The sequence below is a fragment of the Scyliorhinus canicula genome, chromosome 12 (assembly GCF_902713615.1).
Source record: "Scyliorhinus canicula chromosome 12, sScyCan1.1, whole genome shotgun sequence".
NCBI classification, from domain to species: Eukaryota; Metazoa; Chordata; class Chondrichthyes; order Carcharhiniformes; family Scyliorhinidae; genus Scyliorhinus; species Scyliorhinus canicula.
In genome coordinates, this window is record NC_052157.1 from 40,627,334 (window position 1) to 41,604,235 (window position 976,902).

The 976,902-nt window shown below is 47.6% G+C and overlaps 2 protein-coding genes across 17 annotated transcripts; both read right to left on the reverse strand.

Annotated features, from left to right (window-relative positions):
• Nucleotides 1-21,355: 21,355 nt before the first annotated feature.
• Nucleotides 21,356-137,357, reverse strand: zgc:162879 (ras and EF-hand domain-containing protein). 2 transcript variants are annotated; one of them, XM_038813825.1, is made up of 17 exons: nucleotides 136,740-137,357; nucleotides 75,406-75,555; nucleotides 69,093-69,183; nucleotides 63,056-63,151; nucleotides 58,988-59,065; nucleotides 55,121-55,236; nucleotides 53,856-53,924; nucleotides 48,757-48,838; nucleotides 46,974-47,047; nucleotides 45,100-45,268; nucleotides 40,064-40,183; nucleotides 34,449-34,593; nucleotides 32,520-32,601; nucleotides 28,823-28,937; nucleotides 24,477-24,596; nucleotides 23,594-23,670; nucleotides 21,356-21,770 (listed from the first exon to the last, which is right to left on the reverse strand). In XM_038813825.1, exons 1-17 carry the CDS (start codon nucleotides 137,063-137,065, stop codon nucleotides 21,668-21,670), a joined length of 2,013 nt encoding a protein of 670 aa, XP_038669753.1. In that variant the 5' UTR covers nucleotides 137,066-137,357; the 3' UTR covers nucleotides 21,356-21,667. The 2 variants fall into 2 exon arrangements, with proteins under 2 accessions (XP_038669753.1, XP_038669754.1); XM_038813826.1 differs by lacking the exon at nucleotides 136,740-137,357 and adding an exon at nucleotides 109,603-109,621.
• Nucleotides 137,358-316,505: 179,148 nt separating this feature from the next.
• Nucleotides 316,506-953,128, reverse strand: sema4ba (sema domain, immunoglobulin domain (Ig), transmembrane domain (TM) and short cytoplasmic domain, (semaphorin) 4Ba). 15 transcript variants are annotated; one of them, XM_038813271.1, is made up of 19 exons: nucleotides 952,906-953,128; nucleotides 834,984-835,090; nucleotides 691,173-691,284; nucleotides 563,203-563,309; nucleotides 528,815-528,937; nucleotides 456,013-456,371; nucleotides 387,722-387,882; nucleotides 385,088-385,150; nucleotides 384,900-384,998; nucleotides 384,697-384,808; nucleotides 382,522-382,638; nucleotides 379,567-379,724; nucleotides 359,242-359,423; nucleotides 351,136-351,286; nucleotides 340,249-340,459; nucleotides 337,867-337,982; nucleotides 336,143-336,300; nucleotides 332,996-333,090; nucleotides 316,506-317,361 (listed from the first exon to the last, which is right to left on the reverse strand). In XM_038813271.1, the coding sequence occupies exons 6-19, from the start codon at nucleotides 456,128-456,130 to the stop codon at nucleotides 316,574-316,576; spliced, it is 2,529 nt and encodes an 842-aa protein (XP_038669199.1). In that variant the 5' UTR covers nucleotides 456,131-456,371; nucleotides 528,815-528,937; nucleotides 563,203-563,309; nucleotides 691,173-691,284; nucleotides 834,984-835,090; nucleotides 952,906-953,128; the 3' UTR covers nucleotides 316,506-316,573. The 15 variants fall into 15 exon arrangements, with proteins under 15 accessions (XP_038669199.1, XP_038669192.1, XP_038669193.1 ...); XM_038813264.1 differs by lacking the exon at nucleotides 528,815-528,937; XM_038813265.1 differs by lacking the exons at nucleotides 528,815-528,937; nucleotides 952,906-953,128 and adding an exon at nucleotides 952,566-952,583.
• Nucleotides 953,129-976,902: the final 23,774 nt, after the last annotated feature.

The following is a 976,902-nucleotide window of genomic DNA, read 5'->3' on the forward strand; positions in this document are numbered from 1 at the left end:
ACCGCTGCAGTCCCTGGGGTGTAGGTACAGCTTCTGTGCTGTTAGGGAGGGAGTTCCAGAATTTTGCCCCAGCAACAGTGACTATTTCCAAGTCAGGGTGGTGAGTGACCTTGGAGGGGAACCTCCAGGTGGTGGGGTTCCTAGGTATCTGCTGCCCCTGTCTTTATTTAGAAGGTGCTGTCTAAGGAACCATGGTGTGTTACTGCAGTGCATCTTGTTGATGGTGCACACAGCTTCCACTGTTCTTCAGTGGTGGAGCGTTTGAATGTTTGTGGAAGGGGGGAGGGCTGTTAGAGCAAAGAAGGGAAATATGTGCAGAAGCCTTGTTAATAAAATGAGATTTGTAGATCCCCTTGCGTAAGGGATGAAGATACTTGGTGGAAGCTACCACTTTATGGCTCAGACTTCTACCAGTTGTGCTATAAAAATCAGGGAAGATAACTAGGTAGTTGGATTGATATGACTGACTTGTTGCCTGGGGTGAGGTGTGGGCTTGGCACACTGTAGGCTTGATGTAATTATACTTTTAAAGACTAGAGAAATGTCAGTTGGTCAAACTGGATGAGACAACAGAGAACGTTAAATTGAGTGAGACGGGGTGTCACAGATCCAAACTAATGGGACAGTTATTGGGGAATTGTTCACAAATGATTAATCCATGGACAACACATAATAATAGACCGTAATGAAGGGGAAAATGATAGCATTTAAAACAATTGAATAATGCAAGGTTGAAGAAGATGGGCGTTTTGCTGGCTGGGTGAACTTTAAGGGCACCTTTTCTTAATAGACGAATTGGAGATGAATAACCAAATATCTTTATTGCATCAATTTTCTTTTCTGCTTTAAATCACATGATTAAAATTTCATACATAGTTAAAAGAATTTTGTGGGCTGATTTTGTTTTTTAAATGGCCATATGTAGAATTAGAAAGTTCAAATATAAATTTGACTGACTTTGTCATTGTAAACTCAAACACATAACTCTCGTTATGCCTATAAGCATCATTTCTAAAAATGAATTTGATGCAGTATCTTTTGAATGACCTAATTCAGTTTTGCATTTTTCTTGTAGAAACCTTTTTGCTGAATTTAGGCCTGTTGTACCATCATCAAAAATGGCATGAGCCAGATGGTATTTCCTTCAACCTGGGCTAATTATTCCATAGTCCTGAAAATGTTTTAAGCTCCTACATAGACCCCAAATTTCTGAGATGCTAATGCATTGCTTGCTTAAGTGCAAAATGAATACTGTAAATGGAATTGGATGAATTCCTGAAGCATGTCATAAGCCACAGCCAAAATGTATGCATTGTAATCTGCATCAAGCCTTTTGCCAGGCTGGTTGAAGATACTGAAGAATGCACGTGGTCAACGGTGACTGAAGCCATGAATTTTGAGGGGTGATCGGGTGTTGGTGATGGAGGCGAATCTGCTTTAAAAATTGCTTTGGCCCAAGAATTGAATTTGGTATTCTCTTCCTCCTTGCTGTTCTGGTACTGACCTAATTTCCAAGGCTACATTTAAAAACTCTTATCTGCTTTTATTTTAAACTTTTTTAATTATGTTCCCTTGCCTACTTCCACTTTGCCCGTGGTCTTTACATGGATGGCTTCCATGTCAACCGAAGAGGTGAGACCCTCATTAAATGATGCAAATTGGTGACCTAGGTTCATATGCAGGACCAAAGCACAAATTTCAGAAATATTTCGTCCATTTATCATAGGCATTGATCCTCAAAGGGAGAGCTGGATGTTACTCAAAATAACCCAGAAAATGATTTTGTGCCAACAGAAGTGGAATTAGCAAGCTGCTGCAGGGAGCCTGTAACTGCTTGGTGATGAGGAATTGTGGCCCAGGTTTCTGCAAAACCAAGTAACCACACTCAGCCCGCCTGTTCTCTGCGGGTTACATGGATCATGTAATTTCAGTCGCACTCTGGAACAGGCTAAAATTTATTTTGACAGTGAAGTTGTTGCACGTTTGGGTGGGCTGTCGTTCAGCAATTTGTTACAGTGATTGATCGTTGTTTTAAAAGAGCAGAATATAATGTTCAACGATGTTGCCTCAAAAGAATGCTTCTGTAGTTTATCAGGACTGAGTCACTGCTCCTGTTGAAAGCTATTGATTCTTGCAGACTTAATTTTTTTGGGGGGGGGGGGTGGATTACGGCTGGTCACAGGAAAATTACCTGTGGAGTTTGAAATTTGAGCCAAAATAATCCTTTGGGCTGCAAACAACCCAGTTCCCCGCCATTTGTTGCCACCTTCAATCATCTACATCCTGGAATCTGACATTTCCTCCCTAACTTTCTTTGTCTCACCATCTCTCTTTGCCACGGTTTTACTTGTCTGCTCAAGCTGGATGTAATCATTTGCTTTTACACTTTGGAAGCACATTGGGCTGTCTCACTATTTGACAATATGCATCGTACATGCAGGTTGTTTCTAATAAGCCTTTTCTATATCCAAATATCACCCTCTGAATTGCTGAAAATTTGCCCACACTAACACAACGCTACCATTGGCTTAAGTAGTTTTTTTTAAATTCCAGAATTTGTATGGTCACATCAAAAAATTGATTGTATTTTCCAAACCAATTGATGGCCATTGTACATGGAGCAGAGCATCAGTGCACACAGTGATTTCAATTTAGCTGAATTATTTTGCATTTAAAACAAAATCCAAACATATCTTTTCATGAGTGCTAAATCAAATACTCATCTAAAAATGTAATTTTCAATCAGAGGTTTAGCTGTTTACTAAGCACTTCATTCATTTTATCATTATACAATATAGCTTTCAATTAAACTATGATCGACTAGCTTTGTCACTCGTAATGATTACTTGTCTACATAATGAGTTGTGGTTCTTTAGAAATTCATTCATGGGATTTGAGCATCACTGGCAGGGTGGTACATCCACAGTGCTGTTTAAAAAGTATTTCAGGATTTTGGCCAATGATATTGAAGGAACATTGATATATTTCCAAAACAGGATAACTTGAATTGGTGGTGAACTTTGTAGATTGTGGCATTCACGTGTGTCCGCTGCCCTTTTTTTATTAGGTGGTAGAAATGGGTTTCAAAGGCACTATCGAAGGAGTGTTGCTGAGCGGCTGCACTGCATCTTGCAGTAGGTACACATTGCAGTTACTGCTCATGGTGGATGTGGTCCCAGTCAAGCAAGTCACTGTGCCTTGGATGGTGTTGAGCATCTTGAGTATTATTGCACCTGCACTCCTTCAGAGTGGAGAGTATTCTATCGCATTCCTGACTTGCCCCTTGTGGATGGTGGACAGAATTTAAGGAGTCAGGGGGTGAGTCACAGCAGAATTCCCCGTCTCGCTGTCCTACTTTTGTAGTCACAGTATTTATAAGGCTGGTCCAGTTAAGTCCTCTCAAAAGTAATTCCCAGTGTGTTGATGGTGGGGGCCTCTTGAGTTCGCAATGTAATTGAACGTAAAGGGGAGATTACTTGTCATCCTTTGTTTAAAACTGAGGATATAATGCATTGATTCTGACCCTAAGTCAAGACCACAATCTTTGTGCTGGAATTTAGTCCAACTGATTATGTGGACTTCAATGTCCGAGTGTTAAACCGGGCTTGACCTGTATCTGCATTTGTGGACAAATAAAGCTTTGCTTCTTGGATCTTACCGAGACAGTAGCTCCCTAATCTAAGATACTGCTAAGTCAAAACCAATGTTGAAGATATGTTCACTTTAGTACTTGTTGATGCTGTGCAAGCCCACCCATCCTGTAGTCCATTTTGGAGTAAAGTGACCAAAAGAATTTCTGATTATGCAAAGGCTTCTCGTGCAGTTCCATATCCCTGCCCAAATTGCATTCCTTGTCAATACATATATAAAGGCTGTGTTTGATAAACTTCTGGTGCTCGTACCTTGATTTTTGTAATATTGAATGCCAGTGGTAGGAGACTTTACTAGAATTGTGGCCACTGGCTGTGTTCATTCCTAAGTGATCCATTTTAAAAAAAAAAGTTAATTGATTCTCTCCAACTCCATTTTTCAATGCAAGGATTGTCTGTCCAGTCATTTAAGTTCACATTTTTACACAGTCACCATCTTGTTTTTATTCAAAAGACCGACCTGTCATAAAATCACCCAATTTGATTACTGCTCTATTTGTCACTCATAATGATTACTTGTCCTTCTAAGTTATTATGAATATTGTACCAGTCAGTGGTCTTGGATGCAAGACCACTGATACTTGTGAATTGATTTCATGCAATCTTTCATTCATTGTATGGCTTTTTAATACAAGAAACATTTAGTTATTGAAGTAAAGGAGTTTTCTGAAGTCTTTCAGTGAGGAATTCAACATGTTCCTGAGAGAGAACATCAGTTACAGCAGGTCATTTTGGGACAGCCAGGATTACTAATGCAGATGAATTACTTTGGTCACTGGGAACATACGTCTTCAGAGGTCAGAGAAATATTCAAATTGGCGTCCTTGTATCACCTTTTAGGACTGCGAGCTGGCTAGATATCTTATTTGATAAAGCTTTTCATTTGTTTCCACTGGAAGAACTACCGCGATGACTTGTAGCAAAGAGGATTTGAGCAAATCCATTAAGTCAATGCCAAGCTTCACACAGGTGCACATACCCTAATGTTTTTGGTACTTTGATTTGGAAGGAAGGAACCCATATAATAGACTTTTTATCCATACACTTATTCTTTACTTATTTTAACCGTGTTGCTGTCTTGATTTGTGTGTTTATTTGTATAAAATAGTGGTGTCCATTTTGAATAAAATAACTTTAAAAATCTCTTTGGAATAACTAGTCATTTTGTGCTAGCTTTTCTGATCTGCAAACAACCTGAGACCGAGTGGAAGCTAACCTATCTTTCAACAGTAGGAGGCGATTAGTTTTGGATTGGCCTCGAGATGACCTATTTGTACACGTCAGAGTTTTTCTATCCTTGCAGGATACTGCAAGTTAGCAAGTGGAGCATAGCAGGGCTCCAAATCTCTAAATGGCTGGCCACAGGGAGTGTCGGTGTAATTTACAAACAGATGCGAGAAACAATTTTAAAAACAAAAGGCTGATGTGATATGAATTAAGCAATTGTTTTGAGTTGTGGATTAGACTATTTTTAATTGTGACTTGAGGCAATAATCTGGCGGTTACATTTGGAATGCAGACCGTGCATTCGCCATAATTTAATTTCGCTGGACTGCTTTGTGCAGTGACAGCTGACGCATTTGTCGTATAATAATTCAATTCGGTTAAAATGTGAGACAATGAATGCAGCAAGCCTAGACCATAATCTTCTGGGTTTTCCCGGAAGCTGAGATTTTGTTTACCATTCTATTTTCTGAGTTTGTTTCCACAAGAGAGGAATTTGTACGTGTTCAGCCTGGAGGCTGTTGATTCTGTTCATAATGGTAAAATATGCGGAAGATTGGAATTCTGTAAGCAACTGCTCAAGTATCGGTGAAGATTGCATCTGCTAGGAGAGGCTGAACAAACTGATCACCATTGTACGGAATGTGTTATTGTATTTGCCTATTCCTGCTGCAAATGGTTTCTTAAATCATAGAATTGTTATAGCACAGAAAGCTGCCATTTAGCCTGTCAAGTCCACGGCAGATGTTGTCAAGAACTTAGTGAGAGCTGTAGGCCTGCCCTTTCCGTGTATTCCTGGAATTTATTTTTATCTTCAGATACTTATTCAATTGCCTTTTGAAAGTCACAGTTGAATTTGCCGCCACCGCCCCCTCGGACAACCCATTCTTGGTCTTAACTGACTTTGTAGACAAAAGAATTTCATCACTTTGGCAAAAGAACCAAATTGGTCTTCAATCTGAGTGTGCGCTGCCACCTGCGTTCGCTGTGGTGAACAATATAATTTTCCCTGCATCCCTGGCTAATTCTGTCACTTGCTCTCTATCTCAGTTGGCTGAAGACCAGACAATATGTGATGGTCACGGATTTATAGAGAAGCCAGTACCTGATCAGCAAATGCCTCTGCCACATTCTCCAGATTTAATGGGAAGACCATCAGACAAACACTAGTATCCTTGAAGCTTAAGCTCTGCAAACAGTCAGGCAAAACACCTGTAAAATCAACTTTGATGAGACTGGTTGAAGTATTTTCCTCCAGCAGATCCTGTTTTCTCAACTCACAAATGGCCAGTTTTCCAGGAAGAATAAAGAAAACGTTGTGAAGACAATCCTTGAAGCGTGGCATCATTGACAATCAATGGGCTCCTTGAAGCGTGGCATCATTGACGATCAATGGGAAGAGCTTGTTACCAATTGTTAAAAATGGCGGCAATTTGTCCATAAAGCAGCATCACCCTTTTGAGTTGCAATGCCATAAAGGTGAAGCTGAGATGCAGCAGAGAAGGAAAGAAAAAGAAACAAATCCTGCATTCTGGATCCCACTATCTCATGGGACAGGGGGACATCCTGCCCCATGCGCCCAAAGATTTGTGGGCTATGCGTTGTCCTGGCCAATCACCTGACACCCATGGCAGAAACGTACAACCCTGAGTAGACACCCTTGGATCGAGAGACGACTAATTTATTATTTTATATGCCTTTGGAAGACTTTTGAATATCCTTTGCCAGTCATTTCTCACTCTCTTTGTCTCACTCGTTTCTATTTTCACTTTCAGTAACTGGTTCTCACTTGTATTATCAACTTGACGTCTGTAATAGGCCCCCCTTTTTAAGCTTTATCTTACCCTGTATCCTGTCTTCCAGGGAGTTACCCTATCTTTCTACTTTGTGAGAATACCTTGATTATACCTGAACGACTTGCAGCCCATCGTTCTGTTAGGCTTTCCTCTAATTCTTTCAGTCTAATTTACCAAAATGGGTCTTCTCAATCCACCGAAATTGGCCCGCCTGCAATTAAGTATTTTTATTCTAGATCTCTCCTTGTCTATTTCCATTTGGTCAGGTTTCTCATCCATTGTCCTTTTTCTTCTTTTTTGGCTGGGCCACTACTCGTCAATTCATGTACAGGTCTTGTCGGGGTACACTTAAGTCCCTGGAGCAGAGTGTAGACATCAGTTTTGTACGGGACAAGTGTGTGGTGACTGTGACCTAGCTATATGTCGAAGAAAAAGATGAGGGGTGGAAGAGAAGGGTTTAGGAAGCTGGAACTAAAAGTAATTAAGCAGTGAGAATGATTTAATTGGTCCTGTGATTCCTGGCATTGGATTTGCCAGGTGATTTAATGGGGTGGAACAAGATGCCTCATCCTTGCGCAATACTTTTCACACCTAAGGCTAAAGAAAATCTAGCATGCTTCAATTTGTTAAAGGAATATTATCTGAATTAAACCTGACATGGTTTACCCAGTTTGACAATTTTTATAGTGCTGTGATTTGTCATTGTATTTGCTCGATTACTTCAAAACTCTCTGCATGACAATCACAACAATTTTGCATTTTAACTGACTGGATTTACGTTGTCAGCCAGCCTGAAGTTTCTCAAATAGAACTTTCAAAGCAACGTGATGTAAACTGTGACAAGAGGAATGATGTCAAGCCATGAGTCCCAGAAGGTGTGGTGAATGCTGATTGAGACAGTAAACATTTGGTGTTGCCTGGGGATGATTAAGCGGCAGTGTAGGAAGAGCAGAGATGTGTGAATCTACTGTCAAAATGAGGTGGAATCGACCATCTAATTGTACGGATAACTACATTGGCAAACAATGTATAGAAAGCTACGTGAGCTCCCTCTTCCAAAGTACTGTAACATTCACAGGGGCATGGTTTTCTTCATAACTTAGTGCAAGAGACCAAGGTCTTTTTGAAAGAGCTATCCAGTTACTCTAATTGTTCTGATCTTTTCCTATACCACTACAAGTATATATTCAATTTCTGCTTTGAAAGCTACCATTGAACCAGCTTCCTGTCATCTTTAGGCCAGTAAATTTTGGATCATAACCACTCCTCCACATTTAAAAAAAGAGTTACTCTCCCCTAAATTTGTCCCTTGGTTACTAACCCTCCAGCCACTTCATTTTGACTTGGTTCTTTGAGTCAAAATCCAGTGCACCAGACAAAATAACGGCCACACCTTCAAAATATAATGGGAACTATGAAAGTGAAAATGTAGCAAGCATTTAAGCTGAAAGGATGCAGAAGATATTCAAGGATTGTCTGAGATGCTTGTCTCAAGCCAATTGGAAATGAGTAATTTTAGTCTCTCGATTTGACTACAATTAATTTCCTGAGGTGTAAAAGTAAACAAAGGGAGGGGTATGACATTTATTGGTAAATACAAAAATGGTATTAATGATGAGTACAAAAGGTATACAGCACTGTTGTACTCATATCTTGTACTCAAGATAGTCTTCCATTATACATGTGCTTTCCCATGTGTCTCAATCTGGTGAATGCTCAACACGACCTGTTTTGCCCTCCACTAATTGTCTTTGCTTGTAAATTTGCACAATTTTACACCAGTGCAAAACTTGCCAATGCCAAGTGTTACCAGTTTTGCTGCTAAGTCTTCAGTTTTTCTTCTGCAGCTGTTTTCTACATATTGAATTTTTTTTTAAAACTCCCTTCTGTATTTCATTGTAAATAAAACTTGTCATATTTAAAACAGATCTCATGTGTCTTTGAATTTCTCTACTTTGAACAATGCCTCCTTATTAGGGACACAAACCCTACCATTCAAAATCTTCATTGCCCACCAACTGAACTGTTTCTATTTGAAAGAATATATAAAGTATTTTTATTGAAGTTTTTCATTTGAACAAATAACACAACAAACCCACAGGAATGGTAGAGCTCAGCAAAAATGTCTGCACATCCATGGATACACGGGCACAGAACAGCAGCATGGCTGACTCAGTACAATCAGACTCACCTTGGTGCCTCTACCACCAGAGAACAAGGGAGAAAGGGGATAAAGCCATGAAAACATATAGCAAAAAGGTGCACACCTGCCCATGTGACAATTACTCATAACGACCGCGGGAATTCAGGGTCAGTTCTTCGCGTCATGTTTGGACGCACACCGGTACATATCTCCTTCAGCTCCAGCAACACCAGAGGGGCAATGACACACTGTAACCCCCTTCCCTCAGATACAAGAGCTGCCTGTGCCCCTGCAGGAGCCAATCAAGGATTCTTTAATCCCACCATAATGAAATGACCCCAGTTCTAAAGGATATTTTATGTATACCACAAGACACAATATAACCCCCACCTCCGGCATAGAACAGAATGATCATCATTCCACATATGATGTGCAGATGTCGGCGTTGGACTGGGGTGAGCACAGTAAGAAGTCTTACAACACCAGGTTAAAGTCCAACAGGTTTGTTTCAAACACTAGCTTTCAGAGCACTGCTCCTTCCTCAGGTGAATGAAGAGGTATGTTCCAGTAACATATATACAGACAAATTCTAAGATACCAGACAATGCTTTGAATGCGAGCATTAGCAGGTAATTGAATCTTTACAGATCCAGAGATAGAGGTAACCCCAGGTTAAAGAGGTGTGAATTGTCTCAAGCCAGGACAGTTGGTTGGATTTTGCAAGCCCAGGCCAGATGGTGGGGGATGAATGTAATGCAACATGAATCCCAGGTCCCGGTTGAGGCCGTACTCATGTGTGCGGAACGTGGCTATAAATTTCTGCTCAGCGATTCTGCGTTGTCAGGCGTCCTGAAGGCCGACTTGGAGAACGCTTACCCGGAGATCAGAGGCTGAATGCCCTTGACTGCTGAAGTGTTCTCCAACTGGAAGGGAACATTCCTGCCTGGTGATTGTCGTGTGATGTCCGTTCATTCGTTGTCGCAGCGTCTGCATGGTCTCGCCAATGTACCACAGGACAGGATGTCCAACCAACTGTCCTGGTTTGAGACAATTCACACCTCTTTAACCTGGGGTTACCCTATCTCTGGATCTGTAAAGATTCAATTACCTGCTAATGCTCGCATTCTAAGCATTGTCTGGCATCTTCGAATTTGTCTATATATACGTTCTGGAACATACCTCTTCATTCACCTGAGGAAGGAGCAGTGCTCCAAAAGCTAGTGTTTTAAACAAACATGTTGGACTTTAACCTGGTGTTGTAAGACTTCTTACTGTCTACATACTTAGAGAGAAGACCAGCAGCTATAGATTCAGATTATAGTCAGTACAGGCAGTGCCTCCCAACAACCTCATCAAGACGGGATGGAAAAGGAAGAATACGTTTTGGTAGTCTAACTCAACCTGCTTGCAGGGTTCAAATACCCTGTTGTGCATAGGAACCCAATGAACAAACTCCTGGCTGTTTCAGCAGCGTTGTGATCTGAAGAATAAGGGGGACAGAAATGCTCTTGGTGGGCAGGCAAATGGAAGACAAAACCCAATCATGAGTAAAGATTCCATAGTCCCAGAAGACCATAGGCTGTTTTCCCCTTTGAGAGGGAGAACTGACTGGTAGTGATTTAATCTGAGGATCACTACACCCAAGGCGAGGACATGAAGGTGGAGCCTTCATGAATAACCTCAGCCAGTACGGGAATTGAACCCGTGCTGTTGGCCTTACTCTGCATCACGAACCAACTGTACAACCAACTGAGCTAAACTGGCCAGTGAAGGATGTGACTAGGAGTTTGATAAATGCATGTTATTTATTTGTCCGTACCAACAATGGGTGGATTGGTTGTTTGGGAGCTTTATCAATCCATATCGTGAAACAATTCATCATTTGACTCAGGAATTCCACCAGTTGTGAAAGGAATAAGGTGGTGAACTAACAGTTCCCAATGGGATATGTCAGTGACAAACCTGGAAGCCATAGCAGGAGGCCTGCTGTATAAAGAACCTGAGGGAATGACAGCATAGCATCTCTACAGTGCAGAAGGAGGCCATTCGGCCCATCGGGTCTGCACCAACCCTCCAGAAGAGCACCCTACCAGGCCCAACCCATCCCTGTAACTCCACCTAAACTTTTGGCTACTAAGAGGCAATTTATTATGGCCAATCCACCTAACCTGCACATCTTTGAATAGTGGGAGGAAACCGAAGCACCAAGAGGAAACCCACGCAGACGTGGGGGAATGTGCAAACTCCACACTGAGAATCGCCAAAGGCCGGAATTGAACTTGAGTCCCTAGCTCTGTGAGGCAGCAGTGTTAACCACCATGCCACAGTTCAGATACTGGAGTGTGGCACTAGCGACACTGGACTCTGCCAGGTTTTAGACTCACATTGGCAATACATTCAGCCTTTTAAAACATCACAACACTGTATATCATAGGCTCATTGTCTGCCAGTGTGGGAAAATGATCCTCTTCACCTAACCCTATATGATATAGGAGCAGAATTAGGTCATTCAGCCCATTGTGTCTGCTCTGCAATTCCATCATGGCTGATACCATGGAATCATAGAATTTACAGCGCAAGAGGCCATTCGGCCCATCGAGTCTGCACGGCCCTTAGAAAGAGCACCCCACTTAAGCCCACACCTCCACCCTATGCTCGAAACCCAATAACCCCATCTAATACTTTTTGAACACTAAGGACAATTTAGCATGGCCAGTCCACCTAATCTGCACATCTTTGGACTATGGGAGGAAACCGGAGCGCCTGGAGGAAACCCACGCAGACACGGGGAGAACGTGCAGACTCCACACAGACAATGACCTAATCAAGAATCGAACCCGGGACCCTGGAGCTGTGAAGCAACAGTGCTAACCACTGTGCTACCATGGCACCATTCTCCTGCCTTCTTCCCATAATTCCTGCTCCCTTATTAATCAAAAACATTAAATGTAGCCTTCTATTTCTTTCTCCCTCGTGTGTTTATCTATTTTCTCTTAAAGGTATCTATTCTATTTGCCTCAAGTAATAGTGCATTTCACATTCTCATCACTCTCAGACAGTGGCGTGCAGAGGTCTGGTGATGCCCGGGGCAAATCTTGATTGTATGCCCCAAAGACTCAAGTATAAGGTCTACTATACTGAGAAATATTATGAGAAAGGAAAACATTTTGAATATATAAACACAGATGAAACATGAAATAAACGCTTTATTCGATTTTAATATAAATCAATCAAATTTATTAAGTTCTTTTCCCCAAATGATACCTCCTGTCACAAAACACCTGAACTACTTCACTTTTTACATCAGCTGTGAGAAATTCTTTTTCAATGCTTATTAAAGCCAGGTTGGTCAGTCGCTCCTGTGACATAGAAGACCTCAGATATGTTTTTATTAATTTCAGTTTTGAAAATGACCTTTCACAGCTTGCGACTGAAAATGCGATTGTAAGCAGTAATCTGTATGAAACACACGGCGTCGGAAAGACATCCCTCCCATACTGCAGTAAAGACTCCAGAGCATCTTTAGGATCAGGGGGAACTCTATTCCCTCCAGCTCGAAGGAGCATCACAAAATCAATAATTTTGTCATATAACTGAATTGCAACCACATCATTGTCATAATAATTTGCAAAGTCTGAACATTCCTTTTTTAATTTCTCTCTTTCTTGTTCATCTTCAATCACTCCTGAATTCAAGTTCAGAAAAAAGAAAATCGGTCACTGAGTCTTTGAAGACGGACACTGCGGTCTTCAATTTCAGTTTTTAATCTGTTCACAATCTCTACCATTACTCTATTAATTTCTTCTTGTGCCGTCAGTCCACTATCTCTTGCTGACTCTCCAGGCATTATTCTTCTTCTCCTTGTTCGTGCAATTGGTATTCCCCAATTTTGACAATATTCATTGGCTAAATCTATTGCATTGTGGATAATTTCGTCATTCTTCAAATTCAAGATATGAATAAGTCCTCTCAGATCACAAGAAGCTTCATGGAACCCCATTTTCGGATCCTGCAAACATTTTGAGACTTTATCCACTGATGATAAAACTGAGTACCAAAAATTTAATAAAGCTATAAACGGGAACTGTTGAATAGAGTTCAGTAGCGATCCTGCATCAGATTTAGTTTCCCTTGAAAATTCTCCTTCCAGCAGGTGTTGAAGGCTTGCAATAACGTTGTCACACTCTTCGTGGATTACTTGCACAGCATCATGGCTGGAACTCCATCTTGTGTCACACTGTCTTTTCACAGTCCGAGTGACAAATGATTTTAACACTTCCCAACGAGAAGTAGATGAAGAAAAAAAAGTAGAGTTTTTCTAGAATGCCAAAAAATGTAACAACAACAGGTTGCACCTCACTTGCATGGACACAGGACAAATTGAGGCTGTGGTTCTCGCAGTTCTCAAACACAGCTTTTGGGTTAACTTCAAGAATTTTTTGTTGAACACCTTCTCTCACTCCAGCCATAACTGCTGCGTTATCATATGCTTGACCACGACAGTCATTCATGGAAATTTTGTCTTCTTCCAATTTTTCCTGAATTTTATTTACCAGGCTGACTGCATCTTTCTTGTTGACTTGAAAAAATCCCAGAAATGTCTCCTTTATTTCTACTTTTCTGTTTTCATCAATATGAACGTAACGCAGAATTTCAGAAACCTGATCTTCATGGGCAATATCTGGAGTTGAATCCAGCATTATGCTAAAATATTTTGCGTCCTTAATTTCGGAAATTATATTTTTCTTGACAGTTTCACCAAGAAGATTGATTATTTCGTTTTGAATTCTGTTGGACAAGTAGGTGACACTTTTTGGTTTCTCTTTCCCTCTCTGCAAGTGTTTTGCTAAGATGTCATCATATTTGGCCAAAAGTCTGATTGTTGCTTGAAAGTTTCCTGTATTTTCACTGACTGTCTCCCCTGGCTCTGATAACCCAGATATTCCTTCTCCTCGATGTCCACGGTAGGCCAGATTCTGTTTTGCCAGAAAGGATATAACCTCGACAATCCGTTCAGTTATAGCTTTCCATCTTTTCTTTTCAGCAGACATTTGCTGTTGAAGTTCAGCATCTATCGTAGTTGAATGATGGAGTCGAACTACAAGGTTCAGGTATTCTCTCATGTGAGCTCTATGAGAAGGGCTTTTCTCATGGTCAGGTATTGTTGGATTTAATTTTCTCCAAGTGGAGAAACCGTCTTCCTTTCCAAAGTTTGACACAGACAACAAATGCTCCTTTGAAAACAAAAAGCAAACAAAACAGTAGCATGCTTTCCGATATGGAGAGTATAACAACCATTTTCTCTCCACAATTTCTCCGTTTGTGGAAACTTTATCAAACCACTGTTTGGAAAATGATCTCCCATCCTTCTCAGCAAATGGACCACTTTTATTCTGATATCTTTCAGGGCCATGTTGTAATATTGTCATCTTCAAATGATCTGGAATTGGTTTCTTCAAACAGCAAAAATCGCTTCTTTACAAAAATATGCAAATATCTTCTTTATTTTCTTCACATGGATCATCATCCTGACAACGAGACTGAGGAGAGAGAGTATTATGTTCTGACCGAGCTGAATCCGTATCAGAAAAATCCTTCTCTGCACGCACATCATCTTTTACTTCTCCAGGTTCTCCTACTTCTTCTTTACTTCTTTTTATCCATGCATCTAATGCCCCTCTTTGATGGGACTCTTCTTCGACTCTGGCCCTCTTTTTTTTCCTGTTCTGTGCTCCACTCGGTTGTACACGAAATACTCGTAACATTTCATTTTCTATCTCAAAAACCGTAAGACGCATGAGAAAATGGGAAGAAAATGGTAAACAATCGGTCAGTTGCAGACGGATAAACCATATTTCATTTCTTTGTTCCTTCGTATCAAATTATTTCACACTGATTCTCCACTGATAATTTTGTGCAATTTATATCATAGACTTGCAAATTAGTGGTATCTGTATTCGAATATTAGCATGTTAAGGAATAAATGTCTCCTATTCCGAGATTAAATGCCATAGCAGTCCTCTGATCATCCAGGCTTCACTCTTACTACATCCCACGTAAATATTTCATTAAATATCGCCAAAAAACCTATAAAAACCGTAGTTGCACCTGTTCTAGAGCTATTCACTGACCTAAGTAGGTAAAAGAACTAATCTAGATGCACAAAAAGCTGAAGAAAAGACGAGTTATGACTCGGGGAAACTCAGGAACGAACAGCCACGTCTGCTTGTTGCTTTTGATGGTTGCACCACGTACATCATGCGCATGCGTGTGGGGGGGATGGGGGGAAGGACCATTTTCTCTAGACAGAAAGGGTACACCATGTTAAAGGAATAAAGGGCTAACAACTGCCTCTGCAGTATGGTGAGCCTCCAAAAATTGATTTATCACCGCTGAAATTTTAAAATTACTATCTTATTTCCTTCTCTGGGGCAGCACGGTGGCCTAGTGGTTAGCACAACCGCCTCACGGAACTGAGGTCCCTCCCAGGTTCGATCCCGGCTCTGGGTCAATGTCCGTGTGGAGTTTGCACATTCTCCCCGTGTCTGCGTTGGTTTCGCCCCCACAACCCAAAAAATGTGCAGAGTAGGTGGATTGGCCACGCTAAATTGCCCCTTAATTGAAAAAAATAATTGGGTAATCTAAATTTAAAAAAAAAAAATTTTTTTTAAAAAAAGAAAAAAAAAAATTTTTTTTTTTACCTTCTCTGATTGGATGCCCCCATCCAATGGATGCCCGGGGCCAATGCACCGTCGCCCCCCCCCCCCCCCCCCCTGCACGCCACTGCTCTCAGAGTAAAGAACATTCCCAACTGGATTGGCTCGTTAATGGTCTTCTGACTGCTGTCGTGTGCCAGGGTGAGATAGATCATCTGTTGCAGCAGATGGACCCGATCAGCAAGTTTGCAAATGGGTAGAATCAAAACAGGAATCTGAACAGAACTCCAACATAACAAAGTGAATCCTGCCTACGGAAAACACTTTGTTCAAGATTTGCTACTCACAAGGAGAATGGGAGAATGCACGCCACTCCTTTCAAATTCCTAGGAATGAAATAATTTCTCATCAGATATGAGATTTTTACGACTTCTGATGGCTGCGGGTAGGTGGCTGCGAGTAGGTGGAAGCCACACATTGGAGGGCTCCCGCCCGAGAATTGATATTTTTGGAGCATTGCTGCCCCGTCCCAGGCGCAACTTTTGATGAAACAAGGGTAGGAAGGCACAGAGAAGAGAGATTTTCAAAGCTCAAAGAAAAACGGCAAGGAAAAAAGGGGGCTAATGAAGGTCCGCCAGTGGGTGGAAAGGTCGGTTCAGGAACTGGAAGGAAGGGGGAGGCAGGGGCGCCGGGTGAGACCGTACTGCTCACGGCAGAAAGAATGACCGAGGCGATGGCCGTGAAACTTGAAAAACAGTTCTCAAAACACATGGAGGTGATGAGGAAGGAGTATTGAAAGCGCTGGTGGAGGAGGCGATTGCCCCAGTGAGGGCGGCGGCATAGAGTGCAGCAACTGAGGTGCGGGAGCAGAGTGAGACACTGAAAGAAGTGGAAGAGGCACTAGCGCAACACAGTGATCAACTCACCTCGATGGGGAAGAAGCTGCCGATGGTGATAGAGACCAACAAGGTTCTGCGAGCCAAAATCGAAGACCTTGGAAACAGATCCAGGTGGCAGAATCTGAGGATCGTGGGCCTGCCCGAAGTTTTGGAAGGCCCGAGGCCGACGGAGTATTTTGCCACGATGTTGGCGGAGCTATTGGGGGAGGGGGAAGATCCTTCTCGATACAAACTGGATCGGGCTCATAGGTCATGGAGGCGTATACCAAAAGCGAGTGAGCCGCCAAGAGTGGTGACTGTTGTTTCCGTAGGTACCGCGTGAAGGAGAAGGTCCTGTGCTGGGCAAAGCAGAAGCAGGAGGTGCAGTGGGCTGAAGTTGGTATAGGCATATACCAGGACTTTACGGTGGAGTTGGCGAGGAGGCAGGCAGCCTTCGGCCGATGATGCACGATCAATTGCACAAAGACTCAGATTGGGTACAATAGTGGCTTTATTTCAGTCAGACGCGTGGCTTCCTGCTGCAGCTGGCAAAATGGCAGATCAATGGAGGACACGCATATTTATACAGCTCCTAGTGGGCGGAGCCAGCCGGCAGGGGCTACCGGCGAACCTGTAGTACAGGTCCTACCTTACATCCCCTAATACAGGTGTACACAGTGGTTCACCACAACCAAGTGAAGACGGCACTGTATAACAGCAAGGTGTGGTGCGGCATAGTGTATCCAGCTAAGTTAAGGGTGACCTACAAATCCAAAGACTTTTATTTTGAGACGATAGAAGCAGCGGAGGCATTTGCAAAGGCAGAACAGCTGTGGCAGAATTGAGAAATGGGACTGAGGACTGGTCTTGTACTAAGGGTAGGGGATTGGTAGGAGAGTATGTAGCTTTATCTTTTCACTGCAGGTTATTGTATGTACTAAATGAGTCGACGCTGTCTATTGGGACAAGTTAAGAGTTGGGACTTTCCTTTGCAATGATGGTTCTTTGGGGCTTGTGTGTTTATGCTGGGGTTGTGTGTTACAGGGGATTTCTTTGTTTTCCTGACACCGGGCCGGGGGGGGGGGGGGGGGAGAAGAGAGGAAGGGGACTCAGGTGGGGCTAGTTTAAGCCGGCCAGTGAATGGGTCTGAGGTGGGGGGAGGGGCTGCAGCCATCAGACCCTGGTCGAACAGGTTTTGATGAGCCTAGCCAGGGTGAAAGGTTGGGGGAAGGGGCCAATACGGGGTGATGTGTTTTCGACAGGAAGTGAAGGGGAGAACTCTGGGAGGGGGGTGGGGAGGGGTTTACAAGTCATGGGTGGCATTCATTGTACACTATTAATGGGGGGGGGGGGGGGCATGAATTATATATATTAATGGTGACCATGGGCAATTCCGGATTCCTTTTCTGGGTTTTCGTTATTTGATGCTTATATTGTCATGCGGGCTGTTGTGTGGGGGTTGGTGGGAGGATGGGATCGTTGTTGTTAATAAGGGATTTGACATTGTATCCGTTACTGTTTATTGGTGGGGGTAAATGTTGAAGATAATGTGAGAAAGGAGAATAAAACCATTAAAAAAAAGATATGAGCTTTTTACAACTGAAGCAGAAAGATGCATATGATCACAAAATGTTTTTTTCCCACATTGCTTTAAACTGAGATGATCCATAAAAGATGTTGCAGCCTGCAAATAAATATTTAATATGCCTATCCCATTTCTCAGCACAACATTTTGTTCCAACTCCATCTACAAGTTTGCTGACGATACGACCATAGTGGGCCGGACCTCGAATAACGAGTCAGAATGCAGGAAGGAGATAGAGAACTTAGTGGAGTGGTGCAGCGACAACAATCTATCCCTCAAAGCCAGCAAAACTAAAGAGCTGGGCCGGGATTCTTCCCTACCCGGCAGGGCGGGGGGGTCCCAGCATGATGGAGTGGCGTGAACCACTCCGGCGTCGGGCCGTCTCCGCACCTTTAGGAGCCAAGCCCTCACATTGAGGGGCCAGGCCCGCACCGGAGTGGTTGGCATGGAGGGCCTTTGGCGCCACGCCAGCCGGTGCCAAAAGGACTTCGCCGGCCGGCGTAAGCCCGCGCATGCGCCGGAGCGTCAGCGGCTGCTGACGTCATCCCCATGCATGCGCTGGGGAGGGGGTCACTTCCGCCTCCGCCATGGTGAAGACCATGGTGAAGGCGGAAGGAAAAGAGTGCCCCCAAGGCACAGGCCCGCCCGCAGATCGGTGGGCCCCGATCGCGGGCCAGGCCACCATGGGGGCCAGATCGCCTCGCACCCCCCACAGGACCCCGGAGACCGCCCGCGCCACCAGTCCCGCCGGTCAGGTAGGTGTTTTGATTCCCACCGGCGGGAGAGACTTGACAGCGGCGGGACTTCGGCCTATTACGGGCCGGAGAATCGCTGGGGGGGGGGGGCCTTCCGACCGGCGCGGCACGATTCCCACCCCCGCTGAATCTCTGGTGGCAGAGAATTCGGGACACGGCGGGTCGGGATTGATGCCGGCCCCCGGCTATTCTCTGACCCGGCGGGGGGTTAGAGAATCCCGCCCCTGGTCATTGACTTCAGGAAGCAAAGTACTGTACACAGCCCTGTCAGCATCAACGGAGCCGAGGTGGAGATGGTTAGCAGTTTCAAATTCCTAGGGGTTCACATCACCAAAAATCTGTCCTGGTCCACTCACGTCGAAGCTACCACCAAGAAAGCACAACAGCGCCTATACTTCCTCAGGAAACTAAGGAAATTCGGCATGTCCACATTAACACTTACCAACTTTTATAGATGCACCATAGATAGCATCCTATCTGGCTGCATCACAGCCTGGTATGGCAACTGCCCGGCCCAAGACCGTAATAAACTTCAGAGAGTCGTGAACACAGCCCAGTCCATCACACAAACCTGCCTCCCATCCATTGATTCCATCTACACCTCCCGCTGCCTGGGGAAAGCGGGCAGCATAATCAAAGACCTCTCACACCCGGCTTACTCACTCTTCCAACTTCTTCCATCGGGCAGGAGATACAAAAGTCTGAGAACACGCACAAACAGACTCAAAAACAGCTTCTTCCTCGCTGTTATCAGACTCCTAAACGACCCTCCTGTGGACTGACCTCATTAACACTGCACTCCTGCATGCTTCACCCGATGCCGGTGTTTATGTAGTTACAGTGTGCACCTTATGTTGCCCTACTTTGTATTTTCTTTTCTTTTTTTCTTTTATTCACATGTATTTAATGATCTGTTGCGCTGCTCGCAGAAAAAAATACTTTTCACTGTACCTCGGTACACGTGACAATAAACAAATTCCAATCCAATCCAAACCCTTGATGAATTCCCGGCCTGCAGCTATTACCTATCGGAGAATATATTACTGCTGGGTAAGAGTCATGAGAGGCTTTGGGCAGATCACCATCGTGATTGTATGAGCAAGATCTCTCAGTTAACTTTAATGAGGACACTTCCAAGTAGCTAAATTCAAGAATGCCAAGTTCTACCATAAATGAATAGATGTCCGCCATGAATTGTATAAATGTATAAAAATAATGCATAATGGATCTGTTGTACAAATGTTTATGGTTGTTGTTGCACTAATGAAGTAAAGAACATAAGAATATAAGAACAAGGAGCAGGAGTAGGCCATCTGGCTCCTCGAGCCTGCTCCACCATTTAACGAGATCATGGTTGATCTTTTGTGGAGGGAGGGGTGTTATGTGTCATTGAATACATTCCTGCTGGTTCTGTGTCCCGTGATGTGTAGTTGTGTCAGCAGAGTGCGCGGGTTTGGAGCAGATCACCATAGACTGTATGAACAACATCTCTTACTAAACCTCTCATCAAGTTTTACAAGGAAGTGCGGGCATCTCCATACCTTTTCTATTTGCGGCAACAAAGAAATATAACAGCAGCAATGTACAATAGCTAGGTGGTTGGTGATCACAGAATGTATATATTCTGGATCTATCTGAAAGGATAGCTACTTGGGCTACAGCGACAGAAGACAGGTACCTGGGATGAAGCCAAACCATAATCCAGTGGAAACTGTAATCCAGTGGAGAGAGATGGACTGAAATTTGAAAATCAGCATCCACACTGAACTCAGACTTCCCCGAGGATTTAAAAGATTCTTAGTTTCAGGTAAACTGGACCCCAACAAATGGTGCAATGAGCTACAAGCCGATAACCAGCTCATGCCCTTCTCAAGGGCAATTAGGGATGGGTAATAAATGCCAGTCTTGCCAGCATTGCCCGCAACTCATGAACGAATAAGTAAAATGAATTGCAAACTCAACCCAAGACGTGGGATTTAACTGCTTCATAGAGAGTGCTGCAGTGCAAAGCTAGCGGCCATAAATAGAAGATTAATAATATACCCCAAATTGGGATGAGAATGTGGAACCCGCTACCGTGGGGAGTAGTTGAGGCGAAAAGCATAGATGCACTGAAGGAAAGTTTTTAAAAATACGTAAAAGAATAGCAGGTTGAGCAGATTGGGTTTTTTTAAGTGTGGTTGGGGGAGGCGGGGTGGAGCTCATGCCAACTTAGAATTACTTGGCTATTTTGCCCAATTGTTCTACGTGGTGAATACATAAAACATAAATTTTAGGGAGACAGTAATTTTAGAGTTGGCAAATTCAAGTGATGTGAGCAAATTTGTATGAAAGCTCAATAGGCAATGTGTAGGAAACAATTGAAGGGGATAAATTGTAGAGCTGATGTGGGGGTACTGTAACATGTCATGACCAGTCTGTATGTTTGACAGCAAAAAACAGCATTGGCCATTCATAACGATTAAAGATCCCCTCCCACAATCACCCCCACTGGGTCTGAGAAAATAAAAGTACAGCGTAGATAGATTTTGGCCATCAGTAGAGCTGGGGAAGGAACGGCTTTAAATGCTTTCAAAGCGAAATTCAGATTTATTGTAATCCGTTTCATCTCCATTTCTAACTCGGTAGCTTTTAATGAACGGCGGCGGCATTTCAAAAAGCAAATTCCTTCACTTTACAAAAACTAAAGTTTATTTTACTTTTTACATTCTTTTTTTAAAGTGCCAGTAGATAGAATAGGCAACACGTGTTCCTCTGCTCCAATATATGTACATTTAAACCTATAAACCCTCATATAAAAATATACACAGTATCTGCCAAACATATTGGCCATTAAATAGAGATGCTCTCAAATGAGAGTAGTTTGCAAAAAAACAAAAAAGTCTGTGATAGCATATTGTGAGAAAACATCACAAATCCCATGAATAATCTATGGCTTAATAGAGGTCAGTGAAAAACATCAATCTGTGAAATACTCGTTCTATGCTTTGCAGCAGTTGCTAAGTGCCTTTTTCCCATCTGCTGCTATTAGCTTAGTCACTGGTTCAACACGATCCCGGATCTTTGCATTCTTCTTAGCTTCTCTGTATAAAAAGAGAGAAATGAACACAAATTATGTCATGGTGTACACTGTGGCAGATATATCCAGTCGGCCACATGGAGTGCATTACATTTCAATTATGAAGATTAATTGGTGCTACAGAACAGCGCTTTACATGTAACAGGGTACTGTCTTACTGTTCTGATGCGTACAGGGGATCTGCTGTGGCCTTGTTTCTGCTGGCTTGAGTTTTACACTTCAATTTGGCAATGAGGCCCGGATTCAAATTTCAGATGTTGCATTCTGGAACAGTGTGCTGTTGGCAGCAGTCTGTGCCGTCTTTTTTCTGGCGATTTATGTCCTCCCCCCTTCCCCAGGGGCAGCATGCAACCTCACAATGTAATAGAAGTCATCTGCATCTCATGAAGAAGCCCCATTAGAAACAAACAAGGCTCAGCTGTGAGTATTACTGATCACCATGGCTCGCTTGAACAGTGGCAGCATGAACAAGGTACCAGGAGACCAAAAATATTAGTGTCAGTGAATCTGAAACCCAGAGATACCCCACTCAACACATACTTCCATTATGTAAGCATCGCCAGGCTGCAATTTGACAATTCCATTTTCTATGGCACATTCTTCCAGGAAAAATGATTGCGAATACACATCTCAAAAACAGGAAGACCTTCCCAACGCATGGAGATCAATATAATACCAAAGCACTATTCAAAGGAGCACTGAATGCTCCCAATATTCAGACCAACATTCCTTCCTCAACCAATACCTGATTAACTGTTCATTCATTCTATTGCCTTTTCCTGTCTTGTGTAATGTCGGATAGCAATCAGGAATGAGAATCCTGGCTTTCACTCGCCTGATCAGAAGGATTGAGATGTGAAAGGATTTTCTAGACTGTGTGTGGTACTTGACGTATTACTTGATGGGACCCAAATTCTATGCCTGACAGTGCATATACCACCAAAGTTACATAGCTGGGTTTTAAAGTACTTTGAGTCAAGGGACAGTGATAATATAATAATAATCTTTATTGTTTTTTTAAAATAATCTTTATTGTCACAAGTAGGCTACATTAACACTGCAATGAAGTTACCATGAAAAGCCACCAGGCACCACATTCCGGCACCTGTTCGGGTACACTTGGGAGAATTCAGAATGTCCAAATTACCTAACAGCACGTCTTTCGGGATTTGTGGGAGGAAACTGGAGCGCCTGGAGGAAACCCACGCAGACATGGGAGAACACGCAGACTCCACACAGACAGTTACCCAAGCCGGGAATCAAACCTGGGACCCTGCCAATATGAAGCAAAGGTGCTTACCACTGTGCTACCATGCAGCCCAGTTACACCTTTGTGTGTCTCGATCAACACTTGCAGTAAATCATGCTTTTCAGAGCTTTGCAGACATAATAATAATCTTTATTGTTACAAATAAGCTTACAGTGACACTGCATGAAGTTACTATGAAAAGCCCCTAGTCGCCACATTCAGGCACATGTTCGGGTACACAGAGGGAGAATTCAGAATGTCCAAATTACCTAACAGCATGTCTTTCGGGACTTGTGGGAGGAAACCGGAGCACCCTGAGGAAACCCATGCAGACAGGGGGAAAAACGTGCAGACTCCACACGGACAGTGACCCAAGTCGGGAATTGAACCTAGGACCCTGTTGCTGTGAAGCATTAGTGCGTGCCACTGTTACCGTGCTGATAAGAGACTATCTAAAAATGCAAGCTCTTTCTTTTTCTTTAAGCTGCATGCATTCTACCATCCACATAATTATAGTAGTAATAGATCATTTCTGCTTCCTTTAACACCTCAGACCTTTATAATTAGCATTAACCTACCTGGCCAAATGTAGAACTGCTTCCACCACATTGGTCCCATCTTTTGCACTTGTTTCACAAAATAACGCATTGTAAGTCTAGAAAAAGATGAATTACAGGAGGGTCACAGTACAGGAGGAAGCCGATACCAGTTCACCACGCCGGGTCTCTACAAAAACAATTTAGTTAGTCCCTCTCGGCCCTTCCCCCATAACCCTACAAAATCTCTTTTTAGGCTCTATCCAATTCTCTGTTGAAAGTCACAATTGAATCTACCTCCCCTCACCCTCTCAAGAAGTGCATTCCAGATCCTAACCACATGCTGCAAGAAAAAGAAAGGCTTTCTGGTGTCATCGTTAGTTCTTTCGCCAATCACCTTGAATCGGTAATCTGTGGTTCTCCGCCCATCTGCCGACAAACATTTTCTCTCTAAGCAGTCTAGATCCCTCGTGATTTTTGAATACCTCAATACTCTCGAAGCAGAACAGAGCCCCAGATTCTCCAAACTATCCTTCTAACAGATGTCTCTCATCCCTGGAACCATTCTCGGACATCTCCCTCACCCCCGCCAACTAATGTCTTTGCAGCCTTCCCAAAGTTTGGACTCCGAATCGAACATGATGGTACAGGTTTACTCTGTACTGACCTACACACAGCTTAGTCTACAATTTACATCATGATAACCACAGTGGTGGATTAATTCAAATGTTGTCCCATCTGCTGGGTTAACATTTAATAAACCAGCCACAAGGTCGGTTGATATGATGTGAACTGCATAGAGAAAAAGTCTTTTAAATGAAAACAGCTCTACATTAATGACACCATTCTTACGTTTATAGGGTTTACAAGAAGTTTGTTTCTAACTTGTATTAATGACAGCATACACAACATGATAAAATCTTACCATAGCGAGTTTCTCTCCGTGGGCAGTCAGCACGGTGCCATACTGTGTATAAGGCATTTCATTTCTTAAATCTATTTTATTCCCAATTAACATAATCGGTGTCGGGATATCAGTAGAGTTCTGAAAAATATATTGTTCATGGTTACTGATTTACTGAACAGAAGGGGTTACCTTGATTTTTTAAAGAACCGTACATAATGAAACCCTGCATACCATGGATATTTTGGGGACAGGCATTAGGCTGTCTTTTTGTATTGTTGTCCTGTTAGAATTTTATGTGATCCCCCTCATTCTTCTGAACTCCAGTGAGAACAATTCCAACCTAGTCAATCTTTCCCCATAGTCCTGCACATTTTTGTTGCCTTTGAGTGTTTATTCAATTCCCTTTGAAGGACAAAATTGAACCTGCTTCCACCACACTGGTCGGTCAGACAGAACACTCCAAATGCCAACCAGTTGCCGTGTAAAAATATTTTTCCTCGTGTTGACTTTGGTTCTTTCAATCTAGGTCCTCTGGTTCTTGCCATTTCTACCAATGGGAAGTCTTCCTATCTACTCAGTCTGAACCCCTCATGATTTTGAATACATCTGTAAAATTTCTTCACAACCTTCTTGGAGAATAACCTTAGCTTCTCAAATATACCATTTAACTCAATTTGCCATAACTGTAAATATTTACCAAACCCTCTATAAAGCCTTCACATCCTTCCTTAAGATTTGTATCCAATTCTGCACTCCAGTTGTAACATCTTTGCTTTTGTACTTTATGCCTCTGTTTCCCAGGATTACATATGCCTTTCAAAACCACTTTTACTCAACTTTTCACAGGCTAGGCCAGCATTTACATAGAACATAGACCAGTACAGCACAGAACAGGCCCTTCGGCCCTCGATGTTGTGCCGAGCAATGATCACCCTACTCAAGTCAACGTATCCACCCTATACCAGTAACCCAACAACCCCCCCATTAACCTTATTTTTTAGGACACTAAGGGCAATTTAGCATAGCCAATCCACCTAACCCGCACATCTTTGGACTGTGGGAGGAAACCGGAGCACCCGGAGGAAACCCACGCACACACGGGGAGGACGTGCAGACTCCACACAGACAGTGACCCAGCCGGGAATCGAACCTGGGACCCTGGAGCTGTGAAGCATTTATGCTAACCACCATGCTACCGTGCTGCCATGAATTTACTGCCCATCCCTTCAGAGGATGGTGGCGAGCTGCCTTCTTGAACCGCTGCAGTCCATGTGGTGTAGGTACACCAACAGTGCTGTTAGGGAGGGTGTTCCATGATTTTGACTCAGCGACTGTGAAGAAACGGCAATATGTTTCCAAGTCAGGATGGTGTGCAGTTTGGAGGAGAACTTGCAAGAGACGTTCCCATGCATTGGCTGCCCTGGTCCTTCTGGGTTGTAGAGTTCATGGGTTTGGAAATTACAGTTGAAGGAACCTTGCTGAGTTCCTGCAATGCACTTTGTCGGTGATACACACTGCTGCTACTGTGCATCAGTGGTGGAGGGAGTGGATGTTGAAGGCGGTGGATTGGATGCTAATCTAGGATGATCTGGATGGCATTGAGCTTCTTGAGTGTTGTTGGAGCTATACTCATCCAGGCAAGTGGAGAGTATTCCATCATACTCCTGACTGCCATGTTGATGGTGAACAAGCTTTGGAGAGCCAGGTGGGGAGTTGTTGCCATATTTTCCCTAGCCTCTGACCTGCTCATGTAGCCACAGTATTTATATAGTTAGTCCAGTTAAGTTTCTAGTCAATGGTAACCCCCAGGATGTTGATAATTAGGAATTCAGCGATGGTAGTGCCATTGAATGTCTTGGGGAGATGGTTGGATTCTCTTTTGCTGGAGATGGTCATTGCCGGGCACTTGTATGGAGTGAATGTAACTTGCCACTTATCAGCCCAAGCCTGAATGTTATCCATGTCTTACTGCATATGGGCATGGATTACCTCAATATCGGAGTTGCAAATGGTGCTGGATATTTTGCAACCATCAGTGAACAACCCCATTTCTGACCTTATGTCACAAGGTCATTGATAAAGCAGCTGAAGATGGTTGGACCCAGGACATTACTCTGTGGAATTCCTGAAGTGAGATCTTGGGACTGAGTTGATTAACCTCTTAACGACCACAACCACCTTCCTTTGTGCTAGGTATTACTCAAACATTGTGGATTGTGGGTGTTATTGTCATGTGTACCGAGGTACAGTGGAAAGTATTGTTCTCCGTACAGTACATGCCCTGCTACTTTCAACACCTTGTGCACACTAATTCCCTCTTTATTTTCTATTGACTTTATTCTTCCCACAAAAATCCATCATTTTACATTTTGCTGCACTAAACTTTATCTGCCAAATGTCTGTCGATTCCACCTGAAATCTATTAATATCCTTCTCTCAGTTCACTATGCCTACAAATGTTATGTAATAGAACCATAGAACTCCTACAGTGCAAAACGAGGCCATTCAGCCCATCAAGTCTGCACCAACCCTCTAAAAGAGCACCCCAACTAGACACACTCCCCTGCCCTATCTCCATAACCCCACCAAACGTGCACATTTTTGGACCCTAATGGGGCAATTTAACATGGTCAATCTACCCAACCAGCATATATTTGGACCGTGGGAGAAAACCGGAGGACCCAGAGGAAACCTACACATACACAGGGAGAACATGAAAGCTCCGCACACACACAGACAGCCTTCCTCAGCTGGAATTGAACCTGGGTCCCTGGTTGTGTGGCAGCAGTGCTAACCACTGCACCGTCATTTGCAAATTTTGAAATTATTCCCGGTACACTCAAGTCTAAGTAATTATCATATCAAGAAAAGCAGTGGTCGTAGTGCTGCTCCCTCCACAATTCTTTACCACTGCTCTCCCTTTTCAACCCTTTAGCCACTTTCATAACCGTGCAGCCCCTTCTTGAACCCTATGGGGTTCAAATTTGCTGGAAAGCCAATATTTATCAAATACCTTTGGAAGTCCTTATATACCACATCAACTGCAATACCTCATCAAGACACTCAAGCCGGTTAGTTATTCACAATATACTTTTAACAAGTCCATGCTGGTTTTCTTTCATTAATTCTCCCTTGTCCAAGTGATGGTTAATTGTGTCGAGATCATCATTTCTAAAAGCGTTCCCATCACCACCAAGGTTAAACTGACTGGCTTGTAGTTGCTGGGTTTATCCTCACACCATCTTTTTGAACAAAGGTGTAACATCTGCAATTCTCCAATCCTCTGACACCACCTGGTATCACCACCTGGTATCTAATGCTGATTTGAAGATTATGGCCAGGGCCTCTGAAATTTTCATCCTTACTTCCTTCAATTCCCTCAATGCTTCCCATCTGGACTTGGCAGCTTATTGACTTTTAAGTACTTTCAGCCTTTCTAATAGCCTGCACGTTTAACAATGTCTTGTCCATCCAGTATCTCAGCTATCTCCCCTTTCAATATCACTTTGCCAGCATCTTCCTTTTGATAAAGACAGATCCAAACTACTCATTTAGTGTCTCAGCCACACTCTCTGCTTCCACTGAATTTATTCAAAGTTAAGTTAAACCAGTCAAGGGTTATGGGGTAGGGAGGGAGCGGGGTGCAAACAGCCAAAGTAGAGTTGAAGAGAGAATCATATCAGCCATGATCTTGTTGAATAGCTGACAAGGCTCAAAGGACTGAATGGCCCATCCCATAGACTCCCTACAGTGCAGAGAAAGAGGCTATCCAGCCTTTGTCATATACATTACCCCCATGCTGGAATCCAGCAAGATAAGTTTGGAGGAAACAACATATTTAGCGCAATATTAGGCACCCCATGCATGTTGTCTCCTGGTCCCCCAAACGACGAGAGACAAAGCGATATTAATGTTTTTGTTTGTTAGTCTTCCACAAAGTTACCTTAGAAAATGCAGGTTGAGCATTTTAGAAAAGGTCAAGTTTGTATTGTCTTGAGCAGCAAGGACAGTAAGGCTTCATGCAGTAGAAGGCATATTACCGGAGGGAAACGGAGAAACATGCAGCAGGAATAAGATAATTGAAAAGGAGAAGAAAGAGAGAGAGAAAGGAGAGAAAGAGAGAAACAAAGAAAGAATGTCCACATACTCTTGAATACCTCTGAAATAATGGAGACACTGTCCGAGGTTGAGCCAACTACACACCGGTAAAGCTATCCAAGAAGAAGTGAGATTACCGCCAACACGGTTCAAGTGAAGGACCATATGAACTTGAAAGTGCACAATGTCAGAGTAACCCAATGAGAAGCACATTAAACTATTGGCAAGTTGGAGCAATTTGACTAAGCCAACAAAATGATTTGTACCTTAATTTCGTCAATCCACTCTCGCACGTTCAGAAAACTATTTTCTGAAGTCACATCATACAGTAATAACACACCATGAGCTTTTCGGAAATAGGACTTGGCAATACTGCGGAACCTTTAATAAAAGAAAATGCAGTTGTCATTAATGAGCATTTAAACTGAAAAGGTCTATATGGAAATGGATTCATATTGCACAGACTATGAATACAAACACCAAACTGATAAACCTATATTATCCATGAACAGTAAGAGGCGTGGTTGCAAATGTGAAGCTTTTAAGATTGCTAAGTTTTGGGACTGTCTTTAATTCAAAGGTAAAATGGTGGAATAAAATGGTGAAATGTGACTTGCTCAGGATTCTGCCTGTCAACAAGATTGAGTGGCTTGGCTGTTAAAGGCGAAAAGGGAGCTCCGCTCATTTAGTGGGAAGATGCAGCAGATATCTCCCAAAAACACAGCTTTTGAACAGAAAGAAAATTCCTTTACGAACGCAGATAAAAAGAGGATTTTAGTGAAACATGCTGGGGGACGGGGGTCATTTTCACCTTCGCCACCTGGGCACCCAACCATTGGTGAACTGAACTAATTAGTTATTCCATTGGAATCAAACAATCAGGTTCTGTAATTCAGAATGGTAACTTGGTGCAGTTTTTAAACCCCGTTTATTGCCTCTCACAGAAGATCACATGGTTCTGAGTTGTCTGAAAGGTGGAAGTACTGTGAATCATAATTGTTTGGGACAAGCTGGAACCAGTATTTTTCTGTCTGTCATTTTCATACCCGAAATAAAAAAGTACGTGCACCTCAAAGAAAGTATTTCATTGCATCAACCCTTTGACAGATCACATAAATACTCTGCTTTCATGTAGCTATGTCAGGTATTTAGCACCTATTGCAATAAAACACAACATTAAGTAAAATTCTGTGCAGGAATGCATGTTTCAAATTCTGACCTATTCAAAACTTGAGCAGAGAAATCAGCAGCTAGTCATATAAATACTGTTGCTATCAGAGCAGGTCAAAGGCTAGGAATCATGCGGCGACTAACTCTCCTCCTGGCCTCCCCAAAGCCTGTCCACCATCTACAAGGATAAGTCAGGAGTGTAATAGAATCTCTCCACTTGCCTGGATGAATGCAGCTCCAACAACACACAAGAAACTCGACACCATCCAGGACAAAGCAGCCCGCCTGATTGCTCCCCCTTCCACAAACATTCACTCTTTCCACCACCAACAAACAGTGGCAGCCGTTGTGTTCCATCTACAAGGTGCACTGCAGGAACTCACCAAGGTTACTTAGGCAGCGCCTTCCAAACCCATGACTGCTACCATTTAGAAAGTAAGAAGTCTTACAACACCAGGTTAAAGTCCAACAGGTTTGTTTCAAACACGAGCTTTCGGAGCACGGCTCCTTCTTCAGGTGAATGGAAAGGCTTGTTCCAGAAATGTTTATATAGACACAGTCAGAGATGCCCCGGAATGCGAGCACCTGCAGGCAATCAAATCATCAAAGATGCAGAGAGAGAGGTAACTCCAGGTTAAAGAGGTGTGAATTGTCCCAAGCCAGTTCAGTCGGTAGGCCTCTGCAAGTCCAGGCTTGTTGGTGGGGGCCGAATGTAATGCGACATGAATCCCAGATCCCGGTTGAGTCCGCATTCATGCGTGCGGAACTTAGCTATAAGTTTTTGCTCAGCAATTTTGCGTTGTCGCGTCTCCTGAAGGCCTCCTTGTAGAATGCTGACCCGGAGATCAGAGGCTGAATGTCCTTGACTGCTGAAGTGTTCCCCAACTGGAAGGGAACAGTCCTGCCTGTTGATAGTCGCACGATGCCCGTTTATTCGTTGTCGCAGTGTCTGCATGGTCTCGCCAATGTACCACGCTTCGGGACATCCTTTCCTGCAGCGTATGAGGTAGACTACATTGGTCGAGTCGCACGAGTATGCGCCGCGTACCTGGTGGGTGGTGTTACCACGTGTAATGGTGGTGTCCATGTCGATGATCTGGCATGTCTTGCAGAGATTACCCTGGCATCACTGAAACGACTACACGATGACATCAATAAGTTCCATCCCACCATCAAACTCACCATGGACTATTCTCCAAATTCAGTTCCATTCTTGGACACACTCGTCTCCATCAAGGACGGTCACCTCAGCACCTCGCTTTACCGCAAGCCCACAGATAATCTCACGATGCTCCACTTCTCCAGCTTTCACCCGAAACACATTAAAGAAGCCATCCCCTATGGACAAGCCCTCCGTATACACAGGATCTGCTCAGACAAGGAGGAGCGCAACAGACACCTACAGATGCTGAAAGATGCCCTCGTACGAACGGGATATGGCGCTCGACTCATTGATCGACAGTTCCACCGCGCCACAGCAAAAAACCGCACCGACCTCCTCAGAAGACAAACACGGGACACCACTGACAGAGTACCCTTCGTCGTCCAGTACTTTCCTGGGGCGGAGAAACTACGACATCTTCTTCGCAGCCTCCAACACATCATCAGCGAGGATGGACATCTTGCCAAGGTCATCCCCACACCCCCACTACTGGCCTTCAAACAACCGCGCAACCTCAAACAAACCATTGTTTGCAGCAAATTACCCAGCCTTCAGAACAGCAACCACAACACCACAAAACCCTGCCAGGGTAATCTCTGCAAGACATGCCAGATCATCGACATGGACACCACCATTACACGTGGTAACACCACCCACCAGGTACGCGGCGCATACTCGTGCGACTCGACCAATGTAGTCTACCTCATACGCTGCAGGAAAGGATGTCCCGAAGCGTGGTACATTGGCGAGACCATGCAGACACTGCGACAACGAATAAACGGGCATCGTGCGACTATCAACAGGCAGGACTGTTCCCTTCCAGTTGGGGAACACTTCAGCAGTCAAGGACATTCAGCCTCTGATCTCCGGGTCAGCATTCTACAAGGAGGCCTTCAGGAGACGCGACAACGCAAAATTGCTGAGCAAAAACTTATAGCTAAGTTCCGCACGCATGAATGCGGACTCAACCGGGATCTGGGATTCATGTCGCATTACATTCGGCCCCCACCAACAAGCCTGGACTTGCAGAGGCCTACCGACTGAACTGGCTTGGGACAATTCACACCTCTTTAACCTGGAGTTACCTCTCTCTCTGCATCTTTGATGATTTGATTGCCTGCAGGTGCTCGCATTCCGGGGCATCTCTGACTGTGTCTATATAAACATTTCTGGAACAAGCCTTTCCATTCACCTGAAGAAGGAGCCGTGCTCCGAAAGCTCGTGTTTGAAACAAACCTGTTGGACTTTAACCTGGTGTTGTAAGACTTCTTACTGTGCTCACCCCAGTCCAACGCCAGCATCTCCACATCATGGCTACCATTTAGAAAGACAAGAGCAGCAGATACCTGGGAACACCACCACCTGGGGGTTCCCCTCCAAGTCACTCACCACCCTGACTTGGAAATATATTGCCGTTCCTTTACTGTCGCTGGGTCAAAATCTTGGATCTCCCTCCCTAACAGCACTGCAGATGTACATACATCGTGGGGACTGCAGCGGTCAAGAAGGGAGCTCACCACCATCTTCTGAAGGGTAACTAGGGATGGCCAATAAATACTGACCTAGCCAGCAGTGCCCACATTCTGCAAATGAATAAAAAGAGATCTCTCATTTTAAACAGTCACCTTTACCTCTCTTGCCCAGCAGTGTCCCAAATCTGCAATGTGGCACTTTCACCATCGACTAATAGTTTCTTCATTTGAAAATCAACTCCTAGAAACAAACAGGTTTTTTTTTTAAACACTGGGGTTTCACTAGGATTAGCACATTTAAAAAACACAGAAAACTAAAGTTAGTTAAAGAAAGATGTAATCATTGACATGCTCCATTATAATTGGGTAAATGTTATTTTTGTATTTTGAGGCAGTGGCATAGTGGTATTGTCACTAGACTAGTAATCCAGAGACCTAGGGTAATTCTTTGGGCACCCGGGTTTAAATCTGGAATTAAAAGTGTAACGATGACCATGAAACCATTAAGAGTGTCATAAAAACCCGTCTGGCTCACGAATGTCCTTTATTGAAGGAAATCTGCTGCCTTCTACCATGTCTGCCATACATGTGTCTCCAGACCCATAACAATGTGGCTGACTCTTAAATGCCCTCTGACGTAACCTGGAGAAGTAGCCTGGCAGCCACTCAGTTCAAGGGAAGGGCAAAAATGCTGGCCCAGCCAGCGACACCCACATCCAATCAACGAATAAAAAAACCCAAAAGTGTATTGATTCTCAGGAACTGGACATTATCACCATTTATTGCCCATTCCAGGTTACCCTGTGAAGGTGGTGAACCTACTTTTAGAGTCACTTGTAATGGTTTTGATATATCCGAGTGGCTTTGCTAAGAGTAAGAGTTGGTGTGGAACTGGAGTCACATATGGGCCAGGCACAGATGGAAGCTTTCCTCTCGTAAAGCAGTTGAGATTTTCATGACGATAATGATAAATTAATGGTTAATTTTACTGATGGCAGCTTTTTCTCCATGTAAAAAACAAACTTTAGCTTCTCAAAGTTTCAATATTTCCAAATCTCAATTCATTCTGGAGCAGTCAAAGTCGGGTCAACCAAATTTGTTTGTTATCGGCAACTCATCCCCATTATCACTCACCCCATCTTCCCCCACAATGAACAAAATGATCACGAGGGTTCAAACCTTTTGAACAAAAACTCGAAAAGCTGCTGGCCATTCAGCTTTTCAAAAGCAAAGTAGGACCATCATAAGGGCCTGTACCACAAATAGCATTTGACATAAAACACTTCCATATTAGCAAAGCATTTAGAAAGTAGCAGAGTAAAACACATTAGATTACAGGAAGGAGAAATATCTCAATTTCTAGCCTCCAGTTCACGACTGCCAGGAATGGAATGTGAATCAGTAAAGGTGGACACCATTGAGATATGGAAGAGTCTGGGGTGATATTTTCTGCTTTGTGCCTGGGATATGCTTATTCCCCAGTAGAGGGCAACAAGCCCTTTTTTGTTCATTTGCATTTCGGAGGATCTTGTCATTGGGTGGAGGTCAGGCATTTTCTTCTGGAACAGCTGGTGGCACGTTCATGCAATAATAAGCAGCAGGGTGGCACAAACTACCCGCCTCCATTTTCCCACTCTTCACTCGGTGCAGGCCCATCACACAAAATGGGCCTCATGCTTGCACCTAGCTTGCCTAAGCAGAGAATTGGAAAATAAGCTGGCAGCAATCTTGGGAGATTTGAGAAAGATAGGTGACTGACCTCCCATCACCACCAGGACAATCACCAGGGCCCTCTTGCTTCAAAAATCAGGGAAAAGGTTCCAAAATAGGCAGCAATTTAACTTTTGGAAGAGCAAAGTAGGGCCATTACAAGGGCCCAAACCTGAAATTATTAATTGGTTCAGGTACCTTTCGGCAGAATGGGCTTGGATGTGCTCTACCAGCCATGTCCACTGGCTGAGGAAGTTATTCAAGGAAAATTGCCCCAATATTTTTTGTGATCAGATCAATATGCTGAAGGTAACCCCATTTCTGAACACACGTCACCCTTTAAAGATACAAGCAGATAGCAAGGGATACTTAACTTACCCAATGTAGTAGGAATGTGTCCTTTGAATTCGTTCATACACAGGCGCAGTAGAAAACTGGATTTCCCTGAGCCAGCATCTCCTGCAAGAACAAGTCTATAGAGTGGTCCATCTTCCGAGGATTTGTTCTCTACAGCGCTCGTGTTCTGAAAGTAAAAATAATTGATAAGTGCACAAATCTATTAACATAGACTAAGTAAGAACAGAACTCAAAAACTCCAATCACCGTTGAATTGCTATTTTAAAAAAAAAATTTAGAGTACCCAATTCATTTTTTCCAATTAAGGGGCAATTTAGCATGGCCAATCCACCTAGCCTGCACATCTTTGGGTTGTGGGGGCAAAAGCCACGCAAGCACGGGGAGAAAGTGCAAACTCCAAATGGACAGTGACCCACAGCCGGGATCCAACCTGGGACCTCGACGCCGTGAGGCATCAGGGCTAACTTTGCCACCGTCCTGCCCCCAATTGCTATTTTTTTTTTAAAAAGCTAAAATTGTAATGAGGTTAAAAGGTTAAAGATTAGGTCAGGCATCCAGCAGGGCGACCTACTGGGCCGTCAAAGCTACTTTCTCCAATTCATCTGGGTGCCCTAAAGCAAATCAGCGAAGATATGGATGTGCCACAGATTGCGTGTTATGTGTGTTGGGATACAGGTTCATAGTGGCTGAAGATATGTTCAGAGCATTTTACCGCAAACCTATATGGTATCATACATCAGGGGCGGAATTCTCCGCTGGGTCCAAAAATCGCGGAGGCCGTCGTGAACTCGCCGAGGTTCACGACGGCCTCAGGGCCCGCTCCCCGCACCTAATTCATCCCCACCCGGGGGGCTAGGAGCGGGCCCCCGTCGTTCCCGGCCGCGACTATGTCGCGCCGGAAATTACGCCCGAACGGCGCATCTCTGATTTCATCCGCGCGTGCGCGGGTTGCCAGTTCCAACCCACGCATGCGCAGATGAGATCAGCGCGCAGACGGCACGAACCCACACATGCGCGGAGCCGTCTTTCTCCACCGTCGCCCGGCAAGACGTGGCGGCTTGATCCTGCCGGGCGGCGGAGGGGAACGAGTGCGTCCGTTTTGGACGCAGGCCTGATGATCGGTGGGCACCGATCGCGGGCCTGTCCCCTCCGGAGCACAGTCGCGGTGCTCCCGTCCAAATCGGGCCCCTGGATGCCCAAAATTAGCATCTGCCGCCCGTTTCACAAATGCAGCGACCAGGTGTGGTTGCTGCCGTGGTGAAACAGGCGTGAAGGGCCGGCCGCTCGGCCCATCGGGCTCAGAGAATCGCCGTTCGCCGTGAAAAACGGCGAGCGGCGATTTCTCCGAGCGGGGGGGAAGAGAATCGCTGGGGGCGCCAGGGGGGCGTAAAAAGTGTCAGGAGGCCCTCCCACAATTCTCCCACGCCATGTGGGGAGCGGAGAATTCCACCCCATGTGTGTGCATCAACTCCATTTTGTACAATGCTTTTAACATCATAAGCGTGTTCCAAGGATTCAGACTGAATTTAAACACAGTTGTATGAAGAGATTAAGAGATGTGACCAAAAGCTTAAACAAAGAATTACTTTTTGGAGTGGCCGTTTTGATGTGTGAACAATAATGTTCCCTTTAAACTATGTGGATGCGAGGCAAGCCAAATGTTATTGCACGGACTGCACACAAGCCACAGACATTAAAGTACTTGTGGAGTAGAAGGGGAGACACAAAGGGGAGGGGCACAATCTTAGGGAAGTGCCCCGATGCACACAAGGCAGCCCCCTCAGAGGCAATCCCTTTCCTGCTCTTTCACCAACTTCCACCTGCCCACCACAGCAGTGTAGGGGGATTGAAGTCCTCCAATTTCCGCTTATTTGGCAGATAAGGGCCTCAATAGGCCCAAGGGTGGGCAGCAAACCACTGTATTGCAGGGACCAGATCAGGGGTCTGACCATCTGACCAATTTTACCTCACACCCCCATCTAAAACATACCGCTTGGCAGGGGTGGGGGTGTAAAACTCCCAAGGTAACATTCCCCATTTCTGTGCTACCTTGCCCCCGATACATAGTGGATATGAATTCTATGGACATTAATAAGCATAACATTGCAAGATAGTCGCGAGATTGATGTTACCAGCAGATGGTTTTAATCTACTCACCATTTAAGGTCAAAAACCTTGGGGGTCTAATGTTACAGTCCTCTGGCAAGAGTTTACAGGAACTACAGAATTTTGCAAGTAAAACAGGGGTCTGTTGGAAGGTGAGGTGGAAGCAATTCAACCCTTTGAACCTCTTCTACCATTCAGTCAGATTGGGGTAGATCTGCACCTCAGCTCCACAACCCTCTATACCCTTTTCTATCAAAAGTGTAGATCACAGGCTTAGATCTCAATTAACCCAGCATCAACAGCCTTTTGGGGAAGTCTGTAATATAGCCCATCCTGATAATGCTGACTCTTGAAAAGAACTATCCAATTAGTCCCATTTCCCCTGCTTTAAAGTGTCTATATCTAACTCTGGAGGCGATCTAACGAACCATACTAAAGCAGAGTGCCGTTCTAGGTGGGATTAGCAGGGTCTTAAGCACCGGGAATGACCCTGTGACCCTGCTATCTAACGGCACCCTGTCTTGTTTTCATGCCCCAGCGGGGACCGCCCCGCGCCTTCGCCTTCTTTCCCCCCCCCCCCCCCCCCACCGGCCACCGGCCAGGCTGCACTTAGCCATATTTCCTGTACTCAGGAGCTCCAACGAGTGGAGCTCCTCAAGAGCAGGAAGGGATTGGAAAGCCATTTTTAAATGGCACCCCAATTTTACGACCACCCAATGCAACCCCTGGACCCTCTCAATGCCCAACCCACCTGTTGGGTGTGTGCTCAGACCCCCTGCACCCCACCACATACGGACAGTACAACCCCGGACCCAATCCCACGGCACGGGTACAATGCCAGCATGCACTACCAGTCTGACAGTATCCCTGCCAATCTGGCATGAGTGGCACTGCAAGGGTGCCAGGCGCCTAGGTGGCACCAGCAGTTCCAGATAGCCAACCTGGCCAGAAGCCAACCACCCGGGGACCTCTGATCACCTGGGTGACCCCCCCCCCCCCCCCCAAGAGTATGAGTGCAACAGTGAAAAGTTTACAAAGAGCCTTAAATGTGGCAGAACAGAAACACTACACCTAAATGCGCTCTTATGTGTTACGAGTAGGACAGCTGACTGGAAAGGAGATGAATACGTTGTACATTCAATTCTGGAGATGGGATACTGGAAACCAAAACGAAATACAAAAGGGAAACTCTGTATACCTAATTTCAATCCAAGACACTACAGGCTAGATTTCACAATTTAGCATTCCTTGTGTAAAGCTTCACACAAAGACTATGGGGGTGATTCTCCCAAATGGAGCCCAAGTGTTCGCGCTGTCGTGAACGCTGTCGCATTTCACGACAGCGTGAAACTGGCACGGGGACGACCGATTCTGGCCCCCACAGAGGGCCAGCATGGCGCTGGAGCGGTTCACGCCGCTCCAGCCTCTCTTCCTGGCGCCAAATGGGCGACACACCAACCCGCGAAAGTGCAGTTGGGCTGCGCCAACCTGCGCATGCGTGGGGATTTTTCAGCGCGCCGGCCCCGACTCAACATGGCGTCAGTATTCAGGGGCCGGCCACGCAGGAAAGTTGGCCCGGGGGGAGGGACGAGACTGGCCCGCCGATTGGTGGGCCCCGATCATGGGCCAGACCCCATTGGAGGCCCCCCCCACCCTGGGGACGGAGCCCCCATCCCCCCAGCAGGCCACCCCCCCCCTCCTCCCGACCGTTCGCGCAGAGTTCCCGCCGGCAGCGACCAGGTGTGAACGACACCGGCGGGACTCGGTCGTACCGCTCGGCCACTCGGCCCATCCAAGCCGGAGAATCAGCGGCCCCGCCAATTCCAGCGGCCCGCAGCCGAAACCGCGCCAACTGGGCCGGCGCAAATGGTGCCGATTCTCCGCACCTCAGAGAATCGCGAGCCGGCGTCAGGGCGACGTGGCGCGGTTGCGGCGATTCTCCAGCCCGGTGCAGGGCTCGGAGAATCGCCCCCTATATTACCTTCACTGCTCCACCATGCTGCAAGACTGCAATGAAGCCACTGTGAAAATCCCCTCATCACCACACTCTGGCACCTGCTCAGGTACACTGAGGGAGAATTCAGAATGTCCAATTCACCTATCAAGCACGCCTTTCAGGACTAGTGGGAGGAAACCGGAGCAAACCCACAAAGACACAGGGAGAACATGCAGACTCCGTGCAGACTCCACACAGACAGTGATCCAAGCCAGGAATCGAACCAGAGATCCTGGCGCTGTGAAGCAACAGTGCTAAAATGCTAAATTGCCCCTTAATTCGAAAAAATGAATTGGGTACTCTAAAAAACGTTTTAAATAAATAAATAAATTAAAAAATAAAAATAAAAAGAGAAACACTTTTCTCTCACGGAATTGGCATTTAAGGTGGATAACTGGCACCACAATCGGTGAAATGGGCTGAGGCTTCTTACAGACAGTTTATCACCATCGAGCACAAAATGCAACCCACCGCCCTTTCCCCCAACAAATCCATTCACTGGTAGTAATGCTTTCAATTATATGCCATTTTTCATTGTGAAGTTTTATTCCCGCTTTTTGACAATTCACAATTTTCCTGATTAAAGAAATCTCAAGTCACACAGTGACAGCCATTTCTAGTGTTCTACACAGGATGTCACCCAGGAACGATTCTTGGACAAAGTAAGAAATCGTCCACATTCAACACAGCAGGACCAAAAGAAACAGCTTGCACTACGGCACCTGTTTTTTGCTAAATAAATAAATACTCAGTGGTTTGGATCTCCTTACGGGAGTTGGAGTGAAATTTCCCCAGATTTCGTTTGCCACCCGACTGCCTTGAAATTTAAAATAAAAAAATCAAGTGTTCCTGCCTGTGTTTGGGAAGGTATACAAACTAGGAGCAGGAGTAGGCCATCCAGCCCTTCGAGCCTGCTCTGCCATTCAATATAATCATGGCTGATCCTCCCTCTCAATGCCATAAAAATCTTTTAAATGATCCATCTCTTTCTTGAATACATTCAGTGACTTGGCCTCTGCAGTCTTCTGTGGTAGAAAATTCCATAGGTTCACTATCCAAGAAACGTTTCTTCATTTCAGTCCTAAATGGTCTACCCCGTATCCTGAGACTGGACGGGATTCTCCGTTGTGAGTCCACTTCGCTACCGCTGCCAGCAAGGGCTGAAAATTTGGCACTCAGCCCAATCTCCCATTCACTGCAATGGGAACGAAGAATCCCGCCGACATGAAGGAACGGAGAATCAAAGTCACCAGGGAAAACCATCCTCCCTGCATCAGTCTGTCCAGCCCTGTTAGAATTTTATATGTTTCAATCAGGCCTCGTCACATCCTTTACAGGCCCAGTCGAACCACTTTCTCCTCCGCGGTCAGTCCCACCAGCCCCAGTATCAGCCTAGTGAAGCTCCACTACACTCATCTTATGGCAAGTATATCCTTTCTTAAGTAGGGAAACAAAAACTGCACGAGGTATCGGAATTCTGTAGAATGGGTTGGATGGAAGATCATTTCCTGTTGGGCCATTATTTGGATATTACCTTTGTCGAGAATGCTGGCAGACGTCTCCTGGAAGATGCTGTGGAACTGCAGCGGCTGACAGGCCGTGATGGCCTCCAGCTCCCGTACACTCCTTCCGTTTCGGATCTCAGCTCTGGCATCTAATAGAAACACAGGCCAATAAATTCCCTGCTGTTCTCAAATTCAATGCCATACCAAGTGGACAGTTATTATTATACACATGGAAAGGTTTCTCACATATCATATTTTTTCCCCCCCCGACAGGTATAACATTAATCGAACTGTTTTCCATGACAGTTCTTTGTCCCCTTCAACAAAGAACTCCTCATTGCTGTTCTGAATTACACGTTCAGTAAAAATCTACATTTACAATATCATCTTTAAGGTTACAAAAATCGCAAGCTACTCAAAAGAGATATCAAACAAACTTTGACACCAACAAGATATGACACTAACAAGATACTAAGCTTGGTGACCAAAATGGGAATCTTAAATGGGGGCGGAAAAGAGAGAGAGAGAGAGAGAGAGAGAGAAAGAGAGAGAGAGAGAAGACTTCTGAGGGTTGTGGAGCTGGAAGAGGTTAAAGAGAGAGGGAGGGAGGGTTGAAGCCATGTTGTTCACCTGCTGAGCAGGTATCCGGTAAAGACAGAATCTGAAGCCAGTCTGTCTTCAACATTGGTTTGAAACCACAGAATATTTTGCCCTTCTCCCCGCATGGTTGGAACCGTTTCTTTTTTAAATCTATCAATTACTGGTATGTTTGTACTATTCAATTGCAAACAAAGCATTAAATTAGATGGTGTTTATCTCAAGAACAAACCAGATCATGGATTGTTAAATTGGATGGCAATGAAAGCGCTCAGAAGAATAGATTGTCCCAGAAAACAAACTTTGAATAACAAGTTCAACTCGTTACTCTTGGTGGGTGATTGACAGGTGACACGACCACTCCGAGCACGCAGGCAGGCTCCGAGCAACCAATCAGAACTGGATATTCACCTTGGGGGTGGGATGCTGCCCGTCAGGCGTAGCTGTTTTCTATGTGTCCTAATCTTTCCCCAAATTAGTATCAACTGCTTTTAATCATTCACGGGAGCATGCACTCATTGTCACAGTATTTGCAAAGTTAACAATGAAGGATTTGAACTCAAGTGGCGGGATTCTCCGTTTCTGAGACTAAGTGTTGATGCCAATGCAGAATTTGTGGACTTTCACGACAGAAAAACTGCTGCCGATCCTGAATCGATTCAACGACTGTGGAGGGGCTAGCACCGACGCCACGTGGAATACAATCATCAATAGATTCTGCACGATGACCCAAGCCAGGAATCGAACCCGGGTCCCTGCCGCTGTGAGGCAACAGTGCTCACTGTGCCGGCCCTAATGCATGGGTAAGGGTTTCAGCAGCAGGAGGCAGATGGAGGACAATGCTGAAATGAAAGTTGGCCGATTGATGATCGAGGGGGCAGTGATGCTCAGTTCGGATCAAATAGAAGACCCAGGTTGTTAAAACTTTGGTTTAGTCTTAGCCAGTGGCAAGGCAGAACGAAAAGGAACGGCATTAGAGGCAGGGATCGAAAACTATAATAGTTTTGATCTTCCCAATATTTCATACCTAAATGTATAATTACATTCAAAGTAAAACGCCAAACAATACACCTTTGTTTAAAATTGCAGGTTTTGGTTACCTAAAATTCTGCTTCACCCTATGTTCGGTTTACCTGGAAACTGAACAATAAAAGAGCAATTGCTCATTATACGAGATCCCAAAAATGCAAATTGATCACAAACCTGAACTATAGTTGGTAGAACACCTTACGTGGCAACCAAGAGCAAGTCTACATGGTTGCTATTCTATTATTGATTTTAATATTTGTGGTTGCTAGGTCTTGATCTCAGTCGTGTGTTACATAGTTTTACAGAAAGGGGAATGTGGAATAACAAGTTTAATTGCAAAGCAGTTAGTGAGGAGAAAAATGTAGAAGCAGGCAACTGATGATATAAAGGCATAGATTGATATTTAATTCAAGTCAAGGTCACCCAGTCTGGTTGGTTCGGAGAGATTTGATAAGAAAGTGTTAGTATTTTTTGACAGAATCACAATTCTAAAAATAAAATAACAGATCTAGATCCCAAAAAATGAGATTAACCGACACCTAGCAACAATCTCCTCCTCATACTTAAAATGTGCCAAGATGTTGGGGCATCAGATCGGTGCAGCTTGTTGAAACTCTGATTTTGTTTTTCATTGATTCATGGGATCTGGGCTTCGCTGGCTGGGCCAGCATTTATTTATTGCCCATCCCGGAGGGCATTTGAGAATCAGCCACATGACAGAAACATTTGAACAGATTTTATATAAAGCCTTTGGGTGCATGTTGGAGTGTTCTTTACTGGGGTATGGCATCTTAAGACATATCCAGTTTGCTAGACTTTTTCCTGCTTCCTCCCGCTGATTTTACTTTTGAAATTGCTTAGTTGCTGTAAGCGAAAGCTAAAAATAAAAACAACACATCAAGAGACCTTGCTGGACAGAGTGTTATCTCCTTAAAGAGATTTACAGATTGAAAAATAAACAGACTGAGGAGGATAATAAATTAAAGGGAACTAATTCAATGTCGAACCAGATGCAGAGAAATAAGGAGAAAAAGAAAGATTGGATTAAGAAATAGAAAAGAAGAGGCAATAATGAAAGTAGGAAAAATCCCCATCGACAATTCACTATAAGAAGGAATGACTCCACGCTTTTAATTGCTCACTTTCTGGGCCAGAGAGGTTGGCTGGGAGTTACTAACCAACATTGTGAACAAGGGGCTTCTGCTGTCAACTAACTATCTGTGATGATTACATTGGACAATTAATGTGGAAATCCAACAAACCCATGAAACTCACAGGGAGGTGAAGTGTGAGATTACACTTTCGTGAAGGTAATGATGGGAATGACAAAAAGTCTCCAGCAACTCTGGCTGACTCTAACGTTAATAACAATGTGTACAATGTGCACGTGACTATTTGTTCAACAAATTCAGGCATAATGGACGGGATTCTCTCAGCCTGGGGCCGGGCCGGAGAATAGCCGCGACGGCACGAATCACGCCACGGCGCCCCGACGCAGAGCGGAGAATCAGTGCCATTGGCACCAGCGTGGTCAGCGTGGTGCCGGTCGGGGGCCACTCTACACAGCCCCTCCCACCGATTCTCGGCCAGGTATGGGCTGAGCTGCCGTAGCAAAAAGCCCAAGTGCCGCCGGCACCATTCTAACCTACTCTCAGCCGGTTGGACTTCCGCGTGGAAGGGTCTGGGGGCAGCCTGTGGGGTGTGGGGAGGGTTCGACCCTGAGGGGGGGGGGCCTCCGTTGTGGCCTAGCCCGTGGTCGGAGCTCACTGATCGGTGGGCCGGCCTCTCAGGCTGGGGGCCTCCTTTCTTCTGCGCTGACCCCTTTAGCCCTACGCCATTTGGCATCGGGGCCGGCGCGGAAAAGGGAGCCACTGCGCGTTGGCGCCGGTGCCACTGCGCATGCGCGGACCCCACGGCGCCCAGTTGACGCAGGATCAGCAGCGGGAGCGGCGTGGGCCACTCCAGTGCCGTGTTGGCCCCCTGTAGGGGCCAGAATTTCTGATCCTGAGGCAATGTTCCGACGGCGTCAACACTTAGCGTCAGGATCACAGAATTCCGCCCAATATTTCTCTTGACGACAAGTCAGTTTATTCTTCAATTATTTATTTGTTTGGAAATAAAGCAGAAATCTGGCAGCTTTGTTTTAATTATGAGGCCCAGTTCTACCAAATGTAGCTGGGACCAATTTGTAAACCCAATATTTACAGCAACACATGTAATAGATGCCCTGGGAAATGTTCTGGTCTCCATAGTATTATAAAGAAACAGAAGTACTGAAAATCATTCAAAAGGTTGATTCCAGAACCGAGAGGTTAGGTCCATTAGGAAAGAACGTTGAGGCTGGGAACCCATTCTTTAGAAAGTAAAAGGCTGAATGATGACCTGTTAGAGGTCTTTACTTGATTTGTTTTGATAAGTAAATATGAAGATGTTCCCACTTGTGCGGGGACCAGAACTAGGGGCATAAACATACGCTAGGGAATTCAGAACGAGCTTCTTTACGCAAAAGAGAGTGGTTAGAAGATGTAACTCACTACCACATGTGGTGAATAGCACAGATGCATTCAAGTGGGAAGCTGGACACACAAAGGAGAGAGGAATAGAAGGATATTCTGATGGGATGAGATGATGTGTGGAGCATGAACAGGGGCACAGACCATTTAGGCGAAAGAGCTCGTTCCTGTTCTGTATATTTTCTGTAACTTAAAGTTGTACTACATTAAAGACACAATATAGCTCCAAATCGTTCTGGTTTGAACCGCTTATTTCGGAACTCGTATGAAATGAAATGCCCTCCCCTTGGAAAATCAGGATTAATTGGTATCAATTATTTTGTAGCAGTTGGTTAACATTTTATGGGAGGTATTGGAAGTGACAGACCGTGAAAGCTATGTGGAATTTGCGAGAATGCTAGATGTAACAACACAGGAAAAGAAGAAAATTGCTGCACTCAAAACATCTCCAAGTTGGTCACCCATAACCAAAAGTATAATAATCCAATAGCTAGCTCCCTTAACTGATCCCTGTTAGAAGGCCATTGCCACTTATACTAAATTTCCTTCCTCCATAACATATTATTCAATTATGAAGACCCCATTAGCTGAGTGAATTGAAAACTCATCACAAGTCTTTGGGCAGGTCATCATGACACAGCGATGACATGTAGCATGCTTACAGTGATTCAAGAGCAAGTGATCGAAACAGAAACTAAAATTATTTTTTTTTAATCCCCCATGGAATTTATGTGTGAAAATGAAAGGCAAAGATTCAATTGGAGAATGTCCAAGGCTCACAATCTGGGCTCAAGTGATAATTGTAAATTAAACATTCACTCTCACAACAGTTATCATTTGGAAACAACCAGGTTATAAAGCCCCGTCATAGTCACTCCAGAGTGCCCATTACACTCCTGAAATCATTTCTAAACAGGTCAGCTCACCTCAGCATCTGATGCCACATTCGAATAACTGTAGTGCATCGTTTCATGGGAAACGTCGCTTCCTTCACTGTCGTAATCATCCGAGGAATAATCCACCATGTCTTGAGATGTGGACACCCCGCTGTCCAGGTATCGGTCCGCCCAGTTTGCCACTTCAGAGATTCTCTGCCTGGATTTATTATTTAAAGATTATAGGCTCTTTGTTACCATTTGAGAAATTCAAACAATATACAGCACAGACGACAGGCCTTTTGGTTCAATTAACCTTTTTAATACTCAATCCAAATCTCCTCCCATTTAATCTACCTCAACCTTTCAGCACATCTTGTTGACCCTTTTTCTCTCACTTACTCATCTAGTTTCCATTAAAAAGGCATCCAGTTGTCTCAACCACTCCCTGTGTTACTGAGTTCCACAGTCAAATCACACCGAGTAAACAAATTTCTCCCTCCCTCAACCGTTGCCTTTATTGGATCTCTTCGCATCGGTCCTGTCCAACTAATCCATTAATTTGTAGACCTTAATCATGTCACCTCCCAAGTCTTCTCATTTTTCTCAAGACAAAAGCTTTATTGAATCTTTTCCTCGAGCTGTAATTTCTCAGTTTTAGTGCCATCATTGTAAATCTTTTTCTCCAATGTTTCCTATAATTGAGACCATAACTTTGCACAATACTGTAATAGTTTGATATACGTCATTATTTTAGATTTTTACATGCCTAGAAATAAAGCCGGTGCTTTGCAAGCATTTTTAATTGTATCTGAAGAATGACTATGCATACAGATTGCATTGGTTACAGCAATTCCAGTATCACAGGCAACAGGCTAGAAAGGTCAGTTCTCTGAACAAGATAATAAATCAGAAAATGGTCCTTTTGTTCATAGGGCCAGTTCAGAGTCCAGCAGAGTCCAAACAGAGGGACTGAAGCCTCGCCGGTGGTTGGAAGCAAATGAGCTTGTATGCTTTCAAACTAGTTTCTATTATATGCAAGAGTACAGGAATGCAACAATTTATAGTCCTGCAACCTCATTCCTGGTCCAATGGTTTACAGTTGTCCAACTAGGCCCCCTGAGACTACACCACCCCTCTTCCTCTACCCACTGAACTCACTCGCGCCCTCAATATTTTGTTAATGCCCACCCATTACCTCCACATACAAAAAGGTATTACTTTTGAGAATTTGCAGCAATCTTTTGTTAATGTATGGTACTCACTTGGCCTCGGAGGAGAGGTGAACAGTGGGTTTGCCAGCTGATTCTGCACCCATGGATCTGCCCCATTTTCAGGGCTGGCCAACCTACAATGCCTGTCCAGCATTCCTTTATTACCATTCCCAGAGTGACCCGAACGTCTACTGCTTTCCACCTTCTTAACTATTTGCAAATAGGTTGGGTTTTTTTTTTGCAATTTCCTTTCGTTGACTTTCTGGTATAACATGTAACAGAAGCCAGCATCTATATTAAGGAGTTCACTGTTCTTTCAACCTGCCTTTCAGGTGACTGAGATACTTCTCAAAACTATATTCTGTCACGCACTTTTCAAAGAGGCTTGCTTATGTTTCAGTTTGGAAGGATAAGCCCCAGGTCATTAACCCAGCTCTTTCTAATGAAAATGAAAAATGAAAATCGCTTATTGTCACGAGTAGGCTTCAATTAAGTTACTGTGAGAAGCCCCTAGTCACCATATTCCGGCGCCTGTCCGGGGAGGCTGGTACAGGAATCGAACCGTGCTGCTGGCCTGCTTGGTCTGCTTGAAAAGCCAGCAATTTAGCCCAGTGAGCTAAACCAGCCCCTAATGAAGTTGACAGTGCTACTGTGGATGGTGCAATAATTCCAATGCTCTTATTTAAATAATGCTGACGTCTGTTGCCATACCTGTTGTAGCCAGATATTCCATTTTGTACTTCTGATTTCACTCCTCTCTCTGGAACCAATCCATTTAAGGTAGACTGTAATCATAAGATATGCTTCAGAAAATATTCCTTCCTGAAATGTCAGTCATCCAGCACTACAGTTTCCAAAATTTGGACAATAATGCAATAGTTATTCTTTACGCCCAGCACTTTAGATGGGTTGCACCAACTATTAGGCCAGAGTTTTATGCTCCCCTCCCCCCACTGGCAGGTTTTGGAGAGAGGGAGGTTTTGGGGGGTGGGAAACAAAAGAGCGTGAAATTGCATGGACTTATGGACTGGATTTCCTCTGGTTCCTGTCTGCCCCAACTTGGCAGTCATTTTATGCTGGGGCAGGTAGGGCCTCCAGTTCTCATGACTTGGGCTCCGGCAGCTCCATGCAGTGCCTCATCTGGCCACTGTAGCACTGTTGCTGGAGGGACAGGAGAGCTGCTGGCCAAAATGGCAGCAGGACTGTCAAGAGTCTACTTGGATAGCACAGAGTTCCTACCGTCCTAAAAATTTGGGCCCTAGTTTAGAGAGGTGATATAAACATCCTTGTTAATCAAGAATCTCTCTGCCTTAAAGTTTTCCAAGACTGCTTCTACTCCTTTTGAGGAAGAGTGTTTCAAAGACTCACGACCCTCAGAATGTTTTTTTCTCATCTGTCTTAAATGGACGATCCCTTATTTTTAAGCAATGACCGCTAATTATAGATCTTCACAAGAGGAAACATCCTCTCCACAACCATCCTGTCAAGGCTCTAGAGGCCAAGTCACTGAGTGTCTTTAAGACAGATATAGACAGGTTCTTGATTAATAAGGGGATTAATAGGGAGGACATTTTGCCCATCAAATTAAAAAAAAAAATCTTTATTAGTGTCACAAGTAGGCTTACATTAACACTGCAATGAAGTCACTGTGAAAATCCCCTAGTCGCCACACTCCAGCACCTGGGTACACAGAGGGATAATTCAGAATGCCCAATTCACCTAACAAGCATGTCTTTCGGGACTTGTGGAAGAAACCGGAGGAAACCCTCACAGACACGGAGGAGAGCGTGCAGACTTCACACAGACAGTGGCCCAAGCGGGAATAGAACCGGGGACCCTGGCGCTGTGAAGTAACAGTGCTAACCACTTGACATTCCGAAAGAGCACTCTACCTAGGACCACTTCCCCCGCCCAATCCCTGTAATCCCATAACCCCCCTAACCTGCACACCTTTACACCACAAGAGCACCCGAAGGAAATCCAAGCAGACATGGGGAGAATATGCAAACTCCACACAGACAGTTACCCAAGGCTAGAACAAAACCCTGTTCCCTGGCACTGTGAGGCAACAGTGCTAACAACTATGCCACATCAATGATCTCTCTGGCCACTTTATTAAAGACCCTAGGATGAAGTCCATCGGATTCCAACAATATTCTAAGCACCACTTCCCCAGTGACTGTAATTTTCTCGAGTTCCTCCCCACTCTGCATTTCCTGATTTACAGCTATATCCAGGATGTGGGGGCGGCACGGTGTTTAGCACTGCTGTATCATGGCACGGAGGACCACATATATATTATTCCCACCCATTAAGTCCAATCAAAATCAGGTTTTACTTTGTATTTATGTTATTAACTGTATTCCTGATTAATTATTCTAACTCGGTTGAACATAATTCCGATTTATCGGTGATTTAAATCATCAGGGCTGGGCATTGCTATCAAGAAACAGAGCCATTTGTCTGTCACCAATTTATTTCTTCAAAAACTTACCTTGTTTTTATTTGAGTTCTGGTTTCTTTCCAAAGCAGTTCTTAATCCATTATTGCTATCGTAAAGTGCTTTATTGGCTTCTCTAAAAATGCAAAAAAGGGAAGGAAGATTGACAATGGACCATTCAAAATAATATGTTAACCTATTCCAAAAAAAATTACTTCAGAGCAGGGGCAACATGCAGTTACAAATGAAGGGCATTGACCTGAAAGGTTACCTGCGTTTCTCTATCCATAGAAGTTAGCGGATCCTGCTGAGGGTTTTCAGCATTGTCTATTTGTATTATGTATTTATATAGCACATAGGAAATAGGAGGAGAGTAGGCCATTTGCGCCCTGAGCCTGCACTATCATTCAACTAGATCATGGCATTTTCCCAACACTATCCCCATATTCCCTGATATCTTTAATATCTAAAAATCTATCAATTTCTGTCTGGACATACTCAAATCAACGACTGATCCTCAGAATTCCAAAGATTGACGTCCGGTGGCGACCATGGTGTGAGTGGTTACACATTTAGAAGCTCCCACTCATGGTGGACCTTTTCCTCCGATTTATAGTGGATTTGATTGACAAAACAAGGCCCTGGTGAAGTAGAAGAGGAGGATTCCCCACCAGTGTATGGATTTGTGGACCAGAAGTGGTCTGTAAAGCCGAAGGTGGGAGTGGAGCCTGCGACTCAGGGGAATATGGCGGAAGGTCAGGGAGCGATGCTGCCGTCCCAGTGGTCGACAGAGGAACTTGTGACCTTTCTCCATGAGAAGTTTGCTCAGCAGAGAAAAGAATATCTGGATCCGATAAAGGCTGTAGTTGATTGTGTGGAGCAGAGACCGGAAACCCAGGGCCAGGCGATTCAGAAGGTGGAAAAGGTGGTGGCTGAGCACGATGATCAGCTAGCCGCGATGGCAGTGGAGATGGGGCTGATGAAGGACAAGAGTTGGTCTGCCGGAGGGCAGTGAGGGATTGGACGCAGGTGCATATGTGGCGCGTATGTTTGAGAAACTGCTGGGGGAAGGTGCATTTACTCGGTCCTTGGAGGTGGACAGGGCGCATAGGAGGAAGCCGCTGAGGAACGAGCCGCCAAGGGCGATGGTGCTACGAATGCACCGGTTCCTAGACAAGGAACAGATCTTGAGGTGGACCAGGCAGACGAGGAGCTGTTTATGGGAAGGCAACGAGCTGCATGTCTATCAGGACCTGGGTGCAGAACTGGCCAAAAGAAGAGAGAGTTTTAATAAAGTGAAATCGGCCCTCTTTAAGAAGGGGGTGAAGTTTGGCATGTTGTACCCAGCGCGTTTATGGGTCATTTATGAGGGCCAGAAACTTTATTTCAGAATGCCAGAAGAGTCAATGAACTTTGTCAGGGACAGGGGACTGGCAGGTGATGGAGGACATTGAACTTGGGGGTGAGTAGTTGTGTGCTGAATCTGCTGTTAAACTTCGTTTTTTCCCCTTCCGGTTCTGTATGTATTGTTTTGTACTACGTTTGAGGCCGTTACTCAGTTTTATTTGCGGGTTAACTTTGTTCTTAATGGCAGATGGTGAGTGGAACTTTCTTCTTTGTGTTTGTTGGGGATTGTAAAGTTTGCATATGTATGTAAGTTGGTCGAGCGGGGGAGGGAGGGGAAAGCAGGTGATGTTGCTGAAGGGGGTTGGGATTGTTATTTTATTAGGGAGAGGGAGGGGGTATTGATCTGTTGACAGGGGTGGGACTGGTGTTTGGAGACAGACTGGGGGTCAATGACAGTGGGCACCTGTGGGCAGGCCTGAAGAGGCGCGGGACTGGAGGCTGGCCTAAGAGGGGTTATGGTTGATCGGCAGGGGAGGGGGATGGGGTGCCCCTGACCAGGCTGATCACATGGATCGTGAGAGGGCTGAATTGGCCGGTCAAAAGGGTTTGCGTGCTCGCACACCTGAAGAGTTTAAAGGCGGACGTGGCAATGCTACAGGAGACACACCTGAGGATGGTGGATCAGACTAGGATGAGGAAGGGATGGGTGGGGCAAGTATTTTACTCGGGTCTAGACTAGGGGATAGCGATTTTGATCACTAAGTGAGTATTATTTGATGTGGGGAGCATAGTGACAGATTCGGGGTTAGGTACGTTATGGTGAGTGGGAAGCTGGAGGGAATGCCGGTGGTATTAGTGAACATCTATGCACCAAACTGGGACAACACGGAGATGGACAGACCCATTAGGGAGATTCTAGGTTAGGGACAGGAGGTACTCGGTGGCCCCGGAGGTAGGGCTGTTGAAGGAACGACAGAAGTTGCAGATGGAGTTTGGCCTGCTATCCACAGGGAAGGCGGTGGAGCAATTGAGGAGGGCGGGAGGGACGGTGCAGGAGTACGGGGAGAAGGCCAGCAGGATGTTAGCACACCACCTCAGGAAACGGGAGGCCGCTATGGAGATAGGAAGAGTGAAGAATATAGGGGGGAAACATGATCTTGGACCCAGCGGGGATGAATGGGATATTCAAGGAATTCGATAGTCGGCTGTATGAGTCAGAGCCCCAAGCTGGGGTGGAGGGAATGTGGCAATTTTTGGAGGGTTTAGAGTTTCCGAAAGTGGAGGAAGGGTTGGTGGAGGGGCTGGGAGACCCGATTGGGCTCGTTGAAGTAGCGGAGGGATTGGAGGCCATGCAGTCGGGCAAGGCCCGGGGCCAGACGGATACCCAGTGGAATTTTACAACAGGTTTTCTGGGGTACTGGGGCCACTGCTGGTGAGGGAATTTAATGAGGCTAGGGGGCGAGGTGTTATTCCCCCAGAAATGTCACAGGCTTCGATCTCATTGATTCTGAAGCAGGAGAAGGACCCAGAACAATGCGGATCATACAGGCCAATCTCCTTCTGAATGTAGATGCCAAATTGCTTGCCAAGGTTTTGGCCTTGAGAACAGAGGATTGTGTTCCAGGGGCAATAGGGGAGGACCCAACGGGATTTGTCAGAAGACAGTTAACGGCCAATGTTAGAAGGCTACTGAATGTTATCATAATGCCCTCCGAGGGTAGGGAGGTGGAGGTAGTGGTCGCTCTGTACGTGGAAAAGGCTTTTGTCCGGATGGAGTGGAAGTATTTGTGGGAGGTCCTGGGGCTGTTTGGGTTTGGGCAGGGCTTTGTAGACTGGGTCCAGTTGCTGTACCAGGCACCGGTGGCAAGTGTGCGGACGATCCGAGTGAGCTCGGAGTATTTTAGACTGTACCAGGGGACAAGGCAGAGATGTCCACTGTCCCCACTGTTGTTTGCCTTGGCTATAGAGCCATTGGCGATGGCACTGAGAGCGTCAAAGGACTGGAAGGGGTTAGTCTGGGAGGGGGTGGAGCACAGGGTCGTTATATTTGGAGGACCTACTCCCGTGTATTTCTGGCCTGTTAGGGGTGATGGGAGAGATGTGGGAGATTATGCAGATCCTAGGGGACTTTGGCCAGTTCTCGAGGTATAAATTGAATGAGAAAATAAAAATCGATTATTGTCACAAGTAGGCTTCAAATAAAGTTACTGTGAAAAGCCCCTAGTCGCCACATTCCAGCGCCTATTCGAGTAAACAAATATGGGTAAAAGTGAGGTCTTTATGATGCAGGCGAGGGGACAGGACAGGGAATTGGGGAGATGCCGTTTAAAGTGGTGGGAGAGAGTTTTCGATACTTGGGAATTCAGATGGCACGAGGATAGGATCTGTTACATAACTGAAATCTGACCCGGTTAGTTGAGCAAACGAAGGAGGACTTTTGGAGGTGGGACATGCTCCCGTTATCACTGGGGGGGGGGGGGGGGGGGGGGGGGGGGTACAGACCGTAAAGATGACGGTTCTCCCGCAATTTTTGTTTGGATTCCAGTGTCTCCCTATTTGTATCTCAAAAGTTTCTTTTAAACGAGTCAATGCAGTGATCTCTGGGCTTGTTTCGATGGCCAATACTGCTGTTGGAGCGGAGCTGGGGGGGGGGGGGGGGGTGCTGCTGGCTGAATGTTAGGAATTATTACTGGGCGGCAAATATTGCCATGATCAGGAAGTGGGGGGTGGTCAATGTGGGAGCGGGTGGAGGCAGCGCCATGTAGGGGCACATGCGTAGGGAAACTGGTAACTGGTAAAATTGGGATTGTGTAATGTTCTGTTGGGAGATTCAACTAACCCGTGATCATATTTAGCCTGTCTCATATTGAATCAGATTTTACTTTCAGTAGCAAAACAGTGATACATTTCTAGGAAATGTTCTAAAAATGAAGTAAATTGTAAAGCATGATTGACTTCTACACAGGGTCAAGCAGGCACCTCCATGCCATGAAACTGTACTGATGCAATATCTATTGTGCCAATATTCCAGATTGGCCCACTGTAATTGCCATAAATTAGCGGGAATAGCACAGATTAAAAGAGAGAAATAACTTTCATGTTTAATGAAAAAGAACAATTTAGATACACATTGTCACCTTAGGTCATTCCCAGTACACAGGAACTGACCAAAATTCCTTAAACAGCATCTTCTAAACTCACGACCACTACCATCTAGAAGGACAAGCTCAGCAAATAGCTGGAAAGACCAACATCTGAAAGTTCCCCTCCAAGTCACTCACCATCCTGGATTCAAATCGCCATTCTGTCACTGCGTGTGTACATACACCATATGTGGACTACAGTGGTATACTACTGGGTGGCATGGTAGCACAGTGGTTAGCACTGTTGATTCACAGCACCGCGGCCCCGTGTTCGATTTCCGCTTGGGTCACTGTGCGGAGTCTGCACGTTCTCCTCGTGTCTGCATGGGTTTTCTCTGGGCGCTCCGGTTTCCTCCCACAAGTCCCGAAAGGTGAATTGGACATTCTGAATTCCCCCCGTGTACCCAAACAGACGCCAGAGTGTGGCGACTAGGGTATTTTCACAGTAACGTCATTGCAGTGTTGATGCAAGCCTACTTGTGACAATGCTAAAGATTATTATTATTAAAATGAAAGCTCACCAACACCTTCTCCCGGGGTCTTCAGGATGGGCAATAAATACTGACCTAGCCAGCAATGCCCACATATCATGATTGCATTTTTAAAAAATTATTTTTAGACTGAAAAGTTTTATATCACTAAATATAAATAAAGATAACCTACTGAAGCATCTGGACCTGATTGGTGGAAACTTCATTCTCTTCAGTGAGTTTCTTTATGGCTTCCTTTGCCCTATTTTGAGGAAATTGAATTATTAAAGCAAGAATTCTGTAATATGCACCTTGTCCTGCAAAACAAACTTGCACAACCCACAAACACACACACAATCCAGCTGAAAATTGCAAGAGCCAGCAGACCCTCGGCCTGGTGATTTCTGCTCTCATCTCGTCACTACAAAGTAACTGGCCAAATTTTCATCCTGGTATGGAGGCAGTTTAGCCTGTCAAACTGCGGGAGAAGCAGTTTTCCATGCATTTTAACAACATGACTTCTGCTTCTTTAATACAATTGGCTATGTTTTAGCAATCGGACTCTCAAGTGATCCATACCAACATGCCTTTTCAAAAATCACACTCAACTTAATTTATACAAAACAAGACTTTTCTAAGGATTTTACTAGCAGGTTGAAAAAAGATCTGTGGAGCCATTTTGTGCATTTTATAATACCATGATTTTGACACAACAGAAAGATACTCTCTATGAGAAGGCAAATACAAGGTAAAACAATGTTCAACAACATGCAGTTATAAAGAATATTTAATGCAGTAAAATTTCCCCAAGGGCATATTCAGTCAAGAAGAAAAATCAAACCAAAGGAGGCTGCATCAGAACAGGTAACCAATAATTTGATCAAAGAGATAGGTCACAAAGGAGGAGAGAGACAATGGTGACATGGATGTTTTGGAAGGGAAATCTATAGCAGGACAGAGGTCACTGAAGGCATGCCTGTCAATGGTGGAGCAGTGAGTGTGTACCATTTTGTTAGGAGACTCAGTAGTTTTGGTCGCCACTGCTGGAGTGAAGGAAGTCAGGAACAAAAAACCGGAATTGGAGATGCAGATTCTTTTTAGCAGATTAAAGGGATTACAGAGAAAGGGTGAGGTTAAGTCATGGAGGCCTTTGAACATCTTTTGAATTGGTAATTTCAGGTATTGCTAAACTAGGGACCCCAGCATCCACAAGACGATGGATAAAATGGGGAGAATTCAAGTCAGGATACAGGCAGCAGCATTTTGGAGAAGCTTGTGTTTGTGTAGGGTGATAAACTGCTAAAATAAAAGGAGGCGCCGAAAGTATTATAATCAGAGCAGATACGTTCAACAGCAGTTTGGAATGCCAACTCGCCAAGTCAAACACTAAAATTGGACAGAAAAAGATATTGCATTCGGATGTAAAAATATTTGTTTGGTATAACGTTGCTTATTTACCGTTCCTGATCAAGTTGATGATCGGCGAGCTGATTTTTGTGCTGGTCTATTCTGGCTTCAAGAATGGAAATCGCTGTCTGGCTCTTAAGCTGTGAACTTCTCAAATGCTCATTCTCCTGCAATAAGCAAACATAACACACATTTAAATTGAAAATACCGAACAGCACAGTTGCCCATCAGAAGGTTGCAGGTTCAAGTCTCACTCCAACCACTTGAGTACATGGGCTGATATTTCAATGCAGTACAGAGGGAGTGCTGCTTTGTAGGAGGAACCGTCTTTCAAATGAGGGGCTGGATTCTCCGTCAGCGGGATCGTCCATCTTGCCCGCAACGCACTTATGCCCGTGCATTTCCCGACAGCGTGGGGGTGCCCACAATGGGAAACCCCATTGGCCGGCTGCCAGGACGGAGAATCCCACTACCGGTGGGGGCATGCCGCACCAGTAAGTGGATGCGGAGGAACGAAGACTCTCGCCCGAGATATTTAATGACAGCCTCATTTGCCTTCTCAGGTAGACACACAAAGTCATGTTTCACAATTTGAAGAAGGGAAGGCGAATGTTCCAGACAATACATATCCCTTAATATACGTAACAAACACAAGATTATCTAATCAGTATCACAGTGTTACATATGGGTGCATGGTGTACACAATTTTGGCTGCAATAAATAAATTAAATAAATAATGGCCGCACTTATTTCATTGGTTGTAATGCTATTTGGGACATTTGGAGGTGATGAAACGTTGATGGGCGGGATTTACCGACCAACCCACTGCATGTTTTTCGGCCACAGAGGCAGCCCACCAGTGGGATTTTCTGGTTCCCTCTGTTGTCAACGGGATTTCCCATTGACCGCACAACTCGTCACCGAGAAGACCATACACCATCAGTGGGACTGGAATATCCCGCCAGCGTGAACGGATGGTAAATTCCGCCAGATATGTGTCAGTCTTCCTTTCCCTGTTTACTTGGGGAAAAATTTCAAATGAGGCATTTACGAGTGCAGGAATGATGTTTAGCACACTGATACATACATTTAGGTTGCAATTTAGTGGCCCTGTTGATCACGAGCACAAAACCCATAATGGCCACTAAATCTCACGAGCAGCCAAAAATGGGATTTGTGCTGTCGAGATCTCTTTTGAACATAGAACATACAGTGCAGAAGGGGGCCCATCGAGTCTGCACCGACCCACTTAAGCCCTCAATTCCACCCTATCCCCGTAATGCAATAACCCCATCTAACCTTTTTGCTCACGAAGGGCAATTTATCATGGCCAATCCACCTAACCTACACGTCTTTTGACTGTGGGAGGAAACCGGAGCACCCGGAGGAAACCCATGCAGATACGGGGAGAACGTGCAGACTCCGCACAGTGACCCAGCGGGGAATCAAACCTGGGACCCTGGCGCTGTGAAGCCACAGTGCTCTCCACTTGTGCTTCCCTAAAGAGGTCCCCGGTAACATAAGTTCAGAACCTGATTTCCATACATTTCAATTTATTAACATCTACTTTCCTAGCTTGATGCCATAAAACATCTGCCCACACGTAGCTTCCCACCCAGATGGTGTGACGCCATGAATCAATGCAGGCTTACAAAACCCAAAACCATTCGTAATGACCATATCGGGGGTTCAATGCAAGTATAGCCCCAGACGATTGAGGGACATGGCTGGGAAGCGCCCCTGGCACTGCTGTGCAGTCCAAGAGATATACACCGGGTTTCTCAACCCAGCCAACACACGCCATTTTGAGGAAGATCATTAAAGCTGTGCCACTGTTATTTTAACAAAATCACAATGTTTGATCATCCACAGGTCTTTGCGTATCCAGCTTTAGGATTTATTCACCCATTGGGATTATAGCCATTGCTTAAAAATACTCAAAATTTCAAACAGGCCAATAGGTGCCAATCAGATCCAGTTACCAGGCTGAATTACTAGAGTTCACAGAATCATTGAATCATATGGCACAAAAGGCCATTTTGCCTATCAATACTGTTCTTGGTTTTAACAAAAAAATCCCACTTTCCAGCTCTTGGTCTGTAGCCATGAAGTACTTAACATGCACATCACAGTATGGGTCCAGTAAACTGAAACTGGTAGCTTCTCTGTTCTGAAGGGTTAATCAAATTCTACACATGTACTCATGTCATGAAGATTTTTCCTCACTAGTTGAAAGAACTGGAAGTCAGAATCAACACACAGAATTTGTGATCATGGAGGTGATGGGGTTTGTATGACATGAAATAAGTTTCAAATGGACGTTTTCTCACAGATACTAATCAAATCACACCAAGCACCCTGGGATTTATGGGCAGTTTGGGAGATGGTGATGTTGTGGTAATGTCACTGGTCCAGTAATCCAGGCTAATGTCCTTGGAACATAGGTTCAAATCCCACGATGGCAGCTGGTGAAATTTAAATTCAATTAGTAAATTTGGAATTGAAAGGCTAGTCTCAGTGCCGGTGATAGTGGCCAGAATTCTCTGGCTGCTGGGATTCTCAGATCACATTGAAAGCGGACCCCCACCCGCAGGATTCCCGGCGGCGTGCGGTGCCTTCAATGGGAGATCCTATTGACTGCGGCGGGAATAGAGAATCCTGCCGCCAGCGAACGGTGAGCCGCTGAGGAACTCAGCCCCACAAAACCATCATTGATTGTTGTTAAAATCCATATGGTTCATTAAGATCCCTTCGGGAATGAAATCCGCCGTCTTCACCCGGTCTGGCCTACATGTGACCCCAGGCCCTATGGTTGATTCTTAAATACCCTTCAAAATGGCCTAATGAGCCATTCAGTTTGAGGGCAATTAGGGATGGGGAAGCAACACTCACCCCATTAAAAAAAGTGATGTCTTTATCTAATAGGTTGGTTATGATCTAATGAGATTGGCCAACATTCTATAACATTACATGGTCTGGGCCACTTGGCTAGCACACATTTGGCATAACAAGTATCACCAGATTGCAATTTAGCACACACCTCTCGGTCTGTCCAAATCAGCTGGGCAGCAGAGCTAGCATACCTACGCTTTGATTAACCTCACTCAGCCTTTGAATCTGGTCAGCTCAGGGGTCAGTTGTTTTGAAGTCTGGAAAGGTAGCACTTAAAAATTATTTATTATGTGTTTTTTTTAAAATCGGGGGAAAAAAACAACATTAAATCAGGAGCAGATTCATTTTACAACACACACAGGCCAGCTATTAGGAAGAGCTATCCAATTAGTTCAATCGGATTCTTTCCCCACAACCCTGACAATATTTCCAAGTATAAATCCTTTTGCAAATTACTAATGAACCTGCCTGCCTCAACCTTGAAAATAATACATTCCAGGTCATAACAACTTGTTGTTTAAAACCAATTCTCACCACATCCCCTCTGATAACATCACCAAAGGCAATAACGAGATTCGAGAAGTTATTCGAGATTCAGAAGCCTCACTGCTGATGTGAAGCTGGGTAAACCAGGTTTATTTTGGTTCCTGGCCAATGACCAGCTCTGTGCATTGTGTTAATCAGATATTGGTTTTGTTCTTCAATGCTGTGAAATAGCTCCTTCAGGGACTGCAACAATAGATTCACCTCAAAACATGCTTACGCATTCTTCCCCTGTTCATCATTCAAGATCCCTCAGATGCAAGGAATTTTAGAAATCCAAAGAGGTTGCCAAGACAACAGAATATCAATGCATCCACAGCAGGGTGTGGACAGTGTCTAATTTCCACCTGCTCAGGAGAGGAATGAAAACTCCAGAAATGCAACGGATTAATTGTTTGGATTATGGATCATTGTTTGGATTATATTCACTTATAAAAAAAAGAATAATGTTTGCAACATAGACAAAAAAACACCCACACATACCAGAGTCAATTCATCCAGCTGTTCCTTCAGTGCTGAGATGTCCCCTTTGGAATTTGAATTCCACAGCTCTTCATTAAGCTAGAGAAACACAGCAGTGATATGCTTTAGTGCATAATCGATACCATCAACTGTAAGGTTCCACGGTGTTTACACAGCTAGTTACAAAATATTACAACTTAAACATCACAGGCGATTTTAAAAATATCATTTATGGGATGTGGGCTTCACTGGCTAGGAAAGCATTAATTGCCCATTGAGAAGATGGCTAACCAATGCAGTGTAGGTACATCCACAGTGCTGTTAGGGAAGGAGTGAGTTCCAGGTTTTTGACCCAGTGGCAAGTGAAGGAACGGCCGATACATTTCCAAGTCAGGATGGTGAGGGTCTTGGAGGGCAACTTCCAGGTGGTGGTGCTCCATGTATTATGGGCCAGGGTTTAGAAAATTCCAAAGTATATCATGGAGTTCACCTGACTTACAACTGTTCATCGACTTTGGTTACAATGAGCACAAGGGCCTGTCTTTCAGGTGTTATTCAGCAGAGGCTTAAGCACTTTAAAATTTTAATCAATTCTATGAAGTTAGTTAACATTTTTCTAAACACACATAGTAAGAATTTTTATCAATTACAAACATTAATACCCCACACAGCTACAGTAATCTATGTATCACCCTTAATAACTTCCCCCCTTTAACTGTTCCAATTTAATAACAAGATGTCATAAACCAGAAACCCCTTTTCAAAGATGTGGCTCAACATACAGCACTCTTTCTATCTTTAAGACTTGGTATGGATATACCTATTTCCTTTCCAAAACAGGTTTGAATTCCTTCCGGAAAACAGTTATCACTTTAAAGTTATCTAGTAATCTGGAAACAGCTTTTAAACTGAAGATACAGAGACAGGCCAAGATTTCTCTTTCTGAGCACAGCAACCAAATGTGAAAACTCAGGAGCCACAAACAAGCCCCAAACCAAAGCGAAAGTAAAACCAACCCCCAGAGCCGCAGCCCAGCTCCACCCACAAAATGACATCACTGAAGGCATGTGATAAGACAAAAACATTTCTTAAAGGGACACTCACATGACACATGCATCGGTTGCCTTTGTCGTTCTAGATGGTGGTGACCGTGGGGTTGGAGGTGCTGCCTAAGGAGCCTTGGGGACTTCCTTGGGCTTTTAAGAATTTCCACAGAAGTGGGTTAGCCCTGCAGCCTCACAGCGCCGAGGTCCCAGGTTCGATCCCGGCTCTGGGTCACTGTCCATGTGGAGTTTGCACATTCTCCCCCTGTTTGCGTGGGTTTCGGCCCCACAACCCAAAAGGTTAGATGGATTGGCCACGCTAAATGGCCCTTAATTGGAAAAAATGAATTGGGTACTCTAAATTTAAAAAAAGAATCTCCACAAAAAATGTGTACTTTTCCTTTTGGGCGTGCCAGAGGTCATGGAAAGGTTAGAATCATCCAACCTGAGGCCTTTCAGCACCACATTCCTGTTGTGGCTATTGGGAAAAGTGAACCAAAATAGTCTCACTCCCCTGGCCTTTCCTCCCCCATTATCCTGCAATTTCTCTCCCTTCCAGTATATATCCAGTTCCCTTTTGAAAGCTACTAGCTTCTCTATTTCTACCACCTTTTCAAGCATAGATTGTCATAACACAGTAAAATAATTAATCCTCATCTCCACTCTGGCTTTTCAGCAAATCATTTTAATCCCGTGTTCTCCGTGATACAGACCTTCCCATCAGTCGAACAGGTTCTCATTATTTACATATCAAATGCTCCGGAAAACAACTATCAAATTCACTTTTACTGCACTAATGGAAAACAATCCCCGCTTCTCGAGTCTCTTCACATAACTGAAGTCCACATCCCTGGTACTATTCCAGTAGGTGTCCTGAAGGTCCAGAGTTGACCCAATACTGCAGCTTGGACCCATCAGTAGTTGAAAGAGGTTCTTTTCAGGTAGGGAAATAATATCTACGAAATGTAACTGGTCAGAGTTGAGTAATGACTTGAAAATCATTCATTCATAGAATTTACAGTGCAGAAGGAGGCCATTCAGCCCATCGAGTCTGCACCAGCCCTTGGAAAGAGCACCCTACTGAAGCCCAAGCTTCCACCCTATCCCCGTAACTCCACCTAACCTTTTGGACACTAAGGGCAATTTCCCATGGCCAATCCACGTAACCTGCACAACTTTGGACTGTGGGAGGAAACCGGAGCATTTGAGGAAACCCACGCAGACATGGGGAGAAAGTGCAAACTCCATGCAGACAGTCATCCAAGGCCATAATTGAACCTGGGACTCTGGAGCTGTGAGGCAGCAGTGCTAACCACTGTGCCACCGTGCTGCCCATAATGTTAGATTGCCATTGTGGGTTTTGGGGAGCAGGAGAGAAGCAAGCAAAAAAACTGCTGTTTGAAAGTCTAAACTACATCCTCCCTACTTGTCCCTCCCCCTCCTACAGGTACCATGCCCTAAGAGGCTGTTGGTAACCATGAGCTTCCACTGGATTGGTCCATTATTATTTTTGGCAAAGTACTGACCATACGAGGTCAGGGCAGAAGTCGGCCACTCGGCTCATCGAGTCTGCTCTGCCGTTCGATGAGATCATGGCTGATCTGATCATCTTCAACTCCAATTTCTCACCTTATCCCCATTACCTTGGTTCCCTTACTGATTAAAAATCTGTCTATCTCCGCCTTGAACATACTTAATGACCCAGCCTCTACATCTTTCTGCGGTAAATAATTCCACAGATTCACTACCTTCGGAGAATAAATTGCTCCTCCTCCATGTCTTAAATGGATGATCCCTTACTTGGAGGTTATTCCCTCTGATCCTAGACTCTCCCATAAGAGGAAACACGTCTCAGAATCAATCCTGTCAAGCCTCCCCCCCCCCCCACTCGAGAATCCTATATGTCTCAATAAAGCCACCTCTCATTCTTCTAAACTCTTAGTGAGCACAGGCCCAATCTATTCGACCTCTCCTCAGAAGAAAATCCCTCCATATGCAGGATCAGCCTAGTGAACCTTCTCCACTTGTCCCAACTTGGACATGTTCTGCAAACAAAGAGTCAACAAGCCAAGCAGTTTTATCTTGCTTACAAATCAGCAGAGCATCGGAGACAGAATGGAGAAAGATCTTTGTGTGGTAGTGTAAGCGACTGATTCAAGACCTATCCAAATGGTTATGGAAGATACCGATATAATTCTGAATTAATTTTCCTGCATACTTTATAGACATAGAATATTGAGCTGCAAAGTTATAAATCTACAAAAGTTGCATGAAAGCAGCTGCAGGATCTCATAACAGAACTTAGGCTAGCTGTTGATGGGGCGAGATGAATTAAAGTAGGAGGAAGCTTCTGTGCAGCAGAAACGCTAGTGCAGACCTGTTGGGCCGAGTGGCCTGATTCTATGCAGCAACCTCATCATTTTATCAGCTTTGGAGCTGTAAAGCCTGGAAGGTGAAGACTCTCATAGTTGAGATTTTCAAAATCCATGCATTGTCAGCAGTTATGAAAAAAATAAAATTCTGGACTAAACTGTTAGGAAAACTGAGACAGGCCAAACATTTTAATTAGAGTGAAGTATGTGCACATTGTCTTTTTAGATGTTCCTTCTGGAGGTTATAACAAAGAACAAATAAAAGTACAGCACAGGAACAGGCCCTTCGGCCCTCCAAGCCAGTGCCGACCATGCTGCCCACCTAAACTAAAATCTTCTACACTTCTGGGGTCCATACATTATTGTGTTGGCAAAATAAAGATAGTGCGAAAGCAGCCTGATGTTATTGTTGTTTTTTTAAACAGAGAAATAAATGGGGTATTTTATCACAGGTTAATTTAGTAATTTTGTTATGGATCAGCTCAGGTAGTGAAAGATCATTTCCTCCCTTATGTTCTTGCTGCTTTCTTCCAAGATCACAAATGGCAAGTTAAAAGACGGAAAAAAAGTTTTAAAAAAAACTTTTTAGGTTGTTACAACATAATGACAAATCCCTTAAACCAGACTAACTGATAACGCAAATATGTTCTTTGGAACTTGATGGGTTTCAGTACCTTTTTCATTCGGTCAATGACTGCCTGTAGATCCGTTACCTCGGTTTCATGCCGTTTCTGCATTTCTGCCACTTTTGCCTCAAGTTTCAACTGTTCCTGGAATGGACGAAACGCGAACAGTGAACTTTTGTTCATCAGAGTGAATAAGCAACCTTTGTTGTCAAGAGACCTGGTTTCAGCACACTACGCTAGTCAATGACAATAAAAAGAACAACCTATTGAGCCACTGAAGAAATGTAACACTGTCTTCAAACTGGAGCAATTCAAAGCTCAATTTCTTTGGACGGACAATTAATTGTTTTTTAAATTTGGAGTACGTAATTCATTTTTGTTTCCAATTAAGGGGCCATTTAGCGTTGCCAATCCACCAACCCTGCACATCTTTGGGTTGAGTTGCAGAAATCAACTCCACACTTCAAATAAAGATAAAAGAAAATTACAACGGATGTTGGAATCTGAAAACTAAACAAAAAAAAAAACAGAAAACACTGGACAATTTCAGCAGGTCCGACTGCATCTGTGAGAGAGAACGGAGCTAATGTTTCAAGGCTCAATGACTCTTGTGAAGGCCAAAGTCACACTTAATTTAGGTTTGCAGCAACAGTTGAAACAAAAGACAGTTTTGTCTGAACTCAAGTTCTCCCTCCACAGCTGCCGAGGCTTTCCAGCACTTTTTGTTCAAATTTCAGATTTCCAGCATCCGGTGCATTTTGCCCAATTGAGGACATTTTTAAAAAAAGATTGACTGGAATCTTGCAGTTTCTCAGGAGCTTCTTTCAAATGGCAGGAATGATTTTAGGTACAAGATGCACAAATGGGTACAAGGGCAGCCAGAGGCCGCCTTGTAGAGAGGGTCTAGGCCGCCTTGTAGAGGGGGTCTTGTCCACCTTCCCCATTCTGCCAGATGCAGGTGGATTGGCCATTCGGGTAGCACAGTGGTTAGCATTGCTGCCTCACAGCGTCAGGGATCCGGGTTCAATTCCGGCCTCGGGTGACTGCTGTGTGGAGTTTGCACGTTCTCCCAGTGTCTGCGATGGTTTCCTCCAGATGCTCCGGTTTCCTCCCACAGTCCAAAGATGTGCTGGTTAGGTGATGACAAATTGTCTCTTAGTGTCCAGGGATGTGCAGGTTAGGTTACAGGGGTTGAATGGGATGGTGGTAGGCCTAGGTACGGTGTTATTTTTGAGGGTTGGTGCAGACCCAATGGGCTGTATGGTCTCCTTGTGCAGCTTTTCTATGATTTACAGCAAGTCCTCACTTAAAGTTGTGATTGTATTCCTGAAAAATCAGAACTTACTGAAACATTGGTTCCTGAACCAAAATTAAAACTGGAATAAAAACAGAAAATGCTGGGTAAACTCAGGTGGTCAAGCAGCATCTGTGGTGAGGAACAGAGTTAACGTTTCAGATCTAAATGATCCTTCTATAGGTTCAGTTGGGGTGTCCTTTTCAAAAAAACAAGCAAACATTATGAAGCTCTCGCTAAATTCCAAACGATAAGAGGGAGCAGTTAAAAGGAAATGTACAGTAGCAGCCCCAGCTCGGCAGTCCTGCATTGGTACACCCACGTCCACAACATTGAAACTCTGACTTTGGATTGCATCTGCACCTTCAAAGGGAAGCAGCAAGAGGGTGTCTCAGAGAGTATGAATTTCAGCGGGAGGATGTGGAGAGATGGCAAGTCAGAAAGAAGATCAGCGGCAGGGAGAGTCCATTCCAAAATGGCACCAATTGGGTCACCTGGAACACCATGTTAAAATTAATCTTGCACCGCTCAATGAGATTACAGGCCACATTAATTTACAAATGTTAAAGTGAAGCAACATTGAACAGGGCAATATTAAACAAGGAATGACTGGGCAGGATTCTCCATTCTAGAGTCTAGGTGCTGCCGCCAGCGGAGAATGGGGACTGGTCCCCATTGGTGCGAGGAGGGCTGTGCAGGTCACAGTCCATTCCGAATGGATGCCCCAATTCCAAATTCCAGCAGCAGGCCCCCTCCCTTTCACAGTGCCAATCCCACTGACAAGGGGAGCACCTCCAACCCCTTATCAAGGAGGGGCATCAGGGGAATAATGGGCAGCACCCCAGCCCACACCACGCATGCACAAGGGCGATCTAACCCCTCCTCTGCCCAACCCTTTCAGCCCTTCCTCATTCAGCCACCACCCCCCCTGCCATTGCCAACAGTGCACTGCCCCCTGACACAATAGCACTGATCTTGGCAGTGACACCTTAGCCTGGTATGATGGATCTCAAGGTGGCGGGCGGGGGGGGGGGGGGGGGGGGGGGGGGGAAGAGAAATCAAGGGGTCATCCCATTGCTAATCTTCCCCCTTGCCACTGTCAGGCTGCAGAGAGGGATTCCCCAAGTGTCCAAGGGGTTGAATAGGCGTAGGATGTGGGCGAGGGCTTGACCCCTGGGATGGGGGTTCCTGGTCTGGACTACCCCTTCCAGCCCTTCCCAACCTGAAGATCATCCTTGGCATGGCGATATTAATATGGCACGGTAATATTAAGCTCCTCCAAATAATAATAATCTTTATTATTATCACAAGTAGGCTTATATTTACACTGCAATGAAGTTACTGTGAAAAGCCCCTAGTCGCCATATTCCAGCACCTGTTTGAATACACAGAGGAGAATTCAGAATGCCCAAATTACCTAACAGCACGTCTTTCGGGACTTGTGGGAGGAAACTGGAGCACCCAGAGGAAACCTCCACAGACTCAGGGAGAATGTGCAGACTCCGCACAGACAGTGACCCAAGACAAACCCGGGCCCCTGGCGCTGTGAAGCAGCAATGTGAACCACTGTGCTACCGTGCCACCCGTATAAAGGTGGGCTAGATATGAAGATTTTTTTTTGAGCTCAACTCCAAACAACCTCAAACCCTCCCACCTCCTTTTAACGAGGAGGTGTGTGGCGGTGTTGCAGGAGCCTCTTAGGTGACAAGTCAGTTAGCAAAGTTCTTAAGCAGGTTGTGTGCCTCCATTTCAACAACCATTTAATTTTTAAACTCAGGTTGACTATGTTTCCTAGGCTTCAGGCAGGTAAATGGAGGGGAGATGGCTGGATCCATGAGCCGACTGCCTTATAGCACTGCTTGTGGGCCTAGAGGACCAGGGCTATTTTCTCCTGCTCCAATGTGTAACCCAGTGACATCCTCCACTCAAACCTGCACCATGATTTCCGAAAACTCATCTCTCCGCCCCTTCACCTGAAGCACTAGGATTTCTTCTACCTACTCCGCTCCCCCATCCATTAGAAAGCTGCGACATAAATCTCTCCACCGGCTCCTCAGATGCGTGTGTTTCCTGCCTGACAGGCTGCCAGCCCATCAAGCAGGCATCAGATAAAAATGTTCTGGAAATTCAATCTTCCAGCGGTTTTCCATTCCAAACTCCACCCTCTCAACTCCCACCCAAATGTGCAGCCCTGCAAATATCAGGGTCCTTGATTCCATTTTAATAATGTTTTAAATGTAGGAAAGCATTGGAAATAATGCGCGCCGGGGGGGGGTGGGAAAAATGAGGTGGGCCCCGATCGTGGGCCAGACCCCATTGGAGGCCCCCCCCCCCCCCCCGCCGGGACACAGACACCCCCCCCCCCAACCACCACAGACCACCCCCAACCCTTCATGCAGAGTTCCCGCCGGCAGCGACCAGGGGTGAACGGTGCCGGCGGGAACTCTGCTTTTTCTGCACGGCCGCTTGGCCCAGAGAATCGGCGGACTGCAGCCAGCATCGCGGCAAACGCGCCGGCGCAAATGGTGCGATTCTCCGCACCTCGGAGAATCGTGCACCGGCCTCAGGGTGGCGTGGCGCGGTTGCGGTGATGCTCCAGCCCGGTGGGAGGTTCGGAGAATCACGCCCCTGATGTCTGGTAGTGTAAATTGACCACTTTCTTTCAAAAAACGAAAGTTCCTGTATGGATTGCACTGCACACCTGCCCTTGTATGGGTGTCAGTGTCTACTTTCAAAATAGACTTTTGAAAGGAATGCATTAAAGATCCAAAAGTTCTGGGGCGGTACTCTCCACTCCCGATAAAAATCAGGATGGCCGTCGTGAAATCGGCCGAGGTTCACAACGGCCTCAGGGCCGCTCCCCGCACCTAATTCACCCCCACCCGGAGGGCTAGGAGCAGGCCTCCGTCTTTCCCGGCCGCGACCTCGTCACGCCAGAAATGACGCGCAAAACGTCCCATCTGTGAGGTCATCCGCGCATGCGCGGTGGCCATCTTTCTCTTCAGCCGCCCGGCAAGACGTGGCGGCTTGATCTTGCCGGGCGGCGGAGGGGAAAGAGTGCGTCCGTTTTGGATGCTGGCCCGATGATCGGTGGGCACCGATCGCGGGCCTCTCCCCTCCTGAGCACAGTCGTGGTGCTCCCGTGCCAATCGGGCCCCTAGATGCCCCAAACGGGCATCTGGCGCCCATTTCACAAATGCAGCAACCAGGTGTGGTTGCTGCCGTGGTGAAACGGGCGCGAAGGGCCGGCCGCTCGGCCCATCGGGCTCAGAGAATCGCCATTCGCCGTGAAAAATGGCGAGCGGCGATTTTTCCGAGCCGGGGGGGGGGGGGGGGGGGGGGGGGGGGGAAATCGCTGGGGGTGCAAAAAATGTCGGGAGGCCATCCCACGATTCTCCCACGCTGCGTGGGGAGCGGAGAATTCTGCCCCTGGACCTTAATCAGCGGTAATTCTGTCAAGACAATGGTAACTGCTAACCAGTCAGATATCTAACGGACTTTCAAAATCCCTTGTGGAGCAGGAAATAAAGCCATCGCCTGCTGGTTCCTACGATCTTGGAGAAATGTGTCACAAGTTTGGGATAAAAGATCAAAAAAGTGATTATTTATTCTACAACAATGACTGCAAGATATGTTCATTAAATATTCCTTCTTGGAATATACAGAGAGGAAACCACTTGTTTTGCCAAGACAGACAGGAGTTGCTTCTTTTTTCTCACTGAAGCTTCTTTTTTCTCTCTGAAGTAAAGATTGGCTCCAAAGATCACATTTCAACTCCAGTATTTTAAGGAAACCAACAAACTTCAAACGACTGCAATGATCAACAATGTCTCAAGAACAAGCAAAGGACTTAATTGTATATTCTTTAAACTTTCATTTGGACTCAACTTTCCATTGTTGTGATCAACTGAGAGGGTCGAAAAAGGGGAGCCAGCTTACTCTCCTGACCAGATTGTAACATGGTGCTGCACTATTTTCTTGGGAGTAATTCCCCTACCATTCCAAGGGTTAAAAAGGGACACTGTTTTAATTGCAGTCCTGGGAAAGTTATGCAATTACATTCCTGCACATGCAGAATCTGAAGAATGCAAAGCGGCAAGTAATTAATAATTACCCAACAATTTGTCATGTGAGAGTACCTTTAAGAAGTGGGTGTTTATAAATGGGTGTGTATATAAGTATCTGTAATGAGAGTACCTTTAAGAAATGTGTTTATTACTGCAGTGATGTCAGAGAGTGGGTGGAGGTGGGCTGTCAGCTTTTTACTTTCGTTTTAGGCCGTTTGCTGCAGGATGCGTTTCAGTTTCATTTTCAGAGCTGGATATCTGCAGTCACAGCCAGAAGGTGTATTAGAGTCTCTCTCTGTAATATAAAGACTGTAAATCAATCCTGGTGATTTAAAACTAATAATAGGAGTGACTTTAACCTGATGTGCTTTTGGTAAAATGTGTTTTACGTCTTATGGATGTTAAAAGGCAAGCTTAACGGATAACTTAGTGTTGCATTCGTTGGGGGTTGTCTTTGAATTAATGGTTGCTAAGATGTTCGCTGTACATTTTAAAAAGGCTAACTTGAGTTCATAGAATAAACATTGTTTTGCTTTAAAAAATACTCTTCCATTTCTGCTGTACCACACCTGTAGAGTGGGCTGTGTGCTCCTCATTCCACAATCTAATAGAAGTTGTGGGTCAGCTGAACTCCATGATACACTTTGGGGTTCTCTAAACCCTGGCCCATAACAAATTGCACAAAGGCACAGAATTCATATCAGCTCCTACACTTGGATCTCACCTCGGCTCGGAGTTTCTGCTCAAGTTTTGTTGCCTGCTGTTCCATGTCTTCTTCCATTTCAGCCAGCCGCACATCAGCCAATTCCTCCGTCCTACAACAAGACAATCAAGTAGCTAGTACGGTGTTTTTAACTGCAGGTTAAAATTAACTATTCCCTTGTAGGCAAGTAGCATTTCATCACAACTTTGGGACATTAGATTTGGGTGAAAGAGCTGGTTTGGCCATGCGTATGAAAGGTTAACTCAGCAAAATATTACTGAGTGCATTCCCACAAAGAAAGCATTTCATCCTTTCATTGTCGCCTTGCAAACATATGGAGCACTAATGTAACTTGATGTTCATAGAATCATAGAATTCCTACAGTGCAGAAGGAGGCCATTCATCCTATCGAGTCCTCACCGACCTTCAGAGCACCCCTACCTCGGCTCACTCCTCCACCCTATCCCCATAACCCCACCTAACCTGTACATTTTTGGACCGTGGGAGAAAACCAGAGCACGGAGAGGAAACCCACGCAGACACAGGGAGAACATGTAAATTCCACACAGTCACCGAAGGCCAGAATTGAACCGGTGTCCCTGGTGCTGTGAGGCAGCAGTGCTAACCACTATACCACCATGCTGTCCAATAACATCAATGCAAGGCTTGGGCATAAATGCATTCATTAAGTTATCAGAACGCCTGAACATCTCGCTGCTCCAGGAACACATCATCATATTGGTGACAGGAACGTAGACATTGGTGTTATTTGAGATAACACCAATTACTACAAATCCCAGCTCAGCTCTGGACATTCTCTTGGTTTGGACATCATAGGGTTCTCTTGTAAATAGATCTCATGTACGCTCCAAACCAGGAGCTAACCTTTATGTCCTGATATACAGTCATATGATAGCATGGCGCAGGAGATCACAACAATGAAGCTCCCTAATCACACAAACCTGATACCATTAATTCAACACGTGCCTTCACATTCACTTTCCCAATCTATCAAAAATCCAGCAGATTAAGACTGTACCGAGACGGTGCCAAATCCAAACCATCTAGCTGTATTATTTTTGTTAACAGTGAACACAAGTATTAGTTACTGCAGACATCATCTTTTTTCAATTCAATTTATTTCCTTCTCTTAATAATAGAAAAGAAAATTATAAACTGCGCCATACTATCCCTCGTTAGCAACTAACTAAATCTGTCCAGCTCTCTCAAACATAGTGGGGGATCTGTTGCCTCACCTGCCTTCAAAACTGACTGATCCAACCATATGTTGTTATGCTCCGTTATGCCCGACACACCTTCCGCTATTCCCAGAGAATCGTGGGAGAGCCCCTAAACAGGGTTCGCACTGGACGATGCACAGAGCCTGATGCTCCTGGATTCTCACCAATTTTCCTGCCCGAAATGGCACATTTTTTGGAGAAATGCACCCAAAGTCAACAATCCAGCTGTTCTCCTCATTCACCAGCAGAGCTCCCAATTAAACTGACGTTAGTCAGTTGGAGAACCTAGAACCTACATCCTGCTGTTTTCATTATCATTTGTCCTACCCGAGCACAATGGAATCCATTTTGTTTTTAGAATGGGTGAGAAGCGACACAGTAACCAAGCGTGTGAATCTCTTGGCAGCTTCACCCAAGTTACCTTTATGGGTTCCAGAGGTTCTCACCTACTCCTGTAAGGATATGAAAAATAATTCACGACTTAACCTCTGCTGAACCTCGGATGGGCCTTTTGCTGCCCATGGGCCTGGGTGAAGCCTGCACTTCGACTGGTTAAAGTGGGATAGTAGGAATTAGATGATAGTTAACAAGTTGTATTTACTGCATATTTCAATATAGTTCTTGTTATTGTTAAATTTACAAACCTAGTGACTGTAATTATTGGGCCGCCAGAGACCAAAGACTTTGGGTATTTTTCAAAGAATTATTTGTTAATTAAATGGTGTTGTGACTCCGAGTCAAGGGAGGTTGGAATTGACCACGCCCTAGCCCAATGTGTGGTAACACAAAATTCTGAGAAAGCTTGACGAGGTATATCTTCCCCTAGCTCGAAAGTCCCAGTCTCAAGGGAAGGGGTTGGCCACTTTGGACCAGGTTGAAAAAAAATTCTTCCCTCAGAAGGTTATGAACCCTTGGAAATTTCTACTCCCAGGGAGTTGTAGATACTACTGAGTTTATTTAAAATTGAAATTGATAGATTTTTGGGAAATAAGAGTATTGTGGGATATGGGGAGTGCACAGCCACTGGAGTTGATGTACAAGTTCAGACAGTAAGCTCCAGGGTTTGAATGGACTATTCCTGCTACATTTTTGTAAAATTCCATTGAATTCAACATGAAATTACATAATGGAATTGTGAAGAGGTGACTCATAGTGTCAGAAGAATAATTATCCTAAAATTTGGCCACTTGAACTGACACATCACAGACGCTCATTCATCCACAAGCTCTAATTTCATTTGTGTGCTATTCAAAGCATGTTGTTTAACATCTTTCCTTCAAATTACCATTTGCTTAATTTTGATGTACTTTTCAATTTCACATAAAACGGCATTAAAATATTACAAGCAGACGCTTGAAGGTTACACAATAAACAGTACCAGAAAGTTGAATCCTCTGTGAATCAAGTTTCAAAAGACAAATCACCACAAATCTAGAATCTGTCTCATACTGGGGTGAACAAATCACATATCATTTTGGCATTAAGCAGCCTGCTAATATTTTACACAATATGTTTTGCATTTCAACAAATTTACACCTGTACATTTGGTTATTAGTAATCTAACAGGGCACAGTAAAGGTCAGCAGTACAGCTTTGATCATTTTACATTTTCTGGTCAATTGGATGGTTTCGGTTCGATTTTTTGTGTGTCTCCATTTGTGTATTCTAAATTATATAGTGTCCAGCTCTTCTGTCAGCTTCGAAGCCTTTATTATAAAGGAGCCCTATGGATGATATTTACATGGCCATTTGTAGCATTCGTAATTTTCTCAAGATTTAAAGTTACTTTGCTTGTGACGAAACAGGTGGATAACTAAAAAGGTAACATTTCCAAAATCCACCCATATGTTTCTGTTTCACTCCAAATGTAATTGTGATTTTAAGATTAACAAAATAAATAAATCTTTATTATTGTCACAAGTAGGCTTACATTAACACTGCAATGAAGTTACTGTGAAAATCCCCTAGTCGCCACATTCTGGCGCCTGTTCTGGTACAGAGAGGGAGAATTCAGAATGTCCAATTCACCAAGCAAGCACGTCTTTCGGGACTTGTGGGAGGAAACCGGAGCATCCAGAGGAAACTCACGCAAACACGGCAGGGGAACGTTCAGACTCCGCACTGACAGTGACCCAAGTGGGAATCGAACCTGGGATCCTGGCGCTGTGAAGCAACAGTGCTAACCACTGTGCTGCCCTGCATGGTATGTGCACGGCAAGGGCCTGGATATCAATATAAACATCAGGGGTCAAACTGATCTCGAGGTCAATGCCACCTCATAAAGCCCAGGCAACTTCATCCAAATTGCACTTCCTTTTTCTCTTATTTGACTTAGTTGAATTTTGTAGGTCTAAACATTCCGAAAGGGCCATTCTGGACTCACCACCACCTTGAAAGGCAATTGGAGGGATAGGGGGTAAGGAACAAATGCTGGCTTTACCGGTGTCGCTCACATCTCATCAAACCACATTTCAAAACATTCTTGATCCTTGCTGCTCTTTGGTGAATAAATCCAAAAGCGCTACCTTGAGATCTATTAGTATCAACTACTGCAGACGTGCACTTATTAATGGATTAATTCATTTGAATTTTATGTGCCAGGAGGTGTGTAAATCACTGTCACATTACTGGTACATACATTTTCAATTCAAAACACCAAGAAGATTAGTTACACCAATATCTGAAAATAAATGCTAATTAACAAGAGTATATAAATGACATTTTGCACCTAGCACAAAGCCCCTTAATAAATGCAAATGGCCCATAAGCACAATAATCGGAATATGCCAGATCTCCACCTTGTGGAGTCAATTTCTACAGATTATATTCCTTTGGTTTTAACAGAATGAAAAACATAGCATTTCAAAGGAATAGTTTTAGCATTTATAGATATCATTACAACATTTAGTCGAATTCCAAACTATATTTCCATTGAGTTATTTTAAGTGCCTATTGCATCAAAGAAATATTCTCTCACCCACACATGGTAATTTAGCCTCCAATAGCACTGTTAATTTGACTCATGAAGGGTTACATTATGGTTTGACTGAAATTAAATCAAATCAAGCCCTGATGTTCATTTACTCCCTCACATCTCTGGAAATATGGAAGGTACAATCTCATACAGAAATAATAAACCATGTTTCAATTTAATACCGGATCGGTATAAATCCTATTTTTGTAAAGTAAAGGAGGTGTTAAAGGAATGTTGTTTGAAGTCTGGGAGTTTGTTTTGATTATGGCAGGCAAAGTGAAAACGATGCTTCAATAAGCAGTCAGATGCCACGCACAAAATTAATCAATTAACAGCCTCTTTCTGTGCTGTGAATTTTCCGGCTGCTGGTCAGAACGTGGTTGTAGAAGAAGCAATGTTGGGTCACGGCAAAGCCAGAGGCAACGCGCCAGCTCTAAGACCTGCTGCTCCAGGGCCGGCCTCCAATTCTACATCAGCTGCATCACCAGCTGCTGTGCAAGGGTCACTGGTTTAGCACACTGGGCTACAGCAGACCAAGGCAGGCCAGCAGCATGAGTTCAATTCCCGTACCAGCCTCCCCGAACAGGCACCAGAATGTGGCGATTAGGGGCTTTTCACAGTAACTTCATTGAAGCCTACTCGTGACAATAAGCTATTTTCATTTTTCATTTCACTGTGCCGAGCAGGTGGGCCATGGGAGTACCTGAACGCCGGGATCCTCAAGCTGGCCGGCAATGTGGCCCAGATCAACAAGACATCTCCATGACTCCAGAAGCTATGTTATTTCCAAACCAGTAAATACTAATGGTTACAGTCGATACAGTAGATGACGGTCCTTTGCCATCAAACTACACTGACACCAGTGTGACAGGCTCGAGGCATTCTGTGTTCCTCTGCTAGTTCTGCTCTATTTCAGGCCTACTGGAGACTGGTTCAGAAAGTGAATTCCCATCATCACTTTCCAAATCCACCAGTCACTTTCCCCAATCACTCTCCAATTTTCTCCTCAGACTGGAATCAGTTTGGACCAGTGATGGGTAACAAGTGGACAGGTGCCACATGCAGCTCATCTGGGTTCGGAGTGCGGCCCAATAGACATTTTGTTGATCGTTGTTCACATGCAGGGTTGCCACATTCCGTTGATTTCAGTCTGTGCAGTTTTTTGACTGAAGTAATACGCACATAACGCAAGGACAAGTGAAGTGCGTGCTGATTGCTCACAACATTGACAGCGAGAGTCGTGCACTCTCTCTGCATCCAAAGTGTAAATATTTCTTTTGTTTTTACCATTTCAAGTTGATGACAGTTCTGTTAATATATAAATGAATTTGCATTTTCTATGATATAAAGACAAAAGCAAATTTCTGCGGATGCTGGGATCTGAAACAAAAACGAAAAATGCTGGACAATCTCAACAGCTTCTGTGGAGAGAGAACAGAGCTAACGTTTCGAGTCTGAATGATTCTCTGTCAAAGCTGTATTTTCTATAACTCGGGATGAAATATTTGCCCCATATGAAATTAATTCCATCTTATTCATGGGTATGTCAGTGAACAAGCCTGCTAAAGGTGAAGGAGGGCCCCTCGTGTGGGCACTCACTAGCCTAGGTTGCCCATCATTGATTTAGGCACCTTCCTCCAGTGATTCTCCTGTGAACTGCCTTGCAAACAGCATGTGGTGTGTTATTTTACAAAAGTTGCTATATAAATGCAAGCTTCTGTTTTGGAGATTGATTAATCAATCCTCATAAATGCACTGCAATGTAACGTGCCAAAATTGGCAGCCTACAACCCAGAGGGAGTTTGGATTTGGATAGAGAACAGCAACAGGGCTGTTCAGGAAGAAGTCTACTTTTATCATTACTTTTCAACGAATGTACAATAAAGGTAAAACAATTGTTTTGGAAGGAGGAATAATGTTAGTAAAACAAAAATGTACACAAGTGAGGTGGGGGAAGATAGATGGCTTTATGCCAAATGAAACCAAACGCTCGCTTGCACACTTCAAACTTCAATATTCCCAAACTGTAGATTACATTCCAGGGACGGTACAATATGTGAAAGTTTCATACAAAGTTCCAGGAATTTTCCTGGCGGAACACTGAATTGACCTTCCTTACCTTTTAAGTGCCTGTTCCAGTTTCCCTGTCTCCATGCTCTGAACCTTGCTGTCTTTGATCAGTCCCCGAATCAGTTTCTCATATTGATGGCTCAGATCTTCGTCTGAAATTGCGCGGATGTGCTGATAAAAGTCGAATAACTTCTCCCGGCTGTCGGGGGGGAGAAAAGAGCGTTAAATCCGAATGAAGTCTCGAGTCACTTTAACTCGTATTCCCTTCCTGGTCGCTGACAGGATTCCGATTGGGGAAATCCCCACCAACATTAACCAATAGAGACCCAGGCGACCACCGGACCCCGCTCGGTTTTAAGCACGTCGCTATCCAGGGAGCTCAGTTGCCGTGCCTGGTTCCCCGCCTATAAGACATGGTGCAATCAGGAGGGGAGAGGCACAGGGTGAAACCAGCCCAGCCATCCTCCGCTCAGTCATGTGTAACCAGCGACTGAAGTATGTGCGGCTGGTTCCACGCCCTGACTGAGGAGCCAGAGGGAAGGCTGCAGCTGGATGCAGCCTGCTGGGTTTGTCAGTGTGGGCTGTGGCACACACTGTGAGAAATGAATGGGTTAAACATTTCTCATTGCCACGATGTGCCCAGTTGATTTTGAACAGTGGTCAGTAAGAGGACACAGCCATTTGTGCCTCCCAGAAAAGGTTTGCATCTGGGTTAATAAAGGATGCCATGTTTAAAATATTTTTTTGCAACCCCTATAACCGTAAAGGAAGTTAGCTCGGCCTCAATCATGGGGCGATTATAACTGGGGATAACAGTGGTACCTTCCCACTGCCCCCCGCCCCCAACCCAACCCGGATCGGTGCCACTAATAAATGTTCTTTTTTATACAACCCCTCCAGTGGAGAAGGAGGCCATTCGCCCCATTAAGTCAGCATTGACCCCTCCGATCACCCCACCTCGGCCCACTCCCCTGCTCTATTCCAGTAACCCCATCTAACCTGCACATTCTTGGACACAAAAGAGCAATTTACGATGGCCAATCCACCTCGCCTGCAGATGTTTTGGACTGTGAGAGGAAACCGGAGCCCCCGGAGGAAACCCACCCAGACACGGGGAGAACGTGCAAACTCCACACAGTCAACTAAGGTTGTAATTGAAACTGGGCCCCTGGTGCCGTGAGGCAGCAGTGCTAACCACTGTGCCACCGTGCTGCCCGTTCAATTAAGCTTCAATAATCGTAAAACCACACAGTCCTATCCAAATAAAAACGAACAGTAATGATTAAACTTTAATCATATTGTGTGAGAATCTTAGTAATCAGTTTATTGGGAACAGGAAAAGACCATTCAACCCTATGAGCCGATTCTATTGTTCAATTATCTGTATCTCTAATCTGTATCTTAACTCCAATTACTTGCCCTAACTCCATATTCATTTAGTATCTTGATTGGCTGTAGAACAAAAGTCTATCCATCTCAGCTTTAAGATAGTTATTAAGCCGGGCATCACATGCAAGATCGGAAGCCAGGACAATGTTCCTTGTAGTCCATCCTGGACCTGCCAATCATCATCTTGACTAGGTCCAGGAGTTGACCCACATGGAAGGTCCTCTGATTTACTCATCACCTAGCAGGTGGCCAAAGATTAGATGCACCAGGCTAAAGTGTGAGGAGAAGATTCCACAACAGCAAAATAGGTGTAACCTACTGCACTCAATTCAAATGTTTCTTCCCTTATCCACACTAATAAGCAGCCCTAAACTGACTGGAATCATAGAATGTTAAACCACAGAAGAAGGCTATTCAGCTCATCATCCTCATACTGGCTCTTTGGCAGATTTAATCCCCACTTCTCTGTTCTTTCCCCATAGCCCTGTAAATGTTTTCCCTTCAAGTATTAGCTGCTCCGGCTGTTGGGATCCTCTTTTCTCACTGGCAGTGCACCACCGCCTGCAGGTTTCCCTGTCAACGTGACGTGGCTTCAATGGGAAATCCCATTGGCAAGCAGCGGGAGTAGAGAATCCCGCCGAAAGTGACTGGTGTGTCACCGAGAAACTCGCGGCTGGGGGATTAGAGAATCCTGCCCTTGCTTTGTCTGCTTTGCTACATCTCCACACGTCCATTGTAGCACATCTGCCACCACGTTGTGGAGACCATCATCTGACTACACCGATGTCGACCCTTTCTGCTACCCTCCACTTTGCCCTCGAGAGGAGATCACTGTAGCTTCAAATATCGATCCATTTTTGTTTTGATGGTTACTACTGAATCAGCTTTCCCCGCTCTTCAGCCGGTGCACCACAGACCACAAGAACTCGCCCCAACCTGCAGGAGGTATATACGATTGATTTTTGTTTAGACACTCTTGAACCATTAATGTCTCCTTGTAACGTACAATGGGTGAGGAAGAGGCGGAGGAGGAGATGAGGGGGAGGAGGAAGGATGGAGGGGAGAGGATGGGCACATTTGCATGGACGCATCTGTCAATGACTCCATATTTGGCTGGAGCTCCTGGTTATGGGCTCTACAACTCATTAATTTATGCACTCCAGTCTACATTGTTGTCTGGTGTTCTATCTTGTCTTTTGCGAAGCTTTGATAGGCTGAACACATCACAGGTGTTGACATTTCAATTGTTTTCTCCCTAACATGTCCAGAACTATTTTCATCATATTTAATGCCACTTTTAATGTCTGATTTAGCAGGCTGTCTTACATATTATATTTCTAAGATAGATTTGCCCTGTTGATCTATATAATTGTTTTTCTCCTCCACTATCTGTTCAAACGAGTACAGACAAGAACTTATCTTAGTCATTATTGCTTAGGTTAGGTGGGGCACACAGACTCCTCATCACAAAACCTTGTGTTAATTGCAAACACTCCCAGGCTATTTTCTTAGACAATAAAAGAAAATAGACAAGTGAGAGAATTATTGAGGATACTCCCCAGCTGTGTGAGTTTAGAATGTCAGGTGCTGGCAAAGAGAAACAATCTGTTACAATTAAAAGATGCAGCAAGTGTTGCACAAGCTATCTTCCATAATAACTATTCAGTTACAGGTTGCAAAGGGGGTATATTTGGTTCCTTTTTTTTCTCGTGAGTTAATCAAAAGATTTGACCTTTTTAAAAAAAAATTTAGAGTACCCAATTCATTTTTTCCAATGAAGGGACAATTTAGCCTGGCCAATCCACCTATCCTGCACATCGTTGGGTTGTGGGGGTGAAACCCACAAACATGGGGAGAATGTGCAAACTCCACACGGACGGTGATCCAGAGCCGTGATCGAACCTGGAATCTCAGCGCCATGAGGCAGCTGTGCTAACCACTGCGGCACCCTGCTGCCCCGAAAGATTTGAAAAATAAAACTGATGCACTGTTCAGGCTTTTAAAGAATTTGGAGTGCACTATTACAGGCTTTGGGTAGCATCCAATGTGTCATAGCGTTTTATAGCACAGAAAGAGGCTCTGCGGCCCATCGTGTCTGCACCGGCCATCAAGCACCTATCTATTCTAATCCCATTTTACAGCACTTAGTCCGGAGCCTTGTATGTTATGGTGTTTCAATTACTCATCTAAATGCTCTTAAAGATTCTTAAACTTTCTGTGAGAGTTCCCGCCTCTATCACCTTTTCAGGCAATGAGTTCTAGATGTCCACCACACTAATTTTTCCTCAAATCCCCTCTAACTCTCCTGCCCTTTACATTAGATCTATGTCCCCTGATATTGGATTGGATTTGTTTGTCACGTGTCCAGAGTGAAAAGCATTTTTCTGAGCGCAGCTCAAACAGATCATTTAGTACATGAAAAGAAAATATGTAATAGGGCGACACAAGGTACACAAAACATAGACACAGGCATCGGGTGAAGCATACAGGAGTGTAGTATTAATCAGATCAGTCCATAGGGTCATTTAGGAGTCTGGTAACAGCGAGGAAATAGCTGTTTTTTAATCTGTTCATGTGTGTTCTCAGACTTTTGTATCTCCTGCCCAATGGAAGAAGTTGGAAGAGTGAGTAAGCCGGGTGGGAGGGATCTTTGATTATGCTGCCACTTTCCCAAGGCAGCGGGAGGTGTAAATGTGGTCCATAGATGGGAGACGAGTTTGTGTGGGTGGTGTTCACGACTCTCTGAAGTTTCTTGCAGTCTTGGGCCGAGCAGTTGCCATACCAGGCTGAGATGCAGCCAGATAGCATCCTTTCTATGGTGCTCCTGTACATGTCGAATTTCCTTAGTTTCCTGAGGAAATATAGGCGCTGTCGTGCTTTCTTGGTCGTAGCATTGGCGTGGGTGGACCAGGACAGATTTCTGGTGATGTGCACACCTAGAAACTTGAAGCTGTCAACCATCTCCACCTCGGCCCCATTGATACTGACAGGGGTGTGTACAATACTGACCACTCCGGTCAGGGGAAAAGTTCCTCCTACCTACCTTATCTATGACCTTCATAATTTTGTACACCTCAATAAGGTCCCCCCTCGGCCTTCTGTGCTCTAAAGCAGGGTTTTTCAAACCCAGGGTCACTGGCGAGTGTCGGGAGGGTGGCGGAGCGATCGGTCGTGGCACTCCCGATCGTGGGAGAAGCGTTCAACAGCCACGACCGGCATTTAGGTTTAAAATGCCGGCCGCCTCTGCCAGCAACCGTGGCATTTTGCCTTGCTCCATCCGATTGGCACTCAGATGATTCAACGGGTGATTAGCTTTCCTAAAGTCACATTCGACATCTGCTTGTTCCACTGACCAATAGGAGAAGGCGGGGGCGGTACCTCCGGTGGCGGGACTGTTGGAAACCGGGGCCTGTAAAGGACACAGAGAGCGGTGGAGTGAAGTTTGTGTCAGGAGTGAGAATAGCGAGCAGTCAGCACTGGCAGTCAACACCGTTCACTGACTTCCACAAGAACCTCAATGCCTACACCATCACAGGAAGGAGGAATTATGTGATAACTTCATATACAGGGATTGCAGCAATTTGTTTGAGCTTCAAACTGAGATCCAAGAGAAGGTACCAGCAGCAATCACAGAAAATAAATGATGTGTGTGGTTCTCCTCTGGGGCAGGGCAAGTGGAATTTAAGCACCAGCATGTGAAACCTGTGTGAATATTTTAAACTTCTGCAATCGTGCCATTATAATGGTGTATTATGAGTTATCACTCTTCACAAATAAAACTCATGGGACACCATGTGCTGTTTAAAAAAAAAGACTGCCATCCATATGCATGCCCCCTCAGGCAGATCCGGCAGTGCACAGGCCTGGTGCCCAGCAGGGCAGAATGCCACCTCCCGACGTCAGCGGGCTAGCCCAGTATCATCTCATCCCAACATCAGCACGCTGTCCCAGTACCACCTCCTCCTGATGCCAGCGCACTATCCCAGTACCGTCTCATCCTAAAGTCAGCACGCTGTCCCAGCACCATCTCCTCCTGATGTCAGCGTGCTGGCCCAGGACCAAATTTCTTGTTAAATGCCAAAGTCTTTGCACTAGAAGTGGTGAAATAGAGCAAGTTACGTGCCTGGCATGTACACTGATGACACATGATCCATGCTTTGACCGCAACATCCTGAAGAAGAGATTCCTCCATTTTGTAGCTGCCAGCAAGCAAGCAGCACGAGTGTGAAAAGAACTAAAGACGGATCAGTTTGTAATAAGGAAGAGAGAGGGCCAAAGGCACAACAGGTCAGGAAGTCACAACTGAATCTGCTGGAGAGAGCTACACAGGAGAGGCCACGGCAGGACAAAACACTGCTGGTGTGAGCTCCAGGACCTCTAATCAGCAACCCATTGAGAAGGAACTGAAATTGGAAACAAAGAAATATAAAGATGATTTCTTGAGGTATGGCTCTATTAATTGCGCCAGTGCAAATCAGGTTGCAATGTCCATGTGCATTATGTGCAGGGAAGTACTGGCAAATGAAAGATTAAACCCTCCAAAATATCAAAAGCATTTCAAGATTGGCGAGTTCAAAAGACAAACCTCTTGATTTTTTTCAAAGGATGCAGCGAAAACCTAAATCATCAGCTGAAGCCCATAGCAGAAATGTAACTTTGAATGACAAAGAAAATGTGGTCGTGAGGATCAAGCAGGCTCACCTGTCACATTAAAGGTAAGCCAAAAAGCCAGTCGCGAAGTTCGGGTAGCGTGGGTTGCAAAGATCGGCCGGAGTGGGTCCCAAAGGATAGCCGGTTGGTAAAAATGGGTCCCAGACAAAACAGATTGAAAAACACTGCTCGAAGGAAAACCAACCTCTCATAGCTGAAACCCTCAGGCCAAGGAAACATCCTGGTGAATCTCCTCTGCATTTTCTCTAGTGCAATCACATCATTCCTACAGTGAGATTCCTCTCCAATTTACCCAGTACAACATGAATGATAAAATTATTCCACTATTTTCACTTTTGTCCCTTAAAAGATATGTGCAACTCACACTTACTTCCTGAACAGTGCAAGTTTGTTGCATGTGAATTCCTGGTACCGTATCTGACATCCAGATAAACTCCTGCAATTTCTTTGAAATCGAAAGGCTGGCAGCCTGCAGATTTTGATTCCTGCTATTAAGTTAACATGGTAACTGCCTTAAATTAGATATGAGGTTAGCACTTTAACAATTTAAATCAAAAGTGAAGAAATAACAAAAAAGCTCCACCTATTAAGGCTTTTAAAAGCAAAATTTGATGGGAAGGGAGAATAGTTCATTATTAGAAGTTAAATGGAACAAATCTCTGCTTAATACATTAAGGAAGCTACCCCACTCATCTCAGCTAATCTATCCTGAATTTTAAAAATGCTTCCCTGAATGCATTATCTGCGTCCGACTGATTCTAACACTTTTACCTCCATTAACCCACTGAGAAGATTGTACAAAGTGTCAATTATTGTTTGCAACAAAACTCGTAACCTCTTCCCTAAATTGTTCCATCTCTAGTTTTAACCTCTGCTCCATGTTGCAGTATCTTGGCCAACTTGGCAGTCATTCTCCAGATCAACCCTGTGCATCTTTTTAAAATATCTTCCACAAGCTCTCCTCCCAGTCACCTATTCCTCCAATCTTTCCTCATCATTCCATCGTTTAATGCGAGCACAAATATTTTCTGCTTCTACTCTCACCAACATGAAATGTCAGGCCCACTCAGTTAATGGAAGGTGTTGGCATAAGGATTGGCCTCCTCCCTCTTCTAAGCATATTTTCCAATGATAGGAATGGTTTACTAATAGCCTGTTGGAATGGTTTACTAATGGCCTGTTGACCAAAACTGAAGGTATTACTGTACCACTTTTAGCATGGCATCTTCTGGAATCTACTTAGTTAATCCAGCAGTGTAATTCTGCTTATTGCCTCAATGTATTTATTTGGCAAGTTAAATGTTGAAAATAATAATAATCTTCATTAACGTCACATGTGGGCATACATTGACACTGCAATGAAGTTACTGTGGAAAGCCCCTCCTTAGTCGACACACTCCGGCGCCTGTTCAGGTACACGGAGGGAGAATTCAGAATGTCCAATTCAGCTAACAAGCACGTCTTTTCGGGACTTGTGGGAGGAAACCGGAGCACCCAGAAGAATCAACTCAACTCAAAAGCTCAAAATGTCTGAATACCTTAGCTCCACCCAGCATTGACATATCCTCCCTGACAATGACATCATCTTCCCCATCTGAAAACAAATGAACTCTCCAGGGTCTCCGTCTCATCAAATGACAGTACATTAGCCCAGGCTTTTTGCTCTGTTCAATTTCACCTGTGGCTCCTAAAAGCTTTCTTGTCTTGCAAAACGGGATTCATTTTAACAACATGACTACTGCACTCAAACACACTCCTACTCAGGATTTTAAGCTTTAATTTGTCAAATGTTTCTAATCCAATATATCTACAATCCTGCATTCAGCACACCGAGTTGTGAAAATGGAGCTGAACATTGTAAGGCATCAACAAAAAACCCGCTCCTGATGATTGAACAGAGGAAAGGTCATTAATGAAGTAGCTGAAGATAATCACTTGTGTAATTCAAATCTAATTCATTAACATTGTACAGAGTCTTCTGTAAGCAAGCTTAAATCTGCAAATGGAAAACAAGAAACCCTTTATCTACTATGGAACATTGATTACAATCTGATATGTGATTGGTTAATTTAGTAAAATGGAACAGAATGGAACCAACCTGAATCTCTCTACCATGCATTCTTTGAAGATGCTCCGTAAAACCTAACTGTCTTTATATCTCCTTACAAAGCTCGGTGTCAAAGTTTGTTTCACAACACTCTTGTGAAGCACCTTTGGATGTTTTATTATATTAGAAGTGTTATGAAAATGCATATGGTTGTTCAGAAAGAATAAGACTTTGGCACAGATGGACACTGATCAACATGGAAAGAGGGAGGAGCATGGATTTTATAATCTATCTTAAAGAAATATGAGAAGTAATGACTTTTTCACTACATTATTTTTCACAAGACAGAATTTTAAATTTGAGGCAGTGGGGTCAGTGATCTATTGTAGATCCCTCGAGAGTCAAGGTGATGGGCAGGATTCAGTGCAAATGCAGCAACGTTCTAAGCAAGCTTTCAGACCTGAAATGTATCCAGTTTAATAATATAATAATATGTCAACGGTGCGTAAATGGGTGATGGAGGGGGGAGGGGCGGCGTGGAAAAGAATGGAGATGGCGTCATGTAGAGGTACGAGCCTGGGTGCCATGGTAACGGCACTGTTGCCGCTCTCCCCTAAGAGGTTTACCACGAGCCCGGTGGTGGCGGCGACCCTAAGAATCTGGGGACAGTGGAGACTGCATAGGGAGGAAACAGGGGGCTCAATGGAGGCTCCATTGGGTGGCAATCATCGGTTCATCCCGTGGAACAAGGATGGGGGATTTAGGGGGTGGCAAAGGGTGGGCATCAGTAAATTGAGGGACCTATTTATTGGCGGGAGGTTTGCGGGCCTGGGGGAACTAGAAGATAAATTTGGGCTTCCCCAAGGGAACATGTTCAGATACTTGCAGGTAAAGGCGTTTGCCAGGCGACAGGTAGAGGGATTCCCTCTGCTGCCCTCACGGGGGGCGATGGAGAGTGCTTTCGGGGGTGTGGGTCGGAGAGGGGAAGGTGTCTGACATCTATAAGGTAATGCAGGAGGTGGAGGAGTCGTCAGTGGAGGAGCTGAAGGCTAAATGGGAGGAGAAACTCGGGGAGCAGATAGAGGACGGGACTTGGGCGGATGCCCTGGAGAGAGTCAACTCTTCCTCCTCATGTGCGAGGCTTAGTCTCATCCAATTTAAGGTGCTGCACCGGGCCCACATGTCCGGGACTAGGATGAGTAGGTTCTTTGGGGGTGAGGACAGGTGCACCAGATGTTCGGGGAGTCCAGCGAACCACGCCCATATGTTCTGGGCATGCCCAGCACTGGAAGAATTCTGGAAGGGGGTGGCGGGGACGGTGTCGAGGGTGGTTGGATCCAGGGTCAAACCAGGGTGGGGACTCGCGATATTTGGAGTTGCGGTAGAGCCGGGAGTGCAGGAGGCGAAAGAGGCCGGTGTCCTGGCCTTTGCGTCCCTAATAGCCCGACGAAGGATCCTGCTACAGTGGAAGGATGCGAGGCCCCCAAGTGTGGAGACCTGGATCAATGACATGGCGGGATTTATAAAATTGGAAAGGGTTAAATTTGTCCTGAGAGGATCAATACAAGGGTTCTATAAACGATGGCAGCCTTTTCTGGACTTCCTGGCTTAAAGATAGGTATCTTGGTCCAAATTACTGAACAGCATGTCTTTCGGGACTTGTGGGAGGAAATCGGAGCACCCAGAGGAAACCCACGCAGACACAGGAAGAACCTGCACGGGGAGAATGTGCAGACTCGCAAATTGTGCGAGACAGTGACAGTGGCCCAAGCTAGGAATTGAACTTGGGACCCTGGCGTTGTGAAGCAATAGTGCTAACCACTGTGCTAATTATCCCAGAAAGGCAAACTATCTCAAATTTGAACAACAGGTCAAGCAGGCAATTTCACACTTCTAATATGCAGTGACTAAGTGGGCGGCAATTCCCACTAACAAAATGCTGCTGTCATTCCAAAAAGACATTCTGCCTACCAGACAAATGAGTAATATAGTGTATGGACTTCAGTGCTGATGCAATGCCAAACACGCAAGCCAGATGTCCCAATGTCTGGTTGATCAAATCAAACAGCACAACACTTCAGTTGTTGATAGGCAGAGCACATACTGTAATCAACCAACCCACGCTGGCAAGCAAAAACATTTATTGTCTGATACGATTCCCTGATTGGACAGCCCAGACAGCACTTACTGAAGAATTCCACTACACTAACAATTTAAGATGGTCAGTTGGATTCATCGCGGCTCATTTACACTTGGTAGAAATTACATATATTCATTACCGAGACCCATTCTGTGCAAACAAAAGGAACATGTTCAAGCCCTGCACCTTTTGAATAACCAGGAGATTAGGCAGCCCACAGTTCCCTGTTGCTTTCTCCATGTTAATATCTCGGCCAATCAGCCATTTCTTCTCCTGGAGTATAAATTTCTGTGGCTGTTTCAAATTTGGCATTCTTGCATTTGTCCCGATAAGTACAAGCTGAAAAGCTTCAGCAACATGTCTCTCCTTTCGGCAATATTCACATTCTGTTTAACAAAGCAACTGTCAGTTTTAAACAAGTTGGAGTTCATAGAGAGTGCAGCAGGCCAGCAAGGAAGACAGTGGAGCAGTAAAGACTAGATGGGCAGTCGTATATATAACTGGCATTCTGAAAACAGGCCATTTGTATCTGGCTTGATAATAGTCACCAAACCTTTGCAAACAATTGCCACAATCAAAGGACACTTCCAACCAAATACAAGTGACCGTGATCACAAGTAGCATTGTCACAGTGAGAGTAGTTGAAATATTCAGTTCAATAACTCTTTATATTCTAAAAATATGCACAAAAGTACCAAAACCCATCCTGGCATTATAATCTGAAAAATGTAACCCCTCAAGTTTTGCATCAATGTTTTATTAAAATGGAAGGGGATTGTACAGAAAAAACGATGCAAAGGTGTAAATAAAGGGCTGATAGATTGGGAAGTGGGGGAGGGATGTTGGTTTAATGGCTACATCCATAAGCAATCAGGCAGCTAGGTAGTAAACATTCATCCACCGTCAGAGCCATGTCTGTTCTGAGCTATGGGTGGGTCTGGTAGTGCACGTTGTTCCGACCCAACACTCTTGGAGCAGGTTACATTGGTAGATTGTGATTCAGACTTCCCAGGCTCAAGCGTTCCCTATTACCTGGAGACCAATAGAGATAATCAGGATGGAGAGATGGCCCTTAGCATTCACACACACACACCAGGCGAAATGAAAGTTCCAAGAAGAAACGCATTTGGCTCGTCTCAGTTCATCCATCCGGAAAGGCCCCTCCAATGACTTGTTCCATAATTCCAGAGCTTTCAAAAGAATAAGAACCATAGAAAAGATACAGCACAGGAGGGAACCATTCAGCCCATCTAGTCGATGCAGGCCCATAGACACCCAGGTGCCCTTTCTAATCCCATCTTCCTGCTTACGGCCCATAGCTCTACAGGAAGGACCATTCCGTTCTGTGTGAAGCAACTTATCCAGATCTCAACGTTCCTTTCACTAATTTGAACCCGTATCCCCGAATCCTACTCTCACATTTTAGTTTGAAGTCATTTTCTTTTTTCCCTTTTCCGTGCCATTTAATATCTTGCACGCCTTTTATGAAATCCCCTCAATCACTTCCTTTCAAAACTGCAAAACCGGGGTTTATCCTCATATCTGTGACACCACAGATCAGAGGGGTGTGTTTTTATTTTCCGAACTGTTCTATGCATCCTTTCTGTCCTTAAAACTGTAAATGATTCAACAGAAGCAGAAAATAATTTGACCATGCTGTCCTCGGACCTCGACCCGACTCTTTTATCTGTACAGTTGAATATTTAGTGTATTTTACCAATTGTCTTCTGCAGTGTTTAGCCAACAGTGAGAATCAAGTCTATGATCTCCAAATCTCTTCGAATTCCATGCTGAGCTATTTCAGCAGCATTCATGGATTCGCCTGTTGTCCAGAACAGGACACAACCATAAGAACTAGGAGCAGGAATAGGCAACTCTACCCTCAGGCCTGCTCCGCCATTCAGTACAATCATGGTTGATCTAATCTCGGCCTCAACTCCACTTTGCTGCCCGCTCTCCAGAACCCTTATCAATAGCAAACTTCAGCTTCCATTGTTCTGCCCCACTCCCTATATTGGCTATCCCACATTATATTTTCCGAACACCAGGAGCTGCCAAAGTAATTTAGTCAGGCAGCATCTTCAACAACAACTTTCATTATTTTCCCATTTGTCGACCACTGTTTATTAGAACCATGGAATCCCGACAGTGCAAAGGAGGCCATTCGGCCCATCGAGTCTGCACTGACCCTCTATAAGAGCACCCTACCTAGGCCCACTCCCCCACCTGATCACCGTCACCCCACCTAACCTGCACATCAACAGGCAAATTAGCATGGCCAAACCACCGAACCGGCACATCTTTGAACTGAGGGAGGAAACCCACACAGACACGGGGAGAACATGTAAACTCCACAGACAGTCACCCAAGCTGGAATTGAACCTGGGTCCCTGGGGCTGTGATGCAGCACTGTGCCACCTTTGGATCCTGATTGTCAAATCCATCTTTTGTTTACAAATGCTTTTTACATTATGCATAGGATGTGGGTGGTGCTGACACGGTTGCATTTACTGCCCATCCCTGGTTGTCCTGAGAAAGCTAGGAGTAGGTTTTGCTTGATGGTGTCTTCCATCATGACTGGGAGGAGGCCAACATGTAAGTAATTAGGCAGAGTAGATTTATCCTGTTTCTTGGGCATGTCTGGACAACATTCTACATTGTTGGGCAAATGTCAGTGTCACACCTACATTGAAACAGCATGGCTAGGGTGACGGTTTGCTCAGATGCACAGATCTTCAGCTTTACCTTAAGATGAATGGGTAGAGAGTTGCATGTGTCTGCTTCGTTGCTCTTTTCAAAAATAGGCACCAACATACCATGTCTCCCCAGTGCTCATTGGTTCCCTCATAATGACTATTATTGCCTCACAAATCTTCTCCCGTCTCTCCTCATGCTCAGTTGGCGGAATTTTCTGACAAATTGGCAATCTCATTTTCGGCGAGAAAATCGGCGTGATTCCTGCCGGCCGCGATGGCGTGATCGAGACCGCAATTTTCAGACACTTTGTAAAATGTTTTCCCTCATGTGAAAAAACGGTAAGACGCCAAGCATCTGATTCGCCCACCCCAGGGGTCATCGGAGTACTGCAATGAAGGGGGCGTTGCATTTAAACAACTCCACAGCACTTGGTCTCATTCAAGCCAGGGGGAAACCAGCTCCTAGATTTACAGAAGGGTGTCTCTGCCATATATGGATGCAATGGAGAAGAGGCGGGTTATAATATCCCCTCGTTCTGGCAGGAGGTCCTCCAGTAAGGTGACCAGTCCCAATTGGGAGACGGTGGCAACACTGGTCAGTGACAGCAGCCTGACCAAGGGGACGGGTGTTTAATGCAGAGAAAAGGTAAATGACCTACTCCGATCAGCCAGGGTGAGTGCTCCCTGGCTTCTCTCTGCACCCGCCCCTCTGTCACAAAATGTTATCTCGATCCCACATGCGGCCACCTCACAAGGCCCCGGTATCCAATCTCCCACCAGCTCAAACACTCCCAGGCACTCATCATAACCCCTCCCTGCTTTGGTGCAGTGCCCACACATGCCAGGTATCATTGACCTCTGTCCTGCCAGGTGTTCATTTACATTATTCCCATTTGTGTTCCCACAGGAGAAGCTCACCCACAACTGCCATGAGCGAAAGACGATGGGCAGTGGGATGACCAAACTGATGATCCTGACTCTGTACGAGGAGAGAGCCCTGGAGCTCACAGCACAATTGGTTTGTTAATGAAGAGTGAAATTGCATATCAAGCTAATGAATGCCTCTTGTGACAGATGAAGCACAACTGATTAGAGTGAAGCCTGCAATTACACTGACAAGCACACATCTAAAAGGATACCCTCATTCTCCCATGTCACATCCCTACACACTTATTTCTGAGACACAAACTTCCTCGACAACTGGAATTGATATTCAATAGAGCATAACCTCTTGGTCATCAGAGTTCTACCTGGGTGTGGGGTTCTACTTACAGTTTAGTTGTGCTTTCCCAAGTGAGAGAGTCTTCATTCCTCACAAGGCAGAGATTAAACTCATTCCTGAGAACCCCTCCCCTTGAAATCTGGCCTCTTGTAGGATCCCCACTCAGGAACCTCACAGTTGCTGGGTTCCTGCTGTGCAATTTGCACTATTCCACCGTGGGAGAGGAGGGTGAAAATTCCAAAACCCAATCACAGAGGAGAGAATCGCATTTTTCAATTCTCTCCGGATTTTGAGCCCATTGAAGTCTCAAAATCACTCCCAATGCCTTCTTCACAGAATAACACAATATTCCCCAAAAATAATTTTAAAAGGTAACATCCATTCTCACAACACTTGGAATACTTGTATTTACTTGTAGCCCTACAAGCTGCAACAAGATGCAATTCCTAGAACAGGTTGGGAGACATTACACTTTGCATCGTAGCAGTGTAAGTATTTAATATTTAATTGATTTTGTCGCACTTCCTCACTTGGTTTATTCTGTTGCAGGTTAAACTCTCTTCTTAGGTTTTAAGAGCTTATCACAGTGAGTTCCTACATTAATATCAACATCCTGGGGGTTACCATTGATCAGAAACTGAACTGGACTAGCCATATTAATACTGTGGCTACCAGAGGAGGTCAAAGGCTAGGAATCCTACGGTGAGTAACTCACCTCCTGACCCCCAAAAGCCTGTCCACCATCTACAAGGCACAAGTTAGGAGTGTGATGGAATACTCTCCACTTGCCTGGATGAGTGCAGCTCCAATAATATTCAAGAAGCTCGACAGTGACAATAAGCGATTTTCATTTCATTTCACCATCCAGGACAAAGCAGCCCACTTGATTACTCCTCCTTCCACAAGCATTCTAACCCTCCACCACCGACGAACAGTAGCAGCTGTGTGCACCATCTACAAGATGCACTGCAGCAACTCGCCAAGGTTCCTTAGGCAGCACCTACGACCACTACCATCTAGAAGAACAAGAGCAGCAGATACCTGGGAACACTACCACCTGGAGGTTCCCCTCCAAGTCTCACTGTTCCTTCACTGTTGTAGCCACCTGGGTTGGCCACTTCCCAACTTAAAATGGAGATTCGCAAAGAGCGCAGGGAAAAATGGACAGCATTCGAAAACAAGCAGTTTTGCAGAGTTCCTTTGTGGATTCAGTCTGCAGAAAGCAGACAGCACTGAAACCAGCAGTAATCTGCATATTGATGAGCGATCCCAGGGAACAATTAGCTACATTTGAGATACTCAATAACAAGTCAGACTCCTCGGCACCAGGAGTCCAAGACAAAAGAGGCTAACGAGCACCCAAGGAACGCCCAGCGATCAGGGAACAGCCCCAGTATTGGGGGAATTCAAACCAATCGATTGGTACGTGATCCAATCGATTGGAGGCAGGAACGGGTTCCGCCCAAAGGGGCGCGAAGCCCCTGGGGCCTATAAAAGACAGGTCCCAAGTTCAATTCAGTCTCTTAGCCGGCCCTCCCAGCAGAACATCTTAGCAGCTTGGAAGAACTCTTGACCGTGAGAAGGAGAGGCCTAGCTAACAGCTACACCGACAAGTGTCCAGTCAACGCACGCTACGAGATAGGCGCTCCTGACCCTTAGTCCGTACCAGTTGGAAGGCCGCAGCCCCAGGATTGAACAAGAGGCCATTGTTCCCTGACTCAGTGGGTTCTTTTCCAAAGATACGTATTGGCCTGTAGTGGTAGAGATAGTCTAGTTTTGTAGTGTTTATGCATGAGTAGCGATTACCTGTGTATATAATAAACGTGTTTTAATTTGAACCTTACTAATTGGTGTACCGGGTTATTGATCAGCACTTGAACTTGAACCTCGTAGTGGTATCATAAAGATACCTGGCGACTCTAGAGCAATGTAATAAAACAGAGCCAATTGAGTGTAAAGCACACTCACCAGAACAAGCAACACTGTCACTGCGGCAAAATCCTGGAACCCCCTCCCTAACAGCACAGTGGGTGTACCTACACCTCAAGGACTGCAACGGTCCAGAAGGCAACTCACCACCACCTTGTGAAGGGCATCTAGGGACGAGCAATAAATGCTGGCCTAACCAGCGATGCCCACATCCTGTAAATGTATTTGAAAAAAATCATCATTCACATGAGAATATCACATTTACTGTGCTATCTAACTGGGCCCAACATCCTGGAAGATACTTGCTTTAGACAAGGGGTTTTCTTGTCAATTCTATCAGTCCCATTGAAGATGAATTAGGTAAAGACTAATCACTAATTAAAACTGGGAATTAAGTCATGGGAACAGGATGTATTAAGGAGCTAAAATTCGAAATGGAACCACATTAGTTGTTAAATGCAGAAAGAAAATAATTTGGTCAAACCTCCATGTCTGACAGCTAAGTAAACAATGGACAAACTAAATTGTTTTCCTAGATACACTTATCATAATTCCATCAAACCACAATCACCTGGATCATGAGGTGTGGAGTGAGCTCTACGTCTTAATGTGTGTGGCTTGGCCTAATCTAGTGAAAGGTAGTCCATAGGGCTCACGTTACCAAGGCTAAGATGAGCGGCTTCTTTCCGGGGGTAGGGGACAGGTGCGAGCAGTGCGCAAGCGGACCGGCCAACCACACACACACGCACCACACACATGTTCTGGTCGTGTCCCAAACTTGTCAGCTTTTGGGTCCCCTTCTTTAGCGCCATGTTAGCGATTCTGAATATTGATCTGGAACCTTGGGCGGATTCTCCGACCCCCCGCCGGGCCGGAGAATCGCTGGGGGGCGGCGTGAATCCCGCCCCGACACTGGCTGCCGGATTCTGGAGTGCCGGCTTTTCGGTGGGGACGGGAATCGCGCCGTGCCGGTCGGGGGCCGTTGGCAGCGGCCCCCCCCGGCAATTCTCCACCCCGCGATGGGCCAAGTGGCCGTCTGTTTTCGGTGACTCCCGCCGGCATAAATGAGACCAGGTCCTTACCGGCAGGACCTGGCTCTGCGGGCGGCCTGCGGAGTCCTCAGGTGGCACAGGGGGATCTGGCCCTGGTGGGGGATGGGGCCACAGTCGCCTGGCCCGCGATCAGGGCCCACCAATCCGTGGGCGGACCTGTGCCGTGGGGGCACTCTTTCCCTCTGCGCCGGCCGGTGTAACTGTCCGCCATGGCCGGCGCGGGGAAGAACCCCCCTGCGCATGCGCTGGGATGATGCCAGTACACGCTGGCGCTCCCGCGCATTCGCCAACTCGCCACCGTCACGGGGCCGATTGTGGGGCTCTACCCGAGATGCCAGCCATTCATCACCTACATTAAGGAATTAGTCACAGTCAGTTGCTATGGGGGTGGGAGGGTCGGTTTGGGTTTTATTTATCCTCTCTTATGTGGGTGAGGTGCATATGGTTGATTGTGTTTTGTTACATTGGTCTGCATTGCACAGGTTGTTTCTGATGTTGGCTTTGTTGTAAAATTTATTGTAAATTGAAAATCTTCAATAAAATATATATATTTGAAAACCAGAATCACCTGTTTGCTTTGGATTATCCATAAATTAGAAAATAAATAATTTAAATAAAACAATAGAGGAAAGAATATAGAACATACAGTGCAGAAAGGATGTGCATTTATATAGCGCTCTTCTCAGGATGTCCCAAAGCATTTTACAGCCAATAAAGTACTCTTAAAAAGTAATGTAGAGAAACATGCAACCAATTTGCGCACAGCAAGCTGCCAAAACCAGCAGTGGGATAAATAGCCAGAAAATGTGTTTCAGTGACCATGCCTGAAGGATAAATATTAACCAGGATACCAGGCATAACTCCCCAGATCAGCGATAGGCTACTGAGACCAGTGAGTGGGTCGCCTGAGTGACCTTCCTTCATCTGAGTGGGACGCAAGATTGAAATGGGACTTGTTCATGAACCATGACCCCATGAAAAAGATTAAATGCATTTAATACTCTCCGAATATTTCATAACAAGTTGTAGAAAATGTTTAATCATTCATATATTTTTTTTAAAGTATTTTAATTCCAAATTTTCAACTTTTTACATTTTATTAGAACAATAAACCCAGTCAACACGTTAACCCCCCCCACCCAACCAACCCTTCCCTCAATCCCTCCCCCCACCCCACCCGCAAACAGTCGACGGTAACCTACTCTCCAAAATGCAGAATGAAAAATCCCCAGCTTTTGTGCAACCCATCCCTCGCCCCATTTAGAGCAAATTTCACCTTTTCCAGCAGGTCCATCTGCCACGCCAAGGCACCTGGTGGAGAAGCTGACATTTTCCCCAACAAGACCCGTCTGCGAGCAATCAGAGAGACGAAGGCTAAGACATCTGCCCCTGCACCCAACCACCAACTGCGGCCGGTCCGACACCCTAATTATGGCTTCCAGGGGGTACCTTATCCTCCTCCAAAATTCTCCCATAAATCATCGAGGTGACCCCCTTCTCCAACGCCCTCCCCGCCTCAGCAACCCCGCCCTCAGCCACCCTCCTCCCCCACCATCCTGCTGACAGCACTCTCTTCAACAACAAAGAGGCGAGTATTATTAGGAAGGTCGGGAAGACCTTCCTCGCAAAGTCCCGCACCTGCATGTGCCAGAAAGTCTCTCCCCGCGCCAACGCAAACTTCTCATTCAGCTCCTCCAGCTCGGAAACATCGCTTCCAGAAACAAATCCTTCATCTCCCTAATCACCCTCACCTTCCAGAACCTCGTATCCATACTCTCTGGCTCGAATCCATGATTTACGCTGATCGGCATCCCCCCTCCCCGACCCCACTCCCAACCTAAAGTGTAGCCAAAACTGCCTCCAAATGTGCAGCGTGGCCACCACCAGCAGATTCACTGAATACTTCCCTGGCGCTAATGGGAGTGGCGCCATTGCCAGCGCCTGCAACCCCGACCCCCTACATATGCATGCTTTCTCTTTACTCACAAAGCCCCGCCTTCCTCTTCCATCCCTGAACCTTCTCTGCATTCACTGTCCAATAACAGTATATCAGATTTCCCCCCCCCCCCCCCCCCCCCCCCCGACTGCCGCCTCTTTGCAGCACCTTCCTTAACCTGGCCACCTTCCTCGCCCACACAAATAAAGAGATCAGCCTGTCCACACCCTTGAAAAATGCCTTGGGGGAAAAAGACCGGCATGCATTGAAACAAAAACAAAAATTGCAGTAGAATGTTCATTTTCACCCCTTTACCCGGCCCTCCAACGAAAGAGGAAAATTATCCCACCTTGACATATCAGCCTTCATCCTCCCCACCAAGTTAGTCCCGGGTCACCTGCACCCCCAGAAACCTGAAGTGGGATAATAATAATCGCTTATTGTTGCAAGTAGGCTTCAATTAAGTTACCGTGAAAAGCCCCTAGTCACCACATTCCGGTGCCTGTTCGGGGAGGCTGGTACGGGAATTGGACCCATGCTGCTGCCTTGTTCTGCATTACAGGCCAGGTATTTAGCCCAGTGTGCTAAACCAGGATGCCACCACTCGGAATGGCAACTCCCCCCACCCCAGCCCTCACCCCTGGAGAGGAAACCACAAAATACTCACTTTTCCCCAAATTCAGCTTATAACCCTGAAAATGTCCCAAATCTTTGAAGCAAACCCCACCGAGATTCCCGGCTCCGAAATACATTACAAATCATCCGCGTCCAAGGGCACCCCATGTTCCACTGCCACCCCTCACTATCCCATTCCACAACTCCGAGCCCTTCAGCCAATGGCAAAGGGCTTTATCGCCAACGTAAATAGAAGGGAGGGTGTGGGGGGACATGGGGCATCCCTGCCTTATCCCCCAGTGCAATGAAAAATATCCTGAATTCATATCATTTGTGTGCACGCTTGCCATCGGCTCCTTATACAGAAACTGCACCCATGCCACAAACTTTGGCCCAATCCCAAACTTGCCCAACACCGCAATCAGATAACTCCACTCCACTCGAACAAATGCTTTGTCCGCATCTAATGCACCACCACCTCCAACTCCCTTCCCTCTACCGGAGAAAGCACATTCAGAAGCCACCTCACATTCAATGATAAATGTCTGCCCTTAATGAATCCCGTCTGATCTTCTCCAATCACCCTCGGAAGGCACACCTCAACATCAGAACCTTTGCCAATATTTTGGCATCCACATTCATCAGAGAAATTGTCCTATATGACCCACACTCCACCGGGTCCTTATCCTTCTTTAGCAGAAATGAGATGGAGGCGTGTCCCATTGTTTTCGGCAAGACCCCCCCGACCATCCTTGAACATTTCCATGAGCAACGGCCCCAGTATGTACTTACATTTCTTGTACAATGCCACCGGGAACCCATCTGGCCCTGCCACCTCCCGCCTGCATCTTCCCGATTGCCGCCTTCACTTCCTCTACCCACACTGGCTCCTCGAATCCCATGTTCTTCCTTTCACCCAACCTCAGGCACTGTAACCCCCAAAAAACTCCTTAATTTCCTGCTCATCCTCTGGTGGCTCCAACTGATGGGGTTTCCCAGTCTGAGCCACTCTACGCCATCGGGAAATGCGTGGGCATGGGTGCTCTGCTGGCGGGGCGGAGAATCCGGCAGCTTGGTAATCCACTCCAGGGCCACCAACTCACCTGTCCTATCCTGAACCCAAACTATGTGCATCGTCGCAGCTTTCATAGGGAGCTGGCCCGCCATCATATGATGCACTTTCTCCCTGCACTCATACACAGCCCTCCTCAGCTGGTGCTCCGCTTTCCCTATGGACAGTAGGTTGAACCTCGCCTGCAGCTCCTTCCTCTTTGCTAGGAACCCCAGATCTGAGACCCCCCGTGTATGACCTATCCACATCCAAAATCTCTTCTATTGACTGTTGGCACTCCTCCCTATCCACCTTACCCTTAAACAAGATTGCCTCCCCCCTCACCACTGCCTTCAGGGCCTCCCAAACCACCAATAGTGAGACCTCCTTCTGTACACTGAATCACTCCTACTCTCAATGACCTTCCCAACCTTATCACGGAAACTCCGGCCCGCCATAACCCCATATCCATCCTGCACCCCCGCCTCTGCGCCAACCCCTAGTCAAGTACGACGTTCATCCAATGTGGAGTGTGATCCGAGATCACAATTGCTGAATACTCTGCCCTCTTAACAGCTGACAGTACCGTCCCCACCACAAAAATGTCGATCCTTGAAAACACCTTGTGCACCGGGGGAAAAAAATGAATACTCCCGATCCCTTGGGTGGAAAAATCTCCACAGGTGCACCCTCGCCATCTCCATCACAAGCCCAGCCAACGCCTTCACCCCCCACTCCCCTAATGGGATCTGCGAGCGGGGCTGGGACCTGTCCCCCCCCCAACACGGCTCCAGCACTGTGTTCCAATCCCCCCAAAATCAACTCATGGGTATCCAAATCCAGGATTGCTGCCAGCGTTTTCTTCTCAGATTATTAATGTATTAATCAGACCGTCATCAACTTCAAATGGTAAAAACAAAATATTTACACTTCGGGCACAGAAGGAGTAGACGGCTCTCACAGCCAATGATGTGAGCAATCAGCAAGCACCTCACTTCATTTGCCCTGGCTTTACATGCATATCACTCCAGTCATACTGGTAAGAAAAAAACTATGTGGATGGGAATCAGAGGAACATGGCAACTCTGCACATGGGAATGGTCAACAAGGTGTCTCCTGGGTTGCACTCAGAACCCAGATGGGCCACATGAGGCCACCAGGCCTCAGGTTGCTCACCGCTGCCCGAGATCTTCAAAAGGTGCCATGGAAACTTTTATGTTCACCCGAGATGACAAATGACGCTTTGGTTGAAAATCATCAGAAAGATAGCCTCCCCCACAACAATGCTGTGCTCAGGTGTTAGCCTAGATATTATATTTGTGTTCATGCAATAGGGTTTGAACTCATAACCTTCCAGCTCTGAGGCAGGATTGCTGACGTTGAACCAACACTGACACCTACACAATTTCAATCTCGGTTAACAGTAGACTCTGGTGCAATCCAACAGTTTTGATTCCGTTCAATTACTTGCATAATCTGATGTTGAATGTCTCAAGCTTCTGCAACGAAGTATGTGACTGCATTTTTACAGGTGGTAACCACAGAGGAAGGTGCTGGATTTACAGTTACACCCATCACCACAGCAAACCACCCAAGTTATCAAAGACCTACGGGACTTAAGTAATTCAATGTACCCAAAACCTCCCAAGGTTAGTCATAGTTTCTGGGTTTTTTTTAAATGCTCCTTTAAATCACAAAGAGAACATTGTTATGTCAGAGAGCTGAAAATTCCTGACAAGCTTACTCAGCGAGAGAATGCAAAGGTAATGATTTGGCAGCTGTGTTGTCAAGAGGACCCAACAGGAGGTATTTAGAGTGATTCTTAAATCTACAAAATTGGCAACAGCTATATGGAACTATGCTGCCCTCTACCATTCACACACCAATGGCATGATGCCCCAAACCACCTGGCCCAGATTTGCGAAAGGACTTTTCTTTACATGAAATCGATACTGTACAGTTTGAGATGTGATGCTAGTTCAAAAAGTTTAACAAGCAACAGGTCATGACTGAGTGTAAATTCAAACAGGAGTGGAATTTCGGTGAGCTGAGGGGGTTCAGTGAGGGAGGAGGTACTCTTGCTTTTTCTAACTTTTTCACCCTGTAGGAATTGGTATCTGCTCCACTACAGGGGGGAAAGTGAGCCGTTGGTGTGTTATTCTGGTGAGCATCCAATAAGTGGTCAAGGCCTATTTTCCAATAGTTTAAATTAATACTGGAACATGTGATTTAATAAAGATCTAAAAGAAAATAAATAATTGAATACTTGATTAAAGCCAGTAAGTATGGCAGGATAGGTGGGGTCATGGCTGAACCATGTGGTATTTCACGGATATCAGTGTTATCCAGGCCAAACACATCCGCAGTAAGTGCCTGCAGCTTCACACACTTCAGCTTAGAGTCAATGAGCTGAAGGCTGAGCTGCGGACACTGCAATACATCAGGGTTGCTTGGAAAAATGGGATCTTTACCATTGGGACGGTGTACACCTTGAACCATGGTGGGGCTGGTGTTCTCGTGAGCTGCATAATGAGGGAAGTAGCAAAAGTTTAAAATTAAATAAATAGTGGGGGAAAGGGATCAAATTTGGAAAAATGTCATATAGCAAAGAATAGGGACAAGGCAAGAAAGGTACTAATATGGAAAATGATAAACAGACCATGACAGGAAGGGACAGAGAGTACAAATCTTAAGTAGGTCAGGCTACAAAAATAATAAAATGACAAAATTAAAGGCTCTGTATCTAAACACATGTGGCGTTCAAAACAAAACATGATTTGATAGCGCAAATAAAGATTAATAAGGACTGCTTAATAACCAGACAGCTATTACAGAGACAGGACTACAAAGGTGACATAGATTGGGACCAGAATATTGAAGATTATGTGACATTTAGGAAGGACAAGAAGTTAAGAAAAGATACAGGAGTGGCTCTGTTAATTAATTATGGTTTTAGCACGTCAGAGAGGGATGACCTAAGTTCAGGAAACCAGGGTGCAGAAGCGGTTTGGGTTGAGAAACAAAATGATAAAGGTAAAAAGTCACTTGTGGGAGTGGTGTACAGGCCCCCTAATTGTAACTACATGGCAGGTCAGAGCTTACATATAAAGTGGAAAAATCAAATGTGAAAAGTAATGTAGATGAGGAGTTAATAGAATGTCTCAGATAATTTCGGAGAACAGCACGTTTTGGAGCCAACCAGAGAGCAGGCTAACTAGTATTGTGCAATGAGAAACACTTCAGAGTCATGGCTACATTGATTGGGACCTGAATATTGAAGAGTATGTGACATTTAAGAAGGACAGGAAGTTCAGAAAAAGAATCGAGTACCGTGGCATGGCATGGCCGTACAGTGGTTAGCACTGCTGCCTCACAGGGCCTGGGACCCAGGTTCAATTAAAGCCTTGGGTCACTGTGTGTGGAGTTTACACGTTCTCCCAGTGTCTGCATGAGTTTCCTCGGGTGCTCCAGTTTCCTCTTACAGTCCAAAGATGTACAGGTTAGGTGGATCGGCCATGCTAAATTGTCCCTTAGTGTCCAAAAGGTTAGGTGGAGTTATTGGGATGGGGTGGGGGTGTGGACCAAGATAGGTTGCTCTTTCGGAGGTTCGGTGCAGACTCGATGGACCAAATGGCCTCCTTCTGCACTGTAGTGATTCTATTAATAACCTCATAGTGAAGGCACCCCTAGGTAGCAGAGATCATAATGTGATTGAATTTTGAAATTCAGTTTGAGGAAGAGAAGAGTGGATCCAAAACTAGTATTTTAAACTTAAATATGGGCAACTTCGAGGGCACAAAGGCGGGTGTAGCTAAAGTGAACTACCATAGATGATTAAAAGATAGATCAATAGACGTTAAGTGGCAGACAGTTAAAGGGATATTTCAAAATATACAGAACAAACACATTGCAATGAGAAAGAAAAATTCCAAGGAGATAATTCGTGGTTAACTAAAAAAGTTAAAGACAGTATTAAACTTAAAGAAAAAGCATATATTCGCGCAAAGGTAAGTGGCAGGTCAGAAGATTGGAAATAATATAAAGAACATCAAAGTATGACAAGAGGATTAATAAGGAGGGAACAATGAGAGTACGAGAGAAAGTTAGCAAAGTAATAAAAAGGCTGACAGTAAGAGTTTCTAATTTTGAGTACCCAATAGTTTTTTCCAATTAAGGGGAAATTCAGTGTGGCCAATTTACCTATCCTGCACATCTTTTTGGGTTGTGGGGGTGAGACCAATGCAAACATGGGGAGAATGTGTAAACTCCACATGGACAGTGACCCGGGCCAGGATCGAACCCGGGTCCTCAGCGCTGTGAGGCAAGAGTGCTAACCGAATTGATTTCACCCTAAAGTCTTGAAAAAGTGGCTAATCATAGAATTCCTACAGTGCAGAAGAAGGCCATATGACCCACTGAGTCTGCATTGGCCCTCCAAAGGTGCACTGTACATCGGCCAGATTCCCATCACCCTGTAGTCTAACCTACACATCGTTGGACACTAAGGGGCAATTTGGCATGACCAATCCACCTAACCTGCACAGATTTGGACTGTGGGAGGAAACCAGAGCACCCGAAGGAAACCCACGCAGAAACAGGAAGAACTGCAAAATCATCCACGTTCGGAATCAAACCCATGTCCCTGGTGCTGCGAGATTGCAGTGCTAATCACTGTGTTACTGAGATAGTTGATGCATTGGTTTTCATTTTCCAAAATTCTCTAGATTTGGCCAATGTTCCATTAGATTAGAAGATAGCAAACGTGATTCCTTTACTCAAAAAGGGAGGCAGATAGAAAACAAGAAACTACGGGCGAGATTCTCCCATCGGGAGACTAAATGCCGACGCCGGAGTGAAAACCGGAGTGTTTCACTCCGGCATCGGAGGCCGCTCCTCGACCCCTATTCTCCCACCCTCGGGGGGCTAGGAGCGGTCCCGCGTCATTTACGCGCGCCGGGCCTTGGCGCCGCGTAAAAGTGGCGCCGCATAAATTACCTGGCCGGCGCTGCATAAATGACGTCAACTCACGCATGCGCAGATTGGCCGGTGCCAACCCGCGCATGCGTGGTTGCCGTCCTCCCCGCAAGAAATGTCGGAGTGATCCTCCATTTTTGTTCAGCAGCAAACAAGGTAAGAGAAAATGGTGGGTCGCGCAGGGTGGCCGGCATTGGTTGCGAAGGTCGGCCGGGTCGGGAAAATGGGTCCCTGGAAAATTTTGAAGAACACTGGTGTAGGGGGTTTGCTGCTGGTCTGTTAACATGAAACAGAGAGATCCATAAATGGGTCGTTGTCTGGTTGGCAGGATGTAATGAGTGGTGTGCCACAGGGATCAGTGCTGGGGCCGCAAAGTCTTACCATTTTTTGAAATTGCTTGGAAGAAGGAACTGAAAGTATGGTTGTTAAGGGGCGGACAGCATAAAGATAGGTAAGGAAGTCAATTGTGAAGGTGACTTTAGTGGTCAGAAAGGAGTCCAGTAAGAGAGTTCAATGAAAAGTTTGTCAAAGTTAATTATGTACAAGCAAAATTCAAGACCTAGCCGGGACTGCGCACAATGCCTGGGCTGGCTTTTACGTCCCAAGTCCAATGTTCCACTGATGGGTTTCTGTCCCTCAGCGGGGAGCACATACACCATGAGGTGCACAGGGAGATTAATCGGTTCTTCCCCATAGGTCTCATGGGGGGATTCTTTCATCCCTCTCCCCCCCCCCCCCCCCCCCACAAAGTCCATAGGCACTTCTGTGGAAGGTGGAGTACCTGCTCCCCTTTGCCCATGGCTGCGCTTCCAGCAGCTGTGGAGCAGGATCGGGGGTGTGTATCGTATCGGGGAAACACTGTTTTCTGGACGACTGCCTCGGGGTGGGGGGGGGGGGGGGTAAACTATCATTGGTGGCTGATCCTCAACCACATTGCTATTGGAAGTCTGATGCCCGGGTCTCAAAGTCAAAGTCAATGATCTCCAGCATCTCGGTATCGGGACCCTTGAAGGTTGACGCCCCAGAGCTCCCATGGGTTAGTGACACAACAGGAAGCTGGTTCTTCCAGAGGGGCACAGTGCAATGCTGGTCCCCTGCCTTGGAAGTGGTCCAGGTGCTTCCACATTGTATGCTCTTGCGTCCTACAAGACTGGTCCCATGTACTACACCACCATTCCAAGAACCCATTTGGCGCCTCCCCAGAAGTTCTGAACGTGAACCGTATCTCTTGGTTGGACCTGCCTCACCTCTGCTGTTCCTGGCTCCGTCGACTCTCCTACCAATAATCGGGGAACATGAGACTGAGGCATGTCCTGAGTTGTCAGCCCATTAACAGTTCCGCCGATGCGACACCAGTCGCGGTGTGATGCGATAACAAAATAAAAACCGAGCCAGTGGTGTTTCCATGGATCCTGTGGTCTGCTTCATCAGACTCCTTTTCAAGGTTTGCACCACTTGCTCAGCCAGCCCATTCGAGGAAGGGTGAGACGGGTTGTGCGGAAATGTTGCACTCTTCGCTGGTGAAGCGGTGCCATTATCTGTGAACAGCACCTCCGAATACCATGAGTACTAAAGGAAAGCCAGAGCTTCTCAATCATCGCCCTCGATGTGGTGGATGACATTCGGTGGACTTCCAGCTACTTGGAATGGGTGTCCACTATGAGCAGAAACATAGACCCCTGGAAAGCACCGGCTAAATCAACGTGTAAACGCACCCATGGCCGGCCTGGCCACTCCCGCGGATATAACGGCGCTGAAGGTTGGAGTTCTTGCTGCTCTTGGCAGGTGGCACACTGTGAGCCTGTCTTTCTATTTTGCCATTCAAGCCTGGCCACCACACATGGCTACAGGCTGGCATCCTCATATTTGATACTGCCAGGTGACCATTGTGGAGGTCCTGTAGTGTGGGACCACAACATGACCCCCCCCCCCCCCCACAAAAGAATGCCTTCCGCTACGCTAGGCTCCAACAGTTTGGTCGCAAAGGCCCGCAGCTCTTCAGACAGCTTCCTGAGCTGGCCATCGTACAAGGCAATGTGGTGGACTTTCACCAGTGTGAGGTTTTTTTGCATCCAATCACGTTTCTGTGCAGCTGTGATCGGCGAGGTGTCCATAAAGTTCAGTATGGAGACGACTTTTCAGCTCTAGGCGGAGATGGAGGCTACGTTGGCAGCGGGAGCCTGTTCAACGCATCTGCATTTGCAATTTGCTTGCCTTGACGATGCTCAAAGGCATATTCGTATGCTGCTAGCAACAGGACCCATCTCTGTTTCCTGGCAGACACTATCGGAGGGATTGCCTTCGGACCCATTTCTGAATTCTGACAGATGCCATCGGTGGATTTGCCTATAAAAAGCCTCAGCAATAGCTTGTGGTCTGTCACCATGATTAACCGACGCCCGTATGCGTACTGATGAAACTTCCTGGGCGAGATTCTCCCATATGGGGAGAAATCATAAGGCTGGCGTCAAACCCGGGCGGGTTTGACGCCAGCCCCCCCCTTCCCGACCGGGAACCGATTCTGGTCCCCGGTCGGGGCTAGCAGCCCGACGCCGTAAGCTCCGGCATCACGGGCTTAACGAATTTCGTTAAGCCCACTTGCCGGAGTTAGCGCCGGCTGACGCGTCATATGACGTCAGCCGCGCATGCGCGGATTGGAAGACTCCAACCCGCACATGCGCGGATGACGTCATCGCGCATTTGTGCGAAACCCGCGCATGCGCGGGCCGGGTTGCCCCTCAGCCGCCCCGCGAATGGATACTGCGGGGCGGCGGAAGGAGAAATAGTGCGCGGGCATCGGGCCCGCTGCCCGCGATCGGTGCACACCGATCGCGGGCCCATGGCACCCTTGGCACGGCCGTGGTACTGCCGTGCCAATCGGTGCCATGGTTATAAAATGCGAGTGTTTACGGCCGTTTTTACGAACGGCCAGACCAGGTGTGTTTGCCGTTCGTAAAAACAGCCGTAAAGGGCTGGGAACTCGGCCCATCTATCAGCTGTGAATCGCTGCCCGCCGTAAAAAAACGGCGGCAGCGATTCGTGTCGGGAGTTGGGCGTGGGGGGGGGGGGGGGGGAGAGAATAGCGGGAGGGCGTCGGAACAGCGTGGCCGTAAAAAGTTACGAGCCACGCTATTCTCCGCACCGTCGGGAGTGCGGAGAATCTCGCCCCCTCTTTCTCGATGTGAGCGTAGTTCCGCTCCACAGCGGGCGATGTCCTGGGTGCGAATGCAAGTGGTCACTCTCTTCCAACAGCCCTGCGCTGGGACAACACCACTCCGATGACATATAGTGAGTCATTGCATGTTGCCAAAAGAGGCTTGAAGGGGTCATAATGCATCAGCAAACCGGACAACGCTAGCTGTTCTTTTACTTGGGTAAAAGCTTCCTCCTGAGGCGCCGTTCACGTCAATTCTTGGTGCTTCTTCGGCAAGGTGTGTAGAAGGGTGAGTATGAGCCAGAAATACATTTTCCATAATAGTTTAGGAGACCGAGAAATTACCGCAACTCCCCATCGCGTTTTCCAGAGTGTGTGTTTGTTGAATAGCTCGCACCTTCTCCTCCGCCGGGTGCAATCCATTCTGGTCCACGTAAACCCAAGTAGGTGACTTCCTTGGCATGGAACACACACTTCCCCCTCGTGGCAGCTGCGTCACTCAGAAAACCAGCAGAGGATTTCTTCAGGTTCCGCAGATGCTCTCTTTCTGTGGCTCCAGTGTTATCGTCCAAGTCCACATGCGGGAGTCTTCTCAGAATATTCTCCTTCGTGCGGTGGAAAATTGTGCAGGTCGACGACACTCCAAATGACAAATCTACTAGAATTCTTTGAAGATGTACGAATAGAGTTGACCAGGGAGACCCGGTAAACATGGCTCATTTAGACTTTCGGAAGGTTTTTGACAAGGGCTCACGCCGCAGATTACGATGTAAAGTTCAAGCGCATGGGATTGCGGGTAGTGACTTGAGATGGATAGAAAGCTGATTAGCAGACAGGAAGCAAAAAAGTTGGAATGAATTAGTCTTTTTCCGATTGGCAGGCAGTGACTAACTGAGTACCGCAGGGATCTGTGCTAGGACCCCAACTGTTCACATTATATATGAATTATTTGGATGAGGAAACTAAATGTAGTATTTCCAAATTTGCGGATGATACAAAGTTGGGTGGGAGGGTGAACTGTGAGGAGGATGCAGAGTGGGATTTGGACAGGCTGAGTGAGTGGGCAGATGGATGGCAGATGCAGTATAATGTGAATAAATGTGAGATTATCCATTTTGGTAACAAAATTTGAATGGGTGTAAATTAAGACAGGTGGATACTCAGCGAGACCTTGGTGTCCTCGTGCATCAGTCGCTGAAAGTAAGCATGCAGATACAGCAGGCAGTAAAGAAGGCAAATGGTGTGTTGGCCTTCATAGCGAGAGAATTTGAGTATAGGAATAGGGATGTTTTGCTACAATTGTTTGGGCATTGGTGAGGCCACAGGTGGAATATCGTGTGGAGTTTTGGTGTTCTTAGCTGAGGAAGAATGTCCTTGCTATGGAGGGAGGGAGTGCAGTGAATGTTTACCAGGCTGATTCCTGGGGTGGTGGGACTGTCATATGAGGAGAGACTAAATCGATTAGGATTCTATTCATTGGAGTTTAGAAGAGTAAGCATGGATCTCATAGAAACTTATAAAATTAAGTCGGCTTCACGACGGCGCCGTGGTTAGCACTGCTGCCTTATGGTGCAGTGGTTAGCACTGCTGTCTCACGACGCCGAAGCCCCAGGTTCAATCCTGGCTCTGGGCCACTGTCTATGTGGAGTTTGCACATTCTCCCCGTGTTTGCATGGGTTTCGCCCCCACAACCCAAAGATGTGCAGAGTAGGTGGATTGGCCACGCTAAATTGCCCCTTAATTGGAAAAAATGAACTGGGTACAAAATAAACGTATAAAATTATAACGGTAAATTCAGAAAGAATATTCCCAATGGTGGGGGTGTCCAGAAACTAGGGGTCATAGTTTAAGGATAAGGGGTAAACATTTTAGGACTGAGGTGAGGAGAAATTTCTTCACCCAGAAAGTAGCGGATCTGTGGAATTCACGACCATAGAAGTAGCTGAGACCAAACCATTGTGTAATTTCAAGAAGGAATTAGATATAGTTCTTGGGAATAAAGGGATCACGGGATATGGGGAGAAGGCGGGATCAGGGTATTGACGTCGATGATCAGCCATGACCATAGTCGTGGCCTAGTAAGCTCGAAGGGCCGTGTTGCCTGCTCCTGCTTCTATTTTCTATATATGTTTTCTATGTACCCGAGGCCTTGCAGATAGCTGTGTTCTGCTTCAATCTTTGCCTGCAATGCATATGGGACCAGGCTGACCAGGAAATACTTAGGTTGGGGGTTGGGCCTCAGTGTGTACATGTATTTTGGCCATGGCTCCCTTGATCCTACCAGGCCTTCTTGAAAAGTCTCAGGGTGTTTTCTCAATACCTCATAAAGGCCTCTGGTGCCCATCTGTTGCCGATCCAGGCAGAGACGTTGTAGCCAGTCACGGCCCAATAGATTCAGTCCTGGGCCCTTCACTATTGTCAATGGCAGTCTGATGAACTGCTGTCGTACATCACTGGGTTACTGCTGTACCTGCTATGGCAAGCGGTTCGATTCTATAGGTAGCAAGTCTTGCTTCATAGAATCCCTGCAATACAGAAGAAGGCCATTCATCCCGGAGTAACCCCCTGCACCTCTTTGAAATAGTACACTGGGATCTTTTGCATCCACTTGAGAGGACAGATGGTGTCCTGGTATAACACCTCATCTGACAGCGCAGGACTTCCAGAGTGCTGCGTTGGAGTGTCAGCCTAGATTTTGTGCACACGTCTCTGGAGTAGGACATGAACCAACAGCCTTCAGACCTATGAGGCAAGATAGTAACCCACTGACCAATGGCTGAGACTAAAATCAAAAAAGGACTTGTGTGAAGACATTCCCAAGTAATTTGAACTACATTTTCAGTATGGTGACTGCACTAGTGATGGAAATAATAAAAAGGAAGGGAGAGATTGAGTGTCCGGACCAATGCAAAACAGAACACAACCTATTACAACCCACAATCATCTCACTGATGCCTGGGACGGGTCAACCTTTGAACCCTGGAGTACAGGGTTCAATTCCATGATGGTAGCATGTTTGTTTTATGAGCGCAGGTGAGGGTGGATCTGGTGGAAAGCACTCCTGCCCCGCAAAGAATTCTCCCTCAGGCTGTTCTTGTCTTGCTTTGCCTTTCAGGCTTCCTTGAAGCCCTCAAAACCTGCACAGCAGGTTAAGTGCAAAGCTCACACCATCACCATCATCATATTTAAAAATGCCAACACGCCTAACTGAGAGAGGCTTCCATGCTCGCCCCCTTGTGCCCCCCCTCCAACCCCCCACAGTAAAACCTGGACGTTGGTGGGTTAGAGCCAACTTGGTATTTTTGTCTGTTTAACACCCTCACCATCTACATCCATTCATCAAAACTAAAATTCCCACAGTTACGATGGCATCTTTTTTTTACAGTGAATACAATCTAAACAAAAACAGAGTATCCGACACACTGCTTGTGTAACAGGAGAGAGAGAGAAAAAAAAGTGTTGAAGAAAAGCTTGCACACACATTGTTGGGGGGGGGGGGGGGGGGCACAGAAAGGAAGTTAAAACCTATACGATCAACACACAAGAGAGAGAGGATAAAAACTGGAAGGGACACATCTGTGGAGAGGGAAAAATATTTTGGAGACAAACCGCAACAATTTGTATTGCACCTTTAATGTACGGAAATGTCCTATGAAGCTTCATAGCAATGGTTGACACCGAGCTAGAAGGAGATATTGGCCAGGGTTTTCCAGTCCTGTCATGGTGGGACCAACTACAGGAGGTTCAGCATCTCAGCCAAAAGTCCACTTACTTTTGACGGGACTGGGAAACCCTGCCCATTTAGTTAGATGACCAAACACTTGGTCAAAGAGGTAGTCTCGAAGGAAGAAAGCGAGGTGGACAGACACAGGAAGGGAATTTCCGAGCTTCGGGCCTTGGCGACTGAAAGCACGGCCACCAATATTGGAACAGATTGAAATGGGGGGTGACCATGAGACCAGAGTTAGCGGACTAGTTTTTAAATGCTATTTTGGTGCCTACCTAATGGCTGGCTGCTGCAGCATCTCATTGTCAAGGCAACACGTGGTCAACTCACCAGCCTGTTTCATGATTGGAGTTTGCATTAAATTACCAGGGTGTTACCAACTGTAGGAATGGCTGATTCAGCAAAAAAAACTATTTCATTCTTTGCCAGTTTGAAAGGCATTATTGATTTAAGTGAATGGTATTATTATTTATAAACAAATTATGGATAGGATTCATTATTTATGCTGCTATTTTCCCCTCCACAATGGTAGCTACAGAACCATTTGTAGATGTAGACCTGTGTGCTAGATCCCTGCTTTGTGCTACCAGAGTCCTCAATAAGAAATTCATCACCGAGTGACTATTCTCACTCTGTACCTCAACATTGACTCTACACTTTCAAACTTTAAATTCTGGACAGTTTACACGTTTTACAGACATACAAACAAAAAGCAGGAGGGGGCCTCTCAGACCTCGAGCCTGCTCTGCCATTCAATAAGATCATGGCTGATTTGATTGTAACTTCAACCCCACATTGATACCTAACCACGTGACTCCCGGCCTCTCTGTTAATCAAGAATCTCTCTACCTCTGCCTTAAAAATATTCAAAGGCTCTACTTCCACTGCCTTTGAAGAAGAGCGTTCCAAAGACTCACAAGCCTTTTTTCTCATCTGTCTTAAATGGGCGACCCCTTATTTTTAAGCAGTGACCACTAGTTCGAGATTCTCCCGCAAGAGGAAACAGTCTCTTCACATCCACCCTGTCAAGACCGGTCAGGATTTTATGTTTCAATTGGGTCGCCTCTTAACTTTTCTAAACTCCAGCAGATAAAAGCCTAGTCTGTCCAGCCTTTTCCTCATAAGACAACCTGCCCATTGCTGGCATTAGTCAAGTAAACCTTCTCTAAACTGCTTCCAATACATTTACACCTTTCCATAAATAAGAGATCAATACTATACACAATACTCCAGTTGTGGACACACCAGTGCTCTGGGAGCATAACCTCCCTACTTTTGTGATCAATTCTCCTCACAATAAACAATAACATTCTATTCACTTTCCTAATTACTTGCTGTACCTGCATACTAGCCTTTTATGATTTGTGCACTGGACACCCATATCCCTCTACGCTATTTAGGTAATTTGCTTTTTTATTCTTTTTGCCAAAATGCAATTTTACATTTGCAAACATACTCCATTTGCCAGACTTTCTCCCCACTTACTTAACCTATTATGATGGTGCCAAGGGTTGGGCATTGCAATAGACGGGGTGGAGATCTCTCAGTTCAATAACTCACAATTGTCCAGATACAATATAAAAGTGAGTGTTTATTTACAAGTCCTTAGACACTCACCAAGACAGGAAAAAGGAAATACATACTTAACTCTTCCTGGAACTGAGCTTTACACACAGTTCTGCACACAAGTCCTCCACTCATTCATCAATTGGTTTCTCCCAAGCAGATCAGTGATTTGCTTATCTAGTCTGATCAGGCTGTATAGCAGATCGTCATCACATGGATTCCTCATCAGTCTGCCATGTGACTTCCTGCGGCCATCTTGAGCGGGGAAACTCGAAATGAAATGAAAATCGCTTATTGTCACAAGTAGGCTTCAAATGAAGTTACTGTGACAAGCCCCTAGTCGGCACATTCCGGCACCTGTTCAGGGAGGCTGGTATGGGAATTGAACCCGCGTTGCTGGCCTGCCTTGGTCTGCTTTAAAAGCCAGCTATTTAGCCCACTGTGCTAAAACAGCCCTCTGTCCTCAGAGGATAGTATGAAGGAAATACCGCCCTTCCAGTACACAGCCCCTGGTGGCATCACATATCTCCTCCCTGGGTTTAAGTGTCTCACGGGAAGGAGCCTCAGCTTGCCGACTGACCAAATGGGGCAGGATATCTGCATTACCTTGTCTGGAACCAGCCTGGTGTGCCATGTTGAAACTAAATAGCTGCAGAGTCACACACTTGTGAAGTGGCCATTGCTGTCTTTGTCCCGAAATATCATCCTCACCTCTTTCCTGATAGCTTCCCGCCATGTCTCAGGGATCATGTAGGGTCAGCATCACACTTTCTGTCCTGGTTTGGCAACCACTTTGTTTTTTAGGATGTGAGTTTTTCCTGGAAGTCATTCTCTTGGAGCACAAACTCATGTATCTCCTGCCTTCGGGCAGGCATGAGATTCCCCATATGCATTTCCTTTGCCCTGTCCTCATTGACAGGCCCTGTGTTTAGTGAGGCCACTAATATCTCCCAGTCATGCCATATCTTGAAAAGAAAGGCATGGTAAATTTGCTCTTTCTCCGGCCTGCTTGAGCTACTGTATCGGTGATTCAACTCACCTTCCCCATGATTTTGTAGGATCCCTTCCAGGTTGCCAGAACCTCTCATTCAGTGGTTGGTATCAATATCAGGACATGTTCTCCTGGTCGGAACTCTGATGGTGGTGCTCTTATTGTACCCCCTTGCTTGGTTATCTTGAGCCCTTCCCATCACCTCAAATCCAGGCAGTTCCACTGTTGAGAGGCCATCTGCACGTTCACCTTCAGGGAAGGTCCCTATACGCTACCCCCCAGACAGGCCACAGCGTCTGATGCTGTACTCTCAGGCGGCTCCCACAGTGTATGGAACAAAGGGCAATCTCGGCCAATCAATACTTAATGTGGCAAGTGCTTCACAATGCCATTCTTGGTCTGGTAATCCCCTTGGGGTGTATGAAAATAGAGTTGCACTGTGGGGCATGTTCAGGTAACCCATGTACTTAAGCGATTGCCGGTGTATCTTCTCCCTCCTTCAAAGGCCTGTCTTTGGGCACCACGCTTGGGTACACCAGAATTACCATGCTCCCGGAGTCCAAGATGGCTTTTATGACTCTCTCTTCCACACGCAGTTGATGGGTCCTTGGGGATACAGGGTTCATGGTGCTATAAGCTGCAATGAGTCCATTTCCTTGGGATTTTCCTCTGTCATTGGTTCCCTCTGCTAAGGACATTAGCCAACCAGGTGTCTCACTTCTCTACAGTGTAGCATCGTCTCCTCTGTCATTGGGGAATGGTGCACTTTGGCTCGGATCCTCCTGCCCACAGTAGGTTTCTTCATTGATCCTGCCTTCATTAGTAACCTGGTGTTGTTCAATGAGTTCCACTGCCTGAACCACTGACTGGAGATTCCCTTCTCTCACCCATGTCCTTATGTCCAATGATAAAATCCTGAGGAAGTGATCCAGGACGATTCTTTCCACTAACACAGAGAAAGAAAATAAATACCTTGCTCTTCCTTGAGCTGAGCTTTACACACACTTCTGCACCCAGCAAGTCCTCCACTCTGCAAAGCAGCCTCCGCATTCTCGAAGCCTTCCGTGCCCGCTGGGTTGGATTGCTTTATCAACACCTCTTTTCACATTATGATTAGATGTTGATAAGTTTCCATTGTCCATTTTGTGCAGTGCCCCGACCAGGACCAGCCCCTTTTAATTTGTCCCTCAGTTAATTTCCTTTAGTATATTGTTTTGATTGGCCCCCAAAATAAATCAAAGCAACCTTGTCTCATTCTCCAAGTACTTTGCTTATCTAGTCTTATCAGGCTGCACAGCTGATCCTCGGTGCACTGATTCCTCATCAGTTTGTCATGTGACTTCCTGTGGCCATCTTGGGAGTGGAAGTTCTGTCCAGAAACTGGATGGCAATGTGAGGAAAATACCGCTCTTCCAGCACGCAGCCTCTAGCGGCACCACGCCATCTATGTCCTTTTGTAGCCTCTTTTTGTTCTTGTTGTAAGCCCCACGAGACCCACAGGGAAGAAGACTAATCTCCCCATGAGCCTCGTGGAGTACGAGTGCCCCCACTGAGGGGCAAAGACACATCAGCACAATATTGGACTTGAGACTTAAAAGCCGGCCCAGGTAGGAGGGTAAACCTTTTCATTGAACTCTCTTACCGGACTCCTCTGTGACCACCAAATTGGCGACAAGGGTAAAGTGGAACTACTGCCGGTGCTGCTTGACGTTTGGAGCATGGACACCCAATCCCCTTGTACAGGAATCGGGTTTGTACCATCTCAAAAGAAATGCCGCTCTTTAGTAGACTCAATATTTTTGACCCGAGTGTGGGGGACTGGACACAGTACGTGGAACGGATACATTATTTCTTTCAGCTAAATGTTATCATTGGGCATGAGCAACAGACAATGATTCTACTGACCGTTTATGGCCCCCCCCTTTCAGCATAATTAAGAGCCTAATATACCCCATGGCTCCGGACTCCAAATCGTTCGAAGAGTTAGTAACACTGATAGCAAACCACTGCGACTCCAAACCATTGGTCATTGTACAGAGGTACCGATTTTACACGGCTGAGAGGACCCTAGGAGAGTCCATTACAGAGTTTGACACGTTTTCTAAAATTGGCAGAGTTTTGTGACTGTGGCTCACCCCTAACCGAGATGCTCCGGGTCTGCCTTGAATGCGGGGTGAAAAATATGAAAAATTCCAGGGAATGGAGGTGAATAGTGTGGGACACCCATCATTGGTATTCAGGACTGGGGTCTCCGGTGCCCCACCCTGGTCTGAGCATTGCTGTGACCAGGCCCGTTGGTAGAGGGCCGCGTTGGCCAGGCGGGACACCTCCCCAAAGTCAGTTGAGGATGAACCGAGACAGTGTGGGGCTTGTGGCCGGAGCAACCGCAGGAGGACCCATAGGTCTTCCAGCAGTGTCGCCGCCCAACCCAAGGGAGATACCAACCCAGAGCCTGGAGCCGCCACCTAGACCAGCCCGATGACGAAGAGTGCAGTTGAACTGCAACAAGTCGACATGAGTTATCCCCATCCACATTACTGTCCAGGTTCACTAATGTCCTTTGGGAAAGGAAATCTACCATCATACTTGGTCTGGTCTATATGTGACTCCAAACCCACTGCAATGAGGCTGACCTTTAACTGCCCTCTGAATTGCTCCAGCAAACTACTCAGTTCAAGGACAATTAGGGATGGGCAACAAATGCTGGCTTTGCCAGCAATGCCCACATCCCATGAAATACATATATTTTTAAGTGACATATAAGTTCCCATCGCATTGGCTTGGCCAACATTTGTTTCTTAACCTACATCTAAAACAGATTATCTGGTCATGTATCATGTTGTCTGTGGCATCTTGCTGTGTGCAAATTGGCTGCCATGTTTTTTACTTTACAACACACCTCAAAAAGTTTTTTTTTTAAAAAAACGTTTTGATTGAAGTTTTTACATTTTATACAAAATTATAAAATATTACAAACAACAACCCTTAAATCAAATGAAAACCCCAAAACCGACACTTTAGTCCAAGAAACAAGAAGCCCCCCCTTACTCACCCACCCGCTGTTTTACACTTTCTCCTCTGCCCTACTCTAACAGCTAACAGTAACCAATTCTCTGAAGTACAATATAAAGGGCCGCCATCTCCAGTAGAACCCTTCAATTGGCCCCTCACGGCGTATTTGACCATCTCGCAGTGCAGAAACTCCATTAAATCACCTAGTCATGCTAAACCTCTTGGCGAGCTGCTGGCCTCCAGCCCAACAGGATTCCCTTTCATGCCAGCAATGAGGCGAAGGCAAGGACATCTGACCCGCACCTGTCTGCAGCTCTGGCACATCCAAAACACCAAAGGTAGCTGCCAAAGGACAAGGCTCCAGCTCAATATTTAGGATCGCTGACATGATGCTAAAATTGGATCTCCAAAGACCCTCCAGCTTGGAACAGGACCAGAACCAATGTGTGGTGTGTGGGCCTTCTCGAACAGCACTCACATCTATCCTCCACCCCCTCCAAAATCTGACTCATCCTAGTCTTAGTGAGGTGGTTCTAATTACCACCTTTAGCTGGATCAGGCTCAGTCTTGCACATGACAACGTGGCGTTCACCCTCCGCAGTGTCTCATTCCACACCACCTCCTCCAGTACTGGCCATAATTCCTCCACCCATTTAGCCATTACCCTTTTCACCGAACTCAACTCTTTCCCCCACGATCCGTTCATACAAGCCGGACGTACTGCCCTCCTCCGACCTTAAACAGGAGAGAATCCTCTCCAATAAGGATGATGGCAGCACGCACAAAATCCAAGGTCAACAGTTTTACAATTAGCTCCATGTCCCCCTGCCCACCCCCTGGTTTTCCTGCAGGTGGCAGTCAGCCAGTAGGAGGCAGTGGTCAAAGAAGAACACCAGCTTGACGTTGGTGGGCCTGACCGTGAAAGCACGGGACACAAAAAAGAAATCTATTCTGGAACTGACGGACCCATCTGGCCGTGACCATGTGTATCTACGCTGCGCTCCGTCTGCAGGGTTGCTGAAGACGTCGAGCAGCTTTGCGTCTTTTACCGTTTCCATCAGGAGTCTGGACGTAGCGTCAAGTTTGCTGTCGGCTCTGCCGGATCGTCCAGCCGCATCGATGATGCAGTTGAAGTCACCGCCCAGGATGACCGGCTTGGAGGTGGCCAACAGCAGTGGTAGTTGCTGAAGGACAGCCAGCCGCTCAGTTTTTACGGCTGGGGCATACACGTTAATAAGTCTGATAGGGGTGTTTTTGTATTTGACGTCTGCTACGAGGAGGCGTCCACCCACCACCTCCTTAACGTCGGAGATGGTGAAATTGCCTCCCCGTAGCAGGATACCCAGTCCGGAGGAACGACAGTCGTTTCCTCCTGACCAGATGGATGGCCTGTGGGACCACCAGCTCGACCATCGCCTGTAATTGCTGAGGTGTGGAATTCCATGCTCCGGCAGGAACAGTAGGTCCACCATTCTCGTCTCGTGGTAATTGACGGTACATCAAGCGGTAAAGGTGATAGATGTGAATCAGTGCTTCTACAGCAGTAAGGGTGACAGAGGGTTGGATGTTTCCGTGTATGGATTTGGTTAATAAGAGGCTCATTAAAATAACATTGAGTCGTGCCCAAATATGCAAATCTGAAACAAGTTACACAAATTCCTTGAAGAATCCTCTGCTTTCACTTTTTAATTTCATTGGGAACTCTATTTACGTACACAAACAGAATTTTCAGCATAACCATGAAGTTATGTGGACAAAACTGGTGCAGCTCCAAGGACGTTCATGGCTAATTATTCGTTGATTTCAAAAGATAACTAGAGGAGAGGTATTCACTTCCTTGGTCACTAAGGGCAATTTATCATGGCCAATCCACCTAACTTGCACATCTTTGGACTGTGGGAGGAAACCGGAGCACCCGGAGGAAACCCATGCACACACGGGGAGGATGTGCAGACTCCGCACAGACAGTGACTAAAGCCGGAATCGAACCTGGAGCTGTGAAGCAATTGTACTATCCACAATGCTACCGTGCTGTCCCATACTCCGTACCACCTACGGACAATGTCATCCCACACACCCCCCCTCCCAAGTGAGGACACCCTGCTATGGGGTCGTTGAAGACGCCCCTCTTTTTAGGCCTTCCCACCCCCCTCCTTTTCCAGGACCCCCACCAGTCACCTCCCTCAAGCTTCCGGAGGCCCCTTCACACTCGTCCTTCACACCCCCCTCATCCCTCCTTTCATGGGAATGGCCCCTCACAGGCCCAACCCTTCGCAGCGCCAACCTGGCACCTGGGCACCCTAACACTGCCACCCTGGTAACTTGACTGTGCCACACAGGCATTGTGGCGGTGCCAAGGAGAGCTGGCAACCACCAGAGGCCACTCTGCCCTGTTCCTGACTACCCAGGGGCTTCCATAGGCCTGGGAGACGCTCCTCCCCAGGTGCCGTTCTGCCTGGTCCACGTTTGCGTGGACCAGTACTAATCGGTGCCTGGCTGGGATCTCCTTGGGGAGACCGGTGAATGCCAGGAGCCGGTTGGATTCGGCGTCAGCATGATTAAGTGGGTTCTTAAACCCATTTAGCCATGCAAGACAGGGTCCCACCCACAATTGTGATATCTAGTTAGATCTCACGTGGTGCAATGGCCGTCAGGAAGGCTGTTCCCTGCATCTACTGGTCACGTTGTGCCTTCGTTCAGGTGCCACGGCTGGTAGATCTTGTCCGAAATGTAAGTTCCACAACTACTGTGGTGGGATTTGAACCCTCATCCCCACAGCTTTAACATGGGATTACTGGCTTACAAGCCAAGTGACATTCCCACCATGCTACCATCTCCCCCAACAGGTATAAAGATTTGGTATGATACTAGACTAGTAATCAAGAGTTTGAAACCATAGCAGTTTGAGTTTAGTTTTGGAAATTCTAGAAATGGAGTGAGTTGTTTGAGGTTTGGTGTTGCAGATTATGTTGAAAATTAATTTGCCATTAAGAATCATTAAAGAGACTGACTACACCAACACCAGAAAAGAAAAGTTAGAAGACTAATTACCACTTTGAGCACATTGTTCAGGAGCCAATTTTTGCTGAGACGTTGATGGCAATCCCTCAATAATACAGTTGAGCAAGAGCAGGTTGTGGTGATCACAAGTTAACTAGATGCAATACAACTGAGCAAACACTAGAGGGAGCACGGGAGAGCCATATAAATAGACCGGGACAGGAAGTGAGGACACACTTCACAGAGGGCAGAACTTGGAGCAGGACACAGACACGTCAGCTGGTAGCACTTGAGGTAGCCGTAGGTAACTCTCTGAAGAGAGAACAAATTCACAATAAAGCATCTTCTCCACATTTGAGACTACGAGCTTTATTAAGTCACAAGACACAACACATGGTACCCAGGAGTGGCTTCAGACGCTTACTACAGGGCAACTCAGCTGCAGACACAGAAAGCTCAAAATGGCATGGAAATCTCCTACTGGACATTTGACTTGGGAAGACATCGCTAATTCAAGGATGTGGTTTAAATACCCATATCAGCTGGACCTGACTGGCAATGTAAGAAATGTCTGGAAAAGGTTTAAACAAATGTTCGATATTTATCTCATAGCTAATGATGTAGCAGCAGCCTCAGACAACATTAAAATAGCAATTCTCACCGCAGGGCATGTAAATAGGAAAGTGTATAATGGATTTAAATACTCAAAAGATGAAGACAGAAACAGCTTACAAACGATACTAAACAAATTCGAAGAGTACTGTAAGGAATTTGAACAGCAAGGCATGCTCAGAGGCCAAACTGCAGAGAGGCTGAGTGATGCAAAACTTAAAAAATCACGAAAAGAACAAGAAATCGCGAATGAAAAGTACAGATCAAAAAGAAGAAATAACATGAATTTTTCACAAAGCTAAAACGCAGAAATCCAGTCCAGATTGGAAAGAAAAGGTAACTCACAACTTTTAGAAAGAAAAATCACTGAAATCCGCGTTAAAATGGCGTCGGAGCACATTTTGCAGTCTCGGGCAAGCAAAAAACTACAAATTGCATCTGCGCATGCGCTGGAACCGGAAGCCGCGCATGCGCAGTTAAAAAAAGGTCGCGTTGCCGATCGTAATGCGCATGCGCACATCGCGCATGCGCAGTCTAAAAAAGTTTTGGTCGCAGATCGTAATGCGCATGCGCAAGCCGCGCATGCGCAATGGACACAAAACCGCACAGTGAAGGAGGAAGGCCGATTTGCGCATGCGCAATGCATTCCTGCGCGTGACGTCATGACGTCTGAGCATCCCGACCACGCCTACTTAAAAGGGAAATGCCCGAAAATTGAAAACAAGACATTTAAAGTGGTAAAAGCAAATTTTCTTGCCTCAGAACACAGAAAAACGCCTGAACTTAAACCAGCAGTTAAAAATAACTCGCACAACACCCTGGAAAAAGCAGTCTGCACCACCCAAAGTGAAGAGAACAAAAAGAATTCCGAAACAACAAAAGATGATTTGTTTTTCGAAGATTACCTCTCAGACATGGCTGAGTCAGTCGGATATGCTTATCACAGCATCAGCGACACGGTCGCAAAGTACAACACGAACCAACTCGTGGTAGATGAATCCAACCAAGATGATTTGGTTTTCAAAGAATACTACTCAGACATGGCTGAGTCAGTCGGATATGCTTATCACAGCATCAGCGACACGGTCGCAAAGTTCAACACGAATCAACTCGTGGTAGAAGAAGCCAACCAAGATGATTTGGGTTTCAAAGAATACTACTCAGAGATGGCTGAGTTATTTGGATATGCTGATCACAGCATCAGCGACACCGTTGCAAAGCTCAACACGAATCTACTCGTGGTAGATGAATCCAACACCATGATGCCATGGCAGCTCGTCGATACATTGGATGACAGCAATACCCAAGATGAAGACGACGCCACACAGAGAGCACAGAAAGACTCCACAGAGCGAGCGATGACAGGCTCCACAGTGCGAGTGATGAAAGACTCCAACAGGGATGCAAGCAAACACTCCCTGGCGAACACCATGCATGAACAAGACCATGAAGGTAAACCCGCTGTATCTGAGCAACCGCAAGCAGACTATGAAAGTCTACCAAGCTCACATGAACAAGAAGAAGACAACGTACATCTAACCACTGACACCATGCATGAACAAGACCATGAAGGTCAACCCGCTGTATCTGAGCAACCACAAGCAGACTATGAAAGTCTAACAAGCTCACATGAACAAGAAGAAGACGATGTACCTCTACCTACTGCATGCGAAAACAGTGACAAGGTGATCACACTCGACGTACAGGATCACAGCGAGACTGACAGTTCTCAGCTTGTCTGTACAGAAGCAGAGTCGGGCCACCCAACAGTCCAGAGAGACAACGCCGAAAGAAAACATGCAGATTTTGACTCCAGAAGAGGAGCACCTGGAGTCCAGAGAGACCACGCCAACAGAAGCCATGCAGATTTTGACTCCAGAAGAGGAGCACCAAGAGTCCAGAGACACCAAGTCAACTGAAATCATGCAGATTTTAACTCCAGAAGAGGAGCACCAAGAATCCAGAGACACCGCGTCAAAATGAAATCGAGAAGAAGTTGACTCCAGAAGAGGAGCACCAAGAAAGCAAAGATGAGGAATCAAATCCTCCACACATGATTGATGTCACCAGCACCGATGCAACATCAGATCATTCGCACCACTCTCGAGAGGAAATGCTCAATGACTCAAATTATCCACACGGGACACTCATAGAGTATAACAAGGAAAACAAAAGTCAAAAGAAGCACAGCAGAAACGAGAACAACAACAGCAAGAACAAAAGCAACATGAAGCGCGACAAGACAAACAACAAAGTCAGGCACAAAGACAGCGACAACGACAGAGACAGCAACAACAAGAACGGCAACAAAAACAACAAAGTCAGGAACAACGACGGCGACAACACCAAAGACAGAAACGACAAAAACAGCAACAAGTACGGCAACGAAAACAACAAAGACAGGAATGACAGAAACAACAGCAATGAAACAACGACTTGTACACAATGGTACTACTCGGCACATGAAGGACAATGCCACAGCGCATTGCAAAAGGATGACAAGACTACAAACATGTCATGGGATGACAACGAATCGCACAAACTCACATCTGCTCCAGAACAAGCAAGCACACCAGCATCCAAGGCGGATGAGATAATAAATCAATACCACAAGCACAGGAAAAAGTCCATGCCAGTCAACGTCAGTGATGTGACCATGCAAACCCCTCGGGATGACGCATTGGGTACTTAAAATAACAAGGAACACCATCAACATTCACAACGGAGTTGCAATATCAATCTCACCACGTCATAAACAACAAAAAAAAACTGAACAAATTCATCAAGTTTGGACTCATAAATGTTTTATTAAGATTGGACTCATAAATACATTGGCTTTGTAAAAAAATATGCAATAGCACCATCACTTGTATAGATACGCATATCATAAGTAACTGTTTTGTATAATTTTCTTTAACGATGTACAGACAATATGTAAAGAGAAAAAGGGGGATGTGGTGATCGTAGATTGACTAGATACAATACAATTGAGCAAACACTAGAGGGAGAGCTGTAAATACACCGGGACAGGATGCACAATTTTCTTTAACGATGTACAGAAAATATGTAAAGAGAAAAAGGGGGATGTGGTGATCACAAGTTAACTAGATGCAATACAACTGAGCAAACACTAGAGGGAGCACGGGAGAGCCATATAAATAGACCGGGACAGGAAGTGAGGACACACTTCACAGAGGGCAGAACTTGGAGCAGGACACAGACACGTCAGCTGGTAGCACTTGAGGTAGCCGTAGGTAACGCTCTGAAGAGAGAACGAATTCACAATAAAGCATCTTCTCCACATTTGAGACTACGAGATTTATTAAGTCACAAGACACAACACACAGGTGTAACACTCATGACACAGTCATGAGTTGACACAGTCCATATGTGCATTCTTGGAAGAATGATTAGTAACTCCAGCACAGATTGAGAGAGCTTAGGAGCTGAATCGCGGCAGTCGAGGGTAATACAGTAATGACCACGTTAACTAAATTCTCAAAAGACGGCAGTCTCAAACCTGCATTTGCCTTTTTCCAAAATTAATTCTCAAGACGTGGCCATCACTGGAGAGGCTGGCATGTGTTGCTCATCCCAAATTGCCCTGTATTGGGCCCTCTTTTAACCAGAGCAGCAGGTTTCTGTTTCACCAAGTGGCTTACAGGCCACTTCAGAGGGTGTTAAAGCATCAATCGGCCACATTGGTGTGAAGCTGAAGTATATATAGGCCACCCCCAGGTTAAGAACAGCAGACCCTGCTTCCTTCCCTGAAGTCCATTTGTGAATCAGTTGTGTTTTTCTGCCAATCTGACCGTTTTATGGTCATATTGATGCCAGCTTTTTAATTCCAATTGTTTTTTATTGACTAACTGAGCGGGAGCAATTGGTGTGTTTTTTCCTGAAGCGCGTCTCTTTTTAAAGGCCTTTGATTCAACAGTCGTGGCTCACTTCTTCTAGAAAGCTATCTGTTGAATTACTATACAGAATTTGTTTCTGTACTTCCAACATTAGAACATAGAACCCACAGTGCAGAAGGAGGCCATTCGGCCCATCAAGTCTGCACCGACCCACTTAAGCCCTCACTTCCACCCCATCCCCGCAACCCAATAACCCCATCTAACCATTTTGGTCACTTAGGGCAATTTATCATGGCCAATCCACCTAACCTGCATGTCTTTGGACTGTGGGAAGAAACCGGAGCACCTGGAGGAAACCCACGTAGACACGGGGAGAACGTGCAGACACTGCACAGTGACCCAGCAGGGAATCGAACCTGGGGCCCTGGCGCTGTGAAGCCACAGTGCTATCCACTTGTGCTACCGTGCTGCCCAAATTTTTTGTGAATGTCTCAATGTGCACAAAAACAGTTAGATCAGTCTTTTCGAAACTAATCCAAATGCACCCTCAGAATCACAGACTGCACTCATGACAGTACAGGTGTACGGATAGGAATATTATTGCAAATGCTACTTCCAATGCCAAAATGCTACAGTTGTAAATCCACTCTCTCGCGCACAGGTCAGAGAATCAGGAATTGAGCTGAGTGTACCTGAACCAGGGCAGGGTAAGTTCTCATGGTTGCCGGGGTATTGGAAAGTTGGCAGTGATGGATCATCTGTCAATTGTGCACTCATCCCGAGGACTGTATTCGATAGAAAGCAAATCCCGGACAGAGTGTATAATAACTGGCTGATCCACAAATGCCCATTCTCCGCACAGCCCAAAGTAACAATCTGTCGCAGTATTTCCCATACTGCGGCAACTAAAAGGTGCGATGTCTGTACCCAGTTCACCAACCTTTGCTTCCATCCCACACTGGGATATAATCGTGCAATTTTGGGTTGAAGCTGAAGGACATAAACAGAAGCAGCAGTAGTCCATTCGCCATTTTGTGCATACTCCACAATGGAACATGATCAAGTCTGATCTTCTGCCTCAATTGCACTTTCTCACCCACTTTCTCCATATCCTTCGATTCCCTGAGAGATCAGAATATATTCAGTAGTGGAGCATCTACAACCTTCTGCAGCACAGAATTCCAAAGGTTTACATCCCTTTGCGCGAAGAGATTTCTTCTCATCTGTCTTAGGGGCTGGTTTAGCTCACTTGGCTAAATCGCTGGCATTTAAAGCAGACCAAGGCAGGCCAGCAGCACGGTTCAATTCCCATACCAGCCTCCCTGGACAGGCGCCGGAATGTGGCGACTAGGGACTTTTCACAGTAACTCCATTGAAGCCTACTTGTGACAATAAGCGATTTACATTAAATGATCAATGCCTTACTCTGAGAATGTGGCTCCATGTTCTAGATTCCCAAGATTCCCGACAAACCCTTTCAGAATCTTAATGGTCACACCAATCCAGGTTCCAGGTAACATCTTAACCAGGAAAAGAATACTAGAGGTCACTCACGATTGTTCACGAAGACTGAACTCTACTTGAGAGGAAATTTTCTAACATTGTGACACAATTTCCGTTTAATACTATACAAAATACTGCGGACGAGCGGTGGCGGTGATGTTCTGAACAGACACACATTAGGTGGCTCTCCTGCCAACCAGAATGGAATAGGCACTTTTAGGCAAATTGGGCCCGAAAAATCAAAAGCAAAGTAACCTTTATGGAGGAAAGAAATGCCAGCAAACGGGAGCTCGAGGGGTCGAAGGGACGGCAGAAGTGGCGGAAAGGGCCACGAACAGCAAGCGGACAAACCAGCAGACCCATGAGGCGAGGGGGCCCGGCCACCCAAGAGAGAGGTAAACTATCGACCCGAGCATCAGCCTCCCCCTCGCCACCTGGAGACCTTCCTCAAGAAGGAGCTGGCTGCCATGAAAGAAGCGATCAGAATTGAAATCCAGGTGGCGGTCAAGGTGGTAGTGACAGAGGCGGTGATACAAAAAACAATCGACGGGATGGGGAAGATAGTGGTGGCACAGGAGAGGTTGATGCACAACCTGGAGAAAGCCTCGACAGACCAGAGCAACAGGATTGTCACTATGGAAGCACAAGTCAAAAGAACAACGAACAAAAGAGAACAAAGAAAAGTACAACACGCGAACAGGCCCTTCAGCCCTCCACGCCTGCGCCGACCATGCTGCCAGTCTAAACTAAAACCTTCTACACTTCCGGGGTCCGTATCCCTCTATTCCCATCCCTTTCATGTATCAAGACGCCCCTCAAACGCCACTATCATCCCTGCTTCCACCACCTCCTCCGGCAACGAGTTCCAAGCACCTGTGTAAAAAAACTTGCCTCGTACATCTCCTCTATACCTTGTCCCTCGCACCTTAAACCTAGTAATTGACCTCTTTACCTGGAAAAAGCCTCTGACTATCCACTCTGCCTATGCCCCTCATAATTTTGTCGACCTCTATCAGGTTGCCCCTCAACCTCTGTCGTTTCAGTGAGAACAAACCAAATTTATTCAACCTCTCCTCGTAGCTAATGCCCTCCATACCAGGCAACATCCTGGTAAATCTTTTCTGCACCCTCTCTGGTGGCAGCCCAACGGAGCTTAAAGAGGAAGGTCGAAGACCATGAGAACAGTCCCCACGACAGAATATTCAGATTGTGGGCCTGCCAGAAGGCATTGAGGGTCGAGACCCGACAGGCTATATCACCCAAATGCTGGGCAACCTAGTCGGGAGAGACAGCTCCCCAACCCCCCAGAACTCGACAGGGCACATGGGTCACTCAGACCAAAGCCCAAGGCGTGGGAGCAGCCGAGAGCGATTATCGCGAAGCTGCACCGATATCTGGACCAGGAGAGGATCCTGCGGTGGGCAAGACAGACTTGAGCAAGCACATGGGAAGGAGACAGAATCCGTATTCACCAAGACATTGGAGCAGATCTGGTGAGTTCAACCAGGCAAAGTTAGCGTTATACAAAAATGGGGAGTGATTTGGTATGCTATTCCCAGCCAGGCTCTGGGTCACATACCAGAAGAAAGGGTACTACTTCTTTTTTAAAATAAATTTAGAGTACCCAATTCATTTTTTTCCAATTTATGGGCAATTTATTGTGGCCAATCCACCTACCCTGCACATCTTTGGGTTGTGGGGGCGCAACCCACGCAAACACGGGGACAATGTGCAAATTCCACATGGACAGTGACCCAGAGCTGGGATTGAACCTGGGACCTTGACACCGTGAGACAGCAGTGCTAACCACTGCGCCACTGTGCTGCCCCAAAGGGCACTATTTCAATACCTCGGCGGAGGCAAACGATTTTGCTCAGGCCAATGGCCTAGATAAGAGGGAGGCGAGGCAGCGATGAAGGCGGATCGGAGGAAGATTGCGAAGGAAACAGCGACTTAATGAACAGTTACAATGTTTGCACGTGGGAAACAGGACGGGAAAAAAGAGTTTGTTCTCGGATTGGCTTCGGCAGAGAGGGAGCAGGCCGAGGAAACAAGATAGCGCCGCAAGCAGCCACTTTGTTGGAAGGTTCCTAAACAAAGGGAAACCCCGGAGTGCAGGGGCACACCCACGTGGCGTACACACAGTTGGCGGCCATGTTGGGTGCCCCCTAGACAACGGGAAACCCCAGAGCGCAGGCACGCGACTTCAACTGCGTGCTGGACCCTCTGACGGACCGATCAAACCCCAGAATGGGGAAAAATCAGGCATGGCTCGGGAACTGGGCGCATTCATGGAGCAGATGGGGGTGGTGGACCCATGGTGGTTTTTACACCCCAGTGAGAATGAATTCTGGTTCTTTTCGCCGGTGCTCAATATATACACCCGGATCGACTTTTTTGCAGTGGGGAAATTGGTGCTTCCAGGAATAACAAGGGAGGAATATACAGTGATAGTCATCTCTGACCATGCTCCACATTACATGGAGATGGGTCGTGCCCAGCGCCCCACTTGAAGTCTGGACACGGACCTCTTGGCCGACAAGGCCTTCTGCCAAAAACATGACAGGCCATAGGTGAGTACATTACTAATAACCAGAACGGAGAAGTCTCACCTTCCACATTCTGGGAGGCACTGAAGGCTGTGATTAGGGAGAGATTGTAGCCTATAAGGCACGTAGAGACAGGGAAGAGAGGACGGTCAGGCAACAAACTGTTCGACTCCATCCTGGAGGTCGACAGAAAGTACTCCGAGGCCCCGACGGTAGAGCTTCTGACGGAGCGGAAAAAGCTGCAAATGGACTTGAAACTGCTATCCACCAGGAAAGCAGTGCATCAACTCCACCAGACACGGGGACCTTCTAAGAGCACGGAGAAAATGGTGGCCGCCTACTGGCTCACCAGCTGAGAAAGCAGGCAGCCACGAGGGAGATAGCCCAGGTAAAGAATAGCAGAGGAAGACTGATAACTAGCCAAAAGAGGTCAATCGGGGTATGAGAGCTTCTCCCGAGGAACGTACACCTCCGAGCCCCCCGACGGGGGCATGGGGATGAAATGGTTCCACGATGGACTGGGCGTGCCAGTCGTGAGGGACGATAGGTGGGGGAACTGGAAGCACCAATAGGTCTGTAAGAGATCATGGACATCATCAGCTCCATGCAGGCGGGGAAGGCGACTGGACCCAATGGATTCCCGGCGGACTCCTATAAACAATTTGCGCCAGCCCTGGCTCCACACCTAAGGGATATGTCCGCAGATGCACTAGCAAGGGGCGCTCTGCCTCCTACGCTAACACAGGCCGCATTATTGTTGATACCCAAAAAAACCTGACGGAATGCAGATCATACAGACCCATTTTGCTGCTCAACATTGATGTAAAGATACTCGCAAAGGTCCTGGCCAAGCAACTGGAGAACTGCATACCAAAGGTAGTCGCTGAGGACCAGATGTGCTTTGTCAAGGGTAGACAACTAATTGTGAACATCAGGCAGCTGCTAAATGTAATAATTATGCCCTCTGCCCCCCCCGCCACCCCGGGGAGAGAACACCAGAACTGATCATCTCCTTGGATGCAGACAGAGTTGAGTGGAAATACTGGAGCGCTTTGGGCTAGGAGCAGGGTTCACCACCTGGGTGAAGTTACTGTACAACGCTCCCATGGCTAACGTTCGGACCAACACCATCAGCTCTGAATACCTCCAGCTACACAGAAGTACACGACAGGGATGCCCACTGCCCCGCTCCTGTTCGGCCGAGCAATTGAACACCTGGCGATCGCTCTGCGAGACGCGAAAAGCTGGAATGGCATCCAAAGAGGAGGAAGAGAGCACAGAGTTTCACTCTATGCTGATGACCTGTTCCTGTACGTCGTGGACCCACAGAATGGCCTGAAATATGGGCGTCACGGTAGCATATTGGTTAGCACAGTTGCTTCACAGCGTCAGGGTCCCAGGTTTGATTCACGCCAAGGATTCCTAAATTGACACTGCAAAGGAGAAAAAATATGGGCGATCTGGCCCTGCCTACTGGTTCACCAGCTGAGAAAGCAGGCAGCCACGAGGGAATCTACAACACTACCACTGGGCAGCTATGGCAGAGAGGGTGAGGGGATGGACACGTGAACCCAATATGGAGTAGGTGAGGAGGCTTCCTGCAAGGGAACGACCCTCCAGGCCAATGCCATGGAAGCGCTCCCATCCGCCCCCAGCGGAATACACATCCTGCCCAGTGGTGGTAGCCACACTAAAGACATGGAACCAGATGACACAGCATTTAGGTCCAACTGAGATGCCCCTCATGACCCCCATCTGCGGAAACCACAAATTCCCACCAGCCATGTTCGATACTAACTTTAAAAGATGGAGACAGGATGGGGGGGGGGACACTAACAGTCCTGAGACTTCTACATAGGGGACAGACTAGCGACCTTGGACAAATTGACGGAAGACCTGAAACGACCGACAGGACAGGAACTCAGACGCCTCCACTTTCTCCACTTTCTCCACTTCTCCACTTTCTCCACTTTCTCCACAAAGAGCTGGCAAGATATCCCAGGGCCCCGAGAGACACACCATTAGAGGAACTGATAAACACGGAGAGCAAGGAGGTGGGGAACTGTGGGAACATCTACGGATGGTTACTGGATAGGGCAAGACTACCGCTGGACAAAGCCAAAGAAAAATGGGAGGACGAACTGAGGACAGAAGTGGGTTGGGGGCTCTGAAGCAAGGCACTGGGCAGGGCCAACTCCACCTCCTCCTGCGCAAGGCTCATGCAGATTAAAGTGGTGCACGCCCGCAACTAACCTAACCTACAAAGATGATTGATGCAGGTAGGGGAGTGGATGTTGTCCATATGGACTTCAGTAAGGCCTTTGACAAGGTTCCTCATGGCAGACTGGTACAAAAGGTGAAGTCACACGTGATCAGGGGTGAGCTGGCTAGATGGATACAGAACTGGCTAGGTCATAGAAGGCAGAGAGTAGTAATGGAAGGGTGCTTTTCTCATCGGAGGGCTGTGACTAGTGGTGTTCTGCAGGGATCAGTGTTGGGACCTTTGCTGTTCGTAGTATATATAAATGATTTGGAGGAAAATGTACCTGGTCTGATTAGTAAGTTTGCAGGCGACACAAAGGTTGGTGGAATTGCGGATAGTGATGACGACTGTCAGAGGCTGCAGCAGGATTTAGATCGTTTGGATACTTGGGCGGAGAGATGGCAGATGGAGTTTAATCCGGACAAATGTGAGGTAATGCATTTTGGAAGATCTATTGCAGCTAGGGAATATACAGTGAATGGTAGAACCCTCAAGAGTATTGACAGTCATTGAGATCTAGGTTTACAGGTCCACAGGTCACTGAAAGGCGCAACACAGGTGGAGAAGCTAGTCAAGGAGGCATATGGCATGCTTGCCTTCATTGGCCGGGGCATTGAGTATAAAAATTGGCAAGTTATGTTGCAGCTGTATAGAAACTTAGTTAGGCCACACTTGGGAGTATAGTGTTCAATTCTGGTCACCACACTACCAGAAGGGTGTGGAGGATTTAGAGAGGGTGCAGAAGAGATTTACCAGGATGTTGCCTGGTATGGAGGGCATTAGCTATGAGGAGAGGTTGAATAAACTTGGTTTGTTCTCACTGGAACTATGGAGATTGAGGGGCAACCTGATAGAGGTCTACAAAATTATGAGGGGCATAGACAGGGTGGATAGTCAGAGGCTTTTTCCCAGGGTAGAGGGGTCAATTACTACGGGGAATAGGTTTAAGGTGCGAGGGGCAAGGTTTAGAGGAGATGTACGAGGCAAGTTTTTTCCAGAGGGTAGTGGGTGCCTGAAACTCGCTGCCGGAGGAGGTGGTGGAAGCAGGGACGATAGTGACGTTTGAGGAGCATCTTGATAAATAGGATGGGAATAGAGGCATATGGACCCCAGAAGTGCAGAAGATTTTAGTTTAGACGGGAAGCATGGTCAGCACAGGCTTGGAGGGCCGAAGGGCCTGTTCCTGTGCTGTACTTTTCTCTGTTCTTTGGTTCTAACCAGATCCCGAATGAGCTGGTTCTTCCCGGAGGTGGAGGATAAATGTGAAAGGTGCCAGGGTGGCCCGGCCAATCACACCAACATATTCTGGACCTGCCCCAGACCTGCAGGGTCTGGACAGCCTTCTTCGAGGCAATGTCCAAGGTTGTGGAGGGTGGAGCCTTGCCTGAAAGTGACAAGCTTCAGGGTATCAGAACAGCCAGAGCTATATATCAGGAAGAGGTCCAATGCCCTGGCTTTTGCTTCCTTAATCGCACGCTCGAGAATCCTGCTCGGTTGGCGATCAGCAGCACCACCCACAGTTGCAGATTGGCTGGCAGACCTGTTGGAATTTCTCCATCTGGAGAAGATCAAGTACACCATCCGAGGGTTGGACAAGGGCCTGCCACAAAGTGTGGAAGGCATTCATCGGCCTGTTCCAAGACCTGTTCAAGGCCAACAGCGACTAGGGAAAGAGGGGGAGACAGGGCAGAGCAGACAATAATGTATGCAACGAGGAGAAGCAAAGGGGAAAGGGGAAAGGAGATAAGGGAACCCAAGGGAGCCACAGAAAGAAATGGGGAGGGGGGAGGGGGGGGAAAGGAGGCAGGAAGCAACCACCCCCCCCCCCTTCCCCTCCTGAACCCAAGAGGTCAACAACAGATACTGTAGAAAAGAGGAGTGGAGCTCAGCAGTAGAACACTCAGAGGGCGCAACCAATGAGGGGACGGGGAGGGGGGCAGGGAGGAAGTATGGCGGGGGACGGGGAGAAAGTAAAGAAATATGTATGTAAATAAGGAACTATACAACATATAAATACCAGGTACACCATTTGTTAAAAGTATTGTTCTGTCAAACTGAAAAACACTGATAAAACATTTTTTTAGAAATACTATACAAAATACCGATCACACAATCTCACAGCCAACAAAGCAGTCATTCAGCTCATTGCCCTGTGCCAGTTCCCTGAAAGAGCTGCATGATTATTCCCACTCAGATTTCTCCCTCAGTGTGTGAGTGCAGACCACGCAACAATCCGCCACGTACCGTGCAGTGCAATAAGCAGGTCGCACACAATTAAATAAAACTTAAAGGGAACAAGGATCTCGCAATTTCCTCAGAGGCCTGCAAGTGTTACACTTAGGATTTGGAAAATCAAAGTATCAACCGTTTAGTCAATTAAGACCAAATTCTGTGCATTTCTTCTTATATCAGAGCAACATATTCTGGTGGCACGAGGGGCTGTGTACTGGAAGGATGGTACTTTTTTCATAAGATTCTCCATTTTCTTGACAGAGTTCCCCCCAACCAAGATGGCCACAGGAAGTCAACCTGGATGTCACATGGCAGACTAATGGAAAACCCATATCAGGAGCCTAGTGCAACAAGGATCAGTTGTCGAGCCTAGCTAGACTATATAAGCAGAGCACTGAGCCCTGGTGGGGGAGGAAGCTAGCTTGGAGAATGCAAGGAAGGTGCCTTGGAGAATGAAGCTGTGTGCTTGCTGCTGACCTTGGACTCTATGATTTGGATTGCACTCTGGCCTGTATAAGAACCCGTACTTGTATTCTGACTGTTGCTGCCATGTACTGTGTTGAGTTTTCCCTGGGAAACGGATTAGCCGTCCAGGTTTCAATAGGAATATATTGGCTGGAATTCTCGAGTTGCGATTCACATTTCCCGCCAGGAGGGTAATCCTGCCCATGGGTTTCCCGGCGGTGTGGACTGATTCCAAAGGGCAATCCCATTAACCAGCGGCGGGAAGAGAGAATCCCGCTGCCCGTGAATAGTGCACGGCTGAGAAATAGACGGCTAGGGGACTAGAGAATCCCGCCCACTGTGTGCAAAGTTAGGCTAAAAAAAAGCGAGGTGATTATTTCCTTTATTTTCTGAGTATCTGTAGACCTTTAAATAAACATGTTTTGGTATTTGGACAACTGTGTGAGCTTTTAAACTGAATAAACTCCACCCCACCTATTCCCATCCCCACTCCCTTGTGACATCATATTGATTATGTTATCAGCTGATGAACAGCCTTCAGATATATATAATGACTTTTCAAGTGTGAGGGTGATTGTATAAATTGCCAAAGGCAACATAACTGAAGTGAGGACTCCCACATTCTTGTTTCAATTTTCGTGATTGCAGGGACTGAAAGATTTGAGAACATGATACTGTTATGTCAGTGGTAAATCACAGATCTCCTAATTGTATTGCTCCACCAATCCTGGTCCATATCAGAGAGTTGAGTCTGAATTTAATGTTCCCTACAGTCTGGAGGTTGATATCCAGTTAATGATGTTTGGCTGTGACACTACCTGTCAAGACAATGCAGAGGTTTTACTGCTGGCATGCTGGGCAAGTTATTTACAATGATACCAAATGGTGAAGTGTAGCCATAGTTGCCCCTGTGTTCCTTGCATAATCGCGAGATTCTGGTTTACAGACACTGGGTGTGATTTAACGGAAATAAAACAGAGTGCCATGTCAGACACATTTAGCCGGGTGTTTCCCAGCAGTGGCAGCGCCGAGAATGACCCCACTATAAAATGGATTTCTACTTTATTTCTGGGCCTTGGCAAGGGTTCCCTCCGCCGAGGCCACGCTTGGTCCCAGGATGGCACTGCCAGGGTGCCCAGAGCCTGATCACCCACGGGCCTTTGATCGACTGGGAGACACCCCCCCCCCCCATTTCAGAGGCCTGTTAAGACTCAACCACTTTGCTGTTGATCTGGGGTTGCATGTAGGACAGACCAGTTAAGGAGGGTTGATTTCCCTCCCTCCTGAGGATGGGCAGTATTGAACCAAATTGACTTTTACAATAATTGACAATACGGAGACCAACATTTAGTTCCAGATTTTATTAATTTAATTTAAATTCCACCAGCTGTTATGGGATTTGAACCCATGTTCCCAGAGCATTAGCCTGGGTCTCTAGATTACTAGCCTCGCGACATTACTATTAGGTCACCATCCCACCCACCCAACTTGGGATACTGAATGTAGCTAATATTGGAGAAAACAATGGAGCAGCTCGTCATGCATGGTTGCAAAGGAACCCACTTAATTATCTGATATTTGCTACACCCTGGTCCTGACCCTGAAAAATGTATCCAGGACTGATATAAGTTTTGTGGACCAATGAATGTGGCAGAAAGTAATGTTTGTTTTCCCAGCTGTATTTATTGTTTGATTGTCACAGCATGGGTAGGATGATGTTATCGGGCACACTTTTTTTTCATAGAATTTACAGTGCAGAAGGAGGCCATTCGGCCCATCGAGTCTGCACTGGCTCTAGGAAAGAGCACCCGACCCAAGCCCATACCTCCACTCTATCCCCATAACCCAGAAACCCCACCTAACACTAAGGGGCAATTTGGACCCTGAGGGCAATTTATCATGGCCAATCCACCTAACCTGCACATCTTTGGACTGTGGGAGGAAACCGGAGCACCCGGAGGAAACGCACGCACACACAGGGAGAACGTGCAGACTCCACACAGACAGTGACCCAAGCCAGGAATCGAACCTGGGACCCTGGCGCTGTGAAGCATTTGTGCTATCCACAATGCTACCGTGCTGCCCTATGTATCTTGTATGCTCTTGTTGCCCTTTTGTATCTATGTTAAATGTAAATGTCACCACAATTGGCTTTCCCCTTTTGGGAGAGAGCTGACTGGTGGTGATTTAACCTGAGGAGACTGAGCCAACTGAGCTAAACTGACCTCCACATCTATGTACACCAAAATGTAAAGAGATTTAAAAGGCAGCAGGGTAGCATGGTGGTTAGCATAAATGCTTCACAGCTCCAGGGTCCCAGGTTCGATTCCCGGCTGGGTCACTGTCTGTGTGGAGTCTGCACGTCCTCCCCCTGTGTGCGTGGGTTTCCTCCGGGTGCTCCGGTTTCCTCCCACAGTCCAAAGATGTGCGGGTTAGGTGGATTGGCCATGATAAATTGCCCGTAGTGTCCTAATAAAAGTAAGGTTAAGGGGGGGTTGTTGGGTTACGGGTATAGGGTGGATACGTGGGTTTGAGTAGGGTAATCATGGCTCGGCACAACATTGAGGGCCGAAGGGCCTGTTCTGTGCTGTACTGTTCTTTGTTCTATATAGAGCCGTGATGAGACACAGTGCAATCAGTATTCCTAGACAGAATTTTTGATGGTGTTCTAAGCATTAAAGATGGGCATTTATCCATCCATTGTGAAAACTGATAACATATTTGATGCGGTATACTTTAGTTACTGCTGCCTCATTTGAGCACACTTTTCTTTATACCACAATTTATTAACCAGCAAAAATAACTGAAGGACCAACCTCAATATTTTCTCCATTAGATTAAAAGGCGAAAAAGTTGTTCAGATTAAATTCTGTATACCATCTATTTTCACTTATGTTTGAGCCCAAATGGCTGTATTGTAAACCCCTCCTGGAGATATTCCCCCTTGTTGCCCAGTTCATAAGTATCTAGTTCATAAGTTCATAAGATATAGGAGGAGAATCACCACAGCGGTTAGCACTGTTGCTTCACAGCTCCAAGTTCCCAGGTTCGATTCCCGGCTTGGGTCACTGTCTGTGTGGAGTCTGCACATTCTCCCCATGTATTGCGTGGGTTTCCTCCGGGTGCTCCGGTTTCCTCCCACAGTCTGCTGTTAGGTGAATTGGAAATTCTGAATTCTCCTTTAGTGTACCTGAACAGGTGCTGGAGTGTGGCGATGAGGGGCATTTCGCAGTAACTTCATTGCAGTGTTAATGTAAACCTACTTATGACACTAGTAAAGATTATTATTATTAATCAGGCCATTTGGCCCATTGGGTCTGCTCCGCAATTCGATCATGGCTTCTCATCCTGGACTTAACTCCCGTCCTGCTCATTCTCCATAACCCTTCAACCCATTACCAAATAACAATGTGTGACTCCTCCTTAAATTTACTCACTGTCCCAGCATCCGACGCACTCTGGGGTAGCGAGTTCCACAGATTCACAACCCTTTGGGAATTGCTCCTCAACTCTGTTTTAAATTTGCTACCTCTTATCCTAAGACCTCTTGTGGTAGAATGCTCCACGTCTACTTCATCCATACATTTTATCATCTTGTAGACATCAATTTGATCTATCTTCATTCTTCTGAACGCGAGAGAGTATAGGCCTAAACTGTTCAATTTCTTTTCATACGACAAACCCTTCATCTCTGGAATCAACCTAGTGAACCTCCTCTGAACTACCTCCAATGCCGCTACATTTTTCCTCAAATAAGGGGACCAAAACTGTGCACAATACTCCAGGTGTGGTCTCACCAGTGCCTTGTATAGTTGCAACAACACATCCTTATCTTTATGCTCTATTTCTTTAGCTATGAATGTCTAGACCTGTAGCTGCAGGTAGCATGTGTGGGGAAAGCTTGTTTGACTTTTCCTGCCCATATGTTTTGCATACTCTGGGAGTTGTCAGTATTTCATAGAATCCCTACAGTCGAGAAGGATGTTCTTAAATTGTAACTGAAAAAGTTGGGAGAGAGTTTTAACTGCCATCCTTAATCCCACTCTTACAAATCAAAGAGCAAACTACGATAATTTGATTTTGTGGCCATACTGGCAATTCATCCATTTTTGCTAGTTTGAACTCCAGACATAATCCCACAGAGTTATAAAAGGAGTACATCGTTACATAAATCCTGGATTAATTTCTCAAAATGAACTGGTATGAGCACAGTGGGCCGAATGGCCTCCCTCTGTGCTGAGGGTTCTTATTATTTTTGCTCCATCTTATGCTGCTGGGTAAAAACCCCAGTGGCCTCAATGCTCTCAAATATCAAAAGGTAAAATGCAAGAAAACTCCGACTTTTGTTCAGTATCTAGCTGCATGGCGCCTACAATGGGCAGACAATGTTCTCACTCGTCTACCAGAGGATCAGTGCAGCAGGAGCACGGTGACCATAAAACTCTCCAAGTTCCAGCACTTTCATCCTGTGTTAAATATTCACTGACTAGAATTGACTGTGGGTGATGCAACCTGCATCATCACTGAGCATTCAAATAGATGGAGATGGCCATAAAAATAAAATAGTAAAAAAATAGTGAGTGTAGGAAGGAGAAGGAGGTTGTGGGACATGGGACAGCTGGGCATGAGGGGCATGAAAGGGAGGGTCCAATGGGTACAAGAATGATGAAGGCAAGAGCAAAGGAGGGAGGGCAGGGGGATGGGAGAGAAGGTGATGAGTGCCACAGAAGAGGGAGTGTCAGCGGAGAGGGCATGGAAGGAATTTGGGCAAGGGGAATGAGAGAGAGGGGTGAGACATGGGAGAGAAGGCACAAGGGACATGGAAAAGATGGGGGGAGAAGCGCACCGATTGGGTTTGAGGAGTCTGGGGGAACGAGAGAGAGAGAGAGAGAGTGGATGGCACAGAAGGACAAGACACAACATAGGAGGGACAGGATGTGAGGGGAATGGAAGAAGGGCTGAGGGGACAATGGGTAGGTACCAAGAGGAGGAGGGGCGGGGCATGGGAGAGACAGGCAATTGGCACTGAGGGAAGGGGAGAGGAGGGTAAGGCGTTTGAGACGCAGGACCATGAGAGATGGGGAGAGGGATTAGTGAGGTAAGAGCGACAGGGGGAAGAGGGGATGAGAGTGGCGGGGAGAGGAAGAGGGGATGAGAGTGGCAGGGAGAGGAAGAGGGGATGAGAGTGGTGGGGAGAGGAAGAGTGGATGAGAGTAGGGGGAGCGGGAGAGGAAGAGGGGATGAGAGTGGGGAGTGGGAGAGGAAGAGGGGATGAGAGTGGGGAGTGGGAGAGGAAGAGGGGATGAGAGTGGGGAGTGGGAGAGGAAGAGGGGATGAGAGTAGGGAGGAGGGGAAGAGGTGATGAGAGTGGGAGAGGGCAGAGGGGATGAAAGTGGGGAAGGGAGAGGATGAGAGTGGGGAAGAGGAAGAGGGGATGAGTGGGGGCAGGGAAGAGGAGATGCGAGTGGGGGAGGGCGAGAGGAAGAGGGGATGAGATGGGGTGGGAGAGAGGAAGAGGGGATGAGAGTGGTTGGAGAGGAAGAGGGGATGAGAGTGGGGGGAGGGAGAGAGGAAGAGGGGATGAGAGTGAGGGGAGGGAGAGAGGAAGAGGGGATGAGAGTGGGGGGAGGGTGAGAGGAAGAGTGGATGAGAGTGCGGAGAGGAAGAGGGATGAGAGTGGGGGGGAGCGAGAGAGGAAGAGGGGATGAGAGTGGGGGGAGGGAGTGGAAGAGGGGATGAGAGTGGAGAGGGAGGGAGAGAGGAATAGGGGATGAGAGTGGGGGGAGAGGGAGAGAGGAAGAGGGGATGAGAGTGGGTGGAGGGTGAGAGGAAGAGTGGATGAGAGTGGGGAGAGGGAGGGAGAGGAAGAGGAATGAGAGTGGGGGGAGGGAGAGAGGAAGAGGTGATGAGAGTGGGGGGAGGGAGAGAGGATGAGAGTGGGGGGGAGAGAGGAAGAGGGGATGAGAGTGGGGGGAGAGGGAGAGAGGAAGAGGGGATGAGAGTGGGGGGAGGGAGAGAGGAAGAGGGGATAAGAGTGGGGGGAGGGAGAGAGGAAGAGGGGATGAGAGTGGGAGGAGGGAGAGAGTATTAGAATTAGAACAGTACAGCACAGAACAGGCCCTTCGGCCCTCAATGTTGTGCCGAGCAATGATCACCCTACTCAAGCCCACGTATCCACCCTATACCAGTAACCCAACAACCCCCATTAACATTATTTTTTTAGGACACTAAGGGCAATTTAGCCTGGCCAATCCACCTAACCCGCACATCTTTGGACTGTGGGAGGAAACCAGAGCACCCGGAGGAAACCCACGCACACACGGGGAGGACGTGCAGACTCCGCACAGACAGTGACCCAGCCGGGAATCGAACCTGGGACCCTGGAGCTGTGAAGCATTGATGCTAACCACCATGCTACCTTGCTGCCCTAAAGCGAGGGGATGAGTGGGGGGGAGAGAGAAAGAGGGGATGAGAGTGGGGGGGAGAGAGGAAGAGGGGATGAGAGTGGGGGGAGAGGGAGAGAGGAAGAGGGGATGAGAGTGGGAGGAGGGAGAGAGGAAGAGGGGATGAGTGGGGGGGGGGGAGGAAGAGGGGATGAGTGGGGGGGGGGAGAGGAAGAGGGGGTGAGAGGAAGAGGGGATGAGAGTGGGGTGAGAGGAAGAGGGGAATGTGAGGAAGAGGGGATGTGAGTGGGAGGGGGCGGGGTGGAGCAGTAAACAAGTTTCCCAACCTGCGAAGGTCCTGCACCCCATTCCCAAATCGGTCCTCAAACTCCTCCCAGGCCACTTTCTGGCTCTGGACTCCATCCGAGCCGAAAGAGGACAGATCCAGGATCGCGGACACCTCCTCGAAGCCGGAGGTGAAGTCGTTGAAGTTGATGGAGCCGTCATTGTCCACGTCCAGCTTGTGGAAGAGCGGACCGATCTGCGAGCGAGCGACACTGAGCTCTCGGCAAACACTCGAGAAATCCTCGAACTCGATCAGCCCCGAGCGGTTCAGGTCACAAGCCGAGAAAAGTCTCCTCAAATCCGGCCGGGTCATTGCAGCAGTTTCCATCCGGCAGCAGCTGGCTCTCTGATCGCTTGCAGGGGACCAGGCTCTGGTCAATATCCCTTGTTAATATCCCCGCTGGCTCTTGTTAATATCCCTGGGACTCAAGTTTCTTTGCACCGGGCTAAAAGGGGGGGGTGGGGACCGCTTCTTGACGTCAGGTTACATTGCCCAGTAATCCTGGTTACACAGGACGAGCTGCAAATCAGTTCCACACCAGGCACTGCAGGAGGATCATTCTGTGACTGTCAAGGTTGAAGCTGCAAAACCGCCCACCACACCAGGTTGGAGGAAACACAGATTCGACGTGTTAATCAAAGCCCTGAATTACAGCAGACACTTCCTGGAAGGTGCTATTTCTTGCCACAATTAATTGTTCCAGGTCAAATTCCACCCTCCTCTCTGAATCACCTGGAACAATGCCACCGGACGGGAGGTTTGACACTTTTTAAAACAAAATCGAAGCAAACTTTAGCATTGCTCTCTGATTGCACTCTGTGCATGATGTGTTTCGAGAGTGGGAAGGTGGAGATATATGGCAAACTTGGCTGATGTTCACAGTTTTCTTTGGAAATTTTCACAGTAACTTCAATGCAGTGTTAATGTAAGCCTACTTGTGACAATAATAAATATTAAAAAAATTAGATCACTCGCTGATTGTCCACCCAAGGTACTCCGTGTTACTGGTCATAGATTCTATCGGTTTTGTATTGCTGTTGAGCCCGATCCTAGAGCCACATCTTCAACCGCACACTTGGCAGGAGTTTCCGGGAGGTGGGATTGGTCCAGGGACTCAACAGTGGATGCTCCACAGTGCAGTACTGCTGGAGGGGGCCGGTGGGTTTAGCTAAGTTGGCTAGACAGCTGGTTCATGATGCTGAGCAAGGCCAGCAGCGCGGGTTCAATTCCCGTACCGGCTGAGGTTATTTGTGAAGGCCCCGGCTTCTCAACCTTTCCCCTCACCTGAGGTGTGATGATCCTCAGGTTAAACAACCACCAGTCAGCTCTCCCCCTTCAAATGGGAAAGCAGCATCTGGTCACCTGGGACTATGGCAATTTTACCTTACTGCTGTCTCTTTAATGTCGGGTTGCCAATTGTGAGTTCTCACGTGACTGAAGAGTCCACTGTGCGACCCACAATCTCGGTACAAGTTCTCTCCCCGAAGACAGCTCCTTGGCTCATTCTCTGCTCATGTTTCATCCTGAACTGTTTTTTCTGACAGTTTTGCTCGGTAGGGCGAGTGGGTGGGGTGGGATGGAGTGGGGGGGGGGGGGAGTGGGATGGAGTGGGGGGGGGGGGAGTGGGATGGAGTGGGGGGGCGGGGCTGAGTGGGTGGTGTGGGGGGCGGGCAAGGAGATGGGGGGGATAGGGTGAGGAGACCAGCCTAAATCTACCTCAGCCAGAACTGGAATTGAATCCCCATGGACGGATGTTTTAATTACACACAAACTGTTATATTCCTTTTCCCTCTCTCAATTCTGTGGGAAAATGGATGAAAACAAACACTTTTGTTGGAAATTGGGGAAACACAGAGTTTTACAAAACAGAAAGAGGCCCTTCGGCCCACCATGTTTGTGCCGGTAATCTATTCTAACCCCCATTTTCCAGCACTTGGTCAGTAGCCATGTATGTTATGATGTTTCAAGTGCTCATCTAAATACTTTTTTAAATGTTGAGGGTTACTGCCTCTACCACCCGTTCAGGCAGTGAGTTCCAGATTCCCACCACCTTCTGGGGATGAAAAAAGTTTTCCTTAAATCCCCTCTAATTCTCCTGTTCCTGACCTTAAATTTACGCCTCCTGGTTATTGACTACTCTACGATGGAGGAAAGTTTCTTCCTATCTATCTCCCTCATTATTTTGTACACTACAATGAGGTCCCACTGAGCCTTCGCTGCTCAAAGGAAAACAGCCCCACTCCATCCGGCTCTATTCATAGCTGAAGCACTCCAGTCCAGGCAACAACCTGGTTAATTTCCTCTGCACCCTTTCGAGTAAAATCACATAATTCTTATGGTTTGGCAACCAGAACTGCACACAACACTCAAGCTATGGCCTAACAAGGATTTTATACAGCTCCATCATAACCTCTCTGCTCTTATATTCTATGCCTCAGATAATAAAGGCAAGCACCCCAAATACCTTCTTAACCAATGCCTTCAGGGACCTTTGGAAATGCACCCCGAGGTCCCTCTGGTCCTCTGTACTTCCTAGCGCCTTACCGTTCATTGACATGGCCATTATAAAGACACGGGTGGAATTTCATGCCCTCCCCTATGGTGAGTTTGGTAGTGGGGCGCTTCATATTATTATGTGGGAGGGTGGAAGGTGGAGAATCTCAATTAAGACCTGTGGACAACCTTCCCATTCCACTGCCAATTGAAGCCCTTCAGTGGCCAATTAAATCCATTGAAGGGATTCATCCCACCACTTCTGGCATTGACACAGTGGCAGGCAGGGATCTCAACAAATGGGAAGCCAGAAAAGCAAACCCTGTCGGGATTGTTTCCAGGCTCCTGGGGGCCATGGGGTGGGGTGTTTGTCGTTCGTTCAAAGGCGCTCAGTGCTTGATCGAGGGGGCCGACATCAGGGCGTGGGTGGCCAAAAGAATTATCCCACTGCCCTTGCTACCATGGGGTCCAATGGACCTGTACCTGGGTCCATTGGGGTTCCTTGGCATCAAATAGGTGTTGTACCAACAGCAGCCATTCCATTCCTGGTGGCATTGCCAAGGATGAAGAGCTAGCAGATTTTGATTGGCCGGCAGCTCTCGGCAGGCAGGACTTGATCAGGAAGGCCCACTGCTGCCATGTTAGGTGCCTGAGTGGCAATTAATTTGATGGGTCTTCCCAAAAAGAGATGATGCAGGATTCTCGTCAGCTCTATTTGTCGGTGAGATCCCTGTTGCCCTCATTAAGTACCACCCATAGGTCTTAATGGCATAAAAGGCTGCACAGCCCATCAAACACCATCCCTGTAATCCTGAAAGAATATTCAATTTCTCCCTTCTACCATCGTCATGGGCAGTGAGTTGCAGCTTGTTAGCACTTGTGCATATTTTAAAAAAAAAGTTATTTTCACCTCTTCCCTGCTCCTGTTGCCCAAAACCATAAATCTAGTCTTTGTACCATCAGATGGGAAGAATCTTTCTTTGTCTACTTTGTTTAAACCTTTCACCTCTATCAGATCTTCCCTCAACATTCAAAGAGAACAACCCAAATTGCCCAACCTACCCTTTGTAGATAAAATCCGGGGCGGAATTCTCCACAGGGGGCCGAATTCGTGAAGGCCGTCGTGAACTCGGCCGAGGTTCACGACGGCCTTGGAGGCCGCTCCCCGCACCTAATTCACCCCCACTCAGGGGGCTAGGAGCAGACCTCCGTCTTTCTCGGCAGCGACCTCATCACGCCGAGAATGTGAAGGTTGCCGGTTCCAACCCGCGCATGCGCGGATGACATCAGCGCGCAGACGACACAAACCCGCGCATGCGTGGTGCCGTCTTTCTCCACCGCCATCTGGCAAGACGTGGCGGCTTGATCTTGCCGGGCGGCGGAGGGGAAAGAGTGCGTCTGTCTTGGACGCTGGCCTGACTATCGGTGGGCACCGATCGCGGGCCTGTCCCCTCCCGTGCTCCCATCCAAATCGGGCCCCTAGATGCCCCAAACTGGCATCTGGCGCCCGTTTCACGAATGCAGCAACCAGGTGTGGTTGCTGCCGTGGTGAAACGGGCGTGAAGGGCCGGCCGCTCGGCCCATCGGGCTTGGAGAATCGCCGTTCGCCGTGAAAAGCGGTGATCTTTCCGAAGGGGGGGGGTGCCAGGGGGCGTAAAAAATGTCAGGAGGCCCTCCCACGATTCTCCCGTGCCACGTGGGGAGCGGAGAATTCCGCCCCCATTCCTGAAGCCATTCTGGTAAATGTCCTCTGCAGCCTCTCACGGACCATCAGACCCTTCCTCATGTGTGATGACCAAAACTGGATTTAATACTCAATACTCTCTGTGGTCACAGATATGTACGAACGGTGGATAAGATTTTGAACAGGTTGACTAAAACCGGTCATTAACAGCCTCAGAATGGAATGAGGCAACTTGTCATCCCATTAACAATTGCAATACCTCCATTTTGTAATCATCAGCTGCCCAAATCTTCTGCCTATTTCAGAGGATAAGCCCCTTCATAATATGGAAATCAGGGTCCCCGATTTAGATGGATCGCTGCTGCCACTCCAGGTAGGAACTGTTTGGATTCTGAATTGTGCACACGCCAACCAGTTACATGACCAATGGAAGTGATGATTCCCTCCATAGTTAAATGTTGAAGTATTCTCTTGGGATCCAGAAAACCACGAAGGTAACCCGAGCAGCTTCTGCCCGGGATCCGCGATTGGGCACTTCCTCTCCCAATCACAAGGCTCAAGGTCAAAAGCAAGCCCATTCACTGCAACAGGAATTAAGCAAATGAGAGTCATTGGAAATGGAGCTGTTTCTAAGGAGAATTGACATTGGATAAACCTAAGGCACTTTGACATTACAAGAATGTCCTTTCCAAATGAACTGGTTTGTAATAGTTTCAGGGCTGGGCAATCTTATTGAAACTCTTCAAACCCTGGAAGCTATTTGAGGAACATTGAAAAAAAATGTTTTTGTTTAAAAATGCTGTCAAATCTTTGTCAATCATCATTACCTTAGATAAAATGATAAATAGTTTTAACATTAAAAGGAATCGGTATTTTTATGGCAATGTATTGCTTCTTCAGGATATCCTGAACTGTTTGACAGCCAATTAACTATTTTTAAAAATACAATCATTGTTGTCACGTAGGCAAGTACACCAGCTGATTTTTACACACAGCAAAGTGCCATCGGGCGCAATTAAATGGAAATGAAACAGAGTCCTGTTTTGGACGAGTTTAGCCGGATGCTTCCTGGTGCTAGCAGCGCCGAGAATGACCCTGCTATTAAACGGGACTCTGCTTCATTTTTTGGGCCTCGCCGAGGCCACACTTTATGCTCGTTTCCTGCACTAATGAGCTCAGTGCAGGAAGAGATGAACCCCCCACCATGGCCTTCAGATTCCCCAATGCCCCAACGTATCAATTGGGAGGTTCTCAAGCCCCCCGCACCCCACTTAATAAGGGAACGGCACCCCGGGCCCGATCCCCAGCATGGTCAAGATGCACCTTGGTACTTCCAGCCTGGCACAGTGACGGTGCTCCTGTTAGCATGGCAGTGCCACCTGGGCACTGCCAGGGTGCCTAGGTGGCACTGCCAAGGTACCCAGATGGCATCAGGAGTGTCAAGATTCAACCCTGCCCAGGGCCTGATCACCTGGCAGCCCCGCTAAGTATGCCGAGATGCCTAGTTCACATTTGTGGAAACCAGTGCTAAATGACACCCGCTCAGGATTGGAGGTGTGGCCATCAGGACCCTCGCCTTGAGTAACTCCGGCACTGACATATTCAAGTGAGATTAACTACTCACTTGAGTATGCAAATCTGGATCACGCCTATTGAGATATCGGGAGGTGTAAAGAGAATGATAAATCTCACGAGAGGCATCCCGTGAGAGTTACCAGCCATGTGATGTCCCAAGTCGGGCGCGACAAGGCCATTAGTTCGCGCCCATAAAGAGCAAGTGAGCCAAATGAGGCTGGATTCTCCGATTTTGGGGTTATGTCCCCAGGCCGGCGTGGGAATGGTGGGGTTTTACGCCAGAAAAAATGGTGTAAAATGGCCACCGATTGCCCCTTTTTCTGGCGGCTAGCAGGATACGCCCTGGAGAATTGGCGGGTCCATGGCTGCGCATGTGCATGGCGGCGGCCTGCAGCGGCTGTGCCGTGTGATATGGCAGACGCGGTCTGCGGACCCTGGCCGCGCAAAATAGCCCGCCCCTTCGACCGGCTCGCGCACCCCGGACTACCCCCCACAGTGCCCCCAGCCCCGAATAATGTCCCCCCCCCCCACCTGTGGATCGACCCTCCCCCAACTGTGGTGGCGCTGGACTGAGTCCGTAGGTGCCATGCCGAGTTCCCGACGGATGAAACCACACGCGATCGATGCTGTCGGGAACTCGGCTAGTTGGGGGCGGAGCATTGGTGGGCGGGTCTCGGCAATGTCCTGAAGCCGCCGATATGTGGCGTGGGCGTACTCCTAGAGTACGCCACTTTGGAGGGTCGTAAACTTGGATTGTCCGATCATTTGTCAAACGCGATTTCAGTGTCAGCGACCGGGGAATCCAGCCCATGGACTGTGTTAATTGAGAGGCAAATCTTTGAGCGGAATACAAGGTAAAATCTAATTGAATGAGTATATATACACACTAATTGTGTCAATGGCAATCTAGTATCTAAATAGATAAGTGTGTTTATGTTTTCACTCGTATACACATTGGCTCCAGGTCAAGAAAAGTCTTGATTTAAAAATTTTCACTATGACTGAATAGTCTTATCCTGTTCCCTAACTTTTCTATGGTTTTGTTTTCAGTTTTCTTCATGGCCTCATCTCCTCCAACCCCACGACCCTCCGAGGTGGGCCGGCAGATGGTGAGGATCACAGGGCGAGATTCTCCGCACTCCTGACGGTGCGGAGAATAGCGTGGCTCGTAAAATTTTACGGCCACGCTGTTCCGACGCCCTCCCGCTATTCTCCCCCCCCCCCCCCCCACGCCCGACTCCCGATACGAATCGCTGCCGCCGTTTTTTTACGGCCGGCAGCGATTCTCAGCTGATCGATGGCCGAGTTCCCAGCCCTTTACGGCTGTTTTTACGAACGGCAAACACACCTGGTCTGGCGTTCGTAAAAACGGCCGTAAACTCTCGATTTTTTAAAACCATGGCACCGATTGGCACGGCAGTACCACGGCCGTGCCAAGGGTGCCATGGGCCCGCTATCGGTGGGCACCGATCACGGGCAGCGGGCCCGATGCCCGCGCACTCTTTGTCCCTCCACCGCCCCGCTGTATCACTTCGCCGGGCGGCTGAGGGGCATCCCGGCCCGCGCATGCGCAGGTTTCGCGCAAATGCGCGATGACGTCATCCGCGTATGCGCGGGTTGGAGTCTTCCAATCCGCGCATGCGCGGCTGACGTCATATGACGCGTCAGCCGGCGCTAACTCTGGCAAGCGGGCTTAACAAAATTCGTTAAGCCCGCGATGCCGGAGTTTACGGCGTCGGCATGCTAGCCCCGACCGGGGACCAGAATCGGTTCCCGGTCGGGAAGGGGGGGGCTGGCGTCAAACCCGCCCGGATTTGACGCCAGCCTTACGATTTCTCCCCATATGGGAGAATCGCGCCCACAGAGTCTATCGAAGAATATAGGTTGAGTGATTGGTGAAATATACTGTTGGAAAGGGGCCTCACGGTAGCATGGTGGTTAGCATCAATGCTTCACAGCTCCAGGGTCCCAGGTTCGATTCCCGGCTGGGTCACTGTCTGTGTGGAGTCTGCACATCCTTCCCGTGTGTGCGTGGGTTTCCTCCGGGTGCTCCGGTTTCCTCCCACAGTCCAAAGATGTGTGGGTTAGGTGGATTGGCCATGATAAATTGCCCATAGTGTAAGGTTAATGGGGGGATTGTTGGGTTATGGGTATACAGGTTACGTGGGTTTAAGTAGGGTGATCATTGTTCGGCACAACATCGAGGGCCGAAGGGCCTGTTCTGTGCTGTACTGTTCTATGTTCTATGTTCTAAAGTGTGAAATTTTGCACTTTGCGAGGAAGAATAAATTAGCTGAGTATTATTTAAATGGAGAAGGACTGCAGATAGCTTCAGCACAGAGGGATTTGGGGGTCCTTGTGCATAAATCGCATGGAGGTTCCGCAGGTAATTGCTAAGGCAAATGGACTGTTAATGAAAGCAAATTATTAGGGATGCTGGAATCTGAAACAAAAACAGACAATACTGGACAATCTCAGCAGATGTGACAGCATCTGTGGAGAGAGAAGGGAGCTGACATTTCAAGTCTGTGACTATTTGTCAACAGACTGTTGGTCTTTATTTCAAAGGGAATGGAATCTAAAAATAGGGAAGTCCTGCTAAAGCTAGTTGGGCCACACCTGGAATATTGTGAACTCTCTGGTCCCCTTATATAAGGGGAGTCCAGAACAGGTTCACTAGGCTGATCCCTGATTTGGGGGGACATTCGGTGGCATTGGGCATCACGGTGGCACAGTAGTTAGCACTGCTGCTTCACAGCGTCAGGGACCCGGGTTTGATGGCAACCTTGGGCGACTGTCTGCATGAAGTTTGGACATTCTTCTCGTGTCTGCATGGGTTTCTTCTGGGTGCTTTGGTTTCCTCCCACAGTCCAAAGATGTGCAGGTGAGGCAGATTAGGCATGTCCAAAAAACGTTAGGTGGGATAGGGTGGGGGAGTAGGCTTAGGTAGGATGCTCTTTCGGAGGGTCGATGCGGAATCGATGGGCTGAATGATCTCCTTCTGCTCTGTAGGGATTCTATGATTGATATTCCTATGAGGAGAGGTTGAGTAGGTTGGGCCTGTACTCATTGGAGTTTTGGAGCATGAGAGGCTACCTTATTAAGACATATAGGATTCTCAGAGGGCTTGACAGCGTAGATGTTGAGAGGTTGTTTTCCCCTTGTGGGAGAGTTGAAGACCAGAGAACATAATCAAAGAGTAAGGAGTCACCCATTTAAGACAGAGGTTGGGAGGATTTGTTTCTCGACGGGTGAGGGGAGAGCAGTGAATCTGTAAATTATTTACCGCAGAGGGCTGTAGAGGCTGGATGGTTAATGTTCAACCGCTGAAATAAACAGGTTTATTGAAACCAAGGGTTATTGGAATAAGGTGGGAAAGTGGAGTTGAGGATTATCATATCGGATCAATCATGATCTCATTGAATGACGGAGCAGACTTGATGGACCAAATGGCCTATTTCTGCTCCTATGTCTTATGGTCTTATATCTGTACTTCTCCAATTTTGGCATCTTCTGCATTCTGGCCTCTTCTGGTATTTCCAATTTGAATTGCTCCACCATTGGTGGCTGTGCTTCCATTTAACAGGGCCCCAAGGTCTGGGATACCCTCCCCACACCTCTCCACCTCACTTTTTTTCTTTAAGCCACTTCACAAAATATTTGACCAAGGTTTGGTCTTAACCATAGAACCATAGAATTCCTACAGTGCAGAAGGAGGCCATTTGGCCCATCACGTCTGCACCGACCCTCTGAAAGAGAACCCTTCCCAGGCCCACTGCCCCACCCTATCCCCGTAACCCCACCTAACCTGCACACCTTTGGACATGAAGGGGCACTTCAGCATGGTCAATCCACCGAATTCGCACGTCTTTAGACTGTGGGAGGAAACTGGAGCACCCGGAAGAAACCCACGCAGACACGGGGAGAATGTATAAACTCCACGTGGACTGTCACCCAAAGCCGGAATTGAACCCAGGTCTCTAGTGCTATGAGACAGCAGTGCTAACCACTGTGCCACCGTGCCACCCAGGTCTTCTGACCTAACATCCTCTTGTGTGGCTTGGTCGTACTTTATTCTATAATGCTTCTGTGAATCACCTTGGACTTACATTTCATTAAAAGTACTATATAAAAATATGTTGTTGTTCATTCATAATATGCCAATCGCTCTCCACAAAGCAAGGAAAACCTGATAAACCACGAGCCACAAACCCACACCACTATACATCTTTGCAGCCCTTGTTGCAGCTCACTGACTAAGCAGACATCAATACAGTAACATATATTGTGGTAAGTATTGACACTGATGAAGGTTAGGGTGAGTATTCACTGAGGCAGTGACTTGGTAAGAAAGGTGATCAATGATAAACTAGCTAGATGTCACAGGTCAGCAGCCAAAACGGTGCAATTGGTTTTTAATGAGCTTTTTAGTTGTTCAGAGGGTGTGGGCAATACAATATTAATTAGTCATTTGTTACTCTCCTGAGGGTAATAAGAGTCAACCACATAGTTCCCTAAAGACTATGAGTCAATCAGATAGTCTTTTACCACAACCTGGCAGCTTTTCTTATCGTTTTCTGATGCTAGCTACACGAGAAGAGGTATTTCAGTACGCCCACTTTCAAATGGAGTCTGTTCTAGCAGCAGAACATAATCCCTAATATCACTTTCTTTGGTTCAGCACCCAATGTTGCGTTTTTGTGAAGTACCTTTGGATGGTTTTCATACACAAATGAAAGCTGTTGGTTGTGGTTTTATGCCTGACATGAGGATGTTATCTGGGTAGCATGAAGGTCAGTGTCGACTACGACAATGAACATGGATATTTCGAAGCTAGCATCGCTGTGTGTCATGTATCATTTCATTTGTATTCCAGACTTCAGTATGGTATAAATTCTCACATCGCTGCTATGGAGTTTTTAGTGTTGAAATTCCAAATAATCATGGTCAGAATCCATTCTCTTGGAGAATAGATTGACAAAGGGATTTCAAAGCCTTATTAATGACCCCTGTTCAACGGTCACTGATCCACGCCTTCCATGGCAGGAGTTTGATGCCATTAATCCCCCCCACCCCACCCCCAGTGGAAGTAGTGCCACTTCAGCGACAAATGAGCCTACAGCAACCACATTACACAGGGGACATGAACAAAAACCAAACAAAATTGAATCATTGTCATTATATTTTATTTCGATTCACTAGCTTTCGGAGCGCAGTTCCTTAATCAGGTGAGTCTCACCTGAGGAAGGAGCAGTGCTCCGAAAGCTAGTGATTTGAAACAAACCTGTTGGACTTTAACCTGGTGTTGTAAGACTTCTTACTGTGCTCACCCCAGTCCAACACCGGCATCTCCACATCATTATATTTTATAAAATAGAACTCTTTTGTGGAGCAAAAGATGGAACTCAGTTGCCCAAAAGCTGAATATAATGGGCGATGACCCTGAATTGTCTATACAATGAGGTCTATTTCAGATAGATGTGGCAGGCTTCCTGTATCCCCTTGCAACATATATTCAACTGTCCACTGGCATTACCCTTCAACTGGGAGAACACACAATGGAAGGAGAAGGGTGGCATGGTGGCGCAGTGGTTAGCACTGCTTCCTCACGGTCCTGAGGTCGCAGGTTCGATCCCAACGCCAGGTCACTGTCCGTGTGGAGTTTGCATATCTCCCCATGTTTGTGTGAGTCTCACCCCACAACCCAAAGATGTGCAGGGTATGGTGTACTGGCCACACTAAATTGACCCTTAATTGGAAAGAAAAGAATTGGGCACACAAATATTTTTTTAAAAACAATGGCAGGAGAACATAACGTCTAACACAACAACCCTCCTCACACGAAAGAGAAAAGGTGTGATAAAAATATGGAAGGCATGAACAAAACAAATGACAAAAATTGTATCATTGTCACATTTTTGAACCTAGAATTCTTTTATGCAGCACAAGATTAATTTAGTTGCCCACAAGCCAAACATTATATGCAACGGACCACAATAAAAATAGAGTTGGCAAACCCCCAGTAGTCTGATTGTACTTGTGTCCCGGAATAAATTATTGGGCCAGATTCTCCGGTGTTCCAGCCGCCTGTTTCTCTGTGGCGGGAGGGGGTGCACAGTTCGCTGGTGACAGGATTCTCTATTCCTGCCGCTGTCAGTGGGAATTCCCATTGAAGTCATCATCCCATGTTGCCAGGAAACCCACGGGCGGGCTGAGCTGCCGGTGGGACCAGAGAATCCACCAGCTGCAAAAGGCTGGAGAATTCCAACCGCAGCGTCAGTGTCCAATTGCAAAGCTTGTTGGAGTAACTGGAGATCCAGTCTTCCTGGCTCTAATTGCTGATATGCTGTTGGTTCTTGCTGAGAGCTTTACGATATTACATGGTCCACTATTGAAAAAGGGAGGTAAAGAGAAATCAGGGAATTGTGGACCGGTCAGCCTGACCGGTCATATGATTAGCCTTGAGGAAAATTCTAGAGTCCATTATCAAAGATTTAATAGCAGAGCACTTGGAAAACAGTGGCAGAACCAGACAGAGTCAGCATAGGTTTATAAAAGGGAAATCATGCTTGAAAAACTACTGGAATTCTTCAAGGGTTGATGAGGGGGAGCCACTGGATGTGGTTTATTTGGGCATTCAGAAGGTTCCCAACAAAGTTCCACATAAGAATTAGTGTGTAAAATGAAAGCATATGGGATTGGGGTCAGTGTATTGAGGTGAATAGAAAATTGGTTGATGGACAGGAAACAATGAGTAGGAATAAATGGGTCTTTTTTCGAATGGCAGCCAGTGACTAATGGGTTCCCCGCAGTGATTGGTGCTAGGACCACAGCTATTCACAATATATATTAATGATTTAGATGGGGAGACTACATGTTACATCTCCAAATTTGCAGGTGTCAGAAGGCTGGGTGGCAGGATGGATGCAGAGATGCTTCAGTGTGATTTGGACAAGCTGATTGAGTGGGAAAATGCATGGCAGATGCAGTGTAATGTAGATAAATGTGAGGTTATCCACTATTGCAGCAAAAACAGGAAGGCAGGTTATTATCTGAGTGGCTATAAATTAAGAGAGAAGAATGGGCAAAGACACCAGTCGCTGAAGGTAAGCATGCAGGTGCAGTAGGCGGGAAAGAAGGCAAGTCATATGTTGGCCTTCATAGCGAGAGGATTAGAGTTCAGGAGCAGGGGTGTCTTGTTGCAATTATACAGGGCTTTGGTGAGGCCACACCTGGAATATTATAGGCAGCTTTGGTCTCCTTATCTGAGGAAGGATGTATTTGCTGTAGAAGGTGTGCACAAGAGGTTTATCAGATTGATTCCTGGGATGGCAGGACTGACCTAAGAGGAGAGATTGAGTTAGTTAGCATTGTATTCACTGGGGTTCAGTAGAATGAGAAGGGATTTCTTAGAAGCCTATAAATCTCTAACAGGACTAGACAGGGTAGATGTAGGAAGGATTTTCCCATGGATGTGTTCAGAACCAGGGACCATATGATGGAAGGATATTGTTAAACTAGAAAGAGTGCAGAACTGATTTATAAGGATGCTGCCAGGACTTAATGGTCTGAGCTATAAGGAGAGGCTGGATAGGCTGGGACTTTTTTCCCTGGAGCGTAAGAGGCTTAGGGCTGATCTCATAGAGGTTTATAAAATAATGAGGGGCATAGATAAGGTAGATGGTGAACATATTTTCCCAAAGGTAGAGAAGTCTAGAACTAGAGGGCATAGGTTTAAGGTGAGAGGGGAGAGATACAAAAGAGACCAGAGGGGAAATTTCTTCACACAGAGGGCGGTGAGCATCTGGGATGAGCTGCCAGAGGCAGTGGTCAAGGCAGGTACAATTTTTTCCTTTAAAAAACAGTTAGACAGTTACATGGATAAGGTGGGTATAGAGGGATATGGGCCAAATACGGGCAAGTGGGATTAGTTTAGTGATAGAAACTGTGCGGCATGGACAAGCTGGGCTGAAGGGCCTGTTTTCATGTTGTAGACATCTATGACTCTATTACTAAGGATGCCAGGTAAACCTTTTAGGAATGAGATGATGAGAAATTTCTTCACCCAGAGAGTGGTGAGCCTGTGAAATATGCTAGCACAGGAACAGTTGAGGCCAAAACATTTTATGTTTTCGAGGAGGAGTTAGATATAGCTCTTAGGGCTAAAGGGATCAAAGGATTTGGGGGGGAAAGTGGGAGCAGGTTACTGAGTTGGATAATCAGCCATGATTATATATGGAGTGGCAGAGCAGAAGTGAAGGGCCAAATGGCCTACACCTGCTCTTATTTTCTCTGTAGATGTGCCCTGCGTGGAAAACTAAGGGTTCCATATGTGTCCCTTTTGGTTCCTGGAATGTATTTATGGTAGTACGTTTGAAGGAAATTATGTCCTTCACTAGCATTCTATATTGTAATGATTGCCTGTCTCTTCAACCTTACTATTGTCTCCCTGAGGAACCTGTGTCTACTCAGGCATTCCTCTGCCACTGTGGCCAGATATCTTCCTATCGTAGTGGACCTATTGTTTGGCTGCATACTTGCTCTGACTTGTGAGCTTCCCATTGTCTTTGTACTCTCCAGTATTTTTACACCCTCCTAAACCTCATTCTGCCTATCAATGGATGTTATGCCAACAGTCAAGGTCAGAAAATTCCATGTATTAATCACAGCTCTCTTCCAACTAATAATTGTCATATTACTGATTCTCATTATCCTGGGTCTGAGCTTCAATACAGTTCACACCTCTCGATATGTTTCCATCGACCGTTGTGCTGGTTGTTCATTCAGCTTCATAACCGGTACCACATGTGTAGCCCACTCCACAGACTGTACTGGGTGTATGATTCCCAGATCCTTTAGGCACTGCAGTTCTGTATTGACTTTGGCAAGCAAGGCATAGGGAACAGGTCTTGCCCTAAATTATCTGGGTTGAGCCCCTGGGTCCACGTAAATACGAGCCTTGGCCTACTTTATCCTGCCCTGACCCTCCTCAAATACTTCAGGGTATTTGCCAAGGATGTCATATGTGTTTCTTCTGCCCATCTGGAAAATTTGTTGCCAGTCAAAACAGAGGACTCACAGCCTCCCTTCAGCCCTGGGAGTGGCCAGAATGTCCCTGGGTAAGACTGCATGCCAGTTTCTCAGGGTATTTCATGTGGTCCGTGTTTCTCATAATCATGGATCCCACTTGAAATGACTTGACATTTATAAGATGATCTCGATGGCGTCAAGGGACACCGTTGAGAAGGTGAGGTGCTCATTCAGCACCCACGAAATCCCTGAAATCCTGGTGATGGATGATGGAACGCCATTCATGAGCAATAGTTTGCCACATCTAAAGGCCAGGCAGAAAGGACGGTTCAGACATTCAAAAGAGGCATAAAGAAGCAGCCCACAGGCTCCATAGACACGCGACTGGCACAGTTCCTTTTTAATTACCAAACGATGCCGCACATGACAACAGGGGTAGCACCGGAAGAACTGCTGATGGACTGCAGGGTCAGGACCTGGTTAAGTCTGACTTTCCTGAATCTGGGTAGGAAAATGGAACTGCAGTAGGAAGCACAAACGGCACCACGACTGTTGGACACCAAGGCGGATGTTTCAATCAGAGGTCACAGTCTACACCCACAACTTTGGAGATGGGGCATTCTGGCACCCTGGAGTCATAATCGAGAGAACGTGGTCAGTCTCCTATAAAGTCATGATCCAAGGCAAAATCCAACAAAAACGTGGATCACATCATGAAGCGGGAGCTCGTGCTACATGCCGCCCAACGATGACATTGGTCCCTCCACCGTGCCAAGAACCATCTTTCAGCTAGGAAACCCAACTGGCCATGACAATCGACCAAGCCAGCAGGAGGTAGATGACTCCAGCTTGGATATGGACACTGAAGCATCCGCTCAGACAGACAATGTTGTGTTCGGGTTCAAATTTCCGGTGATAGCCCTCCGGTGTCTGGCCATAAAAAGGCAGTCAACCAACCGGTATACACCACCTGACGCAGACCCACTGCAGGCAGAAGCTCAGCCGTGGGCAAAGCTGCGCAGAAGGCCCCCACTGATGATCTTCAGACATTTGGGGGGAGGGGATGTCATAACCCCCAGGAGGCCCAGGTCCTGAGCCTGCAGTCCATCAGCAGTTCTTCCGGTGCTATCCCTGTTGTCATGTGCGGCATCGTTTGGTAATTAAAAAGGAACCGTGCCAGTCGCGTGTCTATCGATCTCCCCGTGGGGCACGTGGAGTACGAGCTGCCCAGGTAGGTGGCAGAACCCTCCCAGCTGGGGCTTGTTAGAACCAAGCATAAAAGCCGGCCCGAGCAGGGACCAGCATGTCGGTTGTCCCGACGGGGACCCTGATTTTAGATAGTTACTGCTATGGGCAGATTATTGTTAAAAGTAAAATAAGTCTTTTCCTTCCTAGAGTTGGCTTTCATGGTCATTAAACTATATAATATCACATTATTTATTGCCTAGCTTAATTTATGAATTCACAAGACATGGGCATTTCTGGCAAGATCTACATTTATTGCCCATCCCTCAGCAAGCTGTCTTGTTGAAATGCAATCCATGTACTTTTTGTAGAAATTTGATACAAGTGATGGCCATTTCAGAGTCAACCACCTTGCTGGTTCCACGTTAGTCCCAGATAGTAGCACCCAGGCATCTACATTGTGTCAGTACAGTTAAATAAAAAGCTAAACCTGCATCCTACTTAACCTTTTAATTGGTGCAACCGTCTGGTCTCTGGCAAGAGGAGCGATTGTTTATTACAATTCAGACAAAATATAGGGCACATTGCTACCGAGTAAAGAAAGATTGTGTACCTTGGAAGCCAAGTCCCAGAGGCTTATACACTCTGTGGATGATCAGAATATAGAAAAATTCGGGCAGCAAGATGGCGCAGTGAGTAGCACTGGGTCCCAGATACGATCACGGCTCTGGGTCACTGTCCATGTGGAGTTTGCACATTCTCCCCGTATTTGTGTGGGTTTTGCCCCCACAACCCAAAGATGTGTAGGCTAGGTGGATTGATCACGCTAAATTGACCCTTAATTGGAAAAAATGAATAGGGCACTCTAAATTTATTTAAAAAAAGAATAGAGACAAATTCTTTGAAGGTACCCCCATTCTTAAGCCAAATATTGCATGACAAGCATCTTGAGTGCAATCCACTCCACTGAACAGAATAACCATCAAAGTCCCGGTGCATAACCAAAATGCAAAAGGCGCCGGCACTCTGGATCAGCCCCCATGCCAGTACCATAACCTAAAAGCACTGAACCACATGCCAGTACCATAACCAGAAAGCACTGAACCACATGCCAGTACCATAACTTGAAAGCACTGAACCACATGCCAGTACCATAACCTGAAAGGACTGTGCCCCGTGCCAGTACCATAACCAGAAAGGACTGTGCCCCGTGCCGGTGCCATAACCTGAAAGGACTCAGCCCCATGACAGTACCATAACCTGAAAGCACTGAACCACATGCCAGTACCATAACCAGAAAGCACTGAACCACATGCCAGTACCATAACCAGAAAGCACTGAACCACATGCCAGTACCATAACCTGAAAGGACTGTGCCCCGTGCCAGTACCATAACCAGAAAGCACTGAACCACATGCCAGTACCATAACCAGAAAGGACTGTGCCCCGTGCCGGTGCCATAACCTGAAAGGACTGTGCCCCATGCCAGTGCCATAACCAGAAAGGACTGTGCCCCATGCCGGTGCCATAACCAGAAAGCACTGAACCACATGCCAGTACCATAACCAGAAAGCACTGAACCACATGCCAGTACCATAACCAGAAAGCACTGAACCACATGCCAGTACCATAACCAGAAAGCACTGAACCACATGCCAGTGCCATAACCAGAAAGCACTGAACCACATGCCAGTACCATAACCAGAAAGGACTGTGCCCCATGCCAGTGCCATAACCAGAAAGGACTGAGCTCTGTGCCAGTGACAGAACCTGAAAGGACTGTGCCCCATGCCAGTGCCATAACCAGAAAGGACTCAGCTCTGTGCCAGTGCCATAACCAGAAGGGACTGTGCCCCGTGCCAGTGCCATAACCTGAAAGGACTGTGCCCCGTGCCAGTGCCATAACCAGAAAGGACTGAGCTCTGTGCCGGTGCCATAACCTGAAAGGACTCAGCCCCGTGCCAGTGCCATAACTAGAAAGGACTCAGCCCTGTGCCAGTGCCATAACCAGAAAGGACTGTGCCCCGTGCCGGTGCCATAACCTGAAAGGATTGTGCCCCGTGCCGGTGCCATAACCTGAAAGGACTGAGCTCTGTGCCAGTGCCATAACCAGAAAGGACTGTGCCCCATGCCAGTGCCATAACCAGAAAGGACTGTGCCCCATGCCAGTGCCATAACCAGAAAGGACTGTGCCCCATGCCAGTGCCATAACCTGAAAGGACTGAGCTCTGTGCCAGTGCCATAACCAGAAAGGACTGAGCTCTGTGCCAGTGCCATAACCAGAAAGGACTGTGCCCCGTGCCAGTGCCATAACCTGAAGGGACTGTGCCCCGTGCCAGTGCCATAACCTGAAGGGACTGTGCCCCGTGCCAGTGCCATAACTAGAAAGGACTGAGCCCCGTGACAGTACCATAACCAGAAGGGACTGTGCCCCATGCCAGTGCCATAACCAGAAAGGACTGTGCCCCATGCCAGTACCATAACCTGAAAGGACTGTGCCCCGTGACAGTACCATAACCTGAAAGGACTGAGCTCTGTGCCAGTGCCATAACCAGAAGGGACTGCGCCCCATGCCAGTGCCATAACTAGAAAGGACTGAGCTCTGTGCCAGTGCCATAACCTGAAGGACAAGTATTGATTGGGATGTATGAGGTAGCAGTGCAACATCACAATGAGCTGTAAGAACTTTGACATAACAGCTCCCTACAGACAGAAACATTGATATTTAATATAAAGTGTCCTAAGTACTAGGAATACTTATAGCTCATTCATATTACTTAAAAAAAAAAAAATCTCCAATTAAGGGATAATTTAGCCCACCTACTCTGCACATCTTTTGGGTTGTGGGGGTGAGACTCATGCAGATACGTGGAGAATGTGCAAATTCCACCCGGGGCCAGTATCAAACCCGTGTCCTCGGCGCCATGAGGCAGCAGTGCCACCATGCCGCCCCTGCTTAGTCATATTACTAAAATGTTTACAGCCATTGTGAACTCATTCAGCTCTTGTAAACCTAGTTACCCACATTCTAAAATCAACATTTTGCTGACTCACTGACTTTTAGTCATTCTGACCTTTTGCTGGTTGAAGATTAGGTTGTCACTGAAACCAAACATGAACTGATGTGCTGTAATCCACCTTAATTACAGGAGCCGTGGTAATGCCAGTGCCAACCAAATTCCTGTCAGTAGTTGGCCCTGTGTGTGTCTGATCTGTGGATGTGCCTCTACATCAGCTCATGGGCTGATACACTCGCAGAATTTCATGGCCCACCTCCACCCTTGTTCATCTAATGTCTTTGAGTAACATAGAGATTATTCAACAAAAAAAAAATCATGATGAATCCTGATTTGTAATAAGATATTGCTCGTTCAAAATTTGAATTCTGCATGCTATTTGAGAAAATGTTTGTGGCTGTCACTTGTCTGAATTTTGTAACTATTTCTTCCACATTGTGGATTTGGGGGGAGGGAAAAATGATTACATTTCATATTCATGGCTTCAAAAGAAATATCTAGCTTTATGATTTCTTTTTTATACAAAAAGGGTTAATACTGTATGCTAATTTACACTGGCTATAATTTGCCAGTTTTTCACTGGCTGCATAATATCCAGAAAGAAAGATCTTGCATTTATATAGTGTCTTATATAACCTCTGGACGTCCCAATGTGTTTCACAGGCAATTAAGTGCTTTAAATTGTAATTGCTGTGGTAATGTCGGAAACCTAACGGCCAATTTTGGAGCTGCCAGCTCCCTTGAAAAGCAAAGATAATGTTCAGAGAGTTTATTTCTGGGATGAATGCTTGAGGAATAAATGTTGGGTAGGACAGCGAGAAAACTGCCAGAACCTTCTTCATATAGTGCCATTTGAATCTTTTCCACCCATTCACGAGGACAGACAGGGCCTCACATTAAGGCCTCATCGTAAAGTCCCGCAGTACAGCATTGCCTCAGTACACAGTCCTGAAAACAATGGTGGTGGATTGGGAAGTCTTGTTGACACATCCTCAAAAATACTGACCTCCCCCCTACCTTCACCACCGTCCCCATCCTTGCCCTGATGGTGCAGATGATTCTTGCCTTTTAATTTGGGCTTGGCTGGTGACATAAGAGAAAGCCACTTCCGTCACTCTTTCCAAGTGGAATCAACTCGTAGAATATTCAGACCCATCATGCCTGGCTGTAAATGTCAATTTCCAAATGTCTCGCAGATCCATGGTGCTCAAAATTCAATGATAACTGAGCGACAACAAACACCGCTTGCTTTATCTGGCGCCTTGAGCATAGTAAAACATCCCAAAGCTTTATCAAACAGAATTTTAAATGAGCTCCATAGATATTGGAACAGATAACCTGAAGCAAAGTAGTCACCAGATATTGAGATATTGGAATAGATAACCTAAGTCACCATTGTCCCAGATGACCATAGGCTGCGGCGGGGGAGAGCCGACTGGTGGTGATTTAAGGTAGAGAAGGTGGGGCCTTCATGAATAACCTGTGGTACGGGAATTGAACTCATGCTGTTGGCCTCGCTCTGCATCAAAAAGCAGCCGTCCAGCCAGCGAAACTAAACCGGGGCTGGTTTAGCTCAGTTGGCTGCGCGGCTGGTTTGTGATGCAGATGGCAAGAGCCTCTGATGGTGCAGCACTTGCTCAGCACTGCACATGGTGTGTCTGCCTTAATTTTGGTGCTCAGGTCCTGGAGTGGGATTTGAACTTGGAACCTTCTGGCGCAGAGGTGAGATGGCTACCAACTGAACCACAAGACCATGAGGGAAAGAATAAAATGAAAGCAAGGAAGCAAAAATCTGAATTAAACATTTCATAACAGATGGAAGCTGGGCTGAAAATGTTGAGCTCCCTGGAACAAGGTAATTACAGGAATATTTCAACAGAAATCTGTGACTTTCCAATGTTTTCAGTGACAGTTATTCATGGAATTCTAGGACCGTTTTAAAGTTTTTGTATTTGCAAAAAATATAAACTTGGAATGGTTGAGGATCCTGGGGCTGTATTAGTTGGAGTTTAGAAGGATGAGGGGGGATCTTATTTAAACTTACAGGATACTGAGAGGCTGGATATAGTGGGCGTGGAGAGGATGTTTCCATTTGTAGGAAAAACTAGAACCAGAGGACAGTATCTCAGACTAAAGGGACAATTCTTTGAAACGGAGATGAGGCGGAATTTTTTCAGCTAGAGGGTGGTGAATCTGTGGAACTCTTTGCTGCAAAAGGCTGTGGAGGCCAAATCACTGAGTGTCTTTAAGACAGAGAGAGATAGATTCTTGATTAATAAGGGGATCAGGGGTTATGGGGAGAAGGCAGGAGAATGGGGATGGGAAAAATATCAGCCATGGTGGAGCAGACTCGATGGGCCAAGTGGCCTAATTCTGCTCCTATGTCTTATGTTTTTGTGGAAAGGAATGTAGATATGAAACAATGTTAAGTTTCCAGCTAGAATTCGAAAATCCAAAATCTTCACCTGTGCTTATTAAAATTTGATATATTTCATATTTTCAGAATAGCAATATTAATTTAATGTCAGAAAACAGTACCTTTCGAGCACAGTTCTCCATGGCCAGTTCCACAACTCTGTAGCGAGGCCTTCATTCTCACTCGCTCACTGTTAGGTAAATGCCGAATGGGCCAAAATGAGATGAGAGAGAGAGAGGACCTTTTGCTCCTGCACTGGAAACCAGCACAGGCTGATTGGGGATGTGTTGGTCCAGTTCTTATTGGGTACAGGACAATGCAGAAGCTACTCCTAATTACGCATCAGCTGGGGCAGTGTCCTTACTGCGACAAGAAGGGTACAGAGTGGGAAACAGAAACATCAGAGCAATGCAACAAGAGTTGTTACCCTGAGATATATTGTCGGGCAGATTAAAGGGAGCTTCTCTCTGTATTTCGTCTGTGATTGTTTGGATGCTGGTGGTTGGTTGCAAACGTGGAAAGCCTATTTTTTTAAATGGGGGAAACAGAGTGCTCAGCGGTGTCCTGCACAGGGACAGAGTCAAAAGAAAATCAAAGGAAACATCAATCTGAGTGATATGGGCAGAAACCTGGAGACCCAGATAGTTGTGCTCTTACCTCCAGTTACTGCATGGAACAAGGAGGGATGATACAGGAAGAAAGTAACTTTGGAAGAACCAATATTTCAATTGGAGAGAAAAAATCAAGATTAGAATTAATCATTTTACTAGGTTCCTTTTCCCTAATTTCCTCTCCTTGGATCTGTCTCTCTGAATAAGTTGTTCCAACAATCTTCAGAATTAGTTATAGCGTATTCTCAAATTGGTCGCTATCACTACAGTGGTCAGAATAAAGCTGTAACATCTGAAACCCAGTTAAGATGTTGTTATTTCTCTTCCCGCACCTAATGGTGCACAAAGCAGACTTTCATCCATTCCCATAGCAACGTTTTTCCTGGACCAGGTCACTAATCTGTCACCAGAGGCTGACAGCTTGAGGAGTGCCACTCAGCATCAATCATGGCTGACTAGGAGTCTCCCCCCTCTCTTACCACTTGCCATTGGAATGATTTTGCAGGTTGATGTTCAACCTGTTTGCCTGCATTATGAACAAACCTTCCTTGGCCATTGACTCCTGGGACGGGACTCATACCCAGAGCGTCTGGCTCAGAGACAAATCTACCCCCTGCACCACAAGACCCCTCTAAGATGTGTAAGAGGTGCATGCTCTTATTTGTCCTTACTGTTAGTTCTTGACTTTAGGATTTTACAAAGGTCAAACTTGGATGAACACAGGGCTTTGGCTCAACCACAAATATATTAATAATTATAGCTTATTGTCGCAAGTCGGCTTCAAATGAAGTTACTGTGAAAAGCCCCAAGTCGCCATATTCCGGCGCATGTTCGGGGACACTGGTACGGGAATTGAACCCGTGCTGCTGGCCTTGTTCTGTATTACAAGCCAGCCATTTAGCCCACTGTGCTAAACCAGCCCCATGTATTAGTGTAAACACCCCTAATGCTCCAATACATGAGCTTTAAACTAGTGTACATTACACCGCACAACACTTGACTGGTTAGCGTGATTTAAATCCCTCCAGGATTCAACTTCAGCTCCCTGTGAACACATTAAAAAAGCATGCCCTACGTGGCATGGTGGCGCAGTGGTTAGCACTGCAACCTCACGGCACCGAGGATCCGGGTTCAATCCCGACCCCGGGTCCCTGTCCATGTGGAGTTTGCACATTGTCTGTGTGGGTCTCACCCCTACAACCCAAAGATGTGCAGGGTAGGTGGATTGACCATGCTAAATTGCCCCTCAATTGGAAACCTCTTTGAAAACACGACCTGATCGGAAAAACTATAAGCAAAGCCCCATATTTCTACCCACAATCTTGCTCAATTCAACCCAAACCTTCGTCAGGATTTTGTTGTCTCCCTTAAATTATCCTTAAACCTCAGCCCCAAGAACCCTGGGATTTGCCTGATAACTTACAAATCCTCACATGGTTGGTCCTTTTGGTGAAAGTTGCAGAAGCACATTGACGGTTCCTGACTCTCCTTTGTGACAGCAGTCCCAAATCTTCAAGCCAATATCACCATGATATGCCTGAAAACACTAGTGATCCTCAACATGGCTGGTCTCATCCATTGTGGATAGTGTAGATCCTGTAGATGTAGTATATCTGGACATCCAGATGGCGTTTGATAAGGTGCACAAAGGTTAATTCACAAGATTAGATCACATGGGATTAGGCGTAATTTATTAGCTTGGATAGAAGACTGGCTGATAGATAGAAGACAGAGTCGGGATAAATGTTTCTTTTTCTGGTTGGCAAGATGTAACTAAGAGGTAGCAAATTTTAAACAGAGTTGAGGAGAAGCTACTTCTCCAAAGGGTTGAGAATCTGTGTAATTCACTACCCAGAGTCCGGGGGAGGCTGGGACAGTGAGTAAATTTAAGGAGGAGTTGGATAGATTTTTAATTGTTAATGGGTTGAAGGATTATGAAGAATGGGCAGGACGGTGGAATTAAGGCCAGGATGAGATCAGCCATGATCGAATGGCGGAACAGACACGTTGGGCCAAATGGCCTAACTCTGCTCTGAAATCTTATGAATGTTGTTGAAAGTAAGCCTGAAAAACAGGGCCAGCCCTGACTCTCCTCTGGGCTGCAGTGCCTACGATCTTGGCCTTGTTATTACAAACCTTATGAAAATATTAAAACACATTTCCTGAAGATATTCAGCTGAATGGTGGACATATTTCCTGAGGTCTTCTGCAGAATGGTCAGTCTTAGAACCTTTTTAATCTCATTAGTCTGTTCCATGCCTTGGTCTAAACAAACCCATTCATGTTTTTTACGCAACCACAGCACTGGACCCCATTCACGTGAGATGCCTTTGGCTCACAGATTTATTTATTTATTTATTTATTTTAATACATTTAGAGTACCCAATTATTTTTTTCCCAATTAAGGGGCAATTTAGCGTGGCCAATCCACCTAACCTGCACATCTTTGGTTGTGGGGGTGAAACCCACGCAGACATGGGGATAATGTGCAAACTACACATGGAGAGTGACCCAGGGCTGGGATTGGCTCACAGATTTATGAGAAGTAACAAGTTCCTTTCTCTTTAGCCATTGTTAATGTTGTTTACATGTTACTTGTTGTCTGGGGCCATCTGTTCTGCTGGCTTCAGTACTTTTTTGATTGAATTGTATATTGGCAACTATCTTATGCCTTTGCGATGATAATATCCCAAGGTTGTTACATAGTATTGGTTTGGTTTCGACATTGGCATGGTTTGAACATTAACCCCTGAATGTATAGCCTGTCTCTGTGTGTTGAGATTTGGCCTGTTTATCTGTAGTATTTGTGTCCATTTATTTTTACATTTAATAAAAGTCCGATTGGAAGAGATTCTGATCCTGCAAATGTGTGAGGTCCATAACTATTTTTGGGCCCCACTTAAATAAAAAGTATGGACATTGAGCTAAGGAACTTGTCTTTGGAGAAATGTGCTTGGATGAGTTTGTCTTCTGTACATGTTGCAAAAATGGAAGCTTAAATTGAAGCACTGGAGAAGGTGTATAAAAGATTTGCAAGGATGGTACAAGAACTTATTGCTATCTGGAAAGATTAATAAGCTGGGACTTTTTTCTCTGGAAGTCTTACAGCTGAGATTGTTCAAAATTAGTGATAGCATAGCTGTAGTGATGGTTCCACCGTAGAAACCACAAATGTAAGAATTCAGAAGAAGCGCCTTTACCCAGAGAATGGTGAGAATGTGGAGCATGCTACAGCATTGAGTGGTTGAGGCAAATAGCATAGATAGGAACATAAACACAGAAGTTGACCAATTATTTCTTCAAATCTGTTCTGCCTTTAAATTTGATCATGTCTGCCCTATGATCTAAATCTTTGCCTCATATCCCTTAACTTCTGTTCATAATTTTAATACTGATATTAATATATTTTATCAATATGAAGAGAAGCTAAATAAACAGATGACGGAAAAAAGAAATGAGAGGTTATGCTGATAGGGTTGATAATGAGTGCTGGGAGGAGGTACCTGTCATCTATAAATATTGGTATGGACCAATTGGGCTGATTGGCCTGTTTCTGTAGTGTAAATATCTATGCAATTCAATAAGTAATTGTCTAAAGTTAGATACTGAATCATAAATGATTAAGAAACTTGCTTTTATGGGAATTTAGAACAGTTTAGTTGAAATATCAATATAGCAGGTCAGAGATGAAGAATACAAATAGTCATTGATGCAAGTTTCCTCCCTTGGGTAACCTAGTATTGAACTGGTGACGTCAAAAGGGTGTTGTGCAGAAAGCCTGTTAAGTAACCACTCCCAAGTTGTGTAGCCATGGTTAAATGGATAAATACTGAAATATATTGAGGTGTGTCACTGCCAAGTATCCAGTGAAACTGGTTAGTGCTGTCAGACCAAAGAAAAACAGACACCATGAAGCCCAGATATATCACATAAGAAATTAAGTAGTGAAGATTTACCTTTAAACGAATGGCACATTGACTTTTATTGATCTGATCACAAGTATTTAATGCATGCAGACATGATGTACGATCCCAGCCATCTTATCATCATTAGTATGCAAATATATAGGCCACTGCATAGTTTATTTAGTGACTTTGATGCCACAATGTGAGACATTGTTTATTTTGGTCCACAAGGACATTTGTCACGAAGGCCACATACGTGATGACTGGAGCTGGCTGTGCCTGACCAGTTTGAAAGGGTTGAGAAGCGCCCAAGCACAAGGTGGTCAGATGAATCCTGGCTGGAAATGTCATGGTGATTTACAGAAATGACATCTGCCATCTACTCTTCGTTCCAGTGAGTTAGTCAGAAAAAGTCACATAAAGTTGGGAGAAGGTGCCGTAGTGGTAAAGTCATTGGACTAATAATCCAGGGGCCCAGGCTTAATGCTCTGGGTACACAGGTTCAAATCCCACCATGGCAGTGGATAGAATTTCAATTAATTTAACGTTTTATGGGATCAGTTGGCTTAGTTGGCAAGCTGGCTGGTATGTAGTGCAGATAATGTAGTGCAGGTGCTGGTTCAATACCTGCATGGGTGCGGTTTGTGATATCAGCTGAAATAGCTCGGTTGGGAGAGCGTTAGACTGAAGATCTAAAGGTAGCTGGTTCATCCTGAGTTTTGGCACACAGCCACATGCTGGCTTCATTTGCTATCCGCTAATTTGCACTGCTTTTGGGTTCCTCTTATGACCTAGTGGTATAGGTCACTGAACTGTGTAGCTTGGAGGTTAACAGCTAAACATCCACAAAGTATGATGGGAAAAGTAGCCAATTTTTGCTCAGGCACTTAGATCATAGGTCAGCCATGATCACGTTGAATGGATCACGTAGAAAGGCAGAACAGGTTTGAGGCACAGCTGCGGGTGCAGTTTAACAAGCTAGCCTGCTGAATAAGCAGTGTGCATTAAATTGTACTCGACTGCTATGTGAAGACAGATAAGAAGACAGACAACAAGGATAGCGAATGTATCCGGTTTTAACTAGTGATGGGCAAAACTGATGACCTCCGGTCATGGGCATACGTGGATAAGAACTTTCACGATACTGTAAAATAAACTAGATAAAAAGTGACGGAGACCCGGAGGAACAACCATCATGCAAGGAAACCCTGAGTCTGGGACCACGAGAAGTACAAGACCCATCAAAGGGTTGAATAGTATTTAAGTCCAAGCCATGAGACTTATGGTTCATTGTAACAAGTAATGAATACTTTAATGGGGCAGCACGGTGGCACAGTGGGTTAGCCCTGCAGCCTCAAGGCGCCGAGGTCCCAGGTTCAATCCCAGCTCTGGGTCACTGTCCGTGTGGAGTTTGCACATTTTCCCCGTGTTTGCGTGGGTTTCTCCCCCACAACCCAAAGATGTGCAGGCAAGGTTGATTGGCCACGCTAAATTGCCCCTTAATTGGAAAAATGAATTGGGTACACTAAATTTTTTTTAAAAATGAATACTTTAACAAGTAGAAAAAAGAGCAGTTCAATGTTTATCTTGTGTTTTAAACATCTAAAATGATTCAGTTGCACAAAATATCTTGTGTAAGTGTTTCTTTGACCATCACGTCAGATGCTATTTCAGTCTGAGGGCAACAACTGGTAAACCACAAACCAAAAAGAAAATGCTGGAAAATCTCAGCAGGTCTGGCAGTATCTGTAGGGAGAGAAAAGAGCTAACGTTTCGAGTCTAGATGACTCTGAGACTTTCCAGCATTTTCTTTTTGGTTTCAGATTCCAGCATCTGCAGTAATTTGCTTTTAACTGGTAAACCACAGATCTTAGAACAATGGTTTCAATTAAAAAAAAATAGAATTGGGGGTCACATGATGTGAGTACGAGAGCGGTTGCGTTTTTGCAACCTCTGGCTCTGCTCATTCTTCAAACCATTATTTCATCCTAGTGCACATTTGATACTTGCTTTTTCTTAGACTACGTGGCTTGCCCCTGGAGTTCCTGATTGGTCTTTTTGTGAGAAAGAGCTGAGAGAAAAAGCTAAAATCCTCATTTGTTTCTGGCGATGGGAGTGGGCTGGGGCTCAGCTTGTAATGGCGCAGTTGCTGTTGAGTGGGCTTTCGCCTTGGCGGTGGTGAGTGCATCTGATCATGGCCGCCATTGAAGTTGTTGCTTAGACTGAGAATTTTAGCTCTGTGGTGCAGCTTGTTCGAGTTCATTTCACTTTAGAAGAGCAGTGGAGGCACACAAGAGGGTTCTTGCACTCAAAAGAGCACCGTCCCTGCTTAGGGCCGCCTTCATGTCGTTGAAATCCTGCTGCATGATGTGTCATTTATCCTCACTGGTACGGAAGATGGGAGCTGGGTGGGATGTCCCCTGAGCCTGGTCCCTGGTGAGAGATGGAGATGAATTCCAGATTGAGTTTGAGAATTGGCTGCCATGCTTTGGTAATCTTAATTTGGAGAGTTGGTGCATCAGATTCGATGGAATACAATATATCCTGTCTTCGAGACCAGGGGTCGGTTGAGCCCACCGATCACTGATCCTATTTTGACTATATTACAATGCTCGTTGTGAGGGGTTGGTGATGACCAAGCCGATCAAGTACTTTCCCCCTGGCCGGGGCCTAGACTGTGGACCGCCTGGGCGTCAGAGAGGCAGCATGATGGAAATGTAGATGTCTCATAGTTCGATCGATGGAATCCTTTTCAGACCCTGAAAAGTTCTCGTTGATCCTGCATAATTCTTTGCCTTCTCGTGCGACACGGAAGATGTCTTTATCCTACAATTTACCTTGTGGTTCTTTGGTAACCTTGAAGGTTACTCTCTTTTGACCATGTTGTTGGCTTTTTACGTTCTTTGAATTAGGGTTACATATCTTCATTCTTCTTTGGTCTGGGTAGGGCTTGTATCCTCGGGAGGATTGGGTTCCTCCTGTCTCCATCTTGAGGTTGAATTTTTCCTTTCCTCTGTTTCTCTTCGTGTTCCTCTCCTGGGCTATTGTAGTGTTTGGACTGTTGAGGAGGAAGGTTTCTCTGGATATCCTTTCTGCGATGGTCGTTGCTTTGAGCTAGGTAGGGTGTGCCCCCCTCTGCAGACCCTCTTCTTTTCTCCTGTTCATCCGGGTGTGAATTGTGTTGGTTCTTGTCCTGATCTGGCCAGTGGTTTGGTGAGGGTTTCTACGTTTGAGGCGGGAAGGACGGAATTGACTCTTCCTCCCAAGCTGCCTAATTGTTGGGACTTTGGTGTTGTTTCTTCTTCTCGTGCTGGAGCCCTCCCCTTTGCCGGGGAAGGAATAATCATCACCTTGGAATGCATTACACCACATGGAGTTGGAAAGGTACTGGCTCAACGGGGGTGCAGGCTTTTTGGGTATGCTGAACACACTGGGGTTTTTTGTGTCGGTTGGTGCTGGGCTAGGCCAGGATCGGTGTTGTGGCTTTTATCCTGTTACCCCTCGGGGCTTGGGATGTCCCTCTCTGTGGTGTTGGGAGGAGCTTCCTGGTAGGCTGGGTTTTGTTTCCTTGTCTCTTGGGTACACGGGCCTGGGGATGGGTCAAGTTCCGTACCTTAGTGGATATCCTGCTATTCTCCCTGGAGGGTGGGGTGCCCTCTTGCTGATTGAGTGCTGTGTTCTCCTCTTCAATGGTGAATGTTGTCATCTGGTAGGTCTTTTTTAAACTCTTCTTTACCTTATTTTCTACCTTGAGAGTTCCTGAGGGCTTGACCACAGTGTGAATATATTGTTATTCATAATTGTAGTTCTGTCCTGGGCCTGTTTTTTGAGGTTTAGCTGGGTTATATAATACGTATGTAGCTCTCTGTAGATCTGAGGTTTGTGTGTATTCTTTTGTTTTTGCAAGGGTGGGTATGATGCATCAGCTCCTGGCTCCTACATTGGTGCAGATGGTCTGGAATTCAGCAAGAAAAGGCTGTGCTGGGTATTTGGAGCCGTTGGTACTGCTGGAGTTGAAGGAGATGTACATTGGTACACACCCGATCATGGTGTAGGATGTTATCCTGATTTTCCGTGATGATTACAGGGTTGTGTGGTGTAGGGGGGTTGTTAAGCTCTGATAGTAACTATAAAGTAAGAACTAGGAAGCAAGTCTTGACTTTTTCAACTCCAAGTTTATTGTTTTCAGTCATCACTTCTTCAACAACAAAACAGTACCACCTGTATCCACTTTATATATTGGTGCAGTCTATTAAACAATAAGAGCAATCCATTAAACATTTAAAATCCCAGTTCTAATTTAAGTACAAGGGAACATTAACTCTTTCCGAACCAGGGTGTGCGCTATTTTGCCATGTCAAGTTTTCAATGATTCTATCCTGTTTCTCCCTTGGTCTCTGGTGGAGCGAAATGAGTATCTAGTTCTGTCTAATCATAGAATTTACAGTGCAGAAAGAGGCCATTTGGCCCATCAAGTCTGACCGGCCCTTGGAAAGGGCACCCTATGCCTCCACCCTATCCCCGTAACCAGTAAACCCACCTAACATGCACATCTTTGGACTGTGGGAGGAAACCAGCGCATCCAGAGGATACCCATGCAGACACAGGGAGAAAGTACAAACTCCACACAGACAGTGACCAAAGCTGGGTGTTGAACCCGGGACCCTGGAGTTGTGAGGCAGCAGTGCTAACCACTGTGCCACCGTGTGGTTAAGCCAGTGTGTTAAGCCATTGTGTTGAGCCAGCTGTGATGTTGTTCTCCAGTTCCATGCTGTGCTCATGTAGGTTTCTGTCAAGCAAAGATATTAAGGGATATGGGCCAGAAGCAGGGATATGAAGTTAGGCCACAGATCAGCCATGATCTCATTAAATGGTGGGGCTTGAGGGGCTGAATGGCCTACTCCTGTTTCTATGTAGGTTAGGCCATTTTTGTTTGTTTCCCCTTCCTTGCTTATTTTGTAACTTTGGTGTTTATTTTATAAAATGTAAAATTTCAGTAAACATTCTTTAAAAAAAAATTAGGAAAGGTTGATCACATTGGGTATCTCAAAGAGAAAACCAGAGGAAATCATACAGCACAGAAGGAGTCCACCCAATCTATGGTGCTCAAAACACTTTATTGATGGTGTATTACAGATCACTCCGAGTTCGAGCACTTTCTAACATGTATAGTGTAGCCTGGAGCGCTGTGGATGGTAGAAGAAAGGCTACAATGTTCTTTCCATCACATGACTGACCAGAATTCTGTCCCACTCTTTCCTAACTGCCATTAGTGTGTATTAGTCTGGGAGGATGTATAGATTGATGCTCAACTTGCTTGGCCACATTACAAAACAACCTTTCCTTGGCATCAAGTCCCAGAGTGGGATTTTGGAGCAAGCAATGAGATGAAGTAAGGTTTGCCCTGTCCACCCTGCGCTTTGGCATTGTAACTAAGGATGGGATGAAATCTATATTTTTTACAGTTCTGCTGAATCTGCGCGCCTTCAGGCTGAGCCTCTCGGATTATAACAACATGTGCTTCGAAAAAGTTCTCATCTGTACTGATTCCATTGTCAATTGCCAGGTTAGCGTCACCAGACTTTCAAAAGTCGAAATCAGGACACCGTGAAAGGTTTTGAGAAGGCGGGGCTGTGATGATTGACGTACTGGGTGACCAATGGCAGGAATCTGGGGGTAGGGCAGTTGAAGGCATAAGGGCATGTGGTGACATCTCATTTGGTAAAAATTGTGATGTAATCATGAAAATAATTAAAAGCTTGCAACCAATCTGGCATAATTATTTCTGCTTACATTGCTTTTGACTGATGTCAGGTATTATAATTTTAGGATGCAGTTAATCATGTGATTAATATTAATGTCATTGCATTTATAGTGAGGGGATTGGGGGCTTTCAATGGCAGTGAAGGGGTATTAGTGAAGGGCGGTTGAGTGCAATGGTTAGCACTGGTGCCTCAGAGCTGAGGTCCCTTGTTCGATCCTTGCCCCGGGTCACCGTCCGTGTGGAGTTTGCACATTCTCCCCAAGTTTGAATGGGTCTCACCTCCACAACCCAAAAGATGTGCTGGCTAGGTCGATTGGCCACACTAAATTGTCCCTTAATTGGAAAAAAAATAATTGGGTACATTTTTAGACATTAAGGGACAATTTAGCATAGCCTATTCACCTACCTGTATATCTTTGGACTGTGGGAGGAAAGCGGAGCACCCTGAGGAAGCGAGTCACCCGAGGCTGGAATTGAACGAGTCCTGGCGCTGTGCAGCAGCAGTGCTAACCACTGTGCCGCCGTGGAAGGGGCCGGTTAAAGGGCACGGCACTCAGCGGAGCTGGAGACACAGACATTTGAGCAATCTGGAGAAAACTGTGGAGACCCCGGGATGTTCAGGAAAAACCCAGACTGTCTCAACAACGCTAGTCACCCTACTGAAATCTGGTCTTCCTGGATAGAGATCCCACCAAGGAACAAGCTAAATTCACTCACATCACACTCACAACAACAGGCTCAACTCACACACATCACCCTCACAACAACAGGCCAAACTCGCAAACATCACCCTCACAACAACAGGCTCAACTCACACACATCACCTTCACAACAACAGGCCAAACTCACACACATCACCCTCGCAACAACAGGCCAAACTCACACACATCACCCTCACAACAACAGGCTCAACTCACACACATCACCCTCACAACAACAGGCCAAACTCACACATATCACCCTCACAACAACAGGCTCGACTCACACACATCACCCTCACAACAACAGGCCAAACTCACACATATCACCCTCACAACAACAGGCCAAACTCACACACATCACCCTCACAACAACAGGCCAAACTCTCACACATCACCCTCACAACAACAGGCTCGACTCACACACATCACCCTCACAACAACAGGCCAAACTCACACACATCACCCTCACAACAACAGGCCAAACTCACACATATCACCCTCACAACAACAGGCTAAACTCACACATATCACCCTCGCAACAACAGGCTAAACTCGCACACATCACCCTCACAACAACAGGCAAAACTCACATCACCCTCACAACAACAGACTAAACTCACACACATCACCCTCGCAACAACAGGCCAAACTCACACACATTACCCTCGCAACAACAGGCCAAACTCACACACATCACCCTCGCAACAACAGGCCAAACTCACACACATCACCCTCGCAACAACAGGCCAAACTCACACACATTACCCTCACAACTGTTTAAGTAACTATTGCAAATTGCTGATTCAAAGGACCTCTGCACAGCATTTTGACTTGAGGATGTTTTCTGTTGCAATGTGACAGGGTCATGAGATTATGCTTAACTATCTTCCTTCTAGCATGGCTAACTTCCTGTATAACTGATTAGTTTTCAATTGGAATAAAAATTGGTGATACCCAACACAAAATTCAAATTAGTTTCTGATTCCAGGGCAAGCAAAGTGCTGAGCAATTATTGGCTGTATTTAGCTAAATGATAAATGGACCCATTTTGTTTGATTCTGGATAAAATCTTTAAAAGGTGTTTGAACTTCAGTTAATAGTGAATGCTTTCTACAGATTTTAACTTTTTAGTTTAACAATAGAAAGCAGGACTTGCCCCTGTCCCGATCGCAGGTCCTTTCGAAGTGCTTTGTAGACAACAAAGTATTGTTGGAAGTGTTGTAAAGCACAGATGCCAATTTGCGCACAGCATATTCTCCCAAGCAGAAATGAGGTAAATGACCAGATAATCTATTTTAGTGGTTTTGGCTGAAGGAAGGATGTTAGTCCAGGATCCCAGGGTGAATGCCGCTACTATGTTTTGAATAGTGCCACCTGAGACTGCAGATGATGCTTTTGTTTAATGTTGATGGATTAGACTTACTCTCCCTCCCAGCAGGAAGAGATAAAGCTGCAGCATTGAACACAGCGAAAAGCGAGAGGGATGTTTTTCTTTTCTTTCCTCATCGCGTTGATGTTGGGGATAACACGGTGGCACAATGGTTAGCGCTGCTGCCTCACAGCGCCAGGGGCCCAGGTTCAATTCCAGCCTTGGGTGGCACAGTAGCACAGTGGATAGCACAGTTGCTTTACAGCTCCAGGGTCCTAGGTTTGATTCCCGGCTTGGGTCACTGTCTTTGCGGAGTCTGCACGTTCTTCTCGTGTCTGCATGGGTTTCCTCCAGGTGTGCAGGTTAGGTGGATTGACCGTGCTAAAATGCCTTAAGTGTCCAAAAAGGTTAGATGGGGTTACTGGGTTTGGGGGATAGGGTGGAGGTGTGGGCCAAGGTAGGGTGACCTTTCCATGGGCCGGTGCAGACTCAATGGGCTGATTGACCTCTTTCTGCATCGTAAATTCTATGTCTACAACTGTCTGTGTGGAGCTTGCATGTCCACCCCTTGTGTGTATGGGTTTACTCCAGGTACTCCGGTTTCCTCCCAGGGTCCAAAGATGTGCAGGTTAGGTTGGCCATGATCAGTGCACAGGGTTATGGGGATAGAGCGGGTTGGGAATGGGCCTAGATGGGGTGCTGTTTCAGAGGGTCGAGCAGACTCATAGAGCTGAATGGCCTCCTTCTGCACAGCAGGGATTCTATTAACATGGGAATGCAGTCTCCAGTTGCAGTAAAACTTTGGATTAGTGGCCCTTGCAGTATCAGATAATATGGTGAATGTTTCAAAGTATCTAGTATGACACATCAAATTCTACCTTTCAGTATTTGGCCCATGTTGGCGATGTGATAAGCCTGATGGAATGTTCCTCCTGTAAAGTGAGAAACATGCTTCCTGACCTATATAAGCTTTATCAATGATGTGCCTATTGTATTCCTCTGGCTCATTACGGCTGCTCAGTCGGATGATCTTTCAGTGGAAAGTTGTTCACCCATATTTGATTCAAAACCTGCCTCATAATAAAAGAAGTTAAATGAGAAATTCTCCAGAACCTCCTCCAAGCTACACCGACTCCATCTCTGGAAGCGAAGCAGAAAATCAACTGTTTCCAGCGAACGTCATGGCTCTGAGGAACTACCAGGCCCATTCATTCCATGATCAATAAATGGGATGATAATATGCTGAGAAATCAGTTGAAACAGTTCTCGAGGTAAGGGGAGACGTGTATTATTGTGGGAGTTAGGTGTTGGATTTAGCTAAAAGAATGTTAATTTGTAACCTGCCTATTGTGTCTTTAAAACGTCTTTGCAACTAATGATTTTCTATTTGATAGGTAATCGCTATGGGTAATGATGACTGAGACATGAATGTTAGCCAGGATATTTAAGAACTCCCTGCTCTTTCTTCAAATAATGCCATGGGGCGTGGGTCTGGATAAGATGCTCTTTCGGATGATCAGTGCAGACTCAATGGGCTGAATGGCCTCTTTCTGCACCATTTCGATTGTATGATTCTACGATACTGTACTGAACTGTCAACCTTGATTACATGCTCGTGACATAGGTTGCAGTTTGAACCCTTCAGAGCTCTGACAGACAGTTGTGAACATTACCATCTGAGTCATGCTGACCAAAGTCAGAGGGCTGAATTTTTTGGCCCTTCCTGCCAGTGGGATCTTCCAGTCCCGTTGATGACGGCGTCCCTGTGGCGGTGCAAAACGCTATTAACATCGCGGGAGCAGACGTTCCCACCGACCGCCAATGGCGAGCTACCTACGCCACTAGAAAGCACGCCACGTGGGGGGGGGGGGGGGGGGGGGGGGGGTGCGGAGGATGGAAAATCTCACCCAGTGTTATTTTTGTAAAGGTATGTTTTGGATCCATTTGATGATCGCCATAAATATACAAGCATACGAACAAGGAGTAGGAGTTTACAGGCCATTCAATCTATCAAATCTACAGTCAATTAATAAGATCATGGCAGATCTGATAGTAACCGCAAATCTACATCCCACCTACACCCCATAATCTACTTCCCACCTACACCCCATAATCTACATCCCACCTACACCCCATAATCTACATCCCACCTACACCCCATAATCTACTTCCCACCTACACCCCATAATCTACATCCCAACTACACCCCATAATCTACATCCCACCTACACCCCATAATCTACATCCCACCTACACCCTGGGGGGGGGGGGGGGGGGCGCCGACAGGCGCGGCGCGATTCCCGCCCCCGCCGAATTTCTGGTGCCGGAGACTTCGAGAGACGGCGGGGGCGGGATTCACACCATCCCCCAGCGATTCTCCGTCCCGGCAGGGGGTCGGAGAATCCACCCCCTGAATTGTCAGCTAATGCACACAGCCGAGATGTCACAGTGATATTCCGATTAAGTCAGGTCTTTGTATGCAGTTCTACACATGAAAGATCTCCATATATTGTCAATGATATCGTTTGTGGAATTGCATTTTGCGGAAAATATAACACGAGAAATGGAACATGGGAGCACCTCGACTGAATTTTCCTTTTAGAAAAGATAATTAGTGAAATTTACAGTTGTAGTGTTGTTGATTAAACACCAGTGCCATAGGCGTAAGACTGGCAAGGACTCTGTTCTGGTAATAGTCTAATGCTGTTTTCCTCTATCTCACTGCCATTCTGGCTTTGTTAACTGAGCTGCTCGCCTGTCGCTGTCCTTGTTTCGGAAAGCCATTCCCTGCATGCTCCTGTCCTACAGTTTTAAGCTGCTATACCGGGTCGAGCCAGTTGCTTATTAGCAGGAAAAATGAACGTTGAGGCTGGAACACCTGCACTGGGTGAAAGCAGATCCCCAATGCCACACTCATTTACATTGCAGCCGCTTAAACTAAGGCAGATTGACATCTCTCTGCTCCCTTATCACTTCCTGCACTCCCTAAAGCACGACAAATTTAAATTTGTTCACAATTACATTGCCCAAAATTCACAGTTAAACCAGAGGTGGATGCACATGTCTATGGAGTCAGAATCCTACCCATGTGGCCCGACTAAAAAAGGACAACTTGGTCACTCCTGCCAATAATAAATAAAGTAGGGCAGCCAACAACAGACACATACAATGGTCAGGAAGATTGCAGCAGTCACAGGGGACACCAGGCAGGAATTTAGCAGCTCCTCTTCTGTGGGATTTGGACTGGCAAAGTGAGGACAAGCACACCAGCCTCCGGAACAGACGATTGGATGCACATGTTACAATCCGCACTCCTGGATTGACCGCTCCCTCTTGCTCTTGGCAAAATTTGCTATTCAGGAACTGCGGTTCAGGGGCTTCACTAGCAAAGAGAACGATATGTGTATATTTTGAAAGAGCACACAACTACACATGGCAAATTTGAATAACCAGCAAATGGGCAAGGCTGTACAGACTCTATGCAAGCTGATAACTGATGCACAAGAATGTGCATGCGCCCTGATGTGACACAAAGGACTGTGATGTGTTCTTAACTCTGGGATAACACAGGCTGTAACTGGATGCAGCTTTAACCAAAAGATACTCCAGATCTTGTAGTTAGTTCAATCTGATTTATTGAACCAGTAGCACTGTTTGCACAATTCTCTATGAGTTCGACTCTCTGCTAACCTCAGTGTGGTTACTCTGTCTGACTGAACCAGACTAGCTCTTAGCCACGTGCTGAAGGTGTGATACTGTACATGCACCCTGGCTCACTCTGTAGATGTTCATCAGTGGAAAGAGGCGGAGTGTGAGTGCCTCGTGCCTTTTATAGTGAGATACCACCCCTGAGTGGCCTGCCTGCTCATTGGTCATGTCCCGTTCTCTGTGTTCATTAGCTGCCTGTCTGTGCCTGTCTGTATATCATTATCTGTATGTCTGCATATCATGACAGACTGGGGGTGAAGTGACACACACAAATTAAGCAGCAGGCGTCAAACAGTCTGTTCCCAGTTCACAAGTTACCAATAAATTACACCAGCCACAGCCAAAAGTAGGCTGACAAAATAGGATGCCAAATGATTTCTGGTTAGATTTTCCAATTGTTCAGCTTGCTCCTGGGACTCACCGTTTATTGGAATTAGAAACTGCTAGGATTCCAGGCCCTGATCTAGGCCCAGATTCCCAACAATTCTTCCCTGAGAATTTAACAGTGAGCTCTTGACGTTTAAAGTGAACTACACTCCCTCAATGCAGTCCAATTTCTGGGCCATGAATATTCTTATTTAAATATCCTGATACTTGAAAATTTAAATACCCTTGGAATCCCTACAGCACAGAAGGAGGTCATTAGGCCCACTGAGTCGACACTGATTCTCCGAAATAGCACTCTTCCTAGGCCCACTCCCCCGCCCTATCCCTGTAACCCCGCACATCGATCATGGTCAATCCACCTGACCTGCACAACGTTGGACTGCGGGTGGAAACTGGAGCACCCGAAGGAAACCCACGCAGACACGGGGAGAATGAGTAAAGTCCACAAAGTCACCCAAGGCTAGAATTGAACCCAGGTCCCTGACAGTGTGAGACAGCAGTGCCAATCACTGTGCCACTGTGCAAACTGAACAGTAATATTCAAACAGACAAAAGGGCATTTGCGCAGTGTGCTATAAAGCAGTCTTTTCAAGGAAAAGAGGATTTGAAAGAGGCAAATGTGCTTTGTTTAAGAAAGGGTGGAAGGACATTCCTAGTGATACAGGCCAGTCAGTTTAACATCAATGGTGATTAAGGTTTGGAAACAAAAATCAGGGAGTTGTTGAGTTAATTGAAGCGAGCCAGCATGAATATGTAAATGACAGATTGTGTTTGGTTAATCCAACTTCATTCTTTGCTAAAGTAACAGGGACATTTGATAAAGGCAATGCAGTGGAAGTTGTCCATATGGATTTTCAGAAATGGTAAGGTAACTACATAAAAGACTGGTTAATAAAATTGGGGCTTATGGTAGGAGGGTGAGTGTCAACTCGAATTTGAAAAATTATTTGAATGACAGAAAACAGTGAGTGGTGGTAAGTTGTTGCTTCTGACTGGAGGATGGTAGACACTGCTGTTCCCCAAGGGTCAGTGCTAGGATATTGTAATACAGAGTAACATTTCAAAATTTGCTGACGATACCAAACTTGAAAGTGTAACAATTATTGAAGATGATACTAATCGGCCGCAACAGGATAGAGATAGGCAGCAGAATGGGCAGCCAAGTGTGTTGGATACAAATTATGACAAGGAAGTGTGAGGTGATGTAATTAGGCCAGTAGTGGGCAACCTGTATCTCAGGGCCACAGGTGGCCCATAGGCATCTGAGTGCAGCCCACAAGACATTTTGTTGACTGCTGCCCACACGCAGAGGTGCCACATTCCGCTGATTTACATCCACATAGTCTTTTTCCTACTAGTATGGCATAAAGCAAGGGTAGGTGAAGTGAAGCACTCCTTCTGTGTCCAATCAAGAATAAACATTTATCTTGTTTTCACCACTTGAAGTTGGTGGCAGTTCTATTAATATATGAATGATTAAGCATTTCCAATAACTTATGAAATATTCAGCGTATGTTAAATGTATTCAATCTTATTCAAGGGTCATAGTTGATACACCCAATTTCAATCATGCAGCCCACTGAGGTGAAGGAAGGCCACTCATGCAGCCCACTCAATAGCCTGGGTTGCCCATCACTGATTTAGGCAGAAGATATCGGGAGGGACAATATAGTTTTAATGACAGAGTTCTAAAGGATGTGCAGAGACAGAGGGAACTGGGGGGGGGGGGGGGGGGGGGGGTGGCTGTGCATAGTTCTTTGAAGGCAGGCCATATTGAGAGAGTAACAAAGCTTATGCAATCTTGTTATTTATAATAGTGGTATTGGGTTCGAAAGCAGGGAAGTTGTACGTAAACTTTATAAAACTCTGTTTAGCCCTCAACTGTTCCAGTTCTGGTCACCACACTTCAGGCAGAATGTGAAGGCCTTGTGAGGAGATTTACCAGAATGGTTCCAGGGTTAGGGTTGGAGAAGCTGGGGTTTTTATCCTTGGAGCGAAGAAGATTGCCGGGAGATTTGGTCCAGGTGCATGATGGTTCTAGATAAGGTAGACAAAGACATTGGCTAATGGCACAAGGGATTTAAGATTTTGGACAAGAGATGTGAAGGGAATGTGAGGATAAACATTTTCAACACAGGGAGTGGTAATGACCTGGAAGTCGCTGCCTTATGAGGTTGATGAAAGTGGAGATGATCAATGATTTCAAAAGGAAATTAGATGAGTGTTTGAGAAAACTAAACTTACAGGTGATAGAGCAAGGAAATGGGACTGACTGAATTGTTCTACAGAGAGCCAGAATGGGCTCAATGGGCCAAGTGGCTTCCTTCTGTGCCACAATGACTCAATTACAAATAAAAATAGCATTAAATCTCCCAACAGGTCAATCTTAGTATATAATGTTGAATTACTAAATTATGTCATACACAATTTTGTATTTAAAATCAAAGCAATTATTTCTACTGAAGTTCCTCCTGTGGCCGTCAATTGAACACCATGAACATTTATTTCCTACGTAACTTTCCACACCCTACCTCTTTATTTACATACATTACATCGAAATACCTCCGAACAAAACTTTAGAAAGGCTTTTGTTCCTCATTCCTCATTAATTCCAAAGGTACTCAAACCAGAGGTTTGGACAGTGTTCAATCTTTAGAGCAGAGGAATGTGCCTAGGTTAGTTTTATCAGAAAGCAATCATTCAACTATGCAAATACCTGCTAATATACTGCTAGAGCTAATTTTCAGCATAACTCCAGCACAATGCTGAATCACGTAATTTTTTTTACTTCATGAACCTTCATGAACTGAAGTTCTTCTGTTTCCAGTTATATTATCATCCGACTGGTCACCATTGACCAGAAACTGACTGGACCATGTCATAATATACACCAGTATATCATGGTGCAGACACACACTGATGGACACACACAGGGACCAATCAACATGTACAAACACCGCAGCCAATCATAAGTTAGAATACACACACTATAAAGGCAGAGGGTACCACGGTTCCCGCTCATTCTGGGTGCTTCCTCTGAATGTAACAGGAACTTATTCAGCCCAGCACAGACTCACACCATGTGCTGAGAGAATCAACTGGTTCGGACAAGGCTTAGGTCTCTAGTTTAAATTAGCATCATTTAGACCCACAGTCATCGTGTGTTAGTTAGTTCGGAGTTAGTTAATAAAATTGAGTTGAACCTTCATCAGTGTTGGAAGTGTCTGTTCATCTCTCAAGTCTACTCTAGCCAACACTTCATGGTACCAGAAGTTGAGGGATGCTAGCACTTCTGAGACCTACCTTTCAGTGGTCTGCCTTCCACCAGTCTCGCGCCATCCTACAGAATGGACTCCGTCCCCCCCGCCGCCGCCTCTCCGCATTGCCGGGAATCTGGGCTCGAACTGGGAACTTTTCAAACAGCGCTTCCAGCTGTACGTCAAGGCCAGGCACCTGGAAGCTGCCTCAGATGCACGGAAGATTGCTCTCTTCCTGTCCACAGCCGGGGACCACGCTCTGCACATTTTCAACTCGCTCACCTTCGCCGAGGGGGGGGACAAATTGAAGTTCAAGACCGTCATTCTAAAGTTCGACAGCCACTGCGAGGTTGAGGTCAACGAGAGCTTCGAGAGATGCATGTTTCAGCAGCGCATTCAGGGTAAGAACGAGCCCTTCCAGTCCTTTATTACCCACCTCCGTGTCCTTGCGCAGTCCTGCAACTACGGGTCCACCTCTGACTCCATGCTCCGTGACCAGATTGTTTTGGTGTTCAATCTGAGCCCCTGTGCCAGCAGCTACTAAAAGTAAAGCAGCTCACCTTCTCTACCGCCATTGAGACCTGTGTACTTCATGAACATGCCTCCACACGCTACTCCTGCATCCAGGCCACTGAAACGGTGCGGCAAGCCCCTTACGAGGCAGAACGGGTCCAAATGATTAAATCTTTTCAGGCTCTGGATCTGAACGATGGTGGCCATTTCGCGCAGTCCTGCGCCTACACGCAGCGAACGTGCTGACGTCACAGACCGCTTTGCGCAGGTATGTGCCTCGCTGGATCACCCCGCGCATGCGCAGTGGCGCGACGAACGTCCCGACGCTCCGGCGTGGGCAACTGCGACTCCGCCCACTTAAAGCGGCAATGTCCCGCGAAGTCCCGACGCTGCCCGCAGTGTGGCAAACGAGGCTACTACGCTACAATGTGCAGATCTTCCCTGCCTGCTGTTTTTGGGAGGTCCACCCAGCCCCACAGAGACGTCAGGGCTATCCAGTCTGCCATCAATGAACCTACTCCAGACCTTGCGTCTGACTGTGCCTGCGATGACCCACAGCTCCCATTCGTGTGTTAGTTAGTTAGAAGTTAGTTAATAAAATTGAGTTGAACCTTCATCAGTGTTGGGAAGTGTCTGTTCATCTCTCAAGTCCACACTAGCCAACACTTCAGACCAGTCATATAAATACTACTGCTACAAGAACAGGTCATAAGCTGGCAATTTTATATCACCTTCTGACTCCCAAAGCACAAGGTACAGGTCAGGAATGTGATGAAATACTCACCACTTGCCTGGATGAGTGCAGCTCCGACACTCAAGAAGCTTGACACTATCCGGGACAAAGGAGCCCTGTTAATTAGCAACCCACCCACCATCTTAAACATGCATTCACTTCACCTCCAGCACACAGTGGCAGCAATGTGTACCATCCAAAGGTGCTCTGCAGCAACTCACCAAGGCTCTTTTAACAGTATCTCCCAAACCGTAACCTCTACTGCCTGGAAGGACAAGGGCAGCAGATACATGAGAATGCTACCACCCAGCAAGTTTCCCTCCAAGCCAGATACCATCATGTCTTGGAACTACTGTGACTGGATTAAGATCCTGGAACTCCCTTCCTAACAGTACTGTGGGCGCACCTACACATCATGGACTATAATGGTTCAAGAAGACGGCTACCCACAACCTTCTCAAGAGCAATTGTTGGTCTTACCAGTAATGTGCACATCCTAAGAATGAATTAAGAACACATCATGTTGCACAATTCATTTCTGGATGCTATACCATCCTCTTCCAACATCACTCCTCTCTGGTGAAACTCAGAGGGAACTGAGTTGGTTCCACTCTTACTGATTGATCACAGCCAGAGCATCTCCAGAAATAATTTCTCCTTCTGTCCCCACACTGTTACTCCTTGAGACCTCCAAGGATCTATCTTCAGGTCCTCCTCTTCCTCACCTGCGGGTTGTCCCTTGGCAACGTTTTCATGAACACAAGGCTAAAGACAACTAGGACACGTATTGGGTAGATTTTTATGGGACCGTTGGAAGCCAGTTTGGGATGAGTGGGGTGGGACAAATCCATATGTTGGCACTGGATCAGAATCCTGTTAAGCAGCTAATTATTAGATGTTTTAATATTTAATCCTGTATTGACCAGCCATATAGCCTGTTTCCTGGCCTGTCAGGATCACCAAAGTTACTGCGCAGTGGGAAGAGCTCCATCAGTGAAACTGGCTGGCTGGGAAGGCTTTGACCAGTTATACTGAAGAGCTCCAGTCATGGCCAAGTGAGAGACTGCTGTTTAAAGCACTTCTTCGCAGAGAGTGCTAAAACTGCTTGTCAGACACTTGCCAACTTCTTGGAAGGTCCTTCACCTGTCTTCCACTTCACTTACCTTCAGCTGTACCCCCTTGCTGCCAACCTTCACCGTTACAAGGGAGCAGTTTATGCAGCTCCATCTTCTACCTCTTCATCAAGAGCAGAGGCCACACATCACCAACTGTTTCTGCAGGAGGAGGAGAAACACCAGCAGCAGCACCAGCTGCTTTCTCCTCAGTTGCATGTCCACAGGCCAATACTGAGCCAGTCAAAGCTGGCACCTGGGGGTGTCACTGCGCTCCCCTGTCATGCCCTCCTGAGACCCTGGATCCTCTCGGTTCACTGTCTCTAGGTGGGCAGGTCCACACTGCTGCTCCTCAGCCACTTCCATGCATACCTACTTCATTGGGAAGGTTATCCTTTTCCTTCATCTTTAATAGGTGTCACCACACTGCAGGCCTTCCACACGTTTAGCGGGACCTGCAGATAAGACTGAGAGGCCAGGTGGTGGGGATGAGGGGGTTTTGGGCGGGGGGGGGTTTGCAGCATCGAGCATTCCTGTGGCTACTGCAGCCCGTGAATTCTGAATGCTGTGAGCTTTTCTGAAATAGGCCATGATCCCATTCCTTTGACAGAATGGAGGAGTCAGCCTGCCCTCTGGCACCAATTGGGCAGGGAGCTGGAGGTAGGTGAAGGATCAGGTGTCTGAGATCCTGACTTGAAAATTGTCCCACCATTCTGGCAGGGATGAAGGGGATAAAATCCTGGTCCATTGTTGCCTGTTCAACCAGAATGCTACAGCCCTGAGATGACCTTGTAACCCCAGAGTCTCACCATCACAAACACTGCCTATTTCTACCTCTCTTACATCATCCACTTCCCTTCCAGAGTCAGATGATCTCTTCCTGAAACCTCAGCCATGTCTTTCTCATCTCCAGTCTCAAGTATTTCAATGTTTTTCTGGCTACCATCCCAATCCCTACCCTCTGTGAATTTCCTCTTGTTCAAAACTCCCATGTTTTCTATTCCACACCAAGCTCAACCCACTCATTACTGTTGTCCTATTTAAAGCAGTTCATTGCCTCAATCTTCATTATGCCTGTAACCTCCACCAGTCCTACAACCTGCCCATCTCTTTCTGAACTCTCTATTGCTTTGACTCTGGACTCTATATTCACCCTTCCCTCTGCCCCACCATTGACAGCTCTGCTACCTGAATCCCACTCCTTGATTGTCTTTCATATGTCCCTCTCCTCAGTTAATGTACTCAAACTCACCTCAAAATCCTCTTAAGGATTTATCCAAATGTCTTTGTTTGGTTTCCATTTTTAAAACCTTTGCCCCAGTGAAGTGCCTTCATCTTTTTCTACATTAATGGTTCGATATAAATTGGGATTGCTGTCATTGGGATTGCTGTAGATGGAACAGAAAAATAACAGGAGTGTCTGAGACCATGGAATGTATGCAACGCCAAAGAGAATACACCTCAAGTAATTCCCACAAGCGCATTGATTGGGTTCCTTACCTCTCTGTAAATATGTTCCCAATCTTGAGGCCTTTCATTATTTTTATCTAAACAGTGGAAGTCCCAGTCGTTGTGGACACCTCCTTTTCTATTTATACAATGAGTCATGAAGATACTACCTACTTGTTGCAAACACTTAAAAAGGGGCTTTCATTCCAGACATGTTTGTTTTGAAATATGGCATGAGGTTTAAACCAATTCAATAAAATAGCAGAGCAAACGACATTCTGTGCAAGCAAAATTATTTTTGACCCAATGATATCATGTGACTGGATGATATTCAAGGAAGTAATTCATTCAATGCTATTTATATATTATACATAACAGCCTTGCACGCCAAATCTCATTCATAGCTTTGCATCTCCGACCCCACTCCATGGTGACCTGGGGCTATACCACATCATGGTTCCTGACCAGAAAGTTACAGGAGAAAGCTGCTCATGATGAACTCTGACTAAAAGATTTGAATGTTCATTGAAGTGGAGTTCAGGGCAATGTTAATAGCCTGGGGGAAAGAAATTCAGACCTACTTGGGCCTGAACGGGTCTGGCACACTTCTGGGTTACTGCTCCTGTCCAGCACTGGAGGGGTGGGGAAGGGAGTTGGGGGGGATGGGATGGGAGTGGCTGAAACAGGCCTACAAAATCAACCCCACATATGAGCATTCATAAATGTTCCTATGCTACAGTGTCAATATTTCATGACTATTTTGATCTGTCATTTCGAAACATTCCCTTAGCAATCAGTCTCTTATCAACCAGTACTGGTTAATCAGTAATCTGATAGTCTTTCAGTTTATTGGCTGATTTGATGTAGATTGTGTAAGTCAGTGTAGTAAATGTACATTTTTAGAATGTAAGATGTTGTTAACTCTTGTACTTGATGTTGTTTTAATGGTGTTCACCATTTTCATTATCCTTGGATTACAAAGAAACAGGTTCCGAACTAGAAAATGATCACTACCTCCAACATTTTCCCCTCCTCAGCTGTAGCTGTCTTTTGCTCTGAACTGCTCAAATGGCAATTATTTATGTTTAAACTTTAATGAGCAAAATTAATCTCATCTCTCACTCTCTACGAACTCAAGTGGACTTCCACTCATGAAGTAAACAGCAGACTGGGGGTGAAGCCCAAAATCCTCCTGGTGTGCAAAGCTTAGTGGCTCACTGTGGGATCTTAGCTGATACTAGGCAGGGTAGCCTGGCATTACTTATTTAATGGGGAACAATCTTGTGATTGATTCAGTTGTAGTAGGGTAGGGGGTTACACAGTTAGACTTCTATCCATCTTCATAGCACAAGTCTTCTACCCATCTTCACAGCACAGGTAAGACTTCTACCCATCTCCATAGCACAGGTAAGACTTCTACCCATCTCCATAGAACAGGTAAGACTTCTACCCATCTCCATGGAACAGGTAAGACTTCTACCCGCCTCCATAGCACAGGTAAGTGTTCTACCCACCTCCATAGCACAATACTTCTACCCATCTCCATAGCACAGGTAAGTGTTCTACCCATCGCCATAGCACAGGTAAGACTTCTACCCATCTCCATAGAACAGGTAAGACTTCTACCCATCTCCATGGAACAGGTAAGTGTTCTACCCACCTCCATAGCACAATACTTCTACCCATCTCCATAGCACAGGTAAGTGTTCTACCCATCTCCATAGCACAGGTAAGACTTCTACCCATCTCCATAGCGCAATACTTCTACCCATCTCCATAACACAGGTAAGACTTCTACCCATCTCCATAGCACAATACTTCTACCCATCTCCATAACACAAGTAAGACTTCTACCCATCTCCATAGCACAATACTTCTACCCATCTCCATAACACAGGTAAGTGTTCTACCCATCTTCATAGCACAGGTAAAACTTCTACCCATCTCTATAGTACTGGTAAGACCTTTAACAATCGCCATAGCATACGCAAGATCTCTACCCATCTCCACAGCACAGGTAAGACTTCTACCCATCTCCATAGCACAGTTACAGCAGTACATTCAGCAGCCAATTTCTTGCTGAAAGGAATTGATTAAGGATCTTAAAGAAGGAGACACAGAGAGGTTTCAGTAAGGAATTCCTTACTGTCGGCAATGGTGAGGGAGACAGACGTACAATTCCATTCTATTTGTGTTGTTTGTTTGTGTTCCTTTGTGCTTGACACACGACTATCCTATTCACTCTGACCTTTTGTTGATTAATTGAATGGATTCAGGTGTCACTCGCTGGGCCAACATTTAGTGCCCATCCTTAATTGCCCTTGAACTGAGTGGCTTGCTGGGCCATTTCAGGGAGTGGGTAAGAGTCAAGCACATTACTGTGGATCTAGAATCACATATAGGTGAGACCTGGTAAGGCAGAGTTATTATGGCAATCAACAATGGTTTTATAGATTTTTAAATTAAATTCCAAATTCACCACCTCCTGTGATAGGATTCAAAGCATTACACTGAGTCTCTGGATTACCAGTCCAATGATACCACTATTCCACCACCTCCCCCATTTCTATTTAATATTTACGAGGAGTCGATGCCAATTTTAATACTGCCATTCTTTTCAAAACTGCCCACCTGTCATTGGAAAAGAAGGCTTGTCATTATCAAAGTGAACTTTCCTGCATTTAATCATTTTAATCTGTGTCACTGAAGCATCCAGAAGAATTTGTTTAATTTGCTTCTTTTGAGTCGAGGATTTCCTTGGGGATCATTTGAGATCCGCCAAGCGGGCAATGCCACTTTGGGAGAAAAATATTTTCTTCACTTCAGCAGGTAAGCACAAAAATTTAAGCTGACATTCCGTTGTAGTACAGAGGGAGTGCTGCACTGCCAGAGGTGCCATCTTTCAGATGTGAAGTTAAGTTTATGATGAGGCTCTGTCTTTCCGTCTCAGATGGTAAAAGATCATATGGCACTATTTTGATGATAAGAAGGGATGCTCGAAGTTCTGAATGATCTACTCCTGCTTCTATGTTCTATGTTTCTATGATAACAGTGTTTACGTTTCATAGCTACCTCATTGGCTGTAAAACACTTTGAGAAACCCAGTGAAAGATGAAATGAAATGAAAAATGAAATGAAAATCGCTTATTGTCACGAGTAGGCTTCAAATGAAGTTACTGTGAAAAGCCCCTAGTCGCCACATTCCGGCGCCTATTCGAGGAGGCTGTTACGGGAATCGATCCGTGCTGCTGGCCTGCTTGGTCTGCTTTCAAAGCCAGCGATTTAGCCCTGTGCTAAACAGCCCCTGTTTCGATGTTTCGAGGTTATGCGTTTTGAAGATGCAATTTCAATTTTTTCTTTCTCCAGCTGGATTTAATAAAGCTGGGACCCTATACAGACACTAGGAAAATTGCCCAGACTGCTGCCATGCAGAGAGTTTTGCATTCCGCCAAGTGGGATGAAGACAGGCACTCAACCCCTGGTGGAGCGTGAAAAATCCCATCCTCTTTTGGTTCACATCACCCTGAGACTTTTCAAATGTTTTTGAGATGGGACATCAAAACGCACTTACCTGATCTGAAACAGTAGCTGCAGCAGTCACGGAAGATAGAATTTCTTTGGAATATACAACCAGGAGGATACTTAAAGAGCTCTTAACAAGCAGGAGAGAAGAGAAAAAACAACAAAGTTGTTCTGAACACAGGCTGACTGAAGGTGTGTGCTCTCTCTCTCTCTCTCTTGGAAGTGCTGTGCATGGTAACCATCCTGTAAACCGAGACATTTCTAAAAAAAACATGGCAATCTGCTCCATGCAACTACACCTCAATGTAAAAAAAACCCTATAAGCCTATCCTCTTACTTGGCTACCTCTACTTGCGCATATGCATGCGCATGTGTGTATATTGGGGAATGTTTTCAATAAACCTATTGAGTTACATAGAACATAGAACAGTACAGCACAGAACAGGCCCTTCGGCCCTCGATGTTGTGCCGAGCAATGATCACCCCACTCAAACCCATGTATCCACCCTATACCCGTAACCCAACAACTCCCCCCTTAACCTTACTTTTTAGGACACTACGGGCAATTTAGCATGGCCAATCCACCTAACCCGCACATCTTTGGACTGTGGGAGGAAACCGGAGCACCCGGAGGAAACCCACGCACACACGGGGAGGACGTGCAGACTCCGCACAGACAGTGACCCAGCCGGGAATCGAACCTGGGACCCTGGAGCTGTGAAGCATTTATGCTAACCACCATGCTACCGTGAGGCCCCTTTGTTCTTTGTTGTTTGTTCTTTGTTGAACCAACAAAAATCTGTCTGAATAATTCTTCGCAACCTCAAATGGTAAAAAGCAGGACTCTTACAGAATTAGCGAAGCACCTGTTCCCTAATTTCTTAAAAAGATCTGTTATGGTCAAACCTGGAGTGGAAGGATAGCTGAGTCATTGGCCCTAAGTTCATAATGGGCTGTTAGCGGTGTGTGCAGCTGCATGGCTGCCTTGCCGGCTATGGCAATGGCGTTCCATGCCCGTCCACCCTGACCTCACAACCCACTGCCTGGCCAGTCCTTGCTATCCCCCCACCCCCTCCCTCCCGGGGCTTGGCAGAAGCTCCCAGGCCAGCGGCACAAGTCAGCAAACTATGGTGATGTTGGACACCTTCTGTACCCCCTCTCTCTCCCTCAGCAGCCACAACGGCGGTTTCAGGATTTTTGAAAGCATAAGTAAACTGCGCTGTCAGGAACTCGGCCCATCGGGGGCGGAGAATCGCAGAGGCCCCAGAGAATACCAGGTTGGGCCCGCTAATTCCATGCAAATGGTGTCACAACGGCGGCTGCGATTTTGGCATCAGAACCTATTCTTCGCCTAATCGCGTTTCGAACAGTGGTTAGCACTACCGCCTACAGTGCTGAGGACCCAGTTTCGATCCCGGCCCAAGGGTCACTGTCTGTGTGGAGTTTGCACATGCTCCCTGTGTCTGCATGGGTTTCACCCCCACAACCCAAAGATAGTTAGTCACAGATGTTGTTTACAGCATGGAAACAGGCCCTTCGGCCCAACTTGAACATGCCGCCCAGTTTCTATCACTAAGCTAGTCCCACTTGTTGGCATTTGGCCCAAATCCCTCTATACCCACCCTGCCCATGTAACTGTCTAACTGCTTTTCAAAGGAAAAAATTGTACCCGCCTCTATCACTGCCTCCATCAGCCTGTTCCAGATGCTCACCACCCTCTGTGTGAAAACATTTCCCCTCTGGTCTCTTTTGTATCTCTCCCCTCTCACATTAAACCTATGCCCTCTAGTTCTAGAATCTCTACCTTTGGGAAAGCATGTCGACTATCTACCTTATCTATGCTCCTCATCATTTTATAGACCTCTATAAGATCACCCCAAGCCTCCTGCATTCCAGGGAAACAGTCATGCCCCACCAGCAGTGAGATTCTCTGTTCCCACAGCCGGCCAATGGGATTTCCCATTGTGGCAACCCCTATGCCACGAGGAAACCCACTACCTCAACTTTTCCAAGTTTCTTGCAATAAGAATATTTTTTTACTTGAACACAATAATCAATAAAATATATATTTTATTTTAACACAACGGTTCTTTGTCTTTTTGTAAATAGGGCAGAAAGAGGGTAGGAGAGGAGGGAAGGTATGAAGGGATGGTTCACTATCCAGAAGCAGCAGCTTCCAGGTGATCTCGAACTGCCCTTGTGTCACCGCAACCTGGGCTTCCTCACCAGCATAAGGAGGTATGTTTGCATCAGGCTCCATATTGCCCTCCTCCAACTCCTCAATCTCTGATGGTAATTTATCTTCCAGGTGAATGCTCACTCCATACTGCAGGGCAATGTTGCGCAATTCACAAAACACTTCAACTGTTGTGAGTTTCATATTCACTATTCAGGCAATGCGGCAGTTAGAGTTCGACTTCATCTTTTTCTTCATTATTTCACAAAGACGTCCAATTACTTCCTCGTTGATGCCCAGTTTCCTGCCACACATTTCCTCCAGCATAATTTCATATGATGTCCTTTGCCTGTACATTCTCAGTGGTGGTGTAGCCACCTGGGTTGGCTACATCCCGATTCCAAAATGGAGACCCGCAACGAACACAGGGAAAAATGGTCAGGCACAGGGAAACAAGCAGGTGCAAGGTTTCCTGTGTATTAAGACTTGCAAAAACCCAGACAGAACTGAAACCAGCAACCATCTGCATATTAATGAGCAATCCCCAGGAACAATTAGAACATAGAACATAGAACAGTACAGCACAGAACAGGCCCTTCAGCCCTCGATGTTGTGCAGAGCAATGATCACCCTACTTAAACCCACGTAACCCGTATACCCGTAACCCAACAATCCCCCCATTAACCTTACACTACGGGCAATTTAGCATGGCCAATCCACCTAACCCGCACATCTTTGGACTGTGGGAGGAAACCGGAGCACCCGGAGGAAACCCACGCACACACGGGGAGGACGTGCAGACTCCACACAGACAGTGACCCAGCCGGGAATCGAACCTGGGACCACTGGAGCTGTGAAGCATTGATGCTAACCACCATGCTACCGTGAGGCCCCACGGTATTGGAAACATTTTAATCGTTTTAATTGGAAACATTAAAACGATCGGGACCAAACCAGACTCCCCAGCGCCAGTGGGAGCCAGGACAAAGGAAGGCCAACGGACACATAGGAACCACCCAGCGATCAGGGAACAACTCCAGTATTGGAGAAATCGATTCAAACGATTGGGACATGGTCCAATTAATTGGGACCAGGTCCGGGGACCGCCCAAAAGGGCGCAAAACCCCTGGGGACTATAAAACAGAGTCCCCAAGTTCAATTCGTCCTCTTGACAGGCTCTCTTGGTAGCTCTCAAAGAACTCTTGACCGTGACTCTCAACAAGGAGAGACCTGCCTAGCAGCTGCACCAACCAAGTAAGTCTCCAGTCAACGCACGCTATGAGATAGGCGCTCCTAGCTACTATTCCATACCAGCTTGAAACCTGCAGACTCAGAACCGGACAAAGGCCATTGTTCCTCTGACCTGGTGGGCCATTCGAAAGCTAAGTATAGGCCTTTAGTTGTAGTAATAGTCTAGTAAGTAGAGTTTTATGCATGAGTAGTGATTGACTGTGTGTATAATAAATGTGTTTTGATTTGAAACTTACTAACTGGTGTATTAAGTTATTGATCAGCACTTGGCTTTGAACCTTGTGGTGGTATCAGAAAGATACCTGGCGACTCTAGATCAAAGGTTATTAAAACAGAGCAATTAAGTAAAAGCACACTGATGATCAATGGGTAATTGATTTGCTTCCTCACTAGGTGGACATGTAGCCGGACTCCAGATTTTGAATCTGCACTGGATTCTGCAATAACTGTCAGAGAGATAGTTCATATTAGATTGCAGAGGGCTCATGTACGTCAACAAAGGCCTTAAACTTTCCTAAAGCATTTGAAATAATCACTGAGGCTTGTAAGGATCAACATTACATCAGGAAAACTCTGAAGCAATACAGCTTAAAATGCATTGCAAAATCCAAATATACTTTAGTTCCGCATCAACTGGGAGGACAGGTATACTAACATCAACATCCTTGAAAGAGCCAAGAACGCCAGCATCCAGGCCTTGTTCATTGTAACCAACAATGCTGGGCCAACAATGTGTTTAGGATGTCCCGAATGCCTAAATAAATCTTCTTCGCCCATCTCAAGGAAGGCTACAGAACAAAAGGAGGACAAAGGAGATGCTTCAAAGACACGCTGAAGGCTTACCTTTAGAAATGCAACACAGTCATCAATGCCTAGAAGATCCTTGTTCAGATGAGACCTACTTGGAGGAACCTCCTGATTGAAGGAATACAATTCTTCGATGACATCTGACAGCAAGAAGGGGCCCGGAAAAGGAGCCTGAAAATGGAATAAAAACGATCGAGAGTCCAGGGACCGATCCCACCTCCCAGAAACATCTGCCTAGTGTGCAATCAAAGATGTGGCTCTGGGATCGGGCTCATCGACCATGCAAGGACCCACAGAACCCATGACATGATACACGGAATTTCTTAGGTAGACAATCATACTTGTTAGCAAGTGATTGCTGAAGATTACATACACTCCAAACTCTCTCCATTCGTTATAGTTCTTTTACTAGAATTAACATCCTCATGACAAACCAAAGTTTTGAAAAATCTTTCTTTCACATCCTGTCACTTCAAACTCACTTTATACGTTAAAGACCTTTTTAAAAAATAAATTTAGATGACCTAATTCATTTTTTCCAATTAAGGAGCAATTTAGCGTTGCCAATCTGCCTAACCTGCACATCTTTGGGTCGTGGGGACGAAACTCACGCAAACACGGGGAGAATGTGCAAACTCCATACGGACAGTGACCCAGAGCCGGGATCGAACCTGGGACCTCAGCACCATGAGGCAGCAGTGCTATCCACTGCGCCACTGTGCTGCCCTGTTAAAGACCTTTTTAATGGAATTAGCGGCCTCATGACAAACCAAAGTTAAAAAAATATATATCTTTCTTTCATTTTAAGTGCTTTTATGCATATTTCTAAACACTATTATAAAAAATTAGACCACCAAAAAAGTCCTCTCCAATGTCTCCTGCGTCTGCTCGATGATTCTGGACGGGGAAAATAAAGTGCAAATAAAGAAGCTTAAAAACTGACCTAACATCAGGGCAAACAGACCAAGTTAGCGCTGCCCCGAGATTTCACATTCAGCTGTTTCAACACAGCACTTGCAGCAAAGGACTTCAAACAGAACAGAAGTTTGAACTTGGCGTGCTTTCAGCACCCATGTCCGTGCAACAGAACTTCGGCAAAGTTCCGGCGCGCATGTGTGGTGTATGATCTCCGTACTCCAGAAGATTCAACGGAAGTTACAGGTCGTATCTCATATATCCAAATTCAAGGACACTAAATACTGAAAGATTAACAGGCTGTCCAGATAGGAATTCGGTCTCATCTGGTGTGAAGTTTAGTGTCATAAAGTTTATGATGTGTAGCAAATTGTTGATCCCAGATCAAGTGACATATTTGGAACATTCAGTAACGAAGTTAGTAGTAACAGGGAAGAATGATGCAGAGGTACCAGTAGATGACTCCAGTTCCCACCATCATGTTCCAGATAATCTCCAGGGATGCTTTTGAGCCTTGCTGGGTTCAGATACGTGATGGTGTTTTTTGAGCACATGATTCTCCAGAGCTGCTTTCATTAGCCTGTAGAAAGCAAAAATCGACCCTGTGATCTAGCTTTAACATCAAATTCATTACAACAGAAAATGGACGCGATTAAACCGTAAAAACCCTATGTCCGGTTTGGGACACGGAAATATCTCTCTATTTAATGGCACTTTGTCGTTTTTCTTTTGGTCTCAGGGAGTTTCTCTCCACCAAGGCCGAACTTAGAGATTTCCTGCTGGCGAGTGAAAAGCTCCTTGGACACCAGGGCACCATTTTGTCTGACCACCCCAAAATCCCCCCCCCCCCCCCCCCCCATTTCCGACCCCACTACCTTCAGGGAGGCCCCTGGGAACATCCCCCCCCCCCCCCCAACCTGGTAAGCTCTCACCGGCCCGATTCCTGACAATGCCAACCTGGAACCTTGGCACTGCCACCCTCACACCCTGACACTTCCAGGGTGTCTGGGTCACACTGCTAGGGTGCCATTCTGGTAGTGCCAAGGTGCCAGAGAGAGTGCCAGGATGCCACCCTGCCAAGATCCCTACCATCCGGGGTCTCTAATGCCCTGGGAGACCCCCCAGTTGCCATTATGACTGGTCGACGTTTGTAGAAACCAGTACTTAACGAGGCCCTGGTGAGTTCTCCCAGGTGCAGCCGTTAGGTCCTGGGGGGCTGGGAGAACCAGCGAACACATATTTAAATAGGCCTAACGGATCATTTAAATATGCTTATCTGGATCACACCAGTGAGAACATAGAACATAGAACAGTACAGCACAGAACAGGCCCTGCGGCCCTCGATGTTGTGCCGAGCAATGATCACCCTACTAAAACCCACGTATCCACCCTATACCCGTAACCCAACAACCCCCCCCTTTAACCTTACTTTTTAGGACACTACGGGCAATTTAGCATGGCCAATCCACCTAACCCGCACATCTTTGGACTGTGGGAGGAAACCAGAACACCCGGAGGAAACCCACGCACACACGGGGAGGACGTGCAGACTCCGCACAGACAGTGACCCAGCCGGGAATTGAACCTGGGACCCTGGAGCTGTGAAGCATTTATGCTAACCACCATGCTACCGTGCTGCCCCTGTTAAATCTGGCGATGTGTTTTGAGCATCACAAATCTCACCCGTAAGATTCAGTGGCCTTATCGCACTAACAACTCGGGTGCCACGAGCCAATTAAATTGTGCCCAATGTTGGTTATGTAAAAGGAAAAAATGGTCTGCAAAATATGAGTTTGGATTGGGGGAAGACAGATTTTATTAAAATAAGTCAGGATCTGGTCAAAGTAGACTGGGAACAGCTTCTTGTGGGAAAATCTACAGAGGAGCTGTGGGGAGCAGGGGGATGTGTGTATTTAGAAAGGCAATGGGGAGAGTACAGGCCCAACATGTTCCCTTTAGGGTCAAATGTTGGAGCAACAAGCCCAGAGGACCCTGGCTCTCTCGGAATATTCAGGACTGGATAAGAAAAAAAGGAGAGCCTTTCAGCAAAGAGGAAATCAGTGGAGGCCTTAGTGGAGTAAAGAAAGTGTCGGGGTGTGATGAATGATAACTGTATAACTGTACCTTTAATGCAATGGCCCCTTTAAGACCGAGTTTGGAATCCTGGGAGACTCCGCCTCCAGCTCTGCCCCCAGGGAACTGTATATAAGGTTACATTCAGTGGGCAGCGTGCTGTGAGCACACTTCTCGGCAGCTGTCTGGTTCTCTGGTAATTAAAGTCTTTGAATTACCAATCTTCTCTCCTGAGTCGTAATTGAGGGTATCTCACGGGGGGAGCTTTAGAAATATTAGGATACCGGCCCAGACGCCAACACTTATTAAGATACCAAACAAGAACCCAAACAGTTTTTCTATTTGTAAAACTGTGAGGAAAGGATACTTCACCCCTGGAGTCATGACTCTGACCACTATAGAACATAGAACATACAGTGCAAAAGGAGGCCATTCGGCCCATCAAGTCTGCACCGACCCACTTAAGCCCTCACTTCCACCCTATCACCGTAACCCAATAACCACTCCTAACCTTTTTGGTCACTAAGGGGCAATTTATCATGGCCAATCCACCTAACCTGCATATCTTTGGATTGTGGGAGGAAACTGGAGCACCCGGAGGAAACCCACCCAGACACGGGGAGAACGTGCAGACTCCGCACAGGCAGTGACCCAGTAGGGAATCAAACCTGGGTCCCTGGCGCTGTGAAGCTACAGTGCTATCCACTTGTGCTACCATGCTGCCCAAACTATGTTAAAACAAACTTTAATTTAAACACATAATTAACTACATTAAGATCAAAGAAATAGCTTTACAATTACCAGTTAAACAGTTCTTAAATAAAAGGAAAAATCTGAACTTACTATCTACACCTGCTGCTAACTCCAATTAAGCAACCCAATACAATTCAAATTCCACTGATGAATAAAGTTTTTTTTAAATATTTTTATTTGTGTATTTGCAAGTTTTTATAATAATAACAATAACAGCGACATAATCATGGTACAATAAATATTTCCACCCCCATCACAATCTTCACACACCCCAACCAGAAAACAACAGTCCAGCCCTCAAACCCCATCCCCCTACCCCCCTTTGGAATTCTGCTTCTGCTGACATTTTAATTTTCCCCGAGAAAGTCGATGAACAGCTGCCACCTCCGGGTGAACTAACCATTGACCCTCTTAAGGCGAACTTTATTTTCTCGAAACTGAGAAACCCAGCCATGTCACTAACCTAGGTCTCTACACTCGGGGGCTTCGAGTCCCTCCACAGTAATAAGATCCGTCTCCGGGCTACCAGGGAGGCAAAGGACAATACGTCGGCCTCTTTCGCCCCCTGAACTCCCGGCTCTTCCGACATTCCAAAGATCGCCACCTCCGGACTTGGCACCACCCGTGTTTTGAGTACCGTGGACATTTGCCTGAGCGAAATCCTGCCAAAACCCTCTAAGCTTCAGGCATGCCCAAAACATGTGGACATGATTTGCTGGGCTTCCCGCGCACCCCAAAAAACTTGCTCATTCGGGCCACCGTCATGTGTGCCCGGTGGACTACCTTGAATTGCATCAGGCTAAGCCTGGCACATGATGAGGATGCATTAACCCTGCTTAGGGCATCTGCCCACAAACCTGCCTCTATCTCTCCTCCTAGCTCGTCTTCCCACTTGCCCTTAAGCTCCTCCACTGGAGTTTCCTCTGCATCCAAAAGTTCTTGGTAAATATCTGATACCTTCCCCTCTCCCACCCAGGTACTGGAGACTACTCTATCCTGTATCCCCTGTGGCGACAGCAGCGGAAAGGCCAGAACCAGCCTTCTCATGAAGTCTCGCACCTGCAAATACCTAAACCCATTCCCTGCTGGGAATTGAATTTATCCTCCAAGGCTTTCAAGCTGGGGAAGCTCCCGTCTATAAATAGATCCCCCATCCACCTAATTCCTGCCCTTTGCCACCGCCAGAACCCACCATCCAGCCTACTCGGTACAAACCGATGGTTATTATAAATCAGGGTCCAAACCGATGCTCCCTCCACTCTCTTATATCTCCTCCACTGCCCGCAGATTCTCAGAGCCGCCACCACCACCGGACTTGTGGAATATCGGGCCGTTGAGAACAGAAGAGGTGCCGTTATCAGTGCTCACAAACTTGTGTCTTTACATGACGCCGCCTCCATCCGCTCCCACAACGACCCCTCCCCCACTACCCACTTCCTAATCATGGCTATATTAGCTGCCCAGTAGTAATTGCAAAAGTTCGGCAGCGCCAAACAACCCTCCCCCCGACTACGCTCCAGCAACACTTTCATCACTCGCGGGGTTTTACCCGTCCACACAAAGCCTGAAATAACCTTATTCGCCCGCTTGAAAAAGGCCGTAGGGATGAAGATGGGGAGGCACTGAAAGACAAACAGAAATCTGGGGAGGACCGTCATTTTCACAGTCTGTACCCTCCCCGCCAGTGATAGCGGGAGCATGTCCCATCTCTTAAAGTCCTCTTTCATTTGTTCTACGAGCCGGGATAGGTTTAACTTGTGCAGTGCCTCCCATTCCCGGGCCACCTGGATTCCCAGATATCGAAAGCTCCTTCCTACCGTTCATCACGGCAGCTCTCCCAGTCTCTTCTCCTGCCTGGATCGCGAACATTGCGTTTTTCCCCATGTTCAATTTATACCCCGAAAAATTACCAAATTCCCCGAGGATCCGCATAACTTCCCCCATCCCCTCCAACGGGTCTGAAATATACAAGAGCAGGTCATCTGTGTAGAGTGAGACCCGGTGCTCCACCCCTCCCCGAACCAGCCCTTTCCAGTTCCTAGAGGCTCTTAACGCCATGGCCAATGGCTCTATGGCCAGAGCAAATAGTAGCAGGGAGAGGAGGCACCCTTGTCTTGTCCCTCGGAGTAGTTTAAAATACCTCAACCTCAGCCGGTTTGTATGCACTCTCGCTACTGGTGCCTGATAGAGCAACTGCACCCAGTAAATGAAGCCCTCACCAAACTCAAACCTTCCCATGGCCTCCCACAGCTAATCCCACTCCACCCAATCAAAAGCCTTCTCCGCATCCATCGCTACCACTACCTCCATCTCCCGTCCTTCTGAGGGCATCATTATAACATTTAAAAGCGTTTGAACATTGGCCTTGAGTAGCCTGCTCTTTACAAATCCCATCTGGTCTTCCCCTATCACCCCCGGGACACAATCCTCTATCCTTGTGGCCAATATCTTAGCCAGCAGTTTGGCGTCCACATTCAGTAGAGACATTGGGCTGTATGACCCGCATTGCTCCGGATCCTTCTCCCGTTTCAGGATAATGAAATCGAGGCCTGTGACATTGTTGGGGGGAGGACTCCCTTCTCTCTTGCTTCATTAAATGTCCTCACCAGCAGTGGGCTCAATATCTCTGAAAACGTCTTATAGAATTCCACCGAGTAGTCATCTGGCCCCGGGGCCTTGCCCGACTGTTTTATTTCCTCAATTTCAATTGGGGCTCCCAGCCCTTCCACAAGATTCCCATCCACCCTCAGGAACCTCAACTGACCCAAAAACTGCCTCAACCCCTCCACCCCAGCCGGGGGTTCCGACTCATATAATTTGCTGTTAAAGTCCTTAAACACCTCATTCACCCCCACTGAGTCCAGGACCGTATTCCCACCTCTACTCTTTACTCTCCCTATCTCCCTGGCCTCCGCCCTTTTTCTGAGTTGGTGCGCTAACATTCTGCTTGCCTTTTCCCCATACTCATAAATCACCCCCCTTCCGTTCCTCAGCTGTTCCACCGCTTTCCATTTAGTCAACAGCCCAAACTCCACCTGTAACCTCCGCCGCACTCTCAGTAGCCCCGCGTCCGGAGCCTCTGAGTATCTCCTGAACACCTGCAGTATCTCCTCAACTAACCTATCCCTCTCAGCCCGTTCCGCCTTTTCTCTGTGGGCCCCTATTGACATTAATTCCCCTCTGACCACTGCCTTCCAAGCTTCCCAAACCGTCGCTGCAGAGACCTCCCCCGTATCATTTGTTTGCAGGTCGTTTTGGATGGACTTGTTCACCCGCCCACAGATCGCTTTGTCCGCTGACAACCCCACATCCAGCCTCCATCGCGTGCATTGTCTTCTCTTCAAACTAACCAGTAGCTCCACTGCGATTGCCGAGTACTCAGTATCCACCATCCCCGGTATTAGAGCCTTGCTCAGAACAAAAACGTCGATGCGAGAGTATACCTTGTGGACATGGAGAAAAAGGGAAACTCCTTCGCCCTTGGCCGTGCAAACTTCCATGGGTCTACTCCCCCATCTGTTCCACTAACCCCTTCTATTCCTTTGCCGCGGCTGGCACCCTCCCTGCCCTGGATTTTGACCGGTCCAATTCCGGATCAATGACTGTATTAAAATCTCCCCCCATGATCAAGTTGTGTGACTCTAAGTCTGGGACAAATGAGAGGTCGGGGATGGCGAATGCCCAAGGGGGGCTCGAGGAGGCCGAGGACGCGAGCTGGTGGCTGGCCTAAAAAGGGTGATGGCTAACACCCACCTCATAAATTCCACATCGTCCCAATTTGGAGCATATACATTCACAAGTACTACCCGCACTCCCTCCAGCTTCCCACTCACCATTATGTACCTACCCCCCATGTCTGACACGATTCTCCTTGCCTCGTCTTTGAGTCCAGCCCTGAGTGGAATACTTGGCCAACCCACCCCTATCTCATTCCAGTCTAGTCCATAGCCTTTAGGTGTATCTCTTATAGCTTTGCCACGTCCGCCTTCAGCCCCCTCAAATGCGTAAACACGCGAGCCCTCTTGACCGGCCCATTCAACCCTCTAACATTCTATGTAATCAGCCTGCTCGGGGGGCTTCTCTCCTCCCCCCCCCCCCACTGACTAGCCATCACCCTTTTTAGGCCAGCCTCCAGCCCACCTCGAGCCCCTCCTCGGGCGTTCGCCGTCCCCAACCTCCCATTTGTCCCCGAGTCACAGTTTCTCCCCTCCTGTCAGCAAAGCAGCACCCCCGCCCCCACCCCCGCTCCCTCCCCCCCCGGCAACAGCACTAGAAACCCACCCCCCCAGATCAAGCTCCAGCTAACACCTGCTCGTCCCCCCACTGTGCTTCTGTGATTCAGCTGACCCAAGCTGACTTGATTGCTCCCACCCATGACACCAAACAGTCTGTCTCCCCATTGTTCTCCCCCCTCTCCCCCCACTTGGACAAACATATGCAAAGCATCACATTCCCCAGTAAACAAACATCAGAAAAAACAGTGAAAAAATAGCCACAGAAAAAAACAACCACAGAAACCACCCCCCTCCAACCAACTCCCAGTAAGACAAAGTTAACTTTAGCCATCGCAACAGCCCTTTATTACACATAACACTACTTATTCAAAACAGCACCAAAGTGATTTTCACCAAATCGCCACTACAATACTCTCCAAGGATCCAGTGTCTTTTAGTTCACCTTCAGTCTTTTTTCCTTGATGAAAGTCCATACATCGTCTGGTGTTTCGAAATAAAAATCCTGTTCCTCATATGTGACCCACAGACGGGCTGGGTACAGCAGCCCAAACTTCACCCCCTTCTTAGAGAGGGCCGTTTCTGCCCGATTAAACCCAGCTCGCCTCTTGGCCAAATCCACGCCCAGGTCCTGATAAATGCGCAGCTCACAATTTTCCCACTTGCTGCTCCGTTCTTTCTCGGCCCACCGCAGAATGTGTTCCTTGTCCAGGAATCGGTGCAAACATACCACCATCGCCCTCGGCGGCCAGTTCGCTCGGGGCTTCTTCGCGAGGGCTCTGTGCGCTCTATCCACTTCCAGGGGCCGAGGGAACACCTCAGCCCCCATCAACTTCTCCAGCATGTTCATCACATCGGCCCTCACTGCCTTCAGGGAGGCCGACGATTCTCAGATTCTGCATCCTGGACCTGTTCTCAGGCCCTCCAGCTTCTCCTGCATTCGTTTGTCGGTCATTCATCTTCTAAACCTTGGTCTTCAGCATGGTTATGTACTCGGACAGTTTTTTCTCCACCTCCTGGGTTGCACGTCCGTGGATTTCTTGATTCTGCGCCCAGCGTGTCCTTCTTACGCTTGGCGAAGTAATCTTCTAAAACCTTCACCAGCTGCTTATCTGTAACCAAGTAAGTGGTTAGAATGAATAATTACCTGCCCTTTTATGACTTCTTAAATACAGCTTTAGTAGACACATTGCCTATATGTATTGTCTGGGGTGGCACAGTGGTACAGTGGTTAACTGTTTTACAGCACCAGGGACCAAGGTTCAATTCTGACCTCGGGTGACTGTCTGTGTCGGCTCTCCGCTGCCCCGCAAGACATGGCGGCTTGATCTTGTGGGGCGGCGGAGAGAAAAGAGTGTGTCATTTACAGACGTCGGCCCGATGATCGGTGGGCACCGATCGCGGGCCAGACATCTGATGAGCTCATGGTGCTCAGACATCATGGTGCTCGATCCTCCCTCCGCCCCCCCCCCCCCCCCCCCCCCCCCCCCCCTCCAGGACCCACACTTACCGGTCGCGCGATGTTCACGCCGGCAGCGACCAGGTGTGGTCAGTGGCAGACTGGGTCTAAAAATATTGGTTGCCAGGAGACAAAGGGGGCCCACCCACTACAATGCTATCATTTAATTTTCATAACAAATAAATAAAATTTTCAAAAAATACATATGGAAAAAAGGGTGCAACTAAAATTTTTGTGGAAAAAATGTGTATTTCTTAGTAATTACAGTGTACATGTACTGTACATATTACTAGCAGTAGATATCAAATGTAAATACAGAATGTTATGATTGAATTTTTAAAAAATTTTTAAGTAATTGGTTGATATTTTTTAATAGTTTACTGCACAATTTACACATTAACAGATAGTTAAAAAGCACAATAGAGCATTGCATGCAGTCCACTATATTAAGAGCAATCGTTTGTGTTCGCTAGATGATTGTGCGAATCTGCCAATAATTGCTTCTGCATCCAATTCATCTAACAATTCCTTTTCAATGGATAGCAACATGTATTATTCCAAATTCTCCTCAGACAGCAAATTTCTTAACCTTGTCTTTATGATCTTTAGCTTTGAAAATGTCCTCTCACATTGGACTTGAGTAACTGATAATGTGCAGATGACTTTATAACGTTCATAAAGGTTATCATATGCCTTGTCATGAAGTCTGTTGGATGCCAGAATTTTTAGTACACACGATGGGCAAGTGCGCAAATTTTCCAATTGTTGCAACTGGAATCCATATTCTCACCATCATTAAGCAATAGCTTTAATACATCAAAGTTTGAAGCAAAAGAAAACAATTCCAATATTACTTGATCTTTGCTGATTTGTGGAAACAGCTTAATAATACCTTCCAATGCTTCATCTTCAAGGCCCTTCTCTGCAATAGTTTTAAACTTTGCTGGGTCCAAGCAGGACAAATCTTTATACAACTGTTTGTGTTGTACAAAGTGACTGGACAATGCGATCAATTATTGATCGATTAACTGATTAATGGATGAATTATCTTGTGTTGAATCAACCTGAATAGAATAATATTTTGCTTGAGAAACGTCATGACTAATTCTTTCTTGTATCATATTAAACATAGAACATAGAACATTACAGCGCAGTACGGGCCCTTCGGCCCTCGATGTTGCACCGACCCGTGAAACCATCTGAAGCCTATCTGACCTATACTATTCCATTTTCATCCATATGTCTATCCAGTGACCACTTAAATGCCCTTAAAGTTGGTGAGTCTACTACTGTTGCAGGCAGGGCGTTCCACACCCCTACTACTCTCTGAGTAAAGAAACTGCCTCTGACATCTGTCCTATATCTACCACCCCTCAATTTAAAGATATGTCCCTTCGTGTTGGTCATCACCATCCGAGGAAAAAGACTCCCACTGTCCACCCTATCTAACCCTCTGACTATCTTATATGTCTCTATTAAGTCACCTCTCAGCCTTCTCCTCTCTAACGAAAACAACCTCAAGTCCCTGAGCCTTTCCTCGTAAGACCTTCCCTCCATACCAGGCAACATCCTAGTAAATCTCCTCTGAAACCTTTCCAAAGCTTCCACATCCTTCCTATAATGTGGTGACCAGAACTGCACGCAGTACTCCAGGAGCGGCCGCACCAGAGTTATGTACAGCTGCAGCATGACCTTGTTCTTCATAATTTTGATTAACATGTTTATAGTTGTTTTACTCAGGTATGTAACAAGTCCACCACGGCTTTTACTTTGAGCCTTTCCTTGTTGCTCTAATCGTTTGATTCTTTGTTTAGACTTGTTTTGCACTGCAGAAACGTGAGATGCCATAATGGGGTCATAGTTTGCCATCAACTGCACTGCAGCTAAAAAATTGCCATGATTCAGAACCTCGTTATCTAGAGTGTAGGCCGATTCATTTCTGTGACCTCGAAAAGGAAGTGCTTGCTTGCCTAACATCTTTATGATGTCTATAATCCTCATGACAATACTTCTCTGCTTCAATACTTCTTCTTTCCTTTTAATTAGTGATGCTGCAAAAAATTTATCTAAGGTACCATCATTAACCACACTGATATATTGCTGAGCATTTCTGACATGTGTTGTTGTCGATTCATGTAAAGTCAAGCTCTGGCTAATACGCCTGTAGTCACTAAAGCCACGTAGAAAGGGTGATGGATTACAAGTGTTGGGAAACTCAAAGGCTAAGCAGTATGAACAATATAAGCATCTATTTTCTTTGTTATATGTTAGCCATTTTCTTGGGACTGAGTCATTCATAATTTTCCTCTCATACAAACGAGCATCAAATGGCAGATCATCAAGTGGCTGAAGTGGATGTTCAGCAAAAAACTGTTTTAGCTTTGCTTGTGATGGATATTGGAAGATTCCAGTAATTGATCTTTCATTTCCTTGCGTAGGTTCATTTACAGGATGTGCTTCAGAAACCAAGTCATTTATGCTTGAAGGAATATCTGTTTCCCTGTCACGGGTTGAAGCTATGTGTTCAGATGTTGCAACTACAGGCAGTACAGATACCGGAACAAGGAAGCCAGAAGAAATATTGGGCCTGGGTTGATTACTAATGGATGCACTTGTATTTGTCTCTACATTCAAAGTAGCTCTTCTCTGTTCTTGTAACTCGCATGTCATTGCATCATCACGATGAGCATTGTTTCTTGCTTCTTGATTATTTGTTGCAGAACTGAATATTGATGTGGATTGTGCTTGTGGTATTATAAACTCTGTAATAGGCCTGCATCGTTTGGCTGATTCCTTCCTTTCTGCTTCTTTTTGTTCTTTGCGTTTTAGTGACCCAGATTTATGCTTTTTCTTTTCCATGCTGGTAGGGGTAATATTCCTGAAATAAAAACTTAATTAAAAATAGCCCACATTGGGAAAAATGAATATTGATGATTGCAAGAATAACTTGAAGGAACGCCAGATAAACCCCCATTTTTTAATTCCACTCTGGCCACAAAGACTGTATCAAAAGATTGGAAGGCAGCTAATGTGGTTCCACTTTTAAAGAAGGGTGTCAGAGATAAACCAAGGAATTCCAAACCAGTGAGTCTGGGAAACCACTGGAGAAAACTCTGAAGGAGAAAATGAATCTCTAAGTGTATGGTTTGATCAGAGACAGTCAGCATGGCTTTGCCAGTGGGAGGTTATGCCTAACAAATCTGGGGCGAATTCTCCGCTCCCGGGAAAAATCGGCCGAGTTTCACGACGGCCTCGGAGGCTGCTCCTCGCTCCCTATTCTCCCCTCCCGGCAGGGTTAGGAGCGGCGCTCCATAACTCTCGGCCGCCGGGCGGTGCGCTGAGAGTGACGCGACGGCGGTGCCTATGTGACGTCAGCCAAGCATGCGCAGGTTGGCCGGCTCCAACCCGCGCAAGTGCGACTGACGTCACTACGGCTGACAGCTCGAACCCGCGCATGCGCGGTGGCCGTCTTTCCCCACAGCCGCCCTGCAAGACGTGGCGGCTTGATCTTGCAGGGCGGCGGAGGGGAAATAGTGCATCTGATTGAGACGCCGGCCCGACGATTGGTGGGCACCGATCGCGGGCCTGTCCCCTCCCGAGCACAGTCGTGGTGCTCATTCCCCACCAGGCCCCCTCCAAGCCCCAAAACGGGCATTTCACGGCGATTTCATGATGGCAGCGACCAGGTGTGGTTGCCGACGTCGTGAAATGGTCGCGAACGGCAGGACGCTCGGCCCATCCAGGTCGGAGAATCGCCGGTCGCCGTGAAAAACGGCGAACGGCGATTCTTCTGAGCGGGGGTTGGGAGATCGCGGGGGGCACCAGGGGGTCGTGAAATTATTCGGGGGGCCCTCCCACCCAGTGTGGGGGAGCGGAGAAACACACCCCTGATTTTGAAGAGGTAAATGGGTGTGGAGATGAGGGTAGTGTAGTTGATGTAGTTTATATGGAATTCAGCAAACCTTTAGACAAGATCCCACATGGAAGACTGCTAAAGATGGTAAACGCACATGGGATCCAGAGTGACTTGACAAGTTGGATCCAATTTTGGCTTAATTGTAGGAGGCAGAGTTTTGGTAGAAGGTTGTTTGTGTGACTAGAGTCCGACATCCAGTGGTGTAGCAAAGGGGTCAGTGTGAGGTCCCTTACTGTTCACGATATATATAAATTATATAGATGAGAACGTGGGGGGGAATGACAAGTATGTTAGCAGATGACACAAAGATTGGCAATGTGGTTAATAGTGAGGAAGAATGTTTTAGGTTGCAAGGAGATATAGGTGGGTTGGTCAGAAGGGCAGATCAGTGGCAGATGGAATTTAACTCTGGAAAGTGTAAGGCAATGCACTTTGGAAAGAGTAACAAGACAAGGGAGTACTCCATAAGACCATAAGACATTGGAAAAGAATTAGGCCACTCGGCCCATCGAGTCTGCTCCGCCATTCAATCATGGCTGATATTTTTCTCATCCCCATTCTCCAGCCTTCTCCCCATAACCCCTGATCCTCTTATTAATCAAGAACCTAACTATCTCTGTCTTAAAGACACTCAGTGATTTGGCCTCCACAGCCTTCTGCGGCAAAAAGTTCCACAGATTCACCACCATCTGGCTGAAGAAATTCCTCCTCATCTCTGTTTTGAAGGATTGTCCCTTTAGTCTGAGATTGTGTCCTCTGGTTCTAGTTTTTCCTACAAGTGGAAACATCCTCTCTACGTCCACTCTATCCAAGCCTCACAGTATCCTGTAAGGTTCAATAAGATCACCCCTCATCCTTCTAAACTCCAATGAGTACAGACCCAGAGTCCTCAACCGTTCCTCACACAACAAGCTCTTCATTTCAAGGTTCATTCTTGTGAATCTCCTCTCGACCCTTTCCAAGGCCAGCACATCCAAATGGGGTATGAACAGAGCCTTATACAGCCTCAGAAGTATATCCCTGGTCTTGTGTTCTAGCCCTCTTGACATGAATGCTAACATTGCATTTGCCTTCCTAACTGCCGACTGAACCTGCACGTAACCTTAAGAGAATCGTGAACAAGGACTCCCAAGTCCCTTTGTGCTTCTGATTTCCTAAGAATTTCCCCATTTAGAAAATAGTCTCTGCCTCCATTCCTCCTTCCAAAGTGCATACCCTCACACTTTTCCACATTGTATTCTATCTTATTTATTTTCCCACTCTCCGAGCCTATCCAAGTCCTTCTGCAGCCTGCCAGCTTCCTCAATACTACCTGTCCCTCTACAGACTGTTGTATTTTCTGCAAACTTAACAACAGTGCCTTCAGTTCCTTCTTCCAGATCATTAATGTATATTCTGAAAAGGTGTAATCCCAGCACAGACCCATGTGGCACACGACTAGTCACCGGCTGCCATCCTGAAAAAGACCCCTTTTGCCATTCAATGAATGGCGAGACACTTGGAAGCTCAGAGGAACAGAGGAATCTTGGGGTGCTGGTCCACAGATCTCTGAAGGTGGCAGGACAGGTTAATAGGATAATTAAGAATGCATACGAGACACATGTCAGTCGTGGCATAGATTATAAAGCCAGCAAGATTAAGTTGGAGCTGCACAAAACTTTTGTTCGGCCACTGCTGGGGTACTGTGTTCAGTTCTGGTTGCCTCACTATAGGAAGGATGTGATTGCACTGGAGAGGATGCAGGGCAGATTCACCAGAATCCTGCCTGGGTTGATACACTAAAGCTACGAAGAGAGACTGGTTGGGCTCAGGTTGTTTTCTATAGAGCAGAGAAGGCTGAGGGGGACCTGATTGAAGTGCATAAGATAATGAGAGGTATGGATGGGATGGATAGAAAGTAGCTGTCCCCGTTAGTTGAAGGGTCAATAATGAGGGGCATCATTTTAAGGTGAGCGGCAGGAGGTTTAGAGGGGATTTGAGGAAAAGTCTTTTCACCCAGAGGGTGGTGAGAATCCGGAATACACTGCCTGGGAGTGTAGTAGAGGCGGGGAACCTCACAACCTTTAAAATGTACGTGGATGAGCACTTAAAATGTCATAACATTCAAGGTTATGGGCCAAGTGCTGGAAAATGGGATTAGTATAGATTTAGTGTAGTTTTGTCAGTGCAGGCTGTAGCGCTAACAATTATACTCAAAGCCGAGAGACTAGTACAATAGAGGCTTTATTGTTGTGCGATGCTGTCCCTCCATCTGCAACTGTAGACTAAAGGTCTGAGTGACTCACACGCATATTTATACACAAGCTCCCTGTGGGCGGAGCTAGCCGGCAGGGGCTTACCGGAGGAACCTGTATTACAGGTATAGGCATACATCCCCCTACTGCAAGTACGCATAACTACAGTGGTTATATCACCACACAGGCCCTATGAGCTAAAGGGCCTCTTCTGTACTATATGACCCAATGACTCTATAATGTCAGTTTATCAGTCTTAGTAAGCAGAGAACAAACAACTGGCAGGAATTCCGGGCATGTACTGGGATTAAGACAGAAAACTGTGGGTGGGAAAGTGAAGTTGAGGCAGATGATCAGTCCTGATTGTATTGAAAGCGGAGTAGGTTTGAAGGGGTCGAATGGCCGACTCCTACTCCTATTTTTCATGTTATGTTACATCTTCTCACAAGAAAAAAATGACCACAGAATTCATATAAAATTTAATAGATCTCCTCTGATGACGCACAAGGTGAATCTGTGGGTAGCTTGAAATGGCAGATCAAATGTGAAAGGAAGAAAGTGTATAACTTCGTGGAGGTGTATGCTGCATGCAAGATCTTTAATAAAACCTTTAAAACCTATGCAAGAACATTTTGGCGTACTTACGCCACGTGTACAGCAGTGGCTCAAAAACTCAGCCCATTGCCACCTTCTCAAGGATTCAGGATGGGGAATAATTGCTGGCCCTGACGGAGATTCCCAGATCACATGAATGACAAAAAAATACATAATATTGGCATTTCCACAGGTGCCTTGCACCATGTTCTGGCTTTCTCATTGGTCCTGGCTGTGTTTGCCTAGGATATGCTCTATTGTACTCAGCTTTAGAGCTTGTGCTCCTGGCACAGCTGTTGTTTGACGGAACTTCTCTTGATGTTAATGAATGGAAAACCAGGAAGTGTGCAAATGAGGCGCATTGATTTTCAAACAAATTCCTGCTGAAAGGAAATGTTAGCTGAGAGGGCAGAATTCAGGGCTAACATTGCGATTGGAACCCACTGAAGTGGTCTTTCAATTTTCCTCCCGGCCTCATGAAGTACCTTTTTAGAATGTGTGTTAGCTTCAATTGTATGTAATGTGTTTGGAGCAAGGAGTATTGTTATGGTTGTTGGTTAATTTCAGAGCCACAGTTACAGGTCTGATTGCTGTAGCAACATCGAACAGCTAATAATTTAAGACATTCTTTTAATGTCAGTGATTTACTGGGAGCTTTGGTATTAATAAGAACATAACAAGGCCTGAGAGTGCACAAGGTGTACTTCCCGATTAAGAGAATGATCTGGTTTTTCCACATATCAGGCTGTCCATGCTATGTTGTTTCTGTTTGTTCGTGGAATGTGGCCAGCATTTTTTGCTCATCCCTAATTGCCCTTGAGAAAGCAGTGGTGAGCAGCCTTCTTGAACCATGGCCGCCCATTTGATGTAGGTACACCCAGCGCCGGCCCTAGGGTTGCTGGCGCCCCGGGCAAGCTGAACTTCGGCGCCCTTGGGGGGGGGGGGGGGGGGGGGGAGTGGAGGGGGCGGGGCCGTGGGGGGCAGGGCCGGGGGGTGCGGGCCCAAGGGGGGGGCGTGGGGGTCGGACCCGCGGGGGGGGGCGGACCCGCGGGGGGGGGGGCGGACCCGCGGGGGGGGCGTGGGGGTCGGACCCGCGGGGGGGGGCGGACCCGCGGGGGGGGGGCGGACCTGATGGGGGGGGCGGGGGGCGGACCGAGGGGGGAGCGGACCGAGCGGGGGGGCGGACCGGGCGGGGGGGCGGACCGGGCGGGGGGGCGGACTGAGCGGGGGGGCGGGGGGGCGGACCGAGGGGGAGAGCGGCCACCGCGCATGCGCTGGTTGGCACCGGCCCAACTGCGCACGCGCGGGACCCGAGTCTCTGGCGCCCCCTAGCACATGGCGCCCCGGGCGACTGCCCGAGTTGCCGGTGCCTTGAGCCGGCCCTGGGTACACCCACAGTAGTGTTGGGTGGGTGGGGGGGGGGGGGGGGCAGAGTTCCAAGACTTGGCCCTGAGACAGTGGAGGAATGGCAATATAGTTCCAAGCCAGGATGTGGTGTCTTGTAGGGGAACCTGCCAGTGGTGGTGTTCCCATGCATCTGATGCCTTTGTCCTTTTAGGTGGTAGAGTTTGTGAGTTTGGAAGATGCTGCTGCAAGAGCCTTGACAAGTTGCTGCAGTGCATCGTATAGGTGGTACACACTGCTGCCGCTGTACATCTGTGGTGGAGAGAGTTTAAGGTGATGGATTGAGTTCTGATCAAGCGGGCTGCTTTGTCTAGAGTGGTGTCGAGCGTCTTGAGTGTTGTTGGAGCTGCACTCATCCAGGTCAGTGGAGTGTATGCTGTCACATAGATGGTGTCCAGGCTTTGGGGAGTCAGGAGTTATTTACCACAGAATTCCTAGCCTTGGACATGTTCTTGTAAAATGTTTATTCAGTTACGTTTCTGATCAATGGTAACCTCCCGCTAGGATATTAAAATTGGGGATCCAATAATGGTGATGGCTTGTAACTTCCTTTCAGACCAGTGACTTAAGTCGTGACGACCTGGAAGTGCCGATGTATGGGCATGCATGCTGGAAGCGCGCGCCATTTAAACTCCCAGCTTTTTTTTCCCTCCTTGAAACCAAACATTGCACTGGAGCTGGATCTGCTGAATGGAAACTCCAGGGACAGCGCTAACTTGGACTACTTGCCCTGATGTTAGATGAGCTTTTACACCTTTTTCTTTGCACTTTCTTATCGCGATCTAGGATCATCGAGCAGAGGCAGGCGACATCGGGAGATTTTTTTTTATCGGTTAATGTTTTATCTTATTAGTGTTTAACATTTATACATAGTTTTTAAATGCAAATAAAGTGAAAGGAAGATATATTTTTATTATTTTTAAACTTTGCTTTGTCACGAGTATGTTAACTTCAATAAAGGAACGATAATGGATCGAATGCAGCGATCACTCACCAACGAGTATGGTTGCCCTCCTAAGATACTCTGTGTTACTGGTCACAGGTTCTGTGAGTCCTTGGGTGGCTGATGAGCCCGGTCCGAGAGCTGCATCTGCAATCGCTCACTTGCCTGGAGTTACCAAAAGGTGGGATCGGTCCTTGGATTCTAGGTCGCAGGTATTCCTTTCTCAGGCTCCTTTTCTGGGCCTCCTCTTGCCGTCGGGTGTTGTCAAAGAATTGTGATCCTTCAACCAGGAGGTTCATCCAAGTAGGTTTCTTCAGACCAAAGGTGCCCCAGGCATTGACATCTATGTTCCATTTCTTGAGTTAAGCCTTCAAGGGGTCTTTGGAGAGCTTCCTTTGCCCTCCTCTTGTTCGGGATCTTTCCTTGAGCTGGCTGAAGAAGATTTGCTTTGGCAGTCGGGACTCTGACATCCTAAGCACATGGGAGACCCATCGGAGTTGGTTCCATGGCCTCTATACTGATGAGGGGCAGCAGGGTAGCATGGTGGTTAGCATAAATGCTTCACAGCTCCAGGGTCCCAGGTTCGATTCACGGCTGGGTCACTGTCTGTGTGGAGTCTGCACGTCCTCCCCCTGTGTGCGTGGGTTTCCTCCGGGTGCTCCGGTTTCCTCCCACAGTCCAAAGATGTGCGGGTTAGGTGGATTGGCCATGCTAAATTGCCCGTAGTGTCCTAATAAAAGTAAGGTTAAGGGGGGGGGGGTTGTTGGGTTACGGGTATAGGGTGGATACGTGGGTTTGAGTAGGGTGATCATGGCTCGGCACAACATTGAGGGCCGAAGGGCCTGTTCTGTGCTGTACTGTTCTATGTTCTATGCTATTGACTCCTTCAAGGAGACTAATGTTTGCACGACTGTCCTCTCAGCTGATTCAGTTTTAAGCTGTGTTGTTAAGGGTGTCCCTGATGTAATGTTCACCCTTACAAGCCTCAGTGATTATTTCAAGTGCTTTAACTATGTTTGATGCCTGAGTAGACATATGCAAGCCTGTTGTAAGCTAATGTGATCTCTCTGACAGGTATTGTAGAAAATCTATTACCCACCCCTAAGAGTGTTCTGCCAAAGGACATCATGAAATGATGTCAGAGGAGGTGTGTGCCAGGACACTGCACTTCAGCAGCTGCTGCTTTCAGACTTTGAGCTGGTAACATTAAAAATTGATATGTCAAAACCCTCCCCTCTCCCCTCTTCTCTCCCTTTTCTCTCTTCACTCCCTCCCCTTCCCGCCTCTTCCCTCCCGCCTCTTTACAAATAGACAGAACCATTGTGTTTATCTGGAAAAATATATTTTATTGACTGTTGTGTTCAAATGAGAAAATATATTTTATTGCAAGAAATTTGAATAAGTTGAGGTAGTTTAATCGTTGTTCAGCTGATAAAGTTACACGTTAAGCTAAATGTTAACTTGTTTCAAAGTTTCGGGTTCAGAAAATTATTTTTGTTAGTAAATGTTTTACGTTAAACTTTACAGGCTTCGACATGTCTCACTGAAACATCAACACACAACATTTACTTTTGAGATAAATGAAGAAAGCAAGGCAGAAACTAAGCAATGTGGGTAACACAGTGGCACACTGGTTAGCTCCGCTGCCTCACGTGTTGTCCATTCGGGCCTTGGGTGACTGTGTGGTGTTTGCACATTCTCCCCATGTCTGCGTAGGTTTGCTGGAATCATGGAATAGAACCATCGAATTCCTACACTGCAGACGGAGGCCATTCAGCACATTGAGTCTGCACCGACCATCTGAATGAGCACCCCCCACCCCCCGCCCTATCCTCGGAATCTAACTTGTACATCCCTTTAATCATAAATTACTTTAAAAGAACTAATAACAGCAATGCCTGTATAAAAGAGCAAAAACAATCTGTTAACAAAAATAAATTTGACATACCTTTAAAACACTTGCTCAACATGTTGTCTGTTGTGTTCAATGTAAATCTGCTCTTTAAATGCCTGCCCTCAATGGCCGTTAGCGCAGCTGCTGTGTCACAAGGGGGCTGGGTTGCATTGAAACTGCATTCTGCTGGAGCCTGCACAGACAGTCCCGCTGGAGGCCCCAGACTTCTGCACTGAGAGAAAGGTTCATCGCATTATCTGAGCGCAGGCAAGTGCGCATTTTTCCCTTTTAGACTCGGCCGCACGTGGCTTCCCACTGCTAGCTGGAGGTTGCAGGCCAATGTCATTGCACATCAGCGGGAAATTTCTATCTATTTCAGAACTGCCAACAGCTGGCCACACCTGTCCCGTTCTCCCTGCGTATTTGATGCTTGTCGCAGCACAAATTTCCCAGGGTCGCAAAGTTTCTGCTGTTCATCATATCCTCGGTCGTAATTCTCTGGCATTGGGATTCCCTTTCCCCATCGGCAGTGCAACCCTGCCCGGGGGATTTCCTGGTGGCTTGGGGTGGCTTCAATGGGAAATCCCATTGTCAAGAGGCGGGAATAGAGAATCCCTCCATCACAGAGAAACACGAGGCAGGGGAACCAGAGAATCCGGCCCCGGGGTGCAGGGGGGGGGGGGGGGGGGGGGGGGATGCGGTGGATATGTGATTCCTGCCTGACAAATTAAATGGCTTCTAGTTCTTTCAACACACTTCTAAATCTTGGGTTGCACTCAATTCAAACTGAGTTTATATTATGTGCCTGCAGTGAAATTTATCGCTGAAAATCATGCATGAAGATTTTGCCCACGTTTTCCTTCTAACCGCCGTGAGATTTATTTGCTTCTAATCTCTGAAAGTTCACTAACTGGAAGATCTACCCCAGAGGAGTTTTTTTTAACACAGCCGGTAGTTATGACCCAGAATGCGCTGCCTGAAAGGATGCTGGAAGCAGGTACAATGTTAACTTTCCAAAGAGGCTTGGATAAGTGCTCATGGTGGAAAGACGTGCAGGGCTATTTGGGAAATAGTTAGGGGAGAGAGCCTAATTAGATAGCTTATATAAAGAGCTGGTACAGGCTCGATGGGCTGAATGGCTTCCTCCTGTGCTGTATGATTGATTCTATGATGCTATAATAGGACATCTGTTCACCTCTCCAGAATCGTCGGCTCTGGCTTGCCTCGGTAAATGCAATCGTCATTCTGACGGTGCAGTGCACTGCCAATCTGAGATTTGTCACGTTCAACTTGCAGACTCACTGCCAAAGTGGCTTGCAGTCTGCACAGCTGTCACGGAAGAGAAGGGAGTGGGGGGACGTTCATTAACTTTTGGTTTCACAATTTGTGGTGAATGTAATTCACACTGTATTGTATTGTATAGTATTATGTCCTTGTGAGCTCTGTCTGTGAGCCATTGCGCGGCTCTGCCCATAGGGGGAGATGAGGAGCTTGTACAGGGCTCCACCCTTGGCTCCGCCCATGGCCCCTCCCACTACCGGAAGTATAAAGTGCTGCTGCTGTGTGAGCCTGCCCTCAGTTCTTCTGGTCGCAGGCAGGCTCAGTTGTAAGATTATTAAAACCACAGTTTATTTCCAATCGTGTTCCGAGTGAATTGATGGTCACATCACAATTCTACATATGTCTGCTCAGCGCTGTGCCGCAGGGCACATTTGGTCATCACATGGAGCCTGCAGGCTGCTGCCAGTGACCGACATGGGCAGGAAACAGACAAGGCAGATCTTTCTGACAGGGAGGGTCAGTGTCCATTCACACTGGATGCATGCGTGGTGATGGAGACAATGAAATGCGGCTGGTGAGGGAAAGCCTTGCTTTAAAGTCAATATAGATGCAGCAATAATGCCGAAGGAAGCAACATTAAACTGCCGTTAACACAAGCTTGCAGGTGAGGAAGAAAATTGGAGAGAATTTGGGCTGGATTCTCCAGTACCCCAGCCGTGTGTTTCACAGCGGCGCGCCGTTCACTGGCGGCGGGATTCTCTCTTCCCGCTGCCTGTCAATGGGATTTCCCATTGAAGCCTCCTCACACCGCCGGGGAACCCACAGGCGGAGATGCTCTGTCAACGGGAACAGAGAATCGCAACATCCTGAGAATTCCGCCTTTGTATCAATACTGTGTGATCTCACATTGTGTTTACAACGTGCCTTAGTGTTGCTCACTCAATGCTTCAGGCAGTTTAGTGCTTAAATCTGCAATACTGAGCCAAGAAAAACAATCAGGAGGAGTCACATACTGGGACCAAACATCCATGATGAGAGTGACCTCTTGTGGTAACAATAAAAATAGTATTATTTAATTATTTAAAGCCTTGGAATTTATCCAATGGACACCAATATATAAGTGGCTAAAGAAAAGATTATTTCATTTGGGTAGTGCCCATAACAGTCTCAAATGTCCCAAAAAAACAAATTAGTACTTTTATAGTCACCGTTGTAATGTAGGAAATGCAGCAACCAATTTGCGCGCAGCCAGCTCCAAGGTCAACAGTGAAATAAATGACCGGGTTATCTGCTTTAGGTTTTGCTTGTCGCTGTTTCTCTTCCCACACCTAGTGGTGCACAGGGCAGACTGTTTCAATAGTGAGGTATTTCCCCGGAACTGGTCGCTACAGCCTGCCACCAGAGACTTGTAGCTTGAAGAGCGTCACTCCACATTAAACATGTCTGACCAAGAGTCTCCTCTGTTCTTACCACCTGCCATTGGCGTTATGCTGGAAGGATTTTTCAGGTTGGTGCTCTACCTGTTTGGCCACATTATGAACGCACCTTCCTTGACCATCAGGTCTGGGCTGGAACTTGAACCTAGAGTTTCTAGCTCAAAGGAAGGGACACTACTCAAGGCCTCCCTTAGCTTTTGATTGGGGGGTAAATATGATCCCGGTCACCAGAGGGGGATTCCCCTGCACTTCTTTAAATAATACCATGGGAACTGAGATGGTTTAACATCGTCTGCCCCTCTAACAGAACCATTTTAGTGTGAGTATAGGCAATGAATGTATTAATGTACTTGTTTGAATGAATGGATTAATGCCTTTATTAAAATAGTGGAGTTGAGAAAGTTTTAGACAAATGTGTTAACTGTTTGTACATTGGTGAACTTCAGGACCTTGTGGATCTTGTCTCCACATCTAGAATGTCCGCCATGCATCTCAGTGGCCAGGACTACATACAATAATAATAATAATTGCTTACTGTCACAAGTAGACATCAATGAAGTTACTGTGAAAAGCCCCCGAGATACCCAAGGTGTGGTCTGATCAGGCCGTTGTACAGATCAAAAGAACTTCCTTGCATATAAAATAAAAACAGAAAATGCCGGGAGGTTCCAGCAGGACCAGCAGCGTGTGCGGAGGGAGAAACTGAGGTCAGGATCTTCCTGTCCCGCAAATCACAGAAATCGTCATGGGCGGGACGGTAAATGTGACAGACCAGCAAAAGGCCCATTGACTTTGGGCGGGAATTTCGGTTCTGGGGCCAGGAAATTCCACCCAGAGATAACGTTTTGAGTCCTTATGACTCTACTTCAGAACTGTGAAAAATACTCATACGGACTCGGAACACTAACTCTGTTTCTCTCTCCACAGATGCTGCCAGGCCTGCTGAGTTTATCCAGCACTTTCTGTTTTTATTTCAGATTTCCAGCGTGTGGTGAATGTGATTCACACCGGATTATAATCTGTATATACATGTGCCTATATTGTAAGTGCAGTTGCACTACCTGACCACCAGGGGGAGTAGCTCTGGGAATGCTCGAGAATTGTACTGGGCTTCTCCCTTGGTTCCTCCCAGGACTCCTCCCCCTGGAGCTGCTGTATAAAGATCAGTGCCACATGGTCAGCCGGCCAGTTCACCGAAAGTTCAATGGCTAATAGGCTGGCTCTGTTGTGAGTATATTAAAACCGCTATTCTAATCCTACAAGCACGTGTCCGTAGAATTGTTGGTTCCAACACAGCGTCCGCAGTATTTTGCAATTATTTTACTCTCTCTAACTTGTGTTCTATGGATTGGGCTAAATAATTCAATATTCTACTGTTTTTTTCACAGTAACTTAATTGCAGTGTTAATGTAAGCCTACTTGTGACACTAATAAAGATTATTATTCTAATTATTTGTTGTTCTGTAGTGTTTCGACCTGCTGAGTGTTCAGTTGATAGAGATTCCTGGATCTTTTTTTAACTTCAGTCCCAGCAGTTTCAGTACCATTCAAGGAGGTTGGCCGGAATTCTCTGGATGTTGGGATTCTCTATCCCGCTGGCAGCACACCCCACGCCTGCAGGTTTCCCAGTGGGGCGGGGTAGTTTCAATGGGAAATCCCATTGACAAGCAGCAGGAAGATAGAATCCCGCAGCCAGCGAACAGCGCACTGCCGAAAAACTAACGTCTGGGGGACCGGAGAGTCCCACCCATTATTACGTTCTCCCAATTTTTACTTGATGGCCATTAACAACGTTTCTTCTGTTGTCACAAAATGCTTTCTTAATTATCAACCTGTGTTTTCATCATTTGCCGCTATTTCCCTTGCCCTGTGTTCTACCTGCTTCTATTCCCTCATCGTTTTTCAATACCATATTCATTCTTTTTTTTTTTAAATTTAGTGTACCCAATTCATTTTTCCAATTATGGGGCAATTTAGCGTGGCCAATCCACCTACCCTGCATATCTTTGGGTTGTGGGGGTGAAACCCACGCAAACAAGGGGAGAATGTGCAAACTTCACACGGACAGTGACCCAGAGCCGGGAGCGAACCTGGGACCTCGGCGCTGTGAAGCAGCAATGCTAACCACTGCGCCACCATGTTGCCCCCACCATATTCATTCTTTATCATGTAGTCTCTTTCCAAACTTCTGATTATTCCTTTTAAACATTTTGTGCGGGATTCTCCGTCCCGCCGCACCCGTTTTCTGATGCAACATGCCTTAGCGGCAGCGGGAACCTCTGTCCCAGCAGCCGGCCAATGGGGTTTCTTATTGTGACCACCCCTGCGGGCGTGAGTGCGATGCCAGCGAAACGGAGGATGCCGCCGATGAGGAATCCAGCCCGTAGGTTTTTACTTGTCTCACTGGGCTGTGTTTCTATATTATTTGAATGGTTTTGTCTCCATTGCCTCTGACGTTCTATCTCTTTTGCCCCTTTTACCACCAAGTTGATTAGTTTAAGAAAAAATATTTCTTTTTAGGCTTATAGGTTTAATCAATACCTATGAGTGCAGACTGCCCCTAGAAATGTGAGGTGATTTTTTAGGAACATGGAGAGACAATGTCAAATAAAGGGCACCATTCTTAAGGGGGTGCAGGAGCAGAGGGACCTGGGTGTATATGTGCATAGGTCAGTGAAGGTGGCAGGAAAAGTGAAGAGAGCATTTAATAAAGCAAACAGTAACCTGTGATTTATTAATAGTTAAGAACAAGGAGATTATGTTGAACTTAACAAGACACTAGATCTCAGTTGGAATATTGTGTACAGTTCAGGGTGCCACACTGTAGGAAAGATGTGAATGCATTCGAGAGAGTGCAGAAGAGGCTTACAAGAATGGTATCAGGGTTGAGAAACTTCAGTATGAGGATAGATTGGAGGAGTTGGGATAGTTCTCCTTAGAGGGAAGAAGTCGAAGAGGAGATTTGATAGTGATCAAAACCATGAGGGTCTAGATAGAGTAGATAGGGGCAGCAGGGTAGCATGGTGGTTAGCATAAATGCTTCACAGCTCCAGGGTCCCAGGTTCGATTCCCGGCTGGGTCACTGTCTGTGTGGAGTCTGCACGTCCTCCCCCTGTGTGCGTGGGTTTCCTCCGGGTGCTCCGGTTTCCTCCCACAGTCCAAAGATGTGCGGGTTAGGTGGATTGGCCATGCTAAATTGCCCGTAGTGTCCTAATAAAAGTAAGGTTAAGGGGGGGGTTGTTGGGTTACGGGTATGGGGTGGATACGTGGGGTGATCATGGCTCGGCACAACATTGAGGGCCGAAGGGCATGTTCTGTGCTGTACTGTTCTATGTATCTATGTATAGGGGGAAACTGTTCCGGCTCGTAAAAGGATAAAGAAGAAGAGGACACAGATTGAAAGTGATTTGCAAAAGAGGCAAACATGATGTGAGAAAAAACATTTTAACACAGCGAATGGCTCAGGTCTGGAATGCGCTGCCTGGAGGTGTGATAAAGGCAGGTTCAATCGAGGCATTTGAGAGGGCGTTAGATGATTACTTGAATAGAAACACTGTGCAGGGGACAAGTGGCCTCTGGTTGGTCAGCCTGGATTATGAACTGCAGATGGCTTTTGTATAGTTCTCTTTGAATTTGGTCTCAGTAGCCCACAGGGAGTCATGAGTATCGGTACCAAGGAGCAAATTTCTTCTATACTGTCATGGTAGCTCCATTTTCTCAAGGGTCAAGGTCAACATAAAGTCAGCCAATTTAAAACGTCATTGTCCAGCTTTTAAAATTTTAGAAATAACCACAAGGGTATCTATATCTTTTTTACAAAGAATACACAGGGTGAGGTCTTAGCCCCTTCACAGCAATATAATTAGGTATTTGCCTAGACCTTACTGAGATTTCCAAGGGATTGTGGGGAGTTCTAGTCAGGATGGAGCCCGGGTTTCCCTGAAGGTGGAGATTTACCCACAGTGTGGCTGTTTTTTTTCCCCCCAAAAGAATCACCACTCAGAAGCCCCCATCAAACCCTCTCCCCCTTTAAAATACAGGGTAGTTTCCCATTCAGAGGTGGAGGGCACTGAATCAGCCTATGGGTATAGATTTTTGGAGAGAGGCAGATGGTGGGTACACGGAGGTTTTGAGAGTTGGGGGTGGCTCGTTGGGAGTCAGGGTGAGATCATCGCAACCTTGGGAGGAGGTCATGATCATGAAGTCAGTGGTCAGCATGGGGTAATTAATGATGAATCGGAGGTGGAAGGGTGTGTGTTCTCGGGAACTCAGTGATTGTGGTGGATTGCCTGGTCCTGTTGGGAATGGTGGTTGCAGGGGTGTCGGTGATTGTTGACGGTCTGGTGGGGTGGGGGGGAAGGCAGAGGTTAGTTTGGGAGGGAACTGGAGGGAACTCACTCTTGCTCTTCTTGGCCCACAAGTCGTGCTGAAAGGGGACTTCACCCTTCCAAGCAGCACTTCCCTTTGACTGCTAGGTTTCTGCAGGTCCTCGAAACCCTGCCGGCCAGGGTTAAACCTGCAAGAGAGATAACACATGATGAAGGCAGTATCATTAAAATATTTAAAAGAGCTGTCCATCTCTTGGGAGCAGGTGGGTTGCTCATACCCCATTCCCCAACATCTTGCCCCCTTCCCAATTCTGCCTCCTTTAAAATCTGAAGTAGTCAGGATTGAGGGAGGCTGGGCTTTGGTGTTAAAATTCCTTTCAATATGACAAGTGACCAAAAGCTTAGAACTTGAAGCCATATGAAATAGGAACAGGAGTCAGCTTTTCAGCCCTTTCATCCTGCTCCACCATTTAATAAGATCATGGCTGATCTCACTGAGTTCACTTTGCTGCCATCTCTTTGTAATCCTTAATTCCCCTCCCGATTAAGATCCTATCGATCTCAACCTTGAAAATGTTCAAGGACTCGGTCTTCACAGCTTCCTGGGGTGAAAAATTCCAAAGATTCAGCAGTCTTTGGGAGAAGGAATTCTTCCTCAAATCCATCTTAATTGAGTACCCCTTTATTCTGCGACCAAGTCCCCTGGTCCCATGAGTGGAAACATCCTCCCAACATTTACCCAGCCTAACCCCCTAAGAATCTTATATATTTGAACCTTTACCCAGGGTTTTAAAGAGTGTTTTAATGGAGAAGAGAGAAGCAGAGGGATTTAGAGAAGAAATTGCAGAGGATAGCGCCTAGACATTTAAACATGTGGTCACCAACTAAAATGAAATTTGCTTATTGTCACAAGTAGGCTTCAAATGAAGTTACTGTCAAAATCCCCAGTCGCCACATTCCCTGTTTGGGAAGGCTGGTACGGGAATTGAACCGTGCTGCTGGCCTGCCTTGGTCTGCTTTCAAAGCCAGTGATTTAGCCCCTAACTGTGGGACAATGGAAATTAGGGGTGGATAAAAAGCCACCAATGGAGGGGACAGGCACTAAAATAAATATTTATGTTATTTATCCCCATTCTTCATATAGTTTTGAGCTAATGCTGGAAGAATAAGAAGGTGACTTTTTCCTAATTCTTTCTGTGTTGTGCTGTAACAAGTCATAACAAGGCTCACACCATTCCCTGTCCCGACATGTTCCTAAAATCAGTGCTTCGCAGCAAACTTAACGGGATCTTGCTGAACAGGATTTTCCTTTGCAGCGTGATTCTTCACTACCGAACCATTCACACAGAAGTAAATATGCTAAAATATCACTTACAGATTGAGCCAGAAGTTAAAATCACTAACTTCGAGAACATCAAAAGTAGTTTGTGCCTTAAAAGTTCGAGTTGTGTTTTCAATCTCAGCGGAAGTGATATTATGGTTCTGTAAAAGTGTAAAAACAATTTCAGACTGCACCCCAAGAGAAGCACATGACCATGACTGTGGTTGGAATATTTTTAAATGTGTGTCATTGCCAACTCCAATGCACTCATCATATTGCACAACCTTCAGTAAATAATGGTTTCACCAGCCAGTCAGACTTGCAATTCATTGCACATCTTCAAGCACAGTGGGTCAAACAGCTGGCTTGTAATGCAGGACAAGACCAGCAGCGCGGGTTCAATTCCCATTCCAGCCTCCCTGAACAGGCGCCAGAATGTGGCGACCAGGGGCTTTTCACAGTAACTTCATTGAAGCCTACTTGTGACAATAAGCGATTATTTATATTATTAGTTCTCTTCAAACACTCTTAAGAGAGCCCTTTAAAGGTGACAGAGAGCAGAATCAAAAAGCTTTAGATGATACTAACTCTAACTCTTAGAAAACGACAACAATAATCACCTCGTTATCAATACAGTCCAGCCTTCCCGCCATCAAAATGAATATGGAATTATTGTTTAGTGTAATCCGTCCCTCAGTAGGTGGCGCTCTCACCTCTGAGCCAGAGGATTGTGCGTTCAACAGTCCCACTCCAGGACATTTGGCATTCAAAACCAATTTTTAAGTTATCATTTGGTATTTGAAAGTAAATCAAGTGACGGAATTGATCTGAAACAACATCAATTGCGAACATTTATATTGTACATATGGGTATTACGGTAAGGCCCCTGTACTACAGGTACGGGGATAGATCCCTGCCTGCTGGCTCCGCCCAGTAGGCGGAGTATAAATGTGTGTGCTCTCCGAACTGCAGCCATTTTGTCAGCTGCTGTCAGAGGCCACACATCTCTGTGTAATAAAGCCTCGATTACATTCTACTCTCGTCTCGTCGTAATTGATAGGGCATCAATTTATTACACAGAGATTTTCAGAGATGGACCTCCGCATCAAGCCGGATCACCTGCAGCAGCATCCTCAAGCAGACAACGGCAAAAAGGACTTCGCACATTGGCTAGCTTGCTTTGAAGCGTACATCGGGTCTGCGCTAGACCCAATCTCAGAAGCACAGAAGCCCCAGATTCTGTACAAGCGGCTGAACTCCAACGTTTTTCCCCACATCCAGGACGCGCGGACCTACGCAGACACCATGGCGCTACTGAAGGAGAATTATTCTCAGCAGACCAACAGGATCTACGCCAGGCACATCCTGTCCACGCGGCACCAGCTTCCCGGTGAGTCTGTGGAAGATTTCTGGTGTGCCCTGCTCACCCTGGTGAGAGACTGTGACTGCCAGGCCGTTTCGGCCACTGAACATTTGAACCTGCTAATGAGAGACGCATGTGTTACGGGCATGGGGTCTGACTACATTCGGCAACGCCTTAGAAGTGGCCACGCTTGACCTCGCGGCGACCAAGAAACTAGCGCTCTCGCTCACAGTCGCCTCACGCATCATACAGGCTTATGCACCCAACCGCACGGTCCACCCCCCCTGTGCATCATGGACCCCGCCCGCAGCCACCCCATCGTGGACCCAATCTAGCGACCGCCCTCAGCCTGCGCCGCACAGCAGCCAACCAACCCCAGGGGACCCAAATGCTACTTCTGTGGACAGTCAAAACACCCCCGGCAGCGCTGCCCGGCACGGAGCGCGCTCTGCAAGGCCTGTGGCAAGAAGGGACATTTCGCTGCAGTGTGCCAGGCCTGCTCAATCGGTGCTATTGTCCCAGCACCCCCCACGTGCGGCCCGTGGGCGCCGTAATCTTGCTTGCCTCAGAACGAATGGGTGCCGCCATCTTACCTGCCCCAGGACACGGGTGGCCCGTGGGCGCTGCCATCTTACCCGCCCCAGGACCCCTGCCTGTCGGGTACCTCATCGGGCTGCCCATCACCTGCAACCGCCGACGACCAGCCGCGTCTCGCCTCGGTCACGATCGACCAATCTCGAACGCACAACCTCGCAATGGCTTCAACAAAGGCGAAGGTCGACGGGCACGAGATATCCTGCCTTCTGGACTCCGGGAGCACTGAGAGTTTCATCCACCCCGATACTGTCAGGTGCTGCTCCCTCGTGGCACACCCCGCTAACCAAAGAATCTCCCTGGCCTCCTGACCCCACTCCGTGGCGATCCGGGCGTACTGCATCGCCACCCTCACCGTCCAGGGCATAGAGTTCAGCGGCTTCCGGCTCTACGCCCTCCCCAACCTCTGCGCTGCCTTGCTTCTCGGCCTGGACTTCCAGTGCAACCTCCAAAGCCTAACCCTGAAATTTGGCAGGACCCTACCACCCCTTACTGTTTGCGGCCTCGCGACCCTTAAGGTCGACCCGCCTTCCCTTTTTGCAAACCTCACCCCCGATTGCAAACCCATCGCCACCAGGAGCAGGTGGTACAGCGCCCAGGACAGGACCTTCATCAGGTCTGAGGTCCAGCGGCTGCTGCAGGAAGGTATCATTGAGGTCAGCAGCAGCCCCTGGGGAGCCGAAGTGGTAGTGGTGAAAACCGGGGAGAAAACCAGTACACGCAGCTCGACGCGTACCCCCTCCCATGCATATCTGAGCTGGTCAGTCAGATTGCACAGTACCGGGTCCTCTCGACAGTGGACCTGAAACCTGCCTACCACCAGCTCACCATCCGTAAGGCGGACCACCCATACACTGCGTTTGAAGCAGACGGCCGCCTTTACAATTTCATCAGGGTTCCCTTCGGGGTCTCGGCCTTCCAACGGGACCTAATGGTTGACCGGTACGGACTGCGGGTCACTTTCCCATACCTGGACAACGGTACCATCTGCGGCCATGACCAGCAGGACCACGAAGCTAACCTTTTCAAATTTCTCCACACCACCACTCTCCTCAACCTAACTTACAACGAGGAGAAGTGTGTGTTCAGCACGAACCGATTAACCATCCTCGGCTATGTGGTTCAGAACTGAGTTCTAGGGCCCGACCCCGACTGCATGTGCCCCCTCATGGAACTCCCCCTTCCCCACTACCCCAAGGCCCTCGAACGATGCCCTGGGGTTCTTTTCGTATTACGCCTAGTGGGTCCCAAACTATGCGGACAAGGCCCGCCCACTCATTCAATCCACCGCTTTCCCACTGACGGCCGAGGCTCACCAGGCCTTCAACCGTATCAAGGCCGACATCGCCAAGGCCGCGATGCACGCGGTCAACGAGGCGCTCCCTTTCCAAGTCAAGAGCGATGCATCAGACGTCGCTCTGGCCGCCACCCTCAACCAGACAGGCAGGCCCGTGGTAATCTTTTCCCGCACCCTCCATGCCTCCGAAATTCGGCACTCCTCCATCGAGAAGGAGGCCCAAGCCATCATTAAAGCTGTGCGACATTGGAGGCATTACCTGGCCGGCAGGAGATTCACTCTCCTCACTGACCAATGGTCGGATGCCTTCATATTTAACACACAGCGGGGTAAGATCAAAAATGATCAAATCTTGAGGTGGAGGATTGAGCTCGTCACCTACAACTATGAGATTTTGTATCGCCCCGGTAAACTCAACGAGCCCCCCAATGCCCTATCCCGAGGTACATGTGCCAGCGCACAAGCGGATCGACTCCGGACCCTGCACGACAACCTCTGTCACCCAGGAGTCACCCGCTTTTACCACTTCATTAAGGCCCGCAATCTGCCCTACTCCATCGAGGAAGTCAGGGCTCTCACCAGAGACTGCCAGGTCTGCGCGGAGTGTAAACCGCACTTCTACCGGCCAGACCGTGTGCGCCTGGTGAAGGCCTCCCGCCCCTTTGAACGCCTCAACATGGACTTCAAAGGGCCTTCGCCGTCCCATGCCCCAATGTGAAGTCTGCCACCATCATCAAAGCCCTCAACACCATCTTCGCTCTGTTCGGTTTCCCTGCTTACATCCACAGTGACCGGGGATCCTCCATTATGAGCGATGAGCTGCGTCAGTACCTGCTCAACAGGGACATTGCCTCGAGCAGGACAACCAGCTACAACCCCAGGGGAAACGGGCAGGTGAAGCGGGAGAATTGGACGGTCTGGAGGGCCGTCCAGCTGGCCCTACGGTCCAGAAATCTCCCGCCTCCCGCTGGCAGGGGGTCCTCCCCGACACACTTCACTCCACTCGGTCGCACCTGTGCACCACGACACATGAAACCCCTCATGAACGCCTCTGTGCCTTTACCAGGAAGTCCACCTCCGGGATTTCGCTCCCAACATGGCCGGCAGCTCCAGGACCCGTTCTCCTCCATAAACTCCACAAGGCGGACCCATTGGTTGAGAGGGTACAGCTACTCCACGCAAACCCGCAGTACTCCTATGTAGCTGACCCCGACGGCCGCCAAGGCACAGTCTCCCTCAGGGACCTGGCACCAGCTGGTTCCCCACACACACCCCCCCCTCTGCCCCGGCGCCACCCTCCCTTCCCCCGGTGCATCCCACCACAGCCCCCGCTCCAGCACAATCCGTCCTCCCCTTGCTCCCACCCGGGGATGAAGAGGATTTCGACACGCTCCAGGAGTCACCAAAGACCAAGCCGACGCCTGAGTCGCCACCAGCACTGCGGCGCTCTCAACGACAGATCAAGGCACCTGCTTGTCTAAATTTGTAACCTTCTCTGTAATTTTAAAACCAATCTGTATGTATATAGTTTTCCACCACCCCCGCTGGACTCATTTTTAACAGGGGGTGAATGTGGTCGTCACCACTGTTGTATTATATTGTATATATGGGCATTAAGGTAAGGCTCGGGGGTAGATCCCTGCCCCGATCGCGGGCCAGACCCCATCGGAGGCTCCTCCCGGGGACGGAGCCCCCCTCCACCCCCCACAGGCCGCTCCCTCCCCCGACCCTTCACGCAGAGTTCCCTTTGCAGCGACCAGCTGTGGATGGCAGCTGTGGGACTCTGCTTTTTCTGCGAGGCCGCTCGGCCCATCCGAGCCGGAGAATCGGCGGCCCGGCCTCGTACAGCGGCCCGCGACTGGCACCGTGCCAAATGTGCCGCCGCAAATGGCGCAAATTCTCCACACCTCAGAGATTCGTACGCCGACGTCGGTGGCGGCGTGGCGTGGTTGCGGCGATTCTCCGGCTCGGTGCGGGGCTGGGAGAATCCCGCCCCCTGTCCCCCAAGGAGTTTAGAGGGTCATCAATGTCGCCTGGGAGGCAGTGGCAGCGGCTGTCATTGTGGCAGCATGACCAGGAGGACCAGTGTCCAATGTCAGAAGAAGAAATGTCCTCCACCAACTGCAAGGGTAAGTTACTACCTCTCTTCTGGCATCCATCACCTGCCATCCCTCAAATTCCCAACCGCAACTCCCCCCCACTCACACATCACTGGCTAACACCTTGCCCCCTCTTCTTCATACTTGTTCCTCAGCACCCTGGCACCCTTCACCCAAGTGAATTCTTCATGTAAGACAAAATGATCCTTCCCTCTCACTGACCAGATATCCATCCTCTCGCAGGATCTCCACCTGCTTGGGCTAGGCTATCCGGAGTCAACCCACCCCTGCTACCCTGGGGCTGTTTAGCACAGGGCTAAATCGCTGGCTTTGAAAGCAGACCAAGCAGGCAGCAGCACGGTTCGATTCCCGTAACAGCCTCCCCGAATAGGCGCCGGAATGTGGCGACTAGGAGCTTTTCACAGTAACTTCATTGAAGCCTACTCGTGACAATAAGCGATTTTCATTTCATTTCATTTCAAGAGACCACCTCAGAGGAGAGCTCTGAGGAGACCACCATTGATGCATCACAGCTATAACCCCCACCTTCCACCAGCACAGATACACACACCTCGGTGGACAACATTAATGGACAGGCTTCTGAGGCACAATCTGCTGAGCATCAAACAGTTGATGGTGCACATCAGGAAGAGGCAGGAATATCCAGAGGAGTCAGCAGTCGGATCCCAGGACTCAGCTGAGTCGCAGTCAGATGCCGAGCCTTTGCACAAGTTTATCCCAGAGCTGATTCAGATACTAGGATAGGGCTGTGAGAGTCAGGAGGAGATGTCAGTGACATTCCAGTGGCTGCAAGGCCTATTGAAGGAGTCCCAAAGCCTACGTGCACAGGAGATGATGCTGGCAATGCGTGGCACCGAGGCCAACATTGCAAGGGTGGCGACCGCAGTGGAAAGCCTGGAGCACAACGTCAACATCTTGACTGGTAGTGTCCAAGGCATGGCTCAGTCTGTGATGACAATGGCTGAAGGCCTCAGCATCATGTCCCAGTCACTGAGGGAAATGCCGCATATGCAGGTGGACATTGCCGAGGCCTTCCATAGCGTGTCCAAGTCGCACAGGAACGTGTCCCAGATGCAGGTGAACATTGCCGGGGCACTTCAGAGCATGACACAGTCACTTAGGACCATCGCTGAGGGCAACATGGTGCAGACAAAGGGGAGGCACCAGGGCTGGCACAGCCAGATGATGCAGTTGCCTCCGGAGCTCACTCCAGCTGCCCTTCTTCCAATGGAGACCCTCAGGGCCCTGTGGTACCATTAGGGAGGTGAAAGCGCTGGAGACCAACCAGGGGCCTGCCACCAAGGGGACAATGGCAGTCTCCAGTTGTTACGAACCACACCCCTCCTCCACCGACACTGGCACAGGTCAAGGGCAGTGGGCAGAACATGGTAGCATGGAGAAGCAGTGACCGGTAAGTTGGCCCTCCAACTCCATGCCCTCCCGATTACGTCTACCAAGGACATCAAATGCCACAGGGTGCAAAAAGCAGCAGGCTGCTTCCAACTCGGATGTGCATCCTGGGGAGTGATCTAGATGTAGCACTACGTAAGATCAAGAAGAGAGAGGATCACTAAGGCAGGGAGGAGGGGGTGGGGGGAACACACAATCTGCAACTGGGGGAATAGAAACGTCAAATGCTCACAATTTAAAAATGTTACATCTGATGGATGTGAAACCACTGTCACGTTAATCTTCACACCTGGCCTGCCTGTAACCCAACCTCCTGTTGACCTCCGCTCTTCCTCCATCCCCAACACCCCCTCCCCATCCAGGCACAGTGGTCCAAGACAAAGCGATCTCGATGCAGACCCAGTCCGGGGGATGGGAATGTGTGCGCTGTCAGCAGAAAGACAAGAGTCAGGATTGACCACAAACTGAGGAGCACCAGAGCTAACCTCACAGCGACCTATCATCACTCTCCTGCCTTGTACATTGACCTGCTCGCTGACAGTGCCAACACAAGCCCGTTACCCTGGTTTGATGTTACACAGACCCTGGGAGAGTGGAACAGGGTAGTCGGAGTGGGGAAGGGAGGTGGGGTGGGGAGGAAAGAAGGGTATGGGGCGGGAATGGGGGGGAGGAAGGAAGGGAATGGAGCAGAAAGGAAGAGGAAGGGGGAGGAAGGAGGGGAATAGGGGAGGAAGGAGGGGAAGGGGGGAGGAAGGTGGGGAATGGGAGGAAGGAGAAGATTAGGGGGGCCAGGGGGAACCAGCTAGACAAAACCTAACCTTATGAGATTCAGGTGAGGATGAGGGCCTCCCTGGTCATCCGGGTATACCAGACCCTTACCACTGCATGTCCTGCATCCTTCGACTCCTCCTTGAGGTCCTCCCCGGGCTCATCCTCCATCCCCTGCTGGTCCACCTCCTCTTCCTCAGATGGGTGGTCACTCGCCTGCTGACAATTAGACAGCTCATTGAGAACATTAAAGCTGTATTTGTCCAGAATATTATGTTGCCTGGTCCTTTTTTTTGTTTTCTCGCCCAAGGGTGGGATAAAGGGAGCAAAAGGAAGGCTGAGCTGGTTGGAGCTTTTGGGTGTTTGGTAAGGGTTTGGTTTGCAATAATGTGAGTGTTTTCACTGCTTTATTTAGAGGTTTGAGCATGTAGTCTGGGGCTTTCGGAACATTGCAGTCTTCTGAGATTTGTGCGCCTCTGGCATCCTCCATGCACTGGTCAGCCCCATTTGCATGTCGGCAGATGGGTATCATCTACTCGGGAAGTCGGATAGCTCAATTGACTGCATAGCTGGTTCATATAGCTGAACAGTGCCAACGCCGTGGGTTCAATTCCCGTACCAGCTGAGATTACCATGATGGTTGTCCTTGTCCCTCCCATGAGGTTTGGTGTCGCTCAGGATGAATCATCACCATTCAGCTCTTCCTCTTAAAGGGAAGAGCAGCTTATGGCCCTGGGGGGCTTTGGCAACTTTCATTCTGGGGGCTGGTTAGCTCAGGTGGCTGGACAACTTGTTTGTGATGCAGAGTTACGCCTCCAACAGCAGGGGTTCAATTCCTATACTGCCCCTCGCCTAAGGACTGGTGACCCTCGGGTTACATCACCACCAGTCAGCTCTCTCTCGAAAAGAGGGAGAGCAGCCTATGATCCTCTAAAACATCGGCGACTTTTCATAGCCTACTCAGCATGGTGAACCTTCTCCTCTGAGGACAGGGGACAAAAAGAGACAAGGCCTGGTGGATGGAGGCATCACCTCAGAGCAGATGCACAGTCAGAGGGTGCTCAGGGCCAGAAGGGAAGGCAAGGAGGACAACCCCAGTAGAAGACGTCACTATCCAGCTGCCAAACTATACAGGCAGCGATCCATCTACCTCAATATGACCGAGGTCCAGTGCCACAAGAGGCTCTGGCTTTCAAGGGAAGCTGTCACAACCATCTATCAGATGATTGGGCCAGATATAGCCTCCAATTATGTGGGTAGACACCCAATGTTCATGGCTCTCAAGGTCACTGTTGTACTTAACATTTATTCCTCTGGATCCTTCCAGGGCTCAGTGGATGATCTTTGCCGAGTCTCCCAGTCAGGTACACACAGCTGTGTCAAGCTGGTGACTGACGCTCTGTTCAGGCGGGTGAGAACATTCATTCATTTCAGGATGGATCAAGCCAGCCAGGCTAAGTGGGGCAGAGGCTTTACTGAAATTGCAGGGTTTCTCTGCATTCATGGTGCCATCGATGGCACCCATGTGCCCATCGAGGTGCCAGCCAACCGGGTGCTTTTGTCATTAGCAAGGGGTTTCACCCATGAATGTTCAAATCATTTGTGACCACAGGACCCAGGTTCGAGAGATACCCTGGCAGCTTCCATGATGCCAACACATTGCGCCACTCACAAGAGCCAAGGCTGTTCATGGCTTCAGCTCTCCCCGAGCAATGGCTATTTGGTGCTAAGGGTTATTGTTATGTATCAGAGAATACGTCCCTGCATCACATGATCTGTAGTGACACCAGCAGAGCGTTTTCTCAAGCTTCAGTTCTCCATCTTAGATTCTATGAGCAACCCCCTAATAATGGGGATTTGGAAGTCTTCCGACTGCACTCGGAAAAGGCAAACCAGTCAGGCAAAAAGAAAAAATTCTAATTCCCATTGTGGATAAGGGGATTGTTTGTTCCATACATTCAAAAGAATTGGAAGGGAGGAAATTGTTTGAAGGATAGATCCCAGAAGTTGGTATCTGGAATGGTGGGGAAAAACCAGCGCCATGGATGCATTTGATGAAGACTGTGAGACGTGGAACTCATATGAGGAGAGATTCCAATTGTATCTCATAGTGAATCAAACACCAAAGGATCTAAAGGTTGCAACAGTTCTCAGGTTGGTAGGGCGCAAAACTTTTATGCTGCCACAAAACATAGTTTGTCCAGTAAAACCAGGAGATAAGCCCCATAGTGAACTAATTAAGATTTTAGAAAGGTATTTCTCACCTAGCCCGTTGTTAATTGCAGAAAGGTTTTGGTTCCATTGCTGTAGTCAGGAGGGACATGAAAGTATTTTACAATTTGTCGTGAAGGTTAGCAAACTACTGTTTGTTTGGTACAACACTGGGTGACACCCTTTGTGATAGGATGGTATGTGGAATCTGCAGGGAAGCTATTCAGAGGAAGATGCTTATTGGAAGTGAATTAACTCTCAAAGCTGCTGTAGAAGTTCCCATGTTAATGGAGCCAGCAACAAAAGAGGCTTCACAGATAAGGGCTGAAGTGAAGATCTACAAGATGGAGACCGTCCGAAACAAGGCTGCAAGGGTATCATGTCACTGATGTACACAGGTTGGACACTCAGTGGGGGAACGCTGATGTAGAGAAAATGAGTGCAATAACTGTTACAAAAGGGCCATATTGACAAAGCATGTTGGGCTCAGGAAACTTCACCAACACCAAAGATGTGCAAGAAAACAAAACACTTCTAAGTAGACTAGTTGTGTCGAGAAGTTAGGAGACGAAGTTCCAGCCGATGTACCTGAGCAACATCTGGAGCTGAAACTAGGCATCTTGTTGGTGTGGGACGATCAACAATGTTTCTGAGCATTTCCAAAACTTGTTAGTAACTACATCAAAATGGAAGTGGATACACGTGAAGCTGTATCATTGATACCTGAGATCATTTCCAATCAGAAGTTGAAGCATCTGCCTTTGAAACCATCAAATGTTACGCTAAGAATGTACACACAAGGAGTTGTACCCCATCTGGACGTTTAAGTGGCCAGCCAGCGTAATATCGTGTTCCTCAATTTATTTTAGGCGAGAACGGACAATGTGGCCACAAACATGTTTAGAATCAACCAGAATTTTAGAACAACTTTTTCAAATGCAAATACCAGATACGGACTAGATGCAAAGCTAGTGGGTCTCTCACCGTCACCACTGCTCTCCCCCTCCCCCCAGCCCTACTGAGCCCTTCCCAACCTCTTACATTCCTGTCCTAGTTCCCACCCCTCATACCTAACATCGCCCCCACCCCCACTGCCTCCCACCCACCCAGCCCCCACCCATGAATCCCCAACCCTTCTACCCGCAATCCCATACTCCCACACCCTTTACCATCTACCCCTGTAATCCCCAAACTTGTAACTTCCACCCCCTGACCACAATTTCTGCCACCCCCTACCCATTCTCACTCCAATCCCCCCAGCCCCTTTGCCCTGGCCTCACCCCCACTAACCCTCACCTCATCCACTCAATCCCACACCCCTTCTACCTGCAAGTCCTCTAACCCCTCTAACTCCAGCCCTTCTATCCAGAGCCCACCTTCTATCGCTCCCTACCTCCCAAACCCCCTGCCCTACGCCCTATTAAAACAATTTTATCGAATATTGAATAACAATTATAATATTAATGATATGACAATCAGAATTGATGGTATAAAAAATTAAAATAATTAAAAAGAAAGATGTCTGAAAGGAGAAATCAGTTTCTATTATATCAGAAGAAAAGAGGAAAGACAGATTGTTCGAAACAGTAATCCCAGATTTGGGGTTACTGTTTAGAACAATCTGTCTTTCCCCAGCAGCTCCCTGAATTGGTACAAACGTTACCAGCCCCTCGGTGCAGACAATACCGAGTCACTGAGTAACCTTACGGGTGGGCACTACAGTCAGTCACTCCGGATAGAGGAAGAGCTGGGGAGGGGGGGGGGGGGGGGGGGAGGGGAGGAGGAGGAAGGGGGTGGTGAGGGTGAGGAGGGATGGGGAGTTAGAGGAGGAGGAGGAGTAGGAAGGGAGATGGTGGAGGAAGAGTGGAAGGGATGGGGAGGACGCGTGAGGAGGACGGGAGGAGGAGAAAGTTGGAGGGAGAGTAGGATAAGAACAAAGAACAAAGAAAATTACAGCAGGCCCTTCGGCCCTCCCAGCCTGCGCTGATCCAGATCCTTTATCTAAATCTGTCTCCTATTTTCCAAGGTCTACTTCCCTCTGTTCCCGCCCGTTCATATACCTGTCCGGATGCATCTTAAATGATGCTATCGTGCCCGCCTCTACCACCTCCGCTGGTAAAGCATTCCAGGCACCCACCACCCTCTGCGTACAAAACATTCCACGCATTTGTCCCTTAAACTTTCCCCCTCTAACGAAATCGTGACCCCTTGTAACTGACACCCCCACTCTTGGGAAAAGCTTCTTGCTATCCATCCTGTCCATACCTTTCATAATTTTGTAGACCTCAATCAGGTCCCCCCTCAACCTCCGTCTTTCCAATGAAAACAATCCTAATCTACTCAACCTTTCTTCATAGCTAGCACCCTCCATACCAGGCAACATCCTGGTGAACCTCCTCTGCACCCTCTCCAAAGCATCCACATCCTTCTGGTAATGTGGCAACCTAAACTGCATGCAGTATTCCAAATGTGGCCGAACCAAAGTCCTATACAACTGTAACATGACCTGCCAACTCTTGTACTCAATACCCCTTCCGATGAAGACAACCATGCTGTATGCCTTCTTGACCACTCCATCCACCTGCGTTGCCACCTTCAGGGCACAATGGACCTGAACTCCCAGATCTCTCTGTACATCAATTTTCCCCAAGACCCTTCCATTGACCATATAGTCCGCTCTTGAATTTGATCTTCCAAAATGCATCACCTCGCATTTGCCTGGATTGAACTCCATCTGCCATTTCTCTGCCCAACTCTCCAATCTGTCTATATTTTAGAATATAGTCCACCTAAATGTCTTTTAGAATACCCAAAACTTCCCCCTTCCGTATGACAACTTGACCTAGAGTATTTAAACATCCATCCCTAGCCTCAACATCCGTCTTGTCCCTCTCCTTTGTGAATACCGATGCAAAGTACTCATTAAGAATCTCACCCATTTCCTCTGAGTCCACGCATAAATTCCCTCGTTTGTCTTTGAGTGGGCCAATCCTTTCTCTAGTTACCCTATTGCTCCTTACGTACAAATAAAAGGCTTTGGGATTTTCCTTAACCCTGTTAGCCAAAGATATTTCATGACCCCTTTTAGCCCTCTTTATTGCGCGTTTGAGATTCGTCCTACTTTCCCGATATTCCTCCAAAGCTTCATCAGTTTTGAGATGCCTCGACCCTATGTATGCTTCCTTTTTCATCTTAGCTAGTCTCCCAATTTCACCCGTCATCCATGGTTCCCTAATCTTGCCATTTCTATCTTTCATTTTCACAGGAACATGTCTGTCCTGCACTCTAATCAACCTTTCCTTAAAAGACTCCCACATGTCAAATGTGGATTTACCCTTAAACAGCTGCTCCCAATCCACATTCCCTAGCTCCTGCCGAATTTTGTTATACTCTGCCTTTCCCCAATTTAGTACTCTTCCTTTCAGACCACTCTTGTCCTTGTCCATGAGTATTCTAAAACTTAGGAAATTGTGATCGCTAGTCCCAAAGTAATCACCGACTGAAACATCAACCACCTGGCTGGGATCATTCCCCAATACCAGGTCCAGTATGGCCCCTTCCCGAGTTGGACTATTTACATACTGCTCTAAAAAACTCTTCTGAATGCTCCTTACAAACCCTGCTCCATCTACGCCTCCAACACTACACGAATCCCATTCAGTGTTGGGGAAGTAAAAATCTCCCATCACAACCACCCTATTGCTCCTACATTTTTCTATAATCTGTCTGCATATTTGTACCTCTACTTCATGCTCACTTTTGGGAGGCCTGTAGTAAAGTCCCAAAAATGTTACTGCACCCTTCCTATTTCTCAGCTCCACCCATATTGCCTCAGTGCTTGAATCCTCCATCATGCCGTCCTTAATCACAGCTGTGATATCATCTCTGACGAGTAATGCAACTCCTCCACCCCTGCTACCTCCGTCTCTATCCCTCCTGAAGCATCTATACCCTGGGATATTCAGTTGCCAGTCCTGCCCTTCCCTCAACCAAGTCTCAGTAATACCAATAACATCATATTCCCAGGTACTGATCTAAGTTCATCTGCCTTACCTGCTACACTTCTCACATTAAAACAAATGCACCTCAGACCACCTGTCCCTTTGCGTTCATCATCTCTTCCCTGTCTACTCTTCCCCTTAGTCACATTGAGTTTATTGTCTCGCACCTTACTGGCTTTAGTTGCTGCTTCTTTACTGACCTCTAACTTCCTAATCTGGTTCCCATCCCCCTGCCACATTAGTTTAAAACCTCCCCAACCATGTTAGCAAAAGCACCCCCTAGGACATTGGTTCCAGTCCTGCCCAGGTGTAGACCATCCGATTTGTAATGGTCCCACCGCCCCCAGAACCGGTTCCAATGTCCCACAAATCTGAACCCTTCCCTCCTGCACCATCTCTCAAGCCACGTATTCATTCTGACTATTCTTGAATTTCTACTCTGACTGTCCCGTGGCACTGGTAGCAATCCTGAGATTACTACCTTTGAGGTCCTACTTTTTAACTTATCTCCTAACTCCCTAAATTCTGATTGTAGGACCTCATTTCTTTTTTTACCTACATTTTTGGTGCCTATAAGCACCACGACAAATGGCTGTTCACCCTCCCCCTTCAGTATGTCCTGCAGCCGATCGGAGACATCCCTGACCCGAGCACCCGGGAGGCAACATACCATTCGGGAGTCTCGTTTTCGACCACAGAAACGCCTGTCTACTCCCCTTACAATTGAATCCCCTATGACTATAGCCCTGCCAGTCTTTTTCCCGCCCTTCTGTGCAGCAGAGCCAGCCACGGTGCCATGAGCCTGGCTACTACTGCCTTCCCCTGGTGAGTCATCTCCCCCAACAGTATCCAAAACGGTATACCTGTTTTGGAGGGAGATGACCGCAGGGGACACCTGCACTACCTTCCTGCTCTTTCTCTGCTTTTTGGTCACCATTCTCTGTCTCAGTCACCAATTCTAACCTGCGGTGTGACCAACTCACTAAACGTGCTATCCACGACCTCCTCAGCATCGCGGATGCTCCAAAGTGAGTCCATCCGCAGCTCCAGAGCCGTCATGCGGTCTAACAGGAGCTGCAGCTGGACACACTTCCCGCACATGAAGGAGTCAGGGGCATCGGCCGCGTCCTTGAACTCCCACATTGCGCACGAGGAGCATAACACGGGTCTGGGATCTCCTGCCATTTTTACCCTTTACCTTAACTGATTACAAATAATTAATAAGTGAAAGGAATAGAGATTTCACTTACCAATCACAATACTCACCAACACGCGAAGAGTTAAATTTCTCCCACCAACTGCTAATTGGAGCACTTTCCTTGCCAGCCAATCAGGTCACTGCTTTGCTGTGATGTCACCCTTCAAGGTAAGTTTTTAAAGAGATAAACTTACCATCCTGACAACCACGGTTGGTTTATTTTGGTCAGAGGAGGGGGTAGGGAGGGAAACACTGAGGAAGGTGAGGAGGAGGAAAAGGAGGAGAAGGGGAAGTGGGTGGAGGGGAGGAGGAGGGTGTAGAGGGGCCAGGAGTAAAGACAAGGTGAGGAAGAGAAGAGAATAGCAGGGGTGGATGAGGACGGAGAAGGTAAAGGGAGTAGCAGTATGAGATGGGAAAGGAAGAGGAGAGCAGTGCATGGAGGGGAAGAGGGGAGGAGGAGGACGTGGAGATGGAGGAGATGAGGGGGATTGAGAGGGAGTAGTAGGAGAGACAGCAGGAGGAGGAGTGGAAGAAGCAGAAGGGGTAATGGAACGTGGAGGAGGGCGAGGAGGGGAAGGTGGAGGAGGAGACAGTAGCTGGAGGTGTGATGGCGAGGGGGGGGAGACAGGGAATACTGGAAGAGGAGGAGGAGGAGCAATGGGAGGGGAGGAGCAGGTGGGGGAATAAGGAGGAGGTAAGGAGCAGGATAAGGGGGAGTCAGGGGGGAGGAGAGGGAAGAGAGGTGAGGAAGTGGTGTGGGGAAGAGGAGGAAGGAGGAGGAGGGACAACTGAGTGGAGGTGGTGAGAGAGGGAGGACTAATTGAGAGAGGAAGGACAAGGTAGAGGATGAGGAGGAGGAAGAGGGCTGAGGGAGAGGAGGGGGATAAGGAAGTGTGAGGGGAGGAGGAGTTGGGGAGGGGCAGTAGGAGGGGGAGGGGAGGGAAAGGAGCGTTTGAGGGGGAGGGACTGGGAGGATGTGGGTGCAGAAGAGGTCATAAAATTTGTCAAGATAATTTGCAGAGAAATATTTGGGCTTGGCTTTACACTATAATAATTGAATCCCTTGATCAAAGAGTGTAAAGACTGGGATTTATTTAATGCTCTCTTTCCCCGAGTTATTATGTGGCCAGTACTAAATGCTCGCTGTCCAGAGATAAAACAAAAGCGACAGTAATAAAACAGCTTTAGTGAGAATTCTTATAGCTTCCCAGAGATGGCAAGGATATTATCAAAATTGCTATCGATTGATGAATATGAGACCCATATCCATTTAATTGTCTGTTTCTTTTACTTACACTCACCTTCAAGATTATCTGCTGATTCTTCAGAGGCCACAGCCTCCTTGCATTTCAAATCTTTTACTTAATGTAGTTTTATTCACTATGTCCCTCTTGATATTTCAAAATGGTTTCTTTGTCCTTGTGCCAGGACCACATTGATCTACAGCTGATGATTGGTCGCATATCACTCAATTTTGATTTTCTGCCAGAAAGAAAGAAGTTGCCTTTATATAGCATCTTTCATCACCTCTTCACATCTCAAGACATTTCGCAGCCAGTGGAGTAATTTTCCGGGTAGCCACTCTCGAAAGGCAGGGAAAATGTGGCAGCCATTTCGCACACAGAAAACCCCGAAAAACAGCAACTGACCGTGGTAATCTGTTTTCACTTTTTGATCGAGGAACAAATATTCTTCATTTTTATAAATTTAGGAGTACAGTACCCAATTCATTTTTTCCAATGAAGGGGCAATTTAGCGTGGCCAATCCACCTAGCCTGCACATCTTTGGGTTGTGGGGGCGAAACCCACGCAAACACGGGGAGAATGTGCAAACTCCACACGGACAGTGACCCAGAGCCGGGATTGAACCTGGGACCTCGGTGCCAGGGCTAACCCACTGCGCCACCGTGCTGCCTGGAACAAATATTGTTGAGGATACCATGAAGAACTCACCCATCCTTCTTCAAAAGCTGCCATGGGGTCATCTATGGCCACCCAAGAAGACAGGCGTGATTTAACATCTCACCCATAGGCCTTCTAACAAGTACAGCACTCCTTCAATACTACACTGGAGTGTCGCCCTCGAGATTGTGCTCAGGTCACTGGAATGGACTCAAACCCACAACATTGTGACTCAGGGGGATTTTCGGCACCCGTGAGGCACAGAGCCAACACAGAGCTCACACTGGATAGTATTTTCCCTCTTCTTTCTGGAATATTCTCTATTCGCCACAATTTTGGGATTCCCTCATAAATGTTCTTCTCTCTCTGCTTCTGGTGGCATTGACTCGTCCCTAGAGGATTCCCAAAGCACGAGTCGTCGACAGGCCATTGGGCATGCATGATCCATGGTATTTCATGCTAAAGCTTACAAAGAGGATTTGGCTTTCTTTTAGCAATAAATAAAAATACGGAGTCAGCGGAACTGCTCAATGTAGCCCAAAGCACCCTCAGTACATTGAGCCTTTCTCAGTGTGCTTTTGCACTGATCTCGCATTAGCTCACACTTTAAAATACCAGAGCAGGAGTTTTATAAAGAAAATGAAGGCCACAGTGAAACAAAGCCACTGTGGGTGTACCTACACCACATGGACTGCAAGCGGGTCCAGAAGGCAGCTCACCACCACCTTCTCAAGGGTAAATAAGGATGGGCAATGAATGCTAGTCCGTAATTCTCCGACCCCCACGCCAGGTGGGAGAAACGCGGGAGTGTCGGGCAAATCACGCCACGCCGCCCTGGCACCCCCACGTGATTCTCCCACCGCCCCCCCCCCCCCCCCCCAAACGGCGTGTCGCGTTTTGCAACAGGCCGCTCAGAGAATCGCCGCTCCGGATCAGACCAGTTCACGCCGGCGCCAACCACACCTGGTCGCTGCCGGCGTGAACATTGCACGACCGCTGCGTGTGGGGCCTGTGGGGGGGTGGAGGGAGGATTGAGCATCAGGGGCGTGCTCAGGAGGGGTCTGGCCCGCGATCGGTGCCCACCGATCGTCGGGCCGGCGTCTCTGAAAGACGCACTCTTTTCCCTCCGCCGCCCCGTAAGATCAATCCGCCATGTCTTGCGGGGCAGCGGAGGGGAAGATGGCAACCGTGCATGCACTGGTGACGTCATTTAGGCGCCGCTGGCCGTGTCATTCAGGCCGCACCGCTTTGACGCAAGCGTCAAGGCCCGGTGCGCGAGATTGAGGCGCCGCCGTTCCTAGCTCCCCCGGGGGGGAAGAATAGGGGGTGAGGAGCGGCCTCCGACGCCGGAGTGAAACACTCTGGGTTTCACTCCGCCGTCGGCACTTTGTCTCCCTTTGGGAGAATTTCACCCCACTGATCTATCTAGATATACACATAATCTGTGGATGAATTAAAAACAACAGAGGGATATTAGTGCAGGTGATATAAAACCTTTATTACAGTAGAAGTTCTAAGAGGCTTCTTAAATGTGGAGGAATAACTGGAGAAAGGGGTGAAGAGCTTTAGGGCAGGCATTCTGGAGCTTAAGGCCTGGGCAGCAAAGATAAGATCACCAACGATGGGGTGAAGGAAATGGGAGGCATACCAGATGCCAGAATTGGAAGAGGTTAGCGAGATGGTGTGGGGTGAGGCACCGGAGAGCTTTAATATAAATGTACAGTTTCTATTTGTCCTGGGTTTTGGGATATTCTCAATCCAGGCCTTGGTAAAAGTAACAAAAGTAACCAATTTCCCATCAATATGCTCTCAGATTGGACCCAGAGGACAGCTGGTGGCAGAAATGAAAAAGAAATTAATTCCATTCTGGTACAGTGTAGGGAGCTTTTCTGAGATTGAAGCACAATGTCAGGCCAGGAAAGACTTTATTCTGTGCCTGGTTGGAATAGAAAGTGTTTCAATGACACCATTCACTTTGCATTTTCCATTTGATGAAACAGATGCTTCCAGCTTGAAACTTGACTCAAAGGGTTGGTGCCAATTTAAATTATGAGCTAATTGATAAGATCGGTCTTTGCATATATTTAGCTAACCACTAGATGGCTCCTTCATGGGAGTTAGTACACTGGAGCGCAATTGCACTCAAATCTCATATTTTGCGTGTCTTAACTTTTTTTTCTTGACAGATTAATCACAAGGGTCTGAAAACTAAAGCAGCTTGTTGTTACCACCCCAATTTAAGTGCTTATTTGGATATCAACAATCTCCATGGAAACTGATTGCATTAGCCAATCAAACTAGTCATAAACTTCACTGAAGTTATTTTGCAGCTGTAACAGATTTGACCAGTTTAGATAACCAGCTGGAAGAAACTCCATGTGCAGATTTCACTCAGCCGAAGGTCACTCCATAGTACCATTGGGGGGGGGGGGGGGGGCTGCGGGGCTGCCAATCGCACTGATCGGACCTCCAGCACTTTATCCCACTGTGCCACCCACACAAAATAACTCCTCCTGGAAGCTGTCTGTCATCAGTAAGAGCTCTGCGAGTTTACAAAAGGAAATAATTAAACCGAGTGCTTCACACAAACATAACACCCACGACACACAGGAGGCAACCACCTTGTGAACCGTGTGAAAACAAAACAGTACTTACTGTAAAATTGGTCCTGTCTTGTTCTGACATGGTGATCTTTCTTCCTGTGCATTACTCATTATAGCCAAGGATTTTCATCATTGAACTTGTCGCGCAATATGAAATTAATTTTAAGAAAAAGAGTAAGGAAGTCGCCTGAAGGACACAGCTGGTGATGAGAGAACCCACTTGAGAAAGTAACCACTCTTTTGCCAATTTTGGATTCCTTGGATGTCGTTGTGAAGACATAGAGGGGGCCTGCAGTCTTGGAAGGACAGCAGCCCCATTGGCAGATGTAGGCACTGCCAGTGGCAGAGGTGGGCACTGTCATTGCCAAAGGTGAACGCAAGGACTCCTCCATCTTGAGGCATCCTCTGAAGAACTAAAATAAATGGTTGCCATAGTTTTGAGGCCGTTGGAAGTTTTGTTGAGGGGGTTAGATTATGAGGCCTCATGGGCCACCCAGGTCAGCTTCTGGCACACCATCCCCCCGGCACCCTATGGGCATTGAAGTGTTGGCTAGTGTAGACTTGAGAGATGAACAGACACTTCCAAGACTGATGAAGGTTCAATTCAATTTTATTAACTACTTCTAACTAAATAACACACGATGTCTGTGGGTTTAAATGATGCAAACTTAAACTAGAGACCTAAGCCTTGTCAGAACCAGTTGATTCTCTCAGCACGTGTTGTAAGTCTGTGCTGGGCTGGATGAGTTCTTGTTACACTCAGAGGCAGCACCCAGAATGAGTGGGAACCGTGGTGCACTCTGCCTTTATAGTGTGTGTATTCTAACTGGTGATTGGCTGCGGTGTTTGTACATGTTGATTGGTCCCTGTGTGTGTCCATCAGTGTGTGTCTGCACCATGATATACTGCTGTATATTATGACAGGCATGGTGCTGAGTTGGGGCCTCTCGACCACTGAAGGATAGAGTTGGTGATGAGATAGCCTCTGGTAGTGCTCACATGCCATTGGGGAGTTCACTCAGAGATGGGGAACCCGTTAAGCTGCTGAACTCATTAATTTTCCTCTAAAATTCCTTCTGGTCTCACATTGAAGCCTACCTCTACGGAGCTATGAAAATTCTGCTCAAGGTGAACTTTAGAGTTTTCAGAAATGTGAAGGGTTTCAAAGAAGCATTTTTCCAGAAATGAAATGAGGTAAGGTTGGACAATGATTGTTTCATGTACCAGGACAACAGTCTTCATTAGTATCTATTTCTGTGAGTGGCCTTTATGGAACTGACCTAAGATGTCTGCCTCCAGAGACAGCCTCCTGGCATCGCCATATGACTACGGAAAGCCAGAAGTGTCAATCAGACTAGTTACATTTCAAAACCATTTGAGATGTTTCTCACATCAAAATTGTGCACGTAAATGTGTCTTTTGTTCACTGGGGAAAGGGGGGTGTTTCTATCTTTGGTTTGTGATAAAAAAAAGGGGATGTTTGAGTTTTGAAACATGGGTTTTCCTCCTGATCAACTGGAAGGAAATTAAAGCTGATTCATAATTAATTCCACCACCCAGCTGCTTGTTGAAGGAGCTAAAGCATATCAGAAAATTACACACTGCCTATTCATATACTAAAATGGATTTGGGCGCTGATGGAGCTGAAAAAAGACTTATAAAACCTGGGAAATTATAATTATAAAACTTGGGAAATTATAATTGTCAGGCAAGATTGATCAGGTAAACTTATCTCCAGAAAATAACTTTCTTCTCTCTCTCTCTCTCTTACCTATATGGCAATCTGCTGCTTTTTCAGTGGTGAGGGTCTCTTATGGGTTCCTCGAAGCCTTCCCACCATTTTTAATTCTACGGCAAGTGCAACTTCTGGCCACTAATTGGCTGCTTCAGGGCTTAATGGGTGACTGCTTCCTACACACTGTCGCATTCTGGCCCAAAGGTCAAAATCCTGTCCCTTGTGGGGAAACCAAGTCGAGATGCCATAAATGTAAGGCAGTCACGAATAAATTCAATAATGAATTTAGGATGACCTTCCTTACCTAAAGAGAGGCTAGTGCTTGGAACTCTCAATGGTTGAGGTGAATGGTGTAGATGCACTTAAGGCAATGTTAAATAAACATGAGGGAGAATGACATAGAAGAGTATGTTAAAAGATGAAAAAGGGATGGAAGGAGGATGGTATGGACCAGTTGAGCCAAATTACCTGGGGGTGATTCTCCAAGCCCCGCGCCGGGCCAGAGAATCACCGCAACCGCGCCACGACGCCGGCGCGCGATTCTCCCATGACTGGAGAATCTGCGCCATTTGCACCGGTGCGTTTGGCACGCCGCCGGCCGCGGGCCACTGGAATCGGCGGGGCCGCCGATTCTCCGGCCCCATGGGCCAATACGACTGAGTCCCGCCGGCGCCGTTCACCCCTGGTTGCTGCCTGCAGGAACTCTGCGAGAGCGGTCAGGGGGCAGTCTGTGGGGGGGGGGGGGGGGGAGGGGGGGGGGCTCCTTCACCTGGGGAGAGCCTTCAATGGGGTCTGGCCCGCGATCGTGGCCCACCAATCGGCGGGCCGGCCTCTCCCCCCCCCTCCGGGCCTACTTTCTGGCGCGGCCGGCCCCTGAACACCGACGCCATGTTGGTTGGGGCCGGCGTGCTAAAGAAGTCCGCCGCGCATGCGCAGGTTGGCACGGCCCAACTGCACATGCACGGGTTGGTGCAGCGCCCATTTGGCTCCGCGAAAGGAGGCTGGAGCGACGTGAACCGCTCCAGCGCCATGCTGGCCCCCCGTGAATCGGTCCTACCCGGGCCCGGTTCGCGCCGGTGTGAAACACGACGGCGTTCATGATGGGGCGAACACCTGGACTCCATATTGAAGAATCCCGCCCCCCCTCCCCCTATATCTGTCCTGTAGAATATATGTGATTCTGTGTAATTCCCTGACTTTCCGTTCAAACAATGGATGGATAATCATGGCCTAGAATGTGCAAATTTGCAATATTTACAACCCAAATCAATGCAGAGGCATGCTGCACAGAAGGAGTCATTCGATTCATTGTGTATCTGCCAGCTATTTGAAGGAACACATTGTCCCTTTTCAAGTATGTATCCAATATCCTTTCAAAAATTACGACTGAATTTGCTTCCATCACCCTTGCTGGCAGTTCATTCTAGAAACATAGAATCACTATAGTGCAGAAGGAGGCCATTCGGCCCATTGAATATACACTGACCCTCAGAAAGAGCACCCTACCTACGCCCACTCCCCCACCCTATCCCCATAACCCAACCTAAGCTGAACATCCCTGGACACTAAGGGGCAATTTAGCATTGCCAATCCACCTCACCTGCACGTCTTTGGACTGTGGGAGAAAACTAGAGCATCCGAAGGCCAAGGCCGGAATTGAACCGGGTCCTTGGCGCTGTGAGGTAGCAGTGCCAACCACTGTGCCATCGTACCACAATTCACAGCAGAAGTCAACAATGGCTGATCTGTATAATCTTCAATTCCACTTTTTAAATTAGTGTTTAGAAAGTGTATTCATAGCACATTTAGAATGGTTAATTCAGCAACAAAACATATTAGAATATTGTTTTCCCTTTGGGAAGGGTTATAACACCTGTCCATTGAGATGAACATGTGTGGAATGAATTGATCTGTAACAGCAGGGCAACTTAGAATTCACAAGCTAGAAAAACTGCTGGATGTTCTTGTGACACCAACGCTTTGTAAACACTTCACCTTGAAATGGTTATAGTTTCAAACTGAGAAGCCAAAATTAATACAGGCTAATTAGATAGATAAGTGATTTCTGATGGATATCAAGTTAGGGATACTTTCTTCCTCAGTTCTTCTGTGTGAAGACAAGTCTGATCTGTAGCACCATAGTCTCCAACGCAGATCGAACATGGAGCGAGGTCCCAAATCCACTCAAGCCGGAAAGTTGAATGACCCCCATGCTGTTGGCACTCCAATCAGCTATCCAACCCATAAGGAAAGCAGGTTACCATGCCAAAGTGTATCTTTACATGTCTATCATTGAAGTGAGTTATGATTAGTGATGGCAGAATTACATTCCACCACATGGCTGACCAGGAATTTCTCCCATTCCTAATTGTTGCTGACGTGTGTTGGCGGGATTTTTGCAGGTTGATACCCTTTGGCGGGATTCGCCGTTGCCCAACGCCAATACCGTAATCGGCAATCGGGCGGAGAATCCCTGTTTACAACCGAATCAGGGCAGCGGTTGTTTTTGGATGCTCCTCAAAACTGCGTCACCGAGGAGTACGCCGCACGCTGTTGGGCCGGCCTCAGAACATACCTGAAGGCCCGTCTCTGATGCTCTGCCCCCGATGGGCCGAGTTCCCGAAGGCGCAGGCGATGTGTGCTCTCAGTTTCTTTCAGGTCGTCGCCGTGCGCATGGGTGCCATAGACCCGGCAATTCTCCAGGTGCTTATGGAAAGCAGTGCGTGTTACGTGGCACGGCTACTCGTCCCTCACAGGTTGGAGCATCGGTACGGGGTCGGCACCAACCTTTTCATGGTAAAACCAGAAACCTCCTCCGGACATAGCCTTAAAATCGGAGAATCCAGCCCATTGTGTTTGGCTGCATTATGGGCCCACCTTCCTTGGCCATCAAGTTCTGTAGCAGACTTTGAACATGGACTTTCTGGCTCAGGGGCAGGGGGCCACTGCACCACAAGAGATGTATATTATGCACTTGGAATTATCTGCTTGCAATATTACATTCAGTCACTTGATGGCATGTTAGTGCCACACAATGACTGCAATAACTTGCCAAACCATGCGAGAATTTTCAGACTGTTGGACATTAAAACACTTTTCAGCAGTTATTTTAGACACAGCCATCTGTAAGGCAGTAGTGCTTAAAGTGCATGGAGATGAACATCTGGAGATTGTATAATGGACAGTTGAATTAATATTCCTCATTTTACAGTGACAAAGTCAAAGTTACCAATCCCCACACATTGCCAGGCACAAGAAGGACTCACATGCCCTATGCGGACATCCTTCGCTGAAGCATAGATGATAAAGATGCGCATTGTATAATGCACATAAATAATCGCAACTTCAGGATTTAACGCAAATCCAGATTAGCTTCTCAAATTTGTTTTTAAATATTTTTATTAAGTTATTTATAGAAAAAGCAAACACACAAATAAGAGCAAGAGCAAGCTGGAACAACACAATAAATAGTTAGTCAACACCCAAACCCCCCTGTCCTTCCCTCTTCCCATCCTACCTTCCCCATTTTAACCCCCTTATTCACCGTCCGCGCCCCCCTGCTGACACCTCAATCCTCCTTAAATAAGCCGATGAATGGCTTCCACCTTCAGGCAAACCCATCAACCGACCCTCTCAAGACAGATTTAATTTTTTTCCAACCTTCGGAATTCCGCGTGGTCGCTCACCCACACCCCCGAAATTGGCAGCTCCGAGTTGCTCCACCCAAGCAAAATCCGTCTCCAGGTTACCAGAGAGGCAAAGGCCAAGACATCGGCCTCTCTTGCCCCCTGGACTCCCGGCTCTATCGACACACCAAATATTGCTACCTCTGGGCTCAGGACCACCTTCACCCTCAGCACCTCGGACATTACTTCTGCAAACACCTGCCAGAACCCTTTCAGTTTTGGACATGCCCAGAACATGTGGACATGGTTTAATATAATATATAATGTATAATATAATAGCTTTTTGTCACAAGTAGGCTTCAATGAAGTTACTGTGAAAAGCCCCTAGTCGCCACATTCCGGTGACTGTTCGGGGAGGCCGGTACAGGAATCGAACCAGCACTGCTGGCCTTGTTCTGCATTACAAGCCAGCTGTTTAGCCCACTGTGCTAAACCAGCCCCTATTGGAGGCCTCCCCGCGCATCGCACACATCTATCATCTACCCCCTCAAAAAACCTACTCATTCTAGCCACTGTCATATGCGATCTTTGAACTGGATAAGACCTTGCACAGGACGAGGATGCATTGATCCTCCTCAGGGCCTGATCCCACATCCCGGCCTGCAGCTCCCACACCTCCTGTTCCTCCTCCCATTTCCATTTGACTTCTCTCGGGACTCCTTCCCAGTTCATTATGAATCTCAGACCCCTTACCCTTACCCACACCCTGGACAGCACCTTTTTGTGCAACCCAGAGAGCGGCAACCAAGGAAAGGACGACACTAGCTTCCTCACAAAGTCCCGAGCCTGTAAGTATCTAAACCCATTCCCGCTGGGCAACTCATATTCCTCCTCCTGGCCCTCTAAACTCACAAAGCTGCCTCCTACAAGCAGCTCCCACAACCGCTCAATCCCTGCCTGACGCCACCCTTGAAACCTTGTGTCCAGCAGCCCCCGGTGCAAACCTGTGGTTATCACAAATCGGTGCCCACAAGGAGGCACCTTCCAGCCTCAGATGCTGCCCCCACTGCCCCCATACCCTCAAGGCCACTACCACCACAAACTTATGGTGTACCTGGCCAGCGGGAACAGCAGAGGCACCATCAACAATGCCCCTAAACCCGTTCCCCTACAAGAGGCCGCCTCTATCCACCCCCACGCAGACTCCTCCCCACTACCCATTTCTTCATCATAACGATGTTAGCTGGCCATTACATTTGGCAATGCCAGACCCCCCTCACCCCTGCTCCAACAGCACCTTCTTGACCTGCAGGGACTTTCCCACCAAAATCAACACTTTGATCTTCTTTAAAAATAACTTTGAAACGAAGATGGGGAGGTTATGAAACACAAATAGGAGCCTTGACAGCACCGTCATTTTCACTGTCTGCACCCGCCCTGACAGCAATATTGGCAACGCATTCCAGCTCTTAAAATCCCCCTTCATCTACTCCACCAACCGAGCCAGATTCAGCTTATGCAGCTGCGCCCGTCCCCGCGTCATCTGGATGCCCAAGTACCTGAAACCCGCCCCCACCACCTTGAATGGCAGCTCTCCAAACCTCCTCTCCTGCCCCCTGGCCTCGATGGGAAAACCTCACTCTTCCCCTTGTTCAGCTTGTATCTGGAAAACCGGCCAAAATCCTCCAAGATACTTATGATTCCACCAATGCCCCCCAGTGGGTCAGAGATGTACAGCAACAGATCGTTTGCATACAACAAAATCCTGTGCTCAACAACGCCCCCCCTCCCCTCCCCCCCGGCCCCCCACCACCACCACTGCACAATCCCTCTCCAACCACTCGATGCTCTAACTGCCTCCCCTTCACAAACTCCATCTGATCTTCACCTATCACCCCCGGCACGCAACCCTCGATACGCGAGGTCAGAACCTTCACCAGCAACTTGGTGTCCACATTTAATAACGATATCGGACGGTAGGATCCAAACTGTTCCGAATCTTTATCTTTTTTTTGTATCAGGGAAATGGATGCCTCCGATAGCATGGAAGGAAGCTCCCCCGTTTCCCGAGCCTCATTATACACCTTCACCAGCAGAGGCCCCAGGCCCCCACCAAACCTTTTATAAAACTCCATCGGGAACCCAGCCAGGCCCGGGGCCTCACCTCTCCTCTCCCCTCCCCTCTCCCATGCTCCCATACTCTCCATCGCCTTCATCAACCCAATGGGGGGACCCAGGTTTTGGAAATTTTAACAATGAGGTTTGTTATTCGCTGTTTTGCTACAGGATAGGCTGTGGGCCCACATTGCCAACAAACAACTCACAATCGGAAAAATGAATTGATAGGTTGAGAATGTTTCCTTTTCCAGACTTACATCACTGTTAGGAACCCCAGAAAATGGAAGCCTGATACAATGAAGTTGAGCTGAGTTTTGAACAGAATAATAATAACTACCACTGAACAAGTTATGGGCCTTGAAAATATATATACTTCTGTGGGATGTTGTTACATGCCTCCGTTATGATTAATTATTAGATTTTTAAACTAATTATTTGTTTTTTTTTTTAAATTTAGAGCACCCAATTAATTTTTTCCAATTAAGGGGCAATTTAGCGTGTTCAATCCACCTACCTTGCACATCTTTGGGTTGTGGGGGCGAAACCCACGCAAACACGGGGAGAATGTGCAAACTCCACACGGACAGTGACCCAGAGCCGGGATCGAACCTGGGACCTCAGCGCCGTGAGACTGCAGTGCTAACCCACTGAGCCACCATGCTGCCCCTCTAATTATTTGTTTTAATGTCCATTCATAAGACCATAGGACCATAAGATATAAGAGCGGAATTTTTAAATATAAAAATTCTTTTTTTTAGAGTATCCAATTATATTTTTTCCAATTAAGGGGCAATTTAGCGTGGCCAATCCACCTAACCTGCACATCTTTGGGTTGTGGGGGTGAAACCCACGCAGACACGAGGAGAATGTGCAAACTCCACACGGACAGTGACCCAGAGCCGGGATTCGAACCCTGGTCCTCAGCGCCATAGGCAGCAGTGCTAAGAGCATAATTAGGCCATCGTGTCTGCTCCGCCATTCAATCATGGCTGATATGTTTCTCGTCTCCATTCTCCTGTCTTCTCCCCATAACCCCTGATCGTCTTATTAATTAAGAACCTATCTATCTCTGTTCCGGTGGCGCCCTCGAGGAGACAGGTCGCAGGTCGGATCGCTCCCGCCCGAGATGGGCAAACGGACCTTTGTCAACGGACTTTTTCGGGACCTGGCAGCCTGAATCGGTGGAGGAGACGATAGGGAAGAGGCTTCCTTTCCGGGGTATGGGCAGCTGGACCAGAAGTGGTCGAGTGGAGCGGCAAGGATCGAAGCGGGAGCAGCAGGGACCCCAGGCCGGGCGGCCAAGCATGGCGGACGGCGGGGACCGGGGAGCGGAGGCTCACTGGCCAAGGGAGGAGCAGATGGAGTTCTTCAAGAACTGCTTCGCCGAGCTGAGGAGGGACACGCTGGACCCGATGAGAGCGGTGATGGACCGAATGGTCGAGACACAGGCGGCCCAAGGGAAGGCGCTCAGGGAGGTTGAGGCGAAGCTCTCCAGTCAGGCGGGCACGGTAACGGAGCTGGAGCACGAGGTGGAGGAGCTGAACGCCCGTCAGAGGAGGATGCAGGAGCAGCTTGAAGAGCTGGGGAACAGAGCCAGGAGGCAGAATTTACGAATCGTTGGCCTCCCCGAGGGCTGCGAGGGGTCAGATGTGGGTGCATACGTGACGGGTATGCTTGAGGCGCTGATGGGACCGGAGGCCTTCCCTCAACCCCTGGAGTTGGATGGGGCACATAGAGCCCCCGCAAGGAAGCCGAGGACAGGCGACCGACCGAGGGCCTTGGTGGTCCGCTTTCACCGGCTTGCTGACAGGGAACGTGTACTGCGATGGGCCAAGGCGGAGAGGAGCAGCAGATGGGAGAACTGCGAGGTGCGCATTTACCAGGACTTGGGAACGGAGCTGGCCAAGAGGCGTGCAGGATTCATCAAGGTAAAGGCAGCCCTCTACAAAAAGGAGGTGAGGTTTGGAATGCTATATCCTGCAAAGCTTTGGGTTACGTTTGAGGAACTCCACTACTATTTTGAGACACCAGAACAGGTTTGGACTTTTATTAAAGACAAGAAGCTGGACGTGAACTAATGAGCACGTAGTTCTTTCAGTGCTGTACAGTGGCGGCGGCCTGTTAACTCAAAACTGCTCTGATTAGGACTTGTACTAAAAGAAGAAGCTGGACTGGAACTAAAGGACTTGGGGCTCTCAGACCTTTTGTGTGGCGGCGGTTTGTTAAACTATCCTGTACTGTAATGTTTTATCCAAGATTGTTTTCAGCCTGGACAGAGAGTGGGGGCTGGAGGGCGCACTGTTTAGGGTCCTTTGGGGGGGATTGCAATGGGGGGGGGGGGGGCCTGTGTTTGGTACTTTTTGGCACGAGATCGGGGCCTCTGATAGGGGGATGGGCTAGGGGCTAGTCACGGGACTTGAAAGGGCACGGTGGGATACAATTAGGTTAATGGGTCCCTGGCGTGTGGGGGGAGGGCCTGAGCGCTAGGACGGGAGACAGGTAGGCGCCAAGGGCAGGGGTCAGTGTGGCTAGCGTAGGTCAGGGGGCACCAGGGAGATCGGAGGGGGGGCGGGGCGGGCTAGGGCCAGGCGCAGGGCTGACCTGGCAGGTCAGGCCTTGGGGAGCAGGGGAGACCAGGCGGAGGGGGGCGGGGAGAGGGAAGAGGGTTAGGGCCACGTTAGTTTAGTTTAGTTGAACACGTGTGGCATGGGCAAACAGAGCTGGCAGGGAAAGTGCCTTATGGAAGGATCTTTGGCTTCAACACTTATTAACATGTTTATTCTTTCCCACTGTTCGTTTTCAATATGTTAAGGCTCTTTGCACAGGGCCATTTTTCTCTCTGTAACTGTTACAAATTTGTGTTAAATAAAAAACTTTAAAAAAAAAAAAAAAAAAAAGAACCTATCTATCTCTGTCTTCAAACCACTTAGTGGCTTGGCTCCACAGCCTTCTGGGGCAATGAGTTTCACAGATTTGCCACCCTTTGGCTGAAGAAATTCCTCCTCATCTCAGTTTTAAAGGATCGTCCCTTCAGTCTGATGCTGTGACTTCGGGTTCTAGTTTCTCCTACTAGTGGAAACATCTTCTCCATGTCCACTCTATCTAGGCCTCCATCCACTCTGTCTAGGCCTCTCAGGATTCTGTAAGTTTCAATAAGATATCCCGTCATCCTTCTAAACTCCATCGACTACACACCCAGAATCCTCAAGTGCTCCTCATATGACAAGCCCTTCATTCCAGGGATCAATTTTGAGAACCTCCTCTGGATCCTTTCCAAGACCAACACAGCCTTCCTTAGATATGGGCCCAAAACTGCTCACAATATTCCAAATGGGATCTGACCAGAGCCTTATGCAGTCTCAGTAGTACATCCCTGCTCTTATATTCTAGCCCTCTCAACACGAATGCTAACATTGCATTTGCCTTCCTAACTGCAGACTGAACCTGCATGCTAACCTTTAAAGATTCTTGAACTAGCTAAGTCCCTTTGTGTTTCAGATTTCTGAAGCTTTTCCCCATTTAGAAAATAGTCTATATCTCTATTCCTCTTTCCAAAGTGCCTAACTTCACACTTTTCCACATTGTATTCCATTTGCCACTTCATTGCCCACTCTCCTAGCCTGTCCAAATCCTTCTGCAACCTCTCTGCTTCCTCAACAGTACCTGTCCCTCTACAGATCTTTGTATCATCTGCAAACTTAGCAACAATGCCCTCAGTTCCTTCTTCCAGGTCATTGATGTATATCATGAATAGCTGTGGTTCCAACACGGAGCCCTGCGGAACATCACTCGTCACTGGCTGGCATCCTAAAAAACACCCCTTCATCCCCACTCTCTGCCTTCTGCCAGTCAGCCAATCCTCTATCAGTGCCAGTACCTTGCCCCTAACCCCATGGGGTCTTTTCTTATTTAGCAGTCTCTTGTCAAAGGCCTTTCGGAAATGCAAATAGATCACGTCCACTGGCTCTCCTTTGTGTAATTTCCTCCTTACCTCCTCAAAGACATTTTGGCTTCTATCTTAATCCTTTGTCAAGTGGGTTAATGATTGTTTGTCTAACATCCAGAAATTTCATCTAATTTTTTGCAATTATTGCCCATCCCTAATTGCCCTTGAGAAGGTGGTGGGGAGCTGCCTTCCTGAACCATCGCAATTCATGTGGTGTAGGTATAGCCACAGTGCTGTTAGGGAGGGAGTTCCAGAAGTTTGAACGAGTGCCAGTGAAGGCACGGTGATATAGTCAGGATGGTATGTAACTTGGAGGGGAACTCCCAGGCGGTGGTGTTCACATGTGTCTGAAGCCCTTGTTCGTCGAGATGATTGAAGTCACAAGTTTGGAATTTGGTGTCAAAGGAACCTTGGTGAGTTGCTGAAGCGAATCTTGCAGGTGGTACACACTGCTGCCACTGTGCATTGGTGGTAGAAGGAATGGATGGGGTACCAATCAAGCGAGCTGCTTTGTCCTGGATGGTGTTGAGCTTCTTGAGTGTTGTTGGTACCTGACCTATCCAGGCAAGCAGAGAGATTATTCCATCAGACTCCTGACAAGTGCCTTAAACATGGTGGACAGGATTTGGGTGTTAGAATAAGTTACTCTCTGCAGAATTGCCAATTTCTGGCTTGCTCTTGTAGCCGCAGTATTTGTATAGCTGGTCTAGTTCAGCTTCTGGTCAATGGTAACCCACAGAATGTTGATAATAAGGATTTAGCAATGGTCACACCGTTTAATATCAAGGGGAGATGGTTACATTTTCTCTTGTTGGAGATGGTTGTTAGCTGGCATTTATCAAGCCTAAATATTGTCCAGACCCTGCTAAATGTGGACACGGTGCTGAACATTGTGTAAATATCAGCGTACATCCCAACATTATGGAGGGAAGGTCACTGATGAAGCAGCTGAAGATATTTGGGCCTACACAGTATCCTGAGGAACTGCTGCAGCGATGTCCCAGGATAGTGAACATTGGAAAGACTATCTTTGGTCCCTGCTCTAAGCTCTGTCCCTCGCTATCAATTCAATCACTCTCCCTCGCAACTGTTTGAGGCAAAGCCAGAAACTTCAAAAATTGGTGGCAGTTTTGACTCTCTGATGAGCTTCTCACAACCTCTCACCAAAACTGCCTCAGCTCATCAGCTACTGGAGCCCTCATCTTTCCCTTTTGAACCTCTAGTGTTTGACCCATAAGAAAGCCTCAACAACATTGGTCTAAATCCATGCTGTCACACATATATAGGTGTCTCAATGTATGGCATCACCCGTGGCAACAAACCAAACTGTTTGCACCTGAAGAAATATAAAGCAAACACTTATTCAACTTCCCTAAAAGCATATTTTGAAAAATCATTCCAAATAAAATCCCAAGTGCTCAGGAACTTAAGTTTTAACAAACCCTACAGTGAATTGGCCAGCAACCAATTGAAAGGCCAGGTGTTTGCCTCGAGTGTTGCTACAGAACATTTGATGTCATTTGGTAATGGATTTATTGTTAGAGTGGGACTCAGGGTGGGAGGTAATCCCTTTAGATCAAAACATTGGGAAGGTTTCTTGGGGAGGAAAATCAATATTTAGGAGTTGTTGCAACAATCTTCCAAGTAATCTTCTGTGGAGCCCACAGGAGAGGAGGATTAACGCCTATGGACGGAGCTGGTGGATTCACTTCAGTGCCCACATTTGCAACAGTTGTACAACAGAACTACCTGCCTGCAGCTCCCTCCAGTGAACATTTATTTTGTAAGAAATTTGAATGAAGCCAATGGAAAACCTTAGGTGCATTTGATAATTAGCCAAACCAAAATTGTGTCTGTTAGGAACTATAAATCTAAGCAATGTCTCAAGCCTGAAATAGCTGCAAGATTAATCGTGTTTGTTGCACGTTTTTAAAAATCCTTCTGATTGAGTTTATTCTTTGAAGAATAGGTTTTTAAAATGAAGAACTTTGAAAATCATCTGATGCACTCTATTGGTATTAGAAACAAGTTTTATCAGTTGCATTCTACCAAAGCTTGTGACGAGTAGAAAATTAAATATTTCTTTGGCTGCCTGTTCATCTTTTTTTCTGTCTACATATCATGAAAGGTATTGTTCCTTTTGAGAAAAAATTAGGCCTATACTTCAGGGTGACTATCAGCAAGAAGGTTGATATTAATACATTCCAGAACAGGGGGTGTGGAGGGACTGGGGCACAGCCTCAGGATCAGGGATCAATCATTTCGGACTGAGAGGATGATAAATTACTTCACTCAAAGGATTGCAAATCTTTGGAATTCTCAACCTCAAAGTGTTTTGGATGCTCCTTCTTTGAATACTTTTTAAGCTTGGGATAGACAGATTTTTGTCTCAAGGAGGCCATTCAGCCCATCGAATCTGCACCAACCCTCCCAAAAGAGCACCTGACCTAGGCCCAATCCCCCACCCATCCACAAAACCCCACCTAAACTTTTGGACACTGCAGGCCAATTTTAGCACAGCCAATCCACCTAACCTGCGCATCTATGGACGGTAGGAGGAAACCGGAGCACCCGTAGGAAACCCGTGCAGACAGTCACCTCAGGCCCGAATTTAACCCAGGTCCCCGGTGTGGTGAGCCACCGAGTCGTCTGGATATGGGGAGTGGGCAGGGAATTAGAGTTGAACCGTTAATTGTATTGAATGGCGGAGCAGGTTCATCAGGCCGTAGGGTCTACTCCTGCTGCTATTTATTGTGCTCTATTGGTTTTATAAAGAGGAGAGGAGTCAGGAAGGAAATAAAACCTTGGGCGAAATTCTCCAACCCCACGCAGGGTCAGAGAATTGGCCGGCGGCGGTGTTATTCGCGCTCCCGCCATGTTAAGAATTATCCCACCCGCCATAAAACGGCGTTGTTCAAATCCCGCCGCCCGCCTCGGAGAACAGCTGGCGCCGGCGGGATGTCATTGTATTTTTAGGGTGAATTATTCTCCGGCCCGGATGGGCCGAAGTCCCGCCGACGTGGCCACGGGTCACGTCAGTGAAAATCAAAGTAGGTTTATAACGGCGTCAACCATTGATGATGGTTGACGCCGTTCAGTTACCTACATCGAGTGTGCCGGGGGGGGGGGGGGGGGGTAGCGGCGTTGGAGAGGGGTGGAGAGGGGTGGGGGGGTAGCGGCGTTGGAGAGGGGTGGGGAGAGGGGTGGGGAGGGGGTAGCGGCGTTGGAGAGGGGTGGGGAGGGGGGGTAGCGGCGTTGGAGAGGGGTGGGGGGGGGGGGTAGCAGCGTTGGAGAGGGGTGGGGGGGGTAGCGGCGTTGGAGAGGGGTGGGGGGTAGCGGCGTTGGAGGGGGGTAGGGGTGGGGAAGGGGGTAGCGGCGTTGGAGGGGGGAAGGGGTGGGGAGGGGGGTAGCGGCGTTGGAGGGGGGTAGGGGTGGGGAGGGGGTGGGGGGGGTAGGGGTGGGGGGGTAGGGGTAGGGGTGGGGGTTAGGGGTACGGGTAGAGGTAGGGGGGTAGGGGTAGGGGGGGCAGCGGCGTGCAGAGGCGGGGGGGGGCTACGGTGCGTTGGCCCCGGGCATCCATTGATGGGGGCATCAGCAGATCTTCCTCAAGGCTCCCCTTCCTCCCAGCTGCCTTGTCTTTGTTTGAGAGAGAGAGAGAGAGAGAGAGGGAGATTGTGGGGACAGACAGAGAGAGAGAGACAGAGAGAGGGAGTCCCGTCCGTCCTCTGGCTGAGAGCAGGGCTTTGGTCAGCATATTGCAATCTGCCTAAACCCAGGAATATTGCCTGGTTAGAATGCAGAGGGAAAGGCTGGGATCCCGGGGTGGGAGATGTGTCTGGATTTGTCTATTTCAGCTTCAGCCTCTGCAATTTCAGGTCAGTTTCACAACAACAGGAAAAACGCGCGGAGAGAGAGGGAAAAACTTTTGGCAAAGTTTCTGGGTTCTGCCTTTATAATTCACAGCACAGAAAGGGTTCTGCGCTGTGAATTATAAAGGCACCTTTTCTAATCCGGGGAGAAACAACTTTTTGAAGAGTCTGAGGAAATAAGCAGGAATTTGGATTAATTCTGCCTCCCCACCCCCTGGGCCTCTTTCTCCTCCCTCCCCCTTTCCCTCCCTCCCCCTTTCTCCTCCCTCCCTCTTTCTCCTCCCTCCCCCTTTCTCCTCTCTCTCTCTCACATTCTCTTCATCCTGCCCTTTGTTCCAGAGCTATTTGATCCCCCTGTGCACTGGCACAGATTTAAAGTGCGGTTTATGTTCTGTGTTTACCCCAGGTGTGGGGGCGGGGAAAAGAGGGATGGATGAGGTTAGATGGAGGATGATTTGGGAGGGGGGTGGGGGTGGTTCAATGCAGTGCCCCTGAGGAATGCCGAACCCTCCCTCCCGGGCGGCGTTGATGATGTCGCCCGACATCAACCGACGCGCCACTTCCGCAGCGGGTGAAACTGACGCGTACAGCGTCACTCCGCTGCTGGCTCTTTCGGGACGGGAGACTTAGGGTTTATAAGCAGGCCCCGACGCCGGAGTCACCAGCGCCGCTTTTGCCCGCCGGTAATGGGCGTCACGTTGGTCTTCGGTGAATTACGCCCCTGATTGCTGGACTAGACTATGGCAGAGATATGAGCATCATCAACAGGCTTCTTAGAGAAGTAAAAAATTTTGATTGCAGTCACAGAAGATATGATTAATAATATATGAATATGTAATTATTATTAATACCCATATATTTTATGGCCTTGTCTCAGAGGTGGAGGGGGGATATCTCACTGCTGTGGGCAGCACAGAAACTGAACTGAATGGAGCTACATGGGAATTGCTGGAAAATGCAATTGGAAGCAAGGGGAGGTGGTAGCATAATGGTATGGTGGCTGGATTAGTAATCCAGAGACCCAGGATAATGCTCTGGGGATCCCGGTTCGAATCCCACCGTGGCAGATAGCGAAATTTACATTCAATAAAACTCTGGAATTAGAAGTCTAGTGATGATCATGAGACCATTATCCTTCAGGGAAGGAAATCTGTTGTCCTTACCAGGTCTGGCCGACATGTGACTCTAGACCCACAGTGATGTAGTTAACTCTCAAATTCCCTCAGGGATGAGCAACCAATGCCAGCCCAGCCAGTGACATCCATAGTCTATGGACGAATAAAGAAATGTTAAAAAGTCCTGGACAAGAAGGGAAGCTTAGGAGATAATTGGCGATGTCAATGGAAACAGAGCCAAATGTAAACTTTTTCAGGAAGAGGGTAATGATAGTTTTAAAACAGAGAGGAACAGCGATATGAACAGGGGAAGCACGGTATCATAGTGGTTAGCACAAATGCTTCACAGCTCCAGGGTCCCAGGTTCGATTCCCGGCTTGGGTCACTGTCTGTGTGGAGTCTGCACGTTCTCCCCGTGTGTGCGTGGGTTTCCTCCGGGTGCTCCGGTTTCCTCCCACAGTCCAAAGATGTGCAGGTTAGTTGGATTGGCCATGCTAAATTGCCCTTAGTGTCCAAATTGCCCTTAGTGTTCAAATTGCCCTTAGTGTTAGGTGGGGTTACTGGGTTATGGGGATAGAGTGGAGGTATGGGCTTGGGTAGGGTGCTCTTTCCAAGAGCCGGTGCAGACTCGATGGGCTGAATGGCCTCCTTCTGCACTGTAAATTCTATGAAATAATGCCACTAAGCCAGGAAAGGTAGTTGGTATGTATTGGTTATTTTACTGTATTTCTTATATACCTGATTTATCTCAAAGTAATTCAGAAATTATACTAGCTCTAAGCTCGCAATAGTTTATTGACATAGCTTACAAATATCTCAGCAATTACATTTCTACACACACAGTCACAGCCAGATTCCAGCTCTCTCCTGAACATTCGGCCAGGAGTCAGTTACTTAAGCTCTCAAGTTCCACCACACAGGCTTAAGAAATTAAGTACATAAATACATAGGTCAGTGAACAGACTAACATAATCAAACACAGATCAATCAAATCTTTGAAAACTGAAGCATTGTTTATGTGGCAAGGATTTAAGTGGGCAAAGGGAATCAAGGTCACTGTTACTGTGTGGGTGAAGGGGAGGAACTGTTCAGTGATAGAGAATTGGGATTAGAATGAGTAATTGGGTGAGACGTTTTTGGCAAGAATAGGGGAAGAGGGCTAGTAACACATGAGGGTGGTGTGAATGATTATTTGACTATAGACAGAAAAGTCTGGAAATGCTTGGCATGGATTCACCAAATTTGGCAGTGAACAAGTTGTACTGTGGTAGTCAGCACTGTTATATATATATATTGCATATGAGGTGTATTATGGTAAGGTTCCTGTACTACAGGTACGGGGGTAGATCCTGCCTGCTGGCTCCGCCCAGTAGGCGGAGTATAAATGTGTGGGCTCTCCGAGCTGCAGCCATTTCGGCAGCAGCTGTGGGAGGCTACACATCTCTGTGTTACATTACACTTTACTCTCGTCTCATCGTAATTGATAGTGCATCAATTTATTACGCAGAGATTTTACAACGATGGATCTCCGTATCAAACCTGATCGCCTGCAGCTGCACCCTCAAGCAGACAGCGCCAAGTCGGCCTTCACACATTGGCTAGCTTGCTTTGAAGCCTACATCGGATCTGCGGCAGAACTACCCTCAGAGGCACAGAAGCTCCAGATCCTGTATACGCGGCTGAGCTCCGATATCTTTCCCCTCATCCGGGACGTGCCTACCTACGCTGAGGCCATGGCGCTACTGAAGGAGAACTACACTCAGCAGACCAACAAAATCTACGCCAGGCACCTCCTGTCCACGCGGCATCAACTCCTCGGTGAGTCTGTGGAAGATTTCTGGCGTGCCCTGCACGCCCTGGCAAGGGAATGTGATTGCCAGGCCGTTTCGGCCGTTGAACATTCTGAACTCCTATTTAGGGACACTTTAGTTACAGGCATAGGGTTGGCGTACATCCACCAGCGCCTCTTAGAAGGGACTATCCTCGACCTCGCGGCAACCACGAAACTCGCGATCTCACTCACAGTCGCCTCCCGCAATGTACAGGGTACGCCCCCGGCCGCACGGCGCCCCCCTCCTGGACATCATGGACTCCACCAGCGAACACACCATCGTGGACCCCACCAGCGACCGCCCCCAGCCAACCCCGAGCCTGCGCCATGCGGCAGCCAACCAACCTCGGGGGACCCAAGTGCTACTTCTGCGGACAGGCAAAGCACCCCCAGCAGCGTTGCCCGGCGCAGAGCGCGCTCTGAAAGGCCTGTGGGAAGAAAGGCCATTTTGTTGCTGTGTGCCATGCCCGCTCGATCGCCACTGTAACCAGACCCATTGCCCCTGCACCCCCCACGTGCGACCCGTGGGCGCCGCCATCTTCCTCGCCTCAGACCTCGTTCGGCCCATGGGCGCCGCCATGTTCCTCGCCTCAGAACGCGTGCGGCCTGTGGGCACCGCCACCTTGCTCGCCTCAGAACACGTTCGGCCCGTGGGCACCGCCATCTTGCTTGCCTCAGGACACGTGCACACCGTGGGCGCCGCCATCTTCAACGCCGCCTGCCATGTGCGCCCCATGGGCGCCGCCATCTTCCCGTCTCAGGAACCCTGCTCATCAGACACCTCATCGGGCCGCTCATCGCCTGCAACCGCCGTCGACCAGCCTTGGGCCTTCCAACACCAGTTGCGTCTCGCATCACAATCGACCAGTCCCGACTGCACAACCTCGTGACCACGTCAATGACAGTGAAGGTCGACAGCCACAAGACATCATGATTTCTGGACTCCGGGAGCACTGAGAGCTTCATCCACCCCAATACGGTAAGGCATTGCTCCCTCGCGGTACACCCCATTAACCAGAAAATCTCCCTGGCCTCTGGATCCCACTCCGTGGCAATCCGGGGTTACTGCATCGCCACCCTCACCATCCAGGGCGTAGAGTTCAGCGGCTTCCGGCTCTACGTCCTCCTCATTCTCTGCGCTGCCTTGCTACTCGGCCTGGACTTCCTGTGCAACCTCCAGAGTCTCACCCTGAAATTTGGCAGGCCCCTACTACCCCTTACTGTCTGCGGTCTCACGACCCTTAAGGTCGACTTGCCTTCTCTGGATTGCAAACCTCACCCCGGATTGAAAACCCGCCGCCACCAGGAGCAGACGGTACAGTGCCCAGGGCAGGACCTTCATCAGGTCTGAGGTCCAGCGGCTGCTGCAGGAAGGTATTATCGAGGCCAGCAACAGCCCCTGGAGAGCCCAAGTGGTAGTTGTGAAAACTAGGGAGAAAAACAGGATGGTCGTTGACTCCAGTCAAACCATCAATCGGTACACGCAGCTCGACGCGTACCCTCTCCCACGCATATCTGATATGGTCAATCAGATTGCACAGTACCGGGTCTTCTCGACAGTGGACCTGAAATCTGCCTACCACTAGCTTCCCAATCGTAAGGCGGACCGCCTGTACACCGCGTTTGAAGCGGGCCGCCTTTACCACTTCCTTAGGGTTCCCTTCAGCATCATTAACGGGGTCTCAGTCTTCCAACGGGAGATGGACCGAATGGTTGACCGGTACGGACTGCGGGCCACCTTCCCGTACCTGGATAACGTCACCGTCTGTGGCCATGACCAGCAGGACCTCGAAGCTAACCTTTCCAAATTCCTCCTTACCGCCAAACTCCTCAACCTAACGTACAACAAGGAGAAGTGCGTGTTCAGCACTAACCTATTAGCCACCCTCGGCTATGTGGTTCAAAATAGAGTTCTAGGGCCCGACCCCGATCGCATGCGCCCCCTCATGGAACTCCCCCTTCCCCACTGCCCCAAGGCCTTCAAACGATGCCTGGGGTTCTTCTCGTACTACGCCCAATGGGTCCCTAACTATGCGGACAAGGCCCGCCCACTTATTCACTCCACCATTTTCCCCCTGACGGCCGAGACTCACCAGGCCTTCAGCCGTATCAAGGCCGACATCGCCAAGGTCGCGATGCACGCGGTCGACGAGACGCTCCCCTTCCAAGTCGAGAGCGATGCATCAGACGTCGCCCTGGCCGCCACCCTCAACTAGGCAGGCAGGCCCGTGGCATTCTTTTCACGCACCTTCCATGCCTCCGAAATCCAGCACTCCTCCATTGAGAAGGAGGCCCAAGCAATAGTAGAAGCTGTGCAACATTGTAGGCATTCCCCGGCCGGCAGGAGATTCACTCTCCTCACTGACCAACGGTCGGTTGCCTTCATGTTCAACAACACACAGTGGGGCAAGATCAAAAATGATAAGATCTTGAGATGGAGGATCGAGCTCTCCACTTACAGTTACGAGATTTTGTATCGCCCCGGTAAGCTCAACGAGCCCCAGATGCCCTATCCCGAGGTACATGTGCCAGTGCACAAGTGGACCGACTCCGGACCCTGCACGATGATCTCTGTCTCCCAGGGGTCCCCCCTTTTTTTTAAACTTCATAAAGGCCCGCAATCTGCCCTACTCCATCGAGGAGGTCAGGGCTAACACCAGAGACTGCCATATCTGCGCGGAGTGTAAACCGCATTGCTACCGGCCAGACCGAGCGCACCTAGTGAAGGCCTCCCGCCCCTTTGAACGCCTCAGCATGGACCTAAAGGGCCCCTCCCCTCCACCGACCGCAACATGTACTTCCTGAACGTGGAAGATGAATATTCCAGATTTCCCTTCGCCGTCCCATGCCCCGATATGACGTCTGCCACCATCATCAAAGCCCTCAACACCATCTTCACTCTGTTCGGTTTCCCCGCCTATGTCCACAGTGACCGGGGTTCCTCATTTATGAGCGATGAGCTGCGTCAGTACCTGCTGAGCAAGGGCATCGCCTTGAGCAGGACGACCAGCTACAACCCCCAAGGAAACGGGCAGGTGGAGCGGGAGAATGGGACGGTCTTGCAGGCCGTCCAGCTGGCCCTACGGTCCAGGAATCTCCCGGCCTCCCGCTGGCAAGAGGGACCTCCCCGATGCCCTTCACTCCATTCGGTCGCTCCTTTGCACTACGACTAATGAAACCCCCCATGAACGTCTCTTTGCCTTCCCCAGGAAGTCTACCTCCGGGGTTCCGCTCCCAATGTGGCTGGCAGCTCCAGGACCCGTTCTCCTCCGCAAGCACATGCGGCTCCACAAGGCTGACCCGTTGGTTGAGAGGGTACAGCTACTCCATGCAAACCCGTAGTACACCTACATGGTGTACCCCGACAGCCGCCAAGACACCAGTCTCCCACAGGGACCTGGCGCCAGCTGGGTCCCCACACCCCCCCCCCCTGCCCCGGATCCTCCCTTCCTCCCCCCAGCGCACCTCACAACAGCCCCCGCTCCAGGACGATCCATTTCCCCTTGGTCCCACCCGGGACTGCGGCGCTCGCAATGGAGGATCAAGGCGCCCGATCGTCTGAATTTGTAAACTTTTCCTAAAATGTTAACATATGCATGTAAATAGTCTTCCACCACCCCTGCTGGACACTTTTTTAACTGGGGGTGAATGTGGTAGTCACCACTGTTGTATATATATCGCATATGATGTTTATTACGGTAAAGCTCCTGTACTATTGTACTACTGAATATCGAGTACTCCTGTACTCGGTATTCACCAAGGAGAGGGACACGACGGATGTTGAGGCTAGGGATGGATGTTTAAATACTCTAGGTCATGTCGGCATAAGGAAGGGGAGGTTTTGGGTATTCTAAAAGGCATTAAGGTGGACAAGTCCCCAGGACCGGATGGGATCTATCCCAGGTTACTGAGGGAAACGAGGGACGAAATAGCTGGGGCCTTAACAGATATCTTTGCAGCATCCTTGAGCACAGGTGAGGTCCCGGAGGACTGGAGAATTGCTAATGTTGTCCCTTTGTTTAAGAAGGGTAGCAGGGATAATCTAGGGAATTATAGACCTGTGAGCTTGACGTCAGTGGTAGGCAAACTGTTGGAGAAGATGCTGAGGGATAGGATCTATTCACATTTGGAAGAAAATAGACTTATCAGTGATAGGCAGCATGGTTTTGTGCAGGGAAGGTCATGTCTTACAAACCTAAGAGAATTCTTTGAGGAAGTGACAAAGTTAACTAATGAGGGAAGGGCTGTAGATGTCATATACATGGACTTCAGTAAGGCGTTTGATAAAGTTTCCCCTGGCAGGTTGATTGAAAAAGTGAAGTCGTATGGGGTTCAGGGCGTAATAGCTAGATGGATAAAGAACTGGCTGGGCAACAGGAGACAGAGAGTAGTCGTGGAAGGGAGTGTCTCAAAATGGAGAAAGGTGACTGGTGGTGTTCCACAGGGATCCGTGCTCGGACCACTGTTGTTTGTGATATACATAAATGATCTGGAGAGGGTGCAGAGGAGGTTCACCAGGATGTTGCCTGGTATGGAGGGTGCTAGCTATGAAGAAAGGTTGAGTAGATTAGGATTGTTTTCGTTGGAAAGACTGAGGTTGAGGGGGGACCTGATTGAGGTCTACAAAACTATGAGAGGTATGGACAGGGTGGATAGCAACAAGCTTTTTCCAAGAGTGGGGGTGTCAATTACAAGGGGTCATGATTTCAAGGTGAGAGGGGGGAAGTTTAAGGGAGATGTGCCTGGCAAGTTTTTTACGCAGAGGGTGGTGGGTGCCTGGAACGCTTTGCCAGCGGAGGTGGTAGAGGCGGGCACGATAGCATCATTTAAGATGCATCTGGACAGATATATGAACGGGCGGGGAACAGAGGGAGGTAGATCCTTGGAAAATAGACAACAGGTTTAGATAAAGGATCTGGATCGACACAGGCTGGGAGGGCCGAAGGGCCTGTTCCTGTGCTGTAATTTTCTTTGTTCTTTGTTCTACAGGTACAGGGGTAGATCCCTGCCTGCTGGCTCTGCCCAGTAGGCGGAGTATAAATGTGTTGGCTCATCGAGCTGCAGCCATTTTGGCAGCAGCTGCGGGAGGCTATACATTTCTGTGTAATAAAGCCTCCATTACACTCTACTCTCGTCTCGTCGTAATTGATAGTGCATCAGTACTAAATGCAGAAAGCCATACACAGGAGAACAAAGGATGGGTTGGGCACGTTGGTGCCAACAAATGCATTAAAGGCATAAGTGAGGGAGCTAATTGGTGCATTAACAACAGTAATGGAAGGTAGAGGACTGGAGGTCAGAGACTGAATTAGAGCTGAAGGTCAGAATCAGAATTTCCTGGGATGGAGGATAATGCATTTTCAGATAGCTGGGGGGGCTGCGGGCGATAAGAAAAGATGAGGAAATATTCACTGACGGCTAGGTTTGTACTCGAGACTTCATAGGTAGTAAGGTCAAGGAGAAGATCAATCTTCCGTAGAAAGGATACCTATATTTGATTAGGGAGAGGATTTTCTGACGTAAAATTGTGAAGCCTCATCAGTTTGTACCATTGTTTTTGCTGCTGTAGACGACTTTGTGAAGAAGATAGTGCTCACAGAAGGAGCGACTGAAGCAGTCAGATTGAGAAACATGAACAGAATGGAGTATAGCCTTGGGGCAATCAAAGTTGGCAATGGCAGAACAACCAAGGCAGCAGATGGTGATATTTAAAATCAGTACAGGTTCCTCATCGGGCAATGTGGTAAGAGATTGCCATCTTATACTTGGACAATCTTGTTCACAAAAGGAGGGATGCTAGTGATATCATAAACCCAAGGGCTGAATCCTCCGCTGAGCGATGCTGGCAACGAGAATTGTGATCAGGCGGAGAACAGCAATGGAAAAATTGCAATTTTCACCGGGTGCCAATTCTGTCACCAAGCTCCAAGGCCTCTCTGGCAGCATTATCAAAGCTTACACCCCGCACCGGTGGGTCCTTGCAAAACTGTCATTTGCATGGATTTAAATATTATTAACGGGTTTGGCACTTCATGCTCCACCACTTCGTGATGCTCTGCCGTCTTAGACAGAAATTCCCGCGGGCACGAATTGGTGCAAGTTTTTACAAGCGGGGCCTGGGAACCATGGCTGCTGAGGGGGAGCAAGAAGCTAAGAAAACTCTCAAATATTGTTGGGCTTGCTTGGGGGTGGTACACACACACACACTCCTGCAGTGTCATCAACAGGATGGGCGTGGTCCAGCTCAGTCAGCGGTATACCAGGTGCTGGGACTCCTCAGTGCATTCATCAGAAGTGCAGCTCCACTGCAAGTGAAGCAGGGGAATAGCAGAGCTCACCCCCAAACCCCCAAACAAAGGACACATGCACTGTGGCCTTCGGCATCCACCCTGGCCAGTCACACTCTCAGCTAGCCCACCCCTTAGAGCCATGAACTGTCTTCAAGCACTGCCTGTGCACTGCGCCCCTACTCCCATCCATCCTGTACCAGCCAGGATGCATGACTAGCTCTCTGCCACAACCTGCGTGTTACACGAAGGCCCCACATCGCATTACAGCTGAATTCTCAGCAAATGCACATTTCCCTTGCTCACCCTCACCTGTAGGACCTGCCATCTCCCCGCACTGCTACCACCCCGCAGATAATGACTTTCGGTGTAAAGCCGGAAGTACTTGATATCTACCTGGCCACAGCCGCCATTGCAGGTGTATGAAGGCTGGAGGAGCAGGGCTAGCTCATGGAAGACTCTGCACAACAGGAGCCTGCTCTAGAAGATCAGGGCCAGCTGGTGAGGCTTAACTGACGGCAGTCCAACAGGTCCAGGAGGAGATGCGAAGGACACATGTGTAGCTGCAGGATTCACTGCCATTGTTGGCATGCCCCAGGTCTGGGGATGATCGATGGATTGAATATCCCCTCCGAGTACAGGTTGGTTAGGGCGTGCTCTTCATCAATAGGAAAGAGCTCCATTCCCTGAATGTGCATTTGGTGTATGACCACATCATGGACACCTTGCACATCTGCGCCCGATACTCAGGCAGCGTGACGATGCTTACACCCTGGCGCACTATGAGGTTCCCCACACCTTTGAGGCACTCCTCAGTTGAAGGTTGACTCTTGGGCAACAAGGGTTACCCGCAAAGGTCATGGCTGATGACACTTGTGCGGAGGTCGCAAACCAACGTGGAGACCCATTAAAACGACACCCATGCAGCAACCTGGATTGTCAGTGAGCGGTGCATCAGCACAATGTGCTTCCAGTGCCTGGACTGCTCTGGTGGGGTTCTCCAATATAGCCCCATGAGGGTCTCGAGCATTGTGGTGGCCTGCTGTGTCCTGCAAAACATCGTGCAGCACAGGGGGCAACAGTCCAGAAGACAAGGAAGAATGCCAGGCTTCATCTGATGAGGAGGGTATCTAGGATGGCTGGCAGGGCAGGCCATTCAACGTATCAACCAGGGCCACTGCACACAACTTCATCACCATCTGATTTTCCAACTAAGAGGCCAGGCCACTGGCAGCTCCTATGCCACCTCTCCATGCCCACCCCCACTCCTGCACTTTGAAATCAAATCCTCTTCCCCATAACTACTCATGTCTTCCCTGTCCCTCAGCCCTTCACTCCACCTTTTCCACAGCCTTCTATTCCTTCCCACTATCAAAGCTCTCCCTCTTACCTCCGAGGGTCCCACCAGTATCAGCACAGGGTGTTGGCCCTGAGTTGGCAGTATCAGCGGGCCTTGTCCACAGGACAGAGGAAGATGATGACTCGCTCTGAGATGAGCTCTCGTGCTCCTTATCGTTTGACGAAGTTTGATTCCTGCCTTTAGGAATACATGCCACTATCCACCCGGGTGACCTCGCCAGGCCATTCCATCTCTCAGGCCCACCGGGAGGAGGGGGTTGGCGGGAAATGGTGAATGGTTTGGGGCTCAGGTAATCTGCCATACAACGCGGGCTGACACTTCTGGCCACCTGCTCTGCCATCTCTCTCTGAGGGTGAAACCAGGTGGAACATTCATGTGTCATGGGAACCGTGCTCCACCCCATCCTCCAGGCCCCACCTCCCCCCCTCACCCTGCACATCACCTACATCAGGCTCAGCCCATCTCTAACACCCATTATGACAGAGGTTAGAGGCAGGTCGGACTATTGGTGCAAACATGGGGCGTGGTTTAACTGGCAAAAAAAATCTATGTCCGGTTTTGGGTGCGTTTAGCAGAGTGCAGTGGGGTGCTGCAGCATCGTGAAATACCCCACTATTCAATGGCACTTTGCTGTTTTTTTTATCCTCGAGTGTTTCTCTCCGTCGAGGCCGGCGCGCCTAGCAGCAAAGGCTCCTCACAGATCGGAGCAACATTTTGGCTGGCTGCTCCCATCTTTCAGCACCCGCTCCTGTTTTCGATTCCCTCTCCCCCCCCCCAACTTCGGGGAGGCCCCCGGGAACACCCCTTCAGCCCCCGCCACCTGATAAGGCCCCTGCTGGTCCCAATCCCTGGCAGTGCCAATCTATCAACCAGACATCTTGGCACTGTCACCCTGGCAGTGCCCTTCCAGTCTGGCAGTATAACCCGGGCACCTTGGTGGTGCCAGTGTGCGAGACTGGTAGTGCCCAGCCGCCCGGCTGTCAGAGGGAGTTCCAGAGTGCCAGCCTGTATTGTCTCTGACCACCCATTGGTGTCTAATGGCCTGGGAGACCCCCCATCTCTCAAGTATCATTACCGCTGATCCAGGTTTGTGGAAACCGGTACTAAACGGCAACCTGGCGAGCTCTCCCAGGCACAGCCGTTAGTTCCCAGGCACTGGGAGAATCCCTCAAATGCATATTTAAATGAGCCGAAGATTCCATTATCCCGGCACCAAGTTAGACCTGATGAGGCCGTTAAAGCGCATCCGTATTTAATGGGGAGTATTTACATTGTTGTGTCCTAACCCTAACTGATGCCTATATGCTACTCCCATGCCAACGCAAGTGTCCTCTAACTTTCTTATCTTAGGTGGAATACTGATCCTTCTCGGTGTAACCCCAGACAGCACATCAGAAGTGGAGCCACTCTACTGCGTGTCTCACCCTCTGACCTGTGATGCTCTTGCCGGTCGTCCTCTGGTGGGCCTGTGCCTGGATGGGCCCAGCTGACCTTCAGGTGTCACAGGTGATGACGTGTCACCGTTCTGCCTGCTGTCAATCAGGTTCGCCAGCGTCAGGTGGGCGGTATACGGAAGGGCCGAGGTGTCCCGGAACCTCCCCTGTGGGGCACAGGCCAAATCCCTTCCTTCTCCCCCAGGTTGTTCGATGGACCCCAGGCTACTCCATGGGTTGGAGGTGAGGCCATGTCCCTCACTGCTTCTCTAATATCCCTCACTGCTTCAGTCATGTCCCTCTGACACTGTGCCATGTCCCTCTGTGCCTGTGACATTTCCCTCTGTGACTGGTTGAGGTCAATCAGCGCCCGGCCAATGCTCTTGATGCTTCCACCTTGAGGCTTTGTGAATGGGCTAAGCTCTGGAGCACTGCAGCAATGTTCATGTGGGCCTGGGACATGTTTGCATGTGACTGGGCTCCCCTGTCCTGATCCTCAGCCTTGGGAGTCCCTGCCTCCACCTGATGTGCTGCAGTACATGTGAAGTGTGCACCAGAAGGTGACCCGGGAGCCTCTTCACTAAAATACCCCACTGAGGTGATAATCTCTGTAATGGTGCAGGATGCAGGTAAGAGCAGTGATGAGAGGTCGGTGTGTTCCCCAGTGTAATCTAATGGTGATCCTACAAGACACAAGACATGGTGAGGTCCTGGGAAGGAGTGGTCTGTGGGAGAGGGGCAACTCCATTGCTATAGAGACATCGGGAAGGGGTTCTGTGTCTGGACTGCCCCTCCCAGCCCTGGGCAACCTGAAGATTACTCTTGGCATGGTGATCTCTGGCAGCCCTCTGTTCAAAATTACCATCCTTGTCTAACCTGTTTAAACCCTGAATGGCCTTCTCACTCTGAACTGCTGTGCCTGACAACTGATGAGCAAATCTGACAGTCCATTGAAGATTCAAACCAGGAACATTTTCCCTTTCCTCACATCTGCTCCCTCAGCCCTATGCATTTAAAGCTGCTGTTATTTGAAGTGTCAGAGCCTTCCTAGAAAGTTCACAATTCTTGAAAAGCCTACAAATCCTTTGAGATGGTTTGAAATGCGTAACATTCATTCAATTTCACAGTACAGTACCTTTGATTGACTTAATGACTTAAACACAGCAGCATCGAGATTTGTTTATTTATCTTTCCCTTCATGCTTGAATGCATCTGAAGTACCCTCCATTGATCCTAAAAACATTTTACAAACAACCTTGTTCTGATTGGCAGCTGCTGGCCATTTCATAAAATGTGAAGTGCTTTCAATTCCTCTTTTCTAATCACAGAAAGCATTTAGCATTTTTGAAGTGGCCAGCAGCTGTCAATCAGAACAAGGTTGCTCTCAACATTGCGGGTCACCCTCATGCATGTGTGGTGTGGGGGGCGGTAAACATTAGTCCCAAGATGGGGGGAGGATATTCCTCCTTGATGAGGGGTTCAGGCTGCTCTCCTTGTCAGTGGGAGGGTCATCATTTGCATTGTGGGGGGTAGAGACAGGCCGCTCAGATCGGGGCGCTCGTTCGAAATGGTGGCGTGAGATCAGTAAGTGCAGGGAAACATGAATGTTTGCTCTGTGCATAATTTTACATAGTACAGATATGAGAATACTACCTTGGCGACACTCCGAGTGCCAGCGGGACCTATTCTCCACTTAGTTTCTGAAACGGAGAATCCCATCCAGCTTCTTCAAATACCAGTATGAAAGCACTGGGGACGGCCTCAATCCTAACCCTTGCCTGTCTTCTCCCATATATGAGAACCAGCTGAGCACAATGGGCAGAATGGCCTCCTCTTGTGCTGTAAGCATTTTAATTCTTAGAGTGTTGCTAGGCAGAGCATGAGGTTTCCTTTTCCATTATTGGCTATGGGAAAAATGCACAAGTGGTTTATAGGTTCATCGGAATCTGGTGTATGGTGCTTTTGTAATATTGGTCTGTACATGATTTGCATATACATTATATCAGTGTCATTCCTTGTTAGTTGCTGTTTTAGGACTGGGAGTGGGAGTTTTCCTCTGGCAGTCACTTCAAGTGGCAGTGAGCATTGTGCAAACATAATGAAAGCAATATACTCTTTACTAATCAGGACCTGTGAAGCAAGAAGCAATTTCATTGTGCAATAATAAATTGCAGGCTCTGAAGATTTTCCATATGAAAAGAGATTTCCTGTTATATGTACCAATAAAAAATGTAAATTAGAATTGCTGCTCAAAACACAGTATTCAGTGATTTTTGCCTTTGCAATAACCTAATTAAATAGCATCCTGCTAAAACTGAAAAGGCAGAATTACTTCTATCGAGAAAAAATTGGACATGTTAAATGAAAATTAAAATTGCTTACTGAAAAATGAAAAATGAAAATCGCTTATTGTCACGAGTAGGCTTCAATGAAGTTACTGTGAAAAGCCCCTAGTCGCCACATTCCGGCGCCTGTTCGGGGAGGCTGGTACGGGAATTGAACCATGCTGCTGGCCTGCCTTGGTCTGCTTTAAAAGCCAGCGATTTAGCCCAGTGTGCTAAACCAGCCCCTTGATTTTGATGAAATTGATGGATTCAGAGAGGTTTTGATCAAGTATTCGAGAAAGTATTTTCACTTGAAGAGTGTCAGTAACCAGTGAACTGATTAAAGATCATTTAAGAGCTCAAGTAAAAGTGAAAATGCCTGGGTCACCGCAGGGGTAGGGGTGGGAACTCCAATGGGTGATATTGGATTGGATTGGATTTGTCTATTGTCACATGTACTGAGGTACAGTGAAAAGTATTGTTCGGCGTACAGTTCTGACAGATCATTCCATACATGAAAAGAAAATACATATGGCAAATATAAAAAACACAATGTAAATACATAGACACAGGCATCGGGTGAAGCATACAGGAGCGTAGTACTACTCAGTAGAGAAGATATGTGAAAAGATCAGATCAGTCCATAAGAGGGTCGTTTAGGAGTCTGGTAACAGCGGGGAAGAAGCTGTTTTTAAATCTGTTAGTGAGTATTCTCAGACTTATGTGTCTCCTACCCGACGGAATAAGTTGGAAGAGTGAATAAGCCGGGTGGGAGGGGTCTTTGATTATGCTGCCCACTTTCCCGATGCAGCGGGAGGTGTAGACAGAGTCAATGGATGGGAGGCGGGTTTGTATGATGGAATGGGGGTGTTCATGACTGTAGTTTCTTGCGGTCTTGGGCAAGCAGATGCTTTCGATGGTGCATCTGTAAAAGTTGGTGAGATTCAATGTGGACATGCCAAATTTCCTTCACCTCCTGAGAAAGTATTGGCACTGTTGTGCTTTCCTGGTCGTAGCGTCGACGTGGATGGACCAGGACAGATTGTTGGTGATGTGCACACCTAGGAATTTGAAGCTGTCAACCATCTCCACCTCGGTCCCGTTGATGCTGTCAGGGGTGTATACAGTACTTCCTGGCGTCAATGACCATCTCTTTAGTTTTGCTGACATTGAGGGAGAGATTGTTGTCATTACACCACTCCACTAGGTTCTCTATCTCCCTCTTGTATTTTGACTCACCGTTGTTCGAGATCTGACCCACTACAGTCATGTCTGCAGCAAAATTGTAGATGGAGTTGGAGCCAAATTTCGCCATGCAGTTGTGTGTGTAAAGGGAGTACAGTAGGGGACTAAGTACGCTGCCTTGTGGGGCCCCGGATTGAGGATTATCGTGGCGGAGGTATTGTTGTTTATCCTTACTGATTGTGGTCTATGGGTCAGAAAACAAGGACCCAGTTGCAGAGTGAGGAGCCAAATTCAAGGTTTTGGAGTTTTGATATGAGCTTGTCTGGGATGTTGGCCGGAATTCTCTGGTCATCTGGATTCACTTTTCCCACTGGCAGCGCACTTCGCGGTGGCATGGAGTGGTTTCAATGGGAATCCCATTGACAATAGAATCCCGCCACCAACAAATGACGCGAGGCAGAGAAACACGTGACTGGGGGGCCGGAGAATCAAGCCCATTATTCCATTGCCACGTTACAGCAGGCTTTCAATAGGGTGAAAACATGTATGGTCTCCAGCAAGGCCTTCTGGCAATTCATCTTCAGGGCAGTCTCAGTGTGAACTGGGATGGTCCCAGTTCCAACCCTTTGCCTGGACAGCTTCTCCCACTCATCTCATGCCGATCTCCACCGTAGGATCCAAGGAAATTTGGAGACGAGGCCTTAAATCTGTTGAACTCTCTGTTGGTTTGGTTACTTGGAAATAAATGGCTGGAACAGGAAATAGGTTCCTTGGCATAAGGCAAAGCTTTAATTTCTGGAAAAAGCTCCTCAACTCCATGAGTGAGCTGGGCTTTGTGTCACCCACAAACAACTTCTCATCTTGAAGATCAATTAAGGTAATTTTTCAGGCAAAAGCCCTGTTGCATATTGGACTTAAATGAAGCTGTTTCGAAGGAACATAAATAGGAACCTTTGTGGATTGATTCTAAACAGGTAAAAACTAGGTTTGACAATGGACCATTAATGGATTCAACAGCATTTGGTCATTTTAAAATCATACTGCAATCAAACCTCAGGAAGTCTGTTATTCATAGCCCAGATCGAGCCAGACTTTGCGTCAACGAGAATATCTACTGTTACCTTTATAAGGGAACAGATCATGTGCAGCCAACACCACCAGAGATGGGACACCTGGGGCAGGCTCAGGTGGCCTGTCAGTCATCAACCAGACCATTGACTGCTGGGAACCCCCCCCTCCCGAGACCTCATTGCCCGGAAGCCAGAGAGGTTTCTGGAAAAGTGAGTGGAGGGGGGGGGGGATAAAAGTAGGCATCTCAGAGACACCAAAGACAGAAGGAGCAGAGCAAGCATTATATCCGTATCCATACTTTGTTTTACTCATAATTAGACATCTGGGTAAACTTTAATTAAGGAGCTGGTTGAAGTATCTGAATTGGACAGATACAACAGCATAAATGTCATGAACACTGCACTCCCAGAATCCAAATTGAAAGAATGATGTTAGAGGTAACAAAACAGCTGTTTAAACACAGTTGACAACTTTCTTATTCCCATTCTTCTTTCCTGGCTCCCCCCACCTCCCGATCAATGAGACTCTTGTTTTAATTAATTCTTGCATACATCTTTGAGAAGAGTTACAGGGATGTAGCCACACACAAGGTACAGGACAAGGGTAGCTGGGTTACAGTCAGGGGAAGGAAAATGAACGGGCAGACATAGAGAGATAGAGGAACAGATTGGGTGGCAGATCTTGGGAAAGTGCAGAAGTAACAGAGCTTCTGTTGTTATGGGTGACTTCAACTTCCCTAATATTAGGGCAGCACGGTGGCCTAGTGGTTAGCATAGCAGCCTCACGGCGCTGAGGTCCCAGGTTCGATCCCGGCTCTGGGTCACTGTCCGTGTGGAGTTTGCACATTCTCCCCGTGTCTGCGTGGGTTTCGCCCCCACAACCCAAAAATGTGCAGAGTAGGTGGATTGGCCACACTAAATTGCCCCTTAATTGGAAAAAAATAATTGGGTAATCTAAATTTAAAAAAAAAAACTTCCCTAATATTGACTGGAACCTCCTTAGTGTAATTGGTTTGGATGGAGCAGATTTTGTCAGGTGTGTACAGGAAGGATTCCTGACTCAATATGTAGATAGGCCGACTAGGGGGGACGCCATATTGGACTTGGTGCTCAGCAACGAACCAGGCCAGGTGTCAGATGTCTCGGTGGGTGAGCATTTCGGTGACAGTGACCACAACTCCTTGACCTTTACCATAGTCATGGAGAGGGATAGGATCAGACAGTATGGGAAGGTATTTAATTGGGGGAGGGGAAATTATACTGCTATTAGACAGGAGCTGAGGAGCATAAAGTGGGAACAATTGTTCTTGGGGAAATGCACAACAGCAATGGGGGGGGGGGGATTGTTTAAGGAGCACTTGCTGCGAGTGCTGGATAGTTTTGTCCCACTGAGACGAGGAAGGAATGGTAAGGTGAAGGAGCTTTGGATGACAAGAGAACTGGAGCTTCTAGCCAAGAGGAAGCAGGAAGCTTACGTAAGGTTGAGGAAGCAAGGATCTGACTCAGCTCTAGGGGGTTACAAGGTAGCTAGGAAGGAAATCAAAAATGGACTGAAGAGAGTTCGAAGGGGGCATGAAAAAGCCCTGGCGGGAAGGATTAGGGAAAACCCCAAGGCGTTCTACACCTATGTGAGAAATAAGAGGATGATCAGAGCGAGAGTAGGGCCTATCAGGGATAGTGGAGGGAACTTGTGCCTCGAGTCTGAGGAGATGGGGGAGGACCTAAATGAATATTTTGCTTCAGTATTCACTAGAGAGAGGGACCTTGTTGCTCATAAGAACAGTGTGAACCAGGTTAATAGACTCAAACAGGTGGTTATTAAGGAGGAGGATGTGCTGGAAATTTTGAAAAGCATCAGGATAGATAAGTCCCCTGGGCCTGACGGGATATACCCCAGGTTACTACGGGAAACGAGGGAGAAGATTGCCGCGCCGTTAGCGATGATCTTTGCATCCTCACTCCCCACTGGAGTAATACCAAATGATTGGAGGGAGGCGAATGTTGTTCTCCTGTTCAAGAAAGGGAATAGGGAAATCCCTGGGAATTACAGACCCATCAGTCTTACGTTTGCGGTGAGCAAAATATTGGAAAGGATTCTGAGAGATAAAATTTATGATTATTTAGAAAAAACATAGTTTGATTAGAGATAGTCGGCATGGCTTTGTGAGGGGCAGGTCATGCCTCACAAGCCTCATTGAATTCTTTGAGGATGTGACGAGACACATTGATGAAGTTCGGGCAGTGGATGTGGTGTGTATGGATTTCAGTAAGGCATTTGATAAGGTTCCCCATGGTAGGCTCATTCAGAAAGTTAGGGAGCATGGGATACAGGGAAATCTGACTGTCAGGATACAGAATTGGCTGGCCGAAAGAAGACAGTGAGTGGTGGTGGATGGAAAGTATTCCGCCTGGAGGTCAGTGACCAGTGGTGTCCCGCAAGGATCTGTTCTAGGATCTCTGCTCTTTGTGGTTTTTATAAATGACTTGGATAAGGAAGTGAAAGGGTGGGTTAGTAAGTTTGCTGATGACACAAAGGTTGGGGGAGTTGTAGATAGAGTTGAGGGTTGTTGCAGGTTACAATAGGACATTGACAGGATGCAGAGCTGGGCTGAGAAGAGACACATGGAGTTCAACATTGATAAATGTGACATGATTAATTTTGGAAGGTTGAATATGAATGGTGAATACAGGGTTAAAGGTAGGATTCTTAGAATTGTGGAGGAACAGAGGGATCTTGGGGTCCACGTACATAGATCCCTCAAAGTTGCCACCAGGTTGATAGGTTTGTTAAGAAGGCATATGGTTGCCTCACGGTGCCGAGGTCCCAGGTTCGATCCCAGCTCTGGGTCACTGTTCGTGTGGAGTTTGCACATTCTCCCCATTTTTGGGTTTCGCTCCCACAACCCAAAGATGTGCAGGATAGGTGGATTGAACATGCTAAATTGCCCCTTAATTGGAAAAAAATGAATTGGGTACACTAAATTTATAAAAAAATAAAAATAAAAAGAAGGCTTATGGTGTGTTGGCTTTTATTACCGGGGGATTGAGTTTAAGAGCCACGAGGTTTTGCTGCAACTTTATAAAACCCTAGTTAAACCACACTAATATTGTGTTCAGTTCTGGTCGCCTCATAAAAGGAAGGATGTGGATGCTTTGGAGAGGGTACAGAGGAGATTTACCAGGATGCTGCCTGGACTGGAGGGCATGTCTTATGAAGAAAGGTTGAGGGAGCAAGGGCTTTTCTCACTGGAGCGAAGAAGGAAGAGAGGTGACTTGATAGAGGTGTACAAGGTGATGAGAGGCATGGATAGAGTGGATAGCCAGAGACTTTTCCCCAGGGTGGAAATGGCTGTCACGAAGGGACATAATTTCAAAATGACTGGAGGAAGGTATAGGGGAGATGTCAGAGGTTGGTTCTTTACACAGAGAGTGGTGGGTGCGTGGAATGCACTGCCAGCAGAGGTGGTGGAGTCAGAGTCATTAGGGATATTTAAGCGACTCTTAGACAGGTACATGGACAGCAGTAAATTGAAGGGGTGTAGGTTAGGTTGATCTTAGATTAGGATAAATGGTCGGCACAACATTGTGGGCTGAAGGGCCTGCACTGTGCAGTACTGTTCTATGTTCTATCTTTCTGTGCCACCGGGACGGCAAAATAGGCCAACATTTTCGGCTTCGGCATCCGTCGGGCTCTCGTCATTCATTTGGAAAGTTACAGATGGCGAAGCACAAAACTCCAGCCATCTCCCACGAGCAGTCATTTCAGTATTATGCCTTTTCTGCCAAAGTCCAGTTTTACAGATCTGGCAAGTCGCATTTGTCCAAAGAATTCAAGACTAACAGAACAGACGTCTTATTTTTTTATCACAGCATTGTTCAGAAACATGCGCTGAGTGTCCTAAGTAGTATAATTTCCTGTCTCTGTATCGGGTAACATTCTGTAACCTTTGATCGGAAAATCACATTCAATGGTGGTCAGGCCTGGTTGAGCCAGTGCTTATTTTGTGCTTTTAAACAAAAGTGCTTTTAAATAAAAGGCATGTTGCCATTGTTCTTTACTCCATGCCTATAAATCACCAGTGATTCCACACTATTCATCGGTTGGCTTGCCGCTGAAAGTATTTCACAGCACTTTCCTTAGTTCAAGGAAAATGTCCACCGCCACATTCTTAGGATAATTTAGGACAATGAGCACCAGCTAGCCAGCACTGTCCACATCCCGTGAACAAGTTAAAGAATACTATCACGTTAAATCCCAATACATGAAATACAACCACGACTCACCAAACTAATACAGGCGCCATACATTTGCAACACAATGAGAAAAACAAGAGATTTGCATTTAAATAGCTTCATCTGTAACCTCAGTATGTCCCAAATTGCATTACTGACAAGTTTTCAAATATCGTCACCATTGTATTGTTGGAAACAGGGCAACCAGTTTGCACACTGCAAACTTCCACAACCAATATGATAATTATCCGATACTCTGGGTTCTTTTTAGGGGTTACTTGAGGGGGTACTCCGTCGTTCTTCTTCAAAATAGTACCGTGAGATCTTATACATCAAAATGATAATATCTCTGACAGTGCTGCATTCCCTCACTGCTGAACACGAGTGTTAGCCTGGACTTGGCAATATTTATGGAACAAATCTAGAATCAATTTGAGATCTAATCTTAACAACTATATGCTTTAATCAAGAAGTATAAGTCTTCCAAAACAATGCTGAACTCATGACTGACAATAATGAGCTCCAGTGCTATCAAAGTCATTTATTTAATGCAGGCCACATTGTTCCCCTTTTGTTGAAGGAGGAATTAATCCAGAATGCATGAAAATGATTACAATAATTGAAAACTGAAATGTTAAAGATGACCCAATAATAAGCTTATTGAAATTGTAGCTTCAAATGGACGTATGTTTGTAATGCAATATGAGTGTTATATTGGTAGGAACATTAACCGACACAGAGAAAACAAATCTGGGTAATATGATAAAAATTGTTTTTAATAGTTTGCAGTACCAGAGGCAAGTGTAGGTAAGTGCTGTAACTTTAGACTAACGGGACAAAAGAAATAGGATTGCAGAAGCACATGGGTTTTATGCAAGATTAACAAAGGTTTATTGAACAAGTCTTCTCTGTACAATGTTTGGCGCCAGACTTCCTAAAAGTTCACAAAGTAGCCGATGATGTCACGTGACTCAGATCTTAAAGAGACATTTCACGCAAGTACAATAATCCACATATATAACAATAAGTTCCATCCTATTGGTTCAGATTTAGCAGCCAGTGCCCAATGCCAACACTGGCCCATGATTGCGACTCTTGTTCCTCACAAAGTTTATATGAGCTTTTGCACAGCAACTTACAGTAATTAGAGTGTCATTTCAGCACACCACACTCTACAGAGCAGCTGAGATTGTTGTTAAATAGGGTAAACAGGGTGTCTCTTCAACAAATCAGATTGAAGAAAACTTATAATAATAATCTTTATTGCCACAAGTAGGCTTATATTAACACTGCAATAAAGTTACTGTGAAAAGCCCCTAGTGGCCACATTCCGGCGCCTGTTCGGGTACACAGGGAGAATGTCCACCTTATCTACACATCCCTGGACACTGGGGGGGCAATTCAGCATGGACAATCCACCTAACCATCTTTGGACTGTGGGAGGAAACCAGAGCACCCGGAGGAAACCCACGCAGACATGGGGAGAACGTGCAGACTCCACACAGTCACCCAAGAACAGAATTAAAACCGGGTCCCTGGTGCTGAGAGGCAACAGTGCTAAGCACTGTGCCACCCGGGTCTAGATGACCCTTCCACAGGACTGACCAATAAAAAGAGCTGGAATAAAAATACAACTGATTTGAACCAGAGAGTGATCAAAAAACAATTAAATTAAAAGACCATTCCGAGATATCGTGAGACCTAGCATCTGTATTATACTTACAAATCTATCAGAAGCACTCGATTAAGTGAAACACAAAATGGTTTATAAAGCATCAGCACATATGCTGCTCTGTAATTCTCTTTTTTTTAAGGCCAGCATTTATTCGCACTAACTGCCTGCTTCTCTCCATTCACCTTTTTATTCTACCACTCATCTAGATGGCCTCAGCTATTTATATGAGCATAATATGCAATGATAAAATGGATAATTGCTTCAAGTGCTTGGATTTGATGATGCGTTATTCACCACTTAGTCAAACTGAGGTGCAACTCTACGTTTCCCATGTAAGGTATTGGGGAAACAGGCTTAGAGTTGACCAGGTAGACATGTTTGTGTGACAACGTAAAGCTGGTGAAATCTCATCAGCCGCCTGTTTCTAGCCCCTGCCCAATATCGATTTCCATTGACTTCTAAAGTAAAAATAAGAGGCCGGATTCTCCGATTCTGGGACTATGTCCTGACGTCGGACTGGAAACGGTAGCGTTTTACGCCAGAAAAACAGGTGCAAAACGGCCACCGATTCCCCGTTTTGCTGGCGGCGAGCAGGACGTCAGGGTAGAGCACCTGGCACTAGCTGCCGATACGCCCCGGAGAATTGCCGGGTCCGTGGGCGCGCATAGTGGTGGACTGCAGCGACCACGCCGTGCTACATGGCGGACGCAATCCTCACCCCGGTCCACAAAATGGTGCCCCCCCTGTTACCTCCTCAAAATCAGCTTAGCTTCTCCTTTAAGTCACCCAGATTCCAAAAGAATCCTAGCTGATGTCCGGGGGAGCAGACATGTCTTACGAGACCCTGTGCTACTACTCACTTATGGAAATTGATGAAGTGGAAGCTCTGTCAATTGTGGAGTCCAGGGGATTTTGTGGAGTGGCCAAAATGGATGCATGCTTCCCATTAAACAGCCTGATCTTCAGGCATTTCTAAGGCAGAATGAATGTGGGATCCTCCCATTCTGCAACAGTTTATAATGAGTAAAGTTATAATATGAGTTGTTAAGGTGAATTGTTTCATTGCAGATTGACTAATGATGATGTCCCATGAGCAACTTGATTGATTGATATTTATTGTCACATGTACCGAAAAGTTTTTTTCTGCGGCCAAGGAAACGTACACAGTACGTACATACTAGACAAAGAGAATAATCGACAGAGTACATTGACAAATGGCCATCAACAAATAGTGACTGGTTGGTTGTTGGGGTGGGGGTTGGGGGTGGGGGGGGGGGGGGGGGAGGGGGTTGGACTGTGTATGTTGTTGGTGACTATGTGTGGGTGGATCGTGGATTCCTGAATCCTTTTCTTTGATGTTTGTATTTAAAATGTTGAGGGTTGTTTGAGGGTTAGTGGGAGGGAGGAATTGTTGGCCAGGGGATTAACATTGTATTTGTTACTGTTGATTGTTTGTTGGTGGGTGTAAATTTGGATGAAAATGTGAAAAAGGAGGAGAATAAAACTATTTATTAAAAAAATTGTGACTGGTTACAGTGCAGAACAAGGGGCAAACAAGCAATACACGAGCAAGAGCAGCATAGGGCTTCGTGAATAGTGTTCCTACCGGGAACAGATCAGTCTGAGGTGGAGTTCATACTCCACAGTATGAATATTTCCCACTCTGTCTGTTAGCTTTGACAAAGAGTCATTGGACGCAAAACGTTAGCTCTTTTCTCTCCCTACAGATGCTGCCAGACCTACTGAGATTTTCCAGTATTTTCTCTTTCGTTCGAGATCAGTCCGAGGAACTTGGCTGCTGTTCCTGCGTTGTGGCTGGCTCCAGATCAGATTTGATTACATTGAAGTAAGATTGCAAAACTATAAGATACACTTTTGCCTACCTAATGAAGCCTGTTCTAATAATAATCGCTTATTGTCACAAGTAGGCTTCAATGAAGTTACTGTGAAAAGCCCCAAGTCGCCACATTCCGGCGCCTGTTCTTCCAGTTGTCATTCGACATTTTGAAGTAAGCATGCCTGGGAGTGAAGGTATAGGAGAGGGTTGATGTAGGGGGTCTCTAGTCTGGCAATCTATGGCTCTGGTGGGGAGAGGGGGTCATCTATAGTGTGGCTATCCATCTCTAGTCTGGGAAACCTATCTCTGGTGCAGGCAGTCCGCATCTTGTGTGAGGAATCTATTTCTAGTGGAAGTTTTCAACATCATAAAACTCAAATAAGGATATTTTATAACTCCAACTTTCACCGAACATATCCTACTTGTTCATGTCAATATAGGCAGCTTCCACTAACAAGCCTACAACATCAGTGAGAGGAAATACAGAGTTACACATGCAATATGAATAAGGCTAACAATCTACCTTTTTCCACTTAAGTTGTGATTTCCACCACACTTTGCTGATCTCTCTAACCCATAACTGTAGGAACTTAGCTCCCGAACAGCCCAAAACATAAGGGGTGGGATTCTCCATATCTGAGACGCAGGATTCGTGGACTTTCACAACAGCAAAACTGGCACGAGCCTGGGCCAATTCAGCCACTGTGGAGGGGCTAGCACTGGAGCCATGTGGAACACAATCAATTCCAATGAAAAACAATATGGGATTCACCGGGTCGTGATTGACACTTGGGAGGCTAACATACTGCAGCCACACATACACATTACAATCCCCACACATATCCATACTCAAGATGGCACTGGTTGTGCTGGAGTGCCCCCATAGAGCTGATGGGTCGACTGGGGCCAGAGGGCACTTAGGGGGGTGGCCTGGGGGGACACCTATACGACCCATGTTCACAATAGGCTGTTAGCGGCATTTGCAACTGCATGGTTGCCTTGCCAGCTGCGGCAATGGTGTTCAGTACACATCCACCCCGACTCCAAAGTCCATCTCCTGGCCACCCTCGCAACTCCCCTCGGCCCTGACAGAAGCCCCCCTGGCCAGAGGCACAACTGTCAAGCAAACTATGGCGATGTTGGACACTTTCCGTACTCCCTCTCTCTCCCTGGGCAGCCAGGACGTCAGTTTCACGATTTTTAAAAGCACATGTGAACCACGTTGTCGGAACTCTGCCCATCGAAAGCGGAGCATCACGGAGACCCCGGAGAATATCGGGCCGCGCCCGCTAATGACATGAAAACGGTGTTCCCAGGGCAGCACGGTGGCACAGTGATTAGCACTGTTGCCTCATGGCACCAAGGACCCAGGTTCAATCCCGGCTCTGGGTCACTGTCCATGTGGACTTTGCACATTCTCCCTGTGTTTGTTTGGTTTTTGCCCCCACAACCCAAAGATGTGCAGGGTAGGTGTATTGGCCACGCTAAATTGCCCCTTGATTGGAAAAAATGTATTAAAAAATTGAAAACGGAGTTCCAGACTGCATTGATGCCTCTGGCAAAGTGACGTAGAAAAGCAACTCTTTGTCAAATCGGCGCCTGCCGCGATTTTAGCGTTGGAACCTATTCTCCGCCCAATCACGTTCCGCGATTTCAGCGTCAGCCAACAGACAATCCCACACGAGAGGTAGGAGCATGAGTAGAACTATATGAGACCGTGAGTCTTTCTTTCATTGTTCCTTTAATATGGGGATAACAATGTCTACAGGTATTCCCCACAACATTGGAATGTTATTAAGTCTTCCTTCAGTTTAATGGCTGGTATATAGTGAAGGAGGAGGTCTTGTGACGCAGAGGGTAGCGTGCCTGCCTCTGAGTCAGAAGCTCAGGGTTCAGGTTCCTTTCCAGGATGGCCGAGGAAGGTGCGTCCACAACACGGCCAACAGGTTGGGTATTCCTGCAAAATCCTACAAACGCAGCAATGGCAGGTGATAAGAGTGAGAGGGAGATTCCTGGTCAGATATGCTTGGTGTGGTGTGGAGTTCCTTAAGCTATGAGCCTCTGGCTAATGACCTGTTCCAGGAAACACCTCGCTATGGGAACAAAGGAAAGCCTGCCTTGAGCACCACTAGGTACGGAAAGAGAAACAACAACAAACAATATAGCGGACGAATAAGAATTGAGAGAGCTGTATGTTCATAGAATCAAAGCAGCTTCCAATGCAGCAAGAAACCATCCCAACAGTCTTGCCCTTGCTCGGTCTCTGTAGGAGAAATTTAGTTAGTCCCACTTATCCACTATTTGTCCTGCAAATCTTTTCACTTTGTGTGTTTAGCCAATATCCCTTTTGAAAGTGTGGCATGGGTGGCACAATGGTCAGCACTGCTGTGTCACAGCACCAGGACCTGGGTTCAATTCTGGCCTTGGGTCACTGTTTGTGTGGAGTTTGCACGCTCTTCCCGTGCAGTGCACGTGTTTCCTCCGGGTGCTCCGGTTTCCTTCAAAGGTGGGTAGGTTAGGTGGATTGGCCATGCTAAATTGTCGCTTGGTGTCCAAAGATGTCTGAATTAGGTAGAGTCACGGGGATAGAGCGGGGGAGTGGGCCTAGATAAAGTACTCTTTCAGAGGGTCGAAGCAGACTCAATGGACTGAATGGCCTCTTACTACACTGTAGGGATTCTATGGATAAAACAAGTTGTGTCTGTCATGATATGCAGACACACACACACATAATGATATACAGACAGCAGCTTATGGACACAGCGAACAGGATATGACCAATAAGCAGGCAGGACATTCAGGGGTGAGATCTGACTATAAAAGACACAAGGCACTCACTATGGAAATGAAAATCTCGACAGATGCGAGCCAGGATGGCATCGGTGAGGTTCAGCTGCAACGCGATAACACCTCATCCTGGGCACCGGTTGCCTATGCATCAAGGGCAATGATGCCCACCGAACAAAGGAATGCACAAATCGAGAAGGAATGCCTGGGCCTTCTAACTGGCATTCTCAAGTTGGTTGTTTATGTCTACGGCCTGCCGACATTCACAGTCGAGCCGGATTACAAGCCCCTGGTCTACATTATCCACAGGGACCTTAATGACATGACATCTCGGTTGTAGCGCATCCTCCTCAAAATCAGAAGGTACGACTTTAACCTGGTCTACACACCTGGCAGGGAGCTCATCGTTGCCGATACACTATCCCACTCCATCACCGTGCCTAGTGAACTACCGAACGTCTGCGGCAAATTGAGTCACAGGTTGAGTCACAGGTGCAGCTGTGTGCTAGCACCCTCCCGGCATTTGATGAGAAGGTGATTCATATCTGTGAGGAGACAGCCAAAGACCACCTTGAAGGGGGGGGCTCAGCAATGATATCTCTTAAAACTGAATCGTTAGCATGAGCAGTTTAACATAAGTTGTTTTATTAAGGATTGAGATGAATTATAGGACTAAGTAATCATTATTAACCATTAAACATGTATTTTTAGGACATAGCAGTAATAAGTACTCAAATGGGATTTAGGATAGCTCACTTGACCAAAAGGACATTACTTCTGACATCTTGTCTTTGTGAAACAATTCAGGGTGCTGGTTCTGTCAGGATGATGATCAATCATGCGCTGCTTGCGACTCTATTGGGTGAAGTTTAAACACTGCTTGCAATTCTATTGGATATGTTTAAAAGAAACAGCTTCAGGGATTGGATCGCGTCCAACTGGGGTGGCCTATTGATTTTTGAACGTTGTATAATTAATGTGCTTGGCTCTTTGTTTGATAGAACAGGTCTTGGCTGGTATCCAGTCTGTTCTCCATGTACACGTAACAAGCTTGATTGAATAGCCATCTTGTCCAGGTTGTGGTGTTTTTGTTTCTCTCTGTACTGAGCTGAGCCACAGGGAATCACTCCACGTGGAAGCTGACTCAGTACACAGGTCTTGAAACCGCTCCTACACCCCTCTTGCAGCATGTTATGCAACACCTAGCCAATGGCTGGCAAAAAGGGCAGTTCCCTCAATTTTTCAATGTAAAGGACAACCTTTATGGTTGATGGTACCCTCCTCAAACTGGACCGGATTGTAATTCCACACAGTCTCCAGACTTTGGTGCTCCATCAAATCCATGAGGACCACCTGGGTGTGGAAAAGTGCAGACGCAGAGCCAGGCACGCTGTCTACTGGCCCAGGATAAACCAGGAAATCGCGAACATGGTCCTTAACTGTGCGACCTGTCAACGCTTCCAGCCAGCGCAGTGTAAGGAGACACTTCAGCAGCGTGAAATCGAAACCTCTCCTTGGTCTAAGGTTGGCATCAACCTCATTCATGCAAATTCTCATGATTATGTGTTAATCATTGATTACTTTTCCAATTACCCTAAAGTCGTGAAGCTCTCAGACCTCACATCTCGAACCGTCATCAAGGCCTGTAAGGAGACGTTCTCCAGGCATGATATCCCACTCAATGTCAAGAGTAACAATGGCCTGTGCTTCAGCAGCCATGAATGGTCTCTGTTTGCCCAGTTGTAGCAGTTCAAACACATCTCTTCCAGCCCAAACTATCCGCAGTCAAAAGGAAAAGTTGAGAAAGGAGAAAGACACTTCCAGCCATACGCGTGCCCGACCTGGATCACCTCCCGGTGCTGCAGAAGGTGCAGCAACTCTGAGACCGGAAAAAACAGGGCTATGATGCTCATGCCACCGATTTGCCCATGTTATCCCCGTCAGACACAGTTTGGGTCAAGATCACTGATGGAGGCTGGTCAGCTCCAGCTGTCGTTGTTCGACAGGCTGTCTCCAGCTTGTATGTTGTGCTTCTGGCTGATGGTTCATTGTGCGATGAAACAGACGGGCACTGCGCAAAGTTGCCTGCCCGCAACTGCTTTCTTCTCTGTTTCCTTCTGTTGTTTTGCCACCTCCTGATACCTTGACTCACGAGGCCACCAGTCAGGCTTCAATCCCGCCCAACAAGGTGCTGTCGTCCCCACCACCACCGCTCCAGCGGTCGACCAGGATCAGACGCAAGCCACAGAGACTGGATTTATGAACATTTGTTCTGTTTGCTATGTTCTGTGTTCTCGCATTAGACAGCTGTTTTCACGTACATATGTTCACATCCACTGCATGTATATATGTTAATATTGGCCTATTCTTGTAAATACGGTCACATATGTCATCCAAACATTAAAAAAGCGGAGATGTCATGATATACAGGCACACACACACACATAATGATATACAGACAAGCAGCTAATGGACACAGAGATCAATAATAAGCAGGCAGGCCATCTCTGGTGGAGTGTGAGTGCCTCGTGTCTTTTATAGTCAGATCCCACCCCCGATCAATGGTCTCTGTTTGCAGTTGTAGCAGTTCAAACACATCTCTTCCAGCCCAAACTATCCGCAGTCAAAAGGAAAAGTTGAGAAAGGAGAAAGACACTTCCAGCCATACGCGTTCCCGACCTGGATCACCTCCCGGTGCTGCAGAAGGTGTAGCACTCTGAGACCGGAAAAAACAGGGCTATGATGCTCATGCCACCGATTTGCCCATGTTATCCCCGTCAGACACACTCCGCCTCTTTCCACAGATGAACATCCAGAGAGTCAGTCAAGGGTGTTGTTACAATCTCACACCTCCACCACATGGTTAAGAGCTAGTCTGGATCAGTCAGACAGAGTAACCACACTTAAGTTAGCAGAGAGTCGAACTCACAGAGAACTGTGCTAACTGTGCTATTAGGTCAATAAACCTGATTGAACTAACTTCAAAGTCTAGAATATCTTTCTGATCTAAACTGCATCCAGTTGCAGCCAGTATCAGACCAGTGTACCGAACACAACAGTCTCCACTGCAGGCAATGTATTCCAGATCCGAACCACTTGCTGTGTAAAAAGACGTTCCCCATGTCACATATGGGTCTTTCACTAGTCATCTTTAAGTTGATGTTGGCTGATTTTCAGCCTTTTCGTCAACGGGAACATTTCCTAACTACACACCTCTGTCTAGACCCCTCGTGATTTTGAACACCACAAAGTGGGAGAAGGGTTCAAATTAGTGAAAGATAAGTTTGGTCTGATGTCAGGAATTTTGTCAATTAGAAAGTGGATAATTATGATATTGTGCGCCAGTGTGAAGCCCATTTAAATTTCTCCCAATTATTATTTTCATTGGGGCAATAATGTAAAATGGATTGCCAACTTGCTGCCACCTGCTTGAGACTGTCAAGGACAATATATTGCCAGTCACAATAATGGAGGCAAGAACTCTGGAACCATTCAAGGAACAATCGGATATGGCAATGAGGGACTGGGAGATCTTCCAAGGTGAATTATCTAACCTACGACTTCCCCAGCTAATATTTCCGTGTCATTTTATGACAATGAAGGTGTTAGGAGATGAATTAAAATGCTAAACATGTTCACTTATGATGCTACACACAAGGGTTACACTGTTGTGTCTCTTTTAAAACCATGAGAAATGAAAGCATTTCAAAACTACTTTCCCCTAATGAAAAACACATTTCCTATGTTCCTTCTATAAATTGCTGAATTGACTTTCTCTGCTGGTAAGCCATCTGAATGTTTTGTACCCCCTTCCCGTTTCAGTATTGAACAACTGCCACTCATACATTGCTGCTCATTCAGATTGATGGAAAGAAGCCAATTTAGATGTGATTATTGACCTTCACCGAATGTACCCAGTCAACGTTATTGCTGTGATCAAAACGCTTAACCAAATTCTGAGCTGCAGTTTAAAGGCATTTGATTTTAAATTGATAACAGCTATTTTAACCTCTATGATTCTTTGGAATTTTGCACAAGCTAACAAGCACTAATATGGAAAGAATTGATTCTGGGACTCAGACCGCTAGAATATGAGAAGGGGCTGGCAGAGTATTATTAATTGTCTGGGAAATGGTTAACACTTGGGAAAATGTGGGTGCAAGATTAGTGGTGGCGGGGGTCACCGGGACCTGATAAGCGGGGCCGGGGGTGGGAGCATGGTGAATGAGGGCAGAGGGGAGTTGCCACTGGGACAGATGTTATCACTGGGAAGCCACTCCCCGCAATGCCTGGTAAGTATGGACGACCATCGTGACCCCCACATTGCCCCTGCCATTACCCCCTCCGCCCCAAGGCAACAAGGAGGCCATCAGCGTTCACCATGCACCATTATCTCCCAAAGCCGCAGTCTGTCCTCCATCCTCCGGCTCCTCATTGTCTCATCCTCCAGCCCTTCCTGATCCGCCTCCTCCTCTTCATACGAGGCTGCATGTCCCTCCACCTCCTCACAGCGAAGGCAGCCTCCACAGGATCCACACCAGCAAACATTTTATTGGCTGGAAAGAACTGGAGGAGAGAGACTGACAATCAGTTAGGGCTTCCTTCTTGGGACCCTCAAATCCCACAAGCCTCCCCAACCTTACCATGACTGCCCCTCCTTCTCTCAGAGTGCCGTCCAGTGAATCAGTTGTGCTGACAAACCTTGCTCAGCACATTCACTCCCAGCCACATCAGGAGCCACTAGACCCCAGACCTGTATCAGCACCATTAGGGAGGCAGTGATCAGCTGTCCTCTGCTCATCTACATACTTACCTTTTGGCTGCGAGAGGATCATCAGTGATGAAGCCCTGCTCTTTAGCGATTGACTGTTAGAAGCTGCCTCTCTGGTGCTGACGCTCCGAGAGATCAGGCACACTGTTGAGGCAGCAAAGGTTTCTGGACATGCAGTGCACTAATCATCCTCTGAGACATGACACCTGTACCTTTGAGGAGGCACTTGAGAATTCAGGAATGCAAATTGCTATCACAACTAATGAGGCTAATTCCTCATTTGAAATAACCTTCAGCTGTGAAGTTAGAGGCTGCTCACAGTCAAAGGGAGTGAAATTGAATTTCAGGAGAAAAGCCGCAGCAAGGCTCTGTTCTGGAAGTGTTTGGGAGGACAGACAGGCTGAAGCTGTGGTTGCCCCTGTCATGGGTCTCCACAATATTTAAAGATGGCTTGAAGGCCTCACAGTCGCAAAGACCCTCACCCCCACCAGCCCATAGGCAAACCCCGATCTGGAATGCTTCAGGCCCCCCCCTCCGACCAAACCCAACCACCCTAAGGGGTCAACCCCACCCCCACACCCCTGAGCACTGGGGCAGCAGCTCCAGTGCCCTTGAGCTGAATGCCAGTAAATGGAAACGGCTACGCAACTCCTCACTTCCCCTCAGTAGCCACTGCGCCAACTTCACATTTTCAAAAGGAGTACTAAACGACACCCACATGACTTCCCACTGGGGAGTCGGGTAACCCCTGGGAGGCTGCTGCATTTAACTTCAATCTCTTTAATGATATTCTCGCAATTGTTGGGTGAGACCTGGAACTCGCCATCGGGAGCAGGCCGGGTTAATCGCAAAATGGTTTGCACCTAGCGCGAATCTCGATTTTGCCCTCTCCCACTGATCGCCCTGCGCGCCCAGATCCAAGCCTGGTACAATACAGTCGCTGAATCATGCCCATAGTCTCACTAATGCCCTGTATTGCTGAAACACAACATCTGTACTTCAATGTTCAATTCTTCTCTTCATAAAGACTTTAGCCTTCTTCATTACTTGCTGTACCTGCAGACTAACTTTTTGTGACTCATGTACTAGCACACCTAGATCCCTCTGCACTTTGGCATTCTGCAGCCGTTCTCCGTTTAAGTAATACTTTGCCTTTTTATAGTGAATGCTCGTTCCCTGACGAGAGCCTCTGACTCATCCCTCAAAGACAGGGATGCACACTGTAGTCAATCTCTATTGTAGGCCATTTAAGATAGATAAACAATCATTATGAAGGAAGAAGCTGCTAAAACAGGTTGAGCTGGTGGGAGGTCGATTTTTGTGGGAAGAGCTCACTTTGGGATTGGAGGAGTCCTATATGTGGCCATGGAAGGGTCATGTACTCCCATCAGCCAGCTTCATTTGCTCTCGGTGAAAACCATGTACAAAGAGGTGCTCAAAGAGTCATAGAGTTTTAAAGCACACAAGGAGGCTCTTTCGTCCAACTTGGCTGCGCTGTCAGTCAAGCACCTATGTATTCTAACCTCATTTTCCAGCACCTGATCCATTATCTTGTAAACTGCAATGTTTCAAGTGCTCATCTAACTGCTTCTTAAATGTTGTGAGGGTCCCTGCCTCTAGCACCCTTTCAGCCAGTGAGTTCCAGATTCTCATCTCGCTTTGGGTGAAAAAGGTTTTTCTCAAATTCCCTCTAAATCTCCAGCCCCTGACCACAAGTCTGTGCCTCCCTAGGTTATTGACCCCTCTTCTAAGGGGAAAGGTTTCTCCTGACTAGCCTATCTATGTCATTCACAATTGTGTACGCCTCGATCATGTCAACTTCCTCAACCTTCTCTACTCTAAGCAGAACAGTCCCAGCCTAACCAGCCTCTGTTCATAGCTGAAACGCTCCAGCCCAGTCAACATCCTGGTGAATCTCCTCCGCACTCTTTCTAGTGCAATCATATCCTTCCTATGGTGTGACGACCAGAACAGCATACATACCTTTGCCTCCCTTCTTCACACAGTTCACTTTGCAAATTCTGGAATAATAAAAATCATTTTGAGCAAGAAACACCATAAAGCTCTTCTTTAAAAGAATCAATAAAATTATCCTGGGATTTGTTTGGACGGGGAAGTCCCCGTGGGTAAAGAGGGGGATGCTGGAATGGAACCGTAGCGAGGGGGGACCGGCGTTGCCGAACCTCAGCAACTACTACTGGGCGGCTAACATAGCCATGATAAGGAAATGGATGGTGGGTACGGGGTTGGTTTGGGAGCGGGTGGAGGCTGCTTTGTGCAGGGGCACCAGCTTGGCAGCCCTGGTCACGGCTCCTCTGCTGCTCCCAGCGGCCAGGTACTCCACCAGCCCTATAGTCGGCTCTGCGGATTTGGGGCCAATGGAGGAAGCATGTGGGGGAAGTGGGAGCGTCGGTCTGGTCCCCAATATGTGACAACCACCGATTTTGTCCCGGGGAAGATGGACGGCGGGTTTCGAGCGTGGCGGAGGGCGGGGGTGGGAAGGATGGGCGACTTGTTCGGAGCGTGGGGGTGGGAAGGATGGGCGACTTGTTCCTGGAAGGGAGCTTCGCGAACATGAGGGCGCTGGAGGAGAAGTTCGGGCTGGCGAGGGGCAATGACTTTCGGTACTTGCAGGTGCGGGATTTCAGGCGTAGAAAGGTCCCGTCCTTTCCACGCCTTCCACCAAGGGGGATCCAGGACAGGGTAGTTTCCAGGGGGGAGGTAGAAGAGGGGAGAGTTCCGGATATTTATAAGGAGCTTATGGGAGCGGAGGACACAGGGACCGAGGAACTGAAACTCAAGTGGGAGGAGGAGCTTGGTGGGGAGTTGGAGGGAGGAGTATGGCAGACGCTCTGAGGAGGGTAAATGCAACCGCAACATGTGCCAGGCTCGGTCTAATTCAGTTCAAGGTAGTTCACCGGGCCCGCATGACGGTGGCCCGGATGAGCAAATTCTTTGGGCTGGAGGACAAGTGTGCTAGATGTGGAGGAGGACCAGCGAACCATGTCCACATGTTCTGGGCGTGTCCAAAACTCAGGGGATACTGGCAGGGATTTGCGGACATCATATCCCGGGTACTGAAAACAAGGGTGGCGATGAGTCCAGAGGTGGCGATTTTTGGGGTGTCGGAAGACCCGGGGGTCCAGGAGGGGATAGAGGCCGATGTTGTGGCCTTTGCTTCTGTGATAGCCTGGCGACGAATACTGTTGGCCTGGAGGGACTCAAAGCCCCCAAGGACCAAAGTATGGCTGTCGGACATGGCAAGCTTTCTTAGCTTGGAAAAAAATCAAGTTCGCCTTATGAGGATCACTATCGGGGTTCGCCTGGAGGTGGCAACCATTCATCGACTTCTGCGGGGGGGAGTAGAATAGGGTAGAGTAGGGAAGAAGAAGGTCTATTTGCGAGAGAGGAACTGTTATTTGTATTTTTTTTTTTGTAATTGGTATCTGCACACTAATGTATACTGTTACTGTTTACAATGCCAAAAAATACCTCAATAAAATTGTCTGTTAAAAAAAAGAAACACCATGAAGCTGTCATTTGTCACTGGTGTTCATTGATGCCCTTAAGAAAAAGAAACTTGCTGTCATTACCCAGTCTGGCCTATATTGGATTGGATTTGTTTACTGTCATGTGTACTCAGGTACAGTGAAAAGTATTCTTCTGCATACAGTTCAGACAGATCATTCTGTACATGAAAAGAAAATACATCGGGCAATGATAAAATACACAATGTAAATTCATAGACACAGGCATGGGGGGGGTTAGTACTACTCAGTCGTATGACTCAGTAGAGAAGATGTGCGAAGAGATCAGGTCAGTGCCTAAGAGGGCCGTTTAGGTGTCTGGTAACAGTGGGGAAGAAGCTGTTTTTGAATCTGTTTGTGTGTGTTCTCAGTTTTGTATCTCCTGCCCGATGGAAGAAGTTGGAAAAATGAATGAGCCGGATGGCAGGGGTCTTTGATTATGCTGCCTGCTTTTCCAAGGCGGCGGGAGGTGTAGACAGAGTCAATGGATGGGAGGCGGGTTTGTGTGATGGACGAGGGGGTGTTCACGACTCTCTGTAGTTTCTTATGGTCTTGGGCCGAGCAGTTGCCAAGCTGTGATGCAGCAGGATAGGATGGTGCATCCAGGGGCGGACTGGGTCTAAAAATATTGGTTGTCAGGAGACAAAGCCCCCCCCCCCCTCCCCACCCACAACTACAATGCTATCATTTAATTTTCATAATGAATAAATAAAACTTTCAAAAACTACATATGGAAAAATGGGTACAATTAAAATTTTTGTGGAAACAAATGTGTATTTCTTAGTAATTACAGTGTACATGTACTGTACATATTACTGGCAGTAGATACCAAATGTAAATACAGAATGTTATAATTTAATTTTTTATTTATTTTTTTAATTTTAAGTAATTGGTTGATATTTTTAAATAGTTTACTGCACAATTTACACATTAAAAGATAGTTCAAAAGCACAATAGAGCATTGCATGCAGTCCACTATATTAAGAGCAATCATTTGTGTTCGCTAGATGATTGTGCGAATCTGCCAAAAATTGCTTCTGCATCCAATTCATCTAACAATTCCTTTCCAATGGATAGCAACATGTATGATTCCAAATTCTCCTCAGACAGCGAATTTCTTAACCTTGTCTTTATGATCTTTAGCTTTGAAAATGTCCTCTCACATTGGACTTGAGTATGCAGATGCATTTATAAAGTTCATAAAGGTTATCATATGCCTTGTCATGAAGTCTGTTGGATGCCAGAATTTTTAGTACACACGGTGGACAAGTGTTGCAAATTTTACAATTGTTGCAACTGGAATCCATATTCTCACCATCATTAAGCAATAGCTTTAATACATCAAAGTTTGAAGCAAAAGAAAACAATTCCAATATTACTTGATCTTTGCTGATTTGTGGAAACAGCTTAATAATACCTTCCAATGCTTCATCTTCAAGGCCCTTCTCTGCAATAGTTTTAAACTTTGCTGGGTCCAAGCAGGAAAAATCTTTATCCAACTGTTTGTGTTGTACAAAGCGTGATTCTAGTGACTGGACAATGTGATCCATTATTAGGTTAAACACATTTACTCGAAAATCAGCTAGAGAATCTGAGGAATTTCTTTAATCATCAATAAGCTCATCTGCCATTCTTTTCTTCTTCCTCTGCCTCTTAACTGGCAATGCTGTTTCCAACGCATCAATTTCCAATGTTTGATTTTAATCCATATTCATCTGTGAAATCCTGTCATTACATTTATTTACAAATTCCAAAGCCTTGCTGTGAACGTTATCAAATGTTCTTGTCTGTTCGTTCAACTTTGTTGTAGCTGAATCTACCAAACTCCATGCAGTAAACATATCTAAACCACTTGTCTGTAGATAACTTGATAACGGGGTTGTAGTTTCAAATATATACAAGTAAGTAAATGCTGTCAATATGGTTTCAAACTTTAGAAGACTTTGAAGTAAAACATTTGCTTCATGTTTTGTTTTTGCATCAAACCTTTCTGAATCTTGTATCATTGATAAGCATGTCAATAGATTTACGAAAGTACTGGCAGCGGCATCGTCAAAACGTCCAAATATAGTTGTTGCTGCATTGGATTTTCCTGACCATCTGGTCTCACCAATTAGCTTTAATCGTTTCAGTTTTTCTTGTCCTAGATGTTTTCCAACAACTTCTATCCATACAGCCATTCTCTTGTATGATGCTTTCACAAAAGTTGCTATATTCTGGAGCAAATTGAAAAAAGAAACTGCAGGCACACAACATTTTGTTGTTTCAGTTATCACCAAATTCAAGACATGGGCATAGCACCATATATGAACATGTTAATCAGCCACATCAGCAATTTTACTTTGTAAACCATTATACTGGCCATGGTAGCTTGCAGCGCCATCTGTGCTATCAGATAAACATTTTTGGGGGTCAGTTTTAAGATGCTGTAATGTTTCAATCAATAGATCAAAAAGTCCCTGTCCTGTACCATCATTACATGGCACAACAAAGTAGTCGCTCACAGATAATACCTTTAAGCACATACCGAATAATAAGGGGCAGCACGGTAGCATTGTGGATAGCACAATGGCTTCACAGCTCCAGGGTCCCAGGTTCGATTCCGGCTTGGGTCACTGTCTGTGCGGAGTCTGCACATCCTCCCCGTGTGTGCGTGGGTTTCCTCCGGGTGCTCCGGTTTCCTCCCACAGTCCAAAGATGTGCAGGTTAGGTGGATTGGCCATGATAAATTGCCCTGAGTGTCCAAAATTGCCCTTAGTGTTGGGTGGGGTTACTGGGTTATGGGGATAGGGTGGAGGTGTTAACCTTGGGTAGGGTGCTCTTGCCAGGAGCCGGTGCAGACTCGATGGACCGAATGGCCTCCTTCTGCACTGTAAATTCTATGTAAATTCTATGTAAATAATGCTAAACTGATCGATGGATGAATTATCATGTGTTGAATCAACCTGAATAGAATAGTATTTCGCTTAAGAAACTTCATGACTAATTTTTTCTTGTATCGTATTCTTCATAATCTTGATTAACATGTTTATAGTTGTTTTACTCAGGCATGTAACAAGTCCACCACGGCCTTTACTTTGAGCCTTTCCTTGTTGCTCTAATCGTTTGATTCTTTGTTTAGACTTGTTTTGCACTGCAGAGACGTGAGCTGCCATAATGGGGTCATATTTTGTCATCAACTGCACTGTAGCTAAAAAATTGCCATGATTCAGAACCTCATTATCTAGAGTGTAGGCCGATTCATTTCCGTGACCTCGAAAAGGAAGTGCTTGCTTGCCTAACATCTTTATGATGTCTATAATCCTCATGACAATACTTCTCTGCTTCAATACTTCTTCTTTCCTTTTAATTAGTGATGCTTCCAAATATTTATCTAAGGTGCCATCATTAACCGCACTGATATATTGCTGAGCATTTCTGACATCTGTTGTTGTCGATTCATGTAAAGTCAAGCTCTGGCTAATATGCCTGTAGTCACTAAAGCCACGTACAAAGGGTGATGGATTACAAGTGTTGGGAAACTCAAAGGCATTATGAACAATATAAGCATCTATTTTCTTTGTTATATGTTAGCCATTTTCTTGGGACTGAGCCATTCATAATTCTCCTCTCATACAAACGAGCATCAAATGGCAGATCATCAATTGGCTGAAGTAGATGTTCAGCAAAAAACTGTTTTAGCTTTGCTCGTGATGAATATTGGAAGATTCCAGTAATTGATCTTTCATTTTCTTGCGTAGGTTCATTTACAGGATGTGCTTCAGAAACCAAGTCATTTATGCTTGAAGGAATATCTGATTCCCTGTCACTAGTTGAAGCTATGTGTTCAGATGTTGCAACTACAGGCAGTACAGATACCGGAACAAGGAAGCCAGAAGAAATATTGGGCCTGGGTTGATTAGTAATGGATGCACTTGTATTTGTCTCTACATTCAAAGTAGCTCTTCTCTGTTCTTGTAACTCGCATGTCATTGCATCATCACGATGAGCATTGTTTCTTGCTTCTTGATTATTTGTTGCAGAACTGGATATTGATGTGGATTGTGCTTCTTTTTGTTCTTTGCGTTTTAGTGACCCAGATTTATGCTTTTTATTTTCCATGCTGGTAGGTGTAATATTTCTGAAATAAAAACTTAATTAAAAATAGCCCACATTGGGAAAAATGAATATTGATGATTGCAAGAATAACTTGAAGGAACGCCAGATAAACTCCTACTTGATAAAAAATATAAAATAACTTACTTACACTTCAATAGGCTATGTTCATTAGTCAATACTACTATGGCTTATGCAGCTTCAGAAGAGGAGACAATCCACTGTCCAGTGTTCACACCAGCAAGCAACTGAGACAACTGTTGAAACTTAGAAGTTTGGTCCGACTACAGGAAGACATTAAGAATGGTCCCACGACCAAAGTTAACATGTCCAGTTTGATACCAGTGTAGTGTTGCAAGTCGCAACCCTTTGAGTTTACCGATCATGGCTTATCACTTCAATATCTTTGACCTCATGATTCACGGTCAAAGGTACCGCTTCTCCTTTTCGGTGACCTCACGACCCTATGTACTGCTTGATATCCTTTCAAGCTGCCGACCATCTCAAATCACAAACTGTAACTTTATCTATAAATTCACACACTCTTGCTGGAAACGTGGATTTCCAACTATGTCCGACCCGGGTGAACCAGCCCCCCCCCCCCCTCCACTCCTTTTCACATCCGTTTAACACTGCTTCGTTCCTTCATACACTGAGTGATTATTTGTTTGTTTCTTTATTGCATTTTTATTTGGTATTGCTCTTTTAAAAACAATTATATTTTATTAAGTTAGAATACAAATCTCAGGAAAGAAGTTGGAGATTTATTTACCTAATTAATTATAATTTTTAAGGGCCCTTCAGAGATTCACGGGCCCCTTCTTGGCTCTCCAGGCCCCGGACCGATGTACCGGCTGAACCAAGACTACTGCTTGATATCCTTTGAAGTTGCCGACCATCTCAAATCACGAATTGTAACTTTATCTTTAAATTCACACACTCTTGCTGAAAACATGGAATTTCCTTAATTATGCCCGAATCAGCGCCCTGCTCATCACGAAAAAGTCAATCTGGGTGTAGGCTCTATGGACGTGGGAAAAGAATGAGAATTCCCTGGCCCCCGGCCTAACAAACCTCCATGGGTCCACTCCTCCCATCTGGTCCATAAACCCCCTCAGCACATTGGCCTCCACCGGCCTCCTACCCGTCCAGGACCTAGAGCAATCCAATGCTGGATCCAATACCGTATTGAAGACCCCCCCATTATCAAGCTCCCTGTCTCCAGGTCCGGGATCCGGCCCAACATGCGCTGCATAAATCCGGCATCGCCCAGTTCGGGGCATACACATTCACCAAGACCACCCGCACCCCCTGCAGCTTACCACTCACCATCACGTACCTACCTCCATTGTCTGCCACAATGCTCAACGCCTCAAACAACACCCGCTTCCTCACCACCAAAATCGCATCCCCTCGATTCTTTACGTCCAACCCCGAATGGAAGACCTGCCCTACCCACCCCTTTCTCAGCCTAACCTGGTCTGCCACCCTCAGGTGCGTCTCCTGGAGCATGACCACATCAGCCTCGAGTCCCTTCAGGTGCGCGAACGCACAGGCCCTTTTGACCAGCCCGTTCAGGCCTCTCACATTCCAAGTTATCAGCCGGATTAGGGGGCTACCTGCCCCTCCCACCCCGCCGATTAGCCATCACACTTTCTAGGCCAGCCACGTGCCCAATCCTCCCGCATTCTCCGTTCCCCCCAGCGACAGACCCCCGCTCCGACCCTCTCTACAGACTCCAGCTCCCCCTTGGCTATTGCAGCAGCAACCCAGTTTCCCCGTCCCCCGCTCCCCCCCCCCCAGCTAGGTCCCCCCCTAGCGGCGTTGCTCCCCCCCCATAGCACTCCCGTAAGTCAGCTACCTCCTGCTGACCCCGGCCGCTCCCGCCATTCCATCGACCCCCCCAGTGTGAGAATCTCCCCTCCCCCCTCCTGTCCATCAGTAGGCGCTCTTCTCCAGCACCACCTTTCCCCCCCCGACCCCGCCCCCTTCCTCCCCTAGCACGAGAGAAAGCCCGCGCTTTCCACCAAGCCGGCCCCGCCCCCTCTGGCGCAGCTCCCTTTCACGGCCTAATCCCAGCTCCCCCACCTCGGGCCTCCTCTCTCCCTTCCCCCCAACGGGGCCTTCTCTTCCAACCACCGACGCCCACACTCTCACCAAACACCCACTACAAACCAGAAAAAAAGAGAAAAAGCAGTACTAAACAGAACAGAACATCCTCCCAAAACACAACAATCACATCAATCCGCTCTCGACATCCCCTCACCACCGACCCTCAATCCGAGTCCAACTTTTCGGCCTGTATAAAGGTCCACGCCTCCTCCGGCGTCTTGAAGTAGTGGTGGCGGTCGTTGAAGGTGACACACAGTCGCGCTGGCTGCAACGTTCCAAATTTCACCCCCTTCCGATGCAGCGCTGCCTTAGCCCGATTGTACCCGGCCCTCTTCTTGGTCACCGCCGCACTCCAGTCCTGGTATATCCGGACCTCTGCATTCTCCCACCTGCTGCTCCGCTCTTTCTTTGCCCACCTTAGGACACACTCTCTGTCCATGAAGCGGTGGAACCGCACCAGCACCGCCCGCGGCGGCTCGTTGGGCTTGGGCCTCCTCGCCAGGACTCGATGGGCACCCTCCAGCTCCAGGGGCCCTGCGCCCACCAGCATTTTCAGCATCGTGACCACGTATGCTCCGACATCCGACCCCTCCACCCCCTCCGGGAGACCCAGGATCCGCAAGTTCTTCCTCCTCGACCGATTCTCCATGTCCTCGAACTGCACCTGCCATTTCTTATGCAGCACCTCGTGCGCCTCTACCTTCACCGCCAGGCCCAAGATCTCGTCCTCGTTCTCCGAGGCCTTTTGCCGCACCTCCCGGTTCGCCGCCCCTTGGGCCTTCTGGGTATCGAGCAGCTCGTCAATCGAAGCCTTCATCGGCTCCAACAGCTCTGCCTTCAGCTCCGTGAAGCAACGCTGGAGAAACTCCTGCTGCTCCTGTGACCACTGCGCCCACGCTGCCTGGTCTCCACCCGCCGTCATCGTTGTTTTCCTCCCTCGCACTTTTCGCTGCTCCAAATCTAATTTCTTCATCGCTCCACTCCTGGTCCAATCCATACAGTGTCGGGGAAATATTACTGTCACCTTCCCACTCTGGCAATTGTCGAACAAATGCTGTTGGGGGCCCTAAAAAGAGCTCAAAAGTCAGTTTCTGGCGGAAGCTGCCGAACGTGCGACTTAGCTCCGCATAGCCGCAACCGGAAGTCCCCCTGACTGTATCACTAATTGACTGTAGTTCTCACCCACTGTAAGTAATTCAAATTGCTCTTACACAATGGGTTTCAGCTATATGGGGTAGTGTAAGTTGCCAAATAATCTGTATCTCTCAGAATAGTCAAAACTTAGTTTTACTGGACAATGGGTTCATGTTTCGCATCATCCACATCACCTAAAGGTTGGGGGATGGTACATCTTCTGCATCGAATCCAGCACTGAGGTACCTCGCCAGGAAACACACCCATGTCATTTTCTTATACAGTTCAATCTATTAGGTCCCCTTTGTTTTTGAAAATGTTGAGTAAAAGACAAGAATAGAGAGGCAGCATAGTCAGTCTTACAGACAACAGTTTAAATTGGGTTCACAAAATGGTGTGAAGTAAATTGAAGGTCATTGCTGCAACATTCCATCCATCCATAATTAGCCGTAGTCCAGGAGGGTCCACAGCCTGGCATCGCCCACTGTTCACTGCAATTTTCCGTGCCACTGTCATCCCTCTCTCCATCCAGTTTCTGATGTTGTCCACCCATTCAGTCCGTACCCGACCTGGCCTGTTCTTTTCTGATATTTCACCTTCAATTGTCACCAGCATTAGACTGCCACCCTTACTTCCTCCAGTGATCGTATTTTCCAAATTGTTGCTTATGCACATCAGCAAAATGTCCATGCAATGCTGGGCCTCCCATTTTAATTGATTCTTCACTCTGTCCAGCTGGCCAGAGCCACATTTCAAAAGCTGTAACCATCTTCCCATCAGCCTTACACATTGTCAGTTGTGTAAAAAGCCATCTGGTTCACGACTGACTTTACCTGGTCTGATCTATATAAGGCTTCAGATCCACAGCAATGTGGTTGACTCTTAAATGGCCTTGGATGACACTCAGTCCAACAGCAATTAGGGATATTCTGTAAATGCTGGCCTATCCAGAAATCCCCACATCAAAGAAAATTCAAATAATGAGTCTGACTGGCTGCACTTAGGGTGTAAGGAAAATAATTAAGGTAAATATATTGTCACTGAAAATAGCAGCATTTGTAGGGAGAGGAACAGATCCAAGCAGTTTTTAAGTACAGAGGCAGGGGGGCAAAGGGAAGGTGTGTGATAGGATGGAAGGCAGGAGTGATTAAATTACAAAGAGGCTGATGATTCAAAACAAAGGAGAATAGTAATGGGGCAAGTGAAAAAAATAAGACACAGAGGAAGACACTAGAGGAAGTGTGAATAGTAACAGCAGAACCAATATCTGAATTTCCTCTCCGAAGCAATGGAAACAGCGGTTATGATTGGAAACTGTAGAACTCAGCGTTGAGCTTGGAAGGGTGTACAGCGCTTTAGCCATAAGAAAAGATGCTTTTCCCCGAGCCTTCATTGAGCTTGATTGGAATAGTATAGGAGGCAGGGACAGAGCGATCGGGGTGGGGGTGGGGGTGGTGGGGGGTAGTGGGGCAGAAAATTAAACTGGCAAATAACTGAAAACTCAGCATCACATTTGCAGACTGAATGGAGGTGCTCGGCAAAGCAGTCACCTAATCTGTGTTGGTCTCCCCAATGCAGAGGAGACCATGAAGTGAGCAACTAATATTGTATACTCAATTGACAGCACAAGTGAATTGTTGTTTCACCTGGAACGGGTGTTTGGGGCCTAGCTAGATTGTGGGAGAGAGCAGCTGAAAGGGGAGGTGGAGCACTTGCACGGGAAGATGCTCTGGAAATGGGAATGGGTGTTATGAGTGATGGAACAGTGGACCAGGATATCATAGAGTCCCTACAGTGCAGAAGGATGCTGTTCGGCCCATCAAGTCTGCATCAACCCTCTGAATAAGCAGCCTACCTAGGCCCACTCCCCGCCCTGACCCTGTAACCCCACCTAACCTTTGGATACTAAGGGGAAATTTAGCGTGGTCAGTCCACCTAATAATATCTCCTTCTGAATTCTGAAAGCGTTGTGGGTAGATGAGTTTCATGTGGCATTACGCTGGAGGTGGTGGAAATAGTGGAGGATGATCTGTTGAATGCGCCGGCTGGTGAGGTGGAGGTTGGGGACAAGGGAAACCCTTACATGGTCTTGGGAGGTACAGAGTAAGGGAAAAGGTGCATGAAATGGGACAGGCAACAGTCAAGAGTCTGGCCCACAATGGTGGAAGGGAAACGTTCGTTCAAGGAAGACTTGTATTGAAGGTGGCATTATGGCAGAGATGGAGAAACTGGGAGAATAGAGTCCTTTCAGGGATCAGGAAGTGCAATCAAAATTGGTAGAGTCAAGTTTAAGAGTATCGTGGGAAGCACGGTGTCAGTGGTTCACACTGCTGCCTCACGGCGCCGAGGTCTCAGTTTTGATCCTGGCTCTGGGTCACTGTTTGTGTGGAGTTTGCACATTCTCCCCATTTATGCGTGCGTTTCGCCCCACACCCAAAACGATGTGAAGGGTAGGTGGATTGGCCATGCTAAATTACCCCTTAATTGGAAAAAATGAATGAGGTCCTCTAAATTTATTTTTTTAAAGTTTAGGAGTATCAGGAGATCCAGGCAGTGCCTCTATGAGCATTAGATAGAATACCTGCATTCAGCCCAAGCAAGGGTTCACAGGAATAATGCTGGGAGTCATTCTGTTTTTGGGTGATATTATAAAATGTCGTCTGTTGTACATCAATCATGATTTTCATGTCCACTGACTTCAATCAGTGAAGGTATATAACAGGCAGCTGAATCAATATCACACGTGTCACACTGTGAGCCAACGGCAAAATAGTGCAATCGAAACTATCATGATTCTGTTTCACTAACAATGCAGTGAAAGTATGATCGAATAAATTCAAACTTAGAAACATCGAAAAATAGGAGGTGGAGGCCATTCGAGCCTGCTCCGCCATTCATAATGATCATGGCTGCTCATCTAACTCAACAGCCTTATCCTGCATCCCCCTCCTTCTCCCATATCCTTTGATCACTTTCGCCCCAAGTGCTATATCTGACCCCTTCTTGAAAACATATAGGGCGCAATCCAATGGCCAGGCTGCGCCTGAAAAGCAGCGTGGGCGATAAAATCCGGGAGACATCCACTAGGAAAGCAGTATACCAACTCCGCCAGACATGGGGGACTTTCTACGAGCACGGAGACAAGGATGGCCGCCTATTGGCTCACCAGCTGAGAAAGCAGGCAGCCACGAGGGAAATAGCATGATTAAAGATTGCAGAGGCAGACTGGTAACAGAACCAAAGGAGGTCAATCGGGCATTCGAGACCTTCTACCGGGGATTGTACACCTCTGAGCCCCTCGACAGGGATGCGGGAATGAAACAGTTCCTGGACAGACTGGAACTACCAGTGGTGGGGGAAGACAGATGGGGGAGCTGGAAGCACCAATAGACCTGGAAGCACCAATAGACCTGGGAGAAATAATGGAGAGCATTAGCTCCATGCAGGGGGCAAGGCACCAGGACTCGACGGGTTCCCGGTAGACTTCTACAAATATTTTGCACCAGTCCTGGCCCCACACCTAAGGGACATGTTCGCGGACTCACTGGAAGGGGGCATCTAGGCCACAATCTCACTGATACCCAAAAAAAATAAAGACCTGATGGAATGTGGATCATACAGACCCATTTCACTGCTGAAAGTGGATGTGAAAATACTCGCAAAGGTCCTGGCCAAAAGGCTGGAGGGATGCGTACCAGATGAAGTCGCAGAGGACAAAACGGGCTTTGTAAAGGGTAGGCAGCTCACAGCGAACATCAAGCGGCTGCTGAATGTAATAATGACCCCCCCGGGGAGAGAACACTAGAGGCGATTGTCTCCCTGGACGCAGAAAAGGCCTTTGACAGAGTCGAATGGAGCTGCCTCCTCGAGGTACTGGAAGGGTTAGGGCTAGGAGCGGATGAAGCTCCTGTACAACGCACCCAAAGTGAGAGTCCGAACGAACACCACCAGCTCTGAATATGTCCAGCTACAGAGAGGAACAAGACAGGGCTGCCGCCTGTCCCCACTCATGTTCGCGCTTGCGATCGAACCCCTGGCGATAGCCCTGCGGGACACAAAACGCTGGAAGGGAATCTGGAGAGGAGACAGAGAGCACAGAGTCTCACTCTATGCAGATGACCTGCTCCTCTGTGTCTCGAAGCCACAGGAGGGACTGAAGGCAATACTGCAAATACTGAAAGAGTTTGGAACCTTCTTGGGCTACAAACTTAACCTGGGTAAAAGCGAGACATTCCCAGTGAACTCAGAAGGGGAGGGACAGAGCTGAAGGGGCTCCCGTTCAAAATGGTCCAGAACAGATTCCGTTACCTGGGGATCCAGATTGCCAGAGACTGGACACAGATCCACAAGTGGAACCTGACCAGCCTGGTGGAGGAAGTAAGAAGAGACCTTTAAAGGTGGGGCTCACTCCCACTCTGCCTGGCGGGAAGAGTGCAGACAATCAAGATGAACATACCGCCAAGGTTCCTCTTCTTGTTTAGCTCCACCCCGATCTTCATCCCAATGCCTTTTTCCAAAATGTAGACAGTCTAATCATGGCGATTGTGTGTGTGTGTGTGTGTGTGTGTGTGTGTGGGGGGGGGGGGGGGGGGGGGGGGGGGGGGGGGGAGAGAACCCGAGAATTCCCAACGGCAGAAAAAGTGAGGGGATGGATACAAGACCCCGACACAGATTGGGTACAAATCGAGGAGGCATTCTGTATAGGAACAACCCCGCGGGCCTTGGCCACAGCAGCACTCCCATCCTCCTCAACAAGGTACACAACGAGCCCAGTGGTAGTGGCCACGCTGAGAACGTGGACCCAGTTGAGACAGCACTTCGGAATAACCAAAATGTCCCCTATGGCCCCCATCTGCGGCAAACACAGATTCCCCTCAGCCATGCTAGATACCACCTTCAAAAGATGGAAGCGGGATGGGGGCACACTGACGGTGGGGACTTCTATGTAGGGCACTGACTGGCGACACTGGCGGAACTGACGAGGAAGTGGAAACTGAAAGGACAGGAATTGAGACACCTCCAAATAAAACACTTCCTCCGCAAAGAGACAGTAGGACTCTGGGGCCCCCAGAAAGCACACTACTAGAGGACCTGATAGGCACAAGCAGCAAGAAGCGGGAGGGGGGGGGGGGGGGGGGGCGATGCACTGAGCAGGGTGAGCGCCATCTCCTCCTGTGCAAGGCTAAGCCTAATGCAGCTCAAAGTGGTGCGCGCCTGCACCTGCCCAGAACCCGAATGAGCAGGTTCTTCCTGGATGTGGAGGAGAAATGTGAACGGTGCCAGAGGGGCCCAGCCAACCTCACCCACATGTTTTGGGCTTGCCCCAAGCTTGCTGTGTTCTGGACAGCCTTCTCCAAGGCAATGTCCAAGGTTGTGGGGGTCAAGATGAAGCCATGCCCATTAGTGGCAATCTTCGGGGTATCGGAACAGCCAGAGCTATACATGGGGAAGGGTGCCAACGCCCTTGCTTTCGCTTCCCTAATCGCACGCCGGAGAATCCTGCTCGGCTGGTGATCGGCAGCACCACCCACAGCTGCAGACTGGCTCACTGACCTTTCGGAATTTCCCCACTTGGAGAAGAAGATTAAGTACGCCATCCGCGGGTCAGAGGAAGGCTTCCTGGATACTTGGGGGCAGTTCGTCGGCCTGTTCCAAAACCTGTTCAAGGTCAGCAACGAGGTGTAAAATGAAGAACCAAGGACTGCCAACCTTGAGGGGGTGGGGAAATCACAAGAGAAGAGGCAGGGTGCTGAAACCAATGGGAGGTGTGGGGGGGGGGGGGGGGGGAGGGGGATATCTTAGATCAATCCAGAGGGCAGCAAAATGCACATACTTAGTCAAATGAAGGACAAAACAAACCTCTCTGTAAAATAAAGCAAATTAGCGCAGGCAAGAAAATGTAATGTATATAAGAACAACTGTTTATAAATATGAGAAAAGCCAATAAAAAGATTTTTTTAAAAAAACATCCGGGAGACCCTGCTCCCGGGAACTACCCGGTTCGCAAAGCCTCGCGAGATCTAACGCAATCTCGTAAGATTTTGCGATGTAAATCCCGCCCATTGTTGGCGGGATCACTTTTTGGCAAATCTGCATTTTAGAACGAGACAGCTCGTCTCACTCTAAGCTGTGGCTTTCCATCCCCTTTGCCTTGGCGGCCTTGGGCATGCGCCGCTCAGCACTGGTCTCCACAAACTGGAACCAGATGGAACGGCGCTTGTGGGGGTCTCCCAGGGGATCAGAAGCACCTGGCTGCATGACCTTTGGACAGGGTGGCGCCTGGCACTCCTGGTACCACTTGGGCACCCTGGCAGAGTTAGCCTGGCATTTTGGCAGAGCCAGCCTGCACACTGGCAATGCTACCTGGATGCCAGCCTGGCACTGCCAGCTGGCATGGGCACTTCCAGGATGCCAGGTTGGCACTGCCAAGGTACCAAGCTGGCATTTTATGCATGTGCGTGATCGGGCCAGTGGTGTCCTGTGTTAGTGTTTGGGGGCCAGGGACTTTGGGACCCACCTATAGTGCGTTTGGGCTGGTGGGGTTGGGGGTCGCTTCGGGGCCTCGGACATCTTTTGCTACAAAACGGGGCTATGTGGGGACTTGGCCGCGAGTTCCCCCCTGGGGCCCCTCATACTACTTGGGTCGCGTTGTGTAGCCATGTGTTTCTCAGCTCTGCTTGTGTCAGGAAACATACGGCGAAATGCGCTCGCTTTGGGATTTTGTACCCAATTAGTTGAATCGAGCCCACAATGGTTTGGCCTCAACTGCCTTCTGTGGTAGTGAATTCCAGTCTCACTACTCTCTCAGTGAAGAAATAGCCATTTATATTGTGGCATAGTGGTATTGTCACTGGGCTAGTAATCCAGAGACCCAAGGTAATGCTCTGGGGACCCAGGTTCAAATCCCAGCATGACAGATGGTGAAATGTGAATTTAATAAAACTCTGGAATTAAAAGTCTAATGATGACCATGAAACCATTGTCGATTGTAATAAAACCCATTAATGTCGTTTTGGGGACTAAATTTGTCATCCTCCCCCGTTCTGGCCTACTTTTGACTCCAGATCCACAGCAATGTGGTTGACTCTTAAATACCCTCAGGGTGGGCAATAAATGCTGCTCCAACTAGCGACATCCACATCCCATGGACGATCAAAAAAAAATTACAGAAAAATATAAATGAGAACGAAGAACAAAGAAAGGTACAGCACAGGAACAGGCCCTTCGGGCCTCCAAGCCTGCGCAGACCATGCTGTCGTTCTAAACTAAAACCTTCTACACTTCCTGGGTCCGTATCCCTCTATTCCCATCCTATTCATGTATTTGTCAAGATGCCCCTTAAATGTCACTATCGTCCCTGCTTCCACCACCTCCTCCGGCAGTGAGTTCCAGGCACCCACTACCCTCTGTGTAAAAAACTTACCTCGTACATCTCCTCTAAACCTTGCCCCTCGCACCTTAAACCTATTCCCCTAGTAATTGACCCCTCTACCCTGGGAAAAAGTCTCTGACTATCCACCCTGTCTATGCCCCTGATAATTTTGTAGACCTCTATCAGGTCGCCCTCAACCTCCTTTGTTCCAGTGAGAACAAACCAAGTTTATTCAACCTCTCCTCATAGCTAATGCCCTCCATACCAGGCAACATCCTGGTAAATCTCTTTTGCACCCTCTCTAAAGCTTCCACATCTTTCTGGTAGTGTGGCGACCAGAATTGAACACTATACTCCAAATGTGGCCTAACTAAGGTTCTGTACAGCTGCAACATGACTTGCCAATTTTTATACTCAATGCCGCGGCATGCTGCATGCCTTCTTGACTACCTTCTCTACCTGTGTTGCCCCTTTCTGTGACCTATGGACCTGTACACCAAGATCTCTCTGTCAATACTCTTGAGGGTTCTGCCATTCACTGTATATTCCCTACCTGTATTAGACCTTCCAAAATGCATTACCTCACATTTGTCCGGATTAAACTTCATCTGCCATCTCGCCGCCCAAGTCTCCAAACGACCTAAATCCTGCTGTATCCTCTGACAGTCCTCATCGCTATCCGGAATTCCACCAACCTTTGTGTCATCGGCAAACTTATTAATCATGCCAGTTATTTTCGTCCAAATCATTTATATATACTACGAACAGCAAAGGTCCCATCACTGATCCCTGCGGAACACCACTAGTCACAGCCCTCCAATCAAAAAGCACCCTTCCATTGCTACTCTCTGCCTTCTATGACCTGGCCAGTTCTGAATCCACCTTGCCAGCTCACCCCTGATCCCGTGTGACTTCACCTTTTGTACCAGTCTGCGATGAGGGACTTTGTTAAAGGCCTTATTGAAGTCCATATAGACAACATCCACTGCCCTACCTGCATCAATCATCTTTGTGACCTCTTCGAAAAACTCTATCAAAGTTAGTGATACAGAATAAAAATAGAACTGTCCTCAGATATTGCTCTTTCCTTATTTAGCAAAATAGCATGAGAAAACTTGGGAAAATACATCGAAAAGGAACGCATTATTGGATACAAAGTTTTGACACAAAAGCAAGGCAGACAAGATCGATCTATGGACTTACATTCAGAATTTTACATTCAGAATGTGGCCATTTGGCTCATCATGTCTTGCTCATTCTCTGAAACGCAGTCCCATTCCCCTGCCTTGTGGTCTTCTATGTGTCTACAATTCTGCATATGGTGCAGAGCTGGTCAGATTGGAGTGTGAATGATTTTGGATTTTTGACCTGGATGACTAATCTTACTAATCTGCTTCTGACTAAGCCACTGCAAGAGGAAAAGCTATCTTCCTCGACAGAACAGAGAACAGCTCTCACTAGGGAGAGATTACTCTTCAAGCTCGAAAATAGTTAAACTGCTCTCAGTTACATTCTGATAGGGATTTTTCAGGTAATACACTCATACTAAACCATTATTTTTTCAGCTTGGATTCTTGTCTCTTAGGACTTTTCCCAGTGAGCTTCGAGGAACTTAACCTTACTCCATGTAACACATACACAGTTATATTTGAGTGGGGTTTTATTATAAACATATTAAAGTACAAAACAGATTTAGAGTCTACAGGTGGAAAGTCTATTCGCAGATTGTCAATTTTAAAAGAGAAATATACTTGAACACGGATATCCAGAAGTTATTTTGACTTCAAAACTTTTAACAAAGTATGAAAATCATACTTACAAAGTCCAGAATGACTTGTTTGATGAAACAGGCAGGAACCTTGACTTCACTCTCTTGCAAGAAAAGAGTGAGTGTTGTTAAGTTCGAATCTGTGTCCTTTTTTTCATTTCCTTCCCTTTTCCAAGGAGCCTGAGAACCTGTATTATGTAATTATCATTCAGAATCCCTAATACCCCATTGGGATAGAAACGTAACAAATAGATAATTACATAATACAGGTTCCATTTGTAACATTTTGACTTCATCTGGTTCTGTGGTCAGTGTGATATTCATCACAGGAGGAGAAAGAAATAAGAAGTCATCGTCAAGGAAGTATTAATGAGTTTTTTTAACATTTCAGGCTCGGAATTCCAGTGAGGACAGCCAATTACCACCCCATCAGGCTACACCCAATCATCAACTAAGTGATGGAAGGTGCCATTCACAATGCTTTCAGGAGGCACTTTCTCAGCAAACCTGCTCACTAACACTCCGTTTGGGTTCCACCAGGGCCACTCAACTCCTAACCTCACTACAGCCTTGGTCGAAACATAGACAAAAGAGCTGAACCTAAGAGGTGAGGTGCAAGTGTCTGTATTTGACATCAAGGCAGCATTTGACTGAGTATGGCACCAAGGAACCCCAGCAAAACTGGAGTAAATGGGAATAAGGGGGAAAACGCTCCACTGAAGATAGGTGTGGTTGAATGAATTCAATCATCTCAGTCTTTGGACATTGCTGCAGGAGTTCCTCAGGATAATGTCATAGGCCCAACCATCTTCAGCTGCTTCATCAATGGCCTTCCCTCCAATGTAAGGTCAGAAGTGGGGATGTTGCTGATGATTGCATAACATTCAGCACCATTCCCCACAAAGCTTCAGATACTGAAGATGTTCAGGTCAAAATGCAGCAAGATCTGGATAACATTCAGGTTTGAGATGACAGGTGGCAAGTAACATTTGTGCCAGGCAATGATCATCTCAAACAATGGAAAATCTAACCATCTCCCTTTGACGGTCAGTTGCATTACCATCATTGGATACTCCTTCCCCCCCCCCCCCCCCCCCCGACCCTGAACTATCAGTGGCAGATTTAATTATTACGACCCTGTACTCAGCTTCACTTTAGCTCTCCCAACCACCTTGCCCCTGCCATGTGCCGCTGTGACCCCCAGAGGGACAGTCCGATTCATCCATACTTCACACAAATTGAGATTCCCAGGAATTAAGCAATGCTGTGGAATATCCCGAACACAAACTATGGACAAATGGCCAAAATTATTGCGAAAGGCACAAGGCTCAAAACTCCGGTACAGCAAGTGTAGGCGGCACCGGTTGGATGTGATAATGAATCTTTTGGAGACATTTACCGACTCAGATTCTTTCGATATGTCTGAAGTAGAACAGGGACCATGTTTGGGTTGTTGGGAGTACAGTAAGGATCAGTTCATCCCAACATTGTCACCGAGGTAAGCAGAGGAATGAATACAGTGATTATACTCAATAGTGAATCTGAGAATAGTTTACGTAGGTGACTAATATATTTAGATATCAATTAAAAAAAGGCAAATGCATTTGAACCTAAACATGACCTGCAATTCTTTTATCTTGCATGGTTGGAATTTTAACTCTAAAGCTCAACCTGACTCCCTCTCCAGGCTTAAAAAGATTTGTCTAATTTAACTCAATGAATGTTCTCCTTTCCTAATCTCAACTGGTTAGCGCGGTCATAGATTCTAATATAACCTCAAATTTGCTTTGAATTAACAAAGTTTGAAAGGGCAGTTTCGATTTTGTTACCTGGTGTGAAGAGTGGTGGATGTGTGGGGATGAGCTGTCATTCGGGTTCGCTGTACCTGCAAGGTTCGGTGAAAGTTTTACCTGGACTAAAATTTGGTAAAGGGACATATGAGAAGAGTCGCTGGAACCAAACAGGCTGCAATGTATTTTACAGTTCCGAACCCTCTTTTATTCCAGAAAGATCAGAACCTTTTGGTGAATTTTCCTGTATCCCTGCCTGAGTTTTGTCAGCAACAATATGTAATAGAACATAGAACATAGAACGATACAGCGCAGTACAGGCCCTTCGGCCCACGATGTTGCACCGACATGGGAAGTCAAAAACTAAAGGCCATCTAACCTACACTATGCCATTATCATCCATATGCTTATCCAATAAACTTTTAAATGCCCTCAATGTTGGCGAGTTCACTACTGTTGCAGGTAGGGCATTCCACGGCCTCACCACTCTTTGCGTAAAAAACCTACCTCTGACGTCTGTCCTATATCTATTACCCGTCAATTTAAGGCTATGTCCCCTCGTGCTAGCCACCTCCATCCGCGGGAGAAGGCTCTCACTGTCCACCCTACCTAACCCTCTGATCATTTTGTATGCCTCTATTAAGTCACCTCTTAACCTTCTTCTCTCTAACGAAAACAACCTAAAGTCCATCAGCCTTTCCTCATAAGATTTTCCTTCCATACCAGGCAACATCCTGGTAAATCTCCTCTGCACCTGTTCCAAAGCTTCCACGTCCTTCCTATAATGAGGCGACCAGAACTGTATGCAATACTCCAAATGCGGCCGTACCAGAGTTTTGTACAGCTGCAACATGACCTCATGGCTCCGGAACTCAATCCCTCTACCAATAAAGGCCAACACACCATAGGCCTTCTTCACAACCCTATCAACCTGGGTGGCAACTTTCAGGGATCTATGTACATGGACACCGAGATCCCTCTGCTCATCCACACTGCTAAGAATTTTACCATTAGCCAAATATTCCGCATTCCTGTTATTCTTTCCAAAGTGAATCACCTCACACTTGTCTACCTTAAACTCCATTTGCCACCTCTCAGCCCAGCTCTGCAGCTTATCTATGTCCCTCTGTAACCTGCATCATCCTTCCACACTGTCTACAACTCCACCGACTTTAGTGTCGTCTGCAAACTTACTCACCCAACCTTCTGTGCCCTCCTCTAGGTCATTTATAAAAATGACAAACAGCAACGACCCCAGAACAGATCCTTGTGGTACGCCACTCGTAACTGAACTCCATTCTGAACATTTGCCATCAACCACCACTCTCTGTCTTCTTTCAACTAGCCAATTTCTGATCCACATCTCTAAATCACCCTCAATCCCCAGCCTCCGTATTTTCTGCAATAGACGACCGTGGGGAACCTTATCAAACGCTTTACTGAAATCCATATACACCACATCAACTGCTCTACCCTCGTCTACCTGTTCAGTCACCTTCTCAAAGAACTCGATAAGGTTTGTGAGGCATGACCTACCCTTCACAAAACCATGCTGACTATCCCTAATCATATTATTCCTATCTAGATGATTATAAATCGTATCTCTTATAATCCTCTCCAAGACTTTACCCACAGCAGACGTGAGTCTCACCGGCCTATAGTTACCGGGGTTATCTCTACTCCCCTTCTTGAACAAAGGGACCACATTTGCTATCTCCAGTCCTCTGGCACTATTCCTGTAGCCAATGATGACATAAAAGTCAAAGCCAAAGGCTCAGCAATCTCTTCCCTGGCTTCCCAGAGAATCCTAGGATAAATCCCATCAGGCCCCGGGGACTTATCTATTTTCACCTTGTCCAGAATTGCCAACACTTCTTCCCTACGCACCTCAATGCCATCTATTCTAATAGCCTGGGTCTCCGCATTCTCCTCCACAACATTATCTTTTTCCTGAGTGAATACTGACGAAAAGTATTCATTTAGTATCTCGCTTATCTCCTCAGCCTCCACACACAACTTCCCACCACTGTCCTTGACTGGCCCTACTCTTACCCTCGTCATTCTTTTATTCTTGACATACCTATAGAAAGCTTTTGGGTTTTCCTTGATCCTACCTGCCAAAGACTTCTCATGTCCCCTCCTTCCTCGTCTTAGCTCTCTCTTTAGATCCTTCCTCGCTTCCTTGTAACTATCAAGCGCCCCAACTGAAACTTCACGCCTCATCTTCACATAGGCCTCCTTCTTCCTCTTAACAAGAGATTCCACTTCTTTGGTAAACCACGGTTCCCTCGCTCGACCCCTTCCTCCCTGCCTGACTGGTACGTACTTATCAAGAACATGCAATAGCTGTTCCTTGAACAAGCTCCACATATCCAGTGTGCCCAAACCTTGCAGCCTACTTCTCCAACCTACACATCCTAAGTCATGTCTAATGGCATCATAATTACCCTTCCCTCAGCTATAACTCTTGCACTGCGGGGTATACTTATCCCTTTCCATCACTAACATAAATGTCACCGAATTGTGGTCACTGTTTCCAAAGTGCTCACCTACCTCCAGATCTAACACCTGGCCTGGTTCATTACCCAAAACCAAATCCAATGTGGCCTCGCCTCTTGTTGGCCTGTCAGCATATTGTGTCAGGAAACCCTCCTGCACACATTGTACAAAGAACGACCCATCTAATGTACTCGAACTATATCTTTTCCAGTCAATATTTGGAAAGTTAAAGTCTCCCATAACAACTACCCTGTTACTTTCGCTCTTTTCCAGAATCATCTTCGCCATCCTTTCCTCTACATCCCTAGAACTATTAGGTGGCCTATAGAAAACTCCCAACAGGGTGACCTCTCCTTTCCTGTTTCTAACCTCAGCCCATACTACCTCGGAAGAAGAGTCCCCATCTAGCATCCTTTCCGCCACCGTAATACTGTCCTTGACTAGCAGCGCCACACCTCCCCCTCTTTTGCCCCCTTCTCTGAGCTTACTAAAACACCTAAACCCCGGAACCTGCAACAACCATTCCTGTCCCTGCTCTGTCCATGTCTCTGAAATGGCCACAACATCGAAGTCCCAGGTACCAACCCATGCTGCCAGTTCCCCTACCTTATTTCGTATACTCCTGGCATTGAAGTAGACACACTTCAAACCACCTACCTGAACACTGGCACCCTCCTGCGAAGTCAAATCTGTGCTCCTGACCTCTATACTCTCAATCTCCCGTACCCCAAAACTACAATCCAGGTTCCCATGCCCCTGCTGAATTAGTTTAAACCCCCCCAAAGAGCACTAACAAATCTCCCCCCCCAGGATATTGGTGCCCCTCAGGTTCAGATGTAGACCATCCTGTCTATAGAGGTCCCACCTTCCCCAGAAAGAGCCCCAGTTAACCAGAAATCTGAATCCCTCCCGCCTGCACCATCCCTGTAGCCACATGTTTAATTGCTCTCTCTCCCTATTCCTCATCTCACTATCACGTGGCATGGGCAACAACCCAGAGATAACAACTGTTTGTTCTCGCTCTGAGCTTCCATCCTAGCTCCCTAAAGGCCTGCCTGACATCCTTGTCCCCTTTCCTACCTATGTCGTTAGTGCCAATGTGGACTACGACTTGGGGCTGCTCCCCCTCCCCCTTAAGGACCCAGAAAACACGATCCAAGACATCACATACCCTTGCACCTGGGAGGCAACATACCAAACGTGAGTCTCTCTCGCTCCCACAAAATCTCCTATCTGTGCCCGACTATTGAGTCCCCAATTACTAATGTTCTACTCCTTTCCCCACTTCCCTTCTGAGCAACAGGGACAGACTCCGTGCCAGAGGCCTGTACCCCATGGCTTACCCCTGGTAAGTCCCCCCCCCACCACAAGTATCCAAAACGTTATACTTGTTACTCAGGGGAACGACCGCAGGGGGTCCCTGCACTGACTGCCTCTTCCCAGTCCCCCTTACAGTTACCCATCTATCTCCAGTCTTTGGTGTAACTACTTCCCTGAAGCTCCTATCTATGACCCCCTCTGCCTCCCGAATGATCCGAAGTTCATCCAGCTCAAGCTCCAGGTCCCTAACACGGTTTTTGAGGAGCTGGAGTTGGGCGCACTTCCCACAGATGAAATCAGCAGGGACACTGACGGTGACCCTCACCTCAAACATTCTGCAGGAGGAGCATTGTACTGCCTTCCCTGACATCACCTCTAGATTAAAAAAAAACAAGAAAAATAAAAATAAAGGAAGAGCTTACCTGATATTCCCTCAAACCCTGCTCCCGCTGAAAGGTAAGCAAATTTAAAGGCACTCACTCACCTTCACGACATTCCCCATAACACCGAGGAATGCCACAAAGTACATTGCAGATGTGTAATTGGACAGAAAGGAAATTGTCCTGGGAGGTAGCAATGATGTTGAAACTGCCAACGTTCAGCGTCATTTCTCTTCTGAGACAGACAAGGCAGCTTCCTTCAATGTCAACCAAGAAGATACACATCTGTTAGGCTCCATTCCCTCCAGGAAAAGCATTGATTTCATTGTAATCTCACATGTTGGTGACAGCGGGGGGGACTGGCAGTGATTTTTTTTTCATTGAATTGCAGCAACCTGAGTAATTGGAGAGCAGAGTGGAACTGCAGTCTTGAGTAATTTCAAGCTCTCTTTAAATCTCACTCATTTCCACCGATAAGTACTAATCCAATCTTCATCCGGTCAATTGAAACTCATTCATTTTGTGTGGCCCCATGCCACGGTGCGGTGTGTTTTATTGTAAATCCACCCCTTCCCACCATCAGCATCCTTGGGGTTTACCATAGACCAGAAACTGAACTGGACTAGCCACATAAATACTGCGGCTACAAGAGCGGATCAGAGGCTGAGAATTCTGCAACATGTAACTCACCTCCAGACTTGCCAAAACCTGTCCACCATCTACAAGACACAAGAGAGGGGAAACAGGCAATAAGGGATTGACCACCCAATAGCGTAACCTGTCCAAAGGTCCCATCCGCTGCCTTAATTGCTGTACAACTGGCACCCATTCACCACTGCTTGAAATGTACGTCAGCCAAAGCCAAATTCTTCCCTCAATGCTTACACTCACCCCTCCCCCAGTCAATTCAAAGCACATGGGACCATTATTGGGGGCTATTGATGTGGTCTTTAAAGCCAAGATTACAAGATTAAATTCGCAAAACTCATTCACAAATCTCAGTACCAAAATACAACATTTTTTATTGTGTTTTATTACAAAAAAAAGAAGTAAAGTGCCTTTTTAATAACACCATACAGTTACAAGATTAACGTACAAAACACTAAACAGGCACATTTGTTACTTTGTGTTATCTATAAGACTTGGCAGTCTCTGGCACCAGTTTTTAATGAATTTATTTAATTGCAGACTACAAAAGTGTAGCCTATCATTTGTATCATATATTTTTCAAAGACATTTATCCCCTTCCTTATTTATTCATATTCCCATTGAGTGTACAAGTGGATTCATTCAGATAGATCCAGGCATTCACACACTGTGTGCTTAAGTACTGACCTAAGTCTCACTGTTCTCACCCTCAAGTGCTGGTTGAATGCTTTTTAATAAAAAAAAATACAGGTCAGTGATAATGTTTTTTTCTCATTTAGTAACTAGATTGTAACCAGTATAAACCATCTGCTTCCACGATTCTGAACCCGTACAAATCAGTCACATCATTATTATTGTTGTTAATAATAAATAACTTTGACGTACTATAAAACATGTCTGTGTTAAATTCTTACGCTGTTGCATTTATCTGGCGATTTACTATCTCCTCAGGACATCTCAAAACACTCTACAATGAAACAATTACTTATGAAGTGTCCTTATGTATATTTACATCGAAACTGTGGTTAAGTGTTGACATTTCCATGGTTGGAATGTCTTGGAGCATCTCTGAGTGTTCAGCCAGACCTCAGTGTTCCAAACTAAACTGATCTTCGTCAGACTTCATAGAACATAGACTCAACAATTCCAGTTCCCTATTTCCCATCTTAAATCATAACTAACACTTACCATTATTACAGCCACACTGAAACGCACAATATTAAAAACATTATTTGTTTCAAAACATGCTATTACAGACTCCACAAGTATAAAGCACAATCTTGTTCCTGAACCAACATTAAAAACATTTTAAAATACATTTTGTGTTTGGTTGCTGTTTTCTGCTATCATTAGATTGCAAAAACATACACATAAAAGGAGAAACTTCTCCCACGGAGCTCAATTGATTACTCCCACCTCCCCTCACAAATAGTTAAGACTGCCAAGCCTACATCGAATTTAAGACTGCCAAGCCTACGTCTAACTTAAGACTGCCAAGCCTACATCTAACTTAAGACTGCCAAGCATACATCTAACTTAAGACTGCCTAGCCTACATCTAACTTAAGACTGCCAAGCCTACGCCTAACTTAAGACTGCCCAGCCTACGTCTAACTTAAGACTGCCAAGCTTACGTTTAACACAGTGAGAATCGATGAAGTTAAGACCACTTTCTCCTGAAATTATTACATTTCTAGAGAAATTTGGTTCACAAAAGGCAAATAAACATTAGCAATGAAACACTTAACAGCATAAGAATTCCACCTGTGGAGGGGAAACATCACAATGTACAGAAAATACACAAAATACAATCAGTACAATATTTATAAGACATGTGCAAAAAGCCCAAGAATGTGGATGGCAATGTGCAGTCACTAGTACCCAACAGAAAGATTTTATACATAGTGCATAGGAATTCAGGTAACAACTATTACCACTGGAGATTTGTGGTTTGTGTGTAACTGCTTAATGTTGTACTATAAGAGTGTCGTACCGTAGAGAATTATTACAAGTATTTCTTAGTAAAATTGTTTTTAAATGTACTTACATAAAATCTCATTTTAATCTGTGGCAGGTAACATGTGTTTTTTTTTAAAAAAGGACGTCCTCAAATATTTACTATAAAAAAGCTGATAACATAGAACATTGCATGCACGCTGATTAAAACGATCCTCTCGGGCAAATAAAGAACAGATTCAACTCCCAGTGGAGCTTGTTGCCATGGTGATAATATAATCTGTCATTTAAAACTCCTGTCACATTTGTCAAGTTGCTCTTGCCGAGGAAATGTCGCTGTCATTAAACTAGCAGCTCTTCCTACAGCCTGGTCGTCCACAGCAACAGAGTTCAATCACACAGGCCTAATTAGCAGGATGTGCTGGAATCGGGGGTGGTGGGGGTCAGGCTATTTGTGGTGCGCTAAAGCTTGCAAGTAAAACAGGGTAAGCTACCTGGGTGCATATGGGGGAATGGAATGGAAGAATATATTAATGGACTTGTGTGGAGCACCAACAACTGGCATGGACAAGTTGACTGGGTGCATAAGTGGAGTTGCAATCCAGATTATAACTGAACGATGGAACAGGCTCGATGCACTGAATGGGCCCCTCCTGATCCTATATTTCCGTGCTCCAAATTTTGTCTTACCAAGCCTTTCATATCATTGTTCGAACTATCAATGTACACATAATAGGCTGTAAACCATAATTTGAATGTTGTGTTTCAAGAAAAACATTTCCTTTACCAGGCTGGATTACCATTAAGAAAGCTGCTACTACATCTCAGTTTCACTGAAGAGATTTTTCGCTCCTAAAAGGAATCAGCATAATTCCCATTAATGTTAACAACTTGGTAAAAACCTATTTTCCCTATACTTGGGTTGTATTTCCACACCATCTTTTAGCACAGCTGGCAACGCTAATTCTGTTGTTACCAACACCTCCACAACTTCCCTTTAATATGAGAACTGTGAAAAATGTTTTCCTTAAAGATCAGTCTTATTAGTAAGAAAACAGGAACAAAATTATGAATCAAAGTGTAACGTCTGAAAAAAAATGCCAGCTGGAGATTCACATTTACAAATATACCTCAGTGATTCTATATGTGTCCTCTTCAAAAAAAACAAACTCATAGAATCCCTCCAAATGTTTGCACAAATTTCTCTTCCACAATGCAAGCTGGATTGTAAAAACTGCTACAGTAATGATGTCAATGCTTTTGAGTTTATGCTGCACAGGGTGCGTGTATGTCAGAAGTAATACTAACATTTGATAGGCATTAATATGACTATGTTCAGAGTGAAGTGCTGCTGTCGTTTGCCAAATTAATTGTGCACATTTACAGCATGTGACTTATCCAGAGTTACTTGTACTTCTCTTTCAAACAATACTGCTGAGTAACAGAGACATGAAGCCCTTGTTATGTGAGTTCATCCTGTTAAGGAGATATAAGGAAATTGGGCTGTTCATCCAAAGACACGGTCATAGCCAGTGAAAACTAGGACCCTGACAAAGTGTTTAAAGATCTGGTCAACATTTGTACTTCACCAGAGCTTTGTACTCAACTGGTGTCACCGAAAATACGTCTACTCTCCTTAGTTCTGCTCTTGAGTGCCTTAACTTGAAATTCTTGCCTTCTGTAGATTCTATTCCTCTCTTATGTTTAGCTACCAGCACTATCTTTTTTCACCATTAAGATGACAAATACATTGAACTTTAGGCTGACTGTTAACACAAGGGGAAACAGTCTCGTGCTCGCTCTGCACTTTGTCTAATCACAAACTCAATAACTCGTCTGTCTATTTTAACCAGGTCTCTGACCGTCTCTTTTCCTACATTGTTCCTCTGTGAAATGCTTTGGGACGTTTTGCAATTGCAAAAACGTAAACTGTTGGTTGTAACGGGAGCCTTCCCAACACATCCTTAGTATCAATTTACAACATTACCCTCATCTTTCCTCCAAGTTGGACCAGATTAAACCAACTGGTTTCTCCCAATTCGGGTAATATTCCAGTTTGACTGGCTCAACTGAGATGCTGCATTTTTGCCAGCTGTGTCAGTTATTCATCCATTCAGTTCTAAGAACATCATGGACGAACATAAGTGTATTATCCAAACACAGGAGCTAATTCATCCAAATATATGTGGGCAAACCAACTTGTTGTTATTGCCCACATTTGCAGCACCGTACTAAACTACAACACAATTCCATTATGTTGAGTCACTTTATCAATTAGACATTTAAAAAATCATTTTGACAGTTTATATAAAAACCATCCTGCCAAATTTTCAAATGTTTGTTTTTAAACCACAGGAACATTTTTGTCCCCCCTTCCGAAAGATTTATTACAATTGTTACTTAAATGGAGAAATGCTTTTCACTTCTGTACATCACTCACAACCTACGTTGTGATATCTCTCTGCAGAAAATCATTAATTCTGTACATTTCACATTGAAGGAAAGGATTTTGAACAGGTTTCCTGTACTCACAGGGTCACGATAGGGCACGGTAGAAAGCAGTCACTGTAATTAGTGACTGCTGCAAATTGACCATGCTTTATACGATGCTTGCCACATATTATATAGTTAGTAGGGCCACTTATCAGCAACCTCTATATTTCCCACAGAATGTATGTTCCAACACATTTGGCGCAGGGCCTTACTGTATTTCCAACCACTGAAGACTTGTGATTATCCCCCCCCCCCCCCCCCCCCCCCATTCATCACTTCCACCCCTCTCCACCCCCGATCCCCGAAAAAAATAATGGAAAGCCAAAGTCATGTACCACGAGACCAAAATTGCAAATAGATTGGGGTAAGTTGTCAGTCAACAAATCATGCGCTGTTCCATGCTGTTTTGGCCGATGGTCACAGACACACAGGTTTACTAGAAGCTCAACTGCCACACCAATAACCATCCATGCATGTGGTTTACATACTGAAGAGATTGTCTAAATGGCACAGTACAACAGTCTTTTAAGCTGCCAAGCTTTCGCTTCTCAATTTCATGTGGTTGGTCCCTTTTTGGAAGGCTACAGTTGGTGCCGTGGTTGACCTCACTCTGTCATTTCACATTTCACACTACGGAGTCTTTGATTTCGGCACCAATCCTCACCCTCGGTTGGGGGCAATGAGCAGAAATCTCCACGTACAAGTTTTTTTGATTCATTTGGTTGTTTGGTGACTCGGGGTACCCAGAGTCCTTGTCATTGAGAGTGTTCTCCAGTACGGGTGTACTGCAGATATGGTTGTCATTCAGACTCTGGTAGCCTCTGTGATGCTCGGAGGCTGCTACTTGCACAGGGGTTCCATTTAGAGGCAGGCTTTCGTGCGTGATCTCAATCTTCCTTTGTTTCTTTTGTTGCATGCTCGAGCACTCGCCGTCTTTAATCAGCGACTTCATTTTGTCTCTGTTCCGGTACAAAATGACCAGGGAGGTGGCTGCAAGTGTTAATCCAAAGACCACGCTCACTGCCACAAATTCAGTCCAGTAGCTCTTGCCATCGGTGTGCTGAGGAAAGCGACTCTCACTGCTCAGTGGATTGATAATGATCCCACTCCTTTCATTCATTACCGAGTTGGACTTTCTCAATATGTGCAAGGTTGTGGCCTCTGGAGAAAGATCCAGTCTCAGACAGTAGTTTGCAACCAGCAGCCGAAAGTCTTCCTCTATGGCCCAGCACTCATAGACGCCCAGAAGCTTTGCAGCCGCAATAATTCCACCATCGGGAAGCACCATGAAACTGGCATCGACTGCGGCCCCGTTGTACGTCCACACCCTGGTGGCAAAGTTTGACTGCACTTTGCATGGCAACACCTTGAAACTGTTGGGTGACACAGTGGCGGTCTCACAGGAGATCGTACCTGTTTAGCAGAGAGACAAGAAATAATGAATACTTCATATTAAAATGCACACTTCAAAGGTATGGATTTTGAAGAAATTTCTTCAGAGATCTGCTGTATTCATGAGAGTGTAGACCCCACATTTCACTGCTATATATTGGACAAACAAGTAAAACAAGATAGCTGAAGACAATGCTGCATTGTATTGGAACTTTATGAGTCAAAGTCCTTCTGCTGAAGAAAAGGAACAATTTTAAAAAAAAAATAGTATACATTTGCATCACAGAATCAGATTCACAGAATTGTCACAATGCAGATGGAGGCCCTTCGGCCTATCCTGGCTGCACCGGCTCTCCAAATATGCAATTCACTTAGTCCCATTCCATTCCATTGCTCCACTCCCTTTAACCCTGCATATTCTTACTTTTCAGATCACAATCTAATTTGCTTTTGAAATGATAGAAGTGCTCTTTCTGGGGGTCGGTACAGATTCGATGGGATGAATGGCCTCCTTCTGCTCTGTAGGGACTCTAGATTCTATGAACCTGCCTCCACCACACACTCAGTCAGCGGGTTCTAGACCTTAACCACTCGCTGCATGAGAAAATTTCTCCTCATCTCGCATCTGCTACTTTTACCAATTAATATCAATCAGTGCGCTCCCATTCTCGATCCTTTTATGAGTGGGAACAGTTTCTCACCAACTACTATGCCCAGACCCCTCATGATTTTGAACATCTCTATTAAGTCTCTACTCAATCTTCTATACTCCAAGGAGAACAGTCCCAACTGGAGGAGGTGGGGGAAGGGGGAGGGGGTAGGGGGACGTTGAGGGGGAGAGTGGGGTGAGGGGAGGATAAGGGGAGGGGGGGGAAGATACTGTCATCTGGCAATGCTTTTACCTGAATTGGCCAATGAGAGGTCACAGGACGTGCTCTCTAAATAAGGACTCTCTAAATAAGGACTAATATGGGCTATCGAAGCTTCCAGGCCAATAGTGGGCCCCTCCAGTGTGGAAAGAGCTGTGACATTATGTGAAATATTCAGAAAACAAAGGGTTAATGCCAAATAATAACTAACCACTCGATGGAGCTAGATGCAGAACTATATAAAGCACTGTCTCACAGGCTTCTGGGAGAAGGCTGGAGAGAGTGCAGAGGAGAGGTCTAGAGAGTGTAGAGTACAGTTATAGATAGAGTGTAGAGACTAGTGTTAGTAGAGTGTAGATTGTAGATTACTAGATTAATGTTTACTATCGGAGTGAGTGGTCCAGCTTTAATAAGTAGTGTAAATAAAAGTTAGCTTTGTTAATGAACTTGGCTTCTGTAGTTTTTGTGAACACTACAACGTCCATCCTGATAAAAGAATCACAAAGAACACCACATGTTACCTGGAGTATGTTCCTAAAAGTAAGAAGTGAGTATAGGAAGTAAGTTTAGCTTCGAAGATGAAAAGAAGAACAAACACGCCGCTACACAGATCTCGGAGACAGCACCAAGCTACTGACCATAAGATGGAATGTCTGAAAAAGCCAGAACACTTCAGGACGACTGGTAAACTAAGTATAAACTGGGAACATTTCAAACAGCAATTTGAATTTTTTTTATCTGCCTCCGTATTAGAATCAGCTCCTGATCATTGAAAAATCGCACTCCACCTCAATTTGGCTGGACCGCAATCATTTCAATTATTTAATTCCTTTGAATTCGCAGACAGTGAGGATAAGAAAAGATTTGAATGGGTCATGGACAAATTGCAAAACGCAAGTGAATGAGACGTACGAGCGTTCTTGTTTAGAAAAAGGCTGCAGCTAGAAGGAAAATCGACAGATTTGTTCATAACTTTTTTTTTTTATAAATGTTTTTATTCAGTTTTCATATTTTATATTGAACAAATTACAAATTGTTAGGAGAGAAAAAAAAAACAAACACGCAAAAATTAACATACATATTTACAGGTAAGCATCTTCGTAGTAGTAACTGCGCCCCCCCCCCCCCCCTCAACATGTTTATTTAGTTTGGTTTTGGGCCTTAGCTAGCCATCGAACCCCCGTAACGAACCTGTAGCCCTCCCCCCTCCCGCTACCTTCCCCCGACTATTCTTCCTCTTGTACATTGGCCACAAATAGGTCCCGGAACAGTTGCATGAATGGCTCCCACGTTCTGTGGAAGCCGTCGTCCGACCCTCGGATGGCAAATTTGATTTTCTCCATTTGGAGAGATTCCGAGAGGTCGGACAGCCAGTCCGCAGCTCTGGGCGGTGCTGCTGACCGCCAGCCAAACAGGATTCTACGGCGGGCGATCAGGGAGGCAAAGGCAAGGGCGTCCGCCCTCCTCCCCAGGAATAGATCTGGCTGTTCTGAAACCCCGAAGACCGCCACTATTGGGCATGGCTCCACCCTCACTCCCACCACTTTGGACATAACCTCGAAGAAGGCTGTCCAGTACTCCACGAGTCTGGGGCTAGACCAGAACATGTGGGCGTGGTTGGCCGGGCCTCTTTGGCACCGTTCACATCTGTCTTCCACCTCCGGGAAGAACCTACTCATACGGGTTCTTGTTAAGTGGGCTCTATGTACCACTTTTAGTTGCGTCAGGCTGAGCCTTGCGCACGTGGAGGTGGAGTTGACCCTATGCAGTGCTTCGCTCCAGAGTCCCCACCCTATCTCCATCCCCAGGTCGTCCTCCCATTTCCTCCTTGTTGCGTCCAGTACGGTGTCGTCCCTATCTACCAGTCGGTCATACATGTCACTACAGTTCCCTTTCTCTAGGATACTTGCGTCCAGTAGGTCTTCCAGTAGTGTCTGTCGTGGCGGTTGTGGGTACGTCCTTGTCTCCTTTCGTAGGAAGTTTTTGAGCTGCAGGTACCGTAGCTCGTTCCCCCCAGCTAGCTGAAATTTCTCTGTCAGTTCGTCCAGTGTTGCGATCCTGTCGTCCGTGTATAGGTCCCTGACTGTCAGTGTCCCCCCGTCCTGCCTCCACCTTTTGAAGGTGGCGTCAGTCAGTGCTGGTGTGAACCTATGGTTGTTGCAGATGGGAGCCCTGTTCGACATTTTGGTCAGGCCAAGTTGCTGCCGCAGTTGGTTCCAGGATTGGAGGGTGGCTGTCACCACTGGGCTGCTGGAGTGTTTTTTGGGTGGGGATGGGAGTGCTGCCGTGGCGAGGGCCCGGAGGGAGGTTCCCATGCAGGAGGCCTCCTCCGCACGCACCCACTCAGCTTCTGGCTCCTGGATCCATCCCCTTACTCGCTCGGCTGTTGCTGCCCAGTGGTAGAATTGTAGATTCGGGAGGGCTAACCCTCCCCTGGTTTTTGTTTTTTGTAAGACCTTCTTTGGGATCCTAGCATTTTTACCCCCCCATACGAACGCCATGATGAGTTTGTCCAGCGCTTTGAAAAAGGCCTTGGGGATGTAGATCGGAATGGATCTAAACAGGAAGAGGAACCTGGGCAGTACGTTCATTTTGATCGTCTGAACTCTCCCCGCGAGGGAGAGCGGGAGTGTGTTCCATCTTTGCAGGTTCTTTTTAACTTCCTCCGTCAGGCTGGTGAGGTTCCATTTGTGGATCCCTTTCCAGTCATGGGCTATTTGGATCCCCAGGTAGCGGAATTTATGTCGGGCTTGTTTGAACGGCAGCCCATTTAGTGCTGCCCCCCCCCCCTTGCGGGTGTACTGGGAAGATCTCACTTTTGCTCATGTTGAGTTTGTAGCCCGAGAAGGCTCCAAACTCTTTCAGGAGCGCGATGATTCCGTCCATGCTGCTTTGTGGGTACGAGATATAGAGGAGCAGATCATCCGCATAGAGTGAGACTCTGTGCTCTCTATCTCCCCTTCGGATCCCCCTCCAATTTTTTGCTGCCCTGAGCGCGATTGCTAGCGGTTCAATTGCTAGTGCGAACAGCAGCGGGGACAGTGGGCATCCTTGTCTGGTGCCCCTGTGCAGCTGGAAGTATTGGGAGTTGGTATTGTTGGTCTGTACACTCGCCATGGGAGCGTTGTACAGGAGCTTTACCCAAGCGGTGAACCCTGTTCCAAGCCCGAACCGCTCCAGTACCTCTATGAGGTATTTCCACTCGACTCTGTCGAAGGCCTTTTCTGCGTCCAGGGAGACGATCACCTCTTGTGTTCTCTCCCCGGAGGGGGTCATTATCACGTTCAGCAGGCGCCTGATGTTCACGGTAAGCTGTCTACCTTTGACAAAGCCCGTCTGGTCCTCTGTGACCACCTCAGGTACACAGTCTTCTAGCCTTTTGGCTAGGATTTTGGCCAATATTTTGGCGTCTGCATTCAGCAGAGATATGGGTCTGTATGACCCACATTCCGTTGGGTCTTTGTCTTTCTTAGGTATCAGCGAGATTGAGGCCTGTGCTAACGTGGGTGGCAACGTGCCCCTAGCTAGCGAGTCTGTGAACATCTCCCGCAGGTGCGGGGCCAGCGCTGTCGCAAATTTTTTGTAGAAGTCCGCCGGGAATCCGTCCGGTCCCGGCGCCTTCCCCGCCTGCATGGAGCTAATGCTCTCCATGATCTCTCCCAGTGCTAGTGGTGCTTCCAGATCCCGTTTTCTGCCCTCTCCCACAACTGGTATGTCCAGTCCGTCAAGAAACCGGTTCATCCCAGCCTTCCCCGTTGGGGGCTCTGAGGTGTACAGCTCTTGGTAGAAGGCCTTGAAGGTTTTGTTAATCCTCTCTGGTTCTGTTTCCAACGTGCCTCTGGTATCTCTGATTTGCGCAATTTCTCTGCTGGCTGCCTGCTTTCTCAGCTGGTGGGCCAACAGGCGGCTGGCTTTGTCTCCGTGTTCGTATAGGGCCCCGTGTGCCTGGCGGAGTTGGTGTACTGCTTTCCTGGTGGAGAGCAGGTCAAAGTTCCTTTGTAATTCTTTTCTCTCCGCCAGGAGTTCTACAGTCGGGGCCTCGGAGTATTTATGGTCTACCTCCAGTATGGAGTCGACCAGCTTCTGCCTAGCCACCCTTTCCTCCCTATCTCTTTGCGCTTTGTAGGCTATGATTTCCCCTCTTAGTACGGCCTTAAGCGCTTCCCAGAACGTGGAGGGTGAGACCTCCCCGTTTTGGTTGATCTCCGTGTACTCCGCTATGGCCTGCGCTATCCTTTCGCTGAAGGCCTTGTCAGCTAGTAAGGCACCGTCCAACCTCCATTTGGGGCGCTGGGCCCTTCCCGTCTCTAGCCGCACATCCATGTAGTGTGGAGCGTGGTCTGATATCACAATTGCGGAGTATTCCACCTTGTCTATCTCTGGAAGCACCGTTTTCCCCACCACAAAGAAGTCAATTCTGGTGTACACGTTGTGTACTGGGGAGAAGAAAGAGAATTCTTTCTCCCCCGGGTGGGCGAATCTCCAGGGGTCTACTGCTCCCATCTGCTCCATATAGTGACTGAGTTCCCTTGCCATGTTTGAGGTTTTCCCCGTTCTGGGGTTTGATCTGTCCGTCGTTGGGTCCTGTACACAGTTGAATTCCCCCCCCATGATTAGTCGGTGCGTCGCTATGTCCGGGATTTCTGCCATGGTCTTTTGGATGAAGCTCGTGTCGTCCCAGTTGGGCGCGTACACGTTAACTAGAACTACCGGCGCCACATCCAGGGCCCCGCTGACCATGACATACCGTCCCCCTGGGTCCGTAACCGTCTTTGTCGCCCTAAACATTGTCCTCTTGCCAATCAGGATCGCCACCCCCCTGGCCCTTGCCCCATAACAGGAATGATAGGTTTGTCCCACCCAGCCCTTTCTTACCCGCAGTTGGTCCTGCTCCCTCAAGTGCGTCTCTTGGAGGAAGACTATGTCGGCCCTCATGTTTCTAAGGTGGGTGAGGACTCTAGATCTCTTCACTGGGCCGTTAAGTCCCCTTACGTTCCAGGTGACTATTCTGGTGGGGGGCTTCTGCCCCCTTGCTCCTGTGGGGTTAACCATATTTGTCCGGTGGACGCGCCCCTGCCCTCTGGGGTTTCCCTTTGTTAGGGGGCCGTCCAGGATGTCCACTATCACTGCTTTCCCCATGCGGTCGGGTCCCTGCGCTCCGGGGTTCCCCCTTGTCCCGGGGACACCCGCCATGGCCGTCCACTGTGTGTCCGCCACGCGGGTAGTCCCCTGCACTCCGGGGGGCCCCTTCACCCACAGACCGTACTGGGTGGGTGCTTGCAGCAGTTCCCTGTTTCGAGCCCTTGTCTGTGGCACTTTGTGGCCCTATTCCCTTTCTGGCCTCTTTTGTCCCTTCGTCCCTGCATTTCCCCTCCCTGGTCTCTCGCCCCCCGAGTGCCCCCCCCCCCCCCCCCCCCCCCGCTCTATCCCTTTCGGGGATACCCCTGTATACCCCTCCATTGCCCCTCTCTCCCCCATTCCTGTCCCCATTTGCTCTCCCACCGTTGATGGGTGATCCCCCCCCTCCCCTGCCTGGCGCCTTCCCCCCTGTTGGGGGTGCGCTGCGGCCCTGCTCTGTTGCGCGCCCCCTTCGCTAGCTTTCCTGCTAGCACGGTGGCTCCCCTCTCGGAGGTTGCTGTCCCGCTTCCCCTCTCCCCTCTCCAGTACTCCCGTTCCCTCGTGCCGGGGCCTGGCCTCCCACCTGGAGCGGGCCCTTGGGCATTGGGTTGTTTTTCGTTCTGGGTGTTCCTGCCAGGGGGGAGGGGGCTGGCTTTGCCTCGCCCCTCCCCACCCCCCCGTCGGCATGACGTATCTCCTTGCCATGGGCCCCTCGTCCCTACTTCCCATGGCGTTTTTCCAGCCCGTGCTCCTCGACGAATCTATTCGCCTCGGCAGGGGCTGTAAAGAAATATTCCTTGTGTTGGTATGTGACCCAGAGTTTTGCTGGGTACAGCATACCAAAACGTACTTTGTTCTTATAGAGAGCTGCTTTCGCTCTGTTGAACTCCGCCCGTCTCTTAGCTATGTCCGCTCCAAAATCCTCGTAGATTCGGATGGCGTGCCCGTCCCAATTGCAGGCTCTATTCTCCTTGGCCCAGTGCAGGATTGTCTCCCTATCCCGGTACCGGTGCAGTTTGGCTATAACTGCTCTCGGTTTTTCCCCTTCCTTGGGCTTCGGGCGCAGTGACCGATGAGCTCTGTCCATTTCCGGTGGGGTGGGAAAAGTTTCCCGCCCCACTAAGGAGCCCAGCATCGCAGCCACGAATGTTGTGGGATTTCTACCCTCTATCCCCTCTGGCAGGCCCACTATCTTAATATTTTGCCTTCTCGAGCTGATCTCCTGGTCGTCTACCCTGCCCTTCAGGCTCCCCTGTGTTGCACTCAGTTTCACCATTCCCCTCTCCAGGGATATGACCCGGTCGCTCGCGTCAGTCGCTGCCTTCTCCAGCTCTTTAATGGTTGCCCCCTGGGCTTCCAGTATCTTCCCTTGGGCATCCACTTTCTTCTCCAATCTGGTCAGAACCTGCTGCACCCCTGACATGGCCCTGGTCACTGCTGCCTGTGCTGCGGCCTCTGCGTCTGCTTTTAACTCTGCCTTGATTGCCTGCAGCTGCTCCCTCACCACCTCGGCAAAGGCTTCCTTCCAATTCACGCCCCCCTCTAACCCCAGGGGAGAGGTTTGCCCGCCCGTCCAGCTCTTCTGGATGCGGCGAAACATCCTTCCCGCCGCTTCGCGTGTTGACTCGTTCGCCCGAGCTGGCTTGCCCTTTGCCCCGTCTACTTCCGGTGCCCCCTTTCTCTTGGCTCCCTTCTGGCATTTTTTTCTCCCCCTTCCCCTTCATCTTTTCTTCTCTCCTTGTTCTTCTTTTCCCCCTTTTCCGCACCCTATTTTTATTTTATTTATTATTATATATCTATATATATATATATATATATATATATATATATTTTTTTTTTTTTAAATTTATTTCCCCCCTTCTTTCCTTTACCCCTTTTCTCTTTACCAGTTTTCTTTTGGGTTTTTTTTTAAAAAAAGAACAGAAATACAAGTCTCTTTTTTCTTTTGTCTTCTCTCCCCACTCAACCAGGAGAGAGAGAGAGAGAGTCCCTTTGTCTCTTTGTCCTTGCCACGTGGTGGTCACTGCAGTTGGGGGGGGGGGGGGGGGGAGGGGCGAGTGGGCTGGTGGTCGCTGCCGGTTTGGGGGGGGGGAGGTGTCCCCGCTGCTGGTTGGGGGGGGGGGGGGTGTCCCCGCTGCTGGTTGGGAGGGGGGGGGGGGGGTCCCGTTGCTGGTTGGGAGGGGGAGGGGGGGGGGTCCCGCTGCTGGTTGGGAGGGGGAGGGGGGGGGGTCCCGCTGCTGGTTGGGAGGGTGGGGGGGGGGGGTCCCGCTGCTGGTTGGGAAGGGGGGGGGGGGTCCCGCTGCTGGTTGGGGGGGGGGGGGAGAGAGAAGAGGGGCCGCCGCCGCCGCACCGCTCCTGGCCCGCGTGGGGGGGGGGGGGGGGGGGGGGGAGAGAAGAGGGGCCGCCGCACCGCCCCTGGCCCGCGTGGGGGGGGGGGGGGGGGGGGGGGAGAGAAGAGGGGCCGCCGCCGCCGCACCGCTCCTGGCCCGCGTGGGGGGGGGGGGGGGGGGAAAGAGAAGAGGGGCCGCCGCCGCCGCACCGCTCCTGGCCCGCGTGGGGGGGGGGGAAGAGAAGAGGGGCCGCCGCCGCCGCACCGCTCCTGGCCCGCGTTGGGGGGGGGGGGGAGGGAGAGGGGTTGGACCTGCTGCTGCTGGGCCCCCCTGTCGCTGCCTCTCCTCTGCCGCCGCCGTCACCGCTCCTCTGCCGTCGCTGTTGCTCCTCCGCTGCCGCTCCGCTGCCGCTCCTCTGCCGTCGCTGTCGCTCCTCTGCCGTCGCTGTCGCTCCTCCGCTGCCGCTCCGCTGCCGCTCCGCTCCTCTGCCGCTCCTCTGCCGGCGCTCCTCCTCCGCCGTCCGGCCTGTCCGGGGGGGGGGTTGTTCTTGTCTGGCGCTTGCGGGAGCCCCTCTCCCTGCGACCTCCTCGCTCGCCGCCCGGAAGTCGAATCCGATTTGTTCATAACTGATTTAAGACTGAGAGCGCAGTCCTGTAATTTTCCTCCGTTGCAGATTCAATGTTGCGGGATCAAATAGTGTTTGGAAGATATGATGAACAGTTGCGAGAAAGATTACGAAGAAGACCAGTTTTGCCATTAAACTTTTCAAGGCCAGTGAGCAAGCCACAAACGAATATGCAGAGTCCAGGGCTGAAGAAAAAGACGCGAACCCGGGAATCATAGCCAATGCCATTAACTCTGTGGCGCAGTTCAGAAAACAGCGCGCCACTGATGGTGGCCTTTTTGAAAGTGACGTCACCAGCGTGATGACATGCACACACTGTGGCCACGCCCACTATAGAAAAAATTGTCTTGCGAAAGGAAAAATTGCTCGCAATGCAACAAGTTCAATCATTTTGCCTCACAATGCCGTTTTACTTCAGCGATACCGGCAAACAACTCTAAAAAATCGTTCCATGGATACAAAAAGGTACAGAGAATACAAAATAAAGGACATGAAGAAAAAATGTTCACTTCAAATAATGATTCCTCTAAGTTTACTCTGCAGGATAACTTCATGGTAGAAGTGATAACCAGACTTAATGCACTGGACACCAATGACAACAATATTTCAACTCTCCGATTTAATTAAAGATTGGACTGTAACACTAATATTAATGAGTCTGATGTTCCATTCAAGCTGGATACATATGCACATGCAAATTTAATCACAGAGGCAGATCTAAAACAAGTGAACAAGATTCCAAGAATTAAAAAATCTAACTGTAGGTTGACAGACTTCAACGGGAACACAATAGTGACGAAAAGTTCCTGCTGCCTCACGGTACAGCACTTTGACATCTGCATGCCATTGGACTTTGAAATTGTGGATGATATGAAATCATCACTAATTGGGGTAGATGCATTAAATTAAATATGGTGCTAAGAAATTAGCCTGCCAACACATTTCAGCATGAAGCTGAGGGCAAAGAACTAGTTGCAGCAGATGCATCACCAAGAGCTACGAGTTACAATGATGAGAAAGCATTGGAAGTAGTACATGCCATATTTGATGCATACATGTTACCAGTGTCTTATGCAAAGCTAAGTTTAACATGGGATGAAACTGAAAAAGACACAATACTTCAACGGGTGATCAAAAACCTAAGAGAAGGATGGCCAAATGGCAATTGCAACAGTTTTCAAAGCATCAAGGATGACCAGACTGTTATAAATGGATTCCTGTTGAAAGGATACAGAATTGTAATACCGTCCTGCCTCGGAAGAAGTATTCTGGAAAAGATACATGAAGAGCATCAATGGATAGAGAAGTGTCGAAGACTGCCAGGCAGTCAGTATATTGGATCAACAGAGATGCTGATAACTTCGTGCAAGAGTGTCTGTCAAACACATCAACCATCCCAATGTAAAGAAACCTTTGTAGCAAGTGAGATAGTCACAAACCCAAGGTCAAAGGTTGGGATGGACCTGTTCTATTTCAGAGGGAATGATTATTTAATCATCATTGATTACTATTCCAAATATCCTGAAGTAATAAAGCTGTCAGATTTGACTGCTCACTCAGTGATAAGAGCGGCGAAGTCTGTGTTTGCTCGACATGGAATTCCAATAAAAGTCGTAACGGATAATGGACCCTGTTTCAGTAGTTGGGAATGGTTGTCATTTGCAGAAGGGTACAACTTCCAACACGTTATCTCTAGTCCATTATATCCCCAATCCAATGGGAAAGCCGAGAAAGGAGTGGGAATAGTGAAACAACAGTTCAAAAAGGATTTGATGATAAAAAGGATTTTTCGCTAGCGCTGTAAACTACAGAGCTCCTCCTTTGTCGTCAGGATTGTCACCTGCCAGTCAGCCTCGGATGATTAGCGACCCAGCTTGTTGGGGCGAGGTGGGGGGGGGGATAGTTATTCTGCTTCCAAACCTGCCTTGAGCAAAATAGCCCGTAGGCAGAATTATGCAAGTATTCTCGATGACATCACAAACTTGCGTATACCCATCAACTCCATTCTTGCCCGCATATCAGGGTGAGAATGAGTTCAAACTTTGCCATTGTCCTTTAAAAAGCTGAATTCAATAAATTTGGTCAATGAACTAGAAAATGAATATGAACTATGCTGGCTGTTTGGGAAAAATGGACTAGGTTCATATATATCCTTCAGGGAAGATAACTTGCTATTCCTGCCTGGTCTGATTTGGGCTCCATAGCACCACTGACTCTTAATGCTGTCAGTGCAACCAATGGATAGACAATACATACTGACTTGCTAGTGTAGCTTGTATCTCAAAAAGTAAATAAACATTGAGTTCCGAAAGGACATGCAGGGAAAAAAGAGACAGGTGGAGAAAGTGAAGGGCATTGGAATTAGTTGCTCTAGCAAAGTGCTAGCACAGACACGATGGGCCGAATGCCTCCTCTATGCCATCAACACCCTGTGACTCTATTTTCCGTCAGCCTATAATTTTCTACTTGTCACCATTTTCAACAATCAGCAGCTCAAGTTTAGGAAATCAATGCAGCAATATTATTCATTCCTCTCTGAGTTTTAACAACCTAATGTTTGCCTTCTGTCAGCCAATGTTCCTTGTCAAATTCTATTGTTGTGCATGACCAGTTCCGACAATGCGTGGCGTGGTCTGCGCGGTACCTTCCAGGCTGCTGTGTGGACACACACACTTGCAGCTCAGCATGAACAGTGCTGTCAACCTGCAGTCTCCAAAGAAAATTAGTCCTTTGAATCCAAGGGAAACTAATTCCTGGTACTACTGGAAATCTGATATGAAAACTGTTACCTATCAATGAAACACCATTGGCTGGTGTAATGTCATGTGTTACTCAATGACATCATCGGGCTTTTGTGGAGTTCACCACTGTACCCTGTTTGAACAGCATCTTGTAAATAAGCCCCTTGCACTATGTTATACCAACTCGACGTGTGTCACCTCAGATCCTATCTCTTTGTGGCTGCAACAAAGAACATAACAAAAAGGGAAACTGGTGACAACATCTGGGCTGTAAACAAAAATCGGGAGAAAAATAACTTTCTACGCTGATTCTGTGAGCCGGAAGAAGGAATTGTCGCTGGAGATCCAGGCCAATTGATCATCGGGAGAGAGGTCAGGACAAACATCATCGACGTCCGAGGCAAAATCACCATTCTGGACAGTAAAAACAACTCTAAGTTAATATTTGGACACCATACAGTTTGTAGCGGGGCATCAGCGAAGAATCCAGATGATCGCGACAGCCACTAGTACAAGTAAAATGTTTTTTAAAAAAAGCTATTGGGTAACTGCGAGCTACTGGGGGATTACTCCAGCCGGAGGATTGAAGTTTTCATTATACTTACTGTTGTAGTGGATAGAGCTGTGGAGATCGCACACGAGGCACTGAAATAGGTTGTGGGAATGCGAACCTACAGGGCAGCCGGCCCTGCAACCTACTGCCCAGGAGTCGACAGCGGGGCACAACATAGCTAGTCTGCTTGCGCGTTGCAAGACTGTCTGCTTTAAACAGAGAGAAAATAAACGGCATAGAAGGCAGGCTGAATGCTGAGTAGCAACAGATTAGGGAGCTGCAATCCAAAAATTGCGGAAAAAAGGCACCATGGACATGTTTGATGAGGAAGAGGAGACGTGGAACTCTTATGAGGAAAGGTTTGAGTTGGTCCTTCAGCCAATCTGACAGCCTCAGACCTGCACACTGCCACCTTTCCCAGCTCAGTTGGGAGGAAAACATTCATGTTACTACAGAATTTAGTACACCCAGCTAAACCTGGAGACAAGACACATGATGAGTTAAGGACTGTCTTGTAAGAACATTAATAGCTGAAAGATTTCACTTTCACCGTCGTGCACAGGAGGAAGGGGAAATCATTTCACAATTTGTTGCATCACTGTGAAAGCTAGCAAAGCACTGCGAATTTGACCAGACTTTGGATGATAAACTTCGCGACCTATTAGTTTGTGGCTTCAGGAATGAAGCCATCCGGAGGAAATTGTTGACTGAAGGTGCATTAACCCTAAAATCTGCTATAGCAATCGCAGCGTTTATGGAACTTGCTGCAAGAGAAGCTTCACTGATTGGAATTTGAGCTAAAGTTCGTAAGATGGAGTCTGTGAAAATGAATGAATGAAATGAAAATCGCTTATTGTCACGAGTAGGCTTCAATTAAGTCACTGTGAAAAGCCCCTAGTCGTCACATTCCGGCGCCTGTCCGGGGAGGCTGGTACGGGAATCGAACCGTGCTGCTGGCCTGCTTGGTCTGCTTTAAAAGCCAGCGATTTAGCTCAGTGAGCTAAACCAGAGAAGCAGGAAACGTTCAAGGAAACGTTCCAGCATTGTTTGGGGGATCTTGGTTAAGGAAGTTTCAGCTAAACCGGGCCGCTGTGAACCAACTTGTTGATTCTACAAACAGTCTTCAACCACTTCTGAGAAAGTATGCAAAAATATTTGAGGAGTTACTTGGATCCATGAATGGGGTTCACGTGAAATTCAAGATAAAGGCAGATAGCGTGCCTAAGTGTTTGAAAGCGCATAGCGTGCCATATACTATTCGACCTAAAGTGGAAGATGAACTCGAGAGGTTACTGAAGACAGGAATCATTGCGCCTGTTACCTCCAGCAATTGGGCAACTCCAATCGTCCCAGTCTTAAAGGAGGTTCAGTGTGAATATGTGGGGATTTCAAAATGGCTATCAGCCCGATATTATGTGCTGATCAGTCCCCTCTACCACTTATTGGAGGTCTTTTTGCAGGCCACTCAGATGGCGAAAAAGTTAGCACAATTGATCTCTCCCAACCCTATTGCAAATGGACCAAGCTATTGAGACTCAACTGTTACTGACCATAGTAACCACAAGGGTCTGTTTTGGTATTGTAGGCTTCTGTTCGGGATAACGTCAGCACCGACTCTCTATCAATGATCTATGGATCAGATCTTGAGAGAGCTATCGTGTACGCAATGCTACTTGGACGATATTTTTATTCTAGGATCGAATGATGTAGAGCACATAAAGAACCTAGAAGCTACTCTTGCAAGGCTCAAATACATAATCTCAGGGTCAAGAAAGAGAAGCGCAAAGTTTTTAAATCTTCTATTCACTATTCATCACCCAAGAAAGTCTGCACAAAGAATCAAAGAAGATGTCGGAGATCCTGGATACTTCACTACCACAGAACTTGACTCAACTAGGGTAATTTCTAGGATTTTAAAATTACTTATGGAAAGTTCGTACTGCACGTAGCAACAAGGCTTCACATGCTTTGCTTTGTACCAAACAAGCTTGACTTTGGAAGAAAGGTGGTTACGATGCTTATAAAAATGTCAAGAATCAGAGTTATAGAACATAGAACAGTACAGCACAGAACAGGCCCTTCGGCCCTCGATGTTGTGCCGAGCAATGATCACCCTACTCAAGCCCACGTATCCACCCTATACCCGTAACCCAAGAACCTCCCCTTAACCTTACTTTTTTAGGACACTACGGGCAATTTAGCATGGCCAATCCACCTAACCCGCACATCTTTGGACTGTGGGAGGAAACCGGAGCACCCGGAGGAAACCCACGCACGCACGGTGAGGACGTGCAGACTCCGCACAGACAGTGACCCAGCCGGGAATCGAACCTGGGACCTGGGACTCTGGAGCTGTGAAGCATTTATGCTAACCACCATGCTACCTTGCTGCCCCGAATGAATCCAAATAGACCTGGTGATGGGGAAGGTACATAGAACATAGAACAGTACAGCACAGAACAGGCCCTTCGGCCCTCGATGTTGTGCCGAGCAATGATCACCCTACTCAAACCCACGTATCCACCCTATACCCGTAACCCTTAAAAAAACCAAAAGTCGCTTTACCAGTTTGTAACTCTAGCCCCTTCTCCAGAGTCATATCTGAATGTGCAATAGTGCTCCACATTAACCCACGTCTATTTCACATCGGGCCTTGGGATACATTAGTGCGGTTCTCTCTCTCCGTCACTTCTTTTCAAAGCTGAAGAGTCCCGGCATTTTCTAACCTATTGGTTCCATAGTAACTGGGAGGATCGCTAGGTCCTTTCAGAGGTCAGTTAAGAGTCAATCACAAATGAAAGTCATGAAGAGGCTAGACCAGGGAACAATGACAAGTTTACTTCCCTAGTGACCCTTGTGACGGAAGATCAATTGGCTTCTTGAACAAATGCAGTCCATGTGGTGTAACTCGCTGATCAAAACCAAGAACACGAATCTGCATTTAACATTATAAAACATTCCAAAGGCCTTCATAGCGTAATCAGATAAAATGTGACACTGATCCATATGAGAAGTTAACAGGAACAAAAGCTTGGTCAGAGAGCTAGGTTACGAGAAGCATCTTATTGGAGGACAGAGAGCGATCGTGAAGTTTAGGGAGTGAATTCTAGAGCTTAGGGTCCTGGCATCTGAAGGCGCGGGTGCCAATGATACATAAGTACTGAATGTTGTATCTACAATCTAGCCTGTTGCTGTGTGAGGCCTGCGTTGAGAGGGTGTGGAGTTCCCAAAACCTCAGCAATATTTCAAGAAGTATCTTATGTTACAAGTAATTGTTTCTCGCGAATGTGCTAACCAAACCATCCCCCATACTGAGTATAAAATAAATGGCAGAACTTAAAACATTTTTTATAGTACTTAATTCAAATGATAAATATCTTCCAGCACACGTTTCATCTGGAAGTATAGAAATTACTTACGAAGTGGTCGTAAGGCCCTGGGACCGAACAACGATCCATCAGGCTGTTGACAGTGCTGTTCTGGCCTGCCTCTCTCAATGTCTTGCTTCCAATGGCTGTAAATAAAATATTCTGCATTATGGGTCTATGTCAGATTGGTCTGGTGTAAGTGGTCACTGTCTCAATCACACTTGGGCTGCTGCTTCAAATCTTAATTTTCCCCATAATGCTTGGGTACCCATTTTAACTACTACAAATGTAAGCGTATAAGGCGGAAGATTCCTTCAAAAGCGTGCCGAGTACAAATGTGAACGTCATCGTGGGTGAGATTGGTCACCATTTTGAAATGCCAGAGGCATCCGATGCAAAGAGTGGGTGTGTCTTAAATTCCGACGCATCCTCCCAACACAGCCCATTGCCTGTTTGATGCCTTGTGCCCAGCTATAAGGTACCGGTGAGTAGAACTTGCATCTGTGAGGTGAAATGTTGATCACCATTGTGGGGTACAGTATGTTGTGATAATGGGGGGGGGGGTTCAATTTATAAGTCAGGCATATGCAAAGACATGTGGCGGGATTCTCTGATCCTGATGCTATGTGTTGATGCCGTCGTAAACGCCATCGCGTTTTATGATGGCGTCAACAGGCCCCTGGGAGCAGCGATCCTGCGCTGCACATGGAGCCAGCATGGCACAGGAGTGACTCACACATCTCCAGCTGCTGATACTGGCGTCAGAAACGGCGATGCAGGTCTGCACATGCGTGCTACGGACAGCGCGAGTTCGCGCATACGTGCTACGGCTGGTGCAAATTTGCGTATGTGCATGGGTTTCCTTCTCTACACCGGCCCCAACGCAACATGGCGGAGAGCTACAGGGGCCTGGAGGAACATAGGCCACCACCAGGACAAGCCGGCCCGCTGATCGGTAAGCCCTGATTGCGGGCCAGGCCACCGTGGAGCCCCCATTTGGGGTCGGATCCCCCCCCCACCAGGTTGACCCCACCCCTACATGATGAATGCCGAGGCCCTGCCGGGTAGGAATACACGTGAATGGCACTGGCGGGACTTGGCCTATCTCGGTGGCAACTCGGCCCATCGCGCACGGAGAATCGCCGGGGGCACTGTGTCCAATGGCCGGAGAATCGGCGGACCAGCGTCGGAGCGTCATCGCGTGAATCTGCCCCCCCCCCCCCCCCCCCCCCCCCGCCCATTCTCCGACCCGGGCCGGGGGTCGGAGAATCCAGCCCACGATCTTTGGGGCTGGAAAAATGGGGTAGTCTTATATGATGGGTCAACTTGTACGTCAGAATTTACGATAAGACTTATGGCAGGTAGTTGACAGAATCATTGTAATACTGAGTACAGAGGATAGCCCGGTCTGTCCAATTACCATCCCATTTAAATGAGTGTACATATAATCAGGCGGGAAGTTTTATGGTTACACTATCCCACGTGCAATATTTCTGTACTGCTACCGTGCGTACTGCTTTGCATGAGAGTTTTAGTAGGTAACAGCTATGCTCTAATTCCTTCCTTTCCACAAAAAGGCAAATTTCAATGTGGGCAAGTTATTTTTTGCATTTGTTAAAAAGATTGGACACATGACACATAGTCTCCAGCTGTGCTTCAGCTGGCAATGCACTTGCCTCTAAGTTAGAAGGTTACGGGTTCAAGTCCCACTCCCAGAGACCTGAGCACAGGAATCTAGGCTGGTGCTCCAGTGCAGTGCTGCACTTTGAGAGGTGCTATCTTTCAGATGTGATGTTTAACTGAGGTGCTATCTGCTCCGTCTCAATTGAATGTAACAAAAATCCCTTGGGACTACTTTGAGAAAGATGAGGGAGTAATACTTGGGGTCCTGGCCAACACCTATCCCTTGAGCATTATGACTAAAGTGGATTATCTGGTCATAATTAGATTGCTTTTGTGAGAGCTTGCTGGGTGAAAATTCGTCACATCCTATGTGACTACAGTTCATGAGTACTTCACTGGCTATACGTTTTGAATTGTCATGAAAGGTGCTTTTTAATGCATGTTGTTTTTTTCTATACAGTTCATTGACGTGCTGTTTTATAAAAAGAGGAGTCCTTACATGATAGAATGTGCATTGTCCTGCTGCCAAGGTGCAGCAGTGCCCTTTAAAGGATACAATATCTAATTGCTGTTTAAATAAACACAGGCTGAGGTCAGCCAGAGAGTAATTGCTCTCTAGTGCTGCATGTTGACAGATGGGAAAGTTATTGCAGATTTCAGACCTGTAGGTCAGCGAGTGTAATTGCTATGGGCAATCAGTGATTAGTAACCCTGACTTGTACGTCAATAGGATATTTTCTGTTGCCACGGAAACATCTTTGAATATTGCAAACGTATATTTTTTTCTTTCACTCAACAGTTTTTGAATGTGTGACATTAAAGTTTGCAGGCGGATTTTCGATGGTAAAAAGTTAAGTGCGCCAGTTTTAAAATATAGGCAATGCCTGTATCTATCTTTGTGTATATATTTTTGGACAATTTTGATATAGAAGGAAATCAGCAACTGTTCCACTGAACTATAAATGTCAAAACGCATTCCAATGAAAAGCAAAATACTCAGGATGCTGAAAATCTGAAATGAAAATGTAAAATGTTGGGAATACTCAGCAAGTGCGGTGGCATCTGTGGTGAAAGGAATAGAGTTAACTGGAGGAATTTTAATCTTCGTTGCCCTCCACAAAACCGCCAGCCAAAACAGTTGGGGTTGGGTCAGGTGGGAGCTTATGAAACCAACCTGCCTCGACCCCACCCGCTTGTTATGGTCGCTGAAACCTTTCAGAAGGCCTGTGTGCCTCCATTTTAACAAGGTTTCTACTTTTAACATACCAGTCAGGTTTTCCCATCCTCGGGAAACCCGTCAGGTAAAGGGGTGAGAAGGGCTGAACCCACAAGGTGGGGGGAGGGGGGGGGGGGGGGGGGGGGGGGGTTTAGCCTTTCCAGCACTGCTTGTGGGCCAGAGGAGGCAGAAGTGTTTCCTTTAGAGCTAACAAGCGAACCTGGAACACCCTCCCCATGACCTCTACAGTCTTCCCCTGATCCAGTAAATAATGGTGGCCACCATTTTTGGCGGACGGCTCTTAATTGGAGATTTAAATTTTGTGAATGGTCAAGTGCTTTTATTTTTAAATTACTTACTGAGCTGAATGCGACCCTCGTATGTCTCTGCAGATGTTCCTGTCCCAGGCACAATAAGGGTCTCTGGCAAGGACACACTCGCCACAGCTCAGGTAAATGTTGCAGTTTGAGACGGGCAGCTGAACCACTCCAGAGAATGAAGACGCATATAACAGGCCCTGTGAATTGAGGACAAATGCTTCACTTGAATCTATGTCGACAGATTGACTGACACAGCTCATGAATATAAGGTTAATAATATTGCAGAATGATTGACAATTCAGTACAACAGAAATGTAATTGGCACTCATTCTTGTTGAGTGTTGTTGTACGAGCATAGGCTCGAAAAAGATTTTCCAGAAACACAAAACTTAAGACTCATGGGGCAGGATTGTCCGCCGGCGTGATTCTCTGTTTTGCCGGCACCCAGGGGTTTTCTGACGGCATGGGGCTGGCCCACAATGGGAAACCCCATTGGCCGGCCGGCGTAACAGAGAATCCCGCCGGCGGGTCTGGGCAGAAATGTGGCGGAGTGGGGTGTAGAATCCAGCCCATGATTAAAAAGTTGGCCGTGGGAAGATTTCAAATCGATTGACCCAAATCTTCCTCTCACTGCCCGAATCCCTGTGTCCATCGCTGATCAGACAGAAGACGACCCACTGAGCTGTAAACGGTTTTTCTACCCAAATTTCCGACAGAGGATCCTGCAGAACTCTCGCAGCGTGGAAATCCAGGGAGCTGGGAGCGACGAGGACCTCTGTAGAAGGCACGAGCTGGCATATTCTGGTATTTATTTAAAGGTCCTCGGGCTTCTCAGTATGTTAGGCCAGACAGGATAAGGATGGCAGATTTCCTTCCCTAAAGGACATTAGTGAGCCAGATGGGGATTTTACGACAATCAGCAATGATTTCAAGGATTTTAATAACATATTTTTATTGAATTCAGCTTTCACCATCTGCAGGGGTGGGATTCGAACCCTGGTCCCCACAGCATTACCTGGGTTTCTGGTTTACTCGTCCAGTGACAATACCACTATGCCACCACTTCCCCGTTTCCAACGATCCCGAGAGCAGTATGATCTGGACTGTTATTTCCTATGAGTCATGTGCGCTTTTTGGAAAGTGGCAAAATTCCCAACTCCGAGCCAAAAAGGGTGTAGAGCTCAAACCCCGTTCCGGAAAGTTCTGATCAGAAGAGACGTGCTCTGAGTTCCAGGCTGATGGCCAAGTTGTTATCTGGGTGCCTCCCAACATCTCCACCCCCCCCCCCCCCCCCCCCCCGATATGGACAACGTGAGCCTAGAAAGCCATTTCGGACTAACCTAGAGTCCATTTCATACATAAAAGACCAACTACCTCATCAACTGCAATAATGATAATTAAGCTGATGGGAGGAATGTTCACATTTCTGACTGTTAATCAGCCTGCAAGTTCTTCCACTCTCAAAGAAAGAATAGGAAGAAACAAAAACTTATATGTTTTCCGTTTCCCTGCTATTAATGTATTTCCCTCTTCAGTCGCTGCATATGACCCCCTTTCGTCATGAAACCCAGTTTCAACAAAAAGAAAAGACACAAATTCTGGGCGGAAGACCTTCATTGATCTTGCCATGATTGATTGCTGGCAAGAGAAAAAATGAAAGCAAATAGTTTTCAGTAAATGAGCCGTGTGTTGGAGAAGGTGCGAACTCTTTATTTTGCCTTCTTCAGATAAAAAAAACAAATTATTCTTAATGAAATTTGTACCTGTTTTGAATCCAATATCAGATTCTGCACTGGCTGTGGTTCTGCGAAGAGACTAATTTCCTCAATAATATGAACCGTATGGTTCACATTTATAGCTTTGTGCAGTATTCCATTTTCTGTGAAAAACAGCAAATAATAATAATGTGTAATTTGTTTTTTTAAGTGCAAGGTAATAAAATGTGACAGCAACATTACCACTTAATGTAAATATATTTCACCTCAGTGCATGTAAAAGATCTTCTTGTTAAGAAATCTTATTCCTTATCGATCTGACAGCGTCTAAGGGCCTCTCCCCACAGGTTATTAAGACCACTGCTCGGTGGTTTAAAATCACGTGACACGTTATCTAATTACCAGCCTCCAAAAGAGAGCTTTCTTTAAAAAAAGATTTTCTGCAGACAATGATTTAACTGAGACAGCTACAGTTACACAGATAGGGAGAAAGGCCTCACTTTCTTCATTTACTGGTGTTTCATTCTGGATTAGTGAGAGTGGGGTTAATCCTTTTGTCCTGAATTTCAGAAGCGTATATATCTGAGAAGAATGGGGACAATATCTATCATCTCTTGGGCGTTAAAATGGGGTGACTGATCTGCCCATTCCTCCCTCCCCATTCCAGGGCCCTTCTGAACTTCATTTCCAAGCAGCAACCATAGGTGCGGCCCCCCGATACTTCGGAATTTATCTCGAAGGTTCTTTCCTTCTGGTTGGACACCGTCGCAGAGAGCGAGAACACTTCAGGTAGCTGCAAACTGGTGGAACTGTATGCAGGTTCAGTCCACACACCTTAGCGCCACCTCTGGAGGCAGGCTCATCCCCCAGTGCAGCCTCTGGGCTGGACGGTAAATCCAGGACTGCACACAGCTGGGTAGGCTTTGTGGCTGGGAGCAAGGAAAAAGTCCTTGGTCATGAACGCGGATGTATAACTTTCGCTGAGGGATTGGCAAGATTCTGGGTATGTCTCATTGCGTTTTGCCTTTATTTTCCTGATTGGTTTTCCCCCTGGGCGAGGTCTCCACTTCGAATGCAGCATTTGGCCAGTAACACGATTCTTGCTTTAAACAGATATCAAATATAAATGTTAAATGAGGCAACACAGTTAATGGAAGCAAAGCACAGCCCAAGCAATCCAAAATGCCTTTGTGTTTTTTCTGCTAAATCTCATATCTACAAAAAACATCTGTGGGCCTATCTCAGGTTGATGGTAAAATACAGCTCTGTGCATCTCCCTCTGCAATCAGCAAGACAATATTCCGATGTTCCCTTTTTCTTTTCACCTTAACTATGCAATTGATGAGACATTAACATACGGGATCCTGCATGGGGCTTGATCAATCGAGATATAGAATGGAAAGCAAGGAAGTTATGGTGAACTTTGATAAAACAGCTCTGACAGAGTCATCCAAACTTGAAACGTTAACTCCATTCTCTCTCCACAGGTGCTGTCAGGCCTGTTGAGATTGTCCAGCATTTTCTCTTTTTGTTTCATGAAACAATGGTTTGGTCTCAACTGGAGTATTGTGCCCAGTTCTAGATGTGACAGTATTTGAACGGGTGCAGAAACAAATTATGAGAATGGTCCCAGGAATGAGGGACCACATGGTGGCTACATTGGAGAAACTGCGGCTGCTCTCCTTAGGGAAAAGGTGGAGAGGAGTTTTGATGGAAATTAAATGAGAATTTTCAAATGATATTTTCCAAAATCATGAGGGGTCTGGGCAAAGTATCAGAAGGGTTGAGGACCAAAGGGTATCGATTTAAGATGATCGGCAAATGAATCAAAAGGCAAAATGAGGAAAATGCTCCTTTTTTAAGCAGCAAATGATGAGAATTTGGTATGTGGTTGAGATAGATTCAATTGTGGCCAGTGCAGGCACAGCAGGCCGAACAGACTCATTCTGAGCTGTAACCATCTATGATTCTTTATGGTGGCAAATTCTATATTCCAACCACTTTCTGGGGTACGAAAGTTCTTAATTCTGACGAAGGACCTCCTGAATTATTTACCGGATTAATTCGCTTTGGACTGGTTCGTAAGTAGAAACATCTTCTCAAACCCCTTCAAAATTAAAAAAAAAACTTTTGTTCTGTCACCTCTCAAGTCTGCTCTTTTCAAGAGGAAACAGACACAACCTCTTCAGTCTTTCCCAATGGTTTATCCCTCCGATTAAAACCAAGGGCACTTACTGTTAGTGATATTTATCTCATCCCAATACAGGATGGAATGGGAAGGGTTAACACAGTGAGGTACCACCATGTAGCAGATTTGACCTCAGACAAGGACTTTCTTTGTTGCAGAAGTTCTCACAAAGCACTTAATTTCCAGATATTCCCCGTGAAGTTGCTGATGTGCAGAGAAGTGGTTGGGTTAATTCATCGTACCTGTGCCCACAAACAGCACGTCATAGTAGCCCTGGTTAGTCTGGACTCTGTCCACAGCGAGCTGGGTGTACTTGACATGTTTCTTCATCAGCAGAGGCTGGCTCTTGATATTCTCCTCCATCAGAAAGTGATCCTTGGCAAAATTCAACACCTTGTCTGGCATTTGGAACGAAGAATTTATGTTCATGGTTCTTGCTGCACTTGTGATGCACTGTGGGGGATAATGAAGAAAGGTACATTTGTTAATTAACAGTAAACATGCATAAGGGGTAACAATAACACCTGGTTATGGAGCCGTGGAAACAGTTTCTCCCTATGTAATCCACTCAACCTTGTCATGATCCCTGTAGCATCTGATAACTTTTAAAAAGTTTGAATTTCTAGTTGCCAATTTAACAACGATTTGAACAGCGAGATTTCAAGTTTTAAAACTTTTATTGTAACACAAACAAAAGCGACATTGAGTAAACATCATCCCAGCAGGCAACTTACACTCTAAACTAAGATCCCTCAATTAACATTCAAAAACAATCAAAAATCTTCATTCACTGTATCTATCCCTTTGGGAACCAATCCAAATTGATTCTTAGCAAACAAGGCTTTGCTTTCCGTTCTTTTCCTTTTCCAGTGATAACTTGTAATTCCGAAACATGGCTTTTATGGTGAGGGTGACCCTGGAGATTTTTTTCTCTTGGCTAAAGCTGGGTAATCTTCCAGATTCGTTTAAATCTTCACAAACTTGATCTCCTCAATCTAAGCGCGAGCTCCAACCTGCATTCTTGTAAGGTGAACCATAGACACTTATTGGCTCTATCTCTTGGTTCTCTCTCTCTCTCAGATCCTTGAACCTATCTGTGAAGGTCAATGCTACTTTCGGGAAAACCTGTAACCTGATTCTACAGTAGTTTCTTATGGACGATCCCCTTCTCAAAGCTCATTGCCATGGCAATGTGAATCACAAGGGTCTTGTATCCATCTAGAAACTCTAATTAGCTATCCTTTAGATTCTCAATTTCAATCTATCTTGTAACTAAACATAGTTTAAAGTATAACCAAAGGGGGGAGGCTGCAGCATTGTCTTTCGGAAGATACATTAAACTCAGGCTCTGAATGCAGTGTTTGGTAGGTGCAAAGAATGCCAAGGCACCATCTAGGATTCTCCCCGGGGCACCAGCCAATATTTATCCTTCAAACAATGTCATTTTTAAAAAAAGATCCTTTTTTTAGTTTCACATCACTGTCCGTGGGACATTTAGTTGCCGTGCCTCCTATGCTACTTCCATCAATCCAGCACTCCCTCAATGGGCGTGTGGAGTGCCCATCTTGATTAAGACGTTCATAGCCCCAGGACATGCCAAGTGCCAATGAAGCATTTCTTGTAGAGTACAGACTGACTGGTCATTTATCCTATTGCTGGTTTTGAGACCTTGCCATGTGCAATTTAGCAGGCACTTTCGTCGACAGAGCAGCAACCCTTTCACTCAGAAAATAATTAATTGATTGGCTGTGACAGGGCTCCCGGACATTCTGAAGATGAGGACGATATCAGATAAATGTGGTGCACTCCATATCCCAGAAATATTTTGAATTAAGCTGCTCCAGGCAGTCCAATGCAGTGCTATATCCAAGATATTTTGCTGAAAATTTTATTTGTGTACTGTATTAACAACCAGTCTGGCATCAGGGATTGGGCATACTGAAACAGCACTGTTTAAGTTTGTCATTGCTGCAAGAGGTGGACAAAAAGTACAATTCAAACGATTATTACTCGAACGAAACACGGTTTTAAAATGTGAATCTACTGCTGTAAAAATAATTATTGTATTTAATGGCTCTCATTTGGATCACTTGGTGTTGATAGACCCCCCGCCTCTTTCTCCTGGTGCTGGACACGAACGCAAAAAGGGCACACGGTAGCACAATCCAGGGGAGTGGGCCTGGGTAGGTGCTCTTTTGGAGGGCCAGAGCGGATTCAGTGGGCCTCCTTCTTCACTGTAGGGATTCTGTGGGCGCGATCCAAAGGCCACGCTGCACCCGAAAAGCAACTTGCTGCAGCGTAGCACAGCCAATAATGCGATCTCGCAAGACGTTGCAATGTGAATCCAGCCCATTGTGGGCGGGGTCCCTTTTTGACAAATCTGCATATGAGAGCAGGATAGCTTGTCTCACTCTAATGTGCAGATTCCCAAGGCTTTCAGATTTATCCCCTTTGCCTTGGAGACCTTGGGTAAGTGCTGGTCAGTTCTGGCCTCCACAAATGGGGACCTGACAGAACGGGGATTGGAGGCCCCCAGCTGCATGCTCTCTGGGCAGGATGGTACCCTGATACTGCTGGTGCCACCTGGGAACCCTGGTAGTGTCACCTGGGGGCTAGCCTGGCACTGCCAGCAGGCACGGGTGGTGCCAGCTTGGCACTGCCAAGGTGACATGCTGGCATTTTTTGTGCATGTGCAAATGAACTGGAAAGCGCTGTGTGGGTGCTGGGGATGTAGCGGAGGGGGGGGGTTCCCATAGTGTATTCGGCTGGGGGGGGGGGGGGGGCTTCCCATAGTGCATTCGGCTGGGGGGGGGGATGGTTGGGAGTTACTTCAGGAGCCTCACAGATTGGGATGCCATTTTTAAATGGCATTCCGATCTATTGCTAGACAGTGTAGAATACAGGGCAATGTGCGGCCTCAGTCGTGCGTTCTATGCTGAGGCCCCTTATACAATGCCAGTCGCATTGTATAGCCATGTGTTTCTCTGTGCTGCTGATTACAAAATAAGTCCAACTCTCTTGGTAATTGGAGTTCAGATACAGATCAATCATGATCTAATTGCATGGCAGAACAGTCTTGAGGGACTGAGTGGCCTCCTATGTTTCTGAACAATAACACATTCATTTTACTTGGAAAACTACTGCTGCCCTGGGACCAATAATTTTTGCTACTTTAACGATCGTGGCTTTGGATGCACAAGTGAAGTTACAAGGTCATAGGTTAGAACTAATCTTATTTTTTGGCCCACTTTCACCAGCATAAACAGAGAGCAAGAAGAGATCTTTGCCACAGGTGATTTCATGCACTGTGAATTTGTTTATGAGAGGTGACAGGAATTGGACCTATAATGACACATGGAGAATGATACTTGCTTCACACCTTTCAAGCAACTAATGAGCTCTTTAAATGAAGGACAGCTCATTCAAGCAGCTGCAGATCAGTCAAAAACGTCCTTGCGATGGCTCAGTATCAAATTCCAAAAGCTTGTTAATATTGACCTCCCACTTGGGAGGTGCATGTGATTGGTACGAGGGGGGAAATGGAGGAATCCTTTTCATCAGGCAAGCCCTCAAAGAACTGCCCATCAGAGAGTGTGGAGACGGACGTGAATGCAAAAAGAAACAAGAGCAGAGCTATAATGGAGCAGCAAAGGAAATACGGAAAGAAAGACTTGTATTTATGTGGCAAACACCTGAGGCGGGATTCTCCCGAATCGGTGCGATGGCCCGACGCTGGCATAAAAAACGGTACGAACCATCCCGGCGTCGGGCCGACCGGAAGTTGTGAATTCTCTACACTTCTGGGGCTAGGGTGGCGCCGCGCCAGCTGGTGCCGACGGAACTGCGCGAGTTAGCACATGCGCAGAACCGCCGGCGTGGTTCAGCGCATGCGTAGATTGACCGGCGTATTCTGGCGCATGCGCAGGGGGGTGTTTTCTCCGCTCCAGCCATGGCGGGGGCCAGCGCGGAAGGAAGAAGTGCCCCCACAGCACAGGCCCGCCCACAGATCGGTGGGCCCCGATCACGGGCCAGGCCACCATGGGACCCCCCCTGGGGTCGGATCATCCTGCAACCCCCCCCCCCCCCCCCCCCCCCCCCCCCCCCGAGGACCGCACCAGCCAACTTACGTGGTGGGACCATGTCCAATCCACACCGGTGGGACTCGCCAGAAACCGACGGCCGCTCGGTCCATCGGGGCCCGGAGAATTGCCGGGGGGGCCGCTGCCAACGGCCCCCAACTGCCGCAGCGTGATCCCCGCCCGAAAACCGGCGCCAGAGATTCCGGCAGCCGGCGTCGGAGCGGGATTCACGCTGCCCCCCCCCCCCCCCCGGGGATTCTCCGACCGAGCGGGGGGTCGGAGAATCCCGCCCCTGGTGTCTTAAACACATTTTACATCCAACCAAACACTTTCTTTAAAGTGGAGTCACTGTAGGAAATGCAGCAGCCAATTTGTACGCAGCAGACTCCCACTTTAACCAACGTGATAATGAGCAGACTATAACTGGGGAGATGGTGACATAGTAGAAATGTCGTTAAGACTATTAAACCAGGCTAATTCTCTGGGCACATGGGTTCAAATCCCATTCCAGTAGTAGCTGGTGAAATTTAAATTCAATTAATAAATCTGGAATTAAAAAGTTACTTCACAGCATTAATTAAAATTAATTAGTTGCAAAAATTAATCTGGTTTACTTCAGGAAAGGAAATCTGCCATCCTTACCTGGTCTGGCCAACATGTGACTCCACATAACAATGTGGTTGACTCTAAACTGCTGTCTGAAATGGCCTAGCAAGCCAATCAGTTCATAGGGATGGGCAGCAAATGCTGGCCTTACCAGTGATATTCACAGCCCATGAAAGAATAAATTAAGAAGTTTTTAAAGTTTGATTGATGGATAAACACCGGTCAGGATACTGGAATAATTCCCTGCTCCTCTTTAAGAAAACGCTATGGGATCATCTGGATCCACTGGAACAGGCAGATGGGGCTTCGGTTCAACACTCTGCAATGCAGCACTTCTTCAACAACGCAGTGGAGTGTCAGCCATGATTTTGGTGCTCAAGCCCTGGAGTGGGAGCTGATCCCAGAATAGTGTGACTCAGAGGTGAGTGCACTACCAACAGAGTCAGGACTGACACGACAAAGTATAGTGATCGGCATCTTAGAAATACTTTCAAATGCGCTGCACTTATATACCAGAGGTTCATGAACCGTTGCCACCATCTTGTCAAAGCAACCAGGTCTGGTAATAAACATTAGCATTGGAATCGATACTCACATCCCAAGAATGAATAAAAAAAGCAAATGAATCACCGTGTGGCACATCACCCCGTCTGAATGTATATTGTATCAAAGCAGGGCTTGCAAATGACCAAAGGCAAATCCTCCCAGGACTTCCCAGTCCAAAGATGTGCAGGTGGACTGGCCATGGTAAAATTGCCCTCAGTGTCATAAGATTTACAGGTTGATCCACTATCAATTACGACGAGACGAAAGTAGAGTGTAATCGAGGCTTAATTAAGCAGAGATGTGTTCCCTCCTGCAGCTGCTGCTGAAATGGCTGCAGCTCGGTGAGCACACACATTTATACTCCGCCTACTGGGCAGAGCCAGCAGGCAGGGATCTACCCCCATACCTGTAGTACAGGAGCCTTACCGTATTATATCTCGTATGTGATATATACAACAGTGGTAACTACCACACAGGTTAAATGGGATTACAGGGATGGGGGGGGGGGGGGGGGGGGGGGGGGGGGGGGGGGGGGGGGGAGTGCACCTAGGTAGGATGCTTTTTCAGAGGGTTGGTGCAAACTCAATGGGACGAATAGCCTCTTTCTGCCATGTAGGGATTCTATGGACTGCCAACTTCACAGAATCAGAGGATTATGACTCTTTAAGTTATAGTGTGTGGTAAGTGCGGATAGCTATGAAGATTATTAACATGTTTGGTAATAAGTGCATCATCTGCAACTTGCACCATCTATTATGCCACCCTGCCCACACTTACCTGCTGTCCATGAATGCTTTCAGTTCAGTTAATCACAAATAGAGCACCTCAGTACTAAGATTGTTTAGATATCAGAAATGACCAATCAAATCATGATTTATCATAGAATTTACAGTGCAGAAGGAGGCCTTTCGGCCCATCGAGTCTGCACCGGCACTTGGAAAGAGCACCCTACCCAAGGTCAACACCTCCACCCTATCCCCATAACCCAGTAATACCACCCAACACTAAGGGCAATTTTGGACACTAAGGGCAATTTGTCATGGCCAATTCACCTAACCTGCACATCTTTGGACTATGGGAGGAAACCGGAGCACCTGGAGGAAACCCACGCACACATGGGGAGGATGTGCAGACTCCGCACAGACAGTGATCCAAGCCGGAATCGAACCTGGGACCCTGGAGCTGTGAAGCAATTGTGCTATCCACAATGCTACCGTGCTGCCCCAAATTTGATGCAGAAGTTTTCATTGAAAATGGTCTTTGAAGACAGCACGGTGGCGCAGTGGGTTAGCCCTGCTGCCTCACGCCGCCGAGGTCCCAGGTTCGATCTCGGCTCTGGGTCATGTCCATGTGGAGTTTGCACATTCTCCCTGTGTTTGCGTGGGTTTCACCCACACAGCCCAAAGATGTGCAGGTTAGGTAGATTGGCCACGTTAAATTGCCCCTCTATTTGGAAAAAATTAATTGGGTACTCCAAATTTGTTTTAAAAAAATAAATAAACTGGTCTTTGCGTTGGACCTTACACACCCTCGCCAACAGGGCATCTTGGAAAATGCAGCGCCTGGCCAATCCACCACCTACATGCCCACCCTGACCTGTCTCACATTTTATGGGGGACACTGGAGGCAACAGGCAGCCTATTAATAGGCCACTTCAGGGGGACTTCCGGTTGCGGTGATGCGGAGCTAAGCCGCACGTTCGGTAGCTCCCGCTTTTTTCGGTCTTTTGGGCTCTTTTAAGGGCTCCGCCACTGGACCGATCCAGTTCCAGGACGGGTAGGAGGCCAGCGGCAGCTAAGGTGTTGAGGGGGTTTATGGACCAGATGGGAGGGGTGGATCCATGGAGGTTTGTGAGGCCGAGGGCCAGGGAATTTTCATACTTCTCCCATGTGCATAAGGCCTATTCCCGGATCGACTTCTTTGTTACGAGTAGGGTGCTGATTGCGAGAGTGGAGGATGCTGAGGATTCAGCGATAGCCATTTCCGACCATGCCCTGCACTGGGTGGACCTCGAGCTGGTGGAGGAGAGAGACCAGCGCCCGCTTTGGCGCTTGGAGATGGGGCTGCTGTCGGATGAGGAGGTGGGGGGACGGGTTCGAGGATGTATTGAGAGGTACCTGGAGGCCAATGGCAAAGGGGAGGTCCGAGTGGGGACGGTCTGGGAGGCGCTGAAGGTGGTGGTTAGGGGGGAGTTGATCTCCATTCGAGCCCACAGGGGGAGAAGGGAGGAGAAAGAGAGGGAGAGATTGGTAGGGGAGATGGTGAGGGTGGACAAGAGATACGCGGAGGCCCCGGAGGAGGGATTGCTGAGGGAGCGGTGCAGCCTCCAGGCTGAGTTCGACTTGTTGACCACCAGAAAGGCGGAAGCTCAGTGGAGGAAGGCACAGGGTGTGGTGTATGAATATGGGGAGAAGGCGAGCAGCATGCTGGCACACCAGCTCCGTAAGCGGGATGCGGCTAGGGAGATTGGTGGAGTTAAGGATCGGGGAGGAAATGTGGTGCGAAGGGGGGTAGACATTAATGGGGTCTTCAGGGACTTTTATGAGAAACTGTATCGGTCCGATACAGGGTGTTTCTGGAGCGGGGCAGGGATAGGGGGGGGTCTGGCGCTGCCCAACCTCTGTGGGTATTATTAGGCTGCCACGCAGCGATGGTGCGTAAGTGGGTAATGGACGGGGAGGGGGCAGCATGGAAGAGGATGGAGAAGTCATTCTGTCTGGGCACGAGCCTGGAAGCGCTGGTAACGGCGCCGCTGCCGCTCCCTCCAACGAGGTATACCACGAGCCCGGTGGTGGCAGCTACCCTCAAAATTTGGGGGCAATGGAGATGGCACAGGGGGGAGGTGGGGGCCTCGATGGGGACCTCGATACGGGGCAACCACTGGTTTGTCCCGGGGAGAATTGATGGCGGGTTCCTGAGTTGGCACAGGGCAGGTATCAGGAGGTTGAGGGACCTGTTTGTAGACGGGAAGTTTGCGAGTCTGGGTGCGCTGGAGGGGAAGTTCAAGCTCCCCCGGGGAGCGCCTTTAGGTACATGCAGGTAAGGGCGTTTGTCAGGCGGCAGGTGGCGGAGTTCCCTCTGCTGCCGCCGCATGGGATCCAGGACAGGGTGCTCTCGGGGGTGTGGGTTGGTGAGGGGAGGATTTCGGCAGCGTACCAGGTGATGCAGGAGATGGATGAGCCCTCGGTCGAGGAGCTGAAGGGTAAATGGGAGGAGAAGCTGGGTGAGGAGATAGAGGAGGGGACGTGGGCGGACACCCTGGGGAGAGTGAACTCCTCCTCTTCTTGTGCGAGGCTCAGCCTCATACAGTTTAAGATGCTGCATAGGGCTCACATGACTGGGACAAGGATGAGTCGGTTCTTCGGGAGTGAGGACAGGTGTATCAGGTGCTCAGGGAGCCCAGAAAATCATGCCCATATGTTCTGGGCATGCCCAGCGCTGGGGGAATTTTGGAAAGACGTAGCAAGGACGGTGTTGAGGATGGTAGGATCCAGGGTCAATCCGGGCTGAAGGCTCGCAATTATTGCGGTTGCAGTAGAGCCGGGAGTCCAGGAGGCGAAAGAGGCCAGTGTTCTGGCCTTTGCGTCCCTAGTAGCCCGGCGGAGGATTCTTCTTCAGTGGAAGGATGCGAGGCCCCCAGGCGTGGAGGCCTGGATCAATGATATGGCAGGGTTTCTTAAATTAGAGAAGGAGAATTTTGCCCTAAGGGGATCAGTGCAGGGGATTTTCAGGAGGTGGCAGCCATTTCTGGATTTCCTGACAGAACGACAGGAAAAAGCCAGCAGCAGCAGCCCGGGGAGGAAGGGGGTTGTTTCGTTGTTTTGGACCGAAGGGATGGGCATAGTTGTTCTATGCTAACGGCGGGCGTTGATTTAGTTCTTTCTCGATGTATACACGGGGGGGGGGGGGCATATTTTGTGCGAATGGCGGGTGATAATTTACCTCTTCCTTTGTGTATGCGGGGGGGGGGGGGTACTGTTTTTTTCTTTTTTCTGTTCTTTGTAAATATTCTTTTATTTTTTGTTGTTGATATTTTATGAAAATTTTGAATAAAAATTATTTAAATTTTTTTTAAAAATAGGCCACTTCAGGATCTCATCATGTCAAAGGCTCAGCGCTGGCAGGAATTGGGGGGGGGGGGGGGGGGGGGGGGGGCGGGGGTAGATGTATGCAGGAAAAGGGTGAAGGCGAGAAAAGTGAGGGTGTGTGTGGGCACTTCTGACAAGCTGCCTGAAGGCAGACGTCTGCTGCAGAACTCCCTCAGGAAGCTGCAGACCCGTATCAATTAATGAGATGAAAGAATGCAGAACGCCCTGAATCAAGGTTGGACCGAAATCGTGAAGGTCGCCTGGCCGATTGGCTCATTCAGCAACCATAAGAACGGACAGGCCACTTAAAATCACTAACTATCGCTTCCTTAATGGGCTTAATTGCCTTATTAATTCCCATGGGTGCACGTCAGACTCCAAACATGCCGGTCACTCTTGCAAGCCCGATAGCGCTGGGACGTGCGCCCAAAGCCCTCGTTACATGATTTCATGTGTTTCTGGGTCGTACGATCAATATAGATTTCTGGCCCTGCTGTGTGGTCTTCTCTCCTTTGGGACTGCTTTTAGTTCAACAGTGAGCCAGGCACCGCTTGGACAACACAGCTGCCAGCCATACCTAATTGGCCGTCAATCTCCAGGGCTGGACATCCTCAAAAGAAGTTGCGAAAGTATCACCATAAACCAATTAACACTGTTCCTAGATTTAATGGCCTGATTTATTGAGCTGGGAAAAGGCAAAGATGGAAAACCGACCCAAGTGGTTCAAACGGGAAGTTGCAGGAAAGATGGGGCAGGGATTTGCCAGGCAACAGCACATTCAAGGACGTAGAAGAGGAAAGGGAGGTGGGAAATTAAACGGTGTTTGGTGTGTGGGGGCAGGGGTGGGATGCAGTCAAGAAAATAAATTGGGTGGTCAGCAGTTTGATGGGAACAGGGTTCAGGGAACAGGAGCTGGCTCTCCTGGTCAAGATAAGCTGGCAGAGGTTATGATGGGAGATAGGACAGAAACTAGAGGTGAAAGTTCAAGCCTGGGAATGACAATGTGAGAAATTCAGGTCCTCCGAAGAGTAAACCAAGTCCTCCTTTAAATTGAATTGAGAGCAGGTGATGCTCATTGAAGCCTCTACTAAGAGTTGGGCTTTTCCCCAGTTGGTCATGCTTCTAGACAGGGAGAGGATCCAGAAGGGAAGAGTCAAAACTAGTATTTGTTCTGAACTATAGTACAACAATAAATCAGTCGTGAATCACTGAATGTCTTCTGCTGCCTGATTCAGAAATGGATATCCACCTGTTAAACAGAGGAGAGGGGAACCTTGAGGGAAGTTTCGCCAGGTGAGAGAAGGGAAGTGGCAGAGGCCGATGGACAGATTGTCTCAATCTTAGTGTCAAAGAATTCTATGAGCTCCTCACCCTTGTTGATGGAGTGGACGGTGAAAGGGGCTGGGGAGAAGGGTCTGAGAAGGCAGTTGTCGTTTAAATTAAAAGTTGGCATTATCCTTCCATTCCAGGATGAGGTAGCGACAGTGCTGGGGGAAATTCAATCTACAGAACCGAGCAGTAGTCGGAGCCTGCAGTGTGACAGCTGACACAGTAAAATTGCATGGGAAATGTTGACATAGCAATTTACACTACTGGAAAAAAATCATGTAGTAAGGTTTTCGGCAGGAAATGGGTGCCCGATGCAAGGATTTTATTGATGACTGGAAAAATCAGTGAATATTCCAGAAAGTAATCAGAACAAAATTTTTCAATGTGGTAAAACATCAATGCTTTTGTGCAGAGATATTTAAATGCCAATGTGTTCCTCCAAAATGTCAACAAGGCTAGTGCTTATACCAGAGATACTTACAGATCCTGGTCTTGGTTCTGGAACAATATGATTGTAGGGATACCATTGCTGTGTCTCCCAGTTCACTTCCATGTACCTTCCATTGAAGGCTCTCTTCACATCTCCCATGGAAAAGGCACAAACAGCAGAAGAAGCGGCTCCACCCTTGTACCTGTGAAGAGAATCAGGAAGTTATGCATGATGGTCAAGTCTCTGGTGTGTCCTCTTGTCCTTGCAACTTTGTCCCGGTCCCCATTAGTGTTGCGGCCTGTGTGCATGGCCATATTCAACAGGTTCCTTTCATTCACCCCATGACGTTTAGTACAAGTTACAGAAAAACAGTCTGCTCATTGTTACTCTAAGCGACATTTTGCAAGGTGTAAGACACGATAATACTTAAAGGTTTCTTTCTAACTTGCTCCTTTTTCTAAAACAGGATGTTGTAGATTTAATGCACTTAGAATGACACCCTTTCTGTGGAACAATTTAACAGTGTGAGAATAAGTTCCACAAAAGCAGATGTCAGCAGTGATTCCAGCAAGAAGAGTCCCTAATTAGTTGTCACTATGCCTCAATAAAGGCAGCTTTTTTTCACCTTCGTAACATTGCCTGAGGCTGTCCCTGCCTCAGCTCATCTGCTGCTGAAATCCTCACCCATGCCTTTGTTAGCTCCAAATCTGACTACTTCCAACACACTCCTGGTCAGCCTCACATGTACTACCCGCTAAACTATGTTCAGCTCATCCAAAACACTATGGTCTGTGTTCTAACTCTCACCAAGTTCCATTCGACCATCACCCCTGTGCTGGCTCAATTAACTGGCTACCAGTTAAGCAATGTCTTGATTCTAAAATAATAGGACGGCACGGTGGCGCAGTGCTTAGCGCTGCTACCTGACGGCACTAAGAACGCAGGTTCGATCCCGGCCCTGGGTTACTGTCCGTGTGTATTTGCACACTCTCCACGTGTCTGCGGGTGTCCTACTCCCACTATCCAAAGATGTGCAGGCTAGGTGGATTGCCACGCTAAATAATAATAATCTTCATTAGTGACACATTAACACTGCAATGACGTTACTATGAAAACCCCATAGTCACCATACTACGCCGCCTGTACGATGTACTCTGAGAGAGAATTCAGAATATCCAATTCACCTAACAAGCATGTCTTTCGGGACTTGTGGGAGGAAATTGCCCCTTAATTGGAAAAAAATAATTGGGTAATCTAAATTTTAAAAAAAATTGTATCTAAAATAACCATTCTGCTGCACAAATCTCACCAAGGCCTTTCCACTCCACTCCATAATTTCCTCCAGCCTCACAACCCTACAGCATATTTGTGATTCTCTGTTTCTAGCCTATTGAGCTTCCTTGATGTTATTCACTCCACCAGTGGTGTCCATCCTTCAGTTGACAAATTTAAGTTCCAGAATTTCCACCTGCCTCTTTCTCTCTCTCTCTCTTTCTCCCTTGAAGACGTTTTCTCAAAACCTCTCTCTTTGACCAAGCTTTTGGCCATCTGACCTCCGATCTCCTTATGTGGCTAGGTGTCATGTTTTGATAGATAATGTTGCCATGCGATGTTTTATTATGTTAAAGTTTGCTACATAAACGTGGGTTTGTTTTCAGAAGGTGGAATATTTGAAATAAAGGAAATCTGTTAATCTTTGCGCAAAAATTTTTTTTTTTTTAAATAATTTTTATTGAGAAATTTTGATTTTATACAACATTGACGCACCTTAGTAAAATACCGAAAATAACAATAATATTAACAATCATATACATTCGCCCCATCCCCATGAACAACCCAGCATTTTAACAACAACTCAAATTAACACACTATAAAGTTACAGAATAAACACTACAATAATGCACCCCCCCCCCCCCCCCCCCCCCCCCCCCCCCCCCCCCCCCCCCCCCGGGTTGCTGCTGCTATTGACCCAGTTACCTATCTCTGAGCCAGGAAGTCCAGAAAAGGCTGCCACCGTTTATAGAACCCTTGTGTTGATCCTCTCAGGGCAAATTTGACCTTTTCCAATTTTATAAATCCCGCCATGTCACTGATCCAGGTCTCCACACTTGGGGGCCTTGCATCCTTCCATTGTAACAGAATCCTTCGACGGGCTACTAGGGACGCAAAGGCCAGGACACCGGCCTCTTTCGCCTCCTGCACTCCCGGCTCTACCGCAACTCCAAAAATCGCGAGTCCCCACCCTGGTTTGATCCTGGATCCAACCACCCTCGACACCGTCCCCGCCACCCCCTTCCAGAATTCTTCCAGTGCTGGGCATGCCCAGAACATATGGGCGTGGTTCGCAGGACTCCCCGAACATCTGGTGCACCTGTCCGCACCCCCGAAGAACCTACTCATCCTAGTCCCGGACATGTGGGCCCGGTGCAGCACCTTAAATTGGATGAGACTAAGCCTCGCACATGAGGAGGAAGAGTTGACTCTCTCCAAGGCATCCGCCCAAGTCCCGTCCTCTATCTGCTCCCCGAGTTCCTCCTCCCATTTAGCCTTCAGCTCCTCCACTGACGACTCCTCCACCTCCTGCATTACCTTATAGATGTCAGACACCTTCCCCTCTCCTACCCACACCCCCGAAAGCACTCTGTCCATCGTCCCCTGCGAGGGCAGCAAAGGGAATCCCTCTACCTGTCGCCTAGCAAACGCCTTTACCTGCAGGTATCTGAACATGTTCCCCTGGGGAAGGCCAAATTTATCTTCCAGTTCCCCCAGGCCCGCAAACCTCCCGCCAATAAACAGGTCCCTCAATTTGCTGATGCCCGCCCTTTGCCACCCCCTGAATCCCCCATCCGTGTTCCCCGGGATGAACCGATGGTTGCCACCCAGCGGAGCCTCCATCGAGCCCCCTGTTTCCCCCCGATGCCGTCTCCATTGTTCCCAGATTCTTAGGGTCGCCGCCACCACAGGGCTCATGGTAAACCTCTTAGGGGAGAGCAGCAACGGTGCCGTTACCATGGCACCCAGGCTCGTACCTCTACATGACGCCATCTCCATTCTTTTCCACGCCGCCCCTCCCCCCTCCATCACCCATTTACGCACCATTGACACATTGGCTGCCCAATAGTACCCCAGAAGGTTGGGCAGTGCCAGCCCACCTCCATCCCTTCCTCGCTCCAGGAACACCCTCCTCACTCTCGGAGTCCCATGTGCCCACACAAAACTCAGAATACTGCTAGTCACTCTCCTAAAGAAGGCCCTGGGGATAAATATGGGCAGGCACTGAAAAAGGAACAAGAACCTCGGAAGCACTGTCATTTTGACGGACTGCACCCTCCCCGCCAATGACAATGGCAGCATGTCCCACCTCCTGAACTCCTCCTCCATCTGATCTACCAGCCTGGTAAAGTTATGCTTGTGGAGAGTCCCCCAGTCCCTGGCCACTTGCACCCCCAGGTACCTAAAGCTCTCCCCTGCCCGCCTAAGCGGGAGCCTACCAATTCCTTCCTCCTGGTCTCCAGGGTGCACCACAAACACCTCGCTCTTGCCTAAGTTTAATTTATAACCTGAGAAGGTCCCAAACTCGGCTAGTAACTCCATCACTCCCGGCATCCCTCCCACCGGGTCCGCCACATACAGTAACAGGGCGTCGGCATACAACGACACCCTATGTTCCTCTCCACCTCGCACCAAGCCTCTCCACCTCTCTGAATCTCTCAATGCCATCTCCAGCGGCTCGATTGCCAGTGCAAACAACAAGGGGGACAGGGGGCAACCCTGCCTGGTCCCTCGGTAAAGCCGGAAGTACTCCGACCTCCTCCTATTCGTGGCCACGCACGCCATCGGGGCCTCATATAGCAGCCTCACCCATTTAATAAACCCTTCACCAAATCCAAACCTCCCCAACACCTCCCATAGGTACCCCCACTCCACTCTATCGAAGGCCTTCTCCGCATCCAGTGCCACCACTATCTCTGCCTCCCCCTCAATCGCCGGCATCATAATGACATTCAGCAATCTCCGCACATTCGTGTTCAGCTGCCTTCCCTTCACAAAACCTGTCTGGTCCTCGTGCACAACCCCTGGCACACAGTCCTCTATCCTGGTGGCCAGGATTTTTGCCAGCACCTTAGCGTCCACGTTGAGGAGAGATATGGGCCTGTATGAACCACACTGCTGGGGGTCCTTGTCCTTCTTTAAAATTAACGAGATCAGCGCCCGTGACATAGTCGGGGGCAAAGTCCCCCCCTCCCACGCTTCATTGAGTGTTCGCACCAGCAAGGGGCCCACTAGATCCACAAACTTTTTATAAGATTCCACCGGGAACCCATCCGGCCCCGGTGCCTTCCCTGACTGCATCTGCCCGATCCCCTTAACTAGCTCCTCCAGCTCAATCGGCGCACCCAACCCCTCCACCTTCTCCTCCTGCACCTTCGGGAAAGAAAGCCAGTCCAGGAACCTCTCCATTCCCCTCCTCTCCCCCGATGGCTCCGACCGGTACAGTTCCCCGTAAAAATCCTTGAAGACCTCATTCACCTCTACCCCCTTCCGCACCACATTCCCACTCTTATCTCTCACTCCAGCAATCTCCTTAGCCGCATCCCGCTTACGCAGCTGATGAGCCAGCATCCTACTCGCCTTTTCACCATGTTCGTACACTGCCCCTTGTGCCTTCCTCCACTGTGCCTCCGCCTTTCTAGTGGTCAGCAAATCAAATTTAGCCTGCAGGCTGCGCCTCTCCCCCAACAGTGCCTCCTCTGGTGCCTCTGCATACCTCCTGTCCACCTCCAGCATCTTTCCCACCAGTCTATCCCTCTCACTCCTCTCGCTCCTCTCCCTGTGTGCCCGGATGGATATCAGCTCCCCACGAATTACTGCCTTCAGGGCTTCCCAGACCATCCCCACCTGAACCTCCCCCGTATCATTCACCTCAAGGTACCCCTCAATACTTGCCCGGACCCTCCTACACACCTCCTCCTCCGCCAACAACCCCACATCCAACCGCCACAACGGACGTTGGTCTCGCACCTCTCCCATCTCCAACTCTATCCAATGCGGAGCGTGGTCGGAGATTGCAATGGCCGAATACTCGGCCTCCTCCACTCTCGGAATCAGTCCCCTACTCACCACGAAGAAATCTATCCGAGAGTAGACCCTATGTACGTGGGAGAAGAAAGAGTACTCGCGTGCCCTCGGCCTCACAAACCTCCATGGATCCACTCCACCCATCTGATCCATAAACCCTCTCAGTACCTTGGCCGCCGCCGGCCTCCTACCCGTCCTAGAGCTGGACCGATCCAGTGAAGGATCCAACACCGTATTAAAGTCCCCCCCTATGATCAGATCTCCCGCCTCCAGATCCGGGATCCGTCCCAACATACGCCTCATAAAGCCCGCATCGTCCCAATTTGGGATCTTTGCGCAAAAATAACGGCTGAAGTAACTTTCAGTCCATCAGTCAAAGTTTCTCACAAAGAATAGTTGTATTCTTCGTTTAACTATTACCATCTCAACACAAACTAGTTATTTATTTTATAAACATATAAACTCAGCACAATACTGTAAAGATTGCATCCAAAATTGACCCATTCTGATGGGATAAGATGAATGTGGGTCTGTGTGAGAACGGATGTTATTTTAAAAATTATTTTTTGGGGACTGTCACATTATTTTGTGTGTGTGTGTGTGTGTATCTGGTGTTTTGGCCTAGAACATTTAAAGGTGAAAGGTGTTAGATTTATGCATTTGTATTGAGATATTATGGTGCATTTGAGGTACAAGTAAGTAGCCAAGTTTAGAAATTTGCATTATGAGATACATGGGGATTTTTTTCAACTATACAATTTTAAAGGGGAGTAACGCACTTTTACAACTTACAAAGGTTTCATAAGTAAACATGAGAAGGCTATTAAATATTATTTGACTCGAAAGTGGGGCCAAAGGAAACATGAAAGTTTTAAAAAATATTTTGGTAACATAGAGCTCAAAGGAGTGCTAAGGACACTGGTGTGGATGTGGAGATGCCGGCGTTGGACTGGGGTGAGCACAGTAAGAAGTCTTACAACACCAGTTTATAGTCCAACAGGTTTGTTACAAACACTAGCTTTCGGAGCACAGCTCCTTCCTCAGGTGAAGGACAATGGCAAAATAGATTAAGGGGAAAAATTATATTTGAGGAGAGATGTTCAGTTCATTTGGTGTTGGCCGAGTCCTTTTGGGGGGAGTATTTTGGAAGACTTTTTAAAAAACTGTGTAACTGTAATCTTGTGTGCTTAGGTTTTCTTTACTTCTTGTTTATAATTTTTTTACTTTTTAAAATCTCAAAGTATAACTGCTGAGATCACTTGCAACAGCTTGTGAATTGTTTTCTCAGGCCTGCAAGAGATTTGAACTGACAGGAGGACCAAAGTTATTGGCCTGAGACTGTCAACATTGATAACCACATTCCTGAGGTCGTCGACAGCTTCACATACATTGGATCAACCATTACCAGCAGCCCGTCCCTTGATGTTGAAATCAGCACGAGGATTGTCAGCTGTTGTGTGAAAGTTGAGAAGTCGAGTGTGGACCAGCAGCAAACTAACCAGGAAAACAAAGCTCTGTGTGTTTGAGGCTTGTGTTCTCACCATCCTCATTTACAGTACTGATGGATTGAACAATTTATGCAAGCCAAGAGGCTGAAAGATTCCCACTCCAGTTCCTCAGATCGGACAACTCCTGGTTAGAGAGTAATTCCGAATATGGAAGTATACCAGCACCCAGGCATCCCCAGCATATTTGCCCTCTCGAATCAGGGGGGACCATGTTGGCTAATTCGAGGGAGCAAACGGATGAAGACTGAATACATAAAGCAATTCTCCAGTGGGCTTGCTATTAGTACAAGTCTAACAGGTTGCCCATGTCTGCAATACAAAGATATCTGCAAACAAGACTTCAAATTGACTGGGATTGGGGTTGATGCTTGGGAAGTCCTCACTGCTGACTAGAGCGCTTGGAGAAATGCATTCAGGAAAAAGCAGAGGACAAAACAAATGATGAGATGGAGAAAAAGAGAGCCCGCCGGAAGGAAAAAAACTTCAATCGATTTGGGCCAATGCTATTCATCTGTGCCAACCGCGCGCGGAAGGGGACTGCACTTATGAACTGACGTCTACAGCCACAATGGATAATGTTCAATACAGAAGTGACAAACACCCCGGGTGCAGTCCATTGATTTCCAAGAAGGACGGATGCCAATAAAATAAAAATAAGACGTTTTACAACACCAGGTTAAAGTCCAACAGGTTTGTTTCGAATCACTAGCTTTCGGAGCACAGTTTTCCATGTTCTTCCTCCCAAAATGAATCACTTCAGTTTTCCACTTTGAACTTCATCTGCCATCTCTCCGCCCATTCCACCAACTTGCTATATATTCTTTTGATGTTTAACACTGTCCCCACAGTTTACTATGCTTCTAAGTTTTGCAAGATCCACAAATTTCTAAATTGAGCCTCTTCCTTCAATATTCAATCTTCCCTTAATACTCAGCACCCAGTTTGCAGTCCAGCCATTCACCTGAGGAAGGAGCTGCGCTCCGAAAGCTAGTGATTCAAAACAAACCTGTTGGACTTTAACCTGGTGTTGTAAGACTTCTTACTGTGCCCATCCCAGTCCAACGCCGGCATCTCTACATCAATAAAATAAAACTCACAGTAGATATCTTCAGTGCGATTCTCCGTCGGCAGGATCCTCCGCTTCACCGGCAGCGCACCAATGCCTGCGGGTTTCCCAATGGCATGGGGCTGGCCACAATGGGAAACCCCATTGGCCGGCTGTGAGAACGAAGAATCCCGCTGCCGGCAGGGACGTACCGCGCAGGATAGAGGGGCTAGTGGGACGGAGAATCCTGCCCCTTAAGTCTTAAACTATGTACTATCAAAATACAGGAAGTATTTTGGCATCTGACCATGAAGTATGTGGGGATTGGGGTTACAATTTAAGGACATACAATGATTCTGTAATCTCCCACATCCTTGTAAATCAAGCAGAAGCTTTGAATATTGTCAGAGTCCAAGTAAACATTTTGGAAATTGGTACATTATTGAAAATGACTTTCAAAATCAGATGTTCTGATTAAATTAGGACAATTGAGAGGTTATAGATTCTAGTGTTCAACTCACATACCATTGGGAAGTAAATACTCCATAAAAGGTTGTGTTTCTCCAATATTCTTTTCCTGGAGAGAGAACAAACATGTCCTGAATAACATTAAACGGGAAGCCATCATCAGGAAGCGAGCAGGAGAGCTGGGCTTTCAGGAATGTTGTCCACCTTTTCTGGAGCACACGTTCTCCTCCTAGATCTCCCTGAGGAAACATTTGAATCATGATTATTATTAAGAGTCACAATTAGCAGTATGCAATAGATCTTAGAAGAGATTATAACACTTAATCATCATACAATAGGTGTAATTCAAAACTTCAGAAACAACAAGACCCTCAGCATTTTGGACATCACAATCTTAAAATTTTTTAAAGCTAAGTGTAACTCACAAAGGACACAACTTCACAGAATTGGCTACGGCGCAGAAGGCAGGTCTGCACCGGCTCTCCATAAGAGCAGCTCACTTAATGCCCCTATAATCCTGCACATTTTTCTGGGGAACAATCTGATTCCCCTTTGAATTCCGCAGACTGAACCTGGCTCCACCGCAATTTCAGGCAGCACATTCCAGACCTCAAATGCTCGCTGTGTCAACTAGTTTTTTCTCATGTCACTTTTGCTTCTTTTGCCAGTTAAATCTGTCAAATATTTTAAAACAGTCCTAACGTCTCTAATGTATTTTCATAACTGACATTCCTCATCCCTGGGACCCTCTCATGAATATTTTCCACACTCTCTCCAATGTCTTCTGCACTCTCTCTTCACATCCTTTCTAAAGTGCAGCGTCCAGGACGGAACATAATATTCCAGCTGAGGCTGAACTAGTGTCTTATACAAGTTCAACATAACTGTCTTGCTCTTGTACTCTATGCCCCTATTAATAAAGCCTCCAATACTATATGTGGGCAGCACGGTAGCACAAACGGATGGCACTATGGCTTCACAGCACCAGTGCCCCAGGTTCGATTCCCCGCTGAGTCACTGTCTGTGCGGAATCTGCACATTCTCCCCCTGTCTGTGTGGGTTTCCTCCGGGTGCTCCGGTTTCCTCCCACAGTCCAAAGACATGCAGGTTAGGTGGATTGGCCATGCTAAATTGCCATTCGTGTCCAAAAAGGTTAGGAGAGGTTATTGGATTACAGGTATAGGGTGGAAGTGAGGGTTTAAGTGGGTCAGTGCAGACTCGATGGGACAAATGGCCTCCTTCTGCACTGTATGTTCTATATTCTATATGCTTTATTAGCCTCTCTCTTGTACATATACCAAGGTCCTTCTGCACTACCTTCAGAATTATATCCTTTATTTTATATTGTTTCTCCATGTTCTTCCTACCAAAATGAATCGCTTCACAATTTTCCACTTTGCACTTCATCTGCCACCTCTCCGCCCATTCCACCAACTTGTCTATGTCCTTTTGACTTTTAACACTGCCCTCCTCACAGTTCACTGTGCTTCTAAGTTTTGTAAGATCCACAAATTTCTAAATTGAGCCTCTTCCTTCAATATTGAATCTTGTTTGCAGTCTAGCCCCATCATGACTAGTTTATCCAGGGACTGATTTACCCCAGTCGTGTACACCAAGACTGATATACCCCAATGTCTATGCACAAAGAACATGCAAAATAAAACAAGGAAGGGAAATACATGTGATATTTTGCTTGTATAAGAACTCTTTTCCTCAGGTTCCCATTTTATTCATTAAAATCAGGAAATGGTGAAGCCAAAGTTCATTGTCCTCTTGAGCAACTCAAAACAAACCAATGGCAGCACCAATAGCAGTGGCAACTTGTCATTAACTGGTTCCCCGTTATTATCACATCAATGCGACATTTAAGAGTGAATTTTACAACAACGCTATTATCTTGTTCGATAGTGTCATTAACAATGATGGAGACTATTGATACAGAGAGCAGCTAATTCACAGGAGTGAGAAGCTTTGAATGGTCAATCTATCAAAGAAATGTATTCTTCATGCGTTCTCTTTCCTGCTGAGATTCACATACAGTTCCACAATTAAGGAAACATTACAGTTCTATCACCTTGTTAACAATTGCACTGACTACATCAAGACCACATCAATTGAAAGAATGAAAGCTGACAGAAAACTGGGACTATTTGATCAAATCTTCACATCCAAATTATTGAATGTCACAGAAAGTTTCAGTAATTTCTGGTCCTTTATTTGATCGGTTCAAGATATTCAGAGAGCACGGTAGGATTGATTTTAACTGAGAGTGGTTGCTTAGCAGATGGGAAATGGGCCGAGTGTGAAACCAAGCCTGGGTGTGTGGGGGAACGAGTGAAAGGGAAGTACAAAGCAGAGAGGCTGAACTCTTCCTGTGGGTCTCCACAAATGACAGGTTGATGTGGCCTCCTCAGTCTTCAGAAAAGCCTGCACTGAGTGGAGTGAGGTGATGGTTGGCATTGTACTCAGATGTTTACAAGGCCATCAGGGTCTCATTGACATCAATAAAAGTACTGAAATCTGGCCTGGTTTAGACAGGCACCTCACAGCAAGCAGCTTAAAATCACCGCAGCGTGAGTAACTGACTCCTATGAGGGTGTTGCGATGTAAACTGGTTCAATCGCTGGATTACATGAGGAGGTGGGGGTGGGGAGGAGACATTGTTCACCACCCCCGGTAGGAAAGTTGGGCTGACTGATTTGAAAAAAGGCTGTCCTGCAGTGGTAATATGCTGGAGCAGCCTGAATGAGCAGAGAATGCGACTTCTGCACCCTTTGTTTTATTTCTTCATGGGATGTGGGCGTCGTGGCTAGACCAGCATGTATTGCCCATCCCTACTTTCCCTTGAGAAGGTGGTGGCGAGCTGTCTGCTTGAACCATGCTGTCCCATGTGGTGTGTCTACAATTCGTGATGATTTGGAGGGAGTTCTCGGATTTTTACTCAGCGACAGTGATGGAATGGTGATATATTTCCAAGTCAGGATGGGTGACTTGGAGGGGAACTTCTCATGTGTCTGCTGCTCTTGTCCTTCTACGTAGTAGAGGTCTTGGGTTTAGAAGGTGCTGCCTAAGGAGCCTTGGTGAGATCCTACACTGCATCTTTTCGATGGTACATATGGCTGCCACTGCGTCAGTGGTGGAGGGTTTGAATATTTGTGGAATGGGGAGCAATCAAGCGGGCTGCTTTGTCCCAGATGTTGTGGAGCTTCTTGAGTGTTGCTGGAGCTGCGCTCATCCATGCAAGTGGAGAGTATTCCATTACACTCCTGACTTGTGCCTTGTGGATGGTGGACAGGCTTTGGTGGGGTCAGGAGGTGAGTTATTCTCCACAGAATTCCTAGCCTCTGACCTGCTCTTGTAGCCAAAGTATTTATATGGTTAGTCCAGTTCAGTTTCTGGCCAAAGGTAAGCCCCACGATGTTGATAGTGGGGGATTCAGCAATGGTAATACAATTGAATGTCAAGCTGACATGGTTAGGTTTTCTCTTGTTGGAGGTGGTCATTGCTTGGCATTTGTGTGGTGTGAATGTTGCTTGCCACTTATCAGCCCGACCCTGAATATTGCCCAGGTCTTGCTGCATATGGACATGGACTGCTTCAGTATATAAGAAGTCGAATAGTGTTGAACAATGTGCAACAAACACCCACACTTCTGACCTTATGTTGGAAGGAAGGTCATTGATGAAGCAGTTGAAGGTGGTTAAGTCTAGGACACTATCCTGAGGAACTCCTGCAGCAAAGACCTGGGCTGGGATTCTCCCCTACCCGGCGGGGCGGGGGGGTCCCGGCGTGTCAGAGTGGCGTGAACCACTCCGGCGTCGGGCCGCCGCACCGTTAGGGGCCAAGCCCTCACATTGAGGGACTAGGCCCGCGCCGGAGTGGTTCCCACTCTGCCGGCTGGCGTGAACGGCCTTTGGCGCCACGCCAGCCGTGGCCGAAAGGACTTCGCCGGCCGGCGTAAGACCGTGCATGCGCCGGAGTGTCCGCAGCTGCTGACGTCATACCGGCGCATGCGCAAAGGAGAAGACCACGGCGAAGGCGGAAGAAAAAGAGTGCCCCCACTGCACAGGCCCGCCCGCCGATCGGTGGGCCGGGATCACGGGCCAGGCCACCGTAGGGCACCCCCCCGGGGTCAGATTGCTGCACGCCCCCCTCCCCCAGGACCCCGGAGCCCGCCCGCGCCGCCAATCCTGCCGGTCAGGTAGGTGGCTGAATCCACGCCGGCGGGAGAGGCCTATCAGTGGCGGGACTTCGGCCCATCACGGGCCGGAGAATCGTCGCGGGGGCCCGCCGACCGGCGAGCCGCGATTTCCGTCCCCGCCGAATCTCGGGGGGCTGAGAATTCGGGACACGGCAGGATTGACCCCTGGGGGGTCGGAGAATCCCGCCTCTGATTCTGAGATGATTGACCTCCCAACAACCATAACAATCTTTCTTTATGCTAGGTATGACTCCAACCAGTGGAGAGATTTCCTGATTCCCATTGACTCCAGTTTTGCCAGGACTCCTTGGTGCCATACTTTGCCAACTGCTGCCTTGATGCTCAGGGCAGTCACCCTCACTTCACTTCCGGAGTTCAGCCCTTTTGTCCATGTTTGAACCAAGGCTGTAATGAGGCCAGGAGCTGAGTTGCCCTGGCAAAAGTCAACTGAGCATCAGTGAGCAGGCTATTGCTAAGTAAATGCCGCTTGATAGTACTGTTGATGGCACTTTCCAATTTTTTCCTCAGGCAAGGAAGTCCTGCTCTTGTGAGCATTGACTGGCAGTTGTGTAGTCCCAGCAATGCCAGACCTCATTGCCAGACTGGCCACTGCTGGGATCACAAGCTGTCCTGAGGAGAAGGAACATGAATGCTGGACTGAAAGGTGAGTCTGGGATCTTTGGGTGCTCAAGGATCAGGGACCTTCAGGAGGGGTGGGGATGTGGTGGTGGCAGGGGCGCAAAGGCGGTGGAACATCTTGGCAGGGGTTGGGTTCCCTCAATGCTCACTCTTCAACAGAGATACTCCATCTTCCTTCCTGCCTTTTCACTCAAGCTGGTGAAAAGCCAACCCTACCCACTCTCCCCTACCTTCCACCGCATGATGGCGTCAGAGGTGAAATGAGGCCCTTAATTAGCCTCAAGTATTAATTTAATGGCCTCAATAAGCCTAAGGGCAGGCGGGCTGGATGATGTATTATCTGACCATGAATTGTGTTATGGAGGATAGCTTGGGCATGGGCAGGAAAGCGGTGGGATATATCCACCCATCCTCTTTACAGGCGACCCCCAACCCCCAAACATACCTGTGGAAGGAGGTGGGAGTTGTTAAATTCAACTCTAATATTACACTTTGCATACATAGAAAGTAATATTTTTAATGACTTCAGGATAATTGAGATAATTCATTCACTGACAATATTTAAATGGGGAATTAGTTAATGTGAAGTTATATATTTCCTGCCAAAGGACAAATGCTGACTTCTGTGCTGAATGAGGAGGGGCCATCATGAGAATTGAAATGATTATTTTTAAGTTGCTCCTTAAAACCTGCCTCTTTAAACAAGCCTTTAGTAATCGGTCATAAAATTCCCTTACGTGACCCGTTGACCAATTCTGTTTGATAATGTTCTTCCGAAGGAAATTGGAGTACTTTACAACTTTAAAGGCTGTTTTATAAATTTGAGTTGTTGTTGGTGAGCTTTTTCACAATTACTGCCTCAGGATAGATTTTAATGATCGGAAACCTTCTTAGTGTCTAAATTATTAATGCATTATCATCATTATCTGCAGAAGATCTGCTTCGTTTTTGGGCGGCACAGAGGTGCAATTGTTAGCTCTGCTGCCTCACGGCGCCGAGGACCTGGGTTCAATCCTGGCCCCAGGTTACTGTGTGGAGTTTGCACATTTTCCTCGTGTCTGCGTGGATCTCACCCCATAAACCCAAGAATGTGCAGGGCAGGTGGACTGACCATGCTAAATTGTCCCTTAATTGGAAAAAAAAAGAATTGGGTTCTCTAAATTTAATAAACAAACATTAAAAAAAAGAACTGCTTCGTTTATGGGCAGTACGGTAGCACAGTGGTTAACACAGTTGCTTCACAGCTCCACGGTCCCAGGTGCAATTCCCGGCTTGGGTCACTGTCTATGCGGAGTCTGCACGTTCTCCCCGTGTCTGCCTGGGTTTCCTCCGGTGCTCCGGTTTCCTCCTACAGTTCAAAGATGGGCATGAGGTCCTGCAGCAGGAGTTCAGGGAGCTAGGCAGAAAGTTAAAAGACAGTACCCCCAGGGTTGTAATCTTGGGATTACTCCCTGTGCCACGTGCCAGTGAGGCTAGAAATAGGAAGATAGAGCAGCTAAACACGTGGCTAAACAGCTGGTGTAGGAGGGAGGGTTTCCGTCATCTGGACCACTGGGAGCTCTTCCAGGGCAGGTGTGACCTGTGTAAGAAGGATGGGTTGCATCTAAACTGGAGAGGCATAAATATCCTGGCCGCGAGGTTTGCTAGTGTCACACGGGAGGGTTTAAACGAGTATGGCAGGGGTGTGGGTACCGGAGCAATAGGTCAGAAGGTGACAAAATTGAGGGAGAACTAGAGAATAGGGCCAGTAGGCTCTGAGGAAGAGCAGACAGGGAGATGTTGCTGAAAACAGCAGGACTAGTGGCCTGAAGTGGAGATGTTTTAATGCAAGAAGTACAAAAGGTAAGGCAGATGAACTGAGAGCTTGGATTAGTACTTGGAACTATGATGTTGTTGCCATTACAGAGACCTGGTTGAGGGAAGGACAGGATTGGCAGCTAAATGTTCCAGGATTTTGATGTTTCAGGCGGGATAGAGGGGGATGTAAAAGGGGTGGAGGATTTGTGCTACAGGTTAGGGAGAATATCACAGCTGAACTGCGGGAGGACACCTCAGAGGGCAGCGAGGCTATATGGGTAGAGATCAGGAATAAGAAGGGTGCAGTCACAATGTTGGGGGTCTACTACAGGCCACCCAACAGCCAGGGGAAGATAGAGGAGCAGGTAGGTAGACAGATTTTGGAAAGGAACAAAATCAACAGGGTTGTGATGGGAGACTTTAACTTCCCCAATATTGATTGGGACTCACTTAGTGGTAGGGGCTTGACGGGGCAGAGTTTGTAAGGAGCATCCTGGAGGGCTTCTTAAAATAATATGTTGATAGTCCAACTAGAAAAGGGCTACACTGGAGCTGGTACTGGGGAATGAGCCCGGCCAGGTGGTAGAAGTTTCAGTAGGGGAGCATTTCGGGAACAGTGACCACAATTCAATAAGTTTTAAAGTGCTGGTGGACAAAGATAAGACTGGTCCTGGGATGAATGTGCTAAATTGGGGGAAGGCTAATTATAATAATATTAGGCAGGAACTGAAGAACCTAGATTGGGGGCGGATGTTTGAGGGTAAATCAACATCTGACATGTGGGAGGCTTTCAAATGTCAGTTGAAAGGAATTCAGGATCTGCATATTCCTGTGAGGAAGAAGGAAAAATACGGCAAATTTCGGGAACCTTGGATAATGAGAGATATTGTAGGCCTCGTCAAAAGAAAAAGGAGGCATTTGTCAGGGCTAGAAGACTGGGAACAGACAAAGCCTGTGTGGAATATAAGGAAAGTAGGAAGAGTCAGGAGAGCTAAAAGAGGTCACGAAAAGTCATTGACATATAGGGTTAAGGAAAATCCCAAGGCTTTTTACACGTACATAAAAAGCAAGAGGGTAGCCAGGGAAATGGTTGGCCTACTGAAGGACAGGCGAGGGAATCTATGTGTGGAGCCAGAGGAAATGGGGAAAGGAATTAAATGAATATTTTGCATCAGTATTCACCAAAGAGAAGGAATTGGTGGATGTTGAGTCTGGAGAAGGATGTGTAGATAGCCTGGGTCACATTGAGATCCAAAAAGATGAACTGTTGGACGTCTTGAAAATTATTAAGGTAGATAAGTCCCCATGGCCTGATGGGATCTACCCCAGAATTCTGAAGGAGGCTAGGGAGGAATTTGCTGAGGCCTTGATAGAAATCTTTGGATCCTCACTATCTTCAGGTGATGTCCCGGAGGACTGGAAAATAGTCAATGTTGTTCCTTTGTTTAAGAAGTGTAGCAAGGATGATCCAGGGAACTACAGGCCGGTGAGCCTTACGTCAGTGGCAGGGAAATTACTGGAGAGAATTCTTCGAGACAGGATCTATTCCCATTTGGAAGCAAATGGACGTATTAGCGAGAGGCAGCACGGTTTTGTGAAGGGGAGGTCGTGTCTCACTAACTTGATAGAGCTTTTCGAGGAGGTCACAAAGATTGATGCAGGTAGGGCAGTGGATGTTGTCTATATGGACTTCAGTAAGGCCTTTGACAAGGTCCCTCATGGCAGACTGGTGCAAAAGGTGAAGTCACACGGGATCAGGGGTGAGCTGGCAAGATGGATACAGAACTGGCCAGGTCATAGAAGGCAGAGAGTAGCAATGTAAGGGTGCTTTTCTGATTGGAGGGCTCTGACTAGTGGTGTTCCACAGGGATCAGTGCTGGGACCTTTGCTGTTCGTAGAATATATAAATGATTTGGAATAAAATGTAACTGGTCTGATTCATAAGTTTGCAGACGACACACAGGTTGGTGGAATTGCGGATAGCGATGAGGACTGTCAGAGGATACAGCAGGATTTAGGTCATTTGGAGACTTAGGCGGAGAGATGGCAGATGGTGTTTAATCCGGACAAATGTGAGGTAATGCATTTTGGAAGGTCGAATGCAGGTAGGGAATATACAGTGAATGGTAGAACCCTCAAGAGTCTTGACAGTCAGAGAGATCTAAGTGTACAGGTCCACAGGTCACTGAAAGGGGCAACACAGATGGAGAAGGTAGTCAAGAAGGCATACGGCATGCTTGCCTTCATTGGCCGGGGCATTGAGTATAAAAATTGGCAAGTCATGTTGCAGCTGTATAGAACCTTAGTTAGGCCACACTTGGAGTATAGTGTTCAATTCTGGTCGCCACACTACCAGAAGGATGTGGAGGCTTTAGAGAGGGTGCAAAAGAGATTTACCAGGATGTTGCCTGGTATGGAGGGCATTAGCTATGAAGAGGGGTTGAATAAACTCGGTTTGTTCTCACTGGAACGACGGTGGTTGAGGGGCGACCTGATAGAGGTCTACAAAATTATGAGGGGCATAGCCAGAGTGGATAGTCAGAGGCTTTTCCCCAGGGTAGAGGGGTCAATTACTAGGGGGCATAGGTTTAAGGTACGAGGGGCAAGGTTTAGAGGAGAGTACGAGGCAAGTTTTTTACACAGACGGTAGTGGGTGCCTGAAACTCGCTGCCCGAGGAGGTGGTGGAAGCGGTGACGATAGTGACGTTTAAGGGGAATCCTGACGAATAGGGTGGGAGTCGAGGGATACGGACCCCGGAAGTGCAGAAGATTTTAGTTAGATGGGCAGCATGGTCGGCACAGGCTGGGAGGGCCGAAGGGCCTGTTCCTGCGCTGTGCTTTTCTTTGCAGGTTAGGTGGAATGGCCAGGATAAATTGCCCTTAGTGTCCAAAAGGTTAGGTGGAGTTACTAGGTTACAGGGACAGAGTGGAGGGGTGGGCTGAAGTAGGATGCTCTTTCCAAGAGCCGGTGCAGACTCGATGGGCCGAATGGCCTCGTTCTGCACTGTAAATTCTATGTTTCCATGTTTTGGCATTGGATCATCTCACTCAAGAACTGTAGACCCGAATTGCGTTACCCCAGAATTGTACAACAGGACTGGGTTACTCCAGAATGGTACACCAGGACTGGGTTACTCCAGAATTGGAGACCAGAACTGTGTTATCCCAGAACTGCACACCAGGGGCAAAATTCTCCCCTACCCGGCGGGGGGTCCTGGTGTAGCGGAGTGGCGCTAACCACTCTGGCGTTGAGCCTCCCCAAAGGTGTGGAATTCTCCACACCTTTAGGGGCCAAGCCCTCACATTGAGGGGCTAGGCCCGGCGCCGGAGTGGTTGGCGCCACTCCGCTACGCCGGGGCCCCCCGCACCGCCGGGTAGGGGAGAATCCAGCCGCAGGTTACAATAGAATTGCACACCAGCGGCGAAGTTCTCCGACCCCCAGCAGGGGGGGGTCAAAAATCCTGCCCCCGCCATTTCCAGATTTCTTCCACCCGCAAAAAGTCGGCGTGCCGCCAATCCCGCCGCCCGCCTCGGAGAATGGCGGGGCCCGGCGGGAGACTACGGGTTTCTGTGCTGCCGTTATTCTCCGGCCTGGATGGGCCAAAGTCCCGCCGCTGAGAGGCCTCTCCCACCGCTGAGGTTTGAACCACCTCTGGTGGCGGCGGGATCGGTGGCGCGAGCGGGGTTGGGGCCCACCGATCGGTGGGCGGGCCAGTGCCGTGGGGGCACTCTTTCTCTTCCGCCGCCGCCACGGCCTCCGCCATGGCGGAGGCAGAAGAGAATCCCTCAGCGCACATGCGCCGGTGGTGACGTCAGCGGCAGCTGCCGCTGACGTCACCACCGGCGCATGCGCGAACCGGCAAAGGCTATTCGGCCAGCCCCGGCGCCAGGCCTGAAAGGCCGCTGGTGCCGGTTTTCGCGCCAGTCGGCGTGGTGCCAACCGCTCCGGTGCGGGCCTAGCCCCTCAATTCCGCACCTTTGGGGAGGCCCGACGCCGGAGTGGTTGGCGCCACTCCCCTACGCCGGGACCCCTTGCCCCGCCGGGTAGGGGAGAATGCCGCCCCAGATCTGTGTTAGTCCAGAATTATACACCAGGACTGGGTTATTCCAGAATTGTACACCAAGAGCAGGTTTCTCCGTCCTGCTGCATCCATTTTCTGGTGCGGCGCACACGCCCAGCAGCAGGATCCGTCCCGGTAGCTGGCCAATAGGATTTTCCATTGTGGGCAGCACCACACCGTCGGGAAATCTGCGGACACTGCCGGTGATGCGGAGGATCCCGCCAACGGAGAATCCAGCCCCAGTACTGGATTACTGCAGAATTGCACACCAGTTTACTCCTGAATTGTAAATCAGCATTAGATTACTCCAAAATTATAGATTAGAATTATAGATCAGAATTGGATTACTCCTAAATTAAACTAGTTGATACAGAAATGCTCTCGAGGTGTACCTTATTTCACATATGAAGACCCCTGCCCAGGTAATGGACGTTGTGGCTTACCCAGGTTTTATATGGGGAACAGGGTCTGTCAGATGTTGATAAATAGAGTCTGGGGCAGACCCCAGCTGTTGGCCATGTTCTCGTTGAATTGAGTAACTGCCTCTCCCAATAATTTGATATTTGCAAAGACTATCATACTGTAATATCTCGACCAATTCTGAAACGCTTACAAATATCTTTACTGGAATATCTCCAAGTATTTCCTGGATACGCTGAAGCAGGTCCTCTCGAGGTTTGCCAGTTATCTATTAATTGTCTTTGACATTTCCCTTTACATCACAATTCATCACTTAATAGACGAGATCAAAAGGTAGGTTTTCCCTGTTCACGTTTGGAAAGTACACATTTAAACAGAGTGATTTAATCACTTTCAACAAAAATAAATGAATTGCGTTCGACACTAGTTGCTGGACTGGGAGCTTTGAAAATGCAGTTTAGAAGTAAATAAATAAATAAAAATAAAGAAATAACCATATCATTACAGCGATACTGGGCCTAAAAAACACTAACTTATTGCACTCCCCACAGAGGTGAAGGTTGTTCCCCTTTCTGTTTGGTATACAGATGATCACACATTCTTACAATTATTTGAGCAAACAGTACCCAGGCAGTAACCTGCCACGATACAATCACAGAAGAAGGCTCATCGGCCCATCGTTTGTACCTGTGCCAATTTTAGTTCCAAATTTACTGCAAACCCATTTCCCTGACCTTTCCCGGCACCTTTCAGTATTTCTTTCTTCAGTTATGAAAATGTAATTAGCAGCTGCAAAATGAATCTTAGAGCATTTTCTGAAAGACTTATTTTGCAAATTATTTTTTTTTCCAATTAAGGGGCAATTTTGTGTGGCCAATCCACCTACCTGCACATCTTTGGGTTGTGGGGGCGAAACCCACACAAACACGGGGAGAATGTGCAAACTCCACACGGACAGTGACCCAGGGCCGGGATCGAACCTGGAACCTCAGCGCCGTGAGGCAGCAATGCTAACGACTGCGCCACCGTGCTGCTCCCCAAACGTAGACCAACCTTAACGGCACCTTGAGGGAGTCTCCCAGGGCATTGGAGATCCCCAGGTGGCCCGGGAAAGGGCAGAGCAGTCTGGAATTTCCCCTCGCACCTGGGCACCCTGGCAGTCTTTTAGGGGCACTGCCAGGGTGCCAGGTTGGCATTGCCAGGGGTCAGGCCAGGGGTGCCATGCCAATCGGAAAGGTGCGAGTTTAGGTTCCCATGGGCAAGACAAGGTTTGGAGTGGGGGAGTCCAGAAAGTGGGGGTGGGAAGAAGCTCAGGGCTGATGATCAAAATGGCGTCCCGATCTGTGAATATCCATTCTTGCTGATGAGATCAGCTCACTATGAGGAAATCTCTCTATGTGCGGCCTCAGTGTGGAGAAACTCCCTGAGGCCAAACAAACTGGGCAAGCTGCCGTTGAATATCGTGGTGATTCTCGGTCCGAGAGCGGACTCAGTTTTAAGTCGCGCCCGAAATAGATCTCAGGCCACAACAAATCAAAAAGTCTCAACTCTTCGAACATTTTGTTTGACCTCCTGAGCACCCGAGTTGTAATCAGGGGTTTCCCTCAAAGGAGAAAAAAACTGCGTACTATTTTCAGATCCTCTCCCTCATATCTTTCACCGGTACATCGATGATTGAGTGGGTGTCACTAGCTGCACTCCTCCTGAACGAGAAAATGTCAGCAACTTTGCTTCCAACTACTTTTTAAAAATAAATTTAGAGTACCCAATTCATTTTTTTCCAATTAAGGGGCAATTTTAGCATTGCCAATCCACCTAGCCTGCACATGTTTGGGTTGTGGGGGTGAAACCCACGCAAACATGGGGAGAATGCGCAAACTCCACACAGCCAGTGACCCAGAGCCGGGATCGAACTTGGGACCTCGGCGCCGTGAGGCTGCAGGGCTAACCCATTGCGCCACCATGCTGTCCTTGCTTCCAACTTCTAAAGCCACCTCATCTTCACATGGCCTACAAGTGGCTCTTCCCTTCTCTTCCGCAATTTCTCTATTTCTAATTCTGGGGATAGGGTGTTCATCACTGTCAAAAAGACGACCAACCCCGACAACGAGCTTGATCGTACATTCTTCATAGAAGCCCCCCCTCCCCCCCACCCACATTTCCTGGAAGAATTCTCCTCCATTCTTCTAGTTTTTCCAACTCTATTGCATCTGTTCTGTAAATGCTACATCAGATTATGATGTTTTCATTTTTCTTCAGTCAAGGATTTCTCTCCACTGCAGTGATAAAACCCTTGACCGTGTCCCTCCTATTACTGCGGTTTTACTATTACTCTTTCCCTTTCATCTTGAAACCGCAATAGATTTCCCCTTGTAGAACTTCCTCCCCACCAGCCCCAGCATTCAATGGACGATTCTCTTGTCACTTCTACCATCTCTTGTACCTTGCCACGACCAAACGCATCTTCTGATCCTTCCCCTTTCAGGGTACCAAAGGAAGCCTTGCATTCCATCGTCTCCAGCACCTGTTCTTCTTCCCCCGGCCACCTAGCTGTGCAAGCACAGGAGGTGCAACCCTTGCCCTTTCAAATCCTCCCTTCTCACTGCCCAGGGCCCCAAATAACTCATTCAGAACGAAACAACAATCTGTTTGTCCTTCTTCAAATTTTAGATTATTCGATTTGCTGCTCACCTTCTTTGCAGCGAGACCAAAGGAAGATAGGGTGATTGTCTTGCTGAACATCCCATTTGGCCCACAAGTGTAACCCTGAGTTTCGGGTTGCTTGTCGTTCAATCCCACATCCCACTCAATGCAGGCTTGAAGGATAACACTGCATCTTTCTACAACCTTCTGGACTGGAGATGGGGCTAACCACCTCAGATCTCAATATCGCTCCCATTCACGTTTGGGCAGCGGTGGAGGCCAGCGTCACCAGAGACACTTGAAAATTTGTAGCATACAAGGCCATGGACCAAGTGCTGGGAAATGGTATTTTAATAGATAGGCGCTTGATGACTGGCACAGACAGAATGGGCCGAAGGGCCTCTTTCTGTGCTGTAAAACTCTATGACTGAGAGTTGAAGGTTCTTGTGAACTGGTGTAGAGGCCCTATCAGTACATGGTAGGTGAGCTAGGTGCTACCTGCCTTTCTACAACCAAATTCCCAGGAGCTTCCTCCTCTTTTCCAGGTTTTCCAAGCTTCCCGGTTCCTTGTTTTTTCTGTAATACTTTGCTTCAAATAAAAACAGAAAATGCTGCAATTTCTAGCAGGTCAGGCAGCTGATACCCCCATGTTTCATCTTTTATTGCCAGGCATGTCCCATTTTCAGCCTTTTGATCTTCACAGCATCACCCTATTTGTCACTTAAATTCTCCTCCCCTTGATCGTAACGTAGACGTCTCCTTAACTGGCTTTCTAACTGCACCCCATCCACCCCCTGCTCACTGACTCTGTACCTGCTTAAAGGCTGTTCATTTTCAGCATCCTCCAGCTCTGGTGAAAGGCCACTGACTTGAAATAACAGCCTGGGTTTCCACACAGAGGCTCACTCTTCCTATGCTGTTCAGAGATGACAAAACCTAAGAGTACAGGGCATCTGGATGTTCTGCAGCTTTAACTGCAGGGTTCCTGTAAAGTTTCCATTCGCTTTCTCACCTACAAGCTGCCTGACTGGCAGGCAGAAGGTTTGTTGGGTGAGAAGCCCACTTCACAAGGCCGCAAATAAGGAGATCAGAGATCATTGGTGGTAGTGGGGTGGAGGCGGGGTGGTTGGGGGGGAGGGGGGGGGGGCAGGAGACAGACTGCTGGGCTAGGGTGGGATTGTGGTGTGGGGGAGGTTACTGGGTATCTTATCGGGCCTAGATAAAATGCTACCACTCCTCTTGGCTCACAAGTCCTGCTGCAAGAGCAACTACCTCATGGATCCAATCCTTCTCTTTGGGCAGCACGGTAGCACAAGTGGCTAGCACTGTGGCTTCACTGCGCCAGGGTCCTAGGTTCGATTTCCCGCTGGGTCATTGTCTATGTGGAGTCTGCATGTTCACCCCATGTGTGCGTGGGTTTCCTCCCACAGTCTAAAGACGTGCAGGTTAGGTGGATTGGCCATGATAAATTGCTCTTCATGTCCAAAATGGTTAGGAGGGGTTATTGGGTTACGGGGATAGGGTGGAAGTGAGGGCTTAATTGGGTCGGTGCAGACTCGATGGGCCGAATGGCCTCCTTCTGCACCAAGTTTCCCATGATCAGGGGATGCGAGTTACAAACAAGAATAGCTGATTAAAAGAGACAGGCAGCCTCAAAATAATATTTGAAAGAACAACCTACCTCCAGCGAGCAGACTGAATGCCACCCAGTTTTGGGAGTCGAGGGTCGGCCCATTCGTGCCCTTTCTCTCCCCCAGATGCCTCCCGATCCGCTGAGAATTTTCCAGCATTTATTTCAATTTTTTTGCAATGACCAGTAAAGAAACAGCGGTGTCGTCAGACCAATCTTTTCTTTTAAATTTAGAGTACCCAATTATTTTTTTCTAATTAAGGGGCAATTTAGCGAGTCCAATCGACCTAACCTGCACATCTTTGGGGTTGTGGGGGAGAAACCCACACAGACATGGGGAGAATGTGCAAACTCCACACGGACAGTGATCCAGGGCCGGGATTCGAACCCGAGTCCTCAGCGCGCAGTCCCAGTGCTAACCATTGCCCCACATGCCACCCGTCAGACCAATCTTAACAACTCAACAGCCTGTTCTCCCAGTTCAGTGCAGGCTACGCACTGTCACCAACTTTAAGTGTAGGTTACAAATGTTGAAAACACTAATCCCAATTACAGATCACGGTTTGAAACTCAGTTTGTACAAGGAAAACATCAAACAAGAGCTATTCTGTTATGAACAGCATACAGATAATACTCATCCTGGACATTCTTTGATAGGTGACTTTTATGTTTCTAGTGATGACAAGCAAGGATTAGTATCATGAAGTTAATACTGTAGACACTGCTATGTAATACAGACACTGTGCATTTGAAGATATCGCTGTCACTTGAGCCGACAGAGTTCCTCAGCCTTCAGCGCCTTGGGTAATGCTCATAATTAGCGCTTTCCTACCACCAATATTCTATATAATGGTGTGCTACTTTCTAAGGATTAGCATCAACCGGTATTAACATCAGACTGTCAAATCTCCTTGTAATTTTAATCACCATCAGTAAGCGATACGTTTCACTAATGATACGAGCTCATCCTCTCGGGCTGAATTTGACTGTGGGTCTCCAAAGACAATTGGTACTCAACAAGATCCCCTTCTTGTTCAGCTGCATCAACTAGTGCTATCAAAATCCCACAGTTCCAATGGTGAACTGTTGGAATTATGTGAGGCTGTATCCGAGCAGCTTATTTTACCAGCTGTATGCAAATACAATCCAAATCAGTTTGTCTAAATATAGAAGTCTTTGACAACGAGACATATTTTCGAAGTCTAATCACTTGCTCTTCTCCTTTTGTGAAACAAATCCTAAATGTGCCATGTCGCTGTATTATAGTTGCAATATCACAGACCTCGATGTAAGTAGAATATTGCTCGTCATCTGTTACATTCAGCTGCAAATTTAAACTTGACATGGCCACCAGATGTCCCAGAATGCATTCTTATATGAACATACACATTAGGAGCAGGAGCAGGCCATTCGGCCTATGGGGCTTGCTCCAACATTTAATTGTGGTGATTGTGGCCTCAATGGTATCGTTTGGAGTTCATTTTAATCTACCCATCTGGCAAGATTGATCAATTTGGTCGGCCCTTATGCATCCCGCCCCACTTAACTGCCCACTGACTTCAGGGTGTACAGCTGGCCGATGACCTAAAACACCCCATCTCCCTTTCAAAGGCTATAAACAGCTATGATCCAATTCCCGAGCCATCGGGAAACTAGTTTTTACCGGGGTTGTTCCCCGGGGTCTCTGACCACAATTTTCTACGAGTTGAAATTTCACTCCTGCCCACCAGCTAGATTGGTAGCTTTGGCCGGGAGGCCAACAAGCTCCAGGTAAATGGGTCTTTCTCTCTGAAAAATGCTTTCAGATACATCGCCTGCCTCAAAGCCTCCTTGTCCGAATTCAATTCAACCCCCAAGACTGTGAAAAGTGAATAGCTCATTCCTGCCAGAGTCTCAAAGCTGTATAACTCCCTCCAACCTTCAGTCCTTTCTTAGTCTGATAATCGTCAGGCTTCTAAATCCCAAGGATTACCGAGTCACTAGTTCCTGATTTCAAACCTGCACAATGTGTCATCATTTTGGTTTCTCAATAAAGGAAAAACCGCAAAGAAGGTACAATTGATATTTGTGATTTATAATCGTAACCTCATTCCATGTGTAAGCACTAAACTGACTAGACCTAATCTCAAACTTAAAGAGGGGAACAAATTGCTGAGATGCCTATGAATGTGTGCACTTGGGTTAAGAGATCAGAAATAAAGGATGAGATTCAGCGGACTCGAGTTAAAGTCTATTAACAGCGCGTTTAGCGGGTGTTTCTTGATGCCTGCAGCACCGAGAAAGACCCCGCTATTCAATGGCATTTTGCTGGGTTTCTTTGGCCTTGGTGATGAACTCCTCAGCAGGACCACTCTTTAAGCAATTTCCTACTCGCCCGACTCGCCAGTGCAGGAAGACAACACTCGAGCGAGGGCAACATTTTTACAGGGAACCCCGATCTTTCGGCGTCCACGCTCAGGCTCCCCGACACTACACCCAAACTACCTCTTCTGGGGTCCTCAAGCCCCCCATCCCACCTTTAATGGACAAGGCCCCTGGGCCTGACCGCTGGCATGGCCATCCTGGCAGTGCCCCTGCTGGCCTGACATTGCCACTCAGACACTTTGGCCAGGGTGTCAGGCTGGCTGTGCCAAGGTGCTCAGTTACCAGGACACCACCCCACCCAGTCCCCGCCCACCCAGGGCCCCAAGCACGGTAGCACAGGGGTTAGCACTGTGGTTTCATAGCGCCAGGGTCCCAGGTTTGATTCCCAGCTGGGTCACTGTCTGTGCGGAGTCTGCATGTTCTCCCCGTGTCTGTGTGGGTATCCTCCGGATGCTCCGGTTTCCTCCCACTCAGACGTGCTGTTAGATCATTTGGACATTCTGAATTCTTCCTCTGTGAACCCTAACAGGCATCGGAATATGCCGACTTGGGCTATTCACAGTAACTTCATTGCAGTATTAATGTAAGCCTACTTGTGACCATAAAGAATATTATTATAAAAGTCCCCAGTGAGACCCGAGTTGCCATCAAGAATAGTTAATGACCAGTACCAAACGGTAAGGCCTTGCTGGTGAGACTGGTGAATCCGAGCCCCGGCTGAATTGACTGAGCGCATATTTAACCCGCCTGAATCTTGGCCAGAGAGAGCGAGATCCAGATCGCAACGCCTCATGAGATCCCATTTGGACCCGGTGGGACGTTTCGAATGGCGCAGTTCCAGATGGAGGCCTCTCGCGATATTCATTGACCTCGTCCCGACACCAGGACGAGGCCACTGAATCGCGCCCATAGAGTGAAAAGGGACAATCCCAACGCATACTAGTTCATATTTTCATGTGTTAATATTTCTTTTTTGAGGAAAAAAAGACTTGAAATTATAAAATCCGTGGTCAGCACGGGGGCGCATTGCTGTCTCACGGCGCCGAGGTCCCAGGTTCGATTCCGGCTCTGGGTAACTGTCCGTGTGGTGTTTGCACATTCTCCTCGTGTTAGCGTGGGTTCCGCTCCCACAACCCAAAGATGTGTAGGGTAGGTGGATTGGCCAAGCTAAATTGCCCCTTAATTGGAAAAGATGAATTGGGCACGCTAAATTTATTTAAAAAAAGAAATTATAAAATCCTTTTTTATAGGGTGGCATGGTGGCACAATGGTTAGCATTGCTGCCTCATGCCTCTGAGGACCTGGGTTCGATCCCAGCCCCGGGTCACTGTCTATGTGGTGTTTGCGCATTCTCCCCATGTCTGCATGGGTCTCACCCCCGCAACCCAGAAAGATGTGCAGGGCCAGTGAATTGGCCACGCTGAATTGCCCCTTAATTGGAAAAAGAGAATTGGATACTTTTTTAAAAACATCCGAGATGGCATAGTGCAGAACGCTCACTGTACTCTCTAGTCCCGCAGTGGGATTTGATTCCATGACTGAGACATGAGGGTGCTACCAACTGAGCTACAGCCTCAAGAGTACGGGTATCGTTGTCAGGGCCGAAACTTCTTTATCAAACTTAGTTACCTGCTGCAAAACAGAAAATGCTGGAAAACTCAGCAGGTATGGCAACAGATGGAGAGGGTAACAGAGTGAACATTTCGAGTCCAATATGACTCTACTTTGGAAACTCAAAACCTTAGCTCTGTTGCTCTCTCCACAGACCTACTGAGGTTTTCTCGTATTTCCCGTTTTTATTTCAGATCTCCAGCAGCCGCAGTGTTTTACTTTTAAAATGGCAGGTTAGGCCACGCCACAGGATAGTTCAGCATCAATCACATCCATGTGGGACTGGAGTCAGGTAGGCCAGGCCAGTAAAGACTTCAGACTTTTTTCTGTAAAAGACATTGGTGAACCACTTGGATTTTGATTATATCTTCCTATTTTTACTGACGACTTTGTGTTTCTGGACTTCAAATTCTGAAATTATAATGGTGGAATTTCAACTTAAATTCTCTGGAATTACTAGTCTAAAACATTACCATTCCCGGCTAAATTAATTTCTCAATCTAACACGGGGCAGCACGGTAGCATAGTGGTTAGCATAAATGCTTCACAGCTCCAGGGTCCCAGGTTCGATTCCCGGCTGGGTCACTGTCTGTGTGGAGTCTGCACGTCCTCCCCGTGTGTGCGTGGGTTTCCTCCGGGTGCTCCGGTTTCCTCCCACAGTCCAAAGATGTGCGGGTTAGGTGGATTGGCCATGCTAAATTGCCCGTAGTGTCCTAATAGTAAGGTTAAGGGGGGGGGGGGGAGTTGTTGGGTTACGGGTATAGGGTGGATACGTGGGTTTGAGTAGGGTGATCATTGCTCAGCACAACATCGAGGGCCGAAGGGCCTGTTCTGTGCTGTACTGTTCTATGTTCTAACTGTCAAAGTACAGAAAGAGAAAATCCTACAAACAGTGCCTTATGGCCTATAATTTAATAGGAGCAATAGGTCAGTATGTTTTACATTACATAAAGTAAACTTTTGCACCAATTACTAGAAACGGGAATCCTTTGTTCCCTCCAGGATTTTTCAATTACCGTACAGACTTGGGCTATCCGTGATACAATCGTGTTCTCAAAGAAGTCAAATTCTTTGCCAGTTTCGCTGAAGAAGAAATAGACTTTTCCGTCGTCTCTACCGGAATTTTTTGCAGGGAATCCCTCCCGAATAAATTCGGAACCTACAAACCCTGGATCTGCAAAACATAGAACGGACAGTTTAAAAATATGTCTACCTCCATGAGTTGAATACAAACCATTGGCCGTCCCCTGCCTTGGGAGGCAAGGCTGCAAAGCAATGCTAACGTTTAACTGGTGCTCACTTCTTGAATGAGGCCTTTCTTTATCAAGTGATCTTGGATTGCTTTAAATGCTGAATAGCAACTGCTGTGTAGAATCACAAGGTTACGGGCCTGACTTTTATCCTACTGAGCTCAGCAGCACATGATGATCCACCCACTAAAATGATCAGGCGTAACATTCCTGCATTAATTCATGGTCATTGTCGTAGAGAATCCTGGCGCAGGAACCTACGTTATACAGGTCAATGTTCACACTGAATACCTGTACTCAACAAAGTGTCCTCTGTCTGGACAGTGAAAAATGGATAAAGACAAGACTTTGTTTGAAATTAGTGTTTTATTTAATCTCAGCCAGGCTCAGTCAAACACTGCCGGTGATCAGGAAAGCCCAAATGGAAAGTGTTGATACTTTTAGTGCAGCTATGTCACCAGGAAAGAAAAGCCTGCATATGCATTGCCTGTAATAAGGGCCCACTGTCTATCAAATCTGTCAGGAGTGCATTTGGAGATTTGCCTCAGGGTCCAAATTCGAGTCTGTTGAATTGAGTGACTGCACCACGATTGAGGTGTCCTCGATGTCTGCAGCTACGTTGTGCAGCCACCTCTTACACAATCCTATTATTTTCAGACAAGTCCACATTCAAACATTTCTATTTCTTTTCCCGAGGAAAATTAGTGCATTACAGCCCTACAAAGTGAATACTGCAATATATTCATTAACAGTTGGAGGGCTATGCCTGATGGGTTCAAATGACCTCGAATTATAGAGGGAAAAGCTCAACATGCTTTTTTGCAGACATGTCATACTTGTTTGGTAAATGGATCAGTTCAAAGATTGTACATCTGATTTGCTTCTATTATTTGTGCTCACACGGCAGAAGCATGTCGTACCTCAACATACCTGACTTCAACTCTATTGAACCTTCAGCGTGTTATTCTGAGATTCAATGGCAACTTTTGGTATTCAGTACCAGGATAGGAGAATTAGGCAGGACACATGGGGTTGACAAGACAGGAGTATTTGGCAGGACAAGCCAGTTTGGCGGGGGGAGGTTTGGTATGGAGGAGACTTTGTTATGAGTAGAGTTTGACATGGATGAGAGTTTGGTCGGGGGAGAGTTTTGTAGGAAAAGAGTTTAGTAGGCAGACAAGTTTCGTAGGAGGAGAGTTTGGCAGGGGGGTATGCTGATGGGAGGGGAATTTGAAAGGGGAAGAGTTTGGTAGGAGGGGAATTTGAAAGGGGAAGAGTTTGGTAGGAGGGGAATTTGAAAGGGGAAGAGTTTGGTAGGAGGAGAATTTGAAAGGGGAAGAGTTTGGTAGGAGGGGAATTTGAAAGGGGAAGAGTTTGGTAGGAGGGGAATTTGAAAGGGGAAGAGTTTGGTAGGAGGGGAGTTTGAAAGGGGAAGAGTTTGGTAGGAGGGGAATTTGAAAGGGGAAGAGTTTGGTAGGAGTAGAGATTGATAGGGGGAGAGTTTGATCTGGAGGAAGAATTCATAGGGGGGGGAGTTTAGTAGGGGACGAGTTTGGTGGGGGGAAGAATTGGTAGGGGGTGAGTTTGGTAGGGGGAGAGTTTGGTGGGGAGAGTTTGGTAGGGGGGGAGTTTGTTGAGGGGAGTTTGGTAGGGGGAGAGTTTGGTGATGGGAGAATTTGCTAGTGGAGAGTTTGGTGGGGGAGAGTTTCATCTGGAGACAGAATTTGGTAGGGTGAGAGTTTGCTAGAGGAGAGTTTGGTGGGGAGAGTTTGGTAGGGGGAGAGTTTGGTAGAGGGAGATTTTGATGGGGAAGAATCTGGTAGGGGGAGAGATTGGCAGGAAGGAGAGTTTAGTAGGGGAGAATTTGGTAGGGGGAGAGTTATGTAGTGGGAGAGTTTGGTAGGGGAGAATTTGTTAATGAGGAGAGTTTGATGGGGGAAGTGTTCCGTTGGAGGAGTATTTGGTTAGGGGAGTGTTTGGTAGGGGGAGAGTTTGGTTAGGGGAGTGTTTGGTTAGGGGAGTGTTTGGTTAGGGGAGTGTTTGGTAGGGGTAGAGTTTGCTCGGGTGCGGGAACCTGGTAGCACAGTGCAGTTTTGCAGGGCAGGGGCTCTTTTAGCAAGCTGTCATCACTTCAGAGGCAGTCAGAGCGTCCATGTGGTGCAGCTGTTTCTCAATCTATTTACTTGTATTGATCTGTCTTTGGATGTTCTCTTCTCCTTGTGTAGTATCTATCCTGCCCTATACACCTCCCTGTAATGACACAGCTGATATCAGCAATCATCAACGATCCCGCCTCGCTGTACCACCCACACACTCCGGCAGCCTGCTGGGAAAATGTCTTTTTAATATGGGAATTGGGTATTTTTAAGACATTCTTCCTCGAAAATCATATCACATCTGAAGACCCACACATCCAGACATAGGAACAGCTTCTTTCCCACACCTAAAAGACTCAACAAATCCTCCTTGGACTGATCTGTTCCCTGTAGGAACACTATTTATGATGCCCTATGCTGCTCTTGCTCATGTATTTGCTTTGTTTGGCCCTTTGTTCCGCACTGTAACCAATCACTGTTTGTCGATGTACCATTTGTCAGTGTTCTCTGTTGAATATTCTTTTTTGTCTGCTATTTACGTACTTGGCCACAGAATAATACTTTTCACTGTACTCCAGTACATGTGACAAATCAAATCAAATAACAGTTGTTGCCTGTCACTTACCCTGGAGCCAATTGAGAGAGTTTTCTGTTTTTAAAGGTGGTTTGTTTCCCAGGCTTCTTGAAATGATTGGCTCATTCCCCTGAAAATTGCTGACAGTTCCTGCATACAATTCTCCCTCTGGTAAAAGTAAAGACGAACACAAATTAAAACCATCCATAGAGTTCTTCAGTGTTTAACAAACAGTGTTACATATTTATATATCCAATTTTAAATGTAAAACACAAAGATCTACATTGAATCCAGCCATTTAAAGAATAAAAGAAAAACATGGTATCGCATTGATTCAATATTTTTTCTATGTTTATTCATGGATATAAGCATCCCTGCCTAGGCCAGCATTTATCGAGTCATCCCTCGATAGTGTGGTGCTGAGTCACCTTCTTGAACCACTGCAGTCCATGTGGTGTAGGTGCACCTAGTGCTGTTAGGGAGGGACACTGTAAGAAGTCTTAAAACAACAGGTTAAAGTCCAACAGGTTTGTTTCAAACACGAGCTTTCGGAGCACTGCTCCTTCCTCAGGTGAAGGACACATCATGGTTAGGGAGGGAATTCCAGGATTTTGACCCAGCGATCCAATGTCGATATATTTCCAAGTCAGGATAGTGCGTGATTTGGAGGGGAATTTTCAGATGGTGGTGGTCCAATGGGACTGCTGCCCTTGTCCTTCTAGGTGGTAGAGGTTGCGGGTTTGGACGGTGCTGCCGAAGGAACCTTGGTGAGTTACTACAATGCACATTGTGTCTCGGTGGTGGAGGGAGTGGATGTTGAAGGTGGTGGATGGGGTGCCAATCAAGTGGGCTGCTTTGTCCTGGATGGTGTCGAGCTTCTTGAGTGTTGTTGGAGTTGCACTCACCCAGGCAAGTGGAGAGTATTCCGTCACACTCCTGATTTGTGCCTTCTAGATAGTGGACAGACTGTTGGAGAGTCAGGAGATTAGTTTCTCTCTGCAGAACTCCCAGCTCTGACATGCTTTTGCAGCTACAGTGTTTACATGGTTCATCCAATTATGTTTCTCGTCAATGGTGAAGCCCAGATGCTGATAGTGGGAAATTCAGCTACAGTAATGCCATTGAATGTCTTAGGGAGGTGTTAAGACTGTCTCTTTTTATAAATGATGATTGCTTTTCAGATCAACACTAAATCTTGTCCAGGTCTTGCTGCATGCAGGCATTGACCGTTTCCTTATCTGAAGAATTGTAAATGGGGCTGAACAGTATGCAGCCATAAGCGAACATCCCCGCTTCTGACCTCTAGATTGAGGAAAGGTTATTGATAGATCAGCTGAAGATGGTTGGGTCTACCTTGAAGAACTGCTGCAGAGACATCCTGGGACTGAAATGATTGGCCTCCAATGACTACAGATTGGCCTCCAACGACTACAGCCATCTTTGTATGTGCTCGTTCTAACTCTAACCAGTGAAGTGTTCCTCCCTGATTCCCATTGACTTAAATTTTATTAAGGCTTCCATGTTCTATCAAATGCTGTCTTCCTGTCAAGCGCAGTCACTCTCGCTTCCACTCAGGAATTGACCTATCTTGTCTATATTTGAAGTAAGGCTCTAGTGTGTGGTGTAGCATTGCATCCTGCTGACGGTGTGAAATCCACAGAAACAGGAGTGGCCATTCAGGCCTATTATATCATTCAGTTAGATGATAGCTGATCTGTACCTCAACATCATTAGCCCACCGTTGCTCCATATCCCTCTTAGCCTAACCCAATAAAATCTGTCTTGAATCCCAACTGCCACAGACTTCTGGGGAGAGAATTCAAGATTACAACTACCATTTGTTTTAAAAAGGTATTCTTAATTTCCCTCTTAAATGGTCTGGCTCTCTTTTTAAGATTTGCCCATCTGGACTCCCACAGCAAGAAGAGAGTTTCTCTTTATCTGCTGCTGTACTTCTATCATTTTCAAGAAATTCAGCATATCTCACTCAATCTTCTGCACTCCAGGGCAAGAAAAACCAACAGAAACTTCTGGAAGAGTCAAATCCACTGGCAGGGACGGCGTTTGATCGGCAGGGTAATCACTGGTCTTCACTGGGATTAAGACGTGTGTTCCAGCCTCCAACCCTATAATCTTACAGTTTGCTGGCTCAGGGTACTGCCTCATTTAATGAGTTCTAATCATATGTTGGGCAAAAACAACTGCTTGAAAACTGCTTTTACCCACCAACCATAATTGCAGTCGACTTATAGGTCGGGTCAAAGGGACATCGGCCTTTTCCATCTTCCATTAGAGGATTACCATTGGGACCTTTGGCAAGAGAGAAGTCGGCGATACGCTACAAGAAAAAGATTATAGATTACACTTTGTGCATCTACCTGGCAATATTTAATCTTTTAATACTTAAAGACAGCAGTGTCAATACTTACGATGTAGGCACAAGTGGGGCTGAAGGCATAAGTCCCACAAACATATACATGTGTACGGTTCACCTGGAGAAGGATCTTGATATAGTTGAAGCAATCACTCTGCAACCAGACAAACATGTCAGAATTTATCACTCACGATTGGCCTTAAATGTATTTCAACAGTTAATTCTTATGGTGAGAGGCCTTACCGACAGGCTTTTGCCCTTAAAATGACATTCACTCCTCTTCTCTTCTGGTGCTTCCCAGATCACCTGTGAAGGATATATCAATATGGTTAATATTGAAAATATATTTCAATCTCTGTTACAGAAATTGTTCAGTGTAAATATCAACAACCTGTTGACTCATCACTTGTACCAGCTTGCCTTATTTGGCTACAATACTGTCGAAGGGAGGGAATGCGCAGGACTTAGTTCCAGTACAATAATCAGCTGACAATTTTTAAAAACTCACTGGAACCAGCATCAAAGACTTTGAACTCCTATTATTTAGGTCAGGGTTATCTAGAAAACGGCTGAGCTCAACACTTGGTTGGATGTTTGTCTGTGCTTGCAAAGACGTTAGGCCCCTTCATTCACATGGCTGAGGTGTCAGGAAAATGATTCACTTCTATTGGGGTTGCTCTCTGCAGTGTGATCCAATCTCGACCCTTCAATTTCTTTGTGTGGGGACCAAGTGGCTCAGCTGGCTAGATGGCGAGAGTGTATGATGCCAATACGGAGTTCAATTCCCATACAGGACATTTCCTTGCCTTGCTCAATGCTTGATGCGGGGTAGTGCCCATCAAACCATATAACTGCTTGTTTCTCTCTCCAACAGAGAGAGAGAAGCATTTGGTTTCTCATAGACTTTGGCGGCTAATTACCAATGCCTTTGTCTACCCGTCCATCTCCCATATATAATGTAAAGGTTGCCACAGTCCCAGAGGACCATAGGCTGCTTTACCCTTTGAGAGCTGACTGAGGGTCACCACACCTCAGGCATGGGGCAAGGTTGAGAAGTTGGGACCTTCATAAATATCCTCCAGCCGGTACGGGAATTGATCACACGCTGATGGCGTCGCTCCGCATCGTGAACCAGCCATCCAGCCAACTGAGCTAAACCCCCCACACTCTGAGTAGCCAAGTTTGGCTTTGTAAATCCAAACAAAGGCAGGGTAAAAACAGTCTGGCAAGCACGCACTGCTGATAATGTAAGAAATGGGGGCAACTGTTGTCCATTTGCCCCTTCAAGTCTACAGTGCCATTCCAGCAAGCTCTGACCTCTTATCTGACCTCCACTTTCCTGTGTTTCTATCCTGCGATCAAATGTACTTCCCAGTGACAGGAGGAATGAGTGAACATGGGAGTTTGAAATACGGGATGAGCAGGTACCAATTACCTCCCTCAATAATAGTGAGGCCACCCTTTTCAGCACCCTCATGAGGAGTGGTTTGGCAGTCACATTGGGATGCGTACAGTCACCTCACCAAGATGTTTCTACAGAGTTTCCTGTTCAATTGTTGGATGGTGTGGGAAATTTGTGCCCACACAGCCTGAACAATCTACTAACCCAACTCCTTAAAAATCATCTCATGCTTCATCACAGTTGATGTTCCACAGCAGAAAGTATTTAATCGTGTCATCCTAAAACACTGAAAAGTACACTTGCGTCGTTACTTGCAATAAACAGAATAATTTAAAAAACAACTGCATCCTGAGAGGTTAAACAAAGACATAAAACATTTACTGTGCAGGGGATCCCTCCATACAATGTAAAAACAGTGAGGAAATGAACCTAACAAAGAAATAGAGAAATTGGATGGGATCCCTGTCGAATGTTATAAACCATCCTTGCCTGTGTTTTAATGACACGTTGGAAATAATACTTCTATTACAACAGGTGATATATCACTGTCCTTTTCTCAGAAGTAACAGAATTTGGTGAATGGCTCTTTCCTTCTATAAAGATGTACATTTCTACGAAACACTTTGTACTTTGTGTTTTTGTTCAATTTAATTTGTTTTAAGAAATTAATCTGCAGTCAGTCAAAGGTTTCAACACTCTGGCGATAGTTTTGGTGGAAGCAGCCAGTGTAGGCACTGATACTGACAGATACTAATGACAGGATTCATCTTGCTGTCCACGTCAGTGGTGGAAATGTTTGACGGGTCTATGTGTGTCGTCTGAGAAAGAAAGTGAAGGGTTAGAGGCAGTGAAATTCCGGTTATAAATATTCAGCTGAAGATTGTTAACCGCAAGCCCCTTCACTGGCTGACTTCACACATGTATCCAGCTGCCGCTGACCTGGTAACCTTAAATCCAATTGGAAAATTCCTGTCAGATCTGGGCCTCCAAATTGGGAGACGACAGGGGATTAGTCTTCACAGCCATCGGGAAGCTGGGCTTATGTTGGTTCGGTAATTATACAAGTGACAGAAGTAGATATCTTGTCAGTCACCCTCCTAGTGAGAGGAGCTCAGCATCTAATGACAGAGATAGGAAATGGGAGGGGGGGGGGGGGGGGGGGGGGGGGGGGGAATTTGGTGATATGATGTGACAGAACAATGCCTCTGTGACCCCCGTGCCCTGTTTCTAGATGTAAAACTCTGACAGCTGACAGTGATGTGTGATTTGATAGTGTCAATCTAGCTCCTGATGAATTTGCATCTGTTGTCAAAATCTACTTTTGCTTCATACAGTAGCACTAATTGTCCGTTAAATCCTAAATCAATAACAGTTACATGAAATTAGAATAAGAAATGACAACATATGTGCCAGCACTAATTTACCAGGTGTCAAGAAGCTTTCCCATCACCTCACAGATGTAAATATGAATATACCTCATTTTTGAATTTATTGGGAGCAATGTCCAAAACATCCAGGGAGAAAATAGCATCTCTTGCACCAACATAGAGCACTCCTCGCTCAGCACTCAGCAGCAGCTTGGTGTAGTTCTGCACTCCATCTCGGTAGAAATGCTTGACAGGCCTGTCTGTGTTATCTGAGATAGAAGAAGCGACATGAGTTAGAGAAAGTGACAAGAACCCTTCCTAAGGCAGGGAGCTGACAGTAGCTACCAGCTCTGGTTGATATGGCCTAATAGAAGTTTTACCTCAAATATAATGGTGAGGTGGGTGTGGAGGTTTGATGGATGCGAGGGGGAGTTGCCGTTGCATTTATGATTTAAAAATTGAAGTTAAAATGGATGCAGGAGAATCGTAGAATGTTTAAAGCACAGAAGCAGGCCATTCAGTCCATCGAGTCTGCACTGACCCAGACCCATTCCCCTGCCCATATCCATAACCCCACCAAACCTCTGGAAAGTAAGGGGCAATTTAACGTGGCCAATCCACATAACCTGCACATCTTTGGACTGTGGGAGGAAACCGGAGCACCCGGAGGAAACCCACACAGACATGTGAAGAGTGTGCAAACTCCACACAGTTACCCAAGGCTGAAATTGAACTCAGGTCCCTGGTACTTCAGGCACCAGTACTAAACACTGTGCCACCGTGCCACCAATGGGAACAGTTTTTCCCTTGCTACTCTGTCCCGATCCCTCATGATTTTGAACACGTCCATCACATCTCCTCTCACCCTTCTCTTCTCCAAGGAAAACAGTCCCAACGTCTGCAAAAAAATTGAAGTCCAACTATTTATTCAAACCTTTCAAGGATACTGAGGAAATGATTGAGGAAGGAGGGTTTTGTGGCTACGTGGTGCCTTATTAATTCAAGCTTCTAAGTAATACAAACATTTTGAGAGACAGTCACTGTAAATCACTGAAAAATCAGCTGGTCTATTAATACTGTCTGTGGTCGTGGGAGAAATATTGGCTTAGACACTAAGAGAACTTCCCATTTCTTTGAACAGGCCCATGGGATCTATTGCACCACATCAATGAATGGGGTTTTGGTTCAACTGATTATTTGAAAGCTGGCACCTCTAGCAATGCAGCACTCTCTCAGTACTGCACCAAAGTTTCAGGTTAGATAATCCGTGTTAGCCTTTCGTCGTCTTGAACTTCCAATCATAGAATCATAGAATATCTACAGTGCAGAAGGAGGCCTTTCGTCCCATTGTGTTACACCACCACGCTAAAAAAAACACCCTACCCAGGCCCACTCCCCATCCCTGTAACCCCACCTAACCGCTGGACACAAATTTATTATGGCCAATCTCCCTAACCTGCATATCTTTGGACTATGGGAGGAAACCAGCCGACCCGGAGGAAACCCACACAGACACGGGGAGAATGTGCAAATTTCACACAGACAGTTACACAAGGCCGGAATTGAACTTTGGTCCCTGGAGTTGACCGTGCCACCCTAGTCACAAGATAGCCAGCTAACACTTAAAGATATATCCAAAGGGGCAGCACGGTGGCCCAGTGGTTAGAATTGCTGCCTCACGGGGTCCCAGGTTCGATGCCGGCTCTGGGTCACTGTCCGTGTGGTGTTTGCACATTCTCCCCGTGTTTGCATGGGTTTCGCCCCACAACCCAAAGATATGCATGCTCGGTGGATTGGCCACGCTAAATTGCCCCTCAATTGGAAAAAAATAATTGGGTACTCTAAATTTATGAAAAAAAGATATATACAAAATAGGAATGGGCAAATTTTCAGGCCAGTGATGTTAAAAGGGGAACTAATTAACATCTGAATGTCCTGATTCAATCATATCCACAGCCCTTTAACCCCACTTAAACTTACAACCGGACTGTCTTTTACTCCCTTTGTACAATGACATCGGAGGTAGACTAGTTACCCTTTAAAACTGTCCTTGAAGCTGCACTATCGTAATGTGATGACTTGGCTGAGTGTGCGGTGGAGGCTCATTCATGCATGGTTTTCAAAAGAGAACTGAATCATTATTGGAAGAGAACACAATTGCAGGGGTAGGGGGAGTGGCACTAGGTGAGTCGTTCCATCAGACAGCCAGCACGGACACAATGGCCCAATTGGTCTTCTGCTGCTCTACGACCATTCCATGGTTCCATGGAAACAGTTTTACTTCCACGAAGGAGCCATCTGGATATTAAAATGCCTTCTCCGGTAACACTGCACTCATGTCACAGGGGAGTTTGTGAGTTTAAATATTTATGAAACATCACACTTTCTATTCCAAATATCGGTACCCGTCATTTTGCCTGTGTCTAATTATATTTTGCTGGCTGCCGAAATGTCACATTTGAACTCAGGTTATTAAAAAAAAACGAGTAAACAGCCTTGGCTATAAGACGAAATTGAACACAAAGCTTCAATACTCTAGGCACTGAATGAACACGAAAGGGGGAGTTTGAATGAATAACATAAATGTATTAATTTATCAATAGCCTCTATCTTCATTACTTACAATGTTCACACTGGAATTTCGAATAAAAAGTTAGATTGCAGAAATAAAACTGACCCAAATGGGGTAGAGACTTCGATCAATCCTCGTGGTACTTATTTGTGTTTCTTGAGGAAGCAGTGTATTCTATTTTTAATGCTGTGAAGATCAATTCACATCTCCATGCTCAGTCAGAATTCCAACATGCTGACACTAAACTAAACTGCAAATTAATTTGAATTGATTAATAATTTAGCACGCTGATTAGTTTACATGCTACCATCAAATCCAATGTCATTTTTGCTGATAACTCATTTCAGGGTTTGTGTCCGTGCAATTCTTTTGAAAATTAGGGCTTAGGCCTCAGCTGGAGTATTGCATTATGGACACCACACTTCAGGATGGATGTCAAGGTCTCGAAGATGGCGCCGAGGAGATTTACCTGAGTAATACCAGGGATGAGGGAATTCAATTGCGTAGGTCGGAGACTGGAGATGCTGAGATTGTTCTCCTTAAGAGCAGAGGAAGGTCAAGAAGAGATTGGGATAAGTGTGATTAAAATTAAGGATTTTGATGGAGTGGGTCGGGAGAAACTGTTTCCACTGGCAGGAGAGTCGGTAACCAAGGCCGGAATTCTCCCCTACCCGGTGGGGCGGGGGTCCCGACGGGATGGAGTGGCGTGAACCACTCCGGCGTCAGGCCGCCCCAAAGGTGCGGATTTCTCCGCATCTTTAGGGGCCAAGCCCTAACCTTGAGGGGCTAGGCCTGCGATGGAGTTGTTGGCGCCCCGCCGGCCGGTGGGAAAGACCTTTGGCGCCATGGCAGCCGGGGCCGAAGGGACTTCGCCGGCCGACGGAAGTCCACGCTTGCGCCGGAGCATCAGCGGCTGCTGACGTCATCCCCGCGCATGTGCAGGGGAGGGGATCACTTTCACCTCCGCCATCGTGAAGACTATGGTGGACGCGGAAGGAAACGAGTGCCCCCACGGCACAGGCCCGCCCACCGATAGGTGGGCCCCGATCGCAGGCCAGGCCACCATGGGGGCACCCCCCGGGGCCAGATCGCCCTGTGCCCCCCCTGTGCGGGGGGTCGGAGAATCCCGCCCCAGATGTCACTGATTTCAGATATTTGTGCACGAAAATATTTTTCCACAGCGAGTTGTTTTGATCAGCAATGCACTACCTGAAAGGGTTGTGGAGGCAGATTCAATTGAAACTTTGAAAAGGGAAATGGATAAATATTGAAAAGGGAAAAAAACTGAAGGCCTATTTTGGAGGTGATTCAGAGGAGGTTTACTGGATTAACACCTGGAATGAGTGGGTTATTTTATGAGGAAAGGTTGAAAAGGCTGGGCTTGTTTCCACTGGAGTTTAGAAGAGTGAGGGGTGACTTGATTGAAGTCTAAACGATCTTGAACGGTCTCGACAAGGAGGCAATCGAAAGGATGTTTCCTCTTGTGGGTGAGTCCAAAACTCGGGGGCACCATTTTAAAATTAGGGGCTCACCTTTTTAGGGCAGAGATGAGGGGTGTGCGACTTTGGAACTTTCGGCCTCAGAAGACGGTGCAAGTGGGGTCACTGAATATTTTAAGGCAGAGGGAGGTAGATTCTTCTTGGGGGAGGGAATCAAAGATGGGCAATGTGAAACTCAACACAGTTAGTCATGATATCATTGAATGGTGGAGCAGGCTCGAAGGGCTGAATGGCCAACTCATTTTCCTATTTCGTATGTTTGTTTGTTCATACGAAAGAGTGGAGGAGTGGGTCTAATGGGGTAGCTCTTTGTTATTAAAAAAATATTTTTATTGAAATATTTGTAAATTTTTATAACAAAAACAGAAAATGAACAATAGGTGTTAAACAATGGGGCAGCTCTTTCAAAGAGCTAGTACAGGCACAATGCACTGAATGGCCTCCTCTTCTGTGCTGTAACGTTCTGTGACACTGCAATGAATTTATTAGCAACTTGTAGTTATAAAATCATAGAATTTACAGAATTTACAGTGCAGAAGGAGGCCATTCGGCCCACCAAGTCTGCATCGGCTCTTGGAAAGAGCACCCCACTTAAGGCTCCACCCTATTCCCATACTCCAGTAACCCCACTTAACCTTTTGTTTTGGACACTAAGAGCAATTTATCATGGCCAATCCACCTAACCTGCACATCTTTGGACTGTGAGAGGAAACTGGAGCATCCAGAGGAAACCCACGCAGACACGGGGAGAATGTGCAGACTCCGCACAGTGACCCAAGCCGGGAATCGAACCTGGGACTCTGGAGCTGTTAAGCAGCTGTGCTAAACACTGTGCTACCGTGTTGCCCATGAATCTAGAGTGCCCAATTACTTTTTTTTCCAATTAAGGAGCAATTTAGCATGGCCAACCCACATAACCTGCCTACCTTTGGGTTGTGGGGGTGAAACCCACGCAGACATGGGGAGAATGTGCAAACTCCACACGGGCAGTGACCCAGGGCCGGGATTCGAACCTGCGTCCTCAATGCCACATGCTGCCCCCTCAGATGATCCATTACATCGAGTTTCTTCCTTTATAAGACAACATGCTCAACCAAAATAAAAGCATTGGCTTCCTGACATGTTATTCAGGAATGTGTTAAAAACATCACTGTTTAAACAGGACTTCCCTCGCATTTCAATTAGTGATAATGGGTTCAAATTCGGAACAAGATAGGAGGAGCAGGAGGACGTACATTCGTACAGACCCTTCACCTCTGCAGCTGGATCCTGGAGTAAGAAACAGACCTAATGAAAAAGTCAATTTGAAATGTGTTTTTTTTAATGGCTGCACAAGCTGATGCCTGAAAAGTCTTCGCTGACCACAAGCCCACATTAGAAAACGGCCCGAATCTAGCAAAAATAAGAGAGGCAATTGTTGGGGGTCAGAGAAAATCCTGCACTGATACATCATTGTCCTTGTTGATGAAATAGATGTTACTTTAAGTTGGGCCCCAGCCAATGGGAGGGCAATGCCCATACAGAGAGGTTGCTGTTATGGTGGGGACACCAGCCAGAGCCTTGGTAGCTCTAAATTTTCTGAGAGGCTCATTCGCAGTCAATACAGAACAACATCAGGCTCTGATTGGTGGACTCCCCTTTAGAGCGGGAGTTTGCCAAACGTTGAGAGGTGGTGATGACTTAGAGCAGTTCCGACACGGATCTCCTGAATTGATGTGAAGTTCTGAACTTTCACTGAGTAAAGGTGCAAAGCGGCAGCCAGGTTTCTGACATTCGGCCTGACAGGCAGCCTGAGGCAAATATGAGGTCGCAGACCTAACACTGGGGTGACGAGCCTGCGCAGCCTTCAACGAGGCGAGGAGGAGACATGGGCCAACAGCTGTCAAGGGGAGCAGCAGAGCCAAAAGGACAGAGGTGCCCAGGCTAGATAGCAAGAAGCAGCAGCAAGACAAGAGCACACATGGTAATCAAGGATTGAGACCCAGCCACCTGAATGAGAGGTGAGCAGAGGAGCAGGCGGGAGGTGCCAAGAAGGCCAGGCAAGAGCCAGCATCAGGAATCAGGGAGAAGTGGCCTGCAGGAGCGGGATGACTCAAACAGAGGTCAACCGGGCATGACTGAAACTGAGAAGACTGGACCGGGTGGCAAATGGACCGGAAGGCGAGGGCGAGAGAGCAGAGGCCGGGTCCGTTAGCAGCAGCAGCCAGGTAGCCAGCCAGGAGCACTGTCAAGCAGTGATTTGGGGTGCCTGTGCATTCATTGTGTGAGCTGAAGGTGAGCAGGGTCAGGAGGGCATTGATGTCCTTTGGGGCTTGACATCATTTTGGGCACGCTCAATATCTTTGGGGCTAGGACTCGGTGTCATTGGGGAGGACCCCAACGTCTTTGGGTGCGGGACTCACATCATTCAGGCTGGTACATAACATCATTGTGGGTAGAGCTCTGGGTCATTGAGGGCGGTGCTCGATGTCACTGGGATGAGGCTCAATGACATTGTGGGGGGCTCAATGCCATGGGTTTGGGGCTCAATGTAATTCCGGGCAGGACTCAACATCATTCGGGTTGGGGCTCGATGTCATTGGGGCTGGGACTCAAGGTCATTGGGGGAGAGGCCCCAATATCATTGGGGGTGGGGTTTGACATCATTCAGGGTGGGTCTCAACCTCATTGTGGGCGGTGCTTGACATTATTGGGGGTGGGGGGTGGGAACTCAACGTCATTGAGGATGAGCCGTCATGTGACCAGGGGATGTGGCGTGACGTGGGGCCCTCACCTAGTGGGAGAGCACAGGGTTCCCAAATGTCTATGTCCGTCTCTGGAATTCCCTGCCGAAACCTTTCCACCTCTCTACCTCCTACAAGTGTCAAGGGGCTGGTTTAGCACATTGGGCTAAACAGCTGGTGTCTAATGCAGAACAACGCCAGCAGCGCAGGTTTAATTCCCATATTGGCCTCCCTGAACAGGCGCTGGAATGTGGCGTCTAGGGGCTTTTCACAGTCACTTCATTGAAGCCTACTTGTGATAATAAGCGATTATTATTATTAAAGCCTACCAGTTTGACCGGTATCATATCTTATAGGTGGCCAGCAGCCCCAGTGTCTGATTTTACTCAGCACAGTGTGTGCAGCTGCTTTTTGAACTGGGGTCACAGGAATTAGGTTACTCAACTGCAAATGGCAAAACATAATGGCCATCTCTGGACCTCTAACTTCTTTCCTTTTGATACGCGACAGGCGGTGTATTTCTGGATGGAAACGTGGATGGAAATGTGCACATACCTCTTGCCTGGATATTGGCCCAGTTGATAGCACTCTTGCCCCTGAACCATCAGTTTACAGGCTCATGCCTCACTTAGCATTTGTGCACAAAAATCAAGGCAGACACTCTGGGACTGCATTGACAGAGTGCTGCACTTCCAGAGGCGCCATGCATTGAGATAAGACTTTAAATTAAGGTCTACTCGAGTGCTGCACAAACTTTTGAAAAGACCAGGGTCAAGTTATCCCCAAATAGCTGGCCAATATTTACCTTCCAATCAATATCAGGAAAACGGGTGATCACATTGCTGTTTGTGGAATCATTGGCGTGTATATTGACTCCCACCTTTCCAACATTACAACAGTGACTGCACTCCAAAGGTAATCAGTTGTCTGCAAGGACATTTATCTGGTGGTTGTGAAAAGTACTATACAAATGCAAGCCTTTTCTTCTGCTTTATTGGGAACTTACTAGACTAATTAGCTTCTGAGACACGGGCAATGTGAGGACAAGTTCACAGGTCAAGATGTTAATCTATCCACAGCAACTGGCCGGTAAAATATATATTAAAATCTCTGAACCTGCTTATGAATACGAAACAATTACTCAAGCCTACCATAAATCTGCAGTCAATTAAATGTAGAGGCTGCCTCCTTGTAATCTTCAAAATACACATACTAAAATAACACAAAATACATTTGAAGGAGTCTGTATCTCCCTCGAGAGCCAACTGGCTCCTGATACAGCAATATAGGGCCATCTTCGGCGACGTTAGACGATCCATTATCATCACTTCCGGAACAATCTGAGCTCGGCTCAAGTCCAACTGCATATCACTTGTGGTTTTTGTGGTACTGAACTACTGCTGTGGTTATGGATCAGAATCCCAGGCTCAGGCTGTGCTTTAATCTGCTGCCTGTCATCTGCCAGCCAAGTGGGTGTTTAGCTTTGTTACTACGATGCACAGCTGGGCCTTCAAGTGCGGCCACGTCAAAAGGACGTCTGGAGGCGACCTCCGGAGGCAAGATACTTAGGCCGTGAAATAAACTGTTAAATCTTGATCATCCTTTGTGAGGGCCACAAAGAATCCAGCACGAGTTGAAGGATAGAAAGAAATAATAACATTTACTTACAATAACATATATATACAACAGCAGCAGCAACTCCCTTGCTGCTCACTCCTCTCTAGCTGGTTCCAAACTGGCCAGCTTTATTTATGCAGGGAATCTGCTAATGATTTTTCCGTGCCCCTCGTTGGGGAAGCTCATGCTCCCAAAGGATTGTGGGATTGCCATAAGTCCCCAGCCAGTGGTAAGCGGGCAGGTTGCAACATCATCTTACAGTTCTGATGGGAGGGTGTTGACTTGAAACACTAAACTCTGTCTCACTCCCCAAAGATGATGCCGTACCTGCTGAGTATTTCCAGGATTTTCTGGCGGTTTTCCGGATTTCCGGCATCCATAGTATTTCTTTCTGGGTTAAAATGGCTGACGTCTCCCTCGCCCTTAGAGCCATTATCATAGAATCATAGCATCGCTGCAGTGCAGAAGGACGCCATTCGGCCCATCGAGTCTGCACCGACCCAAGAAGGAGTGCCTTACCTTGGCCCGCACCTCCACCCGATTCACATAATCCAATAACCTCACCTAACCTTTCTTTGGTCACTAAGCGCAATTTAGCATGGCCAATCCACTTAAACTGCACATCTTTGGACTGTGGAAGGAAACCGGGGCACCCGGAGGAAACCCATGCAGACACGGGGAGATCGTGCAAACTCAACAGTCACCCGAGGCCGGAATTGAACCCGGGTCCCTGGAGTTGTGAAGCAGCAGTGATAACCACTGTGCCACCACAGAAGGAGGCCCTGCAGTCCATCAAGTTAAGGCTGGCCCCTGTCAATAAATGTCACTGTTTTTGACGGTATTCTTGTTTTTTTTATGGGTGAAATATAACAGTCACGCTGAGGAGACCACGAGGGAGCGCCAGTGAGTACTCATTTGGGCAGCACGGTAGCATTGTGGATAGCACAATCGCTTCACAGCTCCAGGGTCCCAGGCTCGATTCTGGCTTGGGTCACTGTCTCTGCGGAGTCCGCACATCCTCCCCGTGTGTGCGTGGGTTTCCTCCGGGTGCTCCGGTTTCCTTCCACAGTCCAAAGATGTGCAGGTTAGGTGGATTGGCCATGATAAATTGCCCTTAGTGTCAAAAATTGCCCTTAGTGTTGGGTGGGGTTACTGGGTTGTGGGGATAGGGTGGAGGTGTTAACCTTGGGCAGGGTGCTCTTTCCAGGAGTCGGTGCAGTCTCGATGGGCCGAATGACCTCCTTCTGCACTGTAAATTCTATGAAATCTGTAAATTCTATGAAATCTCCACAAATGGAGATCAAGTGTACCGGCACTTGTGTGTGTGTGTTGGGGGGGGGGGGGGGGGGGGGGGGGGGGGTTCCCAGTGAATCAGGGGCCTACAAGTGGCTGGGCAGGGTGGTTCCTTGGAACCTCAATGCCACCTGGGCACCCTGGCAGTGCCACCCGGCTAAACGTGCTGCCAGCGGTGGGATACACCCGACTAAACGCACTCGACACGGAACTCTGTTTCATTTCTGATAAATCGCACCCTATATATTTGATCTCGAGAAGTGGGTTATAATGGCAATTATTTAGTTATTTCTCATTCTTAGTCACCTCAGATAATGATGTCTGGGCCTTGCGCAATTATTTGTGCCAAGTGTCTTACCAGGGTACTTCGGAGGGTATTAAGCGTCATCCAAGACCTCATCTTAAAAGGGATGGAGACCAGGGAGTCAGGGACTCACTATATCACAAATTTCCGTCTCCTGTGGTATCGGTGAGACCTGGCCCATGGCCAATAGAAGCATGAATAGGCGCAACTCGAACATCATTGTCTGAAGAGCACTAGGAACAAAGAAACAGGAGGATGCCATTCAGCCCCTCCAGCCTTTTCTGCCATTCTATAAGACCATGGCTGATCTGTAGCCAAATTCCATCCACCTGCCGGAGCTCCATGTCCTATCACACCTTCGGCTAGCCACAGGAGCACCTATACGTTTCTTCAACAATGCCCCATCCGTCCCCTGCATCTAGGACCCTCCAAGCTTCCCAGTAGATGCTACCCAGCAGGTTTACAGAAGTGAATACCCCCAAGGCATCAACAATGATACACGTGCCAAAACGTTGTCAGGGAGATCAGGAAACCTTCCTATGAACAATGCCTGTATATTCCGTTGTAAACATATCAAAGATGTTGGATGGATGGTGGTTTGGGGGAGTGAGTCTGTTTACATGGACAGGGAGTTGGAGATCGGTGGTTATGTCCATAGAATCCCAACAGTGCAGAAGAAGGCCATTTGGTGCATCGGGTCTGCACCAAACCTCCGAAAGAGCACCCCACCTAGGCCCACTACCCCCTCCCTTTCCCCACAACCACACCTAACCTGCGCATCTTTGGACTGTGGGAGGCAACCGGAGCACCCAGAGGAAACCCACGCAGACACGGGGAGAACGTGCATACTCCACACAGGCAGTTACCCGCGGCCAGAATTGAACCTGGGTCCCTCGCGCTGTGAGACAGCAGTGCCGCCCACCATCCTGAGGCCACTGGGAATAAGAGAGACCAGAGTCGGTGCCCGGGCCACACAGATAATTAACCGATAAGGTACCCGTTCAAAGCTAAAACCCATCTTGGAGATGCACCCAAGGATAGAGTCGAAAGCATTTCACTTCCACGCTCATCAGAAAGCGTCCTCTTCATCTCCAAGTGCTACAGACCCGCAGGCCAGCACTGCACTATGAAGCCCTTTGTATAGAAATCATTCAGCCGTACTCCACTTGGACATTTGTGGGAAAGCTTTCAGTTACTCGTGCTGCTCTCAAACTAATACATTCAATTCTTTCCATCCCTGGGTGGATTAACCCTTCAGCTTCTTCGCTATTCATAGCCCTCATAAACCCAGTATTTAACAGAACAGACTAATTAGCCACTAATCAGGTTCGCTCTTGTAAACAGCACTGCATTTGCACTCGGGCAAGACGGTATTTGCAATCAGCCTTCTTTGAAATACTGTAAACCATTTATCATGCAGCATTTCATTTCTGCTTATGTTCTGCTATACGTTAACAACCATCCATTTGGCAACTGAACCTCAAACATGACAAAAAACAGCAAACGTTTTTATGACAGAAGCCAACAACACAGAGGCAGAATGTCTCTAATTGCTTCTTGCGGAGTGAATTGCTCCCTGGGTTTGAATCAGATAAAAGTTGGAAAGAGGGAGGGAGGGCACTTTGTGCACTTACTGTTGCCATGGTTATCATACAGCCATCTTAACTATTAATCCAATCATTGCAGCTGAGAGAGATTCAGCTGTACTTCGGGGTACGTGGGGTTCAGGTTGTTTGTAAATGCTTAATCCGTGTCAAATGGTTGTAGTGCGCAGTTCATACAGCAGGTTACACAAAGGCTTACTCACCTTTGGTTCAATCGAGTGCACTGCACATTATAGTCAGACACATTGCCAAATAATGCATCTATTGTAGTGTTATCTGATATGTCAGCCACTATCTATGTGGGGTTAATTGACAATCCAGGAGGGGACCTTTAGCCTAACAGAGCAAGCACATTGACATCAAATATATGGGTGGGGGAGCACAGCGTGGTTACTGTCTGAGAAATCTGATTCCTAACCCAAACCTACTCATTTCAGGCTTTAACTGAGGTCAATATGGATAACAGGTCTACGATCTTGTGGAAATCACTGGTCTTCAGCAGTGCAGTACTGATGGAGAGCTGCACTGTCGGAGATGCCATCTTTTGGATGGGATGTTAAACTGCTCACAAAAACAGAAAACACTGGGCCACCTCAGCAGGTCTGACAGCATCCGTGGAGAGAAAAAGGAGCTTATGTTTCGAGTCTGGATGACTCTGTGTCAAACCTCAATCCGTTAGCTCCCTTTTCTCTCTGCAGATGCTGCCAGACGTGCTGAGATTGTCTTGTATTTCCTTTTATTTTTGTGTTAAACTGATGATCAGTCTGCCCTCTCAGTGGATGTAAAAGATCCTCTGACACTATTTCAAAGAAAAACGGACGAGCTTCACCCGGCTTTCTGGTTGATATTTATTCTAAAATCAGCATCACTAAAACAGACTGTCTGATCATAATTACATTTGTGTTCATGGGAGCTTGCTGAACACAAATTGGCAGCTGCGTTTCCTACATTACAAAAATAATCACAGTTTAGAAACACTTAACTGGTTGTAAAGTGCTTCGGGACATCTTTAGGGTTTGGAGTTTGGTTGTTTTCATCCATAGCTAAACTAAGATGCGAGTGGAGGCATTTTATTTCTTGAAAAATGAATTCCCTGTTCAACAGAATTCAACTATGCTCTCAGAACTGGGGTTAAAGGTTGAATAGAAAAGTTCAAACAGCAGGTGAGTGTGTCTGTCTGAGACGTGTGCACGTGAGTGCACGCACGCACATGTATATTTGTGTATGTGCATGTGTGCGTGTCTGTGGATATGTTTGTGTGCGCTTGCATGTGTGTGCCCTTCCTTGTGTGTGCGTGCATGCATGTGTGAGCCCTTGTGTGTATGTGTGTGTGTGTGTGCATATGTGTGTGCACGCCATTCTATGTGTGTGTGTCTCTCTCTTTAGTAATTTGTATAAATTTAGATTACCCAATTATTTTTTTCAATTAAGGGGCAATTTAGCGTGGCCAATCCACCTACTCTGCACATTTTTTGGATTGTGGGGGCGAAACCCACGCAGACACGGGGAGAATGTGCAAACTCCACACGGACAGTGACCCAGAGCCGGGATCGAACCTGGGACCTCAGTTCCGTGAGGCGGTTGTGCTAACCACTAGGCCACCGTGCTGCCCCCAGTAATTTGTATAATGAGGAATATCAAAAATTAAAAAAAATTAAAAATCCAGGCTTCCTGTCACGGGTGAGTTAAGTAATCTTAGCCAGGGTGATGAAGCAACTGGTTTCAGACATCCTGGAAAGATGGAAAATAGAGCCTGAATTCCCGCTCCAGCTTGCTATCCAGTCATGCTGCTGCCAAGTGCACATCGAGCCATAGTGCGATACAGCACAGCAGGTGATCGTTTGACCCATTGCACCAGTGCTAGCCCTTTGACAGAGCTATCCAATTAGTCTCACTCCCTTGACCTTTCCCCTTTCCCACAGGGCCTTGCATAGATTTGTCTTCAAGCATTTATCCAATTTATTTTTGAAATCCACTGAATCTGCATCCATTGCCCCTCCAGGCGGTCTATTCAACAACCGTCACAACAACCGTTAGAGGAATAAATCAGACTATATTGTTTTTCTATCTTGTGAGTGTTGCTGGCAACGCCAACATTTGTTGCCCATTCCTCACCGTGCTTGCTAATGTGGTGGTGAGGCACCTGCTTGAGTGCAACTGAGTGGCTTGAGGACATAACCATATTGCTGTAGGCCTGGAGTCACATAAAGGTTAGACTGCGTAAGGAGGGTGGATTTCCTCCTTTTATGGACATCTGGCAACCAGATGGGTTTTCCATGACAATCCAATAGTTTCATGATCACCATGCAGTGGGGGTGTGATGGTGTTGTCACTGGACTAGTAGTCCAGAGACCTGGGGTAATGCTTGGGGGGGGGCATGTGTTTGAATCCCGCCATGGCAGATGGTGAAATTAGAGTTAAATTTTTTTTAAAAATCTGGAATTAAAAGTCTAATGGTGACAATGAAACCACTTTCAATTGACATAAAAATCCATCAGGTTCACTAATGTCCTTTAGGGTAGGAAATCTGCCTTCCTTACCTGGTCTGGCCTACATGCAATGTGGTTGACTCTGAAATGGTCTCGCAAGCTGCTCAGTTGAAGGCCAATTAAGGACGGGTAATAAATGCTGGCCCAGCCAGTGACGCCCATATGCCATGAATGAATTTTAAAAAAATCACTGATGTGAACTTCGTACCCTAGATATAGAACGATACAGCGCAGTACAGGCCCTTCGGCCCTCGATGTTGCACCGACATGGAAAAAAACTAAAGGCCATCTATTTATTCAATATATTTCATTAATTGAATTTTAACTTCCTCCAGTTGCCGGGCGGGTTTTGAACTTATACCAGACCTTTCCCCCTCCCCATATTGTGAGCCACCATGGTCGGACAGCCTGATGTTGCTCATGCTGTAGGAGCGCACCAAAAGGTTGCAATTGTACCTCGGTGTGGAAAAAAAGCACAGATGGAGTGAAAGTAAGCCACTGAAAGGTAGAAAATGTCAGCGCTTTTTGCAAGACAATATGAGCAGAACCAGGGACTGCATTTTATGAGCGTAGATCTCATAGCAATAACATGGACAGAGGGTTAGTGAAATAGCTTGGCTGACGACCAGGAAAATAATTGAAAACAAGTATAATTTGAGCGTAAACTAAGATACTTAAATTGTAATTAGGATCGCATATTAAATCAGGCATTGTGCAACTCTGCTGGTCACTTGTAATCCTGCCAAAAGCAGCAGCAGTATAAAGGGTGGTAATTATTTGACCTTTCACAGGTTAAATCTGCCAATTTGTTTCTAAGCATTTTAGAAATGTAAGAGTATGAAATTCAACCCCTCGAGCCTGTTCCGCCAACTAATGATGCAACCATTGTCACATTACTGTTTGTGGGAGCTTGCAGTGTGAACATTGGCTGCAATCTTTCCTACATTTCAACAGTAACTACAAGTGCGATCTAACAGAAAGGTTTCTGAGTGCCATTTCAGGTGGGTTTAGCTGGGATTTTCTCCCCGGCTCTATCGGCGAGTTCTCCACTGCTGTCTATTTTTTTGTTCTTGGGGACCTTCTCTCCAGTCTAGCCCACACTTGGAATTATTTTCATCACTGGGGAGCTGAACTCGCTGTCCAGACCCGCTCCTCAGAGATCAGGCCACCATTTTGAAAGGGTGCCCTGATCCCTAAGTGGGCTTGAAGGTCCCCCACACCCCTACACCCACGGGCAATGTCACCTCCCACACACATGAGCATTACCAACCACCCCACCCGCCCTCCCACACACAAAGTGAGCACACCCCGCTATGGGGTCGCTGAGGGCCCCCTTTTCAGGCCTACCGAAACTCACTTTCATTCACCCCCCCTTCCAGTACACCCATCCTTCACCTCCAAACCTTCCAGGGGCCCCTACATACCCGCCCTTCATACCTCCTCCACCCTCTTTAATGGGTTTGCCCCCCCTCAAAACCTGACACCTGGGGCTCTTGCCAGATTGGCAGTGCCAAGGTGCCCCTGTTCCAAGGGGACCCTTCAACAGAACAGGTGATATGGACTTGAAACGTTAATGCTGTTTCTTTCTCCACAGAAGCTAAGCTACCTGACCTGCTGAGTTTATCCAGCATTTTCTGTTTTTTTTATTTTAAAAAGCGGTGAAGTGTTTTTGGATGCCCTGAAGACTCTATAATGGAAACTCAGGTTGACTAGATCGCGGATGATCTGTATCTTAATTCCATTTGCAACTGGCTCCTTAATGAACAAAAGATCGCTCAATTGAACCAGCTCTACAGTTTTATAGGGAAGAGATTTCCAATCACTTGTTTCAATCAAATTAATCAGCGCCCACACTGAGTCGGCAGTAGAATGTAGAGCTTCTCTGGCATTGTGTCATAGGTGGATAAGATACAGGACCATTTCCTTGCTGGCCAACTCCCTCTTCTTCTTCGAGAGGTAGTAAGCTGACGTCACCTGCTTCCACACATTGATGGTTGGGCCCATGGAAAGTGAGGGTCTGTGCCTCTGGCTGGAGTGGGATTATATTAGGACCAGGCCCACAGGCAATCTGAAGAACCTGCCATCTCCTCCTGCTGCAGTCTGAAAATGGCAGCTGTATTACAGAAAAAGGATAATTGTGCTGTATTTTAGTTATGGTCACTGTCCTTAACCTCACCTTTTACTCCCAATTACTGTGCCAGCACCACAGGCTTGACAATCAGGTTGCTCGTTGTCACCTGACTGGGTGTCATCATACATGGGTAAGCGGTGGAATGATTCAGTGTCCATTGTATTGTTCTGATTTGAAACAGAAAGTTGTCAAAAGTGCAAAATAGAATTGGGGCGCAATTCTCCGCTTCCCACGCCGGGTGGGAGAATCGCGGGAGGGCCGGGCGACTCATTTCACGCTCCCCTGGCGCCCCCCGTGATTTCGCCCCCCCCCCCGGGCTCGGAAGAATCGCCGCTCGCCGTTTTTCACGGCGACCGCCAATTCTCCGACCCAGATGGGCCGAGCGGCCTGCCGTTCGCGACACCTGGTCGCTGCCGTCGTGAACATGGGCGCCAAAGGCCCGTTTGAAGCTTGTGGGGGGCGGAGAGGGGAGTGAGCACCACGGCCGTGCTCGGGAGGGGACTGGCCCGCGATCGGCGCCCACCGATCGTCGGGCCGGCGTCTCAAAGCGACGCACTCTTTCCCCTCCGCCGCCCCGCAAGATCAAGCCGCCACGTCTTGCGGGGCAGCGGAGGGGAAGACGGCCACCGCGCATGCGCGGGTTTGAGCTATCAGTCATTGTGACATCAGCCGCGCATGCGCAGGTTGGAGCCGGCCAACCTGCGCATGCTAGCCCCCTGGGTGGGGGTGAATACGGTGAGAGGAGCGGCCTCCGAGGCCGTCGTGAAACTCGGCCGAGTTCACGACGGCCTTCCCGATATTTCCCGGGAGCGGAGAATTCCGCCCCTGGAGTCCAATGAATAAAACAAAGAACAAACTCCCATTTATATTGCATTTATGACAGCCACAGGATATCGCAAAGCACTTTACAGCCAATCAAGTATTTTTGAAGGGTGGTCATTGTTGTAATGTGGGCAATACAAGCAGCCAATCTTCACACTGCAAGATCCCTTGACGGCAATCTGATAAGGGCGAGATCAGGTTGTTTTGTGATGGTGGTTAAGGCATAAATAGCAACCAAAGTCCCATGGCTTAGCTTCAGAATAGTACCATGGGATCTTTTACAGCCACCTGAGAGGTTGAAGGAGATTTGACTTAACAGCTCATTCGAAATGTGCCCCTCTGACAGTGTGGCACTCCCTCAGTGCTACGCTGGGGTGGAAAAGGTTGCTCAAGTCCCTGGAATGGACTTTGACCTCATGATCGCTTGTGTCAAAGGCTACCCAGTGACCCTTTTTGCATTTACATCCTCGGAAGCGTGCTTAAAAAGATGCAGAAAGCACGAACCTTGTGTAATGACCACAGACGAGTCCAAGGCAAGTGGATAAGAGAAAGTAGATTTAGATGCCCAATACTCATCAGATCCGGGTCTGAGGTGTTAGTTCCAAAACTAGCCGACCTTTATATTACAGGTTGTTAAGAGTCCCATGGACTCCCTCAGTGGGGGAGCTTGTACTCACGAAGCTCACGGGGAGGCTAATTGCTTCTACCCCGTAGCTCCAGTGCATTAATAACATCCCTCACCCTTCAAAATAAAGTCTGAAGACTCTTCGGACGACTGTGAAGTAGGAGGATGTCTGTGCTTCTTCGCATGTGACTGCACCTCTGCTGCCTGATGGGCCAGACCAGGTGGTGTATACATGAATGGTGAACGTTGTTTCTGCTCCAAACGCCGTGGTGGAGGTACTGTTGGCGGCTGCTGAACGGCTTGTTCCTCTTCGGAAATTTCCGACATCTGGGTCTCCATGTTGGAATCCATGTTGGGTTCAACCACCTTTCTCATCTCTGTATCCTGTCCCGCTTGGGGCAATGCTATTGAATCTCTGGTCAGAATTTGGCTCATACTGAAAAGCAGCACGGGGACGACCGAGGGCCAGTACGGTGCTGGAGCGATTCACGCCGCTCCAGCCTCCCTTCCCGGCACCAAACGGGCGCTGCACCAACTCGCACATGCGCAGTTGGGCCGCGCCAACTTGTGCATGCGCGGGGGACTTCGTCAGCGCGCTGGCTTGAACTCAACATAGTGTCGGGGTTCAGGGGCCAGCCACGCAACAAAGTAGGCCCGGGGGTTGGGAGGCCGGCCCGCAGATCGGTTGGCCCCGATCGCGGGCCGGACCTCATCGGAGCCCCCCTCCCGGTGAAGGAGCGCTTTTCCCCGCCCCACAGGCTGCCCCCCCCCCGACCCTTCGCGCAGAGTTCCCGCCGGCAGCGACCAGGGGTGAACGTTGGTGGCAGGACTCTGTCGTATCTGCGCAGCCGCGTCAATAGCGCTGGCGCAAATGGCGCCGATTCTCCACACCTCGGAGAATCGCGTGCTGGCGTCGGGGCGACGTGGCCCGGCACGGGGCTCGGAGAATGGCCCACCCCCTAATTTTTCAATTGTTGCCCTCGAGGTATTCAACATAAGTTTGTGAATTTCAAGTCATTTTGAGTGGGTGTCCACTATAATGAAGAACATAGACCCGAGGACAGGACCGCCAAACCACCCAATGACCATAACTGCAGCACTCGCGTCTCGTTCCATCTCTAAAGGGTGACCATTGGTTTGCACGGTGATCCTGGTGGGGGCCACTCTGGGTGCCTCGATGCAATTTAACTGCATACATTCCTCATCCTGCCTGTCAATGTAAAAGGTATGGGCACCGGGCTGGCACCTGCCTCTATTGTGTAGTCAGGGCTGCTGGTTACTTCGGGATTTGGGTTCCCTGCGGTTTCTGCGTCCGCATGTCCCACACCGCCAGGTCACCCCTTCTACTGACCCCGGTGAGGTGCCACACCTGGTTGCCTCGGTCATACTGGTTGCCATACTTACAAAACTCGGCTAGTTTTCTCAACTGTGTTAGGAACCCAGTCATGGCCTCCCCTGGACCCTCCTGGGGAGACTAATTGCTTCTACCCAAGGTCTGGTACAGGTTGTAATACCTTGCGTTTCACACATTGATGTTTTTCATCGATATGTATGTGCGAGAGGCCATTTGCAGTTGTTGCGAGATAATTTAGAGAAGCAACCATATTGTGAATCTTCCTGTCAAAATTGTGAACTTTCTATCGGGGCCTGTGCTGCAGTTGGTAACAAAGAAATCATGGAATATAAGGCATCGATCAAGCAGCAGTGACAACATGATGCCCGGGACCTTCCTCACAGAAGAACTTCAAGAGGTTGTCTGATGAAAGCTGCATTCTTATTAGTGAATCTGTTAGGCTGGGTTTGGTTTCCATGGCAATGTAATACGGGAAGCCTCCGTATTAGCACATTTTCTACATTACAACAATGACACCACTTCAAAAGTACTTCACTGCCTGGTACTCCCAAAAGGTGCCATACAAATGCCACTGCTTCTATTTCTTCTTTCAGGGTGTTCTGTCCACTTGTGACAACCACGAAAATGTGTTAATGATCTTCAAGCGCTCATAGCACTATAGGAGAGGAAATAGGTTTCAGGTATAGGCCCCAGGTGCTTCGCAAAACTGTAAACCCAATGGAAAACCAAACCAAGGAGAGATGATGGGCAGAATCTCCTGCTCTCGCTGGTGGCGAGCTTGGAGACAGGAAGAGTGCATACAAAGGTGAGGTGATGGCAGAGCTGAACACCAACGCCTTCCCGTCTCCACCTGAATTAAGTTATGGGTGGGAAGGCCCTAGTCAGCCTGACTACCCCACCGCCAACTAAGGCCCTTAAGTGACCAATCAATGATCACGTGAAGGGCCTTATTCTGCATCTGCTGGTATTAACCCAGCTGTGGTCACCATGCAGCATGTACCACAGGTAAAACTCTGCAGCCATTTTGTCACCACCTGGGGTGGGGGAGGGGTGTGGGAGGTGTTCCTTGAAATCCATCCCACAAAATTACCTACATTATTTACCCAGGACCTGGGTCCTTTGCGATTCTGAGATTGCACTGCCTGTCTTTTCAGCAGCAGCCATAAACTCGCCAATGGTACGGCTGAGCACAAGAGCTGCTGTCCTCTGATTGATCGGCAGGCAGCTATTGGTAGGTGAGACTTCTGTCTTCGGGGATGGAATGCAGGTAGCAGAACATTGCAGCAGATAAAGATTACGGAGGTTGGAGTGGGAGTCAACCCGGAGAGCACTTTAGCAATGGAGTGTGAAACTAATGAAGGTACAAATGAAGATGTACTGAGGTTGGCAAGCGTTATACAGTGAGAAGTAAGCGGTTTGTGGAGATGACTTGGGATTGGGTGCTGAGCTTGAAATCAAATAAGGCATTGAGGCTGTGAACAGTCTGAATCAGCTCGAGACAATGGCTGATTAAGTCCTGTTCTGGAAGTCTTGCAGGCAGCTTTTTTGCCCATTGTCAATTAAAGCGTGCTTATGGGCTTCGTCCACTCCCACCAGTATTCAACAAGCGGTGGGAAGGGCGGTCTCCAGCATGAAGCTTGGTAAGCAAACCCTGTTGGGATTGCAAGTGGGATCATGGCCACAGGTCCCTCAATCAAAGGCATTCGTGCCTGATTATGGGACCAAGCATCAAGAAAGGGTGGAGGCCCACTGAGAGACACCCCCGTACCCTTGCTACTGACCTGTTCCACCCTCCCCCAACCCTCACCCATGACCCTAATTTCACCCTCACTCACCTGTGGAGAGGGGGAGAAGGAATTTTCCACTCCTTGAATTCTTGATACCAGGAAAGGCCTGTAGCAGACCACTTAAGGGGTGGGATTCTCCGACCCCCCGCCAGGTCGGAGAATCACCGGCGTGAATCCTGCCCCCGCTGGCTGCCGCAATCTCCGGTGCCGAAGATTCGGCGGGGGCGGGAATCGCGCCGCGCGGCGGCCGCTCACAATGGCCCTCCCCCCTGGCGATTCTCCAACCCGCGATGGGCCGAAGTCCCGCTCGTTCTATGCAGGTCCCGCCGGCATAAATTGGGCTAGGTCCCTTACCGACGGGACCTTGCGGCACGGGCGGGCTCCAGGGTCCTTATGGGGGCGCAGGGCGATCTGGCCCTGGGGGGGGTGTCCCCACGGTGGCCTGGCCCGCGATCGGGGCCCACCGACCTGCGGGCGGGCCTGTGCCGTGGGAGCACTCTTTTCCTACGTGTCGGCCGTGAGGCCCTCCGCGATGGCCGGCGCCAAGGTGAAAAAATTAAATGAAAAACGCTTATTGTCACGAGTAGGCTTCAAATGAAGTTACTGTGAAAAGCCCCTAGTCGCCACATTCCGGCGCCTGATCGGGGAAGCTGTTACGGGAATCGAACCGTGCTGCGGGCCTGCTTTCAAAGCCACCAATTTAGCCCTGTGCTAAACAGCCCCAGGTGAACCCCCCTGCGCATGCGCGGGAATGACGTCAGCAGCCGCTGACGCTCCCGCGCATGTGTGGACCCGATCCGGCCGGCGGAGTCCCTTCGGTCTTGGCTGGTACGGCGCCAAAGGCCTTCCACGCCTGCCGACGGGGCGCAAACCAGTCCGCCCTGCCGGGTACGGGAGAATCGCGCCCAAGTTCCTGAATGGTAAATAATACATCGGACCTTCCCTAAAGGAGGGAAAGTGTGGTTCTCCAGTCAATCAATGGAAGAGACCATTGTTGCCTGGATTAAACGGCATCCAATGGGCTGGGGAAGGGAAGTGGTTAATGGGAAGGATCGGAGGTTTGTTGAAGAGGTTGACAATGATAGTTGCACTTGCTCCAGTGCTTAGTCAAAGGGAACTGCAGCCCCCATTTGACTGAATGTCAGACGAAGCCTGGAAGTATGTACATAGATAAATAGATCAATAGATAAACAAAATAGTGGTTGAGATGGCAGTCTTCGGTGTACAAAATGGAAGATGACCCAATGTCTACGGATATAGCCATTTCAAAGAAAAGTAGGTGAGTTCACCTCGGTGTCCTGGCCAATATTTAAATCTCAACCAACATCACTAAAAATAACAGATTGTCTGGACATTATTGTTTGTGGATCCTTGCTGTGCAAAGAATCACTGTCGTGCTTCCTGCATTACAACAGTGACTGCAATTCAAAGGTACTCCATCAGTTGTGAAGCACTTTGGGGCATCTTAAGGGTATGAAAGGCGTTATATAATTGCCGTTTCTGCCTTACCCGGTCACGGGGGAAACATAAGCCTCAAATACATGAACAATCGGGAAGTTTTTGTAACTTGTAGATATGCCACAATGCGGTTAGTAAAATAAGTCACACAAGTGGTTGTTGGCCAAACTGTGGCAAATGAATAGTGTGCCTGTTACAAGCAGAAAATCTCCATGTATCAAGTGACTTCCCATTCAGTTCTACTGCCTTGTGCAGAATTATTTTTTCCTGTGAACTGAGTGGCCATCAAGCTGAGAGATGTTCGTGCTATGAAACGGAATACTTTCCAAGCTGAGCAACCAGTGCCAGCATTGAACAATACTCACTAGAGACGGGCAGCATAAATCTCCGACACAGCTCCAACAATGCACCTCGGATTTGTTTCAAATGCCAATCTATTTCCCACACCATTTTGAGAGAGAGTGTCACGTGTTTTTATTTGGAGCTGTTTCTGCTTAAAGTTTAATTTGCTATATTCAGTGCGTGCTTGTATTTATTGAAGGTTTACAGAAACGCTGAATCGGGCCGTGTCTGTACCGCAAAGTCTTCAGTTTTGCTGGAGGTAGTTCAACGTGGAGAACAAATTGAAAAAAGGTAATCATGAAAATAGGAAGCACGATCCAGAAAAGACCATGAGACGTAGGGGCAGAAGTAGGCCATTCGGCCTATCAAGTCTGCTTCGCCATTCAACGAGATCATGACTGATCTGATCTGATAATCCTCAACTCCACTTTCCTGCCTTAGCCCCATAACCCTTGATCCCCTTACTGATGAAAAATCTGTCTATCTGAGCCTTGAGCAGACAGAACAATCCCGTCTCTACAGCCCTCTGCGGTAAAGAATTCCACAGATTCACCAGCCTCTGAGAGAAGAAATTCCTCCTCATCTCTGTCTTAAATGGGAGACCCCTTACTCTGAAATTATGCCCTCTGATCCTGGATTCTCCCACAAAGGGAAATTACCTCAGCATCTACCCTGTCAAGTTTCCTAAGAATCCTATATGTCTCAATAAGGTTGCCTCTCATTCTTCTAAACAACAATGAGTACAGGCCCAATCTACTCAACCTCTTCTCATAAGAAAATCTCTCCGTACCTAATATCAACCTAGCGAACCTTTTTCGGACGACCTACGATTCCTTAGAAAGAACACTTGTTTGCAAAATTAGCCACATACTAATAAACTGAACTGTTTCCACAGTCAGTTGATGATTGTAAGCTTCTTTTAACAATACATGTGAACAGGGGTAGGCCATTCAGCTACTTTGCCATTTCATTTGATAATGACTGATTTGTATCTCAGCTCCCATTAACATGCCTTAGCTTTGTGCCCATTGATAGCCTTACCATCAAAAATCTACTGATTTTAGTCCTGAAAGCTCCAATTATCCCCATTAAGACTCAGGAAGGCAAGTGGTAAGGTGAAAGCGGATTTATATACGGTCACTTTGGGACAACCAACAAGCCCTGTCCTGGCCGGCCTTTATACTATGTTCTCATGAGTCCTAGCTGGGCAGACCTCCTCCCACTAGCGGCAAAGCTCATATTTCCCGAATCCCACGGGAAGATCAATCAGGGTATCCCTGTGGGACCTCTTGGGGATTATTACAGTCCCCCAGCATCCATAACTGTTTAGGGGAAGAGAATTCAAAACATATTCAAGATGGCAGGGAGCTAGGAGTGAGGTTTCTGCAACATACGTCATAGTGGAATCTGGTTTTGGGCAGCACGGTAGCACAAGTGGCTTCACAGCACCAGGGTCCGAGGTTTGATTCCCCGCTAGGTCACTGTCTGTGCAGAGTCTGCACATTCTTCCCGTGTCTGCGTGGGTTTCCTTCAGGTGCTCCTGTTTCCTCCCACAGTCCAAAGACGTGCAGGTTAGGTAAATTGACCATGATAAATTGCCCTCAGTGACCAAAAAGGTTAAGAGCGGTTACTGGGTTACGGGGATAGGGTGGAAGTGAGGGCTTAAGTGGGTCGGTGCAGACTCAATGGTCCGAATGGCCTCCTTCTGCACTCTATGTTCTAGTGGCAGAGCCTGCAACTACACTGTGACCGTTGACATTGCAGAAGTGAATGGGAAATCCTGATATAGCAATTCACAATGTTATAAATTGAATGGAAAACATGAAAAAATCAGAAATATGTTTGCGGGCACTGCTAAATACGCAGCCTGCAAAAAATGTATTTAAAACATATGGCTTGATTAGGATTAAACTGTATTTAGTAAGTATTCTTGATCCCAGGTAGTAAGGTTAAAATTAGAATAAATGTATTGGAGTTGCCCTTACTTGCAGTGAAGGTGCATTGTGACACATGCACGTTTTCTGGTACGTAACTCCTACCAGTAACATTGGAACTCAGAAAAGGAACCTGTGTGTTCTTTCTGCCTCATTTGGCCAAATTACTTTGCTGTTCCGTCTGCAATTCAAATTGTTTCTTGCAACGGGGCGGCTCAAAAAAAATAACTTCCAAATCTTTGTGCCAATGACAATGATTTGTTAACTGTGCTCTACAAGTCAGTGAAGAGCTCTCTCTCCCATCCCACAAATCCAAACACGCAGACATCTTGGAACTTGGAAACAAGGCATTTAAAACATCATTAATGTTTGGATAATTTTGTGGTGGTTCAAACTTTACACAAAACTTTTAACTATAAGTGATCCCATGTGGATTTCTGTACATCATTTAAAGTGTATCTGGACAAGAGCTACTGTTTTTCCTCAAGAAGCTTTCATTTCTCTTCAGTGATCATTAATCACTTTGAAGTTGAATGTACACAATAAGTAATCTCCCCCAGTGTTCCAATCTATAAGCAGAACGCTCGGAAGCTTCTCTGCTGATTTATGTTGAACCTTTTACACAGGTTTTAGGCTTCTGATTATTGGAGAACTGCCTCATGAATTGGCAATGAAAACACTGCTTCCCGAAACTGGCTCTGACCTGCCTGATTTATTGATCCAAATTCCATGCCCACACAGATTTTGCAGTATTTTTGTGATTACTTTCTTGGTAAAAGGCAGGGTTGGTTTAGTACTGGCTAATACTTAGTTGGAAGATAAAGTGAAATTTTTTCACCACATCCTCAATTCTGAGATGACACCCGTTTGAGGTAAAAATTGGATCAAGTCTGTTCCTCACCACAGACACTGGATAAGGTAGCATAATGTAGAGGTCACCAAAGCTAATAATCCAGACATCTGGACAAAGGAACAGTAGACATGAGTTCAAATGGGATCAAGGGTTACGCGGAGAAAGCAGGATTAGGCATGATCGTGACGAATGGCGAGCAGCTCGAAGGGCCGAATGGCCTCCTCCTGCTCCTATCATCTATATTTCTATGTAAGTCCCACCATGGCAGCTGGGAATTTAAACTCCAAGTAATTAAATCGATCTGGAATAAAAGCTACTATCGACATCTTTGGATCATGGGAGGAAACGGAGCACCCGGAGGAAACCCACGCAGACATGGGGAGAACGTGCAGACTCCGCACAGACAGTCACCGAAAGCCGCAATTGAACCCAGGTCCCTGGCACTGTGAGGCAGCAGTGCTAACCACTATGCCACCACGCTGTTATGTGGAGAGTTTAGAGAAGTTTGGATTTTTATCCAAAGAACAAAGAATATGAGGGAAAGGTTTAGTAGTGATTTTAAGAATTATTAATCAGGGGGGGGGGGGGGGGGGGTTTAAATAAAAAGAGGGGCAGATGAGGAGAATTTCTGGACACACCGCCTGAAAGGCTGGAGGAAGAAGTTTCACTAAAAGCTTTCAAAAAAAAATTGGATAAATGCTTGAAAAGGATTAGGAGGGAAGTAGGACTAATTGGACATTTCTTTCTAAGGGCCGGTAACATCTTGATGGGTCGAATGGCCACCTTTTATGCCATATTATTCTTTAAGATGCTCTTGGTTTATCTATTTTTCTCAGTCCATCAAAAAATGAGCATGAAATTCCATGGATCTGAAAAGAGCTGCATATATAGCCTATGGAGGTCAAAGTTTCAACCCAGCAGATGTAATGAACTGTCACGTTGGCAGGGATTCTCCATTCCGGAGTCTCAGTGCTCTTGCCAGCAGAGAACTGAGAATTGTCCCGCTGGTGCTAGGACTGTCACCCAGGTGGGATACTCGTGGCTGGACTGCATAGCGCTGAACACCCCTGTTTCCCTGCAGTTACTAGGGTCGGGCCACCATTTTGAACGAGCGCCCAATCCCAGTATCCAAGCACAGGGCCCCTGCCCCCCACAATGCAACCGTTGACCACCGTCACCTCCCGTTGCCTTGGGGATCATGCCCCAACTCCTCATCAAGGATGGGCACCCCCCTCCCTACACTGGGATTAACGGGTCACCCCCCCCCCCATCCCTACAGTAGGCAAGCGTGAGAGTGACCCAACACCCCATCCAACTTCTTTAGCGTCCCCCTTCAGCCACCGCACACCCTCATCCACCTATTTCAATTTCTCCCTTCAGTCTCCACCCACTGGCATTGCCAAAGGTGCCCTACCCATGTCACTGACATCTGGCAGTGACTCCCTAACCTGGTGAACTGGACTCCAAGTAGGTTCAAGGGGGTTAGACCATTGCTCATGTGTCCCCCTGCTGCTTTCAGACTGCAGAGGGAGGGTTCTCCAAGGGTCCTGGTGGTTTGGTGGGCTTGGGCTGTGGATAAGTGGTTGACCCCAGGACCCTCCCCGGGATGGGTGTCCCATGTCTGGACTTCCCCTTCCAGCCTTGGGAAACCTGAAGATCACTCTTGCCATGGTTATATCAGGCAGCCCTCTGTTCAAAATCATCATTCTGGTTATTGTTGATTGACAGCCGCTGACCACTTCAACAATGCTAATTGCTTTCTGCAATTAGAAAAGAGGGAGTGAAGCCACTGAGCAATTTTGAAGTGGTCAGCAGCTGTCAATCATAACAAGAATGTTCATAAACCGTGCATTTAGGATCAATGCAGGGTAGTTCAGTTGCATTCAAGTGTGAAGGGAAAGTTAAATAAACAAAGCTCCTGGCAGCTGTCTTTAAATCATTAAGCTGTAAATCAAAAGCAAGTTAAAGGTACTGCACTGTGAAATTGAATGAAGTTTGGCATTTCAAACGATCTCAAGCCTTTTCAAGTGTTGTGGGCTTTCTAGGAAGGCTCTGACACTTCAAAAAGCAGCAGTTCCAAAAGCATAGGGCTGAGGGAGCAGATTGAAGAAACGTGGGATTCTCCGCCTGATTGTGATTCCCGATCATAGTGGTGGGGAACGGAGAATCCCACCGGTTATTTGTATTTTGGAAACCACTTTCAAGACTGTTGCTGGGTGGGAATGGGGCGATGTGCTCCAGAAATCATACCCTTGCCATCTTGTATTGGTTATGGTTGGAATATTAATTACGCTATTAAGGGAAACAGGTAATGGATATTTTAACATAAATAAATGGGGATAGCTGGGACATTAGTGGGTGAGGAATGTTGACTGTGAACTAAGTTAATAATCTCTCCCAGCAAGGTAACGCTCTGTGTCTTCGTTTTATCTTCATCAACTGGTGCGGACCCATTTAACATCGTGGCTACATCTTGAAAAGGAGTTGCCAATGCGCACCTGTTTCGGATGGGATGCTACATTGAATATGCTGATGGGCGGGGGGGAGGGGGGGACTGTGTGCTTCTGGGGTGTAGGGCGGCTTATCCAGCAGCCCTTAAAGGGCATTTAGAAAACACAAACAGAAAGGTTGTACCCACTTCTGTCCTGACCTCACAAAATGCTCGGCTCATACTGTTGACCAATCTGCTTGGCTGCGTCACCCCGCCTGCACCTCCCAATCATCCACTTCTTTATTTTCTTCCCTTTAATTTATTACTACCGGCCCAGCTGTACTGTCTCCAATCACTGACCCCTGCGCCGCCCCCCCCCCCCTCCCCACCATTTCATCTTTACCCCAGACTTCCCACCCAGCCTGGCCAGTGAGCAGCTCCAATATCAGGAATAAAATGAAAATGAGACTAGGCCTCCAAGTGCTCCCAAGAGCCCCTTGCCACAACAAGAGTTCAGAGTAGAGCAGGTTTGTTGGGAGCCCAGGCACGTGAACAAAGTTGGCTCTGCCAGCAAGGCTGGCTTCGGTTGGTTAGAGCCCCGATGATGGAATGTAGGCTTGGGAGAGGATGTTAACATGTCACCGTCTATCCCCTCGACAAATCTGAAGGATTTTTTTGGAGACAGCATTGGTGGCATTTTACCAATACATTGAGATGCCTGCTTTGGTTCCCCAAGTCTCCGAAGCATATAGGGATACGGGGATTACTGCTGCCTGTTAAACCATGACCGTAGTCCTGCAGTTTGAGGTCCTGGTTCTCGAAAACTCCTCAAGCTGGGTTGGCACATTGGAGACGTGATGAATTTCGTCATCCAGATCGACTTCACTGAAAGGCCTTTATGCAGCACTTTTCACACCAGAAAATGTCCTAAGGCACTTCACAGGTGCATTATCAGACAGAACCTGATACCAAGCCATAGGTAAAGATAATCAAGATACATTTTCACTGGGAAAGTTAATCAATCTCGACACCACAAAACTCACAAACTAGCCGTCCTCCTGAGGGATAATCATTACGTGCGTGATCTATAGTGATTACTATCTAATTAAATTCTAGTGCAAATGAATCATTACCATGCCGCAGAATGACTCATTGACATCCTGAGAGCGACTGTGATATTAATTTGCTCCAGCATATGCTTCCTGCTTCAAGTTGCTTTTACATGTCATAGATAGAATGGCCTGCGTTTGGGTCTGCAATGGAGCCATGATGGTATAATTTAGATCGACGATTTTCAGCCCTTCTGCACGGAGTTCTTTCCACAATTGTAGGCTGGAATTCTCTGGCCGCTCGCTGATGGTGGGATTCTCTAGCGGCTTTCCTGGCAGCTGGGGGGGTGGCTTCAATGGGAAATTCCATTGACAGCGGCGGAAAACAGGGAATCCCGCTGCCAGCGAACGGTACACCGCCTCCTGCTGCCGAGAAACGTGTTGCTGGGGATGGGCGGGGCACCATCCTTTACAATGCCTTTACAATGAGAAACAGCTTCAAATGGCTGCCATAGCTTAGGTCAGATTAGGTTTTTAAGAAAAGAGAACATTAAGGTTCTAATAATGGGAAGAGAAAGGAATATAAAGATAAAGAAGGGAAGAACTTGCATTGATATAGAACCTGCACGTCCTTGGGAAAATGAAGCATTTTTCCTGAAATGTAGTCACTACTGGGAACCACAGCAGCAAATTTGCACACAGTAAACTCCCATAATGAGCAGTGAGATAATCAGATAATCTGTTCTTTTTAGCTGCTGGCGGAGGGACAAATATTGCACCAGGGAGACGTGCAAAACCCTCTACCTGTCTTTGAATACAGCCAGGGGAGTTTTCACATATAGAGGGGGAGGGATTTGTGTTTAGTGCAGCATTTTTCCTGGGAACATGAATCAGGAAATTGGATGTGAGCCTTCCACAATCTGCACCAATTAAAACCAATGGGTGAAAAGATCATGTCATTGGGTTGAGCAGCCCAAATCCCGAGCCGCACCCCTAGCATAAGAAGGTAAAAGGTTAATCCAAAGGTGTCGGAATTTGAAATGGTAATTGTGCATGCCTCTGCTCCCAGTGTGGGGCCTCATTAAGTGGGAGTGCAAGTCATGCAACCTTTGACCCATGCTTCCATCTAGCAAGGCCCCATGTTGGAATAAAGTGTCATAAAATTACGCTTTTGGTGTTATTGACGTGTTAATTTTCGGGTTCATATTACAGGAAGTAAACCAATTCAGTATTCATATTGGGATATTAGTGTTTGTATTTGCATCATGGCAGGCAAGATGAATATTTTAAAATTGACAGGCCCCAAGAGATTGGATTTACCTACGTTTTCCTGCAACCTAATGTTTAATTCAATTTTGAACTTTATTAATCAAGCTTTTTCTGGTCTCAGCTGTATCTAACTTCAAGAACAGCAGTTTCAGTCATTAGATTCAGAAGGATGGAGCTGAATTTTCATCTGGGTTTAGAGGCAGAGTTTGGTGCACAAACGGCCACAGTTATATTTCTATGCAGGAAATTTGATTTTCCTCTTACAGGAGAAACTCGAGCTAAGGGATGCAGTATTTTTAATGTAGTGATTCATCATAAGGACTTGTCCTTTAAAGGAGACATCCTTATGAAAGGACCCTTACATTAACCAGCCTTATGTATTTGTTCACATGCATTAAAGTGCTTTTCCAATGGAGGCGGCACCATAACGAAATGAAAAATTTTACAAAATATTCTATTATCCATGCTGCCATCTTTTCTACTGTGATTTAAATGGCTCTGACAGATTTTTTTAAATTTTGCTTTTGACACTTAAAAATCGACACTTTGCAGGCATATTCTGTTCTTTCCTTCCCAGAGAGTTGTCTACTGTTTGGAGTTCTGGCATTCTGAATGCTTGGTTGAGTTTCAATTGCTAATTTCTGCACAATAGGAGTTCCGTTTATCTGAATGACAGTTTCAAGAGGTTGTAATAACTGATTGTCCCTTTGATGGGGTTACTGGTATGTTGACACAAGATAATCAGATTACAAGTATTACAAGAGCATTTTCACATTGCAGAATGCATGTTTTCTTGGGACTAATGATGTGGAGACTTTTATTGGATGGTAAGAGGTTTTTTGTTTCCAAGGATGTGAAATATTTTCCAAAACTATTACATGGAATTTGAAGATAGTGCATACTAGGTGAGTGACTATGGGGAAAGCAATGGGGGCACAAATATGGCATGAGGTGGCATCAATGATCTAAGGTGGACACATTAAGGCAGTGGTGGCAGGGCATGACAATTTGAGGAAGCATGGATGGCATGAGGAATGGGTGGAGGGCAAGGAATGCGTGGGGTGAGATTTAGGGGTCATTTCAACACTGTTGGAAGGTGGAATATTGTGTTAGGGAATCAAGGCTGGACTTTTAACCAGCTCGCCTCCGTACCCACACTCCAGCTCACAAATTGCACTAAAAACCCGACCCTGGTGAGAAAAGACAAAAGTAGCATGAAAAGTCACACATGAGTCGGGTATGGCATTTGCCAGCCATAAAATTGTGCAGCTTGGGTTTTCCTGAGCCCAGGGGAAGACTCAGCCCTTGGAATTCAATATACTTCAGAGCAGCAGAAACTTGCACCTCTCTTCCCCAAAAGGCTGTGATACTGGGGGACAACTGGAACTTTCAAGACTGTGATTGATAAGACATGTTGTTGGGTAATAGTGTCAAGAATATGGAGCAAATATGTGGAAATGACATTAAGGTACAGGCCAGGTACGATCTAACTCAGTGATAAACAACCTCGGCCAGAGTGGGTCGCTTGAGTGGCCGTCCTTCACTTTGGTGGACAGCAAGATTGAAAAGGGCATTTTCACTAACTATGACCCCATGAGTAAGATTAAATACATTTAATGGATGCCAAAAATGTCATAATGAATGATAGAAAATGCTTAATTCACGTATTAACAGAACTGTCATCAACTTCAAGTGGTAAAAATAAAAAGATTTACGCTTTGATTGGACAGAGAGGGTGTGCAACCTGTTGTTGTGTGCAAGCACCACGCACCTCACTTCATATGCCCTTGCTTATCTGCATATCATTTTAGTCACACCGGCAAAGAAAAAAAAAACTATATGGACAAAAATCAGAAAAGTTGGCAACCTTACATGTGGTTAATGGTCAACAAAATGCCTCGTGGACTGCACTCAGTACTGGGATCGGCTGCATGTGGCCCAGGGGCCGCACGTTGCCCACCGTCGATCTAAATGAATGATGGAGCAGGCCCGATGGGCTGAATGGTCTGCTCCGGTACAGCTAGACAGATTTTGGTTTTGTGTTAATATTCCAGGATGTTTCCACATTTGTGGTTACATAGGAAATGATGAGAGGTTCATTGTACACAGTGGAAGCTCCCTTCTCTGAGGTGATTAATCATGCATGAACATTCTAGGTTTTTTTTCAAAAAGGCGGCGCTTAGTTTCAATAAAGAAGCAAATTCTCATTTGTTAAGAGTTTACTTCACAGATATCAAAAATATAAAATATAAAGTGTAATCATTTAAATTTGCAGAACACCCCTGCCTGGTTGGCTTGTATCCAAATTCAATTATTTGACAAAGGATCCTGACTTGTGCCAGAATTTCCTGAAATGGTAATTCCCTTCGAACAGGTACTTATGTTGAAATTTCCTGCTATTCTCATTACAATGTATACCAGGATATAAAAATCCATGAAACCCAGCCCTCATTTAATCTTTAATTCCTTTATTAGGTATGGAAATTAGAGGGCAGGATTCTCTGTTGCCTATCGCTATGATCTGGAATCCTAATCAGACAGAGAATCCTGCGTCGGGCCAACAATGGGATGAGCGCCAAGCACCAGACCTGTCCCCAGTCTCTGCTCCTGTCCCGCTGAGGCGGGAACATGCAAACAGCTGATCTGTATTGATTTAAATGCAATTAATGGACTGGATACTCCGACCCCCATAGCAGGAACTTCACTGAGCGGGCTTCAGTGTAAGTATTGCCAAGCATCATGGACCCCGAGGTGGGGGGGGGGGGGGCAATGGGGTCAGCCCATTTCTCATGTGTCCCTCTGCTGCTGCCAGTCTGCAGAGGGAGGGTCCCCAAGGGTCCTGGGGGTTGGCTGGGCTCGGGCTGTGCTTAAGGGGTTGAACCTGGGACCCTCCTCCGGGATGGGGATCCTGTGTCTGGACTTCCCCTTCCAGCTCTGGGAACCCTGAAGATCATTATTGACATGGTGGTCTCAGGCAGCCCCCTGCTCAAGATCCTCATCCTAGTCTGATCTGTTTAAAGTCTGAAATGGCCTTCTCCCTCTGAAGTGCTCTGCCTGACAGCTCATGAGCATACCTGACAGTTCAAGAACATAGAGCATACAGTGCAGGAGGAGGCCATTCGGCCAATCGAGTCTGCACCGATCCACTTAAGCCCTCACTTCCACCCTATCCTCGTAACCCAATAACCCCTCCTAACCTTTTTGGTCACTAAGGGTAATTTATCATGGCCAATCCACCTAACCTGCACGTCTTTGGACTGTGGGAGGAAACCGGAACACCCGGAGGAAACCCACGCAGACACGGGGAGAACGTGCAGACTCCACACAGACAGTGACCCAGCGGGGAATCGAACCTAGGACCTTGGCGCAGTGAAGCCACAGTGCTATCCACTTGAGCAACACGTGCTGCCCACTGAAGTTCAGTGAAGCATCATGCCAGGAACGTTTTCCCTTTCCTCACATCTGCTCCCCCAGCCCTATGCATTTAAAACTGCAGCTTTTCAAAGCATGTGTGACTTCCTAGAAAGCCCACAACAAATCTGTGCAAATATTGTTCGAGACTGAGGTGTGAGGGTGAAGTGGGAGTTAAATGTATGTGCCTGTCCAAATAATAAAACTGATATTACAGATTATTGCTGCAAATCTCCTTTTATCGATAAATTTAAGATAACTGGCAGAAGAAGCAATGATGTAATGAGGAAATAAATTCACACACCGAGCTTTAAGATGGGGAATATGCTGCCTGGGCCTGTGATGGAGGAAGGTTCAATCCAGGCACTCAAGAGGGAATTGAATTATTATCTGAAATGAATGAACGTGTAGGGATACGGGGAGAAGGTGGGGTAGTGGCACTCAGTGAATTGCTCCTTCAGATGATCAGCGCAGACTCAATGGGCTGAATGGCTTTGATCTGTGATTATTAGACTTGAAATGTTAACTGTGGGCGAAATTCTCCGACCCCCACGACGGGTCGGAGAATAGCGGGAGGGCCTTCCCGACATTTTTCCCGCCCTCCCGCTATTCTCCCCCACCCCCCGCCCAACTCCCGACCCGAATCGCTGCCGCCGTTTTTTTACGGCCGGCAGCGATTCACAGCTGTTCGATGGGCCGAAGTCCCAGCCCTTTACGCCGTTTTTACGAACGGCAAACACACCTGGTCTAGCCGTTCGTAAAAACGGCGTCACAAACTCGCTTTTCATAACCATGGCATCGATTGGCACGGCAGTACCACGGCCATGCCAAGGGTGCCATGGGCCCGCGATCGGTGGGCACCAAGCCCAGGAGAACGGATGGTTTAAAAGCAGCACATTTACCTTTAAGCTACTTGGAGGAATAGGAGGGGCAATGTGCACCGCTGTTTAAAAGCCCAGAGGACTGAAACTAATAAAACACAAAGTGGGGGGGGGGGGGGGGGAATGACGCGTTTGAACCTGGGATTCTCTGCCACACAATACTGTGGTTGAAGCAAAAGGGAATTATACAGTTGTTTGAAAAAGACAAAATGACATGAGGAGCAAGACGTAAATGGATTAGATTAGACGATTTGTGTGGGAAGTACCACCGCAGATGGAACGAATGGTACATTAATGCGCTGGAATGTTCTAAAATCCTATGTACAAATGTTCAGTTATGCTAATCATGAATGCCAATGGGATCACTCAAAGGGATTTTCCTTTTCATTTTGAAATGTCACGCTACCATATTCATCGAGGGACATGCAATAGCTAATGAATAAATAACAGCACATTACAAGGGTACCATCCAGTTAAAGAGATTTGATAATATTGTATTCACAAGCAGTTTAGAAGTATCAGCAAAACCATAAGCTCAAGTATGTTCACTTAACTTGATCTCAGCTACTTGCACACCACAGTCACAAATACTTTTTTATTGTGTACAATTCTAGTCACCATTTTAGAAAAAAGATATAGGGCCTGAAAAATGATGCACAAGAATGCTACCAAAGATCTGGAGGTATATCGAATGGGGGAGGATGAACAGGCGATATTGCTCTTATTTTGAAAAGAAGCAGCTGAGGAATAACCTCATTGATGTCAGTAAAATTATGACAGAGAAGACATAAAGAGAATGGGGTGTATTTTATACCCCACTACTCCCGCCGGCGTCTTTGCAGATGGGGGGACACATAGAATAAAGCGAGTTGCAAGTCTTCTGCCTCCCACTCATTCCCCAGCTATCCTCCTCATTACGAGGGGCGGTGGGAACGTCAGGCAACAAGCCCACCCCTGGGCCACCCGAGGCCCTTAAGTGGACAATTAACTTAAGGCCCTCAATCCGCCACCATTCTAAATTTTCGGTTTGCGGAGAAAGGCAGAATAGTGAGCAACCCAGCATTTTTCACTGCATGCGCTGCTGGCAGGTAGGAAGGGCCGGGCAGGGGGTAACTCCTTTGTGGAGTCCCCTGTGCCCATTAGGCAGCAGCTCTCAGATCGTAGCCCATCTTATTCCTACTCCAGCGTATAAAACACGATGCCCAAACCCTCCATTCCTCCCTCGATGGGATCTGCCAGGCAGGCCCATCCAAAATCCCCAGACTTACCTAAACTCTAGGACCCAGGGCACTTCGCCTTCGGGGACAGCTGTAGTCCCAGCTGTGGCTATTACGCAATCCTAGCACTGCTGGGACGACAGTGCTTCACTGCTGGGACGACAGTGCTTCTGGCCAATTAGACTGGCCGGCAGCTTTGCAGGGCAGGACTTCCTTATCTAATTAAGGCCCAGCATAGTATCTGTTATTGCGGTGCGGCAGCCAGATTTCTGGTCCGAATGGAGCTCCTGGACTTCTTGGCCAAGTGAAGGGCATTGGGGTGGACAACCCAATGTTTTCACTGGTTCCAACAGCAAAACCACTGCCATCAATATGAGAAAGTGAAGAAGGAACTTCTTTCCCAAGATAGTTATGAGAAATGTGGAAATCGCTACCATAGGGAGAATTTTTAATAAATAATACTCATTCATTTAGGTAAGCATGTGAGGGAGAAGGGAGCATAGAGCTATGGTGGTGGAGTTAGGTGAAGAATGGGAGGAGGCTTGAATGGAGCATTAATGCCTCCATGGGCTGGCTGGAGCGAATGGCCTGTTTCTTAGCTGTATAACCTGTACATTGAAAATAGAAGCAGGAGGACGCCATTCACCCTTCAGGCCTGTAATGAATGTAATTTAAATGATTCCAAGAGGTGGCTTCACTGGGCAGCAGAAGAACGTAAGAAACAGGAGCAGGAGTAGGCCATTCAGCCCGTTGAACCTGAACTATTCAAAAGATCCTGGCTGATCTTCTATCTCAATTCCATTGCCCTGCACTATCTGCAAATCCCTTAATTTCTGCATCTCCAGAAGTTTAACGACCGTTGTCTTGCACATACCTATTGACTGGCACATCCCTCTGAGGTAGAAAATATCAAAGACCTTCACAACCTTTTGAGTGAAGAATTCCCCCCCCCCCCCCCCCCCCCCTAGTATAAGATCCTTCAGCTAAGGGAAACATCCTTCTAGCATCTATCCTATCACCCCCTGCGCCAAATTCTCCGCGATACTGGCAGGAAAACACACCAGCGTGAAGCACTTTCAGAATGATGTGGCAACCAGAATTCAGGACTCAACTGAACAGTGCCTGGGAGTGAAGGATGGAGGCCGCCCACATCCCTGGACCATGGTACACCATGACCTTGCAGATTCAATGTTCTGACGCGGGACCATTTCTGGTCTCAGAGTGTTCCTGAAGATCCATCTTCATTTTCAGGAGGCCTTCTTTCTTCTATAATGTGTCAGTGATGTCGAGCGCCATTTCACTATGGCGCCCGGATGGGACAGCATACTGTGCGCCATCAAGGCCCACCTCACCACTGAATACGCTGTAAAACACCCGTTCACATAATTAATGAAGTTGGGTCAGAAGATTTGCCGTGTTTCCCTGCTGGCCTCCGCAGCGGCAAATGCTTCACGTTCCCATTCCAGCCATGGCACTTCATCACAGCATGGGAGAATTCGGCCGATTAAATGTGTTCTGGCTTCAGCCTGCCAGAATGGAGAGTGAAAATAAAGAACTTCAAAATGCACAGTGCTAAGGTATTTGGATAAAGAAGTGATGCAAGTTCATTCAAGCAAAAGGTGGTCATGGTGGCTCTGCGAAAGAGGAGGTGCTGTGGGTTTGATACAGTCTCTAGGATCTAGGTTTAGCAGGTATCAGTTGTGAATTAAAATGTTCTTGTATAGCAATGTAGAGATACGTCGGCACAGGCAAACTAGAGATTTCAGTTCTACAATTCAAAGCATAGGCTTCCCTAGATAGAGAACGCAGTTCGGTCATAAGGTGCTGCGTGAAGTGAAATCAGAAAGCAGCAGGCGCAGACTCTGTAAAGATATCAAGCCCCACGTTTCATTCAGAGATAACACGAATCTCCACATTTCCTTTCACTCAGAGTTAGCATGTGGCTAAGGGGCGAAAACAAAGACCATTTTTGCCTAACTACCAAATAAAATAACTCAAACTCTACAGCCCTCATCCTAACTTACTAGGCCCGTTCACCCAGCATTGTTGTGCACACTGACCTACAATGGCTCCCAGTCCAGGATAGCATCCATTTAAAAATTCTCATCCTGGTCTTTAACCCTGCATGGCCTTGCCCTATCCCCGTCCTTCTAATCTCCTCTTAGATCTCGGTGTGCCTTGAGCACCCCGATTTCCATCGCTCAACCAGCGGCAGCCGTACCTTCACCTGCCAATGCCTAAACTCTGACTCCTCCACCCCTTGAACCTCTCCATCTTGCGCTCCTCCTTGTAGACACTCCTTAACGCGTACCTCTTTGACCAAGCTTTTGGTCACCTCCCCCATTCTCTTCTGTGGCTCTCTTGACAACTCACCTGGGAAACACCTTGGCATGTTTTACTAGGTTATGGGTGCTCGATAAATGCATGATGAATTAGTTGTTTCAGAAACAGTTGGATCACCCAGTTTGATTGATTTGTTTCCCCTTTCCCTTGAAACTTAGAATTGAATTGTGAAAGTGCACAGTTGGCTAATCTTAGCTGCTGCTTTAGACTTCTATTGTTTTGATGTGTGTGTGGGTTTGATTCTGAACATTCTGATGGTCATTATAATGGTTTGAGAAAAGATGCAAGAAGACAAATCAATCCCTGGTGACAGTGTTCCCCAACAAGGAGGCAAAGGCTCTGGGAGATGAGAAGGAAGAAATATAATTGAAAGAGAATGAAGAGAACAAATGCAAAGAAAAAGCTTTAGATTAAATAAAGTGTGCCTGCAGCAGGCATTTTAGATCAAACATAATGATCGATCTTAATTTTCAAAGTAAGTTTTGTGCTTCCTGTCACATAACCTACATGAAAAGAGGCTTTGGAAAATGTATCAGATTCAGGGAAAAGGGCACGTCTATACAGCTCTTAGAAACGCAGCATCTATATATTCTTAAAGATCCTATCTAGAATGCATAGTTTATGTCCACAAATCTTACACCGTGTTGTCACATGTTTTGATCACGCCTCTCTTATCAACATTCACCACTATAAATTATGTAAACAATTCCTATTCAATTTTATGATGTCCACAGTCACGGTGTAGTTGTAGGCTTCAGTCACAAGCTGCGTCTTCAGAGTGAGTTTCCAAATTGTCTCTGCCAAATTCAGCACCAACTTGTGTCAAGTCCACTGACTGTGGGTAATGCGGCTACCAACTTACTAACACTTACTAAACAACCAAAAGCAAAGTTTGCTGCTGAAATGCTCCAATATGGTTCTGAACAGGTTAAAGGATTGATCTGAGCACAATCTGAAATCCTGTTAAAGGGAGGCAACAAATGAATGTCTCCGATTATGCAGCAATGGCACTGGTTTCTAACTGCCCGAGACGTCCGAATTTGTCTTATATCAGTGGCCTTCTTCCCAATTTTTGATATTTGCTACAGAATAATGGTACATTAAAAATATTACAAGGACTACATTTTAAAATGAAAACTCCATTGGAGTTGTATGCTGGATGAACTAATGCATTATTATCTTGGCTATTACTTGGGGTGGTATCCATTATCAGACAAAGTAGGGTAAAATGGACACAGAATCAATGATTATTCCTTGGAGGGATGTGGCAGCAGACTAGAAAACTATTTTTATCCAAGTTCATTCAACCTTTGTGAAGTACATCACAAATTTTATTCTCAAAGGTTCTCTTACAGCCAGCTCACTTGTCCAAATTACTAATGCCATCCGTAGTACTCAGTGAATTGAGTCTTTTGTCTTTGAATCAGGCTGTAGGTTTAAGGCCTACTCCAGAATTTCAGTATTTAAATCTCGCTGACTCTCCTGTGTAGCACTGAGGCAATGCTGCACTGTCAGGGGTGCTGTCTTTCGGGTGAGATGTTGAATAGACAGATGGTGTCTCGGTACCAGTGGGCACTATTTGAAGAAGAGCAAGGGAGCTCTCCCAGTATTCTGACCATCACTAAAATAAGTTTAACTGGTTATCCACCTCATTGCTATTTGTGAGACCTATTTGTGCGAATTGTCTGTCTTAGCTGCCCATATAACACTGAATACCACTTTATAAGTTATTAATTGATTGTCAAATACTTTAAATGGTTTGAAGATGTGAGGGCTCTTTGCTAAAATGAGTTCTTCATTATCTTGCAATGTCTGTGCATATGGGAATCACAATTGTGTTCAGAGATTGGAAATCAGAATATGTGAATTGAAATACCAGAGACTAGAGCAAGTAAGAAAATATTGACTGACTTGGGAATGTTTTTAAAGCTTAATTATTTAGTATGTATATGCCAACGAACATCTGGTAATCCCACTGGAGTAGTTGATGAATTTTGTCATCACTTATGGACACAGCTTTTTAGGCAACAGAAAAAATGGGTCGTCAATTAAATGGACACAACAGCAGATACAATGACTTATTCGCTAAAAGGGCACTGCACGGCATGGGTCGTGAGGCAGTCAGCAAGAGAACAAAAGGATGAGGTAAAATACTGCAGTCCAATCCATACATGTCCATTACAGCCTTCAGTAAAGCACTAGTTAGAATTTGAAAAGAAATATGAAAGAACAATTTCAGAAACATTAATTAAGAGTTTTAAGCTGGTATATTTAATGTTGCTAATCACATTCACTGTGAATGCACCTCTAGCATATGCAACAGATTAAAGTCTCACATTACAATTAATTTGGATTTCTCCTTAATCAGAAGGAAAAGTAATGCATTAATTCTCTACAATACAATCTCTATCCATAAATCTTGTGGATCCAGCGAGCCTAAAGCTACCTACATAACCACACTGACAATAATTATCACCTCGTCATTTTATAATCTAAAACCATGCAGAACTAGCATTGAAGAATTTTCCTTTTGTCATGTGAGAGTACCTTTAAGAAATGGGTGTTTAAAAATTGTACCTTTAAGAAATGTGTGTTTATCAGTGATGTCAGAGTGTGGATGGAGGTGGGCTGTCTGTCAGCTTTTTACTTTCATTTTAGGCTGTTTGCTGTAGGGTGTGTTTTAGTTTCGCTTTCAGTGTTGGAGCTGAAGCCAGACCAAGCGCTCCCCATACCACAATCTATTAAAAGTTGTGGGTCAGGTGAACTCCATGATACACTTTGGGGTTCTCTAAACCCTGGCCCATAACACTTTTAGCCCCATTTTCATTATTCATATGTTAGCCATGTGAGGACAGAGGAACCGCATTAACTAACACTCCATCATGAATAGCAACAAAGGAGTCAAGCGCTGATGGATATAAACAGTAATCTTGGAATGGATAAGATGCTGTGGAGCAGAAACATGCTCCTTTATGTTTTATGATGTAGAAATTGAGTATGTGAACTTTTAAAAGAAATGCAGCATTTTTGGAAGAAAAGATTTCATGTAATTATTTGCTGCGTAGAATTTATAGCAACAGGCCATTTAGCCAACCCTGGTGTTTTTGCCCCTTCATTCAATCCCAGCAACATATCCCTCAATTCCATTCTCCTTCACGTCTATGTACCTCCTCTTAAATCCTTTTTATGTTATTCACCTCAATCATTCCATGCAGCACAGAGCTCCACATTCTAATCGCTCCCTGTGTAATGTAATTCCTCCTGAAATCCCTGTTGGCTGTAATAGCAACTAGCGGGCACTTATAGAACACCTTGGGATGTTTTACTATGCTAAAGGCCTGATACAAATGCAATTTGATATTGTCATGGTCTCTAGTTATGGTTTCCCCCCACGAGTGAAAACATCTTCACACTGTTTATCCTACTAAACTCTTTGGGATCAGGTCAACCCTCAGCCTTTTCTTTCCAAGAGAAAGGAGCCCAAATCTGTTCCATCTCTGTTGATAGCTATAACTTTGGAGTTCTGGTAGCATCCCAATAAAACTTTTTTTTCACATTTCCAGTGCCTCTATATTCATTTTTTAACATGGAGACTTGAATTGTGCATAGTTAGCCAAATGTGGTCTAAGCAAAGTTCTATCCTAAATCTCAATGCAGGGAGTATCCAACCCACAGTTCGGAAGTGGGGGGGGGGGGGGGGGGGGGGGGGGGGGGGGTGGACGACACGGAGCCTCAAACCTGGAAAATCCAACTCATCTCAGTCCTGGATCTGCTCTATTCCGTATTTGCTGCTTTGTTCAATTTTGAAATGCAGCACCTTCCCAACTGTGTAACATAAATTGGTATAAATTATCCCAACTAAAACTTTCTGCAAGCAAATAATATACACATGCTCCTCCAGTGTGTCAAAGACATGATAAACAAGCACCCCAATGTGTCAAAGACATGATACACATGCTTCCCCAATGTGTCAAAGATATGATAAACACGCAACCCCAGTGTATCCAAGACATGATACACTGGCTCCCCCATTGTTTCAAAGACATGATACACACGCTCCCCCAGTGTGTCAAATAATGATCTACATGCTTCCCCAGTGTCAAAAAAAATCTACATGCTCCCTCAATGTCAAAACAAAATCTATATGCTCCTCCAGTGTGTAAAAAAAAAATGTCAAAATAAGTTTCTACGAAGCACTGAAATAAATGAAGAACCACCACATTGGGGGAGACAGTGGCTTTGTGGAAATGTAACTGACCCAGTTATCCCAGGGTAATGCTCTGGAGACATGGGATTTGATCCCACACAGCAGTTGGTGGAATTTAAATTCAACTAATAAATGTAGAATTATAAAGTTAGTCTCAGCAATGGTGACCGTGAAACCCATCTGGTTCGTTAATGTTCTTTACGGAAGGAAATCTGCCGGCTTTACTCCTTCTGGCCTACGTGTGAATCTGGACCCACAGCAACGTGGTTGGCTCTACCTTCCCTCTGAAATGACCTAACTAGCCACTCAGTGCAAGGGGCAATTAGGGATGGCAACAAATGCTGGCCTCGCCAGTGATGCCCAAGTCCGAGGGGAAAAAAAGGCCAGTGGCCTGGTGAAGAACTGTATAGATTTGAAGTAGTCTTGGGACATAGTGTTTTGTGGTTATGGTGTTTTGCAGCTGAAGGAATTATTACAGGGGAGTTGCAACCGTGCCAATATGTTGTTGTCTGTCAGTCTGGTAATTTTCCTCCACCGCCTCTTCACGACTGTCATCTGATGTTATGCAACAAGAGCAAGATTAATGATAAGCTGTTAATTACTCCCCCAAGTAATGATTGCGAAGCCCGGAGACACTGTTGGTTTTAAGGAGTATCCTGAAGCAATCTGTAATAATCGGTCTGTGGCAGTGCGTTATTCACAAGAAAACTGCCTTGCACACAGCTTGTTCCGTGCGCTGGGAAATAATGTTGTGCTTGCATCACGCACGGCCGCTCTCCAGTCGAATGCATCGCACAATGGGGTTTTTCATGGTTCTCCTGACCAGATTACGCTTAATTGCTCAACTGTTTCCCGGCTGCTGACAATTTACTCCTCATCGTTCTGGCAGCATCCGGAGGCCTGTGAATTCCTTCAGGCTGTTGAACCTCTTCATAATCCGTTATCCCAAAGAACCTCACTCGCAAAAAAAATCTGCAGACTTTATCCAGGTTTCTGTGTGCTACTTCATAAGTAGTTCAACATTTTTCCATGATCAGGCTATAAATATATACACATATAAATATATATTGGACCTTGCCATTTGCAATGTCTGCACGTGCATTAGCTGAGCTCAGGAGGGGCCGATGACCCCTCCGCCAGTATGGTTTGCAACCTGTCAGCATATTTGCTCAACCAGGCACATCTGTGAGCCTCCTTTTCAGTGTAAGAGGTAATCTGTAACATTTAACACTGTATAATGCATCCTTCTCTCCCTGGTCCCATTGACAAAGTGCCACCAATCACTCCATCACTTAGCTTCAGCAGAGCACTCAGAGCCGGCCCTTGATTTCAACCTCACTAAAATGAGATGGTAGGTGCCAAGAATCACTAACTATGTAGTTGATGCTGGTGTGGAGTGGCAATGGGATGCCTATAATTGTGCAGAATAGAAAGGGCAGAAGATAGGAGAAAGCTACATTTAAGCGGCAAAAAATAGCAGAACTTGGAACGAGAGTGTAGCCGCCACAGCTAGTGGTTTTACAATTGGACATATTCGAGTTAAATTAAGCACAGAAGACACACAGCGAGCAGCAGTGGATTCAAAGCTAAGAAACGTGATTCTCCGCTGCCCACGATGGGTCGGAGCATAGCGGGAGGGCCTTCCCGACATTTTTCCCGACCTCCCGCTATTCTCCCCCCCCCCACGGCCGCCCCACGACACGAATCGCTGCTCGCCGTTTTTTTACGGCGAACAGCGATTCTCCCCAGGCCGATGGGCCGAGTTCCCAGGCCTTTACGGCCGTTTTCACGAACGCAAACACACCTGCTCTCACCGTTCGTGTAAACGGCCGCAAAGTGCCGTCCCGGACAACCATGGCACCGATTGGCACGGGCCCGCGATTGGTGGGCACTGATCGCGGGCAGTGGGTCCGATACCCGCGCACTATTTGTTCCTCCGCCGCCCCGCAGGATCAGTCCGCGGGGCGGCTGAGGGGAATGACGGCCCGCGCATGCGCGGGTTTGACGCATATGCACGATGACGTCATCCGCGCATTGGAGCCGTCCAACCCGCGCATGCGTGGCTGACGTCACCGTGCGCGTCAGCCGCCGTGACGCTTAGCGCGCGGGCCTAGCGACGGTCGCTAAGCCCGCGATGCCGTGCTTCACGGGGCCACACTGCTAGCCCCGCCCGGGGGGGAGAATCGGGTCCCGGGAGGGGGCGCGGAGGCTGCTGTGAAACACGACCAGTTTCACGGCAGCCTTTACGACTCTCCGCATTTGCGGAGAATCGCGTGCAAGAGGTTTGAGACTGTGTCATTAGCAGTGATAACAAACCATTTCCTAAATGCCAAGAGGTGAACTACTGTTGCCTGTAATCATCTACCACACATTTAGTTGGTGTTTCTTCGACCAAAAGTATTTTTTTTATACTTGCTGTGCTTTTTTACCTTTGCAATAACCTGCATCTTTACGCTATCGATAGTGGAGGAAAGGGTCCTTGGATGCTTTATAGAGGCATGTCAGCTGCCAAGAAATAAGAAGGCCAACGGCGTACCACATCCACAAAACACAGTGGTTAGCCCTGCTGCCTCACAGTTCCAGGGGCCCGGGTTCAAGGTGTGGGCTTAAGTAGGGTGCTCTTTTCAAGGGCCGGTGCAGACACGATGGGCCGAATGGCCTCCTTCGGCACTGCAAATTCTACGATTCCATGAAAACAGGCCATGACAGGGCAGCACAGTGGCGCAGTCGTGAGCACTGCAGTCTCACGGCATCAAGGTCCAAGGTTCGATCCCAGCTCTTGGCCACTGTGTGGAATTTGCTCATTCTCCCCGTGTTTGCGTGGGTTTCGCCCCACAACCCAAAAGATGTGCAGGATAGGTGGATTGGCCATGCTAAATTGCTCCTTAATTGGAAAAAATGAATTGGGTACTCTAAATATATATTTTTTAAAAACACGCCGTGAGGGGAGAGGGGTCAGAAAATCCTGCCACGTCATTTCGGCTGGAATTTAAACCCAGGAACCCACGTGTCCCAATTACTCATTCTAATAACTAACTTCCCAGTGTGTGAGTCCAGTTAAATTTAATGTCAGTTCCAGACTGCCTCCAAAACATGACTGTTGTTTTCAGTGCTATTATTGCGTCTGGATGGGTATGATTGCTTCATAGTTTTATGAACATTATTTGCTCAGACTGGTTAGTAATTTATTACATAGGATGATGAATTGGAAAGGCAACTGCTAAAAAAGGTGAGTAAAGCACTATCCAAAGGAAATTGGTTGAAGAGGAAAACAACAGACGGCTGCGGGGAATGAGCAAGGGAGTGGAACTAATTGAACACTCATTCCAAGAGCCAGTACAGACATGATGGGCTGAATGGCCTCCCTGTGTGTTGAATCATTCTATCTTTTGTTTCCTTATCCTCTGTTGTTAAGCCCTGGGCTCAGGTGATTGGAGCCTTTCATCTCCAAGAAGAAAACTGTAACAATTTGTACTGTTGTGGGGAGGCAAATAATCAGGATATACTAACAACAATCTGTGAGGGCAATTAGTAATTATTCTTAGGGATTTATGAATTTATGTAATGTGTGGCATACTAAAGATAAATTTTACAAAGATGTCTGGTAAAAGCTGACGTGGCACCATCTGCAACAGTCAGCATCAGTATCAAGCAACATGTTTCCAGTTTAACTGCTTCTCAGTGACCTTAACAGCTTGTTCTTAAGTCACAATCTACAAGTAGTCAGGATAAGGGTCAACAGCATGTTTTCCTAACTCATCCCAAGGACCAGACACATCTATTGGCTCTGACACCAAGTAGGGAGGTTAGGGAGGAATCCATAAATGGATGAAGGACAGATAAAAGTAGATAACGCTCACTCTGCCTGGGGGCACATATACAACTTGTTTAAATGTAAAGTTGAAAACAAGTATGCTCAACTGTAAATAACATTCTTGCTGGCACTGTATAAATGTTACCTAATTTCTTACGTTGGGCAGAGTCAGCACAGGAGCTCCTTCTCTGAAGCTGGGCTCTTCCAACGCTTTAGTCAATAAGCGATCGGTCTGTGTCTGGGTAGGTGGTGGCGTAAAGCTATTGTCGCTGGATTAGTAAACCAGAAAGCTCTGGGGACCCGGGTTTGAATTCTGCTACTGCAGGTGGTGAAACTTGAAATCAATAAAAATCTGGAATTAAAAGTCCGATGGTTACCATGAAACCAGTGTCGATTGTCGTAAAATCCCATCTGGCACACTAATGTCCTTTCGGGAAGGAAATCTGCCATCCTTATCCTGTCTGGCCTACATGTGACTCCAGACCCATAGCAATGTGGTTGACTCTTAACTGTCCCCTCAAGTGCAATTAGGGTGGGAAACATGTGCTGGCCCAGCCAGCGACGCCCACGTCCCATGAACACATAAAAAAGAAACTCCTCAGATTATTTCACGGAAAAGAGAAAAAGTACAACAGTGGTTTTCTATTTCTTTTAAGCCTTCCGCCATTGTTTACCAAAAGCAGCAACGCTGAACAACACAGATCTCATGAATTCCAAACTCCACGATGCCACAGTTGTGAAATTCTACTCAACAAATCTGATCATGTGTGAGCTGGCATCAAGAAAGAAACCCCCATGAAAGCTGTCAGAATACCATAAACAAAAAAGGCCAGAATACACAGGAGCACAAGTAGGCCACTCAGCCCATCGAACTATCAAATCCACTTTCCCGCCTTTGTCACCGATCCCCTGGATTCCATTACTGATTACAAATCTGTCCATCTTCTCTAGAGGTCCGGCACATCGTACACACATGTTCTGGTCCTGCACTAAGCTTGTGAGCTTCTGGGTCTCCTTCTTCAGCACCATGTGATAATTCCTGGGGTTGATTTGGAACCACGCCCGTTGGTGGCTATTTCTGGGATCCCAAATTTACCGGAGTTGCAGACAAGGATGAAGGCGGATGCTCTTGCCTTCGTTTCCTTAATAGACTAAAGGCGAGTTCTGTTCGGTTGGATGTCTTCGGCCTGTGCTGTGGCATGGTTAAGTGACCTGATGGAGTTTTTGTACTTGGAAAAAATCCAATATGTAATAAGAGGGTCAGCTGAAAGGTTCTACCTGAGTTGACAGACGTTTATTTCCTATTTCAGGGAGTTTGTCACCGTCAGATGTTTGGGGGAAGGGAAGAGGGTTACACGGAATTGGTTGTTGAACCATTGTATGTATATGAATGTAAAGATGTAATACTGAAACATTTGTTGAGAAAAATATTTATTTTTCAAAAATCTGTCCATCTCAACTTGGAACATAAATTTTTTTTTTTTTAAATAATTTTTATTGAAGAAATTTTTCAAAATACAAACATTTTAACCCCCCCTACATTTACATTTAAATTATAACAAAACAAAGTCAAACCCCCCTACTTTAACAAGAAAAAGAAAAAGTCCCCCCCCCTATCTCGCGTAGCCCCCCCCCCCCCCCCCCCCCCCCCCCCCCCCGCGACCCGACGGCGGCAGACCGACCGTTCAGACCAATTCCTAGCAGCGTCCCCTCGGGCAGGCCTTGCCCGGCCACCACCGGTACTTCCTTCGTCTTTGTCCTCCCCCCCTTCCCCCCCCCCCCTCTCCCCTCCCCCTCCCCTCCCGCCCTCCCCTCCCCTCCCGGGTGCTGCTGGTCACGGCCTCAGTTTCTATCTCTGATCCAAGAGGTCTAGGAAGGGTTGCCATCGCCTGAAAAACCCTGCACCGACCCTCTCAGGGCGAATTTGATCCTTTCCAATTGGATGAAGTTTGCCATGTCGTTTAACCAGGTGTTAACACTCGGAGGCCTTTCGTCCCTCCACTGAATCAGGATCCTCCTCCGAGCCACCAAGGACGCAAAGGCTAATATTCCAGCCTCCCTCGCCTCCTGTACCCCCGGTTCCACCCCAACCCCGAAGATCGCAAGTCCCCATCCTGGCTTGACCCTGGACCCCACCACTCTCGACACCGTCCCTGCCACCCCCTTCCAGAACTCCTCCAGTGCCGGACATGCCCAAAACATATGTGCATGATTCGCAGGGCTTCCCGAACATCTAATACACCTGTCTTCACCCCCGAAAAACCGACTCATCCTTGTCCCCGTCATGTGGGCTCTATGCAGTACCTTAAATTGAATGAGACTTAGTCTCGCACATGACGACGACGAGTTGACCCTCTCCAGGGCGTCTGCCCATGTCCCGTCCTCTATCTGTTCCCCCAGCTCTAACTCCCACTTATCTTTCAGCTCCTCTACTGGTACCTCCTCCACCTCCTGCATAATCTTATAGATGTCCGAGATCTTCCCCTCCCCGACCCAGACCCCTGATAGCACCCTATCACTCACCCCCCTGTCGGGGAGCGCGGGGAACCCCGCTACCTGTCGTCTGGCAAATGCCTTCACTTGGAGGTACCTGAACGTGTTCCCCGGGCGGAGCCCAAATTTCTCCTCCAGCTCTCCCAGGCTCGCAAACCTCCCCTCTATAAACAAGTCCCTCAGTTGTCTAATACCCGCCCTCTGCCAGCTCTGGAATCCCCCTCCTGTGTTTCCCGGCGCAAATCTGTGGTTCCCTCTTAGTGGTGCCCCTATCAGACCTCCCACTTCCCCCCTGTGTCGCCTCCACTGCCCCCAGATCTTGAGGGTGGCCGCCACCACCGGGCTCGTGGTATACCTCGTGGGAGGGAGCGGCCATGGTGCCGTTACCAGTGCCCCTAAGCTTATGTTGCCGCAGGACGCCCTCTCCATGCGCTTCCAGGCTGCCCCCTCCCCTTCCATCATCCACTTTCGTACCATCGATGTATTTGCCGCCCAGTAATATCCTGAAAGGTTGGGTAACGCCAGCCCTCCACTATCCCTACTCCGCTCCAAAAAGACCCTTCTAACTCTCGGGGTGCCATGTGCCCACACATACCCCATGATACTACTCGTTACCTTCTTGAAAAAGGCCCTGGGGAGGAAGATGGGCAGACACTGGAACAAAAACAAGAACCTCGGGAGGACCGTCATTTTAACTGACTGCACCCTCCCTGTCAGCGACAGCGGCACCATGTCCCACCTCTTAAACTCCTCCTCCATCTGTTCCACCAGTCTGGAAAAGTTCAACTTGTGGAGGGTCCCCCAGTTCTTTGCCACCTGCACCCCCAAATACCTAAAACTTTTAACTGCTCTTTTGAAGGGGAGCCTCCCAATTCCCTCCCCTTGGTCTCCCGGGTGTATTACAAAGACCTCACTTTTCCCCAGATTTAATTTATATCCCGAAAAGTCCCCGAACTCCGCTAGTATCCCCATTACCTCCGGCATTCCCCCCTCCGGGTCTGCCACATACAACAACAAATCATCCGCATAGAGCGAGACCCGATGTTCCTCCCCTCCCCTTGTCAGTCCTCTCCACCCCCCTGAACCCCTCAGTGCCATTGCCAACGGCTCAATCGCTAATGCAAAGAGTAAGGGAGATAGGGGACATCCCTGCCTAGTACCTCGATGGAGCCCAAAATATTCTGACCTCCTCCCGTTTGTTACCACACTTGCCATCGGAGCTGAATAGAGCAGTTTTACCCACTTGATAAATCCCTCCCCAAACCCAAACCTTTCCAACGTCTCCGACAAGTATTCCCACTCCACCCTGTCAAATGCCTTCTCCGCGTCCAGCACTACCACTATCTCCGCCTCCCCTTCCACTGCTGGCATCATAATCACATTTAACAATCTCCGGACATTTGTGTTAAGTTGGCGTCCCTTCACGAACCCCGTCTGGTCTTCATGGACTACCCCTGGCACACAGTCCTCTATCCTGGTTGCCAGGACCTTTGCTAACAGCTTGGCGTCAACATTCAGGAGGGAGATGGGCCTGTAGGACCCGCACTGGACCGGGTCCTTGTCCCGCTTCAAAATCAAGGAGATCAGGGCCTGCGACATTGTTGGGGGCAGAACCCCCCCCTCGCGCGCCTCATTAAAGGCTCGCACCAGCACTGGACCCACCAAGTCCACAAATTTCCTGTAAAACTCCACCGGGAACCCATCCGGCCCCGGCGCCTTCCCCGCCTGCATCTGGCCTATCCCTTTAATTAGCTCCTGCAGCTCTATCGGCGCCCCCAACCCTTCCACCAGCTCCTCCTGTACCTTTGGGAACCCCAATTTGTCGAGAAAGTTCTTCATTCCCCCTCTCCTCTTCGGCGGTTCAGACCTATACAATTCCCTATAGAAGTCCCTAAAGACCCTATTCACCTCTTGCCCCTTCTGCACTACGTCCCCACCCCTCTCTCTCACTCCCCCAATCTCTCTGGCTGCATCTCGCTTACGAAGCTGGTGTGCCAGCATCCTGCTCGCCTTTTCCCCGTACTCATACGCCGCACCCTGCGCCCTTCTCCACTGCATTTCCGCCTTCCTAGTGGTCAGTAGGTCGAACCTGGCCTGCAAGCTACGCCGCTCCCTTAATAGCCCCTCCTCTGGTGCCGCCGCATATTTCCTATCTACTTCTAGGAGCTCCCCCACCAGCCTCTCCCTTTCCTGCCTCTCCTTCCTCTCTCTGTGTGCCCTTATGGAGATCAGCTCTCCTCTAATCACTGCTTTCAAGGCCTCCCAGACCGTCCCCACCTGCACCTCACCTGTGTCATTCGTACCCAGATAGTTCTCAATGCCCGTTCTCACCCTTCTGCACACCTCTTCGTCCGCCAACAGCCCTACATCCAGGCGCCACAACGGGCGTTGGTCCCGCGCCTCCCCCATGTCCACGTCCACCCAATGTGGTGCATGGTCCGATATCGCAATGGCCGAGTACTCCGTGTCCTGCACTCTCGGTATCAGCCCCCTGTTCAATACGAAAAAATCTATCCTAGAGTACACTCTGTGGACGTGGGAGAAAAAAGAATACTCCCTCGCCCTAGGCCTACCAAATCTCCATGGGTCTACCCCTCCCATCTGCTCCATGAACCCCCTTAACACCTCTGCCGCTGCCGGCCTCCTATTCGTCCTGGAACTCGATCTATCCAGCCCAGGGTCTAACACCGTATTAAAGTCCCCTCCCATGATCAGGCCCCCTGCCTCCAGTCCCGGGATGAGGCCCAGCAGGCGCCTCATAAACCCCGCGTCGTCCCAGTTCGGGGCATACACATTTACCAGTACCACATTCTCTCCCTGCAGCCTACCCCTCACCATCACGTACCTGCCCTCCTTGTCTGCCACCACCTCTGCCGCCACAAACGACACCCTCTTTCCCACCAAAATCGCCACCCCCCGGTTCTTGATATCCAAGCCTGAGTGGAACACCTGTCCCACCCACCCCCTTCTCAGGCGGACCTGATCTGCTACCCTCAAATGAGTCTCCTGCAGCATTGCTACATCAGCCTTCAGTCCCTTCAGGTGTGAGAAGACCCTTGATCTTTTGACCGGCCCATTCAGCCCCCTTACGTTCCACGTGATCAATCGGGTCGCAGAGCGACCCGTCCCTACTCCCTGTCGATTAGCCATGTCTTGTCCCTTGCTCGCCCCGGGTCATCCCTTCTTTTCTGACCCGCTTCCCATAGCGATGCCCCCCCCCCGGCTCTCCCCTTCTCGTCCCTGGTCTTTCCAGCAGCAACCCGGTGTCCCCCCCCCCCAGCCCCCCCCCCCCCCTCCCCCCCCCCCCCCAGCCCCCCCCCCCCTCCCCCCCCCCCCCCCCCCCCCTGGCTAGGACCCCTCCTAGCCGCGATGTACCCCACATCGTACTCCCGAGAGTCAGCTGGTCTCCGCTGACCCGGCTGCTCCTGCCACATTCCGACTCCTCCCGGTTCACCCCATCTGCGCCCGTGAAAGATCCCCTTAAAACCCCCGAGAAAGACCCGCATAATCAACCCGCTCCCCCCCGTCCCGTCTCCCCAACTTAACGATATAAATACCCAATGGCAACTAAATACATAAATACTTAACTACATACTTAAATAACAAAATAATTAACTAGCTATCAACTAACAGTGTGCCCAACCATCACCCTCCATCAAACAGTGTAAATAACCGCAGATAACCATAACCCGAAAAGAAAAAAAGAACAAAAAACCCCCCCAAGCACCCAAAGAAAAAGGGTAAGAGGGGTAAATAACTAAGGGAAATTGGAAACGGGAAGAAACACCCCATAAGAAGCCAACGACCCACAATAGAGATTTCAACAGTACAAATATACAGAAACACCCAACAACTCGAAACCTTCAAGATATTCAGAAAAGTCAACCGTTCGAGAAAAAAACACCCCAAACAATCCACGAAACTGTTACCCAGTTCCGACCTGGCCTGAAAAAGAAAAGGGCCACTTGCTCAATCAAGAGTCCCCCGGCGGCTACGACCGCCGGTGCTCCCAGGTTTTAGTTCGTGTCCAACTTTTCCTCTTGTACAAAGGTCCAGGCCTCCTCTGGGGACTCGAAATAATGATGTTGGTCCTTGTAGGTGACCCACAAGCGCGCCGGTTGCAGCATTCCAAATTTGATCTTTTTTGCGTGTAGCACCGCCTTTGTCCGGTTGTACCGGGCCCGCCGCTTTGCCACCTCCGCACTCCAGTCCTGGTACACCCTTACCGTCGAGTTCTGCCACTTGCTGCTTTTCTCCCTTTTTGCCCACCTCAGGACTTTCTCTCGATCACTTAGCCGCTGGAACCGCACCAGCACCGCCCTCGGGGGCTCGTTTGCCCTAGGTCTCCTGGCCATGACCCGGTATGCCTCTTCCAATTCCAGGGGCGCCGGACCGGCCCCTTCCCCCATCAGGGAGCTCAACATCTCCGCCACATATCCCGGGAGATCCGACCCCTCCAGGCCTTCTTCCAGGCCCAGGATCCTCAAATTTTTCCTCCTCATCCGAGTGTCCAGCTCCTCGACGCGGCTCTGCCACTTCATGTGGAGTGCCTCGTGCACCTCCACCTTTGCCCCGATGACTGTGGCCTCCTCCTCCCTCGCGGTCATCTCCTGCTGCAGATCTTTAATCGACGCCTCTTGGATCGCCTGGGCTCCCACCAACCTGGTGGCCGTCGCGTTCATGGACTCTAAGAGCTCCACTTTCATCTCCGTGAAAAAACGGAGGAGAGCGGCCTGCTGCTCCTCCGCCCATTTCTTCCACTCCTCCGATGCACCGCCGGCCGCCATTTTGATTTTCTTCCCCCGCTTTTTTTGGGGAGCTGCTGCCGTTTTTCTTGCCGCTCCACTCCGGGTACCGACCATAAAATCGGTCTAGTTCACCTCAGGGGACCTTCCCCCACCGGGATTCGTTTTTTCAGCGCCGTTGGGGCCCTCCAATTGGCCCAAAAACACCTTTGTTGCAGGAGCTTCCAAATGTGCGGCTTAGCTAGTCATAGCCGCAACCGGAAGTCCACAACTTGGAACATAATTAACGACCCAGCCCCTATAGTCCTCTGTGGCAAAGAATTCCACAGATTCAGCTGCTTCACCAATATCCTTCCTGGAGGAGAACCTTCCATCATGACTGGTCTTAGCCTAGCCTGGGCATGAGTTCATCCAGTTGACTCCATGTCCACTGAACTGGCACAAATAACCACTTGGTTGTCAAAACATTGCTGCAAAATGTGACCAAGGGTTGGTAATGATTGCGCCCCCACTAATTCACTGCCTGAGAACATCCTTTGCATCTCAACAGGTTAACATCACCACCTCTGAAGCTTATCTGCTTCAAGGGCAGCTATGACTGGGCGTTAAGATGCTGGCCTTGCCAACCATGAACAAACAATGAAAGAAATTAAATGAGCACACGTCATTGACTGTAAATTGCTTTGAAACATTCTGAAGTTGTGAAAATCGTTATATAAATGCCCTTGAGAATACGGTGGTGACCCTTTTTCTTGAACCTCTAGCTATTGGGTGTGGCTGGTGAAATACACTTTCTTGGGCATTAAATGCAGAATGAACTTTGGCAAAGGAATGTTGCTTCTTAGTTCTGTGAGGAAGGGAATATTGTGGGATCTGCCGTCACTTTTACAAATGCCAAATTTAAGGTCCATCAATATCAAAACCAAATAAACAGTTGGATTCATCCTTAGCCTACCTGCAATATCCCCCCACCCCCAGTGACATTATCATTCCTAATTGCAGACCTTATAATTAACCTGAAACTTGCAATTTAGGAGCTAAATTGCTGTCACCGTTGAATTCAATCTCAGGCATGTTCAATCCATGTAGTCATCTCACTGGTCTCTACTTGTGTTGTTTGTACATCTCGAGCAAAGAAAACCTCAACAGGTTGAGGTTCTTTCCTTTGGGGAAAAAGAAGGCTGAGGGACAGAGAGTAGATAAGAAATCGGAGCAGGCGTAGGCCATTCGCCCCCTCAAACCTGCTCCACCATTTAACAATACGATTGCTTAACTTCTAAAGCAACTCCACTTTCCAACTCCACACCCATATCTCTTAATTCCCTTACAGTGCCCAAGAATCCATCAATCTCAGTTCTGAGTATACTCAATGGGCTGGATTTTAAAGGGCCTGGGTGATTGACAGTTTTATTGGGCTGTAGTAAAGAGGATTTATTTTTAAGAAAGTGGTCAGTTTTCAATTAATTTGTTTCTTTAAGTGTTTTTTAAACATACCCTATGGTTCCACACAGGTTATAGTAGGCGAACTGGCGTGGAAGTGCCATAGTGGGAGACATATTTTTGCATGGGGGGAGGGAGGCATAGGAGCCCTGGGAGTAGGTGGGGAGAACACCTTGGAATGGGAATGTGAGGGGCCAGATAGGACATGAGGAGTATGTGAGGGGACATGTGGGGTGAGGGCTGGAGGGCCTTTCTATTTTTATAATTGGGACGAAGCCCCACAGCACCAAAGCGGGTTTTTAAACAGAGCAGGCAGCCTCAGCTAAAATCCTGCCTCTGCGGACATTTTCTCCTGAGGCGGGGAGGGGGGTTATTAAAATATTTTTTTGCTTATTAAAATAATGACCAGATTTGAAACGGTAGGCATGGTGAAGATGTTGCCAGTTGTGGGGGATACCAAAACAACAGGTCATAGAAATATCAATCGGATAAAAAAATTGGTGGATAAAAGCAAATGAAAGCGGATGCTGGAATCTGAACCCAAAACAGAAAATACTGGACAATCGCAGTAGGTTTGACAGCATCTGTGGAGAGAGAAGGGAACTGACGTTTCGAGTCCAGATGACTCTTTTTCAAAGCATTGGTGGAAACATTTCAACCCAGTGAGCAGTCAGATAAGGAACTTGTTCCCACTCGCCGTGGTTCAGACGAACGGCACAGATGCATTTGAGGGGAAACGGGATAAAAACATGAGGGAGAAAGGAGGTGAGGGATATGCCGATAGTATTCAATGGGATTAGGGATGTATTGTATGGAGCATAAAAGCTAGCACAGACCAGCTGGGTCGAATGGACTGTTTCTCTTCTGTATCGTCAATGTAAATCTGCGTCACACAAGTTGGCAGCATTAGTTTTCACAGCGTGCATCATGTAATTGGACTCTGCAGCAAATATGTGAACTTTCCCCATCATGGAGGAAGCGTTGAAAGGAACAAAGTCTCTCTTGAACACAAAATGTCCACCTAATTTGTGGACGATGATTTGTGGCAATGAATGATGATGGCAATGCATATACCTTCCTCAATCATGCATTTCAGCATATTTTCATAATTGTAAATGGGAGAAGTAAAACTTATCAAACACTTCACTTGAAAGAAATAATAATGCCTTTTAAGGAGCTGGCTTCCTTTGCTCAGTCCTGCGTATCAGGAAACTAATTATGAAACAGCTGTGAGATATTTCAGTTTAAATGAGAGGGTATTTATTTATAACTTCAAACAGATGCCCTGCCAGAATTTTAAAATTAGACACTGTTCCGAACAGCACAATAGTCCAGCATGTGATAAGTAAATTACTTCTTCTACTTCCGATCATCGCAATCGGAAGTCTTGTGAATTACAGGAAGGAAGAACTTGGCCTGGATTCTCCTTTGCAGGTTCGCCCCGCTACCGCCGTTAGCGAGGACGCAGAACTCAACGCTCAGCCAAATCTCCCATTCACTGCAAGCAGGACAGCGGAGAAACTCGCTGCAGTGAACGGACAGAAGATCCCATCCCTTACATTTCTATAGTGCCCTTCGCAATCTCCAGACATCCCAAAGTGCTTCACAATTAATTAAATACTTTTGAGGTGTATTCACTGTTTTAATGTGGTAAATGCAACAGTCAATTTGCACATAGTAAGCTCCGATTAAAAACAGGAATGTGATAATCTTTTAATGTTTTTTTGCTGATTGTGATGTCTGAGGGACGGACATTGGCCAAGGAACTGGGCAGAGCTCTCCAGCTCTTTCCCTAAAAGTGGCATGGATCTTTTTACTTCCACCCGAGGGGACCTTCGATAGGTACCCATCAATAGGCGGCACTTCCAACAGTGCAGCACTGCCTCAGTATTGCATTTCAGTGTCCGCCCAGATTTGGTGCTCAGGTCTCTGGATTGGACTTGCCTCAGGGACAAAAGAAATAGGAGCAGCAGTAGACCACCTGGCCTGTTGAGCCTGCTCCGTGGCTGACCTTGGGGTTTGACTCCATTTTCACACACACCCCTCCCCCACCCCACATTCCTTAATTCTCTGAGCGACCAAAAACCTGACTACACAGCCGTAAAACGATGGAGCAGCCACAGCCCTCCTGGGTAGAGAATTCCAAAGATTCGGAAACCCTTTGAAGTGAAGTAAATTCTCCTCACCATAGTCCCAGATGACAGGCCTCTTATCCTGAGGCTGTGCCACCAGCCTACACCCACCGCCTCATGTTTTAGACTCTCATCCAATGGAAACAATCTCTCAGCGTCCACCCTATCAAGACCCTTCAGCTCCTCTCATACCTCAACCCTGCCAACTTGGGGAGCCTGCACGAGATAGCAGCTGATCCTGTTACCTCACTGGAATCAGCAGGAGGAGCCAATGAGAAGTCAGTTGATGGGATTAAAACAAGGTTTGGTTTTTAACATCAGACGCATCCTGGACCTGAGATCTGTAATTGAGAGGTGTGACCTCAAACCAATAGGATAAAGGCTGGTTAAAAGCTGCACTGGCATTTGTGTCCAAAGATGTAGGGTGGGATTTCCCGTCCGCTTCCGGGATTCCCGACTGTCATTATGCCTTGTGAGACCTAACAAAATGCCACCTGGGCACCTTGGCACTTCCAGGGTGACAAGCTGGCTGTGACAAGGTGCCCAGATGGCATTTTACCCGCCCCTGTCCCTGTGAGGTAGGGTGCATGAGGTTCAAGGACCCCTCCAACAGGTACGTTGGTGCGCCGGGGGTATGAGAGATTAGGACACCATTTTTACAAATGGGTGCAGATTGGATGGGCCAAATGGCCTCCTTCTGCACTGTAGAATTCTATGCTTCTTGTCCTCTTGCTCTCCCCTTCTCTCTCCTAACTTCTACTCCTTATCTTTCTTTCCCTTTGAACAAGCAAGATAAATACTCAGTGATCAAGCTAATTAAATAGTATAAACGAGATTGGATATAATCCAACACAAAAACATCTTCCTAAAGTTTAATTTTGAAAGTCTAATATAAAGGAATAAATCATGGCAGGACAGCTGCAGGACGTGGTCTTCTCCAAGACGTGATCTGCTCCTCTTGCTGCATGTGGCAGGCTGGGGACAGTTGCAATCCCCAGGGTCAGCATGTGTGCAGAAAGTGTCTCCAGTTACAGCTCCTGGAAGCTCGAGTTTCAGAGCTGGAGCGGCGGCTGGAGACACTGTGGAGCATCCGCGAGTTGGAGAGCATCGTGGATAGCATCTATAGAGAGGTGGTCACACTGCAGGCTCAGACTCCGCAAGCAGGAAGGGAAAGGGTGACCACCAGACAGAGCAAGAGAGCGAGGAAGGTAGTGCAGGAATCTCCTGTGGCCATTCCCCTGCAGAACAGATATACCGCTTTGGATACTTTGAGGGGAATGGCCTCTCAGGGGAAAACAGCAACAGCCAAACTCGTGGCACGACGGTTGATTCTGCTGCAGAGGGGAGGGGTGATGTGTGACACTGCAATAGTTACAGGGGATTCAATTGTAAGGGGAATAGACAGGCGTTTCTGTCACCGCAAATGAGACTCCAGGATGGTATGTTGCCTCCCTGGTGCTAGGGTCAAGGATGTCTCGGAGTGGGTACAAGACATTCTGGAGGGGGAGGGTGAACAGCCAGTAGCTGTGGTACACATCGGTACAAACGACATAGGTATAAAAAGGGATGAGGTCCTAAAAGCAGAATACAGGGAGCGAAGAGGAAAGTTAAGAAATCGGACCTCGAAGGCAGTGATCTCAGGATTATTACCCAGTGCCACGTGCCAGTCAGAGTAGGAATGACAGGATATATAGGTTAAATATGTGGCTGAAGGGATGGTGTCAGGGGGAGGGTTTCAGATTCCTGGGGCATTGGGACCGGTTCTGGAGAAGGTGGGACCTGTACAAACTGGACGGGTTACACCTGGGCAGGACTGGAACTGATGTCCAAGGGGGTCTATTTGCTAGAGCGGTTGGGGAGTGTTTAAACTAATGTGGCAGGGGGATGGGACCTGGTGCAAGAAGTTGGAAGGTAGTAAAACAGGGACAGAAACAAGAGGCAGTAAGGGGGAAAGTGTAAGGCAGAGATGCCATAGTCAAAAATCAAAAAGGGCGACAGTACAAGGTACAGTGACTGAGGGGAGCTCAGTGAATAGGCCCAGTAATACTAAAAGGAATAAAACGGGAAGTAAAAACGGAAATGGAAAGCGACGTGGCAGGTTGTTACATGAAGATATGGGTTCAACGACAAGAAAAATTAGGAGAAAAGCTAAGAGGAAAAATAATTTAGGAGAGGTTACTGATCAAGGTGTTAAGATTCAAAACAGAGGTATAAAAGCCAACGTAATTGTACTTTACCTGAATGATCGGAGTATTCGGAATAAGGTAAATGAGTTGATGGCGCAAATCATCGTGAATGACTGATTTAGTGGTCATTACTGAAACATGGTTAAAGGGTGTTCACGATCAGGAGTTAAATATCCAAGGGTATCAAACTATTCGGAAGGACAGACTGGATGGTCAGGGAGATGATGTAGCTCTGTTATTTAAGGATGACATCCGGGCAATAGTAAGGGATGACATCAGTGCTATGAAGGATAAGTTTGAATCCATTTGGGTGGAAATCAGGAATAGTAAGGCGAAAAAGTCACTGATAGGAGTAGTCTATAGGCCACCAAATAGTAACATTAAAGTGGGGCAGGGAATAAACAAAGAAATAACTGATGCATGTAGAAATGGTACAGCATTTATCGTGGGGGATTTTAATCTACATGTCAATTGGTTTAACCAGGTCAGTCAAGTCAGCCTTGAGGAAGAGTTTATAGAATGTATCCGTGATAGTTTCCTAGAACAGTATGTAATGGAACCTATGAGGGAACAAGCAGTCCTAGATCTAGTCCTGTGTAATGAGACAGGATTGATTAATGATCTCATAGTTAGGGATCCTCTCGGAAGGAGCGATCACAATATGGTGGAATTTAAAATACAGATGGAGGGTGAGAAGGTAAAATTAAACACTAGTGTTTTGTGCTTAAACAAAGGAGATTACAATGGATCAGAGAAGAGCTAGCTAAGGTAGACTGGGAGCAAAGACTTTATAGTGAAACAGTTGAGGAACAGTGGAGAACCTTCCAAGCGATTTTTCACAGTGCTCAGCAAAGATTTAGGAAGGACGGTAGTAAGAGGGAATATCAACCATGGATATTTAAGGAAATGAGGGAGAGTATCAAATTGAAGGAAAAAGCATACAAAGCGGCAAAAATTAGTTGGAGACTAGAGGACTGGGAAATCTTTAGGGGGCAACAGAAAGCTACTAAAAAAGCTATAAAGAAGAGTAAGATAGATTATGAGAATAAACTTGCTCAGAATATAAAAATAGATAGTAAAAATTTCTACAAATATATATAAAACAAAAAAGAGTGGCTAAGGTAAATATTGGTCCTTTAGAGGATGAGAAGGGAGATTTAATAATGGGAGATGAGGAAATGGCTGAGGAACTAAACAGGTTATTTGGGGTGGTCTTCACAGTAGAAGACACAAATAACATGCCAGTGACTGATTGAAATGAAGCTATGACAGGTGAGGACCTTTACATGATTGTTATTACTAAGGAGGTAGTGATGGGCAAGCTAATGGGGCTAAAGGTAGACAAGTCTCCTGGCCCTGATGGAATGCATCCCAGATTGCTAAAAGAGATGGCTAAGGAAATTGCAAATGCATGAGTGATAATTTACCAACATTCACTAGACTCTGGGGTGGTCCCGGTGGATTGGAAATGAGCAAATGTGACACCACTGTTTAAAAAAGGAGGTAGGCAGAAAGTGGGTAATTATAGGCCAGTGAGCTTAACTTCGGTAGTAGGGAAGATGCTGGAATCTATCACCAAGGAAGAAATAGCGAGGTATCTGGATGGAAATTGTCACATTGGGCAGGCGCAGCATGGGTTCATAAAGGGCAGGTCGTGCCGAACTAATTTAGTGCAATTCTTTGAGGACATTACCAGTGCGGTAGATAATGGGGAGCCAATGGATGTGGTATATCTGGATTTCCAGAAAGCTTTTGACAGAGTGCCACACAAAAGGTTGCTGCATAAGATAAAGATGCATGGCATTAAGGGGAAAGTAGTAGCATGGATAGAGGAGTGGTTAATTAATAGAAAGCAAAGAGTGGGGATTAATGGGTGTTTCTCTGGTTGGCAATCAGTAGCTAGTGATGTCCTTCAGGGATCAGTGTTGGGCCCACAATTGTTCACAATTTACATAGATTATTTGGAGTTGGGGACCAAGGCAATGTGTCCAAGTTTGCAGACGACACTAAGAGGAGTTGTAAAGCGCAGAGGATACCGGAAGTCTGCAGAGGGATTTGGATAGGTTAAGTGAATTGGATAGGTTAAGTGAATGGGCTAGGCGGGTCTGGCAGATGGAATACAATGTTGACAAATGTGAGGTTATCCATTTTGGTAGGAATAACAGCAAACGGGATTATTATTTAAATTATTATTATTTAAATGATAAAATATTAAAGCATGCTGCTGTGCAGAGAGACCTGGGTGTGCTAGTGCATGAGTCGCAAAACGTTGGCTTACAGGTGCAACAGGTGATTAAGAAGGCAAATGGAGTTTTGTCCTTCATTGCTAAAGGGATGGAGTTTAAAACTAGGGAGGTTGTGCTGTAATCATATACGGTGTTCAGTTTTGGTATCCTTACTTGAGAAAGGACGTTCTGGCCTGGAGGGTGTGCATAGGAGATTCACTAGGATAATCCTAGAGTTGAAGGGGTTGGATTACGAGGAAAGGTTGAGTAAACTGGGACTGTACTCGCTAGAATTTAGAAGAATGCGGGGAGATCTTATAGAAACATATAAAATTATGAAGGGAATAGATAGGATAGATGTGGGCAGGTTGTTTCCACTGGCGGGTGAAAACAGAACTCGGGGGCATTGCCTCAAAATAAGGGGAAGTAGATTTAGGACTGAGTTTAGGAGGAACTTCTTCACCAAAAGGGTTCTGAATCTATGGAATTCCTTGCCCAGTGAAGCAGTTGAGGCTCCTTCATTAAATATTTTTAGGATAAAGATAGATAGTTTTTTGAAGAATAAAGGGATTAAGGGTCATCGTGTTTGGGCCGGAAAGTGGAGCTGTGTCCACAAAGGATCAGCCATGATCTCATTGAATGGGGATCAGATGGCCTACTCCTGCTCCTAGTTCTTATGTTCTTATGAACTTTTCTCTCCAATATGTAGGTTAATTCTTGCTCTAAGGAAGTACAGCTTATGCACAGCAGTAGCAAGGAATATATATTATTAAAACTAGAGAGAGACCAAAAAACATTGTAAGTTTTCACTGTCACTACCCATTTGTATGGGGGTGGGAGACTAATCTTGCATATAGCAATCTGAGAGAGGTCTGAATTTATATGGCGCTTTTCACAATCACAAGATGCACCAAGGCGTTGTATAACCATTTATGCACTTCGTGAAGTTGTAATGTTAGAAACATGCTGACAATTTGTGCACAGCAAGCTCCCATAAAATGGAAGAATTGCTGACCACGCTTAATACCCTCATTGCACCGTAGGCCAACTCTATGAATGCAGACTGCTGTCACCCATGTTTCCTAGGTGGCATGCACCTGGAACTGTCTGCACATTCCGTGACCTGAATTTTACACTGCTCCTCCGGCGGGATTGTAGTCAGGGGTTGGGTGAGGGTTGAATGTGAAATAAAAGGAATGGGGTTCCCACTGGATTCCCGTCCACCCTAACCTTGCAGCAATTTTAAACTGGGGCAGGCAAGGCCTTGGACACACTGACCACCCTGTATAAGTTTTTTGGGCAGTTGAATGAGTTTCCCAGACATAGAGGAAGCCCGAGAATGATGGGGCTTCGGCTTCAGGCAGGTGAAGTTGGGTGAATGCGGTGCGTGGAGTGGGGGAGCCGTGTCTCCATCAGAAGCATCCTTCTAACTTTGGGCAGCCCCACTCTTAAGGTCTGTTCGCCACTGGACCTCCCCAACACCCCCTGCCTCTCCCTGAACACCCCAAACATCTACCCTCTACCCTCTCAGGTCTTCCCTATTCTCCCCACTCTGGTACCCCCAAAACCACCTTGCTGTCCAATCCCAGCCTAAAGTATCTTCAAGCACTTCCTCTTCTGTCCACTACGGTGTCTATTGCCGCACGGACTAGAGAGCTGCTGGCCAATCAGATTGGGTCACTGAGGCAGGACTTCCTCCTGAGTGAGGGACAAAAACTCTGCCTGAAGCCAAAAGACAATCATTCAAATGTGAAATAGTCCCTGCCAACTCTTCGAATAGCAGGAAGGCAAACCCCGCCATCCAAAATATTCAGGCCCATGATTTTCTGTCCAAGTCATATATAAGTATTCCTGCCATGTCAGATTCCCTGCCAGGACTGCACATGCACATTATTGGCACTCCTGCACATTCACCGCAGATATAGCCAACTCTATTTCAGAAACTTTTATACAGCTGGTTGTTTGTCCCAACCACGTAACAAGATTATAAAGTAGTCAAACGATGTCAGCTGTGGCTCGATGGATTGTATTCCTGACTCTAAGTCAGAACATTGAGGATTCAAGTCTCACATTTGGGATTTAAGCACAAAGCCAAAGCTGACACTTCGGTGCTGCATTTGGGCAGCACGGTGGCACAGTGATTAGCCCTGCTGCCTCATAGCGCCAGGACCCGGGTTCAATTTTGGCCTATGTGGAGTTCTCCCCGTGACTGCGTGGATTTCCTCTGGGTCTCTGGTTTCCTCCCACGGTCTAAAGATGTGCAGATTAGATGGATTGGCCATGCTAGATTAGTGTCGAGAAGATGTGCATTTTTAAATGGGGTCCCGATCTCTGAGGCCCCTGATGCGACAGTATGAAAACAGGACTTTGTCTCCACAAGGACTGTGCGGTGGTCACTTCTACCGATGCTGAACATAGAACATACAGTGCAGAAGAAGGCCATTCGTCACATCGAGTCTGCACCAACCCACTTAAGCCCTCACTTCCACCCTATCTCTGTAACCCAATAACCCCTTCTAACCTTTTGTTTTTGGTCACTAAGGGCAATCTATCATGGCCAATCTGCCTAACCTGCACATCTTTGGACTATGGGAGTAAACCGGAGCACCCGGAGGAAACCCACGCAGACACTGGGAAAACGTGTAGACTCTACACAGACAGTGACCCAGCGGGGAATCGAACATGGGACCCTGGCGCTTTGAAGCCACAGTGCTATCCACTTGTGCAACCGTGCTGCCCAAAGATACTGTCATGGACTGATGGATCTGCAGCAGGCAGATTGGTGAGGATGAGGTCAAATATGTTTTGACCTCATCCCGCAGTCCCAGTCCAGCAGCTATATCCTATAGGACGCGGCCAGCTAGGTCTGTGGTGGTACTGCCAAGCCACTCTTGGTTATGAACATTGAAGTCCCCTACCCAGAGCATATTCTGTGCCCTTGCCATCCTCAGTGCTTCCTCCAAGTGGTGTTCAACATGGAGGAGTATTGATTCATCAGCTGATGATGGCCAGTATGTGGTAATAAGCATGTTTCCTTGCCCATGACTTCATGGGGTCCAAAGTCATTGTTGAGGACTCTCAGGGCAACTCCCTCCCAATTGTAAAAATGTGTAAATGGTGTATTTTGAACTGTGACCAAAATACATTACCAAAGAAATTCCCTGGTGTTCTGAGGAATCAACTAGATAGCAAGGTCCATGTTTTAATTTGTTTATTTCTTTGCGCCTCCCTTTATCTTAATATTTCCAGTTACTTTACTTTTTGTTATTTACTGTTTTATCACCAGCGCTTCTTGTTTTTGTTCTTGAATTTACTGATGGATGTCTTCCTTCCCTTGAAGGTAATTGTGATAACCCCCATGAGGACCACGAGGGATTATTCATCGATCTTCCTACAGGTCTCGTGGAGTATGAGTTCCCATGGTAACAAGTCAAGGTCCGTCCAACTGGTACTCATTATCGAGCCCTTTAAATCTCATCCAAAACCCCGACTGGGAGTCCTATTAGTCCCGGACTGGGTCATTTGTGTTGTCCACCATGCTTGCGGTTTTACTTTTGAGTTTAAAATAAAATTAGTTAAATCTTCATCTTCACAACACCTGGATGACTGCAGTAATATTACTGCGATTCCACTGGCATGAACCAATGACAGACCATTTGATGGTACAATCATTTGTACAATCAACATCAGATTTCTACTGCGTGGAGATAGCCACCCAGCAACCCCGGCTGGCTGGTTAACTTTTCCCTTCTCGAGCATGGATGGGTCAGCTGCATTACAGGTACCGCCTTCCAAATAGCAGCCAACTCAATATACGCAAATGTGGAATCTTCCCGCTTTTACATGGTTTGGTACCAACTGTGCATTGCATTCAACCACCGATCCATGAAGGAGCAACCCTTTCTCTCATTGTTGGTTTCTTCTCTGTCTTCCTTTTTTTCAAATCTTTCGGCTGCAATCTCTTGGCTTTTCTTTTTAACTTATTCCTGGGCTGGGAAAGCTAACATTCATTGTCCGTCCCCATGCCGCCCAAGGAAGGAGATGGTGGACCTTCTTTAAACTGAATGCCTTGTCAGGCTACTTCAGGAGGGGCGGAGGCACTGCTGCCTCACAGCGCCGAGGTCCCAGTTCGATCCTGGCCCTGGGTTACTGTCCATGTGGAGTTTGCGCATTCTCCCTGTGTTTGGGTGGGTTCCACCCCCACAACCCAAAAAAGATGTGCAGGGTAGGTGGATCGGCCACGCTAAATTGCCCCTTAATTGAAAAAAATGAATTGGGTATTCTAAATTTAATGAAGAAAATAATAAATAATACGCAAATTAAATGGAATTCCAATTCTCCAACTGCCATGCAGAGATTGGCATGGATGTAGCCTGAATGATTAGCCTGGATTACTAATCCAGTAACATAACCACAACACTACTTCACTTCTTTTGGCCCTGTTACAATTTCCATGTTCCTCACGCACGTAAACTCCCTCCTGCTCCTGTGAGACAAGTTGATTTCTGTTCCAACTAGTATGCCTCCCAAACACAAGACTGTGTCAAAGTTGATTATCCATTTATCTGAGATTACTGTTTAGGCTCCTTGCCGTGACCTTGTGCTGCAGTGCTAGGTGTGTTCTGTGCCAGTATGTAAGACTCTGCTCAGACATGCATTGAGAATCACTCACAGTGCTTACTGCTCACACACCTTTAAGCAATCTGTTTACTACTTATCTCCCCTCACACAAGCTGGCAACAATTACTCATTCGAGACTTGCACTGAGGTTAGGCGGAGACATCGCTACTTCAGACTCGACAAAACATCCTCTTCATATCTCATTCTTAAGTTTCAGTGGAGTCTTTTTGACTAAATGTGGTCTGGAATGCGTTCCTGGTGGAGGCAGATTGGATGGCAGTTCTCAAAATTGGTTAAATAAGTGAGGCTGAGAAAATTTGGAAGGAAGCGTAAAGAGGAAGAGAGAGGGGCTACTTGGATAGATCTTTCCAAGGGCTAGCAAAGCCACGATGTGCTGAATGGCCTCCTTTGGTGCTGTAGGATTCTATTCATAGTAACTCATTCCCGTGAGCTGTCAATGTGCTCACTGGTTATTTTGCAATGCAAAGAATGTAGCGTGTCCTTTGACCCGCACGTAATATTAGCACACAATAAACATTACACAGCTCTTTCTGATTTTCTCCCTCCTGCCCGTCAAACAAACTAAGATCAAACAAACACAATTCCTGACGGTGGTGGAGGTTATTTTCAGACTTGAATTTGGTATACTCAGCTCACATTTGTCTGACCTGTCAAACCTGCAACATTTTAGGGAATTCTCTTTTGTGATCCCACCCAAAATTGGTCAGGACTATTCGGAGAACTTTTGGGTGGCAAGGCTACTGCTGCCTTGCAGGTACTTTCCTCCCTCCACCCATCCTGCAGCTTGTTCCCAGCTCCCTAGACACAAAATGTCACCCAAGATTCGAGGCCTGGGTTCCCGAGGCATTGTTATTTTTCTTATTGTCATTTCATGGTCCACATGCACAAGATTGTAAAAGGCCCTGAGATTGGCATTGAGGGTCGCGAGCTGCCTATAGGGAGTGAGAGGCCGTGCAATGGCTTCCTCTCCTTCCAGCTGGCTTCAGAGACTTCCCTGATGAAAGCCTCAACCTTCATTGGAAGGGTTTCTTTTGATCTTAGTCTCCATTCTGCCCCCTAAAGGGCACTCACTGTCAGTTTCCTCACTTTTACTGGCTCCAGCAGGGCTTCCCACCATCAAGAGGAAACTGGTTGTGCACTGACTATGGGCAAAAAAATAGGAAAACGGCCAGGATTGGGATGGAGTGAAAGCAGTCGGCTGGAAGTACTGATGTATCAACACCGAAACTCCCTCCCCAACAAAACGGGGAGGCTGCCCCCTCAATGGAAGCTGTGCAACTCTGAGTTTCTGACATGAGTTTCCAGGGTGTTAGTATCCTTTTCCACAGCACCTCCTCAGAAAATTCCAAAGGTGTCTAATTGAACAAGTTTCAGCACTGATCAGGAACACATGCACAATCCAAAACCCAGAATTGCCTGTGATATACGCACATGTGTGCCCTTCGATAGGTCCAGTTTTGGCCAGAATCCCAAAATGAATTTCCACCTCTTTACCTCTCAAAAAAACTTAAAGTTAAATAATACTGGAATTCAACTGTCAATTATCAGCGTCAATCTGACGACGAACAATTAACGATTTAAGGTGCACAATTCGTGTAGACAAACCAGATTGCTCTATGAATGCACCAAACTCGCAAAGAACCATTACCCTGGATTCTCAAAGCAGTAGGTTGACCTGTAACCATACATGTACACAAATATCGACTTTAATTTTCTCTGTAAGGTAATTGTACCGTGAAAACTCATTTCAAAAAGGCCTCGGGTAACTGACTTCCAACTGGTTCACTATTCTAATCAGAGCAGGAAGCCAAAACACAACTGGAAGGTGGAGCTCACCACTGCTATTCCACTCGAGGCTGCAATAATGAGCTCTGGCTACAAATACAATGAGAAGAGCAAGCTGATCAATGTCCATTTTTCATTTATGAATGTAAATTTGGGCTGGGTTACGGAGAATCGGCAGAATGAGGAGATGGAAAGAGGAGTTAGTAGTTCTTTTCAAATTAATGCGGTCAGGAAGCAAAATCAACTCTTTGTATCCTTCCCTTCTTACTCAACGCACTTCCCGCTTGCGGGATCTTCCGGACGCACTGACGTTAACCCCCACGTGACGGGTTCCCCGATGGCAGAGCAGGCAAGCCATGCAAAAGCTCGTACACTTTGACGGCGGCCAACGGCCCACTGCATCCGCCATGGGAAAAGCCCTTGTGTGCGGGGTGGGTAGAAAATCCTGGCCCTTTCACAGGAGGAACAGTACCAAATACAAATATATTTAATGGAATCGATAGGATATTTGTCAATTCAGTCTGAGCTACTGTTTATGTTCCACTCCTGCCAACTTTTCTCATCTAAATCTGCCATTGTATAGGATTACATTGGTGGAAGGTTGGAAGTCAAGTACTAAATAAACATGGCACAGGTTTCTGATCCTCGTGCCCAGACTTTGAACAGCAGTTATCAACACATCACGTCACCGTCACTCTTCGCCGTCAGGAGCAGCCCACTTACTGTAATTGAAGACAATCCTCGGAATCACATCCTCCTCCTTGGAAAGGAGCTGAGAAAATCCAGTTGTGGTGAGAGTACTTGCTGTCAGCCACAGGTAACTCAGAAAGCCCAGGGTCATGGTGGCTATATTGGCCGTGGATCTCAATTCTCGACCTCCCTGTCTTCTTGTCCTTGGGGGGGGTTCCGGAATCAGTTTGTAATCCGCTGCCAAGCTGCACAGTCGGGAGGGACACCACTGAACTATCAGAGGGCTGGGACGGAAGCTACTTGCAACAGAACAGCGGTGATTCCCCAATTCAGCGTCTGCCGAACTAAACGTATCCAAGCAGGTCTCCTATGTCCTGAAGCTGAAGCTGAACCTGCAAAACGGGAAGAGTGAGCAAGGGATAAGTTAGAATCAAATCAATGAGCGCAGGAGTAACATCATTGAACCTCAAGGCACATATTATATGAAAAAAAAGATAGAAAATGCTGGAGAAACTCAGCGGGTCTGGCAGCGGCTGTGGAGAGAGAAATACAGCTAATTGTGTTTCTCTCTCTACCGAGACTGCCAGATCTGCTGAGTTCGTCCAGCATTTTCTGTTTTTTTATTTCCGATTTCCTGCATCTGCAGTATTTTGCTTTGATTACAGCTAGTATGAATGATGCTCAAACTACTCACAAGCTCCAGCCACATTTCAATAGTGTCCACTCTGTCATTAGGTAGTACAGAACTTGAATACTGCTGAAAAGAAAAACATGTTGCTGAAGCTTTTCATCTTAGACTCATCAGGATGAACACAAGAATACCAAATTTCAAATGCTGGCCTGCTAGCCAATCAGCACCCTTTTCTCCTGGAGTATAAATTGCGATCTTTTGAAATTTTATATTCTTGCATTTGTCCTGATAAGTGCAAGACGGAAAGCTTCATCGACATGTCTCTCTTTTCAGCAGTGTCCATTCTCTTGTATCAAAGCTATCACCACACAACCTTCCTCCAATGCCTCATGCCCGTCATTTATCTGAGTGGGACTGGCCTTGTCTGTTTCCATTCTGGACCATCCAGTCACAACTAGAGAATGCCCTGCGATGGTTTCTCTTCCGGCTCTTGCATTATTACTTCTGATGTCCACCAAGGATCTATCCTTTGTCCTCTCCTAGTTCTCATCTGCATGCTGCCCCTCAACAGCATCACCCCCAAAATGCAATGTTGTTCACATGTGCATTGATGGCAACCAATTCTATCCCTCTCAGCCTTTTTTGCGAGACTATAAGCCTTTGTGAGTAAGCCATGGATGAATCTTTCCTGGGTCTTTTTTCAATTGAACATATTTTTGTTGAACATTTTGAATTGTTTCTTTCAATGTTTCCCCCTGTTCCTTTACTGTTTCATCTATTTAGCCAAATAACTTTTGTCAGTTCTCCCCTCATAGCTATGTAATTGGCTCTGTTTAAATTTAACATTCTTGTTTGTAATTAGTGTATGTCAATTTCAAATTTAACATTGAATTCAATGGTATCGTGATCACTATTTCCCAGTGGATCTTTCACTACGACATTACTAATTAACCCTGATCCACTACACAATGCTCGGTCGAAGATAGTTTTATCCTTGGTTGGTTCCACAATGTATTGCCCCAAGAAACTGTTACAAAAACATTCAACAAACTTGCCTTGTAGACACTTGCCAACTTGATTGTCCCAGTCTACATGAAGATTAAAGTCCACCACATTTATTACATTTCCTTTGTTACAAGCTCTAGTAATTTATTGTTTAATTCACTGCCCAACGGTATAAACTACTCCCGCCAGCGTTTTCTGATTCTTGCTGTTTCTAATTTCCACTCATATTGATTCTACTTCATGATCTTGAGGCCTGATCCTTCCTCATTCATGTCTCTTCCTTTGCCATTCTGTATGTGTTTCTGAAATACCCTGGAATATTTATTTTCCAATCATGATCAGCTTGTAACCAGGGCCAGGGTTTTTCAGCCCTTCGTGGGGAGAGTGCAGACAATCAAACTGAATGTGCTGCCCAGGTATCTCTTCCTACTTAGATCTATCCCAATCTATATCCCCAAGGCCTTTTTCAACTCACTGGACAAATTAATCATAGTGTTTGAACGGGGGGGGGGAAGAATGCTATGATCCCAAAGAAGGTCCTACAGAGAACAAAGTCCAGAGGAGGGCTATCTCTCACAAACCTACAATCCTACGACTGGGTGGCAACAACAGAACGAGTAAGGGGTTGGATCAAGGAGCCAGAAGCCGAGCGGGTGCGCGCAGAGGAGGTCTCCTGCAGTGGGACCTCGCTCCGGGCCCTCGCCACAGCGGCACTCCCATCCCCACCCAAAAAACACTCCAGCAGCCCAGTGGTGGTAGCCACCCTCCAGACCTGGAACCAACTATGGCAGCAATTCGGCCTGACCAAAATGTCCAACAAAGCCCCCATCTGCAACAACCATAGGTTTGTACCAGCACTCACCGATGCCACTTTAAAAAGTGGAGACAGGACGGGGGGACACTGACAGTTAGGGACCTAGACACCGACGGCAGGGTCACAACACTGGACGAACTGATGGAGAGATTTCAGCTGCAGCTTAAAAACTTCCTACGGAAGGAGACAAGGACATACCCACGACCATCACGACAGACACTACTAGAGGACTTACTGGTCGCAAACATTTTAGGTAAAGGAAACTGTGGCGACATGTACGAACGACTGGTAGAAAGGACCAGCACTGTACTGAATGACGAGGAAGAAATGGGAGGAAAACCTGGGGCTCAAAATAGGGTAGGGGTCCTGGAGTAAAGCACAGCATAGGGTCAACTCCACCTCCACGTGCGCAAGAGTTAACCTAACGCAACTAAAGTTGATACATAAAGCCCACTTGACAAGAACCCGAAAGAGTAGGTTCTTCCTGGAGGTGGAGGACAGATGTGAATGGCGCCAAGGGGGCCCGGCCAACCACACCCACGCGTTCTGGTCTTGTCTCAGACTTGCTGGGTACTGGACAGTCTTCTTCGAAGAAATATCCAAAGTGTTAGGGGTAAGGTTAGAACCGTGCCCGAAAATGGCGGTCTTTATGGTGTCAGACCATATCTCTTCATGAGGAGATGGGCGTACACACTTTGCTTTGCCTCCTTGATCGCCCGCCGTAGAATCCTGCTTGGCTGGTGGTCAACGTACAGGAAACAAAGTCCAGGGGAGGGCTAGCCCTCCCAAACTTACAATACTACCACTGGGTGACAACAGCAGAATGAGTAAGGGGATGGTTCAAGGAGCCAGAAGCCGTCCCAAAGCTACAGACTGGCTGTCCGACCTATCAGAATTTCTACAAATGGAGAAAATCATATTCACCATCCGGGGGTCGGAAGATGGCTTCTGCAGAACATAGAAGCCATTCATCCAACTGTTCCAGGACCTGTTTGTGGCCAATGAATAAGCAGATAAATAATCAAAGTAGCCAAGAGTCAGGGGAAAGTAGCCCAAACATGAGAAAAGAGAAGGATGAGGGAAAGAACCGGGGAGGGGGACAGTGCAAGAGCGGATAGCTAAGCACAACAGAAAAGAAAGGAGAACTGCAGGGAGGGAGAGGGAGAGGGGAGGTAGAGGGAGAGGGGAGGAAAGGGGGGGGGGAGGGGAAGAAGGAAGGGTAGGGGAAGAAGGAAGGACAGGGGGCAAAGGACAATAGAGGGGAGCCAGAGGGGGAGGAAAGACGAGGGAACGCAAACTGGAAGGAGAGCACAGGAAATGACGATGACCATGATGAACACAGCAACAGAGAGTAAGAAAGTACAAGAGGAAGAAATGACGGACGGCCGAAGCGGAGGCAAACGCACAACAACAAGAGGGAAAACCGACTGGGAGAAGCAAGCAACATCAGGGGCGCCACCCAGGCGCCTCCCCCCACCCAGATCAACTTTACATTACTGGTGATGTACTCTCGTTGCTCAAACAAAAACAGAAGAAAAGAAAGGAAGCACAACCCCCCACAAAGACATGTATACATGTATACTGCAATTGTCTCTCCAGTACCTGGATGTATATACACGTCCCCAGTTTTTACTTTCCCACCCCTTGGTCTTTTATTTTTTATTTACATGATTTTTCTAATTATATAGCGTTGTTGTTTTTATCTTGTTTCTCTTTTTTCTCTCTCTTCCTTGTGTACATCTGTAAATATATTATGTGCGAAAAACCCAATAAGAACATAAAAGAAAAGGATTTTCCAGCCCCTCCCCAAGTGATGTAGTGGCTCAGCTAAAAAGTCCGTAAACCTTCAGTGGGGTTGGAAAATCCAAGTCCATGTTTCTGTAAAAGCGATTAGATATAAATTATTTACAGTGACACTAGTTCATCTACCTTATTTCAGATACTTCCTGTATTCAGGTAAAGAATCTTTAATTTTCTGTTCCCTTCAATTACCTTATTCTCTGATGTAAAATTTCTGTTCAATTCTGTCCCATTCTGCTGGTCCTTACCCACATTGCTATACTGTTCCCGCGTCGGGACCTTTCACTTTGGATTTCTAAATCTCCCTCCACCTCAACCCTCCTTAAACTACGCGTTGGGTTGAAGCCCTGCCCACAGCCCTAGTTATATGCTTCGCCAGGGCAATGCTGCCAGCTCGGTTTAAATGAAGCCAATCCCAGCAAAAGAGCTCACTCTTCCTTGAGTACCAATGCCTGTTCCCCATGAATCGAAGTTCCTGCTTCCCACACCCTTCTTTGAGCCACGCGTTTAATTCTCTAATCTGCTTGACCCTTTGCCAATTGGCACGTGGCTCAGGCAACAATCCAGGGATTGTTTGTTGTTCAGCATTTTCATTTGGTCCCTAACTCCCCAAATTCTTTTTGCAGAATATTATTCCTGATTCGACCTCAGTCATTGATCCCTGCGTGACCCATGGCAACTGGATCCCCAGCTCCCGCCACCCAACACTCATCACATTATGCTGTCCCTAATCCTGGTAGGGTCCATACCCCTGACTCGTACACAAGATCAACCAGACATAAACTAACAAACTAACACTGAGCATGATACAGCTTGCGTGTTCCTCCAACTTCACCGGGATAATATTTATACTTTTGATCTCGGAGGCTGCAATCTGCTCTCAAACATTTCCAGTGCACCCCGCAGTTACATAAATCGGACGCATCTCCAGCAGTGTTGCTCAGCTGCAAGTACTACACCCAACTCAATTGTTGGGGGGCCTCATACTCAGGCCTCTGCAGGCAACTGCAACCTGATTGCTCCTTTTAGCTCATGACTGAGGGATCCATTAGTTCAAGCTGCTTTCTTCCTTTGCTGCATAATCTTTGGACAGTTGGAGGTCTGGGAACATACAGCCCATGTGGAGATTTCTTTGGAAGGTCAGTCACACAGATACGACCGCAACAATATGCAAGGATTTCAGGAAGTGAAGTTTGATCTGAGATTCTCTGATTTTAACTCCAGGGAGCTGCACTTCCGACAAATTAGAGATTTAAACAAGAAAAGCACTGAAATTCGGAATAAAATCACGTTGCCAGGGACATAGGAGTCAGTTTCAAAGCAAATCTAGATTTTAACTAGCAAAGATGATAAAATATGGAATGGCTGTAGTGATGAAAACTAGTCCCGATCCAAAAGCAGCAAGATCTCATCCCTGAGGGCATTTAAGAGTCAACCACATTGCTGTGGGTCTGGAGTTACATGTAAGCCAGCCCAGGTAAGGATGACAGATTTCCTTTCCCAAAGGGCATTTGTGAACCAATCAATAATGGTTTCATGGTCATTATTAGACTTCTAATTCCAGCTTTTTAAAAACTGAATTCAAATTCCACCATCTGCCCTGGTGGGATTCGGATCTATGACCCAGAACTTTACCTTGGATCTTTGGATTACCAGTCCAGTGACAATACCACTAAGCCACTGCACAGCTCAGGATTCACCTGAGGAAGGAGCTGTGCTCCAAAAAGCTAGTGATTCGAAACAAACGTGTTGGACTTTAACCTGGTATTGTAAGACTTCTTACTATTATACTGACATTCACTCGCTCGCTAAAATAGGTGAAAGGAGTCAAATATCCATGTAATTCACAGCCCAGTTACTCAACAAACTATCCACGGACATTTCCTACTCTCTCCAACCTCAACTCCTGCGCACTACACAGACATTAATCTGTTTCTCAGCACTTGCGAAACAGTGTAATAAAAATCTCTCCTGGAGTTCAATCTAAAGCAATCTACGTTGTCACTGTAATTTCCTGCTTGTATCATTCATACAATATTTGCCCTCTCTCAATGACTGCAGGCAGCCTGAAGGAATAAACACAACAGCATGAAATAAAGATTTGAAAAAAAAAATTAACTTGTATAGGTGTTAACTCAAACATCAATATTTGCACAGCTAGCCACCACGACCCGAGAGTAGGATGAATTCTATCAGCAACTTACTGTCTCCGACATCTACCCCAGACATTTGACTCTTAGGAGATTTCACGAGGGGTGATTCCATGATCTTGTTTTCCTCAATGAGGAGATCTCTGGGCCCTCTCTCCCATGTTACGCTTCCTCCTGTGAGGAACTTGCAGAAGCTCCTCTGTTTACCTCACCTGCTGTATGTTTAACAAAAGCACACGACAACTGCAAGGTTAGCTGCACAGTCTGCTGAGTACAAGGTATGAAAGGAAACTGGAATCACAAGCTCCGTGGGTTTTCTGTGACAGAATTGCCTTTCCAAACAGTATTGGTGAAGTGGTCAGCAGTTCCAAACAAAATGAGTCAGTCCATATCAGCATTAAAAAACCCTTAAGTGGTTAAACTGACTGCTCCCTGGGAGAATGAGGAAATCGCGCTGATCCTCAAGCAGCATTAATCCAGAAAGTAGCAGCAGCACTGAATTATAAACACTCTACGTAATATGCTGACACCAAAGTAGGTGTGGTGCTTGCACTGTCAACTAACACAAAGTTAACTGAACCTTTAATGCAAAGTTAACCCTGCTTTCTTTAATCAAGCAGTATTTAGAGTTGAGATGTCTGATCTATCGACTTAGAAAGTGCTGCCTGGAAAGGTGGCACAAGTAGATTCAACTGTCACTTTTAAAAGGGAACTGGATAAATAAAAAAAAAATCTTTTTATTGACATTTTCAAAATTATATACATTGCTATTCGTTTTCATTTACTGTATAGTCCCAAATGTTTCTTCTTAGGTTTCTCTATTTACAGTTTGTCGCCGTCTGGCTCAGCATACAATCCTCCCCCCCCCCCCCCCCCCCCCCCCCCCCCCTTTTCACTGCTGATTCCCATTTTTTCTTGCTGGGTTTTACTGCCTCACCTTGCTCCCCCCCCACTCCCCGGTCCTCCCTCGCTTTCCTCTTTCTATCTTGTCCTGGCTATTTCCCTCTGGCTACTGGCTATTTATTTATTTATGTGTTGAGCACAAACAGGTCTCGGAGCAGTCAGGTGAATGGCTCCCATGTTTTGTGGTAGCCATCTTCCGACCCACGGATGGTTAATTTGATTTTCTCCATTTGGAGAGATTCCGATAGGTCAGATAGCCAGTCTGCAGCTTTAGGTGGTGCTGCTGATCGCAAACTAAGCAGGATTCGACAGCGGGTGATCAGGGAGGCAAAGGCAAGGGCATCCGCCCTCCTCCCCATGAAGAGATCTGGCTGGTCTGATACCCCAAAGACTGCCACTTTCGGGCATGGCTCCACCCTCATCCCCACCACTTTGGACATTGACACGAAGAAGGCTGTCCAGTACCCAGCAGGTCTGGGGCAAGACCAGAACATGTGGGCATGGTTGGCCGGGCCTCCTTGGGAACTGGATAAATACTAGAAAAGAAACATTTGCCAAGTTATGTGACCGAGCAGGGGAGTGGGGCTAATTGGAGAGGAGAGTTGACACATGGACAGTAAAGCAAATGGCCTCCTTTGGTGCTGTGTATGAATGTTTTCATTATGCAAAATCAACCGCAAATAACAAAATAAGTTAAAGATTCCATCAGATCAACAGAAGTGGCTTATAAGAATGCCAGAGGAATGGGAGCAATTCAGAATGGAGCAAAAGGAGGATGAAAAAGCTGATAAAGAAATGGAAAAGAGAATATCAAGATTAAAAAACTAATGACTGTCATTTGTTTCCTTTTTTTCCCTAATTTTAGAATACCCAATTAATTTTTTCCAATTAAGGGGCAATTTATCATGGCCAATTCACCCACCCTGCACATCTTTGGTTTGTGGGGACGAAACCCACGCAAACATGGGGAGAATGTGCAAACTCCACACGGACAGTAACCCAGAGCCGGGACCGAACCTGGGACCTCGGCACCGTGAGGCAGCAGGGCTAACCCACTGCACCACCGTGATGCCCAACTAATGACTATCAAAGGCAAACTGTAAAAGCTTCTTTAGGCGTGACAAAAGATAAAGATTAGCAAGGGCAAATGTGGGTACAGTACTGACAGAGCCAGGAGAATCTATGACAGAGAATAGGGAAATGGCAGAGAAACTAAACAATTACTTTGTGTCTGTCTCCACGGAGGATAACACAGAAAATCTCCCAGACATGCAAGGGAACCAAGGGGCTTGAGAAATTGAGGAACTGAAAGAAATTAGTAATAATAAAGAGGTAATACTCAAAAAATTAATTTGATTGAAAGTTGGTACATCCCCATTGTCATGATATGCAGTCTCACCCATAATGATATACAGACAAGCAGCTAATGGACACAGAGAACAGGACATGGCCAAGAAGCAGGCAGGACACTCAGGGGTGGGATCTGACTATAAAAGACATGAGCACTCACACTCCACCTCTTTCCACTGATGAACATCTCGAGAGTCAGTCAAGGGTGTTGTTACAATCTTACACCTCCACCACGTGGCTAAGAGCTAGTCTGCTTCAGTCAGAGTAACCACACTTAAGTTAGCAGAGAGTCGAACTCACAGAGAACTGTGCTATTAGTTCAATAAACCTGATTGAACTCACTTCAAGGTCTGGAGTATCTTTCTGATCTATGTTGTGTAGCCACTGTAGCCACCTAAAATGGACACTGAACTAAACAAAATGGAGAATCGCTCAGACTGCAGGGAAAAACAGTTTAGCCAAGGCAGCAGCCTGCAAACACTCATTAGCATTTTGCAAGCAGCAAAACTAGTTTCTGGCCAGGTGGAAGATCTCAAACCAAAGGTGATAATGGCAGAACGCTTTACATACTAATGAGGCAGTCCAGATCTAGGCACACACAATGGCAACATTTGGGTTTGAATAAGATACTTTAAGTGGATGTCCAGACAGAGCGGCACCAGAAGTATCCACTATAGAAACCGCCCCCGCCATCAAGAGAGACCCTCACATTGGAGGAATTCATAAGATATCGATTGGGAGCGATCCAATCGATACCTGAAGGTAAAGCCCGCCCAGGAAAAGGCAAGGACATTGGGGACCCCTATAAAGGTAGACCCCCACACATGGTCCTGTCTGTTGTTTCGTGCTCCGGCTTTGACCAAGAACTTGAACCTGTATCCTGACTCCAGCCGTTGAGCACCAGCCGCCGAACCGTAAGTGCCAATACGACGCTCGCTACGCGAACCAAGCTCTCTAGACCCCCAGTGACCAGCACGCTTTCTGAAGGTTGCAGACCAAGACCGGGACGAAGGCCTCGCTCCCTGACCTTGCCTGTTCCTGTTTAGTTAAGTATTCTGATTGCTTAGTTTAGTCATAGCTTAGTCCCTTAGCGTGTGCATGCGTATTTATTATAATTGTATAATAAATATTGATCGTTTGGAACTTACTAATCGGTGTATCGTTTTATTACTTTGAACCTGACCTTGGAATATTTGTGAGGTGTCTATACGGCATCTGGCGACTCCGGAGCTGAAAAATACATACACAGAGCCTAGTAGTGTTAAGCACACGGCCTTTAAACGGAGGCAAGTTAATACACTCCAATAAACGCGTTTTACACCCATAGCAAAACGTGCAACAGTTGCATCCAGTTGCAGCCAGTGTTAGATCAGTGTACCTAACACGACATGATACCAGGAGACTACTAATTTAATGTGGCTTACCTCAGTCCGTTCCGTGACAACCAGCAAATGTATCCCGGCATCCCGGAGAAGATTCAGGCTCCTCGCCAGCTCAGGGCCTCCGGCAATCTCAAGCAAAAGTTTCTGCTGTACATCGAAGCCTTAGACCTTGAGGGTGCATCTGATGCAAGAAAGATCGCGCTTCTCCTCTCAACAGCGGGTGATCAAGCCATCAAACTCTTCAACTCATTTAACTTCACCAAAGGCCAGGACAAGACATAATTTCAAACCACCCTGGACAAATTCTATAGTCACTGTGGTGGACACCAATGAAGTCTTTGAGCGCTACATATTCAAACAACGTCTTCAAGGTAAAGATGAATCTTCCAATGCTTTCTAAACTAGCCTCCGCCTGCTAGCGTGTCCTGCAACTTTGATGATATTGCTGACTCCATGATCAGAGACCAAATCATGTTTGGAGTTCACTCTGATCCTCTGAGAGAGCAGCTCTTAAAAATCAAGCATATGACCCTGCCAGTCGCGACTGAAACATATACAGTGCACGAGCACGCAAAGAATCGGTATGCCCAATACAAATCGGCTGAAAATGAGAAACCTGCCTCCCACGAGGCAGTGAGTGTGCAGGTCATCTCCCAGATTCAGCGCCTCAACATTGAAGGCAGCGGCCATCTCGCGCGCATTCCCCAGAGTCCCACGCATGCGCGATGCGAACAGGATAACGAAACGGCCGGCACCCACACTGCGCAGGTGCAGATGTCTGCCGACTACACTGCGCATGTGCGACGACGTACACTGCGTCACGACGCCGATGTCATGATGTGCCCGAACTGTGGCAACGCCCGCTTAAAGGGGCACTGCCCTGCAAGAGGCAGGCGATGTTTAAACTGCAGGAAGCCTGGATACTATGCAGCCTTGTGCAGGTCTGCACCACCAGTCAGAGGCCAGCGCTCCCAATTCCCACGATGGAGCGTCCAGAATGTGCAACGACGATTACAGGATTCTGATCCTGGCAGTACAACAGATCCAGAGGACGAGTGCCTGGTGTCTGCCTACCGAGTGTGCATCATTACCACATGTGAACATGCCACACCTAACTCATCTTGCATTCAGGCCATCCTCCCTGTGGATTCGGAGGACGAATGGCGTGCGGTGATGCAGGTCAACCGCTGCTCCATCCAGTTCAAGCTGGACACAGGTGCTTCTACCAACCTCCTCTCACAGGCAGACTTCAAACGCATCAAGAAGCCCCCCAAGGTCCTTCCAGCAGCCTGCCAGCTCCTGGTCTATAACGGTAATGCCATCATGGCACTGGGATCCTGCCACCTACTTGTCTCCAACCGGAGTACCCATGCATGGCTTAAGGTTTGAAATTGGCAAGCCACTCAGCGCATCCCTACTGGGCGTGCATGCCTGCAAAAAGCTAAACCTAGTGCAGCTGGCTTTGATGACATCCTCGCTCAGCACCCAGATGTGTTTGACGGGATGGGCACTTTGCCATATCGGTACAAGATTCTACTGCGACCTGATGCCAAGCCAGTGGCCCATGCACCACACCGTGTCCCGGCTCTGCTGAAGGAGCGCCAGAAGGAACAGCTCAAGGAGCTGCAGCTGCAGGGGATCATTTCCAGGGTAACCAAACCGACTGACTGGGTCAGCTCGATGGTGGTGGTTAAAAAACTCTCTGGGGACCTGAGCAGCTGCACTGATCCCAAGGATCTCAACCAGAATATAATGCGTGAACACTACCCCATCCCGAAGTGGGAGGAACTCACCAGTGAGATGGCGCATGCACGGTTTTTCACAAAGTTAGATGCGTCACATGGATTCTGGCAAATCCAGCGGAATGAGTCCAGCAGAAGGCTCTGCACCTTCAACGCACCGTTTGGCAGATACTGCTATAACCGTATGCCGTTCGGCATCGTCTCGGCATCGGAGATATTTCATTGCATCATGGAGCAGATGATGGAGGGCATCAAAGGGGTTCGTGTGTACGTGGACGACGTCACCATATGGTCCATGACCCCTGAGGAGCATGTTTCCCGTCTCCAGCAGGTATTCCGCCGTGTCCATGCCAATGGCCTGAAGCTGAACAGGGCAAAATGTAGCTTTGGCATGTTGACACTCAGGTTCCTTGGAGACCAGATCTCTCAGCAGGGCATGTTGACACTCAGGTTCCTAGGAGACAAGATCTCTCAGCAGGGCGTGTGCCCTGACACAGACAAAGTCAAGGCCATCACAGCCATGAAGGTGCCGGAAGACAAGAAGGCCGTATTGCGCTTCCTGGGCATGTTCAATTTTCTGGGCAAGTTCATCCCAAACATGGCCTCACACATCACGGCCCTACGAAACCTAGTGAAGAAGTCCACTGCCTTTGAGTGGAAGGCGGCCCATCAGGCAGAGTGGTTGGAGCTGAAAGCCAAGCTCACCACTGCACCCATATTGGCATTGTTCGACCCAAACAGGGAAACAAAGAACTCGACAGATGTGAGCCAGGATGGCATCGGCACGGTCCTTCTGCAACGCGATGACACTTCATTCTGGGCACCGGTTGCCTACGCATCAAGGGCAATGGCGCACAGCGAACAAAGGTATGCACAAATCAAGAAGAAATGCCTGGGCCTTCTCACTGCCATTCTCAAGTTTCACGGCTATGTCTACGGCCTGCCGACATGCACAGTCGAGATGGATCACAGGCCCCTGGTCCACATTATCCACAAGGACCTTAATGACATGATGCCTCAGTTGCAGCGCATCCTCCACAAACTCAGAAGGTACGACTTTGACCTGGTCTACACGCCTGGCAAGGAACTCATCATTGCTGATACATTGTCCCGTTCCAACACCATGCGTAGTGAGCCACTGAACGTCATCTGGCAAATTGAGTCACTGGTTGAGTCACAGGTCAAGCTGTGTGCTAGCACCCTCTCGGCATCTGATGACAAGGTGATTCGTATCCGTGAGGAGACAGCCAAAGACCCCCTCTTGCAGCGTGTTGTGCAATACCTAGCCAACGGCTGTCAAAAAGGGCAGTGCCCTCAATTTTTCAATGTAAAGGACGACCTGATGGTGGTTGATGGTATCTTCCTCAAACTGGATCAGATTGTAATACCACACAGTCTCCAGAGCTTGGTGCTCCGTCAAATGCATGAGGACCACCTGGGTGTGGAAAAGTGCAGACGCAGAGCCAGGCAGGCTGTCTACTGGCCCGGAATTAGCCAGGACATCGGAAACATGGTCCTTAACTGTGCAACCTGTCAACGCTTCCAGCCAGCGCAGAGTAAGGAGACACTTCAGCAGCATGAAATTGAAACCTCTCTATGGGCCAAGGTTGGTATCGACCTCTTTTATGCAAATGGTCGTGATTACCTGTTAATCATTGATTACTTTTCCAATTACCCTGAAGCTCTCAGACCTCACATCTCAGACCGTCATCAAGGCCTGTAAGGAGACGTTCTACAGGCATGGTATCCCACCCATGAGTGACAATGGCTCGTGCTTCAGCAGCCATGAATGGTCTCTGTTTGCCCAGTTGTATCAGTTCAAACACGCCACTGCCAGCCCACACTATCCGTAGTCAAACGGAAAAGTTGAGAAAGGGGTGCACATAGTGAATCAGCTCATCTGCAAGGCCGCGGATTCTGCGTCTGACATTCACCTTGCATTGCTTGCGTACAGGGCGACCCCACTGTCCACTGGCATGTCGCCGGCTCAACTCCTGATGAACAGGGACCTGCGAACGACACTTCCAGCCATACACGTGCCCAAGCTGGATCACCTCCTGGTGCTGCAGAAGGAGCAGCAACTCCGAGACCGGCAAAAACAGGGCTCTGATGCTCATGCTACTGATTTGCCCATGTTGTCCCTGTCAGACACTGCTCGGGTCAAGATCCCTGATGGAGGCTGGTCAGCTCCAGCTGTCATTGTTCGACAGGCTGCCTCCCGCTCGTATGTTGTGCTTCTGGCTGATGGTTCTGTTGTGCAACAAAACAGACGGGCACTGCGCAAAGTTGCCTGTCCGTAACCACATTCTTCTCCGTTTCCTTCTGTTGTTTTGCCACCTCCTGATACCTCAACTCACGAAGCTACCAGTCAGGCTTCAATCTCGCCCATCAAGGCGCTGTCGTCCCCACCACCACCTCTCCGGCGGTCGACCAGGATCAGACGCAAGCCACAGAGACTGGACTTATGAACATTTGTTCTGTTTGCTATGTTCTGTGTTCTCGCATTAGACAGTTGTTTTCACATGTACATACGTTCACATCCACTGCATGTATATATGTTAATATTGGCCTATTCTTGTAAATACGTTCACATATGTCATCCAAACATAAAAAAGGGGAGATGTCATGCTTTGCAGACACACACATAATGATATACAGACAAGCAACTAATGGACACAGAGAACAGGACATGACCAATAAGCAGACATGACACTCAGGGGTGTGATCTGACTATTAAAGACACAAGGCACTCACACTCCGCCTCTTTCCACTGATGAACATCTAGAGAGTCAGTCAAGGGTGTTGTTACAATTTCACTCCTCCACCACGTGGCTGAGAGCTAGTCTGGTTCAGTCAGACATATTAACCACACTTAAGTTAGCAGAGTCAAACTCACAGGGAACTGTGCTAACTGTACTATTAGTTCAATAAACCTGATTGAACTAACTTCAAGGTCTGGAGTATCTTTCTGATCTAAGCTGCATCCAGTTGCAGCTAGTGTTAGACCAGTGTACCTAACACGATACCCATGACCAGATGGGCTTCATCCCAGGGGAGGTGGTTATGGAGATAATAGATACATTGGTGATTATCTTTCAAAATTCTATCAATCTTGGAAAGGCTCCTGCAGACTGGAAAGTAGCAGATTTAACAAGGGAGGGAGAGAGAAAACTGCGAACTACAGACATGTATGGAAAATGTTTGAATCTATTCGAAAGAATGCAATAGCTGGACATTTTAAAATAATGATATGATTGGGCAGAGTCAACAATGATTTGTAAAGGGAAATCACATTTGACAAACATGCTGGAGATTTTTGAGGATAGATAAAGGGGAACCAGTGGATATGATGTTTTTGGATTTTCAGAAGGCTTTTGATGAGGTCCCACACAGGGGATTAGTAAACAATATTAGTAATATACTGCTATGGATTGAGAACTGGTTGATAGACTGAAGAGGGAGACTATGGATCATTCTCAGGATGGCAGGCTGTTACTAGCGAGGTACTGCAAGGATCAGTGCTCATGCCAACACTGTTCACATTCAATATCAATTATTTGAATGGAGGGACCAAATGTAACTTTTCCAAATTATCTGATGACACAAAATTGGTGAAAATGTAAGTTGTGAGGAGGCTTCAAGGGTATGGGGACAGGCTACGTGAATGGGCAAGAATTTAGCAGAAGGAATATAGTGTGAATAACGTTTTCCATTACGATAGGTAAAATAGAAAAGCAGAGTATTTTTTAAATGGTGAAAGGTTGGGAAATGTTGAGACCCAAAGGGACTTGGGTGTCCCTGTTCATAAGTCACTCAAAACTAGTACACAGGTACAGCAAGCAATTAGGAAGCCAAATGGTATGTTGCGAGGAGATTTGAGTGCAGGGCTAAAACTGTCTTGCTGTAATCATATGAAGCCTTGGTGAGACCGGAATATTGTTTTCAGTTTTGATCTTATTATCCAAGGAAGGATGATTTTCCATACAGGAAGTGCAATGGATGTTCACCAGACTAATCGCTGGAATGGCAGGATTGTCTAATGAAGGGGGAGGGAAGAGATTTAGCCTGAATTCGCCAGAGTTTCAAAGAATGAGAGGGGATCTCATTGAAATTTACAAATTCTTACAGGATCGGACAGTGTAGATGTGGATAGGATGTTTCCCCTTGGCTGGTGAGCCTAGAACCAGGGGTCACACTCTTGGAATAGGAGGTTGGCCATTCATGAATGAGATGACGAGGAATTTCTTCACCACCAGGGTGATGAATCTTTGGAATTCGCTATCCCACAGGGTTGTGGAAGCTCAATCATTGAGCATGTTCCAGACAGAGATACATCTCTAGATGTCTGGATACAAATGACATCAAGGGCTATGGGGTTAAGTGGGGAAAAATGGTAAAAGAGATAGTTGGATCAGCTATTATCTCCATGAATGGTGGAGCAGGCTCAAGGGGCTGAATGGCCCCCGCTGCTCCTATTTAAAGTGACAGAAACCAGATATCAGACTCTGCTTTTGCTACTGCTTCAGAGCTCTGGTTTCCTGCCAAACTGACTGAATAACTAACACAAAGTTCCGCCTTTCAGAGCGATGCTGGCTCTGTAGCAACACTAAATACTGGAAATGCACAATACATCACTCCAAATTCATAAACAGAATAGGCAAGCTGTAATACTCCAGGTGTGTGCCCTTCCATCAGAACCTGTTCTGATCAAGTTTACACACCCAGGATGTCGCAACCTGTCTTTTCCCTTCAGAGATTTAAAACTTTTTCCCTGCTTTGATTTCAGTTTTCCAGCTTTTCGTTCTTAGCTCACTCGTCGCCTCTGTCAGAGATTAAGAGATCTGCCCTCTTTAGTTGTTGCATACAAAGGCACACACACTGGTTTATCTCCTATGGCATTTAACAAATCGAATCTCTGCATGGAATTGATGGGCTGAATTGCCTCCTCCTGAGCAGATTCTGTGACACAGAGTCAACACTCAGCGTAACATTTTGGTTCTGCGAGGCTAGAGGGCCAGGAATTATTGGACTGAGTGCACAAATGTAATTAATTTGCTATTTCAAATATTTGCATTGTTAATGAAGCAGTTTGTGCCCATGTGCAGCAAGATCTGGACAACATTCAGGTTTGGGCTGATAAGTGATAAGTAACATTAGTACCAAACAAGGGCCAGGCATTGACAAGATCAAACCTAATCACCTTCCATTAACATTAATGACATGGCCGTCACTAATTCCCCCACTGTCAACATCCTGGTAGTCACTGTTGACCAGAAACTTAACTGGAGCAGCCACATGGACACAGTGGTCATAAAAGCAGGTCAGAGGCTGGGAATTCAATGACATTACCACTGAATCCCCCCACTATCAACATTGACCACAAACTGAACTGGACCAGTCATATAAATATTGTGGCCACAAGAGCAAGTCAGAGTCTAGGTATCCTGTAGGGAATAACTTACTGCCTAACTCCTCAAAGCCTGTCCAGCATCTACAAGGCACAAGTAAGGAGTGTGACGGAACACTCAAAATTGTAGAATCATAGAATACCTACAAGTGTAGAAGCAGGCCATTCAGGCCATTGAGTCTGCACCAACACTCCGAAGGAGAACTCTACCCAGGTCCGCTGTCCCGTCCATCCCATCCTATCCCTGTAACCTAACCTGCACATCACTGAACATTAAGGGGCAATATATCATGGCCAATCCACCTAACCTGCACATCTGTGGACTGGGAGGGAAATGGAGCACCCGGAGGCAGCCCGTACAGACGCAGGGAGAACGTCCAAACTCCATACAGTCACCCAAGGCCAGAATTGAACCCAGGTCCCTGTCACTGTGAGGCAGCAGTGCTACTCACTGTCCCACCGTGCCACTCGATATCATTCAGGCCAAAGCAGCCGGCTCAATTGGCACCCCATTCAATTCCTAAAACATTAATTTCCCCCCCATCACTGATGCATATTTCACCAATCTAGTCTATTATCACCCTCCTACACTTCAGGGTTTTATGCTATCTGCAAACTTTGAAATTATGCCAGGTATGCCCAAGTCATTAATATGCATCAAAAAGTGCAGTGATCCTAATAACTATGCCAGGGTACACGACTGTGTACCTCCCTCCAGTCTGAAACCAAACATTTACTCCTAATCCTCCGCCTTGTTGAAAACGACAACAGAGCCATAAACACAAGACAGCTAAACTTGTGCAATGAGTCCAGCTTGACATCAAAGTAGTTGATCACTTAGTTGGCACAAGGTCAAGTCCCATTGCTTAAAAACATTTCTCTGGCAATACAAGCCTGGGGGCGCTAGTAACGGCACCATGGCCGCTCCCCCCCACAAGGTATACCACGAGTCCGGTAGTGGCGGCCACCCTTAAAATCTGGGGGCAGTGGAGGCGACACAGGGGGGAAGTGGGGGGTCTGATGGCGGCGCCACTGAGAGGGAACCACAGATTTGTCCCGGGGAACACTGGCGGGGGATTCCAGAGCTGGCACAGGGCGGGCATCAGGCAACTGAGGGACATGTTCATAGAGGGGAGGTTTGCGAGCCTGGGAGAGCTGGAGGAGAAATTTGAGCTCCCCCCGGGGAACACGTTTAGATACCTGCAGGTGAAGGCATTTGCCAGACGACAGGTGGAAGGATTTCCCTTGCTTCCCGATAGAGGGGTGAGTGATAGGGTGCTGTCAGGGGTCTGGGTCGGAGAAGGGAAGGTCTCGGACATCTACAAAATAATGCAGGAGGTGGAGGAGGTATCGATAGAGGAGCTGAAAGACAAGTGGGAAGCGGAGCTGGGAGAGCAGATAGAAGATGGGACATGGGCGGATGCCTTAGAGAGGGTCAATTCGTCGTCGTCGTGCGCAAGGTTGGGCCTCATCCAATTTAAGGTGCTGCACAGAGCCCATATGACGGGGACTAGGATGAGTCGGTTCTTCGGGGGTGAGGACAGGTGTGTTAGGTGTTCGGGAAGCCCTGCGAACCATGTACATATGTTCTGGATGTGCCCGGCACTGGAAGAGTTCTGGGAGGGGGTGGCGGGGACGGTATCGAGAGTGGTGGGAACCAGGGTCAAACCAGGGTGGGGGCTAGCGATTTTTGGGGTTGGGGTGGAGCCAGGAGTACAGGAGGCAGGGGAGGCCGGAATATTGGCCTTTGCATCCTTGGTAGCTCGGAGAAGGATCTTGATTCAGTGGAGGGACACAAGGCCACCAAGTGTTAACACCTGGTTAAACGACATGGCAAGCTTCATCCAATTGGAAAGAATCAAATTCGCCCTGAGAGGGTCGGTACAGGGGTTCTTCCGGCGGTGGCAGCCCTTCCTTGACTTTCTGGATCAGAGATAGGAACTGGAGGCCGAAACAGCAGCAACCCGGGGAGAAAGGGGGGGGGGGGGGGAAGGGAGGGGGGGGGGGGATAGCAACGAAGGGAGCACGTCAGCGGGGGGTCGCGGGCAATGACTGCCCGAGGCCATCGGTAGAAAGGGAAAAACGGTTTGGTTGCTAGACGGGTAGCGCGGGGGGGGGGGGGGGGGGGGGGGGGGGGGGGAGGGGGGGGGGGGTGCGCGCGGGGGAGGGCGTGGGGAGGATTTTCCAGGGGGGATTTGTTGTGTTATAATTTAAAATGTAGTAGGGGTAAATGTTTGTATCGAAAAATTTCAATAAAAATTATTTAAAAAAAAACATTTCTCTGATGTTTTCCTTTGAAAGACGGTTAACATATTGTCACAGTTGAGAACCCAGATAAGAAACGTCCACTTGTGTGAAAGTGTTGGGAGAAGGGGGCGGTAGACTACGAGAAAACATAGGCAGTAAACTGGGTCATCTCTGTTAAATAGCTGTGCTTGCACACATGATAGCCCAAATGGAAATGAGAGCCAGAAATCTGGCTTTAGAACAACGACTCGTCATCGTCTTTAAGGTTAATAGACATGATGCACAGTCTGTGAGTAATCGGTCTGCTTTGCACAGACGTTACAGAATTCTGTCAAGAAAAAGGATCTCAAAAAAGATACCTATTTAACGCCTGAGTGTGCTCAAAATGGTAAGATCATTTTGGGCCTTGGGCTCGATTGTGTTTGTATTTTGCTGAAACATCAAATTAAAAATTCCCCTGAACAGGCTGCATTCTGAAATTAGATTTTACATGACACCTCAAATCACAATTTGCGAGCATGCTCTAATCTCGCCGGTATATCAACCATCCAGCAGGTACAACTAGTGTACCACATACATTAAATCATCATAAACCTACAGCTGTGATCGCCACATTTCGCCAAACATATACTCTAGATCACTGTGCACAAACATCATTTTGCTTCGGCTCGGGTTTTCTGTCATTTTAATCTCTTAAATAACAGCAGTCTCTGTTCCTGATTGCATGGCGACCTGCCTCTTGATGAGGGACGATTCTATCACAGGATCTGCGCACACCGGATGTGAATATGCACACTGGGCATTCAATAGGATAGATTGGAGCAGCCCTGGGGCTGTTCTCCTTTGAGAAGGTTTGGACGAGATCTTGTAGAGGTGGCTAGCGTCACGAGGGTTCTGGACAGAACAGATAGGAGGAAACTGTTCCCATTGGTTTCAGGATTAAAACCAGAGGACACCAAATTGAGGTTACTGAGAAGGGAAGCAAAGGTGACACGAGGGAAAACTTTTTTTTTAAGCGTAGCCAGGGGTCCGGGTCTGAAACACATTGCCTAAGAGAGTGGGGGATGCAGATTCAATCGTGGTTTCCTCAAAATGAATTGGAATATTATCTAAAGAGGCAAGTCTGCAGGTCCAAGGAGAGAAGACAGGGGAGTGGGAATCAGTAGAGTTGCTCCTACAGAGAGCCAGTACAGAGGGATGAACAGCTTCGCTCATTCTATAATTCTATATGGTCAATGTTGATTTACTGTCAGATAAGGAAAATTAATCTGCCAAGATGTTCAATTATCCTCTCCGGTCTCAGAAATAGTTTCAGCCAATACACTGCTTTGTGTAGGTAAATTAATTCTCAATGGACTACAGCCACATGAGTATAATTAATATAATATAAAACAAGAACGAAATATTCAGGTATATCAGGGCCCTGTGAGTTTTACTTTTCATCTCGATTAGCATTTCTACAGACTATTTTACTGAGTCCAGTTTTGGCCTCATTAAGGAAGGAAGAATATAGCATATATTGCATCGTGTAAATCAACCAGGGTTATAAAATGACCCCAATTTTCAGTGCTGAAAATCATGCTTTTGTAGATGCTCAGCAAATAAGTTGACCCCACTCCTCCTTTTCAGCAATGAAATGCTGTACTTGCACGAGTAGCCACCCTCAATTCTTCGCCCCAGAAATGCATATTTTACTTACCTTGCAATAATAATCTTTTATTGTCACAAGTAGGCTTACATTAACACTGCAATGAAGTTACTGTGAAAAGCCCCTAGACACCACATTCCGGCGCCTGTTCAGGTACATGGAGAAAGAATTCAGAATGTCCAAATTACCCAACAGCACATCTTTCGGGACTTGTGGGAGGAAACTGGAGCACCCGGAGAAAACCCACGCAGTTACGTGGAGAACGTGCAGACTCCGCACAGGCAGTGACCCAAGCCGGGAAACGTACCTGGGACCCTGGCATTGTGAAGCAACAGTGCTAACGTAAGTAAGCTCATGGAATCAAGCAGGATGTGTTGCGAGGCAGATACACGGGAGTTTGTCACAAAGCAGGCCGTGCATGGTGAGTGACGAACCAAAATGGGTCCTCCAGCAAAAGGACTGAAGCAAGAAGCTGGATTCAAGCTAAAAGTCGTAACATTTGCTAACTTGTCAAATTACTGTGTTGCATCGATGGAGTTTGGTGTTAATGGAGAAGTGGTGCTAGAATGGGAGAAGAAGGAATCTGTTCTGAAGAAGATGCCTGAAATCAAATGCACCTTGGGAACCAACGACTAGTAACTGACCTGACCTTGAGTATGGTGCATTGGAATGGGCCCTTGAAAACTGTCAGAATGGTTACATCATCACGAGAAATGCAATTTTTAAGTGGACCAAATCAAACCCTGGATCCATCAAAGATCTCAAAGCAACAGCTAGTTGGTGCAGCCACTTCATGGAATGAAAGTGTGATGTTGCGACAAAAGAGCAAGGCTCCACAGACTGGAAAGAGACCACGATGCCCACATTTCCAGCGATTCATTATCAGACAACGGCAAAAACACGATTACGCATTCTGCCACATTGTCCTCGAATTTCGAAGTGCTCGGTAACTGAGCAGTGGAGTGGTTAAGGTTTGAAAACTTTTCTAATGAAAACTACAGCGGATAAGAAGACAAGAGCAGGGAGGTTATGCTGGAGCTGTACAGGACTTTGGTTAGCACTAGAGCGGGGCAGAGGAGATTCATGAGGATTTTGCCTGGGATGGAGCATTTGAGCTATGATGAGAGGCTAGGTAAGCACGGGTTGTTTTCTTTATAGTAAGAAGTCTTACAACACCAGGTTAAAGTCCAACATGTTTGTTTCAAACACTAGCACTAGCACTGCTCCTTCCTCAGTTGAATGAAAAGGTATGAAAGAGTTATGTTGGACTTTAACCTGGTGTTGTAAGACTTCTTACTGTGCTCACCCCAGTGCAACACCGGCATCTCCACATCATGTTTTCTTTATAGCAGAGAAGATTGATCAGTGTAGAAGATTATGAGGGGCATGGATAGGGTGGATAGAAATAAGCTGTTCCCTTAGTTGAAGGGGGCATAATTTTAAGGTGAAAGGCAGGAGGTTTCGAGGGTATTTGAGGAATTTCTTTTTAACCCAGAGTATGGTGGGAATCTCAATGCATTGTCTGGGAGGGAGGTTGAGGCAGGACACCTCACAATCTTTAAAAAGTATTTGGATGAGCACTTGAAATGTAACAACATCCAAGGCTATGGGGCAAGTGATGGGAAGTGGGATTAGTGCAGGTTTAAAGTTGTTTTTTGTCGGTGCAGGCTTGGTGGTCTGAAGGGCCTCTTCTGTACTGTATGATTCTATGATTCACAGTGATACTTGCCTGCATGGCCAACTGAACCACACCTTTGGATGCGTGCCGTAACCAACCATTCAACGACCATGTTCACACCAAATTGATAACTGACAGAGGAAAGGCTTTCACCAAGAGTGGAAATATGCGTGCTGCCCCGTTGGATGCTTTGTGTGATATCATTATCAAATCACGGGATTGTATTTGTGTGCTAAGTGTCATCAGATACAATATCCAATTCAAAGGTTGATTTGTTGTGGAGGAATAATTTGGAAAATGAAAATGCCCAAATCTGAGCCAAAGTGGGATCCTTATAATAATGCCACGTTGGCAAAGCGACTTCGAGTGTACTTGATGAACCCGGATGCTGAAGACAATTAACTCGATGGTTTGATTGCAGTTAAAGGTATTTTGGACAATCAATTTATCCAATGGACTGGGCAAGGTTAATTTAATATGAATCACCGGTGTTAGGTTTTTCTTCACATTATAAAACCTACACCAGCGGTTTGCATTTTATACTCAATTTATAAGCTGACCCCCGTTTATGGAAGTATATTTGCTTGACTTAAGTGCCGAGACCTGTGGTGCTTGCCTGAGAGGGGGTTGCAATTAAGATTCACTACTGAGGTTGTGAGCGTAGAAATAGGACTTAGGGGAAGGAGTAAGAGGCCATTCAACCCTTTAAGCCTGCTCTGCCATCCAATAAGATTATTGCTGATCTGTGGTCTTAATTCCATTTTCCTGTCTGCACCACCCCCCCAATCCCACATAACCCTTGACTCCTTTGTCTATGAAAAATCCATCTACTCAGCCTTGAATAAATTAAATAATCCAGCCTCCACTACTTTCTGGGGGAGAGAATTCCCCACATTCTGACGACCTGCTGGGAGAATATAAATCTATTCATCTCCATCTTAAAAAGGGAGGTCTCTTATTTTTGTATTGTGTCCACTAGTTCCCCCTCACGGATGAACCATCCTCCCAGTATCCATCTTATCAAGTCCCCCTCAGGGTCTTATACGTTTCAACATGTTTGAAAATTTAATGACCCAACCTCCACTGCTCTTTGGGGAAGATAATTCCACAGACTGAGGATCCTCTGAGAGGAACAAAGTACGTTTCATCTGATTCCAATGGTAGTCCTCTTATTCTTAAACTCTGTCCTTTAGTTCTCGTCTCCTGTACGAGTCCAAAACCCTCCTGGTATCTACCGTAGCCAATCCCCTCAGGATTATATGTTGGAGTTTTAAAAAGGGGGTTAATATAGAGAGGAGAGTTCACAGTCTAATGTTGTTGAACTCAATTTTGAGTCCAAAGTGCTCTGAGGTGCCTTATCGGAAGATGAGGTGTTGTTCCTCCAGTTTGCGTTGGGTTTCATTGGCACCATGCAGCAGGCCAAGGACGGACAAGTAGGCATGAGATCAAGATGCTGAGTTAAAATGGCAAGCAACAGGAAGGTTGCGGCCAAAGAAAAAGTGTTCCGCAAAGCTGTCACCCAGTCTGCATTTAGTTTCCCCAATGTAGAGCAGACAGCTTTGGGAGCAGCAAATGCAGTGGATTCAATTGAAGGAGTGCAAGTGAAATGTTTCTTCATCTGAAAGGAGTGTTTGGGGCCTTCGGCAGTGAGGAGGGAGAAGGTGAGGGGCAGGCGTTGCACCTTCTGCAATTGCATGGGAAGTTGCTGTGGGAAGTGGATGAGTGCCTGGGGGTAATGGAGGAGGGAATGGTTCCTGCAGAATGCTGACAGGAAGGAGGAGGCAAGATGTCTTTAGTGGTGGTATAATTTATGATCATTTAAATGCAGAGGTCTGTGGGATAAAAACTAAGAACAAGAGGGACCCTGTAATGGTTGTGGGTGTGGTGAAATGCCTATGGGTGGTGTGTGACCTCCAACCAGCAGGTGGCGTTACAGACATACCATGCTGTCTCCAGACCAAGGTCATGTGATCTGGGACCCAGATATAAAGGGAGACGCATCCAGCGATCTTGAGAAGAAGATTGAGAGGGTAAAAAGACATACATGTAATTGGACAGTGCTAGGAGTAGAGGAGTAGGAAGACTCCATGATAACATGCTCTGTATCAAATTTCCATCTTACCACACGAGACACAATAAAGGGATCCTGGTTTGGACAATCAAAGTGTTTGGTGAGTTACTTCATAAAGTACAAGGGACCAAACACAACAGTGGGAAGGAGGGGAAGGGGAGAAGACAGCTGTGGGAGATGGGTCAGACATGGTGACTGTCCTGTCAACGGGTGGCACAGCAGCACAGTAGTTAGCACTGTCACATAACAGCTCCAGGGTCCCAGGTTCGATTCGCAGCTTGGGTCACTATATGTGCGGAGTCTGCACATTCTCCCTGTGTCTGCGTGGGTTTCCTCCGGGTGCTACGGTTTCCTCCACAGTCCAAAGATGTGCAGTTTGGGTGGATTAGCTATGCTAAATTGCCCTGAGTGTTCAAAAAGATTAGATAGGGTTACTGGGATAGGGTGGAGGTGTGGGCTTAGTCTTCTTTCCAAGGGCTGGTGCAGGCTCGATGGGCCGAATGGCCTCCTTCTGCACTGTAAATTCTATGATTCTATTCACCACAGTGAGGGGGGAACCTTGATTAAGAAAAAAGGTGGGCATGTCAGAACCGCTGTTTTCAAAGGTGGCATAATCAGAAATAGATGCGACGTAGGGAGAGAAACTGCGGGAATGGGATAGACTCCTTACAGAAGTCTTTTTCAGATAGCTTTTGGAGTTGGTGGGCTTGTAATGAATATTGATGGTCACTCCTGTCTTTTAAGCTCCTTTCCAAATCCACTTTAGCAAGCTCCATGTGTACGTGAGAGCGCTTGTGTGAATACAAAACTGGTATTGACTGTGAAGACATCTGACGTCAAATAGGTTTCACCACTCATTGTCAAGGTTCCCACAGGAAGAATGGTTACCTGGGGGTCCCCCAGAACCATATCCCAGCACAGGTCAAGATAGGAGGGGAATAAAAACAGGAATCAACAAAAGAAAAGAAAATTTCTCGACAGAACATATGAACATATAAGTTACGAGTAGGAGTCGGCCATTCTGCCCCTCAAGCCTACTCCACCATTTAAAAAGATGGCTGATCTAATTGTAACCTCAATTCCACATTCCTGCCCACCCCCGATAATCTTTCACCCCCTTGTTAATCAAGGATATATCTACCTTCACCTTAAAAATATTGAAAGACTGTTTTCACTGCCTTTTAAGTTCCAAAGACTCATGACCCTCGAAGCGGAAAAATTCTCCTCATCTCTGTCTTAATTTGAATTATTTATTTTGAATTTTTCTAATTAAGGGGCAATTTAGCGTGGCCAATCCACCTACACTCAGGGTTGTGGGGGCGCGACCCACGCAAACACGGGGAAAATGTGAACTCGGGTTCCTGGCGCTGTGATGCAGCAGTGCTAACCACTGCGCCACTGTGCCACCCTCGACCCTTATTTTTAAACAGTGGCTTCTAGTTTTAAATTGTCCCACAAGAGGAAACATCCTTTCCACATCTACTCTGTCAATACTGCTCAGAATTTGATATGTTTCAACCAAGTCGCCGCTTACTTTTCTAAATTCCAAAGGAGACAAGCCTTTCCCCACAAGACAACCTACCCAATCCAGGTATTAGTCTGGTCAACCTTCTCTGAACTGCTTCCAAAGTATGTTCGGCAGATCAAAAGATGGTCTATGGGATTCTCCGTCGGTGGGATCCTCCTCTTCGCTGGCAGCGCACCCAAGCCTGCGGGTTTCTCGATGTCATGGGGTGGCCACAATGGGAAACCCCATTGGCTGGCTCAGGGGACAGAGCGCGGGCGCGCCGATCTGAAAAACGGGGCAGACGGGACGAAGAATCCCGCCCGGTGTGTTTAAATCCCTACCAATAAAAAGATAAATGGAGTGTCACTTGGGTTTTGACGCGCTTCCAAAGTCCCTTTCAGTCATCGCATCATTTGGACAAGTTTTAAATTTATTTATTGTACGTATGTGTGTGGTTCATTGTATTTTCCCAACTCAATGGGGATCTGTTATGGTAAGAGAAAAAAAGAGGTTGCGCAACAAAAGGTAATGAATAGAAATAATAAATAGGTTAAAATGCAAAGAGAATAATCATATTGTTGAACAGATGCAGCATCGGGCAATTGTCTTAACTAATTGTGTTGTACTGTAATATTGTCACTGGGCCAGAAACCCAGGGGAATGTTCTGGGGACCTGGGTTCAAAAACCGCCACATTTTAATTCAAGAAAAGAAATCTGGACTTCAAGGTCTAATGATGACCTCGATACCATTGTCGATTGTTGTAAAAATTGTCACTAATCTGCAATCTTTACCTGGTCTGGCCTACACGTGACTCCAGACCCACAGCAATGTGGTTGTCTCTTAGCTGCTCTCTGAAATGACCTACCAAGCCACTCAGTTCAAGGGCAATTAGGGATGGGCAATAAATGCTGGCCTTGCTAGCGATGCCCACATCAAATGAATGAATAAAGTAAAGTTGTAGTCTCTGGAGGTTAGCATTAAATAAAATACCTAAATCATTTGCAATCCAATCCAAATTGACTGAAACATCAATTAAGAGACGTCACACACGCAGAGGACAAGTGGTTTCCCTTACAATTTAAATCTAATTTAAACATTCAACTGGCTGGTTTAATGCATCTGTCTCATTGATTCATCAGCAATACCAAAGAAAAAACATGCTGGCAGAGACAGTGTATTGACTTGTAAAATGGATCTACAGTGTATTATTTATCAATCGTTCTCAGAGTGTACTCACATTGTAGCCCTCAATTTAAACAGCACTTCCCCATGCATGTTACATCACCCCAAAATAGTCCTGCATGCTGCCGCAGCACTCTCTTTAATCCAGACATTTAGGTTGTGGATTTGACCTTAGTCCTTCAGAGGTATCTGAAATTAAATTGATTTCAGGTTCATTCAGCAAAGCCTTTTGAGTATTTAGCTCTTTTTCCAGCTTCAGGATCAACACACGCCTGTCAGTCAATACCATTTCATCCAACCAGCAAGTAAAAAAGAATCTTCTTTATCATCCTTCGTAATTACGACCATGCCAATTAAAGAGCTGTTTGCTAAACAAAATTACTTCCATTTCTCTCTTCATTGAATTTACAGCATCGAAACAGGCCATTCAGCCCAACTGCTCCATACTGGTGTTCACTAGTCTCATCCTTCCTTCATCTAACTCTTGCATCGTCTCTTTCAATTCTTTTTTCCTATATGGGATTATCTCACTGCCGTGTAAATTCATCAATAGTATTCACTTCCAACTATTCCTTGCATTCTCTCCTCTTTTAAAGAGCTCCTTGAAACCTACCTCTTGGACCAAGTTTTTGTTCATCTGCTTTAACACTGCTTGAAGTGGCTTTGTGCTAAGCTTTGCATCTACACACTCCTGTGAATCACCTTGGAATCTTTAAATACATTATAGGTGCTTTATAAGTACACGTTGTTGTTGCTGCTGGAGCAAGTTCCACATTTTAACCACTCTCTGAATAAGGATGTTGCTCCTGAAACAGCCCATGCCCATTTGCTGTAAGACTTGGTCAGCATTTAGGCTTGGGGAGACAAGTGGCACGCAATATTTGTGCCACACAAGTGTCAGGTAATGACCATCTCAAAAAAAAAGAGAATCTAACCATCTCCCCATGACATCTAATGTATTGCCATCACCAAATCCTTCACTATCAACAGTCTGGGGATTATCATTGACTACTTGCCTGGACGAGTGCATCAACGATGCACTGTGGCAGAAGTGTGTACCATGTACAAGATTCACTGCAAGAACTCGCCAAGGCTTTTTCAACAGCACCTTCCAAAGCCCTGAAATCTACCATCTGAAGGACAGGGGCAGCAGATACATGAGAACACCCCCACTTACAAGTTCTCCTCCAAGTCACTCACCATTCTGATTTGGAAATACATCAGCCGTTTCTTCATTGTGCCTGGGTCAAAACTCTGGATCTCCCTCCCTAACAGCACTGTGGGTGTACCTGCACCAGGCAGACTGCAGAGGTTCAAGAAGGCAGCTCAGAAGCACCTTCTCAAGGGCAGCAATGGATGAACAACAAATTCTGGCCTGGCCAATGGTGCTCATATGTCACGAAAGGTTAAAACAAAATCTTCAATGGTGGCTATTTTATATTTATCACAGGAAATGCTGGGAAACCTCAGCAGGTCTGGCAGCATCTATGGTGAGAGAAGGGAGCTAATATTTTGAGTCTGGTTGATTCTTTGTCATCCAGGTTCGAAAGATTAACTCAGTTCTCTCTCCACAGATAATGTCAGACCTGCTGAGATTGGCCAGCATTTTCTGTTTTTGTTTCAGATTCCAGCATCTGCAATAACTTGCTTTTATATTTATCGCACTTCGTTTTGGACTCCGCTACAGGCTGAAACTACTGCTCCACTCCTGCCTTATCAACCCCTTTAATAATCTTACAGCTCTCCATCAGATCACAATTCTCTTTTCCAGAGAAGCTTGTACACTCCATCCATCCCAAAGTGAAAATTCTTAGTTCCGGTATCTTCCTTGTAAATCTATTTTACACCTTCTCCATTGCCTCGATATCCATTTTATAAACTGGAGACCAGTATTGTGCACAGTATACCTGGTGTGGTCCAAGCAGGTTCTATTGTAATCCCCTACGCAGAAGGTCTTCAATTTAAGAGTTTGAAGGTGACATGCACACTCCAAGTCCTGACTATCCAAAGATATCCCAGTCCTGTTTCTGATTCTTTTCCTGTCTGACTTTTTAAACATTTTTTAAAATCCCATCCTTAAAGTTACAAAGCCAATGCGCAGAGTGGACAGGGCAAGCCCTTACTTCGTCTCATTGCTTGCTCCAAAAAACAATTCAAATTCAGATTGAATCCAATTCACGGTCTCCACCATGAGAGGGACATCAAGATCCAAGCTGACTAGAAAAGACATTGCACCTCATCTTGGGTTTGATCTGGTGCTAGATCTTAGTTTGACTATTGGGGAGTTTTGGAAAGGGTTGTTCTAATGTTGTCGCAATGGTCAAATAATCCTAATTTACAACAGCACAATCTTCAATGATAGCGATTTATGGAAATGAACATGAAGTGGGATGGAGGATGTAAAGGCCAGATGTACAGCGTGTACACCCTGCCATAAAGTGTAAAGCACTGAAAAAAGTGTAAAGTCAGAAAAACTACAGTACACCTCACGTCTAATATGCTCAACATAAGGGCCAGAATTTTAAGCACCCCCACCGGCTGGTTTGAGGCGGTGGTGAGGGTGGTTAGAGAGAGAGAGAGACAGAGAGAGTGTGTGAAATTGAAGGGACGGGTTTCGCTCTGGGTTGCTGCCCGCTGTGACCACACAGCAATTTTATGTTAGTGCAATAAGACCTTGGGTGGGACCCCCATCCTTGCTTCATTCAAGACCCTGAAGTGGACAATTATTGGAATCTTAAGAGCCATTACCTGTCTAGCCTCAATTTCTAAGCTTGCAGGATTGAACTTGAGTGGGGGAAGGCCAGAAATAAACAGAGTTGGATCTTGGGCGGGAAAAGGGAGCAGTGGGAGCACCTCCATCATTAGTCCACTCCTGAGGGCTGCACTCCTCCCCCCTCCAAACTCCCATTTAAGGTCCGGTGGACTCCAGACTTCCTTCCCCACCCCAGCCTCTCCTCCAAGACCCTGGTCGTCCCCCTCTGCATGCACCCCAAGGTCTTTCCTGCCTTCTCCGACCCGGGACCTCTTCAACTTACCTGGGCCTCCGGAACCAGGACTTTGTCTCAGGTGTCCACCTGCATTTCCTCTTCTGTCCATTGCAGCGCTGTCGCTACACAGACTGGAGAGCTGCCGTCCAATCACATTGATCAGTAGCTTTCTATGGTGAGACTTCCACCTGGGTGAGGGGTGTAAACACTTGACGCTCATTCGAGCATGAAACCGCTGCGGCACACTGCGAGTCGGCAAGGACTCTTCGGACGATGGGAAGGGAGAAACCTCTGCCCAAACAATTCAGGCCATGGCAAAGCAAACCCCGACCACTTTCTCCACTATTCAGCAAGACAAAGTAGTGGAATTAATAGGGCCATCAAAATCTCTGTTTTCCAGCATGGAACACTGAACCTCTGCCCATGAATAAGTTTATTTTCTTGCACTCTTATTGCTTTATTTCTGGAGCCAATGTCGTTTTCCTGTTGCCAAAATCCTTCCCTAGAAATGTACCGCACCTCATCTGAAGGGCAAAAAGGAATGTTCCCCATGGTAATTTGAGACTTATGTCATGTGTCTAGAAGCATGTCCTGTGTTACATCACACAATGATGAATATACCATCACATTCTGGTGCAATGGACTATAAAAGAGCCTTGCGTATCTACTCTGAAGCTCTACCAATTTTAAAAATATAAAACAGTCACAGTTTCATAAATCTGACTGTGGCTCTTGGCTGGTTCCTATGACGATAATGAACTTTAAAAACATTTATTCCCGACGAACCACAGGAAACATGCCAGGTCCAATTGAGGAAGCTAATACTTAAGCAAAGACGTCAAGGCGGTGGAGATGCGATTTTACTGAAACGATGCCGAGATTCGGGACTTCAGTGATGATGAATGATTTGGGGTGATGGTGGACTCTTTCTCCTGGAGCTAATGGAAGCCAACACGGGATGGAAAAAAGCGATTAACAATCCTGAGAGATTTCGATGGGGTAACCTCGGTAAAAACATTCCCAGTGGTTCGTGAAGCAGTGATGGGAGGACCAAATTTAAGACTATTTCACGAGGAATGAAGAGAGATTTTTTTTCTTTTAATATGTTAAGAGCCTTGTTGGGACAAGGCAGGAATCTCGGTCAAAAACAGTGGTAGAAGCAGAGTCCAGAAAAGCATTTTAAAATACAAATGTTTGAAAAATAAAATGACACAAGGGAGGAAGGAGACAACGGGGACATGGAATGTGGCTAAATGAATAACCTTTTGGGAACCAGCAGAGATGTGATGGGTTGAATGGCCTCACTCTGTGCAATCACGTTATGCAATTCTAGAATCACAGCCAGCAGATACTAAGCACTTTTGTTTTCGGAAAAGTCAATGGTAAGCTTGCAGGAACTTTGAATGATTCCAGCAGTTTTTACCAGGAACTAAACTTAAACTCACGGTTTTGTCCACTTCATCAAATTATCAATTTGGGGGCATTTAATCAGTCGCTTCTCGAAACCTCACTGGACAGCATTTGCAAAATAAAAAAAGTGATTGTCTAGTAACAAACTGTATTAAAAAAATCAATTTGCTGTAATTCAGTTAAAAAATGTTTCAAGAGTTGCACGCTCTAAATTTCTTCATTGCGAATGTCAACAATTAGAACGTTTATCTCGTTAACCCACAGTTACTCTATTCTCAGCTGGATTTATGATACTCCCACACCCTGAATAGCCATGATTCTAATGCTGTAATCGTCAGCAAATATGCAACTTTGCAGACACGTACACGATTGCACACAAATCTGCACCTTCAGCTTATGATCCTGCCACATGGCTCTCTTTTCTTCCCTAATCCTTTAAATACCATTGCAGTTTTATGTAATCGGACCAGCGACGCATATTATGATAAAAGTGCAGCCCTGACAAACTGATAATCATCCTGTCAGAAAGAACAGTAAAATTACAATTAACTTCCGGCTGAAGACTCAAAAGGAGAGGGAAAATGGAAGAAAAATTTTAAATGCGAAAAAAGGCAGGCGGCAACTTCCAAATCACCGAGACTGGAAACAGTTTAAATGCACCAGCAGATTAATCAGCCAATATAAGTTTCAAAGAAAAAGCATGCTTCCCACAGTGACTGTGCATTCACCCGCATTCATTTCATGTCCTTCTCAGCCTAGATTTAATTTATTTTGTATTGTGTTATATGCTCTAACGCAAATCTTCCCGTCACAAGTCTTAATGCAACGTGGGCAAATCTGCTCAACCTGCAAAACTCAACCATTTAACAAAAGAGCAAGTGACAAGTTTGATACTTCTAGATCTTAATGGACTTGCGCATCAGACAGAATCCTTTCCAGACAGGCAGCTAGTGTGACAGTGCAGTGACGTCAATCCTTTTCTCTGCTGAGCTCCTTAACTTACTTTTGCTGCTGTGGATATTTAATCTTCCTCACAGCTGACCAGAAGGACAATCCCTCGAGAACAGGATTTTTCAAAGTGAGGGTCGCAGGCAGGTGTCGGGAGAGTCGCAGAAGGGCAGCACGGTAACACACAGGCAGCACAGTAGCACAGTGGTCAGCACAGTTGCTTCACAGCTCCAGGGTCCCAGGTTTGATTCCCGCCTTGAGTCACTGTCTGTGCAGAGTCTCCACATTCTCCCCGTGTCTGTGTGGGTTTCCTCCAGGTTCTCCGGTTTTCCTCCCACAGTCCAAAGATGTGCAGGTTAGATGGATCAGCCATGATAAATTGCCCTTAGTGTCCAAAAAGATTAGGTGGCGTTACTGGGTTACGGGGCTAGATTGGAGGCGTGGGCTTAAGTAGGGTGCTCTTTCCAAGAGCCGGTGCAGACTCGATGGGTCGAATGGCCTCCTTCGGCACTGTAAATTCTATGATTCTATGATCGGTTACGGTGGTCCCGATCTTGGGAGAAGCGTCCAACGACCGCTCCCGGCTTTTAAACTGAGAATGGTTGCCGCCGCCACCTTTAAAATGAAAATGAAATGAGTCATCCTCTGACTATAAGCGCAGCAGTGAGCAAGTCATGCGCCCTGCAGGTATACGTGATGCCACGCGCCCTGCACCTACATGCTTTTGACACCAAATCACAGAGGAGAGCTTCTTCCATTTTCTAGCTGGTAGCAAGCAAGGCAAGAGGACTGTGAATATGGATCATTTTGGCACCAGGAAGGATAGCCAGAGATACAAATAGGCAGTGTGCCTACTGTCCAGGGCCTCCCATCTGATCTGCTGGAAAGAGCTACTCAGGAGAATCCATGACAGGACAGAACAGTGCTATTGTTAGCTCTGGACGTCTGGTGAACAGCTTACCAAAAAGAAACTTAACTCAGGAACAAAGCAGTATAAAGATGATTTCTTGATTTATTGTTTTGTCAATTGTGCTAATGCAAATAATGTTGCAAAGCCCATATGTGTTACATGCAGGGAAGTAGTAGCAAATGAGAGGAGATGAAAAATTCCTTTTGAAGTTGAGACCCCAGAGTCAGCTTTCAACTTACAGCTGACTCCAAATGAAAAGACTAAGCTGTTGTACCTGACCTGTTACAGCGCATTAAAAACATGCCAAAAGTCCATGAGGATGCCAGAATTCTGGAGCAGCATCTCACAGGAGCATCAGCGTTGAGTCAAACAAGCATTTTGTTGCTATTGCCCTTCACGAAGACCTGCATGTGCGAGGTTGGATTTTCCATTCTCACAAAGACAAAGGAACTGGATGAATTCTGCACCTGAATTGTCCTCTCCTCCTGTGAACCTGATTGGAGTGTGATCACGAGGACAAAGCAGGGTCTCCTTTCACACCAAAGATATGCGAATGTGGCATGGGCCACAAAGGTTGGCTGGTTGGCAAAAGTGGTTCCTAGGAAAAAAGTTTGAAAAAACTCCTCTCGAATCCTATCCTTCTAAAGTTCAAGAATCATTTCAGAGTAGGGTTCAAGAGATTCAGTCTCGTAGTTGCAGTGAATTGGCCAGGACACAATGCGTGAAAATGACAGCACAGTCAGAACTTCAGAAAAACACTGCCTCTTGCTGTGCACACAGCATAGGATGATGGTGAACTTGCAAACATCTGCTTGAAAACAAAATGACCACATCAACATGAAATACGGACATCAAGTGCTGGCATTGACACTATGGGCCAAATGAATTATTCCTGTGCCTTAATAATATAATGCACACAGAAGTAAGATTTTTAATCTGTGGGCGGCATGGTGGCGCTGTGGTTAGCACTGCTGCCTCACGGCGCCGAGGTCCAAGGTTCAATCCCGGCTCTGGGTCACTGTCTGTGTGGAGTTTGCACATTCTCCCCGTGTCTGCATGGGTTTCGCCCCCACAACCCAAAGATGTGCAGGGTAGGTGGATTAGCCACACTAAATTGCCCCTTAATTGGAAAAAATGAATTGGGTACTCTAAATTAAAAAAAATAATAATCTGTTACTAATTGTTCCTTTTGTAAGTAGTAAGTAGGGGCTGGTTTAGCTCACTCCGCTAAATTGCTGGCTTTTAAAGCAGACCAAGCAGGCCAGCAGCACGGTTCGATTCCCGTACCAGCCTCCCCGGACAGGCGCCGGAATGTGGCGACTAGGGACTTTTCACAGTAACTTCATTGAAGCTTACTCGTGACAATAAGCGATTTTCATTTCATTTCATTTCATAGTAAGTTAGAAAATGTGGTCTCTCTGTCTCTGTCCCTTCCCGGTATTCAGGGTGCAGCTTCCCGCCGTTCCCGTTCCCCCGCCCGCTCGGTCTGCCTCCTTCTTTTCTCTTCAATGTCTTTTTGACTTCGTTGACTCGCAGTGAGGTGAGAAGAGTGGCCATCATCAATGATCGAAAGCTGCATGTGGGTTGGATGTGGCAATACATGTATGATGTTTTTGTAGCTCTCGTCCCAGGTCTTCCTCATGGGCGCATCAGAAATATTGGGGCTAGATTTCATGACTTCCAGTCCTGACTCTGGGCTCGGGACATGTGCCGGTCTCCACTTATCCAGGCTAAGGAACGCCAGTGGGCTCATTCGTTAACGTGGTCTGTTCATAACCTTAGCCAGAACATCAGCCTGAAGGTGTTGAGGTTTAAAGAATGCTCGGTAAGAGGAGAAAGGGACTGTCTGAGAGAAGGGGGACGAGTTCCTGGACCCTTCAGATCTTCCAATATGAGAGGATCGCAGTTGCAAATCCACAGCTATCTTCTTCAGAGATTTCTTTGTTTGGACATCTTTCCAGTGCTGGAACAGGACAAATGATGCAGAGTGCCCCCCCTGCCTCCACTCATTTCCATGGAAACACATGGCCTGCACATTACATGTCTTGTGGGGAAGTACTGCAAGACCCAGAGTGATGGAAAGTGGGTTTCGTATGCCATCGCCCTTACTATCTGTCCTTAGTTCCCAGGTAATTAATATTTTCTGATGCGTCTGGTAGGAGAATTGGTCTTACTATGTTTTACTGTGATCAATATGCCCTCAGTTTACTCTTTGAATTCTGCTGTGCTTTATACTCTTGGTTCTATCAATTGGTATCTTTCATTTCATATGAGCAGGCTTGACAAAAACAGCTCACGTTCGGACCTGGTCATCAGGAAGGTGAACACCATTCACGCTTTCACTTGCAGATTTGGAAGACAACAATCAAAGGCTATAGTAATGTAGTTGTTAAGGTATTGGAGCAGTGGCCCTGAGTTGATGAGTTCAAATTCGTCTATCGCAAGTTGAGAATGTGAGTAATAATAAATGCAGTGTTTATGGGCTAGTGCCAAAGACCATGAAAAGTGCCAGGATGAGCTTCCGGGATGGCAACTTACCACCCTGACTCCAGACTGTCTCATAGAGTGGTTAACACTTAATGCTGTCAGGGCTTGGAGGACTGGGCAATGAATGCTGCCTATGGTTTGTCACATCCCACACATAGAACATAGAACATAGAACAGTACAGCACAGAACAGGCCCTTCGGCCCTCAATGTTGTGCCGAGCCATGATCACCCTACTCAAACCCACCCTATACCCGTAACCCAACAACCCCCCCTTAACCTTACTTTTATTAGGACACTACGGGCAATTTAGCATGGCCAATCCACCTAACCCGCACATCTTTGGACACCCAAACCATTTTTTTAAAAAAGCTATGTGACACGACCAAAATTAATTTCAGTGACAGCAAGTGGATAAGCCACTACTCTCTGTGGCTGGGTGTTACAATAACACTGTAATTTTGAATTTTATCGAAGGAATTTGATGGGTTGGTGCTGCTGTGAGGCCCTCATTCTTAGTCTGGAGTGGATGTGAGACTTTGTGGCGAAGGGTTGTCATTCACTCAAGCCGGGGGAGTTGAATAAATGCATGACTGGCACAAGACAGCTGACATTGGTTCATTCATTTGATATGAAAAGTGCATTTGTGGAAGTAAATAGCTCATACATAATCCTAGATAGCCCAGTGATGGAGTTGACTCCCTTCGACAGCCTTATTATTTGACTGTTCCCAATCTATTTAATAAATGTTGCCATTCAATTTGGATCCTGTTCCTCAAACATCAAAATTCAAGCTGAGATTGAAAGGAAACAACATTTTCATAACCTGTTTCCTCTGTACCTGTAAATAAGGTTGACTCATAGCATGTTAGGGTGTGGTTTTGGAATGGGGATAGTGCCCTCGGCACAGTGCTTCTCTGCAGTTGGCCAGGACTGCTATTATGTCCCAGTCCTCTGTAATTTTCATGGAGTTGGGACAGGTTTTCAATGACTTGTGGTTCACGGCATCTCAAATATGTTGTGAACTATAGTTTCCTTTTAAAAAGGCCTTCCTTATGCCCATGCCAAGATATGGCCCCGAAACAACCCCTCTGGCCCCTTATGACCTCCCCATGCCAATCTATGTCCCCCAAATAACCTCGATGGTCTCTCATGTCCACTATGCAACCAAACAATTCCTGTAGTCCCTCATGTTCCTCCATTACAAAATATGGAATTCTATGCCCATTTACCACTATACACTGGATTGAGCTAATGAACCTCACAGCGACAATATGATGTGTTTTAAAAAAACTTTAAAAACAGTCATTCATTGATAACTTTCCACTTTCTTTAGAAATACCTTTTTTACTACAGATCTGTAAAAGCCTCAATCACCCACACCCTTGAAATTTAAAAAAGTTGAAACTGCAGGCACTTCAAACCTCTTAATCTTGTGTAAATAAAGACTTTGAAGTTTAAAGCACAGATCAGAGATCCAGGGCTGTCAATCAAGCAATGTCTTTTCTGGGGCTCAGGTGTTTTAGTATTCCAATAGATGTTTGACCTCTCAACCAGGAATACACAGTGAGTCGTTCCCTCCCCCAATACCTCACCACAATGAAAATCCTTGCCTTCGTGAGCACGTTCTCCTGAGGTGGCAGGCTGAGCTGGGAATTTTCCTGATTCCCATTACTCACCACAAGGATTAAAATTCAGGCAACACTCCACAAAATCACAGTCCACAGTTGTAAAACTTATTTTCATTTAAATCCCCACCCCTCCCTCTCCTCCAGCCACCAAGAGATGGACAGTTCCTCAAACATCGTTATGAGCAACTCCCACTGCACCTCCGCTGACCCCCTCAACTCAAACTTAATCTTCTCCAACTGGAGAAAGTCACACAAGTCCCCCAGCCAGGCCACCAGCCCCGGCAATGTATCTGACCTCGAACTTAACAGGATCCTTCGACGGGCAATTAAGAGTGGCAAAGGCAACAACATTGGCCCCCCTCCCCTCCAGAAGCCCCGGCACTTCCGATACCCCAAAAATTGCCACCATGGGTCATCTTAGGTAGTGCCCCAAATACCTCCTCCCAATATCTCTCCAGCTTCTCGCAACCCCAGAACATGCGTATGATTTGCCAGCCCCGCCCACACTTCTCACAATCATCGGCCACCGCCTGGAAGAACCCACTCATCCTCGCTCTATGCACCACCTTGAAGTAAATCAAGCTTATCCTCGCTTAGGAAGAGGTTGAATTCATCCTCCGCGTCACCTCGCACCACATTCCCCAACCTATTTCTCCCCCACTTCGTCTTGATCCTCACCACCGGCGCCGCTCTGCCCTCCCACCCCAACCCCCTCAACTCATCTAGGAGCAGCAGTTGCTCCAACAGTGTGTACTCCAGCAGCTTGGGAAACACCCTCCACTCTATCTGGGCAAAGTCCCTTACCTGTTTATATCTAAACTCACTACCCCTCGGTAACTCGATCCTCTCCTGCAACTCATCCAGACCCGCAAACTTCCCTTCCAAATACATGTCCCCAACCCTCTCCAGCCTCGCCTCCTTCCATTTCCCATACATCCCATCCATCTCCCCTGGCTTGAATCTGTGGTTCCCACACAGTGGAGTCAACACTGACATCCCCTCCAAATTAAAATGTCTCTTCAGCTGATTTCGCACCCAGACCGTCGACTGCATCACTGGGCTCCCTGTGTACTTTCCCGGAGCTAACGGCAGCAGAGCTGACACCATAGCCCTCAGACTGGACTTATGTAGCACCTTTAACACTGCAAGGGTAATTAGTCTCAAAAAACAGAGGATAACCAACGACAATATGGCCCAGCATAGACTCCACCAATGTCACCTACATCTACCCTAACGAATACATCATATCACTGCAATGTCTTCCCAATATACCGGATTCAGAATGGGGATGTCCGTAAGTCAGTTATCCCTGCCTCTGGCTCCATCTCCTTGACAACATTTAATATTTTTAGCTGTGGCTCAGTCTGAGTCGCCTGAGTCAAGAGGTTCAAGTCCCTCTCCAGAGACCCGAATGCAAAAACCTTGGCTGACACTGTTGTACGGTATTGGGCATAGTTTGGTTGGTCTTATTAATCTATTCATAGTCTTAGATAGATGTATTTGTTAACTATTAGAAATATAAACATCGATGCAGTAAAGCGCCAAGCTAGGAGCTGTCTCAATGGTTGCGTCTATACACTTCTCTGTCCAACAGAACACTACACTGACCTCCAGGGGCAGGACATGTATTCTCTTCCATCACTATGTGGGCAGCTCTGTACGCAGTCGCACATTCATCTTTTATGTACCAGAGCCCCAAACTACAGACACTTCATTTCAGCACTAAAGGAGGGCTTCTCTCCCAGAGGTGCCGACTTTCATATCAGGTATTAAACTGAGAGACCCTCTCAGGGTGACTTGGAATATCCCATGCCATTATTCTGAAGAACAGCAGAGATGTTCTCCTGGGTATTTTGGCTAGCATTTGCCCCAGAAGTAGCATCATTAACCAAGAGGATCCACTCATTATTACGTTGCCTTTCTGGGACTTGGTTGTGTGCAAACTGGGAGTGCATTACAACATTAACAACACTTTTAAAGTGCTTAATTGACAGTAAAGTGCTTTTGGGATGTTAGGGGGACATGAAAGCAAGTTTTTTTATATTGTTTGCATTGTGAGGGAGGTCCAACTCTTTTATATGAGATAATCAGAAATAAATCTAGCCAAGAATTTAAGAGAACGTTGTTGTCTAGAGAAAGGAAGACTTGCATTTATATAGTGCTTCGCACAAATACAGCTTTTCAAAACACTTTGCAGTCAATTAAGTACATTTTCTTTGAAGTGTATTCACGTTGTTATGTAGAAAACAAAGAAGCCAATTTGAGGATAGAAAGCTCCACACGTAGTAAGAATGGGCAGAGCATCTGGAGTGTTGTTTGAGAGATAGATTTTGGCCTGGGCACCAAGATCAACTTTCCTGCTCTTTCTCAAAGAGGGCAATCAGCGAGGGCCTCGGTTTAATCTCTCACCCAAAAGACAGCGGGCTGGATTTTCTGGTCTTCCAGCCGCGTATTTCTCGGCGGTGTGCCGTTTGCTGGCATCGTGATTATATCTTTCTGCCGCTTGCAAACGCTACTGGGAAACCCGAGGTGGGGGTGCGCTGCGGGCGGGGAAATTAATCACAACAAATGGAGAATTCCAGCCAGTAGCTCCAACTGTAAATCACTCCCTCACTACCACACTGGAGTATCAACTTTTACTTATGAGCTTGAGCGGACCGCCGTCAGAGAGTGCAGGTGGAAAATCCAGAGAGAATTGGGAAAGGCGATTCTCTCCAAAGAGATTGTATTTCCCCGCCCCTTGCTGGTGATGTCACAAGGTTCACGTCCACAAAGGGAGAGAATGTCATTGTAATACATTTAAATCAATTTCAATTTCAATATTACTCACGGTCCCCACCACCACATGATTTCCTCCTCACTGAATATTCATACCTCACCGATGTGACGTCGCATTGGCGAGGTTTACAACAGGTTTGGCAAAACGGGATTCGGTCCCAGGGGGAGCAACGGTAAGTATAGGCCACTGGGAGGAGACGGAAATGGCCCCTAGCACAGGTTGGCAGTGCCAGGCTGCCAATGTCAGCATGTGCCAATAGACAATGGCGGGGCGGGCCCTTGTGGGAGTCCCATGTGGGTGGGTGAAGAGCGGGGTGTGAATGGGAAGCTTACAGGTGGTGGGGAATCACTGGCGATACTTCCGGGCAGGTGCGGTGGGGGGGGGCATTTGATCGGGGTGCCGTTTAGAGATGGCTCCCTGATCTCTGTGGAGTGATGGCATAGACTCCACCCACTCATTTTTTTCTTTAAAGAAATTCAAGATCTGGAGAGAAAACTGGCCTGTGCAGATTGAGACCTACAAGGCAGCTTTCAGTCTGAACCTGACACTTTGAAAAAATATGGTCAGATTCCACCCCAAGTCTTAAAATGAAATTTACAACCACTTCTGCCTTCCCACCCGGTGAGTTTGGCGGCAGCAGTCATTTAATCAGGCGGGAGGCTGGTGGGTGGATATTCCGCTGCCTTTGCACCCTGTCATGTGAGAGTACCTTTAAGAAATGAGTGTTTATAAATGGGTGTGTATATAAATATCTGTAGTGAGAGTACCTTTAAGAAATGGGTGTTTACTGCTGCAGTGATGTCAGAGAGTGTGGGGAGCTGGGTTGTCTGTCAGCTTTTTACTTTCGTTTTAGGCTGTTTGCTGCAGGTGTGTTTTAGTTTTGTTTTCAGTGTTGGAGCTGAAGCCAGACCAAGCAGGTGTACTGCTGTTCTCTCTGCCATCAAAAGACTATCTCTTGATCATTTGGTGAATTCAGAATTATAAATGTTCTCAGTAGTGAAGTTAAGCTTGATGTCTTTCTGTTTTGAAGGTTTTTTAAGTCTTATGGATGTTAAAAGGAAAGCTTAAATCATTACTTAGTGTTGCATTCTTTGGGGGTTGTATTTGAATTGATGGCTGCTAAGATGCTCACTGTATGTTTTAACTTGAGTTGCTTTAAAAAATACTTTTCCATTTCTGCTGTACCACACCTGTAGAGTGGGCTGTGTGCTCCCCATACCACAATCTATTAAAAGTTGTGGGTCAGGTGAACTCCATGATACACTTTGGGGTTCTCTAAACCCTGGCCCATAAGAACCGCTACATCAATAAAGTCCGTAGCGGCACAGACCATGGATGGCCTTTTTGCCACCAAATGAGGTCTTTATGTGGCCAATTAATACTCACCAAATGGCCTCATCCCAACTCTACTGCTATGAACCCTGTGATGGGCAGGGAGCTTGCCATGCGGGGAGCATGACAAGTAAACCTTGGCAACCCCCACCCCACAATCTGTGGCCTTGGATGGAGGTGCAATACTAACACCGGCCAGCCTCTTCCCGGTGATGCTGCTGACTACACAACTGTTGACCGTTGATTGGTTGGCAGCTCAGCGCAGGCGGGATTTCTGCCTTCGGGGTTCCTTAATCCTGGACTAAGGACTTTTGCTATCCCACTAACTGCCTACGTGGCGCAAGATGCGGCAGCGGGACTTGCTGAAAGGAAGCAACGTGGGGTTCTCATTGGTACATCAGACCCATTGCCTCCATAAGATTCTGTCACAAAAGCTTCTGATTCTGCAGCCAAAATGCTACCAACTGAACCATGGCTGAGAGTGGTTGGAGTGTGGCATCATGCTCCCATGGTGTGGCATATGTGAATAGCGTTGGTGTATTTAAGAGGAAACTAATAATAATCCTTACATTAACACTGCAATGAAGTTACTGTGAAAAGACCCTAGTTGCCACACTCTGGTGCCTGTTCGGTTACGCAGAGGGAGAATTTAGAATGTCCATTTACCTAACAGCATGTCTTTCGGGACTTGTGGGAAAAAACAGGAACGCCCGGGAGAAACCCACGCAGACACAGGGAGAACATGTAGACTCCGCACAGACAGTGACCCAAGTGGGAATCGAACCCGGGATCCTGGCGCTGTGAAGCAACAGTGCTAACCACTGTGCTACCGTGCCGCCCAATAATCAAGAGGGAGAAAAGGGACAGAAGGATACATTGATTGAGTTAGATTAAGTAGGGTGATAGGCAGCTCATGTGGAGCATTCGCACGGGCACTAGGATCCCAATGACTTGACCCTGTGCTGCTGTTAAAGTAACTGGAAATAATAGTTTTCTTAAGCTATTGCAGAGCCACGCTGACAGGACATATAACAAAGGAAAAGAAAATTTATTGCAATTTTGTCAGGGTGCCAATTTTGAGGATTCTCATGCTGAAGTCAGTGTGATGATACTAGTTGTTTACCCGGCTCGTGAGGCGAGCTGCTGTGATTTCACATTCCACCGTTATCTGTCTGAGCTGTGGTCAAAAGGCTGCTTCATCAGTGGCTGTTTGACACTTCTACCATTTAAACAATTAGCATCCTCCCTTTCCTGGTAATAACCATCTGCTCTGCTAATGTGTTACATCACTACAACGACTTCACTTCAAAGGTGACAGTGTGCTTCAGGGAAAATGTGAACGGATCATTTGGAATAAAAGTCATGTAATCCCTGTCACCATTACCAGATATAAACGCATACAAGTATTATCTTCACTTTCCTGATAGTGGAGCTAGGGGCTTCGATGACAGGTTCTAATCAGGTGTCTTACTTAACTTTCATCCTTTGATTCCGGTTATGACAGAGCCTTCAACAATGTCTGATGTCCCAAGGCACCATGCAATCTGCGAGTTGCTTCATGAAGCGCAGATCAGCTGCCACATTTCCTGATGCCATTTCTGTGATGCAGAGAAAGTGGCAGCCAAGCGGTGCACAGCAAGATCCCAGAACCCGTGACAGTGTAAACCATACTCTTCGGTGGCAATAGCCGAGGAATCAATGTTCGGCCCACTGAGAAGAACCACCTGAGGCCTCACCACACATCTGGCCGATTCTCATTTGCTGAATCCAAGTCTGACTGGAAAGCAGTGGGTTTGAAGCAATGTTTGGTGGCACCACAGTGGGTGAGGCCAGACAGGCGATGCTGGCTCCTTGCCTTCTCTTATCCATAGTCTCAAACTGGGAGCCTGCTGAGGAGACTTCAGCAGAGGAGTGAGACAGAGTGGTGCCACCAGAAACACTCAGCCTTGTGAGACAGCAAACATCTGACTGCAGGAATGAAAAGTATGGAAATGTGCTTGGAGTGTTTTTGAGGATCAAAAGGTATCCATTTTACTGTAATTTTGTAATGGGGAGGGGTAAGGAGCAGGACAAGGTTTTGTTTCATGGAGGAATCATCTGCATCATTTCCGTGTTTAATAAAGCCATGACAAGCAATTGGTTGGCCTGTAGCTGTAAACTTAATTAAACCCAATGCTTAGATAGCACCTGGAAGCTGGCACATTGCTAAATCTGCATTCTTTTCATCCAGCGCAAGTGGCTGGGGGCACTGAGATTGGTGCTTCATTGTTCTCGGATTGGAAAATCCCTTCTCTATCAGATGTCAGGCCGAGAGTGCGAGGGGGATGATTTTAATGGTAGCGAGGCAAGTTAACCTCAAAGTGGAGGCATCGAGCTTCAGGCCAGCTTTAACAGCTGGGCCTCTTTTCTTCACTGAAAGATTGGTGAGCCTTCAGAATTCTCCAGCCCAGGAACGACAGAGCCTTTAGCGATATCTATATATCTATATATAGCAATATAGGGGCCTCACGGTAGCATGGTGGTTAGCATCAATGCTTCACAGCTCCAGGGTCCCAGGTTCGATTCCCGGCTGGGTCACTGTCTGTGTGGAGTCTGCACGTCCTCCCCGTGTGTGCGTGGGTTTCCTCCGGGTGCTCCGGTTTCCTCCCACAGTCCAAAGATGTGCGGGTTAGGTGGATTGGCCATGCTAAAATTGCCCGTAGTGTAAGGTTAATGGAGGGATTGTTGGGTTACGGGTATACGGGTTACGTGGGTTTAAGTAGGGTGATCATTGCTCGGCACAACATAGAGGGCCGAAGGGCCTGTTCTGTGCTGTACTGTTCTATGTTCTATATCCGACTGATATCATGAAGTGCAGATCAGCTGCGCCGTTTCCTGATGCCATCACTGCGATCCAGAGAAAGTGCAGCCGAGAGGTGCACAGCAAGATCCCAGAAGCAGTGATGGGGTAAACTGTATTCTTCAGCGGTGATTGATGGCCGAGGGATCAATGTTTCGCTCAGTGAGAAGAACCATCGAGGCATCACCGCACATCCTGGAGATCCCCACCCGCCGAATCCAAACCTTTTTTTTTGTTTTTTTTTATAAATTTAGATTACCCAATTATTTTTTCCAATTAAGGGGAAATTTAGCATGGCCAATCCACCTAACCTGCACATTTTTGGGTTGTGGGGGTGAAATCCACACAGACACGGGGAGAATATGCAAACTCCACACGGACAGTGACCCAGAGCCGGGATCGAACCTGGGACCTCAGCGCCGTGAGGCGGTTGTGCTAACCACTAGGCCACCGTGCTGCCTCCGAATCCAAACCTGATGGGAAAGCAGTGGGTTGTGGATGCTCAATCATTGGAGTATATTTAAGACAGAGGGCAAGAGATATTTGAGCAGGAAGGGAACTGGGGCATATTGGGATAGTGCAGGAAGGTCAGTCAAGATAGAGGATCAACCATGATAAGAGTTGAATGGGGGCGAGGGGGGAAAGGAACAAGCTTGAAGGACTGAATGGCCGACTCCAGCTCCTATTTCCATAAAAGTTATGGTAGTCCCCCACCTGAACCAGATCCGCCATCTGGCACGCAGGCAGACGTAAGGCAACAGGTTGGAAGGTGGCTGCTCTCGGTTAAGTTGTGGGTTGTGTTGATTGGGAAGGCGACACAGAAACCTGGGATAAGAGAGACTAAAGATTTCCTTGTACAACTCTCGAGCACCACAAGGCAACCAAGAAAGATTTTCTAAATCATATCATAGAATTTACATAGCTTGCAAGGACTCCTCCTCTGCCCACCAATCTGGCGCTCCCCCACTCGGGAGGGGGGGGGGGGGGGGGGGGGGGGGGGGAATGCTGCCCCATTCCCGCATTCAACTTCAGGACAGAAAATCCAAGGACTGGGGTAGGTATTTAGAGCACGAAAGGAGACCTTTCAGCCCATCGTGTCCACACCGGCCAATAAGCAGAATCATAGAAACCCTACAGTGCAGAAGAAGGCCATTCTGCCCAACAGGGTCGCACCTACCCTCCAAAAGAACACCTCACCCAGGCCCACTCTCTGTCCTATCCATCTAATCTTTGGACACTAAGGGACAATTTATTATGGCCAATCCACCTAACCTGACCACCTTTGGACTGCGGGAGGAAACCAAAGGACCCGGATGGAACCTACGCAGACATGGGGAGAATGTGCAAACTCCACACAGTCACGGAAGGTTGGAATCGAACCCAGGCCCCTGGTGCTGTGAGGCAGCAGTGCTAACCACTGTGTCACATAACCATCCAGCCTAATCCCACTTTCCAGCTCTTCGTTCGTAGCCTTATAGGTTGTGTCACTTCAAGTGTATATCCAGGTACTTTTTAAATATTATGAGATTTCCTGCCTCTCCCCCCTTCTCAGGCAGTGAGTTCAAGATCCCCATCACTCTTGTGGAAAGCTTTCCCCTCAAATCGGTCTAACCCTCCTGTTGCTTACCCTAAATCGATGTTTCCCTGTTATGGGGCCCCATCACCCTTACTATCTACTCTATCTAGACCCCTCATAACCTGACACACTTCAATTAAATCTCCCCCCCCCCCGCTTCCTCCATTCAACAGAAAACAGTCCTCGCTTATCCAATCTTTTCTCATAACCATAATTCTGCCGTCCAGGCCACATCCTCCTTTTTCACCGATACAGAAAAGATAAGAGCAGGAGGAGGCTTTTTGGCCCTTCGAGCCTGCTCCGCCAATTAACATGGTTGATCATCCAACTCAAAAGCCTAATCCTGCATTCTCCCCATAACCTTTGATCTCATTCGCCCCAACTGCTATAGATACGTAGAAGATAGCACTGCATCATGCAATCACCTTTTTCCTATTGGATATTAGAAAGGAAAGGATAAATTTGATGAAATAAAATGAAAATTGCTTATTGTCACAAGTAGGCTTCAAATGAAGTTACTGTGAAAAGCCCCTAGTCGCCACATTCTGGCACCTGTTCGGGGAGGCTGGTACGGGAATTGAACGGTGCTGCTGACCTGCCTTGGTCTGCTTTAATAGCCAGCTCTTTAGCCCTGTGCTAACCCAGCCCCTGATAATGCTTTGAGGGCAGCATATGGTACAGTGGTTAGCACTGGGACTGCGACGCTGAGGACCCAGGTTCGAATCCCGGCCCTGGGTCACTGTCCGCGTGGAGTTTGCACTTTCTCTCCATGTCTGCGTGGGTTCCATGCCCACAACCCAAAGATGTGCTGATTAGGCGGATTGGCCATGCTAAATTTCCCCTTAATTGGAAAAGAAAAATAATTGGCTACTCTAAATTCATAAAAAAAACATTTGGTAATGCTTCAAAGGTAGCGTTGCATTACGTGACTGGAAGGGTGTAGAAAAATAACTAGATGGGCCTTGGTCTTTATTATCAATTCTTATGAGCGTTTCCTGCTTAAAAAAGAATCCACTGATCCTTGCCTCTACCCACATTGACATTGGGTGAAGATTTGTCCTAGGCAGTAACATTCCTGCTACCCATACCACTTGATATTCAGTTCTAGTGACTTAACAGATCTGAATATTGGGCAGAGCACTTATCAGGGCCGTTAATGAATGGTGCCTGTTTAGTCTTTCTGCCCTTCTGACACTTTCCAGTGCTATCGTTCCATGATTCCCGCACCCAAATGGGCATGGTAGAACAGTGGTTAGAGAAGTTGCTTCACTGCTCCAGGGTCTCAGGTTCGTCACTGTCTGTGAGGAGTCTGCACGTTCTCCCCGTGTCTGTGTGGGTTTCCTCCGGGTGCTCCGGTTTCCTGTGTGAAAAATGCCTGTTTGGCACCTTGGCAGTGCCAACATGTTACCGTGGTAGTGCCCCTTCTAGCTAGCGGTGCCACCAGGTGCCTTGGCAGTGCCAGGCTGGCACTGCCAGGATGCCAGGCTGGCACCAGCAGTGCCATGGTACCATCCTGTCCAAAGGGCATGCACCTGAGGGCCTCTGATCCCCTGTGAGACGTACCGCCTTGCCCTCGTTTGTGGAGACCAGTTCTGAACGGCGCTCGCCCGAGGTCTCCGAGGCAAAGAGGATAGATCCCAACACCCTGAAAAACTGCAGTAGAGAGTGAGGTTAGCTGTCTTGCAGGAATATGCAGGTTTGCCAAAAGGTGATCCCATCCACAATGGGCGGGATTCACATTGCAACGATTATCGAGTTTGCGTTAGATTCGCGAGACGTTGCGAGCCATGTAGATCCCGGGAGCAGGATCTCCCGGCTTCTATTGGTTGCGTTGTGCCGCAGCGTCCTGAATTTCAGGCACAGTGTGGTTGTTTGATCGCACCCTTTGTCTGTGCCCCCACAGGGTTCTCCATTTCGTCAACTGAGGTCTCCCACCAGAGTAGAATCGCTCCTGGTCTTCGTTTGGAAACCTGCTATCAGGCCGTCATCTTGAGTAGGAGCCCTGAAACCAAGGGCCGCCGGCTGGCCCCCTTGTTGGGGGTCTGATGGGGGCAGGATTTGCTTTGTGGGGCGGGGGGGGGGGGGGGGGGGGGGGGGGGGGGGGGCCGGGGGGGGGGGGGGGGGGGGGGGGGGCATCCGACAGACTTTGGGGGCACAAATGTTAAATATTTACTCCCTTGATCCACTGTGTCAGGGCCAGACTTGGAAATACGTGCATCAATCCACGTCCATGCGAATTCTGGCCGAGAGCCTTGGAGCATCACGGGGGCGTCGAGAATCAGATTTCCAGCCTGTCAATCGGATGTCTGTGAGTTCAAATGACTCCCTTGCATCATCCCGCTGGCATGGGGAATGTAGGTCGCTGCCGGTGGGAGAACGGCCGGCGATCCCATTTTTTGCCTGACACTCCATTCTCCTCCAGGCCAGGAATCCTGCTACCAGTGACAGAGAACCCACCCCAAAATCATGTAAATATGTTACAATTCTTTCTGTGAACATGCAAATAGTCTCTAATGACTTTTGCAAAATAGTCCAGTAGTCGCTGTACATATTTGAGGCAATGCAGCCTGTATTTGAGGGCAGACCCCCCCACCCTCCGAAGCTCATCCCTTTCATTAAATTGCTCACTTTCCTCTTCTCAGTTCTTTCTCACTCTTCTGGTCTCTGTGCCAATTGACTTAGGCCATCTGGATTTTCGGGACAACCTTTGGTCTTCCAATAAGTCACTTGGCCGATAATTTCTTTGTAAGAGTCTAATTTTGTTCCATGTACATGTGAATAACACAGTGGTTGTACAAGTCAAGGATAAGCATAAAGGAATTATTTATCCCAAACACCCAGCAAGGGAAAGCTCTTAAGTAATAGAGCTAGTCTGCAGTTACAGTTAAACTATTTCCTTTGCTGAGGAAAACAAGAATATGGGGATATAATCTCAAAACTAAGATTTAGTCGATTTAAGCAGTGAATCAGGAGGCAATCTTTTTACACAAAGGGTTGTCGATATCTGGAATTCGCTGTCCCAATTTGGGGAAAATACTGGAATTTTGTTTTTTTTTAAAATAAATTTAGAGTACCCAATTCATTTTTTCCAATTAAAGGGCAATTCAGCGTAGCCAATCCACCTGGCCTGCACATCTTTGGGTTGTGGGGGCAAAACCCATACAAACACGGGGAGAATGTGCAAACTCCATACGGACAGTGACCCAGAGCTGGGATCGAACCTGGGACCTCCGCGCCGTGAGGCTACAGGGCTAACCCACTGAGCCACCGTGCTGCCCTGGGAAAATACTGGAATAATGGCAGCTTTCAAATCTGAGAACATTTTGGTCAGGGTATCAAGGGATCTGGAACTAAGCTGGGTTAATGCAGTTGAGCGGTAGATCAGCCATGAACCCATTGAATGGATTGAGAGGCTGAATGGCTTCTCCTCATTGCTTATGTTCCTATTGCACAAATTAGTGCACAAGTCTTCTAAAGTATGGGCCTGAATTTTTTGGATGGCTGGGGCTCGACACCCGCCATCTGGAAAGTCAGTGGGGAATTATCCCCGCTGACTCGGACAGGGCCACTGCCATATTGCCCTCCAATGAGTGTTGATTGGCAGCAGGCAGGACCTCCATACTCACTTGGAAAGAGGTTCAGCTTTGCAGAACTGTTGGTCAATCTGCTCTCCAGCCCAGGCACAGCGATGTAGTGGTCGGAATAGTCACTGCAGCACCACGCCTGGGACTAAGTGCCAGGACATGAAGATCAGGTAAGTGGGAGGGCAGTAGATCTGTGTTAATAAGAAGTACCATGGAAACAAAGCAATCGACTGACAGATTTAGCAACATCGCTGAGTGTCTGGGTAATGCAGAGATAAGTCAGTCACGTGCAAATTTCAGAAAGGAATAACAAGGCACAATTTCATTCTTACAACAGTCACACCAATATGTTCCAAGAATTCTGGCGATTCACTAGGATGATCCCCATTATGAAAAGATAGATTGAAGCAAAAGACTTAAAGACCTGTCACTGGAGCCAATAAGGTTGAGAAGTGTTCACAATTTTTAAAGATCTTAAGAGGATAAGTACTCAAATTTTCTTTCCTCCAGTTGCAAATTGGTTGGGCCTGAGTTCAGGATGTGAACTGAGAAATATAAAGAGGGAAATTGGTAGGAACTTTTTAACTTCATGGATTCTTGGAAAATGATCATATATGGCTACTTGCACTTAAGAGAGAATTAAACACTTGAAGAATAAAAATATCTCAATTCCTGAAAGAAATACTGAGAGAGTAAGTGGACACAACTGTGACAAATGGATTCCAATCTCGGCAAATGGTTTGAGATCTTTGGATTCAAAAAATAAAAGACAAAGGGGAACCAATACATGGATTTTTGGATTTCCAAAAATCATCCAGCAAGGTGCCATCCAATAACAAAAAAGTTTAATGTAGAAGGGCTCATGGAATTTGGAGTGACATGTTAGCATGGATAAAGGTTTGGTAAATGAACAGGAAGCAAAGAGTAGAAATTAATGCGGAATTTTCAGGTTTCCCAGATTGTAATTTGCAGAGTGCAGTGAGGATCAGTGCTGGAAACCTCAACTATTAATGACACAAAGAGACAGAGAATAATGTATTTAAATTTACTGCTGATACAAAGCTAGGTGGGAATGTAAGCTGTGAGGAGCACACAAAGGCAGAATATTTTTTAAAGGGCGTAAAATGGTGACGGAGTAAATGGTGATGTTCAAACGGTGATGCTCAAAGACACTTGGCTGAATTTGTGCAAGGATGACAGAAAGTTAGCATGAAGGCACAGGAAACAATTAGGAAACCAACTATATATTGTTCTTTATTATACTTTGGTGAGACCAAACCTTGCATACTGTGTGCAGTGTTGGACTCAATATCTAAGGAACGATATACTTGCATTGCAGTATAGCAAAGTTCACCAGATTGGTGACTGGACTGAGGAGGGTTGTCTGATGACAAGCAGCTAAGTAAATTGGGCCTATCCTCTCTGGAGTTTAGAAGAATGAGAGATGAGCTCATTGAAACATACAAGACTATGAAGGAAGGGCAGACACAGGAAGGTCGTTTCTCCTGTTCTAACACTCCCATCAGAAGAATCTAAAACATGGGAGCTACAGCCTTCGGGTCAGGAATTAAACATTTAGGACTGAAATGAGAAGAAATCTTCACTCAAATGGGTGCCAATCTTTGGAATTCCCAACCCCATTGGATGCCTTATTGTTGAGTATATTTAATACTGAGATTGACGGACCTTTGGTCTCTCAATAAGTCCAGGGATATGAGCAGCAGTTGAGCATGTGCATCGGTATGCAGAGCATGACAATGTCATGAAAAGGTTCAGAAAATAATCAAAAAGGCTAATAGAATGCTGGCCTTCATGTCTCGGGGGTTAAAATACAAGAGGGTAGAAGTTATACAAATCCCTGATTAGATCACACTTGCAATACAGTGAGCAGTTCTGGATATCAGACTTGTGGAAGGATATATTGGTTTCAGAGGGATTGTAGAATGATATGCCAAACGTTAAATTAAGATTATATTCCCTGGAATTTAGAAGGTTAAGGGTGATTTGATCGGAGTTAAGATATTAAGGAGAACACGTTGGTCGATATGAGAGAAACAATTTCTGCTGGTTAGGGAGTCTAGGACTGGGAACAAGGCTAAAGCCTAGAACTTTAAGGAATGAAATTAGTAAAACATGTACACACAAAGAGTGATAGAAGTTTGCAACCCTTCCATATAGGCAATCAACATAATACCAATGTGCAATTTTAAATCTGAGGTTGATAGATTTTTGTTAAGCAAAGGTATTGAGGGACATGGGGAGATTGTGGCGCAGTGGATAGCGTCCCTGCCTCTGAGCCAAAAGCACCAAGTTCGAGTCCCGCCCCAGGACCTGATGGCCAAGGAAGGTGTGTTCATAATGTGGCCAAACAGGTTGAGTGTGTCAACTTGCGAATCCTTCCAAACAAGCCAATGGCTGATGGTAAGATCAGGAGAGACTCTTGCTGCCCCACTCTTGGCGTTGAGTGGCGCCCCTCAAACTGTAAATCTATGGTGAAAAACTAGCGACCTGTTGCGGGATTAAGTAGGAAACAGAGAATTGTCTGCCGCCAGGTGTGGGAAAAGAATTGGAGTGAAGGAAAATGAGGCAAATACAAGTATATGGAGTTAGTTCATGGATTAGCCATGGTCTCACTGAATAACAGAACAGGTTTGAGGGGCTGATGGTCAATTTCAGTTCCGATGAGCAGGATTAGTGCTGATAACTCTGATGGGAGTGTTAGAACAGGAAAATGGGCCACAGGTGCCTTCCAGATAGAAATTTCTGTAATTTACAGGAATTGAATATGATTTAATGGAAGTGAGAGTGAAAGTCACCATATGCTGGTCTCTCTTTGACTGGTGGTGGTTTAACCTGAGGGTGGCCACACCTCAAGCAAGGGGGCAAGGTTGAGAAGGTTCATGAATAACCTCAGCCAGTACGGGAATTGAACCCGCGCTGTTGGCCTCCCTCCGCATCACAAACCCGTCGTCCAGCCAACTGAGCTAACCGAGGAACTCCATTTTCAAAAAAAGTCACATGGACAATTAGCAATCCATTTCATGTTCCCCAGAACAAAAACTGTATGTAGTTCCACAAATTCCACGAAAACATTAATTATTAAAATGATACAGCTGCCTCCACCATGGAATGTCACCCCTCCGCAGGCTGTTGGAAATTACAGTAACAAACCCTCTCAGCCAATCCCTATTCCACTCTCTCTCCTCTCCCCCCCCCCCCCCCCCCCCCCCCACCTCCCCTCAAACCCAGCACAGAGGGTTCAAACTTAAACACCCTGCTTGTGTGGCCCGATTCCATCACCCGCAAGTAAAAACATTTTAAATCGTCAGCTGATGCTAAAACTTTGAAGATAAGCACACAGCTTAAGACCCCCCCTCCATCTGAACCAACCAATTTGCAGCACCTGAAAGCTCCACACGAACTGAAGTGGCAAATAAATCCCACCAATTAGAACAGTGAGCAAGTGGTTTACACAGCTGGATTAAAAACTCCAACTGAACATTTTTACTTCATCATTGGCAAGGTTTAAAACTCGCTCCCAAAAACTGAGTCCAGCTGCCAACTGCAAATTTGATCCCTGAACTGTGCAAGGAACCAGCTTACACACTGTGCATTCATTTCTAACTCCAGGATTCAATGATAAATGAGACAGAGCATTTAACCACAGACATATAGATTATTAAAAAGCATCCAGTGTTAAGACTGCAATCGAGTTAAGTTTGTTGCTCTAACGACAGTATAGACAATCAACTTCCAACAGTTCCTGAAAAGCTAGCTTGAGGCAGCATAGCTTAAACCCGAGTTCTTTACCCTTGTACACAAATCCTGCTGATGTACAAGACACAGTGAGTTTACTTACTCTTGCTAACATAACAATTTAACAAGAAATATCCGCATGCAGATCCTCCACCTGACGAGGTTCACTGAGCAGCAACAGTCCCGACTTTAACGGCGCCCCACATGCTGTACAATACAGTCTAAAGTCTCAAATAAATGTGTGCTTTACAAACTGATAAAGAATCAGATGGGCATGGAGTCAAATTCTTGCTTCAGTGTTTTTACTACCGACTGACTGTCCAATCCAAAACAACACTGTGAACATAACAAGAGCACTCTGCCTCGTGAGAAAAAAAAACAAAATAATCATCCTTCCTACGTAATGGATCCAAAGCAATTGTTCTTTGAAGCCGTTTCGTTCGTTCTTGTGTCAAAGGTTACAAGCCAGAGGACAACATTGGTCATACTGTATTGAATGGCACGAACTATTTCTGCTCAAGAGGAGGATTTTCCCAGTATTTCTTTGGAGACTGAACTCATCACAGTCATTTTGCAAGGAAGACGCTGGGAAAAGCTGTAGATCTTACAAACCAAAAGCCACTTCTGAACAGGCTCTTTCCTGCTTCTTCAAATGCAAGTAATTTCTTCTGGCAGCATAGAAGCTGATGCTGTGTTAAGAGGAGGAGAGACTTACCAAATACATGATTATCACCCTTCAAGCTTATTCGGAACACGATGATCGACCAACAACCGAGTCCAGATGTAAAGCCAGATTTCTCACTGCATACTTACATCATTTATGAATCTCTTTGTTTTCTTGGCAAGGGTGACATAAATTGCAGGGAGAGAGCAGTCAAGATTCACAAGTCGCTGCAATTTCTCTTGCTGCTTTTGGAATAAATCCCCCAAAGAACTGAGTCAATAGACATAAAAGCCTTCCATAAAACACCAGCATTTTACAGGCTGCAACTGATGGAATGTTTACCATAGACACAGTGTATAAGAGAAGGTTGAAGTATTTGCTTAATCTTTGTAATTGCAGCCAAAGAACACACCCAAGCAAAATGAATGCTTTTAACTTTAATTGCCGCAACAAAACGCAGAAAGAAACCAGCAGAGTCGTTTGCTTTGTTTACAGGTTTCAAGCTCGCACACGGACACATAAACCTGTTTCAAAGTCTCTTTAATTGACAGAACAATATTTTGCCCACCAATTTCTGTCTTGACAATTTTGCCCCCTCTCCTCCTGACGATGCCACTGTGGGTGCCAAGCATTCGTCAAAACAACTTTGTCCAAGTGGTCATTATTCCTTTCAGAGAAGTGAGCGGTTAATTCAATTGTGAGGGTGGGCGATGCGGAGACCCCCAATTTGCTCCCTCTCCTGACATCCACATGCCAGCTGAACAGAGATCATGACTGGGGTTCTCTCTTTGATTTTTCTCCTCCGTTGTGTGGTGTCCGTTCCCACCATAGAGTCATTATGGCATAGAAGGAAGACATTCGGCCCATCACATCCATGCTGGCCCTCTGTAGGGCACTCCAGTCAGTCCTATTCCCCCACTCTATCCGTGTGGCCATGAAAGTTTGTTTCCCTCAGGTGCCCATCCAAGTTCCTTTCCTAGTCATGATCATCTCTGCTTCCACCCCTCTTGTCGGCAGCAAATTCCAGGTCATTACAACTGGCTGTGCAGAAAAGTTCTTCCTTACATCCCTCCTGCATCTCTTGCCCAAAACCTTAAAGCTGTATTCCCTAGTCCTTGTATGAATAATTAATGGGAACAGCTTTTTCTTTGCCACCCTTATCTAAATCAGTCATAACTTTGTACACCATTATCAGATCTCTTGTCAACCTCCAAAGAGAAACACTGCCATTTCCTCCATCTTGTCTGAGGTGTGGCTCTGTTGACTTCTTGACCTCTTACAGCTCAAACGCTCCTTGGGCAAAGAGACATTGTTTCCTCATTGGAAAAACACCTCACAAGCTATCCGAGAAACTCAAACTCGAGCGTGAACATGGCAATGCTAAGTGACATTTCTGTTAATTTACCACGCAACAAATGTAATATTTGCTTCTGAATTGTTACCAAGGTATTTAAAATGCCTGATATGTCATTCTGCTTATATTCTTCCTAATTTCACACTTCATAAAGCTTTATCTGCAGTCTCCAGTGCAGCACCTTGTCAAAAGCCTGCTGAACATTCACCCAAGGCAGAATTCTTGCCCACTGGAGGTGGATGGACAGAACAATAACAGCCTGGGGGTTGGCTTGGCATTGTCCCAGAATTGGGTTTGGGGCATGGAGCCAATCGTAGTGAACTAGTAGTCAATGATCAAAAGTAGCCTGGAATGTTCCAATTGGCTTGTGGATTCCCAGAGGTGTTGGGGACCAGGCTGAGAAATAGCCTCCACGGTAGCAGGCCAGGGGCCAGCATTGCAGGCAGACTTCCATGGCCCCCCTCCCTGGCCAGAGACGTGACTTCATGTCACTCTGTGGAGGGGCTTCCCTTTCACACTGGTGGCCTGGCAGCTGTTGCCATTTTTTAATTTTTAAGTTGTAAAAGATGCATGGTTGTCTCAAGTACTCGAGATGTCACTCTGCTGCCTATTCTGTGCCGGAGAGCCTCCTACTGCCATGCCCCAAGCTTCGAGAGCCCGCCCATTGTCCTGACTGGATGGTGAGTGTGTCTTCTGGCCACTAAGTGACCAACTTGCGGAGAATCACTGCTGAGTGACTGCCGCTGGTCCTCACGCACGGTGTGGGTCAGGACCTCTATTTGACCCAATATTGGGGGTTACTACCCTAAACCCAAAATCCTAAGAGACTGAATTTCCGTGTGTTTTTCCTGAGCTGTTGTGTTGACTTTTGGATTGAGGAGTGAATTGGGTGAGTGAATGCTCTTTATCGGACAAAAAGAACCTCTACTCATCTGGATTTCTCAGTCAGTTCAAAGATGCTTAAATATAAGCTGGCAATTGTTGTTCAAAAAATAAAATTAAAACATTGACACAATATCATACAATGCCAGCTTTTCAAAATTTTTGAACTGTATTCTCAAAGTCTGTGATAATTGGTTATGAATCAAATACAAGACAAAGAATCCTGGCAGTAACTGTAAATACGTGTGCAAAGTTGTGCACAATTCTTATCATTAAACGTTAAAAGTACCAATAAGAACACCTTTTTTAAAAACTGTATAATATACACTAATGTAAATAAGGTGGGGAATGATCGTACTGGGACTACTGTCACAAACGTGGTGGCAGCGAGTGATACCGCTGTTGGTGTTGTTATCGTTGTGGTTACTATTATCGTTTTTATATTGTTCTGCAAAGTCTTGATATCAAATGCAAAATTCCAATTAAAATATTTTTTTAAAAAATGATTCCAATATAAGGACACATTCATCTCTGTGCGGTATGAGTCATAAAGTAACTTATTCTTATCTAGTCCCAGCTTGGCTCAATTATCACATTGTCACATCGCAAATCCCAGCTCCAGCTGAGCAAATGATATTGGCTGACCTGCGAGTGTGTAACCGAATGAGTGCTTCACTTTTGCGAGGGCTATCCTTCAGATGGGATGTTAAAACCGTTAAGGCTTTGATTCAAGTACAATGGTCAAATTCCCATTACATTGTTCAAAGCTACTCGAAGGACATTTTCGTGAGCAGAATTGCACACACACCTCTCGCTATGTCACCGCCGGTTTCATCTATCAGTGCTATCAAGCAGCACTTGCTTTGCAATAACCTGCTCTCTGGTGCTCAGTTTGGGTTCTGTCAGGGCCACTCAGCTCCTAAATTCGTTACAGCCTTGCTCCAGACACGGACAAAAGAGCTGAACTCGAAAGGTGCGGTAAGAGTAACTACCCCTGACATCAAGGCAGCATTTGAGCGAGTGTGGCATCAACAAGCTCAAGCAAAACTGGGGGTCAATAGTAATCAGTGGAAAACCACACCAGTGGTTGGAGTAGTGCCTAGCACAAAGGTAGGTGCAATGGAATTTGGAGATCAATCGTCTCAGTTCCATGATATCACTGCAGAAGTTATTTAGGGTAGTGTCCTAGGCCCAACCATCTTCACATGCTTCATCAATGACCTTCATAAGGTCAGAAGTGAGGATGTTCATTGATAATTGCACAACGTTCAGCACCATTCATGACTCCAGTCCATGATTCACCAGTTCATATCCAAATGTATGGACAAATTCCAGGCTTGTGCTGACAAGTGATAAGTGCCAGGCTATGACCATCTCCAACAAGAGGGAATCTAACAATTGCACCTTGACATTCAGTGGCATTAACATCACTGAATTCCCCAATCTTAACATTCTAGGAGTTACCATTGACCCAAATCTGATATGGACTAGCCATATAAATACTGTGGCTACAAGAGCAGATCAGAGGTTTGGAATCCTGCGGTGAGTGACTTACATCCCGACTCCCCAAAGCCTGTCCACAAAGCACAAGTCTGGAGTGTGATGGGCTACTCTCCACTTGTCTGGTTAAGTACAGCTCCAACAATTTTCAAGAAGCTCAACACCATCCAGGACAAAGCAGCCTGCTTGATTGACACCCCATCTACAAACATTCACTCCTTCCACCACAAAGGCACAGTGAGAGCAGTGTGTACCATCTACAAGATGCACAGCTGGAACTCACCATAGCACTTTAGGGCAGCACAGTGGCACAGTGGGTAGCACTGTTGCTTCACAGCTCCAGGGTCCCAGGTTCGATTCCCGGCTTGGGTCATTGTCTGTGTGGAGTCTGCACGTTCTCACCATGTCTGTGTGGGTTCCTCCGGGTGCTCCGGTTTCCTCCCACAGTCTAAAGATGTGCTGTTAGGTGATTTGGACATTCTGAATTCTCCCTCTGTGTACCCGAACAGGCGCTGGAATGTGGCGACGAGGTGCTTTTCACAGTAACTTCATTGCAGTGTTAATGTAAGCCTACTTGTGACAATAAATATTATTATTAATATACATCACTTTCCAAAACTGTGACCGTTACCAATTGGAAGGACAAGGGCAGCAGATTCATGGAGATCCACTCAAAGCCATGTGCCATCCTGCATTGGAAACATATCGCTTGCCTTTCCTTCACTGTCCCTGGGTCAAATGCTGGAACACCTTCCCTTACAGTACTGTGAGTGCACCTACACCACATGGACTGTAGCAGTCCATGAAGGCGGCATGGTGGCACAGTGGTTAGCACTGCTGCCAGGGACCCTGGTTCAATTCCGGTCACTGTATGTGTGGGTTTTGCAAGTTCTCCCTGTATTTGCGTGGGTTTCCTCCGGGTGCTCCGTTTTCCTCCCACAGTCCAAAGATGTGCAGATTAGGTCGATTGGCCATGATAAATTGCCCCTTCGTGTCCAGGGATGTGCACGTTAGGTTATGGGGTATGGTAATAGGACGGGGTGGAAGGGTGAGTGGACATATGTAGAGTGTTCTTTTGAAGGGTCAGTGCAGACTCGATGGGCCAAATGGTCTCCTTCTGCACTGCAGGGATTCTATGGTTCTAAGGCGACTCACTCCCACTCCGCAAGGGCAATAAAGGATGGGCAACAAATGCTGGTTCAGCCAGTGATCGGCGCCCACATCCTGTGCATTAAAAAAAATCTGTTAAATCTCCCCATCCTATTATGGTCTTTGATGCAAGGAAAAATTGGGCGGCTCACGTGAGAGTCATTCAGTCACAACCCTCATGGCCAGAGTAAAAATAACGGCCCAGCCTTGAACAAAATTCCAAGACATTACTCAGTGGGAGCAGAGATTTAACATTTGAAAAGTGCAGCTTTCTGTATGATTAAAGGCAGTGGGGGGATGGGGGCAGATGTCTCCTTTCTTTCCAATGGTTCGTTAACTGCATTCTTGTTATTTCTTCCAAAAGAATTCCTTAAATGTTTGCAATTGGCTTTTGCGCGAAGCCCGCCTGTGTTTCCAAAAGAAGATGATGTTGTTATGCTGAGACAGTCTCAACAAAACATTCTTCTCCCTTTAATGATTTTTGTCTGCAAATTTTATTGAATAGCTAAAGCTAAGTGATTTTGCGCAGAACATCTGAAGGTTACCAAACTTATAATAATAATAATATAATAATAATCTTTATTTTCACAAGTTGGCTTAGATTAACACTGCAATGAAGTTACAGCGAAAATCCTCTAGTCGCCACATTCCGGGGCCTGTTCGGGTACACGGAGGGAGAATTCTGACTGTCCAAATTACCTCACAGCACGTCTTTCAGGACTTGTGGGAGGAAACCCGAGCACCTGGAAGAAACCCACACAGACACGGGGAGAACGTACAGACTCCGCACAGGCAGTGACCCAAGCCGGGAATCGAATCTGAGACCCTGGTTCTGTGAAGCAACAGTGCTAACCACTGTGCTACCGCGCTGCCCCTAACATTAAAGGACTAATCCGGGAACTTGTTGGACCGGAAGACACTTATTTTCTGGAAAAAGGTTACCCTGGCTCTTATAGTCCAAGGGCGCCCCCCGGTCGCACAGACGATTAGCATTTGTTGCGTGTTGTGTTTTTTTTTAGATAGGATTTGGTATAAATCTATTTAGTACAAAACAACAGTGTTGTCTTCAACCATAAGACCCAACAATCTGACTGTGTGAGAAGTTAGAAGAAGCTTTTTGTGGCAAGTGATATTCCTGACTTTGCTAAGATTACGGTTAGTATTCTCTCATGCCCCTGCTGGCAGGTTTAATGGTGGGCGGGCAGCAGGGAATGAGGTCGGCGGGAGGCCCAGCAATCAATCTTACACTGGCATGTATTTCCCCCAGGATGCCCCGTTGGTGCCTGCCACGGTGGATGGATCGGGAAACCCGCTGGAGGCCGGTGTGAAATTGCTTTGCATCCTGCCAATGGGATGCAGGTGAAGGCCCGCTCCCACCCTCCCCACACCCCCACCCAATTCAACGTAACACTGGCGGGACAATGCACATGGTGAGTAGGTGTCGGGATTCACCTGAACAATGACTGGGGCTGCCTCCAGATTTTGGGATGGTGATAGCCAACAACCCTGGGCCTCGGAACTCCAGAGCAGTGGGTGAGGGAGGGGAGTCGGGGTTGTCTAGAGGCGGATCTTCCATGTTCGGTGTCCTGGAAGAGGTCCATATTCCAGTCTCAGAATGTTCTGCTTTCTCAGAAGGCCCATCTTCATTTTCTGGAGATCCACCTCCTTTGCTCAATAATGAGTCAGTGATTTTGGGCGCATTTTCAATTTGGCGCTCGGATACAGCAGCAGACTACACGCCATCGGGGCTGCCCTGCCATGGAATACAGCACAAAACCCCCCCAGTTGTGTAATTAATCAGGTCGGGGCCGAAAGATTTGGCATCTTTTCTCGCTGGTCTGCACGGCAGGGAGCACTCCATGTTCCTGCCCTGCCACGGGACTTAGTCCCGTTTAGTTTTGTTTAGCTTTGTTCTGCAATGGTAAATGTAAGTAGCATATACGCACTGAATATTTTTTCCCTTCAAAAATCCTGCTGCTTCCTATAGGCAGGCAAATACAGTAACCCATGGAGACAAGTCGGTAAATTAACGCTGCTTTAGCACCTCTCGAGCAGGTAAGTAGCTCTTCAGTCAGTATAAATAATGGAATGTTTGATAAATCAGTTGTTGAGTGTGTAACACTTGTTCAGAACAAAAATGCACTAAAGCCTTGTGCATGGTAAGAATTCCAGTAGAACCACAAAACATGTTAGATTGTAAATAATTCCCAGGAAGAATGGAAAAGGAATTCTGCAAAATAATATAAGAGTACTTGGCATTATGGCATCTTTCATGTGGTAATAACTCAATGCACTTCACACCATGAATTACTTTTGAAGTACTGCACCTGCTATACAGGAGAATGCGGCAGCCATTTTGCACCGGTCACGCCCCATAAATCAACATCGAGATGAATGTACAGTCGTACTGTTTTTTAGTGCACACTGGCTGAGGAAAAAAAGTTGGCCAGGATGCTGAGAAAAACTCTTCTACAAATTGTGCCACCTGAACCTGCAGAAAGGCATCTAAAGAACCACACCACAATTGTGACGAAATGGTACTAGGATGGTAGGTTCAAGTGTTTCTGAGTCACGGACAAGAGTGCTACTAACTGAGCCATGCAGGCACTAGAGGTAATTGTTGAGCTCACACTGCCTGATTCCCTGGAAACTACGGAAATAAATGTAATTTATTCACTTTTAATGTGCAGCATATGCAGGAAGTCAAAGGAGTCAAGATCATGGCCTGGAGTATTGCTGCTGAGGTGGGAAGTTTGAGCAAGGAAATTTGCCAGTGCTCCACACCTACCTGAGAGGAAAGGTCATGGGTCATACCCTGGTGAATGCGGGGGGAGGGGGGTGGGGGTTGGTGGAGGGAGACATGTGGGTTGTGTCAGGCCTATCGACCTCAGAAGCAGATCCAAGGCAGTCATGGGGGCATTTGAGTGTTGAAGTGGGCTGATTTAGAAGGCCTACCGTGGTTCTCTGGGACTTGGTACCAGCTGTGCAAGAAGATTGAAGGCACTCTTGCGGAGATTTTCCACACGTCTCCCACGGCCCATTTCTCGGTGGCAGAAGGCGGCCTACCGTTGATTGGCGGTGGGACCTTCTGGTCCTGCCGCTGTCAATGGGATTTCCCACTGAATCCACCATCAGGAAATTTGCGGTGGGAGTTTGCCATTTGTGGGACCGGATGATCCCACTGGCAAGAACGGCTGGTAAATTTCACCCCCCCCATCTTTCACCCTGCAAACACCCCATGCCAAATGATGCTAATGTTATGGGCCAGGGTTTAAAGAACCCCAAAGTGTATCATGGAGTTCCCCTGATGCACAACTTTTAATATATTGTGGTCTGGGGAGCACACGGCCCACTCTACAGATGTGGTACCGCAGAAATGGAAAAGCATTTTTTAAAGCAAAACAATGTTTATTCTATGAAATCAAGTTATCCTTTTTGAAATATACAGTGAACATCTTAGCAACCATTAATTCAAATACAACCCCCAAAGACTACAGCACTAAGTAATCCTTTAAGCTTTCCTTTTTAACATCCATACGACTTAAAAACAAAACCTTTATCAGAAGCACATCAGGTTAAAGTCACTACTGAAAACATTTATCATTCTGAATTCACCAAATGATCAAGAGATAGTCTTTTGATGGCAGAGAGAACAGCAGTACACCTGCTTGGTCTGGCTTCAGTTCCAAACTCAAAACGAAACCAAAACACACCCTGCAGCCTGCTCAAAAACGAAAGTTAAAAGCTGACAGACAGCCCAGCTCCACCCATTCTCTGACATCACTGCAGCAGTAAACACCCATTTCTTAAAGGTACTCTCACTACAGATATTTATATACATACCCATTTATAAACACCCATTTCTTAAAGGTAATCTCACATGACACTAAATACCCTCACCCCTCATGCCCTCTTATATCCTCATTTCAACTCATGCTACCCACACCCTAATGGCCCGTTATTCCCCATCCTCTTCAGGAATCATGTGGAGATTAAAGAAAATAAAGTCTACTGCAGATTTCACTGTACAGATTTGCTAGCTAAAAACCCCCCTCCAAATAATGAAAGTACATTCAAAGCCCAATTACTCAATTTTTTATAGAAGCACACAAACTTCCATTCTATATCTTTTTAAAATGTGTTTCCGAGGCCAGCATTTATTGCCCATCCCGAGTTGCCCTTCAGAAGGTGGTGGTGAGCTGCCTTCTTGAACTGTTGCAATCCCAGAGGTGCAGATAAAGCCGCAGTGCTGTTAAGAAGTGAGTTCCAGGATGTTGCCCCAGTGAAAGTGAAAGAACAGCGATACAGTCAGGGTGGTGAATGGCTTGGAAGGGATTCTCCAGGTGGTGGGGTTCCCAGATATCTGCTGCTCTTGTCCTTCTAGATGATAGCAGTCTTGGATTTGGAAGATGCTGTCTGAGGAACCTTGGCGAGTTACTGCAGTGCATCTTGTAAATAGCACACACAGCTGCCACTGATCCTCGGTGATGGGGTGTTTGAATGTTTGTGGAAAGGGGAGCATTTAAGGGGGCTGCTTTGTCCTGTCAAGCTTCTTGAGTGTTATTGGAGATTCACTCATCCAGGCAAGTGGATTAGACTCTTGACTCGTGCCTTGTAGACGATGGACAGGCTTTGGGGGGGCGTCAGGAGGTGACTTATTTGCCGAAGGATTCCTAACCTTTGACCTGCCCCTGGGGGGGGGGGGGGGGGGGGGGGGGTTCAGCGATGTGAATGTCATTGAATATCAAGGGGTGATGGTTAGGTCCTCTTTGTAGGAGATGGTCATTGCCTGGCACTTGTGAGGCACAAATATAACTTGCCACTTGTCATCCCAAGCCTGGACATTGTCCAGGTCTTGCTGCATTCGGAGATGGACTGCTCATTATCTGAGGAGCTAACGATTTAATAGCCACTTTAGGCTGTGCAAACTATCAATACAGAACCCCCTGAGAAAATGGTAGCAATTAGAAATCAGCCAAGCATTCACAAAGAACAGTTGGGGAGATGTCAATAAATTTCTACTGAAATTGCTAGAACTTAAGGTTTTTCCCGCTCTCACTGAACTGCAGCCTATTTCCTTCATTTGTGAAATGTGGGGGATTTAAATAACTTCAGATCATGGCAATTATATAGGCCTTATCCACCATTCAAGAGCCGTTACATCTATTCCATAAATCTGTGAGTCCCACTGCTTTGCAGCAGCCAATATTGAGTCTGTTTGCACTCAGCAGGATTTCCCTTGCACGTGAATCATACAACTCACCCTGCCCGTTACAGACAAAGAGGCTGCGGGTGAGTCATCTGGGTCCAGCTTGCAATTTTGGAGACGTCAAGAATCTCCGCAAATCAGTGAAAATCAGGACCATGTATAGTCCCAAAGTGAAGCTGGATTGAAATTCAGGAGATACTGGTGTAGTAATGCCGCTGGACCAATAATCCAGAGGCTCAGCCTCAGGTAATCCCATCATGGCAGCTGGTTGAAATTAGAATTCATTTAATTCATTAAAAAATCTGGAATTGAAATCTAGTTTCATGATCACCATTACTGAGACTATCATTATAGAACATAGAACATTACTGCGCAGTACGGGCCCTTCGGCCTTCGATGTTGCGTGAAACCATCTGAAGCCTATCTGACCTACACTATTCCATTTTCATCCATATGTCTATCCAGTGACCACTTAAATGCCCTTAAATTTGGCGAGTCTACTACTGTTGCAGGCAGGGCGCTCCACACCCCTACTACTCTCTGAGTAAAGAAACTGCTTCTGACATCTGTCCTGTATCTACCACCCCTCAATTTAAAGCTATGTCCCCTCGTGTTGCTCATCACCATCCGAGGAAAAAGACTCTAACCCTCTGACTATCTTATATGTCTCTATTAAGTCACCTCTCAGCCTTCTCCTCTCTAACAAAAACAACCTCAAGTCCCTGAGCCTTTCCTCGTAAGACCTTCCCTCCATACCAGGCAACATCCTAGTAAATCTCCTCTGAACCCTTTCCAAAGCTTCCACATCCTTCCTATAATGTGGTGACCAGAACTGCATGCAGTACTCCAGGAGTGGCCGCACCAGAGTTATGTACAGCTGCAGCATGACCTTGTGGCTCCGAAACTCAATTTCCCTACTGATAAAGGCTAGCACACCATATGCCTTCTTAACAGCCCTATTAACCTGGGTGGCAACTTTCAGGGATTTATGTACCTGGATGCCGAGATCTCTCTGTTTATCTACACTACCAAGAATCTTGCCATTAGCCCAGTACTCTGCATTCCTGTTACTCCTTCCAAAGTGAACCACCTCACACTTTTCCGCATTAAACTCCATCTGCCACCTCTCAGCCCAGCTCTGCAGCTTACCTATGTCCCTCTATAACCTATAATTGATTGTCATAACAACCTATCCGACTCACTAATGCCCTTTGGAGAAGGAAATCCATTGTCCTTACCTGGTCTGGCCTACATGTAACTTCAGACCCACAGCAATGTGATTGACCTTTAACTGCTATCTGAAACACTGACGTGGGTACACAGACTTTCAGAATGAGCTACATAAGCTTGGACCCTGAATGAGTTACATGGTCCTGGCCGCAGAATGAGGTGCACCACCTTGCTTCCAGAATAAGGTACACGGGGCTTGATTCTCTCAGCCCGGGGCCGGGCCGGAGAATTCCTGCGACCGGCGCGAATCACGCAATGCCGGCACCCGATTCTCCGCAGAGCGGAGAATCGGCGCCATTGGTGCAGGCGTGGTTGACGTGGCGCTGGTTGGGGGCCGCTCTACGCGGCCAGTCTGCCAATTCTCGGCCCGGGATGGGCCAAGTGGTCGTTGTAAAAACGCCGAGTCCCGCCGGCGCCGTTCACTCCGGCTCTCAGCCGGCAGGAACTTGGCGTGGGAGGGTCTGGGGGCCGGCCTGTGGTGGGGGGGGGGGGGGTCTGACCCCATGGGGGGGCCTCCGATGTGGCCTGGCCCACGGTCGGGGCCCACTGATCGGCAGGCCGACTTCTCTGACTGGCGACCTCCTTTCTTCTGCGCCGGGACCTGTAGTCCTGCGCCATGTTGCGTCGGGGATGGCGCGTTGAAGGAAGCCACTGCGCATTTGCGTGTTGGCACTGGTGCCACTGCGCATGCACGGATACCGCCATTTGATGCCGGGATCAGCAGCTGGAGCAGCGTGAACAGCTCCAGTGCCGTGCTGGCCCCTATTGCTGATCCTGAAACCATGTTGACACCGTCAGGAAATGCAACGGCGTTTCTAACGGCATCAACACTTAGCCTCAGGATCACAGAATCCCGCCTCAAGTCCTCATCCCCGAATGAAGTACACAGACCTGATCCCAGAATGGGATACATAGACTTGCTTCCAGAATGAGGTACACAATCCTGATCCCAGAAGGAGGTGGGTGGTCCTGTTCCCAGAATTAGGAACACGGTACTTAATCTAGAATAAGATACACGGTCCTGATCTCAGAATGAGGTACACTGTTCCGAACCCAAAATAAGGTACATGGTCCTGAACACATAATGAGGTACACGGACCCGCTCTCAGAATGAGGTACAAGGTCCTGATCCCAGAATGAGGTACACTGTTCCGAACTCAGAATGAGGTGCATGGTCCTGATCCCAGAATGAGCTACACTGTTCCGAACTCAGAATGAGATACACGGTCCCGATCCCAGAATGAGGTACGCGGTCCAGATCCCAGAATGAGGTACACAGAACTGCTTCCAAAATGAGGTACAGAGACCTGCTCCCAGAATGAGGTACGCTGGCTTGCTCCCAGAATGAGTTACGTGGGCCTTCTCCCAGAATGTGGTAAATGGGCCTGTTCCTAGAATGAGCTACATGGGTCTGCTCCCAGAATGAGGTAAACAGACCTGCTTCCAAAATGATGTATACAGCTGCTCCCACAATGAGGTATATGGGCCTGCTCCCAGAATGGGGTCCATGGGTCTGCTCCCAGAATGAAATACTCAGACCTCCTCCCAGAATTAGGTACATGGGCCTGCTCCCGGAATAGAGTCATGGAGTCTGTGATGAATGGTTACTGTACCCTTAACACGCTGGGGGACTCCGCCTCCGGCTCCGCCTCCGGCTCCGCCTCCGGCTCCGCCCCCCAGGGAGCCGTATATAAGGTGACGCCCTGTAGGCAGCACTCAGTGAGTACACATCTCTGTAGCTGGCTAGTTCTCTGCTTATTAAAGCCTTCATTTACCATTCCACACTCTCGTGTCGTTATTGAGGGTACTACAATTTAATAAACAGAGAAGGTTAGGATGGACGCCGGTCTCAAGCCAGAAAGGCTCAACCTGGAAGCATGGACACCAGAGGCCAAATAAATTTTCAAGTACTGGCTCCGCTGCTTCGAGGCCTACCTGGAATCCTGGCAGCTCCCGTCGAAGGGCCTCGCAAGCTGCACCTACTCCACTCCCGGGTGAGCCAGAGAATCTCCGCCATGATCGAGAAGGCGACCACTTACGACGAGGCGATCGAGATCCTGCGAAAGCGTTTCGTCAAACCCATAAATGAGGTACATGCATGGCACCTGCTCTCTACCTACCGGCAGCGCTCAGGGGAAATGCTGGATGAGTACGTGGAAAAGCTCATCGCGCTCGCCAGGAACTGCAACCATCAGGATGTGACGGGGGATGTCCACATGAACCTGCACATCCGAGACGCCTTTGTGTCCGGCATCCGTTCAACCTAAATCAGAGAGCGCATCCTTGAAAATGGAGCTAAAGACCTTCAGGACACGGTAACGCTCGCCACCTCACTGGACGTGGCCCACTACAACCGAGGCACATACCCCGCGGACCCTGCGAGCCCCCCTCGGACTTCCCCAGACTCGGCCATGGTACGGGCCTGTGCCGCGCGGCGACCAACTCAGACCAGGGGCATACCCGGTGCTATTTCTGTGGGCAGGGCCAGCATCCACGCCAACGCTGCCCAGCCCGCTCCGCAATCTGCAGCGACTGCGGAAGGGGCATTTCACGAGGGTCTGCCTGGCCAGGCCCAAAAACAAAAAGCTCACCAGGCCTGAAAATCGAGCTCATAGGCCCCGCAACGCGGCTGCGCACCGGCCGAACACGCCCCTTTCTGACGCGTCATCAGCCTCGCGCGAGCCATGGGGGAAGCCATCTTGGCGGCAGCCATCTTCTAAACCCGACACGTGCGACCGACGGCGGCGGCCATTTTGTGAATCCGATTCAGCTGAGGACTCAGACTACCCGCAACTGGGAGCGATCACCCTCAACCAATTGTGGCCAAAGCACCTGTGGAACTCCATGATGCAGGTCCAGATCAATGGGTGTGACACTCCCTGCCTTTTCAATTCCGGGAGCACGAAGAACTTTGTCCATCCAGAAACGGTAAGGCGCTGCTCCTTGCGCATCTATCCCGCTTCCCAAAACATAGCCCTCGCCTCCGGGTCCCACTCAGTCCAAATCGAGCGGTATTGTTTTGTGAATCTCACGATCCAGTGCGCCAAATACGCTCGTTTCAAGCTCTATATCCTCCCTCACCTCTGCGCCCCCCCCTGCTGCTCGGTCTGGATTTCCAATGCAGCCACTGAAGCCTGACACCAGGAGCCAGCCGAAGATATGATTTTTATCAAGTCAGAGGTCCAGCGTTTACTGAAAGAGGGGGTCATCGAGGCTAGCAACAGTTCCTGGAGAGCACAAGTGGTGGTAGTACGGTCCAGGGAAAAGAAACGGATGGTCGTGGACTAAAGCCAGACCATAAACCGCTTCACGCAGCTCGATGTGTACCCCCTTCCCCGCATAGCAGAGATGGTCAATCGGATCGCACAATACCGTGTACTCTCCCGTCGACCTAAAATCCGACCAGAAGACCACCTCTATACTGCTTTTGAAGCAGCCGGCCGGCTTTTCCACTTCCTCAGGATCCCCTTCGGCGTCACAAATCGGGTCTCCGTCTTCCAGAGGGCGATGGACCAAATGGTGGACCATTACAGCCTGCAGGCTACTTACCCGTACTTGGACAATGTCACCATCTGCTGCCATGATTAGCAGGACCATGACGCGAACCTTGAAAAGTTCCTCCAGACCGTCCGGGCCCTCAACCTGACCTACAACAAGGAAAAATTTGTTTCCCACACAACCCGACTAGCCATCCTCGGCTACGTTGTGGAAAACGGGGTCCTAGGTCCCGACCCTAACCACATGTGCCCCCTTAAGGAACTCCCCCTACCCCGTAGCCTCAAGGCCCTCAAACGGTGCTTGGGGCTTTTCTCCTATTACGCCCAGTGGGTCCCCAGATACGCGGACAAAGGCCGCCCACTCATAAAGACCACAACATTTCCCCTGACGGCTGAGGCCCGGTCGGCCTTCAGTCGCATCAAGGCTGACATCATCAAGGCCGCTATGCACGCGGTGGACGAAACCATCCCTTCCCAGGTAGAGAGCGATGCGTCAGACATTGTCCTGGCTGCTACCCTCAACCAGGCAGGCAGGCCAGTAGCTTTCTTCTCCCGGACCCTCACCGCCTCCGAGATTCGGCACTCTGTAGTCGAAAAGGGAGGCACAAGTCATTGTGGAGGCTGTGCGGCACTGGAGGCACTACCTATCTGGTAGGAGGTTCATCCTCATTACCGACCAATGGTCGGTAGCCTTCATGTTTGATAAAACACAACGGGGCAAAATTAAAAATTATAAAATGTTGAGGTGGAGGATCGAACTCTCCACCTAAGCTTACGATATTAAGTATCGTCCAGGAGAGCTCAACGAGCCCCCAGATGCCCTGTCTTGCGGCACATGCGCCACACGCAGGAAGATCCACACTGACCTCTGACACCCGGGGGTTACCCGGCTTACCCACTTTATCAAGTCCCGCAACCTACCTTACTCCACCAAGGAGATCAAGGCCATGACCAGGGCTTGCCAGATCTGCACGGAGTGCAAACCGCACTTCTACCTGCCAGACAAGGCTCGCCTTGTAAAGGCCTCGGGGCCCTTTGAACGACTAAGCATGGACTTCAAAGGCCCCCTCCCATCCACCAACCGCAATATCCTAACCGTCATCGACGAGTTCTCCTGCTTCCCATTCGCCGTTTCCTGTCCCGACATGACCTCAGCCACCGTGATAAAGGCACTGCACAGCATCTTCACCCTGTTTGGTTTCCCCGCTTATATCAACAGTGAACGGGGTACATAGATCATGAGCGATGAGCTGTGTCAGTATCTGCTCAGCAAGGGCATCGCCTCGAGCAGAACGACCAGTTATAACCCGCGGGGAAACGGGCAGGTGGAGAGGGAGAACACGACAGTTTGGAAGGCTGTCCTTCTGGCCCTACAGTCGAGAAGTCTCCCAACCACCTGCTGGCAGGAGGTCCTACCCGATGCCCTACACTCCATTAGGTCACTCCTCTGCACGGCCACGAATGAGACCCCTCACAATCGCTTGTTTGCCTTCCCAGGAAGTCCACCTCTGGGGTCTCGCTTCCACCTTGGTTGACGACTCCGGGACCTGTTCTTCTCCGGAGGCACGCGAGCAGCCATAAGACGGACCCCCTGGTCGAGAGAGTCCAACTGCTACATGCGAACCCCCGATACGCCTACGTCGCGCACCCCGATGGAAGGCAAGACACGGTTTCCCTCCGGGATCTGGCACCCGCTGGTTCCCCCACTGATCCCCCCCCCCCGGCCCCCATCTCGCCGGTAGACACCGACCCCCCCCCCCCCCCCCCCCTTCCACACTTTCCGCCGGCCCCGGCACGCTACCCCAGCTATTCCCCCTGCCCCCCGGCCCCCTACCCCGGCGAAGGCTCCGACCTCTGTGCTCCCGGATGTACCCTCACTAAAGACGTCCATGTCCGCCGCACTACCGCCCGAGCTGACAAGGTTGACGAGGACGATTAGGCCGCCAAAAAGAATAGACATGTAATTCAACTTCACCCCCGACGGACTCTGCATTTTTTTGAACAGGGGGTAAATGTGATGAATGGTTACTGTACCCTTAACACGCTGGGGGACTCCGCCTGCGGCTCCGCCCACTAGGGAGCCGTATATAAGGTGACACCCTGTAGGCGGCACTCAGTGAGTGCACATCTCTGTAGCTGGCTAGTTCTCTACTTATTATAGCCTTCATTTACCATTCCACACTCTTGTGTCGTTCTTGAGGGTACTACAGAGTCATATAGTATTCACCACAGAAAGAGGCCCTTTAGCCCATTGCGTCTGTGCCGGCCATCAGATACCTATCGATTCTCATCCCATTTCCAGCACTTGGTCTGTAGCCTTGTAGGTGTGGCTTTCAAGTGCCCATCTAAATGCTTATTAAATGTTGAGGGTTCCCATGGGCAGCACGGTGGCGCAGTGGTTAGCACTGTTGCCTCAAGGCACCGAGGTCCCAGGTTTGATCCGGCTATGGGTCACTGTCCGTATGGAGTTTGCATATTCTCCCCATGTTGGCGTGGGTTTCACCCCCACAACCCAAAGATGTCCAGGGTAGGTGGATTGCCCCTTAATTGGAAAAAATAAATTCGGTACTCTAAATTTATTTTTAAGAAATCGTGAGGGTTCCCACCTCCATCACCCTTTTAATGAGTACACAGGCCTGCTCCCAGAAAGAGGTACTTGGGCCTGCTTCCAGAAAGAGGTACTTGGGCCTGCTTCCAGAATGAGGTATGCAGGCCTGCTCCCAGAATGAAGTGCGTGGGACTGCTCCCAGAATGGGGTACATGGACCTGTCCCAGAATGAGGTCCAGAGCCCACAAAATAAATTTATAAACAAGATGCATTTTTTAAAAACTCCTTCACATGTTTTATTGACAAGCACTACAGAATATCTGTTTTAGTTTTATCATTAATGTTTGCAAGTTATTATCCAAACATTCTATCACATGTATTGTTGCATTAGAAAAATAAATTCTGTATTGTATATTCAGTAAACAAATTAAACCACTGATTTATAATATAACACAGAACAATGTGATATACGAAGGGTTTTTAATCACCTATTTTAATTGCTTCCACGCCTTCGACTGTGGAACTCCTCCTCCGAAACTCCCCACCTCTACCTCACAGTCCTCCTTTAAGACACTCCTTAAAGCCAAGTTTGTTTTTTTTTAAAAAGTTCAGGGGACCCAAGAAGTTCAATTCAAACAGCAATTTATTTTCTGCCATGGAAAAGGCCGCAATGCTGTACAAAGTTTCCAACTGGGACTACCGATCATGTAGCGGTTCCAATCCTGGCTGGCTTTAATGAGGTGATCTCTATGAGCGCCAGCAGATGGGCCTCCACCAATTTATGGGAGAACGTCTATTCTACGAGCCCCGCGGGGGCGATCAACAGGGTCGTCCCCGTGGATTTTGTGTGCGCTATTAAAGATTGACCAAGATTTTGAGGTTACGATTCTATGATATGAAAGTTTAATTGGGAACTGTTCCCTCCCGAGCTGAAGGGCAGGTTTACATCTGATGAGCTGAGCATTATTCAAGGAATAAACACATTATTTCCCGGAAATTTGCCAATTGTATTTTCGGCCTTATTGTTAACAAAGACAGTTTCCTACCTGCTAATCTTGTTCCACGACAAAGCTCTTGTTTAAGATTCAGATTTCTTGGCAACATTATAACTGCTCTTTCATTGAGTGTAGGTTTGAGTGGTGGAGCAGGACCATTAGACACAGACTGCACTGAAATCCAGGAGAGTGTAGACTGTTATCATCTTCTTTGTACCAATTGCTGATGCATTCTTTTAGTTCAACAAACAGGTTTCCTAAAGCATTTCCATTCAAATCTAATGATTCTTCATTTTTGGCAAAACCAATAGCTTTCGAATAATAAGAACATAAGAACGAGGAGCAGGAATAGGCCATCTGGCCCCTCGAACCTGCTCCGCCATTCAATAAGATCATGGCTGATCTTTTTGTGGACTCAGCTGCACTTATCCGCCCACTTACCATAAACTTTTATTCCTTCACTGTTCAAAAATCTATCTACCTTTGCCTTAAAAATATTTCACGAGGTAGACTCAACTGCTTCACTGGGCAGGGAATTCCACAGATTCACGACCCTTTGGGTGAAGAAGTTCCTCCTGAAATGAAATGAAAATAAAAATCGCTTATTGTCACAAGTAGGCTTCAAATGAAGTTACTGTGACAAGCCCCTAGTCACCACATTCCATCACCTGTCCTGGGAAGCTGGTACGGGAATTAAATTGTGCTGCTGGCCTGCAATTTAGCCCTGTGCTAAACCAGCCCCTCAATCAGCTCCTCAACTCAGTCCTAAATCTGTTCCTCCTTATTTTGCGGCTATGCCCCCCCCAAGTTCTAGTTTCACCCGCCAGTGGAAACAACCTCCCTGCTTCTATCCTATCTATTCCTTTCATAATTTGATCCCCCCTTATTCTTCTAAATTCAAATGAGTATAGTCCCAGTCTACTTAATCTCTCTTCATAAACTAATCCTCTCAACTCCAGAATCAACCTAGTGAATCTGCTCTGCACACCCTCCAGTGCCAGTACATCCTTTCTCATGTAAGTAGACCAAAACTGGACACAGTACTCCAAGTGTGGCCTCACCAGCACCCTACAGAGCTGCAACGTAACCTCCTTGCTTTTAAACTCCAACCCTCTAGCAATGAAGGACAAAATTCTATTTGCCTTCTTAATTGCTTACACCTGCAAACCAACATTTTGCGATTCATGCACAACGACACCCTCTGCACAGCAGCATGCTGCAATTTTTAACCATTTAAATAATAGTCCATTTTGCTGTTATTCCTACCAAAATGGATGACCTCACATTTATCAACATTGAATTCCATCTGCCAGACTATCACCCACTCACTTAAACTATCTATATCCTTCTGCAGACTTTCAGTGTCCTCTGCACACTTGGCTAGACCACTCATCTTAGTGTCATCTGTGAACTTTAACACACTACACTTGATCCCCAACTCCAGATCATCTATGCAAATTGTGAACAATTGCGGATCCCTGAGGAACATCACGTGCCACCCATTTATCCCCACTCTTTGCTTTCTGTCAGTTACCAATCCTCTATCTATGCTAAGACAGTACCCGTAACGCCATGCGCCTATATCTTATGTGTGGTGATATAACCACTGTAGTTATGCGTACTTGCAGTAGGGGGATGTATGCCTGTACCTGTAATACAGGTTCCTCCGGTAAGCCCCTGCCGGCTAGCTCCGCCCACAGGGAGCTTGTGTATAAATATGCATGTGAGTCACTCAGACCTTTAGTCTACAGTTGCAGATGGAGGGACAGCATCGTACAACAATAAAGCCTCTATTGTACTAGCCTCTCGGCTTTGAGTTTAATTTTTAGCGCTACAATTTATTGTTGTACGATTTCCCATTCACCATGGACATCAGAATCAAGCCTGACCGTCTGCAGCTGGATCCGCAGTCGCCTCACGCCAGAAAAGACTTTGTTCACTGGCTCGCAGTCTTCGAGGCCTACATCTCTTCAGCAGACCCTCCCCCGTCGGAGGCTCAGAGAAAGCAACTCCTGTACTCCAGACTTAGCTCCAGTGTCTTTCCTCTAATTCGAGATGCGACTGACTACACCACAGCTATGGAACTGCTCAAGGAGAACTATGCACAGTCGGCGAACACCCTGTTTGCGAGGCATCAACTCTCTACTCGCGTCCAGCATCCGGGTGAGTCGATTGAGGACTTCTGGAGGGCCCTTATACCTCTGGTACGAGACTGTGACTGCCGGGCCCTCACAGCCACGGAACATTCTGATTTACTCATGCGCGATGCCTTTGTTACAGGCATTGCATCGGACCCCATCCGGCAACGACTGCTGGAAGGGGCCACCCCTGACCTCGCGGCCGCAAAGGCCCTGGCGCTTTCCATGACGGCCGCCTCCCGTAGTCCGCGAACTTACTCTGCTAGCCACTCGGCCCACCCGTCCTACCCCTCGTGGACCCCGCAAACGCCCCCACGCACTATGCCTGCGTTGCCCGCCGCACTGCACCCCCTGGGGGTCCCCACTGTTACTTCTGCGGTCAGCAGAAGCACCCCCGCCAGCGCTGCCCGGCCCGCACCGCGACCTGCAAAGCTTGTGGCAAGAAAGGCCATTTTGCAGCGGTGTGTCAGTCCCGGACGGTCGCCGCTATCGCGCCCCCGGTCCCCTCGCTTTAGCCGCTCGCTCAATGGGCCCCGCCGTCCAGTTCCCCCGACCCCACGTGCGATCAGTGGCCTCCGCCATCTTTCGCCGCCCCCGCCACGTGCGCTCCATGGGCGCGCCATCTTCATTCACCACCGCCATGTGCGTTCCATGGGCGCCGCCATTTTGTTCCGATCCCACAACGCGAACTCCATAGACGCCGCCATTTTACCCACAGGCACTGCAGATGGCACCATCTCGTCTCCAGATGCCGCCATTTTGTCCTCTCCCCCGGGACGGGGCCACAGGACACGGGTCGCTACCACTCCTCGTCGGACTCATCTGACTCAACCGCCGATCGACCGCTGCTCGCCTCCGTTACGCTCGACTAGTCCCGTCCTCGCAACCTGGCACCCTCTTCCACATCGGTGCTGGTCAACGGCCTCGTGACCTCCTGCCTCATCGACTCCGGGAGCACCGAGAGCTTCGTCCACCCGGACACGGTAAGGCACTATTCCCTTGCGGTCCATCCCTCCAACCGGCAGATCTCTCTTGCCTCCGGGTCCCACTCAGTCCCGATCCGGGGTTTATGCCTGGTTAAACTCACTGTACAGGGCGTGGAATTCGACCGTTTCCGTCTGTACATTCTCCCCAACCTCTGCGCGTCACTCTTACTAGGCCTGGATTTCCAGTGCAATCTCCAGAGCCTCACCCTCAAATTCGGCGGACCCCTACCTCCCCTCACCATTTGCGGCCTTGCGACTCTCAAGGTCGAGCCTCCCTCACTCTTTGCCAATCTGACCGCAGATTGCAAGCCCGTCGCAAAGAGGAGCAGACGGTACAGCATTCAGGACAAGGCCTTCATCAGGTCCGAAGTCCAGCGGCTGCTTCGGGAGGGTATCATCGAGGCCAGCAACAGCCCTTGGAGAGCCCAGGTGGTAGTGGTTAAGACCGGGGAGAAGCATAGGATGGTCGTGGACTACAGCCAGACCATCAACCGGTACACGTAGCTCGACGCGTACCCCCTCCCCCGCATTTCTGAGATGGTCACTTAGATTGCACAGTACCGGGTCTTCTCTACTATTGACCTGAAATCCGCCTACCACCAGCTCCCCATCCGTAAATCGGACCGTCCCTACACTGCCTTCGAGGCAGACGGTCGGCTGTACCAATTTCTTAGGGTTCCCTTTGGCGTCACGAATGGAGTCTCGGTATTTCAGCGAGAAATGGACCGAATGGCTGACCGGTACGGACTGCAGGCCACCTTCCCATACCTCGACAATGTCACCATCTGCGGCCATGACCAGCAGGACCATGATGCCAACCTTTCTAAATTCCTCCACACCGCATCTCTCCTTAATCTCACGTACAACAAGGAGAAATGCGTGTTCCGCACAGACCGCTTAGCCATCCTCGGCTACGTAGTCCAAAACGTTCAACTGGGGCCCGATCCCGACCGCATGCGCCCCCTCATGGATCACCCAATCCCCCACTGCCCCAAGGCCCTCAAACGCTGCCTTGGGTTTTTTTCATATTACGCCCAGTGGGTCCCACAATACGCGGACAAGGCCCGCCCACTTATCCAGTCCACACATTTTCCCCTCTCGGCCCAGGCACAACAGGCCTTCGCCCGCATTCGATCTGACATAGCCAAGGCCGGGATGCAAGCAGTAGATGAGACACTGCCTTTCCAAGTAGAGAGCGACGCTTCAGATGTCGCACTTGCCGCCACGCTGAATCAGGCAGGCAGACCCGTGGCATTCTTTTCACGCACCCTCCACGCCTCCGAAATTCAGCATTCCTCTGTTGAAAAGGAGGCACAGATAATCGTTGAAGCGGTGCGGCCCTGGAGGCATTACCTGGCCGGCAGGAGATTCACTCTCCTCACTGACCAACATGCCGCGGGGCAAGATCAAGAATGACAAAATCTTGCGGTGGAGAATCGAGCTCTCCACCTTTAACTACGAGATCTTGTATCGCCCCGGCAAGCTCAATGAGCCCCCAGACACCCTCTCCCGAGGTACATGTGCCAGCGCACAAGTGAACCAGCTCCGTGCCTTGCACGAGAGCCTTTGCCATCCGGGGGTCACTCACTTGTACCATCTAATCAAAGCCCGCAATCTGCCCTACTCCGTCGAGGAAGTACGGACAGTCACCAGAGACTGCCAGATCTGTGCCGAGTGCAAGCTGCACTTTTACCGGCCAGATCGTGTGCGCCTGGTGAAAGCGTCCCGCCCCTTTGAACGCCTCAGCGTGGACTTCAAAGGGCCCCTTCCCTCCACCGACCGCAACACCTACATCCTTAGTGTGGTCGATGAATTTTCTAAGTTCCCATTCGCCATCCCATGCCCGGATATGACGTCTGCCACCGTCATCAAGGCCCTGGATTCCATTTTCGCCCTGTTCGGTTTCCCAGACTACATCCACAGTGACAGGGGATCCTCGTTCATGAGCGATGAGCTGCGTCATTTCCTGCTCAGGAGGTGTATCGCCTCCAGCAGGACGACCAGTTACAATCCCCGGGGAAACGGGCTGGTAGAGAGGGAGAACGGGACGGTATGGAGGGCCGTCCAGCTGGCCCTACGGTCCAGGAACCTCCCAGCCACTCGCTGGCAGCAGGTCCTCCCTGATGCGCTCCATTCCATTCGGTCGCTACTATGCACCGTAACTAACAGTACACCCCATGAACGTGTTTTTGCCTTCCCTAGGAAGTCCACATCCGGGGTGTCGCTCCCGACATGGCTCACGACTCCGGGCCCAGTCCTTCTCCATAGGCATCTACCGCACCATAAGGCGGAACCCCTCGTGGACAAAGTACGCCTCCTCCACGCCAACCCTCAGTATGCCTACGTGGAGTTTCCCGACGGCCGCCAGGACACAGTCTCGCTCCGGGACCTGGCTCCCTCAGGTGCCGATCCCTTGCCCACGCCCCTTTCTCTCCCCGCGCCAACCCCGGCGCCCCCCTATACGTCCCCACCAGGTCCATCCCTCATCCCCCTGCCCACCCTGGAGGACACGGAAGATTTTGGCTTGCTCTCAGAGTCATCCCGCCAGCAGCCGGCACCAACATCACCAACACCTGCACCATCGTTGCCATCACCGCCTGTGCCGATGTCACCACCACAGCTACGCCGATCACAGCGGAACATTCGACCACTGATTCGGCTCAACCTGTAACCTGCTAACCGGATGGACTCTTGATTTTCCTTGTTTGGACCCTCTTGTAAATAGCATCCTTTGTATTAGAGTTATATGTCACCCCAGCCGGACTCATTTTTTTTACAGGGGGTGAATGTGGTGAGATAACCACTGTAGATATGCATACTTGCAGTAGGGGGATGTATGCCTGTACCTGCAATACAGGTTCCTCCGGTAAGCCCCTGCCGGCTAGCTCCGCCCACAGGGAGCTTGTGTATAAATATGCATGTGAGTCACTCAGACCTTTAGTCTACAGTTGCAGATAGAGGGACAGCATCGTACAACAATAAAGCCTCTATTGTACTAGTCTCTCGGCTTTGAGTATAATTGTTAGCGCTACATAATGCAGCAACCTTCTGTGCAGCACCTTGTCGAATACCTTTGGGAAATCCAGATACACCACATCCATCGGTTCCCTGTTATCCACCGTATTCGTCGTTTCCTCAAAGAATTCCACTAAATTAGTCAAACATTACCTGCCTTTCATGAACTCATGCTGCATCTGCTCAACGGGACAATTTCTTGCCAGATGTCTCGCTATATCTTCCAGTACCCTGAGGTGCATTCCATCAGGGCAAGGCGATTTGTCTACCTTTAGCTCCCATTAGCATGCCCAACACCATCTCCTTGGTAATAATGACTGTAATGATAGATATTAATCACCCTGCCAGTTTGCCACACGTTTTGCCAAAACAAAATCAGAGTCCCTTCTGAGCGGCATTAGCAGGGTTGTTTCCAGCGCTTGTAGAACAACACCACTATCTAACTGTGCTCTGTTGCTATTTCTGGCCACGATGGGTAATGCCCCCCCTGAGACTGCACTTAGCGGCATCCCCTGCACGGCGTAGCTCCGATGAGTGGAGCTCCTCACTGCAGCAAGAGATCGGAATGCCATTTTTAAATGGTGCCCCAATTTCTCGCCCACCCAGAGAGACCCCTGGACCTCCCCAACTCGCGTGTTGGGGGGCTCTTCAGCCTCCCGCACCGCATCACATACTGCAGGCCACACGCGGGCTGGACCCCCGGTGCAGGCAAAATGCCAGGGTGCCCATGTGCCATTGCCAGGGTGCTAGGCGAGCAGTACCAAGGTGCCCGGGTAGCACCAGCACTGCCAGAGTGCCAGTCTGACCAGATGACGACCACCCAGGGGCCTCCGATCGCCTAGGATATTCCTCAAGTGCTGGACCACCTGGTCCCCGTTTGTGGGGACCAGTGCTAATTGGTGCTCATCTGGCTTTCCTCGGCGAGGCCGATAGATGCACGGTGGCTGTCCAATCGGGTGCAAGCAAGACGAATTGGGTTTTTGAACTCACTTAACCGTGCTAGAATGGATCCCGCCCACAATGATCGAATCAGATCTTTGAGGCGTAACGGCTGTCAGGAATCCTAAGGGGAGGCCACTTCCAGGAACCACCGGCTGCGTCCTGCCACAAATCGCGCCCAAAATCAATTCCACCACCTCACTCACAGACCCATGTCTTGCCCACCCCAGGCTACTCCATCCTGCTAATACCATTCTTCTCTTGCTATCCCAATCCCATTTTCCCATGCTATTCCTACCTCACACATCAGTCTCCACAATCCACCCCTCACAGAAACTATCCCTCCAACAAAGATAACTTTATTGTTCGGCTCCCCATTCTTTTCTCCACCCACAACCGGCACCACCAAATGTTGGCAGCGACATGTAGTTAAACTCTTCAGCCCTCCCGAGTGCCCCGCCTGCTTCGAGCAGGCACTGCCCACCAGGTCATCTCACCCACAGACCAGCCCATTTAAACAGTCCCGACAGACAAAACTGGATATTATTACTGTGGCTCAGTCTTCATTTTTTGATCAGTATCATTTCAGTTACAGTGGTAACCCATTTGTAATAAATCAGATAACCAAAAGTTGTTAAAAAAGATGGGCTGATCTTGCTCATGTTTAATGAAGGCAGTAGGCCAATCAAGATTGAAGTCACTCCTCAGAATTGTATTCTAATAATAATAATTATTATTATTTATTGTCACAAGTAGGCTTCAATTAAGTTACTGTGAAAAGTCCCTAGTCGCCACATTCTGACGCCTTGTCGGAGAGGCTGGTAAGGGAATTGAACCCGCACTGCTGTTCTTGTTCTGCATTACAAGCCAACTATTTAGCCCACTGTGCTAAACCAGTCCCTATTCTGTGGATTAACTTTACTTCAGCGATTTTGTTTTTACAATCTAATAGTTGGATGCATTTCAACCTGTCAAAACCTCACAATATGCTATTTGTCATAACCAGCCAAGTGAAATCCATCAGTTCAAAGTTTCAGGTCGCGCGATGGAGATCGTGCATGTGCCTGAACTGAGCAGCGAACAAAAGCAGCAGCAATTATTACCATCTTAAGTTGGAAACATGACTGGCAGCTGGTAAAACGTTGGGAGTTTTTCCTGAAAGCTAACAAAAGTGGCTGTGGTGATTAAGGGATGAACATCTGCAAACCTGTTGCACTGGGTGCTTTACCACTCTGTTCTCTGCAAGGTACCGCAATTCTCGGAATTTCCATTCACAACGCTGCCATGCACTCAGGGTTCAGCTCTAATCTACATCATCCCATCTCATCCCCACGTAATTATGTGCAAAGCTACTCCTGATTAGTCTTTAATAAAGTCTTTGAAAACGAGACCAGTGAGTGTATTGCCTGTAAAGAAAATGCAGCAACAGTGAAATGAGGTTTCAGAACTTAATAAGAAAAAGGACCTTTATTGTTGCCACAGTCAAAAGGGAAATTTTCAATTTATTATTGTTTGTCTTCTTGGATTTTATTCCTTCAAAGGAAATGCTGATCTATTTGACCTTGTTGCTCGCCAATACAAACTGTGATGACCTGTGAACTGGAAGCAGTACAGCAAGGAAAGTTTAAAATTTCCATAAAAGGTTTGTGAATGGTTGGAAGGGATTTCCGACATCAAATGCAAATTTGATAATTTGTTACTTTCATAGATAATAAGAAATGTTCATCCATGTGATCTGGCAACACTTGACCTGGAAGGAGTACCAACAGGACAGAAGTTAAGAACTCAAGCCGCGTGGCTAGTGGACACAAAGGAAGGCTGCAGACACAAAGGAGGGTCAGAGGCAGGAGACGATCAGCACACAGATGCAGACACAAAGAAGTGCTGCAGCAGGAAACGCTGATCAAACACCTGGTGAATTTAGGAGCAAGCTCTGGTGTCTCCACAAAAAGATCAGTTTTCTGTTTGGTAGGAAAATAGAATTCCAGAAGCTCTCTGGGAAGTGATGTACAACTGAACTAAAGCGACTGAATCCTAAGAGTGTTGTGAATAGCTCAGGTGTTGAGAGTTTGTATCAGAGGAACAAACCTCTCCGAATGTCCATGATTGCCATGTTTTGCCTGGGGAGAGATATAGCTTTCCCAGCTTATTGTCACAAGTAGGCTTCAATGAAGCTACTGTGAAAAGCCCCTAGTTGCCACATTCCGATGCCTGTTTGGGGAGGCTGGTACGGGAATGGAACCCGCGCTGCTGGTCTTGTTTTGCATTAGAAGCCAGCTATTTAGCCCACTGTGCTAAACCAGCCCCTATTCTGTAAATTAACTTTACTTCAGTGATTTTGTTTTTACAATCTAATAGTTGAATGCATTTCAACCTGTCAAAACCTCACAATATGCTATTTGTCATAACCAGCCAAGTGAAATCCATCAATTCAAAGTCTAAGGTCGCGCGATAGAGATCGTGCATGTGCCTGAACTGAGCAGCGAACAAAATCAGCAGCAATTATTACCATCTTAAGCTGGAAACATGACTGGCAGACGGTAAAATGTTTGAGTGTGTATACCTATTTAATAATTCAGCAGGAAACTTATGAGAGTTTAAAAATAAGGTTATTTATTTGCACAGTGTTAAGTTCAATGGGTGGGAGTTTCTACGCAACTAAGCTTCCTACTATTGGCTGGTGGCCGGATATTTTGGTCCTGCCATTGTCAACGGCAATGAATGCACTCCTCGCCATTGTGAAACCCATGATGAGGTGTGCCCATCGATGGGACCAGAAGATCCAGCTGAACAGCTGCAAAGTTCTGGCCAATATCAGGAAAATCCCATTCTCACACATGACACACAGATAAAGGTAACACACTTTTTGAGATTGCAGTTATCTTTAGTCTCATGTTTACAATCTCTGGTCTCCTGCGCAGCAGACCTATAGTTTCTTGGATGGTTTTAATGCTTTAAAGTTGAAGGGAGGTTGCAGAAGGTTGTGGAAATTCTAGGAGGTTGGACGTCGGGTGAACTTTAACTAGAACAGATTACATACAGGTCGCCTTATGTCTTGCATCTTGTTTCTGAGTCTTGGCTTCGGTGGAACAGCCGACAAATAGCTTTCACTAACTGAGTGTCTTTAAGACTGAGATAGAGAGGCTCTTGATTAATAAGGGGATCAGGAGTTATGGGTAGAAGGCAGGAGAATGGGAATGAGAAAAATATCAGCCATGATTGAATGGCGGAGCGGACTCGATGGGCCGAGTGCCTGAATTCTGCTCCTATGTATTATGGTCTTATGGACTTGAAAAGCAGACAAAAACATGCTGAGTCATTGTGTTGCTTTCCACAAGTGTCCTGGCTTGTAATGCAGAACAAGACCAGCAGCGCGGGTTCAATTCCCGTACCAGCCTCCCCGAACAGGCGCCGGAATGTAGCGACTAGGGGCTTTTCACAGTAACTTAATTGAAGCCTACTTGTGACAATAAGTGATTATTATTATGTCCTTTTCCAGATAAGAAATTATATTTATGTTCATTCAGGTTTTGTGAAGGGTAGGTCGTGCCTCACAAACCTTATTGAGTTCTTTGAGAAGGTGACCAAACAAGGTGGATGAGGGTAAAGCAGTTGATGTGGTGTATATAGATTTCAGTAAAGCGTTTGATCAGGTTCCCCACGGTAGGCTATTGCAGAAAATACAGAGGCATGGGATTCAGGGTGATTTAGCAGTTTGGATCAGAAATTGGCTAGCTGGAAGAAGACAAAGGTTGATCGGAAATGTTCAGACTGCAGTCCGGTTACTAGTGGTGTACCACAAGGATCTGTTCTGAGGCCACTGCTGTTTGTCATTTTTATAAATGACCTGGAGGAGGGCGTAGAAAGATGGATGAGTAAATTTGCAGATGACACTAAAGTCAGTGGAGTTGTGGACATTGCGGAAGGATGTTACAAGTTACAGAGGGACATAGATAAGCTGCAGAGCTGGGCTGATAGGTGGCAAATGGAGTTCAATGCAGAAAAGTGTGAGGTGATTCATTTTGGAAGGAATAACAGGAAGACAGGGCTAATGGTAAGATTCTTGGTAGTGTGGACGAGTAGAGAGATCTCGGTGTCCATGTCCATAGATCCCTGAAAGTTGCCACCCAGTCTGAGAGGGTTGTTAAGAAGGCGTACGGTGTGTTAGCTTTTATTGGTAGAGGGATTGAGTTTCGGAGCCATGAGGTCATGTTGCAGCTGTACAAAACTCTGGTGCGGCCGCATTTGGAGTATTGTGTGCAATTCTGGTTGCTGCATTATCGGAAGGATGTGGAAGCATTGGAAAGGGTGCAGAGGAGATTTACCAGAATGTTGCCTGGTATGGAGGGAAGATCTTATGAGGGAAAGCTGATGGACTTGAGGCTGTTTTCGTTAGAGAGAAGGTTAAGAGGTGACTTGATTGATGCACACAAGATGATCAGAGGATTAGATAGGGTGGACAGTGAGAGCCTTTTTCCTCGGATGGTGATATCCAGCACGAGGGGACATAGCTTTAAATTGAGGGGAGTTAGATATAGGATAGATGTCAGAGGTAGGTTCTTTACTCAGAGAGTAGTGAGGGCGTGGAATGCCCTGCCTGCAACAGTAGTGTACTCGCCAACACTAAGGGCATTCAAATGGTCATTGGATAGACATATGGACGATAAGGGAATAGTGTAAATGGGCTTTAGAGTGGTTTCACAGGTCGGTGCAACACCGAGGGCCGAAGGGCCTGTACTGCGCTGTAATGTTCTATGCTCTATTCAACATTCTGTGTTGTTGGTTAAGACTCATGAAGGTTTGAGGCAGTCAGTGGGCTGGATTCTTCGTTTTTCAACTCCAAAATTGTGAAACGCCATCGGGCGGAGAATAGCTTCCAACGCCAAAATAGCGGTAGGCGCCGGTATGACGCCAAATCAGGATGATTCGGCACCCCCGAAATGGTGTAAATGCGGCGCTCGCCGCACGGACTGCAAGTACAGTAGGCATATCATTAATGGGCCAGACACCCGATGCACCGGGTCTCCGCGATTCAGCACCTCCAATGGGCCGATTTCACGACGCCGTTGTTCACTTGTGCTCTCACAAATCGTGAACCTGGCGTCCTGGCTGCTGAGCGAGAGCGCGGAGGTTGCAAATGGCATGGAGTGACTGCAGGCTGCTGGACCGGACACCGCTGGCTGCGGCGGGGGACACCTCTGCCAGGGGAGGGCGGGTCGAGCAGCCAGGGTGCCCCCCGCCCCCTGGGACAGTGCCCTGGCGCCGACCAGCATCTTCCTGAACATCCACTGACCGACCGACCACAGTGGCACCAGTCGTATGGGTGTGCCTCCTGATGCACTATCAATTACGACAAGACGAGAGTCGAAAGTAATCGAGGCTTTATTATACAGAGATGTGTGGCCTCCAACAGCAGCTGACGAAATGGCGTATGGAGAGCACACATATTTATACAAGACAGCCCCCAGTGAGGGCAGTGCCAGCCAACAGTGCCCCTGGCAGCAGGGACGGATGCCAGGACCGGGGGCACAGGCGGATAACAGGCCAGGGGTGAGGGTGGTAAAGGTGAGGAGGGGTGAGGATGAGGGATGTGGGCATCCAAAATAGCCACCCACACAGATCGATAGGAAATTGATCAATACAGAGACACAGACAGACTGCAGCTTGCAAATATGCAAGGGCTGCAGCCCAGACCTTGCAGAAACTGACACAGGGAAAAAGCCGTTGAAAGGCTATCCCGGGACAATGGGCTCCAGGTAGAAAGTAACAATATGTGGCAGACTTGGTGGCGTCGGTTTCCTTATTTGGGAAGGGAAATTTAGCATGGCAATCCACCTAACCTGCACGTCTTTGGACTGTGGGAGGAAACCGGAGCACCCGGAGGAAACCCACGCAGACACGGGGAGAGCGTGCAGACTCCGCACAGACAGTGACCCAGCAGGGAATCGAACCTGGGATCCTGGCACTGTGAAGCCACAGTGCTAATCACTTGTGCTACTGTGCTGCCCTCCATGGCCGGCTGGGACCCGCCCCGTCATCGAGGTGACCACCACCAATTGGTTTAGATCGATCAGGGTGATCGAGGCCTGATTGATCTATTGGACATCTACCTGGGACTGGCCAAAAACAAGCAAAACGTGCAAGGGACCACCAGCTCTCTTGACCACCGGCGGCAACAGTGGTGATACCTTCACCAGCCAAGGAGAGGAACATCCACGCCATCTACAGAGGGACCAGAGCCGGGGACACAGACGATCAGCAATGGACAACCAGCACTGCCAGACGACGGATTACAGATAAGGCCATATGTGTTTTGTACTTTCCATTTACCCAGACATGATGTTAGGGTTGTTCTTGTGTGTTAGTTTAGAGTGCAACTTGTATGTGTGTGTTCACTGTGTGCATGTAATAAACTATTACCTGTAGGGCTCCGCCTTGGCTGGCGCGGAGAAGACACCCTCCTGCGCATGCGCCAGAATACGGTGGCTGGTCTGCGCATGCGCAGAACCACGCCAGCGGTTCTGTGCATGCGCTAACTCGCGTAGTCCTTTCGCCGCCGGCTGGTGCGGCGCCAACCCCTCCACCGCCGGCCTAGCCCCGGGAAGTGCGGAGAATTCTGCAACTTCTGGTCGGCCCGACGCCGGAGTGGTTCACGCCGTTTTTTACGCTGGCGTCGGGCCATCGCGCCGGAATGGGAGAATCCCACTTCATGAAAGTGCACACAGTGCCACATTTGTGTAAGGAGTGTTTTGAGTGCTTGTGCAAGATATATCTTCATTATATTTCAAGTGAAATTTATCTTTTTATTTGAACTATCATTTGTCTGTTAATTCGTGTTTCATTTGTATTGCTTCTGATACATGTTGACATAAAAGTTGCAATAAAAAAGTGAAATCTTGTTTTGCACTTTCTTCATTTGGGATTGTTTGATATATATGATTATTTTGTTCCAGGTTTCCCCATGGAGATAACACAACACACAATTAACTGTACCTTTCATGTAGTAACAGGTAATTAACTAACATTTTATTCTAAAATTGATTAAAGCATCAGAATATCATCTGGTAATATTTTGGTATATTTCCCCCCATTCTTTGAATAATGGTTATTATTTAAAATGTTAGTATATTTGATTAAGCTGATTTTTCCAGGCTAACTTGTGAGATGGGACTGAAAAGAAAGCCTTTCAACACATTGCAAGGAGCTTTCCAGTCAACAATGCACCTTTGCAATGTGGTCGCTATTGTAATGTAGGAAATGCCGCAGCCAATTTATACACAGCAATCTCCTAAAAGCAGCAATTATACGAGTATCAGATAATCTAGACTTTTTTCACCTCACGTTGGTTGAGCAATAAAATTGGGCGAGGATACCATGGATAACTTCTCTGTTATTCTTCAAAATTGTGCCATGCAATCTTTTATAATCACCTGACAGAGCAAGTGAGGCTTTACTTTAACGTGCCGTCTGAAAGATGGCACCTCCAGCAGTGCAGCACTGACGTAGTATTGCACTGGAGTGTCAGCCTAGATTGTTGGACTGCTTTCTCTGAACTGGGGTTTGAAGTCAAAATTCCTAACTCAGAGGTAAGATGGCTACCCTTTGAGCCAAGACTGGCAGAAACAAGGCTCACAAAGGCAACCTGTCAAAGGGAAACACAAACATGTTGCCTCGTTTTCCTACATTTCAACGATGACTACACTTCAAGGACATTTCATGGGCTGTAACAAGCTTTGGGGCACCTTGAGTGATATGTAGATGCAAGGTGACTGGCAATGGTAAACTGGGAATGGCAATTATCCTAATAATAATAATCTTTATTGTCACAGGTAGGCTTACATTAACACTGCAATGAAGTTGCTGTGAAAGGCCCCTCGTCGCCACATTCTGGCGCCTGTTCGGGTACACAGAGGGAGAATTTAGAATGTCCAATTCACCTAACAGCGCGTCTTTCGGGCCATGTGGGAGGAAACCGGAGCACCCCGAGGAAACTCACGCAGACACGGGGAGAACGTGCAGACTCCTCACAGTGTCCCAAGCCAGGAATCGAACCTGGGACCCTGGAGCTGTGAATCAACTGTGCTAACCACTGTGCTACCTCGCCGCCTTAATCAGACTCAATTAGAATAAGTAACATTGGCAGGTTTAATAGATATTGTAATTAGATTTACCTTAGATTTACTGAAAGGTTATGGGGAAAGAGGAGGGATCGGGGCTAATTGGATATTCCTGGGAGGCAGCACAGACAGATTGGCCAGAATTTTCTGGCCCCACCCACCAGCTCCGCCAAAATCAACGGACAAATGAGCGGTTCGCCACATCCACTGTTGCGGTGGGCCAAAAGATTTCGACCAATGATTTGAACAGCCTGTTTCTGTGTTGTGCTATTCTGTGAAAAATAGATCAAATCTATAGAAAAGCAATACAGTTTTCCCAGGCATCTCGAGGGAGACACTGCCAATGGGACACGTATTTGGCATCCTTTTCTCAGCCAGGACTTGCTCATTCATGAGTGTACTGCTGTCAACCATCAAGTTCATTTTAAATCTGGTAATAGAAAAATTACCCGACGAGGCACAAGAGCCAAGGAAAACAATCAGTGACCCTGCACATTATCCTCTACCCCCATGCATCCCAGGCAGGAATCTGTCTGAGTTGGAACCTGCATTGTGGCCTGAGAGCAGCAGGTTTCAGCGCAGCCCTCTCAGACACCAGGGTGTTGGGCTTGGGCTGAGAGGATGGGGGTAGGGGGGAGCGAATCAAACTCAAATTTCTCCAAATTTATCTCAAATCCTGTCTCTTGCAGGATTACGATGTAGCTGGGACAGAGTTTAAAAGTCACTTGGATTGTCGTTATAAAAGATAATTTCTAACAATGAGGTAATAGAACATTATCATAGAATCCGTACAGTGCAGAAGGAGATCATCTGCCCATCTAGCATGCACTGACCCTCTGAAAGAGAACCCTACATAGGCCCACGCCCAAGCCTTTGCCCTACCCCCGTAACCTCACCTGTCCTTTTTGACACTGAGGGGCAATTTAGCATGGCAACTCCACCTAACCTGCACATCTTTGGACTGTGGGAGGAAATTGGGAGTACCCGGACGGGAAACCCACACAGACGCCAGGAGAATGTGCAAACGTTACACAGACAGTAGACAGTGACCCAAAGCCGGAACTGAACTCGGGTCCCTGGGCTGTGAGGCAGCTATGCTCACCACTGTGCCCCGTGCTGCTCTATTATGAAGTAAAGGATCGGGTGCCACTGTGAATTCTACATTTTCTGAATGTTTGGCAATGGTGGATTAACTTCACATGGGAAAATCCAAAATAAAATGCAAGCTTGCACACGTTAAAATCTTTCTTATAATCAATTAAAATATCAAAAGAAGCTCTCACAGTCACTCTTTATAACGGACTATAACCCACCCAGATGTTCTTGCGTGTGTGATACTGAACGGGGCAGAGTTCCCTGGATTGATCTCAGCCCCAATGTTCTCTCACCACCACCACAACCTCCGCCCTTCCACCCCTGCAACACCCCACCCCCCTCAATTTTTCTCCGTGCACTGAAAACTAACAGATAATAGCTCCCAGTTTGGACTCTGATTGCTCATTGGCTAATGTACTTTTAAAGATATTTTTTGAGTTCATTGCCATACAGGGCTGGTTTAGCTCAGTGGGTTAGGCAGCTGATTTGTAATGCAGAACAATGCCAGCAGCGCGGGTTCAATTCACGTACCAGCTGAGAATTCAGAATCCTGAGGACTGTGAAAAGCCCCTAGTTGCCACATTCCAGAGCCTGTTAGGGTACGCAGAGAGAGAATTCAGAATTCCTAACAGGCGCCGGAATGTGGCGACTAGGGGTTTTTCACAGTAGCTTCATTGTTAATGTAAGCCTACTTGTGACATTAAAAGATTACTTGTTGCTGTCCAATATTCAGCAGATCATAGGATTTTACCATGCAGGAAGCCATTCGGTCCATGATACCTGTTCCAGATCCTTGAAAGAGCCATCCAACCCGTTCCACAACTTTGTCCTTCTCAAATAGAGTCATAGAGTTTTACAGCACAGAAAGAGGCCCTTCAGCCCATTGTGTCTGCATCAGGCATCAAGCACCTATTCTAATCCCATTTTCCAGCACTTAGTCTTGTATGTTTCATGCGCTCGAACACGCCAGCAATATCAACTGCTCAAAAAACACCCAATTTCACTTCTAGGCTGATACTTTTACTTGCATTCTTTTAAAAAACAGGCTCCAATTGCCGGGCATTGCTGACTCATGCTGAAGAATGATTTGAAGGGATAGCCCGAAATCACAAGGCTGAAACAAGGGACTTTAAAATGGCTCTTCTGCCCCACCTGTCGCAAATGGCTCTCTTGCAGGATTGCAAATGGCTCTTGCCTCTCAACATGCTGCAGTCTTGAACAAGGGCATATGGGAGGGGCGCTCCAAAATTAATCAGACGATTGGAAAGTCAACCTCATGCAACCTGGGCGGGATTCTCCCGTACCCGGCGGGGAGGGGGTGTCCCGGCGGGACGGAGTGGCGTGAACCACTCTGGCATCAGACCGCCCCAAAGCTGCGGAATCCTCCGCACCTTCAGGGGCTAGGCCGGCGCCAGAGTGGTTCACGCCCTGCCAGCTGGCGTGGAAGGCCTTTGGCACCATGCCAGCCAGGGCCGACGTGACTCCAGTGGCTGGCGCGGGTCCGCGCATGCACGGGAGCGTTCACCTACGCGTCGGCCATCGCGGAGGCTGACACGGCCGATTCATAGGAAAAGAGTGCCCCCACAGCACAGGCCCGCCCACGGATTGGTGGGCCCCGATCGCGGGCCAGGCCACCGTGGGGGGAACCCCCCCGGGGCCAGATCGCATCGCCCCCCCCCCCCCCCCCCCCCGAGGACTCTGGAGCCCGCTCACGCTGCCAGGTCCCGCCGGTAAGGGACTCAGTCTAATTTACGCCGGCGGGACTTCCGCCCATCATGGCCCGGAGAATCGGCGGGGGGGGGGGGGCGCTATGAGCGGCCGCCGACTGGCGCGGTGCAATTCCCACCCCTGCCGAATCTACGCTGCCGGAGAATTTGACGGCCGGCGGAGGCGGGATTCATGCCGCCCACTGACGATTCTCCGACCCGGCGGGAGGGTCGGAGAATCCCACCCCCTGAATTCTTTTACCGAAGCAAGCCCTGGCACAAAGCCAGGATTCTCCACCCAACTGGTGGGTGGGCCGTACTGTCGCCAAAGATTGGTGTGAACCACTCCGGCGTCGGGCCGCCGGAAGTTGCGGAATCCTCCGCATGCACAGAACCGCTGGCATGATCCCAGTGCATGCGCAGGGGGTTTCTTCTCTGCACCGGCCATGGCGGAGCTTTACAGAGGCCGGCGCGGAGGGAAAGAGTGCCCCCACAGCACAGGCCCACCCGCAGATCGGTGAACCCTGATCGCGGGCAAGCCATCGTGGACCCCCCCCCCCCACCGAGGCCGGATCCACCCCGTGCCCCCCCAAAGACTCCGCAGGCCGCCCTCAGAGCTAGGTCCCGCCGGTTTGGACCTTGTGTATTTCACACCGGCAGGACCGGCCGAAAATGGGTGGCCACTCGGCCCATCGGGACCCGGAGAATCGCCAGGGGTGGGCCACTGCCAACGGCCCCAGACTGGCGCAATGTTATCCCTGCCTCCACCAAAAAACCAGCGGTGGAGAATTCGGCAGCCGGCGTCGGAGTGGCAGGGCGGGATTCAGCGAAACCCGCCCTTGGTGCGGCTAGCCAATCCTGGAAACCTGCCGGGGGTGGAGGGGGTCGCCTTCGACAGATTCAGAAGATCCCGCTGGCCAGAAGGGCCGGAAAATTCCGTCCAGAGTGTTTTCTTTTCCTCTTAGAGAGATCAAAACAGAAAATGCACTGAAAAATTCCCATGGTTTAATCCAATAGCCTTGTGGAGGGAGGAGAGGGGCTAAGATTATGAAATGTGTCTGTTGATGCAGTCATTAACCTTCTCTGGCACCACGAGGATCATAACTTTCTGGAACTTGGCATTCACATCTGTGGGATGGATTGCTTCATAAACCACGCCAATGAAGTAATGTTGTGTTTGCAACTCTAAGCGTCTGTTCAGCAGTCGGAAACTGTTGATTTTGCTTCGGACAAATTCAAATGGGCACTTAAGACCAATGGCACTGACAATACAAATAATCAGCATGGAAGAAGTCAACAGTACTCTCTGGCGTCTCACAACTCACTCATATCAGAACACCTCAGCTGATACCGCCCTCACCCTGAAGTATGTGAGTGTGGGCACAAGCTTCGCCTTGGAACCTGAGCTAATCATCTGGACCAGTGTTTTTCAAAGTGAGCGGTCACAGGATTGTGTAAAATGGGTCACCAAAAGGTCGCCTGATCATTTTTTCCCGTTTTCTCTCTGGGTAAATCCACGCTGCAGTACAGTGTATGACCATGTGAGGCTGATGTAGAAGCGCGTGCCATGGGGGCTTGCTTGGCTTCCTGGGTCAATGTTACAGCCACCACCACGCACACAGCCTTCAGCAGTGACTCCCGTTTCTGCAGCAGCTGATCAGCCAAGTTAGTCAGCATCCGAAACTAAAACTGAAAAGTTTAAAAGAAAAATCAACTCTCTTTGCATTTCTTTCCTGAAGATACTGCTCCTGCAGAGTGTTAGTTTCCGGTACTGCTTCACACTCTTTTTTTGCCAGGCCTGAAAATGACTGCTGACGGGAATATGTTTCCACAAGTACCCCAGTCAGCAACTCTTAGCCGGAGGAATCCCATACACAAGAATTAGCGGATAATTCCTGTGTATCCTGTAAGGATCTCCCAGCCTTTCAATTGGTCCATTGTTGTAAACCTGATTCATGTTTACTCCATTCTGAACACAGCTCTGGGGGCGGATGTGGGTTTAGGAACTCCGTCCATCCCAGTCTTTGGGGGGGGGGGGGGGGGGGGGGGGGAGAGAATGCACTTGTACAGAGGTTTTTATTAAAAGTTATTTAGATCTCCAAATAATAACAAAAAATGGATAATGTATTTTTATTTACTAATACTGAAGTGCCAACAATGAATGTGACATTTTTATAAGTAACTATGAGAAATCTGTTGTGAACATGGCGTGGGTCACGAGAGTTGGCCATTTTGTAAAAGTGTGTCAAGGAAATAAGTTTAAAAAACACTGCTCTAGGCTGATGATGAGAGAATGTTCATTGCAAGAGATAACAAAACGGCGAGAACCAAAGGAGGCCATTCGGCCCAATGAGCTGGTTCTTTCGAAGAGCAATCCAATCAGTCCCTTTTCCCATATCCTGCAATGTCTTTCTCCTCAAGTATTTATCCAACTCCTCTTCAAAAGAAAATATTGAATTGGTGTCTGTGGTAAGATGTGTGCAGTTTGGTATGTCTCTTGAACAGGTTCTGAGTCATCTGTACTGTAACAGGAAGTATTGAAATACTTGTAACTATGTACGTGCATAAGTACAAAGCCTTTTTTTCATTTTTTAAAATTTAGAGTACCTGATTCATTTTTTCCAATTAAGGGCCAATTTAGCATGGCCAATCCACCTTGCCTGCACATCATTTTGGGTTGTGGGGGCGAAACCCACGCAAACACGGGGAGAATGTGCAAACTCCACACGGACGGTGACCCAGGGCCGGGATCGAACCTGGGACTTTGGCGCTGTGAAGCAGCAGTGCTAACCACTGTGCCACCATGCTACTCCCATACAATATAAAGTCTGTATACTGGCTTCATGCTTGCCTCTACACAGGTCTCTGACCAGTACCTGAGCACCCTCTAGAGATGGCTCATGTGTTCCTTTACATCATACTGTGGGCAGTATTGTACCCAGTATTACATTAACCCTTTTTATGCCAGTCTCTTAGACCACAGTATCCACCATCCTATCAGCCAGTACACTCCAAACCCTGATCACTTGTTGTATAAAGAAGTTCCCTCGTGTCACCACGTTTTTTTGCCAATCACCGTATCAAATCCTTTCATAATCTTAAAGGCCTTGATCAATCCTGGCAAGGAAGGAGCAAAACTGTGCTCAATGCTATGGATTGAATGTTTAGAATTAAACCGCATGATCGCTCTTTTTGGGCTCCTTCCTAATTATTGGCCTTTATTGGGTGCACAGGAGTGGGTGGTCCCTCATCCTGATATTGGGTGGGCTTTGGGCCTCGTTTCCAGCAAGCCAGTGAGCTGCATCTGGTAAAAGGGAGCTCGCTGGTGAGGTATGACTGAAGGCTGGGATGCTGCTCACGTTGTGATGGCCTCACGTAAGTGAGGAAGACGGGTGTGACTGGAAAGAGGGCAATTTGGTTCTGAAGAGGCAACCAGGTGGCAGTGGCAATAGGTTCGATTTGATTTATTATTGTTACATGTATTAGTATACAGTGAAAAGTATTGTTTCTTGCATGCTGTGCAAACAATGCATATCGTGGGGGTTGGGGGGGATGGGGGCCAGGGGACCCCGTTATAGAGAGTTGGGCTTCAGGGACTGTGTCGTGGTATCCCGATCTCTCGCTGCACGGAGGAGTTCCAGCGAGCGGAGCTCCTCAGTGCAGAAAACGGGTTTGAGAGCGGCTTTGGAACCGTGTTCCCCGCTGAGGCGTTGTATCTAACCGGGTGAACGTTAGATAGTGGGGTGTTTCTCACCGCTGTGAGCGCCAAGAAACACGAGGCTAAACGAGCTTGCTATGAGACTGTTTCCATTTGGTTCGATCGGGCACCTTGTTTGCAAATCCTTTAATGGCCTTTCTCCTCCCTATCTCCGCAATCTCCTCCAGACTATAACCCTCTAATAATGTTGCGCTCCTCTAATTCTGTCTTCTTGAGCATTCATGATTTTCGTCGCTCCACAATTGGTGGCTTCTGTGCATTGAGCTGCTTCGGTCCTACCCGCTCAAAACCGCTCCTTAAACCTCACAACCTCCTTTAAGATGTTCCTTAAAACCTCTTCTTTAGTCATCTGCTCTAGTCTCTCTTGATGTGATTTTGTGTATTTTGTTTTATAATGCCTTGTGTAGTGCCTTTTTAAAGGCACTATATAAATGCAACCTTTTCTGAATTCTCAAGGCTAACCAATCTTGTAGTGGGGGCCTCAGATAAAATTAGGCTCCTTAACTGGATACATAAACAACTGTTACAAACGTGGGCGCCACATGACCATCTTTTCCAATATGGCAGTAGAGGGGGTTGACGTGGTGATGCACCCTGGCTTGTTATGGACTTGCGCTTCCTAACCACTATATTGGAAGATGAAGAACCTGTTTAGCACCCAAAAATGTGGTCCATTTTCTCCGAGTATCCATCATTTTGTGAATTGCACTTAACGTGTTAAAGGAGCTCTAGCAATTGAACTCCACAGGGAAACAATTACTTTCACATGTGCTATAACTAATGGCGCAATCTTGTGACAAATGTCTGATATTTTGAAAAAAAGTTTTATCTTTGAGGTGAGGAAGGTGCTGAATGGTTGAAGCATCATTACTTGATTTGGATTTCTAACTATCCCTTTCCATATTAATGACATTGGAATAGGACAGGTCCTCAATGGAGAAAACAGGTGGGATGCACCAAGGTAATGTCCTACTCAGGGGTGCAGTTTTGGGTTCATGGGAACATGCAGCTGATCCTCGGGAGTAACATATGAAAATGAAACCATGGAGCATAAACTTGCATATAGTCTCAGGTGGCTGATACCACTAAATCTTGGTGCTCTGCTTCAGGTGTTATCAACTAGTGGTGCAACAGTGGCAAAAGCAGTTCGTTAAAACCCTTCAGACCCATGAAATGCAAACGCAAACAACAGCCAATTAGCTCAAAAGCTTCAAGATACCCTCTACAAGTAGTCGTCTGTGCCTCAACCATCAACTGTTTCTGTGAAGCATGCTAACGGCATATGATTGGATAAAATCAGATCAGAACAATTTAATGCATGCAGCAGACAGGAGTAGCAGTTAATTGCTGTGTAATTATTCATTCAATGACCCTCCGGTCACATCTAAATTAACTCCAGCCAGGCATTGGTTATTTATTAATTGGTTAATTAATTCAAATTGGAAATTCTTTTAACAAATCTGTAAACAGAGAAAACAAACAGGCACTGATCCTAGCATTGAGCTCCTAACCCGAAGGGGCAGTTATAGAAATGCACTCACTGTAAATGAGCTGGGCAGCAGAGTCTTCAACCTGCCTCCCGGGGACCACATCTGCTGCCCATCTGGGTCCTGAGCGGGGCCCACGAGACATTTTGTTGACCGATGCCCACATGCAGGGCTGCCACATTCTGCTCATTCCGTCCATGTAGCTTTTTCCAACCAGTCTGACTGAAGTGATTCGCACGTAAAGCGTGGGCAAGTGAAGTGAGGGGCGTGCTGATTGCTCACAACATTGACTGTGACAGCCATGCACTCCCTCTGCACCCAAAGCGTAAAATATGTATTTTGTTTTTACCATTTCAAGTTAGTGATAGTACTATTAATATATAAATGATTAAGCATTTTCTGAAATTGTTTTGAAATATTCGGTGTGTATTAAATGTATTTAATCTTATTCATAGGGTCTTTTCACAGTAACTTCATTTGAAGCCTACTTGTGACAATAAGCGATTTTCATTTCATTTTCATGGTCAGTGAACAATCTTGGCCCACCGAGATGAAGGAGGGCCAGTCATGTGGCCTACTTACTAGCCAAGGTTGCCGATCACTGCTTTACAATGATAATGTGTGTTTGGAAATGATCATGCTGGGCTCTTTTATTTCCAATTAGAATTGCAGCAGACAGGCCCAATGGAAATTTAAGAGGATGACTGTTGAGGGCCTGGGCGTCTTCAATTTATTTTGTTGTTGATGTGATATGATTGCACTATACCACACTCTGTGAGAGTTCATCCTCCTACTCTTTCCTGGTCAAATTATAAATCATGGTAACATTGAGAAGGCACGCACTCGCCACTATCATTATACCTGGGTGAACATCACTTTTTAAGGAACAAAACACGGGATTCTCAACATTACACAATGTAATTTTTAGTCGGGTGTGTCTCTCTTTGCACACAGGGAAACAAGTTATAACAAGTTAAACATTCAAACTAAATCAAAACAACCTTTTATTAACTAATGCTATGTAGGCAAGCTGAACACACATGCAAAGACATTTGGAGAATTAAAGGGGCCAGTCATTCCTTGTTGAGCGGAGACCAGGTAGGTGTGTGGACGCTGGGATGACGCGGGTACAAAAGGTGTCTAGTCCAGGAGTTCTCCCCTGGGTGGGGGCAGACACACAGCATATAAGGGCTGCTCAGCCTCATCAATAAACCTTTATTATTGTTTGTTCCTGGTCACCAGTTATTGTAACCCAGTGCTTCTACGTGGTATCAGGAGTTGGCAGAATGGCACAAGGACTTGGCCATATAAACCCGCTCGTGTTTGGACAAAACTGGTGCAGACAACTGGGCAAATTTGAAAAAAGAGTGGTGCATCTACTGTAGTGGGAGCCAAATCAAAGATACAGGCACACACTCCTAAATTTAGAGTTTTTGAGAAATTTTAGTCTTTTGTTCATCAAATGGAGGAGAAGAAGGATATTGCTATAAAGTTTGAGTATAAATGTACGCAAGTAAAGAACATCATACTGGATAGATACGTGTTCAATGCTACCAACCAGAAAACCTGATGAAAAATTGCCCCTTAGTGTTCAAAGATATGCAGGTTAGGTGGATTGGCCATAATCAAGGTACAGGGTAACTGGGATAGGGCGAGGAAGTGGACCGAGGTAGAGTGCTCTTTCGGAGTGTCGGTGCAGTCTCAACAGGCTGAATGGCCTCCTACTTCATGATATGGATTCTATTCAATCATACATGGTGACTCTAAAAAAAACCCTTGCAAAGAAATACGCATTTGGCACAGTCATTGACGAACTTGTGAGAGATCGCTGTGTGTATGGGATCCATAGTGATGTTGTCTGCAAGCAGCTTCTTTGCGAGAAAGATTAATTGCTGGAATCTACCATCAACATCTGTACGCTGAATGAGCAGTTGGAAAGAAGCAGCAAAGAGTTGAGGCGGAAAACAAAGGTTTTAATGGTATAGAGCCATTCCGGAGTGGTATAAAGCCATTCCCGAGGACAAGCACAACTTAGAATGCTTCCTTGGTTTGACAAATTGAACTGGATTCTCCGTCACCTGCTGCCAGTTGAGGAGTTCCCAATGCGGCAGAGAATCTCGTGTTGGGAAAAAAAAACAGGATCGGCACCGGACCCCCATTGACGACGGCATTGAGTTTTGTTCCACGTCATTTAAATACGTTTACATCCTGTTAACGGACTGGACATCAGATTCTCTTTGCCTCCATAATGTTTCAGTGCACAATGCCAGGATTCCCCTGGCGAGGATTCGTGCAAGTATTTGCCAGTGTGGCCCAGACGTGGTGGGCCAAAGCAGTAAATGTTTAAACATTGGTGCCCCAAAGTCCATCAGAGGACACCCCGCCCACCTACAATGCAAATCCTGCCCACCCAACCCTACCCCCAGCCCTCCACCAGAGACCCCCATCAAACCTCCCAACCAGAGACCTCCATCAGATTTCCCCCCCCCCCCCCCCCAGAAACCCCCATGGACCCATCCAACAGACCTCCCCCACCTGAGACCCCATATGAGACCCCAACCAAACCCCCCCCCCCTCGAGATTGTTTTTTATGACAATCAATGATAGTTTCATGATCACTATTATTGAAACTCGCTTTGTCTTCCAGATTTATTGATTGATTGATTGGTGGGATTTGAACCCAAGTCCCCACAGTATTCGACTGCACCTTTGGACGACATTACCACAAATCCATCTTCTACATCTTTCCAGTTTTTTGTCAAAATTGGCAACAGGGAGACTTTTTCCTCTTCAGTTACCAGGCTCCCTGACCAGATAAGGAACATGTCACCAGGAGGCAAGGGATGAAACACCGATGGTAGATTTTGGGGTTTCATACAATGATGACTTTTTGCCATTCATTCTCGGGGATGTGGGCTTCACTGGCAGCATTTATCACCCATCCCTAATTGCCTTGTTACAAGATGGTGGTGAGCTGGCTTCTTGAACCGCTGCAGTCCATGTGGTGCAGGTATACTGTAGCCATCTGGGATGGCCACTTCCAGAACACAAAATGGACGCTCACAGAGAATGTAGGGAAATGTGGACAATGCTAGTCAGCAAGCAGGCACAGAGACTGAATGTATATTTGGGAAGCAGTTACCAGACGGAATTGAAACTCTGGGTCGATTAGCATATTGATGGCCCATCTCCGAGAAACAAAGGACTAACACTCAAGTAGTTGATACTGTCGCAGACATCCCGCACCAGTACCCCAACCGAAAGACACAACGGCCACATAAGACACGCCCAGCCATCAGGGCACCCGCTCCTTATTGGTTAAGATCGATAACAATGATCGAGAAGCTGCCCAATTAATTGGGGCGGAGTTTAAGGCCCGCTTAAAAGTGCGCAAAGCCCCTCCAAGTATAAGAAGGAACCCCCACGAGAGATTAGCTCTCTTGGATTTGGCTCTCAAGCGGAGAGACCCATCCACCAGCATCACCAGAAGCAAGTTCAAGGTCAACGCTCACTGCTAGACGGACGACTTTAGCTGTTCTCCTGTATCTCTTCGAACCCAACAGCCTCAGATCCGAACAACGGCCATTGTTCCTCTGACTAAGTGGGCACCCGAAGTTAAGTATAGGCGTTAGCGTTAGAAATAGTTTAGTTTGTAGTACTGTTGTGCATGAGTAGATCTTACTGTGTGTGTAAATAAATAGTATTGACTTTGAACTAACTAACTGGTGTATTGGCTCTTTGATCGGTATTCGGGTTGAACCTTGTGGTGGTATCGAGAGATACCTGGCGACTCTGAAAGTATATACATAATTAGGATTAAGAAAGGCAACCATATTGACAGAGCAACAATACCTAGTGTTGTTCCGGTGAAGGTATCAATATAATTTTTCAGCTCCTAAATAGATTACTTGGCGGGGCTCTGATGGCTGCCACGTCACTATGCATAACATAGTGAAGCATATCAAGGTGCATAATGACAGGGTGCTGAAAAATGGGAATGCGCAAGGGGCCAGGGTTGAAGCAGCTCAGATATCCCAGTTATATGGAACTGGAGGAGGTTACAGAGGTAGTAGGCGTGAGACCATGGAGGGGTTTGAAAACAAGAACGAGGATTTTGGAGGTGAAACATTGGCAGAACAGAGCCAAATGTAGATCAGCAGCATGGTGCAGGTGAAGGAGCGATCGGGGAAGGGGAATTGCTGCAAGTTAGGATACGGGCAACAGAGTTTTCGATAAGCACAAGTTAACAAAGGATGAAATGAGGGAGGGCTGGCCGGGAGAGTGTTGGGATAGTCAAGTTTAGAACCCAGGGTTGAACAATCCCGCCCAAGGTCCTTATTGCCTACTTTCATGACATATTAGGTGAGTACAGCCCTAAATATATATTTTTGAGCGGAAAAGCTGAGCCCAACTCCTAATGCGAGTTTCGCACTCAATATATATTTATTAGCTGAGAACAAGGTATTGGCTTATACACCAAGAATGTGGTGGCATGGTAGCACAGTGGTCAGTGCTGTTGCCTCACAGCCCCAGTACCCGAGTTAAGTTCCGTCCTTGGGTGACTTTCTCCCCCTCTCTACGTTTGTTTTCTCCAGGTTGCCCAGTTTCCTCCCACAGTCCAAGGATATGCAGGTTGGGTGGATTGTTCATGCTAACTTACCGCCTAGTGTCCAAAGATGTGTAGGTTGGGTGGGGTTACGGGGATAGAGTGGGGAGTGGGCCTAGGTAGGGAGTTCTTTCAGAGGGTCGGTGCAGACTCGATGGGTTGAATGGTCTCCTTCTGATTCAAGGGATTATGTTTCTAAAAAGCCTAAACATGCATTTTGTCACAGCAAAATTGAGTTGTCTTAAGCAACATCTTGACTTATCCACTGCAATCTATGGTATTCTTTATAATGCCCCACGTGACTTTTCTCCTTGGTGCTGCTGACAGCAATGTCCAGAAAAGTAAATTTCTTCACACGTGACAATCCTGGGGGTCTGATTGCTAGAGCTCTGGCTCAGTTGGCAGTACTCTTGCCTCAAGAGTCACGAGGTTTTGGGTTCAAGTCCCCCTCCAGAACTTGAGCAAAGGGCACTACAACGCAGTACCAGGGAAGCACTGCTCTGTCAACGATGCTGTCTTTCAGATGAGGATTAATTGGATGCCCCATCAGACCATTTGGGTGAGTGTAAAAGATCCCATGTCACACTTTTGAAGAAGAGCAGGGTGTTACCCTGGTATCCTTTATTTTTATAAATTTAAAGTGCCCAATTCATTTTTTTTAAATTAATGGGCAATTTGGGGGGGGGGGGGGGGGGGGGCGGGGGGGGGGGGTGGGGGGTGAGAGAGAGACCCACGCAGACACAGGGAGAATGTGCAAACTCCGGGTGTGACCCGGGGCCGGGATCGAACCCGGGTCCATGGTGCCATGAGGCAGCTAACAACTGTGCCACCGTGCTGCCCCAGTTACCCCGGTATTCTGGCCAATGTTTATCCTTCAATAACATCACAAACAAAATTATCTGGTCGTCATCACATCGCTATTTGTGGGAGATTGCTCAGTGCTTATTGGCTGCGCTGTTTACATTATAACAGTGACTACACTTCAAAATTACTTCATTGGTTGGAGAGTGCTTTGGAATATTCTGAGGTTGTGAAAGGCCCTCGACAAGTGCAAACTCTTTGTCTCATGGGCAGGAGGGGAAACAAAATAATTGCATGGTCTCCTTCATCTGCAATTAGTTTCATATAATTGAAACATTAAAGTGTGAAAAGGATCTGAATATTTACAATTTCAATGGCACAATGCCTGTACAAAAGCAGTAAACCTACCCGTGAAATAGGTCCCTTCACATAAGCATATTTCATCAAAATGCCCCATCGTACGTGTTTTTAAAAATTTACATTTTGTATCGCATTTCAAGTCAATGAGAGCATTTTGCAATCACCGGAAATTAAATGACCTGTATTGTTTTACACAGCCAAGTTTTTGAGCCCTGGGAGGTTTAGCTTCCTGGGTGGCCATGTCTATTTAATGGGTTTCATTAAGACTATTGCCTACAGGGCTAACCCATTCACTGGGTTTTTTTTCCGAGCAGCATTTGGCTTTCTGTATAGTTGTGGATTGATGAAGAAAATCCATTTGGATGCTGAAAACGATTTGTTGTCAGTATCGCAGCCCGACATTTTACCACAGTCCCAGCTTACAGCACAAGCACATTTCCAGAAACCTAGGCAGTGACACGGGGGAAAGGTCAGCTGGCTTCTCAGCCTGTGCCAATTTTAAGACACTTGCTGCGTCATTAGCCTTTTCAGTTTCACAAGGGAAAATGTCCACTTGTAAACAAAAATGGAATTGTCATGGTCCTCAGAAACAATAAAGTGTGTTTTTTGTGTGTGACAAAAAGTTTAAACATGCTGATCTTAGGGACTGGCAGAGACCAGCAACGATGAACTGGAAGGCATCCAAACCTGGAATTAATTCCCATGTCCTAGTGCAATATCCAGCAGAACGAATAAACTGTGCCTTCTAAAAAACAAAATAAACTAACCAGTGTCAATGCACTCCATTGTTGGATAAAGGCAAAATGCAAATTGGAACTTGTTGCTTGTTACAGTTTATTAACCAGACTGTGTTTGGTTTCACGAATCCAATCAGATAATGATCGCCTTAAATTGGCCAAGAATCTAGCCCACAAATGAGGCTTAACTAAGTGCCTCCCATGAAGAACGCAAGTTTAATCGCCTCTGGCAGAGTTGTTCTTTGTCATTTTTATCTTCAAGTGCTTTATGTATCAACATCTGAAACTGGCAGGAAGGAAAAGGCCAGATGATCCATCAAGCCTGCCCCCCTCCCCCACATTCTTGGCGACTCGAGCTTTATTTTAGTGACCACAGACGGGTCTGAGGCGAGTGGATAAACAGAAACTAGTTTTATTGCAAAGTAATAATATGTACAATACGCTTCAGATCCCAGCTGGGTCTGAGGTGTCTGTTCCAAGTCTAGCTGACCTTTATATCAAAGTCTATTAGACTGTCGATGGGCACCCCGCCCCTCAGCGGGGGAGCTCGTATTCCATGAGGCTCACAGAGAGACTAATTATTGCTCCAAACCTCGTAAGTCTCGTGCAGGTTATAACAACATTCATGAGACACTTTCCAGCTCTTCTCATTAGTGCAATGGGAGAATCATAAAAAAAGAAAAAAACCTCAGCTGATAACACTAAAAAAACTTCCTCTCCGACCCTTCTCAGGTGACGGAAACCAAGTCATCCCATGATCTTCCATATGATGCAATCTCTGCTCCCTATCAAAAATCAAACTAGCTTAATTTTGAGATCTTTAAGGTGAGCAGAGAGTCTGCACCCTTTGCACCAGCTGGATTCTCACTGTACTGACCTCATTGCGAAATGCACTGTCACTCACAGGTCAGCTAACATTGTTGCTCAGGCAGCTAGTAACGGTAGGGGAAGGGGTAGGTCACGGGTGAGGGGGATGTAGTTTTGGTCAAGATTTCCTTCCATGTCCACTGCCAAGTGCTTTGCTCCTGTAGCATGAGTGAAATTGAATCATAGAATTTACAGTGCTGAAGGAAGCCATTCGGCCCATTGGGTCTGCACCGGCCCTTGGAAAGAGCACCCTACTTAAGCCCACGCCTCCACCCTAACCTGTAACCCAATAACCCCACCTAATCTTTTTGGACACTAAGGGCAATTTAGAATGGCCAATCCACCTAACCTGCACATCTTTGGACTGTGGGAGGAAACTGGAGCACCTGGAGGAAACCCATGCAGAGACGGGGAGAACTTCGCTGAGCTGCCTTTCCAACCGCTGCATTCTATGGTGTACCAGCTGTGTGTATCATCTACAAGATGCACTGCAGTAACTCACCAAAGATCCTTAAGCAGCATCTTCCAAACCCACGACCACTACCATCAAGAAGGACAAGAGCAGCAGATACCTGGGAACACCACCACCTGGAGGCTCCATTCCAACTCACTCACCACCCTTACTTGGAAATATATCACCTTTCCTTCACTGTCGCTGGATCAGAATCCAGGAACTCCCTTCCTAACAGCACTGTGGATGTAACTACACCTCAGGCATTGCAGGGGCTCAAGAAGGCAGCTCACCACCACCTTCTGAAAGGCAACTAGGAGAGGGCAATAAATGCTGGCACAGCCAGCAATGCCCGCATCCTGTAAAAAAATTTTTAAAAATGTGTAGGTATAGCCACAGTGTTGTTACGGAGTGAATTCCACCATTTTGACCCATCGACAGTGAAGGAATGGCAATATATTTCCAAGTCAGGATGGTGAGTGACTTGAAGGGGAACTTGTCAGGTGGTGGTGTTCCCATGCATCTGTTGCATCGTATCCCAGACTTGAGATCAACCTTTTTGATAGCCATAAATGCAAATAAGTGAGGACAGTATGTGCTGTGGATCAGGGTTTTCAAAGTGCGGGTCGTGATCCACGGGTTTGTCATTGGCAGGAGTCGGGAGGGTCACGGAGCGGTTTCTCACACCGCAGTCGTCACCATCGTGGGAGAAACGGCTAAAGGCCACTACCATCTTCTACATTGAGAATGGCGGCCAAGTTTAGAAGTGTCCACGGGTCCGACAGAGAGGGCAAGTCAGCAATGGGGGGTGGTCGACGGGGTGGAGAGAGAAACATAAATGTCGACAGCTTGGGGCTCACCCCCGGTTTGTGTGGAGACAGCCGAGTGTCAGTCAGTGTCCCGGAGGGATTGTACTGGGCGCTTGTGGTGAGTGAGGGTGAGTGAGACCCGGCGCTTGAAGGGGCAGGGAGGCCGCTTCATCCCCAGGGTCAGCAAGAAGAACCCCCCATCCCCCCCCATGGGTTTTGGAATCCAATTCCCAGTGCGCTGCTCCCCACCTCCCCCGGCCCTGGCTCCTCTCACTGATTTAGCCAGGGAAACGAGGCTCAGGTGGGCACAAGAAGTCATCTGATAAGACAGGCCTTGGTGAGTAAGCTGCACCCCTCCCCCCTCCCGCTCTGGGTGAGATCCCCTGGTTTTTGGTTTGGTTTGGGGGTAACAGGGCACCGGGTTTTATTTGGGGGGGGGGGGGGGGGGGGGCTGTGCGGGGGACTGTATTTGCTAAAGCCCTGGACCACAGTGAGTGCCGGCCTAGGAAATGACAGTCAATGTGGTTATTCTCAAGAGTTCTGTCCACGGCTTTTTACATTTTATTTTAGTATCTGTCGTTGCATTTTGAAAATTAGCGCTTTGGCTCTACTGAGAAGGATTCCCCTTGTGTTATTAATTTAAACTTTGGTGTAAAGTGACATGAACGTTAAAAGGTGTGCAGCTTATTTTGGTATTTGCGCAGGAGAGCATAACGTTTGGAGAATGCAGGCTTCATTTTTGTACCTTCTTGGGCATTAAACCTCTGTGTCACAACTCAAAATTGCTAGCTTAATGAAAAAAATGGGCTGGGGGAAAAATTATTTTGGATGTTGAGACCCCAGAGTCAGTTATTAACTTACAGCTGGCTCCAAATTAAAAGACCACACTTCTGTCGCTGACCTGTAATACCACAATAAAACATGCCAAAAACCAATGAGGCTGTCAGCATTCTGGTGTAGCATCTCCTAGGAGTATCCAGTTTTGAGTAAAACAAGCATTTTGTTGCTATTTTCCTTCACGACGACCAACATGCGCAAGGTTGGATTTTCCATTCTTACAAATAAGAGTTGCCCTCTATTCCTTTGAACCTGGTTCAAGTGAGATCGTGAAGACCAAGCAGCCTGGCAAAATTTGAGGTCAAAGCTGCATGGCTAATGTCTAGCTTGTCGGCAACCCGTTAACAGTCAAAGTATTCTAAATATGTGCCAACTGCATTCTGCATTCAACACACGGGTATAATTTAGATTCTATTGTATCAGTAGACCAGTAACTTCTATATATTGAGGTGCTATAGAATTGTCATGACATTTAAAGTTTATCCTCATCTTTTCCATGGAGAAAATGCACGCAGGATGTACGAACTGTGGGTGAGCTGAATCTGTATATGCGAAGGTTTTCCGCCTGTGACTGTGCACATCAGGAGAATTTGCATGACTTGCAGTGCTGCACATCCCGTGAACGGTGGGAGTTAACTTGATGTGGTCCACTGGGAAGTACTTCCCGATCGACCGGTCAACTGCCGATTGACGTCTTGGGCACCTCTGTTCTGGATGACTGTGGGCCTGTCGAAGGATCTTGAGTTCCTGCAGTGCATCTTGAAGATGATACACACGGCGGCCACAGTTCTATTGGTCGGGGAAGGGATGAACGTTTGCGGAAGGGGTGCCAATCCAACGGGGGCTTTGTCCTGGATGGTGTTGAGCTTCTTGAGTGTGGTGGGGGCTGCGCACAACCAGGCAAGTGGAGAGTATTCCATCGCACTCCTGACTTGTGCCTTGTAGGTGGTGGCGAGGCTTTGAGGGTCAGGTGAGATATTCACCACAGGATTCTGAACTCCTGACTTGCTTTGTAGCCACAATATTTATATGGCTAGTCCAGTTTAGTTTCTGGTCAATTCCCCAGGATATGGGCGACATGGTAGCACTCTGGTTAGCACTATTGCTTCCCAGCGCCAGGGTCCCAGGTCCGATTCCCGGCTTGGGTCACTGTCTGAGTCTGCACGTTATCTTTCTTTTTTTAAATGAATTTAGATTACCCAATTGATTTTTTCCAATTAAGGGGCAATTTAGCAAGGCCAATCCACCAATCCTGCACATCTTTTTTGGGTTGTGGGGGCGAAACCCACGCAACCATGGGGAGAATGTGCAAACTCCACACAGACAGTGACCCAGAGCCAGGATCGAACCTGGGATCTCAGCACCGTGAGTCTGCACGTTATCAACGTGTCTGCGTGAGTCTCCTCCGGGTGCTCTGGTTTGCTCCCACAGACCAAAGATGTGCAGGTTAGGTGGATTGGCCATGCTAAATTGTCTTTAGTGTCGAAAAAGGTACGGTGGTGTTACTGCGTTCCGGGGATAGGGTGGAGCTATGGGCTGAAGTGGGGTGCTCCTTCCAAAGGCCAGTGCAGACTCAATGGGCCGAAAGGCCTCCTTCTGTAAATTCTATGATTTCTATAATATGATTTTGAGATCAATAGGGGAATCGGAACACACAGACACATGTGCATAATTCAAGATACAACTAGCAGTGAAACTATACAATCCAATAAAATAAAAGCATAGTATAGGGAGAGACAAAACAGGTGTGGAATATTTTCTGGTACTAACCTTTCATTGACAAGTTTTTATCTCTTCCTGTCTTAGCATACGACTTCGAAGAACGACTTTCCAGATCTTCATGTTGCTGCACATTTATTTTCACCACAGGAAAAAGTCTAAACAAAGATGAAAATGTGAAAAAATATTGTACGGACTATATAGTTGATTGCTGGGGAATATGTTTCCCGGGGTGTTTATTTGTTGTAACGTGTTTTGATACATGTTTGTAAAAAAATACATTTGTTTTTAAATGTGGCAATTTTTGGAATGACCAGTTGACAATATAGTTGCTTTCCCAGTGCAGAGATAGTTTGCAACACACATTGCCTTGTCTCGTAGGCAATATTGTCTCAGTAAAACAATCAAATTACTCCAATCAGCAAAATAAGCATCTCAAATACAAACACTCATGCTGTATAATCAGTCCAAGAGCTTTCTGTTCAACTAAAAATTGTGTGTGAAACTCATTTTAATGAAACTCATTTTCCCTGAAAAAATTTTCAAGTAGGTAAAGACCACAGTACATAAACAAAGCTTTCAAGGAGCAGATTTTCAAAGTTCTCACCTGGAGTGAGGGACTATTTCTGTTGTCAGCTCGTTCCACATATTTCACAAAATATACTGGTGGTGGATGAGGGGTAAGCAAAACTACTCTAAATGGTTTGGGAGACAATTCTCTGGTTGTTTGCTGGAGGAGAGATTCTCTGGTCCCGCGGCAACACCCCCTACCTCAGGGTTTCCCAGCAACATGAGGTGGCTTCAATGGGAAATCCCATTGACAGCAGCGAGAACAGAGAATCTCGCCGGCAGCGAATGGCACGCTGGGATCTCGGAGAATCTCGCCCCTTGTTGTTTTAGGTTAATGCAATGGACTAGCATTTATCTAGCGCCATACACAACCAAAGAGACTGCACATACAGCCAATTAAGTATTTTTGAAGAAAACACACTGATTTATGTGGGAAAACCAGGTAATCAATTTATGTTTAGCAAGCTCCTACAAACGCCAATGAGATAAATGATGAGTTAATCTGTCCATTGATGCTGGTTGAATATGGGACTTAGGAACAGGAGTAGTCCATTTGGCCTTTCGAGTCAACACCACCATTCAAAGAGATCATGGCTGACCTGGTTGTGGTCTGTATTTCACTTTCATTCTGCGCCCCCCCTCCCCCTCCCCCTCCCCATCCGCCAAAATCCTTGATTCGCTTGTCTCTCAAAAATCTACGTAACTCTGCCTTGAATAAATTATCTTGAATAAAGTCTCCACTGCTCTCTGAGGAAGAGAATTCGACATGCAAACAACCCGTGACAGGAAAAATGTACTTCTGATCATTGACTTAAATGGCAGACCTCTTCTTCTTAAACTCTGTCCCCTAGTTCTAATCTCACACATGAGTAGAAACATCCCCCGGTATCTACTGTATCCAAATCCCTCAGAATCCCATGTTTCAGTAAGTTTACCTCTCATTCTTCTAATCTCCAATGGGTACAGGCCCAACATGGTCAACCTTTCTTCAGAAGGTAAACTCTTCATCCCAGGAATGAGTTGAGTGAACTTTCTCTGAACTGCTTCTCACATAATCATACCCTTTTGCAAATAAGGAGACCAAGACTGTGCACAGTACTCCTGATGAGCCATCAATTGCATGAGAGACGAGTTTCTGTACAAAAGTTAGGCTTTAATAAGCTAGAACTTAGCCCTGCGGTCGACTACAATAAATGGATGACCGCCGGGCGTTCTGACTATTTATACCTCGGTATGGAGGCGTGGTTAACTCAGCCTCTCGACCAATCGGAGAGCCGTCACATGGCTGGTCTCAACCAATCGGGCGAGAGGCACATGACCGACCAGGGCCAATGGTAAGCCGGTGTTCTGCACCAATGGCAGACAGCTATGCAAATCATACCACCACATTCACCCCTTGCGGAGAAAGAAGCCGGGAGGGGGGGGATCAATGAGGGGGAGGGGGGGGGGAAGAGAACTGGTGGTATGAGTAACAGCCGGGAGAACAAAACATTTCTCTCCTTTTCTTTTATTACATTTTTGGCTTCCCACTGGCCCAGACAATTAGCAATAGTACACAAAGTCCCAACAAAGTCCATGGAGCTATTGAAATTTAAATCAATTCGATCAGTCTTTTCGTGGCCCGTGACGTTCTGGCAGACCGCCGCAGTGGAGTAGGTGACGTCGGTTCAGCCGATGGTGGTGGTTCCGCTGACGTCCTGGAGCGATGGTCCTTGAACAGTCTCCGTCACCCGAGCTGGCTGTGGAGACGCCATGGATGGGGAAGGGGTGACCTGGGTGGGGCGCTGGGGGGACAAAAACAGGGTGGGGGTCTGTGGTGAAGGGGGGGGAAGGCCGCACGTCGGCGGGTGCCTGGTCCCGGAGGGAGACCGTGTCCTGCCAACCGTCGGGGTACTCCACATACGCATACTGCGGGTTAGCGTGGAGTAACTGGACTTGCTCCACCAACGGGTTGGACTTGTGCACCCGCACATGCTTCCGGAGCAAGATGGGTCCGGGGGCAGCCAGCCACGTCGGGAGAGGGGATCCGGAGGACGACTTCCTGGGGAAGACAAGAAGACGTTCATGAGGTGTCTGATTTGTTGCGGTACAGAGGAGTGAGCGGATAGAATGTAGGGCATCGGGGATCACCTCTTGCCATCGGGAAATAGGGAGATCTCTGGACCGGATGACCAGTAGTATGGTCTTCCAGATGGTACCATTCTCCCGCTCGACCTGTCTGTTACCCCGGGGGTTATAGCTGGTCGTCCTGCTAGAGGCAATGCCCCTGTTGAGCAGGAATTGACGCAGCTCGTCGCTCATAAAGGAGGACCCCCGATCGCTGTGTATGTATGTGGGGTAGCCGAACAGGGAGAAGGTGGAGAGGAGGGCCTTAATGACGGTCGATGTGGTCATGTCGGGGCAGGGAATGGCGAAGGGGAAGCGGGAAAATTCGTCGATTACCGCCAGGAAGTAAATGTTGCGGTTGTTAGAGGGAAGGGGCCCCTTGAAGTCAATGCTGAGACGTTCGAAGGGGCGGGATGCTTTGATCAGGTGTGTGCGCTCGAGGGCAGCACGGTGGCCTACTGGTTAGCACAACCTCCTCACGGTGCTGAGGTCCCAGGTTCGATCCCGGCTCTGAGTCACTGTCCGTGTGGAGTTTGCACATTCTCCCCGTGTCTGCGTGGGTTTCGCCCCCACAACCCAAAAATGTGCAGAGAAGGTAGATTGGCCACGCTAAATTGCCCCTTAATTGGAAAAAATAATTGGGTAATCTGAATTTATAAAAACAAAAACAAAAAAAAAGGTGTGCGCGCTCGGGGCGGTAGAAGTGCGGTTTGCACTCTGCGCAGATGTGGCAGTCACGGGTTACTGCCCTGACTTCCGCGATGGAGAAAGGCAGGTTGCGGGCCTTAATGAAATGGTAGAGACGGGTCACCCCTGGATGGCAGAGGTCCGCGTGGAGGGAGCGGAGGCGGTCTATCTGCGCGCTGGCGCAGGTACCGCGGGGCAGGGCATCAGGAGGCTCATTGAGCTTCCCAGGACGATACAAGATCTCATAGTTGTACGTGGACAACTCGATCCGCCACCGTAAGATCTTGTCTTTCTTAATCTTGCCCCTTTGTGCATTATCAAACATGAAGGCTACTGACCGTTGGTCTGTGAGGAGGGTAAACCTCCTGCCGGCCAAATAGTGCCTCCAATGTCGCACCGCTTCGACTATGGCCTGGGCTTCCTTTTCCACAGAGGGGTGGCGGAGTTCGGAAGCCTGGAGGGTTCTGGAGAAGAAGGCCATGGGTCTGCTCGCTTAGTTCAGGGTGGCCGCCAGAGCTACTTCTGATGCGTCACTCTCGACCTGGAAGGGGAGGGACTCGTCGATGGCGCACACCGTGGCCTTTGCGATATCCGCTTTGATGTGGCTAAAGGCCTGGCAGGCCTCTGTCGACGGCGGGAAGGTCGTGGTTTGAATGAGGGGACGGGCCTTGTCGGCGTAATTGGGAACCCATTGGGCGTAGTATGCGAAGAACCCCAGGCAGCGTTTGAGGGATTTGAGGGTATTGGGGAGACGGAGTTCCATCAGTTCGGGGTCGAGGCCTATCACTCCTTTACGCACTACGTAGCCGAGGATGGCTAGACGGTCGGTGCTAAACACGCACTTATCCTTATTGTATGTGAGGTTAAGGAGTTTTGCGGTTTGGAGGAATTTCTGGAGGTTGGCGTCATGGTCCTGCTGATCGTGGCCGCAGATGGTGACATTATCAAGATACGGGAAGGTAGCCCGTAATCCGTACTTGTCGACCATTAGGTCCATCTCCCGTTGGAAGACCGAGACCCCATTTGTGACACCAAATGGAACCCTAAGGAAGTGGTAGAGGCACCCATCTGCCTCAAACGCGGTGTATTTACGGTCACTCGTGCGGAGGGGGAGCTGGTGGTAAGCGGACTTAAGGTCCACAGTGGAGAAGACCTTGTATTTCGCGATATCGTTTACCATGGCAGAAATACAGGGGAGAGGATACGCGTCCAGTTGCGTAAACCGGTTGATGGTCTGGCTATAGTCGATGACCATCTGGTTTTTCTCCCCAGTCCGGACCACCAGCACTTGGGTTGGCCGGGACTGTTGCTGCCCTCAATGACCCCTTCCGTCAGCAGCCTCTGGACCTCGGACCTGATGAAGGACCGGTCCTGGGCGCTGTACCGTCTGCTCCGTGTCGCAACATGTTTGCAATCGGGGGTGAGATTAGCAAACAAGGAGGGGGGTCCACTTTGAGGGACGCGAGGCTGCAGACAGTGAGGGGGGGTATAGGTCCGCCGAATTGGAAGGTCAAGCTCTGCAGGTTGCACTGGAAGTCCAGTCCTAGGAGTGCCGGTGCGCAAAGGTCAGGGAGGACAAGGAGATTATAATTTTTAAAAACCTTCCCTTGGACCGTGAGGTCCGCAATGCAGCACAAGGTGATGCGGACGGAGTGCGAACCTGAGCCTAACCCGATTTTGTGTTTTACAGAATGGACAGGGAGCGCGCAGCGTCTTACCGTGGCAGGGTGAACAAAGCGTTCCGTGCTCCCGGAGTCCAGCAGGCAGCCCATCTCGTGGCCATTGAGGTAGATCAGCGTTGTCGTTTTGACGAGCGTGCGTGGACGTGACTGGTCGAGCTGAATGGCCGCGAGCCGCGGAGAAAATCCATATTCGTCGTCGTCGTCCGAGTAGATGCTGGAAGAACCTTGCGTGCCAGTCCCGGAAGGTGGTGCCCAGGATCCGCACGTGGAGTCGGGGCCCCAAGATGGCGGCGCCCAGGACCCGCACGTGGAGTCGGGGCCCAAGATGGCGGCGCCAGGACCCGCACGTGGGGTCGGCGCCCCAATATGGCGGCGCCCGTGGGGCCCTCGTGGTTGCTGGGGGTGGGGTTAGCGGTGCCGGCGGGCCTGTTGGAGCGGGGGCAGAGAGGCGCGCAGGCCAGGCGCGGGAACCCGGGGGGGGCGAGTGGAGAGTAGAGCGGTGCGCTGGAGGGGACCGGAGGAGAGAGAGAGGCGCGCAGGCCGGGCGCAGGAGCCAGGGGGCGGGGGGGAGAGAGTTGCGCGGCGTCCAGGAGGGGACCGGGAGGGCCCGGAGGAGAGCAAGAGGCACGCAGGCCGGGCGCAGGGGCCCGGGGGCAGGGGGGGGGGGAAGAGAGAGTTGCGCAGCGTCCAGGAGGGGCCAGCAAGGGCCCGGAGGGGGGGATCCCTGGTCGCTGCGTGGAACCGCAGCGACTGTTTTGGCCTGGCAGACAGTGGAGAAGTGGCCCTTCTTCCCGCAGCTCTTACAGAGGGCGGAGCGGGCTGGGCAGTGTGGGCGAGGGTGTTTCGCGAACCCACAAAAATAGCAGCGGGGCCCCGTGGACTTGTTGGGGCATCCCGCGGCGCAGGCCTGAGGGAGGTCGGGAGCGGCGGATGGCGGTGGGGAAGCGTGCCAGGAGGCCCAGGATGCAACGTGGCTGGGGACATAGGCGCGGGCGTTTTGATCGGCGACCTCCAGGGAGGTGGAGAGAGTCCGTGCCTCAGTTAAGCTGAGGTCGTCTTTCTCCAGCATCCGCTGGCGGATAGCGGGGGACTGCATCCCAGCCACGTAAGCATCTCTGATCAGCAGTTCCATGTGCTCCGTAGCTGAAACTGGGAGGCAAGAGCAATTCCTCCCCAGGATAGCGAGGGCCTGGTAAAATTGGTCTAATGACTCACCGGGGAGCTGTTGTCTGGTGGCCAGCAGATGTCGGGCGAATACTCTGTTGACTGGTTTAAGGAATTGTCTATTCAGCATGGCGGCATCGTAATCTTTCTCCTCCTTGATCATCGCGTAGGCTGCTATGCCCACGCTGGAGTGGAGGACGTGAAGCTTCTGTGCCATGGTGGGGGGGCTGGTTGCAGACTCCAGGTATCCTTCAAGACATGCCAGCCAATGTTGAAAAATTTCTGCAGAGTTCTGAGTTTGCGGGCTGATGCGGAGGCATTCGGACTTGATCCGGAACTCCATCTTCAAAAATCTAGCTTATTAAATTGATGAGCCATCAATTGCACGAGAGACGAGTTGCTGTACAAAAGTTAGGCTTTAATAAGCTAGAATTTAGCCCTGCGGTCGACTACAATACATGGACGACCGCCGGGCGTTCTGACTATTTATACCTCGGTATGGAGGCGTGGTTAACTCAGCCTCTCGACCAATCGGAGAGCCGTCACATGACTGGTCTCAACCAATCGGTCGAGAGGCACATGACCGTCCAGGGCCAATGGTAAGCCGGTGTTCTGCACCAATGGCAGACAGCTATGCAAATCATACCACCACAACTCCACAATGAAATGAAATGAAATGAAATGAAAATCGCTTATTGTCACGAGTAGCTTCAAATTAAGTTACTGTGAAAACCCCTAGTCGCCACATTCCGGCGCCTGTTAGGGGAGGCTGTTACGGGAATCGAACCGTGCTGCTGGCCTGCTTTCAAAGCCAGCGATTTAGCCCTGTGCTAAACAGCCCCTGTGGCCTCACCAAGGCCCTGTATAGCTTCAGTAAAACTTTCATATTATATATCTGTTCCCCTTGCAATTAACGCCAACATTCCTTTTGTCTTCCTTGTTGTACAAACCGACTAGCCTTGTGATTCACATACCAGGGCACCCAGATCCATCTGTGCCAATGCGTTCTGCAATCTTTATCCATTTAAACAGTTGTAAAAGCTCAGGAGGTCCGAGAAGGTAAGTTGAATAACATTTAATCAGTTAACATTAAGTTAAGACGCAACGCAGCTTACAACTCAAAGATCCCAATTGGGGCTACGGAAATGCCAGTCCCTGTCTGTGCCAACTTTCAAAGGGTGAATTTACAAGCCACAGCTGGCGGGCCTCCATCCACTAGCGGGCGAGCTCGTATTCGAGGAGTCCCACGGAGAGATCAATTGAACCCATAACCTCCAACTGAGAAATGTGAATGGATCCCTAAACGAATGCTGCAGCCTACTGTATGTAATAGGTCTCTTAATATCATTAAAGTTATACAGTAGCAACAAATGAGATGGGAACTACTCTCTCAACATTCTGAACGTTTACTGTTGCTGAAATTGATATTGAAATATTCTTTTGGGCATTGAATCTGAAGATTTACCTTACAGAGCACATTTTCCAAACAGGCATTATTGTCAGGGAATTTTGCTGACAATCTCCGAGCATACGGTAATCTCAATGTGTGTGCCTGGCAAGCAAGCACCTTACCTGGAGCCCCTTCTATGAAACAGCCACTTGAATAATTAGAACAGGATCACATACTCACATATTACTAATTTTGAATACAGAATTTTTAAAAGTAGACCATTCAGCTTAAATAGTCTATACTCAGGCTTCTGATCCACATGAATCTCCTTCCATTCTTTTTTAAAATAAATTTAGAGTACCCAATTAATTTTTCCAATTAAGGGGCAATTTAACATTGCTAATCTACCTAACCTGCACATAGAACATAGAACAGTACAGCACAGAACAGGCCCTTCGGCCCTCGATGTTGTGCCGAGCAATGATCACCCTACATCTTTTGGGTTGTGGAGGCTAAACCCATGTGAACATGGGGAGAATGTGCAAACTCCACATGGACAGTGACCCAGATCCGGGATCGAACCTGGGACCTCGGTGCCATGAGGCAGCAATGCTAACCACTGCGCCACCATGCTGCCCCCTTCCATTCTATTTTATAGATCAACATATTCTTTTATTCTTTTCTCCATCAGGTACTAGCTTCACCTTAAATACATCTATGCTATTCTCCCCCCAAAGACACAGGGAGAATGTGCAGACTCCGCACAGACAGTGACCCAAGCCAGGAATCGAACCTGGGACCCTGGCGCTGTGAAGCAACCGTGCTAGGGGCTGGTTTAGCACAGTGGGCTAAACAGCTGGCCTGTAATGCAGAACAAGACCAGCAGCGTGGATTCAATTCCCGTACAGGCCTCCCCGAACAAGCGCCGGAATGTGGCGAGTAGGAGCTTTTCACAATAACTTCATTGAATCCTACTTGTGAAATAAGAGATTATTATTATTAACCCCTGTGCTACTGTGTTGCCCAAGTGTGGAGAGTGGAGTGGGGAGTTCTAGGATTTTGACCCGGTGACAGTGAAGGAATGGCTATAGTTTACAGTTTCAAGTCAGGATGGTGAGTTGTTTGGCGGGGAACTTGCCAGTGAGGGGGTTCCCATGTGTCAGCCACCCTTATCCTTCCAGGTGATAGAGGCCACGGGCTTACAAGGTGCTGTCGAAGGAGCCTTGTTGAGTTGCTGCAGTGCATTGCAGGTGCTACACACTACTGCCACAGTGCATTGATGGTGGGGGGTAATAAACGTTTATGTTACGCTTCATCCTAAACTCTTCAACCCTTCCCGTTTCCACCATCACACCCACCTGTTTTGTGAGCTATTGTTAAAAACTACTTCATGGAACGTGTGCATCGCTGGAGAGAACAGCATTTATTGCCAATCCTCAGTGCCTTTGAGAAGTTGGTATGTGCTGCCTTCTAGGGCTGCTGCAGTCCACCTGGTATCTATAGCAGTTTGGTACAACTCAATGGCTTGCTAGGCCGTTTCAGAGGGCAGTTCAGAGTCGACTGCATTGCTGTGGGTCTAGATTTCACTGGTGATTTGTGACATTGAGATCAGTTATCCCCATAATGTCACACTTTGCCGCAGACTCACAATTTGCAAACAAAATGAAAGACATTCTTGGTTCTTAGGGTTGGCAACTCTCCCGGATTCCCCTGGAGTTTCCAGGAATTGGCAATCAGGAGAGAAAAACACTGCTGCATTCAATAATGTGTTTCTTTAAAAATGCGTTGAATGCTTTTGTTTACCACTGTTGTTGTAAAAATATTGGACATATGAGAAAACAAGATTGTTTCACTCTCAGACAAGAATCATTCAATAGGTTAATGAAGGATTCCATTCGCTTTCTATGCTGCACAAGGATGGACATGTTGGGTGACCAATGGTGGGAGAATGGGGATGGTTGAAGGCAGAAAGTCATGTGGTCAAACCTCCAGGATTATGTCTGCCCAGAATTGGAAACACATGATTGTTCTAATCTGCAACCTAAAACCTTCAAGCAATTTGCTGACCTCTAATTAACCTCAGCAATTTACCCACTGCTCCAATTATCTCAGGGAGTAATGGAGCTTTGGCGTAAATGGATATAATAAATGTTCAGCTCAATGTCACAGCACGGTAGCATTGTGGATAGCACAATCGCTTCACAGCTCCAGGGTCCCAGGTTCGATTCTGGCTTGGGTCACTGTCTGTGCGGAGTCTGCACATCCTCCCCGTGTGTGCGTGGGTTTCCTCCGGGTGCTCTGGTTTCCTCCCACAGTCCAAAGATGTGCAGGTTAGGTGGATTGGCCATGATAAATTGCCCTTAGAGTCCAAAATTGCCCTTAGTGTTGGGTGGAGTTACTGGGTTATGGGGATAGGGTGGAGTTGTTGACCTTGGGTAGGGTGCTCTTTCCAAGAGCCGGTGCAGACTCGATGGGCTGAATGGCCTCCTTCTGCACTGTAAATTCTATAATTCTAATCATGCTCTTGAGTATACATGAGCAAAACCAATGTAGAACCATTACTATCCTTGTGTTTTGGCATCAGCTCCCTTTTCTGCACCTGTTCCATCTCTTCTGCTCATTGGCATCTTTTCCACCTTCCTTCCAGTCAAACTTTTCGTCCAAGTGAGTAAATTGATGATCATGGAGAGAACACAAGAACAAACGCTATTCTGTGCTTGCCGACCTAAGATAGTTCCCCAGTCTAGCAACACCTCCACTTTAAAATTATCACCCACTTTCAAATCTCTCTACAGCCCTCACCCCTCCATATTTCTCTAATCCCCTCCAACCCAACAAACCTCTGAGAGTTCTGCAGTCCACCAATTCTGGCCCCTTTGCCCGATGTTACTAATTTCCCTATTAGCGGCCTTGCTTTCAGCTGACTGGGACTAAGTTATGGAATTCGGTGGCACAGTGGTTGGCATTGCTGCCTCACAGCGCCAGGAACCCAGGTTTAATTCTGACCTTGGGTGACTGTGTGGAGTTTTCATGTTCCCCCTGTGCCTGTGTCAGTTTCCTCTGGGTGCTCTGGTTTTCTCCCACAGTCTAAAGATGCACAGGTTAGGTGGATTGACCATGCTAAATTGCCCCTTAGTGTCCAAAGATTAGGTGGGGTTACAGGGATAGGACGGGGGATTGGATCTCGGTAGAGTGCTCTTTCAGAGGGTCAGTCAGATTCGATGGGCTCCTTCTGTACTGTAGGGATTCTATGATTCTAACCTCTTCCTCCTTGTATAAGAAGCTCCATAAACACAGCATTTTGACCAAGCTTTTGGTCATCTCTCCTAATATTTCCTTGTGGCTTGGTATCAAATTTTGTTTGATAATACCATTCTGAAGTGCCATGGGATGTTTACCCTATTAAAAGTGCTATATAAATTGTTGTTGAGTTAAACAGGAGGAATAATTAAGCTAATTTCCGGATTCAGAGTTGTCCAGATGAGAGAGGTTGCACTCGACTCAGTGGGGTAATTTCCAATAGAGGTTGCTCAGCGAATCAAGCAAGCTGGATAAAACAACTGGGTAGATCTTCCAATGTTTTGTACCTTGTATGCATTTCCACCATAAATATGGCACTATTCCCGTTTAGTGCCTCGCTCTGGGTGGGTGACCTTATGGAATTTCTATAGCTGGAGAAGGTCAAGTGCACCGTCAGCTGGTCGTTTGAGGGATTCTACCAGAGATGGCAGCCATTCATCATATTCTTGAGGAAGTTAGTCACCATCAGTTTTTTTTGGGGGGGGGGGAGGGTTAGTTTAGTTTATTAGGGAGAAGAGGGTTTTTTTCTTTTGTCTTTTGGATGAGATTTAAATGGCTCTTTGGATTTTAGCTGTACTGTTTTGTGTAACATCCGTCTTTTGGGTCATTAGTTAGTTATAAATAGAAATGTTTTAACCTAATAAATAAATAAATATGGCACAGTTCAAAGAGCAGGGGAGTTCTCCCCGGTGTCCTGGCCAATATCTATCCCTCAATCAACATGACAAACAAACATTAACTGGTCATTGTTACATTGCTGTTTGGACGGACGGAAGTTTACAGGGCCAGGCCCGGAAAAATACGGCAAGCTGTTCAAAAGTTCATTGACTTTAACAGGATTGGAAAACTCTGCTTCCAAAAGGGGCCGGAAAATTCTGCCCTCGGAGTTTGTCGTACCCAAATTAGCATCCACATTTCCTACATTACAACGGTGACGATACATCAAAAAATTAATTCATTGGGTATAAATTACAATAGGATGGCCAGAGACTGTGAAGGGTGCTATTCAAATGCAGATTTCTTCTTTTCACGTTGTAATGTTGACCTATCAGTAATGTTGTGCTGGATTGGCCAATACTACAATTCTTCTTGCAGCTACTTCCCCAAAGAACCACCACCGTCACCGGCCATCACACGGAAGGTCAGGTACTGGGCTCTTCGGCTTTTCCCTGCAGACGCGGCCACTGTGCTAAGCTTGCCTTCACTCTAGCTGTTGGTTGTCCCGATCCTTTGAAGTTTCACGTGAACAGGGCACTTTCCCCACATGCCCCACTGGGCTACTCCGTACACATATCTAAACCTGGACAGGGTACTGCACGATTATGATACTCGGATAACATTGAAAGATGGCATGAAAACGGAAGAATTCCTATTTCCCCACAGTGTGAGCTCAACACCTATTTCGGGGGTGATGAAGTGGACTCAAATCATGCAAAGCTTGCTGATGGCGACGCATGAATCAAGCTGAAATTCCCTTAACTGTTTGATTTGTTGTGGTTTTGGTAACTTCATCACCTGTTATTGCCCCCTTGGGGGCCAAGGGCTGAGCTCCTTTCGATTTCCCCCTTACACAGCTGAGTATGAACTCCCCCGGTAATTGGAGGCAAGGTTTCCCCTTAGGCGAAGCTAGTCTGTATAAAAACCCTGACCTGGGTGCAGGTCTGGGAGGGTGGCCCTTTGGGGAGAGGAGTTAGAGTTTTCATTCATTTCTACTCTACTGTGTGTTCCTATTGTTACTCCCGTTCAGGTTCTACATCACTCACCAATTTCTTCATATTTTTCCCGCATCACACTAATACTGCCATTGAAGATGGGTACAAGGCCAAACACTCTGGCTAGATCAATCAGCACTGATCTAGCTCTGTATACAGCCAACTGTGCAAATAAATCGACATGCAAAATTCTAATTTTCTTCTAAATTGTTGTCCCTGTTTTCTTTACTACTCCTTCCCTCCTGAAGGTGTTGACTTGTTAGGCGACAGATGGTGAGGTGCTGGTTTTGGTGCAGCTGGCTACCTGTCAGAGCCACTGACCATTTGTGAACTTTGTTGGTGAGTGGGAATATCACTTTCAACATCGACATGTTTTCAGAGCCATCAGGTGTTTCAACACTTTGTCCTCCAAACTCTGGCCTCTTGTTTATCCATCGCACTTCCTCCACAACCACCATTGGCAGCCGTGCCTTCAGCTGTGAAATCCTAAGCTTTAGAATTTCCTCTTTAAGCTGCTCTGCTTTAATTTTCTCTGTGGAAACCTCACGAGCAGGATTCTCCCACTGGCAGCAGGATCCTCCGTCCTGCCAACCAGTCACTGGGATTTCCCATTGCGGACACCCCCATGCCGTCGGGAAATCCATGGGTGTGAGTGTGCTGCTGGCAAAGCAGAGGATCCAGCCGCAGAGAATCCAGGTCCTCTTCTTTGACCAAATGTTTGGTCACCAGTCTTAACCCCTAATGAGGCCTGCTACCAATTCTATTTTATTCACACCATTTCTAGTTGTGAAATAGTTCCACAATGTTATAAGGTGCTGTTGATGGGTATCTATCAGCGCTGTGTAGGCCTGCAACATCTTCCCTTCCTACTGAAACCAAAATCCCCTGAGTGACTAGGCTGAGATTAGCTGACTTCTAAGGCTTTCCTGATCTATACATGTCTGATATTCCATAGAAGTGACGATTCCATACTATCCCAAAAGTGCAGAAGGAGGCCATTCGACCCATCAAGTCTGCATGGACCCTCCGAAAGAGCACCCTACCTATATGAAAAATGAAATGAAAATCGCTTATTGTCACGAGTAGGCTTCAATGAAGTTACTGTGAAAAGCCACATTCCGGCGCCTGTTCGGGGATGCTGGTACGGGAATTGAACCGTGCTGCTGGCCTGCTTTAAAAACCAGCGATTTAGCCCATGTGCTAAACCAACCCCTATACACACCCCCCCCCCCCCCCCCCCCCCCCGGATTCCCATGCCTCACCTAATTTTTGGACACTAAAGGGAAATTTAGCATGGGCAATCCACCTAACCTGTGGGAGGAAACCGGAGAACCCGGAGAAAACCCATGCAGACACGGGGAGAACAAGCAAAATCCACACAGGCAGTCACTCAAGGCAGGACTCGAACGCGGGGTCATTGGCGCTGTGAGGCAGCAGTGCTAACCACAGTGACACCGTGCCCTCATCCACTGAACCACATCCAATAGTCTTTTCCGTCTCAGGAATCTCCTTCACCATCAAAATCTATATCAAAGTTTGAAGGGACCACACCCTACAAATAACCTTCACTTCATTTTGCATTGACTGCTTTGTGTTCAATCAATACACTCCTTACGGCTTTCTAAAAATCTACTGCAGAACAAAAAGATGTAATTCAATAAAAATGTTAAAACGGTTATAAAATAATCAGCATTCATTGAAAGAAACGCACAACATACAAAGAAAAATAAATGGCAATCAGTTCAAATTCAATTTAGTGCCACGCTGAAGGCCTCTGAACACACACACAGCCAGTGACAAAGGAAGTGACTGAGCCTGACAATTAACTCTTCTTGTTTCTTGTCTAATTCAAAGGAGTTTACAATGAAAGCAAACTGCAAGTTTAATGGTACACATGTGTAAAAATAAAGACTTGCATTTACACAGCCCCCGTCACGACCTCAGGACCACTCAAAAACGCATTCCAGTCAATTAAGTTCCTTTTGAAGTGGCACTACTATAATGTAGACAATACGGTAACCAATTTATACACAGTAAGATCCTATGGACTACAAAAATATGTAAGGCCAGGTCATCTCTTTGCGTTGGTTGAAGGATATTATTGGCCAAGCCACTGGGAGAAATTCCGCTGCTCTTCTTCAACTAGTGCCATGGAACGTTTACATCCACGCAAGACAGCTTCTACGGCAGTGTCACATTCCCCTGGTATTGACTGGAGAGGCAGCCTAGATTATGGGCTAATGGAGTGTGATCTTCTGAGTCAGGGGCAAAAGTGCTACTATAATAAATAAATCAGGCAGACTCAAAACATTAACTCTGTTTCTCTTTCCACAAATTCTGCCTGACCTGCTGAGTTTTTCCAGCATTTTCTGTTTTTGTTTCAAATTTCCAGCATCCGCAGTATTTTACTTGGATATATATGCGAATGTGCTACTAGCTGACCAAGAACTGACACTGACCTCCACACTTAAGCACAATAACCCAGTATATTATGCAAATTACAGCATTTGCTTGGCTACTTAGTGGTGCTGTCAGCTGAGGCAGAAGGTTCACAAGTTCAGGAGCTGGTGGGTGCTCGAGGACATAATCCAGGTGGACGGTTTACTGCAGTACTGAGGGAGTGCTGCATTGTCATGGCATGAGTATTGAGGGAATGCTGTATTGCCAGAGTGTTGTCCTTTGGATGAAACATTAAACTGAAGAACTGTCTGCCTGTTCAGGTGGGGCTACACGATCTCATGACAGTATTCAATTAGGAGCAGTACCCTGGCCAATATTCATCTATCAACCATTGCCATCAAAAAGAGACCAAATCACTCATTCATTAAATCTGCTCTTTGTAAGACTTTGCAGTACACAGATTTGTAACTGTATTTGTCTGTGTAGCCATGACTGCATTTTGAAAGCCCACGTATTGGTTGTGCGGTGTTTGGGATGCCCAGAAGCCATGATTAAAAAGTCCTTTAATTCAGCAGAGGAAACTAAATTATACATATAATTATGGAGTATAAATTTGATTTGAAGAGAATCAGTATCATTGATTTACAGTTTTATTAATATTTGTGCTTTTGTATGAGAGTGCATGAATCTTTCATCACTTTGACACTGAGCGTTAATGGCAGAAATCTGACCAATCCAAATTTAACTCTGATAATGCAAGTTCGCCCTTTTGAAGTGGCTGCTTAATGAGTCGGTGGAACAGCAGCAGCTGCAGAGTTCACGATTGTGGGCTTACGACCAGTCAACCATGTGTGTGGAATACGCTGACTGGACTCTGCCTGAACCCATCGGCACAGTGTCTGGAACTAAGATCTTTTCAAGTCAGCGGACGGCAACACAAGGGGGCACGGTAGCACAGTGGTTAGCACAGTTGGTTCACAGCTCCAGGGTCCCAGGTTCGATTCCCGGCTTGGGCCACTGTCTGTGTAGAGTTTGCACTTTCTCCCCGTGTCTGCGTGGGTTTCCTCCGGGTGTTCCGGTTCCCTCCCACAGTCCAAAGATGTGCATGTTAGATGGATTAGATGATAAAATTGCCCTGAGTGTCCAAAAAGGGTAGATGGGGTTACTGGGTTACGGGAATAGGTTGAAGGTGTGGGCTTAAATGGGGTGCATTTCAATGGGCCGGTGCAGACGCGATGGGCCAAATGGCCTCCTTCTGCACTGTAAATTCTATGAACACCCACAAAGCTCGGCAGGAAATTAGTAAGAGGGTGTAAACCACGTGCCTCCCCCCCCCCCCCCCCCCCCCCAAGCCCCCCACCACCACCTCCCTTCCCGTCTCCCTCCAACCTGTGGGATGTTAGCCCCAACTGACAATAATATTGAGTGAAAGGGCGAAAGCCAGGAGGGAGCAGAGGAGAATTTGTTCTTTGCATTCATCTTATGATAATGATTTGGAACGGCTGAAAGGATGGCGGAAGCAGATACAATATTCATTTTTGTTACGATCCCAGTGGGGGAACTGTAAACCTAAACAACGAAATTCACGAAATGACTCCCAAATGAAGAAATTGCCAACCAGATTTCACTTTTGTACTATTTACTTTAATTCAAGATCAGAGCCAATGTAAACAAAACATGAATTAACAGGCAAATGATACTTCAAATAAAACGATAAATTTCACTTTAAACAAGAGGGCGTGCCAGGAGCAGTATGAGGCATGCCTAAATATGAGGTGCCAACCCAGTGAAGTGACAACAAAGGACTACTTGCGTGCCAAACAGCAGAAACAGCAACTGATAGACAGAGCCAAGTGATCCCACAACCAATGGATCAGATCTAAGCTCTGTAATCCTGCCACATCCAGTCGTGAATGGTTATAGAATCCTTAAAGCGCAGAAAGAGGCCATTCAGCCCATTGAGTGTGCCTGACCTTCTGAAAGAGCACCCTACGTCAGCTCACTCCCCACCCCTAACCCCATAACCCTACCCAACCTGCACATCCATCGACACTAGGAGACAATTTATCCACCTAACCTGTACAACTTTGGACTGTGGGAGGAAACTGGACCACCCGGAGAAAACCCACGCACACGCAGGGACAACGTGCAAACATGCAGTCACCCAAGACCAGAATTGAACCTGGGTCCCTGGTGCTGTGAGGCAGCAGTGCCAACAACTGTGCCATCATGCCGCCCTGATGGTGGACAATTAAACAACTAACTAGAGGTGGAGGCTTCAAAACTATCCCCATCATCAATAATGGAGTGCCCAGCACATTAGTCCAAAAGATAAGGCTGAAGCATTTGCAACAATCTTCAGCCAGAAGTGCTGAGTGGATGAGGCACCTGGGCCTCCACCCGAGGTCCCTAATATCACATATGTCAGTCTTCAGCCAATTTAATTTTCTCCTCATGAGAATGTAAAACAGCTGAAGGCACAAGATACTGCAAGGCTATGGACAATGTTCTGGCAGTGGTGAGGGATGACGGAAGGATCTAGGCAGTGGTGAGGAATGGCAGGCAGGGAGTCACGGGGAAGGGGAATGGATGTGGGTCTTCAGCAGCAAGGAGGGTGGGCCTTCCGTCATCTTCCTTTGCTGTTTATACTCTCCAGATGAGACAGAGAGACCCCCTGCCCGCCAGTGGTGGTGCACAAGACAAACTTTCTCCTGTTTCCACAGCAAGTTTTTCCTGGAACAGGTCGCTAGCTTTTCACCAGAGGCTTATAGTGCGGGAGGTGCCAGTCCATGTCGAGCACGACTGACCACGAGTCTCTCCCGCTGTTGCTGCCTGCAGGTTGGTATTCACCTTCCTTGGCCATCAAGTCTCAGGGACAGAAACACTTCCCACTGTGCCACCAAGACCTCCTTTTTTTTCTTCTTTTGCAATGATGGATGAGTCTCTGACGTGGCAATGATTGCCCACTTAAGGGATTTCATTGGCTGTGGGGTGGGAAGGCCTTCCACGGGTCTTCTCAGCATGGACTTAAATCAGGATGGGAGGAGGACAGAGGCAGTATCCCAACCTGCCACCTTCTTGCCTGCTTAAATGCACCACCCTCACCACACCCCCACCAATCACCCCCTTGGGGAGGTTACAGGATTCCGCCCATAATCTTAAAACTGAAGCAAATCCATTTAGGAATGATATCAGGTAACACTTTGCACATCCTAAGTCTGCGGGTTCTGGGGGAATATTGATAATTTGGAGACTGCCCTCGATAAACTTTTGTTCATTAATAGTAAGGGATAGCTAAAGAGCAAAGGAAGCAAACGTGGCTGAATTACAGAGCAGGCATGAGCTAACGGAATGACAGAGCTGGCTGAATGATGTAATAATAATAATAATCTTTACCATTGTCACAAGTAGGCTTAAATTAACACTGCAATTAAGTTATTGTGAAAATCTCCTCATCGCCACACTCCGGCGCTTGTTCAGGTACACTGAGGGAGAATTCAGTATGTTCAATTCACCTCACAGATGTCTTTTGGGACTTGTGGGAGGAAACCAGAACACCCGAAGGAAACCCACGCAAACACGGGGAGAACGTGCATACTCCGCACAGACAGTGACCCAAGCAGGAATCGAACCTGGGACTGGAGCTGTGAAGCAACAATGCTAACCACTGTCCAGTGTCCATTAATGATAAATATTAACAATTGGCATGTTGACGGTTACAATGGTAAAGCCAGAAATGGCATCAGGAGGAAAAAAGTTTATTTGGCAAGATTTCACATATTATTTAACATATTTGATTTAACATATTATTTGAAATATTCCTTTGACATTGCAGCATTTCTTCAGAATATTATGGGGACTGTATCAAGTCTCCGGAGTGGAGTACACAATCTTCAGAGTCAGAGGTGAGCATGCAACCCCTGAACCACAGGTTACACTTGGTAGCCCCATGCAAACACCAAGGTTAACAGTTTTAGTGTACGGTACCTAGAACCCCTTGAATATAGAGACATTATCTCACAAAACTCTTTGATACCATATTTTAAACGTTTTTCCAGGATGTGAGCCTCGCAGGTCAACCATGATTTGCAGCTTATACAGAAACATCAGTGGACCATAGTTGCAATGTGCAGCCCACATAGTCATCAAGCCTTCCTTTCCCTTTGGCAACAAACAATTGGCAAGGGACATTACCCACACATGGTCCTAAACTGGTAGTCTTATAGAATCCATACATTAAAACAGTAAAGGCTCTTTTGACTTTCAAGATCAAGGTGTTGCTGAACGTCCATTGGTGCATCGATAACCAAGCGTGGGTTTCCTCCAGCTCCTCTGGTTTCTTCCCACAGTCCAGGGATGTATGGGCTAGATGGATTGGCCATGCTAAATTGCCCATTAGTGTCCAGGGATGTACAGGTTAGGTGGATTTGCCATGCTAAATTGCCCTTAGTGTCCAGGGATGTACAGGTTAGGTGGATCGGCCATGCTAAATCACCTTTTAGTGTCTAGGGATGTGCAGATTAGGTGGATTGGTCATGCTAAATTCTCTTAGTGTCCAGGGATGTGCGGGTCAGATAGATTGGCCGTGCTAAATTGTCCCGTAGTGTGCAGGGATGTGCAGTTTGGGTTATGGGATCACAGGGACAGGGTGGGGTGGAAGGGGGTGGAGTGGACCTGGATAGAATGCTCTTTCAGAGTGTCAGTGTAGACTCGATGGGCCGAATGGCCTCCTTCTGGACTGTAGGGATTCAGTGATTCTATGAGTATAGCCTTTCATTCCTCGAACCTTAGGGACCTGAGATAAGCAGTCTCTGGGATACAATGCTACGATAAACCAGGATGTGTGGTCAAAGGGCCCGTCGGTCACCAAAAACTTTACAACACAAGCCATTCGGCCCAGCTGATCGGTACTAGAATTTAGCTTTCTCCCATCCTATTTTATTTCATCTTACCCATAAATTCTTCTTTTTTCCCCCCTGATGTAATTATCTAGCTTTCCCTGAAATATAACGATTCTATTGTTCCACATTCTATCCACTCTCGAGTTAAAGAAGGAAGCTACTCCTCAATGGTTATCTGGTTACCCTCAAATTTTTTTTACGTGGACCTGGAAGCCACCAATTTGTATAGAAATGTTTTTATAATATAACACCCTCCAAACTCTCGCCGCAGCTAATTTGGTGCAGCTCACAGGTTAGCAAGGCCACATGGATACCTGGCATTGGGCAGTGTGGTTGCTGGTGGCAATGAGGCTTGGATATTGTGCCTGCTGTGTCCTCTGTCCACCCCCCTCCCCCTCACCGGCAAACAGAGACACATGTGACATTGCATTCCCAACCCGCACTCACCACTAGCAAAGCAGGGTCAGCTCCTCTGGAGAGACGGTGCGGGAGACCATGGGTGGATTTTCCGCTCCCGCGCGGCATTGGGAAGGCCCGCACTCGGCCGAGTTTCACGACGGCGTCGGAGGCCGCTCCTCGCACCCTATTCACCCCCTCACCCCCAGGAGGCTAGGAGCGGCATTGTGAGAACCTCGGCCGCCGGACCTTGATGCTTGCGTCAAAGCGGCGCGCCGAGAATGACGCGACGGCGGCGCCTAAGTGATGTCAGCCGTGCATGCGCAGGTTGGCCGGCTCCAACCCGCACATACGCGGTTGCCATCTTCCCCTCCGCTGCCCCGCAAGACGTGGCGGCTTGATCTTGTGGGGCGGCGGAGGGGAAAGAGTGCGTCTCCTGGAGACGCCGGCCTGACGATCGGTGGACACCGATCGTGAGCCAGTCTCCTCCCGAGCACGGCCTTGCTGCTCGATCCCCTCTCCGCCCCCCACAGGCCCCAAACTTACCTTTCGTGCTATGTTCTCGCCGGCAGCAACCAGGTGTGGTTGCCGCCGGCGTGAACAGGTCGGGAACGTCAGGCCGCTCGGCCCATCCGGGCCGGAGAATCGACAGTCGCCGTGAAAAACGGCGACCTGCGATTTCGCGACACGCCATTGGGGGGGGGAGGGGGGAATCGCGGGGGGTGCCAGGGCGGCGTGATTCGCCCGGCCCGCCCGCGATTCTCCCACCTGGCGTGGGGAGCGGAGAATCGCGCCCCGTGACTCTGTACACCAATGTAAAATAGGTGGTAGCAAGCCAGAAGCCCATTTTATGATTTTTATAATTGGTACTGGAAACGGGGAACCATGTAATGCTGACTCGCTGTCACTGTTTGACACAATCGCACAAAGGCAAAATTTACCCCAATAACTCAGACACAGATCTGAAGCATCTGGCACCACTGCGTACTTCATTTCACCCAGCAGAAAACAACAACAATCCACATTAAGAACCATTAACAAGTCTTGAGCTGGAATTACAGTAACACCAGAACGTGAGTGCTAAAAGACTGTTCTCTTTTTCACAGGACAGAAAACTATGTCTAGCATAAAAATCACTTGCAATTCTCTCACACATTTTGAATCTTTTAGTAACACCACTTTCCATTCAGAAATTCTATGCTCAGTTCCGAACAGTTACAATCATAGAAAACCTACAATGAACAAAGAAAAGTACAGCATAGGAACAGGCCCTTCAGCCCTCCAAGCATGTACCGATCATGATGCCCTAACTAAAAAAATACCTTCTGCCCTTACTCAGTCCGTATCCCTCTATTTCCTCCCTATTCATGTATCCATCCAGATGCCTCTTAAATGTCGCTAATGTGCCTGCTTCCACCACATCCTCTGGCGTGTTCCAGGCACCCATCACTCGCTGCGTGAAAAATTTACCCCACACATCTCCCTTAAACTTTCCCCCTCTCTCCCTGAACCTATGCCCCCTTCTAATTGACACTTACACCCTTGGAAAAAGCCTCTGACTATCCAGCCTGTCTCTGCCTCTCAGAATTTTGTAGACCTCTATCAAGTCTCCCCTCTGTCTCCGTCTTTCCAGTGAATACAATGCTAGTTTATTCAACCTCTCCTCATAGTCAACACCATCGAGACCAGGCAACATCCTGGTGAACCTTCTTTGCACTCTCTTCAAAGCTTCCACTTCCTTCTGATAACATTGCAGGAGGCCATTCAGCCCATCGGGTCTGCACCGACCCTCTTAAAGAAGACTCCACCAAAGCCGACTCCCCCACCCTATCCTGACAAACCTGTAACCTAACCTATTTTGAACACTCACCCTATCCTGGCAAACCTGTAAACTAACCTATTTTGAACACTAAGGGGAAATTGATCATGGCCAATCCGCCTAACCTGCACACCTCTGGACTTTGGGAGGAAAACAGAGCACCTCGAGAAAGCCCTCGCAGACACGGGAGAACGTGCAAACTCCACACTGTCACTCAAGGCAGGAATTGATCCCAGATCCCAGGAGATGTGAGGTAGCAGTGCTAATCACTGTGCCACCAGCAAGTATTATACTCACCACGTAAGCAGAAAACTGGCACTAATGGGGAAAATATAAACATTTTATATAAATTGCTGCTTGACTTATAGAATCATAGAATTTACAGTGCAGAAGCAGGCCATTCAGCCCATCGTGTCTGCACCGGCTCTTGGAAAGAGCACCCTACTTAAGCCCATGCCTCCACCCTATCCCCCTAACCCCACCTAACCTATCTGGACACTAAGGACAATTTATCATGGTCAATCCACCTAACCTGCACATCTTTGGACTGTGGGAGGAAACCGGAGTACCCGGAGGAAACCTTCGCAGACTCTGCACAGACAGTGACCCAAGCCGGGAATCGAACCTGGGACCGTGGAGCTGTTAAGCAACTGTTCTAACCATTATGCTACCGTGCCTTGACTTGGTTTCATGTTTAGCCGCAAGCCCGACCCCGAACTTCAGGTTGTTTGTCATTTTAATTCTCCACCTTGCTCCCCCATGGATCTTTCTGTCCTTGGCCTGCTTTACAGTGTTCCAGTGAGGTTCAATGCAAGCTCAAGGAATAGCAACGTATCTTCTGACTCGGTACTCGACAGCCTTCTGGACTCAACATCAAGTTCAACAACATTTAAACCTCTGCCTCCATTCTGTTCTTTCTGTTTGGGTTATTCTATTTTCTTGTTTTACTGGGTTGGTCTTTTGGATGATGAGACATAGGAGCAGAAGTAGGCCATTCGGCCCATTGTGTCTGCTTCGCCATTCAATACGATCATGACTAATCCGATATAATTCTTGATTCCCTAAATGCGTACAGCCCCAATCTACTCAACCTCTCCTCATAAGAAAATCCCTCCATATCTATGATCCTAGTGAACCTTCTATGGACTGCTTCCAATTCCAGGGACCAAAACTGTTCACAGTATTCCAGGTGTGGCCTACCTAGTGCCTTGATAGTTTTGGCAGGACTTCCCTATTTTTATAGCTCCCTTCTCTCTCCACAGATGCTGTCAGACCTGCTGAGATTGTCCAGTCTTTTCTGTTTTAATTTCAGATTCCAGCGTCCACACTAATTTGCTTTCATCCCTAATTTTGTACTCCATTCCCTTTGAAACAATGGCCAACAGTTTATTTGCTTTCCCAATTACCTGCTTCTTTCTTTCTCGATTTAGATGGTTGCTATGTAGCTATTCACACCTCGTTCAGAAACAATCTTTATCACTTATACCTAATACCATTCTCTTCAGCTGCTGCTTTAAGAAAACTTGTGTTATTTAATTTCTCCCACCCTAACACTGACCTTCTTTGTTATTTGTTATTCCTGCCTCCTCCCCCTTCCACTGGTTCAAAAACTCTGACATTTCTATAGAACCCGTAGAAACCCTACAGTGCAGAAGGAAGCTATTCGGCCCATCGAGTCTGGACGACCCTCTGCGAGAACACTTTACCGAGGCCCACTCTATCCCTGTAACCCTGCCTAACCTTTGGACATTAAGCGCAAACTCCACACGGACAGTGACCCGGGGCCGGAATCAAACCTGGATCCTCAGTGCCGTGAGGCAGCAGTGGTAACCACCGCGCCGCCCTTACCTTTCTATCTTTCTTCAGTTCTGCTGAAAGATCAGCAACCTGAAATGATAACTCTGTTTCTTGCCACCGCTGCTGCCTTGTGAAGCCTTGTGAGGGTTTAATTTTGTGGCCTGCTGCTGCCAAGTCAGAAATGAAGACTGACAAAACTGACCCCAATCAAGTATCCCCTCTTTGTTGAATGCTGTGGAAATTTCCAGAAGTTAGTCAAATTTCCATCTGAACCGCAGAAAGGAAAATCCGGTGGTTAGCATGATCACGTAATTCTAAGCGAACCTGATAGATTTTCCACCATAATTTGACAATAGACGTTAATAATAGGGACAGAGAGTACAAGAGTTGAACTAACAGAAGACACTAGATTGGCGTAAGCTGGAGTATTGCATCCAGTTCTGGGCACCGGACTTCAGGAAAGATGTGAAGGTTTTAGAAAGAATGTGGAAAAATTCATTAGGATGGTTCCAGGGATGAGGATCCTCAGATATGAGGGTAGTGTGGAGAATCTGGGACTGTTCATCTTGGAGAACAGAGGCTGGGAGGAGATTTCACTGTGCTACTATGCTGTCCTCTAGCAAGAAACTTGTGAAAGGATCGAGAACAAGAGGACGCAGATTCACAATAATCGGCAAAGAAAGCAAAAGTAACACGAGGAAAAACTTTTTCTCACAGCAATTGGAGAGCACTAAGAGTGTGGTGAGAGGCAAGTTCAATAGATTTCAAAAGGGAATTAGATTGGGGAAATTTGCATACGTGCAGTGCGGTCAGCCTAAGTTGAAGGTGGTTTGTGGAGGGGCTGTTGGCAAGTGACAGTTAAACCCGAAACACTTTGTGAGTGTTTCCCACCCTACCTCCTCCTCTAACCAACCCCCCCACCCCACGGTGGTTGGGAAGCGGGAGCAGGGGCCTGTCGTGAAGGTGAGTGAGTGCCTTTAAATTTGCTTACCTTTCAGCGGGATCAGGGTTTGAGGTAATATCAGGTAAGCTCTTCCGTTCTTTTTCTTTTTCTTGTTTTTTTTAATCTAGAGGGGATGTCAGGGAAGGCAGTACAATGCTCCTCCTGCAGAATGTTTGAGGTGAGGGACGCCGTCAGTGTCCCTGCTGATTTCATCTGTGGGAAGTGCACCCAACTCCAGCTCCTCAAAAACCGTGTTAGGGACCTGGAGCTTGAGCTGGATGAACTTCGGATCATTCGGGAGGCAGAGGGGGTCATAGATAGGAGCTTCAGGGAAGTAGTTACACCAAAGACTGGAGATAGATGGGTAACTGTAAGAGGGATTGGGAAGAAGCAGTCAGTGCAGGGACCCCCTGCGGTCGTTCCCCTGAGTAACAAGTATACCGTTTTGGATACTTGTGGGGGGGACGACTTACCAGGGGTAAGCCATGGGGTACGGGACTCTGGCACGGAGTCTGTCCCTGTTGCTCAGAAGGGAAGGGGGGAAAGGAGTAGAACATTAGTAATTGGGGACTCAATAGTCAGGGGCACAGATAGGAGATTTTGTGGGAGCGAGAGAGACTCACGTTTGGTATGTTGCCTCCCAGGTGCAAGGGTACGTGATGTCTCGGATCGTGTTTTCCGGGTCCTTAAGGGGGAGGGGGAGCAGCCCCAAGTCGTAGTCCACATTGGCACTAACGACATAGGTAGGAAAGGGGACAAGGATGTCAGGCAGGCCTTTAGGGAGCTAGGATGGAAGCTCAGAGCGAGAACAAACAGAGTTGTTATCTCTGGGTTGTTGCCCGTGCCACGTGATAGTGAGATGAGGAATAGGGAGAGAGAGCAATTAAACACGTGGCTACAGGGATGGTGCAGGCGGGAGGGATTCAGATTTCTGGATAACTGGGGCTCATTCTGGGGAAGGTGGGACCTCTATAGACAGGATGGTCTACATCTGAACCTGAGGGGCACCAATATCCTGGGGGGGAGATTTGTTAGTACTCTTTGGGGGGGTTTAAACTAATTCAGCAGGGGCATGGGAACCTGGATTGTAGTTTTGGGGTGCGAGAGATTGAGAGTAGAGAGGTCAGGAGCACAGTTTTGACTTCGCAGGAGGGCGGCAGTGTTCAGGTCTGTGGTTTGAAGTGTGTCTATTTCAATGCCAGGAGTATACGAAATAAGGTAGGGGAACTGGCAGCATGGGTTGGTACCTGGGACTTCGATGTTGTGGCCATTTCAGAGACATGGATAGAGCAGGGACAGGAATGGTTGTTGCAGGTTCCGGGGTTTAGGAGCTTTAGTAAGGTCAGAGAAGGGGGCAAAAGAGGGGGAGGTGTGGCGCTGCTAGTCAAGGACAGTATTACGGTGGTAGAAAGGATGCAAGATGGGGACTCTTCTTCCGAGGTAGTATGGGCTGAGGTTAGAAACAGGAAAGGAGAGGTCACCCTGTTGGGAGTTTTCTATAGGCCACCTAATAGTTCTAGAGATGTAGAGGAAAGGATGGCGAAGATGATTCTGGAAAAGAGCGAAAGTAACAGGGTAGTTGTTATGGGAGACTTTAACTTTCCTAATATTGACTGGAAAAGATATAGTTCGAGTACATTGGATGGGTCGTTCTTTGTACAATGTGTGCAGGAGGGTTTTCTGACACAATATGTTGACAGGCCAACAAGAGGTGAGGCCACTTTGGATTTGGTTTTGGGTAATGAACCAGGCCAGGTGTTAGATCTGGAGGTAGGTGAACACTTTGGAGACAGTGACCACAATTCGGTGACCTTTACGTTAGTGATGGAAAGAGATAAGTATACCCCGCAGAGCAAGAGTTATAGCTGGGGGAAGGGCAATTATGATGCCATTAGACATGACTTAGGATGTGTTGGTTGGAGAAGTAGGCTGCAAGGGTTGGGCACACTGGATATGTGGAGCTTGTTCAAGGAACAGCTATTGCATGTTCTTGATAAGTACGTACCAGTCAGGCAGGGAGGAAGGGGTCGAGCGAGGGAACCGTGGTTTACCAAAGAAGTGGAATCTCTTGTTAAGAGGAAGAAGGAGGCCTATGTGAAGATGAGGCGTGAAGTTTCAGTTGGGGCGCTTGATAGTTACAAGGAAGCGAGGAAGGATCTAAAGAGAGAGCTGAGACGAGCAAGGAGGGGACATGAGAAGTCTTTGGCAGGTAGGATCAAGGAAAACCCAAAAGCTTTCTATAGGTATGTCAGGAATAAAAGAATGACTAAGGTAAGAGTAGGGCCAGTCAAGGACAGTGGTGGGAAGTTGTGTGTGGAGGCTGAGGAGATAAGCGAGATACTAAATGAATACTTTTCGTCAGTATTCACTCAAGAAAAAGATAATATTGTGGAGGAGAATGCTGAGACCCAGGCTATTAGAATAGATGGCATTGAGGTGCGTAGGGAAGAAGTGTTGGCAATTCTGGACAAGGTGAAAATAGATAAGTCCCCGGGGCCGGATGGGATTTATCCTAGGATTCTCTGGGAAGCCAGGGAAGAGATTGCTGAGCCTTTGTCTTTGATTTTTAGGTCATCATTGGCTACAGGAATAGTGCCAGAGGACTGGAGGATAGCAAATGTGGTCCCTTTGTTCAAGAAGGGGAGTAGAGATAACCCCGGTAACTATAGGCCGGTGAGCCTAACGTCTGTGGTGGGTAAAGTCTTGGAGAGGATTATAAAAGATACGATTTATAATCATCTAGATAGGAATAATATGATTAGGGATAGTCAGCATGGTTTTGTGAAGGGTAGGTCATGCCTCACAAACCTTATCGAGTTCTTTGAGAAGGTGACTGAACAGGTAGACGAGGGTAGAGCAGTTGATGTGGTGTATATGGACTTCAGTAAAGCGTTTGATAAGGTTCCCCACGGTCGGCTATTGCAGAAAATACGGAGGCTGGGGATTGAGGGTGATTTAGAGATGTGGATCAGAAATTGGCTAGTTGAAAGAAGACAGAGAGTGGTAGTTGATGGGAAATGTTCAGAATGGAGTTCAGTTACGAGTGGCGTACCACAAGGATCTGTTCTGGGGCCGTTGCTGTTTGTCATTTTTATAAATGACCTAGAGGAGGGCGCAGAAGGATGGGTGAGTAAATTTGCAGACGACACTAAAGTCGGTGGAGTTGTAGACAGTGCGGAAGGATGTTGCAGGTTACAGAGGGACATAGATAAGCTGCAGAGCTGGGCTGAGAGGTGGCAAATGGAGTTTAATGTGGAGAAGTGTGAGGTGATTCACTTTGGAAAGAATAACAGGAATGCGGAATATTTGGCTAATGGTAAAATTCTTGGTAGTGTGGATGAGCAGAGGGATCTCGGTATCCATGTACATAGATCCCTGAAAGTTGCCACCCAGGTTGATAGGGTTGTGAAGAAGGCCTATGGTGTGTTGGCCTTTATTGGTAGAGGGATTGAGTTCCGGAGCCATGAGGTCATGATGCAGCTGTACCAAACTCTGGTACGGCCGCATTTGGAGTATTGCGTACAGTTCTGGTCGCCTCATTATAGGAAGGACGTGGAAGCTTTGGAACGGGTGCAGAGGAGATTTACCAGGATGTTGCCTGATATGGAGGGAAAATCTTATGAGGAAAGGCTGATGGACTTGAGGTTGTTTTCGTTAGAGAGAAGAAGGTTAAGAGGTGACTTAATAGAGGCATACAAAATGATCAGAGGGTTAGATAGGGTGGACAGCGAGAGCCTTCTCCCGCGGATGGAGGTGGCTAGCACGAGGGGACATAGCCTTAAATTGAGGGGTAATAGATATAGGACAGAGGTCAGAGGTGGGTTTTTTACGCAAAGAGTGGTGAGGCCGTGGAATGCCCTACCTGCAACAGTAGTGAACTCGCCAACATTGAGGGCATTTAAAAGTTTATTGGATAAGCATATGGATGATAAGGGCATAGTGTAGGTTAGATGGCCTTTAGTTTTTTTTTTCCATGTCGGTGCAACATCGAGGGCCGAAGGGCCTGTACTGCGCTGTATCGTTCTATGTTCTATGTTCTATGATTGTTTCCTGAAAAGAATGTGCTGGATTATGGTGAGGAGGTGAGGAAATGGCACTCGGTGAGTTGCTCATTTGGTGCAGAGATAATGGCCTGAATGGCCTCCTTCTGCGCTGTAACGATTCTGTAATTCCATGATGAGTGTTCTTTTTCTATATATGCAGGAAACGCACCTCCAAGTTTGTCTACATCTTTGTCTACAGGAATAGTGCCAGAAGACTGGAGGATAGCAAATGTTGTCCCCTTGTTCAAGAAGGGGAGTAGAGGTAACCCCGGTAACTATAGACCAGTGAGCCTTACGTCTGTTGTGGAAAAAGTCTTGGAAAGGTTTATAAAAGATAGGATGTATAATCATCTGGAAAGGAATAATTTGATTAAAGATAGTCAACATGGTTTTGTGAAGGGTAGGTTTTGCCTCACAAACCTCATTGAGTTCTTCGAGAAGGTGACCAAACAGGTGGATGAGGGTGAAGCAGTTGATGTGGTGTATATGGATTTCAGTAAAGCGTTCGATAAGGTTCCCCACGGTAGGCTATTGCAGAAAATACAGAGGCATGGGATTCAGGGTGATTTAGCCGTTTGGATCAGAAATTGGCTAGCTGATAGAAGACAAAGGGTGGTGGTTGATGGGAAATGTTCTGACTGGTGTCCAGTTACTAGTGGTGTACCACAAGGATCTGTTTTGGCACCGCTGCTGTTTGTCATTTTTATAAATGACCTGGAGGAGGGCGTAGAAGGATGGGTGAGTAAATTTGCAGATGACACTAAAGTCGGTGGAGTTGTGGACTGTGCAGAAGGATGTTACAAGTTACAGAGGGACATAGATAAGCTGCAGAGCTGGGCTGACAGGTGGCAAATGGAGTTTAATGCAGAAAAGTGTGAGGTGATTCATTTTGGAAGGAATAACAGGAAGACAGAGTACTGGGCTAATGGTAAGATTCTTGGTAGTGTGGACGAGCAGAGAGATCTCGGTGTCCATGTCCATAGATCCCTGAAAGTTGCCACCCAGGTTGAGAGGGTTGTTAAGAAGGCGTACGATGTGTTAGCTTTTATTGGTAGAGGAATTGAGATTCGGAGCCATGAGGTCATGTTGCAGTTGTACAAAACTCTGATGCGGCCGCATTTGGAGTATTGCATGCAGTTCTGGTCGCCACATTATAGGAAGGATGTGGAAGCATTGGAACGGGTACAGAGGAGATTTACAAGGATGTTGCCTGGTATGGAGGGAAGATCTTATGAGGAAAGGCTGAAGGACTTGAGGCTGTTTTAGGTTAAGAGGTGACTTAATTGAGGCATACAAGATGATCAGAGGATTAGATAGGGTGGACATCGAGAGCCTTTTTCCTCGGATAGTGATGTCCAGCACGAGGGGACATAGCTTTAAATTGAGGGGAGCTAGATATAGGACAGATGTCAGAGGTAGGTTCTTTACTCAGAGAGTAGTAAGGACGTGGATGCCCTGCCTGCAACAGTAGTGGACTCGCCAACACTAAATGCATTCAAATGGTCATTGGATAGGCGTATGGACAATAAGGGAATAGTGTAGAGGGACTTTAGAGAGGTTTCACAGGATGGCGCAACATTTGAGGGCCGAAGGGCCTGTACTGCGCTGTAATGTTCTATAAGTTGTTGCCTGTTGGGTTCGTGCTGTGCCTCATTATGATTCTGATATCTTCAGACCCTTTACATTGACGCTGTAAGGGTGGGAAGTTTAGTGACGTGTATGTGGAAGGAAACACAAATGATTCTAGAAAGCGATATGTGGATTTTTGGGGTCTGGATTTTCCAGTCCCCCAGTTGTGTGTTTCTCAGTGGTGCGCTGCTCGCAGGCAAAGGAAATCTCTACTCCCGCTGCTTGTCAATGGAATTTCCTCTAGAAGCCGCCCTATGGCGCCGGGAAACCCGCATGTGGGGTTGCGCTGCCGTCGGGAACAGAGAACCCCAATGGCCGGAGTTTTCCTGGAACTTGCTCAATTGTCCACACGGGGTGAAGACGGAATACTGAACTGGTTGTTCGTCCTATGGTTATTACCTCTCTGCAGAGCTTGTGGGTGAAAAGATAGTGAGCACCTGGGAAGAAATCAGCCACAGGATGGGAGTAAACATACACAGATGTGGCCGGTTGTTGCAGTTCAATTTTCCTGCCAGCAACGCACTCAACCTGCAGGTTTCCCGTTGGCATGGGGTGGCTTCACTGGAAAATCCCATTGACAAGAGGTGGGAAGAGAGAATCCCACCACCAGCGAACGGTGCACGGCCCAGAAACACGTGACTGGCAGACCGGAGAATCCGGCCCCTTTTCTTTTAAAAAAGTGGCCTCGCACCCTGTGTGCCCAAGAAAATCTGAACATTACATCACAGATCTTTTTTGTTAGAGTTCCCAATTCATTTTTTCTAATTAAGGGGCAATTTAGCATGGCCAATCCACCTAGCCTGCACGTTTTGTTTGAGGAGGTTGTGGGGGCGAAACCCACGCAAACATGGAGAGAATGTGCAAACTCCACACGGACAGAGACCCAGAGCCAGGATCGAACCTGGGACCTCGGCGCCGTGAGGCTGCAGGGCTAACCCACTGCACCACCGTGCTGCCCTACATCACAGATCTGACAGGCAGAGCAAGCACACTCTCACTTTCTTGTTCTTGGGATCATTGGGAAGGTCTACTCTTATTACCCAACCCTACTTGTCCTGAAAAAGTAGTGTTGGAGCTTCTCCTTAAACCACAGGCGTCTGTGTGGTAAAGGTTCCCTTACAGTGATGCTAGGGGGGAGATTTTAGGATTTTGACCCAGTGATAGTGAAGTACCCAATAGTGATAGATCATGGCTCGGCACAACATCGAGGGCCGAAGGGCCTGTTCTGTGCTGTACTGTTCTATGTTCTATACTAGCGATATATGACCAAATCAATGCACGACTTGGTGAGGAAATAACGATGGTGTTCCCATGACATTCCTGCCCCTGTTTTATTACACGCACAAGACCCTTAGAACTAAGGGATTAGGCAGTTTATGGTACACTGGTTAAAGTATTATTCATAGTCAGACGGAGGAATGTCACGCAAACAGTTAAAATATTCCTCACCCAAATCTTATGGCAGTAATTCAACTCACAGTAGGCACACATTTACTGTATTTTTACCATGTGTTGACACCGAATGCAATCCAGTACTCACTCCCATGCTTCAGTTTATTCAGCACCATAATGTGTGTGCTTGTGGATGTTTTAGAACTCATTTAGATATATCTCCAGAGCTGGCATGGATGATTGATTGTTCGGTTCATTTCCTCCATGGCCCCTGGGGGCGCAGGTTATGTTGGAATGTGACAGATTTTATTTTTAAAGAATTTCAATTGTTGAGCATGGCAAGGGCACCCTGAATCTTGAGCCAAATTCCCTGTGCTGGGAGACAGGGTGCAGGGTAAAAGAAATAAAACGGGATCGTGGCAACAACTTTAAGTGCGCCACTGCCTCTGTATTACAGTCGAAAAACCCGACAGTGCCAGAAAAATAGTGTCAATGTCACAATCCGTGAATATTTGGGCGTCGGTGCAGTTGTCATATCCAGCAGAACTGATTCAAATTGTCTTTCATTTTTACTCAAGGCATAATCAAAATTTGAAAAATGTTTTGGGGTCTGATCTTCTATTTTTGGTTTGTCATCATACTGAATTCCAATTTTACCAGTGGGCGGAGAATTTCAACAGACTTTTGGCTGTCGAAATCACTGCGAGCGTGACAGCTTTGAAAAGACTGGTTATCTACGTAGATGCAGCCGGCAGTACACTGCCAGACAGAATACATTACATTTAGTAAGTTTTGAATACATTAGATTCAGAATTATTGCCTTTATATGGGGACCTTATGATGGGGGCTTTTGATGTTCAGCAAGTGTTCTGGATTGAAAAGATAAAGGTTCTCACCATGTTGGGGTGAGTTAATAGAACATAGAACATACAGACATAGAACATACAGTGCAGAAGGAGGCCATTCGGCCCATCGAGTCTGCACCAACCCACCTAAGCCCTCACTTCCACTCCATCCCCGTAACCCAATAACCCCTCCCAACCTTTTTTGGTCACTCAGGGCAATTTAACATGGCCAATCCACCTAACCTGCACATCTTTGGACTGTGGGAGGAAACCGGAACACCCGGAGGAAACCTACGCAGACACGGGGAGAACGTGCAGACTCCGCACATATAGTGACATAGCGGGGAATCGAACCTGGGACCCTGGTGCTGTGAAGCCACAGTGCTATCCGCTTGTGCTACCGTGATGCCTATAATGTGGTGACAGCTGAGGTTTGTAGCAAAGGCACAGGTTTGATCCGCCATGTACCTGTCGAGTCGGCTGATTTCAGTCAGTGTGACATTAAAGGGAGCTGGATTTGACCAATGGCCCTGGTTGGAATGGAGACTGGTTGGGTTTCTGCTCCTGATCACTCCCCATTACTGAACCGGAAACTCAAGCTTGAAAGCCAGATGCAGGCCATTTTGGGACCTGGGTGTAATTGCCCATCTCACCCCAACCCAACCCACCTCCGCACCCCCAACCAGTCATCAATAAACATGCCAACACTTGTGGAACTTAGCTCTGCACTGGATCAATTGCCAAATCCATCAAGATGTGACCAACTTCAGGTTGTTAGCGGAGGCAGTGTACTGGTACTGTCACTGGACCAGAAATCCAGAGACGCATGGTAATGCTCTGGGCACATTTGTTCTGGGACGTGGGTTCAAATCCCACCAGGGTAGATGGTGGTGTTTGAATTCAATTTTAAAAATCTGCACTTAAAAGTCTCATGACGACCATGAAACCATTGTCGATTGTTGTAAAAACCCATTTGGTTCATTAAGGTCCTTTAGGGAAGGCAATCTGCCATCCTTGCCTGATCTGGCCTACTATTGTGGCACAATATGGGTGACTGTTTAATGCCCTCAGGGATGGACAACATAAGCTGGCCTGGCCAGCAACACCCACATCCCATGAATGAATACAATATGATCAACTCTGCCTAAAAATAGCCTTAAGAGAAGCATATACTCCAAGTATGTGTAGAGCAGTACCATCGGCTGCAAGAACAGCTGGTGTCAATAATTTAATAATAACAATCGCTTATTGTCACAAGTAGGCTTCAATGAAGTTGTTGTGAAAAGCCCCTAGTCGCCACATTCCGGCGACTGTTCGGGGAGCCGGTGCAGGAATTGAACTTGCGCTACTGGCATTGTTCTGCATTCCAAGCCAGCTGTTTAGCTCACTGTGCTAAACCAGCCCCAGTTTACCGCAGGCTTACCCTCCGGCCTGCTTGGAGGCGAGATGCCCCACTGAGTATGGGGGGTATGAGAAACAGGGGGCAACCAACCAGTTCCTCACCATCACCCCATCCGCAACCATACAATAAAAGGAAAATACCGCGGGTGCTGAAAAATCTGAAACGAAAACAGAAAATGCTGGACAAGCTCAGCATGTCTGGTAGCATCTGTGGCAGGGGAAACAGAGTTAGCGTTTCAGGCCAAATATGACTTCTTTGGAACTGAATGCAACCATGACCAGTTCATGGAGCACCATCTCCACTTTGGCGGCTTGTGAATGGGGTCTGGTGCAGAACTCCCACCCTTGCTGCTTCGCCTCGCCTTGACCACCCATACTCACACATTTTGGCTTCCTCCCACATATTCTTGCCTGTCCCATCTTTGCTCACTTTTACCTTGGCAAAGACTGCCAACAGACTATAGTAATTGCGAGCTTTTCCAAAGGCTGCAAGAATTGCCGTCCGCTGTTATTACGATCCTGGGTCAGACCCCAAAAATTGCGAGGATACTAGACAGAAACCCACAATACTTTATTTAATTTTGTAAGACAGTGAGGAAAGGATACGTCACTCCAGGGGTGATTTCACACACAAATAGGGATATGGTTCATTAAAAAAAAACTTCATTATTAACACAGTATTACTAACTTTAACATCATAAATTTCCAGTTAAACAATGCTGAACAATACAAGGAAACAATTCTTATTAAAAAAAAGTTTAGAGTACGCAATTAGTTTTTTCAAATGAAGTGGCAATTTAGCATGGCCAATCCACATATTCCTGGCTGCACAACTTTGGGTTGTGGGCGTGAAACCCACGCAGACACGGGGAGAATGTGCAAACTTCACATGGACAGTGACCCAGGGCTGGGATCGAACCTTGGACCTCAGCGCCGTGAGCCAGCAGTGCGAAACACTGTGCCGCCACGAGGAAACAATCCAAACTGCTGTCTTTATCTCCACTCCAACAAAACCCATCTCAGGTCAAAATCCACTTTTGAATACAGTTAGCAGATTCGGGAATTTTTGCTGCATAGAGATGTATTGGAAAAATCACTTTGAGAAAGCGATATCCTTCAGGGACCAGCTTGCAGATTCTTGCCTGACCCAAGCGCCAGCCTTTGAAATTGCTCCTATCCTGTTCACAGACAAGTCTTTAACTCACTGTCTTGCAATCAGCTGCTGCTCTGTCCACAGTCAAATCCTTAACCGACTGTTTCTCCAAAACTGCTGTTCTATTCACAGACAGATCTTTAACTGAACTGTATTTAGAGCACAGCTTCTTGTCTGTTCACATCCCTTTCCCAATCTGAAAATGAGCTCAAACTCCAGAAACTGCTTCAGCCCCTGACTCCTCCTATTAACTACGTCACCTTACTAAGCTGGACACAATGGGCGGGATTCTTTGGTCACCGATGCCAAAATCGCGTTCGCCGATCGGCCAGAGAATCCCAGTTTGCGGCAAAATGGGGGGTGGTAGTGGCACTTTTGCGATGCTCCGCCCCTTCAGAAACGACATACTCGCTGTCGGAATGGTTCGGGACACCGCCTGAGGCCCTCCCCCGATGCTCTGTCCCCAATGGGCCGAGTTCCTGATGGCATGGGCCACTTACCCTTTTTTTCCCGTGAACCCGGCGTGGCGGCTGCGGACGGAATCCAGCGGCGCCACGCACGGTTGGGGGTGTAGCCGTTCCGTGGGCGGGGGTTTTTGGTGGGGACTGGGGGGCACTGATAGGGGGTGGTGCGGGGATGGTGAAGTAGATTACAAGGGGTTTTTGGCAGGCCAGGTCCAGATACATGGTTCGCTGGTCCTCCCGCACATTTTGCAAACCTGTCTTCCATCCCAAAGAATCTGCTCATCCGGGCCCCTAACAGGTCAGCCCGGTGAACAACCTTAAATTGAAGAGTTGAAGCCATTTCTAACACTAGCAGTAAACTCGTGTTGCTACATATATCTACCCTTTCATCTCATGAGGCCCCTTCCAGAGTTTGCAAAAAAACATTACTTTGACTTCTACCTCCTACATTCCACTCTCAACCACTCGTGACGTTCACCAGAAAATCCTCAGTCAGTCTGCAGTGAGTTTGACCGTGTGGACACTTTCTTGCTGCAGAACTCCAAAACAAAAGACGAACTACCACGTAAACACACATCAGGACGAGAGAGCTGTTGACAGGTTTCAGCAACAAGTAACACGATCACAATCTTCACTCTCATGCGATCATTTGTCACAGCTTTCGCTGCCTTCTTTACTCAAAGCCGCACTTAATCCAATTGCATGAAATGCACACGACATTCAATGCCTGTCACCCATTCTCCTGATCAGACAGAGCACATTACTCAATGGAAGCAAATATTTCCGAGGAAAAACACATTCATCATAGTCCAGCTGTCAGTTATCGAACATGAAGTATCTGTTCCTTTAACCTTCTTTAATATCTCTCAGGAAAAGCTGGGATTTGGTGTGTGCACTATTGGCTGGTGCCCCTCTGTAAACTAGCGATTATCCAAATTCCTGCTGCCCAGGTCTTAACTTGCAGCAAGTCCAATTTCAATATCACACCCTGTTCACTGACCTACACACTGGCTCCCAGTTCATCAATGTCTTCATTTCAAAATTCTCATTTTTTGCAAACTCCCCCTCCCACTCCTCCTTTAATGAAGTTTCATTGAAATGTGTCCATTTGTTTTTGAGATATATTGTTTGCAGACCAACAGACAGGGGTGTGAAAACATCGGGGTGAATCCTCGATTTGAGAGACTAAGTGCTGATGCCAAGGCTGAATTGCGAGTGTTCTGCAATTCAGGACCCGTTAATGGGCCAGCACCGGCGCCAGGTGGAACAAGCGCAATTCCAATGATGATGGCGTCTAATTCGCTAGGGTCGAGACTGGCACTCGAGAGCCTGACAAGCTACAGCCGCATATAAGGGGCCCAGTCACAAGCATACTGATTGAAGCCAGCAAGGTGGCACCCCGAAGAGCGGCACCCCATTTCGCCGATGCGGAGCTTGAGACCCTGCTGGATGCCATGGAGGAGAGGTGGGCACCTTGTTCCCCGGGTTGGGAAGGTGGCTACACCACCTGCAGAGTGGAAGAGTCTATGAGCGCCATGGTCCCCACTTTCAGGACCAGCCAGCAGTGTCGCAAAAAGCTGTATGACCTCCTCAGCGCGGCCAGGGTGAGTAACCAGCCTCGCGCCACTTGCACCACCCCCGTCCCACACCCCCACACCCATAGGCACCCCATCCATGTGGACCCCAACAGGCGGACTGGTAAGCAGCGCTGGGTGCGGGTGAGCAACCCCAGGCCAGCCAGGGTGGTCCACCATCATCACCATGCCCCTGATACCAGAGAGTGGGCAGTCGCTGTGGTGGAGTTTGGCATCGGGGAAGCAAGTGAGCTTCCAATGGCTTGCAATGTCCCTATAGCACGTGTGGCATCCCACCACACCCCATCCCGGAGCCCGGGCCTTCCTCCGTCACCCCACGGGTTTGATGGGGTCATGAGGTGGAATGGCCAGCTTGCATTCAGGAATTACCCGGGTGGACAGTGGAATGTGCTACCAAGGGCAGGAGTCAGACTCTGTCCAATGATGCAGAGCAGGTTCTCATAATCTTCCATCTCATGGGCCAGGCCCACTGATACTGCCAACCCAGCGCAAGTTCCATGTAGGGAGGCAGGTATGGATAATAGAGGACGGGGGGAGGTCATAAGTGTGGCGGGGTGGTGGCTACAGGGAGGGTGGACAGATGCGATGGTGATGGGGGGGGGGGGGCTGCAGGAAGAGTGGACAGGGGAGGGAGGTTAGATGTGGGGGGAGGAGGGTTGAGACGGATTAGGACGCTGGGGCTGCCGGTGGACAGGCCACCTAGTTGGTGAACCTGGAGGTGATAGGTGCCCAGGCACACACATTGTGCGGCCTTCTGTCACTGCCCCGGCCCCATGCCCTGCCCATCTTGGCCCTCCTCTGGATCCTCCTCATCGGGCGAGGCTTGGCTTTCGTCCTTCTCCTCCAACATGTTGCCCCTCAGCTGCACGATGTCATGGAGGACTCAGCAAGCCACAACGATGTGGGAGACTCTGCTAGCAATATACTCGAGGGCCTCTCCTGATCAATCTGGGCACGTGAACCGCATCTTAAGCACATGCCTAGTCACTGCATGGGCGTTGTAGCAGCGGTTCTCCGAGTCAGTCTGTGGCCTCTAGATGGGCGTTATCAACCACGACAGCAGACGATAACCCCTGTGCCCAGGTGCCAAATCCTCAGACGTGTGTGTGCCTTGAAGGTGTCGGGAACCGTCAAGTGTGCCAGGATGAAGGAGTCATGCACACTGCCCGGGTATCAGGCACAGATTTGCATGATGTGTAACTCATGGTCAGACACCAACTGCACGTTTATGCAGCGGAACCCCTCTCGGTTAGTGAAGGCCATCCCAGTCTGGAGCATGGCATTCCGTTTGGCACCCGGCAACGGCCACGATTTTCAGCTGATGCCGATTCTCCACCCAATCGTGTTTCCCGATTCCAGCATTGGCTGACGGAGAATCCCACCCATTATCTCCTCCCACCTTCACTATAACTTTCAAATACTTGAGGGAAAATCTCCAGGACTACTGGGAAAGAGCACTGGAGCGAGACCAATTCTTTCCACTGTACTGAAGATTCAGCACAGACACCATGGGCCAAATGTTTTTCTTCAGTGCTGTACGATTCCATCATTCAACGTTTAACTGGATATTGAAGGAAAGTAGCTTGCATCTGTTTTAACTTCTGTCGTTATTCATTCCAAGGTATTGCTTATTTATGGAATGAATGTGTTAGTAGGAAAGGTCTTTCATTTCATAGCAGCTCAATACATCTCTTACTGAAATATCTCAAAAGCAGTTAACAGACAATTATTTTCCAGTTGTATGTTCTTGTTACAGAAGTCAATGTGGTCGTCACCTTGCACAAAGATAGCTCCTACAAACAACAAATGAGGTGACAGATCAATCTCTCAGTGGCGGTGGTTCAGGGAAAGATGTTAAAATACTCTGCTTTTTAGTAATGCCAGGTGATCATTAACACACACTCAAAATTCTGAGCAAGGCCTTGGTTTAAAATTTCATCCTATTAATCGGGGTGGTAATTATAGAGCTGATATACACTGGTGAGTACGCATCCATGAGTATATAATGTACAACCAGTATAAATTGGTGACTATACAGCTGGTAACAGTGGTGACTGTACGGCTGGTATGCAATGGTGAGTATACAGCTGGGGTACATTTGTGACTGTACGGCTGGTGTACGGTGGTGACTGAACTGCTCGTATATGGTGGTGAGTGTACAGCTGGTATACAATGGTGGCCACGAAAGAAAAAATGCTAGAAAATCTCAGCAGGTCTGGCAGCATCTGTAGGGAGAGAAACGATGACTCTTTGTCAAAGCTAACAGACAGAGAAAGTGGAAAATATTTATACTGTGGCGTGAGAATGAAAGATGAGGTATAGCCACAGGGAAATTGGGTGCTAATGGCCACAGAAACCAAGAGGAAAGAGTGCTAATGGCAGTCCTCAGAGAGAACAAAAGATGTGAAAGGCCAGACAGCAAAGAAACTAACATCAGAGGATGAACTGTAGATGTGGGGGGAGGGGAAGGGCAAAGCAAAGAGGAGAAAGGTTAAGGAAAGGTGGATAAGATTGTGGGGGTGGGGGGGGTTACATATATATTAAGTAAGAAAGCAATGTTAAAAGAGTTCAAATGAAATGGGATGAAAACAAATGGGTCGAGATGGGGTAGAGCTGATCATCTGAAGTTGTTGAATTCGATGTTGAGCTTCACTGAAACATTGCAGCAGGCCAAGAACAGACATGTGGGCATGGGAGCAGAGTCTTTTGTTAAAATGGCAAGCAACAGGAAGGTCAGGGTCCTGAATGCGCACAGACCGAAGATGCTCAGTAAAGCGATCACCCAGTCTGCGTTTGGTCTCTCCGATATAGAGGAGACCACATTGGGAGCAGCGAATGCAGTAGTCCAAATTGAAAGAGATACAAGGGAAATGCTGCTTAACCTGGAATGAGTGTTTTGGGCCTGGAATATTAAGCATGGAAGCGGTAAAGGGGCAGGTGTTACACCTTCTGCGATTGCATGGGACGGTACCATGGGTGATGAGAGAGGTACTGGGTGTGGTGGGGGAGTGGACTAGATTATTGCGGAGGGAACAGTCTCTGCGGAATGCTGACAGAGGGAGTGAAGGGAAGATGTGTTTGGTGGTGGCATCACGCTGGAGTTGGCGGAAATGGCGGAGGATTATGCTTTGCTTACGGAACCTGGAAGAAATGTGAGAACGAGGGGGACTCTATCCTTGTTCTGGGAGGGGGCGAGGGTAATGATGCGGGAGATGGACCGCACACTGTTGAGGGCTCTGTAAACAACTGTAGGTGGGAAATCACGGTCGAGGAAGAAGCAACACATTTCGAAGCACTTGTGGCCATACAGCTGGTATACAGTGGTGATTGTAGAACTAGTGTACACTGGTGAATATACAGTTGGTATACACTGGGAGCATGATGCACGACCAATGACTCTCGAAGCGAGATTGGAGTACAATTGAAGGCTTTATTGGACTAGATGTTTCCCCCAGCAGCGCAGGTACAAAATACAGCAGCTAGGGAGACACAGACTCTTCTACTCCGCCTTACTGGGCGGAACCAGCAGGCAGGCTTCACCAATGATCTTACTGTCTCAGGTACCTCCCACACCAATGATCTTACAGCATCAAGCTAGGTACCGTAATACCTCTAATACCGACTACCACATTCACCCCCTGTTAAAACAAAGTCCGGCGGGGGTGTTGGTTTCGCGTTATACAGTGGTAGAGGTTATGGTGCTACTCGTCAGTGGTACAGTGTTTTGCCTTATTACATATCACAACTATTTACAGTATTAATTTACATGCACATATCAAAATGTAGCAATTAGTCGATCGGGGGCCCTGGTCGTCCTCTGTGATCGTCGCATTTTCGGGGGTGATGCAGGCTCCGGCATCCCTGACTCCAGGAGCGTGCCTTCGGTTTCTCCAGTAGCTTCATCACCCCTGGGTGGGACCAGTGGAAGAACCAATCCACTTGGGAAGGGGGCAGCCGTGGGGTGCGCCGGTGGGAGGGAGGGTGGGGTTACTGAGGGGGGCGGGGGTGTGGGTCCAGCGGGCGGCAGGTTCTGTAGGGAGACAGTATCCTGCCGGCCATCGGGGTACGCCACGTAGGCGTACTGAGGGTTAGCGTGAAGGAGGTGGACCCCCTTGACCAATGGGTCCGACTTGTGCGCCCGCATGTATTTGCGGAGCAGAATGGGTCCAGGAGTTGCCAGCCAGGTTGGGAGCGAGGTTCCGGAGGAGGACTTCCTCGGTAAGACAAGGAGACGTTCACGAGGTGTTTCGTTGGTCGTAGTACACTGCAGCGATCGGATGGAGTGGAGTGCATTAGGAAGGACCTCCTGCCAGCGGGAGACTGGGAGATTCCTGGACCGTAGGGCCAGTGGGACGGTCTTCCAGACCTTTCTGTTCTCCCTCTGTACCTGTCCATTTCCCCGGAGGTTATAACTGGTCGTCCTGCTCGAGGCAATGTCCTTGCTGAGCAGGAATTGACGCAGTTTGTTGCTCATGAAGGAGGACCCCCTATTGCTGTGTATGTAGGCAGGGAAACCGAACAGGGTAAAGATACTGTGGAGGGCTTTTATGACGGTGGCTGCGGTCATGTCGGGATGGCGAATGGGAACCAGGAGTACTCGTCAATCACATTCAGGAAGTACGTGTTCCGATCGGTGGAGGGGAGGGGCCCTTTGAAGTCCATACTGAGGTGTTCAAAGGGACGGGAAACCTTTACCAGGTGTGCTTTCTCTGGCCTGTAGAAGTGCGGCTTGCACTCCGCGCAGATTTGGCAGTTCCTGGTGGCGGTCCTGACCTCCTCGATTGAGTAGGGCAGGTTGCGGGTCTTGATAAAATGGAAGAATCGAGTGACCCCCTGGGTGGCAGAGGTCCTCATGGAGGGCCCAGAGTCGGTCCACTTGTGTGTTGGCACATCTGCCGCGGGATAGGGCATCAGGAGGCTCGTTTAGCTTCCCGGGACGATACAAGATCCCGTAGTTGTAGGTGGACAGCTCGATCCTCCACCGTAAGATCTTATCGTTCTTTTATCTTGCCCCGCTGTGCATTAGCATGTAGATCTCTGGGCTCACCCTCAAGTGAAGAACTTGCCGTTTCTGGTCCTCCATGGATGTAGTCGTGGCCGTCCTGAGGTACCCGTTGAAGCACGCCAGTCAGTGTTTGAAGGTTGCTGCTGAGTTTGCTACATGGGGGCTAAGTTGCAGACACTCTGGCTTGATGCGGAGCTCCATTCTTCAAAATCTAGTCCAATAAATTGATGCATGATCAATGGCTCTCAAAGCAAGATTGGAGTACAATTGAAGACTTTATTGGACTAGATGTTTCCCCCAGCAGCACAGGTACAGAATGCAGCAGTGAGGGAGACACAGACTCTTATACTCCGCTTTACTGGGTGGAACCAGCAGGCAGGCTTCACCAATGATCTTACTGTCTCAGGTACCTCCCACACCAATGATCTTACAGCATCAACCTAGGTACCGTAATACCTCTAATACCGACTACCACAGAGCATACAGTTGATATGCAATGGTGACTGTAGAACCTGCATACACTTGTGACTGTACAGCTAGTATACAGCAGTGACTTTACAACACGTGTACAACTGATGCACACTGGTGAGTATACAGCTGGTATATACTGATGACGATACAGCTGGAAGACATTGGTGCGTGTACAGCTGCTGGACACTGGTGAGTTTAGAGCTGCTGGACACTGGTGAATATGCAGCTGGTATACACTGGTGAGTATGCAACTGGTATACACTGGTGAGTATACCACTAGTATAGTGGTGAGTACACAGCTGGCATAAAGTAGTGATTGTACAACTTGTATACACTGGTGAGTTTACAGTTGTTATACATTGGTGGCTGTACAACTGGAATACAGTGGTGACTTCACAACTGATATATAGCTGTGACTATACAACTGGTATATACTGGTGAGTATGCAGCAGGTATACAGTGGTGACTGGACGGCTGGAAAAGAGTGGTGGCTATACAGCAGGTATTTAGCATACAACTGGTATATAGTGAGTATTCACCTGGTATAAACTGGTGAGTATACAGATGATATGCACGATGATTGTACAATTGGTATACAGCTGGTATACATTGGTGAGTTTATAGCGGGTATACAGCGGTGAGTATACCACTGATATACAGTGGTAACTATACAACTGGCATACACTGGTATGTCTACAGCTGGTAAACAGTGGTGACTATGCAGCTGGTGTACAGCGGTGAGTATGCAGCTCTTATGCAGTCTACAACTGGCATACACTGATGAGTATACAAGCTTGTATACTGTGGTGAGGATACAGCTGGTATAGAGTATACAACTGGTGACTATACAGCTGGTATACACTGTTGAGTATAGAGCTGGGGTACAGTGGTGATTATACAACTGATATGCAGCAGCGGCTATACAACTAGCATACACTGATGACCATAGAGCTGGTATACACTGGTGACTATACAGCTGGTATACGCAGCTGTTGTATAATGCTGAGTACACAGTTGATATACACGGGTGAGTATACAGCTGGTCTATACTGGTGAGTATACCACTAGTATACAGTGGTGAGTACACAGCTGGCATAGTGATTGTCCAACTTGTATACACTGGTGACTATACAGCTAGTATACAGTGGTGAGTATACAGCTGGAATACACTGGTGACGATACAGCTGATATACAGTGGTGAGTATACAGCTGGTATGCACTGGTGACTAGAAAGCTGGTATACACTGGTGAGTTCACACTTGGCATATGGTGGTGAGTACACAGCGGCAAATGTACTATTGATATACAGTGGTGAGTGTACAGCTAGTATACAGTGATGATTGTACAGTTGGTGTATGGTGGTGAGTACATAGCTGGTATACAGTGGGGACTACGCAGCTGGTATATGGTGCTGAGTACAGCTGGTATACAGTGGGGACTATACAGCTGGTATACGGTGGTGTGTGTACAAATGGTCACACTGATGAATATACAGCTGGTACACAGTGGTGTGTACACAGCTGATATACAGTGGTAACTAAACAGTTGGTATGTGGTGGTGGCTGCACAACTGGTATACAGTGGTTTGTGTACATCTGGTATACAGTGGTTAGTATACAGCTGGCATACAGTGGTGACTTATAGCTTTTGGGTTTTGGGAAATGAAGGCTTAGCCATCAATGCTGGAACGAATCAAATCAGGGTTGCGCAAAAAGCCAGAATTAGAGGAGTGAAATATCTGGGAGCGCTGTGGAACTGGAGGGATAGAACATAGAACAGGCCCTTCGGCCCTCGATGTTGTGCCGAGCATTGTCCGAAACCAAGATCAAGCTATCCCACTCCCTGTCATTCTGGTGTGCTCCATGTGCCCATCCAATTACCGCTGAAAGTTCCTAAAGTGTCCGACTTCACTATCACAATAGGCAGTCCATTCCACACCCTAACCACTCTGAGTAAAGAATCTACCTCGGACATCCCTCCTATATCTCCCACCCTGAATCTTATAATTATGCCCCCTTGTAACAGCTACATCCACCCAAGGAAATAGTCTCTGAACGTCCACTCTATCCCCCTCATCATCTTATAAACCTCTATTAAGTCACCTCATTGTCCGAAACCAAGATCAAGCTATCTCACTCCCTGCCATTCTGGTGTGCTCCATGTGCATATCCAATAACCGCTTGAAATAATTCATAATTTCTATCCTTCTGAAGCTCACATGGCATGCAATTGGAGAGAAAGGTTTTTACCATTCTATTTTGCACCTACTTCCATACAGTGGTAGTAGTTCCCTTTAGAAAAGGTTAGTAATATGGAGAAACAGATGAATCAAAGTTAACGAGGTTAGAAATTGTTACTGAATAGAATGAATGACCTCAGATGAAGAATCCTCATCTACACAAAATGGAGCAAAAGTATGGCTTACATACAGGAAATAAACAATTAATGTCAAAAATGAAACTTTCAGAAGGCCATACCCAACTACCTGCTAGAAAAAAGGCAATGTCACCTCTCCCCTGTTCCACATTCCCACGCAAGATACACTGGCCAAGAGGATGGACAAACAATATATCCAGGTTTCCTAACAAAAGACTAGATACGGAAAAATACTTTATCCTACAAAGTTCCCAGTTTCTAATCAATGCAGGTACCAACACTGGGCAACGGTAATCATAAAGCCAGAACACTGAAGCATCTAACAGTCTTTGCTTTAGCAGGCAAATTCACCAGGATAAATAGTTACAGGACAGCACAGATATAGTTATTAATCTGGGGCGAGGCTATGACGGGATTTAAAACATGGACGAGAATTTTGAAATCAAGATGTTGCTTGACTGGAAGCCAATGTGAGTCAGTGAAAAATATAATATATAATATAGATATTCTATATAAATAAAGAAAAATATATAAAATAAATCAAAGTTAAAGAAATCTTTGTCCTGATTGTAGATATATTTTTAACAATTGGAAGTAATGATTTGCTTTAAAAACTCTTAAGTGAATCCCTGCTTACTGTGAAATTCAAAATGAAGCAGAGTTATTAATGACAACCTGTATTTGAATAGTTAACACCTGCTAGTCCAGCTGACTCAGTTTTTTCAGGGAGCCTTTGGGTTTACAGAATTTACACATACATGCAAATAATGAAATATATTTGTGTAAAACTGGAATAGCTACCTCTGTAGCAAGATCGTGAAAAGTGAGTCAGCATCTACTTGCCTAAATCTGTTTCTTAATTGTTGAGTCAATTCAGCGACGTGCGCCAATAAAGGCGGAATAGTTTGCTAAACAGCTTATCAGGGTGACCGATTATTTATAGCAACTGAATCCATAGAATCACTACAGTACAGAAGGAGGCCATCCAGCCCATCAAGTCTGCATCAAACCTCCGAAAGAGCACCCTACCTAGGCCCACTCTCCTGCCCTATCCCTGTAAACCTGTGCATTGATCATGGCCAATCCACGTAACCTGCTCATCATTGGGCTGTGGGAGGAAACAGAGAATGTGCAGACTCCACACAGACAGTCCCCAAGGACGGAATTAATCCCAGGTCCCTGGCAATATGAGGTAGCAATGCTAACCACTGTACCACTGCACCGTTCCACTGAAAACTTCCATGTGCATTCATCATAAACCAATTGAGAAGTATCTAAAACTGTGATGTTTGCTACATACTGGATTCCACAATCTGGATTGAGTTAAATTGAATGCAGTTCATTGCAATGGGAAACATGGTGGACAAGCCCCGTAAATTGGGTGGAAGGTGGTCCGTTAGTTCCCTGGTGCTGGGTAAAACCTCACGGGACTGAATCAGAGCTGGGAAGGAGCTGATGTGTGCAACTTGTCCGCTTCATGGTGGAATGTCAATAAGAGTCATTAATGTTGTATTTGTAGTAAATTATCTCAGCCCACGTGAACTTAAGGCAGATTTTGACGGCCCCATCATGGCGGGATTGGGGCTGTAAAATACAGCGAGCTATTTCCTTGTCTGCTGACTGCAACAGGACCACAAAATCCCACTGGCTCTAAATTCCAACCATAGAAATTGCACATGGATTAAATTGAATCTGCACAGCTCTCCCGTAACCCAAGCAAACTCTATTGTGAGGTGGGGCTCGCTCACAGGCACTCGGTGGCCAATTGATAAGTCTGGAAGGGAGCGGGGGGGAAAGAGATAATTTCACTGAAAGCCAACTTCCTATCCTTGTCTCTTACCACGCTGCACCCATTCTTCAGCTATCGCATCTCCCCTTCACCCCCCTCCCCCAGCTGCGAGGGGCACTAGAGTCCAACCTCAACCCCAAGTCCTACACTTGCCCCTTTCAACATAGTTTGTAATAGTCTCATCTGTTTTACATATTATCCTTCATACCTCTGTGCCATCCTCCAGTCTACAATACTCTGAAATCTTATCTAATTCCGGTATCTTGTCCACTTACATGAAAACATGGATAGAAAACAGAAACAGGAGGAGGCCATTCAGTCCTTCGAGCCTGCTCCACCATTCATTATGATCATGGCTGATCAGAGTTTAATACCTGATCCCGTCTTCCCTCCCACCCCATATCCCTTGACTCCTTTAGTCCCAAGGGCTATATCTAGTTCCTTCTTGAAATTATACAACATTGTCGCCTCAACTACTTTTTTTGGTCATGAATTCCACAGATTCACCACTTTTTGGGTGAAGAAATTTCTCCTCACCTCAGTCCTAAAAGGTTATCCTCAAACTATGACCCCCTAGTTCTGGACTCCCCCACCATCTGGAATATTCTTTCTGAATCTACCCTGTCTAATCCTGTTCAAAGTTACTATGAGATTCCCTCCTCTTTCTTCTAAACTCCAATGAATGTAATCCTAACCGATTTAGTCTCTCCTCATATGACCATCCCGCCGTCCCAGGAATCAGCCTGGTAAACCTTCGCTGAACTCGCTCCATAGCAAGAATATTCTTCCTCAGATAAGGACATCAAAACTACACTTAACACATCAGGTGTGGCCTCACCAATGCCCTGTACAATTGTAGTAAAACATCCCTATTCCATATTAAAATCATCTGGTTATGAAGGCCAACATACCATTTGCCTTTTTTACTGCCTGCTGTACCTACACACTTATTTTCAGTAACTGATGCACCAAGGTCTCGCTGAGTAGCCACCTCTCAATTTACACCCATTCAAATAATAATCTGCCTTCCTATTTTTGCGACCAACATGTAACCTCACATTTATCCACGTTATACTGCATCTGCCATGCATATGTCCACTCACTCAGCCTGTACAAATCCTGCTGAAGAATTTCTGCACCCTCCTTACAGTTCACCCTCCCACCCAACTTTGCATCATCTGCAAATTTGAAAATACTACATTTAGTTCCCTCATCCAAATCATTAATATATAATGTGAACAGTTAGAGCCCTAGCACAGATCCTTGCAGTACCCCACTAGGCACTGCCTCCCAATCAGAAAGAGACATATTTATTCCAACATTTTGCTTCATGTCTGCTAACCAGCTTTCTATCCGTCTGAAAACACTACCTGTAATCCCATGCACTTTAACTTTACAGAGTAATCTACTGTGTGAGACCTTGTCGAACGCCTTCTGAAAGTCTTAATAAACCACATCCACTGGTCCATCTTCAAAGATTTCCAATAGATTTATCAAGCATGATTTCCCCTTCATAAATCCATGCTAACTTTGTCCTGCTTTCCAAGTGCTGTGCTATGAAATGCTTGATGATGGGCTCCAGCATGAGTGTTCCTATGAGAAGTTGCTCTCCTGCTTTTCAACTGAAACTGGTGTTCTCCATTGAGAGCAAATTAATTTTCTTTTCCATAAATGATCACAAGTTAGAAATCAGATGGCAAAGTAAGGTTACTAATAACTGGACATGGGGGAGGGGTTTAAGGTGCGACCTGCTGTCACCACCTTATCTTGTCTCCTGTGATATTACAGTTGGGAAGAGTGGCTCCCTCATTCTCACATTGGAGGAAGAGATGTGATTGCTGGGGGAGCTGGGGATTGGAATCCTCTCCAACTGCACATTTATTAAGTATAAAATCTCAAAAGCTTCATGGACGCGTGCACTGCAAACAAACAGGCCAAATGTCAAGACACAGAGACAGGTTGTACTGTAAGGGTTTTATCTTCAAAGCATGTCGATAGCAAAGCAAAGTTGTAACTAGGTAAAGACACTGGGACCTTATCATCTCAAAGGCACAAAGATGATGGTCTCAGACAGCAGCCATTACACAAGGGAGCATCAACACATCGAAGGAGAAATGGACTTGTATATCAACCTGGGAGCCAGAGACATCACCGGGAATCCAGATCAGGAGGAGAATGGAGTGTCTGCCCAAAGGCGCCAAATATATTGTTATGCTCCGATCCCCACCGGTAGCGGCCACACACTACCCGCCCCATGCCGGCAGGAAAATGCAAAACTAGGATAAACATGAATATGCACGCATTTAACAGGCTTGAAACCCAGGTCTACACCGTGATGCACCAGTCCCCTCATTGAGAACTCCACCGGTCGGGTTTTGGTGCAAGGTTGCCTAAGCGCAGCCGTCACAGTGAGCCCATGGGGGGCAAGGGGGTCAGGGTACTGATGAAGACCCCCTTTGCTGTTGTCAGACTGCAGGGGGGGGGGGGGGGGAGTCCCCCAAGGTTCCTGGGGATTGTCCCCCATGTGACTCCAGACCCACATTGATGTGGTTGACTCTTAACTGCCCCCTCAAAGGCAATTAGGGATGGACAATAAATGCTGGCACAGCCTATAAATGAATTTGTAAAAATGAAAATCTTCCATTCAATTTCACAGAGCAATACATTTCACTAGCCAGTGATTGACAATCTTATTGGTCCAGACACAGTTGTTTGGTAGATGTTTATTTATCTTTATCATCACACTTGAATGCATCTCCATTACTCTGCTTTGATGCTCACCACAATGTTCATAAACAATCTTGCTCTGATTGACAGCTCCTTACCAAAAGCAGTTAGTAGTTTCTGCTGTGAAAAAGATGAAGTGAAACCACATGGCAGCTTTTGGTGTGCTGAGGAGCTGTCAATCATAGCAAGAGTGTTTATAAACCAAGACAATCCAGATGGTTGATTGGAATAACTCTTATAATAATATAATAATCTTTATTGTTACAAGTAGGCTTACATTAACACTGCAATGAAGTTACTGTGAAAAGCCCCTAGTCACCACATTCGGCGCCTGTTCGGGTACACGGAGGGAGAATTCAGGCTGCCCAAATTACCTAACAGCTCGTCTTTCTGGACTTGTTGGGAGGAAACTGGAGCACCCGGAGGAAACCACGCAGACACAGGGAGAGCGTGCAGACTCCGCACAGACAGTGACCCAAGCCAGGAATCGAACCTGGAACCCTGGTGCTGTGAAGCAACAGTGCTAACCACTGTGCTGCCCTACCTCATGGACGAGAATTACACTGCTCTTGTGCAATGCGAGTGTCCCTTTAAGAAATGTTTGTATTATCACGTGGTTTCAGTGATGTCATTGTGTGGGTGGAGCTGGGCTGTGGCTCCGGCCTTTACTTTTATTTTGAGCTGGAAGTTGGCTGTGGATCTGAGTTTTACTTTCGGTTCACACAATTGGAAGCTGGATTCAGAAAAAGGTTTATCCTCTCTCTCTGTATGTTAAAAGGTGTCCAGATCGGTGGGCCCCGATCACGGGCCCGGCCACATCGGCGGCCTCCCCAGGGTCGGACCCAGATAATTTAAAAGTGATAACAATTTTCTGTAAATAATTCAAACCTACTGTTTTGTTAAAAGGGTTTTCCTGGTTTTATTGGATGTTGTTATCAAGTTGAAACAGCAGAGAGGGAAGTTGTAAGGGTTATATATATATATATGTAGAGAGAGCGAACTGTAGCTGTGTGGGGAATTTATGTTTGTAGTTGATTTTAAAAAATGCTTACTGTGTGTGTTTATAAAATGTTAACTGAATTTGTATAACAAATTTTGTTTTGTTTAAAAGTGCTTCAGGCCTCTGTTGAATAACACCTGAAAAGTGGGCCCTTGTGCTCCTCGTAACAAAATTAATAAACAGTTGTAGGTCAGGTGAACTCCATGATATACTTTGGAGTTTTCTAAACCCAGACCCGTAACACTTGGAATATTTTTTAACGTTCATTTATGGGATGTGGGTGTTTCACATCCCTAATTGCCCTTGAATTGGAATGCTTGCTAGGCCATTTCAGAGGTTCATTTAAGAATCAACCACATTGCTGTGGGTTTGGAATCACATGTCGGCCAGACCAGGTAAGGATGGCAGATTTTGTTCCCTAAAAGGACATTAGTGAAGCCGATGGGCGTTGTTCAAGAATCGGCAAATGTCTTTTCTTTTCAGATTTTTATTGAATTCAAATTTTATTGAATTCAAAGTTTACTGAATTCAAATTTCACCAACTGCCAGGGTGAGATTCGAACCTGGGTCCCCAGAATATTACCCTGCGTTTTTGGATTAAAAGGCAATGCCACCACCTCCCTGTGCTCCCACACCCCGACATCTCCCGAAACCATCGCAGCAGCAGGGCAGCTGAAATATATGGTCACCCACTCCTTTTGTACTCACAGTCCTGTGCTGAGGTTGGCATTAGCAGTCTTGCCCTGCCACACATCTGCTGGTGCCCACCAAGTATTTCGAAGGCTCTTTAAATATTATGGAATTGTCATGAGGAGCTAATCTGTTGTCAGGTTGGGGCTTTGAAAGGACTAGTACAATTTTAGCCCATGACATTTGAACCATCCCGAGTCAGTTAATTTGCTGTGAAGCCAAATTGGCAATCAAATAGCAGAAGGTTTATTAACTTCTCATTCTTTATGTTTGCTGTAACATTTGGCGAGGTAACATTTTTTTCCAAGTTCCTTTTGTAGCCAGACAGTATCTTTGCTTGTTCATCGTGATTGGCTCACTGAGCTTGTTAAGGTTGGTTACAATAGATAAATCACAGAAGTGCCTTGTTTCTTAAGGGAGACATTGAGGATTTAATCATCTATGCCATCAGTGCTGACAGCTATTTAACTTTTTATGGCAATTCGCCCTAGGCTCAGCTGAATTAAAGCATTTAGATACATAAATTAAGAAAATCACAGGGTTAATTGCTGTGTTGTGCTGATCTTAACTACATTATAATTAGAGGGAGTTCAATAGTTTCAGAGTCTCATGGGTAGGATGGAGGAACCTGCAAAGGGTCCCGAACCAGATCAATATTTTTGCTGGGTTGGTATGCAGAGAAGCCCTGACACAGAGTGACGGTGTTCCCCACTTCTGAACAGCCTGCTGATGTGGCCGATACTCACATCTGAAGAAAGACCACTTGGGAAAAAGAATGGCTTCGGGAGTGGTCACAAATCACACCAGCAGTATATAGCTGCAGCATAAAGACAGAAAGAAAACCCTGCTTTAAATAGTACCCTTCACAACCTCAGCGTGTCCCAAACACTTTACAGCCAATTTATTTTTTATTCATTCATGGGGCGTCGCTGGCTGGTCCAGCATTTAGTGCCCATCCTTGAGGGCAATAAAGAGTCAGCCACATTGCTGTGGATCTGGAGCCACATGTAGGTCAGACCAGGTAAGGACAACAGAACCTCCCCTAAAGAACATTGGTGAACCAGATGGGTTTTACAACAATCAACAATGGATTCATGGTCATCGTTAGACTTTTGAATCCAGATTTTTTTATTGAATTCAAATTTCACCATCTGCCATGGCAGGATTTGAACCCGGGCCCCCAGTGCATGACTCTGGGTCTCTGGATTACTAGTCCAGTAACAATACTACTCCGCCACTGCCTCCCCTCAAATTATGCACCCTTGAAGCGCAGTCGCTACTGTATTACAGGAAACATTGCAGGTAATATTTAGTTGACGGACAAATATTGGCCTGGATACTGGGAAGAACTCCCCTGGTCTTCAAAATGTTGTCATCCACCTGAGAGGGCCTTGGCGTAATGTCTCATGTGAAAGATGGACTGTCAATCTTGCAGCACTCCCTGCAATTGCACTTGATTAGGGTTTTTCAAAGTGTGGGTCACAGCCCACGGGTGGGCAACGGGCACGTGTCAGAAGGGTCACGGAGCGATCGGTCAAAACCTACAGTGATCCCGATTGTGAGAGAAGCTCCCAATGGCCGCTACCAGCATTCATATTGAGAATAGCGGCCGTTACCGGCTTTAAAATTACAATGAAATGAGGTTGTGAACAGTCTTACTACTACAGTGGCAGCAATGAATAGGTCATTCTTGATGTCCAGCGCACTGTATGTACATGATTTTGGTGCACATGCTTTTGGTGCAAATTCACGGAGAGCTTCTTCCATTTTCTACCTGCTAGGAAGCAAGGTACGAGGACTATGAAGATGGATCATTTTCTTACAAAGAAGGTACAGCTAGAGGCTGGGGCTAGCTGCACAGGAGAGTCCAAGGCAGGACAGAGCAGTGCCAGTGTTAGCTCCATACAGAGCTCCAGGGTCTCTGGTGAACAACCTACAAAGAAGAAACTTGGGAACAATGCAGTATAAAGATGATTTTTTGAGGTATGATTTTGTCAATTGCGCCAATGCAAAAAAACAATGCAAAGCCCATGGGCAGGAGTCTCTGACCCCGCGCTGGGTTGGTGAATTGTCAGCGGGCCGCGCAAATCACGCCACGCCGCCGGCACGCAGAGAATCGGCGTGGTTGGCGCAGCGCCTGTTGCGGGCCGCTCTACACGGCCAGCACACCGATTCTCCGGCTCAGACGAGCCGAGCGGCCGTAAGAAAAGAGTCGAGTCCGACTGGCACCGTTCTAACCTTCTCTGGGCCGGCGGGACCTTGGCATGTAAGGATCGGGTGGTAGCCTTTGAAGGGGGAGGGGGGTCCGACCCTGGGGTGGCCTCCGATGTGGCCGGGCCCGCGATCGGGGCCCACCGATCGGCGGGCCTGCCTCTATGGCTGAGGGCCTTCTTTCCTACGCGCCGGCCTCTGTAGTCCTGCGCCATATTGTGTCGGGGCCGGCGTGTTGAAGGAGGCCACTGCGCATGCGCGCGTTGGCGCTGGTGCCACTGCGCATGTCCTCATTGGCGCCAGCGCAACTGCGCATGCGCGGATCCCGCGGCACACAGCTTGCGCCGGGATCTGCAGCTGGAGCGGCATGAACCACTCCAGTGCATGCTGGCACCCTGGAGGAGCCAGAATTAGTCGTGGGAGCAGCCCGTACACGCCGTCGTAAAATGCGACGCGTTTACAACGGCATGGACACTCTGCCGTGGGATTGGAGAATCCCGCCCCATGTATGTCGTAGGCAGGGAAATACTGGCAAATGAGAAGTTTCAGATTTTGAAGGAGAAGTGGTGGGTGAAAAATTCCTTTTGAGGTTGAGACCCTGGAGTCAGCTTTTAAATTATAGCTGACTCCAAATTAAAAGATTAAGCTGTTGTACCTGAGCTGAGACAGCACATTAAAAACACACCAAAAGTCCATGAAGCTGTCAGCATTCTTGAGTAGCAACTTCCAGAGCTTAGTAAAACACGCACTTTGTGCTACTTCCCTTCATGACGACTTACATGTACGAGGTTAGAATTTCCATTCTCACAAAGATGAAGACGGCACAAAGGAACTGGCTGAACTCTGCACCTGTTGTGTGCATTGCCCTCTCCTCCTGTGAACCTGATTGGAGTGAGATTGTGAGGACGGAGCAGACTCTCCTTTTGCATTAAAAGGTAAGCGAACATGGCTTGGGTCGTGAAGGTCGGCCGGCATGGGTCCTAAAGGTCGTCAGTTGGCAAAGTGGGTCCCAGGTTAAAAAAAATTCAAAAAACACTGCTCGAAATTATCATTCTAGATATCATGCTCAGGGTTCATAAAATGGAGCTTGAATCCACAACCTGTTGACTAAGATAAGAATGTTACCAACTAAGCCAGTACCAACATCTAGACTGTACCTCTGGTTGGAGGCAACTGAGCAGATGAGAGGAAAGAGATGAAAAAAAAAGAAAGATGTGCATTTACATAGCACCTTCCGCAATTTCAGGGCCATCCTAAAATTCTTTGCAGCCAAGTTTGGTGGAAGGAGAAAATTGACAGTTAAATGCAGAAGTAAAAATGATCTTGTGTTTGTTCTTGATTTCAATCCTTGGGATGTTGTACAATGAAGCAACATTCAGATGGTCTTGAACTGTACAGCCAGACACAGAGAGCAGGCAACTGGCTGTCTTTCCAAATGGGAAAGATGAGAGTGAGGTCCATGTGAGAAACAGATATGAGCAAAGTTACTGTGTGCATTGCTCACTATTCTGACTTGACTCCCTCTCACCTCACCAGTACGGACTCAATGGGATGAATTGCCTGTTCTGGTGCTGTGATGTACACTGGTTCCATTAACTTCTAGATCTGCCTCTCATTATTGTTCACAAAATCCCTCTATTGATAATTTTACAAGATATAATGAACTCTCAGCTTGCAGTCAATTTATAGACATTGTCTGAATATAATTAGGATAGAGAATGTGCCATTAAATTGAAACTTGTCAAATCTCCATGAACAGATGTGACTGATTTTGGTGCAGGAGGAATCTTTCTTTCAGCCCACAGGATGGTTTTGCGATGTAAAAGTAAAGCATAAAAGACTTGACATTAACTATCCACTGTAATTTGTACACATATAAATAAGAAATTCTGATCATAGAATTACTCATAGGATCCCTACAGTGCAAAAGGATACATTCGGCCCCTCAAGTCTGCACCGACCCTCTGAAAGAGCACCCTACCCGAGTCCACTCACCTGCCCGATCCCTGTAACTCCAACTAACTTTTAGACACTAAGGGGCAATTTACCATGGCCAATCCACCTAACCCGCACATCTTTGGACTGTGGGAGGACGCAGGAGCACCCGGAGGAAACCCACACAGACACGGGTAGAAAGTGCAAACTCCACACAGGCAGTCACCCAAGTTCGGAATCCAACCCAGGTCCAAGACACTGTGAGGCAGCAGTGCTATCACTGTGCCTCCGTGCCGCCCTTAAATATTGTTTTCTAGTGTAAAAGTGAAGCAGTAAAGACTTGACTTTAGCTATCGACTGTAACATGTATACACATAAATAAAAAAATTCTGATCAACAGAATTAAATTCTTGTGAGCAGGCTCGGAGAAGGGTGAATGAACCCTCTTAATGTGCTAGGCCTAGCCTCATCCAATTTAAAGTAGCCCTCAGGGCACATATGACAGTGGCCAGAATGAGCAGGTTTTTTGAGGGTGTGGAGGATAGGTGTGGGCAGTGCGTGGGGAGGGGGGTGGGGGGGCAAATCATGTCCACATGTTTCATGTGATGTCTGAGGTGCTGAGGGTGAAGGTGGTCCCAAGTCCAGAAGTGCCAATGTTTGGAGTGTTGGAACACCCGATGAGTCCAGAGCGTGAGAGAGGCTGACGATTTGGCCTTTTCCTCTTTGGTAGCCCAGAGACAGATCTTGTTGGGATGGAAGGACTGGGGCCGGCGAGCCCAGGTTGTAGTAAGCGACCTCGCGAAATTCCTCAGGTTGGAAAAAATCATGTTCGCCTTGAGAGGGTCTGCGGAGGGGTTTTCCCAGAGATGGAAACCATTTCTCGATTTCTTCCAAGATAGTTAGGTCAGCAGGAGGAGGGGGAGGGGAGACTTTGTGGTTAAAAAAAGGAGGCTGAATGGGTGGAGGGTAACAGCAGGGAGGATGGAGCACGGAGGGTTTGGTTATTTATTTGTTACAAGATTTCCTGTTTGTTCTCTATTTGGTTTTGGTTGTGTTTGATGTATATATAAATACCTTAATAAAAACATTTTTAAAAATAGAATTAAATTCAATGTATTCTCAATGTATCCTCACATTGCTGGCATCTAAACTGTACTTTTGATGTTGTCGCTTGTGCTTTCTTCTGTAGATACAATGACAGAAAATGAAGACCTGATTTAAAGCTACATTTCACCGGCAAAATGACTTGTGTTGGAAGGGACATGTTTACAGATCTGGCAGTGTACAATGGATGAGATCCAGCTGCTCCATAACTCAGTCAGCAATTCCACTGATGTTTGCAGTTGATGTCATCACCTTCCACTCAACGCTGTTCCAATCTGCACAGCACAGCTTTCAATACACATCTCCCTGAATGAGCTGGCTCTTCAGATGTCAGGGAGAAGGATTGCCACTGTTGGTAATTCCAGACCAGCGGTCAGGATTCACCACAAAAAGAAACTGTGCCATTTACGTGGTGCACCCTAAACTGCAGGACTAACTAGAAAAATGATTTTTACACCACTAAATATACTGTATGAATTCGACATAACCCAGTGGATAGCTGAAAAGTTGTAATTTACTTTCCATCAAATATTCAATCTAAATGCAAATTTGAGCTTCTTCCTTGCACTTGCCTGCCCACAAAAACAGCAACAACTCTATTTTCTCCCCACAATCTCTGAAGGCACTTTTCAACAAGGGAAAAGAAAGTGGGACCTTTTCCGGAAAATTCCAGATCGTGTAGTGCTGCCTGTGATTTACTGGTGGCAAGTAATGGGCAGCATGTTGGCATAGAGGTTAGCACTGCTGCCTCACAGCACCAGGGACCCGGGTTCAATTCCAGCCTTGGGGACGAACTGTGTGGAGATTGTACTTTCTCCCCGTGTCTGCATAAGTTTCCTCCGGGTGCTCCGGTTTCCTCCCACAAAGAAGTGCAAGTTAAATGGATCGGCCATGCTAAATTGCCCCTTAGCATCCAAAGCTGTGCAGGTTAGGTTACCGGGATAGGACGGGGGAGGGGGCTTCCGTAGGATGCTCTGTCAGAGGGTTGGTGCAGACCCGATGGGCCAAATGGTCTCCTTCTGCACTGTAGGGATTCTATGGATTCTAACTGTTGTTCAGTTGGGCCCTCGGAGTCAAAAGCTTGCAGGTTTAAATCTCCACTCCAAACATTCAGCACATAGTCCAGATTAACAGTGCAGCACTGGTGGAATGCCACAGTGTTGGAGGTGCTGTCTTTCAGATTTAATATCAAACCACAAACCCACACGTAATTCCAAATCATACCACAGGCTAAATGTCTTCCAGCATTCCCTGTCTGTGTGCTCTCGTCTTTGCCAAATCATATTCATTCCCCACAGTCACAGGAGTTTGAATTCTCATGTGCTAAATTCATACGGTATATAGGAGCAGAATTAGTTAATTTGGCCCATCGAGACTGCTCCGCCATTCTATCATGGCTGATATGTTCCTCATCTGCTACCGACGATGTTACAGGCCAAGAGCTGAATTGCAAAATCAGCCAGAGCATCTCCTCCCTAGAACACATGACCTAGGAGTGGGAGTCGGCAATTTAGCCTCCCGAGCTTAACACCCTCAATATGATCATGGCTGATCCCATCCTGGCCTCAACTTCACCTTCCTGCCCGTTCTCCATGACCCTTCAACCTATTACCAATTAAAAATCTGTCTAAATCCTCCTTAAATTTACTCACTGTCCCAACATCCACGAACCGCGATCGGGTCCGATGCCGGGACGTGATTCTCCGGCGACCAGAGAATCGGCGCCAGTCGCGCACGTGCAGTCGACACGGCGCCGGTCGGGAGCCATTGAATGAGATTCCCGCGGCGATTCTCAGCGGTCGATCGGCTGAGTTCCCCCCGGCGTGATTCATGTATGGTTCCACCCGTCGGAGCTCGGTGTTGCGGCTGTGGTGGGCATCCTGGTGGGGGGGGCGGGGATCAATCTCAGGGGGGGGGGGGGGGGCCTCCATGATGGCCATGCTCGAGATTGGTGGCCACCGATTGGCAGGCGCGCGCGATCTGTGGCCTACCTTCTTCCGTGCCAGCCGCTGTGTGGCTCCGCCATGTTGCACGGCGCCAGCGCGGAAGCGGCCACCGCATGCATGCGCGGACCCACAGCCAGCAGTGCAAGGCCGCATACGGCAGCTGGAGCAGCGCGGAGCACTCCGGCACCGTGCTGGCCCCCTGTGGCCCATGGAATCGCTGGGTGAAGAGGCCCATTGACGCCGGCGTGTAACACACCAGTGTTTATGCCGGTGTCAATTAGCCACATTTTTAGAGAATCCTGGCCCATATCTCTAGAATCAATCTAGTGAGAGAGTTTGCCCTTGTGTCCTGGCCATTTATGCTTCACAACTAAAACAGATTTTGTGGCCATTACCACATTACAGTTTGTGGTACCTTGGTGTTGTGTTTACAATATGACAACAGAGACTGCATCTCAAAAACATTTCCATTGGCTGTAAGGGCTTTGGGATGTCCTTCGTTTGTGAAATGCACAATTTAAATGCAAGCTTTTTTTCTTGGTTTGGAGGTAAGAAATAAACTGATTCTATTTAATCTATGAGAAGATTGAGGTAACTTTGATTTAGACTATATAGTCAGCGTGCCTGAGAGGGTTGAAACCAGCTTGCATACTGGTCATGCACCACTCACATAGTCCTTTTTTGATCAATTCTGCCCAATCAGTGTGCCTCAAACTTGCAGCCCCTCACTCGGCTGCAGCCCGGTACTTACGTAAGGTTCATGAATGTGCGAGATGAGCATCCAGTGGCAAAGGAATTCAGGGTAAAAAAGCAGGAATGAAGATGGTATAAGTGCCATTTTTATTTTAATTGTTATTGTGTTCAATTTACAGCCCCACGCAGCACAAACAGTTCCTATTCATGGTTAAACAAGGCCAGTTTAAAGGAGCGCTGTTGGGGAATCTTCCGCCATTGCCAGCTTTGAAATTACCCACCTGTGGGGCAAAAATTTTGAATACTGCTGGAGATCAAAACCATAGCACTTAAAGCAGCATAAAGCTTTTCAATGCAGTGTCTCATACATTTTGTTATATATACGGTAAACACGCACTGCACATTTTGTAGAGCCTGACCTCATCAGTTAGATGACATCCTTGCCAGAACACTGCTCGAGCCACTGTGTAATTCTTTGTGTTTTGAAAATTAGGCGGGGGCCAGCATCCTCCGTTGCGCATCCACCACCCTGCCACTGCCGGCAACAATGGTGAATTTGGCACTCAGCCAAAACTCCATTCACTGCAGCAGGAACGGAGAATCCCGCCGGCGTGATGGGACCGAGAATACCGCCAGGGTCTTGCACGACAGGCATTGCAGGAGCCCGGCGATCATAACACTTCAAACTCTACACTTCCAACAAATTAGAACTGGAGGTGACTTTTGGCAAGCATGTCGATCATATATGGGGCTGGTTTAGCACATTGGGCTCAACAGCTGGCTTGTAATGCAGAATAAGGCTAGCAGCGTGGGTTCAATTCCCATAACAGCCTCCCCAAACAGGCGCCAGAATGTGGCGACTAGGGGCTTTTCACAGTAACTTCATTGAATCCTACTTGTGACAATAAGCATTATTATTATTATTACTTGAAGTAGACATCAGTTACAATTACTTTTATTATTAATAAAAGTGTATAGAGGCATTGAAGAGGATGTGGAGATTTGCAAGAATGGTACCAGAAATGCGTGTGTATACGTAATTAGGGAAAGATTAACAGACCGGGGTGTGTCTTCTGAGAAAAGGCTGAGGAGTGACCAAACTGAGGTCTTTAAACTGATGAAAAGTTTTGAAAGAGTAGACACACAGGGAATGTTTCCTATTGTGGGGAAGAGCAGATCTAAAGGCCATAAATATAACATAGTCATCAAAAAAAAGACAAATAGGTAATTCAGAAGGAGCTTCTTCACCCAAAGAGCAGTGAAAATGTGGAACTCACTCCCACAGGAAATGGTTGAAGTAAAGGATATAGATGCACTTCAGGGGATACTAGACTACTAGACCAGCCTATGTGGGAGAAGGGAATGGGGGTTACGGTGGTAGATTTAGATGTGGAAAGATGGGAGCAGGCTCGGATGGAGCATAAATATCAGCATGAACTGGTTGGGCTGAATGGCCCATTTCCATGCCTTACACCCTATGTAATCCCAAGTACTTTAATGATATGATTTCAAAAGTAAACTTTAAAACAGCTTTTAATATAGAGACACAAATCCTAGCCAGCATATATATTACAGCAAAAAAGATGATCTGACCAAACTATCATTGTGAGCACGTAGCTGTATGTTGGAATACAGGACAATGCACTTAGGGATTTAAGCTACAGCGATAATGCTGTATGACCTATTGATTCCCTGTTGCTATGGCAATGAGTTCAAACAAGCATGAATCAATCAACTGCAGCGCAAAACGAGCACAACCCCAAACTGTGGACAATACTGTGTTTTGCATCGACTGTGTGAAATTTTTTTAAAATAAATTTAGAGTACCCAATTCATTTTTTCCAATTAAGGGGCAATTTATCATGGCTAATCCACCTACCCTGCACATTTTTGCATTGTGGGGGCCAAACCCATGCAATCACGGGGAGAATGAGCAAACTCCACACCGTGGAGGCCGTGACCCAGGGCCGGGATCGAACCTGGGACCTCGGCGCCATGAGGCAGCAGTGCTAATCACTGTGTCACCGTGCTGCCCCATCCACTGCGTGACATGACAGAAGCCTGTAATAGAACTGGACTTTCGCAGATCATTCTTGTTCAATGTTACTCACTAGCCACGTGTGAATAATTAGGAATCGAGGACGTGGTTAATTGAGAATTCAAATGTGGCTAATTGAAATTCTAATTAGTAAACAAAAAGCAGTAACAGAGCATGTCATTGGTCATGTGATCTCAATACTTAGGTATGCATGGCATATATAAACAGTTGAACTTTTTTTGCATCCGTTAGTAAAATGGGGTAGCAAAAAGCCACAACCTTTTGTGACTGCTTTATTGCCCTGGATACTGAAGGATGGTAGATGCTGGTTACATAAATATCCATGTGGAACTCCTATATCTATATTGTTGTGAGTTGTGTGAGGTCGTTTCCACTAAACCCACCAAAATGGTGTCACTGAAGCCACATCTGTGGCCAGTCAGAACTTCCCATCAGGCAACATCCGACCACCATATCACAATCCCACATTGTCAACAGCAAAGCCGTTCACGAGCTCAGCTGTACCACAGCTGCATTCACTGCTCAACCCTCCTCCTGTCTCAACACATGTTGGGCCTCGCATGTCTTAAGTGTTGTACTGATCTGACGGAAACTCAAAGCTGCTGAAGCCTCTTTTGTCTCTTATGAGCAAAACCCCATTTTGCGTCATGGTCCACGCGGTTATCAATAATGGATCATCTTTGGCAAATCGTTAAAGAAAGTATTGAGTGAGATTAGCCAACTCTCCTTCTTGGACCTGGTGGTCACTTCTGCAGCTGCTCTCAATATTGTCCCAAAATGTTCTCTAATTATTTCCTGTTAAGCTGGCTCACAAGCAGAGTCAATTGGCTGATCTCCTCAGCTTTTCTTTTGGAAGAAAAGAGTTACAAATGACAATCTTTTCAGGTAGATTAACTACAATTTACTCTCCTCCCACACACATTAAGGGAAAGTTAAGAGCACTAATTGTGAGATGTGGAGTGCTTGGAGTCACAATGTTAGTAACAGATAAAAAAAAGACTGTAAACAGGTCACCGCTCATTAAATAAACATTTCTGTAGCGATTATGATTCTGAAATCCCAGAGGTTAGCTAAAGATCTGAAGATGCCAATAACTTTCATGTGGAGCATTGAAAGAAAACAGGACAGAGGCATTAGTTCTTCTCAAGATCATCCTAATTGAAATGAATCACTCCAAATAAGCAGGAAACTTGGCAAATGGAGAGCACTTTATTTTAGTCTGTTTTCATGGGAAACCAAGTCAAGTTTATAAATAGCCAGAGAGGGACTGGGAAATACACACACACACCAGTGGCTGTCCACTGATGTTATTCAAAGTCAGTCAGAGGACTATTGGAATAGGGGTGGCATGGCGCACAGTGGTTAGCACTGCTGTTTCACAGTGCCAGGGACCTGGGTTTGATTCCGGCCTTGGGTGACTGTGTGGAGTTTGTACTTTCTCCCCGTGTCTGCGTGGGTTTCCTCCGGTTTCCTCCCACAGTCCAAAGATGTGCAGTTTCACGGATTGGCCATTCTAAATTGTCCCTTAGTGTCCAAAGATGTACAGGTTAGGTGGGGTTACATGGGCTGGCGTGGGACTGGACCTTGGTCGGGTGCTCTTTCAGAGGGTCGATGCAGACTCAATGGGTCGAGTGGCAGCATGAGGGGGCAGCACGGTAGCACAGTGGATAGCATTGTGGCTTCACAGCGCCAGGGCCCCAGGTTCGATTTCCTGCTGGGTCACTGTCTGTGCAGAGTCTGCACGTTCTCCACGTGTCTGCGTGGGTATCCTCCGGGTGCTCCGGTTTCCTCCCACAGTCCAAAGACGTGCAGGTTAGGTGGTTTGGCCATGCTAAATTGCCCTTAGTATCAAAAACGTTTAGGAGGCGTTATTGGGTTATGGGGATAGGATGGAAGTGAGGGTTTAAGTGGGTCGGTGCAGACTTGATGGGCCGAATGGTCTCCTTCTGCACTGTATGTTCTATGTAATCTATGTAATCTATGGCCTCCTTCTGCCCTGTCGGAATTTTATGATTTGATTTATTATTGTCACATGTATTAGTATACAGTAAAAAGTGTTGTTTCTTGCATGTTACACAGACAACGCATACCGTACATAGGGAAGGAAGGAGAGACTACAGAATGTAATGTTACGGTCATAACTGGGACGTAGAGAAAAGATCAACTTAATACGAGGTAGGTCCATTCAAAAGTCTGATTCTATAGGAGGATAATATTGGCCCTCTTGAGCCTGTCCCACTATTCAATTTGATCATCACCGATCTGCATTTTAACTCTTTACCCGTCCGGGTTCTGTAGCCCTTATACTCTTGCCAACAAAACGCTACCAATCTCAGTTTTTAAATATTTTATTGGCTATCTTATTTCTGGCTTTGTCATCCTCATGTTGACGCCTTTCCCCCTTTCTTGTTTCAAAAGGGGCTGCATTTGGAGATGGGGAGTCGGAGGCCAGACGGCTGGCCCAAGAAGGGGGAGCAGAAGGTGAGCACCGCAGGATGTGGAGGGACTGGAGGGTAGAAACATAGCTGGAGGCAACATTGTGAACTGGGTGGGTGGGTAATAAGCATTATAGCGAAGGGGAGGCAGTGGGATAGCGAGTTAAACAGAGGTTGCTGTGTAACATTGGAGCACCAGCAAGATCTCCAACAACCTCCATTTAGGTTGTGCCTGAAAGTCCCAAGTTGCTGCATAGGACAGCAATCACACTAAAATCACCGGCAAGCTAAAACCTTAACTATCACCATCACTAGGGAAGAGGTGATCGGAACCAAAAGAGAAAATACTGGAAAATCTCAGCAGGTCTGGCAGCACCTGTAGGGAGCGAAAAGAACCAATGTTTCGAGTCCAGATGACCCTTTGTCAAAGCTAAAAGGCATAGAAAGTGGGAAATATGTATACTATGTGATGAGGGAATGAAAGATGAAAATGAAATGAAAAGAAAATTGCTTATTGTCACGAGTAGGCTTCAAATGAAGTTACTGTGAAAAGCCCCTAGTCGCCACATTCCGGCACCTGTTCGGGGAGGCTGGTACGGGAATTGAACCATGCTGCTGGCCTGCTTTCAAAGCCAGCGATTTAGCCCTGTGCTAAACAGCCCCTGTTTAGGTGATGATTAGGTTAGATGAGTTATAGCCTACAGAAACCAAGGGAAAGGTGTGGTAATAGCCACAGAAACCAAGGGAAAAGGGGGGGGGGGAGAGAGTGAGAGTGAGAGTGAGAGTGAGAGTGAGAGTGAGAGTGAGAGTGAGAGAAATGAAATGGAATGTTGAATTCGATGTTGAGACTGGAAGGCTGTAGCGTGTCTAACCGGAAGCTGAGATGTTGTTCCTCCAGTTTGCGTTCAGCTTCACTGGAACATTGCAGCAGGCCAACGACAGACATGTGGGCATGGGAGCAAGGTCTTGTGTTAAAATGGCAAGCAATGGGAAAGTCAAGGTCCTGAATGCGCACAGACAGAAAATGCTCAGCAAAGCAATCACTCAGTCTGCGTTTGATCTCTCCAATATAGAGGAGACCACATTGGAAGCAGTGAATGCAATAGACCAGGTTGCTCAACGTGGAATGATTGTTTTGGGCCTGGGATGTTAAGTGTGGAAGTGGTAAAGGGGCAGGTGTTACACCTTGTTACACCTTCTGCGATTGCATGGGAAAGTGCCATGGGTGATGGGTATGGTGGAGGCGTGACTAGATTATCTCAGAGGGAACGGTCTCTGTGGAATGCTGACAGAGGGAATGAAGGGAAGATGTGTTTGCTGGTAGCATCATGCTGGAGTTGGCAAAAATGGCAGAGGATTCTTTGCATACGGAGGCTGGTGGAGTGAAATGTGAGAACAAGGGGGACTTTGTCCTTGTTCTGGGAGTGAGGGGAGGGGGCGAGAGTAGTGGCGTGGGAGATGGACCGTACACTGTTGAGGGCCCTGCCAACAACTGTAGGTGGGAAATCACGGTTGAGGAAGAAGGAACACATTTTCGAAGCACCACTTTGGAAAGTGGCACCATCAGAACAAATGCGATGGAGGCGAAGCAGCTGAAAAGGATGGGTAAGAAGAACTGTAATCCAGATAGCTGTGTGAGTCAGTGGGCTTGTAATGGATATTAGGAGATATTCTGTTGCCGGAAATGGAGACAGCAAAGTCAAGGAAGAGAAGTGTCTGAACTGGACCAGCTGAAAGTGATGGAAGGATGGAAACTGGAAGCGAAGTTGATGAATTTTTCCAGGTCCGGACGAGAGCATGAAGCGGCACAAAAATAGTCATCGATGTACCGGTAAAGGAGTTGTGGGAGGGGAGATGGGTAGGCCTAGAACAAGGAATGTTCCACACACCTCATAAAAAGGCAAGTGTAACTAGGACCCATGCGGGTACCCATAGCTACACATTTGATTTGGAGAAAGTGGGATGGGTTAAAGGAGGTGTTGTGGTGCCTCTTTTTGAGAAAGAAGTGAAGATCCCTCACGCCATCCTGCTGTGGGATGGAGGTGTAGAGAGATTGCACATCCATGGTGAATAGGAGTCCATTAGGGCCAGCGAACTGGAAGCTGTCAATAAGACGCATGGCATCAGAGGAATTCCGGATGTAGGTGGGGACAGAATGGACCAGAGGAGTGAGGATGGAGTCAAAATAAGAGGAAATAAGTTCAGTGGGTTTTATAACCTGCCTGCTTCAGGGGGTGTTATAACCTGCCTGCTTACCATTGGCTGGGGACTAATGGCAATCCCACAATCCTTTGGAAGTATGAGCTTCCCTAATGAGGGGGGCAGAGAAATCATTAGCAGATTCCCTGCATAAATAAAACTGGTCAGTTGGAACCAGCTAGATGAGAGTGAGCAGCAAAGGAGTTGCTGCTGCTGTTGTGTATATATATCATTATTGCAAATAAATGGTATTTCTTTCTATCCATCAACTCGTGCTGGATTCTTTGTGGCCCTCACAAAACTGGCCACGAGGGTTAAAGTGAATAGCTGTCTACACTGCTGAAGCCACCTCACTGGATTTTGTTTGTTAGATATAGGTTGGAAGTTGTTTTCTATTACACCATGCCTCTGTATGGACGTTTGGATGTTGTTGACGCTGCGCTGGAAAGCTGAAACCAGTACGCACAACGGATGCATTACTATTTCCGGCCAAACAATATCACCGAAAACGAGCGCCAGGTGGTCATATTGCTCACCGCCTGCAGCCCGCATACGTTTGGGGTGATTAGGAGTCTAACGTACCCAGCTGGGCCGGACACCAAAACGTTTGATGAACTTGCGAACTTAGTGGGGCAACATTTTAACCCAACCCCATCCACGATAGTCCAGCGTTACCGGTTTAATACTGCTGAGAGGACCCCGGAGAATCCCTTGCCGATTTTCTATCCAGGCAACGCAAGATTGCGGAGTACTGGGACTATGGTAAGACCTTGTCAGAAATGTTACGCGACCGTTTGGTTTGTGGTATTAACAATGAGGCCACCCAGAGAAAGTTGTTAGCAGAGCCAACATTGACTTTTCAACAGGCCATTCAAATAGTATTGTCCCGAGAGAGCGCAGAACGAGGAGTGCAAGAGCTACAGGGAATGGAGGTGCATGCCTTGGGATACAACTCCTTCCGTCCAAAAGCGTCCCCCCGCACCCCTGCGGTACCTTGGGCGAGGCGACGTCCGGATCGACGCCAGTGGCCATCGGACATTCCTCCCCGAAGGGAGCCTTCTCCAGAACCAATGGATGAAGAGCCATGTCCGTGTCAGACTTGTAGGCGCCTGCCCCGTCGCGGACATCAGTCCTGGGGGGGCCAGAGGCGCCGTCGTTCCGACCAGAGCTGAGACCAGCCCTGGGGCCGTACCTTCCATTTGGATGAACCAGTGGCGACTACTCCCGAGGACGTGGAGACGGAGGACGACTGCCTGCAGCTGCATTGTGTGGCTGCTCCCCGTGTGGCCCCCATTAAGGTGACAGTACGGGTCAATGGTCACCCGCTTGAGATGGAGTTGGACACTGGTACAGCGGTCTCTGTGATCGCCCAGAAGACATTCGACCGCATCAAGCAGAGTATACAGACCCTTACATTAACCGACACACAGGCCAGGTTGGCCACCTACACGGAGAAACCATTGTACATTGCAGGAACTACGATGACCCCTGTTGTTTATGGACACCAGGAGGGGCGTTTCCCACTTATCGTGGTGCGTGGCCACGGGCCCAGCCTGTTGGGTCGGGACTGTTGCGCTATTTGCGGCTGCAGTGGCAGCACATCCTCCAAACAGTTTCTGGAGGATTGACTGAGGTGCTAGGATGATACCAAGATTTATTCTAGCCCGGTTAAAAGGGGCCGTACCCCGTATCCAAGTCGAAGCAGGAGCCACGCCGTGCTATTTCCGGGCGCGCCCGGTGCCTTATGCCTTGCTCGAGAAGGTAGAAGGGGAGCTCACTCATTTGGAGACTTTGGGTATTATCAGGCCCGTCTGTTTCGCTGACTGGGCAGCACCAATTGTACCTGTAATGAAGCCAGATTCCACAGTTCGCTTGTGCGGTGACTATAAACCTACAGTGAATACAGCTTCCCGGCTCGACTGATATCCAATGCCTCGCATAGAGGAAATCTACGCGAAGCTCGCAGGCGGACTCTCGTTCACAAAATTAGATATGAGTCCCGCCTACCTACAGTTGGAGCTGGACTCTGCCTCCCGGCCATATGTAACGATTAATACACACTGGGGCCTGTATGAATATACACGGTTGCCCTTTGTGGTATCCTCTGTCTGCGCTATTTTTCAACACGTTATGGAGGGCATATTGAGAGGTTTTACCCCGTCTCGCTGTCTACTTGGACGATGTTTTGATTACAAGGATGTCAGAGCAGGAACATTTGGAAAATTTGGAGGCTGTCCTTAGACGTTTTTCGGAGGCTGGAGTCCGTTTACGTCGCAAAAAGTGCATCTTTCAGGCGAAGGGATGGGTTATCGGGTGGACCGCGAAGGTTTGCACCCCGTCGCAGAGAAGGTGCGCGCAATTCACCAGGCCCCAGCCCCGACTGACACTTCGCACCTTCGTTCTTTTCTCGGCCTCGTAAACTATTACGGGAAGTTCCTCCCCAAACTGGCAACTACGCTGGGCCCGTTGCACCTTCTGCGAAAGAAGAATCACACCTGGGTTTGGGGTCAGCCGCAAGAAACCGCTTTCCGGTGGGTAAAACAACAATTGTCGTCGTCTGGGTTACTAACCCACTATGATCCTGGAAAGCCTTTTCTCATCACATGTGATGCATCACTGTATGGTATTGGGGTCGTCCTGTCCCACAAGATGGAGAACGGGGCCGAGCGGCTGACAGCTTCCACCTCCCGCACATTGACTGCAGCGGAAAAGAAGTATGCGCAGATCGAGAAGGAGGGCCTGGCGGTGGTCTTTGCGGTGAAACGCTTCCACCAGTACGTGTATGGCCGCCACTTCACTATCGTGACTGATCATAAGCCTCTGCTCGGACTTTTCCGAGAGGATAAGCCAATAACGCCCATTGCTTCCGCACGGATCCAGCTCTGGACTTTGTTGCTTGCTGCCTACGGGTATTCTCTGGAACACATACCAGGAACCCAGATAGCGAATGCTGACGCACTGAACCGATTGCCTTTATCGACCGGCCCCATGTCGATCCATGACCGGTGAGGTGGTTGCAACCTTACATTTTATGGACACCTTGCCTGTCACGGCATCACAGATCCGTGAGTGGACCCAGACGGAGCCAGTCCTGTCAAAGGTTCGGCACATAGTCCTGTATGGTGGGCAACATAGTCAGCTCCCAGGCGAGTTGCATGCATTTTCCTCCAAGCTGTCAGAATTTTGCGTGGAAGACGGTAACCTCTTGTGGGGGACGCGTGTGATTGTCCTGGAAAAAGGACAGGAGCTGATACTAAGAGACTTGCACAATGGTGTGACCAAAATGAAAATGTTGGCCCGGAGTTATGTCTGTTGGCCAGGCCTCGGCACCGACATTGAGAAGGTGGCCCAAAACTGCTCCATTTGCCAGGAGCACAGAAGCTTCCACTGGCCGTGCTCCTACATCACTGTGAATGTCCAGGGCGGCCTTGGGCGCGCTTGCATGCGGATTTTGCCGGTCCTTTTCAAGGATCCAGGTTCCTTTTATTAATCGAGGCCCAGTCTAAATGGTTAGAGGTGCAGAAGATGGTAGGCACAACGTCCTGCACAACAATCAAGAAGATGCGTTTGTCTTTCAGTATGCATGGCCTCCCCGAGGTGCTGGTCACAGACAACGGCACTCTGTTCACAAGTGAGGAGTTTGAGAGGTTCATGAAGATGAACGGCATACGCCATATCCGCACTGCCCCTTACCACCTGGCTTCAAATGTGTTGGCACAGCGCGCAGTGCAGACATTCAAACGAGGCCTAAAAAGCAGTCTTCCAGGTCGATGGACACGAGGCTGGCACGTTTTTTCTTTTCATATAGGACCACCCCACATGCGGTGACTGGGGTAGGTCCCGTGGAACACCTAATGGACCGGAGACTTCGCACTCGCCTTAGCATGGTTTTTCTGGACATTGGCGCAAAAGTACGCCGCACACAAGAACAGCAGGGACATGGTTTTTCTCGGCATCGGCCGATTCGGCAGTTTGCGCCCGGTGACCCAGTGTTTGTTTGGAGTTTTGCTGGTGGTGCCCAGTGGGTCCCTGGCGTAATCTTTCGCCAAACGGGCCCTATCTCTTACCAGGTGCAAGCCCAGGGTCGCCTCCAGCGCAAGCATGTAGACCACATTTGGTCCAGAAGACCATCCCTTCCAAAGATTCCCTGCCCCCAGAGCTCATTTCTACAGCCATAGAGACCAGACACAGTGGAAAGTATTCCTCACAATCTTCCTCTGGTGCCGCACTCAAAGCCTGTGCAGGTCGTTGCAGAACCGCGTGGAGATAGAGATGCGGGGATGACGGAGGCAACAGACTCCGAGATGGAGACACAGGACGCCTCAGAGGGGGATCCTCGGGCCAACGGGCCGTGGATGTACAATGGTTACACCATTCAACACGGAAGCGCCGTTTTCCGTCTCATTACATGCCGCCCGATCCAATGCCTCGTACAAATGGTGTCCGGCCTGCGGCAAACCGAGTCCACGCCCTCCTTCGCCAGGGTCTTCGGTGGATTCCTTGGACTTTAGGGGGGAGGGATGTTATAACCTGCCTGTTTACCATTGGCTGGGGACGAATGGCAATCCCACAATCCTGTGGGAGTATGAGCTTCCCCAATGAGGGAGGGGGGCGGAGAAATCATTAGCAGATTCCCTTCATAAATAAAGCTGGCCAGTTTGGAACCACCTAGAGGAGAGGAGCAGCAAAGTAGTTGCTGCTGTGTATATATCGTTATTGTAAATAAATGTTATTTCTTTCTATCCTTCAACTCATGCTGGATTCTTTGTGGCCCTCACAAAAGTGGGGCAGAAGCATGCTGACACAATGGGCCTGCTGGAACAGTCCTTTTTGTGGATTTTGGGAAGTAGGTAAAAGCGGGCTGTCCTGGTGTAGGGAGACTATGAAGGCATTCCTCCGGATGCCTTCCCCCTGTGGCTTCCAACCTCAGTCTCTCAACCCCAGAGATAGTAGGTGCATTGGTTATAATCTTCCAAAATTCCTTAGATTCACAAGGGGTCCCAGTGGATAGGAAAATAGCAAACACTTCTATTCAAGAAAGGAGGGAAACAGAAAGCAGCAAACTACAGGTGAATCACTACAGAGCAACGTCCAGAATCCATTGTCAAGGAGGTTATTGCAGGATGCATACATAATGTGATTAGGCAGAGTCAGCATGGGCTTGTGAAATGGAAATCATGTTTAACTCAGTTAGTAGCGTTTTGTCAGGAAGGAACAAGCAAGGTGGATAAAAGTGGACCCATAGATATGTTTTACTTGGCTTTCCAGAAGGCATTTGATAAGGTGTCACTTCAAGGTTTATTACACAAAATTACATACTGTTGGGGGTAACATACTGGCATGGAGAAATGGTTAGCCGACAGGAGGCAGAGAGTAGGTATGAATGGGTCTCTTTTGGATTGGCAAGCTGTAACAGGTGCAGTGCAAAAGGGATTAGTGCTGAGACCTCAACTATTTACAATTTATCAATGAACTTAGATGAAGGGACCCAATAATAATAATATTTATTGTCACAAGTAGGCTCACAGTCACACTGCAATGAAGTTACTATGAAAAGCCCTTAGTCACCACATTCCGGCACCTGTTCGGGTACACAGAGGGAGAATTCAGAATGTCCAAATTACCTAATAGCACATCTTTCGGGACTTGTTGGAGGAAACCGAAGCAAACCCACACAGACACGGGGAGAACGTCCACACAGAAAGTGACCCAAGCCGGGAATTGAACCTGTTACCCTAGAGCTGTGAAGCAACAGTGCTCGCCACTGTGCTACCTTGCTGCCAATAGAAAACTGGAGCAGGAGTAGGCCATTCAGTCCTTAGCTGATTGGACCCAGAAAGCTGGAGACAAGTCTTCTGTCAGAATGGAGAGACAGATGTGCCCGCTGCTCTAAAATGTGAGGATGTATCGGAATATTATCACCAGTGAACATAACCTGAGGCTAATCAAAAGGGTAAAGACCATTGAATTTGAAGAGTAGCTGACATTTCTCTTCTTCATATAATGTAACTGAAGCTCCTTTGTCTGCAATCCACTGTGTCATTGAATTTTGGACGCTCTTCTCATTTAGTCATTCCTGAGCATTGGTCATTTTGCAAAGCCATTAATTAGCTCATTCTGTAACCTTTTCTGCATTGGCGCTATTATAGAACCTCCTCCCTGCCCTGACCCCTGCGCCAGAGACTCCACTGAATGTCACTGCGTCATGGCGTGTGTCATCATGGCTACGTTAGCAGCTGCATGCATTTCAACCTGACAGAATGCCAACTTGTTAAATTTACTGACTACACCAAGATAGGTAGGAATGCAAATTTTCAAGGGGAGGAGTCTACAAAAGAATATAGACAGGTTAAGTGATTGGGCAAGAATTTGCCTGAGGGAGTAAAATGTAAATGTGAATAATGTAATATTTAATATAATGTAGTATAGTATAATGTAAATGTGAACTTGTTCACGTTGGCACGAAAAGTGGAAAAGCAATACATTATTTAAATAGAGATTGCAGAACTCTATTGGCCATGCTAAATTGCCCGTAGTGTCCTAAAAAGTAAGGTTAAGGGGTGGGGGGTTGTTGGGTTACGGGTATAGGGTGGATACGTGGGATTGAGTAGGGTGATCATGGCTCGGCACAACATCGAGGGCCGAAGGGCCTGTTCTGTGCTGTACTGTTCTATGTTCTAACTCGGTGGGATAGGAGGGATCTGGGTTTCCCGGTACATAGAAGCCATACAATGCAGAAGGAGACCATTCGGCCCATCGGCTTTGCACTGATCCTGCAAAAGCGGACCCCACCTAAACCCCCCCCCACCCTGCGCCCCAGCCCCTTAACTCCACCTAACCTGCACACCTTTGGGCACTAAGGGGGCAATTTATCACGGCCAATCCACCTAATCTGCACATCTTTGGACTTGTGGGAGGAAACTGGAGCACACAGAGAAAACACATGTACACACGGAGAGAACGTGCGAACTCCTCACAGACAGTCACCCAAGGCTCAAGAAGCAGATAAAGTTAGTATGCCGGTACAGCAAGTGATTAAGAAGGTAAATGGAGTTAGCATTTATTGCTAGGGCAATGGAATATAAAAGTAGGAACATTTTACTGAAGCTGGACAATGTCTTGGTGAAACCACATCTATAATACAATCATAGAATTCCTACTGTGCAGAAGGAGGCCATTCGGCCCATTGAGTTTGCACTGACCCTCTGAAAGAACACCCGAAGTGGCCCACCACCGGCCTATCCCCATAACCCCACCTAACCTGGACAGCTTTGGACACTAAGGGGTAATTTTTGCATGGCCAATCCACCTAACCTGCACATCTTTCGATTGTTGGAGGAAACCGGAGGACCAGGACAAAACCCACGCAGACACAGGAAGAAAGTGCAAACTGCACATTGACAAGTCACGCAAGGCCGGAATTGAATTGTTAGAGATGCTCTCGACTAGGGAAATTGGTGGAGTGACGGATGGGGGTGGGAATGTAGCGCAGAAGGGGACAGAAATAAATGGGGTCTTTAGGAACTTCTATGAGGAACTGTACCGGTCGGAACCTCCGATGGGGAGGGGGGGATGGAGAGCTTCATGAATAGTCTATGTTTCCCAAGGGTTCACGAGGAGCTGGTAGAGGGGCTGGGGGCACCGATAGAGTTGGAGGAGCTAGTCAGGGGGATTGGACAAATGCAGTCAGGTAAGGCCCCGGGGCCGGACGGGTTCCCAGTGGAATTTTATAAAGAGTATGCGGATCTGGTGGGCCCCCTGTTGGTGCGAGCCTTCAATGAGGCATGGGAGGGGGGGGGGCTTTGCCCCGACGATGTCGCGGGCACTGATCTCTCTGATCCTAAAGCGGGATAAGGACCCCTTGCAGTGTGGATCATACAGGCCTATCTCGCTCCTCAATGTTGACGCCAAGTTGCTGGCGAAGATCCTGGCCACCAGGATAGAGGATTGTGTGGCAGGGGTGATACACGAAGATCAGACAGGATTTGTCAAGGGACGGCAGCTCAACACGAATGTGCGGAGACTGCTAAATGTTATCATGATGCCGGCATTGGAGGGGGAGGTGGAGATAGTGGTGGCGCTGGACGCAGAGAAAGCGTTTGATAGAGTTGAGTGGGGGTACCTGTGGGAGGTGTTGGAACGGTTCGGATTTGGGGAGGGATTCATCAAATGGGTGAGGCTGCTCTACGCGGCTCCGATGGCGAGTGTAGTTACAAATGGAAGGAGATCGGAGTACTTTAGGCTCTACCGTGGGACCAGGCAGGGGTGCCCCCTGTCCCCCTTGGTCTTTGCACTGGCGATTGAACCTCTGGCTATGGCGTTGAGGGAGTCAGGGAGATGGATGGGTCTGGTGTGGGGTGAGGAGGAACATCGGGTATCGCTGTATGCGGACGACCTGCTGTTGTATCTGGCGGACCCAGAAGGGGGAATGCCGGGGGTGATGGAGCTGTTGGCGGAATTTGGGGGCTTCTCGGGCTATAAGTTAAATTTAGGCAAGAGCGAGGTATTTGTAGTACACCCGGGAGATCAGGAGGAGGGAATTGGGAGGCTCCCGTTTAAGAGGGCAGTGAAAAGTTTCAGATATCTGGGGGTGCAGGTGGCCAGGAGTTGGGGGACTCTCCATAAGCTTAATTTTACCAGGCTGGTGGAGCAGATGGAGGAGGAGGAATTTAAAAGGTGGGACACGGTGCCGCTATCGTTGGCGGGTAGAGTGCAGTCCGTCAAAATGACGGTTCTCCCGAGGTTCTTGTTCCTCTTCCAGTGTTTGCCCATCTTAATCCCTAGGGCTTTTTTTAGAAGGGTGACCAGCAGCATCATGAGCTTTGTTTGGGCACATGGAACCCCGAAGGTGAAGAGGGTCTTCTTGGAGCGGGGTAGAGATGGGGGGGGGCTAGCGTTACCCAATCTCTCGGGGTACTACTGGGCGGCCAATGTGTCGATGGTGCGCAAGTGGGTGATGGAGGGGGAGGAGGCAGCATGGAAACGGATGGAGAGGGCGTCCTGTGGAGATACAAGCCTGGGGGCCCTGGTAACGGCGCCGTGGCCGCTCCCTCCTACGAGGTATACCATGAGTCCGGTGGTGGCGGCTACCCTCAAGATTTGGGTGCAGTGGAGGTGCCATGGGGGAGAAGTGGGGGGCTCGATGGAGGCTCCGTTGAGGGGGAACCATAGGTTCGTCCCGGGGAACATTGATGGGGGATTTCAGGGTTGGCACAGAGCGGGCATCAGACAGCTGAGGGACCTGTTTATTGATGGGAGGTTTGCGAGCCTGGGGGAGTTGGAGGAGAAATTTGGGGTCCCCCGGCAAACATGTTCAGGTATCTGCAGGTAAAGGCATTTGCTAGACGGCAGGTGGAGGGATTCCCTTCGCTTCCCGCGAGGGGGGTGAGTGACAGGGTGCTTTCGGGGGTCTGGGTCGGAGAGGGGAAGATATCTGATATCTACAAGGTTGTGCAGGAGGTGGAGGAGGCATCAGTAGAGGAGCTGAAAACTAAGTGGGAGGGGGAACTGGGGGAACAGATCGAAGACGGGACATGGGCTGATGCCCTGGAGAGGGTTAATTCTTCCTCCTCGTGTGCGCGGCTTAGCCTCATCCAATTCAAGGTGCTGCACCGGGCCCACATGACTGGGACGAGGATGAGTAGGTTCTTTGGGGGTGAAGACATGTATGTCAGGTGCTCGGGGAGTCCAGCGAACCATGCCCATATGTTCTGGGCATGCCCGGCACTGGAGGAGTTCTGGAAGGGGGTGGCGAGGACGGTGTCAAGGGTGGTGGGATCCAGGGTCAAGCCAGGATGGGGACTCGCGATTTTTGGGGTTGGGGTGGAGCCGGGAGTGCAGGAGGCGAAAGAGGCCGGTGTTCTGGCCTTTGCGTCCCTAGTAGCCCGGCGAAGGATTTTGCTACAATGGAAGGATGCGAGGCCCCCAAGCGTGGAGACCTGGATCAATGACATGGCGGGTTTTATTAAGCTAGAGAAGGTCAAATTCGCCCTGAGAGGATCGGTACAAGGGTTCTTTAGGCGGTGGCAACCTTTCCTCGACTTTCTGGCTCAACGATAGGGTGACAGTAGCAGCAGCAACCCGGGCGGGGCGGGGGGGGGGGGGGGGGGGGGGGGGGGGGACACGATGACTATGTTTGTTTATTTAATTTAAATTTATTTTTAAGTTCTCTTGTTGGGGTTGGGGGGGGGGGGGGCGATATGATACATGCGTTGATAAGGTCTGAGGAGTGTTACAGTTGTTATGGGTTATTTTGTTGCATTTCATTGTTTGTTGTTATATTTTATATTTTCTGTAAAAAATCCCAATAAAAATTATTTTTAAAAAAAGAGATGCTCTGGATGTTGAAGAGGAATGGAAATTTGGCGAAAGGCATGTGAGTAATCTGCGATAAGGTTAACATCAGAACCTGGAAGCTCCAGGGCCGGTAAGAATCAGGGGAAATTTTAACAGAGCCATTTCTCATGTGTGATGAAAGTAGAATTTTTTTACATGTATTGTATTCTGTGTCTGTTGCAGTAATATGATTCAAAGAACTTAGGTTAAGGCGGTTTATATGTCAACTAAAACTAGCTAGGCAGGCTGTGATGTCACTCAGGGGAGGGGCTGGGTCTGGGTCTATTTTAGTTTCGTTTTCAGCCCTGCCCCGTGTCTATTATTTTTAGTTCCATTGTTAAAATTCTGTTCTGGGTTCTGAGGAAAGGAGATGTGTTTCTCAGACTGACCTCTGAAAGCTTCTCTCCAAGGACTTTGTGAATAAATCTGTAAGCCACTGAGTATTAACTCTATTAAGAAGTGGCTTTTGACCTGTGTGTGTGGATTTTGCTTAATTGAAATTTAAAAGTAGATGGGAAAGTAAGCTCAAAGACCCTTCTTTTAAAGAACTGTTTAATTGTTAATTGAAAAGCTATTTTTTCCTTGGATATTAATGGAGGTAATCCTGTGTTAATAATAAAGTTTGTTTAATATCAAAGATTCCTAGGTGTCAGTGGAATAACTTCTGGGGGTGAAGTATCTTTTTCTCAGTTTACAAATTGAAAGATTGTTAGGATTTTTCATCCGGTTGCCTAATATAAATTGGGGGGGGGGGGTCTGGTCCAGTGGCATAACATGTTTCCACCAGTTGAGAAACAGTTAAGATCATCCTCACATAAAGTAATCTTACATCAAGTACTGTTTTCTGTTTTTATTATTTTAAGATACTTGAAAGAAAAAATAAATTGCCAGGCTTTGGGGAAAGAGAATGGAAGTGGGATTAATCGGAAATCTCTGCTACAGATTCATCAAAGGCCTGATGGCAAAATGGCCTCCTACTGTGGTGGTGATGCAAAGAGGATGTTGGACAAAGTGGGGTTGCCAACCCTCCAGGATTGCCTTGAGTCTCTAGTAATTAAAGATTAACCCCCGAAATGCTGCTGTGTAAAACACAAGTCAGAAAAATCACAAGAGGCAGTGGTACGTGCTTTATCCCCCATTCTTTTGAACACTTAAGTTTAAGTGAAAATAAAGATATTGGAGATGGGGGGGGGGGGGGGGGGGGGGGTGTTGCTGTGTGGATGGGGGAATGACTGTTTCACTAAATGGAGGCAGTTGGAGGCGCCTGTCCAGTCAGAACTGGCCATCCTAGCCTAGTCAGAAATGAAGGGTGCATACTATTGATGTTTAATGCATTTACTAATTTACACAGCATCAATAGGTCAAATAAACACATCATTAGAGTAAATACTACAGTTCACCGTGATTAAACTACTTTCACAATTAGCTTTGTTTAATTTCTCTTAATTACAAAGAATAAAAAGCTTTTGGTCGGTTTGGCTCCATGTCAATCATAAATTATGCAGTTCACACCCATCAGTTAGAAGTTAAAGGCACACAGAATTTTGCTTTTGTGCAGTGCTCATTGTGTTTCAGTAACGTTTAAGCGGAGTAATATGCTGCACTGTACACATTCAACTAATGTTTCAGAAACAGAAAACCTCCAGCCCATTCCTCATTTATGTGAATCATGCGCTAACAAAAGGTACAGCATTAAGAAAGTGGAGCTGCATACTCATTTTACAGTGCTGTTACTCATCTCCTATTCTGTTTTGCAAAGTCTGCCAGCCGTGTCTCCATGGGGAACACTCTCAGCTTTGAGGCCTCACCTTCCCTCTCGGATGGGAGTGTAAGGTCCCGTGGTACATTCGGCATTTTCCGGCCAGTGTTTATCCCTCGACCAACATGGCTAAAACAGAAGATCTGACCATTATCACACTGCTGATCATAAGAGCTTGCTAGGTATAAATTGGCTGCAGCATTTATACAGTGAATACACTTCAAAAGAACTTCACTGGCTGTAAAGTGCTTTGGGACATCCTGAGGTTGTGAAAGTTGCTCTGTAAATACAAGTCTTAGGGTGGGAATAGAGCAACTTCAAGATGCAAAGTAGATCCGGCCCTAATTTAACCCCCTCCTGGCCTAACTTAACCCCTTCCCAAGCACCATCCTAGTTGGACGGGGAGTGGTTAAAATGCTAGCCTATTTCAGAAGTACACACATGAATCTGCATACATTAAATACTGATGGTAGAATCTGATGTTTGCAATATTACTGCAGTGAAATTCACTAAGAGTGAACTCAGAATCAGACGTCCCCACTGTCCATGTGCCCTTATCCCTGTGACTGTGTCCAGCCTTCCAGTAGGGAGCTCTGCCCATAGGGAGCAAACATATGAGCGATGGGCTGTGAACCCTGAGAATATGAGATTTCAAATCATCCCTTTTTTTAACTATTCATTCATGGGATGTAGGAGTTGCTGGCCAGGCCAGCATTTATTGTCCATCCCTAATTACCCTTGAGAAGGTGGTGGTGACCTGCCTTCTTGAACTGCTGCAAACCATGTGGTGTGGGTATACCCACAGTGCCATTAGGGAGAGAGTTCCAGGATTTTGACCCAGCAACAGTGCCGACAATGTATTTCCAATTCAGGATGGTGAGTGGTTTGGAAAGTAACCTCCAGGTGGTGGTGTTCCCATGTGTCTGTTGCTCATCTCTTTCTAGATGGCAGTGGTGGTGGGTTCGGAAGGTGCTGCCTCAGAAGCCTTGGTGAGTTTCTGCAGTGCATCTTGTAGATGTTACACATGGCTGCCGCTGTGAATTGGTGGTGGAGGGAGTGAATGTTTGTGGATGGGGGCCCAATCAAGTGGGCTGCTTTGTCCTGGATGGTGTTGAGCTTCTGTTTTTTTTTAAATTTAGAATATCCAATTAATTTTTTCCAATTAAGGGGCAATTTAGCGTGGCCAATCCACCTATCCTGCACATCTTTGGGTTGTGGGGCAAAACCCACGCAAACACAGGGTGAATGTGCAAACTCCACACGGACAGTGACCCAGAGCCGGGATCAAACCTGGGACCTCGGCATTATGAGGCAGCAGGGCTAACCCACTGTGCCACCACTGTGTTGAGCTTCTTGAATGTTGTTGGAGTGTTCCATCACACTCCTGACTTGTGCCTTGTAGATGGTGAACAGGCTTTGGGGAATCAGAAGGGAAGTTACTCGCCGCAGGACTCCTAGCTCGTAATACCACTCCTATTATAACAAAACTAATACCTATTTTACAATGAAAACTGGTGCTAATCCTCTATTGTTTTCAGGAAAGTCAAACTTGTTAAATCATTAAGCTTGTAATAGAGTGCGCAAAGCTGAAGGCCAAATGCTTCTATCTGTAATTTAACATCCAAATAACAATCAGGTTCTGCTAGGGGAATATCTCAATGTTTTAAAAGAGCCTCGATTCATCCTTTCCATCAAATGAGGGATTTTAGATACAGACTCACCCACTAAGGAACTTGAGGGCATAATGAATTAAAATTTAATTAAACCCATAGCAATATCCTGCCTGAGTCAACCCATGCAGCCACTGTTCCACACCAGCTGCTCTGCCACTGTCACTCAAAGATATAGAACATATAGGACATAGAATTTACAGTACAGAAGGAGGCCATTCGGCCCATCGAGTCTGCACTGGCTCTTGGAAAGAGCACCCTACTTAAGCCCACACCGCCACCCTATCCCCATAACCCAGTAACCCCACCTAACCTTTTTTCATGGCCAATCCACCTAATCAGCACATCTTTGGACTGTGGGAGGAAACTGGAGCACCCAGAGGAAACCCACGCAGACACAGGGAGAATGTGCAGACTCCGCACAGACAGTGACCCAAGCCGGGAATCGAACCTCGGACCCTGGAGCTGTGAGGCAACTGTGCTAACCACTGTGCTACCGTGAAAAAGGTGTTTCACAGGGACCATTGTTATCAGTTTGTTCATTATCAAAAATAACTATAGGTCTCCGTTACTCTCACTGCAGAGTTCTTCCAATCTTCTGCCCAACACCTATGAAAGGGCATCAAAATAAACAGGTGATCAGAGACTGGCAACATTCCTCCAAGGCCCTTTCCAAATCCAAATCGCAATTAGGACACATATCACTGCTCCCTCATCATCACTGGGTTAAAATATTGGAATTCCCCAACATAACAACACTTGTGACAGCATCTTCAGGTTGCCAAGATTCGAGAAGCCACACCATTACCTTCTCTGGGGAAACTCGGGATGGGCAACACATTCTAGCCGTGTCAGTGCTGACCACATCTGCAAATGACCACATCCTGCAAATGAATGTTTGGACAAAGCTTCAGGTCCACAGTTCCCTGACCAATGCTTCAGAGGAACTTTGCTCCTTACATGCGGTATCTTTGATTCTTATTCACGTCTTTAACATCTCATTTTTCTTTGTTTCCCCAATGGTCAACTCCAACAGTCCAGGCAATTAGCTTCGACCATAAGACATGGGCACAGAAGTAGGCCATTCGGCCCATCAGGTCTGCTCCACCATTCAATGAGAACATGACTTCATAATCTTCAACTCCACCTTCCCGCCTTGTCTCCATAACCCTTGGTTCCCTTTCTGATTAGATATCTGTCCATCAAGCCTCGAACAAATTTAACGACCCAGACTCTTCAGCTCTCTGCGGTAAATAATTCTGCAGATTCACTACCATCTGAGGGAAGAAATTCCTCCTTTTCTCTGTCTTAAATGGGTGATCCCTTACTTGCTTCCATGTTTCTGTCAATGGTTCAGGTCAACCGCTTGCGGAGACCCGGCAGAAGTGACTCTTCAATCAATTTGAATTCACAACACTGTCCTGTGTCCACCCAATCCTTGTGACTATCGGAACTAGCAGATGACATATATTGGGAAATGTGTGAACTTGGCTCCAATAAATAGTGTGTGGCTAAACAACCTGCTCCGACACAGGGTACAGCTGGACCAACCTCTGATGAAATTAAATGAAAATCGCTTATTGTCTCGAGTAGACTTCAATGAAGTTACTGTGAAAAGCCCCTAGTCGCCACACTCCAGCGCCTGTTCGGGGAATTTGTTACGGGAATTGAACCGTGCTGCTGGCCTGCTTGGTCTGCTTTCAAAGCCAGCAATTTAGCCCAGTGTGCTAAACAGCCCCTGATCTTGCCCCGTTAGACAACACTATAAGATACAAGTAATGCTGGAACTTCCAACCATGTCACAGATCTTAACTGTTCAAGGATGTCTTCCCAAGGAGTCTCCTGTAAACAGCCGCTCATGATGTGAGGAGTGTGTGAATTAGGTGGCAGCTACAGAATTATTCACCCCCTTTCCACCAACCACTTAAAAGTTGTGGAGCTCCCACAAACCTCAGGATGAGCAAATATACAATTTGCCATCTCAGCCTAAACTAAACAGTGCAGCAGAGAACATAAGGGATATTTACAGCTGCTAAAAAAAGGTAATTCAGCCCAATAGGTCTATGTTCATATTTATCTCTCGCCCCCGCCCAGCCCTCACTCTGTGAGCAGATCTGAAATGCGCTGAGGTGGATCCCTCTAAGATTCACCTCTTGGCATTCACCTCAGAGAACTCCATTGTGTCGACGAGGACACTGGACCCGCCCCTTCACTTTCTCATGCTGATTATTAGCTTTGCCGGGTATACAATAAACAAAAAATGAAACAAGAGGAATCAGCGACAAATAATAAAACCAAAATGCCTCCGTCCATCAGAGCACAAGTTCCCCACGTTCCAGCCACAAGGACGCCACTGCCTGGCAGTGTGAGGAATTGGTGCTGCTTTCTCCAGCTACAGCAATCTTGCTGCAAATCAAATTGAGGGGGGGAAAAAAACAAAGCATTCAAGGACAATAATTTCTTTTGAAAAAAAAAAATCAGGCAAGTTATTGGCCACAATGACAATATTTTCTTCTGCAGCCTTTTCTCGCAAAAATCTCTTGACAATAGTTGGACGAATTGAATTTTTCCTGCAGCTCATTTATCCTCCCTACCCCTCCCCAGATGCACAAAATACAGCCTTTGACCATTTAGGGATACTTACATTTAACGGTCCGGTTTCTAACACAGGGGCTTATGCATCAAAAGTAATCCAACTCCACTTGCAGACGCACACTGCCTGATCATTCCACATGCTGTCAGGAGGGGGGAATCGTTCGTCAATCGTTAGCAATTGCTCTCACCATGGTTACGGCACCTTACTCCAGCAGCAGGTGATCCAATCTATCGCCATGGTACCCACACACACACACACAAAAAGGCTCCACTATCTTGTCTGGGCGACGATAATGGGGCCAAGTGCCCGGGAGCCCCTGAACAATGACAACATTCTGCATCACAGCCCGACTGCGCAGGGAGCGCACTTCTTACCGAAAACTGGAGCCCGAGCTTGGAGTTGGGTTCCCCTCTGGATTGTCTGATCAACGCTGAGCTATCACCGAGAGCAAAGTGGGGGGCAGTTCCCGGGCACACAGCATTACAGAGACTCCGCTGCAAATCACTCGCCAGAGTCTTGCTGTGCACATAGCCTGCCAGCGGCTTGTCATTGGTGACTCCCAGTGGACTCTGAGGCAACAGAAAAACTACAGATGCTTGGACATTTGATGGATTTGCAAAACAAAAATTGCATTTCACGCACATAGTTTCCCTTCCATAGCTGAGCTCTTTGCATCAATTCATTCAAACAGCACTGGAAACGGTTGCAATTCACAAACAGAAAATTGCAGCTTGCAATTAATCGGATTTGTTTTAAATATCAGCTACTCTCACTCAGATTGGCTGAGGTGTTTTTTTTCTTCCATGGCGCTTCTCAGCAGCACAATAAATCTTAAAGCATTGTCCACACTCTTGAAATCAATCCCTCGTTAAATTATGCTACAGGCGGCAGTCTACTGCTCGTCCTATAAAGCATAGCCCATGAGGGGTATCCACACTACACAGCTTGATGTTAATTACTGGGCGCACCAAACATGATATTCCAGAATAATCCACTGCTCTTTCATGTTTATACCTGTCAGACTGTTGGTAGGCATTGTCCGAAGTTTGCAGTAGCCTCTCAGTTCAGATGCTGACACAGGTCTTCACGAGTACACAAGTGGAGTTTATGGGAGTAGAATTCTCCCAACATAGAACATAGAACATAGAACGATACAGCGCAGTACAGGCCCTTCGGCCCTCGATGTTGCACCGACATGGAGAAAAAAAAACTAAAGGCCATCTAACCTACACTATGCCCTTATCATCCATATGCTTATCCAATAAATTTTTAAATGCCCTCAATGTTGGCGAGTTCACTACTGTTGCAGGTAGGGCATTCCACGGCCTCACCACTCTTTGCGTAAAAAACCCACCTCTGACCTCTGTCCTATATCTATTACCCCTCAATTTAAGGCTATGTCCCCTCGTGCTAGCCACCTCCATCCGCGGGAGAAGGCTCTCGCTGTCCACCCTATCTAACCCTCTGATCATTTTGTATGCCTCTATTAAGTCACCTCTTAACCTTCTTCTCTCTAACGAAAACAACCTCAAGTCCATCAGCCTTTCCTCATAAGATTTTCCCTCCATACCAGGCAACATCCTGGTAAATCTCCTCTGCACCCGTTCCAAAGCTTCCACGTCCTTCCTATAATGAGGCGACCAGAACTGTACGCAATACTCCAAATGCGGCCGTACCAGAGTTTGGTACAGCTGCATCATGACCTCATGGTTCCGGAACTCAATCCCTCTACCAATAAAGGCCAACACACCATAGGCCTTCTTCACAACCCTATCAACCTGGGTGGCAACTTTCAGGGATCTATGTACATGGACACCGAGATCCCTCTGCTCATCCACACTACCAAGAATTTTACCATTAGCCAAATATTCCGCATTCCTGTTATTCTTTCCAAAGTGAATCACCTCACACTTCTCCACATTAAACTCCATTTGCCACCTCTCAGCCCAGCCCTGCAGCTTATCTATGTCCCTCTGTAACCTGCAACATCCTTCCGCACTGTCTACAACTCCACCGACTTTAGTGTCGTCTGCAAATTTACTCACCCATCCTTCTGCGCCCTCCTCTAGGTCATTTATAAAAATGACAAACAGCAACGGCCCCAGAACAGATCCTTGTGGTACACCACTCGTAACTGAACTCCATTCTGAACATTTCCCATCAACTACCACTCTCTGTCTTCTTTCAACTAGCCAATTTCTGATCCACATCTCTAAATCACCCTCAATCCCCAGCCTCCGTATTTTCTGCAATAGCCGACCGTGGGGAACCTTATCAAACGCTTTACTGAAATCCATATACACCACATCAACTGCTCTACCCTCGTCTACCTGTTCAGTCACCTTCTCAAAGAACTCGATAAGGTTTGTGAGGCATGACCTACCCTTCACAAAACCATGCTGACTATCCCTAATCATATTATTCCTATCTAGATGATTATAAATCGTATCTTTTATAATCCTCTCCAAGACTTTACCCACCACAGACGTGAGGCTCACCGGCCTATAGTTACCGGGGTTATCTCTACTCCCCTTCTTGAACAAAGGGACCACATTTGCTATCCTCCAGTCCTCTGGCACTATTCCTGTAGCCAATGATGACCTAAAAATCAAAGCCAAAGGCTCAGCAATCTCTTCCCTGGCTTCCCAGAGAATCCTAGGATAAATCCCATCCGGCCCCGGGGACTTATCTATTTTCACCTTGTCCAGAATTGCCAACACTTCTTCCCTACGCACCTCAATGCCATCTATTCTAATAGCCTGGGTCTCAGCATTCTCCTCCTCAATATTATCTTTTTCTTGAGTGAATACTGACGAAAAGTATTCATTTAGTATCTCGCTTATCTCCTCAGCCTCCACACACAACTTCCCACCACTGTCCTTGACTGGCCCTACTCTTACCCTAGTCATTCTTTTATTCCTGACATACCTATAGAAAGCTTTTGGGTTTTCCTTGATCCTACCTGCCAAAGACTTCTCATGTCCCCTCCTTGCCCGTCTCAGCTCTCTCTTTAGATCCTTCCTCGCTTCCTTGTAACTATCAAGCGCCCCAACTGAAACTTCACGCCTCATCTTCACATAGGCCTCCTTCTTCCTCTTAACAAGAGATTCCACTTCTTTGGTAAACCACGGTTCCCTCGCTCGACCCCTTCCTCCCTGCCTGACTGGTACGTACTTATCAAGAGCATGCAATAGCTGTTCCTTGAACAAGCTCCACATATCCAGTGTGCCCAACCCTTGCAGCCTACTTCTCCAACCAACACATCCTAAGTCATGTCTAATGGCATCATAATTGCCCTTCCCCCAGCTATAACTCTTGCTCTGCGGGGTATACTTATCCCTTTCCATCACTAACGTAAAGGTCACCAAATTGTGGTCACTGTCTCCAAAGTGTTCACCTACCTCCAGATCTAACACCTGGCCTGGTTCATTACCCAAAACCAAATCCAAAGTGGCCTCACCTCTTGTTGGCCTGTCAACATATTGTGTCAGAAAACCCTCCTGCACACATTGTACAAAGAACGACCCATCCAATGTACTCGAACTATATCTTTTCCAGTCAATATTAGGAAAGTTAAAGTCTCCCATAACAACTACCCTGTTACTTTCGCTCTTTTCCAGAATCATCTTCGCCATCCTTTCCTCTACATCTCTAGAACTATTAGGTGGCCTATAGAAAACTCCCAACAGGGTGACCTCTCCTTTCCTGTTTCTAACCTCAGCCCATACTACCTCGGAAGAAGAGTCCCCATCTTGCATCCTTTCTACCACCGTAATACTGTCCTTGACTAGCAGCGCCACACCTCCCCCTCTTTTGCCCCCTTCTCTGACCTTACTAAAGCACCTAAACCCCGGAACCTGCAACAACCATTCCTGTCCCTGCTCTATCCATGTCTCTGAAATGGCCACAACATCGAAGTCCCAGGTACCAACCCATGCTGCCAGTTCCCCTACCTTATTTCGTATACTCCTGGCATTGAAATAGACACACTTCAAACCACAGACCTGAACACTGCCACCCTCCTGCGAAGTCAAAACTGTGCTCCTGACCTCTCTACTCTCAATCTCTCGCACCCCAAAACTACAATCCAGGTTCCCATGCCCCTGCTGAATTAGTTTAAACCCCCCCAAAGAGTACTAACAAATCTCCCCCCCAGGATATTGGTGCCCCTCAGGTTCAGATGTAGACCATCCTGTCTATAGAGGTCCCACCTTCCCCAGAAAGAGCCCCAGTTATCCAGAAATCTGAATCCCTCCCGCCTGCACCATCCCTGTAGCCACGTGTTTAATTGCTCTCTCTCCCTATTCCTCATCTCACTATCACGTGGCACGGGCAACAACCCAGAGATAACAACTCTGTTTGTTCTCGCTCTGAGCTTCCATCCTAGCTCCCTAAAGGCCTGCCTGACATCCTTGTCCCCTTTCCTACCTATGTCGTTAGTGCCAATGTGGACTACGACTTGGGGCTGCTCCCCCTCCCCCTTAAGGATCCGGAAAACACGATCCGAGACATCACGTACCCTTGCACCTGGGAGGCAACATACCAAACGTGAGTCTCTCTCGCTCCCACAAAATCTCCTATCTGTGCCCCTGACTATTGAGTCCCCAATTACTAATGTTCTACTCCTTTCCCCCCTTCCCTTCTGAGCAACAGGGACAGACTCCGTGCCAGAGGCCCGTACCCCATGGCTTACCCCTGGTAAGTCGTCCCCCCCACAAGTATCCAAAACGGTATACTTGTTACTCAGGGGAACGACCGCAGGGGGTCCCTGCGCTGACTGCTTCTTCCCAGTCCCTCTTACAGTTACCCATCTATCTCCAGTCTTTGGTGTAACTATTTCCCTGAAGCTCCTATCTATATAATTAGAAAATCGACAACTTCGGCAGAAAGTGGCATCAGACATTAACGCGGGTGCCCAACCCAACTAAAATTGGGATTACCATTAAGAGCGTGTCATTAATGCAGAATGTATGGGTTACTAACTCATGCTTTATGGATTCCACAAAGTTGCTGAAGCACTTCAATAGCATAAAAGCAAATTACAGCGGATGCTGGAACCTGAAACAAAAACAGGAAACTAATGGGCAATCTCAGCAGGTCTGGCAGCATCTGTGGAGAGAGAAGGCCGCTAACGTAATTTGAAACGTTCGCTCCCTTCTTTCTCCACAGATGCTGTCAGACCTGCTGAGATTGCCCAATGTTTTCTGCTTTTATTTCAATAGTACTTTGACAAATCTGAGACTGAAAGAACCAAAATAACAATTTGCATTTATACAGCGCTTTTCACACCCTCAGCATGTTCCAAAGCATCTTGCAGCTAATCAAATTCTTTTGAAGTGTAATCACTGTTGCAGGAAACATGGCAGCCAACAGCTAGATCTCGAAAAATAGCAACGTGATGAGTGGATCAGTTATTTTAATAATATCCTTTGAAGGATAAATGTTGGCCAGGACATTGGGAGATCTTCTTCAAATAGCACGGTGGGATCTTTTTACACCTCACAAGAAGGCAGTCAGTGACCATAGCATAATGTTTTGAACTTTCTGAGTCAGAGGCAAGAACATAGACCATACAGTGCAGAAGGAGGCCATTCGACCCATCAAGTCTGCACCAACCCACATTAAGCCCTCACTTCCACCCTATCCCCATTACCCAATAACCTCTCCTAACCTTTTTGGACACTAAGGGCAATTTAGCATGGCCAATCCACCTAACCTACACGTCTTTGGACTGTGGGAGGAAACCAGAGCACCCGAAGGAAACCCATGCAGGCATGGGGAGAACATGCAGATTCCGCACACACAGTGGCCCAGCAGGGAATCAAACCTGGGGCTCTGGTGCTGTGAAGCCACAGTGCTAGCCACTTGTGCTACCGTGCTGCCCACAGTAGCTACCAGCTGAGGCATAGGTGACACTTGAAGCCATATCAGACTACAGGGTAATTTCATAAAATCAGACAATCATAGCATGGGTTACAGCACAGAGAGAGGGAGTTTGGCCCATCATGCCCATGCTGTCCCTCTACCAGAGAAACTCAACTAGGCCCACTGCCTGCCCCACACCACTGCCATTTTGTTTCTTTTCAGATGATCACCCAATTCCCTTTTAGAAACCACAAACGACTTTACCGCCACCACATTCTCGGGAAGTTCATTCCAAATTCTAACCACTTTTTTCCTCATGTGGTCTTTGGCTCTTTTGCCAATTGCCTTAAATCGGTGCCTTCCTGTTCTTGACATTTCCACCAGTGAGAACAGTCACTCTCAGGGCAGCACGGGGGTGCAGTGGGTTAGCACTGCTACCTCACAACACCACGGTCTCAGGTTCGATTCTGGGTCACTGTCCGTGTGGACTTTGCACATTCTTCCCATGTTTGCATGGGTTTCGCCCCCACAACCCAAAGATGTGCAGCGTAGGTGAATTGGACATGCTAAATTGCCCCTTAACTGGAAAAAATGACTTGGGCACTCTAACTTTTAATTAAAGGTTATAAAAAATAACAATTATTCTGAATGGTAACAGGCTTGTATCCACATCCAGCAAGTAATTAAGGTAGCTAAAAGAATGTTATCATTTATTGCAAGCAATTTTAATACAAAAGTAGGGAGTTTATGCTTCAGTTGTACAGGACGTTGGTGAGGCCACATCGGGAGTACTTTGTACAGTATTCGGCATCTTATTTAAGGAAGGATCTAAATTTGTTGGAAGTAGTTCTCATCCTGCCCTGTCACCTGCAACGATTTATGTACATATACCCCTAAGTCTCTCTGTTCCTGCGTCCCTATTTTTACATTACTTCCAAGTTTTGTATCATCCACATAATTTGAAATTATGCCCTGCACACCCAAGTCTAGGTCATTCATATATCACGAAAAGCAGGATCCTAGTATCAACCCTGGGGCTCTCCATTATATTGCCTCATTTAGCTCAGTGGTCTAGAGTGCTGGTTTATGATGCAGAACAAGGACAGCAGCACGGGTTCAATTCCCATACCAGCTTACCCGAGCAGATGCTGGAATGTAGCGACTAGGGGCTTTTCACAGTAACTTCATATTTGTGACAATAAAAGACTATTATTATTATACCCTCCTCCAGTCCAGAAAATCTGATTGCATTTAATGTACAATTCCCCTCCCAAGAGCTGAATCGCCTTAATTTTGGCCTTTAGTGAACCCTATGACCAACGCTCCCATCAGTGGAGCCATTGGCTACATAGGTTTCACACCCTTGATAAATCTCCCCACGTTCAAAAACCCTTTTTAAGATCCATTCCTTTAACCAATCTTCAGCAGCACTGTTTTGTCGGGCATTTGCCAATGTCTCTCTGTAGAAGTGCCTTGGGACATTTCTTTACACTAGAAAGAATTACATTATACAGAGACAAGCTGCTTGAAGCACTGTGACTATTAGGTAGGCAAACAGACGGGGAACAGACAATTCAGATTGCATCATGTGATCCCTCCACTAGATCAATCAACAATTACAGTTCTAATACTGATATTTGAACAAAATGAGCTCAAATAAGGGTGGAAATGGAGTGAGAGTGCATGGTTCAGGGAGGGACAGATAATGTACAATTATAATAGCAGTATGATCATCTAGCAAACGCTGAGAATTTAATAAGATCTTTCGCAATGCACAGATTCTATTTTCTTTACAGCAGAGGTAGCCAAAACGTATTTTGCTGCATTGCTATATTGAGTTCTATTTCCCAATTCCACCCTCCCACACTTCTCTGATTTATATTGCAAAGGACAATAATACGCCTCTTGCCTAGGGGTTGGGTGGAACTCACTCTTACTCTCATGTTCCCATTTAAATTAGTTGTAATACGCAGTGTGGTGGTACAGTGGTTAGCACTGCTGCCTGACAGCGCCAAGGACCCAGGTTCGATTTCAGCCTTGAGTGACTATTTATGTGGAGTTTGCACTTTCTCCCCGTGTCTGCATGGGTTTCCCCCGGGTGCTCCGGTTTCCTCCACAGTTACAAAGATGTGCCGGTTATGTGGATTGGCCATGCGGAATTGCCCCTTAAGTGTCTAAAGATGTATATGTTAGGTGCCATTAAGGGTTTACCGGGATAAGGCGGGGGAGTGGGCCTAGGTAGGGTGTTTTTTCAGAGGATCAGCACAGACTCAATGGGCCGAATGGCCTCCTTCTGCACTGTAGGGATTCTATGAAAAATGAAAGTTGGAAACTAAAGTCCCAGCAAGGTACATCTCGATTAACTATCCAGAACGTCAGTCACCACGTCATCATCAGTTTCCTGTCAGAAGGACGGGAACATCCAGTTTATGGTGATACGAATGTGCAGCTCTCTGACCAGCCTTCCTTATAGATTTGAACAATGTACTCACTTTGCTCAATACAACTGACAGTGCATAAAATTTATATCCAACTTGTGTTCCCAAAACTTTTATTGACTGAATATATTTCTGCATAGGCGCAAACGTGAGTGGATACACCATGAAGAGATACAAATGAAGTTAAACGTTTAGGCTTGGAAATATATCGGCAATTCTCTCATTGTCACTGCAGGGTCAAAGTCCTGCGCCTTTCTGCCTAACTCTGTGGGAGCACCTTCACCACATGGATTACAGCGGTTCAGAAAGGCAGCTCACCATCTCAAGTGCAATAAATGCCAGCCTTACCAGCAGTGCCCACATCCTGTAATATGTATATCTTTAAACATCTGTCTCATTATTATCCTTCTGTGGTGTCATGAATGTGACGTGAGACAACACAATGGATAATATTCGCTTACCATTTCCAACCGTTGCTGTTCCTCACTGCTGCTTTATTTCACTTTGCCCTTTCTTTCATGTTGTGTTTCTTTGCTGCTCTTCCCTTTTCTGATTTTTAAGTTATTATGCTTTGTTTGTTTTATTCTTCGCTGTGTCTTTGTCCCGTCAGCACTTGATTAGCCTTTTTCCTTACTTTTGTGGGTTCAAATCCCATTGCAGGACTTGAGCACCAAAATCTGGGTTTATGACAAGGGCAGCACGGTAGCATGGTGGTTAGCATAAATGCTTCACAGCTCCAGGGTCCCAGGTTCGATTCCCAGCTGGGTCACTGTCTGTGTGGAGTCTGCACGTCCTCCCCGTGTGTGCGTGGGTTTCCTCCGGGTGCTCCGGTTTCCTCCCAGTCCAAAGATGTGCGAGTTAGGTGGATTGGCCATGCTAAATTGCCCATAGTGTCCTAAAAAGTAAGGTTAAGGGGGGGTTGTTGGGTTACGGGTATAGGGTGGATACGTGGGTTTGAGTAGGGTGATCATGGCTCGGCACAACATCGAGGGCCGAAGGGCCTGTTCTGTGCTGTACTGTTCTATGTTCTATAGTCCAATGCAGTCCTGAGGGATGCTGCCATTCGGGTGAAACATTAAACCGAGGTCTATTTGCCCTCTTGAGGTGCTGAAAGATACCATGGGAAGATTTGAAAAGAAGGGCAGGTGATTTACCCCCTCGTGTCCTGGCCAACATTTATCCTTCAATCAACATCACAAAAAACAGATTATCGCTTCATTATCACATTTGTTGTTTGTGGGAGCTTGCTGTGCCCTAATTTGGCTGTGATGTTTCCTATGTTACAACTGTGACAACTGTTGTGTAGTTGTTTGATGCCCCACTGAGAGATCTGGAGACTTGTATGGTTTAAAACTATGTGTTTATTATCAACTCATACCTATAGACATCTCCATGGTACAGCCCTGCATAGATGCTGTGTACATGCTAGCTTCTGCTACTGTACTCAGTCTACAATCACATGACTCTCTGTACCATACCACGGGCAGTACTGTTCTCCAGTCCCGCAATACCCTTTGCTCCGCCCAAACATTCTTATACTACATCTTCCCTCCAAGTCTTTGCTCAAATATATTTACAATATATGCTTCTTTATTTGCTGCCCCTTCTCCACCCATCAAGTCTCTGCCTTTATAAATTTAGACGGCCTTGAGACTTGACAATTCTTGCAGATCTCATTCTTGTCACATTTGGAAGAGTGGCTGGCTCAGTTGTTTCTGGTTGGCCTTGTCAATTTGGTGTGGAAATTGTCGTACTCTGTTTCGGTACTTGGTTGTCTCCATTTGATTCACTTTTTGTACTCCTCTGAGGTGCTTTTCTCCTTAACCTCTGCACTGTTTGGACACCATGGGTTTGTGTCATTCTTTCCGAAAGGAATGTTCACTCCGTTTGTTCCTAGCGAGAGCGAGGATTTTCTTTTTCTGTGGGGTGGTCCTGCTGGACGTCGGCATTTTAAAAATGGAACATTCATTTCCACTTGTGCCCCTCTCTCTTTTCAACGTGGATGCCAAGATATTGGCTAAGGTGCTGGCACTGCCATTGGAGTCCTGCGTCCCGGAGGTAATTGCAGAGGACCAGACAGGCTCTGTGAAGGGGTGGCAGCTATCGGCTAATATACAATGGGTTATGAACGTTGTCCTCTCCCCTTCTCCAGCCCCAACCCAGAGGTGATTACATCAATTGAGGCTGAGAAAGCGTTCAACAGGTTGGAGGGGAGTGGGGGGGGGGGGGTTACCTTTTCGAGGTGCTTGGGAGATTCGGATATGGGCAGTAGTTTATCTCATGTGTTTGGCTGTTGGATAAAACCCCTTGGCCAATGGACGCACTAATGTGTTGCGATTGAGATATTTGCCACTGAATTGGGGTACAAGATAGGCATGTCCGTTGTTGCCATTCCTGTTCGCACTGGCGATAGAACCTTTAGCTACTGCACTGAGGTCTTCGGGCAAATGGAGGTGGTAAGACGGGAGAGAAGGGAGAAAAGGGTGTCTCTGTATGCGGATGACCTGCTCTTGTATGTTACGGGCCCAGTTTCCTCTATGGATGAAATGATGAAGCTACTGAGGAGCTTAGGCTCCATTTCAGGCGATACGTTGAACCTGGAGAAGAGTGAATATTTTCTGGTTAACCTCCCAGGAAGGGGAGCTAATCTGGGGGTATTGCCTATCCGTCTTGCCAGAGGTAGCATCTGATATTTGGGCATCTGAGTAGCCCATGATTGGTCCGTGCTTCATAGGTTAAATTACACAATTTGGTGTACAGGGTGCGGTCCGATTTCCGGCGGTGGGAGATCCTTCCGCTCGCTGTTCCTGGCGGACAGGGCCATAGAGTCATAGAAGTTACAGTGCAGAAGGAGGCCATTGAGCCCATCGAGTCAGCACCAGCCATTGGAAGGAGCACCCTAACGAAGCCCACACCTTCACCCTGTCCCCGTAACCCAACCTAACCTTTTTGGATAGTAAGGGCAATTTAGTATGGCCAGTCCACTTAACCTGTACATCTTTGGGCTCTGGGAGCACCCGGAGGAAACCCACGCAGACACGGGGAGAACATGCAGACTCTGCACAGACAGTGACCCAAGATGGGAATTGAACCTGAGACCGTGGAGCTATGAAGTAACTGTTCTACCATGCCCAGTAAAGTTGATTAAGATGAATATTCTACCAAGGTTCCTATTTCTCTTCCAATGTCTCCCTGTTTTCCTTGCTAAGTCACATTTGGCCAAGGCGAACAAGTTAGTGACTTCTTTTATTTGCGCGGGTAAGTCACCTAAAATTCATAGGGTATACCTTCAGAGGGAGCATAAACCTTGGGGCCTGGCATGACCCAATTTTCTCCTTTATTATTGAGTGGGATATATTGAGAAGGTGCTGGGGTGGCTGAGGGAGTCAGACTCTATAGAGGCGTACAGAGGCAGGTTTGTGTGAGGATTCAAGTTTGCGAGCTTTGGCTATGGCTTTGCTCCTGTTCTCCCCCGCGCAGTATTCCTCGAACATGGCAGTGATTTCTACTTTAAGGATATAGAGGCAGTTTAGGCAGCATTACAAGCTGAGCACCATGTCATCGCTGGGCCCCATATGCGGTAGCCATTTGTTTGTGCCATCGGGGTTTGATGCGATGTTTAAGTCGTGGGAAGGAAAAAGCCTGGAGTGCTTTAGGGATCTGTTCATGGAGGGATGGTTTGCCAGTTGGGAGGAGTTCTCAGCAAAATTTCAACTGTCAGGGGCACAGTTACATGATTTTATCCGTAATGCTTGTCCTACGTTTCCTGTTTGCATGGTCACCTGGAGGATAGGATGAATGCGTTTTCGATGAAGTGGAGGATAGGAGAGCATGGCTCTCGTGGGCTTGCTAATCACACCCACATGTTCTGGTTGTGTCCAAGAATCTTAAGCTTTTGGGTCTCCTTCTTTAGCACCACGTTAGCGATTCTTAATATTGGTCTGGAGCCTTATCCCTTGGTGGCAATTTTGGGGTGTCAGACTGGGGTGAAGGCACATATTTTTGCCTTTGCCTTGCTAGTAGCCCAGAGGGGAGCTCTGCTGGGATGGAGATATTCTGTTCCGCCCAGTGCCTCGGCCTGGTTGGGTGACTTCATGGAACTTCTATATTTGGAAAAGGTCATTTGCACCGTTTGGGGATTAGTGGAGGATTTCTACCTGAGGTAGCCACCATTCATCTCATACTTTAAAGAATTAGTCACCATCGGCTGTTAGAGGGGAGTGTCGAGGGAGGGGAGGTGGTTATTATTATTGTCAGGTGTATGTAATTTTTATTGGAGTTATAAGATCGGTTGGGGACTTTTTGTTGTTTTAAAAAAAATCGATATATTATTATGACACGGTACTATGGCAAGCCACTTTCTGTGCTGTTTGATGTTGATGTTGTGTTTGCTATCAATGAAAATTTTAAAATAAAAATTTTTAAAGAAAAATAATTTCCGCTTGTTGCACAATTTCAGCCAAATATTTGTTTATTCTCTTATTTTCCAATCCTCTTTAAGCTCATCAACTACTCTGGTTGTCCTTCTTTCGGAGCTATCTGCTTATAACATCTGGAATTGCTCTTCCATTCTGTCTATCTCATCTTTTGTGGTCTTCAGATGGGATCGAAGTTCAAACATTTCATAGCTCTTTTCACAATGAAGTTCCAAAATTTCATCAGTTTTGGTTGTCAATTCTGCACTCAACCATTGCTCTGATGAATCGGCAATTCTTTTTCCTAAGCCAAGCATTTTTCACGATGCTTAATAGAAAAGTTCACGTTGTCCTAATTTTTCATTAGCAAACTCATCTTCTGTATGTGCACGTTTGTTCGCTGCACTAATCCGATTTCCTCAGCAGAGCCTAATTCTTGTGTGCTATTCTTCAAGTTCACTTTAATTTCACTTCTGCTAATTGTTTTGAAAGTTCTTCACGCTCTTATGTCAGTACGTCTACTTTCACTTGAGTATGCTGCAGAAGTGGTTGAGAATTATTTTCTTGATATCAAGTTGGATCTGCAAGTTTTTTTACTTTTTCCTGACATTCTATTTCTTGATTTACATTTCAGTGATGTTATTTTTCAACAACTCAATGGCTCTCAGTAAATTGAAGACATCCAATGCTTTTCTTCTAGTTCCTTGAGCTTTAGCATCGGATTTAATTTTCTGATCTTATTTCTGTCTTTTCTTTCTCTGCCTACAGCAGAGCTTTGTCCTTGTCCTTCATTTTGATTTCACTGTTGGACTAATCTTGATGAAGTCTGAACTTGTTTTAGTTCAGCGACTATGCTACTCATAGCTTCATTATCCATTTGCACATTTCTTGTAATTCAACAGCGTCAATTCGACTTTGTTCTGCTGCTCTTCCATTCTGCTCTTCAAGGCAGTCTTCATTTCTTCACGCTGCTGAAGGATTATGTGCTCCTTTTGCATTTGATCTTGAAGACCAATCAGCCATTCTTTCAGCTGTTTATTTTCTTGTTCAGCTCTTGCCATCTACGTGACTGCTTGAAGACAGTGGACTGGTCCATATTTAAGAACTCAGCGACCAACCTATATGAGTATGTCACCACCTTCACAGATTTCATCAGCAAATATTTGGACGACTGTGTGCCAAAGAAAGCAGTACGTACATTCCCCAACCGGAAACCATAGCTTAATCTGAAGATTGACTCCCAACTGAAGGACAGGTCTGAGGTGTTCAAGTCAGGCAACCCTGACCTATACAAGAAATCCAGGTACGACCTCCAAAAAGCCATCAGGAATGCCAAGAGACAATATGAGAAAAAGCTAGAGTCACAGACTAGTGTGACAGACTCTCGTCGGTTGCGGCAAGGCCTAAACAACATAACGGACTACAAAGCAAAGCCAAGCAGTATCTCCAGCAGCAGCGCGCTCTTCCCCAATGAACTCAATGCATTCTATGCTCGGTTTGAGCAGGAAATCAACTGTCGACTGCCCCAGGAGCCCCGAACAGACCCATACCCATCGTCACAGCTTCCAAAGTCAGATCGGCCTTCCTGAAAGTGAACCCTTGGAAGGCGACGAATCCGGATGGATTCCCTGGTCATGCACTCAGAGCCTGCGCAGACCAGTTGGCAGATGTGTTCGCAGACAACTTCATCTCTCCCTACTCTGCTCTGAGTTCCCCACCTGCTTCGAGAAGACCACCATCATACCGGTGTCAAAGAAAAACAAGGCAATATGCCTCAATGACTACCGTCCTGTGGACTGACATCAATCATACTGAGGTGCTTCGAGAGATTGGTCATGAAGCACATCAACTCCATACTCCCAGAATATCTAGATCCACTGCAATTCACATACCACTACAACTGGTCTACAGCAGACGCTATTTCCCTGTCCCGTCACTCATCCCTGGAGCATCTCGACAACAAGGACTCCAACATCAGACTCCTATTTATTGACTACAGCTCTGCCTTCCACACCAATATCACAGCCATACTCATATCAAATAGTTTCAAGAAGAAACAAATACTGACTATCTCCAAGTCACTCCTGGAGTAAGAGAAACAGGGCCCCACGGTAGCATGGTGGTTAGCATCAATGCTTCACAGCTCCAGGGTCCCAGGTTCGATTCCCGGCTGGGTCACTGTCTGTGTGGAGTCTGCACGTCCTCCCCGTGTGTGCGTGGGTTTCCTCCGGGTGCTCCGGTTTCCTCCCACAGTCCAAAGATGTGCGGGGTTAGGTGGATTGGCCATGCTAAATTGCCCGTAGTGTAAGGTTAATGGGGGGATTGTTGGGTTACGGGTATGTGGGTTTAAGTAGGGTGATCATTGCTCGGCACAACATCGAGGGCCGAAGGGCCTGTTCTGTGCTGTACTGTTCTATAAATGAGACAACTAATTGGAATGTCTCTTAACCCATTACTTAACAGTCTCCCCTTCCTTGGAGGAAAAAAAATAATTAGGTGAAACAAAGCTGCACGAAACTCAAAAACACACACGCAATTTCCCCACTTCTTTTTTTTTTCATTTTTGGAAGAAGAAAAAAAAGTCACAGAAACAGGCGCCCTTCATTAATAATATCCAAAAGTTTCTGTGAACTAGCCCCTCTTTTTGTAAAACAGTCTGACAATTGATAGCTACTGTCAACCCATTTTATTTTTGCTATCTCCCCTCTGTCCAACATCTGCTTTAAACTTGCGATGTCTATCCTTAACCTTTTTTCATTGACACTTTTTGTAGAGTGCACATTTTCCTATAGGGATTTATTGTCAATGTGACATTCAATAGGTATATTTCCCAAATCCCCTAATCCCAAAATTTCTGTCAATATCTGAAATATATAAAAGGCCATATCCACTGCCTCTACAAGGCTTAATGTCTCAGCAGCCAAAGTGCTTTTGACCACTCTCCTTATTTTGTTTCCCACACAAGAGGGAAACATTTACCATTGTTCCACAAAAGAAAAATTATAAAACCTCCTGCGCTTGAAACCCCATCACATAAATTTGCATAGGATGCATCACTATAAACTATGAGTTTCAGGTGCCTAAGGTCACCTAAAACTAGGAAATTCAAAACACACTCCTGCATTTTTAGTTTGACCAACACTTTATTTGCTCTTATTATGTCTTCCACTTTGGGATCATTAATTTTTGTACTCAACTCTAAGACATCAAAACTCACGTCTGGTCTAGTCTGTCTACCTAACCCAATTAAATTTCGCAGTTGCTCTTTTTCCATCTTTGAAACCATTGTGTCTTTTTGTTAAACCCGGCCACAACTAATTGCTATAGGGCTGATGCTTTCCAAATAAGATTGCTGACATAAAGTTGCCCCTAACTTAGTCTGTCCGATTTCTAGTCCAATATAATTAAATGCACCGGAAGCCTGACTTCCAACCCTGAATTCTTTCCTCAAACCAGAGATTACAATAGCTTCAAAATCACTACTCCCACCCCACAATAAATCATCAACGTGCATCATAAAGATGCCAGAAAGATTTTGTTTATAGTGCCAGTAAAACATTGCTGGACTGCTTTCAACTGGCCTAACTTTAACAAAACTGACCTTACCGAAAAGTACCAGACTTTAGATGCATTATTCAATCCATATACATATTTGGTCAACTTCCAGAGCACCCCTTCTGTGTTAGCTGCCTCTTTTGGAGGACGGAGAAAAATGTCTCTTTGGAGACCTGCAATAAGGCAGCTTTTATATCTATAGATTTGCATTCCCATGCCTTTGTGGCTAATAGAGCCAAAAAGATCTTTAAAATAACCTTTCCTGCCGTAGGTGAATCTACCCTTAAATTCTGATCTTCTAACTTTTCTTCAAATCCCCTTGCCACAAGCCTGTCCTTTGCCTTATAAGTTCCATCTGGAAGAACCTTTTCCGTGCAAATCCATCTGTGCGATAGAGCTCTTTGTCCCCTATCCAGTACTTCCATGTATACCCCAAATTCACTCCAACTACGCAGCTCTTGCTGTTTGTCATCTTTGATAACTTTTTCATCTAATTTATTGGAAGCCACCAAAATCTCACGTGCATGTGGGCTTCTATTCCAATTAGTGTATTCGAAGTCTTACTCATGTTCCGTGATCTTGATAAACTACGTCCCGTCGCCCGCCTGGTATCTCGTTCTGTACTGCTACTGCTTGATCTTTCCCTTCTGCTGTGGGGTGTCCTTTCAATAGTTCTCGACCTTTTCCTGCGGACCTGTTCACTATCCGATGAGCTATCAGAACTGGCACTACGTTTCTGTGCCCTCCATTTTTGAACTTTGTTTTCCCAATCCATTGTCTTGACTCCCTCCCCTGAATGATGTACATTCAACCAACGTTTATACTTTCCAGTGGCCTTCCCTGCTCTACTAATAACAGTTGCATCCTTCCATTGACTAGACCCTTCAGGCAAGTATGTCACTTTTGTACCAACTTTTGGCATTTGCCCTTTCGGAAAAATGGCCTGTTCTAATCCATCAGAAGTCTCTACAAAAACCCTGTCTATATCAGCTAACTGGTCCTCATAGTTCTGTAACACGTGCGTACCAGATGACTCTGGCTCCTCGTCATGTCTGTCTGTCCTGTCTAAATTTGAAAATTTGTAATCTGTACCCATTATCCTTGATATATGTACCCTAACAGTTTGATTACCATGTTGCAAAATAATTGTTTTGCTATCTATGCCTATGATCTTACCTGGGCCTGTTCATTTATTAAAATTGTATCTCTTACAGTATACCATGTCTCCCTGCTGAAAAACGGCATCTGATGGCCGTACATTATGTCTTAAAGCTCTGCGAATTCTTTCAGAGACTTCTGCTTCCAAAAAGGCTTTTCTACTGCTATGTAATGCATTTAAATGCTCAGCAAAAGCAGAGCTAATTGTAGTCCCTTCCCAAGCTGGAGGCTGGTCATCTAGGAAGGACGGAATTTTAGGGTTTCTACCAAACCCTAATTGATAGGGACTATAGCCCCCCAACCATCTGCAATGAATTCTTTGCATGTACCGCCCATGCTAAAGCTGAATTTAACTTGCAGTTTGGTCTATCCGCCAAAATTTTCCGGAGCATGTCATCTATTACCACGTGGTTTCTTTCACACACACCATTACTAAATGGGCTTTCTGCAGCCGTATTCATAACTGTGATATTCACATTTTCACATATATCCCATTAGTTTTTAAATGCCAGATTTTCTTTGGTTAAATTCTGATTTCACTATCTGCCGTGGTGACATTCGAACCAGAGTATCAGCCTGGGTCTCTGCATTGCTCGTTCAGTGACAATCCACGACCACATCAACTTTACCCACCTGAGTTACCCTGTTCTCTCGAGAGTAAAGCTGAAAATAGCCCTATCCTACCCAAGGAGAAACTATTCTCATTGGTGGAAGGATCGAGAACCAGAGGGCAGGGATTTAAGATGATTGGCAAAAACAGCAATGGTGACATCACGCAGTGACGTTTAGGATCTGGAGTATGTTGCCTGACAGTTCAGTCGAGGCATTCAAGAGGAAATTGGACTATTATCTGAAAAGAAAGAATGTGAAGAGCTATGGGGAAAAGGCCAGTGAGTGGCGCGAGATAAATTGCTCACTCGTAGAGCCAGCACAGACATGGTGGGTCGAATGGCCTCTTCCTGTGCGGTAACCATACCATGACACCCTTATTAGATCATATTAAAATGGGACTATTTAAACCTTGATGCCTTTGAATTAGAGTGGCCTTACGTCTGGCTCCGCAGCCCCTCTGGTGAAGGCATTTTATTTTAAGTAACTGACTAAATATACCTCAGCAAAATCTAACATATACATCCTTAAAGAAAGGGAAGAGTGCCCTGACTAACAATCGCTCCTGAGCTTCACTACATTTTGGGCACTACATAGATGAAAGTTGTTGCATGAGTTTAGATTCAGTTAAACTCCCTATACACAAATGACTGCCTGGCAAAATGTGGTTCCAACTCCATCTACAAGTTTGTTGATGACACGACCATAGTGGGTCAGATCTCGAACAACGATGAGTCAAAATACAGGGGGGATAGCACTGGGCGAGATCATGGACAGCATTAGCTCCATGCAGGCGGGGAAGGCGCCGGGACCGGACGGATTCCTGGCAGACTTCTACAAAAAATTTGCGACAGCGCTGGCCCCGCACCTGCGGGAGATGTTCACAGACTCGCTAGCTAGGGGCACGTTGCCACCCACGTTAGCACAGGCCTCAATCTCGCTGATACCTAAGAAAGACAAAGACCCAACGGAATGTGGGTCATACAGACCCATATCTCTGCTGAATGCAGACGCCAAAATACTGGCCAAAATCCTAGCCAAAAGGCTAGAAGACTGTGTACCGGAGGTGGTCACAGAGGACCAGACGGGCTTTGTCAAAGGTAGACAGCTTACCCCGAACATCAGGTGCCTGCTGAACGTGATAATGACCCCCTCCGGGGAGAGAACACAAGAGGTGATCGTCTCCCTAGACGCAGAAAAGGCCTTCGACAGAGTCGAGTGGAAATACCTCATAGAGGTACTGGAGCGGTTCGGGCTTGGAACAGGGTTCACCGCTTGGGTAAAGCTCCTGTACAACGCTCCCATGGCGAGTGTACAGACCAACAATACCAACTCCCAATACTTCCAGCTGCACAGGGGCACCAGACAACGATGCCCACTGTCCCCGCTGCTGTTCGCACTAGCATTTGAACCGCTAGCAATCGCGCTCAGGGCAGCAAAAAATTGGAGGGGGATCCGAAGGGGAGGTAGAGAGCACAGAGTCTCACTCTATGCGGATGATCTGCTCCTCTATATCTCGGACCCACAAAGCAGCATGGACGGAATCATCGCGTTCCTGAAAGAGTTTGGAGCCTTCTCGGGCTACAAACTCAACATGAGCAAAAGTGAGATCTTCCCAGTACACCCGCAAGGGGGGGGGGGGGGGGGGGGGGGGGGGGGGCAGCACTAAAGGGGCTGCCGTTCAAACAAGCCCGACATAAATTCCGCTACCTGGGGATCCAAATAGCCCATGACTGGAAAGGGATCCACAAATGGAACCTCACCAGCCTGACGGAGGAAGTTAAAAAGGACCTGCAAAGATGGAACACACTCCCGCTCTCCCCGCGAGGGAGAGTTCAGACGATCAAAATGAACGTACTGCCCAGGTTCATCTTCCTGTTTAGATCCATTCCGATCTACATCCCCAAGGCCTTTTTCAAAGCGCTGGACAAACTCATCATGGCGTTCGTATGGGGGGGTAAAAATGCTAGGATCTCAAAGAAGGTCTTACAAAAAACAAAAACCAGGGGAGGGTTAGCCCTCCCGAATCTACAATTCTACCACTGGGCAGCAACAGCCGAGCGAGTAAGGGGATGGATCCAGGAGCCAGAAGCTGAGTGGGTGCGTGCGGAGGAGGCCTCCTGCATGGGAACCTCCCTCCGGGCCCTCGCCACGGCAGCACTCCCATCCCCACCCAAAAAACACTCCAGCAGCCCAGTGGTGACAGCCACCCTCCAATCCTGGAACCAACTGCGGCAGCAACTTGGCCTGACCAAAATGTCGAACAGGGCTCCCATCTGCAACAACCATAGGTTCACACCAGCACTGACTGACGCCACCTTCAAAAGGTGGAGGCAGGACGGGGGGACACTGACAGTCAGGGACCTATACACGGACGACAGGATCGCAACACTGGACGAACTGACAGAGAAATTTCAGCTAGCTGGAGGGAACGAGCTACGGTACCTGCAGCTCAAAAACTTCCTACGAAAGGAGACAAGGACGTACCCACAACCGCCACGACAGACACTACTGGAAGACCTACTGGACGCAAGTATCCTAGAGAAAGGGAACTGTAGTGACATGTATGACCGACTGGTAGATAGGGACGACACCGTACTGGACGCAACAAGGAGGAAATGGGAGGACGACCTGGGGATGGAGATAGGGTGGGGACTCTGGAGCGAAGCACTGCATAGGGTCAACTCCACCTCCACGTGCGCAAGGCTCAGCCTGACGCAACTAAAAGTGGTACATAGAGCCCACTTAACAAGAACCCGTATGAGTAGGTTCTTCCCGGAGGTGGAAGACAGATGTGAACGGTGCCAAAGAGGCCCGGCCAACCACGCCCACATGTTCTGGTCTTGCCCCAGACTCGTGGAGTACTGGACAGCCTTCTTCAAGGTTATGTCCAAAGTGGTGGGAGTGAGGGTGGAGCCATGCCCGATAGTGGCGGTCTTCGGGGTTTCAGAACAGCCAGATCTATTCCTGGGGAGGAGGGCGGACGCCCTTGCCTTTGCCTCCCTGATCGCCCGCCGTAGAATCCTGTTTGGCTGGCGGTCAGCAGCACCGCCCAGAGCTGCGGACTGGCTGTCCGACCTCTCGGAATCTCTCCAAATGGAGAAAATCAAATTTGCCATCCGAGGGTCGGACGACGGCTTCCACAGAACGTGGGAGCCATTCATGCAACTGTTCCGGGACCTATTTGTGGCCAATGTACAAGAGGAAGAATAGTCGGGGGAAGGTAGCGGGAGGGGGGGGGGGCTACAGGTTCGCTACGGGGGTCCGATGGCTAGCCAAGGCCCAAAACAAAGCTAAATAAACATGTTGAGGGGGGGGGGGGGGGGGGGGGGGGGGCGCAGTTACTACTACGAAGATGCTTACCTGTAAATATGTATGTTAATTTTTGCGTGTTTGGTTTTTTTTTCTCTCCTAACAATTTGTAATTTGTTCAATATAAAATATGAAAACTGAATAAAAACATTTATAAAAAAAAAAAATACAGGGGGGAGCTAGAGAACCGAGTGGAGTGGTGTAACGACAACAATCTATCCCTCAATGTCAGCAAAACTAAAGAGCTGGTCATTGACTTCAGGAAGCAAAGTACTGTACACTCCCCTGTCAGCATCAACAGGGCCGAGGTGGAGATGGTTGACAGCTTCAAATTCCTAGGTGTGCACATCACCAAACATCTGTCCTGGTCCAGCCACGTCGATGCTGCCACCAAAAAAGCATAACAGTGCCTTTACTTCCTCAGGAAACTAAGGAAATTTGGCATGTCCACACTGACTCTTACTATCTTTTACAGATGCACCATAGAAAGCATCCTATCTGCTGCATCACAACCCGGTATGGCAACTACTCGGCCCAAGACCACAAGAAACGTCAGAGAGTCGTGAACACCTGTCTCCCATCCATTAACTCCATTTACACCTCCCGCTGCCTTGGGAAAGCGGACAGCATAATCAAAGTGCCCTCCCACCCGACTTACTCACTCTTCCAACTTCTTCCATCGGGCAGGAGATACAAAAGTCTGAGAACACACACAAACAGATTCAAAACAGCTTCTTCCCTGCTGTTAGCAGACTCCTAAACCATCCTCTTATGAACTGATTTGATTAATTCTACACTCATCTATGCTTCACCCGATGCAGGTGTCTACGTATTCACATTGTGTACCTTGTGTTGCCCTAGTATGCATTTTCTTTTCTTTTCATGTACTAAATGATCTGTTGGAAATGCCAACTTGGAAACCCCATCCCTTAATTTGGGTGCCATTGAAAGAATCTCTATAGTGCAGAAGAAGGCCATTTGGCCCATTGAGTCTGCACTGATTCTCCGAAAGAACACTCTACCTAGGCCCACTCCCCTGCCCTATCCCCGCCTAACCTGCACTTTTTTGGACATTAAGGGTGTTGTTCAAGAAACCTGCCATTGGTTTACACATACTGAAACAGTGCTGCCTGGCTCTGGATCATTAAGGGAATAATTAAAAATGCAAGTTGCAGGATAAAAGATGCAATATCCCTTCAGTCACGAGGCCGCACCTTTGCTCGAGGAGGAACATACTTACAAACCAGCATGTAACAATACCCAGAAATAAATGGGAGGAGGAGCTTATTTTATATAGCATCGTTAACGTCCCAAATGCTTCATAGGGTTGTTAGAAAGCAAAATCGGACCCTGAGTCACATAAGGGGATATTAGGGCAAATAACCAAACGTTTGGTCAATGTGGTGGGTATTTAACGAATGTCTTGTAGGGAGAGAGTGAGGTAGAAAGGCAAAGAAACTTAGGGAGGGAATTGCAGAGCTTCGGACCCAGGGAGTTGAAGGGATAGTCGCCAATGGTGGAGCAACTAAATTTGGGGCACCCCCTTAAAAAAGGGCAGAATTAGAGGAACGCAGATATGTGGCGACTAGGGGCTTTTTACAGTAACTTCATTTGAAGCCTGCTTGTGACAATAAGCGATTTTCATTTTCATGTTAGCACTGCTGCCTCACAGCACCAGTGCCCCTGGTTCAATTATAGCCTTGGTTAACTGTCTGTGTGGAGTTTGCACATTCTACCCGTGTCTGCATGGGTTTCCTCCTGGTCCTCCGGTTTCCTCCCACAGTCCAAAGATGTGCAGATTAGGTGGACTGGTGATGATAAATTGTCCCTTTGTGTCCAGCATTGTGCGGGTTAGGTGGGGTTATGGGGTTGCAAGGAAAGGGCAGGGTTAGGGTGCTCTTTCAGAGCGTCGGTGTGGACTTGATGGGCCGAATAGCCTCGTTTTGCACTATAGGGATTCTGTGTCAACAGGTTTAATGGGTCTTGAGAAAATTGCAGTGCCAGGGAGGGACGAGGTCATGGAGGGATTCAAACATAAGGATGATAATTTTAAAATCAAATTTTTGTTTAATAGGTCGGCGCGGACAGGGGTGATGGGTGACGGGGACCTGGTGCAAGTTAAAACACGGATAGCAGAGTTTTGGATGACCTCAGGTTTACAGTTGGAGTGCACTGGAATAGCCAAGTCTGGAGGTATTGAATACCTGGATGACTCCTTCAGTACTGCAGGGAAGTGCCAGCCTGGATAATGTGTTCTGATTTCAGAAGAACTTGAGCCAACGACCTTCTGACTGAATAGACAAAGGTATTACCCGCTGTGCCTTGGCTCATCGTGACCAGTGTGAAAGGCCAGTTAAGAGGACAAAGAATATTATTAATAAACTGTACATTCCAAAGGGCTCAGTGCAACTGGGGAAACATCTCAGGCTGTATCCCTGACTTCAATTATATTTCAGGATCTTACTGAGTGCTCTGTATAGTTTGCCCACAGGGATGGCTGCCACAATGATTGGCAACATTGAGGTACACATGTCTCGGGCCTATTGAAGGCCTCAGGATACAAGGACCAGAGCCCCAAAAACACCTTAGCTCATCAGCCAACATTTATTGCCTTATCAGTCCCATAAACCTGCTGGTATAAATAAGTGGTTATATGACTGACTGTGAGCAACCCAAATGGGAGGTTCATTAGTTTATTTCACCTTGAGACTAATAATGAATCCACTCAGTTTAATGGTACTGGTACTGTGTTTTGCACATTCATAATCCCATTATAGCACTCTGAGAATTTGGACTTAGTTTAAAAGCGTAAGAAAATTTAAAAATTGGCATCAGTAACAGTCACCACAAAGCTGTTGATTGCTGTAATCCAACTGGTTAACTAATATCCTTTAGCGAAAGAACCTGCCATTCACACTCCGGCCTACATGTCACTCCACTCCCACCCAGACTTGCTTGACACTTAATAGCCCTCTGAAGGGCAGCCAGCAAGCCATTATACCAACCCCCCCCCCACTCGATAGTTCAATCAGGGAGTCCATCATCGTCTCTCAAAGCATTTAGGAATAGGCAGCCAATCCTGGACTTCCGAGCAGAGGTCTCAACGGGGAAAGAGAATTTGAGCAGAAAAAGGTGGACGAAAATTTTAAGAGAGGTGTTTAAAATCATGGAAAGATTTTGATAGAGCAGCAAAGGAGTAACTGTTTCCACCGGCAGGTGGTTTGGTAACTCAATGACAGAGGTTTCGGATAATTGGTAAAAGGATCAAGAGGGAGAGGAGAATGAATTTGTTGCACAGCCGGTTTTCCTCTGAGCTGCACTGCCTATGGTGGAAGCAGATTCAATAATAACATGCAAAAGGGGATTTGATAAATATTTAAAAAGTGAAGAACTGCAGGACTAGGAGGAATGAGCAGGAGATTGGGAGTAAGTGCAGAGATAGTTCTTTCAAAGAGTTAGCACAGAAACCACAGGCTGAATGTCCTCTCTCTGCACTACTCAATTCTATAATGAGTAAGAACATAACTTATACCCCCCGCCATAAAAAATCATGTTCACTTAGAGTTGAATGCAAAGGGGCTGTTTAACTTGGGTGTTTCACGAAGCATCCGTTCACTATTTGTAATGGATTATAATGCAGGAAATACCACCTTCCTCCTGAGGTAAATGTTTGTGATCTCGGCTAGGGAAAGGGCTGATTTGATTTGAATTTATATTTTTTCTCGGTGAATGTTTGCGCATAGTGAAGGTGAGGAGTGTTTGAGCTGGTTTTCCAATTACTTATCTTGTCTGGTATTAGCATCAGGCTCCCCCGGGACAGGAAAATATATTCCTGCCCTGACTACATAAGTTAGCTGCAAGCTCAGAACACCATTGCTTACTGCATTGGTGAGAACTTTTCTATTTCCCACGCAAGCTGCTCTTGTGGCCTCCGAATGTGAGATTGCCATTTATAAGATTTCAGATGCAGTGACGCTCCCATATATCAAACTGAAGCAAATAGATCTATTTCTGGATACCATTTAAGTAGAGCATGTCTTGTGCATTATATATTGGGGTAGATCTTTCAAATGAATGTCCCTGTTGCAAGGTTCTGCACACTGAGATTGTACATAAGAAACTCAGTTGTCGAGATCACACAAACGTATGAATTAGGGTTCAATTCCAGCCTCGGGCGAATGTCTGTGGAGTTTCGACATTCTCCCCGTGTCTGCGTGGGTTTCCTACGAGTGCTCCAGTTTCCTCCCACAGTCCAAAGATGCACAGGTTAGATGGATTGGTCTTGCTAAAATTGCCCCTTAGTTTCTAAAGAAGTGCAGGTTAGGTGGAGTTACTGGGTTACAGGGAAAGGTAGGGGGCGGAATTCTCCGCAGGGGGCCGAATTCGTGAAGGCCGTCGTGAACTCGGCCGAGGTTCACGACGGCCTCGGAGCCCGCTCCCAGCAGCTAATTCACCCCCACCCCGGGGGCTAGGAGCTGGCCTCCGTCTTTCTCGGCAGCGACCTCATCACGCCGAGAATGCGAAGTCATCCACGCATACGTGGGTTGCTGGTTCCAACCTGCGGATGCGCGGATGACATCAGCGCGCAGACGGCATGAACCCGCGCATGCCGTTTTTCTCCACCGCCGCCCGGCAAGACATGGCGGCTTGATCTTGCTGGGCGGCGGAAGGGGAAAGCGTGCGTCCGTTTTGGACGCTGGCCTGTCCCCTCCCGAGCACAGTCGTGGTGCTCCCGTCCAAATCGGGCCCCTAGATGCCCCAAACGGGCATCTGGCGCCTGTTTCACGAATGCAGCGACCAGGTGTGGTTGCTGCCGTGGTGAAATGGGCGTGAAGGGCCGGCCGCTCGGCCCATCAGGCTCGGAGAATCGCCGTTTGCCGTGAAAAACAGCGAGCAGCGATTTTTCCGAGCCCGGGGAGGAGGAAGAATCGCTGGGGGTGCCAGGGGGGGGCGTAAAAAATGTCGGGAGGTCCTCCCACGATTCTCCCACGCCACGTGGGGAGCGGAGAACTCCGCCCTGAGAGTGGGCCTCGGTGCACTTTCGGAGGGTCAGTGCAGACTCGATGGGCCAAATGGCCTCCTTCTGCACTGTAGGAAATCTATGGAGTTCTAGAAGGAGAGGCCATTCAGCCCCTTCAGCTTGCTCCACCATTCAAAAAAATCAATACTGATCTGATTGCAATCTCCCGCCTACCCCAATAACCCTTCACCTTACCCCCCTCCCCCTGTTTATCAAGAATCTATCTGGCTCTGCTTTAAAAATATTCAAAGACTCTGCATCCACCACACTTTGAGGAAGGGAGTTCCAAAGACTCACTACCCTCCGAGAAAAAAAAATTCCCCTCATGCCTGTCAAGCAGGGCATCATCACTAAACCATCCATTGATAGTCGGAGGCCATCTAGCCCATTGGGCTTGTACCAGCTCTTCGAGAGTTATCCAATTATACTATCTCCTGTTTATTCACCATAGACCTCCAATTTGTTCCTATTCAGGGACATAGCCAATTCCCTTTTGAATGTTCCAATTGAATCCGTACCAATGCCCTTTAAAGCTCAGCTTAGAACAACTCACAGTGAAAAAAAATACTCCTCAAGTCCTCCAATTTGAGTAAGTCTATAGTGGGATTTGATTTTACTGCCACCTGACCCAGCATCCCTTCTTCCTCAACTAATCGAACATAAAAGGTTACCTGAATGTTTGTAAGGCCTTGTTGTGCACGTATTGACTGCCACAGTCACCAACAACAGTGTCAGCCACTTCAAAAATTATCTTTAGCAATAAAATCAAATATAAATGCACCTTCTTTTCAATGCTCCATCCCATATATCAACTTTAAAGTTTTCTCATTTACCATCAAATACCATTGATTTGCTGTCCAAACCAAACAAAGACTTTAAAAGAGAGACTGACATTAACATAGCACCGGTCCCAATCACAGAACACCCCAAAGCGCTTTCAGCTAATGGTGTACTTTTGACATGCGGTCACTGCTGTAATGTAAGAAACAAAGCAACCAATTTTCTCACAGAAAGCTCTGACATCATGTGATAAAGACTAGGACCGGGATTCTCCCCTACCCAGCGGGGCGGGGGGGGTCCCGGCATAGCGGAGTGGCGCCAACCACTCCGACATCGGGCCTCCCCAAAGGTGCGGAATTCTCCGCACCTTTAGGGGCTAGGCCCGCACCGGAGTGGTTTCTGCCACGCCGACTGGCACCAAAACCGGCGCCAACGGCCTTTGGTGCCTGCTGCCCGGCGTCGGGGCTGGCCAAAAGGCTTTCGCCAGTCTGCGCATGCGCCGGTGCATCAGCGGCCGCTGATGTCACCACCGGCGCATGCGCGGTAGGGGGGGTCTCTTCCGCCTCCACCATGGTGGAGGCCATGGCGGCGGCGGAAGAAAATGTGTGCCCCCATGGCACTGGCCGGCCCACTCCCGCCTCCACTCCCCGGGGGCCCACTCCCACCTCCAATTCCGCCAGCACCAGAGGTGTTCCAATTCCCGCCGACGGGAGAGGCCTGTCAGCGGCGGGACTTCAGCCCATCGTGGGCCGGAGAATCGCCGCGGGGGGCACGCCGATCGGCAGGGCGTGATTCCCGCTCCCGCCGATTCCCAGGTGGTGGAGAATTCCGGCCACGGCGGGGACGGGATTTACGCCGGCCCCGGGCGATTCCCTGACCCTGCGGGGGGTCGGAGAATCCCGCCCCAGACATACTGGGCGGATTCTCCGCAAATGCGGCGAGTCGTAAAGGCTGCCGTGAAACTTGCCGTGTTTCACGGCAGCGTCCGCGCCCCCTCCCGGGACCCGATTCTCCCCCCCGGGCGGGGCTAGCAGCCACCGTCGCTAAGCCCGCGTGCCAAGCGTCACGGCGGCTGACGTACACGATGACGTCACCCACGCATGCGCGGGTTGGACGGCTCCAACCCGCGCATGCGCGGATGACGTCATCGCGCATATGCGTCAAACCCGCGCTTGCGCGGGCCGTCATGCCCCTCAGCCACCCCGCGGACTGATCCTGCGGGACGGCGGAGGAACAAATAGTGCGCGGGTATCGGACCCACTGCCCGCGATCGGTGGGCACCGATCGCGGGCCCATGCCACCCTTGGCACGGCCATGGTACGGCACTTTGCGGCCGTTTTCATGAACGGTAAGAGCAGGTGTGTTTGCGTTCGTGAAAACGGCTGTAAAGGCCTGGGAACTCGGCCCATCGGCCAGGGGAGAATCGCTGTTCGGCGTAAAAAACGACGAGCAGCGATTCGTGTCGTGGGGCGGCCGTGGGGGGGGGGGGGGGGGGGGGGGATAGCGGGCGGTCGGGAAAAATGACGGGAAGGCCCTCCCGCTATTCTCCGACCCGTCGTGGGCAGCGGAGAATCGCGCCCACTGTTTTTGTGATGTTGACAGAGAGATACATATTCACCAGGGCATTAGGGATAACTGCCCTATTCTTCAAAATAATGGTCAAGTATTTTTCACAGCCACCTGCGAGGGTTGACGAGGTATTGGTTTAACATTGCGTCCAAAAGACAATTTTCAGGTGGTGGGGTTCCGATTTTTCTGCTTCCCTTGTCCTGCGAGATGGTAATGGTCGTGAGTTTGGAACATGCTGTCTAAGAAGTCTTAGTGAGTTCCTGGGGTGGAGTAGATGGTACACAGTGCTGCTACTGTACATGGTGGGGGAGGGAGACAACGCTTGTGAAGAGGTACCAATCAAGCGGGCTGCTTTGTCCTGGATGGTGTTGAGCTTCTTAAATGTTGTTGGTGATGCACTCGTCCAGGCACATGCAGAGTATTCCATCACACTCCTAACTTGTATCTTGTGGATGGTACTTTAGGGAGTCAGGAGATGAGTTACTCGCCACTGTTTGTGATGCGAAGCAAAGCCAACAGCGCGTTCAATTCCCAAACCGGCTGGGGTTATTCATGAAGGCCCCGCCTTCTCAACCTTGTCCCTCGCCTGAGATATGGTAATCCTCAGGTTAAATCTCCACCAGTCAGCTGTCCCCTCAAAGGGGAAAGCAGCCTATGGTCATCTGCGACTATGTCGACTTTTTATTTGCCACTGGATACCTAGCTTCTGGCTTGTTCTTGTAGCCACTTCATTTATATGGTTAGTCCAATTCAGTTTATGGTCAATGATAATTCCCCAGGATGTTGATAGTGGGCATTCAGTGATGGTAATGCCATTGAATGTCAAAGGACAATGGTTAGATTATCTCTTGCTGCTGATGGTCACTGCCTGACACTTATGTGACACAAATGTTACCTACCACTTTGCACCAGGTCTTGTTGCATTTGGACATGAATTGCTTAAGTATCTGAGGAGACATGAATGATACTGAACATTGTGCCATCATCAGCAAACATCCCCACTTCTGATCTTCTGATGGAAGAAAGGACATTGATGAAGCAGATGAAAATGGTTGGGCCGAGGACAACTAACTACATAGAGAAAGCATTTGATATTTTAATTGTTGGAAATACAGTGGAGTGTGTCGTTCTGCTTCCCTCAAATACTTCAACTATCTTGCTAAATTTTATGCCAATAAGGCACAAATGAAACACCTCATGCTTTAATTCAACCACACTCCTAGAGTTGGTGACTGGAATGTTGGTTGCACTACATTTTGGAGACAATAATATTGTGTCAAACAGAGAGGGAGAAACGTTAAGAGAACCAAGAAGTATTCATGAAACAGACTTATGGGCATAATCAAGGATGGCACTTCAAATGCTGTACTGAGGGAGTACGGCACTGTCTTTCAGGTAAGACATTAAACCAAGACGCTGGGTGGGATTCACCAACTCCGAGCTGCGTGTTTTTCAGCAATGCGCTGATCGCTGGCAGTTGGATTCTCTACTCCTGCCACTTCTCAATGGGATTTCCCACTGAAGTCACCCCACGTTGCCAGGAAATCTGCAGCCAAGGGTGTGCTGCCAACGTAAAAAGAGAATCCCAATAGCGGGAGAATTCCGCCCCCCGTCTGTCCTCTCAGGGGGATGTAAAAGATCCCATGCCACTATTTTGGAGTAGAGCAGGGGTGTCCACCCTAGTGCCCTGGCCAATATTCATCCTTCAATTGACAAAACGGCCAGCACAGTTGCACATGTGGATAGCACTGTGGCTTCACATCGCCAGGGTCCCAGGTTCGATTCTCCGCTGGGTCATTGTCTGTGTGGAGTCTGCACGTTCTCCCCGTGTCTGCGTGGGTTTCCTCCGGTTGCTCCGCTTTCCTCCCACAGTCCAAAGACTTGCAGGTTAGGTGGATTGGCCATGATAAATTGCCCTTAGTGATCAAAAAGGTTAGGAGGGGTTATTGGGTTACAGGGATAGGGTGGAGGTGAGGGCTCAAGTGGGTCGCTGCAGACTCGGTGGGCTGAATGGCCTCCTTCTGCACTGTATATTCTATGTTCTAACACTAGAACGGGTTATCTTGACATTATCTCACAGTTGTTTGTGTACAATTTGGCTTCCACATTTCCCACATAAGCAACAGTGACTAACTACATTTCGATCGGCTATAAAGTGCTTCCAGACAGCCTGTGGTTACGATGGGCACGATAGAAATGCAGGTCTTTCTTTCATAAATTTTAAACCTTAATATTTTTTAAATTATCGATAAAACCTTGGTGCACTTTTCAAATCCAAAGAACGTCAAATGATTTCAAACTAGATCATGTGACCTGAACATAACATTTGAGCTAAGAGGCAGAGACAGTCTTTCCCAGTCTCCGCATACCCAATGAGTCCCTGAACCACCCCCCCCCCCCCCCCCCCCCCCCCGCTCAGTTTCGCCGGAATGCCATTGCAGGCGCAGGAAGTGGGCCTCTTGCCGGAGTTGAGCTTTGGCTGGAGACAGCAAAGAGAAGTAAGGGGTTTAAGAACAAGAGTGGGACGTAGAGAGTGGGAAAACAACTGGGCTGGTTTAGCACAGTGGGCTAAACAGCCGGCTTGTAATGCAGAACAATGCCAGCAGCACGTGTTGAATTCTCTTACTGGCCTCCCCGAACAGACGCCGGAATGTGACGACTAGGGGCTTTTCACAGTAACTTCATTGAAGCCTACTCGTGACAAGAAGCAATTATTATTATCATTATTAGAAGCAGTTGAAGACAAAGTGATTCATGAGCTTCTCCACTTTTTTTTAGAAGAACTGAGCTTGACAGAGAAAGTGCTATGGGGAGGGATGATGTGGAGATGCCGGCGTTGGACTGGGGTGAGCACAGTAAGAAGTCTTACAACACCAGATTAAAGTCCAACATGTTTGTTTCAAACACTAGCTTTCGGAGCACTGCTCTTTCGTCAGGTCCTCAGATTCACCTGAGGAAGGAGCAGTGCTCCGAAAGCTAGTGTTTGAAACAAACATGTTGGACTTAAAACCTGGTGTTGTAAGACTTCTTACCATGGGGAGAGAGTTTAAGAAAACATTCAGTGGTGGAGAAGAGAATCTGAAGATTATCATTCCTTTCCAGGACGATCCTGCCATTGTAAGCAATTTTGTCAAGACAGTGTGAGATGTGCAAGAAGTTGATATGGTCAGCCGGTTTGTCAATGCCCTCATCTATCACCAAAACCATGGCTTTCAGTGCCAGTCACAATCTCTATTGCCATGCTGCCTGTCAGGATCGGAGGCACTTAATGCCCTCCGATTTTTTTGTATGTTAATGGTGTTTTGGTGTGACTCATTGTATTGAAACAGATTTAAGGTTTTGTATTTCCAGAAATTCAACACTGATGTTTATCAAAAGATAGTAGCTTGTGCATGTTAATGTTCAGCAGCAGATTAACAGATGATTTGCATATGGCACTAGAGAAAATATTGAATTGTCACATGCAAATTAAATCTTGTCATCTGTGTGAACATTAGTCCAGGAGCAAATCTCATTGAGAACTTTATTAATTTTTGCTCATGTTAAATATTCAACAAGTGTGTTTCATGATTTTCAAATATTGCAGCTTGAGGAATTCAAGTGGGGAAAATTTAACATGGAGCGAACATGAAATAGCTTGAGACACTCAAAGTCATGCAGGCCAATTCCATTTCCCCTCAGCCAGAGCCAAATGTGCTGGGTAGTGTCTATTAGTCAATTTTGAAGGCCTGACCACATTTCTATCAGGCCGGTATGATGCAGATGAATTCGAGTGTCCCAGGGTCTCCTGCTTGATTGACGCCCCGAGGAATGATGGGCAGCTCACCCAGTCCCCGGGTTGAAGAAGGGAGGTCGGAGGTCATTGATGCCCAATGAGTGGAGGAGAGCAGTCCAGGCTTGATAAATGGAGACTGGATGATCACTCCTCCTTCCCCTGCATCTCCTAGAATGGGGCATAAACCGCCTGGGAATGGCCAGCAAGATAAACATCATCCGTTAAGTCTCTTGCTACCACCGCACTTGACTTTAGGCCTGACAATGCCACTCCTGTCCCCCAACCACTGAATGGTTTCTTCCTCTACTGCAGTATTTACCATGGACAGCACCAATTCAGCCCCATAATTGGCACTCAGGATATTATTAACTTCTGGGACGCTAATTTCCATTTTTAATAGGCCGGCCAGCAAAGGTCACAGGGGAACAATTGGAGCCACCGAGCAATAGGTCTTTGTACAGGTGACACCCGTGTATAGGGCGTCGCCTGTTTACCACTGGGGGTATGGCCCAGACTGTCAAACAAGGCTTAGCCCCACAGATTCTTTAACCATTAACAGTTGGCTTATATAGGTTGCAAAATGGGCATATAACTGGGAAGTAAATTTCAATGCAGTTTGGTACATGAGGAACTTGCAGATTACTTGGAAGGTAAGCATCAAAATGAGATCTGTGTTTAAAGAGATCAGCATATGAAGGAGCAGGGAATAGAGGGTTATGTCCGTAGAGTTAAATAAGGACCAATTGAAAGATGCATAAATGCTGGCAAGAACTGCTTGGGACGAGTGGCCTGTTTCTAGAAGCATACAAAATGGGAGACGGAGATGGCCATTCGGCCCTTTGAGTCTGCTCCACCATTCAACACGATCCTGAAACCCTCTATCTCAAAGCCAAACTGCAGAGCTCTCCCCGTACCCCTTGACACCTTTAGAATCTTGAAATCTGTTTATTTCCTTCTTAAATATATTCAGTGATTTGGCCGCTACACCCTTCTGTGGTAGAGAATTCCACAGGGTCATCACCCTCTGAGTGAAGACATTGCTCCTGATCTCAGTCTGAAATGACCTACCCTGTATCCTGAGACTGTGACCCCTTGTTCTAGACCAGGGGTGGGCAAACTACGGCCCGCGGCCCACCAATATCAAGTCAAGTCATAAAAAAAATTAAATTAAGGTTAATGGGGGGGGGGGGGGGGGGGGGGGGGGCTGTTGGGTTACTGGTATAGGGTGGATACGTTGACTTGAGTAGGGTGATCATTGCTCGGCACAATATGTGTTTCATGTGAAGTTTCTACTTTAAAATATTAATTAATAAAAATTAATTGCTTTTTTTCTTTAAACTGAGTTACTTTGTTTTTCAAATAAATATGTTTCATGTAAAGTTTCTACTTTAAAATATTAATTAATAAAATTTTCTTTAAAAACCTTTTATTTTGGCTATTTTAAATAATAATTATTTTACTTAATATACTATGCGGCCCTTTAAAATTGTGAATTTCTGAATGTGGCCCTTGCACAGAAAAGTTTGCCCACCCCTGTTCTAGACCCTCACAGCCAGAGGAAACACCATCCCTTCATCCAGTCTGTCCAGCCATGTCAGAATGTTTTACTTTTCCATTAGGGTGGCATGGAAGCACAGTGGTTAGCACAGTTGCTTCACAGCGCCAGGGTCCCAGGTTTGATTCCTAACTTGGGTCATTGTCTGTGCGTAGTCTGCACGTTCTCCCCGTACTTGCATGAGTTTCCTCCGGGTGCTCCGGTTTCCTCCCACAAATCCCGAAAGACGTGCTGTTAGGTAATTTGGACGTTCTGAATTCTCCCTCTGTGTACCCGAACAGGCGCCGGAATGTGGTGACTGGGGTTTTTCACAGTAACTTCACTGCAGTGTTAATGTAAACCTACTTGTGACAATAAAGATTATTATTATTAGATCCCCTCTCATTCTTCTAAATTCCAGTGAATACAGACCCAGTTGACTCAATCTCTTCTCAAACGACAATCCTGTCATCCCAGGAATGAGTCTGGTGAAACTTCGCTGCACTCCCTCTATGCCAAGTAAATTCCTTCTCGGATAAGGAGACCAAAACTGTACACAGTACCCCAGGTGTGGTCCCACCAAGGCCCTGTAGAGCTGCAATAAGATATCCTTGCGTCTGTACTCAAGTTGTCTCGCAATGAAGACTAACACACCATTTGCCTTCTTAACCTCTTGCTGTACCTACTGTATATCCTAAGCTCACATTATCACTGGGAGTAGGTAACACTAGTGTTGGAGTACAGCACCTGCAAGTGTGGGATAAGTGTGTTTGCTCTATTTTAATCAACCATCTGATCTCATTGCTCTGTATTGACAAATTACTGTGAAAGAAATCTCCTTGTCTCGCCGATTCTTTTGCCAATTATTTTAAGCCTGTGCCCACAGATTGCCCTCCCCCTGCCAGTGGAAACAGTTGAACCTTATTTACTCTGTCAAAACTATTTATCACTTTAAGACCTCCCTCTCAACTTCATTGTAGCTCAGTAACAAATACACCCCAGTGAAAATATTCGTCCATATTGATTACTTCCCATCTTTTTTTGCCATTTTTCTGTCAGAGTAAGGGATTTAAGAATATCCAGGAAAATTTCTACTTGCCAGAGTCACACGGTAAAGATTTCAACATCGCTCTTCTGGTGAAACCATCGCCTGACTGGAGCAAAGAACGGGAGTTCGAGTAAGAGAGTTGGAGTTCATGGACAGTGTTCCAGAAGAACCACGAGGGCCGTTAAATTGGTACCTCACCTTCCGTCCCAGTATGCACGCCCAGCAAGTGAAATCGTGCACCAGCACTGATTATTCCTCGACTCCAGCCCTTCGCTTACAAACTATTTCAATCCTGTTCCCATTAAAGTTTCAGGACTTTTATCAATTCATTAATGAAGCAATGGATACAGGTACCAAGAAAAATGCTTCTCGCCTGGTAGCTGACCCTTCTCTCACCTTCAGCTGCCAAACGCGCTGTCGCAATCTTTTGAAAAAGAAAGCCTATATTTAGACAGAGCCATTCATAACCTCAGGACATCGCAAAGTGCTTTACAGTCAACTGAGTACATTTGAAGTCAAGGCACTGGTGTAGTGTTGGAAATTTGGCAGGCAATCGGTGTACAGCAACATCCCACAACCATGCAACATGATCATAACGAGTCAAACCATTGTGGCTTTTGACAGTATTGGCCAGGACACAGTGGTCTTCAAAATGGTGTTGTGGGATTTTTCATTCTTCAGCAATTCTTTTTTTTATGTAAATTCAGAATACCCAATTCTTTTTTTCCAATTAAGTGGCAATTTCGCGTGGCCAATCCACCTACCCTCCGCATCTTTTTGGGTTGTGGGGGTGAGACCCCGCAGACACGGGGAGAATGTGCAAACTCCACAGAGCCACTGACCCGGGGCCGGGATCGAACCCAGATCCTCGGCGCCGTTAGGTCTGTCATAGAACATAGAACAGAACAGCACAGAACAGGCCTTGATTCTCGGAGGTTAGATCGTAAATATTTATTATCCTCAAATTCTGGTGATGTTTAAATTGCAGATCCTTATTTACACCTGAATAATGCATTAGTTATGACAGAGTCTACTTATTAGGCTCTGATAAAGTAATAATAACTATGATGGTGCATGTTACAGGTGAATTATTCATGTTGGAATCAGTTTGGAGACAATTGAGGTGCAGAATCATTGAGTATATAAAATGCACCGGTATTCATATCTTTCTATGGTTTAGTGTTGAGTTGTGCTCTTTTGATAAAAAGACCAATGTTGATCCCTCAACCAACAAAAGCCACAACAGTTTGTCTGGTCTCGTACAGAATTGCATAACCGATAACAAGTCAAGGTTAACTGCTGTGGTTGGGCGACAGATTATTCAGCTCAGGTAACTCTAAAAGGAAAAACAGACACAGCTTGGACTAATCATGTTACGCAGAGAAGTATAATTGACTTATTTTTCCATTTGTTTCGGGTGAACAACATCACAGCTTTGTTTGATTGGCGTTAAATGCAATAAACACACCTTTCATTTCACTGCATCCTATGACATGAGCTATATTCAGAGTTGTTGACACGGGGGAAATGATAGTGACATTTCTGATCAGTAAGACGATATGGATTATAAAGCCATTTAAATATTTAGAGCGTCTCTTACTTTCTGGCATTCACGCACACTGGAAATAGGTTAGGATTTTAAATTAAGTTGAAAGATTGTCCATCCTGAAGAATGACGTTTGACCAAGATACAAAGTGCAGCAGATGACACAATTCTGAACTAAAGAGAGCAAGTGCTGGGAATCCTCAGCAGTATCCGTGGTGAGAAACAGAATTAGGGGGCGGGATTCTTCGACCCAATCGCCGGGGGCCGGCGTCAGTCCTGCCCCTGCCGTGTCCCGAAGTCTCTGCCACCGGAGATTCGGCGGGGGGCGGTAATCGCGCCGCGCCGGTCGGCGGGCCCCCCCCCCCCCCCCCCCGGCGATTCTCCAGCCCGCGATGGGCCGAAGTCCTGCCGCTGTCAAGCCTCTCCCGCTGGCATGGATCAAACCACCCACCTTACCGGCAGGAGCAGGCGGCGCGGGCGGGCTCTGGGGTCCTGGGGGGGGGGGGGGGGGCAGGGCGATCTGGCCCCAGGGGGTGCCCCCATGGTGGCCTGGCCCGCGACCGGGGCCCATCGATCGGCGGGCGGGCCTGTGCCGTGGGGGCACTCTTTTCCTTCCGCCTTCGTCATAGTCTTCACCATGGCGGAGGTGGAAGTGACCCCCTCCCCTGCGCAGGGATGACATCAGCAGCTGCTGACGCTCCGGCGCGTGCGCGGACTTCCGCCAGCCGGCGAGTCACTTCGGCCCCGGCTGGCGTGGCGCCAAAGGCCGTTCCTGCCAGCCGGCGGAGCGCCAACCACTTCCGCACTCAATCACGGCGGGACGGCCCGTACCGTCGGGTAGTGGAGAATCCCGGCCAAGATTTCAGTTCAGCGACCTTGCGCCCGAACTAAAAAATGCTGTGACGGGTTTTAAGTACAGTAAGAAGTCTTACAACACCCGGTCAAAGTCCAACAGGTTTGTTTCAAATCACTAGCTTTCGGAGCGCTGCTCCTTCCTCAAGTAAATGTTTTAAGTAGCACAGGGCAGTACGGTAGCATAGTGGTTAGCACAATTGCTTCACAGCTTCAGGGTCCCAGGTTCGATTCCCGGCTTGGGTCACTGTCTGTGCTGAGTCTGCACGTTCTCCCCATGTGTGCGTGGGTCTCCTCTGGGTGCTCCGGTTTCCTCCCACAGTCCAAAGATGTGCAGATTAGGTGGATTAGCCGTGCAAAATCGCCCATAGTGTCCAAAATTTCCCTTAGTGTTGGGGTTAGTGTTAGTGTTACTGAGTTTTGGGGATAGGGTGGAGATGTGGGGCTGGGTAGGGTGCTCTTTCCTAGAGCCGGTGCAGACTCAATGGGCTGAATGGCCTCCTTCTGTACTGTAAATTCTATGATTCTTTGAAGTAAGTAGGGAAAGGGGTCGGGTGGAGGGAAGAACAAAAGGAAAAGTGTGGAGGGCAGGAATGATCAAATGAGAAAAACAATGATACTGGAACAGAAAACAGAACAAGTGAAGAAACAGAAGATGGATCTAGTGCAGGTGTCAATGGGTACAGCGATATTATCACCAACAGCAACTTTCAAAGAAATAGAGGCAGAAAATCCTGCGAGAGGTTGCAAAATGTCAAATTGAAAGATGCTGTTCCTCGAGATTCCATTGAGCTTCATGGAGGAGGCCAAAGGCAGAGGTCAGTGTAGGAGTGATGCACAGAATTAATAGGTTGACCACATAATGTGGGACTGTTGCCAGGCTGGGCAGAACCAGCAGCTTCCCAAGAGAACATCACTGAACCAGTTGGCTTTTTACAACATTAGAAGCATCGAATCTTACATCAGAGAAAGCCATTCAGCCCATCATGCCTGTGCTCTACTTAGAAAGAGCTATATAGTAATAATAGTAATCGCTTATTGTCACAAGTAGGCTTCAATGGAGTTACTGTGAAAAGCCCCTAGTCGCCACATTCTGGCGCCTGTCTAGGGAAGCCAGTACGGGCATTTAGGTTCACATGAAGGGTCATCAAACAGCTTGAATCATCTCACCAGAGATGCTGCCTGACCAGCTGAGTATTTCCAGCATTCCTGCTTTTATTTCAGATTTCCAGCATCTGTAGTATTTTGGTTTTGTGGCCAATTCGTCACCTGCATTCTCCCTGTGGCCAAGTAAACCTTTCTTTCTCAAGTCTAAATTGTTACCATCCCCTCGAACCCCAATACCCTGAAAGAACCTGAAAGATTTCACTCTTTAAAACTTTACCGGGGCACCAAGTAAGGCAAAAGCACCCCAGCTGCGCCTTGTTGACTGGTCCTTTAAATAGACTCAGAGTGGGAGCACAGAGTGAAGATGACAAAGCCTGAGTGCGACGAAGAACGAGTGCGCTCCTGAAAATTTAGTACAGATGTAATATAACTGGCCTAAATTTTTCTCAAGCTATAATTGAGGTCAACCGTCAGACTCTGACTAAGAACTTTAAAACTGCCCAACTGTGGCAGTTATCTGTCAATCAACTGAGGGAGTGTGCAGTGAGGTGCAAATGCTAACTTGGGGATTAGGTTCAAGTAGGCATAGAGGGTGAAGGAGGCGCTGCCTTTTATACATTTTTTTCAGCCACCAGTATCTGCTGAGTGTTCCGATGCATTGATCAGGTGAGCAGGTAGATGATTGTTTGGAGAAATTTAATGTTTTATTCCTCTAAGTGGGAGCAGTAGATTAGGCAGGTACCGGGAAATATAAGTATTGCATTACATTTATAACTTTGCCAGTTAACTAATTCATATAACTACATATAACAGCTGAGTGATATTTCTAAGCTTGAAATCTAATTAGTTGAATCAAACACAATAAAGATGGTAGGTCAGGTGAGGTTTTGCAGCTGCAGCATGTGGATTGGTGGACACCAGCGTGATCCGCAGCAACCACATCTGCAGTAAGAGTCTGCAGCTTGAGGAAGCGATGTTGAGCAGGAGTCTAAGCTTCAGACACTACGAATGCATCAGGGTGGTAAAAGTTACCTGGACACTTTGTTCCAGGAGGCAGTCACACACCTGAAGCTAGGTACTTCAGATTAGATCCGTGGCAGGAGGGTTTTCAAAAATGTGTTCATGGGATGTGGGCATCGCAGGCTGTGCCAGCATCTATTGTCCATCCCTAATTGCCCTTGAGGGCAATTGCTGTGGGTCTGGAGTCACAAGTAGGCCAGACCAGGAAAGGATGACAGATTTCCTTCCCTAAAGGGCATTAGTGAACCAGATTGGTTTTTATGACAATCAACAGACACATCGCTACTGCCATGCTGTACCGGGGTCAAAGTCCTGGGACCTTGGAGAAGGTAAGTCCTGGAGATCTGAGAGCGGGAGGGTAGGGGATGCCCGGTGGGTGAGGTCAGGCGGGGGGGGGGGGAGGGAGCGCCAAACATGCTGTTGGGGGATAGGCCGAGATGGGAGGGGGGGACCATGACCTCCAACATACTTTGGGGGGGGGGGGGCAACTCTGAGGCAGCCATCAGAGTGACTGCATTTCTTATTTCTTTTTCCTGGGGTCACCTCAAAGTGCTTTGCTACGAATTAATTAATTTGCTTTTTAGGCAATCTGGCAGACAGTTTATTGAGATAAATGTTTCACAGGCAGCAAATGTGATGAATTACATTTTTATGTTGAGAGTCCAGGGAGGAAAGTTGGACAAGGCAGCTGACACCCCCCCCCCCACTTAGAACCCATGTTGGGGCAGCCTAAAGTTCTGAATGGGAAATACTGTTTGACAAATTTCTTCAAGTTTTTGCGCATGAAACATGTAGGGTAGATAAAGGGAAACCGGCAAATGTAGTATACTTGGATTTCCAAAATGCATTGGATAAGGTTAATACACAAGGTAAGGGTTCATGGAATTGGGGGTAATATATTAACATGGAGAGATGATTGATTAATAGGAAGCAGAGAGTAGGGTCACTTCCGGTTGCGGCTATGCGGAGCTAAGCCGCACGTTCGGCAGCTCCTGCTAGAAACGGACTTTGGGGCTCTTTTCAGGGGCCCCAATGGAGCTTTTTCAACGATTCCCAACGTGGGAAGGGGTCTGCAGTAGATCCCCAGGGTTCTATGGTCTGGACCAGGAGCGGGGTGAGCAGAAAAGCGGTGGCAGCACCTCCGGAAAAGCGGGGGAAGGGAAACAAAATGGCGGCCGGCGGAGCCCTCGAGGAGTGGAGGCAGTGGGTGTAGGAGCAGCAGGAGACTCTTCGGCGCTGCTTCCAGGAGCTTAAGGTGGAGCTGCTGGAGTCGCTGAAGGCTACCACCGGTAAGATGCTGGAGACTCAGACAGCCCAGGGGGCCGCAATTGGGAGCTGCAGCAGCAGGCCTCCGAAAGGGAGGATGAGGCCGCGGCCCTCACGGGGAAGGTGGAGATGCACGAGGCGCTCCATAAAAAGTGGCAGGAGCGGTTCGAGGAGCTGGACAACCGGTCGAGGCGGAAAAATTTACGGATCCTGGGCCTCACGGAGGGGCTTGAGGGGTCGGACCTGGCGGCCTATGTGGTCGTTTTGCTGAACTCGCTGATGGGAGCTGGGTCCTTCCAGGGGCCCCTAGAGCTGGAGGGGGCCCACAGAATACTGGCCAGGAGGCCCAAGCCGAATGAGCTGCCGCGGGCGGTGCGGGTGCAGTTCCACCGGTTCTTTAACCGGGAGTGCGTGCTTCGGTGGGCCAAGAAGGAGCGGAGCAGCAAGTGGGAGAACACGGTGGTGCGGATCTACCAGGACTGGAGTGCGGAGGTGGCTAAGCGGAGGGCCGGTTACAACCGGACGAAGGCGGTGCTCCACAGACAGAGTGTGAAGTTTGGCATGTTGCAGCCGGCAGGGTCATGTTGTAGGGTCACCTACAAGGACCGTCACCATTATTTTGAGTCCCCGGAGGAGGCGTGGGCCTTTGTGCAGGCCGAGAAATTGGACTCAAACTGAGGGTCAGGGATGGGGGTTTTGTATGTAAATGCAACTGTGTCTAAATTTTTTTTGGAGGGGGGGTTCTCTGTTTCATGCAGGATGTGTGTTGGCTTTAGGGTGGGTGGGGCGATGTCTTTATGTCTTTTTGTATGGGTCTGGTGGACGGGTTCGGGCAGGGAGGTAAACTGGGAGTGCGGGGAGCTGGTGGTGGGGACCGGCAATGGGAGTTGGGTAGGGCGAAAGCGCGGGCTTTCCTCTGGTTTCCTGCGCTGCGGGGTGATGGGGCGGGGTCGGGGCTGAGAAGGTTTTTGGGCCTTTGCTGGTTGTTATTTTCCCGCGCAAGAGCAGAGGGGGGAAGAGGGACTGCTGATGGGCACGGAGGAGGATGAGTAGCCCCATGGGGCTTTTATGGGGAACTGTACCGGTCTGAACCTCTGGTGGAGGGGGGGTGGAATGGGGCGCTTCTTGGACAAGCTGCGATTTCCGAGGGTGGAGGAGGGGCAGGTGGAGGGACTGGGGGCGCCGATTGAGCTGGAGGAGGTGGTTAAAGGGAGAGGGAGCCTGCAGTCGGGGAAGGCGCCGGGGCCGGATGGGTTTCTGGCCGAATTTTATAAAAGGTATATGGACCTGTTGGGCCCCCTGTTGGTCCGGACCTTTAACGAGGCAAGGGGGGGGGGGGGGGGGGGGGGGGGGGGGGCTATGTCACGGGCGCTTATTTCCTTGATCCTGAAGCGGGATAAGGACCCTCTGCAGTGTGGGTCATATAGGCCGATCTCGCTGCTAAATGTAGACGCCAAGCTGCTGGCAAAAATCTTAGCCACAAGAATAGAAGATTGTGTACCAGGGGTCATTCACGAGGACCAGACGGGGTTTGTAAAGGGAAGGCAGTTTAATAAAAACATACGAAGGCTCCTCAACGTTATTATGATGCCGGCTGTGGAAGGGGAGGCAGAGATAGTGGTGGCATTAGACGCGGAGAAGGCCTTTGATAGGGTTGAGTGGGGGTATCTGTGGGAGGTGTTGGAAAGGTTTGGGTTTGGGGAGGTGTTTGTCCGTTGGGTGAGGTTGCTTTATGAGGCCCCGATGGCGAGTGTAGCCACGAATAGGAGTAGGTAGGAGTACCTTCGGCTGCACCGGGGGACGAGACAGGGGTGTCCCCTGTCCCCTTGCTCTTTGCGTTGGCAATTGAGCCCCTGGCCATGGCGTTGAGGTAGTGGGGGAACTGGAGGGGCCTGGTGCGGAGTGGGGAGGAGCATCGAGTGTCGCTTTATGCGGACGACCTGTTGCTGTATGTGGCGGACCCGGTGGGGGAAATGCCGGAGGTGATGAGGATTCTCAGCGAATTTGGGGGCTTTTCTGGGTATAAGCTCAACCTGGGTAAGAGCAAGCTGTTCGTGGTGCACCTGGGGGATCAGGAGGAGGGGATTGGTAGGCTCCCACTGAAGCAGGCAGGCAGGAGCTTTAGGTACCTGGGAGTCCAGGTGGCTAGGAGCTGGGGGGCCCTGCATAAGCTCAACCTCACAAGGTTGGTGGAGCAAATGGAGGAGGAATTCAAAAGGTGGGATATGTTACCGCTGTCGCTGACGGGTAGGGTGCAGTCCGTCAAGATGACGGTGCTCCCGAGGTTTTTGTTCCTGTTCCAGTGCCTTCCCATCCTTATCCCAAAGGCCTTTTTTAGGAGAGTTAACAGGAGTATTACGGGATTTGTATGGGCGCATGGGACTCCGAGGGTGAGAAGGGTGTTCTTGGAGCGGGGCAGGGATAGGGGAGGGCTGGCGCTGCCCAACCTCTGTGGGTACTATTGGGCTGCCAACGCAGCGATGGTGCGTAAGTGGGTAATGGACGGGGAAGGGGCAGCATGGAAGAGGATGGAGATGGCGTCCTGTGCGGACACGAGCCTGGTAACGGCGCCGTTGCCGCTCCCTCCAACGAGGTATACCACGAGCCCGGTGGTGGCGGCTACCCTCAAAATTTGGGGGCAATGGAGACGGCATAGGGGGAGGTGGGGGGCTCGATGGAGTCCCCAATACGGGGGAACCACCGGTTTGTTCCAGGGAGCATTGATGGCGGATTTCTGGGCTGGCACAGGGTAGGTATTAGGAGGTTGAGGGACCTGTTTGGGGATGGGAGGTTCACGAGCCTGGGGGAGTTAGAGGGGAAGTTTGGGCTCCCCCTGGGGAACATGTTTAGGTATATGCAGGTTGGGGCGTTTGCCAGGCGGCAGGTGGAGAGGTTCCCTCTGCTGCCCCCACGTGGGGTACGGGACAGGGTGCTCTCGGGGGTGTGGGTTGGAGGAGGGAGGATTTCGGACCTATACCGCATAATGCAGGAGGTAGACGAGGCCTCGGTGGAGGAGTTGAAGGGTAAATGGGATGAGGAGCTGGGTGAGGAGATTGAGGAGGGGACGTGGGCGGATGCCCTGGAAAGGGTGAATTCCTCCTCTTCCTGTGCGAGACTTGATGTGGAGATGCCGGCGTTGGACTGGGGTGAGCACAGTAAGAAGTCTTACAACACCAGGTTAAAGTCCAACAGGTTTGATTCAAACACGAGCTTTCGGAGCGCAGCTCCTTCCTCAGCTGAGGAAGGAGCTGCGCTCCGAAAGCTCGTGTTTGAATCAAACCTGTTGGACTTTAACCTGGTGTTGTAAGACTTCTTACTGTGCGAGACTTAGCCTCATACAGTTCAAGGTGCTGCATAGGGCCCACATGACTGGGACGAGGATGAGTAGGTTTTTCGGGGGCGAAGACAGGTTTGCTAGGTGCTCGGGGAGCCCAGCGAACCACGCCCATATGTTTGGGCATGCCCAGCGCTGGGGGAGTTTTGGAAGGGGGTAGCAAGGACGGTGTTCAGGGTGGTGGGATCCAGGGTCAAGCCAGGCTGGGGACTCGCAATTTTTGGGGTTGCAGTGGAGCCGTGAGTGCAGGAGGCGAAAGAGGCCGGTGTTCTGGCCTTTGCGTCCCTAGTAGCCCGGCGGAGGATCTTGCTTCAATGGAAGGATGCGAGGCCCCCAAGCGTGGAGGCCTGGATCAATGATATGGTGGGGTTCATCAAATTGGAGAAGGTGAAATTTGCCCTGAGGGGATCAGTACAGGGGTTCTTTAGGCGGTGGCAGCCTTTCCTGGACTTCCTGGCGGAACGGTAGGGAAATAGGCCGGCAGCAGCAGCAACCCAGTGGGGGGGGGGGGTTTGGTTCGGTGGGAGGAAGAATTGTGTACATGGGTTTGTTGGATGTGGTGGGTGTTCTCTCTTTCCTTTTTGTTGTTTGCTTCTTTTGTTTTAGGAGTTGCTTTTGTAGTTGGGTGGTTGTTGTTCTTGGGGTTTTACCATGGTTGTTTCGTTAATATTGTTTTGTTGTTTATATTTTGTGAAAACCTTAATAAAAATTATTTTTTTAAAAATAGGAAGCAGAGAGCAGAGTAGGATTAAATGGAGCATTTTCAAGTTGGCAGGCTGTGACCAGTGGAGTGCCCCATTCAATTCACTCCTCAGCCGTATATTCAATAGAGTAGAAACCTACTCTAGTAACTTAGAACCATGGAACCTCTATAGCACAGAAAGAGGCCATTTGGCCCCAACCTTCTGAAAGAACACCCTATCTAGGCCCATTCGCTCGCCCTATCCCCAAAATCCCGATAACCCAACCTAAACCACACTTCCCTGGACACTAAGGGGCAATTTATCATGGCCAATCCACCTAACCTGCACATCTTTGGACTGTGGAAGGAAACCGGAGCACCCGGAGGAAACACATGGAGACATGGGGAGAAAGTGTAAACTTTACACAGACGGTCACACAAGGCTGGAATTGAACCCAGTCCCTGGCGCTGTGAGGCAGCAGTGCTAATCACTGTACCACCGTATTTGTTCCCAGAATTTACAGTCTTTCCAATCATTTTAGCTGGTCATTACAATAATCTCACAATTTCTATTATTGTGACAGATAGAATCTGGAAGCGGTCGTAAAACTGATTTATACTTGGTACAGCCTTAGGAGTCAGGAAATGAATATATCTACAAGAACATCTCCAGTGCGTTGCTCACAGTGAATTATGTCTACGAACCAACACAGTAACACTTTATTGCAAAAGAAACAAAAAACTTACCCAAGTCGTTCACTAATTCAGGCCCTTCAGGTCGTTGTGGCCATGCTTTACTCCTCAGTCTCACTCCTTCCCTTTAATCAGGCCAATTATATTGGTGTCTTGACCGTGAACCCTTAAGGTGAGAAAACATAAACGTAAATCGAGTTTGGAACAAGCCACCTTGATTTTTTTGCACTGAGTTGCTACTTTCCACATGAAGTGCCTGAAGCTGCACTTTGTTCTCATTCACACTGAACAAGGCTGGGGCAACTCATCCGTGATCCGAACACCGTTCTGATCCAATCGCATCAATTCCCAATTCTCTCCCATTGTACAGGGGTCCTGAACCGCAAGTAATCCTAATCCAAGCGGAACATTTCTTGGCAAGCTGGTTTTTGTGCTTATCCGCTTTGGTCATGTTTCGTGGTGAAGTACGGGGCTTTCTTCAGCAGCAACTTGCATTCATGCAGTGTCTGTAACATAGTCAAACATGCCAAGGTGCTTTCCAGGGCCGTAATCAAAAACAATTTGATACTGAGCCCCATGAAGTGGTAAGCGACTAAATGCTGGATGAAAATACTGTCTTAATAGGAGGACAGGAAACTAATGAGGCAGGAAGAGCTAGAGAGGGAATCCCGAGGTTTATTGGGCCTAGCAGCTGAGGCATGACCAAGAGTGGAGCAGCTAAAAGCAGGGAGATGCAAGCAGCAGGGATTGGAGGAGCTCAGATATCTCAGAGGGCTTCAGGGCTGGAGGAGATTTGAGAGATAAAGAAAGGCAAGACCAAAAAGACATTCTCTATCAAGCGTGCAGCTTGACAGGAAGTGATGTCTTCTCCGGCTCCCATCTTCTCAACAAGGAAATGCCCAATTTTCAAACCTCTTTCTTTTCTCCAAAACATCAATCACCCCCCCAATTGTTCCTTTTAAAACTTTGAACGCATTCATTTTTCAAACTGGAGATTGTGGTGCATTTCAGTAAGTGAGATATGTTTGCAACAAAAAGCCACTAGCAGCCAATGCAGGCCGCTTGTAGGGAGGGTGGGGAGGAACACAGGGTAATCCACATAGGGGTGTGGGGCTTGTTGCTTTATTCATTTCTGCATCTTCTACTCTCAAATGGACAAGGGGATGGGGGAGAAGGGTTCATCAGGGAATGGTTCCGATAGTCTGTACCATGACTGAAAGGGAGCAGCTAAAAGCAGGGACATGCAAGGAGCAGGTATTGCAGGAGCTCGGATATCTCAGAGGGCTTCAGGGCTGGAGGAGATTTGAGAGATAAAGGCAAGACCAAAAAACAATTCTCTATCAAGCGTGAACTAGCTTAACCCCTGGAAGGAGCAGGTGCCTCATGCAGCACGAGTTGTCATAAGCATGACAATCTTTCAAGGGGTCTCTGGGAGATGTCAGCCCTCTGGCCTCATCTGAAAGCAAGAAATTATTGCTGACTGGCAGAGGCGGAGGAGTGGAGGGGGGGAGGATTTGGGCGGGTGAATCGGGCCTGCTGAAGAGCAGCAAGAGAAGGCTGCCAGAAGTGAGGTTATATTTGGGAGTGGGTGGGTAGTGAGTGGGTCTCCCAGCTGGTAGTGACGGTGGCTGTAGGGGAGAGGGAGAACGGCAGGTGGTGTGAGGGAAATGTCAGGGGGTAGGGAAATGAAGATTGGTGAAATGGCGGGGGGGGGGGGGGGGGGGGGGGGGTGGTGTGTGTGTGGGGGTGTGTGTGTGTGTGTATGTGTGTGTGCCATAAACAGCAGGGACCCGGACTTTCCTTGTAGGTATCTGAAGATTTGCATGATTCTGCCCTTTCAGTCATGGTACAGAGATCAGGTGATGGGAGCCCTAACACCTGAGACATGAGGCAGAAGTGACTGGAATAAAATCTGCAACCCACCCCAACCATTTCGCAAAATAAGAGAAAACTCTGTTAACATAAGTGGCCAGAATTTCAAAGTGTAGCCCAGATGTGAACATATCGATCAGCCATCCGTTATCGTCCTTCACTTCAAACATTCATCCAGTCTCCCTTTGAAAGATGCAGTGCTACCGCCCGTAACCAATTCCTTCAGCAGAACATTGCGTGTTCCAACCACTCTCCATACGGAGGTGCGCTCTGAGTATTCAGTTTGCCTAAATTAAAAACAGACGCCAGCAGAAATGGAAGATTCTGGATCAAGTTCCTGACCTCAATGTTATTCATGCCTGGGTGAGAAGTTGAAAATCTAGCTCAACAGCTTACAGAGATGCTGGACATTTGTGTTATTCAAATTTAAATAAATATTCCATGAACTAGCTAACAGGTTAAGGCCATCTAAGTTACTTTCTTACTGGTTCGAAGATGCAAATGGTCAAAGTGCTTACCGGAAAATCAATTTGTACCCCTTGTGAGTAACCCTAATGCTGCTTGTTTATCGTCCATTATGATAGAACAACCAGCAGCAACAGAGCTTTCTTACTAGCTTTGAATAGCTGTGTCAACTGGCTTGGTTGCCTGATTGAATTACCTGTTTGCCCTTGCCTCCCCCATGGTATAATATTCCACATCTCCTTAGCAACGGCAATTAATGCCCATTCCCAGCAGTTCAACTTCGAATAAATCCATTCACATAAAAGGAACTTCCCTTTTCGTTTGCACGCTCCTGTCATTAGTCATTTTTACCAAAACAGGACTCATGCCCTGACAGAAAAAATGGTGAGAGGCGTGCCGTATGTACGCAGACCTCACCGTTAATCTCCAAACAGCAATGGGTCAAAACCTCCTTGGAGCATGCTGTGAGTAAGCAAGCTGGCCAACTCGTCTCACACCGCGGTTAATCTACAGACCTTCAAATCCTCTTGGCTCGGGAGTAAAATAAGGTGAGAATGGCACACACATGGACTGAAACTTTGTAAAAAAAAAAATTTACTCCCATCCGCAGAGTGGACAGGGCATCTCATTGCTTGCTCCGAAAACCAATTCAACTTGAATCCACTTCATGGTCTCTCACAAGAGAGACATACAAGATCCAAGCTGACAAGTAAAGGCATTGCACCTCATCTTGAGCTTGATCTGTCGCTTGATCTTAGCCAAAAGGCTGAGAAGCGATGAACTAAACCTTTCTTTGTTGTTTTTCTGATGTGTTCAGACGTTCTCTCACAGTCTTCTTTCTTTTACATAGATTTAGTTTGACTCATTCCTCAGCCAGCATGGGACAGAGTAGCACACATGGTCTCACACTGCAAAGTAAGCTTGGACAGTGTGGTCAAATGTCATCGCAAAATCAAAGTAAGAGAGGCTGGGCGCGTTTGAATTAAGAAAGATGTATGAGCTAAATTATATAAAAACTCACCAGGAACAGAGTAAAACACACCAAAGAGTTTGACAGAGAATGGACATCCCAGACGCAGCTTTCAGAGCAGAGATCAGGAGCTTGGTCAAAGAGTTGGGTTTTAAGGAGGCCCTAAAAAGGGGCGATTGGTATGGAGGCAAAAGGGTTTAGAGAAAGAACTTCAAAGAGTGAGTCTAAACCAGTGGTTTTCGAAGTGTGATCCGTGAGGGTCCTATCATAATATCAACTTATGTATATCATGAGATGCAGACAGGCAGTGATTGACACACAGGATAACCAATGAACACACATGACACAGAACAACCAATCACCAGACAGGACACCACCCTATAAAGCCCACAGGGCATTAAAGCTCTCCCTCTCTCACAGGACACGGCTAGGGGGATAGTCGCAGTGCACAGGCCAATGAACATCATCACCATGTGATAGAGAGCTAGTCTGGTCAAGCCAGTAGAATGTTATCAGTTAGGTTAATAGAGTGTCAACCCACAGCAGATTATGTACAGCAATCAACAGGTTCAATAAAACAGTGTTGGACCATCTCCTGTGTCGGAAGCCTGTTTCTCGTTTTACTGCATCCAGTTACAGTCGATGTTAGACCAACACCGATAACACATCATGGTACCAGAGAGCTATTAGCTCTAACAAACCTACCTCAAGTGAATCTGCAATGACCAGCACGCAGCCATCCAGCGGCATGGAAAAGATCCAACCTCTTACGCAACTCTGGATCTCCGGCAACCTGGGCGCCAACTGGATAGTTTTCAAACAGAAGTTCCCCCTGTATATTGAGGCCTCCGACCTCGAGGCAGCATTGGATGCCCAAAAGATCGCGCTGTTCCTGTCGACTGCAGGGGACCACGCCAACCACATCTATAACTCTCTCACGTTTGCCGATGGTGAAGACAAGACGAAGTTCAAGACGGTTCTGCTGAAATTCGACAACCACTGCGACATTGAGGTGAATGAGAGCTTTGAAAGGTTCATCTTCCAACAGAGGCTTCAGGGTAAGGATGAACCTTTTCAGTCCTTCTTGACCCATCTCCGCATCCTAGCGCAGTCATGTAATTATGACTCGACGGCTGATTCCATGATCCGGGGAGGAAATTGGAGCACCCGGAGGAAGCCCACACAGACACGGGGGGGGAGAAAGTGCAAACTCCACAGAGTCACCCGAGGTCGGAATTGAACCCGGGTCCCTAGCGGTGCTAACCACTGTGCCACCGTGCCCCCAACGCACAATGCCATGGCTGTCATGTTATTCACCCTGGGGTAACACGGACTGCAACACGATGCAGATAGACTACAACGCATACACCAAACGTAGGCGTTGGTTCAACACGGTTTATTGAACTTCAGTAACAATGCATACAGCTGGCTGTGAGTTGACTCTCTACTACTCTAAGTAAACTAACTCTAGCTATCTAGACCAGGCTAGCTCTGATCCACGTGTAGAAGGTGCTGTCTGCTATGTACACCCTGACTGTCACTACAGTTGTCACCAGTGGAAAGAGGCGGAGTGCTGATGCTTCGTGTGTTTTATCGTTGGAAGCCCCCCCCCTCCGGTGCTCTGTCTGGTGATTGGTTGTGTTCTGTCCTGTATGTTGATTGGCTCACCTGGGTGTCTGTCACTGCCTGCTTTTACCTCATGATGTGCATCGGTGCATATTATGACAGGCCAAGACCCGAAAGGCAGCCAGAGCCCTCACCACTCGCACAGCCATACTGGCTACCCCATATGCAGCATCATTCCTCGACACCACTCCTTCCTTAAAACCCAGCTCTTCTGAACAGCTTCCTCATGAGCGTCAGCAGTAACAGTGCAGTTTTATTAGCAAGCTTTACATCCGACAACTGCAAGATCAGATGTTCCAACACTTGTGGGGGTGAACAAAAAGAACTGGCTGAATGTGGAGCCCGACATGAGACTGTCTGAAGCTCTCCAGATTGGAACCAGACATCACATAATTGGCGTCTCGTCAAAAGCAACTCCCATTCTTCCCATTAATACTGATGAACCTTATTGCGAAAGTGGATGGGGTAGGTGGTCTGCGTGGTTCTTTTGCCCTGGCTAAGCGGCCCCCTGACAAGGAAGTTTGAGAATGACTAACCTAAAGGTATGGCTACCTATGATTGAAAGACAGAGATGCATAGGAGCCAGAATCAGAGGATTAGATATTTGTCAGGGTGGTGGAGAAGGGTCACTGTTTAAACATAAGGGGTAACTCGTTTAAGATGGAGGTGAGGAGAATCTTTTTCTTTCAAAGAGTCGTGAGTCTCTGCAACTCTTTTCCTCAAAACGCAGTAGCAACAGAGTCTTTGAACATTTTTAAGACAGAGCTTGATAGATTCTTGATTAAGAAGGGGGTGGAAGGTGATCAGGGGTGGGCTGGAACGTGGGGTTGAAGTTACAAGTAGATCACCCATGATCTTATTGATTTTATAATATTAATTGAAGGATAAATATTGTGCAGTACATCGGGTTAGATCCCCTTTCTCTTCTTCAAAATAATGGAACGGGAACTTCTACGTCCACCTGAACAGGCAGAAAGATGGGTTGGAATTCTCCGGCTGTTGGGATTCTCTGTCCCCGCTGGCAACGCAGCCCCACCCGTGGATTTCACGGCCGCATGGGGTGGCTTCAATTGGGAATGCCATTGGCAAGCAGCGGGAGTAGAGAAGCCCTCCGCCAGCCAATGGCACACCGCTGAGAAACACGAGGCTGGGGGACAGGAGAATCCCATCCATCAGCTGTGACAGTATAGTGCTCCCTTAGTACTGTGCCTGTGTATCAGCTTTGGTTTTTAACATGTTCAAGACTTGGATTGGGACTTGAACCCAGGATGTGGTGGCTCAGAGACACGAGTTCCACCAGCTTCCAACGAAACCACAGTTGGCCAGAAGCTCAGCTCAAGGGGCGGCACGGTGGCGTGGTGGCACAGTGGTTAGCACTGCTGCCACCAAGGACCAGGGTTCGATCCCGGCCCCGGGTCACTGTCCGTGTGGAGTTTACACATTCCCCTTGTGTCTGCATGGGTCTCAAGAGTTGATGAGGATGCCATGGTAGCAAAGATTTTGATTCATTAACTGGGGAAGTCTTTGGAGTTGACAGCAAGGATGTAGAGCCTGTGATGGAGACTGATACTGATAGCTACGCTCCTCCCAGTGTTTATTTGGAGGTAGTTTTGGACGAGGGGGTAGACGGTGATGCTGTGGTATTATTACTGGACTAGTAATCCAGAGACCCAGACTAATGCCCAGAAGACATGGGTTCAAATCCCAACACAGCAGCTGGTGGAATTTAAAACCAGTGAATAAAATCTGGAATATAATAACAAGTATAATCTTCATTAGTGTCACAAGTAAGCTAACATTAACACTGCAATGAAGTTACTGTGAAAATTACTTGCCGCCGTATTCTGGCGCCTGTTTCAGAGGGAGAGTTCAGAGTTTCCAATTCACCTAATAAGCATGTCTTCTGGGACTTGTGGGAGGAAACCTGAGCACCCGGAGGAAACCCACGCAGACACGGGGAGAACATGCAGATTCCGTACAGACACTGACCCAAGCCGAGAATCGAACCCGGGTCCCTGGTGCTGTGAAGCAACAGTGATAACCACTGTACTACCATGCCGCCCCAAAAGATAGTTTCAGTAATAGCAATAGTAATAGCGACCATGAAAAATTGTCATCGATTGTATAAAAACCCATCTAGTTCACTAATGTCCTTTGGGGATGGAAATATGCTGTCCTTACCTGGTCTGGCCTACATGTGATTCCAGACCCGCAGAAATGTGATTGACTCTTAACTGCCCTCTGAAATGGCCGAGTAAGTCACTCAGTTCAAGGGCAATTAGGGATGGGCAACAAATGCTGACCTAGCCAACAACGTCCACATCCTCTTAAAGCATTTTTTGAAAAACGCCAAAAAACAGACTGACAATTCTGAAGTAGCAGAGGGAGAAGATGCCTGCATAATGAAAGTACTTGATCATATACTAAGACCCCTTTAATCCTGAAGTAATACAGTAACGTAAATCGATCCAAAGGATAGAGTTGATGGATTAGTAAATTATCGATGTTGTTAGTTTACCTGTTCCTCCGATGACGCTGCATTCTGTACCGCTGTCATTTCCAGCTTTTATTCCAATACAGTACTCTGCTTTGAAATCCCAGTGTCATCCATGATTAGCAGTATCGACATACTACACCCCACTAAAGGTATCCTATTATACTAAATTAATTTCAGTGACATAAAATCTTTCAAGAGGATACATTATAAAGGATGCTAAAATCTGATTGGAAACTCGAATGTTATCAGTCATCACCTTTGCTTCTTTCATGGCTGTGAAAGCTGCCATCCCCTAAAAGATATTGGGCGGGATTCTGCGCAAATCGTCAGGGGGGGGGGGGGGAAACAGCGCAAACCCTGGCGGGAACCACTCTGGTATCGAGCCATCCCAAAGGTGCGGAATCCTCCGCACCTTCGGGGGCTAGGACGGCGCTGGGGTGGTTTGCACAACGCCGGCCGGCGGGAAGGAGCTTGGCGCCACGCCAACCAGTGGCGAAGCGCATCCGCCGTCCAGCGCGAGTTGGCACATGTGGAAGTGTCAGCGTCTGCTGCCGTCATCCCCGCGCATACGAAGGGGGGGGGGTTCATATCCGCGACGGCCATTGCGGATCGGTACAAGGCTGACACGGAGGAATAGAGTGCCCCCATGGCACTGGCCCGCCCGCGGATTGGTGGGCCCCGATCGCCGGCCAGGCCACCGTGGGGGCACCCCCCCACCACCAGGGCTAGATCGCCGTGCGCGCCCCCCCCCCCCCCCCCCCCCCCGGAGGACCCTGGATGCCGACCAACTGTTAAACGGGCGGGACTTCGGCCCACCGCGGCCCGGAGAATTCGGGTGGACCCGGGGCCCATTGCATCGTGCCGGTCCCTGCCATTCTCCAAGGCAGGCGGCGAGATTCACGCCGGAGCGATTTTTGGGGGGCCGGAGAATTCTGAGGACGGCGGGGGCGGGATTCACGCCGACCCTCGGCGATTCTCCGACCCAGTGGGGGAGTCGGAGAATCCCGCCCATTATGTAGCTTCCACAACATCCAAAATACCTTAAAGGTGTCATAAAAATGTCAATACCTCAAGGCCTGCGAACGTTCATACAAGGTTTGAGCAATTTCCAGGCCAAAATGGGCACACACTTGGGCAATTTCAGATCTCAGATGGATTTTGTTTTCCAAAGATTTGTTAGATCATTTTTTGTCAGTTTTAGGGGGCTGTGCATGGGGGGAATATTTTCTCATTTGCTATGAGACTACAGCACTGAACTAGGTAACCCCTGAAGATACTCATAATTGTGCACTGAATCCAGACCTACAAATCAGGGAGTGGTTTCTCCGATTCTGGGGCGATGTCCCCACGCTGGCATGGGAATGGTGTAAAACTGGCGTAAAACTGACACCGATTCCCCATTTTGCTGGGGGCTAGCATGCCGGCAGCATAGAGCACCCGGCTCTAGCTGCCAGTACGCCCCGGAGAATTGCCACGCATGCACATGGCAGCGGCCTGCGGCGATCATGCCGTGCTTCGTGGCGGACACAGCCCGCGGACCCAGCTGGCGAAATCGTTCCCCCATTTGGCCGGTTCATAAGCCCCAAACCATCCCCAACAGTGCCCCCAGCCCTGAATAATTCCACCTACTGACCACGGATCGGCTCTCCCATGACTGTGGCGGTGCTGGACTGAGTCCGCAGTCACCATGCCGAGTTCCCGACGGGTGAGACCATACGTGTCCCACGCTGTCGGGAAATCGGCCGGTCGGGGGCACAGCATCAGTGGGTGGGCCTCAGGCAACTTCCTGAGGGCGTCGAGACATGGCGCGGCGTACTCTGCCACTTTGGAGAGGGTGGAGCATCGCAAAAGCTGCGCCACCCCCCGATTTGGTCAAAAACCTGGATTCTCCGTCCGTTTGCCGAACGCGAATTTGGTGTCGCCGACTGGAGAATCCAGCCCCAGATCACGATATTCATCATGAGTGTTACTAAGCACACCCGAGCCCTTCAAATCATGGAATGCACAACAACTTACATTTATATAGCACCTTTAATGTGATAACATGTCCCAAAGGTGCTTTGTAGGCGCATTATCAGACAAAGTATGACACCAAGCTACACAAAGAGATGTTAGGTCAGATGACCAAAAGTTTAGTCAAAGAGATAATATTATAAGGTCCGGAAACAAGTTCACACTGAACAGGATGAGTCAAAGGAAAAATGATTACGGTTAAGCAGGTCATGGGTCACTAATGAAACCTTAGGCAGGTCATGGGATACTTGCGAGGCTAGAAGATTGATATTCCCCAGCATCGTAAGTGTCCCATGACTTGCATAAGGTTTCATTAGTGTCCCATGACGTGCTTAACCCCAGGTTATGACTGGTAGCTTTTAAGGAGTGTCTTAAAAAATGAGGCTGAGAAGTGTGGAGGCCTAGGGAGGATGACCCAGAGCCTCTTGGCAACTGAAGCTGGAGATGACAAAGACAGGGAAGTTTGAGGTCACAGAGGGATTTGAAAACAAGAGCGATAATTTTAACATTAAGGGATAAGGAAAGTCAAAGAAAAATGTCATCTTATATCAAAAAGGAACAGTTCAGAGAGGTTGTTACACACTATTTGACGAGCAGAGGAGTCCTTCGTGGCGTTCTGGCCAGTGTTTATCTCTCAACCAACATCATTAAAACAAATGAAATGGGCATTATCCAATTGCTGTTTGTTTGACCTTGCTGTGCACATAATGGTTGCCATGTTTCCCTACACTAGTAAGAAGCCTTACAACACCAGGTTAAAGTCCAACAGGTTTGTTTCAAATCACTAGCTTCCGGAGCACTGCTCCTTCCTCAGGTGAAATCTAATTTTGAAAGCTCCGAAAACCCCGATATCCTGATATTCACTGAGATCATGGCTAATCTGTGGCCTAACTCCATATACCTGCTGTTGGACCTTTATATCTTTGCTTAACAAAAATCTATCTAAATCAGATTTAAAATTAACAACTCTGTTAGCTTCAACTGGTGTTTGTGGGAGAGAGTTCCAAATCTCTACCACCCTTTGAGTGATGAAGTGCTTCCTGACATCTCTCCTGAACAGTATAGCCCTAATTTTTAGACTATGCCCCCATTGTTTTAAAATCTCAAACCAGTGGAAAGAGTTTGGGCGGGATTCTCCCATCGGGCAGCGAAGAGCCGACGCCGGAGTAAAAACGGGAGTGTTTACTCCAGCGTCGGCGCCCGTTCCGGGATCGGGGGGGGGGGGGGGGGGTCGGAGAATTCCACCCCACATCTTTACCTACCTTGTCTTTTCCTGTTAATATCTTAAATACTTCGACAAGGCCCCTTACCCGTCTAACTTCTAGGGAAAACAGGCCTTATTTGTGCCATCTAACCCTGTAGTCTAACCCTATAGTAATTTTAGTAAACCTATGTTGCACTCCCCCCAAGGCCAAGCATAGCAGATTCAATAGAATGGTACAGGAGCCAAAAGAGTTCAATTATGAGGGTACATATTGCATGGAATGCATCTATATTCCTCTGAATAGGGAGGAGGTGATCTAATTGAGGCACTTATGATGACTAATGGAATTTATTGAGAGAAATGTTCTTATTTTCATTGCCTAAAAATTAGAGCTAGGTTATTCAGGGGTGACAGCCAAAAGCATTTCTTTATACAAAGTGTAGTGGAAATCAGGAACACTCTTCCCCCAAAAAAGTGTGGAGATTTTATTGAGCAAGGGAAGCAGTATTCAGGGCGAGGGAACTAAGGCAGGTGGAATGAGTTAAGGTATAGATCAACCCCCAGCGCTGGGGGAGTTTTGGAAGGGGGTAGCAAGGACGGTGACGAGGGTGGTGGGATCCAGGATCAAGCCAGGCTGGGGACTCGCAATTTTTGGGGTTGGAGTGGAGCCGGGAGTGCAGGAGGCGAAAGAGGCCGGTGTTCTGGCCTTTGCGTCCCTAGTAGCCCGGCAGAGGATCTTGCTCCAATGGAAGGATGCGAGGCCCCCAAGCGGGGAGGCCTGGATCAATGATATGGCGGGGTTCATTAAATTGGAGAAGGTGAAATTTGCCCTGAGGGGATCAGTACAAGGGTTCTTTAGGCGGTGGCAGCCTTTCCTGGACTTCCTGGCGGAATGGTAGGGAAATAGGCCGGCAGCAGCAGCAACCCGGGGGGCGTTTGGATCGGTGGGAGGGAGAACTGTGTACATGGGTTTGTGGGATGTGGCGGGTGTTATCTCTTTCCCTTTTGTTGTTTGGGTGTTCTTTTGTTTTTTTTCTTTTGTTTGTAGTTACTTTTGAAGTTGGGTGGGTATTGTTCTTGGGGTGTTACCGCGGCTGTTTTGTTAATAGAGTTGAGATGTTTATATTTTGTAAAAATTTCAATAAAAATTATTTTTTTAAAAATATATAGATCAACCATGTTCTGACTGAATGACAGTACAGGCTCAAGAGGCTGAATGGCCTCGCCTTGCTCGGACGTTAAACACAAGTCCCTTTTTCATTTATTTGAAAGGGATGCGATGGGGAAAAAAACACTAGGAGAGGAGAAATAAAAGGCAATCTCTCCCGGTTCAAAGAAGGTTCAAGAGGAGGCGGACTGGCACCATTCCTGGGATCAGTTATAGATTAGACAAGGAGATGTGCTGAAGGAAATCACGCGTCAAAAAGCACAGCCATCAAGATTTTCTGGCTTACAAGTGCTCCCGTAGGTAGAGGCCAATCCAGAATCATCAACAATGGTTTGTAGACATGTGGGCAGAACGTAATTTTCATAATAACTATCTTTTTGTACCTTTCCAGGGATGTAGTCTGTCACAGATGCCTCCATTTTACGTACTCCTGGACTGGCTCCATTCAGATGGCAATAATTTAGGGTTTGTCAAATCCGTGCTGCCAATGCTCCTTTAAATGCTACTGTTTAGAGCAATTGTAACTTTGGCATCGTGCAGGCGCAATTAATTTCAGTTCGACTTTTACTGAGATAATATCAGTGTCAGCTGATCGCATTTGCGTGCTGTCACTTAAAGAACCTACCTAAATGCTCTCTCCAAAGGCATCTGTGAACCGGTTACATACTGTAATGTTATATTTTTTTCTTTAAAAATTTTTTTTTAGAGTACCCAATTATTTCTTTTTTTCCAATTAAGGGGCAATTTAGCGTAGCCAATCCACCTAACCTGCATACCTTTGGATTGTGGGGGTGAAACCCTCGCAGACACGGGGAGAATGTGCAAACTCCATACGGACAGTGACCCAGAGCCACGATTTCCACCGGGTCTTCAGCCCCGCAGTCCCAGTGCTAATCACTGCGCCACGTGCCGCCTCGTAATGTTATATTTTAACCCATTTTCAGTACAGCACGCAGCTAACCTTACACCTTTGCACAGGTTGGCCACTTGCAATTTTTATTTTACAAAGTCTCCTTTGAAAGTTTCCTCAAAGCTACAAATTGCGACACAAATAAATATTGTTCAGCTCAGTTCGCTGGACAGCTGGCTCATGATGCAAAGTGAGGCCAACTCCTATACAAGCTGAGGTTATTGATGAAGGCCCCGCCTTCTTAACCTTGCCCCTCGCCCGCAGTGTGGTGATCCTCAGGTTAAATTACCACCAGTCAGCTCTCCCCCTCAAAGGGGAAAGCGGCCTATGGTCATCTGGGACTGTGGCCACTTTACTTAATACATTAAAGTCCTGTTTTTGCTCTTCGATTGAGAGAAGGACAGGGTCAAAATCATAATGTTCCATTCAATAGAATAAGTCATGCTCTTTGTGCCAAAGTGCCACAAGAACTGGATGGTACTTGAAGCACGACACTGACGGATGTTGTTTTGTGTTTTCGTAGCGTTCTTTAATCTAGAGATAGCGATCTCATGCCCGACTTTCCAACTAGTTCATCCTCATCATTTAAGTCAAGGGTTCTTGCAGCCCTTGTTTACATCCCAGACCCAAAGGAATATTACATGAGTTGGACACATGTATCAGGTTCAAATTAGTAAAAGGAAAATTTTGAACTAATTGTAAGTTTCCTCAGTCGATGACTACAGGGAAGGCCTTGCCGCAGGCAAATTGGCTGCCACATTTCCCATCTTAATTACAGTGGTGACTACATTTCAAAAGTAATTAATTGGCTGTAAAGCATTCAGACAATGGTACTGCCTTTACTGCCCCGATGTTTTCACCCTTCGTGAAATCCAGTGGGATCCAACACGTAAGATCAGCCCCCTACCACCCGCATCAAACAGGCTGGCTGAAAGAGCTGTCCAAACTTTCAAAGCATCAAATGAAGAAACAAGTGTCATAATATGCATCGATGCGCATCATGAGGTGAAAGCAGGCAGTGACAGACACCCAGGCTAGCCAATCAACATACAGGACAGAACACAAACAATCACCAAACAGAACACCAGAGGAGGGCTTCCAACTATAAAACACACGGAGCATCAGCACTCCGCCTCTTTCCACTGGTGACAACTGTAGTGATAGTCAGGGTGTATATATCAGTCAGCCCCTTCTACACATGGATAAGAACTAGCCTGGTCTAGTAAGCTAGAGTTAGTCCACTTAGAGTAGTAGAGTGTCAACCCACAGCCAGCTATGTGCATTGTTACAGAAGTTCAATAAATCGTATTGAACCAACGCCTACGTTTGGTGTATGCTTTACAGTTCATCTACATCCTGTTGCAGTCCGTGTTACCCCAGGGTGAATAACACAACAACAAGCTCATGGGCTACTACTGCTCCCCTTGGTGGACTTCTTGGTCTCGTACAAATCAACCCCACAAACCACCACTGGGGTTACCCCCGCTGAGTGATAATGGGCCGCGTCTCAGGACGAAGCTCAACCTTATTTTTCCAAATTTGTCGGGGAGGGTGGAGGTTAAGCAAGTCTCACAGAAAAGCCAACAGGATACAGCCAAGAAGGACCGGTTGTTTCAAGCAGAAAATAGTGTAAGTGTGGAACTTTGGTGGAGACCTAGAATGATTGCCTGAAAGAATTGTAAAAAGACCTACAGGACCGTGAGGCTAGAAAGCACATTGAGCATCTGAGGAGGAGAGAATCCATCATCCCCGAAAAGGGGCAGGTGGGTCCAATCCCAGTTACCAGTGTACCTCTTGCCGAGGCGGTGGTGTTAGAACTGAGATCTTCTCAGGGGATTCTTCAATGGTCACCGAGGGAGCTGATGTGGTCGTCAGTAGAACCCCTCCTGTAAACTCTACAGATCCATATGCCATTGCTGGAGACTCAGATGCTCTTAATCTGGAAGAGCCAATGGCCAAGTTTGAGACATTCGGCAGGAGTTAGCGAGCCGCCTGATAGACTTACCTCATGAAATTTTTTAAGCTCCCGCACTGTAACCCTATTCTATGTACATAACTGTAAATAAGAGTTTTTCTGTTTCTGTATTTCAGGGATCTGTGAGGGAACTTAAGGGGGATGGAAAGTGGTAGCATGTCCCCTTTAAAAGGCAATACTTTGTGGGCCATGTGATGAGCCTGGAGCCTGTGAGGACACAGGGCGTGAATGTAAGCCTATCAGTTTGGGCGAGGCTCTGGTCATTTGGTCTTGGTCAGAGTCAGCCCTGGGGTTGAGGGAACAAGACCTGTGTATTAGTTGTGCTCTGCTGTGTATATAGTTGCCTGAGTTCAATAAACCTCTTTTGTGTTTCAACGCTGCCTTGTCAATCACCTTGCAATACAACAGTGCTGAACATGATGCAATTATCAGCGAACATGAAGCAATATTATTACCTACACTCGTTATTAGTGATCCGACTGCAACAAACCAAAACAAGGAAAATAAAACTGGTGCCTCACAATGAGAGACTGGTACCATAGAACCTGCAATATTGCTGCACTAAAATCATCATTTGGAAAAGATCTATTGAATCCTTGCAGTGCTGAAGGAGGCCATTTGGCCCATCAAGTCTACACCGACCCTCTGAAATCCTGCGCTTTGATCATGGCCAATCCAGCTAAGCTGCACATCTTTTGGGCCCTAAGGGGCAATTTATCATGGCCAATCCACCTAACCTGCACATCATTCGACAATGGGAGGAAACCGGAGCACCCGGATGAAACTCACGGAGACACGGTGAGAAAGTGCAAATTCCACACAGTCACCCAAGGCTGAAACTGAACCCGGGTCCCTGGTGCAGTGAGGCAGCAGTGCTAACCACACTGTCACCGTGCCACTGCATCTGCATGTAGGAGGTTAACAATGAGTTTGAGAAACCATGATCGTCAATGAGTTACTTAGAAAGGCCAGGAAATCAAATATTCGCTGCCATAGCCATTTGAGGAAGCAAGCAAAAATTAGCCAACAGCTTGAAATAGAGATGACAGAGCTCTGAAAACTACTGACAGCTCTGAGTACAGGCATATGGCACACAAAGATAAGGAGTTAGAATGAAGCTATGCTGTCAATGTATTCCTGGAATTATTGGCGTGCACAACAGACTTGGCAGCAGTGGTAGGTTTATGAATGGGGCAGGAAACATGAAGGCTGATGGCATGAGATTTATTTTCATGTAAGTGGGGGGGGGGGGGGGGGGGGGGGGGGAGAAATTTAGGACCAGGTTCCACAAGCACAGCTATCAGGAATAATCAAGAGTTGGGAGTCAAGATTATATGCCAGGAGTTCAGGAGTTGTGATTTAGACCATAAGATATAGGAGCAGAATTAGGTAAGTTGGCCATTGAGTCTGCTCCGCAATTCAATCATGGTTGATATGTTTCTCATCCCCAGACTCCTGCCTTCTTCCCATAACTCCCGATCCCCTTATTAATCAAGAACCTATCTATCTCTGTCTTAAAGACATGCAGTGACTGGCCTCCACAGCCTTCTGCGGCAATGAGTTCCACAGATTCACCACCCTCTGGCTGAAGAAATTCCTCCACATCTCAGTTTTAAAGGATCGTCCCTTCAGTCTGAGGCTGTGACTCGAATTCTAGTCTCTCCTACCAGTGGAAACATCTTCTCCATGTCCACTCTATCTGGGCATCTCAGTATTCTGTAAGTTTCCATGAGATTCCCCTTCATCCTTCTGATCTCCATCGAGTACAGACCCAGAAGTCTTAACTACACCTCATATGTGAAGCCCTTCAAACCCGGGATAATTCTTGTGAACCTCCTCTGGACCCCCGCCAAGGCCAGCACATCCTTCCTTCGAAACGGGGCCCAAAACTACTCACAATATGCCAAATGGGGTCTGACAGCCTCACCAGTACATCCCTGCTCTTATATTCTAGCCCTCTCTAAATTAATGCTGACATTGCATTTGCCTTCCTAACTGCCAACTAAACCTGCATGTTAACCTTCAGAGAATCCAGAACCAAGATTCCTAAGTTCCTTTGCGTTTCAGATTTCTGAAGTCTTTCCCCATTTAGAAAATAGTCTATGCCTCTAATCTTCCTAACAAAGTGCGTAACATCACACCTTTCAACATTGTATTCCATCTACCACTTCTTTGCCACTCTCCCAGCCTGTTCAAGTCCTTCTGCAGCTTCACGGCATCCTCAGTGCCATCTGTCCCTCTACATATCAAGGAGTGGTGTAGGGACTGAATGAGAGAGAGATTAGGAAATGGAGGACAGGGTGCATAAAATAATGGGCTTATAGTCATGGTCATGAGATAGTGATGTGTACTATGATGTAACAGTGTCATCAGCAGGCATGTACAAGAGACGAAGAAGGTAAGATGGAATCATCTGTACGAGTTCCCTAGAATCCCAACCAGTCACTCCCATCTCCCTGCGTCAATGAGGATGATATAACTGACCAGAGGTGGGAAATACACCATGGAGCTCAGTGCAACAGGAACCACAATATAAACTGAATGTGAAGCAGAATGGGACATTCTTTTCCCATCACCCATAGTGGAAGATGCAGCCCTGCAAGCTTTCAATCCCACAGCGCGAGGAGTTTCCCTGCCCCTGTACATCTTGGGTAAAGCGATCATCAATCCAGTCAAGTTATTTCTTTGACGTGTTGCCACCTCACATTTAATTGCATACCGTTATGTTTTAAACCATAAAGAGACGTGGTGCACTGAAGACTGCCTGAGGTTTCTAACTTGTGATTGTAGTTTCAAAGTGGAGCTTGTATTACGATGCAAGTTCTTTCCCCCATTTGTTTGTACACAAGATGTGGGTGTCACTGGCTCGGCCAGCATTTATTGCCCATCCCTAATTGTTCGAGAAGGTGGCGGTGAGCTGCCTTCTTCAACCGCTGCAACCTGCGTGCAGTAGGTACACCCATGGTGCTGTTAGGAAGGGCATTCCACGATTGTGATGGTAAAGGAACGGCGCTACAGTTCCAAGTCAAGATGGTTCGTGACTTGGAGGAGAACTTGCAGATGCTTATGTTCCCATGTATCTGCCATCCTTGTCCTTCCAGACAGTCACGGTTCTGGGTTTGGAAGGTGCTGTGAAAGGAGCCTTGCGGAGTTGGTCTTTGGGTCTGCCAGCAACCTGTCTGTTTTGCGCATTTTTTGGAGTATCCATTTTCCGATGCTGTCCGTTTCCCGACACCTATAACTAATCCTGATGACAGTTGACTGGAGATTCAGATATTTTACGTTTCCACACTCGGACCTTTCCACGGCCTTTACAAATCCAATCTTCATGTCAAAGAGCCCATTTTTCAAAGATGTATCCTGCATCCTCCATGTAACAACGCAGACAATTCATAGAATCTATAGAATTCCTACATTGCAGAAGGAGGCCATTCAGCTCATCGAATCTGTACCAACCCTCTGAAAGAGCATCCTAGCTAGGCCCACTCCCCCGCACTATCCTTGTAACCACACTTATTCCGCACATCTTCAGACACTAAGGGGCAATTTAGCATGGCCAACCCACCAAACCGGCACATCTTTGGACTGTGGTAGGGAACCGGAGCACCCGGAGGAAACCCACACAGACACGGGGAGAACAGGCAAACCTCACACAGTCACCCAAGGCCGGAATTGAACCTGGTCCTTGGCGCTATGAGGCAGAAGTGCTATCCACTGTGCCCTGCATCATGTAATTATGTTAAAATACAACTTCATGTGAGAAAAAATTAATCGACTTAGCCCATTAACAATAAGTTTAGTTTCAGCAAGATTTATTTTGTAGATCATGCACAATACTGCTCTTAATTTCCAAATTTCACCCTTGCTACATTTAATTGCTATTCCACTAATTGAAACATTTAAACTGCATCTTTCACTCAGTCCCATTTGTACCAGTCAACTTCGATGCATACCTTTGCAGAGCTAACCGTTCTTCCTGTAATGATCAATCGATTGAAGTTCTTCGAAATGCATACACTGTTTTCTAATAAGATTTACTGAAGTGACTAAACTGACCGTTGCCTTAAGGTCAATCCTGACTCAATAGCCCAGTGGTATTTTAAATTGACACAAACCTTCTTGCAAAGGTGAGAAGTTAACAAAAGTGTAATATAAAATCAAATCAATGGCAGTATAATGACAACAACCCTCAGGGCAGTTTGAATTACCCCTTTTTGTACAGTACCTTACGTGTCCATAGAACCACCATAAAATCCCTACAGTATAGAAGGAGGCCATTCGGCCCATTGTGTTTGCACCGACCCTCTGAACGAGCACCCTACCTAGGTCCACTCCCTCACCCTATCCCCACCTAGCCAAAATATCTTTGGATACTGAAGGGGCAATTTTGGCATGGCCAATCCACCTATCCTGCACATCTTTGGATTGTGGGAGGGCCCTTTCAACAGCCCAATTGTTTTTTAAAGCATTAGGCCTTCTATCCCACCCTCCTCACACCCACTCTCCATGGCATTACATGCCAACCCATGCCAATCCATGTCCCCACCCACCCTGAATGGCCTCTCATTCCTTCCATGCCAACTCATGACCACACTCAGAGCTAATAATAATAATAATAATCGCTTATTGTCACAAGTAGGCTTCAATGAAGGTACTGTGAAAAGCCGGTACGGAAATTGAACCCGTGCTGTTGGCCTTATTCTGCATTACAAGCATTACAAGCCAGCTGTTTAGCAAAACCAGCCCTTTACAGGGGCTATTGCCCCTTACAGCCTCTATGCCAATTTATGTCAACTCATGCAATCCCACCTGGAACAATGGCGACTTTACTTTTAATTTACAATTATAAAACCAAACATTTGTATTCATAACATGGCGTAAAATATATCTTTAATAACCTCTTTTAGCTGTCAATCAAACTGTGAACTTACAACACTGCAATAATGATAGGTTGTGGAAAGCAGTCAAGTATTAAGAATGTTATAATGACTTAAAAATGAAAGCTATAATAACTTAGGGTTATGTCAGCAAACAGCTATCGTAACTGCTAGAAGATTTTTTACTCTCAATGACACAATTTTTTCTTTCAATTTTAAAAAGGCGCGATATTTAAATAAACAGGCAATTTGACAGCTGTACATACCTTAATCACCCTTTAAGAACACAGGACTCTTAAAATTCTTAATTCCAACGCTGTGCTTTTGCTCCAGTGAAAATGGGGTCATGTTTGAATTCAGCAGGTGTTCAAATGACTCTACTGAGTATGAGTCTCTCACATGTGGGAGTCACTTCCTGCCCTGGGCTCTCATGGAATCACAGAATCATAGAATCATAGCATCTACAGTGCAGAAGGAGGCCATTCGGCCCATCAAGTCTGCATCGGCCCTTGGAAAGAACATCCTACTTAAGCCCACGTCTCCACCCTATCCCCGTAACCCCACCTAACATTTTGGACACTAAGGGGCAACTTAGCAATGCCAATCCACCTAACCTACACATCTTTGGATTGCGGGAGGAAACCGGAGCACCCGTAGGAAACCCACACAGACACAGAGAGAAACTGCAAACTCCATACAGACAGTCACCCGAGGTCAGAATTGAACCAGGGGCTGTGAGGCAGCAGTGCTAACCACTGTGCCACCGTGCCACCCTCTGGTGAGAATAATTTATACCATATGTGGGAGCATCTCTGGCTCCAGGGTCCATCCGCATTTTGGATATGCTGCAGATTCTCCACGACTCCTCGAAAATCCAGTCCAATGATTCATGTCTGCGAGCTTTCATCAGATGAAAGGTCACAAGATTGTCAGGAAAATAAAAGTAGTTCTCTGGGATTTATATTTGTATCTGCAAACATAAGAAATAGGTATAGTTTTAAGTGGGTTTAATTTAATGTTTGCTGTGCCTGGAAGGGTAAAACCTTTAGTTGGATTCATACTGGACAAAGGTGTTTGTTTGTGTAGGAGGTGGTTAATTTCCAACTGCATTTCTATTGTGCTTAGAGAGGGCCATGGTGTGGAGAATTTAAAAAGTTCATAAAGCATGCGGGTCTTGCTTAGCAATTGGAGCCTTGATAGGTAGAGAAGCTTTTAGGTTTTTGTTAACTAATTTGATTGCAGTTAAATTTAGGTAGTGGGAGAGAAGGCAGCCATCACAGCTGTGCTGGAAACAGTTGCTAGAGAAGGAACATCTCTCCCAGCTTTGCCAGAGGAAAAACTAGACTATGGAGTCATGCTGAAGAAAACAAGTACAGAGATCTGAAGAGCAGCTGGTTAAGGAAGTTAGAGAAATGCAGAGAAGTTTCCAAGAAGTTTGAGTGAAAAGGTACTACAACAGAGCACTGTTCAGGAAAGACAGACAGGGCCGAGAAGAAGGTTGAGACACCAGAAAGATATCTGAAGTAATTTTTTGAGCTGTGAGAGTTCACTACAGCCTGTGCAATGTGAGTTGAAATAACAATAGAAATTAGTGGCTCGATCGCAAAGTTTGTGTAAAAGCAGTCAAGACAAAGGAAAACATTAAGGGGTTGGTGTAAAATCCTGGACTGTTAAAATTCGAGCAAGAGCTTTGTTTAAAAGTGTCATCTGAAAACCTTGGTCTGGATTTTGGAATGCAAACCACTAAGTGAAAGCATCATTATTATGAGAGGATATTTTAAAGGGCGGCACGGTAGGGCAGTGGTTAGCACAGTTGCTTCACAGCTCCAGGGTCCCAGGTTCGATTCCCAGCTTGGGTCACTGTCTGTGTGGAGTCTGCACATTCTCCTCGTGTCTGCATGGGTTTCCTCTGGGAGCTCCAGTTTCCTCCCATAGTCCAAAGATGTGCAGGTCAGGTGGATTGGCCATGCTAAATTGCTCTTAGTGTCCAAAAAGGTTGGGGTTACTGGGTGCCGGGGATAGGGTGGTGTGGGCTCGGGTAGGCCGCTCTTTCCAAGAGCTGCTGCAGGCTCGATTGGCCGAATGGTCTCCTTCTGTACTCTAGAGTCTATGATTCTATGATTGTATGTTTTGTGAGTGGAATTTGGAAACTCTCATGTGATCACCATCTGGGGGAATCTGAAGAGAAATCCACCAACTCTAACTTGGGTTCAGAGCAGAGTGTGAGTATTTGACCACAGCCAATCTGTGTGCTGAAAAGGGACTTTCTGTTTATGGGACCATTGGAGCTTACAATGCACTTTGTAATCCCTGTTAATCTTAGCACTTGTACGTAATTGTTAAGCTCAGGCTGAGTAAAGGAATCTTGTATAATAATCCAACTTTTCATGTTTAATAAATGTTTTTTCTTGTTCGTCCAACTAATTTGCGGTCCTGTGACTCTGTTCCACCACTTTTATTGAAGAAGTAAAAGTAACGGCTATTAGAGCCAGGGTCCATTCTGGGGTCTTCCCCTTCATGTTGTAACATCACCTGAGATTGTAACAAAAGAGTAAAGGACTGCCTATTCAGGTGAGGATCTGCAATGATCCATCAAGAAACAACATTAAAGGGTATTGGGAAATACGAATGATACAGTTAACACGAATGTGGAGTTAGCACAGCCACCGTGGAAAAAGCCTGCATTCTTTCAACATCTGAATAAATCTTTCTTGAAATGCACCTATTAGTGCACAGAGGCACTGTAAATGTGACAAATTAATCTGCTTTTGGTGGTTGGGAGAACTGTCAACACCCTTTGGGACAATTCTGGGAGTCTGATAGTTGCAGGCACAGTCCGGGGACACCCCGTAGAATTTCCTTAGGACACAGGAGGGTCCCGTACCACGATAAATTCCTCCACAATGTTTCTGCGAGACACATGGCCCACCACAGACACCATTACTCTCAGCGGTTTTACAGGGCACTTACAGCAGGGACACAGCACAGCCCCTGTAGCGATTCAGATCGGGAACATTAAAACTAAGCACCCCGTAGTTCTAGTAGATTTACCCCAGACAACCGAGCACATTTTAGGCAATGATTTTATGAGCTCCCACAATCTATTGTTCAAGCCCGGAAACAAATGTGTGTGGAGAATGGCAAAGGCCGCACGAGCCCCCGCCACACTCACAGTTGGAGAGTACGAAAACAGAATTAGCACAGTAGGAGACTTCTGGTTCGACCCTTGAGCCATTAGTCAGGATAGAGAAGTTAGGGAAGTCTTGCAGCCACACAAAGCAACTTTTGCCCAGCACAAGCGCGACTGTGGCAAGATCGCTGGCTTAGTGACCATTACAGGTCCCGATCCCAAACCCCAAAAGCAGTACGGTTTTCCCCAAGAAGCAGAGGGAGTAATCACAAAGGTTATCCTGCGTCTGCTTGACCAAGGCATACTCCGTTTAGTAGCCTCAACGAACAATGCCCCAATTTGGCCCCTCAGGAAACCCAATGGGTCATGGCGACTGACCATCGATTATCGGGCACTAAACAAAGTAACCCTAGTAGCAGCCCCCACCGTAGCCATGAGTCCCGGGACAATGCTAAAACAGGGACTACAGTCAAAAAAAATTTCAGTTTTGGACATTAGCAAAGGCTTTTGGCCCATTCCATTGGATAAAGTGTGCCAATATAAATTTGCTTTCACCTTCCAGGGACAGCAATACACGTGGACGAGCCTTCCACAAGGCTTCCACAACTCCCCCTCCATTTTCAACCGACAGCTGGCGAATGGATTAGCTAAATTTTCCCGACCCGATTGCCTTGTCCAGTATGTAGATGACTTGCTTCTACAGACAGACACTAAGAAAGAGCACAGTTTGTTTCTCGACGAATTGTTAGGACTCCTTCAACAAATTGGATGTAAAGTGAACCCCCAAAAAGGCCCAAATTCTACAAGAAAAAGTGATTTATTTAGGAACAGTGATCACCCACGGCAAACGCGAGATCGTGCAGAAACGCATTGACTCCATTGTCAAATTACTCCTGCCCCATAATGTCACAGCCCTCCAATCTTTTCTAGGACTGGTTGACTATTGTAGGAATCACACTGACGGTTTTGCCACAAAGGCAGCGCCCCTCTCCGAACTCCTAAAGAAGCAAGCACCATGGGAATGGTTTCCACAGCACACGGATGCCGTGGATGTATTAAAACGAGCCCTCAGCACAGCCCCCTCGTAACAGGTCACAGATCCACTCTCCCCATACGCAATTGAAGTTACAACCACAGACTGAACCATTTTGGCCGTGCTCCTCCAAGAAAGACATGGGCCGGGATTCCCCCCTACCCGGCGGGGCTGGGGGTCCCGGCGTGATGGAGTGGCGTGAACCACTCCGGCGTCGGGCCGCCCCAAAGATGCAGTCACGAGTATGGCAACCGGGAAAAGATGATGACTTAGAGTCTGACTCCCACCAGACAAATCCCTTTGCGACTCTGTTCACAAGAGAAATTAGGTGTTCAGATGATGGTAAAAAGGAACCAATGGAGCTTTACGGTGTCCTTTCTGATGGAACCTGCACAACTTTTGTTATGTTAGTTTGTTGCTTTAAATGTTACTATAAATGTTGAATGGTGTTTGTTCACTTAAAGTCTTCATGGCCCCACGCCACCACTCTTTTAATGCCCACTGGCAGTTAAAGGAACAAGTTTGTCTGCAGACAACCAATCATAGCTACTCTTGTGATTCAAAGGTAATCACAAGAGGCAACATCCATGGCGAACCCAAATTCTTTCCGTTCTTGTCCGGTCGCTCAGGCAGTGTAGTAACGACACTGGTCCCCGCCCTGCCTGAGGACCCCCATCTGGTCAGCTACGCTTGGGTAGTGCACATACGGCACTGATCACCGTCCTACCCGGGGATCCAAGCACCCATTCTTACCCGCCTGCGGCCCATACGCACCCCATTCGGAAATTTTGATTCAAAACTCTTTCGTTTGTTTTCCGGCGACCCCTAGGTTGCTCTCCGTTATGCTGTTTACATCCTCAAACACTGGGATGGTACACTCACCGCTTCGACCGCACAGGCTGCAAGACTGCTCGCGCTGTGACAGTATTTTCTACTCAGATGACAAAATATTTGGTTTAAAAAAAAATGAGGGAGTCACAGATGGTGACCAATTATAATCGGTAATTGATAATAAAGGACAGACAGACATACAAGATCGTAAGCAAGATAATAACAGATATTATGCTTGTGTCCACAGAAATCCAGAACCACAAATATCACAAGAAGACCACGGAAGGAAGAAGAGAACATGAAGACAGACATCATGGTCTACATTTGGATCTTCGCGGGATCCCTACAGTTGTGCACGGACGCGACCCCCCTGACCCCTACCCCACAGGCCGTGAATTTTTCCCAACCCTGCCACACACCACACCCAGAGACAGCAACTGATACACCAACCTGGTGTGACAGGTTTATCACCTGGTATTCCCTGTCCTACATTGTAGAAGCACTGTTAGTCATTGCAAAACTCTGCAGTATCATCATGACACTGAGACTTAGGAAATGGCGAAGGAAAGCCTCCCGCACTCCGGTATATACCTTCAGACCCCCTATTTTCGGACTTCAGCAAACCCCCCACTCGTTTTAAGTGAATAAAATTCATCGCCTAATTGTTTTGTTTGTTTGTTCTAATAAAAAGATGTAAAACTCTGTGCTTGACTGCCAAGCTACAGAGACATGTATTGCTGCTGTTGTATAGTTTATACTGTTGTAAATTCTTTTAATTTACTAAGGATAGTTTAGATAAGAATAGTTAGAGGTTCCCGTGTTTTAATTGTAATGCATGCAGCACGGTAGCATTGTGGATAGCACAATTGCTTCACAGCTCCAGGGTCCCGGGTTCAATTCCGGCTTGGGTCACTGTCTGTGCGGAGTCTGCACATCCTCCCCGTGTGTGTGTGGATTTCCTCCGGGTGCTCCGGTTTCCTCCCACAGTCCAAAGATGTGCAGGTTAGGTGGATTGGCCATGATAAATTGCCCTAAGTGTCCAAAATTGCCCTTAGTGTTGGGTGGGGTTACTGGGTTATGGGGATAGGGTGGAGGTGTTCACCTTGGGTAGGGTGCTCTTTCCAAGAGGCGGTGCAGACTCGATGGGCTGAATGGCCTCCTTCTGCACTGTAAATTCTATGATAATCTATGAATGTCATGGCACCCCTTAGAATTTTATAATGATGTGTGTATATAAAACAATTTAGGTAAAGTTCCAATCCATAGGACAGAGTAGAGTAGAACCTGTCCTTGATTGCAGGTGCTCGACTTAGGCAGAGAACAATGAAGATGCAGTAATATGATCCTTCACGCTTCGTGTTGAGGATCACAAGGAGGGAGTGTAGCCATCTGGGATGGCCATTTTCAGTATACAAAATGGACGCTCACAAAGAATGTAGGGAAATGTGGACATTGCTGGACAGCAAGCAGGCAAGTGCCTGAATGTATATTTGGGAAGCAGATACCAGACGGAATCGAAACTCTGGGTCGATTAGCATATTGATGGCCCATCTCCGAGAAAAACACTCAGGTAGTTGATACTGTTGCAGACATCCCGGCACCAGAAAGACACAAACAAATGAAATGAAAAAATGAAAATCGCTTATTGTCACGAGTAGGCTTCAATGACGTTACTGTGAAAAGCCCCTAGTCGCCACATTCCGGCGCCTGTCCGGGGAGGCTGGTACGGGAATCGAACCGTGCTGCTGGCCTGCTTGGTCTGCTATAAAAGCCAGCGATTTAGCCCAGTGAGCTAAACCAGCCCCAAGGCCAATGGCCACGTAAGACACGCCCAGCCATCAGGGCATCCACCCCTTTATTGGACAAGATCGATAACAATGATCGAGAAACAGCCCAATTAATTGGGGCCAAGTTTAAGGCCCGCCTAAAAGCGCACGAAGCCCCTCCAAGTAATAAGAAGGAACCCCCACAAGTGATTAGCTCTCTTGGATTTGGCTCTCAGGCAGAGAGACCCATCCACCAGCATCACCAGAAGCAAGTTCAAGGTCAACGCTCGCTGCCAGACAACCTTAGTTGTTCTCCTGTATCTCTTCTAACTCAACCGCCATATTTATAGCAAGTAAACAGAGCAACAATGTAAAAAGCCAAATGGCCTCCAGTGTGTTGAAATAGTGTTGGTGTCAGCCATGGTTCAGTTCAGTACTACCCTTGCCTCTGAACCAGAGGGCCGTGCGTTCAGCACAAAACTCTATACCGGGGGCGGGTTACCATCTTTCGGACAATCATTACACCGTGGCTCTGACTGCACCTTCCGATAGGCAGAAAGAATTCCATGGTATTATTTGGAGATGAGCAGGGCGTGGCCAATATTTATCTCTCAAAATCACCAGAAATACAGATTAGCTGCTCATCTTCACACTGCCACTTGTGTGAGCTTGCTGTGTTACCACAGCGTGTTACATTTCAAAAGTACTTCATGAGCTCTGACGCACTTTGGGACATCTTGAGCTTACAAAAGGCGCTATTGACTTTCGAGCCAAGACGTGATTTTTGCAACACGTGGTGCTTGCATGATTGATTGTGTTAACAAATCCATGGTATGAAGTTCACTGGGCCCATTGGATAACTGCAGCCATCTGTCCCACAGTCCTGTGAGGAACTGGAGGTTCCACCAGGAAAGAAACGTCCATAGAATGAGAAGAATTTCTCAATGATGCCGAGACTTTCTGTCAGCCGTGCGACAGACCTAAATAACTCAGTCACGCGGTTACTAGGCTCGCAAACTGTGAAAAGGGCTCCCACCAGGGTGGTTGGTGGCTGCTCTTTACCTCCTGTTTGTATTGCTGCGCCACATGTATTGAGAAAATGTTCGAACGGTATTTTCCAGTCGAACAATCACAATCACCCAGCGTATTGCAGACACAGAACATTCCACTGGTCCAGTGCTTGCTGTATGAGGTTAACCTACCTGGATTCATATCCTGCTCTCCGACATAAATTACTTCCGTTTGCAGCATCAACATTACTTCTCTCTGCAGCATCAACTAACAGTCAGCCTCTTCCAAAAGCTATATCATGTGAGCAACCATGTCAGTCATTCATCTTCCTCACAAAAACCTCCGTGAATTTCCATTACCAGCATCAGAGTCTTTCATCTGAAGACGTGCGGGAATAATAATTTCAGTTCTGTCCCACAGAAATTTATTTAGATAAGAAAATGAAAGTGGAGCTGCTGAAAAAGTCATACTTTCTGACTAATATAATCTGAGCTTCTGTGGATGTTATCAATGCAGACCCAGTTCACATCCGGCCCCAATATAGCTGGGATTGTAATAACTTTCACAATACACTCTTCTATCCAGGGAGATTCAGTGAAGATTACAAAATATCACCGGTGACATAATTTCTCACTCGTTTTACTTCCAAATTTCTCCTATCCTATTCTGAAGGCAATGGGAATAATTTAAAAGGAAGTTAAGGTTCTTTCTTTTGTTATATTTCCTTGTGAAGATATTTGCGGTGCCATTTGAAACCCTGGGTCTCCCCTCTTTCACCGTTTCCCTCTCCATCCAGCCCCCATGTTATAGCCCGCATGGGGCTTTCAGGGTGGGAATGGTTAACTACCCCGTGGACTCTGCAAAATAGGAGCTCCCCTGATAAGGGGGTGGGGGATCTCTAACAATATCTGGCTATATATAAATAGAGTCGGCCAGCAAGGTACCGACTAATGAAGAGCCAGCAGAGAATTGCTGGAGTTCTTGAATAGAACAGTACAGCACAGAACAGGCCCTTCGGCCCTCGATGTTGTGCCGAGCAATGATCTCCCTACTCAAACCCACGTATTCACCCTATACCCGTAGCCCAACAACCCCCCCCCCCCCCAAACCTTACTTTTTAGGACACTACGGGCAATTTAGCATGGCCAATTCACCTAACCCGCACATCTTTGGACTGTGGGAGGAAACCGGAGCACCCGGAGGAAACCCACGCACACACGGGGAGGACGTGCAGACTCCACACAGACATACAGTTCTATCCACTCCACACAGTTCTATATAATAATAGTAAATTAAAGTAAGATTCTGCTTCTACAAACTCAGTGTGGGTTCTTCGTGGCTTTATGAAACCCTGCCTTGCCAACAAACCTAGTGCCAGTGACTCTTTTCTCCCCAGACGACCTATTCTCAGTCACCATAGCCATTCTGTGAGTATGCTGCTTTTAAAGGGGGGGTGGCATCACATAAGTGGGGCGCCGCCCCCGATTTTGGCGTCATCGGGGATTCTCTGACCCGTCGCCTAACACGATTTCGGCGTCGGGGATCGGAGAATCCAGACCGTGGTTTTTTATCTACCCTATCTGTGTCCCTCATAATTTCATACACCTCAATGAGGTTCCCCCTCAGCTTTCTCTGCTCCAAGGAACACAACAACAGCCTATCCAATCTCTCTTCATAGCTGAAATGCTCCAGCCCACGCAACATACTGGTGAATCTCCTCTGCACCCTCTCGAGGTCAACAGAAACCCTGGGCTGAATTCTCCAGTTCCCCCAGCCACCTGTTTCTTGGTGGCGTTTCATTCGCTCAAGGTGGCATTCTATATTCCCACCGCTTATCAATGGGATTTCCGATTGAAGCCACTCCACGCCGTCAGGAAAACAGGGGGCAGAAATGCACTGCCAGCGGGAAAAGTGAATGACAACAGCTGGAGAATTCCGGTCATTGAAAATAAGAACAAGAGTAAGCCATTCAGCCCTTCGATCTTGTGTCTCTCAGGGATTTAAATGGTGATTTTGGCAATTTTCTTCCAGATGATATCCTGGTGGATCCGTTGAGGATACCTTCATTGTCCTGTGTGGTACCACCACTGTGCTACATGGGATAGGTTCTGAACACGTCTGGAAGGTCAAGACTGAGCATTCATGATGTGCTGTGGAGCATCAGCAGCAGCCGAATTCTATTCAACCACAACATGTTGCTTCCTGGCCGGGCATATCCCTCACTGTCCTATTAGCAGGAATCAACCCTGGTTCAATGTGGGGTGCCAGGGACAGCACTGGGCATACCTAAAATGAAGGTACCAACCTAGTGAGGCTACAATGCAGGACTGCAATCATGTTAAACTGAGGATGGAGCATGCTGCAGGCAGAGCTGAGCGATCCCACAGCCAAAGAATCAAATCAGAGCTCTGCAGTTCGACGACATCAAGCCATGAATGTTGGTGGATGATTGAATAATTAACACGAGGACAAGGTTCCACAAAGATTCCTGTTATCAGTGACCTGTAAGCCCAGGGTGTTTTTTGCATCTAATCGGTTGTTTGATGGATGTTAAATACCCGATAGTTTAAGGTAATAAGGTGAACAGGTGTTGGATACCGATTAGTTAATTGTACTCAAATATGTACATAAGGAATAGTCAGCTTGCACTAGGTGTCTGGTGTTACAATGGAGAAATATGCTCTGTGGTGAGCAATAAACTGGATCTACTGAAGCATCGTAGTCTCAGTTTCTTCCTCACAACCAGGCTTGGGAGTTTATCTGGCAAATATCAGTGCAAGAGGGAAAACTGAAGGATTTGCAACTATCTTCAGTGAGAAATGTCAAGTGGATGATTCATCTCAGCCTCCCCCTGAAGTCCCCAGCATCACAGGTACCGTTATCAGCTAATTCAATTAATTCCATGGAACTAAAAAACGGCTGAAGGCACTGGATACGGCAAAGGCTACAGGTCCCAACAACATCCCGGTTTTGGCAATGAAGACCTTTGCTCCAGAACTTGCCGCACCCTTACCCAAGCTATTTCAATAGAGCTACAACACTGGCATCTATCCAGCGATGTAAATCGAGCCCATCTGTCTACTCTTAATCTTTAGAAAAGTGATTGAAGGTGTTGTTGACAGTGCATAAATTGCAGCAAGTAATTCAGCTCTTGGCTCCCCAAAGTTAGTCCACCGTGAACAAGGCACAAGTCAAGAGTGTGATGAAATACTTTCCACTTGCCTGGATGAGTGAGCTCCAACAACACCAAGAAGCTTAATACCATCCAGGACAAAGTAGCCCGCTTGATTGGCACCCCTTCTACAAATATTCACTCCCTCCACTAACAAAAGACCGCAGCTGCAGCGTGTACCATCCACAAGATGCATAGCAGGAACGCACCAAGGCTCTTCAGGCAGCACCTTCGAAACTCGTGACCTCTACCAACAGGAAGGACAAGGGTAGCAGATGCACGAAAACCCCACCCCTTGAAGTTCCCCTCTGAGCTACTAATCATCCTGCCTTGGAACTGCTCCCTCACTGTTGGTGATTCAAAGTCCTGGAACTCCCTCCCTAACAGCACTGTGGGTGTACCTACACCACAGTGACATAGAACATAGAACAGTACAGCACAGAACAGGCCCTTCGGCCCTCGATGTTGTGCCGAGCCATGATCACCCTACTCAAACCCACGTACCCACCCTATACCCGTAACCCAACAACCCCCCCCCTTAACCTTACTTTTTAGGACACTACGGGCAATTTAGCATGGCCAATCCACCTAACCCGCACATCTTTGGACTGTGGGAGGAAACCGGAGCACCCGGAGGAAACCCACGCACACACGGGGAGGACGTGCAGACTCCGCACAGACAGTGACCCAGCCGGGAATCGAACCTGGGACCCTGGAGCTGTGAAGCATTTATGCTAACCACCATGCTACCGTGCTGCCCTCAGTGACTGCAGCGGTTCAAGAAGACAGCTCACCACCACCTTCTCAAGGGCAATTAGGGATGGCCAATAAATGCTGGTCTAGCCAGCAACATTCACATTCCATGAAAGAATTAAAAAAGAACACACTTTTCTTATAGTCATGCGTTTTGTGAAAAAGGAGACAAGATAGGATCATCAACAAAACCTTTAAGGCATTGAAAGAGTGTAAAATGTGGACTAAAAGCCAAGACTGTAAAAGTTTTTCATAACCAGCACGCAAAAGAATGAAAACAACCTATTTACCTCCGTGTAATCTGACTCAACATGACCGACATAAAAGGAAATAAGACAGGTAATTCCGAAAAAAAAATACAGAACCAGTACTAGAAGTTAGACCTTGGGTTTTCCAGACACTTCAGAAGTATTCTGGATTACTTTATCCATAATGCATAACGGCAAGAAACAGATCATGATTGCCTCTCAATCATGAATACAATTTTGAATTCAGAGGAAAACTGTCTCACTGACTTCTGACAAGATCCTCATCGGTAAGAAATTTAGCCTTGAATGCACCTCCCCAATTCCATGGCCAGAGATAAAATGAGGAACTACCCAGTGGTTTATTGCTAGGAGTGAAAAGGAGAGTCAAAGGGTCCAGGAGCACCCTGAGATAGGAAAACCGCCATCAATCTGCACACGCTGATCACAGTTTCACGCTTTCCCCTTCATTAGGTTATTGTGCGGCCACCTTGTGCCACTGCACCTGGGGCTTGCAGCCTCCTAGATTCTTCCATATCACTGAGGACCTGTTGGGATCTCACTTGGCCTGTCAGGCCTCTTCCCCCTGGTGGCACAACACAGGATGGCTGGAAGCGATTGCTGCAGTCAGGTTTAGAAGCTGACACATGAACGGCAGGATCGTGACTTTCCAAACAAACTCCGGCTCTACTGGATTTATTCCAGCACCTAAAAAGCAATCGCTTGCTTTGAGGTTAAGAAACATATTTTGCGGTGCAATGAATGCGAACTGCACCTCGTCAACTATAAATGCAACCTTTTGTACCTCCATAGATTCATTATGGCACGGAAGGTGGCCATTCATCTCCATGGGTCTGTGTTAGCTCTACGTTGAGCAATCCCACACTGAGTTTATTTTCCTTAAGTGTCTATCAGATTGTCTCCACTTCCACCATCCGCACTGGTAGCAAGTTCTACACGCTGCATTGAAAAATCTTCCTCACATTCCTCTTCCCAAAACCCTAAATCGACATACTAACTTCTAGTACTTAGACCAACAGAACCTACCTTGTATAAAACAGTTGTAATCTTTTATACCTCTCTCAGATCTCCCCTCAACCTCCTCTGTTGCAATGCTGAACCACCCCCACTTCCATGTCAGCAGGAAGTCCAACAGAGATACTCAGCAAGATGGAGGCCAGTAGATGGCACAGTAAGCATGGAGAGAGTTCTAAAGTAGTCATTCCCAAACCACCAACAAACATCTTTCCCAATTGTCATAACCCCCACGAGGACCAAAAGAAAACCTCATTGATCCTCCTGTGGGAGACGTGGAGTACGAGCTTCCCAGATAGGGGGGAGGAGGTCACCTGCCTGGGGCTTTTTACGTGCTGATATAAAAGTTGGCCCAAAGCAGGACATAGTCAGACGAGTCCTCCCAGCAAGGATTGTACTTGGAGCAGAGATGCTGCTTCACACAGAACTTCATATACAGTTAAAATAAATTACTGTAATTAATACTGTAAAATAAATCGTCGCTTCCTCAAGTTACTAAATCAATGATCCAACAAATGTAGGAGGTACCACAATATCATACGCCATTGAAATGCTGCACAAATTCCATTCATACCCTTCCAGGCTGCTGGATGGGTCAGAGGGTATAATGATGTGATGAACAGCCATCTCGCCTCCTGCATAAATTTTTCAGTAAAGGGTCATATATGCCAGTTGCAACCAATGACAGAGTGATGACAATGTGGAATTCATCACCATATTGAATGTTTGAAGCATTGAAGCATTTATGGGTTGATTGATGCTTATATGAGAGATAGGTGAAAGATAGGGGGCGAGATTCTCCCTTCTGGGGACTAAGTCCCCAAGCTCGCCGGAAACGGACGAGAATCACTCCGGACTTTTTCCTCGAAGTACCGGGGTGATTCTCCGTTTTCCAGGGGGCTAGCAGAGCCCTGGCGTGCATCCCGCAGCTCTGGCTGCCGGCGGGGCCCTGCTAGCCAGACTGTCCAGCCGCACATGCGCATGGCGGCCGCAAGCGGGTCCGTGCATGCGCATGGTGGCCGACCTCATGGCAGCCACTCAGAGGGACGGCGCGGAGGAAGGTAGATCCCTCCCAAATCATGATCGTCCGCCGATGGGTGGCCCCCAATCGCGGGCCTGGCCACCGCTGCTCCCCCCCCCCCCGTGTCAGATGCCCCCCCCCCCCCCGCCCCCCATCAGGACCGCCCCGCGGATCCCAGCTCCCGCCGGCTGAAACCACATGTAAACCATGCCAACGGGAGTTCAGCCGGTTCGGTCGCGGAGAATCGGTGCGGGGGGCCTGTTCCAACAGCCCCTGACCGGCGACGCGTGAACCACGTGTGCGGGATTGGCAGGTCCGCGGAAGCGCCGTTGTGCCTGATGTCCGGCGTGAACGGCTATTCTCCGCCCCCGCGCTGGCTGCGATTCCGGCGCGGAGGGTCGAAGAATCCCATCCATGGAACAGGGCGCAAAGAGATAATTAGAGTGGGAGGAAGTTCCTGTGGAGCATCGGCAAATTGGGTCGAATGGCCAGCCAGTGTAAGTCTATCTGATATTCAGTGCTGAGCTAGTACCAACGTCATTTGGATTTCTGGATTTCCTTCGGAGCTCCACACAGCAAGATCCCAGCTTGTAAATGTCACAACAGAACTCAACAGGTAATGGGTGTTCATAATGTGGGAGTGGATTTTAACTGCCCCAGCCAGGCAGGAAAGTGGCAAAAAAATCAATGGCCCATTTCTCACCGCGGTCAATTTGCCTCCGCCTGCACTGTGCACACCATGAACAACTCTTTTGAGACAATGGAACAGAACCCGCCAGCCAAAGGTTAAATGTCGGATTATTTTTGTAGGCCGTAACAAACCTGCAATGCACTTCTGGAGTCAATAGAAATCATTTGGGCCCTTTATCATCCTGGATACCCGTACCCTTGGTGAATACCACGCCTCCAAAGATTTACACTGCTGACTGCAGTCCCGGTCCAATCTTGAGGCCTCCATTCAAGCAGCTGCAACAAGAGGCCTGTTGGATGCCCAGCAGTGGCCTGCCACTCCTAAATGGTGCCACAACCACAAAATGGTGGGACTACACGGTCGTCTTCATCGTCGCCAGAAAAGGGTGCTCAAAATGTGACCCAAAAGGTCAAAATCAACGCCCTCTCCCCTATCAATGCATTCACCTGAAAAAAAAACTGCATATTTAACCAACGCGTAGACATGCAATTGGAAAGATGGATCTACCTAGCCAGTTTCCAAAACAAACTGAAAGTTTTATTGTGCAATTAATGAAGGCATGAGATTTTGGAAATTCTTCAAGCAGACGTTTATGAGCAGAAGGTGAAAATCACTTCAGTGATTATGTTCCAGCTTGATTTTGAGATTATTAAAGGAATATGTTCAAAATTATGAATTTTGATAGAGTAGATAGGGAGAGACTTTCCACTGGCAGAAGGGCCGGTAGCCAGAGAACAAAGATCTAAGATAATTAACCAGAGAAGCAGGAAAAAGAAAATTAATTCAGCGAGTTGAAAGGCTGTCGGGAACCAATTTAACAGTCACTTTCAAAAGCGGATGAATACTTAAAAAAAAGAAAACATTTGCCGAGCTCTGGAGAACAGAGCAAGGGAGGGAGATGAGTTGGTATCTGTTTAAAAAGACAGTACAATTGAAGAATTCCCAGCTATCATTGGGAACCCAGAACAGAGCTTATCTCTCATAAGCTGTATATTTCAAAACTGCGCATTCCCACTTCTAATCGAGTTTTTTCTTTGCATTGTCAAAAACATTTGTTATACTCTACAATGTCATAATGGAGGTTCAACTACTCCCTGAATGTTGACTTTCCCTTTACAGATACTGAACATCCTTGTTCATTAATCAATGTTTTCACCTCTGCGCAGGTGAGATCTTTCCATTAGTTTCAACCCAGTTACATGAGTACATAACTCCCCCCCCACTCATACCGAGATGTCTGATTACAAGTTCTTGACACGCATTGGTGCCTCCACCATTCATCCAAATTGTCAACAACAGTGAACTTCGAGCAGAAGGAGGCTAAAGTTAGAAAACAATGCCTCCGTACGAAGCTTCTTCGAGTCTTGTGATAAGGGCTAAGTCGACTCTGCTGCACCAGCGACTGATCTAAAGCAACCCACATGATATTAGCTGGGGATTTTATCAGAAGCCATCGCTTGAAGTTGGCCTTCTTTTCCCTTCTACAAAAGACGTCATTCATCGTTCAGTATGCAGCCGTTCCAAAAGGAAATCTGATTATCTCTTCCTTCTGGCTCAGAACTCTCCTCCTAAGGGCGCCAGCATCCTTTATCAGGAAGAGAACATCTGGTGCATGAGGCAGATCTTGATACCAGGAAGCAATGGGAGCTACAGTGCCATGATGGAATGCGCAGATGGAGGTTGCTTGTCACAAATATGATCCCTTTCATGTGAAGACCCATGTTAGATAGCGAGGAATTTGTTCACTTAGTGAAGGATTGTTCAGGGGCTTCTGATCCAGTGACCTTTCTGCTCCGGTTCAAATAAACCTGGGTCAGTATTTATAAAATGTTCAGTTTTAAATCATGTTTAAACAGTATTCCTGTCACACAAACGTCTTCATTTTGAAGAGGAGGAGAAACAAGCGCCCCAAAATCACGGCCGGCACGGGGACGGAGAATCCATGATCCCACAAGAAATCGGGACCGCCGCCGGTTCACACCGATTTGGCGGGCCCCGAAATACAGCGTACTCCCCGCCTGGGACCTATCTGGGGCCATTGCCAGAGGCCCACTCAGCCATTCCCCAACCCGACCGGCCGAAATCCCGACGCCGTGGTACTAAAGTGCTCCAGCCAGTCGGGATACTCTCGTGGCAGCTGGGGACTCAGTCCGCGGCCGCCCTGGTCGGGAGCGGGCGGATCGGAGGCGGCCGGGGAATGCTTGTGCGAGGGTTGAGGGTTGGGCGTGCGGTCAATTGGGGGGGTTTCTTTCGTGGGTCTAGCTCCGTGGTCTGAGCCCGCCATGGAGCCCGGCGCGGCCGCTGGAGACCGCCGCCGTGCACATGCGCGGCCTCCGACCCGGTAGTGCGGGGGCCTGTACCTGCAGCAAAAGCTGCGAGATCTACACAGGGTCCCTGCTAGCCCCCTGCAGGGCTGGGAATTCATGTCACTTTGATCCAAGTTTTCTGGCGCAAAACTCTACTATTTTGATGTCGGCATGGGGGACATAGTTCCAATAATGGAGAATCGAGCCCAAGATCTCTGGCAAGATTAAAATGTCAAGCTCCATTTTCCGCACCCTCATAACCCAAAGTGCTTTGCAGCTAATGAAGTGCTTCTTAAGTTGCAGGCAAAGCTCTAATGCTGGGGTGTGGTGGCATAATTCTGCTGCTGGATACACAATGCGCAGGCCCGTTACTAGGAAAGGAGAGAGCTCAAATCTCACCACGGTGGACTGAGCTTTTCATTTCAAAATACTGTACAGGAACTCAACTGGTTCAGAAAGGAAACCTGCCCTCTTACCCGGGTTGCTCTTTGACTGCAAGCATGCCAGCCAGATGGACAGTAAATCTCAGTTGTCAGTGACACACATTTTGAGATTAAATCAAGGCAGCTAGTTAAACGCTATAAGTACAGGTTATCATGATCTCGCGAACAACAGTGAGACTAAAGTCGCGATAACGTGTACTTATAATGACGCTTCTGAGATATTAATATTGGCAAGGATAGCGAGACAACTCCTCTGCCCATCTTCAAATAGTACTTGTTTTGCACAAACCCAAGAGGAAAGAGAGTGTAAGATTACATTCAAACGATGGCACTTCCAACAGTTCCAAGCCCAACCATCTTCAGCTGTTTGTTCAATGACCTTCCTTCCATCTTAAGGTTGGAAAAGGGGATATTCACGGATGACTGCACAATGTACAGTATCGTTCCTAATTCCTCTGATACATGTCCAAATACAGCAAGAACTGGACAATATCCAGGTTTGGGCTGACAAGTGGCAACCTTATGCCACACAAGTGCCAGACCACGACTGTCTCCAATAAGGGAGTATCAAACCATCATCCCTTGGCATTTCATTGCATTTCCATCACTGAATCTCCCACTATAAACATCCTGGGGGTCAGCATTGACCAGAAACAACTGGAGTAGCCATATAAATACTGTGGCTACAAGAGGCTAGGAATCCTATGACAAGCGACTGAACCCCTGACTTCCCAAAATCTTACCACCACATACAAGGCACAAGTCAAGAGTGTGATGGAATATTCTCCAGTGGCCTGGAAGAGTGCAGCTCCAACAACACTCAAGAAGCGGCACCATCCAGGACAAAGCAGCCCTCTTGATTGGTACCCCTTCCACAAACATTCACTATCTTCACTATTGACACACTGTAGCAGCAGTGTGAACCATCTACAGGATGCACTGCAGGTGCCCGCCAAGGCTCCTTAGGCAGCAGCTTCCAAACCCACAACCACTACCATCTAGAAGGACAAGGGCTGCAGAGACATGGAAACACCACCATCTGGAGGTTACCCTCCAAGTCACTCACCCCTAATTTGGAAATATAACTCCGTTCCTTCAGTGTCACTGGGTCAAAATCCTGGAACTCTCTCCCGAACAATTCTGTGAGTTTACCTACACCACGCAGACTGCAGCAGTTCAAAAATCCATAGAATCCCTACAGTGCAGAAGGAGGCCTTTCGGCCCATTGAGTCTACATTGAGTCAAGAAGGCAGCTCACCATCACCTTCTTAAGGACAATTAGGGATGGGCAATAAATGCTGGCCTAGCCAGCGATGCCCACATTCCACAAATTAATAAAAAGTCCAGCAATCCACGGGCAGTGCCAGCCTGGGTTGTTCGCTTAAGTTTCTAGAGTGGGATTTTAGCCCAGAGGCTTCTGATTCAGAGGTGATTCAGAGTGAGGGGGAGCTGATTCTAACAAATTAACAAGCCTAATATGGTGGGGACAGCAGACCTGGAATTTCCCTTTCTGCTATGCTGGTTCACCTTATGTCAAACATCAGAGATTAAAAGGACAGGGTCATAGTTTCAGAGGCTGGTTTTAGGATTGAGATGAGGAGAGATTTCTTCTCTCAAAGGATTGTGAATCTTTGGAATTCTCTACCCAGGAGGTTTACGGATGCTCCGTCATTGAATACATTTAAGGATGGGATAGACAGGTTTTTGATCTCTTTGGGAATTAAGAGTTGCAGGTGAGAAAATGGAGCTGAAGCTCAAGATCAGCCATAATGGTACCGAATGACGATGCAGGCTTGATGGGCCGAGTGGTCTAATCCGGCTCCTATCTCTTCTGTGAAAGAGTACTTGCGACACCAAAAAGCCTGGGTTTGTGTTGATGCTGTTTTGACTGACTCAAGGTCAAGCATCTGAAACACACTTAATTTGAATAGTGAGTCTCCACATGAGTCACAGAACATTGCAGCGCCAACATTAACAAATTACCTTTCATGTTAGTTGAAGTAAAACATCCCAAAGATGATACAAAGACTTTGAAATGACACAGGATGACTAATTCTGAATGTAATCATACTTTGATGGCATCAAGGGATATGAGAAGAAAGTGGGAATATGGAGTTGAAATAGAGAATCAACCATGAACACATTGTTATAACCCCCTGGGCTAGTATGTGGTCAATTCCAGCCCCACTTGACCTGGAGTCTCAAAACAAATGATTTTTTTAAAGTAAATTTATAGTACCCAATTATTTATTTTCCAATTAAGGGGCAATTTAGCGTGGCCAATCCACCTACCCTGCACATCTTTGGGCTGTGGGGATGAAACCGACACAGACACAGGGAGAATGTGCAAACTCCATATGGACAGTGGTCTGGGGCCAGGGTCAAACCTGAGTCCTCGGCACCGTGAGGCGGCAGTGCTAACCACTGCGCCACCATGCCTCCCCTAACACAAGTGAATTAACCAATAATTCTTAGAAAACTACCCAAAGTCTTTGGCCCTTTGCTGTCCAATAATTATAGTCACCGGGTTTGTAAGCATAAACACAATTACTGGTTTATTAATAACGAGAATTAAAATAAAATATTCAGCAAATACAACTGGTTAACTAGTGTCTAATTCCTAACCCCGCCATAACTTGCTCCCCACCCTCAACACACACACACAAGACAGAAAAACACAGAGGAGAAGGGGTTAAAAAAAACATGAAGAAGAGCCTTTGCTTCAGATGGGTATTTCCAATATCCTGCTCCTCTTCAAATCTTGCTTTCAGTTCATGGTTTTATTGTCAGTTCATTCCTGGGACAAAATTCTCCGACCCCCAGCAGGGTCGGAGAATCGCCTGGGGCCGCCGAAAATCCTGCCCCCGCCGTGGCAGAGATTCTCCGCCACCCGGGAAGTGGCGGTGGCGGGAATCTCGCCACTCCGATCGGCGAGGCCCCTGCGGTCATTCTCCAGCCCGGATGGGCCGAAGTCCCGCCGCTGGGAGGCCTCTCCCGCCGCCGAGGTTTGAACCACCTCTGGAACGGCGGGATCAGCAGCGCGAGCAGGCCCCGGGGTCCTGGGGGGGGCGGGAGCGATCGAACCCCGGGGGGTGCCCCCCACGGTGGCCTGTCCCGCGATTGGGGCCCCCCGCTCAGACTCCGGGCCAGTGCCCTAGGTGCACTCTTTCTCCTTCCGCGGCCGCCACGGCCTCCGCCATGGCGGAAGCGGAAGAGAAACCCACATCGCGCATGCGCCGGTGGTGACGTCAGCGGCAGCATGCCGCTGACGTCACTGCCGGCGCATGCGCCGACCGGCGAAAGCCTTTCAGCCAGCCCCGCTGCCGGGGGCGCCGGTTTTTTGCGCCAATCTTCTGGTGCCAACCGTTCCAGCACGGGGCTGGCCCCCAAAGGTGGCGGAGAATTCCCCACCTTTGGGGAGGCCCGACCCCTGAGTGGTTGGCGCCACTTCCCTACGCCGGGATCCTCCGTCACGCCGGGTAGGGGAGAATCCAGCCCCAGTTCTCTGTAGTGTCAGAAAAAGAGCAACCACAGACAGAGAGAGAGGTTTTGCTTTTATCTGCAGCCTGTAATGGTTTTCCTATAGATTGACTCATTCAGGTTATCTGCAGCCTCAGGAATACAACCTTTCTGGAGAAATATGGAGAGAAGAGAAAAGGTTCTTGCCTCTAAGCTGCCAGGAGTCAAACTGAAACTCCGTAGGGCTCTGAAAGGCTTTCCACTGGGATAGGATCCAATCATCACCTGTTATCAGGCAGAATACGGCCTTTTGGCACATTCATTGGCCACCAGCCAATCGATTGAACTGAGTCCCTGGCTGGAATTCCACGAGCCCGCGCCGGTTTAGAGAATCGGTTGAGCGGCGTGGCAGGATTCTCGCGCTCCCCCGCCGCTCAGACGATTCTCCGCGCACCGGAGAATTGGCGCCAATCGTGTCTGCGCGGTCGCAGCGACGCCGGTCGGGGGCCGCTGAAATAGCCCCCCCCCGCAGCGATTCTCCGTGGGCAATGGGCTGAACTCCCGCCGAGTCCCGCCGGCGTGGTTCAAACCTGGTACCACCCGGCAGGAGCCCGGACCCGTGGCTGACGTTGACATCTTGGTGGGGGACCGGGGGAATCTGACTCTGGGGGGGTGCCTCCACGGGGTCCAATCACACGATCGGGGGCTTCTGATCGGCGGTCTGCCACGATCTGGAGTAGGCATACCTCCTTCCGTGCGGCCCGCTTTAAGGTCCCCGACATGTTGCTCCGCGCCGGTGCAGAGACGGCAACCACGGGCATGCGCTGGCATGGAGATGGCCGTGGCGTGCATGCGCAGACTCGGGCCGGGTGTGGCGCGCATGCGCGGATCCACGCCAGGCGTGGCATGCATGTGCGGACAGCACTCCTGCGCCGTTCTGGCCCCCAAAGAACAAGAGAATTACTGGGCCTGGAGGCCCGTTGATGCCGGTGTTGCTGACGCCGGTTTTGACGCTGGTGTCAACACTTGGCCGCAATATTGGAGAATCCCGGCCCCTGTCTCTGATGGCGACGCGTCTGAAGCCTCCTGTTCAAACCAGCAGGAACCAACATTATCTCTGATAACTTCTGAATTCTGCTGCTTGACTTACAGATTCATGCCCATTAATCATCCATGGAGCAAAAATGATAACCACAAAATAAAGAATGGGGATATAAGGGAATAAACTGGAAGGACCCTTACAATATTGAATGGTGGAGCAGTCTCGAAGGGCCGAATGGCCTACTCCTGCTGTCTATGATTCTATGTATGCACCTGTATTACCGGGAAAAGGTGAAGACTTAACTAGGAGGCCCACACCATGTAAAAAGTTAAAAAGGGTTGAATCCTTTTGGAATCCCAGGGCACGATTTAACGGAATAATTTCTAAGTATAATTTTGGGTGCGGGTGGTGGGGTGTTTCTTGACGGTCGCGTTGGCGAGATCACAGTCTGTATTTAACGGCACTTAGTGCCGGAAATGAGCCCCCATGAGATTCTCGTCATTACTGGCTGTCTCGCAGTCTGATTCGCCAGACTCGCGCCTCAGTGTCTCACCGTGAACAAGGGGGAGGTACTTTTAAATGCTCCCAAATCTCTCACTCCCAATCAACACACAAGCATGGCAGCGGACACACCTGCTCCTTGCTTTGGCAATGCTGACCTGGCCAGCCTTTCTAACTCTGTGGTTGTGAGACGGGACATCCTGTTCCTCTGAGGGGGTCAGAGTCACCAATACCACCTGGGAGACAGTGGCAGCAGCTGACAGTGTGGGAAAAATGAACAGGGAGATCAATGTAGGTAGAAGACCAACAACTTCCATCGAGCTGCAAGGGTTAATTACCACTCCTCTGCTGGCATCAGTTCCATCTGCCATCCCTCAAATTCCCCCCACCCCCAAATCATGGGCTGACACCTCACACCCTCCCCACATCCGATCTTCATGATTCTTTCTCAGCAACCCCTGGCATCCACCAGCACAACCCCTTCATGTCCAGGTCCAGTGCTCACACATACCACCTGCTATAGACCGCCCCAACGCGTGGCTCAAAAAACCCTCTTTGTCCCCGCAGGAAACAATAGCCCAAAATAAGCAGGGAAAAGCCAAGACGGGAGGGTGGAGTACCAGGGATTCAAGTCCTCACTCCCAATGAGTCACAGGCCCATCCATCTGGGGAGATGTTACATAAAACCGGGTGCTTAGACGTTCAGGGCTGAAATGGCCTTTGCAGCCACCGGGAGCGGGTGTCCTCCCCTTCTACAGGGTGCCAGGTCTCTTTGTTGAGACGGAATCTCCTGCAGCACATTCGGTCCGCCATCTCCTCAAAAGTCAAAATAACGCCTGTACACCTTTGGCCATCGCTGGCGTCCCCAACTGGGCTCCTCCTCAGCCAGATGGGCGGCCAAGTCTTCAGGGTATGTGGCAGCGCCCTGCATATGGGATGCCACCTTCAGCCTGTGACTACGTTGCTGCCATTCTCTCCGGCGTCTGGCCGCCTGGGCTGAATGCGAGGGCAGCCTCTGCGGAACCACCATAACCAGCCATATTGTTCTATCTGTAAGGAATTGGAGAAGGAGAGAGAGAGACCAATAATCAGTTAGGGACCCTCAAATCTCCCAGGCCACCCCCACCTTTGTGTGTCCCATCTTCTCTCAGAGAGCCATCCATCAAGCCAGTTGCGCTGGAAAACCTTGTTCTGCAATAATTATCCTCTGAGACGTGCGGCGTGTACCCACAAGAATCCACTTGAGAATATTTTGTTTATTAAACAGTCAACAGGAACAAAGATTTGAAAATCAACTACGTAATATTCCACATATCACATTCACCATTGAACAACAAGGAAACTTCACCGTTCCATATTGGTACCAATACAAGGCTTTATCAGCTCATTTTCATATGGTATCACCCCTCTCAGATTCCTCACAGAAATGGAGGATAAGCCTGGGAATGTGTTATCATGTCCAGAATTTTGACGTAGAAATGGTCTGTCTATCACTGTGTTAATTGTTCCAATTATCAGTGTCAATCTCCGTCCAGGAGCCGCAGCTGTGCAGGCCCTCCCACACAGTCCAATTGTACCAGAGCCAAACCTTGGCATCCACATAGTCCACTGGCACTCATGGTGCAGTTGAACATCCTTGACTTCCAGCGTGTTTAACCCATGGTGACATGCCAGTTACATGCAACACTCACCACACAAACAAAAGCATCAGTAATCTGCAGGAGCATTTTTTCACCGGCGTTAGCAGGTGACCAATTTGGAACAATGTCATGCACGAGGTCCCGCAGCGTCATCTTGCTTCAAACCAGATTGTCTTCTGGACTCATATATCCCCCTGAGCCCGGTGTCCCAGGACCCAGGTATCTCAGAAAAAACTGCCCTTCTTTCCAGCTACACAAAAGGAAGGAGACAGCAACAGGAACGCCAGGCATTTGCAACCACCAGCAGGAGCGAGCAGCAAACACAAGCTGCAGCTGTGAAGATAGCATTCAATAGTAATAGTGTGAAGCTAGAGGCTACTCACAGTCAAAGGGAGTTAAGGTGATCTTCAGCATAGAATCAGAAGCAGGGCTCTGTCCCGGAAATGTTTGGTAAAACAGGCAGCAGCTGTAGTCACCCCTGTTATGGCTAACCACAATATTTAAAGATGGCTTGAAGGCCTCACAGACGAAAAACTCCCCCGTCCACCCCCCCCCCTCTCCCCAACGGGCCCAGGGGTGACCCCCACCTGGAACACTTCAACCCCCAACCAAGCCCAACCGCCCCTGAGGGTTCACCCCCCACCCCACCCCCGAGCACTGGAGCAGCATGATTTTTCACTGGGAAGTCGGTTAATTCCCGGGAGGCCGTTGCATTCGACTTCAATCTCGCTAATGAGATGGAAATTAATCCAAATTAGGGTTAGTGAAATACTTGCCAAATTTGGGCATGATCCGGAACTCGCCATTGGGAGTGGGCCGGTTAGAGAGCAAACTGCGCGCCCAGTGCTAAGCTAGAATTTGGCCTTTCCCACCATTTAACTGGCGTGCCCAGATCCGTGCCACACACAATGCGGTGGTTAAATCGCGCCCCTTATAAATCTTGTAAGAAAGTAAAATCAATTACTTTTAGAGTTATGATTTACTAGACTTTTGAAATGCCATTTTTTAAAATGATTTATCTGATCAAAGTTATTGTACAGTTAAAAATGTTTAAATTTTTAATTTTAAATTGTTTAAATTTTTTATTTTGTAAAATTATGTTTAAATTATTAATTTTGTAAAATGTATTATGTCGATGATGAAGTTGCTTTTCCAACATTTTTTTACAATGATTTTCCAACATTTATTTTACTGGACAGTTTTTCTTTCAGTTTTTGGTGGCGTGGTGACTGGATGCTATGTCTACAAATACCTGCCACTTTCGCCGCCTGCTGGGTCCCACTGAATCCATGTCAGGAGGGAATCCTACATATGGACATGTGAATCAGGAGCAAGAGTAGGCCACTCGGCCTTTGAGCCTGCTCCATCGTTCAATAAGACCATGGCTGATCTGATTGTAACTTCAACCCCACATTCCTACCCTACCCCAATAATCTTTCCCTCCCTTGTTAATCAAGAATCAAGAAGGTGCTGGTTTAGCTCCAATGGCTGGACAGCTGGTTTGTGATGCAAGACTCACAGCACGGGTTCAATTCTCCTATCGCCTGAGGTTACTCATGTAGGCCCCGCCTTCTCAACCTTGTCCCTCGCCTGAGGTGATGTGATTCTCAGGTTAAATCACCACCAACTCTCCCCCTCAAAGGGGACAGCAGCCTATGGTCATCTGAGACTATGGCGACTTTAAAATTTTACAAAAGTAAGGATCTATCGAGCTCTCCCTTTAAAATATTAAAAGACTCTGCCTTTTGAGGGGGAGAGTTCCAAAGACTCGCGACCCTCTGAGAGTTAAAAATTCTGCTAATCTCTATTAAATGAGTAACCCTTTATTTTTAAAAAGCGATCCTCAGTTCTAGATTCTCCGACAAGGGGAAACATCTTTTCCACAGCCTCCCTGTTGATATCCCTCAGGATCTTAAAGGTTTTGAACAAGTTGCCTCTTACTCTTCTAAACGCTAGTGGGTACAAACCTAACCTCTCCAACCTTTCCTCATAAGACAATCCACCATTTCTGGTATTAGTACAGTAAACCTTCTCTGAACTGCTTCATATTTACATTTTTCCTTATATAAGGAGACCAATATTGTACTGTCATGTGAGAGTACCTTTAAGAAATGGGGGTTTATAAAATAGCTGTAGTATATGTACCTTTAAGAAATGGGTGTTTATCAGTGATGTCAGAGTATGTGTGGAGCTGGGCTGTCTGTCTGCTTTTACTTTCATTTTGGGCTCCCCGCTACAGGGTGTGTTTAGCTTTGTTTTAGATTTGGAGAATCTGCAGTCACAGCAAGATGTGTATGAATCTCTGCAAGCTTATGAATGATCATTTGGTGATTTCAAAGTGGTAACTGTTCTCAGTAGTGAAGTTAAACCTGATGTCTTTCTGTAAAAAGGGTTCTTTTTGATTTATGGATGTTGCAAGGAAAGGTAAAGAGTTACTTAGAGATTGGGGGATTTATTGTTGTTGATAGTTGTTAAGATGTTTACTATGGGTTTAAGTGTTAACTGGTTTCATAAATAAACAGTGTTTTAATTTAAAAGTACTATAGATTTCTGTTGCATCACACCTGCGAAGAGGGCCCGTGTGCTCCCCATAACCACAATCTATTCAAAGTTGTGGGTCAGGTGAACTCCATGATACACTTTGGGGTTCTTTAAACCCTGGCCCATAACAGTACACAATACTCCAGATGTGGGGTCATAAATGTCCTGTATAATTGAAACATAACCTCCTTTCTTTTGTAATCAATTCCCCCTCACAGCAAATGATAACATTATATTACTTGCTGTATCTGGAAAACAGTCTCCCGAAAAGCAGCCAAAGTTCTCCCCACCGGTACGTTTATGCGGCAATTTATTCAATGTCCTGTTTCAATGCTGACTGTAAAATCCAGCCCGATGTATGTTTCCGTTCAAGTCTATGCCTCTCAGGTAACAACTCAATCGCATGAATTGTGCAGCCACTCAAAAGCTTCCATTGACTGGGAAAACCAAATCACCTCGATTAATGTAGAGTCTTTGATTTTCATCAGGCGAACAACGGAGAGAAAGGATCTTACTTTACAGCCCATACATGCTCGGCAACATCACCATTAAGCACTTTTACACCAAATTACCTGTTGAAGCCAGATTTTAATAATGTTCTCCTTGCTGCCCACCCTTGAGCTCATCCAAAAAAATGGTGCCATATCATAATTCACACCAAGTCCCCTTGTTCATCACCTTGTGCTAGTTCACGGACACCGATTCCCAGGACATAGAAACATAGAAAATAGGAAGAGGCATCCCTGATTGCCTACGCCCCATCATTGGTGACCATGCCTTCCTCAGTCTGGGCCCTAAGTTCTGAAATCCCCTTCCTGAATATCTCCATCTTGTATTCCTCCTTTAATGTGCTCCTTCAAGTCTACCCCAATGGTATAACAGTTGGTGAACACTCCTGATGCGACCATCAATTCACTCAGAGACATGAGTTGAAATAAACTGTGGCTTTAATGGCTTACAACTGAGCCTGCCTGCGACTATGCTGAACTGAAGGCGGACTCGCAGGACCGCAGCACTTATACTTCCTGAAGGGGATGGAGCCAAGGGCGGAGCCCTGTACATGCTCCTCATCTCCCCCTGTGGGCACAGCCGTGCAACGGCTCACAGAAGAAGCCCACAGGGACACAGTAATGTACAGTGTGAATTATAGTGGTTACACATTCACCACATTCACCCCCTGTTAAAAAGTCAAGTCTGGCGGGGGTGACAGATCTACAAGTTCAGTCGGTCCGGCGCCCGAATCGTGCGTAGCGACCGACGAAGTACCTGTGTTGCAGCCGCCTCGGATGGCTGTGGAAGGATGTTCGGTGTGGGTCCAGGGGTGGACTCCGGGGATGGTTCTTCCAGAGCTTCGTCCTGCGAACCGGTGTGTAGGGCAGAAGGGAGCGTGGGAAGTAAATAGGCGCAGGGGCGCAGGGCACGGGAAGTCGGGTGGGGTGTAATGTGGGAGATACATCGGCGGTAGTGATAGTAGCGCCTGCGGGTGCCAGGTCCCGGAGGGAGACGGTGTCCTGTCGGCCATCGGGGTGTTCAACGAACGCGTAGTGGGGGTCCGAGTGCAGGAGTTGGACCCTCTCTACCAGGGGGTCAGTCTTATGTGTCCGAACATGTTTTCGGAGGAGGACAGGGCCCGGTGTCCTCAACCAGGGTGGAAGCGAGACCCCCGTAGTAGTTCCCCTAGGGAAGGCAAATAGGCGATCATGAAGTGTCAGATTCGTGGCTGTACAAAGGAAGGACCTAATAGCATGGAGCGCATTGGGGAAGACATCCTGCCAGTGGGATGTCGGGAGATTCCTGGACCGTAGGGTCAGTAGGACGGTCTTCCAGACTGTCGCGTTCTCCCTCTCCACCTGCCTATTACCCCTGTGGTTATAGCTGGTAGTCCTGCTCGAGGCAATGCCCTTACTGAGCAGGTACTGACGCAGTTCGTTGCTCATGAAGGAAGAACCCCTGTGGACATAGTTAAGGAAACCAAACAGGGTGACGACACTGTGCAGGGCTCTGATGACTGTATGGGAGGTCATATCGGGGCATGGGATGGCAAACGGGAAATGGGAGAACTCGTCTATGATGTTGAGGAAATAAACATTGCGATTAGTTGAATGGAGGAGCCCTTTGAAATCGATGCTCAGGCGTTCAAAGGGCCGGGATGCCTTTACCAGGTATGCCTTGTCTGGTCTATAGAAATGCGGTTTACACTCCGCGCAGATCTAGCAATTCCTGGTGACGTCTTTAACCTCATCAGTGGAGAAGGGCAGGTTGCGGGCCTTGATGTAGTGGGCGAGCCGGGTGACCCCCGGATGGCAGAGCTCATTGTGGATAGCCTGTAGTCGGTCGTCTTGCGCGCTGGTGCATGTGCCGTGGGACAGGGCATCTGGGGGCTCATTGAGTTTCCCATGACGATATACTATATTGTAATTATAGGTAGAGAGTTCAATCCTCCACCGCAAGATTTTGTCATTCTTGATTTTGCCCTGCTGCGAGTTGTCAAACATAAAGGCAACCGATCTTTGGTCGGTGATGTGGGTAAACCTCCTACCAGCGAGGTAGTGCCTCCAGTGCCGTGCAGCTTCCACAATGGCTTGGGCTTCCTTTTCGACTGAGGAGTGTTGAAGTTCCGAAGCGGAGAGAGTTCGGGAAAAGAACGCTACTGGCCTGCCTGCCTGGTTCAGAGTGGCAGCGAGAGCGACTTCTGAGGCGTCGCTCTCCACCTGGAATGGGATGGACCCATCTATCGCCCGCATGGCGGCTTTGGCTATTTCCACCTTAATGCAGTTGAAGGCCTGGCGAGCCTTGGCTGGCAGTGGGAAGAGTGTGGCCTTAAATAGTGGGCGGGCTTTGTCCGCATACTGGGCAACCCACTGGGCGTAGTATGAAAAAAATCCGAGGCACCTTTTGAGGGCTTTGGGACAGTGAGGGAGAGGTAGTTGTAAGAGGGGGCGCATACAGTCAGGGTCGGGTCCTAGAACCCCATTTCCCACAACGTAGCCAAGGATGGCTAGCCTGGTAGTGCGGAAAAAACATTTCTCCTTATTATAGGTGAGATTGAGTTTTTGGGTGGTTTGGAGAAATCGGTGGAAGTTGGCGTCATGGTCCTGCTGATGGTGACGTTATCCAAGTACGGAAAAGTGGCCCGCAGCCCGTACTGGTTCACCATTCAGTCCATTGCTCGTTGGAACACCGAAACCCCGTTCGTGACGCCAAAGGGAACCCGGAGGAAATGGAAAAGGCGGCTGTCTGCCTCGAACACCGTGTAGTGGTGGTCCTCCGGGCGGATTGGGAGCAGTGGTATGCAGACTATGACTCCTTCACGCAAAAGACGCCGGACTTCGGATCTGATAAACACCCTGTCCTGCAGGCTATACCTCCTGCTGCGAGTGGCCACTGGTTTGCAGTTGGCGGTGAGATTAGCGAAGAGTGGAGGGGAGTCAATTTTCAGAGTTGCTAGATTACATATAGTGAGTGCAGGAAGGGGTCTGCCAAAGCTGAGTGTTAGGCTCCTGAGGTTGCACTGGAAATCTAGTCCTAGGAGGAGGGGGGCGCAGAGGTCTGGGAGCACATACAATTGGAAATTGGTGTAATCGGCGCCCTGTATTGTTTGCGTCGCAGTAGTGCGCCACTGTATTTGAACTGAGTGCAACCCCGAGGCGAGGGAGATTGTTTGCTGTGTCGGGAATATCGGGAGCGAGCAGCGCCTTACCAGATCTGGGTGAACGAAGCTCTCAGTGCTCCCGGAATCGAACAGGCACGGTGTCTCGTATCCGTTGATCTGGACGGACATCATGGAGCTCTTGAGGTGCTTTGGCCACGACTGATCCAAAGTGACTGCACTGACCTGAGGGTAGTCGGTGGCGTGGTCGGCGGTGCTGGAGCGGCCCCATGATGACTGTCCGTGGAGGTCATAATCTTCGAGTGGTGTAGCGGGTGAAGGCCAAGATGGCGGCCCCCATGGATCACACGTGGCAAGCGGCGAGGAAGATGGCGCCCAAGATGGCGGCCCCATGAATCGCACTTGGCCGGCCGCGTGGGGGAGGATTGCCAAGATGGCGGCCCCCGTGAGTCGCACATGTTGTGCGGAGGCGGAATCGGCAGACACGATGCCACATTGCGGGGTCTGCGGGCCTGGGAGTCGGAGGAGCGAGTGTTCGGGTTAGGGTTTGAGTTTTTAGCTTTGGCCAGGCAGACCTTAGCAAAATGCCCTTTCCGCCCGCAGCTGCTGCAGGTCGCGTAGCGGGCCGGGCATTGCAGCCAGGGGTGTTGGGGCTGGCCGCGAAAGTGGCACGATAGCCCTCCGTGGTGGGCGGGTGGCCGCGCGCCGCAGGCCTGGGGCAGTCTCTGGTCGGGGGGTCCACGATGGGGGTCACGTGATCGGCCGGGAACACAGTTAGGCTTTGGAAAGTGACCTCTAACGAGGTCACTAGTTTTACCATGCCCTCCAGGTCCTGGGCCCTTTTCCCGAGAAGATGCTACTGCACATAATTGGATCGGACCCCTGCAACATACATGTCTCGGACGGTGAGTTCCATGTGCTGGGAGGCTGTCACGGCCTGGAAGTTACAGTCGCGTGCTAGGGCTTTAAGGTCGCGCAGATAGTCTTCTAACGACTCCCCAGGGCGCTGGCGGCGAGTTGTAAAGATGTGTCGCGCGTAGACTTCATTCATGGGCCGCATGTAGAGGCGGTCGAGTATCGCGAGGGCCTCAGTATAAGAGTCAGTTACATCAAGTTGAGTAGAAATACGATGGCTCACCCATGCGTGGAGAAGACTGAGTTTCTGTTCTTCTGTAACAGAGGAGGTAGTCGAGGCAGCCAGGTGGGCCTTGAAGCACCGAAGCCAATGCAAAAAAATTTCCTTTGCCTCTGCGGCCTGTGGATCAAGTTCCAGTCGGTCAGGTTTGAGGGCTGATTCCATAGTAGTTTTTAAGCTGATTAAATTGATGTGACCATCAATTCACTCAGAGGCACGAGTTGAAGTAAACTGTGGCTTTAATTGGCTTACAACTGAGCCTGCCTGCGACTATGCTGAACGGAAGGCGGACTCTCAGGACCGCAGCACTTATACTTCCTGAAGGGGGTGGAGCCGAGGGCGGAGCCATGTACATGCTCCTCATCCCCCCCTGTGGGCAGGGCCGTGCAACGGCTCACAGAGGAGCCCACAGGGACACAGTAATGTACAGTGTGAATTATAGTGGTTACACATTCACCACAACTCCTCCTTTGGCTCAGTAGCAATTTTCTATTGACTGATATTTCTCCAAGGAAGCACCTCAGATCATGTTACTACTTTAAAGGTGTGAGAGAAATGCGATTTGTGATTATTGTTGTTAATAAGGATCAACGTTTACATTTTTCCTTATTCGCAATTTCTCATCTGGGGATTGAACATCGCTTTGTACTTTGCTCTATGAAACTTCCAAATTTAATGTTGCTCTAAAGAAAGATCTATCAGCATTGTTTTGGTTCACGACTTGGTGGTGAACACCTCACTGTTTTAAGTATCTCCAATCTATAAATGATTTCACCATCGTCTGTTCACCCTCTCGTGACTGGAGAGCCCAACGCGAGATCGGCTGCTGGTCCACAGCACTGGCAGGTCGATTTGCCATTGTTCGTGCTTGTGGGGTCTCCTGCAACTGCTCCCCCTCTGGGCAAGTTGGACATTGCACGTTTGGAGGAGATGGTCCTCAAAGCATGCTGAACCAAATCTCAGTGCCTACTGTCACGTCAGTCAACCAGCTTTTTCCCCAAAAGAGGTGGTTAACAACGCAGAGGTTTTCAAGGTTTTTTTTCCAGCAAGCACTTTTATGTTTGTACTGACCACTTCTTCCATTTGCCATGAATAGTTCTCCATAAAATATATGCTTGATATGCTTGAGGATTTTGTCATCATCCATGTGGGAGACATGGCCTGCCAATTAAGTGGAATTTTCTGGAGAGTGGTCTCCATGGGTAGAATTTTAAGGATGCCGAACGAATCAGAGCTCAACATCTCGAGAGTCGACATCTAATGTGCATTTGCTGATTTCCAAACTTCCACTACTATTTAATGCTCACGAGCAATGATTGGCAGTGGATTGGATTTCTATTTGCCTTCGGAAGGAAGTCCCACCCATGAGGGCTGTTGGCCAATCAAACTGGCTGACAGTTCTTCAACCCAGCCAGGCACAGAGCTGTGGTGGCCATAAGTAGCATTGCAGCCCTCTGTCTGGGGACAAGTCCTGGGACCTTTGAAAAATTAGGTCCTGGGGACAGGAGGGTGGGGGACAGCCAGGGGTCCCAGAGTCAGGTAGTAGGCCAGGGAGTGAGAGGGGCCCGAAGCTCGAATGTCTCAGAGGGGAGGGTGCCCCCGCCACTTACCACCCAAGTTGGGGAAAAGTTTAAATATTACTTTCCCACCCATAGCCGCCAGCTCCAAAATTGTAGCTGGGTGGAATAAGTCCCTTAAACTACGTGGAGCAGAATAAGACGGGGGAGGTTGCCGCCTCCAAGTTGTAGGAGAAGCTGAAGGCGGTGGTATAGGGGGAGTTTATCTCGATCTGGGCACACAAAGAGAAGGTGCAGAAGGCAGAGAGGTTGAGGTTGGTGGAGACTATTCGGGGGTTGGCCGGAGGTACTCAGCGATGCCCGAGGAGGCGAATGGGGACAGAAATGAGACAGAAGCTCCAGGTGGAGTTCAGACTTGTGTCCACGGGAAAGGCAGTGGGGCAACTGCGCGGGGCCAGGGTGCAGTATATGAATATGGGGAGAAAGCCAGCAGGATGCTTGCGCATCAGCTGAGGAGGCAGGTGGCGGCGAGGGAAATTGGGCGAATGAGAGATGACAGGGGTGCAGTGGTGATGGAGCTCGAGGAGGTGAATGGGGTGTTTGAGGCTTTTTACTGGAATATGTATGGCTCAGAGCCTCCGGTGGAGGATGAGGGCATGAGGCAGTTCTTTGACGAACTGGACTTCCCGAGGGTGCTGGAGGCGAAGGCACAAGGATTGGAGACCCGGATCAGGCTGAGGTCGGGTGGGTTTTGTGCTGAGGTTCTAGAAGAACTTTGGGTCGGAGCTGGGGCTCCTGTTAGTCGAGATGTATAATGAGTTTATAGGGAGGAGAGAGCTCCTCCCCATGTTGTCTTAGGTCTCGATAACACTTATTTTAAAGAAAGACAAGGACCCGGACCCGTGTGGGTCGTGCTGCCTGATTTCGCTGTTGAATGTAGATGCACAGCTGTTGGCGAAGGTACTAGTGACATGGATAGAGGAATGTTTGCTGGGGGTGATAGGTGAGGACCAGATGGGATTTGTGGAGGGACGGCAGCTGTCAACAAATATCCATGGGTTAATAAAGGTAATTATGACGCCCTCGGAGAGCCGAGAAGTGGAAGTGGTTGTGGCGATGGACACAGCGAAAGCTTTCGCTCGGGTGGAATGGGCTGACTTATTCGAGGTGCTGGGGCAGTTTGGGTTTGGGCAGGGATTCGTGGACTGGGTTAAGCTGTTGTATAAGTTGCCTAAGGCAAGTGTTCAGACTAACAGGGCCAGCTCGGCGTACATTGGGTTACACCGGGGCACGAGGCAGGGGTGTTTGCTCATCTCGCTGTTCTTTGCCCTGGCAATTGAACCCCTTGGAAATGGTGCTTAGGGGCTCGAGGGGGTGGAGGGGTATTGAGGGGGGAGAGGGTGGGGGTTATCAAGTTTCTACTTATGCGGATGATCGCCTGCTATATATTTCAGACCCAGTCGGGAGAAGCTGGAATCAGATGTAATAGTAATACAATTGAGTAAAGTTAACTGCAGACACATAAAGAAGAAACTGGCCATAGTTAATTGCAAGGGGGACCCAGCAGGGAAGACAGCTGAACAGTAATGACAGGAGTTTCGGGGAGTTTATTCGGGAGGCACAACAGAAATTCATTCCAAGAAGAAGGAAACATGCTAAGGGGAGGACAAGGCAACCATGGCTGACAAGGGAAGTCAGGGACAGCATAAAGACGGGATTCACGCTGCCCCCCCCCCCCGCGATTCTCTGACCTGGTCGGGGATCAGAGAATCCCGCCCAAGGTGTTTCTCAGGGGTCAGTGTTGGGACCATAACTATTCAACGATCTGGAAGAAGGAACTGAGGGCATTATTGCTAAGTTTGCAGATGACACCAAGATATGCACAGGGACAAGTAGTGTTGAGGAAGCGGGGAGGCTGCAGAAAGACCTGAACCCAGAGTTGGCAATGAAGTGGCAGATAGAATACAATGTACAAAAATGTAAGTTTATGCACTTTGGGAGGAAGAATAGAGACATAGATTATTTTCAAAATGTAGAAAGGCTTTGAGAATCTGAAGCACAAAGGGACTTGGGAGTCCGAGTTCAGGATTCTCTCAATGTTAACATGCCGGTTCAGTTGGCCGATAGGCAGGCAAATGCAATGTTAGCATTCATGTTGAGTGTGCTAGAAAATAAGAGTAGAGATGTACTGCTGAGGCTGTATAAGACTCTGGTCAGAAGCCATTTGGAATATTTTATGAGCAGCTTTGGGCCTCATATCTAAGGAAGGATGTGCTGGCCTTAGAGGGGGTCCAGAGGTGGTTCCCAAGAATAATCCCGGGAATGAAGGGCATGTCATAAGAGGAACGGTTGAGTACTCTGGGTCTGTACTCGTTGGAGTTTAGAAGGATGATGAGGGATCTTATTGAAACATGCAGGATACTGTGAGGCCTTGATAGAGTGGACGTGAAGAGGATGTTTCCACTTGTAGGAAGCACTAGAAGCAGAGGACAACACCTCAGACTAAAGGGATGATCCTTTAAAACAGAGATGAGGAGGAAAATCCTCAGCCAGAGGGTGGTGAATCTGTGGAGCTCTTTGCCGCAGAAGGCTGTGGAGGCCAAATCATTGAGTGTCTTTAAGACAGAGATTGCTAGGTTCTTGATTAATAAGGGGATCGGGGTTATGAGGAGAAGGCAGGAGAATGGGGATGAGAAAAATATCAGCCATGATTGAATGACGGAGCAGACTCGATGGGCCGAGTGGCCTAATTCTGCTTCTACGTCTTGTGGTCTTACATTATAATGTATATCTCATATGCAAAGGCCAGTATATTATTTTCCTGGAAAATGCTGTGTTAATTTGATTTCCCAAGGAATTTTCCAAGGAAGGGCTGTTAGAGTCCTATAATATTGTGGAATCTCTGGCTCATGCCATAGGTCACGTAGATGGGTGATATATTGTTTAGTGAGTAACGTGACCGCAATGTCATCAGCAAGCAAGCAGCTACATCATTAAAACATCACTGCTCTTGTACATTAATAATGCATTTCTTAGTACCATGTATTCGACACACATTAAGGAGCTGTGAGCTCCCCGCACCCACCCTGCATGGCTAGAAAGTTGCTGAGGAGCTCACCCAGGGGAAAGAAGATGCTATAATAGAGGTTCCCCTGGATCAGCAAGCCCTGCCTCAGAGACTTCCAGCAACAGAGTCAATGTACCGATAGCCCCACCAGTGAGTAGTGGCCACTGTCGGTATTGAGTTAGTATTTATTAGGATACCTTTTCAAATGCTTCCAGTTACCTCTGTTCAGCTGACAACACCATTTCCTTCCTTCCAGCCCCGAGGCCAATTATGTCATTAAAGGTGTGTGTCACTTCGCTCAATTTGGCCAATTAAATTGGATGATGAGACACCGATGACCTTTCACCAGTTTTCCATTCAATTGAATTGTCAGCTAAGAAGTTGAAGGGAGGGAGCCGTTCCGAAGCCAAGCGTGACACATCCTGATCAGCCCTTTGCCTGAGGAGACCTGGCTGTCTGCATCGCCCAACAATGCTACCTTGGGTGGAGCGAGTGATGGGCATGTTTTTAAAATCAAACCGGCTAATCACCGACTCAATATACCTCCCTGAAGTGAAGCTAAACTGCCATCACTTTGCTTGTTAGAAAGGTGTCTGTTATCCCAGGTTAACAGAAATTCAACGTGAGAGAGTTATGGCGCTAGGTTCACGTGTTCCGCAGCCTGGGGACTCGATTTCTTTTTCAATGCGTTGCTGAGAAACGCGCAAAGATAAAGAATTTTTTCCCGTTTTCCTCTCTCCCTAAAATTTGAGACGATCGGGCCAATGAACAAATCAGCCACTGCATACGATATTTAATGTGCACTCTCAGTACCTGGATAGCAACCCTGCTTCTGTTTCAGGGCCAGGATTTAAGGGGAAGGGGTTAAACGTTCAGTCGTGATGTTCCCACCATGAGCTTGATGTGTCGGCTGCTCTCTTGATTTGATTTTGATTTGATTTGTTGTCACAAAGAACATAGAACAGTACAGCACAGCACAGGCCCTTCAGCCCACGATGTTGTGCCGATCATTTATCCTAATCTAAGATCAACCTAACCTACACCCCTTCAATTTATTGCTGTCCATGTGCTTGTCTCAGAGTCGCTTAAATGTCCCTAATGACTCTGACTCCACTACCTCCGCTGGCAGTGCATTCCACGCGCCCACCACTCTCTGTGTAAAGAACCTACCTCTGACATCTACCCTATACCTTCCTTCAATCACCTTAAAATTATGTCCCCTCGTGACAGCCATTTCCACCCTGAGGAAAAGTCTCTGGCTGTCCACTCTCATCACCTTGTACACCTCTATCAAGTCACCTCTCTGCCTTCTTTGCTCCAGTGAGAAAAGCCCTATACCCTCAATCTTTCTTCATAAGACATGCCTTCCAGTCCAGGCAGCATCCTGGTAAATCTCCACTGTACCCTTTGGTATCCTCATCCTTTCTATAATGAGGCCACCAAAACTGGACACAATATTCCAAGTGAAAAATAAAAATCGCTTATTGTCACGAGTAGGCTTCAAATGAAGTTACTGTGAAAAGCCCCTAGTCGCCACATTCCGGTGCCTGTTCGGGGAGGCTGTTACGGGAATCGAACCGTGCTGCTGGCCTGCTTGGTCTGCTTTCAAAGCCAGTGATTTAGCCCTGTGCTAAACAGCCCCTAACTAGGTCTAACTAGGGTTTTATAACTGTACTGAAGTACAGTGAAAAGTATTTTTCTGCGGCTGAGTGAACTTACACAGTAAGTACATAGTAGACAAAGAGAATAATCAACAGAGAACTTTGACAAATGGTACATCGACAAACAGTGATTGGTTACAGTGCGGAACAAGGGGCCAAACAAAGCAAATCCATGAGGAAGAGCAGCATAGGGCGTCGTGAATAATATTCTTACAGGGAACAGATCAGTCTGAGAGGAGGTCATTGAGGAGTCTTGTACCTGTGGGGAAGAAGCTGTTCCTATGTCTGGATGTGCGGGTATTCAGACTTCTGTACCTTCTGCCTGATGGAAGGGCCTGGAAGAAGGCAATGCCTGGGTGGGAGTGGTCCCTGATAATGCTGTCTGCCTTCCTGAGGCAGCGGGAGGTGTAGACAGAATCAATATGTGGGTGGTAAACTTGTGTGATGCGTTGGGCTGAGTTCACCACACTCTGCAGTTTCTTGCGACCCTGGACCAAGCAGTTGCCATACCAAACTGTGATACAGCCGGATAGGATGCTCTCTATCGCACATCTGTAGAAGTTTGTGAGAGTCGATGCAGATATGCCAAATTTCTTTTGCTTCCGTAGGAAGTAGAGACATTGTTCGGCTTTCCTGACTGTTGCATCAATGTGAGTGGACCATGACAGGCTGTTGGTGATGGTGACCCCCAGGAACTTAAAGCTATCAACCATCTCCACTTCGGAGCCATTGATGTAGACGGGAGTATGTGTCGTGCTGCGCTTCTTGAAGTCGATGATCAGTTCCTTGGTCTTTCCGACATTTAGAGAGAGGTTGTTTTCAGTACACCATGCAACAAAGTGATTTATCTCCCTCTTGTAGTCTGATTCGTAGTTGTTTGATATACGGCCCACCACAGTCTTATCATCCGCAAACTTATAGATTGAGTTGGAGTTAAATCTTGCCACACAGTCATGTGTGTATAGGGATGGGGTGGTTTACCCACTGATGGTTTACCCACTTCCTGGGATGGGATGGTTTCCCCACTGATCACGACGACAGATACAATTCCCATATTCCCAAACATTCGTGACGAATGCCCTGTAGAAGACTCTCCCTCTCTGGTAAAAGTAAGGCTTGCGGTTATCTAGCGCCTTTCTTAATTGCTGGTTGTCTTGAACTGCTTTACAGCCAATTAACTTGAGCGGCAAAAAATTTATGCACAGCATGTTCTCACAAACAGCAATGTAATAACACCCAGATAATCTGCTTCTATGATCTTGATTGAGGACTAAATACTGGCCAGAACACCGGGGATAACTGCGCTGCTCTTCTTCAAAATATGTGATATTTTACATACACCTTGCATCACACTCTGGAATTAAAAGTCGAATGATCACCATGAAACCATTGTCAATTGTCATAAAAACCCATCTGGTTCACTCATGACCATTATGGGAGGCAATCTGCCATCCTTACCTGGTCTGGCCTACAAGTGACTCCAGACCGACAGCAATGTGTTTGACTCTGAACTTCCCTCTGAAATTGCTGAGCGAGTCGCTCAGGTCAACGGCAATTAGGGTTGGGCAACAAATGCTGGCCCAGCCAGCGATGCCCACATCCCACAATTGAACAAAACCTAAACACCTCCTGAACAGGCATGTTCCGGCCTCAGTTTAATGGTCTCATCTGAAATACACCTCTGACGGTGCAACACTCCCTCAGTACTGCACTAAAATGTCAGCCTTGAGTTTTGTACTCAAGCCCTGGACTTGAACCCACATCCATGTGACTCAGAAGTCAGACTATCGACTGAGCCACAGTTAATATTTAGACAATGATCCCAAGTAGTTATTACATGGGTGCATAGTATGTTGGAGGCCTTATGGTGCAATGGGTGCCACCTCTGAGCCTGAGTTTGATGCCACTTTAGGACTTAAAAGCCAGAGAGTGAATATTCATAATGTGGCCAAACTGGTTTATCATCAACCTGTAATTCAATGCAATGCATCTTTTTTATTTATTCTTTCCCACAATCTAGGTGTGACTGGTTAGGCCAACATTTATTGTCCATCCCTAATTGCCCTCGAGAAGGTGTTGGTGAGCAACCTTCTTGAACCGCTATGCTTCATGTAGTGTAGGAACACCCACAGTACTGTTAGGGAACGTGTTCCAGGATTTTGACCCAGCGACAGTGAAGGAACAGTGATATATTTACAAGGTAGACCATTTAGAACAGAGATGGGAATACATTTCCTCGCCCACAGATTGGTCGGCCTGTGGAATTCGCAGAGAAAACAGTTGACGCCAAAATACTGTTAGTTTTCAAGAAGCAGTTAGATATAGCATTTGAGGCGAAGGGGATCGATCAAAGGAAATGGGGGAAGATGGGAACAAGTTATTGAGTTGGATGATCAGCCATGATCATAATGAATGGTGGAACAGGTTCAAAGGGCCAAATGGCCTCCTTCAGTTCCTATTTTCTATGTATCTATGTAAGTCAGGTTGGTGAATGCCTTGGAGGGAACATCCAGGTGGTGGTGTTCCCATGGGTCTGCTGCCCTTGTCCTTGATGGTAGAGGTTGCAGGTTTGGAAAGTGCTGTGGAAGGACCCTTGGTGAGTTACTGCAGTGCATCTTACAGTTGCTACACACTGCTACCACTGTGTGTCAGGGGTGGAAGGAATGAATGTTGACGAAGGTGCGTGGCTGCCAGTCAAGCTTTGTCCAGAATGATGTTGAGCTTCTTGAGTGTTGTTGGAGTTGCACCCACCCAGGCAAGTGGAGATTGTTCCATTACACTCCTGACTTGTGCCTTGTAGGTAATGGACAGGCTTTGAGGAGACAGGAGGGTGAATTACTTGCTGCATAACTCCCAGTCTGACCTGCTCTTGTAGCTGCAGTATGTATATGGTTAGCCCAGTTCAGTTTCCAGTCAATGTTAACCCCCAGCATGTTGATAGTGGAGGATTCAGTGATGGTAATGCCATTGAATGTTTAGATTATCTCTTGTTGGAGATGATCATTGCTTGGCACTTGTGGGGCGTGAATGTTATTTGCCACTTATCAACCCAAGCCTGAATGTTGACCAGGTCTTGCTGCATTTGGACATGGACTGTTTCAGTATGTGAGGAGTTAAGAATGGTGATGACCATTGTGCAGTAATCAGCGAACAACTCGACTTCTGACCTTATGATGGAAGGAAGGTCATTGATGAAACAGCTGAAGACAGTTGGGCCTGGACACTACCCTGGCCTTATGATGAAGGAAGGTCACTTGATGAAACAGCTGAAGACAGTTGGGCCTGGATACGTACCCTGGCTTATGATGGAAGGAAGGTCATTGATGAAGCAGCTGAAGAGCAGTTGGGCCTGGGACACTACCCTGGCCTTATATGGAAGAAGTCATTGATGACAGCTGAAGACAGTTGGGCCTTGGACACTACCCTGGCCTTAGATGGAGGAAGTCATTGATGAAGCCGAAGACGTTGGGCCTGGGACAACTACCCTGGCCTTATGATGGAAGGAAGGTCATTGATGAAGCAGCTGAAGACAGTTGGGCCTGGGACACTACCCTGGCCTTATGATGGAAGGAAGGTCATTGATGAAGCAGCTGAAGACAGTTGGGCCTGGGACACTACCCTGGCCTTATGATGGAAGGAAGGTCATTGATGAGCAGCTGAAGACAGTTGGGCCTGGGACACTACCCTGGCCTATATGATGGAAGGAAGGTCATTGATGAAGCAGCTGAAGACAGTTGGGCCTGGGACACTACCCAGGGAAACTGTTGCAGTGACGTAGCCGAAATGAGATAATTGATCTCCAATCACCGCAACCATCTTCCTTTGTGCCAGGTACGATTCCAAATGGCAGGTGGTAGGCGTGGGAGTCTCCTAGTTAGCCATGCTTGATGTGGAGTGACACCTCTCAGGTTTTCATGTCGGAGAGCTAGAATACAAGAGCAGGGATTTACTTCTGAGGCTGTATAAGCTCTGGTCAGACGCCATTTGGAGTATTGTGAGCAGTTTTGGATCCCGTATCGAAGGAAGGATGTACTGACCTTGGAGCGGTTCAGGACTCTGGGTCGGTACTCAATGGAGTTTAGAAAGGTGAGGGGGGGATCTTATTGAAACTTGCAGGATACTGAGGGGGCTGGATAGAGTGGATGTGGAGAGCATGTTTTCACTGGTAGGAGAGACTAGAATCCGAGTGCTTAGCCTCAGACTGAAATGACGAACCTTTAAAACAGAGATGAGGAGGGATTTCTTCAGCCAGAGGGTCGCGAATCTGTGGAACTCTTTGCCGCAGAAGCTGTGGAGGCCAAGTCACTGAGTGTCTTTGAGGCAGAGATAGATAGGTTCTTGATTAATAAGGGGATCAGGGGTTAAGGGGAGAAGGCAGGAGAATGAGGATGAGAAACATATCAACCATGATCGAAGGCTGGAACAGACTCAATGGGCCAAATGACCTAATTCTGCTCCTATGTCTTATGGCTACAGTATCTGGTGACAGGCTGACTGATTCATGGAAAAATGAGCTACAGCAACAGACTTAAACATGTGCATCAGCAATAGATGTGGGGGGCTTCTCAATCTGAGCATAATACATCGAAATGCTGGCTCACAGAGGTCATTCTTTGAGGCTAAGAGTCAGGCATAGTTTTTATCCTTGCTGAAATGAATGATCAAATTCAGAAATCTTAAGCACTCATGTAACAGAACAAAATGATTAAAAATATTAATGAATATACTAATTTAGTCATGCTGTTTATTTTCATATTTGAGTTGTTTACAGTTACCACTTCAGTGCCGTCCTGCTACCTACCACCCTCACAGATCATGGGAACTTGTCATTAAGTTCCTCACATATGATGGAGATCATGGAAGAATTAATTCCCCTTCCCCCCCCGCCCACCCTTCCCAACCCACCCATGCACCCTCCCACTCCCGCCCACACCACATCCGTCAAATATACATCCAGGTATATGATGGTGTGCAGACAGGCAGGTGATTGACACACAGGATGACCAGTGAGCACACAGAACACAGCAGCCAATCACCAGACAGGACACGACCCTATAAAGCCAGAGGGCACTAAGTTTTTCCCGCTCTCTGGGGATCCAGCTTATCCAAACATCACCTCCCTCTGTCTGAAATTGATTGGGGCTAAGTTAAAATGGAACAGAGAAGGTCGCACCCCCATCTGATGCCCTGACCTGGTTGGCTGCAAATTGTAACACATGCACTAACCTCTACTCTCCACTGGTTCCTCATTGAGGTTCTTATCTATGACTCAAAGAATGAATCACAGATTTATGAAAGTACCCCATTGTGTCCATCCCCCCCCCCTCCCCCCCGCCGCCATCGTTCCCAATGTAGATGGGGTGTCCTCCTGCAGATATGTTAATAAATGAGGCATGGATGCAGCGCCGGCCCTAGGGTTGCTGGCGCCCCGGGCAAGCTTGAACTTCGGCGCCCTTGAGGGGGGCGGGGCCGAGGGGAGGGGGGGCGGGGCCGGGGGAGGGGGGGGTTGGGGCCGAGGGGAGGGGGGGTTGGTGGCGGGGCCGAGGGGAGGGGGGGGCCGAGGGTGGGGGGGGGCGGGGCCGGTGCGGGGGGCCGGGTGGGGGGGGGGGCCAAGGGGGGGGCGGGGGCGAGGGGGGGACAGGTGGAGCGGACCGAGGGGGTGGGGGACGATGGGGGAGCGGGCGAAGCGAGTGGGGGGGGGGGGGGGGGTGGGGGGGGGGGGGGGGGGGGGGGGGGGGGGTGGGGGGCCCGCCCTGGGGGAGGGCAACTGCCCAACTGCGCATGTGCGGGACCCGAGTCTCTGGCGCCCCCTAGCACATGGCGCCCCGGGCGACTGCCCGAGTTGCCGGTGCCTTGAGCCGGCCCTGCATGGATGTATGGGTAAGGCCTCCCTTATCTCTGTGTGTGCCCTGTCAGCGGATCATCAGGCCTGCAGCCCTCAGATCTCCGTTCGGAAAAGTATAGGTAGGAAAATGAATTCACAGTGGTTAGCACGTTGCTTCACAGCGCCAGGGACCCGGATTTAATTCCTGACTTGGTCCCGACTGTGCGGAGTCTGCATGTTCTACCCGTGTCTGCGTGGGTTTCCTCCGGGTGCTCCGGTTTCCTCCCATAAGTCCCAAAAGACATGCTGTTAGGTGAATTGACATTCTGAATTCTTCCTCAGTATACCTGAACAGGTGCCAGAGTGTGGCGACTAGGGTATTTTGACAATAACTTCATTGCAGTGTTAATGTAAGCCTACTTGTGACACTAATAAAGATTATTCTAAATCAGGCACGTGGGTGGGTCGCGGGCGGGGTGTCCGGGAGAGTCCGTGGAGTCGTCCGTCGTGGCGCTCCCAATCATGCAAATTCCGCGCACAACAGCTGTAGAAGCCGGCTTTTAATAATGCCGTCTGCAAGCGGCCGACAAAAATGGCCAGAACATAGAACATAGACATAGAACGATACAGCGCAGTACAGGCCCTTCGGCCCTCGATGTTGCACACCGACATGGGAAAAAAAATCTAAAGGCCATCTAACTACACTATGCCCTTATCATCCATATGCTTATCCAATAAATTTTAAATGCCCTCAATGTTGGCGAGTTCACTACTGTTGCAGGTAGGGCATTCCACGGCCTCACCACTCTTTGCGTAAAAAACCCACCTCTGACCTCTGTCCTATATCTATTACCCCTCAATTTAAGCTATGTCCCCTCGTGCTAGCCACCTCCATCCGCGGGAGAAGGCTCTCGCTGTCCACCCTATCTAACCCTCTTTAACAGATTTAAAAAATTTGGCCGCACTGCGCATGTGTGCCCGATCATCGGTGCGCACACGCAAAACTATGCGCATGTGCACCGATGGTCGGGGCACGGCATGTGCAGTGCTGCCACATTTTTTTTTATATGGTCGCAGCCTTTTTTTTTCAAGTTTGGGAGGCCAAAGGAGGCCAAAAGGACCTAAAACCATTTCCTCCATTTTTGTCAGCAACAAACAAGGTAGAGAAAATGGTGGGTCGCGCAGGTCGGCTGGTGTATGTCGCGAGGTTCGGCCGGCGTGGGTTGCGAAGGTCGGCCGGCGTGGGTCCTGAAGCTTGGCCGGTTGGTAAAAATGGGTCCCTGGGAACAAAGTTTGAAAAACGCTGTTCTAAATCATTGCCACAGCCACGAGACTTTGCATGTTAGGGGCAGCCCTCGTACATGGGTGCTCAATGTGTGATGTCATCTCGCTATCCCATCCCACCCCTGACCCCCCCATCAGTCCAATGGTCTTTCAGTCACATTTTCAACTTAAGCTCAGTGCGTAACAGAATGTAAAGCTGCCCAAGTGTATGATGTGTGAGGTCGAGTCTATGCCCACCAGCTGTGGTGGTGGAAACTGTCATGTTGAAACAGCCTGAAATCCTAATCCAACCTCTGCGGTCATGTGGAGCAAATTACAAAATCCCTGTCGAATTTCAGTTTGATTTCACCTTTGAAAGAAAGAAACAGAAAAACTTGCATTTACATAGCGCCTTCCACACCTTCAGTGTCCCAAAGCACTAAACAGCCAATGAAGAACGTTTTGAAGTGTAGTCACTGTTGCAATATGGGAAACACAGCAGCCAATTTCTGCACAGCAAGCTCCCACAGACACAACTACGTTTGTCTATTAACTTAGCAGAGTTTGAACAACTTTAAAATACAAAAATATCGAATATATCAAAGTGGTGGTTAAAAAGTTTGCATTCAAGGGGAACCAGGTAAGCACATAAAACAGAACAGAATCAAAGAATGTGCACAGTGGGCACAGTGGTTACACTATTTCCTCACAGCACCAGGGACCCGGGTTCAATTCCAACCTTGGGTCACTGTCTGTGCAGTCTGCACGCTCTCCCAGTGTCTGCGTGGGTTTTCCTACAGTGCTCTGGTTTTCTCCCACAGTCCAAAGATGTGTAGGTTAGGTGGCTTGACAATGAGAAATTGCCCCTTAGTGTCCAGGGATATTCAGGTTAGATGGGTTACGGGGGATAGGGCACGGGAGTGGGCCTAGGTAGGGTGCTCTTTTGGAGTGCAGACTCGATGGGCCGTATAGACTGTAGGCAGTCTATGAGTCTATGCTGACAAGGTGAGATGAGGTAATTTGGGCCACGTGGCTCGCCACTAGTTGGATGGCTGGTACAAAAGGTGAAGTCACACGGGATCAGGGGTGAGCTGGCAAAATGGATACAGAACTGGCTAGGTTATAGAAGGCAGAGAGTAGCAATGGAAGGGTGCTTTTCTGATTGGATTTTCTGACTAGTGCTGTTCCGCAGAGATCAGTGCTAGGACCTTTGCTGTTCGTAGTATAAATGATTTGGAGGAAAATGTTACTCGTCTGATTAGTAAGTTTGCAGACGACACAAAGGTTGGTGGAATTGCGGATAGTGATGAGGACTGTCAGAGGATACAGCAGGATTTAGATAATTTGGAGACCTGGGCGAAGAGATGGCAGATGGAGTTTAATCCGGACAAATGTGAGGTAATGCATTTTGGAATGTCTGATGCAGGTAGGGAATATACAGTGAGTGGTAGAATCCTCAAGAGTATTGACAGTCAGAGAGATCTAGCTGTACAGGTCCACAGGTCACTGAAAGGGGCAACACAGGTGGAGAAGGTAGTCAAGAAGGCATACGGCATGCTTGCTTTCATTGGCCAGGGCATTGAGTATAAAAATTGGCAAGTCATGTTGCAGCTGTATAGAACCTTAGTTAGGCCATACTTGGAGTATAGTGTTCAATTCTGGTTGCCACACTACCAGAAGGATGTGGAGGATTTAGAGAGGGTGCAGAAGAGATTTACCAGGGTGTTGCCTTGTATGGGGGGCATTAGCTATGAGGAGAGGTTGAATAAACTTGATTTGTTCTCGCTGGAACGACGGAGGTTGAGGGGCGACCTGATAGAGGTCTACAAAATTATGAGGGGCATAGACAGAGTGGATAGTCAGAGGCTTTTTCCCAGGGTAGAGGGGTCAATTACTAGGGGGCATAGGTTTAAGGTGCAAGGGGCAAGGTTTAGAGGAGATGTACGAGGCACGTTTTTTTACACAGAGGGTAGTCGGTGCCTGGAACTCGCTGCTGGAGGAGGTGGTGGGGAAGCAGGGACGATCGTGACATTTAAGGGGCATCTTGACAAATACATGAATAGGATGGGAATAGAGGGATATGGACCCCGTAAGTGCAGAAGATTTTAGTTTAGGTGGCCAGCATGGTCGGTACAGGCTTGGAGGGCCGAAGGGCCTGTTCCTGTGCTGTACTTTTCTTTGTTCTATAAGTGCTGTAAAATCCATGTTATTCTGTGTAAAAGAATTTCACGAGTGGATGAAACATTTTCCACTAATATCAACAATGATCATGTCTAGATAACAACTGTTTATCAAACAAAAAACATTCCAAGCTTCACACTTAATCTCCCTTCATTTTCCAGAACCTTAACCCCTAAGGTTATTAAAGATATTTTACACTAAGTAAATACATCTGAAGCTTTTCAGTAAAAGTCAAGCAAAACAGAAAGATATTTTGTAGCATTTGCAGTAAAGACAGCATCTTCTATTACCACAGAAAAACCAGGGTTTCAAACTGTTCAATTTAGTCTTCACATCACTATCATGCCCGGGCAGGGTCACAGCTTTTACCACAAACTCCTGTATGAATCACATTCCATCCAGCAGCAGGGAGGTACTAACAGACAGGCGCTACCTTAATATAATTTGAGAAACAAACCCACAAGCCATGAAGAGGCTGGAAAACACACAGGAAAACCAAGAACCAACTTGTGCCCTTGGCTGAGTCAAGCGCACCTGCAACTGATTGCTCGCACTTTTATTGAAGGAGAGTGTTTGCCCAATTCTTCAAAGCTCTACAACCAGCAAAGGCCTGATCAGCACACCCAAAGAAAGAGGCTGTCGAGCCAACTAGGCCGTGATCTCCGCCATTTACTCTGATGGCTGAAGCTCCCATTTCTCCTCAGGAACTAATTATACAATCACAGAAAAGCGCCGCAAAAATAAAATTGTGGTTGGCCTCATCTCTATGTTCAGTGGTGGGGAATTGTAGCAATACGGTTCAATTTTACCATGTAGTCAGCTGTGACTCTCCCAAAAGCTCACTTCGCCTGGAGGAGCGTTACCTTCCATGGTTCATACCACTAAACACAGACCATCAACTTTCCCAAATTCAATGTGAAACCAGCATGGAGACCAAGCTCTTCTGGCACCCCAATTTTAGGCCCATTTTCCTCACAGGCCTACCGTGTCGCGTCTTTTCGTCCGACGTCACTTCGTCCAACGACACTTCGTCCACGTCTTTTGGTCCAACGTCTTTTTGTCCGCCCGTCTTTTGGTCCAATGTCACTTCGTCCAATTATCCAATTACAATTAACTCCGTAGAAAACCATTTAATTGATAAAATACAAGTATAGTACAGCAAGTGAATTTAATTGCTAAAATGCAAGTAATTGATAAATGCAAGTAAAATGCAAGTTGAAAAATGCAGTTTAAAAATCTAAAAATGCAGTTAAAAAATCTAAAAGTTTACTAATTACTTAAAATTCCCGAAATTACTTAAAATTGATGTAAATTGTAAGCAACATTCCTCAAGAAATCAATTTTTTGAGGCGTTCAGTTATTTTCTTATATCGCGTACATGAAGTCGACTGATCTCCCTGAAGAATTTGAGCCTTTTTGCCTATTATGAACCCTTCCTCTTCCTTCAGAGTTTTGATTAACCTCCAGATATTCAAATGAGCTTCACCCGCCGAACGCTTTATGGCAGAATGAAACCCCTCAGCAGCATTATTTGTTCTCGGTAGATCTTCTAGAACACGCTGATTAACATTCCATACAGCTGTCGGGAATGTAGGTGTTTCTCTCCTTCGTCTGGCACCACGTCCTCTCACAATGCCTATGTAAGTCAAGTCGAAGTAAACGATGAATTCAGCAGATATTTCTTCATCGTCTATCAAATCTTCATAAGCCTCTTCGACATCTTCAACGGGGAGGAAAGCTAATGCTGAAAAACATCGAATTTTAAGACAGAATTCAGAGTCTGTATTGTATTTTTCTTTGAGGCCTAAATCGGTAATTTTTCGAAACACAGATTGGCTCAAATGAAACAAACATGCCACGACAGATGCATTAAGGAATGATGAATCAATTGCCTTGTGAACTGCAACTTCGAAATCTGCCATGATATCAATCGGATCTGCATTAGGTTGCATAATTTTCAATTGGTCAAAGAATAATTCGTATGTCTGCTTTCTTTTATTCGGCAGTAATGCAAAGACCCGTGGAAAGCTGCTTCCTTTAACTTGTACATGAATGCAGAACAGTTGAAACCACTGTTGTGGCACAATCTTGAATGTCCCATCACATGCCCAATGACGATATGATGCTAAATCCTGAAGAGCACTTTCTGATGCGAATACTAGTAAGCGCTGTTGAACCTCGGCGCCCGAATCGTATCTCAGAAACTGTTCACCATTGTCAAGTCTACAATATTTTTCAGGTATTTCAGAACCGTGTCTAGCCGCTGGATTAGCGGGAAATCCAGAAATTTTTTTCGGCACCTTTGAATAGTTCTTGAGACGACGGGTAACCTAGGGAGTTGAGAGCAGGTATTTTCTGATAGCTGCGTAAACTTGGCCGCTAGTATGCTACGCGAACTTGCTGCTATGTTTTCCACTGCTTCATGCTTTATTTCTGCAACTGCTTTTCTAGCATTTAACGAATCAACATCAGCTGGATGAAGGTGCTCATTAGAGAAATAAATAATTTTCGGCTCATTGTTTTCCGTTACCGTGTGAATCCGCACTGAACATAGCCTTCTTTTCTCACATCTCCAGTATTCTTTTCCTAGGTTTGGACTGCTCGAATGAAAATCGTAGATATAGTTATTTCCATCAGCTACTTTCCTTTACTCTTCGTTGACACAATGAACTTTGCTTTTTCGGGATGGGCGAATTAAGAAAGAGAACGATAATATCTATCCTTTAACGAGGCTCGTTAAAGGAAAGAGACCGGTAATAAAAATCCTTTATTGCATAAAAAGTTAATGTGGGGAGTGGAGTGGAGTGCTACAAGTTACAAAAAGTCAAGTTACAAAAAGTCTTAGACAAAAAAAATTATTAGTAAACTTTTAGATTTTTTAACTGCATTTTAAGTTTTTAAACTGCATTTTTCAACTTGCATTTTACTTGCATTTTATCAATTACTTGCATTTTAGCAACTAAATTCACTTGCTGTATTGTACTTGCATTTTATCAATTGAATGGTTTTATACGGAGTTAATTTGTAATTGGATAATTGGACGAAGTGACGTTGGACTAAAAGACGGGCGGACAAAAAGACGTTGGACCAAAAGACGTGGACGAAGTGGTCGTTGGACGAAATGACGTCGGACGAAAAAGACATAGCACCAGGCCTACGATTCTGCCACTGGATTGTGCGAGTTGTATTGTACAGGTTGCCAACTGTGATTACATTTATTGCTGGAGATTTCATGACACCACTTGCCCCCTCCGCTCCAGTCATTAGTCGGCCAACACATCCATCTTGTGACGCACTGTCTTCATGCGCCAATCGGAAAGCAAAAAGACTCATTACCCAATTGGATGATGACTGACTGTCAGTCAAAGTGCCTTCCTCCCCACCCCCCCCCCCCCCCCCCCCCCCACCCCCCCGGCCCCAATTTTCAATATTTTTATAACCAGTAAAGAAAATGACAAAAAAAAAATCTTTTTGTAATATCCCTATAATATTAATCCAGGATTGCACACGGCAGAGTTCTGGAGACCGTTAAGGCTCCAGGTCAATCCTGGAGGTTTGGCAACCACAGGCGTCGGCGTCAAGGGGCTCACTGGTTTTTCAATAGCCAGAAACATATTGCAAAATGAGACATTGGTTTTCCTGCTGGGGAATAAGAAGAATACATCAGGGAGATGGAACTATGCAGATATGCCCAGAGTAAGTAAAGTCCTGCAGTAAACACACCGGCTCTATATATTCAATACAGGATGTTTACTATACCTTGGGATGCTAAGAGGTCAGTGACCCTGAGCTAGTCCACCTCGTTATTTCCTCAGGGAGGAGGTAGAATATTCCCTCTGACAATTCCATATCTTTCCCGACTGATCTTCCATCTTGCACTCTTCAGCACATCCAAACCTCTACTGCCTGTAACCTAACTTTCATGAGCTTCTGTTCACCCATAACTGTAGTGTCACCCTAGATTTTGTACTCAAATCTCTGGAGTGGGACTTGAACCCAGAACTTTCCAGTGCAGAGGCGAGAGTGCTACCCAGTAGGCCAAGGTTGCCCGTTTGTAGGTGCAGCATTAACTAGCTAGCATTAAATCATTCTCGGTCCAATGTCTTTCCCTCTCTGGACCGATCTGTCCAAATCTTCCACCTTCCTTCTACCTTATCTTCTTGGTTATATCTGCTCTCCAGTCATCTCCCTTGTAGAGCTATCTACCTCACTTTTTTAAAAATACTTCTTTCATCAGCTGTGAATGTCACTGGGAAGGCGAGCATTTGTTGCTCATCCCTAATTGCCCTGGAGAAGGTGATGGTGAGCCATCTGCTTGAACTGTTGCAGTCCATCTGGTGTCGGTACTCCCACAGTGCTGTCCGAGTGGGAGCTCTATTTTTTGACCCGAAAGAATGGCAATGAAGTTCCAAGTCATTGGGCACGATTCTCCGATGCTGCGTCGCATCGGGAAAGCCGCCGTGAACTTGGTTGAGTTCAACGATGGCGCTAAACGGCCCCGATCGCGATCGATTCTGGCCCCGGGAATGGGCTAGCATTGGGGCCGCGTGGCACACGGGGGGGGTTGACGTCGGAAGCGTGCGACGCCCGAATGACACCGCTCCGCGTTGTAAAAGGGCGCGATCCATGTACAGAAAGGAGGGGGGAGAAAATGTTGGAGCCACGGAGGGCTGCCCCGAGGTTCCGTGATACGGATCTAGAGACCCTCCTCGATGAGGTTGAGCAGCGCAGGGGCATCCTCTGCCCAAGACGAGGGCATCACCACCCATCCAGCATTGTGTGATGGGCCTGGCGTGAGGTGGGCACGGCAGTCAGTGCTGTGGGGCAGACCCCTCGATCTGGGGAGTAGTGCCGCAAGATGCTCCATGACCTCACCAGGGTTGCCAGGGTAAGTGCCACGAGGATGCCCCGGGTCACAACCATCCACCCTCCCCCCATCTCCCTCATCACCCACCTCACCCCCAGGCACGAGGGGGAGGGGGGGGACGAGAGTGAGTGGAGGGTGGTTGACAAAGTTGTCACAGACCCACATGAGCGCTGCGACCCCCTGGAGAGATGCCATGGTGTAGCTGCAACGTTCCCCCCAACCTGTGCCAATATCTGAACGCCCTGATGATCCCTGCCAAATTGTGATGGTCTATCTGTTCCCCCCCCCAACAGGACAAGACTGCTCACAACAGCCGGGAGGGCAACAGAACCGGAGGGGGTTCACCCATTACGCACCCCCTGACAGTGTTCGAGCAGAGGGCACTGGTCCTCGCTGGGGGATCTGCCACCCGGGAGGTCGCGCAATGCGAGGTTGGAGGTGCAGAACCAAGTGAGACAACCCTGCATGACAACCCCCCCCCCCCCCCGCCCCACCACCACCACCCAGCCCATCCTCTGTCCCCTCACACTCTACCCACTGGACCATCCTACGCCCGGCCGAGGGTGTCTAACTAACCCCGTATTATTCTGTTGCCTAGGGCGTGGTGACGAACTTCCAGGGCCGTCTGCTGCCACACACAGGCGACCATCCACGACGACCACCGCACCCAGGGTCGCACGCCAGAGAGTGGCAGGAGGTCGGCCAGGAGTGCCATCCTCCAAATCCGGGACTCTCGAGCAGGACGTACAGAGGACAGACAGTGACGAATTTCATGGCTGTGCACTTCCCGAAGGTCGGGCCGTGAGACAGGACAGGACGGGGTTAGTGGACCCAGACGCACAGAGGATGGCGACGCAGTCAACGGACTCACCTGATGCTGAACCATACATGGACCGCTTGCGCCCTGCGCTGGGACATGACTGGGACCAGGACACGCCTGAATTTCTCACGGCGAGGACCTAGATCTTGCGGCACTGCTGTCTCCCACACCATCCACCATCCCAGAGACACTCACCTCTGTTGGGCAATTAAGTGATGAGGCTCCTGGGTTACGGTCTGGTGTGCACCACACAGCTGAGCCGGTAGAGCAGGTGGAGTTCGGAGCAGCCGAGGGGCTGGACGGTCGGAGGGCAGCCCAGGCCCGGCATTCAACTGCCGCCTAGACGTTTCCCGGGTTCCTGGATTTACTCGACCCACCTGGACAGCCAATGCATTTTGAAACCTAGGGACACAATGACGGGATGAGGGCCGTCTTCCAGCAGCTACAGACGCAGTTAGAGGAGTCAAACCGCATCCAGGAGCAGGGAGTGGTGCCGCTCATGGTAGCCACCCAGGCCGACACCGCACGGGTGGCGTCCGCAGTCGAGGCAATGGGTGAAACAGTTTCGGCCATTGGTCAGGTTCTGCAAGGCGTTGGGCTTCATGTGCACGCGTCATCCACGGCCCTGGAGAGGGCTGCCCTCTCACAGGCAGCAATGTGCCAGAGCCAACATGCCATTGCCGGCGCGCTACGGGCCCTGGCCGAGTCTCACCAGGCCATGGCCCAGTCCCAGCACGCCATGGCCCAGTCCCAGCACGCCATAGCACAGTCCCAGCACGCCATGGCCCAGTCCCAGCACGCCATGGCCCAGTCCCAGCACGCCATGGCACAGTCCCAGCACGCCATGGCCCAGTCCCAGCACGCCATAGCACAGTCCCAGCACGCCATGGCCCAGTCCCAGCACGCCATGGCACAGTCCCAGCACGCCATGGCCCAGTCCCAGCACGCCATGGCACAGTCCCAGCAGTCAGTCGCGGAGAGCATCGACCGCCTGACGCACGTGCTGGATGGCGTGGCGCACTCACAGGTTGTGGTCGCACAGTCCCTGGCGGGAATGTCTCACTCCCTGGATTCCGTCTCTGCGAACGTTCGGACCCCTGGTCGATACCGTTGCAGGCCTCGAGGACTGGCAGCGCCAGGTGTCGGTGGGGCGACGGGGCACCTCACCGCTCGCACCTCCATCCTACAGTGAGGCCCGGGGGCCACCGGGCTCCCCGAGGGAGGAGGTGGTTCCAGGGCCCATCCCATTAACTCCATCACGGGACATCCCTGAACGCTCGGCCTCCCCCCGGTGCATTAGGTGGGCAGCGGGCAGAGCAGGGTGGCACCACGTCATCTGAAACGCCCGCGGAGCAGCCTGGCCCATCAAGGCCGGGTCGCCCCAGGAAACGAGTGCCGACGGGGAGACATGTCGCGGGGCGTGATTCTCAGCAGTCCGCCTCCACTCCTGCTGTATCATCTGGGGATTCACTTAGATATAGTGGTAGGGCCCATAAGGCAAAAAGAGGGACACACAGTAAGTTGGCATGGGTGAAGGGCACAGTTTAGTTGTAGGGGCTAGGGCAACTGTATAATATTTACAATTAAACTCACTGTTGCACCTAACTTGTAAGACTGTGTGATTTTTCCGTTGCCACGGGGATCGTGATGGTGACCGAGTGTCGCTGGGGTTGACGACACTCCTTCCCCCCCCAGTCGGACATCGTAGTCCTCGGCACTCCGACGGCAGCTACGCCACGCGGGCACGTGATGGAGTGTCCTTGACGGACTCAGTGACCACCGAGATGGATGGTTTAGCTATTGCCATGGGTCAGACTTTGTCTAACGATTCTGTGCTGGTGGGAGTTGTGTGCTGAACTTCTGCGTCGCACGCGACGCGTGAATCTTGCAGCCACCAACGCGTCGCATGCCCGCTGTCCTCGCCGGTGCCGTTGTGCAGCCTCCTGGACATTACCAGCACCCGGGTCGTGTCTGTGTGCTGCGCCCGACGCACCACCAACCTCCTCCGTGTTGGCACCACTGCCAGTGGCTTCTCCCTCCGACTCCTCCACCAGGGCATCTCCCCTCTGCATTGCAATGTTGTGCAGCGCACAGCAGACCACAACAATGCGATCGATCCTGTCGGGCTGGTACTGCAGGGCCCCTCCGGTGCGGTCCAAGCACCTGAATCTCATTTTCAGAAGACCAAAGCAGCGCTCCACCACACCCCTGGTTGCTGCATGGGCCTCATTGTAAAGGGTCTCCGCGTTGGCCTTAGGCCTCCGTATGGGCGTCATCAGCCAAGACCTCAGTGGATAACCCCTGTCGCCCAGCAACCAGCCCCTCAGCCGGTGGCGCCGTCCCTCAAACATAACAGGGATGAATGACTGCGCAAGAACGTACGCATCATGCACACTCCCAGGGAACATTGCGCACATGTGCATGATCTTCATGTGGGGGTCGCATACCACCTGGATGTTCATGGAGTATGTCCCCCTCCTGTTAGTGAACACTTCCCTGTTGCCTGCAGGCGGGCGCATGGGGACGTGAACACAATCAATCACTCCCTGGACCATTGGTATCCCGACCACATTGCCAAATGCGCGGGCTCGTGTTTCTATATTTGCTCGGTCCTCGGGAAAGGTGATGTAGCGGTCAGCGATGGCGAACAGGGCTTCGGTCACATCCCGGATGCACCTGTGGACCGATGCCTGTGATATCCCGGATAGGTCCCCACTCAGAGACTGGAAGGAGCCGATAGCATAAAAGTTAAGTGCCACCGTTACCTTGACGGCAACCGGTATCGCGTGTCCTCCTCCCGTTCCACGTGGGGCGAGGTGCGCCACGAGGTGGCAGATATGTGCGACCGTCTCTCTGCTGAACCGGAGTCTCCTCCTGCAGGTGATTTCCGGCAGTGTCTCGAAAGAGATCCGGGCACGGTACACCCTAGGCCTCGATCGTCGCCTCTGGCGCCCTGGCTCCACCATCAATGTCTCCTCCTCCTCCTCCTCCTCCTCACCCTCCATGCTGCTCAACATCAGTGCCCGCATCCTGTGCCTTCCTCAGCGTTTGGGGGTCAATATTCCCCTCGGGATCCCCCTGGACATACTGGCCATGACCACCTGCGGCCTGTACGGTGACGACGGGCCACTCCGCAGCCATTCCCTCTGCTGCTGCAGCTGCCCCTGCATCCACTGTGGGATGTCGCTGTGGCCGCTGCTGGATGTCCAAATGCAGTGCAGCGGCCCCAACCACTGTGCAGAACATCGCCGTTCTGTTCGCAGACATTGTGCTAACCTACAGAAGGGTGGTGGGAGGCAGAGAAACGGGACATGTTAGACGGAGGTTAGTCGACACCTCGGCACCCCTGGTCACTTTCTGCGTCCAACGGGCAGTTAACAACACGTCCTCCTCACCAGTGTGTCAGTGGCCTGTGCCCATCAGCCACAGGGCAACCAGCGGCCGTGGCCTCGTCACCGTCCTGCCATGGCAGGGCAGCTGAGATGTTGCATCTGGGGGTGGACGACCTACTCCACTCACTCCCTCTCCCCCCCTCCCACCTCCACTCACTCACTCTCCCCCCTCCCACTACTCCCTCTCTCCCCCCCTTCCCACTACTCACTCTCTCCCCCCCTTCCACTACTACCTCTCCCCCCCCACTACTCCCTCTCTCCCCCCCTTCCCACTACTCACTCTCTCCCCCCCTTCCCACTACTCACTCTCTCCCCCCCTCCCACGACTCACTCTCTCCCCCCCTCCCACGACTCGCTCTTCCCCCCCTCCCACTACTCGCTCTCTCCCTCCCCACTACTCGCTTTTCCCCCTCCCACTACTCGCTCTCCCCCCCCCACTACTCACTCTCCTCCCCCCCCCCCCCACTACTCACTCTCTCCCCCCTCCCACTACTCACTCTCTCCCCCCCCACTACTCGGTCTCTCCCCCCCCCCCCCCCCCCACTACTCGGTCTCTCCCCCCCCACTACTCGGTCTCTCCCCCCCCCACTACTCGGTCTCTCCCCCCCCACTACTCGGTCTCTCCCCCCCCCACTACTCGCAAGTCGCTCCCCCCTCCTCCCTCCCCCCCCCCCTCCCACTACTCGCTCTCTCCCCCCACCCCACACTGGCCGCTGCGTTCTCTCGGGGATGCCTTCCCCAGTTTATGGGCGCCGCGCCAACCCGCGCATGCGCAGTTGGGCCAGCTCAATCCTGCGCGTGCGCAGTTGGGCCGCACCCTCTTGCGTATGCGCAGAGGACTTCTTTCACGCGCCGGCTTCGACTCAAGATGGAGTCGGCGATCAGGTGCCGAACGCGCCAGAAAGTAGGTACGCCGGGGGAGAGGCCGGCCCGCGAATCGGTAGGCCCGATTGCGGGCCAGACCCCATTAGAGGCCCCCCCCCCCCCCACCACCACCACCGCCGCCGCCCCCCCCCCCCCCCCCCCCCCCCCCCCCCCCCCGACTGTTCCCGCAGAGTTCCCTCCGGCAGTGATCAGGGGTGAACGGTGCCGGCAGGACTCTGTTGTATCGGCACGGCTGTGCCGACCCTTCCAATTCCAGCGGCCAGCACCGCGCCAAATGCGCCGGCACAAATGGCGCTGATTCTCCGCACCTCGGAGAATCGCGTACGTCGTCAAGGTGTCGTGGTGCGGTTGCGCCGATTCTCCGACCCGGCACAGGACCCGGAGAATCGCCCCCTTAATTCGAAGTCGACTTGAATCATTCTAATGCTTTATCACATTCTTTCATTCTCATGCCCTGAATATCACTCCCATAATGACTTCATTTGTCCACCTCATTTTCAAAAGTTGCGCTGTGAGAAGGCAGCTCCACTGAGCATGTGAGACAGCGCTGAGCAGGTGTGGCGGCCCAGATAACACAGGCATAAGGACACTATTGAACGATGAAGAAAGCAGCCTAAGCGTTAGTCTGGCTCAATGATAACACTCCTGTTTTTGAATCAAAGGATTGTGGTCTCAATCTGTACTGCCTGAATCCTAACACTCACTAAGTCCCACTCCCACATCACGGGCGGTATTCTCCCATCCCGTGGCAGAGTCTCCACACTGTTCTCAACGCCGTCGCGTTTTACAACGGCGTGAACGGGCCGCTGCCAGGAGTAATTCTGGCCCCTACAGGAGGCCAGCATGGCGCTAGAGCAGTTTGCGCCGCTCCAGCAGCCAATCCCGGCGCAAACTGGGCGCCACGGGATCCGCACATGCGCAGTGGCGCCGGCGCGCACATGGGCAGTGGTCTCTTTCACTGCGCAGACCCTAACGCAACATGGCGCAGGAGTACAGGGCTGGCGCGTAGGAAATGAGGCCAGGAGATAGAGAGACTGGCCCGCCGATTGGTGGGACCCGATTGTGGGCGAGGCCACACCGGAGCCCCCCCCCCCCCCCCCCCCCCCCCCCCCACAGGCCGCCACTCGACTCTTGCACGCAGAGTTCCCACCGGCTGCGAGCAGGTGTGGACGGTGGCGGCGGGAATCAATGTTGTAACTGCGGCCGCTCGTCCCAGCCCGGCCGAGAATCGGCGGACCGGCCGCGTAGAGCGGCCCACGACCGGTGCCGTGCCAAACACGCTGGCGCCATTGCCGCCTATACCCCACTCTGCTGAATGCTGGCCAACATTAGTTCCTGGTCAAACAATGCTTTCAGTTTTAAACTTTTTATCCTGCTGTTCAAATCCTTACATGGCTTTGTCCGTCCCTATCAGTCACTTCTCCCCCACTACAACTCTTTGCTTTTCTCCAATTTAGTCTCTTACTCCATTCTCCAGTTCCTTCACCCAACCAGTGTCTTCCATGTCTTCAGCTGTCTGGATCTTACACTCTGGCATTCTTTGCACACACACCCTCATCTCTCCCCTACTTAAAAACACAGCTTAAAACCTCAATCAAGTGTTTGATCACCTGTCCTAACCTCTTTTCCTTTAATTCGCTGTTAACTTTCTGGTGAATGCACTCATTTTTTTAAATTTAGAGTACCCAATTAATTTTTTTTACAATTAAGGGGCAATTTAGCGTAGCCAATCCACCTCGCCTGCACATCTTTTGGGTTGTGGGGACGAAATCCACGGAAACACGGGGAGAATGTGCAAACTCCACATGGACAGTGTCCCAGAGCCGGGGATTGCACTCTTGTAGTACAGCACCTTGAGATGTTTGACCATACTAAAGGTGCTACACTAATGCAAGTTGTTGTTCACGTTTTAATGCAGGGAGTTGAGCATAAAATCCAGCGGCTGAATTTTATGGCCACAGTAGTAGCCCAGTCCACTCGCTGGAAAGTCAGGTGCAACCCTGTGATGGTCATTTCTGGAAACCCTGAAAGCAATTGTTTGTCTATTAGGCAGTTAACTGCCTGAGATGGAGCTTCTGGCCTTTTAAAACCCTTTTAAGATTCTGCCTCCAAGGTATGCTGGTCAATCGAACACTTTGGTTCTCACAGCGCCATTGGGGAGTGGTGGCCACCGCTGGCACTGCAGGTGGCTTAGACCAGTAACAATGGAGGAGGCTTTGGGAAGAAGTAAGGGCTTATCCGGGCCAACAGGCAGACACTGACAATAGTGTGGGTGTGGAGGAGGGGTGGAGGGCGGGGGTGGGGAGGTGCCTTCCCGAGGATTTTATCCTTTTCGACCGGGGATCCATTCTGTGGTCCAAAGAATGCCCAATCAAGTGGACCAAACCCTTCCCCTTGGGCTTTCCCTCCTAATTCTACACCCTCCACACGCTGCCCCTCCTTTGGTTGACTGCTTCCAAGAGCAGAATTAAATTTCGTTCTCTGAGTCAATATGGTGTTGTTGGAAACATTGTTGGCCAGGTGAACAGAAAAAAAATCTCACTGCACTTTTGTCAAGAAGAGCAGTAAGATCCACGAACCAATATTTGAGCAAACTGTCTGCCATGTTTGTATACAAAACAATTGTGACTACACCTCAAAAGTAATCCATTGGTTGTGAAGCACTTTGCAATGACCTATGGACAGGCTTGATGGATCAGCAGGCCATTTCTCACTTGGAAAGTTTGTACGGTTTGTGTGTTTGTCACTGTGAGCCTTGCTTCAGTGGAAGCACTGCTGCCTCTCAATCAAAGGATCTTGTGCTCAGGTCCCTCTCCAGAGACTTCAGCATGCAACCTAGATTTGCGCTTCACTGCCGTACTGGGGGAGTGCAGGACTGTCAGTGCTGCTGCCTTTAGAATGCAATGTTAAAATAAGGCTGGCCTATTTGCTTACTCTGGTAGGCGGCCACAAAATAAACAGAGCAGCTTGTCACATACTTGTTTGAGGGATTTGTATCATGAAATTAGCTCTTCAATTGACCAATGGTAACATCCTGACGCAAGGGTGAATCGACTAAGTAAAGGGTGACAGGGAGCCCACTGAGATGCAATTAGAATCAGCAACTCTTTCCGCCAAAGCCCAGAGATTCCCGGGATTATTGGAACCTTCAAATCTGAAATCGATGGGTTGAATTCTTCCGCCCGCTCGCCGCAAGATTGCCATGGGCAAGAGGCGGACAACGGAGAAATCCATTGACCTCAGGCGAGATGCTCCGGCCGCCAGCCGGACGCGGTCGGAGAATCCCGTTCAATAGATTTTACATAAGGGATATGGAGCAAAGACAGTTAATGGAGTTCGAGTGTGGAGCCAAGATCTAACTGAGTAGTGGGGGAGGCTCGAGGGGGTGAATGGCCTCATGTTCACATGTTGCTAACTCTTCCAATGTGACAGGTGATCATTCCATCACTCGGGGAGAACGCTCTTCCCCCTACAAATTAATGTAACGAACACAAATGTCAAAATCAAAATAGTCAAAACAGATGGAGCTTAGCAAAGCTTGAACTGTCAAATAATGGAACTAATTGAGGCATTGTAAAGAACTTCACAGTGTATATGCTCATATGTACTTTGATCTGAACTTAAAAGTAATATGGTTTGAGGGTGAAACCATAGAAACCAACTGAACTGCCCATCAACGCAATATGAAGGCTTCAGAAATCAATAGATAAAATAATGGAACTGTGAGCACCAAATAGAATTAGCCTCAATGACGTTTTGCCTGTAAATGTGCATTGTACTTTTCAGCTGGTGTTGAGACAGGCGAGTTACATCCAGCTTAGGGTTCGGGGAAATTATTTCCATCAACTGCAAACGAAGTAATTACAAAATACTAAATGTAACTATAATTTACCAAGGAAACTCTGATTTGTTGTGGTAATTGGTATTGATGAGACATTGCTGTTGCAAAACAAGCAAATGAGAATATCATTGCATCACACTTCGGACAATTAATATCACACTGGAACCAGGGAAGTGGGAGCAATTTATCTTTCACATGCTCGGTAATATGACATTGTTACAGGGTTTCCGATATTTCACAATCAAAAAGAAAGTCAAGCAGCTCAGTTCTGCTCAGAAACTTTGTTCTCAGCTATTCTTGTGCATCGTGCTTCATATTTCATATTTGAAGATGGCTGTTTCACAGAGAGTGTATTCTACTTTAAAATGCCACGTATTTTATCCACACTGATTAATCCACTGGATGTATGTAAACGTATGTATGTGTGTGTGTGTGTACGTGTGCATAATGAGCGTGTGTATGTGTGTAAGAGGTACGGGCGGGATTCTCTGGCCTCATTGCGCTGCTGCCAGGGCCGGCTCAAGGCACCGGCAACTCGGGCAGTCGCCCGGGGCGCCATGTGCTCGGGGGCGCCAGAGACTCGGGACCCGCGCATGCGCAGTTGGGCCGGTGCCAACCAGCGCATGCGCGGTGGCCGCCCGCCCCCAGGGCGGCCCCCCGGCTCGGTCCACCCCCCCGCTCAGTCCCCCCGCCCCCCCTCAGGTCCGCCCCCCCGCCCCGCCCTCGGGTCCGCCCCGCCCCCCGCGTCCGCCCCCCCGCGTTTCCGCCCCCTCTCGGTTCCGCCCCCCTCTCGGGTCCGCCCCCCCGCCCCGCCCTCGGGTCCGCCCCGCCCTCAGGTCCACCCCCCCGCCCGCCCTCGGGTCCGCCCCCCCGCCCCCCCCCTCGGCCTCGCCCCCCCCCCCTCGGCCTCGCCCCCCCCCCTCGCCCCCGCCCCCCCCTCCCCCTCGCCCCCCCCCTCGGCCCCGCCCCCCCCTCGGCCCCCCCCCCCCCCCAAGGGCGCCGAAGTTCAGCTTGCCCGGGGCGCCAGCAACCCTAGAGCCGGCGCTGGCTGCTGCTCATGTGAAACGAGTCTGGTAAATAGCGGGAGGGACCGAAAACAAGAAACGTGCCAGGTGCCAAACAGTTTGTGATGCAACTGGCCCACTCCCGTAGGCGAAATCGGGATCTCGCTGGAGCGTGGCGAGATACCAATTATCACCACTTAAGCCCTATTTCCATACAATTAATGGCAGCTACACAGTATCCAGTGGCCTCCTGTCATTCATCGGCCTCCGCAGCAAGTGGTCATGCTGACGCCGATTAGTACTACTTTTGAAAAATGTGGACCTGGCAGAAGGGCTTCTGTGGAGAGCTGAGAAGGCGAGTAGACATCTTTGCTCATAAGCAAAGAGCCTAGGGCCGCTGGGATTGCCACCCCAGTGCTCAGCAGAGTGGGGGGAGGGGCACCTTAAAACATAGAACATTACAGCGCAGTACGGGCCCTTCGGCCCTCGATGTTGCGCCGACCTGTGAAACCATCTGAAGCCTATCTGACCTACACTATTCCATTTTCATCCATATGTCTATCCAGTGACCACTTAAATGCCCTTAAAGTTGGCGAGTCTACTACTGTTGCAGGCAGGGCGTTCCACACCCCTACTACTCTCTGAGTAAAGAAACTGCCTCTAACATCTGTCCTATATCTACCACCCCTCAATTTAAAGCTATGTCCCCTCGTGTTGGTCATCACCATCCGAGGAAAGAGACTGTCACTGTCCACCCTATCTAACCCTCTGACTATCTTATATGTCTCTATTAAGTCACCTCTCAGCCTTCTCCGCTCTAACGAAAACAACCTCAAGTCCCTGAGCCTTTCTTCGTAAGACCTTCCCTCCATACCAGGCAACATCCTAGTAAATCTCCTCTGAACCCTTTCCAAAGCTTCCACATCCTTCCTATAATGTGGTGACCAGAACTGCACGCAGTACTCCAGGAGCGGCCGCACCAGAGTTATGCACAGCTGAAGCATGACCTTGTGGCTCCGAAACTCAATCCCCCTACTGATAAAGGCTAGCACACCATATGCCTTCTTAACACCCTATTAACCTGGGTGGCAACTTTCAGGGATTTATGTACCTGGATGCCGAGATCTCTCTGTTCATCTACACTACCAAGAATCTTGCCATTAGCCCAGTACTCTGCATTCCTGTTACTCCTTCCAAAGTGAAGCACCTCACACTTTTCCGCATTAAACTCCATTTGCCACCTCTCAGCCCAGCTCTGCAGCTTGTCTATGTCCCTCTGTATCCTATAACATCCTTCAGCACTATCCACAACTCCACCGACCTTCGTGTCATTTGCAAATTTACTAACCCATCCTTCTACACCCTCTTCACCTCATTTATAAAAATGACAAACTGCAGTGGCACCAAAACAGATCCTTGCGGTACACCACTAGTAACTGAACTCCAGGATGAACATTTGCCATCAACCACCACCCTCTGTCTTCTTTCAGCTAGCCAATTACTGATCCAAACCGCTAAATCACCTTCAATCCCATACTTCCTTATTTTCTGCAATAGCCTACCATGGGGAACCTTATCAAACGCCTTACTGAAATCCATATACACCACATCAACCGCTTTACCCTCATCCACCTGTTTGGTCACCTTCTCAAAAAACTCAATAAGGTTTGTGAGGCATGACCTACCCTTCACAAAACCGTGTTGACTATCGCTAATCAACTTATTCTTTTCAAGATGATTATAAACCCTATCTCTTATAACCTTTTCCAACATTTTACCCACAACCGAAGTAAGGCTCACAGGTCTATAATTACCAGGGTTGTCTCTACTCCCCTTCTTGAACAAGGGGACAACATTTGCTATCCTCCAGTCTTCCGGCACTATTCCTGCCGACAAAGACGACATAAAGATCAAGGACAAAGGCTCTGCAATCTCCTCCCTGGCTTCCCAGAGAATTCTAGGATAAATCCCATCTGGCCCAGGGGACTTACCTATTTTTACATTTTCCAAAATTGCTAACACCTCCTCCTTGTGAACCTCAATTCCATCTAGCCTGGTCGACTGAACCTGAGTATTCTCCTCGACAACATTGTCTTTTTCCAGTGTAAACACTGACGAAAAATATCCATTTAACGCTTCCCCTATCTCCTCTGATTCCACACACAACTTTCCACTACTATCCTTGATTGGCCCTAATCTTACTCTAGTCATTCTTTTGTTCCTGATATACCTATAGAAAGCCTTAGGGTTTTCCTTGATCCTGTCCGCCAACGACTTTTTGTGTCCTCTCCTCGCTTTTCTTAACTCTCCCTTTAGGTCCTTCCTGGCTAACTTGTAACTCTCAAGTGCCCTAACTGAGCCTTCATGTCTCATCCTAACATAAGCCTTCTTCTTCCTCTTGACAAGTGCTTCAACTTCCTTAGTAAACCACGGTTCCTTTGCTCGACAACTTCCTCCCTGCCTGACAGGTACATACTTATCAAGGACACGCAGTAGCTGTTCCTTGAAAAAGCTCCACATTTCGATTGTACCCATCCCCTGCAGTTTCCTTCCCCATCCTATACATCCTAAATCTTGCCGAATAGCATCATAATTGCCTTTCCCCCAGCTATAATTCTTGCCTTGCGGTATATACTTATCCCTGCCCATTGCTAAAGTAAACATAACCGAATTGTGATCACTATCACCAAAGTGCTCACCTACATCTAAATCTAACACCTGGCCGGGTTCAGTACCCAATACCAAATCCAATGTGGCCATGCCCCTTGTTGGCCTGTCTACATACTGTGTCAGAAAACCCTCCTGCACACACTGCACAAAAACTGACCCATCTATAGTATCGACCTATAGTATTTCCAGTCAATATTTGGAAAGTTAAAGTCCCCCATAACAACTACCCTGTTACTCTCGCTCCTGTCGAGAATCATCTTTGCAATCCTTTCCTCTACATCTCTGGAACTATTCAGAGGTCTATAGACAACTCCCAACAGGGTGACCTCTCCTCTCCTGTTCCTAACCTCGGCCCATACTACCTCAGTAGACGAGTCCTCAAACGTCCTTTCTACCGCCGTAATACTTTCCTTGATTAACAATGCCACACCCCTCCCTCTTTTACCATCTTCTCTGTTCTTACAGAAACATCTAAATCCTTGAACCTGCAACAACCATTCCTGTCCCTGCTCTACCCATGTCTCCGAAATCGCCACAACATTGAGATCCCAGGTACCAACCCATGCTGCAAGCTCACCCACCTTATTCCGGATGGTCCTGGCATTGAAGTAGATACACTTCAAACCAGCGTCTTGCTTGCCGGTGCCCTTTTTCGAACTTTAACCCTATCCCTGACCTCACTACTCTCAACATCCTGTACACTGGGACTACAATTTAGGTTCCCATCCCCCTGCTGAATTAGTTTAAACCCCTCCGAAGAGCACTAGCAAATCTCCCCCCCAGGATATTGGTACCCCACTGGTTCAGGTGAAGACCATTCTGTTTGTAGAGGTCCCACCTACCCCAGAATGAGCCCCAATTATCCAGGAAACCAAAACCCTCCCTCCTGCACCATCCCTGTAGCCACGTGTTCAACTCCTCTCTCTCCTTATTTCTCACTTCGCTAGCATGTGGCACTGGTAACAACCCAGAGATAACAACTCTGTTTGTTCTAGCTCTCAGCTTCCACCCTAGCTCCCTGAATTTCTGTCTCAAATTCCTATCTCTCTTCCTACCTATGTAGTTGGTAGCTATGTGGACCCTTAAGGATCCCAAAAACACGATCAGAGACATCACGAACCCTGGCACCTGGGAGGCAACACACCAACCATGAGTCTCTTTCGTTCCCACAGAACCTCCTGTCTGTTCCTCGAACTATGGAGTCCCCAATGACAAGTGCTCTGTTCCTCTTCTCCCTTCCCTTCTGAGCAACAGGGACAGACTCTGTGCCAGAGACCTGTGCCCCATTGCTTACCCCTGGTAAGTCGTCCCCCGCAACAGTATCCAAAACAGTATACTTGTTATAGAGGGGAACGACCACAGGGGATCCCTGCACTGCCTGCCGGTTCCCTCTCCCTCCCCTGACGGTAACCCATCTACCTTCTTCTTTTACCTGAGGTGTGACTACCTCCCTATAACTCCTCTCAATAACCCCCTCCGCCTCCCGAATGATCCGAAGTTCATCCAGCTCCAGCTCCAGGTCCCTAACGTGGTTCTCGAGGAGCTGGAGTTGGGTGCACTTCCCGCAGATGTAGTCAGCAGGGACACTCGAGGTGACCCTTTCCTCCCACATTCTGCAGGAGGAACATTCAACTGCCCTAGCCTCCATTCCCACTGAACTAACTTCCCAACTACTGAAAACTAAAAACTTTTTAAAAAAGTTTGCCCACCCCTGACGTAAGTAGTGTTTTGGGTAAAGCTGTCACTCGAGAACAGCCCCTTAACAAACCACCTTCGACTTTTACAAATATATAAGACAAAAAAGAGTGGCTAAGGTAAATATTGGTCCTTTAGAGGATGAGAAGGGAGTTTTAATAATGGGAAATGAGGAAATGGCTGAGGAACTGAACAGGTTTTTTGGGTCGGTCTTCACAGTGGAAGACACAAATAACATGCCAGCGACTGATAGAAATGAGGCTATGACAGGTGAGGACCTTGAGAGAATTGTTATCACTAAGGAGGGAGTGATGGGCAAGCTAATGGGGCTAAAGGTAGACAAGTCTCCTGGCCCTGATGGAATGCATCCCAGAGTGCTAAAAGAGATGGCTAGGGAAATTGCAGATGCACTAGTGATAATTTACCGAAATTCACTAGACTCTGGGGTGGTCCCGGTGGATTGGAAATTAGCAAACGTGACGCCACTGTTTAAAAAAGGAGGTAGGCAGAAAGCAGGAAATTATAGGCCAGTGAGTTTAACTTTGGTAATAGGGAAGATGTTGGAATCTATCAAGGAAGAAATAGCGAGGCATCTGGATAGAAATTGTCCCATTGGGCAGACGCAGCATGGGTTCGTTAAAGGCAGTTCATGCCTAACTAATTTAGTGGAATTTTTTGAGGACATTACCAGTGCAGTAGATAACGGGGAGCCGATGGATGTGGTATATCTGGATTTCCAGAAAGCCTTTGACAAGGTGCCACACAAAAGGTTGCTGCATAAGATAAAGATGCATGGCATTAAGGGTAAAGTAGTAGCATGGATAGAGGATTGGTTAATTAATAGAAAGCAAAGAGTTGGGATAAATGGGTGTTTCTCTGGTTGGCAATCAGTAGCTAGTGGTGTCCCTCAGGGATCCGTGTTGGGCCCACAATTGTTCACAATTTACATTGATGATTTGGAGTTGGGGACCAAGGGCAATGTGTCCAAGTTTGCAGATGACACTAACATGAGTGGTAAAGCGAAAAGTGCAGAGGATACTGGAAGTCTGCAGAGGGATTTGGATAGGTTAAGTGAATGGGCTCGGGTCTGGCAGATGGAATACAATGTTGACAAATGGGAGGTTATCCATTTTGGTAGGAATAACAGCAAACGGGATTATTATTTAAACGATAAAATATCCGGTGCCCCGCAAGGCTGCGTACTTAGCCCCCTACTCTACTCCCTGTACACACACGACTGCATGGCAAAACTTGGTTCCAACTCCATCTACAAGTTTGCTGACGATACGACCATAGTGGGCCGGATCTCGAACAACGACGAGTCTGAATACAGGAGGGAGATAGAGAACCTAGTGGAGTGGTGCAATGACAACAATCTCTCCCTTAATGCCAGCAAAACTAAAGAGCTGGTCATCGACTTCAGGAAGCATAGTACTGTACACACCCCTGTCAGCATCAACGGAGCTGAGGTAGAGATGGTGAGCAGCTTCAAATTCCTAGGGGTGCACATCACCAAAAATCTATCCTGGTCCACTCATGTCGACGCTATCACCAAGAAAGCACAACAGCGCCTTTACTTCCTCAGGAAACTAAGGAAATTTGGCATGTCCACATTAACCCGTACCAACTTTTACAGATGCACTATAGAGAGCATCCTCTCGGGCTGCATCACAGCCTGGTATGGCAACTGCTCGGCCCAGGACCGCAAGGAACTTCAGAGAGTCGTGAATACCGCCCAGTCCATCACACGAACCTGCCTCCCATCCATCGATTCCATCTACACCTCCCGCTGCCGGGGGAAAGCGGGCAGCATAATCAAGGATCCCTCCCACCCGGCTTACTCACTTTTCCAACTTCTTCCATCGGGCAGGAGATTCAGAAGTCTGAGAACACGGACGAACAGACTCAAAACAGCTTCTTCCCCACTGTCACCAGACTCCTAAACGACCCTTTTATGGACTGTCCTCATTAATACTACACCCTGTCTGCTTCATCCGATGCCAATGCTTATGTAGTTACATTGTATATATTGTGTAGCCCTATTATGTATTCTCATGTACTTTCTTGAATTCTGTTCAATTCCCTTTCTTCCAATGTACTGAATGATCTGTTGAGCTGCTTGCAGAAAAATACTTTTCACTGTACCTCGGTACACGTGACAATAAACAAATCCAATCCAATCCAATAAAGCATGCCGCTGTTCAGAGAGACTTGGGTGTGCTGGTGCATGAGTCACAGAAGGTTGGTTTACAAGTGCAACAGGTGATTAAGAAGGCAAATGGAATTTTGTCCTTCATTGCTAGAGGGATGGAGTTTAAGACTAGGGAGGTTATGTTGCAATTGTATAAGGTGTTAGTGCGGCCACACCTGGAGTATTGTGTTCAGTTTTGGTCTCCTTACTTGAGAAAGGACGTACTGGCGCTGGAGGGTGTGCAGAGGAGATTCACTAGGTTAATCCCAGAGCTGAAGGGGTTGGATTATGAGGAGAGGTTGAGTAGACTGGGACTGTACTCGTTGGAATTTAGAAGGATGAGGGAGGATCTTATAGAAACATTTAAAATTATGAAGGGAATAGATAGGATAGATGCGGGCAGGTTGTTTCCACTGGCGGGTGACAGCAGAACTAGGGGGCATAGCCTCAAAATAAGGGGAAGTAGATTTAGGACTGAGTTTAGGAGGAACTTCTTCACCCAAAGGGTTGTGAATCTATGGAATTCCTTGCCCAGTGAAGCAGTTGAGGCTCCTTCATTACATGTTTTTAAGGTAAAGATAGATAGTTTTTTGAAGAATAAAGGGATTAAGGGTTATGGTGTTCGGGCCGGAAAGTGGAGCTGAGTCCACAAAAGATCAGCTATGATCTAATTGAATGGCGGAGCAGGCTCGAGGGGCCAGATGGCCTACTCCTGCTCTTAGTTCTTATGTTCTTATGTTCTTATGTTCTTACGCTGACCGCACTGCACATAAGCAAATCTCCCTGGAACAGCCAATCAGAAGCTATGCTCTGCTTCTCTCTGCTGGATGCTTGCCTTCACTCAAACTCCTCGGGTCACTTGCGCAGGTACACCTTCAACTTACGCTGACCGCACTGCACATATGCAAATCTCCCTGGAACAGCCAATCAGAAGCTATGCTATGCTGCCCTCTGCTGGATGCTTGCCTTCACTCAAACTCCTCGGGTCACTTGCGCAGGTACACCTTCAACTTACACTGACCGCACTGCACGTATGCAAATCTTCCCAGAACATCCAATCAGAAGCTATGCTCTGATGCCCTCTGCTGGATGCTTGCCTTCACTCAAACTCCTCGGGTCAGTTGCGCAGGTACACCTTCAACTTACGCTGACCGCACTGCACGTATGCAAATCTCCCCGGAACAGCCAATCAGAAGCTATGTTCTGCTGTCCTCTGCTGGACCTTCCTTCAGCAGGGGTGCCCACCATGGGAGGGTGGGAGATGGCACTGGGGGAGGGGCAATGGGTGGGGGGGGGAACTGCTCATGGCACACCATGTCAAGCCCTTGATCATGTGGTCCAGTTCTGGAGGCAACCCTTGCCCCTGCCCGTCTGGCCCACCGACCACCCATAACCCTAACAGTTGCAGAGGCCTCTGACCGTGCAGCTGAAGACTATTGCGAATAGAAAATTGGCAATCGTAGTTAGGTGAGCACTTTACACAACCCAAGTGGATTCCCGTGAGTGGGCGGGCCATGTAGCATGTGGGAATCATTGCCTGGCATCCCAATCATACCGTGATGCCTGGACATTGCGGAAGGCAACACCACGGATGCAGGTGCCAACATCCAAACACCCAGGGGATGTCCACGACTGGAGGGTGGGTGAGTGCCAAGGGGAGGGGACCAGCTGACTGGTCCAGGTGACATTACAAGCGGGTGTCTGGGGTACAGGGTCTGGAATCCGGTGAGGGGGGCCCACCGCGGAGTGCTTGGGCTTGGTGTTCCAGAGAATAGTGCCCTATATGTTAGTAATAATGTGTGATGAGAGAGAGCGAGATGTACATTAATGTGTGTGTGTGTGAGAGAGAGAGAATGTATATTAGTGTGTGTATTGTCATGGGAGTGTCCCTTTAAGAGATGTTTTTGTCTTATCACATGGCTTCAGTGATGTAATTGTGGGGGTGGAACTGGGCTGTGGTTCTGTGGGTTTTACTTTCAGTTTGAGCTTAGACTGGTCTTGAACTACACAGGTTGAAAGAAGTGTTTCTCTATCTTAATTTTAAAAGCTGTTTCCAGACTACTTGGTAACTTAAAAGTTGCTTAGAAAATGCTTTCTGGATGGAATTCAAACCTGCTGTTTGAAAAGGGGAACAAAATATCACGAACATGTTTTATACCAGTAAGAATGTGTGTGCTGTGTCACACCTTTGAAAAGGGGTTTCTGGTTTTACTTGGATATTATGATTGAATTGGAACAGTTAAGGGGGAATTCATAGGCAGCACGGTGGCCTAGTGGTTAGCACAACCGCCTCACGGCGCTGTCGTCCCAGGTTCGATTCTGGGTCATTTTCCGTGTGGAGTTTGCACATTCTCCCCGTGTCTGCGTGGGTTTCGCCCCCACAACCCAAAAATGTGCAGAGTAGGTGGATTGGCCACCCTAAATTGCCCCTTAATTGGAAAAAATAATTGGATAATCTAAATTTATATTAAAAAAAATAAAAAAATAAAAATAAAAAAAGGGGGAATTCATTAAGGGTTATACATAGATTACTGCAGCTGTGTGGGGTCTTTATGTTTGTAGTTGATAAAAAAACTCTTACTGTGTGTGTTGATACAAATGTTAACTACATTTGTAGAATAAAGCTTGTTTTTTGATTAAAAGCACGTAAGAAGCCCATTGAATAATACCTGAAAGGTAGGCTCTTGTGCTCATCATAACCAAAATCAATAAACAGTTATAGGTCCGGTGAACTCCATAATATACTTTGGAGTTTTCTAAACCCTGGCCCACAACAGTATGAATACATTAGTATGTATGTGTGTGTGAGCATGTATCAGTGTGCGTGTGTGTGTGTTTATTGGTGTGTGTCTGAGAGAGAGTTTATATTAGTGTGTGTGTGTTTGAGAGAGAATATATTAGTGTGTGAGTAAATATTATTGTATGTGCGTGTGTGTCTGTGTCTGTGTGTGAGTAGATATTAGTGTGTGTGTGAGTAGATACTAGTGTGTGTGTGTGAGTAGATATTAGTCTGTGTGTGAGAGTATGTATTAGTGTGTGTGTGAGAGTAGATATTAGTGTGTGTGTGAGAGTAGATATTAGTGTCTGTGTGTGAGAGTAGATATTAGTCTGTGTGTGAGAGAGTATATATTAGTGTGTGTGTGAGTAGATATTAGTGTGTGTGTGTGAGAGTAGATATTAGTCTGTGTGTGAGAGAGTATATATTAGTGTGTGTGTGAGGGTATATATTAGTGTGTGTGTGAGGGTATATATTAGTGTGTGTGAGAGTATATATTAGTGTGTGTGTGAGTAGATATTAGTGTGTGTGTGTGTGTGAGAGTAGCTATTAGTCTGTGTGTGAGAGTAGATATTAGTCTGTGTGTGAGAGAGTATATATTAGTGTGTGTGTGAGGGTATATATTAGTGTGTGTGTGAGGGTATATATTAGTGTGTGTGTGAGGGTATATATTAGTGTGTGTGTGAGAGTATATATTAGTGTGTGTGAGAGTATATATTAGTGTGTGTGTGAGGGTATATATTAGTGTGTGTGAGAGTATATATTAGTGTGTGTGTGAGTAGATATTAGTGTGTGTGTGTGAGAGTAGATATTAGTGTGTGTGTGAGTAGATATTAGTGTCTGTGTGTGAGAGTAGATATTAGTGTCTGTGTGTGAGAGTAGATATTAGTCTGTGTGTGAGAGAGTATATATTAGTGTGTGTGTGAGAGTATATATTAGTGTCTGTGTGTGAGAGTATATATTAGTGTGTGTGTGTGAGAGTATATATTAGTGTGTGTGTGAGAGTAGATATTAGTGTCTGTGTGTGAGAGTAGATATTAGTCTGTGTGTGAGAGAGTATATATTAGTGTGTGAGAGTATATATTAGTGTGTGTGAGAGTATATATTAGTGTGTGTGTGAGAGTATATTAGTGTGTGTGTGAGAGTATATATTAGTGTGTGTGTGAGAGTATATATTAGTGTGTGTGTGTGAGAGTAGATATTAGTCTGTGTGTGAGAGAGTATATATTAGTGTGTGTGTGAGGGTATATATTAGTGTGTGTGTGAGGGTATATATTAGTGTGTGTGAGAGTATATATTAGTGTGTGTGTGAGTAGATATTAGTGTGTGTGTGTGTGTGAGAGTAGCTATTAGTCTGTGTGTGAGAGTAGATATTAGTCTGTGTGTGAGGGTATATATTAGTGTGTGTGTGAGGGTATATATTAGTGTGTGTGTGAGTTGATATTAGTGTGTGTGTGTGGGAGTATATATTAGTCTGTGTGTGAGAGTATATATTAGTGTGTATGTGAGAGTATATATTAGTGTGTGTGTGAGAGTATATATTAGTGTGTGTGAGCGTATATATTAGTGTGAGTGTGAGAATATATATTAGTGTGTGTGAGAGAGAGTATATATTAGTGTGTGTGTGAGACTATATCAGTGTGTGAGTATATATTAGCATGTGTGTGTGAGAGAGAGACTATATTAGTGTGTGAGAGTATATATTAGTGTGTGTGTGAGTATATATATTTGTGTGTGAGAGAGTATGTATTAGTGTGTGTGTGTGTGAGAGACAGTATATATTAGTGTGTGTGAGAAAGGGTATATATTAGTTTGAGTGTGTGAGAGAGTATATATTAATATGTATGTGTGAGAGACTGTATATATTAGTGTGTGTCTGTGTGTGTGTGTGTGTTCTGGGTGTGGAACACTGTAATCTGGAAACATATTTCAGTATTTTGAACACAAATGATCTTGCTCCTGTTAGGAGAACCGATATAATGAGCATGCTGCCCCCCACACCCAATACTCTGATATGTGCCTCAAACTCACAATGGGAACACTGAAGTGGATAATTAGACCTCTGAGAGAAAGAATATATATTACAGCATGTGTGTCTATATTAATGTTTTGTGTGTGTCGGAGTCTATATTAGTGTGTGTGTCTCCATTAGGTTGTGTATTGTGTGTGAGTATATATTAGTGCGTGTGTCTGAGTAGAAATGGATGTGTGCAAATATTAGTGCGTGTATGGAAGTGTGTGCGTATATATTAGTGTGTGTGTCTGAATATATATTAGTGTGTGCATCTGAGTATACATTAGTATGTGTCTGAGTATATTGTCAGTGTGTGTGTGCAGGAGTGTGTCTGTCAGTGTGTATAGTGCGTTTGTGTATATATATATTAGTGTATTGTGTAAGTGTGTGTGAATATATATGTCTGGTGTGTTCGAGTACTGTTTGTTGTGCTGAAGGGTTGTATCGAAGCTGAGCAGGAAGAATGAATACCAGGGAATGTAACTCACAGATTGTGTTTACAATCAATAACAGAGTTAAACATTAAGGCTGCCTTGGAGGAAGTAATTCCTATTCTGATATTTCGTGCAACAAGCACTTGACCTGATGTCAGTATTTGATCCATTAAAGAAGAGGAACAAAAACAATCCTTACAATGAATATGCACAATAATATTAACTATAAACACGTGTTTATAAATTCTATGCAATTCCCAGAATGGATTCGGACTGTGGAGACTGACAGAAAAGCTTTCATTCTTGCAGCTGTATGGACTGAACGAGAAAGAAATAGCATTTGTCATCACTGAGGAGTGCCAATGAGTGGGGGAGGGGAACTAGCCATGTCGAACACTAGAAAGCAATTGGACTGTCCATCAACACCATATTAAGCCTTTAAAATTCAATAATGAACACAATGGAACAGTTAAGAGTGACTGGAATTCTGTCCATATACCTCCCTCCCAGAGGGAGCACAATGATGAAATGCCTTAAAGCTGTGGGGATCAAACAGCATCCACTATATTCAAAGCAAATAAGCCTCCACATCTCTGAAGCAATATAAATAATGAATTCCCTAAACTACCATTGCGAAGTGTCTGCACCTATGAATTGAAAGGTAAATTTTAAAAGGTCTAACAGATGCAGTCATTCTCTGCTTTTATGCAAATAAACATCCTGGCAATTAGAGGACTAATTATCCACTTCTGTGTACCCACTGTGAGTTTGAGGCGTCTAGCAGAGTATTGGGGAGGGGGTGGCAGCATACTCATTATGCCAGTTTCTCTGAACAGGAGCTATATCATCTGTGTTCACAATTCCTGAACATACTTCCCGATTACAACATTCCACACCCAGAACTCAGACTTACTTAACTGACCCTTCGATCTATTGACCGGATGGAATTCTGAAAACAACCTATGCAGGAAAGCTGGGTTTCGATATCTGCAGATAAGGGATTTTGTGCGAAGGCAGACTTCGAACTTTACGCTTCTATCACCACAGGGGATGCAGGACAAGATAGTTTCCAAAATGATGGTGGGGAAGAGGGAGGATTCGGAAATCTATAAAGAACTTATGGAATGGGAGGAAACCCAGATACGTGAGCTGAAGCATAAGTGGGAAGATGAGCTGGGAGGGGAGGTAGAGGCGGGTCTGTGGGAAGATGCTCTGAGCAGAGTCAATACGCCCTCATCATATGCCAGGCTGAGCCTGATACAATTCAAGGTGGTTCACCGGGCACACATGACGGTGGCCCGTTTTTTGGGGTGGAGGACAGGTGCGTGAGGTACGCAGGAGGTACCATGTCCACATGTTTTGGGCATGACCAAAGCTTACAGATACTGATAGGAATTTGTGCCTGCAGTTTCTTTTTTCTATTTGCTCCAGAATATAGCAATTTTGTGAAAGCATCATACAAGAGAATGGCTGTATGGATAGAAGTTGTTGGAAAACATCTAGGACAAGAAAAAAATGAAACGATTAAAGCTAATTGGTGAGACCAGATGGTCAGGAAAATCCAATGCAGCAACAACTATATCTGGACATTTTGATGATGCCGCTGCCAGTACTTTCGTAAATCTATTGACATGCTTATCAATGATACAAGATTCAGAAAAGTTTGATGCAAAAACAAAACATGAAGCAAATGTTTTACTTCAAAGTCTTCTAAAGTTTGAAACCATATTGACAGCATTTACTTACTTGTATATATTTAAAACTACAACCCCGTTATCAAGTTATCTACAGACAAGTGGTTTAGATATGTTTACTGCATGGAGTTTGGTAGATTCAGCTACAACAAAGTTGAAGGAACAGACAAGAACATTTGATAACATTCACAGCAAGGTTTTGGAATTTGTAAATAAATGTAATGACAGGATTTCACAGATGAATATGGATGAAAATCAAACATTGGAAATTGATGCGTTGGAAACAGCATTGCCAGTTAAGAGGCAGAGGAAGAAGAAAAGAATGGCAGATGAGCTTATTGATGATGAAAGAAATTCCTCAGATTCTCTAGCTGATTTTTTGAGTAAATGTGTTTTAACCTAATAATGGATCGCATTGTCCAAAGACTAGAATCACGTTTTGTACAACACAAACAGTTGTATAAAGATTTGTCCTGCTTGGACCCAGCAAAGTTTAAAACTATTGCAGAGAAGGGCCTTGAAGATGAAGCATTGGAAGGTATTATTAAGCAGTTTCCACAAATCAGCAAAGATCAAGTAATATTGGAATTGTTTTCTTTTGCTTCAAACTTTGATGTATTAAAGCTATTGCTTAATGATGGTGAGAATATGGTTCCAGTTGCAACAATTGTAAAATTTGCAGCACTTGCCCATGGTGCGTACTAAAAATTCTGGCATCCAACAGACTTCATGACAAGGCATATAATAACCTTTATAAAGTCATCTGCACACTATCAGTTACTCAAGTCCAATGTTAGAGGACATTTTCAAAGCTCAAGATCATAAAGGCAAGGTTAAGAAATTCGCTGTCTGAGGAGAACTTGGAATCATACATGTTGCTATCCATTGAAAAGGAATTGTTGGATGAATTGGATGCAGAAGCAATTATTGGCAGATTCGCACAATCATCTAGCGAACACAAACGATTGCTCTTAATATAGTGGACTGCATGCAATGCTCTATTGTGCTTTTGAACTATCTGTTAATGTGTAAATTGTGCAGTAAACTATTTAAAAATATCAACCAATTACTTAAAGTAAAAATAAAAAATTCAATAACATTCTGTATTTACATTTGGTATCTACTGCCAGTAATACGTACAGTACATGTACACTGTAATTACTAAGAAATACACATTTTTTCCACAAAAATTTTAATTGTACCCTTTTTTCCATATGTATTTTTGAAAATTTTATTTATTCGTTATGAAAATTAAATGATAGCATTGTAGTTGTGGGTGGGCCCCCTTTGTCTCCTGGCAACCAATATTTTTAGACCCAGTCCGCCACTGGGTACTACATAAATAGAGTCAGATTTCATGTCTACGATGATGTTCTGTTGGCTAAGCGTGTCTCGAGTTTTTTTTAACTGTCAATAATTTGTAACACAAATACATTTTGGAGTCTATTTTCCACTAAGCCAACAAAAAAATGATGTAGGAAAGCGTCCCGGGTTCTTAACAGAGGTAGAATTTGGAGAACAAAGAGGCATGAAGTCAAAGACAAGAAAGACGAATATTTATATAACACCTTCCCCCAACCTCAAAGCGCTTTATGGGCAATTAAGTTCTTTTGAAGTGCAGGTGATGTTACGGAATCAGCAGACACATTATACACAGCATGATCCCCCAAAACAGCAACGTGACAATGGCCAGATAATCTATTTTGGTGACATTGATTTGTGATAAATATTGGTCGGAGGGAAATGGAAATAGTGCAGTGATGATAGAGCAAGATATCAGGAAAAGTGACCAGCAGATGGTGTGAAGGGAGGAGACATGTGCAAGAGCGCTCTGGAATGAAGGGACTCAGCAGGATTTTAACCCCGGCCACTAGGGGCCAGTTAGGACGGGACTTGGGATGGGGTGGAATACGTGAAATGAAGCAGCTGAAGTCAGTCATATTCCGATATTCCTGACAGTGGTAGTTCCACTCATTTCACACAAGTATTGGGGACACATGTTGACAAAGAAAAATTATCCATTGACGGTTAACATTTAGAAATAAAATTTTGTTTAATATTTTTATGGTTTCTGAGAATGAAGGAGGCTTCCGGTGTGCACCATGGAGTGAGTGGTCACACACAAGGCAGCTCCTGCTTAAGGTTACAGAAAAGAGCTCTTTTTTAATCAATACGGGATGGCATTTTGATGAAAAGGCATAGGTGAATGTTGGAGGAGTACTTTCCCCCAGGAATGATATGTTTCTTGGTTACCAGACCCGCAGAAACAGTGAAAGATTTGGCTGAAGCTGCAGCAAAGATAAAGGCTTCTTTCAGCATGCAGGCGGGGGAAGGGCGGGCTTAGAGGCCTCAAGCTGACTTGAGGGCCTTTATGAAAGCTGAATTCTAGAAGCAGAGGGAACAACTGTGAAAATATCTCACCAAGGCCATTGAAGAAGCAGGGACAGGACTTCCGGTTGCGGCGATGCGGAGCTAAGCCGCACGTTCGGTAGCTCCCGCTATCTTTGGACTTTCAGGCTCTTTTAAGGGCCCGCAACGGCGCTGATTTGGCCTTTCCCCGGGTGGGAATGCAGCCACTGTGCTCAGCGGCTAGTGGATGGGCTGGACTAGAAGTGGAGCGGTCAACAAGTCGACTTTGCAGCAGAAGGTGCGAGGCAGAAAAAACAAGATGGCGGCGGGCGGGGAACCGGCAGCGTGGCAGCAGTGGGCGCAGGAGCAGCAGGAGCTGCTTCAGTGCTCCTTCAGGGAGCTAAAAGCTGAGATCCTGGAGCCGTTTAAGGCCTCGCTGGACAAGCTCATGGCGACTCAGACGGCTCAGGCCGCGGAGATTCGAAAGCTGCAGCAAAAGGCCTCGGAGAGCGAGGACGAACTCCTGGGTCTGGCAATGAAGGTGGAGTCGCACGAGGTGCTTCACAAGAAATGGTTGGCAAGGATGGAGGAGATGGAGAACCGCTCCCGCCGGAAGAACCTGCGGATTTTGGGCCTCCCGGAGGGGCTGGAAGGTTCGGATTTGGGGGCCTACGTGGTCCTGATGCTGAACCCGTTGATGGGTGCGGGGTCGTTCTGGGGACCCCTGGAGCTGGAGGGTGCCCATCGAGTGCTGCTGCGGAAGCCCAGGCCGAACGAGCCGCCCAGGGTGGTGCTGGTCCGCTTTCACCGTTTGGTCAACCGTGAGTGCATGTTGAGATGGGCGACGAAGGAAAGGAGCAACAGGTGGGAGAATGCGGACATTCGAATTTATCAGGACTGGAGCGCGGAAGTGGCGAAGAGAAGGGCTAGCTTCAATCGAGTGAAAGGAGTGCTTCATAGGAAGGAGGTGAAGTTTGGCCTGTTACAACCGGCCCGCCTCTGGATCACTTACAAGGACCGCCAGCTCTACTTTGACTCTCCAGAGGAGGCCTGGGCTTTTGTCCAGGCAGAGAAATTGGACTCGAACTGAGGGGCTGGGGAAAGATGTACATTGTTTGGAGGCTCTGTCCTCCTTGGTATCCTTTTGCTTATATTGGCTGTGTTTGATGTTGCCTCTTCGTTGCTCTGAGTTTTCGTCTTTTGGGGCTGTTATTTATTTACCGTGGCGCTTTTTGGGTTTTTGTCCACTGGTGGGGGGTCAGGGAGCAGTTTGAGGTCCCGCTGGGTCATGTGCCCATCTTTTTCTCGCGTGTTGGGTTGGGGGGGCGGGGTTCGGGATGGAAGCGCGGGCTTTCTTCCCGCGCCGGTGGAGTTGGGGGCGGGGCCGGCACTAGGACCGGGGATTGGTGGTTGTGTTGCATTGGGGGGGGGGGGGGGGGGGGGGGGGTCGTTGGTATGGCGGGAGTAGCCGGGATCAGCAGGAGTCGGCTGACTTACGGAAGTACAATGTTAGGGGTTACGCAGCTAAGCGGGGCCCTAGCTTGGTGGGGGGGGGGCTCAGGGGGGAGGAAGAAGTGGGGCACCGGGTTGCTGCTGTAGGGGCTGTAAGGAAACGGCTGGTGAAGGGGGGGGGGGGGGGGGTTGGGAGGGGGGTCTGCCACTGTGGGGAATGGGCTTGGGGGGTTCCCTGGGCATGTGGTGGGTTGAGGGAGAGCTATGGCTGATCGGCGCGGAGGGAGGGGGAGGAACCCCCAGATTCGGCTGGTCACATGTAACGTGAGGGAGCTGAATAGTCCGGTGAAGCGGTCCCGGGTCTTTGCACACTTGAGGGGGCTGGGAGCGGATGTGGCTATGCTCCAGGAGACGCACCTCAAGGTTACGGATCAAGTGAGGTTAAGAAAAGGCTGGGTGGGACAGGTGTTTCACTCGGGGCTCAATGCGAAGAACTGAGGGGTGGCAATCTTGGTCGGTAAAAGTTTGTCGTTCGTTGCGTCCAATGTGGTGGCGGACAGTGCAGGTAGATATGTAATGGTGAGTGGCAGACTTCAGGGGGAGCGGGTGGCCCTGGTCAATGTGTATGCCCCCAAATGGGACAATGCGGGCTTCATGCGGCGAATGCTGGGCCTGATCCCGGACCTGGAGACGGGGGGTTTGATCCTGGGTGGGGACTTTAATACGGTGCTGGATCCGGCTCTGGATCGCTCGAAGTCTAGGGCGGGCAAGAGGCCGGCGGCGGCTTCGGTGCTGAGGGGGTTCATGGATCAGATGGGAGGGGTGGACCCTTGGAGGTTCTTGAAGCTGGGGAGTAGTGAGTTCTCCTTTTTCTCCCATGTTCACAAGGCTTAATCCCAGATTGACTTTTTTGTTCTCAGTAGGGCGCTAATCCCGAGAGTGGTGGGGGCGGAGTATTCGGCGATAGCAATATCTGACCATGCTCCGCATTTGGTGGACCTGGAGCTGGGGGAGAGGAAGGATCAGCGCCCGCTGTGGAGGTTAGATGTGGGGCTTTTGGCAGAGGAGGAAGTGTGTGGGCGGGTCCGTAGGGGCATAGAGGGGTATCTGGAAGCCAACGACAACGGGGAGGTGCAAGTTGGGGTGGTTTGGGAAGCGCTGAAGGCAGTAGTCAGAGAGGAGCTGATATCCATTTGGGCGCACAGGGAGAGGGCCGAGAGGGCCGAGAGGGAGAGGCTGGTGGAGGAAATGGTAAGGGTGGATAGGAGATATGCGGATGTTCCGGAGGAGGGGCTTTTGAGGAAGCGGTGCAATCTCCAAGCGGAGTTTGATATACTGACGGAAGGCGGAGGCGCAGTGGAGGAGGGCGCAGGGGGCGGTATATGAGTATGGGGAGAAGGCAAGTCGGATGCTGGCCCACCAGCTCCGGATACGGGAGGCAACGAGAGAGATAGGGTGAGTCACGAATGCAGGAAGGAACTTGGTGCGGGGTGGCAAGGACATCAATGGGGTGTTCAGATCCTTTTATGAGGGGCTATACCGAGTGGTGCCCCCTAGGAGGCAGGGGGGATGGACCGCTTTCTGGATAGGCTGGAGTTCCCAAGAGTAGGGGATGAGCGGGTGGAGGGTCTGGGGGCCCCAATCGAGCTGGAGGAACTGATGGAGGCGCTGGGAAGTATGTAGACAGGGAAAGCGCCGGGACCTGACAGGTTCCCGGTGGAATTTTACAAGAAGTTTTTGGATCTGCTAGGCCCGCTGCTTGTGAGGACCCTGAATGAGGCAAGGGGGGGTGGGGGGGGGGCTCTGCCCCCGACGATGTCCAGGGCAATTATTTATTTGATCCTGAAGCTGGACAAAGACCAGCACGGTAGCATTGTGGATAGCACAACCGCTTCACAGCTCCAGGGTCCCAGGTTCGATTCCGGCTTGGGTCACTGTCTGTGCGGAGTCTGCACATCCTCCCCGTGTGTGCGTGGGTTTCCTCCGGGTGCTCCAGTTTCCTCCCACAGTCCAAAGATGTGCAGGTTAGGTGGATTGGCCCTGGAAAAATTGCCCTTAGTGTTCAAAATTGCCCTTAGTGTTGGGTGGGGTTACTGGGTTATGGGGATAGGGTGGCGGTGTTGACTTTGGGTAGGGTGCTCTTTCCAAGAGCCGGTGCAGACTCGATGGGCCGAATGGCCTCCTTCTGCACTGTAACTTCTATAAATTCAGTGTGGGTCTTACAGGCCGATTTCGCTCCTTAATGTAGATGTAAAGTTGTTGGTAAAGGTACTGTCCAGAAGGGTGGAAGATGTGGTCCCGACGGTTATCCATGAGGACCAAACGGGATTTGTAAAGGGGAGGCAACTGAATGTCAATGTACGGCGGCTCCTTGATATTATGATGATGGCGCCGGCGGCTGGGGAGGCAGAAATAGTAGCATCAATGGATGGGGAGAAAGCTTTTGATAGGGTGGAGTGGAGTTACCTGTGGGAAGGGTTGAGGAGGTTTGGGTTTGGTGAGGGATTCATCAGCTGGGTGAGGTTGCTGTACAGCTCCCCGGTGACGAGTGTGCTGACGAACGGGAGGAAGTCGGAGGACTTTCGGCTTACCAGGGGGACGAGGCAGGGGTGCCCCTTGTCTCCCCTGCTCTTCGCGTTAGCGATTGAGCACCTGGCCATGGCGCTGAGGGATTCAAAGAGTTGGAGGGGGATTGTGCGCAGGGGGGGGAGGAGCACGGCTGTCATTGTACGCAGATGATTTACTGTTGTACGTCGCGGATCCGGCTGAGGGGATGCCAGAGGTGTTGAAGATACTTGAGGAGTTTGGGGACTTTTCGGGTTACAAGCTCAATGTGGGGAAAAGTGAGCTGTTTGTCCTGCACCTGGGGGATCAGGAGAGGGAGATAGGTGAGCTCCCGTTGAAGAGGACTGAGAGGAGCTTTAGATATCTTGGGGTCCAGATAGCTAGGAACTGGAGAGCCCTGCACAGGCTTAACTTTCGAGGCTGGTGGAGCAGATGGAGGAAGAGTTCAGGAGGTGGGACGCGCTGCCGCACTCGTTGGCGGGCAGAGTCCAGTCGATTAAGATGACGGTGCTCCCGAGGTTTTCGTTTCTTTTCCAGTGCCTCCCCATATTGATCCCAAAGGCTTTTTTCAAAAGGGTTAATAAGTCTATTCTCGGGTTCGTGTGGGCGAGGAAGGCCCCGAGAGTAAGGAGGGTATTCCTGGAGCGAAGAAGGGAGGCAGGCGGTTTGGCACTGCCCAACCTGTGTGGGTATTACTGGGCGGCGAATGTGGCAATGATTCCCAGATGGGTGATGGAGGGGGAGGGTGCCGCATGGAAGAGATTGGAGGTGGCGTTCTGTGTGGGTACGAGTCTGGAGGCTTTGGTGACGGCCCCACTTCCACTCCCCACGGCAAAGTACTCCACGATACCGGTAGTGGTGGTGTCCCTCAAAATCAGGGGGCAGTGGAGGTGACATATGGGGGGAGTGAAGGCCTCAGTCTAGGCCCCGATACGGGGCAATCATCGTTTTGCACCGGGGAGAATGGATGGTGGATTTGGGAGTTGGCACAGGGCAGGCATCAGACAGATTGGTGACCTCTTCCTTGATGGGAAGTTCGCGACTCTGGAGGAGCTGGAGGGGAAGTGGAACCTCCCCCCTGGGAACGCTTTCAGGTATATGCAGATCATGGCATTTGTTAAGCGGCAGGTGGTGGAGTTTCCGCGGCTGCCGCCAATGGGGGTGCAGGACAGGGTGCTCTCGGGGACGTGGGTCGGTGAGGGGAAGATCTCGGCAATTTATCAGTTGATGCAGGAGGAGGAGGCCTCAGTAGAGGAGCTCAAAGCGAAGTGGGAGGAAGAGCTAGGGGAAGAGATTGAGGATGGAACGTGGTCGGACGCCCTGGGAGGGTGAACTCGTCCTCTTCTTGCGCACGGCTCAGCTTAATTCAGCTGAAGGTGCTGCATAGGGCGCATATGACAGGGGCCAGGATGAGCCGGTTCTTTGGAGGGGAAGACAGGTGCGGGAGGTGTTCGGGAAGCCCAGCGAACCACACCCATATGTTCTGGGCATGTCCGGCCTTGGAGGGGTTTTGGAAGGGGGTGGCGGGGACTTTGTCTGAAGTGGTCGGGTCTAGGGTCAGGCCGGGCTGGGGGCTCGCGATTTTTGGGGTAGCTTCGGAGCCGGGAGTGCAGGAGGCGAGAGAGGCCGGTACCCTGGCCTTTGCGTCTCTAGTAGCCCGGCGCAGGATTCTGTTACAGTGGAGGGACACGCGGCCCCCGAGTTCGGAGACCTGGATCAACGACATGGCTGGGTTTATCAAGCTGGAGAAGGTTAAGTTAGCCCTGAGGGGGTTGGTACAGGGGTTCTTTCAGCAGTGGCAGCCCTTTCTTGATTTCCTGGTGAAGGGGTAGAGGGTGGTCAGTCTCAGCAGCAACCCGGGGGGGGGGGGGGGGGGGGGAGTTATTTTCTTCTTTCTTGTATTGTTGTTTGTTATTATTTATTATTCTGTTTGGGGGGGGGGGGGGGAGTTCTTTTCTTGCTTCGGTGTAGAACCACACCTTGTCTACTTTAACTGTGGAGAGAAAATTTGTTGTTGAAAAACTTGAATAAAAATTTTTTTTTTTTAAAAGAGAATGAACCTATTTTCCCTCTGTCAGGCCAACACACATCATTCAAAGATAAGCACAGTTAGTAATAATCTAAATAAGGTTGATGTCATAATATACATCCATGTATATAATGGAGTGCAGACAGGCAGTGATTGACACACAGGATGACCAGTGAGCACACAGAACACAGCAGCCAATCACCTGACAGGACACAACCACTATAAAGCCAGAGGGCACCAGTTTCCCCACTCTCTTGGGATCCAGCCTCTGAGACAGTCCGAGCTCGTGAGCAGCAGCCAGGCCTCCGACTCAACAGAGCCAGATGCTCATTCGGTCAACCAGAATTCGTCGCCCGCCACAGAGAATAAACTTATGGACTGAATGTTGCATAACCTTGTCATCTCATCATTTTGACATCTGTACATATCGGTTTTTTTACTACTTTATCTGCCCTGTATCTGCACTAGCGACACCTTCCCATGTATATAAATTAGCATATTCTGTATCTAGTCAAGTACATATACACATCTTCACGCACACGCACCTGAATATTTATTATCTGAACACACACTTTTTTTTTTAAAAAGGGGGGGAGATGTCATAATATACGTCCATGTATATGATGGAGTGCAGTCAGGCAGTGATTGACACACAGGATGACCAGTGAGCACACAGAAAACAGCAGCCAATCACCAGACAGGACACGACCAGTATAAAACCAGAGGGCAGCAGTTTTCCCGCTCTCTGGGGGATCCAGCCTCTGAGACAGTCAGAGCTCGTGAACATAGCCAGTACAAACACCATGTGGTAGTCAGTTAGTCTGGTCAGGTTAGCCTCAGGTCTCCAATCAAGTCAGCATAGTGTCAACCCACAGTTAAGCATGTAATATAGTTAGATGTTAAATAAAATCGTGTTGCATCTCATCAAGTGTTGGAAGCCTGTCTCTCTCTACACTGCATCAAACGCAGTCCACATAGACCCAGCCTACCCAACACATCAGGGTCGGGATTCTCCCCTACCCGGCGGGGCGGGGGGTCCCGGCGTACCGGAGTGGCGAGAACCACTCCGGCGTCGGGCCTCCCCAAAGGTGCGGAATTCTCTGCCACCCGGGAATCTCCGCACCTTTAGGGGCTAGGCCCGCGCCGGATGGCTCCTGCTCCACCGACTGGCGGCAACAGCCTTTGGCGCTCCGCCGACCGGCGTCACAGCTGGCCGAAAGCCCTTCGCCAGCAACCAATGACGTCATCCCGGCGCATGCGCGGTGGAGGGGGTCTCTTCCGCCTCCGCCATGGTGGAGGCCATGGCAGCGGCGGAAGAAAAAGAGTGCCCCCACGGCACAGGCCCGCCCGCCGATCGGTGGGCCCCGATCGTAGGCCAGGCAACCGTGGGGGCACCGCTCGGGGTCAGATTGCCCCCCCCCAGGACCCCGGGGTCCGCTCCTGCCGCCTGCTCCCGCCGGCACCAGAGGTGGTTTAAACCAGGGAGATTTAATGCAGGGAATTATAACATTTTTGAAGAAAAAAGTGAGGCAATATAAATTAAATTAAACCATTTTAAAGAGGGTGCAAGGACAGAGACCTGGGGCACCGACAGTGGTTTGACAAGTTCAAAAGGCTGTTGCAAAAAACACAAGCTTTATGAATGACAACACAGTGCCACTAAAGCAAGAAGTTGCAGGAGACCTTTATCAATTAATTACTGGTCAGAATTCATCTGGAGTATAGGTAAAGTCACCAGAGGCTGCTTTCCCCTTTGAGCGGGAGAGAGCTGACTGGTGGTGATTTAACCTGAGGATCACCACACCTCGGGTAAGGGGCAAGGTTGAGAAGGTCGGGCCTTCCTGAATAACCTCAGCTGGGGCAGGAATTGAACCTGCACTGTTGGCCTTGTATCACAAACTAGCCACCCAAGCAACTGAGCTAAACCAGCCCCCATTGTCATCTGGTGTATTGCATGCAACACAGTCACAAGAGTTACAGCACTGGCTGTCACTGATGTAGTCTCCTCCCGGCTTCGACTGGCGTGTGGGAGTTTGGATGAAGGGGCAGGTAGTGTCTGACTCTGTCTGGGGGAGGGAGGGGAATGTCACCATATCGTAAGAAGAACACCAAGGCCTTGGGAGGAACTTACTAGAGTGATGTCAGGAATGAGGGACTTTATGTGCAGAGCCTGGAGAAATTGGGGGTTATTCCTCTCAGACTAAAGAAGATTAAAGGGAAATTTATTGGAGATTATCAGGAGATTGAGAAGATAGAGGGAAACTATCTGTTGGCAGGGGCAGGTCAGTAACCAGGAAAAACAGACTTGGAAAATTGGCAATGGTTCTCAGGGAGAAATGAGGAAGATTTTATTTATGCAGTGAGTCGTTACGATCTTGAATGCAATGCCTGAACAGATGGTGGAAGCAGATTCAATATTAATTATCAAAAAAGGAATTGGGTCTATACAGAGAAAGGAATATAAAAGTTCAGGAGGTCCATGGAGGTAAGCTAAACCACGTTTAATAAATCAGCAAAATGCAAAGTTCACAACACAGCATGCAGTTAAAAGGTCCCAACGGGGAGTACCGATCACGCCAGTCCGCGCCGGCTTTTATTAGGCGAATTTACGGGTCCCCACTGGGCAGGCCTCCGCCTGTGAGCGGGGGAGCTCATATTCCACCAGTCCCACAGGGAGATCAATCGAGATGTCCCCATGGATTTTGTGAAGGTTATTACAGGAGACTAGGCTATGGGGAAAGAATAGGGGAGCAGGACGAATGGAGTAACCCTTTCAAAGATGTGGTACATTGACAAGATGGGCCAAATGACTTCCTACTGTGCTGTCCGATTTAAAAACAGTGTGCAAAGAGTAAATTAAAGCTTACGGAGAACAGCATATGCATGGCAACGATTGCAATCCCGTTGAGGGGCTCAGCTCATGTAAATGATGGGGTTTGGCATGGTTTCATTCTGTTCTCCCTCTACAACTTGTTCTGGCTGACACCAGGGTTTGTGCTTGTAGCCCTGGAATGTTTCCCATTCACCAGCTGGGCCAGTAACAACTGCAACGTTTATTTACATATAGCTACAATGCAGAGGCTATCAGCCTTGTGGCTGCGAATCAGCTTCCAGGATCAAACTGGTACAGAAACCTGCACTTGCCAGGTTGATCCCCCACTCTGACCCCTGATTGGTTACCCGGGCCACATGACCCACTCGGCAGGTCTCCCCATAAAGGGAACAAACAGCACATGCCTCCCTAAGCTCTTTTATACATCAATAATAATAAAATTACATAGTCCCCAATAATTAGAACATTAAACACAGATGAAATACAATGTCGAAAAGTGTGAGGTTATGCACTTTGGTAGGAAGAATGGAGGCATAGATTATTATCTAAATGGGAAAAGTTTAGGAAATCAGAAGCACAAAGGGACTTAGAAGTCCTAGTCAAGATTCTCTTAAGATTAACGTGCAGGTTCAGTCGGCAGTTAGGAAGGCAAATGCAATGTTCGCATTCATGTCAAGAGGACTAAAATACAAGATCAGGGATGTACTTCTGAGGCTGAATAAGGCTCTGGTCAGACCCCATTTGGAGTATTGTCAGCAGTTTTGGGTCCAGTATCTAAGGAAGGATGTGCTGGCCTTGGAAAGGGTCCACAGGAGGTTCACAAGAATGATCCCTGGAATGAAGAGCTTGCCATATGTGGAGTGGTTGATGACTCTGGGTCTGTACTCGTTGGAGTTTAAAAGGATGAAGGGATCTTATTGAAACTTATAGGATATTGAGAGGCCTAGATAGAGTGGACGTAGAGGGAATGTTTATTCATAGGCAGACAGAATTAACGCCTAATGCTGAATTCTTGCCAATGTGATTGACAGAATAGACTTCTTTAAAAAGACCCGAGGGTGGTTTGTGGTCTGTAACAATGCTAAAGTGTCTCCCATATACATACTGGTGGAACTTCTTCACTCCATATACTATTAACAAGCCTTCTTTTCCAATCTGAGAGTAGTCTGTCTTGGCCTCTGTGAGGGTTCTCAAGACATACCCTATAGGTCTTTCAGATCAGTCGCCCATCTTATGGGACAACACTGCACCAATGCGCTATAGAGAGGCGTCACAGGTTAACACCAGTAAACTCGATGAATGTAACAATTCCATTACTCTGTTAAAAGCTTCTCTCTTAGCCGTCTTCCAAATCCAACGCTGGCGATTCTTTAGTTGCATATGCAAAGTAGCCAAAAATGTCAGCAAGTTTGGTAGAGAATGCCTGTAGTAATTCACCATTCCTAAGAATGACTTGCGCTCAGGTGAATTTTTCGGGGCCGATGCCTCCTTTATTTCTCTGATCTTGCCTTCCATGGGGTGTAATCCTTGTGCATCTACGCGATACCCCAGATGGACGACCTCAGTGGCTTCAAAAGTACATTTTTCCTTCTCGAGGCGTATTCCAGTTTTTTGAAATTTCTTTCATGCCACCTCTTAGTTTTCTAGGTGTTCAGCTTCTGACAATCCAGCTGTCAAAACATCAGCCAGGTATAGTACGACTCGTGGCAGACCTTGCAATAGTCTTCTCATTCTTCTCTGGAAAGTAGCACATGCCAATGACACACTAAAGGGTAGGCATGTTGACGGAAACAAACCTTAAATCATGTTTATTATAAAATAGCCTTGGGAAGATTAATCTAACTCAAGTTGCTGATATGCATGGCTCATATCTAGCTTTGTATAAGACTTACCTCCAGCCAGCTTTGCATACAAGTCTTCAATCTTGGGGATTGGATACTTCTCTAACTTGGCAGCCTGATAAACTGCTAATTTGTAGTCTCCATAGATGTGGACAGTCTTGTAAGACTTTATCACGGGGACTACAGATGATGCCCACTCCGCAATTTGAATTGGCTGGATGATACCCAGTTCTTCCAATCTCTTCAATTGCATGTTCAACCTTTCTCACAAGGCGTGTGATACTGGTCGTGCTCTAAAAAAAAATGAGTGGTTGCCTTTGGACCTACATAAATCTTCACCTGAAGGCCCTTCATTTTATCTCAGTCATCACTGAAACGTTCTCACACTTCTTCATTAACTCAGGCAGTCCCTCTTCCTGTACTTGGAAGATCTCCATGCAGTTTATCTTGATTACCTTATGCCAATCATGGCCCAAAAGCTTGGCTTTTGGCTTGACATTATATTATTGGCAGCTGAGTGGACAGCTACGGATAGCTTACAGGTACTGGTGACTTCGCCTATGTAAGTTGTTAATTTTGCTGCGGTACCCCTCAAACTCAATGGCTGGACTCCTTGTAAATATTGAAATATGTGTTCTCCTATCACCATGGCAGAGGCTCTTGTGTCAACTTCCATCAATAAGGGCCTCCTGTTTATCAAAAACATCACAGTGATGGAGGCTACTTTGTCTGTTTTCACGTTGAATAATGAGTAAATATTTAAATGCTTAGGACTGGACTCTTCAATATTATGCACTTGCGATGCATTACTGACTCTGTTACTGGGAAGATTTGACTTACTTTTACATTAGGCCTTAAGTGACCTTTCCTGTAGCAGAAAAAACATTCAGCCTCTTTATACTGGCAGACTCCAAGAGAGTGATTACCCCCACATAGTTAACACTCTACTTCAATCCTAGGCAATTGATTGGCTCTTTTAAGTCTTTGCACTCTATTTTGTTGGCTTAAAAAAAGTTGCTCAAACCTTCAATGTATTGTGTCCAACTCTCCACAGAGGCATAAAAAGGATCTATCCATCCGAATAAGGGCATATCTGCAAGCACTCTTCTGTTTGTCAACTCAAATCAAACTTCAATGTGACTTAATATTCATGATCTTGGGATTGCTTTTTTTATTTTATCCTCGTCCAAAGTAATATTTCCCATTCACCAGTGATGTAAATAACAACTGCAATGTTTATTTACATATAATTATTGTACAGAGGCTTGCAGCCTCGTGGCTGAAAGTCAGCTCCCAGGATCGAACTGATACAGAAACCCACGTTTGCTACGGTGACTCCCCTCCCCGGCCCCTGATTGCTTACCCAGGTCACGTGACCCCCTCGGCCCCCATAAAGGAGACAGACACTTTTACTTGTTTGGTCTCCTGGTATGGTGAGGTTTCTTTTACTCTATAAGTGACTTGGAGATAGTCAGTATTTATTTAGAAATATTTACATCCAAGACCTCATGATAAGTTCTCTGGATACAGATTGCTCTGTGTCTTGCTCCCTTGGAAGCCTCTTGGTCATCTGACCTTGATGTCATGCCTACATCATTGTTAGCATCATTAACTAATTAACATAACCATTAATTCTTTAGATTACATCTCCCCTTAAAGTATCATCTCAAAATTGTTACATTAATTTGTGAAACTGTTTACATTAAATTCCCATTGTCTGTTAATCTCCAATACTCAACTTCTACCTCCCTCACACTCCAAGTCATTTTGACCAAAGTTGTCAATCCTCAGCAGTGTCCCCGGATCCCTCGGCGGACATGTGAGATGTGTGTGTTATGTCATCTTCTCCTGGGATTGGAAGGCAAACACATTGGTGGAGCGAAATAGCGGATTCTCACGACAGCTGGCTCCTGGGCTGTGACCTGATTGTAAAGGCAGTGAAAACCAATCTAGGAAACACCGATTTCAGACAGAATCCTTCAGAACTTGAAGGATCACAACCCCTTGAAGAGGAAGACAACAAACTGAAATTCTCTCTCTCTGATCTTCCTCTGTACTGCACGCTGGGGAACGGGGAAAGACTCAACTCGGTAAAATGAAGCACTTTCAGCTCCTATAAGTAACTTGTGGCTTGGACTTCCGGTGACGGGAGGCAACTGCACAATGGAGGGCTCCTGTTCGGGAACGGCATTTTCGCGGCTTTAAGCCCATTCCCAGGGTCCACGGAGGCGGCAAAAGCAGGGAGAAGGCTCAGAGGAGGCACAGTGAAGGCACAGTAAAGGAAAATGTTGAGGGTGAGCAAAAGAAAAGGCTGTAAAAAAACAGCTGAAGGTCCGTCGGGGAGTGGAAAGGTCACCACGGGGTCACCAAGGAAAATGGAGGCTGGAGCACCAGGGGAGGCCGCATTGCTAACGGCTGATGAAATGACTAAGGTAATGGCTGCCGAATTCGAAAGGCAGTTTACAAAATACATGGAGACAATGAGGAAGGAGATAAGGGAGGTTTTGAGTATGCTGTTGGAGGAGGCAATTTCCCCGGTGGTGACGGCGGTGGCGAGCGCAGTGACGGAGGTGCGGGAACAAGGGGAGGCGATTAAGGAAGTGGAGGAGACATTATTACAGCACGGTGATCAACCTACCTCGATGGGGAAGGAGATGCAGAAGGTGATGGAGATTAACAAGGATCTGCGAGGAAAAATGGAAGACCTGGAAAACATCCAGGCGACAGAATTTGAGGATTGTGGGGCTGCCCGAAGGAGTTGAAGGACCGAGGCCGACTGAGCATTTTGCCACGATGCTGGCAAAACTATTGGGGGAGGGGGAGGATCCCTCCCAATATGAACTGGATCGGGCTCATCGGTCGTGGAGGCCTGTACCAAAGGCGAGTGAGCCGCCAAGTGTAGTGACTCTGTGCTACCGAGATACAGTGTGAAGGAGAAGGTCCTGTGCTGGGCCAAGCAGAAGCGGGTGGTGCAGTGGGCTGGAGCTGGTATACGTGTATACCAGGGCTTTACGGTGGAGCTGGCGAGGAGGCGGGCTTCTTTCAACCGGGTGACGAGGGCACTGTACATCAGCAAGGTGCAGTGCGGCATTGTATATCCAGCGAAGCTGAGGGTGACTTACAAGCTCAAGGACTTTTATTTTGGAACGGCGGAAGCTAGAGGAGTTTGTGAAGGCAGAAGGACTGTGGCAAAACTGAGAAATTGAGAAATGGTCATGTGCCGATGTAACCTCATTACTGTATTTTCTTCTTTTTTGTTTCACTGCGTGCGGGTGTATGGGCTAAAGGAGTCAATGTTGTATATATTTGGACAAGGGAAGTGATGGGACTTTCACTCAAAGTGAGGGCTCTTTGGGGTGTAGGTGGATATGTGGGGTGTGTGTGTTAAAAGGGGATTTCTGGGCTTTCCTAGGGCCGGGCAAGGGGGAAAGGGACCCGAGTGGGAGCCTCTACGCTGGCCGGTTTAAGACAGCCAGTGAACAGGAGTGAGGTGGGGGGAGGGGCTGCAGCCATCGGAGCCTGGCAGAACATGGTCCGAGAGGTCTAGCTGGGGTGGAAAGTTGGGGGGAAGGAACCGAGGTTGGGGGGAGGAGTTTTACAAGAGGCAGTGAGGGGAGGAGTTGGCAGGGGGGGGGGGGGGGTGTTTACAACTCTTGGGTATCATGTCCGGTACTCTTTCAGAGGTTGGATGGCAGTGAGTGTAGGCAGGGGGGGGGAGTGGACTCTATAGGTTAACGGTGACCATGGGCTGTCCCGGACTCCTTTTTCTTTTTCACCTTTGTTTTTTGTTTCCACCGTGGGAGGGTTTGTTTTATTGGATGCATACATTGACAGGTGGGTCGTTGTTTGGGGTGGTGGGAGGATGGGATCATTGTTATTGTTAAGGGGATTGATTTTGTATTTGTCACCGTTTATTGTCTGTGTGGGGTGTAAATTTTGAAGGAAAATGTGAAAATGGAGAATAAAAACATTTTTAAAAAAGTAACTTGTGGCTTTAACTTTCTCCACTGCTGTGTCGACAAGAGAAGCTTTCATTGCCTGAGTCACAAATGAATCTGGTAGACGAAAAGGAGAACAACGAACATCTTGTCGGATACAAAGAAAGGAAGATTTCCCTGCTACTCCTGGGGTGGGATTTTTACTTTCTGGAGATGATGGTCTAATTTCTACACATGTTTCAGTGTGAGGCTGCTCCGCTGCAGACAATGAGGCCTCAGGGTCAGCATCAGAAAGTAGGATTACACCATCATTAACAATGAGACAAACCTCCAGGCAAAGGCAGACTTATAATGGCACACACAGTAGGGCAGCTGCAGCCTGGGCGGGTGGGCGGGCAGCCAATCGAAGAAAGAACAAAGGCCAGGCCATGGCATGCCAGATTAAGCCAGCAGCAGCCAGGCAGCCAGCCAGGAGCACACGCTGTCATCCAAGCTCAAGGCCCAGCCACCTGAGCGAGAGGTAAGCAATCGGGAGCTGCAAGGGTCAAGCAGGCGCCAGAGTGGTTTTAGAGAGCAGAGGGATGGCTCAATCCGAGACGAAGCGATGAGAGTGAGGAGGGTTGGGCAACCAGACCAGACAGGACTACAGCAGAAACCAGGCCAGATAGCATTGTGAGCTGAGGGTGGGTGGGGTTAAGAGGGCATTGATGTCATTGAGGCTATGGCTTTATGTCATTTCGGGTGGGCTGCCATGTCACTAGAGGCTGGGGTGTGGCACGGGGGGGGGGGGTGGAGCAGCAGAAAAAATAGGGCCCCCAAAAATGTAAGTCCGCCTCTGCCTCCGGATCTAGAGGATGTTCCTTTGTAGAGCTCTTCAGCTGAAGAAGCTCTGTAGTTAGGGCCTCTACTGCTTTATTGAAAGAAGATTTGAATCTATCCTTGACATGATCTATGCGAGCTGCAGCTCACATTCATACAAATCAATAAGCGCTGAGCTTTCTCCATTGGCTTGATCGAACTTGGGAGGTAAGCGTCTCATCCTCCCTGGAGATATTTCTCCTGGCTGCTTGCAGTTGTTGATCCATGTCATTGGTGAGCTCGGTGGCATATGTAGGCAAATTCACATCTTTACTTCTTCAACAAACGAATGATTCTCTTCAAAAGAGACAACAAAAACTCCTTCAGCATTGACAGTGAAGCCAAAGAATGCAGTAAAATCTCGGACCTTTCTTCGAACAGATCATCTGCTTCCTTGGCACCTTCCTTCCCTTGAACTCTGACCTGAAAGAGCCAAACAGTGACTGGAAGCTCCTCTAGTGGATGGTCACCGTCTTTGTTAAGCGCATCGTATATTTGCCTCTTCTAACTTCTTCTTTGTCTTTGTGCCTAAGGGTTGTAGTGACCCTGCCCCTTCACTTTGACATCTCTGCCCCCAGCCTCTTGCGCTTTAGTTTAGAGAGCTGCATTTCTATTTCCTTAAGTCAGACCAATTTGCCCAATAAGACTGTGTCCTCGGCCCATGTCGAGTTTAAAATCAGTTCTGTAGCCTTGGACTCCAGTTCCCTCAGACCAAAACTGGTAACCAGGATCTTTAATTTCTCCTAGGAATTGTCAGGTTGAAATGCTGTCCTTCCAGTTTTGTGGACTTCAAAATGTTTGGAAGCTTGATCCAGCTTTATTACATTAAATGGTGCTTTATTTTTGCGTAATTGTTAAAATGTCCGGTCTTCCCACAGAGAAAGCACGCTACTCCCCCTGCTGGGCATCTTAGTGATGTAGCTGCTTTCTGGACATTTTACAATAGGTTCTCCCTGTCCCTTCAGTGTTTTTGTTATGCTTTCCTGCGGGCTTTTTTTGGTGGGCGGGGCTCCCACCTTTGGAACAACATACTGGATCGACCCTCCCCTCCCAAGCTTCAAGCTTCACACTCTTGATTCTGCAGTTGCAGCTCCACCTACCCTCCAAATTGTTCAGCTTCCTCCAACAGTATATCCTCCTTGGTTTGCAAAAATCCCAACTGTGTTAGACCGTCGAGCATGCGGACTATACTATAATGCGGTCGAGAATGAACTCATACTATAAAGTTCTGAAATTACAAATACTGACCAGCCTCCTTTGATGACTCTCGCATGTTCAATGGCCAGATTCTCCTTGGGGCTAAAGTAATTATCAAAGTTCCTCAAAATCTGCTTGTAGGGTGTTGAGGTCTTGTCTCACCAGGACATCATCAACCTTGGCCCCAGTCACATATAAAGGACGCTGACCTGGTGTTTTGTGCCTTTTCTTGTAAGCATAAAGCAGTTTGGTATCTTTCAAACTGTCACCCCCTAGAGGTGCTGTCACTGCCCTTGCTGAATACCGTTGCTGTGTTGGAAGGCTTCTGAAAGGGTAGTTCAATGGTTTCTAACATTGTGAGTGGTTCACTGTCCCCAAACTAGGCACGTCTTTTGTCTTTTTTCATTGCAAAGCTACGCCATTCCATGGTCTTCATCCATGCGTCGACAATGTGTGTCCTCAGTTTCTTATACTTCCAGTCCTGCCACCATATTCTGGGCTATCACCAAAGTTTGTGTTTATAGCCCTTTACTTGTTTTGACTTCTAGCTCAATGATGTTTCTCTTACTCCAGGAGTGACTTGGAGATAGTCAGTATTTGTTTCTTCTTGAAACTATTTCTTCAAAACTATGTATATCCAAGACCTCATGGTAATGCATTGTTCTTTGGACACAGACTGTCATGTGTCTTGCCCACTTGGAGCTTCTTGGTCATCTGACCCTGACATCATGCTTTCATCATCATTGCCTAATTAACATAACCATTAACCCTTTACTCTACAATTCCATGCTGTCACAAAAGTGAAAATGGAACACTCAGGACCATAACTAAGAAAAATTGTAGACTCCAGCAAATAGGGGCTGGTTTAGCACACTGGGCTAAACAGCTGGCTTATAATGCAGAATAAGGCCAGCAGCGCGGGTTCAATTCCCGTACTGGCCTGCCCAAACAGGTGGCGGAATGTGACGACTAGGGACATTAAAGCCTACTTGTGACAATAAGCGATTATTATTTTTATTTTATTTTAAATAGGAATCCAGAAACAGCAAAAAAAATCATGGGCTCTCTTCCCTCATTAACGTTGTCCTCTTGTCCTGAATTGGGTGAAACAAAAATATACTTTGCGCGTAAAGACCATTTCAGGCCACGCCTTTAACGGTCGGATCAAGAGAGTAATCAATTTGCATAATCTTTAGGATGATTGAATCTGGGTCATTATCTTTCACAAGAATAAATAGGGAGAGTTCAGACCACTGCCTAAGAACTTTCCCCGTCAAAATACTCATTTTGATGAATCCCACTACATTAAATATGAACTGGGGTCTCCGAGCATTTGGAAACCATTAACTTTTCAGTGTGCCCGCTAACCAGCACTTTCAATTTCTCGATGTGTGAAATAAAAGGTTGCCGAATAGAATAAAATTTGTCAATTGACCCCCTCAACATAAATTTGATTTTTTTCAAGCTTTAGGTAGTCCATAATGTCTTAGCCGGCAAGGAACAGAAGGTAGTGTGGGGGACGTCCAGACAAGTAATATCCACCAACCAGTCAAAAGCATAGCAAAGGCCACCGATCATCTTGTAAAATCATACCCTCAGTGGAAACTCCGAAAATAGCCAAAAGTGGGCTCGGCCTGAAATGAATTTGAAACATTTCTGAAAAAGTAGCAAATCTGAACGCCCAAAGGCCAGACATCTTAGGACAAGACCAAAACATGTGGGACAATTTAGCCGGGGAGTAAGCACACCTGTCACATCTCTCATGATACTTTACGGTCAATAGATGACTTTCTAAATGTAGTTACTGTTGCAATACGGTGAAATGCAGCAACCAAAATTGCACTCAACAATGAGATCAAAGACAAGGGCCGGGATTCTCCCTTTTGGGGACTACGTCCCCACGCTTGCCAGAAAACGGGCGAGAATCACTCTGGACGTTTTCCTCAAAAGTCTGGGGTGATTCTCCGTTTTCCAGGGAGCTCGCAGAGCCCCAGCGTGCATCCCTCAGCTCTAGCTTCCGGTGGGGCCTTGCTGTCTAGAATGCGCGGTCGCGCATGCACACGGCGGCCGCAAGCGGATTTGCTCATGTGCGCGGTGGCCCACCTCGGAGCGGGCACCGCTGACATGGCAGAGCCACACAGCGGGCCCGCACGGAGTAAGGAGGTCCCCCACAGATCGCGATGGCCCGCAGATCAGTGGCCTCCAATCGAGGTCCTGCCCACCACTGAGGACCCTTCCTGGAGTCAGATACCCACCGCGGCCGCAAGCCCCAACTGGTGATACCAGATGTGAACCGAGGAGAATCGCCGCGGGGGTCTGTTCCAACTTGCCCCCCGACCAGTGCCGCATTGACCGCGCGACTGGCAGGTCCGCGGAGAATCGTGGAAGCGCCGTCGCGCTGGATTCCCGGCGTGAATGGCTATTCTCCGCCCCCGCACTGGGTGCAATTCCGGCGCCGAGGGTCGGACAATTCACGCCCAAGCCATTCGCTTTATAAAAAATTTTTGTTTGAGGGATAGATAATGTCGGCTGGAATACTAAAATACATTCCATGCTTCCTCAGAATAGGGTCCTGGGATTTTTACATCGAACTAAGAAGTTGGACCAGGGAACAGGACCTCGGTTTAGCATCTCATCCAAAAGACAGCACCTTCAACAGTGCAGCATTCCTGCAGTGCTGAACTAAAATGTCCAATCTCTGGAGTGCTTGAACCCCTGACCTTCCCAAGGCACGAGAGAATGTGTTGGGCCTAGACTCAGGAAGCAAAATAGCTGCGGCTTGATTTTATTCTGTTCTTCAATGACTTACCTCACATTTTGATTTGATTTGCTACCATATGTTTGTTCTTTAGTGTTTACATTAAGAAATCTTTGAAATTATAGCATTATGAAAATATATCCCCACCACCTGCCTCACCGAGTGCACCTTGCGCAGTGTGGAGTAATTCCAGGAGTCTGCCTTGCCAGTAGAACATATCCTATACGTGGACAGGCATTGCCCATGATTTTACAATCATGGATATTGCGAGCTTGAACATCCGGGTCATCCTGTCTCGATATTAAATCTCTTGAATCTCAGCCGCATCCCTGTAACCTCTTCCAATCTCAGAAACCCCACAAAATATCGGCACTCCTCTGATTCTGGTGTCTTCAGCTTCTGTCATTTTAGAGCTCCATGAGGCCAGAGTGTTAATAAGTAGGGAATTCCAGCTTTATATTCCGGGGGGAGTAGGGGAGTGTAGCAGGGAAGGAGGTAAAGCCCATCATTGAGTGTATTATTCTTCTTATTCTAATCTCTAACTTTGGCCTCTTGTGCGTCCTCCACTTCCTTCATTCCACCATGAACAACCATGCGTTTAGCTGTTTCGGTCTCGAGGCCTGGAATTCAGTCCCTGAATCTCTCTATCTCTGCCTCTCCTCACTAAGGTGCTCCTTAAACCGTTTATAAAAAAAATAAGCTATTAAAAAATCCCCCAAACCGACTTAATCTACCCAATGAGCGCCTCAGCAATCAACTTCCTTGCTAGTCATATATTCTGCATTCCTTGACCAGGCTTTTGGTCAGCTGTCCAAATATCTTGGGCGGGATTCTCTGAAGCTGAGGCTAAGTGTTGGCGCCAACGGAAATGCCGTCGCGTTTCCCGACGGCGTCAACACGGCCCCAAGATCAGCAATTCTGGCCCCTACAGGGGGCCAGCAGGGCGCTGGAGCGATTCACGCCGCTCCAGCTGCTGATCCAGCCGTGGAATGGGCGCCGGTGGATGAGCGCATGAGCAGTGGATCTGGCACGAAACCACGCATGCACAGTCCCACCGGCACGATTTCCGCGCATGTGCACTATCTCCCTTGTCCGCGCCGGCCCCGAGCTAACATGGCGCAGGGTACAGGGGCCGGCGCAGAATAAAGGAAGTTGGGACACAGAGAGGCCGGCCCACCGATCGGTGGGTCCCGATCGCGGGCCAGGCCACATTGGAGCCCCCCCCCCGCAGAGTCGGACCCCCCTCCCTCCCCAGAGTTTGCCACCCGACCCTTCAACTGATGACACTCCGGTTAAGAGATGTGACATGAAAATGGAAAATGCTAGAAGGTCTCAGCAGGTCTGTCAGCATCTGTGGAGAGGGAGAGCGGAGCTAACGTTCTGAGTCTGCTTGACTCTCTGTCAAAGTGATGCCGTTGTTTTACCATGTTAAAAAGTCAATATAAATACAATATGCTGTTGCTTCTATTTGTCTGTCCATGATTTCATTATTCTCCAAAGAATCATATTCAATTTGAAAAGTTGCTCTCTCCACAGATGCTGCCAGGCCTGATGAGCTTTGCCAGAACTTTCCGTTTATATTTCATTTTCTGGTGTTTGGCGTGCCTTGGCTTTACTTCCCTGTTCTCTGTTGTTTTTGGTACAATAAAGTGAACACTTGCCTTGGGAAGTGTCTGTTGTTGCTTCGTATGGCATCTGCTCATCTAAGGTACATTAAAACTGCAGTATTTCGGTCGCTGGGGGCAGAATGATGCTCAAGTGAGTTTATTAGTCAAACTTAGCAACCTCCAGTTAGGAGGATGACCATAGACAGGTTTCCTGGCTAACACACTTCTTCACACCCCAACAGGTATATTGGCCATGATTTCGTGGCTGTTCCCGCCGGCATGATGTTCTGGTGGGAAGAGCGTGTCATCAACATTATCAGCGGCAGGACTGGGAAATCTTGCTCCCCCTGTTATAAACCATGCCATGGGGGGAAGGAGGAGGCTGGGTGGCGGGGGGAGGGAATCCCATTCTTCGGGTTTTATTTTAGCACTGCTGCCTCACAGTGCCGAGGACCCGGGTTCAATCCCGGCCCCCGGTCACTGTCCGTGTGGAGTTTACACGTTCTCCACATTCTCCCCGTGTCTGCAGTGGTGTCACCACCACAACCCAGTAGGTAGATGATTGCCCATGCTAAATTGCCCCTTCATTAGAAAAAAGAATTGGGTGCTCGAAATTTTAAAGAAAGGTTTTATTTTAAACAAACAAGCCAATAGTCTCAAAGTATTCTTGCCAATGAAGCAACATTTGGCTATTTGAGGTTATAGTATAATTTCTCCTGTCTGCATTGTTGATGAGAATTGCTGCCATAAGTTACTCATGCTGCCACTACACCCTCTCTCCCCAACCGTACTCAACTGGGCAAGGGCTGTCACAATGACGTGACATGCTTACATAGGTAGCTATGGACATAGGAGTGTATAACAGAAATATCTGCAAAATAGTTGATTTCAAAATGATGCCTGAATCTTGTCTACATTTCGCGGCCCATCAGTGAGCTGACCAGAGCATTCCCACCTCTGAGTCAAAAGGTCGGGGTTTAAAGTCCCACTCCAGGCCTCGAGCATAAAATCTATGCTAATCTATGCTCAGGCCTGAGGGAATGGCGCACTATTAGATGTGCAGAGGCAGACTTCTTATGAAACACACAGCGCATAGCGTGGGGCCACAGCCAATCCGGGGACCCCATACTGAGCGGTGTCTGTGGTGTGGGAGCATCTGTCAGAGCCTGGGAGCTGTGAATTTTCTGATAGGCTCATTCTTGGCAATACAGAACAGAGGGGTCCAGAGAACGTTCACAAGAATGATCCCAGGAATGAAGGGCTTGTCACATGAGGAGCAGTTGAGGACTCTGGGTCTGTACCCAATGGAGTTCAAAAGAATGAAAAGGGGATATCATTGAAACTTACCGAATACTGAGAGGCCTAGATAGAGTGGATGTGGAGAAGGTGTTTCCACTAGTAGGAGAGACTAGAACCTCCTGGTGCTATGGTTTCTTCCCACAGAACAAAGACTTAGGTTAGGTGGATTGGCAATGCTAAATTGCCCCTTCATGTCTAAAAATGTGCAGATTAGGTGGGGGGCTGGGAAGTGGGTCTGAGTAGAGTGCCCTTTCAAAGGTTTGGTGCAGACTCAATGAGCCAAATGGCCTCCTTGTTCACTGTAGGGGTTCACGCCCTCACCCGACATTAAGCTGATTATGTCACTGCGGGGCAGAGGAAGATCTTAAACTAAGATCTCACTGGCGCAAATGCCGTTTTGGTCATTGACGAGATTTAGCAGCTGTGATAAATGTAGGAATTTCATACATATTGTGTTGTATGTACTGGTGCAGTAATGTTTAAATGCCTGGGTTAGGGTATGTATTTATCTGCTCCAGTAATGTTTGAAAAAATCCTGGCAGACACAGTGATTACAAAAGCGTAATTAAAGCATCGCAAAATGAGATCATCCTTATTTCAAACAATGCATGTGTTTCAAAGGACAAGTCTAAAGGATTATTGAAATGATTTCTGGGGAATAGATAATTGGAGACATTGGGCGGGAATCTACGTCCAGCGACACCGGAACCGAGAAACACGATGGGAGGAGAATTGTGCGTGAGGCAAAAATCATGCTGGGTGCCAACAGAATGCCATGCGCCGATCGCTTGACAGCGGTGTCAATGCATTCCATTCCGCATTTACAGTAAAGTCCATTGGCATATCATTAATGGGTCTGACCCGGTATTCTCCGGGGCTCCAGTAATGCTCCGCCTCTTCTAGGAGGAATTACCACCGGCGAGGTTCACTTGTGGTTTTAAAACTTGGGAAACAGGCACCATGGCTGCTGAGGGAGGAAATAGGTCCTGCTGCTGGCATTACTGGCTGGGCAGGGTTGGTGTCTGCCAGGGTTGGGGGGTGGGGGGGAATAGTAGTGTTTAGGTGATGGGGGGTAGCCATGGGATGGGCATGGGGTCGGTGTAACCTCTGCAACCGGAGCATCCAGGCACAGATGGCCACTGCCATGGCCTGCAAAGCAGCCATCTTTCTGGGGCCCCACTGACCAATCACCATGGCCTGTTGTTGTGCAGAATGAAACAGGCCTGTCTTCACAAACCGAAAGGGGTTCCACTCGATGAGTGTGCAGCTTGTGTGTGACCATAAGCTGTACATCATGCACGTCTGTGCCCAATACCCAGGCAGGGTGCAGGATACCTTCCTGCCACACGCGATGGTTCCTGACAGCTTCAAGGCGCACCCCATAGACAGGGGTTGGCCCTTGGGCGATGGGGGTTATCCACTGCGGTCGTGGCTGATGAGGTCTATCCGGAGGCCACAGACAATGTGGAGACCTGCTATAAGCACGCCTATTCCGCAACCAAGTGAGTGACTGAGTGGTGCATTGCCATCCTGAAAATGCGGTTCAGGTGCCTGGACCGATATGGACGGGCTCCCCAGCATAGCGCTAGAAGGGTATCCCAAATTGTGGTGGCCTGCTGTGTCCTCCACAACATCGCGCAGCAGACAGGCCTCGTCCAACAAGGAGGATGCGGGGGAGGGCCATGATGGGCAGGGCATGGGCCTGGGCAGGCACAGGAGGCTGAACAATGACAGGGCCACACCGCCGGTTCACCGACTTGGGGCATGGCCGACGACAAGGGCTTTCCATCGCCCCCCCTCCCCCACCTGGCCAGCCACCCCCTCCCATGACCACCTGTCCTGCACCACCACCCTCCCCATGTCCCCTACATCCTCCTCCGTGATTCCTACCTGCAGGTGTGGGCCCTGGGTTGGCAGTAACAGCGGTTCTGGTTAATGGGATGGAGGATGATGATGACCCACTCTGCGATGAGCTCTGGTGCTCCGCATCGTTTGACAATGTCTGACTCCTGCCCACGGTAGCTCTTTCCACCGTCCACCTGGGTGATCTCTGCATGCGAGCTGACCATTTCATCACACGGTCCCAGCGAATCCTTGGAGGTGGGGACAAGGTGTCGACGGGGGACGGGGGGGGGAATTCATTTTGAACTCCCCGACCTGACCCCCGGATCCTCCCAAAGCTCCAACTCACCTGTTTGGGACCTCAGCAGGGCATTTCCCGTTGAGGCCCGAAAAAATAATTGTGCCGTAATAATTGGGTTGTTCCCGGTGCTACAATCCCACCCAGAATGGATTCTTTTTTTGGTTAGGCCGCGCCCTAGATTTCAAAAATACTCTCTTGGATGTGAAGCATTTAGGGATACCTGAGGCTATAATAGGCATCACATAAATGCAAATCTTTCTTTATAAAATTTTGTAACGGGAAATTTCAACAAGAAATGTATGCAGATGAGAGATTTTGTGCCGTTTAAACGCAAGGTTATATTTATTAGATATTTTAGTGCATTGGCAGAATACAACAACCAGCAAAATATCAACATGGAGTCCTCATAAAACAAAACTAATGAACAGTCACCTTATCAAATCAAAAGGAAATTGAGTGAGGTGAATTATTTGATAAGAACGCCAGATAGGAGAAGAAGTCCCAGAGTGTGTCATGTTAATATGCTCAAACGGTATTTTGATAGGGAAGGAAAGAAGGAGGATGTGTTAGTAATAAAAATTCAGAGAAGAGAAAAAGCCAGATGATTCTGAATTTGAGATTTCTCAAATTAGAGAGGACAATGAGGAAGTAATAACAAATCTGGATAAATGACTGATATATTCCGGAGGAAAAACAAAGTGACCTGAAAGAGCTATTACAGTCACATAGAGCTAGGTGTGAACAAACTGGAAGTACAATAGTGATTATAAATGATGTAGATGCAGGAAATTTTGTTCCAATTAAGCAGCATTCCAAGACTAACCATCAAGGTCATTTCCAGACTAAACAACTATGCAGTGTACATAAACGATCCGATGTTCAGTCAAACAGAGGACATTTGGAACATCTAAAGGAATTGTTTGATCGACTACAGGAGGTTGGCTTGGTGGTAAACTTGACTAAAAGTGAGTCTGTGAATGCCCAAGCCATATTCTTAAGCCATACTGTTGGACATGGTCACATGTGCCCATGAATGTGAAAACAAAAGCTATTGGGGAGTTTCAATAACATCAATGAGAAGAGGAGTTCTGAGATTTCTGGGCATGAGTGGTTTCTACAGAACACTTGTGCCAAATTTCAGCAGTGTGATTGCTCCACTGACTGAATTTTTAAAAAAAGAACTAGAAATCTCATTGGACATCAGAATGTCGGTGAGACATTCGACAGTCTGAAAACTATATTGACCAACGCCCCAATTTTGGCGACCCCGAATTATGACAAGCAATTTAAGGTTGCCATTGATGCAAGTGATTTGGGCCTTAGTACTGTACTGTTCCAATAAGATGATGAAGGTATCGAAAGACCTACTGCTGTAATGTCCAATGTAATTCCACATAAAAACACAGGATATTCATTACAAATCTCTGTAAATGTTCCAATCAGATAAACTGAATGGAATCAGAGTAACATGTGTTCCTCCTTGGGTAAAATAGGAAATCAAAATTGATTAAGATAAGATTCAGGGAAATTCAGCCCCATATGCTGAATGAACCTATTGGAGTAATTATCTGCCTCTGCTATGAGGCAGCAATGCTAACCACTGTGCCACCATGCCGCCCATTGTGCCACCATGTCACCCAATGTGATGTCCAGGAGACCAGTTCCTATCCCTCCCCTCCCGTATAGTTCCAGCAGTGAACTCTACCTTTAATCAGATCTGAGTGCCATTGTTTCTTACTGTCATTACATGCAAGATCTGATAATGACTGAGGGTGCAAAGGAGATTGAGCAGAAAGGTTCCCGAGATGAGGGATCTGAGCGACAATGTTAGATTAGAGACGTTGGCGTGTTCACCATGGAGGAAAACGGATTGAGGGGAGACCTGATAGAGGTGTACAAAATCGTGAGAGGGCCAGTTCGGGTAGACAGATAAAAGCTGTTCCCCATTAACTGACAGCACAAACACTACAGGGTCACAGATTTAAGACTTTGGTCAAGAGATGCAGGTGGGATGTGACGATGTTTTACGCAGCACATGACAATAATCTGCAACGTGCTGTCTATGAGAGGGGTGGAAGTGGAGATGAGGAATGATTTTAGAAGTAAATGAATGGGATATAAACTTGAAGGGCTACAGGGAGATTGCAGGGGAATGGTTCTGAACGGATTGCTTTACAGAGAGCAGGCATGTGCTAGATGGACCGAATGGCCTCCCCTCCTCTGTGCCATTCAGGTACTCCAACTTGTGTAGTTGTGTATTTTTTTTACGAAAACATTTTATTCAAGGCATTTTCACATATGCATGCAAAAAATCAGAAGGCAACAGAACAACTCCACGAACAGCCATGCCCCGCCTGTTCCCCTGATGCCAACCCCCCACCACATCGCGCCTACTCCATTTTAACTCACTTACCCTCCCACCCCCAACTCCACCCCTCCCCCCTTGCTGACTCCTCAATCCTCCTTAAATAAATCATTAAACAGTTTCCGTCTCCAGGTGAACCCCTCTGCCAGCCCCCTCAAAGCAAACTTGACCTTCTCCAGCCTCAGGAATTCCGCCAGATCGCTCACCCACATTCTCGCATTCGGCAGTTCCAAGTCCCACCACCCTAACAAAATCTGTCTCCGGGCTATCAGGGAGGCAAAGGCCAAAACATCGGCATCTCCCACTCTCTGGACTCCAGGTCTTCCGACACCCCAAATATTACCAACTCTAGACTCACAACCATCTCCGTACCCAGCACCTTGGACATCACGTCCGAAAACTCCTGCCAGAACCCTCAGTCTCAGAACATGAGAATGTGACTTGCTGGCCTCCCGGCCAACCACCCGCACCTATCCTCTACCCCTGCAAAGAACCTGCTCATCCTTGCCACAGTCATATGAGCCCTATGCACCACTTTAAACTGGATGAGGCTTAACCTCACACATGTCGAGAATGTGTTCAACCTCCGCAAGGCTCCGCACACGTCTTGACTCCCATCTCTCCTCCCAACTCCTCCTCCCATTTACACTAGATGTCCCCCCACCCGGGCTCCCTCCCACTCCATCAACTCCTTATAGATAACCAACACCTTTCCCTCCCCTATTTGTCCTTCATCAGCACCTTCTCCTGCAACCCCAGGGGCGGCAGCCCAGGAAAGGATGGTACCTCTCTCCTTACAAAGTCCCGAACGTGCAGGTGCCTAAAGCCATTCCTCTTGGGCAACTCATACAATTCCTCCTTGTCCTCCTGCCCTGCAAATTTACCCCCTATAAACAAGTCACCAAAGTGCTCAATTCCTGCCTGCCACCACCTCCCAAACCACGTAGCCAACTGCCGCAAACCTATTATTATTACGGATTGGCACCCATACCGAGGGACCCTCCAGCCCCAAGTGCTGCCTCTACTGCCCCCACACCCTTAGGGCCGACACCACCACTGGGCTCGTGGAGTACCTGGCCGCCAAGAACGGTAAAGGCAGCAACAACAACATGTACTCCTGCACGAGGTCGCCACCATTCGCCCCCACACCGACCCCTTCCCCACAGCCCATTTCCTTTCCATAGCAATGTTCGCCGCCCAATAATAGTTTATCATGTTCGGCAACGCCAGCCCACATCCGCACTAACCCAGAGATCAGCCCATTGACCGTCCGAAAAAACGACTTAGGAACAACGATTGGGAGGTCTGAAATAGAAACTGAAACTCAGCAGCAGTGTCAGTTTCACTGTCTGCACCCGCCCTGCCAGCGACAGCAGTAGCACATCCCACCCCATAAAGTCCGCCTTCACCTGCTCCACCAGCCAAGCCAAGTTCAGTTTATGCAACTGCACCCAACTCCACACCACCTGGATGCCCAGATACCTGAAACATGCCCCACCATCCTAAACAGAAACTCCTCTAGTCTCCTTCCCTGCCCTCTGGCCTCAATCAGGAACGCCTCGCTCTTTCCCAGATTCAATTTGTATCCCGAAAACCGGCTGATTTCCCCCAGGATCTCTATGATGCCTTCGATGCTGCCCAGCAGGTGCGAAATATATAACACGTCGTCCACATAAAATGAAATTGTGTGTTCGACACCGCCCACCCCCCCAAGTCCCGCTAAATCCTTCTCCAATCCCTTGACGAAATAAGCACCATTGCCAGCGGCTCTAAAGCAATGAGTAGAACCGTCACCCCAGCCTCGTCCCATGGTGTAGTGCAAAATCACTCGGTTCGTCCGCACGCTCGTGACCTGCACCCTATACGAAAACCGGAACCAGTCCACAAACCCTTACCTGAGCCCAAACCGTCCCGACACCTCCAACAAATACGCCCACTCTAACCGATTGAAAGCCTTCTCCGCGTCCATCGCCACCACTACCTCCACCTACTGCCTCTCCAAAGGCAACATGATTACATTGAGTAGCCTCCTCACATTCACCGACAACTGCCTCCCCTTCACAAAACCTCATCCGATCCTCGCTTATCACCCCTGGCACACAGTCCTCAATTCGTAATGCCAACACCATCGGCAGTAACTTGCCGTCCACATTCAATAGTGATATCAGGCAGTACCCACACTACTCCGGGTCCTTGTCCCTCTTCGGAATCAGGGAGATGGAAGCTTGCAATAATGTAGGGGGAGATCCCCCCTCTCACTCGCTTCATTATATGCCCTCACAAGCAGTGGTGTCAGGTCCATCCCAAACATCTCATAAAACTCTACCAGGGACCCATCTAGCCCCAGTCTGCATTGTCCCCATACCATCACCTCCCTAAGCCCAATTGGGGTCCCCAGTCCCTGAAACAGCCCCTCCTTCACTTTGGGAAACGTTAAGCCATCCATGAACCATCGCATCCCCTCCTCTCCTATAAAAGACCTCGAACACCCCATTCACCCCCTCCAAGTCTATCACTGCCTTCCCCTTATCATCCCTAACTCTATCAATCTCCCTCGCTGCCTCCTGCTTTCTCAACTGATGGGCCAACATTCTACTCACATTTTCCCCACTCTCATACACTGTCCATCTGTCCCACCGCAGCTGCCCCATCGCCTTCCCTGTAGAAACTAGCCCAAACGCCACCTGGATCTTCTGCCTCTCCTTCAACAACCCTGCCTCCAGCACCTCCGAGTATCTCAAGTCCACCCTCAAAATCTCATCCACCAGCCTTGCCCTGTCCTCCCGCTCCGTGTTCTCCATATGCAGCCTTGAGCGCCTCCCACAGCTCGGCGGCTGTGACATCCCGATGTCATTTAGCTCCATGCACGCCTGAATGGCAGCCCTCACCCGCTCACACACACCCTCATCCACCAGGAACCCCACATCCAGCTTCCACTGTGGCCATCGGGAAACCCCCCCCCCCCCCCCCCACAATGTGGCACAAGGTCGGAAACTATAATCGCCGAATACTCCGAGTCGGCCATCCCCATCAGCAACGTCTTGTTCAACACAAAAAAAATCAATCCGGGAGTACACCTGGTGCACATGAGAGAAGTCTTAAAATTCTTTTGTCCTCATTCTCCCAAATGTCCACAGGTCCACCTCCCCCAAGCGCTTCATGAACCCCCTCAGCTTCTTGGCCACTGTCAACACCCTCAACTACTTGTGACTCACCGGTCCAGGCTAGGCTCTGTCACCATGTTAAAATCCACGCCCCATAATCAAACGATGTGAGTCCAAGTCCGGGATCTTCCCTAACACCCACCTCATAAAATCCATGTCATCCCAATTCGGGGCATATACATTTATCAGAACCACCGGCATCCCCTCCAACTTCCCACTAACCATCATACATCTCCCCCCCGGAACGGTCACAATACTCCCTACCTCGAACGCAACCCGCATATTCACCGACATCGCCACTCCACCTCGTCTTCATATCCAAATGGAACACCTGCCATACCCATCCTTTTATCATCCTTGTCTGGTTCCCCCAACTTCAGATGGGTCTTGGAAAAAAAACCACGTTCACCTGACCAGCCTGGCCGGGGGGCTCCCCACCCCCTCATCCTGCTGATCAGCCTTACCCTTTTGAGCCAGTCCCCGGCCAACATCATCCAACCCTCCAGGCCCGCCCCCAGATGTCCATGACCATCGATCTCTTCTCACTTGTGCCACACCAACCACACCCATGCCAGCAACCCTCCCCTATCTCCTCCTCTGTCCTCTAAACAAAAAACAACTCTATTCCTTTCCTCCCCCCCCCCCCCCCCTCCCCCCCCCAACCACCTCTTCCTCCTGGCAACCCCTCACTTCACTCCCGTTAACTAGCCTGCCCAGCTAGCACAGTCAAGGCCTCCAACCAACCCATCTCCCTCCAGTGCTCCCCCACTTTCTGGATTGCCTGGCCCTGGGGCTCCAGCCTCCTTATCTGACGATCCATCCACCAGCCACATCAGAGGAATATTACCTTCCCTGGGCACTCCTGTACCTTTTGCCCTCAAATACTAAGCCCTTCAGGCAGGAAATGACCGGAAAAATCTACCTTGAGCGGGAGCCACCAAAATGTGTGAGCACTCCCTCCGTGGCCGCCACCGGACGTCCAGTGAAATTCTGTATGACATTCTAACGTACTGCACAGCGGATGTAGAACTGGCAAAGGACTTCAAGTGAAACAGGTCTGATACTCTAAGTATCGCTTTCAGATATCCGAAATGCTGAATACGCAAACAGTTGCTGTCTAAGCTCTGGCCTCCACTCCACAGCTAATAGGTTGTCCAGCTACTAATATTAGAGGACCAGATGGAGATAATTATTATTCAGGCCTTCACTGTCCTGAGAGCTATCCAGAGGTCTGCCCTCACACAAATTACCTCCCTGTGGTGGAAGTTGTCTGCCTGGAACAGATGGTGCACCTCCAACACCAATGTGCACATCCCTTAAAAGGATTCGCCTGACTCGTGACACTCCCAGGCATGTTTGATTTATAGGCACCACAGTATCGGCCTCTGGCGCAATTGAATATCAATGCTTCCTTTTATTCTCTTCGGGAAAAGCAGAAAACAGAGAACTTGCTTTAAAATGCCCAGGATTTTAATTGTGACAGTGAGAAATAGATGCAGTACAAATACAGAGCAAAACCCCACCACAAACAAAAAGCACACTAGCCGACTATCAAACACCGCAAGACTGAAGTTTATTTTTTGACATGATCCCCAAAAAACCGCTGCCCTTTTAAGTAGAGAGTTCCTCAGACAGGACACACCTGGCCCTTCTTCAAACAACACAGGTAGGGAGATCAATCTGAGTGCATGGCACTGATTGAGGTATAGGGTCTACAAATTCACAAGAGAGTCAGTTTGGGTAGACATGAAAACTAGATAATTGCATATATGTTAATTTCAATGTCATTAGTATCAGTCTGCATATTAAAATCTCATTACATATTTTGGGCAGACCAATAACGAAAGGTAAGATAAAGTGGTCTCAGTCCCAGATGACCATAGGCTGCTTTCTCCTTTGAGGGGGAGGGTTGACTACTGGTGATTTAGCCTGAGGATCACCACACCTCAGGTGATGGACATGGTTGAGAAGGCAGGGCCTTCATGAATAATATGGGAATTGAACTCACACTGCTGGCCTTGCTCTGCGTCAAGAACCAGCTGTCTAGCCAAGTGAGCTAAACGGGAAGGACCAATATAGACTGATCCAAATGACCTACTGGAATTGTGTACAGTACCATTCGCAACTCCTCATATTAATCCTAAATGGTCTATCCCGTATCCTCAGACTGTGACCACTGTTTCTAGAATTCCCCGTCATCGGGAACATTCTTTCTGTCTCCACCCTGTCCAGTCCTGTTAGAATTTAATGGTTTCAACGTGATTCCTCCTCATTCTTATAAACTCCAGCGAATATAATCCTAACTGCCTCAATCTGTTCTCATACGTCAGTCCGTCATTCCATGAATCAGTCTGACTCCTGTGATAAAGAGACCAAAACTACACATAATATTCCAGGTGTGGTCTGACCAAGTCCCTGAAGGGGGATCTCATAGAAACCTGTAAAATTCCAACAGGACTAGACAGGGTAGATGCAGGAAGGATGTTTCCAATGGCAGGGAGTCCAGAACCAGGGGTCACAGTCTAAGGATATGCGGTAGACTATTTCCAACTGAGATGAGGAGAAATTTCTTCACCCAGAGAGTGGCTGGCCTGTGGAATTTGCTACTATAGAAAGCAATTGAAGCTAAAACATTGTATGTTCTCAAAAAGAAGTTAGGTAGAGCCCCTGGGGCTGAGGGGATCAAAGGATATTGGGAGAAAGCGGGAACAGGTTACTGAGTTGGGTGATCAACCTTGATCACAGCGAATGGCTGGACACGCTGCAAGGGCCAAATGGCCTACCCCTGCTTCTATTTTCTAGGTTTCTATATTCATGCCACAATACATAGGTTCCCCTCCAAATCACTCGCCACCCTGGTTTGGAAATATATCGCCGTTCCTTCACTGTCACTGGGTCAAATTCCGAGATATCCTTCCCAAACAGCATTGTGGGTGTGTCTACACCATTTGGACTACAGCGGTTCCAGAAGGCAGCTCATTACCATCTACTGAAGGGCAATTATGGATGGGCAACAAAATCTGAACTTTCCTTATCCCATGAATAAAATAAAATAGTAATCTGGAAACCGACACCCTGTGAGCAAGGAGCTGCTAAGAGATGGAAACCCATTTTAACTCACTGAAAATCCATTCACTTTGACAGAGGTGATCTCCACCCAATTTCCTGACCCACTACTCACTCATCATATGCTGACGCCACCGGCCACAGTGAATGAAAAATTGTCACTATATGGATGACCGGTTCAAATAGTGTTTAGAGAACCCAGCCTATAATTTCCCCCTGACTTTCAAACTGTGCTGACTGACTGGAAGTCAGGACACCAACTGGAAACAGGGATCGTTTGGGAGAGGTGGATGGCTATTCGATATACATTTTAAACATTTGCAAACACTTTGATTTTCTTTCCAACTCTGGCGTGCATCTCGCCAGCCCCCTCCCACCCTACCCTCCAATAAAGAGTGGATGCGTGTAGGCAGCGAGCACCACCCTGAAAAACATCATCTGTAACCATGGTTTCAGTCAAAACAGCCCTTCAGCAACAGCCTGAAAAGAACTATCCAGATCCATCAGAAAAACAGCAGAGCAAGGAGGTTTTTGTGAAGATCTCATGCTTGTGCCCTTCAGCACTTGAATTCCCATAAATAGTGCAGGCTATAATTACACCTCCAGCTCTCGATGATATAAACCTCTGCCGTCATCTTTGCCCCAATACTTATGAATTTAAACTTTTACTTTGTAAGGCTGTTTGGTGTCACACTAAGAGCTCTGGAGGCTTTTGTGGTTGACAATAAACTGTTTGTTGTTATATACATTATGAACTAGACACATATCTCTAAGGTGTGGTCCTATCTAGGTACTGTCTGCATTCTCCCAGACTCCCTCTGCACACAGGCCAGAATTTTACTTTGTTCGGATGGGCTAGGGCCCGACCCGGAAGGGTGTGAAATTGCGCAAGAAGACATCAGGCGTGTGTCACGGTGTGACTGCGCATCTGTCGCATTTGACAGGTGCGCGTGAGAATCGGAATATGGGCAGCACGATAGAATAGTGGTTAGCACAATGGCATCACAGCGCCAGGGTATCAGGTTCAGGGTCTCAGGTTCGATTCCCAGCTTCGGTCACTGTCTGTGCGGAGTCTTCACGTTCTCCCCGTGTCAGCATGGCATTGCTCCGGGTGCTCCAGTTTCCTCCCACAAGTCACGAAAGATATGCTATCGGGTAATTTGGACATTCTGAATTCTCCCTCAGTGTACCCGAACAGGTGCTGGAATGTGGCGACTAGGGGCTTTTCACAGTAACTTCATTGCAGTGCTAATGTAAGCCTGCTTGTGACAATAAAGATTATTTTTTTTAAAGCGCCCCAGCCAACAACCAAGCTGGCAATTTAGCCTATTAAGGGGCCAACTGAAAGCAATCTTTCATGGCCCACCTACTTTTACGGTTGGCAGCTTGGCCAATTGGCCAGGCGGCCTTTATGTTTTAGTCGCAACATCGTCCCAGGGCAGGTAGAAATGTGAGGGCTGAAATACAATTGTAATTAACATGTCTGGGGACTGAAGTTTCTGCTTGAATATGCTGCCTAGACAGCGCGTGCAACATTTTTCTATTGGGATTTATTTTTTGCAGGTCAGCAGCTCCCTGAGGCAGCTCCATGGCAGCTGTTCCCCTGAGGGAGAGAATGAGAAACGCCAGCTGGCAACTCCCTTTTCTCCGCGTCCGCCATCCCCAGCAGTGCTGAGCCTTTCCCAGCATGCCTTTCACACTGGCTATCCGTTAACTGGCCAGCCAGCGTGAAATTACGCTCCAGGGCCGATTGCGGCTGGAAGCACGTTGGTCTGCTTCCAGATCCACTGGGGGCGATTCTCCGCACTCACGACGGTGCGGAGAATAGCGGGGGTCGTAAATTTTTACGGCCACGCTGGTCTGACGCCCTCCCGCTATTCTGCCCCCCCCCCCACGCCCGCCTCCCGACACAAATCGCTGCCCGCCGTTTTTTTACGGCGAGCAGCGATTCTCAGCTGGCCGATGGGCCGAATTCCAAGCCCTTTACGACCGTTTTTAGGAACGTCAAACACACCTGGTCTGACCGTTCGTAAAAACGGCCGTAAAGTCGCGATCTGGGGAACCATGGCACCGATTGGCACGGCAGTACCACGGCCGTGCCAAGGGTGACATGGGCCCGCGATCGTGGGCACCGATCGCGGGCAGCGGGTACTTACCCCGTGCACTCTTTATCCTTCCGCCGCCCCGCTGTATCCATTCGTGGGGCGGCTGAGGGGCCCACGCTTGCGCGGGTTTCACGCAAATGCGTGATGATGTCATCCGCGCATGCGCGGGTTGGAGTCTTCCAATCTGCGCATGCGCGGCTGACGTCATGTGACGCGTCAGCCGTCGCAAACTCTGGCAAGCGGGCTTAACGAAATTCGTTAAGCCCGCGATGCCGGAGTTCACGGCCGCGGGATGCTAGCCCCGACCGGGGACCAGAATCAGTTCCCGGTCGGGGGGGGGCGGAGGTTGGCGTCAAACCCGCCTGTTTTTGACACCAGCCTCACGATTTCTCCCGGGTTCGGAGAATCATGCCCACTGAGCCCATGTGCCTTACGGATGGAAAATCAAGAATACAGTCTACCATCATGTAGTGACCTTACATCACATTTTGGGTGGTACAGGTCCTCTCAGTCCTACATTAAGCCCTGCTGTGCTGAAACCCCTTACAATCTTGTTACTTATACTTAAATATGGCCATAATATGAATTCTGAATTCTCCCTCTGTGTACGCAAACAGGCGCTGGAATGTGGCTTTTCGCAGTAACTTCACTGCAGCGTTAATGTAAGCCTATTTGGGACTGCTGTACCATCAATTCGACTCAAGACACATTTAGGATCCGTGTGGTGAATGAGAATTCACACGGTATAATAATCTGTATAGATATGCATCAATATTGTAAGTGCAGTTGCACTACCTGACCACCAGGGGGAGTAGCTCTGGGAGTACTCGAGAGTTGTACTGGGCTCCTCCCTTGGCTCCGCCCAGGACTCCTCCCCTGGAGCTGCTGTATAAAGATCCGTGCCACAGAGTCAGCCAGCCAGTTCACCGAAAGTTCAACGGCTAACAGGCTGGCTCTGTTGTAAGTATATTAAAAATGCTATTCTAATCCTACAAGCACGTGTCCGTAGAATTGTTGGTTCCATCCATTTAATATACTTATGAAACAGTCGAAGTAAATCATGGAAGCAGCCCTTAAGCCCGGACGCTTAGAACTCGACCCGCAGGATGCAGAGGCTAAGGAAATTTTTTCCCACTGGCTGAGATGTTTTAAAGCCTACCTGGCAGAAGCCAGCACCGCCGGAACAACGGAGGAACAAAAACTCAGCCTATTGACGCGAGGGTAAGCCACAGACTCTCCACACAGCAAAATCGGCCGGTTCTTACACAGCAGCACTGGCGATATTGGACAAAATGTACGTTAGGCCCATTAACGAGGTTTATGCACGCCACGTGTTTACGACTCGCCGTCAGCGGCCTACAGAAACGCTAGCTGAGTTTGTACGGGAACTGAACAATCTTTCCAATGACTGTAATTATCAAGCCGTTACCGCGGCTGAACATAGGGAGCTTGCTGTGCGGGACGTTTTCGTAGCGGGCCTTAGATCTAACTATGTGCGCCAAAGACTACTAGAAAAGGGGGCCCAGGACTTAGATACTACTGTGGAGGCTGCTACCACTATGGAAGTCTCCTTCCGCACCCTCACGTTGTTTCCCGCGGACCCCGCAACCTCATCGTGGACACCCGACCAACAGTCCCCCCAGGCCTGTGCCGCACGGCCCCCCAGCTACCGCGCTGCCAAAGCCAGTTACTCTGCTGCCCCAGCCAGCTACTCAGCTGCTCCAGCCAGCTACTCAGCTGCCCCAGCCTGCCATTTCTGTGGCCAAAGCCAGCACCCACGGCAGCACTGCCCAGCCCGATCCACGACCTGCAGCAGCTGCGGGAAGAAAGGCCACTATGCCAGAGTGTGCCTCGCGAAAAGGGCCCCAGTTTCTAACTCCCCAGTAGAGAGAACAAATCGCTCCCAACACTAGCGGGCCCGCGGGGCCCGAAACGCTGCGGCATATGCCCCGACTCCGCCCCCTCCCGCCACGTGCCATCCATGGGGGTCGCCATCTTGGCAAACCCCCACCATGCGGCCGGCCACGTGCGACTCATGGGGGCCGCCATCTTCCTCGACGCTCACCACGTGCAATCCACGGGCCCCATCTCCATCGGCATGCTCAGAAAGCTCATCTGAAGACTACGACTTCCCCGGGCACTCATGCGGCCCGCAACTCAGCGCAGTGATCCTGCATCAAGCTCGCCAGAACGTACCGGCATCTACTCAACCGGACGCCCACTTGGAAGACTACGACCTTCCCGGGCACTCATCACGCGGTCCGCAACTCAACGCGGTCACCCTAGATCAATCCCGCCCCAAGCACCTACGAGGTTCGATGGCGGAGGTCCAGATCAACGGGTACAGCACGCCATGCCTCTTTGACTCCGGGAGCACCGAGAGCTTTATACACCCAGAGCTGGTAAGACGCCGTTCGCTTCCTATTTTTGCTGTGAGCCAAACTATCGCCCTCGCTTCGGGCTCCCACTCAGTCCAAATCCAAGGACGCACCGTCGCTACGCTCACAATTCGAGGCGCTAGTTATTCAAAATTTAAACTTTATGTCCTACCTGACCTCTGCACGCCACTATTATTAGGCCTGGATTTCCAGTGCAACCTCAAGAGCTTCACCCTCAGCTACGGCGGGCCCCTGCCCCCACTCACTATCTGCAGCCTAGCCATGCTGCGCATCGCCCCCTTTCCTCTCTTCGCCAATCTCACTCCAGATTGCAAACCACTAGCTACTCGCAGCAGGCGATACAGCCTACAGGATAGGGTCTTTATCCGTTCGGAGGTCCGACTGCTGCTCAGTGAGGCCAGTAACAGTCCCTGGAGAGCTCAGGTGGTGGTCGTCAAGACCGGGGAAAATTTCGCATGGTCGCCGACTATAGCTAGATCATAAATCGCTTTACGCTCCTAGACGCGTATCCCCTCCCAGAATTGCAGACATGGTTAATCACATCACCCAATATCGGCTATTTTCCACGGTGGATATGAAGTCTGCATACCACCAGCTCCCAATCCGCCCGGAGGGCCGCCGCTACACGGCGTTCGAGGCCGATGGCCGCCTCTTCCATTTCCTCCGGGTTCCCTTCGGCGTCACTAACGGGGTTTCGGTGTTCCAATGAGCAATGGACCGAATGGTAGACCAGTACGGGCTGCGGGCCACGTTTCCGTATCTGGACAATGTTACCATCTACGGCTATGACCAGCAGGACCATGACGCCAACCTCCACCGTTTTCTCCAGACGGCACAAAAATTAAACCTCACTTATAACAAGGAGAAATGCATTTTCCGCACAAACAGACTGGCCATCCTCGGCTACGTCGTGGAGAACGGAGTCCTGGGCCCAGACCCGAACTCCCCCTCCCTCATTGCCCCAAGGCCCTCAAACGGTGCTTGGGGATCTTTTAATACTACGCCCAGTGGGTCCCCCAATATGCGGACAAAGCCCGCCCACTCTTTAAGGCCACATGATTTCCCCTGTCTGCTGAGGCGCGCCAGGCCTTCAGCTGCATCAAGGAGGACATCGCCAAAGCAGCCATGCGGGCGGTGGATGAATCTACTCCCTTTCAGGTTGAGAGCGACGCGTCAGAGGTAGCTCTAGCAGCCACTTTAAATCAGGCAGGGAGGCCCGTTGAATTTTTCTCCCGTACCCTATCCGCTTCAGAACTCCGACACTCCTCTGTCGAAAAGTAAGCACAAGCCATCGTAGAGGCTGTTCGTCACTGGAGGCACTACCTCGCAGGTAGGAGGTTCACCCTCATCACCGACCAACGATCGGTTGCCTTTATGTTTGACAACTCGCAAAGGGGCAAAATAAAAAATGATAAAATCCTTCGGTGGAGGATCGAACTCTCCACCTATAGTTATGATATTAAATATCGACCGGGGAAGCTCAATGAGTCCTCGGATGCCCTATCCCGCGGGACATGCGCCAGCGCGCAGATCAGCCGTCTGAAAGCCATCCACATGGACCTCTGCCATCCAGGGGTCACCCGGCTCGCCCACTACATCAGAGCCCGAAACCTGCCTTTCTCCAACGAGGAGGTAAAAGCGGTCACCAGGGACTGCCCGATCTGTGCGGAGTGCAAACCGCACTTCGATAGACCAGACAGGGCCCACCTGGTCAAGGCTTCTAGGCCCTTTGAACGCCCTTTGAACACCGATCGATTTCAAAGGGCCACTCCCCTCCACTAACAAAATCATTTATTTCCTCAACATCATCGATGAGTTCTCCCGATTCCCTTTTGCCATCCCATGCCCCGATATGACCTCCCACACAGTCATTAAGGCCCTGCTCGGTTTCCCCAGCTACGTGCACAGCGACCGGGGTTCGTCCTTTATGAGCGACGAGCTGCATCAGTACCTGCTCAACAAGTGCATCGCCTCGAGCAGGACTACCAGCTACAACCCCAGGGGGAACGGGCAGGTAGAGAGGGAGAACACGACGGTCTGGAAGACCGTCCTACTGACCCTCTGGTCTAGAAATCTCCAAGTCTCCCAATAGCAAGAAGTCCTCGCAATCAGATCCCTCCTCTGTACAGCTACAAATCAAACCCCTCACGAGCGGCTCTTCATTTTTTCTAGGGGTACTACCACGGGGGTCTCACTTCCGGCATGGCTGAGGACACCAGGCCCGGTTCTCCTGAGGAAGCACGTCAGGGGGCACAAAACTGACCCCCTTGTTGAAAAGGTGCGCCTCCTCCATTCCAACCCACAGTACGCATTCGTGGAGTTCCCGGACGGTCGCCAGGACACAGCATCCCTTCGGGACCTGGCACCCGCTGGATCCAGCCCCCCCCCCCCACCCCCACTGAGGAACCCCTTACCCCGTTCCCTATGCGGCCGCCCCCTCGCGCCCCCGATTCCGCAAGCTTGCCCCACCGGTTCCACGCGCCAGCACCAGCCCGCCCCCAGCGCCCCCAGTCTCCAGTCGAGCCAGAGGTGTATGAAGTTTGGACGAGACCCGCCCCGGAATCTGCCATTGTACCCCAGCTCTCAACACCCACCCAGGCACCACAAGAGGCTGCAACTCCGGTGCTCCGCAGATCGAAACGAACAATTTGTCCACCGGACAGACTAACTCTGAGCCACCACCCCCGCCGGACTCGATGTTTTTCACAGGGAGTGTATGTGGTGAATGAGAATTCACACAATGTTATAATCTGTATATATATGCATCAATATTGTAAGTGCAGTTGCACTACCTGACCACCAGGGGGAGTAGCTCTGGGAGTACTCAAGAGTTGTACTGGGCTCCTCCCTTGGCTCCGCCCTGGACTCCTCCCCCTGGAGCTGCTGTATAAAAATCCGTGCCACAGAGTCATCCAGCCAGTTCACCGAAAGTTCAACGGCTAACAGGCTGGCTCTGTTGTAAGTATATTAAAACCGCTATTCTAATCCTACAAGCACGTGTCCGTAGAATTGTTGGTTCCATAAATCCGAACTGTGGCTTTAATCAGCTAGTTGTTAGCCCGGTGGTTGACTACAGAGAATGACCGACCGCCGGGAACTCTGGGTACTTATACCCCACCTCAGAGGCGGGGCCTACTTGCCTCTCGACCAATTGGAGAGCAGTCACATGACTAGTCCCAACCAATCGGACGAGAGGCACATGACCAGCCAGAGCCAATGGGAAGCCAGTGCTCTGGACCAATGGCAGTGCTCATATCCATACCACCACATTCACCCCTTGTGGAGAAAGAAGGGGGGGGTAAGTGGGAGGGGGGGGGGTAAGTGGGAGGGGGGGGTCCGAGTACTGGTGGTGTGAGCAGTGAAAATCGATAGGGGTGAGCTGCCCACTGGCTCGTGGCAAAACAATACTACTACTACTAACAACAGAATAATCACAAAAATGTCCAAGAAAGAAAATGGCAAAACAATACTACTACTACTAATAACAACAGAATAAAACGAAATGTCCGAAAAAAAGGTCCCATGGCCGCATCAGATGGACACGATCAGCCTGCCGGGTGCCCGTGTTGTTCTGGATGACCTTCGCAGTAGAGCCGGTGACGTCGGGCCGATGGTCGTCCTTGCCTCCGGGAGTGTCGGTCGTAGATATGTCTCTGTACCCCGAGCCGGTGGTGGAGTCGCTGTAATCAGGGGAGAGGGAGCACGTGCGCTGGGTTGTGGGGGTGCGGGGGCGCGGGGGGGAATTGGGGTTGGTGTAGGGGAAGAAGGCCGCACGCCGGCGGGTGCCAGCTCCCGGAGCGAGACTGTATCCTGCCGACCGTCGGGATACTCCACGTACGCATATTGGGGGTTGGCATGGAGTAACTGGACTCGCTCAACCAACGGGTCGGACTTGTGCACCCGCACATGCTTCCGGAGCAAGATGGGCCCGGGGGTGGCCAGCCAGGTCGGGAGAGGGGATCCTGAGGACGACTTCCTAGGGAAAACAAGAAGACGTTCATGAGGTGTTTGATTAGTGGTAGTACAGAGGAGAGACCGGATTGAATGCAGGGCGTCGGGGATGACGTCTTGCCAACGGGGAACAGGGAGATCTCTGGACCGTAGGGCCAGCAGGATGGCCTTCCAAATGGTGCCATTCTCCCACTCGACCTGACTGGTACCCTGGGGGTTATAACTGGTCGTCCTGCTAGAGGCTATGCCCCTGCTGAGCAGGAATTGACGCAGTTTGTCGCTCATAAAGGAGGACCCCCTGTCGCTGGGGATGTACGCGGGGTAACCAAACAGGGAGAAGATGGATAGGAGGGCCTTTATGACGGTTGTTGTGGTCATGTCGGGACAGGGAATGGCGAAAGGGAATCGAGAGTATTCGTCGATAACACTCAAGAAATATGTGTTACGGTTGATGGAGGGGAGAGGACCCTTGAAGTCGATACTGAGACGTTCAAAGGGGCGGGTTGCCTTGATCAGATGCGCTCGTTCGGGGCGGCAAAAGTGCGGTTTGCACTCGGCGCAGACGTGGCAGTCCCTAGTGACCGTCCTGACTTCCTCGACGGAGTAGGGCAGGTTGTGGGTCTTAATAAAATGGTAGAAATGAGTGACCCCTGGATGGCAGAGGTCCGTGTGGAGGGAGCGGAGGCGGTCAATCTGCATGCTGGCGCAGGTACCGCGGGATAGGGCATCGGAAGGCTCGTTGAGCTTCCCAGGACGATACAAGATATCGTAGTTGTACGTGGACAACTCGATCCGCCACCGCAAGATTTTGTCATTCTTGATCTTGCCCCTCTGTGCATTGTCGAATATGAAAGCTACTGACCGTTGGTCTGTGAGGAGGGTAAACCTCCTGCCGGCCAGATAGTGCCTCCAGTATCGCACAGCTTCGACTATGGCCTGTGCCTCCTTTTCCACCGAGGAATGGCGGATTTCGGAAGTGTGGAGGGTTCGTGAAAAGGCCACGGGTCTGCCCACTTGGTTCAGGGTGGCCGCCAGAGCTACGTCAGACGCGTCGCTCTCGACCTGGAATGGGAGGGACTCGTCAATAGCATGAATCGTGGCCTTTGCGATATCCGCTTTGATGTGGCTAAAGGCCTGGCGGGCCTCCATCGACAGGGGAAAGGTGGTGGACTGGATGAGGGGGCGGGCTTTGGCGGCATAGTTGGGGACCCACTGGGCGTAGTATGAGAAGAAGCCCAGGCAGCATTTGAGGGATTTGAGGGAGTTGGGGAGAGGGATTTCCATCAGGGGGCGCATGCGTTCGGGATCTGGGCCTATCACTCCTTTACGCAGTACGCAGCCAAGGATGGCTAGACGGTCGGTGCTAAACACGCACTTATCCTTATTGTAGGTTAAATTAAGGAGTTTTGCGGTTTGGAGGAATTTTTGGAGGTTGATGTCGTGGTCCTGCTGGTCGTGGCCGCAGATGGTGACGTTATCGAGATACGGGAAGGTGGCCCGTAAACCATGCTTGTCGACCATTCGGTCCATCTCCCGTTGGAAGACCGAGACTCCATTTGTGACACCGAAGGGAACCCTGAGGAAGTGGTAGAGGCGCCCATCTGCCTCAAACGCAGTGTACGTTTGGTCACTCACGCGAATAGGGAGCTGGTGGTAGGCGGACTTAAGGTCCACCGTGGAGAAGACTTTGTACTTCGCGATCCTGTTAACCAGGTTAGAAATACGGGGGAGAGGATACGCGTCCAGCTGCGTAAACCTGTTGATGGTCTGACTGTAATCGATGACCATCCGGTTTTTCTCCCCAGTCCGAGCTACCAGCACTTGGGCTCGCCAGGGACTGTTGCTGGCCTCGATCACTCCTTCCTTAAGGAGCCTCTGGACCTCGGACCCGATGAAGGTCCGGTCCTGGGCACTGTAGCGTCTGCTCCGAGTGGCGACAGGTTTACAATCTGGGGTGAGATTAGCAAACAAGAAAGGGGGGTCCACTTTGAGGGACGCGAGGCTGCAAACAGTAAGAGGAGGAATAGGGCCACCAAATTGAAAGGTCAAGCTCTGCGGGTTGCACTGGAAGTCCAGGCCCAGGAGTGCCGGAGCGCATAGGCGGGGGAGAATGAGGAGTTTAAAATTTTTGAAAACCCTCCCCTGGACTGTGAGGTCCGCTATGCAGCACCCGGTGATTTGGACGGAATGCGAACCTGAGGCCAATTCAATTTTATGTTTAACTGGGTGGATGGAGAACGCGCAGCGTCTTACCGTGTCGGGGTGGACGAAACTTTCCGTGCTCCCGGAGTCCAGCAGGCACCTCGTTTTGTGTCCGTTGAGCTGCACCGTCGTTATAGTCTTGGCGAGCGAGCGTGGTTGCGACTGATCGAGCTTGATGGAAGCCAGTCGTGGTGAGAGTTCCAGATCCTCCTCAGTGGCAGAGTAATCGCTTGCAGGGCCTTCCGAGTTGATCCAAGTTGGCGGCGCCCAGGACCCGCACGTGGAGTCGGGGTCCCAAGATGGTGGTGCCCAGGACTCGCACGTGGAGCCATGGCCCCAAGATGGCGGCGCCCATGGCTCGCACATGGCGTCCGGGGCCCAAGATGGTGGCGCCCGTGGGAGCCTCGTGGCGGCTGGGGGCAGAGTCAGCAGCGTCCACGAGCCGGTCAGGGCAGCTGGGGGGAGGACAATGGGGCCGTTGCGGGAGCCGGGCCGGTGAGGTTGGTGCACGGTGTGGGGCCCTGGGGGGGCCCGGTGCGGGGGTGTGATCCGCGGTCGCTGTGCGGAACAGCAGCGACCGACTTGGTCTAGCAGACCACCGCGTAGTGGCCCTTCTTCCCGCAGCTCTTACACAGAGCGGAGCAAGCCGGGCAGCGCGGGCGGGGGTGCTTTGAGAGGCCACAGAAATAGCAACGGGGCCCCGCTAGTTTATCGGTGCGACCTGCAGCGCAAGCTTGGGGGGGGGGGTCGGGGTCCACGGAGGATGGGGGTGGCGCGTGCCATGAAGTCCGGGGGTTGCTGCGCGGCTGGGGGCGTATGCGCGGGCGTTCAGGTCAGCAACCTCCAGGGAGGTTGCCAGAGTCCGTGCCTCAGCTAGGCTGAGGGCGTTCTTCTCCAGCAATCGTTGGCGGATAGAGGAGGACTACATGCCAGCAACATAAGTGTCTCTGATTAGAAGTTCCATGTTCTCCGTCGCCGAAACTTGGAGACATGCGCACGTTCTCCCTAGAGCTGCGAGGGCCTGGTAAAACTCATCGAGCGACTCACCAGGGAATTGTTGTCTGGTCGTCAGGAGATGCCGTGCGTAAACTTCGTTGACCGGCCGGAGAAAGTGTCCTTTGAGAATCTCCATGGCCGCATCAAAATCGCCTTCGTCTTCGATCATTGCGTAGACCGATGTGCCCACGCATGAGTGGAGGATGTGGAGTTTCTGCTCCTTGGTGGGCTTGCCGGCTGCAGTTGTCAGGTAGCTATTAAGACACGCCTGCCAGTGTTTAAAGATTGCAGACGCATTTGCAGCATGCGGGCTGGTGCGGAGGCAGTCAGGCTTGATGCAAAGCTCCATTCCAAAATTCTAGCTGATTAAATTGATGTACCATCAATTCGACTCAAGACACATTTACGATCCGAACTATGGCTTTAATCAGCTAGTTGTTAGCCCGGTGGTCGACTACAGAGAATGACCGACCGCCGGGAACTCTGGGTACTTATACCCCGCCTCGGAGGCGGGGCCTACTTGCCTCTCGACCAATTGGAAATGAAATGAGAGCAGTCACATGACTACTCCCAACCAATCGGATGAGAGGCACATGACCAGCCAGAGCCAATGGGAAGCCAGTGCTCTGCACCAATGGCAGTGCTCATATCCATACCACCACAGGGACAATAAAGACTATTTATTTATTTATAAGTTTCAGCAACTCTGGAAGCAAAGTAGTAGCATTGGAAAAGAGGTTGTTCTCTCTAAGTTGTTCTGAGGCGCTGGGAGGTGCAAATCTGAGGTGGTACATTCCCACCACTGGTTGGAGGGTGTAACTGCAGGATGCAAAGTTTCATAGGTAGTGGCCATTAAAAATGTGTAATAAGAAATCTTGTGCAAGAAAATATTGACACCTGATAAAAGGAAGGATGGTTTTGTAGATGGAAGTATGCATATGAATATAAATATATTAAACAGTCACTAAATTAATAACTATAACAATGATTTTGACCAGTGAAGTTCTCATAAAGAAGCCCAAAGTGCCAATATCTGCGCCTATCTCTTATTTTATGGATTGATCACTTAAAACGTAGCTCTGGCTTGAATTGAAATGCCTATTTCATCATTTTATGAATATTAATGCTCAATTCCGTAGCTCCCAGAATCAACTCTTGTTAGCGATTCTTTGGTTTGGACTGGTCAAAATTAATTCCCAATGCTCCATTTTAAAATCGTACATTTTAATAAATTTATGCATTATTTTGTCGGTGGACATTCAAAATGAAAGATAAAATTGCTGGATAATTATTATTCTTTGAAAAAATTATTCCTTTCTTAGAGTCACAAAGTCAATGCACAGAGTGGATGGGGGAAACCCTAATCCACCTCATGCTTGCTCCAAAAACCAATTCAAATTCAAACTGAATACAATTGACGGAGTCCACAAAAGAGACATACTGGATCAAAGCTGACAAGAACAGGCACTGCAACTGATCTCGGACTCAATCTCAGCCAATAGGCCGTTACTGGATATGATATGGCTGGGTTTTGAATTCCCTCCAGTTTGCCCAACTCTCTGACCCCGCTGGGCCATTGTGCCTCTTATAGACACTGCAGAATGAACCTTTTCATAGTTTGAGTAACAAAAACAACCCATGTCCTCACTGAGCGAAGTACATGCTCATAGGGTGAGATGAAGTGGAGTGGGAGGAGGCTGACCTGGTGTGTAAACACCAGCAGAGTTGGGATGGAATGGGCCCCTTACCCCGCTGTCAATTCTCTGCAGTTCGAGATGAAACATCATTTGCACATTGGCATTTTGGAAAAGCTGAGTTTGTAATAGGAGCCCTGCATCGAGGATCACTTGGATTTACATCTTCATCCTTTCTCATTCATGCTAATCAGCTTTCCTAGTTCAGATTTCACAGCCCGTCTCCCTTACCGGGATTAACTCGATCTGGCAAAGGCCTAATCTCTCGCTGTCCATGCGAGATCATGATCACAATCTATTGAACGCTACAACTTACAGTAGAAGCTATGACTCTGCAGTCCCCTGTCAGCACAGTATCAATGCCGTCTGCCCTTCATCAAAGGAACATCCTCTTGGACTACTCATCGATGGTGCTCCTGAACCCTGTTGCATGATCACAGCAGAAAGAAAATGAGGCAGCCGTTAATGATTGTCCAAATTAGTATCCACATTTTGTAGTTACAAGGTCAATGTAATATGCTGAAGTACACAATACTGCCGCCATTCATTACACAACATGTCATTGTGTATGCCTCATTCAATTATGTCATTGGTATTTATCTGCAAGAAGCTGCAAATATTATAATCCCTTCATCATTTTACTTCAAAAACTTTTCAAGTATGTGAGAGACTTTTATTTGGGGGATTATGTCCCTTTTTATGAGATGATGAATTAAATACAGATCACCCCAATATGAACTGAATTTGATCTCTCAATGGTATACAGTGTGCTGACTCTCCAGCTGGTACAGGCGTTAGATGATATCAAATTCAACTCAAGGCATGTGCTCCTCTTGCAATACAAATGGCAATCTGTTAAGAGGAGACCAGTTAGAAAAAAGTGTGCATATTTAGCTGTCGACTGAATAAGACATTTTACTTAATTTTAACAGCCACAAATCAAGTCAGATAGAGTGAGACGGTCAATCCGGGACTGACAGAGACCATTTGATCCATTGAGGGCGTGCCAGCTCTCTGTACAGTAATTAAACCAGTCCTACTCTCCTACTCTATCCTGAAGCCTGCCGAGTTTAGTTCCTTCAGCTATCCATCCAATTTCCTTTTGAAATCATTAATTGCCTTCATTTCCATTACACTCGGAGGCACCAAGTATCAGGTCATTCACACGCATTGCATAAAAATGTTTTTCCTCACATCTCCCTACATCTGGTGTCCAAAATCTTAAAGGAAACCTAGAGGGAATGCAGCACAGCTTTACCAGACTGATTCCTCGGATGGAGGGACTGACGTACGAGGAGAGATGGCGTCGATTAGGATTGTGTTCGCTGGAGTTCAGAAGAATGAGTGGGGGTCTCATAGAAGGCTATAAAATTGTAAGAGGACTAGATAGGGTAGATGCAAGAAGGATGTTCCCGATGGTGGGTGTGTCCAGAACCAGAGGTCACGGTCTGAGGATACAGGGTGGACTATTTAGGACAGAGAGGAGGAGAAATGTATTCACCCTGAGAGAGGTGAGCCTGTGGAATTCCCTACCACAGGAAATAGTTCAGGCCAAAGCATTGTATGTTTTCAAAACGTAGTTAGATATAGCACTTGGGGTGAAGGGGATCAAAGGATATGGGGGGAAATTGGCATTAGGCTACTGAGTTGGATGATCAACCATGATGATAATGAATGATGGGGCAGGCTCGAAGGGCTGAATGGTCTCCTCCTACTCTTATTTTCTGTGTGTCAGCTAATGCCAGCAGTTTTGTCTACCTTATCTAAACCAATGCTAATCTGCACACCTCTGTCAAATCTTCCCTCAACCTCCTTTGCTCCAAGGAGAACTGGCCCTGCTTCTCCAACCTAATCTTGTATTAAAAATCCCTAATTTCCCTGGTAAATATGTTCTGCATCATTTTAAAGACCTTTGGAACTGTGTACAATAACATAACTGTCACTTAACCAGAGCTTTTTACAGGATCTGGCACATGCTGTGTACATCCACTGTCCCCACATTGTCCCACAGGCCACACTTACCGATGCCGTAAGTCAAATAGACACCAGCAAAAATACTGAGCCACCTGTACTGCTATAAATTGGTGAATCATCGGAGCATGGTTTCACACCATCAGGTGATTGTACCCAAAAAGAGGCTGAAAATGTTGCACTGCCTGACGTTGAGCAGAATTGCAAGCTGTGTCTACATCATTAGGTTTCAGCTGGGGCTCAGCTGATCGTCCTCTGGCTTGAATCAGAAGGTCATGGGTCCCAATCCAAAGGCATGAGCCCAACATCTGACACTCAAGTGCACTGGTGATGGAGTTCTGCATCATAGAATCTTTACAGTGTAGCAGGAGGCCACTTGGCCCACCGAGTCTGCACCGACCCACTGAAAGAGCACCTGATCATGGCCCATTCCCTCACAACTTCTTAACCCCACCTAGCCTTTTGGACACTAAGGGGCAATTTAGCACGGCCAATCTACCTAACCTGCACATCTTTGGACTATGAGAGGAAACTGGAGCACCCGGAGGAAACCCATGCAGACACGGGGAGAATGTGCAAACTCCACATAGACAGCCACCCAAGGTCGGAATTGGACCTAGGTCCCTGGCTCTATGAGGCAGTAGTGCTTACCACTGTGCCGCCATGCCACACCTAAATTCCACACACGCACACACTGAATCAGAGTGTGTAAATCCCACACTCACACATATTACAAGGCACTTACATTGTCGGAGGTGCTGTCTTTCTGATCTGTATTACGATCCCAGACCAGACCGCAACATTGGCTAACATACTGGAGAAAAACCCTAATACTTCATTTTAATTTTGTGAGGAAAGGGATACGGTACATTAAAACAAACATTATTATTAACACAGTATTAAAATATCTTTAATGCCACACAAAAAATAGCTTACAATTACCCCTTTAGACAATGCTAATCAATACAGCGACACAATAACCCTTAACTGATATCTTGATTTCCCCTCAAACAACAAAACCATCTTGGATCCCAAATCACTTTTTTTTTTTTTTTTAAATAATTTTTATTGAAAGAGTTTTTCCATACAGACATTTACCCCTACTAATTTTTAAATTATTTGCAACACAATCCCTCTAGGCAAATGTCCCTCCCTCGCCCGCCCTCTCGCGCGCACCAGTCCTCCCCCCCCCCCCCCCAGGCAATCTTAACAACCAAGGCAGCCTACAGTTTCAGACATGAGCAGCGAGCAGACTTGCCCGCGTTGCAGTCGTGCATGTCCCCCCCACGACCCTTGCTGCCCCCCCTCCCCTCCCCCCCTCCCTCCCCCCCCTCCCTCCCCCCCCCCTCCCTCCCCCCCCTCCCTCCCCCCCCCCTCCCTCCCTCCCTCTCCCCCCCCCCTCCCCCCCCTCCCTCCCCCCCCCCCTCCCCCCTCCCCCCCCCCCCCTCCCTCCCCCCCCTCCCTCCCCCCCCCCTCCCTCCCCCCCCTCCCTCCCCCCCCCCTCCCTCCCTCCCTCTCCCCCCCCCCCTCCCCCCCCTCCCTCCCCCCCCCCTCCCCCCTCCCCCCCCCCCCCTCCCCCCCCCCCCTCCCCCCCTCCCCCTCCCCCCCCCCACCCCCCCCCCTCCCCCCCCACCCCCCCCCCCCCTCCCCCACCCCCCTCCCCCACCCCCCCCCTCCCCCCCTCCCCCCCTCCCCCCCTCCCCCACCCCCCCCCTCCCCCACCCCCCCCCTCCCCCCCTCCCCCCCTCCCCCCCTCCCCCACCCCCCTCCCCCACCCCCCCCTCCCCCCCCTCCCCCCCTCCCCCCCTCCCCCCCCCCCCCCCTCCCCCACCCCCCCCCCTCCCCCCCTCCCCCCCTCCCCCCCTCCCCCCCCCCCCCCCCCCCCGGGTTGCTGCTGCCACGACCCCGAACGTCTATCTCTGATCTAAAAAGTCAAGGAAAGGTTGCCACCGCCTGGCGAATCCCTGTACCGACCCTCTCAGGGCAAATTTGATCCTTTCTAGCTGAATATAGCTAGCCATATCGTTAATCCAAGTTTCAACGCTTGGAGGCCTCGCGTCCTTCCATTGAATTAATATCCTTCGTCGAGCCACTAGGGACGCAAAGGCCAGTATTCCGGCCTCCCTAGCCTCCTGTACCCCCGGTTCTACCCCGACCCCAAAGATCGCAAGCCCCCATCCTGGTTTGACCCTGGACCCCACCACCTTCGACACCGTCCTTGCCACCCCCTTCCAGAACCCTTCCAGCACCGGACATGCCCAGAACATATGCATATGGTTCGCTGGGCTTCCCAGACATCTGACACACCTGTCCTCACCCCCAAAGAACCGGCTCATCCTTGTCCCCGTCATGTGAGCTCTATGCAGCACCTTAAATTGAATGAGGCTCAGTCTCGCACACGAGGAGGAAGAGTTGACCTTCTCCAGTGCATCCGCCCACGTCCCGTCTTCTATCTGCTCTCCCAGCTCCCCTTCCCACTTGGCTTTCAGCTCCTCCCCTGATGCTGCTTCCGCCTCCTGCATTATCTTGTAGATGTCTGATATCTTCCCCCCTCCGACCCAGACCCCCGAGAGCACCCTATCACTCGCCCCCTTACTGGGGAGCAGGGGAAACCCCTCCACCTGCCGCCTAGCAAATGCCTTCACTTGTAAATATCTGAACATGTTTCCCGGGGGGAGCTCAAACTTCTCCTCAGCCCTCCCAGGCTCGCAAACCTCCCCTCTATAAACAGGTCCTTCAGCTGCCGTATGCCCACCCTGTACCAGCTCTGAAATCCCCCGTCGATGTTCCCCGGGATGAATCTATGGTTCCCTCTTATTGGCGCCGCCAACAGACCTCCCATTTCCCCCCTATGTCGCCTCCACTGCCCCCATATCTTGAGGGTGGCCGCCACCACCGGGCTCGTGGTGTACCTCGTGGGGGGCCAAATCACTTTTAAATACAGTTGGCATTCAGGAATACTTGCTGTACAGAGATGACTTGAATACTCCATTCTGAGAAAGAAAAATGTTTTGAGATTGCTTGAAAGAAAGAGATCCGACACCCTGTCAGAATAATGCAGAATCTCTGACTGTATTTCTTCGTAAACTTTCTCAGCTCCCATTCCCGCCAAAAAACTAACCCTGGAAAAACCAACACCTGATTGCTTCAACCCTTAGCTCCTCCCATTAACTACATCATCTTGCTAAGTTGAATACAATGTTACTAATTAACTACTCCACAGAGAACCCTCTTAATATAAATAAAATTCAATTGGCCCAAGCTTTTACAATGCTTTAATTACACCTCTGTCTTCAGAAATGTAGCGATCTTGCAAACCAGTTATTTAAAAAAAAACTATTACAGCAGTAATACACACACTAACCCAGGTTTTTAACCCTTACTGCACCAAATATACATAATACAATATATCTGAAATTAATTCCTACATTCGTGACATGAGATGTAAGCCAAGACATCATCTTCCCTCTCAGGTGGATGTGAAAGATCCTAAGGCGCAAAAGGCAGGGACGTTAGGCAACATTACTGAAACCAGGTTATCCGGTCATCCATCTCACTGCAATTAGTCAGATCTTGCTATGTGTCAGTCAGCTGCTGCATGAATTGCTGTGCTGGCTGTAGAGAGGTTTTGGAAGCCTGATGCTGTGAATGGTTCCATATAAATGCAAGTCTTTCTTTTTGTTGTTAATGTCACTCTTGTGAACTGAAATGCGTTGACTGAAAGGGTGAGGAACGCAGATTCAATGGTAATTTTCAAAAGGAGACTGGATAGATACTTGGAAAGGAAAATAATGGCAAATCTTTGGGAGAAGAGCAGGGCAGTGAGACAAATTAGATTTTTCAAAGAGCTGGCACAGGTATGGTGGGCAGAAGTGTCTCCTTCTGTGTGGCTATGTGGAATACATTGATTGTTCGTTTCGGCCAAAGCATCCTTCTTCTTCAACCCGAAGGCAGGTCAACCCAAAGTGCTGCAATCGTTGCCACAGGCTGCGCAAAGGATGCAGGTCCCAAATGCACCCCAGCTGGAACAGGGATTGAACCCATTGCTGTTGGTGCCAATCAAATCCAGTCCAGCTGACTGAGCCAATCGGCCCTGCAAGGAGCCTGAGTTGCTGTGGTAACACACCCTTTTACATACGTGTTGTGGCCTGAAGCTATGAATTGTAATGGTTGAGGCACTAATTTTCTATCCATCACATGGCTGACTAGCAATCTCTGCCACTTTTACCACCTGCCCTTGACGTATGTTGGAAGGGTTTATTAGTGGATACTCTACATGTTTTGGTCATGTTATGAACACACCTTCCTTGACCGTCAAGGCATGCACTGAATATTTATTATTTTGTGTACGTCAAATGTGATGAATCCTTCCACAATATAAATCAATGAGTAGCAAACAATCTCCAGTGCCTGGCCCTGAGGGTGCCCATGCCAGTGTGACCATTCATTAGGTGTGAATTCAGCGACTATTCACTGCATCACCAGTGGGATTTTCTGGTGTGAGTGGGTGGGGGAGGCAGGGAATGTGAGTGCTGGAGAGAGCGGCAGCTTGCACACACTTTTCGAAGGTCGAAGAGGTAGGATTTCCAGAGAGTTTTCAACAGAAATTTGGTCTCATTTTTCCTTTGGCTGCTACCATTACCATCGTTGGAATGAATTCCATCGATAGTTCCATGTGAAGATTCATGGAAAACATTCCTCCTTTCCACAGAAAGGCTTCTGGTCACAGTTCCTCCCGGCCACTATGAGGTTAAATGTCCTTGGAACCATCCTGACACTGTTAACAGCTCTTCAGCCAGTCACGTGGTTTACTAAATCCTTCCCCAATTCAGCTTAGCTAGGCGCAAGCACTCGAGGGACGATAGCGGGCCTGGATCATATACCCAGTCGCTCCAGACAGCACTGCATTAGCTACTGCAGCAGCACAGTGGTTAGCACTGCTGTCTCACAGCGCAGCATCAGGGACCCGGGTTCAATTCTGGCCTGTGACTGCATGTGTGGCGTTTGCACATCTCCCCATGCCTGCGTGGGTTTTCACTAGGTGCTCTGGTTTCAGGCACCGAGTAGACGAAAAGGACAATGTTCAGCGGGCAACATATATTGGCCAACAATTGCTGACCCTGAACGAAGTCTGGCTGATCCTCCAAGTTCATCTCAGGCAGGTAGGGTTCCAGTAGCAGCAGCAGCACCGTGGCAAGTAACTTAACATCCACATTTAAGAGTAATATAGGTCGATACAACCCACACTCTGTTTGGTCTTTGTCTTCCTTGAGAATCAAGGAAGTAGATGCCTGTGTGAGGGTAGAGGGCAACAAACCCCGCGATAAGGAATCATTAAACATGCAGAATTAAAGGTACTAACTGCTCCGCAAACCTCTTATAAAATTCAATGGGCAAGTCATCTTGGCCAGGGTCTTTACCAGTCTGCATCAACCCAATCCATTTCATGATTTCCTCGAGGTCTGACAGGGATTCCAACTCCTCACTCCCCTCCCCCTCCACAGCTGGGATGGATAAACTGTCCAAAAAGTCAGTCATGACCGATCCTTCAGTCTGAAGCTCTGATCTGTACAGACACCGATAGAATGATCTAAAGACGCATTAATCTGAGGAAGGTCGGAAGCCAGGCTGCCACTTGAGTTCTGTACCTGTACAATCTCCTGGGAAGCTATCTGACACTTCAGCTGGTGAGCTAAGGGGCGACTGTCTTTCTCCACTTATTCACAAAATATATTCCTCAAGCATCGCAGCTGGCCCACTGCTCTGTCTATTGAAAATAGCTCGAATTGTGTCTGCAGCTTTTCCTACTTACCAACAACTCCGGGTTAGGGTCAAGCGAGTACTGGTGGTCCTCCGCAAGAATGGAGTCTCCATCACAAACCTCCATCACTCTGTCCTGGCTGCCCTTCCTCAGAGATTTCTACTCGGGCAGTCCTTCGGGGTGGACGGAGGATGACTTGCTTCTCCTCTAGTTCGATGGGTTTTGAGATTGCTGATAGACGCGATTTGTGGATTCTGCCATATGAAGGTTAGGTGCCATTTGAAGGGGTGGATTGGTGAGCTGTTTGTTGGTTTGCATGCTCTTTCTGTAACCTCGACTTCGTCCTGCACATTCCCAACAAAGCCTCTTGACCTATTTGATACTTTTCCGGATGAGCCTTCTCCATTTTGTTCGGTCATTAAAGCGTCAGCGGGGATGTTTGATCGCTTTAGGGTTGTTTTGTAAACACCCCTAAAGCAATTCCATTGTTCTCCTGGGCGTCTCCTGCCATGACCGAGTTCTGAGCCTGGCGACTGCTTCAGAAGTATGGTGTCAGGTACACAAATAACATGTCCCACCCACAGAGCTGGTTTTGAGTGACCAGCGCCACAATGCTGGGCAAGTTAGAACCATAGAATTCCAACAGTGCAGAAAGAAGCTATTTGGCCCATCGAGTCTGCACTGACACTCTGAAAGTGCACCCCACCTAGACCCATTCCCCCACCCTCTCCCCCTAACCCCAGCCAACCTGCATATCTTTGGACACTAAGGAGCAATTTAGCATGGCCAATCCACCTAACCTGCACATCTTTGGCCTGTAGGAAGAAACCGGAGCACCCGGAAGAAACCAACACAGACATGGGGAGAGAGTGAATACTCCACACAGTCGTCCAAGGCCGGAATTGAACCCGGGTCCCTGGAGCTGTGATGCAGCAGTGCTAACCACTATGACACCCCGTTGTCTTGGGCCTATTCGCTGCTAGACCATCCTTCTTGTCACCAGATCTGAAGAATAGTGCCAAGACACCCCTGGCGGTACTTCTTTGAGGTGCCTTCTTTGAGGTTCAAGTCTCCACAATATTCTTCAGAGTACATCCATCTGAGGAAGCAGACATGGCGTCAGTTTAATTTCTCAACTGAAAGATGGCATCTCTGACATTGCAGCACTCCCTCAGTGCTGTCCTGCAGTGTCAGCCTAGATTGTTCTGCTCATATCCCAGAGTGGGACTTGAACCTACAGCTTCCTGACAAAGATATACAACTGCTCCAGGAGAGTGAAGGCTGACAAATGCTAAAAATATTTTCAAAAAGATGTATTATGATAAAATGGACCTTTTCCTTTGACGGGCGATTGCCTGTTATTTTGAGCTTCATTTTATGGTGGAGTCTCAACCTCCAACGCACAGAATCAGGTTGGTGAGATTGCCCCGCCAGTATTTACTGACCATGATGCCTTGAGGTGGAACCTATGTCCCTCAGAAACAGGATGTGCCGCCTACGGGGGCGGCTGGCCAATCAGAGGCCATCTGGACTCCAGTACTGGTAGCACCACTAGGAATGGTGGCTACTGGGCATCACTGGCTAGGCCAGCTTTATTGCCCATGCCTAATTGCCCTTGAGAAGGTGGTGGTGAGCTGCCTCCTTGAACCGTTGCAGTCCATGTGATGTAGGTACACCCACAGTGTTGTTAGGGAGGGAATTCCAGGATTTTGACTCAACGACAATGAAGGAACGGCTGATATATTTCCAAGTCAGGGCGGTGGCTGGTTTGGAGAGGAAATTGCAGTAAGGCCTTCAGGAAATAGTGCTGCGTAAGAACTGGGACCAGATATAAGCCAGGGGACCTGGCTGGAGCCAGGCTGGCGGGTGCTGCAAGGCCATTCAGTGGGTGGGGACCAGAGGCTGACAGTCTGCAGGGGAGGGGTTTCAGAGAGAGAGAGACCTTAGGGTTGCTCTCTGAAGGACCCAAGGGGTCTGCTAGAAGGGGCAGTACTCACAGCTCAGACCTAAATCATTTTCCGTACTACACATTCGTCCATTGCAAGCAGCGGATTAGTCATGTGCAACCCATTTTTAAATTTCCTTTATAAATCCGACAGAACTCACGGGATCACAGAATTGTTACAGGACAGGAGGAGGCCATTTGGCCCATCATGTCCACACAGGCTCTCCAAACGAGCATCACGACTTAGTGTCATTCTCCTGCCAATTGAACCTGCCTTCACCCCACCTCCAGGCAGCACATTCCAGACCTGGGGCTGGATTCTCCGACCCACCACCGGGTCAGAGAATCGCCGGGGGCTGGCGTGAATCCTGCCCTCACCGTGTCCCGAAGTCTCTGGCACCGGAGATTCGGCGGGGGCGGGAATCGCGCCGCGCCGGTCGGTGCCCCCACCCACCCCCCTGGCAATTCTCTGGCCCGCGATGTTCCGAAGTCCCGCTGCTGAAATGCCGGTCCCGCCGGCATGAATCAAACCACCTCCCTTACCGGCGGGACTGGCGGCGCAGGTGGCTCTAGGGTCCTGGGGGGGGGCGCGGGGCGTTCTAGCCCCGGGGTGCCCCCACGGTGGCCTGGCCCGCGATCGGGGTCCACCGATCCGCAGGCGGGCCTGTGCCGTGGGGGCAGTCTTTTCCTTCCGTGTCGGCCATGGACTAGCGATGGTCGATGCGGACATGACCCCCTCCCCAGCGCATGCGTGGGGATGACGTCAGCAGCCGCTGACGTCCCGCGCATGTGCGGACTTTCGCCGGCCGGTGAAGTCCCTTCGGCCCCGGCTGGCGTGGCGCCAAAGGCCTTCCACGCCAGCCGGCGGGACGGGAACCAGACTGGCGCGGGCCTAGCCCCTCAAGGTGAGGGCTTAGCCCCTAAAGGTGCGGAGAAATCCACACCTTTGGGGCGGCCCGACGCCAGAGTAGTTCATGCCACTCCATCCTGCCGGGACCCCCGCCCCGCCGGGTAGGGGAGAATCCAGCCCCTGAACCATTCGCTGTGTGAAAAAGTTTTTTCTCACATCACATTTGCTTCTTTTGCAAATCACTTAAAATCTGTGCCCTCTCTTTCTTGATCCTTTTACAAGCGGGGGCAATTTCTCCCTGCCCACACTGTCCCAACCTCTCCAATCTATCCTCAACACTGAAGTTTCTCATCCCTGGAACCATTCTTATAAACCTCTTCTGTATTCTCTCTAAAAAGCACTCACATCCTTCCAATAGTGTGAAACTGCATACAATATTCCAGCTGAGGTTTAACTAGTGCTTTATATAAGGTCAACATAACCTCCTTGCTCTTGTACTCTATTCCCCTATTAATAAACCCCCTGGGCTAATGCACGGTCAATTCCAGCTCTCTTGATCCAGGGTCGCAACACAATTGAAATTCATAAATAATTCTTCGAAAAAGAGGTCGCTGGCTGCCCAATAGCTCCAGTCACCAGGTCTGTTAAGTTAAACACAATTAATTTTATTAATAATAACTATAATTAAATATGCAGCAAATACAACAGGTTAACTCTTATCTAATTCCTATCCCACCTCCCTCCCGTTAACTCGCCTCCACCCTCTACACACACTACAGACAAACAAACACAGAGGGGAAAGTGGGGTGTAAAAATAAGTTTAAATAGATAAGGGTCTTTGCTGCAGATGGGTATCTTTAGCACACCTTCCTTCAATTTAGACTATCAGTTCAAAGTTTCTGCCTTCAGTCTGTAATGATTTTCACTTTAGATTCATTCAGGTCTCTGCAGTTTCAGAAATACAGCAGCTATGCAGTTCTCTTGGAGGAAACAATAGAGAGAGCAACTTCTTCTTTGAGTGTCCAGGATGGGACTGTGCTTTCCTTAGTTCTCTGAAAAAGTCATCCTACTACTCAGGTAGGATCTAATCACCGCCTGTTACAGGGCAGAATCCGACCTTTTGGCTAATTGATTGGCCACCAGCCAACCAATCCAACAGAATCCAACAAGTGCCAACAAGTCTGAGTTCTTCTGTCCGAAGGCTAGCACATTGTACTATGTTGGAACTTTTGAGTTCCTCACTTCCTGTGCTCGACATAAAAATATATGTCCATTAAGTATCCATGGATCAAAACAATAACGACAAAAAGAGAAATGGGAAGTCAGGGAATCAACAGGAAGGGCTCTTACGGTGGTGCAGTGGTTAGCACTGCAGCCTTACAGCACCGAGGACCCAGGTTCGATACCAGCCCTGGGTCACTGTCCATGTAGAGTTTGCACATTTCCCCCCTATCTGCGTGGATTTCACCCCCACAACCCAACGATGTGCAAGGTAGTTGGGTTGGCCACGATAAATTGCCCATTAATTGGAAAAAAGGGCAAAAAACATTTTTAAACATGAAGGCTCGCCTTCTCAACCTTGCCCCTCGCCTGAGGTGTGGTGATCCTCAGGATAAATCACCACCAGTCCCCCTCAAAGGGGAAAGCAGTCTATGGTCTTCTGGGACTATTGCAACTTTACCTTTATATTCATGACATTGATGGCCAGATTCAGCATAGTACAGTTTTGAAATATGCGGACCACATTAAAGGTTATTTGGAAGTTGAGAAAAATAATCCAGGATCCTCGAACACATATCTCCAGAGTGATGTCTCTACTATGGTGCAATGGTCCAAGGGGTGGCAACGTATGCCACCGACAAACAGTGGCAGCCTTGTGTACCATCTATAAGATGCACTGCAGTAACTCACCAAGGTTTCTTAGACAACAACTTCCAAACCCACGACCACTACCATCTAGAAAGACAGGAGCGACAGATGCCTGGGAACGCCACCACCTCCAGGTCACTCGCCATCCTGACTTGGAAATATATCAGCGTTCCTTCGCTATTACTTGGGCGACGTTCTGGAACTCCTTCCCTGACGGCACTGTGCTTGTGCCTCCACCTCAAGGACTGCGACAGTTCAAGAATCCAACTCACAACCACCTTCTGAAGGACAACTAAGGATGGACAATAAATGCTGGCCTAACATCCCGCAAAACAAATTTTAAAAAGTTGCATAGCGTACAGGCTTGGAGGGCCAAAGGCCCTGTTCCTGTGCAGCATTGTTCTTTGTACCATTAATGTAGCAAAATTTCCATTTTGGCCACAATGATTGACAGCATCATATCGATGGCCAGCCCTCAGCTTGTTCAACCACTGAAAAGGATTTGGGTGTGACAAGTAATTTCAAATTTACGAATCGTGTGGCTTAAGCAGAACAGCAAGCAGAAAATCTTTTACGAGTGCTGAATGCGTTCTTTTTAAGTCTGAATGTTAGTGTTTATCTTAAGATCTATACACAACTGATACAATCACACCTGGAGTATGCATCCACAGTTTAGAATCCACACATTCAGAGAGATAGCCATAGAATCCCTATAGTGCAAAAGGAGGCCATTCTGTCCATCGAGTCTGCACTGACCCTCCGAAAGAGCACCCTGCCTAGGCACACTCCTCTGCCCTGTCCCCGTAATCTCACCTAACCTACACATCATTGGACGCTAAGGAGCAATTTTAGCAGGGCCAATCCACCTAACCCGCACAACTTTGGACTGTCAGAGGAAATTGGAACATCTGGAGGAAACTCATGCAGTCATAGGGAGAAGGTGCAAACTCCACATAGTCACCTAAGGGCGGAAACAAACCCAGGTATTTGGCGCTGTGAGGCAGCAGTGTTAATCACTGTGCCACCGTGTGACTTATAGAGAGAGTGCATAGACGTGTTACAATGAAAATGGAATACCTGAGGAGAATACCGTATGAGGAACATTTAAGTACTCTGGGATTACAATCTTTAGAGAAGATTGATTTTTGAATTACTTGCAGTTTAAAAATTGACACATGGCCTTGCTAACCCTAAGCCTGAAAAGTTCCTCACTCGCAATGCTAGTAATTTGTGTGGTCATCAGTATAAACGACATAAATTTGGTTCCTGTCTTGGGATCTGTAATTTATTTTTGACATTGAATTGTTGATATTTTGCCTGATTTTGTTGTGAATGCTGAAAATGTAGTGACTTTTGGAAGACGTGTTAGAACCATAGGCCCGAATTCTCATGACGTTGGGATTCTCCCCTCCCTCCCTCCCCCGCCCACGGGTTTCCTGGAGATGAGGAGTGGCTTCAATGGGAAATCCGATTGATAAGTGGGGGGAGTAGAGAATCCCGCTGCCAGAGATTGGCGTGACAATAGTGTGATTTCTATGTATATATTTTTGGGTGATTTTGTTTATGTTCTAGTTTTTAATACTGTGCCTGTGTGCTTCACACTGTATGGCAATAAAGATAAATAAATAAGTGACACAAATGGAGGCCCCAACCGACCAACCATGAAGACTGCACTTTCCCTTACTTATGAAGAGTGACAAAATGACAGAATCATATAATCTCCCGATGAAAGAGAGAATAAAATATCTTCACAGCCTTGAATACCTGACAAGAATATTAAAAGGGGCTGTACACACAGACGTTTAGGCTTGCTTGCATGACTGCCGTGTTAATCCATTCCTAATCACTTTACATCCACTCTCCGGAGCTTTATAATCAATCCAGAATGGATGTCAAACGCAATGCGTCACTATAATATGATCTGAATCAAAAGAGAGAAAGAAAGATGTTTGAACATCGCTTTTCATAACCTCAGAATATCTGAGAATGTTTTCCAGTCAATGCAATGTGGGGTGTAATGTGGGAAACATGGCACAGCAAGATCCTACAAACAGCAAGGTTATAATTAACAGATAATCTGTTTTTGTGATGTTGGTTTAGGGAGTAAACACTGGCCAGAACTCAAGGGAGAAGTTCCCATCTCTGGGTGGAAAGGATCCTGCCATTACATTCAATGAGACCAGAAGGCACCTTGGTTTAAACAACTCATGCAAAGATCAGCACCTCTGATCAGTACTACTCCCTCTGCACTGCACACGCGTGTGAGCCTGGATTTAGCGCTCAAGTCTCTGAAGCGGGACTTGAGCTCAAAACCTTCTGACACAGAGCCCAGAATGCTACCCACTGAGCCAGCGCTAACATCAACCTTGCTTAGGCTCCAGAAACAATGTAAGGGCTTTAAGTTTCATTGGCTAATGCTGGCTCAGTTTGCACAGAAGGAAATGAACCGCAGGATTAATAATGGAATTCCATCCTGTAACACATATTGCCAAATTAATTATGCAGTTAATTATGCAAGCGAGTCCCACTGCTGACCTCTCTCAGCAGTCTAGCTTCCCCCCTGTTTGCATGTTCTCTTTGTAGAGCGCAGTTCATCCGATGGAAGTTCCACTCTACGATATTATCAAATCAATTTGATTTGTCTGTTTTAATGAAGGTGGTAACCTTCGATGAATGCCATCTTTGGTGTTGCAATGTCAGGCTTTGACACAGACATGTTAATCTCTTGTACAGCATACTTTTCACGCAAACACTTTTAGACACATACTTTTGGCCATAAATAGCCATTATTCTGCCTGGAAATCCCCTTCACGTTTGATAACAACAGGATTACCAAAGGCATTTTCTTCAGGCTTTAGCTGTACTTATCTGCCACTGGCGACGAAAGAAAATTAGGTCGCCACCTCAAGTAGTGCAATTATTCTGATGGCCACCCCCCTTCCTCATCTTTTTGTGCCAGCTTGCTAGAACTCAATATCTACACAGCAAGATCCCACAAACGGCCATGCTTTACTTAAAAGATCATTCGTTTTCGTGAAGTTGGTTCAAGGAATAAACACTAGCCTGATCTGTTTGACACCATGTTATAAAACACGAATGGCACTGTTATGGGCCAGGGTTTAGAGAACCCCAAAATGTATCATGGAGTTCACCTGACCCACAACTTTTAATAGATTGTGGTATGGGGAGCACACGGCCCACTCTACAGGTGTGGTACGACAGAAATGGAAAAGTATTTTTTAAAGGAAAACAATGTTTATTCTATGAACTCAAGTAACCTATTTAAAACATACAGTGAACATCTTAGCAACCATTAATTCAAATACAACCCCTAAAGAATACAACATTAAGTAATCCTTTTTTTAAAAAAAATAATTTTTATTCAAATTTTCAATAACAAAATACAAAAAGAAAAGAGGAAACCAACCTCCCCCCCCCCCCCCCCCCATATATACAAAACAAAAGAAATAACTTAACACCCGTCATCAACACTGAACAAATATACACACCCCTTCAGAAATGAACCACCCCCCGGGTTGCTGCTGCTGCTGACCTTTTGTTTTTACCGCTCTGCCAGGAAATCTAGGAATGGTTGCCATCTCCTGAAGAACCCCTGCACTGATCCCCTTAGGGCAAATTTCACCCTCTCCAATTTAATAAACCCCGCCATAGCGTTGATCCAGGCCTCCACGCCCGGGGGCCGCGCATCCTTCCACTGAAGAAGAATCCTCCGCCGGGCTACCAGGGATGCAAAGGCCAGAACACCGGCCTCTTTCGCCCCCTGCACTCCCGGCTCTTCTGCAACCCCAAATATTGCGAGCCCCCAGCCCAGTTTGACCCTGGATCCTACCACCCTCGACACCGTCCTTGCTACGCCCTTCCAAAATTCCTCCAGTGTTGGGCATGCCCAGACCATATGGGCATGGTTTGCTGGACTCCCTGAGCACCTAACATACCTGTCCTCACTCCTAAAAAACCAGCTCATCCTTGTCCCGGTCATGTGAGCCCTATGCAACACATTAAATTGTATGAGGCTGAGCCTCGCGCAAGAAGAGGAGGAGTTCACCCTCCCCAGGGCGTCTGCCCACGTCCCCTCCTCGATCTCCTCCACCAGCTCCTCCTCTCATTTACCCTTCAGCTCCTCCACCGAGGCCTCGTCCTCCTCCTGCATCACTTAGTACGTTGCCGAGATCCTCCCCTCTCCAATCTACACCCCCGAGAGCACCCTGTCCTGGACCCCGCGTCGCGGCAGCAGTGGGAACTCGGCCGCCTGACAGTCCACACACAACAGTTAGGTACCGTCTGGTTTAGGTACTATCACTATGGGTGAGCTCGATTGGCTGCAACCCACTTCACTTATGCCATTTTTAAGCATACTCTCAATCTCTTTGTTAACCTGTGCCAATTTTAAAGGATTAAGTCTATATGGATGTTGTTTGATTGGAACAGCATTTCCCACATCTACATCATGTACAGCCATTTTAGTACTACCAAATTTATCTCCACAAACCTGCCCATGTGGTATCAATAACTCTTTCAGGTCAGTCCGATTTTCCTCTGGAAGGTAACTCAACAATGTATCCCAATTTTTAAGAACATTCTCGTTTTCCAATTTAATTTGAGGCATGTAAAATTCACAGTCATCTGGATTTGGTTCGTCACTTTGAGTTAGAATCATTAAAACCTCCTCCTTTTTCTCTCCTTCCCTTTCAAAGTACCTTTACAGCATATTCACATGACACACTCTGTGAGTTTTCCTTCTATCTGCCATTTTTACCACATAATTCACCTCACTTAATTTCCTTTCAATCTGATAAGGTCCACAAAACCTAGCTTTTAAAGGTTCACCTACCACTGGTAACAACACTAAAACTTTATCTCCAATTGCAAAACTACGAACTTTGGATTTCTTGTCCACTACCCTTTTCATCACATTTTGCGCACCTTTTAAATGTTGTCTAGCCAATTCACCTGCTCTATTTAACTGTTCCCTAAAATTTGACACGTAACCCAATAATGTAATTTCCGACTGCTCACTCACCAATTTTTCCTTAATCAATTTAAGTGGTCCTCTTACCTCATGACCAAAAATGAGTTCAAAAGGACTGAATTTGGTTGACTCATTAGGTGCATCCCTAATTGCAAACAGTACGAATGGAATTCCTTTATCCCAATCTTCTGGATATTCTTGACAATAAGCCCTCAACATTGTCTTTAATATCTGATGCCATCTTTATAACGCTCCCTGCGATTCTGGATTGTGTGCAGTTGACTTAAATTGTTTTATTCCTAAGCTGTCCATAACTTTATTGAATAACCTCGAGATAAACTTTGATCCTTGATCCGATTGTGTTTCTGTGGGTAGTCCATATCTAGTAAAGAATTTAAGTAACTCCTCCACTATCTTTTTAGCTGTAATATTACATACTGGAATGGCCTTTGGAAACCTAGTAGATACATCCATTATCGGTAAAAGATATTGATTCCCGCTTTTTGTTTTAGGAAGCGGTCCTACGCAATCAATTAGGACCCTTGTAAAAGGTTCCTCAAATGCTGGAGTGAGTCTTAAGGGCGCTGGTTTTATCACTGCTTGAGATTTCCCTATCACTTGACATGTGTGACATGATTGACAAAATTTAACTACATTTTTATGTAGTCCAGGCCAATAAAAGTGTTTCTGGATTTTAGCTTGAGGTTTCCTTATTCCCAAATGACTTCCCACTGGTTCCTCATGTGCAACTCGCAACACCTCCTTTCTATACCCTACCGGCAATACTACTTGATGAACTTCTGCCCACTTTTAATCCGCCTGCATATGTTTAGGTCTCCATTTCCTCATCAAGACATCATTTTTACGGTAATAACACTCTGGGATACACTCAAATTCCTCTTCCGTATATGCTTTCTGATACATCCATTTTATTTCTACATCTTTCTCTTGTAACTCCGCCAATTTTCTTGAACTAAAAATATTCGTCTCATCCTCCATTTGTTCTTTTCCAACCATCTGATCAAAAATCGTTTCTGATAATTGCACTTCACCTTTATCTTCACTCTCTGATTCCTCCTCTTGTCTTGACCTCTGACTTTGCGACCTTGTTACTACACAATCCGGAAAAATCCCAGGATATTTGGCCTTCAACAGTTCAGTTGTCTGATTTTCCACTGGCTTATCAACCACAGGAGGCATCACTCCCCCCACCTGCGATCCAGGTATATCATTATCCAAGATAAACCGTATTCCTGGACAAGATATTTTCTCTATTACTCCTACTACCACTTCACCACTCTTCACTGGACTTTTCAACCTTACTTTATATAATTGAACACTACTCCTCTCACCCTGAATTCCACATATTACCACTTTTCTGGCAACATTCTTCCCAAACTACATAACTTCTCATCTCTTACCATTAAAGATTGACTAGCTCCCGTACCTCTTAAAATTGTGACTTCTTTACCTGCTCCTCCTGATACACATGAGTAAACTTTACCCAGACAAGTAAATTCTTTAAAGACATCTGGCACCTTCTTATCAATCACCTCTTGATCAGGCTGTACAATCTTTTGCACCTCCTTCATTTCACTTGGGCTTTCCTTTACAACTTTAGCAAACCCCATTGTCTTATCCTGTTTTACCACATCAGCCTTCCCAGTGCTTTTCTTCAACCACCAACTTTACATGGCCTAGTTTATTACAGTGAAAACATTTGAAACTTTTCATGTCTCTTGCACCCTCCTGGATTTCTTTTTTAATCTGACGTACACTCTCCTTATTATCTCCCATCAGATCACCTTTGCCTCTACCACTTGAGTATTTCTCACATCCCCAGTTTCTATGAAACTAATGTCGGAAACCAAGCTTTGATTTATGAACTAATTCATAATCATCTGCCATTTCTGCTGCTAATCTAGCAGTTTTACCCCTCTGTTCTTCCACATGAGTTCTCACTACATAAGGAATTGAATTTTTAAACTCCTCCAAAACTATAATTTCTCTGAGAGCTTCATACGCTTGGTCTATTTTCAAAGCCCTTATCCACCTATCAAAATTACTCTGTTTGATCCTTTCAAACTCCATGGGCGGGATTCTTCGCAAACCTGCGGGGCGGGCAACTCCGGCACAAAGGAGTGGCGTGAACCACTCCAGCGTCGGGCCGCCCCAAATATGCGGAATCCTCCGCACCTTCAGGGGCTAGGCCAGCGCAAGAGTGGTTTGTGCCACGCTGGCTGGCATGGGAGGGGCTTGGCGCCACGCCAACCGGTGCTGAAGGGCCTCCGCTGTCCGGTGCGAGTTGGTGCATGCGCGGGAGCGCCAGCAAGTGCTGGCGTCATCCCAGCGCATGCACAGGGTGGTTCATTGCCACGCCGGCCATTGCAGACTGTTACAGCTGCTGACGCGGAGGAATGGAGTGCCCCCACAGCACAGGCCCACTCGCGGATCAGTGGGCTCCGATCGCGGGCCAGGGCTGGATTCCCCCCACGCGCACCCCCCAGGACCCTGGAGGCCACCCGCGGAGCCAGGTCCAGCAGTAAGTACCTGTCGTAACATATGCCGGTGGGACCGGCCGAAAACGGGCAGCCACTCAGCCCATCGAGGGCCGGAGAATCACGGGGGGGGGGGGGGGGGGGGGGGGCACTGCCAGCCGAGGGTCGGAGAATCCCGCCCCATGTATGTTTGACCAATTTCATTCCTCAAATTTCTAAACCTTTGTCTGTAAGCTTCAGGCACCAGTTCGTATGTACCTAAGATGGATTTTTTCACCTCCTCATACGTCCCAGATACCTCCTCCGGTAGTGATGCAAACGCTTGACTAGCCCTACCTACCAGCTTTGTTTGAATCAGTAATACCCATATGTCCTGTGGCCATTTCATTTGTTTAGCTACTTTCTCAAATGAAATGAAAAAGGCCCACCTCCTTCTCATCAAACTTTGACAATGCTTGGACATATAAAATAGATCCCCACCAAGCTTTCGACTTTGACACTCTTTCTCACTATCCTCATCACTATCATCCAACTGTATGTTTCCCTTTACGTCTGCCAATTTTAACTGACTGTCATGTTTCATGGCCATTTTCTGAAGTTCAAACTCTCTCTCTTTATCTTTTTCCCTGATCTGTATCTCCCTTTCTCTTTCTTTTTGTTCTGCTAGGGTTATTCTTTCTTTTCTTCTCTCTCTCATTCTTTTTCCTCTCTATCACTTTCATATTCAAGCTGATTTATTTCTTTCTCATGTTCCATTTGTTTAAGTTGTAACTGAATTTTTGCCATTTTCAATGAGTCAAACTGTATCGCAGGCAATTTTAAATGCTTAGCCACCGCCATAATTACCTCACCTTTTCGCATTTTGTCAGGTAATGTTAACTGCAATGTTTTTGCTCAGTCTGTTTTTAGTCTTTGTCCGTAAGGTACTGTGTGTGACCGTCTCCGCCCCCAAAAACTTCAGAGCCTCTGAAAGAGCCATTCTCCACAACACACTCCCCACTTAAACTGGAATACCACGCCTGAAAAGCAACCACAATATGCTCACCCCTCACTGTCTTTAAGTTCACTAAGCCAGTCCAATAGGTAGACATTTATCCCCCTCAAGTCCCCAATTTATTATGGCCCAGGGTTTAGAGAACCCCAAAGTGTATCATGGAGTTCACCTGACCCACAGCTTTTAATAGATTGTGGTATGGGGAGCACACGGCCCATTCTACAGGTGTGGTACAGCAGAAATGGAAAAGTATTTTCAAAAGCAAAACAATGTTTATTCTATGAACTCAAGTTAACCTTTTTAAAACATACAGTGAGCATCTTAGCAACCATCAATTCAAGTACAACCCCCAAATAATACAACACTAAGTAATCCTTAAAAACTTCCCAAACAACATCCAGAAGACAAAAGAAACATCTTTTAAAAGAAGCACAGCAGGTTAACATTCACAACTGAACACATTTATAATTCTGAATTCACCAAATGATCAAGAGATAGTCTTTTCATGGCAGAGAGAACAGCAGTGAACCTGCTTTGTCTGACTTCAGCTCCAACACTGAAAACGAAACCAAAAAAACACAGACACACCCAAGCTTTTCTCAAAGTGAAGCTATAAAGCAGAGCCAGAGCCCAGCTCCACCCACACTCTGACATCACTGCAGTGACATGAGCAGCGAAACATTTCTTAAAGTGACATTCTCGTGACACCTCCCCGCAAGAAAAAATAAATAAACCAGCAACTTCAAGATGGCTTCACTTTTCACCTTCTCACTATCCTTGAAGAAATGCACTCAGTAAATATACTTTTTCGTTTCAAAAAAGCAACACACGCAAACAGGTATAATATTATAGTCCATTTTTTTTGTTCTTCTTCCTCCAACCGAACCTGATTCCGTTCATCACATTCGTGACAAAGCATCAGCTATCACGTTTTCCCATCCTGCCACATGGACTATTTTGAAATGAAATGGCTGTAACAATAAACTCCAGCGAAACAGCTGTTGCAAAAACAAAAGCAGAGCCAGAGCTTAGCTCCATTCCCCAGGGCAATACCTTGACCAATTATAGTCAACCTGAATTTTTGTTTCAATTTAAACAAAAGCTTGTCAGTCGTCAGTTACTGATGCATTCTCCATTGCAAAGCCACTGCCAGTGCCCACTGGCATTGCCAGTGTCAATCAATCAGCACTCTCTTCTCATGCAGCATAAATTGTTGTTCCGTTTACAATTTTAGTACTCTTGCAAATTGTCCTGATGAGTGCAGAGTGTTTCTTTTTTCAGCAATACTCTCAAGTTCTTTACTACCAACCGACTATTTATTTTATCGGTCATGATGCACACAATTGTTTTCAGATCCAGGTGCAGATTTGTGTGGGGATTTTTTTCTATTCGTTCATGGGTTGAGGGCATCGCTGGCTGGGCCAGCATTTATTGCTCATCCCTGGTTTGGAGTCACATGGAGGCCGGACCAGGTAAGGACGACAGACTTCCTTCCCTGAAGGACATTAGTGAACCAGATGAGTTTTTACGAATATCGACAATGGTTTCATGGTCATCATTAGCCTTTTAATTCTAGGTTTTTACTTCTATCAAATTCTAATATCCCTACCCGCCATGGCAGGGTTTGAACCCAGCCCCGAGAGCATGACCCTGGGTCTCTGGGTTACTAGAGCAACGACAATACCACTACGCCACTGCCTCCCCTGGGTGTGGGGTTCAGAGGCATGGACAGTGAAAGTCAGTGTTATTATAAAAGAGTGACAAAAGTCTCAACATGTTCAAAAGCCTTTGAAGAGCCCAAAATATCAGACAATTACTCCATGATACATTTTCAGCAATTAAAGATTACTCTCCAGACAGGGCACTGTTGTGAGCAACACGCAGGAGAAAAATCATCGATTGATTAAAAAATATACTTTTATTTTCTTCAAACACTGGGTGTAGCAATTGTAGACGAGATTTCTGGCAATGAAATCTCCAGAAACGCCCGATTGGAATTCGAAACCCAAACTCCACCATCTTTGAACGAGATTAAGAGACCGTGTTCAACACCGTCACCCTATTCAATCTGCAATTCCATCCCAAGCCTGCCTGAAATAATTCCGGGCACTATATCAGAGCAAGGTACCCATAAGGCAGGTACCATACTGGGGAGCCACACTGTGTGCTTCTGCTGCAGACTCTTATTTAGATTTACAGATCCATCATGACACTGAAGGAGGCCCTTCGAGTCCATGCTGATTCCCTGTAGTCAGTCAGTCCCATTCTCCCACTCTATACCTGTGGCTCTGCGAGTTTATTTCCCGAAAGTGCTCATGCAATTTCCTTTTTAAGTTGCTCATGCAATTTCCTTTGAAGTTGCTCATCTCGCCTTCCAACCCCTTTGTATGCAGTCAATTTACATGCTGTGTAAAAAAAACTTCCTCAAATCCCACCTCTGCCCTAAACCTTAAATCTGGGTTGCCTAGTCCTTGTACCTTTAGCTTCTCTTAGCATTTGCTCCATTTGTTGTCATGTGTGCCATGATGAGAGATGAAGATGCCTTGTCCCTGTAAATGAAATATCTTTAAAGATTAGCCAGAAACAATTTGGCAGTTAGGCAAATTGAGTTTAAAACAGAAGTATTTGCGAATTTGGAGAGGCTGTCCTTTGCAGAATTGAATTTCCCTGACACCCAGGTCCTGAAAGAGAAAGAAGTTGAGCAAAGCCATTTGTCTATGGCTTGATTGACAAGCTCATTGGCACACCAAAGCCCAACTTACCTTTGCCTTAAAAATATTCAGCGACCCTGCCTCCACTGCCTTCTGAGTCAGAGAGTTACAAAGTCACACACCCTTTCAGAGAAAAAAATTCTCCTCATCTCTTAGTTAAAGCAGTGCCCCCTAAACTCATCAACAATTGGAAACATCGTTTCCACATCCACCTTGCCAAGACTGTTCAGGGTCTTATATAATTCAATAAAATCGCCCCATACTCTTTCAAAGGGAACACAAACCTAGTCTGTGTGGATTGTCCTCATTATTTATCCCTTTTGGCTCTCCAACATACAACAATGCAAGATGAAACATGTGTCTGACAGAATGAGGTTTAAACTGTTTTCTTGCCACTGTCAGCTTATTGATCTTCATTTGGCAGATAGAGTGAAGGTGCAGTGCAGGAGTTACAAATAATAAAATGGGAGTGTAATTTATTACACTCGGCAGTGTAGATCAGAAGACCGACTACCACTCTCAGATTCTATCTACTGCTGCTATCTGCTGCCTCAGTATGATTTTGATCTGAACGCAGCATTCAGTACGTGGGTGTGGTGTGTGTGTCGCTAATCGTGCTTGGTTATCTCACCGTTCCTCATCAAATGACCGGGTGTCCAAGCTTGCATTCATTCTGAGGTTTCGCTTCTTCAACAACGCAGAACCAGCTGACTGCCCCCATAGAGGACGTTCACTATTTCGCCACGGGAACTGTGTTAAAGGCAAGCTATCTCTAACATCAGGCTTAGCTCTCAGAGCAGAACCGCCTGCATGTTCAGAGAGGTGAACCACCTGCCAATGAAGCTGTTTCAGCCTCCCAACAGCACACGCGCAGGAACAGTTAGTCGTGGAGCTAGGTTGCACATTTAGGCAATAAATCAATGGGCAGCTGACAGCAGGAAGATAAGTGAAAGGGAGCCTTTGCTGACAGAGTCCACTAGTTATTGGGGACTATGTCGCTGACGTACATTCTGGTATTCAATGTCCCCCGTGACCTGCTCCATTTCTCTAATTTTGTCAACACCTAACTACCCTCTCTGCGATCATCTAATTCTGGTCGCTTGAGCATCCCTCTATCCATTGTCTCCTGCATTAGCAGCTCTGCTTTCAGCTGCCTGGATCCCAAGCTCTGGATTTCCCTCCCCATATCTCTCCATTTCTCCACCATGCTCCACCATTTGGACCCTCCTTTGACCAGGCTTTTGCATACCGATCCCCACATCTCCTTTTGTGGCTTCCTGTGAAATAATCTCTCCTGTGAAGATCTTGGGGCGAATTTACTACCTTTTTAAACTCAAATTGTTATTGTAGGTCTTACCTGCAGAATCAATTATTTTTCTCACCTAGAAATCCCCCTGGCAGGTCTGGAGGCTTTGTTGTCCCATTCAGCCCGTCAGACGACTGAATGGCGATGCGGGCGCAAACTATCGCAAGGGTCGGGAAGGAAACGCAAGTCTCCGCCGCAAGGTTGCGTTGCCTGATTTTCCACGCCCCTCACCAATGATGTATCAAGGATCCTGAGCCACAAACCGAGCAGGAATCACAGTTGTAATACAGTTTAATACTTTTGCATATGGTTAGCGAGCCCCTCTCAGCCACATGATCCTCTTCATCTGATATTCATACTTCCCTAACGTGACGGCACGTCGTACGAGGTTTACAACAACTATATAAAATGTGAAATCAGCCAAGGGGGTGCACCTGCGGCCGCAATGGTAAGTATCGTCGCGGAAGGGAGAGAAATGCCTGGGAAGTGCCAACCTGGCAGTGCCAATGTGTGCAAGTGGGCAGTGCCATGGCTGGGCCCGCTGGACAGCCCCATGGAGAGCTTCCCTTTAGGTGTGTGGGGGAGGACTGAAACTTGTGAAGGGGAGATTTCCCCTGAGACTGCAGTGCTGGGGAGCATTGGTGAAGGAATAAGAAGAGTGGGGAGAGGGGCGGAAGAGTGTCCCAAGACTACAATGCTGGGGAGGGTGGGGGATCATTGCCCTGGAGACTGAAGGGCTGAAGTGTTGGGGAGGGATCCCCGATGTTTGCATTGTGGGGGTGGTGCCCCAATGTTGGCATTGTCAAGGGGATGCGGGAGGGGTCCTCGATGCCTGTGAGGGGGGTTCTCCCTGTCCATGGGGGGTTGAGGGAGCCATTTACTTTCAGTGCTGATCGGGCGCCCTTTAAAAATGGCATCCCGAACTCTGTGGAGCCAGCCTTGCCAGCTCTATCAGGCCCTTCCCCACAGACTGACAGCGTAAACACCGTCAACTCATTCTTTTTTTCTCAGACTGCCCAATAATCTGGACTAAAATCTGCGCAGGCAGCTGGAGAGCTACACCCAAGTCTTCAGTCAGGAATGACACTGAAAAAATTTGGGAAAATTCCACCTGTAGTGTCCAACATTAGATGTAATTCCATGATTGGACAACACTTGCTAAACCAAAGATCATAGAGTCCCTACAATGCAGAAGGAGGCCATTTGGCTCATCAAGTCTGCACCGACCCTCTGAAAGAGGACCCTATCTAGGCTCATGTCCCCACCCTATCCCTGTAACACCATAGTCCCACCTAACCTGCACATCCCTGGACATGAAGGGGCAATTTAACATGGCCAATCCACCTAATCGGCACATCTGTGGACTGTGGGAGTAAACCGGAGCACCCAGAGCAAACCCACACAGACACGAGGAGAATGTGGAAACTCCACACAGTCAGCCAAGGTTGGATTTTAGCTTGCATCCCTGGCTCTGTGAAGCAGCAGTGCTAGCCACTGTGCTACTTGACGTCCCAATCCTGGCTATGCTAAGAATTACACTGAAAACTAATTTAAGGTTCGGGCTAGCAGTGTGGCTCACTTACTCATGCTTGAAGCCACAACCATTCACACACAGGGCCCTATCCTTTGCAGACAGAGGGAGCATGTCCACACATTGCGCCTTTTTCAACAAAATGAAAATTTAGGGGACAGCCATTCACTGGTTCATTCCCCATGGCATTGCCTTGACGAATCAGAGTCACCCTGCCTGGTTTGAATTTGAACGAATAGCTTGGCAATTAACTCGTCCCTTCTGCATTCTCCATGGCAATGGTTCTACCAATCAGAGTCCAGTTACTAACAAATCAGCACTCTCTTCTCATATGGTGTAAATTGTGGTTCTCTTTACTATTGGTAATTTTGCGATATGCCCTGATGAGTGCAAGCAAAAAGCTTACACGGCATGTTTCTTTTTCAGCGATACTCATTGAATATATTTCAGGGCTGAGTGGGCAGATTCTTGAATGACAAAGAATCAAGGGTTATTGGGGAACAGGCAGGAGAGTGGTGTTGAAGCTGTTACAAATGTGAGGTTTTATAAGATTGTTATGTTTCTGGACTGTGTGTTTAATTTGAGGTAAAATGGAGGAATGAAAGGCATCATGTGATCTGTTCTGAATTCTGCTGACAGGAAACCTTGGTGTTGAAGATTAGGAAGAAAATTCCTGGGAAGGTGAAAGATATTCACTCCTGGAAAACAATGACCAAAGCAGCAATACGGATGGTGGATAGTCTGTTGGGCCAGGAATTTGCCAACAGCTTGTCACTCCCAATATCGTAACTGTAACTACGCTGCACTTCCACTTTCTCTCTATTTGCTGTTTTCCACACAATTATAATTACAATTCTCAGTGCCAGCAGGATGCATACAAAACATATTCGAGTTAACAGCGGGGGAAGCTTTTCATTGGGGAAACCCTCCCTCCGCTGACAAAGCTGCAGCAACGGGCAGTCTATTAAAGAGCTTCCTGAACAAACAGGGAGACTCTGCATCACAGCCAAAAATTCCCTGCCAAAATCCTTCCCCATTAACATAAGACTTGAGAGCACAAAGGGTAGCGCGGGTGTTATTCAAAATCAAGTTCCATTTGTAAATATTTCACATTGCGTTAGTTTTACTTAATTTGCATGTGCGTCATCATTATTTGTTGGGACCAGCTTCGTCAGAGAGCTAAATGTACTGGCACGCCTCACGGTTGGCACGCAGTGATGGTTACAGCAGAGTCATGGACATTTCCTTAAATGTAGGAGAAACAATGTTGTGTTTTCCTTTGTGTTTACTCCTTATTGAATGCTCATGTTAGTGTCCCAAGTTGTTCTGGCACTCCGGGGGGTGGGGGAAAGGCTGAGTTTGTAGGCTCAGCGCACCCTCCCTTCTATGCACTGTGAAGGACATTGTCCGAGATCACGCTCAGTGGGGACAACTGAAATGGTGAACTCAAAAGCCCTGTAAAGATTCTGCCAGCCAACTTCCTGAGATGGACCCACATGCGCATAGTGATGGCACTGCTGTTTAGACCCCTCATTTTCTCACCTTGACTGACTGATAGTACTAATTAATATTTCTGCCTCGATACAAGGCTTAAGTGATTCACACTGCCATGGAGATTGGCTTTAAGAGGGGGAGAGTCCATAGGAAGCCACCACTGTAGGATTGGCTTACAGGGAATATCCTTGCACCTCACAGATAAGGTCAGTCTGCCAGAATCCAAAATGGGGAGCCGACAGACAGAGGCATAAAGTCTTTATGTTTCATCACAGGAGAATGCAGGTGGGAGCTCATTCTCGCTTAAAGGAACTGGGTGTTTGAGGATTTAAATAACACTGGACGATTCACCGTGGTTTCACTGGAGGGAGGAATATCCAGGGTAACCCTTTTTGTAAAAACAGGATTAGAAGCTGTCTGGCTGGAAAAGAAAATGGGAAGCAAACCTTCAGGCTCTTAGAATCACTTTGAGCTGTTTCTGGGAGAACAGAGCATCTACTTCTGGACAGAGAAAAGTTTAACTATCAAGGGAGATTTTTCTTTGTTTTAAACGCTAATAGGCGATCTTTTCGGCAGTTTAGAGTATAAGTTGTCGACTGAAATAAAGTTTAGTCAATATTGCTTTTCACTTGTGTGTTACAGTGAAAGTTTTAACATTTGAAATCTGAAAGTGTGATCCTTTCAGTCATTCATTAGAAGTTCAAATTTCTTTTTAAAAGCTATCTGTCTCTGTGGTGATGATAATAATCATCTGATAATAATCAGATTAGCTGTGGTCTTACAAAATGATGAAGCTGGCACGAGAAGCCATATGGGCTACTCCTGCACCTATTTCTTATGCTCTAGTGAGAATGCCTTCATTACTTGAAAGGGTGGAGGGAGGTGAGCAGCAGATAGATCTCAAATTATTGGACAGTGAATTTACCTTGGTGTGAGGGGTAGTGGTGGTGGGTAAAGAGTGTCAGTTTGAACTGGGGATACGGTGTAGTCCAGTATGAACTGAGTGTTTTTGAAGAGAAAGAGAGAGATGAATGGTTTATTCATCTCACAGGGTGGGAAATTGGAGGCAAATCAATGGCTCTGTAAGGTGAACCTGGAAGGCTATAACTTGACAGATAGTGGGATAGGAAAGTAAGGTGTAGTGCTGAAATAACATTTGAAGAAGTGATGACCATTTCTTTTTGGAAATTATCAATTTTGATATAAAGTAGATCTGGCCAAATATGGCTTGCTGTCGGTCAATTGGAAAGCTGCCTTGGCTGGCGCCATCCCAACACAGAGTAAAATGGTTATGGTTCACAGAGGACAGGTCAGTCACAGGGCAATGTTGCAGGAACTCTGACAAAGACCTTCCCTCCATTAGGTCAAAGGTGAGGCTACTCACCGCTAACTTCAAGCTATTCAACTCTATCTATAATTCCTCCATACCATCTAAAGCAGAACTTGAACAACTCACACAAGTGCTAGGTAATGGACATGCCTAAACAAGAGAAATACCAACTATTTCCCCATGACCATCATGTGGGGCCACCATGAGCATGTCCCGTCATCAGCAAAACACATGCACCAGTGAACCAGGAGCTTCAGTACACCTTCACTGTCACTACAAGAGCAGAATAAAAACTGGATACTCTGCAATGAACGGTTCATCAATTAAAGCCACTCCATCATCTACAATGTACAAGTCAAAAATGTGATGTACATTTGTTGTGCTTCAAGGTGGGTGTGGCTGAAAAACACTGAAGAAGCTCAACATTAATCATCCGGACTCAAAACGTTAGCACCCTTCTCTCTGCACAGGTGCTGACAGAGCTTCTGAGATTGTCCAGCATTTTCTGCTATGGTTTCAGATTCCAGCATCCATAGTAATTTGCTCTTATCCAAGATAAAGCAGCTAAGTAGATTCGCTGGATCTGGACTCAATGTTAACCACTCCAAATACCAGAAGGTAAAGTATGTGCCATTGAAAGAATGCAATGCAGCAGATCATCAACCTTACTTCTGCAAACCTGCATCACCGAAAAGGACAAGGAGTGTTAACGTGATGGGAAAGCATACAGCTCCAAGATCCCCTCCGAAGGCTACAGCATCCTACATTTGATGTGTGCATCAAGTGAGGCACAGTTGCTACCCTTGCCTCAGAATCAGATGGCCGTGGGTTTGGCGCACTCGTGGACTGAAGCACAAAAATCAAGGTTAATAATCTGGTTCAGTATAGTGGAAGTGCTTCCGTGTCAGGGGTGCCCCTTTACAAATGAAAGTTCAACTGGAGCCCCATTTTGCTCTCAGATCGATGTAAAATACCTCATGGTACTGTGGTGATATGCATCACTGTAGACACACAAGGGGTTAATGTAAATACACGTAAACTAGCTAGACACTAGAGGGAGCACCAGAGACATGACGCACAGACACTCAACCAATAGGTCAGTAAGATAGGACACGACCAATGGGCATTCACGATACACACAGAGGTGACACTACCACAGGGGGGCGTTACACCAACACATATATAAAGGACACAGCACACATGATCTTCCTCTTTCCAGTGGAGACACTCAAGTGAGCACAGACACAGGGTTGATTCAATATCACACCCACCACGTGGATTGTAGCAGACTGGTTTGTCAGTCTGAGTAGCTATAGAAGGATTTACAGTAGTGGCGAACCCGAGTAGGAGAATTGTAAATAGTTCAATAAATGTGTTGAAGTTATCTCCATGTCTGAACCTTCCTTTGTCAGAGTGCACATCAAGGAAGCCGCTTATGCTACGCCAAGAGCAGAACAAGACAGGTACCATTTTGAAGAAGAGCAGATGAAAGCTCTACCTGATTTCCTGGCCAATGTTTACCCCACCACCAACGTCACAAAAACAGACGTCTTAATCACATTGCTGTTTGTGGGAACTACATTTTACTGGCTATAATACTCTTTGAGATGGTCTTGCGGGTACTTTATAAATGCATGATTCTGATCCTCACCAGAACAGACAGTTAATCATAGGATTTACAGTGCAGGAGGCCATTCAGCCCATCAAGTCTGCACTGGCCCTCGGAAAGAGCACCCTACCTAAGCTCATGCCTCCACTCATAACCCACCTAATCTTTTGGACACTAAGGGGCAATTTAGCAAGGCCAATCCACCTAACCGGCACATCTTTGGTCTGTGGGAGGAAACCGGAGCACCCGGAGGAAACCCACGCAGACATGGGAAGAAAGTGCAAACTCCACACAAAGGTAGGAATTGAACCCTGGTCCTTGGAGCTATGTGGCAGCAGTGCTAACCACTGTGCCACCCATGCCTTTTACTTCACATTGCCGTTCCTTCATCCATGTCCGAATTGTCTCCAGTGTGTCATCATGGGAGCTCCATCAACACAAATACTGAAGAGGTTCAAAGGAAACTCCCAAAACCAATTCACCCGACCTCAGCTCACCGCACCCTCACCACCGCCCTATCCCCGTAACCTCACCTAACCTGAACTTCTTTGGACACTAAGGGGGAATTTAGTGTGGCCAATCCACCTAAACCGCATATCTTTGGACTGTGGGAGGAAACCTGAGAACCCGGAGGAAACCCATGCAGAAACTGGGAGAGCGTGCAAACGCCACACAGACAGTGACCCAAGGCTGGAATCGAACCAGGGTCCCTGGTGCTGTAAGGCAGCAGTGCTAAGCACTGTGCCACCAAAGGTTGTAGAGAGATTAACGAGATAGGGAGCTATTTGAAAAGAAGGCTGCAAATTGTAAAACCAGTACAGTAACAAAAGTTCTATGAAAGACCTCAGGATATAATTTATTATTATAAGAAAAATGATTCACTGCAGCAAAGAAGGTTGTAAATCATGGGGTCATTGTGGGAAACATCCCGTGTGAGCCAGTCTGTATTTCCCAGTCACTGGTATTATTCTGACCTAGAGTTTGGGCCATGATTTGTGGTGACTGTACTTTGCTTCTTTCAGCCCACCTATAATTCTGCATTAGGATTCCAGCCAGTCACTGAACATCTGGCTGTAATATTGAGCACATCAGTGCTGTTTCAAATTAGCACTTGGATTGAATTGCCACTAAATGCAGCATGTACTGACTGAACAAGCAGCTAGTCCACTAACCAAGTCACATTGTGTTTGAATGCATTTCTGAGGAGTGCCTTGGGATGCTTTAGTATGTTAAAGGTGCTGTATAAATGCAAATTATTGTTGCTCTTCTTGTTCATCAGAGGAAATAGTTTTTCTGTTATGACCCCATTGAATTCTATTAACATTTTAAATACTGTTGTTACGACTGGGATGGGAGAAGGGCGCAGTTTATCTAGCCCCTCTACTCCACAGGTCGTACCATTAGTTCAAAAGTTTAATTCCCCCTACAAAATGGCTAATTATTTCCCTTCGCTGCTGTTCCATGCAGAATGAAAGAGACCTTAACCAGGCTTCATTCAATAAACTCAGACTGATTAATTTATTGTGAAACAAAGCTTTTTTAAAAAACAAGTTGAAGGAACTTTGTCTGAAGATGTGCAGGTTTGGTGGATTGGCCATGATTGATCAATTCACAGGGTTACGGGGCAGCACGGTGGCACAGTGGTTAGCATTGCTGCCTACGGCGCTGAGGACCCGGGTTCGAATCCCGACTCTGGGTCACTGTCCGTGAGGAGTTTGCACATTCTCCCCGTGTCTGCGTGGGTTTCACCCCCACAACCCAAAAGATGTGCAAGATAGGTGGATTGGCCACGCTAAATTGCCCCTTAATTGGAAAAAATAATTGGCTACTCTAAATTTATTTAAAAAAACACAGGGTTCCAGGATGGGGCAGAGGAGTGGGCCTAGAGGCTCTTTCGGACAGTCGGGGTCGACTTGATGGGTCGAATGGCCTATTTTTGCACTGTAGGGATTCTTTGGATTCCATGAAGACAATTGTACTCTGGAAGTACAATGTCGTGTTCGGGAGATATTAGGAATTTGGGTCCATAAATGGGGTCCAAGATGCAGCAGGCAATTTAGGGGTTAAACAGACTGAGGCAATGTCAGAAGGATGCACCCACGGCCTGAGTTACCTTGTCCCATTGAGACTTAACCTCGTCAGTGGTGTCATGGGAGTGTCCCTTTAAGAACTGTTTTGTATTATCACATAGTTTCAGTGATGTTGTTGTGTGGGTGGAGCGGGGCTGTGGCTCTGGGTTTTACTTTTGTTTTGTGCTGGGAGCCGGCTGTGGCTCTGAGTTTTACTTTCGGTTTACACAGTTGGAAGCTGGATTCAGACAAAGAAGGTTTCTTTTGTCTCTCTGTATGTTAAAAGGTATCCAGATCACTTGATAATTTAAAAGTGATAACTGTTTTCTGGAAAGAAATCAAACCTACTGTTTTGTTAAAAAGGGTTTTCCTGGTTTACATAGAATTTACAGTGCAGAAGGAGGCCATTCAGCCCATCGAGTCTGCACTGGCTCTTGGAAAGAGCATCCTACCCAAGGTCAACACCTCCACCCTATCCCCATAACCCAGTAACCCCACCCAACACTAAGGGCAATTTTGGACACTAAGGGCAATTTAGCATGGCCAATCCACCTAACCTGCACATCTTTGGACTGTGGGAGGAAACCAGAGCACCAGGAGGAAACCCACGCACACACGGGGAGGATGTGCAGACTCCGCACAGACAGTGACCCAAGCCGGAATCAAACCTGGGACCCTGGAGCTGTGAAGCGATTGTGCTATCCACAATGCTACCGTGCTGCCCTCAAATTGCCCTCAAATTCTCAAATTGAAACAGTTGAAAGGGAAGTTATATATATATATATATATATATATATAGAGAGAGAGAGAGAGAGAGAGAGAGCGAGAGAGAGAGAGAGAACTGTAGCTGTGTGGGGGATTTATGTTGTGGGGCTGGTTTAGCACAGTGGGCTAAACAGCTGGCTTGTAATGCAGAACAAGGCCAGCAGCGTGGGTTCAATTCCCGTACCAGCCTCCCCGAACAGGCGCCGGAATGTGGCGACTAGGCGCTTTTCACAGTAACCTCATTGAAGCCTACTTGTGACAATAAGCAAAGAACAAAGAACAAAGAAAAATTATAGCATAGGAACAGGCCCTTTGGTCCTCGAAGCCTGCGCCAATCCAGATCCTTTATCTAAAACTGTTACCTATTTTCTAAGGATCTGCATCCCTCTGCTCCCTGTCCATTCATGTATCTGTCTAGATACATCTTAAATGATGCTATCATGCCCGCCTCTACCACCTCTGCCGACAATGCATTCCAGGCACCCACCACCCTCTGCGTAACGAACTTTCCACGCATATCACCCTTAAACTTTTCCCCTCTCACCTTGAACTCGTGATCCCTAGTAATTGAGTCCCCCACTCTGGGAAAAAGCTTCTTGCTATCCACCCTGTCTATACCTCTCATGATTTTGTAGTCCTCAATGAGGTCTACAAAATCATGAAGTGTAGACAGCGATTATTATTAGTTGATAAAAATGCTTACTGTATGTGTTTATAAAATGTTAACTGAATTCGTAGAATAAACTTTGCTTTGTTTAAAAGTGCTTAAGGCCTCTGTTGAATAACACCTGCAAAGTGGGTCCTTGTGCTCCTCATAACCAACATCTATAAAAAGTTGTGGATCAGGTGAAACTTTGGAATTTTTTAAACCCTGGCCCAAAACAGTGGGAATACACAGGTTCAGCCAGGATGATCCACTCAAAATCCACTGTCATTCAGGACAACCTTGTTTGACAAGCCATTAACCTATCACAGAATCTGGTGACCCATTTGTCCGTTAATTGAAGGTCAGTTGCATATAATTGGCATAGCTGTGTTCTTTTGTATAAAAAGGAGTGGTAAATCAGCCAAGATAATGATAATGGGTTCAAGTTCGGAAACCAGAGAGAAGCTTTATTTGAGGGGCTGGAAAGAGCTTTGTGAGAGAGAGAAAAGAAATGCTGTTTTAAATAGTTTCAGAAAGAAGGCTGTGGAATCGACCTGAGAGGTCATGAAAGTTGCCACCGAGGCAGACTTTGGAAAAGGGTTCTGAGCAAATGCCCCTCACAGAAGAAACATTGCTTCGTAAATGCTGGTATTGTCTTGGACTGATTGTGTAAGCGACATGAGAGCAGCATGGTTATTTAAAGTGATGTTTAATGGGAACTAGTGTGTTAAGGTTAACAAACTGCATGTAATTTGTTAGTGTTAGAGCTGAAGTAAAAGTTAAATATTGTTTTAATAAAGTTTGTTTATAAAATAACCAAGCCCTATTTCTTGTATTAAAACTCCTGGGTTAGTCGATCTTTCCGCACCATCTTAAAATTTTGAAAGTTATGGCATCTGGTTCAGTCCCTTAGCCACTGTTGAGATCAGACCAGACATCCATGACAATGACTATTGATCACTTAAAAATAAAACAAATTGGGTCTCTGCAGAGATGGGCTTTGGAGGATAGGCTTAATAAAATAAAGGATAACGTTGGCAAGCGATCTGGATCTGTCGATCTGGAGATTCCCTTGTGTGAAGATGGGCCACTGGTCCAAGTAGATGTCTGGAGGTTCGAACTAATGGAGCTTCGGCATGGAGGAGAATATAGAGCTGGCTCAATGCTTCATGCCTCAGACTTGCAGGTTTCCACATACAGACAAGGTACACTCAGATGAGGAATCTCTGGGTGCAGGTTGATACCCACACATGGAATTTTAGGCAAGGCCGGGAGAAAGTAAGTTAGGGCAGCCTTCCTTCTGGCTTCTTCCCGAAAAGCAACAGATTCAAAACTTGAAGTTGATCTCTGTCATGTGATTTACAGTAAATCACTAGCCTTTTCCTTCAAACCATTTTTCCAATCAATTAACATAATTGAAGTGCAAGCAAGCAAACAACTTTTCCCCCTCAAGTAACATGCTGGTCAAGTGATTTCTTGGAAAAGGCACCTTTGCTCCCAGTCAAAGGTGAATTTATGACCTTTTTATTTTTAAAAATCCAAGTATCCAACTAATGCAACATCGTTCCAAATTTTACAAGAAAAATACAATTTGTGAACCAAAGCTTTGCGAACAACATATTGATTAGATTACCCCTTAATGTTCTCAGCATGTTTACGAAACTCATCTTCGTAATTCAAGCCCTAGGATGATCCGGTGAATCTGATTTGCAACCCTTCCGAGAGAGTTACATTCTTCCCGAGGTGCAATGGCCAGAACAGAACACAGTAACTCCAGATGGGGTCTGTGGGTATAAGGGAGTTCGGCATAGCAAGGATTAACGTGGGACTGGGAATTTGTACCACCCGCAGTGTAACTTAGAGAGACACATGACAGTAGTCAGGAGACAGGGTTGAATAAAGAGACTTGAGTCGGAGTCATCATGGAGTTATCTACTAGTCTGGGCTATGCTTTGCGCATATGTGATAATTATGTACAACCATTAATCATTGGTGTTAAACTTTGCAAGTTTCTGAACCTGTTAGTGAGACCCACTGGACAAACCCTTACAACATGGTGGCAACTCATGAATGAACCCAGAGGGTGCCTAAAAAGAAGCTCCATTGCAGATATCGAGGCTGAAGGGCAGATGGAAAATCCACTGTGCAGCTGAAGGACTCCACCACAGCAGAATGTCAGAACAACCCATTTTGTTAAACTTCAGGGCCAGCTCAGGTTCAGGATCAGCACCAGACCACATGGCGCTGAACTCCGTTGAAAAGAAAAAGAAGTATTAAAAACTCTTCAAAATCCAGGAACCACATTTTGATTTCCCTATGGTAATCCAAAAATGTTCTTATGGGCCCTAAATCTTTGGTTCAAAAAATACACGGCAATAAATTTATCCCTTTAAGGTCTGGTCCGTGCAAGCAGGCCAAAACCTAACAAGCATGGGAAGAACATAAAAAGGCTACTGCAGCACCATCTTTAAAAATGAAACAACATTTAAAGTTGTACTCCCCAGTACTGAAAAACAATAGGTAAATAATAAATCATATCACTTCCGGCTGGTGCAAGAGCTATACGAGATTCAGAATTGGCCATAATATTTTAAGTTATTTAAATTCATCAGGATTAAGTATGAAATCAGAGCGAGTCCAAGTTAATATGTTATACATATTTGGTGAAATTGCTGATGAAATATTTGTAATGCAAAACATTTATGAATCCCTAGCCAGCTCTGATGCAGTATTAAAGCTTTTGACAACTATTTCAGTCTTCAGGTGGTAGATAATGCAGAGCTTGAAAAGAGGGACCAAAGACCTCTGATAGGACAACAAAAGGGCAAAAGTCAATACCCTAGCAAACCACATAGACAATAGAACATTACAGCGCAGTACAGGCCCTTCGGCCCTCGATGTTGTGCCAACCTGTGAAACCAATCTAAAGCCCATCTACACTATTCCATTATCATCCATATGTTTATCCAATGACCATTTAAATGCCCTTAATTTTGGCAAGTCCACTACTGTTGCAGGCAGGGCATTCCACGCCCTTACTACTCTGAGTAAAGAACCTACTTCTGACATCTGTCCTATATCTATCTCCCCTCAATTTAAAGCTATGTCCCCTCATGCTAGCCATCACCATCTGAGGAAAAAGGCTCTCACTGTCCACCCTATCTAATCCTCTGATCATCTTGTATGCCTCTATTAAGTCACCTCTGAACCTTCTTCTAACGAAAACAGCCTCAAGTCCCTCAGCCTTTCCTCATAAGATCTTCCCTCCATCCCAGGCAACATTCTGGTAAATTTCCTCTGCACCCTTTCCAATGCTTCCACATCCTTCCTATAATGCGGCGACCAGAACTGGACGCAATACTCCAAATGCGGCCACACCAGAGTTTTGTACAGCTGCAACATGACCTCATGGCTCCGAAACTCAATCCCTCTACCAATAAAAGCTAACACACCGTATGCCTTCTTAACAACCCTATCAACCTAGGTGGCAACTTTCAGGGATCTATGTACATAGACACCAAGATCTCGCTGCTCATCCACACTACCTAGAATCTTACCATTAGCCCAATACTCTGTATTCCTGTTCCTCCTTCCAAAATGAATCACCTCACACTTTTCTGCATTAGACTCCATTTGCCACTTCTCAGCCCAGCTCTGCAACTTATCGATGTCCCTCTGTAACCTGCAACATCCTTCTGCACTGTCCACAACTCCACCGACTTTAGTGTCATCTGCAAATTTACTCACCCGTCCTTCTACGCTCTCCTCCAGGTCATTTATAAAAATAACAAACTGCAGTGCACCCCAAAACAGTGGTACACCACTAATAACTGAACTACAGGCTGAACATTTCCCATCAACTACCACCCTCTGTGATCTTACAGCTAGCCAATTTGTGATCCAATCCGCTAAATCACTCTCAATCCCATGCCTCCGTATTTTCTGCAATAGCCTACTGTGGGGAACCTTATCAAATTCTTTACTGAAATCCATATACCCCACATCAACTGCTTTAGCCTTGTCCATCTGTTTGGTCACCTTCTCAAAGAACTCAATAAGGTTTGTGAGGCACGGCCTACTCTTCACAAAACCGTGTTGACTATCCCTAATCAAATTATTCCTTTCTAGATTATTATAAATCACATCTCTTATAATCTGTTCCAAGACTTTGCCCACAACAGAAGTAAGGCTCACTGGTCTATAGATACCGGGGTTGGCTCTACTCCTCTTCTTGAACAAGGGGACAACATTTGCTATCCTCCAGTCTTCTGGCACTATTCCTGTAGACAATGACGACATAAAGATCAAAGCCAAAGGATCTGCAATCTCCTCCCTAGCTTCACAGAGAATTCTAGGATAAAAACCCATCCTGCCCAGGGGTCTTGTCTATTTTCATACTTTCCAGAATTGCTAACATCTCTTTCTTATGAACCTCAATCCCGTCTAATCAAGTAACCTGTATCTCAGTATTCTCCTCGACAACATTGTCTTTTTCCTGTGTGAATACTGAAGAAAAATATTCATTTAGCGCCTCTTCTATCTCCTGAGACTCCACGCACGACTTGCCACTATGTCCGTGACTGGCCCTAATCGTACCCACATCATTCTTTTATTCCTGACATATCTATAGAAAGTTTTTTCCTTGATTCGACCTGCCAAGGACTTCTCATGTCCCCTCCTGGCTCTTCTTAGCTCTCTCTTTAGGTCCTTCCTGGCTAACTTGTAACTCTCAAACGCCCTAACTGAACCTTCATGTCTCATCTTTACATAAGCCTCCTTCTTCCTCTTGACAAGTGATTCAACTACTTTAGTAAGCCACGGTTCCCTCGCTCGACCACTTCCTCCCTGCCTGACAGGTACATACTTATCAAGGACACGCAGTAGCTGTTCCTTGAACAAGCTCCACATTTCAATTGTGCCCTTCCACTGCAGTTTCCTTCCCCATCCTATGCATCCTTAGTCTTGCCTAATCGCATCATAATTGCCTTTCCCCCAGCTATGAATCTTGCCCTGCGGTATATACCTATCCCTTTCCATCGCTAAAGCAAACATAACCGAATTGTGATCACTATCACCAAAGTGCTCACCTACCTCCAAATCTAACACCTGGCCTGGTTCATTACCCAGTAGCAAATCCAATGTGGCCTCGCCTCTTGTTGGCCTATCTACATACTGTATCAGCAAACCCTCCTGCATACATTGGACAAAAACTGACCCACCTAAAGCAGGCATTGTCAAATTCAGGGGCGCGACCTGCGGGTGGGTCGCGGGCGGGTGTTGGGAGGGTTGCGGAGCCGCCCGTCGCGGCGCTCCCGATCGTGCAAATCTGCGCACAACAGCCGCAGATGCCAGCTGTTAAAAACGCCGGCTGCAAGCAGCCTTCAAAATGGCCGTGAACATGTAAAAACAAATGCGGCCACACTGCGCATGCGTGCCAGATCATCGGCGCGCAAGCACAAAACTATGTGCATGCGGGCCGATGATTGGGCACGCATGCGCAATGCGGCCGCTTTTTTTAAAAAATGGTCGCACCTTTTCTTTTTACAAATTCGGGGAGGTTTTACTCTTTTTATTCATTCGTTTTATTCATTTACTTTTTATTTTTTTCATTTTTTGTTTACAAGTTCGGGGGGTTTTTATTTGACAAAGTTTTACAGGACAAAAATGCAAAACTTTGGACAGTTGGAGACTCCATACTTTCCGACACCGGAAGGCTTCACCTTCATCCAACAGGTTCCATTGGAGGAGCATGTACGAGGGCCAAAGGGACCCAAAACCATTTCCTTCATTTTTGTCAGCAACAAACAATGAAAGAGAAAATGGTGGGTCGCCAAGGTCGGCCGGCGCGGGTCACAAAGGTTGGCCGGGTTGGGTCCCGAAGGTTGGCCTGTTGGCAAAAATGGGTCCCCGGAAAAACAGTTTGAAGAACACTGATCTAAAGTACTCGAACTATAGCGTTTCCAGTCAATATTTGGAAAGTTAAAGTCCCCCATGACAACTACTATGTTACTTTCGCTCTTATCCAGAATCATCTTTGCTTGGTGGTGGCAGACCATGTCAGTGTGATGAGGCACATGAGACAAAGAATTTAGTGCATAGGAAAGAAGAGTCTGAGAATCAGCTTATAAATATAATTTTTTGAAAATGCCGACACATTACCAAAACTGCAACTGTGGGTTCCAGTGTCAAGGTGGCAGCTGGTTCCGCATGAAGGGATAGTCATTTGCTATTCTAAGTTGTGAACGTAAAATGAAGTCATGAGGAGCACAATTATAGAAGTGAATCAAGTCACGACTTCACCGGAGACAGACCTGGCCAATGTTTAAACCAAAATGAAAAGACTCTGCTGCAGGCAGAGAGAGAAGAGATGGCAATAAGATCGGAAAATGTCAATCTGAAGCAGACGATCAAAGAAGCAGTAGAAAAAGCAGTGGATCCCTTGAACTTACTGAGAACCATTGAGTTGTTGAAAGATGAAATGGGTGAAACAAAAATCAAGAACCTAGAATGTCGAGTGAAAGTTGAACAAGAAAGAAGAATTTTTCACAAAGGAGTGTGAAGAGTCTCAACAATTACCGGAAGTAAAATTACAGCATATGAACTGGAAAGAATTTCTGATGAAGCAGAATTTCTGATGAAGTTGAATGTGGAATTAAACAGCCAAAACGGGCGAAATTCTTGAACTTTGATCCAATCTGAAAAACACAAAGGGTGGGATGCGCAGTATGGAAGAGCACGTTCAGACATTAAACGCAGATAAATTCTAAGAAACAGATGGAAGATTCAGCAAGTGAATTGAAAGAGTCCAAGGAGCATTCAGTGTCCATGGAAGGTTCTGAAAGGAACTGAACACCCAGATGCAGTTGTTAAGCTTGTATAAGAGTTCCACAAAAAACTCTGAAACAAAGGAAGTTGAACTCACCCCAGTAGTCGTGGCGGAGCTAAATGAAAAGATTAGTAAGCTTGAAAAAGAATTTTGGAATAAGAGAGTAAATTTGAGTGAAATTATAAAACAGGTGGAAGTGCAGGTTTCAGTTTTGAAAGATCGTGGTGGACTCCATGGAAAAAGAAAACCTGAGTGCTCCCTATGAATAAACAGAGTGAATATTCCCCCAAGCAGGAACAGGATATAGAACATACAGTGCAGAAAGAGTCCATTCAACACATCGAGTCTGCACCGACCCACTTAAACCCTCACCTCTGCCCTATCCCCGTAACCCAAAAGCCCCATCTAACCTTTTTGGTCATGAAGTGCAATTTATCATGGCCCATTCACCTAACCTGCGTCTTTGGACTGTGGGAGGAAACCTGAGCACCCGGCGGAAACTCACACAGACACGGGGCGAACGTGCAGACTCCGCACAGACAGTGACCCAGCGGGGAATCAAACCTAGGACCCCGGCGCTGTGAAGCCACAGTGCTATCCACTTGTGCTACCGGGCTGCCTATGTTATCAGACAAAGGTTTAGAAGGATTGCTGATAAGGAAAATAATTCAACTTGAAGAAGTTCAAAACGTGAATCAGATGGTGACATCCAAATACTGGAAACACAAAGTACCATGATTTCAACTCCAAGCTAACGAATCTTGCCCAAAGCAACTAAGCCTGCTGTTCCTTTGGGTGTGACCAGAATGAGCAGAGTGAAATCTGCAAGAATTGTCATGCCTCCATCTGAATTTAGAAAGTCAGAGATTTGAGGGGAGAAAGAAAGATTGTATCGTAAATATAGTAAGTAAAGTCTATGGGGCGAGGGTGGGGGGGGGGGGGGGGGGGGGTTAGATGCAGTATAAGGGTGTTCAGAATAACAAGGGTTAATATGGGATTGAAGAACCGGGCTGCCCGCATATGACATAGAGAGACATGTGACAGTAAACAGGAGACAAAGTTGTACGGAGAGACTTGTGTAGTAGTCAACATGGAATTTGATCCTAGTTTAGGTTATATTTGTACATACGTAACTAGTTATGTATTACAAATAAACATGTCGGTTTAACCTTACAGGCCTCTGTACCTCTTAGAGAGACCGATTGAACAAACGCTTGCAACAGTGTGAACAAGGCATTGTGCAACTGGAGTTGCACTGACCTGTGACAATCACAGAATTTGTCACAGGATGTTGTACGGCAATAAATTCCAACCTTTAACTGCAATAATGATTTCTGCATTTTATAGTGCACCAACCCAGTTTTTATAAAGCAGCAGACATACTTCCTGGGGTAGTAATGCCACAGGATATCTGCTAATTGGAACAGTGAATTCTTTACTTGCTGTGCTCTAACACAGTTTAAAGGATTAGAACAATGTGGATGGTAGACTGGCTTTGAGAGCATGCCTTCATTAAAATGTGATAAAGATCAGAAGAGGCAATGATGTTGTATGGAGTTCTCTCCCATGACCTCACTTACCTTTCCCAGTTCTTTGTTTTCTAACTCATTTCAACTCCTCCTCCAGGCGGTTATTCATTTATTTTCCTGAGATTTTAATTCAATGTGGTTTTCACCCCCTTCACTTCACTTTGGAGCTTTGATTCAAATCTACTCCAGATGATAGGGGGATGACGTTGCTATGCCCCCTCTCTGACATTTCTCGTCTTCACTCCTCTCCGAGAGTAAATGAAAACCCTTTCAAAATGGGGTTAAAATCCACAGCAGGAATTGTCTCATGCACACCCAGACTAACACTACATTTGACTGGCACACGATACATTGCAAACAATTTTGGGGAGAATGGTCTTTCTCTTAACCCTTTCTTAGTCCACATCCAACCACGTACATGCCCATGAAAAAAAATGTTGAAAAGATTCATTGTTGGGAGTTCCAATTTGCCCGCATTCACCTTTAAGCAGCGCAGCCCTCTTATGCCGAATAAGGAAATGTAAAGGAGATGTCGAGTCATTAATGGGCTTCACCGTTTTATTTTATAGAACTGCAGTAGCATACAACGTCTAATTAAGAGAGATGCAGGTCTGGACATTTTCAATAAGTGCATGCATCATTCACAAATTCAAATTAATTCCATAGAATCCCCACAGTGCAGAAGGAGGGCATTCGACCCATCGAGTCTGCACCAACCCTCCGAAAGATCACCCCAGCTAGGCCCACTCCCCCCTCCCTATCACTGCAACCCCACCTAACTCACTCAGGTGCAATTTAGCACAGTCAATTCACCTAACCTGGACATCTTTCGACTTGTTTTCCAATGGAAGTTTTTACAGAGGCGTCCCTCTTTCAAAAAACTATGTGCTGTGCACAGTTAATTAGGCAGTGGCTATATTTATCTACAAACCTGAGGTTAACAGGTAGAAAAAGTATTTGTAGATAGCAGCTCTTCAATTCTGATAACAGTTCGTCCAACTTTAAATGTTAACTCTATATTTCTTTCCCACAGATGCTGCCAGACCTATTGAGTAATTCCAGCATTTTCTGTTTTTATTCCTGATTTATAATGCCTGGCTGGTTCACACTCCTCTTGACAGGAGTAAACTCCAGTTGACTGTCCCCATTCTCACCTCTCTTTCCCGTCAAGAGTCTTTGAGTTTGTTGCGTGGGATCCCCAATCCTGAAATTCCCGCGCTAAGTTAACGGACCTTCTGCTGGCCTGTTAAATTTTCCAATCCGCCTGCAACGATTCCCGCGTTGGGGCCATGACCAGAAGATTTAGGCCGTTGTGGGTTCCTGAATCCGTTCCCATTTTTCCGGGAACTCCATGTTTTAATTCATCCAACGAGGCTTCTGCCCCTGCCATAGTACCAAAACTACTCTCATCAATGTCACAAAGGAGCAATGTCATAAAGTGGAGGCAATGGCAGAGTGGCATTGTCACTGGACTATTAATCCAGACACCTAGAGGAATGCTGGGTTTGAATCCCACCACAGTAGGTGGTGAAATTTGAATTCAATATATATTTTCTTTAAATCTGGAATTAATAGTCTGATGATGACCATGAAACCATTGTTGATTGTCATAAAAACCCTCCTGGTTCACTCATTTCCTTTAGGGAACGAAATTTGTCATCCTTACCTGGTCTGGCCTACATGTGACTCTAGTCCCACAGCAATGTGGTTGACTCTTAAATGTCCCTCTGAAATGATCTAGCAAGCCACTCAGTTCAAGAGCAATTAGGGATGGGCAATAAATGCTGGCCCAGTCAGCGTTGCCAACATCCAATGAAATAATTTTAAAAAGTGATTAAGATATCCGATCTCATCCTTCTTGAATTCTCTGCAGCTTTTGACATGGTTCAGCACATCATCCTCCTCTCCGCCATTATCCAGCTATGTTGCATTGCACTCTCCCAGTTTCATTTATATCGAACCAATCATTGTAAGACAATTACCTACAATAGCTTGTCATACTGTATCCATATTGTTATCACTGTTATCCCTCAAGGGTCTATTCTTGATTGTCTCCTATTTCCCATCTATCTGACTGACATACGGGGGGAGATTGAGTTGGTTAGGATTATATTTGCTGGAGTTCAGAAGAATGAGGGGGGTGGGGGGGAATCTCTCAGAAACCTGCAAAATTCTAATAGGACTGGGCAGAGTACATGCACGAAGAATGTCCCCAATGGTGGGGTGTCCAGTACCAGGGGTCACAGTCTGAGAATATGGAGTAGACCATTTAGAACTGAGATAGGGGCAGCACGGTAGCATGATGGTTAGCATAAATGCTTCACAGCTCCAGGGTCCCAGGTTCAGTTCCCGGCTGGGTCACTGTCTGTGCGGAGTCTGCACGTTCTCCCCGTGTGTGTGTGGGTTTCCTCCGGGTGCTCCGGTTTCCTCCCACAGTCCAAAGATGTGCGGGTTAGGTGGATTGGCCATGCTAAAATTGCCCGTAGTGTCCTAAAAAGTAAGGTTAAAGGAGGGGGGGTGTTGGGTTACGGGTATAGGGTGGATACGTGGGTTTAAGTAGGGTGATCATTGCTCGGCACAACATCGAGGGCCGAAGGGCCTGTTCTGTGCTGTACTGTTCTATGTTCTATGGGGAGCCTGTGGAATTCAGCGATCCGCCAGCTGAGTTTCCCTGGGTGGCGTGCTCTCGCCGGAAGTGGGATTTTACATTCCCGCCACCTTCCAATAGCATTTCCCATTGTGACCCCCACACGCCACCAGGAAACCAGCTGGCATGGGTGCGATGCCAGCGCAACAGATAATCCTGCCAGCGGAGAATCCTGCCCTGTATGCTTTTAAGAAGCAGTTACATATAGCACTTGGGATGAAAGCAGATCAAAGGATATTGGGGGGGGAGGCGGGATCAGGCTATTGAGTTGGATGATCAGCCATGATCATAAGGAATGGTGGAACAAGCTCGGAGGGCAGAATGGCCTCCTCCTTTTCTCTGTTTCTATGTTTATATTTGCTGACCCGTGATATCATCATCTAAAAACATGTCAACTTTATTTTATATAACCGTTATTTACCAGCAAATCAACTCTCAGTTACAATGGCGGCCTGGCCAAGAGGTTAACGCCGCAGCAACAGAAATTAAACAACAATACAATTCATTTATACACTAAAAACAATAAAAATACAAATGAGCAATGAAAGAGATTTGACAATTTAGCAAGTGCAAGTCCCAGCCTACAGAGCCTCTACCCTTCGGCAAAATGCATCCACGGTAATAAAATTACCGGTAGTTAGCTTCAGCTTTAGTTTTTACCTCGTTCCAGTCATTGGCAGCCATAAACTGATATGAATTTTGACCAAACACTGCGTTCATTCTTGAAGTGACCGATTTGATCAAGCTACATGACGTCCGATTATAAGAGACAGTAAAAAGTAATAATTGGCATCAGTTTCCATATGTAACTCGTGACCCTTAGGTCTACCTCATCATCATCTCTGTCAACACCGCCACTGAATATGTTGTCAGACTGCTTGGCCAACATCCAGAACTGATTGAGCAGAATTATTTTCTGATTAAATGTCAAGAAGGCCAAAGCCATTGGGGGGGGGGGGGGGGGGGGGTGTAGAAATTTTTCCACCCACCGGGGTGACTGGCAAACAGGAACTTGCCGTGGGCACACAGTTAAGTACAGCCTCATGGAATGGGCCATGACCTAGCGGGGCAGGGGAACTGCCCCCAGCACTGCCCCCCTGGCATTGCCCCACTCACAAGGCGAAAATCAAAAAGGACATGTTGCTCCTCGTTTCATCTTTATGAGGTGAATTAAATGCAGAAGTGGGGACGTTATGCTTCCTTATGTACAGGGCACTAGTGAGGCCATGTTTGCAGGAATGTGTACAATATTAGTCACCTTATTTAAAGACGTAAATATGTTGCAAGCATTTCAGAGAAGGTTACTAAATTAACACCTGGAATGGGTGGGTTGACTTATGACTAATGAGGAAAGGTTTGACAGATTAGGTTTGTATCTGCTGGAGTTTAAAACCGTAAGAGGCGATCTTATATCTTAAATATATAAGATCCCAGGGGAGTCTTGACAGGATGGATGTGGAGAGGATATTTCCTCTTGTGGGGGAATCCAGAATGAGGAGTAACTACTTAAAAATAAGGGGCCGCCCATTTAAATCGGAGATCAGGTGAAGTTTTTTCTCTTAGAGGGTCGTGGGTCTCTGCAATCCTCTTCCTGAAATGGTGCTGGAAGCAGAGTCTTTGCATATTTTCAAGGCAGAGGTGGATAGATTCTTGGCAAGCAAGGAGGTGATAGGTTGGCAAGAGTAGGCAGAGCGCAGATTTAAGGTTAGTATCGGATCAGCCATGATCTTATTAAATGGTGGAGCAGGCTCGAGGGGCTGAATGGCCTTATCCTGCCCCTTGTTTGTCTGTTCATATGTGACAGTTTAGGGAAGGGCTGCCAAAGTCCCAGAAGCAGACTGCCAGCCCAATCTGCAGACTGCCAGCCCAATCTACCACTGTACGTGGTAAGGACTAAAATAGAAATCTCACAGACTTAAAAGTTACATTTCTGTCACTTTTTCTTCATTGCTGAGAGATTACAGTAAATTTATATCCGTGCCAGAGTTCTGAAGATGAGGTTTCTTTTGACTGAAATTCCTGCAGTTCTGCAAACTGAAGATATATATAATTCTGATGACCTAATATATTGTACAGTAAAATGGATAAGATGTTGAAGCAGAGTGACAGCTAGAGTGAAGTCAGTACATACCGAAGGGCAGTGAGGGGTGAGAAGTGTCGACAATTAATGACGGAAAGAATTGAAATACAAGACACTGAAGGATAGACCAAGGGAACAGACCATTCTGATAGAAAAGAAAGAAGGGCTGTGAGAAAAAAATAAATTGAAGGCAAATCTCAAGAAAGGAGACATCAAGAAAAATCAATTTACAGTATGGAATTCGACACAAAGAAAGGCGAAAGAGAGAGAGGCAGGGAGAGAGGGAGAGAGGACATAAATGCTAATATAGAAAATAATGACAGAGGAAGTGAAAATAACTTAGCACAAAAGACGTCAATTGAGAAAATCACTCCAGAATTACGTTAATGCCTCATATTGGAAGCAGAGTAAAAATTACCCGAGTATGTTTCAGGGAAGAAGCAAATAAAAAATATCCTTTGTTGTCTTGCCATATTATTGACAAGTGCAGATGATCTGTGAGGAAGCCCGCCAATAAATGCAGCCAATAAATGCTGTTAAGATTAAACCAGTGATTAATAATTAATTTAGCCATTGATTTTGTGGTATCTATAGCAGTTCTGTTTTTAACCACTGAAGGAATTGTTCAAACTGTCACCTCCCTGACAACTCTGCACCCCCCACCCACCCCCCCCCCCCCCCCCATCAAATCTACTGTGTCACAAGCCAAATTCTCGAGTATCATTCACAAAGGCTCCCATTGTTGATTCATGGCATCCTGTGGGCTGCACCTTCTGGCTGGATTCGGCCTTTCAGGGCTGCAGTCCGAAGGGACTTCGGTCTTTCACAATGTTCTTCAGTGTAGAGTGTAGTATGCAATCAGCCCCTTCACAGTTCTCGAACCTCTCCCGGTCTAGGTGCAAGATCCAGAAGCAAGCCATGAAAAGCATTTCAATAGCTGATAGGAGAAAGGACTCTGCATCAATTGATCATCAGGGAACCTGGAAGGGGGCGGGGACCTGGTTGGTGAGCACAGGATTTCATAGAATTTACAGTGCAGAAGGAGGCCATTTGGCCCATCGTGTCTGCACCGGCTCTTGGAAAGAACACCCTACCCAAGCCCACACCTCCACCCTATCCCCATAACCCAAAAACCCACCCAACACTAAGGGCAATTTTGGACACTATGGGCAATTTAGCATGACCAATCCACCTAACCTACACATCTTTGGACTGTGGGAGGAAACCGGAGCACCCGGAGGAAACCCACGCACACACGGGGAGGATATGCAGACTCCACACAGACAGTGACCCAAGCAGGGAAGCGAACCTGGGACCCTGGAGCTGTGAAGCAGTTGTGCTAACCACTATGCTACCGTGCTGCCCCGTGCTGAGGTTAAATGACAAGGATGTCATGGAGAACAAGACAAAGGGAGCAACCATGGTAGCATTACAAGACTAAGGCCCATGCATAACCCCCTCGGAGAGTCAATCACCGGCAGATTGCCATTCTGGAGGTACTCACCCTCATTGCTGTTCAAAAGCCCCGATCTCGCCCAAACGTCCCCTCTCAAGTTGAGTGAGTCAGGAGCGGCGCCGACGTGGAGTAAGAGGAGTGCAGTGAGGAAAGAAGGGCGGGGTGGTGCTGGTGGGTGGGGTTGCAGATTGGGCGTGAGGGAGGGCACGGTCAGACTGGGCCAAGGGGAAAGAGGTCAGACCGGGAGGGGTTGGGGGTTAGGGCCTGGAGTTTCGGGCGGGGGGGGGGGGGGGGGGGGGGGGGGGCTTTACGTCGGGCCAATAGTAGGGGGTTGGGGACAAAGTCGGGCTGGGCTATGGGATTGCCTGGTTTAGTGGAGGTCGTGGGGGTCCCCTGGAGGGTCACAGGTGGAGATAGTGTGGGTGGGATTCCCTAGGGAGTTGGGGTGGTAAAGGGGTGTCCCCTGGGATGTCAGGAGTGCGTGGGGTGTCCCATACCGGGTTCGGTCTAGGTGCTTAAAATAGTTGCTATGAAGTTAGAAATGCTTAGCGATTTAAATCACTTCTGCCAGATGGTTCCTAACCCAGTGCAATTCTCCAGAGGAAGTTGGTAGTTCTGAGCAATTGCCTTACGTTGGAACTTCTTGGAGGGATTCCCCAACGCATCATTGGGATACTCCTAAATCCAACGCTGGGGAGGGTGAAAGTTATGGGGCAATGGCTTTCATCCAGAATAGGTGTTGATAGCAGAATAAAGGGTCAGTACTGTCTGAAAGCAAAAACATGAGAACGAGATACAGACTGGTACTTGGGGGGGGGGGGGGGGGGGGGAGACTTTAAAATGGAAGACAGAGTTCACGGTGTGACGTTGATGAACTTAATGGTGGATCCAGAAGTCTGTAAAGTTCCTAAACAGAAGATGAGGTGCTGTTCATCCCTTACCTCTGCGGTCCTTACCTAGTTTGGCCTACATGCAATTCCAGACCCATGGCAATGTGATTGACTCTTAACTGCCTCTCTGAAATGGCCCAGCAAGGGCAATTAGGGATCGGCAACTATCGCTGGTCTTACCGTTGCTGCTTTCATCCAATTCAAGAAAGGCGTTCGTGCTGGAGGTCAACTGGGAATGTAGAAATCTAAATTGATGGTCAATAATATGGGATCAGGGGGGTATCTGGTGGCAGCCATGGAGTGGTTGCATATTTGGTGGCTCCCGTTGGAGGTGGATTGTTTTTTGGTCCTTCCCCACCCAAATTGTGTCCTGCTTGAGGGCAAAAGGTGCATGAGTGCACCGGGAATGTGATATTCCTCAGGTTGGGCTGATATATGGCTCATTGGACAGAGAGTGCCACGAGGAAGAGAGAGCTGCTGAAGCAAGAAAGTTTTTGTTCCGCAACACAGGGGAAGATGACGGAGAGCAAGGGGGCAGCATTGCTTTCCCAGTGGTCGATGGAGTGGCTGGTGGAGCCGCTTAGGGCGGCGATCGAATGGGTGGAGGAGGGGTAGGAGGCTCAGGGCCTGGCGATCCAGAAAATGGAGGAGTCGGTAGTGGAGCATGAGTGGTAGACCTCGCTGGAAGAAGTGATGGGCATGGTAAAGGCTTTTTCCCAGGGTAGAGCGGTCAATTACTAGGGGGCATAGGTTTAAGGTGCGAGGAGCAAGGTTTAGAGAAGATGTACGAGGCAGGCTTTTTACACAGAGGGTAGTGGGTGCCTGGAACTCACTGCCGGAGGAGATGGTGGAAGCAGGGACGATAGTGACATTTAAGGGGCATCTTGACAAATACATGAATAGGATGGGAATAGAGGGATACAGACCCAGGAAGTGTAGAAGATTTTAGTTTAGACGGGCAGCATGGTTGGCACAGGCTTGGAGGGCCGAAGGGCCTGTTCCTGTGCTGTACTTTTCTTAGTTCTTGGTTCTTTAAAGGCTGAGGGAAAACCTGGAGGACCTTGATAACCGTTCCAGGAGGCAGAATCTGCGGATTGTGGGGATGCCCGAAGGCATGGAAGGTACGGAGGCCACCAAATATATGGAGAGCATGTTGGAGAAGCTGCTGGCGGAGGGGGCCTTTGACTGGCCCCTCGAGGTGGATCGAGCGCTGAGTAGGAGGCCGCAGCTGGGGGAGCCGCTGAGGGCAATGGTGGTGAGGCAGCATCTGTTCTTGGATAAGGAGAAGATTTTGACGAGGCAGACCATAAATTGTACCTGGAAGAAGACAGTGAAGTACGGAGTTTTGTACCCTGCCCGCTTGTGGCAGATGCACCAAAAGCAAGAATTTTCTTTTGACTCATCGGAGGAGGTGATTGACTATATGAGAGACCATGGACTTGGAGCAGTGTGAGGACACTGAACTTTGGAGAGGAGCTCTGTATAAAGTGTGGAGCATATTGGGTGGGTAGATTGGGACAGGGTTCGACGGGGGAGCAGTGATGGTGAATGCGCCTTTTGTTTTTCTTTGTTTGCTGATGGTGGGAGAGTCGAGAGGACGGGTTGATTTTGAGGGTGAGAGGTAGTGAAAGGCCTTGGACGGGGGACACCATGTTAGCTTGGTGAGCTAGTTAGTGGGAGTGAAGTGGGGGGGGGCTGCCAGAGGGAAAATGTGGGGAAGGAATGGGTTGGTACTGTGTTTGGGTGTGGGGGAGGGTTGCTGACACGGCTGTGGTTGGTGTGGCGCAGTTGGAAGCTGGAGGGGATGCCTTTCGTCCTGGTGAATGTTTATGCCCCAAAATGGGATGACAAAGACTTTATGAGGCGGGTGTTAGGGAGGATCCCGGACCTGGACACACACCAGCTGATAATGGCGGCAAATTTAATGTGGTTCTGGATCCAAGGATGTACCTGTCAAGACCTAAGTCGTCAAAGGTGTTGGTGTGGGAGCTGAGGGGGTTCATGGATCATCTGGGTGGGGGGGACTTGCAGAGGTTTGGGAGGCCGAGGGCGAAGGCGTTTTCGTATTTCTTGCATGTGCACCAGGTGTACACCCGGATCGATTTCTTTCTGATGAATAAGGCGCTGTTGGCGGGAGTGGCCAACTTGGAGTAATTGACGATCATGGTTTTTTTATACAACACTTTATTAAGGCATTTATGGTTTTATAATAACAAAAGACACAAGTACAGCTATAAACATAGTTCAACACGTAACACACCACTCCATCTCCCATGGTTATCGCCTAAGCTAGACCGACATAGTCTAACTCCCTCCCCCCTACCCCCGCCTTGCTCCCTAATCTCCCCCCCTGTATTGAATCTGCTGACGGTTCAAATTTCTCCGAAGAAGTCGATAAACAGCTGCAACCTCCGGACGAACCCTAATGATGAACCTCTCAGGGTGAACTTGATTTTCTCAAGCATGAGAAACCCAGCCATGTCACCAACCCATACCCCTGCTTTAGTGGGCTCGGAGTCCCTCCACGCTAATAAGATCCGTCACCGGGCTACCAAGGAGGCAAAGGCCAAAACATCAGCCTCTCTCACCCCCAGACTTCTGACACTCCAAAAATAGCCACCTCTGGACTCGGTGCCACCCTCACCTTTCACATCCTGGACATGACATCTGCAAATCCCTGCCAGAATGCCCTGAGCTTCGTGCATGCCCAAAACATGTGGACATGATTTGTGGCCCTCCTGCACATCACCCACACCTGTCCTCTACCCAAAAAAAACCTGCTCACCCGGGTCACCGTCATGTGTGCCCAGTGGACCATCTTGAATTGTATCAGGCTGAGCTTGGCACACGATGAGGGCGTATTGACTGAGCTCAGGGCATCCTCCCACAGACCCGCCTCTAACACCTTTCCCAACTCATCTTCCCATTTACGTTGTGTCCCCCCACTCCAAGAATTCTTTGTAAATTTACGATACCTTCTCCTCCCCCACCCCCGTTCTAGAAACTATCTTGTCCTGTATCCCCTGTTGTGGAAGGAGTAGAAAGATAAAAACCTGCCGTCGCACAAAATCCCTTACCTGGAGATATCGGAACCCATTTCCTCCCGGCAATTCAAACTTCACTTCCAGATCCTCCAGACCAGGAAAGCTTCCATCAATAAACAGATCCCCCAGCCTCTCAATACCCGCTCTCTGCCACCTCCGAAACCCCCCATCCATTTTCCCCTGCACAAACCGGTGGTTACCACAAATTGGAGCTCACACTGATGCTCCCCTCTACTCCTATATGCTGCCTCCACTGCCCCCAGACTCTCAGGGACGCCACTACCACTGGGTTTGTGGAGTACCGAGCCGGCGAGAACGGCAGAGGTGCCGTAACCTATGCCCCCAGACCCGTGCCCTTACAGGATGCCGCCTCCACCCGCTCCCACACCGACCCCTCCCCCACTAACCACTTCCTAATCATGGCTATATTTGCCACCCAGCAGTAGTTCCTAAAATTTGGCATTGCCAGCCTCCCTCCCCTCGGCTCCGTTCCAGCAGCACCTTCTTTACTCGTGGGGTTTTACCCGCCCACACAAACCCAGATATCATCCTGCTCACCCGCTTTAAAAAGGCCTTTGGAATAAAAATAGGGAGACACTGAAAAACGAACAAAAATCTTGGGAGAACCGTCATCTTTGCGGTCTGTACGCTCCCCGCCAGTGACAACGGGAGCATGTCCCACCTCCGGAAGTCCTCCTTCATTTGTTCCACTAATCGACTGAGATTTAATTTGTGTAGCTGCTCCCATCCCCATGACACCTGAATACCCAGGTAACTAAAACTCCCTCCCACCACCTTAAATGGCAACTCCTCCAATCTCCTCTCCTGCCTGCTTGCTTGGATCACACAAACCTCACTTTTACTCATATTCAATTTGTACCCTGAGAACCGGCCAAATTCTCCTAAGGTCCGCATAATCTCCCCCATTCCCCCTAACGGGTCGTAAATATATAGGAGTAGGTCGTATGCATAGAGCGTACCTCTATTCCAGCCCACCCCAGACTAGCCCCCCCCCCCCCCCCCATAATCCTTTGACGCTCTCAGCGCCATCGCAAACCGTGGTTTCTGACCACACGCAGCACTAGGTGGATTTGTAAAGGGCACAGGGGGTGTCCCATCGGCCACAGTGGAGGTTGGATATGGGTTTGTTGGCAGAGATAGGGGGGTGAGGGAGGGTGAGGGCCGTCATCCGGGGCTATGTGGAGCTGAATGACATGGGGGAGGTTACGGCCTCCATGCTGTAGGAGGCACTTAAGGCAGTACATAGGGGTGAATTATTTTGATCGGGGCACAAAGAGAGAGGGTGGAACGGGAGGAGAGAGCAATGTTGCTAGATGAAATTCTGAGGGTAGATCGGAGGTAAGCAGTGGGGCCAGAGGAGGGGTTGTTAGATGAGAGGCAGAGGCTCCAGATGGCGTTTGAGTTTGTGTCCACGATGAAGGTGGGAGGGCAGTTGTGGCAGGACAGAGGGGCAGTGTACGAATACAGAGAAAAGGCGAGCAGGATGCTGGCCCACCAGCTGAGGAAGCAGGCACAGGCGAGGGAGGTGGGTAGGGTGAGGGCGAGAGGGGCAAGGTGGTGTCAGACCCAAAGGAGTAAATGGTGTATTTGAGGCCTTCTACAGAAGACTGTATGAGTCGGAGCCACCGCCTGGGGAGGAAGGGATGAGATGGTTCCTGGATCGGTTGGAGTTCCCTAGGGCGAAGGAGGAGACGGTGCAGGGATTAGGGCCCCTCGATTGGGCTGAGGGAGGTGATGGATGGTGATGCGGCAATGCAAGCAGGGCAGACCCCGGGGCCAGAAGGGTTCCCAGTGGAGTTTTACAAGACTTTTGGTGCAAAGTTGGGGCCTCTGCTAGTAAGGATATACAATAAGGCGAGGGGTAAGGGGAGCTCCCCCCCCCCCACATTGTCGCAGGCGTCCATTTCCCTAATTCTGAAGAAAGTAAGGACCTGGAGAAGTGTGGGGCTACTGCACGATATCGCTGCTTAATATTGATTCAAATTTGTTAACGAAAGTGTTAGTGTCGCAGATAGAGGATTGCGTGTCGGTGATAGTGGAGGACCAGACGGGATTTGTGAAGCAACGCAGTTGTTGCCGTATGTGTGTAGGCTGCTTAATGCTATGGTGCCCTCCGAGGGGCAGATGGTAGAAGTAGTAGTGGCAAATGATGAAGAGAAGGCCTTTGATCGGGTGAAGTGGGCATATCTGTTGGAGGTGCTGGGTGGGTTGAGTTTGGCCAGGGGTTTGTGGGTTGGTTCGGCTGCTGTACAGGGTGCCAATGGCGAGCATCCTAACAAACAGTTCAAGTTCAGTGTGCTTCGGGGGACAGGAAAAGGCGAGTAGGATGCTGGCCCACCAGCTGAGGAAGCAGGCAAAGGCGAGGGAAATGGATAGGGGTGCCCACTCTCCCCCTTGCTTTTTGCCTTGGTGATACAGCCATTGGAGATGGCACTTCTGGTGTTGAGGGGTTGGAATGGGATTGAGGGGCGGGGGGGGAGGGGGGGGGGGGGGGGGGGAAGAACACAGAATCACGCAGTATGCGGACGATCTGTTGTGATATATTTCGGACCCGGTGGGCAGCTTTGAAAGGATCATGGAGATCTTGAGGAAATTTGGCCGGATTTCAGGGTATAAATTGAACGTGGGGAAGAGAGATGTTCCCGATTAATGCCAGAGGGCAGGAGAGGAGGTTAAGGGCATTGCAGTTCCGGGTGATGGGGGCAGGTTTTCGGTATCTTGGGATTCAGGTAGCGCGGAGCTGGGCGCAGCTGCATAAATTGAATTTGGCGCAGCTGGTGGAGGGAATGAAGCGGTTTTCAAGAGGTGGGATGTGTTGTCGCTGTCATTGGCTGTGTGCAGATGTTTAAAATGATGGTGCTACCCAAGTTCTTGTTTGTGTTCCAGAATCTTCCCATCTTTGTTTAGGAATGTAAATGGGATATAGGGCGGCACAGCAGCACAGTGGTTAATACTGTTGCTTCACAGCGCCAGGGTCCCGGATTCGATTCCCACTTGGGTCACTGTCTGCGCGGCGTCTGCATGTTCTCCCCGTGTTTGCATGGGTTCCTCCGGGCGCTCCGGTTTCCACCCACAAGTCCCGAAAGATGTGCTGATGGTGAATTGGACATTCAGAATTCTCCCTCAAGTGTACCCGAACAGGCGCCTGAGTGCGGCGACTAGTGGCCTTTCATTGCAGTGTTAATGTAAGCCTACTTGTGACAATAATAAACATTATTATTAATTTCAGGGTTTGTTTCAGGACGGGGAAGACCTGGCAGATGAGGAGGGTGTTTTTGAAGAGGGGGGGTCTGGTGTTGCCAAGTTTGATTAATTATTATTGGATAACGAACATCCCAATGGTCAGGAAATGGGCTGTGGAGGGAGGTGGGGGTGTCAGTGTGCGGGCGGATGGGGTCAGCGTTGTCTGAGGGCACTTTTGGTGGTGCCCCTTCCGTTTTCTCTGGTCCGGTACTCCACAAGCCCAGTGGTGGTTTTGGCATTGCAGGTTTGCAGCATGTGCAGGCAACATTTTGAGTTAGAGGGCATGTTGTGGGCGCCGATATGTGTTAACCACAGGTTTGTGCTGACGGTGCTGGATACAAGGATCTGGCAGTGGCGACAGATGGGGATCGAGTTCTTTAGGGACTTTGTTTATCGGTGGCAAGTTAGCGGGTCTGGAGGACTTGGAGGAGGCTTATAGTTCCCCAAAGTGGAATAGTTTCAGATACCTGCAGGTGAGGGACTTTGTGAAGAGAGAGGTGCCGTCCTTCCCGGGGCTGCCACCTCCGGTGTTGCAGGACAAGCTGTTGTCAGAGGATGATATTGGGGAGGGGAGAGTGTCGGACATCTATAGAGAGTTGATGGGCCGGCCCCTGGCGATAGCGAGTTGATGGAACGAAAACGGGGAGGCACTGAAACAAAAACAAAAACCTCGGGAGCACTGTCATTTTAACGGACTGTACTCTACCCGCCAACGACAATGGCAGCATATCTCACCTTTTGAATTCCTCCTCCATCTGCTCCACCAACCTAGTAAAATTGAGCTTGTGCAGAGTCCCCCAGCTCCTAGCCACCTGAACCCCCAGGTACCTAAAACTCCTCGCTGCCCTCTTTAGCGGGAGCCTACCAATCCCCTCCTCCTAATCTCTCGGGTGTACGACAAACAGCTCACTCTTGCCCAGGTTCAATTTATATCCCTCGAAACTCCCGAACTCAGCAAGAATCTCCATCACCTCCGCCATTCCCCCCACCGGGTCTGCTACATACAACAGCAAGTCGTCCGCATAGAGCGACACTCGGTGTTCCTCCCCACCTCGCACCAAACCCCTCCATCTCCTCGACTCCCTGAGAGCCATGGCAAGAGGCTCAATTGCCAGCGCAAAAAGCAAGGGTGACGGGGGCACCCCTGCCTCGTCCCATGGTGGAGCCTGACGTACTCGGACCTCCTCCCATTTGTCGCTACACTCGCCATCGGGGCCTCATACAGCAACCTCACCCAATTAATAAACCCCACCCCAAACCCGAACCTCTCCAACACCTCCCACAGGTACCCCCACTCAACCCTGTCAAAGGCCTTCTCCGCATCCAATGCCACCACAATCTCCGCCTCTCCTTCTGCTGCCGGCATCATTATCACATTTAGCAGCCTTCGCACGTTAGTGTTCAGCTGCCTCCCCTTCACAAAACCCGTCTGATCTTCATGTACCACCCCCGGCACCCAGTCCTCTATTCTAGTGGCCAAGATCTTCGCCTGCAACTTGGCGTCTACATTCAGCAGTGAAATCGGCCTGTATGATCCGCACTGCAAGGGGTCCTTATCACGCTTCAGGATCAGGGAGATTAGCGCCCGAGACATCATCGGGGGCAGAAGACCCCCCTCCCATGCCTCGTTGAAGGTCCTAACCAACAGGGGGCCCAGCAGGTCCGCATATTTCTTATAAAATTCAACCAGGAACCCAACCGGTCCCGGCGCCTTCCCCGACTGCATATGGCCAATCCCACTGACCAGCTCCTCCAACTCGATCGGCGCCCCCAGTCCCTCCACCTGCTCCTCCTGCACCCTTGGAAATCGCAGCCTGTCCAAAAACTCTCCATTTCCCCTCCTACCGCCGGCGGCTCCGACCGGTACAGTTCCCTATAAAAGTCCCTAAAGACCTCATTGACCTCTGCCCCCTGCCGCACCACATTCCCATCTCGATCCTTCACTCCACCAATCTCCCTAGCCGCGTCCCACTTACGAAGCTGATGAGCCAGCATCCTGCTCGCCTTCTCTCCATACTCATGACCGCTCCCTGCGCCTTCCTCCACTGTGTTTCCGCCTTTCTGGTGGTCAATAAATCAAACTTGGCCTGCAAGCTACGCCGCTCCCCCAGCAATCCCTCCTCCGGGGCCTCCGCATACCTCCTATCCACACTCAACAGCTCCCCCACCAGTCTCTCCCTCTCCCTCCTCTCCCCCCTCTCCCTATGGGCTCGGATGGAGATCAGCTCCCCCCTAATCACTGCCTTCAGTGCCTCCCACACCATCCCCACCTGGACCTCCCCAGTATCATTCACCTCGAGGTACCTCTCGATACATCCCCGAACCCTCCAACACACCTCCTCCTCCGCCAACAACCCCACGTCCAGACGCCAAAGCGGGTGCTGGTCCCGCACCTCCCCCATCTCCAGATCCACCCAATGCAGAGCATGGTCCGAAATCGCAATAGCCGAATACTCGTCCTCCTCTACCCTCGGGACCAGTCCCCTACTCAAAACAAAGAAATCAATGCGGGAATAAACCCTGTGCACATGGGAGAAAAAAAGAGTACTCCCGAGCCCACGGCCTCCCGAACCTCCAGGGATCCACTCCTCCCATCTGGTCCATAAACCCCCTCAACACCTTGGCTGCCGCCGGCCTCCTGCCTGTCCTTGAACTAGAACGATCCAGTCGGGGATCCAGCACCTTACTGAAGTCCCCCCCCCCCATGATCAGGCCCCCCACCTCCAGGCCCGGAATGCGGCCCAACATACGCCTCATGAAACCAGCATCATCCAAATTTGGGGCCTACACATTAACCAACACCACCCTCTCCCCCTGCAGCCTACCGCTCACCATCACATATCTGCCACCACTATCAGCCACAACCTCAGACGCCTCAAACACCACCCTCTTCCCCACCAGGATCGCCACCCCCCGGTTCTTCGAGTCGAGCCCTGAGTGGAAAACCTGCCCCACCGACCCCTTCCTCAGACGGACCTGGTCTGCCACCTTCAGGTGAGTCTCCTGGAGGATGGCCACGTCCGCCTTCAGCCCCTTCAGATGAGAAAACATCTGAATGGGCCCGCTTAACCGGCCCATTCAACCCCCTCACGTTCCACGTAATCAGCCGGATCAGGGGGCATCCCGGCCCCCTCCCCCATCGACTAGCCATAGCCCATCAACTGCTCGCCCCTGGCCAGCACCTATTCGGCCTGTTTCCCACGGCGATAGAACCTCACCCCAGTACCCCCCTTAGAACACAAAACTATAACCCACATCGTCCGAAAGCGAGAGAAAAAACAGAAACAAACAGAATAACCCGCTACAGCATAAACAATATTACAGAAATAGAAAAACTCCCACAGCCCCCAATCTCTAGTTCAAGTCCAACATTTCAGCCTGCACAAAGGCCCACGCTTCCTCCGGGGACTCAAAGTAGTGATGCCGGTCCTTGTAGGTGACCCACAGGCGCGCAGGCGGCAACATGCCGAAATTCACCTGCTTTCCATGGAGCACCGCCTTCGTCCGGTTAAACCCGGCTCTCCGCTTGGCCACCTCCGCACTCCAGTCCTGGTAGATACGCACTACCGAATTCTCCCACTCACTACTCCTCACCTTCTTGGCCCATCGGAGAACACACTCCCGGTCACTGAACCGATGGAACCGCACCAGCACCGCCCGCGGGGGTTAATTCGCCTTAGGCCGCCAGGCCAGTACTCTGTGGGCCCCCTCCAACTCCAGGGGCAGATGGAAGGATCCTGCCCCCACCAGCGAGTTCAACATCACGGTCACATAGGCCGGCAGGTCCGACCCCTCCAGCCCCTCCTCGAGGCCCAGGATCCGCAGGTTCTTCCTCCGTGACCGAAGCTCCATCTCCTCGAACCGATCTTGCCACTTTTTGTGGAGCGCCTCGTGTATCTCCACCTTCCCCACGAGGGCCGAAACCTCCTCCTCACGCTCAGAGGCCTGCTGCTGCCACTCAAGTATCGCTGCACCCTGGGTTGTCTGGGTCTCCAGCAGCTTACTCGTCGTCACCTTCAGGGATTCCAACAACTCCCCTTTCAGTTCCGTGAAATAGCGCAGAAGGGCTGCCTGCTGCTCCTCAGCCCACTGCCTCCACTCCTCAGGGGCTCCACCGGCCGCCATTTTGTCGTTTTTCTCCTCGCCCTACTTCGAGTCCGCACCATAAATCCCGGGGGGATTTGCTCCAGACCCCCTTCTCCACCGGGAATCGTCGAATCAGCGCCGTTTGGGGCCCTTAAAAGAGCCCACAGGTCCTATTAAAGCGGGAGCTGCCGAACGTGCGGCTTAGCTCCGCATAGCCGCAACCGGAAGTCCGTCGGTCTTCCGATATTTTCATGGATATATGTAAACTGCCTGTAGTAAAAATATTGAGAAAAAAAGTAATATGGGACCAGGGCAAGTAGATGAAGGAAAGATACAGATCCTCTTTCATCTAATGGAATGAGGGAACAGGTACAGTGGAGCTGAAAGGCCTCCTCTCTTTCCTACGTGAGCAGGCCACGGCTGACAGACAAAGTCTTTTTTAAAGCTGTCAAATCTGATCAAATTCATTATAGCGTTAAAGCTGACCTGACAGACTGAGAATTCCAAAAGCAGTACAGGATTTGCTATCATTGGGATACGTGTTGTGCACAAGTACAGGCATTGGGAGCTAATCACCGTGCAGTTAAAGGGCTGTCTCGACAAGAAGCTGTTAAACTTTCAAAGCCTTGACACACACAAAAACTGACAGGATCAGCCTGAATTAACTGGCGCTGTGGGTTTTACTGTTTTGTGTGCTGTGTGCTCAGCAGAACCTTGGCTGCAAAAATAATGTCCAACTCAACAGAGCTCGTCAGCTTTGCTTTATCAATTGCCGGAGTTGTCTTATATATTCCACGAAGGAATTCTGGCTTGATTGATACGTCTTGGGTGGCACACAGTACAGTATGGATCTGTCATCGTTTAATTCACTTTTCCCTGCATTCTCGCAAGTGGTAAGTGAAGCATAACTTACGCTATTTTCATTTGATTTAATATTGTCGCTACAGTTTTTTGGGATTTCGTACAATGTAACAGCAGCAAACACTGGGCCCTTTTACTAGTAAATTTTGGATTTCCAGACAGACAAAAAGGAAAAGCAGAACATGTCCGAAATACTCAGCAAGTTAGGCAGTGAATGTGGAGAGAGACCCGGCGGAATCTTGCCATATTTTTTTCAAAGTGTTGGCTCCAGTGAGAAAGCTGGGGAGAAAACTCACCAAATACTCGGCCTCTGGGAAGACTTCATCTCTGTAATCAGTGGGGCGCTCCTTTTAAACGCTTCCCTAGCACCTGTTCCAAGTCCATTCACGGGGGAGGGAGGGTTATCAGGAAGCCAGCTCGGAGGGACCCACTGACCCCACCGCCCGAGCTGAGAATCCTAACGCCCTTTGTGGAGAGAGCCGTTGATCTGGCAGGCGAGGAGCCGGCCCATACCATTGCAGAGGGTGAGATGGGGGCAGCAGACAAAAGTGAGAACCATCAAGACATGCAGCTATGGTGCGAGCCTCACGTGAGTTAACTTTCTCCCATCATTCATCACCTGTGATACCTTAAACCATCTAATTTCCCTTACAGGTCAATCAGTCGACCAGTCCGGACCATCCTCGCGCCCTCTGGAGACCACAGACCTGAGAAGCTCCAAGGGAGACTACTACGGAGGCAAACACTGAGGAGGCATCACAGCTGTCACTTGCATCCTCCACCAGTACCGAAACACTCACCGCAGTGGGATTTATTAGTAGGCAGGCACAGCAGGTGGAGGAAGAACATCCCAGGGATCTGGCACTCGGAGGGATGCCAGAACCCAGGACTTTGCAAAGTGCCGGGCCGATGATGTGCCCCTGGGTCCTGTTGTTCCAGAGCTGCTGGAGTTACTAAGGCAAAGACGCAAGCATCAGAAAGAGATGACAGCATCACTCCTCAGATTGCAAGGCTGACTTGAGGAGTCCCTTCGCCTTCTATCTGAGGAGATGGTTCCGTCACTCCACCGCAACAAGGCCAACACAGCGTGGGTGGCATCCGCAGTGGCAACCTTCGCACAGGACTGCACTTTTGGCGGGGGATGTCCGCTCCATGGTTCAGCTCATAATCTGAGGGCATGAATTCCACAGAGCAGCGTTTTAGCAGCACGGTGCAGGCACAAGAGGGACTCTACGAGTGTCATCTCGCCCAGCTGCCCCTCTATCACATGGAGGAGCACAAAGGCCCCCGTGCAGCCGAAGGGAAGAGACCCTGGAGGGGTCATAGGGTCTTACAGCACAGATTGGGGCCCGTCGACCCATGGTGTCTATGCCAGCCATCAAGCACCTATCTATTCGAATCCAATTTCCCAGCACTTGGTCCATTGCCTTGTGTCCGAAAACATATTTCAAAAATCTCCAACTTTTCAACTCATTTGGGAAAACAAAAAAACTCAGAATCACGTCACAGTACGTAGAAAAGCATACGTGCAATTCCAGAAAGAAAATGACGTGTCCACCCATGTGACATCCCCCACCCCACTCCCTCATAGCGACACACCTTAGACCTGCACACCAAGGAGGGCAGCATTGAAACAACCATGCAGAACAAAATTAGGCACGGAACCTCAACGTGCAGCCCCCTGCCCCCAGGGGACACCCACTAAAGTCGTCTCAGGCGACAGGCTGTAGAAATCAGCAGAGCGCCTCAACCTCTGTTGTGGTTCCTGGGGATACACCCAGAAGTAGAGGGAGGGTGAGGAAGAGTAAACTGGTGAGCCTAGGCACTGTGTTGTAATATCACACTTGTATGAAAAATCACTTTGTTCGGTCATACAGATTCTCCGCGCTGTAATGTGTCGCCATTCTCTGCACCCACACTCGGTGCTTCAAGCCTGCGGAGTATGAGAATGGCAGCGCTACGTCTCTCACACCTCCCACACTGACGTCACAGAAAAGATGTGCTGCTGCTGGCAGCGGCCCCATCGCCACCAATCCCCCTCCCAACCAACACCCCCATCCATGGACGGTTAAACCGCAACCCCTCCTCACCATCAACACCCAGGCCTCTCGTGTCAGCCAGTATTCTCTATGATCAGAACGGCAAAGGCTGAAAACATATAGAGGGTCTGTCCACCTCGTCAGAAGGTGGAGAAAAACACTGGGACCCCTGAGCTCGGAGGAGACAGGAGCAGCTTTGATTTGTCATCTAGTATCTCTCGACCCCACGATAAGCCCACTTGTTGGCAGGTTGCGTTCAGCTCTCTGTCAGGTGGACATTTCACAGAGGCTGAGAGGAGAATTGCTCTATCCTCACCGCAAGTCATCATCATTCTCCTACAGCGTCCAGCCAATCACTTTAGTGCCTTGCCCATGTTTCTAGCCACCATCATGATGACCTCCCACAGGCACCACAGTAGTAAACGGATTTCAGACCCCAAAGTGGGAGAGGCCTTCATTCCAGGGTCTGGTTGCCGCCAAATTTAGAGGCTATGAGGACGTCCCTAGTCCTGCATCCCATGTGAGCTCTGGTCATCATGTGAGGTCCTCCCTCCTCCTCATCTGCGATTGTCTCTCACCACCCTCTTTGACATCTTCCTCATCTGATGAGAGGTGGCACTTCTCCATATCCTCCTGATCAGCTGCTCATCCCGCTGCAGTGACAGGATGTGCAGAGGGCAGCAAACCACTATGATGTGGGATACCCGCTGGGAATTGTATTGGAGGGTTTCCCGCCCAGGCATTGGAAATGCATCTTGAGTAGTCCATGTTGACATCTGAGCCTAATTGTAGCATGTCTCAGCAGGTGTTTGCGGCCTCCGCACGGCGGCCTCAGCCACCACCTGAGTGGGTACGCTTTGTCCCTGAGGATCCACCCCTCCAGCCGCTGCACTCCCTCAAAAATGATTCTCATCACGATGAGCGAATCAGTTCATTGCATGCCGAACAGCGCCAAATTTCACGAGACTCAGCATTTCTCGTAATGACAAGTGAATCTGCTCCGTGCCTGGCAAACCGCACCAATTGCGTGAGGCTCGGGATTCTCGTAATGACTACAAATCAGATCATTGCCTGCCGAACTGCACCAAATATCTTCGGGACTCGGACAACGAGATTCTCGACAGGCGCCAAAACCTGAAATAAGCTGGCTGAAGACAAAATGGTGAGCTCGGAACCAGGGACCTCCAAGAGGGCAAAAAATCTACCGTTTGCACTCGGAATGGGAAAACAAATTTATTTTTACAAATGTCGAAGGAAGGTCATTTGTCAACAGAGTGTAAAAGACACCGAGTAAAAGAGGTCATTTGGAACGGCATCACAAAACAATGCATGCAAAATTTCAAGAACATTTTGCTTTAAACAGCACATTTCGGACGAAGGAAATTGGGGAATCAAAGGGAATTTTGAAAGCTCGACAGTCATTCTTTTCAAAACCTGTGGCTATCGGCAAGGCTAGCAAATAAACATCTTTTTGCTTCAGCCATCTGTTGGCAAAACATCAGAAACCATTCACTAATGTTGAGGTTATCCAAAAGTTTATTATGGTTGCCACTGACATTTTGTTCAAAAACTTGAAAAATGACAGCCACCAAGAGGGCAGCACAGTAGCACAAGTGGATAGCACTGTGGCTTCACAGCACCACGGTCCCAGGTTCGATTCCCCGCTGGGTCACTGTGTAGAGTTTGCACGTTCTCCTCGTGTCTGTGTGGGTTTCTTCCGGGTACTCCGGTTTCCTCCCACAGTCCAAAGACGTGCAGGTTAGGTGGATTGGCCATGGTAAATTGCCCTTGGTGACCAAAAAGGTGAGGAATGGTTATTGGGTTACTGGGATAGGGTGGAAGTGAGGGCTTAAGTGGGTCAGTGCAGTCTCGATGGGCCGAATGGCCTCCTTCTGCACTGTATGATCAATGTTCTATGTTCATGCCACTTGGCACTTTAACAGTAACCAGAAGGGTGGAATCGATGTCCAAGCATGTGTCTCAGCAAATACACCAAGGCTTATCAGGCTGTAAGTGTTTCTCACTGCAGTTTGATGAATCAGTGAGCATGACTGATATGGCCCAACACGGCATTCAAAGACTCAAAAACAAAGGACGACTTCCTAACTCTTTTGCCACTCAAAGAGAGGACAAGAGGCGAGCATGTCTACAACGAATTCAAATGTACATAATAGAGAAAAACATTCCGATCAAGAAACTGTTTTCAAGAACCGATGATGCATCGTCAATGCTGGGTGTCAATGCAGGATTTGTTGCATTTTACAGGAATGATCCTGAATTCCCCTCCTTTGTCAATTACCACTGCGTTATCCACCAATAAGTGCTAGTGAGCAAGGTTAGTGACTTTTCTCATGCTCATGTAATGGCAGTAATTGTCAAGATCGTCAACTCAATTTGTGCCAGAGCTTGGCAACATTGCTTGCTCAAATTGTTACTCGATGAGCTTGATACCACCTGTGGTGAGCTAATCCTTCATGGAGATGTGAGGTAGTTAAGTCGAGGAAAATTCCTCCCACGATTTTTAGATCTGCTTCCTGAAATTGTCACCTTTCTCGAATGGAGAAATGGAGTGTGCAGTGAGATAATCCTTGATTGCTGGACTTGCCGTTCCTTACAGATATAAGTGCAAAACAGAATGAGCCGAGTAGCGAACTGCAAGGGAGTGATAGAGACTTGTCCCACATGACCAGTGCAGTGAATACGCTCAAGTTGAAACTGGGCCTGTGGTCCACTCAGTTCAAGAACAAAATTACTGAGCACTTCCTAAATCCTGGAGGTAGTCCAACAACAGGTCAAACAGAAAGGGTTCCATCCAATCAACTTCTGCGACCACCTGAACAAATTGGAAAAGGAACTCAACAGACGATTTCAAAATTAGACAAGATGAAACCAATCACTATATTCGTCTCAGATCCCTTTTTTTCAAATGGACTTTGGAGAATTGACAGCAAAACTCCAGCAAGTGTTTGAATAAAGCAGTGGACTTGACATGGAAATCATCACCTTGCAAAATGACATGAAGCTGATAGCTAGGTCAAGGTCAAAGACTTTTGGGGACTTTTAAACAGAGAGAAGTTGCCTCTTCTGACATCCCGCACACTCAAGGTGAAGGTCTACTCTGGTTCCTCGTGCCTCTGTGAGGTAGCTTTTTCCCCAATTAAAATCATCAAATCCAAGAATGGTACTTGTCTCCTGGATACCCATCTGATGGACTGTAAGAGACTGGCCATCTGAAACTATAACCCAGACTTCACAACACTCACAGATAGTGTGAAGCACAATAAGAATAGGTGTGTGTTATGCATATTTCAGTGAAGTCGAATTTTTAAGAGTAGTTTTTTAAAAATTTGTTCATGGAATGTAGGCGTCGCAAGTTGTGTCAGCATTTATTGCCCATCCCTAAATGCCCTTGAGGAGGCAGTTAAGAGTCAGATGTGGGTCTGGAGTCACATGTAGACCAGACCAGGTAAGGACGGCAGACTCCTTCCCAAAGGACATGAGTGAACGAGATGGCTTTTTACGACAATCAACAATGGTTTCATGGTCATCATTAGACTTTTAATTCCAGATTTGTATTGAATTCAAAATGTCATCGTCTGCGGTGGCGGGATTTGAATTTGGGTTCCCAGGGCATTACTCTGGGTCTCTGGCTTACTAGTCAAACGACAATATCACTACCCCACCACCTCTCATCTCTTGTGCTGCATTTAGATTCCAAAGGTAATCTTGTGCTTAAGAAGGTTTTGAAGCGACTGGTTTGAAAGTTCCACAGCTACTGGCGACATCTCTACCAGTAAAACGGAAAGAGAGTTTTTCTGGCGTGGTAAAATAATCTGAACAAAAACTCTCATGCATAATGGCAGCACCATGAGACACTGATATAGCATCAATAATGGAGACTTTGTAAATTGACTACACTGAATACAAATTCAATACTCAACAAAGTTTTACTCCTAGTCACATCTGATACCTCAAGATAACATCCATCTCAATCCACACCATTACTCTCAAGATAATGAAAGCTCCTACAGGGCATGAATGCACAAGACACAACACCGCAAAGATTTTCATGCCCAACTCAGTTCACTCTAACCCATGACAATATGCTTTTTAAAAAATATTCCGTATGAGTGATAGCCACCACATCCCTGTCTATATTTTCTGTTAGTCCTTCAAAATATTTCTTCAGCTTCCTTAAGTCAGGCTCATGATTCAACAATCCCTAACCTGCCCATGCTGTTCTATGTGTTCATTTATTGACCTCAAATTTGTTTTCCACAGTGAGTCTTGTACAGCTGATGTAAGGCCGACAGGGATTTAATCCTCTCCGTCAGCACCACTGCCCCCTCCAAACACCCCCCCCCCCCCCCCCCCCCCCCCTTCCCCACCGTCCCTACTTTTGTTTGGGACAGAGCTATAAAGTTTCTTGCCCTCAGGTCTTTTGGCATAGCTCCCAACTCAAGGGGATTAAAAAACAACGTGGTTAGTTTTCCACTGCTTCCTCACTAACCTCCTTCAGTGGCAGTGTTCAGTTCTGGCTGTGGCTTTATAGTTTGCCGCACGCCATCATTCTCATGCAGGGTGAATAAAATGGCTCTCCAGGAACATTACAGAACTGCTTTTTTTATCGAGAATCCATAAATCACCAGAAGAGCAACTGAACGTGCTGAATTATATCCGGCTTCTTTAGTTTCTCTGACAAGTCAACACCCTTTACAGCAATTGGGGGTGGAGGGGACAGAGGGCCAAGACCCGAGGGGTGGCTCAGCTGAGAGTCACCATGTCTTTCAAGGTGTGGGAGATAGCTGGAAATAAGCACTTTCAGATGACATTGTTGCTGTTGCTCTTCCCGCATCTAGTGGGGCTCAGGGCAGACTGTTTCCACCGCAAGGTTTTTCCAGGAACAGGCCAGTAGTCTGTTGCCAGAGGCTTGTAACTTGATAGGCGTCACTCCATATCAAACATGGCTGACCAGGAGTCTCTCCTGCTCTTAGCGCCAGCCATTGGCATATGGGAAGCATTTTACAGGTTGGTAACTGTTTGGCCGCATTACAAACACACTTCCTTGGCCATCAACTCTCGACGGTGTGACTCGAACCCAGGGCTTCTGACTCAGAGGCAGGGGCGCTACCCACTGTGTCACAAGACATCCCTTTTAAATGGCATTATCGGATATAAAATAATTATCCTTAGCTAATGATGTGTCTATTTTTAAAATTCAAATGCATTGAACCCCATGTGCGTAAAAAGTTAACGGTTAGCTTCGTGCAACATTTCAACATCATGGATCAGGAGTCCTGCTAGCTATATCAATGTACGCATTGTATCACTTATGTATTGGCTTCAAACAAGGCTCAGCCCCACCCTGAGTGTTACATGGTGCACAGAGTAAGAAAAACCTACATTAATATGCAGGATGTTTCAAGGTGCATTACGGCCAATTAATCAATTTAGAAATGTAGTCATTATTTTAGGAAATGCAGCAGCCAATTTGTATGCAACGTGGTCCCACAAGCAGCAAAGAAAAGACGGTCAGCTAATCTGTTTTAGGGTGTTGGGTGTGAAGAGCTGTTAGCTCAGTTGGCTAGACAGCTAGTCGTAGCTCAGAATAATGGCGACAGTGGGGTTCAATTCCCTTTCCAGCTGCATGCAGTAGGCCAGAGATCTTGCCCGCCCTCTCAGGGAGTGGAAGGAAATGACAAACTTCCACTGATAAAAAGTAGCCCAGGATGAAGCATGAGCCAAGGACCTGCCTTTAGATAAAGCACACAAATGAATAAATGTGAAAAAAAAATTACATCTGAGAAGCCTCTTCGACTCCGGGCACAGCTTCCCTGCAGGGTAGCAAGAAGCTGCTGCTCAAAGGGTCCACATAGACCACGCCACTGAGGATGCAAGCTCTCCAGGAGTGGAGTGGAGTCTCCAGGAATTGAAGATTTTTTTTCCTGTCCGTTAGATGTGGGCGTTGCTGGCTCGGTCGGCATTCAGTACCCATCCTTAATTTCCCTTGAGTGTAATTCAGACCGCATTTTTTAGGGTCAACCCCATTGTTGTGGATCTGGAGGTCACATGTATGCCAGTCCAGGTAAGGATGGCAGATTTCTTTTCCTAAAGGGAATAAGTGAACCAGATGGGTCTTTACGACAATCGTCAATGGTTTCACGGTCATCATTAGAATTTTAATTCCAGATTCTTTTTTTAATTTGTTCTTGGGATGTGGGCTGGGTCAGCATTTGTTGCCCGTCTCTAATAGCCCCTTGAACTGAGTTGTTCGCAATAGCCATTTCAGTGGGGGAGCAATTAAGAGTCAACTACATTGCCCATGTGGGTCTAGTGTCACATGTAGGCCAGACCGGGAAAGGATGGCAGATTTCCTTCCCTGAAGGACATTAGTGAACCAGATGGGTTTCTACAATAATCGGCAATGGTTTCATGGTCATCATTAGAATTTTAATTCCAGATTTTGATTGAATTCAAATTTCACCATCTGCCGTGGTGGGATTCAAACCCGTCACTCCAGAGGATTACGCTGAGTCTCTGGATTACTAGTCCGGTGACACTACCACTGCACCCTTCTCCCCTTTATCAGCCATGTTGGAATTCAAGTGTGGGTTCCCAAGAGCATTACCATGTGTAAGGGGTGAATTAATAGATTTAGTAAAATGGGGAATAGATCTAACACTCCTACGTTATAATAAAATCACATGCTAGTCAAATGCTCTACCTCAGGGCCCTAACTTCACCAGAACTCGGCGGCAAGGATGTTGACTTTTTAGAAGAGTTTGAATCCATTAGATTGCAACAAACATTTGGGTGAAGGTTTAATAATACCCGCAATTGGGTATGGAGTCTTTTTGTTTTCCAATTAGGAAGACAGTATTTAGAGAAATTCAAGGACGATGATAGGCCATTTGACTCATTGAAAGGTATTCTACAACTACAACAATGCTTTCATTAGGATACCTCATTGGGCTGGATTGTATTCACCCCCCTCCCCCACCCCCCCATCAGGCATATTTTTGGCCAAGTATGAAAGCAAGCTAGCGCACTTCCCGCCTACTCCAGACCCATTCCAATAAAATGGCCGATAGCAGCTATTAAAGACAGAAATTCCTCCCACTGAGGGGTGAATGTCCCAGCCACACATCCTTAAGGCCATCCAGAGATGTTGTGGCTGCAGGGCAGTCTTCTTTAACATCCATCTGTCTGGGACCGACAAACATTTCTTCTGGGGAAGAGATTAGAAAATGGTACATCCCCCGCCTGTAAAATTCAGCCCCTGGAATTCTCTGCCTCCAAAGGCTGGGTCAATTGGAGCTTTTAATACTGTGATTAACAGACTTGTGTGAAGTCAGTGTTGTTTTTTTATTCATTCATTCATGGGATGTGGATGTCGCTGGCTAGGCCAGCATTTACTGTCCGTCCCTCGTTGTTCTTAGACGGTGGTGGTGAGCTGCCTACTTGAACCAATGCAGTCCATGTGGTGTAGGTACATCCACAGTGCTGTTAGGGAGGAGTTCCAGGGTTGTGACCCAGCAACAGCGAAGGAACAGCGATATATTTCCAAGCAAGGATGGTGAGTGAATGGAGGGGAAATTTCAGGTGGTGTCGTTCCCATGCATCTGCTACCCTTGGAGGTTATAGGTTTGGAAGATGCTCTGTCAAATTCTCCTTGGATGTGTTGCTGCAGTGCAACTTGTCAAAGGCACACACAGCTGCCTCTGTGCATATTGCTGGAGCGAGTGAATGTTGAAGGTGGTAGATGGGGTGCCAATCAAGTGGGCTGCTTTGTCGTGGATAGTGTTGAGCCTCTTGATCATTGTTGCAGCTGCTCTCATTTAGGCAGGTGGAGAGTATTCTATCACACTCCTGACTTCGTAGATGATGGATGGGCTTTGGGGAGTCAGGAAATGATTTAATCGCCATAGAATTCCAAGTCTCTGACCTGTTCTCATAACCATGAAATTATATGGCTGGTCCAGTGTGTTATATTCCTTGCCTTTTCCTTCAAGATAGCCAGATATGTAGTGTTGACAAAGAATATAAAAATAAGGGCCGGGATTCTCCCTTCCAGGGACTAAGTCCCTACGCCGGCGGGAAAACCGGCGCCAACGACTTCGCCGTCCACGGACCCCCAAGGTGAGGAATTCTCACCTTTCTCAGGGGCTAGGTGGACGGCAGAGGTGTTGGCGCCGCTCCAGCTGGCGGCGAACGGACTGCGCGAGTTTGCGCATGCGTGTAAACACCGGCGTGATTCCGCGCATGCGCAGACCGGCCGTTGTATTTTGGCGCATGCACAGGGGGTTCTCTTCTCTTCTGTAGGGCTCCGCCATGGCCGGCGCGGAAGGAAAAAGTGCCCCCACGGAACAGGCCTGCCCGCAGATCGGTGGGCCCTGATCACAGGCCAGGCCACCGTGGGGGCTCCCACCCCGGGCGCCCCTGAGGACCGACCACGCCAATTTAACTGCCAGGTCCCGCTGTGTGGGACCATGTGTAATCCACGCCGGCGGGACTGGCCAAAAATGGAAGACTGCTCAGCCCATTGGGGCTGGAGAATTGGCGGGGGGGGGGGGGGGGGGGGGGGGGGCGCTGCCAACGGCCCCCAAGTGGCGTGGCATGAGTCCCGCCCCCTCCCGAAAAACGGCACCAGAGAATATGGCAGCCGGCATCGGTGGCGGGGCGGAATTCACGCCGCCTCCCTCGGTGATTCTCCAACCTGGCGGGGGGTCGGAGAATCCCGCGCAAGAAGTTTGAATCAAAACAAATTTATTTTACACGATTAAACTTGATTAGGTTCGCACTTTACTGATTAACAGATACTAAACTAATAATACTGAATCTGTAGTACAGTAATCAAGATTCTCTCTAACTATTAAACTACACTATAACTTGACCTTGTGCTATATCTCTACAATTAATTCTCACTCTGCTCTCATCAGCTTCTCATCATGTTCTCCCAGAATTCCTAGAGATACTGCCTTATATACAATAACTTAATAACGCCATCTACAGTTTGATTTACACATAGGGCGCGATTCTCCCAAAACGGGAGAAATCGTAAGGCTGGCGTCAAACCCGGGCGGGTTTGACGCCAGCGCGCCCCTTCCCGACCGGGAACCGATTCTGGTCCCCGGTCGGGGCTAGCAGCCCGACGCCGCAAGCTCCGGCATCACGGGCTTAACGAATTTTGTTAAGCCCGCTTGCCAGAGTTAGCGCCGGCTGACGCGTCATATGACGTCAGCCGCACATGCGCGGATTGGAAGACTCCAACCCGCGCATGCGCGGATGACGTCATCGCGTATTTGCGCGAAACCCGCGCATGCGCGGGCCGGGATGCCCCTCAGCCGCCCCGCGAATGGATACTGCGGGGCGGCGGAAGGACAAATAGTGCGCGGGCATCGGGCCCGCTGACCGCGATCGGTGCCCACCGATCGCGGGCCCATGGCACCCTTGGCACGGCCGTGGTACTGCCGTGCCAATCGGTGCCATGGTTATAAAAAGCGAGTTGTTCCCGCCGTTTTTACGAACGGCCAGACCAGGTCTGTTTGCCGTTTGTAAAAACAGCGTAAAGGGCTGGGACTTCGGCCCATCGAACAGCTGTGAATCGCTGCCGGCCGTAAAAAAACGGCGGCAGCGATTCATGTCGGGAGTTGGGGGGGGGGGGAAGAATAGCGGGAGGGCGGGAAAAATGTCGGGAAGGCCCTCCCGCTATTCTCCGACCCGTCGTGGGGGTCGGAGAATTTCGCCCATAGTGTCTGATATTAACCCTTTACTACACTTCTACTATACACATCATTACACAGTTCAGTTTCTGGTTCAATATTAATACCCACTCTGCAATGATAACGGAAGATTGGGGTGACAGTGATCCTTAACTAAATTGACCAACTGTTTGAAGGTTTTTATGTCTAGCGCTTTGGGTAATGTCAAACTTCTCACCAGATTGTAAGCCTGTGGGCCCCAGTCTGTGAGCAGTGTTACCTTCTGTTTTTTCTCGGTTGTTATTTTGTTTGCAGCGATAAAGTAACGCAGTACCTCCATGTAATGCCCCCAATTCTCAATTTCTGAGTTAAATGGTATTATTCTCCCGAATAGCGGCATCTTTAACCGAGTCTGTACCTTTTTCTTTTGAACTCCGAGTGATCATTGTCTTCCCCCTCTTCATCTGCACTGTGGACTTTCAATGACTGATCCGGTTTGTCCTCATCGCCAGTGTAATAACTCGAGGTGGCCCGATGTGGCAAGTAACGAAGTAAAGGATTTATTGACTAAGAAGAATTATGTACACTAAAGGTTTTAGCTGGAAAACTATTCAAGTCCTCTCCTAACAACGCCCTAATCAGATGAGATGTTCTCAAGGTTTTGTGGAGCAATAGACACGTGATTAGGATCAGATTAGCCACTTTATCTAGTCATTGTCAGAAGTATAAGGGATTGTGTTTATTTTTAAGTTTTTACAGGTGAAATCGGGGATTAGACCATTTTTTTGTATGTTTAGGGGTTACACATGTAGGGCCTCCTTTGAGAAGAAGAGGGCCACCTATGGGGATTTTTATTACTGAACATGACAGTCCTTTTTAATAACAGAGACTCTGCCCGTCATCTTCAGAGATCGTCAGGAGTCTTAAGTAACGTATAGGCCAAACTCGTCTTCTTTTCCTGAAAGGCATTAACCAGTTGGTTAGTCTTTCACGGCCAGCTCACAATTGTTCAATTCAAATTCATGACTTGCTTTGCTGGAATCTGAAATTCCGACCTCTGGTCTGGGGATGATGACCACGAGGATGCTGTCAATTCCTGCTGGGGGGGGGGGGGGGCTTCCTGACAGGGATCTCTCTTCCAGGGGGGATCTGTGGGGGTCCCTTTGTTTACAAGGTCTCCGTGTGGGGGTCTCTTTATTTATGAGGACTGCGTGGAAGTCTCTTTCTTTAGGGAGTCTCTGTGGGGGTGGGGGGGTGTTTCTTTAATTAGGGGCGAGTCTCTTTATCTGCAGGGGTCTCTGAGGGAGACTCTGTGGGGGGTGCGGTGGGGGGTCTGGTGGGATTGGGTTGGGTAGGTCCTGCATTGTGCTGGAGGGGGGGGGGGGGGGGGGGGGGGGGGGCCCTCAGGTGGACTTTGAACCTTAAAGAGTTTCTTCCTTTGCCAACCGCAAAATCCACTGCTGCCGTCAGGGAGGGGGCCGGAGTGTTGGAAAAAGAGCGGCACCCCCAGTTACATCACTAATGCGGGATTCTCCGCCTCATCAGTAACTCCCATTACCAGCGCGCGAGGTGGAGAATTTCACCCTTTGCATCTATTATGCCGAGCTTACTTCGCAGTGAATGCTTCCATCGAACTTCAGAGCAAGGATCAACAGCGTCTCTTAGCCTCCCCCACATTAACCAGAAGGAATTTGTTCTCCTGTGAAACTAACAAGTCAGACCAACGCCTGACCCGAATGAAGCAAATTCCTCATCACAATGCTCCAAACAGTTTGCTTGGAGTCTCTCCAACCATTCTTGCATTGTGAACAAGCGGTTTACAACTAAACCTCAGTCCACAATGTGATGACAATGTGGCTCAACATTGCCAATAAAGAGCAAACTTGCATTTATATAGCACCTTCCGCTGCCTCAAAACGTCCAAACATGCGTTACAGTAGCATGGTGGTTAGCATAAATGCTTCACAGCTCCAGGGTCCCAGGTTCGATTCCCAGCTGGGTCACTGTCTGTGTGGAGTCTGCACGTCCTCCCCGTGTGTGCGTGGGTTTCCTCCGGGTGCTCCGGTTTCCTCTCACAGTCCAAAGATGTGCGGGTTAGGTGGATTGGCCATGCTAAATTGCCCGTAGTGTCCTAAAAAGTAAGGTTAAGGGGGGGGGGGGGGGGGGGGTTGGGTTACTGGTATAGGGTGGATACGTGGGTTTGAGTGGGGTGATCATTGCTCAGCACAACATCGGGGGCCGAAGGGCCTGTTCTGTGCTGTACTGTTCTATGTTCTATGTACAGCCAGTGATGCTGTGCTGTCGTTGGGATTGAAGCGGTCGTGGCTCAAATAGAAGCATCGGCTGACTTACCGGTTCTTTTTTTTTAGAACATATTTTATTGAGGCATTTATAATTTTAACATTTTAAACTGAGAAATCAAACAAATGCAAAAACCCACAATAACATACCCGCCTACCCCAAGCCCTAAACCCTAACTACCCCATCATCAGATTCCCTGCCCTTATTTGTCACTTCCATGCCTCCCCCCCCCCCCCCCCCCCCCCCACCACCGCTGACGGTCAATTCTCCTTGAAGTAGTCGATGAACGGCTGCCGCCTCCGAGTGAACCTCTGTAATGAACCCCTTAAGGCAAACTTAATTTTCTCTAGCCTAAGAAACCCTGCCATGTCACTGACCCAAACCCCGGACTTTGGAGGCTCCGAGCTCTTCCATCCCAGCAAAACCTGTCTCTGGGCCACCAGGGAGGCAAAGGCCAAAACGTCGGCCTCTCTCCCCGCCCTCTGGGCTCCTAGATCAACCGACACTCCAAATATTGCCATCTCTGGACTCGGAGTCACCCTCCCTTCCAAGACCTCTGACATGACTTCTGAAAATCCCTACCAAAATCCCCTCAGTCTCGGACACACCCTAAACAATATACATGGTTCACAGGACTTCCCCCACACCGCCCACACCTATCCTCCACCTCCATCCAGGCCACAGTCATATGAGCCCTGTGGACCACCTTGAAGTGGATCAAGCTAAGCCTACACATGACGAGGATACACTGACTGTCCTCAGGGTCTTCGCCTATAACCCGTCTTCCAACTCACCTCCCAGCTCATTCTCCCCCTTCCTCTTCACCTCCCCAATTGGAACCCCTTCCCACTACATCAGTTCCTTCTATATTTCCGAGACCCTCCACTCCCCAACCCCTATTTTTGATGTCACCTTATCCTGTAGTCAGTCCCCTTAGTGGGAGGCGAGGGAAGCTCCGAACAAAATCCCGTACCTGCAGGTACCAGAACCCATTCTCACCTGGCAACTGAAACTCCTCCTCTAGCTCCTCCAAGCTCGGGAAACACTCCTCATGAAGAGATCGCCAAATCTCTCAATCCCTGCCTACTGCCACCTCCTGAAGCCCCTGTCCAGCCCGCCCAGATCAAACCGGTGATTATCACAAATTGGTGACCACACCGACGTCCCCACCAGTCTCATGTGCTGCCTCCATTATCCCCATAATCTCAGGGCTGCCACTACCACTGGGCTTGTGAGTACCGAGCCGGTGAGAACAGCAGAGATGCCGTTAACAAAGCCTTCAGACTCGTGCCCTTGCAAGATGCCGCCTCCACTTGCTCCCACACCGACCACTCCCTACTACCCATTTCCTAACCATCGATATATTAGCCGCCCAGTAGTAATTAATAACGTTCGGAAGGGCCAAGCCCCCCACCCTGCACCCCTGCTCAAGAAGGACCTTCTTCACCCTTGGGGCTTTCCCGGCCCATATAAAACTCGAGATCGGCACATTCACCTTCCTAAAAAATGCCTTGGGGTGAAGATTGGAATTACTGAAACACGAACACCAATCTCGGGAGGACTGTCATTTTCACAGTCTGTACCCTCCCTGCCAATGACAGCGGGAGCACGTCTCACCTACGGAGGTTCCCTTTCATTTGCTCAATCAACCTGCCCAAATTTAGTTTATGAAGCTGACCCCAGTCCCTTGTCACTTGAATCCCCAGGTACCTAAAACTGCCTCTCACCACTTTGAACGGCATCTCCCTCATCTCCCTCTGCTGCCCCCTTGCCTGGATCGCAAAAGCTTCACTCTTGCCCATATTCAGTTTGTAACCTGAGAATCAACCAAATTCCTCCAGTATCCCCATAATTCCTGCAATTCCCCCAACGTGGACTGTTATATAAAGGAACAAATTGGTTGCATAGAGCAAGACCCTTTGTTCCACCCCACACCGCCCCCCCCCCCCCTCCCTCACTACCCCCCGCCAAACATTTGATGCTCTCAGCGCCATGGTCAAAGGCTCTATGGCCAGAGCAAACACCCCTGTGTCGTCCCCCGGCACAGACTAAAATACTCTGATCAAACCCGTTTTGTCCTTACATTCGCCACCGGTGCCTGATATAGCAACCGGACCCAATCCACAAATCCCTGCCCAAACCCAAACCTTCCCAGGACATCCCACAAATACTTCCACTCCACCCGATGAAAGGTCTTTTCTGCATCCATCGCCACCACCACCTCGACCTCGCGCCCTTCCGCAGGCATCATTATTACTTTTAGGAGCCGCCTCATGTTGGACTTGCTGGTTCTAATCTATTCCCACTGTCGGGCATTTTAGAGTTCCCAGTGACGTTGGTTGGTTACAATGGGTTATTCCATCGACAGGCGGCGGGAAGATAGAATCCCGTCGCCAGCAAACAGCGCCACCGCCAAGAAACACGCGGCTGAGGAATTGGAGAATCCCGCCCTTTGAGTTCAGATGAAGCAATGTTCTTTAAACACCAACCAAAACGGGGAGGGGAGCAAAATATCAGCCTGGCGACCACAAACTGGGTGGGAGTAATAGTGGACATGCTGGTGACCAACAGCAGCATCAGAACATACAGGGTCTAAAAATGAGTGACAGTGGTGTTGGAGGGTTCCAGGAAACTCAGACATAAAGGAAAGCGCTGTCCTTATCCGCTACTTAGCTTCACCAATACTACTGATATGGAGGAGGTGGAAATGTAACAAAGGCAGACACAAATCAATTTTATGTTTAAATCGAGCTCTCCATTTTCAGGGGTCTGTGTGATGCCAAGTTTTGTGTGACATGGAAACCGGACACAATTTGAACTCCATGCAAGTTGGCGGGTTTGAAAGTTGAAATGTCACCCACTGTGCCATTGAAATTCCCATCACAGTGCCACACACAGGCATAACAAATACTGAAGGTAAATTTGGACACATTTGCACTCGAGTTTCCTTTAGAGAATGCTGATACAGCAATATTCAATGAAACGCAAGCCCCACATAATTAATTTAGCAAAGAGTATATATCATGAGAATCTTATACCTTTATATCATTTGTGAGAACTGTCCAGCCATGGATTCTCCATTTATCATCCTGCCATGGCTCAGCGGACCTTGCTTCTGTGCGTTAAGTTTATGGGCCTCGCCGTCATTCCAGATCTGCCCAATTCACAACATAAGAAAATTCTCATCATCCCCCCTCCAGTTACTTTAATCCACGATTTTAAATCCATTCCTCTGGTACCAACCCTCCTGCCAGTGGAAATATTTTTTCCTCACTTACTCCATCAAAATCCCTCAACATTGTGAACACCTTTAATAAATTTCCCCTTCTCTGACCTCAGGAAACAACTCCAGCTGCTCTCGTCCGTCCATGTATCTGAAGTCCCTCATTCCTGGTGTCATTTCAGTAAATCTCCTCTGCACCCTCTCTGAGGCCTGGATATCGTAGAGACGATGTGGTGCCCAAAATTGTACACAACATTCCATGTCTCAAAATACTGGCCTGTAAAGTGTTTGCCGTTGCGCTTTTTTTTTTAAAAACAAAATATTTTTAATATAAGTTGAAATGTTTCAAGTCTAGAGTTAAGTGACATTTCAGAGTTTAATCTCAACAGCTAGTGTTTGCTGTCTTGGTTTGTTCAAACTGGGTATTAAAATAAATGACCTTTGCCAATTCAGAGCACTGTTTGCTTAAGATACAGCGATGTTGACAATATGTGTCATCAATATTTGTATTAAACAAAAATTTATCATTGTTTTTTTGCAGAGGAAGAAACTAAGCAAATTTCAGAACATTATGAAAATGACCTTTTGCTTATATTCCACATTTAAATCCGGCCTACTCATTTAGACTGAGACTTAGTCCCTCTGGTTCCATGTGGGATCATGGAGTCATAGAGTTCTACAGCACAGAAAAGGCCCTTTGGCCCATCACGCCTGCAGTAGAAAACAACCACCTAAGTATTCTAATTCCATTTTTCAGCACTTGGCCCATAGCCTTGTAATGCACATCTAAATACTTCTTAAATGTTATGAGGGCCTGTGCCCCCATCACCGTTTCAGGCGGCCAGTTCCAGACTCCTACCACCCTCTAGGTAAAAACGCTTTTCCTCACATTCCCTCTAAACCTGCTGCCCCTTACCTTAAATCTATACCCCCTGGTCATTGATCCCTCCACCAAGGGATCCCTCTACTCTGTCCCCCTCATCATTTTATACATCCCAATCACGTCCCCCCTCAGTCTCCTCTGCACCAAGGAAACCAACCCCTGTCGATCCAATCTCTTTTCATAGCTAAAACTTCCAGTCCAGGCATCATCCTGGTAGTGCTATTACATCCCTCCTAGAATGTGGATTCCAGAACTGCACACAATACTCTAGCTGTGGCCTAACCAAAGTTTTATACAGTTCCAGCATAACCTCCATGCTCCTAAACTGTATGCCTCAGCTAATAAAGGCAAGTATACCACAGGCCGTCTTAACCACTCAATCCACCTGCCCTGCTACCTTAAGGGACTGGTGTACATGCACATCCAGGTCCCTCTGGTCCTTAGTGCTTCCCAGGGTCCTGCCATTTATCATGTATTCCCTTGCCTTGTTTGTCCTGCCCAAGTGAATCATGGGCAGTAAGATTCCGTCAACCGGCCTCAGTGCATCACAATCACTTGAAGGACCTCATTAAATATACTTTTCTACGTCTTCTTTGGATAGTGCTGTCTTCATCTTCCACCTAGTGGTAACCATTCTACTGCCAATCTGGCATATGTTCAGAAAACAAAAGGTTTATCCTGCCAGATCAAAGGCGTTTGGTGCCTGATGAAGGGACTGGATATCAGGAAGGGAGGGTCCTCTGAGGGCAGACACCTTCGCCTACAACCGGCTCCGCTTGCTGCTGAACCCTTAAATCTCTCTCCCCATGAGCCCCACCCCATTTCATTACAACCTTCCTGCTTCCAAGACCATCATATTCTCTCTTCCTCACAATTGGCCTCCAAGCCATCAATGATAATACAGCAGCGTTTAGTATTTATGTTACCGCACCAGTGACCAGCAGCTTGGACTAATGGACATGAATTCAAATCATAATCAAGTCAGCTCTGGGAATTTAAATTTAAATAAATAAATCTGGAATAAAAAGCTGATGTCAGTAATGGTGACCAATACTTATCCGTGGCCTAGATCTTTCCGCAACCCTGGGACTCCAGTGCCTGTCCTTCTGGCAAAGGCCATGGCCTCCCCAGTGGCACTACTGAACACAAGAGCTGACGATGCTCTCTTATGAACCAACACCTCTCGGCAAGTGAGACTTCTGGCTCCGGGGTCTTGATTGCAGGGGAAGGCCCAAGGTGACCTCGCCGTTGTTCTATTGGCTTGTTGCTATTGGTTTGGTGGGCCATCCTAAAAGGGGCATCGTGGGTGGCTCACCGTCTCTCCAGGCGCAAACGAGACCCCGGAAGCCTCAACAAGATTCCGCCCAATGTTTCAGTACAGTCTGAATAACTGTTCCCACAAAACAATACATCAACATCTGTGTCAGTGCAGACATGGATATGTTAAATGACCAGACTTGGATACAGTTGAGAAGATTGTTTGAATCTCATTCCGCCTCTGCATTTAATCACTGCGCTCATTGCTTCCATGGGCTGCATATTTTGTTCAGTACTCTACATTCCAAGGAAGGGAACAGGGAATTTGAAATAAAGAGCTTTGTATGGAACAAGCCACATGACTGCATTCACCTGATGATGCCAATACAAGAGGAAAACGTTTGTGAGAGACACAGTCTAGTAAACTCCCCCGAATGTGGCGGTTCATCAATGAAGGCCTGAAGAATGAGGGTCGATTTTGAAACAAATATATTCCAGTTGTGCAATAGGAACATGAGTATTGCTGAAAAAAGAAACATGCTGTCTGCACTTTTGTATTCCTGGGGTCAGATCGCAAGATTGCCAACAGCAAAGGGAGCAAGAACTTCTGCACAAGGGATTGCCATGGAGAATGAACCAGTGCCTTGACCTATTGGAGCCAGCCTGCCTGGATTGAAAGTGAACAGTAGCTTGGCAGCTAACTGTTCCCTGCAGCATTCACCATGACAATGCTCTACCAATCAGAGTCTAACTGCTAACCAATCAGCACTCTCTTCTCTTGCAGTATAAATTGTTGTTCGCTTTACTGTCGGTAATCTTGCGATCTGTCCTGACAAGTGCAAGACAAAAACTGACACAGGATGTCTGACTTTTTCAGTGACACTCAGGATCGGGTCCACCAAATGATGACCATGAATATGTTCACGGTGTTCATTATTCTGCCATTTACATTGACTCTGGGCAAATGCTTTGTCTCGTACAACCATTATTGCTGCCTTTGACTTTTGTTCCATGACGTCTTTGCAATTTCATCTCTCTCACCCTCTACCCTATCCCAGACCTTCCATAGAACCATAGAATCCCTACAGGCCAGTCGGTCCTTGGAGTCTGCACCCACCCCCTTTTGTTCTTCCATCCCCACTCCCCCCCCAACTCTTTTGTTGGCATATAACCCATCACATCTATATCCTCCTTCAGTTCTGAGCAAGTCATATTCGTTTTAACATAGAACATATGGTGCAGGGCGCCATTCAGCCCATCGAGTCTGCACCAACCCACTTAAGCCCTCGCTTCCACCCTATCCCTATAACCCAATAACCCCTCCGAACCTTTTTGCTCACTCAGGGCAATTTACCATGGTCAATCCACCTAACCTGCTCTTCTTTGGACTGTGGGAAGAAACCAGAGCATCCGGTGGAAACCCACGCAGACACGGGGAGAACGTGCAGACTCCGCACAGACAGTGATCTAGCAGGGAATCGAACCTGGGATCCTGGCGCTGTGAAGTCACAATGCTAGCCACTTGTGCTAGCTACCGTGCTTCCCCTTGAAACAGTAACACTGTGTCTCTCTCTACAGATGCTGCCAGGCCGCCTGAATATATCCAGCATTTTCTGTTTATATTTCAAATTAAGTGGGGTGCTCTTTCCAAGGGCCAAATTACCTCCTTCTGCACTGTAGGGATTTCCTGATTGTGAGTTTATGATTTCCAGAAACGGCAGCATTTTGTTTCTATGTTAGAGACGGGGACAGAGGACGAGGACCACTTCCCAATTCAGACATCAGATTCTACCAGATCAGATGTAGCACAAGCAGAGGTAGATGAAACCTCCTTCTGCTCTTCCTCTGCAACTTGCATTCGCTTCAACCTCAGAAGAAAGCCCTTACTACAGCTTGCATAAACACTTGTACCAACTTTCTCCAGGCCCCCTGTGGCCTCAGTGAGTGAGAGTGCCAGTCAAATTCGATCAAGAACTGGATTTAACGCATTTATCAAAGGACTCTTAGAACTAGAGACAGGACAAACTTTCATTCCCGCAAGTCTGGGGCGGATTTCACTTCAGGTTCCAGAGGTGGAAACCAGCCAGGATGTTCCAGTCCTTCACCTGACAGGATCCACCATTCCCACCCATATACATGGAGATTGCAAAGGCTAGCTGCCCCCAACAAGTTTAGTACCAACGGTACCTCAGAAGTAAGATGTGGAAAGCAAGTCTTGACTTCTTCAATTCCAATTTTAATTTGTCCTACAATCACTTCTCATCCAACACCACTGTGCCACCTGCATAACCTTTATATATATATATATATATATATATATATGTGTGTGTGCAGTGTGTCAAACAGTCAGTGCTGTCTATTAAACAAGTAAAGCTCCAAATCTGACTTAAGCATTGGGGAACATTAACTCTTCCCTAGCACACCACAAGAAAATTCCAGTCATACTTCCCAACTCACAATTCTTCCAGATGTAATTTTTAGACTGAGTAATACATTAATCAACGTTTAAGTTACAGGAAATTGGGTACTGCACTGGAACTGAACCATGACTGATAACAATGTTCTTCACCACATTTTGACAAGTACCGCAATTCTAAACAGTGCTTTTCTTGCAGGACACTCGCAGAATTTCTCCCATGTGCTGTCCCAATGAGTGATGGGCCATAAGCCTGTGCCCAGAAATCCCAATTTTGTATGGTGCCTGCTGCCATGGTGAGTACAAATTGATAGCAGAATGGAGAGCTAGAAATTCAGCTACACCTGTACTCGGCATACCAAGTGGTCATCCCCACGCCTAAGTATTGAGCCTGGAGGCATCCCGGTTTTTGGACCGAGGGCTTCATTTCTAGTGGGGCAGTGAGCTTGCTGACAAAGAGCAATCGAAATTGGGCCGCTGCTGGTGTTATAGTTATAGTCAGCATATGTTAAGTGAATAAGTGGGTCCTTCAGATCAGTAGCCAGGGAAGGCTGGGGAGGTGGGAGAGTGGTTGGGAGATGCAGAGACAGGAATCACAGGAAGTAACCATTGAATGTGGGGCTTGGAGGAGTGCTCGGGTAAATTTATTGAAAATACTTGACGGTGGCACTCTACCATGGTCCCAATAAAGACTCACTGCTTGTTAGGCCCAAAATTGGCCTGATTTTCCTGAGTACAGCATGCACCTCAGACCAAACCAATCTTGCAATTAGGCGGGAGGTGGGTGCTCAAACCAGGTGTTAGGCCCTTTATTCTTTTTTGTAACATGCCTAAAAGCTGTCTATGGTCCTGGCTCTACCACCCCATAATGGTGCATGCTTTCTACCTGTCATTTGGAGGGCCAGGAGGCCATTTGGCCCCATGTTGATTTCTAGACGCATGTCTTCATTAAGACTACAGGTCTAATGGTTTTACCAGTGCTATTTGATTTCTGATAGGTATGCCAGGGAACACTTGCCTCCTTCGGAACGTCTTTCTCACCAGTCCATCCTATTCACCAAATAAATTCCCGCTCCAACAACATCAGCCAGGGAGTACATCGTTCATATGGGGAGGGAATGTGGCCAGAGTTAGAAAGGTGCTACTACAGAGGGCAAGGCAGGCAGGGGGCTTGGGTCTGCCGAACCTTATGTATTAGTACTGGGCGGCGATTGTAGAGAAGGTGCGGAGCTGGGTCAGTGGGGTTGATTCCCAGTGGATCAGAATGGAGGAGAGCTTGTGCAGGGGGTCGGGATTGAAAGCACTAGCAACAGCGCCACTCCCAATAGCCCCGGGGGAGTACTCAGGGAGTCCGGTAATAATAGCTTCATTGAGAATTTGGAGGCAAATTCGTCAACACTTCAGTTGGGGGTAGGGTCAAGGGAAATGACAATTCGGGGGAACCACAGATTTGAGCAAGGGAGATGGGATGGAAATTTTCGGAAATGGAAGGAGAAGGGGATTAAGACACTGAAATATTTGTTTCTTAGGGGCCGGTTTGCAGGATTGAAGGAGCTGGAAGCGAAGTATGGGCTGGAGCTGGGGAAATGTTTAGATACATACGGGTTCGAGATTTTGCCAGAAAGGAGATAAAGAATTTCCTGGAGGAGCCGGCCTCCACATTGCTGGAGGAGGTTCTGACGACAGGGGGGCTGGAGAAGGGGGTAGTGTGAGCGGTTTACAGAGCTATTTTGGAAGAGGAGAAGGCACTACTGGAAGGGATCAAAGCAAAGTGGGAGGAAGAGTTGGGAGAGGATATAGAGGAGGAGGTCTGGTGTGAGGTGCTCAGGAGAGTGAATGCCTCCACCTCGTGCGCGAGGTTGGGGCTGATACAGCTGAAGGTGGTATACAGAGCACACCTCACGAGGGCAAGGAGGTGCTGATTCTTTGAAGGAGTAGAAGATATGTGTGAACGTTGGGGGGGCCCGCTAATCACGTTTATATGTTTTGGTCCTGTCCAAAGCTAGAAGATTACTGGAAGGGGGTTTTTAGGGTAATTTCTAAAGTGGTGCACGTGAAACTGGACCCGGGCCCCCGGGTGGCCATATTCGGGGTGTAGGACCAGCCAGGGTTGGAAACAGGTGCAGAGGCAGATGTTGTCACCTTCACTTCGTTGATCGCCTGAAGGCGGATCCTGTAAGGTTAGAGAGCAGCCTCTCTACCCTGTGCCCTGGTGTGGTGGGGGACCTGTTCGAATTCTTGACTCTTGAGAAGGTTAAGTTTGAACTGAGGGGAAGGATGAAGGTGTTCTACAATTCATGGGCATTATTCATCATGCACTTTCGAGAATTGGATAACATCGAACATTAGTTGGGGGGGGGGGGGGTGGTGAGGGGGTGGGTGGGAGGTTTCGGGGGAGGGGGTCGGTGTGTGTTGATGGTGACTATGGGTGATCCCTAATTCCTTTTTGTTATTTGTTTATGTAAACATGCGGGCTAATGTTTGGGGTTTGGTGTGATGATGGGATCGTTGTTATTGATATGGGGATTAACATATTTATTCCTGATTATTGTTTATTGTTGGTGGGTGTAAATTTGGGAGAAAATGTGGAAAAGGAGAATAAAGAAAAATTTTTAAAAAAACATCAGCCAGGGAGATCCTGGTTGAGACACAGAGTGCACACTCTAACTAAAGGTCACAGATGCATAAAATACAACCCGAAAATAATAATGAGGTCAATGCTGGTCGAGTGAGAGACTGTAAAAAGCCTAAAATTCCAGAGTTTTAATAAAGGGGAATTAATGGGAGAGATCAAGAGTGGAAAATAATGAAGTAAAGAGCAGGAACAGCTTGGCTTGTAAATCTTTGGTGTCCAACAGCAGAGCACCAGAAGAAAGGTGTCAGCAGCTCACTATGATTTGATGTGAATCCAGATTCTACTTATTTACTGAAATACGGTCAGTGCACGGGCCATCAGAGTGTGATTCAATATATTTAAATGCAGGCAACCTATTTAAGGCCTCAATGACCGTTGGGATTTTGCTTAACTACCAACAAAATTGAACATGCAATGTAAAGACAATACATGCCAGTTTGCTGCACATTTGAAAAAACATCGGAATCACAGGATGTAACTGCCCTAAGTCACCAGGCTGTAAATCCACAGGATCAAGTGCAAACGCTAGTTCTACATCTGGCAAATACAGATGGTGGGATCTTCTGACCCTTTTCCACCTCCCCCCCCCCCCCCCCCCCCCCTTCGCACAGCGGGATGGGCGAGCCACGCAAAATTCCGTACACATCGGTGACCAATGGCAAGCTACCACTCCGCCAGAAAGCACGCTGCTGGGTGGGGGGGGATGTTTTCCAGTGATAAAATTAGGTCAGGCTGAGAAACCGGTGCTGTACTCAATACCATCAGCGTGGATTATCCACCCTAGTCTGCCCTTGAGAAGGTGGCAGTGAGCTGCCCTCTGGACCCGCTGCAGTCCATGTACTGCAGCACAAGCACAGTGTTATTCGGGAGGGATTCCAAGATTTTGACCCAGAGACAGTGAAGGAAGGGTGATACAGTTCCAAGTCAGGATAATGTGTGACTTGGAGAGGAACTTGCTAATGGTGTTGTTCCCGTATGCATTCACTGTCCTTGTTGTTTGAGATGGCCGTGGTTTGGAAGGTGCTTTTGAAGGTGTCTTGGCACATTGCTGCAATGCCTCCTGTAAATGGTACACACTGCTGCCACTGTAGGCTGGTGTTGGAGGGAGTGAATGTGTAAGACAGAGCATGTTGTGCTGATACGAATATAAGAAACAGGAGAAAGAGCAGGGTATTCAGCCCCTAGAGCTTGCTGCACCATTCAATAAGATCATGTTTGATGTGATTGCGGCACTCCACCAGTCACAGCCTGCTAAATGCCCTATGTATCCCTATTCTCTGATTTCTGTTAAGCAATCCTCAATCTATACAATCATTGCCCCCAACTCTATGAGCCCTTACCTTATGATACCTTTTGTCTGGCACCTTGTCGAATGCCTTTTAGAAATTTTATAGAGGTGATAAGGTGGACCAAGAAAGCTGTTCCCATTAATCCTCAGTACAAGAACAGAACATACCGGATACTGAAACAACGACCCACCCAAAACCTCTTGGAAACACAAAATGGGTGAAGTGTTCCATAGTAAGACTGCTCAGCCACTAGAGAGAGATTGCATGTGACACAAGGGCTGTCAAGAAAGTCTTCATCAGAGGAAACAGGCTGAAGGCTGCTCTCTCGTCCTCGCTCTCTTTTGGAACAAGTGCGTCATCTGGTTCAAAAAGCTAACTCTAACAGAAACCTACCAGCGAACCGAGATCTTCTTATAATTGCAGCATCTTGTGCATCTGACTACATCCAAGGCACCAGCTCACCCAAATCGGCCGCAGCGTTTAAAATCAGCACCTCAAAGGCAATTTCTTTGGGTCAAGGAAACTTTGTTTGATTGGCTCGCAGCTTAAATAGTTAAATATATTGAGCTTTAACTTCTGAGATCCAGGGCATTGTATGGAGGTGTGTGTGTGTGTGTGTGTGTGTGTGTGTGGGGGGGGGGGGGGGGGGGGGGGGGGGGGGGGATACCCAAAGATGCACTGAGGAAAATCTTTTGCAGGTTCACAGGTAACGCCTGCAGTGCAATTGCCCTGAAGTGCAACTTCTTCTGGGCAATTATCTTACACTGGGACCATTTGAAAACATGCTTTAAATTGCAATCTTCAGGCAGCTCCAACTGGGTTACATCAATAGTTACCCAGAAAAAGGTAGAATTAAAATTTCTTTGAACTTCTGGGAAACTATTGCAAACACGCACACTAACCCCCTGGCAATGCCCCCACCACCCTGCCACCCCAGAGTTCTCCCTCCTGAAGTGTTGGGCAGTGTAGACTTGTGAAGCTAACATATGCCACCAACACTGAAGAAGGTTCAACTCCATTTTATTAACTACTTATAAAATACTAGACATACTATAACTGTGGGTTTAAACAATGCTAGTTTAACTAGAGACCTGTGCCTGTCCGAACCAGTTGAATCTCTCAGCACGTGGTGTGAGTCTGTACTAAACTTGATGAGCTCTTGTGCTTCTGAGAGGCAGCATCCAGAATGAGCAGGAAAAGTGATGCCCTCTGTCTTTATAGTGCATGTGTTCTAATTGGTGATTGGCTGCGGTGTTGGTGCATGTCGATTGGTCCTAGTGTATGTCCATCAGTGTGTGTCTGCACCATGATATACTGGTGTATATTATGACATCCCCCCTTTTAAAAAATTGTTGATGTGAATGCGGGACAATAAATAGTGTGGGTGTGTGAAGAATGTCCCTAACTACATTTGAGGTGCGAAGACATATGTACAAATCTATATACAGGAAACAAAGCTATATACAAGGGAAGGTGCCTGGTGCACATAATTAATATGCAGCAAATTTAACAAGAACAATGCTATATACAAACCACTGGAGATCGATTTTGACAAGGAAGGAAACATCTCAGAGACTCCACATAATTGTAAAGTTCATAAATTCAGTCTCTGAGGTAGGCGACGAACTCTGGTTGACCGCCTCAAGGGTGGGTCAATAGCCGCCAAGTCAGGAGCTGGGTGGGCTGCAACACAGTCAGGGGGAGACAGAGTGACCGGTAACCCTGCACAGTCCATGGCAGGGTCAGCAGAGGAGCTGCTCGGAGGATCCCGTGACGACTGTGGAACAAGGCGAAGGGAACGCCGATTGCGGTGCCGAATGGATCCGTCCGGTAACCGGACCAGGAAGGATCAGGCGGCCACCTGCCTGAGGACAATAGCAGGTGCAGACCAGCCACCAACCGGTAGATGAATGTGAACTGTGTCATTTGGCTGGATGTTGGGGAGATCAGCAGCACGTGAGTCGTGTGTCGCTTTTTGCTGTGCTGGAGACGTCTTCATCCCGTGGAGCACAGGGACATGATCGAGATTGGGGGCGTGAATCGATGGCACCGTCGTCCTCAGGGTGCGGTTCATCAGTACTGTGCAGGCGACAGCCCAGTGGAGAGCAGGGCGGAGCGATAGGCCAACAAAGCAAGATGGAAGTCAGAGCCATCATCGGCAGCCTTGCAGAGTAGCCTCTTGACTATGTGAACCCCCTTTTCTGCTTTGCCATTGGACTGAGGGTACAGGGGACTGGATGTGATGTGTTAAGTTGTACTGCCGGGCGAAGCTGGCCCATTCCTGGCTTGTGAAACAGGGGCCATTATCCGACATCACTGTGAGCGGGATGCCATGCCGGGCAAACGTCTCTTTGCACGCCCGAATGACAGCAGAAGAAGTGAGGTTGTGCAACCTGATGACCTCCGGGTAGTTGGAGAAGTAATCAATGATTAGGACATAGTCCCTGCCCAATGCATGGAACAGGTCAATGCCCACCTTGGTACAGGGCGATGTGACCAACTCATGGGGCATCAGGGTCTCCCATGGCTGGGCGGGTTGAAAACGCTGGCAGGTGGGGCAGTTGAGTACCGCATTGGCAATGTCATCGTTAATGCCCGGCCAATAGACAGCTTCCCTGACCCTGCGGCGACATTTTTCAACTCCTAGATGGCCTTCATGCAGTTGCTCTAGGACCAGTTGGCGCATGCTGTGTGGGATCACAATGCGGTCTAACGTTAGGAGAACCCCGTCAACAACCGCCAGATCGTCACGAACATTGTAAAATTGTGAGCATTGGCCCTTGAGCCACCCGTCCGTCATTAAACGCATGACACGCTGCAGAAGGGGGTCAGCCGCTGTCTCATGGCGAATTTGTACCAGGCGTGCATCCGATGCTGGCAAGTGGGAGGCTGCGAACTGAACTTGAGTGTCGACCTGGCAAACGAACCCTTCGTGATCGCGTGGAGTGGTGACCGACCTAGAAAGGGCGTCGGCAACAACAAGGTCTTTGGCAGGGGTATAAATGAGTTGGAAATCATACCTCCGGAGCTTGAGCAGGATGAGTTGGAGGTGAGGCGTCACATCATTCAAGTCCTTTTGTATTATGTTGAAGAGCAGACGATGGTCGGTTTCAACAGTGAGCTGGGGAAGTCCATAAACATAGTCGTAGAACTTCAAGACACTGGTCAGAAGGCAGAGGCACTCCTTCTTAATTTGCGCGTAGCGCGGTTCCGTGGGGGTTATTGCCCGTGACGCATACACAACGGGGGCCCATGACAAGGCCTCATCACGTTGCAGAAGCACGGTTCCAATTCCAGACTGACTTGCATCTGTAGAGATTTTAGTCTCTTTGTTCGGGTCGAAAAAGGCCAGCACTGGGGCCGTAGAAAGCTTGGCCTTCAGTTCCCTCCACGCGAGCTCGTGGGCAGGGAGCCACTGGAAGTCCGTTGTTTTACGAACCAGGTGTTTGAGGGCCGTGGTGTGCGAGGCGAGATTTGGAATAAACCTCCTGAGGAAATTCACCATGCCCAGGAACCGGAGGACCGCTTTCTCGTCCTCGGGCATTTTCATGGATGTGATCGCCGCAATCTTGTCCTCATCCGGCCTCACCCCTAACTGGGTGATATGATCACCCAGGAATTTAATGGCCGACTGGCCGAAGGAGCATTTGGCCCTATTGAGGCGGAGGCCATGTTCGTGAATGCGCTTGAAGACGCGCTTGAGGCGGCTGATGTGTTCCTGCGGGGTGGTGGACCAGATTATAATGTCGTCGACGTATACACGGACGCCTTCAATTCCCTCCATCATCTGTTCCATTATTCTATGGAATACTTCGGACACAGACGATGCCAAATGGCATTCGGTTGTAGCAGTATCTGCCAAAGGGCGTGTTGAATGTACACAGCTATCTGCTCGATTCATCCAGCTGGATTTGCCAGAAGCCTTTTGAGGCGTCGAGTTTTGTGAAGAGTTTGGCGTGGGCCATTTCACACGTGAGTTCCTCACGTTTTGGAATTTGGTAGTGCTCCCGCGTGATATTCCCGATTAAGATCCTTAGGGTCTATGCAGATCCTTAGCTCGCCGGACGGTTTCTTCACACAGACCATGGAACTCACCCAGTCGGTCGGTTCCGTGACTCTGGATATGACCCCTTAGTCTTGGAGCTCCTGCTTGAGGCGGTCCTTAAGGGGCTGTGGGATCCTGCGAGGTGCGTGTAGCACAGGCGTGGCGTTGGGCTTGAGTAGAATCTTGTATGTATACGGGAGCGTGCCCATGCCCTCGAAGACTTCGTGGTAGTGCTGGATGATGGAGTCGAGTTGCGCCCTGAAGTCGGTGTCAGGAGAGGCAAACATGTCACTGGGAAAGAGAGTGTGAACCCTCTGCACTAAGTTGAGCAGCTTGCATGCCTGCGCACCAAGCAAGGAGGCTTTTGAGGCAGCAACAATCTCAAAAGATAGGACAGCTGTGCGAGCACGGTATGTCACCTTGAGTTGGCAGGATCCACTGGCAGCGATGGCATTCCCGTTGTAGTCCAGCAGGTGGCATGCAGATGGCAGGATGGCAGGCTGGGCACAGAGGTTGCGAAGGTCAGACGACGCAATGAGATTGGCAGAGGCGCCAGTGTCCAGGCGGAACCTCACAGGGGACCGGTTGACCGTAAGGGTGGCACACCGCTCATCATCCGGATCGATGATGTGTATGAGAATGGGTTTGGTGCTGCGCTTAGGAGACATCCTGTTCTTGGTTGTGATGCCAACTTGGAAGGGGGCTTGCGGGTCATCGCTGTTAAAGTTGGCGGACAGGTCTGGAACAGGTTCGTTGATTGTAGGCTGAATGTCCCGGACATCCCTGCGGGGCTGGCTGGATCTCCTGAAAGCAGCGGGCTGGGTCGACCTGCATAAAGCAGCATAGTGGCCAAGTTTGCCACACTGCAGACAGCGCCACCGCACATGCATGGGACGATCCAGCGAGGTGCGCGCCTGAGCAGAACGGTCCTCGACGTCACCACGTTCGTTGCGTGCCAGCATGGGAGCGCGCACAATGGCCGCCATTGTCCAGACTTAGGCCCTGGAGAGACTTTATAACTTGGACCAGTTCTGCATCGTGGGGAGCTTGCCGTGCCGTTTCAGCGGCCTGGATGCGGGAATATCGCGTGGAGGCATGTTCCTGGAACACGCAGGTCTCTATGGCAGTGGACAGGGTGAGCTGTTTTACTTTAAGTAGCTGCTGGCGAAGGGGCTCCGACTGCACAACAAAAACTATCTGGTCACGGATCATGGAGTCAGAGGTGGACCCGTAGTTGCAGGACTGCGCAAGGACACAGAGGTGGGTGATAAAGGACTGGAAAGGTTCGTCCTTACCCTGTAGGTGCTGCTGAAATACATATCGCTCAAAGCTCTCGTTTACCCCGACCTCGCAGTGGCTGTCGAACTTTAAGAGGACTGTCTTGAACTTTGATTTATCTCCCCCATCAGCGAAGGTGAGCGAGTTAAAGATGTGGAGGGCATGGTCCCCGGCTGTGGAGAAGAAGAGAGCAATCTTCCTGGCGTCCGAGGCAGCTTCCAGGTCCATGGCCTCGAGGTACAGCTGGAAACGCTGTTTAAAAATCTTCCAATTGGAGCCCAGGTTTCCGGTAATGCGGAGGGACAGCGGCAGGCGAACGGTGTCCATACTGCAGGATGGCTGAGGACTGGTGGGAGGCTGATCACTGGTAGGTAGGTCTCAGAAGTACTAACATCCCTCAACTACTGGTACCATGAAGTGTTGGGCAGTGTAGACTCGTGAAGCAGACATATGCCACCAACACTGAAGAAGGTTCAACACTATTTTATTAACTCTTATAAAATACTAGACATACTATAACTGTGGGTTTAAACGATGCTAGTTTAACTAGAAACCTGTGCCTGTCCTAACCAGTTGAATCTCTCAGCACGTAGTGCGAGTCTGTACTAAACTTGATGAGCTCTTGTGCTTCTGAGAGGCAGCATCCAGAATGAGCAGGAAAAGTGATGCCCTCTGCCTTATAGTGTGTGTTCTAACTGGTGATTAGCTGCATTGTTGGTGCATGTTGATTGGTCCTAGTGTATGTCCATCAGTATGTGTCTGCACCATGATATACTGGTGTATATTATGACACCTCCCAAAACGCACTGTTTCACCATTGGACCCACCCCAACAGTTCCCTGCAAGACTCCGCACCACCACCCCCGACCTATCAGAGGTCTCCCACACACACCACCCAACGCTCCACAGGACTGCCCTACCTTTCTGACACCACAAAGAGATCTTCTTCCAGCTCCCCGACTAACCACCCCATGGGACACCCACCTCCAAGGTACTAAACATCCCGGACAGGAACGCTCTGACCCACAGGATTCCCCCACACACATGCAGACTCTTCACCCTCCACCTGTCTCAACCCTAGGGCCGACCCGACAACCCTCTGAGCCCCGACCCACCACTCTCCTCCCTGCAACCCCCCCCCCCCACCCCCACCCCCCCCACCCCCGCCACATCACCGCATCACCCCATTCCCCCAGAGGCCTCCCCCTCCCTGCCAAGTCCCAATAGGTTCAGGCACATTCTGATTTGGAAAAGCCATATCGTAACAAAAATGAATCTTCAATCTTTGTCGTGACCAACCAAAGAGGTTGAGTAGAGGGGAGCCAGTTCAATCCTTCTCACTCTGTCCCAACAAATGGGACTGACTGGATTGTTCTTCAGAAAGTCGGTCCAGATTTGCAAATGGCCTCCTTCTGTGCCATAATGATTCGATGCATTTGTGAAATGTTCCTGTCAGGCTCACATTAGCATCACTGCCATGCTCAGGGTAAATGAAGGTTATTGAAGCATTGCTCGGGCCACAGCTGTACACTGCCATGTGGATTTTGCAGATGAATCACACAATGTGGTCATGGCATAATTAACACAGAGCGATTGATTTACCCTCTGCTGTATGGCGCAAATGGAATCTAATTTTCTGACCTCAGAATCGGCCTGATCAGTGATGCAGTAAATAGGCAACAAATGGGCATAAATAGCCAAAGTAAACCTCCTGACTCCTTTGCCACAGCAGGCACTTTCACAGCTGCAGTATCCAGCTGATATGTTAATATATTGAGTCTTGTGGACTCAACTCGTCAAGTCATGAGTGTAAGTGCTGATAAACCCCTTATAGTTCTGAGTGGACAGATATGGGGATGACCCACCAGAAGAAGAATGGCGAAGCACTGACACAACTTGGAACAGCCAAACTCGGAAATGCTGGCGGGAGGTATAATTGTTTCTGACCACAATTTCACAACACATTAATAATTAAGGTCGCAATAGCGGTCACCACAAACATCCAGGAACATCTTTGAAGGCGGCAGGACAATTTGATACAGCTTATTTAAAAGCATACTGGATTCCAGGCATTATAAATAGAGGCGCAAAGTACAAATGCAAAGTAGCTGTGTGGCACGGTGGCACAGTGGTTAGCATTGCTGTCTCACAACATCAGGGAGCCATGTTCAACTCCGGTTCAGGTGATTGTGTGGAGTCTACACGTTCCCCCCGTGGGTTTCCTCCGGGTGCTCCGGTTTCCTCTCACAATCCAAAGTTGTGCAGGTTAGGTGGATTGGCCATGCTAAATTTCCCTTCAGTGCCCAAAGGTGTGTAAGTTAGGTGGGCTTGCGGAGAGGGAGCCTAGATAGGCTCTCTTTCAGAGGATAGGTGCAGATGCAATGGGCCAAATGGCCTCCTCCTGCGCTGACTTCCTGTTGGAAGTTATTGGCTGGGCTACAGTTGGAGTATTTAGCAGAATGTTGGAAGGCTTTGGAGAGGGAGCAGAGGGGATTTACCAGAATTATACAGAGTGTGCAGCACAGAAATCCACCATTCAACCCAATTTCTCACACTGGTGTTAATGCTCCACGTGAACCTTCGCCTAGCTCCCTTCATCTAACCCTGTCAGCATAACCTATTATTCCCTTCTCCCTCATGTGTTTATTCAGTGTCCGCTATAGGTGGAATGAATGGTGCAGTATGAGTAACTGCAGTGTAATCCATTACACAGGTTCATATTGAATCAGTAATAAAAAAAGGAGCAAATGTCTTACTTTTCATGGGGAGCGACTGAATTTTAAATCATAACCTTACACTCCTGCTCTTCTTTCAGATGCATTAGCTCGTCAATCCGTCTGAACAACTGTAATTCCACTTGTAAAAATAATCACCAAAACTACATTCATCAATTATATTCTGTCACCATTGCAGACTTAAATCCTGGTTCACAGCAGAGACCCATCAGCAAATTAGCTCAAAGTTATTAAAATAAAATGGAAAACTATGAACATCGAGTGTGTTATATTGCAATAAAATATACATAAAATTACATATTTACAGCCTAAATGGTACACGTTGATGTTTATGCTCCACATAACCCTCCTCGCTCCACTGTTCTTTAAGTCAGACCAGTGTAAGTAGTTCCGCTTATTTCTTTTAAAAGCAGGAAAACTATCAAAAATGATTGCAGACTCCTCCCAGAAATGGCTCACTTGTGATTATGTCCTCGAAGTTCAATGTTGGATTCTCTCTTGCGTTTATTTCTACAGTCGGGTGACAGTGCCCACATAACATGAAGAGAGCCGGCTGGGATCCCAACAATCACATTTGCACTGTTCCCAATTCCACGATTATCCAGATGGAATTATCCAGATTATCCGCATGGAAATTTCAGCTGAACAGATGGGCGAAAGTAACAGTTAATTAAGGCGACATTCCTCGCTTTCTCACTCTGAAAGCTGGCCAGGGACAGAGAGGAAACAAAGCAGACTGTTGAGGAGTACAAAAACCTAAGGAGTGGAAAGCAACTCCTTCCTGAAAGGGGAAGATCCAAGCGAAGGAGTGAAACTGGAATTCTAATAGGTTTGACCACAAGTCTGTTGGAAGAAATTAAATGAAGTGGTTAAATCCACTGCACGTTTTCACTCACACAGAATCGGGGTTGGGGGGAGGGGGAGTGGGGGGGGTTTCAAAAGGAATCTCAAGGAGAGGCTTTACACTTTACAGGTTCAGAACAGAACAGAGCAACAGGGACAGCTTAGAGATTTTGTTTCATCTCGACCTCATTCCATCTTGTGTTCAGGTTTCTCATTTAGGTAGACAGCTAGTTCTTAGAATCATAGATGTACAGTGTAGAAGGAGGCCATTCGGCCCATCAAATCTGCACCGGCTCTTTGAAAGAGCACCCTACTTAAGCCCATGCCCCCAACCTATCCCCACAACCCAGTACCCCACCTAACCTTTTGGACACTAGGGGGCAATTTGTCATGGCCAATCCACCTAAACTGCACATCTTTGGACTGTGGGAGCACCCGGAGGAAACCCACGGAGACACGGAGAGGAAGTGCAACTCCACACAGACAGTGATCCAAAGCCAGAATTGAACCCGGATCCCTGGAGCTGTGAGGCAGCAGTGCTAACCACTGTGCCACCATTCTTGAGGATTTTCAGCGTGGGTTCAATAACCATACTGGCTGAGGTTGTTTATGGAGGCCTTCTGACCCTTGCCCCTCACTTGAGGAGTGGTGATCCCCCGGTTAAACCACCACCAGTCAGCTCTCTCCCCTCAAAGGCAAAAGCAGCCAGTGGTCATCAGGGAGCATGGCAAATTTACCATTACCTAGTTCATATTGAAATGAAAAATCATGGGTCTCCGGTACTTCAGCATTAATTTCAGACCTGTAGGATCAGAAATAGGATGGTACCAGGGATATGGGAGCTGAGTCTTGTGAAGAGACTGAGGGGGCTGCGTTTGTTCTCCTTAGATCAGAGAGGATCAGGAGGTGATTTAAAAGAGGTGTTTTAAGAACCGCTTAAAAGAACAAGGACCTGAAGAGGATTTATTTTTAATGCTGTGAGTTATGATGATCGGAATGCACTGCCTGAGAAGGATGGTGGGAACAGATTCAATAGCATCATTTAAATCGGATAGGAGAGAAAGTAACTGCATGGCAATGGGGAAAGATCAGAGGACTGGGACTAACTGGATAGTTAGCATAGTGGTGGTGGGCCGAATGACCTTCTCCTGTCCTTCACAGTTCGATGATACTAAATGCACTTGTCATTAACATGTAGCAACATAAGCACAGCATCGGATTCTGACTCTGACTTATGTACTAATTCTGCAATTTTCCATATGCCATGAAAGTTTCAGCTAAATGTTTGGCCAGAAGCACAATGTAGATTTTGTCAACGGTGAGCTTTCACATGCTGAGACCAGTTTCTTCCCAGCAAGGTTTGACTGCTACCATGTCATCAACTCATTAAGAGCTGCTGAGATCTCAGAGGAGGAGAAACTACTGCTCTAAGTACTCCAAGTAGTGAAAGGTCTTAGAGTCCCTACAATGCAGAAGTAGGCCATTTAGCCCATTGGGCTCCGAAAGAGCACCCGCCCTAGGTCCAAAGCCCCCACACCCTATCCCCGTAATGCCACCTGACGTTTGGACACTTCGGGACAATTTAGCATGGCCAATCCACCTAACCTGCACATCTTTGGACTGTGGGAGGAAACCAGAGCACCCGGAGGAAACCTACGCAGACACGGGAGGAAGTGCAGACTCCGTAGAGACAGTCACCCAAGGCCAGAATTGAACCCGGGTCCCTAGCGCTGTAAGGCAGCAATGCTAAGCACGGTGACACCATGCCACCCTCATCTCACAACTTCTTCTCACACTCTAACTTGGGCATTGAAACGTTCAAAATAGTCAAAAGAATTCATACCCTTGTGGGTTGGAATGTCTGTGTCCAAAAATGTAAGGCTTGTAACACAAATTATCTACTAATGTTGCGCTACCACCTTCAGACTGCAGGAAGTGCCAACAGCATAGGGCTCTGTGCCTGGTTGCTTAGCATAATTTACATGATTACTCAGTTGAACAGAAGTTAATTTCAATGGTAAGTGGTTTAACTGAGATCAGAGAAAGAACAAAGGCTTCGCTGGCCTTCAGCAAAGGCGATTAACAAACCTTCCTTCCCTCCTGTACAGCCTGAGGATTCTGCTGTCAGCAAACACAACGGACAACAAAGGACATCAAACGTTCTCCATGCTTGTTATTCATTTAACAGAAAAGGGTTCACATTTATGTCGCACCCTCTTACACACTAAGAACACTTCAGAACCAATGAATTACTTTTTAAAGCCTTGTCAGTGTTGCTATGCAGATGTTGCAGCAGCCAATTTGTGCGCAGCAAGCTCCCACAAACAGCACTGAGCAGTCAATCCGTTCTTGATGGTGCTAATTGAGGGGTGAACGTTGGAAAGGACACTAGGTTTCTCAGTGCTCTTCCAGTATTGCTCATCTTGTCGGTCTCTCAATATGACAAAGCTAAACATCCTGGCCACCGTGTCCAGGTTGCACTGCAGGAACTTGCTGCAACCTCTTCAGTAACACTTCCAAACCTGCAGCCTCCACCAGCTAGAGGGACAAGGGTTACAGGTGCATAGGGGATAACACCACCTCCAATTTCCCACGTGAGGTCACACACCGTCTTGACTTGACCATTTACTACTATTCCTCCATCACTGCTGGGTCAAGATCCTAAAACTCCCAACCTAACAGCATTGTGGCAGTAACTTTGCCACACAGATTGTGATCGTTTGAGAAAGTCCACTAACCCCCACCTTCTCAAGGACAACTAGGGAAAGGCAATAAATGCCCTCTTTGCCAGCAGTGTCCACAACCAAGTAATATATTTTTTAAAGTTTCCCACGAATGTATATGCTGACAGACTTCCAATAATGAATTGTGTCACATGTCATCAGTCAGCTAATGATGTAGTTATATATAGCTGTCGGCAAGTGGCCTCAGAAATGTGGAATGGCCAAAACACATGAGCTGTGCGACAACATAGCCTAAAGTCATTTGCATTACACAAGATTTAAATAGAACACATCAGAATATTGCTGATCTCATATCCTGTGTGGTCACCGGCAGGTCATTACCAATTGGTAGGTCAATCACACAAACCACATTTAGATTGAGAGTACACTCTGAAAACGCGGGTTTTTTAAAAATATATTTTATTCCAAACATTATCAAATTCTCACATAAAAAGGGTTAACTATATAATATAAACAGTTTGTCATTTTTATTTTTACGAAGTAACAGCAGTAACCCTAAATCCACTGTCCCCCCCCTCAGCCCAACTCCCTCCCTAACTCCCTCCTCCGCTAACCCATACCCCGCCCCCACCCTTACAAACTGCTGGCCACGAGCAGATCCCTAAAGAAAGTGATGAATGGCATCCAGCTGGAATACAACCTTTCTTCTGACCCTCTCAGGATATATTTGATCGGCACAGCAGCACAGTGGGTAGTACTGTTGCTTCACAGCGCCTGGGTCCCGGGTTTGATTCCCGCTAGGGTTACTGTGCGGAGTCTGCACGTTCTCCCCGTGTCTGCGTGGGTTTCCTCCGGGCCCTCCGGTTTGCTCCTGCAAGTACCGAAAGACATGCTTGTTAGGTGAATTGAACATTCTGAATTCTCCCTCAGTGTACCCAAACAGGCGCTGGAGCGTGGCGACTGGGGGATTTCCACAGTAACTTCATTGCATTGTTAATGTAAGCCTACTTGTGACAATAATAATAAAGATTATAATCTTTTCCAATCACAGGAATTCTGCCAGGTCACCCAAACATGCTGAGGCCTGGGGCAGTACTGCCGACCTCTATACAAGCAGGACTTGCCTCCGGGCCACCAAGGAGGCAAAGACCAAGACATCAGCCCTCCTCCCCTCAAGGAGCTCTGGAGAGTCTGACACTCCAAAGGTCGCCGCCAGCGGACAAGACTTAAGCTTGATCCCAACGATCGCCAACATGATGTCAAAAAAACAAGCCCCAGAACCCAACTAGCTTGCGGCAGCACCAGAACAGGTGTGGGTGATTTGCCGGCCCCCTTCCACCTGTCCTCCACCTCAGGGAAGAACCCACTCATACGCGCCTTAGTTAAGTGCACTCATGTACTACTTTAAACTATGTCAGGCTCAACCTCGCGCAGGAGGAGGTAAGGTTCACCCTGTGAAAGGTCTCACTCCACACCCCATACCCTCTCTAGCCCTTGGCCCAGCTCTTCTTCCCACTTCCCCTTCACCCCTTTTGGTGATGGTTTCCCCCGTCTCCAGCAAACACCCATATGTAAACAAATCCGTGAACCTCTCAACCCCTTTTCTCCTGCAGATCTTATACATTTTGTCCATCCCTGACGGTGCAAAACTATGATTATCACAAATTGGTGACAGTAATGACATGTCCAGCAATACAAAATGTTGTCTAAACTGGTTCCAAACTCTTAAAGATGCTACTACCACCTTGCTCATTGAGGCTGGCCAGAGAGAACAGAAGAGGGGCAGTAACAATGCATTTAGTTACGACCCCCAAGAGGCCACCTCCATCCGTCCCCACCCCCGACCCGGATGCTCAAACCATCATCGCACTTTCCCAATGTTCACCACCCAGAATAAAGCATCAGGTTTGGCAGCACCAACCCACCCGATTATCATCCTCTCTGCAGGAATGCAGTTCTAATCCTGGGAGTCTTTCCCACCCAGACAAAGGTAGAGATTCATCTATCAGCCTAGCAGAAAAAGATTTAGGGAGAAGACGCTGGAACATAGAATTTTACAGTGCAGAAGGAGGCCATTTGGCCCATCGAGTCCGCACCGGCTCTTGGAATGAGCACCCTACCCAAGGTCCACACCTCCACCCTATCCCCATAACCCAGTAACCCCACCCAACACTAAGGACAATTTTGGGCACTAAGGGCAATTTAGCATGACCAATCCACCTAACCTACACATCTTTGGACTGTGGGAGGAAACCGGAGCACCCGGAGGAAACCCACGCACACACGGGGAGAATGTGCAGACTTCGCACAGACAGTGACCCAAGCTGGGAATCAAACCTGGGACCCTGGAGCTGTGAAGCAATTGTGATAACCACAACGCTACCGTGCTGCCCTCCGGAACACAAATAGAAACCTCGGCAAAACGTTCATTGTGACCGTAAGTACTCTACCCGCCAAGGATAGTGGGAAGGCATCCCACCTCTTCCAAGTCCCCCTTCACTACCTCCACTAACCAGTCAGGTTCAGCTTATGTAGCAATGTCCAGTCGTGCGCCACCTTAATCCCTAAATACCTCAACTTCGTCCTGGCCAATTTAAAAGGCAGCCTCCCCAGATCTGTCCTCTTCCCCAGGTAATTCACTGAGAAGATTTCACTCTTGCTCATATTCAATCTGTACCCTGAAACGGATCCAAATTGTTTCAACAGTTCCATAATTTCTCCCATACCTGTGAGAGGATCAGAGATGACCACCAGCAAATCGTCTGTGTAAAGGGATATCCTATGTTTTAACCCCCACAATACCTTTCCATTCCGCTGATGATCTAAGCGCAATGGCCAATGGTTCAATCGCTAGAACGAATAACAGTGGGACAGCGGGCATCCTGTCTCATGCCCCTGTGTAGTCAGAAGTATCCTGAGCTCACAGCATTGATCCGGACATTAGCCATGGGGCATTATATAGTAGCTTCACCCAAGTAATAAAAGTTGGACCAAACCCAAATCACCCCAACACCTCAAAGAGGTTGTTCCACTCCACCCGGTTAAATGCCTTCTCCGCATAAATGGAGATGATTACCTCCGGCACCTGCTCCACAGACGGCGACATGACCACATTCAAAAGCCTCCTGATGTTGGATGACAAATGTCAGCAGTTGACAAACCCTGTCTAGTCTTCAGAGACCACTTCTGGCAAGCGCCCCTCCAAACATGTTGCCAGAACCTCAGCTGGTATTTTTGCATCCGTATTTAATAGTGAAATAATAAGACTCACACTCAAGGGAATCTTTGTTCTTTTACAGGATTAAAGAAATTGAGGCCTGCACAAGTGTGTGCAGCAGCACGCCCTTTAGCAGTGAGTCACTGAACATTCTCAGTATGTGCGGTGGCAACAAGGCCACAAACTATTTGTAAAATTCTGCTGGAAAACCATACGGCCCCAGTGCCTTCCCCGATTGCATGGAACCAATACAGTCCATAACTTCCACCAACCCCAATGGTGCCTCCAACCTCTCCCTCTTCACCCTTTCCACCATTTTCAAACTTGTACAGCCCTCTATAAAAAACCTCAAAAGCCCCATTAATCTTGTCCAGGACAATAACCAGTTCTCCCCCCTCAATTTTAACCTGGGCTATCTCCCGTGTGGCTGCCTGCCGTCTCGTTTGATGAGCCAATAATCGACTGGCTTTATCCGCGTACTCATATAATGTCCCTCACGAATGGCAATGCTGGCTCATCACATTCCCTGTCGATTCAAGCTCAAACATCATCTGTAGCCTCTTTCTCTCCCAACAGCTCTGCTGTCAGGGCCATGAAGTGCTGTCGATGTTAGATTTTCAGGGTGAACGAATAAATAATAAGCATTTTATTTGAACCTACTAAAAGCTTGCTTCCAGTTAATCAAATTGATCGTACACTCAACGGTTAAAAAACATCCACATCCTCCTTTTCAAAAGCATTATGGGTAGTAAGGGAAAGGAACAGGGGTTTCAGTTTTCTCTCATCCCTGACTGTAACATTGTACTGGACAACCCTTTATAAATTCTCATCCTATCAGTAGGCAAAGTGATAGGTTATTATTTACCTGCGACCCAAACCCACTTGTGACAACCCATAAGCTACACTAACTTCTGACTCTTGACATGGGGGGGATTCAATGCCCTCCCCATAATAAGTTCAGAGTTGGGGGCATTTAATTGGGCAGCCGATTATGGCTGGGGAGTGAAAGCTCATGGCTGAATATGGGTTACTGAGGATCTTAAGTGGGCAAATAATAGTCACCTAAGGGTGGGCAGGGCAGCAGCCACATGGGGAGCTGAAATACAAACCCTCTCGGAGTGGCCTGCAGCCGCCCATGCTTGGGGATCCCTCATTCAAAGGCATTCAGTGGGGGTTGGGGAACCTGCTGAGAGTCATCCCTGCCTTGCTGCAGACTACCCCTCACACAATGCCACTCTGCAACCACCCTCCCATCCTCTACCCACCTGTGGTCGGGTTCCTCAGCGAATTACCGGCAGTTGCCATCGCTCCCTAAGTGGCGCAGCCTTAATTTCAAGCTCTCAGCCTTTGTTTGTCCGCCTTTTCTTGGGGAGCAGAATTTCTGTATTGCCTCAATGTGAAGCCTCGGCAGAGGTGAGCGCTGCCAAGACAGGGTGATAACTGAAAGGGTTCCTCCACATGGAGGTGCTTCCAGAGGTATGGATGGAAATAAACATAATGACGGCACAAACCATAGAAACCATAGAAACCCTACAGTGCAGAAGGAGGCCATTCGGCACACCGAGTCTGCACCAATCCTCTGAAAGAGCACCCTGCCTAGACCTACTCCTCTGCTCTATCCCTGTAATGTGCACATCCTTGGACACTAAGGGACAATTTAGCATGGCCAATCCACCTAACCTGCACATCTTTGGAGTACTATGGGAGGAAACCGGAGCACCTGGACGAAACAGACGCAGATACAGAGAGAATGCACAAACTCCACACAGACCGGAATCGAACCCGGGTCCCTGGCGCTGTGAACCATCAGTTCTAACCACTGTGCCACTCAAAAGATTTTTAATTCCAGATTTTTATTGATTTAAAATTTCATCACCCGTCATAGTGTAATTCGAACAAAGAACCCAAGACCATTACTCTGGATTACTAATCCAGTGACAGTATCACTATGCCACCGCCTCGCTGAGGTGGAAGGTGAAACTCATCCAGCAGAATCGCTTGGGCTCCTTTCCTGCCCAAGGCCTCTTCTTTGGGGAACAGGACCTCTGGCTCAAATTGCGCCCCCCCCCCCCCCCCCCCCCACATGCCCTCGATCCTGTTGTAGCGAAACCGCCTGTGTAGGGAAGCCACCTGTTTGGAGCTCATTGCCTCCACATGTAGCAGGAAGTAAGGCCTCAAAATCAATCAACTGGGGCCTCAGCAATGTTTACTGGCTGCCTGCCTCTGTGGAGTAGCCAGCCAATTCACTTCCCAGCCCAGCCCTCTGGGAAAGATCACTAGCAGCAAGAATGTTCTCTCGCGGCTAAATCCTGGTATCGCGGCTAATGAAAATCCACTTGCATTCCTGTGCAATACCAAGGGAACAAACACCACACCATCACAGGTGCTGAATACAGATGGGATGTTGAATCGAGGTTCCATCAGTCCTCTCTGGAGGATGTAAAAAAATCTCATGCCACGATCCCGAAGCCAGTTTCCATGCCATAGTTATTTCCCCTTTCGTGAGGCTGGTTTATCACACTGGGCTAAATCGCTGGCTTTTAAAGCAGACCAAGGCAGGCCAGCAGCACAGTTCAATTCCCGTACCAGCCTCCCCGAACAGGCGCCGGAATGTGGCGACTAGGGGCTTTTCACAGTAACTTCATTTGAAACCTACTTGTGACAATAAGCGATTTTCATTTTCATTTCATTTTTCATTTATATCAATGTCACTTAAAAAACAGATTACCTGGTCATGATGACACTTCTGATTATCACGCTTGCTGTGGACAGATCACTGCTGCATTTCCTACAACAGTGACTGTGTTTTAAAAATACATCATTGGCTGTGAAGGGTTTTGGAGCTTACCGGGGTGAATGGAACTGGAAAATGCAAAGTTTCCACTTTCTACTGTTTTCCCAACACTTATGATGCATGTTTTGTTTTACCAAAATTAACAAGATTGCTAATTTCAGCCATTAAAAATGGGAAACCTGGTGTGAATTCATTAAATGTTCCCATTCCCAAGCACATTGAGGTCTAATGCTTTTGTTCTGTTTTAATGTTGGGTAGGAGGAAACACATGCTTAATAAATACATGGGTAACTGCCCTTAAAGCTATTGTTGTGATGAATTTGTGTCCGTTAAATACGCAAATTTATAACATTATCGTCAATCAACCACTCCTATCTCACATCACCACAATTGATATCTTGGGAAGATTTAAAACTATAGATCATTCAGTAACTACTCTGTCAATGTGGTGAGAACTGGTCAATTCGCTAATCTCATCCAGGACCGGAAGGTGGACATCACAATTGGCATTATCACTCTACTCTGACCATTTACACCTTCTGCAGACCCATCTTTTGTTTCATCACCTATCCCAATCCCATCACATGTTGCCTTACACCATGACCCCTTTTGTCACAATCGTTCCTGCCCTCCATCCTGTCACTGGGAGGTTTGCTAGTGTCACTCGGGAGGATTTAAACTAATATGGCAGGGGGTTGGAAACCAGAGCGTTAGCTTAGATGGTGTCATAACTGAAGGGGAAATAGAAAACAAAAATAAGAGAACAACATCTCTCAGGCAGAGCAAAAAAGGTGACAAGTGTGAGAAGGGAAGTGGTCAATGCAGGACTGAGGGTGTTGTACTGAAATGCGCCTAGTATACAGAACAAGGTAAATGAGCTTAATGCGCACATTGAAATTGGCCGGTATGATGTTGTTGTCATCACAGAGACGTGGCTGCAAGGGGATCAGGGCTGGGATCTAAACATACAAGGATATGTGTCCTATCGCATTGTTAGTAAGGAATGAAGTTAAATCGATAGCAAGGAGCAATATAGAATCAGAAGGCATAGAATCTCTGTGGGTAGAGTTGAGGAATCGCAAAGGTAAAAAGACCCTGATGGGAGTTATGTACAGGCCCCCTAGCAGTAGTCAGGATGTGGGACAGAAAATAAATCAGGAGATAGAGAAAGCATGTAAAAAGGCAATATCACAATAATCATGGGGGACTTCAATATGTACGTGGACTAGAAACTGTTGCTACGTTTGCAGATAATACAAAGATCTGGCGAGGGACAGGTAGTATTGTGGAAGCAAGGGGGCTGCAGAAGGATTTGGACAGGCTAGGAGAGTGGGCAATGAAGTGGCAAATGAAATACAATGTGCAAAAGTGTGAGGTTATGTACTTTGGAAGGCAGAATTTAGGCAAAGACTATTTTCTAAATGGAGAAATGCTGAGGAAATCAGAAGCACAAAGGGACTTGGGAGTCCTTGTTCATGATTCTCTTACGGTTAACGTGCAGGTTCAGTCGACAGTTAAGAAGGCAAATGCAATGTTAGCATTCATGTCAAGAGGGCTAGAATACAAGACGAGGGATGTACTTCTGAGTTTGTCTGGTCAGACCCCATTTGGAGTATTGTGAGCAGTTTTGGACCCCATATCTAAGGAAGGATGTGCTGGCCTAGGAAAGGATCCAGAGGAGGTTCACAAGAATGATCCCTGGAATGAACAGCTCGTCATACAAGGAACGGTTGAGGACTCTGGGTCTGTACTCATTGGAGTTTAGAAGACTGAGGGGGGATCTTATTGAAACCTACAGGATAAGGCGAGGCCTGGATAGAGTGGACATGGAGAGGATGTTTCCACTTGTAAGAAAAACTAGAAGCAGAGGACACCATCCCAGAGTAAAGGGACGATCCTTTAAAACAGAGATGAGGAGGACTTTCTTCAGACAGAGGGTGGTGAATCTGTGGGACTCTTTGCCGCAGAAGGCTGTGGAGGCCAAATCACTGAGTGTCTTTAAGACAGAGATAGATAGGTTATTGATTAATAAGGAATCAGCAGTTATGGAGAGAAGGCAGGAGAATGGGGATGAGAAAAATATCAACCATGATTGAATGGCGGAGCAGATTCAATGCGCCGAATGGCCTAATTCTGCTCCTATGTCTTATGGTCTTATGGTCACAGAAACAACTTTTTTGTTCCTTCCCACTGTTCCCTGGTCCTGCACTTGCTCAAAATCCTTAGTCTCTAAGGTTTCCCCATCGCTGATACGTAAACACTTTGAAATGCCAACATTTTCCATTTTTATTTACTGTATCCACAGAATTTCGCAATTGTTGAAGGACCAATTACCGCAAGAGATCACTTTCCCAATATTTCGTTCATCAGTATTAACTCACAAGACTCAATAAGGTGAAACTGTTCTACGATGCTAATGTGCCGATTTCCAGCACTTAATAATAATAATCTTTATTGTCACAAGTAGGTTTACATTAACATTGCAATGAAGTTACTGTGAAAAGCCCCGAGTCGCCACATCCCAGCACCTGTTCGGGTGCACGGAGGGAGAATTGAGATTGTCAAAATTACTTAACAAGCATGTCTTTCGGGACTAGTGGGAGGAAACCGGAGCACCCAGAGGAAACCCACCCAGACACGGGGAGAACGTGCAGACTCCGCACAGACAGTGACCCAAGCCGGGAATTGAACCTAGGACCCTGTCGCTGTGAAGCAACAATGCTAAGCACTGTGCCACCATGACCAAAAGCCAGTGGTAGGAATGACAAAAGATTTATTTTAACTGAACATAAAGTCTGCCCACGATAGTAACTATGCATTATGCACACATCGCAGTCCCCAATGGGACAATCAACATGCCGGTCCCTGCTCAGGCCGGCTTTTAGGCTTAATCTTACCAGCTCCAGCTGTGTGGGCCTCGGCCCACTACCGGGGAAGTTCATACTCCATGAGCCCCACTGGGAGATTGATTATGGTTCCCCAAGGGCCTCGTGGAGGATATGACACAGCACTAAATACATGTTGCTGTGCCAGTGTAGGACATTTCCATCACGGTACAAGCCTGGTAAAGCAAGCTTCAAGACACATTTCCGCTGAATCACAATAAGTGTCTCAAGTTTGGCCAATTCACACAGATGTCACTTCTGTGAGATTTAGATGTAACTGTCAAATGAGAGATTAAAATCAGTCAGAGTAACTGCAATAAAATACGATGCAGAATAAATTCTATGCATGTGGCAGCTATTTGGATTACTTTAATTATTGGGTTGGAACTTGAGGAACAGCGAATCAAAATGTAAACAAAGTTCAACCTCTCTGTTTGGAAACCAAAGTAATGGGCGGGATTCTTCTATCCCCCAGCTGTGTGTTTCTCAGCAGCACGCCGTTCGCTGGCAGCGGGATAAGAGAATTCTTTTTTTTTAATAAACATTTTATTGACGTATTTTTGGTATAGAAACAACAACAAAATAGACAATATACATGAAACCATAAACATAGTGCAAAAACTGTTTACCTTTCGTACAGGTCCCACCCTTATTACCCCCCTACTTTAACCTAAACTACTCCCCCCGTCTGCTGACGATGAATTTTCCGCAAGGAAGTCGACAAACGATTGCCACCTCCGGGTGAACCCGAACTGTGAACCTCTCAAGGTGAACTTAATTTTCTCCATGCAGAGAAAGCTCACCATGTCCGATAGCCAGGTCTCTGACTTTGGGGGCTTTGGGTCTCTCCAAGCTAATAGTATCCATCTCCGGGCTACCAGGGAAGCAAAGGCCAGAACGTCTGCCTCTTTCTCCTCCTGGAATCCCGGACCTTCCGACACCCCAAAAATCGCCACCTCTGGACCCAGCGCCACCCTTGTTTTTAAAACCTTGGACATGACATCTGCAAACCCCTGCCAAAATCCCCGAAGCTTTGGACATGTCCAAAACATGTGGACATGGTTCGCTGGTCCTCCCGCACATTTTGTGCACCCGTCTTCCACCCCAAAGAATCTGCTCATCTGGGCCACTGTGATGTGAACCCGGTGACAACCTTAAATTGTATCAGGCTGAGCCTGGCACATGTTGCGGACGCGTTGACTCTACCTCACGCGTCTGCCCATAAACCATCCTCTATCTCACCTCTCAGCTCCTCCTCCCACTTACGCTTCAGCTCCTCGGTTTGCGTCTCCTCCAACCCCATAAGCTCCTTCTAGATGTCCGAGACGCTCCCCTCCCCTACCCACCCTCTGGAAATTACCCTGTCCTGAATCCCCCTCAGCGGTAGGAATGGGAAGGTTGCCACCTGTTTACGAAGGAAGTCCCGCACCTGCAGATATCTGAATTTGTTTCCCCGCGCCAGCCAAAACTTTTCCTCCAGCGTCCCCATACTCGGAAAGCTCCCCTCTATGAACACATCCCCCCGTCCTCTCAATCGCCGCTCTCTGCCATACCCGGAACCCCCCCATCCATACTCCCCGGGCAAACCGGTGGTTATCACAAATTGGGGCCCAGACCGATGCTCCCACTGCTCCCACATGCCGCCTTCACTGGCCCCAAACTCTCAGGGCCTCAACCACCACGGGGCTGGTGGAGTACCGCGCCTGCGGGAGCGGCAGAGGCGCAGTTACCAACGCCCCCAGACTGGTGCCCTGACAAGAAGCCACCTCCATACGCATCCACGCTGACCCCTCCCCCACCACCCTGGGTGGCTATGGTAGCCGCCCAGTAAGAGTTGCTAAAATTTGGCAGCACCAGCCCGCCCTCGCCCTGGCTCCGCTCGAGCATTACCTTTCTTACCCGCGGAGTCTTGCCCGCCCAGACGAAGCCCGTGATCACCCTGTTGACCCGCTTAAAAAAGGACCGCAGAATAAAAATGGGGAGACATTGAAATACAAATAGGAACCTCGGGAGGACCGTCATTTTCACCGTTTGTACCCTCCCAGTCAGCGACAACGGGTGCACGTCCCATCTCCAGAAATCGTCCTTCATTTGGTCCACTAGCCGGGCCAAATTCAATTTATGCAGCCGGTCCCATTCCCGCACCACTTGGATGCCCAGGTACCTAAAACTACCCCCTACTGACCTAAACGGCAGCTCCCCCAGTCGCCGCTCCTGTCCCCTCGCCTGAACCACAAACATCTCACTCTTATCCATGTTTAGCTTATACCCTGAAAACCAGCCGAATTCCCCTAAAATCTTCATAATTTCCTCCATCCCCTCTATTGGGTCCGAAACGTACAGAAGCAAATCATCCGCATAGAACAAAACCTTGTTCTCGGCCAACCCCCCCCCCCCCCCGGACCAGTCCCCCCCAGCCCCTTGAAGCTCTCAGAGCAATTGCCAATGGCTCTATAGCCAGCGCAAACAAACAGTGGGCATCCCTGTCTCGTCCCCCGGTGCAGTCTAAAATAGTCTGAAGTTGCCCTGTTCGTCCGCACACTTGCCACAGGAGCCTGATACAGTAACCTGACCCAGTCAATAAAGCCCCGCCCAAATCCGAACCGTTCCAGTACCTCCCACAGATAACCCCATTCTACCCACTCAAAAGCCTTTTCTGCACACATTGCGACCACTACCTCAACCTCCTTACCTTCCGGGGGCATCATGATCACATTTAACAGCCTCTTACATTGGCCACCAACTGCCTACCCTTAACAAACCCCGTCTGGTCCTCCCCAATAACGTCCGGAACACATTCCTCAATCCTGGAGGACAAGATTTTGGCCAACAGTTTGGAGTCCACATTTAATAAGGAGATTGGTCTGTAAGACCCGCATAGCTCTGGACCCTCCTCCTGCATCACTCTTTCCCTTGCCTCGCTGAAAATCCTCAACAACACTGGCCCCAGTATCCCCGAGAACTTTTTATAAAACTCCACTGGGTACCCGTCCGGACCCCCCCCCCCCCCCCACCCCCCCACCCCCCCCCCCACCCCCACCCCCCCCCCCCACCACCCCCCCCCCCACCACCCCCCCCCCCCCCACCCCCCCCCCCCCCACCCCCACCCCCCCCCCACCCCCCCCCCACCCCCCCCCCCACCCCCCCCCCCCCCACCCCCCCCACCCCCACCCCCCCACCCCCCCCCCCCCACCCCCCCACCCCCCCCCCACCCCCCCCCCCCCACCCCCCCCCCCCACCCCCCCCCCCCCCCCCCCCCACCCCCCCCCCCACCCCACCCCCCCCCACCCCCCCCCCCCCCCCCCCCCCACCCCCCCCCCCACCCCCCCCCCCACCCCCCCCCCACCCCCCCCCCCCCCCCACCCCCCCCCACCCCCCCCCCCCCACCCCCCCCCCCCACCCCCCCCCCCCCCCCCACCCCCCCACCCCCCCCCACCCCCCCCCCAAATCCGACGCGTCCTCAGGTGACTCAAAGTAAAAGTGCTGATCCTCATGCGTGACCCAGAGACGGGCTGGGCAAAACAGTCCAAACTTCATCTTTTTCTTGAAAACGATCGCCCTGATCTGGTTGAAGCCTGCTCTCCTCCTGGCCACCTCTACATTCAGGTTCTGGTAAACCCGCAGGATGCTACTGTCCCACTTACAGCTCCGTGTCTGCTTGGCCCACTGCAGAATACGCTCCTTATCTGAGAACCTGTGGAATCTCACCACCATAACCCTCGGGGGGAGGGGGGGTCTCCCATTCGCGGCTTCTTCGCAGGTGCTCTGTAAGCTCTATCCACCTCCAAGGGCCGGGAGAATGCCGCACCCCCAGCAGCTTCTCAAACATGCCTGCGACGTATGCCCCAGAGTCCGTTCCTTCGGACCCCTCCCGGAGCCCGACAATTCTTAGGTTCTGCCGGCGGGACCTATTCTCTAGGTCCTCCACCTTCTCCAGAAGCTTCTTTTGCTGGTCCCTCAGCATCCCCACCTCCAGCTCCACCGCAGTCTGATGCTTCTCCTGGTCAGCCAGCGCCTTCTCCACCTTCTGTATCGCCCGATACTGGACGTCCAACCTGAGCTCCAACCGCTCAATCGACACTTTTATCGGGTCCGAGCAGTCCCGTTTCTGCGTAGCAAAGCCGTCCTGGATGACTTGTATCAGCTGCTCCATAGACTGCTGGGTCGACAAGCCAGAGGTTCGCCCCTCCGCCATGCTGTCCCCTGTTGCAACTACAGCCCAAATCCTCTCTGTCTTCTTGTTTCTGCCCTTACGAACACTTCTAGTCCTTTGCTCTCTGCACCAAAGTGGGCATTCAGTAGAGAATTGCCACTAACATCCGTTCTACAATTCAAGTCCGTTAATAAATCGGGGGGAAAGGTCCAAAAGTCCGACCAGAGCGGGAGCCACCAAATGCGTAACTTACTCCTTCATAGCTGCCACCGGAAGCGGCGGGATAAGAGAATTCTGATGGCCAGAGAATTCTAACCAATGTGGATGAAAGGTCATTAACGTGAAACGCTAATTCTGATTCAATCTACACTGATTCTTCCTGGTCTGTTGAGGGTTTCCAAAATTTCCTATTTTTATTTAACATTTCTTTGCATCTTCACATAAATAGCGCTCCTCGTTGTTTATTATCCAGGTTAGTTATAACGATCATTGTACTTGCCTGGTGCCTCAAGCTAACTTAAGCTAAAAGCCCACCCAACTACCAAGGCAGTCAACTCATGCCAGTGGGAACATTCACCCAATATAAGCCGCCCTCCGCTTTACGACGTTCTAGTCACGACAAACGTCACTTACAACGATGGTACATCGACGGCACTGTTTTTTAAAATTTCTCAATGCCAGTTTCGACATGTGCTCATCGATGGCCTGCGCTACCCACCTCCCTGACTCAAGGTGCTCAGTTGTTATTCTGATATGTTTTTACTTGGTGAATCTTTATATTCCAAACTCTTTTTATGTTTAGATTTTATAATAGTAATTTATTGCCATATTACATTTTTAAACAACTGATTGAGTACAAAATGCTGGGTTATTTTAGTGAAAATAAGGTCTTCGGGCTTGGTACAGGGACCAATCCCATTGAAAATCGGTTCTGACTTATAAAGTTCCGACTTAAAAATGCACTTTTCAGGAACCAACAGTGCTGTAAGTCCAAGGACTGCCTGTTCTGTAATGTCCCCACTCATGCAAACGAAGAAAGGGTGGAGCTGTAATGATGGAAATTTTATTGCTGTTATGAAATTTAATGGACCTCTTCCAGGGAAATGTATGTGCAGGGAGTGTGGGGGGGGGGGGGGGGGGGGGTGTGTTCTAATCCTAATTGGTTTTGTTGCTTTGCTGAATTGTGACACAATATATTCACTGCAGCAATTTAAATGATTCCAGTGGAACTGTTTAATGAAGAACACAGGCAATTTTTTTAAATAAATCAACAACCTTGAAAACATGTTTCAATTAAGAGACCTCTTCTTTTGGGTTTCCATTTCAGGCATTGCCAGCCTGGATAATTTCAATTTGATTAAAGGATGGTCAGAAAATCGCAGGTTGTCAGCTGCACAAGTGTTTTGTTAATTAGTGGAGCTCCTTTGCAGTCAATGGTCTGTAGTATAAGTTGCCTTAAATTTTCATGATTGACAGGAGCTTCTCCAGTGTATTGTGGCTCTCATCGCTCATGAGCTACGAGCGGATACTAGTTATTACAAAATTATTTCATCCGCTGGTTTCAATTTAATGCTTTTGAGAACATTTATTGGTTTCTAGCTTTGAAGTGACATTAACTTTCATTGAAATTTACATTTTTTTACTGGTTTCTTTAAATCCATTTCATTGAAATTTACATTTTTTTTTTACTGATCTCTTTATAGCCACAAACACTGTGAAATTTAAATTCGAATGAAATTTAATCACAAGAGTTTCACGGTATTTTGACGGCACCATAGAGTTACTGAACTCATTATTTTCACCAAAAAAAATGCAGCAGGAGAACTGATCGCAGTATTCAAAATTATGAATGGCTTTGAAGTGATGAATCAAGAAAAACCATGGTCAGGGAGTTCAGTCATTAGAAGATATGGATTGAAGGCCATCTGACGAACGGAGTCAAAGTTTCACATCAGTGACCTTTAGTCAGAACTGAGGACGGTTCGAAATGTAAGGGCGGGATTCTCCGCTCCTCAGACTAAGTGTTAATGCTGAGGCAGGATTCGGGGACTTTCACAACAGCAAAACTGGCGCCGAACCTGGATCAATTCAGCTACTGTGGAGGGGCTAGCACTGGCACCATGGGGAACACGATCGATTCCAATTGTAAGTAACACGGCATTTGGCGGGTCCGTGAATGATACACAGGAGGCTGACAAGCTGCAGCCATGTGTACACATTACAATCCCCAGTCGCAGTCACCCCCGCCAACACGATGGCACTGGTTGCACTGGAGCGCGTCCATTCCGATACAACCCGTGGCCCTAAGTTCACAATGGGCTGTCAGTGGCATGCGCAGTTGCAAGGCTGCCTGTCCGGCTGGAGCAATGGTGTTCCATGCATGTCCACCGCCCACCACCTGGCCAGCCCCTGCTACTCCCCCAGCTCTGGCAGAACCCCCCCACCCCCCCCCCCCCCCTCCGCCATTCCCCAGCCAGCAGCACAACTGTGAGTACACTGTGGAGATGTTGGACACTTTCCGAACCCCGTCTCTCTCCCTCAGCAGCCACAACTCTGGCTTCACAATCTTTCAATGCACAAGTGAACCACGCCGTCGGGAACCTGGCCCATCTGAGGTGGAGAATTGCGGAAGCCCCGGAGAATACAGGGTCAGGCCCATTAATGATATGCAAACTGTGTTTACTGTATGTGCATCCCGGACCGTATTGACATCGCTGTCGAGGCACTGGAGAATTGTGATTTGGCATCAAATCGTCGTCTGCTGCGATTTTGGCGCCGGAATCTGTTCTCTGCCCAATCTCGTTTCCTGATTTTTGCGTCAGCCAATGGCGAATCCCGCCGATGCCGGGATTCTCCGAGTGTCCGCGCCAAAACCGCGCTTGGCGCGGGGGCGGAGAATGGGGCGTCAGAGCCGTGATCGGGTCCGACGTCTTCCTGTGATTCTCCGCGGACCAAAGAACAAACAAAGAAAATTACAGCACAGGAACAGGCCCTTCGGCCCTCCCAGCCTGCGCCAATCCAGATCCTTTATCTTGCCTGACAGGAGAATTGTCGCCTGTCGCTCCTCCGAATTGTCGCCTGTCGCCCCACCCGCCGGATTCCTGTCCTAAGTTAAAATGCGAGTTACGCTGAGGACAGTAAGGGTCTGTAATTTATTTTGTTCCCCTGTTGGCTTGGCTCAATAACTCTCAGGACAGTGTGAACTGATACTGCAACATGTCCTGCAGCCGACACACAACATGCCGCAGCTGTAATCCTGGCAGGCCTCATTCACAATATTTGCTTTGTTGGGCTTAAAGTACTCATTGTTTTGTTACAACTGGAGCCCAATTAGAACATTAATTATATAACATGACAAGCCACTAATCAAAGCGACCACAGAAGATGTCTCGCAAAGATGACCTTTCAGCTGCAGATAAATGAACATTTCTTTTAAAATTTGAGTCAGCACAGATCTCTTCCTTGGGTTTAATTGCACAGATAACTGTCCCAATATATGTAGTTTAATGCGTCACAGCATCATTATAATTAAACCATTCAGTACACTGAGACCAAGACAGTTGTCTGTAGAGCAATCCAATCACTCCCATTTCCTCTCTCTATTCCTGCAGCCCTGTTGATTCATTTTCCTCGTGCACATCCAATTCTCTTTTAAAATCATTGCTCATCTCCACTTTGGGGGCAGTGGGTCCCAGGTCATTACCATTCGCTGTGTAAAAATGTTTTCCTAAGCCTCTGTATCTCTTGGCCAATACCTGAAATCATTATTCCCCTAGTCCGTGTACCATTAGTTCATGGGAACAGCTTTTCTTTGTCAACCTTATTGACTCCCCTGTCGGAATTTATCGAAGTCCTTCAGAATTCAGAACACCTCGAATTCATACAGTGAGAAGGCCATTCGGCCCATGGAGTCAGCCCAGACCCTCAAACCGTGCCCCGCCCCTACCCTTCTCTGCTCTAAGGAGCACAAGCCCAGATTCTCCAACATAATCTTGTTGTGAAAATCCCTCATCCCGGGAATCATTCCGGTAAATACCCTCACGCACCCTCTCAGACACACACTAGGTCAGATCGGTGGGAAATGATCTCCGCCTCATTTGCCAGACTCGGCCAATGTAAATGCGGACTTTAAACACGTAGCAAAGCTCCCTCTACCAAAGGGTTCACACTCCAAAGTCAGGCTGGGCCGAGATTTCAGAATTCAGCTGAAACGGTAATGAAGCTGATTCATATCAACAGTCCCGTTTTTTAGAGCACATATACTTTGTGATCTCAGAAAGAGACAAGAATGTGCAGCATGCTTTAAAACAAATTGTTCTCTAAATATGAGGTATCAGGATGGTGTCAATTGGAGAGGAACCTCCTGTTGGTGATCCAATGTGGCTGCTGTCTTTGTCCTTACAGGTGCTGCGACCCACAGGTTTGGAAGGTGCTGCCAAGTGGTACCGGCTGCCTTGAAATAAGAAAAGGGATGTTGGGAGTCTTTGGTCTCCACGATGACATCTCAAGGAAAGGACGGGCATGCTGATTGGGCACTGGAGAACACATAGCAGGAGACTGATTCGGAGACTGATATGGAGGACAAGCTACCACCCCCCACCAAAAAAAACACAAGCCAACTGTAGAACAAAATCCTCCTTAAATCCAACTGCTAAGTTCAGCAGAGATTTTAAATCATTATTTTAAAAGATTAATAATTCTGCATGGGTGATGATATGTTTATCTGCCTTTTTCCTACCAGATAGTTTCAGGTTCAGAGTTCTGCTGTTCCGGTTAGGAAGGGCAAAGATTACATCGCAACCCCGCAGCAGCATTGCGAAAAGACAAAAACTTTTATTGCATTATTGGACATTGAAAGTTGAGCGAGATAGTTATTGGATTCAATAACACAGGGAGACCATGGCAAGGTGGGATGGATCCGAGGACTTTTCTGGGGTAGGACTTGTGAAATAGCGAGGACTACTACTGGTTACAACATGCAGGTTAACTTGTTCCATCTCTCCCATATACCACTGGCTGCCTGATCCCAGTGAACCTTTAACGTTGAAGCAGAAATTGAATGCCTTCCCACAGGGTGAGGGCTCAAAAAGAAAGGGTTCATTGGTCATGCCAGGTCCGATCCCCTCGCAACTAGTTTCAAAGTGGCAACTAGCAAAGCCCAGTGAGGCTGGCCTCTTGGCCAAGGATCATGTCCTAAATGCCCCAAGACTCCAAAAGACCGCGCAAGGAAGAAAGAAATCCAATTTAAAATTAAACGAATTTAAACGAATGTGTATCATTAATTTGTGACCCGAGACGTTATGTCTTTTCATTAAGAAACAAATTCATCCCAAAGGGCTTTACAACTAATGAAATACTTTTGAAGTAGTCACTGTTGTTATGTAGGAAACAGAGCAATTTGTTCATAGCAAACTCCCAAATACAGTATTAGGTAATGACCAGGTAATCTGTTTTAGACACAAGAACAGAGGACATTGGAAAAGTTCAGCAGGTCTGCATCTTTCAATTTTAATGCTTCAAGTCTATAGACTCTTCGTCAGAACGTCTGCACTTGTTTCAGATTCCAGCATCCGTAGTATTTTGCTTATTTTAATCTGCTTTATGGGTTTGCTGAGGGATAAATATTGGCCAATGCACTGGGGACTGCTCTTCTTCAATGAATGCCAAGGGGTCTTTTTCTTCTGCCTGACAGGGCAGATGGGACTTTGCTCCAATGTTTCATTCAAATGGCGGCACCCGCAACAGTGCAATGCCCCCTCAGTTCTGCACTGGAATGCCAATCTAGATTTTGCGCTCATGTCCCTGACATGGGAATTAATTTTTAATTCCAGACTTTTATTGAATTCAGATTTCACCATCTGCCCTAGTGGGAATCGAACCCACATCCCCAGAGTGTTACCCTGGGACTCTGGATTATTAGTCCAGTGACAATACCACGACACCACTGCCTCCTTAGTGCTGGGACCCTTCTATGATCTGAAGAAGTCATATGGACTCAAAACGTTTCTCTCTCTGTACACACTGAGCCTATCCAGCATTTTCTGTGTTTATTTAAGATTTTCAGCATCGGTAGTATTTTGCTTCCTTCCACTTTAAGACTTGCCCCTAATTTAAATTCACAGCATGAACTGACAGAGAGTCCACCTTTTTACATGATGTACAAATATACAAAGTCTGTCTCGCTGCCATTCCTGGTTTGATTTATACTGTATACAGGTCCTTACATGTTTATTACACATGCATTGTCTTACTCTAAAATCCTTGCATCTCCCTAATGCATATGATTCCCAGTGAATGATGTGTGTGTTGGCTTGGTTTGGCACTGACCATAGGATTTGGGATAGGTCCCCAATAAACTCTTGACAGTAATCTCCACAACGTTTACGCACCGGAATATGTGGCATTGCAAGACAAAACACTCCTTTCCACGCCTTTAAAAAAAAATAGTTTCTTACCGCAAAATAATAATAACAATGATATTTTCAATTGAAAACATACATTACGCCTTGGCAAACCGGTCCATTTCGGAGAGAGCTCTTGCAATTATTTCAAGGACAATGAATTAAACCGTGCAGAAAGCTAACTGCAAAAAAGTGCACCGTCAAAAAATACAAGAAGAAATAAATAACGATTGCATCTTAAAGAAAGGAAGAAAAAAGATCAGAGACAAGACACAGGGCGGTGTTTCCAGCCTGGGAACCTGCCGTTTGATGTTTGCAATTACAACTCACTGGTTCATTGTGGCACCCGGGATGCTCCCGGGGAATATCGGTGCTGATACAATGAACAGTTCTGCAATGACGCAGAGCAAAGTTTGCAATCCTCCCCTTTTGCATACCTTTCAGTTCTGGAAGAAGCCCCTCGTTTCCAACGTTTGGATGCTGAAATGCCCCCTTTTCCTTTCCCTTTTGCAGCGGGGGCAGGTTCTTTGCGAGCTGTCGGACCCGGGACCTTTTTGCAGTCAACCTTCAAAAAATAATAACAAGCGGGTGAGGCCAGGTCAAGTGAGGACTGAGGAGCCAGCAGCAGACCATCTCTGTTCAGAGCCAGGATCAGTCAACTGGCCCACCACTCAGCTTCACTGAGACATCACCCACCGCCCCTGCCCAAAAGTGCTGTGTTAAACTAGCCTGGAGCTCCCCTTGCTGTTCAAAGGCAGTCACACCAACTCCAGCAAACTTGAAAAGTTGCAGCAGTATGGATCAGGTTTGTATAGTGGAAATAGAGATCACAAATAGTATTCGCACACATAGTCCACGCATTGTATGTCGTCTTCTCCAGTCTACGGTACCAGCTGAAAGGAAATAAAAATACCATCAAGCCCAACTCAACAGCTTTAACCGTGGGTAGCACAGTTGCTTCACAGCTCCAGGGTCCCAGGTTCGATTCCCCGCTTGGGTCACTGTGCTGAGTCTGCACGTCCTGCCCGTGTCTGCGTGGGTTTCCTCCGGGCGCTCTGGTTTCCTCCCACAGCCCAAAGATGTGCAGGTTAGGTGGATTGGCCATGCTAAATTGCCCTTCGAGTCCAAAAACGTTAGGTTGGGTTACGGGGACATGTTGGAGGTGTGGTCTTAAGTAGGGTATTCTTTCCAAAGGCCAATGCAGACTCGATGGGCCAAATGGCCTTCTTCTGCACTGTAAATTCCATGAACTTAAGAAAACGTACCAAAGAGTTCTGTTGAATAAAGTAGAAGACTGGGCCAAAGAAGGGAAATTTTGGGCAGCAAGGTAGGTTTCTGAAAGGGGGAGAGAGGGAAACGGGAGTGTAGACATAATGGACAAAGGGAATTCCAAAGCTAATGACCTAGGCAGCTGAAGCTACGGCTGCAAGTGGCAGTACAATTAAAATCGAGGATGATAAGGAGGCCAAAGTGAGAGGAGTGCAGATAGCCCAGAGTGTTGTAGAGCTGGAGGAGCTCACAGTGACAAGGAGGGATCAGCCCATGGGTTGAGTTGAAAACCAGGCCAAGAATTTTAAAGTTACAAGTGGACAGGCCTGCGTTGTAATTCAGTGGGAACAAAGAACATGGATGAGTGAGTCCTGGTGCGCATTAGGATTCAGGGAAAGAATTCACCAGGTCAAGAACAAAAATTCTTTTGACCTGTCGTTGAATATAAAAGCGTGGCTTTGCTTCAACTAATTCAGGCAATTGAACAAGACACATACTGCTTTAAATTGGATCCAATTGGCTTCTTTTCTACCGATCCCAGTGGATGCCACAAGGTCTGGGGTGCTTTATCGTCTCTTTTAATCACACTTCAGTTTAATGCTTTAAGTGTCATTTGTGTTTTGTTTTTGCTTAAGGCAGTACCCAGTTACCATTTTACCCATTTAAGGCACCATAGCACAGTGGTTAGCACAGTGCTTCACAGCTCCAGGGTCCCAGGTTCAATTCCTGTCTTGGGTCACTGTCTGTGCAGAGTCTGCACATTCTCCCAATGTCTGCATGGGTTTCCTCCAGGTGCTCCGGTTTCCTCCCACACAAAGATGTGCAGGTTAGGTGGATTGGCTGTGCTAAATTGCCCTTAGTGTCCAAAAACGGTTAGGTGGGTTTACAGGGATAGGGTGGCGGTGTGGGGATAGGTTGGAAGTATGGGCTTACTTAGGGTGCTCTTTCCAAGGGCCGGTGCAGACTCGATGGGCCGAATGGCCTCCTTCTGCACGGTAAATTCAATACTCTATGATTCTAACGGGCTGCCCCTTTTAATTTGTCCCTCAGCTGCACTTGAAATATTGCGCACAATACTGGTCAACACACTACTAGAAGGAAGTGGGGGCTTTGAAGAGGGTGTAGAGGGGGTTTACCAGGATGTTGCCTGGTCTGGAGGGTGTTAGCTATGCGGAGAGGCTGAATAGACTCAGACTGTTTTCATTAGAACGACGGAGGTTTTAACGTAGCTGGTGAAGAATGCCAGGGAGGATCTTAACAGGTGGGATACACTAATGCACCTAATGCTGGCGGGGAGGGTCCTCGTGGTGCAAATTAATATTCTGCCGAGGTTCTTGTTTATCTTTCAAGCTCTCCTGATCTTGAAATGAAATGAAATGAAATGAAAATGAAAATTGCTTATTGTCACGAGTAGGCTTCAATGAAGTTACTGTGAAAAGCCCCTAGTCGCCACATTCCGGCGCCTGTCCGGGGAGGCTGGTACGGGAATCGAACCGTGCTGCTGGCCTGCTTGGTCTGCTTTAAAAGCCAGCAATTTAGCCTGGTGAGCTAAACCAGCCCCTATCTTTATCCCAAAGGTCTTTTTTCGGACAGTGGACACGATTGTTTCAGACTTTGTATGGGCAGGGAAAGTGCTGAGGGTGGGGAGGACCCTGCTGCAGAGGCAGAGACAGCGGGGGGGGGGGGGGGGGGGGGGGGGGGGGGGTTGGCTTTGCCGAGCTTGCTTCATTATTATTGGGCGGCGAATGTGGACAAGGTGTGGCTATGGTGGGAAGGAGAAGGGGTAGAGTGGGTTAGGATGGAGGAGGAATCTTGTAAGGGATCTAGTTTGAGGGCTATGGTGACGGCAGCATTGCCAATGGCTCCGAGTAAGTATTCAGGGAGCCCAGTGGTGCAGTCCACGGTGAAGATATAGAATCAGCTGAGGAGGCATTTTAGGGTGGAAGGAATGTCGGTGCTCACGACGCTGTACGGGAATCATGGGTTTGAGCCGGGGGGGAATGGATAGGGTATACAGGAAGTGGAGAGAAGTGGGGCTGGTCAAGGTGAGGGATCTGTATTTGGAGGAAGGGTTCGCCAGTCTGGAGGAGCTAAGGGAGAGGGTAGAGCTGCTGAGGGGTAGTGAGTTCAGGAATCTACAGGTTAGGGACTTTGCGTGAAAGGTCTGGAGGAGGTTCCCTAGGTTTCCGGGATACATCCTTCTGGAGCGGCTGCTGCTTCCAGATGTGGAAGGGGAGGGAAGAATTGGGGATAGATATAAGTGGCTGGGGGAGCAGGGAGGCGAGCGGGTGGTGAAGATCAAGGAAAAATGGGAAGCGGAGTTGGGAATGGAGATCAATTGGGGAGTATGGAGTGAGGCACTGTGAAGGGTAAACGGGACGTTCTCTTGAGCAAGGATCAGCCTGATACAGTTTAAGGTGGTGCACAGGGTGCATATGACTCAGGCGAGAATGAGTGGGTTCTTTCAGGAGGTAGCAGATGAGTGTGAGAGGTGTGGGCGGGGGCCAGCGAATCACGCATACATGTTTTGGGGTTGCGAAAAATTGGGAAGATCTAGGCGGGAGTGTTTGCAGTCTTAGCCAGGATGGTGGAGGAGGGAGTGGACTCGGACCCCTTGGTGGCGATATTTGGAGTTTCAGAGAAGCCGGAGTTCATGGAGAGGAGGAAGACCAATGTCTTGACCTTCGCCTCTCTGATTGCACGCCGGTGAATTTTGCTGGAGTGGCAGTCGGCATCGCCACCGGGTGTAGCAGCTTGATTGGGTGACCTGTATGACTTCCTGCGATTAGAGAAGATAAAGTATGAGTTAAGGGGTTCTTCAGGGAGGTTTGAGGAAAGGTGGGGGATGTTTGTGACGGTGTTTGAGTGGCTGTTCATCGTGGGGGAGGGGGGATGAGTCTGTACAGACTGTATAGTTGATTGCTGGGAATTATGTTTCCCGGGGTTCGCTGTAACCTGTTTTCTTACATCTTTGTAATAAAATGCTTTTTTTTTAAAGAACGACGGTTGTTGAGAGGCAACCTGATAGATTATGAGGGGCATAAATTGAGTGGATGGGCAGGCATATTTCCCACGGTGGAGGGGTCAGTGACTGGGGGGCAGAGATTGAAGGTCCGTGGAGCAACGTTTAGGGGAAATGTGCGAGGCAGGTTTATTACACAGAGGGTGGTGAGTGCGTGGAACGGGTTGCCAGGGGAGGTTGTGGAAGCAGATACATTAACATAATTCAAAGGGCCTCTCGACAAATACATGGAAAGGATGGGTATAGGATATGGCACTCGGAAGGGCTGAGGGTGGCCAAGGTTGGTATCATGACCGGTACAGGCTTGGAAGGCCGAAGGACCTGTTACTGTGCTGTACTGTTCTTTGATCTTTGTTCTTTGTTTGTTTAATTTAGTTTATTTGGTTCAGTTAAAATTGTTGGAGACTTTGAATAATAAGGCAATAGCCACACTATGTAGAAAAGCAAGATCTCTATCGATGCTATATCTGTCCAATTTACCCTTCAGCGTATTTTCTAATTGTTGAGCAAATAGCAGTGAATTTAAATAATGTTATGTGCAATTTTAAAACTCTATTCAGTGGCTATCCAATTCCTATCAGTCAATAAGTATATGATCCAAAGAAAGCAGTACGTACGTTCCCCAACCGGAAACCATGGCTCAATCGCGAGATTGACTCCCTACTGAAGGACAGGTTTGAGGCGTTCAAGTCAGGCAACCCTGACCTATACAAGAAAACCAGGTACAACCTCCGCAAAGGCATCCGGGATGCCAAGCGAGAATATTGGACCAAGCTAGAGCCGCAGGCTAGCGTTACATACTCTCGGCGGTTGTGGCAAGTCCAAATAACGTATGGGCTACAAAGCGAAGCCGAGTAGTATCTCCAGCAGCAGCGCACCCCTCCCCGATGAACTCAATGCATTCTATGCTCAGTTCGAGCAGGTAACCAACGATCTGCTGTTGAGTACCACAGCAGCCCATAACACACCCACACCCCCATCACAGCTTCCGAAGTCAGATCGGCCTTCCGGAAAGTGAACCCTCTGTAACCAGACTCGTAAACAACCCTCTTATGGACTGACCTGATTAATACTACACTTGATGCTGGTGTCTATGTATTTACATTTTGTACTTTGTGTTGCCCTATTATGTATTTTCTTTTTATTCTATTTGATTTTCATGTACTTAATGATCTGTTTGAGCTGCTCGCAGAAACATACTTTTCACTGTACCTCGGTACACGTGACAATAAACAAATCCAATCCAATCCAATTCATTTCTCTTCAGGCTAAGGTATGATATATGATTCCTATCAAACTTTTGTGGAAGATTCCATAGAGAATTCCTACAGTGCAGAAGGAGGCAATTCGGCCCATCAAGTCCGCACCAATCCTCTGAAAGAGCAGTCTACCAAGGCCTGGCACCGTAACCCCATCTTTAGACACTAAGCGGCAATTTTAGCATGGCTAATCCACATAACCTGCACAGTTTTGGACTGTGGGAGGAAACTGGAGCACCCGGAGGAAAGCCACGCAGACACATGGAGAACGCGCAAATTCTACACGGCCACCAGAGGTCAGAAACAAACCAGGGGTCCTTAGCGCTGTGAGGCAACAGTGCTATCCACGCTGCCGCCGTGCCACCCCCATTCAATTCAGTTTTATCTGGGGTTGAAATCCTGTCTTAGGCCAGCAATGGGAGGACTGTGCAGTTTTCTGATTAAATCTGAACTGTATCCTCTAATTTTGCTTCACCAGCTGCTTTCAACTGTCAGGACTAGCTCATGATCACTGCTTGCCTCTGCAGGATCAAACCCCACTCTAGAGCCTTAAGCACATAATACAGGCTGGTGCTTCAATACTGGATCAAGGGGGTGCTGCATTATTGAGGTGACTTGTCTCAAATGTTAGCCCGAAGCCTTTTCAGTCCAAGCAGACAGCTATGAAAGATCCTTTGACGCTCTTTGAGGGAGGGAAGATGAACTGTCCTGGGTCCTGGCCAACGTATTTTGTTAAAGTAATACGATCAAAGCCGATAATCTGGGCCTTTATCTCATTGCGGCTTGTGGGAGCTTGATGTGTGCAAATCAGCTGGCACTTTTTCTGATATCAAAACACTTCAAAAGTATGTGTTGGCTACAAAACACTTTGGGACATTCTGAGAAAGACACTAAACACATTTTTTTAAACTTTTGTACATTTATCCCTGGATGCTTGAATTCTCATTGGCCTGTGAGAATATATGAAGCGGAATATATGATCTCACATCGAATCTACATTCACCTCATCCCTTCCCCAGGTAGAGCAGTCTATCCCTGATGAGGCCATCAATTCATGCGACACGTGGTTAGAAGTGAACAGTGGTTTTAATCGTCTTACAACAGAGCCTGCCTATGACAAGATGAACTCCAGATGAACTGGCAGACAGGCTCTCAGCATCAACCTTTATACTTCCGGTTAGGGGGAGGAGCCGTGGGTGGAGCCCAATACAAACTCCCGTACACTCCCAGTGTACATCCCTAGTGGCAGAGCAGCGCAACTGCTCGTGTGCCGAGCTTACCGAGGCATAGTACAACATGTGTAATACAGTGTGAATTACGCTACTGTGATTCACCACATTCACCCCCTGTTAAAAAATCAAGTCCGGCGGGGGTGGTGGCTTACAGATTGAGTCTGTCCGGTGGCCGAGTTGTCCGCTGTAATCAGCGGAGCACCGGGGTTGCAGCCCCTTCTGGTGGCTGAATGAGCACCGTCAGTTGGGGTACAATGGCGGACTCCGGGGGCAATTCCGCCCGAGCTTCGTACCCGTCTGGTTTGACTGGGGACTGGGGGCGCTGGGAGCTAGCTGGCGGGGGTGCGCAAAACAAATGTAGCGAACTGGAACGTACGGGGAGGGTTGGGGGCGAGTTGGGTGGGATGTAGTGTGAGGGGTACCTCGGCAGTGGTAGTGGGGGGGTTGGATCCTGCAGGTGCTAAGTTCCGGAGGGATACAGTGTCTTGACGGCCGTCAGGGAAATCTACGAAGGTGTACTGGGGGTTCGAATGCAGTAGGAGCACTTTCTCTACGAGTGGGTCAGTTTTGTGCGCCCTGAAATGCTTCCGGAGGAGTACTGGGCCCGGTGTCTTCAACCATGCCGGGAGCGAAACCCCCGTGGTAGTGCCCCTGGAAAAGATAAAGAGCCGCTCGTGAGGGGTCTGGTTGGTAGCGGTACATAAGAGGGAACTAATAGCGTGGAGCACGTCGGAGAGGACTTCTTGCCAATGGGAGATCGGGAGATTCCTGGACCGGAGGGTCAGTAGGACGGTCTTCCAGACCGGCGCATTCTCCCTCTCCACCTGCCCGTTCCCCCTGGGGTTATAGCTGGTAGTCCTGCTCAAGGCGATGCCCTTGTCGAGCAGGTACTGACGCAGCTCGTCGCTCATAAAGGACGAACCCCGGTCGCTGTGTACATAGCTGGGGAAACCAAACAGGGTGAAGATACTATGCAGGGCCCTAATGACTGTGTGAGAGGTCATATCGGGGCACAGGATAGCAAAGGGAAAGCGGGAGAACTCGTCTATGATGTTCAGGAAGTACACATTCCTGTTAGTCAAGGGGAGTGGCCCTTTGAAATCGATAGCGAGGCGTTCAAAGGGCCTAGAAGTCTTGACCAGGTGGGCCCTGTCTGGTCTGTAGAAGTGCGGTTTGCACTCCGCGCAGATCGGGCAATCCCTGGTGATGGCTTTTACCTCCTCGGTGGAGAAAGGCAGATTTCGGGCTTTAATGTAGTAGGTGAGCCGGTTGACCCCTGGGTGGCAGAGGTCATTGTGGATGACTTTTAAGCGGTCGCTCTGTGCGCTGGCACACGTCCCGCGGGACAGGGCATCTGGAGGCTCGTTGAGCTTCCCCGGTCGATACATAATATCGTATTTGTAGGTGGAGAGTTCGATCCTCCGCCTCAGAATTTTGTCATTTTTAATTTTGCCCCTTTGCGAGTTGTCGCGTCGAGGAGCGTAAACCGATTAATAGTCTGACTATAGTCTATGACCATGCGGAATTTCTCCCCGGTTTTGACAACCACCACCTGAGCTCTCCAGGGACTGTTACTGGCCTCTATCATCCCCTCACGTAAGAGCCTCCGGACCTCGGATCGAATGAACACCCTGTCCTGTAGGCTGTACCGTCTGCTGCGAGTGGTTACGGGTTTACAGTCCGGAGTAAGGTTGGCAAAGAGAGGAGGGGGGGAGATTCGCAGCGTGGCTAGGCTGCAGATAGTGAGTGGGGGTAGGGGTCCACTGAGGGTGAGACTCTTGAGATTGCATTGAAAGTCGAGTCCCAATAAGAGTGGGGCGCAGAGTTCGGGCAGGACGTATAGTTGGAAATTAGAGTAGCTAGCGCCTTGGATTTGTAGAGTTGCGGCAGTGCGCCCTTGGATATGGACAGAGTGGGAACCCGCAGTGGTTTTAATCATCTTACAACAGAGCCTGCCTATGACAAGGTGAACTCCAGATGAACTGGCAGGCAGGCTCTCAGCATCAACCTTTATACTTCCGGTTAGGGGGAGGAACCATGGGTGGAGCTAAGGGTGGAGCCCAGTACAAACTCCCAGTGCATCTCCCCCTAGTGGCAGAGCAGCACAACTGCTCGTGTGCTGAGCTTACCGAGACATAGTACAACATGTGTAATACAGTGTGAATTACGCTACTGTGATTCACCACAATCCCAAAGTTAGGCACTTCTTAGAAGTTGGCCCAAATAGAACATGCTTTCTCTTGCAAATATAAGGACAACTTTGGTGCTTCTGTTCTGTCAGTATTCTGTAAGTATTTAAAAGATCTTAAGATGTCTGCCTCCAGAGGCAGCCTCATGGCATGATCACGTGACTACGTAAAGTCTGAGGTGTCAATCAAACTGGTTACATTTCAAAACCCAAACAAACCTCGTTCATACTGAAATAAACATACAAGTATCCACTTTTCCCGAGCGAACAAAAGACATATTTGCTTGCATGATGCTGTTACCCACGATACATTCACTGTTCTCATGCATTAATGCTGTTTGTTCTACTTATTAGTCTCTGCAAATACATTGCTCAGTCTTTGAACCGTGCAAATCTCTTAAAGGAACGCCTGTGCATTGACATTGGCTGTTTGTCCGGGTGATGTTGCTTGTGGGGAGAGTGTCGTTCCTGTGGACCTAGTTACCCTTAGTAAACCCAGATTTGCATGAGTAGCAACAGAGTTTTTCTCACTGGTATCTGTGTATGTTGCTAGGAGCTTTTGGTCACTGTTGTTCCATTATGGTTGTTGACCAGTGGACCTCTGTGGACCTCTGTGATTGATGGTCATTCTGTACTCAGTACAGGTGGTGAGATCCCTTCTCCCTGGCTGGCCAATTGCTGTGAAAGAACAGCATTGCTTGTTGCTCTGATAGGTCTACGGTTGTGCCGGTAAATCTGGACATTCACTTCCACTGCGTATGATCGAGGTGACAGTTTCTCTACGCATGTGCCAAGTTTCTACAGGGCTGACTCCTTTTGAGAGGGTTGAAGGTTTGCACCCTGACTGGCTCTCCAATGCTCAGCTCTGGTAATGGTTTGGCAGTCTTGTCAAACTGAAATTTGACTTTTTGTCATTTTATCTTGATCTTTTCCTTCTGTTGCTCTTGTTATTACTTCTTATTTCAGTAGAAACTTTGCTATTGGAAGAGTAGTTTGCGTGCAGCAGGACATCAGTCTCTGGACAGGACAACGTCCCATGCATTCAGTTAGTGTGATTCTCCGTTCAAGGAGTAACTTGTATTTATCAGTGCTAGGTTTGCTCAATATAGTCCTTTGGCAATTTTAACTGCTGCCTCAGCCTTTCCATTCGACTGGGGATAGTGCAGAGCTGATGTGTAATGCTGAACTTCCCAATTCTTTGCAAATCAGCTGAATTCTTCACTTGCGAACTGAGGGCCATTGACACTCTTCACAATGTCTGGAATACTGTACCAACTGAAGTGGGCATTCAGGCATTCCGCTATTTCTCTCGTCATTGATGTCATCTGGTGTAACTCTCAGTGGTCACAATAGTAGTCTGCAGTGACTAGATAATCAGTTCCTGCCAAAGTGAAAATGCCTGCTCCCATCTTCATCCATGATCTATCTGGGATGTTGTGCATCATCAACAGCTCTCTCGTTACACGCACCATACTGGCCAATGTGGCATTTAATTTCATTGCCCATATTTGGCCAGTAAAGCACATCTCTTGCCTTTCTTAAAGTCAACTCAATTCCTTGATGGCCTGCATGGATGTGTTTCAGCATCTCAGTTCCTTAGGGATGATGACTCTATAACCTTTCTGCAAGATACCATCTTCAGCTATTTCAGTATGCTCTTGTAACCATAGGCATGTCCTTGTAGCTCTCAAGCCACAAGCATAAGGACAGCTGTCTTTCTTCAGTGTGTTTTTTGAACTGATCTTAAGATGTCGTCCTCCAGAAGTAGACTCATGGCATGGTCACATGATGACAGAAAGCTTGAGGTGTCAAACAGACTGTTCATTTTTCAGAACCCAAACATTTTTAATAATACTTCTAAAGGTTGAAACTGTGCCATACTCTTGAAGAGCATTTTCATCAATACTAAAATGCACCAGAAAGTATTGACATTGTTAGGATTGTGTGTCAGAGAGAAGGGCCTTGTTTCCAAAGTGTTGTGCTGCAACAGCATTCAGAAGACTTTAAAACATGAATTAAGAGAAGCCAATGGGTCCACCAAGCCTACTCCTTGCCGACTCCAAGTCACCTAATCATAGGCTGTAGCCAATTGGATTAACATCATGACAGACTTTCTGCATAATTACTGTTTCTTTCTTCCCAAAGGTTCAGGCAGCAAGATGCTAAGCCATATAGAACATAAGTGTTTCAGCTTCAATAGCTGGCCTGGGCAAGTTTGGTTGAGTGGAATCAGATTCATGTAAGAACACAATGGGATGAATGTTCCAGAAACTGCTCCTAATTTACCACCCTAAACTTTCCAGATGTGCAGTGGAAACCCTGTTTAAGCATATAAACCCACCTTTAGCTGAAATCACACTGAGAAATTCTGAGGTGAGCATTAAAAAAATCCCACAACCACTGTGAGGGGAGTTCTCCCCACTGCCCTGATTAATGTACCATATATATCCAAGATATATATCCGGAGCTAGGCGACGTCTTGCAAGCTATGCCCAGCATACCCTCTAATTCTATCTTTTACCCTCGTTCTATGCTTCTAAAACTTCATTCTAACTCTTTTACAGTCTGTAGTCTCTCCTTCCTTCCCTATGTACAGTATGTGTTGTCTGTACAGCATGCAAGAAACAATGCTTTCACTGATACTAATACATGTGACAATAATAAATCAAATCAAATCAAAATCCTTTTTGCCCCTATATTAAGTCCTGAAAGACATGCTTGTTAGGTGAATTGGACATTCCGAATTCTCTCACAGTGTACCCAAACAGGCGTCGGAGTGTGGCGACGAGGGGATTTTCACGGTAACTTCATTGCAGTGTTAGCGTAAGCCTACTTGTGGCACTAATAAAGATTATTATTATAACAGTGAATACACTTCAAAAGTACAAGCTATAATGCTAGTTTGGATAGCCAATGCAGACACGATGGGCCAAATGGCCTCTGTTACTATGCCGGTTGATGTTATAACTGAATGGGGAGATCCCAGAATAGAATCTTGGCTCAGAAGACCGCAATTTATACTTTTTATAACAAAATATGGAGAAACAGAGTCATAGGGACTCTGTTTTAACACAATAAAAAAATTAATTAAACGCAAAAACTTGGATTATAATACAATACACATTTACTTTCCTAAAGGAAAGTCCTTCCATTTGGAATGGCCCCGTTGCGAAGCAATGCCTCACCCCAGCTACTGCTATTTATTCTTCACACCGTAGCCCTCTCTAAGCACAATAGAAATATAGTTGGAACTTAACCAACCCCCATACATACAAACATCTTTGTCCAGCATGTATATAATTATGGACTTTACCCTTCCAGATACAGAAACATTAAATTAAAACCACTTAAAACTATAGCTTATTTCTAATGTTTGCCAATACAAAAATAGATCCCTTAAAAAGACCTTTGTTTTCTTAACACCCCCTTCTGTGCTGTTAACAATTTTGTGATTCTGTAATATTCCATTAGATGCGAAGCTCTGGTCATAAAAGATGCTCTATAAATGCCAGTTCTTTCTTTACATGAATTGGGTTCCAAAGCACTTTGACAAAGTTATGGTGACAAAGAAGGATAACTCTAAGAGAATTCCCAGTTCATGGCTGGTCAGGGTTTCTATTCTTAATCTCAATAACTGTAGAATTGTGCAGATGTGGACACCTTAGATGTAATAAATCTCTCAATCAACATGTCGGTGCTGCCTAGATTTGCACATATGAGGAATGCAAATTGGGCATTGCACCAGAGATGGAAGGACACTAATCCTCTTCTGTGTGATATAAATCAAGCCCACAGTCACCGACACAAATCTAGACTCCACTCACCCCGCAAAAGCAATACGCACAGGTAATTGAAATTTTCAAGGCGAGAATTAATAATATTTTGTTAAGGAAGTGTACCAATGGATATGGAACAAAGTTGGACGAATGAGAGTGAGGTAAAGATCAGCTATGAATCAGCTATGATGGAATAGGCTCAAGGGCTGACTGACATCCTCATTTTCCTACGTACGAAACTACTCTGCAAGGGTGAACAAGGGAAGCAGGGAAGAGAACTGCCTCTGAAAAGCTTCAAAAAAGTTCACCCTAAATCCTGAAGATAATCAAAGTGAAATATATCGATCTTATTCCATACTAGCACCACATTCGCCATCTCCAATATTCAAGCTGATTAGCCACTAATTGCAGAACTCATCTGATTCCTGCATGCCCTTCAAAATCTCTGTGGTGCCCAACCTTTGGGTTGTGGATATAAACTTGCAGAATGTTTCTTGTTTGCCTAATTGCTTCTCACGTTGGGAGCAAAGAAGGCTCAAAAACTGCTTTAAAGTTTTACTATCGCAGTAGAGACTACTAAAATTTAGAAAGAAGTCTGAATTTTCCAGCGACCAACAGAAAGCATTGTACAACAAGGTTTCATATTTTAAGACTTTCACTGTAACAAACAAATTTGAATCAACATCGACTGAACATCAGTTAATCGGCACCAGAAACACTAAATTACTGAAAAGACATTCTCCCATTAACCAATTAACAAAGTGAAAACCCCAGACCATGGTTATACCTCACACCACACTCTCAGCAGATATACAGACTTCTGGTCAAGTCTCAAATTCTTCCAAGTAATTTAACAGACTCTCTTCCCCCTGCCCTGTCTTCCAGCGCCCTTTTAAAAGTTCTTTCACTCAATATCCTGGGTATAATCAAACAGGCTACTAGCAGCAAGGCTGGTAGTCTACTCCCTGGCAACTCCTGTGTCATTAAACCTCTACAGTTACCACCTCTTCAATCAGGGAATCTATCCGCATCAGTCTTCTGCTTGGTGGTTAACACAAACAGTCTCTCTCTCTCTCTCTGTTCAGCAGAGCAACTGTTGTTCTTGGTTTTTCACTCAGGGTCTCTCTGTCTTATTGAGACTGAGAGTCAGTGTTGACATTTCACATGTTAAGATTGTAATAAAGAAACTAAAAGCTCAGGGGAGTGTATTTCCATTTTTCTTCTTGCACAGCCTGGTAATGTTTAACCAAGAACTGTCTTTCAAGGTGAGGGTTTTCCCTGGAGATTCTGTCACTAACCAAAGCTAGGCAAATCTTCCTGCCCTGTTCCAAATCCTCATGAATTTGGTCTTTTCAAACCAAGCATGATCTCCCACCAGCATTCTTATGCATTGAACCATAGAGGTCATCAACCTCTAGCTACTCTCTCTCCCTGATCCTACCAGACTGATCTGTGTCTGAGAGTTTCAGGGACAACTTAGAAACCCTCCACTCTCAAAGTCCATCTCTGTTTCAACATGAATCCCATGGGCCTTGTATCCAGGTATAGAGGCTGATTTAATATTCTTTGGAACCCAACTCCCTTTTAAGTTACAGCTAAATGCATAGTTTAAATCATTGCTGTTTACATCGTGACATTCTCAACAACGCTCTGGGATTTGGAGACTAACAGTCCATTGTTAGCACAAATCATTCTGCCGCTGTCCACAAGTACAAACCTTGTATTTTTTGTTTTGTTCTTCAATTTTTAACAGGTACTCTTGGAGCGGAGTAGGGATGGGGGGGGGCTGGCGTTGCCCAACCTCTCGGGGTATTACTGGGCGGCCAACGTGTCGATGGTGCGTAAGTGGGTGATGGAGGGGGAGGGGGCAGCATGGAAACGGATGGAGAGAGCGTCCTGTGGGGATACAAGCCTGGGGGCCCTGGTAACGGCGCCGTGGCCGCTCCCTCCCACGAGGTATACCACAAGTCCGGTGGTGGCGGCTACCCTCAAGATTTGGGGGCAGTGGAGGCGACATAGGGGAGAAGTGGGGGGCTCGATGGAGGCTCCGTTAAGGGGGAACCATAGGTTCGTCCCGGGGAACATGGATGGGGGATTTCGGGGATGGTATAGAGCGGGCATTAGACAGCTGAAGGACCTGTTTATCGACGGAAGGTTTGCGAGCCTGGGGAGTTGGAAGAGAAATTTGGGCTCCCGCCGGGAAACATGTTTAGATATCTGCAGGTAAAGGCATTTGCTAGACGGCAGGTGGAGGGATTCCCTGCGCTCCCCGCGAAGGGGGTGAGTGACAGGGTGCTCTCGGGGGTCTGGGTCGGGGAGGGGAAGATATCCGATATCTACAAGCTTATGCAGGAGAAGGAAGAGGCGTCAGTAGAGGAGCTGAAAACGAAGTGGGAGGGGGAACTGGGGGAACAGATCGAAGACGGGACATGGGCTGATGACCTGGAGAGGGTAAATTCTTCCTCCTCGTGTGCGCGGCTTAGCCTCATCTAATTCAAGGTGCTGCATAGGGCCCACATGACTGGGACGAGGATGAATAGGTTCTTTGGGGGTGAAGATAGGTGTGCCAGGTGCTCGGGGAGTCCAGCGAACCATGCCCATATGTTCTGGGCATGCCCGGCATTGGAGGAGTTCTGGAAGGGGGTGGCGAGGACGGTGTCAAGGGTGGTGGGATCCAGGGTCAAGCCAGGATGGGGACTCGCGATCTTTGGGGTTGGGGTAGAGCCGGGAGTGCAGGAGGCGAAAGAGGCCGATGTGCTGGCCTTTGCGTCCCTAGTAGCCCGGCGAAGGATTTTGCTACAGTGGAAGGACGCGAGGCCCCCAAGCGTGGAGACCTGGATCAATGACATGGCGGGCTTTATTAAGCTAGACAAGGTCAAATTCGCCCTGAGAGGATCGGTGCAAGGGTTCTTTAAACGGTGGCAACCTTTCCTCGACTTTCTGGCTCAACGATAGGGTACTGGGACAGTAGCAGCAGCAACCCGGGGGGGGGGGGGGTGGGGGGGTGGGGGGGCGTTGATTATGTTAGCTTATTTTATTTAAATTTGATTTATCTAATTTTAATTTATGGTTAAGTTCTCTTGTTTGGGGGGGGGGTGGGGGAATGTGATACATGTGATGTTACAGTATTGGGGGAATTGTGGGTGTTATGGGGCTGTTAGTTGCATATTACTGCTTTTTGCTATACTTTTTGTTATATTTTCTGCAAAAAATTCCAATAAAAAAATTAAAAAAAAAAAAAAAAAAAAAAATTTGTAACAGGTACATCACCCAGACCTGCTCTGATTGAAAAGACAAAATTCATGAGGATTTCAAAGGAGATGTTACGATTTTCCTCGCCTTAGCGAGTGAGAGAATCTCCAGACAAAACCCTCAACATGAAATACAGCTCTTGGTGTATATGTTACCAAGCGGAGAAAGAAAAAGAATGTAAGTAGACTCTTTTTTTCCTTAAATGTTTTATTGAGGTATTTGTGACTTTGTAACAATAACAGAAGAAACAGTGTACATACAAATATAAACATAGTGCAACGGTCATCCTCCTCCCTTACTGATCCCACCTTTCTTACACACTAATTTAAACTATACACCCCGCCCTCTCTGCTGACAGTTAATTTTCTCTGAAGAAGTTGACGAACGGCTGCCACGGCCGGACGAACCCTGACATTGACCCACTCAGGGCGATCTTGATTTTCTCCAGACAGAGAAAGCCAGCCATGTCAGTGAGACAGGTCTCTGACTTCGGGGGCTTTGAGTCCCTCCAAGCTAATAGTATCCGTCTCCAGGCTACCAGGGAGGCAAAGGCCAGAACATCTGCTTCTTTCTCCTCCTGGATTCCCGGATCCTCCGACACTCCGAAAATCGCCACCTCTGGACTCGGAGCCACCCTTGTTTTTAACACTTTGGACATGACATCCGCAAACCCTGCCAGAATCCCCTAAGTTTCAGGCATGCCCAGAACATATGAACATGGTTTGCTGGTCCTCCCGCACACCTTGTCTTCTATCCCAAAGAACCTGCTCATTCAGGCCACTGTCATGTGAGCCCAGTGAACGACCTGAAATTGAACGACCGGGAACGGCAGAGGCGCTGTTACAAATGCCCCCAAACCCGTGCCCTTACATGATGCCGCCTCTACTCGCTCCACACAGACCCCCACCCCAAACAGGAATCTCGGGAGGACCGACATTTTCACTGTCTGTAACCTCCCAGCCAGTAAAAGCGGGATCATGTCCCACCTTCGGAAGTCTTCCTTCATTTGGTCCACCAGTCAGGTCCAATTTAGCTTATGTAGCTGTTCCCATTCCCGTGCCACCTGGATGCCTAGATACCGATACCTTCCCCCGACCACTCTAAATGGCAACTCCCCCAGTCGCCTCTCCTGCCCCCTTGCCTGGATCGCAAACATCTCACTTTTCCCCATGTTCAATTTATAACCCGAAAGCCAGCCAAATTCCCCCAGAATGCTCATAATTTCTCCCATCCCCTCTCGTGGGTTAGAAACATATAGGAGCAGGTCATCTGCGTATAGTGAGACTCTGTGTTTCACTCCTCCCCGAACCAGTCCCTTCCAGCCCTTTGAAGCTCTCAGCGCAATTGCCAGCGGCTCTATGGCCAGAGCAAACAGCAGTGGGGAGAGGGGGCATCCCTGCCTCGTCCCCCGGTGCAGCCTAAAATAGCCCGATGTCAACCTGTTCATCCGTACACTCGCCAAAGGCGCCTGATACAGCAGTCTGACCCAGTCAATGAAGCCCTGTCCAAACCCAAACCTCCCCAGCACCTCCCACAGATCGGTCCATTCCACTCTTCTCTGCATCCATTGCGACCACTACCTCTACGTCCCTACCATCTGAGGGCATCATGATCACATTCAACAGTCTTCTAACATTGGCCGCCAACTGCCTGCCCTTAACAAATCCCGTCTGGTCCTCCCCAATCACATCCGCAACGCAGTCTTCGCTCCTAGAAGACAAGATTTTGGCCAACAGTTTGGCGTCCACATTTAATAAGGAGATGGTCTGTAAGACCCGCATAGCTCTGGACCCTCCTCCTGCTTCAGGATCAGTGAGATAGTGGCCTGTGACATCATCGGGGGAAGCATCCCTCGCTCCCTTGCCTCATTAAATGTCCTCATCAGAAGCAACCCCAGCATCCCAGAGAACATTTTATAAAACTCCACTGGGTACCCGTCCGGTCCGGGGGCTTTACCCGACTGCATGGCCTTTAGCTCTTCTGCTATTTTTTCAATCCCAATCGGGGCCCCCAGCCCTTCCTCCACCTTCGGGAACCTCAGCCCCCCTAAGAATTGCCTCATCCCTTCCGGCCCAGCTGGGAGTTCCGACTCATATAGCCTGCTATAAAACTCCTTGAACGCCCTGTTAACCATTGCTGAATCTCCGACCAAGTCTCTGTCCTTCACTTTCCCAATCTCCCTGGCTGCCTCCCTCTTTCTGAGCTGCTGCGCAAGAATTCTGCTGGCCTTCTCTCCATATTCATATATCGCCCCTCTCACCTTCCTCAGCTGCTCCACCATCTTCCCTGTAGTTAACAATGCAAACTCCGCCTGTAGCCTCCGTCGTTCCCTTAAAAGCCCTGCCTCTGGGGTCTCCGCGTATCTCTTGTCGACCTGAAATATTTCCCCTATCAGTCGATCCATCTCTGCTCTATCTACCTTCTCCCTGTGGGCCCGTATCGAAACCAGCTCCTCTCTGACCACTGCCTTCAGCGCCTCCCAGATCATTGCAGCCGAGACTTCCCCCATGTCATTAACTTCCAGATAGTTCTGGATGCATTTCGGCTCCCACCTGCAAACCTCATCATCCGCTAACAGTCCGACATCCAGTCTCCAAGGCGGGTGCTGGCCACCCTCCTTGCTCACCTGTAAGTCCACCCAGTGCGGGGCATGATCCGAGACTATGATCGCTGAATACTCAGTGTCCACTACTCCTGTCAGTAAAGCCCTGTTCAAGATGAAAAAATTGATCCGGGAGTACACTTTATGTACATGTGAGTAGAAAGAGATCTCCTTCACTCTCGACCGCCCAAACCTCCATGGTTCCACTCTCCCCATCTGCTCCATAAACCCCTTTAGCTCCTTTGCCATTGCTTGCACCCTACCTGTCCTTGAGCTCGACCGGTCTAACCTTGGGTCAATGACTGTGTTGAAGTCCACCCCCCCATGACCAGCTGATGCGCGTCCAGGTCCAGGATCTTCTCTAACATCCTCCTTATAAACTCCATATCATCCCAGTTTGGCGCGTAAACAGTCATGAGTACCACCGACAGCCCTTCCAGCTTCCCACTAACCATGACGTACCGATCTCCCACATCCGCAACTATTCTTCCCCCCTTGAATGACACTTGCTTATTCATCAGGATCACGACCCCGCTAGTCTTAGAGTCCAGCCCCAAATGAAATACCTGCCCGACCCATCCCTTCCTTAGTCTCGTCTGATTGATTACCCTAAGATACGTCTCCTGTAACATTGCCATGCCCCCCTTCAATCCCTTCAAATGGGCGAACACGTGTGCCCTCTTAACCGGCCCATTTAGCCCTCGAACATTCCACGTGATCAGCCTAGTTGGGGTCTTCATGACCCCCCCCCCCCCCCCCGGCCGATCAGCCATCGCCTTTTTTATTAGGCCAGTCTCCAGATTGCGCCCCGCGCACCCGCAGGCCCGCCTCCAGGCAGCCTCCGTCCCCGATCTCCCTTTGTTCCCCAGCAACAGTCCTTCCCTCCCCCATTACCAGAGCAATTCCTCCCTCCACCGCCCCCCCAATAACAGTACAGTAAAAACAGCCCCCTACAATGAGCATACATCTGCTCACCCCCACAGCGCTCTGTGAGCCAGCCCACCCAGCTAGCTTGGTAGCCCACGCCCATGGCGCCAAACATTTTCCCACCTATTGTTTCCGCCCTCCCCCACTCAGACACACATATTCAAGAAGGAACATTCCCAGCCCAGTTATAGTGCAAAATAAAAACATTTTTAACGTGAACACTGCAGCAAAGATCATACACCTCAGTCCCCTGCCAGCCCTTTCCTTCTGCCGAAGTCCATCGCTTCCTCGGGTGACTCAAATAAAAGTGTTGTTCCTCATAGGTGACCAAAGATGGGCCGGATACAGCAGTCCAAACTGCACCTTCTTCTTGAAAAGGGTCAACTTTACTTGGTTGAACCCTGCTCTTCTCCTGGCTACGTCCACGCTCAGGCCTTGGTAAATGCACAGGACGCTGTTCTCCCACTTACAGCTCCATGTCTGCCTAGCCCATTGTAAAGTACGCTCCTTATCCAGGTACCTGTGCAATCTCACCACCATTGCCCTCGGGGTATCTCCTACACGTGGCTTCTTCACTCGTGCTCTGTGCGCCCTGTCCACCTCCAAGGGTCCAGGTGAACGTCCCATCACCCGTTAGCTTCTCAAGCATACCCGCTATATATGCCCATGCATCCGCTCCTCGGACCCCTCCGGGAGACCAACGATCCTCAAGTTCTGCCGGCGGGAACCTATTCTCTAGATCCTCCACCTTCTCCAGGAGCCTTTCCTGCTGGTCCCTCAGCATCCCCACCTCCACCTTCATTGCTGTTTGGTGTTCCTCATGCCCGGTCAGTGTCTTCTCCACTATCTGGATCGCCTGATCTTGAGCATCCAGTCCTCTGTTCTAGCTGGAGCAATCGATTCCCTATCGGGTCCAAGCATTCCTGTTTCTGCTCGGCGAAGCCATCTTGGATAAACTTCATCAACTGCTCCGTCGACCGCTGGGTGGTCGAGCCAGGACTCTGGTCGTCCGTCATGCTTTTTCTTGCTGCAGCTTCAGGCCAGGCCCTTCTCTGTTCGCCTATTTCTTCCTTTACGAGCACGCCTTGTCTGCCTATCTATGCACTGGTGTGGGACTCCTCCCTAAGGTTGCGTCCACTATCAATTTTCCTAGTAAAATCCGAGAAAAAATCGGGGGAAAGGTCCAAAGGTCCGACCCAAGCGGGAGCCACCAAATGTGCGACCTACTCCTTCATGGCTGTCACCGGAAGTCATAAGTAGACTCATGAGAGTGAAGACTCACTTCGGACTATGTCTGGGAAAATTGAATGTTGAAGGGTGATATAAAGTTTACCTGCGAGGTTCTCTTTTGGTTGTGTGAAAAGTGAAAAGGGGAGATCATTCTGTAAATTTAAAGTATAAACTGCCTACAAAAGTAGTCTTTAATCTAGAGTGTTTTTAGTTTGTTATTACAGTAAAATTCATAAAACATGAACTCTGTATTGTCAACCCTTCAGCTTTTACCTGGAAGTTTAAATTTCGTTTGAAAGGTAACTGTCTCTATGGAAACCGTGATACTGTATTAAATATTGTGCTGTTGCTAAGTATGATGATGAAAATATTCATTGAGGTTTGTAAATATTCATTGAGGTTTCCCGTACCAGCCTCCCCGGACAGGCGCCGGAATGTGGCAACTAGGGGCTTTTCACAGTAACTTCATTGAAGCCTACTCGCGACAATTAAGCGATTTTCATTTCATTTCATAAAGATCAGATGCTTTATGTACGCCACTCTGATATACTCTGAAGTATATCATGAGTTCTTGGAACCTGTTTAACTGAAGTGACAAGAATCTGGCTGAGTTCAGTTCACACGAATAGATTAAATATAATAATAATCTTCATTAGTGTCACAAGTAGGCTTCCATTATACTGCAATGAAGTTATCATGAAAAATTAGATTTTATCCAGATTATTTTATGATGTTAAAAATTACTTGATTTTATATGTCCGTCACTGCTGGTTGTGGATTGCTCTTTAGTCAGTAAAAATCATCAATATTTCAGTAACAAAACTGAACACACCTTAAAAAAAATAAAAACAGAAGGCACTGAAAAATTTGTGGCAGGTTAGGCTAGCCTTCTCACCACATAGAGCTGGAGCTGTTGTGAGCCTCCCACATTTTCCTGCTTAAAAATGTATTTCTTTGTTAAGAGAGAGAGAGAAAGGGAGTGAGAGATGAAGAAATTATCTTTCTCCGCATCAGTTCACACTGGAGAAGGGAGCACAATTACACAGCTATACATTATCTTGCTGCTACAGTCTGACCCTGTTTCCATAACAACACTCGCCACAGTGTCAAATGTGATAGGCTCACTACTACAATTTAGATGCATATAGTGTAATGTTAGTAAATACAGCTCTTGTCCTAGACTTTACTGTATAATGACGAGGTTCATGTCATATGAATGACATGATTAGGAACAGCACTTAGAATAAACAGTTAAAATGGATATAAGACATATTATGCTTAGAATTCTCATCCTAATGTTTAAATGTCAGCATGTTCTCGGCCCTCCCAATCTCTTTAACTTCCTACAAACCCCAGTTTTCCTATTTCTCTGACTCTGACTTCCTGTGCGTCACCATGACTTAAGGAACTAAAGAACAGGAATAGGCCATTCTGCCCCTTGAGCCTGTCCTGCCATTTAATGAGATCATGGCTAATTCCATTTACCTGCCTTTGGCCCATATCCTTAATATCTTCGCTTTACAAATATCTCCCCATCTCAAATTTCAAATTAACAATAACTGCTTTCTAACAACTCAACTGGTTTCTTATGGGAGAAAGTTTCAAACCTCTACCACCCTTTGAGTGAAGACGGGCTTCCTCGCATCTCGCCTGAACAGTCTCACTTTATTCGGGTGCAGCAAGGACTGAACTCATTCAGGTTTTGGCCCTGATAAGTATGAGCAAGTGATATTTGCACCCCACAAGTACAGACGATGACCATCACCAAGGAGATGATCTATATCTCCTCCTCTTGTACAGTCAATTGTATTTCCAGATTTGGACTTATTTATTGTCACGTGTACCAAGGTACAGGGAAAAGTATTTTCTGGCACAGCATCTCAAACAGTCATTAAGTACATGAAGAGACTTCCCGGAGGAACCGCCTCCACCTTGCTGGAGGAGGTGCTGACGACAAGGGGACTGGAGAAGGGGGGTACTGTCAGCGGTGTACGGAGCTAATTTTGGAAGAGGAAGAAGGCACCACTGGAAGGGATCAAGCAAATGTAGGAGGAAGAGTGCGAGAGGTTATAGAGGAGGGTTCCTGGTGTGAGGTGCTCCGGAGAGTAAATGCCTCCACCTCATGTGCGAGGTTGGGGCTGATACAGCTGAAGGTGGTAAACAGAGCACACCTCACGAGGGGCGAGGATGAGCCCGATTCTTTGAAGGACTAGAAGATGTGTGTGAGCGTGCGGGCGGGTGGGGGGGGGGGGGGCTAATTACATCCATATGTTTTGGTCCTGTCCAAAGCTAGAGGATTACTGGAAGGAGGTTTTTAGGGTAATATCCAAGGTGGTGCACGTGAAACTGGACCCGGGTCCCCGGATGGCCATATTCGGGGTGTAGGGCCGGCCAGGGTTTGGAAACGGGGGTGGAGGCAGATACCGTAGCCTTCACCTCGTTGAGCGCCCGAAGGCGGATCCTGTTGGGATGGAGAGCAGCCTCTGCACCCTGTGCCCTGGCGTGGCGGGGGACCTGTTGGAATTCTTGACTCTTGAGAAGGTTAAGTTTGAACTGAGGGGAAGGACGGAGGGGCTCTACAATTCAGAGCATTATTCATGATGCACTTTCAAGAACCTGGATAACATTGAACATTAGTTGGGGGGGATGGGTGAGAGAGTTGGGGGGGGGGGGGGGTCGGTGTGTGTTGATGGTGACTATGGGTGATTCCTGATTCCTTTTGTCATTTGTTTATGTAAACATGCGGGCTAATGTTTGGGGTTTGGTGGGAGGATGGGATCGTTGTTATTGTTATGGGGATTGACATATTTGTTGCTGATTATTGTTTATTGTTGGTGGGTGTAAATTGGGAGAAAATGTGAAAAAGGAGGAGAATAAAAATATTTTTTTTAAAAGTACATGAAGAGAAAATAAAATAAAAAGAAAATACATAATAGGGCAAACAAGGTAGACAATGTAATTACATAGACACCGGCATTGGGTGAAGCACACAAGGGTGTAGTATTAATCAGGTCAGTCCATGAGAGTCATTTAGGACTCTGGTAATAGCAGGGAAGAAGCTGTTTTAAAATCTGTTGTGTGCGTTCTCAGACTTCTGTATCTCCTGCCCAATGGAAGAAATTGGAAGAGTGAGTAAGCTGGATGGGAGGGGCCTTTGATAATGCTGCCGCTTTCCCCAGGCAGCGGGAGGTGTAGATGGAGTCAATGGATGGGAGGCAGATTTGTGTGATGGACTGGGCTGTGTTCACGACTCTCTGAAGTTTCTTGCAGTCTGGGGGCGTGCAGTTGCCATACCAGGCTGTGATGCAGCCAGATAGGATGCTTTCTATGGTGCATCTGTAGAAGTTGTTAAGTGTTAATGTGGAGATGCCAAATTTCCTTTGAATCCTGGGGAAGTATAGGTGCTGTTGTGCTTTCTTGGTGGTGGCGTCAACGTGGGTGGACCAGGGCAGATTTTGGTGATGTGCGCCCACCCTAGGAATTTGAAGCTGGTAACCATCTCCACCTCGGCTCAGTTGATGCAGACAGGGGGTGTGTACAGTACTTTGCTTCCTGAAGTCAATGACCAGCTCTTTAGTTTTGCTGGCATTCAGGGATAGATTGTTGTCGCTGCACCACTCCACTAGGTTCTATATCTCCCTCCTGTGTTCTGACTTGGCTTTATTTGAGATCCGGCC

Coding starts and splice junctions, on each gene's coding strand:
- zgc:162879 (XM_038813825.1), bottom strand. CDS start 137,065: ATGGAAACTGCTGCAATGACCCGGCCGGATTTGAGGAGACTTTTCTCG. Junction 53,925..55,120: donor CATCAACTTGATCAGGAACG/GTAAATAAGCAA, acceptor TCCTCAAAATAG/GGCAAAGGAAGCCATAAAGA. Junction 28,938..32,519: donor GACACTGCTGGGCAAGAGAG/GTAAAGGTGACT, acceptor CTTTTATTAAAG/GTTCCGCAGTATTGCCAAGT.
- sema4ba (XM_038813267.1), bottom strand. CDS start 456,130: ATGACCCTGGGCTTTCTGAGTTACCTGTGGCTGACAGCAAGTACTCTC. Junction 387,883..456,012: donor GAGGATTGTCTTCAATTACA/GTAAGTGGGCTG, acceptor CTTCTATCTCAG/ATAACACAGACAGGCCTGTC. Junction 359,424..379,566: donor GGATAGCCCAAGTCTGTACG/GTAATTGAAAAA, acceptor ATGTTTCCTCAG/GGAGATCTAGGAGGAGAACG.